The sequence below is a fragment of the Eulemur rufifrons genome, chromosome 17 (genome assembly GCF_041146395.1).
Source record: "Eulemur rufifrons isolate Redbay chromosome 17, OSU_ERuf_1, whole genome shotgun sequence".
In the NCBI taxonomy this organism is placed as follows: domain Eukaryota; kingdom Metazoa; phylum Chordata; class Mammalia; order Primates; family Lemuridae; genus Eulemur; species Eulemur rufifrons.
In genome coordinates this window covers 64,358,553-65,378,371 of record NC_090999.1, presented here as the reverse complement: position 1 = coordinate 65,378,371, position 1,019,819 = coordinate 64,358,553, and the positions used below count along the sequence as shown (strand labels likewise).

Genomic DNA, 1,019,819 nt, shown 5'->3' with positions numbered 1-1,019,819 from the left:
CTTCCTTCTGCCACACTTGTCCCCACCCCTAAATTATTCTCAACAAAATAGCCAGTGATGTTTTCAAAATTAAGACTGAACATGAAATTTATCTATTCAAAATTTGTCAATAGTTTTCCATCTTGCTCAGAATAAAAGACACAACTTTTCTGAGACCTATCTACAAAGCCTCTCTGAGGCTATGTGGCAGGGTCCTCTCATAGCTGCCCAGCCCCATCTCCTACTACTCTTCCCCTTCCTTACTCCCCTCCGGCCACCAGGGCCCCCTGAGGACCCTGTGAACACCGGCGCAGGCTCTTGCCCCTAACGGCCTTGGACTTTAATGTACTTCCCTAGATGCGCCCTTCTCTCTCCCTGCTCATTTGTTTGTTCCCCAAATGTCACTTTCTCAGAGAGGCCTTCTCTGGCTATCAAAAATTACTGTTTCTTCCTATATTACATGCACTTCCTATGACTATTTCCTGACGTATTTCCCTCTTAGCATTTATCTGATATACATTTTACTTTTATTGTTTCCCCTGCTAGAATCTAAGCTCCATAAGGGCAAATATTTTTGTCTCTTTAGTTCACTGCTCTGCCTCAATGCCTAGAATGGTGTCTGGCATGTGGTAGGTGCTCAATAAATATTTTAACTGAATAAATGAAGTCCATTAAAAGTGTAGACAAATTCTACAGGGGAGTTCAGAAGCACAGGTGACTTCTCTTTGGGGTCAGGTGGATGGATGTGGCACGAACTGTGGAGGAGCTGGCATTTTACCTAAACTTTGAAAAATGCATAGGCTGGGGGCTCCTGAGATCTGAGTGGCACCCATGATAGTTTGAGTCTTCTCTTTCCCCCCAAAACAGTCCTAATGATACTTTGAGGAGGTTCTTACTGCCTGGGACCCTCCGCTGACACTTGGAGAGAGGGGAGGCCTCTCTCCCCACCACCAAATAATCCTTGTTTTATTCTCTTTTCTGCCTGATTCCCAGTCAGCTGTCTATTAGAAAGAACCTGATCCATTCAGTACGGAACACCAGACAAGGGACACCATCTTCATCCAGGCATTTCAAACATCAGTGTATATAAAACTCACCTGGAGAATTTCTGAAACTGTAGATTCATAGGCCCCACCCCACAAATTTCTAAACAAGTTCATTTTGACCCATAGATTTAAGGATCATCCATTTAAAAACTCAAGGATTTCTAAAATGGCATCCCTGAGGGCCTATAGGGAAGAAAACTTTGGTCAGGGGGCATCTTTGGTGTGCCCTAAAATTGCTACTATATTCCTATAAATCCATCTGTCTATCCACCCATCCATCCATCACCTGTCTCGGATTCTGTGTTTAAGCGAAGCTCCATATACCGTGGCAGTGCTGGAGAAGATTTCTTCTCTCACAACCACTTCCCTAGGTCCTAACTGCCACCTGCACTTTCCCCAAGGCCAAACCACAGCCCTCAGGAAGTCTCCCTCAGGTGCAATTGGCTTTCACTTCTACTTTGTATCTGGCTACTCATCCTTCTTCCCAGTGTCAGTGAGGCTCTCTTTTTCTATTCTTTGACTTCCTGTTACCACTTCTGTCTCCTCTGCTTCTGAACAAACAGCTTCTTCCCAGACAGGTAAATGCAGCCAAGCTACCACAGTGAATCCCACCTCCCTGAGCTCCTGTTTCCTGCCTTCAGCTCCAACTGCCCTTTATCTGGTTTCAGCTGGTATTAGCCAAGGAAATTGATGAACCAAATTAAGAATGCCTGTAGTCCCAGCTACTCAGGAGGCTGAGGGAGGAGGATTGTTTGGACCCAGGAGTTTGAGGTTGCTGTGAGCTAGGCTGATGCCACAGCACTCTACCCTGGGCAACAAAGTGAGACTCTGTCTAAAAAAAAAAAAACCAAACCAAACCAAAAAAAAAAAAGAATGCAGCACATTAAAATATAGTAACTTTGATAATTTCCAGTGAAAAATACACTCTGGAGAAATGTATTTATCTTTGTATACAGTCTGTCTCATATTCACATGTGCAGAGCACAAAACAAACACCAACAACTGAAAAACTGACAAAATCCCACATGACAGCAGGTGCAGTGCAAAGATAGGTAAGCTAACAAGTCAAAGCCGATGACCACTTGAGTGGCTATTTATTATGTTGCCACCAGATATAGGAAACATAGGCCTTCTTGGGGGCAATAAAAGCCGTGTTTCTTAAATTAACTTACTGGATCTCTATGATACTGGCAGCAGGGACACTTATTCTAGGGGCAAAAGTCTCTTTTGCCAGAGGGGTTCTGAGTGAGGCTTCTTGGATCCAGCAGTCTGCTCTGAAAAACCCTGATTCAACATCCCTGAGAATGTCAGCTCACCAGGAAGAGGCCAGTGGTAGGTAGCCATGCCAGCCTGCTGCTCTAATGATCTTGAGGATCCTACTTTTGTCGTGTAGTAAGACCGGCGTCCCCAACTATGCAGCCTAACGCAAGCACCTGCATTTCAAGGTGACCTGAAATATCTGTTTGAAAAGCATATAAATAGATTCTAATCCCAAAATCAATGAATGTACTTTTGGCCCTAGACATCTATACATTTAGCCAAATGGCTTTAGGACAGAATTTAATATTGTATGTTGTTTTGTCTCATCAATAGAAAGGGTAATGAAAGCCATAAGAGAGAAGTTTTCCTGTGCTCTGGGAATACCCCTATGTCCCACCATTAAAATAGATAAGATTCTTCTCTGTACAAAACTCACCCCTGAGTAATGAAGGAAGGCCCGTGTCAGCATGGGCTACACACATACCTACATCTCCTATGGCCATGACTCCTAACCTTGGCAGAGTTTGGGCATCTTCCATTTGCTATGGCTGCTGTCTAGCATGGCTTATCTTTGTAAAAATCAAAGTAAAAATTTGTCTAATGCATTTATTTCCCCTAGAAATTTATGACTGTTTTCCATCAATATAGAAATACCTAGACCAAACCGCAAAGTAAGGGATGGGAAAAAGTCAAATGTTTGACTGAATGCCTATTATATGAAAGGCATTGTGTTGTATATTTATAGTTCAGTAATTCTCACAACCACCTAATGAGTATATTATCCCATTTTATAGGTGCAAGTTGAGGAACTTTTCAAAGTCTGACAAAATTCTGAACTCTTCCCACCTTACCAAAACACCAGGCTCCTTGTGTCGTCTTTTTCCTTTCCCGCCCCCTTCTTTTTGGCACCACCTATGCCCTTTGCCAGGAACCTCGTTCTTAGATACTCAAGTTCCCTGATGAAGTCATTCAATCACTCATTTCCTCATTCCCTTGGGCATACAAGCATTCAAAAATTTTTAAGTATCTTCTATGCACTTCTCTAGGTACTGGGAATATAGCAATTATCAAAACAGAAAAAAAAAAAATTCTGCCCTTGCTGATGTTCTAGAAGAGAATGCTCAGTAAGTACACAGACAGTTAAGATGCAACGTGGTGAGTGTAATTATTAAGGGAAGTCTCACAGCTGTAGGAACAGAGAGACAGCCTGGAGTGGCCTGCAAGAAAGGAGAAAGGGGAGATGATTTCTTGGAAGAGGTGACATCTGAGGGGTGACCTGTGGTGCTGGGGGAATTAGCCTCATAGAGTGGACAAGGTGTGTTTCTGCTCAGTGAATGCCCATTCCTATGACAATAGTGTAGGGAGGCAGGAACGGAGGGTTGACAAGCAGAGATGAGGCAGGCGAGTAGGGGCCAGACTCTGAAGGGTCTTGTGTCTTTGGAGGTGCAATAATGAGTTTGGAATTTACCCTACAGGTGATGGGGAGCTGATAAAACGCAAACATGGGCAAATGTATGAACTCTGATTTATGCTTCTGTATAAAGAACCTTTTTTAAAGTTAAGACATCAAGTCAATAATGTAAAAATATGATAAAAAACTTATTCAGTTTTTGTGGAAAATTCTGTTGTATTTTTTTCTTGTGTCTAAAACCACCATTGTATATCCCATGTAAATTAATTATCTGGAAACTTGAAACTCTGAGACCACATCACTGCTGTGGGTTACATGGCACTTTGTCAGAGGAATATCTATTAATTACCCAGTGGTTTTATTTTTGTGACATGAAAAAGTATCTGTGAAAATTGAAAAACTTCTTTGACCAAAACAGACAAAAATCAACTTTGAAAAATTATTTTGTAAGAATTAGGGTGTTTCTGTAATTATTTTTGATTTTAAATGTCCAATTTTCACTTATGTACATACATATATAATTTTATATAAATGTATAAATGTGATATAGAAATATCAGAAATGATTAATAGTCTGACTATATATTAATAAAAAGCTATACCAAAGTATACAGGAAGGAACACTTGTAATCATCCTTTTTGAAACAATCACTGTGTACATTTTGATATGTTTCTATCCTTTCTATGAACATGTACACATATATATAACTGAGATCATGTTATACATATAGTTTTATATCCTGACTTTTTCCACTTAACCTTAATAATATGCTATATTTGACATCTCATCTATTTTTACATATTTTTGAGAAAATGATTTTAATAGCCACATAAAGTACATTCTATTAACATAATAGAATGCTTTTTTATTTGGGGGCATTTGAATTATGGCTAATTTTTTGGTAATGGAAATAATACTGCAATAATACTATAAACAAAATCTTTTCATATCTCTTGTTTTCTAAGGAACTAATGGATTAAAGGGTAGAAATATTTGTGAGGATATTGATATACACTGACAAATTGCCCTAGAAAAGATTATTATATTTTTTGCAAGGCAAATTGAAAATGTGCAACAGAGACATAAAATTTTTACACCCAAATGCAGTAATTGCACATCTAAAAATATATCCTAGGGAAATAACCCAAAGTACAGAAAAAGACTTACACATAAATGTGTTCATCACAGTGTTAAAATAACCAAAAATTGGAACTGGCTTAATTGTCTGATACTAGGAAATGCTAAAAGTTTACTTCTGTTGGACTTTTTTAACAGTTGTCACAATTATTAATAGTTACTTATGATATGGAAAATGTATTTGTTACAGTGGTAAGTGCAAACTTGGGATAAAAAATTTTATATATAGTTTATTGTATTTCTACTAGCATGCATTATTTTTATATTTCAGAAAGTGATGAAATAAAAGGCAACTCTTCCTTTGTTATACAGTTATACTTTTTCAGGTTTCCTTACCTTTTTAGTAAACATTCAGTCATTTTTTCATTTTCTAATGGTGTATACCAGTTTTTACATTTTGTTAAGTCATAATAGAAATCACACGAGCTTTCTAACTGCAGGCTACCTTGAAGTGAACAGGCTGAAAATTCCTACTAATTCCAGATTGCTTTCACAGATTCTACTCTAGAGATAGACATAGAGTTTGGGATCAGGAATTCTGATTTGGTTCCTGACTTGCCCAATTCTCTGCATTTATTAGAATGCAGCAGGGAAAGTTCTTGTCTGGACTATTATTGATCTGTGGAGAAGCAGGCAAGAAAGTACTTTCAAAAGAGAATGTTCAGCTTCAGACTGAGAAAGTATTTTTCATTCCAAATGACAGGCTTGATTTCCATCAGTCAATAATATGTTTTAGATTTTAGTTTGTTTTTATTTTTTAGCGTGGACAAGAACATTATTTGATGTAACACAAAACAAGAAATGTTTTAAAGGGTATTTAGTAGGGAAGTTATAAAATTTTTCTAAGAATTGGGGTGTCTTTGAAATTATTCTTATGTTTTAAATCTTATATTCCATTTCCATGTATTTACATATATAATTTTACCTATATGCATAAATGTGATATTTTTTAATGAAATATTTCTTTCTTTCTATTGTTTTTTCTTTTCTCCCCCAATCCTCTCACCCATGTAGCCTTAGTAGGAGACCTTTATAACTTCAGAACATTTCAAATGGATTAAAACACCCCTTTCCTACTCATATTTTGGGTGGTGTTACACTTCAAATGTTAGCCAGGTTTGGAAGCTCTGTGGCAACGGCTTCTCATTAGTGGCTAGTCTGTGCTAAACCTATTCTTAGAGAAGTGTTATCTGATTTTATGCAAAGAATTGAAGATCTAAACATTTTTTTCTGGCAAGTGAACAGATTTGTTTTTATGTTACCTCAATTTAAAATGTTCTAATAATGTCATGTTACTTTAAAAAAGATCATCCTGTGGGCAATTGATATGGAAGGGCATAAGGGACTTTTCTGGAGTGACAGAGCTGTTTTACATCTTGACTATGGTGGTGATGACATGTGTGTATAGCATCCATCAACCCCCATTGAACTATATGCTTAAAATGGGTGCCTTCTGGGAGGCTGAGGTGGGAAGATTGCTTGAGGCCAGGAGTTCAAGACCAGCCTGAGCAAGAGCGAGACCCTCTCTCTACAAAAAAATAGAAAAATTGTCCGGGCATAGGCCTGTAGTCCCAGCTACTTGGGAGGCTGAGGCAGGAGAATCTCTTGAGCCCAGGAGTTTGAGGTTTCAGTGAGCTATGATGATACCACTACACGCCAGCCTGGGCAACAGAGTGAGACCCTATCTGGGGGGGAGAGGGGGAAAGTGTGTTTTATTGCAGGTAAATTATACACAAATGAAGCTTAAACTCTGGGTTTTTAGAATTTGCTGTGAAGACATTGTTATTAATATTTATCACTACAGTGTTCATCCCTCCTCTATTCGTGGTGACATGTAGGTTTCAGATGATTTATTTTGTGGGGCCATTTAAGGACGGGGAAGGAATGGAGAAGCAAAAGTGGCTCCTTAAGTGACAGGGCATCACTCAAGGAAATGCCCTCAGAGCCGCTCACATGGCACCTCATTCTGCCACAGAAGCAGCTCAGCTCTCGGTTCTTCCACAAGCATCTCTCGGGCAGTAGGGAAAGATGTAGAAGGAGACAGTTCTTGATGTGGTGTGGTGGAGACAGAATTTAATTCTCTGTCTGAATCTCTCTCTCTCTCTCTCTCTCTCTCTGATATCAAATATAGGTCAGGCAGAGCAATTGGTACAAGTTAATAAAACATCATTATTTCTGAACCAAGCAACTCTCCAACTGCTTGTTACAGTCTCTTTTAAGGCAGTTTTTGGATAACCTTATGCTTTTTATTCTTTTGTCTACTTTAATCATGGCAACCAATAAACTATACTTCAAGGATTATTTCATAAGGCATCCCACTCTAAAGTACCCTTGGTTAGAAACGGTGACATTTAGACTATCAAAGGGCAAAGCAGGTAATCTCATTTCCCCCACTTTCCCAATTTTTGTTCTTAAAGTTGTATGTTGTCAGGGAGATGCTGCCTTTCATCTCAGTTTATGTTAAAAGCAACAAGCCTGTGTTCGTGTGCACTCTTCATTTGCTATTAAGTCCTAGAGAGGGTCCAGTAATTCTGTCTTTAGCCAAAGTAAAGGAACACAGTAGCATTCACCAGGGAGAGCAGGTGGGGCTCGGAAATGCAGAAGGAGGTGGAAAGTGTGGCAGTGATTGGGTATGACTGGCATGGGAAAGCACACTGTCTACCCAAAGGTCTCTGTCACCTCTGTTGAACCCTCTAAACCATGTTTCCTAATTTTTAATATTGACAGCTTCAGTTTACAAATGTCAAGTTTGAGAAATAATGTAAATTTGTGATCCAATATTGGGTGTTTGATGCTGAATAAGTGACTTTATTTATGTATATAACATTAAGTAAAATTTGACTAATTCAAATTTGTTGTATAAAATCTGGGACAGCTCGTGGGGGTGGGATTAAAGTTTTTGATGGTACTGTCATCCCTTTTTAAAAAGCTCTAGAGTCTAAACAATGATGTTAATGATATACATAAAATTAAAGAAGGATATTATAGGTACTTATGAGGAGAAACTTCAACTACTTTCAAGAAAGTCAGAATAAAGGATTTATGTATGTATTCCTGGTATGAATATATTTTTAAATATCTTCAACAAAGTCCTTTTGACAAAGTCCCTGGGAATGTCACTGGATAATTCTTTATTAGCCCAGTTTAACTAGTGTGACTTCTGTTACAAGAAATGTAACAAAAGGATGCAACTAACAACATGAAAACACATATAAAAGTATAAAATTCACCGTAAAGGTAAGAATAGAGTTAAATTCAGAATGCTTTAATAATGTAATGGTGATGCATAAACCACTTTCAACTCTTGTATAAAAGTCAAAAGACATAAGTATTAAAAATAACTGTAGTCATAATTTGTTAATGGAGAAACAGTAAAGATGTAAATAGTGACGTTAATAATAGGGGAAGAGAAGTTAAAGTATAGAGTTTCAGTATGTGCTCAAAGTTATCATCAGCTTAAAATGGATGGCTATAACTATAAGATGTTTTGTATAAGCCCTATGGTAACCACAAGGAAAAAGCTATAGTACATTCATATAAGATAAAGAGAAAGAAATCAAAGCATACAACTACAAAAAATAAATCACAAAGGAAGACAGCAAAAAGGAAGAATGGAACAAAGAAGCTACAAAACAGAAAACGATTAACAAAATATCAGTAATAAGTCCTTACCTAGCGATAATTATTTTAAATGTAAATGATTTAAATTCCCTAATCAAAAGGCATAGAGTGGCTGAATGGATAAAAAGCTAATATTCAACTATTTGCAACATACAAGAGACTCACTTTAGCCTTAAGGAACACATATAGGCTGAAAGTGAAGGAATAAAAAAAGAGATTTCATGCTAAGGTAACCAAAAAAGAGCAGAGATGGCTATACTTATATCAAACTAAAGAGACTTTAAGTCAAAAATTGTCACAAGAGACAAATAAGGACATAATATAATGAAATAAAGGTTAATTAATCAAGAGGATATAGCAATTATACATACATATGCACCCAACATTGGAGCTCCTAAATATGTAAACCAAATATTAACAGAAAGGAAGTGAGAAAAAGATAGCAATACAATAATGGTAGGAGACTTTAATACCCCACTTTAAACAATGGATAGACCATCCAGACAGAAAATCAATACAAAACAGAGGATTTGAGGAACACTGTGGATCAAATGGACCTAATAGAAATATACAGACCATTCTATTCAACAGCAACAAAATATACATTCTTCTCAAGCACACCCAGAATGTTCTCCAGGATAAATCATATGTTAAGCCACAAAACAAATTTAAGATGACTGAAATAATATTAAGTATCTTTTCTCATTTTAATGGTATGAAACTAGGAATCAATAGCAAGAGAAAAATTGGAAAATTTACAAATATATGAAAAATAAATGGCACATTGCTGAACAACAAATAGGTCAAGAAATCAAAAGAGAAAGAAAAAATCTTGAGACAAATGAAAATGGAAACACAACATACCAAAACTATGGGATACATCAAAAGCAGCTCAAAAAGGGAAGTTTATGGTGTCAAACTCTTACATTAAGAAAAAAGAAAGATCCCAAATAAACAACCTAACTTTTTACCTCAAGGAATTAAAAATAAGAAGAAAATTAAGCCCAAAGTTAGTAGAAGGAAGAAGATCATAAAGCTCAGAGAAGAATTAAATAAAATAGAGACAAGAAAAACAATAGAAAAGATCGATGAAACTAAGAGTTGGTTTTTCCAAAAGATAAACAAAATTGGCAAACATTTAGCTATACTAAGAAAAAAAAGAAGACTCAAATAAATAAAATGATAAGTGAAAGAGGACACTTACATCTGATACCACAGAAATACAAAGGATAAGAGACTACTATGAACAATTATAAACTAAAAGAAATGGACAGATTCCTAGGCACATGTCTCTTACCAAGAAGGAATCATGAAGAAACAACAACAAAAAAAATTGAACTGACCAGTAATGAATAAGGAAATTGAATTAGTTATCCAAAACCTCGCAACAAAGAAAAGTCCAGGACCTCATAGCTTCACTGCTGAATTTTACTAAAAATTTAAAAAATTGACACCAATGTTTTTCAATTTTTTCCAAAAAATCATAGAGGAGGGAACACTTCCCAACTCATTTTATTAGGCAAGCATTACCCTGATACCAAAGCCAGAAAAATGACACTACAAAAAAATTATAGGCCCATATCCCTGATGAACATAGCTATAAAAATCCTCAGCAAAATATTTAATACTATCAAACTGAATTCAACAGCATATTAAAAGGATCATACACCATGATCAAGTGAGATTTATCCCAGGGATGCAAGGACAGTTCAACATATGCAAATCAATAAATATGATACACTACATTAACAGAATAAAAGATAGAAATCATGTGATCATTTCAATAGATGCAGAAAAAGGCATTTGACAAAATTCAACATCTGTTCTTAATAAAACTCTCAACACACTAGGTATAGAAGGAATGTACCTCAACATAATGAAGGCCATATATGACAAGCCCATGGCTAACAACATACTTAATGGTGAAAAGCTGAAAGTTTTTGTTCTAAGATCAGGATCAAAATAAAAATGCATTCTCTTGCCAGTTCTATTTAACATAGCATTAGAAGTACTTGCCAGAGAAACTGGGAAAGAAAAAAGAAATAAAAGCATCCAAATTAGAAAGAAGGAAGTAAAAATTGACTCTGTCTTCAGATGACACATTCTTATATATATTAAGAAAACCCTAAAGACTCCACCAAAAAATGGTTAGAACTAATAAATTTAGTAAATTTGCAAGATACAAAATTAATATCAAAAAATCAGTTGCCTTTCTATATATCAACAATGAACTATCTGAAAAACAAATCAAGAAAAAATCCTATTAACAATAGCATCAAGAATAATAAAATACTTAGGAATAAATTTAACAAAGGAGGTGAAAGACCTTACACTAAAAACTATAAAACACTGATAAAGAGGTTGAATAAGTCACAAATAAATGAAAAGAGCCCAAACTAATATTGTTAAAATATCTATACTATCCAAAGAAATCTACAGAGTCAGTGAAATCCCTATCAAAATTTCATGACATTTGGAATTTTTTCCATACTTTTCACTGAAAGAGAAAAAAAGCCTTAAAATTTGTTTAGGATCCCAAAACACTCCAAATAGACAAAGCAATCTTGAGGAAAAAAACAAAGCTGGAAGGATCGAATTACCTTATTTCAAAATCTACAACATAACAGCATGATACTGGCATAAAAAAAGACATACAGACTAATGGAAAAAAATAAAGAGTCCAGAAATAAATCTACACATTTATGATGAACTGATCTTAAACAAAGGTGCCAAAACACACAATGAGGAAAACATAGTCTCTTTAATAAATGGTGTTGGGAAAACTATATATCCACCCATAGATAAATGAGATTAGACTTTATCTCACACCATATACAAGAACCAACTCAAAATGGATTGAAGACTTAAATATAAGACCTGGATCTGTAAAATCACTAAAAGAAAACATGTGAAAAAAAAAAATGTCTTGACATTGGTCTGGTCAATGATTTTTTGAACATAATACCAAAAGCACAGGCAACAGAAGCAAAAATAGACAAATCAGATTATATCAAACTAAAAAAAGCTCTGTACAACAAAATAAATAACTGAGCATAGAGACAGCCTATACAATGAGAGAAAGCATTTGCAAACCAGACATCTGATAAGGGGTTAATATCCAAAATATGTAAGTAACCCAAACAACTGAATAGCAAGAAAAAAAAAAATCCCATTAAAAAATGAGCTAAGGACCTGAATAAACATTTCCCAAAGAAGACATACAGATGGCCAAAAAGTTCATGAAAAAATGTTCAACATCACCCATCTTCCAGGAAATGCAAATTAAAACCACAGTCTGCTATCACTTCACACCTGTTTGAATGGCTATTATCAAAAAGACAAAAGATAAATGTTGGCAAGGATGTGGAGAAAAGGGAACCCTGCACTATGTGGAAATGTAAATTAGGACAGCCATTATGGAAAACAACATAAAGGTTGCTCAAAAGATTAAAAATAGAATTACCATATAATCAAACAGTCCTACTTCTGGGTATATATACAAAGGAAATGAGATCAATATATCAAAAAGATTTATGCACTTAGTTCATTGCAGCATTATTCACAATAGCCAAGATATAGAATTAACCTAAATTTCCATTGATGAATGAACAGATAAAAATATTCTCACCACTCACAAAAGAGAAAAACTATGTGAGTTGTTGGATATGTTAAATAGCTTGATTGTGGTAATCATTTCTCAGTGTGTACATATACCAAAACACATTGTATACCATAAATATGTACAATTTTTATTTGTCAGTCACACCTCAATAAACCTGAGGGGAAAAAAAGAGAAAATGCCTCCGTTACCTTTCGGAGAGGGTAAGTCAGCTAGTGTCCTGGCTCCAGAGGGGAAAAATCTACTCTGCAGGACTACCTGTGAGGACTAGCTCATTCCTGGGAGTGTATATGGGAGAGTTGAGAAGAGAGCATCCAGGTGGGGACCGTTTAGGGCTTAGGCACCTCCTCCTTTGAGTGCAAATCTTCAGGGGTTTCTAGATTGATTAAATGTCTGGGGAGAATGGTATTTTGTTTGTTTTTGGAAACCAGTAAATAGGGTTTTGTGAGTGGATTTACACAGGTGGAACAGAGATCCAAGCACACATATGGATCTGTGGACCCATGAGCGGATAGTGAAGAAGGTAGCCTTTATGATTTCACATGATCCAATTTTGGACAAAAAACCAATTTTTTTTCAGAGGTAATGACTCCAGTCTTAGGATGAAGCAAAAATGTGAAAGACACAGCAGAAGATGATAATAATATTGGATCCTGGGTAACTTCATTGAACCACTAGGTCAAGCATTTCTTAAAGACTTCTCTATTTTAGATTTTCAAGTTTTACAAAACAGGCGACTTCTCGGGTCTCTCTCTCTCTCCCAGGACCCGAGAATCTCGCCCGGACCCCTCTCTTGAGGCCCGTTAAAAAAAAAAAAAGTTTTACAAAACAATATAATCCCTTTATTGTATAAATCAACTGGAGTAGGATTGTCTGTTATTTGCAATAGAAACATCCTAATTGATAGAAGTAATAAAAAAGGTATTATTACCATATATATGGGTCATACTCTTTAGATCCTAGGTGTAAAAATAAGTGAATGACATATTTATTTTTAAAAACGCCTTGAATAAGCAAATCAAAGATGTAAAACTGCCCACTGACTTAGTAGTAGGATATATACTGACTTACTTTATATGGAATAGTTTTAATGTTATAAATATCTTTTACAAAAGGATATTTAAACATTAAAAAGTATAAAATATTTACTTTGTCTTGGCGATGTGTTTAGGTGTCAACTCCAAAATTATGTTTATATATTCACAGTTTTGAAAAACCATTGATAAAGCATGATCAACCTAGTCTGGAAAAACTGAAAAAAGCAAATTTATTTCAGAATTATTCATAATTGCTCATGCACCTGTGTTGCTTAAGGGATGCAAACTGAATTCTTTTTTTCTCATACCTTTAGTAATAACTCAGGTTTTTAAAGCTTCAGGGATGAAAATATTTCAACTAATCAAATAGTTATTAAGCTGAGAACGTAGATAAAAACCTTATTTCAAGTATAACAATTTAATTATTAATACAAACCATTTGGACATTGGTGAGCTTGTAATATTATTATATATGACTGAAAAAGCATAACACAAGTTGTCATGAAAGAAATTCAGAATATCACTTCTTTTCATGCAAACCCATCATTCTTGTCCCTTTGATATTTTCACCTTTAAACAGGAGAGTCAGTTGAGAATCTGAAAATACATCGATTTTTCCTTTGGCAACTTTCATTAACCTTTAAGATCCTTTTTCTTGTTTACTAAAGAACTGTGACTTGTCCTGTTGAAATGTTGCTCTTGCAACATGTCTGTATTACTGCCCCTAGTCTGAGAAACTTGCTGTAAGAGACAAAGAAATGGATAGAGAGAAGTTGACATATATGTGCATTCTGTTTTCTCTACTCAGCTAACATCTGTTGGTAGAACAGATGTTGGTAGAACAGATATGTATTTCTCTGTGTATACACAGAAGGGTGGGTTCAGGAAGCTATGAGTCAGCCAGCCAGTTCTGGAAGGAACTATACCAGACTGGGGGGGCTTATCAGCCCCATTGGTCTGTCACAAGCAAGAACTAGATAGAAAGAGGATCCACAGGTGTTACTGCAAGGAGATGGGGACCCCAGGGGGCATCTGACTGTGCTGACTCTATGTCCTGACTCCAGGGAGATAAAGTCTCTAGGTGATTTTCCTGTTTATAATGAGATGATAATAAGGCATGATGAAGGAAATAGTAAAACCAAGAAAGGACATTTTGTGACCAAGACTTGAGGGATATAGGGATGGAAAGAGGAAGCTTTAGGGGGAAGTTTGGAGGACCTGCAGGGGAGCAAAGAGGAAGGTGAGGAGCCAGAATCCTCGCCATGTCATTGAGTCTTAGCCAGGCTCCAGCTGGTTAGTAGGGCCCCTTGAGGCAAGAGCGTTTGAGTGGGAGTCACATGAAAGGAGGTTCTGCTACCCTGACTCTGCTCTTATAGCAAAAACCACTGCCAAAGGTGGCTTAGCTGAGAATGAGCAGGCCAATCCCAGTTTATCCAGGACTTTCCCAGCTTTAGCAGTTTCTGAAAGTCTTGGGAAACTCCTTAGTGGTTGGTCACCCTAGAACTCTGTGGAATTTGATTCAAAGCTGGTCATTAGGGACCTTGCAGAAAGCAGTGCTCTCTTGAACACATATTACTGGCCAGGGCAGGTCAAAGGACAATCAGTGGAAGAAAATTTAAAAAGCATGGTTTATATAGGATATTTACTTTTCTCTTCATTTTAATTTGGATTCCAGTTTCCCTTGGTCCCGGGAAAGAAGGACAAAGTTATTACTATTGAGATTCCAGATCATACCTCCAATCTTCCTCCAGGGTGGGTAAGGCATCGGAGAGCAGCAGACCTGTGTTCTGGGTTCAGGGAACAGAGACAGAGGGATTAGGGCCCCGAGGTACAGGGGTTGGAAGTGGAGGCCCAATTATGGAGTAGGTTTCTTCTACTCCCACCTCTGCCACAGCAAGAAGCTGGCTGTTTGTCTAACTTTACTCATTCTCCTAACAGGAAGCAAAGCACATGCCATAATTTTTGTTGGAAGAAGTCATCACTATTTGAAAATAAATATGGAAGAGGGAATCAAAGTATGTGAAAAAGTATTCCACTGATTTCAACTCAAAATATGTGTACACATGGGAAAGGCACCTGTGGGAAATAAATGAGATAAAATAGTGTGAAGGAACAAAGCAGAGTAATATTAACCTTTAGAAGCATCTACCTGTCATTTTGTAGGAATTAGAGAATTAAAAAAGTCATACCCTTTTACTACAGAAAAGGCTTTCCAACATATGGGCAAGCACCTGTTGGTGTTAATACATGGATGTAGAGCGGAGAAGGTAAAAAAAAAAAAAAATAAGAAGCCATACAGGTATAATGGAACAAGGGAAATGGGGTAGAGCAGAACATAGAAGGGGCAATTTACCTTTTTATTTATTTTTATTTTGAAAAAACTTTTGTAGAGATGGGATCTCACTATGTTGCCCAGGCTAGTCTTGAACTCTTAGCCTCAAGCGATCCTCCCACCTCAGCGTCCCAAAGTGCTGGGATTACAGACATGAGCTACTGCATCCAGCCAAAATTTATCTTTGAAGCTGCTTTGGTGGCTTCAAATTCTTCATTGGGACATTTAATAGTTTTTCCTTGAAGGAAGAGTTTGTGGTCAAATAATTTTGGAGAACAATGTGTCCCTCAGCTCCCATTTCAGTATACACTTTAGCATGTCAAGCTGCTTAAATTTGTTTAAATATTTCCAAAATTATTTAAAATGGTAATCTTATTTTATTTTAAATTGAGAAACAATTATCATCTCAGGAAAATAGTGACCCACAAAACACACTTTCAGAAATACTGTCTCAAAAGGTTTATTTCTAGAATAATCCCAGAGAAAAATATCAGAGAAGAATTTCCTTGAAATTCTTTTAGAGGTCAATGGCATCTTCATCAGTGGACTTCCAAAAGGAACCTCACCAACCCAAATGAGAGATAAGGACCAGTGTCAGTAACAACTACTCAGGAAATTTGCTCCCTCCACTAAAACTTTGTTACTGGAATGTCTGGGTTTTCGGAAAAGAAGCATTGTCTTATTTCATTGGAGTTCTGCATGCTTGAGTCTTTGTGAATTCTCTCACTGAGCGAACATTTTAAATCCAAAATCTAAAGAGAAACAAATCTTTTAGAAATGCTGTAAATGACAAAAGGGTTAAAGAGACAAATATCATTGAAGTGGTCTGTGCGATATTTCAAGGTCTATGTGATATTTCAGTTAAAAAAAAAAAACTTTAATCACTCAAGACAGGTGTTGAAATTCTTTCTAAAATTCGGATGAAAGAAAAAAAATAAAGATTATCATGTTGAATAAGGACCCACTGGGGAAAGATTGCTATTTACTTGGGGAAATGGTTGAACTAGTAAAATACAAATGTAGTTCCTACCTGAACACTACCCTTACAATTGTAAACCTGTTGAAAGGATGAAACATAGGAAAATTACTCTATAAATATTTTATAACTAGAGAACATTTTAGCTGAGCAGTCTAAACATAGCCTTTTAAGTTAGAGGCAATATCCTTCCTTCCATTTTCATGTGATATAAATAGGCCATCCATCATTATCTCAGAAAGTTTTTTGCACTTGACTAAAAAAAAAATAGCTTTGTTCAGATGAAACAGTAGGCACTAATTATCAATAATTAGAAAAAAGGTATATTATCTTTTAAGAATTCTTCTGAAGATCTGTCTTGATGGAATTGTCCTAAGATATATGACTCTTTGAAAAGATGTGTTACCACTTGACTGAAGTCTTCTAGAAAAGCAATTTCTCTCTGAGACATAGGGAGAAGAGTAGATATGTTGGTCTTAGATGAACCTATGTATTCTTTCTGGAATTTCCATATTCATACACAGGACTGTGCCCCGGAAAATTTGTGAATTGTCAGTTTTTCTTGGGGATTTCCATAGCCCTCCAAAATATTTTCCCTCCCCATCTTTTTCATGAGGTTCAGCACTTCAGTTCTCTGGCAGCCAGGAGCCCCTTCTTGGGTACCCTACCCTGGCCTGCTTATATAATGGATCTTATTGAAACTTTAAATCTTACCCTCCTATCTTGTTCACAAGAGTAAAACACTGGAAACAATTTAAATGTGAAACAGTAAGAAAAATTTTTAGAAAGATTTCGATGAAATACTAATCAATAATTAAATGGTGCTTTTGATTACTAAAGAAATGTTAAGTGAAAAAAACAAGATATAAATTCTGTGTATTATATAATCCATATATATATACATTCTACAAAAATATGTGAGAAGCCATATATATACACATACATATATACATACTACCTAAGTACTTTCTCTCTAAACACATTACATACATGCACACACACTAAAATGTTAATAGCACTTATCTCTCCATAATTATGGTCTTTTTGTTTTTATATGTTCTATTTATTCTAAATTTCCTACAAGGAATGTTTATTACTTTTTTAATAAAACAATAAAAATTGTTTAAAATAGTAGAACTATTTCTCTATGGTTCATCTCTTTGGATCCCTGTTTTTTTGCTAGACGATTGTTTGTGCAATTATGTTAACATCTGTCATGTGGACTTTGAATTTTTTGTCAAGTCTGGAGACTACACTTGGTTCTCTGCTGATTGGCTCTGTGGCCTTGGACAAGTTCCTTGGCCTCTCTGAGCCTCAGTTTCCTCATCTACAAAAGAAGAGGTTTGCAGAAGGTAACCCCTGAAGCACCTCTCTGGGTCTGTGAATCTGTGGCTGTGACTCCCCCAAGTAAGGTATGGTCACTTTAAGAGGCTTGTGCATTGATCCCAAGGAATAAAATTTAAATAAAAACACTTTTGTAACATAATCGGCAGTTTTGTGTCAGAAGAATTTATGGATGTGTGGGCTCTTCCGTATTTATTACCCTAGAAGAGCAATGGTTCTCAAACTTCTGTGTGAATCACAATCACCTGAAACTTGTTAGGATACAGACAGCTGGTTCCAATCCCAGAGCTTCTTATTCATTGGGTTTGGGGTGGGGCTAAAGAAGCTGAGTTTCTAGAGGGTCTCGAAGAACCTACCTAAAGAAAATATCCTGATTAGAGGAAGGCATTTCCACTATCTGTAAGTATTTTAGATTTCTTTTTATTTTTTTCCTTTCTAGAATTCTAAGAAAAGCGTTCTGAGTGTTACTCAAAGATATCTTGGAGGACCTTCTCATTTGAAAATAAATTTATTTGGGAATAATGAAAACATTATTCCTCTGGATGCTGTAAGTAGGAACAAAGGAAGGGATTAATGAGAGGCTCAGGTCTGGGGATGGAATAGAGAAGAGAAAGCTGTGGTTTCAGTTCACTGGCGTCCACTGCACGTAGGCATCACACGGTTTCTAGTCTTGACTAATGAATGAGACAAGAAAGCAAGATGGCTTTCTCTGAGGTGTACGTTTAATCTAAGCACCAGGATGGTTTCAGGATGTCACAGTTACTTGATGCGTTCCTGGGTAAGCCCTCACAGACATTTCCCCTTTCTCGTTACTTAGCTTACAAAACCCGTGGCAGCCTACAGGTGTGTCCATCAGAGTCAGCAAACTCAGACGGGGATGCTAACGAGGCAGCCTCCTCTGCCTATGCAACTAGTTCTTATTCCAGAAATAAATGTTATATTGTTATTTCCCATATCGTTGCACATACTCCCTTTGCCTAGAGTGACTCAGATGAAGCTACTTCTTTTTGTCCTAATAGCCCTTTGTAAGTGACTTTATCATAGTTCAATATAGTTTACTATAGTTCAATGATATGTTCGATGTGCTGCTTCCTTCATAGGACTGTAAATATCTCGAGTGCAGAGCTGGTCTTGGATTTATCTCTGTATCTCCAGAACCTAATACAGCATGTGGCAAATATTTGCTGTTGAAAATAGGGCCGCAGATATTCACAGACAAAATTTTATCTTTAATATAAGTGAAGTGATCAATAAACAAGACCACAACTCACAAGCAAGCAAAGCGTGAGAGATCAAATACCTGGTACTATTCTCCTGTTCAAACAAAGCATAACCACAAACTTCCTCCCGTCCCCAGGCGCTCTCGGCTCTCAGCCTCTCACTGGATCTCTTCACTCTGGTACCTGCCAATGCTCTTGTGGAGATTTCAGGAATCTACCTTGGATTTCTCACCTGACTTCTCCCAGCAATCACTGAAAGCTATTCCCTTTTTTCTTTTCTCAGACAAAATAGAGCCCCAATATTTTAAATCAGTAAAATACAGTATAAAGTACTTGATGCTTAGAAAGAAGCTTGGATGTATTTGATGCTCTGTTCAATTTTATTCTTGCTTTTAAAAGAAAGAATGAGATATTTCTCTCCATTTATCTGTCTAACTATTTAAACTAGCTATTTGTTTATATGTATATGTATATACATATGTATACACATGTTCTATACATATGTATAGAACAGTATCTGAAATGGTGTTTACCTAATGTTAACCATGGATATTCTAGATGGCGGGATTCAAGTGATTTTTAAAACACCGTTCAGTCCTGGTCAGTGTTGATATTTTAAAAAATGAGCATTTGTTATTTTTGCAATTCCTATTCCAAAATAATTGAAGAACCTACTTCCTCTGTAAGTAATTAGAAGACACCATGCCTCATCTAATGTCAAATCATGGACTTATCTGCCCTGTTATTTATGAGGCCCAAACAAGGACACATATACTCGAGTTACCAAACCCCTCAGCGGAAACCTGACTTGTATTTATTTATAGCAATTGTGACTCTTAAAATCCTGCAGAGGTGAACTTGGGTGCCTTTTCAATCTATAGTACCCAGAGCACTCTTTGGGGGAATGAATCTGACATTAGTCCAGATAGATCAAGGAGGGAGGAATGTCAGGCAGCCAAGTTGGCTGTGTCTTTGGAATGAGTCAAAGCAATGCTGTTTGTCAAGGTTTCCCTCACAAAGGCATGTAGCCTCAGAGGCAAAAACAGAGTACGAGATGGTCTTGAACTGATTGTTCTGCAGGTGAGATATGATAAAGCGTTGTTGTTTTAATGTGCTTGGTAAAGAATCTTCTTCTCTTTGTGACTTTATGAGGTTTTGGTGCTTCTATAGGCTAGTTATGTTAGTTTTTACTGGAAACAGAAAATTTTTTTTTTTTTTTTTTTTTGAGACAGAGTCTCACTCTGTTGCCCAGGCTAGAGTGAGTGCCGTGGCGTCAGCCTAGCTCACAGCAACCTCAAACTCCTGAGCTCAAGCGATCCTCCTGTCTCAGCCTCCCGAGTAGCTGGGACTACAGGCATGTGCCACCATGCCCGGCTAATTTTTTTTCTATATATATTTTTAGCTGTCCATATAATTTCTTTCTATTTTTAGTAGAGGTGGGGTCTTGCTCTTGCTCAGGCTGGTCTCGAACTCCTGAGCTCAAACGATCCGCCCACCTCGGCCTCCCAGAGTGCTAGGATTACAGGCGTGAGCCACCGCGCCCGGCCTAGAAACAGAAAATTAAAATGGAAGTTTTGGCTGAACTCTCAGGAAATAGATATCAGATGAAAATATGAGCTGTGAGACAAGGCATCCTATAGGAATTTCCAAGTAAGTATTCAAAAATTAGTTACATGATTCTAACATCTCTACCTCAAAGATAAAAAAGGGTCAGGAGTTGGAGATCAAGGAGAATTTGTGAGGAGAATTTCATCGGATACCTAGACCTTAAGGGAAAAAGTATATGTGTGTGTAGGTGCTTCCTTGCAGGCCAAGTCAGGAGAGCGAGACTTCAGGGGAAATCACTTAGAGGATATGTGTCCCCTTAAGTTAGGAGGACACACTGGACTGCTGTCTGACTCCTACCTAGAAAATATTCAGGGTGAGAGATGGGCTGAGTATGGCGTGGTCTCATGGATCCATGGGATGGAATAAAAGGCACCTGTCAGAATGAGAGGGAATGAAGATGGTCCCCGAACCTGAACTCTATGGGCTCCCTTTGGGATAGTTGCAGAACTATCAGAAAGTGAAGTCCCAGAGAAAACATCCTTTTGAGATAAGCCATGGCCCAGAGATAGCAGCTGCCCTAGAACTAGGATTCAATCTATGCAATGGCCTGCTCCAAGGCAGGGATGGCAGGGCAAGAAAGCATGTCAGTTGGGTTGCTAGTTTATAAGCCATGTTAAGACATACTTGAGATAAGTCAGAATGATGGCACCAGTTACTTCAGGTTTCCATATGCAACCTCTTACATAATTTTTGAAACAGTAATTGGTCTTACCTCTGCTGAAGAAAGCAGTACCCTGGAGTAGAAATTAAAATAACAATAACCACAACGTGGAATCCAGCAACCAATAAACAAAAACTGCTGGCTGCAGTTCACACATAACTAAATGCTGAGCAAATTTAAGGAGTATCAGTTAGAAAGGGTACCAGATGGTTAGTTTGACCTGGGATACCCACATGTCATGGTTTGCTTGTACCTGAGACTTTGGTGACTTATATGTTTGGTCCTAAACTCATTTCTCCACCCTGTAGACACAGGTCTTGTCCCTAAAACTGCATCCCACTCTCTGCTTGCTTCACAGAGAAAACACAAGATTGGGGCATTTTGAGTACAGACCTGTGAAATCAGAAAATTATAAGCATAAGTACTATTTTATTTAAATCAATTTAGGTTAAAGAGTATAACTGAATTTGATAGACCTTCAGTACCAATTAGCAAGTGTTCATAAAGAACCAGGAAAGAATGGGAGTCAGTTGATGCATGAGATTTGTGAAGATAAGACTTGAATCAGCCCTTACATCTTAGATGGATAGGGTAAAAGGGACAAATATTTTTACAACAATTACTATAAAATTTAAGTTAAAAATAAACCTATTCTGTATTTTTCATCATACAATTTAATACTTGTCTCTGCTATGGAGGACATTCAAATTTCCTAAAATATTGGGATGGTGATTTGAGTAGTTTCAAGGAATGTTGACTTGTAAGTTCCAGACTACAAGTGTATAAAATCCAATTTATTGGAGTATTCGTTGTACAAAAGTCCAATTTATTAGAGTATTCGTTGTACAAAAGTTGTTGTACAATTTATTAGAGTATTTGTTGGAGAAAACTGTGTTTTTCACTTAAATTTATAAACTGTATTTTTCATGGGAGGTCAATTTACCATAGGAGGTTGTGTGTTGGTGATAATTAACTGATGTTATTATTAACATAGCTTAAATTAACTCAGAAAAAAAAGAGCTGTGTAGGTTTTTCTTTAAAATTGGGAACATAGCTAAAGGCATGACTCTTCTTTGTACTATTTATTTACAATTAAAATAAAGAGTCTAACACATTAACTTTGAAACACTGTAATAATCTCAATTTCTTTTCTATAGCTTATAGTAAGTTTTACCCCTATTTATTTGACCAAATCTACCTCCAGGGTAGGAGCAGTAACAGATATGACCCTGAAACCCAGAGAATTCCATTGACTCATTTGGGCCTCTCCACTTGTCTATTATTCAGATTTTTTGTTGTTGTTGTTGTAATTTATAGGTATTTCAACTCAAAATGACTCAAGCAAATGAACTTAGTTCCCACAACTGTAAAGTCTAGGCAATATGTCGGGCAAGATCCCATGGTCAGAGGATGTCATCAGGATTGGCTCTCTAAATCCTGGTTCTGCTTCATTTATGGTGGCTTCATCTGAGGCAGCCTCTCCCCTCGTCATGGTCAGACAGCCACTAGTAGCTCTAGCTTTCATTTTCACAGTTCGGCAATCTCAGTGGGAACAGATCCAAAACTGATGGTTTCAGTTTGGGTCCACCCCACACCAATCACTGTCTCAGAGGGAGGCAGTGCTCCAATTGGCAAGGCCTGCGTTGCACCTCCCCACCCCACCAACAAGAGGAGGGCCTACGGGTTAGACAGATCTAAAGAGTGGTGCGCAGGGCTGGGGGTGGAGAGGACTCCCTGGTATATGTACAGCCTTGTCGGGCCTGGCCCTCTTTCATTCCTTCTTTCCTGGGTGGAGTTTGTCAGTGTGCCCCACACCATGTCCTCATGCCATGCCCTGCCCGTATCTGCTCCATTTCTCCCTCGTACCTCAGCCCCCCGGCCTTATAACCCTACTCCCACGTGAGACGTTACACAGGACACTTTAACTTTAAAAAATAATGGTACTCAGGCCCCACCCAAGAGATTCTGATTCAATTGGTGTAAGGTAGAGCCCTGGCAGCCATGTTTTGTGAAAGCTTCCCAGGTGATTTGTGCAGGCAGCGGTGAGAACTGCCGCCTCAAGCTAAGCCTGATGCTGGGAAGAACCTGTCCACCCTTCACACAGAGGAAGATGAAGAGTTGAAGTGTTAACCTTCCCTGGAGATACGAGCATTGTAACCAGATTCGATCCTCTTTCCTGGGTGGAGTTTGCCATTCCTGAAGGAATGAAACACGAATGGTGACATTTCAGTATTGACCAGGACAGAGAGAGAGCACGCGCATTTGGAGAAACATGGGGCCTTCGTACTCCTGAAATAGCATCAGCAGCCGTCCCTTGTTTTGTCCTTGCATAAAGTTTATCCAGTCTATAATTAACCTGGCTGAGATGAGCTACCAAATAGATATTGTTCATTGATTTTTAGAATGAGAGATATTTTAAACTGCAGGCTTTGTGTATATGTGTGTTTCCTTCATAAAAAAAAAAAAAAAAAAAAAAATTCGCTTAAGCAGGAAGAAATCTTCTTTACCACTGGTTTTTTATACTGATTCTTTTTGCATTTTCTGTCCCAGGATTGAATTGTCATTGCTTGGCTCTCAAGAATCAAGTTGTATATTTTCTGCTGCATGAATCATTATAAACAACAGCTTTGGAAGGCGCTCTAGGGCCAGTAATTATACTGATGAAACAGAAAGACTGTATTCCAAGTGCAGTTAATTTTAGCAGAAGTCAGATAAAAAATGTTGACAACTAACAGCAAACACGTTGGCAATAGAGCCAGCATCACTGTGGCAAGGACTGACTGTTTGGGCTGAGCATTTTCCAGGGTCACCACAAAAGCCAGACTGGACTTCCTGACAGTCCTAAGTTGCTTAAAAGTTTGAAGCAACATAAAGTGGAAAGTAATTCTGAATTGAAATATAACCAAGAATATAGAATGCAGTGTGTGTGTGTGTGTGTGTGTGTATTGGGGTTGGGGAGAGACTCATAAACCTACGTAGTGGAGAAAGGACCCAAACTTAAAACATTTATTTCTCCATGGAATAAGCTATTCTGTGAAGAAAACCTTGAATAAAGAAAAAGAATATTGCATCTTATAATGAAAGCAATTTAGATGCCTTTTAAAAAAAAATCCATGTTTAAATTTTGTTCAAAATTCTGTTTTCTGCAAAGAATACAGTTCCTTTAAGAAATTACATAGGTTCCTTGCAGCCAGTATTTTAATTCAGTTTACAGAAATGAGAGTTACTGGATAATTAAGCAAGAGTCTTCCTGGAAAAAAAAATTAAGGCTAAAAATGCAAAGGCAATTGGTAAAGAAGTCTGCCACTGAAGAGAATTTTGGCATAAGCAGTTCTTTTAAAAAAGCATGACTTAAAAAAGCCTCCAACAGACTCACAGATTTCCTCTGGAGGATACAAGGGAACAAATATGATAAATACGATAAATACAAGGAAAGAATCAAGCATTTACTTTTTCTTATAAGAACTAAACCTCATAGTAACCAAGTAGTTGAAAAAGAGTAGTTCCTCCTTATAAAAGTGTTCTAACTAGTTAAAAAGGAATGATAGAATTAAGAAATCACCATTTTACAACCCTTAGTAAATTAATAGATCTGTGAACTGACCATCAATTGTTGCTAACATTAAATGAAAAAAGGCAACCGGGCATCATGTACCTCCTTAATGAGTGTACACAGCACCGCTGGTCAAGCTGTCTTGCCAAAAAAGAGAAAACTGTCTCTATCTATCCATCCATCCATCCATCCATCCTGAATGTAATCAAACCTCTAGCTATTACCATCAACTTATAGGAAATGAAAAGCATAGAAGAACACGTTCAAAGAGACCTTGAGGATTCAAACAGCAGAAGTCAGACCCTGAGAAACTCCATAAGACAAACAACCTGGCTTCTTCACTAACAAAATTTCAAGAAAAAAGTATTAGATACATTAATAGTGGGACTTATAGATTTTTAAAGACATAAGGATCACATTAACTAATTGTAATTATGTTTCTTGTGTGGATTCCAATTCCAACACAAGAAACTAAAAAAATATTTATAAGCCAATTGTGAAAATATGAGTATAGAATGGATATTTGATAATATTAAAGAATTATTATTAGTTTTGAAAAAGAAAGTCCATATTTTGGAGACACATAGTGAAATATTTACAAACGAAATGCTCTAATCCTTTACCTCAAAATAATCTGATGTGGGTCGGGAAGTGGGAAGGAGTTTAGAAAAACAAAAAGTCACATGGTAATTTTTGAGGCTGTGAGGTACATGGGGGTACGTGGTACATGCTGCCTACTTTTGTATGTGTAATGAGGACTCTGACTCCATTTTTTGATGTTTGCTGACAGCTTTTCAGCCTCCTTCGTCCCTCTTTCCTTTGTCCCTGCATCTGGACAAGCTGATAAGAAAGCCTAGTGTTCCCTCCTTTGGCACAGGCGGGAGAGTCAAAGGCACAGGCCCCTTCTCAAGCATGTTGAACCCTCCTCCACGTCCCACCCAGGCGGGTCTCCTTTCCTGGCTCTACCAAGCCATTTCCAACCTGCTCGAGAGGCCTGCCCCACTCTCCCCAGAGAACTCAATTATGTAGCCTGTTGGTCAGAAGTGTGCCTGGCCCCGGGATCTCACTTGCAGCTGGTGTCCGAAGTGGGGGAAGTCTTGTTGGGGACTGTGCCCTTTAACTTGTGGGGTCTGTGCTAACTCTGGGTGTCTAGTGTCAGAATTGTATTGTAGTCCACAGCACACCAGTTGGTGTCGGAATAACTCTTCTTTCACTCTCTCTGAGAAACATCCGGGAGGAGGTCATGAAACTCATCTTTTCTAAATATATCTCATTGAGTGACTGGGATGCTTCCTTTATGCAAAAAAAGAAAATATGAAAGTTTGGGTAGATCAAAAATCATAAAATCAATTAAAGGATTCTAGAAAGCAAACCATGCCTGGGGAAACGAGGCAGTTTCTCAGAGGAGGAGAGAGTAAAAGTACACTGACTCGAGCACTGATTACTCTTGTAGATTTCTGCTTGCTTTCTGACAAGTCTAAAGCTATTTTTTAAAATGCACTAAAGGCTTCAATATTAAAAGCAACTTAAGCTAAAAGCAAAGGGACATAATTCAATCCATTCATACAACATGTCTTAATTGAATGTCTACATATGTCAGACACAGTTCTAGCCTCTGGGGATCCAACTATGGCCAAGGTCAACATGGCGTCTGTCCTTATGGAACTTATTGTCAAAAAGGGGTTGGGTGAAGGAGAGAGACCCAAAAAAGTAAGCAAATAAATGAGTTAATATTTAAAATTGTGACAGGTGCTATAAAGAAAATGTAAAAGGTAACTGAAAGGGAATAACTGGAAACGATGTTCTCAGGGATGACGAGCTGGTCATCAGCCAAGCAGGGACATAAGTCGCACCAGCTTTCCTGGGTGTAAGAACCGTGTCCTGCAGAGCCCAGCGCTTAGCAGGGTTCCATGCTTGGTGTAAAGTTTTGCTGTTGCCATCCTGAAATTCTTAAAATGTTTTGAACAAGAACACTTGCACTTTAATTTTGCACTGAGCCCTGCAAAGTATGGGGAAAAGCATTCCAATTAGAAAGAACAGAATGTGCTCAGACCCAAGGCAGGGAAGGAGAGGTTGTATGAGAAGAATTGAAAGACGGCTAAGGAGGCCGAGGACAAGGAGTGAGGAGCCAGGTGGCAGGAAGTGAGGCCAGAGGGAGGCAGAAGCTTTGGCAGCGGTGGGAGTGGGCTCTCTGCTGCAGCTATAAACTCAAAGACCACTCCCTTTAGAGATTCTCCAGGGGAGGGCTTTCGGACAACCTATCGCTAAATCTGGGAATGAAGGCTTGGGACACAGGCCAACAAGAGGTAGCAGGCGGTTGGAAGATGGCCAGCTGAGCAGAGGCTTCCTGCTGATGTTCTCACCTGGAGGCGGAGCCCCCTGGGGCCACTGCTGGGATGACCCTCTGTCAGAGGACCACCGTCAGGGGTCTGGGAAGGTGCAGGCACGGAGTGCAGGGATCTTCAAATGCCTATGAATTATTTTTCCCTACATTCTTACTGTAAAATAATGCCTCAAATCCCGTATTCTTTCTTTGAAGAAAATCTGGCATCTTAACAGAGTCTATTTTGATTTGAAGAAACAAAGTCAATTTCTAAAGCTGGTTGGCTGTTACTACGTTATGAATAGCAAATAACGCCCTCAAGTGGTGAGTATCTGAAATCATTTGTAAGTTTGAACTATTTTCCGCTCTATCTAGGACAGGGCACACTCTAGACCTTTTAATTGCATGAGAAGCAGCTATTTTTCATTTCTCTCAAACCTTGAGGTCGCCATATACCCAGGAGATAGGGGTTTGAAAGAGCTATCTTAGAATTGATGGAGGAAAGGAAATTGCAGCCATCTGTTTTCCTCTCCCACGTGGGAATCCAGGAGACCTTTGTAGCGAAGGCACAGGGCTGGAGGAAGGTCATGGTGGAACCACCCTGCTAAGTGTTTATTTAAAGTGTCTAAATCTCAGGTTCCTTACTGATGGGGGCCCTTATGCCAGTGGTCCTCCCTGACAAAGTCCTGGTCCTAGACAAGGGGGACAGGGTGGGTGCTGCGATTGAACTGGTACAAGATAGCGACGGTAGATTGCTGACCATACACCCTCAACACCTGCCGTATCTGTTGGGGACAGAAAGTTGCTTAGCAGGCAGGCATCCCTCCAGTCACTCGAGGAATAAACCTTATTAATTAAAAAGAATCATGGAAGTGATATCCGCTATTGTTGAATACCAGCGATGTGCCACACACTTTTTATACGCATTCTCTGGCTTCATTCTCACAACAAATCAAATAAGTAGTTCTTCATCTACAATGAAGCTTTAAGAAGTTATGTAAGTTACCTAAGGGCTAAGGTCTTCATGCCAGTGGGTGAGTGGGGGCCTAAAATTTGTACTTACTTGGTCTTCCTGAAGTCCGAGTCTACCCTCCCAGTGATTACCCCATCCCTCACTAAGGAAGCGTCTTCTCCCGTTGGCCACAGGACTGGAGCCGAGCTGGGGCGACAGTCGGCACTTTGTCCTCCACTGACGGCTTATTCCTGATTGGCCCAGCGCTGCCAGGGAGCAGATGGAGCAGACGCTAGGATCCTGCTGAGCTCAAAAGAGACACCCAAGCCCTGCTCCCTCAGACGTTTCTACGTGACATTTTGCTAGAGAGTTTGAAATGTTTTTAAAACCAAGGCACTAAAAAGCCAAGATTACAATGAATATATGCTGAGATTGGCTGCTTTTATGTTAAAACTGAGATTGGTGGTGGTTATGTTTAAAAAACGCTGTCCAGTTCAGCACAATGAGTTTTGCTTTAAATACCAGATGGCTGCAAATATCCAGCCAGATTCTCTCAGGGTAGGAAGAATTTCTTGGCAGTAAACTGGGCATTTGGGGAGATGTATTAACTCTTTCTGGCTTTTAATATGTTGACTATCAAAATGCATCTTTAGGGCTTTCAACGTGTTAAAGACAGACTCATTCAGAGAACTAAAAACTACCTAACGGTACATGAAAAATAAGCTTTTATTCAAGTTAGGAAGTAATTTACTAACCAGGAAACTAAAATAATGCATTAGATACAAGAAATAATGTCTCTAAATTGGGTTTAATTTGGCCACTGAGATAAGTGAAAATAATGATCTAGCCACACTGGCCTCCTCTTCCCTGACTTTGGGGAACATTTTCCAGCCTGCAGACTTTTGCAAATGTGTTCCCTCTGCCTGGAAGGCTCTCAACCCAACTCCATTGCATGACTGTCTTTTCTTATCCTCTTGGTCTCAGTTCAGATGTTATATCTTCAGAGAGCACTTCCTTAACCGTTCTGTGTCAGTCACTTTGAACCACTTTACCCAGTTGATTCCGTCTGCAGCATTTCTAACTGCATGGCATTTTTATTGTTGTTGTTTATATGTTTATTTCCTGTTTCCTCCTCTGGAATGTGATCTCTGTGAGATCAGGATCTCACGTGTTTGCTTTAGTGCTGTGTCCCCAGCTCCTAGCCCATAATACCTGGCACTTTCAGGGAGTCAATAAATATTGGTTAAAAGAATCAATGATGGACTATCTCTGGATATTTGATAATAATTTAAAATGTCAAACCTCTTAAGTAAAATAATCCAAATTTTGTCTTTATAATGGATCTTCCTCTTAATATAATAATTGTGAATATTTTATTTCTAAACCGGAAGTAGACACACATACATGAGACACAGCAAACAGATGTGTGGGACTATGGATTTTTTTTCTCTTTGAAAGAAAAAATGATAATACACTGTTACATGGAGACTCATGGCAAAGACAGTCTTGAAGCAATAAAGATGTTAATGAGCCTTTGTGTTTGCCTTAGAGAAAAAAACATGGGCAGAAAGAATATAAACAAACTTAATCTATTAGCATGTTGAGAACTCATATTGAAGGACTCTTGACTGAATTAACAGTAACAGAGAGGAAAAGAAAACTAGCCTGACAAATCCCAGGGAATGAAGAGTAATATTGTGGTTTTTATTGGAACCAGGTTTGAAAATTCTTCATTGTCTAATTATTTCCAGAAGATATATGTTGTGTTACATTTTATGAGACTTTAGCTAGATTGTTGGCAAAGAAAACAAATTCAGCATCCTGGTATAATTAGACTAAAAGAGACCAAAATGATGGCACAGGTCTTTCAAAGGATTTGGAGAGAGAGTAAATTCTACAGGATGTGGATTGAAAGCCTGAAACTTTGTACTGAGCTGGGTAAAGTGAAAGTATATTTATCTAAAAACTGCCAGTGAAGAAAGAGGAAGGGCACTAGACTTCCGGAGGGGCAAAAAATAAATAAATAAATAAATAAAATAAAATAAAATAAAATTGTGTGCCTTTGAGAATACTAAGTGCTGGATGTCTTTATTTTTAACTCTTTTCTTACAGATGGAATGATACTAATAGCATATAAAAATATGATAGATGGAGAAACTGAGTTTTTAATTATCCCAATTTATCTCATTGGTTCTCATTTTCCTAATAAAAACAAAGCTTACATTTTAAATCAATAAGCTTGTCCAACACCCAGAATTTGGCATCTGCATCTATCTTGGTATGGATGAGGGCACATCTTATTTGAAATATGTTGCCTGCTTGAATATTATTCATTTTTCTTTTGATTGTTGAAGTGCTTCATTGCAAACCAATTCTCCCACACTTTGTTTTAAATCCCACTGAAAAGCTGGGCAGATCCTTATTTAGGTCTTCTGCAGCATCATGGCAACCAACACAGAGCATTGCCCTGGGCTACTGTGATGTTCTCTGCTGTCCTGACCTCATGGGGCACATTTTCCTTCCTTTGGGTAACAGTACATGCATTTTTCTGGGGAACCAGCCAGATGTGACCTATGCCTGGCCACATCCTGTCCTCCTGGCTACATTGTTTGGTTAGGGGTGGGGACATGACCCAAGCTGATCCAATCAGAACTGGTCCTTGGATTTTTTCAGGAGTAAGAAGAAGGCTTTTTTGCCTCTCTTCCCCGTCCCGCCGGACTTGGATCTATGACCATGTTAACCTGGAGAAATGAAGCCCACCCTGAGGATTGAGCTTGCTGGAAATAAAGCACTACAAAGGATGACACAGCCATGAGACGGAGATAGGCTACTTCCTGAAAATTGTATCTGAGCAGGTAAATTCAGCCTGTCACTTGACGTCTGGATGGAGAGTCATCTGTCCCAGAGGTTCAATGTCAGTTCACGGGCCAATGAGAGTCTATGATAAAGTTATTACTCATTCCTGGTGAAATGAGAAAAGTCAGGTTAAATCAAAGAGTTTTCAAAAAAGGTAGCTTTTCAATGTGAGGAACTACTCTTGTTTCTAAGATTGTAGGCTTGCTACATTTTTGATGTTAAATTGTTCTTTCTTTGTGATAGTACATGGTGTTTTTAATGTCTATATTCAGAATATAAATTATGGTAAATAATGATAGTTGCTGTAATCCCCAGATATCAATGAATGAACCCGATAAATTTATGTCTTAAGTAAAATGTGAATATAGGGAGAATCCTCCTGTTCACTCAGGGCCCCAGCCTGGCTTCCATACTGTGGCTCTGCCCACACCCAAATTCCCCAAAGTCTTTTCCATCCAGCTGGCCAATGTAGGAAGAGAAAGAAGATTGCTGAAGGGAGGTTTTTATTGGCCAGGCCTGGAAGTGAAGTACAATTACTTCTATTCCTATTCCATTGCAAGAACTCACCATGTGGGCAAACCTAAAAGCAAATAAGCCTGGGAAATACAGTTTAGCTTTGTGCCCGGGAGGAAGAAGAAGCAGAATTAAAGACAATTTAGCCAGTCCTTCCCACATTTGGCAAAATTAAATTCCAAGCCTTCTGTTATATCTCCTTTTGTTCTTTGAAAATTCGGTAGTCTACAAAATCCCAAAATTTGGTAACTACTGATCTACTTCAACCCTTCCATTTTATAAATGAGAAGAGTTAATTAGAGAAGGTAAAATGACTTGCCCAAGGTAACACAGCTGTAAAATAGCACATCTGTACTTACATGAACCAAAGCCAGGATGGACAGCTTCCATTAAGCTAGCATTATCCAAATTTCAGTCATTCAAATCATTCCTTTGTTATCAGTTGAATTGTGGCTCCCCCAAAAGGTTTGTTAAAGTCCTCTAGTATCTCAGAATGTAACCTCTTTTGGAAATAGGGTATTCTCGAGGGTAATCAGGTTAAAATGACATCATTAGGGTGGGCCTTAATCCAATATGACTGGCGTCTTTGTAAAAAGAGGGAATTTGGACACAGAGACAGACACGCAGGGGTGGAAGATGATGTGAGGAAGACGCAGCTAGAATGCTGTCTGCAAGCCAAGGAATGCCTGAGGCTTCCAGAAGCTGGGGGAGAGACATGGAACAGATTCTGCCTCGCAGCCCTCAGGAGGAACCAACCCTGCTGATGCCTTGATTACAGACTTCGCAGACTCCAGAACTATGAGATAGTAAATTTGTGTTGTTTAAGACAGCCAGCTTGTGGCACTTTGTTATGGCAGATACCTCCATGATTTTTGCCATATTTGTGAACCTCTTGCAATTATAAATTATTACTTACATTTTTTCCCTAAGATGATTCACTTTTAAAATTTGAATAAATGTACAACCCTGAGTCCCTTGGCATATAGCTGGGCCTGTCTGCACCTGCATGCCCCCATGTCTTCCGTTTGGGTTGAGACCCCCAGCTGGCCTCTCTCCTAGGCAGAGTGTGGTGGAAGGATGTGAGGTCCCTCCAGTAAATGGGGAAATGCAGTGTAATGGCTGGTCTAGTCCTGGGATGGTTTTATTGCCGCACTGTATCAGAGTTTCCTTGATCCTTGAACTCACGTAGGTGCCGAGGGCTCTGGGGCCTCCCTGTGGACCTGAGGTGCCTGATGCAGTGCTGACTGCAGGGGACAGGAGCTGGTACACTGAGCTTTGTCCTTCTTACTCTTTCCTGTTGGAGGTAAGTCTGGCACTCCTTACATGTGTGGTTTTCAGCTATTAAAACCTAAAATAATTTTCCTCGTATCAACTAAAGTCATTGAATACCTCCGATGTTACATGGTCTACATTTTTGGGAACAATGCCCCAAACTGACAGCTCCTGGCTGAATGTGGTTTACATTTTCCGCTCTCTGTGCCTTTATTCACATTGCTCTCCTACCTGGGGTGGCCTCACTTCTTCATTCCATTATCCAAATCCTTTAATGCCCAACCATATCTCTTCCTTCATAAAAGCTTTCCAGGTCCTCAAAATAAGAGCATTTCTTCCTCTTGTTGGTCCACGGCACCTATTTTTTTCTTCACTCATTGGTTCTGTCTCCTGGACTGCACAGCTTCACCTTTTTGCCTTGTCTGGGGTTATTATTTACTTTTCCATTGGCCTGTGTTATAAACATCTCTATATCCTTATGCATGTTTTCATGATTAAACACTTATTGAGCAAGGGCATGGTAGATGTGATAAATGAAGTCAAAAGAAAAACAATCAGTGATAATCTATTTTTTTTAAACAATCAGCTTTCATAAAGACATAAGGTGCTATGGAGGCTGGTAATGTGAGAATTGAAATAGGAAATACCAAATGGGTCCAACCTATTCTGGTATCTAAATTGGTTTGGATTCTAAAATGGCCCAGGAAACAGAAAGGTGAAAAGTGGCAAGTAGTACGTACAGGGAGATCGCTTTAATCCTATAGAAAAATTGGAATAAAATTGAAGATATAATATAGCAAAATTTCTTTGTCCATCTTCCCAATTGTGTGAATTATTCAATTTGTGGCTTTGTTGGCCTCTTCCCTTTTCTGGGACGTTTCCTTGCGCCTCGGCAGTTCAATCAGGGAATTTCTCTTTGCTTCTCAAAGGTTGTCTGCAAAGGTCGGATGGGGAGAGGAAGCTGAAGTCAAACTATGACGTGGCTCGAGTTCTGCAGGAAGAGATTTCACCTTGTTCCCCTTCGGGAGGTACAGAGGTGTCTCAGGCTTGTTCTCTCATTTCCAATGTCCTTTAGTTCACTTTGGCTTTGAGATGGGCCCTTTTTTTGGAACCGGAATCTGCTGAAAAATGCAGTATTTTATTTCATTTCAATTGATGCCATTGGAAAATATGAATTTTAAAAAATAGCAGATTTGCTGTTCATTTTATTTCAACTAGGGAAGTGAATATTTAAAATGATTGGGAAAATTAGTAGGGTTAAAAAAATCTATACATTCAGTTTTAAAATAATTTAAGTAGGGAGAGTGAAGAATGAGAGCTAAGCACTTTTGAGCACTTATTTTATGCCAGATATTGTGATTCATGCATTCAATCATTATTTTTCAAATAGGCAATACATTTGATGGCTTGAAATGTGAAAGGTACAGAATGATTACGTAGGGGTTCTCTGTCTAATCTCTGTTCCACAGCCACCCAATTTCCCCCCTAAGAACTCACCAAAGTGATATGATCCTTGTATGTCCTTAGAGAAATATTTCCTGCATGTTGAAACTAATTTTTCTTTAAAAAAAAAAGACACACAAATGGTGATACATAACATACTCTTCTTTTTGTATCTTTCTTTTTCACGAAACAATTTATTTTGAAGATCATTCCATATCAGTACACAAAGAACATTCTCATTTTTTACAGCCTTATAATTTTTTTGTTATGTAGCTATAAATTTTTTGAGCCAGTTCTCTATTTTTGTTTATTTACGGTTATTTCTAAGCCTCTATAATTACAATACTGTAATGAACAACCATGTACATTTTTTTAATTGTGTGGAAACTGATAAATTTCTTGAAGTGGAATTGCTTGTTTAAAGTATATATATATTTTTTCTGATAGACGTTGCCACATATCCCTCCATGCACACATATCTTTCATTCCCTAAGCAGAGAGTTATTAGGACCATAACAGAATAATTTAATTAATATTTCTGACGACCCTATAAGGCCAGTAGTATTATCCCATTTTGCAGGTGAAGAAACTGAGGTTCAAAGGGATAAACATAGTTGACAAAGATGGCACAGCTAATAACGAGCAGAGCCAAGGTTTGAACCCAAGCAGCTTGTCTATGCACGAATCTGCCTTCTTCCAGTCACACCTTGCTCTTGGACCTTATTATTTGTATTGGATTGTAGGCACAAATTCCTTTACAAATGTTTATCAAATTCACATGCTTGTAACAAGAATGCTCACGGCTGTATGCAACTTTAGTATAGCACCTAACTTTGTAAAGTGCTTTCACATTTGTCATTATATTGTATAGTCACAAAAAGGCCCAAAAGACAGATTATGTATATGAGAATTTTGACACTGGCGAATTAAAAAAAACAGAATATTTAGTTACTTCTATAAGGTCACACAATGAGTGAGTGGTAGAACATGGTCTAGAAACTTGCCTTTCGACTATGTAGGACTGTGTTAGACATGAGGTATGCAGGTGGCTGACCCTGCCTCAAGTTCAAGTAGAGGAAACAGACAGGAAAACAAACAAGTGCGCCACTTCTCTCATTAGACCGTGATGATCCTTCGTCCTTTGGACTCAGGATAGGCAATCGCATGTGAGTTTGCAATGCTGTTGCAGCAAGGATTCTTTTTAAATTTAGGAGTATATATTTAATAGTATGATTATTTTCTCTAAAAAGAGGTGAGAGACACTTAAAAATGGAGGTGATGGAGGGCAATGGCTACAATGTAAGATGTAAGAACAATCAAGTTCTGGAGATCATACAAAAATACAAGCTTGTTAAAACAGAAATTGGTTCTTCCATTTTAAAATGTATATTTGATACATCGAAAGACTATGTGTCAAGCATGTGTATGCTACAAAGCATAATAATAGAACAAACACCGCAGATGTCACCAAACCCAGAACTCTAACTCCACCGTCACCACTGGGGCTACCTGTATTTCCTCGCTTTCTCATCTCCCTCCCTCCCCCAGAAGTGGACTGCTCTGAATTTTGTAGGTTTTAAAACCAGTTCAACCACATGTGTATATATTCCTAAACAATGCTTGATTTAGCTTTTGAGAGAGTTTTATAATTCCTGGGACACTGCAGAAACATTTGTTAAAATAGTGAATAAGCAAATGAACAAATGGCAGACAAAGAAGCTCAATCCACTCTTTCACTCACCATTGAAACAGGCAAAGATGTGTTGCATTACTAAAACCTCTTTTCCAAACAGTGCTCTTTGGCATTTTATTATGTATGTTGCTGTCAGTTACAATAAGAGAGATTCTTCTTATTAATGACCATTAAGAGTATGAGGGTGGGACTGTTCAGACTAATGCAGGAGAAGCTCTTTTTCAGAATTCATAGGAATGAAGATGGATGTTGTTTAGATTTGTGATCTCTGGGAGGATCCCAGAACCTATTAAAAATAAAGGGACTTTATGTTTTATGTATCTAAGAAGACTTTTCTCTTGTGGTATATTTTGGGAAAAGTAAATATGTAAGTTAATCAAATACTGCAACATCATTACATTTCCCAAATAAAATAGCTAGATGTACTGAATATATCAAACATAATATACTTCAAAAAGAATTAAAAGTTTAGGAACTGCCAAAATCTCTAATGACTATCAGGTCATTGGCAAGTGTGGCTAATTTTATCCCATTGCCATGGCACTCTTAAGCCGACAAGCTAATCAGAGAATGCACTTTCACTCAGTTGTATCAAGAACTGAAATGACTGTGTTTATTTCAAGGTCTTGGTTTCAAATGCAAAGTCATCAACCAGCAGCACTGTAATTAAGTCGTCAAGAAGTAGGAAAGTTCTTTTAAAAAATGGTGTTAGCACAGCTTGTTCTGGCAAGTTAGAAACAAGCAAGATAAGTTAGCTATTCAAGGCTAAAAACAAAACATTTTAAGAAGGTACTCTAGGCAATTCAGAATTCAGGCTTCAACATTAGAGCTATTAAACATTTAGTAGACATTTTTCTTGTGCTCTTTAAATGGAGATAGGAAAAAATATATTTGAAGTATGGTTCTTAAGTAGAAATCTCATGATAAAAATAAAAAAGGAAGGTAACAAATAACAATAAAATAACAATAATGACATTTAACATTTATTGAGCACTTACTAGATGTCAGGCATTATTCTAAGTATTCTATTTAATCCTCAAGTAGATGGTATTACTTGTCTAATTTTACAGATTAATGGGAATAGAAAAGTTAAGTAACTTTCCCAAAGTCCCATAGGTGAAAAGTCAAGATTTGAACCGTTAGTCTGTATAGTTTTCTACTGCTGCTATAATATATTGATATAATTTATTAGTGGCTTAAACAATACAAATTTTTTATCTTACATTTCTGTAGGACATAAGTCTGATAGGTCTCACTGAACTAAAATCAACATTCGACAGGGCTGCATTCCTTTCTGGAGGCTCTAGGAGAGAATCTGTTTTCTTGCTTTTTCCAGCTCTAGATGCTGCCTGCATTCTCTGATTCATGGCCCTCTTCCTCCATCTTCAAAGCCAACAAGGGGCAGGTGAAGATTTCTCATGTTGCATCACTCTGACTTCCACTTCTGCCTCCCTTGTTTACTCTTAAGGACCCTTGTGATTACATCGTCTACATGTATAATCCAGGAAAATCTCCCTTTCTAAAGGTCAGATGATTAGCAATCTTAATTCCATCTGCAACTTTAATTCCCCTTTGCAGAGGGGTAATTTCTTCATTTTCCAACATTTGGTTATAGACATCTTTTTTGGGGGATGGAGGTGGGATCACTCTTCTGCATACCACATGGTCTTAGTCCAAAGCTTATGCTCTTAACAATTTCACTCTACTTGTGGAATGCAGAAATGTTAACATTTATTATCTTGGGAAACCTGGTTTGCAGATTTTTGGTTATATATGATCCAAAGTGACTATATCTTAAGAGAAAAATCATTTGACATAATTAACTTGGTAATGTTACCTCAATGTTATTTTATTCAGAAATGTTAATTTGTTGTAGGCATTCAAACATTAACTATTTTCTGAGTGTTATCCATTAAGTATAGGGATGGAGACCTCTCCACTGGATAGAAAACCTGGGACAGCCAGGTTCTGTGGAGAGGGTCCTGTTTGTCCACCTGAGCAAGAGCAGTCATATGCATCTGAGTTATAGAGGATCCAACTCTGTACCTTCTCCTGGTTTGGCTGAACTAAGTTTACCTTTGCCCTTCCACCAACACCCCAACTTTGCAACTTTGATCTTGCCTATATAGGTAGATTTATCCCTATAGATTTGTTCCCTCCCTGACTTTGATAACTTCTTGGCAACTACCAATCTTCACTTACTGGTCCTGGCAACTAGACCCTATTTAAGTATAGGCCTCCTTCCCCAATACTGCCTTACACCCACATGCATTATTGCCTTGGCTCATGGCTATTAGGTCCTTCAGCTGGTTTAGTCCACTACCTGGCTGAGCATTGAATGTGGACATGACATGTGTAGACTATTTTCAAGAAGTATCAATTTAACAAGGAAAGTGTTAGGGCAATAACTAGAAGCTAAAAGAAGGAATTGGGATCAATCTGGTTGTGTTTATAGGCTGAAGAAAGGAGCCAGTGGAGAATGACGGTAACTGAGGATACAGAGAGATCAAAATCTTAAAAGAAGCAGGAAGGGATTAGATTAAGAAGGATAATTCTAAGAAAGGCCAGAGGGTCTATATCTTTAGGGAAGTCAAGGTTAAAGCTAATGGAAAAAATAGAGGGATCAGATTTTTGTCTGAAGTAGGAGACAAGATCACCCACAAAGAGAGAGAAGGAAACAAATGGGAGAAGTTGAACCATAGCAAGTAGAAAGATTTTTTTATTTGGTTGTTTATTGCTTGGTAACGAATCACCCAAAATTTGGTGGTATAAAAACCCCAGCCATTTATTATTTGTAATTCTGTAGTCAGGGCTAGGGCTCAGCTGTGCAGTTCTTCTCCATGTGGTGTCAGCTGTACTATTCAAGGTAGTTCCTGTGCTCAAGTGTATGGTGCCTCAGTTGGGGTACCTGGAACAGCTTGGACTCTCTTGCAGTATAATGGTTTCAGGATAACCAGACTTTTTACATGGTGGCTGGTTTCCAACAGGGAGGAAGCAGAAGGTGCCAAAATGCCAGGCCCAGAACTGGCACAGTGTCACTTCCCTCTCAGTCTATTGGTCAAGGCAAATGAGGAGGCCAGCCCAGAATCAAGGGGAAGGAAATAGATTCAACCTGTGGACGTGAAGCACAGCATGCTCATGGGAGGGAAGGCATTGGTAGCAATTATCTCTGGAGTAGCTCTACCACAATTTGAAGACTCATCTGAAATTAAAAACTATACAGTTTCTTATTCCTACTGCAACAAATTACCACAATCTTAGTGGCTTACAACAACACACATTTATTATCTTACAGTGATGGAGTACAGAAGTCTGAAATGAGTTTTACAGGGCTGAAATTAAGGTGTCAGCAGTGCTATGTTCTTTTCTGAAGATTCAGGGAGAAATTTTTTTCCTTGCTTTTTCCAGCTTCTAGAGGACACTGGCGTTACTTGGATCATGGCCCCTTAATTCATCTTCAAAGCACATTACTCCACCCTTTGCTTCTGTTGTAACATCTTTTCTTCTGATTCTGAGCCTTTTGATACCATTGGATTATCTCTACTTGAATATCCAGGTTAATCCCCTCATCTTAAAATACTTGACTTAATCACATCTACAAAGTCTCTTTTTCCCTGTAAGGTCATATATTCACAGATTTGGAGTATTGGGATGTGGGTCTCTTGAGGGGGAGGGCATTATTCTGTCTACAGAAACTTTATATTAATATGTATAATACTATCAATAAATTTCGGAGAGTTTCTCCAATGATACTCAACTTCCCAGCAGTAAAGGTAGAGAAAGTAAATTGTTGAATTGATCTGAGTTTAGGGATTTGTAGGGTAGGGTTAAGGTATAAGGCAAGGAGGTAAGTAAATTAAGGAAGCTGGTAGAGGTCATTGAGTTGATTGATCCAGGAGCCTGATAAGGAGAGAAGGAAACCCAGGGGCATCTGATAGCCTGGGAGAAGAGTGAGGGTTAGTGGATCTTGGTGAAGTCCAAGAAGATTTTTTTGAATAAAAGCAAAGGAAATGTGGAAGAGCAAATTGGTGGTGACTCTCCTTTTCTCCCTCTTTTTATTCCTTTCTTGTTTTTTTCCCCTCCCTCCCTTCCTTCCTTTCTCCTTTTCTTCCTTCAAAACAAATCGAGGTATCTTAACTTTCTTTTAGGAAAGTTCAACACAACTAAAGACAACACTTTGAGACAGAAAGAAAATTTTTTTTCTCCTCTAAAATGTAAGCTAATGGATGCCTTTGGGTAGGTTGCTCTAGTAATGTCTGTAAACTGTTTGATCTGTTACATTGATACCACCAGATCAATATTTCAATAGGAAATCCAATGAAAGGTGTCAATGGGTCTAAAAATAATGGCATTACTGATTTGACAATCAAAAAAAAAAAAAAACTCCAAAAAATTATTGGTAGTGAGCAAACAGAACAGTTTACAGCTAGATAAATATATTCTCAGTAATAGACCTCTTTAACTCTATTTTGGTTCCTTTTGATTTTCTAGAGCTCTATCTTACAAGGATTGAAGGTGAGGTCATCCCAGAATAGCATTTTAATCTGCTTTGATGGAGACAGAGTGTCTATGTTTAAAATTTCAGGGGAGTAACAGTTCTGGGGGAAGACCAGGTGAAGATGTGACCATGAGAATAGATAGCTAGCAGGATTGGAGGAGAAGGCCACTGGAGTGCAGGGGGTCAAAGAAGGAGTCATTTATCTGAGCACTGGGCTTGGGAGGAGGCAGAAGCTTCTGGCGGCAGCAGGCAGGAGCCAGGTCCTCACTGACTGTAGAGGCTGGTGCATAGAAACAGCGAAAGACTGGAATGGATCAATATCTCCAACACTAGTTTGGCAAGATTCATAAATGTTTTATAAGGAATAAGAAGGGTTCTGTAGTCTTGTCTGTTTGAGAACATTGAGTTAAACAAATTTAAATTGGCCTCTGCCACATGGTCTCTCTGAGCCTTCGTTACACTCAGGTGTACTCTGTACCCCAAGTTAGGGGAGTGGGGAGCCTACAGTCTTCAGAATTTATCAAAATGATTTGACCAAAGTTCCAAAGCTGTGGAACATCTTGAGGAACTTGTGCTTCCTGGGAAAATGCTGGTGTCGAAATTCTGGGTGAATCCAGGGAGAAGCACCATCTCTCTTCTGTGCTGGCCCACACACTGTGCTCTGCCCATCTGCTTGTATCTTCCCTATCATTTTTGGAAGATTGTCCCTCAACACCTTAATTCTATTTCCTCTTTGCTGTGGCTTTGTATTCATTAGCCTCCCCATTCAGAGAGTTTCTAAACCACTTCAGTGAAAGGACTTTATTTGATTCCCATTGCACAATCTTTTCCCCTTTGTTGGAGCCTTAGTCCTTTCGGGCTGCTACAACAAAGTGCTATAGACTGGATAGCTTTTAAACAGCAGAACTTTATTTCTCACAGTTTGGAGGCTGGGAAGTGTAGTAACAACTGCAAATGGTTGTATGCAGGTTAGAGCAGCAATTTTTGAACTCACATGTAATTTCCATGGCAGATTATGTAGGATGCGGGATTCTATACTCAGTACAGATTTCACTGTGTCCTGAGAGAGCTAATGGATATTAGACAAGGGAATATAAGTTCTTTAGTTGGACATGAGGTTAACTCTCTTCATACATTTTTCCTGAATTGTTTTTATTCCTCTTAAGATGAAATCCAGTAAAACTAGAACATCTTGACAGATGTTTTATGAATCATAAAAGGTCAATTTGTCAGGGTGGCAGTCTGCTCTCCATTCTTGGTGTGCTCTTGGCCGAAAAATGACCAGACACACCAAAGTGTAGGGTTCAGCCTCTTGGAGGACTATTGTCCTAGTACTTTGGCTCCCTGCTTGGAAAAAAAAAATCACAAGCAAGGCCGGTGCAACAGAGTGACCACAAGCAGGAAGTAGTTTCACAGGAGTAGCTTTTTATTATAAAAGGAAATAGATCTGTCTCCACGACTGGAGAGAGACAGACTGACTCACTGACTCACTGACTGACGCTCTATCTGGGAATTCTGGAGTTGTTTCCTTTTATTGGCCTGTTCTGGGGACGGGCTTTCGGGAGGTGTGGGATGTTACCAAATGATTAACACATGTTCTTAAGGTTGTATCTGCCTATGTGGGCTCCTTCTCTAAAAGCTCTACCTGGGGGTATGAATCACAATATAGATTTAAGCTAATGACATAATAATTAGCCTTAGGTTACTCTAGGTCACTTTCCAAATCTTAGGCTGGGGAATTCCCAGATTGGTAAAGGGTACCTCGCTTCCCCAGGTGTAGCAGCTGCTCCGGATAGCATTAAGGGTGGGGCAACATTAAAACAGAGGGCCCGCCCTTATCCTTCTTCCCAGGTGGGGCAATTGCTTGAGGCAGCACCAAAGCAGGCTGCCTTTGTCCCTAAAAGAGCCAGAGATCCTAGCTATCTACCTAACATATTTGCTGGCAGTTTCATAAATCTTGACCATGAGGCTTTAACCTTCCCCTCTACTTGACTAGACTTTAGAAAGTCTTCTTACCTACTCTGGGCCCCCCTCCCATCTTCCTTATCTTAGAGCATTTACTTTAGAATACTTATAATTGTAAACCCTTTCTCAGCCCCTTTGAAATGCAAATCTTTTTAAAAGCCTCTTGCCAGTTTCAAAACCCGAGAATGTCTTCTCAAGGGCTAAGGAGCACCTTTGAAATGTAATCTCAAGGAAGCCCGCACTCTTCTCAGTGTCTGCAAGAGGATAGGAGCCTAACTTTGGTGGGCTCCTTATTCCAACATGTAAAAATATCTCTTTTCGCGAAGATGTGAGAAAGTTTACTTTTCCTTTGGGGAAGGCCAGTTAGTATACACAAAGGACCTGTGATCTGCCCACCCCAGCTCTTACTAGCTCTCTCTGTGGAACAGGGTGTCCTGCCTGTCTTGCTCTGCATTCTCTCCCCTATTGCTGGCAATACTATTACTAAGAGAATAAAATCAACTTCTGTTTTGCTCATCTTCTCTAGTGGGATTTTTTTCTTTGACAATCTCCAGAGAAAGTTGATTCAACAACTGTAAGGGATGCAGGAGGTATAAATGGAGCAAATGGTTTCATGAGTTGTAAGGAGCGACTGACTAAGGAAAGAGCTGTGATTTCTAATTCAGGTTGGGGACAGCTGCATGTTGATTTACTCCACCCACAAGAAGGGTGGGTAAAATGTTGTACAAGTTAATGAGCATAGGCTTTGCTAGGGAAGGAGTAGCTAAGTAATATTTTATTTTGTTGGGATTTTTGAGAAGGATAGGTTTATTTAGAAGGATGATAACTCAGTTGGGACCTTAGTTGCTAATCACAGAAACCTGACTCCAGATGACTTAGCTGTAAAAGAAAATTTATCGGTCCATGTAATTGAAAAGCCTAAGGATAAGGCTGTACCTGGGGCTCAAATGATATGTTCAACAAATATGTACCAAGTGTTACTGTGTATCAGATATTGTTATAGGCACTGATGATACAAATTTTTGTCAACAAAACAGGTAGCATTCTGTGCCCTCATGGAGCTTAGAGTCCAGTGTCAATGTCACCAGGACCTCATCCATCTCCATGTCATTGGGGCCTCATCAGCCTCCATTTGTTGAGTCAGTTACGCTTTGCCTTCCTCTGTACTGTAGCTCTCACGTCAGCACCCATGTGCTGGCCAGATGGTTACAAGAGCCTCAGTCTCATATTACTACAGGTTCAAGTCTGGGCAAAAAGAGCAAGAATCTTTGTTAATAGCTTGTAAAGTGTCTGAGAGTCACTGGGATTGGACTAGCTTAGATCATGAGTCGGTTCCTGAACTAATCACTGAACAAAGGAGGAAGCTGTGTTTTGATTGGCCAGGCCTGTGTCACCAGGTGTTTCACCTCCAGTGCCCATGATAGAACCCTACCTTCACTGAGAGTGGGCAGAGGGTGTGGGTCCCCCACATGAAAGTCTTGGGGTGCTACTACCACCAGAGGGAAATCAATGTGTGGGAAGTGAAATATAAATAACTCCTACGGGGGCAATGTGGTTAAAAACACAGAACCTGGCATCAGACTCAGTTAATGAATCCATCATATACTAGTTATATATTCTTGAGTGTGTTATTTAACCTGTTTGTGCACCAGTTAACTCATCTATAAAATAATACTAACCTTGTTGGCTTGTTATGAGGATTAAATGAGTTAGAACAAGAACAGTAAGTTCATGATCCAAAAGGAAGGTGGGTAAAGATCTTCTCTCTAGCACCCTATTTAATAAATGTCAGAGAGAAATAGTTTATACTGCTTTTGTCACATGCTCATCCCTGTGGCTGGACTTGGGGAAGGATGTGTGTGTAATACTCTGGTTTTGTAGCCCTGATACATTTAGGTAGTGAGGGAGAAGGAAGGGTCAGTGCCACCTCAACTCTGGGATATACGATTATCAGCAGAAGGAAGGAAGGGACTCTGGACAGGTAAAAACAATAGATCTCCATTATATTAAGGTAAACTCATCTGTGAGCAACTATGTCATGAACTTAAAAAAATTCACTGTATGAACTTGAGGACTGGCTTGGGGAAGTATTGCAAATAGACCAGAACACCTAGGTTCTGTCTGGACCTGTCTGTCCGCTTAACCTCTCTTGGTCAGAATTTCCTTATGAATAAAATAAAGTCAAGGAAGATTGTATCTGAGATAACTTACTGCTGTAATAGTGAATATCCATAAGCATTATTTTAATTTTTAATTTTAAAAAATATTTTGTTAATTTAGAAATCAAAGTTATATGTGGACATAGTATAAATGGTCAAAGGGTCTCACAAGAATTGTTAGGAAAAATGGCCTTCTTCCCTCCTCTTCCCATCATTTTAATTCATCAGTGGTAACCAACTTTAACTCTCTTACCTGATTCTTTTGCTATTTACCTCTATGTTTTTAATCAGTATGCTAATTTTGCTAATTCATGATATTACAGACGTAGGCATTATCCATTGATTTCCCACTATGGAAGAAGAAGATTTAGTTCTCTTTTTGCAACCTCTTCTTCTAAAGCCCACATTATACACACCCAACCCACGTTTTTTTTTTTTCTGTTTCCTATCTTCCCAGCAGTTTATCATATGTTTCCTTTGGGCTGGTCGGAGTCCACAGAGGATTTTTCAGTCTCCTGGCTGCCATTGTTTTGTGAGCCCAGCACAAGAAGTGGGCTGGGGAGCTTCTGATGGTCAATGTATAAATATTCACTTCATGCATTCCCTGTTCTTCTGAGCATAGCCCTCCATTTTCCTGTGTCTGGTATCGCCCGATTCAGAGACCCACTTTTACCCTCTCTAGAACCTCCACTTCCAGCCTTCTACTGGCCTCAAAAGGAAGAGAAGCTGGACTGTGCAGAAAGGGGAAGGAGAGAATAGGAGTCCTAACTTCTTAAACAGGCTTTCAAGCCATCTTCCTGTTATTAGGGCCCCTACATCTATTTGAAAGGTGCCTGGTCCAGTTAATCCCTAAGACTTTGAGGGACTCCGTGATGTAAATCTGGTTGCTTTTTGGCTTTCCCCACTGTCCATTTCATTCAGCTTTCTTGAGTCTGTTAAGTTTCTTACCAATGATCCAGATGCTTTTCAGCTTCCAAAAGTTTGTGGCTATCATCGCTTACCTTTATTCCTTTATTCTTGCAGGTTTATGCAGTAAAACACTTCCTTTCCTGTCATTTTAGTGGCGGTTTCCTGAGGGAATGAGATAAATGCAATTGTTAAATTCATTACTGTAATCAGAATGACCATTAATTTATTTTAATAAAGTAAAATAAAATTTACTGTACCAATGCTTATTGTAGATAATACAGAAGTGTATAAAGAGAAAGAAAACAATCCCTCCAAATCCCAGAAATGCCATAGTTATCTGACCACTCACTTGCTGAACATTAGGTTATTTCTAATTTTCTGATACTACAAACAACATGTGTTGAACATCTTTACAGCTAAATCTTTGCAAACATTCACATATATTTTTTAGAATCAATTTCCATAAAAGAACTGCAGTGTAGAAGGGACTGCATAATTTTATTGCCTTGAAAACGTCTATATCATGCATTAATTTCTAATGGTAGAATTTTCAAACCTGCAGCAGACAGGGTAATGTCAAACAACATATATGATCAGTCTGTTTTTCTTTTTGAATTACAATCAGCTTTTGTAAAATTTTTTATGTGGGTGTTATATTTAAAAATTATCCTGAATAGTAAAAATGAAATTTCAAATGACTATTGTTAACTGCAAAAGGAAGATATATATATATATATATATATATATATATATATATGTATTTTAGTAGAAACAATTAGTTAAAATATCAACAAATGGATATTTTAGCTTTTGCATTTTTTTTAATTCAGAATATTATGGGGGTACAAATGCTTTGGTTACATAAATTGTCTTTGCACTGCCCAAGTCAAGCTACAAGCATGCCCATCCCCCAGACAGTGCATACTGTACCCATTAGGTGTGAGTTTACCCCTCCTCTCCTCCCCCCACCCACCTCCCCGACACCTGACGAATGTTACTTCCATATATGCACATAAGTTTTGAACGATTAGTAACAATGTAATGGTGAGCATATGTGATATTTGTTTTTCCATTCTTGTAATACTTCACTTATAAGAATGGGCTCCAGCTCCATCCAGGATAATACAAGAGGTAGTTCATCGTTTTTTTATGGCTGAGTAGTACTCCATGGTATACATATACCACATTTTATTAATCCATTCATATATTGATGGGCACTTGGGTTGTTTCCACATCTTTGCAATTGTGAATTGTGCTGCTATAAACTTTCGAGTGTAGATGTCTTTTTTAAAGAATGTTTTTTTCTCCTTTGAGTAAATACCCAGTAGTGGGATTGCTGGATCAAATAGTAGTTCTACTTTTAGTTCTTTGAGGTATCTCCATACTACTTTCCATAGAGGTTGTACTAGTTTGCAGTACCACCAGCAGTGTATGAGTGTTCCTGTCTCTCCACATCCATGCCAATATTTGTTATTTTGGGATGTTTTTATAAAAGCCATTCTCACTGAAGTTAAGTGATATCTCATTGTGGTTTTCATTTGCATTTCCCTGGTGATTAGAGATATTGAGCATTGTCCCAGCTTACAAAATCAATGTACACAAATCAGTAACATTCATAAATGCCAACAACATTCAAGCTGAGAATTAAATCAAAGACTCAATACGCATATATTTAACTAAGGAGGTAAAAGACCTCTACCGGGAGAACTACAAAACAGTAAGGAAATTGCAGAGGATGTAAACAGATGGAAAACCATATCATACTCATGGAGCAGCAGAATCAACATTGTTAAAATGTCTGTACTACCCAAAGTGATCTACAGATTGAACGTAATCCCTATTGAAATACCAACATCATTTTTTGCAAATATAGAAAAAATAATTCTATGCTTCTTACGGAACCAGAGAAAACCCCATATATCCAAAGCAACCTTAAGCAAAAAGAACAAATTGGGAGACATCAATTTACCAGACTTCAAGCTATACTACAAGGTTCTAGTAACCCAAGCAGCATGGTATCGGCACAAGAACAGAGACAGACCAATGGAACAGGACTGAAAACCCAGATATAAAATCATCCTCATGTAGCCATTGATCTTTGAAAGCAGACAAAAATATACACTGGGGAAAAAAATCACTATTCGATAAATTGTGCTGGGAAAATTGGATAGCTACAAGTAGAAGACTTAAACAGGATCCGTACCTCTCACCACTCACAAAAATCAACTCATGATGGATAACAGACTTAAACATAAGGCATGAAACCATAAGAATTCTAGAAGAAAATGTTAGAAAACTCTTATAGACATCTGCCTAGGCAAAGAATTTATGAGGAAGACCCCCAAAGTAATCACAGCAACAATAAAAATAAATACGTGGGACCTGATCAAATTAAAAAGCTTCTGCACAGCCAAGGAAACTATCATTAGAGTAAATAGACAACCTACAGAATGGGAGAAAATATTTGTATGTTATGCATCCAATAAAGGCTGATAACTAGAATCTATATAGAACTCAGGAAAATCAGTAAGAAAAAAATCACACACACCCATTAAAAAGTGGGCAAAGGACATGAAAAGAAACTTTTCAAAAGAAGATAGACTAATGGCCAAAAAACATATGAAAAAGCTTTTGCATTTTAATTTTTCTTTTTTTTTTTTTTTTTACTATTTGTTATCCATATAGGAAACTTTATCCCACTTTTCCTTTGGAAAGTACATTTTGTTTATCTGAGGAGCAGACTTCTCAACCTAGAGTAAGTACAAGATGGATGGAATTTGTGCCTCTTGGTGGAATGCCAATGTCTTAATGTGGATGTCATTTCTATGAGGGCAGGGCTGTGGTACCGCCTTCTTTTTCATCGACACCACCATTGTTATCATCACTATTTTTAACATCATCCCTTAACATTTACTTTCACAATCACTATCACATTTTAATCTTCAGAGCAACCCCATGAAGTAGATAGGACATATTATTTTATGATATCCATTTTATGAATGGAGACCATGAGGAACCAAGGTGAGGTGGTTCATTCCCCAGCTAGAAAGAGATAGAGGAAAGAATTTAATCTGAATCTTCTGGCTTCAAAAGTCACTGCAATTTCTATCATGCAGTGTGTGTTCTACCCTGCCTAGCACCGGGCCTTAAGGTAATAATATTTAAATGGATATATTTGAAAGGTTCTCTAGACAGAACTGGTGTTCATAAAGCAATAACCATAAGAATAAAATGGAAGAGTGCCAAACACTAAACTGTACAATGTTTTTCCTGGCATCTCTGCTCCAACTGATCGTCTATATTGGCTCCGAGAATAATATCATGTTTCCTAATAAATGGCTGAAACAGAAATCACTGCAGATTTGATGCAGAGCATTATCCCTAATGGTAGGAGGAATGCATATTTTCTCTTTCCATTATATTTGCCCATTTAAATTGTCTGGAAAGAAAATCCATTTTTATAGAGACGAACTGCTATATTGGATTTGCTATGCCAAATGATTTTTCTAGTTGGTAACTAGTTCCTGAAAGGTGAAAATTTACCAAAGATGTTCTTTGGGCTTGCACAGATAGCAAAGGGCTTTTCATTCTTTACTGCTGGTTAATAGATTTGGTGGCAATCAATGAATGTCTGAAATGCATATTAGGAATGGGTTTGGGCTCCAGAATCAATGTCATGAAGCCTCTCAGGACCATTGGTGTTAATTGCCCATGTATCACTATACATTATAAAATTAGTCAAAGTAGTGGACCAATGCTACATTTAACAGGAATGTCACACTGTCCCTAGTGTGGTAGAAACGTAGTACTTTGAAATATTTCAGACTCTGAGCAGTCTCACACTGAAGACATGGCTATGTAGGATGACCTCAAGGGCTCCTTCCAACTCCAGACTTCTGTGGGTCTCAGTGGAAATCTTCCTTGAGCTGATGTTCTCACACAGGAAGAAAGTGTTTTGTGGAGAAAAACGTGAGACTTGATGTAGGGCAGACCTGGATTTGAATCCCGTTTATTCATTTTCAGATCATGTGACCACACTCAAGTCCCTTACCTTTCCTATCAGTCTTCTGTCTTTAAAATGGGCATAATACCTATCTCATTGTGTTGTTGGGAGAATAGTTGAGAGTATGTACATAAATACTTAGTAGAGAGCCCAGCATGTAGTTGGTGCAGAGTATATGCACTTAAACCAAATACACTTAGGCCACCTTGATTTTAGGTGAACACTGAGTTATAGTTCAGAGGAAGATCTTAAGAGTAGGAATGACCTTGGATGTCTAAAAAGAGCACAAGAGAGAAAAAAAGGAGAAAGAGAGAGAAGAGGAAAGAAGAAGAGAGAAGGGGCAAGGGGAGGGGAGGAGAATGAGATCTTCGCCCTAGAGAAAGCCTTGGGTTGCTGGTTGCTTTGATGTTAGTATAATAATCTGGGAACAAGGAGTAGGATGGTGGGACCCGATTCAAGTTCACCCCCTGATATTTGCCTTAATGTTGACTGGTAGGAGAAGATTTTTCTCTGACATTAACTCATCTATCAGCTGAAATAATTTTCAGATTATCTATAATCAATCTTTGTTTTACTGGGAAATTAAAACCCTTGTAAAACTGCAACTGCAGTTTATTCTCAGAGCGGATATATGACGGCAGGCAATGGATTGCAGAAGCGTGTAGCACATAGCTGGGCTCCTGTCCAGCTCGGTTCTCCTCCCTGAGAGAAAGAAGCAAACAACATAAGTGAGATAGAGCAGCATCCCTTACTGCTGGGGAGTGGGGAGGATATTTTCAGCTCTGGAATGTGAGGATTTGCCTAATATTTCTAACTATGTACTTGCCAGCAAATGTGGCATTCAGTGGGACCAGGAAACGCAGCACCTGGTGGCAGAGTGTGCTGCTCTGAGCTCCAGCGAGGCATGTCAGCTACTGGCTGTGAGTGAATGTTGGCTACAGTGGCTTGGTGGTGCCCTTATTAATTCCCCTCCCAGTGGAAATTCCTTGTGGTTAATAACATTATCGGCTACCATTTGGCAAGCGTGATGCTGGCTTTTATGTTTAATCTTCAGAGCAATATTCCTTGGTGAGGAAACCAAGGCTCAGATAAATTAATTGGCTTGCACACATTTGTGTGGCTATTATCATGAAAAGGATTAAATGCTATTGAAAAGGATGACTGTAGTCTTTGCAATAACATTCCAGGGCATCCATATCATCAATTTCATGGGAAGAGAGCCTATTTTTGGTTAGGTAAAGAACCAACAAACCATCAAGGATGGAGTTTGAGAAACTAATTTGCTCTGCATAATACAGTAACTATTTTAGATTGTCTGTTAGTGACTTGAGAGGAAGACAGGATTTCTGGAAGACAGAGGAAGGAATAGAATGGAGAGAGTCCTTTGGAGGCTGAGCAGGGCTGGCCACCTGGTGGCAAGTCTGAGTCTGAGGAAGAAAAGAACCCTCCCCTGATTGAAGCGTTCCGTGTATGTTTAGGGACAGTACGAGCTACATTCAATTCAAAGCTGCTTTTTGCACTGTGTTGGGTTACCCTCAGTTGTAGTCAAAGCTTAGTAAAATTGCATTACATTTGAGAGTCTTATGTTATGGCACTTTTGTTGTAGACCGTGTTTGGATAAAGTGAGGAAGAGAAAGTAGGACAGTTACGGCAGGGAAGATGTGAATGGGAGTTGACAATCAACCCGGGAGTGAGGATTTTAGAGCAAGGAGGAGTAGGAACACATATGTCCCGCCTCCTAAATCCCTCAGGAATACTGGGAAGGTGCAGGACTTCTCTTAGAGCATGAGGCATTTTATTTAAATAATGAAAGAAAGGCTAATCCCAGAAAGTGAGAGTTGTGGGGCTGTTTGGTATTACCGAGTGACAATGAAGAATTTTGAGCCCAGGTGTGCCTGACCCCAAAGCCCAGCTCCTTGCTGGTTGTTCACTGCTCCGCACTCGCTGACAGCACTAGCACAGGGTGAACTGTAGGCAGATCAACTGCACTGGTCTCAGACTCCCCGTGTTGATGTCCCAGAAGGAGTGCACCCAATGCTAGGGACTTCGTTGTTCCTCTCGGCATGTAAGAATTTTTGTCCTTCTATACACCACTCCAGTGTCCGTCTTCATTAGAACTTTCTGGTGTTAAAGGAATTGTTTTTTTTTTTTTTTTTTTTTTTTGAGACAGAGTCTCACTCTGTTGCCCAGGCTAGAGTGAGTGCCGTGGCGTCAGCCTAGCTCACAGCAACCTCAAACTCCTGAGCTCAAGCGATCCTCCTGTCTCAGCCTCCCGAGTAGCTGGGACTACAGGCATGCGCCACCATGCCCGGCTAATTTTTTCTATATATATTTTTAGCTGTCCATATAATTTCTTTCTATTTTTAGTAGAGATGGGGTCTCGCTCTTGCTCAGGCTGGTCTCGAACTCCTGAGCTCAAACGATCCACCCACCTCGGCCTCCCAGAGTGCTAGGATTACAGGCATGAGCCACCGCGCCCAGCCAAAGGAATTGTTACTGGACAGTAAGGAAAAACTGAAGGAAGAGAGTCATAGTTTAACAGCCACAAAGTTCAGATTAACTGAAAGTAGGTTTATTAGCTAAAAGTGGATTTATTGCCTGCAAGAAAGGGCTACTTTAAAGCTGAGTTTATTCCATTATATATTTAGCAGAATCCCCACATCCCAGTTAAATAGGAGCTGACACTTCACAGTATGAAGTGGATGGACTAAGAGGATGGAGGTGACTTGACTGATCAGAGGATTGTGTGGCTAACAAATAATTTCGTAAGAGTTGGGTTGATGACAAATACAGATTGAGCACTATGAATTAATGTCATATCTTCATTCTCTTAATAAGGAAATGTCTCTTATATAGCAATATCTCTATGGCAATGGCATTCTAACCCTTTCTTTAATTTTGCAGATATATTTTAGACTACATGTTGTCTAAGTGACTATTATAGATATGTCTCACTTATTCCACATTTATGTGAAAATAATACCTTTTTGCAGCAGAGACAGAAAACAAAATAAGCAAGACAAGCAAATAGTCAAAATAGGTACAACTCAGGCCTTTAAGTGACGGCCCAGGGGAAAACTCAAATGCATGATGGTTCAATGAACAAGGAATAAATGAATGAATGAGCCTATTTATGAATTTATTTTATTTTATTTTATTTTATTTTATTTTTTTTTTTTTTGAGACAGAGTCTCACTCTGTTGCCCAGGCTAGAGTGAGTGCCGTGGCGTCAGCCTAGCTCACAGCAACCTCAAACTCCTGGGCTCAAGCGATCCTCCTGTCTCAGCCTCCCGAGTAGCTGGGACTACAGGCATGCACCACCATGCCCGGCTAATTTTTTCTATATATATTTTTAGCTGTCCATATAATTTCTTTCTATTTTTAGAGGTGGGGTCTCGCTCTTGCTCAGGCTGGTCTCGAACTCCTGAGCTCAAACGATCCGCCCACCTCGGCCTCCCAGAGAGCTAGGATTACAGGCGTGAGCCACCGCGCCCGGCCTTATGAATTTATTTTAAAGAAGAGTTCTAGTACGATTGAATATTCTTCCAATTCAACAGGAGATTAGAAAGAATACTTTAAAAGAAATTAGTAGAATAAGATTTTTAGGAACAGGTATACTGATAACATGAGGGTGGGAGGGGAGACAGCTGAGAACCTGATGCTGAAGCCACACAGTGCAGATGCAAGAATGAAGAAAGGCACGGCCGTCTGAGGCCACCACTAACTGCAAAGCAGGGCTCCTTAACGTGTGGTGCCTGAACTGGCAGCATCAGGATCACTTGGGAATTCAGAAATGCAAACCCTCAGCCCCATCTCAGGCCTACCGAATCAGAAACTCTGAGAGTGGGGGTCAGCAATCTGTTCTAACACAGTGAGTGGGTCTAATGCCCACTACAGTGTGAGGTCCACTGGTGTGGTGTATCGAACATTCTAGGCCCAGGGGCATTGCTGCATTTCAATAGAGTGAAATGAGTATTTGTGACTTGGATCATAGTGGATCACACTTTATATGGGATACCATGTCCAAGAATCTAGGAAAGTTACTGTTGGGTGACCCTACATCTTGTTTTCCTGGGACAGTCCTAATTTAGACACATTGTCCTGGCAGTTATAAATTGCATCCCTTTTCACTCTTGAAAGTGTCCCCATTTGGTTGATAAATTGTGTGGTTACTCTATTAGTAGGCTTTAGAAAGATTACAGTCAAAATTGTTAAAATCATGAGATGTATTGGAATTTAATTGGGAGAGTTGAGTTATTTGGTAAATTCCCATTGCTCATGACTTGATAATGACAGATAATGAAGTTTTAGCTTCTCCATATTTTTATTGCCTAGATTTATAACCAACTTTCTTTCGTTAGGGTGGATTTTCACTGTTCTCCAAACCAAGTTTTAGGCTATTTTTATCCTTTGCTGAGCAGGACCTAGAGACCCCCATTGTATCCGTGCAGTGTCCCAGCATTCAGTCGAAGAGAAGGACTAATAATCACTGCATCTTGCCCAACTCACTTAACTCTAAGTCCCAGTGTAGGTATACTTTCTTGCAAGTAGGTATAGTCACTGAACTCTTTCTTTTGTCTCAGGTCTTCAATCTCCCTTTTCCTCCCCAGACCTGATCAAATAAATTCTTCCTAATGTCAAAATGATAAATGGACTTGATTGAATCTGTAAATGGAGTTGTTTCACTGAGTTGGCTGTTAAAAATTATTTGAGCATGATGGATTTTGATGGCTAGAGGAGTGGCAATTCGGGAGGATCAAGTTCAATTCTTTCATTTTGCAGATGTGGAAACTGAGGCACAGAGGGGTTAAGTGACTTGCCTGTGCCCACACAAATAGTTATCTCAAGAACTAAGATGAGAACCTGGGTCTCCTGATATGATTTCTTTTCTTCTTGCTCCTACTTGGATGCCAGGGGCGGAGGGTGGGGGTGGCGGAATCTAATGGTTACTTCAATTCTGGTTTATAACCTGAAATAGAAGTAAAATGTTGAAAATGGATACTGTGGGACAGCTTTTATGGGTGAAGCTATGGAAATACTTTTCCGAAGCCTCTTTTGTAATGATAAAAGTGGAAACGCCATTATGTAGAACCTTATTTTTAGTTAAAAATATGTATTGATTTAACAGAATACACTCTGTAGTCCAGTTGACTTTCATGTTCACGTGAAACAATACAATAAGTTTCTTTATGCACAATTTTTTACAGCTCTCTTTATAACAACAGGAATTCCATTTTAGCCAAATGTTTTTTTCTCAAATGAATAAGCAACTTCTTCCCATTTCAGGTAAAAGGGGAGGCTGCCCATTTCACAGTTAATGCTGCCAAGGAGGAACTGAGGGAGCAGGATGGTTTGGTACTTAACAATAGTGATGCAACTAGTTGTATTTATCAGTTCCCTCCACTTGCTCCTGGGTCTAGGAGGTAGGGCAATTGTTCCTTGCTAGAGCTGTCACTTTGAGCTGTTCTGCTACCCACAGGTATTAATACATGGTGCAAGGCCAGGCGAGGTGGCTCACGCCTGTAATCCTAGCACTCTGGGAGGCTGAGGCAGGAGTATTGCTCAAGGTCAGGAGTTCGAGGCCAGCCTGAGCAAGAGCGAGACCCCATCTCTACTAAAAATAGAAAGAAATGATCTGGACAGCTAAAAATATATAGAAAAAATTAGCCGGGCATGGTGGCACATGCCTGTAGTCCCAGCTACTCGGGAGGCTGAGGCAGAAGGATCCCTTGAGCCCAGGAGTTTGAGGTTGCTGTGAGCTAGGCTGATGCCACGGTGCTCTAGCCCGGGGAACAGAGCAAGACTGTGTCTCAAAAAAATAAATAAATAAATAAATAAAATAAAATCATGGTGCAAGAGCATCATCTGCACCAACAGCAAACAAAGAACTGGGAGCAAGGACGAGGACGTAAACATGTTTAAGGTGCAGAGTTCCATATAGCAAAATTTTCTATTTTGTCCTATGAGAAAATATAGATATTGGGTTGAGATTTAATATATTATAAAATTTATACTTTGATTAATAGATAAAAAGTGTTACTATTAAAGTGCTAATACTTCATTAAGTTTTAAAACATCAACCACCCAACAGAGTATAGTTAAATAATTATCTGACATGAAGAGAGAGGAATATTTCTTTCGAGGAAGTATATTTTCCAACTGACTTTTTTCGTCAGAAAGATCACTGGTTAAAGTACATCCTATTGTGCTACTCTATGCTATTTTTTATAAGCTCTTATAAGTGCCACAGCAATATAAATGGCTATGTTTTTTAGTATATGTTCATATGGAAACAGATTTTGTATCTGTGAAAAAACTTAGAGCTCATTTATTCAACATCTTCTTCAACAAAACAAAACAAAATAAACACCAAGATCCAAAGAGGTTTACATGCCCAGTGCTGAAGAGATCAGGAGAGAACTGAGATACATCCTGGGTTTGCAACACCCAAGCAAGACATAAATGGATTTTTGTTCCTAGCTTGGATTGCTAGAGGGTCATTTGTTCCTATCATTTTTATTTCCAAACATTAAAAAAAAGTATTTAAATTTAACCACAAGTTCTCTGTTTAATTTTTGTATTTAAAATGCAATGTAGAGAAGAATATAAAAACAGAAGAGTAATAACAGGAAAGGTCGTGACAAGGCAAGAGAACCAAGAATTCCTCAGGATCTAGTTTATTGGGAACAATATAAACAGATTTGTTATTCCTCTTAGGATCCTTCTTTAGTTTTATTAGATGTAGCGAAAACTAGTGAAGATTAATTCTTGTAGCTACAAATGTTGAAGCAATTCAGAAAACAGTAAAAAAAAAAAATCAGGAAATAGTAAAAAAGAGGCGGGATGGTATGACAAGTAAACCAGCCCTTAGGAGTAAAACTGGTAAGGAAAAAGCCAAAGGGCAAGAAACTATCTCTTCAAGTCTCAAGAATCTATTTACTGTTTAAAGGATGGTTTCTCATTGATGTGAACTTAAGAAAAGAGAAAAAAAAAAAAAAAGAAAAAGAAAAAAGAAAGGAAAGGAAACAAAAAGAAGTGAAAACCCTAAGAGGGAATATTTATGGCTTAAAAATACCCTGAAGAGTAAATTCAGTTTTGCTCACGAGGAGAAAGGCAATTTTTAACAGAAGTAATGTTTAAAATAGTCCCAAAGAAATAGAAAAATACTCAAAATAGATAACTCATTAATCAGTATCATGCTTATAAACTTTATCTTGCTGCTATATCACATATTATTAAACCATAAAAAATAGTAAAGCAGTAACCAAGAAAGAGTAGTTTATGTCAATATTTTGTATTATTCAGTTTAGTAAAGATACATGAAAAGAGAATTGAACTATATGTACCAAAACCAATCTGAAATAGACTTGGAAATGTAATAAATCAATTAGTATGCTTTGAGGTATATCAGTAATATTAACCTAGTTTATTTGTAACAAAGAAGATAAAATAGCCTGATTCAAACCTTTTAAAATAGTTAGTCAATGGCTAACATATATTGAGTATTTACCATATTTAATGAGCATTTATTATATATTAACATTTATCATAGACATTGTGATAAATGTTTTGTATGAATAGCCATTCTATCTTTCCAACAGTTCTTTGAGATAGATACTATTATCATTATTATCCTCATTTTGTTAATAAGGAAACTGAGCCCAGAGGGCTTCCTTAACTCATACAAAGATTGCACAGATCATAGTAGTAAACTTGGTATTTGGACTAGTCAACTTGACTCAAGAATCTAAATGTTGAGTCACTGTTTTATCAACATTCTGCTAAGTGATCCCTATGCAGTAGTGAATAAAACATATATTGTCCCTGACCTCTTGGAGCTTAAAGTTTAACAGAATTTTTTTTAAATTATAAAGGCTAGAGGGAAAACATTGAATTAGATTTGTCCTCTAAGACAGAGGCTAGAAATTAAACCATGGCTCTCTTCATAGGCATTTTTCCCATTTAGTATAGTGGAGACCACATATTTCAAATTTCACGGTAAGGATGGATGTCAACCCTGTTGCCACTCAAAAAAACAAGGAGACAAAGAAAAAAAAATTGATAGTCTACAATTGAAAAAGTCCAGGGAACCCAAGCAGATATAAATGGTCAGCATGTTGGTATTCAAGGAGATGCCTGAGACTGGTGTCAGTAAATTAATTCTTCTGCGGTAGAATGAACTGCAAGGATCCTGGCTGGAGACTATATTGTCAGGCAGATTTGACCAGGCCAGTTGACCTGGGCTGAAGTGGGCCATATCTGCTGTGTGGAAAAAACAGTTTTTTCTCTGCTCTCACACCACAACAATCAACACAAAAGACCTCTGTAACCAAACGTGTGTGCATTTTCCCCCACACACCAAGCAAGCAAGAAATTCTGCAGTGGACACCAGCTGGATTGTCTTCTAACTCAGTTCAACCCAGATAGTGACACTATCTACCTGGAGATAGTGTCATATCCCACAGGTTGAGGGCTTAGTCCCCAAGAATGCCCCCCACTTCTGATGCAAAATGCAAACTCCAGGTTGTTTTATCTGTGCTTCTGGCTGGCTGGCTATAAATTGGGGTTCCCACAACCCCTTCCTTTAATATGCTAGAGCAGCTCACAGAACTTAGGGAAACTCACATATTTACCAGTTTATTACAAAGATATTACAAAGGATGGAGGGGAAGAGATACATAGGGCGAGGTATGGGGGAAGACACATAGAGCTTCCAGGCCCTCCCCAGGCGTGCCACCATTCAGGAACCTCCACAAGTTCAGCTCTTCGGAAGCTCTCTGTACCTAGTCCTCTTGAGCTTTTTATGGAGACTTCATTGGATAGGCATGACTGAAGCATGGACAACTGTGTAGAAATGTGATTTGACAAAAAGGATAAGATTTCATACTAATAGACTGGGTGGGGAGAAACCCAGCAAGGTCTGTCTGTTCAGATTCTTCTTCGCCTCTCTCGTTGGCATTCCTCCAGGCTATGGGGCAGGACCCCTCCCAAAATGGGGGTCTTATGACCTACAAAATAGACAAGGTAGGTCAGAGAATTTTGTTATGGCCAGCTCCAGGAAAAAAAGGTGGGGGAAGATAAGAGTGTATTTTTAGTTTCTATGGTCTGCCTTGGGGAGAAAAAGGAGTAGGTGAAAGGAGGGCAGGAGGGAGTCAGAGAGAGATTCTGTTTTCTGTGCCCTGCTTCTGAGGTCTAAAGCACCCAAACATTATAACAAAGGACTGTAACAAGGGCTATGGGAGTTATGAGCCAAGAACCATGGATGAAAACCAATATACTATATATATATCATCATATCACTCCTGCCCATTCTCCCTCGCCTGCTGGGTTCCCTGTCTGATGTCCCTGTCTTTACCCCCCGCTGCTGGCGTTCTCCTTTCTTTGTTGCTTCCCTGGTATCAGAAGGATTTTTTTGGAAGATGCTGAACTTTCTCACAGGCCTTTGTCCTCCCCTCAGGTCTCCCAAAAGCCAGCTGGCTTCTTAAAAGGAAAATGATACTAATTTATTAAAGGTAAGAAACAAACCTAAGGGGACTTAGTGATCTTGTAGACAGTCAAATATATTAGAAGCTGTGAGTCATTTTCTCCTCTTACTTAATTTGACTAAAATGCAATTAGTGTGGAATAAATGCCAAGATTGTAGTGATATATATTTTAGCCACACTTCCCTGGAACTCTTTCATTGGATTAAAGTACTTTACAGAGGTATTGTGAATCCCAGCTCTTAAGAGCTAGAAACATTTATTTTCTGTTCATTGTTGTAGATTATCTAGATAAATTTAGCACTTAATGCTATTTGCTCAGGCAATTGTAATTTACCTCTAAATGTGCTGTGCTTTGTGGGAATCAGGAATAGCAAAGGGGGAATAATTATCCCCTTTGTGTGAAGGGGACACTAATCATTATTAACGGCATCTTTTATGGAGAGGGAGATGGGGAATAGTGTCCTATATAGAATGGATCTTCATGCCTATTGATTTAGCTTGATGAAATTCACATTCCAAAAGAAGAGACCACAACCCAGAGAATTACACTTACACCAGTGCATTAGTCTTCTCATGTCCAAATAATATACCCCAGAAACACTAGTCTTATGAGCTCAGAGCACATCTTCAGTCTCAGACAACTTCCTTCATGCAGCTATCTTGGCCAGTGATTTTCATGAACTATGGCTGAAAGACATCTTATTATGCATTTGAATTTATAAAAAACAATAACTAATGGAACGTAAAACTTTATATTTCACTAAATTAAATTCTGACCTTTGTCAGCTTAGATATGTTTTACATAGCTGTACCTTATTTCTTTTTATATTAAAAATTTTCCCTGATTTATATTATCTTGTTATGTGTTATATTTTCTCTAAGTTGCCATTTTTTAAGAAAGTAGAGGTTTTTTTCTTTTATAATTGATATTTTATTGGTTGTGTTGAGGATCAGTACACAGACATTTCAATTTGTATACAATTCTTAACATATGTACTGAAAATCAAAAAAGCCATATATTGTCATTATTTTTTTATTCTAGTGACCTTCCAGCTTAAAATTTGGAGGCAAATTTCCCCTAAGAGTATGTCAAGTACTAGTATCTTCCAATGTTGATAGGCTGTTACATAAGTCCCACTAATTCACAATTTATCATCATGTATACTACATAGTCAAATTTTCAATCTTTCACAGCACATTGACAAAGTTATTAGGAAAACAGGGCTGCCACGACCAAAGATGTTAGAAACTGCACATAATTCCTTTTTTTTTTTTTTTAATTATGGGTACATTATTGTTGTATATCTGGCTACATGTGATGTTTTGATACAGGCATACAATGTGAATTAATCAAATCAGCATAATTGGGGTAGCCATCACCTCAGGCATTTATCATTTCTTTGTGTTAGGAAATTCCAATTCCACTCTTTTAGTTATTTGAAAGTATACTGTAACTTATTGTTGACTATAGTCACTTTGTTGTACTATCAACATTCTATCTAACTAACTATATTTCTGTATCCATTAACCATCCCCACTTTATGCCCCTCCTCCCCGCTACCCTTCCCAGCCTATGGTAACCATCATTCTACTCTCTGTGTCCATGAAATCAATTGTTTTTAATATTTAGCTCCCACAAATGAGTGAGAATATGTGAGATTTGTCTGTGTTTGACTTATTTCACTTAATGTAATGTTCTCCAGTTTCATCCATGTTGTTTCAAGTGAAAGGATTTAATTTATTTTTGTGGCTATAAAATAGTCTACTGTGTATATGTAGCACAATTTCTTTATCCATTCATCCTTTGATAGACACTTAGGTTGATTCCATATGTTGGCTATTGTGAATAGTGCTACAATCAACATTGGGGGTGTAAATACCTTTTCGATATATTGAATTCCTATCCTTTGGATATATACCTAGAAGTGGAATTTCTGGGTCATATGGTAGTTCTATTTTCAGTTTTTTGAGGAACCTCTATACTATTTTTCATAGTGGCTGCACTAATTTACATTCCCACCAACAGTGTAGGAGTGTTCCCCTTTCTCCACATCCTCGCCAGCATTTGTTATTGCCTATCTTTTTGATAAAAGCCATTTTAACTGGGGCGAGATGATATCTCATTGTAGTTTTGATTTGTATTTTTCTGATGACTAATGACATTGAGCATTTTTTCATGTACTTGTTGGCCATTTGTATGTCTTCTTTTGAGAAATGTCTATTCAGATCCTTTGCCCATTTTTAATTGGATTATTTGATTTTTTCCTATCAAGTTGTTGGAGCTTCTTATATATTCTAGTTATTAATCCCTTGTCAGATGGGTAGTTTGCAAATATTTTCTCTCATTCTGTGGGTTGTCTTTTCCCTTTGTTGATTGTTTCCTTTGCTGTTGCTTTTTAGCTTGGTATGATCACATTTGTTCAATTTTGCTTTGGTTGCTGGAGTGCACACAGTTCTGACAGGGAGAGCCATGATCAAGGAGTAGTTTTCTTTAGGAAACAATTCTACTAAAAAACAACATGGGAATAAAAGTAATTTAAAATGTTCAAGACATTAAATCCAGGACTGGAATTCCACATTGCCATTTAGTATAACTTGTATTATAAGATATAAAAACTAACCTCGCATCTATGGGATGTTAAGCTGACACCCAAGACAGTCAAAGCCTCCTGTAATTCAATATCCCACACTCTTTTCTGGTTGTGCCAAAAGATAAACAACCAGCAAATGATTTCACTGTTTAAAAAAAGCATTTACACTTGAAAAATGGGATGAGATGGGATTTTCTCCTTCTTAAAAATGTTTCTAGAGCTACTAAAAATCCTGCATTTACAAAATAGTTTATAAAAATATTCCTGTGATTGTACAAGAAAGGAAACAGGGACCACTGATGAGATATTAATCAGACTTGGCTTCTCTCTCCCCTGCTTCATCAGAGGCTGGATTTTCCTCAGTTTTAGTTTCTCCATTTTCTGCAGGGAAATCTTTAGTTCTTGGTTAGTCACTTCCAACTGTTTTTCCTTTGCTCCCCGTTTCTCTTTGGTTTGTACTCCTTTGTCTGAAGATTTATTCTTTCCTGCTGCCTTTTCTTGGCTTCGTTTCCACTTTTGCTGGAGCAGGTTTATGTGATGACCATGCTGATCTCTTGGGCTCTTCCTTCCCCGCGCCCTCGGCTGAGCTGACCTTCCTCTGGGAAGTCCTGGCAGCAGGGAGGGTGCGAGCCAGGTGCCTGTAGGCTGTGGAGCATGGAGAGCCTTGGTGAAGCTGGGCTACCTGGTCACTGCCCAAGAAATCAGAGTTTAAATAAATTAATAATTTTAAATAGTATGTACATTATATTTTGAAGTTACTGTAAAACAAACACTATTTTGTATATACATGTTCATTTATAGTATTAGTATAGTTTACGTATTTGTCATTTTAATGAAAATGCTGTATTTTACCGGTTGATGTATCATTATTTGTTTAACCATCTTCCTCCATCCCATGTTAAGTCACAGCCATGGTGTGCAGGTTTGGTGAAAAGAATAATGATCATCACCATTAAAAATATTGTGTGTCATGTTTTATTTTGAATTATATAATTGAACATTTTCTCATGAAAGTAGAGCCACTATGTATAGATCTTTGGCAAGAGAAAATAGAATGCTTGTATGTGCTTCTTTAGACAGGAAACGTCCTATTTCAAATGATAAAATATGGACTTGAGTGGATAATAATATTGCAGACGAACAGAAGTGAAGGATAAAAGTATAATAAAACCCATAGGACTATTTCTCAAAGGTAAACTGCTGCCTAATTGTACAATCAAGCTGGGGAACTTGGAGGGCTTAGAGTGAAAGTCTTTGGAATTCATACACTTTTGAAAGAAAGATATGGCTTATTTATCTTCTCTGAAATGTATTTGAAACTTCTTGATGATCTATAGTAAAGAGAGAGATTTCAAAGGAGACAAAAATTACTTGGAAATTTTTACCACTGAGAAATACTTTGGAGTAGAGGGCATGGACTTACTTTTTAACTCCACATGGGTTTGTTTCATCACTTGTTTTTATTTTAGTACCCATCAACACCGTCTTTGTGTTACTATGCAGAACTATAGCATATTAATAGTTCCAGATTAAATTATGGGAAAAGTACTGACCTGTGCTTAGAACAATCATACGCCTCAGGGGTAGAAAGGGAATTTTTGCTGGTGAAAACACCAATTATTGCCAAGTATGAGAAACCAATTTGTGGATGATGAAGATGACTATCTTCTTTTGAACTGAGGTATGTGGCATGCTGTAGATCAAAAGGCCAAGGTGTCCAGGGGGGAGGGAATATGTGCTTGTCCCCCATACAAATCATCAGTTTTCATGACTAGTAATTTTGGCATCAAAGACTGAGAAAGGCTAACATTTTGGTATAAAGCAATCCCACATCCCATTATATCAATTTGTTCATCAATGTTCAAATACCCACTCCAATTTTAAACACATAAAATGATAATAGTATTGGTTACCTACTTTCTGATTACACTGTTGCTGTTAGGAAAACAGCTTCTGGAACTTTCCTATTTGGAGGAATGACCATCCTTTCTAGTAGAGGTCAAGAGTGAGGCCCAGGGGCCTGGGAGGAAGGGGACATAAGGAGATATTAATAAAAGGGATATTAGTAAAAAGGAGATATTAGTAAAATTTCAGTTATGCAAGGTGAAAAAGCTCTGGAGACCTAATGTACAGCATGGTGACTATGGCTAGTAATAAAATATTGTATACTTGAAATTGGCTAAGAGGGTAGATCTTACATTTTCTCACCACATGTATACTAGAAAAGTAACTATGAAAGTGATGGATATGTTAATTAGCTTGATTATGGTGACCATTTCACAACATATGCATATATCAAAACATTGATCTGTCCAGATTAAATGTTTATAATTTTTATTTTCCAATCATACCTTAATAAAACTGAGAAAAAAATGTGAGGCCCAGGAACTCAGAAATATAGCCCATCCTCTCCCACACTTCCAGGCCTCCATCAGCAAGAATGAAGGTGGGGTGCCATCTTCTTTTTCTCCCTTTCTACTCTTACACCCCCACAACACTCCCCGTCTTGTCACTCTCTGCCTCATGACATGAACGCTGAATGCAGCAGAATCACCTTGGGAACTTATTCCAAACGTAGGGTCCCAGGCCCTTCTCCAGAGTACTGACCGAGAATTTCTGGGGAAGGGTCTGTGGAATCTTCATTCTTACCAAGCTCCCCAGGTGATTTTTATGCACACTAGAGTTTGAGAACCACTGTCCCCAGACTCTTAAACACAAGGAATCTGAGATATTTCCTTACAAATGTATATATTTTACAGTTTGCAAAGTTCTTTTATACGTCATCTCATTCGACGCTTAGAACCATCAAAGGAGATAAATAAGGCAGGTGTTGACATTTTTATTTGACACATGAGACAATGGGTACCTGGAATGCCCAGTGGCCTGGTCAAGCTGTAGGTGAGCTGAAGAAGAAATAGGTTCTCGTAACCCAGCGTCCTGCCTGCAGATAATATTGGCCCTGGAATGAAGGGACTTATAGTTCACACCTTCTCTTACACTGTTTCCTTTATTCTCCCCAGTAAGCCTGTCAGGTCAATAAGGCAAATATTTTTGAGCCTATGTGACAGAAGAGAAAACTGAGACACACAGAGCTGAAGTGAATTGTCCAAAGTCATAAGCTAGAAAGCGGCAGAACTTGGACTTAAACTCAGGCTTTTCCAAGTACAAGTGCTGCCTGCCATCTGCTTTTCACTGCTGCTAAAATGACTGACAAACGAAGAAGTTGTGATGAAGTATAAAATTTTAAGATTTTTCTTATTGTTTAATATTTAATAAATATTGTTTATACCCTAAAATATTTCTTAGGTATGCTTGGCTTTCTCACTTAGCAAATAAAATATTTTCTGGAGCCCATCAACACTATTTTTATAACTGGGCATCATGAAAAACTTTTTCTGAGATAATTGCCTTAATAATGATTCTCTTGAAGGTCACGGTAACTTTTGAAATATAATCGCCAAATCCATTTATCATTTCTCTGTCCTTGTCCTTCTCTCCTCTTCACAGCATTTGACACTGTTGTATGCCCCCTTTCTTCCTGAAAACCTTCTTTTCTGTGAAGTGGCGTGCTCATGATTCTGAGTTCTCAATCAACTCTTTGCTGGCTTCTCTTTTCTCTAATCCTTAAAGAGCACTACTTCACACCAAAGTCCTTTTTTTTTTTTAAATCAAAGATTTTCAAATGGAAGGAATAAGGAAATACCCCATCTTGGATAGTCAATGGAAACAAATTGAGATTACTTCCATGTAGTATCTGTGATTCAAAGATATGTCTCAAGGTTGTAATATAAAAATTATCACTTTATTACTGAAAACTGAGTCATGAACATGTAGATTTGGACAGCTCAGAGACCAAATGCATCATCCGGAAATCCTTCATACTGTAAGCTTGGGCAACCAATTACTCTTTTAAGATCCCTAAAGAATAGACTTGATTCTGGAGGACGCTGGTGTATGATTACTAGTAAAAGAAACAAAAGGATTCAATGAATCCAAAATTGTCACACAATTCAAATGGTCTCTCTGGGCCATAGAGCCTTAGTTCAAAAAAGTTGGTGGGCACTGCACATGGCAGGCCTTTTGACGGTTCTACTGAAGAAACAAGGTATCAAGTAGTGTTTGGATTTAAATCTGCCAGCATCACCAATTTATTTTACTTGTTCAGCTGGTATAGACAGAAAAACAGATAAAGGCCTGAGGTTTTTCTGGTGATTTATGCAGTGACAGATTAGGTTCAAGCAAAACATAATTCTATGAATCAAGGGAAAAGTACAATGTTTTACATGCACTGATGTTGAAAGTTTCATTCCAGGGAGATTAAACAGGAAATATGTATTTCATACTGAATGAAAATCGCAGGAAGAATTTTGTGTTCAATAGCACAGAAAGAACTGTGATTGTCTCTGGAAACTTCTTGCTTCTTTGGAAACAAAAGAGAACGTCTATACCCAAATTTCATCTTTTACACCCATATTTTATCTTCTATACCCAAGTTTTCTTAGTTGCCTTTCTTTCGCCTTCATGGATTTCCCCCAGTAGTACATAATAATACGATGTGGATGTTTGGCCCTTCCAAATCTCATGTTGAAATTTGGTTTCCAGTGTTGGGGGTGGGGCCCAAAACCCAGAGAGGTGTTTGGGTCACGGGGCAGATCCTTCATGAATGGTATGGTGCTCTCCCCATAATAATGAGTGAGTTCTGGCTTTATTAGTTCATGTGAGAGCTGGTTGTTCAAAGGAGCCTGGCACCACCTCCTCCCTCTCTTCCTCCCTCTCTCGCCATGTGACACACTTGTCACATGCCTGCTCCCCCTTCTCCTTCTATATTGATTGGAAGCTCCCTGAAGCCCTCACCAGAAGCAGATCTGGCATCATGCTTACAGAAGTGTGAGACAAATAAACCTCTTTTCTTTATAAATTTCTCAGCCTCAGATATTTCCTTTATGTTACCACCCCACTGGGTCCCTTGCCCACTGCCTAGGAAAGGCCAATATACTGAGACAGCAGGAGTTGCAGCAGAGAAAGAGTTTAATATTGTCAGGTGCCTGGTGAGAAGATGGGAGTAATTTCTTAAATCTATCTCCCCAAGAATTTGGGGGCTAAGATTTTTAAAGGTCGTTTGGCAATCAAAAGACTAGGGAATTGGGTCTGCTGATTGGCTGGGGATGAATTCATAGGGTTGGGAAACAGAAATTGTTTTCTTGGATGAGACATTTCTTGGGTAGGGGGCCTCAGAACTTGTTGGATTTGTTCCCACACATGTCCACAGGTCTGCTTGATGTCAGTGGGTCCTCCCAAATGCAGAATCTGGAAGATATCTCAAAGGTCAGTCTTAGGTTTTATAACGGTGATGCTATCTATAGAAGCCGTTGCAGAAGTCATAAATCTTGACCTTGTCAAGGAGGATACATGTCATTTAAGCAGTAAGCAGTTAGCAGTAGTGAAAGCCGTGAACAATGGCTGGTTAACTTTTGGCTATATGTATACTTTCATAGAAATCAGACTTTTATCACTATTTTTGGCTTATTGCCTTACATTTTAGTATAGTTGGTTTCATTTATAGCAGTGTGAATTGGACTAACACACATACACATCCACAATTTTGGCTACTATAATTATGTTATCTTTTACTTTTTCCTTGAGCTCCAGATCAACTTAGAATCTTTAACATAATACATACTCACTAATGTTTCTTAAATTTATGTTTGCTAAATATCTAATTTCTTCAACAACATTTTTTGTGTGTCTACTATTGCCAGGCAATGTTCTAGGAGCTTGTGATATATCAGTTACCCTACAAAGTTACCATCACATGAACCTTACTATTTATTTATTTTTAATTGAAAAATAAAAAATGCATGTATTTATCATGTACACCATGGTTTTGAAATATGTGTATATTGTGAAATGGCTAAATTGAGCTAGTTAACACATATGTTACCTCATACTTACAAGGGCTGTCCAGAAAGAATCCAGCCATTGTTAATATAACGAGAATGGTTACATTGCTGGATACTTTCCAGACAGCCCCTTTTTGGTTTTCTGTTACATTGCTGGATACTTTCCAGACAGCTCTCTTTTGTTTTTTGGTGCAAACACTTAAAATCTCTCTTTGCAATTTTTAAGAATACACTGTTATTAACTATAGTCACCACATTGTACAGTAGAGCTCTTGAACTTATTCCTCCTGTCTAACTGAAATTTTGTATCCTTTGAACACCATCTCCTCCCCTACCCCAGCTCTTCCCACCAACCCCTGGTAACCACCATTCTACTCTCTACTTCTATGAGTTCAACTTTCTCAAATTCCACACATAAGTGCGATCATGCAGTATTTGTCTTTATGTGCCTGGCATATTTCACTTAACATAATGTCCTCTAGGTTCATTCGTGTTGCAAATGACAGAATTTCCTTCTTTTTTATGGCCAAATAGTAATCTATTGTGTATATATACACCACATTTTCTTTATTTATTCATCTGCTGATGAACACTTGAGTTGATTCCACATCTTGGCTATTATGAATAACAATATTCATATGAATAACAATAACAATAGCTACAATGAACACATAAAGGAGTACAGATGTTTCTTCAACATGCTAATTTCATTTCCTTTGGATATATGCCCAGAAGCGGGATTTTTGGACCTTAATTTTCAGTGGCAGAAGACAGACAGGAAACCATAAATATAAAAAATGTAAAAATTAGATTTTATGAGACAAACACTATGAAAAAGAGAGAGAAAAATATCAGGATAAACAGGGTTAAGAATGCTCTTAGCAGATGTGGTGATTGATGGGAGTGGAGCTCTTTTCTATAAGGTGGTCTTGGTTGGCTTTGTTGTGAAAGTCTTAAAGGATATGAAGGAGTTGGTCCTGCAGATATCCCAGGGAAATGCATTTTAGGCAGAGCAGTAGCCTTTGCATAGACCTTAAGGAACAAGTGTACCTGGGGAATTCAAGGAATAGTGGTAGGAGAGAATCAGAGAGGAAATGAGAGGTCCAATTATGGAGAGTCTTCTCAACCCTTGTAAGGACTTTGGCTTTTACACAAAATATGGAGCTTTTGGTGAGTTTTGAGCACTGGAATGACATGATATATTTTATATGTTTAAAGGATCATTCTGCCTACTGTACTATAGGGTGGTAAGAGCAGAACTAGAGAGAGCAATTATAAAGCTATTGTATTAATCTGGGCAAGGTGTAATAGTGACTTGGACCAGAGTGGTAGTAGTAGAGTTAAAGAGAGATGGGCAGGTTCTAGGTATATTTTGAAGGTCATTCAATTCCCATCATATTAGATATAGTTAGCCTGAGCAACTAGAAGGATGGAGTTGCCATGAACTGAGATTGGAAAGGGTGCAGGTGACATAGGTTGGATGGGGAAGATCAGATGATCAGATCTGACATATTAAATTTAAAGCAACTATTTTTCTCTCCTCTAGCCCTAAGCATTTTTTTGTTTTTCTTAAAGAACATATATCATCCTTTATTATTTAATACTTATTTATACATGTGTCATAGCTCCCTTTCTAGAATATATTCCCTGCAAGGGTAAAGATCAGGCATAATCCATCTTTGCATCCACTTAGCACTTAGGACAGTTCTCTGTATTTTGGAAGCGCTCGGAAGATATACACTGAATTGAATTATTGGTTCCTTTTATTGCATTTTTGGCTTTAAAGTAGACGTTATTGACTTAAAAATTACTCTTTCACTTTATCTTCTTAGTTGTTCATTTACTACCAGGGAAAATAAAATAACAAGAATAATCCAAAAACACCAAAAAAAAAAAAAAAAAAAAAGCCTTGGCTGAAATAAACGCAATCCCTCTTTGCCATGTCTACCACAGTAAAACAGAAGGGTCATCTCTGATTCAAGTTGACCAGGTGATTTCCAAACTGATATGTATTTTCAATCATTATATATAAGAGTTATATTGATAAGAGTTTTTGGACAAGAACATGGAAGCACAGGCAACAAAAGCAAAAATAGACAAATGGGATTTGATCAAACTAAAAAGCTTCTGCTCAGGAAAGGAAACAATCAACAAAATGAAAAGAGAACCTACAGAGTCAGAGAAAATATTTGCAAACTTTACATCTGACAAGAAGTTATCCAGAATATATAAGGAACTCAGCTTAATAGCAAACAAACAAAGAAACAGACAAATAATCCAACTTAAAAATGGGAAAAAGACCTGAATAGACAGCTCTCAAAAGAAGACATACAACGGTCAACAGGTATATGAAAAGATGCACAACATCACTAATTATTAGGTATATGCAAACCAAAACCACAATTGAGATATCCCCTTACCCCACTTAGAATGGCTATTATCAAAAGGACAAAGGATAACAAATGCTGGTGAGGATGTAGAAAAAGGGGAACTCTTATACACTGTTGGTGAGAATGCAAATTAGTTGCAGCAACTATGGAAAACAGTACAAAGTTTCCTTAGAAATTTAAAAACCGAACTACCATATGATCCAGCAATTCCACTACTAGGTATGTATCCAAAAGAAATTAAATCAGTATATTAAAGAGATATATGCACTCCAGTGTCTATTGCAACACTGTTCACAATAGCCAAGATATGGAATCAACCCAAGTGTCCATCAACAGATGAATGGATAAAGAGAATGTAGTATACATAGACTATGGAATACTATTCAGCCATAAAAGAGATGGAAATCCTGTCATTTGAGGCAACAATGATGAACCTGGAGGACATCATGTTAATTGAAGTGAGCCAGGCATAGAAAGACAAATACTGCATGATATCACTCATATATGAATCTTAAAAAGCTGGTCTAATAAAAGTAGAGAGAATAGTGGTTACCAGAGGATGGTAAAGGGAATAGGGAGAGGGGATGGGGAGAAATTAGTTAATGGGTGCAGGGTCACAGTTAGATAGAGGAATAAGCTCTGGTGTGCAATTGTGCAGAAGGATGATTATAGCTAACAATATTGTACAATATGTTTCAAGATAGCTAGAAGCAAGGATGTTAAATGTTCTCAGGGCAAAGAAACAATGAATGTTTGAGATGCTAGAAATGCTAACTCTCCTGACTTGATCATTACACAGTATACATGTATCAAATCATCCCACTGTACCCCATAAATATGTACAATTATTATATGTCAACTAAAAAAAGAGTTATATTGGTAGAGAAGCAGTTATCTTTGCTGTTCTCAATGACTTAACGTATTAGCTATTACCTCTTCCCCTTTATCTCCTTATTGATTTCATCTCTTTTCACTGTCAATTTAGTTGAACAAATCAATGAAAAATAGTTGCTTCAAAATTATTTGCAACAATATCATAAACAAAGATTGTTGAAATACATTTAAAATAAATATTTTAAAATCAAAGTCAGGTTAGTCAATATTTTAACAAAATTAAGCGTTGCCAATTCTGTCATCTTGCATTTACAGATTCAAGCTGGGAATTCCAGGATGTGAGCCTGGCAATAATGAGCAAACCCAACACATCTCAAGAGCTTTTCTTGTAATGACATATGCCAGTTTGACATACCAAAATGATCTTTCTGTTCACAAGATCACTGACAGATTCATGCTAACAAAATTTTCTATCTTAGCTGACTTTTAAAAGGGAACAATATCCTCTCATGCAAGCCGTGTATGAGAATTGGTATCTATACATCATTTATTTTCAAACCAAAAATAGTTTTGTGGTCTATTTTTACCAAAAGCCCAGGATAGTGAAGTAAGTTGTGACTGCACATACTTCACATTCAGCAAACATTCATTGAGTGCTCATTGTATTCTGGGCACTATCTTGGTGCTTTCTCACATGTTAACTTAGTTGCTTCTCACAGTAATCTGGGAGGTGGTCCTTGCTATTTCCATTTTTTCGGATGGGGAAATTACAGTCTAGGTAGGTTAAGAGACACAACTAGTAAATGGGATCATTGGCTCCATAAATGGGAGTAACTGTTCTGTCACATTCACTGCTAGAATTCCAGGAGTTAGCACAGAGGTACTAGTATCTCAGTAAATATGGGTTTGATGAATGAATAAGAGTAAGTAAGGGTAAAAGCTGAATTCAAACACAGCTCTTCTAATGCCCAAGCCTGATTTTACCCCACTATATTAGGCTGTATATTCATTCTTTATGTTAGCAATGTTAAAGCTTTTCTATGTCATCTTAAAATTCTAACCAGAAAAACCATTTTTTAAAAAGTTTTTCTCATAAAGCTAACAAATGGTTGTTATAAAGATCTGACAGCTCAAAATAGTGTGATGTAAAAAATTCTCTGTGCCCCATATCCAAAGAAGCCACTAATAAGCAGATGTGTTTCCTTCCAGATGGCCTAAATGCACGTGTGGTATATGCATATTTACCTATGTGTATTAGCCAGGGTTCTCCAAAGAAACAACCAGTGGGAAGTCAAGTTTTTAAATTCCTAGTATTTTGATTAGAATCACATTGATTTAATAGAATCATTTAGTTAGAAATGACATCTATTCAATATTGAATCTCCCCATCCATGTATGTTTCATTTATTCCAGTCTTCTTTCATGCCCTATAGTAGAGTTTAAACCCGTCCTCATATAGCTGTTGGATTTATCTTATGAAGTTTATTAACTTGGTTTTATTTTTGGTTATTACTTTTATTGGCTTTTCTTATTATTTCTATGGTCTTCCCTTGAGTTTTTCAAGTACACAATAATATAATCTATAAATAATGGAAAATTTTCCTCTTCTTTCCAAACATTTACATGTCTTATTTCCTTATTTAAATGCATTGGCTCACTCTTGCAGATACTTTTAAGTAACCATGCCCTTATTTGGCATTCTTGCTTTGTTCTTGACACGAACAGGATTGCTTCCAATATTACTTAGCTATAAAGAATATTATTGGCTTTGGGTTTATACACATGTTATTATATCACATTAAGGAATTATCTACCTTTTTCTATTTTGATAAGATTTAAAAACTTTAATTTAGAAAAGGATATTGAATTTTGTTACATGTCTTCTGAGTATTATTTTATATCATTTGACCAATAAGGTGTCCAATAAGGCATATTATTTTAATAAACTCCCCAGGATCAAACTATTATGACACCATGGAGTTGAATCTAAATGTGTTGTGGTGTGTTATTTTTTTTAATGTACTGCTGATTTCTATTTGCAAATTTATTTATTAATGTCAATAGGCAAAATCAGTTTACACCAGAATAGGAATTTATTCTGTTGAGTTGATTGTGTTGTTAGCAGCTGTCTTAATATGTGAAATTGTGATGATGGGTTCTTGGTTTCAAAAGGTTCAAAATACTTTATTCCATACAGGCATGGTTTTTTCCATGTAAGATGGAACAAATCAGTCTGGTAGCTTTTCTTGTTTTAGGTTACAAAGTGACGATAATATCTTTCTTTTGGACAGGATTTTCTCATCAAAAATGCTGCTTACATTTGTCTTTGAATTGAGTCCTTGTCAGATGGGTCAGGTGGATGGATGTTCTTATCCCCATTTCAGAGACAGAGAGAGAAAATGAGGGCCTGAAGGCATCTGGCCCAGTGCTGGGAGCTGGGACAGCAGCCAGGGCTCCACTGACAATAGGGCTCCTTAAGTGCCATTTAGTTGGCCTTTAACTCAATTAGTCCCAGAAATGTTGTTTTTGTGCATGCATTTATGTCCTTGATCTCATTCAGTGGAAGTTGTGGTTCTGTCCAAGAGGTCTTGTTGCTCACTCAAGGCAAGGGCATGGATCAGTTCACCTTTTGAGGCTTCTTTCCATTGTTTATTCTATTTATCTATACATATCTGTACATATTAAGAAGCCATGTGGCTGTGGGATCCCATGGACCTGGCTTCTTGCCAGATCTGATTACTCAATGAGTGACCTCGCAAGTCACTGAACCTGCCTTACACTTGGTTTCTTCATCTATTGAATGGCATTGCTGTAAGAATTACATATGATAAGTGATACAAACAACTTAGCATAATGCATGGGTACCAACTATGGCAAATCCTGTCTGTCCTATCTTCAGAATATTGTGTATTTAGCAGTCACAACTTTTCACTTACCATCTCAGTGGAAGCCACTATTGTTCCTCATGTATTACGGTGATGGCTCTGTGGAAACTCTATTCCCTCCCATGCCCTCTTCTCTGTTTTCAACACAGAGACCAGAGTGAGTCTTTTAAAATGCAATTGGATTGTAAAGAAACCGTACTAAAGCCCTCCAATGGCTTCCCCTCTTACCCAAGTCAGAAGTTCTTACTTTTGTCTACAGAATCCTACAGGATCTGGCCCAGAGTCATCTCTGTAATATCTTCTCTTCCCCCAACCCCCTCTTGCTCTCTCTGCTGCAGCTACTTTACCCTCCTTGCCATTGCTCAAGTTGAGTATGTTCCTACGTCAGCCTCTTTACATTAAGTGTTGCTTGTTCCTGGAAAAAATTTCCCTCAGATTTGCTATTTAGCTCCCTCTGTCACTTCCTTTGGGTTTCTGCTCAAATATTACCTTATATATCACCTTCCAAACCTCCTATATGTTAATGTTTGATGCATATATTAATTTAATATTAATCCTAACAATAGATGCTCAAGATAGTAAATTATAATAATAAAACTGATACCTAACGTTTATTGAAGTCTTGCTATGGGAGTGTGAATTTTGCTTTCCCTTGCTGGTGGCAATCCATCTTCGTGTTATACCTTGTCACCTACACTAGATCTCGGCTCAGATGATGCCTCTTTGATTAGTCAAGCCAGAAGTGCTTCTTCACTCCTCTGTATTCCCTCTGTGATCAATTTGTTCCATGCTCTTTCCACTTGTGTTGTAGAGTTTTTGTATCTTCTCAAATATAATAAGACATTTGTCAGTAGAGACCATGTCTAGTGCATAACATGTGTAGCACAGTCTTTTGTAATCCACTTCAGATATTTAGGAAAAGTTACATATGTTTTTTCAAGTTGTGTAAATAAATTCACATTGATGGGTAAGTGTTATTTGGGATCATAGATTTTGGAACTCAAAATCTCACAGTATTTTAAGACAAAATTAAGTAGAAGAAAAAATGAAAATATTAAACTATGAAAGTCAATTAAATGCATCATTGAAAGCCTATATGAATGTAAGGTTGAATTGTGTAGACTTATCTCCAGGCTATAGCTGGAGTGACAAACCTGATGTATTTGCAAAGAGTTCTGGTAAGAAGTGGTCATTTCTTCTTATTTTTTTATGGTAATCCTATATTTTTTACTTGTCTTTTCTGTGCTTCTGTTTTACCCGGTCATTGGAAAAACTAGTATTTTTCTTAATTTAGAGAGAATAAGATTTCTGGGTACTGCAGTTTCTTTTATCGGCTATCAGAGTAACTGTATATTGAGAAAATTTATTGTGGTCTTGATATTAATACTTTCACCTTAATTGTCTGATGTGGAAAAGATGGTTTGCTTTGGGCTTTAAAATGATCATCATCATGATTAAATAAGGAATTGAGGCAGATTTAGAGGAAAAGCCTGGTTGTGTAGCTGTTTGTAAGACTAACAATACCCTGAATAGCCAAGTCCTTAATGAAGATTTCTACTTATTTTGATGGAGACTTTCAGCTTTATAAAGCCCCCATTAGCTAATATATACTCTAGAGAGAGGGCACACGTAAGCCTCTAAGCTGCGTAGTTTGACTTAACTATGATATTCATAATTTGACACTTTAAAAAGTTTAAGTCAAACTTTTACAGTGAAAAGTAAGGACTCAAGGAAATAAAATATAAAGATAGAAAATGGGAGTGAAGAGGAAGGAAATGAAACATGCCACCACCTCTGCTTTCGCGTGTGGTGAGGTACTTACACAATGGCAACTGCGGTCAGGTTGTGTTATTTGGTGTGGAGAGGGCTTCACAGCCTTTGTGTCTGCATTTGCAGCTGGTAGCCTGCCCTAACGTGGACTCGGTCTCAAGAACCTTGGACTTTCCCCACGTTTGCTCCTCAGAGGCTTCCTGGGGATTACCTGGGGTTGGTGAGAGCAGAGCTACAGGGAAAGAGTAGTCCACTGTGGTTCTGAGACTGTTTGGTTCTCTAACAATTAAGGCTCCAAAGGAAAACTTTCAGCAGCTCACAATTTTTTAAAAGCATACTTTATTATTAATGTTTTGCTTTCTATTTATACTATTTATTTTGAAATAATTATAGATTTACAGGAAGTTGCAAATATGTAGAGGTCCCATGTGAACTTCACCCAATTTCCCCCAATGGTATCATCATAAATAACTATAGTTCAATATCAAAACCAGGAAATTGCCATTGGTACAACTCATTGACCTTATTCAGATTTTACCTGTTTTTATGTGCATGCGTGCACACATGCGTGTGTGTGTGTGTGTGCGCGCACGCGTGCAGTTCTATGCAGTTTTATCTCGTGTATAGTGTAGATCCGTGTAACTACCACCACAATGAAGAATCTACCCCATCACATCCCATCACATCATTCCCATGCTTAAGAAACTTCGAATGGCTCCCTATTTCACTCATAAGATCCTCAAACTCTTACCATGGCTATAGGATCCACCCCACTGGGACCCTGCCCATGTTCCACTCCATCTCTTGCCAACCCCACCCACTTTGCTCCACTCTATTTGGGGTGGTCTCCATCTGACTTTGAACATGCCTAATCAAGCCACTTTGTACCTCAGGGAGTTTGCACTTTCTGTTCCTGATGCCTGGAATGCTGGAGTTGGATCCTTCAATAGCTGGTTCTTTGTCCTCATTAAGCCTTAACTCAAATTTTATCTTTTCAGAGAGACTCTCCTTGTACACATAATGTAAAAAACAAACAACTCCCCCTGCCAAAAAACCCTCCACACAGGGTAACTAGATTTAGCAAATAAAACCACAAAACACCTAGTTAAATTTGAATTTTGGACAGACAACAAATAGTATTTTAGTATAAGTATGTCCCATGCAATATTTGGGACATATACTAAAAATCGTTGTTTATCTGAAATTCAAATTTAAATGCGTGTCCTGCATTTTATTCGGCAGCCCTTCCTCCATAGCCACTCTGTTATGGTACCTTGTGTGTTTCCATGGGACTTTTCATTACTAGAAATTCTCTGTTTATTGTCTAACTCCCCTTCCACTGGCCCCAAGATAAGCTCCATGTGGGCGGGACCCTGCTGTCTTGTTCACAGCTGCATCCCCACAGCCTACCATAGTGCCTATAGCACATAGTAGGTGCTCAATAATTATTTGTTCTAAAACCCCCAAAACTTAGGTTGGTAACACGGTAAGGGCGTACTGCTAGCCAGACAAGACTGTAATCAAATAGCGTGGTGCCAAAGCTTAGCGAACTCTCCCTTGTTTTCCACATTTAGGGGTGCAATGGAGGAAGGAAGGGGCACTTTGTCACTGGCCTTTCAGAAGCCTCTCTTGGTAGAATCAGAAGACCCCGGAGGAGTAGATTTTTGGGAGAAGTCAAGTCTGAATGAGCTAAAAAGCCTTTTCATTTGCCTTGCAACGAAGCAAATGGAATAACCAAAGAAAAACGTACTTGAAAGAAAAGAACAAGATTCTCTGCGTACCAAATGGGGTCTGAGGCAGTGCGCATTCCGCCCATCTTCGTCCACAGTAAACTCCCTGCAACTTAAGGGCTGGCTTTATTGTGAGACTCTGGAAACTGCTAGATCCTGGTAATAAGAGTAGTCACCAAAGTAGATGCAAATAAAAAGAGCTGGGAGGGGTGGATGAGGATGAAGTCAAGACAGAAGAAATCAAACTCTTGGACCCAGGGCGCACAACGGGGCGGAGGCAGCCGCGTTCATCATTAGAACTCAGTCCGGGTTCACTGCTCAGTGTGGACGCTCAGTGGGGATCCACTGAGGGCGCAAAGTCTCCAGTCTAGCTCACTTCGTTGGACTCAGACGATCGCCAGCTCGTCCAGCGGCCGGCCCCGAGCGAGCTGCGTGGGCAACTGTGGCCGGATCCCAGGGAGCAAGCTGGCTCGGGGCCCTACCCAGCTCCACCCGGCTCTCGCCGGCCCTCCCGCCTAGGAGCTGGAGGATGGTCCCGGGGCTCTCCGACGGGGCTGCTAGTCCCCGGAGCCTTCAGCCGAACGCGCCAGGTTGTGTGAGCCGCGTGTGCGCCCAGTTTGGAGGCAGCCACCCCCGCCGCTGACAGGTGCTGCCCTGAGGGCGCCGGGTGCGGTCCCTGGCGCAGCTGGACGCGCACGCCCGGGTGCGTACAGCTTCCTGAGCTCGGAGCCAGCAAGGAAAGGGAGCCAGGGCGCGGCCTGGGGAACTCCAGTGGACTGGAGCCGCGTAGCTTGGGGCTAGAAACTTTGCAGGCGCAGCGGCCGGGATTCGGTGACAGCGCCAGATCACCCCAGCAGGTGCCTGAGGAAGAGGCGGCGCCGGAGTCCCGAGGCCGGAGAGCCTCGGCGGCCGCGGCGGCATCTTTCCCGAGAGCTGGCCTGAAGCCGCTGGGCACTCCCGGGTTCTGCTGCTGCGCCCGCCGCCGCCGTCGCCACCACCGCGGGGCTCCGGGGGGAGGCGCAGCCGGAGAGGGCGGAGGAGAAGCAGGAGGAGGAGGAGGAGGAGGGGAGAGGAGCAGGGGGTGGAGGATGGAGCCCCGGGCTGGCGCGACGGGCCAGCCGGATCCTGCGCCGGCGTCCTCCTCCTTCCAGGCCCGGCTCTGGAGGAACCTACAGCTGGGGGTGGGCAAGAGCAAGGGCGGCGGGGGCGGGCGCGCGGGGGGTCCGGAGCGCCGCACTGCGGACACCCCGTCGGCCTCCCCGCCGCCCCCGGGGGGCACGCGGGACGCCCTGGTTGGCGTGGGTGGAGCAGGCAGCAGGTGGATCGGCTTCAAGAAGCGGAAGCAGGTGCTGGACCGAGTCTTCTCCTCCTCCCAGCCCAACCTGTGTTGCTCTTCGCCGGAGCCCCTAGAGTCCGGCGACGCCGGCAGAGCAGAACAGGGGTCCACGCTGCGCCGCCGGATCCGGGAGCATTTGCTCCCCGCCGGAAAGGGGCTCTCACCAGCCGCGGGAGCAGCCGGAGTGACGCCTCCTGGCGGACGCTCTCCAGACTCGGCTCCGTCTTCTTCCTCCGCCTCATCCTCCCTGTCCTCCTCGCCCCAGCCACCACCGAGGGTGGACCGTTGCCGGGATGAGGGTGCACGGCACAGGGGCCCTGGGGCGCACTTGTGCCATCAGAAGAGCTCCTCTCTGCCGGGAACTGCCTGCCTGGAACAGCTCCTGGAGCCAGCACCACCTCCCGCAGAGCCAGCGCGGAGCCCTGCGGAGTCCCGGTCCTCGGAGAAGGGCGAGGAGCGCGACAGCAGCCAGGTGAGTGCCAGGTGGGCGCGCCAGAGACCAGGTGCGCGGGGCCACGCCTCCAGCTTCAGGCGATCTCCACCCTGATTGTGTGTGGGGGGGCGGGGGGGGGGCGCCATCAAGTAGATGAAACAATGGAAAGAATACTTCTCGCTCCTGTTTAGCAAAGATTAGAGTTCTGACTTGCACCCCGACTTGACTTTTGGTAGAAATAACACCTGTCGCCAGAAGCTTTATGAGTGGTCAGCGAAAAGTTAGAAATAAAATGGGTACTTTTTGAAGATCTCCTGGAAGGAGATGTCCAGCTAAGTCTCACCTTGGCAAAAGGAAAAAACTAAAAAATCCAACAACTTAAAAAAATTACAACCACGTATGGTGGGGTGGAGGCGGCACGATTTGAAGCAAATGCCTGGCAGGAAGGAATAGAAATGTGGAGAGGTGAATCAATGGCAAATGTGAGGTCATGTGCTGGGGAAAGCCTTATTGCAGCAATGCGCTCATTTTCCCGCGCTTCCTTCTGAAAATTTCCTGCTGCAGCAAGTGGCTCACTGCCCCGCAGGTGGACGTCGTAAACATCTCATCAGCGTTAGTCAAAACAAATGTTCCTATGACCCATGCTTGGTTTCAGTAGTCAACAGACGCGCTTGCTTTTTAAGTATGATGCTTTTACATCATGTTGACGCTTTACTCACAAAGGAGTCAAGGTTTTTGTGTGCTTTTATCAAAAATGGTACTTGTAGGACCCATAAGGCATCCCACTGAGCGGCGTTTTTTACTTTGTGTTTTGAAAAGGTGATCCTTTTTTCGTAAATGTTTACCAAATCATGTTAACGCTAGGAAATATTTTGTAAGTTCCATTCTGCCGGAGACCTAAAGAATTCTTTTCTCCCAATACATTAGTTTATTTACACTTTCTCATTATTTCGACTCTGATTAATTATGTTAGATGAATGATGCATACATTAAAATTTTAATTAGATTAAAAGCTGAGTTACAAAGAAACATCAGGTCATGTTTTGAAGGGTAAGATATGAGAATGGATGGGCTTTCAGTTGAAAATTTTTGTAGTTTATTGACTAATGTATTGTAATTCCTAAAAGTTAGAATGTGAGTATGTTTTATTGCTTAATAAACCCAATTGCTTATAGTACACAAACACCTGATGTTCTAGAAAAAGTTTTATTCTCAAAAGAGTAGGTAGAGATAAAATTGACAAAAAGACTAAGTCATTTACCTTTCCTGTCATCTTGAAACTGAACTGGATAAAACCGTTGTTTTTGTTTTCAAAAGTAAAGTGAAAAATGGTTTTAAAAGAATATTTTTAAATCAGTACAGATGAATATTATATATTAAAGGAAATATTTATTGTTGAGTGTGTACATAATCCTAATATATAAGAATTTTGGAGTTGGAGAACTGTTTACATTTTATTTTTGTTAACTTTCGTTATCAAGAATAGAACAACAAATAATAATTGAATTATTTTGAAAGGATTATATTATATTACTGTGAATGTTAACTTACTGAATCACTTTGCAGTCACTTCACTGAACCAAGCTCTTTTCAAAGCAAAAGTAGAGAATGCTGAACTCTTTATATTCCTTTTTGCCAAAAAGTTTTCAGAAACTATCAATTTTTATTTTAAAAAATACTACGTTAGTATGAATTTTGTATACAAAAGACCTAAACTTATTCTGGAAAAGATACTAAAGTGACATTACTGTGTGTGCCTTCACTGTATGCTGGGCACTCTGTATATGGCCTTACATGGTTTAATCCTCCTGGCAGTCCTATGTGATGGAATTCTTCTTGTCATTTTATAGATTAAGAAACCAATGCTCAAAGAAGTTACATAACCTTCTGGGTCATACAGTTAGTAAATGACAGAGAGAAGGCTTTGTGCTCAAGTCAGTCTCCAGAATCTTTTTTCTATTATTACAGCAGCTACCTTTGATAACTTTTGGAACTTATTTAGTTTTTGAGATGACTTTCTTCTCATTGATTAATACTTGAGACTTGCAAGTTTACATGCATTCTAAAGGTTTTTTCCCCCATCCCTACATACAATCAGTTCTATGATGGATTAGCTGTATTACTTTGTAATTTGTTCTGTGATGCATTGTTACATGTCTATTTTTATCACATTGACAAATGACATTATTAATCATAATCTATCATTCTAAAGAAGCTTTTCATTATGAAGAACCAGCATTTCAGTGTAAATATAAGAGGAATAAAAAAGCTAAAATATCTTTAAAAAAAATAGGTGAAAAATGGGATATAGGCAGAAAGAACGATAAGCTCTTTGGGGCTTGCCTGATGCCATAAGGTCCCAGGAAGAGACACTATTGTTGGTCCCTAGCATCCGCTGCTCATGGGGCCTTGCTCCTTGTGAACTGGAGCATTTTCCCTGTTATGAGTTATAAAGACAGCTTTTATCATCAGCGCCCTCTCACCATTGTAGAAAAGAGAAAGATTTCTTGGTCCTTTAGATACTTCTCTGCCCAACTCAAAGGAGCCCAGCTCACCTCTGAATGGGGAAGAGGAAGAAATGGAATTGGACCCTGGAACTGGAAGAGGACTCACTAAAGTGTTCAGAAGTAGGCTTAGCTTTGCAGCACCCTTCCACGCATCCTGCATATCTCAGACATCTTTCCTCGCTCTCTCAGCACCTCATCTCCAGAGATACCTGGGCATGGGGAGGGAGCTCTTAGCACATGCAGATTTTGGTTTTATTCACAGTTCACAAGCACAGATGGTACACATGAAAGAAAAAGCAATAAAAGCATTTAATAGAATCCATCTTCAGACTGCTTAGAAAAAAAGAACTTTCTCTCAAGGCAGAAAGAAAAATTGTTGCAAAAATAGGCAAATTGTTTAATTTCTCTCGTGTTCTCTGCTTGATCCTGGCATCAGCCACGTTCTCCAACACATTCCCCACTTCTCCACCCCCTAGCCCAGCATGAGGCCCCAACAACATATGTGCACATATTCTGACACTGGGTGGAGATGTTAAGCAAAAGCAAAAAATCCATTTGGACTGCTGAGGAAAGAGATTTGGGAGTCACTGGTGTACGATGATTAAAAGTGAACAAACTGGGCTACCTCCCATGCCCCTGCCAGCCCCCTCACTGTTATGTTTTCTTTAGCCAAATATACCTTTGAAACATACGCTAACAGACTTAATAATGCCTTGCTGTTGGGGCGTGTGCATTATTTAAAATGTTCTGCTTTGAGAATAAGAAGGAAAAGAAAAGAAACCCCTTTCTTCCCACTGATTCTAGTTCACGTGTTGGGCCATATTGTCGTACCAGATGCATTTCATTTTCTGCAACACAGTTGGGAAAGATGCTTTCTCGATTTGTGCGCATATCAAAAATATGCCAATTTTATGTATTCCGTCTTGATGAGTTACTAAAATTATATTTTGCTAGAATCAGAAAGTCAGTGTTTTAAGATAAAGAGAAATGAATATGTTGCATTTTTTTGTGTTTTAACAAAAGCCTGTAGTATTTATGAATGTTAAACTTTTATTGTTTTTTCTCTTAAATTATTTTTTTATAAATTGCTTTCACATAAGAGAAATATTTTTGAAAAGATGTGGGTAAATTAGTCAATGTATGATAGAAATGTTTTGCAACATAGCTCAAGGACTATCCATTCATTGGAATAAAATTCCTAAAACACATCTGTAAGCCCTGACAAAAAGTGGAAGACTGTTTTCTACAATTGTCTACACATGAAGTACATCTTGCTTTATTAATTACCTGAGCTTTTAAAGAAAGCCTGTATATTTAAAAATAGTTCAAAAATGAGATTTGGGTTAATTTTTGCTATCATTTTCCATGTGTTTTTAATATTACTTCAAGGAACACACCTTAATCTTGGGGAAGCCACAGATTTAAAAATATAATTCCTAACGTAAATAACTAAAACCACTAAAAAAATCTCAAAATCAATCCCCTAAAAGCACTATTAGCTTCATACTGGTCTAGCTTCAGAAATGACCCCTTCCAAATTCAAAGTGAGAGAGGGTGGATGAGATCTTAGAATATTTTGGAGCAGGGTATAAAGTGCAATTTGATGTGGGATAGCTATTCTTGAAAAATACTGGTATCATCAGTTTATTCCAAAGAAAGGGAGTAAATAGAGTAATTGGTTTACCTTGGTATAGAATGTTTCCCTTTAACCTTTAATTCTGATGGTAGCTATCTGGCAGATTTGAGTAGAGTTACAATCCTATATCAGTAGTCGTGTTATCATTTAGATGTTATGAGAGATTGGTCTAAAACATAGCGAGTGCTCAATATACATTAGCAATTGCTGTTATTACTATTGCACAATATGTTGAAGTTTTGCAAATGCCTCCGTTACAAATAAATGGTGGTTGAAAAAAAATAAACAGGGGGATTTTCCAGTCCTTTTCATTTACTTTAAGATATAAATTATTTTACTTGTAGTGATAATAAAAGTAGCCCAACATTAACCAAGGTAGTACTGGTGACATTACAGACAGACTTCACACAATAATGGAAAAAACCTTATAGCAAGTAAGTCAAATCTAATTTTAACAAGTATGTGTGCATTATCGTGGAAGAATGGATAAGCACTTTGAGGGAGAAAACAGGACTAGTAGATTCATAACAAAATGGGGCAAATATGTCCCCCTTCTTTCTTTTGCCTCATTGTTTGAAAATAATGATTTCACTAAATAAAGGTTAGTAATATATCTTTGGTATCTAAAGGAAACATGTAGTGTGGTTTCTTTGCTCATAGTGATTATTAAATCATTTTCCAACCCTAGATTATTGAGGCATAAATAGCATGTCTAGATAGCTTCATAAGCATTGACAAAATCTGCAGATTCAGAAGTTAGCTTCATATATTTTTTCTTCTTGATCCATATCTAGTTATAATATCATAGCAGACATCTCTTTAAGCAAAAATTAATTTTTTGAAATTACAAACTCTGTTTTTACTTTTTTTTTTTGCTGCTGGAAAACTTATGAAAAATTACATATTTTTGTGCCTCAGTAAACCAAGCATCCTAAATAAAACTGTTTCTTGATAGCTGAGGGTTATTATTTGCACACTGTTTTTTTGTTTGTTTGTTTTTTTGTTTAATGTGAATGAAGTAGATATTAGCCTAGAAGTTGCTTTATATAAGCTTGGTTGCTTTCATAAAATTAGAGTATAAACCATACCTATTTACAAGATATATACCTTGCTGTAAAGTGAATTATTGAATCAAAGGTGAGGCACCCTTTCTCAAGTCATTTGTTCACTAGGCAAATAATCTTTACTGCCTTTGTGAATTTTGATTTGTCAAGACCACTGGAAATAACACCTATTTTTTTCTGCGTCATTAACTTTATGTGCCATTTTAATATCCTTGTCACCATCAATCTTTTTTTCTAACTCACATTGATTTTTATAAATCAAAAGTGGGAAGTGATTACTGCCCCCCAACAATTCAAGATTTTATCCAAACATGTTTTCCCCTCCAATATGTATGAGTTTTTTATCATTAGAAACTTTTTTTTCCAGCAGAATATCAGGATACAATTTCCCTAATGTCTCCAAATATTTGTATTTAACTTTAGTCTCAGCACAACATGAAAAACTATATTTTTATTATAATGGGATTTAAAAGTCTTGCATAATGCCTTCTTGAGAGGACAATTTTCCTGGGAAGTCTTTTATGAGATATTTTATATAAGCCTTATTTCCCATTCTCTTGGGTCCTAGCTGATCTGGAAAATTACACGAGATGATGGACAAGTGGACCTCTGTACATTTTAGAGTCATTGCATCCTCCTAATCTCCCTGGTTTTATTTAGAGGGGCCTTTCAGTGTGAGCAATCTGAACCCATTTTGCTTAAACCTGAGCTGCCTTCACTCACCTCACCAGCTCTGCTAGAGTGGCATTTGGCAAGCCTTAGTACAATCGACCTGTTAAATCAGTAAAACAGTTCAGGGAAAGACTACTCAATAAACCATTGCTGAATGAATGAGTGGATGAATGGATGGGCTACAGCTGTTCAGAGATAAGATCCCTGGAAAAGCTTCAAAATCACTTTACGTTTGTGTAATGACATTCTTGCCTTCTTGATTCCAAGTCCTTTTAAGCCTGGCAGATCTAGTTGACTTTCTCCTCTTCCCCCAGCTGGTGGCTTGGCTTTTCCCAGCCTAGACTTTACTTCTGGTTCTCGTCTTTGGTCATGTCACCTACTAAATGGCTGCCAAATTGTGCTCACATGGAGGGGAGAGGAGAGAGTCCTATTTCTGAGGTGTCTGGCTCAGGGATGTATTTCTTGGTGCTGGTCTTGACTCTGAGTATCCATTTTCGCACCCTGTCTGGCCTCTGACATGGCACCTGCACATCTGGGTTCCTGATTCCTGCTGACTTATCCTCACTCAGAATACCTGAGTCTTGAATTCTGCTTGGATCCTGGGTCAAGACACTCTCCTGCCTGCTTCACTGCTACCTGTCTTCAACCCATCTCCTTGACCTGCCTTTTGTGCTTAAAACTGTTCTCCTGTATTCCATACCCATCATTTGAGAAATGTCTCCTGTTTTCCCTCTTCTCCCAGCCATGACTCAGATACAAATCCCAATCTTGACCAAGAATTCTGTTCTCTTCCTCCTTGTCCATTCTGCTGCCTCTTAAGCACCAGGTGTGTACCAAGTACCAAGTGGAGTGCAGACAGGTGGCCAGATGATATTCATAGTGACCTCCTGTGTCATGCTGAGCCTAGTTAAAAACACCAGAGCCTCCCTCCAGGAAATCTACATTACTGGTCAACTGTATTTGCTTATAAAGGACATTTCTTCCCCTGGAGGACTAGACTCGGGCTGATTTTTCACTGAACACCATTCATTGTCTCTGTGTCCCTACTCTCTTCCCTCCTATTTTTAAACATCTCTCATGCCTACTCTTTAACATCCACGCCTTCTTTCTTCATCGTGCCTTATTTCTTCTTTCTCCTTAATATTCTGTCCCACCCCCACTCTCTCTCTGCTTGCAAGACTTGATTTTTGTAACTAACCATTAAGCATCCAAAGATGTGCCATCCATGTGGCAACCTCTAGCCCCATTTGGCCATTGCATGCTGGAAATGTGGCTTGTTACAATTGAGATGTGCCGTAAGTGTAAAATGTACATTGGATTGTGAAGACTTAGTACAAACAAAAGAATGTGAATTATCTCATTACTGAATTTATATTGATTGCATGTTGTGTTGATATTTTGGATATATTGGATTAAGTTAAATATAATAATAAAGTTAATTTTACCTGTTAATTTTACAGGTAAAATGACATACGTAGCTCACATTTGTATTTCTATCAGTGCTAATCTAAAGCAGGGATTTCAAACTCCAAACTCCAAGGCCCACAGGAGCTACCAAAGTAAGGACAGGGAGGCAAGAGGGTTTGGTGGGGTCATGGTGACCCAGATAGCCCATGACTCCTTGAAGGAGCAGGTGCTTCTCAGCTCTAGGTGATTATTGCTACTCAGGAAAAAAACACATGTTGTCACAGCTTCTAGATTCCTTAATAGAAGCCAATACCCCAGATTTTTGTGTGACACATCCAGATTCTTGAATTTTTGGCCAACTGTATATTTTTAAAAGCAAGGCTAAATCAAATATATCTCTGGACTGAATTTAGCTATCAGCTTGACTTCTGATTCAGAGAGCTCATGTCTGATTTCTCCTCTCCTGTCCTTTCCCTTCCCCAAGTACTAGGCATAGTTATCTGGGACACAGCAGGTGTCAGTATATTTTACAAAATAATGGGGGGGTTCACCAGCTAGGAGAAATGAGTGGCAGGATGAAAGTCAGGATGCTGTGGGGTGGGGGAGATGCAGAAAGAGGGGAGGCGGGGACAAGGGAGAGTGGCCAAGCAAGTTGGCTCTAAACAGGGGATAAAAGAAAGTGGTAGTGGGAGAAGGAGAACAATGTTGGTTGTGGGAAGGTTTGTTTTCCAGATGGAGATCACCTGAGTGGGTTGATGGAAAGAGAGAGGTTGAAGATAAAGGAGAAGAGGGAGAAGGGGTGGGTAAGGTCCCTCAGGACATAGGTTGGGGTGAGTCCCACAGACCAGGGGGAGGTGGTCCCCCTTGGCCTTAAGCCAGAAGAAGCACCCCTCTTCCATTGCAGACAGAATGAGACAGCATGGAAGTGGATGCAGGGAAGTCTGTAGGTTTGGTGGCAACAATCTGAGGATGTTCCACCAGGTGACCTCTACCTTGTTTTGAAGTGTGATTAGGATTTGGACACAAGGACGAGAAGACAGTGAAAGAGTATTGCCACAGGCACAGAGGTGAATCAGTGTCATGTGTGTGAAAAACAGGGAGTCAGTAGTGGGACTGGAACCTAGGGTGTAGCAAGCGTGTAGAGGGAATAAAGGTGAAAATGCAGGTGTGGCCAGATGTGAGGGTTGAGGAATGTCCTCTCAGGCACTGTAGGAACCCTGGAGGCAGTTGAATGGGGGGTGATGGGTCAAGCTGGCAGAGGAGACAGAAGACCACGTGGAGACCGCCATTGTCTCAGTGAGAGCCTGGAGTTGGGCAGTGCCCTGACCTTGGTGCTGGGAAGACAGAAAGATTTGACAGAGCAGGGAGTTGGCTGAACCTCCAGGAAAAGGGAGAGTAGAAAGAGTTAATCACAGCGTGTTTTCCCCTTCACTTATGTCTCAGATTTTTCCTGGTTCTGTTCAGAAATGCTTTCATTGAAAGGTCTTTTTTGGGGGGCAAGGGTGGGGATTCGGTTGAGTCTTGAGCTTGCAATGCGTGAGAATGGTTGAGGGTGCCAGGATCATGAGTGCCACATTGTCACCTATTTACTGTAGCAGCTCCTAGTCTTTGAATTATTTTGGGTTCTTCAGAATAAAATAGTTCTCCTTTTCTCTGCAGTGTGAGGCACTGAAGTAGTATTAATAGAGCAAAAGAAAAGGGTAAAACATGTTTGTCAGTTTAAAAAATCGAAAACATCACATTGTATATTGTAAATATACAAAATTTTTGTTTGTCGATTATATCTTAATAAAGCTGGGGGGGGATAAAAAATGGAGTAAAATAAGAAAGAGTAAAGAGTAAAATAAGGAGAGAGGAGAAGGCGCAGCCCATGTCTGCTCTCAACCAGAGACAGTGTGGCCCCTGTTGACACAGGAGGTCAGTCCCTCAGGGCACGTGAAGCTTGGCAGCAGCTCTGCAGTGACACAGAACTTGTCTCCAAGATCTATTCCAATCCCAAAAGATATTTTGGAAAACACTCAGACTTCTAATTTAGTATGGTGGAAATACTATTCAAAGTATTCAAAGGCAACTATAAAAGTGCTGAATTATTCTTTTATCACAAGCAATTTTAGATTGCAAAGAAGAACAAGAGTCAAATATGGCTTATGTCCCTGTTACCTGAATTCTTATGGGGCCTGATGTCAGAGTGGCTAAGTATTTGGAGAAATAGTTATAATGAAAGGGTTTGGGATCCAAGGGCTCTGTTGGAAATTTTCATTCTTAATTAAGGCAGTATGCTGCAAACATGTTAAAATATGATTCTCTCTCAGATGCAAGGTCAATCTGTGCTTGGCAAATGGTCAACTTCTGAAAATTGCCAATAGATATCTTCTCAAAATAGAAATGCTATTCTATCCAGACCCTTAAGCCATATTTGACTCTTGTTCTTCTATTGCAATCTAAAATTGCTTGTGATACAAGAAGAATTCAGCATTTTTATAGTTGCCTTTGAATACTTTGAATAGTATTTCCACCATACCAAATTAGAAGTCTGAGTGTTTTCCAAAATATCTCTTGGGATTGGAATAGATTTTGGAGACAAGTTCTGTGTCACTGCAGAGCTGTTTGCAAGCCTCCTGTGCCCCGAGAGACTGATCCCCTGAGTCAACAGGGGCCAGGCTGTCTCTGGCTGAGAGCAGACATGGGCTGCACCTTCTCCTCCCTCCTTCTTTGCTTCCCTTTACTTTTGGAAGGAAGCTAGAGATGAGGGGCAATGATGGGGTCTAGCTGTGATTGGGACCTTGCCTAGTTCTGCCTGGCCTTGCACACATGCCAGTTCAACTAAAAAAAAAACATTACTTGACCATTTGGGTCACTCCCCTCAGCCTCTCTCTGCTGCCTTTGCCCCACTACGTAGCAGTCATTGACTCCGTACTCAGGCTGGTGCTCTTGCAATTAATTTCCTTGCTTCCTACGTGGGAAGCAGCAGAGTAAGACTGAGGGGGCCAGGTAGAGACCGGAGAGAGACCTGCAGTTTGCAGAGCTTCCCAGGCCTTGTGCTCTCTGCCTTTTCAAGGAAGATGCAGCTTTGTAAAGTGTTCTTGTACCGATTCCTCTCTATCTGACATTTTCACTTTCTTTGACTTCTACGTTTTTCCTCCTGTGCATTTGTCAGAAATGAGGAATAGCGATATTGAACGTGCCGTGAGAGGATCTTTGTGTATCTCAGATGACCAACTATGGTTAGTCTACTCTCTGTTGCAGGGCTGTCTGGGTGGTATATTACTTAGGTCTTGGTTCTTTCTTCTTTGCCCTCCTGCTACCTGCCTTTCAGGTATTTCACTTTTCTTTGCTTTGAAAATGGGCAGGGAAAATAAAGAAATGACAGTCAGGCAATTTTTTTTATTAGCGGCTTTCATAATTTTTTTTTCCTGGTGAAGTTTAAGTAATTGGCTCCTATGATGTTTGTGGCATTTTGTGTTGCTTTGACACATGCTTTACATGTGCATTTGTGCACACACACATGCGCACAGTGTGCCTTTGTCAGGTGTAGTTTATGCACATACTTGCTCTTTCACACATATCATATTTTCCACTTGAGCCAAGATAACCAGAAGGACTCCAAAATTCTTTCACTTCTCGATCTTTCACTTTGATACTACTAAATTTCAATGATGATATAATCTTTACAGATGGTTTTCGTTTATCTAATCTGAGTAGATGTACAAAAAGTAGCTCAGCCAAAGAGGAAAAAAACAATTAGAAGGCAGCGTTTGTGGTTTACTATGCGGTATGTTCCACAAAGGAAATGAGTAATCATACTTTGCATCCAAACTGATATATAAGGAATGACTTTTCTTCGGGAGAATATTTATCCTCCTGTAAGCACACATCAGATTTACAGCCATCATGGAAGAGAGAGCTCATTGACTTATTCCCTTAATCCTTTCACACCCAGATGTCACAATAACTGATATCTATTATTAATATTTTCATGGACGGCCAGGTTTAACTCTTGCAAAATGATCTTTACAGATAAAAAATGGGGAGGCATTTTGGTGAGCTTCTTTATTGATGTACTTCATTTTTTTTTCTAATTTGAGGAAAGGTAATACTTTTAGGAAAATAAAGATATATTTTCATAATCACAGGAATCTCATTGTTTGAAATTACCTCAAAAGAGTTGGTGAATAACTGAATTAGGAACAAATGGATCTGGGACAGCAGAGCCTTCATTTGTGGTGACTGCTTAAAAAGTGTTTTATTTTCTGTTAATGCTGTCATGCTAATGCCTTTCCATGGCTCTATTTGAAAAAAATTTTACACAATTGTGTTACTTTACCATCCTCTTAATTATATCTGTACTATATCCTGAGTAGTGTATTTACAAATGCCCATTTCATTTTTAAAGCTATCTTATTTTTTTTCTTTCTAGGAGTATAACTTTAACGTGATTTTTAAGCAACTACACAAATTTTATTTGTACTTGTTGCTGGGAATTTGTTGTGTGAACTGGTTTTACATTAAGTGGGCATGAACATCTTTATAATGGTATCTATTGTGGTAGGGCTTGGTCTTTACTACCCTGCCTTTGAATTATAATAACTTTTGTTAAATCACAGTACACATTCCCTCTGCTAAAGCATTGTCAGAATGTGTGATGTGCTGACTGAGCTCTTCCCAGCCCACCTTGAGCTGGGCTCTCTCTGCTCAGTTGTGCCCTCTCCCCTCTAGCCTGAGGCAACTGACATGTGGGGCTTCTTACCCGGTGCCATTGTAAAATGACCCTTTGTAACTGATATCAATAACAGCTAAATATACATAACATTTATCTACTGGGCAGGGTTCTAAGTGCTATATATATATATATATATATATTCATTTATTTACTACAACACTTAGGTTGATTGTCTTCCACATTTTCCAAATGAGGAAACTGAGCCATGGGAGATTAACTGACTTGCCCAGAGTTATTCATTGTATGATTTGGATCCGTCTCTGTCACCAGAGTCTGTGCCTTTAAGCACCACAAAGTAGGTTGTCCGAAGTAGGCTGTGCCTGAGTAACCCAGCTTAAGACAATATAATCCCAAGTGGAAGTTTGGAATGAAGTTTTCAAGTCCCATCTTCCTGCCCATCTCAGTGGTGACATCACAGCCCTTCCTTGCCATTATATTTTCCCCAACTTTCTTATTTCTGAAGAGTATCTTATAAAAAATAAATTTAATAAAAACAGATTTTGTATAGTGGTTAGAAGATTTGGTGTCAGACATAATCCTCTGCTTACTACTTACTGGTGGTAAGCCACCTAAGCTCTCTTTGATTGCTAGAAAAAGATGTAGCTGGCAACTTTTAAATGACAGTTCTACTTAAGAAAAAATTATTCCTTACCTGGTACCATACTAGATCATCATCATTTTTTTCTGTTATTGATGTTATCATTAGGAACATCTTATAAATTATAAGACTCTTATGATTTTGCATTTTCTGTATTCTATAGCCTCATCTGGTTTCTGTCATTAATGCTTTCTTGTCCCATGAAAAGCATGGTATTAGGGGAAATAAATGAAATAAATCTACCTGCTAGGCATTCTATACACAGTATCTCAAATGAACTTTGTAGATTATGTACATTATCTCACTTAAACTTCACAGCAATTGTGACAGAAAAGTACTGTTGCATTTTATATATGGGAAATTCTTCGAGAGGCTCAGTAACTCTTCTGCAATCCTGGTTCTGTCCACAGTTAGTAAGTGGCAAAGCTGGGTATTAGTGGACATCTGATTTCTGCCAAGACCATAATTTCCAGGGCCACTGCTCCACCACTAGAGGCCACATCACTGCACCAAAGCTACGTACATGATTGGTGCCCAAACCCGTGTTTCATGGTTGACTGTGGCTCTCCCTTGACACCAGCCTTGCCTGTGGGTCTGAGTCTCACCATTGTTTTGTAGAGACAGCTAGAGGAAGGTGTCATTATTAGTTGCAGAAAAGTATCCAGTGAATGGGAGTCAGTTAAGTTTGTTTATTTGCAGATTTTGTTCTAATAACTCACAAGTGAATATTTTTCAGGACTTTCCTTTTGTGAGTTCTGTAGTGTATCATGACTTCAGATCACATTGTTAGACTCCTCTGAAAAATAAAGCTGTACATTCTGTATTTAGTCTAGGAGTTATGATCTACAAATAGGCAAATATCCAGTTAAAATGTTCTACATAATGAATTAGCCCCAGATATATATGTATACCTGGAAAATGTCCTTTTGATCCAAAACCAATGATTTCAGTAGTTCATCTCTCTCCCTTCCTCAAATATTTATTAAATATCTACACTGTGGTGGACATGGTATCTTGTTAACACCTTGATAAAGAAGACAGACCAATTCGTGCTCAAATAGAGCTTATGATCTAATAAAAGAAACTTCCATTATATTTTTAAGAATACACAAATCATTATCAATTACACTTGTGATAACTGAATCAGAGGAGTACATAGAACTACAGAAATGAATTGTAAGAAGTCCCAACCTAATCTTTAGAGAAGGGGATGATCAGGGAACGTTTTCCTGCAGAAGTGACATTTAGGATGGAATGCAAAGGATGAGTAGGAGTTGGCGGGTTTTGGGAAGGAGGGGCAGTAAGGGATGTGGCAGATAGTTCTGGGCAGAAGAAACCACAGCAGAAGGCACTTGGAGAAAGATTGCCTGGGCAGCTGGGATTTGGTGATTAAGAGGGAAGCTGTGTGTGAGGGGGATGGGTCTGGGATTGTTTGAAGGCCAGATTATGCAGGACCTTGTGGGTCGTGGGGGGATTTTGGGCTTTAGCAAGTACTACAGCAATCTTGAGAGCCCACATCCTCTGCCGTGAAGAAGAGAACCATCTTCAGGAAACCTCATGTCTTTGGTCTGGGAATAGCTTTTCTTTGCTGCTGTGTGTGGAACCACATTACACTCACAGAGTTGTTTTGTAAAAAAGGAAGTAGGTTGGGGCTACATTTTCTTTTCTAGAATATGATATTTTTAAAATGTCTGTAAGAAATAGAAATACCTAGAGGTTGAAAATATATTTCCCCCTGGAAAAACATGCCATTTAATTCTCCCTATTGCTTTTTTATTGAGTACCATTGTAAGGTAAATGAAGGCAAGAAAAGCAATCTAAAGTCCCATTATCAGTGCTCAGGGGAGAGATTCTGTAGACAGCACATTTCAGAGCCTACCTAGAGACGAAAATTAGATAAAGCCCAGTGATCCAGATGTTACAGCTTTACATTATGGAAAACATATTTTTCATGAGCTTCCAGCTTCTTTCCTGAAGTTAAGGTAGGTAAAAAATGAGGAACTTTGGAAAGCGATTTTATAAGGAGGTGTACATTTAAAAATCTGTATTGTTTGTTAATATAATCATGGGGTAATTGGGAAGACTGCCTGTTGAACAAATCTAAAGCATGGTGAAGGAGATTTAAGTTTTATATTTTCCCAGATATAAAATCTAAATTTTATATTTTCACGTACAGTCAATATTCATGTTTATAAAACAGATTTGCAGCAATGGTCCCAAACAAGAAGGAAAACTTAAAGTGTGTAAAAGCTTATATTAATACAATGCTATAGGAGAAAAAAAGGAAATGTAAAAATGTCTCATGGAAACTGTAGTATGTCAAACAATCAAACCTGAAGTGGCAACATAAGCCACCCTACCTGCCACTCTGTGAAAGATCAGGGTATAGATTCTAGCATGTCTAGCAAGTGTGAGTGATCAGAAATTATATCAAGCCCTGCCCAAGTCAGGCCTGCCAATCTGCTTTGACCTCCCCAGCCAACTACGACAGTGACCAATACCCAGGCAACCTGGGCTGCCCTAAGCAACCAAGCATTACTGCCATCTGGAGTAGGAAATAGCATTTAGTAAAAATTCTCAATGACACAAGCCATGCCCAAGTCAAAAGCGTAGCAAGAACTTACATCTTCTTTATCTGCTATAATGGAAAAATGTGATATAGTCATCTTTTTTTTGTTTGTTCTTTATGTAGCATTTTATTGGAGTCATAACAAAGTAAACACTGTACTATTCCAACCATAAAGGGATTTAACAATAATTCTAAATTCTGTCTGGGCATTATAAATCCTTTTCAGAAACTAACAAAAGTTGTGGCATTGTCATAAAGAAACACAAGTATACAAAAAGCCAAAATTCTTTGAAGGAGAATGACTTCCAAACCATGGATTCTAGAACCTTCAGTTAGTACCCTTGGGATAAAAGGAGAACTCAGTGATAATGCTCATGAAAATCAGATGGCCCCATTAGCATTACAAAAATCAAACTTTAGTTTCTGAATTTTCAACCACAATCTTGTGTATTTATTTATACTAGAATCTTGCAGGGTGCATGGATTGATTCTTAGAAGGAAAGATATGTAGATTGGCCTCCTAAGAAGAGGGGTAGATGCATCCAGAAATAAAGAGGCAGCTGTGCCCTGCAAATTTATACTAGGATACGAGTGGAAACCAAATTTGGTCACAATTGGAGTTCCTTGTTAATATGGGGTACTCTGTCCTCGAAGTTCCCTTTTTATACATTCTTATATTGGGACTCTTCTTTGGGTCTGAAACATTGAGAAGCAAGATTCCTTTACCAGAGAATATGGTATCTAATAGAAGCTCTCTCCGATTATCCTCCTCAGTGGTCAACGGTTGCTGACCATCAGCTACACATACAGGGAATCTAAAACTGTTCTAGAGGCGGACCCAAGGCCCCTAACCTCCAGAAATTTTTCCTTTTAGATGGGAAGATGGTGGATATACATAAAAGATAAATGTCTCTACCAGGTAGTATAGACATCCCACTGTTCAGTAAATAAAACCACGAGAATTCCTTTTTCTCAGGAGATAAACACAGAGGCTTAATTAGCTCATTTGTAACAGCTGTAGGGATAGTTAGTCTGGTTTGCACCAGCAGAAATGTGAACAGACCTTGGTCCTCTCAGCTCTCTCTGTTCATTTCCTCTCAATGATCTCATGGCCACCTTAGAAATAAATATGCTAGAAAACGTAGAAGCCCACAGTCTGAAATCCTTGTGAAGAAAGAGCTTTGTTAGAGGGCAGTTCTCAAACTCAAGAGGTAGATAATTCAGAGGGATATGAATCTGTGCTTGTGTGCTCTGGGCATTCAAAAATAGAAGCACAAATAATTACTTCATTTAAAATAAACAAACCCACCACAGGCCTAACTCGGAGCTCCTCGCCTGGAAGCCTGGCTCTCTGCTCGGGACAGCGGCCTGTGAGAAGGCAGTGCAGGGAGCTGGGCTGGGATGTGAGCACCTGTTGGAGAGCTGTGGTTGGTGCACCACAAGGCAGGAGACCGATCTGCTGCTGGGCCGGCCCCACAGGTCCTGCCAGCTGGGCCATGCTTGGGAGCTAAATAGGCACACGGTTGCTCCCGACAGGATAATGGGAACGTCTGGGGAGAAGTGGGTAGGAGTGGAGATTTCTAATGAAACTATGGAGCAGAGCCCAGGCATCAGGGATATCTTATTTAGGAGTCTTTCATTGCAAGCTACAGGAGCTCAGCTCTTCCTGGCTTAGGCACCTGAAAAGACCCAGAGCAGGCTGGATCCAGGGACTCAGACAGTGTTATCAGGTCTCTCTGTCTCTACACGCCTACCTTCTTTTCCTTCCTCCTCCCAGAAATACTTGGCTTTGGGCATCTTGTCTCTCAGGCAGGCTCCCTCTACATGGCAGCCCCCAGCAGCTCTTGGCACACGTCCTCCTTACAGCTACACCCACGTCGTGGGAAGACAGTGCTGGGGAGGGAGTCTCACTGGAGTGAATTGGGTCCTCTCTCTGCCTACTGTGGCCGGGTCACATGTGTTTTTCTGGAGCCCAGGAGTGAGGGGCAGCCAACCTACACTGTGAACTGAGAGTGGAACAGAGGTGGGTCTTTAAAGGCAAATCAAATTGCTGTGGGCAGGCAGAAATTTCCAGGGCCCACATGCGGTTTAGTCGATAACCAGCAGCTGGGAAGATGAATAATCGTCCATCCAGAAAACCTGTCTGTGAGCTGCCAGACTCCGCTGCTGGCCCAGAGCACAGGCTTGCTCCAGCCCCACAGAGGGAGACTATTTTTCTATGTTTTTAATATAAAATGAGCATACAGTACAGAATTTTTAAAAAGTATATCAACTAGGTTCATTTTTTATGCCTTTCTTCTTGAATGGGTTTTAGTATTTGTAAAGCCATAGTGATGAGATATACAGCAGTACAAATGATAGGACCTGAGTCAACCTAGAGCCTGTACCATTGACCAAGTCCTAGAATGTTGGTAAAAGCTTATAAAACATACTTTATAGGAGCAGATACTAATGCTCAGGGGATAACGACATTGAAGAAGTTAAGAAGATTCTCTTCTTCCTCTCTCAGAGCCTGGCATACAAGCAGTTCCCGATCCATGCCTCACTTACAAATAGCTTCATTTATACAAATATACTTTAGTAGTATTTACCCGTGGCTGCCTCAGTTTCTCTTGCTGCCCCTGCCATCACACTCTGGAAAAAAAATGGTGCTTTTAGAGGATCTGCGGTTTCAGTACAAAGGCAGAGAAGAAATAGTGCAAGAGAAGAATGGTCTAGAAGAGCTGCCTGCCCCTTGGGTGCAGAGCAGACTGGTTGCCTTTGCCATGGGGGAGAGAGGACTAGGTAGACTGTCTTCCAGAGCTTGAGTAAGTTGCTTAACCTCTCTAAACCTTGCATTTCTCTTCTGTAAGACTAGGGAAATAACTTACCTACTTGATGGCGTTCAGAGGGTCCAGTGAAGCCACATAAGATTCTGGCACATGAACGGTGCTCAATACATGTTCATTATTCTCCTCCACTCCATCACTGCTGATAGCCTGTTCATCTCCACATTTGGGTTAATAAATATCTTCCAAAGTTATATGAGTGTCTCTTGGAACCTTAAGGAATAGCCATTTACATGTTAGCATGAATTAATTCAGCTAGGTTCTTTCTTCCTAATCCTGGATAGAAAACTGTAAATTTCGAGTAGGGAGTGAATAAGCTTCATCTGTAGAATTTGTAGCAGCAACCTGGGCCTGGATGGCTGCCACAGGACTGAGTGTAAGATGATAAGAGGCTGGAAAATAGTGGAGCTTTGAATGGAGGCACATAGGAGTGGAGGTGGGAGATGCTAACTGAAGACTTACTTTGATCCAGAGCTTTGCTGAAGAATGGCTCTGGGTCTGGCAAGGGAATGGGAAACTGCCATGTCCTCCTCTGTCCTCCTGTCCCTCATGATTTCTTGCTTCAGAACTTGGGCTGGAGCTACTAGTCCTGCCTTAGGAGGCCTCATCTGGAAACCAACCCACATTAATGATCTTACTTCTCTGGGCAAATGAAGGCAGTAAACAGACAGCTTTCTAGTGAACTGGACCCTTACTAGTGCAGGAAGTCAGCGCTGCCTGCACTTTATAGATAATATTTTCATAATGTTTAGCCTTTCTACACTTGCAGAATTTCTCTTTGTCATATCTTAAAGTGGAGGGTCTAAAGAGTCACTTATAGTCACTTCCTTTGCTTCATATATGCATTGCACACAGTAAATGCCCCATAAATGTGAAATCAAACTGAATAACTAATATATCCTTTTTCTGTTATTGAAGAAAAGCTTTTGATTCTTAAAGTATTAGGCAGAATAATTAGGGATAGATAATATAGTTTGACATAAATGAAGTTCACCTTTAATTTTTTTATACTTATTGAATAGTTTCGGTATTTCATTTTATTAAAAGATTATATCAAGGAGCTGAGTAGCCATACTTTTTTGAGTTCATGAGTTTTTGAGTTAAGCTACTTTTTAATCCTTCTGAGAATTTCCTACATTGCTACAGCTACATTTATAGGGATTTTATTTTTCAAAGTTAAATAGACTTAATCAGTTTCTCAAATATAGATGTTCTAACTTGATTCCTAATCTTCTAAGCACACAGCTATCCATACAGTTCTCCCTCAGATTTTTGTTCTGAGAACTGATTTAGGCATCTTTATCTCATTGTTCTTGTATATTATTTTTATGTCTCTTTTGCTTTCACTTACTAAAAATGGGTGTAATGCTTAAGAATAATGATGCTTTTGGTCTCTTTTAAAGGCATTTAAGTAGTGCCTACCCTATAGGAGGCACTGTGCTTGGAACTGTGAATAGGAGGTACCAACCTTCCCTGACAATTTCACACCTAAAATGCACTACATGATCTCAGAAGTCATCTGTGATCAAAAAGTATGTGTATGGCTTGTAGAGTTGATTTTCAAGAGCTAGATCCCCTTAATGTAAGATCTATTCATGCAGGTAAATGAGCAGGCAAGGACTCAGTGAGGATGGACCCATGGTGGATATGTGATGCTTTACCCATCCCCTGGCTATGTCCCCTGATAGCTGTGTCCCCACGGGGCATCACCCTCAGCCCCAGCAAACAGCCTCCCCAAAAGCTCTGTCCCTCCAGCCAGCCAATGACTGGTTGATGAGGAGATATAAAGGCCCAAGCCCTCTTTCCTCTACTTGGGGAATTTTGCACTCCCAGCTCCAGAGCTCCTAGTAGGATTGAGGGAGGCCTCAGTTGAAACCACACTGTGGACCACCATCTCCCTCTGCCGAATCCTGCTTCTTTACTTCCTTATGAGTGTATCTCCTGGGGCACCCTGCTCCACCCCAATAAACCAGCTGCATGTGGCTGTGTATTGCAGAGAACATTTATAAGGAACTTGGTTTGACTGACATCATTGTTGAATTTCTTGAAGTGATCTGTAAATTTTAGGAAGAAACAATCGGATGTCAAGGAAACAGTGGCAACAATTTTGAAGGGCTTGGTGGCAGATGGACATTTTGAAAACAATGAAGGAAGTTTGGCTGGTAGCGTTACAGCCAGGCTTCAAATATTAGTGACATTTATGGGAGGGAATGAAGAAGCATAGATGTGCCGGAGGAGATGAGCGTTAGGTGGCACCAGAGCACAGTGAAATCAAGCAGAGATTGCAAGTACTACAACAAATCATTTATTATAGAAAAAAGAATTTTAAATTTTTTTAAAGGCTTTTTTTTTTTTAAATCACCAAATGCTAATGTGAGAAGAATCTGTTTTTTTTTCTTTTTTTCAGCTACAGAATCACATGGCAGCCTGCAGATTCAAATGCTACAGAAAATTAGTGTTTTCTAATTTGCCTACTGTTTGCTATTTATTCCTAGGTGTACTGCCTCATTGCAAGGATCAGTGATGAAATGTAAGAATTTCTTTAGTGATGAAATGTAAGAATTCTGTGAATTAAGGGGATGGCTGATATTTTTTTATTTATGGATCAGAGTATAAGGTCTTAATGTGGTTAAACAACTTTCCAAAAGGTGCATTTGTCTGGTACATAGCAGCTACTCAGATATTTATTGAATGAAAGCATAAGTCAATGAATAAGGCTGAGAGCAAATTCTGGATATTTTCCTTCCTATCTGGAGGAATGGAATTTACCTCAGAAAAGTTACACAGTCTAATGGGACTTTTTAAAAAGTGGAATGAACTTCTAGGAATCTATTGCAAGGACATAATCAAAGGTGTGAATCAAGAATATCTATAGAATTGTTCATCGTTCTGTGACTTATAATGGAAAAATTGGAAATGGCTCCAAATTTCTGATAATAGGGGAATGCTTAACTGATTACAATAATTACACTCTCTGAGTTATTGCATGGTCATTTAAAATGTTTTCAGAATATTTTGGTATCCATTTTTAAATAAAATTTATTTTTGAGAACAGTTTTATATTTAAAGAAAAATTGCAAAGGTAGAACAGAGGGGTTCCCATATATTTTGCATCTAGTTTCCCCTATTGTTAATATCTTACATTACTATGGTAAATTGTCACAGTTAATGAACCAACATAGATTCATTATTATTAACTTAAAGCCCATACTTTATTCAGATCTTGTTAGTTTTTACCTTATGTCCTTTTTCTGTTCCAGGGTCCTGTCCAGGATACTACATTTCATTTAGTCGTGTCTCCTTAAGCTCCTCTTGGCTGTGACAGTTTCTCAGACTTTTCTTGTTTTTGATAACCTTGATAGATTTGGGGAATGCCAGTCAGATATTTTGAAGAATGTATCTCCATTCGGATTTGTCTGTTGTTTTTCTCATGATTAGACTGGAGTTACAGGATTTAGGAAGGAAGACCACAAAGGTAAAGTGCCGTTTTCATAGCATCACGTTAAGGGTACATGCTATCAACACGACTTACCACTGTTGATGTTAACCTTGGTCACTTGGCCGAGGTGGTGTTTGTCAGGTTTCTCCACTGTAAAGTTCCCCGCTCACCCCACTTCCTTTCCCGTGCTGTAATCTTTGGAAGGAAGTCACTATGCCAGGCTTATGCTTATGAGGTGGAAAGTTATGCTCCACCTCTTTGAGGGTGGAATATTTACATAAATTATTTGGAATTCAGCACAGATTTGTCTATTCTCCCTCATTATTTATTTATTCAATCATCTATTTATATCAATTTGGACTCATGGGTCTTTATTACATACTTTGGGTTACAACCGAATACTACTGTTCATATTTGTTTGCTCAGATTTTTACAGCCTTGGCCATTGGGAACTCTTTCATTTTGTTTCTCTGTCTCTTTAGCATACTCCCATGATGTGTGTGTGTGTGGGGGGGGGGTGTATGTTTTCTTGAGCACTTCTCTACTTTCTTCAAGTAGAGAAGATGCTCCAGGATCATCTTGTATATTCCCTGCCCTAGAAATAGCCATTTCTCCAAGGATCCATGGTTCCTTGTATTGGAGAATGGCATTAGAATCTAAGATCTGGGCACTAGGTGTGCTCATCGTTATTGAGAATTTTTAATATCATAGAACAATGTTTATTATAATCTGAAATTTAACCACAAAATTGGATAAGCTGTGATATGAATTGTATGTATATATAATCTATAAATATAAGTTTATAGAAAAAAATAAATATCAAAATGTAAATAGTTCATTTATCAAAGGGTTGTGAGATTTTTTTAATATGCTTTTTTGTTTTTCCCATGTTCTGGGTCATGAATTATGTAACTTGTAATTAGAAAAAAGAAACAGTGGCAACTGGTGTTTTTAAACATTATATTTATTTTTAGGAAGTAATTGTTAATTTTACTCATCTCCTCAGACTATATTTTTGGTAATCACTAAGCTCCTGTGTCTCACAAGTTCTCATCATATACATGAGGAATTGAGCCAGAAACTGTTACCAACATCTGTTTTGAGGGGAGTTTGAGGACAGTAATGTAATGATGGAAATTTCCTGGCAAATCCCAGTATTGTTAAATGTCCTTACCAGTACTGAAATGATTCAAGAATATTATTATTTCTTATGCCAAGTTTTCCTAAACTTCAGCCATATCTACCCACCACCTGCATGAGATTTATTTAACAATTTCTCTAATTTGATTTTCAAAAATTTAAATGTGCATTTCAGAAAAACTCTTTTACTACCCTAAGTAAAAATCCCATGTCATGATTATAACATAAACATAAAACACAATGGAACAAAACAATGTTATTAAAATTAAAAAATAAAGTGAAGGACGTCCCAATGCAAAGTCAGAGTATAAATATGGCCTAAAAGTCCTGCTTGGTTTTGGCGCCGACTTCACCACCTTATCTTGCTTTTTCTTGTTTCCTGCAACTAACGCAAGTCTCTTCCCTCTTTTTCTCTTTTTCTAGCCATGTTTCTGAAAAGTTGTATTAGTCAGGGTCTAGTCAGGAAAATGTAAACAACTCTGAATATGTAAAGCAGAGAGAATACAGTGGGGGAGGGATTGAGTACACAGGTGTGGAAGGGCTAAGAAGCCAAAAAGGGACTTTGAGGCCACCCAGAGTTTGGCAACAGCAGGAGGTCATTATTACCCCTGGGCCAGAGGGACAGAGGGTGGGATGTCCTCGGAGCCCAGTGAAGCTGGTGCCAAATACTCTGGCTTTCCAGTTACCTCTGTTGTTGAACACAGTCAGATGTCAGCTGACATACAGGTGACAGTCTGAGATGGAGGGAGGACAAGGACGGGATCTGCCCCACCGCTAGGTGGAGGGGGAAATTCTTCCTTTCTCCCAGCACCTCTTTAGGATACTTTCTTAATACCTGCCAGAAAAGAAACCCTCATTTATTTTCCCTATTCTTTCTTCCTTTCCTCTCTCTCTTTCTCCTTCCCTCTCGTTCTTCCTTCTTCTCTTTTCTGAGATATATCAAAGAATAAATCAAGGAAGAAAGCAAAGGAGGAAATATGTAACATGATTCAAACTAGGGCTCTCCACATTTAAGTGTGACGCGGCAGGACTTGGTGTGGAGTTTTACCAGCAGATTTTCATGAAGTATGATGTTTAACCCTTTATTTAAGAGTGTCCAGTACCTCTGATTAGGGGCTCGTCACCCGAGCTACAGATGAACACCTTCCCTTGTGCTGGTTTATGGCTGAACTTCTGCCTGGTTCAGTGCTGGGATGCACACATTGCTTACAGGTGGGCAGTAACTTACTGACTTTTCTGGAAAAATCCTTGAGAAGTTCTGGGGCCCAATCCTTGAAGGCAGGATGCAGTTAGATGCTTGATTGGGAATTGGCTTAGGTCTTTAATTCCGGGTTCTCTGGCCCTCTGCTTTTTAATTGATATCTAACCTGTGTTCTCTACACTCTTGTTTAAAATAGGAAACAGGAATCACAGTCCTCTACTTTTACATTGTCTAAGAAAAGGTTTAACATTGGCCCTTCTCAGTTGTGCTCAGCGTACCTTTTCAGCTGTAGGCTCCAGGACCTGTAACCTTCTCATTATTCAGGGTGGGGTGAGATCAGTGCACCAGCGAACCGTCCTGGTTTTGCAGTGCCAGTCAGTCTATTGTGTCCCTGTTCTGAGCAGAAAGCTTTTTGTTTGGTTTTCCTTCCCAGCCCTATTATATGATCAGAAAATGAAAGAATGAATTCTAAGAATGGCTGCTACTCTCTTCTGTAAATTATTCAAATCCTACCATTTCTTTTAAATCTAGGTAAATTCTAATTTCTTAAAATTTCTCTGGCTTTTTGCATTTATCCATCATTTATTGAAGACTGGCTCTTTGTCAGGCACTGTGCTAGTGCCGGGGATACAAATATTAGCAATACATGGTTGCTGCTCTTGAGGAGTTTGCATGTAGAGAAAGCTGTTGATTCACCTTTGGAAAGGTCTTTACATGAAGAAGAGCTTCTGACTAATATAATCTCCTGCAAACCCTATTAATTTGGAATAAATCATTGGCTTTCAAACTTGTATGACCATGCCCATATTAAGAAATACATTCTGTCTACACATTTACACACACACATGTACTTTAATAAAAACTTGAATGTTTCAAGAAACATGAAGTAAACTTTGATGTTTTCCATTCCATTTTTTTAATAAACTTGCTGGTTTTGACCCATTTGATTGATTTCATGACTCACTAATGTGTTGTAACCCACAATCTGAAGAGCTAATATCAGTAGAATTTGTAATTGTTATATAAATTGGTATACCAATGCTCCCGGAAACTAATTGGCTTGGCCAAGTCACAGAGCTGGTGAGTGAATTGTCAGAATAGGAGCTCACATCCAGTTCTCTCTCCTGCCTTTAGCATATCTATATGGGACATAGAGATAATTAACTTGGCAATCAATATGTGCAGTGGTTTTGGAAATACATTTTTATTGTCTTAAACTCTGATTAATTTTTTTTACTATTACTTTGTCTTTTTTCATTACATTTTGGACATCTAGGCATAGTATCCATCTCTACATTTCTTTTTTTTTAAATTTTTATTTATTTATTTATTTTACTTTACCTTTTTTTTTATTTCAGCTTATTATGGGGGTACAAAAGTTCAGGTTATATATATTGCCCATGTACCATCCATCCCCCTGAGTCAGAGCTTCAAGCGTGTCCATTCCCCTCTACATAATGACTTACATAGAAAAAAGTCAGTGTTAATTTATTTGAGATTAAGTACTGAAAGGCATCATTTGTAGATGATCAGAAAGGACAAAATGCTTTATTGACTGTTAAACTTATGGGTAAGATGTAGGTTCTGGAGCCAGACTGCCTGGGGCTAGAATTCTGGCTCCACCATGTACTTGCTATATGACTTTAGATAAGGTACTTTCCTCTGTTCCTGCATTTTCTCATCTGGAAATTGGGATAATTATACTAATGATCTCAGAGGAGTGCTTTGAGAATTAAATGCATGTAAAGCACTTAGAACAGCGGTTGGTACGTAGTAAGCCCTCAACAAATGCTGGCTGCTTATAATTATCACTATCAACATCATCGTTTCTGGTTACATTATAGGTAGCTTATAGAGAAATATTATCAGTGGAAAATTTAGGATGTTGAACATAATACTGATAGGAATACAACAGGGAAGGGAATTATTTGAAGCTCTATTAGTCTATTATGAATGAAATGCTTCAGTAGTTTGCGGTTTAGAAGACTAAGTTATTGACATTTTTATTGACTGAATTTTTAGCAGGCGTAGTAAAATTGCTTGACTTGAGTTTAAAAAATCTAGGAATTTATTGCTGATTCAATAAAAAGTTAATACGATAACAGCTGTTTTGTGGCCCAGACTACAAGTATATTTAGCAATCATGAAAATAGCAAACCGCGCAATAGACTGTCTGATATTAGGATATTGGTTTATGCTTTCAAATTTAGCAACTTGCAATTTCCTCTTCCCTCCTCAGCCCATATCCATCCATCAAGACTTCATATATATTGAAATGGGAATGTCTTTTTATCAGAACTTTAATAGTCTTATCTTTTTATGTTAGTTTGGATTTGCATATTTATTATTTTCTTAGTGTTTACCTATACCTTTATTTTATTCTAATGGTATGTCCTGTAGTTATAAAGGGTTGTATGTCAATTTGGCCCTCTCTTTAGTAATTCTTCTCATTCATTTTCATTGGGAAAGGGCAAAGAAAAATATTCACTGCATTGTTTAATTGCATCTTAGTTAATTTTCTATTAAATTTGAACTAATATATGTCATACATTATCCCCTTTTCTTGTTTTGAATGGAGTTATTGAAGTTATTGTAATCTGAGGGAACTCTTTGATTTATACCAGGTAAGTGGTTATCCCATCCCCTGGCAATAATTTTATAAAGTATATGCATAAAAATTCTTGTACAGTATATGGATAAAAAGGGATATTTTTATTTTTTAAACAATTGGAAAATAATTTTTATTTATTTTTAATTTTGAAACATCTATTTTGCTTCCTTGAAATCCCTTTCTGGTTTATTTTTTTGTACTTAAATAGATTTAGGGGTACAAATGGTTTTTTGTTACACGACTGAATTGCATAGTAGAGAAGTCTAGGCTTTTAGTATACCCATCACCTGAATAGTGTACATTGTACCCAATAGGTAATTTTTTATCCCACAGTCCCCGCCTCCTGCCTACTTTCCCCCTTCTGAGTCTCCGATGTTCATTAAGTCTCTTTGTATGACCATGCATACCCAATGCTTAGCTCCCACTTGTGAGAATATGCGGTATTTGGTTTTTTGTTCCTGGGTTACTTCACTTAGAATAATGGCCTCCAGTTCCATCCAAGTTGCTGCGAAAGACATTATTTCATTCTTTTTGATGGCTGAGTAGGATTCCATGGTGTGTATGTGTGTGTGCGCACGTGCGCATGCACTTATGCATATATACACATGGAGATATATGTATATATATAAAGAAATATATATTTATATATATCACATTTTCTTTATCCATTCATCCATTGGAGGGCACTTAGGTTGGTTCCATATCTTTGCAATTGTGAATTGTGCTATAGTAAACATATGGGTGCAGGTTGTCTTTTTTATAAAATGACTTCTTTTCCTTTGGGTAAACCGCCAGTAGTGAGATTGCTGGATCAAATGGTAGATCTACTTTTAGTTCTTTGAGAAATCTCCATACTGTTTTCCACAGAGACTGTACTACTTTACATTCCCACCAAGGATGTATTATAAGCATTCTCTTTTCACTGCATCCACTGTTTTTTGACTTTTTGGTAACAGCCATTCTGACAGGGGTAAGTTTGTATCTCATTGCGGTTTTAATTTGCCTTTTCCTAATGATTAGTGATAGTGAACATTTTTTCATATGTTTTTGGCCATTTCTCTTCTTTTGAAAACTGTCTGTTCATGTCTTTTACCCACTTTTTAATGGGGTTATTTGTTTTTTCTTGCTGATTTGTTTGAGTTCCTTATAGATTATGGATATTAGGCCTTTGTCAGATGTATACATTGTGAATATTTTCTCCCATTACGTAGTTGTATATTTACTCTGTTGGTTATATCTTTTGCTGTGCAGAAGCTTGTTAGTTTAATTAAGTTTCATTTATTTGTTTTTGTTGTATATGCTTTTGGGGTCTTACCTAGGCCAATGCTGAGGATAGTTTTTCCTTGGTTTTCTTCTACTAGTTTTATGGTTTTAGGTCTTACATTAAGTCTTTAATCTATCTTGAGTTAATTTTTGTTTATGCTGAGAGATAGAGATCCAGTTTCGTTCTTCTGCGTGAGGCTGTCCAATTTTCCCAGAACGATTTATTGAATAGAGTATCCTTTCCCCAGTGTATGCTTTTGTCTGCTTTGTTGAAGATCAGTTGATTGTAGGTATTTGGCTTTGTTTCTGGGTTCTCTGTTCTCTTCTATTGGTTTATGTGTCTGCTTTTAAATTAGTAACATGCTGTTTTGGTTACTATAGCCTTGTATAATTTGAAGTTGGGTAATGTGATGCCTTCAGATTTGTTGTTTTTGCTTAGGATTGCTTTGGCCATTCATGTTCTTTTTTGGTTCCATATGAATTTTAGGGTTGTTTTTCCTAATTCTATGAAAAATGATATTGGTATTTTGATAGGAATTGCATTGAATCTGTAGATTACTTTGGACAGTATGGACATTTTAACAATATTGATTCTTCCAACCTATGAATATGGAATACTTTTCCATTTACTTGTGTCATCTATGATTTCTTTCGTCAGTGTTTTGTAGTTCTCCTTGTGGAGGTATTTCACTTCCTTGATTAGTATATTCCAAGACAAAAAAGTGATATTTTAGAAAAAAAGTTTTGTTTCTAAGAAAAGGAATAATTTTCATGTACACGGAATTAAGAAAATCCATCTTATGTGTTCTCACTCTCATCTTAGATTCTTGCATATTCTGCTAGTTACCTTGTAATCTGTTGTACTTATTATACCAGTTGCTGGTTTTCATTTTCCAAACACACCAAGTATTATTTCCTTGAATGATTTATATGTTAGACAGCATTGGTACATGGCTACAAACTGTTTTTAAAAATCATGTGTACTGTACATAAAATATCCTTATTTATCCTGCCTAAGTTATTAATGCATCATTAGATGGGCAAATTGCCAAATTATTGATAGAATTGTGCTACTTTTGCTATAGTGCTTAATCCTTGGGAATTACATCAGTCTCACTGACAGTATGGGGTCTCATATTTATGATTTTAGCTTGCTCTGCCTCATCTGTTTATTATTTAACTCCCATAATAATTCTAGGAACAACAGTAGTAATAGGTATTATTATCCACAATTAACAGATGAGGAAACTGAGGTGCAAAGAGATTCAGAAACTTGCCTCAAATCTTATATCTGATGTGACTAAATATATACAAAATGCTTAGAACAGAACCAGGCACTGGTAGACACCAAATATTACCTATTATTATTACTATAAGTAGAAATTTAAAATGCTTACTAATATTATTATAAAAGAGAAATTTTAGTTGTTTTCAATTCTGATTCTCTCTCAACTATAATGTACTTCCAGACATATTTCAAGAGCAAATGTAAAGGCCATTAAAATAGGGAATCTACCAGCAAGATACAAAATCTCCACTCAAATGTAACCATCCACATGAAAATTATGAAGTTAAGTGTTTTCCCTATATTTGAGAAATGTGGGAAAAAATACTCTTCTAGTGAGTAATGTCTTTCTTAATCTCTTTCAAAATTTCTGTCATTCTTTTATAATGTCTTCTGAAATCCAAATCTGTACCATGGTATATGAGGCCTGCAGGATCTGGCCTCTGCCTGCTTCTTCAACCTGAACTTCCTACCATTCTCCTTGCTTACTAGAAGGTAGTTGTACTGACATTCTTTAGGTTCCTTTAATAGCCAGGCTTGGTCTCACCTCAGTGCTTTTGCACTCACTTTTAGCTCTGCTTGGAATGCATTCCCTTCATATTCTTGCATTGTTAGCTCCTTCCCATGGTTCAGGTGGCAGATAAAGTAACACCTCTTAGAAGCTTCTCTTAAACTTCACTAATCACCTGTACTCTTTCACTTTCTAGCTATGTTTTATAGCACTTGTCACTATCTGAAATTCTTGTCTGTGTTTGCAATATCTGTGTTTACCGAAAGTTAATTTAACTTCATGAGAACATGGGCCTTCTTTACTGAACCCCTGCTTCCTAGATTAGTTTCTGGAGCATAGTAACATCTCAGTAAGTGGTGCATAAATTAGTGAATGAATAACATAAACTATCCTTATCAACTAATTCTATACTAATTTAACAGATATTTGTTGGGGAGCTCATGCACTATACATACTGAGAGGATTTAGCATTGTCCATATAAGCCTCACTATTAGTGGTGTTAAGAAATGTATATAAAACAGCTTTAAAGATATCATAGAACTATAGAAACATAAAAAAAAGTAGAAAATGAAGATATCATAAAAAAGAAAAGGATTTTTTGCTAAGCATTTTGCTAGGCACTTCACATAAGCTATTCTATTTAAATTATACTCAACAACTCTTCCATTATATATTATTATATTCATTTTTATGAAGGAGGAAAAGAACCTTAGAAGTTAAATAATTGGCACACAGTTGCCCAGTTAGGATGTGGGTGGGCCAAAATTCACTTATATCAGTGTGACTTCAAATTTTATTTTCTTTCCATTTCACTAAAAATGAAAACCCTCTCCTTTCCTCTGTCAAAAGCTGTAAAGGGACTGAGATTTTACTGTACTTGCAAGCTAACAGGTTAGTCGCCAAGGTTTCACGGATGCTGACAGACAACACAAGATCCCTGGATCAGAGACAAAAGACTTGATGACTTCCAACACAGCAACAGCATGAGCTTTACATCCTTGTCAGTTCCCTTAGCCCCCGATTCACATGGGGCAATGCAAAGAGACTCTGTCTTTTTTTTTTTTTTTTTTCTTGAGACGGAGTTTCACTCTGTTGCCTGGGCTAGAGTGCTGTGGCATCAGCCTAGCTCACAACAACCTCAAACTCCTGTGCTCCAGCGATCCTACTGCCTCAGCCTCCCGAGTAGCTGGGACTACAGGTGCATGCCACAAGACCCAGCTATTTTTTTCTATTTTTAGTAGAGACTGGGTCTCACTCTTGCTCAGGCTGGTCTCGAACTCCTGAGCTCAAGTGATCCTCACACCTTGGCCTCCCAGAGTGCTAGGATTACACAGACATGAACCACTGAGCCCAGCTGAGACTCTGTCTCAAAAAAAGAAAAAAAAAACTGTACAGTTTGATGAGTTTTCAAATTTGTACACTCCTGTAAAATCACAATCACATGAAGATAACAAACATTTCAATGGCTCTAGAAAGTTCCTTGTGCTCTTTTGTCCCCCCTTTCCTAAGCTGCCATTGATTTGATGTCATCTAGATTTAATTTTCATTTTCTAGAATTTTATATAAGTGAGATCATGAAGTGTTCTTTTTATTAGAGGGTCTGGATTTTTTCCACTCAGTATAATGATTCTGAGATTTATTCATGGTACTAATAGTTCATTCCTTTTTATTGCTGAGTAGTCTTCCATTGTATGGATATACTTCAATTTGTTCATCCACTTACCTGTTAATGAACATTTGGGTTGTTTCCACTTTTATGCTATCACAAATAAGGCCAGAAATATAAAATTTATTACTGTTTCCATTAAAGTATTCCCTTACGATCTACTCACAATTTAGTAATTAGGAACTTGTTTGAACACAAGCTTTCAAAAGATGTCAACCATTAGCACGTTTTCAGAATCCCAATTAAATCTCCAAATGACTGAGTTTGCATAGTACTTTTCCTCTCTCTTTTTCCTTTCTCTCTTTACAGTAATGCCTCTCCAGAAATAAAGTGGGGGGAAAAGGGAAATAAAAAAAAGGGGGGGAGAAAAGCAAAGAAGAATGTCACAAATTAGAAAAATCTATTTTTTGTTAGAAGCTAAATCTATTCATTTCTTAGTCTAAAATAGCTATCAGGTTTGGGTTTTAAGTGAATAAGGGCTGCTTCATTTAAGTGAAGTGATTATAAGCATTTCTCTGGAGACTTTCTTTCCTCATTAAGGCTTTGCATGGGCGTTTTGATTCATAAAGGTGTTGGTGTTCATTAAACCTTATACTCAGTTTATATTTTTATTTTTCCTGCCTATTTTCACTCAGTGAGAGACTATGGTTCAGTGTTTCCTTTTTTGGTAAGTATGTAACTTTCTAGCTTTTCAGATTATTTTGCTTGGCGGAGTTGTGCTTTAAATCTCCCCCAGAAGAGGAAGTGACTCATTTCTATACAGTGGCATGTAGGTGTTTGATGAATGTTGCTGCCAGGTAGAAATAGGCTGGAATGCCAGTGTAAATGGAGTTTTACAGCTACTAAAATGTGAAAGATTTCAATTTTCTTAGGTATTTAAATTGGGGGAAAATTACTTCAGAAGTTGCTAAGGGTTCTGTGTTCCGAGGGAGAACTTTGGGCAAATAAAAATGTGTAAATGTTATGGAACTGCTGACAGCCTAATGCAAGAATGATGTGTTCTCTGAGATGCTTTCTCCTTCTGAAATATTGGCTTGGGACTGTATAAGCTTGATCAGGATGATACCCCGGGTGTAGCGTAGGCCTGATATGTGAGATCACCTAGACCAATTTTCAGGACTTCTGGCTGTTGGGAATTCACAGAAATCTCCAAGTCTATGTGTTTTTCAAACTGCTGTGGTATAAAGAAATGAGGAAGTGAATTGTACAGTTATCTTCCTCTGCAGACTTCTTAATGTTCTAAAAATAATGGCATTATCCTCATTTTGGCCACGATGAGAAGTTGAGTTGCGAATACCACATTGTCCTGCAAAGCAGCTGCCATATATGAAACACGAGAATGATCTTCACTTGTGTGGAAAGACTGATGTCAGTATTTTTAGGCACATTTCCCACATGGATAGGGATTATTACATATTAAGGACAATAATATGTAGAAGATACATGGCTAATTAAAAACTTCTTTTCCTAATAAAGCCAGAGTCTACTAGTTATGGCAGTGCCTAGAGCAGCACCTTATGTACGTACAGTGTCTACTTAATAAAGTTTCACAAAAATGGGTGAATTTAAAACTGCAAGATAGTGTTGTTCAACTTAAAATACTTTCTTCAGGTGAAACTATCTATGTTTTACAGTTTGTAGTTCATGAAAAAATGTAAGCAGCTTGATTTTTTAAAAATTTTACATTTTTATTATCTTATTTTGATCATTGTTTTAATGCACAATATATTATAGAACCTCCTTGGATTTTTGAAACCTGATCAAGAATTTGTATTTGAGAGAAAACTTCCCAAAAATTAGAATATCTTGTTGGTTTAGAATAAAATATGAAAAATAATATTTATAGTATAAAATATACTACTGGGATATTTTCTAATATGTGGTCTCTCTCAATTAAAATGAAGAAAGGGATGTCTCTCTGTGTGTGTGTGTGTGTGTGTGTGTTTGTGTGTGTGTTAGACAACAAAGAAGGAAATATGAAGATTTAACTGGTTAGAATGTAAGCTACAAACATGAAAAGAAATGTGGATGATAAAAGGAAGGTATGAGATTCTAAAGCTGGAGGGTTGTTTTGATTAAACCCAAAATGGTATGCTGCTAGGACTTCAATGTGCTTGACCAAGTTTAAATCTGCCTAGGTATTCATATAGGCAGGTAACAAAGATATCACAAAAATAAGCCTGCACTGATTTAATAGATCAGTCTACTGAATATTTTTAAAGTTCATTGAATATTCACTATTTGTCAAATGCTATCCTAGAAAATTAATATAGAGCATCTTCCCTCAAAAGGTCTATAGTATGGAGGGGGAGACAGAGAAGTAGACCAAAAATTACAGTCTAGGGCTTAGGGATGCATCAAAGTTCTGCCTTGGTCTCACTATTCAACCCAAACCTACTATCAGGTCTCAGCCATTGGAGCTAAAAAGGAAATATCTATTTTAACATTATCTCTGCCATCCCTGAACTCATGTGTGAACACCAGGTTAGCATCATATCTAATCTATACAACTATGTCTCTTATATGTGCAAGGAATGACATTCAAACTTGGGATTAATGTTTGAATATTAACTTCTAAATGTAGATAAACATTGTATATATAACCTAAAATCAAAATCTCCTTATATTCTTTTTATATTGAATATTGAATTCCAAAAAATTACACTGGGCATGGTGGCTCACACCTGTAATCCTAGCACTCTGGGAGCCCAAAGTGGAAGGATCGCTGGAGGTCAGGAGTTCGAGACCAACCTGAGCAAGAGTGAGATCCCATCTCTACTAAAAATAAAAAAAATTAGCCTGCCATCTAAACATAGAAACAAAAAAATTAGCTAGGCGTGGTGGCGAGTACTTGTAGTCCCAGCTACTCGGGAGGCTGAGGCAGAAGGATCACTTGAGCCCAGGAGTTTGAGGTTGCTGTGAGCTAGGCTGATGCCATGGCACTCTAGCCCAGGCAGCAGAGTGAAACTATTTCAAAAAAAAAAAATCCAAAAAATTAAATAAACAGAGGAATAGATGAACAAATAGTACAAGTACTAAGAAATGCTGCTTTTGCTAGATAACTTTTTGAAGAACATTATGTTTTCAATAAATAAATGTTTATAAAAATTATAAAATTGACATATAAATAAACATATACATTATAACATTTTTTTTTTTTTTTTTTTTTTGAGACAGAGTCTCGCTTTGTTGCCCGGGCTAGAGTGAGTGCCGTGGCGTCAGCCTAGCTCACAGCAACCTCAAACTCCTGGGTTTAAGCGATCCTACTGCCTCAGCCTCCCGAGTAGCTGGGACTACAGGCATGCACCCTATGCCCGGCTAATTTTTTCTATATATAATTTTAGCTGTCCATATAATTTCTTTCTATTTTTAGTAGAGACGGGGGTCTCACTCTTGCTCAGGCTGGTCTCGAACTCCTGACCTTGAGCGATCCACCCACCTCGGCCTTCCAGAGTGCTAGGATTACAGGCGTGAGCCACCGCGCCCGGCCACATTATAACATTTTAGCTACCAATACCAAGAGAAGAAGAATACAGTTGAGATTATATTTCTAATCTTTGTAGAATTCTTAACTTTATAGACAACTTTATGACTCCAAATTTTATGAGAAGGAAAACTTGCATCATAATGTGTAATGACATCCGTTGGAAATCTTCTTCCATCAGACATACTAAAAAGCATACAAAGTGTGAAGAGGAAAGTGTTAGAAAAAGTAGATGTACCCTAAAATATCAGCGATCTCAGTCAAAAGTGAGTATGTACTTAGTAAAACAGATGTGTAGCATGGACACTTCAGGAGAAGCTAGTAACTAACAAGAGTGAGCAAAAAAAATTAAATAATTTTAAATGAAATTTGAATACTTGTAATACTAATTAACATATCTGATAAAGTTTCATCATTATTCTTCTAGTCTCTAAATGTATTCCGTTATGTTGAAATCAACTCCAGCCTCAGCTGTGGCGTAACAGATTTTAGAACTTGGCTTCCACGAGATAATCAGGGTATTAGGTAATCAGGGTATTAGGGGCACATAAAAGAAGGGTCTTTGACTCAGTTTGGGGTCAGGGGAGGTTTCCTGAGTTGTCTCACAAGAAGAGTGGGAATCCATGAGATAAAGAAGGGTGTGGTGAGTACAGGGGACGGGGGGACCATAGGAGGTGTAGTGTCCCTGGGGTGTAGAGTATGAGACTGGCATTGTGGGTGGTGGGGCTGGGGAGGAGCTGGGCCAGGAGGGTTTCTCTGCCAGGCTAGTAGTTTAGCCTTTTACTTTTGAAGAGTTTTAAGGAGAGTGGTGACTTGCTCAAATTTGCATCACTGGTGATTCGAGTGGCAAAAATGTGGAGATTGGATGTGACAGAGGCAAACCCATGTAGGGGGCTCCTGGAGCAGTGAAGGGACACGAACCAGACTGAGACATTGGTAGGGTTGAGAAAGGTCTCAGAAGTAAAGTCAGTAAGATTGGTGATGGCTGGATCTGAGAAGACAGAGGGAGTTCTAAGAAGCTGCCTGAGCTTTGCCGTGGGGTGACCAACTGAATTGTGGTGCAGTTACAGACCTGAATGTAGGAGGATGTCAAGTTTATGGTAAAGGACGGTGGATGTTGAGCTTTGGTGTCGGTGAGTCTCAAGGTGGTTGGGCTGGCAGGCATGGGGATACATGCTTCTAGAGCTCGATCATACCACACCCTAAGGGAGATGTAGGTAGATAAAATGATGCGAGTAGACGTAATCACTCAGGAAAGCGGCAGAGTGTTAGAAGGTGAGCAGCATCATGAATAAAAGAAAAATAGAACATGGTAAGGGAGATGAAGAATGCTGGGGTTAGGGAAAGGGTTTTAATTTGGGTGAACATGTAGCCTTGATTAAGAAGCAAAAGACTTGAAGCATTGGAGTAAAGACTCGAAGGCCTCACCATCCACAATGCCAGCCTCAGACTCTATGCCCCAGTGACACTAAACCTCCTGTGGTCCACCCCCTTCTCACAGCGGATGTCTGGGGGAAGAGTACTGCAGGCAGAGGAAACAGCCAGAACAAAGACACTGACTTGGGGGTCTGTCTGGGGGGTGATGGAACATGCAGGAGGCTGCAGTGGCTTGGATGGGTGAGTGAGGGGGGAAGAGGAAGGAGGTGAGGCCACAGAGATAACACGTGGCCAGAGCATGTAGGACTTTATTGGCCATGGTGAGGACTTGGCTTTTCCTCTGTATGAAATATGGAATGTTGGAGGGTTTTGAGCAAAGTAATGACATGATCTGACTTAGATTTTAATGGAATCACTATGGCAGCTGGGTTGGGAAAAGACTGGGGGTGGGAACAATACTGTAAGCAAAGACTCCCTAAGGAGGCTATGCAGCGATCCAGGGAGAGCTTCCAGCTTCATCTCCTGCTGGTCCCTCGGCTCATGGCATATATGCCCCACACACCCCTTAGGGCCCTGTACATGCTGGTCTTCCACATGGGATGCCCTCTGCTTGCCATTTGTCTTTGCCTAATTGATTCCTCCTGCTCTTTCAGATCTTTCTCAAAACAGAGGTCTTCCCTGTTGGTCTCCTGGTCTACATTAGGTCCCCACTGTTATATGTTCTCAAGGCTTTTAGTATTTTTCCTTCTTGTAGTTTGTTTGTAAATATTCGAGTAAATGAGTCTACACTCCACTCTATATTTTATGAGGGCAGAAACTTATGACAACCAATAAATACTTGCCGGATGAGTTTACTCCTGCAGTAAATGTGACTGAATGGATGAACAAAGAGGTAGAAAGAAGACTAAGCTGTGACTGAAGTATTCAGTAAATTAGGCTCTTGACTTGGTAATTGTAATGAGGAGAGAGCAGGGTTGCATAATAAAATGTCAGGAGCTTCAGGGGAGGAGAGGTCATCTGTCTTGACCAGCTATCAAAAGCCAGTGCTCCTTGCCTCTTTCCATACCCTCAGTCCTTTAGAAATTAGAAAAGCAGAGAAGAGAGTTGTAAACATGTACCCAAGAGTCTGTGGGCCACCGGAAAATGCCTATATCAAGAGAAAATAGCATGTAATCCTAGCACTCTGGGAGGCCGAGGCAGGTGGATCACTCGAGGTCAGGAGTTCAAGACCAGCCTGAGCAAGAACGAGACCCAGTCTCTACTAAAAATAGAAAAAAATTATCTGGCCAACTAAAAATATATATATAAAAAAAATTAGCCGGGCATGGTGGCCCATGCCTGTAGTCCCAGCTACTCGAGAGGCTGAGGCAGTAGTCTCGCTTAAGCCCAGGAGTTTGAGGTTGCTGTGAGCTAGGCTGATGGCACTCACTCTAGCCCGGGCAACAAAGTGAGACTCAGTCTCAAAAAAAAAAAAAAGAAAAAAAAAAAAAGAGAGAAAATAGCAAATTCATTGAACATCTTTAACCCAAGCCAGATAGTCTCTCAATTAAGACATTCAGTCTCCGACTACAGCCCTCTAGGAACGACTACTGTTTGCATTTTATGTTTGAATTTCACAAGTCATAATTTGTCCCCAGAACTGGACTCATCAGATATGTCTTGTGGTAACACCTTTAATTAAACTGTTTATTAAAATCTACAGCTATGAAAATAAAGAAACCTTAAAGCACAGGAAATAAACTTGAGAAGACTTTTCTGGCATAGACATTACTTAGAAGATACTTTTCCAGAAAATGGAATATTTGGACAATGGTCACCATAATAATTTGGGCTATCTGTGGTCATAAAAAGTCCAGGAACTGGAAAACCCCCAAAGCGTAAATTTATTTAATTTTGTGTATTCTCTTTCCACCTGTCTTCAAGAGAGTTCTCTAGGGTACATGGATGTGCATCATAACATTTTCATAATTTTGCCACTGGAGGGCTCAATGGCCTTTTTAATGTTTCTTTTAGGAGACCAAATCTTATGTTTGCATAACAGACTTTGAGACAAAGTTTTTTTCTCCCTCTTTTGAGAAAACCTGTTTTGAGGGGTACAGTTAGGTTTCCAAGTAGATGGGTGACTACAGCCAAAAAGCTTTCATAAATACCCTCAAAGATGGAAATTCTTGTCATTGCTGCATGTAAACTGAAATCAAATAGGATGCACTCATCTCTCTCCCAGGGAATACAATGGATTTGAGACTATACTGAGCAAGGCTTTTGCTCAGTTAGAGGTGCATGTGCACATGTGGTGTGCTTGTGTGTGTATTCTGGTAGCAGTGTGTAAAGCAGTGGAATAGTGAGGGCTTCGAGGAATTGTATGAGTAATGTAGTTGGGATGGGAATGGGAATATTTTAAAGGAAAAATTGAAAGAATATGCGGGTGGCTGTCAGTGGTCATGGATTGTTCCAGGATTCCTGCTGCATGTTCTGTTGTAAATATTGTGGTAGTGGATCTTTTTTCTGGATGTGCTATATGCCTGTGGTCCAATCTCTCTGAGGCTGGTGATGGAGCATGGATTGAGCAAAGGAACTTTGATGTGAGTGACATATCGATCTGGCATCTGCATACTTTTTTGTAATGTTTAGGAGGCATCAGGGGTACCAATGAATTGTTATGCAAAAAGCTAGAAACAGTGTTAGCCCCCAAGTGAAGTTATAAAATCCACATAAAACAGAAATGGAAATAACAGAATGGTTCTCCCCAAATGTAGCAGAAACCCAATTCTCCTACATTTAGCTTATGATTTAATAAGACTTAACTATAAACTAGTTGAAGGATAAACATATTTAATGATGAATAATATGCCAATCAGAAAGGAGATGATTGCTCAGACTGAAACCTACTTGGAGGTAGGGGAGAGTTTGAGAAAGTAACTTTGGAGGCGCCTGGCTAAGAGCTGCTGAGGAAGACTGGCATAGAAACTTCAGTTCTTTTGACTTCCTCACATGGTGATGGATGCTCATTGCCTCTAAAATTTGGAATCACTAAGGAATTTCCCTTGTTACAATTTCATACTTATTCTACATTTGGTTTATGATTTGGCCTTTTATGGATATGCTGTTGCAGAGAATGTACTGGACATATCAGTGTGAGCATTCAGATCTGCATGTCAGGTATGGTTTTCGGATTGGCTCCGCATCTACGTGTGTGGTGTGCTGCGGGAATCAGGCTGTATGTCCTAGCAGAGTCAAGAACAAGGCTCTGGACCGTGGTGGATTCCCCGAGGCAAATGCTCCCTTCTGAGGCTGCTTTCAGCCTGCCAGTCAGCCTGTTCTAGCAATGCCTCTCACCTTCCTTCCAATCTCTACAAATCCCACTAAATATTTTACAGAGTAAAGCAGAGAGAGAGAGACAGGGACCAGGAAAACTGTAATTTTTAAAGGGAAATGCTAAGTATTATAAATTTGTTAATCATGTTTTATTAACAAATCCAAGAAGGAGTTATTGTGCATTTACTAGGTGCTTAACATTTTATATTTTCCTCTCTTATGCTCCACTGCAATTTACCAAGGAAATAAAGTGGAATATTTTTCTCCCTTTGAAGCCTGGTTTTCTTGCTGTGAAACAGCAGCCACAACTTCTAGCAAAGCCTCCCCAGAGAGGCAGAAAACAGCAAGCAAGGGGCTTAGTATTGGGGCTCCCTGCCTTGGTCGTGCCTAGAGGAATGAAGCAGTTTATTCACAGGTCTAGGGTCCATCCTACCAGTGTTATCTCTTCTGGGGGGATTCCAAGCTTGCTCTAACTCACCCCATGTCCCTGATGGTCTCCTTTACATTAGAATCAACAGGTAATTCTGGGGAACTTTAGGCTCAGCCATGGTGCCTGCTGGTTCTGGGAAAAGGTTAAGGGGCTGAGAGGTGGCAGACACCACTTCCTCCAGCTGTCCTTGCTATAGATATCTCTGGAATCCCCATGATTGGCTTGGCAGAGTGCCACCTTGCCAGTCCTTAGAGAATCGTTGGGGTTTCTGGCTCAGGAACAGGCTGAAAATAGAGACTAAAGGTAACTGCTACACACCCAAGCATTCCTAGGAACTTTCTGGGAATGTTAATTGATATGAAAGTGGCTTAGACTACAAGAATTATGAGGAAATATCAGAATACCCAACTAAAAATGGCTTAAAGGAGAAGGCTACTTTAAAGCTAACTTAATGAGGAATTTTGAAATAGGCAGCTCCAGGGTCGGTTTGGCTACTCAACAGAGTCTTCAAGGACCCAGGCACTCTTCATATTTCTCTTCTGCTGTCATTAGGATGTCAGTGAAGTCTCCCGCTGTGGTCACAGGATGACTCCAGCAATTTGCTAATTCTGTGTTCCTGGATGTGTATACACATCTGTGGTCCAACCTCTCTGAGGCTGGTGCTGGAGAATGGATTGAGCAAAGAAATTGTGACATGAGTGACTTATGAGTTTGCAATCTGCATAACTTTTTTGGTGATTTTTTTTTTTTTTAGGAGGGAGACAAATGGTAGTTATCTCTTTGTAAATCTTTTATTTTACCAAGGAGGAAAATGTTTCCCATGATCACCCAGCAGGCTTTATCTTAAGTCTTTTTGGTCAGAACTAAATTGTATGCCCACCTGTTATCCAATAAGCAGCAAAGACTATATATAACCTCTATCTACACCAATCCCAATTGCCCTCTTGGAATAGGCACATTGCTTCTCAGCAGTCCTCACAGGAAATAATGAATAAAACTTACAGGAAGATGGCTAGCTATTAATATATTTTCCAAGATCGGAAAAGAGAAAAACAACTTAAATTACATCAAAGAGAATTTAGAATGGCTTTTGGAAAAAATACATAGGCAAGAAAGTGGTATTGTACACTGGATCATATTATTGAGATCATGGATATGTATTCACTAAATATCTTCTGAAATAGAATGAATGGATTTTGACTAGAACATAATTCAGTCTTGCTTGGAGGCTGGAAGATGCACCAAATGACTGTAAGTGTTTCTTTCATCATGTTGATAAGGGGAAATGTCATTAGCAAGGAATTAGCTAAGAACTGTGTTGAAATTGTTGTAGATGGGCATGGCCTCCCAGGCTTTGAGAGACAAATTCGGAAGTACAATCTGTTCCATTTTCATGATCATGTTCTTCTAGTTCAGTTAGTCTTAAACTTTACTGTATATAAAAATTAATTGGGAGCTTATTAACCATACAAATTCTTGGCCACCACTTTCCATAAATGTTGACTCAGTAGATGTATTAGTTTTCTGTTGCTGGATAACAAATGATCAAACTTAGTGGCATAAAACAGTACCAATTTATTATTTCACAGTTCTGTAGTCAGAAGTAGTTCAGATGGGCTTGACAAGTTTCTCTATTTAGGGCCTCACAAGGTTGAGATCAAGGTGTCAGCTGGACTGGGCTTTTATCTGAAGACTCTAGGTAACAATCTGCTTCCAAGCTCACTATAGTTGTTGATTTACTTCCTTGTGGTTGTAGGAACGAGGCCCACTTGCCTTGCTAGTGGTTGACTGATGACCACTCTCAGCCCCAGAAGCTGCTTCCCGGTCCTTTCCATAGGATCCTCCCATAACAGCAGCAGAGAATCCCCCTCACATCAAGTCCCTCTCATGTTCAAATCCCTCTGCCTTCCCTTTCTGCATCTAGTTGTAGAAACTCTTTGCTTTTAAAGAGCTTATATAATTAGGTTAGACCACCTGGATAATCTATCCTAGAATCAAATGATTGGTAACCTTAATTACATGTGAAAAATCCTTTTTGCCATATACTATAACATAATCATGGGAGTAACACCAGGGGGTAGATATTGCAGGGGGGAATCTTAAAATTATCCTACCACAGTATGTCTGGAGTGGGACCCATAGATCTGCATGTTTAACAGACTCCTTATAAGATTCTGATGCAGTGCACAAATTGAGTGACAGAGACCTCCCTGAGACTTGGCCACAGCAATCCTTGTGGATTAAATTGAACCTGTTCAAATAAGAAATGGAGGCAAAAAAAAAAAAAAAAAGAAAGAAAAACTTCAGTTTTCCATTGTTTGTTGCTAATGACGTATGAAGATTGCAATAGATTTTTGAATATTGATGTTTTGTCCTAAAACCTTACCAAACTCATTTATTAGGTTTAGTTTCTTTTTTGTAGAGTAGTTGGATTTTCTACAAAAACAATTATGTCATCTGTGAATAAGACATTTTTACTTCTTCCAATCTAGATGCCTTTATTTCTTTTTCTTTCCATATTGCACTGGCTTAAACTGTGAGAAAAATACTGAATAGAAGTGATGAGAAGGAAAATCCGTGTTTTATCCTAATCTTCAGGAGAAAGCATTTAGTCTTTCATCATTATGATGTTAGCTGTAAGTTTTTTATAATGCCCTTTTTAGCTTGAGGGAGTTTCTGTTATTCTTAGTTTGGTGAGAGTTTTTATCAGGAATAAATGTTGAATTTTTGTCAAATGCTTTTTCTGCACCTATAGACATTGTTATTTGGATTTTCTTTTTGAGTTTGTTAATGTAATGAATTACAGTGATTTTTTAAAATGTTAAATCAATCTTGGATTTCTGAGGACAACCTCACTTGATATTTAATTTTTATATATTTGATTTTATATTCTAAATTTTTTAAAAATTTTTGAATATATTCTCATGAGAGATATTGGTCTGTAGTTTTCTTATAATGTCTTTAGTTTATTATCAGGGAAATTCTGGATATATAGAATTAGTTGGGAAGTATTTCTTCCTCCTCAAATTTTTTGGAAGAGTTTGTGTAGAATTCATATTATTATATCTTTAATATTTGGTAAAGTTCACTAGTGAAGCTATCTGGGCTTTGAATTTTTTGTGGGGTAGTCTTTGGCAAATTCAATTTATTTACTTAGTTATGGGGCTATTCAGGTTATGTATTTCTTCTCGAGTCAGCTTTGGTGGTTTGCATCTTTTGAGGAATTTGTCCATTTCTTCTAAGTATCAATTTTGATTGAGATTGTCATTTATATTCCCTCATTATCCTTTTAATAATTATAGAATGTGTAATAATGTCACTTGTAAATTTTAAATATCTATGTTTATTCATATTATCCCAAAAGTAGACATGAGGTTTCTAGAGCAGGGATAGACTATTATTAGTTACAGCAATAACTGCAATGATCCCCCTTTCCTAAGTCTTTCCCCCTTCTCGGAGGATGAGAAGTCACCCAGCATGTACTGGGGTCTAAACTATAGGCAAAGAACTGCAAAAATTTGAATCTGGGAATTTATGTAAATGATGATAACCCTTCTACTCCTGAAAGAGGGAAAGAGAGAAACTTAAGCTTCTCAATGCAAACAAATTCTTTTTGGGAGGAGAGGGGAAGATACCTGGGTTATTACCCTTTGGAATGTAAATAAATGTCTCCCTGGGAGGAAGATAAAACAAGTGTTTTTTTTTTTTTTTTTTTTGAGACAGAGTCTCACTCTGTTGCCCAGGCTAGAGTGAGTGCCATGGCGTCAGCCTAGCTCACAGCAACCTCAAACTCCTGAGCTCAACCGATCCTCCTGTCTCAGCCTCCCGAGTAGCTGGGACTACAAGCATGCACCACCATGCCCGGCTAATTTTTTCTATATATATTTTTAGCTGTCCATATAATTTCTTTCTATTTTTAGTAGAGATGGGGTCTCGCTCTTGCTCAGGCTGGTCTCGAATTCCTGAGCTCAAACGATCCGCCCACCTCGGCCTCCCAGAGTGCTAGGATTACAGGCGTGAGCCACCACGCCCGGCCAAAACAAGTGTTTTTGAGTTTACAACCTCTGAAATGTCTCTATGGCTTCCAGTGAGTCTCCTCCCTCTTTGAAACTTAAATGCATACCTTTGGAGAAGTAAATCTTTCTGGATGGTCTCTCACTATCTATTCACCCTTTAACTTCCAAAATTTGTCTGTTGACCCAAGTTTCAAGTTTATTCCTCAGAAAGCCCTAACTGTACAAAAAATTAAATATACTCACTCTCTGAAAGTCATTTCTCTTACTGTAACATTAGAAATTTGTGTCTTCTCTCTTTTTTTCCTGATCAGTCCGGTCTGTCTAGAGGTTTATCAATTGTATTCGTAGTCTCAAAAAACTAGCTTTTGGTTTCGTTGATTTTTCCATTGTTTTTCTGTTTTCTATTTTATTAATTTCCCGTCTGCTTTTTATTGTTTCCTTTATTCTGCTTATTTTGGGTTTAATTTATTCTTCATTTTTTTAGTTTACAAATATAATACCTGGAGGATTTATTAATATTTGAGACCTTTTTTCTTTTCTATTTATTTTTTATTTGTTTATAGCATTAAACAAATTAAGAAATCAACAAATTTTCATGTTATGTTTCCATTGTTATTCAGTTTAAAATCCCTCCTAATTTACTGATTGTTTTATTCTTTTACCCATGGTTTATTTAGAAATATGTGCGAACTAAAATAAAATCTTAAGCCTACCAGCTGACTGAATGGACCCTCTCTTCACCAAGGGAACCCCAGAAATACCCTAAAGCTGAGTTGCTGGCCATGAGAAGGGAGGTCAGACCTGCCTCATCATGCCCCCCTTCCATCTTGGAGATATTCTTTGTAACTCATCAACAGGCCTAAGGCTATATAAGATAAAGCTTAAACCACACTTGTAGGTCATCCATTTACTTAACAGATCACTTGAGTCTGGGTATATGTCTAGTATATGTCCAATAGCTTGTCTCTGATTAACAGACTTCCTTATCTTAACTGAAAACATTCCAAGCCTTTAGACAAATCTTCATTTCTTTAACACATTAACTGCCATGTGAGTTGTATTTAACTCACACTAGTTTTGAGCCTGGACCTCGTGAAGCCTATGTAACTCACATATCTTTTCACTTGGGAGCTGTGAGAACTATTTTTCAAGTTGCATATAACTCATGCACAGAAAACAATAAAAAATAACAAATTTTTCAATAAATTAGAAAGAATTGTTTTGTTTTAAAAGTTTTTATTCTATTTTTGTAACAAAACACTATGGCCCCAAGGAAAAAAATTTTTTTCTAGTGTGGCAGTCAATGTGTTAAACAATCACAAATCAAAGAATCTTTAAACCCACCTATAACCTGTAATGCCCCACTTTGAGATGCCCTGCCTGTTGGGGCCAAACCAATGTATACCTTTCATGTATTGGTTTATGACTTTATGTGTAATTCCTGTCTCCCTGAAATGTATAAAACCAAATTGTAACCCAACCAACGGTAAAACCACCTTCTCAAGGCTTCTTGGGCGTGGCTCTCCAGGCCATGGTCACACACAGTTTGTATTCTTTTCCACTGACATGTGTCATTTAGTTTCTAAATATTTGGGATTTTCCAGAGATCTTTCTGTTCTTAATTTCTAATTTAGCTATGTTGTGATTAGACAATGTTTTTTGCATAACTAGGATCCTTTAAAATATATTGAGGCTAGTTTTATGGCTCAGAATATTGTCTATCTTGGTAAATGTTCTATATGCACTTGAAAAGAATGTGTATTCTGCAGTTGTTGAAGGGTCAGGTTCAACAAATATCAGTTAGTTCAAGTTGTGTTGTTCAAGTCTTCTATACTTTTACTGGGTTTCTGTCTGTTTATTCTATTAATTACTGGAAAACAGTTGTTGAATTCTCTGACTGTAATTGTGGCTTGTCTATTTCTTCTCACAATTTTGCTTCATGTATTTTGAAGCTCTGCTATTAGGCTCATAAACATTTAGGATTATTATGTCCTCTTGATAAGATTGATTACTTTATTGTTTTAAAATAAACTTTTTCCCTTATACTATTGAATATTCTGAAATCTACTTTGTCTCATATTAATATAGCCACTTCAGCTTTCTTTGGATTAGTATCAGCATGATATATCTTTTTCATAATTATGTTTTTAACCCATTGTGCTTTTAAATGTAACTTTTATTTTTTGTATCTAGCATATAATTGGGGCCTTTTATCCAATCTGACAGTCTATACCTTTTAATTGGGAGTATTTAAACCATTTGAATTTAATGTAATTATTGATATGGTTCAGTTAAAGCCTGTTATCATCACCATGCTATTTGTTTTTATGTATTTATCCTATGTCTTCTTTCTTCCTCTTTTCCTCGGTATTTGCTTTCTTTTGAATTGATCTAGTATTTTTATGATATAATTTTATTGTCTTTGTTTATTAGCTATGACTCTTTGTTTTATTATTTTAGCTATTATTTTAATGATTCTTACCTGGGAGCAATTTTTTCCTCCAGGGGTTATTTGGCAATGTCTGAAGATATTTTTAATTGTTACAACTGGGAGGATGTTGCTGGCTTCTACTAGGTAGAGTCCAGGGATTGTTACTAAACATCCTACAGTGCACATAATAGCTCCCTATGACAAAGAACTATCTCTCCCAAACTGTTAGAAGTGCTAAGGTTTAAAAACAATGCTTTAGGTTTTATATTCTATGACTTTAACTCATAAAAGTCTACCTTCAAATGATACTGTAACCCTTCATGTTTAATATAAAAGCCTTACAGTAGTATGCTTCCAATTCTGCCCTCCTGACCTTTATGCTAGTGTTGCTGTAAATTTTATTTATATCTGTGTTATAACCCCAAAATATATTGCTATTATATTTGTTTAAATAGACAACTATCTTTGAAAGTTATTTAAATAATAAGAAAAAATTTATCTGTTTACCAACGTAGCTATTATTTCTGGTGCTGTTCATTCATTTGTGTAGATCCATACTCCATCTGGTATCACCACCAGGCTGCTACAGATACCCCGAGTTGTGCTGTGGCCTGGCATCTCCCCCAAGGCAATAAGTTGGGTCAATTAGAGACTACCTTGTATATTTCTTATCTTTCAGGGATGACTGTCTTTTGTTGCCTGCTATCTTTATCTTAAAAACTATTGTCTCATATCATATATTTGGTCTGTTTTTGTTTTTGTGGCTATTGTTTCTTCAAATGGGAAGGTAAATCTGATTCCTGTTACCTCACCTTTCCCAGAAGCAGAAGTCCATTTAAATACATCTCTATGATAGTTAAAATCATCTTTATTATAAATATGTGAAGATGTTATTAGGGTATAGAGCTGTTTATTTACTAAATGGTCCTAAGTTACTCTAGTTTTTAATTATTGTTATTTAAATTTTTTCAATTTTTTAATGACATTTAGGACATGTTTGAGTGCCTTCTGTATGCAAGGAGCAATTATGAGATTTCTATAGACAATATTACCACTTGCTATTGTATTTTTTCACTTCTCTAGTAGCAGTGTCAGTAGCCATTTCAATCCTCTACCCCAATCTCTGTTCTCCACAAACAGTTTGAAATTTTGCTTTTATTAAGAGCAACGTTTCCAGATAAGATTAAATCTAAAGAATGGTAAGTTTTTTTTCAACATGTGCTAATGAGAAATTATGAAAGAACTAAGTATAGAATTTCAGTTTAAATAAAAGGTGTGTGGGGATGTTCTTACAGCTGTCAGTGTCAATTCACATCAAATTCTCTTCTTCATTGAAGTTAAAGTTTTTCAAAAAATGTATTTCTTGTGCATATACTGATTAGGAGTGAGATTGTGGTCGTATTATGGACAGGGAACCTGGGAATTGCCATATTGTGTCCTTTCAATCTTCCACCCCCAGGGCTCACTGAAAGTCATTTTTTGAGGAACAAAAGCAGGATGGGAATAAAGATGCAGCACAAGGCAGTGGTTAAAAGCAGGAGTCTAGGATAGGATGCCTGGTTTCACCGCAGCCCTAAAACTTACAAACTTTGGGCAAGTCACTTAACCTTCCGTTGCCCCAGTTTCCTCGTTTGTGAAACGGGGTTAATAGTAAGATCTATCTCATGTGTCATCATAAGGGTTAAATTATATATATGTATACATGTATATAATTATATACATGTGTGTGTGTGTGTGTGTGTATATATATATATATCTCAGTACCTGTCACATAGAAAATGCTCTATAAGAATTTTTTATTAATACTTCATTATTATTGTGTATGCCCAAGGGATCTTCTCTGTTAGAAGAGGTATTGGAACTTGTAGCTTAGTTCTGGAGACCTCCTTCTCTTCTCCCTAACACTGGGGGCAGAGTGACTAGCAAGGGGGTGGACAGAAATGGGTAAAGGTATGAGAAAAGAAAAGAAAGAAGTTATGTGAGAGATCACTTCTCTAGTCCTTCCTTCTTGAGAAAGGAAGTCTGTTCCCAGGCACCGTTCCTACTTAGCTGCGGAGTATGCAGGCACAGGCTCTCAAATATCCTTTGACACATAATCTTTTAAAGCATCACCAGTCAGCTCTTTGCCACTGTATCACCCGCTCCCATCTTTTCTCTCATCATTGGGACAAAACAAGACCCAGGGAAGGAATGGTGGCAGACTTGCAAATGGTGTGCGGCATCTTAGAGGAGGAATTGTGGATACACTGTCCAAGATTTTAGGAGAAAACTAATCAAGTTGACATCACCATATGGGGTGTAGTTCATTAGTGTTTTAGATCAACAATTACCCCTGAAATTCTGCCAAGTCACCTCACTGCTCAAAAAATTTTAATGGTTCCACATTGCCTTTAGGATGAAACTTACACTCCTTAGTGAGATTCATGGATCTCCACACCTGAGCCTAATTGTACCTTTGTAAATCTATGTCTTGTTCGTGTCAGATAAAATTGCTTGTTCTGGCTTTGGTCAGCTCTTGGTGTCCTCCAAATTTCCTCTGTTTTATGGCTTTCATTTATTAATGCACACAAAAGCCATTACTTATAATACTCTCTGTTTTCTTCTCCATTAATCTAGGTTCTGCACTCTTTAAGACTCAGCTGAAATTTTATATCTTGTGGCAAACCTTCCCTGGTGACCCTTTGGAAACTGGCTTGGGTTTCTCATTCCTTTGGCAAGACGGAGGGTTTTCCAAGTTTTTTGGCACAAACTTTCTTATCTTCCCTCTTGGCTGATAGGTTCTTCTATCTCTTCCTCTATGAGACTGATTCTCAAATTAAACCTCTACTCCCATCTAGCATTGGCAGTACTTCCAGAACCTCATTTCAGAATGTATAAAATTTAGCTTATCACAAATGTCCTCTCTGTGCTGGACAAGCTGAACTACTTAATACCTAAATATTTATATTCATTGTCATCTTTGCCCTTATTCTTTTGGATGGGCCATTTCTTCAACTAAGAACATCTTATCTTTGGATTCTTTTTAAATCTTGCCTTTTCTTCAAAATCTGAATCAAATACCACCTTCTCCCTGAGGTTATGTCTGATCAACTTATTGGCAGTCTCTCCATTTTTTTAATGTTTTGTTTGAATTACTATAATAGCAATTTTTATAATCCATTAATTCTTATTGTTATCTATGTATTTGTTTTACCCATTTCATTAGATTATAAACTCTTAGGAAGCAGGGATGGCTGTAAAAGTGCTTACCATAGTGCCTTATATGTAGTATATTTTAAGTTAAGTATTTTAATGAATGATATGACCCTGCCCTCTTTTGAGCTTCTCAAGCATGCGTTGTCTGAACTATTTTGGTTAACACACTGAACTTTTTGCTTAACTAGATCATAAGCTTTTGCGAATAGAGAGGCATGCTTCATACTTCTTTGTATTTTTTTACAGTTCAATAAATGTTTTGCATCCTTTTTTGAAGCAAAGATTTATTGATTGATAATGTTAATATAAGGGAGTGACCTAGTGATGAAAAATAGAATGAAGTATATTATAAAATATCTTTCCACTATGCCCTCCACCTTTGGAAAGGTATACAGACACAGCCCATCACCCCAAAGGAAATAATGTTACTCTATGGCAATTGCACGTGTGCATCAATTCTAGAAGACAGTATAATTATTTTTTATGATTCTCATCAAGGTGCTTTTTAGCTAATATGAAGTCTGTCTCAGATGGGGATATGATCTCTCCTTGACCTCTCTCATTTTCTCCCTGTTGTCTTTCCTGATTTCTGGAAGCTGTTGGGTTCTGAGCTTTGTACTGGGTTCCATCTTGAAAGGGGTGATGACTGATTGTGTCAGGAAATATTTTAAGCCTCTGTTTATACTGGAGTAGAACATCTACAAACATAGCAAGCTTTTCTTTTGCTAATACTAATCACCATCTTTCAGGGGATAACTTCAAGATGTTGTTATGTTTAAAAAGTTGCTGTCTCTACTCTGCTTTACCTGTTGGAGTTTGGGGGTAAGGAACAAAGAAAGGAGCTGAGGAGAAAAGAAAACCTAGTGGTGCCACAGTAGGGTAGGATTTCCATGTGATACGGGCTGAATCAAATCTTCTGAGCTTGAATTTACCAGGTATACCAGGATTCGAGGTGTCAGGTTTTTTATTTTTTCCTAAAACTAAAGAAATGAATCGAATTCTGCCTTGGTGGCCTCAAGTCTGTTTGTCCAGGAGGCTGGCAAAGACTGGAAGAGATCTTAGAGACCTGCTAACCCAGATCCTCTCTCTGTATAGTTATCTAATCCCTTCTTTTGCCAGTGGCTTAAAATTCATCATATTTTGTAGTTTGCCTTTTGTTGAACTTGCATAGATGTTCTGTCAATTGCCTCAGAAAATGAAGTATTCTTTCTTGACTTCCTGTGGAAAATAACCTCAAATTAATTTTTTCTTTGTTTACTATTCCTCTTGACATCAGCATAATTTAAAATGGGACTGCTATTTTAAGCCCAGTTATTAGATTTTGGTGCACATTTAGAATTTTCTTAAAAATTTGCATTTTTTACTTAACAGTAAATATTTTCACACACACAAAAAAAATCCCAAATCTATAAAACTTAACAAAATCCTCTCATGGAAAATAGAGAAAGGAGCCTGCTATAATTGTCAAGTTAAAAAAAAAAAAAAAAAAAAAGAAGTGTTCTTGAGGCAGTAGTAAATTGTGAGAGGGACATTAGTTAACCAGGAGAAGAATTACAAACAGCATTTACTGTGGACACAGCCACTGACCAAAATTCACTCCCAGAATGAAAAATTCCATGTCCTTCACACAGAGATTCTTCATGCTATTTTTGCTAATTTAACAGCCTACACAATATTCCGTAGTGTTGTTTCAGTGGGCTGGAATGCACGTTCAAGGCAGGGGGAGGAAAACTCACAATGGGGGGAGGTTCTGTTTCAGTTAAACAACTTTAAAAAATAACACAGCTGGATTACTGTGTTTGAATATATACAACATACTTTCCTAAAAACAACAGTAAGAACAAACACATTGATAATAAATATGCCCTAGGTCTAGATTATATGGCCAGGTGAGAGAGGTGAGGAAAAGAGGGAGGAAGGGAGCTGGTGAGCAGAGGATGTGGGATGGACTGAGGAGGAGAGAATGGAAAGGGAATTACCCATAAACACAAACAAAAAAATAAAACTGAGGATCAGAGCAAGGAGATTTAGAGGAGAGAGACAAAACCCTGTGGAAGATGGGAAGACTAGCAAGCAATATAAACTCTCAGTGGAATATAAAGTAAAAGTGGAAGGAATTCTTTTTCACTTGAACTTGGAGCATTCACCACTCTTGGAATCTTAAGTCCTGATTAATAGTATAGACAATGTGAGATATATATATATGTTCTTTGTTTTCAAGCTCTAGTGTTTATTTATTCATTTGCTCCTGGTTGTTGAAGGTTATGCATATTTTTTAGCTAATCCCTTTTGGAGCTGGTACCTTGAGGTTCCTGGTATGTTCTCATATCCTGGGTCAGAAGCCATCACTACTTTGTCTGGAGTTGGGAGATGTCCAACTTGTCATGAAAAGTTTTGGTAAGAGGGAAATGAACTAAATTATTCCAACATTATTAATATCTATACTGCTGACATCGCTATCAGGTAATGAATAAATGATCTTTTTAACTGCTGTGTTTTAGAAGAAGCTTTTAAAATGGTAGCCAAGAAATAGGCTGTCAGGTGTTATTAATAGCAGGCTGAGTCCATAGAGAATCCAGAGGAAACATTATCATGTAAGAGCTCATTATTCTACTGGTATGAGACACCTAGGAGCTATTTTTGCATACTTATCTGAGAAATGAGGAAAAACTTCTTCTTGTAAGTTAAAAAAAAAAAAAAAAACCTCTGTAGTTGACTGGTTTAATTTTTAGGTTTTAGTTTATATTCTATTTTTGGCAAAAGCCTTTTATTATGTTCTTCACTACCATTCAGGAACGTATTCTGGTACATGTTGTCATTTATACACAGCAAAGAAGAAGCTGAAAGAAGTAACGTTTTCTCAATTCATAAGTTAAAGATCTTCATTTTTCTCTTGAAACATTTGAATTGAGGAGATGTTCAGAGGACACATGGTTGGGGGTGTTACAGAGGCAGTCTGTGTTGAAACAATTGTCATGAAACCAACCAATCTCAGTTGGTTTCATGACAGTTGTTAAAACACAGGGAAATTGGACTGTGGCCTGATTTTTTAGGATGCTTTTGAGTCTATGCATTATTTTCTTATAGTCAAATCTAAGTATCCCTATAGATATTGATAAGACAAAAATGAATCTTGGAACTTCTTTTGGTTTTATCAGGCCAACAGAGGAAGAGACATCTAGAAGATGAATTCCCTTCTCTGTGGACTGTACAAAGCTGCAGTACAACATGGAACCTTTATTCCAGGCAGTGATTGCTTACCCCCTTTCAGGCCTGTGGAGTACTCAGTGATGCTGGGGCCCACTGTGAGTGTCATAAAATTCCACACTGTGCTGACACTTCACCACAGTCCTTGCATTTCCCATGTTGCTAGGATCAGAGTTTCCCCTGTTTGTACTGTATTCTCCAAAGTTGGTATGGGATTTCCTCTTATTCAGGTACATTTCTTATAAATGTTTTTCAAATAGTCTTATGGGTTACTATGAAAAGAATCTAGAAAGACAGAAAAATGTTTCTATTCAAGCTGATCAGATATGTTTGGTATGACTTTAAAAAACACATAGACAAATAGTTTTAGGTGCAATATAAGTCATAGCTTAGAGACTTTAGAAGTGACTTTTAGACTGAGGCTCAAGTTAACTTTGAAGAAGGAACTATAATCCTCTCTGTTACACCGGAGGGAAAATCTCTTCTGATGTTACAATGTTTGATATTCTTTCCCTTTAAGTCCCCTAGTCAGTTAATTTTTTCAGACTTTAGATTTTTCTATCATTGTAATAATTTTTCTAGTTCCTAGAAATATGCAAAAATGATTTGTGGAATTATTAGTAATTAAATCATAATTATTAACATAATAATTAATGTCCTTGGTTAATGATCATAACAATAGTGAGCCACTTGTTAAGCAAATGTACGTGTTAAAGGGGTCCACTCCCCCTTTAAAAGGAGTGTGATGATTAATTTTATGTGTCAACTAGGAAAGTGTTTTGGATGAGATTCACATTTAAATTGGTGAACTTTGAGTAAGTAGATTGTCCTCCCTAATATGGATGGGCCTCATCAGTTGAAGATTTTAATAGAACAAAAGACTGTTCTCCCTGAGCAAGAGGGAATTCTCCAGAGAACTGTACTTTGAACTTCATCTTGCACCATCAGCTCTCCTGGGTCTCCAGGCTGCTGGCCCACACTGCAGATTTTGGACTTGTCAGCCTCCGTAACCGAGTGAGCCATTTCCTTACGATAAATCTCATTCTAGTCTGCCTCCTGTAGTGTCTTAATTAAAAAAAAAAAAATCCCTTTCTATATCTATACATCCTGTTGGTTCCATTCCTCCAGAGAACCCTAATACAGGGGTTAAATGAATAGTCATTCATATAAAGTGATAGGCTATATAAAAAAGTACAATCTATATGTATTAATTATATTTTAAATGTGAAGAGATATACATAAAACTGTTTAATGTGAATAAAATGTTTAAAATATTCCATACTAAAGTGCTTATTTTAACTGGCCCTAAAATTCTATCTTTAAAAATTTAAAGGTCTTAGAAAAAGGAAAAGCCTTAAAGTTTATTATTTATAATTTCATAAACATTTTTCATTTTGTGATAGCATAAATAAAGAAATCCCTATGTTAAAAAAAATCTATAAACCATGAGGCAAAATTCTTTATTAATACAAGTTGAAGGAAAAATTAGGAAATTTTATTTAGATATCAAGCTCAAAGAAACTGTTGAATAAAGAATTGAGAGTTGATGCTTATTTTGTTAACCAAGGACTAATGTTAAAAGAATCTTTATGATTAAAAAGCTTTGAATATTAAAATATGATTCTTAATTAAAGCAGAGACTACTAATTTCATGAGCCTGGTTCCTGAAAAAAGAGAGAACCTATGCTGGGTTCATCAGGACCTTATATTCAGCTAGCAAAATCTAGTCTTTCTTTTCTTATTCAGTAATAGACATAATAGAATCCCTCACTTTTACGTGGGCACGTGGATGCCTGGAATAAAGACTTTATTTTCCAGTCTGCTTCCAGCTAGGCATGGCCATGTGACCAACTCCTGGCCAATGGGCTGCAATGTGGACACAACAGATTACAGGCAGCCATTTTGGCCTGGAAGCTGCATGCTCAGGGGGCAAAAGAGCAAGCTGGACAGAAACTGGGTACCTGAATCATGGAATGTCATCCCAGCCCTGGGCTGGTGACCTCTAGTCTTTTTTCTTTTTTTGAAAAAGAGAAATACTGTTATGTTTAATCAGTTTATTTTCAGTTACTGGATTTAGACCCATTTTTAGGGTCTAGGGTTAGCCCTCACAGATACATCAAAGTATTTTTCTTTTCAATCACTTGCAAAACAATTGTCTGTGCAAATAAATTCCTTGGGGTAATAAAGTTCAGTGCAATGGTCTCAGATCTGTAACAGCAGATCTATGAAATCCTCTTTTATTGTAAGAGCTCATGTGTCTAATCTCAGTGATTAGAGAATGTGGTTGGGTAGGAACAGGATTCCTGGTTCCTGAAAAAAAGATAGAACCTGTGCTGGCCTCATCAAGACCTTATTGTCTGTCACCTGAACAAATGAAATAAACAATCAATAAGTATATTGGGAGCCAAGGGGGAATAAATATATTTTAACATTAAAATATTTTGATATTAAAAAATGTTTAAATTTTCCAAAAGGCACAGATTAGAACATAAAAGATAGAAGCATGGTGATGGTGGTGATGTCAATATCTCCATTATTCTGTCACCACCATTGCAGACTGTATTCTAACCGTGTGTCTCACATGTGCCCCATTAGTCACCATGGGAAGTAAAAGACAAGCTCGAAGCCACCTGCAACCGCAAGCACAGGCCCCATAACATGCATTATTTCTGTTTTGGTCCATATGCAAAATCTGTCCAGACAGATGGCTCTGCCCAAGTGGGAGGCAAATTTAGGCTTATAAAAATGCTGAGGATGAAGCAGGTTTACTTGGAATAAGCTTCCCAAATGGAACTTTGTGTTCTTTCAAAGTTACAGATATACAAACCTGAACTTCTCATTGGCACTTTTTAATGAAATCATGATGAGTTTTTTTCCTGTTTAGTATAAGTTTTATATTTGTGTGACTATCAGCCCCCTTCAATGCATGTTGGCATGTTATTAATTAATAATTGATTTTAAAAAATTAAAAATGATTCTAGTTGGCATATTTTTATATACCGGTTGTGGCATTTATTCTGGACAGCATATCTTGGGCACCCTTAAAACGTGACATTTTCTTTTCCTCATAAAGTTAAAAATGCCTTGTTTTAAGCACGTTAGGTCTTTTTTGCATAAATTTTTCCTGCCTTTACTGATGTTTGCAACACTTCTCAATTTAGTACCATCTGTGATTCCATCAGCTTGCTATTTACTGCCTTTTCTAGATCATTAAGGGAGATGTTATGGCAATAATGCTTTATTTACATGTCACTTTTCCAGGAAGCTCAAAGTATATTTGTAGGAGTTATTGTTTTAAACAATGGTACCCATGTGAGGTGAAGAATTGTACATTTAGAGAGCATTTCAACACTAGTATGAATTATTTTACATAGAAAAATATATTTTTGTGCTTCGGGAGTTTAAGCATGCCTGTTATTAGGTATTGGTGTTGCTCTGAGCCAGTAAGGAAGTTGTTGCAGTACTTTCTGGTTGTTGTGTCATGACATGAGAGGTGAGAGTAATTGAATTAGATTGATGAATGAGTTTTACTTTTTTTTCAATTCCTTCTTGGCCTCAACATCAAAGTCTTAATTATTGTGAAGTGGCCAAAAGCCAATAAAATTAGAAGAAGAAGGAGAAACAAAAGAATCAGGTAAAGTGAATTATTAAGGATGATGAGAAATTCACCCTAGTGTCTCTCTTCCTTTTTTTTTTTGAGACAGAGTCTCGCTCTGTTGCCTGGGCTAGAGTGCCGTGGTGTCAAGCTCACAGCAACCTCAAACTCCTGGGCTTAAGCGATCCTGCCTTAGCCTCCTGAGTAGCTGGGACTACAGGGATGTGCCACCATGCCCAGCTAATTTTTTTCTATATATATTTTTAGCTGTCCAGATCATTTCTTTCTATTTTTAGTAGAGACGGGGTCTCGCTCTTGCTCAGGCTGGTCTCGAACTCTTCACCTCCAGCGATCCTTCCACCTCGGCCTCCCAGAGTGCTAGGATTACAGGTGTGAGCCACTGTGCCCAGCCTCTCTTCCTTTTAAATTGTGTAGTTCTATTAATGTTTGTACATGCTTCTAGAGGCCTGGAGACTAAGGAATCCTTTGTAAAAATGGGGAAAAGGAGAATCCATTTTGATTACTGAATGTGTAGATTTTATTTCATTGTTTTATTTTTAAATAGTATTATACCACGACAATCAGGTTGTGCTTGGTTAAACACAGAAAAAAACCTCTTATGTAGTTAGTATTTTTACTAATTATTCAATGACATAGGTTATTAACAGTTGTTTAGGGAACATCAGCTCTGTTTTAGTCCTTTTTTTTTTTATTAATCCCTGGTTTTGCAAGTTGGGAGTTAAATGTCATTTGTTAGCAGTTCATACTACCTTTGCAAGTTAGTTCAAGAACTTTGGGCTCCTAATTTAGATAATGCAGGCTGTTGCTGAATTTAGCATGAGTTCTATCAGTTGCTTATTATGGAATTAGAATTATGATCATCCAAAAGAATTTGCAGGGCTTAACAGGATCTCCAGCTGATTTTTGACTTCTAAATTTATCATTTCTCTTACTTCTTAGATCCATTAATTCATTACCTTAGTACCTTAGTATTTATTTCTAAATTATTTAATGAGGAGAGTCAAATGAATAAATATAAAGGGACAGTTACAGGCATCTCTCTCAATAAGAATATAAAATTTATGGCAGATTTTGGAAAATGGAATTTTTACATTTGCGTTTAAGTTGCTCACCAGGAAACCGAAGACAATGTTTGGATTTGTTTGATTGACTATTGCCTCAGGTTGCTATATCTCCTTGGGGAAGGGAGTTGGGAGGTACACCCAAAGCTGACAGCTATATTAGGTCTTCATTGTAGGAACAGCAATGAGACCTAAAGACCACATGGAGCCCAAGGCAATGAGAGCAGAGGTTCCCCAATTTAATTCATTTGAATATAATCATCTGATTTTTGCCATATGTACACATGACTTTATTATTGTTTGCCTAATGTTTTTCTTTTAAATCAACTCAATTTTGTAATTTAAATAAATTGCTTTAAAAGACAAATTTTGTAATACTACCACAAAGTAGAAAAATCAGTATCTTTTCCTAAAACAGGTGGTAACTATAAAAATAACAAGTATGACAACCAAAGTATAGTCATATAGTGCATAATGATGTTTCAGTCAACAATGGAATGCATATACAACGGGGCTGCCAAAAGATCATAATACCATATTTTTTCTGTATCTTTTCTATGTCTAGATATATTTAGCTACACAAGTATTTACCATTATGCTACAATTGCCTATAATACTCAGTATGATAGCATGTTGTATAGGTTTGTAGCCTAGGCACAATAGGCTACATCATATAGGCCCGGTGTATCATAGGCTGTGCCCTCTAGGTTTGTGTAAATACACTCCATGATGTTCACACAGTGATGAAATGGCCTAAGGGTGCCTTTCTCAGAACGAATCTCAGTTGTTAAGGGACGTATGACTATCAGTTTTAGCTAGATGATGTGCCTGAGAACATGTATCTCCTATTTGAACAGGAATGGAGAGGTGTAAAAGACCTACGAGTACCAAACTGAAATTTTCCCCTTGATATTGGAAAATTGAAAAGGGAAAAACTTTGTCATTACCCGATTTAGGGTTTTTAATGTACTGTACCAACCTAAAATGATGTCCCAGACTACCTGATGAAGAATCCCACACTCCGGGAATCATTAAAGAACCAAATAATAAAGAAAAAGAATCAAAAAGCCTTACCTTCTCATTTATTCATTCCTCTTATCATGTCCCCTAAACTGGGCATGTGTGTAGTGTTGAACGAAACACACAAATCCCTGCCACCACGGACTTAACTACTGAGCACACATTTTCCCTTTCAACCTGCTCCATGGTGTATCCAGTCTTACTCCCTCTAACTCTTTTCATCCCAGCTCTTCTCTCATTGCTACCCCAGTACAGTATAACTTATGCTGGGGACTAGAAACTCCTTAGGGTCCTTGTTCTCTTCTGACATCAGTCTAGTCCCTTTGTCTAAGGTTTAGCCTTGGAATGTGCCTGGAAGTTTCTGTCTCTTGCCCACAGGCTAGATCTTCTCCCGACCTCTAGCAAATCTGAACAATATATCAGGTTTTTTATGCACTTCTGAAATTCCTGCATGACCGGAGAAATTAGTGAGCCAGGGTGCACATCTTATTTTAGGAGGTCCTGGGTACTGATTATTCTTTCCTTTGTGCTACTATTTAGCAGCAAGTTTGGTTTTCATTTCAAAATGTGGTCTGAGGCCTCGAGCACACAATCAGACTTCATCAATTGTCAATTGCCTGGTAGAACCACTTCACTGAGGGTGGTTAATGCAAAAGATATTTATTTTATTAATATCATTTGGTATACTAGTAAGTGCTTTCATAGGTTTCCATGTAAATTCTAACCTCCAGTGTTATTACCATGCCTCAGGACTTCGGAGTTGATACCTGTGAACTGCCCAGTTAATGTCCCATTATCCACAGAAATTAATCACAGTGTATATTATCTGTTTCACGGGTGTTTAATGACAGAGGTTATGGCCTCACATTCTGTTAGACAGAAGGAAGACAGTTGTGGCTAAGACCAGCTTTACTAAAAGCCTCCCCTCTCCACAAATGTAAAGAATTATCTGTAGTTAGAATGTGGAACTCCCAAATTATATTTGTTGTTCTGACTGAATTTTAGTTAAATTATATAAAGTGCTTTGATAAGGAGTCATACATCTTCCATTACCCTTCTAAATTTAGAAATGATAAATTTTGACATCCTCTAGGGGAAGAAAATTCTTGAAAACTCTGATGAAAGCAAACTCATGAACGAATTTAAAAGGTAATATCAATGTTAAATTCCAGGAAAGAAAAGCTATTTACAGTATATGCTAGAAATATTTGGAAACAATACTAGGAAATATGAATGTGCTAGAGTGCATGATTAATAGACGTTTTCTTAAGTTTGTAAATAGCGTTGGTGGTCTTACTTAGAAGTGAATCTGTCTTGTTGCTTTCTGAAATCTTTACTGTGCTTGTCTTCAGTTGTGGATTCTACTAGGGCTGTATATAACCTCATGCATCTGCTAGAGTCGTGTACCCTTTGGGTAGTCGATAAAAATGCTAACCAAGAAGAGTTGAAATTCTCTCTTTTTATTTAGTCTTTTCCTTCCACAGAGCTTCAGGAGAAAGGATACTTCTGTACTCTTGTACTTTACTAATGATAGTAATTTGGTGATGAAGTCTTTGAAAAGCTTGGCATGTAAGTCAGGAGGAGACATTTGCACGGTTTAGATTGAAAAGACAGTAAATATCTGTTTGCTTGCTGCCATATTATCCATCAGCCTAATGCAACTGCAGTTTCTCACTTTGGTATGGCAGTGTGTTTATAATAAGAATATATAATTTTTCCATCTCACTTATCAGGGTGTGTGACCTTATGTCTCTTGTACATGGCTGCGTCTGAGAGTGTGTGATACTGGGCACCTTTGACATCTGGTAGGATTTCCTCTGAATACCTCTTTTTAGGAGAAACCCCTATAGACATTTCTGGGGGCCATCTCAACAGGTACCTGTCAGGCTTGGGAGCCTCATTCTCCTCTGAGCTGGAGAAATGCCAATACAACACAGTAGCAGAGGAACAATGCCAAGAAAATATTCTTTAGCTGTGGAAAAAGGACAGCCTACAGGATGGGGTAGTTTCTTAGTAATTCTCTGGAAAGACAAGGGCTGACTTTTCCAGCTCTAGCTCCTTGGATCAAAGCCCAGGCTTCCTACAGATGTATCATAGCAAGAGTTCCTGGCAACATAGCAATATCTACAATTCTGCCAGCACATACGTATAGAATTATCTATAAATAGGAAGGTCATGACACCAGGGCATTTACAAAGTCAAGACTATTTTTTAGGTAACATTTAATATGTATTTTTCTTCATTGAAAAAGAAACCCTATTTATCTTAGGCTCTCTTAGAGTACCATAAAAAATGTTTACAATAAATGTCAAAGATCAAAGAGTTAATTTATTTATAATGTGTTCCACAAACATATCAAAATCAAAGAAGGTAAACTATTGGTTTATAAAATCCAGAAATATATTAATTTGTGTTCATAGACATTAAGCAAATATGGAATCGTTTCAAAATGTTATCCCTTCAGGTAGTATAAAGGTTTTTTGTTTGTGTGTTGTTTTTGTCTTTTAACTTGTTAGATAGTAAAGTGTACACAGGCTAATGGTAATTAAAGTAGTATTAGAATACCCCCCCCCCGCCAAAAAAAAAACTGAGTGGCCTAAATATTTTATAAGTTTTATTTTTCTTACTTAATTAGAAGTTGAGAGGTAGGTAGTTGCTTGGCTCAAGGATTTCAGAGTTTAGGTTTTGCAAATTCTCTTTCCTCTTTCCTTTATGGTCTTCTTATGGTTACAAGATAGCTGTTCCATCTTCAACATCACATTCGTATTTCAGGCAGTAAAAAAGGGAGGGAAAAAAATCAGAAAAGCTCATGCTAGTTGAGTTTACTCTCTTGTTGAGTAACTACTCAACGTACTTATATCTCATTGGCCAGAATTGTGCTGTATGGCTGCTCCTCTCTGCCAGGCAGGCTGACTGTTGCTTTCTAGATGAGAACATTATCATCTCCCATGCACCAAAATGACATTCTCTTAGGAAGGAGGACAGAAAGGGTAGGAAATCAGTTTATCACAAAAATCCATCTTTAATGTTACCTCTTAAATAATTCTCAAATCTATTCATATTTCTGTAATTCCATTTTATCGTATTTAACAAATGAGAAGTAAGAGGAAATCAGTTAATTGAATTGATCAAGGAGGATTTCTGAGAGGAGATGGGATTCAAAAATGTGTTTTGAGTTCGACATCTCTAATCATTAGAGAAATGCAAATCAAAACCACAATGAGATATCGCCTAACCCCAGTGAGATTGGCCTCTATCAAAAAAAATCCCAAAACAACAAATGCTGGCGAGGATGTGGAGAGATGGGAACATTCTTACACTGCTGGTGGGACTGCAAATTGGTGCAACCTCTGTGGAAAAGAATCTGGAGATACCTCAAAGAGCTAAAAATAGAAATACCATTCAATCCAGCAGTAGCACTATTAGGCATCTACCCCAAAGAGCAAAAGTCATTCTATAATAAAGACATCTGCACCCAAATGTTTATGGCAGCACAATTCACTATTGCAAGGATGTGAAGAAAACCCAAGTGCCCGTCAATTCATGAGTGGATTACTAAAATTTGGTATATGTATACAATGGAATATTACTCAATTATAAGAAATGACAGTGATCTAGCACCTCTTATATTTTCCTGGATTGAGCTTGAGCCCATTATCCGCAGTGAGGTATCACAAGATTGGAGGAATAGTCTTCACATGTACTTGCCGTCAAATTGGTACTAACTGATCAACATTATGGTGCTCACACAGTAGTAATATTCTCCAGGGATTAGACGGTTGCGGGGGGTAAACTCACAACTAAGGGTCACAGACACAGTGAGCATTGTAGAGGGGAAGGGCATGCCTCTAAACCTTGCTTGGGTGAGGCAAAGACATAAAATGTAACCAGAAGATATTTATACTTTAGTGTTTATTGCAGCATTATTCACAATGGCTAAAATGTGGAATCAGCTTGAGTGTTTATCAAGGGACGAATGGATAAAAAAGATGTGATGTATGTATACAATGGAATATTATTTAGCCATGCAAAAGAAAGAAATTTTGTCATTTGCAGAAACATGGATGGATCTGGAAGACATTATTTTAAGTGAAATAAACCAGGCACAGAAAGATAAAAAAAGAAAAAAAAGAAATTTGTATGGTTAATACCAGGTTAAACAAAAATAAATAGGTTGTTTTCTGAAGGAAAAAAAAAATGGGTTTTGAGGTTTAGCTATAGTTTGGAGAAGAAAGTAGGGTAGGAATTCCAAACAAAAGGACAGAAGGGATAAAAGTCCCAACCTGGAAATGAACATGGTACATATGAGTGTGGTTATGGTTATGGGAAAAGAGATAAGTAGGAGATAAGACTTGCTTGAGCTGAGATGTTTAAGCTATTTCTTTAAAAAATAGAATGGATGGAGATAACTATGTCAGATACTCAGATTTGGATGTTATATAGCATCATGGAAAAGCATGAAGCAATCCAAACTGAGTCCAAGGAAAGCTCTAATCCTAGAGGTCTAAAAAAGAATAGAAAAAGAAATTCATCATTAAATGTAGCCTCCATCAATGCCTGTTTAATACATATTCTCTATTTCTATAGCCCATATTGTTTGAGGCTATCCTAGAATTTTGTAAGTTTGTAGGTGATTTATTAATACATTTCACTGCCTGCCTGGAACATGGGAAGTAATCATGTATTTTCAGAATCAAATTAAAGTGAATTTCCACTACTCAGCAACACTGTTGGGATGGCCCCACCCCATAGCTCCCGCTGAAGAGTCAGACCTAAGCTGCCAGGTTGGTTTCTCCAGAAGTGTCTTTTTTCCCACCCCACCTGAGTCAGAGGAAGCACATTCATAGCATATGATCTGTGCCAAATATATTTGCTCTTGAAAATTTAAGATAAGGGTTTTTGAGAGTCTTGATAATTTAATTGTCAGGAACAAAACAACCAGACGATGTGGAAACTGGGATCACTGACAGCTAAAGCTATAAGCAGACCAAAGTGATGAGGGGAGGGAGGTCATAAGCCAGGAACAACCAGGGGAAGCTGGTTTGCATGGAGAGAAAATGCAGAGAGAAGCAAATGGGAAGGCGTCACCCAAAAGACATTAAAGATTCCCATTCCCAGAGGTTTGGCTTGACTTCACATTTCCTTCCATGAAAATCTGCAGTGTACTTTCAGTAAATTTTTTAATAAATTGGTTTATATGTGTCTCTGTTTCTTGCTATCAGTTATACCTAACAAAACCAAAAATACATTTGAATAATATTCCTATAATTTCCTATGGGAGGAATGAGATTACATTAAATAAGGGAGGTGCTTTGATATGTTCTAGCTCTTTAAGTGGCAATATAAAATCAGTGCAATCACATTGAACTGCCTTATTCTTGCATCATTAGATGCAAATAAAAAAGTTGAAAATAGAAAAGTTGTAGGAATGATAGACTGATATTAATAGTTAATTTTTTTTAAATGAAAGTCTGTATTATCTCTGAGTTAGTACAGATTGTCTTAATCTATTATTTACTTATTAGTCCGATTAATGATCACAATTTACCCAATCATGGGAGCTCTAATAACATAGGATAGGAAGGATATAAGCGGATTTTCTATATTTTTATCAGGAAAATCAGAAGGTTCTGTAGGGGCCAATCAGAAGTGTGTTTAGTAAAAAGGCCACAAAGCCATGGTTATGTGGCACCTTCCTTATTCTTGTTAGACTTTTGGTCTTCCCACAGATACCAGAATCACCTTCTTAATCTTTTTGATGAGCCAAACTTGACCTTTGATGGTTCATCAGAGTGGATCCAAGGTTGCTGCAGAACAAGCAGTGATCACAAGAGAAGGTGTTGCCTCCACAGCTCAGTTTAAGCAGCTGCCTGAGATGAAGAATGAAGGTGAGGAGACCTCAGCAAGTGTCAAAAGAAACACCATTATCAGGGTCATATAATTTTGCTTGGTTTGATTTTGTCTTATGAAAGTCCTCTCTGCAGTAATAAGCATGTTTTAGGAGGAAAGGACTTGTTTTGAATTCTGGCGAATTTGAGGATATCCTCCATCGGTGGGTTTGAATGGTGTCTGTGCTGGCCCATGCCTGTGTCTCAGTCAGAGACCCCTAGAAAGGGGAGGCAGATAGGGTGTTGGGTGAGTGGATACAAACGTCCAGTGTTTCACCCCTTAACACATTACTGGGACTGTATTTTCTGGGATAAAAGAGATTGCAGCAGGCTGATGAAAGAAGATAGTGCTACCATTGGGTTAGGCAAAGAACATCTGGAGGTCACAGCTCAGTGGGATGGGGAATGCATAGGGGCATGAGATGTATTGAGGTGATGAAAACTCAAGGGATGAGAAGAATCCTCCTTTCTCAGTCTTCTGCTTGTTCTACTAAAGAACAGTGAAGGATCATGGTGTATTGAGCGGCTCTATGCTAGGCGATCTTGTATCCAACTCCTGACCAATGCGTCCATTAGTCCTGAGAGAAATGGATGACTCTGCCTGGCAAAATGATCTGGGGTGGTCTAATTAGCATGAACTCATAGCACCAACCATGGTGATTGTGGAATCAGAAAAGAAATATCTATTAGAAGACTTAGAAATAACGTATAGAGAAATTGTCATTTGCTGTGGCTGGGCACATTTATTTTTGATAATTTATACTGGATTTATTATTTCTTTTGTAAGTATTTTTTCAAAAGAGAGGCAGAGATACAATGAGTTTCTGAAAACCTTATTACTTTAAGAATTATCTCATTAATGAACACTAGCAAACATCAAATTTGGGGACTTTACAAGAATCATCAATAATATATTACAGGTGGTTCTCAGGCTATAGTTCTAGCATGTTATACATGAATCTAGTCTGTTTTCTGCATCCTAGAGTGTGAACTGTTGATAATTAGTTTTATGCTAACTTTGCACCAAATAATATGTGTGGTATTCCTTTGTATGCAGTACAAATGGATTATTTGATTGTAGGAGTTAGCAGTTCAGTCTAACTGCTTTGCTTTAAGAAGAGGGAACCATTATCTTCTCTTAGGAGGTATCAGCTTTTGCTCCTAGTCTATAGTGTTACAAATTGTTTCTCTTAGAGATATCTGGTATAGCAAAATATTCAATTTATATTATGATGTGATTTTAGAACTTGAAAGAATTTTATTGGAGAGTTTCAGGGTTTTGATTAAAATTAAAATTTATTATAATTTACTAGGTGCAAATTATTGTGATAATTATTTCCTTTAGAAGTAATATATGAAATGAAATATTACTAATGTTAGTTCATTATTTGCACTCTGTGTTATAGTTTTTATTTTCTTTAGTTTTTTATTTAGTGTTCTGAAATAATCCTGAAAGATACTGTACTTTGTTAAAAGAATTAATTAAGCACCCAAGAAAATCTATTTTTATATTAGAGGAAAAATATTCTAGTTATCTACTTAACATTGAGAGAAATTGTGAATGATAAGGTTAGGTATGTTTGGATTTTTTGAATAAGAAAATAAGATTAGTTTTCCACATGAATCCTTAAAATTTATTATACATAGAGAAAATTGTTGAATAACAATGTGGTTTGTTATTTTATGGATCAGATATTATTTGGAAAGTAGACAAATAGATGAATGACATATTTTCTGTGTCAAAAACACTAAAAATAAAGGTAACAGTAACCACAAATCAATGAACTTTATGTAATTCAAAGGGAATCTGCTGTGAAATTTACAATAGATAATCTAACATGAATTGCTTCATTGGAGAGTAAGTTTTCCCCTCCCTCTGGTTGTGAGTTATTAGTAGAGATAACTCAAATGGTCATTGAGTCAAAGGAAATTTATGGAATTGATGCCAGTGATGTCTTGACATTCATAAATTTATATTTCTTGACAAGAAAATTAACACATTGTAAGAGAGATTTCATTTTTTAATATAGTAATACTTTATAACATCATTTGATATAGCAGAGGGTTTTGATTTTCCAAATGGCCTCAAATTAAGGGCAATTAGTGCTTACAATTAGTCTTTCCCCTCTTCAAACTAGTGAAGCTAAATTTATTACATTTGAAAATTGAGCATTACAGGAAAGGATGCTCCTGCTTACTATTTTGTGTTGTTTCATTTTTATCCACTTCTAACATACTTTGCCAAAAGAGCACAAGGAAGCAGGTCATAATACTGGTTGTATCTGAGGGTCAAAGTTAGGAACTTTGTATAGAAACAGCATCATAACTGGTCTTCTTTTACTCCCTCAAACTTGTGTTTCTCTTACAGAGTTCATTCTGATTATATGATGATCTACAAGTGGAATAAACATGGTTACATGTTTTTTTGCACTGTAATGAAAGTGGCAAAACAATTTTGTTTTATTACCTACAAATTAACCTTCAGAATCTTTATTAAGACATATGCTTATTTCCTTATAACTTCTACACTAGACATTTTATTTAGCAATAAAGGTAAAAAGTACATTGTTTTTGCCAGAAGTCAATGTTGTATAATGTCATATACTACTTGTTAGTCTAGTGTGTTTTTAGTTTTTAATTTAAATACTTTTCAGTTGGTGATGCCAAAGTTCACTAGACATTTGTGCAGCATTCATATGCTAAGAGCGGCGTGGAATAAAAAAAAAAGAGAGATCATAGTCTAGTGGGGAGATACCCACATCTGTTGACTATGGGAAAAGTATGGGTAAAATAAGTAAAAGAGGTAAAAGAAAATAGAACTATTAAGAAAGGTAGCATTAATTTTGCTTGATGCTTTGAAGTAGAGATAGTATTCAAAGGAGCTTCCTAGAGTGAGTCATGTTCAACTAGGACCTTAAAAGATAATTGGGACAGAGGTGGGAATATTCTGGGTGCAGGGGTGTGATAAGGTAGCTAAACATAAGCTAAAGTGTAGCCATCTGTGAGCCTCAGTTATGTTTAGCAGCATCAAATAATCCATCCATAGGGGGAGCCTAAAAGGGTAAATTGAAACCAGACTATGGAAGGCATTGAAGATCGTCCTAAGAAATCTGGACTTCTTCATTCTGTGGATTATGGGGATTCTCTGAAAACCTTTGAGTAAAGGAATAATCTTTAAGAACAATAACTCTGATGGCAGCAGGAAGGGTGTAAGTGAGAAAGAGAGAGGGAAGGGACAGACACGTGGAGATATTTCGTGGGAAGCTACAGGAGTTCAGAGACAATGGACTCAATTGAGAAGTCATGGTATGAAAGGATTTCTGAGTAATGTTAACTGTGTCTCGTGGCTGATTGGTCAGGGAAGGGGGAAAGAGAAGTCAAAACTTTCTCCCCCCAATATTTTGATTTAGTTACTGGAAGAATGGTGCTGCTAGTAGTTAGAGTTGGGAATGTTGGAAGACAATTGAGAAAGATAAAATTCCATTTTGGTCATGTTTTATGAGGATTAGTGGGATGTTTCTGTGGGGCAATCAAGCTCAAGAGCCGTGGTTGGAGCAAGAGTGATAAAGGTCTGGATATGTTACATGTCTTCATAAAACTGAAGGAAACTCTTATGTAGATGTAGCAATTGCAGGAGAAAGGCAAAGAGGAGATGGCAGAGAACAGGGTCATGAAAAGAAACAGAGATTAAAGGAAGGAGTAAAAGTGTTGAATGCTATGGATTGGAAAAGTAGATTGAAATTGAAAATTCATGGGCTTTTTTTTTTTTTTTTTTTCAGTTTTGGACATGTTAGAAAGTGACTGCATATCTTACTTTGTGCAGGAAAGTCCTGGGGTTGTGTTTCCTGTACTTTCTGTCTCCCCAGGTTTCCTCATTGTTAAAGTTTACTTTCATTCATATTGTCTCCCTCATCTTCTCTCTCCATCTCACCCTTGGGATGTGGGTACATGCTAGTCTGCAGCCTTTGTAGTTATGTGTGTTTACCAGGGCAATTTCACAAGAATTTTCATTTACTTCTCCAGGTTAATGTATCTCACTCTGACAATACTCATTATTCATATCCTGGACTTTGGTGTACTTCACGTTTACTATGCTCTGATCTACCTCATTTTGTTCAAACTCTGATCAATTTAGTCAGAATTAGCAAAGATAGTTAACTAGCATTTTGAAGAGTGTGCAGAAAATTTTGATATTATTTATACAGTGATTCTTACTAGATTGGGGTAAACCCAGCTCCCTATATGTGTTTTTTAGCATTTGAGGGGAGAAAAATTTTCCAAAATATATGTTTCAACTTGAAGGTGATCAAACACTCCATTCCCCTTCCCTATCCCTAGTTTAATTTTCTCAGTGACAAACTGTGGCCTTGTAGATAAGGGGTAGGAAGAAAAGCAGAATATTTGAAGTGAAGCTTTATACTTGCATCACATAGGTTTCTTACTAATGACCCAGGGAGAAGTGCTTTGAAATATGCAGTGATCGGATACCCAGTTGGCTATAGTGCCCAAAACAAAAGCCAATCATCAATCACTTCACATCAATCTGAGAGTCTTTATTGAAGCTCTTCTGGTTTAATAATCTTAATTTTAAAAAAAATCAACCTATTGAATGGATTAAAAAGCAGGCTTAATAAAACCTGAAGATAGCTTGAGAATGATAATGGCCTGACTTATTTTGAAAAGTGACCATTAAAACTAGAATCTTCCTCATTGGTGATTCCATTCAGTGATTCAGTCCAGCGATGTTTAGATGGAGTCAATCAGCTTGCAAGAGGCTGTCTCATGGCTGAGCACTTTTCACCCCAGCTATCTACGGCCCTCACACCTGCCAAACTGTTCCTCATTTTAAAACCCGGTGCAAACACTGCCCCTCACTGTTCATAGTCAGGGTATTAGTTGCTAAGTCTTCATATTCTTGTAGAATTTCCTCATACTGTTATGGGTTATATCTGTTCTTTCTCCTCTCTTCACTGTCCATGTGGACTCCTTGAAGACTGAACCATGACTTATTCATTATCCTATTCCCAGCTGGCAGCACTGTGCTCAGGAGCCTACTTATTGGTGAAGGATGTGGGCTTCAGACAGATCTGTGTTCAAACCTCATTTCTGCCACTTTCCAGCCCTGTGTATTCTTGGGGAAATTATTTAATATAACTAGGCCTCAATTTCCTTTTCTGTAAATTGTGGCTATCTACCTTAAAGGATTGTTTGGGGAAGATTAATATTAATATTTGTGTGCTTGGCATAGTATAGACAGTGAAATGATAGCTGCTATTAGTAACATCACTATTATTGAAATGCAGTTGAATATACTTAAGGCTAAGTAAAAGAGGGATAATATGTTATAAAAATATAACCCACATTTTTCAGTCTCTTTTATTTTCCAATATAGAGACTATATAGAAGTTTACTTTGTTTTTGTCAGGTATAACCTATACCTCTCTGCATTTATTCAGCACGGACTCAGGGAGCTCAGCATAGAATATAGTCATTTCCAGATATTTGCCTTCTCAGATGCTTAAAAATTTGGCAGAGGGCACAGCATTTGCTCTTAGTAGTGAAGAAGATACTCAGGAATCAGCTAGTATAATGAGTTCAGTGGTCTCCTGTTCGGCCCAGTGTAGAGATTTCAGAAAGGCGGGAGGCCACATTTAAAGGAAATAATTGAGCATTTTCAGAATGCAGTCTCACGGCCAGCTTTATCATCTTCCCAGGAATGTGTGCTTAATAAAAATAAGTCCTGGAGAACATTTCAACACTGGAAATGTATTAGAGAAAGATCTTTAATCTCCCTTTGGAAATTAACACATGTATCATTTTTACTTCTATACATCTAAAATTTTATTCCTCCCGCCAAGAGGCATACTGCTACCACTGAAATCTGGGTCTAGGAATTATTACTAACCTCCCAGCCTAGTCTCTGTGTGCCCCCTCTTCCCTACGTTCATTTTGAAGTTTCTACTCGGTGCTCTATCGACTGGGCATTTGGATCCAAACCCATAACTTTTATAGTGTCTGGCTGTCAAATTGCACTCAGTGTACTGTCTGCTCCTGAAATCCTTTCTGCTCCCTCCTTTCCTCCTCTGATTTTATGTGTCCTTTAATTCCCCCTTTCTTCTGGAAAAATACAGGTCACTAAGAGAAACCCTTTCTAGGAGCCGCTGCCCGGGGAGCTCCATTTGCTGGGCTTCCCACCGTCGCTGAGCAAATCCTCGTCTGCCACAGGAGCCTGCCTCTGTCTCTCTCTTCTCTTAGAGATAGATGGGAAGCACTATCTTGCTCTTTTTGAAGACTGAATTTTTGTTTTAACATCCCTTCTGAGCTTCTGTGGGTAGTAGCAAAATAGGAAGCAGATATTGTGTGTCAAAACTGTCACCTCCAGTCAAGTTGCCCCTGGGGCAAAACTCAAGATTCTCTGAGGCTGCTGTGTCCCCCATCTTTTCTGGAAACGTCGTATGCAAGAACCTGTTTTCTGTCATGGATCATTCTGAATCCCCGGAGCATATTCTAGGGTGTGCTGTGAACAAGGACTGGTGCCACCTTGTGCACGCCGCTTGCCTGCCATCTCCCGTTTTGAGATTCAAGGGCTCTTAGGCCTGGCTAGACTCCACACTGTTCTTCTCCTGCTGGTGCCAAACTAACCAACCTGCCTTTCTATTTTGAACCTCCTCTGAAAGCTTGCCAGCATGTTCTCACTGGCAAGGTCTCTGTCCCCAGTTCTAAAGCTGTGACGACTTCCCTTTTCCCTCTCATCCCTCCAGCCTCATTTGACCTATGACGGCCCTGGTCTGTGTCTCTGTGGGTGCTATTCTGTGTGTTTGGAGGTTCCATTCTAGGCCATCCAATTCCTACGCTGGTCCTCAGCCCAAATTTGAAGAGGCCATTTTTGTTGCTTTTTCCCACCAGGCAGGCTCAGGTCTAGGCACTGCCCTGGACGTGAGTTTTATTTTCCGTCATGTGGGTGTCACAAGATTCATCGTTACCCCATGATATCAGTTCAGAACTAAGTGTTGGATGGTGACTGTATGTATCCCTAAATACCTGCCTCAGGTAGGGGGTTTTGGAAAACAGATCCTAAAAAGAAAACTCTTTATGGCAGAAAGTCAGTGAGGTGAATATTTTTAAGATATTTTACTTGTTTTTCCCTCAGATCATGTACTGCCCCTATCTTTCATACAGTTTCAAGTTCCTGTTCTCCACAGCAGGTGACTTCTTCAGGCAGCTGAGGGAGGCTAGGGCAGGCTGCAGGGGGCCAAGCTGCCTGGGTGTGAATCCCCCACTTTGGCCATTGATTAGGTGTGTGATCTTGAGTGGCATTTCTTAATCTTTGTTCCTTAGTTTCCTCATGCATAAAATGGGCATAAAAATAGTACCTACCTCATAGGAGGTTCTTGCAGAGGTTATGTAAGTTAAAATCTATCTTATTATTATCCTGAATTAAAAAAGAAAAGTGATAAATTCTGTCCACCTACTCTTACTCCTATGCATCTGGGCTTTGACTGAAAAAAGACAAAATTTTTTTCTAATTGTTATATACATTAATCATACCTTTATTCTCTACCTGTGTGCTCCTTGTATGTTTTTCTGTGTTTACAGTTTATCCTAGAGAACAGTGCTCCATCCAAATGTTACCTAATAAAAAGTTTTCAGTGAGCCTGATGATAAGGGCATTGTCTTAAGTTTTTAAAGCCTTCAAAATGTTTAAATTCTATATTCTTAATCAGCCTGGTTTAACTTCATTTTTGTCTTTGGTAGTCTATTTGTTAACTTCATTCTATGCTTTTTAATGGGAATATAATCTGTTCTCCCAGAATAATGAGGCACAAATGAGATAATCTCTAAATGAAAGTCCTTTGTAAAGAGAAAAGTGCTATCCAAATATAAAATATATTAGTAATAAATAGCCTTATGGACTCACAAAACAGTGTGTTGTTTTCAGGTGAAAATAAGGCAGCTGTGGTTAGATTCAGGGAGTAGAAAGAGCCTTGAAGAAGATGTAAAGTGCATGAGATGTTTGCCTCTAATTTGTTAATCAATGACAATGACTACTTACTAATATTTGCTTTTAAATCTCTTTGGATCTTTATTAAATTTCAATTATGATTTTTAAAAATATATCCAGTTAAATAAAGCATAATAAATCCTAATGCTTGTTTGGACAGTTTATACAGTTTTGAGGAAAAGTGATGACCATGCAAAGTAAACCCACTTACCTGATAGGTGAAATGTTACAAGCTTTGCGTTTCTAGTTTTCTAGTTTCTAGTTTTCTTCATTTTCTAGTTTCTCATCTGGCCTCCAGCTTAGCCTGTCTTTGCTGTCAGAAGATCTCATTGGCAAATAGCAATCCGTTTCCTCAAGAAATGTTTCTGCTGAAATGGAAAAATAGGAAGGGGATGTCACTGGAACCATAATAGGCCTTTATAAATGTTGGCTGTGATATTGACACAAACAGCCATTATTATCTTAAATACTCTGATATTCTTTAATTAAAGCCATTTAGGAGGCCTGAAAATTGCCAATATGTAAGCTAAAATAAAATTTATTTTATATGATTAAATGTGGTTTTAAACACCTTCTCAAGACATATTTATATATGTTTGTCAACTTCGGTTAATTTTTACTAAAATCATAATTTACCCCCTTGATCTTAAGATTGTGTGCATTTTTTTTATATCCTACCTATTCCCTGGAAGAGATTTAAAAAAGATTGTGATACGTAACATACACCCAATAAAACCAATGATTTATTACCACACAATACTCTGGAAGTAGGGATTAAAAAACAAATTTTTTCAAAAAGAGACTAATACAGTTATGTAACGAGTAGCTGATTATTTGACTCTCAGTTTTCTGGCATCCGGGGAAAAGATGGAAATAGGCTAAATTATATATTCTCGATATCATAAAGGAAAAAGCATGTCAAATCCTTAATGCACTGTATTATGAATATGGTTATACGTACATGATTTATCACATATTGGAAAAGATTTGCTAAGGCAAAGCATGTCTGTTTTACTAAATTTATCTTTTTTAATTACTTTGCTTAGGTTAATCTGAAAAGCTTTTTTCGTCCCCTGGGCACACTCTTTCTGTGCACACAATTTTGGGTAGCAGCAGGGTATAGGTGATAAAAAAAAAAATTGCCATAAAGAAAATGGTGAAAATTTTGGGTATATCTAATTTTTAAAATATTGGCTATATAGTTAGAATTCTGACTCGTTGCTTAGTGACTAGCTGTCTCAATAATTGGGAAGTAAGGTTGAACAAAAACAAATTGGTTTCAAAGTTTAGAATTTGTCTAGAGAATGAAGACCTATATCTTCAACGTATCTACTTGAGTTTGCCAAAGTTCAAGTCCCTTTAAAATCTTAGCCTAGGAAAATATTTTTATGCAATAGGAGAGGAAGACAAATGAGTTACTCAACTATAATAGTATACTTATAACAGGAATGAGAGTTAGTTCAGGAAATAGGCATGCTTCTTGGTTGAAATGCATCTGTTGGTAAAATACTATTGACCACTTGAGAAAGAATAGTAGAGAAAATATTTTCAAACAAATCAATATAATTATTTTTTACCTTCCTAGAAATGTTTAAAAAAAATAAAACAAAGTGACTCAGTGGGATTCATAACTGAGAACCATGAGATGCATAAACAGGTATAGTGATAGAAAATAAAAACAAATTGCTTCCTGGGGTGAAGTCACGGAGACTCTGGCCGATGGTTTCTAAATCAATAGCTTCCTTTTCAGAGTCACATGTGATAGAAGTTAGTGTAAATATAGATTGTAATATACTCTTTTATTTTTATTAGCATTATGAAACCTTTTGGCTTGAAACCTACGGGCATTTTGAAGACGTTTCTATTTTCAGAAGTTTTATTCTCTCTAAGTTTTAGTAAACACAGATATGTTTAATGTGATCCCTTTGTACAGATATTTGAATGGAGTTCCCTGGCCTATTTTAATATATAATGATGGGTAGATTTTATGTTTTCATTATTAAAGTAAAATGGAAAAACATAAAGAACATGTAGTTAAGAATTTGTATTTGTTTTTGTATGTTATGTGCTTTGATCTGCAGTATCAAATAACCTGTAATAAAGTTGTGAGAATTCATGAACTAGCTTAGTTATTTAATTGTACAAGACTTTTCTTTGTGTTTGGCTGACTGGTTTCACAGCATTATCATACTTCAGAAAACCAAATACATAGGTTATTTTTCAACTCTATTGGAACTTTGCAGATTTCAGATTTTAGTTCTATAGAATAGTGTTATTTATTTTGGGTGGCTCATGATGTTAAAAGTTAATTCTCAAACTTTACAGAGTATCCATATTGTAAATCTATCTCTTCTATCAAGTCTCTTCTCAAACGTATATCAAATAGCATTTATATAATGTGTGAAGGACACTTTGTGTTTTAGATACATTCATTCATTTATTTGCTCTTCTGAACAGCCTTATCAGGAAGATAGGGAAGGAACTATTTTTCTTCTTGTTTTCCCAGTAAGGAAACTTGGAAGCAGGCAGCTAGTAGGTAACATGTATTTCTAGTTTCAACAGCTCAACTCTTTCAAGGGTTCCACATTGGAAGTTAACATTTAATGGATTTTCTCCCAAGTTTGCATGGGAGGAGACTCAAAAAATCAGTAAATGGGGCCTGGCATGATGACACATGTTGTAATCCCAGCACTTTGGGAGGATGAGGCAGGAGGATTGCTTGAGGCCAGGAGTTCAAGACCAGCCTCAGCAATATAGTGAGACCCCCGTCTCTACAAAAAATAAAAGAATTAGCCAGATTTGGTGGCACATGCCTGTAGTTCCAGCTACTTGGGAGGCTGAGGCAGGCTTAAGCCCAGACATTCAAGGCTGCAGTGAGCTACGGTGATGCTACTGTACTCCAGCAACAGAGACTCTGTCTCAAAAAATAGATGGGGAATGTGCCCCAATAAGTGAATTCATCTTTCCAAAAGAAAGAAAAAAAAATCAATAATTCTACAGTATAAATGTCTAAAAAGAAACGGTTTAGGAGAGAAAACATACATAAAGAGATAGGTGCATTGCTTTTGATAGTGAAAAATTTACCCTTTAAATTAGATAACCAATCCAGAATAATTGCATGCTGTCATTATATTCAGCAAATTACACATCTTTTCTCATGTCTTAATTTATTTTTTTCAAAAATTAAGGTGAGGATGCAATTTCCTAGAATTGGCTTCTCTGCAAGCTAGTTGGATATTCCCAGTGTTGGGCATCAGAATTCAATGGCAGTTCCAGAAGGCATAAATGATACAGAGCTATTTGTATCCTTACCAGATTTCCTTTGCAGGCTGTAGTGTGCTTCTGGAGTGTTTGTGTTAGAAACGCATTATTTTGCTTTATTGAGGCAATTGAAGGCCATTAATAAGGAGGCCGATAGCTTCCTGTTCCAAGCTCACTTTTCTATGGAGCATGCTTCAGTCTCTTTGCATATATGTCTTTCCTGCCAAATGTGGAGACTAAGACCACCAATCAATATTTTCCATAGCATTTAATCTCCTGATCTATTTGTTGATTCTCTGGAAATGCTCCGTAATCAAAAACGTACAGTCAAGGGAGGGTGTGATAAGTTAGGTGTGTTCCTCAACCAAAAAGCTTCTTTCGTTTACTTAAACCTCAAAGATAACACTAATTAATCGTGTGCATAAAAATGCAAATTATGTCCTGTGCAAATTATAAGTCATCATTAACAGTGTCTGACTGCAGTGTAGGCCTTGGGATTCTCATTCCCCACACACCGTGCAGTGTAAAGAGGTGTTGTAACAGAGAAAAGAGGCTTTACCTCTCCCTGTGTTTTGGCTTTCTGTTCAATGTTCCCTATTTCCTTGACTGGTGTGTCTTTCTCTTTAAGGACATGTGACCAGGATCAAAGATGTCTACAGTTACAACCTCCCCAAGCACTTCTTGCCTCCATCCTCCTAGACTCCTCTTTTCTCTGTCCTACAACCATGCTGATACATTTTTCATAAGACTTATTGGATGTGGAGAGATAGGAACACTCATATACTACTGGTGGGACTGCAAACTAGTACAACTTCTGTGGAAAGTAAAATGGAGATACCTCAAAGAGCTACAAGTAGAACTACCATTTGATCCAGCAATCCCATAACTGGGCATCTAACCAAAAGAACAAAAGACATTCCATAAAAAAGACATCTGCACTAGAATGTTTATAGCAGCACAATTCACAAATGAAAAGATGTGGAAACAACCCAAGTGCCCATCAATACATAAGTGTATTAATAAAATGTGGTATATGTATACCATGGAGTACTACTCAGCCACAAAAAGCAATGGTGATCTAGCACCTCTTGTATTTTCCTGGATAGAGCTGGAACCCATTCTACTAAGTGAAGTATCACAAGAATGGAAAAACAAGCACCACATATACTCACCATCAAATTGGTATTCACTGATCAACACTTAAGTGCACATATAGTAATGACATTCATCAGGTGTTGGACAGATGGGAGAGGGGAGAAGGGGATGGGCATATACACACATAACTTATTGGGATATAATTTGCATACACAATAAAAAGCACAGATTTAAAGGATACACTTTGATGAGTTTTGATAAATGTGTGTCCCATTTAACCACCACTCTAATCAAGATGCCTTTACATTTCCATCATCCTGGAGAGCCCCGCAGCTCTCTTTGCAGTCACTCCACTCCTCCCTTTTCCCCAGCCAACCACTGCTCTCATTTTTTTCTCATCATTGATTAGTTATGTTTGCTTTAGAACTTCATTTACATGAAATACTGACTTCTTTCTTCAAAATAACATCTGGGAGATTATGGTGTTGCATGTACAAATAGTTGTTTCATTTTTATTGCTGAGTAGGTTACCACAAGTTGTTTCTCCGCTCACCTGCTGATGAACATTTGGGTTATTCCCAGTTTAGGACTGTTATGAACAATGCTACTATGAGACTGTACAAATATTTTTGCTTTGATAAAACTTTCTATTTTGAAACATTTGTAGGCTCATATGTAGTGGTAAGACATAATATGGAGAGAGTCCATGTACCCTTTATTTAATTCTCTCTAATGGTAATTAGTCTTGCAAAATTATAGTACAATATCACTACCAGGAAATTGACATTGATATGATCCACTGATCTTACTCAGATTTCCCAGTTTTACATGTACTCGTTTGTGTGTGTGTGTGTGTGTGTGTGTGTGTATTTAGTTGTAGGCAGTTTTATCCCATGAGTAGTTTTGTGAATCTACCGCCACTGTCAGAAACAGAACAGTTCTGTCACCACAAGGATCTCTTATATTGCCCTTTTATAACCACACACATCTCCTCCATCCCTTAGCCCTGGAAGCCACTAATATGTTCTCCATCTCTATAATCTTATCATTTCAAGAATGTGATATAAATGGAATTATACAGCATGCAACTTGTAAGATTGGCATTTCTCATTTAGCTTCATTCTCTTGAGATTTAAATCTGTGTGTGTAACAATGATTTTTTTCTTCCCATTGAAGAGTGTCTCTAGTTTTTAGCTATTACTAAGAAAGCTGTCATGAACGTTACTGTACAGGTTTTGGTGTGAACATATGTTTTTATTTCCTTGGCATAAATGCCCAAGAGCATGATTGCCTGGGATATATGGTAATAGAATGTTTAGTTTTATATGAAACTGCCAAACTATTTTCCAGAGTGACTGACTATACCACTTTACATTCCCTGGATCAGTGTGCGAGTGATCCAACTTCTCTGCACCTTCATCAGCCTTTGATATTGTCTAATGTTGTCGCTATTTCTTATTTAGCTACTCTTATAGTTATGTAGTGATATCTCTTTGTAGTTTTGTTTCATTAATGGTTAATGACGTTGGACACCCTTTCATGTGCCTATGTGCCATCTGTATATCTGTTTTTGGTGAAATACCTCTTTATGCTTTTTGCCCATTTTCTGGTTGGATTATCTGTTTCTTTACTGTTGAGTTATGAGGATTCTTTATATATTCTGGACCCTAGTCCTTAGTTGGATAAGAGCTTTGTAAATATTTTCTTCCAGTCTGCAGCTTATCTTTTCATCCTCTTAAGAAGGTCTTTTACAGAGAAAACACTTTAATTTTGATGAAGTCTATTTTATCAATTTTTTTCTTTTAAGGATGGTGTTTTGGTGTCAAGTGTGAGTACTATTTGCGTAGCCCTAGATCTCAAAGATTTTCTCCTATATTTGTTTCCAAAATGTTTTTTTTCCCTCCAAAGGTTTTATATTTTTATGTTTTACATTTAAGACTGAGATCTATTTTTAGTTAATTTTGTAAAAGATGTGTGGTCAAAGTTCTTGTTTTCTTCTTTTCAGTGTATTTTGTGGCTCTGTTTCTGGGTTCTGGGTTGTCTTCTATTAATCCAGTGTCTGTTCCTCCAACAACACCTCACTGTCTTGATTATTGCAGCTAATAATGCAAACATTATTAAGTTGAGTAATTTTTCTCCCACTTTACTCTTCTTTATCAAGATTGTTTCAGCTATTCTAGGGCCTGTGACTTCCCATGTAAATTTTAGAATAAATTTATCTATGTCACAAAGCAGGCATTTTGCTAGGAATTATATTAAACCTATACATCAATTGGGGGGAGAATTAATATCTTTACTGTGTTGAGTTTTCCTCCATGAGCAAGGTATATCTCTCCATTTATTTATATCTTTGTTTTATTTAATCAGCATCTTGCAATTTTCAGCATAAGATCCTATACATGTTGGGTTAATTTTATATTTAAGTATTTCAATTTCTTTGAAGTGATCTTAAATAGTATTGTGTTTTAAATTTTGGTTTTTGCATATTCATTGCTAATACATAGAAATGAGATGGATTTTGTGGCTTGATCTTTTATCCTGCAACCTGCAAAACTCACTTATTCTAGGAGATTTTTTTTTTTATACTCCTTGAGATTTTCTACATAGACAATTGTTTTATCTGCAAGTAGAGATGGATTTAGTTCTCCCTTCCCAATGTAAATATCTTTTATTTCTTTCTCTTGGTTTATTTCAGTGGCTAGAACTGAGAGTTTTGGTTTTTTTAAATCATGAATAGTCTTGAATTTTGTTTGCCACTTTTACTGTGTCAACTGATACTATTTTTTCGTCACTAGCCTGTTGTTATGGTGGATTTCATTAATTTTCAAATATTGAACTAGCATTGCTCATATGGAACAAATACAACTTGTTCATGGTATATAATTCTTTTTATATATTACTAGATTTGAATTTGCTAATATTTTGTTGAAGATTTCTGCATCTAAATCCATGGAAGATATTTATATTTCCCATGAGATAAATAACATCTGTTATTCTGAAACATTTCTTCCACTTCTGTTTTCTGATAATGATTGTAAAATTAGTGTTAATTCTTCTTTAAATGTTTGGTAGAATTCTTCAGTGAAACTATTTGAACATGGATATTTCCCTTTGGGGAGCATTTTTTTGAATCCAATTTCTTTATTGTCACTGAATGTATAATTCTTTTTGTGGACATACATTTTCTTTTGGGTAAATACCTATAAGGTGGAAATTCTGTGTCATATGGTCAGTGGATGTTAAACTTCATTAAAAAAAACAAAACAAAACAAAACTGTTTTTCAAAGTGGTTGCACCATATTGCACTCCCAAGAACAATGTGAGGTTCAGTTGCTCCTCACCAATCTTTGGCATTATCAGTTTAACTTTAGCCATTCCAGTGGGTGTGAAGTGGTATCTAATTGTGATTTTAATTTTTATTTTTCTGATTATTAATGGAAGTGGACATCTTTTTACATAATGGCCATTCTCATAAATTTTTCTGTGAATATCTTTTCAATCTTTGCCCAATCATGCTTTTTTGTACATTTTTTTTAAATCAATAGTTTGTCTTTTTTTGAATTGTAAGGATACAAAACCTTTGTCAGATATATGTATTTCAAATATGCTCTAAATTTCCGGCTTTCTGTTGCATTTCCTCAGTGGCATAATTTGAAAAGTAAAAGTTTTTAATTTTGATAAATTTCAATTGTTTTTTCCTTATATGTTTGTGCTTTCATGTTCTTATTAAGAAATGTTTAATTCTAATAAAGACAAGTTATTTTTATTATAAATTAGTAAATCTAATAAGCTTCCTCCATGGCTGTAAAATTTTTCACCTATATTTTTTTCTAGAAGTTTTAAAGTCTATATTTAGATTTATGTTTCAGATTATGATTCATTCTAAATAGATTCTTTGTATGGTGTGAGATTGAGGTTCATTACTTTTCATAAAGATATCCAGTTGATTCAGCACCATTTTTTTTCCCTGAGCTATTCTCTGTAGAAAATCAGCATCATTTTTTGAGAACACTCATTATTCTTTGAATTACTTTAGCACATTTGTCAAATATCAATTGATATGTACATACAGCCTATTTCTAGACTCTGTTCTGTTCCACTGATGTTTTTTTCCTTATGCCAATGACTCCCTGATTTGATTATTGTAGCTTTATAGTATTATTGAGATCAGTTAATATAAGTCCTCCAATTTTTTTATTTGTTTTCAAAACTATTTTGACTATTCTAGGCCATTTTTATTTTTTTATACAAGCTTTGCTTTGCACAATAGTGTGGGACTGTAAAAATGGCCATGCAAGCTGAAACCATGCAAAATGTTTGTAAAAATCAATGAGAAATATTATGATTATTCCATGTCCTTTAAACATTTTTATAAATATCTAGGGAAATGGAAAAAATAGTACAACTAATATTTATTGAGCATACTATAGTTTAAACATTGGAAATATTTAGAATTAAAGTGTTTTATGTTCTGGGAAAAAAGTATCAGTTTGAACAGTGCTTGCCTTCTTCTCATTGTATAACCTATTGTACAGAGTAAGCGTCTTCTATCTTGACCAATTGTCATGTTCCTTTCTAAGTGTGGATCAACTTGCAGTGTTTTATCCTTTGTGCCTTCAATGTTATGACATGTCTCTGAGAATTCCTTTAAGGGGACATTTTTGGCAAGCATGACTTCTGGGACATCTTCATCCTTTACATTGCAACCACTTTTCTCATGCGTGTTGGTAACTATGCTTCACGCTTCACTAAGTTCCTCTGGCTACATTTCTAGAGCTTCTCAAATGATAGCAGTGTCCATATTCCCATAGTTAGAAATTTCTTCTATTACTCCATTTACATTTAATTCAAATTTCACTGCCAGTGTTATCATTTATTTGTTTCTTTGCTGCTTTTTGATCACTGTTAGCCAATTCTCTTTTTCAATTATTTAGTTTTATAAAATGTCATGTGGGTTTATCAGTGGGAGACAAGGAGGCATCCAAAGTACATGCTCTGCTGTCTATGTGTCATCAGAATAGCAGATACAATAGTCCAGTCACTATTGGACTTTGAAAGAAGTGATGTGATTACTGATCATGATGCACAAATCTTTTTTACATGGTGATTGGTGGACTGAAGATCTGGAAGCAAAGTTTGTACTTTATGCAATTACTTATGGTTAATCTACCATGGGAACCAAAATTTGAACCATGTTGTTGAGGGACTGGTGTTTTTATCTAAATTGTGGTAACTGAACCCCATGCAGATTGGAAGTGTGCAAAGTAAGGACTGCCTCTGTGTCTGTGAGCATATGTGTGTTTATAATGGAACATCAAGGTATGTGATAATTGCTATCAAGTGAAATGAAGAGAGAATGGGGGTATTGAATGTGAATGAAAAGTGTAATTTTTATATACAGTAACTGTAGAAGGCCTCCTGATGAGCTGATCTTTGGGCAAAACAAAAAATAAAGCATTGCTAAGATGTGTGTGGGGGGGAATATTATGTGGAAGGAATAGCAAATGCAAAGCCCCAAAGACGGTAATGAGCTTAGAGTGTTCAAAGAGCAGAATGTAGAAGAGTACGCAAGATGGAGAGAATTAGAAGATGAACTTGAAGAAGCAGGCAGAGTAAAATTATTTTTTCTATATCTGTGAAAAATGATGTTGGTAATTTAATAGGGATTGCATTGAATCTGTAGATAACTTTGGGCAGTATAGACATTTTAACAATGTTGATTCTACCGATCGATGAGCATGGTATGGTTTTCCACCTATTTACATGTTCTGTGATTTTCTTCCTCAGTGTTTCATAGTTCTCCCTATAGAGGTCCTTTACCTCTTTAGTTAAATATATTCCTAGGTATTTTATTTTCTTTGTTGCTATTTTGAAGGGTATTGAGTCCTTAATTTGGTTCTCCATTTGACTGTTATTGGCATATATGATTGCCTCTGATTTGTGTGTATTGATTTTGTATCCTGAAACTTTACTGAATTCATTGATCAATTCCAGGAGTCTCTTGGTTGAATCCTTGGGGTTTTCTAGATATAACATCATATCATCAGCAAAGAGTGAGAATTTGATCTCTTCTGTCCCTATTTGGACTCCCTTGATTCTGCTCTCTTGCTTGATAGCTCTCGCAAGGACTTCCAATACTATGTTGAAAAGTAATGGGGACAGTGGGCAGCCTTGTCTGGTTCCAGTTCGAAGTGGGAATGCTTTCAGTTTTTCCCCATTCAGTATGATGTTGGCTGTGGGTTTGTCATATATGGCTTGTATCATTTTTAGATAGGCCCCATCTATGCCTATTTTGTTAAGTGTTCTTATCATAAAAGGGTGTTGAATTTTGTCAAATGCTTTTTCTGCATCTATTGAGAGGATCATATGATCTTTATTTTTGCTTCTATTTATGTGGTGAATTACATTTATAGATTTGCGTATGTTAAACCATCCCTGCATCTCTGGGATGAAGCCCACTTGGTCGTGATGGATTATTTTTTTGATAAGCACTTGGATTCGATTTGCTAGGATTTTATTGAGAATTTTTGCATCTATATTCATGAGGGATATTGGTCTGTAGTTTTCTTTTTTTGTTGCATCCTTTCCTGGTTTTGGTATCAAGATTATGTTGGCTTGGTAAAAAGTGTTGGGGAGAATCCCATCCTTCTCGATATTGGAGAATAGTTTATGTAGGAGGGGATGGGTGCATACCTACATGATGAATGCCATGTGCACTGTCTAGGGAATGGACATGCTTGAAGCTCAGACTCGGGGGGGATGGGGAGGCATGGGCAATATATATAACCTGAAATTTTGTACCCCCATAATGAGCTGAAATAAAAAAAAGTAAAAAAAAAAAAAAAAGAAGAAGAAGCAGGCAGAGGACAGATCCCATAAAGCCTTGTAGGCTATGGTAAGGAATTTGGATTTTACACTTTGCGTGTGAAGCCACCAGAAAGTTTTAGTCAGAGGAGCAATATAATTTGATTTGCATTTTTAGATGATCATTCTGGAAGCTGAGCTAAAAATTGACTATGGAGCAGCTATAGTGTAAACAAGAAAACCAGTTGGGAGGCTTTTGCAGCAGTTCAGGTAAGAGATAATGATGATTTGGACCAGGGTTTTAACAATGGAGTTGGAAGAAGAAGTCAGCTCCAGGATATATCCCAAAGATGGAACTGAGCAGACTTGGGTACGGGCTATGAGGCAAAGAAAGGAATTATAGATCATTCCTAAATTTTTGGCTAGGACAACTAAGGGAAGATGAAGATGATGGGGAAGCTGCAGCTGAGAAGGGAAGATTAAAGTTCTCTTTTAGGCGTGATAATAAAAAGTATCTATTATTGCCTATTCTAGAGCTCAGGGAAGAGATGGGGCTAGAGATACAAATTTGGGAGTCATCAATATATAGATGCTACTGAAAGCCCCAAACTGGTTGAGATCTTATAGGGAGTTACTAAATAAAGAATAGGAGGAGGCTGAGGACTGTTCCAGGTGGCACCCCAAACTGTAGAGGTGAGATAGAGAGGGAAAATCCAGCAAAAAAGATTATAAAAGAGCAGCCAGTGTAGTGGTGGGGAAACCAACAAAGTGTGGTGTCCAGAAACCAAATTTCAGTAGTGTTTCAAGAAAGATGTTGTCCCATTTGGTCAAAATGCTCCTAAGAGGTCAAGTAATGTAGATGAATTAGCCATTGAATTTGGTAGTATTAAGATCAGTCAGGAGCTACACAGGGAATGTTTTGGTGGACTAATAGGGCCTCAGGCCCAATTGGAATGTCTGAGAACAGACAAGCAGGAGGAAATGGAGACAGCAAATATTGAAAGCCCTTCAATGAGGTTTGCTATAAGAGGGAGGAAAGAAAATAGGATTACTATTTGGAGCAAGATGTTAGATCTAAAGAGAGGTTATATTTATATGTGTGTGTGTGTTTAGAATATGTTTGTATGTATGAGTTCAGTTACCGCAGGTTAGTTAAATAACACCAGGCCCCCAACAACATGATTCAAGTTTCAGTTCCCATCGTGTATTAACTGTGATTCATTGCAAGAGTACAAACTTTGCTGCTTGTTACCTCTTCAGCCCACAAATCACTATGTAAATAACAGCTTGATCAGTGACAGCTTGATCAGTGACATCAGAAAAGAGTGACATCACTGCTTTCACTGCTTATCTGTTACTAAGCACATGCGCAGAGGACAGAGCATATGGGGGTGTTGCTCATCTCTTAGTGATATAATCATATCATTGAGCTTTTAAAGTACTATTCTGTTGTTTCAATGGTCAAGACCACCCTGACTGATTCTCTTGGAAACTTAAATGAAAATGAGAACATTTGCTTTTTACCATCAAACACAACTTCATTAATCCAGCCAGTGGCCCATAGAATTATTTCAACTTCCAAATCTCAAATGGATTTTCAGACAGAGTATTGAATTGGATGTCATGCAATTTCTTTCACTGAGTTTTGGAAAAAATAAGACAAAAAGCAGGCAACTGGAAACATGCATGCACCATGGGAGGAAGTAATGGTAACGTGTGCAGTGTGGCAGGACCTTCTACCTCACTCACTGGAAAACTAACTTTGCAGGGTTTGAATTGAATATAAACAGAGCTTTAGAAGAAAGAACTGGCCTGGAAATGTTGACACTACTGCCATTTGTGAGACTCGAGGTATGCAGCCGGAGGAACCTTAGCAAAGGCAAACTTAACTACACAAATGAGAAAAATGGCTGTGACAAAAACTGTACATGGAAGGAACTCTTGGAGGCATTTCACGACTTTGAAAATGCAATGGATAAAATGTTGGAGGCTGATCCAAACTTAGAAACAAGAATGATAATTCACCAAGACACAGAAAAGATTCTTGCTCTGTAATGTAAGTTATGTGACAAGAAGGCAAGTTTGAAGTATAGTTCAAACGACTCTTGATAAATTTTTACAAAGAAATAACATTTTAATTTTCAATGCTTCTAATGTCTTAAACTAATATACTAAATATTAGGTTTACTGTTTTTTCATTTTCTTATACATGTATAACTGACAGTAAGAGAATTTTTTAATGTTTTGATAAAAATTTTAAAAATCATGGAAAAATTATCATTTTTTCTATTAATTATTTAATTGCTTTGCATGGTTTCAACTTTCCTGGTCCTTCTTATGGTCCCACGGTACCATGCCAAACAAGATCTGCATATATTTCTATAATGTGGTAGTCAATTGCATGTGTCAATTTGACTGAGCCATGGGGCCCAGATATTTGGTCAAACATTATTCTGCCTGTTTCTGTGAACATGCTTTTTGGATGACATTAACGTTTAAATCAGTGGATTTTGAGTAAAGTGGATGACTCTCTGTAATATGGGTGGGTCTCATCCAATCAGTTGAAGGCCTAATAGAACAAAACCTGACCTTCCCTGAGCAAGAGGGAGTTCTGGGAGCAGACTGCCTTTGGAGTCTTCCCTGCAACTCTTCCCTGTGCCTGCCTCATCAGATTTTGGACTTGCTAAACCTCCACAATCATGTGAGCCAATTCCTTAAAATAAACTACCCCTCTCTATACACACGTGTGTGTGTGTGTGTGCGCGCGCGTGCGTGCATGTGTGTACACATCCTATTGACTCTGTTTCTCTGGAGAACCCTGACTATTGCATATTATATATATATATACATATATATATATGTATTATGCACATGCATTTTATTTCTCTCTCTTTCTGTATATATGAATGTATGTATTTTTTTTAAATGAAAGCTGATTGGAGAAAAGGATTTTATACTGCTCGTTGTTGTGTGACCCAGACCTAGAATAGTGCTGGGAATACTCAACCAATGTTGTTAAAGAAGTATTTTTTATCAATTGGAATCACAAAAGATAGTTTCTAAGTCCTTTCACATCACTTAACTTATTTGATTTTCTAAAGGATGCAACAAGGTCTATAAATAGGAAGCTCTACTATTTTACAGATAAGAAATGTAGACCCAGAAATAGTAAATCAATTTTTGGTGTTAGAACTAGGTTTCTTGACTCTTAGCCTGTGTTTTGTCTATTGTATCCTGATGTTCTGGTAGCACTCCTAGAAAACAAATGGGTAATATAAATGTCAGTTTTTTCCAGTTTTGTTTGGTTTTGAGAAGAGCCTTTTCTCATTTTTCTTTCTTTTGGATGGAACTAAATTCACGGGGAGTGTTGTATGGTGGATGCCAGCAGCTCCTGGCAGGTGCTAGTGGGTGGAGCCTTTGAGAGCTATCCTGAGGACACCTTGTTTATGTAGAGGAAATGTAACTTCAGAAAGGCATTTCCCCTTACACTTAAAGTGCAATTTTACTGAAAATCTGTACCTAGCCAGAAGCTATTTCAAGCAGGCTTTGCTAAAGCCATCCTTTAGAATGCTTTAGAATTTGATTTGAAAGTATATTTCTCTATGGTACAAGAGTCAAGCTATTTTATATGTGGTAGGAGAATTTATTTTGGATATTTTTCTAGCTCTTTCTGCATGCCCCCAATTCTAAATGTTCTTCTATTTTCTCCTCAGCTGAAAAAATAGCTTCACGAAGGAATAGAGTTGAAGGGTATCCGTGTTTGTTGAAGCAGGTGCTAATCAGCCACACTGAGGGAAAAACAAACTGAGTCTAAGAATATGAAGTTGGTTTAAAGCTTCTGTGCCATTTGCTGCATGTGTGCTCTGCTAAAGGGCAGCAAGTGTTCAAAGCTATCCCTTGCAGTTTAAAACGTGTCTGACAATAATGAATCATGTCAGTTCAGAAAGGCACTAAGAGCTGGAGAGATAGCTGAGTGCTTGTATTCAACATCGAGGAAGGAATTGTAAACTTACAGAATAATTTTCACTTAAAATTTTTAACTCAGAAAACTAGTTTTTAACTACGTGAGTTTAATCCTATTTTTTCCGATTGTGTCTGGAGAACAAATGTTTTCTTGTGTTCTTTTCTTCAGTGGTACTAAAGTTATTTATTTAAGCATAGATCTATGTCATTCTCTCCTCCTTATTCACCAAAAACTTAGCAGTTGTACCAATATCATCCAATCATGTAATAAATGTCAAAGTAAGGAAGACAGAAAAAATGGGGAAAAATAAAACAGAATGCAAAAAGGCATGGCTAACATTATGCAAGTAGAAAAATACAAATGGCTTTGTAATAACCAAATAAAAGGTATACATGAACTTAGTAAATATCGTATTGATTTGTAGAGGACTTATTTTTATTTTAGAATAATTAAAAATAGTAATTAACAATTTATTGAGTGCTTGCTTTATGCCCAGCTCTGTCCTCAGTACTATTCATGAAATAACTCACAGAATCCACACACCAATCTCATAAAGTAGGTATCAGAATGGTCCCCATTTTACATATGAATTGAGTGAGGCAAGCAAGGTGAAGTAATTTGCCTAAGATCAGACTGCTAGTAAGTAGTGGAACAAAGATTCAAATAGACAGGGGGAGTGGCTCTGGATTGAATATTGTTGTATAAGGACTGCACGCTAACTGTGCCACTGGAGTTCCAGAATATTGTTAACCACCGGGCTATACCAAACACTGATGTGATTTTTCTTGTTGCTTAACACGTTGGTGCTTTTTCAGGTGGTTGTATATGGAAACAAATAGATATTTTGAAATTGTTGTGATAAGCAGTTTCTGGCTAAATTTAATGAAACTTCTAATGTCTAAATCCAACGGATACTGTATTTGATGGTTAAATATGATTTTGAAAATTAGTTGCCAGTCTGTTCATTGCATTGTAGCACTTTTTAAAAATGTATTTATTAGCTTTCAACATTATAATCAAAGTAATCTATATGCATGGATTAAAAGATCAAATAATGATAGATGGCTTAGAATAAAAAGCTGCAGGTCTCTTCTTATCTTTCCTAGAGTACCCACAGCTTCCTTTCTTCCTCTAGTGCTAAAATGAGGATTTTAGCTTTTCTCATCTCCTCCACACTTTCTCCCAGTATACATAGGATACGTTTTTATTAAATGTATCTTCAGTGTTTTTAATGATTGTGAAAATATATTTCATAGTTGATCCATGATTAATTTTCTTTTATGTGTTAACTTATTTTTCCTAAAATGTTTTTCATTAGCTTAGTTTTTCTTGAATCTATGCTAGGTCTTCCCACATTCTGCAATAGCTCTATAATTTTCCACATGGTCAAACTTGTCAAATCTATAGTTCCCACTATTTTCTTTTTTCTTAGAGATACTCCTGAAATCTTCCATTCTCTGGCTTTGATCTGGATTAATTGCGCTTTAGGCTTAGTGTAGCACTGCCATCCAGGGACTTCTCTTTACTGTCATCCTGGGAATTTCTATTGCTTCTTTCTTATGTTCTGTTTCATGGAGTTTCTTTCTTAGTTTAACTCTTTGTTTTGGCGGAAGATATCCTCTAGTAGTTTTTTGAGAAAAGATATTTGAGACCGATATTTTCTGTTACTTTTCACGTACAGAAATGTCTGTATTCTACTCCATTGATTAATAGTTCTAGGCTAAGAAATAATTTCTCTTAAAATTTGAAGGCTTGTTCTTTTAACTTTTAAATTCTAATATTTCTTTGAGAAATTCAGGCTATTCTGATTTCTAACTCTTTGTATGTGGCCAGTTTTGCTCTTGGGTTTAGAATCTTTTCTTTATCCCTGAGTTTGAAATTTCATGATAATGAGCATTGATACGGGTTTTTTTTTTTCAAAAAAAAATTGTGCTGGACACTTGGTGGGCCACTTCACATGATACATGTTCTTCATTTAGGGGAAGGTTTGTTTTCTTCTTCATTTGGTCCCATCCCTATCTCTGTGTTCTCTCTTTGGAGCACTCATTGTTCATTTAACAAATAGTTATTGTGCCATTCCTCTGTGCCAGGCATTGTAATTCTGTGCTATAGGGCACAGCAGTGAAAAAAACACTGCCCTCATGGAGCCAATTAATCAGATATTGGGCCTTATTTATTAAGCCCTAATTTTCTTAATTTATTTCTCCTGTCGTCTATCTTTTCAATTAATTTGTTCTACTTTCTGAAAGATTTCCCTGCTTTTATCTTCCAATTCTGTAACTGATTTATTTTTAATTTCAGGTTTTTAATCTTTTTTACAATTACTCTTTCTTGTTCTTTGATTATTCCCTTTTTATAGTATCCTGTTTTTGTTTCTTATCTCTCTCTGAGAAAATTAGTTGTTATTGTCATTTTTAAAACTATTCTCTATTTTCTGTGGGGTCTCCATTTACTCCAAATTCATTTTGTGGTTTGTTCATTTGGGTCTCTTTCATGTTGGTGGCTTTTCCTCAATGTCTGATGATCTATATCTCTGTGTTCATATTTAAGAATTAAGCACTAAATACTGATTATTTAATAGACGCTCTGCCATCATGTGTGAGTTTATAGTCTGGCAAACTGCTCTAAAGGTCAACCATATGGCCAGGAGGCAAAGGGGAGAAGAAAGTGGAATTGAGACTGAATGTAATTGTTAGGATCAGAGTGTAGCATGCCTTGTGTACCAAGGTAAGCAGTTTGACCTTTCTCTGTAAATACTAAGAATCTAGATGATGGCCATATTTGAGATAAGTCTTTTGTAATCTCTGCCTTTAGTCCTAGGGTGAAAATTTCCTATCTTCCTTTTATTCTCTGATAAATATTTTTTCCTGCTATGATTATATTTTACTGTTAGTGACTAAGCATCTATTGCTTCCACTTATTATGTCTGTTGCTAATATAATTTAGTTCCTACATTCTGAATAGAGGCATCAAGTAATAACTCTAGCCAGTTATTCTTTTGTTATCCAGGAACTCATTGTGTTCTAATCGATTGAAATCACTTGTGGCCTCATTGGCTCCAACATGAGTCAGTTAATAATGTATATTTTCAGGGTAGATGTTTTAGTAACTATTCTTTTGATAAAGTAGCATTGTGAGTCTTTGTTTTCCATAGGACATAATAACTTTTATTTGTTTTAGGTAATTCCAAGTAAATAGGTGACAGTGTTCATTTTAACAGATTATACAAAATACCTTAAAACACAATTTCCTTTCCTAAAAATGAATAAAAGTTTAAAAAAAATACATAGTATATAATATATGCAAATTACTGTGCATGAGTGAAGAGGGAATATGTTACTGTTCAATTAATGCATGTACTTACTGTAAGGCTCTGCGGGTGTTTATTGTGATCTCTCAGAGTCATTTGCACCCATGAGCTCTTAGAGATTTGCCCTATGGTAATATCACTCCTACCCATAAGCAATGGGGTCATTGGCTTTAAAGCAAGGAAATAGCACACAACAGCATGAGAGATACGATAGTTCTCCTTGCTCACTTCCTTACTCAGCAAGTGTGTGTGTGTGTGTGTGTGTGTGTATGGACCACACACATATCACTGATAAAAGGCAAAATTCACATCTTTCATACGGGCTCCAAATAAATGAAGAATGTAATAATTCATATATGCCTGTGAGGAAACCCAGGGCGGACTTTATACCCCTTCTGGCTACCAGCACAGGAAGCTACCAGTGCAGGAAGGAGTCTTAAAAGTGATATGAATTATCATCTGCTTCTGACAAGAAAATAAGAGTCTAGCTAAGTGACAGTGGGATGTTGTGAGAGGCCAGCTCTTAAGTGTTTTCATGAAGGACACACTTACCTGCATTTTGATCACATTGCTGTTGGAGAGGAATGTTTGGATGTGAAGAGCTAAATGCCTATAGAGCAAACTAATCTGTTAGGAACATTTAAAACTCTTAGGAAAGAAGAAAAATGAGAGCAAAGTCCTTTGAATGGCGTAGAAAAAAGTAAACACACTAAGTTCATGTTCTTCTTGGGGGGAAAAGTGTGAAAAGCCAGGTCTTGAGTCATTTTCCCTTCCATACAGGACAAGAGCTCACTGTTAGAGGTACAGTGAACAAGGTGTAACCCTCTGTCACTTCAAAGAGGTCAGGAGAATGCTTTCATGAAGACAGTTTGGACCATGCAGCTTATCAATAGTGGCCACAGATTTATGATCAAGTGCTCATGGGGACTGAGCAAAGGGCAAACCTTGATCAGGACCCCAGTTACACAGGAGAGAGTGTGACTATGGTCAGCACAAGTCCTGACGGGGAGGCAGCTCTAACAGCAGGTCAAATGCAAAATTCTGGGCCCACCGGCAAGGTCAGAGTCAGGGAGTAGAGATCCAAGACGGGCAAGGACATAGGAAGCAGCCAGACAGAATCAGAATGTACAAAATTATAAGTCTTTGTCTCAGTTCAGACCAGACATGACCAAACAAGTAAGAAACTGAGGCTCTCTCAGAGGTGGACAGGCAGAGACTCACAGGGAGGGAAAGGGAACCTGTGGCCTTCTGATTTCAAGATTGTTCTTTTTTAAGCACCAAAGGAGGCAAGAAAAGCTTCATCTTTCTCGGCTACACCCCTTTTATTAAAAGGATTTGTTCTGTAAAATTTGGATTTAACCAAAAGGCCACACTTAAGGACCTAGAAGGCCATATGTGGCCTTAAGGCCACAAGTTCCCCACCCCACCTGGTTGAGTTTTGAGCAGCCTTCAGGCTAGCGTTACATCGCAGAGTGAGGGAGAATTTGGCTGCTGGTGGTCTGTGTAGCAGACAGCTAGATCCTCTGAGGAGTCCCCAGTTGTAACATGTATTCTGACTTTATCTATGCATGGCATTTGAATTCCCCAAAACAATTCACACCCATTTTCTTGTTGATTCTCATGATAGATCTTTGACAGGCATTGGTATAGACACATAATCGCAATTGTTCAGTATCAGGAAAAACAATGCCACACAAAACCATCAACTTCAATTCTACTATCTGCTAAATCACACAGATCATGAACCGTAAGTTCAAACAGGAAGGGTCCCAAATATGTTCAGTGGTTTGTCTCTCCAAAGTACAAAGCAAAATGGTATAGAGTGATTATTGTGTTATTTCCTTTGGTTCATACTGGGGCACACATGACTAACTTTTCCTCAGAATGTCATCTCTCCTTTTCATTATGTAGAGTTGTCTCTGGGAAGTTGATACCCAACAAGCGATTAAATTTCTTAGCCCCTGTTGAATCTAGGTGGGGCCAAATGACTGACTACTCTGACCAATGACTTGTGAGTGGAAACAATGTCACTTCTGGGCCAACACAGTTAGGAAGTGGGTGTGCCTTCTTCCTCCTTCTCCCTCCTCTATCAGCTGGATGCAGGGGACTCCCTCCGAAGCCCATGGGATGATAGAGACACAAAATGGGAAGCGCTTGGGTCCTTGAATGACCACGTGGAGAAAAGCCACCTGCCCACTAGGAACACTCAGTTAGAAAATGAGAAACAGACTTCTATTGTGTTAGACCACTTGGAATTTATGTTACAGCAGCTAGCGACACTCTAATTCCTTTTACAAATAGAAATTAAAAAGGGTCACCAAATTTAGCAAATAAAAATGCAGTATGCCCAGTTAAATTTGAATTTTAGATGAGTAGCAAATAACATTTAATATATTAACCATTTAGTGTTAGAATAAATTTTAGTTTAAGTCTGTTCCAAATACTGCATACATTATTATACTAAAACTTATTCCCTATTTATCTGAAACCCAAATTTAACTGGGCATTCTGTATTTTATCTGAAAACCCTAGAATTATGAATAAGCAAATTAAAGAATTGGTGACATAATTGTGTTTAGATAATTAATTTATTGTGTAAAGCACTTTATTTTGGGAGAGATTTGTTTCTGACCAAATGTTTTCTTTAATCCTGCCCTTGATGGTGAATTTTAGAGTTTAAAACCCCAAGACAATTATTGTTGCAGACATTCTCAAGGGAGAATTTGCTGAGGATCTGCACTTGTAAACCTTTCTTGAAAATGAATAAGAAAGGAAAGTGATTTTTTAAAAAAAGAATTTAAAATGAGTTAAATGTTTTATATTAATGGACCATTTTATTAATTAAGACAAATAATTTTACCACTTTAATTTCACATCCTTTTGATGGAGATGAAGGGGAAAAAAAGCTCAGTCTATTTTCAAAGACATTTCAAAAAATTTAAACACCATCACTGTATACCAGGGCTGGTTCCTTTTCTGTCTAGATATATAGTTATGAAGTCATGGGAAATAGAATATATGTACTCAGATGAAGAAGTAATAATCATAGATGCAAAGAATCTCAAAGAATTACCAATTAGAGGGAATAAAAGTTGATTGATGTTACAGTATTTTAATTAAACCTCCTAGCATAAACTAGAGCTGCAAGAAAAATGCCTTTCTAAAATAAAAGTGTGAGATAATTAATATGCCAGATTTAAATTAAAAGAAAAGTCAATGATTTTCTACTATCATTTAATTCCTTCTTTTTAAAGAAAGAGAACTGAGGCCCAGAAAAATTATGAATATGTCCCAAGACAAGACATCTGATTAGTGCTGCAGAGAAATTCCTTTAGTGTAAGCAAACTGAGAATGAAGACCAACTTCTATTTTACCATTAAGAGAAAAATACCTACATTTAATTGCTTTGAAGACAAAAGTAGGACTTCCCAGTGACATGACATATCTGTTTGATAAAAGTAGTAAATCATAAAAATTTTAAGACATTTAAGTGTGTTATATGCTACCGAATATACACTATTGCCCAATACCTGTTAGGCAGTCCTAATGTTCACTATATAATGATAATGTCTTCCAGGCTAATATGGGTTTTTTTTCCTTTTATTTGAAACAGTGACGGGATTTTTCTCAGCAGGAATGAACCAAAAGAAAATTTGGAATGCTTTCATGGTAAAGGATGAATATTTAATGTCAAACTAATGCCAAACAAGAAACATCAATACATGGCAATTCTTATATTGAGACTATGGCACATTTAACATTATCTACCTAGCCCAAAAGGTCACAGTATGTATCTATCACTTTGGCAACTGAAGACTTATTCATTCAACTGTTATTGATGCTCTACTGGGTGGCAGGCACAGTGCCGGCCCCTGGCACAAACCTTGGCTTTTCTGACATTTATACTTCACTGTACTACATATTTAACTCCTTAGAAATAAATACAAAGTTAAGATATTTGGAGTAAGTTAGTAATCAAAAGCATATACTTTGGATGGATTCATATGCAAAGAAAACAAATTTTGATGTGTAATGTTTTATTTTTTAATAGTCAATAAAATTAAAATTTTGAAGGTCTAGATCACATGGACTTGTTCAAACAGTAAGGATGTGATATTTCTAATATTGTTTACCAATTTAGGCCATCTTCTAGATGTGATGTAGTATTTAGTCCTAGTTCCTGCCAATATTGTGCCTTTGCTGAGCAGAGCCAGAAAATGGTGCCAAATAATGCTGTAAGTTTTAGATGTATTAATAAATCCTCAGGGAAAAGCACAAAGTTAAGTAATGTTCATACTTGACAGATTAATGGTGTTGTTGACATGGAATCTCATTGTTACAGAATGAAGTAGGCTATTATTGAAGCTGGGAGAAATAAAAGTAATCCTCAAAATTTTTCTTGCCACCAAAATGATGTGTGTGTAGCTTTTGCAGTTTCACATTTGATCATGGCATCCCATTAATATTTGGGCTGAAATGACTCATAGCAATATAATGAGTCTTTCTGGAATAATCCTTTTCAAAAATAGTTTGATGAAATCTTGCTGACATGATATATATTACAGATTTAGCTCCATGTGTGGTAGCTTGACTGTTTGCCTTATAACCCATAAATAATCTGAAAGAAGAAGTCACATGACTTTGTTTCCATTTAACAGTCTCTTTCCCCACTGTGGGTTTCCTCTCCTACAATTTAAGGCCAACAAAGAAGTGTTGAAAAATTATCAGATAAGTTTTTCATTTCTTTTTCAAAAATATAATTTTTATTATTTTCTGATAAATGAAGGAAGAGATCTCTCTCCCAAAGAATTGAAATTCTATTTATAATGAACTAGATATAGATAAATATATATAAATCAACATATATCTAAATATAACATTACATTATAAATGTTATGGGTTTATCTCCCTCTAAAATATTATTAATGTTATTCTTAGCCTACCTCTCTTCTCATTGCACATGTTCTTCCTACATATCTCCTTTATACCAGTAGTGGCAAACTACCTATATATGACACTATATTCCAGTTCCACATGCCTGGAGCAGACTGTTCTACTTATCTCCAGATCTACATTCTCCACTGCCTACTTGGCATCCCAACAGGTGTCTCAAAATTAACATCTCCCAAATGGATTATGGTGTCTTTCCTACAAAACCAACTCTAATTCTTAAATTCTACGCGTCTCCATTTCTCTATGTAGAGCACAAGCTGTGAAACCAGACTGCCTGGGTTCAAATCCTGATTTTGTCACTTTTTAGCTTGTGAACTTGGACAAATTACTCAACCTTTCCATGCCTCAGTGTCTTGATCTTGTCTTTTATTTCTAATTGTCAATAATAATTGTATGTATTTATGGGGTCCAGTGTGATGTTTTGGTATATGTTTACAATGTAGAATGATTAAATCAGACAAATTAACAAATCCATTCCACCTCACATGCTTATTTTTTTGTGTGTATGGTGAAAACATTTAAAAATCTCTTTTAGCAATTTTGAAGTATACATGAGTTATTATTTACTATGGTCACCATTTTGTGCAATAGATCACTAAAGCCTGTTCTTTCTAACTGAAACTTTGTTTTCTTTGACCAACATCTCCCTCTTTCCATGCCCCTCTCCCCAAGCTTCTGGTAACCACCATTCTACACTCTACTTCTGTGAGTTCAAATTTTTTAGATTCCACATATAAGTGAGATCATGTGGTATTTGTTTCTTTGTGCTTGGCTTATTTCACTTAGTATAACATCCTCCAGATTCATCCATGTTGTTACAAATGACAGTATTTCCTCCCTTTTATGACCAAATAGTATTCCATTGTGTATATATACTATATCATATTTTCTGTATCCATTTATCTTATGAGGGACACCTAGGTTGCTTCCATATCTTAGCTATTGTGAATAGTGTTGCAATGGACATGGGAATGCAGGTATCTTTTCAGCATACTGATTTTAATTCCTTTGGATATATGCCCTGAAGTGGGATTGCTGGATCATATGGTAATTCTATTTTTAGTTTTCTGAGGAACTGCCATACTGTTTTCCATAATGGCTGTACTAATTTACATTCCCACCAACAGTGCACAAGAGTTCCCTTTTCTCCAAACCCTTGCTAACACTTGTTATCTTTTATCTTTTTGATAGTAGCCATACTAACAGGTGTGAAAGGATATCTCATTGTGGTTTTAATTTACATTTCTCTGATGATTGGTGATGAACATTTTTTCATATATCTATTGGCAATTTGTATGTCTTCTTTTGAGAAGTATCTGTTTAGATCTTTTGCCCTTTTTTGATTATTTGTTTTCTTGCTATTGAATTGTTTGAATTCCTTATACATTTTGAGTATTAGCTGTTTATCAGATATATGATTTACAAATATTTTCTCCCACTCTGTTGGTTGTCTTTTCACTCTGTCAATTGTTTTATTTGTAGTGTAGAAGCTTTTTAGTTTGATGCAATCCCATTTGTTTATTTTTGCTTTTGCTGCTGTGTTTTGGGATCATATCCAAGAAATTGTTGCCCAGACCAATGTTGTGGAGCAGTTTCCCTTTATTTTCTTCAAGTATTTTTATAGTTTCAGGTCATACATTTAAGTCTTTAATCCATTTTGAGCTTATTTTTATATGTGGTGTGAGATGAGGGTCTAATTTCATTTTTCTGCTTGTAGATATCCAATTTTCTTAACACCATTTATTGAGGAGACTGTCCTTTCTCCATTTTGTGTTCTTGAGATCTTTGTTGAAAATTAGTTGGCATTAATATGTGGGTTTATTTCTGGGCTCTCTATTCTGTACCACTGGTCAGTGTGTCTATTTTTATGCCAGTACCATGTTGTTGTTGTTTTTTTTAATAGATTTTGAAGTAATGTGATGCCTCTAGCTTTGTTCTTTTTGCTCAAGATTGCTTTGGCTATTTGAGATCTTTTGTGGTTCCATACAAATCTTAGGATTTTTTTTTCATATTCATAAAAGATGACATTGGAATTTTCACAGGGATTGCATTGAATCTGCAGATCACTTTGGGTAGTATGGACATTTTAACAACTTCTAATCCATGAATATGGAATATCTTTCCATTTATCTGTGTCATCTACAATTTCTTTCATCAAGGTTTTATTGTTTTTAGTATACAGATCTTTCACTTACTTGGGTAAATTTACTCCTAAGTATTTTATTTATTTTTTATGCTATAATGAATGAGATTGATTTCTTAATTTCTTTTTCAGGTAGTTTGTTGTTAGCATAAAGAAACACTACTGGGTTTTGTGTGCTGATTTTGTACCCTATAATTTTACTGAATTTGTTTATCACTTCTAACAGTTTTTTGGTGGAGTTTCTAGGGTTTTCTATCATAAGATCATGGCATCAGCAAACAGAGACAATTTCACTTCTTCCTTTCCTATTTGGATTCCTTTTATTTCTTTTTCTTGTCTAATTTCTCTGGCTAGAACTTCCAGTGGTATATTGAATAGAAGTGGTAAGAATGAGCATCTTTGTCTTGTTCCTGATCTTAGAGGAGAAAAGCTTTCCATTTTTCATCATAACATATGATGTTCAACATATGCTAACATATATAGCCTCATGGTATTTAAAATGGGCACAATACCTATTTCTTCATATTTAATGAGGATTGAATGAACAAAACTCATAGGACAGTGCCTAGAACATGGCAAATGTACTATTAATATAAATATTAGCTATTATTATTTCCAATAAATGCATAGTCTAGTCAATTCCTCAAATTAGAAACTAGTAATTTTCTTCCTCCTCTCTCCACAATTTCTTTCTCACCAGGACAAGTTAGTTCTACTCCCTAAAGATCTATTCTAACTGCCATTCCTTTTCTCCCCTAACACCAGCATTTTAGGTCAAGTTCTCATCATTTTTCCCCCAGGATAACATATCTCCCTGCTGACATCTGATTCTTATTCACTATTTGCAATTTGATCATGTTACTTCCTTGATTACAAAACTTTAGTAACTCCTTATGGCCCACAAGATAGAATCAAAATTTCCAGCAGCACATACAATGCCCTTCATGATCTGGCTTCTCTTGCTTACCTTTCCAGCTTCTTCTCCTGAGATTTCTGCATGTATGACCTTTATCCACAACCACCTACTTGCAATTCCCCAAACAGACCACGCCATTCTCATGCCTTCATTTATTTCCATGTAGATTGCTTCTTTTGCACGAGTTACCTCTGCCTGCTTATCTACTTGGTGAATTTTTTATTTGTTAAAACTCAGCTTCAAGGTTATCACTTCACAGACAATCTCTGAATTCTCCAGGTAGAAACTGATGCTTCCTTCTTTGTATTTCTGTTTTATTCATGGCACTTTCCTAATCTCTATACTGTATATTTGTCTTCCAGACAAATGACTCTCAAACTTCAATGTGCTTCAGAATCAGAAGTGGAACTTGCAAAAATTCAAAGTTACTTCTTGGAAATTCTAATCTAATGGGTCTGGATGTAAGCCTTTGTATATGTATGAAATCTCAAGATATAACTGGTGCACACTCACTTTTTAGAACCATTGTTCTGTCTTAGTTATCTCTTTATCCTTTAGAACCTAGCACAGTACATAAAGTGTTTATTATGGGCATTTCAAAAATGCTTGTTGGAAACAGAATATGGCATTCTGTTACTGGTGAGCTACATACATAGTGATAGAACAGCTAATGTACCAGGCAGATAGTAGGTCATCAGAAGGTGTATAATGTTTGGGTGTAAGAATGAATGAATGGAAAGAGCTTAGGGAACCTAGAGAAACTATTAACACAGCCTCATCAATCTCTCAAGTATTAAAAATGCCAAATATTTTATCTGAGCTTTGGGTAATTGCAATTTGAAGAAAATAGTTGATCTCTCCAAAGGCATATTTGGAGACATGATATTGTGGTTTATATTTTTTATACTAGAGGAATACACAGTCTTTTATAGAGTTGACAGCCTTTTATAAAAATCAGGTAATTTTAATTCTTCTCTAGACATGGTGTCATTTTATTTTTACATTGTTGTAGAGTAGAATGGTTTCCTAAAAACAACGTTAACAAAAAATAATCTTTTCAAGGATGTGGACAAATGCTTATCAGAAACATAAAGGAATCAGTCATTTTGACTAAATTTGCTTTTGAGTTTAAACATTTATCTAAAATTCCATATGCTATTTAACTGAATTGCCTTTTGGAAGAGGCTAGGACTAGGCTTGATATTTCTTGGTGTTATTTTTTTTTCCTGGCTTCTTAACAATGGTGTCCTTCTTAAAACACACTGTATTTACTATGTATTGGAAAACATATCCTATAATTTAAAAAACTATCACAGCCTTTTTTATTTCCATCTTTATCATATTTTCCATCTCAGCCAGGCCCTATAATTAATTTGTACACAGTGGTTTGCATAATTTTTACAAAGCTACAATACACAAAGACCGGTAGAAAAGTAAAATCCATCAAAAAATGTTTTGTGACAAAAATCTCAAGATGAGCTTTGTAATAAATGAATGATATGTAAGGATGAAAAATACCAATGGAACACGTTTAACATTTTAAAAATGTTTACAAAAAGAGCAACATGTTGTCACAATTCATATTGTGTGGGTTTGTGTTTATAGAATCAACTGCCAGGCTCAATATATAACATTTTGGTAATATCCACTTAATATCAATTCCATTTATTTATATAACCAAGGGCTTTCTTTAAATGGGCATGTATAATTTGTTCTAGATGCTATAGGTATAGTAGATGTAGGATTGGGCTAAATACCAGTTTTTGATGAACTAGAACAGGGGTTGGCACATGTTTTTTGTAAAGAGCCAGTAAATATTTTAGGCTTTGAAATTTCTGTCATGACTACTCAGCATTGCCATTGTGGTGGGAAAAAAGCCATAAACAACACATAAGGAATGAGCATAGCTGTGTTTCAATAAAACTTTATTTGTAAAAACAGATGGCCTAGCTAAACTGGCCCATGAGCCGTAGTTTGCTGATCCCTGCTCTATATAGTCATATTTTGATTTCAAAATTGAGAAGCTGATCTAGGCCATAACTGTATGTGGCTTTGTTTGTAAGTTGTCTACTTACCTATAACTAGAAATCTTAAACTTTTTAAGTATTTCTAGTTTCAGTCTTTCAGTATTTCTTATGGTATTGGTTTTCTCTTGTTTTACAAAATAGATTACATGAAAATCTCATACCACTTCCTGTAGCCTCTTTTATGTCACTGACCATGGGTAAGTTGCTAAAGTTTTCTATTCCTTAGTTTTCTATATGGGACTTTAGGGCAGTTGAATTCCTTTGGTAGAATAATATAAACTAGAAAATTGGTTTTCAATATCTTATCTATATTTACGGTCAGTGCAAGTAAATTTACGAAGTATTCAGTTTATCTTTAGGGTGTTTTGGGATCCAGTGCTTTGATTCTGTTTCTTAGCTTTTCAGGATCTCTTATAGCAGCATCCTCTTCTGTTAAGGCTTAGCTATTTTATGTCCCATTCTCTAAGAAACCTTCTGCTGGTCAACTGGTTAATATATTCTAATACCTAACACCTACTTTATAATATATTTGGATTTCCATAGTATTTCTTAAGATAATTTTAACCCAAATGAGTTATTTGTCATTTATTTATATGTGTTTGTTTTTTAACTATTTATAATTTTCACATAGCTACTTCATAAAAGTATTAGAGGTACAGAGTAACTTATGATAGGAATACCAGGCACCTTATGAAGGTGTTGTGAGCTTTGGGTTTAAGCTTGTAGTCACTCCCCAAATCATACTTCCCAGCAATCTTGACTGTTCTGTCTATTCATAAGACCAGCCATGAATACATAAGAAAATCTGAATTAATAAAGTTTCACTAATATATCAGATATTGGAGAAATTATATTTTATTGCCAAGTCAGTATGCTGAAATATTTAGCTTTAAAATTGGTTTGTGGCTTTAGTTGATTGGTGACATGGATATAAAAACCTTTATGTTTTGTACAAATATTTATCGTTAATTACAGTAGGAGATAAAAACATTTACAGTAAATGTACAGATTTTGGCATAAGCCCAGATTTCTCAAGTTAGCACCTAATAGGAATGTGTTCTTCAATGAGTCATTTAACCTCCTTCTCTTTGTTTTCTATCTTCAGAACCATTATCAGGGTGGCTGTGAAGAAAGCAGATAAGAATTTTTTTAAAATACCATAGAATATAACATGTTAGGCAAGTAGTGTCTGGAGCAAGATTGGTTTGAATTAAGGTAAATAGAGAACAGAGATTATTACTTAAATTGAAACTTACTTATCTGTGCAAGTCTGTAATGCATATGTAGTATGATTGAAACCCAAACAGTTTTCCAAAGTGGTTTGGCCATTAGATTCAGAATATGTCTAACTCACTTTGCAGTTCAGATCATGCACCTAAGAGGTGAGTTTGTTGGTCCTGAAATGTGTCATGCAGAGCAAGAACTAAGTGTTGGTCATTAGTCTATTCTTGCCATGTAACAAATTACCACCAATTTAGCAACTTCAGACGACACAAATTTCTTATCTCACAGTTTTCCTGGGTCTAGAGTCAGTTTCTCCTCTTCTCTGAGTTGGTTGCTCAAAATCTCACCATGCTGTGATCAAAGTGGCCACCACACTGTGGTTCTCATCTGGAGCTCATGGTCCACTTTCATGCTCATTCACGTCATCGGCAGAATTCAGTTCCTTGTGGTTGTAGAACTGAGGTCCTTATTTTCTTGTTGGCTGTTGGCCAGGGGTTGCTCTTACCTCTTAGCGCCACTGCAGGTTCTAGCTATGTGGCCAGCTCACAATATGGCAGTCTATGTCTTCAAAGCCAGCAGACGAAAACTCTCTCCAGTGTGCATATAATGTTATGTAATCAAGGGAATGACTATCCCATTATCTTTGTCATCCAGTGAAACCTAATTAAGGGAATGACTATCCTATGTAGTCAGAGGTCTCTCCCACGCTCAAGGCAATGGGATTATACAGAGTGTGAACACTAGGGGGCAGGAATGCTGGGGCCATCTTAGAATTCTGCCTACCCCAGTCAGTCATTGTGCAGTAGAGACCTCCTTCCATAGCTTTGAGGTCTGTGTAATTTAATGATTTCAATCCATCTTGTTTGTAGGTTGCTATCTTAGATTATGATTAAAATCCTAAACTTGATTGCCAGTCTTTTTGTCTTTGTTACAGGCTCCATTTGGGGGCTGAAAATTAAACATTTTTAAGGGTTAAGGTGTCAGGGTGCAAAAAATAACTTTTTCCACCTTAAGTTTCCCTCTTTTATTAGCCATTATAAAGCAGGACAATCATGTTCTAATTGCTTTCAAATGATTAATGTACATTTAAAGGAATTTTTTATAGTCAAAGAGATTAGGTAAATGAGAGTCCAACAATCTTGCCAAAAATCTATCTTAGAATATAGGAATGCACCCAGCCTGATTTTCCACAAATCATATGCTGTTTCCTGCCTTTCCCTCCTTATAACATGTACCTCTGCAATGTGTTTTAATTTCAGTTCAACACCTCCTCACCTGTCTTCTTATTCTAGTCATGCGATTTTTTTCTTATTTTTCTAATCATTCTTCTATATACACTGCACGATCTGAGAACTCTAAATACCTAATTTTTTTTCTGTATAGCAAAGGCTTAAAGGAAAATATGATTTCACTAGTAATTATTGGTGTGTTTACATTCTTAATGTCATCTATTTTGTTTCTGTTCATATTTATTAGAAAATTATACAGGTTTATACCATGGTGCCTAAATTGTGATCTTACCATGAGTCATACAATTCATCATATTCACTCTTTAACCAATTTTTCTTTATATATTGAAAACTTCTCTTTCTTTATGATAAAATTATCATAAAATCTATCTGCTGTCACAATTTTCAGTTTTTTTAAAGATTGTTTTTACATTTAATATTATGGAAGGTATATAATAAAATTATTTTTTCTGATATTCTAGTTGGCTTTCTTTATTGTTTCACTTATTTTAAAAATTAGTCCATGTAGGAATTTTAAGCAGTTTCCACAAAGTTTTAGTTATAGGATTAACTAGTTTGCCATAATTATACAGAGCCCCAGTTTTTTGGGTTTTACTTAGGATCCTGTAAAATTTCATTTTAAGGAAGTTAACTTATTTAAGCCAAAAAATTCCTAATTAGAACGTAAATGTAGTAGCAGCTCTCTTGTTCATTATGTTGGATGTTAGAATTTTATAGCTGAAATGGGCCTTATAGTCCATCACATTCTACTTTATTTCACAAATGAGGAAAATAATACCAAGGGATTCAACATCTGGTGGAAGTATGTTCAAAGCTTGAGATGGTTCCTTGGCCTCAGGTTTCTGTTGACATAAAAACTTCATAATGGTTGGGCACAGTGGTTCAGAGGCTGGAGGATTGCTTGAGGCTTGGAGTTCTAGACCAGCCTAGGCAACATAGCAAGACCCCATCTCTAAGAAATAAAAATTAAAAAAAACAATAACAATTTGTATTGCTACATGAGAACACTGCACTTTTGATTGTACTACCCTAAACCCTGGGGGCCTTCTCTGAGTAAGAAACAGGTAAGCCCTAGGTATGTTGTACTTAGTTCAACATTGAGGGAGGAAACAGTGTGTCAAATATCTGTTCCTGTCTGAGTGACAACGTGACAAGATGAGCACAACACATCACCAATGCAGCAAAACAACAGCATTTCAACCACCAACCCCCCCACCACGGTTTCTTATCATTCGTATAATATTAGATTATCAGTAAATAAAATGGTATTTTATGAAATGTATTTTATGAAAAAGTAATTTTTTTCATCATTATTGAGCATTTCTTTTGGGCATGATTTTCAGAGACAAGAGATAAAAATATAGTTTCTTAATGTATTTTAGAAGTATAATAAAGACCTTTGGTTTTAGAAAGATGAGCGCAGATAATTCAAAGGCCTGTAATTACTCATTCTCTTTGGAAAAAAAGAAACAAACCTTAAAGACAAAGGCTACTCCTAATGAGGCTTCAGAATCCTGCAGACATTCCCAGCAAAGAAGAGCTCCATTTCCTTTTTATGGACAGACATTCTGGCTCACTGCTTCTTGATCACCCCTCAGAGCACCACAGAGCAGATTTAAGGACATATTTTTCATTGCCATTACACTGAGGTTTTCAAACTTCTGTGCAAACTTTAATATTGGGAGCATTTTCTTTCATTTCAATCTCCACCCGTGTCAACACATTCAGATCTGAGGGTCAGATGGAAAAATGTCATGACCAGAGTCTTGAGCCTGCTGTCTTGGGCTCAGTTTATTGTGTGTTTGGCCTGCTGGGCCTGTTACTTGAGCTGGCAAGGATTCAGTCTGGGTTCATTGAATTTCTTGTATGTATATAATTATTACTGCTATTGTTAAGGAAAGTGGCTGTGTTTTCTTTTTTTCTCCTCAGTGGAAATGGTGAATTTACAAGACCACATGACCATATCCCTACTCTGTGCCTTTCTCTCCTTTATGAGATGACTGGTCAGGAAGAGGGAAGTGAAGTGTGTATTCTGTCTGGAAAGGAAAGTCTATTTGGGACCAAGTTCCTGTCTTTGGGATCCTTAGCAGATAGATTAGGCAGCTGAGCCAATCAGACACAAAGGAGATGCTGACATGTGTTCCGGTATCTGATTAGTTACATGTGTTTGTTTCCCTTTGGCAAACTCCACACAAACATTGGAATATAAATAAAGAATGAAGCCAAAGACTCTTTTTCCTTCACTCCTCTGCCATGCCGGAATATTTGTCAAAAGAACAAAACAAAGGAACAGAATTTAGCCATAGCCCTCGTTACTGAAGCTACACTGATTGAGACTCACTTTCTGGGTTCAGACTTACCCAGTTTCTAGAGTTCATTTTCCCCCCAATATCTGGTAACATTTCCTAATTTCTTACTGGGAGAATTTCCCTAGATATTATCTATGTATCCTGTGATAAACCTGCAAAAAGAGTAGCTGAGAGTTAGCACTCAGGGTATAAGAGGTATTGTCCTTTCACACAGAATGCATTTCTCCGGCTATTGATTTTCAGTCTCATGTGCCTGAGGCTTCCTGCCCGAGCTCATTTCCATTGCATGCCTAATTTGAAGATGCAAAAATAGTGAAAGAGAATCTGGAATGATCCTAGTGTTTTGATCAGATTTAAATTAGGAAAAAATCCAAATCATTTTATCTCTCATTTCTGAATTTCCATTGAAACTTACTAGGATGGTGGAGAGCAAATGACATTATTTTTAGACTTTAGTTCAATTTTTTTTTTTTTTGGTTACTATTTTGACTATCTTAAATGACTTTAGATTTTAAAAACTGGTTTTAATTGCACTCATAATCCAAAGCTTTTTTTTTCTTATACTGTTTAACTGGTTAAAAGGAAAGATAAATGGCAAAGTGTTATCTTTGGCTATAAGCTAGAATATTCATCAGTAAAGCCTTCAACAGTGTTGGCATTTACAACTGCTGGCTGTCTAGAGAGGGAGCCATAAGGATGTTGCTAGGAAGGGTGTATGTGTGTTGTGTGTTGGATGGGTGTGGAAGGGAAAGTGGCCAGCGGCCGTTCTGGAAGTGCTGGCCTCTCTGGTTAGAGGCAGTGAGTCAAAGGATGACCCAGAGAAGAAATGCCAAGGTAAGAGACCAGTGCTCCTCTATAGAAAGAAGGATTTTGCTTAAAAGTTTAAATAAGTGGCAAATAGAGGGATCTCCTAATCCCAATAGCCAAGTCAGAAAGGAAGTCAGCTTAAGTGGACGAATGGTTGAAATGGAGATACAGCATTGCAGACAGGCCAGGGTGGTGTCAGTAGTGGGCTGTAGTGGGTTGTTTTAACTATTAAGCCCTTCTCTTTGTCTGAGCTGTGAAATATGGCCCTTTCAGAAGCTATCACTTTATAATAAGCTTAACACAATAATACTGTATTTAAAAATTTGCAATTGACCTGAGCAACACAGGTTTGAACTGTGCAGTCCACTTGTATGTGGATTTTCTTCCACCTCTGCCACCCCCGAGACAGGAAGATCAACCCTCCTCTTTCCCCTCCTCTTTCGCCTAATCGATGTGAAGATGACAAGGATGAAAACCTTTATGATAATCCACTTACGCTTAATGAATAGTAAATATATTTTCTCTTCCTTATGATTTTCTTAATAACATTTCCTTTGATCTAACTTACTTTATTGTAAGAACATAATATATTAATATAATACATATAACGTACAACATTTGTGTTAATCAACTGTTTATCTTATTGGTAAGGCTTCTGGTCAACAGTAGGCTGTTAATAATTAAGTTTTGGGGGAGTCCAAAGTTAGACACAGATTTTCAACTATGCAGAGGCCAGCAGCACCCCTAACCCCTGCATTGTTCAAGGGTCACCTGTATATTCCTTCTATGGTAACATTTTTAGATGTTATAGCCTTTAGACATAAAAAATAGAAATTTAGTTGAACTTGAGTGTTCTTTTCACTTCCTTAGAAGAAATGATAAATAATGCTAATCCTAATACCTTTGTGGTAGTAGAAAATTATACTACTAAATTTCTTAGTAGAAAGATACTAAATTCATTCATAAATTGTATTTTGTTGTTATTGCTAATTTTAATTCTTTGTTTTAATCCAAAAGTAACTGGATAAGACCACTAATAAGAAAAGCTCTCAGCTAAAGCTAAAGTTTTTACTCCTAGACATCATATATCACTCATTGATTCTTACTTAGGATAGTATAAAATTTAATTATCTTTTTTTAAAATGATCAGAACCACTAGTTTATAAGGAGGGGTTTTCTGCTAAAGGCTGGCTCCATAGCAGTAGAAGTTATAGTCTAGTGTCAAAAGAGAAAGAAATTAGAAAGCAAAGACATAATTGTAGCATTAACTAATAAAATAAAGATGCTTATCACATTCCAGCCATTAACAAAAGTTTGAATTATCATCATTGGGTTACATACTTAAAACAAATATAGGGAAGGGATGTTACGTTTTAGAAAGCTGTCATCAAAAATCATTTAAAAATATAAAAACACTCCTTTTGTTACCTGAGGAGTTGTGTTTCTATTTCTTAGAAATTTTGTGTATGTATGTAGAACACTTTTTTATTCTATGAATATAACTTTATAGCGACATATGTTGTTTGAAGGGAATTGGGTTAATTTGGGGCCCGCAGAATAGGAAAAAGTTTTCATTACCTCCTCTGGGCTTATGGGTGAGGATGGAGCTTATCTCCCATGAAGAATTCAATAACGAGAAACCGAGCTGCATGCCATCCCTCTGTGTCCTTCTGCCAGGGGTGAGACAGGGTGTCACTGTGGGTGGGTACCCTGTGGATGAAGGGTTGCTATGATACGTGGTAATCATCCCCGGCAGGGTAAAAGAGGATGCTTCTTAGTAAACCATATTTTGTTGCTTTTTGGCCATTAGCCCTTCTGTCTTTCCTTTTACAGTTTTAATTTTCTTGTCGCTAGGAAAAATAGTATCTTTGCACAGTAATGTTTATAGTTTGTATTTCTCTTGTACATCCGTCATCATATTTAAAGCCTTTTCTTCACTGGCTTGAGTTACTCCATGATTTTAGCTGCATAGTGACTACCTCTTACCATGCCCTTGTTCTTCTTCCTTTTTTTAAATTTCAAAATATTAAGGGGCTACAAGTGTTTTTGTTATATAGATATCTTATATCATGCTTATGTCAGGGCTTTTGGTGTGCCCATCACCAGAATAATGTTCATTATACCCAACAGGTAAATTTTTATCCCACACTTACCTTCCTTCTCTTCCCCTTCTTGGTTTCGCATGTCCTTAAATCACTTTGTGTCCATGTGTATCCATCTATCAGCCCCCACTTATTACCGAGAACATGTGGTGTTTTGTTTTCCATTCCTGAGAAACTTCACTTAGGATAATGGTCTCCAGTTCCCTCCGTGTTGCTGCAAATGACATTATTTCATTCTTGTTGATGGCTGAGTGGTACTCCGTGGTATATACATGCCACATTTTCTTTATTCTTCTTCCTTTTTAAATATTATTTTACATTAATAGGTAACGAAGGTTTCATGCTATCCACCCTGGGCCCAAGGTGACAGGTCCAGGGGAAACATTGATCAGAGGCTAATGAGCTCTTTTTATTCCCATTAATTCCACACAATAGACTCTGGATTTTGACTTGGAAACAGATTTTGTTTTTGTTTTTTTAATTACACAAAGGTTTAATTTAAAGGTTAACTTTTCATGACTGTGTTTTTTATTCATAGTCCCCGCTTATATTGTATTTATTTTCTTTTTTTATCCACAAAGACTGTAATAGTGGAAAAGACAATGATACTTTTTGGTTTTATGGGAACTGAACACTTTGATCACATATGTCTACAGGGAAATGTGACATGGGGCCTGAGGAGGAAAGAAATTTCCAAGCATGCTGGAGAGTTTTTCCTTGTGTAGAAATCTCATGTTTGAGTCCTAATTATAAGCTCACATTCTATTGTAAAAAGTTATTATGTTTCCTGTTAGCCTTATTTCTTGGCAGGCAGCTCAAATTGGTAATAACAATAGAGATACATTATAAACCGTGATTCTTGTTATCTGGAGACTTGGCAATTAGGAGAATCACATGGCGTCTTTCTGGAGACAATGACCAAGATAAAGTCTGGGTGGTTAAGATCCCTAATAACTGAAGTTAACTTTGTTATACAGCCCTCATGAGACCTGCATTAGAGATTTTAGATGATTAATTATATAATAAAAAGAAATAATGGGAAAAATTCTAATGGCAAGTTAATCTGAGTCAATAATGAAGCAATCATTTTTTAATATATTTTGAAAGAAAGTTTTATTTCCTTTAATGCACAGGAGCTCTTCTACAAAAACATTTTTTAACCACGCAATAGATGACCCCAGTTATGATTGAAATGGAAACTGGCAGTAAGTAAAGGTTTATTGTATTTATTCAGGTAGTTTTTGTTAAAGTCTTCACCAATAATTTTTCAAGGAAAAATGTTTCAGCAGACAGTTTGTTTGTTGCCTGACACAGATGTCTGAACTTCTATAATATAAATTCTGGTCTAAACATATTTCATAGGTTTCCATATGAAAACCTGCACTGGTGTACCAAAAAAAGAAAGAAAAGTAGGATAGAAGAAAGGAAGGAAGGAGGGACATAGGAAGGAAGGTGAGGGGAGGGGTGAGAGAGAGAGAAAGAGAAAAGGAGGAAAGAGAAAAGAAAAAAAATTAAGAGGACAGATAATTAAGAGCAGAGCAGTGATCATCAGATGCTGGAATATGAAGACGTTCTTTTGACACTGTGGTATCGGATGGCAAAAAGGAGTAAAACACAATGAAGACATCCAGGCCTTTGCTTTCAGAAAAATGGCCAAACTGTCAGGTGTATTGCACACTTACAGCAGTGGCCTAAATTGAGCCAGGGTCAGAGAATCCCCCCAACTCTGTGCATAAGGGCTAGACTCTGGGGGACGGATAGTCTTGATTTAATTTGCATCGTGATTGTAGGTAATTGATGGGTTTCTAAAGTATTTGAAAAACAAGCTATTCTCTTGAGTAACCAGCATATTCCCATCACAATCTTTTTATACTTTGTGTTTGGTTGGTCAAATACTTTTAAGTGATCGTGACAAAAACAAAGGTTAACTTTCCAATAATAAATTCCAAATTTGTGGGAACCAAACTAATGAGCTTTTACTAAAATATCAAAATTTACATATCTTACTTAGTTATCAAGCCTGAGTAAGCTGAAGTGAAAAAAGTTTCAGATCGGTACAATCTCATCTTTAAGGTTTTTAGGAAAGAGGCATGGCATGGACAAACTATTCCCCCCTGCAGTGAAGGGGCACAGGGGATGTCCTTGATGAGGACAGCTGCACCAAGCCTTTGGATTTGTCTTGTGCCTCCTCTGTTGGAAAACACCTCCATTCTGAAACTCTGACCATGGAAGGGCTGCACCGTGTTTTTTAGCGCATTCTCATCAAGTTGTTCTTAAAGCAAATTAGTAGCCCAAAGGTTTATTTCAACAACTGTTTTTCAGAGACTGAAAGAAACTATTCTTACTCTTTGAAAATTTCAAATCTTCAAAATACTGTTGTTGTTTTTTTAAGTTTCTACATAGAATAATTTTCTGTTTGATGAAAAATGCCTTTTGTCCTCTCAAGATTTTTTTCTGGACTATAGAGAAGTCATGAAAGTACCAATTGTGGTTCTTTTTCTTTTTTTCCGTTACTAATTGGCCTAGAACACCTTCAGTATCTTGCAGCAAAGTTCCAGGTTGCAGACAAGGAAATGAATGATAGCTGGCACTTTGGAAGACAGGACTAGAGTCAATGAAACAGATGGCAAAAACCACATTTTTGCAAATATAATTGTTTTAAGGAGGGAGTGAATGATTGCTGTCCTAAAGGCAAAAGCCTATCCATCTTTCTAGAAATGAGACACTTTTTCTGCAATTCCAAATCCTGGCTGCATCTGGGAGCATGTGATCAGAGGCAGGCAGGCCCGGCTGCAGTGAAAGTATTAGCATATTTAGCTTTTGATGAAGGGATTCCAGCATTGAAGAAGAGCTTGGCAGGATGACCATCAAGGTCTTTTTAAACATTGAATTTTTTTAAACATTAAACGTTTGGGCCATCTTTTTTTAAAGCAAAGCTTATAGATATTAAAGTTGGTTACCATTCCCGTATTCATTTATTATTCATCTACTTATTAAGCCCTATGTGTCAGCCTGTATACTATATAATAAGATAAAAATTACAGACAATTTTCACTTTTAAGAAGCTCTCAGTTTAGTGGCAAGTATGGCTAATGCCACTTACTGTTGTCCAGAAGGAAACAGCTTTTGTGGATCTGGAGTTGTTGGGATTTAGACTTGTATTCTTAGGTAAGTAACTAAAAATAGAAACCTTTTGTCTAGAAACTATCCTTTTATGAGTAGCAAGAACACTTCTTATCTAGGACCAGGCTCAAACTATCTTTTTGTATTAACTTTTGAAAATAAGGTTGACTTTGAGACTCGTTTTAAAAATTCCTTTGGCTAAAATAGTTTTGGAAAAAAGAGAAAAATGCAAAAAGAAGCTCTCTTGTTCCTGGAGTGAGAGGCAAAGATTGCAACAGGCAAATCTTGCTCTCACCTGCACTCATTTTCATTTGACATGCTGCAATTTTTAGATCTTTTTATTTCCTTAAGAAATTTGCATTTGCCAGAAGGAAAACCATGCAAATATCTGTAAATCTCTAACCCTGTTTCCTCATATTTATATTCTCACAAAGCCGCCTAGATTACAATGACATTAAGAGTGAAATAATTTAGTTCTATTTTCTTTGTTTTGAGTGACAAATGTTTCTGGCAATTAGCATGCATCCATTAATTTTTCTATGCTTGGAATTTATATTTTGTGCTTTAACATGAAAATCTAACTTCTTTGATGGATATTTTATATCATAGTTATATTTCTTAATTGATGTTAAACTAAAATGACTATTTGAAAGAAAAGAACTAAGCACTTTGCATAAGTTCTAAATATTTTGAAAATGTAAATTCTAATTTTAAGATCACTCTGCCTGACAACCTTATAAATAATTTATATATAATATATATACATATAGAGAGAAATAGATGCAAATGAAGACTCTGACAAATTCAACACACCAGAAAAAAGATCTAATTGAAAATAACTGATAATGGGACTTTCCAGATACATTACAACTAGTTAAAAACTGCCTATCCAGGTAATGGGCAGAGTCTACTTTGCACATTCTAGAGGCGGTGTCAGGCCCCCCAAAACACAAGCAAAAGATAAAGAAAATAGTAATACATTGTGATAAGGAATCCAAAGAAGGACATGAGAGGGAGCAGCTGGTGGGCCAGGGGCGCACATGGGCTGTCAGAGAGTCTCTGAGGAGGGCATATTTGTTTCACGAGCTGGGAGGTGAGAAGGCTGACTCTTCCTTTGCTTGGCAGACCTGTTTCTAAACTCTTCAGAGGCTCTGCAAGACCAGTAACACCCATTCCACAAAATTTCCATTTAAATAGTTTGCTGTTTGTATAATAAGGCATTTTAGAAAGGAAACTTAAACTGAAAGAACAAGATGATTCTTTGTTTGTGTATGTGACTAATTTAGTGTTCTATCATTGTGACACTTGCTGTGCGAGAAATTTACAGAATATAATGAGAAAAACCTGGAGAGGGACTGAAGAGGTTGTGTTCTTGTTCAGCTTTGCTGCTGCCATCTTCATATCATATAAACTCTCTTCACCTCATTTCTCATCTAAAAAGGTGACATAGCTGGGCTCAATGTTCTCTGCATTCCAATCCAGCTCCAAAAACGTATATTATTCCAATGAGGCGTCTAACAGGAAAGTGTTTGACTGCATCTTGGTATACAATCATAGTTTAATAGCGGACATAGCACAGCTCTTCTGGGAGAATGAGAAAGGGATATTACTTGCATTTATTATGAAAGATGACCCCAAAAGTGGAAGAAAAACACTTCTCATTGAAAAATAAATTTGAAGTAATTTGAAAACATTTAAATTTGCATGATTGTTACCTAGAACTGGAATTTCAATGTTTTCTATAGGACTTTCATTATGTATCGTATTTCTCGTGATTTGATATTCATGTATTCAGTAAATCTTTTCTAAGAACATGTTGCATGCAAATCATCAGCTCAATTTTGAGGGAAACCAACACATTCCCCACTTTCAGGGAACAGTCTTTGCTGGTGGCTGAACAGACATATAAACAAGCAAACTCATTCATTCATTTATGGTTTTTTCCTTATCCCACAAATATTTGAAGCAACTTGCAATAATGTACATACTAATACATGCAGACAGACAGGATGAGGGAAGATACAGACGGAATGGAAAGCGATGTTAGACTAGAGATCAGCAAGCAACAGAGTTCCACAAAGCTGCTAACGTTGAGGTGAAATTTTCTCTCTGATCTTAGCAGTGGCCAAAGCTAAAAGAGAAGCTCAGTATCCATATAAAGAAAAGGCTGTCAACTCTTTAAGAGAGGAAAAGTCTCTCCTAGAATGGAGACCTGAAATAAATTGAATGGAACTTTTGTATTGGCGGATACTGTTTGATGATGACATTTATTGAGCACTTACTGTGTGCTAGACATGGTACTGAGTATTTTGTAAGGATTCTCTCATGTAATCTTTGCAACAACTCTGTAAGCTAGGGACTGTCTTATTACTGACGACAAAACTGGGGCTTAGAGCATCCAGTGAGCTTTCCATGTCACATAGTAGCAATTGGAGGCAGAACTTGAATGATTACAGAGTCCATCCTCTTCATCACTAGGTTATACCTCCCCTGAGCAATGTTCCCTGGCTCCTCTAGCAGAGATTAGGGTCCTAAGCAACAAGCCAGCAAAAAATACAGCATTAGATTTCATAAAGCTTTTGCTCATGAAACATCTCTGAAGGTGAGCTGGGGGCGTCACACTGAAGGAATTCAGGGAAAAAAAATTCTGCTATAAGCTGAGAATGAATAAGTCAAATTTTAGCTTAATAATTGTTTTCATTGTTGAGGTTTAAAATCCAAGCTGTCTAGATGAATAGATGGAATACTTCACAAATAATCTCTGCAAGATATGATTGTTCTGCATTGTGGTCTTAATGAAATTGATCAGAAGACAGTCCCAGGCAAGAGTCTAAAGCTACCCTTTGTTGACCAAAGGGCAGATCTGTGTGAGGCAGGAAGGCTAGTGGCTATTGCTCTGGCTCAAGAGTATCTAGACCCTTGTCAATATTCTTACCATGCCCCTTCCTAACTGTGAGACTGGACCAGGTACTCAGTATCTCTATGCCTCAGTTTCTTCACCCATAAAATAGGGATAATAAAAGTATTTACCTTAAAAAATTATTATAAACATTAAAAAGATAACATACGTTATCTTTAAAAAAAACCTAGAGTCAGATCCACCGAAAGCTCCGTGCAAGCTAGAGCTGCTTCCCTCACTCCTCCCGCTTCTCCCTGTCTTCCTTCCTCACAAACTTCCTTCCTTCCCCACTTGCCTCCTCCTTGATTTTCCTTCTCCTCAACGTCTTCCCTCCCCTCTTCTTCCCTCTCTCCAACTTCTCTCTCTTCTACCTGCTCATCCCAGTTCATCTCCTTTCTCTAATTGAGCAGATATCTTGACCTGACATCTCATCATGAACCTGAGGCAGCTGACTTGGGCTGTTCCTAAATGGACAGAGCCATCTGCCCAGGAAACCAGCCCAGGGCATACCAGGAATTACCAGGGGAAACAAGGGAACAGAAGTGTTGTGGGAACACACAGGAGTGAGTTATTTATGCTTGTGGGCATTAGGGAAGGTTTCACAGAAAGGTTATATTTTACTAGGTCTTCAGAAAGAAAAAAAAAATGGATCAGGTTGAAAAGAGGGGGAAGGGATCTTGAGGTGTAGAAATAATGATTATCAAGTTGTGTACATCTGAAAGGATCAAGTGTTTAAATGGACTTGGAAGGTAAGAGGTTCATGCTATGCAGGAGGTGAGGATAATAAAATAGTTCAGGGACGGATTTTAAAACCTACTCCAATTACCTTGAAATCCACTCTAGTTGCAAATTTCCAAGTGGATGTCAGGGCCTGGCTCTCAATATGTTTGTTTGTTATTCTCTGAAATACATAATACTGAATGAACTGGTTTGGAACAAGAAACCAGTTTCACTATAGTTTTTCTCAGTGCATTGAGTCAGAATACTATTGTGTTCACTAAACCCAATGATATTTCACTTGACTTGAGAACTTATTTCATAGGACTTTTTGAATTCAGATTATAAGCAATAAGTCATAGTTATCATTAGTTTTTCTCAGTTTATTGAATCAGAATCCTATTATCTTCACAAAATCCAATGATATTTCATTTGACTTGACAGCTTATTTATTTTATAGGACTTTTAGAGTTCAGATTATAAACAATATGTCATAGTTATCATTAATATCCTCAATTTACCACCATAATACATGTTTTTCTTTCTTTCTTTGTGATCTTTTGGTATTTCTGGTCCCTGACTGAAGAGTTGAGAGTGTAAGTTATCTATTCACTATATTTTTTAATAGTTATAGAAGTTGTCTCCATATTTGTTCTGCAAACAATTTTTTTCTTCAGTTTTATTTCTCTGTACTGGTATTGAAACTATGCCTAAGCTAATGAAATATTGACTTTCACATACCCCAGTGTCTGAGTCTTTTCATTTTTTTTTTCTCATTTTGAAAAAGAAGGAAATGATTTTTTGCCATCAGACAACAGTGAATCAAGATCCTTGAAGAGAAATGTAACATACAGATTATAATAAACTACAATTGCTGCCTAGAGATTGCCTACTATTTGGTCAAAAGTAGTACTTACAATAGTATTTTGAAAACTGAGAAGAAAAATTATTTTAATTAATGTATGACACTCTGTAGTACATTGTTACTGTCATAGCTTCCAATTAATCAGGCCTACCTGTATCAATGTCCCACTCTGACTTTGAGTTTGACCATGTGATTTGCTTTGACCAATAAGATATGTGTTGCAATGTGTTGCAAGCAGAGCCTTGAAAGGCACAGTAGCACTGGGGTTGTATTTCTCTTGCTGCTTTTGGAACCCAGCTTTTGTGCAAAGAAGCCCTACCTAGGCTGCTGGAGGCCTGTGGCCCAGCTAATAGCCAATGCCAACATATGTGAGTAAGGCCATCTTAGGCCACCTAGCCCCACCTGAAAAGCAAGAGGATTGCAGCTGCTTGAGTGAGTCCAGCAAAAGAACTCGCTGGTGGAACCCACCCTACATTATCGACACACTGAATTTTGAGCCAGTAAAGTGATTGTTTTAAGCCACTAAGTTGGAGTGGTTTATTACATGGCAATACTGATATACCGTATGCCATTCTTTTATATGTAATCTCACCTGTAATGTATGAGAGTATGTACATATTTTAGAATTGAAGCTATATAAAATATTCAAATGCTTTTAGTGGAATAATATTTAAAAACTCAAGATACTATAAAAAATAGAGTTTCAAAGAGCATAAAATTAGTAAAATGATTAAAACACTTAACGTTGGGAAAATGATCTAATGAATATTTCCTTACTATTTCCAGTCTCAATAATTTACAGAATAGATTTGAAGCATCTTATGGTAATAAAACATGGAGACCTAAGATAATTAAAGAGCAGAACATAAATCTATTCAGAGGATCAGAAAAAACAGATGAAAAGAAAGTGCTAAGGATGTACTAATTATTATTATAAGGAATTCAACGTTGATCCAACCTTCTCAGTAGCCAAGAAAAAGTGAAAATTTGAGGGTTATGTAGTTCTCATTCAAGCAGGAAGCACACAAATTCATCTGAAGAACAAACCTTTTTTCTTTCCATAGGAGAAACTTACTACATGAACTTTAATTTCAGAAAATAGATTTTTGGCTATAGTAGCCGTCCCCCCACCCATCTGTGGCTTTGCTTTCCAGGGTTTTAGCACCTGTGGTCAACCACAGTCAGAAAATAGACGAGCATAGTACAATAAGATATTTTGAGAGAGAGAGAGAGACCACAGTCATACAACTTTTATTACAGTGTATTGTTGTAATGGTTTTATTTTATTTGTTATTGTTGTTAATCTCTTATTGTGCCTAATTTATAAATTAAACTTCATCATAGATAATGTGTATAGGAAAAAACGTAGTATATATAGAATTTGGTACTATCCAAGGTTTCAGTCATCCACTGGTGGTCTTGGAATGTTTCCCCTGTGGATAAGGGGACACTACTGTATTGTTTTGCAAAAGTTACAAACATTATTATTCTCATGGACGTTTCATAGATTTTCTCTGATAAAAGGCATAATAACATACATATGATCAAATCTTATCAACTGAGGACTTCCATAGAGGGACCAGGTAACTAGGTGTGATGATTTTTATATGAGTCCCTCAGGTTAAGGAAAGAGCTTGGTTGGAATCCAGAATTATTCAGGTCTAGTTTTCCCAGCTCCCCACCTGGTTTCTAGCAAGTGCTCAGCACTGGAGAAGTGAGTGTAAAACAGATGAATGTATTTATCGAGCATGTGCTGGGCTCAGAGCCAGGAACTTGAGGGGCTATGGAGAGTGAACATACATGGTTCCTGCCCTCGGGTTAGTTAGATCAGTGTGGAGACAAGTATGAATCAAATGTCACCCAGTGTAAAACCACCCACTGTGATAAATGCAACAAAGCCAAAGCTCAAGGGACTTAACATACCTGGAAGTGAGAAAAGGCTCCCCTGAGGAAGTGACTGGGCTCTCCTTGGTGAGGTGGTGCCACCAGATGAAGGGAAGGGTGGTGGGGACAGCACACCTGGCAGAGCAAAGAGCTGTTTGCAGAGGCTCTGAGGCAGCAGGGCCACAGAGCAGAGTGGTCAGGAGTGTGTCAGAAGGCAAGTGGGCCTGGTGAGCAGAGAGCGAGACTGTCCCTGAGATGAAGCTGCAGCCACCAGGCTTTCCTCACACTCATTTCCTGAGCACAGGGGAATTCTATCAAAGCACTTTTCTGTTCTTTTTATGTGTTTTTCAACTTTTCTCTATTTAGCACATAACATTTTTGTACTGGGAAAAAAAGAAGTTGTTTGCAAAAGCCCCATGGAATATAAAGAAGTGTCACTTTGCCAATTTTTCACAGATTTGCTGGCTGTTGTGCTTAATGTCCTACCCATACCAGTGTACTTAATTTAAAAATTTAATTAAACCAGCAAGAGATGGCAAAACACACAGGTGATAAAAGAACACATTGTCAAAAGTGATTATTCAAATATCTCTTAAGAAGCAGGAGCTATGTGTCCTTCCCCAAATGTTATATGCAGTCTGTCCTGCTGCTAATGACATTATAGAATGTCACTGGGGCTCTCTTTCTTCAATTCTGTTGATTGTACAATGAGAGATTTTTGGTGTTAATTCTCTAAGGAATCATCACAAATCTTTGCCCTTTCAGGATGGATTTGACTTGAGGAAAGAACTAAAAGTCATTTGGAACAAAGTTTGATGAAATAGATGCTCACACTGAAAAATGATAGTTATAGTGAAAAGTAAACTATCACTATAAAATCGTAAGACTAATTTTTTTATGTGGCTCATAAACTGGGCTTAAAAAATTCTAAACATTTTTTGAGTAATGGCAAAACTAAAATAAGCATAGAGTCCCAAGAGACAATACACTTACATAATTATGAATTCTGGAATATATGTTTAAAAAGTCAATTTATATAACTTAATGAGATATCCATTCATTCACTCAACCAATCTTTATTGAATGTCTAATCTGGGACTAGCTCTATTCTAGGTGCTTAGAATATATCAACGAATAAATCAGGCAGATATCCCTGTCCTAGAAGAATTTACATTTTAGTGTAGTATAGGCGGATAAGGAGTAAATAAAATAAGTAAATAAATCACATATTATGTTAAAAGGGATAACTACTATGGCAAAAAAGAAACAGAAAAGCAGAGTAAGGGTGATTGGGAATGTACCAGACCGATGCAACTAATGTTATAAAGCCAAATATGAGACCTAAATATGGTAATTAGAAGATTTACTTTTAAAATTTCTTTTTATCATTAGAAAGCCTGGGTTAGGGTTAGGATTAAGACCTGTTTGAGGTCGTCATCCTAAGTTCCATTTCATGGTCACAACCTTGGTCCCTAATTCATCTAACTCTTGGGTTATATTACCAACTCTCAAAGTTTTATGATCCAATGAGTAAGAGAAGAATCTTCAGCATTGAAATCTAGCCACAAGAACAGAAGCAAGTCTGTTAAAATCAAATCCAGTTCCCTTACATCTCAGTTTCAGGAGCTCAGCCTGGCTTGGTGAATAATTCTGTCCCACATGCCTGTCCTGGCCTTTCTCCCTGCAGGGCCTCAGGTCTGAGGGTTATGCAGAAGTCCTGCAAAAAAGGCAGGGTTTCCTTCCTCACTCTCAAAGGCAACTCTGACAACACTGAGATCTGGAAAAGCAACTCTATTGTTCCCCTATTACCACCAAAGAGCCTGAGAATGTCTCAGAAAGGGAAATAATTGACAGCAACATCGGCTACCAGCCCTGTCTCAGACTGGGTCGAATGTAGTGAACCACCTAGTTTTTGAGCATTGGCAAAATACTTTTAGTTAAAACAAAAACAAAACAAATCCTGGAGTTTTCCTCAAACAAATTTAAGACAGTAAAATACTTTATTGATCGAAGAATTCTTACCCTTAAATTCTAAGTCCCTGTACCTACCCAGTTGTGTCCCCTGCCACACACACAAGAAAATTAATATGGTGAAGTCCTGACCCCTAGTACCTCAGAAAGTGATGATATTTGGAAATAAGGTCTTTAAAAAGGTAGTTAAATTAAAATGAAGTCATTAGGGTGGGTCCTGATCCAATATGACTGGTGTCCTTCTGAGAAGAGGAAATTTGGACACAGACAGGCAGAGAGGGAAGACCATGTGAAGACAAGGAGGAGACAGACTTCTGTAAGCCAAGAAGAGGGGCCTTAGAGGAAACCAACCCTGCCAACACCTTGAACTTGACTTCTAACCTCTAGGAATGGGAGAAAATAGATTTCTGTTGTTTAAGCCACCCAGTCTGTGGTACTTTGTTACAGCAGCCCTAGCAAACTAATAAGCTGAGAAATAATAAGCTGGGTCTGGGATCCCTATGCCATTGGTCATTAGCTACCAAAATCATTTGACACTTTACCCCAGATACATACAAGCTGGTTGGTGCTGACACCTGTCCCTCCCACTCCCCCAGTTTGTTTCATGTCTTCTCCCAGTGGGAATGAAACCCTGGTGCTTTGCCTGTGACTTCATATTGCAGCGCATCACACCTCGTTTCCCTCAGAGATTTGGCAGGGGTGGAGGGACTCTTTTCTTCACTGTATTAGTCAAGATTCTCCAGAGAAACAGAACCAGTAGGCTACATAGAGATATATGAGAGGAGATTTGTTATGGGAATTGGGCCACTCCGTCATGGAAGCTGACAAGTGCTATGATCTGCTGTCTGCAAGCTGGAGACAGGAGAGCCAGTGGTGTAGTTCAGTCCTAGTCCCAAGGCCTGAGAACCGGAATGGGGGGAGGGGAACGGAGGGCCCTGGTGTAAGTCCTGGAGTCCTGAGTCTGAGAAGCAGGAGCACTGATGTCCAAGGGCAGGGGAAGATGAATGTCCCAGTTCAAGGAGAGGGAGAGAGAGAGAGAGAGAGAAAGAGAAAGAGAAAGAGAATTCACTCTTCCTCCTTTTTGTTCTATCTGGACCCTCAAAGGATTGAATGAAGCCTTCCCATGTTGATTTTCTTTACTCAGTCTACTGATTCAAGTGCCAATCTCTTCTGGAAACACACTCACAGACATACCCATAAGTAATGTTTCACCAGCTATTGGGACATCCCTTAGCCAAGTCAAGTTGGCAGAGAAGGTTAACCATCATACTTACAAAAGCACTGCAGAACCGTGGTCTGCTATGTGCCCTTTATTTTATAGATTAGGGAACTGCTCCTGACACAGGTTAAGTAAAGATCAATGTGATGAACCATGCAGGAGAACATACTTCAGTCAGTTTTCTGAGTTACATTGATTTGGTGCACTTGACAAAAATGATAAACTTGCATCAGATGCAGAAGTGCTGAAGGTTGTGAGCTGAAAAATATAAAACCAATTACTTGATTTTTTTTTCAGTGCTATCCTCTCCTATAAAATGTTCCTGAACTAGTATTTACTTTAACCTTACACGAAGTTCAGTAAAGAGTCTTTTTTGATCTTTTGAAGAAACTGAGCACTTTGGTGTCCTTACTATTTCAGAAGTATCAGTATATTTTTATCTCCCCAGTAAAACAAACTTAAGCCATCATATGTTTAGGCATCTTTCATTCCTTTAGCTCTCTCCATTCCCAAACTTTTCTGATCATTCTTTTCTCTGTCTTATTCCACCTGGTGCTTAAATGTTGATGTTCCCCAGGTTGCCACTGCAGGGCCCCTTTACAAGGGGGCTGCTGTTATTGTTATTGTTGGAAGGGCTCTCATCTACTCTTTTTTATTAATAGCTTTGTTGAAATATAATTCACATACTATATAATTCACCCATTTAAAATGTACAGTTCCATGGCTCTCAGTATATTCACAGAGTTGTACATCTATCACACAATCCATTTTAGAACAGTTTCATTAACCCCAAAAGAAATCCTGAGCCTCTTGCTCATCACTCCCCAGTATCTCCATCCTTCCTCCCCTGCCCTAGTTCTAAGCAAGCACTAGTCTACTTTCTGTCTCTATAGGTTTGTCTACTCTGAACATTTCATATAAATGGAATCATGCAAAATGTGATCCTTTGTGACCGGCTTCTTTTACATAGTTTTTCAGGTCCATCCATATTGTATCATTTGTTTTTCAGGTCCATCCATATTGTATCATTTATCAGACCTTCATTTCTTTTTATGTCTGAACAATATTCCATTTAGGGATGTGCTACATTTTATTTACCCATTCATCAGTTGATGGACATTTGAGTTGTTTCCAGTTTTTGGCTATTATGCATAATGCTGCCATGAATGTTCATGTACAAGTTTTGTGTGTACACATTTTTTTTCTTTCTCTTGGGCATATACCTAGCAGGAAAATTGCTGTCATATGTTAATTCTACATTTAGCCATTTGACGAATGGTTTGAAGAACTGTCAGATTATTTTCCAAAGCTCTCACCCCCTCTTGCTGTTTGAGCCATCCTAACTAGCTTTGATGATGGGCACGGACCTTGCCATGGAGTTTGAGATAAGTGCAGGGGATTCACTGCTGGCCACACTTCTTCCTATTTGGCCTTCCAGCCTTCAGCCTTTTCCTTCTCATTCCAACCCCTGCATCGGGGCTGGGGTGAACTGTCTAACATGCATACCTAACCTTGTCATTTCCCTGTTTAAAGCCTTCCCAAGGCTTTATATTGTGACCTGATGGAGCCGGAGTCCTCTACAACAAGATGCACAAGAGCACTCGCCATCTGGCCACTGCCCCGCTCTCTGGCCCTGTCTTTCCCCACTCCCTGTCTCCCATTTAAGATTCCAGCAGCACCTTGTGGTTCAAACATCATGCATATCTGCTGTTTCTAGGCCCAGACTGGGTTATTTTCATCCCAGGGTTTTTGGGTATTCCATTTGACTTTAAAGGTAAAGAACTGGAGGATATTTATAGTAGGGGATGGAGTTGTCAGCTGACCACTAACTCTCTTTGAATGTTTCAAGAGCTTCCTTCTTGGGTTCTTTCACCTATAAACTGACTCCTCCATTCACAAACCCGCAGTCTGGGTCAGTACACTTCCTCCATGCTCCTTAATGACACGGCTCATTGTGAAAATGTTGAAGTACTCTCTTACTCATTGGTACATAGATGCAGTTCCAAACTGCCCAAGGACTGTACCACCACCGCCACTGCCCTAAACCCTACCCAAGACTTGCCAGATTTCCCCGTGATCCAGCAACTGTGCTAAGGCACTAAGGAGTCCCAGAACCTGTCCTGGGATTGTAGCAGGTCTGCCCCACATTAGTACCCCTATGCGCTGATGTTAAATATTTAGAACGTCACCCCTAATTATCCCACTGAAGAGTACTTTCTACTAGTCATTCAATAGATACACAAAAAATATTGGTGGAATGAACAAATGAGTGAGTAGCAATCTTTATTCTTTTCATTTCAAGGTTAGATATGAAAGGGGAAAACCCCTCGTCAGATCTAATGTCAGTTTCTCTGATCATTGACCCTTCAGGAATTTTAACTGTCATCCAAATGGCATTAATATTGGCTAAAGGTTAGATGAGGAATTCACCTGCAATATTTCTGACATCACCAAAAATGATTAAGTTCTTCCTTGCTCTGCTTTCTTGAAAAATCGCTCCTAAAAAGGTAGCTCAAACTGCTGCTCTGATTCTCTTCAGGAAAATGGGGAGCTTAAAGGTATCATTCAGAATATCAGAAATAATAAAAAGTGGTTATTTTAAAATTAGTAGTTTCCATATTATCTCTAAAGTAGGGAAAAATAGACTTGCTTTCAGTTTATGTATTTTTTTTCTCATTAAAGATATTTTCAAGTACCAGATGAGTTGGGTATATGAACTTTATTAGAAACGATTTGCCATTAATGGAAAAACAGCCTTAGATGCCTTAGATGCTTCACGTACTGTACATTAACTAAAATTTCGAAGTCACCTTTATTATCTGAAAATGTGCCTTGCAAATATAGTAAAAGCATATCCCAGAATTTACCTGCTTCAGCTTGTCAAAGTGCAATAAAATAATGACATAAAAATATCAGAATTACAAAGATTTGGAGTACCAAGTCTATCTTTAGGAATAAAGAGATGTGTATGTGTGGAGTATTTGTAAGACTAAACAAATTCAATTTACAAATCGTATTTGGGAATATTTGTGGACCTGTATCTTTAATTGAGGTAGAGTTTTTCTTTAAACAAACAGACCATTAGGCACATGAAAATTAAAAGCTCAAAGAAAAGCATGCGTGGTTTCCTGACTGTTCTTTCACTTTGCTGTGGCTTTTATTTATGACTTGCTTTCATTCCTTTGATATGAGCCAAGAAAAATACAAATAACTCTCAAATATAACTATTGTAACTTTGCCATTATTGATACTAATTAATAAGTGGAGGACTGTTGAAATTGTCCCTAGCTGATGACCTCAGTTTATCTGTAATGTCTTCAAATGTAGAGGTAACTGACTTTTCTGTTGACCTTCTTTAACTGTGAAGGCCTGGAGGTGAGAGATTCTATTAGTTTCATCTAAGTATCTCCTCTCTCTCTCTACCTCCCCCCCACCTCCACCACCTCCAGCACATAGTAGAAATTTAAAATAAAACAAAAAAAACCCCAACTTATTGCATACATCAGCTCTGTTCTTTATTAAAATTTTTTTTAAAGAAATAGAGTCACAAAAGAAAATTTAATATGATATCTTTTCTCATAGCTGTGTGTTAGATATTTTTATAGGTACTTATAGAGGAACTCTGCATATGATGCCTGCAGTTTTGGAGTACTCTGGAGATTCTGCACAATACACATCCTAATTTTGGGGGTGTATAATTTCAGCTTTGAAAAAATACCTGACCCTGAAAATGTTTTACTGTTTAAGGATGAAAGGCCAATGCACTCTAGTTCTTGTTGCTGATTGCTACTGAAGGATATTCAAAGCAAGATCTTATGATTTAACTACAACCTGCTCTAGGTGAAGTGATTTCTTTGATGTTCAGATGAAAACATTTTTAAGTTCTAAGAAAACAAAATAAAAATACACAAAGATGAAAGTCATCAGGTAATATAAGAAGAGAAGGAAAAGATTGAAATAAATATCTTTGAGATCTCCAACCACTTTTTACATTTTATTGAATAATTGGATTAAGTGGTTTAGTCATCACAAAACCCAGTATAGTAGGATCATATATTTGTGGAAAATGATTTACAGTGTAAGTTCTGCAAACATAGGAATTATGCCTCTGCTCTCCTATAAAAACTAGGATAATACTTTACCCTCACAATGTGCTTCACAAATGCTAGTGATGGAAGTATCGCAAGTAGGATTGCAAGTACTTTGGGTCATTTTAAAGAGATATATCTGAATGCATATTCTGGAAACTTTCTCATATTCAAACAAGCAAGTACTACATTTCAGAACCAAATGTCTAACAGACGTCTGATTAGGGTTCTCCAGAGAAACACAACCAATAGAAGATTTATATATTTAATCCATACATTTTTGAGCCAGATTTTCCCATTTTATAAGTGCCTTTTCCCTTTTATAAAGACAGTCTGACAGATAGCATGTGCTTTCCCACACAAATCTGTCAGCTCACTCATCTTCATCCTCCACACCCACCTATGGTTCAAATCTGAAACATTTCCAAAGTAGAGAATGCTAGTCAGCTAGAGCAGTTGGGTGAAAACTTAAAAGAAAAATTCATCTTAAACCTTCATTTATCTGGGATTCTAAACTGCACCACGGTAGGTAACTGCTGGGTAGATAAAGATCTTGATCTGCCAGGGTCTTTGTGGCGTGTCCTTGGTCCCAGGTTGGGTACACAAATAGGATATTACTCTTAAATGTGAATATATTACCCTTAAGAACCTCTTCTTTTAGGGATTTAGACATCTAAGAATGTCTCAGAAAGCCCTTATTTGTACATTGCTACATGAACTTACCCAAAAAGATAAGATCTTGTTACAATCCAAATGCTTTCTTGGAAACCAAAAGTATGTAGCTTATTCTGAATGGTAAATTCTGCCTCTCCTAAAGAAGCCCAAATAATATCTTCTATGAAAGGGGGCAACAGACATTTCACATGCAAAGAGGTGTTTTTCTTGCAAAACTCAGGGTGGATATGGTCTCCTAAAGGACAAATACTTTCTCTTCTGAAGTATATATTATGGATCCTTTAGTGACATCTAAACTTAGGGGGAAGCCTGCAGTAAGTCTAAGCTCATGAATGTTTACAGGATTTTTCCTAATCCAGAGGATTAGAAAAATGAAACACTGATAAGCTGTTCCCTCAATTTTTTGAAAAGGAGAGGCTACTTTAATAATATTTTTAAAATTTGCATAATCAATTCACGTGGTACTCAATTCAGAAGGTACTCAGTGGTCCCCAACCTTTTTGGCACCAGGAACCGGTTTCACGGACCGTGATTTTTCTACAGACTGAGGGTGGGCAGGGATGGGGTGGTGGGGGAGTTGGAGCTCAGAAGGTGAAGGTGGTGATTCGAGCAATGAAGCAATGGGGAGATGGGAAGTAGCTGTAAACAACAGATGAAGCTTTGCTGCTCACCTCCTGCTGTGAGGCCCCCCCCCCCCCCCCCCCGTTCCTAAATTTCATGGAAGATAATTTTTTCACCGACAGGGAGAGTAGGGGGCAGGGCTCTGTGGCCCTGTCCCTAACATTCCGCAGACTGGGGGTCGGGGACCGCAGTACTAAGTAACACAGTGAAAATTCTCTTTCCTATACTGTATTCTATTTCCTTGTTCTCTCTCCGAAGGAAACCAGGGTTACCAGCTTCAAGGTACATAAATACTGCACTCTTTTAACCATTAAGGTTAAATGATAGTCAATGTAAATCAGTAAAAGTCTGAAATATTAATACTTCATACTTTTAAAACTATATAAATAATTGGTATTAATTGTGGATAAGTGGATGTCAATAAAAGAAATTTTCTGCTCTAGGTTATTTCTTTCATTCTTCTTGTATTACATTTCCATAATATATTTATTGCATCTTAAATGTTCTCTGTCAAGTCTCATTTCGTTGATTCTTAAATGAACTTTTTTTTCACATTTTAACATTTCAGAAATTAAAATATTTCTTAAAATTGTTGGCATCTTACAATTAATTGGAAATGTTTTTGTTTCTCAGTGGCGCAATAAATAATATTATGACACGAAATAATTGTGTGTCTTAGATTAGATAGAACATATTTTGTCCTCAGGTTATTTCTTAAAATAAACATTGGACTATGGTGAATTAAATAAATGAGAAAAACATTGCTAGATCTCTACTTAGACCTTCAAATGAAACTTAAAAACATTTTCAAGTTTATTCCCAATCATTTATTGCTTTTAGACTTTAGGCTACAGTGTGATGAAAATAGCTAACATTTTAAAAATACAATATTCTGGCTTTCAAATGTCACTGCATGATGTAGATAAAATACTGTGGAAAAGTTAAAGCACAATGTTTAATAAGATGATTAAATCTATGTGTTCTTAAAATGCTAGTGTTTAGTTATTTGCTGTAGGTGTAGTTCCACTGAAGTTAACTTGAGAGCTGTCCTCTGGCATCATTCAGAGAAGAGTTTAGTTTCTGGGAAGATGTCCGGGAGCACTTCCACTGTAGCTACCCTGTTATACAAACTACAGAAATCCTCATCTGTATCGACAGCTGGACATGAACTTCTTTTCTGGAAGGCATCACACACATGAGTCCAGTGAATGGTGCTCTATAGTGTGTGTGCACTTCTTTTAAAACATTTGTTGTGCTCTTTCTACGTGCATGGCACTGTATTATATACTGGAGTACAGGAAAGACCAAGATAAAGCAGCTGTGGATGCTTCCTTAGAGCTTTAGTCTCTTGATATAGATACGCAGTATATAAATAGAAAAACAAGTTAGGGAGTAATCAGCACCATAAAAGGTACAGAGATAAAGAGAGAGACATCACATCCATCAGAGAAAAATAAGGAAAGCATCATGAAGAAAATAGTCCTACAAAACTGATAAAAAATTAACAACAGAGGCAACTAATTAGTTATTTGGTCTCAGTTATTGGAAAGAAAACCATTGCACTGACTTTTCACATTCAATTCAGTTGAAATAGACCCTTTTACAAGATAATAATGGTATTTTTTGTATGTATGGTTTTAAGTGAAAAGTTCTGTCTACATCAAAAGTCTTTCTGGGTAATTTGACCTTATTTGATGAGTATAACACAGTTTTAGATGGGTGAAATTGCTTACAGGCTTGAAAATTTCAGATTTGCAGGCAGCATCTGAGATTAACCAACCAGAGGCTGACATGGAAATAGATTTTTGGGTTGGTGTGAAGTAGAAAGACTTTGTCATTCTATTTGCCATAAGCTATGATTAAACAAACAACCAAACAAACAAAAACTTGTGAGACTCTGGACTTGCCATCTATGTCAAGCCTTTGTGTTCAGCATGCCACTGAAGAGAACATACCTTCATGGTCCCATTTCTCCAATTTCGCCCTGAATCAACATCTCTTCTTCTACTTGTTTTCTTTTGAGAAGGCACCATTATCACTAGTTACTATATAAACATGCAAAATATACAGTAAACACTTGTACTAGAATTTAATTCATCATTTAAACAAAGATTTATTAGTTGTAGGTGATTTATACCTTTTGTACTTTTTTTAGCTTAAAAAGGCACAGCTTTACTTTTAGTCAGAACCGTGGACATCAGAACATGTTTTAGCACCTTGTTTATTAGGGATGGCAAAGTGTCTCCAAAAGAATCCTTCCCATTAGTACCAGGAATTGGTGCTTTCTTTTTCCCCTTACAAAATAGCAAGTCCTCTCACGTGGAGCCTACTGCTAGGATAAAGGAGTTGTTTTGCCAAAAGCTTAAGATAAAGATTCCCAAGGAAATATCCTTAAATTTCAGAGACTTATAGGGATATAATTTCCTGTAGAAATCTGAAGTCAGGCCCAATTGCAGCAAACCTTATCGTCCACAATATTGGTAGAATAGAAAATCCTTTTAAATGCTCAGCTTGACCATAAGAACTTCTGAATTTCAGCTGCACTTAGTTTGGTCTAGCCAGTCACTCTGATCTTGGGAGCATGATAGAGGAGAATTTTAATAGTGAAATTGATATAGTCTATGCCACATTTATTGGCAGCGACTACCATCTATCTGGATGCCCAGACCACTTTGCTTGTGGGTATATCTAGTAAGATTAATATATTAGTTAGGGTTTTGCTTATGGCTATAAAAAATAAGCCACAAAATTTCAGTGGCTTAACACATTAGTTTATTTCTCCCTCACGTAACATCCAATCTGGATGTTTTTCAGCTTTCTTGGAACCCAGGTTCCTTCCATATTGAAACTGTGCTATTTGCTCGGGACCTTGGAGTCTTCAGTGTTCAGGCAGAAAGAGAAAGCCAGGATAGAGAAGACACAGTCTCCGTTTATCCACCTTTGCTAGTAAGTTACACACGTCTCTCACACTTACATCCCACTGGTGAGAACCAGTCACATGGGCCCACCTAGATGCAAGAGTTGATAGGAAGTGTCATGGTTGGGCTGCTGCTTTCCAGCAAAAGATAAGAAAACAGTGGTTTGTTTGTTGGATCTGTATTATGGCAGAGTGTCCACACATTTTGTTAGTAAGCTGTGTCTGCACAGTTAAAGTTGATCACACCAGATCAGAGAAGATGCTGTGAAAAATCCAATTGTAGTTTGTTTTGCAAAGCCGTATTGCTTTGGAGAAAATATTTTATGCCACCAGCTGGGTGTTTATAAATTTCTCGACAGAGATAACTAGGAGATGCTGTGTAATAAACACTCACCCAGTCTACCACATGTTAATTAGTTATTTATGTATTATAGGCATAGTCCAGGAATGGTTCTGTTGAGTGATTCTGTGAATCCAGCAAACCTACTCACTCTTTTTTTTTTTAAGTTTGCATATCCCTTCTAAAAGGAAATGGGAATTTATGCAAAAGTACTTCTGACTTGTTTTGCTTGTCTGCAAACATTTGAGCTGATGAAGTACTGATATAAGGAAATTGTCTTCTGAGAAAGGTATTGACCTACCTAGAATGTAATGACTAAGAACTGCTGGGCTCAGAGACATGAGGTAGGTGTAGAAGAAAGAGCTCCCTCCCAAAAGCCAGTAGATTCAGCTTCTGATCTTATTTTCTGCATCTGTGTAACTCCAAGAAAGTCCTCACCATCCTCCACTGTAAAATTAGACTTGAACTTGATGATCCAGCTCTGGCTCTTTCTGGTTCTAAAAATTGTTTTCAATTTAGAGTTAAGAAGACTCTAGAATTTAGAGCAGAAGTCGTACTCTCAAGAGCTCATTATATAAGGAGTAGACTGAAGGGTAAAGAGTAAAGGGGAATTTGCCAACCTATCAAGCACTTCCTGGGTGAGCAACAAGTTTCCATCTCTGAGAACTTATATTCAGAGAAAGGTATTTGAAATCTAAATAAATCTGAGAATTATTTTGTAATTATCTGTTAGTTTGGGGTCCTTTTAGAATTTTGTTGTGCCTGCCTCTCAGCATTTAAATTGACTAGTTTATACTGTTCTTATCTTTACATTGATACTCTGCCTTGCTTTTGCTTGAAGGCTGCATCCTCCTATAATGGGAAATATGAGGGTTTTTTGATGTTAGCAGAAAATCTAAGTGGTCAAGATTGTTCAGTGTGAAATCTCTGAACTCTAGAAGGTCTATGAGAGCGGCTGAGCCTCCTAAAAGAAAAATGTTTTTGTATTGATTAGTCCAGACTCTTGGCAAACTTGTAAATGCAGTGAATATGCCCTTATCAGGTAACGTTCACATGCCAGGCATCAACCAGTCTTACAATGAAAACAATTTTATGTCTATTTAATACCATTTTTCTTTTGTTATTTCTTTGAATGGCATATTAAGTATTATTTAATTAAAAACGCAGCATCTGGTATACAGGAAACACTGAACGATAGGTAGCTACCTATTGTTACTACCAATGAATATTTTTCCTGGATCTTCGTCCTTTCAAGGCTGTGTTGATTCTTTTGGATTTCTTTCAACCCATTCTAAGACTTCTTTACAAATATTTATGAGCATCCACTAGGTGTTGTATTGCTGGATATTATGACACATAAGTAACAGTATCAGCTGGTACAGAAGGGAAAGGAGTCTACTAAGGGTGGTATACCAGTTGTTAACAATGTCCTTTATATAGATGGAATAAGCTATGAAATTGATTTGATTTGAAGGGTGCTGGGTTGCCTTGTTGGTCTAAAGACTTTATGAGCTGCCTGGGTCTTTGGTATTTCATTGTAATATTCCATCCTCTCTGCTTTGTAGTTACCTCTTTTAACATAGATGACTGGCTTGTGTTTGAGCCCGGGACACATTAAGCTGGTTATTAATCATTAACACCTGGCTATGAATTGCTTTGTGAGGTTGCCCTGTGACAGTCAGTAAAGTATGTCAAGGTCTGGGCCCCAGCAGGAAGGAGCTGCCCCAACTCAGCAGAAGCTTTTGGTTTCCATGCGGTCCTCGTCACGGGCTGGCTGCTCTCATAACTGTAACTTGAACAAAGAGTGCTTGAAGGGACAGTGACAAAATCCCTTTCCTTTTGGGCACCTGAGGTAAGGCTGGGGCTTTTAAAGAAATTATTACCAGGAGAAAGTGGAAAATGGAAAATAAACCTTGGTGTATGGAAATAAAGAGAAGAAGCAGAGCACAAATTTTTTATCTTTCTTAACTATAGTCCACACTCAGGTTATCTTGGCTTCCTTCACCTTGACTTAACCATCTTATTGACACTGAACCCTAAAATTTCCTTTTGATACAACTGTATCAAAGTAGTTTCCCTACTTTTATCTCACCCAAAGGAAACAGCTTTTCAAGCGATACACCGGCATATTATTCCTCTCTGCTGAAGAATTGGGAATGGTCAATATTTTGACAAAAGGAAAGGAATACTTTAAGAATTTGGAGAACCTTCCAGATAAATGGGAGTTGGGGGCACATGGCACCTGATGAATGGCCTAACAAAACTGAGAGACTCAGGCAAGTGGGGGCCAAGGCTGAACTTTATTTACTTCTTAGCTTTACTTAGGGTTTGCTGTACTTCACCACCTTTGTATTCTGATCGGATTTATTTCTATAAAAGTCATATGCTAATTCTTATTTTATCTTTTTATCACTATCTACTTTAAAAACTTTTGTAATAAAGTTTTACTTTATTTATAAATGGTGAATGATACTCATATGGGATCTTTGGGAAATGTCTCTTTTTTAACTTGTCTATTTTTATGAAGGGAGTTGCTATGCAACTTTTCATTTATTAAAAGCAAATGCCCTGAAACATTTCAGTACTGTGTCCCCCAGAGTACCTGATTCATGGTAGGAACTGAAGTAAGTACATATTCATTTGGAAAGGTAATCTATTTCCTCATGTATTTTCGGATTTGAGTACTGATTAAGTACTCATTTTCGGAAAATGAGTACTGATTAAGGGTATCAAAGTAAATTATTTAAAATACAAAACTATCTAAATGAGCTCCTAAATTATTGTGTTCCCATGTTTCATGCTCTCTCTGGATTCATTTATCTCCATCATAATTAACATCCACCTAAATTTAGTATGACTTTATTTTTCTCCATTGTTATTTTCAGTACAGTAGGTTTTGCATAACGTATTTACTATTGTGTTCTGGAATACTAATTTTAGATGGGAAATATTCTTTGTCTCATTGAATAGTTTCTCAAAGATAATTTTATTCTTTGCTTATCAGTCTGTAGAAATACACTGCCAGTTTTATGTTTTCTAACCATGCTTACCATATTCCCTTTCCTTGCCCTTCAAAATGACTGTTCTGGTTCAGTGAGATGGAGGCAGTACAGACAGCCATGCACTGTGCTTTCAAAATAGCACACAGCCAGCTCACCTGTAGGGACCCTGTAAATCACAGGCTTACTGCCAAGAACAGAACTCCCAGGAGGTCAGTGACTATGTTTCATTTATATTTGTAGCCCCAGAACCTAGTGCCGTTCCTGGCCCTAGGTCTTCAGTCCATGTTTATTGAAGTGAAGGGAAATACAGGCAAGTTAGTCAAAATTCTTTGGTTTTCAAGTGATAGAAAAGCCAGCACAAACCAGGCTGAACAAAACAGGAATTTATTGGCTCAAGTATCCGAGATACTCAGGAATATCTCAGTGGCTTCAGGCTCAGCAGGCTCCAAGGGTCTCCCCAGTGTTATCAGAACATTATGTTTCTTCCTTTCTCTTTCTGCTCTGGACCCTGCTCTGCTCTGGGTTGGTGGGCTCCCTGCACGTGGAGGCAAAGGGGACCACCAGCAGCTCCAGGCTGCTATTGCCCTGACAGCCTTTTCTGGAGAAGGGTCTCTGCAGATAGCTTCAGCACCAGTCCTGATCTGACCCTTTGAGTCTCAGTGGCCTGGCTCAGGTGACCTCGCTGTCCCTTAAACCATCACTTTGTGCAGGGGCAAAGCTTATTCTGGCCAGATCTGGCTCAGGATGGCCCACCTGTGATCAGCTCCACCCAAATCATATACTCTGAGTGATGGTGGTTCCCCAGAAAGATGCCAACAGATGATCACTACCTCAGGGAAATGTTGCAAAATAAGGAATAGCAGCAGTGGACATCAAATCACAAGCACAAAATATACCATACATCTGAAATGAGATTAACCTCTTTTCCTTGGGCTCTTTGCTCGTGGTAGACTTGGTGTTTTTAGGGACTCAGTAATAGGTCAAGCCTCCACTTCGAGTTTCTGGACCATCATAAGATGTAGTGAGAAAAATATATTCTCTATCTTTGGTGTAGAGAATATTAAAATACTTAATCATCATATTTTCCCTGGAGAGTGTGCCCATTGGGACTGAATTCCTTTTCTCTTAATGATGAATCATGCTGGAATGAGTACCTCCTAGCACAGGAAGGCTAAGGAAGAAACCTTAGGCTAAAGGTTTAGAGCTCTCATGAGGGACAATTCCTGAACTTCCCTCTCAGCGGTACTCCCAGAGCTCCATCTTGGTGGCAGAAGATCCCTGCATGTTCCATTCTTCTCAAGAGGAGTCTCCTGGAGCATAGAGATGTTAAAGAGATGCGATATCCTCTTCCCTGTATCCAAGCCCAAAGTCCCTGGAGGACTTGGCAAAAGTTCCTAGGATTCTTTTAAAATGTACTCCTGTGGGTTACGAGTGCTCACATGCAAATAGTTTTGTGGGTCCCAGAGTTCCCCAAGAAGACAAGACATAGAGAAATCATACTAATTAAGAAAATTAGAAAATAAGGTTCTGCTATAGCAGGATATACTAAAATTTCAGTGAGTATTCAAATAAATTTGTTTTTATTATATTGAGATGTTGAAAAAACATATATATGAATATTCAGTCATTATTACATGTTATGAATATTTTTGTTTATTGGAGATTAATTGGCCTTTAAAGAATTTATCAATTATTACTTGAATATAAATAAGCTTTCACTCACTGTGATGGAATATACAGTTATAACAAAATAATATCATTTAAATTAAAAATTGATTTTCCAAATATTCACATTTGAATAGTAATACATTGGAAAAAGTTTCTTTTACCAAATTAATTCAGATGCTAGATAAGAGGCTTCTATTTTACACAGAGCCTTTCCTATAAAATCTCAATGGTGAGTCTCATGTAAATTTATACATGATGCATCAAGACACACATGAGAATATGATTGCTTAATGTGTATGGCTAAATATGCCTTCTAAGAAATAAAAGATTATCCTTAGTAGTCATTATTATTATTGTTGTTATTTTGTTTCCTAGAAGATTTCCTCAAAGGTTACTTGAGCTTTCACAAAATTTTGCCTTAACATTCAACATGATATTCTTCTTTTATTTCTTTGTGGAAGATCCAATTCTGGACTGTCATTTGTGTACTATTTTTATAGTCATCCTGTGTCAAAACTGTTCATCAAAACAAAATAAACGGCCACAGTAGATCAAAGAAAACCCATGGTAGAAGTACAGCTTATATCTTTTACTCCCTTTTAATTTCTTAATGTATTTATGGTATTTTTTAAATCATCACAGATATATGGAATAGATATATATATATAAATTTATCACAGATTTTTATATATACACAGACATATGTGAACACATATATATTCAAACAATAAACGTAATAATAACAAACTCATACTAAGCACTTCTTATATTTTACAGTACAGTAGGATATCATGGTAATGACCTCAACTTACATGGTGGTGAGGCTTATGACATGATGGTTAAGAACACAGACTCTGGAGCTAGAATGGCTGGGTTCAAATCCTAGCGCCACAATTTACTAGCTGGGGAAGAGCTTCTAAAGTAGCTCTCATTCACCGAAAGTATCCTGAGTATGAGAATCACACAAAATGTATACAGCATGCTATGGACGGTTATAGGTCTATTTTTAGAAAACTTTTTCAGCACCAACTGGAGTAGCATTGAATGGGGCACATGAATATGTAGAAATAAGTAAATTTTTTATAATAGATAATGATAAAGGAGGAGCTTAGGGAATTTCATTCATCCAAGAAATGTTATTTTGGATTAATCTCATCTACAGTTCTCTCGTGTAAATGCACTGTTGAGGAAGGAGGCTTTACAAATGCAGGGAGGGGGTCACTTGATGTTGAGGATGATGACTTAATTTTCTCAACCTAGTCAGAAATTTGATAACTGCTGAGAATTGTCTTTTGTTATAAGAAATTCCATGAGGTCTATTCTTTAGTAGATACATGTTCTTGCGGTAGATTTTGGTATAGCAGCTAAATTTAAAACAGTCAACATAATAAAAGTGCACACTGTGGTGTAGATGAACATAAACTGAACATAAATATAAAGCTTGCAAATATGGCTCCACAAGTGAGGGTCCCTGGTAATACCATCTGTTGTGGCTGTTTATGCCTGTGGATTGGAGAGGTGGCCAGTGATTGCTCTTGCTAAACCGAGTATGGCAATCCATGTAATAACAAAAGCAGTATTTAGACATTTTTCATGTTGGCTTTTTTGCTTAAAAGTTTTCACTGTGGATTTTCATTTTTCTAAAAATTGAAATTTTATGGAATTAATCACAATATGCCTCCTAATGTATGATCTGATAGTGAATAAAACCTCAAAAGTATGAAATTGAGAACCACAAATGTTCACAATAATCGACTTGGATTTTTACTGAGCTGTATGGTTGGTTTAACTAACTGAGACCTATTTTAAGGTTGAATCCCACTAGCAATAAGGAATAGTTAAATGTCAGTTCTGGTTCTTGAAAATGGGATAAACCTATATATGCAGTATCTATAATTTAATTCTGTTGGGCCCAGATTATATATTATAAATAATTGTATTATTCCTTTTATAATTGATACCTAAGGCATTCATGTTGACAATCACAGGCAGTAGGTGCAGGGGTAGAAATGGAACTCTGGTATGATGGAGTGGGTTTTAGGAAGGAGTGGGATACAGAGAAATGAGAAATCACAAGAATTGACAGACACTGGAGTCTTATTTTATTCAGTAAACTACTCAAATCTCAACCTTTTAAGCTTTGTCCTTAACCTCTCTGCTCTTCCCCATCTCCCACAATTTGAACTTCCAACTTGTTATGCTCATAAAACTTGATCCTTTTCCCTGTTCCAACACATGTGCATGTTGAGTTCTAGCAATTTGCTTCCAGGGCTGTTTTACCTACTGGCTGGGAAACCCTCTGAAAGTAGAGTCTGGATCTTATTGTTTGGAATCCCCTACATTGAGGAAGGGCTGATCTGTAGGTTATACTCAAAAAATTGTGGTTGAATAAGGTTGGGTAAATGAAATGGAGTCATCACATCCCTTCTTAAAAAAGCAACTTTAAATTTTGATTGTTTTCCAAGAAAACTGCTACATACACTAATCCCAAATGAGAAGTAGCAATAGGTCCTTTATTGACTTTTGAATAAACCCCAAACTTTTTGCTTTATTGATGAGGTCCTTCATGACCTGGCTCCTGCCATATTCTCTGCCTCTTCTATCACAACCCTGTCCCTTGCACACTATATTTTGGTCAGATTTGGCATTTGCAGTCCCACGGATGTTCCATACAGTTTCACACCACCCTATCTTTATACTTGCTGTTTCCTCTGCCAGGAAAACCTTTTCTCCACTTTTTTTTTTTTTAAATTAATTTGACTTATTACAGAAACACAGCATATAAAAATTCAGATAAAAAATTTGCCTCTTTCCAAGGTTTACATATATGCTTGCACTGTTCGATGATCTCTGATTGGAATTTATTTTCTACTTTTTTGAAATGCTTTTAAATCCAAAGACATATGTGTTTATGGTAACAAGACAATAAAAATAATAAAAGACAGTCTTTATTAAGTATATATTAAATAATGGCATTATGCTAGCACTTTACACAGATTATCTTATTTTTTCCTCAAAGCAACTCGCTGAGCTAAGTTCTATTCTTATCCTATTTTGCTGTTGAGGAAACTGAGACTTGGAGAAGTAAAGCAATTTGCTGAGGTTCACAGAGCTGGTAAACAGAGCAACCACTGAAAGTTAATCATCTTCCCTTCCCCTATTCTAGTTCCCATTTTCCCAAGCAGTTTAGTTTTTAGCCTTCTACGTCTTTCTCTGTATTTGTACACTACACATATAACTACACACCCCCACTTCTTCATCTAGTTCCTTTTGCCCATTTGTTTAAGACTTACCTAATGTGTCACCTCCTCAAGGAGCCTCCTCTGACCCATACCTCTAATCTGGGTTCTGGATATCTCCCACATTATTCTGAACATACCACTATCAGGGATTGTTACAACACCTTGTATAAATGCCATCTAGTTGATCATGTCTTTTGCTAGCTCTAGAGCTCCTCGATGAGAAGGACCATGTCTAATAATTCTGTATCCTGGTTTTTATCACAGAAGCGGCACACAATGAGAACTGTACTAGATGGATTAATTTATTCCACGCCCTATCTAACCAACTTTTGATGTGCACCTTCTATTAATAAATGCCTGGTACTGTGGGAGTCTCTAGGGATGATGGTGTATCTGTTAGCTTTTGTTGCAGGACAAACCACCCCTAAACTTTGTGAGTTAAAACAACAGCCATTTATTTAGCTCATAATCCTGCAGGTTGGCATTTTGGCTGGGCAGAGCTGGGATTCTCTTCTGGCATTGGCGTGGCTCACTCATGCATCTGCAGTTAACTGTTGGGTCAGTTGAGGCTGGCCGGACTAGAACAGCCTCAGCTGCTTGTCTCTGATCAAAGTGGTTTCTTGTCTTCTAGCTGGCTAGCCTGGGCTTGTTCATGTGAACAAGTTTTCAAGAGCATGAAAGGCCTCTTGGGGTCTCTCCTTGGAACTAGCACAGCATTACTTTTGATGTGTCCTGTCATTCAAAGCGGGTCACAAGGCCAGCCTCCATTCAAGGGGAGGGAAAATAAATTCCAGCTCTTAACAGGAGGGGCTGCAAAGACACATTACCTTATATATGAATACAAAACATTAATATGAAAGACTGTGGCCGTGTTCACAATTTACCATAAGTGGCGAGGAAAAAACAGCCCTTGCCCTAAGAGAGCATACAATCTAGTGGATGAACAGCATTATTTGTAAGGTCACAAAGAACAGCTATGTTTTCTGTCAACCACCTGAAATTAGAAACCACTGAAGCTATTTGTTTAATCTTTGAAAGGAGCTTTCTTAGTTTAACTCTTTAGCTTATTTGTGAGTAATTCTGGTTCTCTATTTCATCCTCTCCCTGAACCTGTGGCCCGCAGAAGGTATTTCCCACGGGAACCCTGGAAACTGTAGAAAGAATGGGATCACTTACTGATGCAGCTTCAGCATGACTCTCCAGGTTCTTTCTCTTTGCCAGGTGGCCTTCCGCCTCCAGTCCCCCTGCCCTGGGCACACACGCTGCCTGCAACACAGCCAGGACCAACCTGATTGATTGACTAGAGCATTGGTGGGGCAGGCAGCAAATCACTCCCACCTCTAGTTCTGGCTCATAATCCCCATTAGGTTAATTGCAATAACCACAAAAAGTAACTATATGAAAACTGTTACTTTGGTTAAGAGGGGAGGCTCTATGTGTGTGTTCAGTATTGCTCTTCACCCAGTTGAATCAGCTAGAAACAATGTTATTCTGTATCTCGACAGGAAATACTACCTATTTTGAAATAAGGTGGTTTTGTTCCAGGATATACAACTTTTTGCATTTTTTTCAGTTTATACAACTTTTTTGGTTTTGAACTTTTGTTTATATTTTAACTTTTAAAGTATTTGAATTCTCTCATTCCTTCTGTGTTTATTAGCTCGAATGCTTTTGCAAAGAATAGCTTTCTTCTACCTGCCTTCTCTCTCTCTCACTCAAATAGCACTGGACAATAGCAATGGACTCAGAGTTTTTAAAAATTTCTTTCCAGTAAGAGCCTGTTCAGGATGAGGATCTAGTATTCTTATGGCAAGACCTATTAATATTGTCATGTATTGTCACTTGCATAAAATGTCCAAACACATCTGGTGCTTTCCTCATGTCAGACCTGGACTCAGATGTTCATCAAGAAATTCCTAGTTTGCTTTGGTGGAAATACCTGGAATAAATATTTTTTTCTATGTGGCTATTTAAACTATTTGATAAGCTGTTAGTTTGGTTTGTTTCTATTTACATTCGATTTTAGTCCTTGCTCTTTTTCATTGTTTTGTTGGTTTTGTTTTGCTTTCACACCTACTGAGTTGATTTGATGTTTGGAATTGATCTGATAATTTCATTTTGGGGTATGTGGTAATGAAATGATGGCATCACTAGTTGTGGGTGCTACTGTCTCTCAAGGGTGTCAGCAGAGGACTCAAAAGTAGATGTGTCAAGAATAATGCAGTTATTCTTGAGTTTTGAGATTTTAAAAAACATACACAATATTCTTCATACAAATTCTTTATCCGATATGTGACTTACTAATATTTTCTTCTGGACCGTGGCTTGTTTTTTCATTCTCTTAACAGTTTGTTTATGTTCTTATTGAGTTTTGAGATTTTAAAAAATAATGCAGTTATTCTTGGGACCAAGTTCCCAAGACCATGAAAAACCTTATTTCATGAATGATTGATTTATTCTCAAATGGGTTGAAAAGATAAACGTTAAAAGTAAATATAGGTGAATATTTAGCTGATATAACCTTATAAACATAACAAAATATCATAAAGGAAAATATTGATAAATTTGTATAAAAATTAAATATGTTTTATATCAGAAAACACTAAAAAAAATTGAAAGACAAATGACAAATCAAGATTGCATACATATTAAGGGTTAATGTTCTTTATATAAAAAGAAACTTGTTTAAAACAATAGAAAAAACAACCCCTACCCACATACACATTAAAAAATAGGCAAAGTATACAAGTTAGCCTTAATAAAAGAAGGAATAAAGGTGATCAGTATAGATAAACATGGTTCAATCTCAGGATCTAGGGCCACTTGGTTAGGAACATATTTACCTTTGATTATAATATATGACTTTATATTATTTAAAAAGTAAACCTACCATTGATCTATAAAATAGTACTTCAAGTAAAACAAAAAAAAAAGTTGAAAGATCAGGAATCATTTAGTTGGATAGAGAAAAATATGTCAGAGATCTCAGATAACAATTACTGTGGTTTAAAGCTGAGAGACACTATAATTGTGTCTCTGAGGTCCTTGGCAGCTAACGAAAAATGGAAAAAGTTTTGATAATATATTTCTTTTTCACTGTGGAAAAAAAATGAACTTTGGTTATGACTTTTCATTACTCAATAAATAGAACCACTATGCCCCCAATTGTTTAGACCAAAAACCTAAGATTCATCTTTGGTCCCTTTCTTTTCTTTATACTTTGATGTGTTCCATTGGTAATTTATATCACCTTTACCCAAAAGACATCCTGAATCTTACCACACTGTCATCTGAGCTACCTGGATTCCTGCAACAGCCCCTTGACAGGTGCACCCACTTGCATTCTTTTGTCTCCTGTGATCTAAGCTGCATACAGCAGTTCTTTCTAGAAGAGATCATATAACTCATGATGGAAACCACCAAAAGGAAGTCCTCCACTGTTTCTAAGACCCTACATGATCAGGCTCCTGCCTACCTCTCCAACTGCCTCTCCCTCCACTCTGCCCCTCTTTTGCCAGTTCTCTGGCCACAGCTGGCATTCTGTCTCTTCCACACCAGATGGTCATTTCTATCCTAAGCCCTTTGCATGTGGTGGCCTATGTTCCTGAAACAGTCTACAGTCTTTCCCTGGATCTCACCACACCTGCTTCCTGCTTCCTGCTCATCAGTAGGCTCTCTGCTCAAGGGTTACCTAGTCAAAGTGACCCCACCCTTCTACACTAGCTCAAGCTATTCCCTCTCCCCACCTGTCCCTCCCTCACTATCACATTAACCTATATAATTTTCGCATAGTATTTAATATTATTTATTTGTTTATAGCGTTAGTTTTTGTTTCTGCTGGGTCTTTATTCTAAAACAAGGATCTGGCACAAAGTAGGTATTCATAACTATTTGTTAAGGACATAAATATGCTAACATTGATTATTTGTAAGAGATGATGTTATAGGCAATATTTATTTTCTTATCTATATTTTTTAGAATTTTCCTAATATGTGCAAATAAACATTGATTACTGATATAATCGGGGGCAAGGCTATTAAAAATAATGATTCACTGTCATGGTAGAATACCACATCTGTGTGTTTGGACAATTTTGGTGCATAATGCATTTAAACATCATGAAAATGCAAAAATATAATGGAATCACACAAAATTGTGTAGCTAGGGCTCCCATTTAAGCTATTTAGAACAATATGGTGTGTGTGTATACATATACATATGTATACATACATATATATTTTAGAATGATATAATATTTATCGATGGGTTAGGGAGCTATTTTGAAAATTCAACTTGCTCTTTCTCTGTCCTATTCAATATTCACAAGAATACTTTACAATTAATATCCCGCCCTTTTTAAAGAAGGCATTTTAGGTCTTTTATGGCATTTAGCTTTTGTTCCTGAAGTTCAGTTCCCATTTATTTCATGTAGCTCTGTTATATGCTAAAAGCTTTTGTGCTTTAGCATATTGCAAGAATTAGAGCTTCTTCCATTTATGGAACATCTTTTTAAGCAGACCTATTTTCTCCAGTGAATTTGGAGCAACTATTTGCTTTCCTCTTTTTCTTTCCTTTCTCTCTTGCTTCTCATGCACTCTGTCTCTTCTTTTTCCCCCACTACTCTTAAGACCCTCAGCAAAGTCGAAGCTGGATAGCCCAGATCACTCTCAGAAGTCTCTCTATCATTATGAATTGAAGCTAAATTGGTTATAAAAGGTTTATTCCTTTTGTGACTGTATAAATCTATCAAACTGAACACGTAACTAATAATTTCTGTTTTGTCTGCTTGAGAATGAAAAGTTTGTAGAGTTTTGTTCATCAAATATAATGGGGTCATTAATACCTTCTGCAAGAAGTTGTTGAAATGCTTTTCTTTTTATCCACCTCTATCAAAAAACTTCTCTCAAGAAGTCAGTCTCTACAATGGAAATACTGAGTACTCTTGTGTGGCACAGATGAAACACTGACAGGTGATTTTCAGATTTTGTTTCGCTGAAGTTGTATCACTTTTGAAAGAGTCTCTGCCTACAAAATCAGGTGTGTGATAAGTATCACATTTTTCATTGTCATTGCATCAGCTTAGTTGTAACTCTGAGTCTCCATTCGGGATGTCAAACTCCCACCTCTGCAAGTGTCACACACCAGCCTTCCCCTTAGAGGTCTTCTGAGCCCTCAGGGCAAGGAACCCTCAGACACGTCCTGTCTGCCCTCTGGGTCTCCCTTCACTTCAAATCCACCAACCCCCTCCTTCACCTGACTGATACATCAATCGGTTTCTTCAATGGGTTTAGATATAGCTAAGGTCAAACAGAGTCATTAACTTCATGCTGCTTCCTCCTGCTGTCCAATTTGACATAATATACAAAGAACAGGGACTGCTACTCAACTTTTGATCAGTTATTTTGACACAGACATAAGACTGGAAGAAGTAGAGTAGCCTGAAAGCAGGGATCCTGAAATCAACTTAAAAATGAAAGATTGGGACACCTTCTATTCCCGAGGGTAGCACTATGAAGTTGAACATGGTTTGGAGGTAGTTATTTTCGCAATTCCCTGAGTTCTCACTGCTCTGCAAATAAGCCAACCCTGTTGACTTCTGACACTGCTACTGTGTTCCATACTGTGTGATCTTTTCCTTCTAACTTTGTCATTGCTCTTTGCTATTGCAATGCGTTAAAGTTCATTAAAGCAGGTAAACCACAAAACCTCCGTATGCCAAGCACCTTAAACTCCTTGGAGGAAATAAGTGTTATAAAAATCTAACATAAATAATAAAAGAGAAAGTAGTTTGCCTTGGGCAGAAGTAATCACTAGGAAGCACAACAAAAAAATGTGCAAATATGAAGAATTTGTTACAGGATAAGTTTGGGAGTGTTTGTGTAATAAAGAAGGAAGAAAGAAATATTTAGGGAAAAAGATATAGTATATCATGTTAACAGAAAATTTTGAAATTCTCAGAAATTGCAATAGCCAATATTGAGATTTGCTCATAACTCTATGCCTTTATGTGATAAAACTGTATTTGTATTTATAGTTCGGTACTTATCAAAATGAGATTATTAAAGTTTAGGCGAAACAGTATGTCATCTACTTATAAAGAAATGTGTGGTAACTTTTTGTACCATATTTTCTTGGTCAAAAGTTATCTTCATCAAGGATATCTCTTGATTTATAAGTACAAACTATTAACATTTGAAAATGAATTAATGTTTTAAATTTTTTTCCTTAGATTCCTTAAAGGGAAATCAGCATTATTATTAATTTGGTAATTCATTTTCACAAAATTTATATATTATGAGTCAAGATTCCATTATAGATTCTATTAAAGCTCCAGAAATAAGATACTTGGTAATTGATTTATTTGGTAAATTTTTAATTCTATTATAATGTTAAAAAATCATTTATGACCTTAAGATGCTTACAGTTTAGTGGTAGAGATCCAAATGGAAAAAAAGAAAGGTCTGGGACATGACCTGATCAGCTTTTCCTTCCAAAAATTTCACTGGGCATCAGGAGAAATAGAAGACAGCAGAAAAGGAAAGCAGTAAAAATGTACTCCAGTTATTTATTGCTGCATAACACACTATCGAAAACTTAGTAGCTTAAGACAACATCCATCATTTATTTGTTCCTCAATCTGCAGTTCTGGCAGGGCTTGAAAAGGGCAGCTCGTCTCTGTTCCATATAACATCACTCAACAGGGGGCTAGAGGATCCATTTTCAAGATGATTTATTCAAACACCTGGAAAGTTGGTGCTGGCCATTGGCCTCGAGCTCAGCTGGGACTATAGGCTGGGAGCCTAGATTTTCCTCCATGTGGGCCTCTCCATGGGCTGCTTGGGCTTCCTTGTGGTATGGTGGCTGTTTTCTAAGTGTAAGCCCTCAATAGAGCTTTCATGACGTTGCCTTGGAAGTCACATAGTGTCACTTTTGCTATAGCCACAGTCCTGTCTAGATTTAAGGGGAAAGAAACTAGACCCCTCCTCTTGATGGGAGCAGTGTCACACTGTGAGAAGAGCATGTGGAACAAAAATTTCAGGGGCCCTCTTTGAAAAATGCAATCTTTCATGAACCCCCGTGTAGCTACAACTCACATCCTTCTCACGTGTAGAATATATTCATCCTCTCTCCCAAGACCTCAAACGTCTGCTTAAAGCACAGTATTTTATTATCTAAGGTCGAAGTGAAGATTAGGCTCCTTGAATGCAGTAAATTGGGTATACAACTCCTCAGTCTGAGGAAGTATGAACTGAAGAGATGAGTTATCTGCCACTCACCCTCACACCCCACTTTCAATGGCAGACCAGGCGTAGGTAAACTGCTATAGACACACCCACTTACCAGGGAGAAAACACGAGGCACGCGGCAATCACTGGCCCATAGAAATCATGAAATCCAGCCCGGCTCATGTTGCCAATTTCTTCATTAGGGTCTAGTCCTGCTGCTGGGAATTGTCCTTTTAGAGAGAGCCCTTGGTTCCACTCTCTGGGCTTTTGGCTCTGCCTAAGTAAGCCTTTATTTTCCATTAAAAAAATTAAAACAAACAAACAAAACACCCTGTATTTGCAACTAAATAGACTTCTTGGCCTGTTTACTGCCTTTAGAACAGTTGTGTGTCCAAAGTCCACTTTTCATTTTGTACTGTGCCTATCTGTTTTAGTCCAAATGGGTGGTTCTTATACAGAACAATGCTCTCAAATACTTTGTGGGTTTTCTGTGAATCCACAACCATGAATGTCTTCAAGGTAAGTCCTTCTCTACTTTAGGCTGCCAATGAGGTGCCTTGAAATAACATCCTTAAGATACTTAGAAGCCTAATTGTTTAATGGAGAGAATTTGTGAAGCATACTCTTTAGATTCTTAGAGGGCCATTGTCCATCCAAAAAGTTTCAGGAGACACTGTCTTAGATTTTCCTGAAGTCTTAATAAAGGATTTTATTATTTCAACCTGGATCATTCTTTGTCCTAAAGCTTTTTATTTTTATTTTAAATTTTTGGAAGGTGGTATATTTGCATTGTTCTTTACTTTTATTATTTTAAGGTTTTTTTGCCTTTATTATTTTTAATTGACATATAATTGTATATATTTATGGAGTACAGTGATATTTTAATATTAATACATGTATACAATATGTAATGATCAAATCAGGATAATTAACATATCCATCACCTCAAACATTTATCATTTGTTTGTGTTGGGAACATTCAAAATCCATTCTTCTAGCTATTGGAAAATACACAATAAATTGTTTCTAATTATAGTCACCCTGCAGTGCTATAGAACATCATCTCCTATCTAGCTATACTTTGTATCTGTTAGCCAACCTCTGGCAATACCCACAATCCTTTTCTTAAGTTGAGAATTGTTTGCTGTTTGGAGAGGCTGAAAATAAAAAAACGGGTTGTTGTTGTTGTTTTAACCCAGAAAGTTTTAACTGCTTTATATATAACAGTTTGTTCTTTAGCTCATCTCTTTTCTCTTGCATTTTATTATAGGCAGAAAAACAAAACAAAATAAAACAAAAAACCATAAAGTCACTTGGAGATCTCCTTAGCTGGTCAAATTCACTAGGTACCATTCTAATGTCCATATTATCACAAATGACAGTTTTGTGAAACTTGCTGCTTCTACATAATAAGAAATCCCTTTCATCCAACTTCCAGCAACACTTTTCATACTTTTCTTTGAGCCCTCACTGACAGCTTCTTCAAAGTCTCTAACTAACTTCTGCTGATTTGTACTAAAACTTTCCTTGAGGCCCTTTTAGCTTCTGCTGTCTGTCTCAATTTTAATGACACATGTTTTAGGTTTCTGTTTTGAGTTCTGTTCTGGTTACTATTGCTGTGCAACAAATTATTTGAAACTTAGCAGTTTAAAACTATGATTTACTTTGCTCATGATCTTGTAATTCAGGAACATATGAAAAACTTGCCTGGAAGATCCCAGAGCAGCGTCCTTCCCATGTTATTAGTTGCAGTCAGATGGAGGATAGAGCTGAAACACTTGTGGGATGGGCTGACAAGACACCTCCTTTTCTGCTTGTGGTCTCAGGACTAATTAGGCTTCATTGTAGCAAAGCAGCCCCCAGGCAGAGAGGGCAGCTGAAGGCTGGAAGACAGGCTGTCCCAGTGAGCAAGGTGGTAGCTGCAAAACTTTCATGTTCTAACCCAGGAAGTCTCATAGCTTCACTTCTACTGTACTTCACTGGCCAAAACAGTCACAAAAGCCAACCCAGTTTTAAGGGGAGAGAGGACATAGACCCTACCTCCTAAGCAGAGGAATGTCATAAAAACTTTGTACATATTAAAATTGCTACAAAAGGTAGTTACAATAACTCGTACAAGAAATTATGAGTAGGGAAGTATTTTGAAGGATGGAGAGTCGGCCCTGGGAATGAGAGGTGTACAGGCCATTGAGTTGGCGGGCCTTAGGGTCTGAATGGCTCTTAGGTAGGAGAGGGGTCCTAGATGAATTCCAGGTCTCTGGTTTGGGCAACAGCTTTCAGATAAGTAAGGAGGCACCAAGGAGAGTAGGTTTATGGGGGGAAGAGGAGAGGGGAAGTGTAGAGTGGGGTGGTAGTGATAAATATAATTTCCAACAAGCCCAGTTTGAACATCTCCAGACAGAGGTGTCTGGGAAGTAATTTGATTGATAGACTGTAAACCCCTTCTGGGCAGGGGCTTCAGTTGCGTATTAGTTGTCTTTGATTTTCCAGTGCCTAGTGCAGAGGGCTCAATGACTTTGTTAATACACACACAGAGAGAGAGAGTACTGCTCAGGTCTGGGCTAAAGACAGAGATGTGGGAGCACCCTGCATAATAATGAGTACCATGGACCTGCAGGTGACTCTGTGAGACTATAGAGTATCTTCCCAAGGCTGGCGATATTGTTTCAAACTAAATATTCTACAAGGTTTTTAAAAATTAGAAAATCTTACCACACTGGGCCTACAATCCCAGACAGCAGCACTGGGCAGAGCAGCAGCAGTGCCCTTTGGTTGGGCCATGATGCCCTAGTGCCGCCCAGCCCCGCACGTGTCTGCGCACCGCATGCTTTGTCTGCCCTGTGGAGTCTGGGACCCTGCTCCATGGCAAGGAAAGCCGAGGACCGAGGACTGATTCCCCTGGAGCAGAGCACTGAAGGGGCAAGAGAAGATAAAAATCTGAGAAGGAAAAGCTGGAGAATGAGGAGTGTGTATAAAATGTAATTGCTAATTGATGCACTGACAGAATTAGCACCTAGTTTTCTAAAAATTAAGTCATTAGCTAAAAAGAAAGCTAGCTAATTTATATTTACAAATTTTTAAATTATGTCTTATCTCTTACCTCAAAGTTAAGAAATTCAAAATTAAACATTGAATAATAATGATGGCAGTAATAACAAACAGTATGTAACTGGCAGAGACAATACATGCCTAGGTGGTCTGTTTTAAAACACACTCCCCTAACTACCATGCAACATTGCCTCACATATTTGCTTTAAAGTCCCAAAAGTTGCTCTACAATATGGAAAGGAATGAAAGGGAGAATGAGAGCAGCATGAGAAGATGAGAAGAGAGATCCAAAGATGCAAATAGATGGGGCCTCTGCAGAGGGGCCTGGGTGTGAGGCTGTGCTGAGAATTCTGTGAAGAGTGAAAGTAGGAAAGTCATTGCCGGGGAGTGAGCTCCCGGTTGAGAACCAGACTATACAAATTGTGTTGAGCAAGAATGGTTGGTCGTACTGTTGGTGGAGAAGAGAACGCTGAAAGAAGGAAAGTACTGTGGGTATTGTTTCTTTTTGTTCAATTGCCGGTGCATGAGCTAGTTCTGCAGCATGCTGTATTTCCCAAGGTGACAGTTTCTAGAAAGAGTTAATGAACTAAATCAAACTAGAGCAGGACAAAACAGATGAAGGACTCAAAGAAAGAGAGCTTCTGGATTCAGATTTGAGTTAACTTTTTAGACTCCGGCTGAGAAGGATTTTTGCTCATGATCTTGTGAGTCGGGAATGTGTGAAAGACTAGTCTGGAAGAGTCCAGCCCAGCATTCTTCATGTAGTTGCAGTCAGATAGCGGCTAGAGCTGAAATGGTTGTGGGACGAGCTGGCCAGACACCTCCTTGTCTTCCTGTGGTCTCGGGACTAATTGGGCATCATTACAGCAAGGCAGCTTCCGAGCAGTCAGGGCAGCTGAAGGCTTGAGGACAGCCTGTCCCAGTGAGCCAGGTGGTAACTGCAAAACTTGTTAAAGTAGTGTAGGAACCAGTGAGGGCCTTTCCTCACTGTTTAAATAGAAAAGTTTCCTTCACATTTACAATATGAGTCAGCAGGTGTTATTTTTACCAAATCAATTTCAAAGTATTATTCTTAATAAAAGTCTGAAATTTATGGATCTGAAAGTTCCATGTTAAGTTTAACAGAAAGTCTGGTTCAAAGTAGGAGGAATCCACATCTACTGCTTTATGTTCAATGCGTTTTGATTCTGAAATCAAACCTGCTCGGTTTCTAGGAGCAAATGACTTTTGAATTAAACTCTGGAATATTTTCTTCATTTTAGATGTCTCAAAAGTATTCCAATCTTTACCTCCCAGGATTTATACATGCAGAAATGAAAAATATTCCTTTCATTCCCCCTGCAGTAGTGAAGGGGGTAAAAAAAAAATTGCAGACTTAAATTTGTCACTGTCCTTGAATATATCTCCTAAGAATGATTATATCCAGGCCTGTAGTATTTCATGATGTTATTTGCTCTGTAGTTCTTAAATCTAGAAGAAGAATTGCAGTTTTTCTAATTGGTATATAATAAAGAGAAATGATATAACATAGATTTCTTTCCCTTGTGTTGTTTCCATCTATCCTCCTGAAAAATTGTAGTTACAACAGTGCTGAAATGAAGGTTTAGAATTGGAATCTATATCACTTGTCCCTAGGGAACATTGTGTGGAGTAGCACAGACACTTGAGAGCATGTACTCTGGAGCCAGAATGCTGGGTTCGAATCCTGGTTATGCCCCCTGCTAGGTGTATAATCCTGGGCAAGTTACATAACTTCTCTGCCTCAGTTTCCTTATCGGAATGGGAATATTATGGTGTCCATTTCATAGAGTTATTATGAGTGGTAAACCCGTTAATATTGGTAGTTAGAACATTGTCTGGCAAAAAGTAAGTGCAAAATGAGTGTCTCATATTTAAAAAAGTGAAATAAAGTACAGCATACAGGCAACGTGGTGTAGTGTTTCAGGGTGCAGGTTCTAATCCCACCTCCACTACTTGTTAGCTGGGTATATGTGGTCAAATTACTTAACCTCTTTAAGCCTCAGTTTCTTCCTTTGTAACACAGTGTAATTGCCCAAAGTAGTGCCTGTTTCACAGAGTTTCTGTGAGGATTAAATGGAATGGTCTATGGCAAGCACATAGCACAGTGCCTCCTCCCTGGTACCAATGACTACAAATATATATATTTTACATTTCTGTGAGCTTTCTGTCCCTGTTCATTAAAGTTTATCTTTAATTCTTAACTTGACATTTCAAGGTCATTTCTGCCTTTCTAGAAACCGAGGTAAGGATCCTTGGAAATGAATGGCCAGAGCAGTTAGAATGAGGGTAAGTGAGGATATAAGGTATTAATAATAGCTACCAACAGGCCTTGTAGGGTGGCCTTGTGTTAGGGAATTTGCCACTATGCACAGTCCGGCCCAAAGCCTTGTGCTCCCAGAAACCACTTGTCGGCAGTTTCAGAGCACATCTGTCCTCCAGGGCTGGACTCATTAATGGAGCTCATACAACTAATGTGCAAGATTAGAATGCCAATGTTTCCGTTTACAAGAAGTGAAACTGCTGAGGATAGCAGCCCACGTTCCCACCCAGCCCATTTTGTGCCTGTAGGCAGGCCACATGGGGAGCAAACCTCTAAGCCGGCTGTCAGTTTATTAATTTATAATGAGAGACATAGCTGCTGAGTTGTTCCTCAACCCCCTCAAGTTTCAAGCAAGTTCTCCCTAAAGGCATGCCAGACAGATCGCAAATTCTAATCAAAAGGAAGTTTGGTGATCATGGAATCAGAAGGGCAGATTGTTCTCAGACTCGTGGGTTTAATGGAATGAAAGAGGCAGGTCCACAATAGGAAGGGACATGCCACCCGCCTCCAGCACCCTAGCCCAGTGTCTGAATGGCTCCTGCCCATGCTTCTGAGACAGCTTTTTCCCTGTTTCCTGGTCTGCACTCTGTCTTACCTGTTTTTGCCATATTGTTTCTATGGGTAGAGCCAGTATGTCCAATCAGACTATCATCATGCGTATGAGTCTGAGACTGATTGACTGCCCATGGGGCACATTAAAAGGTTTGTTTGTCTCATCCAGTGTAAAGACTAAGATTTAAAAATCAGGAGTATTCACATATTAATAACAATCTAGACCTGTAGCCTTTCTTGAAAAAAAATCCAGAGATCTGGCCCCTTCCTACATCTGTTCAATCATCTGGAGCCGAGTAGAGACTGTCCCCTTTAAAGGAAGCTTGAGTCTTGTCCTTGTTCAGTTCACTGTGGTCCCCCACCGCCCCAACCCATTCCCCAGGTCTAAGACATTGATCCACATTAGCTGCTGGTAATGTGTGTGCCTTTAGGGCATTTGAGTTTGTCTCCTTCTGACAATTGAAGTTGAATTCATTTATCTATGCTCTTACCTGCTGTATTTTTATTTCAAAGTTTAATTCTCAGATGACAGCCTTCTTTTCTCATTTTCACATTCACTTTCCTGTCACCCCCGAGTGAAGAAAACACATTCTAGTTTGCAAGTCCTAGAGGGTTACAGTGATGTGAAAGCTGAAGGGTAAGGAAGTGGGGTTCCCTTCATCTTTCCTCAGGAAGTGCGCGATGCTGCCGGCCACCCTGCTCTATTTCTAGCTCAGAGCCCTGTTTTCCCGCTGGGGGAAGAACATTCAGCACTCTCATACTCTGTACTCTTTAAAGGCTAAAGATATAATCTGCACTGAGAGAGACATAATGTGAACATCTGTATTTACAGACGAGATGAATTTGGGTGCTCTGTTTACAAATGTATTTACCATGAGATGTCTTTAAGGAACAAGAGTTTATTTTTATTTCTGATCTTTTAAATTATTAATAACACAGGAAGATGGATGTACCATTTGTTAGACTTCCTAAGAAATGTAGGCATTTTAAAATTTTTACTTTGTCTCTAATAAAGGGAGAAAATGCCATTATGTGATTGGAACACTGATTGCAAAAGTGAACTTTTCTCCCAAGGAAGCATTTTTCTCCAAATGAGTAACTTGTTTCCCCTTTAATTTTTATTAATCTTCTAAATAAATCAGAATTAATTTCTGAGTTATCTAGGGAAACAGATCAACATGAGAAAATAGAAATGTCAGTTTGAGGTCTTACTTTATCTCACAGGTCCTTACTACCTCAAAGTTGACTATCTTGTATCTAGAATGATCTTTGGGTTGCAAGGTTATGACATACTCTCTTTTCTCTGTGTGCATACCATTCTGCACTCATCTTTTACAATACCACTTATTCTATCTTACTTAAACTGTTAAACTAAATAATGCAGTAGCACAATCTCTGGCACACGGTTACCTCTACCTTTCTTCTTCATCATCATCATCATCAGATTGTTTACAAATCTTAATTAGACCATAAATTTATTGATTGTAGGACTGCTTCATGTTTGTACCCTCTAACACAGTACAAGGTACATAGCAGGTAAACAGTGTATAATTAACTGAACTACTCAGAAGAAATAGGAATTCTTCTCAGTTTCCCTTTAGCTATGCTGTCTGACATTGTTGTTGATAATGCTGCAGGGATAAGGACCAAGGAACACTTGATTTTCATATTTCTGACTCAAGAAATATAAGTAAACACCTAAGAAAAATAAAATTTTCAATTAATAAACAAACCACAAATTTTAAAATAAAGAAAAACAGCAAAAGATGTTATAAATAATGATAAGACAAACCACATACTGAAGGATAATATTTATAACTCATAAAATTGACAAAGGAGTAGCACTATAATATATAAAGACCTCCTGAAAATATGTAAAGGAAGGGCACACAACCTAACAGGAAAAAGAACATTGATAGTAAGATAAAATGCTCAACTTTAGTAAGTAGTAATCAGAAAAATCTAAATTAAAACATTGAAATTCTGTGCCAGTCACAAGGAAAGAGCAAAAATGGTGAGTCTGGAATAGCAAGACTCTCGTATTTCATCATCTGGACTATCAATACCATGGAGATCATTTGCAAGAGTTGGGGGTGACGACAGCTCCTATACACTGCTGGTTGAATTGCAAGCTAGTCTAATTATGTTGAGATGCAGTTTGACAATGTCTAGTAAAGGTGAAGCTGTGCATATCCTATGACTCCACAATTCCATTCCTAGGTAGTCATCTTTAGAGAAATTCTTCCGCATGTACAAGAATTAGAATAGTTTGATAATAGCAATAAATTAGAAACAAACTAATGTCCATGAATGGGAGAAAGGACAAATATACTGGAATGCTATACAGCAGTTATATATATATATATAAACCTCAGGAAAATAATGCTAAGCAAAAAAAAAAAAAATGATTTAAAAGATCTATATACTATGATACCACTTTTATAAAGCTTAAACATGCAAATTGTTAATAATATTTATGGATACACACATCTAATAAAAGTTAAAAAATAGGAGAATGATAAAAGCTAGCTCAGGGGAGTATTTGCCTTTGGAGAGAGAGAGGGAAGAGAATGGGATAGGCAGGGACTTAATAGGGCTTCAAATGTATCTATAATGTTTTATTTCTTCCAAAAAATCTGAAGCAAATTTGACACAATGTTAAGATTTCAAGGGGAGGCAAGGGGAATGGAAGGAGGATATCAACAGGATAAGTAGGGGGTTTACGTTATTAGGGTAAGTGGGCTTTGGAGCCAGAGCATAGCGGTGCCTGCATCAGTTGGTCAGCACTGTGTAAATTCAAATCCAGTCTTCCACATCAAAAGTCAAAGGGCCCCACTCCTGCCTCAGACTCTAAGTGTCTTTAGCTGTGTCATTTTTAAGAAGGGAATACTGTGGACATCTAGGGGAATCCGAAAGCATGAGATGCGATGAGTGTACCTAGGGTAATGTAAGGGTTTTTGAGCACTAGAGCAGCCAAAAAAGCAACTGAAGGTTTTGATTTTGTGTTAATTAGAAAAGCAGTTGTGCCCAATTCAGAAATCAGAAATTTCTCAGTGAGCCATTGATAAGCAAGTTTATTTACTCTGATCCAGGACTAACCAAATTAAGGTAAATTATAATAAATATTAAACTGTTGTGATGTTTACAGTTGAATACATTCAAGTGGTATTTTATGAAGCCAATAAAAGAGCTTGCAGGAGGCCAAGAGAAAAATATTAAAAACCCAAAGACCTTGGCCGCTGTTAGAAGGCAACATTGGAGATTCTAACACAGCTTGCTGTCTCTGTCTCTCTCTGTCCTTTCTTTGTCTTTCTTTGTCTTTCTTTGTCTTTGGCATATCCTTTAACCAAACCAAAAAACTTAGGAATACACAAATTGGGGCTGTGAAAGAATGGAGAGTGGGGCAGAGAAGAGCACTTTCATTTCTATTGCATCACTTTAAAAAATAATAAAGGAGAGTAGTCCACTTAGAGTGAGTATAATGTAGCAAAGTATGGAAATAGAAAATATCAAATTATTTTTTTAAATGTAACATGTTCTTTTAAAATTACCTAAGAAATACATGAATTAATTTTTATTTTATAAGATTTATGCAATAAGTAATAAACTGGATAAAACAATTGGATTGCTTCGTCCCCCGTCCCTCCCCTACCTCACATCTCTTTCCCAAATACAACCACCTGTCCAGAGTGGGTATGCATATTCTGGGCCCTTTTCTATGAATATGCATATAAAAATTCATGGGCTAATGACTAGGATAATGTATTTTTCCCCAATATTTTATTTCTGTTTAACATCCTTTAGGGAGCTTTCCATGTCAGTGTATCTAGATAACCTGATTCTTTAAAAAAAAAAAAAAAAAAAGCTATGTAGTATATTCCTCACTATGGTTAATTCATCATTTATTTAACCCTTCCACTGTTCATGGCTCCTTGCAAAATTTCTAGTTTTCACCATTACAATTCTGCAGTGAACATTTAGTACATCCATCATCGCAGTAAAGGGCAGATGTGACTTCACGTGTGACAGTATCTGGGAATTACAATAGTGTTGTCAGGAATCTGCCTTCCACATATTTGGCTTTGTTTTTCTCTGATTGGCCTGTTTTCAGACAACCTCACTTTATACAGTAGCAAAGATGAAAACCGGCAATCCTACACTTATATTCTGCAAACATAACCTCTTTCCCAGTATCAGCAAAAGTGGAGAGGTTGGCTCTCACGGGGCCAGATTGGGTCACATGCCCATCCCTGACCCCAGCACCCTAGCACTGCAGGGTGGATAGTATACACTGATTTTATGTTTTGCGAATAGGAGATAAACAAACATCACAATGGTATCCAGGTTTACATCATTGGGACCAAAGTATTCTGTCTTTACTAGAGTAATGAAACAAGTACATTGTTTATGTATATAATTGCACATGAGAATGAAGCATGTTATAGACGGAGGATCATTAATATTCTGAAAAAGGGATAATTTCTCAATTCAGGGAAGTGTTGCCCACTATACTTGCTAAAAAGTTAGTGCTATGAGAAACACATTTCTTAATATTCTATTATTTGCCAAACCACAGCATAAATTCTGTATTTTATTTGTTTTGTAAACAATTTGTCTGTTAAATTCTGCTATGGATTGGTGACCGTGCTAGTGGTATGTTGAGTACAATAAGATCGCTGCCCTTAGTTTTCTTATGTTCCTGTTATGGGCCACAGATTCTAAATAGGTAAAAAAAATTAATAAAGAGGAAAATTCCAGACTGTGCTGTACTATGAAGGTAATAAAAAAGATCATCAGATGGAAAGTAATTGGAGAAGGTCATTTCAGGAAAAGTGGTGAGGGAAGACCTTTCTGAATGTTCTGAAAAGAAAACATTTGAACTACAACATGAAGACCGAGAATGAACCTTAACCCCAGACCTATACTATACAGTATGGTAGCCACTGGCCCTGTGTGGCTATTGAGCACTTGAAAGTAGCTAGTTCAAGTGGAAATGTAATACAAGTGCAAAACATAGATCAGATCACCAAGACTAGTATGTTTATATTGCTAACATGTTGAAATATATTTTAGCTATATTGGGGTAAAAAGTATTAAAATTAAATTTACATGTTTCTTTTTTACTTTTTTAATGTGACTGCTAAAATGTTTTAAATGATATATATAGCTCACCTTACATTTCTACTTAGTCCTGTTTTAGATAGTTTCAGCTTGATGACGTGATGGCGATTGAATTTATGTAGTAGACTTTTCTCCAAGGATCTACGTCTGTAATATTTATTGGCTGAGGTGTCCAAATATATTAATAATTCAATGTGTGATCAAGCTTAATACAGCTCAGAGTTAAAGGGTAATGGGTGGTGGAGAAAGCACAGAAAATTGCCACATTTACTAGAGGAGTTGTGTCATTAGTCATGTTCCTTTAGAAATGCTCACAGAACAGAGAAAGGAGGACTCGAGTTGGAGAGGTGGGCAAAACTAGCATCACGAGGTAATGACAGCGTAGGACAGGATTTCTGTGGGAAACAGCAACAGCAAACCACAAAGATCTATTTCCATTCTCTACTTAGTGAAGGAGATTCTATTGTGTTGTACAGAATGCCACTTCTTGCATGTTAAAATAGAGTTTTATTCTACACATTGTTTCTGTACTGTTGGGAATGTTAGTGACTTTAATGCGCCTCTTTTTTATATGCCTGTCAGGGAGATGTTGGCAAGTTCACACACCTTTAATAACATTAAATTAATTCCCTGCAGAGAACAAGCAGAATAGTTTTCTTTGTGCAGGGTTATTATTCTCATTTTCAATTGTGGCTTATGCCATGGGGAAGAGGTTGACTGTCAAAAATGTATGTTTGACTTCGTAGGTGAAAATTTTAATATTTAATGGAAGCATTTGAGGACCCCCAGAGATGATGCTTGTTATGTAATCTGTACTCACAGTTTTGTGAAGGGAAACTGTACCCCGACTGGCTTGAGAGTTGAGTCATATCCTGTGAATCCAAAGCAACGGTATTTGAACATCACGGGTTCCTCTTACTTTCATTCTAAGTCGCTGCAGTTGAGAGCAGCAAGTGCTCCGTGCCAGGCTGTTGCTAGCACTTGGAGGTGAACAGTCTGTCTTGCTGGTGTTCACTGAAGAAAGGCAAGTCTGGATATGTAGTTCTCTCACTGGAGTAAAAGATGTTTTGTGCATTTCTAATCAACTATGCTAGATAGCTGCAAGCTGAAAACTGCCTGCAATTTGCCATTTATTTATAATAAGGTAAGTCCCATATTTTGGTTTACTCATTGGATGTGGCAGCCTTGAATGAATGTGGCAGTTTTAGCATCTGATTGTACCCCAGAAAATGCTTTCTCACAGGGTATTGGGGGTAGCATTTGAGATTCTAATGCAAATAATTTTAAATTTACAGTATAATGCACTTGTGACATACTTAGTGTAATAGATTAGTATTCCTTTTATGGTAGTTTTTAATGAAAAATATAATGCCTAAGAATGGGAAACATTGTAGTAGCTTTATATCTGTTTAGTTTATTTGTTGTTGTTGTTTAAGGATTAAGTAGTACTAGTGTCTTTAATTTTTTTTTCTTTCTGCTACTCTGTGATCTCAGTTAAAGGTGATAAATGCATAAGATTCATATGATTATGTTGCAATTTTATTCTGAATCATTATAGCCTGATAACTTTATTTCTCCATTGAAGTAAAAAGTGACCTTATTAATTATTAGAAAGTTTAAAGTAGAAAAGTAGTGAAAGCCTCTGGCTCTTTCATATTTGGCTTTCTCTTTAAGTAAAAAGCCATCATATTTATAAACTTCTGATTGATCTGTTTGTTTTAAAATGTGTAAGAGCTTGTTTATCACAGCCTACTTTCTCAGTTGCTGCTGGAGACACTCATACAAATTGTGTGGCTAGAGAAATCTTTGAACGGGGAGTGTGAATGAGAGGTTTGATTAAAGCTTGCTCAAAGGTTGGGGCAAAAGAGATGAATGTTATCTTGCATTTATACTGATTAAAGAAATAACATCAAATCAGAATTTAAGGTGGGATCTGGTGTCACATAACTTTGGGCACTCATATTGAAAGCCCTTAAAATCCTTTGAGGTAGAAAAGGTTAATTTGATTTTGAGAGCTATAGCTGTGAATTTGCAAGATATTATAAATTGAGATTTCAAAATTGTGTCTACTAACAGTTGGCATTATGAATACTTCCTCTTTTCTTAATTGACTTACTGTCATGCTTAGGGATTACTTCAATTCTATTCAAAATTATACCCACGACAAAATTGCTAGATTCTAACTAAAACATGGAAATTACTTTTCATTAGATATATATTCAATAATTCATGTTTTTGCAAAGGTCAAAGGGTTAATGAGCTGATGGAAAACATGTGATTTTCCTCATTTGTGGAGGGGAAATTAAAATTATTTCAACTTCCAAACATATTTGAAGGCAATATTTCAAATTGGAAAAGGAAATCTTTAAAGAAAATGACTTACCATTGTGAGAGCCTTTGGGACTTTTAATAGTGAAAAGGCACATATCCCAAAAGACCATAATATAAGGTGTAATAAATAGGATGCTCTGGTGCTAGATTATACATTAAACTGCTTTTTTTTTTTTTTTTTTGTCTGGGCAGGGAGGGAGCTTGTTCTGGTCAGTCAAGTATTCTGCTTAAGAATTTTTTCTTAGGCTATGTGTGAATTATTAAACGTCAAGCAAAAGAATAGCATATCTATATCTACATCAAGACAAAAGCATAGTTTATTGTACTTTGCATTGTTTCAGAGGCTTAATTATAGATAAAAGTGGCCATGAAAACTATCATTATGACTGGCAAGTCAGACTGATAAAATGTTATCAAGTTTTTTTAATATGCTCTGCTTCAGACAGCCCACTGGTAGGTACCTGATTAGATTATCGAGGCCGCTTGTTTCTCCTCCTTCCTTATGGTTGCCCCATCCTCTGGCTGTTTTCCTGCTTCTTTGCATTTCCAGAAGGGATGTGAGTAATGGGCAAGGAGGGAAAAGGAAGAGGGGGACAGAGAAGGAGAGGGAGAAAATCTCAAATGGTGTAATATTTGTGTTTCTTGCCTTTCATGATGGTCTTGATGAGGAAATCAGTCAGGAAGAGGTTAGATATAATGGCTAAAATGAGTCTTTTAGATAACTTGTAGATTTCACTTATCAGGAAGTGCCTTGACCTCCGAGATGAACAATAATTGGGAACTTAATTAGGACAGACTTTCCAGATCTTACCTTCCTCAGAGAATTGTTGCAAAAATGAAATAAAATAACATCTGTTGTTGTACTTTATTAACTTTAAAGTGTTAGACGCATTTTCGAGGAATTGTTGTTGGGTTTCCCTGAAGTAAGGAAGCTGCAAGACATCAGAGATACTCGGAATTCCACTCAGGATTTAGTATATTTCTTTTTGGTAAGGAAAGTCTCATTTTTTTCTCTTCTTTGTAAACTATTTTTTGTTAATTTCCAATTTATATAAAAATATTTTGCAAAGATGAGCTTCAAAAATAAAAACCTACTTTTACCTAAGCCCCAGTGCTCTTGGAAATTTCAAATAGCTCCAGGATTCTCCTTCTCCCTCAAAACATATTTTTTGAGTGGCAAATTAAATGTTACTTTCAAGCTAAAATCAACATATGATTTGTCTCAACTGGCGACTGCATCATCAGAAGCACATAGCATGACATTCTTTATTTAAAATTGTTTTTCTTTTAAGTAAGGCCTTGAAGGGTTTATATGATGAGGAACCACTGAATAGGAAGAAATTTTTTATGGAATGCTTGTTCTGACTTCTGAAAACTAGATTTGTCTGTATTTTTTTTTTTTTTCTTGGATCCTGTTGTCTCTAGTGAATCCTGCTAGATAGCAAAAGCAACATACTTGTTGGGAAAAATAAGTAGAAATAATTGCCCCATCTTACTCTGTAAATCAGTTATGAAGCTCAAATGAGACTGTTGATGTGACAATGCTTTGTGAACTCCATGGTGCCCCTAAGTATCATTATCACAGAGCAAGATACATACAATTATATGTTTGGAAGGGAACTTAGATGTCATCTCAAATCTCATTTCACAAAGCAGGGGATTAAGGTCCGAAAGGGTTAAGAAAGATGCCTTGTTACACTTAGCAAGTATCTGAACGAAGACCTAAATCTAGAATCTTTTTGCCTGCCCAGTTAGCTAGAAATCGATCAGAAGGCCAGCTGTTTGTTGTATACTACTGTTGAGGTGTGTTTTTTTAAAAACAATAAATAATATTTTCCAAATATTGATGAATATCCTTATGGGAAGCTATATTCTTTGTAGAATGTTTCACAGAAGACACATTGCCTCCTTTGCAGGTTTTGTGGGCTGAGAATTCTCTGTTTGATCTAGATTATGAAGCATGTATTTGTGGAATGATTATCAAAATAAAACATCCGACTTTTGCAGTATTTTAGCTATTGCCATCATACGTGTGTCCAAGTCCTTACTCTGGAAGTGAGCCATAAAAGCAAACATGCTTAATGGTTAGGGGTAGATTTTGTAGCTTTTAAAACTGAAGGTGATATTGTAGATTATTTTGATATACTGTATTTGTTAAAAAGTATTTAACAAAAAAGAGATTCTCCAAAAGCTTATCTTTTAAAAAAAGATAAGGAAAATTTAAACTACCTATGAACTTACAACCATTTCTGTTAGAATTGATCTGGCTAAGAGAACTCTATTCTTTTTCAGGGCAACGAGAAGGAAAAAAGATGACTTTTCACAATTATAGAAGTAAATGACATAAATATATAATACAATGAACACAATAGGTTTAAAAAGAAAATTTTGCTTTAAAACCTCTTAACGGCCGGGCGCGGTGGCTCATGCCTGTAATCCTAGCACTCTGGGAGGCTAAGGCAGGTGGATCTCTCGAGGTCAGGAGTTCGAGACCAGCCTGAGCAAGAGCGAGACCCCCGTCTCTACTAAAAATAGAAAGAAATTATCTGGCCAACTAAAATATATATAGAAAAAATTAGCCGGGCATGGTGGCACATGCCTATAGTCCCAGCTACTCGGGAGGCTGAGGCAGTAGGATCGCTTAAGCCCAGGAGTTTGAGGTTGCTGTGAGCTAGGCTGACGCCACGGCACTCACTCTAGCCCGGGCAACAAAGGGAGACTCTGTCTCAAAAAAACAAAACAAACAAACAAAAACCCTCTTAACACAAGATTTAGAAGGTAATTAAAATTTCCCTGTGCTGGTGGTATTAATAAACGTTATTCCTTCTAAGAATTCAAAACATGATCATTCTTTTTAACAAAAAAATATAACTGTTACAAAGTGTATGCTATCTTCATACCCTGTGCTGCAACTTATAGTTTCAAAAGCTAAGTGGGATTTATCATCATGCTATTTTATGAATAAATTCTAGCCCTGCTTTGTAATAAAGTTCATGTTTGCTTTGATTCTAAGAACTATATGAATATGCTATATAACCAGTAGGAGATCAGGGAAAACAGATGAGATAAATAGGTATGGGTCTTTAAATTTTTTTGCTAAATATAAATGCAGTGAGATAGTGTGTGGTCTGAGGGACAAAACCTGGGCTATAGGAATGCAGTGGGAAGAATCAACACTTCTTTATAACATCAACCCTCTCCTCTGGTTTTGGAAGTGACATTGAAGCCCTTGTTTTCTTTTGATTTTTGTTTTTCTATCTGCAAAGTTGGGGAAACACTTCAAGGCCAGGTAACAATCCCATACATCTTGTAAGTGCTCGGTAAATATTGATTAGTAATCCAGTGAACATCACGGTTCACATGAAGCACTTTGAACTCATAGAGAGTCCATGGATACATCATTGTTATAAGTGCTAAGACTTGTAATAGGCTTATCTTCTTGAGATAAGCCCAAGTAAGAAAGCTCTGGAAATGGTTTGTTGGGTTTTAATTCCATCTTAATTTAGTAGAGATACTCAAATTAGTCACTTGGTTTCCATTTGCTTGAGTCATTTCACTAGTGGGATGGGATTAGTAATATTTATTCATGGCAATTTACAGCATACCCAAATATAACAAATCAAACTCCAAATCCCTCATTCGACAAGCATGCCTCTCCAAGATAAAAATAATAATAAGGTCTAGCATTTAAGTCAGACTGTATAACTTTTTATGAACTATCTAATTTATTTTTCTTACACAACTTTATGAGGTTTGGGTACTATTATTCTTATTATTCCCTTTTTACAGCCGAAGAAACTCAAGTACAAAGAAATTAAGTGACTTATCCCTGATATCATGCAAATAACAGTAGAATGAATAGAATTGAACCTAGTAGTCCGGCTGCAGAGCCAAGAAACTTAACTACATTCTGTGCTGCCTCAGTTAGAATCCCTTGATTTCAGTAACTTGAAATGACCGCTATAAAGTGCTACAGAGAGGAAAAGAAATCTTTTTGATGTTACTACATTTAATCATTTTGATGACCGCAACACTCTCATTCTTAGCGAAACCCAGCCTTTCTGAACAGAAATGTACTGGGCGCTAGTATTCGTGCAGAATGTGTCCGGAATGAGCAAACATGCAAGTTATCCTGGATGATGATGGTCTTTGGTGATAAAAAAAAATTTCCCTTTTTTTGTTGTTTTTGAGGTGGGGGGTGGGGCAGAAGCAGTTTTCAATGTATAAGTAACCATCTGATACTGTCCCAGGAAAGCTTGTGGAAAATTAAAGTCATGTCTACTTTTCTCTGTACATGCCCTAAACATTTCCTGATGAAAGTCATTATTTGGGTGAAGGAGCATATTGAATGAATGGTAGAATGGAGACATTTAAGTCCATCATGCAACTAGGTCCCTTGTGATCTGCTTTCCTCAGAGACTCCACAAATTATGCTTGAAATTCTTGGGTTGTTTTGAAACTTTTTTGCTTCCTCAGGTCTTACATACAAGAACTTGCTTCACAGTGTTGTGTCCCCTTAGTGCTAGCACAGTGTCTAATGCCTAATAGACCCTTAGTACTGCTGCCTGGCAAGCTGACTGGCTGGTTGGGAGGATGGGTGGGTGGATGGATGGTACAGATAAACTGGGGTATCCCCAGATCTGCTCCGAGTCATGACTCATGTATCTGACACTGGATTGGGACCAAACTTTCACTGAGCATGTGGGCACAGGGGAATGATGTATGAGGTGTGAAAGAGTTTACCTCAGTTCATCTCATATTTTCTCATCTGATAGTCTTCAGTGTGGAATACACATAGCTATAAGTCGTTTCTTATGACTTTTCCCACTATTTCATGTTAGTTTCTGAAATTACACATAATGAACGATAATTGTTTCACCTCCTTGATTCAAAAGCTTAATGTATGCAGATGTATAATATATGTTTATATATATATTAAATATATGCAGAGAGAGACAAAGAAATAATAAAATTAAAATGTTAAAGTAAATTTAAACACCTAAATTAATGAAAATTGTCCAAGTTTGACTATTTTAGAATTTATTGTGAAAACATAACCAAAATGCAAGAGAAACAATTAAGGCAGAATATTGGAAAAAAGAAAGGTATTTTTAAAATCATTTTTTAATGTTTGTTTACAAAATATGTAGTCTTTCTTTCAATCTTGGAATGGAATCCTTCTTTCCCACAAAATTTCATTAGAGAGCTCAAACTAGGAAGTCTGAGAATCAAAATTTATTTGGCACAATCAGTCAGTTGAGAATGATGGTTTTCAAAATAAGGATGGTGACTAAGGGCTTGAGTTAGGAAATTATGTAGATTTTAGAGAGGGTATTAAGATGGTTATTGTTTCAAGTTTTCCAAGGGGGTGGGGTGCAACACAGAGAAAATTTTCCTGTAAAAGTACTTGACCAAGCACAATTAAATAGAGTCAAAATATATCCAAGTTTTAGACAATGGAAACAACTCCATTGGGAAAATTATTCATTTGGCCTTGACCCAAAGCAATTGTTAAAAATAAAAAACAAGAAAAAAGAAAAAGAAAAAAACACCCTAATCAGGATAGAATCATTGGATGGATTTTCTTTTCCCTGGTCCTAAACAAAATAGCGTATGGTCACTATTTGAGGACATTGTATTCCTTTATGTACAGGCACCTGTGTTATTTGAAATGTATTTGAGTCCAGTGGCTCACTGTTTTCTAAGAGTGATTTTCCTAGCTCAGAAATAGCATGTTCCAAGTCAGCAATCAGAAGAAAACATTACCCTGGCCCACAGGAGACCTGAATTCCACATAACTACAGTCTGAGCCTCGGTATCAACATCCCTCCGTGAAGGATTCATCTTCTAACTCCTCTCACATTTTCCAAAAGTCTATGAATTATTTTAGGATAGGATTCCTTTTTTTTTTTTCTTTTTTCAGTTTAGTGGTTCCTATGAATCTTGAAATTGATTCTAAAACAATTACTTCCAGGTTTATTCACCTGGAAAATTTTTGCCAAATCCATGCCTGGAATTTGAGAAATGTTTATGCTTAATATGAATGAATGTCTCATGGCAAATGGGTACAGTAGTACTCCCAGCCCCCACCTTATTCACAGTTTCATTTTCTAAGGTTTCAAGTACCCATGGTACAATACAATAACATATTTTGAGAGACAGACCACATTCACATAACTTGTATTATAGTATATTGTTATAATTGTTTTATTGTTTTTGTTTTTATCTCTTACTGTGCTTAATTCATAAATTAAACCTTATCGTAGGTATGAATGTATAGAAAGAACATAGTATATATAGGGTTCAGTACTATCCATGGTTTCAGGCATACACTAGAGGTGTTGGGTTGTATCCCCCATGGATGGGCGGGGGACTACTATAGTTTAAATGTGTAAATAGCTACAAAGAATCAATACACCAGATATAAGAAGACTTTGTAGCCTTATTACTGGTTTTACATCACTGACAAATTACACAGTATATTAATGTTCCAGAGTTTTCCAAAGGTACAGTACAATTCCAGAAGTATCCAGATTACCACGAGGAAGCCACTGATAATGACAATAGTCACTTTTGAGAAAAAGTGGTAGGATAGCTATTGTTTTGAGTTTTTCAAGGAGAAGAAAGACAGAGAAAACTCTCCTATAGAAAAACATTTGATTGAATACAACTAAATAGGGTTGAAATATATCCAAGTTTTAGACAATGGCAATAAATCTATTAGGACAATAGGCTTATTTCTGGATTCCATGTGGCAGGTGCTTTACAACAAAAGACAGAGTCCCCATTTAGGTGTTTTTGTATATAAGGTATTAATATAGTTTTTTAAAGAAATAAACCAAGGATTGAAAACTATATTTGCTATATTAAAATACTTTTCTCAATATATCCTGACCTCTTCCTCATGTAGCTATTTAGGTTGGTGCAAAAGTAATTGCGGTTTTGGATCATGAATTTTAAATCATAATAACTAGGCTCAAACACATCTTTATTAATCAAAATAGCAACTGTTACAATCAACACATTTTTGCCAACAAGAAATAAGTTTGTTTATTCCTGTAGCTTAAAAATCTGTGTTTCAGGATTTCACAAACTCTTGGAAAGCATTTTCTGCACCCTGCTGGTTGTGGAAGCATTTTCCCTACAAAAAGTTGTCGAGATACTTGAAGAAGTGGTAGTCGGTTGGCGAGAGGTCGGTGGATATGGTGGATGAGGCAAAATTTTGTAGCCAACTTGTTCAACTTTTGCAGGGTTGGTTGTGCCATGTGCAGTCGGGCGTTGTTGTGGAGAAGAATTGGGCCCTTTCTGTTGACCGATGCCAGCTACAGGCGTTATACTTTTCGGAGCATCTCATAGATTTGCTGAGCATACTTCTCAGGTGTAATGGTTTCGCCGGGATTCAGAAAGCTGTTGTGGCTCAGACAGGCAGCAGACCACCAAACGGTGACCATGACCTTTTTTTGGTGCAAGTTTGGCTTTGGGAAGTGCTTTAGAGCTTCTTCTCCGTCCAACCACTGAGCTGGTTGTCGCTGGTTATCATGTAAAATCTACTTTTCATGGCACTTTACAATCTGATAAAAAAAAAATGGTTCATTGTTGTTGCATACAAGAAGAGAAGATGACATTTCAAAATGACGATTTTTTTTTTATTTTTGGTCAGCTCCTGAGGCACCCACTTACCGAGCTCTTTCACCTTTCCAATTTGCTTCAAATGCAGAACAACTGTAGAATGGTCAACATTGAGTTCTTCTGGCAGCTTCTCATGTAGTTGGAAGAGGATCAGCTTTGATGATTGCTCTCCATTGGTTGTTGTCAGCTTCCAATGGCCGCCACTGTGCTCCTCATCTTCAAGGCTCTCTCTGCTTTGCAAAACTTTCTGAACCACCACTGCACTGTACGTGCGTTAGCAGTTCCTGGTCCAAATGCGTTGTTGATGTTGCGAGTTGTCTCTGCTGCTTTACAACCCATTTTGAACTCACATAAGAAAATCACTTGAATTTGCTTTTTGTCTAACATCACTTCCATAGTCTAAAATAAATATAAAATAAACATCAAGTAATAAGTCATTAGCAAAAAAAATAAAGTGAGAAATGTGCATTAAAATAATATATAAAATAACCACATTTATTTAAGAATGTATTCCAATATCAATTGGCAAATTTCAACAATGCTAAAACCACAGTTACCTTTGCACCAACCTAATATTTTTGGAAGTTTTCATGAAAGATTATTATTACATTTTACTATTTTAATTGAAGTTTTATAAACAAAAATTAAGGAGAAAGTTAACTAAAAATCAAACATCAGTTTTATTTAAAAATTCAGTTGTCCAAAGTATTGCACCAACTGTAAAATTTTCATGATCCTTTCCTGTCCCTTAAAAGTATGTAGTTCATAGTTGCAAAATTTTGAAAGTACAAGATGCCTTAGACATCAGCTAGCTTAACTGTCTCATTTTGTAAAATAAAAAATATTCTGACACAGGCAAATTAAATGACTTTTCCAAGGTTATACAGCCAGCTCCCCACAGAGCCAAGCTGGGCATGGGGTTCCTGCCATGTACCTCTGCAATCTTATTACTACATCAGTCAACGAAAACATCATTATCTGAATTTTTTATTCAAATGGTGCATTGAATTTTTGCTTCTTATTAAAATGCTAATTGTGTATAACATAAATCAATTTAAGCTTGACCTAATTTCCTTTTAGTCATGAAATATTTTTTTTTGGCCATATCTTTTTTGGAAGGGCATATTTTAACCACAGATTCTACAGAAATGTTTCTTTATACCTGAAAGTTTGCCTTTGTTTTATTCACTTGGCACTGCAGAGACACTTGTAATCACACTGGTGGGTCTACATTTAACCACTCATGCACATTTAAGACTGGTTATACTTCTCCACCATCTCCAGCAATGCATATTCAAACTGAGAGAAAACTTCATAATTGCAAATCATTGTATTAGTAAACAACACACATACCTATCCAAATAATTTAAGAAAATAAATTGTAATGATTACTAAACAATGTTCTGTAACTAGTAACTATACTTCCTTCATCAAAGTAGTAATGTCCTAGAAGTTGCCAGCCCTGCTGCCTCTCTTGGTAGCTCTTCCAGAAGCTGGGTGGCCACACCCGGGCAGCAGCAATTTGAGGTGCATAGTCCACTATATCTTCAGGTGGATGGTGCTAAGGAGCCTGGCCTTCACCTTGGAGGAGAGTGATTCTTCAGTTGCAGGGTGTGGAAGATTCACCAGGGAATCTTGTTCAAACTGCATGTACCCAGGCTTGTATCTGAGAGATTCTGATTCATTAGATCATGGGGAGAGTTCAAGACTGTAAATTTTGAGAAAAGCGCCCAGGTGATTCTAATGGACACTCCAGACCGAGAAATCCTGGGGCACCAAGAAAGGGTTTCAAGGAAGGGGTTGCTAATGCTGCCAACCAGGACAGGAAACACAGAAGGGGAGGTGCCTGAGCTCCTGTTCGTTTCTCATACTCACCTTTCCATCTACAGATTTGCTACTGTGTAGCACATCCAGCGTGCTCCCACCTCATAGCGCTGTCAGCTTCTTCCATAGCTTGGAGGAACCTTTTGAGTATGGGAGTAACCATTTGGAAAGACGTAGGTGAACAACAGATTTTTGTAGGAGAACTCACAGAACACCTTGCACTGAGACTCCAGTCAGGTTGTGATCAGCCACTTTCCCTCTCCACACGCAGTGAGATTGAGGAGGTGGGGGGGGCAGTGTTGGGGGAGAATAGTGACAAAATGCAGCAATGAGTGGGTGCCCTCAGTCCTAAGCTGAAGGCTCCCAGCCAAGACTCAGCAGCAAAGAGAAGTTGAGTCATGAGTCTGGGTGAAGAGAAATCTAATGAGGTGAGAAAGCTGAGATTCTGCTGACTAAAGGATAGCTTTGGCAAGTGCCACGGTGTGGGCTTGGTCCCACCTCTTCCCAAGGCCAAGGGAGAATTAAGATGAACTCCCTGAAAAGGACTGGAGGATCAGCTTGCAGGATGGCTGGGCCAGTGAAACAAGGTCCTGTGAGCCACGATGTGACCACAGGGTAGTGTGGTCATGAGAAGCTATGACAAGAAGCTACGACAAGAGGACAGGATAGTATGGTCACAAGGAGCTATGACAAGAAGCAGACAGGGTAGTGTGGTCACAAGGAGCTATGACAAGAAGTGGACAGGGTAGTGTGGTCACAAGAAGCTATGACAAGCAAGGTAGTGTGGGCACAAGAAGCTATGACAAGAAGCAGACAGGGTAGCGTGGTCACAAGAAGCTATGACAAGAAGCAGACAGGGTAGCGTGGTCACAAGAAGCTATGACAAGAAGCAGACAGGGTAGCGTGGTCACAAGAAGCTATGACAAGAAACAGACAGGGTAGTGGTCACAAGAAGCTATGACAAGTGGACAGGGTAGTGTGGTCACAAGGAGCTATGACAAGGAGCAGAATGGGCTGTGTGGCACAGAGCTTGAGAAAAAGTCTCTCCACACATCCAATGAAGACAATTGGTGAGTAGAGTCCAGATTTGCAGCTAGAAGACCTGGGTTTAAATCCAGACCCCATGACATATTGTGTGACTTTGAGAACATTATTTGACATCTCTAGTGTTCAGTTTCCTCCTCCTAATATGAGAATAAAAATACCTTCTTTGGAACTACTAATGGTAAGTCTGGATGCAGAGTATAATGTGAGCCCCTTTGTGCTGCCGATATTTTCACCTGATCAATGCACAAGCCCTTTTCCATTATAATTCCAGCATACACTGGTCTAGTGTCTGTGGAGTCATCAATTCATGTGAGACAGTCTTGGGCAAAAAATTGAAGTTTGTACTACGCAGAGTGAATTTGACAAGTAGAGTGATTTATTGGAATCATCTTTACAAGCTCTTGTTTATATTTCTTCAGCTTTATGTAATTTGTTCTGTTCAATATTTATCCAGCTAGGGTTAGGAGGGTAGGACTTAACGTACTGCAGAACTAGCAACCTGCTCCTTGATTCTGATTTTACTGGAAGGCAGGAGCAGCTTGTCAAGCTCTCTAGATAGGAGGTGGGGCCCATTGGTTTCTTCAGAACCAAAGCCAAATATGCTTAGCATCAATATGCCAACTGGCCCCCCAGCCACACACATGCACATACCACACACACACACACACACAGGAAAATTGTAAAGAATAGTCCCAGAGTCTCTGAGATATCTAATAGTTAAGAAACCTGTGTATCAGTTAGACATGTTTACTCTAAGGGAAGACTTATTTTTCTCATGGATCTATTAAAATTTCCCTAGCAGTTTTCCTAAGTGGAAGTTCTGGAAAAGAGTACAAAATAGATGCACTTTCACCTGTACATATGTCTGCCTGTTGTTTTCTTGAAAACCTAGCAGAGAAGTAAAATATATAACTCACCTCTATTACATGATTGCCAGATTTTAATAAAAATGTAGTCAATATTAAATTTTATTTAAGGCTGTCTTCTTTATGTGGTTATGAATGTCCTTTTGTTTTTAGACACATTAGTCTGTGCAGTGGCCACAGTTACTTACACAGAGTGAAACTTTTAGCCCACAAGATCCTCTGTGCTCACATGCAAGGCACTGGTTGTTGCAGGGCATTCCCCTCCATGCATGCCAGGGTGCAAGAATATTTTTTGAGAGCTTGTTTTCCAGAAACTGTAAGGATACAGTTGAAGGACAAAATAGACACAATGTATGCTAACAAATCATTATGAATATCATGAATATCAGTCACGATATATCAAGTTATAAGCTATGCTGAGTGACAGCAGATAAAGTAGACAATGATGTAGAGTACAATGGGGGAAGTTAATTTAGATTATAGGCCCAGAGAAGTCCTCTCTGAGAAAGTGACTTTTGCGCTGAGATCTGAGATATGCAGAGTTAATTTTGGTCTGCCCATTGTTTGAAAGCTTGTGAGGATTAGAGAAAAATGTATGTAAAGTGCCCAGCACAGTGTCTGGTAGAAAAGGTATCCAGGAGATTCGGATCCACCCTGTCGCCTAATCAAGGACTGCCAAGCCAGCTGGCACTTTAGAGACCAGCCTGTGGGCTGCATGTGTGGCCTCAAGCTCTGGGTGTGAAGGGTTGTAGGTATGTCAGGGTTAGCCGAGGCCCCAGCTGGCCCGCAGCCTTCCTGGTTAGCTTGCACTGAGCATGCTCCATGTCTGAACTTCTGCTCAGATCTACTTTGTTCAACATTTCTCTGCAGAAATGAGCACCCTTCCTTCCTCTCCCTTCCCTTGTGTTCTAGTCCATTTGGCTTGCCTCTGGTTCCCTGCTTCCTCTTCTTGGGAATAGATTCATCTCCTGGTACCCTGCAGAACTTCCTTTGAATACAGACGTTTGCATCTCCCAGATGAGAGATGGAAGCTTCTTCTCCCCCTCTTATCCAGGCCAGGCATCTCCCAGGTAGTCCTTCATTAACAACAGAATGAGCTTTATCTGCATCTTAAACTTTGTGGTTCCTACTGCATTCACTCTCAGGAGGCTGGAACTAATGTGGGACAGATTCCCCAATCCACAGCCCAGGTCAGCTTGTTCAGTCCTCCCTCCCCCCAGACTGCCCTGGATGGCCCCTACTTGGCACACGGCCAAGGCCTCGTGGGTAACTGGTGAGTTCAGAGCATTGCTCCCTGGGCCAGGGCAGTACAGGGCAGCTTCCCAAGGCAGAGGAGACAGTAGCAGTGCTTGGCTTGGGATCAGACCGTGCAGGGCTTTGCTGAGAGCAGTGAGGCCATCATGCAGTGTGGGCTCGAATGGACTGGGTTTGCAACACGTGTCAGAGAGCTGTGAGAAATTGGGAAGGAACCCGAGTGGCTGTGGATGCTGAGAGATTTGGAGCTCTCTAAAGGTATCACCCAATCTGTGCTGCAAAATTGGAGCCCCCTTGACAAAGGAGAAGAGACCAAGGCGAGGCTGGAGCAGGTGTTGCCGTCTCCAAAGGGCCAGCGGTGCTCAGGCAGCGGAAAGCAGGAGCACTGCCTGCAGTGACACTCCAGCACCTGCCTCCCGTCCTCAGAGGACAGGAGCCAACCTGGGTTCAGGGCAGCATGACAGCACACCCAGCCTGGGACTGTGGCCTGGTGGGCCTTTCGTGGACCTGGTGTTGGGCAGATGTGTATGAAGAGAACTTAGACCCCGCCAGACAGTGCTTTGTCGTGGCGTGACAATGACACACTCTGCCACAGAGGACAGGAAGATAGTTCCTTCCCCTCTTTCTGGTTTCTAAGGTGTGTGGTTTCCAAACTGCTGGAAGCACTCACAGAAAGGGAGGGCCATTCATTTTTCTGTCTGAAGCGCCCCCGATGGTGAGGGGCCAAAGGGCGAAGAGCACAAAGAAGGTGCTTTGAGAAGGGAGGCCTTTGTGGTACCTGCGTGTGTTTTCTATTTTCAGATGCACACAGAGATTAAGCACATCAGATTCTGCCCTTGCAGATAAGTCACCTGGCCTGTGTCATCAAAATGTAGCATATTTCTATATACTACATGTTATCCTGTTTAAAAAAAAAAAAAAAAAAAAGAGGACTATGCTCTCAAAGGCTGAAGTGATTAAGGAAAGGTACTTGTAAGCAGTTTCTTTATTATGTTTAATATAGTCAGTGTGGCTTCTTCATGGAAGCCCCCACAAAGTCAATGAAAACTGTCATCTGCAAAGTTCAGGATGCATAAAAATGTTTACACTTTGTAGACTTTAATGCTATGTTATGGTCAATTTCTCTTATCACTGTTTTTATTCAGAGACCTGCCAGCAATTTGACAGAGTTCTTGGTACTGCCTTGTTACTCACCATCACCCCAGCCCTTTCTTTCGGAGCAGTGACATTGGAGAAAAATAGGGCACATCAGAGAAAAAATATGTGACTCTACAAAAGACAAGCACATTTCTTCGGCTGTCAAAATTAGCTATGAAAATTAAGATTGAGAACATCTGTTTTAATTATGTATGTAGCACAGACTGTTCTGTTGTTTCACAGCCTCTCTCAGAAAAAAAAAGAAAAGAAAGAAAGAAAAGATACCTGCTAGTCTCTCACGATCTTCCCCTGGAGCTAAGTCTAATTTGCTTTTAGCTATAAAAACCTACTATTGATATTAAATGATGTCCTTAGGTGCAAATGTTATATAAAATTATTATAATTTCTTTTGCAGACTCTGTGTTGTAAGATTGGAGAGGTCAGGCTAAATGCAGTAAACATAAATGTCAAAATGAAAATGACTGACAAAAATGTGTTAGCTCAGTGTTTAATTAGGCGGAATGCAAACTGACACCTAGAAAGCTACTGGGAACAGCAAAGGAAGTGGAAGGGAACTAAGTTGAAAACACATCCCAGCCAATGAGGCAGCTGAAGGCTTGAAATGGTTACCACTCACCAAGTGTCCCAGAGTGTTAGACACTGCAGGAAATGAACTCATAGGGCCACAAGGGATCTTCACCTCTGCCATCTGCCACCGAGGATGTTGACATACTAGACTAGGCTCTTGTTGAATTTTTGATATTTATATATGGTGAGAGATAGGGGTCTAGTTTCATTCTCTGCGTGTGAATATCCAATTTTCCCAGCATCATTTATTGAATCATATATTTTATATTTTATCCTTATCTTTCCTCTGGTTAGAACCTCTAAAAAATGTTGAAGTGATGACAGTGGGTATTCTGTTTTTTTCTCAATCTCAAGGAAAATGCTTTTTAATGTTTTACCATAAAATACAAATATAATATTTGTTAATTGCCTTTATCAGATTAATAAAGTTCTCTTCTATCCTTGGCTTGCTAAGATTTTTTAAATTAATGGATATTGAATTTTATCAAATGCTTTCCCTGTATCTTTTGAAAGGATCATGTGAATTTTTCCTTTAATCTACTGATTGGTAAATTATATTAATTGACTTAATATAATTAAACCAATTATGCAAAGTCTTCTGCATCCCTGGTGGACCACAAACATTCTCCTCATGGACTGAGAACTCATCCAAAATACTACCAGAGTGTTGTTGTTATTAGGGCCAAATACCTGGTAACTGTACAGATAATTCATTTTTATGTACACAAATGGGATATTTATTAGTAACCCTCTGAGTTATTAAGGATTATTAAAATTGGATATTTGTGAATAAAATTATTAATGACATGTCACCAGATTCTGAGGATACAAAATTAGTAGACTCCCAAGAAGACCAGCTGTCACATCACAGCTGGCAGCACTGCAGAGCTCCTACTGTGTACATGAGCACACACAGAGAGGCAGAATCTCCATGGATTTATGGATTAAGGGTTTGTTATTGGTGTATCATTAGTATCAATTTTAGTTGATTGGGGTTGTCAGTTGTAGCTATTGTTATATAACTGCCATCAGTTTTCTGTGATTATCAATTTCGTTTCTCATGGATTATCTGGTTAACCCTATAGTGTGTACCTATATAAACAGTTATTGGGAGTGCATCATATTCCTGTCACTAGACCTTAAGACATGTATTGTAGTTTGAATATAATCTATTGATGCATTTAGCACGAAAGCAGGTGTTCACACATTTTGATCCCACAGCGATGTTTCCTTGTTATCATAGTCTTCCTTGCAACTTCATCTCCCTGTCTACTGAAGCATAGGAATAGAGAAGGAAAGTTGGACATGGATTTATTTGCTTTTTTATAATTGGCTTAAGGTAGCAACTTTTGTGGACTACGTTTTAGAAAACTCCAGTAGTAAATATTCTACAATAAAAACATAGTTTAAATATTCTTTAAGAAAATGAATGGCCACATCACCACCCCTGATTTGTTTACCATAATAGAAACACTTCACAGGAGAGAGATAAGTACAATTTAGGGGAAATAGAAATGGAAATTAACATTAAAAGAGCTCTGAGTTCTGCTGTTTGAGGTTGGAAGGTTTGGCTTTGTCCGGTGGTCACCTTCCACAGGATCACCATATAAACATGCCCTCTTTTGTCATCCATAGGAGAATTCCTTTCTGTATGGATATTGGGGAAATTTGTTTTAAAAATTATGCAGAGAAAATTCTTTTTTAAAAGATAATTCCTGGACCCAGCAATCATAAGATAACATTGTCTGAACAATCACCATCGTTTGCAGTACGCAGTGGAATGTATTTCTGTGTGCCTATTTGAATGCAGATAGATTTTTCTGGCTTAGAGATTTGTAATCTCTGAATTAAATAATGGAGACGTGAAAAGGATCTGAACCAGGGACTGTTCAGTTTCTTCGACCCCATCCCGTGCTGAGGGACCTCTCGGATGGGTTCAGAACGCCATCCTCTTAGTCGTATTCCTGCTGCCTGATTTTCACATCTCTAAAGAAAACCGCAGCTTACTATGAGGAGGGAATTATGAAGACTTTTACTTTGTTGCTTCAACTGGATTACACACAGCTGTGAGCCTAAAAACAGAAATACAACCAACCAAGAGCTGAGAGTCAGAATAAAGTTTGGGTCCAAATAAGCCATGATACATCAAGGCATTAACTGTGATGGGTTTTCCAAGCATCTAGGTTTTTGTTTTGTTTTGTTTTTACCAAAATATATACTCTTCAATAAATAACATAAAAGATGCATATAGATTCTCTTAAATCTTGCTTGAGTAAAGTTTTAATTCTGTAAACATACCAGAGGCTGAAAAAATCAGTTATTCTAAAGAATTAAATCGTATTGAGTCAATACTTTGACCAGACCTCATTCATTTAACAAATTGGTGGAAATGATAATTCTTGGATTCAAATCTCATGTCTGACAATCGCTTTGCTTCCCATTTTTAAGTGTGAAGTTGCTAAATACCAGGTTGGAGAAGTGTCACAGCCTCTCTGAACCCAGGTTCTTCCTCAGAAAACAGGGTTAGTATGGTGAGGAAGCACACAGGCTCTGGAGCCAGCCTGGGATCCCAGCCCAGTTCCCGCCACCCCTCGCTGTGGCTGTCTAACCTGAGGCACGTTTGCCGCCTTCTATGACTCAGTGTCCTCATGTCAAGTGATGACTGCCATAAAACTGCCTTCTGTGCTGTCGTGAGTTTCAAATGAGACAGGGGGTGCCAAGCACTCAACCCAGTGCCTCCGCAGAAGCAGCACTCAATAAATCTTAGTTATTAAAAACAGCCTTGAGGATTTGTGGAAATTGATATGGAAGTACATTGGACATGTGTTGGAAGCAAAAAGGCCATGTGTAAAGACAGAGAAAGAGCATCTTTTTCACCAGTATGACTGTGAAAACCTACCTACATTTTTAATAATTTTCTTTTCAATTATTGTTTTTCCCTAATTTATCTCTTTCCATAATAGTTATTCCCTCTGTGTGTTCATTCAGCCCATGCTTTTTTGGGTCTTTTCTTTGTATTTGGCATAAAAGGGAACAAGAAAAATGTCAGAGAATCAGTGTGACTATGTTCATATCAACCCATCTTCCGTAACTAGCATGTCCCCATCATAGCCAAATTGAGTTGCCAGTTGATTAGAAGGACTAACAAAGACCTGATGACTTCCTGCTGGGAATTAAGAATGAAAAAAACAAATGCAGAGTTGAGGGCAGATTCTTCTTTAAATTCTGTTTTAACATATCATCTGAAATTCTGAGTAGAACAAAGTCCGTTTGGATAGACCCATAAACAACCAATAGAGGGTATAATTTTTTAATTAATACAAAAAGGAGAAAGCCATATTAATCCTTTCTTTGGTACACCTACAAAAGTGACCTTTTTTTTTAAAAAAAAAAAAAACTTTTTTAGTTTTCTCAAGTTTAGGAATAAATTATGCTCTGCAAGTTTGTTTGCTAGAAATTGGGGTGCATTTTCCAACAGAAGTAATTCTATGAATAATGGCTAACTTCCTGGGGAAGCCCACAAGTCTGTTTAACTCACCAGTTATTGAAAGTGTGCTGGTGAGGTTCTGATAGCTCTGCAGACACTGGCCACCCAGGATGCCAGCAATGCCCTGCTGGCACAGGGCCAGGCGCTTCCTTTCTTCACCTCTTGTAGGAGGTGGGTTGGGTGCCCCTCCAGCTCCAGGCACATGGAGTGGCTGTCCCAAAGAGACAGAGCTCTCGTCTGGAGGTGTGAGGAGTGTACTGATGGCTCTAGAGACTCGGATGCTAAGGAGACTGGGGAACTAAGGTGCAGGTTAAGTGTAAGCAAAGACCAGCCAGGGGCTTAGGATCTGTGACCTGATAAAAACACTTCTTATTTCCAAACTGACACCTTGAATGTCTCTTTTCTGTCCCACCAAAGACCATTAAGCTGCCTTCTTTCTTTTTCCATTGCCCTAATTTGTTGCCCCTTACCTGGGTTTCTCTCCATCTTGGGCTCACAGAATAGAACATTATCTCAAGTTCCCTTCTCCCTTACCTTAGAACACATAGTCCCTTTTGAGAAAGTATGAGGGATTTTACTCCAAGCAATAAAAGAAAGCTGCCTAGAAATAAAAAGTGTCCTAATTATGCTTATCCTTCCCTCACCCCACCCCATGACCACCCCTCCTCCCCTCTCTTCTCCTTTTCACTTTGATCTGGGGGAGATAAAGTTCCTATGATAAAACTTAGGATATGAAATGGACTCAACTGAGCTTTCTGCACTCATTTTGGAGGATAGTCTTAACTCTTGCATGCATATGCTTGTCACCAGAATGGCAGGAGCTTCTAAGCCAGGGTCCCAGCAAAGGGGTGGTCCTGAACACAAGGGTCTGAGATGGGAGTGGGTGACATTGTTGAGTAGACCAGCACAGGGGTCAAGGAACTGTGGATTTTTAAAAAGAGAGTATCAGAGAAACTCTTGGGCATATCACTCTTCTCATCCCCTAGAGACCCTGTTGGAGTTATCCCGGGTGAGGTCCAAGGAAGAAAACATTGTCCTGGGTAGCAGGATAAGAGGCACAAGGAGAGAAGGGAAGAGCCCCACAGTCTTCCCTACGTGGAAATCTTTATCCCCACCTCTTCCATCTAGTTTTCATTTAAATCTATGCTGAAGTGGCATAGATTTTAAGTTTGTAGAAGCCTTAATCATTTTTAAAATGCTTTCCCATGCAGTGTTTCATTTGAACCTCATAACAGTTGTATAAGGTAGGTCATGGAGGTCTTAGAGGCCTTATTTTATTGATGAAGAAGGAAGGGTCCAGAAAGATTGAGTTGCCGAAGGTCACACAGAGAGTGTCTGGTGCAGATCCGGGACTGGAATTCAATCATTCTTTCATTTTTTCCCCCTTCATATTAGAATTCTTCCTCATAAATCCAGTCTCAACTCATGGGATTAGCAAAAATACAATAATGTGAATAAGTTAGATGTTTTATGTTTCAAAAATCCAAACTGTGCAAAAACTTTTTTCTTAAATTATTTTTTTAAACATTGTAATATCCCATTAAATTCTGTTTTCCTCTAAAAATCAACCATAAATAAGTTATGCATCTGAATTTTCTGGAAGAGTGTTAATAGATTAAGAGAGAAGAGCTGAAGCCTCAGCTAATTTATCCCATTAAAATTTATCCCATTAAAATATGAATAGCAAACTTAAGTCTGTAAAAATTACGGGGTTGAAAATGATACCGGTGAGAACACTGTATTTATCTTGAGAAGTCTGGTTGGGTTTTGTTTTTTGTTTGTTTTTGTAATTTAATTAAAATAGACCCAATTAATAGAAATAAATTACGCTTTTTTTTTTAATTATAAACAAGCCTCCAGTTGTTGGAATAAGTTCCATGAAATGGAGATGGAGAATAAATGTTGTTTGTTCAGGGGATGCTTATCTGGGTCTGATTACCACTACCCCTGCTTCCCATGCTCTGGTTTGACATTTTGCTGTACGTTGGCGTTCCACTGGAGGCTGAGAAGGGAAAATACTCTGAAATATTAATAGCACTCAGAGAGCTTCATTTGTCTCTGCGTTGACTGCTCTTGAGAAAAACGTGGGGTGCTAAGAGCCACCTAAAAGTATATGCCAAGATGAAGTTTAGGAGTATTTGTAAATTAGGACTATTCCTGTCCTGAATTACCAAGAAGTTTGGGAGCTATTTGCTGAACAAAACAGAGTTACTGTCTGAAAGACAATCTTAATCTCTATTTAAAGATGTATTTTTAAAATAATTTTAATAGTTGTATAAATTTCTGCTGAATGACTTTCTTATTTCCTAAGTGGCTTGTGTGGTCTATAATCTGATGTTAAATTTTATAGTAAATTACATCTAATATAGAATTCCTAATACAAATTCATAAAAACTAAATTATGCTCACTGGCCTTTATGATTCCAAATGATTCATTTCCCCATTGCATTACATTGCAGAACAAATAAGAGTTTTCAAAATAAAAAGAACTTTTTCTCAAAATGGTTTTTACTGCCCAGTTAAATGTTTTTAAACATTTTTTAAATTGTTCCTTAGACACAATTTTGCTAACTTGCATAGTAGTTTATATTGTCCTTATTTTTAAGACATTTTAAAAAGTGTAGAAAGTATAAAGAATAACAAACATCTGTTTCCATTGTCCATAATTAATAAATATTAATATTTTGAAATATTTTTTCTAGTCTCATTTTCCTCCCAAAATAAAATATTGTGGATAAAATTAGAGACTCTATGGCCATGAATCTGGTATTTTTTCAATCCCCTTTTAATTTTCTTATATACATGTATATATCCATAAGCAAAATATAGGATATATTTATATACATGAAATCATGCTACATATTTCTCTCTAACATGCTTTTCATGCTCAATATTATTTCTTTGAGATCAGTCCTTGGGAATATGTATGTATTTGTGTGTGTTTGTGTGTGTGTGTGTGTGTGTGTATAGATTTGGAATGAGGGAATTCATTTCTTTTAATAGAAACTCTGGAGCAACAATATTTGGGAATTTAGAAAGTAGTACTTCCCCAGAGAACTGGCAAGAGTAAGATCAATAAGATAGGCATTATTACCATCAAAGCAGGACACAAATCATGGACCCCAATGCTGGAATTGAAATGCTGGGTGAGTCTACTATGTCACAAGCAATGCAGAAATACACTTACTAGAGACTCAGAAGTAAAAGACCAATTTCTGCTCACCCCGCATACTATTAAGGAATTAATGGCCTAAATGCTAAAAGAAAAATTACATTGACAGTATGAATTCATGTTGGATAATTCATTTAAGTTGGACTATCATTGTATCCATTTTCGATATTTTAAAATACCATTCTGATAGCACACATTTTACCTAGATTATATACTTCTAAATCTTAGGTAAGAAACCCGTAAAATATAATTTCAAAGTCACTGATACCTTGACTACCATTATCTGATTTTCCCCAGCACCTTTTTCTTAAGTATGTTTCTACCCACACTGTCTATAAAGTTTCCTGTTGGCAAGATGTGTCTACAATGGGAGAATTTTGAAAAATGCATTAATGAGATTTTAAGTATAAGCATTCTTCAAATGGATGTATTAAGAGCTAATAATTCCCTCTAGCTAAAATATTAAATATGTGAAAAATCAAGCCAACAAAAATTATTGCATTCACAATTTATATTACATTCCAAGTCATGTATAATTTACTTCTACTCTTTTGTTGGGTAATACTGACTTTTATATTTTGATCAATGTCAAGTATATACTATGAATTGCACAGTATGCACATGTGGACAAATATTCACATAGAAGTCTATTATCATTTTTATCTCACATAACTTATATTGCATTAAAAGTTAAGGTATAACATACTGGCCTTAAGTCAAGTCAAATTATTGCTTTTTGTTACAGATGATCATAATAGCTAACATTTATTCATTGTTTATATGCCAGGCATTGTCCTAGTTTTTTTTTTTTCATACATTGCTTCAAATTATCTCTAAAACTCTGCCAGTAAATATTATTGATCCTATTAATACTTTACAGGTGATAAAACTGAGACCTAATGATGATATTAAGTAACTTACCCAAGGAGACACAAGTAGTATGCAACACAGGTACAAGATCCAAATCTACATCTGTCAAACACCAAAGCTGGTGCCATTTCTATCATACCACATTACTTCTTAGGAACTCGCAAAAGCTGAATAGACTATTGCTTGCTATGAGATGCACTTTCAGTCAGATTGTCTGAGCTCAAGCACCAACTTATTGGTTACGTGAACTTGGACATGTTGCTTAACCTCTCCTTGTCTCAGTCTCTTTATAAAGCAGTTTTATAAAGATTGAAACAGTTAATATTTTTTAAATGCTTAGAAAAGTGCCTGGCACATAGTAGGTATTCAAAAAGTGTTAATTATTAGTAGTACCATTGACTATTTAATATTTCTCTCAATCTTCAATACTCCTGGAGTTGTCAAGAACTTTTTATGTTGTTGAATATGTAAATGAATAAATATTTGCCTGTATATATGCTATAGAAAATAAGGATTGACAATAATTTTGATTAGCTCAGGAGAACTACAAAAAGGGAGGATCCAGTAAATGAAGTTTAAAATAAAGTAAAAATAGGCAACACTCCAATGGAAGAACTAATTGTTCAAACCAACAGAAAAGAATTCCCCTGAGCACCCACAGGTTGCTTTATAGGTAGTAAACTACCCATTAAAACTTACCAAAAGAAATTTTAAAACTCCAGCATGTGTATCAGATATATGGCAATAAAAATACACCATAGACTTCTTTTTTTCCCCGTGGTATCTGTTAAGCCCAAGTAGATGGGCCGCTTTTTAACATCTATGTCTTCTCTTTATTTGTTCCCATTAATACCCAATGCATTGGCTTCCATACAGTGGGGATTTGATCCGTAGCTAACGACAGGTGGCAGGAGATATTTCCACTTCTGTAAGGCATGGAGTATCAAAAATCAGTCTGATCCAGGAATCATTCTGTAAGGAGTGGAAGGGGAGGGAAAACACAGGGGCCCACTATGGGTTCCAGAATTTTGATTGCATCTGCCAAATGGGTGATACCCAGTCCTCAGAAAGCTAAGTGAGAACTGGAGAGATTTTTATTTCATCCTTTTTTTTTAATCTTCTGCAGGTCCTAATACAATGTCTTGCACAGAAAAATGGTTGCTAAATTGAATCATAGTTTATTCTTTTAAAAATTCCCAAGAAGATAATCTTCCTCATTCCTGTTCTCTGTTGCAAAATGACTTCAGTTTAATAGCTATGATGTATTGAGTTTGGCCTCTGGAGAAATGGAAACAAGACCTGTCCCCATTATTGCACTAACTGGGTGACCTTGGACAGGTTTCTTGAGCTGTGGGGCCCTTACTGTTCTCACTTTTCTATTCTCTTATGTTGTATTCCTTGGGCATATTGGAGCAAGATGAGATCACATCTCATCAAGCTTTAAATATTAAAAATTCCTAAAAGCAAACAAAATAAAAACCCAGTATTTCTTGAAGTCATAGCTTAGAAGAATCATGCCAATCACCTGGGCGGATTGAGCAGCTCATTGTGGATTGAGCAGCTCATTGTAGATAGAGCCTGGGTGCTTTTTTCAGCAAATGCACCAGGTGATTCTTATAATAGGGCAAGTTTGGGACTTTTAAACGTTCATATAGGAGACAAGTGATTTCTATCCTCTGCCTAATAGCTTTTTCAGTCTTAAATTCAATCTCATTATATAATACATTCCTTCTATCTTTCCTTCAAGCTTGTCCTTTTCAGCCTCAAACATTTTGTTAATTGTTGACTGTCTCCTTCTGTCTTTGGAGTTGTGGAGGCCACAACACCAGCTTAAAAGGATTGTGTTGCAGTTTGCAAATCAAAGTCCCTCGCCTACTGCTTGGCACCTAGCAGGTACTCAATAAACATTACTTTTTTTCTTTTTGTGTTTCCTTTTGTTTCTCCTTTCCCCCTTTTCTTTCTGATACAAGAATATAGGTTAGAGCTTTGCTTCTCAAAGAGTGATCTGTAAGGGGCTTGGAGCTCACTCTAAACCACAGAATCCCAATGTGTAGTTTAAGGAGGTCTCCAGGTGATTCCTGTGCACACTAAACTTGGAGAAGAAGGAATCAGAGGCTGTGCTGGTACTCCTCACTACTACCCAAAGAGAACCCCGAAGCTTATGACCTATGTTTAACCATAGTTTACATTCATATGTGAGCCGCACATTCACAAGCCCCATAATACCTTGAATTAATGTCTACTTTGGAGTGCATGATTTTACGGGGACTGAGCAGCTTATCGTTTTGATTTAAAGGAGGTGGACATATGCTTACTAAACCCATGAAAAGAGCTCATGTTTCATATGCTCTTGGTAATATCTAGAAATAATTCTGTCACTTCAAACTTTGGTCTGCGCTCCTCTAAAGTATTGTTTTATGTCCCTGATTTACATGTAAAAATATGGAACACTCACAAAAACATTGTTTTGTGCCTGAAAATAGATCCATTGCTTTTTGAATAACAAATAGACTTATTTTAGTATTGAAAGTATTTCTCTGGCACTTTTTACTTTGCTGTAATAATTTTTTAAGGTAAAGAAAGATCTATGAAACTCTTTTCCCTGTTGCGATATCAGTTTCTTTTTATTTAAATGTTTGAATGGCCACAATCGAGCAAAAACTCCAGGATTTTCTCCCAGTACTAAAACTCAGGTTTAAGTGGACAGTGACCCCAGTCTTCTTTTACAAAAAAAGCTTAATGAAATTTTATGTTTAGAAACCACACATTAAAACTATAGCCCAGCATCATAAATTTAACCTGCGGCCCTTAAGCAGCCATGTCAGAAGCTTCCTTTGGCCACTGTTAATTTTATCCCTGGATACCACCTCCCACCAGGGCCCCAGTCCTTCAGTCTGGGGCCCCCTCACGCTGCTGCTGCAACTAGAGGCTTCCTATGGAAGGGCTGTATAATAGCAGATTTAAATCTCAGCATTGGAGCATTGGACTGGGGACTGGAAAACACAAATCCCGTTTGTAAAAATGTAGAAAATGAGTGGCAGGAGAATATTTGGAGTGTTAGCCTTCTTTCTATACCTGGGAAATACGGTTGCCAGATAAAATACAGGAATTCCAGTTAAATTACCACCAAAACACTTTAAATCATATCAGATCTCAAAGTTTAATATGCATAAAACTCTTTCTGAGCAAATTCCTGGATCTTATCCCCTAAGAGTCTGAATGATTCAGTAGCTCTAAAGTGGAACCCAGGCCATTGCCATAGTAACAGGCTGATGAAGATGGTTTAGCGGACATTTTGAGAAATACCTGTTTAAATTGTTTGGAATTAATCCAACTTTATATTAAGACTTACCAAGAAATCGGTGAATCTTATGTCAAAACTTCATAGAACTGACTTAGAATATAACCTACCTACTTTCCCAAAATTTCAGAATAAACTTAATTACATGCAAAGGTATTGGTCTTAGGATACTGCTTGCAGCTCATTTCTTTTTTTTTTTTAAGCACATTCCTTCCTGTTGTAAGCAGCTCGTTTCTTTATTCTTTCAATTTGTACTTTTTAAATAATGTGCAGAGATATATTTATCAAATATATATTTTATCATATTTCTATTAAAGTATAATAAGCCACTTGGTTAAGGATAGGGAATGGCTGAGACCAAGAGCTCAGAGACCACCCTTCATAGACCAGCAAGTTGGAGAGGTCACATACTTCCTATAACCTAAGGAGGAAGTCTTGGTGATTAAAGAAATGCTAGCGGGGAAGTCCCCAGGTAGGTGGTAATTCAACTGAATTTCATCTCAGCAGGTAGATAGAATCACTGTCATAGGATTGGGCAACCACTGGGGATCCACTCTAGGTATTTGGATTTATGAGCTAGTCTGTTGTTTCTTAACGATTGAGGGTTCTGTAGGACTTCAGTATTTGGGAATATGGACTACTGAGTAACTATAGAGCCTCAGGCCTGGGATGGAATTGGATAAGACTGGGGTACAAGGCAGGCTTTGGTCATGATACTTTTGACCAAATGGAGCCCAGTTCCTTTTCCAGAGTAAAAGTTTAAATAAATAATTTTTCAAATAAATAAACACGATAGAATGCTGAGTTGGTGTGTATATTAGTTTCCTAGGCCTGCCCTAACAACATACTATAAACTGGGTGGCTTAAACAACAGAAATGTATTGTCTCACTGTTTGGAGGCTGGAAGTCCAAGATGAAAATATCAGCTGGGCCATGCTCCTTCTGAAGGTACAAAGGAAGGATCTGTTCCAGACTACTATCCTCTCCTAGCTTTTGGTAGTTCCTTGGCTTGTGTCAGTGTAACTCCAGTCTTCACACGGTATTCTCCCTGTGTGTATGCCTCTGTGTGCAAATTTCCCCTTTTTATGAGGATACCAGTCATATTGGATTAGAGGCCTACCCTGCTTCAGTATGACCCTGTTTTAACTAATTACATCTACAACAACGCTATTTCCAAACAAGATCATATTCTGAGGTACCAAGAATTAGAACTTCAACATTTGATTTTTGGTGGGACACAATTTAATGCATAGCAAAGAACCTTTGCCAAGGTAGGCCCAAGGGTCCGATATTAGCAAGCATGAGTTTGGCAACTTTGTGTAAAGATCCTGGTGTTACCTCCTGTGCTTTGGGTTGTTAAAAGAAAGCATGACTTGGGCCAAAGTACCGGGGAGTTATGACACCTGGATTAAAATTGCATTATATACCCAACTGTTGCTACCAGACACTTGGGAAGAGGTGAACTTAGCAGTGTTCCAGCAGGTTCCAACATGTGAACATGACTGGTAATGTCTGGTGGCTTCATTCCTTCTCTTTTCCCCACAGCCCCATCCAGGCAGGTAAAGAGGAAAGGAAAGTTCATTTTCCTTCCATACCTGGGAAATATGGTTGCCAGATAAAATATAGGAATCCCAGTTAAATTAGAATTTCAAGAAAACAACAAATGCTCATTATTAGCATAAATATTTCCCAAATACCGCACAGCAAATACTTCTATTAAAAAAATTATTTATATGAAATTCAAATTTAACTAGGTAGTCTGTATTATTTTTCTAAATCTGTAGCACCTAAAGAGGTCAACAGTAAAGTGTTAGTCAAATAGTTGTTGTGATCTTGAATATTTTTATACTATATTCAGTTGGATTTTGATCTATGTGACTTAAGAGAGAAGATAGGGTGATAAAGGGCCATTTTTTAACCTGGCAGCCATTGCTAAGCTACTTTGCTCATTTTCAGGTGGAATAAGGGAAGTTTATTCTTTTTGGTTCTTTTGTTCTACCTGGTCCTAACACTACTGTATTGGTTCGATGAATTTAAAAATGCCATCTCTATTCATCCAGATGAAGGACAAAATTATTAATTATTAATAAGTTGTTGAAAACCAAATGAAGGGTTAAGTGAAGTAATAATTTCTTTTTACCAGGGGAAGCTAGCTAAGTATAGAATAGATTATCCCTTTCCTAGGAGTCAAGTTCTTTCATAACTATAATTTTACATTTTAGACTTTTTAGTTTTTATGCCTCTGGATGCAATTTTATCCTTCTTCTGTATTCCCATGTGGTAGCATTCCACTTATTTAAAACTATTTTAGAGTAATTTTTTAGCCTTTATGATATTTCAAATTTTTGTTTGTTCATCTGAGGCCTCTGTTTCAACAAACTTTGCTCTTATTAGTGGGTGGTAATTCAAACCTCCTCAAAAGAGTTTTGGCACCAGACTGGGAAGGTTGTTTTCCTTAAACGAGAGTGTTGTTCTTTCGGAGGCAAATGTTATAAAATGTAATGGGAAGTGCTAATCCCAGAAGTGCCTTGCTGGCATTTTTTGTTTTGCAGACAAATGAGCTGAGGTTTAGCATCAGCACTGTGAGCTCCTCACGCTTGAGTTGGGTGAGGAAAGTAAGAATCTGGGGATTCAAACGCGTAATTCTTTAATTAAAGATGATGCCATTAAATAAAGTAGAGGCATGAAAGCAAAATAGCTAAAGCCAAAACTCGGGAAGCTTTGCCACCAATGCCTTTCAGAATTCAATGTATCCTAATACACACAAAAATTTTCCATTAGTGCAACTTTCTGGCTCTTTTCCAATGACTGGAGTGGAGTTCTTTGGAAATACACTCAAGCATCAAAGAGCTCTTTTTTATAAAATTTGACTTCCTTTTTCTTTTTTGCAAGGAGGAAGATGATCTTTTGTCACTCCCTTCCTCTCTCCAAATCCCCTCCCCCTGGCTGATGGTGAATCAAATTCTAGAACTCTAATAGTTACTGTAACTTGTTATAATAAAGAATCTTCTCAGCTCAGGAAACTCAGAATTGTGCCCTCCAGTCATTCAGCAAACAGCCATGGGACATCACGTGCTTCCAGCCTAGTACTTAGGCTTCTTATTCCTACGTATTTCTTTAGTGTCACCTTAGTTACTCAGCAGGTGGGAATTTAGTATGTTTTGGGCGATGGTAAACTGTCACTTCTGACAAGATTTATTCATAGCTTCTCCTCTTTCCTCAGAGGAGATAAGTGACATTTTCACTAGATTCTGTAACAACATTTGTTATTATCATTTGGTATTCTCAGCACGACCACAGTGGGCATAAATTCTTTATGAAATTAATCCCAGTGACAAAGGAATTGACAGTATAATGCTCTGTGTCTCTCTTTCTATGGGGCACAAATTCTGGTAAATATTAAGTCAGTCAAAATAATACTTTTCTTGTAAAAATATCATATAAACCATACATTATGCTTTTTCTATGCCATCTTTAGTTTATGGCGGCGATTTCAACTAATGGCAGACAAAAATTAAAAGTATACCAGTAAATTTCTCACATTCTGACTCCTAAATGATCTAGTTTTTTAAAAAGCAACAAATTCTAATCCTTTGCATGATGTGTTAGAAAGAGAGAAAAAGCAATTATGCTGCAGTTATGTTAGTCAGCTTGTGTTATTCAAGCACAAGTATGATAAGCTCCCTGTACTTAACGTATTTCAAATGCAATCATTTTCAGAACGATTCCCTTGAATATGTTATCTGGTTTAATGACTTTTCTGCTTAATGTCTTATTGCATTACATGTAGCACCAAATCTACGAGTTCCCCAGTGGATAGGAGCCAGGTCTTAATTCACGTTTCAGTATCCATTCCTGACCCCAGAATAAGGGCCATTGTGGACACTCTAATGGTCAATGGATGGATGGATGGATAGACAGGTGAAAAGAGAGCTAGAAGATGAGAGAAAGGGGAAGAGAGGATCGGTGGGTGGGCTGTTTGGTACTCAGAATTCATTTTCCTAGAAATAATGTTAAATACTTTGACTAGGTGTCAGACTACTAAAATGCCACCATTTTAAACTTCATAGGATTTACCTATGAATGTTATTCATAGGAGGATAAGACACAATGGTAATAGCCTATTTCCTTTATTCTTTAAAACCTGTTTTAAGTTATTATTGAGTCAAAAAGAATTACTAGTTTTTATTAAAAGGCCAATGTTACTAAAGTTCCTCATTTTTATTAATGTACTGACGTTATTATGTCAGTAGTGGTCAGTCATGAAAGACCATATGCTACCGGTTAGGAGCTTATGGAGCAAAAATCTCCTTCCCAGGACTTGATTTTCAAAGAATAAATTGGCTTTGCCAAGGGTGAAACATTGAACCAGGGAACAGTGTGAGTCTGAGCATGGTGCCCAAGTAGTGCCCTGTGGCCCATTTAGCCAGCATTGTGTAAGGCACTAGGAAGAGCAGATGTCACAGAGGCCACAGTGGTACAGGCTCAGGGGTCATTTTGCAGCCACATTAAGCATCTTTTCTGTAGAATGAAAATCTCTCTCTGGTTGGTACCGATTGATATTGACATTTCATGTTTTCTTAACACAATTAATGTGAAAGTAAAAATGTTAATGAGGTCCCCATTAAAAAGGACAGGATGCACAAGTTAATCTCTGCTCTCAATAAGCAAATCTGATTACTACTCAGAGAGGAGAATGCAACCTGTGCCTCCTGTACAACCGCAAAGACAATCTTCATAGGGGCACTTATTGCAAACTCGTGCTTAGATGTTCTTGAGGCCTTGAAAATCCAATCCAGTCTTTGGAACTATAAATAAACCAAGCACTGTATGGATTAAACCACAACAGGACTGAAACACTTTGTAAATTTGAATTATCATAACCTAAATAGGCATATTTCATAGTGGGAGTGTATTCATGTCAGCAGATAGTATATAAAGTGAAGTAGAGACTAGTATATATGGGAAAAACAAATGGTCTTCAAGGATAGCATCTGATTCCATGTAGTTATTGCAACCTCTGATTCATTCTCAGGACTATTATGACACAGAAACCATAAATTAGCACTAGGTTATAGGATCTCTTCTATTCACTCAATATTTATAGAGTGCTTACTATGTCAGACACTATTCTGGATATGTACAGAGTGACCCAAATAGATAAAAATCATTGCTCTGAAAGAACATACCTTCCAATAGGAATGCCATTTGAAATACTGCATTTGATGTCAAATATTTAACATGAATATAGTCATTTATAAATTCAAATCAATTTGATAAAGCCTCATCAGGTACCAGCAAAGATGAGTCAGTCATGGCCCTGGCCTCTAGGAATTCACAGTCTAGTAGGTTAAATAGATACATGCGGTCAAGAGTTACAATATAATCAGACAATAATAAGGTGGGTATTGACATAGCACAGAGCAGATTTAGCTAACCACAGGAGGAGGAAGGATCAGGGAGAGAGGTTGTTAGGCTAGAGATGGCCGGGAAGTCTACTCCTAGGGAGTGATCCTGTCTGGAAAAGTCCTAATTATCCTTTAAAACACTCATAACTTGGTGTTTGAAGGTGAAAGTGGTGAGATAGAGATAATATTTATGCTGGTATTCATATTCATTTATTCTTTGGTCCTTGAATATTTTACCGTTTCTTCCTGAGGCTTGACAAAAGTTAAGAATAGAGTTGATCAAAAGGGAGACTATTAGCATGATGAAGTAACATCCAAGATAAAAGTTAATATAATGGAAACATTTATTTCTAAGAGCTCTATCTCTAGAGGTATTGAGGGGCGGTCAAAGTGTGAAATTAGCTGCTAGAGCTGATATAGATTTCACTTTCGTTTAGTTGACCATAGCTTTGTTCAAGGTTTCCGTGCATTTTCTAAAGAATTGTATGTGTAGCTAATTAGCCTTTCAAATAAATTCTTTTCAGGGTAATAATAGCAATGAAATTGTAGCATCTCTATCTGTGCAAATTTTCGTGGATTCCCTTATGTGGTTGGATCCATGGAATACTGTATTGCTGGGAGGCATTTTCTCAGAGTTCCTCCTTGCCCAGTGCAAACTTTTCTGGCATTCCTGGAAATATGACACTGATAGCTAACACTTCTATAGTGTTTATTAAGTCCTTGACACGGTTATAAGCACTTTATGATTATTAACTCATTAAATTCTCACAGCCCAATGAAGCATGACCCATTATTATCTGCATTGCACAGAGGGGAGAGCTGAGGTATTAAGAGGTTAAGCCAGTTTCACAGGGTCCCACAGCTAGAAAATGTCAGAGCGAGGATTCAAGCTCAAGCAATCTGGGTGTAGAGTTGTATTCTTGTCTACTACAGTGCACTGTTTCTGAAATACAGAGTGAGCACCTGTCATGAGATTATTTGGGGAACTTTATATATCGGAAACCATGTATGAGATGTTTGGTATATGTTTGCATACTAGGTAAAAATTCCATATCCAATGATGTGGTCATCGTAGCCTTTGGATCACATTTGGCTCACACACAACCAGACCTCTTTCACCAATGATGTTGGCAGACACATGGTGCAAGCCTCACTTCACTAAATTCTGAGACACGTCACCAAATGCTGACGTTTTCGTTCCCTTCTTAGACTATGTTTTCCTCTTCCTACGCCATAGCCCTCTAATTTTCACTGACTATGGGAATCATTCTTCATTCATTCGTTCAGCCAGCCAGTCAGCAAATGCTTATTGACTACCTTTGTGCCAGGCACTATTCTAAAAGCAGGAGTTACAAGAGTGAACTACACAGACATAAAATCCTCTAAAACCGGATCAACCTATAAATATGATATTTCCAAATTGTAGTGAGTTACAAAAAGGAAACAGCAGGTTGCTGTGGTAAAGAATAACTGATGGAGAACTTTTTAGATGGACAGTCAGGGAAGGCTTCTTGGAGGAGGTGACATGAGCTAGTCAATGCAAATAGCCTGGGGAAGAAGATTCCAAATAAAAGTAACCACTTGCATAAAGTTCCTAGTGGACAAGAGCTTAGCACATTGGGAAAGTCACCCAAGGCTGTGTGGCTAGTGTGTAGAGAGTGGGGAGAGTGGCTGGAAGCGGAAGTGGGAAGTCAGTGGTATATACTGTACAGGGCTTTGTGAGCCATGATAAGGAGTTTTCAGTGTGTGGAAGTTCACTGAAAAGTTCTAGACAGGAGAGTGTCATGGCCATTTTGATGTTTGATGAGCACTTCAGCTGCTTCTGGGAGCCTGAATTACAGAGGAGCAAGAGCAGAAGGAGGAACACCACTTAGAAGCCTACTGCCCTACTTCAGGTTAGGGGCGATGGGTACAGAAAAAAAGAGGACAGTGAAGACATGTCTTGGAAGTGTACTTGAAGGAACTTAGGAGAAGGTTGAGGAGAAAAGAGGAGGAAGGATGAAGCTGAGCCACTGAATGGGGGTGGGGGTGGGGTGGGGAATGCTTTGCCCGGGTTGAAGGATACAGGGAGGTCAAAGTGGGAAACAGATTTGGAAGCAAAATCAAGAGATCAGCTCTGGACGTGTTAAATTTGTGTTGCGCATGAGACATTCAAGTAGAAAGGTCGAGTAAACAGAGAGAAGCATCCCAGCCCCAGAGAATGGGTGTTACCTAAAGCTGTGAGAGTTGACATACGCCAGGACAGTGTGAAGATAAATGAGCAGAAGGCTGAAGAGCACACCCTGGGAAATGGCCAGCACTGAGAGAGACAAGACAGTGCTCTCTGTTCTACCAAGCAGGGCTGCTCTTCCTCTGCCAACTGCTAGAAAGGCAGAAGTAGCCAAGACAACTATCCTGCTTTTCCCCTGTGGCAGCGCACAGCAGCAGGCCAGCTGGATTCTACATGGAGGAAGAAATTCACTTCTCTCCCCAGAGTCCCTTTCTCCCTCGCCTGGACTTAACATCTGAGCAGGTTCTTCCAGAACATCACTCCATGATATGACCCCTCCCAGTGACAACAAAACACGTGGATGGGTTCTGCTCTTCTTGTAGGGTACAGAACCATCTCACCTATGTGCAGAGAAAGATAGGAAATCCATACTCCTTGACAACATTCTCTCTTTGTTTTTTTTTATTTAAGAACAGTAAATTCTGTTGCACTGCATAGGAAAAAAAATATAGCAAATTGTTCCTGCAGAAAGACATTCCGTGGAAAGCTGGTGTGTGAACATAACACTGTTTAGCAGGCAGGGCTAGAATTGGTGAGAATGCTCTGTCAGAATCACTCTAAATGTGTACTCCCTGGTTCCTGGTTCCATCCAGTAAGCCAGGCCCTTTAGAATGCAGCCTTCGCTAATTCCATTAATTTACAAAGAGCACATACCAACCCATTAAAAATTGCTTAGCATAAAAATGAGTCAATAATATGCACAGGTAGTTCACAAGAAATACATATTAATGGCTAATAGACATGAATCACTGGTAATTAAAGGCATGCAAAACAAAAGGAGGCAAGGTGCCTATTTTAATCTGTCAAAAGAGCAAACATTTTTAAATTTGTCTGACAGAGCAACAATATTGAAGAGATGAGTGTTCAGGACTCCTCGCCACCCCACACATTTGCAGTATTTTCATGCTCAATTCCTCCCTCTTCTCCATTAACTACTGAGGGAAAGAGAAGGAAAAAGTCTAAGTGGAATGATGTAATCAGGGGATTTGGAGTCAGTGTAGGGTTGGGAAGAGAGTCACGTGGGTCTCTAGAAAGAGGAACCCTTGCCGGCTGGACTGGAGGAGAGCACTGGCGTTAATGGGAAATGCTGCTTAGTAGGGGTTGACTTAGGAAGGCATCTAGGCATGGATCCCTGCAAAGGAGCTTTAGAGGAAGAAGAAGGCAATTTTGAAAAGTGTTATACTAGGTTATAAATTGGAGTACATTTTTAAAATTTTGAGAAATGCAATAAATAATGAATTTCTTGTTTAACTTTTGAACTGTGCATCTTTAAATATGACCCTCTGCAGAAGACTGATTTATTAGAAATATCTGGTAATCTCTGTTTTTGGTGGCTAGATGGGAAACTCAATCACTGTTAGCAGAAATGTAAATCGGTGAGATATTTTTGGAGGTTAATTTGACAAGATTTCTCAACTGAAAAAAATGTAATCCTTTGACCTAGCAATTTCATTGTTTAGAATTTGGCCATCAGACACTCACATAAGTGTACACCAGCATCTATGTAAGATGAAATTTCTTGCAGCATTGTTTGTAAGAGCATAAAGAATGGGGTGACTAGAAATATAGGTCTACCAACAAAAATCTAAATAAATAAATTATGGTATGCATATATATTCAATAGAATACTGAGCGTTAGAAAGTTCAAGGTAAGGCTTAATGTACAGACATCAAAAGATTGCCAAGGTTTTGCTAGATGAGAAACGTAAAGTGATTAATAGGGTGCACAATATTTTCATTCCTATAACTGTGCATTTTGAAAAAGCATATGTGTCCATTTTCTTTATGGGAAATATTCAAGAAGATGTTAATGGTGATTACCTTTGGGGAAAAGCACTGGAGTTTGAGTGCGAGATGGAAAATTTTACTTTTCACTTTTACTTTTGTATATGGTTTAAAGTATGCAGACAGTGCCTGTGTTCTGATGAAATGACACCCCTACATAGACATTACTGGGAATTCTACAAGTGTCATGCCCAGCTATATGCGTAACAGACTGGTTTCTCTTTAACAAGAGGATAGTGTATCCTGCTATTATTTTCTAACTCTGTTGTTTTGCTGGCCTATCTATAAACCATGACACCAAGAAGACTATAAATTTCTGCATCTTCCACTGTTTTCTGGTAGCATTATGTCATTGATATTTGTTTATTGCTCAGTTTAGATGATTTCACATGGAGCAGTTTGAATTGCCAAAGGTTTGTACCCTTTTTACAGTGCATACCTGATCCTCACTCTACTGTAAGTTAATGCATTTATTGGCCCAGTAAATAGGCCTAAAATCTATTTGATTTGGCTATATAAACAAACTCTTCCTCACCGGCATTGGAAAAATAGGCCACTGGCTGTGAAAATGTATGTGGATATGTCAATTATGCATAACTGGGAATTTCTCACTATTATACTGAACCAACACAAGCAACCAGTCTAACATATCAGCGATGAAACAGTGAGATTGAGAAAACAAGATCAGATCCCAGGTCTTCAGACTTTTACAATTTGAACTAGAACTTCTGTAGAAAGTAAAATGCTGAGTTCCCAGGTAGAGAGTTCTGTCTTTTCAACTCACAGTTAGAAAAACGGGGGCCAGATTCAGGGGCCCAGATTCAGTTGAAGAATGTAGAAATAGAAAAGAGGTTTCAAAAAGAATGAACAGCATTTTGCTGTAAAATGAAAGGGTGTGTGTGAATTTTTGGAATAAAAAACATTTTCATAAATAAATTATATATTCTACTTCCTTAGGGGAATATTTTTCCTACAACTTCTGGGATGGAGAAACTTATGCATTATTTCTATACCACACAAACAGAGATAGATAAAGGAAATTGGAGGTTATTAAGAAGAGGTAAGATAGAAACACATGCTGAAGCCAGGCGCAGTGGCTCACGCCTGCAATCCCAACACTCCGGGAGGCCAACGCGGGAAGATCGCTTGAGCTCAGGAGTTCAAGATCAGCCTGAGCAAGAGTGAGACCCTGTTTCTACTAAAAATAGTAGTGGGGGGTTGAAGTAGGAGGATCTCCTGAGCCCAGGAGTTTGAGGTTGCAGTGAGCTATGATGACACCACTGCACTCTAGCCTAGGCAACACAGACCCTGTCTCAAAAAAAAACAGACAGACATGCTGGGAAGGTAACTAGTACAGGTGACCACCTTATCATTTTATCCAGCCACTATCAAGAGGGCTGTCTACTTCCCACTTTTTTTGCAAGAAGTTATCTGTGTCCTGGGGTGGGCTCAGGGAGCCCTTCGCCCTAAAACCCTTCTTTAAAATTGCTATTAGAAGCAGAGCAATTTGGGGGGGGGGAGAGGAAACTTCATGTGTCAAGATAGTCTGTATTTCTAGTAAGTTAGAAATAGCTCCTCACACTGAATACCCATTACTGAGAAACATTTGACCGTCTTAGAGTATCAGTTTAATGCTATCTTATAAGGAAGTTTTAAGAAATTAGAAGTGATAACTAATGTTACCTACTCATGTGCTAATACTCAAATTTTGGCAGTTTAGTTTTTTTGTTTTTTTTTTGCAAGCAGTACTTGGATGACTTATAAGCTGTTGTTCCCTTTGCTCTAGTGATGTCTTTGAAACATTTAAAGAATTTCAGTTAATAAAAATATTTAAGCCAAGTATTTATTTGCATTGTATCGGATTAGCTCCTACAGTCAACTCTTGATAATTTTGAGGATTTACATTTTATCTGTAGCAGATCCTGCTTTCATATTTATTAATCCAATACATTTTACTTACTTTTGTATGGAAAACCCTTATACCTTTTTCTATCACAGACTTTTTAACTGTGTAAATAAAATTAACACTCCTCCTGTGGTAGTGACATTTTAGAACTTTAAATCATACAAACAAGCAGAAAAGCATATTTCAAGAGGACATATTAATATAAATGTGTTTTTGATTTTTTTGCCTTTTCTTTTAATTATAGGCATTCTTCATGCCTTAGCCCGCAATCCTTTTCACCCACTGTAAATATGAATAACTGAGAATGACACGCTTTTCTCCCAAAATTGCACTCAGGCGAGAGTGTTTCAATTAATGGGTGCGGATTTCCAAAGAGCTATGAAAATAGAAATCTCAATATGTTTCTCTAAAAAATGATTTTCCACAATTGCCCGGACTTTTCTCCTTTAAAGCACTTACTTTGTAAATGTGTCTTAAAGTTTCAATTAGATACTAATCTGTCTTTCACACCATCAAGTTTAGGTTCTTATCTATAATTAGACTGTCATTTTAAGAGTACAAAAGCAGGGTCTCAATATTTCATTTTTACCGTAGTATACTAGGGGTTTCACATATATTATCTTATTTAATCTTCACAAAAACTCTCTTTGGTAGGTCCTATTTTCATCCTCATTTTTAAGGGTGGGAACCTGAGCTATTGAGGGATGGATTTGAAGGGGAAAAAATCTGCTACTGCTTGCTCTTTTCTTTTGAAAGCAAGAAAGAAACTTGGAATTGGTATAGATCAACCTTCTGTTTCTACAGATGAAGAAATGAGGGTCAAAGAGGCGAAGTTATTTGTCTGAGGTAATAAAGTTAGTTTTACGGAGGAGTTGGAAGTAAAACCCAAGTCTTGTGACTTATAACTAATGTGTGGGCACCGTAATCATCCTTCTCAGACTTACCTGCAGTTAAAAAGTTTTTATCAGCAGTACTAGAGAATTATTTTGGTTAAACATAATTAGTGTATAACTGTTCCCCTTAAATACTTCACCGTCAGTTTTTTCATCTGTGAAATGGAAGAAGGAAAAGATGGTGGTGATGAGGGTTAGGCTAGTTGTCCTCTACCAAACACTGCATTATTTATACAATAGAATTAGCTGTACAGAAAACTTTTTTAAATAAACATTTTATTTTAGAATAGTTTTAGTTTTATAGAAAAGTTATGAAGGTAGAGTAGAGAATTTTCATATACCCCATTCCCAGTTTCTCCTGTTATCTTACATTATTTGTAAGGTACATTTGTGACAACTAATGAGCCAGTATTGATACACTAACGTTAATAACTGAAGTCCATACTTTATACAGATTTTCTTAGTTTTTATTTATGGTTATTTCTTTGTTCCAGGATTTTATCCAAGATACCATGCTTCATTTAGTTTTCCTGTCCCCTTTGGCCACTTGTGGCTTTGACAATTTTTCAGACTATCCTTGTTTTTGATGACCTTGGCAGTTTCGAGGAGTATCGGTCAGGTATTTTATAGAATGTCCTTCTATTTGAGTTTGTCTTATGTTTTTCTCATGGTTAGACAGGGGTCATGTGTTTTGGGGAGGAAGACTACAGAGGTCAAGTGCTATTCTCATTACAGCCTATCAAGGGTACATACAATCAACGTACCTATCACTGTTGACATCAACCTTCTTCACCTGGCTGAGGAATTGTGTGTCAGGTTTCTCCAGTTACTCTTTTCCCCTCTGTTCATACTGAACTCCTTGGAAGGAAGACGCTATGCACAGCACACATTCTAGAGTGGGGAGTTTTGCCCTCTCTCCTTGAGGAGGAGTATCTACATAAATTATTTTGAATTCTTCTGCACTTTAGATTTTTCTATTCTCCCTGGTTTATCTATCTATTTATTTATATCAGTATAGAATCATGGATATCTATTTTATACTTTGGGTTATAATCTAATACCATGTCATTTATTTTGTTGCCTGAAAACTTTTTGATAATTTCTACCAGAGTTTGCAAAGATGGTAAATAATGAAATAAAATCACAATATTCACTGAGGGCTACTTTGTGCCAGGATCCATGGGCAGTTCCATATTTGTGCTTTGGTTATACCTGTGAGGAATAACTTGCTATTTGCATAGCTGAGTTATGAGATCCTGCTCCAACTGTGCACCTGTGGCTATGAGATTGTTCGAAGGGATAAAATATACATGAGTTTCATTTTAAACTCATATGTAAATAAGAATAGCACCTTTATATGCTTTGCCCCTATGAAGATATTTGTTGAACCAAAGCAAATATATGAAACTCTATTCCATAGTACCTTTAATACAGTCATCAAAGGGTAGAAGCAGCAGAGAATAGTATTATTTTTATTTTAAATCTTTATTAGAACAACATTTACTACATATCTATAGAAAATTTGAAAACTTCTAAAAAGTAGGAAGAAAATAAAATTACACTTAATCTCATCATCCACAGAATGGCCCCATTAGCATGTTGTTGTATTTCCTTCCTGTCTGTTTTTCAATGCTCAGATATATTTAACCTAGTTAATGTTCTGTATGCAGGTTTGCATTCTACTTCTCACTTCACTGAATTTTTTTCTAAGCATTTGCCCATGTCATTAAAAATGCTCCATAAAAAAGCAATTTAAATGATTCGGTGAGCAATTAAACATTTCTGAGATAGAGTTGATAGGGCTTGATAGTTGCACCCTGGGAGCCAGATGTAGTTGGTGCTAGGTTTTCTGTACATTCCATAATGATGCTTCAAACTCACATTCAGAACAAAAAGTGGAAGAGGCAGGTCAGAGAGGCAGAAGACTTCTTAGTTATTGCCGTAAAACTCCTTTTGTCTTGGTTTTCCAAGGTGGCATTTAAACTTCACATGCAAAACTGTGTCCATGATCAAGTCATTGAAGGCAAAGGATAGATTCAAGCATCTTTGTTCTCTATAACATTAATTCTGTGCTGGACATCCAGGAGGGGATTAAAAAATAGTGACAAAGTAAGTGAATGAATGAAATGCTGAATGAGGCTGGAGTGAACTCTGAGAGTTTGCAGGAGTGGGTTGGAGATTTTTTCCTAAAACATGCTAATTTCCTGTTCAGAAAAACTGCAGTTCCCATGGTTTTCTCCCAAGAAAATTAAGTGTTGGAATAAAAGCAGTAGAAGATTGCATGCTCTCTAGAGCTTTTCCTTATTCTTTTTAAAGACACCTATTTAATTGTACCGGTAGGATTAATAAGGCATTCATACAAAGTTGATACCTGATAGAAACACTGAAATATTACTTTGATTCTTTGAATTTTCCTGAAGTTAACTTTGAAAGAAATAATAGGGTTCTGAAAAAGAAACTCAAAAAGCACTTTGTAATTCATAGGAAAAAAGGGAATACTACTGAATTGTTCCAAAAGTAGATCTATTGACCTAAGTCTGATAACTAATAAGTAGGCTTCTTTGTGTGGGCTTCATAAAAGGTGATGAGGATCTGTGTGTTGCCAGTTCTGTAGATATGAACGCACAGAAGCGCCAGAAGGATTCTTCAGCAAAATCCCAAATGTTTAGCATCAAACAAAACATCTGCTATACAAGCTTCTCTCTCTTTCCGAGGTTGTTATAATCTCAAAAATTCAAGTATTCCAAAGCAACATTTTTTTTCTGTGTTTATTGCTGAGATTTTAGAAATAATGGAACTGGTCTTAATCTATTAAAACATCTTTTGGCTCAGAAAGCAACATCAATTAACAAGTTCGTCTAGGATGGCTATTTTTGCTAAATCTGTTCCTCTCAGAGTTGTTTTGTTTGCTGGTAGCACTGTGTTTTTTAATGACATTTGAATTTCTTTGGGGAAGAAAGAGTGTGTTTGGAAACTCACCAAAAGACATAAGGTCCCATGAGTTAATACAAATAAAATCTATCTTGCTTTCAGTCTGACAAACATTATTTTGGTAAAGTTGGAAGGATAACAGTCATTAAGTAATATAAGAGTACTAAAAACCTGAGAGTTAACCTGAGCAGTATCCACTTTCTTCTTTCTAATCTCTGATTAACCATTTATGAACACTAGCAGTAGTATACACCTAATATATATTATAATTTGAAAAAAAAAGGAAGAACCTACTTTGTAAATCACTTGTCTCTTCCCAAAACACTTTCAATTACATTATTTATTTAAACTTTCGCAAGTCTATTTTTTTAAAGAAGAGGGAAATGAAGCCTCTAGAACTCAAAAAGCTTTCTCTCTGCCTTATAGCAATTTAATCGTATAACTAGGCCTTGTATCCAAGTTTTTGTGCTTTGACTCCTGTAATATTATCCCTATCTTATAATAGTTCTCCTTATCACCTGCCCCTAAATAACTACTTATATTTAAATAATTTCTTACATTTACAAAACACTTTAACATACTTTGTCTTATAATGAAAACAGTCCTTGGGAAGTTATCTATTACATCATATTAAAGATTAGAAAACAAAGGTGCAGAGATGATATCAGTAGTATTTTTGGCTGGAGTTAAACAGTTGCTATCATGCTTACACTTTCATCATCAGAATCTTGTAACATAAAGGCTGGTTACATGGTCTAATTTCAAAATGGAGCAGTCCATCTACAGAAGGATTGAGAAAAGAGAATTTTATTTGCTTCGGCTCAGGTTATTTTATATACTGTATGTGTAGGTGGAAAGGTTATTAGTGATGATGAAGCGATGCTGCATGGAGCAGTCATTTAGCAGACAAGCCAGGGGTGAGTAATCAGTGTTGTGGGAGTCCCAGAAAAGACACTCTGGGAGCACTGAATTCCCTACTTTTTGCAACAGCAGTAAATGTTGCCATTTATTGAGTCTGAGTATTTATAGGACCTCTGCCTCCCCCTACTTTATTTATTTTTTTTTATTTTTTGGTTTTTGGCTATTGGGAAATCAAAATCCCAAAATTAAACCCAGGGTCATCATTCAGTTCTACGAAAAAAACTATAGTAAATCTTTGGTAAGACCAGAGGATTGGACTTTTCTACTCTCTGCTTAACTGAAGGCTACTTTATTAAGTATTATAACCATGCATCCTAGTTTGTTTACCTGGGGCCGTTTTGTTTCTGCCTGTTTATGCCATGTAATTATTACTAGCACTCCCTGTCACTCTCCAAAGTATTCAGTTTGAATGATAAATTATATGGTCACCCTAACCATAAGCCTTTTCCCCAAGTCTTATTGAAAATATTCATAAAAACATGGTGTTTTCCTCAGTTTGTAGCTGCAGAGCATTCACCTTGTTTGGCCTCTGGGTGGTGAACTGTCCCCTAAGGGGTGCAGTGTGTGAACATCACTGATGGCTGCATGGTGCTGTGGAGGAGGAAGGAGCGGGCGTGGGGCAATTTCTGTCCACAGCCTCTCTCTGGGGCTCTCCTTCTCCCACATCACCGTGCTCAGCACGGCCCAGGGATTTCCTGTGTGAACCAGAAGCTTTCTCGATCCTAGGCTGCTTTTGCTCATTCTCATTGCTCTTTTCTTACTCTGTTCTGTGATAAGGGCCAAGGCGTCACTGAAGCTGTCTCAAACAGGCCAGGCGAGGTAAGAAGGTAGGCAGGGACCATACAGACGTCCAAGAGCAGGCAGGCCAGAGCAGCTGGCCCTCGGGTCCCAGAGCCTCTTCAGGCCTTCAGCGGTGGGAGCTCATAGATCTTCACTCTCCTGCCCAACTATTATCATAACTTCACTTCGGTTACTTGGTATGTGTTTGTAAGTCCTGCTACAAAGCCACACTCCACCCTCTATTATACTTCTGCTTGATTACAGCATCTGTTTCCTGATTTGGGGTCACACATGGCCTCATGGCCTCTCCAGCTTCTTCTTCTTCTTTTGTTAATTTCAAAATATTAAGGGGGTACACATGTTTTAGTTACATTGATCGCTTTTATAATGCCTAAGTCAGGGCTATTAGTGTGCCCATAACCCAGATAGTGTTCATTATAGCTGTCAAGTGGGTTTTTACCCCTCCTCTTCTCCCACTTCTTGATTTCCAATAACTTTTTCTTCTCCCTGTGCTCATGTGTGCCCATCAATTAGTTCCAGATTATTAGAGCGTATCTGTAGTTGTTTTTCCATTCTTGAGATATTTCACTTAGGATAATGGTCTCCAGTTCCATACAAATTGCTGCAAAAAACATTGATTCCTTTTTAAGGCTGAGTAGTACTCCATGGTATAACTGTTGGTGAGACTGCAAATTAGTACAACCTCTATGGAAAACAGCATGGAGATTCCTCAAAGAAATAAATATAGACTTACTGTTCAATCCAGCCATTCCACTACTGGGTATCTACCCAAAGGAAAAGATGTCATTTTATCAAAAAGATGTCTCCAGCTTCTTTATTATGGCCCTTTAGCTTAGCAGTCACTGTTAACTTTTCTCCTTTCTGAACTTAGGCCAAGTCACCTTTACCTAATAACACCCCTTGCTAAATATCAACCTATCACCAACCAGCCTGTTCACTATATACCCAGCTGTAGTCTAATCAGTTATGAACAAGGGGCAAGGAAATTTCACTTACTTGGAACCAAGCATAAGTTTTTCTTTCAGTTGGGGCTGTAGATTAGTCAGACACTATGACTGACATGCATAGTGGGGTGTGCCCATTAGATGCCATGGATTTTCCCCATTCTGTGTGAGGTTCAGTCATTGAAGTCACTTGGGCAGTTGACTTCCAACTAATCATAGTGTTTCCTTGGCAGGTGGATCCTTGAGCTTCATTGAACTTTGACTATCTCAGTGGCTTTGAGTTCTGTTTTTGAAATTAGGTTTTAAAAAGCTTTGAAACTATTTGCACAGTGAAATCTCCAATTTGATTTCATTTAATTGGAGATTTCACTGTGCAAATAGTTTCAATGTCATAGAAATTAGAGGGGATGACTAAGTAGAAACTGATAATGGCCAAGTCGAAATCCTCCATGATATCTCTTGATATCCTTGACAACATTGTTAAATTTTAAAAGTTGAAAATTTAAAATCTATCAGGGAGTTTTGACTTTAAGTGGGTTTTGTTGATAGAAAAAATGAGACCTACAATGAATATGGCCAATCTCTAGTCCAGTGGGGACACATCAATACTAGGAGCACTGAGGAAATCACCTAGAATCCAGACATACTCTTCCCTCCCTGTACAGTGCTACAATAACCCTACTTCCTATTGATAGTAAGAATCAACCACTCCAGCCAACAGAGTAATCCCATTTTTTACCTGTAATGAAAATTTCAAAAGGCCAGGTGGCTTTCTCAGCATCTTATTTAGCAGTGCCTTCATGTCTTCTCGTGGGAGCATTCTTCATTTAGGTAAAAAGACCTCCTAAGCAGCAGAGCCCAGAGTCACTGAGACCCTCATACTGATTCTTATACATGTTTCCCAGGTGTTTCATGCTATAAGTAAGAAAATCCTGGAGATTCTTTGTGTATAAACATACTCAAAGACTTGCTTTTATAATTGCCACAAGGGTCAAGCTAGGCTGTATATTGAAATTACCTGAGGGGCTGTAGAAAAAAAAATACTGATTCCTGGGTCCTATCTTCAGAGTTTCTAGAGGTCCAACCGGAGCCCCCATGGTTAAGAACAACTAGTCTATATAAAATGAGGGAGAGAAGGTTGGGCAGGAGGAAATTTAGCATCATTATGCATGGTAACTACTTCAGTTTAAGCAAGCCAGAAAGGCCTTCTGCAAAAATGGTTAGGGTGGATGATGTGAGTGCTCTGGTCATTAATCCTTCCAAGTTCCTCCTTTCACGTTGTCAGGGTCCCACTCTTCCACTGTTTTTTCTGACTTTCCCATAAGTGACCTGATACGGTTATAAATTGAACCCATGTTGCAAAGTATTAGTACAACTTCAAACTTTGCATGTACTTTTTGGCTTTAGTTCCCAAATTTTAATTATTACTGTAGAAACTCTCTAATCCTTAAACTGTGCCTAGAACTCTAAATTTAAAATTTTGAGCTTTTTTTTCATTCTTCTACATTGAATATCTAGTTTTTCCAACATTGTTTATTGATGAGACTGTCCTTCCCCCATTGTGTGTTCTGAGCACCTATGTCAAAAATCAATTGACCATAAATATTAATATATAGGTTTATTTCTGGGATCTCTATCCTATCCCATTTTGTTCATGTGTCTGCTTTTATGCCAGTACCATACTCTTTTGATTATTATAGCTTTGTAATATAGTTTGAAATCTGACAGTGTGATGCTTCCAGCTTTGTTCTTTTTGCTTACGATGGCTTTGGCCATTCGGGGTTGTTTGTGCTTCCATATGAATTTTAGGATTTTTTTTCTATTTCTGTGAGGAATGTCATTGAAATTTTGATAGGGATTGCATTGAATCTGTGGATCACTTGGGTACAATGGACATTTTAACAATATTAATAATTCCAGTCTATGAACGCAGGATATCTTTCCCTTTTTGGGTGTCATCTTCAATTTCTTTCATCAATGGTTTTTTCAGTGTACAGATCTTTCACCTCCTTAGCTAAATTTACTCCTAAGTATTTTTTTTTTTTGATGCTATTGGAAATGGAATTGTTTTGTTAATTTCTTTTTCAAATAGTTTATTGTTAGCATATAGAATCACAACTGATTTTTGTAAGCTGATTTTGTATCCTTTAACTTTACTGAATTCCTTTATCAGTTCTAATAGTTTTTGGCAGAGTCCTTAGGATTTTATATACATAAGCTCATGTTTTCAGCAAACACAGACAATTTCACATATTCCTTTCCTATTTGGATGCCTTTTATTTCTTTTTCTTGCCTAATTGTTCTGGCTAGGACTTCCAGTACTATGTTAAACCAAAGTGGTGAGAGTGGGCATTCTTGTCTTGATCATAGAGGAAAAGCCTTCAGCTTTTCACCATTGAATACAATGTTAGCTGTGCACTTGTTATATATGGCCTTTATTGTGTTGAGGAACATTCCTTATACACCTAATTTGTTGAGAGTTTTTATCACAAAAAAATATTGAATTTTGTCAAATGATTCTTATGCATCCATTGAGATGATCATCATATGGGTTTTGGCCTTCATTTTGTTAATATGGTGAATCACATTTGTTGATTTGTGTATGTTGAACCACCCCTTTAGACCCTTATCTCATCCCTTATACAAGAATCAACTCAAAATGGATTAAAGACTTACATGTAAGACTTATATCTGTAAAACCACTAGAAGAAATTGGGAAAAAGCTCTGTGACATTGGTCTGGGAAGTGATTTACTTGATAAGACCCCAAAAGCACAGGCAACAAAAGTAAAAATAGACAAATGGAATTATGTCAAATTCAAAAGCTTCTGCACAGCAAAGGAAACACTTAGCAGAGTGAATAGAAAACCTAACAGACTGGGAGAAAGTATTTGCAAATCATATATCAAATAAGGGGCAGATACTCAAAATATAGAAACAAAAAAAAAAACTACTCAATAATGTGAAAACAAATAACCCTACTAAAAAATGGTCAAAGGACCTGAATAGACATTTGTCAAGAAAAGATGTGCAAATGGCCAACAGATATATGAAAACATGCTCAACATCTTTAATCATCAGGGAAATGCAAATTAAAACAACATTAAGATATCACTTCAAACCTGTTAGATTAGCTATTATCAAAAAGATAGAAGATAACAAGTGTTGGCAAGAATGTGAATAAAAGAGAATTATACACTGTTGGTGGTATTGTACATTATTCATAGTACAGTCATGTTGGAAAACAGTATGGAGGTTCCTCAAAGAACTAAAAATAGAACTACCATACAATTAGCTATCTCACTTCTGGGTATATATCCAAAGGAATTGGCATGTGTATGCCGAAGAGATTTCTGCACTCCCATGTTCATTGCAACATTACTCACAGAAGCCAAGATATGGAAACAACCAAAATGCTCATCAACAGATGAATGGATTAAAAAATGTGGAATACATGTGCAATGGAATACTATTTAGCCTTAGAAAAAGCAAGAAATTCTATCATTTGCAACAACATAGTTGAACCTAGATAACACTATTCTAAGTGAAATAAGCTAGGCACAAAGAGACAAATACCATATGATCTCACTTATATGTGGAATCTAAAAAAACAGAACTCATAGGAGTGGGGAGTAGAATGGTGGCTACCAGAAGCTAGTGAGGGTAGGGTGGGGATAGACAGAAAGTGAGACATTTGTGAAAGGGTACGAAATTTCAGTTAGGAGCAATTCATTCTGGTAATCTATTGCACAGCATGGTGACTATAGTTAATAATGATGTATGTTTCAAAATAGCTAAAAGAAAGATTTTTAAATGTTTCACCACAAAAAAATGATAAATATTTTAGGTAATAGGTATGTTAATTAGCCTGATTTGATCCTTCCACAATGTATACATCACATTGTACACCATAAGTATATATAGTTATTGTCAATTAAAAATAAACTTAAAAAATAAAATTTTGAGCTTTTCATTTTTTTCTTTTTAAACTCTTAGGGCTATTAGAAATAGCTGGTCCTCCCTATTGCCTATACCCTTTATAATGTTCTATCATAGCAGTCACTTGGTCTGCCAAAGTCTTGCCTCACTCTTCATTCCCACATGATTAAGGAGCTATTTCACAATCTCCTGACATTTTCTGTGTCTCATCCTCTAAAGTTAATCAGATAATCCAGTTCAGATAACCACTTCCCTGAAAATCTCTTGCCTGCAACTACTTCTACTATCAATCATTGATTTGAGGACAGCTCTTAATTGCAGAAAACAGAATCTACTCCAGGTAATTTAAACAGAAAGACAGAACCAGAGGACCAGGCTTGATCACTAAAATACCATCTGGAAAAATACCAACCACGTTATGTGGTAATTCCTTTGCTTCTGCTGCCTCGAGTATGACAGTTATGATACCAGGAACTGGAGACCAAATTTCACCATAGCTTTCCTAAAAGAACCAGATACGTCCTGTACCAAGCTCACCAGAAAATCAGATGTCCTTGAATACCATTTCTGTTTCATAATGCTCACTTCTACCTCCATGGATCACATTGTCCCCACGTTATATGGGACAATCCTAGCTACAAAGAAAACTGGAAAGTATAGTTTTTAGCTTTCCACAATCTTTACCACCCAGAAACGAAAGGTCAAAGGGGTTTGAAGTACACATTGACTGACCCAATCTCTATTTTCTGCAACAGATGCTCAAAAGTAGAATGCTAGGAAGTAACTAGAGTAAGGCAACTGAAGAAGAGAGATTGATTCGAGAGAGCACATGGTGTTCCTCTAGTTTGTGTCTTGAATCCCTAAGTGTTTATTTGATACATCATTTGGAATCCAGAAATTTAGTCTCGAGAACCAGGGGGGAAAAAAGAGTAGGCTAGCAGAGAAAAGAGAAGTTAACTTTTATTTGAGTTATATGAGAAACGTAATAAAGGAGTTAAGATTTAAACCTACAAAGAAGTTATTTTATGTTTTAAAATTTCATACTCTAGCACCTCTAATCAAAGCTATCTGACATTTAAAGTTCTGAGGTCATAAGCCACATTGAAATACTAAGTGAGGAATGTGGAGTTAGACATAAAAGCCTCCTAGAATGCCTCAGTGTCCTCCTCTCCCAAGTATTTGTTGACTGGGATTCCTCCATTAGACAGTTACTCCTTTGCATTTCTGCTCTTTCTTTAATCTCTGAAAATGCAAAAGCTCCTGGGAAGAGTTAAAAAATTAAGCTCTTCTCAATTATTAATGTCTTAGTTCATTTGTTTAAAAATATATACTGAGCACCTACTTCTTGCCTGGAACGCTGCTAAGTGCCACACATTATGTCAGGGATACACCCGTGAACAAAACAGGCAGGGCCTCTGCCTTCACAGAGCTTACGTTTAGCAGGAAGATGGGCAGTAAAAACAACTGCACAGGTCATTAACTCCTTATAATTGCGATAAGTGCTGAGAAAGGGCCATTTCCTTGGTTACAAAAGCAGACGAGCACTAGAGAAAACACAGGTTGGACATGGCATTCAAGATATTTAAAATTTCAAACAAACAAACAAATAACAAAGTTTGTGTATATGTGTGCCTAACACTTCAGATACTTCTTTCCTAATACATTGGTATGTTTGCAAACTTAATAAACATTTTTTAAAAGATACTTTACAGTAACATATATATATATATATATATATATATATATATATATTTACTTCTAGTATCTCTCCATAATCAGCCTGCTAATTTTCTTCTTGGAATCATTACAGTGAGCCTGAAGGGATATGTCCCTCTACATCCACTTAAGTTCTTGATGTTCTTTTTGTTAGGTCCAGAGCCAAGAGACAGATACACAAAGCCTCATGTGCAGCAAAATGCTGTTTATTTTGAGCATCTGGATGCAGACGGGTAGAGGAGAAAAACCGTCCGTGAGAGAAAAGAGGAGAGCCTTGGGTTTTATAGAGGGTTTTTCTGGGAGGAAAAATAAATTCTTTTCAAATAACTCGGAGGGATAAGGACAGTAAGTTCCCCTCTTGGCATTCCATTCCTTTACCTCCCTAGGGAAGAACCGGGAGGGATAAGCATCTTCTTTATCAGGAGGGAGGAGGAAAGTAAGTTCCCCTTTTGCATTTCATTCCCTTATCCCCCAGGGGTCTGGCAAAGGCTACTGCCTGATACACCCCTAGGAAGGAGAGAAGGGTGGGTTTTATAGGAGGTTTGGATGGAAGTTTGGGGAGGGTGAATTCTTTAAACCTAACACTTTTTTTATGGAGTTGGGGGTATTCTTGGAGCTTGACACAGTGGTGGCCTGGAACTTGCCCCTCCTCTCATTCCTACTGTCCTCTACTGGCGTTACCATCTTCCCAGGAGCTAAGCTCAAACTTCCATGTGACTCATCCATCCATTTCCCGTCTCCCACCTCTTGTCCATTAGTTGGCAAATTCAGTGGATTGAATCTCCTCAGTATCACTCAAATCCATCTTTCATTTCTGTCACCACTGACCAGATCAGGCTCTTGTGACTTAAACTGAACTGTTATAAAACCTTTGAAATAATTTCTATGACCACAGAATTTCTCTACTTTCATCCATCCTACAGAGAGAAAAGGTTCTGTTCATCTCTGACATCTAAGCACTTAGCGCAGAACACAAAACATGAAAGGCAATAAATGTTTGTTAAATGAGGCCTAGTTATATTGTTTCTCCCTTCAAAAGTCTGTGATCGTGTCCTGTTGCCCACAGGCTGAAACTCTCCTCAGTCCCATGTCACCATACATTGGTCTTCCTTTCCATCTTATTTCTCATGTGACCTAGTGATGCACTTTTTGGTGACTATTCACCATTGTGCTCATGTTGGTTTTCCTGATGCTCTCTTCTTTCAGATCTTCACTTGCCAAATCCTTCCCATATTTTCAGACCCTGCCCATTGTCATCTCCATAAGGCCCTCCCAGATTCTCCTCCTATAATAATTGGTCTGCTTTCCTGCTCCCCCAGTGACTTAATAGCTCTATTATATTATAGTCCGTCTTTTGTTATAATGAAATCCTGTCCTTCCTGAGTACACAGGGTTTCATTTTAACTGCCAATTTTGATTAATTGGTAATGGCTGCCTGGAGCACTGTATTGAGAAGGGGTCTAAGGGTATACTCGGGTTCCTCATGGAACAAGGTGTCAACACACAAGTACAGAAGAGAGAGAACAAATCATTCGTGAATTAGCCAACTGTGTTAGAGGTCCATGTGCGGGTTTCTACTCAGCTAGATCATGTGCTCCTACAGATTTCTTTCTATCCCCATAACCTCTATCACAATTTGTTTTCAATTTGATCTTTAAACACTCTAATCCTTAATTTTAAAAGTTTACAACCTAAAGTGATAAATATGACACTTGAAATAGAATGTGGTAATGCAAGGAAAGATATAAAGTGCTAATGAAATGGTACAAAGACTGGGTAGGAAGACTTGGAAAACAAGGAGGAAAGGCAGCCCCGGTAGAGAGTAAAGGATGAAGATAGGAGTTTTTGAAGTGTAAATCCTATCTAGAAAGGAAAAATGGTCTGGAATTTGTGAAAGAGAAGTCAAAGGTCAGCTTAGAATGCTAGGCTGGGGTTGTTAATATACAATGGGGGCTGTGAATGCCTCCCTAAGTACAGAGGTACTCAGGTTTGCTGAAGCAAAATAGATGGTCTTGAACATAATCAGGATTGTACATCAGACTGAACAAACTCACAATGCCATGTAGAGTCAACTCCAGAAAAATGAAGATGATTTAATATTAGAAAAATCTATCAACCAAAAATTCCATGTGATCTTATTAATAGATGCTCACAATCTATTGATAAAATTCAGCAGTCCTTTTTTTTAAAAGTCCAAGTAAATTAAGAGTGTATAAAAAGCCTAAGTTTGATAAACATCCAGTTAAATGGTGAAATACTAAAAGGCATGCACATTAAAATCAAATGTAACTCAGAAATGCCCTGTATTAACACTATCTTCAATAGTCTTTGGAAGATAACACAATAAGATAAAATAAATAATGTAGTACTAGAAATTAAGAGTCAAAGAGGCATTATAAGCAGACAATATCATTTTTATACACAGCTAACCCAAAATATGACTTGTAAAGGAACAGAAGGTAAAGCCACTATATAAAATAGTATTTGTCCCTTATACTAGAAATAACTCGATCAAAATGGTAATAGAAAAAAATTACTCCATATACCATGGAAATGAAACCTGTAAAATACCCAAGAATAAATTTAGCTAGATAGGGATAGGACCTATATGAAGAAAATAATAACATTTTATTGAACAGCATAAAACAGGACCTGAATAAAATGGAAAATTATATTTACTTTAAAGAAGGATACTTAATATCATGACATTATAAATTCTTCCCAAATAAATATAGAAATTCAATGTAGTTCAAATCAGAACTTAGTTTTTTTTTGGTTTAATTTTTAGAAAATAGTAATAGCTAACATTTATTGAGCGCTCACTATATGCTAGGCGCTATTTTTACATCTTATCTGTGTTAATGCTCAGATCCACACAAGGAGATAGTGTTATTAATATAGTTCCACATCATAGATATGGAAACTAAAGCAAAGATAGGTTGCGTAATTGCTCACAATCACACAACTAGTAAGTGGCGGAGTCAGGATTCAGACCTAGGTGGTCTGGCTCAGCTAAACCAGCAAGCTATTCTGCTTTCAATGTAATAATAATCAAGAAGCTTTTGAAAAACAAGGAAGAGGGAAGCTACATATTCTAACAAATACTGGAATTTATTTGAAAGTCATTGTCATCCAATGGAATGGTATTAACACAGAAATAAACATTATAGGGACTTCAGAAACAGATCCAAGTATATATGGGAACTCAATGTATTATAGAGAGAAATGGCTTATTTAATAGGTAGTGTTACAACGGTTGGGCTATCCATCTAGATAACAACTAAGGAAACACTTAGGTTTCTATTTCATACAAAACACTTAAAATATATTTCAGATGATTTAGAGATACATAACAATTAAAATTATAAAAATATTTTTAATATATGAGAATATTTATTCTCATGATGTGGTAGAACTTTTTTAGCCAAGATAAGAAATGCAGAAGTCACACAAGAAAAACAGACAGCTCTAACTGCTTAGTAGTTTCTATATTGCCACATACACCATGGACAAAAAGATCAAAGAAGATAAACTGGAAGGAAATATTTGGGGTATGTTTGACAGAGAAACTTACATGCCATTTTTAAAAAGATAATGCAGTAGAAAAGTGAGCAAAAGATATAAATGAGAAATTTGTAGAAGAGGAAATGAATATAGCCAATAACTATAAGTCCAGTGACTTAACTAGATGTTAAATTCTAAAACAGCAGAAGTGAAAAATCCAGTATAGTTAAGATTATCTTTGAAAATTCCTTAACCTGCACATAAAATATAACAAACATTTTAAAATATAAAACCAGATACTCTATAAATTGTGCATTCTAAACTTCAAAAAGTACTGAATAGAGTAATAAAGACTATAAAAAATACAAGTTTCTGACCATTCAAATTTTTCTGCCTTTAAGGTTCTACTGAAACCCTAGAGGAGAATGCAGGGTGGGTGGGAAATATCTCCTTTTTGTGGATTTTATTTCATTTTTTAGAAAGCAATAAACCTATCTAAGTTTAATAGTTATCAACAGATTTGCTTATTTGGAAAGAACTTAATGAAAGGCTTGGAACACACCGGGAGCTCAACATAGTTTACTGGATCTGAATTTGAATCTTCCTTGTTAATTAGACCCACATACGACTTTTCAAAGAAAAGTGGTTTAGAAGACCTTGATTGGCTTCCTCTCTTTCCAAGTTGGTATCTTCTGTATGACCCAGTGAACAGCTGTCACTCTCTTGTCCTTTATACTGGTTTCAAGATACTTTACCATATGTCTGGAAATATATATTGTAGGAAGATAACATGTTTTAGCCACTAAACTTGAAAAAATTGTGAATGATTAGTAACATCCTATGCTGACTAAAGTAGGCCCTCTTGCATACTTTTGATAGTAGTATGAACTATTTAAACCTTTTGGAAAAATCTGTTGGAAAAGTTCATTCTGTAAGAGAATTAACAGTATCAGTCCTTGTATTGCAAACACTGACACCATTGCAAATGTTCATCAGTAGGAAAATAATTGAAGAAATTATGCTATTCTCACACTGGGCAAAAAAAATGTGCCTTGGAAAAAATTTGGTTACCAAGGACAGGGGCAGGGAGGGAAAAAGGGAGATGTCGGTCAAAGGTTACAAACTTTCAATTATAAGATCAATAAGTTCAGGGAATCTAATATATAGCCTGGTGACTATAGTTAACAATACTGAATTGTATAATTGAAATTTGTTAAATATCTTCATCACAAAATAAAACAAAACAAAAATGGGTAACTAGGTGAGGTGCGAGAGGATGTGTTAACTAACTTGATTATGGTAATCATTTCACAGAACATATGTCAAATCATCATGTTGTGCACCGTAAAAATCATACAATTTTATTTGTCAGTTATACCACAATAAAGTTGGAAACTTTTAGAGTGAGATCTATATGTATTGATTTAAAAAGTACCCATGATGTTTTTCTATATGTTGTTAATAAAAGACAAAATATAATACTGTCTTTGTTAAAAACTAATGAAAACTGAAAACCCAACCACATAAAAACAAACCTATATGTATGTGTGTGTGTGCATAAAACTTTCACAAGTGTGGAAAGGTATATCCCAAGTTGTTTTAATTGGCAACCGCAGGGAGGAGTGATTGGATGGATAAAGGAAGAACAAGACAATGATTTTACTTTTTACTGGTCTGTTGTTTGAAGGCCTGATTTAAATTAGTGACAATAGGAATTTTTTTTTTTTTTTTAAAGACAATGGCAGATGTAATACAGAAATAGAGTGGATGGGAGTTGGCAATTATTTGGATGTGGGTGGGTTTCAAACGAAGAAGCCAAAGATGGCTCAGCGATTTCTAGCCTGAGTGAGGAATTGTGCTATTACTTAGAGAAACAAGGATCTCATGAGGAGGTGAAGGCAATTCTTTTTCATTGTTACCAGAGGAGAGGTGATGAGTTCAGGTAGTCAATCAGAGCTGTGCTGCTGCTTCTTGTTTTAAATAATAATTGTTCCAACAGGAAAGCTTCTTATCTTGGTCTTAAAATCTCAAAAAACCAAATATGTTACTTTCATTAAGAGTAAATTTATGAGATGTGAATTATATCTCAATAAAGATTTTTAATACTGCTATATAGTTGCATTTTATGTGAATTAGAGAACTAAAAAAATCAGACTACTGTCTTTTATTTTACCTTATCCATGCACATTCCAAAACAAAAAAATTTTTTGAATCAGAAAAAAATAATAAGAATTTAAAATAATCTCAAACATATAAAGTAAGCTCTCCTATTGTATACAAAGTGACAGAGACTATAAAATATGACATATACAATTTTTATTGTATGTTTCTTTTGTGTTGTTTTAATATAATTATTCCTCTTGCAAGTGCATTGGTAACTAAATGACTCATGAATTATTAAGACTATATTGTTGCTAAAAAATACACTTTAGAAGCAACCTTGCAAAGATTTTTAGATCCAGAAATAGCTGCGCCCTTACATTCCATAGAAAGCAGCATTGGAAATTTGGCCCCATTGAGAATTTATTTCTTGCAAATACTTGAAAATGCTGGGTGAATTTATTTCTGTATAATTATATCATATTTTATGTTGGAGCTGAAATAGAAGTGTGTAATTCATCACTATGAAATTTTTTACATAGATAAATGAGTCAACAAAGTCACCTGAATAAATCATTTTAATTTTAATTTTCAGTTACATGAAAATCAACTGCTCTTGCACATCTTTATTCTCCATTCATCAGTGATTATATTTTCACTTCAGACGCTATTCCTGTGTTAATCCTTCTTAGTTGAATTGTGTGGAGCCTTTCATAGGAAATGTTTTTTATGTTACATTTGTTATCCCTAATCTGAGTTAAAACAGGACATTTCTATAACTGTCATGTTTTTATGTTGAGCCTAAAGAATTTCATACATTTCAAAACCTTCAGGGAATTAGGTGATTATGACATTATGTATAGTCATAAGATGATTTATTTTATTGACTAATTCTCATAATTTGGGTTATGCTACACGTGGTTCCCCTATTGGAGAAAATAGAACAGAGATAATAAACTTAATATTTTGAATATTTCTTATTTTCCAGAAAATAAATACTGCTGGGACCAGTAATGCAGATGCCCCTTTGGCTGATCCCGGAATGTACCAGTTGGACATTACATTAAGAAGGGGTCAAAGTTTAGCTGCCCGTGATCGAGGAGGTAAGGACGTAAGAACAGAATCACCTGGAAGTTTTTTTATGTGTTTGTGACCAACTTTGTTTTCCTTATGATTGTTTAAATTAAAAAAATTAACTATAGTATTATAAATTTTAGAAGTTTAGATTCAAAGACAGTTTGACACATTACTTGAGTCTTCTAACCATTGAGGAGGAGGTTCTGCAGCAAGTTCCAAAACTCTGACCTATTCCTGTTACCAAAAGCTCAGCCAGTTGTCCACCAGGCTGAATAATGAGGACAAACGGTTTGAGGGGGAAAGAAAGGGAGAGTTTACTTTGCTGGCAAAGGAGGAAATGTGGTAGACCTTCTTGTCTCAAAAATCCCAAATTTCCTGAACATAGGCAGAACTACAGGGCTTTTAAAGGGAGAGTTCTCAGCTTCAGGCAATTACTGTAGTTAACTATTCTAATTGCCCCATCTCTGCCAAAGACAAAGCCTGTGAACTCCACCAGTGCTCACCTAGGGGGCTGGCGCCACCTGGGAGTTTTAACAAAAGACTTAACCTGCCTGAGGGATGCAGGCCAGAATGCAGTTCCCAAAAAAAGTGGGGAACTTTTAAGGAGACAGAAAATCTCTTTGCTTTTTCCCTCTGTTACATTCCTAACCTAGACAGCAAGGTCTCTATCAAACTGCTAACTAATTAGACTCTACATCTATAATTAGTGACATCATTGCTTATCTAGGTGAGGCCTATGTTTGAAGCCATATCAGAGGTTGCCTTTTGATAGACCTGAAATTCTTTTTGCTGCATAAATTTGCTTAATTGAATCTGCTGAAACTGTGGGATCCAGGACTAATATCTCACCAAAACTTTGGACGTTACCCACAAGTGACTTTCTTAGGCTTGGTTGGACCTAGCAATAGTCTCATGGTGGATGGAACAGGTCTTTGTAGGCCACGATGAAGGACAAGACAAGGCAAATACTCTTTTAGTTCCTGGATTGCAAATTCCAGGGCAGTCTCCTGATGAATGAGGCTAGACCAAAGAAGGGATTCCTTGTACCCTGGATGGAGGCAGGACCAGGGATAGAACCCAAGTAGACTGTGTAGTATCCTTTGTACATTTTGAAATATCAGCTGTGCAGGAGGTAGAGACTTTGAGAGTACCCAATCCCAAAGGAAGCTGATATTGGGTATAACTCCCCCCACCCAGAGGAAGGAGAGGACAGAAAGAAACCTATACTAACTCATTGTCAGACAACCTTGAGTTAAAACATCATCATGGTCCTGGCATCACATGATCCTGTTTTTCTCCTCCTACCCTGTTTGACATCCATACTCAGGGAACAAAAGGAACCAGATTAGGGCTGTAGTTTGTAATTTCTGTCTCCTATCTCTAACTAAAGAAATAAAATAGAGAAAAAACTTAATATAATATTGGGGGGGTTATGACTAGAAACTATACAAATAATAGATTCAGTTTTTAGGTAGAAACTAGTAAACATCAAAAAATTCTTAATAAATGAAGATGTGATTGAAAATGTTAGAATTTAAACAGGAGAAGTTTTCAAAATAACTATCTGGTTTAGTAGCTGAGGACAAATGTTTATGGAATGGAACTACCTATCTCGAAAGAAGATACAATTATGTTAGAGAAAGAAAATAATGTGAATTACATAGTACTGTTTTGCTGTATTTACAGTTTATGTAACATTTCTTAGTTTTCAAAGTGCTCTCAATCAATTCTATTACTTTATATGATCTAAAACAGAATTGTACCGGGCAACAGAAAATCAAAATTTGAGTCCTAGGTTTGTCCCCCAACAATTTGAAACACATAAGCACATATTTGTTATAGCATTGTTTGTGATTATAAAATATTAGAAACAACCTAAATACCCATAAATAGTGGAATGGTTGAATAAACTGTGGTACGTCCACATGAGGGAATGCTATGCAGCTGTACAAACAAGTAAGGAAAATCTCTATAGGAATTGATATGGAAAAATGTACAGGATACATTGTTAAATTCACTTAAAGGAAAGTGCAAAACAGTATTAACAGTATGCAATGTTTTATATACAAAAGAAGGTGATATAAGAAATTATGCATTGCCTGCTCACTTATACAAAAAGAAATACAGGAAGCAAAAGCCAGAAACTAATGAGATTGTAAGACACAGAATGTAGGTAAAACAGGTGGCAAGAATGAGGGATGGGAATGTGGTAAAAGGGGAGAAGAGGAAATGACATTTCTCTGAGTAATGTCAATGTCAATACAATGTTTCTTGTATAGTTCCAACTCTTTATGACAATATTTAAATAAATGAATGAATGATATGGGAGGAACTCAAAATGAAAGGAATCTTTTTTCTGAGCAGTTTATCTTATTAGTGGGCCTAGTAATATTTAGTAAACCATGCTATAAACAGATATGTTGTCATCCAGACTTTCTTGTTCTACTTATAGAGCACAGGCAGGATAGATTTAGCACAATTTTTAAGGGCCCTAGGATTTTGGGAATGGCAAATGAGCATTGGCTTCAACTAAAGTCACCAGCTGCATTAGCCCCTAAGAAGAGAGCCCATCTTTTGAAGCTTTGAAGCCAGGGATAGACTTCTCCTCCCAAGCCATGAAAGTCCTAGGTGGCATCTTCTTCCAACAGAAGACTGTTTTGTCTACATTGAAAATCTGTCGTTCAGTGCAGCCACCTTCATCTGTTATCTAAGCTAGATCTTCTGGATGACTTTCTGCAGTTTCTAGTTCATCACTTGCTGCCTTACCTTGCACTTTGATTATTATAGAGATGACTTATTTCCTTAAACCTCATGAGCCAACCTCTGCTAGCTTCCGACTTTTCTTCTGCAGCTTCATTACCTCTCTCAGCCTACATAGAATTAAAGAGAGTTAGGACTTTGCTCTGCAATTAGGCTTTGACTTAAGGGAATGTTGTGACTGGTCTGATCTTTTATTAGGCCACTCCTACTTTCACTCTCAGCAATAAGGCTGTTTTACTTCCTTATTCATGTGTTCACTGGAGTAGAGCTTTTGATTTCTTTCAAAAACTCTTCCTTTGCATTCACAGTTTAGCTAATTGGTGCAAGAGGCCTAGGTTTTGGCCTATCTCTGCTTTTGACATGCCTTCCTCACCAAACTTAATTTAAAGTGAGAGACTTGTGACTCTTCCTTTCATGTAAACACTTAAAGGTTATTGTCCGGTTGCTAATTGGCCTAATTTCAATATTGTTGCATCATAGGTAATAGGGAGGCCCCAGGAGAGGGAGAGGGACAGGTCAGTGGCCTGTCAGTAGAGTCCTTCAAATGCATACAGCTTCTATTAAGTTTGTCAAATGGGCACAATTTGTGGCACCCCAAAACAATTATAGTAGTGACATCAAAGATCACTAATCACAGATCATATAAAAATAATAATAATTTAAAAGTTTAAAATATTGTAAAAATTACCAAAATATGACAGAGACATGAAGTGAGCACATGCTATTGGAAAAATGGTGCTGATAGACTTGCTCAAGGCAAGGTTGCCATAAATCTTCAATTTACAAATATATATATATCCTGGAAGCATAATAAGGCAAGGTGCAATAAAACAAGGTATGCCTGTACTATGTAACTCAAGACAAAAGAACTATACATAAATATTGTATTCTAGAGCATGATTACCAATTCTGAGCCTACTTACTGTGCATAGTAGGAACTAGACAATAAATATAGGTAATGAGTAAGAGTCATATTTCTCACTGTTGGAGAAAGAAAAGTTATAAATATAGAAAGGGGGAAGGCTAGAATGAACCCTGTGGTATTAGACAGATGTCAGTATGAACTAATGGTTTGTAATATATATACAGAGAGAAATAAAAATGGTTAGAAATGTGTGTGTATTTCCTGGATCTGTCTGCTAAGAAAGCCTGCTAGAAGCAATGACAAAGGTATAATGACAAAGTAGCAATCAATACACATAGAGCCCAGACAGTGATTTCTAAATACAATTTCTGTAGTAAAAATAATCATGGGTCCTGAAGAAATGGTTGATTTAAGACCTGAGGCAGAGAAAATACAAGATAACCTGGAACATTTTGCAATGCCCGTAAGTTATGAAGTGCTCAAAAATTGATGGCAAAATGTCAAAATGACATAGGAGCCAGCTTAAAGGAACACCTAATAACCAAAGCTGGGAGAGTTTCAGCAACAAAATAAATACTGGTAATGATGAATTATAACCCATAGAATAAAATAAGTGTCTATGAGTTCATGCTAATAAATAAATAAGTATGGAAGAAGGTGCTTTCCTTATGGTAGAATTCCAATGAACAAATGTAGAAGGGAAGACAAAAATAGAAAATCACCTTTTGACAAGCACTTCAATAACACTTGCTTTAGGCAAAAATTATCTATGGATGCTAAAATTATATGTGGTGAATTATTATAGCATTTCAAAGTATTTCTCCACAAGGTATGTATGAATTACAAAGAGAAAAATGATAACTTCACATTGGAAAAACCTGGAGGACACCACCTTGACCAAATGATCAAAGTTAACATCAGAAGTAACAAGACATGCAGATATCACGTGCCTCCTGATAGGACGCGCTGGGAACACCCACGCCATTCCTGCAGCATTCTTATCAAGACACATAGCCTCAAGATGATCATAAGGAAACATCAAGCAGACTCTGGCCAAGTATGACACCAGTTATCTGAGCTGAGTAGCCCGTACCTTTTGGACAGGGTATATATAATCTTGTTCCACCATTCCCTGTGTCTCCTTAATTTTGAGTCTGATTCTCACTCTGTGTGCACCACTGTCTTTCTCATAGTAGCTTCTCTGTCAAAAATACAAAAACAATTTTCAGTAGAATGAGAGGACCATGAGAAGTGGGAGGGGAAATATTACTCCATGGGAGTGCGGAATATTCCAAAGTGTTCACAGTGCCAACTCCAATCCAGTTTTGCTAGCTTACTTACTTGCCTAGCATTTGTGAAATTTTTACTGGGCAGAGCTAAGAAGAGATATTTTAAATGGAAGAAACAACCAGAGTTAAGTTTGGAATTGATTAAATATTTATCTTTGACCCATCTATGAATAACAGATGAGTTAAACATTTGATTGGATAGATAGTATTGGGTCACTTTAGATTTGTGAATTTATGTACATATACATAATGGGTAGGATAAAGAGATGGAGCTGGGTAGTTTGAAGTGAGAAGGCAAGTTACAAGGTACTAGAGTCATGTGGGAATATAGTGTTAGGGGCTGGAACTGGAATTATGGGTGTGAAAGGGGAGAACGAAAGGAATCTATGAGAGATGGTTCAGGGAAATGTCCAGTAGGACTTGGGATCAATTGGATGAAGGGACTGAAAAAGAAAACTACTGGGATTTTAAGGCTGATCATGCCTGGGAGCCATGTGGAGGTTGGAGAAAGATGAATGTACAAAACACACTTGTATAACTGTTAGTAGAAATTGCATTCTTATATATTACATTGATGTCCTCATCTACTGCCCAGCAAAACCAAAATGTCAAGCCCCCTATGTCCCTTGCACAGAGGAGTGGAAAGGGAAAACTCATTTCCAACACCACCACCATCACTAGATTGTGTTTGGACTTCTTTGCTCCTCCAGAATCCTCCTTCATATATAACAGGCACTGACGTGGGCTGAGCAGTCAGAGCTGCCCATCGTTCTTCCATTTTCATACCTGTTTTCTGGAACAACGACCAGATGCTTCCTGAAATGCTACTACATTTTCCTGAGTTTTAGTATCTCTGCTTTAAGTAGCCGGATGAACTAGAAAGTGCATGATATGGGGGAATCTGACACACATAAGTTCAAAGCCAAGCTCCATATTTTGTTAGCTGTGTGTGACTTTGAACGAGATATGAAGTTTCTCTGGTGCAATTGTAGGGTTCCAGATTTAGCAAATAAAGATACATGAAGCATAGTTAAATTTGAATTTCAGGTGAAAAATGCATTATCTTTTATATATATGGATGAATATGCCTTACATAATATTTGAAGCATACTTATACTAAAAATGTTTTTTCTGAAATTTAACTTGGTAGCATTTTATCCTACAGCCCTATGCAATTATGATGTGTAGTTATTAGTACAAAAATGCCATTTATTTTTTAATTAGGCTGTGCTTTATACAACCTGCGTCTTTTTGCAAAGACACCCATATTATCATCTATCAGATTTTGAATATAATGTTTTGACGTGGTTTTTCATATTGTTTTAAAAAAAGAGTAATCTGTGTACATATGTCTGGTAATAGCAATTCTCTAAACTGGATTTCTTGAAATTTGGATCATGGAGGATTTAGTAGTTTCCTAGAACTGCCTTAACAAATTGCCCAAACATGGAGGTTTAAAACAACGGAAATTTATCCTCTCAGTTCTGGAAGACAGGAGTCCAAAAATCAAGGTGTGGCCAGGCAACACTCCCTCCACATGCTCTTGGGGAGAATTCTTGCCACATTCAGGTCTGGTGGCTCCAAGCGTTCCTTGGTTTTTAGATGAATTGCTCTAATCCCTGACTCCATCTTCATGTGTCTTTCCCCTCTGTGTCTTTGTACCTTATATCTACCTTTCCTTTCTCCTTTAAGGTCACCAGGCTCTAAATCCAGGATGATCTCATCTCAAGATCCTTAACTTATTTACATCTGCAAAGACCCTACTTTCAAATAAGGTCATATTCACGGGGACCAGGGCATAAGACTTGGACATATCTTTTGGAGGGAACATAAGTTAACCCACTACAGGGTACAATTCCTTCTCTTCATGTACTAGGAAAAAAATTTAAATAATCAAAAAAGTGATCTGTACGAACTTGTTTATTGTGCTTCTATTTATAACAGTGTTAGAAACCCCTGCGTTGAGTAGAGGTAGAGAATCTCAGTCACTCCACTCTGAAACTCTTCAGGTCTGCTCTGTGAGTCTGACGTGTCAACACTAAAGAAAAGTTTCCAAGTGTTCTGAGAATGATGTTTTTGGGGTGGAATAAGAATTATAGAAGCCTGGCAGGGGGGAAAGGATTTAGAAGTTTGCCCCCAGACAAGCTTCATGTTTCTCACAGTGTAGGGAAGCCTCACTAATTGAGAACTTATGCCAGATAGATACAAGGCAGCCAACTCTGAGAAAATAAATTGGAGAACATTTTTTTAAAAAGAAAATTCTATTTGATACTACTGAAACATATTCTATAATCTAAGTGTAAACAAAGCCTTTTTGAAGTTAGAAGGCCTGTCATAGTTTTATCGTTAGCTGTAATTTATGAAAGCTCTTAGAGAGTTATTCTCTGGGTGGAAAAAGCATAGTAATGTTTCCAGTGTGTATAATGCATCAGGTATGATGCTTGGTATTTACATATATTTCCTCTAATCTTAGCAAATTGGTCTTAAGAGCAGCTGCCACCTCAGCACACGTGCTCATGGTTTGCTGTTCAGGCTCTCTTTGTTTTTTTTTGTTTTTTTTTTTTGTTGAGACAGAGTCTCACTTTGTTGCCCAGGCTAGAGTGAGTGCCGTGGCGTCAGCTTAGCTCACAGCAACCTCAGACTCCTGGGCTTAAGCAATCCTACTGCCTCAGCCTCCCGAGTAGCTGGGACTACAGGCATGCGCCACTATGTCCAGCTAATTTTTTTTTTTATATATAGATTTTTAGTTGTCCATATAATTTCTTTCTATTTTTAGTAGAGATGGGGTCTTGCTCTTGCTCAGGCTGGTCTCAAACTCCTGACCTCAAGCGATCCACCCGCCTCGGCCTCCCAGAGAGCTAGGATTACAGGCGTGAGCCACCGCGCCCGGCCTCTCTTTGTTTTTGATCCTTGGGAATTTTCTGTATGATAGAAGGTCTGTATATCCAAGTTTTCCTAGACGAAGTTCTGTTTTTTACCTGATGATTGGCATAATTGTTAATAGCACCTCATTTCACTCTCGAAAGGGTCCCAGTTTCAGAGACATAATATATATTGATGTTTCTGGAACAAATCTTAATCCCATTAAAGTTCATAAGAAAATTAAGCATTATGAATGTTCCTTTTTTCTCAGCAGGAGAATGCAACTTGTATCATCAAAGAAAGGTTTGTCTCTGAGCAGATCTGAGACATTTTTCTTGGCAGTCCCTTTGGATTTACATAGTGTTTAATGAGTTATCTTGATCAAGAAAAGGCCTCTCATTGCTTTTTTTGTACCAAGATCATCAATTAAACATGTTGTAGTCAATCACTTTTTGCATTTCTTACATTTGGTGCGAATCAGGTGTAAGCGTGTTTTACCAGTACAGACACAATCATTTACATATATGTTCATGTTCTTTAACCAGTGTCCTACCACTGGGAAAATTTTTAAAATAATTTATAGTGACTTCCTTCTAATGATAGCTATTTCATATAATTTATGATATTAAGCTTCAAATATATATACATACATATACAGATATGTATGTATATACATATATGTGTGTGTAAATATATAATACATATATAGCAGGTCCTCAAATAATGAAATGTTTCATTATAACATTGATGAGAAAAAAACATTGATTCCCAGCTCGGGCCACTGTCCGTATGGAGTTTGCATGTTCTCCCCTTGTCTGCATGGGTTTCCCCAGTTACTCCAGTTTCCTTCCATATCCCAAAGCTGTGCCCGTTAGGTGCATTAGTGTGTCCACGTGGTCCCAGTGTGAGTGAGTGTGGTGTGTGCGAGTGCACCCTGCCATGGGATGGCGTCCTATCCAGGGCTGATCCTGCCCTGCACGCTGAACTGGAATAATTGGGTAAATAATTTTCTTGTTTGTTTTTATTAATCTTTCTTAAATGTATATGTGTCTCACTTTTACTTCCATGTTTAATATTAGATGTGTTTGGGTCTTTATTTAGACCTTTGGTGATGTTTTTGTGACCAGAAATATGCCATAGGAGCTTAACTGTTATTTATATTGATTAGCCTACGGTAAAACTGGTTTCGTTATACGTCATTTCCAAGAAATTATCAACAACGTTAAGTGAGAACTTGCTATATTCTGTTCTTTTTTTTCACTGTTTTATTTTCATAGATGCAAAAAATATCACTCGTTGACACACGCAGACTTTCTTATTGCATGTTAATAAAACTAGAACCGTGCAATTACAGTCATGTGTTGCTTAACAACAGGGATAGGTTCTGAGAAATGGGTTGTTAGGTGATTTCATCATTGTGTAAACATCATAGAATGCTACTTACACAAACCTAGATGGTATAGCCTACTGCACAACCAGGCCATATGGTACAGCCTACTGTTCCGAGTCTACAAACCTGTGCAGCATGTTCCTGTACTGCACACTGCAGACAATTGTAATGCAGTGATTATTTATGTATCTAAACATATCTAAACATGGAAAAGCATAGTAAAAATATAGTATAAAAGATTTTAAAAATAGTACACTCATATAGGGTACTTACCTGAATGGAGCTTGTGGGCCTGGAAGTTTTGCTCTGGGTGAATCACTGAGCGAGTGGAGGGTGACTGTGAAGGCCTAGGACATTACTGTGCACTGATGTAGACTTTGTAAACACTGTATGTACACTTAGGCTCTACTAAATTCATAAAAAAATTTCTTTCCTCAAAAATAAACCTTAGCTTACTATAATTTTTTTTACTTCATAAACTTTTAAAGTTTTTAAACTTTTGACTCTTTTGTAATAACTTAGCTTAAAACAAGCATGTTGTACAACTGTATAAAAATGTTTTCTTTCTCTGTATCCTTATTCTATAAGCTTTTTACTTTTTCTTTTTTTTTTTTTTTTTACTTTGTAAACATTTTTGTTAAAAACTAGACACAAATATACACATTAGCCTAGGCCTATTCAGGGTCAGGATCATCAATATCACTGTCTACCACCTGCCCATCTTGTCCTGCTGGAAGGTCTTCAGGGGCAATAACACACGTGGAGCTGTCACCTCCTATGATAACAATGCCTTCTTCTGGAATACTTTCTGAAGGACCTGCCTGAGGCTGTTTTGCAGTGAACATTTTTTATATATGCAAAAGGACTACACTCTAAAATAGTGACAAAAAGTATAGTATAGTAAATACATTCACCAGTAACAGTTGTTTATTATCATTATCAAATATTATGTACTCTACATAATTAAATTTGCTATGCTTTGAACGACTGGCAGCACAGTAGGTTTGTTTATACCAGCATCGCCGCAAACACATAAGTACCATATTGTGCGATGACATTAGGGAGGCTATGACATCACTAGACAGTAGGAATTTCTCAGCTCCATTGTCATCTTACGGGATCACCGTCTTATATGCAGTCCGTCCTTGACCGAAATATTGTTATGTGGTGTGTGACTGTACTAAACCCTGAGAATGAACTTCTACCCATAGATTTTGTCAATGACTCCAAGACTGCACCATTGTCCCAGAAAGCTTTTTATACTGATCCTAATACTTTATTTGTTCTCAGCCAGAGCAAAGGGCCCAGTGGCTCTTCCCCAGGCTTTATCCGCAGCACTATGTATGTGAGGGTATTCCTTTCTTCAAGATTTTCAAGGTTTACCGGGAGGTGACATCCTTAACCAAAGGTAAATCTGATTAAGCCATAGAGCAGGTACGACACCAATTTCCTAAAGAGGATCTGAGAACAATGTTTCCACATATGAAATGTAGTCATATCATACCTAAGTAATATTACTTTTAAAGGTGTTATTTCTTCCATTATTATGGTTATAAATTTGATTTATTTAATTATATGGAGGTAGAAAGGATCAATTTGTATTGAACTTTTGCAAATCACTGCATTGCCATGAAAAATGAAAGGCTCCAGGAAAGGTACTATGTATAACATCTGATATTGTTCTCAGTTTATAGACAAGGTCATTCAATATAAATCATATTTTCTTCATCATCTGCAATAGACTTTGCCATGGAAGTTTTTTAAAACAAGATTTGATTATTTATAGATGAATTTAATTTAAAACAAGTATAATTTAATTCAGCAGCTGTTAACAAAGGATGGTTTTATGCTTAACCTATTTTAAAAGTGCATCTCTGAGTTCCGTTTATTAGAGCCATTGTCCTTAAATTAACCTGAGGTTAATTAGCCTGCATTCATGGTTTTTCATATTAAGACTTCTTCAAGGATATGTTTCTTCATGAACTAAGCATAAAGGAAATTTATATGTTCCTGGATCTTGATATATTTTGCCTAAATTCCTAAGAAGAAATGTTCTCAGAAATTTAGTTGCCTATTGCCTGAACTTGGATAATATAAAGTATACAAAATTATTCTTTCCATAAATTTTGCAAGGTCAATTGGCACGGCACATCATTTAAGAATGAGTTCACAGTTTTGGTGTAACTATTTGATACTGCCAAACCTATTTAAGATTATAGGCCCATTGATGAAGATTATTTTAAGACAAGGTATTAATTCTAGTTGGCACTGCTTTAATCTTCTAAATTTGGGGTTAGAGAGGCAAAAAGAAATAAAGGAAGTTTATCATGCGATTATCATGAAATAAACCATTAAAATAATCCCAACAATATTCTAAAACAAATAACGACAATTAGACATGTCTCTTTCATGAGTTCCTATTTCTTTTTCTGCTGATCTTGGGTTAGCAGTCTACTTTCATGAAGTCATCAACCTTTGGACTAAAATTGTTCTAGAAATCCTGATTTTTAAGTCCCCTTGCATAGTCAGCTGCTTACTCATGATGACAATCTCAGCTTACATCTCAAAACCTGCACCTATGAGTTTATTCTTTGCCACCTCATTAGTCTTTGTCACCAAGGTCTGAGACCACCTTTCTTTGTAACTTTTCCAGAAGACACAATCTCTGTCTGGTAGGGAAACTTTGGGCCTGCAGGAGGAGAGAACAGAGGCCACCTGTTGAAAGACTGAATGCTTCTGGGTAATTTATTATAGAAACCCATGATATCAGAATGGAAGAGAGTCCAATGTCCTATTGGAAGTGAATATATAAGCAAATGCACATACCTAAAACTTAGATGGTGATTATTTTGAGGGGGAAAAGGTACTGTGGACAGTGAAGTCACTGGAAAGTCTCCGTAGCTTTATAGTCAGTACTGTAGAGGTGAACCAAAATTATTTTCAATTGATAAAAGGATTTTAAAACTAAAAATCTTCCAAGAAGCAAATTTCATCACGGCCATCGTGTCGTCCCTGTACATGAATACAAGCTTACTTCCACTCACCCTAATAGGACATATGACAACATCTCAAAGGAATAACACTTTGCCTATACAAAACCAACCTTGGGTAAGTTGAGCATTTCATTTTGTTTTGTAGTTTTTCCCATATCCAAAAAGCAGTATTCCATGCCCACTATGGCTCTCAGGTTCAACTAAATATCAGACTTACAAGCCCCAGCTGACACCAGTCTACCCAAGAGGCTGTAGGGCAGGAAACAAGACAGCATCAGATATCCCTCACTGCAGTCCATGCAGCAGCCCCCACGGCCACCTGGGAGTTCTCTTTCTTGGTGCTACAGATGACATAAAAGATGAGATCCACACTGAGCAGGCATGGGAGCCACTCTGTATAAAGGCCACATTTCTCACAGGAGTCAATATCTCTTATAACTACTTCATAGACATAGTTTCCAGGTGCATGCCCAGTTAAAACAATCGTTACACTCAGGGAGGCCCAAAGATATGGTTTCCTATCAGGTATATCTACTTGAGCCAGTCCAGATGACATTTACCAACCAGGGGGTCATTTTCACCATATGTTGTGTGAGGATCAAAGGCCTCTGGTCCCCAAAAGGTTCACCAAACTGTAGGAAGCAAAGGCCCCTGTCCCCATAAAGGTTTGCTGAAAAATCACTCATATGAAGCAGATTGATTAATAGGAGAAAAATATGCAGACTTATTCAGGATGTATACACGGGAAACCTCAGAGTGAAGATTCAACTCCTCAATGAGGTACAGTGATTTTTAAAGAATGGGGGCTTCCGAACAGAAAAACAGATTTGGGGAGGAAGAGAGAAAGAAGATTGACTAGTTGGCAAAGGTGGTTTTGTTATGTAAATGAAATCTTGTAGGTAGCAGCCCTCAGAGAAAATAGATGATAAATGTTTCTTTTCAGACCTTACAGGTGTCAGATTCTCAGTTATTTTTTCCTAGATCAGGTAAGCCTAGACCTGGCTGTATTAATGCAGATTCTCTACAGGTATAAATTCTCCCTCCCCACGCCCCCAAGACAGTATTGCCATGTTACTACCATCTGTGAGACTTATGGTAGCCATTTCAAAATATGTCAAATAAATATATTTTGGAGTAAAATATTTCTAATTTCCTTCAGTTGCTTAGCAACAGAGTTGATATATTGTCTAATCAGGCTACCAGGGAAATAGAGAGTTAAGCAAAGGTCCTATTCTCATTAAGAAGAGGGAAATACTGGGGCAAGTGTTGAGAAGATTAAGACAATCTGGGGCACTCCAGTGGTGCCTGATTGCATTATGCACTGGCGTGCCACAGGAAAGTTTTCAAGACGAAGGAGCAAGCCTTTGATGCTACCTAACAGCTGTTCAGAAAGCACCAAAGTTGGTTTGTATATAAAAACACCCAGTCACTTTTATTAGCCCAAATTTATAGCCTGTCCTTGGATAACAGCAAAATCAAAGAGAATTTTCAGACAAGCACACAAATGATCAGGACAAGAAAGAGCTACAACCTTGGCTGTGTTATTGACCAAGGTAATAGTACTTTATAGCAACCATAATTGCAAGTAGTTTAGTGATTTTAGGTTGTCTAGACAAGACTAACCCTTATTCTTTCTGTTGCTTACTTTTTTAAAGAAGCAACCATGGTCATAAAATACCCAAAATCAGCATAAGATACTCAAAATCAGGAGAAAAGCAGACCCTTTGGAGAGGATATGTTCTGTTTGGGTGAGACAAAATCTTTCATCTGTGTGGAGAACAAATTGCCTAATATTGAGAACAAACTCTATACTAAATGACCATATTTTTTTTCTGATGAACTGTCAATCCTCTATTATATATAAGCTCCTTTTAAAAATAATTTTAAATTATCTGAATATGTGTATATTTTGAATATACTTACATGTATATAAAATAATGATAAATTTAGATTAGATATAACTCATTTTAAGAAGATAAAGCACTTTGATTTTATCCTTGCATTGAGTTTATCCTTGTAATTTGAATGCTGTTTATACTATAAACACATTTACATATTGACAAAATACATCATAAATGAAAACTACTCAGGGAACTCTAATGTAAACTATGGACTTTGGGTGATAGTGATGTATCAGTGAAGGTTCATTGATTGTGACAAATGTACCATTCTGGTGAGGGATGTTGATAGGTGGTGTAGGGGCAGAAAGGGGTGATCCCTTTCCTTCCCATTATAAAGAGTCACAGTGAACACCCCCAAAACAAAAAACAGGTTAACAAAGAAAAAGCATAACAAATTTAGTGTGTGCACACATGTGCACAAGACTTGTACAAAATATAAACTCAAAGAGGGGCCAGGTAGCTGAGTTTTAAATGCCCTCTTCCTAGGGGAGAGGGAAATGGAAGAATGAATAGGCCCAATGCTCAGGCAGGCAGTGATTAGTAAACGATTCTATTTGGAAGCTGCCCAAGGGACTAGGAAGGAACAATGGTTGTCTCATGTGGTATCTCCCAAGTAACCTCTCAGAGCTGCCCTCAGAAGAACAGATGAGAAGCCTGTCTGAGCATGGTGATGACTCCCTGTCTGCTAACTTTTCCATGGTTAATCTTTCCTGATAATTTGAAGAGATTCCTAGGGAGTGGGTTTCAGGAAATCAAATTTCTTTTGGAAGAAGTTTTTCTCTATCAGATAAAGGAATTCCAGAGAGAGCCCTCCCTATATTTAGGGGGTGAGGGTGGGAGAATAAGACAAGGCTAGAAGAATCTTGATTCTGAGGCAGTTTCTGAGGACTCTCAGTGTGTCAAAGCACCAGTCTTTGGGTTATCAACAGTGGGGAGGCTATGCATGTGTGGGGCAGGAGGTACATGCAACTTTGTGTACTTCCTGCTCAATTTTGCTGCAAACATAAAACTGCTGTAAAAAATAAACTACTCCATGGTGATCGAGTGCATTTGCTCATCACCACTTTAAGTTTCAAATAACAAACATAACACACTGATTACCTCAAATCTTAAAGGTAATTATGCATCACGGAATTGCAATTTATATTGACCTTACAAAGCGATATAACCATGGTTGATATTAAAACTCATCAGAGAAATGTACAGTCAGCCCTTTGTATCCATGCATTCTGCATCTATGGATTCAACCAACTGTGGATCAAAAATATTTGGAAATAAAAAAATGGTTGGTGGTTCTGTACTGAAGATGTACTGACATTTTTTCTTGCCATTATACTCTAAACAATACTGTACAACAACTACTTACATAGCAATTACATTGTATTAGCTACTATAAGTAATCCAGAGATGATTTAAAATATGTGAGAGGATGTGCTTAGGTTATATGTAAATATTACACCATTTTACATAAAGGACTTGAACATCCACATATTGTGGTACCCAAGAGGGTTCCTAGAACCAGTCCCCGGTGGACACCAAGGGACAACTGTAGAACCCTAAAGTTCTACTCAAGGAATCCAAATGGAATAGCACGCAGCATTGCCTGAAGTTTAAAACAACCGTATTTTTAGAAATAAAGGTACTACTTTTGACCTAAAAGGAACAGGTTAAGGCACAAAATATAATTTAAAGAGTTTGCTTGAGCCAAAGTGAGGACAGCAGCCCCGAAGACTCAGACCCAGGTAACCTTGGGTAGGAGCTCCATTAGGCCTTTGTTACAAGCAAGTTTTAAAAGGCAAACGAGGGGAATAGGGAGGAGTTGTTACAGAGTTGTTCGTCAGGAATTCTCCTTGGTCTGCAGAAATATCATTGATTAGTGATTGGGTATACGTTTTTAAGCTGTAGGATGTGGGTTATAGTGTCTGGTGTGGCATTATTGGTTAATTTATAGCTACTTGTGGCAATAGCAAGCAGTTTCAAGAGTGGAATACATAGCTCAAAGAGAGGAGTAGGACGTGATTGCTGTCTCATTTTGATGTCTCTCTGGGCCTGATAATTTAAAAGGACTTGTATTCCTCAGACAAGTATTTTTTTTTTTTTCCTCACTACTTATTTGAATTCAATTTAGCTCCACTCATGTTTACACCTACACAGTCTTTAATTTTTGGTATAATTAGTATAATTTTCAGTGTAATTACTTACATGTTCTGTAAGACAAGTATAAAAATTTTCCAGTTAATTAGGCCTTTTATCAGAAAATAAATCTGATTTACATGAAGTAAATGTTTGCATTATATCCCACTCAATCATTGGGCAGAGAAAACATTTAGCTGTCTTTTAAGCCAATTTAACAAAACGACTCAAGTTATTCAAGTATTTTCTGTGATCAGGAATATTAAGGATACCTAATAAAGTGAACCAAAAGAATGTAATTACTTAATATGTATTTACCAAGTAATAGTAACATCTTTAAATCTTTTTTTAATTTTTAATTATTATGGGTTTCATCTTTAAATCTTGATTTAAAGTCTTGAGACAAAAAGGTTTCTTAAAGGTAGGCTGTTAACATATCTTTTGTTTTTCACCTTATCTTAGTAACCAAGACTACTATTAACTAAAACTCTACCATTCTCTTTTGAGCATTTTTGTTGTTGTTGTTCATTTATGCAGGGGAGGGGAGATTTTGAAACAACTTATTCTAAATATATATGCACCTATTATCTCAAAACCAATCAAATGTGAGTTCTATTCAATGTGAGAGAAAATACAATCTTACTGATTTTCCTCTAGAGGCAGGCAAAGGTACCTCATCTTGACATTGTTTAGGGATAGCTCTTTTGCCCTAGGAAAGAAAGTTATTTTGCTCAATTGTTTGCTATATCTTTTTAAAATTAGAACTGTCTTCAATTCACTCCTCAGGGAGATATCCCTTTCTCTTCAACTTCTAGTGAAATGAGCAGATTCTTTCTTCTCCTTTCATTTTTAAAATGGACTTACTCATGTAAGGTGTTCTTGCAATATACATGTCACCCTTAACTTTTAAAAGAACTCTAAGAAAGGGGACAGTTGTAGATAATAAAGCAGTGATTCTCAAAGTTTGGAACCCCCACCAGCAGCATCAGAATTACTTTGGAACTTGCAAATTCTTGGGCGTCATTCCAGACCTGCTGAATCATAAACTCTGAGAATGGGACCCATCAATCTGTGTTTTAAGAAGCCTACATGATTCGGATGCATGCTAAAGTTTGAGAACCACTGCTGTAAATGATATCCCAAAAAACTCACTGCCCCCACCCACAAATATATACACACTACAAATAGTCACTTGCAATCACAGGTAGACAAGCAGAAAACCACCATACCAACTACTATATATATTTTAACTCATAGGTAAATAAAACTATGGATAAAACTCATATGTAAAGAGATCTTCCTAGGGCAAACCACAAGTCCAGCCAAAAGACCTCAGTGAAAGATAATTTGCACAGTATAGGCTTTTCTTTCTAACAGTTTTGATCACTCTTCAGTAACACAGTAGACAGCTACATGGAAATCCTAAAATACAAAACACAGACTGCAGAATTGTTCAGATCTAAGACACTTGCTAGAAACTTGTAAAACCATTCTGGGCTTCCCTTCCTGGAGCTCCAATATCACCTGAAACCAAACTGTCCCTCCTCCCTCACTTGGGCCTTGAGGCCCATTTCACTCCTCTGGGGCCTAGGGTTGGGTGACAAAATGTTGTAAACCACAAAACAGGAGTCCTTTCAAATGGCCATTAGACTTGGATATGAGGGAGCTCTGAACATGAGCTTGAATCGCCATGTCTTTGAAAAGTCTGGTAGTTAGCTGATCGTAGCTGCTCTTAGAAGGATTCTTGAGTGTTCTTGTGTTGTTCCTTGATCAAAGGCTGACATCTGCTTGGCTTTGATATTCCCTATGAAGCAGACAATCTCTGTGGGTCCTCCCAGAATTGTGGGGGGGTGAGGGGAAACACCATTTTAGTCTGTTTAGTGATGAGTGTGTGTTGGAAACTTACTGTAATCTCTTTTGCAAGTGAAAAGGCCCTCAGTAAGCCAACTTAAAGATTCTCTCCCAAGAACAGCTTATTGATAAGTTTTTAATATCTGTATTTGTTTATTTTATCCTAAAAGCAAGCAGGAGGTTTCTAGATCAGAGATCAGACATTATTAATTACAACATTGGTTCTTCATCTCCACTGTCCACCATGGGAAGATGCAATGAGAGCAGTTGGCAGCTGCACACACAGCAGGTCATACTGCCAAAGGGGACCTCATATTATTCCATTTCTATAAGAATTGCTATATGCATAGAGACCCTTCCTCCCCTCTTGACATAGGAAAAGACCCTATTTTTCTAATGCAAACAAATCATGGGTTGGGGTAGAAGAAGGGAAGGTCCCTAGATCTTTACAACTTTTTGAAATGTAAAGTCATGGCTCTAGGATGACCAATCTTAGGGTATGAGGGAAAAATAGTTCTGGGAAAAAGGAGAAGTTGTCTATTGTTATTGTTTTACATTTCTGTATAGCATAGATTTTTGTCTCTTGTGAACATATATAGATGCTCTACAATTATGACCTGAAGTGAAATTCTCCTAATAGTTGAAGAATGACCAATCTGTCATTCCCAACCATTTTCAAAATGTAGACCACTGATTTGTGTAGAATTTTAAAGGATGACAGTTTTATACAAAAATGTGCTCAGAGGCAATGACTATAATAATTGCATATTTAAATTTTTCTAAATTTTCTAGTGTTTTGGGAACTTACAACCTATTAAAAAAGGTTAGAGAATAATTCCTACTTAAATTGAGAAAAGAATGAGCAAAGCTTTGTTCTTTATTAAAGAAAATCTATGAGTATAAATTACAAGAGTAATTAAATTGCTTTTTCAAAAAGTACATGCAAGTTTACAAATTCCCAAATTTCAGTTAATTTGTTTTTAATGATATTTTATTAGCATTCTGTCATAGAAGAAAAGACCATGTTTTAAAATTGGGTTCTTCCGAAGCAGTCCCTGAGGCAAGGATTTGAGTTTCTTTGAGAGAGGATCCCAGAGAGCAGTGTTTATTAGTTCCTTTGTGTTGCTATAAAGGAAATAGCTGAGACTTGGTAATTTATAAAGAAAAGAAGTTTGTTTGGCTCATGGTTCTGCAGACCGAACTAGAAGCATGGCACCAGCCTCTGCATCTGGTGAGGGCTTCAGGAAGCTTCCACTCATGGCAGAAAGTGAAGGGGAGCAAGCGTCACATGGCAGGAAGGAAGAAGCAAGAGACAGGGAAGAAGGAGGTGCCAGTTTCATTTTAACAATCAGTTCTCACGGGAATTAATGGAATGAGAACTCACTCATTACTGCAAAAATGGCTGAAGCCACTCATGAGGGATCTACCCCCATGACCCATACGCCTCCCACTAGGCCCCACCTTCAATGTTGGTGATCAAGTTTCAACATGAGATTTGGTGGGGCCAAACAAACCATATCCAAACCGTAGCACAGAGATAAGGGTGATAAGGGTGTGGGTGAGATAGTGCAGGGAGGGGGCCATCACAGGCTGAATTAAGAAGCAGGGGACCTCTGGGACGTGGTATAGAATTGTCTCAGCAAGTCCCAGTCAGCAACCAAGAACATGGGTTATTTATTTAGCAATTCCCATTGCCATGTGTGAAGGCCTGCTCCAAGGATGTGGCACCTGTGGCCTGGCCTGAGCATGGGCCAGGCACACTCCTGTGGCTGCAGAAAGTCACCGGTGCTTGAGATAGGAATAGAGGTAGAAAGCCTTTGGTGTTGAGGGGAGCTGAGGCTGGCGATGGAATATGGCTGCCTGCCCACAGCATCTGCAACAGCATGGGTTTGCTGTCAGACCAGAACTAAGTCACTGAATAACTAAGCCTCATCTGCAAAATGGGGGTGACAAAAACATCTGCCTCTTAGACTCGTTCTTAAGATGAAATGGGATTCTGCACATAAAGTTTTAGAAAAGTACACAAAGTAAGCCCTCTGGTTATCTATTTTCATCATTATCATCACCATCATCATCATTATTACCATCACATTAACTAAATCAGTATTGATGAAATGAATATTTCTAAATGACAACTGTAAGGACTTATTTTCTTTTGCATTATTTTTAGCAAGTATTATATATTCTAATGGGCTCTGGCATTCGGTATTTGAGTTTTTGTCTTTTAAGAATTTCTTTGGCCGGGCGTGGTGGCTCACGCCTATAATCCTAGCACTCTGGGAGGCCGAGGCGGGTGGATCACTCAAGGTCAGGAGTTCGAGACCAGCCTGAGCAAGAGCGAGACCCCGTCTCTACTAAAAATAGAAAGAAATTATATGGACAACTAAAATATATATAGATAAAATTAGCCGGGCATAGTGGCGCATGCCTGTAGTCCTAGCTACTCGGGAGGCTGAGGCAGTAGGATCGCTTGAGCCCAGGAGTTTGAGGTTGCTGTGAGCTAGGCTGACGCCATGGCACTCACTCTAGCCCGGGCAACAAAGGGAGACTCTGTCTCAAAAAAAAAAAAAAAAAAAAGAATTTCTTTTGTTGTGTGATATAGTGACACACCAAAGTTTGGCCCTAGCAAGTGACTGATGTTGCTGACAGCCTGCTCATGGTATCTCTGGTACTGCGTCCTCCAACAGGACAGCCCATCTACCTCACAGGGGAAAGAAAGTAGGATTTTGTTGAGAACTGAAAAAAGCAACTGTTTTTCTAATATTTAGGATATTTTGCATACTTTTAAATCTAACTCTTAAAGCACAAAACTCCTATTTTCTCCTTAAATATCATACTAATTTTTTGTTAAGTATTTCAGAATTACACTCTGAGATCATTAAAATAAAATTCTGAGAAGGAATTGTTATCAGTTTTCGAGATTGCAAGAAAAATAAAGCTGGGGAAAATAGTATTTCAGAGTATTTAAAATTATTTAAAGTTAATTTTTACTAATTTCAGTTTCACTGTTCTGAGTGTTGTTGAGAAATGAAAATATTCTTCTTTTATGAATAATAGATGTCAAAGCAGAAGTCAATAGATTTTCCTTTTTACTCTATCACATGCACCAAAAAATCAATAGAGTGAAAAGACAATATATCTCAAATAGACCATTATTGCTCCTGAAATACATTAATGTAAAGGTATCAATAATGCAGAAAACTGAACAAGATCATGTCTTAACTTTTCACAAGAAAATTAGGAATTGTCCTCAAAATTTTGTTAGCAAAGTAAAGAACATTTTAGACTTACCATTGCTCAATGATACAGGTACACTTTATAGATTTTGAATTTATAAGGCTATTTCTTCCCATGCTGCTGATCTGCAATTAGATATTGTGCTTTTAGGTAGATGATAGGGGCTTGTGAAGGGAAAGCATCTAATAAGTCCAGCATGACTGAAGGAGTTGTGTAGGAAAATGGTATGGGAAGTCCCTGTGCAGAGAGAACTGGGCAGACAAAGGAGGACCTCAGAGTTGGCTATTCTGTGATTTATCTGTGCCTTGGGCCTTTAGCTGGAGAACTTGTGTTGAGGTCTGGAAAATTGAATGTAATAAACCAGCCAAATAAAACTGGAGTCTAGGCAAAATTCTAAAATGACCCCTAATGATCCATTCTTCGTATAATCTCCTCTCCTTTAGAGTAGATGGAATCTGTGACTATGAGGAGATATCACTCCTATGATTGTAAAGTAATAAATATTCCTAATCAGTTGACTTTGAGTTAATCAAAAGAGGAATGATCTTTGGTGGGTCTGACGTAATCAGGGGAGACCTTTAAAAGGTACTGGAGTTCTCCTTGAGCTAGAGTCATCCTCTTGCTGGCCTTGAAGAAGCGAACATCTATGCTGTGAACTACCAGTGAAGAAGAATGGCCCCTAGAGGGTGAAGGCCTCAGTCCCACAACTAAAAGGAATTGAATTTTGCCAACAACCTGAACGAGCTTGGAAGAAGACCCCAAGGTCCAGATGAGAACTCAGCCCAACTGATGCCTTGATGGCAAACTGGAAAACTGTTTTTCTATACTCACAACATTTCTGACACCAAATGTGTGGATTTTCCATACCAAGCCATTAAGTCTCTGTGAACACCATCTCGGTGTCCAGTGATTAAACTCAATTCTGAGACTAATCACCTAGTGTTAGCACAGCCCACAGTTGAGGACTAAGTCCCACAAGATTACCCCCATTTTAGATGCCAATCACGAGTCCAGGCTACCTGCACTTCTGACCAACCAGCTATAAATCAGAGATTCCTATGACCCCCTTCTTGGGTTCAATAATTTACTAGAACAGCTACAAAACTCAGAAAAACAGTTTACTTCTATTACTGGTTTATTATAAGGGATACAGCTCAGGAACAGCCAAATGGAAGAGAGCAAAAAACAAGGTATATGGGAAGGAACACGGAGCTTCCATGCCCTCTCAGGGTGTGCCATCCTCCCAGTACATCGATGTGTTCCTCAGCCCAGAAGCTCTCCAAACACCGCTGTTTGGAGGTTTTGTGGAGGTTCCATTATGTAGGCATGGTTGATTTAATCACTAGCCATTGATGATTGAACTCAGTCTGATCCCCTCTCCCTTCCCCAGAAGTCAAGGGCTGGGGCTGAACGTTCTAACCTTCTAATCACATGGTTGGTTCCTCTGGCAACCAGCCCCGTTCTGAAGCTATCTAGGGACCAGCATGCAAAAAGAGATACTTATAACTCCAGAGATTCCAAGGGTCTTAGAAGCTCTTGTGTCAAAAACTGGGCTCTAAGACCAAATATTGTAACAAAAGATGCTCCTGTCACCCATATTATTCAGGGTGTTTGTTGCAAGGGTTTTAGTAGCTCTGTGCTGGGAACTAGAGACCAAATATACATTCTTCTTATGCCTCCTGTTGTGAGACTCTGAGTAGTTAAGCCAAGCCTGACCTACAGAAACTGTAAGACAATAAATGTGTGTTGTTTAAGCCACTACATTTGTGGTCATGTGTTACATTGCAATAGAAGACTAATGGGGGGTTTAAGTTAAAGGGAGAGACAAAAGGAACCTTCTGTGTCTCTCCTTCCAAGTTGTCCAACTGTTTTAAATCTTCTAGAAAATACTCTTAAAATTCACTCTTTGAGCCATTGGACTTAACCAAATCTTAAATACTTTTCCTTAATAAGGCTAAAAGGTGGATTACCAAAGGAGATAACATAGGGAATTATTAGATGCCAAGTTGTTTTCAAAAACCTACTTCCAAAAATCATCTTTATAACATTTAATGAGCAAAAATTGCTAAGGAACACTTTTCATTTCACTGAAACATTAGCATTTGAAAATATATTCATTAATTCTTCAGGTAGCAATCTTTGAATACAATAGAAATTGTCATATTTCTAAATGGAAATGGGGATATTTGGGAAGATTGAAATGACTCAGAAAAAAACATATTGCTATTCTGTGAAGGCTTGTAAATCAGCCCAGAAAAAAAAGGGACTAAATATCTGTTCATATGAAGATTATTTTTTTAAAGATATCTTTCTCTCTCTCAAAAGTAATTATTAATATAAACTTTCAGTGTTTTTACTGTAGTATCCATGAAAAGTAAATTTGCTTTAGCTTGGAAAAAACTTCTTTAATATATTTATAGTGAAACAATGTTAAAGTGAGTGAGTTGAAATATAAAAATTTAAAAATAAACACATATCAGTAGGCTTGGAGGATATTATTGCTGAAATTTGAGTGTGATCCTTTTGCTTCGCAATGCGTGGAGTGACACAGGGTCTATATCTCTGATGTTAGCAAAGAAGTTATTTGAGCTTTCTATCTTTTTTTTTTTTTCAAGACAGGGTCTCACTCTATTTCCCAGGCTAGAGTGCAGTGGTGTCACCATAGCTCACTACAACCTCAAACTCCTGGGCTCCCAAGTAGCTGGGCTAATTTTTTTTTTTTTTCTATTTTTTTGTAGAGACAGCATCTCACTGGGTTGCTCAGGTTGGTCTTGAATTCCTGACCTCCAGTGATCCTCCCAGCTCAGCCTTCCAAAGTACTAGGATTATAGGTGTGAGCCACCGCACCTGGCCCTGAGCTTTCTAGTTTTTATATACTTTGCTGATGAGAATATAATTACACATGATTACACATGAAATGCCAAAGCAAACAGAGTAAGCCCATAAAACTCCTGGTGTAAAATCACACTCCACACTAAAAAGCTTTCCAAGTGATCTTATATGTAACACTAGAGGATTAGCTTTTGGGCTTTCATCAAATCATGAATTTTACTTATGAAAAACAGTGCACTTCCCCTAAAAAGAAGTGATGCAATGTAGCTATTGTTTTCTGTGCGTATAGGTCAAGTTACGTGTTCAGGTCATGCCCATGGTGCTGGCAACTATCTTGAGGAGGTCTCAGGATGAAGCCTAAATTATTCCATAATTAATAATCCTCTCTTGTGCTGTTTTGCCCCTGAAATATTTTTCCTTGCACCAACAACTTGTCTTCCACTTTCAAGTTGTACTCCCTTTTAAAACTCTATAAATATTACCTTTCCTGGAGTTGATATTCAACGTAGGTCATAAGAACTCCTCACAACACCAGGGATAGAAGAAGGAACACAGAAAAACATGAAAAGTAAAAATGTTAGAAAAATCGATCTCCATGAGCATTTACTTAGCACCTAGTCTGTGCAACACCCAGCACTTTGCCGATTCTAGGAAGCACCCTTCACAGCTGGAGTCCTGGAATACGGCAGCCCTGCAAAGTCCCGTGCTGACAATGAGATAGATGGCAACGATGTTAATAATAATTATAACTATCGATTATTAGAGAATAATATGGTATAAGATAATAAGACAATATAACAAAAAATTATGAAGATTAAGTGAGTTAAGACATGTAAAGTGGTAAGAACATTGCTTAGTGTCTAGTAAACATGCAATAAGGTTGGCTCTTAGTATCTGTAGTTTCATATCCAGGAATCAACCAACTGCAGATCAAAAATATTTGAAAGGAAATAAAAATACAACAATAAAAATATTACAAATAAAAAGTACAGTATAATGACTATTTACATAGCACTTACATTGTATTAGGTTTTATAAGTGATCTAGAGATGATTAAAAGTATATGGGAGGGTGTATATAGGTTATATGCAAATACTTTACCATTTTATGTAAGAGATTTGAGCATTTATGGATTTGGGAACTTTGGGGGTCCTAGAACCGATAACATGAGGATACCAAGGGAGAACTGTACATATTAACCATTTTAATAAAAATAACCATCACAAATGGACTTAAGCACAGTAATAGGGTGTTTTGAAGTTTGAACTACCTGTTGTTAGGGGAAAATTTAAAAAGTCCTTGTACTATATTCTCAGTAAAACAGATTATGATGGAAGAATTGAAGTTTAGCAAGGGGCCAGGATGACACAAGCCAATGTGTATACTTTGCTTTAAAACACAGAAAACAGGGGAGAAGTATAATAGTTAGCTAAAGGTTGAAGAACTAAAGAAGAGCAGAATATCCTTCCAGTGGAGTGAGAAAAAAACACACAATAACAATGATAGTCATATCCTGCATTTCTATAGCATTTTGATTTTTCATACTTTTGAAATTTCATTCTAGCAACAGAGTCAGCTGTATAAAAGCCAGGCCCACTCCACATGTTTTGAGAGGTAAATAAACAGAATTTATGAAGTAACTTTGTCACAATCACAAATTAGGGAGTAGGACATGGGTTTGGAATTTATTTTTTAAATTAAAAGCTTTAGAACTGGCAGCATTTATAAATCTGTGATATTTAATGGTGGCAGTGTTGTTACCAGTTTTTTTGGGCAAGGTTTTTGATCTCTAAATAGACATTCTAGGTGTAAAAATTTAAACAGAAGAGAAAATTAAAAAAATAGATTTTATTTTAAGCAAAATGAAAATTTCAACCAGTAATGACTGGGGCTTCAAATTGTTTATCCCAATTAAGGTAGCATTCATATTCAATTATCAACAACACTGAGTATCACATATTAACCATTAAATGGTCTTACTTGCCTATGTTATTAAAGAAAGATAAACTATTGCTCAGTCTCCAAAGAAGATATTTGGTTGCACTTACCATTCATGTACTTTTCTGGTGTCTGATATCACAGGTTCTCATTAACTCTGACGATGATGGTTTTTGTAAAATCACCATTGTCAAAAACTATTCTTGACATGTGTTCGCTGATGCTGGAAGGATTCGGAGATTTATAAGAAAAGAATAATGCCACCACTGAGAAATTTTAATTAGTTGTATCACACAGTAGCATAAATTATTTTTTCAGTAGCACAATTTTTTTGCACAGTACTTAAAATGCCATGGATATTTTATTTACATCAGAGCTCAGATGAAGTGGGATGTAAAAGAACATTGATGTATGATTTAATCATCTCTATTACAAAGTTTTTTAGGAAGTGCTCTCTTTTTGATTAAAGAAACTGTTAGTGTTAGGGTAACATTTAACATTACGATATTTTATACTTAATATTCATCATGTTCATATTTTGTTTAATACTTGTCCAATGTTTTTAGGTAATTTATCTTCATATGAAATACAAAGCATATTAACATTTAAAGTGTGGTATATCATGAACATTTATTTGTATTTAAGGCGATAGCCTTTTGAAAGAACTGAAGAGAAAAGCCATCTGTCAGCTTTAAAAAATGATTGTTTTCTACGGCCATATGTATTCCTCGTTTTACTTTTTGACATCCACATTTAAAAGCAGATATTTGTACTTTAGTTTGTAGATTTCAACTCACCCCCTACTTTGTCTCCTTTACGTTTATATGATAATGTCAAAATTCTTCAATCTGTTATTCAAAATTCTTTGTTAACTGACCCCATGTCCCCTATTGAGCAATCTTATCTCTCATTAATTCCTAAAACAAATTTTCTCCTTCAGCCGGTGTGGTTTTTATAGATTTTCTAAAAGTATACCATGTTCATTTGTCCCTGCAAATTTGAGCTTTTCCATTTCTTTACCTTAAATACTCTTCTGTCCTCTTTGCTAACTCAAGTTCTTAGTCAAGAGCCTTTTACTGAGGAGTATGTTCTTTGCTGAAGGCCATATTCTTAAAAATTCCTTAACAAGCGAAAATGAGGCCCAAGCATTTGAGATAGTGAAGGATGGTAAATAGAGAAGAATGGGAGATGGAAAAAGACTGGACACTTACGGAGGATACTGACAACCTGATTCAAATATTTGGAAGCCTGGTACGTAGAAGAGGAATTACTCACTTTTGCTCTAGATCTAGAGTCTAGAAATAGATTTACAACTAATGTATCAGCCTTCCTTGCAGTGAAGTTCTAAGTTCTGGCCCATAGAATATGAGCAGAAGTGCTATGTGCTACTTCGGGTCATGCAACTTCCGGGTCGTTCCCCTAAAAGAAATACACATGTGTTTCCCTGGGCCCCTTCCACGTTCCCGCCAGCTTGGAGATGAGAACAAGAATAGCTGCCTTACACCAAGGGCTGTAGGTCAGAAGCCACAAATTAAGAATGGTGGAACTGTTCTGTTGGACTAGGACTACCTTGCCCAGCATGATTTTATAAGAAGGGAATGAATTTTTCTCTAGTTTAAGCCACTGTATTTTTTGGATCTCTTTGTTATGGTAGCTTAGATATACCTCTAGCCAATACTCTTTATAAAAAAGACTTAGGTTCAACTAATTTTCCTTCCAGCTTCTTTTTTTTTTATTTCTCCAACTACACCATAAATATATTCTTCAAGCTAAGTTATTAGTTTTCTACGCTTTATAACTAATTTCCACAAGTTTAGCAGCCTAAAACAACACCCATTTAATTGTAGGTCAAGAATCTGGGCACAGCATGGCTGGGTTCTCTGCTTAGGTCTCCTAAGGCCAAAATCAAGGTGCCAGCTTGGCAGAGCTCCTACCTGGAGCTCAGGGTTCTCTTCAAAGCTGCTAGTGGCAGAATTCAGTTCAGAGTGACTACAGGTCTGAAGTTCCTGGTTTCTTGCCTTCTGCCAGCCAGAGGTTACTTTCAACTCCTAGAGGCCAATCTCAGGTCTTTGCCATGTGGCCCCCTCCATCCTCAAGCCAGCAATAGCATGTTAAATCCCTCTCGTTCTTCAAATCTGACGTTTCTTTCTGCTACCATGTAAGAAAACTCTCTGCTTTTGAATAAAATGAGATAAGGTTAGGTCCAGCCTGAGCATCTTTCTTCTGATGAACCCAAAGTCAACTGATTAGTATCCTTAGTTCCTTGTGCAAAATCCCTTTTGCCATATAAGTAGCATAATCACAGAAATGAGATTTCATCATATTCATGGTCAAGAATGAGGATAAGAAATCTTGGGGGTGCATTTCAGAATTCTGCCTACCACAGTAGGAAAGACATCCACCACCAGCTCCCAATGATGGCCGTCTCATTATGTGCTTCATAAACCATAAATGTTTAATAAGCATTCATTGTCTTAACACATTGACTGCCACACTAGAAAAATTTTTTTTCCTTGGGGCTTATAGTGTTTTATTAAAACAAAATGATCCTCCTGTCTAATTTGTTATTTTTTATTGTTTTCTGTGTGTGAGTTATATGTAATGCAATCCATGTTTTTAGAATTAAATTGTCAATATTAATTGTATTAGGTTCTTAAGTATGAAATGTCCAATTTCCTTAAGTACTAAGTTTGACAGTTAATATCTATGACAGTTCACTTTGATACTTGTTTTTATTGGGAAGGTACATCCTCATTCTTTCAAATGCATGATTTGGCTTGTGATTATCTTTCAAATTTTTTTTAGAGCAATTTTTGTGAAATCATGGATAAGTCAAAAATTCGTATTATTTTTAAATATGAGTTCCATTGTGGAACCAATCCTGCAGAGACAGCTCTAAATATCAACGAAGTGTTTGAGAAGGATGTGCAGAGTACATGGATGGTTTGCAAAATTCCATTCTGGTGATTTTAATCTTGAAAATGAGCCACGTGGGCAACCTGAGACCAAGGGGGTTAGTGATGAGCTGAAAGCTGTAGTGGAAGCGAATCCATCACAACCTACGTGCGAATTAGCAGGAAGGTTTGACATTAGTATTCCAACAATATTGGACTGTTGGAAACAAATTGGCAAGGTAAATCAGCTGCATAGATGGCTTCTACATGAATTAAACAAGTGTCAGAAGAGAAATCATCTCAAAGCTTGCCTATCTTTGCAGTCACGACATACAGGAGAACTATTTCTAAGCCATATTGTTACATGAGATAAAAAATGGATTCTTTCTGACAAATGTTTGGGCACAATGGTTGGATAAAGATGAAGTGCCAAAACACAGTTTAAAACTGAGTATTCATCACAAAGAGCTAATGGTGTCCATTTGGTGGTCCAGTGCTGGTATTATCCACTACAGCTTCATGAAACCTGGTCAGTCGATTACAGCAGATGTCTACTTCAACCAATTGGATGAAGTGATGAGGATGCTTGCAATTAAGCAGCCGAGATTGGTCAACAGAGACAGGCCAATCCTCTTGCCAGACAATGCTCTACCATATGTTGTACAAACAACGCTGCTCAAACTACAGAGGCTGGACTTGGAAATTCCCTGTCATCCACCATATTCACCAGACCTTGCACCAACCGACTACCACTTCTCCAGGTTTTGGACCACTTCTTCCAAGGAAAAATATTCAATTCTCAACAAACTGTGGAAAACACCTTTCACGATTTAATCTCCACTCGTTCTCCAGGCTTCTTCGCTGCTGGCATAAACAAACTACCGTTAAGATGGCAAAACTGTGTTGATAGTTTAGGTGCATACTTTGATTAATTGTACTGCTTCTTGTTTGAGATATAATAAACTACACTTTTGATTTGATATCAGACATCTCATATTTAATAACCTAATAATAATAAGAACATCAACAAGTAAGATCTTCGTAAACCAACCACAGGGTTTTGCTTCACAAAGCCCCGGCTCAAAACTAGCCTAAGTTCAATACAACTCACACAGCAGTCAATGTGTTAAATATATTTTAGTGATGAATGTTTGTTTCCAAATGTCATTTGATGTTATTAAATTAATATCAAGATAAGCAAGGGAATATTGACATCAGTGAGAGTCATAATAGATTCTGAAAATATATTTTATTCTATATAATCTATAAATCTGAATTTGAGAGGATATAGTAGAGACATAAAGATAAGAAGTATATAAATTCACGCCCATTTTATATTCATTATTAACCTTGTCAAAATGTTTCAGGCCAGCTAGTCTTAAAACTTAGTAATTACTTTAAGTAACTTAAGAAGATAATGTATGTGCCCTTTTATAACTGGTCCTTTGAGTACATTCTGTTTTTCAGTTATTGGTATATTCCCTAATCAAAGAATGATAATTTGAGACCAAACAAGGCAATCTTAAACTATTTTTCTCTAATTATTTATTCATTTGCTCTTTTCTTTGAACTCGAAGAAAAATCTCAAGTCCTTACTAAGGGCCTGTAGAGCCCCACGTGATCTGTTGTCCCACCAAGCTCATCTCCTGCCACTCACCTTCTAGATCACCAGCTCCATCAACGTTAGAATTCTTCAGGCCTCTGCACTGATTGCTTTCTCTGCCTGGAATGTTCCTTCATTGCTTCAGGTCCCTTTTCAACTATCTCCTTACAAATAAGGCTTTCCCTCTGCATCCTAACCAAATAGCAGGCCCCTCTGCCCACCATGCCTTTACCCCACTTTCTGTTGTTCTATGCACTTGTCACCACATGATACTTCATACACTAATTTATTGGTTCATTGCCTGTCTCCTGCCACTAGAATGAAAGCTCCTTGGGAGTAGGGACTTTGTCTTATGCACAGCTGAAACCTCAGTGCCTAGCACACATATTGACGTCCAGTAAATATAGCTGAAGACATGAGTGTATGTCAGAAAAGGAAAATTGTCCTAGCTGGAGAACTCATTCAATCTGCAAACCAGCACAGCAGGAGCCCTATCTTCCTTAACAATGTAATAGAATGTTAACGCCATTGGAAAAGTATTAAGTTTGGCAGAATGGTAGAAGGCAAGAAAGAGTGGGTTTGTTGGGAAATGTATAATTTAGGTTGGTTCATCATCTTTTATTAAACTTACCAATGTAGACCTCGGACTTTTTCCACACCCTGCCAGAGAGTTGAAGGGAATGAGAACAAGGACTCACACCACCTACTACTATACTATATCTGCCGTCTTTGCCTCTATCAGTGACGACACCCTTTAGCAGGATAATTGCAAGTTTTGAAGTCACTTGTCACATTAAACTCTTATTAACTGCTTTTAGCATAAGGGGTGAAGGGTTTTTTTTTCATTGTTCCTTAAGTATTTTAGTTACATTGTAGGTGTTAACATTTTGCTTTGCTTATCTTTTATTACTTGCTTATAAAACTTACATAACCATTGACTATATCAAATAATATGATAATTGAAGAAAAGCCTTTAATTAATAATCTGGAACATGGAGGTAAATGCAATCAATCATTCCTTTTTAACCTGTATTTTTTTTTTTTTTTTTTTTTTTTTTTGAGACAGAGTCTCGCTCTGTTGCCCAGGCTAGAGTGAGTGCCGTGGCGTCAGCCTAGCTCACAGCAACCTCAAACTCCTGAGCTCAAAGGATCCTCCTGTCTCAGCCTCCCGAGTAGCTGGGACTACAGGCATGCACCACCATGCCCGGCTAATTTTTTCTATATATGTTTTTAGCTGTCCATATAATTTCTTTCTATTTTTTAGTAGAGATGGGGTCTCGCTCTTGCTCAGGCTGGTCTCGAACTCCTGAGCTCAAACGATCCGCCCACCTCGGCCTCCCAGAGTGCTAGGATTACAGGCATGAGCCACCGCGCCCGGCCCTTTAACCTGTATTTTAAAAATAAAAAATCTTTTAATTGCTGATTTGCAAAGGCATATCCTTTAAAAATTCTTTCATTGAAGAACATGGACAAGAAGATCAGTTTATGGTATCTTTCTTTTAATGGCTTCAGATATATAATTGTGCTAATGACTATGTTTTTAGAACTACACATGCTTGGAAGGGGTGCCTATGAAACAAGGACAAGCTATTCTCTTAAAGCTCTAAAGATTCAGAGGAGGCAGATTAGCTCTATAAACACATTTTATCACATACCTGTCCAAAATAAAAATATACTACATCACATAACATGTGTGTTCAACAAATATTGAATTTAATTTTGAAGTGCTGAGCTAGAAGCATTCAAGCTGCTTCTACATTCCATCTACATGACCATCTGTCATATGTCACTGGGTTTTGTAGTTGGAATTCTTATATTAGTGAAAGACTAGACTAAACCTCCTCCAATTCTAAGAATTTTTGTTTTTATAAGATTATTCAGTCATCACTTAGTTTTAAAGGTAAGATATTCCTAAATGGGAAAACAAATAGTATGCGTAATATGACTTTTTTTCACTTTGTTGCTATTATTAAAATAGGTGAAACAACTGAAAGAATGGACGTGATCTATCAAAAATATATCTGTAAATGCTATTCGAAATGTTACTAAATTTTAATGCAAAGCTAAGGGCAATTCTTTTATAAGACCCTAGAACTATATTTTTAGTACTAAGTCTTTGTGAAGAATCATTATTTGAGTAAATTGTTGATCACTTGATGAGATATTTTGCAAATTGGATTTTTAAAGTATTTTTAAAAACTAAGTATTAATGAAGTCCTTTCTTCAAGGACCTTAAATCTTACCTTTTCCTTGTTACTTGCACCAAACAATGTAAACATAGTATGTTTCAGCCTAACTTTTGTATCTGTGAAGGTATATAACTAAACAGATGAACCCTATATGTCAGTGATTTAACATAATAAAAGCTTATTTCTTGCTCTTATCATGGGCCCATGTGTGCCAGGGATGGAGGGTGGAGCCCCAGCTCTCCTCCACACAGTCATTAAAGGGCCCTAGTTTTGTTTTCCATCTAGTGCTACTACCTCCCTTTTGGTCCTCAAAGTCTTCTCTCTTCAGCCTATGGATGGGAAAGTACAGTAAGAGTCACACATAGGCCAGGCTTAAAATTGGCACCCGCCATCTTTTGGGCTTGTATTACATTGAGCAGAATGCAGCCACTTGGCCACCTCTAATTTTAAAGGAAGCTGGAAGCTGTCATCCAGCATGTGCCCAGGAAGAAAAGGAAAACATGGATATTGCCAGGCAGTGGCAGTCTCGGCTATAATCCACCTTCTAGGCACCAAATATCTGTTTCACTCTTCTTTCTGCATATAGAAGACATTCACTCTTCTCCAAGGAAAATAATCAAAGTCCCATCTGATGACTGTGTTTCAGCTTGAAGTCCAAGATCTCTGAATAGAAGGAATTCTCTCTGGTTGGAATGTGGTTCCTTGTAGTCCTGGGAACTATGAATCTGCCAACCACCTCCCTGTACACATCCAACATGTGATGTTGGAAAGCCTGAGTGACGTACAGCAGTCACTTGTCAATAGAAATTCTGAATCCTATGGGCAGGCTTTATGAAGGCCTCTTACCTGGAGGGTAGGGAAATTATTTAATTAGAACTCTACTATCAGGAAAGAATCCCCTTGTCCATTGTCCTCTTGGCAACTGGCTCCACCATCTGGGAAGTTTTTCCTCATTTATTATCCTATGTAGCCGTGTCTGAAATGGGTGCGGAGGAGCTTGCCCTCCTTCGGGATCTTTCATATCCTGCTTCCTCCTGGTACAAGATCACGGATCTCAACCAGCTGAGTTCTTTCTCTCAAAAACTCAGTAGGCTTCCGTGTGCCAACTACCACACTCAATGTTCTTTCTTAAAAAAAAAAAATTATTTTATTGTGGTAAGAACATTTAACATGAGATCTACCCTCTTAAAAAGTTTTTTAGGTGTACAATATTGTTAACTATAGGGGAAATGTTGTACAGCAGATCTCAAGAACTTACTCATCTGGTATAATTGAGACTTTATGCCCGTTAATTGGAAATGTCCCATTTCCCCCCACCCCCTGCCCCTGGCAGCCACCATTCTACTCTCTGATTAAAGGAGCATGACTATTTTATCTTTTTCATATAGGTGGAATCATACAGTATTTATCCTTTTGTGACTGGTGTACAGTGTAATGTGCTCAAGGTTCATCCATGTTGTCACATATTTCAGGATTTCATTCTTTTTTCAGTCTGAATAATATTCTATTACATGTATATACCACGTTTGGTTTATTCACACATCCAACAATGAATATTTAGGTTGAAAATCTATTTGAAAAGTTGTATTAGTTAGGATGCAAGCTAAGCTTCTGGTAACAAGAGATTTTCAATATAACTTTAAAAGTGGTATTTTCTTCTACATGAAATCTAAGAGAGATCGAAGGCTGATGAAATGGTTCTGCTCTTATCACCGTGTGCCTTCTGTCTCTGGTCCAAACTTGCTGCATAACTTTCCCCAGAAGATCCCAAAGATGCATAAGCCACTTCTGCTCACATCCTACTGGCAGGGACCTGGTCACATGGCTGCACCTGTTGCTTGGAGAATAAGAAATTCTCTGATGGGTTTATGCTGCTAAAACTCACAGACTCTATTACTAGAAGCAAAAAGAAGAAAATTGATGTTGGAGGTTCAGCAGAAGCCAAATTAGGATCAGAAGTGTCTGTGGTAAAAGTATAAGGTAATATAAAAATACACTCACGTTTGTGCAAAATCTCCCAAACAAGGAGAATCTTGGAATACTGACCCTGAGCAAGAGTCCTGGGCCTGGGTCGCCCACAGCAGTGCTTGTCGATGCAGAATATGAAGTAAAATGTAGTTCAAGAGGAATAAAGTGGCCTGATTTGTGTATAACGGAGGTAACTCTGACAGCATTTAGAGGATATGTTGAAGGGAGGCAGGGAGACCAAAGCAGAAGCCTCTTAGAATAGTCTAGATAAGGAATGATGAAGTAATAATGGCAGAGACAGATTCAGAGAGATTTTAAGAGTTAGAATCAAAGGACTTAAGAATATGTATCAAGTGGAATAGGCTAAACTGTTGTTGCAAATGAAATTTTAATAATTAGAATCCACAGGACTTGGGAAACTTTATTTGTTTGGGTTGGCTGAACTGTGAATATAAATAGACTCCAAAATATTGTATGGTTCAAATGTAATAGAATTTTACTTTCTATTACATTTGATAGTAATAGTTCCACGTGATAGTCCAAGGCAAGTCCTTCTGGTTGGTGGATGGCTGTCTGCAGTGATTTTGGAACTGACTCCTTCCACCTCAAATCACTTTTAACTTGCTGTATTTCAAGAACCACATTTTGTTCACTGGCATATATAGTAATGGAAATAATACTGTCATTGAGTTTATAACAACTCTAAATTGAATGGTATGAAGGAAAAGAAATGAATATATAATATATAAAAATTATAGAAACATCCATTGGGAGAGGAAAGTATCTTTTGACTTTTAGCAACAGTCAGTTGGGAGTTTTGGATATTGAAATATTTCTATCAAATTTCACTAGTTTTCTACAGAAGATTTAACTTTATTTTGCCTAAATATTGATAATAATTTCCGAGACACACATAATCAAAAATAATCCTCTGTTCCACTTTTTAAAATGCATTTATTATTTACCCAAAAAGGAGAAAAATATAATAAATTTTAGAAATAGTTTCTTCAAGTATATTAATAAAGGAGGTCTTGATGTTTGACATGTAATTTTTAGTTTCCTAGAAACCCCATTACGTGGAATGGCTCATTTTCTTCAGGGCATGCAAGAGAAGTGTCATCAGAGATCTTAACTCTTCTCAGAGAAATTTGGGAAATCCTCTCATTTTGAGGCTATATTAATAACACTATAGATGAGAAAGGTTAAATGACTTTTCTAAGATCATACTGGTTATAACAAGTAAAGCTGACTCTTTGTCCAATATTCTACAATATTCATAGGACTACTGTGACTAGTGTTACAGATTCCAAAAAGAAGAAAATTCCAGAATCAGTAGAGTTAGCAACATTCAATGTGACCCACAGATGAAAGAGTGTGAAGACTAAGAAAAGGCTATTGAAATTGGCGAATTCTTTAAAGTTACTGGTGACACTCAAGGGCACAATTTCAGAAAAGTATTAGGATAGACAGGAGAAAAAAAGGATTGAAGAGAATATAATACTTTAGGGTATTTTTTAATAGGAAAGTTAAAGTCCCTTTTACAAATAATTTTTGATGTTTTAACATTTGATGTTTTTTGTTAGTATGGCTGTATAAATGTGCTAACATGTTTTAGCAGAATTCCAGGGAATTCTGGATATATATGCCTTCTATATATAATGTATTCGGAGTGCCTTCTATTAATCCTCAAAGAAAGCTATTTACCTACTGCCATCCTATACTGCATTTTACCATTGTATTGTTTTTAATTCATTTATGTGCTGCATCATAGTAACTTCATTCACCAGAAATTTTAAATTCATTCCCCATTATGGAAAATAATGTTAGTTTACTTTTATTTTATTATATGAAACCATCTAGGATTATAAACCTCTTGCATTGGAATTTTAATGTATTTAGTTATTTAGCCCTATGAAATATTTCCATTGCAGAGCATTACAAGTCTCAAACAAACAAACAAACAAAAAAACTGAGGAAGGTATAGGAGAGCTTACAGAAATAATTTTAGCAGACACATAAAATACCTTTTTTTTAAAGATTTTTCAATCATTAGTGCAAATAAATCTATTGCTCTGAGTATATTTTGAATTTCACTATTTTTACAGCCTCTTTTAAATGTGAAAGACATTATTATAAGAAAACAATTTCTGTGTTGCGTTTGGGCAACAAATGTAGCTAGCTCTAAATACTCGTAAAAGATCAGATATCTTCAGGAAGATCCAGCTTAAATTGTAACCGGCCTCCCAGTATTCATCTATCTCATTCTTTTCTGTCTTTCTTTCCTTCCTTCCTCCCTCCATCCTTTTCCTTTTCTTTTTCCTTTCCCTTCCCTTCCCTTTCTCTCTTTTTTCTTCTTCCTTCTCCTTTTCCCTCTTACAATACAGAGACTGAGTTACAATTTGGCATTGTTTTTGATTAGGACTTAGTTGTAGGTCCCCGAAATGTGAGTAGCTGTTTCTGTTTCATTACATACCAGCTTTGGCATAGATTGATTTAAACTTGTTAACTAGGATGTTCATTTATTCTGAGAATGAAAACCAAGAGAATCATTGTTAGATGGCATTTTGCATCCTTAAAACAATTTTAAAGGAAGAGAGGCTGCCATCTAGTGTATGCTGGGTTTATTGCTACATAAAAGTGGACCTGTTCAGACCAAGTTTAGTTCTGTGTTGAACTTAAATTACATAAAGGCTAAACAATTACACCAAATGTTGAAGTGTTCATCAGTGTCCTAACTCCTAAAAAAAAATAATAAAATAATAAATAAATAAATAAAACATAGCATTGGAGATATGCATTCTTTTACTACATGAGAAAACATTATAGAAACCATCTAATTCCTCTTTTTTAAACAATTGAATCCTGAAATTCAGAAACAAACAATTGATATTCCCTAGGTCTAGACTACTTTAGAACTTTTTTTTTTTTTCAGGTGCATATCTTGGTATCTAGAACTTTTAAATCATGAGATTTATATTTATAAAATAAAATACTGATTTAAAAACACATTCTGAAGTTAAGGCCCTCTGACAAAATGAATAAGTGAAAGATTGCTCTGAATATGACATAATAACATGAAATCTGAATTCTATTGTAGAGCTAACACTTCCTAGATTCAACTCTCCTATTTTTTGCCCTGTTTTCATATTTCATCATCACCATAAAAAGTATTTCAGTGAAGATAATGGCTTCGCTAATAACAGCAAAGCATACGTTACTAGAAAATGGAAACCACAAACTATGCCTTACAATTGCCCTGAACTTTGGTTTCAATAGCAGGACCACAGGCCTCGCAATAATTTGGTAAGTATTAGTGCCATCTTGTGGATATATGCAATATTGCAACAAAACAGCACTAGCGTGATTTTTTTTGAGTTTTTGGAACCAACGAACTAAATCTTTTTTTGTATGTTATATTACTACATTTCTTAGAGGTTAACCACATACGAATGGCTTGGATTTACTGGGAATTCTATTACAATAAAATGACTTAAATTCACTGAAAAGTTAATTACAATAAAATAACTTCCCAAACATGTGAAACTTCCTTATTATGAAATAGTATGAGGTAGAATTTCACAAAGAGAGATCCAAGGATTATTAGTCCTAAAAGCTTCACTCAATAAAAGTGGGCCCTACGGTCAAAGATGCCTGGCAAATGCTACGTGGCGTTCCCCCTTCTTGGAGAGTCATAGTGAATATTCTCTTATTTAAAGGCTAGAGAAAATGAAGCTATTTAAGTTTCTACCAATCCAGCGTTTTCCAAGTATGCTTGACCATAGAACTCCTTTTACAAAAAGCAAACAATAGCTATTAATATCACCGGATAATATCTTGCTGAAATAAACTTGGTAAAAAAAAACACTTTCAAACATAGAAGATTAGAGCATTAGTTATAAATCTTTCACTGAACCTAAATTGAAAGAACAATGTCTCCAGTTAGGCATGTTGGAATCACAACAAGCTGAAGGTCTCAAACTATTAAGGATTCTCCATCACTAAAGGTTCCCTAGGTTAAGAACTTGAAAGTGATTAGAAATTTCTTAGGGAAACTTGGTTATTAAAAATGATTAAATTTTATTAATAGCACCTAGAGGCCTCTAAGTGGTGGCTGGAAAAAGAGAAATGTAGTAAATTTGACCTACAAAGTCAAAACAAAGCAGGGAAAATTAAATGCCTGGCTTGCCATGAGCGTACACCTGCTTTTCCTGTAGTTATGAAATTTGCTGACATATTTCCCGTCTCCAAACCAGGCCACCCTGTGACCAAAACCACACATTTATAGAATATTGCACCATCATAATGTGTTTTCAGAGACCCTAAAAAAGCAGCCTCTCTCTCTCCCTGACAACAGTCCCTGACATCTTTGTGTCTATTGCAGACTCAAAAATGTGTTAACTCTTAGACCTACTCTTGTTAGGTGGACTTTTACTTCTTTAGGTCGTTGGATATTTACTGTCTCGAATGGCATCAAGGATATCACACAAAGTATGGAAAATGTTCTATTTGGAGGCAATCTAGTGTAGCAGTTAAGTTCAATTCCAGCAGACTAGCTGTGTGACTTCAGGGAATTGACGCACCTGTTTCATGCTGCAGTTTCTTCAACTGTAAACTCAACAGAACTCATCTCATAGGCTTGTTATGTGGTGTGTTATATCTGATACAATAAGTGTTTAATAAATCTTAGCTGTAGTGATCTAAGTTCCCTTTTATAATGTAAGTGATGTCATCAAGACCTAGTGGACTACCTGGCAGGATTCTAAGAACCTGCTGTACCTAACCCTCAGGAGATCTTGCCAGTTAACCTATACAGTGGTTGAGGAAAATGTTTCTGGAAAAGAGCAAGAAGCAAATTTCTTCTTAAAAAGATTCACTTTTGTGTGTATAGGTCTCTGTGCTAAATTATTGGAATTATATCAGTATTTGTATATAATAGCTAAACTAAATGGAGTTGGATACTAATATCAATAACTGCTGAGAAACCCAACAAAGCCAGGTTTTCCGAGATCACTTTTCTTATAACAAGATTATTCACAGTTTTTTGGGAACAAAGAAATAGAGCATAGTAACAACACCTTGAAATGGGTGAATGTTTTGTGATGATGTGCAAGAAAAAGCACTAGCTGAACTGGCCTCTAGATTTGAGATAGAGTCTGGATCCTGCCACATTCTTACCAATAATATGACCTGGTTTTCTCATCTGTAAAACACAGGCAATAGTAGACTTCCTGAGACATGGTAGTGATTAAATAAATTATAATTGTGAGAATTTCATAGACCAGAATAAGTTACTTGTTAATGTTAGTATTATTTACAGTACCCAAATGGACCTAATAGACGTATACAGAACATTTCATCCAACAGCAGACGAATACACATTTATTCCCAAGCACACACAAAACTTCCTCCAAGATACCAGGATAAATCATATGTTAGGCCACAAAACAAGTCTTAACAAATTTAAAAAGATTGAAATCATATCTATCTTTTCTGACCACAATGGTATGAAAATAAAAATCAACAACAGAAGTATAACCAGTATGGTACTGGCATAAAAACAGATATGTAGACCAATGGAACAGAATAGAAATCCTAGAAATAAATACACCATATAAGGCCAAATAATTTTTGACAAATATGCTAAGAACATACATGGGAGGAAAAAATTCTGTTCCATAAATGGTGCTGGGAAAACTGGATGTCTATATGTATAAGAATGAGATTTGATCCTATCTCACACCATATACAAACATCAGTTCAAAATAGATTAAAGACTTAAATGTAAGACATGAAACTGAGAAACTACCAGAATGAAACGAGCAAATATTCCTTGACGTTGGTCTTGGCAATGATTTTTTGGGTGTGACACCAAAAACACAGGCAACAAAAGCAAAAATAGACAAATGGGAATATATTAAACTAAAGAGCTTTGCACAGCAAAAAAAAAAATCAACAAAATGAAAAGGCAATCTATGCAGTGGAAGAAAATATTTACATATCATACATCTGTTAAGAAGCTAATATCTAAAATATATAAGGAATTACTACAACTCAATAGCAAAAAAAAAAAAAAACAAAAAACCAAAAACAAAACAAAACAAAAAACAACCAAACAATAAAACCCTTATTTTTTTCTCTTTGTTTGTTTTTGTTTTCTGAGACAAGGTCTCACACTGTCTCTTGCACTGCTAGAGTGCACTGGCTTCATTATAGCTTACTGCAACCTCGAACGCCTGGGCTCAAGTGATCCTCCTACATCAACCTCCCAAGTAGCTAGGATTGTAGATGTGCACTACCATGCCTGGTTAGTTTTTCTATTTTTTTTTTTTTGTAGAGATGGGGTCTTGCTATGTTGCTCAGACTGGTCTTGAACTCCTGGCCTCAAGCAATCCTCCTGCCTTGGCTTCTGAAAGTGCTAGGATTACAGGCATGAGCCACCATGTGCAGCCACAACTTGATTTTTAAAAATGACCAAAGGACCTGAATAGACATTTTTCCAAAGAAGACGTATAAATAGCCAACAAGCATATAAAGAGGTCCTCAGCATCACTGATTATCAGCAAAATGTAAATTAAAATCATACTGAGATATTACCTCACACCTGTCAGTCTGGCTATTATTTAAAAAATGAAAGATAACAAGTGTTGGCCAGGATCTGAAGAAAAGATAACCCTTATACACTGTTGGTGGGAATATGAATTGGTACAGCCATTATGGAGAACAGTACACAGGTTTCTAAAAAAAACCTACCATATGACCAAGCAATCCCACTGCTGAATATTTATCCAAATCAGGATCTAGAAAAGATATTAGCACTCTCATGTTTATTGCAACATTATTCACAGTAGCCAAAATATGGAAACCACCTAAATGTCTATCAGTGGATGAATGGCACTATGGTTTGAAAGTATATGTCCCCCCAAAATTCATATGTTGGAACCTGAGACCCAATGTGATAGTTTTATGAGGTGGGAGCTTTAGTAGGTGATTAAGTCAAAGCACTCTGTTCTCATGAATGGGATTAGTATCCTTAGAAAGGGTTTGAGGGGATTATCTATGCCCTTTTGTCCTATGCCTTCCACCATGTAGGACGTAACAACAAGGTGCCATCTTGGAAACAGGTAGCAATCCTTCACCAGACACCAAGATTGCCAGTGTCTTGATCTTGGCTTCCCATCTCTAGAACTGTAAGAAATAAACTTACATTATTTATAGGTTAGCTAGTCTAAGGTATTTTTTATAGCAGCCCAGAACAGACTAAGACAAATGGATATAGAAAATGTGGTATATACATATGATGCAATATTATTTAGCCTTTAAAAAGAAGGAAATCCTGCAATGTGCAACAACATGGGTGAAACTGGAGGCCTTTATGCTAAATGAATAAGCCAAGCACAGAAAGACAAATACTACATGATCTCATTTATGTGTGGGATATAAAAGAGTCAAAATCAAAGAAGCCAAAGAGTAGAATGGTAGTTACCAGGGGCTGAGGCGTTCCAAGGTGGGGAGTAGGGGAGATTGGCAAGATGTTGGTCAAAGGATACAAAATTTCATTTATATGGTAGGAATAAGTCCAAAAATCTATCCTACAACATGGTGACTATAGTTAATAACAATGTATTGGATATGGGAAAATTGCTGAGAGTAGATTTTTAAGTGCTGTCACCACAAATAAGCGTATGAAGTAATACATGTTAATTAGTTTAGCCATTCCATAGTGTATGCATAGTTTAAAACATCATGTTATACACCATAAATATATGTAATTTTCATTTGTCACTTAAAAATAAGAAGAAAGAAGGAAATCCTGTCATTTGCAACATACAGACCTGGAGGATATTATGCTAAGTGACATAAGCTAAACACAGAAAGACAAATACTGAATTATCTCACTTATATGTAAAATATAAAATAGTCAAATTCATAAAAGCAGAGAGTAGGATGGTGATTGACATGGGCTGGGATCAGGGAGGAAGTGGAGAGATGATGGTTAAAGGATACAAACTTCCAATTATGCAAAATACATAAGTTCTCAAGATCTATACAGCACAATGCCTATAATTAATAATACTATATTGTATTCTAAGCATTTTCTAATAGATCTTTTCTTAAATACTATTACTGTAAAATAATCATAATAAACAGGGAAGGAGGAAACTTTGGAAGGTGATGGATATGTCTATGGTCTTGATGGTGGTGATGGTTTCACAGTGTTTACTTATTCACAGTGTATTGAGTTTTATACATTAAATAAATAAAGGTTTTTACATGTTAATCATACCTTAATAAAGTGGTTTAAAAATTATTAAGCATAATTAGCTAATGCTAAAAACAAAACAAAAAACAAAAATAAACTTACTGAGTGCCTATTCTTCCCCCAAACACTGTGCCATGTACTACGGTAGAATGCTGGTCTTCATGGGGCTGCATCCAGTGGGGTAAAAACATACAATAAACAGGTAGGCATACATACTACAAATGTATACATACAAATATAACTTATATAATGATTAATGCTACTAGAAAAATAATATATATCAATAGAAATAGCAGGGAGACCTAATTCAATGGGGAGGTTGAGGAAGGTATCCCTGAGAAAAATTATATTTAAATTGAGACCTGGAAGAGAAGAAAGTATCAACCAGGCAAAAGGGGAAGAGAAGGAGGATCTTTTCAAGCAGAGACACTAACTAGCATATACAAAAACTAGAAGCAGAAAATAATTTCCACTAATAAGTGAGCTGGAACATAGTAAGGAGCCCAAGATGAAGTTGGAGAAGTGGCAAGTCCTATAAACCATGTCACAGATTTTGGGTTTTATCGTAGGTATGCTATGGGTCTGAATATTTGTGTCCCCTCCAAATTCATAGGTTGAAACCTAATCCCCAATGTGATGGTATAATATTAAGAAGTGGGACCTTTGGGGAGGTAACTAGGTCCTGAGGGTAGAGACCTCGTGAGCAGAATTAGTGTCCTTATGACAGAGGCCCCAGAGAGCTGCCTTGCACCCTCTCCATTTGAGGATGCAGTAAGAAAATGCCATCTGTGAACCAAAGTGGGCCCTCACCAAACACCAAATCTGATGGTGCCTTGGTCTTGGACTTCTTAGCCTTTAGAACTGTAAGAAATTTCTAATTATATGCTACTGAGTTTAGTGTATTTTGTTATAGCATCCCAAGTGAACTAAGACAAGATGTAATTGAAAGTTGTTGAGATGTGTTAAGCAAAGAAGTGGAAGATTAAATTTGCAGTTTTAAAAGGTCAATCTGGCTGCTATATAGAGAATTAACGGAGGGGGCCACAGTGGATGTGGAAAGCCCAGTTAGGAGTCTATTATATAGTACACGGAAGAAATCATGATCGCTTAACTAGAATGGAGGAGCAGAGAAGATAGAATCAAGTATATTTTGGAGAAGAATCAGTCAGACTTAGTAGTGCCCTAGATACAAAGCATAGAGAAAAGGAGATATTAAGAATAATTTCAGGTTTCTTGCTTGAGCCACTGTCAAATAATGGAGCCATTAACTGAGACAGCAAAGCCTGAAGGAGAAGTAGGCAGAGCAGCAGAGAAGATCAAGAATTAAGTTTTGCACATGTTAACAGAGGGATGTCTAGTTCCCAAGTGGAGGTTTCACAAGGCAGCAAGAAAAGAAGTCTGGACTGTAGATGTAATTGGTCATCAGCATATGACTGGGATTTAAAGCCATGGGAATGGATGGTAGAGGTTTTAAGAAAACATGAAATGCATGAAGAGAATACTTGCCAGGTAAGAGTTGGGAAAGAATACTGAGAAGAGTGGCCAAAGAGGGCAGGGCCATGAAGCAGAAGGCAGAAGGAGGGAGTGGTCAGCAGTGTTGAGTGTGCAGACAGGTCATGGGTAACATGAGTTGATAACATGGAGGCCATGGTGACCTTGGCAAGACCTTCTCAGAGAATAAATGGAAGCAGAAGCTTTAATGGAATGACTTATAGGGCAAAGAGAGATGAAAAGACATAAAATTTGAAATGGACATGTATAGAAAACGCTTTAGAAGTTTCACAGACTTTCAAAACGAGTAGTACCTGGAGGGCACGGTAGTTTAGGATAGGGGGTCGTGGAGCATGTTTGAATGCTGAGGAAGAGCTGCCAGTGAAGAAGTAGAAGTCGAAGGTGATAGAGAAAACACTGAACTAGCTGAGCAGCTGGGATAGGGTGGGATGCAGAGCACATGTGGAAGGGACACAGTGGCTTAACAAGGGAAGCCACAAGCTCTATAATGTGCTTCTAGCCTCTCCTTCCCACTGCTGCCATCAGAGTAGACTCTGCAAAGATGACCACCTTTGCAGTGGCCCATAGAGTGGTGTCCAAGGACATAAATATTCCCTTGTTCCCTTTCACTATGCCCCTGAAGAACAGGACTTGGACAGAAGTTGTAACACTTGCTCTTTCATAAAAAGGACAAAGAAAAAAGTGGGTGCAGAAAGATGAAGGTGTTGACTTCTATTTTATTATGAAATATGAGGCAAGTATTTATTATTATTACTGTTATTATTACATATTCTCTTAAGTGGTATTAACAGCTAACATTTATTGGGTGCTTACCATATACCATGCACAAAGGCACTACTCTAAGTACTTTATATAAATTGACTTATTTAATTCTTGCAAAACCCTCTAAGGGTTTTTTACATAATTTCTATATTACTAATGCACAGAGCATTTAAATAACTTTATCAGCTAGTAAACAGAAGAGTCTAAATTTGAACCCAGCCCATCTGGCTCTAAATATATGTTCTATTATGATAGATAAATTAATTTCTAGTTGCTGGAGGAAAGCACCGAGTAGTAATCATTTAACTAAAATTCCATTTTTAAAAAACATAGCCAATCATAAAAATAAGACTTGAACACTTGTTTTTAAGTTCCCATTGTTACAGAAAATGACACAATTTCTGTGTTCATACACTGGACTATAGGCAGAGATGAGTCAAAGATAGAAGCAAAGTCTTGGGTCAAAGCTGGAGTAGAAGATAGAGGTGAGCCATGATCCTGTTTCAGGTGTGGAACCTGGTGGTCTAAGAGAAACTGCAGATCTGATTATAAATAGGGGAATGGACTCAGCTGGGGTGTGTACAGGGCCAGAGTCTGACACTCAACATGAGATACCAGGGCAGGGAAGAGACCCAGAATTACAGAAAACATCCAAGACTGCAGAAATGAAGGCTGGGGCAAGTAAACAGCACAATAATGCATCCGAAGTCATACGTGAAATCTGAATAAAATTGGGTATAAGGAAGAAGGACCTTAAGCCAGCTTTTCTGTGACAGCCCTGATCTTTAAACAGTTCTTACAGAAACAAGAACTAATCCAAATATAGGCACCAGATCATTGGGAACACCTGGTTGGGATCACCTTGACTTTAGAGCTGCTGTGCTTAAAGTCTGACGGCAAAGTTCCAGGCAGCCCCATATGGGCACTGTTTGGTGAGGCTTTGCCAGAGCCCCTCTGACTCTCCTGTGTCTGCTTTTATGGCTAAACTGGCTTATTTGATATAATTGTTCTCCCTCCCTCCCTCCCTCCCTTCCTTCCTTCCTTCCTTCCTTTTATTCCCTCCCTTCTTTCACTCTCTTCCTTCCTTCCTTTTATTCCCTCCCTTCTTTCACTCCCTTCTTTCCTTCCTTCCCTCCTCTTCATTATTCCATTTTTTCTTTCATTTCTTCCTTTCATTTGTCTGTCTTTTCTCCCCACCCCCGACCTTTGTTTTTTTTTTTTTTTTTTTTTTTTTTTTGAGACAAAGTCTCACTCTGTTGCCCGGGCTAGAGTGCCATGGCGTCAGCCTAGCTCACAGCAACCTCAAACTCCCGGGCTCAAGCAGTCCTTCTGCCTCAGCATCCCAAGTAGCTGGGACTACAGGCTTGTGCCACCATGCCCGGCTAATTTTTTTCTATGTATATTTTTAGTTGTTCAGCTAATTTCTTTCTATTTTTAGTAGAAATGGGGTCTCACTCTTGCTCAGGCTGGTCTTGAACTCCTGAGCTAAAGCGATCCTCCCGCCTCGGCCTCCCAGAGTGCTAGGATTACAGGCGTGAGCCACCGCACCCAGCCTCCCCCCCCTTTTTTAAGCACAGGATTGGCCACACTCCTACAGTAGTGGCATTGTATTATTGGCCTAGGCGAGACCCTTCCGCCACTTTTGTTTATCCTCTTTCATATGAGATTTCCCATTTCAGGTTCCTTCAGCTCACATGCGCGACTATACTATATACTTGATATGTTCTCTTGAGTTGTATACATCCCTGTAGAACATAAACTCTTTTTGCGTGATTGGGTTTTTTATTTACCTATATGATGTCTTACAGATATTGTTTCTTGTATTTATTACTCATCACTTTGTTTTTGAGATGTATTGATGATGCTGTTGAGCAAATTCCTTGTTTCTAACTGCTTGCCAGTATTCCATGTATGTATATATCACATCTTATCTTTCCCCTCCTGTGTGATAGACACCTATGTAGCTATAGCCACAAATAATGTTGCAGTATATATCTTCATAAATAGTCCCTTGTAGACCCGCACAAAAATTACTTGGAATAAATACCCAGAAATGGGATTGCTGGTTCATAGGCATGCACATAATTTCACAAGAAATGGCCAGGTTGCATTCTGAAATTGCTAAACCATTCTGTCCTTCCATTAGTAGAACTCAGGGTTTCCAATCTGCCCATATCATCACCAACACTAGATGTTACCCACTGTGTCACTAAAAAAAGATCTTAGCTGCAATCAGAGCCCACTCTAGAAAAAATGAATGTACTCAAGGAAATCAGTATATGGAATCTCTAGGAGGGCTAGCAAATTCAGCTACAAGCCTAATGTGTTTGTCAACTCATAGCACAATTATATTGCCTATTTAAATAATCGCAAAATCTCAGTTGTGTCCAACAATAAGCATGTATTTTTTGCTTGTAAGTTGATGGATTGGCTCAGTGGCTCTGCTGCAGGCTGAGGTGGTGGAGTGGCTTTGCTTCACACATCTTATATCCTTCTCCCTGTGACCAGTGAGCTGGTAGGTGTGTTTTTCTCATGGTGAGAGAAGAAGCAATAAGAGGGATCATGCCCACTTTACGAGCACATTTCAAGCCTCTTTCTGCTAAAATCAGGACTTTGTCTACTTAAATCATGGGCCAAAGTAAGTCATATAGTTGAGTGCAAAGTCTACCCATAGCAGGAGGGATTACCAAGACGTTGGATACAGGGAGGGGTTAGAATTGGAACCAATAATGGGATCTACCTCAGCTAGGTAGCCAAGAGCAATATGCTGCCACTCTACCCGACTGTTCTTACATGTGTTAAAGAGAAAACTTACACAGACAATCATTAAAAACAGCAAGGAAGACTTTACTGAAGACTATTGTAATAGGAATTAAGACCATTGCAATAGGGGAGAGAGAATGAACTCAATTCTATTGAAACAAAAGGTGGGAGAGTTTTTAAGCACTGGGGTGAGCGTCAGGATATTTGCAGGTGGTTTCTTACACAGGGGAGAGGTTGTTCAGTCTGTGTTTGCTAAATAGCACTGATCTAAGTTAGGTTTCTACCCTCCCACAGAGACTGGGAGACAGGGACCCTATCTTTCTTAATCATATCTCAAATAGATGGCTTTCTGGTCTTTGAGAAAGAGGTTCCTGGATTGTTAAATTAGCAAGAGATAGGGATACAATTTACATCTCAAAAGGGCACAGAAACAATTTACAATTGCAAGTTTTCTAAGGTAAATGCTCTAAGGAAAGGGAGGTCAGGGACCTATAGTGAGGAATAAAACCATCTCAAGTTTCTTCAAGCTGAGGGGAAGGTTAAGGCCATCTTAGTCAGTGCATAAGAACCACACAGTAGGAACTACAGTTTCCACAATAGATGTTAAGCACAGAACAATGGACTTCCACAACTGCCACTTCTGAAAGTCTTTGTCTTTGCTCAGCCTCTTCCTCACATTGCTCTCTTCCATGTCTAAGAGCAGCAGCTTTTATTTCCCAAAGAATGATTTTAATGATATTTGCCCTTCTTAGAATGTGACCTTCACGTTCCTCACATTAAGTGGTGGGGTTTATGTCTGTCCCTTCAACCTGACCAGGCCTTTGTATAATAACTTCCTTGAAAAATAAAGCATAGTGATCATTAAAAAGTTGTGCACTTCCACCTTGCAGTTCTTGAGCTTGGAATCCAGCTGCCATGCTGGGAGGAAGCCAAACTAGCCTACACAGTAAGACCGTGTGGAGAGGCCACGTGTAGGTATTTAGCCAACAGCCCAGCTGAGCTGTCAGCCTACAGCCAGCATACAAGTGCATTCAGGTGATTCCAATTTCTAACCATGTGAGTCTTCCCAGCTGAGGCCCCAGACCTCTTGGAGCAGAGACAAGCCAACTCCACCACACCCTGTCTGAATTCCTGTACCACAAAACCCCTGAACATGATAAAAATAGCTGTTTCACACCACTGAGTTTCAGCGTGGTTTGTTACACAGCAACCATAACTGGAACACCAAGCCTGACATTGGTGAGTGCAAAGTGAACACTAGCTGCAAGGAAGGCTGGGAGACCAAGCACTGGCTTCAACTTCCAGGAGGCAGGAAAGCTATTCAAAAGATGTAAGCTGGCCCACAAAGTGACATATATGTTTACAACAACTGACTTTCTAATTTTTGTGCTTCTGATCAGTGAATTCATTATTTTAATTATTTGTATTTTCTGATTATTACTGTTTTTGATAATTTCTTCAATTACTTGTTTGTTATTTGGGCTTTCCTTCTTGTGGATTGACTACCCATAAAATTTAACCATTTCCCTGTTTGAGTTTCCTATCTTTTTCTTACTGATTTTCAAAAGTTCATATGTATTCAAGATATTAATCTCCTGTCTGTTCAGGCACTGAAAATATTTCCAGCATGGCATCTGTTGGTTAACTTTTTTCCACAGTATCCTTAGTTTAACAGAAATTCTTAACTGTATATAGATATCTCTCTCGTTCTCTTTCTCTCTCTCTCTCGCTGGATTATGTTTTGTGCTCTCAAGTTTTTGCTTATTTAAGAAATCTCTCCCTCCATTTTGAATCCTGTATGTTCTATTGGCTTTATATATTCACAATTCATATCCAGCTATTTGAGTTGTCAGGAGTCCATCTTTGCATATGGCACCAGGTGGGGGTATGGTTTCACCTTAGTCCATATAATCAGTCAAGTTTCCTAGAACCATCTACTTAACAGTTCATCTTTTCTCCATTTTTTTTTGTTGTAAACTTTATCAAATAGAATGTTCCCATTGGCCTATTTTTGAGGTTTCTAAGGAATCTAGACCACTCACCTATTTATTCTTGTACGCACACCATGTTGTTTTTATTTTGGGGGGTCCATTTCAGTTTTGCTGCCATCTGTCTCCTATAAGTCTTAAGTTTCTCTTGTAACAATTTGCTCTGATTCCAAAGTACTCTAAAAAGAACAATTTTTTATAGGCTTTCTGAAGTTTCTTTTTTTTATATTTTAGCATATTACAGGGGTACAAATGTTTAAGTTAATATATTACCTTTGCCCCACCCGAGTCAGAGCTTCAAGCATGTCCATCCCCCAGACGGTGCGCACTGCACCCATTAGGTGTGAATATACCCATCCCCTCCTCATTCCTCCCACCTGCCTGACAGCCAATGAATGTTACTACTATATGTGCACATAAGTGTTGATTGATTTGTGCCAATTTAATGGTGAGTACATGAGTGGCTTATTTTACCATTCTTGTGATATTTCACTTAGTAGAATGGGCTCCAACTCTATCCAGGATAATACAAGAGGTGCTAGATCACCATTGTTTTTTATGGCTGAATAGAACTCTATGGTGTATACATATACCGCATTTTATTAATCCACTCATGTATTGATGGGGACTTGGGTTGTTTCCACATCTTTGCAATTGTGAATTATGCTGCTATAAACATTCTAGTGCAGATGTCTTTTTTTATAGAATGTCTTTTTTCCCTTTGGGTAGATGCCCAGTAATGGGATTGCTGGATCAGCTGGTAGTTCTACTTGTAGCTCTTTGAGGTATTTCCATATTCCTTTCCACAGAGGTTGCACTAGTTTGCAGTGCCTCCAGCAGTGTATGAGTGTTCCTATCTTTCCACATCCACACCAACATTTATTCTTTTGGGACTTTTTGATAAAGCCCATTCTCACTGGAGATAATTGATATCTCATTGTGGTTTTGATTTGCACTTCCCTGATGATTAAAGATGTTGAGCATTTTTTTGTGTTTGTTGGCCATTAATCTGTCTTCTTTTGAAAAGTTTCTGTTCATGTCCTTTGCCCACTTTTTTATGGGGTTGTTTGATTTTTTTTCTTGCTGATTTTCCTGAGTTCTATATAGATTCTAGTTATCAGCCTTTTATCAGATGTGTAGCATGTGAATATTTTCTCTCATTCTGTAGGTTGTTTGTTTGCTCTCATGATAGTTTCCTTGGCTGTGCAGAAGCTTTTTAATTAGATCAGGTCCCATTTATTTGTTTTTGCTGTGATTGCCTTTGGGGTCTTCATAAATTATTTCTCTTGGCCAATGTCTATAAGAGTTTTTCCAAAATTTTCTTCTAGAATTCTTATAGTTTCATGGCTTAGGTTTAAGTCTGTTATCCACCATGAGTTGATATTTGTGAGAGGTGAGAGGTGTGGATCCTGTTTCAGTCTTCTACATGTGGCTATCCAATTTTCCCAGCACCATTTATGGAATAAGGATTCTTTTCCCCAGTGTATGTTTTTGTCTTCTTTGTCAAAGATTAGATGGCTAAATGAGGATGATTTTATATCTGGGTTCTCAGTTCTATTCCATTGGTCTATGTCTCTGTTCTTGTGCCAGTACCATGCTGTTTTAGATACTATAGGCTTGAAGTCTGGTAAATTGATGCCTCCCAATTTGTTCTTTTTGCCTAAGATTGCTTTTGCTATACAGGATCTTCTCTGGTTCCATATGAAGCATAGAATTGTTTTTTCTAGATCTGCAAAAAATGATGTTGGTATTTTAATAGGGATTGCATTGAATCTGTAGATCACTTTGAGTAGTGATTAAAATCAACATTTTAATAATGTTGATTCTGAGGACCCATGAGTATGGTATGTTTTCCACCTGTTTATGTCCTCTGCTGTTTCCTTCTTCAGTGTTTCATAGTTCTCCCTATAGAGGTCTTTTACCTCCTTAATGAAATATATTCCTAGGTATTTTATTTTCTTTGTTGCTATTGTGAATGGTATTGAGTCTTTGATTTGGTTCTCAGTTTAACTGTTGTTGGCATATAGGAATGCTATTGATTCCAGTACATTGATTTTGTAACCCGAGACTTTGCTGAATTTGTTTAGCAATTCCAGTAGTCTCATGGCAAAATCCTTGGGGTTTTCTAGATATAAGATAATATCATCAGCAAAGAGAGATAGTTTGACTTCTTTTGCCCCCATTTGGATGCCCTTGATTTCCTTCTCTTGTCTGATTGCTCTGAGTAGGACTTCCAGCACTGTGTGGAATAGAAGTGGTGATAAAGGGTGACCTTGTCTGGTTCCAGTTCTAAGTGGGAATGCTTTCAATTTTTCCCTGTTCAGTACAGTGTTGGCTGTGGGTTTGTGATATATAGCTTGTATCATTTTTAGGTAAGTCCCGTCTGTGCCTATTTTGTTAAACATTCTTATCATAAAAGGGTGCTGAATTTTGTTGAATGCTTTTTCTGTGTCTATTGAAAGGATCGTATGGTCTTTATTTTTACTTCTATTTATGTGTTGAATTACATTTATAGATTTGTGTATGTTGAACCATCCCTGCATCTCTGGAATGAAGCCCACTTGGTTGTGATTGATTATTTTTTTGATAAGTATTTTTTTGAAGATTATTTTATTACTCTTCCATATAATTTTTTTTATTATGATTTCATTTAGTTCTGCTCTGATCTTTGTCATTTCTTTTCTTCTGCTGGGTTTGGGGTAGGTTTGCTCATCCTTTTAGAGTTCTTTGAGACAATTCATTATATTGTTTATTTGTGATCTTTCTGTCTTTTGGATTTAGGCATTTATGGATATAATTTTTCCTCTCAGGACTGCCTTAGCTGTGTCCCACGGATTTTGATAACTTGTGTCTCCTTTGTCATTTAGTTCAAAGAATCTTTTGATTTCCATCCTAATTTCCTCCTTATCCCAGTAATTGTTCAGCAGAAGGTTGTTTAGTTTCCATGACTTTGTGTAGAGATGAGAGTTTCTGTTGGAGTTGATTTCTAATTTTATTCCACTGTGGTCTGAGAAGAAGTATGGTATAATTTCTATTCTTTTAAATTTCTTGAGACATGCTTTGTGGCCTAGGATATAGTCAATCTTAGAGAATGTCCCATGAGCTGATGAGAAAAATATATATTCAGTGTTTTTTGGGTAGCATGATCTGTAAATGTCAGTCAGGTCCATTTATTCTAGAGTTCTGTTTAAGTCCATTGTTTCTTTGTTTATTTTCTGCTTGGAGGATCTCTTCTGCTCTTTTAGAGGGGTGTTGAAGTCCCTGGCTGTTACAGTGCTACCGTTTATCATTTTGTTTAGATCAAGTAGGATTTGCTTTATGAATCTTGGTGCACTTGAGTTAGGTGCATAAATATTTAGAATTGTTATGTCTTTTGTTGAATTGTACCCTTCACCGTTATATAGTGAACAATTTTGTCTTTCATTACTTTTGTTGATTTGAAGACTATGTTATCTGAAATCACAACTGCTCTGCTAGCTTTCTTTTGGCTTCCATTTGCATAGAATATTATTTTCCATCCCTTAATTTTGGGTCTGAATGCATTCTTGTGGGTTAGATGTGTTTCCTGAAGACAGCAGATACTTGGCTTGTGTATATTTGTCCATTCGGCTAACCTATGTCTCTTTAGTGGGTAGTTCAAGCCATTCACATTTATTGAAAGAACTGATAAGTAGGGTAGACTTAAAAGAACAATTTTGTAAAAAATCTTGTAACTTCTTTTTAAATTTTAAAATTCTTCTTTCTTAATCTGATTGTCATTTGTTAATGCACTCTCACTGGCTCCTTTTGCCACCTAATCTTCTAATATGCTTTGTGCTAAAAATTGTTAAAATTTTGCATAAGCAGAGTAAAGAGTGATCCTGCAAGGAAAGGGCAAGAGATTTAGCACAATGTTCTTTGAGGCATCTGTTTTAGACACTCAGAGACATTTCCTTGTTCTCAGCTATCACCCTCAGGTGTAGCTGTGAGGGCAAGGTTATAGTCTATGCACAGGAAAGGAAAGCTTTGGAACTCATTTCTTCTGAAAGGTGGGACACCAAGAAATTTTGCCTGGGAACACTGGAAATATTTAGTTATGGAAAGTTACTTGGAGCAGAGATTTCTAAATTTTCTTTTATTTCCATCAAATAATTTTACAGACTACCTTCGTCTAGTCATTTATATATTCATTTGTTCACCAACTGTTTACTGAGGACCTACAATATGTCATATTCTGTACTAAGTGCTATAGATATAAAAAACAGTGATCCAAATGGTTTGAATCTTATGGAGCTTTTTATGTTTTAGGAGGTATTAGTAGTTACATAGATGATTTTTGAAACCAATGGCAATAGTTCATCTAGGGTATGACTAAGAAAATTTGAATGAGTACCTGAGTTTTACTGTCTCTCAAAATATTAATAGTTAAATCAGCTAAGATCGTTGACTTTCTTTTTTATGGTTACTAGATTATACCAAGAGAAATGTCAGATTAGTCTCTATGATTTATAACTTGAATTAAATGTACATATTCAGCATGCAGTAGAGTGCTTTTAAATACCAGGGCAAGGTTACAGGATAAAGATCAGAAGATGCAATATATATAACTATATATATATATATGGTATAACAGTAATATACTATCACTTCAATATATAAGGAAAATTTTAGGAAAAACACTTAACACTTATTTTCCCATGTGATAAGTTTCATTTAACTTTTCTTCCCTTAAATACTTTCTGATAATTCAATGAGTGATTCTCTTCTATAGAAAGGCACAATTAACATGGATCAATCTGTATCTCTTTAACAGGAACAAGTGATCCATACGTGAAGTTTAAAATTGGAAGAAAAGAAGTTTTTAGAAGTAAAATAATACACAAGAACCTCAACCCTGTGTGGGAAGAAAAAGCTTGCATTCTTGTTGATCATCTTAGGGAGCCATTGTACATAAAGGTGAGCCATTTATTTGTTTTACTCTGATAGAAACTGCATAGAAATCCCTGTTTAATGGTTTTTTATCATGTCTCTTTGTCTGATGAGATTTTTCACCGGAGATATATTCTGCTATTCACAACTCTAATCTATTGATAATGTGATAGAAGTGAAATAGAGGGTGGGAGAGATAGCAGGAGTATTTTTCTTCAGGACAGTTCTACTGCCAGTCATTGCAGAGGATTATGAACTATGTCTCCTCTTGCTTGGTGTTGTCAACAGATTTAGCACACTTTGGAAGCATATAAAAGCAAGACTCCATATAAGCTAGCAAGAAGGAAAGCTTACACAGAAACCAGCTTTTAAAAATTATATTATTTCAGATCCACCATTCCTGGTTGCAAGCCAAATGCTTTACTTGGAAGGTGAGAAGAATGAAAATGATAGAAGAGAAAAATTCCTACCTCTATTATATTACCAAAAATGGGAAGAAAAGTCTTTTCTCTCATTTGATGTAGTTAAAAGAAAGAGAAGAACTTAAGGAAGTTACAACCTAATTCCTTGTTTCAACCGGATTCCTTGTTTTATTCTCACACCTGACTTCCCTTTAATTCATATCTCTAGGTACTTATATTCATTTTTGCTCCTATACCGTGACTATCCATTCAGTGACCAAACCTTTTGCTACTTTTACAATACATGCCCCGTCCTTTTCTGTAAGTTGTCATTACCAACACATGAGCCAAAAATCTCATGTGGTCACTCTTTCAGCAATCACTAGACATACTCCTTCCTCTCAAATCTTCATTGTCTTCCCTCCAGTTGTTTCTCTCCTCCACAGAAAGGAAGAAGAAATAATCAAGATGTTATTGAAATTATACCAGAACAGTTTATAAGAGTGATGAAAATAGACTCTACTAAGCATACAGTTAATAAGTTTCTAGAAGACATTATGGGGAGAATAGATGCATATTTGCATAAGACATTATCTCCAGTGGTCACTGGATAAAGCAAGTCAATGAAATAGAATTAGTAAGCTGTTTTCTAATATATAATGTGTTCTGGCAGAATAATTATTAATGTGAGCATTGTTCATAGCCAACCCTACTCCCTCAAAGGGAAGATCTTTATGGTCAGATGTTTCTCCCCTGCTCTTCCCCTGTAGAGAGAAAGAAATATCTACATGAGAAAAAAAGAATTACCTTCATAGTAAAGAGCTGAGATGGGGAATGAAAAAGGAATAAGGAAAAAACAAGTGGGCTGTGAAGGAAGTTTTATTTCTGGGTGAGGAAGTGGGTGGTCAGGAGGGATTGGTTGTGAAGAAAATGGATAGGAAAAGAAAGCAGGTGCTAATAAGGACAGTCACAGATCATTTGGATCTCATTAATGTCACTTAAATGAAAAATCATGAAAGGAAAGAGATTGATTTTTAATTACATCTGCTTTGGATCTATCTTTCTTTAAAGGGATATTACTCCATGAAAGAACTGTGTGAATGTCCTGCCTTTAAAAGGGTTACAAGTGAACTCCTCCCCAAAGTTATATTTAACATCAGATGGGTCCTTTTGCTATTCTCTTGTGCTCAAGAATGAGTATTCATTTATGTAGAAATCCAAATGTCAAAATGCATATTTCAAAAGGAATGTCTTACTAGACTCAAAAACAAATAAACAACAATCTGAAATATACAAACAAGAATGGTGGTAAAAAAATTTTTTTGTTTTGATTTGAGAGCAAGAATATAGACATATATATGCTGTGACTGAAGACAGTGGCTCTGTATGCAGGAAAAATGCAGCCATATGTGTGCTGTCCTTCTGCCCAATGAAGCCCACTTCAGACTCAGAGTGCAAGGTTTTTAGTGGGAGCTGGTCACTTAGGCACAATAACCAGCACAACTGCCAAAATTCTAGACTTCCAGAAGGAAAGCAGGCGTTCAGTGCACCAGATGAACGAAACAACCTTATCAATGGGAATGTTTCAAAAGCCGAATTCCTAGATGTCAACTAAGAGCCAATCCTATAAGCTCAAGCATATTATGTTACCTCTTTCCTTCACATCCTTGGTTCCTATCTTTCTCTCATACTTAATATTTAATTTATCAATTATTTCTATCAGCTCCACCATCAAAATATATCCTAAATTTGACCACTTCTCACCCTGACATCTAATCCACAGACACCATCAACTCTTTCCAGAACCCCTGGTCTACCTGCTTACATTGTTTCTCTTATTAAGAATGTAAATTACCAAGTGGCTTTGATGTGAACATTATAAGATGTAAGTTAGATTATACTACTTCCATGCATAAAATCTCCCAGTGACTTCCACCATGCTCAGAGTGAAACCCAGTCATGTGATGGTGGGCACCATGGTCTAAGCCTGAACTGGTATCCCAGCACGCTTCTCTTACCCACTACTTTCCAGCCACATTTCCCTCTGGCTAGTTTCTTCAATGCCTTTCCTATTCCCTCCTTGTGAGATATACTTTCCCCATGATGGAATACTCTTTCCCACTCCCTCATTTTGAAGCACACTTTCTCCATCATGGCTCCACCTTTCACTTAGATGCCTCCCTCTCTTTTTGTCCTTCCTGAACATCATATATAAATGACAGTTCTCATCACTCCTGTGCTCTGAAATATTTTTCCCCATACCACTTACCACTGCTTGGTATACATATTTGTTTATTGTCTGTGCCCCCCATATGTAAGCTCCAAGAAATCAAAGACATTGACCGTTTTGTGCACTGCTGTATTTTAGGCACTTAGAACAGTATCTGGCACATTGTGGGCGCTCACTAAATATTTCTTAAATAAATGAGTTAATAAATGCATTAATCATCTGGACTGCCAAGTCAAAACTCCCCTGAAGCCATAATCACCTATGAACATTGTAGTCATTTGAACTAGAAATTCCCATTCATGTTGAAGCCAGTGAGTTGAGTTTTCTATGACTTGTATCCAAAAGCATTTTAACTGATATACTCTCCAATGCATTTTTTGGTGGACAATTGAAATAAGATAAATTCATTGCTTAAAATAAAATATTTATTGTTCTAAACTCACTTGAGAATGAAGAAAGGTGTTAACGACTCCCAAGCAACTTCTACCTAATGCTACCTAATGTTTCCAACTAATAGAGTAGAGGCTCCATGAAAGCAAGGATCTTATCTATTAATAAATTATTCATGTTTGAATTCCCAGTGCTTCTCCCAGAGCGGGTGCCTAAGATATATTTGTTAAATTTAAATGTGTTCTATTTACAAAACCCAATACAAGAGTTGAATCGCACTTCTTCCTAGCCCTAGTATTTGGGGGTAAAAACCAAAATTTTTCAACTTTAGATTCTTTATCTGAACAATAGAAACAACAATACCTGTTAACTGGGTTGTGAAAGTATTAAAACTTTAAATCTGTATAATATATCTAATACAGTGCCTAGCTTCCAGTAAATGTCAGATAAGCATTATAAACATGAACTTTGCTCATTTTTACTGCAGTGGAGTACCTTTTCCTATTTTATCTCTCTACTATGCTCTATATTTCTGAAACTCTACCTAAAGCAATGTTCTCTCTGACAACTAAATAGTTTATAGAGCTTGGAACCAAGTAGCGTAGCTAATGATTTCATTAATGAATGGACTCTGCTGTTTCCATTCTTTCCCATGTTTATGCCTTTGTAGATTAATAGGAACTGAGAACTAAGGCAAACATGTAGCATTAAGATAATAGGAGAGAGCATATATTCAAGCCAACTTGAATCTATTTTCTTGAGTTGCAGTCCTCAAACGGCCCAAATAAAATCTCTACTTATTTTTTTTTTTTTTTTTTTTTTTTTTTTTTGAGACAGAGTCTCACTCTGTTGCCCAGGCTAGAGTGAGTGCCGTGGCGTCAGCCTAGCTCACAGCAACCTCAAACTCCTGAGCTCAAGCGATCCTCCTGTCTCAGCCTCCCGAGTAGCTGGGACTACAGGCATGCGCCACCATGCCCGGCTAATTTTTTCTATATATATTTTTAGCTGTCCATATAATTTCTTTCTATTTTTAGTAGAGATGGGGTCTCGCTCTTGCTCAGGCTGGTCTCGAACTCCTGAGCTCAAACGATCCGCCCACCTCGGCCTCCCAGAGTGCTAGGATTACAGGCGTGAGCCACCGCGCCCGGCCTAAAATCTCTACTTATTAAAAAAAAAAAAAAAAAGACAATAGGAAAGACTGTCACTATCAGGGTAAAAAGACTTTGGATGTTCAGTCACCCAGTTGAGCTGTCTACATTAATTAATTCACTGTATTAACCACTCACCACCTCATATGTGTACAAGTACCTCAGGTGTTCTCATTGATTATATGCCACCTACCTTGTCCCCAAGAGTTTAAGCCTAAGGGTGATATGATTAGAAGAGATTTCACAAAAGAAATTTCTCTAATGTTTTGGTATAAATTTTATGTTGTAAAATATACTGCTGCAGCCACTTGAAAATATCAAGGTGTCAGTTGCACAAGGCATGCAATATATGCATGTGATATGCCACTGAGTAGATGATTAAAGCTCAGAAGTGTAATTGATCAAGGAGAATATTTATTGCAGGAGTGCTGAGCTTTCTACAATAAATGTACTCCTGAAAGGTTGTATGTAAATCAAATGACTGCAAATGGAATAATTTAAAGGCATTAGGAGAGCTTATTACTTAAATAAATCTCCTTGTGACTGTTCAAACCTAAGAATCCTTTTGTAATGCAAAGTATTTATATTTTTATTTAAATATCAATTTTTTACATATTAACTTTTTAAAAATTGAAGTACACCTCTACTAGAGAAAAAAACAGTAGCTGGTTTAAGGCTGCTGTACTTACTATTTCTTCTGCTTTGGGTTTTCTAACTGTTGTGCCAAAAATTAATTGGGTGCAGGGGTGTGGACTATTGATTCTCTCAGCTTCATAGATTCTCAGATTCTGGAGAGTCCAGTGGCCTGGGTCATCCATTCAAGAGCAGATTTACCTGTTTATGCTCAATTACGCCAATGTTCAATTCAACTATTTTCTATATGAAAAGTCAGATAACATAGCACAAAACTTCATCTAGTGACATTTTTTTTCATCTTAAAGGCTTTCCTGATCTTCTTTGTTATTCTTTCTCTTCTTATTCCATTCTTTTTCTTAAAACACTTATCAAAATTTTCAATTACATATCACCTGTGCACTTCCTTGTTTAATATCTGGCTCCCACACTAAACTGTGAGCAATTGACAATGTCAGTTTAGCTCACCAATGTTTATTCAATGCCTAGCATATTGCCTGGAACATAATAGGTACTTAATCTATATTGGCCAAGGGAATGAATGAGTGAGAAAATTAATAGATGGATGGAAGTTAGCCAGTTCCCATTTACTCAGAGTCCTTTGGAAATGGCTCTAACTGATCTAGCTCTGAGTCATCCCTCCAACTTCTTTCCACTCTCCATCTTTTTCAATTTGCTTCAACCCCAATTGCTTCTTGTTGATTCTTAAACACATCAATCCCTCTCCTTTGCTTGGTGTTTCCTCTGGCTGAAGTGCTCTTCCCCATGCTAACATGGCATAAACCTTCCCATTATTTGATTGTCTACACAAATACACTTCCCTAGACAGGGCTTCCTGGACTCCCTATCTAAAATAGCGGTTCCTAACACATCCCTTAGACATTTACTTTTCTCCATAGCACTTGTCACTGAACTGTGTGTATTATTTAGGTATCTGTTAATTGTCTCAGCCCCTAAATGTAGTGTCCAAGAGAACAGAGACATCGTCTGTCTTACCATAGTATGAAGGAGAACCATACAAGGCTGGGCGTGTATGGTATCACGCCTATAATCCTAGCACATTGGGAAGCCTAGGTGGGAGAACTGCTTAAGGCCAGGAGTTCAAGACCAGCCTGAGCAAGAGTGAGAACCGTTTCTACAAAAAATAGAAAAATTAGCTGGGCATTGTGGCACACACCTATAGTCCCTGGAGGCTGAGGCAGGAGGATCACTTGAGCCCAGGAGTTTGAGGTTGCAGTGAGCTATGATGATACCACTGCAATCTAGCCTTGGTGGCAGAACAAAACACTGTCTCAAAAAAAAAAAAAAAAAAAAAAAGAATCATGCAAGACACAGAAGATAATGGATAGAAAGTGTTGACAGAAGGAAAAAATGATGCATTCTCTCTTTCTTTTCTTTCACTTTTGTTTTGTTGATGTTAGTCACATTAGTCTTATCTCCCAGTAATTGCTTGTGACAATAAAATCTTAATTTAATTTAACCTTAATATAACTTTACAAACTACTTTAATCATATCTCAATGTTTACTTATTTGTATGTTTAAAATGGCATTATCCTATAATATCACAGAATTTATCTTCACTGACCTAAAAAATATGAAAAAAATGGAATCATATTCTTATCACCCATAGCCCAATATGAAAGACATAATTGTTGAATTTTATACTAATTTACTTTTACTTCCAGTAATGCTAATATTCCTTCTAGGAGAAAAAAAATTCTAAGCCTTTGTTTTCCACATTTTTGAAGATTTACTATATTTTATTTGATTTTGTTACATTTACCTTAAAGTCCTATTTGATATAAATCAACAATATTAAGTAAAACAATGAAATGTAATTTCCTTTGAATGTTTTGTGAGAACCTAATATTACAAAGTAGAAAAACAAAAAATTAAAAAATAAACCAGAAATATTAGTGTGTTTTTGGTGACATGGACAACCAATATTTTATACTCAAAACATTATCATTTAAAGCTTACATTGGAATTATTTATAACAATGCCTTGTCTCTTTGGCTTCTTAGGTATTTGACTATGATTTTGGACTACAGGATGACTTTATGGGCTCAGCCTTTCTGGATCTTACACAACTGGAGTTAAACAGGTAACTTTTAAACTGTCGTAATATCACTACACCTTGTTATGCAGCTGGGCCTGTGTAATAGGAAATGTCAGCCAGTCTGGGTTCTAATTGCTGTACTGTCATGTATAGCTACAAGCTTTCATGCTAGCCAGCCTTTCTTAAGTCCATCTTTCTCATCTACTCGATGGGAATAATAGCATCTTCCGTGACTACCTCATTTGACAACAACTATTCATCAGAAAAATTCTTGGACACTTGCTCTGTCCCCCAGCACTGTGCTAAGCACCAGGAATCTAGAGATAAAAGGCACATTCCTTGCTCTCACATTGCTCCTATGGTCATAGTAGGGGATAAAGAAGATTATGCATATTAATGCTAATTATTAACTGAAGAATCAAGCTACTATATATGAAATAAAACACGTACACTTTGCTTCAAAAACAGCAGCTCTCTTACCACTTGTACCAAGGTAGAATCTGATTTGCCATCACCAGTTACTATCTCTGGTTCGCCAGCACTAGATTACCAAGGAGTGCTCCTAAAGTGCAGGTATATTGGTTCTATTTGCTCAGTTACATTATTTATCATTGCTCAACTAGGTGGAAAGTTACATTATTATTACTAATGTTAGTCATTTGGGATAATGATACCAAATAGTGGGATTTTTATTTTTCAAAATGCATTCCAATATAGGAACTATGAATTAATTTGTACTGCAGAAGAAAAATAATAGTTTTTAAAAAGTAAAGCAGTACTGGAATGGGTTGCAAAGGAAGCTGTGAAATTTTCTTTGATGATTTTAAGGAGAAGGAATTCCTGTTTTAGATGATCATGTTACATTATGTGGCAGGAATAGTGGAAAACAGGAAAGCAGAGTGATGGGCCAGATTGTTACTTTGAATTTCTGTAAATGTCGATAAGTAGAAAAACATAAAGAGTAGAACCCCCTTATGTGTTACAGTCAGCTAAGTTTGAGCACAGTGGCGGCTTATTGGTCTTCCAATGGTCATTTTTGCTTCAGACTGGATAAAAGAACAGCCTTTCTTGTACTTCCTGCACGTCCTCTAATACAACCTACAGCCTAGCACATACCTCCCTGCAAAGATCTTATGCAAAGGTCTACAGAGAAAGTAATTGTGCCCTTAGTGGTATTGTATGGAGTCCATTATCATGAAAACTGAGCTCAAACTAGAATGCACTGTACTTTTTTTCTATATAAAGGCCACAATTACTTACTCTGTAGACCTTTGCATAAGAATATGCAAATTACTGGCCTTTACCCCAAAGCATAAATTTCTCTTGTTCTCTATTAAAGAGAAATCATTGGTGAAAAATAATTTAAATGGAAAAATATGAAATAATTTTAAAAATTAAAAGAGATTATATATAAGCATTTGGTGTTATCTTACCACATTACATATTTTATGTATTTCATTAACAATTCTCTCCCTTAAAAACCACAAAAACATCAAATTGTTACTTTTTAAAATCACATTTGTGTATGCTGTTTCATTCTCTGAATAAATCAGTAGTCTTTGGGTGTACAAAAATAGATAATAGTAGTAGCCACATAAATACTTACGCTACTGTATAATGCATTAAGGTATCTTTTTGAAAGAAAAGGTACATCATAAAGCAATTGCAAATGTTCTCAAATCTTTATCATGTAATCTTTAAAAATGCAATGAAGTTTTTACTATTAATTTTATGTACATATGCTATAATGCCTAATATATATTTATTAAAATAAAAGGAACAAGTTGTTGCAATCTAACCCCATAATGATTAGTTATAACTAAATTAATATTGGAGCAATTTGCATCACAACTATTATAACTTATGTATATTACCAGCCTGACAGGTTGCTTATAGTTCTCTTTAAACCTCTGACAGCAAAGAATTGTTCATATGTTTTATGAGATCGTTCCCCAACTTGGCAAAGTAAGCATCCTGTGAAAGATTTTCAAGTACCATAAAATCTTAGCTTTGAAAAGTAGCTGTGGTTTTCAATCCTGGTTGTATGAGAAAATCATTTGGGAAGCTTTGTAACTATATAGACTCCAGACCCCACTCCTGATCTACAGAACCATAGTCATCAGGAGTGGAGTTCAGGAATATGCACTTTTTAAAAGTGCTTCCTAGTTGATCCTGATGTGCAGCCAAGATTGAAAATTCTCATCCCCACCAAGTCCTCTCTCTAGTACTAGAATTCAACTGTATCATACACTAAAAGTTAAGCTGCATGAAGATGAGGATCTTATCTTGGTCTTGACCTCTGGTTTTTATCCAGAACCTAGTTGATACATGTTTTGCAAATGATATGAATGAGTAAACAACTGAAAATTCCTAATTTGCCAATATTTCAAGATTTTTTTTGTTTAGTGCTAGATGTTCCAACAGATCCTTAGATATAAACCATAAAGTGGGCACTAACCATTATTTATTCAACATTAATTTAGGTATGCAAGCAAGATGTTACCTATGCGTTGTCAGTTGAATGTGTATCTTGCATTGTTTTTAGAAAATGATTGTGGGTAATATTGAGTTATTCATAATCTCTTTCTTAGAGATGCTTATTGAATTCCAAAGCCTGTATTATCTAACTCTTGTAACTATTGATTTCCTTGTCTTTCAGAATCTAAAAATTGTTTAGGAATAGGTTTAAATAGCAAAAAAAAAAAAAAAAGGAAGCATTACTTTAAATGTTGGATGTTCTTTTAAATAATTGCACATTTTTTAAATATGTCTATAATGGATATCAGGCAAATTATATTTTATATTTTCCTCTTCTTCCACTCATCTATTTACTTTAAATCATATTGATGCTTAAAAAAAATCCTAAAGAACTAAAAGGAAGCCACGGGTCAATAAATGACCCTCATTTAGTTACTGGGCTCAAATTTATAAAAAATAGCTGGTACCACACTCTGTGGAGTTAGAGATCAAAGAAAAGGAACTGATAGGTTCCTCAATAGGGTTGTCATTTCTTGACCTTTTCAGCAACTTTCTAGAATCCCAGGAAGGGCAGAAATTCATCCAGTGAATTTAAATATACTCAATTGGCTATCCCACAGCCTACTGGGTAACTTAATACATTGATGATATTTTAATAACAACAAAAATTGTACCAAGAAAGTAAAGGAAGGCAAAAATTGCCTTTTTTCCCCCTTAAAATACTAAATTGTTTATAAAACATATATTTTTGGCTAATGAATTCAATAACTGTTTAAAGTCTAAATATTTTATATCCCAGGCCCACAGATGTGACCCTCACTCTGAAGGATCCCCATTATCCCGACCATGACCTTGGGATCATTTTGCTCTCGGTGGTTCTTACCCCTAAAGAAGGAGAGTCCAGGGACGTGGTAAGTTCCCCACAGCCTCGCAGGAGCTCTCTCTTGCTCTCACTTGTTCAATGTCGTGAGCCTTCTTTGGACATGGAGATAATAATAAAGAGAAGCTGCACATGAAAATCTGGCCTGTTCTTTGTTTCTGTGAGTATCCTGGGTATCGCTAGGCCATGCTTATTGTATTAATATCTTTTCAACTCAAATTTCCCATTCCACGCTCCAGATCAGAACCTCTTGTTATAAATAAGAAACAGAGTTGCAACTTTTATTTTCACTTTACTTCTGAATCTCAGATATGTTATATTGTAGGCAACTATTAGTATTCACTCAGGGAATACATTTATTAGTGACTTGAATCTTTGGAATTCCACAATGAATGGTAGTATCCGGACCCTCCTATTTTGACTGTATTGTCAGGTGAACCATAACAAAGAGAATGAGTTGAAATAATAACAGAGTTTCTGCTTTCTGGTATTTGTTTACTGAATGATAAGTGAGTACTTTTCATCTTTTTGATGGGCTTCCGTATTGGTATTACCCATTTCTCAGCACTAGCTGTCTGTACTTCCTTGCACACCATGCTGCTATGAGAAAATGACAAGGGATACAGAGGACCCAATTACTCCCATGCCATCGAAGTGACATTAAAAAATATCAGGTTTGGCCCACATCAGTATGCCTGCCAGTGCACTTTCTGCCACAACTTACCAGAGATTATTTATTAGACTCAATGTGCTTTCATGTCCCTGAGAACTACTCTAACTAGCTCTGATTGTAACACATTTTAGTAGTAGACATAATTTTTTTAGGCAAGTTCAAATATCTATTTCAGCAGTGTATGTATTGCTGTCTTAAAATAATGCATGATTAAAGTTGATTATATATTGTCTGCCGAAAGGGTATTATTGACATTTTTCTCTAGACTATAGGTAAAAATAGTGAATTTCAACTTCAGATTTGGAAGTACTTTAAACTCATTGCACTCTTTCAAGAAGTATTTGTATCCATTCTTTTAAAAAATTAAACTATGAACATATAAATTCATATGTAATATTTGCTAAATTTTGGTTAAGAACCTGTACTTTATTCACCGAGGATGAAACTTCTATTTTCCAACAAATATTACCAATTATTAATAATAATACCTACTATGAGAACCTGACATAGTGAAATTATGTCTGTATGTGTGCAGATGCCACTTATGCAGAAGAGTGGGTGAGGAAAACATTTTACAAAGGCTACTTAGAGATGGAAGCCCATCATTTTAGAGGTCACCACTTCAGAAGACATCATTTCCCCCAGCAGAAGCCATGATGTATATCCTAGCTGGCTAATCCATGCATAGGAATAAATTATAAATGTCCACTTTGTGTTGCAATTCAAATAATCTGGGTATTCACCAAAAACCTACAGTAAGTCAATTCTTGTGCAGGCACTTAGGATATAAGAGAACTTAGATCCAGTGGAGAACCCAGTAATCAAATAGTCACTGATGGAAATGTACAATGACAACTGAGTCAAATGCCATGAAAGAGAATTACATGTTGCTGAAAGAGCAAATATAGGAGGATTTATACTAGTCAGAGGGACAGGGATTCTCTGTCAAGGAAGTCAAATCAGAGCTGAGGTATGAAGTGTGAAATAGGAGTTAATAAGGCAAAAACCAGGAAGAGAGGAAATATTTCAAGCAGAGGAAACAACACATGCAAAGGCCCTGTGGCTAGAGAGAGCATGCTATATTCCAAGAATTGGAAAAGTACTGGAGCTTATAGAAGGTGGAAGCAAAGAGAGTGTGGGTGATCAGGTGGGAGATGATACTGGAGTGGAAGGGGGATGCCCAGACTGTGTTGAGCCCATTGACTGTGTTAGGGTTTGTGATCTTTTCCCAAAGAGCAATGGGGAGGCATTGAAAGGTCTGTAAATAGGAAGTAGCATAATCATATTTGTCTTTTGAAAATATCTCTGTAGCTGTGTTATAGAAAACAGATTAAAAGGCTAAGAATGAATACTTGGAGACCAATTAGGAGGCCATTGCAAACACCCCGATGGAAAATGATTAGGTTTAGATTGGAACTGTCAGAGGTGCAGATAGAGGGAAATCAACCGGTTTACCTACAGGAGGTAAAATCAGCAAAACTTGATAATAGACTATTCTTGAACTGAGGTTCTTTGTTATTTTAATGAAGAATAATACCTAAGTGAAAATACCTAAGTGCCTGAGATCCTGTGTATTCCCAAACCATCCAAACTTGCAATATTACTGCAGACTGGAATGATACAGAACTACGGTAGCTTATTGGGTGAGTTGGTGATGGATAGTCTGCTGAAATTTTACATTAAAGGGATCTTTACTAAATACTCTAGCATCAAACTGAGGGTTTGAGGGAGCAAGTTAGTATCAGAAAACCTTATGATGAAGCTGCTGAGTTCTAAATTTTATAGAAATATATGTAGGCATGAACCCAGTGTTATTTTTCCTTGAACAATCCTTGCAAAAATCCTTTAATCTCAATGGCTGCTCAGACTTATTTTTTAGGCATAATGTCTTTCTAATTAGAAAAAATAAACATTTGAAAATATTACAGTGCCTGGGAGCTGATCATCAGTAGGTTATCAAATACAAACAGGGAGGAAATCAGGTGAGTTACATGAAACAGTTACACATCAAAAGTCTGGTTTCTTCATCTTCTTTTCTTCCTTTTCCTTTGTCTTCATTGAATCTCTCTAGCCACATTCACCGTTAACACAGCGTTCCTCCTGAAATCCTCATGCCATTTCCTTGGCTCAAATCCCTTTGACTGCCCAGATATTTTAGAAGAAACTCTTTACTGCCAAGTATTTTTTATGCATTGCCTTACTTCATGTCCTCCCCTTTCCGAGTCCCAGAGAGCAGTGAATTTATTCTGTTGCGTTAACTGGGAAATGGTGTCTTCTTTGCCATCCTATTGTTGACTCTCCCCTGGCTTCTTTCTTCTTAGTCAGAGAAGCGAGTGGCTCAGCCAGTGCTCACTAAAGGCACGTGGATGCGGTCTCTACCAGAGCCTGCCTCTGGCTGGTGAACATCCTTGCACTTCCCATCCTGACCTGCGTCACACCCGAGGAGGCAGAGAGAGGGGTGATGGCCATGCTGGGTCATTCTTATGGTTGTGAGCAGGGAAGGGGCTTGGTTGTAGAGAAGCAAGCTTAGCCAGGGGAGAGGGGAGGAAGGATAGAAGATTTCCCATAGGAAATTCTACTGGGATCCAGTATCCTACTATCCTGATGGCCTAGATTTGAATCTGGGTTTCTAAATGTATGCTTAACGTTATGAAAATTCCCAACAAATACATATAAATTTGCTTTTTTGTTTTCTTCTTTGTCCTATATAGCAGTCTTATAACTATTTTATTAAGTTTTCTAAAATTAGTTATTAGATTTATCAACACTGGTTTTTAGATTTTGAAACTCTAAACAAGGACCATTATAACCATTTATTTTTTAAAAACCCACTTATTGATCATCTACTAGAATCACCTACTATTGTGATAAGTTCTAGGTCTCCCTCCTACTGCTTTAAAGTGACCTGTGACTGTTTCGTTAACTAAGCAGAAACTCCTGATGAGGAACTTTAAGGCTCTCCAACAGCAACATATGTTCTCTCACTTGTAACTTCTATCCCAGCCATGCAAACTCCTTCACAGTTCACCTTCTCTCAGGTCCAAGCTTTCTTCAGCGTCACTTGTCCTACCTACTACCATAGGCTTATGCTTCAATTCACCTCCATCCTCCATCCGATCACTCCCAGGAGGGGAAATATATGCACAAACCCTTTCTTATGATGACTTCTCTCAAACCTAGTCCAGCCTTCTATACCTAGTGTTTGTTTAGTTGTTTGTAGACATAGCTCTACAAGGATCTGAAGGAATGCTTTAAAGGCCCAGGGGAAGGTATTTTAATTTTTTTTTCTTATCTCAATGTTCAAATCCTTGAGGTTTTCACAAACAATATTAAATCATGATTAAATTTTCTTCTGTAAGTTCTTAAAATTAATATATTAATGATAATCTGCTTAAAATCAAGCTATATGGCTCTTCTCAAGGAATTCTAATGATGACAATGAATTATAAATATGTCACTATATTTTTTTTCATTTTCTAACATGTATTGTATCAACCCAATGTATTTCGCTGGGCTACATTGAAGTTTCTTGGTTAAAAACAACCAGAGAGCCAATGTGTCTTCAAATTAAATTTTCATATGTCTAAAATGTATAACATACTGCTGCAGTGAAAATGGCATGCTGAACTTGCACAAATTATCCAGGAACAAATCTTATTTAGAGAAGTTCAAGCTAAAAATGCAGCAAACCAGAAATCAGTTACTGAATGCATGCTTCACAATCTCAAAATTCAGAATGATGTATAGGGAAGGAATAGAGGATAATTTGGCATTGACCCTCAGATGGCAAAATTATAAGAAGAGTTCTGCTCTCTTTGATTACTAGCTCAGAAATAATTTATTTTAAGCTTTCAGGACTGAAGACTTTAGTTCAAAAACTTATGCCTGTGTTTATAAAACTTTACTAAATATTTTATGTGTGTGAAAATGGAGAATGAAAGAGATGAGTTTCAAGAGCCTTTAACAGATAAATCCTAACAATCAAATAGGAAATAGAGTATTAATGTGAAGAAAATGCTAAAAAAAAAAAAAGTAAGAAGAAATGAATAACTGGAAATAGAGGACTTAGCATGACAAAGTGCTAAGATTTCTAAATTAGTTATCTTGTGAGTTTTTTATGTACTTAATACTAACAATGCATTTCATGAATAATGCAGTTGGGATGATTTCTCCTTGTGTGGATTGCCAGTTCTGGAAATCAGCAAAACTGAAGAATGAGTTAAAAAACCTATCAGGCTATTGAATCTACTAAAGCCTCTAAAATGTGTAATGTCTTAGTACAGCATTTTCAAAGTATAGTATGAGTAATAACAAATGCAGTTGGCTATATTAAAATCTTCTCCATTGAGTTCATGATTGAGTCTTTTTAAAAAAAAAATCCCAGATGTGAACAGATATATACATATTTTTAAGTTTCCAGCATTGTGTGTACAAGAAACCAAAACCTTCCTGGGGGCATGCCGATGAGTTGCATGGCACAACTGTCATTTCTGTTTTTTATTGCATGTACCATTTTGAATGTGCAAAAGTATGTGGTGTATACATATGTGTCCTATATATGGCATTTTCATCTGATAGTGTATTTGAGTTCTTTCTGGCTCTTTTTCTAGCAGAGTTCAATCCACAGCTTTCTTCATTGGAGAATTTGTGAAATAAAAGTGAGTTAATTTGTGTTACACACGCTCTTAAATAACCTAGACCTACAAATTGCTTGGCTAAGGCTAAAAAAATGACAATTCAAAGAAACATATGAACTGACCTTAGTTGGTCTTTAACGAATTAAAAAAATTTTTCATCTTTGTTTAATTTTGATATTTTTCATAATTATTACATAGCCAACATATCCACCTACCAAAAATTGAATATCTATGTTTTATAAGATGTATATACTATCATATCTAACCATCCTGTGATTTTTGTAGATGTATAGTGCTATATAATTGTCTAAAAAATCACCACAAAAAATGACAGTAAAAAATGGATAGAGATTGTATAATCTTTTAAAAACAAACACTTCTGCAGCTCTATCACAGGCCATATATTTATGCTACTTTATTTCTTTTATTGGCTTCAGTGAAGTGGAGCTTCTAATGAAGAATTTGATTATACTATAATATCTAATAGTATCTAACAATAACAGTTTCAAAAACTAATTCATATGTTTCTCAGCTGAAGTTAAGATCACAGAGACAAAAAAATAAATCTTATTTTTCTGGAATTTGTTTCATCTCCTACTTTTAACTTTCCCCAATCTTTTTTCTCTAAGATGTGTCACAGATAGTAAAGGTAACAGTATTAATAGTGTGTCTATTAAATTTATTTTTTTTAATTTTCTACTGTTTTCAGTTTTATTAAATCTACCTTAATCCAACTACCTAAAAGGAAAAGTGACTTGGAAATGCGATGCTTAAACTCATTGCTTAGCTAGCAGGTTTGGCTCAAGAGGCAGAAATTTCGTTATAAAATTTAGGGCCATTTTGAGAGTCACTGGATCTACTAATAGAATGTTAGATATTGACTAAGGAAAATAATCAACTGATCTTTGTAACTGCCAAATCTTGCATATCTATACTTAGGGAAGTCACTGACTTTTTGTCTCTATCAGTTTCCCAGTCTGAAAAATAAAACCATACAGCCTGTTTACAAAGCCGATTTTGAGAGACAGAAAAAATACCAGCCCTATACTTTGTTTTACATATAGAAGGTTAATTTGTATGCAGTGCTTCTGAGTCAGGGGATGTGAATTTGACCAGCAGTATTGAATCCTTATACTATTGATTTGTGTTGCCATGAGATTCCAGTCTTTCTAAAGTTCTAAGCCCATTTTTCATTGCATGACATTTCTAATAGAATGGAGTTTTATATTGTAAGATTCTTAAGTGCTAGATGATGATAAATGACCATGGATTAAGAGATTTTGCTTATTTATTTATTTCTCTTAATTGTTCTCACTTGATTTGACTCAAAATATTGAATCTAGGAATTACCATTCTTTGTCCATTGAAACTGCTTTCTGAGAAAGTTGAGGATGTATTATTTGACTGTTAATGGGGCAGTTTTTGTGAATATGGCACACCACCAAAGCATTTGGTTTCCAACTGCCTTTTGGTGATGATGGAGAAGTAGTGGTGGTGATGGTGATGATGGTGATGATACTAATGATAATGACTCATTTAGGATAAAAAACAAACATTTATTACCAGTCTACTAGATGTTCATATCCGCAACCCCATGGTGGGATTTGTTGCTTCAAAATGAATTGGACATTAGTACTTTGAAAACATAAAATATTTCTATAATATTTGATGATAATGCTTTACAGCTTCCTGGCTCCATTGAAAAAAAAAAGTGGGGGGAATTATTGTAACCTTAGGAAATCTATTACTCTTCCATGTTTTGGTCACCATTTATCACAGAGTATATTTAGGGGAAATGTGCCCTTAAAAAACACCACCTATAGAAAAGAGGAATGTATCATTATCTTTGACAATTTCATGATGTTTTTTATTTCCTATCCTAGAACATCTACATAATTCTACTTTCTTGGTTCAGGTCAAAGGTTGCCTTAGTTTTATATTAAAATATTTTCTGTTTTGTATTTTTGTAATCCATGAGTAGTTTCTGAAATTGTCCTTCTTTGTAGTGAATTCTCCTAAAGAAGGTGCAGTTCTTTAAGGCACCAGTGCATTTCCTTGATGTACAAATATGACAAGCATTTCTGGAAGCTATATTCTTTGTTCCAAATATTTCCTATTCTTTATTTCATTTGCCTTAAAGATATTGGCCCTAAAGCTAAGATGGAGTAAAGAGGTTAATCAGGAAGGCTAATAATACCTCAGTGTTCGCTGAGAAATTTTTACAAGAGAAGAGAAGAAATAAAAAATCTTTGGGCTCGTATGATTTTCTTTATACAACAGACCAATGATCTTGGGCACTCATCCCAAATCTCCAGAGCCTTAATTAAAACTTTTGGCCATAAATACCTCTTATTATGACGCAAACAAACTGGTTCAAAGGATATGTTTTAGCTAAACATTTTGTAGGAAAATGAACTAACAGCCATCACAAGGTATGGCATTTTTTCAATTGGAAGTATTTGTAGATCCTGATGTAGTTAAAAATTAACTGAAAGCAGAGACAATCCTAAGATGACACTAGAGCAAAAGACTTTGAATATGTTTGAAGAGAAAAATTATTATATACCTGGCAAAGTCATATATATCCTCAACCTCCACCACCAAAAGCAACAATTGCAAATCATGAAACTCAATGTATTTTTTTTCAGCCAATAATTAGGATATTCCAAATGTTCCATTCTCTTTAAAATATACTGTCCCATTTCTTTGTACAAAGGAATAAAGCAAATGAACTCTCACCAGAAAGACTGCTTGGATGTGAAAGTTGCTTCTCTAGTTGTGTGTGTGTGGAAAGCAATTTTTGTCTTGTATAGTTGTTGCTAGAAACTGTTTGCTTGTTTAAAGGACTAATAAATGTTACGTTTCCTCTAGAAAACAATTGGCTGCCCCGTTCTGTACTTGAGTGAAAAGATAATGAAAATGCTTTATTTCATTTACAGACAATGCTAATGAGGAAGAGTTGGAAAAGATCAAGTAAGGTAATTCTTAGCATGTGATCTTTCAGCTTTTCTTGTGAGAAGAACTATCAGCTGCTTTCCCAAATTTCTCTCATTTCTCTTCAAGCTATGCCACAAGATTTCATCACTATTCAATCGTTATTTTTCCCCCATAAATTTTAAGCAAACCATGTGATGCTTTTTAAATACATGGAAATCAGACTGATCAGTAGCATCCAAATCATCCTCTTGCTGATCTATGGTCACTTCTTAACATCATTCTCAGCGTCTGGTTCCACCATATGTCCAACAGGGTCTAGAAAATTGCTTTGCTCCAGGAATAAAATGATGAGGCTAGGGCAGGGTCAGCTCCACATGGAAAAAAAGATTCACACAATTTACTGTTTTTAGTCTTAGAAAATTGAGTGTGAAGTTTTCTAAACTCAAAATTCCTGTATTGTTACATCTTCCAAGTGTACAATAAGAACAATTTTCCCTGATTTCTTCTTCTCACTTCAAGAAATTAATGTATCTCGGGAGTGAGAGGAGTTTATGGTTCCTGTAACTTATGAAGCCCTGGCTCTTTTATGACTTGTGAGATATGTAAGATATAAATTAAGGTTTAAATTTGTTCAGTGGTGGTGCCACTATTGGACACAGATAAATATCAAGATGAAATCAAACTTCTATGTGACTAATGCCTTGAAACAAATCAAATGGATTTTATTTGTAAAACTCTTGTTTGCTCAAATTTTTACCTAAAAAGTCAGTATTCCTTTTTTATAATGACTAAACTTTTTTAGACCCTGGAACATGACAATCTTTTTTCTTCCATTCTGATCGAATCATGCTATTTTTCTTTAATTTTGTCATTTTTATTATGAATTAAATAATATTTCTATTAAATGTTTTATATTTATGGTAATGAATTAATCTGTTTTAACAATGTCTCTTACTGTACAGTTTCTCCCAAGTTCCTATAGCATTAATGACCAAAGGATAATTTGGCTCACACAAAAAAAGGCAGGGCCCCATTAAAAGTCTCCTTTATCATTTTATTACAGTGAAAAGCACTTATTAAGAAAGATTGCTGAATACTTCTGCTTTAGTGTTCACTGTGTTTCTTACTAATCAAAATAAAGTTTCAAGAAGTTTTAAAGAAATGTTTGCACTGTTCATATTTGTATTATACTTTTTTCTTCATATTGATGTTATATTAAAAGTATATGTGTTTTAAAATTAATGTAATTTGACTTTCCTCATTCTGTGTCTACATTATGATATATTTATGTAAAAAATATAACAATCTATTAATATGTAGCAATATTTTCCCCTTCAGATACATTTAACATGCAATGCTAGAGCAGGATATTGCATGGCATTTAGTATTAATTAGTGTGAATAATCCATTTTATTGTAGAATAAAAGAGAATACAAATAATCTTCTTCAAAAATACATTTAATGTATATTTAAAATTAATTTAAATTTGATTTTAATGATAAATTAGGTAAAAATCCACATATTTTCCTTCAGTCTACAAAAAAATTAAAATGAATAATAAATATCTATCCTCTATTTTTGTAGCTAAAATTCTTTGGATTTTTATTTATTATTAATAATATACTTAATTCATTTAAACTGGTACATTTTTTCAAGCTTCCATTGAAGATACAGAATTCCTGTGTCCAACTCAGCACTCATTTGAGTACTTGGCAGGTTATATTTAGTACATGTGTTAACATAGCTTTTGGGTTTTAGCCTAAGGGATTTTCAATTTTGAAAAATTTAGTGGAGATATTGAATGCTTAGTGAAGTAAAATCAGTTCACTCATTTGATTTTTTTTTTTTTTTCCTACGAGGACCTACTGAATACCAGCTAATTCATTCAGATTTTCCCTGTGCCCTAAAACATTTGCCATATTCATCCACACTAGTGTTAGAAGAGCACAGTGTTAAATGCAAAATCCAGGGGAAGTTTGACATTTCAGTTGCTACCTACTCCACCAACCTCCACACATGCCACTAAACTGAAACTATTCCCTGAATCCTTTCCTCCAGTAAATTGTGCTTTCTGGGAAACAAAGACACATGTGACTATACAATGTAGTTTTGTAAGTTTTACTCTGTTACTGTTTTGTGGCAATGCATCCCTTTTCTAATTATTTCAATTTTCTTAAAGATTCTTGTCTGAGTAAGAATTTTTCCTCTTTATTTTTGTAAAGGGGGTATCATTCATTTGCATTACATTTACATACTGATATTTCATATGTGACATGATTATGCTCAAAGTCAAAGGTGAATTTTTCATATAAACACAGATCATTTTCTTCTTTGGAATCTTGATTTAGAGAATGAAGTCTCCTGTGTTTTTATGTCAGGGCTTTGGCATGCATCCTGTCTTTGAGCACCAATGGTGAATATAAAAATCTAAGAATTACAAACTTTGTAGCAAAGACTTAAAGATAGCCAATGTTGTTAGAGTTTCTCTCCAATATGGAGTTTTTCTTCCTTTGCTTAGTTTCTTTCTGAAGTAATATAACTGCAGAGGGAGAATGACTAAATTGACATTGTTACTTTTTTAATATCCATGTGTCCTCTGTACACAAGGTGAATCAGCTCTTGGAATTCCCCATTACTTAAATTTCTGCCCATCAGTTCCATCATCTCGACTTTCTGTGATGAGATTTCTTTCCATATGTTTGTTACCATACTTCTGCCAATAATAGGTTATTTTCAATGGAAATCTTATTATTTGTGGCACTCACATCATGTGGGGTTGTATTTACTATTGCAATCAAGAAAAGAATAGCCAGCTTGAGGACAGGGAAGTCATAATTGCTACTCAGGACAAACTTATATTAATATATTATTTGGAGTAATTGTGTTATCACTTAACAACATATATGGAAAAATGCACCCGAACTTATCTCTGAAAAGCAAGGATATATAAAATATGTACTATATTTGAATGGCATATAAACCAGTAAGTAGTTATAAATTCCATAATATCTCTTCTTCTAGGAATGGTAACATCCTTTAAAACATTTATTCTGGTTTTCCACAAGCACACTTTCCATCATGCACATTTTAAATTCTGCCCCACACTCAGCTGTTACAGAAGAATGTTATTTTAAGAAGAAAGGGATTGATGTCTCCCTAAATTTTGGCAACAGAAAAAATATCCAGGTCAAAAGGCTTATAGTTAGTTATGTGACAAAATGCATTTTGGGAAAGAAATGGTAATGCTTTGAGTTATTGCAATATTTTATTCTTTAGAAGAAGTTTATCAACTGATAATTTATTCTAAGGTTAAATTATTCATCAAGAAAGTTTCATGAGCTCAAAAGAGAAGATTTATATGTGTTTTGTGAATAGATTTTGTGGGGTCAAACCAAAAACGGGAAAAAAATGTGGTTCTATCTGATGGTAAGCTGTTATAATTTTACACTATATTGTGTGCGTGTGTCTGTGTTTTAACCTAAAAGAATCAGTTTATCAATGGGTAAGGGTGAGATCATAAACTTATGTGCTTTCAATAAATTACTTCAATTATATGAGAAATACTTTTGTGATGATATAAAGATATACACTTTGCAATTCATATCCTCAACAATAACAATTTAGAATTGTTTTAAGAAAAGTTCATCCTTTGAATAATATAACATAGACTACTGTGATGATGTCTCATTATCATCTGTTACTTGACGGCTTATATCTTTTTTTCCAAGTAATACATCTTTTTTATAAAGATTTTATTATAATCACTTAGCATAATTTTAATGAACTATAAAACACTTTATTCATTGGTTGAATGGAGCAATTTTTAATAAGACTTTTGGCAAGGATATCGTTAATTTAAACTAGAGAACACTTTCAACTCTGTAAGTCTGTAGGGCATAGTAGTTAAACCTGACACCTTGGATGACACTTTAAAAATGCATCAGCAAAAACCTCTAAGTGCTTTAATTTGAGTAACAGTGGAGAAACAGATTAGCACATCTTTAACACATCTCACACAGTCAGTGAGACATAATGAAAAAAACATCATTATATTTAACAATTATCAGGTCCTTCTTTCTACAAAGACTTCATATCCTTACAATAAATAGGGGATTTTTAAAAAGCTGCAAAAAATTGAAAACTTTTTTGGTCATAGATTCACACGCATGAGTGTCCAAATTGGCTTTTCTTTGGTGCTCCGTTTCTAATTATTATGCATATGTCTTTGAAAAAATGATGTGCTTAATGTTTTTGAAGGAAACATAAAATTCCTTTAAAAAATCTTTACCTTGCCATTGTTTATGCTCCCAAATCTGTATTATTTGGAAATGCTATAAATCCAACCTCAGAAGTAAGACTTCTGAGATTCCAAAATGAAACAGTGAACAAATGGTGAACAGCAATGAGCATGTCTATTTAAAAGGAGTATATTTTGGTCCCAGCTAACAAAAGTTCTGAAATTTATAATAAGTTTATTTAAAACAGAGATATTATAATGCCAGTAAATATTTTATTATCCCACAAAATACATGGAACCATAATTAAATTTCATATTGAAATGATTTTTTTTTCTGTTTTGATAATATTTCCCCAAAGGCATAAAATATCATACATTTTTATGTATTGTAATTTATAACTATAGGGATTTGCCGTTGAATGGCATTACATCTATTTGACCTCTCTTGCTGAATTTTTTTAATGTTGTGGGAGCAAATATGAATAAGTTGGCACAAAGTGAAAGCACAAAATGTAATCTCAAGCAAAGGATGGATTCCACAGCACCTGGGTTCCAGGTCAATGATGTTTATTGCATGATAGCTGATTGGCCTTCACATTGCTGGCACGTGTTACAAAGTGAGCAAACTAGTTTCCCAAGGCCCTTCCTGAGCTGATCAAAGGGGGAGAATTAATGTAACAGGATGCCAGGATAATCGGACTAAGGGTTGGTTTGCAGATTGCACGGTCTTTTAATTCAATGAGGTAGATGATAAATGATAAGTAGATGGTAGTTGGATGGGTGAATGGATGGACGGACAGACAGACAGATGTTAAACTGAGCGCATTATGGGGGAGATTTGTGGTTTTAACCGTGAATGTCCACGATGAAAACAATTTATAATTTCGTGAGGATCCTGCTTCCAAAGCTCTGGTTTACATGACTGTTGTAGGCTCAGTCAATATCACAAGTGTTCCATACTGATAGGATGGAAGCGTCCACGAGCCATGGCTTTGATGAACAATGATTACAGTCTGACTGGGAAGGTTTATGTAAATGATTTATTTGTGTATTTGCTTATTTTTTAATACCTTAAATGGCCAAAAGTTATTGATAAAAGGAAATTGTGCTCCTACAAAAAGATACTTGTATAATCAGAAATGCTAGCTAACTTACCTCTCACATTTGCTTCTCAGGATTTACAATTTCAAATCTATTGTGAACGTTTGGAGTGTTAAAGAATTGCTGAACTATAACAACATGTATTATGTTTGAAGCCCTGGACACATTAAGGCTAATTTTAATATCATTTTTAATAAAAGTATAGTGGCTAATTCTTGTTCCATCTGATGAAAAAGTCTTTAAAGATTTCTATGATTTATTTTATATAGATAGCTGAAAAATAGCATTATATTCATTTGTCAGAACAACAACAAAAAAAAAAACCCTCTTACTTAGTTTCATTTCCCTGAGGAAAAAAAAAATTATCTTCTAGATTTTTTTTAGTTTAAAATCTGGTTAATGTTTAGATTCATAGTTAGATTTTTTATCTTTGAGAAAAATTTTCTTAGTGTGTTAGATTTTTGGAGACAAAAATATAAATCAATAAGATATTCCCAATGGATCTTACTACTTTCATAAATAGAAATCTGAGTAGAAATAATTCAGCAATTCATTATTCAGAATAACTTCAATAATTTTCCTGTATCAACTTGATGTCTCTGTTTTTCATTCTGTTTCCTTTTGCTGTTACTTTGTAATCTTAGCACTTGCAAAATGGCACTTTTCCCTACGTATCAGTCTTTTGTCTTGATGAACGCTAAAGTGTAACTAGATATCTTCATTTATTATCTAAGACAAATCTTCTATAGAATTCTTGAATAGTTCATGCTGTTTTTCTTGCTCTCCATGATAAAATCACCACTTTTGTTTAGGACTCATTATTGTGATACCAGGTGTTTTATTATTAATATTGATGTTATTACTATTAGAAACTTTAGTGAAAGGAAAGTCTTGGCTGGTCTGTTGTAAATTTCATACTGATGCAGAGCAATAAATGGCACAAGGGTCCACAAGAAAATTAAATTGTTTCATTTGAGATAAAGTTCTAAATTTACATGAGAATGTGGGTTGTAAATGAAATATAAATTTTAGTTGATGAATGGCAGAAGTAATTAAACATAGCATGGAAAGCACAGCTTAGGGACTTCAGTGGATCCAAATGTGGCTAATATTTTTGTTTCTCAAATTTTAATAGAGAAATCCAAGTCCTAAATCTTGATCATTAAAATTCCCACCCCAGCCCTAAAATTCACAAATCTCTTTTTCTCTTTGCATATTTGGCATGTAATTAGGTCAGTACCCTTTGCATTTATCTGAAGAAGATTGGAAAGTAAGGAGTTGGTGCATCTTCAATATCAGTCACCTTAGACCTCCTAAAACATAAATTAATAACACATTTAAATATTTAATGGTTGTCTTATTTGTTAACTATCTTGAGTCTAGAGCCAAGGCTTTTATCTCCATTAAAGTTGCCTTAACACATTTTGCGTTAAGATAAAACTCCCCTAGTTACATAACTTGTGTTATTGACTCAGGTTATATATAGAGAAATTATTTATATACAGATAGTTCAAACATTAATTTTTAAATATGATATTTAAAAATTTTTTCCACATGTTGCTAAACATGCTGCTTAATTTAAAAATAGTTGTAAATCAAAGTGAAGAGAATTGACAATTGCAAAGGAAAACATAAATCTTTTCTAAAAGCTAGAATGGGGTTCTTTGAGTTAAAAAAAAAAAATGGTATAGCATACAAAAATACTGCAATCATTCCCTCTAAAGTTTGGGCCTCAACATCCAAATGTAAATATATTTTTTAAGGATTTTTGTTTGTTTAGAAACTGATGTGATGATGTCTCAAGTGTGACAGACAAAGGTGTAAATATAAATGAATTATAACTCTGTAGTGATGGTAAAACAATGTCTTAAATGCAAGACTTTTTTCCAATAACCTCTGACATTAGTCACATTACCTGACCAACCCATAGGCAAGTAACTTGGGAAAATGTAATTGGTTTTGTTAAAAAACAGAGTTCATGTAAAAAGCACAGGTATTGCACAGACAATCTCTGCTATGATCCTAGGTCTAAACTTAAATTATTCAAACTGCTGAACACCCAACAGTATTTTGGCTCATTATTATTTTCTAATATGATTTTTGGTATCATGTTTGGAAGGAGTATGTGTCCCTAACCAAATGTCATTCTAAGTGACTAATCATCAATCAACAAATATTTATTGAGCACCTATCATGCGTTAGGCATGACTGAGGTGCTGGAGCACCACAATCTTAGTTACCAACACAAAAATATAGAATAATCAAGGAAGTTGCAAAATTACTTCCTCTTCATCACAATGTCAAAGATTGATGCTTTCCCATAACTGTCATCCGTTTTTTCATAATGGACACCTAGAGACAGGATGCAAACTTTAAAGTTTAAAGGAAGTATGTAATTTAGATGTTCTGTTTAAAAATAGTTAATTATTTTTTATTTTCAAAATTTAAATTGGTTTTACTTTATAAAGATCTGAAAATTAAGTAATAAAATATCCAACTTGAATTCATTGCTTTGTTTTTAGCCCAATAACCACTTCTCTTACTATTTATTTTTTAAAAATTATTTTTGGGGAGCTTAAAGTTAACTAAGTCATTTATATTATATTATACTATATATTATATCATAAGATTACGAACTTTATGATAGAAAATTTATACCAAATTTAACTAGGTAAATGTTTATAAATAAGACTTCTATAATCATTCCTTAAAAATGCTCTGAAGATCTGTGGTTAATACAATTGTTTTGTTAAAAGGAACAGATATTATCTGCTTCATTTCAAAATCTTAGCATGTGCTTAAACCGTTCTACTTTCTATAATGAAACATCAGACTCTGAGATATATTAATGAACAAATAAGAATAAAGAGGTAAGTAGACTCTTAATTACAGAAATAATCCTCTCTCAACTTTCCTACCACTGAAGTCAGAGATGAATAGGTCAAAAACTTTAATTTATCCAAGAGAAGAAAACTTACAGTTTCTAAATATTCCAAGTATTTTTAGGATATGTAATTTTTTTGGGTTTTTATTTGCTTTGATTTTATTTGTTTTGATTTAGAATACTAATTAAGTATTCTCAGAAACATCTCAAAATTTAGCTAAATAATTTGTTTGTTTTTAGGAACTCTCAGAAAATGAAGTGGTTGGATCTTATTTCTCTGTGAAGTCTTTCTTTTGGAGGGTAATGTCTAAATCCTTTATATTCTTGAATTTTAGTTCTGGGTAGTAATTTTGAAAGTTAAATGTGAATTAAGAAATTCACTTTTTAAAATAGGTTCCCAGATAGATGTATTCATTTGCCTTCTTCATTAACTTTCATTATAAGTCATCTAGGTAACTGATTCTTTTATATCTTCATTTGTAAAAATAAAGAACTTCATATATTAATATTTAATATTTCTTTGAAGTCATTTCTTCATGGGACCAAGTTTATTCCAAATTCTCCATAGCCAGAGGCCCAGGGACCTTCCGGGAATGTGACGGTGATGTCTAAAAGGTCTATTAAGGCATTTTTTACCTCTCTCGTAAAATGAGATTATTTTCTTCTCCATTTCTGTTTGAGAAAAATTTTCGTCTATTACAATGATTTGTATTAGATGTATATACTAAATATATACCAGATAATCAGTGTTCTTTCTTTGAAAAGAAATCCTGTGATTTAGAAAACAGCAACTCTGCTTTTAAGTAAGAAAAAATGAAAATTCCACAGATAATTTGTTTTAAATGCCATTGCAATTTAATTTACTCTTTGATGATTTAAGCATAATGAGCTTTGTCATCCACTTTTTCTTTGCTATAATTCTGAATTATGCACAGCACGATTTATTACTAATGCACTTATGAATTTGCCTTTAAAAATTTCCTTCTTTCTTTGAAAATTCACACTTGGCATGTGATTATGTAGCAGTCAATATTGCAATGAAAATGCTACACTCTTAGGGCCTTGTCATTTTCCTTTCTTGGTTCCCAAACTGCTTGTGATTAACAACTATCTTTTTCCTTTAGAATTTTAAAATTTGTTGCAGTGTCACTTAAGCAGACTGGCAAGTACCAAATTAAATCATGTATTGACCAGTGAGCAAGTATAAGCCACATCTATTCATCTCCACCTGCTCCACTACAATTTTCTTTATAGCCTTTTATTGTTGTGAGCTTAGTTTAACTATTATAGCATCTTCATTTCCTTTCAGTCTACTGTGTGGCTGCCTTCACTGAAGTTACTCTGTATCTTTGCTTAAATAATAATAATAGTTCCTCTTATATGTTCATGCATTGTCCATGAACACACTGAAAGATTGCTTTTACATTGTTCAATAACCTTAAATGGAAAATGGCTGTATCCAAAAATTTTTTCACTGTCTTCTTAAGACCCACAAATATGGCGAATTCACATGGCACACCTTTTTGAGAACAGAATTTGGGGATGTTCTGTGTTGAGTTTGTTCTATGTGTAGCAAATGTTCAGACTGGTCATTGTCAATGGAGAGTTGCCACCAGGGCCAACTCCATAATCATTAATAATACTTTTTCAACAGTTTCCCTTTCAAGCAGCTCTCCCAACATCATCTGCTTTCCACTTTGCTACTTCCAAATTAGTTTTCCCACTTATTAGTACTTTCCATTGGGTTGTATTCATTCTTAAATATTCTTTAATAACCTTTCTCAATCTCTTGAACTGTCTGATTTTAGAATAACAAATATGCAAGTTTTTTAAAAAAGTTTTTGAATTTAAGGTACAGTGGTAATGTCTTTTCTGGGCATATGACAGCAAACTAGTGACAAATGAATTGAGCCTTAAAGGCAGAACCTTTAGAGGACATTTATTTTACCAATGAAGGAACGAAGGCCCACACAATTGATGTCATTGCTCTAAGGTATGGTGGGGACCAATATTTCTCTCTTTCTGAATGCCATAGAAATAAATGTTGGAAGAACTTAAAGCAGTAAAGGTCCTCTTTGGGTTGATGATGAATACAGATGTCATTTATAAGTAGAGCTGCTCCTTAATTGTTTGTTTTCTTTTTTTTTTTTTTTATTGAGACCCTTTCAGATTCCTCTTGCAATATGTGACCCTTTTCTTCAGCAGCTCTGTAAGCCACCAATGGACAATGTGTTTGGGGGCCATGAGGTTGCTGTGCTTGATGTGCCATTTACAAAATAAAAAAATCGGTGACCAAGTTTACTTTGGATGAGTATTATCTCACATAGTCACCTTCAAAGGTCATTCATAACCATTGCTCTTTACCGAAGCAATATTGTTATTCTGTAGGGAAGACGTAGATGAAAGGAGATTACCCATGGACATTTTCAAATATGCAGAAAACCTAAATAGCTCAGATAAAATCATGCATGGAGAGTGTACATGTGCTTTGTAGGTTAAACAGAATGTGATTTGAGAGAAATTCTTATCAGGATTTACAAGGACCAATATATGTGTCCACAAGATAGCAACTGATTTACATTGAGTGGAACTGTACCCTAGTGAGAACTTGCTCAGCTGGAACGTCAGTGCTATTTGCTATCTCTTAATTTTCTTGAGAGCAAAACAATAGAAAGAAAAGACTGAAGTGATATAGAGATATTCTAATTTTCCAAATGCATAACATTTATAATTCACCAAAACACCATATCTTAGGATACAAAACATTAAGCAGTGGATATGGCAATTACCATGTTTCTCATAAAAATTATGTGAAATCAAATTGGATTACTCTAATTAAGTCAGAATTTTATGAAGACTTTGACTTCCTATTAAAGGGGGGTAACTTAGTGCAGTTCTTTGAAATATTTAGCACACCTAAGTTTCTTCCTAGTTATCTCCATTGAGTGGACATCTAGACTCCGATAACAAAAATTAATTGAACAAACTCCAAGAATATTATAGTGAAAAAAGAGAAATTTTTAATATTTTTAAAATAGAAACGCTGGAATATGCCAAGATCCCTATACAAAAATGGAGAAATGGATCGGAACAGGCAAAGAAGAGTACACAGAAAAACAGAACAATGGGAAGTTGTGTTAGGGCACCGCCTTATGGTCAGGTCTAGCAAAAGTGTGGCTGAAGGAAGATTGAATCAGACTAAGAAAAGTTATTGACTTTGTAAAATAAGAATATCATACCATGCTGAAGTGCTTACATTCTGAACTACTCCACCATGTATAATATATACCCAAGAAAAGTTCATGAATTATTTTCATTTTTAGGTATGAAAATAAGACTTTAAATATATGTATAATTTTTAATTAAAAGTCTCAAAGATAAAGATCTCTGTAAGTCAAACCCAGGACTATTATTCCTTTCCCAAATCATTAGTAGAAACTTGTAGATTGTTTCAGCAAACCATTAAGATCAAATATATATGATGATTTTTTATTAGTATTTATTTTGAACAAACATAGTAAAAGCTTAAGAACTTTTGGCCACAATTAAAGTTAGAGAGGATACTTAAAACATCTTAAGTAAACATAAACAGCTTCCTGGCACCGTAAGTTGTATCAAGAAGCAACAGAAATACGAAAGAAAATTTAAGGATAAAAACCAGAAGAATTTTTCTAAGGATTATGGTGCCAGGAAACCATCTTCTAAGAAAAAAGGATCAAAGCTTTATTACTAGATGAGACATTTCAAAGTAGGTTGCACAAAGCACCAGGAGAGTTTTCTGTAAAAGCAATCCTGCCTTGCGAGGATGGATAGACTACAGAACAAATGTACTTGTTGGACTTCATCATCCAGGTGCAATTCACTGGAATAAACTCGGCAGGAAAAGGAAAAGATAGATCATGCCTGTGCCTGGGATTGAGCTAATAATTGCTCCACACTCTAGTCTTTGCAGCACAAAACAGTCATTCTAGGCTGTCATTATCCCTTCTTCGTAGTGTCTCAGGGATCATTTGATTAAATAAAAGCACGTGCACCCCTGTGCTGAAAATAGAGGAAAGCACTGACTCCATGCACGGCTTATTGTAAACACACAAGCAATGTCTTTCACTCCAGTTTCAGGGTCTGGGTCTCATTTGGAAGGATTAGGTTGTACACAGGTAATAAAATCCAGGATAACAAAAGCCAAGGATTATTTGTACATAACAGGGAGAGGATCGGTATAACTGTGTTCCCTTAGTCACATGTTAAATCTAAATAGATTTTTTGATTTTGATCTATTTTTAAATCAGGATCTAGAATAATAGGATATATCCTATTATTAGTGATCTAGTTTTTCAAGAAATGGAATTAGGAAACCTTTTTAACTGGAATTGAAATATAGAAGTGTTCTCAATTTATATGCTAGATTCTATAACTTCACCACCTTATTAATGGACATTAGACTATAATTTATCATGGACTACAGTTAACTCTCATATTCTTTACTGAATAACATATGCTAGGGTTATTACCACCTGCCTACTTTTACTTCCTCTAAGCCCCTGATTAGCCTTTATCAATGATCTATAACCAAGGATACATTTCATCTAAACAAAAGTGTTTTGAAAAATCCTATACCAATTAATTCCTTTTTTTTTTTTCCGGTACCATGAAATTCTTAGGGTCTGTCCAAAATAAATCAGATATCATGGGGAAAATCAAGGATTAGGTATCAGCAACCCAGCTTCAAATCTCAGTCTTGCCAGTGTCTACTCTTTGAGTAGAGTTATTTATCTTCTCTGTGCCTCAGTTTCTTTAGTTTTTTCTTTCCTGAAAAACACTGTAGTGTGAAAATGCAGCAAGTGATAGCTATTTGATAAATGTTTCTTTCCTTCTGTGTGATCTAACCTATCTTTCAGACTGTCCAGATCCCATCCTCCCTGTTCATGCTATTAAAGCTGTTGACTCTCATCCCATCATAATACCATCGTTCAGAAACTTTCTCTAGCTGCTCTAGAAGACCTTTAATATAAACTTTCAGCTCCACCATGATAATTTCCCTCCAGAATTTCTTATTCTGCTGTATCTTTCTTAATCCATCTCTTGCTTCTCTTGGTCTTAGCAGTGAAGAGGTCTTTGGGTTGCATTTTGGTAGCAAAGGTAGCAAAGGGAAGTGTTACGTGGGACCACGTTTCTCTGTTATTTTAGAGATATCTCTTTAATCATTTAAAAGATTCACATGTGGGATGCAAGGTTAATATGATCACAGATATTGCCTGTCCACATAACATTGATTCTTCTGGAGGCTTGTCATCTTTTTAACATTGTAAAAATCTCCAAAAAATATTTGAAGCAGCAGACTTGGAAAAATTATTCTTTCTATGATTTATTTCTTTCTCTGGCTTTATTTCTTTTCTCTGATACACCTATTAACAAAAACTTGAAACCACTTAAGCAGTTTCCATCACCGTGTAATCTCTGGGCTTTATTTTCCTGACCACTGCAGCAGCATTCTACTAAAGAAAATGGTAGCTGGAAACCATAGAGTTGCATTGGCATTTATCTTCATTGGGCTACAAGACATTTTCTGATAGTGACTTGAGAAGCAAGTACATTTTTTTTTTTCAAATAATGTCTTTTGAAGAATAATTCTAAATGCTGATCACAATGAGGGTTGAGAGTGGCACAAAGCTTTCCCATAGAGTTCTGATCATTCATTTCCATCCAGACGTGCGGCAGGCCTGTTCTTCCTGTCCTGGGCTTCTGCAGAGCAGAGCTTCAGAGTCCTTATTGCCAACACACACAAGTAAGTTCAACCATTCCATTCATTTATTTTTTCTAAGCTTGCATGAGCTGTGAGCTCTGAGGGCCAACTCACCTTACTAAAAACCCATTCCCTATCCTAACCTATTTTATGCGTATGAAAAGGTATTGGAAACTTGAATTCTTTTTCAACGAATAATACAAGTAAACTAACACTCTCTTTAAAGTGCCAGCTTATTATCTCTAAAATCTAACTAAAGATCCGTGTTATTGACTAATTGCTTCAGACTCTGAAATTTGTATTGTTACCTGGTATCTTGATATTTTTTATTAATTCTGCACTTGGATGCATATTCCTTATGAGAGTGAATCTCAAACTTTGGTGTGTATGAGAATCACATGGGGCACATGTTGAAATACAGGAGGATCAGGCTCAGCAATTTCAATAAATTGACCTGAGAAAAAAATTAATAAGGGAAGGAAATAAACTCTTTATAATTGTTCAGTACGCTCCTACTTCTCTCTTTAAATGCTCCAAATATCTAGACCAATCTGCTTTCCTGATCATTAAATTTAGAGGCAGGACTAAAGAAGGACTTAAGTAGTATAAATAATATCTGTGCTAGAGGGCAGATAATGTTTACAATTATATTAATTAATTATAGGTATTAGCACATAGGGGAAGGCCAGTGCATATGCACTATATAACTTTTAAAGCAAGGGTTCTCAGACTTGAGTGCTTATCAGAATCACCTGGGGGCTGGTTAAACCAGCGTGCTGGGCCCCACCCCCAGAGTTTCAGATGCGATTGGTCTGGATGGGGCCAAAGGATCTGAATTTCTCACAAGTTCAATGCTGTGGTCTATGGACCACCCATTGCTGTATAGAGGAAGGAAACTTTTTTTTTTTTTTTTTTTTTTTGAGACGGAGTCTCGCCCTGTTCCCTAGGCTAGAGTGCCGTGGCGTCAAACTCACAGCAACCTCAAGCTCCTGGGCTCAAGCGATCCTTCTGCCTCAGCCTCCCGAGTAGCTGGGACTACAGGCATGTGCCACCATGCCCAGCTAATTTTTTTCTATATATATTTTTAGCTGTCTGGATCATTTCTTTCTATTTTTAGTAGAGATGGGGCCTTGCTCTTGCTCAGGCTGGTCTCGAACTCCTGACCTCGAGCAATCCTCCCGCCTCAGCCTCCCAGAGTGCTAGGATTACAGGCGTGAGCCATCGCGCCCGGCCTGAGGAAGGAAACTTTTAAACAGAGCAAATGACTTGGAAGTTACATTGGAGAACATCAAAATTGTGGTTTCCTAAGTTTCTTTTAGCTGTGGAATTCTGCTCATCACCACACTTCAGTGAGCTGCCCAGAACCTTGATTTTAAAAATGGGTAAAGGGCCGGGCGCGGTGGCTCACGCCTGTAATCCTAGCACTCTGGGAGGCCGAGGTGGGCGGATCGTTTGAGCTCAGGAGTTCGAGACCAGCCTGAGCAAGAGCGAGACCCCACCTCTACTAAAAATAGAAAGAAATTATATGGACAGCTAAAAATATATATAGAAAAAATTAGCCGGGCATGGTGGCGCATGCCTGTAGTCCCAGCTACTCGGGAGGCTGAGACAGGAGGATCGCTTGAGCTCAGGAGTTTGAGGTTGCTGTGAGCTAGGCTGACGCCATGGCACTCACTCTAGCCTGGGCAACAGAGTGAGACTCTGTCTAAAAAAAAAAAAAAAAAAAAATGGGTAAAGATAATAAATGACTATCTTAGACAAGCTAAATTCCATTGTTTATGGAATATGCTTTTTCCTATGCAGGCCCCCCAACACACACCTTCCCCACCCCCACATATACATACAGAAGAGTGTTCTTAGTGCACTCGGGGCCCTGGAGTACAGTCTTAAAAGACAAAGATAAGGAAGCTGAGTCCCAGAGAGGGAGCAACATGCCCAAGTCACATAGCGAGAAAACTGCTAGAAAGGTGTGAGTGAATATTTATGTTACATGCTTGTCTGTTGGTAGTCTAATTTCATTTTCTGCTTTTACCTTATAATTTTATTTAAAATTTCTATTCACACTTAAACTAAATATGTGTCTGTTTCATGACTATGTAGTCACTCAATAAAATCTACAGCTGAATTATGGAGTTTCTTTTTAAAGAGGTGCCATTTTGAACAAAAATTATTGAAGAAGTAAAAAGGACTTTAAAAAATTTGAATAGTATGTCTTTAGAAACTTTTTTTTCCTTCTTCTTTAGCCTTTTGCACAGGTCATCTTAATTATCACATACATTAGGCCTTTTTTTGTGAAGACATCCTCTCCTTCCTCCTCCTCCTTAGGTGCCCAAGTTGTTTTGGAAATGTTCTTCCAGGTTATGGAAAAGCATTTCATAATATAATGGCAGCAGGTAAAGCCTGCATTAGGTTCATTTATTCTGCGAAAGCATGAAGGATTCCATGGAAAGCATTCTTTCTCCTTCCTCACTCTGTTAGTCAAGTTCATATTCTTATGTAAAAGAATGAAGGAGGAGCAAGAAAGAAAGGGTTTCAGATATGGTATTATTAAGGAAACTAGCTTAGCATTGCTAATTGAAGATGCTGGGTAACCTGCATTGTGCCCAACTATTATTCGATGGCTTCTATAGAATGCATAGAAAATAGCATTAAGTATATTCTTCAACAAGCTGAAATATTGTAAATATAAATATATATGCACTCACATAATAGAAAAGTAAAAGGTGATTTCATGAATTAGCCATGTAGGAAAATCTATCCTGGAATATCATTTCAAATGTAATCAACTCACTTAACTGGAGAGTATCCTTTGGCAACATTCTATTGAAATCATGATTACATTTAAACCTATGAAAGAGTCTCTGCCCTAAACACTTTTGTTGGGAGAAACTCAGGAATCAAGGTCAGAAATATGGGAGTTCTAGTCACACATCCACCATTGATGAGCCCAAACACTCTGAGCCTCAAGTCCATCATCAGTAAAATGGGGCTAAGAGGCCGTGCCTCCTACCTCATAGGGTTTTAGTTGAAACCAAATGATATAATGTACATATACACACTTTTAAATTCTAAGCACTATATAAATGGGCAGCCTTTAACTCCTTGGTCTTTGCTAAAATAATTATTTCTTCTTACTTGCCACAATATTTGTTTTCTTTTTTTCCTTTGTTGCCACTCATCTGCCTTAACCAAACCTTCTGATCCAAAGTTTAGAATCTGATTCTTTGGAGTCTGCTGTTAGAGACAGTTTCAACAGCAGCAAAAGTGGTTGAATCAATCACACACCAAAATCTATTGCTGCACTATAGAATAATAAGTAGCATGAAATCATAGAACTAAAAAAAGACCTTGACCATCATTTGGTGCAATGAATTCCAAACAATTATTTTGATGGGAGAAGCCCTTTGTTCAAATAAAATCCAATGTGGAAACCCAATATAGAGATGGGAGCATAGGGGCTCTAGCTGAAGTGGGCATGGAGTTCCGGGGGACTTGCAGATGCTCCATGAACTCTCCCTTGGACTTCAGAACACGCATGGACACATAGCCCTTGATGCTCACAGAGGTGAGGAGTGCATAGGCAAAGTCCTGCATTGATACTAACAAGGCAGAGCCACCAAGTGATGTTCAAAATTTTCTGTTCGACAAGACAGGGAAATATGCAATGTGATTTAGAAAGATTATTATTGAAATGTTCAAATATCAGAAGTACTATCTTTTGAAGAATGTGGTTTTCACTTTCCTAATAAAACACCCTGAAATGCATGACTTTTGATGATGACAGATAAAAATGTCTATGGCATTCCTATGCTGTGGAAAAAGGTAGGAAGTCAAAGTTGGAGGGGGAGTTAGATAAAATAGGCTGTAACTTTATAACATTAATGTAGAAGAGATTAGGCAGAAAGTAGGGCTAATTTATAATTCAGAAGCGTACTTTGAGGTTCAGAGTAATGTCAAATTTCCTCATGAAATGACTGTAAGTGGAAAAAATGCTTGATAATATGAAGCGATAACTTTTATAGTACTGCTTGATGCTGAATCGAGATTGCAAATGTTTTAACATTTACTACTTTCTCTGGCTTTGTTTTATATACTGTTTAGTTCGAAAAGATTATATGGACATATTTAGTAGACTTGCTAATTTTTTAAAAATCTGATTTTGTTCACTGGCTTAAATATTGTGGTTTAAAATTGAATATAATAAAAATCATTGAAGAAAACATTCAAATACTGGAATGTGAAATAAATCCAGAAATATACTTGCCAATATAAATCACATATATAATTTTTAAATTAATTTTAAATATTTGTGATGCAAGTTTCAGGCGTAAGTAAGACGTCTTGTGTGGGCATATTGATTTTGTTTTCTGTTCTGGGGTACCTTAAATCGTTCTTTAGTGAGCTGAAACCCAATTACTCCTAATGTAGCAAGAAAAAAGCTTTTAAATTATTTGGATACTACTTGCAACTAATCTTACAACTAAAAACCACCTGTAAAATCCATCTGTAACACAAAAAAGAGATCTTCAAAAACCATAAATAGTTAAAAGTTAAATACCACAGTGTGAATGAGGCCTTTGGTATTTATAATATTTATTTTATACATATTTTGACACAGACTTATTTGACACATATGAAAATATTCTCTGATGTTCTCGAAATACCTACATGTTATCATTTTAAGAGCTGAAAAGCTAGACTGTATTTTTAGTACTCATCTATTTTATACAACAAGCATATTTATCATAATTTCACAAATTGTTAATAATTTTATAATATATAATACTCCATAAATTACATTTATTTTTAAAAAATTATAACTGCCTATTCTTTATTTTTTTGAAAAACTATAACAACAGAGGAAAGGGTAATGCCAAATGAGGTATTTGGGTTTAAAACACAATAACCTAACTCGGTTTTCCTTTGCCAAAAGTTTCAGACCCAAAGTTTACGTCTGTCAGACCTACACAGAAAATCACATCTTTGGAGAGGAATAGTCAGCATCACCTTGATTGAAGGGCGAGACCTCAAGGCCATGGATTCCAATGGGTTGAGTGACCCCTACGTGAAGTTCCGGCTTGGGCATCAGAAGTACAAGAGCAAGGTAGCCACATCTCTGTTGTGTTCCTGTCCACATCTGGAAGGCATTGGTTGGTCAATAGCTATGCTTTGGGAAATGAAAAACACTAGACAATTTTTATAATGCTTAATAGAATGTCTTTGAACATCATGTCAGAAAACAAGACCAACAATTGTATTACATTTCTTGCTTTATGTGGTAGGTGACCTTGGGTAAACTACTTAACTTCTCTATGTCTCAATTTCTTCATCTGTAACACAGGAATAGTGGTAGAAACCATCTCTTGGCATAACTATGAGGATTAAAAAAACAACAACAATCCAGAAAAAACATAGTTGATGCCTGGCACATAAAGTGCTCAAAGAGTATTGGCTACTAATATTATTATAGGTAGTGCTAATATCAGTACTACAAATAACAGTATTTTATATGCCATAAAATTCTTTGTACATTATTCTGAAGCATTTTATTCAACCTGAGTTGGACCAATGCAAATTGCAAATTTTTAAATTTATTTGGAAAACAAAGGGCCAAATTCTCCCTGCCACTATAAGCAATGTACCACAGGACAAATTACTTTGTCTCTCCATGCCTCAATTTCCCCATTTGTAAAAATGACAATTAAAATAATGCCTACCTAACAAAGTTATTGGGAAGATTAAATGAGTATAAGTTATGCGTGTAAAGGCCTTAGAATATTGCCTTGCCCGTCATAAGCACTCAGTAAATGTTCATACGAGAAGGAAGAGGAGGAGTGACAATAGTAGTAATAAGTATATTGTGAGTAACAATTACATTACTAGTAATAGTATAATAATAATATATTAGTGATAGAAGCAATAATAATTAATAAAGGTCATAGTAGTCGTAGCTATATTTTGGGCACATGTCTTACCTGTGCTATATCCAACTATGACCCTTTACTGGTCAGTTTTTACAGCTGGCATTCATAGATGTCTTAGGACAACTGATCATATCCATCCTGTATTCAAGATCACATTCCATTTTGATGAGAATTCTTTCACCTTGGTGTCATCATTTTTATGTATTTTTGATAACCATCCTGATCGGGTTCCTTCCAGCCCAGGACGTTTTCATCAGTACCTAAGATAGTTAGAAATCTCACAGAGCTGATTTGTTAGCGGGCAGCAAGCGCTGCTAACAGGCTGATTGGTTACCATAAGGAGTGACCACGTGGAAAGGGAAGACATCAATTTGACATCAAGGAAATCATATGGAAAAGACAATCCTACAAAAGAAAAAGAAAAAGTCTGTTTATGGCTAGATAAGAAAGACAGACCACACCCCAAAATACCATAGGAATGCATCTGAGCCCAATTATAATACATTTGAATTATCATAGCATTTATCGAATGCCATGATTTTTTTTCCACCATTGGACTTAACGTATTTTAAAGTAGCTACTGATTCCAAAAATAGGTACCTATGGCCACTTCTATCTTGTCCTTTCTCAATTAACATCATTTTCATGTTCTAGTAGGCTTAAAACATTACTTATTTTTATAGTTCTGCTCTTTAGGTATGAAATATGAAACCTAGCTATGGACACGTGTCTCTCTTTGCTCTTTCTTTCCATGATCTATTGCTGATTAATTTCAGATTATGAACTTTAAAAATTGTGATTCATTTGCATTACCTTTGCACATAACATACTTCATTGCTTTCAAACTCTTTACATCTGAAGATCTGTCTGTCATACATTAAAAAGGGAAAAGGCCACTGTACACCCTTCTGCTAAAAAGAAAGAACAGGGAAACAAATATGAGTGTCGTTTAACCCAATAGTGAATGCAATTTTAAAACACATCGATATAGGTTCATTGTTTGTTCATTGACTCTACCAGGTGTCTTATCTGAATACTGGAAGATACAAAATTGCACTTTAAATAAGAGATCTTTCTTGTATATGCAACATGAGGAATATATATAGCTATATGTATGTACATGCCCATATATACTCACATATACTCATTTATTAATTTACAAACATTGCTGTCATGTGGTTTTGGGGGAAGAGTCCTGAAGCTCTAATCAAAGACTTTGGGAGTTACAGTCTAGATACCAAAACATATCAACCTTAGGTGGGTCACTTAAACTCTAGGTCTCAGTTTCTCTATAAAATGGGAATAGTAGATCAGTGCTATAATTCTAAGGTAAAAGTACACCTGACCACCCCAAAGCTACTTACATTTTCTTTCTGTTCCTTTAGAACTTCACAGTCTGGTTTTCATGTGCTCAGCTCAGGGTTCCAGTGTGTGGGGGGAGCAAGAACAATAACAGCAAAGAAACTCTGGGTATCCTCATCATCTTTTTTATGAAATAACCTACTATGAGTTATGCCTTCATGCATTAACTGTGATTATGTGAAACAAATGCTGGGATTTCACTTGGAGCTATTTCATTTATACACTATTTACCTTTTTATGTAATTTATAGTTCTCATATGTTATTTAAGATAGTCAAGGGGTGCCTTTTGATTTTTCAGGACATGTCCTTTAGGGCCCATGTAGGAATTAATTATACAATAAAGATGCTGGAGATCTAATGCCTCATTTCCATTATTTCTGGAATGTTCTGTTCAGATAGCACACTGACATTCTTTTCCAGACACCGTAGTACCTAAAGTTTGATTTAGTGTCTCAAACATTTTTAAAGCTGCTATTGGTAAGACAGTGATGAATTTTTGGTTTTCCAGATTATGCCAAAAACTTTGAATCCTCAGTGGAGGGAACAATTTGATTTTCATCTCTATGAAGAAAGAGGAGGAATCATTGATATCACTGCATGGGACAAAGATGCTGGGAAAAGGGATGATTTCATTGGCAGGTTTGTACAAGTTGGTATTTTTGGTTCACCCTAGAGAAAGTGAATTTTTGTTAAGGGAATATTTACTTTAAGTCTGGTTGTTGTACGTGATCTGTACTATCGAAGAAAGAGATCTTACCATGGTAAGGCAAAACTGAAAAACAGATTCAAAAACTGACCAGTAGGTGGCAGTTTTGACCAGTTGATGGACACAGGATCTCCGAATTTGATATCCAGAATTTTCTCCAGATGTCAGAAACATTGTGCGTTAAAGTTATGGGAGTTGAGAAAGAGGAATTTCATCCGATATAAGATACATACAGGAACAAAGAGCATATTCGTAGTCTGTAAAGTGATCTTAGATAATATTTATTTTCATAAAGCATATAGTGACCATAAAATGGATTATTTTCAACAACTCCCTACAAGGTAGAGCGTCTTTATAATCTCTTAGGAGTTCATAAATCTGTAAAGAGTTCCCAAGTTTTAGTGGAAGCATGCAAGTGAGGCAGATCCATGTTAATCTGATAATGCATTGAACAAAGGAGTATTCTGAGGCTTACATGACATTTTCCCACAAAGTCAAGGTTATTTGAATAAATACTTGAATCATATGAATTGTTCTTATTTTAAAGCCTATTTTTATATTTTTCAATAGTTACATACGTGTCATTGTAGCAAAAACACATTGAAACCTGCCAATACTGAGATTAAAGCATAGTGTACCGAAGAATTTGCTCATTTAAAAAAAAATATTTCTTCCTTGTAGCACACATGAATTCCATGTCTTTAAACATACAGTCTGAGGAAAATTCATGCATATTAATAGTAAAAGGAATTTTACTCTAGAAAAGTAAGAACAGGAATCCAATCCAACATATTTATCTCTTCATTTTTTTTTTTTTTTTTTGTGATTCTGGTTTATGTCTTAAGCACTAGTATTCTTCATAGGATTATAAAGTAAGAGGTCAAAGATGAGCTTCAGTTAACTTTTAATATTTTACTTATAAAATGAAATTGGAAAAACACCACTGTGATCTAATACTATGTTACATTTCAATCCTTTTTAAAGTGTTGGCCTTCATTGGACATTTTTTCCCTTCCTTAAAACACAATTTTCAGAGTTGTCTTAAAATTTTATCTTGTTCTCTTTGGGATATACCACTAGCTTAAATAGTCATATACACCTGTTAATACTTCAAATACGTTTCATTATAATTATATATTCATGATTCTATCTCCCTCAATAGGCTATAAACTCTTTCAAGTAGATTCTACCTAGCTATTCCTAGAACAATTAATTTATTTTCATAGTTTATAGAAACACTAGTTTTATTTGGTGACCACAGGATAAGAAGAATGGTGGCCATGTGAAACTTACTATCTCAATCTCATTACTTTGTATTCAAACCTTCTTATAAAATAATGAAGGAGCCTATACCCTAAAATACACTGGCTTTCTGTACTTCTAGGCATATATTACATAAAGTCCTTTTTACTGCTTCTTCTCCTTTTTCTTCCATAATGACAGATGTCATTTGTGTATTTTTTTCTTTGGGAAGAATTTCCAAATTTAGAAATTATGAAAATTTCTCAGCCCATTTGGTACTGACCTTTCCCTTTTCCTCACTTGATAATATTAGGAGTTCTTCAAGGGCAGAAATGGTTGGCAGAGGGGTGGACCTGTTTCTCTCACTTCACCTTGTTTCTAAGGGTTTTTCCACATTTCAGTAAATTTTGAGAGAACAATGACAAATAGCTGGATATAAGATCATAGGGATTTCTCTAGATACCTGTGGAAGCTAAGAAAATCTTACGAAGTTTGGAAAAATAGAATAAGTCCATTTTTGGTCATATGCCAAACATAACTGTCTATTTAAGCTCAAGTTTGAGAGCACAGGTGTAGGCAAGACATCTCCTTAGTATCAGTTCAAACCGATTTACACAATGAACGGAATGAGTTGAATTTTGAGATAATCAAAGATAGGCAATAGAAATATGTTGCACCTACTAATTTAACAGAGATGCCTGTTGCAGAAAAAGGAAATGACTATGGTGAATCATCATTTCAAATTTATTTGATGTCCAGACAGCACCGGAAATCTTGTTGTCTAACTTTATGCTTGTTAAATTGTACTTTAAACACATCCTGTCACTGAAAACAATATATTAATATTATTATACCTAAGAATCAGGTGAGTTGTGTTCATTTATTTGAAGGTTGAATAGTAATGGTAGAGATAATACAGATTATAATAGAATTATTAAATTCCTAGAATAATTTAGAAGTGAATTGACTTACCTTCCAATGAAATTTGAGTCCTCGGAGTAAAGTAACAAGAGTAAGGCTGTCATTGTGACTTTCTGTCTTCTTTTGCCAGCTATCATTGCAGCATTCTATGTCTATTAATTTACAAATTAGAGACTATTCTGAGATTTGGCTGATGGCTACTAAGTAAATTTAAAGTTGGTCGTGGAGGGTAATACTATTCCTTCAATGGCTAAGTTTTTTAAAGGGTACTATCTGAGCCTCAAATTTGAGAACACTGTATGAATTAGATTATCTATATAAACCAATTTCTTATGCTATTATTTTGTTATTATCTACTTTATTTTCCATTTTTGGTCATGTATAATGATTTTTGAAAAACGTTTTGTAAATGCAAACTCAGTGACAGGATATTCTTGTTTGTTTCATAATAAAAACAAGATTGGCTATGAATGAAGGAACCACTTGCAAATCTGGAGTGTCCAAACGATTAAAACTATTTTAGCACTGAACATTACCCACTTCCATTCTTACTGGAACCCACTCAGTCAGGCTTTTGCCCCCAGCAGTCCACCAAAACTGCTCTTGTCAAGGTCACTGGTGACCACCATGTTGTTTAATCCAATGACCAGTTTTCAATCTTCATCTTCTGACCCGGCAGCGTGCTGGACTCGTCTAATCACTTCCTTACCTTGAAACACATTTCTCATTTGCCTTCCAGGACCCTCACTCTCTTTGTTTTCTTCTTACCTCATTGCATGCTCCTTCTTGGTCTCCATCACAGATTTTTCTTCATCTCCCTTATATTGCAGTTTTAGAGAGCCTTAGAGCTCACTCTTTGGGCATCTTGCTCCCATGGTGACTTCATCCTTTTCTATGCTTTCCACACTATCTATAGGTTGACAACTACAAATGTACAGCGCCACTCTATAACTCTTCTCTGAACTCCAGATTCCTAAATCCAATTGCCTACTTGATGTCACCACTGGAATGTCTAATAGGTTTCTCCAGTTTAGTATGTTCAGAGCTAAACTTCTGGGCTCCGGCCCCTCTTCTTCTTCCTTCAGGCTTCTCCCTTGTTTGTTGCCAACACCAAAATTCTTAGAGTTGTTTTTGATTACGTTCTTTCTCTCATTCTCATCAAATCCATCAGCAACCTGGTAACTTTTCCTTCAAAGCGAACTCAGAATTCACTTCAGAATTCACTGCCTCTTGCCTCTAGCATTATAATTCTGGTTGAAGCCACCATTAGCTTTCATGTGACAATAGCAACAGCCTCTTGTTCTTCCTTCCACACTTCCCCTCCCACAACAGTCTGTTTCCAATATAGCAGCCAGAGTCATATTTTTAAAATGCAAATAAAATAATTTAACTCTTCTGCTCAAAGCTCTTCAATTCTTTTGCATGGTAATCTGAACAAAACCAAAGTCCTTACAGTGGCTTCCAATGGTCTGCAGGGCACGGCCCTGCTACTCCCTACCCTGAAATTCTGCTCTTCCACCTCCCCCTCCTTCTGCTCTCTTCCAGCCATGCTTCCCTCTTGCTGTTCCTCAAGCACACCTGACACCCTTCTACCCCAGGGCCTTTCCCTCCATCCGGCACAAGCTTTCTTCAGGGATCCATCTGCCTGCCTTGCTTCTTCACCTTCTTTAGGTCTGTGCACAAATATCACATCAGGGAGGCATCCATACCAAGTCTATTTAAAATTGAACCTCTTTTCCTTGGCATTCCCTTCCCCCTGATCTGCTGTGTGTTCTCCATATATGTAAGCACCATTTGATAAACAATGCTTCTTATTTATTTTCCCTCACTGGAATGTAAGCTCCACAAAGGCAGGGGTTCTTGAGTGTTTTGTTCACTGAAGCATCCTCAATACGTAGACTAGTATCTGACACGTAATCGGTACTCAATAAATATTTGCTGGGTTTGAATGTAAATACCTGAAGCTTGATTTAATACTGGAAGTTATGGCTCTTTGTTCTCTGAATGCAGACTGATCTGACATCATGGGTTAATGAAAAGGCAATTAGAAGAACATGACTTAGTGGAAGGTACAAAGTTTCAGTGTAATTGTGGAAAGATGTTTGAGTATGATGCCAAAGAAGAGAATTAATGTGTTAAAGTATAAAAATGTCTAGTCTTTATACTTAAAAAATAATAAATTGTTGCATTTGGGGGGAAAATAGCCTACACATTTACCAAGGTGCTTACATCATAACTTTTTATCACCATGATACTCACGTTGTCAAATTTTACACAAAAATAAATTTACCATGAAAGGAAAGAAAGAATAACAATGATACTTTATAGGGCCCTACTACATACATTAGCTCAGCACTATGGGGTAACAAGGGTACTTCATATTGTACCAATTTTGCAGATGAATAGAGTGAGGCCAAAGGAGATTAAGATGTTGCTTGGCTAGTATGCAACTGGGGTAATGGATCTGAGGCTCAAACCCAGGACTCCTGACCCTAAAGTCCATGCTTATTTCACCACAATCTTGTATTTAACGTGTTTTCTTGAAGCCATTGAGTGCTCAATAAAATGCCAAGTACCCAGTAAACCAACTTAGGTGATGCACACCATATTGCAAGTTTAAACAACAAATTTTACCTGTCGCTGAACTACAAATTTCAAGTGAAGGTGAAATAATGTTAATCTGCATGTAATTATTTAACTTTCTGATCACCTGCATTTTGGCAGGCAAGACGGACTGCCACCTTTACGATAATCAGCTAATAAATCCTCGTGATTGTTACACTTTTATGCAGAGCAGTAATCTGAACAAATTGGCTGCTGACAGCTGCGGTAAATTGCCAAGAATGAGTGCTGTCAGAGAACAAGTTGTTTTTATGAACGTGCAGAATAAGTAAATCCTGTGTCATGCAATTTTATTCAGTTAGAGTTATTTGCAATCCAATATAGCAAGATTTATAGCATTATTTATTAGTGTGCAAAATGCTTGTTTATCTTTAAAGTGGCATTGATTTGGGGTACATATATTTTAAGTTGGTGAATTGCTACTGACTTTATTTGTTGCATTGTTCTCAGGGCCTAGGCATTGGTACTACCCACAGCACCATTCTACAAATGTAAGCTTGAGTAGAGAGCTTAATTTTAACAACATTTTTATTTAATGATATACGATAAGAAAAACTTACTCTAAAATGGTGAGTTCTGGATGAAGAACAAATGCTTTCAAATTCTAAAACCGTATAAATAAATCTATGGCTCTGTATTTAATGCTGAGGAGAAGAGAATGTAGGATGTGTAGATGCATGCAAGTGTGTTAGGTTTAGTATGGCAAATGAGGAAAACATCCTTGACTGTGGATCTTAACCAAACTTAATGATTTTTTAAGGTTGAGAGCCAATGCATTTGAGCACTCGACACTCTATAGATTCTGATTTGAAACGTTTCTTATTTGTGACACCAAAACTACGTTGATTCTTTTACTTTCTACATAAAAAAGAGCAGGAACAATCCTGCTTCATTATTAATTTGAAAACACAGAAAATTCTAAACTGAAGGGAGTGTTTTAAAATGAAATCATTATATGTTATTATTTTTTTCTTACTAAAGATTGAGTGAAGTATTTCATTAGGGAGTTAGACAATATTTAAATAAAGAATAGAGTGTGTCGTTGATTTTTTTTGTCTTGGTTTTTCATAAATTTAAACTAAACCAAATATATTAAGATTTTAATTCCTTTTCTTTCATGGGTTACTGTTTTTTCTTCTGACGATTTTCTCAGAAAGTTTACACTTATTGCGATATTTCTTAAAGAACTGGAAAAGTTTCCAAAGACAGTTTCCATGCACCGCTGTATGTATATTAAATAGTTTACCTTCAAGTCAATGAACAGGAAATTATACAAGTTTGCAGAAGTATGCTCTGATAAAGCAGTCTCCCCAAAGACAGTTGAACAGTGACAACTTCTGACAACAGAAAGGCAGTAAGAGCATTTACCTTTTGTAATGTCAGAGATAGAGTAAAAACTGCATAATCATGGAACTTGAAAACACTTTAGCTGTTAAACATTGAATTCTTTAAAATGTAGACATTCTAAGGAGTTATGTATTATATTAATTTATAACATAACGTTCTAAAATATTATGCATCATTATACTAATAGAAAGTAGTTGTCATATATCAAGAAATCTGAAAACCTTATAAAATTTATTGTTAAATTTATTAAAAATTATGTAAAATTTTGTTTTCAAAAATCTGCCCACCTGCATAGGGGCTTGTTTTCTTATTCTGAAGGTTGCATGTTTAAGTGTCTTGCTAATCATGACAGCTTCAAAATATCACGAGCTAATACTTTAAGACATAACATACATTTAGAGGTTCATTGTTAAAGAGAGCAGATGTAAATTTCTGTTGCAAATATTCTGCTTGATGATTTGGGATTGTTTTGGCTGAATTCTTGCTTGATCTGATCCTACCACCGCTGGGCTGGGAGTCATAACGTGACTGCCACAGAACTTAAGTGGACTGAAAGTATCGGCTATGCACATTCTTGTTTATCATTGCTGTTCACTTGTGCTTGTTCAATTAGCATTATCTTCAATCCACAGTTCCTTTGCTGGGATCTTTTAAAGCCAATTGTCCATTTTGTGAGGATTAGTTTAGTTCAAACTAGATTATATAATCTGCAAATCCACTTAACAGGGCATGTATGCTCTGCAATTCAGAGGAGGCAAGCGAGCACGGAAGGGTGCCACTGTCAGCCCCTTCATGTTACGCAGCTCCTACGCTTCCCTCTAAACACTTGAGGCCATCTGTGACGCTGCTGACGAATGGGCCACCTGTGTTGATAATGCTTATGTCAAATATTGATGAGGCTTGATTTCTGGCTTATTTTTAAATTAGAAATAATTCCAAAAAACTTACTTCCTGTTCCCCGGGAGACTCGTATGTTTATACCCAGGGTGCTAATCACAAGACTATTTCATCCGGGAAGAAATGGCTTTGGTCATTGGTTCAGGGAGGGCAGAAGGAAAGGCAGGGGAGAAAAAAGGAGATGAGAACTCTGCAATTTTTTTCCTTCAACTCTTAGGAGGAAATGTCACTAAACAAAGATGTCAATATTCCTTTCATGTGGTTACATAATTCAAGTGTGTGTGTGTGTGTATGTGTGTGTGTGTGTATTTTTTAAGTGCAAAGGACTTTAAGCTCTGATACGGGAGTTAGGAAATGTGATTCAAGTTCTTGCCATTACTTAATTTCTCTGAACCTTAATTTCCCCATTGGTGAAATGAGAGGGGAAGTAGCTCTGAAATCTTCAATTTTGAGTCTGTTTTGATTGTTTGATTGATTGATTGATGAGTTGAGTTTGGTACAGATAGTTTGAATTCTCCAATATCAAACTAAGGCGAATGTGATAGTATAACCAGATACATTTACATAGAACTTTCAACTTTTCAAAGTACCCTTTCATCTATTATTCCTGTGTTCTTACAACTCTATGCAAAGAGCAGGCATATTTTTAAAACAAATTTCCATTTGATAAATGAGGAAAGCTGAAGCACAAAGAGTTTAAGAGACTTGCTTAATATCACAACACTAATGAATAATTGAGCTTTATTCAAATTTCAATGTTCTAAACCCCCGGACATGGACTCTGAAGCCAAGTACTTTGTTCAGAGCAACACCGAGCCTGTGGTAATTCTAGAAACAAGAATCTGAGAAACCAGAATGTCGAGAAGGGGCTGAATCTTCACAGTCTAACAGAGAGGACCTGCCACCTAAACAGTTAATAAATAGTTAGGGAATGAATTAATGAATGAGTGAGCGAAAATGAGTGTTGGAGAGAAATCAAACCACTTTCTAGACAGACAATATAGCAGTGGTAGAATGAGCACATTACATCCAGTGCCGGGTCTGCTGCTATCAAGCACTGTTACCATGGGTGAATTGTAGGCCTCTCTGAACCTCCATCCCTTGCCCATAAGTACTTTAATACTTATAGTGCACCGGTTGTATTCCAGGTGCTGTGCTAGGTGCTAGGTGCTAAGAATAAGACATTGTCTCTGCTTTCAAAGTGTTTTAGGATATTGAGGAAGACAACTGCAATGAGAATCAGTAATTTCAATGAGAATTATATTATCATCCCAGGTAGAGGGGATGTCTTGTCCAAATATAAAGAAACAGGTGAGCCCTAGCAGGGGCGTTGGGAGAATCATAAGCCTTCTGGAATAACAAGTAATAAATATACATCAACAAGTGACACACAAGCTAGATGGTAGGTCATGGAGGCCACTGTTGGCTTGCATAGGATTCTCATAAGCAGTGGGAAGCCACCGGAGGAACATGGTCAGGCTTGTTGTGTTTTAGACATCCTTAACTGAGAAGGTTGAACTATATCAATGGTTGTTGCCTTAACCCAGGTTCTCTGGAAAACAGAGCTTGAGGCAATGATTAAGTGCTGGTGCTTTAGTGAGAGATACAATCCCTGACAGCAAGAGTGAGGGAGAAAGAACATGAGGCACAGAAGGCTAGGAAGCAATAGAAGGTGATATGTTCGTGGGCTGGTCAGTATTTTCTGTATTTCAGGGACACAGCTGACGGCTTAGCATGTGCACCCACATGGCCATGTGTGGACAGGCAACATGAAGAATCACATTTTAAAACAGTCTGTGAGAGAAAGGAGGTTTGGGAAGTTATCTTCCCATCTCTTATTCCATTGATCAGAGTTCACCCTACACAGAGACAACTTCTGCATTGTTTCATCTGGCTTTTCTCTGGCTTCCTTGGCAGTTGATCTGGAAGCCAGATCTTATCCCCTCAGTGAGGCTTTGCATTCAAGTGCAGAAGTGGCCTTACAAGCCAGAAACTCTAGGCATGTGGCAGCTAGGCTGGGTGCACATTGGCAGCCAAGGGGAGAGCCTGGCCCATTTGGATAAGTGAGAGATTGGCTAGCCCCAGTTAGACCCACAAGGACCCCAGCACAGTCAGTGGTCCTGGTGGGGGGATGAAGATCACTCCCCAGGGAGGCCCAGCAGTACAGCTAAGGCACAGCAGGCAGCTGAGGCCCCAGGAGACCATGGCTCCAGAAGAATCCATGGAGGTGCATAAGATATGTCAGGTATGTTTTCAAACTATACGTATGGAACCCCCAATATACAACAGATATAAGGGAACCGAAGAGGAGAGTCCACACCCCTTTTACTCAGACTCCCTCCCATCATGACCTTTGAGGCACACCCTAGAGCTCCTTGCAATGTGACTTGAAATTAGATTCGATTAGATGCCTTCTCACCCCAACATTCAGTATATTTTTTTGGTAATATATCTAAGGAATAATATTTCATTGCCTGTAAGATAAACCTGTTCTCGTAGTTCCTTGGGTTGTGGAATCGCAAAGAAAGAATGATGTAGCAAGTGTAAGCATGGAAAGCGTTATAACAAATTGTTGAATTGGGGATTATTGAGAATTAAAAGTTCATCTAGTTCGATTAACTCCTAATTGCAGATGAGAAAACTGGAATTCAAGAGGTTAAGTTGTCTTGAAAAAGGTCATACAACTAATTAGTGAAAGATGCACCAAGGGAATCTAACTCCCAGTCTTGGGATCTTTACTCCGTCTATGTGTTTGTGAATGTTTCTGTGAACATATTTTTTAGAGTTTGTAAATTTGTTTCAGTGCTTTTATAATTTTGCATTTTCATTTTGATAACAACATAAAATCCATTAATGTGCGCCTCTTCTGGACCATCTGGATGACCACTTAGTACTTCCATATGCTAACTATACTGAATCCTTCCTTTGAACAAGACACAGCGGTATATGGGTGAGGCAAACACAGAAGCGCCTGCCCTACCCAGTTAGTACTGTGTTCACATTGCAATAGACGGTGTCACAAGGGTTCCATCTTTGTACATATTTGTCCCAAAACCACAAGGGGTAGCAAATGCTTTTTCTCCACCCAATTCCAGCAATAATTTGATTTGATACCCACCAGTGAAGCTGTAATGGGAACTTTATCTTCAAGTTAATAAGACAGTTTTGCTGAGTTATAGGTGCCACTTTATTTAGAATGGCATCTTACTCCCAAACAGAATTTTTAGATAAATACGAGATCTGAATAATTTCAACTAACACAAAGAACCTTGAAGTCATTTAATACTCTCTTGTTCCATGTAAATGGACATTCTCTACATTAGAATTATTAAAGTCAAAATTCTGAAACATTAAATATAGAACAGAACCTGAGATTATCTAGTTCTATGAGCACACCCAATATTGAAATTTTAGTTTTTGCAGAAAAGCGTCATCTTCCCTATAAATTTAAATTGTTGTTTTAAATTTTATTAGTTTCATAGTTTTCAAAATTCAATTTGTAAATTTTTCTTAATCAACTTATAGCCTTCTTCCCTAGTTTATATAGATTTAAAAAGCATAAAAATAACATGATGCTATACTTGGAAATTGAGATAATTTTTTCTGTTAAAAAAAAGTCCGGATATTACCCAGTTTGAGAACCACTGCTAACAGCACAGATTTCCTCCTGGGATGCACAGTTACTTAATAACAGAATGGCAGACAAAGAAGCCTAGATCTTGGATTCCAGAGTCCCAGGTTGAGGTCCTGGCTCTGCTGATACCTACCTGTATATCTCCAGTCAGTCATGTAGCCTCTCTGGCCCTCAGTTTTCTCATTGGTAAATTAAGGAGATTGCAGGGATCACAAATCTTTATGCCTATTGGAAGCAGGTAGAGTAATTAAGTGAAATAGGCCAGCTATAAATAATAGGCAGTATTGGGAACAGTAACTTTTCAGAGGACATTTGCCCTATATTTACAATTATTTAGATTCAAAACTTTTTTTTAGCGGTACAAGTAAAAACAGCAAATCTGTGGATCAGATTCCATCTGAAGCTTGCCAGTTTGCAATTCCTAAGCCATATAATCTTTAGAGTACCTTCCCCAACTCTAAAGCATTAAATGCAGTAACTCTAATGTAAATGAAGAGAAGCCAGCATCTATATGACTGACTAGTGCAAAGTGATAGCGGGCATGGAAGGAAATCCTCCGGAAGGCTTCAGTGTGTTTTAGTGTTTTAAGAGTGCTGAATCACCATATAAAACAATAAGACAGGCCAGGCCTGGTGGCTCATGCCTGTAATCCTACCTAGCACTTTGGGAGGCCGAGGCGGGAGGATTGCTTGAGCTCACGAGTTCGAGACCAGCCTGAGAAAGAGTGAGACCCCATCTCTACGAAAAATAGAAAAATTAGCCAGGCTTTGTGGCATGTGCTTGTAGCCCCAGCTATTCTGGAGGCTGAGGCAGGAAGATCATTTGAGGCCAGGAGTCTGAGGTTGTAGTGAGCTAGGATGATAGCACTGCACTCTACCTGCGGTAACAGAGCAAGACTCTGTCTCCCTCTACAAAAAAAAAAAAAGACAAGGAAGGGACTGGGAAATGCATGATCAAAGTGAGAAAAAGGAAAAAAGAGAAAACAAAGTAAGTAAAAGACCCTTTTTGGTTTCAGCTGTATCCAACCTAAAATAGTTTCTGAATTATAATCCCTGTTCAATTCCCTGGTATTGTACTCCCAATCCAAGCCAAAGATTCATTTACATTAAACAAACTACAGGCAGGCACTGTGCCGGGTGCTGGAAAGATCTCGAAAAGATCATATTCATGTTTTTCCTTTTTATTAGAGAATATGTTTGAATGGTGGTTTTTCACTGCTATATTGTTACCCTCAATTTTTCCAGGTGTTATAGATAAGAACTTAATTCTAATTAAAATTAGAATATTAGATAAGGAATTTGATTTTTTTTTACCGTTAGAGTCTAAGGAGACAACATGAGAGCATCTTGAAATGGATACTGTCTTAGTAGAAACAATGAGGTTATTTGATGTACATTCTAACTTACGGAAAGTGTTTTCCACACTAGGTACAGACTCTTTACTTTCTCAATAGTTAGCATTTAGCACACATAGACTTTCTGCTACTGACCAGGGCATTTCTTTTCATTTTCGTTTCTTGTGTCAGTATTCCTCTTCCTCCTGTTTGTGTCTAGTCCCAGACGTTTTTCATGTTAACCAATAGGCAGAAATGAAAGGTAAATGTTGGACTTTGGTTCAACCACTCATGCTAAAGAGATGTTCAAACCCAACTACAAGCTTTGCGGCCCTGTTCATAGGAATTGACTTTAAAAGTAAAACATTAAACACCAAATAGACTGAGGAATAAAAAGGAGCAAGAATTTCATCTGTCCCCGATAACTGACCACTCCATTTATGATATGTTACCACATTTAATCTTATAATTGGCTATTTCCTGTTTTAAATGCCTTTTATTCGTGTCTGCCACCTTTCTCTCAGTTTATTAGCCTTGTGGTCAGCACATTACCTTTCTGTTCAAAATCAATTGACATTTTTATGAAAAGCATTTTCAAGGTGTCCGTCTCTGGGAGAGGGGCAGACAGAGCACGGACCGCCACGTTATGAGACCCCTGTTAGCACCACTCTGGTACCCAGCACTTCGGCCATCCCGTTTCGGGAGATTTGTGTGTTTTTATTTAGATTTATGCTGTGTACTATGAATAAATTGGCATAGTTTTGAAAATGTAAAACTTAGGGTATCACTATGGCATATATTCGATTGGCTGCTTAATAACGTTTATGACTGAGGGGAAATGCCTGTTGTTATAAAAGTGACACCCAAATTCAGACTCTTGGTAGCTTTCTTCCCTCGATGGCTCATGTCAGTCTTTGCACACACAAAGCTCCACTGAACTAGCGCCTTGGGCCGTGCAGGGATGGGAAGTCCTCATCGCTTTATGAATACAGTGATAGTGGGTAATAGTCAAATTTCAGATAGACACATTTTTTTGTAACCAACAAGAAATAAGCAATTATAGACCCTAAGATAATCAGGCTCTAAACTTTGTGAAGAAAGTCAGCTGACATGAAAGATGTAAACTTCTAGTAGTCCAAATAGTATTTTTATTGATTTATTTTTCACATAGCGCTGAGCAACTGTTTGATATGGCAAAAAAAAAAAAAAAAAGCCACTTGCTGATTCAAAACATTTGTTTCCAGGTGCCAGGTCGACCTGTCGGCCCTCAGTAGAGAACAGACACACAAGCTGGAGCTGCAGCTGGAAGAGGGTGAGGGACTCCTGGTGCTTCTGGTCACTCTGACAGCCTCAGCCACAGTCAGCATCTCTGACCTCTCTGTCAACTCCCTGGAGGACCAGAAAGAGCGGGAGGAGATATTGAAGAGATATGTACGTATGTAACCCTCCGCCTTCTGGAGTCACGTGTGATCAGATGAGGTTGTAAACAATTTACCTGGGGTGACAGAAATATTTCCAAGCAGCTGACAGAAGAATCAGCAGAAGCAAAAAGCTGGGCAAAATGCAAATGCCACCTTTGCAGAAGCACACACGTGACCCAGCAATGTCTAGAGACCTGGTTGTCTCCAGGGTCTCTTCCAGAGCAAGTTCTGGATGCTGAGATTCTACTCAGTGACTTTATCATGCAGGGAAACTGCCCGGAAAGGAAGGGCGAGTTTACACCACGTTACTTCAAAATGAATTCACTGAATCTTTGTAGCTGCAGTTTCAGATTTCCTTGTCTTTCCAAGTTTGAGATGCAGTTAATGGCATTTACGTTAATTGGTAGCTTGGTAACCAGAGAGTATTCACAGAAGTGATGTTTATTTTCCACTGCCCAGAAAATCCTCATTTCATTTCTTTAATTTTTTTTCATTCAATGAGAAATAAACTAAAAAGGAAGCCACCTTCCTGTTAATCCAACATAGAGTGATCGGATGGAATCGTGAGTCACTAAAATAACTACCCTCCTCAAATTTTACCAAACCCAAATCTTCCCAACCAAATCTTCCTATTTCCCAGCATCCTCCCATTGTGCATTTCCCACCATGCAGTTTTCTTGACTCGGCAGAGAGGGGAGCTCTTACTCCACCATTCTCTCTCAGTGAAGGCTTGAAAAAGTAAATGCCTCAGTGCCCATGAAACTAGGAAAAAGGCTTTTCCACTTAAAATTACAAAGCTTGCATTGTACAATGCTGCCAGGTGTTTAGAAGGCTCCTCTAGACACTCAGCCATGAAACCAAGCTCTGACTAACAAAGAACGGCTTTTTTTTTTTTTTTAGGTTTTAAAATATTCCTATTTGCTGACTGACATCCTTTCAATAACTGAATTTAATAAAGATGTACCTTATCAGGCTGTGCAGATAACATGAAGTGCTGGTACTAATGCTCTACAATATTCTTCAAACAGATTAGCAGGATGTGCGCTTCAGCAAATTTATTCTAGCTATCGCCACCAAATCAGCTGTCTGCTAATGCTTGTACAACTCACCCACCAATGGTGTTATCATAAACAGTTTAATAGAGGTGACTTAGCAAGGCTAAATAGTATATATTTTTTAAACCACCTAAGATCCTAAGGTATTGTGTGGCATCTTCTAATATATAATTGCAATTATGAAGATTAGTTCACATTTTGGTACCCACCAAAACTTATTCCCCTGTTACCAGAAGTGAGCCTCATGAATTAAAACAATTTTAGAGGAATTAATCGGTATATTAATATAAAAATTCTTCTAGCTATTATAATACTGTAGTTGATGGATTAATATTTTTGATAGTATCCCATATATTAAGATGATACTGCTGCCTTGGTAATTAGAAGTAATCCACCTCTTATTGATTTTTTTTTTTTTTTTTTGCTAGATAAACTTCTTTACATCAGCTATTTCCATTCAGAATTTGAATATGTATGTCCACATTTTCTTTCAAATGTTAGTTATTTCAATAAGATGTAAAATATTATGTGGATGTCTGAGCTAATTTTCAGATTATATTCTGCTCAATATATTAAAAAGTGAACCATGTTTAAATATGCTATTTTTCCAGCCCTGAATTTCAGGCAGAGGTCTATACCTCCCTCTAGAGACAGACTTGCTAAGAAGCTACTATATACAAGATAGCACATGTGTTATAATTACTCATAGCAATACAAGGACAAGGACCTATATTTTAGGGCTTCTGTATGTTTCCTTTTTTATTATACGGGTAATGACATGAATGAACGAATGCCGTATCATGTCTGAAATATTATGTGTTTTGGAGAGACATATAAAAGACGTTATTTGTTTGGAGAATTATTTATATGTTTTCCTATAAGAACATGTGTATTTTAAGAGTTGAGGTCAAACTTAAGAATTTGATTTGGCACCGGTCATGGTCAGGAAAGTAAATGAATTGCCCCATTCTGCTGTGAAACAGCCCTGAAAAAGCTCTCCACTGCTGTCATGGAACACTTCATTGCTAAGCATTGAAGCCCCACAAATTAAACGGGCATTACTGTGTGAGCCATTATTTGATCAGCACGTCCTGAGAAGATGGCTAATTCCATTTTTCTTTTTTTCTTCTTTTAGGGGGAGGGCAGGAGGGAAGGTCAGTAGGGGCAGGTAGTAATGGGTAGCAGACCAAGAGCGATTGTATGACCTTTTCAGAACGGGTGTGTGGAACCCTTGCTCCCCCTTGTCACAGTTTAAAAACCAGAGGAGCTAGTTTAGAGAAGAAGTTGTTAGCATTCCATTTTTATTATGACATTTCACAGTCATCTGATTTAATGTCCCTTGACCGGATTGTCCACCGTGAGACGATGGGCTTGAAATGTTATTTAGAGCATTGATAAAAGGTGAGCGGTTCTAAGATGACAGCGAGTCATAAGGCTGGTGGTGTGACATTAATTTTCTCCATAACAGAGATGGAATAAGACGTCACGGTGACAAGCTGTCAATCAGCTCTGGCCCCTCAGAGCATCTCGATGCCGTAGGACGGGGTATTGCCTCTCCCGTAATAGAGCTGAACTGAGATGCTCTCCCTGACAGCTGCTGCAGCCATAGAGAAAATATATTATACAGCCTTTCATTAAAAAAATAAAGAGGACTCCTCTCCAGAGCATTTCAATCTTTTCCCATCTATTGAGGGCTGAAAGGATTCACAGCAAATCATAGATTCCTCTGCTATGGAAATTTCTGGCTTCAGAAGCCATCCAGGTTTTTAGGCCTTCTAAAATAACCGTAAATACAAGGCAGGAATACCTCTTGATTAAGCATTACTTAAAGTTATATTTTTAAAATGATGTATTTATTTGCTTTTTTTGGAGTTCTTATTATAATCTGTGTGTCACTGGCCTAAACAGTTGAAATTTGCAATAAATTACTGAGAGTCAGCTGACTTGGGGAAATGAAACCTTCAAACAATAATTACCCACCCAAATGGGAAGCAGAGCATCAGAGCTGAAGCACTAGAAGACAATATGTCTGTGGAATGAGGTTACTGGTATGAAATGATTCTCAGACGTGAGGACGATGTTATTGGTTTTAGTCACGGTGAAACTTGGTTCAAATTACCCCTGAAAATTAAAGTACAGGAACCTTTTGATAACACTATTTCCCATCATTAGGGTAGGAGACTTATGTGGTTTATAACATTGAGTAAGCTCTGAGATAAGAAGCTTCCCAAACTTGGTGTTGCTGTAGGAACACAACATGCCTACAAACCTCTGAATTCTAAGACTGCTGACTAAAGCCCCCACTGTTGAACTCTTAACTTACAGGAATTTAAGTGGAGAGAGAAATGCGTCTTTACTGAACCCTGTCACCTGGGTATTTTAAACAGATTTTTGGTGATAAACAACTGTTTAAAAATAATAAAAGATTAAGAGTTAATCCTTGTGCTAAACACTATTTTTAAAGAGTTAGGCTATGAGATTACTTATAGATCTGCATTTTCTCCTCTTAATGTACCAAGGTCATAGCTTCAGTGTAAACAATGACTAGTCATACGGGACTGATAAAATTCATATCGCAATAAGCCTTTGCTTGCCAGTATTCTCACATTATTAATACAATGATGATGAGAATGCTTTTTACTCTAGCAACATTTTAATAGATAACTTTATTATGCAAAAATATGCTCCCTGATCTTGAAACATTTAAAAAATTCTGGTGAATTAGTACCTTTGATTTACAGAGTAGAAGTAAAAGAAAAATGCTATGAAGTGTAAATCATAAGAAAAATGCTATCAAGTGTAAATAAACAAATGCATATCAGCATTCCATAGGGCCATTTTATTCTCAAAGTATTTGTGCCTATTAATTAGACTTTCAAATTATTGTATTGGTTTCCCTCTTTTGATTTTATAAGTGCTATACTTATTAAACATCACCATTATCAATTTAAGAAGTGAAATAGACTTTATCATTTGGATCTGGGTTTTCTATCAAAGTTACCATACTTCTATACATACTAAAATAGCAAATAAAACAATAAACTTAAGGCAAATTACTCACCACTTTTGAATTTATTTTTAGTCATCAATTTGATTTATTTTAAAAGACTTTGTATATTTTTTATTTAAAAGGTTTATGGAACTGCATAATTGTTTTGAACTAAATATCAGAAAATAGTCTTTAGATAATTTAACCCTCACCTAGCACATGCAATTTCCAAAACTCATCAAGAAGAAAATAGCAGACAAAAACAGTTAGTTTAGTATTGACTTTCTTACCTCTAAAGTCTGAAGAGTGTTACACAACCAACAACTTCAAATTCAATACTAAGAATCATTGCCAGGCGTAGCGGCATACACCTGTAGTTTCCGCTACATGGGAGGCCGAGGTGGCAGGATCCCTTGAGTCCAGGAATTCGAGACCAGCTCAGCCAGGCAATGTAGCAAGTCCTTTACTCAAAAAACAAACAAACAAACAAAAAAAAAAACAACAAAAAAAAACCCCATCATTTGTCTCCAAACCATCAGATGAAAGATTTCTTAGTGTGCTTTGGTAGAGGATAGTGAAGGTAGAAAGCAGACATATCTATTCCATAACTTATTGTTCGCCATCTGTTGATACTCATTTATGGGAAGTAAATGTGGAATTTTTTTTTTATTCTCTCAGAAAATCTACCTACATGGCAACAATTACCTACATAAACGTGTGTGTGTGTGCACGTGCACATTCATGATGGTAGAAGGGTAATTTGTACTGAAGAAACACAAATGACCCTTTCAACCCCTTTAAGCGGTATCCTGAGATAAACTATAAAACTTGGTGTTTTCCCAGCACACTCTCTGAGAGTCCTTAGGACCTTTCTTTTCTAACACCAGTGTTGTGGTCTTGCAGGGCCCATTGAGGATATTTCACAACCTGAAAGATGTGGGATTTCTCCAGGTGAAAGTCATCAGAGCAGAAGGGTTGATGGCCGCTGATGTCACAGGTAAGAAATGATGCGATTCTCCTATTCCATGCATCAAGCAGCATGAAGGTCTACAACCATTTAATAGCCCAGCTCTGCATTTCGCCTGACTGGATCAGCAGAGTAAATAGTTTAAATATAAAGATTCAGGGTTGATCTTACAAAGATTCGTCAACCCCCCTGCTTTTATACTATCTCTGCTTTTTAAAGGCAGGGTAATAGGTTGAAAATAAACAATGAAATGCAAAATAACTTTTGAATTGTTGCCTTCTCCAAAGTTTAATCAATATAATAGGAATATATTTCCCAGGTTTTGTCATTTTTTCAGGTATTAGAGCAATATTGTATCATCTTCTCTCAGACAGCATCAGCTTACCTCATAGCATCAATACTTGGAATTCAAACATGTATGAAATCCGTTGCATAGTTCACTGAAAAGTTTAGATGTGTAATACTCAAGAATTTGGTATGAACTATTGATATTTGGGTTGCCAATTTGATCTCTTAGTTGTCCAAATTCTTTAGCACATCCCAGAGATCATTCTGGATCTAAACTAAGTATCTAGATTGGAATTTTTTAAACTAGGAAATGGGTCTGTAAAAATGCCAAAATTAGTTTTGGCTCTCAGAGCTTTCTGATTTGGGTATTGCTAGTTCTGTGATATATTAACAAATGTGCTGATAGTAATTATTTCATCAATTCCCCAAATTAAATCATTTTTTGGATTTACAACCATGTGACCATTTGTTTTATGATTTCATTTCATAAGGATTTGGGGGATGTTCATGCTATTCCTTAAATTATACATCTTAAATTGCACAATAAATAGGACTGTCTTGAGTAATTTTGGTGAAACTTTCACTGTTTCTGAAAGTATAGATTTATTACTTATGGAAATTACACTGTGAATTTTATTTAGCAAGATGACCCTAAAGAGGTAACAGACTTGTTTGAAAGGAAATGTGCTTTTCCTACCATCCAAGGGTCTTCAAATCACTGTGCCCTTCATTAATTCATTCAACAGGAGCAAAACCAAATGAAAAGATAACTTGCCTTCAAACTAAAATAGCAGATGTTTCCTCCAAACTCTCATATTTTAAAATTTTAATATTTATATTGTATCAAATGATTATTTATTATGTGATAAAAATAAAAATGGTGGGAATTTACATTATCTTTAAAGAGGTAATTATCAACTCATTTGTAACCAAGAAGGTAACAACTGTCACATACGTTTTCAAAATAGGCATACCTGAAAATAGTAGAAGAGAAAGTAGTTCATGATCTTTTTGCATATATACTGACTTGGCTCCTTGTACTAAGCAATTAGTGAATGTCAAGTTTATTCATTTTCTTTTTTATGAATTTTATTTCTGGTATGGTTTTAATTAAATTAATCTGGGCACAATAATTTCTTAAAGAAAAAGGCAAGTGCCATTTACTTCAAGATCTTAGATACCTGCCTATTATACAATTGAATACAATTATATAAGTTTGTCTTTTCTTGGAGAGAAGCTGTCATTGATTTTAAAACTTCATGAATATGCAAACTACATTAACCCTGTGGCCTATATGCCACTATGGAAGTGAAAGTACATGTTCTTTCAAAACTGGAAAAAATAGAGATATTTCTTTCCTAATGGTTCTATGTAAATTGATGGGAGTAACAATAGCCTTTTCCCTAGGGAGTCAATGAGACATAATTTTGATTTGATACAATGAACATTAATTTGGAGAATACTAAATAACTGAGTCTCCATTTTTTTCTCTCCAGTTTTAGGGATATAAATCTAATGATTCCTCATTCCGTGCTGACCTTATAATCTAATGTGCTCTGAATTGAACAAGAGCGATGTTGAACTATTCAGGGGCAAGAAGATAATTCAGTCTTTGACCTTGCTCACTCTTAGACCTTCTGTGGTCTTTCTGACATTTGTGATGGTGGCAAAAATTGAGGGCCATATATTTAAGTCAGAAAAGTCTGAATATACCACCAATTTGTAAAATAATCTTTACTTCTGAAAAGGATAAATACTTACATATATCCTGATGCTTCCTGATTTTTCTCATTAAATTTAAGGCACAAGTAAGCTCTTTGTCTACTTTAGCTCTTATTCATTCAATGAAGAACTTTAAAGATACGATGCACATCTCAGTGGATAGCAGCAGTCAAGCTCAAGATATGAAACAATAGTTTGAAAAGAGAGAACTGAGTGAATGGTGCTGTCTTCAAATCCTCAAATTAGCATCCATTTAGGAGTGTTGTGGATGGAGAGGGGAGATTTTAAATCGCTGATAACTTTCTGTGCTAAGACAAGAATATTTCCTGATGTGGTACAAATGAGGCTATTACCATGAGGTACTTGGTGAGTTTCAGAACACATTTTTCTAGATAAGTCTAACAAGACCAATTTTTATTTGACCAACTTAGCTCTATTTTTAAAATATTTGTAATAATCTGAACATAAAGTTAAACTTCCATTGTTGAAGCAAAACTTTTTAAATTATAATATTCCATCCTTAAACATGAGCACAAGAGAGAAAGATTCAATAATCTTTTAAGTCGCCATCAATCTTACTGCAGTTACAAAGAATTTTTCTCTTTCAAAATGTAAAATTTTTCTTTTGTTACAACACATTCATTGAGAAACATTGTGATACTGTATTAACTCTGTGTGAATAAAGAGCAATTGAGACTCTCTTTGAATGAGTGAGTATAAAGCACAAATTACTTTTTAATGAAACCCTCAATTCTTTCCCTTTCCACAAAAAGCCTATAGCCTTGTTCAGCTGAACACTACTACAGTAGGTCACTTCAGTTAAGCCCCTAATAAACTGTTGATAGTCGAGGGTAGTTTTTTCTTCCGTCTCAATAGCCCAGTGTTGGACAGTGCACTTCAAATCATTAAGGTTAATACAGATTTAAAAAAGAGATTAACTCTGGTGGTTAAGGCCTCAATTTACAACTCCCACACATACACATGCATTGAGCGAGGCACAAGAGTGGATTGAAATTTCAGTCAAATTGTGGGCAGCCTTTCACAGCCTGAGAAAGTGGCACTTGGATTTGAAAAGTTGGTCAGTGAAATTCTTCGTGAAGGAAAAAGTTTGAGTAACTGAAAAATTCCTCTCAGTACAACTTACTTACCTTTCAACTACCCAGTGAAAAGGTTAATATCTCTCTGCACCATCAAAGCAAAGCCTAGAGACTGTCTGGCCCTGTGTTCACTGGGGAAGATTCTCTCTGCTGCTAAATCAACTGTTCCTTAAAACTGGACAGATCGGCAGGAAAGACCGATAAGTAGGGGGAGGAATTTTTGGGGTGGTAGGAAATAGTTCACGTTGTAATTCGTCTTTTCTAGCTTCTGATTATTCTTTTCCTTGAGCAGGGCCTAATTTCTGCTTCAGCAGAACATTTGAAGTCTTCTATATTGAGTGAGGCTTTAATTTAGACCTGGCCTATTGGTTCTTTTAAGTTCCAAGAGAAGAAAGAGAAGAGAGTTCTTCTCCTCGGCCCCTCCCCTTCATTTTCCCCTGGGTTGTGGGGAGGGGTTTAGTTTTGTATGTGTTTTTCTTTTCCTCCTGAGGAAGAGGTCGCAACCTCCCCAGGGAGACCAGCCACTCAGTTTCAGAAACAGTGATATGGGAGAACTGTGAAACCCTTCAAAAGATGCCCTACCTTTTCACTGTGTTAAAAGGTACACTAATATAAAACTTCTCCACCCCAGGTGAATTGGTCTCTCAAATTAATACACCGTCTTTTTCAGAAAACAAGAGAGGGAGAGAAAAAGAAAGAGAGAGAGAGAGAGAAAGAGAGAGAGAAAGAATTTTACAGTTAACAGAATCTGTCACTGAAATCGTCCCATTAAATGAATGTATCTTTTTCTAAAACGGCTGTGCATGAAGACGCGACTTGCCGGCGCTGCAGTCTGGAAACCTACTAGTTATTAAGAGATGTTTACTACCCCTTTATTTGCATAGAGTTTTCCCATGTTTTTCTTTGGGAAAACTGTCTTCATTGTTGGAAAATATTTAAGTAACAAAACAGCAGAAAAAGACATGCTACAGTGTTTTTTATCAGCTTCCGTGAGAGTCTTATTATCTTAAGAAATAACAGTTAGCAGCTCAGATTCATTAGCAGAGCTAAATTTAAGCCCCATTTGACAGGCTGCCTAGAAAACATTTTGTTTTGCTGTCTGTGGGCTTTAATTAAGATGTGTTCAATTTCAGTCCTCTTCAGTCTAGCCCCCACCCCCTCCACCCCCACCCCCAACTTGCTGTGTCACAGACCGGCGATCAGACACTTTTAGATGGTCCGGCCCATGACTTTGACCTTCTGCGCAGTCCGGCGTTCCCTGGGGAACCGTTCAACTCATGAGGTCTGATTTCACACTTCCCGGATGCCTCAGCTCTCTTAACAATGACAGGGAGACAAAGCCCTTTAGAGCAGGCCGCATGGGGACTTGTTTAAATTGGAAACCAGAGAGGAGTCAAGGAACAAGGTTATGGGCTACAGAATAGTGCTTTTAATAAAGAGCTCACAGCTCGGGCTCAGCTCAAAGAGGTCTACCTCTGTACAATTAATTGAGCCATTTATCTGGAGCATCTTAGGCCTCTACTTTCTCACAGAATTGCGTGGTAAATATCAGCTAAGAAGCAAATGAGATATGCATGAAATGAATTTTAACACTTTGATTACTGTGCCTCCAGTCTTCATTAAAAGTAAATTTATTTGTATTTCTGACCTCATTATCAGTAGGCTGCCTGCATTTTTACTGGTTCCTGTGATTTCCAGCTTGAGTGTGTCATGAAGGTATATTTTATACAGAGATTTGGATTTATTATTCTTGGTATTTTCCCTGAACATTATGGGTCTATTCAGAGAAAGAAAATGAAAAGGCAATTGTATAGAAAAAGGCAAGTCTGTTCTTTGGAAGTTTTATATACAGTTGGAGAAATACCAAGGACATACACATAACATAGACCAGATATTGTCCTTTAAAAAAATTAACTTTTTGTCGGTTACTCTAGCAAATTGCATAATATATATGCAATTGTTGCTTCAGATAGCTCACAGAATACAATTGCTTTATTGGAAAAAGTAGCTAAGTTGCTTCTTTTATAGAATTTTAGCAGTTAGAATTTGTAATAGCATGTGCCTTTAATTGCCATCATCATATTTAAGAACATTGATGATATGTGATAAATGCAGCCTTGGATTTTATGATCATTATTTAAAACGTATGTTGCAAGAAGAGAAAATACAAATCCTTTAAATTCTACATAGTTTCATTGAAAGTACTTTGTAAAATAGAATAAAAATCTTTCATATTTCTGGATTATTGAGGATAAAATAACTTACCAAATAAATGAGAATTGTATACAGATATTCTTCATTTCTTAACTTTTACTCTATTAACATCTTAAAATTATATTGCTTGAAACAAAACCCCTAAAGTTTTAACACAGAATATATTGAAAATTTCCCAAGCAAAGTATGCTTTATTTTTATTATGTAAGCTAATGTCCCGTTTGCTTTTTAATAATTACACTTGTGGAAGATTTTTAGCAAATACTATACTTTGAGAATTCATTTAATCCAATTTATAATGCATCAAAATGTCTAACATTTCATATTCTTATAATATACCTAATTTAGAAAACAATGTTACACACACACATGCATGATAAATGTATTAATACTATATAAATCTCTTTAGAATGAGATTAACAAATAAAAATATCACAAAGAAAGAAAGCAACTCCTTGATCTTCCTTCTTCCGTCACCACATCTTACATAGAAATTAAAGTTACTTTCTTTCAGTAATTGCATTTTTTTAAAACTAGTCCCATTCTAATTTAGAAATGCAAAAGTGTTCCTCTAAAAACAAACAGTTGTTATCAAATATTTCTGAACAGAGAAATGAAAATGTTAATTTGGCACAGGAGCTGACAAGGCCTGAGTCTGAGCCAGTGTTTTAAAGGGAATTACAGAAATCGTGTGTGATTCGTATGCAGGTCACATGGTTAGAAGATACTGCTCTGGAAGAATAGGTGGGATGACAAAAGAGATTAATAATTGGGTTTGATATGCTCTAGAGGTGAAGCACTATGGGCTGAGAAAGTGGTGGTCCCACTATCAATGGGAAATGAGGGAAAGAGAAATACTATAAAATAATTAATCAGGTTCTGTGGAACTAAGATTACAAAATGATCCTTTGAGTAAAGAAATAGCAAATTGCTGATTTGGCTTGGAAGGTTAGCCCCAGCATTTTACTCAGTGCCCGAAGAAATGCTTTTAGCTGCTAAAATTGTTGTTTAAAATTAAACTATTGTTTATGTTTTGTTACATTAAAATATAATTGTGTGGATAAGCGATGCATTTTCTAGAACGATGTATCAGAGAAGTGCTGCAGTTAGAGAGGATCTGAATTTAACTAGGTGTTTGAAAAAAAAATATTACTACAGAGATATTGTGGTTATATGATAGTATAGTTAGAGTCATAAATGACTAAACAGTCAAGCCTACAGAGTGATTATTAAAGGATTGATGTCAATAGGGATGCCAAGTGGAGAGACACAGGGCTCTGTCCTTGGTCTAAACTGCTCAGAGTATTTACTAATGACTTTGAGGAGATAATTAACTGCTTCCTTATCACACTGGCTAGGAGGGCTATTTAATTCATTTTATGTGATACCAATGTATGTATACAGTACTATACAACAGACAAATAATAGGCTTAATTCAACAAGACGAACATTAAAAAGTATAGATCTAAATTCTTTCCCGAGTACAAAACAGGGATGTCTTGCTTCAACCATAGAAAATACAGAAAAGGCTAGGATTTGAGTTGAGTTTAAATTCCATTAGAGCGAATTATACATACATCAATGTTGTTACACTGAATAAAAGTGAAATTTTGAGAATGATACTCATCAGATATCCTGGGGTATGCATCCAATTTTGGAAGGCACTCTTTACAGAAGACATTGATTAACAAGAATATGTTCTCCCTCTGGTGTTTTAAAATGAAGTCAATTGAGAACAGCTCTAGGATAATGATAATAATAACAATAATAATAATAGCAACTAACATTTATTTAGCCCCGATCACATGTCAGACACTACCCTGAGCTTGGTATAGGGATTATCATACCTAGTCTCACAACAACCTGATCAGGTACTGTTGTTATCCCCACTGTAAAAATTAGAAAACTGAGGTGTGGAGAGGTTAAGTAATTTGTCCATGACCAACACACACATACTCACACTCACTCAATCACTCCAGCTCATAAATCACAGAGCAGGCATACCGATCCAGAACTTTCCACTGAAGCCACCAGCTTACTTGTACTGGAGAAAGGTAAATGTTGAGGGGATATGATTTCTTTTGTCAATTATCCAAAGGCCTGTCATAAGGAGAGTGTAGATATGAGCTGGCAAGGTGGGTAATGGCCAAGGTTCAGGTCCAGAGAGCAAGTTTCCTTCTGGTAAATTTCATCAGAAGGAGATTTATTATAGAGCATCAAATGGATCACAGAATCTTTGAAGACAAGGGCCTAAGGAAACAGACTGTAAGCTCAGTCTCTAGAAGTTAATACTAAAGCCACAAGGCAGAACCAAGGAGTTACTGACACTAGCAAGTTCAGAAGACACTGTGACAACTGCTTACAGGGCTCCTACTTGCAGTCCACAGCAACAAAATGGACCCCATATGCTCTCAGTTAACTGAGTTCTAATCTGAAATCTTAGGCGAGTACATCTGACTTGTACAGCCTAAATCACATCTGCATCTCTAGCTGCAAGGGAGTCTAGAAATGTCACTTTGGGCTTCATGGCCTCTATGATTCAAAAACAGACACTAGAAAATAGTTAGAATGGGTGCTCAGCAAGCCATCCACAATATCCAGCACCGGATGGCAGGTAAAGCACATTGGTCATTCTCTATGTGACAGATGCTGTACCTTCCCTTTATATATATCATTTTATTTAGATTTTTAAATTACTACCGAAGGCAAAGATAGAACAGATAAAAGCTATGGGGACATAATTTCATATATAATGTACAGAATCACTTTCCAGAAATTATAATTGCCAAAAAATAGATCGGAAGATTCCTGTGGAGGTGATGATTTCTTATCACTGGAACTATTGAAGCAGAACCTGAAGAAGCCCCTGGTTGCAGAGGGGGGGCAAGACCTACCTGAGCTTTTGAACTTGGCCTCTAAGGCTTCTTTCCAGGCTCTCAAATTCTGAGATATTACAGTAGATACCAAGATGAATAACAGACTCTTGGAGGAGATATTTTGTAGAAGAATAATAAAAAAGATAAAGACATCATTCTAAAGGCAAAGCCCTGACAGATGACAATTTGTAGTTATTACCTTTGACTAGTTAAAGAAAATTTAAAAAGTGTAATCACCTAATACAGTACTTAATTTTTTTAAGCCTAAAGAATTTCATTTCACTGCAAAAGATCTCTTCAGTTAATTATTTTACTTATAGGGAAGCTTATCTGAAACCTCATGCTTTTCTGCAGGGGAGTCTAATTGAATATAAATTTACCGTAGATCCTACGGTATCTAGGAAGGTTTGCAAAAACAAAAGAGCTTATAATATATTTTTATACTCATTTTAGACCAGAAAACTTTTGCATTTCTAAGCTTGTAACAAATCACTTTCACATATTAATAGTTACTATATTAAATATGAATTGAAAATGAAGTCTTTAAATTTTTTTTAACATAATTTATCTAAACTCTTAAAAGCTTGGGCATAATTTTCTCACCGCCTCTCCTCATTTCATAGATCCCATGGTTTCCCTCTTCTATATTTTTCAGTTTCTCATCAGTCTTATTTCGCTTTTCATTCTTCTGTCATAAATTTTGAGCTTCTCAGCATATATCAAGATGGTTCAATTCTAGTACTCAAGAATGCATCTAGTTACACACAATCCTATAAATATTCTTTCACATCTAGTTCTAGACCCTAAGGTAAATAAACTCATATTTATATTGAGCTTTATCTATTTCCACTAGTCATGGTTTTCAAAGTGTGTTCCAGGAACCTCTGGGGAGCCGCAAGACCAATTCAGGGATCTGTGAAATCAAAACTATTTTCATAATACTACTAAGATGTTATTTGCCTTTCTCATTCTCATTCTCTCATGAATGTACAATGGAGTTTTCCAAAGTCTACATAAGGTTTGATTACTCTGATATTAACATGCCATGGATTTATTATTATTAGTGAATTAATACATATTTTTAATGTTATTTTAATTTCTAAAATAGTAAGTTTTAGAAGATATAGTCCACAAAAACAATAACTCTTTGAGATCCTTGATAATTTTTAAGACTTCCTGAGACCAAAATGCTTAAGAATTGTTGCTGTAGGGCAAGGATTCTCAACAGCAGAGAGGGTAGTATCGCCCCCTTGGGTGTTTTGGAGATTTTTGAGGCAACTTTAGTTGCCACAATGATTTTGGAGCACTACTGGTGCTTGGTAGCTGGGGGATGGGGATGCTAAATGTCCTACAAGGTATCAGACAATCTTACATAATGAAATTCAGTCCTGCATGATGAAATATAGACATCAATATAGGTTTAAAATCTGTTTCATGATTATCTGAGCCTAGATTGCATCCTGAATGCAATAAATACATAGAATTATTTATTTAAGCCTTGCAAATGGCTTCCATTTCACTTGGTATACACCAGAGACTCTAGGACAGTGTCCAAGGCACTTCGTGATCTGATACCCCATTACTTCTCTGACATCTACTAATCTCCCACTTGTTCACTGGGTCCCAGTATAAGAGGCCCTGAGCACGCCAAGCTTTAGTCTAGCTCTTCCTCTACCTGGATCGCTTTTCTCCAGATATCCCTTAGCCACTCTTGCACCTTCTTCAGTTTTGTCCTCAGACCTCACATCCTCCAACCACCCTAACTAAATCTATATGCTGTGCCCCTTCCTGCCCCCTTCAAACTCCTTAGTCTACTCTATGTTTTTCTGTTTTCGATTAACATGTATTACTCTCTAACATATCTTATAGTCTACTTATTCACTATGCTCAATATTTATTCTCTTTCTCCCCTCCCCTCCCCACCAGGTCAATTCTAAGAGAGCAGAGACCTTTCCTTTCTTTGTTCATATGACCTGACACATCATAAGCACTCAATAAGTTTTTTTTTTTTTTAATTTCAGAATTTTACAGGGGTACACACATTTTGGTTACACAATTTGCTTTTGTACAGTTTGAGTCAAAGTTATAAGTGTGCCCTTCACCCTGTTAGTGTGCATTGTGTCTGTTAGCTGTGAATTTATCGGTATTTGTTAAATAAACCAATGCATACTTTTATTTGTAAACAGCTTTCTATTTAGTCTTCCTTTATAATAGAATTCAGGCATTATACTAAAATTTGAAATCATTTATGGGTCAGTTTTATTTTATTTCAGGATAGTAAAGAGGGTATTATCTAATCTTCAATATAGAAAACAAACAAAAAAATGTATTGAATCTAGTAGCTTGAGAGTCACGACTCTACGGTGTCTATTTGCCTGCCATAATGAAACCTGCTTCAAGACGTGGGGGAAAAGAGAAGCCCTATTATTACTGCTCAGTCCCAGAATCAGACCAGTGGGGACCTAGTGTGAAGAGTGTCAGTTAATGTAATTCTACCAGTCAGATGTTTAAAATATGTTTAGGTCAGTCAATGAAAAAAGCTAAGGTCAAAACCACATCTCCAGTGATGAGAGGCGGAGCCTTGGAAGACATCGTCAACATACATTGCTTTTGTTCTGATGGGCCCTATGGAATTCCCTCAACTATAACATTGCTACTTTTTCTGACTGAATTTCCAGTTTGTAGAAAGGACAGATGGCAACCTTGATTATAATTTTTTTTTTAAAAAAGATTACAATATAGCCATTTCAAACTGTGGCAACTGAGGAAATTAAACCAAAGAGCTTAATTTGTGCAAGGTAGGCCCCAAATAAAAGGCCCTGGGGGTATGAATTGCTTTCCATACTATTGAAAGCTGTCTATGTTTTCAGACATGGCAACAAAGAGGCGGTCAGTGGGTATCCACACACACACATTTTTATAACCCATCACACCCAGAAAACTGTGCTCCTTGTCAGCAGCAAAATGACCCTGGACAAAGCCCACCGCTGATGGATCAGGATTAACTCTCTATTCTGGGAGCAAGAATATCATTCAGTATCTTTTGAGTGACTTTAATGCTCCATCCAGTAGTTTGCACAAACTGAAGTCGTCCACTTGCCCACAGAACAGGTAGCAAGTGAGCAGAGGCGGGACAGACTTTCCCACAGTTCTTTGTCAGTATGTCAGCGTTGTGACTTTAAAGAGCAAGGACTAAGAAGGAGAGAGAATTAGCCAGTCAGTGCACCCGTTTAATCCTTGGTGCCGTTTTGAAGATTGCCAGAAAAGACGCTCATTGGAGACAATTCTGATGTTTGTTTTTATTGTTATAGGAATGCCTTTTTACCAAAAGAAGAATTGAGGCAATAGAGTATATGCTTTAAAAATCTGTTGTAGATTCTGTTTTAGAGTTAGGGTGTTAAAGAGTCTCTTTCTAATGTTAATTCTGTTGGGAGATTTCTTTTTAAGATAAAAATCCATAGAAAAAAATAGCTCTTAGTTTTTATTAATAACTAGATTATAGATAAATACGTCAGTCCTAATATAATATTTTTAAGTATCTATTTTATAGTGGTTATGTAACATCTAAGTTTTTGTCTTGTAGAGAACTTATTAAAAGGACACACAAATAGATGTAAGCTAAATATTCCTGATAATAAATTGTTAAAGTCCACTTTTTATGTCATTGTCCTTCACTTCTAAAAACCCTGGTGATAGAAATGTGCAGTCACCATAGATCACGAGAGTCACCTCCCCTGGGAAAATCTTCACATCCTTTCCCCCTTCCTGTCCTGAGGTTGCAGAATGACGTGCTTCCTTCTCATTGCTCCCGTTGCACCCTTCACTTACCTTTATTATGGCTTTTAACAACCCTGCATCACAATTGTGTGTTTACATGTCTATCATGTCTTCTAAATTTTGCATGCCTTGAGAGCTGGACTATGTCTTAATCATACTTATAATTCTGGGATGAGCAGAGCAGACATTCAATTTCTATTTCTCTCTAGAAAATTGTCAACATGGAAAAGTGCCATGTTCTCAAAGAAGGCTGCTTCCTTTCTAGCTGTCATGGTGGGTAAAGCAATCAATCCCACAGCCCCTGCCCTCACCCAGCACTGCTGCAATTGCGGTCTTCTATCTAAACCAAATTCCCCAGTTTCTTGCATTGCTAAGGAGAGGGATGGGCACTTTTTTAGCCAAAATGATAGGGCTTAAGGAAGAGCCAGTTGGTACTTACAGGTCTGCTTTAGTCTTATGACAAAAATGAGTGAGAGGGAGACAAGATAATCTGTGTTCTCCAACATTTAGGCTCTTTAAATACTCAAAAATTATGAGACACAAAATATACTTCAACTTTGGATGCCGCCTTCATTCCTTGCACTTCTAGCCATACAGTATGGAACAAGGACACTGCAGGGCCCTGCTTTGTATCACTCTCTGGAGCTTCAGAGAATATAGTGCACTTTATAGACATCCACACCCCATTCCATAGTCAACCCCACAGCCCAGGTACTCTCAGCAAGCAGAGCAGCATGTCATAGAGTCTAAATGGAATGACAAAAGGATGAAAGGAAGGAATAATTAAGGAGATAATTAATGGTTCAGTCCATCAGTAGTAGTTCTCTGATTGGTTTTGTTTGTTTAAGTGGCAGATAATCAAGGCTGCAAAATTTAGGAACTGAAAAGCCAGTCATTTAAAGCATTATTTAGCAAACCAGATAAGCACATTAGCTATGTGTAGCCATTTCTTTAAAATAAAACTGTAGTGTATGCTCTTTAGTGGTAAGTTGATAGAATTTGATATTGTGCATTTACTATTATTTTGGTTCAAATTGCTGTTCATTTTTAATTGCCCTTGATCACACAGTGGCAGAAGGAGGCTTTCTAAATTAGTCAAAAATAATACAGTGTGTAAAGACCTGATGTGGGCATCCATTACTGATAACTGTAAAGAGATAACTTTTTAGAAGGAAAAGATGAAAAGATGAATATAAATTAAACATAAACTTGCCTGCTCTCCCCTTACCTAATTTTTCCTCTTTGTCAGATTCTAGAGATATCCAGTCTGAGCACCTTGTTGAATGCTTATTGTCCTTGGGGGAAAAAAAAAGACTGGTTTGGCTAAGCTCAATGAACTGTTTTTCATTTTCAAATAATAATATGAGGGCATCTTAGATTATTCAATATTGACATCTGCAAATCCTGTTGATTCTACCCTCAGAATATATCCAGAATCCAACCACTTTCACCCCCTGGATTATTGCAATAGCCTCCTCGCTCTTCCTCTCTCCTCCATTGCCCTTTCTCCACCTTATTTTCCAAATAGCAGCCATCAGATCATATCATTCCTCAACTCAAACCCCTCCAAAAGCTTCCCCTCTTAATTAGAGTGAAATCCAAGTCCTTTCAGAGGCCTTGCCACTGTCCTGAGACCTCTCTGGGTGACCTACGACACTCCCCTCATCTCCCCAACCCATTCCTCCAGTCACACTGGCGTCCCGGATGTTCCAGAGACACCAGGCGTAGCCACTTCCCTGGCCTTTGCACAGTCTGTTCTGCTGGGTAACCCCAGCTGCCCCCCTCACCTCCTCATTTCTTTGCCTATAATGTCACTTTCTCAGTGAGACTTTCTCTGCAGCCCTTTTTTTTTAAATTGCATATGTATACCAGCACTCCCCATCACCTTTCCCATCTTTATTTTTCTCCATAGAACTTACCACCTTCTAAAATCCTACAAAATGTGTTTATTATGTGTCTTCTTCCTCAATGTAAATTCCACAGGGTCAGGGATTTTTTTTTTTTTTTTAATTGTTTTGTTGACTGCTGTCTCCTCAACACATAACACTGCCTGGTATTTGGTAAGCAATAAATATTTGTTAAATGAGTGAATCTATAGTCAAACTATTACCTAACTTTTCATATGTGTGTGGCCTACTGTCTACTAAGGTACAGACAGCACCATTACTGAGAAAGGTCTTGTCTAGTACCTTACATTTAAATATATTTTGAAAATGGTTTGCATCTGCCTGTTTATGCTTGCATCTGAATTCTATGGAAGAAAATAAAGTTGATATGATATGCCAAATATAAACCTATTACGATGTGTTTTAATGAACAAAATATTATTTTTTGAACACTATCTTCCATGGGGCATGTGAGTTGGAAGTGAGGGTGGTAATGGGTAGGATAAGAGGATGAAGAAGGTAGGGGTAGGGGAGATAACACAGATCCTAACCCAGAAGTAATATTTTCACCAGACCTTGGAGATTTCCAGTTCTCTATTCTTTATTAAAAATTTTTCCTAAGATACAAAATTGAGAAGACCACCATAATGTTAAATTATGCAATTATCCTGGGGTATGTGAGGCTCCTGAACTAGCACACACATATTAAATCTCTTTTTTAATATAAAATTAATAAATTAAATTAAAGGTGAGTCAAAGTTTGTACAGCTCATTTTAAGAATTACTATATGGAAAGTAAATACACAGCTGTATGGGAATACATAGCTTATCTGCACTGATAGCTAATGAATTCCTTCCCATTAAAATTTAATTGAAAATCTTCAATGATATTTAAGCTTTCGCAGAAGTGTAAACTACTGTGACTACAATTCACAATGCATTTAAAACAATTATTCTTTATCATTAAAGTTAATAATATGCACATTAACCTCTTATGTAGTCTAAATCAATATTATAGTTTAAAAGATATGACCTCTGGACAGCTTTGTCTAAATATTGATTTCATTGTCATTTGTATAAGGTATCAAACAAATTACATGCTGCACTAATATCATTAATGCTGCCCCCATAGAGCCTCTGACTTTATGGGTTCTTATAGTACAGAACGTATTAAAATATTACGAAAATATTGAGGACTTCACAAAACATAACTGCCGTATGGGTAAGATTTGAATATGACAAGGCAGAGTGGCTATAAGCAGATGATAACTTCTAAATCCTTTACTTTCAAGGGACAGAAAAAAATACTGCTCTTTAACATGCAGATTGGTTGTTGATGTTAAGTTTCAAATGACAGAAATTTTTCTGCCTCAGAGGGTCTAATTTACCTTCTTGTGAGGCCATAGATATCTCAGAAGAAAATAACTAAATCTTAGTCCGATTAAAATGCTATAATTCTGCAATGTAGCAGTTTTGGCAAAATAAACTTGATTAGAAATTCCTGATACAGAATCAGAAATTCCTGATTACTAGTAAATCAGATGAATTGAAAAACACATGCATAAAAGTAAAGGGGCTGAACTTTTCAAATGGTCATTATAGAATTAAATAAAAACTGATTTAAGGATGGACATGCATCACATTCTCTATCATAATTAGCAGTTATGTATTATTTTTGTAAAAAAATTGCAAATTGAAATGGCAGCTATATAATTTTCTTTCTTTTACTTTTTCAGGCTCTAAATAGCTATGAATCGTAACAATTGCTAACGTCAACTGGTTACATCTAACTCTACTTTGATAGGGTATTTTTGCAATTTTTAAAATTGCACTTCACATTTTGTTTACTATAAAACATTTTGAAAAAGAGATATTGTCATGATCATGACGCTGTGAACTGTGGGTGCTATTTATACTAAAAATGTTCACCCAAAATCTCTTGTAGGTAAAAGTGACCCATTTTGTGTAGTAGAACTGAACAACGATAGACTGCTAACACATACCGTCTACAAAAATCTCAATCCTGAATGGAACAAAGTCTTCACGTTGTAAGTAGGCATTACCTTGGGCTCATTTCGGAAATGATATTAAATTGTACCTATTTTAGAGGTTTTTTTCAATGTATGTGTTTATTCTTAACTGATTCACAACTCAGTACATCTGGCCTGCCTTTGCTAACAATGAATTTCCTAACTTTCTACCTTCATGAGAGTGAAACCTGGGAAAAACGGTATGCCATTTTTCTTTGTTTTCACAGACTTTTTTTAAACTGTCCTTTTTCTATGATTTGACTAAGGGTTTTGCTCCCATTAACTGAATTGCCATACTGCTTCTTCCTTTTATACTTTCTATTGAAATTCTTCCCCACTGCATTGACACCAAGGAGGACAAAGCTCTATTTGTTTCATTGCTGAAATCAGCAAACAATCCGGTCACGAATTCGGCAGATGCTTTAGCTTTGGTTTGTTTCATTTTCGCACAATAAGAATATTAAGTATTGTCCTAGATACCCAAAACACCCTTTGGGTTAATTTTCCTTTTGTTTTAAAAAAGTTTGTAAACCTTTTCAATCATGCGCTGTAAAAGCTGCCAATGCTACACTATAGTATCTCCTAAATTCAGTTTTTTTTTTTTAAACTGGGCTTTAGAAATGGACTCTGAACAAAGGAAAACTCTCCAAACAGAAGTACTTTTTAAAAGTTTTCTACCATGATTTTATTTTTTGTATATGAAAAACTGCTAAATTCTTCATTAATTTCGTATTATGTCTGTGCTTTAAGAGCCAGGAACTAATCAGCTTTAATTATCTGACCAATTTATTTTTAAGGAATTCCACATTTTTATAAGAGATAAAAGCCTGGTCAGGAGACTTGCACTCCTAAGAAGATTGTGGAGAGTGTTTTTCTCTGGAATGCGTAATTGAATGAATAGGTTTGATTATTATCAAAGCCATTAATTGATTGTGCCCTGATAAAGCCTCTTCTCACATGTGGTTGCAATTTTTCAGTAATGAATATATTCACTTTTTGGTTTTCTCTTAATTCATGTTTTCTTCGTAAACAGTTTGATCAAAGAATAAATGCTGTCAACAATTTGTGCTTATTTTCCAGAAACAAAAATATGAAGAGCTCACACAGTTGTTTATTAACATATGTTGTCTTTGGAACGTAATGGAACACTACTTAATTTCTAAATTCCAGGGTGGTACAATAACTAAATGTTATATTTTCTCCGTTCTATTTTCTGTGTTTGTTAATTTTTATCGTAAACCTAAAAGAAACTAAACCAATGTTTTGGTGAGAGCTGTAAACAAAAAGGAGATGTCTTATTATTATGAAAAAGAATTATTATATAAAATATACTGTGACTCTTGATATCAAACCTGGTAGTGTTTTATGAGGGGAAAATGGGAAGATATGAATTATTGTGATAATGAGAAGAAGGAAAAGTCTAAAAAACACCAGTGCCACTTACTGATTTTTTTTTTCCTGATAACTTATTCTGTGCCCATCCAGTTGGGAAATTATATTTCATTAAAAAATTATAATTTGAAATGACAATGGTGTTCGAAGTTCCAGATGATAGAATCATCACTGTAGTTGACTAAGGTGCATTATGGGAAATTCTGTCAGATACCAAGCTACCTTGTGTACGTGGGTATGCAAATAGCATACACAAACACACACACATACAAAATCAGCTGGAGCTATCTAAATTTTCAAAATCATTCTAGTTCTTGTTTCCCACTAATGAAATCTTTTTTTCTTATGTATATTTATTGTGCAGCAACATTAAAGATATCCATTCAGTTCTTGAAGTGACAGTTTATGACGAAGATCGGGATCGAAGTGCTGACTTTCTGGGCAAAGTTGCTATACCATTGCTGTCTGTAAGTTTTATTCACCTGACACACTGTTCTGTGTTGCTTTTGCTCATGGAAAAAAAAAAAAAAAAAAAAACTCTCAGCTCTATGTCTGTCATTTTTCAACCAAGGTCTGTAATAAGAACACTAAAAATTTTAACATACTCAATTCACGGCCATGTTGAATCCCATGATAGTTAATTTTTCCTGACAGACTTGATCCTGGTAATGAACAGGTACTTGTCAGAATTGCCACAGTTGTTTTGGGTTCTCTGTCAGTTTCAGCAGCTGGGGGTGAAAGGTCACTGAGAGAGTGTATTCAGTGGAGACCGCAAGACAGACGGCTGTCATGTCCTTTTCCCGCAGATTCAAAATGGTGAACAGAAAGCCTACGTCTTGAAAAACAAGCAGCTGACAGGGCCAACAAAGGGGGTCATCTATCTTGAAATAGATGTGATTTTTAATGCTGTAAGTCTTAACTTTGGATTTTTTGTACTGCTAAAGAGTTCAGTTTCATGAAAGCTTTTGTTCCTGATTTGTAGAGAATTTCTGTCATTCCTCATTTTCTCTAAACCTTGATGTATCCTGGAGAATACGCTTCTGCCACAGCCTGGCACACCCACACTTTCTGTTATACTTGGCGACGGCTGCTGCGGTTGTGCTCTGGCTGCTGCCTGCCGGCATAAGAAAGGGAAGCGCATGCATGTGCAACTGTATACATTTATATTTTATGAGCACAGCAGCCACGACTTTGAAACTTTAGAAATTATTGCAAATTGAACTGCGTGAAAAACTTGTAAACATTTGTAATATATGAATCCATAACAGACACATATGTTGATGTATAGGTGAAAGCCAGCTTACGAACATTAATACCCAAAGAACAGAAGTACATTGAAGAGGAAAACAGACTCTCTAAACAGGTAAAATGCAAGGAAAGATTAATCCCTCTGGGAAGACCTGATTATATCTGTAAAACATCTAAGTAAATTCAAATAAACTTTGGAGGTACGGAGGGGGGATGACTATGGAATATTTGATCATCTACTTATTGAAAATGGCTCTTTCTTTTTTTTCTTTCTTTTTCTTCCTTTTTTTCCCTTTCTCTAAAAGATCAAGCAGGGACAATACCAAACTAATAAATTGGATGGGGGGGGGTGGTCAGAAAGGAAAGGGGAGAATGTAGGTACTACATTAATGGACGTGTATTCATGCATTAGCAAAAGAATGATCATTTTGGACATAAAGTACAATTTGATTGCCATGGAATGTGTAAAGGAGACCACTAAAAGCTGAGATTCATGTATATGTCCAGACCACCCACAGGTATGATGCAGGTGTGTGTAAAGTGAGCCCAGCATAAAGCTCTTCCCTCTAATCCAGATGAGAAGGGGGGCTTCATCTTCTAAGGGAAATCTTCCTGTTAATTAGATTTTAACTATGATCTTTTAGAAGTAAACTTTTATTGGCATGTTTAGCTAAGAAAATAGAAAATCAGGCAATCTAATTTTTCTCTCATGAAGGAATTTTAAATTAAGCTTGCTATCTATTGCTTACGATCTTAAATTAGGCTTGATATCAAGTTAAGACAAAGTGATAAGCCCCTCCTTTTAAAAAATGTTTACATCAAATTAAGAGAGATAAAATGTATTCGCTACCATTACAAAGTATACTGAACTTGTCTGTGCCTTCAAATATTTAATAATTTTTTCGGTATTTGAAGCCTAAATTTATTTTTAATCGAATAAATTCACCAAAAATAGCTTTTAAAGGAAGGTGATAGGGACCAAGAAGGAAAACAAATAGGGAGACTCTATTTAGCCTGCAAGGAATTTCAGTTTTAGCAACTTGTTAAAACTGGTCTGCACATATATTTATCTATATTTACATATATATATATTTTTTCCAGGTAACCTCAGTAAACTTTATTAGCTACTTCTTAAAAATACCAGATGAAGTATATTTGGTAATAGTAAAATATTAACCTGCAGACACATAATTATTCTAATTATTAATATAGCTCTATGTAATTTTTTGAACCATCATCTAGCACATGAGCTATTCCTTTTTACAGTTGCAGTATGCATTAGCTTTAAATTTTAAATTTAAATTATATCAATTCTCATATACATATTTAATAAGAGATTTTATAAAGCACTTAGTTACTGTAAGTTTTTCCCTACCTACAAAATTTTAAAAAAGTAATAAGAAAATACAGGTTAAATTTATAATGGGAGAGAGAGAGAGAGAAAGGTACAAATAGAGAGATGACAGATAAAAATAGTAAGAGAGAGGAATCCTACTAAAATGGTGAAAAAACTTTGTTTTCTATAAGAAAGCAGTATTTGACAAGTTTTTCTCTAAGACCCTAAATAAAAACATAGCAAGTTATATATTTCACTTTGAAATATCTTAAAATTAAAGCATTTCAGGAATCTTAAAACCATAATAAAATTTAAGTGTTTAAAATTAATAAAGATGCACAGTATATAAGTAGCAAAAATTTCTTTAATCTGTTAGAAATTTTTTTTCTTCTGAGGCCAGGTTGCCCAACCTATATAACATTATTTTTAAACACATATTTAGCTAAGAAGTTGCTCTAAGTTAATTCTTTCTACTTTCTTCAGAAATACTTCTTTTTCTTTAACTTGTGAGCCAAATTGCTTGGTATATTCGTGTAACTTTATTAACTTCCTGAGTCCTTTTTAAATCACAATAAGCTTGAAGAATTTTGCAGCATATCAGATGGTTTTTAGTCTTGCAAATTCTAATAATATTTTCATTTTCCTTACAGCTGCTACTAAGAAACTTTATCAGAATGAAACGTTGTGTCATGGTGCTTGTAAATGCTGCATACTACGTTAATAGTTGCTTTGATTGGGATTCACCCCCAAGGAGTCTGGCTGCTTTTGTGGTATGATCATACTGTATTACTTACATTGTTATTCATTAAATTCAGTAATCATAGCTTCATGTTTCTGTGGCTATAGTAACAGTTATGTTGATGTGGCCATTTAAAAACTCCTATTTTAAGACTTGACTGGACAGATTTGCCGTGGGCAGGAACCTGATGGATTGTACAAGGTCTGAGTCCAAGAATACATTTTCCCCCCTCAGATTTCCGGAACACAAGACATCTCAGCCAATGTATAATTTTCTCTGTGACAGTTAAAAAGTAAAATTTTACATATTGCATAATTCCAAATCCCCAATAGGAGAGCCAAGAAAAGTACTCACTGTGAAAAATAATAATAGTAATAATCTTGACCATCCTCAATTTGATTGCATTTGTTTTATAGTTACTTTTTCAAAATATGAAAATCATTGGCAGTAGAGTGCTAGTTATAATGCTTTCATATATGAATCAATTGGGAGTGAATGTGACCTATTTAGGAGATATTTTATTATTTCTGAGATTTCCAGGTTTTAAAAAGTCACAAGTGAGAATTTGATAGATCCAAATAGCCCTTTAATAATGTTCTTCTTGTAGAATTTTACTTTGATTATTTAAAAACTGCTTATGAGACCAACTGGCAGAGCTACAAAATCCAAAAGAATACTTTCCTCTGAGCTTTAGCTGGGATTTTCTTCTCATGTTATTTTTGCTTATTCAGGATTTCAGTTTGAAGTTTAAGTGGAGTCCTTTTGAAATTCTTTATTTTATTTTCATGTTTGCTAGAATATGAGTACCTTATGGTTCCTTATAGTTGCCAGTTTTACAGAATATGACTTTATTATAGGGGCTTACAAGAAGAGCCTTAATTATAGTAACAAATCAACATTTTAGTATTACCATTCAAGTGAGTGCATGCACATCTGTCTAGTACTTTGAGCTCTGTCCTCCTCTCAGGCCTTGTATGGGACTTTCATTAATGTCTGAGCACACGGGACAAAGAGTGTGTATGTCCCTTTGTCTTGTAAGTTACCAGAAAGTTAGGCAGCCTGCTTCTCATAGACCCGTTGTTGTCTCCTTAAAGAAAGTCATTGTCATCATTAAGTTTTAGGAAAAAAATCTCAGTCTCTCAATATTCTTTTAGTAACTCTTTCACGTGATAAATACGTTAGGGTACTGTTAAGCAAACTTTATTCTGATTTTTCACTAGCTAAGAGGCACTTTGACATTAATGAGAAAAAATGATATTGAGTTCCTATGTGTATTTTATAATACTACTTCCAGTTTCTATGGGGCCATATAACAGGTGCAAAAAAAATTCTACTCGAAAGGTTATTCTACCATTTTTGATTCACTCCTTCTAAAGTCATTCCTCACAGCTGTTTGTAAAATTTGAAAACAGAGAAATGTGTATAATTATGTCATTTGTTCAGGAACATTCATTTTTAACACTTTAGCATTACAATGTGTTGTATAAGTCTTATAAACTTCTGGCTTCTGGAGGTCATTCATGTAAAATGAATTCAAGATGGCAGCCTTTTTTTACAATTTACTTTTGATTCTAAAAAAATATCAGGCACTGGTATACTGAGCAACTGAGGAACATTTATATATTACTTGAGTATTTTCATTGTAAGGAAATCAAAGTTCATTGAGAAAGAAATGCAATAGTATCTCTCTTAGCTGGTGGTCAGTGTCTGACAGATTCAGTCTTAGGAAACACAAGCTGAATGCAAGAGGCTCACAGAAAAAGAGAAGCGAACACAATAAAGGTAGAAAAAGGGACTCCTGACACTGATGGTGAAAAAAGAGGCCACAAACTACGATGTGAACACACAATGAGAAGAAATAATAATATTAACTATGTTTTGCTGGAAACCGGAAGTGATGAATTACATTCTATTGAATGTGATTAAAACAGCTATTAATAATAACAAAACCAAACTTTATTTATTTAGACCTACACTGGGAGTTCTAGGAGAATGGGAATCATGCCTTTTCCCTCCTGGTACTCCAGCATCACCTGAATAGTACCTAGCATTTAGTAAGCTTCCAATATAAGTGGCTGACTAAACCAATTGACCGATCAATTAGCCAATCAATTAACCTGAAATTTTTTCTTAGGTGGAGAACCTCATTGTTCAATGATGCCAGGTAAATAAGGGTTTGCTCTAATGAAGCTAGTTATTTAAATCATGATAAACATAGCTTAATTCTATTGTAGCAATTTTCCCTGGAGTTTCCTTTTAAATCCTGAACTATTTTATAATCTTTTATCAATCATCAATTTTAACCTCAGATTAAATTCCAATATAAAAAGATTATATAATAATATTTATTAAGAACTTACTATGTGCCAAGGAACTATTTTTCATGCATTAATTCATGAAAGTGCTTTCACACAGTAATGAATGTAATACTCCCAAAAACCTTACGCAGTAGATCCTGTTATTTTCCCAGGATACAGAAGGAAAAAACTGAGGCACAGAAAAGTTAAGTACCTTGCCCAACACCACACAGCAGATATTATTTCCTTCCTAAAAGAGCTTTTAAAATACATACCTTGTAATTTTAATATCAAAACAGCTCAGAAAAAAGCTATGGTAGGGTATTTATTCATCTTGTAGGTATTAAATGATGTAAGCATTTAAAAACAAAATGTTTCAAAGATCTCATTGCATAAGTAGAGCCTCTTTTGGCCAGTTTATTGAAAAGAACTGCTTTCCATTAGGAGAAGAGTATGAGCAGCACCCCATTGTTACAAACATATTGTTCCCATCATTCCCTGTTGATGGATCATGGGTCTATTATTATAATATTTGTTCCACTTGGCCCACTTTTTCATAAATGCAGCTGCCTCATGGAGCACATGCGTCTGTACCATTACGCAGCTTGATTTTGGGCCCAGACCAGTAAACTTTATAATGTTTAAGTGCCTTTATTCTATTCGGTCTGATTTTTCTTTTCTAATTTAGTATCCAAAAATAAATGTAGAATAATAAAATCCAAGCAGAAAAACAATGCTTTTTTTGTCCCAATGTCAATTAAAGTGGGGAGCACAAGAAATGCAGGGTTAGAGCAGCGCCAGCCTCTTTAGCACTACCTATGTGTTGTGGAGAAGATTCAAAGCCAGCTGATGATATTGGAGGCAGAAATCAGTCTGGAAGGTGATAGATAAAATATAAGCAAACACATTTCTGGGAAAGTCCTTATTTTTGTGTGCAATTTTACTATGAATATTATCTGCCTAAGAACGAACACAGATGTGTGCAGTGCGGAAGGCACTGCTTGTCTTTGGGAATCATCTATTGTAGACGTGGAAATGTCTCATAAATTGGGCTTAATTTTCATCAGGCTCTTGACCAGACATTTGTGTTCTTGTGGATGTCAGTGGGTGCAACATGAAAAAAAAAAGAGTGCACGTTCTCTCTTTCTTTTCAGTACTGTCATTTCTCACTGTAATGAGCACAAAAATAATTGGACAACTGAGCTATCAGTAAAAGGACACACTTCAGTGTGCGTCAAAGAATTATTTTACAGGACAAACTTTAATCTTTAAATGTGATTGTAGATAATTTGTGGTACCATCTGTCCATTTGGAATTGTTTTAGCCTTTTCTGTCGTTATACAGTAAGTGCCGCTGTGTTTAACATTAACATTTGATATTTTACACATTTAATTTCTGTTCTGCTGTGTGGTCCTTGGGGAACGGAGCGCTAGTGCTACATGAGAGAGACAAAGTATTGATCAGTTAACATTTCAGCTACATTTATGTATGTCGCAAAATTAATGAAAATGCCAGACAAAAATGTCAGAGTGCACAAAAAGGTAGAATTTAAATTTGGTACTTTAATGAAAAGTCTTAAGATATGCATTATCAAAAATGTCCTCTTGCTTTTAAAGTACAATTCCTAATAGAATAACTAAAGGGAGATACATATTTTACTTAGAGGAACAATGAACATGAATTATGAAGGAATGTCAACTCCTCAAAGTACTCTGTGTTCCAAAAACGGCATGTTTGAATGGTTAACTGTTAGTCATAAAATACATTTGTTTCTGTTCATATCTGGAGGCTACTGACTTCAACCCTCTGTCCTGCCCAGCCTACGAGGCCGGTTTCCTACTGAGATTCTCTCCCTACGTTTTCCTTGGTGTCCGTGTGTTCCTTTTGTGTCAAAACCAAGAATTCCCTCTACAGCAATTCATCGAAGCCACTCTGGTTCATTATTTGTTCTTTTCTGGGTCTTTTCCAAATGCCTCATTTTCTTTTGCTTCCAGATAATTTGTGCTCCACCTTCATTCAATCCCCATTTTAGTAAAAGATCACATTCGGGACAACTGCTACTCCCAGAAAGCTGGGCCATTATGCAGGAAGAGAGAAAAAACAGAGATGATGTATGCAAAGAATGACATGAGGCAGCTCTGTGTAGCCAAATGATTTTTTAACAAATGAAGGATGCACAAGCAAAGGAGGAGGAACTGAACTTGCAGAGGCAATGGGAGTATAATACAACGTTCCAAAGACAATAGGCTCCTAAAGATATCTTATCATGTACTTCCTGTGTAGAAAGCTTGCTGCTATTAAACCACATAGGATTTTTTAAAAAGTTATTACAAACCATAAGGACATTTTAAGTGGCCATCATGATCAAGGACTAAAAAGGGAGCACTGCTTAAGAAGAAATATCAATGTAAAAACAAAGGCACGTGTCTACATCACCTGTTGTTCAAGTCAGCATTCATATTACTGAACAATGAAACGCAGGGTAATTACACTGGACATATTGGAGGTCACTTTAAGTTTCCAACAGAAATTTCTATTTTGAAAATTTAAGAGACATCAGTAATACCACACTAACAAAATTATGCTTTCAGTCCATGGCAATTTTCAAATGATTTTTATAGAAGCTTTTTTTGTTGTTGTTGCTATTGCTACAATTATTTTTTTAGTGCTAGCAGAAAAATTGGAAATGTCGCAGATATAATTTTTGTTACTTTCTCCACAATAGCAAAGCAGAAGGACCCCTGAAAAATAAAAAAAACAAGTACAAAAGCAAAATGATGTACGATTGATAGTCCTATTATACTCATGCATTTTCCTAATTATATAAGTATGAGGTTCCAAGCTCTTCTGCCCACCTTTCTTCGTTTATGCTTTCCCCTGACATGAACATTGACTGAGTTTACTAAACAATACTTCCAATTTATACAAATTTTAAAGCTACGTTAAATATTTCTTCACAAACATGCAAGGAAAGAAGAAAACTTGTGTAGAATTTCACTGATTTAAAAGATTCTGTATTTCTAAAGTTGCCTAAAATTCCTTTCACAGTGTCAAAAAGTATTGACACTTAGAAGTTTCTAGTACTACAATTTTCAGTAAATAGATTGTATGCCCAACTCATATGGACATGCTGGCACATCAAGTTGACACTCAAAATACGCATTTTTTTCCCTAAATTTACCTCAATTCTAGGGAAGAAATTTTTTCAAGCATTGTCCTGAATTACATGAAAAATTATAAATTAAATGAAAAATTGTAAGTTATTATAAAGAAAACTGCAAGGTTTTCTTGAACATACCTTTCATGAAGCATTGCATATAATTCTTGCAATTACATAAAAGTCCCCCAAAGAACATAATTTAGAAGTGAGTTGGGTTTTACCATTGATCACTAGTAACTAAAATCAACCCTGAATCTTAAGAAACATAGCAAACCAGATAATAATGGAATAAAACATTTTCTCTAATCCTTCCTGAAGGGTGATGCTCTAATTCCATTTTCAGGTCTATTTAAATGTATAGTCATTTTTGTTTTGATTTTGCATCTGCTAAATCTACAACACAAAGCTTCCTCAAATCAGCATTTAGTTCTCTATAAATAACGCCAACGCCCTTTTTTGTTTAACAGATGTCAGTAAAAGGGCTTTCTGCTCTTTGGAGGGAGATAATCCTGTGAGCTACAGGGTCTGCTACTTTCTGAAAGGCTTCTTTCTCCTAAATTTTATCTCATATTTGGAAGAAGAAGAAAAATTAATGTGTAGGTAACACACATGTTTCCTATGATCTCTTCTCTTCCACCTTTGTTCTCAATTTGGGAAGTAGTAGGATGCTGTAATCTGGAAAAGTTTTCTTCTGTGGGTGATTTGGAAAAAATAAAACTATTTCACTTCTTCTCAGGTATAGTGCTGTTGTGCTATGTTACAGTAAAAAATAAATTGCAAATATAACTGACATAACTATGACCCCATATTGAATCCAAAAATTAGCCTACTTGTGAGCCTTGATGGTGCGTGCAATGAAGGTTAGGGTGGTAGACAGAGAGCCCCAGTGTGGTCTTTTTCTGGCTGTGTGGATACTGGCCCGTTTCACCTCAACCTTCCTCCTTGCAGACTTATCTGGGAGTTTCAGCCCCCAAACCTTTATAAGACACTTAAAAAGTACGTTGGATGGTCCATATTTTACAAATGAGTTGACCAAGGATCAAAAAATTATAAAATAATGAATCAGAGATGTCTCATTGTCTGTCCCCAGATTCCTAATCCAAGGTTCCTGTCCTCTGAAGGATTCTCTACTTTCCAACTTCAATTTAAAGTGTAAGGGATACACATGCTGAGCAAAATGGCAAGCTGTATTCCATTGTAACACATTATTGTATATTTTGCAAAGGAAAAAGTTTAAATGAATGAGATAATTATATAATTTATTTTAGTAAAATTTCATAAAGAGTAATAACTTTTGGATTGTTGTAAATTATAGTGGCAGTGCAGTCATTAATATTCTTTGGTCATTAAGTTCACTCTCCACATGTTTTCATGCCCTTTGTATCTGGTAAAAATTAAGAAATGGGAGTAGAATGCTTTCTGCTTCCCATTTCTCTATTTTGACTAGTTATAAAGATATGCTCTAGAATTATGAACATGTTAGACTTAATTTGCCAAGTGAGAAGCCAATATGAAATATTAAGGAAGTTGTTTCTGTTTTTCTTTGCCCCTTGTCTTGCCATCATTTTACTACATTTTACATTACAGTAGGAGCTGGGGATAGACACTGTAGTCAGTCTTCGGCACAAGTAGGTCTGCAAGTTGTGACTCCATGTTGTATCTTCTCCTTTGCTGTGCTGACAGAGGTCTAACACTCAGCAAGTGGTAACATTTAGAGATCAATAACACAGCACAGATGTTCACACCAGTCATCAGCTATTGGCTCAAAGCAAAATAATGAAGAGAGAATCAGAGAAAAGCTAAGAGGCAAGGAAAGATGGAAAGCATATCAAAGTATAAACAGGTAATTGGATAAAAACAAGTCAGCCCCAATTCTAAGGGAAAGAATAAAAGATTTTAGAAACAAAATTTGGCTTTTATTTCATTTGAAATCAGTGTTTCTCCATTTTTTTTCATATTCACTACTCTAAGGAGAAAAATTTAATTTACTTTAATGAGGAAGATTAAATACTATGGAATAAGATTTTGTCTGGGGGTATTGAGCTTTGGAGGGCCACAAATCATTGTAATATCCAAGAATTTTTGTTCCCCCCAAGAACCAATTTTCACCCCCTTGAGTGTCAGAGCGCCCCAATTAGAATGAGTGCTCTGAGGTTTAATGTAAGTTTACTTACTTACTTACTTTTATGCTCTTGGTGGTAAAGTCTAGTTTGGATTTTCTGTAGTTTGCCTATGATACAAATTTTTCCCATAGGGAACCAATCTGGAGGAAGAGAATTTGTGATCTCTACAGAAAAGTATTGACTACACTAGAGTCCAATTAAAGGAAAGATTTTGTTTGGCTACATAGAGATTGAAAAATTTAATCTTCCCTCTTTTGCAACCCCGTATGAGGGTGTTCTTCTCTAACCCAATTCCAGGGGTTCAGTGCTGTGCTTCACCAAAACAGAGAAGTACAGAAGTCTACATGAATTCTGGACTAGATAATATAGTCTCTCTCACTATGAGGGTTTGATGGATTTTATCCAAATATTGCACTGTATGTATAACTAATAAATAATCTTTATATTCTTAATATATGTCAGAGATATAAAGATACAAATTGAGATGTTAAGCTCAATCACTCATTAGATCTTCATTGAAGGACAGAAAACAAAAGGTTATAGAATAGGAAAGTTACTCAAAACAGTGAAGATACTTGTTCTACTGGCTGTTCTGCAGGACAAGTTACCCAGTTCACCATAGGTCAAAAGACTTTTACTATTGCAATTTATCAACGATATGTAAATATATGATGTTTTATATCCCCTGTAGCTATATACAAATAATTCTATTGCAGTTTCTATAGTTAGCATTCTATGCAGTTCCCGCCAAGCAGACTTCAGGCAATGTTTGAAATAAGAATATTTCATCGAGTTTTGTCATAAAATGTCAGCAAACTAAACAATGTTTCCCTTAGTCAATTAGAGAAATCTTTTGGAGTGAATATAAAATAATAGGTCACCAAGGTTAAAAGTAGTCCATTAATTAATTATTCACAAATTAACATACTGACGTATAAGAGAGGGGTTACATTATGAAGTGATTTAGTAAAGTGATGGCCAATATTCAGAGAAAATTAATTCATAATTATAGAAGTTCAGATGGCAGAATTTATTTTTTTCTAGTTAGGCAGCAATATTGAAAATGTAAGGGGGTCAGTATATATCTGGGCTTGTTTAAATTCTTGTTGTTTGTTTGTTTTTATTATTTTTAATTGACATGTAATGTACATGTTTATGGAGTACAATGTGCTATTTCTATAAATATATATACAATATGTAATGTTAAAATCAGGGTAATTAACATATCCATCACCTAAAACATTTTTCATTTCTTTGTGTTGGGAACATTCAAAATGTGCTCTTCTAGCTATTTGAAAATATGCAATAAATTGTTGTTAATTATAGTCACCCTGTAGTACTATGGAACACTAGAACTTATTCATCCTGTTTATACTTGTGCAATAACCTCTGGCTATATTCCCAACCCTGCTACCCTTCCCAGCTAAATTCTTTTAAATAGAGTTTGGTTCTTCCATTGCAAGAGCCTATTGTATACCTTAACCAGAAGGCTGGTATTTATAAGAGAGATCTTTAACCTGGGTTCTACTAGTTGACTGAATGTGCACTGTTTTCTTCATGTTTTAAATTCTTAGTATGAACCTTCTACTACAGTTTTATTTCTAAGTCCTAAATCTTGGCTGATGTGTAGTTGAAACAGAATGCTTTTCATAGAGGCTCCCAGCCTCCAAGCAAAACGTGAAAGCCTGTTTTGTAAGGCAGTTGTTTAGACCTTGGAACATGTTTCTCTATAGTGGCAACGTCATAGATAATGACAGAATCACTCACAGAGCCTACTGATCCCTTCATAGGGTACTAGCTGTTGATGGAAACATCACTTGGAAAAAGTAGAAGTAGATTCAGTGGATTGAGGCTTGGTGCTCAGAATGTCAGGAACACATCTGTCTCAACCCCAGCTTCAGGGTGGGGTCCCTTCCTAATGGCAAAGGTAAAGGGCCTAAAAAGGTGGAGGTTGTGTGGGCTTTGAATGGTGCAGATGAAGTCATAGACTGTTACAACTGAAGGGAGTTTAGAGATTATTTTGCAGGACAGGAGATTAAAGTGCTAAAAGGTAAAATGACTTACTAATACAATAACTCCCCTTCTTCCCCTATTGCTAGTAATGGAAGCTTCAAAGGCAGCAACAATGAGAAGATACGAAAGGTGAAACTTTTAAGTCAAATTGTCCTTAATGAAGAGAAACCAGGTGTCTGACATGGTTCTGTAGAATTCTGAGTATAAAATTGGACTCCTGATCCTTGGTATTTTCTGTTAAGAAATGTGTTGATCTGAGAGGGCTAGAATTGCCTATTTGTTCTAGTAAATCTGCACCCAATCTGCTTAGTATTATTCTTGCAGTTTAAATAATGTGTATACATTATGTCTTGATGATCTTTTCTATAAACTGAGATCACATCACATTATAGTTCTCAAAAACACTGCGTGGAGATGTGTGTATAGCAATAAAAATCTCTTAAAGAGTTTGTTGTGTGTTTAAGCAAGGAACATTTTAGACAAGAGTTATCATTTGGCCTCCAAGTAGGATAAATGGCTTTTTTTCCCCAAAAGTAAATGTCGACTCATTAAGAATATATTTCACAGGTTTCAAACATATATTTTCATTGAGTTGCTTAAATAGCTTAAACTACCTATATTGATCCACATTGATTAAATGGTAGCTGAGATGAACCTGCCCATGGCCTAAGTTTCCATTAGACTAAATAAATGCCAGGGAAACAGTGTATGTATTTCAATTATTTAGAAAAACTGGTGACCCAGCTTCCTTGTATCACCATCTTCCTAAATTTCCTTTAAATTTTATAGATCCAAATTACTCCAGCATAAAATTAAACAACATAATGGAATAGTGTATTCCTTTACAAAGTAGTGGCAGTACTGAAATAATAATTTGGGCAGGTTTTGATATGAATTTGTAAGATGTTGTCCCCTTCATTATATAAATTATGGGAGGCATAGTTTGCTATAAACTTGGTGCACCAATTTATTGCTATTGGAGTTACTGGAGTGAAGAAAGCTAAATTAAATCATCTGTATGAAATGCTTTGAAGTCCTTAAGTAGAAGGGCCTGTGGATGATTTAGACTTGAATAATATACATGACCACAACACCACAGGTTTTTGTTTCTGAGAGTTATGTAATATTTCAAAATTTGTATCAGTATGAAAAAGTATTTAACTTAAAATTATTATTGGAAAATATTCTACACGGGACCTAAAATTGAGAAATAATTCACAAGGAAAAATGTCCCATCAGTGTTGGCCACAAATGCATGGCTCTTTCTCCAAAAGATATACCAGAGACATATTTAATAATACCTGGGTTCTATTTCTAATTGGCTAGACTTTTTAGCCTAAGTTTAAGGAACTAGGATATAAAATAGATTGTAAACTGAAAAATGCCATTCGCCAGTATTTTTAATCCATTACCGGAGCCAATGACGGGAAATAAATTCAGGCTCTCCTGCTTGGTGTGCATTTCAGTTGCTGTTAACAGGTCTTCCCCGTTTTCATGCACACTCAATGAAATGCGCTGAGTGGCTGACTCAGATGACTTCAGCGGCAAAACTTGAAGTTAAAGCTGTAATATTGTAAGAGAAACCCCTAACAGTAGTATTAGATGAAGCTGAGAATAAATGTGGTGTATCAGGCATCCTAAAAGGGTGGATGGGGGATACATTTATGCCCTCTTCTATCTGCTGTGAGATCCATACATAAGATTCACACTCATTATTCTCGTCATCTTAATGAGATCAGTGTAGGAACATTTCTCTCTTTTCTCTCTTGACTGTCAGAAATGGGACACTCCATTATTTCTCCTTCCTCTCTCTGCTTTTAAGGGACTAGTTATATTTTCTTGGAAGGCCAGAAATGTTAACTGACTACGGCAGGCAGCCCCAGAATGTCGCATATAAAGGCTTAAGGACTTTAGGTAGAGGCCACAACATTAGTCTCTCTCTCTCTCTCTCTCTCTTGCTCTCACTCTCTTTTTCTCTCTCACAAGAGCTTTTATTTTGTCTCAGACTTTTATCATCTGCCGTATTTCCCAAAGGGTTTCCCTGGAAAAGAAGAGGAAAGATAATTTCTCCACGTGGAGCAAAAGAGGGTACCTGAGTATCACCTCTGATTGTTATCCTCCTTCTCTTTGGCTCTGTTGCCCTAATTAATTTTGCACACAGTCTTCCTAAACCAAGTCTGAATGCAATTGGTTCATGTGTCCACACCGTACACATGTCCAGCCTTGAACTCAAAGAGGTAAAATGGGCAGGGGACCAACTTCTAATGCACCTTATCCTCAAATAAATTTCCAGGTCTGTCAAGAAACAGTCACTATTTAAAATTAAAGTTGCTAGGAGGGATTTTCGTTATGTTTTTAGATTATGAATCCCCTTCATCCTTAAGGAAATAGCCATAAATTACGGAAATATTAAGTGATCTAGGTTTATTGATTATTATGTCATAACCACACTGTTTTTGGTACTGCTTTTCTTTAGAGAAACTCATGTGTTAGAGGATTCCCTTTAACATGATTGAAGAATTTTAAAGTAGGCATTTTTAATATTTGCTGCCCTCTTAATGATTACTTGTTTAATGCACCACTGTTAGCACAGGGATTATGAGTTAATAAAAATGTCATAGGATTAGTGTATAAAACACTATATAATTATCCCCAGGTAATGATTAACAGCATAAGGCTATATTAACAATATTCTTAGTGTACAATCCCTAAATGTATTTGATTCTCATTTTTTAGAAAGTAATTTTATACGGAAATTCAGTAATAAAATATTTGTGAGATTTAGTTAAGCTAGTTCACCCAACCTTCCTAGGTACATGAATTTTTTTCAATGCTTTATATCATATGCTTATGTGAAATATCATTCTGTTTTAAAATTAGTCTGAAAGTTTTAAATGTTGTCTTAACATTCACCAGAGCAATCTTATTGAGATTCATAAAGAGATTATCTATCTCATCACAGTGTTTGTTAAAACAGTTGAAAAATAAAATTAATAAGCCATTAGGTCATTATTACATAATGGTTTTGTTCACAAAGATAAATGGGTTTCTCTTTCCCTCTTTCTTTTTAAATAATGTCTCTGGCTTTGTTCCGTGGCTGCAGCAGGCTGTTAGTATGTATCTTTATACCATCAGAATGAATGAGATATATCTGTATAAATTATTGATTCACTTGAGCCTACCTTGGTAATTCAGAGCTGAAAACTCTGGCAGCTTATCTAATAGAATGATATAACTAGCAGATTGAAGTTACCTACCACAGCAACAATTGCCAGTTGGGGGGTCAAATGCCCTTTGACCTTTATACCTGAACACCTGCAAATTGAGCTGTATCCCATTCAGAATTTTAAGAACAGGTCCATTGTCGCAGGAAGTAGAGTTTGTTTCTTGGAGAAAATTATGCCAGTTCTAGTTCTGAATGAAAGACAAGGCCTTTATTACTCAAGGGATATTAGGGCTGACTGCTTTTTTGAGAAAACAAATTTGCTGTAACTTTATCTGTAATTTAGTCCTGAATGGGTGCAAATAGACTACACATTGTATGGAGCAGAAAGAAGAAAATAGGGGTTTGTTAAAGCCATACTAGGCTTTGTAACCATTATATTTCCGAGGGAAGTCTTATCGGAGTTGCAGGTTATAAAGGGGAATATTTTGGTTACATCCTTAGTATCAAACACCTGTTCTGAATTTTAGTTTAGAATGACATTGGAAAAGAACATTTTCTGGTCTAAAATTGTGGATGATGAAACACACATCTCCTGAAAGTTACTAGGTAGGCTTTGACTTAGAGGCTGGCCCCATTGAGAAGCTACAGAAATTATTAGAAATACTCCCCATGACATTGAACCTAGTCAGAGTGTGTTGATTTGTTTCACTTTTATAAGAAAATCAGATGCATAGCTTTATATATTCTTTCCAATTAAAAAATAAATCCTATTCAATATTATCGACATAAGAGTGTGGTTTAAAATTTGCCAAGGCTGTAAGTGAGATGAATATTTTGAGAAAAAGCATACTTCAGCTGATGAGACTCCAGGCCACATAGTCTGGGGACTAATGGATCATAGATTATTTGGAGAAACTCGTCTCTCAAGTTTGGTCACCCACTCCTTACTCAGCAAGCTCAGTAGTTGTCATAGAAACACTCGATTTTCAGTGTTATAGTTGATCACTGACATGGGACCAGACTAGGTAATCAAACATCTTAGCCATATGCTTGTTCTAAGCTCCAACCTAGTCAATTAGCACATTTTCTATTAAAATTTAGTTGTAATAGGTCTTCATTAGCTAGCAGTTGCCATAATTGAATAGTTTAGTCAATCATTCCATCCCCCAACCTCATTTTCACTTCTTTTCAGAGTCCAAGTAGGAATATATCCAAGAACATTCATGATCCCCACCTCAAGCAAAATTCATGACCCCCACCTCAAACAAGCTGTTTGAGGTCCATCCAGGGTTTAACACTTAATTTTTCTTATTATGTTTTGGCATATATAACTAGGCCCTTGGGCTCTCCCCTTTTTCTGTTTATTTCATAATTTGTAGTGTTTCTTCCCTGAATAAGGAGGGAGAAGTCTTTTGCGGTAAAGGTTCATTGTGCCATAGATGAAGTGTCTCTAGGCTGTGACTACCTTTCTACCTTTAAACTCATCCCATCTTCACCATCCTCCAGTCTCCTCACCAGATACCCATCTGGGCATGTCGTTACTCTGATATTACCCCCATTATCTGCCCCATGGTTCCTGCCACCCTCTGCCTGTGTCTGCTGTATTTTATGCCACTGAAACTCATCTGTGCCTGGAATAATCCCTTAGGACTTGTTGCCTGGAACTTCCAGGCTGACAACTAGACAATCTGATGATCAAGTCTGTTATCTAGGGGTAGGAATGGGGCCACCTCTAAATAACATATGTACATTTCATCACTGGCTTTGTGAACAAGGTACATCTGATTTTCTTAAACATACCAGTCCTTATTTACAAGCAGGCTGTAACTGAGATATCAGAGAACAGGTAGACCATTGGAGAAGCCCTCAGATAACACCATGTAGGACATTTCTGTTCCCATCCACTCCCGGGGGTACCCTTTTGTTTGGTGAGAATTTTACCTCTTCCTTCATTATGAAATGATAAATATGAAACAACCTGGAAATGAATGTGTCGTAAAGGTTTTCTGAGCTGGGTAACCTCATTGTGCTTTTCTCTGTGTAATGCAAAGGAAGAAAAAGCAGCTACCCTCCTAAGAAGTGTAACAAGCCACACTTTGCTTAAAAACACAGGGCTTAACCTTCTCTGCATAATAAAGCATCATAGCTGCAAATTTTCAGCCATCAGAATGGCACATGAAAAGAAAGGATAAAGTCAAAGTCATATTAACATTCCTGCTACTGTCCATTCTCTGGAACATGATAGAGTCCTTTCCAACATATCCATCTTTGCTGACCAAGTCTTTGGGATTTAGATTTGTAGGCTGAATTCAATGTAAGAATGTAAATTGTTTCAAGGATGACAGATTACATCTGGTTTCTTCCCCACCCCCCACCAATCCCTGTGTTCACCTTTATAACAATTTTTTTTCAAAAAGTAATGTGGTTTAAAAATCATTTTAAGTTGCCCAACATAAATGATAAAATCAAATATTGGATTCACAAACAATAGCCTTTATTGGTTTGTGACAAGTGATCCATCTTTTTACATTAGTGCAGCTTTCTGAACCAGATTATTTTTCATAATTGATAATTTGTGAGTCATATATTTGTTATCTGTTATTTTATGGCTTTGAAAATAGTGAACGATGCCAAAGATCACGAAGCTTTTATAAAGAAAATTATTTTAGTGTAGTTTATTGGCTGGCATTTTCTGAAAGTATGTTACCAATGAGTTTTGCAGAGAATGTAACAAAGATAAAAAGTAACATCCCTTGCTAGAAAGAGGCCTAATAGGTCTAGAATTCATATTGGTAATGTGAATTTAGTTTTAGGAATCGTTCATGTTTAGCATGAGAACAATGAAAATATACAAATGAGAAAAGTGTTAAATGCCATTCTGCAGGCTAAGAAAAATAGTTTTGTTACATATATGGGTAACTTGCTAATACCTTGCTTTGAACATTACACTTATACCAACAGAATAATGACACTGTTTCTAACAATCAATAATTGTAGTTGATTTTGATAGCCTTAGGATAAATATCCACCAACTATAATACAATTTTTTATTTTACTATTTTATATTTTGTTCCAAAAGCTTTCTAAAATGCAGTAGGAAAATTCTTACCATTTGTTATGGCTTATAATTACGTTATTATAGAATTAAGGGCTGTATTCATGAATTTATTTGCCCCAGTTAAATCATAATAAGGCCTTTAAAATCTAGTTTGCCTAAGAGGGCAATATTAAAAACTTTTTTTACCCTTAATTAATAATTCTCTCATACATCCTGAACATTCTCACTAATTCTGTTCACAATTGTACTGACTGAACAAAGTATGAATCAGTTGCAAAAGTAACAGTTTAATTTACTGCAAACTGTTTAAGAGGAAAAGTATTTTTAAATGAATTAAATATTAATTTCATAGAAAACTTGTTATGAATCTGCTTTTAGAAATTATATGGTTCTGTCCTCAATCTTTATTAAAATTTCTCCTGAACAATTTAATTATAGAGAACCATTTCTAATAAAAAGATTATCTGCTTAATTAAAATAAAATTGAGATCATTTAATCATCACATAATTATATTATGATTATATACAATTAAGCACCATATATAAAACATTTACTCTTCGAGAGACTGTGATAGTAGGAAAAAAAAAAAAAAAAAACACCTGTAGGTTCATGCCTTCACCACTTCCACTTTTAAACTTATGGATTCTATTACATTTATTACATCACCTAATTGCTTAAAATTCATAGTTTAGTTGAGGGAAATACTGAACAATATGTAGTTGTCTATAAATCAGAATAAACTAGCATACTTATTTCTAGTAAATGCATTTTCTTTGATGGTTCTGTTATATTCAAACTCTTTAATTGAATTTCATATGAGATTATTACCTCTAAATATTTCAAAAATATATTATTAAAATTCTTATTATTCCAAAGCAATCAAATAGAATAATATTCTTTCCCTGTGCAACCTGCACATGTTCTAAATTGTGTTTAAAAGTAAGGATGTGTGGAACATCTCCATCAGAGAGGCAAACAGAATGTTTGAACTACATAAATAGCAGGATTAAAGATGAGTAATTTTCCTTTATGCAGATCTTAGAAACTGCTGGCAATGTTACTTAGCATCCATAACACTGTGCAGAAGAATTTGCTCTACCTTTTCAGATGTTTCATTGGCCTCATTTATGGCATGTGCAGTGATAGTGGGATATGTTTATTTGTACATATGGAGTGACAGATTGTTGATGTGTTTTAACCATAATATATTATTCAGTTTTGAAACCTAATCTCTTTAGAGTTGGAATTTCTTTATCATTGAAAGGAAAAGGCATTTCTAATAACTTGCCTTGTATCTGCATTTTTAAAGTTACTATCCCTAATTCAAAAAATGTGGGCTGCTATTTAAATTACTGAGAATTCATTGTTAATTTGATATTTTTTGCCAGTGAAAATCAGATTCCTTTATTGTAAGATGGACTACCATCTGAGCTTCTTCACCAAAGTATTCAATATTTTCTTAAAGAAGAAATACAGTTTAAAAATATACAACCTCTAAATTACTCTAAATATTGAATGTTAGATAGTTTTGAACAAATGGATTTTGTTCAAAAAGATATATTAGAGTCAGGGAATATGTAGTATGAACCGTCCCCTTACCCCACCACCACTGTCTCAGGAGGTTTGTTCAAATCATAGAAACTAGTTCCAAATTTTGTGATTGATCACTCTACCAAAAACAATTAAAATTATCGATACAGATTCTATATAGAATCCCTATATAGAATCAATATAGATTTAGAGATGTTATAAGACATTATTGTGAGACAACATTTTCCCCATCAGGAAAGCAATTTACATTTTTCAGAAGATAAAGGAAAGAAACCTTCAAAAGGATAAAAGGGGAAATAATTCAAAACTCTAAAACTGCATGTAGTTTTAAAACAAAAACTGTCAATCCCTATCCCAGTGTGTATTATGTAATCTTTACGTGCTCCTGGGCTTATCTACTTGTCAGTAAATAACTTTCATGCCCTTATATAAAATTGTTTACCTCTTTTCCTCCTCCACACTGTCATGCATGTCATTCTGCAGTTTGGCCTGTAGGTAGCAATCTTGCACCACAAAAGCTCTGCATTTATTCATTTATTTAGGCTGGAAAAGCTTACACCATTACAGATCTGTTAAATGTAAGCAGTGTTATTTGCATAAATTCCAGACTTTGGTGATGGTCTGTGATCTTTGTGGCCTACAGATTATTTATGCAGTTGTTTGGCCTTAAAGTTCACGATTTTTCTCAGAGGTGACTTTACTTTGCATCGTGACCTCATATAGGTGGAAGACGGCAGAATGGTTGGGTGCATAACCTGGAATCTTGAAAATCATGAGACCTCTTGTCTGAAATGTAATGCTTTGTTTCTCATACAACCCTTCAGATAAAAAAAAATCCGCAAATCTTCTAAAATACAGAATAACATTTTAGTACTTAGGTAGCAAAGATTATACAAGAGTGCTTGAAGTCAGGCATCCTCTCACGTGCAATGAGGTGATTCTGTTAGCATCTCACAACCTTTACCAGTTTAGACATGATTATCTCTATTAAGAATAGTTAAAAGCCGAAAGGACCAACATTATTGTGACTAGTTATTTTTAAATAAATACTGCAAATTGCCATTGCTTATATATTTTTTAAGTGGCAAAGAAAATTTCCTTTTCTTTGCAGTTTTTTTTAAATTATTGACAGCATTGTATTAATTCAAACAGTTGCAGAGAATGTGTTCCATATCAAAATGTACCTTTATTTCTAATTCATGGGTTGAAAATAGTCCATAATGTTTATAGAATTTTAACTTTATATTTATTTCAGGAAGATAATTCTATTTGGTTAACAGGGGTATTTGTCCAGTTTTGGCCTACTTTTGTTCCTTCATTTCTTCCTTCACCATATCAACTGAGTGCCTGCTAAATTGCCAGACTCTGATCTAGATGGAGATTCCAAATCAGTTACTATCTGATCCCTGTGAAATAGAGATGGAAGCAGGTTACAAAGAAGAAGGAACATTTGAGCTGAGTCTTAGAGGATGAATAGGAGTTTGATGGTAAAGAGGAGTAAGAAAGTATTTCAGGCAGAAGAAATAAACAGCACAGATTTATTAGTACTACTAGAAAAGGTTTAATTAGCACCCATATAGTAATAACTTCCAGAATAAAATATTTTTGTTCCATTTTATTATTACTGTCAAAATACCAATTAATAAAGTGCCTGTTAAAAATTTATATTTTATTATAATCATATCTTATGAAGAAGGGAAATGGATTTTAATTGCACTAAAATCTCAATATATTTTAATTTTAGGTAATATGTCACACCTCTATGAATGTCTAATTCTATGATGTTTTTGTGGAGTTTAAAAAAATTTATAAACCCTCATTCCTCTGTATATTCCTTTGCTAGCAAGGAACCCACTGGATTTTAGAGAATGGAGCCTGTTTTATTTCAGGGATCCTTTAAATTATTTCTGAATGATTGTATTTCTTAATATTGAAAATTACAGTTAATTGGGAGAAGAACTTTTTATTGTCAACCCTATGCCAACATATTTCCAACTGTCAGTGTTTTAAGTTTTAGGTGTTCACCAATAAAATAGCAATACGGTGCATCTTATTTTGCAAAAATTATCCCATAGTCTTATAAATTGTATGTCATCAGTTACCATATTTGTTGGTAAAACTTCAACAACTTTTCTGATGTTTGAAATTAATCTAATCAAGATAAGGAACTATGTTTGTGGTTGCATTTTGTTCTCATCATGCCTACTTTTTATAATACCTGTGAAGGTTACAGAGTGCAGTTTCAGGAACAAGAAGGGCTCATTGTTTGTGAGGAGTAGCTTTTGATTCCATGGATCAGTGGTTATTAGAGCTGCAGATGGCTCACAACAAATATTCACATCTTAAGTGCTTAGATAGAGAATTCATTTTCTCCTAGGGTGACCCCCAGAGCTGTAGGGTAGGGAGAAAGCTCAGAGAGAAGTAATTTGAGTGTCTAAGAAGTTTTGAACAGACCAGTGAAACTGGGGTGAGAAAATTAACTTTAATATGGTAGGGAGGCTTCTTTATTTCTTAATGTTACCCATTTGATTTCAGATGCTTCTTTCTTTTTCTACAACTTTCTGGTTCTGGTTCTAAAACTCAATGACATATTCCTTTATTAAATGTACTTGATTTGCATGTTGGTTATAATCAGATTCAGGCATAGTTTTAAGTTATTTTTTTAGTATGCTCTCTTCAGCTCTGACAATGTCCTTTCTAGTAGCTACAAATGTAGATCATCTGATAGCCCTTCTCTCTGCCTGCTCTCCACCCCCTCCTCAAACCAAGGCTTAGGGCCGGGATACCAAACAGGTGAAGGACCTGCAGGTTCAAGGGATCAGTCTTATCTGAGCTAAATGAGGCTGAAGTTGCAGATGAAAATAGAAGAGTAGAAAAACAGGTGCTTGAGCAGGTGGGTTTGTGATCTTTTACCATTACACTGGTTCTCATCGTTTTAGAATAATCATAAGATGCAACAGAGCTCCCTCTGTTACAGAGACATCTGGGGCATCCTCACTCCAGGGATTGACCCTGAGGGGTGATGAACTTGACTTGGTGGGGATGATATTTCTCTCTCTCTTTCTAATTTACCCTACCCCAACACATATATATAAATACACACATTACTGCCTCTTAATATGGTCAATAAAGATTTTTTTTCACACCCCCAGAGATTTGTTCCTGGGGGTGAGGCGGGAGGGACAAAAAGCAGAGTCCATCTTTGTTCTCTGTCAAGCCTCAGAGATCACATTTCCAGAGCAGTAATATGAACACATCTCAGAACTAAGAAAAACATCAAGAATTTGGCCTTTATTTCTTCGTTTTTTCAGACGATGTGGAAATACCCTTAGAAAAGAAACAGAAGGATACAAAAAGACTTAGACCTGACATCACATAGGAAAATCAACTTTGTTTCTCTTTCAAGAGCAAAACAATAAATGGGTTCCACTTTTGAGAAATGAATGATTGCTACATTGATTAAGATCATAACAGCCAGCAACTTGGCAGAGTGCATGGAACTTTGAATAAGTTTTTCCAACAGTGCTTTTCAGCCTTTGATGCACATACATATCACCTGGGGGATCTTGTCAAAAGCCAGACTGTAATTGATTAGGGTAAGGGTGGAGTTTCTCGGTGATGCTGATGCTGCAGGTGGGAGACTTAGAAAACAAAAATGACAGTGGTCTAGCACAGAGGTTCTCAAATTTTAGCATGTTTCAGGATTACCTAGAAAGCTTGTAAAAACACAGAAATCTTTACCTGCTGCTAGGTTTTCTGATGCAGTAGGGAAGGAGCGGGTCTCAAGAATTTTCATTTCTTGAGATGGTGTTGCTGCTGCCGGCCTCTTACAATTCATTTACTAGATGCTCATTAGAATTACCAAGGGTGCTTTAGAAGAACACACACACACACACACACACACACACACACACATGCAGAATGCAGTTTCTGTCCTTCAGTGATTCTGACTTAATTGGTCTTGGATAGGGCAGAGGCATGATGAGTAAACTCCAACTCCCCTCAGGTCATTCTAATGAAGTCAGGCTAGAGAGCCCAACTGGGTTCCTTCCACAAAAGATATCTAGTCACTTGGAAAAGGGATGACTGAATCAAGAGAGGGAAGCAGAGTTTCACAAGATGGAAAAAAGAAATCAGAAATTGGTGTGGAAGGAGGGAAAGAAATAGTAAAGATCCATTTAAAAAAAAAAAAAACAACCCATCAATATAAAGTAAAACTTGTGAGTGAAGGAGGTTCAGAAAAGTGTTCCTACAGCTGGCAGTCGGGAGCTGCCAGGATTTCACTGAGGCTGACATCCTGACACTCTTCAATCCATCTTCCTCTCTCCCTGTCTCCCGCGCCTCTCTGCCACCTTACACCCAGAAGGAAAAGCAGGCTCTTAAAGTGGCACCGTAGGTTTTAGTGCTCTTAGAGTGGATGAGTGTGGCTGTGGAGGGAAATAAACAAAATGAATTGTCCACACATTTGTTGAAACATTTTAAAATTTCCTTATCTCTCCAACTCCTTTTTGTAAAGAATGAAAAACAGAAAACCTTGTCAGTTCCCGACGTTACTGATGGCAGTGTTAACCGCGTATGTCCAAGAAGCAACATAAGTAGATATAGGAGGAGGGTGATCTTTCACGGTATCTCTTCTATTTAAAATAGACTGAGCAGCTGCTTCCACCTAATCTTTCTTGGTTAACGGTTGGAGAGATAGCCAAAAACAAAAATTAAAAAAAAAAAAAATACCAACTATTTTTGCAAGAACATAACCTTTCTCTCTGCCTGGTAAATCAGTCTGTTTACCTCATTCAGATACCTTCGTCCTACATTGCAAACTCCCAGAAACCATGAACTCTTCTCTAGAATTATGTCCAGTCGGACACAATCTCTTACATGACACTTCTCAACTTTTGTCTCTTCAGCTTTAGTATTGAATATATTGTTAGTGCTCTTACTTTCTACAGAAACCACTCTAAAATTCATACAAGGGCACACATCAGTGGTCCCCAAACCATTGCTAATGTTTATTGTTTTTTGAAAGATATTTAAAATAAAACCTCATTAATTAGAACCAATCTTGGAGGAAAGCTCAAAGACCATTATCTAACCTCAGGCCACCTTCTTAACCTTATGTCTCATATATAATCCTTCCCTATCCTACCTATACATTCCATCTTCTAGACCAGAGTTGGTAGACAGATTGCCTACATTCCATCACCTCTGATGCCCTTGCTCATGGCAGACATTGTAAGTTGATCACAGCACACGTGCTTACACACACATACACATTATGGTAATCCTCAACAGAACACTCCAAGTCGCCATTATCAATTGTTTAGAGTTGATTCTCAAGATGAACCTATTTGCTATTCCCTAATTCTTTGTGGGTGTGTCTGTCTGCCCTCCTGCATTTGAGCCTCTAAAGGATGGAGAACAGTTTGCACATATGAATTCTACTCAGATTGTGGTAGAGGGCTTTGTACATGGCAGATGTTGATATGTTTTTGTTGAATTTTATTTTGTAGGTTAGTCTAAACTGACAATGTATTTTAGAGAATTTTTTTACATATAAATTGTGTCATTATTAATAAACAGTATCCTAACTAATGGAAAGCAAAATATAGCCAAGTAAAATTACCCTGAATTAAGAATGATTTCTTGCTATTTTGGATATAAATGGTAGAGCTAAAATAAAAGAAGGTCCTTAAATCCAAAGTAAATATTCTCTCCTCTGAAATCCTTTTTATGTTGTTATAATTTTCTTTAGTGAACCATTATGTCAAGGCAAAAAAATCAATTGCAACTCTACATTTTCACAAAGCCTAACTTAGTAGAGTTTTCACTAATGGTCTTTTCTATATTATTTCCATCATGTTTCAGTAATAAAAAGCAAATTGCTAGAACCACTTTATTTACTCAGTTGCAATATTCTATTATCATTATTAGTAGTTATATTGTTTATTCATAAGGTAGTATCCATAACATTCACTTTGAGGAAGAACATTTTAAAGTCGTAAGATTTGTTCTATCCTTATCCTATTGCAAAGATAATATAATAAGGAATTGTTGGTGGTCCTTTATTCCTTGATGATTTTTTTCCCAAAACATATTATTAATTAATACCTTTTCTGAAAACCTAAATAGATCAGAAAGATGAAATAAAGTGAGAAGTATACATGGAAGAGAAAAGATTGTTGTTTTTCAGATGACACAATCCATATGTTAGCATTTAATGAAGAGCCTGTTTGCTTATGAAGTAAAACATGCCCTTTTTCATAGTCACAATCTATAGACCCTGTGTGAGCGTGAGTGTGTGTGTGTGTGTGTGTGTGTGTAATTTTGATGTGGAAGGAAACAAAAGATCAAGCAAGCAGCTTTCTTTACTGGAATACTAATCGTCTCTCAGTCAGTTTCCCTAATGTCTTCGGGGGAAAAAAAAGACCTTAGCACCTTTTAATTTTGCAGCTGTTTTTACACTTTTATTTCCTCTTCTTCCCTCCCACATTTACACAAAAACCTTCTCAAGTCTCTTTTAAGCACTGCAGCAACTAAATCAATCCTAAGTGGCAACCACTTCTAACAGCGTTGTGTATGACTGTGTGTTAATTAGCGGCAGTAGATTATCCCCTGGTGTGTGGTGGGGTGTTGGTGGGAACTTTTCAATGTGCAGAGTGTGCTGAAGATTTCATGTTTATTTTCATGTATTGAGGCAAATTCTCAGTATGTCTTCAAATTATCTCCTTGGGGGTGTTTTTCCTGAGCTAATCCTGACAGAATCTTTCTGTCAGATATGCCCATCATCAAGAACAGTAGAATGGTACACATACAGGAACCTCTGTGCTCGGGGCTGTATGCAAATTTAATGCCCAGCTCATTTTTGTTTCTCTTACTTGGATGACAGACATTTTAACAATGTGTTCCACATTTCCCTCTGGGAATCCAGCTGGATTCCTATATGTATATGAGTGCATATATACATCCATTCAGAATGTGCCTTTGAATACAATGTGGGGGACATATATGCATAAAAATGTGTCTGTATATGTATATATAAGCACGTTTATTAGGAGTAATGTGGATATGGGGATGCATGTGTGAAGATGGGGGAGAGTCAAGCTGCTCTTGATCAGAGATGTGTCTACATCCCAGGGAGACTAATCAGCTGCTGAAAAATGGATGGGGTAGAAGAACTGATAAACAAATCTGTACTGAATATAACTCCACAACATTTGGGGTGGGAGTTGTGCCACTATGAAATGGTAAGTAGCAATGGCATAGAAAACCAGCTTTATTTTTCAGCTATTTTTAATGGATAGGAAAAAAAATCTGTATAGTAAGAGCTTTTCCAATCAAAATGCCAATCTTTGTGATTGACCATAGATTTGTTACCTAAGTTACCTTTGCCATCATTGTATCTGAGGCTGCCAACATGTTACATACTTTCTTGCAAGCATTATTTGATTTTCAGTGGTACCTTTCCATGCTGGGGATGTGCCTTTGTATCTCTGCTTCCATTCTCTGGAGAACTGGGCTGGCAACCCTAGAAGAACAAAGGAAGGGCCCATCTACTTCTAGCCTTTAAGTCTCAGTTGCATGCCAGATAGCCAGCTCAACGCTCCTCTCGTCTCCTGTGGCACCCCAGTGTCAAAGATGCTTCCCACATTGAGCACCTACTCTGTGCCAAGCATTGAGCTGTTTTATCTGAAATGGCCAAATGGCTGCTAAGAATGGTACTCTCCATCAACAAATTCTCTTCTTCCTCCCACCCAAAAATCCACGTCAAATAAACATTGATGCTCAGCAAAAACACCTTGCTTAATAGTTAAATAAATGCAACTTCAAGACAAATCACCTTGCTACTTCCAGATAACAATACCACCTTTATAGAAATTAGGAGATATTGCTCTCTGGATTATATCACAAATATTAGATGATTTTTTTCTTACAAGAGTATATGAGTCTTGTGATAGAACTTCATTTTAGGATTGAAAACTAAGTACGGCGGGTTTAAATCATTTGCTCAATACCACATGGACAGTAAGCCTGTATAAATCCAGGTGTTTGATTACTAAGGGTGATTCTCTTTTCCTTTCCCAACCCAAAATAAGAAATAAAGAGAAAACAAAGGTGTTATACAGGAAGAGTGCCTTAAGAAATCTACTAAAGCAGAGGAGACTAAAAGTCCCAATCAAGTGGTTGCAGTAGGGGTTAAAATTTCTTCTCCTCTCGTATTAATATAAACTCTTCTAGAAGATTTAAACAAAGCCTTTCTCACACCCACATTCTCAGGCTCCCAATATTGCAACTGAGGAATGAGAAAAGAGAGAAGGGAAGCTATTTGTCATCTCCCTCTTCCTCTTTATATATCCTAGTCTTCTCAATTTTGTCCTGTTTCTCCTATGATTAGTTTTGCATTCCTAAGGGAGGTCCCCTCTTCATTGTTCTTCCATTGTCAGACTTACTTAGATGACTCCAAGAATCCTCATGGGAGTTGGGGGAAATGGGATTTTTTTTTTCCCCACCTACATTATCTGAGTTTAAGATGGATGTCACTTTGAACCCAAACCAGTTTTAGCATATGGTTTTCATTGATGGCTATTCCAGGTTGATTCTAAGAATGGGGCTCTGTATCCCCTGTGGTATCACATGCAGCCATATTTCCAGTGCTTTGCCTGAGGTCATTGCTCTAGATCTCTAATTACCACCAGAGGACATAATTAAATACTGATTCGAGGGTATAGAAAGTCTTAGAATGTGGTTTGTGAATTAGTTTCTTTCAATTAAGGAGAATGAATATTTATTGAGCATATATTATATGCTAGGCAGTGTGCAAATGTCATCATGTGATCTTTATAATCATCTTTTAAAGAAGATGCTGTTATTTTAGCACTTCATGGAAGAAGAAATCAAAGCTCTGAAAAAGAGATTTGCCTGAGATCATAGACTTAGGATGTGCCAGAGCCAGGCTTCAAACCCATTGTTTGGGTTTGCTTTGCAGCACTTGTCAGGTACCCCTTTATCAGCAGGGGAGAGTGAATACCCATCCCAGGGAAGTTTGGGTGGGCTCAGCCTGAGAAGCACTATGTGAGTAAGAAATTTTTTTGAAGTCTCTCGTATTATTTTAAAATATACATGACTTAGTCATTCTATTCTGAAACTTTTTCGTGCTTATTTTACATCTTTTAAAAATTACTACCAAGAAAAAAAAATGTTTCCTATCTTATTTAGCCTTATCACTACATATCCGCAGCAAACTGCTGCGTAAACCCTGGAGTTTTTTAGTATTCTAGTGTGAAAACATGACCGCAGGGAAGATCCTATGTATTGGCTCAATGTCCTCCTACTCTGGGTTAGCAGGTAGAGCAAAATCTAGGAGTAATGTGATATTTACCTAAGCTCGTGGTCACCATTGATTGTAACATTTTCTGAATATTCCACTGCGATGGCTTCAACTTGGCGGTGACAGAAAAGTATTAGTACTGGAAAAAAAGCTGGGACATGGCTTGAAAGGTTGAATTTTGAGCTCTTGCATTGCAGTCTGAGCACACTGGCTGTAGGGACGGCACTGAGGGGAGTCTTTATCTCTGTGACCTTGTACTTAGCCCATGGCCTGGTTGATCAGCTCATTCATTGGTTGCTTGGTCAATGAGCAAGAAAGCATAGATAGTCCTAATATCCCAGCTTAGATAATTTCAGAGACATTAAATACTATAGGAGTAATACTAGGCAAAATTATGATGAAATTTGTTTTTTAATCACACTATACTACTTAGAGAATTTTAACACCAACAGTCCAACCAGTCTTCCTCCACCCCTGGCCACCCTACCATCATCTTCCTTGCCCAGCATCACCTTGTTGCCTTTTCTATGCCTAAATCCAACACATTTACTCCAAATATATACTATGAAACTCTCCAATTGTTACATTTGCAACAGGATAATCATGCATTTAATACATTTATTTGTCCACTCAACATTTATTTCTTGAGCACCTGTTATATATCTGGCTGGATAGTGCTGGATGCTAAGAAGCAGGTCTGGTAACCTGATAGAGAATTTCAAGTTCCAATGGATAAATACTTAAGATGATGCACTGAGATGTCCTCACCACCCAGAATTTTCTAGTGCATTGTACAGGCGTTTCTGGAAGTGCCATCCCACCCAGCATTGTTCTCTGACTCTAGTGAAGAGAGTCTAATGATTTAGTTGAGTCTTCTCAGAGACCCAAGAGCAAAGTGTTGGTCTTACATGCCTCCCACCTGTCTTCTATATTATAGGAGCTCATAGTTTAGACACTTTCAGTTATAAGAATGCTATCATGAGGCTACCATGGACTTTGAATAACTCTTATGTAGCAATGCACTATGAAGCAGAGCTAAACCAAAACACAGCAGTTAAATGACTGTCCTTTTGGAATTAGGGTTAACACCTCTGCCTTAATGAAACTTTTATAACTTACATAATATTCTGGCAGCAAAGATGCTGGGTAAGTGTAAAGTATGATGATGGCTGCTGCTGTTGCTTCTGTGACATTTGGACAACTTAAACCATATGGCCTAAATGTAACTCTAGATAAGTGTATAATTTTAGGTTGATTTTGTTTCAGAGCACTTGGAGGTCTGTTTGAATTAAGAGCCAAACCAAATCCAAGAAACAGGTGTATTTCCAAAAAAAGGAGGGGATATGTGTTACAGATGACCCAGTTAACAAATTTCTGCCTTAAATCAAATAGTGGTATGTGAAGAAATGTTTAACTATCATTGCCAAAAGTCCTGTCCAAGAGCAGTGCCTCAGGATGTCTACTTTTCTGCCTCCTTGCCATCATAATGTAAAGTATATACATTAATACTCTTATGTGAGCATGAAGAATAATCTGACTGGAGGACCCTTATTAAGGCTCACTCTACTCTAAGAGAGGACTGGTCAATTAACCGGTGGCCCACTCTCATCTCCACCCTCAAACCCAAGTGCTTTCGATTTCAGCTATGTATTCTCTCATCCCTCTGATATGAAAGATACTTAAAGAAAACTAGCTCCAGAAATGTACGAGCAAGCTCAACTCTTTTGACTCATTTAACCTAAGTTGTGTGTACCATGTGCCAGGCTTTATTCTGAGGACTCTACAAACAGAAACTCATTTAACCCTCAGAACAATCTCATATGGTAGTTATTCTATTATCTTCACTTTACAGATAAAGAGACCACAGGACGGAAGGTTTCTGCTGCCTAGGACAAAACCTTGAGCAATTAGGTGGGTCTTTTAAATCTCTTCAAAGACAAAGGCTCAGACTGAGAAATCATAAAATCACTAGGGAAAGGGAATTTCATAGTATAAAACTTCCAGCATTAAATCTCAACCCTGAGTGTCTTTATAAAGAATCTCTTAGTCGATTTCAGCCACCATGGTAACCAGAAAAGCACAGGAGACTGGAGAAGGTGAAGAAATATAGTAATGAAAACCCCTCAACTCCTAAAGTGCTTTCTGTCTTTGTCATTCATTCTGCTGCTTAACAAAACAGTATCATGTTTTATGTATTAAATTGGGCCTCTGTGTGTGTTTTCTCACCCTAGCTGGGTGGTAAACCCTTGAGGACAGGTTAGCATTTTGTGTACATTTGGCACCTCTCGATGACACAGTGCAGACATACAGATGGGTTTATTCTCTCACTCCTTCCCATAATCCAGTTTAAAGAACTATATTAAAGAAAGGTCAAGCACTTTGAAGTAAGATGGGCATGGATGCAAATTATGACTCTGCTGAGCAGACAATGATGATGTTGTGGTTATGAGAAGTCCCAGGGACTATAGGACTGGCAGAAGCAACCCTTTTAGTGGGCACGTATTAGGAATCGACAGCCATCGAGTTGTACATGGCATCTCTGCTCTTGACAAATAATAACCCTATAGATGAGGACACCAAAGCCCAACGATGTTAAGTCACTTGCCCACTGTCACAGAGCTAGTAGGACAGAGCCAGGCCACACCCAGGCCATTGTGACTCACTCCTTTCTGTTACATTTCTCACCTTGAACAAGTTATCTAACCTTAACCTTCAGTTACCTCTTTTGTCAGAATGGAGAAACTCACACCTACTCTGCAGGCTTTTGTGAGAATAAGATAAGAAAATATAAGAAAATGGTCTATCACCGAGCCATTCTCATAGGAGACACTTAACAAAAGTCAGTTAATAATAATCATCATCATCATAACAGTAATATCAGTTAATAATAAAAATCGCCTTCCCTTTCAAAATTCCCTCCCCAACTCTAAGCATTGGTCAACTGCTAACTAAACTGAGAAAGATAATATACAATAACTGCACATTATCTCCTAATCTGGTTACTAGGTGAAATTTTGTTTAGGAATAGGTTGTTTGGGGTTAGATTGATTCTGGAAAAATCCCTGAAAGAATTATAAGAGCACATTGCCTGACTGAAGAAGCGGTCAGGCCAGTCAGAAACGAGTGTCCAGGGAGGCCATGTTAATGATAAGGAGGGACCCCTTTCTCAGGTTCCACCTTCCACACTTTCCACCCAGATGGCCACCCGTGCAACCTGAGATCCCCGACTCTGGAGTCAGTTGCCTCTGAATTGCCTGCCCTACAATCTTCATCACCATGGTCTGCCACTGCCCACTGTTCCCGGTTATTGCCTCCTAGTCTGAAAATTACTTCGTTACAGATTTGAGATTTTACATCCCAAAACCCTAAAAGTCTTAGTATCTTCCAGCCTTTATAAACCTTATAAGTAAGGTTTATAGTGATAAAAAGCGTTTCTATTAATAGTTTCTGCCTAGAGAATCAGATGTCCAATGCCTGGTATCTTTCTATGAGTTGTAAAAATATATGTCTTGAAATTCTAGCATATTGTTTGAATATTCAAAAAGGATAGCTAGTTATGGGGAGTGTTATATGGGTAATATTAAATGTCTTTCTCCTAAGAAAATGGTTACCTATTTCTCCACAATGGCCCTGTGTGGTTCCTTCAGTGTGGTCTGGACAGACAAAATAATACACACGTAGGAAGGCTTACTCTATTTTGCAATGGTGACATTTCACTGCCTTAAAGCCTGCATTTCGTACTTTTACAAACTTGTCACAAACTTTCACCATAATGGCCAAGTCTCCCCTGAAGATTGTGCAAAGCGAAAATCAAAATTCTTGCACAGCTTTAATGATGACATCAGTGGTGAGAAAAAGATTATGCACGCACATACACAAATCCAGCTGGTACATGAGCATAAATAACAGTTTGGTGACAGCAGAAAAGTATTGATGCCTTTCAAATTTGATGTCTTTCCCTGAAGAAATTTGCTGATTTGCTGTGTTGAATTTAGGCTGGTTCTCTCTTTTCTTGATAAATCTATTTTTTTTCTCACTTTCTTAAGTTATTATGCATTCGTAAACTACATCTTGAAAGATCATAGTTGTCATCACCCACCCCAATTTTTCTTCTGTAGATAATCTACAGAACTTTTTTAACCTTTATTTTGGCACTTGATGAACAGCAAGATATTAATACATTTAACAGAAATGAGAAAAATAACTGGAATGGCCAACATCAGAGCTCCAGAGAGAAAAGTTTTGATAACACAAACAAAGTAATAATACTGGCGATAATTTAGGAACATGCATATATTAGTATGCCTCTAATTTAAGAGCTAATTATCTTTGTTTTCATTCTTAAAAACAAATTTGTTTTTTCCATTAAATATAGAAATGGTTCCACCTTCTAGCAACCCCTTCATTAAAACTATACAAATAATTAAAACAAAGAAATTACCACATAATTGCACCATATTACACATAATTTATTACACCTTTTCAGTCTTTAGATAACAGTTTATTTGTATAAATAATTTTTATAGTGCTTTGGTGTTGTGTAGGGAGGATACAGTGTCTAGGATGAAAAAAGCAGTGTGATTAGTTGAAGAGGTGTTGACATTGCTTTTATTTTATTACAGCTACACAGGTTGATTAGCATCACAACATTAGAATAAATCTACATACAATTAAAATAAAACATATTGCACAAAAAGCACCCAGAACTTATTGGCCTGATTCAATAAGTTCTGGTATAGCTGAAATTTTGCTTCAAAAAAACTGTTCACAAGTCTTCTTGTGCTTGTATTTTTCGGATGTGTTTTCTTTGACTGTTTTTCTTTACCTTTCTGAAAGATATTTATAACTCTCCAGGGTGCACCATCCTACTGAGATAACTGTGTTCTTAGATGCTTGAAGACAAAGATGAACAGCTCACTTGTGGTGTGTGGTTATCTCATTATCTCTACCCACCCTGTTGTAGGATATCGCTTGAGCTACAGTGAACTGTTTGCCCTGCTGGCAAACAAGCCCCTTGCAGCTCATGACACGTGTTTTAACCGTTATTTAGGCGCACTCTTCGCAGTGAGCCTGAATAAGCCCTTAGGCTCCCAATGAAAAGGGAGCTTAATGATGTGTCAAAAATTGCACTACAAGGGCCCACAATAAATTCAGACTTTGTAAGTACAGGAGCCAACAGGGCAGCTGGAATTTAAGGTAGCGCTCAGAAGCAGACCACTTGTCATGAAGTCATTCTGAAGGGGAGTGTGTGTGTACATGTGTGCATGTGCGTGTGTGTGTGTGTGTGTGTGTGTGTGTGTTAGTTCACATAGCCCAAAGCAAGAGAAAAGAACCCGTGTCAAAATGACTGAGGGAAGAAGTCAAAGGGTAAATCGTGGACTGTGAGTCAAAGAAGCCAAATACATTTTTTTCAAAACAATGTGTACAGGGAGATCTAAATGTTTAAGTTGTCGATCAAAGAAATCACAGACATATTTCCCCAGCAAAAATAACCTCAGGTAGAAATGAAGCTTTGAAAGCTGGGGTCTTCCTGGGGAGGGTATGGTGATTACTCGTGAAGTTTCTTTTCTTACACTGAAGAAAGGAAAGGTAAAACTGGATAACTTTCCTAACTCCCTTGGCAATGGAAGGAGCTTCTCATTTCTAGTTTAGAACAAATGGCTTATGCAAGGAGGGACTGCATTATAAAATAACTCTCAAACATTTGTGTAAAGAGATGCAGACCTTTTATTTTCCTAAAGCAGCTGTTGAATAATGAACTCAAAGTGGAATTAATTAAGGATACCACAGAAACTGTAGAGCCCTTGGGATTGCCCCATTTTTCAAAAATCTTTTAATACCCTAATCAAGCATCAGCAGGTTCATTAAAGAAGCTTGTCCTAGGTCGCTACTTGATCAGTAAAGTATTCCATAGGAGTGTTTCTTCTTTTGAATTTATCTTTTTCCCTTCCCTGTAGCCTGAATATTATTGGCATTAAAAATTTTTTATCTCAGTTTTTAAATTGTTATTTGAAAGAACTAAATACCTAAATATTTGCCATCAGAAAATGCATATATCCAGATTTAGTGACTCTTCAAAACTTAGCCTAAAAGTACATTTGCCTCAGAAATATATAAATATTGTATTCCCATGAAATTGTTGTAGACATTTACACTTTTAAACATGTTAACCTGAGTTTAATTTGTAAAGAAAATTTAATATAAAATTTATTAAAGCTTAGGTGAATTACATTGCACTAAAGTTTTCTGATTTAAGCACCTTTGACTCCTAAAAATGGATCCTGTGGACAAGATGAAACACCACACTCAATGACTAAAATGTCAAGGTGTCTGTCAGCTGTAAGAAGAAAATTTTCAATGTGTCCTTAAAGGACATTTAAAGATTATTTCTGGCATTTACATTTGAGAGTTTAAAAACTACATAAGTATCTTATAAAAATTCTTTGTAAGTGTATTTTTATTTATGCATTGTTACAAAAGACAAAACAAATGCTTTATAATATATTGCAAATTAGAAGCATATAGCAGTGGTTTAGAGGTCCCTATTGGACACCTAATGATGGAAAATTGGATGAAGCAGAACATAATATGTAGGCCCATTTTGCCCTTTTCAGGAATACCCTTGACTTGATGTCATCAACTTGGAACTATATTAGCCAGTAATGATATGGTATTCTTAGCATTTAGAATTTTTCTCGGCATTCTCATGTATGAACTTAACTCTCAGTCTCCAGTCTACTGGCAAAGCTGGCTGCTTTACTAATACTGGTGTCGAGTTCTTGATGTGAACCTGAACTTCAGTTGCCTAAACTTTAAAGAAGTCTGTAGCACCATGTGTTCTGATAATCTAACAGCACTCAATAAATGTTAGCTAACTTGCAGCAGCAGAATGGAAATCCAGAGCCTTTCCTTTATTTATGTCTAGACATGGACCTAGATCTGGATCTAATTATCTTTAATTTGTTAATGCTTTGCCATTTTCAAAGCGTGTTCACTTCTATTACCTTCAAAACAATCCTGTGTGATTGGCTGGGCCATAAGCTCACCAAAGTGCCCCAGTTCCTGGGTGGTGGAATTGGGGCTAAACCTGGGACCAAACCCAGTGCTTATTTCACCATTCCGTATTCCCTCTCAGTTAGAGTCAATGAAATTTAAGAAATGACCCAACTTGTCTGTGTTCAGAAATCTCTCCAATGGAGAGGAGGAAAGACTAGGAAGCCAAGAGTGTGACCAGGAGGTAGCACCTCCATGTGGAAACACGAGGAATGTTCACCCCCAAATATTAAATACATATGTCCTCCATAAAGGACCAATTTAGTAAAAATGAGATTTGATCCAAAAACATTAAAAACACAAAAGAAATTCTCATATTTGGGATGTCAGATCCAAATAAGACCTGAAGGAATCAACAACTCCATAGCACACTTCTCTCAAAGACCATCAGTATGACAGATATTAAATCTCAAAGCTATTTCTAGCTGGTAAATTGATAGACACCTCAGGGGTTCCACTGTGAACTTTTAAAACCCATATCATCCCTTTCTCTGTAGATGAACCTTTAAAATTCCATGGGAAAAGAAATCTTTATTTTAAAAATAAATATTAAATTTGAAAGTAAAAGCAGGGAAGCTGTTTTCTGTTACAGTAAGGGCTACTTTTAACATTTTTGGAAGAATTAATTATAAATTCAAATTTCAGCGATAGCTTATCCTGATGTGTACAAGCCCTGGTAAATAGCTGTACTCCTCAAGAGTGACTTTACCTTTGTCCCAGTTGTGGCAAGAGACTAAAGGGTGTTGTTTTCCATGTCTGAGGTCAGGAGAACAAAGGAGTTTGGTTTTTGTTTTGTTTATTTGTTTAAATCTTTTTTTTTTTGTTCACCTCTATGGATGGTAATAGGGAAGAATTTATTTGAAGTGAAAAAAATCCCAGACTCTTTCCTGTGAATTAACATGAAACATCCCAAATGCTGCTTCTGCTAGGTTAGATGCTATAGAGAGTGTGGCCGTGTTTTCCATTAGGTGGGAGAAGATGCTCAGGTTAAAGAGCACAAACACAAAACAGGAGGAACAGCAATTCAGAGTAGCAGAGACTTGTGCAAAGGAGTGGATCAGACAAAGAGAGAGAGAGAGGTTTATAGTGAAGAGCTGGCATTTGTGTGTTGGTAATACTCAGGGCTGAATATTCAAGAAAAAAACTTCTGCGCGTTCAGACAGTCATACACTGCTGAGGCAGAGTTGTAAACACACTCCATCTCTGTCCCATGCTCTTCTTCTTCTCTGTTACCTCCCGTTCCTTTTCTCTGCCTTACTTTTGTCTCATCTATTTTTACTTTCTCCCTTTCTTCCCTTTAGGACATGTTTTCCCCATTTTTTTCTTTCTCCTTCTCCCCAGATCTCCTTCTAGTCCTGTCCTGTGGTGTCCGTCTGTTCCCATTAACTGACCATGATGCGCAGCTGAAGGGACACACGCATGGTGTTTAAGAGTTCAGGTTCTGGAGTCAGCCCGAAGTCTGGCTCTGCCATATGACCTTGGGCATTTTATTTCACTTCTCTGAGCCACATTTGACTCATCTGTAAAATGGCGCTAATAATGGAACCTAATTTACATTTACTAAAAAGAAAATACAGTTGACCCTTGAAGAACACAAGTTTGAACTGCATGGTTACACTTATACTCGGATTTTTTTCCACCAAACACAGATCAAAAATACAGTATTTGGGGGTTGTGAAACCCATATATGGGACGGGCCAACTTTTTGTATATTCAGGTTCCACAGGGCTGACTGCAGGACTTGAGTATGCGTGGATTTTGCTATCCACAGATGTTCCTGGAACCAATCCCCGTGTTTACCAAGGGATGACTGTAGAATAAAATGCCATTCAACACAGTTCCTGAAACACATCAAATGCTTAATAAGTGTAGGCTACTTATTTGAGTTTTATTTATATGGAAAACATATGAAAATAATGGAAGTAGATTACAAATATATATGCGGTATTACAAGTGAAGTATGTAAATGAAGGAGTCACTCTGATGGTTAAAGAATGGGAGGAAAAATAAGATCATTCTAGGGTGAAAGTGGCACATACAATGCAGGGATCACGTGCTAGACAGAGGAAAGTCAAAATTTAGGATCTGAGATTCCCAGGAAGTCAATGAAGGGAAACCCTATCGGTTACGTGATTCACGATCTACTTAATGTTTCTATATTAAGCCTGTTAGTTGCTATTTCCAGTACTAAGACCTCAAAAATTCTTATTCAAGAGGCTTCATAAAGTTGTCACTGCATAATGTGAACAAAATCTCTAGGGTTAATACATCGCTGTGTTTCATAGACATCTTTCTGCTAAATTCCCTCAATAGAGGCTGCTGCTGCAACGCCAAAATGCAGTTCAGCGAAAGCAACTCTAGCTCTGTGTACAGGGCATGAATCTAGAGCCAGACAGACTTGGTTTGAATTGTGTAAAATGTCATTTACTTGCTGGGTGGCCTTGAGGAAGCTATTTGATGGAGCTGGGAGTGTTTCCTAATCTGTAAAATGGAGATATTAACCCCTTTTGCATTGTTACTTTAAAGATTATTACTAACGTACGAAAAGCACTTATCTCGGTGCTAGGCACATGGGCCACAAATAGTAACTATTATTTTGAGGTGACATAGCCATGGGGTTTAAGTATGTTACTCTCAACTGGTTTGGCTAAATCCAAAAATATAATTTAGAAGATCTAAAAAGGAATGTATGTCCTTCAGGCAACCTTCCATAAATACAATTTCTCACGACTGATTTTTGATAGGCACTGGGCAGCAAGCATTCAGCGTTATCCTCTTTTGACAAGTACTTGGAGTGCAAATATTCTGTTGCCAATTAGGGACAGACCATGCTTTAAGCCTCAGCTGAGATGGGAATATAGTTGACAACTCTTTTAAAAGTTGAGAAGCCTAACCAAAACATAAGTCTGTAAAATGCCACCTCGCCTCCACATGGACATGGGCTGAGAATGGGACAAGATTTTTCTCACAAACCTCAAAATTCTATGCCAAAGAGCACGACTGTGATTATTTTAGCCTGCAAAAATGTTAAAGATGATGTTATGAAACTCCCACTACCATAGGCATACAGAAAATCTCATTAGAGCACCCATTGAACAGCTAACCTTATAACTTCCTGTGAGTCCTCCACCAAAACTCACTACCTTTAGGTAATAATCTCCTGTTCAGAGTGGTTAGCTGTAAGCAAGTCAAGTGTTTCTGAGCATCTGCCAAAAATAGTTATTTCGGTTTCAGAATGATTTATCTTGAGCTATTTTTTAAAACTCATTGAATAGTAGGATATTTGTTTTTTAAGCTCACACCTATTTTGTGACAATAAAGCCATGACGTCAGTACACTAGGAAAGGCTTTTTCTGTTGTGTCTTTTCACTCTGCATTCAGCTCAGTCAAAAGTGACAAGTCATTAAGATATAAGTTAAAAAGAAGAAGGTGCAGGATGGTGTGAAGGAGGGTGGAACACATCCTGTTTCATCTCGGTGGAAATTTCTATCCATCAAGACAACTCTCTCACAAAACCCAACTGAAGATGACACAAAGGGACAGGTTCTATAGGATGATTAATCACTAGATGCCCAGGGGACCATCCTTAATGAATTCCTGACCATTTTGAAAAGTCCCAGAATGAACTATCTGAAAGCATATTGCTTGTGGCCAATTTTCCTAAAAGGTACAACAGTCAGTGGCAAAATACTTGCCTGGAATCCTCCTTCTCCTTTGGTAAAACTTTGGCCTGAGAGGGTTGACTAGCAAATTATCATGGGGGAAACCAGCCCAGAATGTCTAATGACATAAAAAGGCTGATAATTTTGGAGAATGAATAATAACCTCTTTTTAATGTGATGGCCAAATTGGACGTATTGTCTACCCTTTGAGTTGACATAGATGAACACATCTGCAAGGATTGGAAACCACCCTTTAGCAGATCTGAAGGTTGGAAATCTCTGAAGATTTTATCTCAACTTTTCTGAGCAACTGTACTCTACAGAGTAGGACTGGAAGCCAATCAGAAACACAGGAGTGTAAATTTGAAGTAATGTCTCTTGTTTTATGAAACTGAGAAAACGAACCCACCCATTCAATTGAGATCTGGAAATCTACACCCTCACTCACTCTATTTACAGCTTAGGAAGCTATGTCACCAAAACAACCCCTTATCCTAAGTTCTAGGCTCTACTAGGTAAATTTGGTTCCTTCTATATGTATTACCTGAATTTTTCAAGACAATGAGAAAAATTGAATTTGGTAAGATCTTTGGTGTTCTCTTTCAAATTAAATTTTATCTGATCATTCTGTCTGACCAGTCCTACTCAAACAGGTGCCAGGAAGGTAAGCCCCACATTTTTCAGAACACAGATGAGATTAGAGACAGTTTTAATTTACCAAGAGGCTTTGACAAGAAGGAAGATCCTTCTGAACCAGTTCTATGTACTAAAAAGAGAGAGAGAGAGAGGGAAAGAGAGGAAGGAAGCAAGAAAGAAGACCTCCCTTCATTAAAATTTCTCCCACATAATTGTAATTTCTTTCCTTTCTGGACTGGAGGAGAAAAAGGGTGGTGCCAACACAGCTACCAGGAGAATAACCATGGCCCTCTGGGGCACTATGTGAACTTGATCTGGAATGTTGATAGTGTTGGAAAAGAGTGGGACCCTTTGGTGAATGTTCATAATGGGTTCCTAAATTAGCTGATCCCCTGAAACACTGAGAGAATGACTAAAAATACAGATTCCAAGGTCCCACTGCCAGAGATTCTAATTAAGTCATTCTGTTGGGGGCCAGGAATGATGGATGAATTAAAATTTTTTAAAACTATAAAAATTACATCAAATGTTTAAATTGCCTTTTTTAAAAAACAAAAAACAACTTTCTTTTGTATGTGTGTATGTGGAAGGCCAAATTATCCTTTCAGACATGTCCGGTTCTGGGGATTCAAATAATTCAACCTTCAGGTTTACATTCTAGTTTTTTGTCAGGAACAAGGGGGAGATTCTGTTTTTAAATAATTCCAAAGATTGACAGTTGAGTCTCAGTGTTCTGATCGGACATCCTTGAATCAATTACTATGACCAGGAACAGGTAATGCTCTCGTTAACCAGTTCTGGGTCAAATGTCCATCCAGCTAGAGCCAGAGGTGGAACCAGCTCCATGAGAAAACATCAACTAAAACTGGGGGAGGGTTTCCCTAAGGCAAATCAGGGTGCTGAACAAAGCAATAAGAGATGTCAACAAGAGATAGATGGTAAATGGGCCAGCAGTTCCTAATAAAGGCAATAATCATCATATGTTTGAACCAATAATTAAATGAGAAGAGGAAATACCACATATAAATAATAAGCTGATTAACTGATCTTCAGGAGGGCATGGTACCTTCCCACCCTCCTTCCCTGTACTAACTTTCTTGTGTTGCACATCAAGCCAGACTCATACAACTAGAATTTTCCTAGAATTGCGGTTGAAGTGTAACAAAAGAAACAATAATGAAAGCAACAATAAAAATCCCTCAAGAACCAGAACTGTACTTTTTACAGTAACCAGCACATCAGGGGGCTAAGACTCTTGTAATTGTCAAAAAGACGGTGGAGTTCAAAGGTTATGATGCAGCAAGTTTCAACTCTTTCTGTATAGGACACGTTAGCTGTGCCAAGGCACTGGGTGAATCTCGAAGGTGTGAGAAGATAGGGTTTCAGCAGGATTTCTCTGTTACAGGTTTTCAGTTCCAGTTATCAAGAGCATTTCTTATCTTTGACACCTTTTATCTTTAACAATCTTTAAAATGGAATGGATCTTAAAGTGGGAAAGGAGAAAAAAGTAGAAAAATCATCTTTTTAAAAAATGGAGAGGGAGAAATTTTTAGAGTAATGAGGTCCTTAGATCATATAAGAATACTCTTTTACATTTAATAATCTATAAATATATATATTTAGGATCTTTTCATATGATCTTGAAGAGAGGCTACAGAAATTGTTTAAAATCATGTCAAATTTTAGCACCTTATTTTTGGAAAGAAGATTGTGAAGTAGAAATTAAAAATTATTACTGTTGCACGTGTTAGAAAATGTTTGCCTCATCTAAAACTCAATGTTTCTGTCTGCAATATAAATACAAATATAAAATATATAAAAATATAATTAAAAACAATAGAGGAGAAAAAAGTTAAATGGTCCTTTGGCACATAGAAATGCTTAGTTATAATTAATCCTCCATGGTAATAATTTCATTTAATTAAAATTATTTATATCTAGCTTCATATTCAATTCCTATTTAGGTTTCAAAATAATAAAATATCTTAAATATATTAACAATACCATATTAATCCCTGTAAAATTATTTTCTTAAAAGTGAGATAAGCTTATTAACAGCATTTAATGAATTTTCACATAATTTAATTGATATTTCCATTCTACAGTTGAGGGAGAGGGTCCCATAAATAATTACTTAATATTTGTGGATACACACTCCCCATGGAATGAATAGATAAAAGTATAGATAGATATGGATAGGATGTAAATTTATATACACATATCTTATATCCATATACACGAATATGTTATATCTATAACCCACTTGGCGAACATATTAATACACACCTATTTGACCTTGAACACTATAAATGTTTCAGCTAATTTATGGCTCTTATTATCCATGCAGTTTCTCAATAGGAAAATAAAAAAAGCTTATTTATTTTATGGGAGAAATCAGAAAGTATTATTTAGCCCTTTTTATTTTACCTTTTCATGGTATACATTTTAGGCTTTTCCTCCCCATCTGTATTCCAATTATCCTTTATTTTGCATAAACTCAGTGTAAAGGAGTGGAAAGCAAAGCTATATAGACAATCCAGAGCATTGCATGATAGATGGTATGTGTGTTTTGCTTTTAGGTAGCATATTGCCCTCTCTTTGTCACCAACTCCAATCCATTTACCTTTGCCCTATTTTGCAGTGAGACCAAAACCAAGTCTTGAGCCAATGTTCTTTTCTAATGGATATTTAAAAGCCATATACCTCTCCACGTCTCCTCAAGATGGAGCTAAAGCTAGAAAAGAGGAAACATATTGCTACCTCTTTATTACACTAGTGAACACTGAATCCAGAGTTGCTACTAAGTCTTCATTAGAGTGAGAAACACGATGAACCCTTCTAGACAGAAGTGTGATCAAACACGTCTGAAAGGCAACGACGTAAATGAAAGCAGTGCAATGTTGCCACAACAGTGAGTCCCTGAAAGGAGAGCTGGATTCTGCCCAGTGTCGTGCACTTGGAGGACAAAGCCACACCTGTCTCCCCAGGAGATAGAATAGCTCTATAGAAGCTGACAGCAGAACAGGGAGCCAGTTTAGATTGCAGCAATTGATACATAGAGAAAATGGCTGTAAAAACAATGGGAAATCTGCCAGGGCTTACCTGCTTTTCCATGTTTGATATAATTTAGTTAACTTGCAAACAGGTATGTTAAGCTTTAGAGTGGAAAAAAAAGTTAAGAAATATTTAATAGTGGTATAGGAAGATACGAGACTATCCTAGAGTTCTAGAAGTGCTTGCATTAAAACAGTTGGAAGCAGTTTTCAGATTTCATTTACTTGTCATGCTGTGTTCCGCAGTTTCATTTCTATTTTCTTGATGTAATATACAGAGAAAAACAAACCCAACAAACCAAAGGGAGCTGCTGACCATTACTGACAGGAGAAATAAAACAAATATCTCCTAACATCTTTTCCTGTGGATGGAGGTGGGGGTAAGAAGTTTTATTTCCTGATAGGTCTTCAGGTAACTTGGTAACAGAGATCACAGGAATGTAAATGAAAACCTAAGACTCTAGGTAGGCCCAAATTAAAAGAGTGTCTCATCCTGATTACAAAATAAGAAAACATTGTCATATTTATGCAGTAGTGCTTTCTTCTGGGCAAAAAAGGTGACCTTGTGTACTCTATCCTCATTCTCTTGTGCCAAGATTTGTTTTTGTTTTGTTTTAACTTTTTTTCTTACAGCATGTTGAGGCTATCCTTCCTTCCTTTTCTATTTCTTTCCATATCTTCTCTGAGTTTTCATAGCATTCTTTTAAAAACTCTAAGCCATTTCTATTTAGAAAGTGAGAAATTCAATTTTTTTTTCAAAATGGATCATATTTTTCATGGGAATTTAGAACTAGTTGCATTATAGTCTTACCTTAGGGTGCTATTCCAATTATAATTAGCAAAGATTCATACTGATATTTGCTTTAGCGATTTCTTAATAGCATTTGTGGACAAGCAACTGTCCAAGGAATCATCACGTGGGTAGTGTCATCAACTATTAATAGCATTTTAAATACTTTGAGAATATTGGTGAGATACACCTAAGATCATTACCATTTGTTGCCTCAGCCTAGTTTCTTTCATTTATTTGTATTGAAATTTACTTCCACAAAAGTTTAGCCCTTTTTATTTTAAACTTCACTGAAGTATAATTTATGTGCCATAAAATTAACCTATTTAAGTATGTAATTTACTGATTTTTGGTGAATTTGCAGAGTTGTACAAATATCACCTCAAAGGATCCCTCCTGCCTGATTACAGGCACTCTTGGTCCCACCTTCAGCCCCTGATATCTATTAATCTGCTTTTGATCTCTAGTGGTTGGCCTTTTCTGAACATTTCATATAAATGGAATCATATACTATATTCTTTGCATCTGACTTCTTTCACTTAGTGTAATGATTTTGAGTCCATTTTGAGTACATACAATGTGTCAGTAGTGTCTTTATTTTATTGCTGAATTATATTCCATTGTATAGATATAGCCCATTTTGGTTATCCAATTGGTAAACATTTGTATTGTTTCCATTTTTAGGGTATCATGAATAATGCTGTTATTAACATTCATGTATACATCTTTATGTGGGTATGTGTTTTCATTTCTCTTGGATAGATACCTAGGAATGGAATTAACGGCTCTTGTGGGAAGTTTACCTTTTTAAGAAACTACCAAAATGTTTTCCAAAGTGGCTGTACTCTTTTATACATATGAGGATTCTAGTTTCTCCATAGCTTCACCAACATTTAATACTTTTTGTCCTGATTATAGCCACTATAGTGCATGTGAAGTAGTATCACATTGTGGTTTAATTTACATTTCCCCAGTGACTAATGATGGTCAACATCTTTTCAAGTGCTTATTCACCATTCATATGCTTTCTTTTGTGAAATGTCTATTTAAATGTTTGCCCATTTTTTATTGGGTTTTTGTCTTTGTATATTAAGTTTTAAGTGTTCTTTATACAGCCTGAATACAAGTCCTTTATCAGATACATGATTTGCAATTACTTTCTCTCAATGTGTGGTTTACCTTTTTTAATGGTGTCTTTTTGGAGCACAAAATTTTTAACTTTAATGAATCCCAATTCTTAAATATATATTAAATACATATATTTAATATTTATTAACTATTATAATAATTATATTTAATACATGGAGAGAGAGAGAGAAAGATCATGCTTTTGGTGTTGTATCTACGAATTCTTTACCTACCCCAAGGCCACAAATATTTTCTTCTATGTTTTCTTCTAGAGGTTTTATGGTTTTAGTTCTATGATCCATTTCATATTTACTTTTTTTAGAGATGGGGTTTTCTCTGTCACCCAGGCTAGCATGCAGTGGCACAATCATAGCTCACTGCAGCCTCAAACTCCTGGGCTCAAGTGAGCGTCCTGTCTCAGCCTCCTTGAGTAGCTAGGATTATAGGCATGCATTACCATGCCCAGCTCTTTTTTTTTTTTTTTTCTTTTTATTGAGAGATGAGGTCTCACGAAATTGCCCAGGCTATAAAGTGCAGTGGCTATTCAAAGATGTGATCATAGTGCACTACAGCCTCAAACTCCTGGGCTCCAGCAATTCTCCTGCCTCACCCTGCCAAGTAGCTGGGACTACGGGTACGTGCCATGGCACCTGACTTTATATTAACTCATGTATATTGTAATTTTATTACTTTTAAAGATAGTTTCATTCTATATCATCTTGTTCATTCCTATAAGTACACCTGAATATATCTTTGGGAAAATTCTCAAGACATGTAGAAGTGTTGTTTTTGTTTTTGTTTTTGTATATGTAAACTATTCTCAAACTGTATCACCTTTTGGTTAATAATTAAATTTGCTTTTTAAAATAGCTTCCCATTAGTAGCCCATATTTTTCTTTGAGAGTACATTAAATTCCAGAGAGCTCCAGAACCCTCCTAAAGCTTGTGAATAATTTAAAAGATTTGAGCAAAGTAGTCTTTTGAGTCACTGTCCTAGACAATGAATATCCAAGTAAATTGTCAACAAGAAACCGATGATTATCATGTGAGAGTTTGACATCAAAGGTATCACATCTGAACCTATGATTAATGCCTGCTTAATATCCTCTTTTTAAAAATAGAATGCAACATTTAGTGATTCGGGAAAATTGATCATAGTAACACGCTGATTTTTAAAAAGTATAGAAAATTTTGATTTAAAAAAATACTCAAAAGTCTAAATGTTTGTTGAGAATCGTACATCAGTAGCGTGTGGCTCAACAAAATATGTCCACTCCTGACAGGTCATTTTTAGAAATGAGGTTTTATAGGCAATCAAATACAACAACAAAAATGACTGAAGGGTAATACATCTCAGCATCTCCATGTCAATGAAGTGAAAGCTTTTCTGAAAATGAAATGGCCTTCTTTTAGAACTCTGGAATCCTAAACTACAGACATTTCAGGAACTATTTTGGCTGCAAATGCTATGAGAGATTTTTTCCTTTTCATAATTTTTATTACAGCGGAATTGGTTTTTGTATTTCTAACAGTTTGACAAGAGCTAATTACAATGCGCTCATCTGTTTTGCGGACTAATTTGAGGCATCGGGCATCAACACCATAGACATGCAGCAGCATTGCAAATGATACGCATGCTTCCCTTGCTCCAAGAATTTGTACTTGCTATAAAAGAAAACAGATTTGGACAGCCCTGAAAAAGTCGGGCTTGGTTTGAAGAAAACATTTCAGAATTACATTAGAGCTGGCCTACAAGTGAACTAAAAATACCTGCTCATCTCAGTGGTCTTGGCCCAGGGCCTTTCCTTTTACTGTAAAAGTCAGGCTGTCTGAACAGTTGGAGTTCGGCTTGCTTGCTGTCTAAACTAGTGTTCTCTGATAACTTCTGTTACCATTGAAACAGAAGCCTCGTTGCATTTAAGAGAATGTTTAGAGGTGTGGAAAATAGCCAAGAGAAATGTATACTTAGTGTTCAAACCTTTAGGCTTCCCGTGCAGTAACTAGACCACTTAGATCTGTTAAGAAATGGGAGAAAGACATTCATCAGTAAACATTACGCAGCAAGGGTAAAAGATGGAATGGAGTAAAGAAGGCTGTTAAAATCAGCCTCAGATGATTATTTGAATTGCAAAGAGAAATGTTCAGACATAGCTAGAGCTGCTAAACATAACTCTTGAAGTTTTTCCAGAACAGAGGGATTGGGGGAATGAGACCAGTGAAGGAGAAAATTAGAAAATTATAAGACAGAATGGGAGATGAAGTTTCAGAAGCTGGTAAACGATAGCTGAAATATATGATATTATTAGGTCTTAAATCTATTTATGAGGGTGAAAATTTAAAAACACACTTTCTGACTTTGACTCTGTGATTTTAAGATTGAAATGAAGATATTAAATCCGGACAAAGAATAATCAACAATAACTGCAAGGTTATATCATGGAGGAATAAGGAGAAAGATCAAAAATCAGTAGCCCAGGAAAGATATTCTCGATAAGCTGGATAAGTCTGAGCGAGATAATTTGAGTGGAAATAAGTCAGAATGGTACCAGATATCCCAAATCTTGGCAGAGTGCTATACTCTGCGCATCAGCTACTGTAAAAAAAGGAATTACCATAATTGATTGTCTGCTGTTTTAAAGGCATTCCTGTTCAGTGAGTTAGAACTGGGAGTATAAAAGCTACAGTACTAATTTTTAAAGTAACTTGTATCGCAGACTTCACTAACATGTGTTTGGCTTGTTAGATAGCTGGGTATCCTATTTGCTGGCACAGTATATAGAACAGAGGGAGTTTCCCCCCATGAGCAACTGAAGTGCCAGCTGTTGCCCTAAATATTGTACCTGTTCATGATGGAGATAGCTTTAAAGCCAGATTTCAAGCTTAGGGAAAATTTTATATTTTTGTACATCAGCAAACATTGGTATAAGATTTGTGTGTCTAGATACAGCATTTACATACACAAGAAGGGAACTGATCAAAAACTTATTTCAAAAGTAGTAATGATAACAGATTGATTTCTTTAAAAATTTAAAAGATTACTGTGTTTAATGAGCTTTAATAAATCTTGACAATATTTCTAAAGACCTAGAAAATAAATAGAAATGGTAAACTTGTGTGACAATATCCCTAAATAAAAGATCACATTTAATCCAATGATTTTGTTAAACAATAGTTTAAGAACTTGAAAGACAGAAAGGAATATCAGAACATTATATAATGACTAGAGTATCATGAAAAAGATTCCTTTTTCATTGGCACTGGAGGCATTAAAAAAGAACAACTAAAACAAATTGAGAATCAACATCAAAACACTTATTTTTTCTTACTTTGAAAATAATTAAAGCATGGAATGTTCTTTACCTACACTACTGAGATAGTCATGGGTCCTTCCAGAAACCTTTGGATCCTGGAAAAATGGGGCACTAAAGAAAGGCAAGCTTCAATGAGCTTAGTAGCCTAACTCATTCTTAAATGTTTCTTTGATGTAGTCCTTCAGTATTTTTTACAGTGATTATTACTTGATTCTAGCAACCTCCTCAAAGGCCAAATAATACCAGTTCCTCTTTATTGTCCATATTTGGTCTTTTAGGGCAATATATGTTGATCTGTAATCTGCAAGAATGCCTTTGCATGCAGCCTGATTTTGAATGAGCCAAACTTCCATAAATGATAAATCTATTACAATTAAAACATCAACTGTGTTTGGTACCATGGTAGGCATCACAAACTACCAGGTAAAGGACCAATTCCTCATAAAAGGGACCTCTGAGAATCAACATTCTCCAGGCATCTATAAGCATTTGTCACTTTCATTCTACATCCAAACTTTTACTAACATTAAACTCACAATACTGCCGGGATTTCTTATCAGTTATTCATGTGTGGTTGATGTGATGCTCAAGTTGGACGTACTCTGGGCTTTACATTTTGGAGTTGTCAGTGTTCTCAAAGCAAAGCCAGAGCCTTTCATCTCTGACTTTGATAAAAATGACACAAAATATCAGTGCAACTTGTAAGCTGGAAAAAAAAAAAAAAAAAAAAAAGCCCATTTAAATAAATAAATAATTTCCCTGGCCTTCTGGCTGGCAGGTTCTACTGATATAATATCTCCATCAAGGAAAGTAGCGTGCATTATGCTATGATTAGTTGATAGCATCTTCTCTGAGGTTGTTTTTGTCCATTTTGTCGTGGAGATTCTTCAGTAGGTGTTTCTATGGGCTGTATGTAGCACATCTTCAAATGAGTCCTACCTAGTTGTCACATTTGCTTCTTTAATAGATGGAGTCAAGCTGTGTTTTTCAAAAAAGCATTGATATACTAAGATTATTGACTTTAAGTTTCAGATAGCAACTTCAAAAACCCAGTGTACAATTTCACAAAATAAAGAATTGGAACTTTCCGATATGTATTTATTAGTCTAAGTAAGTCTGGATGAACAATGTTTTTTCAACATCTTCAGTAAATAAACAAACTAAGTTATAGTATGTAACTTAGAGCGTTTAAAACCACCTTGGAAAGGGTATCATTGTGCTAGGAATTAATTACGCTCACTTTGCCTATCTTCTGCCCCTTTTGAATAGAGGTGGTACAAAAAGCTTTATTGGAACCAACTAGAAATAAAAGACCTTAGAACAGGTGGTGACACCATCTGGCTATTTAAATCAAGGCAAAACCACTCCTTTCCCAGAAGACTAGGTTCTGAAGACTCTGATGATGTGGTGGAGGCTGACAAGTCAAGCGAGAGTAAACGGGCATAGGGAGTTCATCTCCAGCTCTTTAGGCATATTTTTAAGAAATATGAAACTTTAATAGAGGGAATCTAGTGCAAATGGTTATGTACACTAGAGCACATACAGTTTTTTTCTCTGCTACTGACTTACTCTAAATCCTTAAGTCATGATTCATGCAATCACCTAGGAACTATATCTAGCCTTTTCCTATGTATACGTGTGTGTGTATATATGTATAAATAATATACATATGTAGAGTTTCTTCTTTTCTAATTGTAGAATATTCTATTGTCTATGTGTGAAACAAGCGATGTTTTTAAAGAGGTGTGCTGTTAGCATTTTGGGCAGGAAAATTCTTTATTGGGTGAGACTGTCACACAAATCTCTCAGTGATTCACACCCCCGGCCCCACCCGCTAAATGCCAGTGTCTCCCTTCTCCCACCCTAGTGATTGTGACAACTAAAAATATCCCTACATATTTCAAAGTGTGCCCTGGGGAAGTGGCAGCTCAGCACCTAAATGTTTGCAAGTTGACGCTCCTTCCTTCCATTCCTCCTTTCTTTTCTTGTGCCAAAAAGGATTTAAGGTGGCAATTGGTGGGATTAAATCACAAATAGTGCTTTCACTGGCTTCTGACTATACTCTTCTATCAAGTTTTTAATACAGGAATTTTACCTCCTTGCCAACTCTGATGATGGCTTTTTCAAAAAGAAAAACAGCATATTTTAGGTCCCACTTTACATTATCCAGCTCTCTTCTTTAAGGCTACTACAGGTACAGGTGAAATAGTTTCCTATTAAGGATTCATTACCATAACCAGTTTTATATATTGCTAAGCACCTTGCTTTTTTTTTCCCCAAGCGTTGCCTAGTTCCTCAAAAGGCATATCTTATGTATTTATTATCTTTCTAATTTGAGGCCTCTCTCATATCAGAATATTCTCATGCCAAATGTTCTCTGTTGGGACCCAAAAAAGTCCTTCTGGATGAACTCTTGTAAGCATATATGCACTTTCTGCACCTCTCTTCATTCTGTTCTCTCTGAAATAGACATTGTTGAATGATGAAACAAACAGGAAAACATTAGGGGATGACGGTTGGGTAAAAAATGGGTTAATACTTTGAAGGCCTGAGTATAAATGTGTGTTACGTTTAAGAAAAAAAAAAAATGAATTAAAATTAGGAAGGAAAAGGATTTTCTAAAAGGACTGTGAAATAATTAATTGTTTTGTAGGAGATGGCCTTTCCATGTAGGCAGAAAATTTTTTCTTCCCTTCTTTCTGAAGAGACAGTCAAATAGAGAATCTCATCTCTTAATTAGAAAGAAAAATACTCATCAAACACATCTCATCACTGGAGAGCTAATGATCCACAGCTGTTAGTCTGAAAGGGCAGGCTTTTTTCCTGAACAGTAGGAAGTGTTAATCATTTTGGATGAGATTTCTTTTTAAAATATACTGTAGTTTGCAAAAGAATAGGATATTCAATATTCCAACTTAAATGATTTTTTGAAGTGGGCTCCCCTAGGGATACTGTCGTGTGTGGCACTGAGTGATCATTGCATGCAGGCATCTTCCTCTGCGCTTCAGTGAGAGCATCAGTTGATGGGATTCACATGGCCCAGTCCTGCCCGGGACTCTTAAAACCCTGGGCTCAAAGAAATAAAAATCATGCACGTCTTGCACTTCCTAAGAAATGGTGTTGCTATAAAATCTTAAAATTTTGAATCGCTCTCTCTCCTTTATATAATTTGCCTTGTTTAATATGAGGGAAAAGTCTTGTCCCACCTTCACTTAGCTTCTCAGCAGACAGCATTTTTTTTTTGTTTGTTTAATCTTCCTGTGAAAAGGTAAGGCTTTTTTGGCTGTAAAAATGTAATTGTTTCATTCAGTTTCCAGTCTTTGCCTTTACAGCCACTTTGCTAACCTCTTCTAAACAATTTTGGACAGAAGAAAACCCCACTTGATAGAAACCTTGTGAGTAGCCAACTTTTGATTACTCAGAGCCATTAGAGATGGCGAGCAAAAGGAAGAATGAAATTGGCTCTCCAAACCTCATTGCCACCATTAGTTTTTGACCTCTTTGCCGTACCAAACCTTTACCAGAACACCCAAGAAGTAGCATTCCATTTCTTTGTACTGATGTAAAAGTAGTTATCCCAGAGCAAGGGGAAAAGAGAAATGTAGAAAATCTACAAATTGAATAATCAGGCCCTAAATCATGATACCTTCAAAGCATCAACATTCACTCTAAAATTCTTCACCTTAGAGTCAGTGGAGCTTTATGGAAAAAGCGCCCTGGAATAGGAAGCAGAAGGTCTGGCTCTGCCACTCGGTGGAAGGTGTCCTTAGACATGTCTCAAACTCCCGAGCCTCGATTTCCTCATTTGTGAAAGGGGAGTATTTATAATAGTCTCTGCCTTCCCAGTCTGCTTCTCAGGACTTTTTTCTTAAAGGTCAGTCTATGCAATATGATATAAGATACTTGTTAGGACAAATTAAGTTGTTTACTTTTCAGAAAATTAAAACTTTTCAAAAATCTCCATTCTGAATATTTATGATTAACATTTAGAATGCCTTTAATGCCTGACCCAAATAAATACTAAAGGATTGCATTTTATGATGTTGATGTTAATATCACAGGCAAGATAATGTTGATTTAAGTAGAAGGTATTTGGACTTGAAAATGAAAGAAGATTATGAACAGGAATTGACATTCATAAAACTGATAGTTCAGAACAAGCTTTTCTTTCAAATCTAGGGGCATGAGGTTTCTAAAAATTGTTAATATTTTTAAACCAAATTGTTTTAACTCCAGGGTTTACAAAATCTGCATTGTATGCAAATGCCATTTACTAGTAGTAACAAGTGTGTGTAAAAATCTTGATTTGTTTCGATTATTAGTAAAAATTGTAACTCAAACCCTCTGTTTAACACTTATGATTTTTCACCAACAAACTCCTCCCTTCCCCACCACACCCAAATCACCCTAAAGAATATCACCCATCTTCTACAACTGCTCAAAGAGCAATTATCATATTAACTCATCTTGGAGTATAAGTTTTTAAAGTCTGTGTAATTTTCTTACAAATAATTTTAAATAAGAAAAGCATCAAATTGATACTGACAATCTAGTAGATTGTGATGAAGCATTTTCACATGTATTTCATCACTTGCTCCCCACAGCCAACTGGTGATATAAGCTGATGTTACCACCTCCATTTTATAGGTAATAGACTAAATGAAAAGAGAATAACTGATTGCCCTAGGTTCTGTGATGATCAAATAACAGAAATGGAACAAAAATTACTTCTTTAGGCTTCTGGTCCAGACTGTGTTTTACCATACCACATTGTCTCCTTGGAAAGAGAATAATGTGTCTCAGTTAGTTTCTGCTGTATTACAAACCACTCCACAATTAGTAGCTCAAAGCAGCTACCATTTATTTAGTGATGATTCTGTGGGTCAGCAGCATGGATGAGGCTGGGCACTCTCTCAGCTGGGCTCACGCTTCATCTGCAGTCAGCTTCTGCTCAGTTGGTAGTTTACTTTGGGCGCTGTCTGGCTTTCAGTTAGGGTGATAAAGACTACTATGCCACATGGTTCTTTCAGCCCCTGTTTTTATCCTATTTGCTACTCTGTCCTTGACCAAAACAAGTCATGTGCCTAATCTCAGTGTCAGTTTGGGAAGGTATCACAAAAGGCATGGATACAGGGAGACATGGACAAATTGGGGTCATTACTGCATACAATTGCCACATTATTTTATGTTTAAATATATTTATATTTTTAATTTAATTATGTAATTAAATAATATTTAATAATTATAAATATTTGCATATTTAAATATAAAAATACTGAAAATGGCACTCATTTCATCATCTCTTCTGACTCTAGTTAGTATGGCTTCTTTAACATAGCTCTTACACTTGAAACAATAATTAGCTATAGATTCTAGGGTGGTACAGGAAAAGTGATAAGCTATGAGAAGGGCCAAAAAAATTGTATGCAGTATGAGCCCATCTATCCCTGCTTCTAGTAACACCTCATGCTTGTTGAGCATTTTATCAGTGCCAACCACTGGGCTAATTCCATTTCAAATCTGCAAAGTAAATAGTATAATTTCCACTTTTCAGATGACAAACCTAAGAGAAATCTAGTAACTTGCCCAAGGTCACACAGTGAGTGACTTTCTGTTTCCACTATACCACACCTTAGCAGCAGCTCCTTGAGGGATCTGACGCTGGAGGCTGAGAGTTCAAGGCCAGTTGCCAGAGAGCTTCTAACATCCAGGATAGTGGGTAAAACTCTCAATATCTTTTTCCTAATGAAGGATGTTGTGTGTACTTATTATCATTTGACTAGTGCCCCATGCAGTTCTTCTGCTATAGATTTTTGATTGTAAATCACAATACTCATCTAGTGATTTTTTTTAAAAAGAAAACCACCAAATTCTTGGAATAGTTTTAATCTGTAATGAGCAGGGATAACTAATGTAGGGCTAGCTGTTTTGTTTGGGATGGGGCGTGGATTCCACGACAGTGAAATATAGATAGTCTAAGTTTCCTTATTAAAAGTGGCAGGTGGCGGCAGTGAAGGGAAGAGGTGAATAGACTAAGTGACAGAGAGAGAAAGGAAAAATAAGGAAATGGTGCCGTTGTGATGGAGTTGAAGGAGTTAACACACTGCATGCATTTGTGAGAGTCCCTATCACCTAATGTAACATTGACCAATTCTAGAATTTTCGGGTCCTCTTCCCATCTCCCATGCAGGCAAATAGGGGCTCTGGAAGGAGGAGTCATGACAAATATTAGACACTTTATGGTTTATATTAATATTTGTATTCTGTGAATGTGTCAGGGATTTTTTTTTTTATTCCTTGATTTCTTTTTGCATCCCATTTTAATGCATTATTATATCTCTCTTCCTTCCCACCCCAAAACCTGTGAAAAAGTACAATCAGCACCAAGGACAGATCCTGCATTGTCCTGGCCTTCCTTGGGGCAATACCTGCTGCCTTCTCCTTTCTCCTGCTGCCCTAGTGGGACACTGAAGGCCCAGCCTTTTGTGTTACCTCATTTTTTTTTTCTTTGTGGGGAAGAGGAGAGGATCAATCCTCACACAAGAAGGAGGGAAGAGACTTCAGTGTGGAGTGAATGAGCTAACAAACTCCTTTTTTCCTTCAAGGGCTCTCTTTATCAGAGGACCCTCACCAGCTAACAAGAATTAGAATCATCACCAAAACTATAGTGAATGATTGCTTTTTTTTCTTAGTTCTTAGTAATCTGAGTCCAGAGACCATTTGTTCTACTTTTGAACACCCAGTACTTCATAGCATATAGTAAGTGTTCAATAAATACCTTTTAATTGTTAATCTGTATTCATGTTCCTTTTTTAAAATCTTTTCTAATTTTCATTTAGGTGTTAAGAAATAAATGTTTTTGTATTTAGAGTTTATTCAAAGCTCTCTTGTTTGTTTGTTTATTTGTTTGTTTTTTAAAAAGGTATTTTCAACAGTCGGAGCTCCTTGCTCAATTTCTCAAATATTAGATTATTAAAGAAAAAAGTCCCAAAACTATACATGTTGGTGTTGGTGTGGAGAGATAGGAACACTCAAACACTGCTGGTGGGACTGTAAACTAGTGCAGCCCCTGTGGAAAGCAATGTGGAGATACCTTAAACAGATTCAATTAGACCTACCATTCGATCCAGCAATCCCATTATTGGGCATCTACCCAGAAGAACAAAAGTCATTCTATAAAAAAGACACCTGCACCCGAATGTTTATAGCAGCACAATTCACAATCGCAAAGATGTGGAAACAACCCAAATGCCCATCGATTCATTAATGGATTAGCAAAATGTGGTATATGTATACCATGGAATATTACTCAGCTATTAGAAATAATGGTGATATGGCATCTCTTTGGTTCTCCTGGAGAGAGCTGGAACCCATTCTATTAAGTGAAGTATCCCAAGAATGGAAAAATAAGCACATGTACTCACCAGCAAACTGGTTTCCCTGAGTGCACATTTGGGAATAACACCAATTGGGTATCAGACAGAGGTCGGGGCTAGGGGGAAGGGATGGGTGTATACCTACTTGATGAGTGCGATGCGCACTGCCTGGGGAATGGACACGCTTGAAGTTCTGACTGGGGGGGATGGGGTGAAGGTAGGGGAGGGGTGCATACCTACATGATGAGTGTGATGTGCACTGCCTAGGGAATGGACACAACTAAAGCTCAGACTCAGGAGGATGGGGAGGCATGGGCAATGTATATAGCCTGATCTTTTGTACCCCCATAATGAGCTGAAAAACAAACAAAAAAATGAAATAAAAATAAAAAAAAAAGAACACACAATAGGAGAGGGGATGATTTTTCCATCCTCAAGATCCCTATATTAATTTGATTTCTTCCTTTGTCTCTCTCTTCTACATCTTTCCCTGACCCATGTTCTGGTGCCCATGTTGTTAGAACATGTGAACGCCGTAGGTATTCATGAGAAGTGCTGTGGCAGTTCTGAGCGCTATCTTTTAAGAAACCTATTGATGTATTAATTTGGATGTGGTTAGAGGAAAATGTCTACAATGTGGAAGTGCCCAGAAACCATACCTTGTCTTGATTTCTTGCAGGATTAGCATTGAAAAAGTTTTTCTATGTAATTCCAGGCCTATAACTAACACTAATATATGGACATTCCAAGGAAGTTTTTCTGGATAGTACTAGAACTCTAACACCAATGAATGGACATTACAAGGGAAAATATATCTGCTCACTAGGTTAAAAATGATTATAATTGGTCATATTTAGCAATGGAATAATCTGAGTCTCATCCATGAAGCTAGAATGCACTGAGTGAAACGAATACCTTCAGAAAAGGGAACCATGTAGGAAGGTCCAAGAGGAAAGACTGTGATCAGACCATAATATGCAAAGCAGTTCATGACCGTGTAGCCAAGATGGAAAGAGAATCTTGTCTAGAAGAAGTACAAAGATAAACTTATGTGTCAGCAGGAGAAATTTGTTAATAGCATCCCAGGTTGTAACTCTGAATGCATTTTCCTGAAGTCGCTTGGTTTCATGTCGTGGCTCTGTAGTGCTTTTACTAAAACAAATAATTAAATAGACTTCTGTTGATTGATTTGGGACCCCAGTGTCTATTCCTTAATTTAATAAATATTTACTTATTGAGCATTTACTGTGCCCTGTACTGTTCCAGGCTCTGTGGTAAAACAGTGAACAAAAAAGAAAAAGTCTCTACCCTTAGGGAACTTATATTTTAGTGACTGCGTAAATGTTACAAATTAATTTGTAAAGAATTAATACGGACTGTAGCCAAAAACAATTTTCTCTTTTACATGTGTTGATATCTGTCAAATTTACCTTAATTCACTTCCTGAAAAAACAACTATCTTTATAAAAAATACATTTTAATAATCATAACCATCAATTATAATTTATATCATCCTTGTACATATTTTATAAATTTCAAAAGTGAAATGAAAATATTTTATTTTTCTGGAAATCTTCCTACTTTTCTAGTAGAATAAGAAAAGATATGGCTCATGTTTCATGCATTGCAATATTTGGAGTTTTTCTTATTCTTGAATCTATAGTTATCATGTAATCTCTCCAAAATTCATTTCTTGGATTATTAACTGTTATTTGTTCTTTCTTGGTGTCCATTTGGGTTATGAATATCAAAGAATTCAGTAAAATATATACAATTTGCAAAATTTAATGTCACATTAAAAAAAAAACAGATGGTACAGCAAAGTCATGAAGTTATTTTAAATATTAGAGAAGGGATGTTAAAAGTGGTCAGGTATATAGCCCTCTGTCGAGATATGAAGACACTGAGGCAAGTGACTTTCTAAGGCCAAGAGTCTCTCTATCACTCCACATGGCTTAATTTTCTCTGCCATTTAAATAGGCTATAGGCTTGAGCGAGATTTATTAAGAAGAATTCACATGGCCCATGCTGCTTTGCGTGACATGAGTATCCTTCCGGCACTGCCCCTAAAACTCCTGACCTATCAAAGGCAAAATGTTTGTGTTACCTCAAGCAGCTGGCTGAAATTCCCAGTTATGCTATGGTTCAGCTAAATCTTAGCAGTCAGAGGACTTTCTAGCTTTCAATATTAGAATTTGTGTTACCTAAGGACCCTAGTCAATAATTAGTTATCTTTCTGAGTTTTGTAAGGTATTAATAACATTTACACAATAATGGGTTTTGTTTTTGTTTTTGCACAATTACTGGGTACCAAGAAGTCTGTTAAATCCTGAACACAATTATTCAATTCTCACAACTATAGGTAAATACTCCTATTATCCCCATTCTACAGGAAGAAATTAAAGAGAGGATATGTAAGTTGCTGAAAGGTTATGTGGCTAGTTAGCATTAGAATCAGGAGTGGAATCCAGCTCTTAAATACCACCTGACTGAACATTACCTTAATTTGACAGCAGGAACCACAGACCCAGAGAATTTACATGATCTGTCCAGCATTACAGGAGTCTGGTAGGGGGGCGGGAGTGAGTCACACCTTATATTCAACGTTTTGTGTTGTTTTACAATGTAAATGCTCTTAGAATGGCTCCATCTGCCACCCTGAGTTCTTAATCTAACATTTGTCTTACAATGAAAAAATTTATATACTTAGAGAAGATCACATTAGAAAAAAAAAAAATAGGCATTTTTAAATTTACTTTTACAAAATTTTCTTTCAATAGCTATTTAATTTCTATGGTAATGCTACACATTAAGCCAACTTTTTTTTACACTTGTTGGTAGCAATGCTTTTTTCATAACTTGAAACCTTTGGGGTTCTTGGTGTAGACTTGGTATTTTCATCTGCCTATTATACTTGTTACATTGTATTATCCAAGTGAGATTTTTTTTTTTTAAAAAGTCCCTGATATTAAATAGTGATTCATTTTTTATCATTCAGGCAGATAGACGGAGTTATTTCTGACAATGTAGTGAAGCTCATTTTGCTGCCGTTTTTTATTTTGTCCAACCTAACAATAATTTCACTGGAGGAGAAAAATTAAAATTGTCTCTTCGACAATGTAATGATACCAGTTTTTCCTTCACAGAAATTAAACAGATTAAAAATCTTAACAGTGACTTTCCAAGGGTCAGTTGTGCTTTTAGAAAAATGCCTAGCAATTCCCCAGGCTTTGTTTTCAAGATAAATCTTGCCTTTCTAAAGCATTTAGCTTTGTGGTTTTTGAAGTGGCATATAAATAAGAGTCCATTTAATGAAATTCAGTGTTGACTCATCTCTTCTTCTCTCCTCTCTCTCCTCCAGCTCTTTCTCTTTGTTGTCTGGAACTTTGAGCTCTACATGATACCGCTGGTTTTGTTATTACTATTGACATGGAACTACTTCTTGATAATATCAGGGAAAGATAACAGGCAACGTGATACAGTAAGTCTCTACTTCCTTACTTGTGTGTGTTTTTGTTCTTATTCCTAGTCCCTCAGACAAGATCAACATTGAATTTGGTTTTACAAACCAGAAATTCTGTCTATAAATACTCAAGTTTAGAGGAAAGTTTTATCAGATCAAAACTAACAGCTCTTTGGTCCTAACACAATAGAAAGTATTCACCTATGTCTAGCATTACTCATCTTGGTAGAGACTAAAGTGAGAGGTACACCACAGAATGAGCTATGATTTTTAATCCTAAATGGGTGTTCCTCCAAATGATTGTTTCTTTTATTCTCATTACGTGTTTTTATGTCTTAATCCTGAATTCAGACATAATATCACAAAATTATTAAAGATCAAACCAGAGGAATGTATTTTACTTAATGCAGTTCTCTGTTCTCTGCCATTGGCAGGAGGGAAGCACTGATGGGGGTTGGCATGGGGAAGTGTATAAAGCACCTTAATTCAATGAACACTCATTGAACAGCAAATACCCTTCTCTGTGTCAGGGGTGTATTGAAATACCAGCTCAAGGATGAAGAGCTTTATTTAACTTAGGGAAACTTATACTAAATTCACCTGCCCTCTTTGGCATTTTTGAAAGTTTTTAGAATGTGTGAGACAACTTTCTCTCTCTGGAATAGAGTTTTAGACTAAAAAGCAGAAGCTAACTACACTGTGATCACATTTGTTGTTCTGCCACGCTCTGTTCCCCTTGGATTCTCTGTGGCTGCACCCCTAGCAAGCATACTTCAAAACTCTTCCCCATAGATAAAGAAATGGGGGGAGGGAGCTCTTCTCCAAACATGACATTTGCAATTTGATAACTTGATAGACATCAGTTGAGAAGAATTTAAAGGTTTGTCAAACATGAGAATCTACTTGCTCCTCATCAGATTACATAGTTTTTTTTTTTTTAATTTCCATTAAAGGTCTCAATTTGATTTATGATCAGTACATTTTGCCAACTACAGTGCCTATCATGATGCAGAATTATTTGATCACCAGTTTAAAAGTATTGTATAATACTTTATCATAATAGTAAACAGTGTGATGGTTGCACAGACATACCTGTGACATAAACGAACTTCCCTTTAAATAACACAAGCAAAATGCACTTCAAATAGTAACACCAGCAAAATATACTTCTTCAAAATAATTTTCTTAACCATCAAAATAAAAGAAAAATCCTGATGTACAACTACCAAGTACCTGGCAAATTTGCCGACAACACACCATGTTTACTCCGCTATTATATTTCTGTCTCTTGCTAGATTATAAATTTGAGGGAAGGGACTCATTGTTCATCTTTGAATTTCCACTGTCTATAGCATGTGCTTTGCAAATTAGAGATGTTCAAAACCTTTTTTGTAAAGTCTATCAAACCAAACATGAGATTCCTAATAGAGATTTTAATGGTGAGGCAGCATCAATAGACAAGAAGTTATTAGTATTATTGGCAAGGATTTTATAGCTACAGATTTAACTTGCTCACTGAGAGACAAGCCCCAAATGCTATAAGCATTGGTGTCGTGGGGACTAATAGGTACTTTTGTCAATTAATCCAGGATGTTTTCTTTAAGAAAATAGGACTCTCTCAGACAATTGCTTTTTTGTCCCATTTATTTCAGGGATAATATCGAGAGAGAAGAATATCTACTTTTCATGCAGTTGCCTTGAGACAAATTTTCAAATAAGATTATTTGCAAATAGGAAACACTGGTAATTTAGTTTTAGCTTCTTAATTCTGTGAAGGGACTTATCTTCAGTATTTAGTCATTGCTTTGAGTATTCTTAGTAAAAATTTCTGAAACTATAGACTTTACTTGTTATCTGCTCCAGAATAAACCTGTTTTGGCTAGAAAGGTCCAGAATATACCTGCCTTGGCTGGAAAGAGAAATAATAATATATAACATATCCTTTTGTGCTTAAAATTCTCTAAGTCTTTTTATAGCCTATTGAAAAATTACATATTATATAATTTTTCTACTGCCCTTTATTTTTTCCCTAAATATAACTCCAAAATAGTATTTACCAAACCTTTTCCTTTTAGGCACATCTCCTCTAACAGACTCTTCCTTTTAGCCATAGATAACATTTTATTCCCCGGCACAGCCCACTGTGAAACATTCTATAGCCTAACTCTCACAGAATGCCAACTACACTCCATAACTCCCAGTAATTGCCTTTTATTTGCCCCAAACACACATATCCACATATTCTGTTCTTTCCAGGCACCAGAGCAGCAATCACAACCTTTCATTCAGCTTCTTATTCACTGGCTCAGTTGAGACCTTATGTAACTCTTAAATCCAATTTGTCTAATTATGTGTTTTCTGGCATACCCAGCTGTGCATTTGAACTGGTTGCTCCTTTTGAAAAGAAACCTGGATTATTCTTTGCTGGTTGCAGAATACATACATACATACATACATACACACACACGGACATATATATTTATACACACATATATGCAAATTAAGGGACAGTGTTTGTAGGGGTCACCGTGCTGTGACTAAGCGGCTCTCTGGTGTAGTGCACAGCACTAGAGGAATGATATTTTACCCTAAGTCCTTATTGATATCCCAAAGACATTGCAGAATCTTTCAGCATATGTGAAAACTTCACAGGATCTCTGAGGTGCATTAATCACACTGTTGGCTAATTCCAAACTAGGAAACTTTCTGTTTTAGGAAAGAGAGAGACAGAGAGAGAGAAAGAGAATTTTCTGCTCTGGAGGGTGGGGGCGGGGGACACATCTGTACATTCAACAAACAAAATTCAATTAGTTTGAAAACTATAAAAAAAAAAATGAAAATGACCTTTGGGTCTGTCTAGCAAAGAGAGAAAAGAAAACAATATTTCCATGGCATAAAAAGTTGAAAAGAAAATAACACTGTGAAAGATAAAAAAGTGCATAGATGGGTAAAAATCCTGTCTTCAATGTATTGGTTGATAGTTGAGATTAATACCAAAATAGGGAAGAATTTCCTTGTGTGTTTATTGTTTGTTAAGGATAGCCTTTCCTTTCTTGGAGATCTATAAGATCACAGGAGCTGAAACCCCCTACCTTTTCCTTACCATGGTGCCTGTTTTAGTTTAATGAGAAAAATGAGATGTAATCTTTACCGAATAAGTTTTGCTACATTTAATGAGCTGAACCTGTTAAGGACAGGATAAGTAAACAGTCATTCCGGAGGCTAAAGCTGTAGTCTCAGAGGGTGCACATAAGAAAAAGACATGGTTAAAAACAGTATTTCACCTTCACTGTTTCCCAGTTGAACTTGTTAAAAATAAGCAGTCTTAGGTCTGAATCTATCTAGATTTGGACCACAACATTAAATTTTCTAGCATGAGAATTGTTAGGCTTTTTCAGAAAAAAACCGTTTGATACATGCTTCACTCAGAAATGTCCCTGGCATGAAAGGGATTTAAAGATAGGAATGTCATCCTTGTCTTGGTTTGAGCCATCACTCCAAAACCTGGGGAAAATTCTCCCCTGCACTGCCTATTAAGCTTGTAATAACTATCCAAATTACAGTTACTGTGGGCAGAAATTTGGTAAGTCAAAGAGTAGATGCCAGGAAATGGTCTTTACTTTGGGTTTTAAAACTACTGAGCCCTCATTACAGTCTGGGCACTTTATATTCATCTGCCATTCAGTCCTCCCACAGGAGAGAGAAGCTGATTGTGTCAGCCCAGCCAATGGGTTGGGTCCTCCTAAGTCAGGTAACCCTCCCCCGCTAGCCCCTGCATCTGCGGCAAGCAAGGGAAGACAAGGAAACATGTGGAACAAGCATGGCTGCAAGAGCCCTCCCTCAAGAAATGGGAATCCGGTCTTAGAGAATGAAGGAAGTAGGTTGGCCAAGCAAACCAAGCAAACTATTGCTCACCTTGTAAGTATCATTATGTCTACTTTACATTCAGGGAAACAGGGTCAGAGAGGTTAAACAACTTGCTCAAAGGCACACAGTTAGAAAGTGGCAGAGCCAGTATTAGAACACAGATCAGTCTATCTGAAGGGTGTATACTCCTAACCACCAGCCAATCGCATTTCCTGCTGTGGCTATATTGTGGTACACCCCACCTCTTCCTGGGTAACATTCTAGCAGATTTCTCGCCTGAGTTACAGAAAAACCAGTAGCAATAACTCTACCTTCAAGCAGACATATTGATGAAAAAACACTCACCCCCTCCACCAAATCTCCTAATCACTCCTTCAGAGAAAAGCAATAGGCAATTGTTAAGCAATTTCTATGTATCAGGTATCTTACCAACCCTTTTGGAAGACATTACTTCCTTTTATTCTTCACAGTAATTATATTGAGTAAATAATTCTAAATGGTTTTCTCCCCATTTTACAAATGAGAAACTGCAGGATCAAAGAGGATAAGTAATGAACTCCACAGAGTAGGTATGATGTGAACCCAGTTCTGCCCTGTTTGAAAGCCCCAGGCTATTTCCATGGTAACGTGCAAGGCTTTCCCCATGGCAAGTCTTTCCCCAGGGGCCACTTTCTAAGTGTCCAGGGACTTGCATGGAATCCCAGATGTCTCCAAATTTCTTCCTATAAGGTACCCAGTAACCTCTCAAGAATTGGTGCCCCCATTAATCTCAGAAGCATCTGTGACCAAGAGACCTTCCATTCACCCAGATGAGCATAGGAGGAGTAAATCAAAGCTGAGAATGCTTCGTATTAGTGAATAAAGTTTTTGAATTTCCTTGACACCCAAAAACTCTTCAAGCAGTGTTTTTTAATTACACTTTAAAAGAACATTCATTTTCACTGTCATGATATTCCTCCCACACAACAATCTCAGTTACCTAATCAATGGAGGCATTGAAAGACTGAGGAGTGGGGCAGATCAATGAAATCATTCTCTGACTCATGCTATGACTATGACACAAATTGAGACAAAGTCTGCCTTGCCAAAATACTTTAGTAAATACTGAAATGTTTAGTTAGTTCCCCTGAATGACAAAATACTGGATTCTTCTTTTCCCTTTTAGAATAGTACTGAATATTTTTTTCTCTTTAGAACTGTTCCAGTTAAGCCCAGAGCACTTATCTCTAGAAATAAAGCTTATAAGGAGAAAATTTCCTTTGTCACCACAAATGCTGTTGATCGAACAACTGGGGATGTTCACCAACTTTGGATGAACACCAAAGAAACATCTGGTTGTTTGACCTGAGTTTCTGTAAATTGAACACATTTATTATTTTCACAGCCAGTGCTCAGTTCCAAAGAAGTATGTGGTAGATTATTTGAAAACATAGAATAGTGAATAAGTGAAATATTCCTAACAAGATCTAAAGAGGCTGGACAAAGTCAAGCTGAGAGAAGAGAGAACTCCATATGCAAAACACTTGGAATGTACGGTCAGACCCTCTCTACTTCAAGAGAGTTTTATCATTCACTGATAGCAGCATAGACCACAAGTTTCCTGTGTTTGCCTCTCGGTACCAAAAAAGACCACATATTCAGTGCTCTTAACAGAAGCAGCACTGAGTCATACAGCCTGTAAACACATCTAAAAATGGATGATCACTCTTTTCTTCTTCGTGCTTATTTCAACAGCAATTTTCTCAATTTTTTCAGAAGGTCATTAGCTTACAAAAATCAAAGGAGGACGATGAAAAGAACCAGACCTTTAGTTTTCCAACACAATCACTACATAAAGAAGTAGAAATCAATAGCCAATCAGATGTCAGAAGAAAAGTTTATCCTCCTCTCAAAGCTGTTCACCAACTGTTTAGCCTGGCTAGATCCTCACTCTCTGTACAGAGTGGTGTCCTAACGTATTGACAACCATCACATCATCAGGCTCTGGCCATGGACCAACAGGATTTCTACATTTTCTCCACTCATTCCAAGTCCCCCCACCAACCACAACCACCATGCCACCATCCCCTCCCTCCCAGCTGAGAACCAGGCCTTCTACTTTGCATATTTTCCTCAAATTCCAGCCCTAAAGCCCTATGCATTTGTCCCCAAACTAGAGTTGCCAGATTTAGCATATAAGAACACAAGTGCCCAATTAAATTGGCATTTCAGATAACAACAGGGTATACTTATATTAAATAATAGTCATTATTTATCTGAAATTCCAATTTAACTGGATGTCCTATATTTATCTGGCAACTTTATCACAGTCACACCTTGTATTCTTATCTCAAGACCTGGAGGAAGGTGATCATTCTGAAATGAAGTTCTGATTGTGTTATTGTGCTAAGTTGGTGGTTCCCCAACATCTTCAAGCACGGAATAGAAGACCCCTCATAAGCAGGCCCCACCCAAACCATAGCTTTAGATTTATCTCCCCTGTATTCCAGAAAGATTATTTATGTGTTTTTTGGTTTGCTTTTGTTTATTTATTTTAGAGTATACAATGTTTATTGAGAAAAAGGTGGGAGTAGTAGACCAAATAGGTGAGAAACAGAAATGAAACAGACCATGCCATACTCTTTTGTCATCTCTTTCTTCTGGACAACTGTTCACTACTTGGGAGAGCAGGAAATCATGGCACAGAGAGGTTATGCCATTTGGAAAAGCTCACACAGCACAGTTGGATGGGACCCTAGTTCTGACTGGCTCCCAGGCCTGGGTTCTCTGCCTCTCCTCCAATCTACCCATTCCACGGGCCCAGGGAAGGCAACCCCCTGGTCTCCGTGACACAGCTAGAAAGGAGGGAAGAAAGGAAGGATCTTTCTCCCTTTGGATAGATGGGGAAACTGAGGGCCAGAATAACACAGTAACCTCAGCAGAACCAGGCGCCATGTGGGACAGATGTGTGGCCTGGAGAAGAGCAGTGTAGGCAGGGTCTTGAATTTAGTGGAGACAACTTACTTCATCAGCTTCACTGCTGCCTGGCAGCCATGTGCGCACTGTGGACAGATGTGTAGCTTGGTTGAAGCACTTGAAGTCCTTGCCTCAGGCACGACAGATGAAGGGTTTGAGGTCCGAGTCCAATACCCGGTGGGTCCACAGCCATGGAAGGCTGGCAAGGACACAGGTGCAGTTGGGTAGCTGCAGCCCTGGTGAGGGAGGGACTCTTCTGGGGTGCATTGCTCTAGGGTGGGGTCCATTGCTCTGGGGTGGGCTTCAGGGCCACTCTTCCAGCTGCACCATGTACTTGTAGGGGACCTGGTTGGCGTCATGAGCAGGTGGCCACCCCACCATGGGGGTCAAAGCCCCACAGTTGAGAAAGGGGTTAAAGGCAGGGCCTTTCACCTTGGGGAAAAGAAGAGGTTTGAAAGGTGGTAGGTCCATGGCCTCTGGAGAGGAGGACTAAGGGTGGGGTGGCCCCAGCAACAGCAGGAGCATCTAGAGCAGAGTATCTTTGTAGTTTCCCAAATACCCTACACACTTTCTCTATGCTTTCTACTCTTTTCCCAAAAATATATTTACAAATATGATTCTTGCTTATCACTCATATTTTGTTTTTTACAAAAATTGAACCCACTGTTAGCTTACCTACTTTTTACATTCTGCAACATATCCAGAGGTATCCCTCATATTACTGAAAAATCTTCTAGTGCATTGTTTTGAATGGATGCATAATTTTCACTATATGGATACTATATTTTTTCTTAATTAAACACTGTTTTTAGAAATGTTTGTTTCAAATATTTTTGTCTTCTCAATGATATAAAGAAAGTCCTAAACAAATCTTTGGGCACCTTTCTGGTAGTGTCTTTTGACAAAGTCCTTGAATAAAGACTTTGAGTGGGAGTATTTGCATTTTGAAGATTTTTGGTAGTTATACTAATTTGACACCCACTAATATTTTAACATTTCATACATTTGTGCCTCAGTAATGACTAATTATTATGTCTTCTGAAAAGCCATCCCTCATTTCCCTGTCTCAGCCCCAGCCACTAGACCACCCCTACCAACTCATACTCTTAAAGGTTAAGCAAGCCCACTCCTCAGAGTTTTCATGTCCTTGTTTGTCATAAATTTGTTTCAGATGCTGCCTAAGTATCTATCTTAGGCCTGACATAAGTTATTTGAAACCCAGTTGTACCCCATCACTTTTGGCTAATTAAAACTTGCCGTCCCTGTGTGGTTATTTGCGATGTAGCCCACTTGGTCCTCGTCTCACTGACTCCAAACTAAACACCCCCCACAGCTGCTGACCATGATAAAACCTAATGGTCAACACCAGCATTGAGTTAGTAAGTTCCCCTTTCACACGTTTTCTTTAGCCAAGAGTTGATGCCCAAGGGCCTTAATAAAGGCATGGTCCTACAGGCCCTCTCTTTCTCCTTCATGCTCCACCTACTAGTTGAGCTCTCTGCTGCCTCCAGACTTGGTCTCCTGTTGGCACCCCTAACCTCTCTGGGACCAGTAAGTAATAAGTTTCTTTCCACTTTATGCATTTGGGGTTCACCTCTTTATTGTTTCTCACCTGACCAACAGACCTGAACCTAACTTTCTCCTGGTCAGAGCTCTCCTAGAAAGTGGCTATCTGGCTTATGGTCACTTTCTTTTTTTTTTTTTTTTGACACAGAGTCTCACTCTGTTGCCAGGGCTAGAGTGCCGTGGCATCAGTCTAGCTCACAGCAACCTTAAACTCCGGGGCTCAAGCAATCCTCCTGCCTCAGCCTCCCGAGTAGCTGGGACTACAGGCATGCACCACCATGCTTGGCTAATTTTTTCTATATATATTTTTAGTTGTCCATATAATTTCTTTCTATTTTTAGTAGAGACAGGGTCTCACTCTTGCTCAGGCTGGTCTCAAACTCCTGAGGTCAAACGATTCACCTGCCTCGGCTTCCCTGAGTGCTAGGATTACAGGCATGAGCCACCATGCCCGGCGTTATGGTCACTTTCAAGAGGACCTCCTTACCAAATTAAAAAGAAACCATAACAATAAAAATCACAACACTCTGACTATAATAATTGGCTCACTGTGAGTCTTGCTCACCAGCTTGTGATTGTTCTAATTGTATCTTCCATTTGCTTATCTAATCCCAACACAGAGCAAAATGTCTCCCCCATAGCAGCATAATAATTGCTAAAAAAGTTCGATGAATGAATAAATATTTTAGTCCAATCTCTCTTTCCAAATCAAAAATTGCCTAGCTTTTATGCATAATTATTTTCATTCAACAAAATGTTATTGAACATTTTCAGGAACCAACAGTGTTAGCTGTTGCTCAGAGGTGATTAAGACATGCTCCTTGCCCAGGAGAGTCTGTGGTCTAGTGAGGGAACCAAACTACTAAATCAAATATGTGAATATAATTGGTGCAGTGATAGAGATCTGTATATGACATGCAGAATGTGCAGACAAAAGGCATTTAGATCATCCCAGATGTGCGTGTGTGCTGCGTATGCAAAGAAAAGGGGACTAAATCTCTCTCTGTGGCCATAGTTCTTCACTCCTCGGTCTGTCTCTTTCACTTAGTAACTCTATGTTTGCCTTTAATACTTGTTGAGCTTATTGGCTGTCCTTTCACTCAATTCTCAAACTGCAGTTGAGCTTAAAATTGGAAAGACAAAATTGTAGACTAGTGGAAGATGAGTATCACCAGTGTGTGACATGTCAGTTCATATAAGGAAAGATGCAAAAGAAAACACTTCTACGTTTAAGTCAGTTTTCTAAAGATCTTCCTCACTGGAATGCACACTTCTTGCTTTAGATCTATTAAGACTCACAAGAGACTTAGAGTTTAAAGTTAGTGGTAGTTGCCATAGAGGCTGTTTACAGCTACTCTTATATTTTAGCCCCCACTGTCTTCCTGAATTCTCCCCACCTGCTCAGATTCTCCAGAGATGCGTATGAGAATGTAATGGGGCAAAGAAGGTACTCTTAGTTCTTTCCTGAAAACCAGCTCCTTTTCTAAAAAATCAATTGTTTCGGTAAGTTTGAAGGCAACTTGAAGGTCTTGTACCAATAAATGGCTGAGTTTTTTATTTTTTTAATTTTTTTATAATTGAGCCCCAGCTGACTCCTGGTGCTCCAGAGAGTCATTGAAAAGCCAACTCCCTAAGCTCCCCTCAAAGCCTCCCATGGAGCCAAAGAATTCACCCTCTGTCAGTTCTGCAAAGCACCCAGCCCAAGTATCCATCCATGTGTCAGCCCAGTGGTTTTATCATTTCTGTTCTCCTTCCAAAAAATCAACACCCACATTGTTTTCATTTCTGTAATTGAGGAGTGAGACTTAGGAGAGGAGAAAAAAAGGATACCCACAGTTTTGGTCTCAGGGTGGATGTGTTGTCCTGCCTATTTCTGGTGATTTCCTGTCCTTTTTAAATAATTTTGCACTCTCCTCTTGATAGCCCAAACTCTTAGAAACATTATGGTGAGGGAGGTAGGACAGTGGGGCCAACCTTCTGGCTGACTTGTGACCTCGTAACTAGTTTGCTTTGATTATTATGCCCTGTGGAGTGGGTGGTGTTGGAAGAGGATTTCACATAATATTTGTGGAGACTTACTGTTCCTGGAGCAGAAAGGTGACAAGAAATTACAAGAGCTCAGTTAACAAACTAAAAGTGGAATCTAAATGACACATCTTGATCTGCTTGTGGAAAATGTTTAAAAATCAGAACTATTCGGAATTCAATAACTCAGAATATTCATTTTATAAGCATTATATGAGATACATTTTTCAAAAGCATGCAACTGTAGGGACCTTCTACCATCGTGTACATAGAACTGGAACAATACGTTTCAGTGACCAAACACCTTCAAGGACATATTCTGTCATTTGTTATCATGCAAAAAATAAAATAAAATGACTATTATACACTATCACTTTTTTCAAAAATAAGTAAATTTCTGGTAACGTTGCTTAAATAAGAGAAAAGTCAGGTCACTTAAACAAAGCTCCCAAATGAGTTATTCTCCCATGGGCAACAGCAAAAACATCTTAAAAATAAGTTTTACCACTACACTTTTCCAATGAAGACCTGGGATTAAATTTCAAACCTCCTACTTGTTAGCTATACAAATTTATTCACTCTCTAGTCCTCAATTTCGTTACCAATAATATGGGGACAATAGCTATCTGTTGGGGTCTTCTGAAGATTTAAGAGACAATTACAATGTGTTTAGCATACAACAAGTGCTCAATGAATGACACCTGAGCACCTTACCATATATAAAACAGGGCAAGCCAGTGTGAGTATTAAGGGGGTATAGCCATTGTATAAGTTACTACCTCTCTTGAAGAGTTCCCTTGTAAGTCCTATTGAAACAGATGGTTTGCTATGGCCATTAGTCATTCTTCTTGGTTTTCAGCTTAAAAACAATAATATTGCCACAGTGAGATTTCCTGTGTCCATAACCCCATTGCTATGTAATCCCACGAAAATAAAAACTATATAAATCCCACAAAAATAAAAACTAGATATTAATTTTTGAAAGCATATGAAGAAATTTGAGCAAAAGTAAACTTTAACAGATTAAAACATCTTGATAACTGAAATTTACAGAAATACTCTAAGTATTATGCCATTTTGCCAGTCATATTCATACATACTTGAAAGAACCATCTTTCTTGATTATTGTAGTACAAATCTCCACCATACACAGTGTATAAAGACAAAGGCAGGCCGTACCCTGAGCAAAGAACAGGGCATTTTACTAAAACCATCATTGAATCCAAAGGCAAAATACTCCTTTCCAACAGGCTTGCTCAGGATGTCGGGTAAGAGGAGGGGAAAGGTAAACCTACACCAGCATACCAGGCAGGGACTAATTTTAATAAATCAGAATGGAACATGAAAATGTCAACTTAATCAAGCATTTAAATTTTATTAATCAAGCCTAATTTTTATGAGTGCAAATAATCACTGAAGCTGGACAAATTTGTTCTCGATTGCATCAGAAACATAATTTTAATATTTAATGGACTGATGAATTTAAATGGAGAATTATCTTTATGAAACATGCTCTTCATAATTTGCCATTAAATGAGAAATAAAAAAAAATCAACATAAATCTTACATAAAGGTTATTTAACTAAATGTTGGTACTATAAATATTATAAATGCATTATACACTAATTTAGCAATCACACAGTACACTACATAAAGCAGAAATGATAAGTAGACCAGGCAGGCTTTTCCTAGAATATAGAGCTCTGTGTTATATTGTGGGAAGCCCATGATATAATGGTTCGGAGGTTTTGTGTGAGGTTTCGTGAACATTCTTTTCATTCAGGCTTTTATGCTACAATTCGCCATTCACCACAGACATTCTTTTCAGTCCAAATGTAGGTCTAAACCCACTAGGACTTTCTTTTGTGAGGTGATAATTCTTTATATAAAAAGATAAAAAACATTTTATCATTATTATTTATAGAAAAGAGATATAAGAAAAGAGCTGGTTTTCTGATTATGATTTTTTGACATTCAAAACATGCTCCATTTTTAAAGTTAAATTTTCTGACATCTTCTCAGGTCTTAAAATATTCCAGGTGAAAAAAAAAAAAGAGAAGAAAAAGAGAACTCAAATTCGTGTCAGAATATTTTTCTCTGCAAATGTACACCCATTCCACTCACTCTGTCCATGATCCGCAGCAAACAGATTGCTTGAAATAGGGAGTTGCTGTGAATTTTTATAAAAAGTGAATCAAACCTAACAGGTCAGTACGGTCTAAAAGTTTGCTAACATTAATCTCCAAGGTAAATGTTTTGAAGTTCTTTTTCAAATTCTATTCTTTAAAGATCTCTTATGTTCCCAAAGTGTAGTATTTTCTTATTATACATGTGCTAAAATATGCATTTATCTGAAAAAGAACTTGCCTATTGCAGTTTTCATGTTCCCAAACATACCTGCTGGGGTTGGACAAAGCGTGTTTAGGAGAAGATGGCAGGACATGGTACTCTTAAGATGGCCACAGCAGCTCCCTTTTCTTTCTTTACAGAAAATATTTTCAATAATGTGGATCTTTCATTAGAGACTTAAAAAACAAAAATTTCTAAGGTTGTTTATGAAGTTGGAAGCATTTAAAATTGTGCCTCTTTTGTTACAAAGTTGTGGTTCCAGAATGGAAATTTGGCTCTAAATATAGAGGCTTAAGTATATAATTTTCTTTTTTATTTGACCTGTTTGTTACTAATATATAAAAATAGTCCAAGAGCAGTGGCTCACGCCTGTAATCCCAGCACTTTGGGAAGCTGAGGTGGGAAAATTGCTTGAGGCCAGGAGTTCCAGGCTGCAGTGAACTGTGATCACGCCACTGCACTCCAGTCTGGGTGACAGAGTGAGACTCCATCTCTAAAAACTATTAATATATATGTGTGTGTATGTATGTATGTGTGTATATATATATTTTGCTTTGTCTCTAAAAATACATATGTGTAATTATAAATATTTTGCTTTGAAAACATTAAATTTTATAAAATGGATTAGTGGCAAGTCTAGCTATCTTTTAATTTTATTTGCGAAGCACGTTAAACAACGCAATTTTGGGGAGCCTTTTGTGTACATTTTTCAAGCTGACAAATAATACAGTTTCAAGAAAGCATTATTATTTAAGAAGGACATTCTAGGTTAATAGTTGACCTATTTTTTTCCTACTCAGTTGAATTAATATGCAATATTCTAAGACACCAAGATTAGAATTTTCCTGCAAGCAAAAAGTACAATACATTGTAAAGCCTTTAGATGGAGACATAGTTCAAATAAGCACTAGAATTCTGATCACAGTGCTTTGTGTTAAGTATAAGAATGAACATTTTAAAATACTGAGAAGGAAATATGAAAAGACATTTATTTAAGATGCTTGTACTAATTATAGAATTTATATTAGTTATCGTTTAGCCTCTCTTAATGGAAGGGCTTTTCTGCATATTAAGCTGACACTTAAGAAAATAAAAGGTTACATACTCTTGGCCAGTAAAGTAAATTTACTGTCTTTGTACCTTACAGCAAAGCATATTATAAGAATGCTGCTGTTGATGATACAGAATACAGGCTTATGTAATCAGTAGCATGCATCAAAAGTCATCTGATAGCCACATTAAAGCCACACTTCCTATTAAAAATCAGACTAAATTACAACATGGTACTTTCTAGAATGAGCCAGGGAAATGCATTCTGCAAAAAGAAATAATTGTATTTGAGTGTCTCTGTAAAAATCAGGAAGTCTTTTAGCAGTAAGTACTAATGCTTTTCTTTTTAGTCTGCCTTCTTTTGTATTGCAATATATTCAGCCTCACTGGCAAGCCTATCACACTAATTATTATTACATCTACTGGTTCAGTTATCTTGATGACTACTGTAGCTGAAATACTCCAAGGTCAAATCCTTAATAGCGTGAATCAAACTAAGCAGCCATCATACATGCAGTTGCTTTTAGAGATACCCTGGATGAAACAGTATATCCCAGACCTGTTTGAGTCTTATTATTCTTACAAACATGGAGGAAATTAATGCAGTTTAATTGTGCCATTTATTTTGCAAAAGTTCTTTCTCAAAAATCTTGTGAGAAGCAGTTGTCCTGTTGTAAAAATGTCTGCACAAGCACTCCTCTAAAGATCTCATTGACCACAAAAATCTTCAGCCCGGCCTCTGGTACTTTTAAGTGATACGAAATCATTTGAGTGGTTATATGCATCTTCCCAATCCACAGACATTCCATAATTTCATATTATGCCTACACATACATGTGATAAATCCATTGGCATGCAGATGCATGTTCTGCTTGGTTTACACACATTGATATAAATGAACTCCAGACCATATTAAAGAATACCACTCCCCAAATTCTTCCGTATCTCTAGGGTGGAAATAGGCGTTGAGTTTGTAATGTATCCAAATATAAGTATCTGTACACATTGGGATGTTCTATGAATATGAAACTAAATGTGAAACTTCTTTCTTTTGTGTCAATTTTCTTTAACATTTTAACATCACAGTTGCACATCTGGACAGCAGTGATTTCTACTTTAAATGTGTTGCATTTTTATAGACCATGTTTGAGGAAAGCAATTTGAATTGTACAACTATTCATTCTGAACATAGTAAAACATCCATTTAATTCAAAGATTATTTCCAAGGAAAAGAAGTAAACATACTAAAGAAACTGGATTATGTCAGCATTGGCTTTCAAGAGGTTTTGGCTTCACAGGACTCAATACTTATCTTACAAGGTTAACATAACCAAGATTCTTTTTGTTTAAAGGGCTTTAAATAAGTGGAAGATTTTCTTCCTAGGCAAATTATAATATGAAGTGTTCCAAGAATTATTCATGGGCTTTTTAACCTCTCTCCTCACTTTAAACATGCACCCTAAATTGATGTTTAAAAGCAATAGTTAGTATCCACTGTCTCATGATGATTTTAATAACAATGTTTACCTGAACTCACTTTTCCTCCTCCTTTCATTGGTCTTCCTGTTACAGCATCCTTCTGGACACCTCCCTTATATATCGTCTGGTGGAATAATTCCAAACATGCGGTCATATTTTTTATTCAGATACCAACATTGTTATTAATATTTTCAGTCAAATAACATTTTATTTCCCTGCAAATCACAAAATGTTTGTGTTGGATTACAATTAAAAGTCTTATAATATTAAGAGAGCTCCTCTACAACCATATGAGAGCTATAGAGTCTATAGATACACTTTTGTTTCATTTTTAAAATATACAGCCAGATATTATATGTTAATAACAAATGTTCAGCAAAGATTGAATATGGGTGGAGAAATATTATGCTTTTAAAAATAATGTTATTTGCTTATTCTTTGGCTGTAAAGTAGCTGGCATGCTGCATTTGTGGCTGTCTATGTGTGTTTTTTAAAATGTCATCTTTATTAGTATTACATTCAAGGAATAGTACCAAGAATCAGTTTCTTTCAAGACCTTCCTCCAGTGTGTGGCATATAAGTCTGTGACGAGCGACATTACAGAAGGTCATGTCACTTTTAACTGCTTGCATTACATCTTTCTGATTTCCCTAGTGCCCTTCCTTTGTTTGATTAATACTACTTGCTTTCAAACAAGGTATCAGAAAGCATAATTTGGAAGGAGAATTCTAGAGCCGATCTGAGCTGTTCCCCCTTAAGAAAAAAGAAAAAAGAGAAAAAAATCCAACTTTGTAAATGTATCTTTTCTACCACCTGCATTTTTTGTCACGTTTCATTTTTTTCGCCCTCAAGGAAATCCTACATATATGCTGCTATTAAATTATTGCTAACAAATGTTTGGCCAACTGGACTTTGTATACTTGCAAACAAAACTATGTAGTGCTTATTTGGTTTTATTTGAAGAGGAAAGAGCTGGAAATTGAGACTAGGACTTCTTTATTTTATTTGTTTTCCTAAGTATTAAACTCTAGCGCTCTCATTCTAAATAGCAGGTGTTATTTGAGTTCTCTGGGAAGGGCTGCAATTTTGTGCAGTCATTAAATGCACTTCAGTGATATACACAGTTTGTTTTTAAAAGCTCAGTTTGCAGTTTCTACGTTCATTGCATTTGGCTAAGCTCATTCATGTCTTAAAGCACAGCTCAGCTTCTGAGACACTCTTGTCCTCAAAGCCATCCATTTCACATGACCATTAAAGCCTGAAGATTAGTTGTGAAAGCATCATCATATTAATTTGGAATCTTCATCCACATCTCTACCTGTGCCCCTATATTTGTTTCTCAGTGTCAGTGAAAACATGAGTCAGAATTTTGTGTTATTAAGAATACAGAATATTTTGCCCAGGAAAAATATATATGTAATTTCCAAAAACTAATGTTAAAGATATTAAGTTAGTGTTATTTTTTTTTTCATAGCTAACATTTTTGAGTACTTACAGGGATACAGGAACTATACTAAGCACTTTATATATGTTATCTCATTGGATCCTTAACACTGTGGGATAGGTGCTATTATCATCTCCATTTTCTAAGGCACCTTAAGCTTCACATAGGCAAAATGTAATAGTGGGATACATTCTGAAGCAGCTTAAAGGCATCAGTAGGAAGCCATCTATATTATAAATCCTCACTTGTAGATGTTTATGATGTAACATTAAGAAGCAACTGGAGGAGGGGAAGAGCCCTCACTAGAACTCTAAAACATGACACAAAGGCCTCTCACTAACACAACACTTTTCTGCCAAATGTAAAAGTAAATGGTTGTATTGGGTGGTTCTGGCTGCACATTTGTGGAGCAATTGTGCGTAGCCAATTACCCACTGTGCAGAGTAAGAACAGTCTGGGTTTTGCAAATGAAGAGCCTAATTCCGAAGGCCTCTTTGAGTCATACTGGAACATAAGATCCACAGCTGATTTGTAAAATGTGTAAATTAAGCTAGTGGTTTGTTTTATGGTTCAATCGTATCTTGGGTGTTTGAAAATTAATTTGAAGAGAGTGGAGATCCCCAAATCTTAAAGGTTAAGTATTCATAGATTTTATTTCCAAGGCAAATGTTTGAAAGCATTTTGAATATTTGCTTTCATTAATCTGCATCATTGATTAGGTATAAGTCTTTCCAGGTGAACTAAATTAGTTCTGTGAGATAAATGATAGGCACTTCACCCAAAAGTGTGTTCAAAGATATGACGGATAGATGATGCATTCATCTATTCATTCGATCAACAAATATTTCTTAAGCATCTATCGTGTACCTTACAATCTGCTAGGCACAATCCTACACCATTCTGCCTTCATAGCACCTGCAATATGATAAGTACTGAAGAGAGGAGGTATATAATACATTCTTAATTATAATGAGCTTATAACATGAGTTTATTCACAAGAGGAAAACTATAGTATTCATTTTATTTTCCTGGGCATATTTGATATGACTCTGCATGGGTAATTTTAGCAAAAAAAATTATTTAAATCTAAACCTTCAAAGATAATTTTATTGAAGGTACAAAATAATAATTATTTTTAAAAATTTAATGAAGTTAGGTGAATTATTTTGATACAACACAATGTACCAAAACATTGTAGCTTCTTTTCTGTTTTAAACCTCCAACACAAATAGCCCAATTTGGAATAGCCTGGCCTGTATCACCTTAATTATACATTGTTGCTAGTGTTGATTTTATATTTGTGTTGCAAATGCCTCAGATTTGAGGAAGCTAAGTCAACATGAAGATGATCTGGTAGTCTCTATTTAATTCCACTGGATTGTAAGCCACCTGAGGACTGATAGGAGTGGAAATTAAGTATTTGTTGGTTATTTATCTTTGTATTCCCGCATTACCTACCACTGTGTGCCTTGGATAAAAGCGTTTATAATAAATGCTTATGGAGTGGCTGAAAATAGAATGTCAAGAGTCTATCTTTCTTGTTGAGGCTGAATCGCTTTATATGTCCCAAAGTAAGTGTAAGCTCTCATCAGATATCAGAAACCACATATTGTGTTACTATGATTCTTTTGAAATGCTGACTGTCCGAATGAAAGACTGCAAAATTCTACCATTTGATAGAAGATTTACAGTATGATATTAATTTAGGAACACTGTCACAGGTTGTCAGACACTTTGGGGTATATAATGGTTCATGAGCCCTGGAAGTTTGTGTTTGGGCTATTCTTTTTAAATTAGCTAATGCTTTTAGAATATTTGAGAAAAATTATTAGGAATAACTGAGAATTCTGACATGTTATCTCAGTTTATATAACTCTTTGCATAATACAGTCTTGGTTATTGACATTTTCACTCATAGAATATTCCTGTTTGTATCAAAAAGCCACATGAAAACAGGGCTAGGTGTTTCTATCCTCTAAGTTATGAGCTTTGGGAGAAAGGTTTAAAAATATTTGATAACCATTATTCTATTGAGTCTATTTAGAGATACAGGATTAGAGAAAACCACACGAATTTAGAAACTATATCAAATGTCATAAATACAATAAGTTGGGACTTACTTGAGTAACGACCCCATCCCAAACTTTTAAAAATTTTTGGTTTCCATGGAGTGCACATGTGTATGTTTGTTTAAGTGTGTAAAACCATTTTAAAAACCTGAAATGGAGTGAAGTGTCCCCTCCAGGCAAAGGGAAATTATTTGGCAAACCCCAAATAATTCTTCCATTCTGCTGAAGTAGGTGAACTAGGAGCCATTGAAAAAATACATGTATGCATATCCACTTGCAGAGGTTATACACATGTTATATGCATTTGATGATATAGAATACATTTCTAAATAATGTTAATAATATCCGTATTTATTATATAATCCTTGTGTAAAACCACAGAGGATTAAAATGAGCGTTTTAAGTAATTCACAAAAATAAAAAAATAATAGAGATAATCAAGACTTGACATTTATACATCAGAATTGAAATTTGAGCCACAATATAATACAATCTGAGCTATTTGATCAGGAAAAAAATAAAAATAAAATTTGAGCCATAAAAGGCATTGTTAGATTTATGCCATAAACCACCAACACGAATCAATTAACAGACATAGTTTTTTATCTTAGAGTTTGGTGAAAAGTAAATTAGAAATAGCAGAGCTGTTTCACGCTTAGTTATCGAGCTCTAAATTTAAAGTGCCTGATTAATATAGACAGGAGGTGTAGAAAGGAAATTTCCTGATTTAAAGCATCCTCCAAATTAATGTTCGTTTACCTTATGCATATTTCAATTTTTTTTAAGTTGTCACAAGACATTTTACGTAAATAGGGTTCCCCTGACTGAGAGTCAGTTCCCTGCTTTTAATCAATGAAAGGCAGAGCATTTTTCTAATCGCTATCTCTAGATCAAATATTCCCTCTCAGGCATCCGTTTCAAATGTTAATAAAGTTTTCACTTCCAAAAGGTTCAAAATGACAGAACAAAATTCTCTCCATTACGAGCATAAAACGACTTCTGTTTCTGTCTGCAGGTAATGGAGGACATGCTAGAGGACGAGGAAGAAGAAGATGACAAAGATGACAAGGTAATTATCTTTCCCAGCACTTGGGTACCTGGGGATGGGGAAATGTAGACATGACACTGTTTTCACAGACAGTTAAAAAAGGAGTTGAAGTGTTTGAGTCCAGAAAATTGGACAGTGCTGTTTATCATCCTAACAATGCCACTGCATGTTGCAAAGAGGGAGAGAGGGCTATAAATCCTCTTCGCTTTTGTCCAGAGCTGGGTCAAATATTTTTCTGCCAGGAACAAAAAAAAAAAAAAATAATTCAGCTTGTCTGGAACTTGATAGCTCTCGTGAAGATAACAGCAGTGACGACTGTTTTTGAAGGGCAAAAATTTGTCCTATCTTGAGTATTACAAATCGAGCTATGCTTTGGGGGAAGAGGGGAGTGAAAAAAATAGCCTGCATGAGTTGAACGTGGGTATTGTCACCTGTAATTTTCGAAGAATTGCTCAGCAAAAGGACACGACTGCACCAGAGGACATTTAAATAACCCCAATTCTCACTGCCCTTGCCTGGGTTTGGAATGGCCCCATGGTTCCTCAGTCAGGAAAGCCCGTTCACAGGCTTATGTTTCGATTGCTGGTTGGCTTGGGGGTGGTGACCACAGTAAATAACAGATAGTTTCTGGGGCTGCTAGTTTCTGGGATTGCTTATCCCCTAAGGGGAGGGAACAACTGGAAGTAGGAATTAGAATGACCTTGCAGCACTGTAGCAATGGCTGGGGTTGGAAGTGCTGCTTTCTACAGCAAGGATAGTGATGCTGTTGGTTACATCATCGTCTCTGGGCATTTCCAGACTTAAAATCTAAAACATCTTAGGGTGAGATTGAGAGAGAGGGAGAGATTATCATGCATTATTTCCACATTATTCAGCATGTAAAACCAGATTTTGACCTTCACCAGAATCTGACTTGTGTTATAGTAAAGCAATGAAATTTTTCGAAGGAGAAAAACAGTGTGTCTTAATTTACACCCTTGACCTTTGATTCCAGTAGAGATGTACAGTTATATCCCAGTGTAAGAATTTGTGTGCTGGAAGTAAGCATTAGAAATGTCAAAAAAAAAAAAAAAAAAAAAAAAAAAATCACAGTGATTAGTTAATCCCCAAAATGATGTTTTTTTTCCTAACAAATATTCAACGCTTAAAGGAAAATGGAAACACACACACGCACACATTTTCTCCCTTCTAATGCTATTTCAAAATTTTTAAATTGATAGAGCTTTTATGTGAAATTTTTCTTCTATACATCATTTAGTCATTAGCGACATCATCAAACATAAACTAACAAAATCTCCTTCCTGCAAAAACACATATGTGCTTGTTTTTAATGTTAAATAACATGAGCATACACTTCTGGCAATAAATGATATGATTTATTGTTAAGGTCAGTTGTAGAGCTGTAGAGAGCTTGTATTTTAACTCAACATACCAGCTCTGAATCATCATTTCTCTGCTGATAAACATTGAGCTGCCATCCATTTATGGCCATTTTCCCTTGCTTGTTGCTGCTTTATTATTAAAGCCACCATAAAGATCCATCCCAGCAGCAGGCGTTTCCCCAGAAATGTTAATAAATGGAAACCCTTAGTGAAGTCTAGTACTTCAATGTCCCTGCTTGAAGTGAATCTATATTTTTTTTTTAGCCAGTTTGTTGATATTCTATACTTCTAATATCCCCTTTGTATGGTCATGTTTTAATAGAAAGGATGTTAGGCATGGGAAACAAATAGATACACCTGGTTAGCCAGCCCACCAAAACATAGATGTCGGCCGGGCGCAGTGGCTCACGCCTGTAATCCTAGCCCTCTGGGAGGCCGAGGAGGGTGGATCGCTCAAGGTCAGGGGTTCAAGACCAGCCTGAGCAAGAGCGAGACCCCGTCTCTACTAAAAATAGAAAGAAATTATCTGGCCAACTAAAATATATACAGAAAAAATTAGCCGGGCATGGTGGCGCATGCCTGTAGTCCCAGCTACTGGGGAGGCTGAGGCAGTAGGATTGCTTAAGCCCAGGAGTTTGAGGTTGCTGTGAGCTAGGCTGATGCCACGGCACTCACTCTAGCCCGGGCAACAAAGTGAGACTCTGTCTCAAAAAAAAAAAAAAAAAAAAAAACCAAAAAAAAAAACATAGATGTCAAGTGGAACATGCCAGGGTGGAAACGCCAAATCTCTGGAGTAACATCTATTGTAATGTAGAGTTTGGTTGTCTGAAATTGACAACCTGCTTCTAACACATTTTCAGATCTAGTTACCAAAGTTGATTGAAAGTGAGTACTTAAATTACGCTGTGAAGGGAACTGTATTCTCCTGTACGGGATGCCGACAAGCAGTGTGTTTTCCATGTGAAAGGATTGTGAGCTGATTTTCATAAATCCAACCCTCTGTTTGAGTGATGCATACAGGAGGTTTTTCCTTTTTACTCATCATGCAATTGATAGCATAAAAATCACATCTGAACAAAAAATCTCAAATGTAATAATTTACAATAGACTTTTAAGTGCTTGCATAATAGAGGGAAAAATCTTAGAGTGGACATCTTGAAATATAAACTTTTTACTGTATGAAATGAAAATATGAAAGAATCTGCAAGTTTCCATTTACCAGCTTCCGTCTCTTGACTGGCTCTCTCAGCAGTAAATGTTTTAAGTCCTGGCTATCAGTGTGTCTGAGTAGGAGAAGGGTAATTTCCTACTTTAAAAAATTCATTGGTTCCTCTATTTAAAGTTTGTGTATAGAGTCATGCGTAATGGAATTTCATGAGAAAACAAATGTGTTTTTTGCCATACGAGCAGATACTGACCTCTAGCTCTCATTATTTCTCTGTTTTCTCATATGGTAAAACAGTGGGGTCAGGTCAGTGGGTCCTCTTATAGGATAAAAGTAAGAAAGATTAATAAATGTGCCAAAGCCTCACTTTAATTGAACCTGAAGCATATGTTGCAAGTATGTAAAATATGTCCCAGATGTTTCACCAGGGCCAGTGTCTTGGCTTTCCCTGATTACCACAAGGCAGCTATTAGTCCTGTAACCTTTGGACTTGGGGGTAGATGGGGTATTACGTGGCATAGAATGAGAGCACCTGTTTTCCATTCAGCAAAGACCCCTGGCAGGCTTTGCCTAAGCCTATCCATATGTTTTCACTTAGCAGATTGTTGGGCGATTATGAAAAGTGTCTTTCTTTAGGAGCCAGCATTGATATTAGTCACTCACAATGAAAGGGCAAGTCATTGGCTACTTGACAAGGTCCGTGTGGGTATAAACTGAAGCCTTTTATTTCATTTGAGTTTGGAGTGTTTTCCTTCGACATGATTGTGTACACAACAAAGACACAGGTATAAGAAGTTGAAGCAGATAAAGATTATAATTACTTAACACAACAGTTTTTTTTTTTTTTTTTTTTTTTTTTAGTGCTGACTTTAGCACCTGGAAAGACTTTGGTTAAAATTGGTAAAAGCTAAATCGTGATTTACCAGATTCCCAGATTTATAATTCCTCCAGATTATAGCTTTTTGAGTATTTTTCTCTGTAATTCTTCCTTTTTATTGAAAGGGCCACTTATTATTCAGGTGAGGGTTTGTGATCCACAAACTTATTCTTCATTCTAAAACCCATCGTCCACATTTGCTTAATTCTAAAATTAGGTGGCTTCTCTTTTAATTCAATTCCATGGTTTTCACAAAGGCAGAGAATATGGGTTTTAAATGGTGAGTCTAGTTATGAATCATTGACTTGTTAATATTTTCACTTATCTGAATTATGTAGTAGCACTATGTTAAGCTGTGCTAGAGATGACATTTTTCCTGAATTAAATTTTAGAAAGACATCATACTGTGTTCTCAGTTCCCTTTGTTGTAGAGCATTCTCTCAGTCATCAACCACAAAGTCACAGTTTGATCTGATTTTTGACCTGACACCAAATCCCGCCTTTGTGGTTAATAGACTATCTTAGCAAATAAGGTTTAGCTAAATTACCTAGGCGGAGCTATCAACAAGCCATATAACAGTGTTTTTCACCATGTTATATATAATAGTACAGTGGTCAGTCTGCATAATCTGGACATCTAATTAATGAAGATCAGCTTTCCTTTTGTAGTTTAAAAAGTTTAGGCACGCTTCCCATGGTGCATCCTACCCTTGTAATAAGATCCAGCTGCGATATCAGGAAGCAGACAATAGAATGCAGGTTTTCCTTAGGAAAAGCATGGATTCAAATGCGTGGCATTCTAGTAATGTTTATTGATAAAAGATATTACAATGTTCAGGCATTTATGCTTACATTACTTCTTTTTCTTCAACCGTTATGTAAAGGTTAATGTGTTTCAAGATAACTAGATGCAATGAATGAAACATATCTGAGTTACTTCAAAATACACAGATTGTTTGCTTTAATTCTTGAAATCTGTGTTTTCTGGTTTGATTCTCCATCCATAAACATGTATATAACATACTCAAGACTTCTACATCTCTGCATCTCAAATCAACCATGAGTGGGGATGGAAGGGGGGAAGAAAAAACTCTGATAAGTGATATGAAATATTTTAATCTGACAAAATGGCATTTTCCAGATAGTCAATGAAATAACTACATAGTAGGAAAACAGATCAAGGCTTTGAAGTACAGTAAGAAGAAAGGAGACAAGGAAAGACATTCTCATAAAAAATATCCTAAATCACATTTCACTGGAATACCATTGTTTTAGTTTGTTTGCTATTGCTGCATAAAAAATTACCACAAACTTAGAGGCTTAAAACAACGCTCATCTTTCAGCTCTCAGTTCAGTAGATTGGAAGTCCAGTTCAGCTCAGCCGGGTTCTCTGCTTAGGGTCTCACATTGGACAAATCAGGCCAAGTTCTCCTTTGGAAGCTTTGGAAAACAATCCACTTGCAAGCTTATTTGGGTTGCTGGTAGAATTCAGCTCCTTATAGTTGGAGGATTGAAGTCCTTGTTTTCTTGCTGGCTTTCTGCTCCTAGTGACAACTTGCCATGACTCCCTCCATCCTTAAATCCATCAATGGAGAATCTCTTTTAGGTTGAATCTCTCCCATACTTTAAATCTCTTTCTTTGGGAAGAGGCCAGTGCTTTTTAAGGGCTCACCTGCTTGGGCCAGGCCCACCAAAAATAATCTCCCTTTCTTAAGGGCAACTGTGCCGTGGAACATAACCTTATCATAGGAATGCCCATTACATCATATTCCTACACCCAAGAGGGAGGAGGGGACTATACATGGCACCTACACCAGGAGGTGGGAATCCTGGCAGCCATCTTAGAATTCTGCCTTTCACAACCATCTAGACCCACCCATACTCTAGAGTAAAAATGTAACAATGTTTATGTTCCTTGGATGTATATTATTGCAAGACTGTAACCAAACTATTATACAATAAACAAATGAGGGAAACCTGCCTGCCTAGATGTTTCAAAGATTATAGGAACATCTCATACCAGCAGTATACACTGAAGTATATTTTACAATCATAGTATAGTATATCCCATTGCTTATTATCTAATTCCGGTCTGGGGTGAGGGGTTATTGGGCAGGTAGAGGGCTATTTGCCCATGGTCTATTTCTTTCCCCTGGTTGCTCCCTTCTTGGGAGAAGGGTAAATGAGAATAAGATTAGCAAAGAGTAAGGTTGGGCCCGTTCCCCCTCGGGGGACCTGTTGGTGCTTAGACCCACTGAGCTGATAGCCCACTGACCTCAAGTCCTTAGATACACTCTATACTCTACCTGGAGTCATAGCAACATTAAAACTGGAGGGTACTCAAGGAATAGTCTAGATCAGCCCCCTTGTTTTAAAATGTGGAAACTATGGTTCAGTGAAACTTAAGTGAATGCTGAGGGTGATATAAATGATAAGTGGCAGAGCCAGGACTAATGCTCAGGTTTTCTGACTCTAAGTTTGGCATCTTTACCCTTCCTTAAGACTGTGTCTTCCTGGGGGAGGGGGGACATGGGGATCAAAGTACAGATGCAAATTACCTCAGTCATGACCTTTACTTGTTTAGATAGTACAATAAGGGAACAGACCTTTCTTCCCAGCCAGGGGCTGTTTGCTTCTGGGTTGCTACCTCTCTTCACTGTTCTCCTGCACATCCAGCCCTTTCCATCATAACAACTAAGGGGGTGTGTGGTGGGCAGAATAATACCCAAAATGTCCACACCTGAATGCCTGGAACCTGTGAATATGTCACACTATATGGCAAAGAGGAATTAAGGTAGCAGATAGGGTGCAGGTTGCTAATCAGCTGACCTTAAAAGAGGGAGATTATCCTCAATTATTTGGTTGGGCCCAAAATAATCATAAATGTGTTTAAAAGCAGAAGACGCCATCACAGCAGATGGCAGCTGGCAGCTGAATGCAAAGCCATGGCCAAGATCAAGGCTCAGGACCTTCACAGCAAGAAGGAAGAGCTGCTGAAACAGCTGGACCTCCTGAAGGTGGAGCTCTCCCAACTGCATGTCACTGAAGTGACAGGTGGTATGGGGTCCAAGCTCTCCCAGAGCCGAGCTGTCTGAAATCCATCTCCCTTGTTCTCGCTGTCGTTAACCAGACTCAGAAAGAGACCCTCAGGATGTCCCACAAGGGCAAGAAATACAAGTCCCTGGATCTGCAGCCCAAGAAAGCGTGTGCCTGCACCACAGCCTCAGCAAGTACAAGGAGAACCTGAACACCAAGAAACAGCTGCAGAACAAGCAGCTATTACCCCACTGGAGAAATATACAGTGAAGGCCTAAGCATGGCAGCATCAATAAAATACAAACTGGCTAGATGACTGTGGTGGGGAGGAAGCTGCTGTTGCTGGCTTTGAAGGTAGAGGAAGGGGGCCACAAGCCAAGAAAAATGTGGGCAGTGCCCAGAAGCTGGAAAGGGGAAGGGAAAGGATTCTTCCTGGAGTCTCCAGAAAGAAATGCAGCCCTGCCCCCATCTTGGTCTTAGCCTAGTGAGACCCATTTTGGACATCTGAACTATAGAACTGTGAGATAATAAATTCGTGTCATTTAAGCGCCTAGGTTTATGGAAATAGATGACAGCAGCAATAGGAAACTAATACAGGAACCTTCTAGCTGCATTTTCTATACTTCTCCAAAAAACACTGTATTTTAAAGCACTAGATCTGAGCTCCTAATTTTCCCTTATTAACTTAGTCTACTTGTCTCTATAAATATGGCTACGTGATTTTTCATTCAATATGAGAACTAAAAACAGTGTCTAACAAAGCAAATATTTTTATCCTAATTGCCTTAATTTTTGTTTCAGAAAAGCTTGTTCACAAATGAAAGCGAGTTATTGCTCATCTCTGTGCAGTTGTGTACTTTCCTGTTTAGGACCCTGTATTATTAATTGGTGAATGGAGCAGGAAGTTATGGTTAACTTCATTTTTCAACAGAAGAATTTTACTTTCTCACAACACTCATTCCATTCCTTAAAATGCTTCACCCTTCAAAGGACAATGGGTATTAGCATTATTAAGGTCACAAACCTTTAAGAATCTGAAGAAAGCTTTAGACTTTCTCCCCAGAAGAAAACACATAAGTACATACACACACATACACACACACACACACACACACACACACACATTTTATGCCTTTTTTTTTTTTTGTCATGGCAACTGAATTATTTTACAGGGACTCTAAACTATCCTTATAAAGACATCTCTATTACTCTCACCACCTTACCCTTGACATTAATGCCCAGTTCCTCAAACACCTGAGATAAATGGAAATTTTTCAAGTAAAAGTAATCTTTAATTCAGTTCAAAAGTAAGTTTCTACAAGAAGGTTGAAGTCTGGCTTGTTTTTGCTGCTATGGAGTGGCTTTCGACACAGCACTGGGCTTGTTATCTTTAATGTCTGTTTGTGGCTTTTCAGTTTCATGGCAGTAAGTGCTAGAAACACTGTCTTGGCAGAAAAAAAAAATAACAAAATGAGAGCTGCTGGGACCTTATCAGATGAGGTCAGGCATAGTGAGTATTCCTAGAATTCTCCAAAATTCTTTTTGCTTTCATATTGTGTCGAGATTATCTCTTGAAAAGTCTACATCATTAATGCTTCATATTTTAAAAAAATGATTAAGTATTCATTGTTCCATGCTACGGTCATTGGAGGTAGAATTAGCTTTCTAAGAGTTAGGTAGTGATTCTAGCTGTTGGCGGGTTTCTGCCTGTGAACAAATTGATAAGTTTTGTCCTTCCTTGTTCCACTTTGCAGAAGCACTTCTCCGGTCTTGGAATGTTTAGGTAGATATCTGCCTCCAATGTTCCCTTCCAAAGTGGCAATTGGGCTAAAAGAATTTAAATGAAAAGATGTACCCAGCTAATTTGGCAAAAATATTCACCACGTAAAGCAAACTATGAGTGGACTTTTTCCTGTCCGGTTATTCTGATAGTTGGATTTCCTTTGCCTGACAAAAACAGAACTTTCATTTAAGGTCACTCAAATGTTTCAAGACAGGTCGTCTGGAAAGCTAGTTAACTTCTGTATTGCAGCAGTGAACTTCCTCTTCTACACTCATTTCTTGACAAAAACTCTTGAAATAGCAGTGTGTCAGCCCTGGCTCTCAGGAGGTTGACAACGTTCATAGAAATAGACACGATTTTTTCAGGATCGCTGGCAGAGTCGTTGACACCGGCTGACACCACTGCATGTTGAGATGAGAAGCATGTTTCTTCACCAAAGCAGCAAAACCAGATGTGTTGCCAAGCATCACAGATGCTCTATCTGAACCCAGAGTGCCAAGATTTTTATTTCGCTTGAAACTTTGGCAAAGAAATTCTTCACCATGTTAAAGGCATTGACTCTGCAGATTCTAAAAGGAGTTTACAAAGTAGGAATTCTTCCTTGATTGTAAGAACTTGCCAACAGGAGTTGGCTATGCACATAGAGGTATCTACTTTCATTAAGTTACATCCAAAGGCAAATATTAAAGAAATATCAGAAATTTTGTAGTGTTGACATCATCTGATGAGGGCACAACTGTAAGAAAAGTGTGGCTTCACCAAAATATTTCCAGTGGCATGTGAGTTATTTTTCTTGGTGATTAATTCATTTTTAAAACGTTGCAATGCATCTTTTTTTCCCCTGGGGGCAAATCTCAAACCCAGGTGAAGTGCCAGTATTTAAAAATCAAACTGTTTATATATAAAGAAAAAGATCCACAATGTCTAATAAATTTTCAGAGTAGGCAGTCTGAGGAACTCCTTCAATTTTATCAGTTCCATGCTTCCATTGGCCAAAATCTAGCCACACAACTCCTAAACTTGTGTTTTATCACACTCCATAACTAGATATGAAAAACTCATGGTGGTATTGTTTTTTTGTTAATTTTTTAATAGACCCATAATTTTACATATATATGGGGTACATGTGATATTTTGATATACGTCAAAGCAGGGTATTTAGGATATTCATCACTTCAAATATTTATCATTTCTTTGTGCTGGAAACATTTCACATCTTCTTGCTATTTTGAAATATATAATAAGTTGTTAATTATAGTTACCCTACTGTCCCGGTGAACACTAGAACTTAGTCCTTCTATGTAACTGCATGTTTGTACCCATTAACCAACCTCTCTTCAACCCCCACCATTCTCAGCCTCTGGTAACCATCATGCTACTTTTTTAGGTCCCACATATGAATGAGAATATGTGATGCCTGTTCTCTGTGCCTGGTTTACTTCACTTAACATAATAACCTCCATTCCATCCATGCTGCTGCAAATGAAAGGATATGATTTTTATGGTTGAATAGTATTCCATGGTATATACACACCACATTTTCTTTATCCAATCAACTGTTGATGGACACTTAGGTTAATTCCATATGTTGGCTATTGTGAATAAACATGGAGGTTCAGGTATCCCTTTGATATACTGACTTCCTTTCATTTGGATAAATATCCAGTAGTGGGATTGCTGGATCATGTGGTGGTTTTATTTTTAGTTTTTTGAAAAGTCTTCATACCGTTTTCCATAATGGCTGTACTAATTTACATTCGCACTGACAGTGTGTATAAGAGTTCCCTTTTCTCTACATCCTTGATAGCATCTGTTATTTTATTTTATTTTGGGTAATAGCCACCTTAACTGGGGTAAGATGATATTTCACTGTGGTTTTGGTTTGCATTTCCCCATGACTAGCGATTTGAGCATTTTTTCATACACTTGTTGGCCATTTGTATGTCTTTTGAGATATATCTATTCAAATCCTCTGCCCACTTTTTAATTGGATTATTATTTATTTATGCTGTTGAGTCATTTGAGTTCCTTGTATATACTGGATATTAATCCCCTGTCAGATAAATAGTTTGCCAATATTTTCTCCCATTCTAGAGGTTGTCCCTTCACTCTGTTGATTGTTTCCTTTGCTGTGCAGAAAGTTTTTTGTTTAATATAGTCATATATTAGTCTATTTTTGTTTTTGTTTCCTGTGCTTTTGAAGTCTTAGCCATAAAACTTTGCCTAGAGTGTCCTAAAGTGTTTTCCCCATGTTTTCTTCTAGTGGTTTTATAATTTGGGGTCTTATATTTAAGTCTTTAATCTATTTTGAGTTGACTTTTTGTATCCGATGAGAGATAGGGGTCTATTTTTATTCTTCTGCCTATGGATATTGTTTTCCCAGCATTGTTTATTGAAGAGGGTGTCTTTTCCCCAGTGTATGTTTTTGGAGCCTTTGTTGAAAATCAATTAACTATACATATGTGAATTTATTTCTGGGTTCTCTCTTCTGGTCCATTGGTCTGTGTACCTGTTTTTATATTAATACCATGCTGTTTTGGTTACTAAAGCTTTGTAGTATATTTTGAAGTCAGATAGTGTGATTCCTCTGGCTTTGTTCTTTTTGCTTGGTATTGCTTTGGCTAGTTTGGGGTCATTTGTGGTTCCATATGAATTTGAGGTTTGTTTTTTCTGTTTCTCTGAAGAATGCCATTGGTATTTTCATAGGGATTGCATTGAGTCTGTAGGTTGCTTTGGGCAGTATGGTCATGTTAACAATATTAATTCTTCTAATTCATGACCATTGGACATCTTTCCATTTGTTTGTGTCCTCTTCACTTTCTTTCATCATTGGTTTGTAGTTTTCCTTGTAGAAGTCCTGATTAAATTTACTCCTAGGTATTTTATTTTTTTGTACCTATTGTAAATGGGATTTCTTTCTTGCTTTACCAGCTAGTTTGTTACTGGTGTACAGCATGTCATTTTTGCATCTACAACTTTATTGTTTATCAGTTATCAAACTTCTTGGTAGAATCTTTAGGTTTTTCTAGACATAAGATCATATCTTCTACAAAAAGAGACAATTTGACTTCCTCTTTTCCACTTTGGATGCCCTTTATTTCTTTCTCTTGCCTGATTGCCCCAGCTAGGACTTTCAATACTATGTTAAATAAGAATAGTGAAAGTGGGCATCCTTGTCTTATTCCACTTCTTAGAGGAAAAGCTTTCAGTTTGTCCCCATTTCATATGATGTTAGCTGTGGGTTTGTCATATATGGTCTTAATTGTGTTGAGGTATGTTCCTTCTATGCCTAAGTTGTTGAGTTTTTGTCATGAAGGGATTTTGAATTTTATTAAATGCTTTTTCTAAGTTTGAGATGATCATATGGATTTTTTCCTGTCCTTCTGTTGGTGTGATATATCACATTTGTTGATTTGCATATGTTGAACCATCATTGTATCCCTGAGATAAATCCCATTCGATCATAGTGTTTTATCTTTTTGATGTGTTGTTGGATTTTGTTTGCTAGTGTTTTGTTAAAGATTTTTAAATCTGTGTTCATCAGGGATATTGGCCTGTAGTTCTTGGTTTTCTTTGTGTCCTTGTTGGGTTTTGGTATCTGGGTGAAGCTGACCTCATAATTCCCTCTTCTTCAACTTTTTTGGAACAGTTTGAAAAGTATTGATGTTCTTTATAAGTTTGTTAGAATTCAGCAGTAAAGCTATCTGGTCCTGAGCTTTTCTTTGTTGGGAGACATTTTATTACTTATTCAGTCTTGTTACTTTTATTGGTGTGTTCAGATTTTCTGGTTCTTTTTGGTTCAATTTTGGTAGGTTGTATGTGTTCAGGAATTTATTCATTTTCTCTAAGTTTCCCAATTTGTTAGCGTATAGTTGTTTATAACACTCTCTAATGATCCTTTGAGTTTCTGTGATATCAGTTGTAATGTCTACTTTTCAATTCTAATTTTATTTACTTGGGTCTTCCATCTTTTATTCTTGGCTAGTCCAGCTAGTGGTTTATCAATTTTTGTTTCTTTTCAAAAATCCAACTTTTTATTTTATTGATCCTTTGTAGTAGTGTTTTAATATCTGTTCAGTTCTGCTCTGATCCTTATTTCTTTCTACTAATTTTGGGTTTGGTTTGTTCTTGCTGCTCAGGTTCCTTGAGGTATATCATTAGGTTTTTTTAATCTAAAATCTTTTTTGATGTAGGTGTTATTATAAATTTCCTTCTTAGTAGTGCTTTTACTGTATCCTACAGGTTTTGGTATGTTGTGTTTCCATTTTCATTTATTGTGAGAAATTTTTTATTTCCTTCTTAATTTCTTCATTGGCCCAATGGTCATTTAGGAGCATGTTTTTTTATTTCCATGTATTTGTACAGTTTCCAAAGTTCCTCTTATTATTGATTTCTTGTTTTATTCCATGTGGTCTGAGAAGATACTTGATATTATATTGATTTCTTTTTAAATTTGTTGAGACTTGTTTTGTGGCCTAACATATAGTCTATCCTGGAGAATGTTCCATGTGCTGATGAGAAGATTGTGTAGTCTGCAGCTGTTAGATAAAATGTTCTGTAAATGACTGTTTGGTCTCAAGTGCAGTTTAAATCCAATGTTTCTTTGTTGATTTTCTGTTTAGCTGCTCTGTCCAATGCTGAGAGTGGGGAGTTGAAGTTCCCAACTATTATTGTATTGGAGTCTCTCCCTTTATATCTAATAATATTTGCTTTATAGATCTCAGTGCTCCGGTGTTGGGTGCATACATATATTTAGAATTATTGTATCCTCTTGCTGAATTGATCCCTTTATCACTGTGTAATGACCTTCTTTGTCTCTTTTTATAGTTTTTGATTTAAAGTCTATTTTATCTAAGTATAGCTACTCCTGCTTGCTTTTTGTTTCCATTTGCATGGAATATCTTTTTCTATCCCTTTATTTTTGGTCTATATGTGTCATTATAGGTAAAGTGAGCTTCTTGTAGGTAGTACTATTGTTTTTTGCTTTGAAATTTTCCAACTTAAGCTAGACTCAAAGTTAACAAAGATACATGGCTTATAATCATGTTGGCAGGGTGGGTTTTCTTAGGTTCTTATCAATAGGAAACCATTCTAGAAGTTTTAACATAGTGGTCTTTTTACCGTCAATGGTATCTGTGGCAAGTTGCATTGTGTTCCAAATTGATGTCATTGATGTCAGACTTGGCCATGTGACTTACTTTGACTGATATATGCCACTTCCAAGCAGAAGGTTTAAGAGCCATCCTAGGCTTTGCCGTCTCTTTTCCTTCTGAAGTGAGGCTGGAACTGTCCACATAGAAGCCTGAGATCTGGAATAAAGATGACATGGAGCCAACTCATATGGACATACAGTGTGAGCAAAAAAATAAACTTTTGTTATTATAAATCTCTAAGATTTTGAGGTCTTTTTGACTGCAATATTAACTTAGTCTAAGCGGACAGATACAGCATCCTATCCCATACTCCTTTGTGTGAATTAATGTCATAATAGTATAATTTGACATAAAATATGGATTTTTTTAATAAGAGTAACCAACGTCTCAAAAAGGAAATTTTTAAATATTTTTTTCTGCTGGCTGTGGTGGCATGTGTCTGTAGTACCAGCTACTTGGGAGGCTGAAAGAGGGGGATCACTTTAGCCCAGAAGTTCAAGTCCAGCCTGGGCAATATAGTAAGACGCTGTCTCAAAAAAAAATTTTTTTTTCTTCATAAGTTCACAGACCTACCCATGCCCACCTTGAATCCCAGTCTCAGGTAAACGTTGAACTATTTTGCTATTGTTTCTCTCTCCTTGAAAAATGACACTTTTGTTCCATAAACTTATTGGAGGACAAGTCACTGGGTGGATAGAGGTAAATGTGACACACATGAGCCTTTCAGGAATCTCTGTCCTGTGGGGTCCTTGGTGTTATGTATGCCAATAATTATAATACAATGAGAAAAATGTTATAATAAAGTTATAAAGTGTTCTGGTGAGAAATCAGGAAGGTAGCCATTTTCACAGAATTGTCGATGAATGTTCCACAAAGGAAGTGGCCTTCAGTTTCAGTCTCGAGGAATTAATGAGAAGGTACCAGGAAAGGTGGTATATAGAAGCAAGGAGTACGTAGTATAGCAGGAACATAAAGTGCAGGAGAGGAAGTAGAGGAAAATGACACTAGAAATGTAAATTTAAGACTATGAAGGCTTTAGCCATCATTTAAAGAGTCTGAATTATATCTTCAAGTAATGAGGAATCTAAGGCAGTTTTAAAGTAGGGTATTGTCAGACTTCACTATAAAATATATGCATATAACATAATTCAACTTGTGCCCCCTAAATCTATTGAAATTTTTAAAAAAGGAAAAAATAAACTTCACAGTGGAAAAAAGACAAAGTAGGGAATTGTGATGATGAAATGTTTATGTTAAGAAGAGAACTTTGGCAGTACAGCAGAGGATGGAATAAGAAGGAAATGAGGCTTGAAGTCGGGAAATATGCTAGGACGTTCTGCAATAGCTCTGGCAAGAAATAAAGACATCTTTAACTTAACAGTAATAGTGATAATAGAAAGAAACAAATTTGAGAGATATATTTAATAGTAAGTGTAATAAGATTATTGAAAAAAATTAGGTTGAAGGGAGTAATGGAAATCTTAGGGTTACGGATGACTGAGATGTCTAGCTGAGATATGCTTATATTTATGTAGCACTTTACATATTTCAAAGTGCTTTCCCTTATTTCTTTATTTAATATTCACAGTAATTCTGTATATTGGCATAGGCAGTATCTCTCCCATACTATAGTATCAGGAAGATCAGGATGATTAACCTGGCCAGTGAGGGAAGTAGCTAAGACTAAAAACTAGATAAGGGGGAATAAGTTGAGCCTAGAAACAAGTTTACTTGTCCTACAGAACAAGCTAAGACTAGGAATTGGGTAACTTGTCTTCACAGAAACTGAGATTAGAAAACCAATCATCTAATTAATGTTCCTTCCCAGACATGTTGTAGCAAAGCCTGTTGACCCATCTAGAGATGACACCTAGGCCACTTGGAATGCAATTTATATAGCCAGAGTCTGTTCTGCTCAGTATAGGCAGAGAAAGTGCCCCAGATGCCTGCCTAGCCACCTTGTTCCTAGGCATTGAGTCTCCACAGAATTTGGAAAAATGATGCAGCAGGTCCACAATAGCGTCTTTTACCTGTTCAATGTGCGCTCAATAAGTAAGCACAGATCTGGTGTGGAAACAACAAAGACAAATGAAAAAAAAAAAAAAAGACAAATGTAGAAGGGGCAAAATATTTGCACTGCCTCAAAAGTTAGTTCAAAGGGGAAGGTATATAGTAACCATGCTTATTCCAACTGTGATCTAACAGTCATTAGGAAAATCTGGTGCGGAAGAACTTGGGTAGGTTGAGAAGCAGTCACTACTGTCACTATTTTATAGATGAAAAGACTGAAACTTCTGAGTCATAAGTAACTAACTCACTGAAAGTCACAAAAAAGTGAAACAACCCACGTTTAAACTTTAGTCTGTCTGCCTCCAACATCCCTCATTTTTTGCATAACAAACTCCCCCAAAACTTATTTACTGTTTTTTTTCCATTATTCAGTGTGGTAACTGGGCTTGCCTGGGAAGTTCTTGTCCAAGTCTCTAGAGTGGTTCCAGGCAGATGCCTGGGAATGCAACCATCCAAAGACAACTAGTTGGACATTCCAGATGGCTTGGGCTGGCATGTGTTGGCTTCTTATGTCATGGCAGCTTGGTTCTGAAAGGAAGAATTTAAAAGCGGATGTTTCAAGAGACCCAAGTAGAAGCTGCAAAGCTGCTTATGACTTAGCCTTGGAAGTCCCAGAATATCACTTCTGCCACATTCTATTAGTCAAGAACGACATTAAGGCCAGCCCAGATTCAAGGAGAGGGGAATTCAATTCTACCTTTTGTTAGGGAGTATGAAAGTCATATTACATAAGAACCCATAAGCTGGGAGATACTGTATGACCATCTTTGGCAAATAGAATTGGCCACAATTTCCAAAGAGCAGAAGCTTCCAATAGATGTCATACAGCATTAAAGAATTTGGAGACTATTGCCCACCAGGAGACTCTTTATCCACAGTTTATCAGCACATGGTGCCAGATGAAAGTACCTCAAAAATTAAACATGCCACCTTCAAATTACCAGGTAGATTCAAGTTTTATCATCCTATGTATATTTATTCTTGACTTCCAAGATGAGATGCAACAAAGGACACACTGAATTGTATTCTCTACTTGTCCACTGAAATATGAAAGGACTACCTAATTATTCTTTTACTTTGCTCATAAAGATTCTATCCCAAAATTTCATCTTAGGGCTGAGCTCTCCCTTGAAGCTAGTTGGGAGGTGGGAAGGAGTTGCAAAGAATCCTTTAAAAATTCTGATCTAAGCCTGGGGCAACATAGCAAGATCCTGTCTCTGCCGAAAAAGAAAAAAAAAAAAAACACAAAAAACAATTAGCCAGGTGTGGTGGTGTGTGCCTGTAGTCCTAGCTACTTAGGAAGCTGAGGTGGGAGGACTGCTTGAGCCCAGGAGTTCAGGGCTGCAGTGAGCTGTGTGTGATGTGCCACTGCACTCCAGCCTGGGTGACAGAGCAAGACCTTGTTTCAAAAAAAAGAGAAAAATTCTGATCTAAATTATAATGGACATCCATTGTCCTCCCTTGAGAAAGGAGGACCCAATGCCAATAGCCTGTGTTCTGGAAGTCAGGCTTTACCTACTGGCACTGGCTGCCAAAAATTAAATAATCAAGTGAGGAAAGAAGGTTGCAAAACATTTCCTTAAAACATAATAGTTTCTACTTTTTAGAACAGGTAATTTAAGATTGCCAAACAGTTCACATTTGGTATTTGACTAATTTTTTCAAGGACATTTCTCATAGGATTTAAAAGATCACTCATATCTCTAAAAATTTTGTTGTAGGAACCATAAGTAGCTTGGTCAGGACCCTTTTCCGTATCCCTGGAGTTAATGTTTCTCTGCTGTACCGAGGTAGCATATGTGGATGTTAAAATCAATATTCGGCATGTTATGCACATAAATGCTCTTTCTTGGTTCTGGTATCTTAGCCAAGTATTCTGATCAGCAATAATTTGGGAATGGGGATGGCATCTGTATTCTCTCTGTGATTCCACACTTGAATATTTTGGAGACATACAAGGTAATATGATAAGAGAATATACAGCTGTGGCAGTCTGATAATGTAAGATTTTATTGATTATCCAACACAGTAACTACCCAGGGTATTAGGTTTGCTTGTCACAATCTTCAGTGCCTGGGGTAGTTGAACAAGTTCTTTTTTCCCATTGAGCTAACCTCAAAGTCACATAGTTTCTGAATCAAGGTCCTCAGATTTCATACTTAGGCAATTTCTTTCCTTTCTAATGGGGTATATTAGAGAGAATGTGTCACCTTTTGCACCATGTAATACCAAATCAGATCAGAATTCATGCACAATTATGTCAGTGGAAATCTAATAGTACAGGCTGGCTTATCTCTAGATAACACATGGAAAAATAAACTTCCACAACTGACAGATTTACTTGATTTTTTTTTCAGATATTTGTAAGCATTCGAGCTAGAGAATGTAACTGGATTATTTTTCATGCTACAAACAACAACAAAAAAACCTCAACAGTAAAATGGTTGCTAAGTATTCGAGCTGGGTCATGCTGCCTTTCTTTTTTCTTTTTTTCTTTTTTTCTGTTTGAAAAAGTTCCTGGATAATGAATGCAAAGAAAGAAAAAAAAAAGACATTTTGCATTAGGTATATTTCTTAGGAGCACTAACAACTTTAGAAAAATAAAATTTACATAAAACACTTATGTGAAAATAACTTCCATTGATAATTAATGGCATTTAAGTAGCACAGGTTACATGGCAGTCTACCTGGGAATGATATTAGGCTGCCTAAAAAGCATTCATCTGTTTCTCTTTTATAATCAGAAGAAGTCAAAGCCCATCACTAATCTGAAGTCTTCTTGAAACCAATTAAAATAATTTAAGATAAGTTGTACTGCAAATGTGCTTTTTAAGTGTTTTAGACTTAGGATGTCTTAGGGATGTTGTAACCCCTTTTAATGTTACTATTTATATATAACTACCATATGTATAGTATTACACCTTAATGCACTGTATTAGCTGTCACTTGAAATTAAGTGCAGGCATGTTCTTTTTTGGCCTTCAGTTTCTCCTGCATTAAACGTTTAAATAATGATACCAGTAGTAAAAGGGTAGGTAGCATTCCCAGTGGAAACCAGCTACTGCATCTGGTGGGGTTGTGTTCGGGTTTCTACATGAAAGATATGGTAGTATCAGAATCTTTTAGTGTTTACACACCTGGTATCCAGAACTCTACCTGATGTCTTTTCTCAGGGAATGAATGGAATCAAAGCTTAGGGTAGGCATGTTTGATAGATATGCCTTGTCTGTAGAGATCTGGTGATAATTCCATCAAAATTTGTCCCCAGTTGATCGTATATCTGTGCATTTTTATATCTTTGTGGTTTTCTTCACCAACTCTGTGCTTGCATCAGTGCCTTCATTAGAAGGTCAGGTTTTGAAGATTTAATAATTCACCTTGAAAATGTACTATAAGTTGACTGTATCAAGTACAGGTTTTCTCCACTCAGCATGAATTTCATGGCATTAAGAAAAGGGAAATCCATAGCTAAAATATTTCCTTGATACTGTTTTTAATTTATTTGAGAAAAAGTAAATAGATGCTTATTGGATTTCAGAAGTTTTTTCCTATTTCCACAAGTCATGTTTGTTTTGTGTTATAATGATATTGTACAGACTTTTCTCCATGATGATTAAATTCTGCATTTTCCAAACATGGGAAAACCATTAGTATTAATAAAAGAAACTATCCAGATGGGTCAGAGCTTATACTAAAACAATTGATATGAAAATTAAAATTTCTCATATTTATTCATAAATATTCACCTTCCCACAACCTAAATCATAGTGATATAACTTCTTGTATGTGTCTTTTTCTGTAACAACAGGTAAAAGAGTAATATGTTAGAGATTAGGTGTTTGTTTGTTTTTTGAGACAGTCTTACTCTGTCACCTGGCCAGAGTGTAGTGGCATCATCATAGCTCATTACAACCCCAAACTCCTGGGCTCAGCCTCCCGAGTAGCTGGCACTCTAGACAGGTGCCACCACGCCCAGGTAATTTTTCCACTTTTTGTAGAGACGGGGGTCTCGTTCTTGCTCAGGCTGGTCTTGAACTCCTGACTTCAAGCGATCCTCCTGCCTAGGCCCCACAAAGTGCTAGGATTACAGGCGTGATCCACGCCCAGCCTAGAGATTAGTTTTTATTTTATTTTATAAGAGTTGATTGACTTTGTTAACTACAGGTACTTTTGTGTCTATTTACATACCCACAGTATAGAAATAAAGGTGGAATTTTCTAATTAAAAAACAAGATATCAAGATATAGCATTTTTTTCACACCTCATATAAAGGATTCATTCATTCATTTGTTCATGTATTCATGAATATGTGCACTTAAATATTTGAGTACCTATGACAAATGTCTATTCTGTGTGTCATATACAGACAGATTTTTAGAAAAATGTAGTAAGTTTTCTTTTCTTTCCTTCACCATCAATCTCAGACATACTCTACTTTGTTGCCTCCATTGCCTCCATTTACTTCCCACTTTTGTTCAATCTTTATTTTTTCTTTTGTGGCTTCCATCTATAACACTTCACTAAACTCATTTCATGAAGATATCAATAACTTCACATGGTTTTCTTTCTTTCCAATGCTCCCTTGACCACCATTTAGTATCCCCTTCTATTTTCCTGTGCATTCATGGTTTAGGTTTTTTTTTTTCCTCTAACACTTCAATTTTCTTCTTTTGTCTCCAGTGTTTGCATACGTCTCAATTCTTCTTCCTAGAGACTAATCTATGCCCACAATCTTAACTATCTCCTCAGAGAAGATAACTCCAAAATCTTTACTTTTATTCATTTCTTCATTCAACCATGCAATAAGTTTCATGTATTTAGAATGTTCACAGCATCTAGCACTGTGCTAGATGCTCTGAGGGATATCAAAAGGGAGGATCTAACTCCTCAAGGAGTTTAACATCTCTATTTCTGCCTTTCATCCCAAGCCTGTTGTCTCTTTCCACCTTCTTGAACATTGAAAATTGTCCCATCATAACCTCACACTCAGTATATTCCAATCTGAAATATACATTCTCTAAAATTATTTTTCTTACATGGCTAATGGATTTCTACCAGTAGCACAATTATTTTAAACGTGAAGATATAAAAACTCAAATCATCTTTGATGGTTCTCTCTCTAATTCATAATCAAATTTCTATAGATTTTGCTGTTGTGATTCCTTACTTTGTAGCTTCCTCTTAGTTTCTGCTGAATTCTGCCTTGCTATCTACATGAGGTGCTCTGTTTTTCTAAGACCCATCCATTTCTTAAGAGCCAGCTGAAATCTGTCCTCTACCACCCAATGAACCCTTTAGCCAATAGGGGGCGCCCTGTCAGAGCATGTAATCATTTGTTCTACTCAGCTGACATGCATCTGTTTCTCCTGTTCCATTTGTGTATTTGTGCATCTACGCATTGTTTGCCAGGTTCTATGCTGAGCCCTTCACGTGCATTATCTCTTTTCTTCTTCATGACAGCCTACTTAGGTGAGTTTCATCATCCACATTTCACAGGTGTATAAAAAGCAATTTGTCTAACATCACAAAGAGGCTGGAATTAGAATCCAGTTCTATCTAGACTCCAAAGCTCATGCTGTAAACCACTGTGCCACATTGCCTTATGATATTTACATAGTATTTTTAATTCATAATCTTAGTTAGCTTTCATGTGCCTTGTCTCCACAAACCATTATAAATTCTAGTGACTGGAGCTGAGTATTTTAACACATATTATGCACAATCCTATATAAGATGTAAGCATTTGGTTGAATATTCAATGAATAAAGGCCATGAATGAATGGAAAATAGCCATTCAGACTTCCAAGTCCCATAACCACTCAAACTAGCCACAGTTGTATGCTGGCTACTCTTTAGCAAAAGAAACTGGCTGTTAAATGATCTCATTTTGCCAATATCTTTCTGATCTCCCCTCTGATATTTATACCACCCATAAGTAACCAGAATTACACCTACCATTGCCAATATGGTAGAAAAAGGAACTCTCTGCTGTGTATACAATTCATGCCTACCCCCATTCACCAGTCTGAGACCAGCCACTACCCATGGTACTACAGGCGACCAGAGGTGAGTGCGGGTCCTGTCCTCACAGACCTCCAGCGTCTTCTGTCAGTTATGCTCCTTTCCATTCTCATAAACACCACCCAATTTCAAATCCCCTAGACCTCAAATTGGCCACCTTCTAGCCACTCTCAGCTTAACACATTTTACGATTGCTGCTGACAATCACTGAAGATTTCTTAAAGCAGCACAGCATAGTAGCTAAGAGTCCTGGCTCTGGAACCAGGCTGCTGTGTGATGTTGGGCAAGAAATTTTACCTCTGTCCCTCAGTTTCCTCATCGGTAAAGTGGGGTGTTAATAATAGTTGCTACCTCATAAGGTTGCTGCAAGGATTAAATACATATAAAACTTAGAACAAGTCCTGGAATGTAGTAAAAATTTCATAAGTATAATAGTAGTCGTAGTAACACTGTTATAATCATCAGCAGCAGCAGCAGCACTGTCAGTCATGGATGCCCAGGAAAATTGTCTTGTTATGAAATCAAACACAAGGTCTAGGTAGGGGATAGATTTTAGCAGAGAAAAATTACTTCTGTTTCTAACATGTTGAGTTTGAAATGTCACCAGGCCATCAAATTGGGTATTCTAGCAGATGTTAGAAATAGAAATGTGGAGTTCAAAGAAAAGGTTATGGCCAGAGACTTAAATTCAAGAACTACCCATTAGAGTAAAAAAAAAAAAAAAAAAAAAAAGTAATTACTGAAGCAGAGGATGTTGAGAGTGAAAGGAAGGGGGCCAGGGAAGTTCTGTGGAGAATGTCTCTGTTAAGGGGCAGGGGGAGGATGAAGAACAGAGCATTGCTGAAAAGGAATCTTCAGGGTGACAGGAGGAGAATCAGAAGGGTCTCTACCATGGAAACCAAGAGTTTTGAGAAACATGTCACTAGAATTAAATATGTCAAATGGTCACGGCAGATGAGCACTGAGAAAGAAGTCATGAACGTTGGTGGCTAGATTGGTCATGGCCTTGGTGCTCAGGGTTTCCCTAGAGTGACGAGGGCAAAAGCAGAGGGCAAACCAGAGGCACCCGTCAGGATGGTTGGCTCTGGAAGGGGGGTACAAGGGAAAGAGGACAGGAACCTGAGTTGGCAAGACCTTGGGTTTTGTTTTTTTTTTTTATAATAGAGCGCTCAGTATTTTGGAAGGAACCAGTGCATAAGGAGGAATCTGAGCTGGAGGAGCGGAGGATCAAGGTCTCAGCACAAGATGAATTGACAGACAGATCATTAAGTCACCATGAAGGCCCAGCTGGAGCTATGTGACATGCCAGGAGCATGTAGTAGCCAAACAGACAGCTCAGCAGCCCAGAATGAGTTGTACGGGGACAGGGTAAGACAGAAAGGACGTAGCACAGGTACACTAAGGTCCGTGTAGGTTGCTAGGGTAGGAGACAAGTGAAGCCAAGATGGAGTGGATGGGCTGGGAGAATGATGAGGTGCTGGGCAGAGGAAACCTCAACATCAGTGGGCAAGGGAAGCAGGTACAAACGACAGAACCAGATAACTGGGTTACTATAGGCCTTTACATCTGTCTTGTTTGTTTATAATAGAAAAATCCACCTGGATAACAAAAGACGATATACTTATAAAGTTAAATGTACTTTGGCACTTCTGAAAACATGGTTCAAACAATTTCCTTTAGCAAGGAAAGCTGAATTTTTGTTTCTTCTTCTTTAACTTTTCGCCTGTGGCTTCCAATGAAGGCTGCTTTAAAAGAAGAAGAAGGAAAAAAAAAGATGTCAAAGAGTTGTAAATTGTAGAATGACATCCACCATGCGGTCCTTCTGTCCCTCTCACTAATATTGCTTAGCATTCTGACTTTTAAAAATAACACAGTTATTGAGATTTAAAACTCTGCGGATGCAGAATACATTTTTGAAAATAAGACTTTTTACTATGCATAGCCAATTATAGTCCACTGAGGAAATGATGTATTTTTCCAATACATTTTTATTATGTACTTAACTGACGGGCCTGCCCAGCTTCTTCACAGACATTCCACTCCATCAACTACTGTACATAATGTGCTTCTTAGGAATCTACTTAAATTTGTATTTACCTGTGAGGCTAGATCGGCTCCAGAGGACACAGTCCTTTTTTCCTTGAGTAAATTATACATATTTTAGAAAACTATCTAAAAACATATTTATCTCATATGGAATTCTGGTCTCAAGGGTAATTAAGACCAGTTTTTAAAAAGCATAGCCAATACACTTTAACTCTCTCAGGTAAATAAGATATATTTTATAATCATCTAAGAGCTATTTCTCTTCCTTTCCTTCTCTCTCCCTTCTCCTGTAACTATCACCATGCCTCTCTTATACACATCTTTAGTAATTATTTCAATGTTTCCTCAGATACTGCTTTTCTCTTGGGGCCCGGTACACCAATTATGCTTTCCTTCCATTCTCTGCATTGGCAACTGTACACAGAAGAAGCATAGTCTACCCCACATATAATTTCTAGAGGCAAAGTTACTTTGTGAAGATCCAGATACTTCTGCACGTACATTTCCATTATTCTTCCCATTTTAAAAAGGTAGTCCCAATATTGGGGAGTTTGCCCAGAGAGTCTGTTTGCTAAGAGATGCATTATGGAATGAACACTATATTTTGAGATTATTTTTAAAATGGAAGTGAAACCTGAAAGTAAACGTGCAACAGCATCACTGTAATTATTTGTATAAGCAACTATGTGCCACAATCATTATTAAGACAAAGGAAACAGATGAAATTTCCTGGAAATAACATGATTTCTCATTTAGCTGTTTTGTACTTCTAAAAGACCCTTTACACACTGAATTCTTTGCATACAATGAATAATAAAAATGCACAGCCCATTCTTCCTTTGCCCTACAAGAATATTGCAATATTCCCCCCAGAAAGAAGGCAATAGAAAACCACGTGACAATAATTGTTAGGTGGTTCATGCAGATTGCATGAGAATAGAACTAAAAACTTGGGGAAAAGATGTTTCCCAGAAACTGTAAAATGAGTGTAGGGAATAGAATAATCCCTGGTTTGTTCCTCCTCGTCTCTGCCTCTGAGGAGCAATCCTTTATATTTCATGAGACTGACTTCTAAAGTTGCTGTGGATAAATGTCACTGCTGTGCGCACTCTTCCACTGTGAGGTCAGGGTTTCTGCTGGTCTCTTCCCAGTCAGGGTAATTAGGACCCGAGAGTTCATCCTGCTCTGCCCAAGCCACAGGGAGCCTCTGGACCAGACCCTCTGGGGTTAGGGTTCATAAAACCCTCCTTATTGAAATGTTTGCAGCAGTTGCTAAGCTTCAAGACTTGGGTGAGGGCTTTTTGTGGGGTTGGTGGCCTAAATCCTAAACAACTTTCCTGCCTAGATTAGTTTTAGAACTCAGGTGACCATAAGCCCCGGTTTAGAGAATAGAGTTCCAGTTTCTGCCTGTTACCGTGCTGTCATTATTAATAGTTCCCTATTTCCCTTTCAGAAGTGTGCCAGTTTGGATGATAAATGATGTGATCTCTACTTATGTGAGGTCTTGGGACTGAGTTTTGTTTCCTTGGGTGTTTTTGTGTTTTGTCTTTTTTGTTTTTTTGCTCAGGAGTTTGAGTAGACTTTAAAAAAAACCTTAAAAAATTTTCAAAATAATCTAAGGACCACGTTAAAACAGATTCTGTAGCCTCACCTCAAGAGATTCTGATTCAGTATAAGGATGGGATGGGTCACAGGAGTTGCTTTAACTAGGTGGTTCTTAGGCATCTGAGCTTGAGAATTTTAGTTTCGAGCGCCTGCAAACTCAGCCTCGCTACTTGACCTCTAACCTCTGAACTCAGGTACCTGAGAGGGGCGTAACTACTCCAGGGTACTCCGGTGAACATTTGGTCAAGCTGATCAGCTGCAATTTGGCTGGGTGATACTGACAGGGTTGAGTGACTAATTATTTCCCAAGCTTGCTGGGGGCGGGGGCGGGGGGAGCACTGGTCCTCACTACCTTGCGGTGGCTGGAACGCAGGTTTTAATCACCTGGGGTGAAATTCAATCAGAGGGCTTCTTCCCCCAACTCTCCTGCGGAACCATTAAATGACTTACCTGAGGAAGCTCTTTTGAATATTTGCCAAGGAGAATGGTGAGGGAGGGATGGAATAGTTTGGTTTGTTTTATCTGGAAGGTGGGTGCTAGAACAAAAGGCAAGTCATTAAGCGATGCAGCTCCCCCCCTGCTCCGCTCCTTGCGCGCGGCAGCGTGCGCAATCAAGGACACATGCCATTCAGGCAGCTCCGCTTTGCTGACACTCTCAAAGTCGTCCTTTCTTTCACAGCTGTCAGCGCTCTGCACGCCTTACGCGCTCCTTCTGGGCACTTGATCCCGCATTCCACCAGGCAGGAGACGCAGCAGCGCCGGAACAAAAGGAAGCAAGGACTCTGCCTCTTGGCCTCCCAAAGATCAGGGCTGTAGGCCTTGCACATATTAACAAACTGTCATTTACATTCCCCAGGTCACTTCGATTAGTCTTTCAAGGGTACCTGCATTTGAGAGGTCTTAAAATCTTTTTCTTCGCGCTCATCCTCCACCCCCTCCCTGCACCCCGCCTTGCCCCTTCTCCCGTTCACTATCTCGCATGCCTGGGCTCTGCAGAAGGAAATTAAACTGTGATTTGGTATGCTAAATTACCTGAACTAAAAACTATAATTTGCAATATTATTAAGTCATCACTGTCATGGATTTCAATTTCTTTCTGTTTAAACCCCTAACTCACAGCATCATTCTTTTCGATTACTACTAAAAGGTGAAAAGGAGAGTGAAAAGCCCTCGGTTGCTCTACTGACTTATCGTGTCTGTCAGGGAAGTTAAAAATATTATGCTTGTGAGTGGACTTCTTGGGGGCTCCTGACAGTTTGGGTCAGTTGCTGGAATTGGAAATTCCACACTTTCATTTCCAGAGAAATCCTGACGAGGTTTCAGTCCTGGGTGATGAGGACTTTCCTTTCTGTATTGCTATTTCCAGCCCTCGTGGAAACACTGGATATTTCCTGCCTTCACAACCACCAGAAGCCTAAACCCCTTCTTCTGCCATCTTCTGTGTTGCTGCTTTGAATGAGGCATCACTATTTTCTGTACAATAGACCAGTCAGAATAGGCTAGGTTTTGCTGCAGAATTAACTTCAAGTGTTGGATGCTTAAAACCACATGCTTTTTTTTCTTGCTTATATTATATGTGGGCAGGGGTGGGCAGGGGACTTGGCTTCACACCTTTGTTGTCACCCTCACCGTGAGCCATAGACCTAAATGTTTCACTATTTGGAATATTGCCAGTCACCAAGTCAGAAGGAGAAGCACTGGCTTTTAAAGCTTCCTCCTGGCAGAAAGAAACACAGATCACTTCTGCTCACCTTTTCTTGGCCAGAGCAAGTCAGTTCTAGAGGCTGGGGAAGTACAATCCTACCAAAGGCCCAGAAAGAGAGAGCCAGACTATTTGTATATGGCCTTAATAATTACTACAGGGGTCTAGTAGGTTTATGATTCTAAAATAAGGGAAAGAATGAGTATAAAAACCAAGTTTCATTTACTCTAAAATATGTAATCAGAACCATTAAGGACATAATGCTTCCCCTTGTACTTCAATAACATTACAAAAGCAAGGTAACTATTGGGGAATAGCAATGATTAGATCTCATCATGGATTCTGTGGCTGATAGCTCCCTCTGTGACTGCGTAGGCTGGGACAGCAGCACAAGGTGGGATGTACTCTGTAATACGTCAGCACTCATCTAGGGAACAAAGGACTAGAAAACGCTATTTTCTCTGTCTCGTCATTCAGCAAATTCTCTGCTAAGGGATATAAATTTTACCAAGTCACTGTACAGACACTAAAGCAGTGGTTTTTCAGGCTCTGGAGTCAGACTTCTTCACTTTAGATTACAGCTTCATCATTTACTAGCTAATCTTGGGTAAATTGCTTAACCTCTCTGTAGCCTCAGTTTCCCCCTCTGTAGCATGGATAGAGTTATATTACTTACCTTATAACATTGATAAACATACATTTATAACTCTTGGCCCAAGGCCTAGAGTTATATTATCTCTAGCAGGAGATCACTGACAATTTTCTTATTCACTTTAATACCAACACTTAAAATAGATTGTGAAGTTTTGGGAAACTAGCTCTTTTTCCACTGCTTTGATAAAGCATTTTAAATATTTTTCCATTCTTCAAAAGCAGGTTTCAGGGCACACAACTGCATATATCTTAAGTGCTATTAGGAGCCACCTGATAGTAGTACATCATTACAGGTATGTTTTGCCCAGTCACTCACAGCAAATAATACTTCTGTCTATACAAAGAAAATATTTTTTTCTGTAGTCTCTTTGATGATTGGACTATCAAAAATGATATAGGCTGGTGAGGATCCTGAACTTCTTTCAAGGTTGATCTAAGCATTTAAATATAATGCACATAACCTAATAAGACACGGATGCTCAGAATCAAAACATAACGCCAGGTCGTAACATAAGTCAAGGACAAGAATGCTCTGGGGCCACAATTACAGCAGAGGCATGAAAGATAACTGTATTTCTTGACCTTCTAAAGTCAACTTAACTCCCAGCCTTCTGATTGCATTGAGCACTATTGCAGAGGCTGGCCAGTCGTCTGCGGTTCGTCTACTATGTCCAGTCAAAGAAACAGCATCTTGTCTTTACCCAGGAGAGTAAAGTATATAAGGTTCAATTTGCTTCTCTTATTTTCTATTCAGTTTGAAGACCCAACAGAGAGCTAGAAATGTAGTGTTACAGTACTTCTACCTCAAGAAATTCTTCTTGGAAGCTATTAGTATCATCACAGAGTCCTGAGACAATCGAGAAACTTAGAGAGTGCTGATAACAGTGCCCAAGAAGTAGATGTGCAAGGGAATGTTAACTATATTTTCCATGACATTCCAAGGCTACCATTAGAAGGAACAAAGGTCAGATAATAATGGCTTGCCCCACAGAAATTTTATTTCCAGTCAAAGATTTGAATCAACAATGCAGAACTAAATAGTTTAGAGCATGGTACTAGGGAGGTCAAGCAATCATGGGTTTTGTCCTGTAGCCACAAAGGATATACCTATCCATTTAATGGTGTCAAAATGTTCCTGGTAAAATAGGAGGCCAGGATAGTGTTGGCAGGGAGCCATGTGTATTCAGAATCACTCTGAGGAATCTTGTCAAGGGACTACTGTCCTGACAATGTTTCAGTCGTTTCATAATCACCAAACCCTGTTGCTCTTTAGCAAGCACTAAGTCCTAACTATACATGCAATTATAGCATGTGTTTATCTAGTCTGGAAAGTGCTTTCCTCTGAAAGATAAACAAGGAAACTAAGCTTAAAAGTTCTTTTACCTTTGGAAGACATAGCAGATACGATAAAATCCATATCAAATTACATGAATCTAATCATTTGGGTCAAATGATATAATTTGTCAATAGTATCAGATCTGCCTTATAATTCCTCAGAAGCTTAATTTATTACACAATAATTACTCCCATTCAGTTAGTAGTTAAAGTCCAGTAGAGACGAATCGGAAGATCTGGATTCTAGATCTGCAGTATGGCCCAAGTGACTTTATCTCTCTTGGCCTAATATAAAGTGAGTTACTTGGACTAGAACAAAAGTCAGCAAGTAACATTCCACAGGCCAAATTCAACCTGCTGCCTGCATTTATAAATAAAGTTTTATTGGAATACAACTATACCCATTTGTTTTCTTAGTTTCTATGGCTACTTTCATGCTTTCAATAGGAGGGTTGAATAGTAGCAACGCAGATCATATAGCCTGCAACACATAAAATATTTGCTATCCTTTACAGAAAAAATTTACTGCTTTCTGCTATGATATAGTTCCTCTGTTTCATTATCTGCAAAATGGGAATAAAAATAGTACTTACTTCATAAGATTATAAGGATCAGATGATAGTTCTTAGTACAGTTCTTCCGTAGTAAATGTTATGTAACATATATAATTGTTAATTAAATGGTGAGCATGATTACTATCTGAATTGTAGCAGTTTCCCATTGCAGAATAGTTGCAGCAGTGCTCTGCTGAGTAAGATACGTGTGGAAAGGAAAGGATGGCAACTGGAGTAACAAAACCCAAGACAGGCAGAAGACACACCATAGGCAAACTGTATCTCCAGCCTAACGAATGCTGGAAACTCGCACTATCTAATGATCAAATTGATAAGTGAGCTAGCCTTTGAAGGCTAAGTCAGATTCAAATAAGCCATGAGAGGAACCAAAGGTGATCAAAGTCAAAGGTAAATGGAATGCCCAAGAAGCGTTGAGAGGACAATGAGTAGAAGAAATTGACCAGAGCAAAGTATTCTGATGTACGAGTTGTGAGTGACAGAGTTAGAATAGTTGGTTGGGACCAGATTGTGGAGTTCTGAGCACTGGAGCAAGGCAGGTGGAAAGTTCCTTATGTGCGTTGAGAACCACTGAAGTTTTCTGAACCTGACAGAATTAGTATTTCTAGAACAATTTACCTGTCTTTATGGTACAGAATGCATGAGAGGACCAAGAAACAGGAAATTAACTTCATTTTAGAGAGATGAATTTCAGTTTTGTCTGCATTGCTGTTATGGTTATAAATATGTTTTATATTTGTTCTTATTTCCCTTTCTGAAATTTTACTTAATTTGGTATAAGTGATACAAAGTAGAGAAGAAAAAAAATGAAATTTTACTTATGCCTCCTTTACCTAGTGTGTTCCAAATGGACTAATAGCTAATACACAAATATAAAAATGAATACGTTATTTTTTTTCTCTTAATATAACTACTTACAGAGCATCATTTTACATATACTTCAAAAAATTATATTTTTAATATATTCTACAGTACTTATTGGGGTGTACTGCATAAAAGATAGGGGAAAATGAGGAAAACATGAGTTATACCTTCAAGCTGGGAGGGAAAATAAGTGACATAAATGAATTAATACAGGGCTGTGAGTAATTTGAGTATTCAGAAGAAGTAGGAGGCATAAAGCCTCCATGAGTGTGACTGATATTGTTAATTATCCACTGAATGTCCATTTCCCCCTTTTCCCTTACTAATGGAAGACTGATTTTGTACATTATGGCAAAGATTTTGGCTAAATACTCATTTTCTAAGATTTCATTGCATCTATGGATGGCTCTCTAATATAGCTCTGGCCAAAGAGTTGAAAGAGGATATTTTCTGGGGGTTTCTGGAAAAGCTTTTTACTTTCTTGATAAAAGAGAACAGAGATTGCTGGCTCCATCCTTCCTCCTCTCACCTGCCTTTGCATGTGGCTGTAACACTTACAGCTGGGGCAACCATATGACTACCATGAGGCAATAAACAAAGGATGATGGAACGGAAAGATAGAAAGTTCTTGTGGCCCAAATGATATCTTTGAACATCTGAAACAACATCAATAACTACTGACTTCTAAACTTCCTATCAGACAAAGAAAATTAACTGTCTTACCTAAACTATGGCTAGTGGAATATTCTATTACTTTCAGCTAAATGCTAAGAAGGTTCATTGAGTAAAGTTGATTCTATAGCTCTGTAGTAGCTATAGAATCCCCATTTAGAACATTATAATAGACGCATTTGAGGAAAAAGTTAGTTTACTTGGGGGTACGCCGCTCACAAACAGGAAGGCAGTCTTTAGGCAAGTCCTCAAACCTGAGTCCCTAAACTTCCTCTTAGACCTTGCTGTTCGCGGGCTTATGTAGTAAGAAAACCATGGTCATGAGATGTGGCTGGAAAATATTTTTATTCTATATGGGTGAGAGCATGTGATACAAATGGTCTGGGGTCTTCCTTCTCTTACTGCTTTTCACCATCTTAAAAACAAATGATTGTCTAAAAAGAAATGCTATGTGTTCAAGCTCTGCCTTTGATACTGTATTTTGGGATATGAGCTAAACACAGGTTTAGCCTTGGTATCAAATCTCTGGAAGTAATCCAGTCAAGAATTTCCTTTTGTTTCTAACAACAACAACAAAACAAAACAAAACAAACAAAAAAAAAAACAATGCTTCAGCAATCATGATTTGACTAAGATGCTGCAGTGATGTAGCCATTAACAAAGTGCCATTTATCAAAACTCTGCCGGGATAAAGTCAACTCATTGTTCCTCATCTCCTCTCACCTTCCTTGTTTCCGCCAATGCCATCATAATTGCCCTGTCACCCTAGCTCATAAATCTGAGTCCTGCCAGTAACTTATGCTGCTTCCCTCTCCCTGCCACCTCTTGACTCAACTCTGCCGTGATCATCTCATTACCGCTGCTTTAAGTCAGACCCTCATTACCTCTTCCTGGAAACTAGCAACGTCCTTCCCATTCTCTTCAAACCTAGGGTCCTGCAAGCCAACCCAGATCTGCTTCCTAAAGCATTTAGCATTTACATTGCGCAGAGCAAGGACATTGATTGTCTGCCTTGTTCACCACTGCATTCCCCAGGACGAAATATAGTGCTTGGCACAAAATAAGTTCTCAATAAATATTGGGTAGATGAGTTTATCAAAAAGAACAGCCCTGATCTGGTTCTCCCTTGCTCAAAAGCCTTTACTGTCTACTCATTTCCCATGACACAAAGTCCAGCCCTCCCCAGGATGGCATTTCAAGGAGCTCCAGAGCTTGGATCACAGTCTGACATTCCTAGTACTCACCCCCTCTACACTCCTTCATGTGCTTTTATTCAGCCAAACCCGGCAACATTAATTTTCTAAGACAAGATCTTTTGTCTCCGTTTAGTATCCACACCTTTGCTGTCTCTCTCTGGAAAGCCTGGAAAAGCCCTCCAGACCATCTCTGCCAACCCAAATCCTACCTATCCCTTAAGAACCAGTTTTCATCCCCCTTCCTTCACGAAGGCTTTTTTGATAATAGTAAACATGTGTTTGGGGGAAGCTTACTACATGCTAGCTCATATTTTCATCTCACGAAATCCCTATAAGACAGATCTGTTTATCCTCAGGTTAAAGACAGTGAAACCGAAACTCAGAGCCATTTTAAGGACTTGACCAAGTTTACGCAGCAGGGACAAGGCAGAATTCGAATTCACTGCTGAAGGCCCTGTCCTTAGCCCTGCATCCTGTTACCCCATTATCCCTTACAGTTGCTCTCTGTGCATTTTGGAAGCACAGGGGCTGCAAATTGGCAGCCGAGGGGCTGAATTCAGCAGTGGCCAGGATTTTAAAACAATCTTCAAAGATCAGGTCTCACAAAAAAATCTAGATCTTGAGCTTCTCTTGAAAAATAGCAAGTTCTGGCAACATTGGGCCTGGGTTCCCACATGGCCGGGATTGCAGGGAGCTGAGTCATGGATACCCCCTCTCCAGCGGGTTTACATCTTCTTACCCAGCCTGGCCTACGCAGGCATTTCAGTTTGTGTCCCCGATAGTCCTTGTTGGCACCTGTCATAAAGCATTTTTCACATTCTCCCTTATCTCATCTCACCTTCCTGAGGCTGAAAGCTTCCTCCTTTATTTCTGTCTTCTCTGCTGTGTTTTCCCTCTCCCTAGCAGGAAATCAGTGCTTGGCGTATTATAGATTCTGTAGATTTTCGTTTTTGTTTTTTTATTGAATTGAATGTAAGTTTGCAGATTTGCTAATAAGCTCAACATTTAATACTTCTCCAAATACAGCTTTTGGGTTAGTTTTAGTTTAGCCAATTCTTACTTAGTCACATTTATAGAAAAATAATAGAAGTGACAAACCAGTGAATAATCACCTGTTTTTTTTTTGTTTTTTTTTTTTGACATTGGATTACATTAATGTTTTCATTAGATATTTGTTCTTGAGCGTTTTGGTAGATGAGAAAAATCATTTTGCTTTCCCTGTGAAGTCTTTCCTGCTTCTAACAGTTAGCCATCTCCCTATCCCCCATGCCTCTATTGTAGAATTTGTCAGAGTATCCTAAGGATTCGTTCACTAACCTGCTCCCCCTCTGGGCAGGGACTGTGTGTCATTCATCTTCCTATCTCTCCCACTCAGCATATTGCCTGGCAGATAATAGATGTTCGATACAGTTTCAATGACTGGATTATTGTCTGAAATAGATACACAATAGACAGAAAGATGATCTATATCCTTAAGTTAGTCAATGGTATTGATAGCTTAATATAGTACAGGTGGTACCTGGGTTATGGACAAGATATGTTCCTGAGAACATCTTTAGGTTAGATTTATGCCTAACTCAGTGATGAACAGTGCATATACGGTAATAATACTACTACTGTAAGGCTTCATGTGTTTATAATACATTATAATACTATAATAATATCCCTGTATTGTAATAATAAGTTACAGAAACTATTGTGCTCTTTCTTTTCATTCAAACAGAACATAAAAACAAACTCATACAAAATGTTTACATAGGAGATAGGAGAAATTTCAAAAGAGAATATTAAAAGTTAACACTCACCTAATGTTGCATCAACACTAGGCTAATAGGGATGTTACGCTTATTTTGATCTTCTAACTAAATCAATAATAACCTTTCCATTTCAATAATTAATCCACTATGCTGCTAAGTAATAATTGATGCTTTCATTGGAGCACTGCCTTTTACATGTTCCATTATTCTCACTTTATCCTTTATAATTGTTCCGATAATCGAGTGACTAAAGCCTAATGCTTTCCCAATGAATGATGACATCTGGCCTTTCTCCAAATGCTTATTTCTTACTTTTGTTTCCATTGCAATCACCTTTCTCTTCTCTGAAGACTCACCTAGACTTTTGCTTTGGAGGCATGGTCATAAGGTAAACAGATTCGCAAAATCAAAAAAGTTAAGACAAAAGTGATGCTGTGTGTAAGGGACTGTGTAAACAGTGAGACTAGCCTCTGAGATGCTGTGCCAATAAACTGCTTACACCATGTGGGTTTATTCACATGCGCAGAAGAAACTGGTTCCTGAATTATTAATTGTTTAATTATAAATTATCCTTATGGGAACCCTTGGGAGCTGTTTGTAAGTATGTAAGGATGGAATGTCATAAGTCAGGTCATCTGTAACCCAGAGACTGCATGTTTTTTCCTTATACTTCTTTTCAGTTAAAAATGTAATGTTAAATTCTTGGCAAAGAGATATTTTGTCAAATTCCTGGCAAAACCAAGAGGCTTTAGAAGTCCTTTATGCTTTCTTCTTTTGAACTGGTTTTAACAGGCGGTGCTTGGGTTCATTAGCTCATGTCTCCTTACCACTGCCTTGGGGGGCAAGCTGGAGGGGACCCCGTGGAGGGCTCATAGGTTTGATCCAAGACTATTAAGCAGACACAGTTCCTGGTTCAACTTGGATTTGACCAAAACAAATGGCAGCCATGGCACTCCATTTACTTAGTATCACCACACCCAAGATGGAAAAACCAGTAGAAATACTTAAAACTGGTAATAAGATGTACCTTCTCTTTTATTTTCTGCTGTTGTGCTATAGTAGAAGTGTTATCGTTTATTTTCTTCCTATAGTTTTCTACGTTCCAGGAGTTTTATCCTCATATTTTATTGCCTTAATGATACTCAAGATTTCACCTGAAAGTTCACAGCGTATATAATGTCATTTAAACATTCTAGAAACAAATAAGGACTAACATTTATGGAATATTGGTGTGGGCCAAGCCCTGGGGTAAGCATTTTAATTGGATCATTACATTTGATCCTCATGACAACCCTAAGAAATAGGTATCACTGTTAACCCCAGTCTTGCATATGAGGAAACTGAAGTTTAGAGAGGTTCAGGAACTCGTGCAGAGTCACAGCCAGTAAATCACGGAGCTGAATTCCAATTCAAGTCATGCAAGTATTTGCCCTTCTGTATCCCAAAATTTTCTTCTTGGCTGTTTTGCAGAAATTCCCCATTCAAAAGGTACTAGTGACTTTTGCTAGAGGAGGTTCCTAACTTGGTGGCATGGGCTACTGCTATTCAACTATTATTAAAGCATCTGAAAGGAAGCCAAACACAAGCTAAATTTTAAAATCATGCACTTGGCAGCATTGGCAGAGCCTCCCAAAGTAACTGTCAGGTCTGAGTTCTTGAGCTTATGTGATGCCCCTTGTGTCATCCAAGACTGATTTTGTATTGGACTCCACCTTGAATTTAACACCACGATTATTGGTACAAGAAGGAAGTCAATTTATTTACTAAAAGCAGATATAAATGTTTGAATGTTAGAAACCAGAGTCTCTTAATGTTTTCTCTCATCCTTTAGTCTAAGAAGGGAAGTACAGCTTGAAATGCATGAACTAGTGTTCCATTTTTATGCTTCTATTGTGAGCAATCATTTCCTTTTTTCAACTTGAGATTTTAATTTACAAGGGTCACTATGTGTGAATGTTTCCAGAAGCCAAGTATTTTTGGTGACATATCTGTAAAATTATAAGTTTGGACAACAAAATTGTAAACAAGACTAATTAAATTTACCTCTCAGGGTTTTCTCACGTTACACATAGTCTGAGGATGCAGAGTGAACATTTCACACTTCAGGGAGAAAGGAGATGGGACCAAGATGGCCGAGCAGGTGCCCTCAGTCATCAAGACTCTTGACAGCTTCCCCACTGCCTTGCTCTAACCCCACTTCTCCTTGAGGTGGATTATTGGCCTCGATCCAGCACTTTGATTTCTCATCCCTGCACAGTAACATGTGTGTTTCTGTATCCTGTGTCCTCGCCTTCTCCAGGAAGTCATCTTTGATTAATCCCACCTTCCCATTCATTACTCCTTGGTTCAAGGTCCTCCCATAATTAATGGACTGAGGATTCTCAAATATATGAAGGTATTTTCCTAAAGGGTCTGTTCAGCTCCTCTAGGGCAAAAAAGTCCAGTATTTCTTCAAAAGTCTGGCCTACTATGCTCTGCACACAGTGGGTACTCAGAAAATACAGACTGGCTAGATAAACAGAGAGGGGCCTTTCTCACAATGAAGCCCTATGTACTTTGCATAAAAATTGCTAAGGTATCAGGAATAATGTCTCCATTCATGTTAAAATTATGAAATCCAACTGACAGAGTTTCTACCACTTACAACCATACCAAATTTACTCCCAAGGGGTAGCTTGTTCACTGGGAAAACCTGACTCAGCAGGTTTAAATTATTCCTTTTGAGGCACTTAACTTCTAAATTTCCTCATTCAGTGGCTTAAACTCGACTTTAATACTGCATGCACTAAAAAAATTTGCATTTAATTGCAGCAGTAGTATGTTTTCCTGTTGCCATCTGAAACATATTCATTATCAGTGTCAGGCTTACATTGAGAGAGTTTGGTTATTTATATCTAAAAAATCAAATTCAACAAAGATAACTGAAGGCATGTAAGTAGATTTTTCTACTTTTTTATTGTAAGAATATGCAGCCTGTAGAGACACAAATTCAAAACCTTGGCAAATCATATTTTCAATGACTGTTTGTCTAGAGATAAATGGATGTGTAGAGAAAGTTATTTTAAGAATGATAAGTCAACATGAATTTTATTTTTGAAATGTACATATACATATATTTTCAATATGTGTATGATTCAAGAAAATATTGTGTCTGGCAAGTAATTACTGTAGCACTTGAGATGAGGAAGAGATTTGAGCCTTAAAAAAAAAATTATTTAAAACTATCTTAAGCCTTATTCCAAATTAAAGAACATTAAGATCTCGTTGTATGCTTCTAACTACAGGGTTAAAATACCAACGGGCTGGGTGTGCCTTGGATTATCCATTTTATTAAGATCAACACGTCTTCCTATTAGAATGCCATGCCATTGAGGGCTCATGTGGGGAAGTTCAATACCTCTTGTTATTCCAGGATATATTTAAATTAAGAACAAAGTGCTCCCCTAGATCCACTAGTTGTTGTCACAGTAGTTTTAATCAGAACCTGCTGCTGCAGGTGATGTCATGTGAATCGATGTTGATTTCATGAATCCTATGCCACGTTGATCAAACCACATTCTTGTCTAATGTGTTTGTGAAACAGTAAAAGTTTTTCTCTCAAAGGTGGAAGGTTGCCTACTTAGGATTGATGTTATTTTGAAGATGGATAGTGACCTCTGAAAGGTATTCATAAATCACAACCAACGAGCAAATACAAAGTGAAATGAATAAATGAGACAGATCCTTGCCAAATTTTAACCCCTATTTTCACTTTAAATATCCAAGTAACCAAAGAACTGTTCTCTTGGCGCAAATTACTGGGAAACATCATGCCAATTTTCCTCCTCACTGAATATGCAGATACACTGACGCGAAGCTACTGCTGCTGTTGAAAAGATCACATGTGTTTTAACTAGCAAAAGAGGACAGGGTGATCAGAAGCCACACCTGGGAGACATCTGCAGCCTAACAGCAGAATAATGAAGTGCTCTTGAGGATTTGGTGGACACAACCCTCAAGTACTTACGGAGCTTTTGTGTCCTTTACCGAGCTGAGTGCGGTGGAGAGGGGAGATTTAAAAACACACAAGAATAATCACTGTCCTCAAGGTGTTTCCCACATCATCAGAGACCCCATCTACTAGTCCACAGACATAAGGGACACTAGTAAGAGGGCAGGCAGCAGAAACAATCAGGGGTACCTCTTGGGCTACAGACAATCATCAATCTCAGAATTGAGAGCAGGGAGCAAAGAATCAACTGTAGCAGCCAAGGAGGGCTTCCTGTAAGCAATGGGCTTTGAGTTAACTTTTAAGGAATGGGTGTGAATTCCACAGGTGGAGAAAGAGGTAGGAAGGACTCTGCTTCAGGTAGGGCGTTCAGCATGGGGACAGGCTGGGAGGTGTGATCAGAGCCCACAGGCCACACTTGACTCTCTTGCTAGAATTCAGCTCGTTAAGCAACTTCAGAATTGGGCCCTTTGCCTTGGGCTCAGGTCCTTCTACTGGATGTATTGCAAACAAACTTACTTCCTATTTCTTAAGCAGAGGAATGATATAAATGGCAATGCTCAAGAGGTGCTGGAGAATCCAATCAGGAGCTGGTAGGCACCACAATGCCAGGATAAGGTGAGGGTGGTCTGATTCAGATAGTGCAGTAGGAATTGAGAAGAAATACAAAGGTTATTCTGTTAAATTTCTAGGGGCTAAAACATCATAAATTATCTAGAAAATGGGAATTATCCCTAAAGCTTCTTCATGTTATTCATGAATTCAATTAGCAGAATATGTTTTAAGTGGAATGTACCTGCAGTTTGCCCCAAGTGCCACTAGGTGGTGAACGTGCATTATTCGTGGCGTGAAACTAGCTGTTTCTCTTCTGGTGTACGGAGTTTAGCTAGGAATTCAAGTTCTAATTAAATCAAATTAGATTTTCTATTACTAAAATATAACTTTATGACTCATGTAACTAGTTATTAATGCAGAAAACTGAAATATTACTCTGTAGCTATTTCAAACATAAAAACCTGTGTACAAAATGGGAACTAAGTAAAATTTCTACAGGGACTCCCCATTTTATTTTAATTTTTTATAGTCAAGAAACATCCCTATGTAGTACTCAAATAGTGACATGTATCTTTGGTAGTAAGTGACATAAAACTATTTGGGTGCATAGATTGGGAAATTGTACTACATTCTAATATCTGAGCTCACTGCTCGGGGTTAGAGCCTGTTTCTTCTACTTAGCTGTTTGCCCCAACCTGTTCAATACCACCCTTTACCTGGCAGTGCTTCTGCTACCACCAGGAAGCCCCGTGAAGTATGTTACTCGCACTTTCTCCCTCGAAATAATTTACCTAACTCGAAGCATCATGAAGGCGGGGTGGATGCCTGTAGGGCTTAGCCTCTATCCTAGTGCCTGGCATAGTAATAAATACAGAGTAAACCCTCAATGAGTTAGTGAAATATTTCTGCTAGTTAAAAAGAATAATGCAGTGTCCTTTCCATGTTATCTCAGTCAGGTACAAATGCATAGTATATTTTTGCCAATCAGGCAATCGGAACTTACCTCTATTACCTCTGAGAGTGACTCAAAAGAAGTTCACACAGATTTCCATGTATTCTTTGTTTCTTACAGTCTGTCATTGAAAATACGCATGCATGCAAGGATGTGTGTGGTGTGCATGTGTGTAAGGGGCCTAGCACTTTGGTATCAATCATTCCAGATTAATTCAACAACATTATGATTTTGGTGATGCTAGGTTTTCAAGGCTAATGTGTGTTTATGTTGCTTATATTTATCTATATAAACATGGGAATGCATATCACAAGGAGATCAAATATTTGAATTTGGGACTGTGCGGCCATAGCAATATTACACGCATTAATGGTAGTTGTGGTGGCCATTTATTGACTACTTCTTGTATCTAACTTAATCTTTCCAATAACTAAGTACTACTAATCATATTTTATAGAAAAAGAAGCTGAAATTCAGACAGAATAAGTAAGGTATATTAAAGATGGGAGGTTAGCAAGGTCCAAACCCAGCAGTAGCAAGTTGAAACCAAAGTGGAAACCCGGGGCTGTTTGGCTGTCGAGCCCGTTCTTCCCTGGAACGCCACACTGCCTGTCTCTACTGCTGTGATGACTTTTCCTGCTTGATAATCTTCCCAAAGCAATAACATAGAAACATCCATTCAAGCATACTCATGGGGTAGATATCTTAGACATAACGTACAAATAATATCAAAAATCTTTCAGTGTAGCAATTTGGGTGGAAATTGCCACTTAAGAAAAATTCTACTGAGTATAGTACTTTTGAAATTATTCATGACCTTCTTATACTGTGTAGTACTCAACTGGCTTGGCCATTTCTATAGCCAGGGTAAAACTGTTCTTTTGTCTAATATGATATACGCAATCCTGTAGACCAAAATGAATATCACTTAATTCAAAACATAATGTAGACAAATATGGTTAAAAGTGTAAAAATTGGCACTTTGGAGCCCCCACAGCAACTAGTCTGGGTCTCTATTCTTGAAAACACATGGAAGAGAGAAGACACGTCTGTGACGCAGCCTGGCAAGGAAATGGATAACTCCATGTCCTCCTGGTGGGAGTAGAAACTGTACAATCTCTTTTGGAAGGCGATTTGGCAGTAGGTACCAAAATTACAAAAACACAAATCCTTTGGCCAAACAATTCTACTTGTAGAAGTTTATCCTAGAGATACACTCACACATGTATGAATTATCACATACACAAGGTATTCTGTGCTTCTACTTCTTTGTAATAGCAAAAAGTTGGTAAAATTGGTAAAGAATCTAAATATCTATTAAGGAAAAACTGAGTAAATAAATTATGGTACATCATAGTCCATCCCACATGAAAGAAAAAGAAATGAGAAAAATTAAAAATTATAACCCAAAATGAAAAATATTAAAGAAAAATGAAATTAAAAAACAAAATAGATTATAGTACATCAATATTATGGACCACTATGCAGCAGTAAGAATGAGGAAGCTTTTTTAACATCGATATGGAATAATCTCCAAGATACGTATTTAAGTAGGAAAAAGGGGCATGGCAATATTTATAATCTACTACTTGTGCCTTAAGAAAAGGAAAAAAGGAAATAACACACACACATGCACATCTGTATTTGCTTGACTGTGCATGGGATAATCTCTGGAAAAATATATTAAAAAATTGGTGAGATTGGTTATGTTTAAGGAGGGGAACAAATTGGCTGGGAGTTGGAGAATAAAAGGGAGGCTTTTTCTTTCCAATTTGAACATGTGTTATCTATTTTTTAAAACCTTATTTTTTTAATTTTGAAAACTTTTAAAAAAACATCTGTATCCTTTAATCTTGCATTTCAAGTTTTAGAACTTTGGCTTGAGGATATTACCAAAAATGTACCCAAAACTTATGTACAGAGATGTTCTTTGCATTATTATTTATAATGATCAAAGTAAGAGGGAAATATCCAGTATTTAAGGCTGGCCACAGTGGCTCATGCCTGTAATCTTAGCACTTTGGGAGGCCGAGGTGGGAGGATCACTTGAGGCCAGGAGTTCGAGACCAGTCTGGGCAACATAGTGAGACCTCATCTCTAAAAAGAAAAGAAAAGAAAAAAAATTCATCATTTGGAAATTAAAAGCAAGAAATATGTGCATATATGTGTACACTACACATCTCCTTTATGAAATGCAATGGATTTATATGTTCAATATTAGGAATTTCAGATCAAGCCTGAATTATTCATTGAATCCACAGCATCTGATACAGTGCTTAGCACATAGTAATCACATGCTGAATAATTACAGAAAGATTAAAAAAATAGAAAAGAAACTAAAAGGATATACCCTAAAAGGTTAACATGGTTTACCAGAAATTTTTGCTTTCTTCTATGCTTTTCTTTTATATTCCAAGTTTTCTACAATAAGGGTACTATTTTATGATTGGAAAAAAGTACAGTAAGTGTTACAAAGACTGCATCCTCAAAAAAATCATATTTTTCATGCCATGACTGTCTATAGAGGAAGGAACATCTATTTTAATGAGTACCAGTGAGTGTTTGCATTTGATCAACGGCACTCTCAGAAATTCTGGAAAGAATGGTGGTGGTATGTAAGTGGCAGCCGGTACGTTTAGTGAGTACTGGAGGTCCGTGAGGGGATAATTTGAATGTTAATTACAATATCACTCTATACCTATCAGGGATCACAGAATTAGGATTGGAATTATTTGATTGAACAGAGTTATATAAACGTTGATCTTTTCTGTAACATTAGACCTGATTATTTGTTGTTTCCGAGTTTTTGACTACAGACAGATAGATCTGAGTTCTAGTCCTCACTCAGCCACTTAGACACTCTATGACCTTTCTAAGATGACATTTCTCCATCTGCAAAATGAGGTTAATAGTATGGTCTTTGCAGGGTTGCGTGTAGAGTACATTTCTAATGCTGGTGAAGGGCTGGCCTAGCACAGTGCCTGGCCGACAGAAGGCTCTCACGACGCCTCCGTCACCTTTCTGCTTCTCTTGTATGCATCACTGAGTCCTGGGTGTGATTGAAGAGCTGAAAGTTGGCTTAAAAATGGGTAAAAGGCTTATTTTCTAATCAAAACATTTGATTTCATTCTACTAATGTTCCTTCATGGTCTGGATCATCCCATTTCATTGATATGGGAAAGGAGTATTGCCTGGGGATCTGTGACCGTCCTAAGACCCAGTGATTAGTGCCTACACTGTACAGTATAAAATATACCCAGGCGCCCCTCTTTGCGACCTCCAGAATTTTGTTCTAAGGAAAGAAGATGGAAATCCTCTATTGATTGTATTGCTGTGCTTAAGGACACTAGAGAACTTATTACATTAGTATGGGTTTTGGATGTTTGCCTAAAGCCACAAACTTTTTGATGTCTACCTGAGAAATTCCTCATCACTCTCCTAATTCCTGCAAATAAGATAAAGCAGGACTTTTAATGGAAAATTCTTTGCTCCTCCTTGCTCTCTGACTTCAGTATTTTGACATACTAATTTCACAAAATCATTTTCGAAAAGTGTGTTCCAAATAATTTTTACCACTCTTAACACAATTAGCTTACTTAAATAATAAAGTTGATGAGAATGATAAAATGTATCATATTTGGGAAAAAATTATTCTAAGTAATTTTCTCTATAAGTAATTCAACTTTAAACATCATAAAATGTTAATATATAAAAGCAGTTTTGTAGACCATACCCAAATGATTTGACTAATTTTTTTAAGTGTCTTAGTCTATTTGGGCTGTTATAATAGAATATGGCAGACTTGGGGGCATATATTAATATTACAAACAACAGAAATTTATTTCCCACAGTTCTGGAGGCTGGGAAGTCCAAGATCAAGGCTCTGGCAGGTTTGGTGTCTTGTGAGAGCTTTTCCTAGTTCATAGATGGCTGCCTGTCAGCTGTATCCTCACAGTGCAGAATGGGGCAGAAGAGCTCTCTGGAGTCTATTTTATAAGGGCACTAATCCCATTCATGAGGGCACCACCCTGGTGACCTAATAGCCTCCAAATATCATCACATTGGAGATTAGATTTCAGTGTATGAATGGGGGGGAGGAAGGACATAAACATTTGGTCTATAGCACCATACCTCGATGATTTGACTAATTTTTTAAGCAACTAAAAAGCCAATTAAATTTCTTAAATATGGTAATAAGAAGAAATACACAAAGCTTTAGATAGATGAGCATTTTTTCCTGGCAGAATAAAATCATAGCAATTTGCAATATTAAAGAATATTACCTGTCAATGAATACTTTCTGGAATGTATTAATAATAATACTGCATTTTAATATTTCTTAAACCGTGTCTCTTAAGTGTAGTCACTGAGAACTAACTTCTCCCCAGTACTGATGAAAATCATAGGACATTTGCCACCAGGTGGCTCTTCCACAAAATGACCTTAACAGGAGCAATACTAGCTGGCATGGCTGATTTTACATTTTTAATTGAGTATTGCCCATGATTTCTGGTAAGTTACTAAAATTTACTAAAGAAAAGTACTTAAATGATTCTCAGAAATAGAAAAACAAGAATGCAAAAATTGGAAGGAGAATTTTGATATTTGGATTAATAAGGTGAATAATAAAATTTTTTATTGTTAATTTATACTGTTGTCTTTGTTTCCCCCAGCTATCTATCTGTCTGGAGAATACTTCTATTTGTATTTCTGCATAGCAGCAGTTTGGCTCAGATAAATCATCTAATTCATAATACTGGTAGATGTGCCAAAAAGTCACACAAACCAGAAGGTTCAAAATAATTTCTATCAACTCTGCACAGTGTGTTTGAGGAAGAGCAGATTGTTGTAACTTTCATGCTTACAATCAGGGAGCATTCATAAACAGAGGCATTTAAACATTTGTGTATATCTGACATCATAGAAACATCAAAAATCAGGTAGGAAAAGTCAATATTTATTGTAATCTATCTTCCAGCACTCAAAGATAATTATAGTAATAAAAATAATAATAAAATGGCAATAACATTTTTGGGAGCTCACTATATACCAGACAGTGGGGCAAAACACCTTACAAGTTCAGGATTAATTTACCATGTTAGACTCAGGACAATCCTAAATTCCTCTAAGCATGTAGTGATTTATTAAGCTCTACAAGAAACCATACCAAAAATATTTTTCTTTGTCCTCCTGGAATGCATACTCAAAAGAACTGCAAGTAAGATCACCCTGTCTTGCATTGGTACTATTAATATTTCCCAATTCCTTCCTAGTGGAAGTTTTCTTCTTACATTTTTAACACAGGTATTTGATTTTATATCTATCAAGTTCTCCTGCAATTTGTGTGTGTGTGTGTGTGTGTGTGTGTGTGTGTGTGTTTCTTTGGCTGGAGTTTGCTAACATTGACTATGACCCAGAACTCAGCGTACTTATGATTTTATTATAGAGGTTCTCAAATGGTGACAGGTACATCTATTTGGAATTCCCTTCTGAAATATCTGGGAGTGGAGGGTGAGCAGGGAAGAATGGGTGTCACAGAATGAGCGGGGTGCAAGTTACGGATAGCTGTGGGGGGTAGGGGGGCTTTCATGAGTTGCCCAGTGAGCTCCTCCTCTCACCAGGCTGGGCCTTAAAACTTGTCTCTGCATCACCACCTTCTTTGTCACCAACTCTTTCTAGCTTCCATTGAAAACAATTCCTCCTCCTTATTTGATGCTGGAATCTCCAGCACAAACAAGACTGGCATAAAAGGTCCACCCAGAACATATACTTGAGGGACATTTATCTGAAGAGCCAGGGCAAGAATAATGCACTTGACTAAACCTAGAGCAGCTTGTGGTGGGACAACAGTAACCTGTTTTCCCCTTTAAAATAACCAGTTGGGCGAGAAAAGTTCCAGAAGTCCACAAAGATCCTTCAAGGCACCGGTGGACACATTCCCAGGTAGACAATATAAATCTGATGTGGCTGTTCACTTGCTTTAGAGGCTGATTTTCTACCATCGCGCCAGCATAATGAAGCAAACTTAAATTACCTGTGGCTTGGTCAAGTTCTAGATTGTTTGTCCAGTTACTTAGCCAAGAGCTGTCTTTGGTCTCTTTAGAAATCACAAGGCGGGAAATAAAAAATGAGAATTTGTGAGAAAGAAAAGAAACAGAGCCAGATTTTCTTGTTCTTACATCATGACTGCTGGGTTTTGGTTCCATCGCAGGCTACATCGCCTCAGTTCTGCTGGGGCAGGCCCAGGGCGGTGGGGAGTCTTTATCCAAAAGAAGGATCTTTTCTCTCCATATAGGCTATTGAACACAACAGTGGTTTAGACATTTTAACGGTAAGGTATGTGACATCGTTTGAAACTTTGTAAAAGGGGGTTAAATAAAAGACTGAATAGGCAAGATGGGTAAAATAAGGCAGTGAGAGACTCAAATGCAAAATCAGTATAAAGCAGGGCAGTGCAGTACTGGTACACATCAGCCTGCAGGGCCTGTGACCAGCCCTGGGAAGGGAAAGACAGTGTCACACCTGCTGCTGCCTCCAGACTCCTCCACCAGCCTGCTCCTGCTCACTCTTGGCCAATGATTTTGCCTCCTGCATCACTTAGAAAAACGGAAGCAATTGAGAACTCTCACATCTTTACATCTTTCTTTACTTTTTTGTAGAGACAGGGTCTCATTATGTTGCCGAGGCTGGTCTCCAACTCCTGGCTTCAAGCGATCCTCCTGCCTCGGCCTCCCCAAGTACTGGGGTTACAGGCATGAGCCACCATGCCCAGCCCATCTTCACATCTTTCTATTGCCAAAACTAAGACCTACTTCATCTGCACCATTCTCTTCCCTTCCTCTGGTTCCTGGAGAAGAGGGATCCCTGCTGCTCCCCTCTGCTTGGGCTCTATCCCTTCCTAAACATGTTCCTGCAGTTAGTCCCCATTTTCTGTGACATCCTTTGTCCTCTATGTGAGATCATTCCAAGAGCAAGTAAATATGCTCAGTATAGCCCTTTGCAAACTTTCTCCTGCATACAAATCACCTGGAGATCTCGTTAAGATGCAGATCACAATTGGAGTTGTAAGGCTCTAGTATTTATCTTAAAAAAAAAAAAAAAATCCCTTCTCTTGACCCCCACACATACTCTCTTGTACCCTCCCCATTTTTTAGCAACCTGTCACAGCCAAACTTGTTGAGAGGTGTCTACAGTGAGTGTGCCCACTTTTCACTCACATTCTCTGCCCAGACTATCCTTGAGGCTTCCATCCCCACCACTGAACTGAAATTGCTCTTGTCAATACCATAATAAACTCCAATAAACTCCATTTTCCAAGTTCATTGGTACTTTTCTGCTGTCCTTCTTGACCTCTCAGCAGTTTCAGAGAGGTCATCCCTCTCTCCTCCTTGAAACTTTCTTTTGACTTCCATGATGCCTATTCCAAATTTTTCTCCTACCTCAGTTTTCTTTCGTCTCCTTTGTTGGCTCCTCGCCATTTGCTCAATAGCTAAGTTTTGGGGGTGCCTCAGGGCTCTGTTCAGGCCCCCTCTTGTCCATATTCCTTCCCTGGGTGACGATGTTAAGGGCCATCTAAATGCCTAGGACTTTCAAGCCTGTATCTCCTGCCCTGACTCATACATCCATTTAACTGCTGGTATCGCCCCCTGGATATCCAACAGTCACGTCGCTCTTGTTCGTGGCCCAAACACAATTCTTCATTTGCCTTTTCCTCAGCTCACTCCTCCTCCACTCTTCCCTAGCTCAAGAAAATCAGCCTCATTTACCCAGCTACTTATGCCAAAAATATAGGCAATTCCTTGGTTTCTCTTTTTCTCATCTTCCAGATCCAATCTAGTAGTAATATGTCTATGGCAACTTTACCTTCAAAACATCCTGAATATGTCCACCCTGGTCTAAGCTACCTTCCTTTCATGGACTACTACAATGGCCTCCTAACCATCTTGTTTTTCCTTTACAATACATTTTGCCTAAGTGGTTTGTTAAAAGTGTAAATTAGATAGTGTTCTTCCTCTGGTTGAAACACTCCAGTGGCTTCCCATCACACTTAGATTAAAATCCCCACTCCCGATTCTGGCTTACACGTCCCCCTCTGTGGCTCTGCCTGCTTCTCGGTGCCACTCTCCCCTTCACCTGCTGCCATGCTCAGGCATCCTTAGTTCCCTGTGCCTTGGCACATTCCGCGTGACCCACACTGCTTCCTCTGATCTCCCAGTTAATTCCTTCGCCTCATTCTCATCTTGTGCTGGTTATTGCTTGTTTACTTCTGGGTTGATCCCCATCCTGCAAACCACATTCGTCTAGGGGATTTGGCCATTGGGAGATACTAGACGAAGACTGGGAGAAGGGAAGAAGGAAAAACAGGACAATTCTCCCTCTTCTCTTTCTCTGTCCACCTCCCTGGTTCCAGCAGTGACTAGAGGGTTCGGTCTCCTCTGCGGTTCAGCTCCCGGCCAGACAGACCCCTCCCTGATTCCAAATATCGGTACTGGCATGCGCCTCCTCCATAGCACTGGCTCCTGCCACACTCTTGGTCCATGTGGTCTAGCATCTGGGCCAGTAATATCACCTCCCCTGGTAGTGGCTTCCTGTATTGCTAATGTCTGCAACACTCAATTTGATTCTCAATTTTTCCATCATCTGTGTGGCTACTTCCCTGTGTTAAATTCCCTTTGTTTGAAACACCTAGAGTCATTTCTGTTTTCCTGACCAAAACAGTTCTCAACTTCTGTTAAGCTCATCCTCAGAGCAGCCCTCGCTGACCACTGAGTCTCTCTCCAGCACATACACCCATTTCAAGTCTCTTCGTTGTACTCTCACTTTCCCGCTATTTTTCTTGTTTATTTATGTATTTGTTTGGTGCTATCTTGCTTAGTATCCTCAGCCTAGATTAGTGTCTGATATGTGGTGTTCAGTAAATATTTATTGAATAGATGAATAAAAGAAATGGACTGAGATTTGGGTAAACAAAATACTGTGCAAATGAAAAGGTGATATGAAGGAAGGGGATGATGCAGCAGGCTTCTAAATATAAACTCTGGGGTGGGGGTGGAAAATAAGAGAAAGAGAGAAATTAGGCAGAAAAAGGAAGATTATTACCCTTTGGGAAGAAAGACAATGAGTTGGGAAGAAGGAAACTAGCATTTACATAATATCTGCTAGTGTGCAGTTGCTTTGCACACATGATTTCATTCTGTTCCCACATCAACACTATCAGGTAGATATTATCTCTGTCTTACTGATGAAGAAACTGAGTGTCTGAGAGGTTAAGTTATAGAAGATCACAGGCTTGTAAAATGCACTATAGGATTCAAGCCCACAACACCACTCTGCCGGATTAGGACAAGCCCAGGATGCAGGACCACAGCCCGGATCAATGCCCATTCTACTTTTACTTAAATGCAGAACTTTTAAATGCAAACCCATCAACTACCATTTCTAAACCACTTATTTTATCCTATAGCCATCCCCAGTGTAAGAATTCAAGACACTTTTTAAAACCAATTCCCATCTTCTTGCCCTTTCCGACCCCTTTGACTCCCCCAAATAAATTGAAAGATCATGATCCACACAACTAAGTAAACAAGTGTTGCCATAAGCTAAATAAAGTGGGCCTTTGGAGTTTTCTTCCAGGTTGACCTCAGAATGAGCCTGTTTGGGTGATTTACTCTGCAGTAAGGAAGGGGTTTAGGGAATAGATCTCCCCCATATATCAGCAGCTTCCCAGAGAGCACTAAGTTGTTATTCAGGTATGTGCTACATATGGCATCAATAGAGAAAGATGGCCTAGTTCCCCTCAAATTTGCCAGGCCCTTTATTTGTACCGGCATCACTCGTGTTTTGTTGAATTGCATTGAAGAACCCTATTATCTTAAGGAGGACAATTGAATTCTCAGTCCTGTTCTTGATTTCCCACTTTATGCCAAGGTCTGAAAATGGTGGGTGATATTATTATGTAGTTTATAGGGAAATTGAAGGAGAAAAGCCCCAAATGGTGGAGCAAATCATTTTTTTCTAATGCTAATTTCTCTTGTTCCGTGGATTCAGTCAGGCCATTAACAGGACTTTGACATTGCTTTTTCCTGATTTGTTCTTAAGACTTTCCCTACCCCCAAACATCATGCTCTCAGATACTGAAAACTCACAGCAAACAAACAAATCATGGAAATTAAATAGCAATAAAACTGTTGTTGGCTTCATGTAAAAAATATTATCCAGTATTTAAATGGCGATTATTTCCAGAAACTTGGCAATTGTAACCATACAAATGATGAAATTGATTCCAGTCACAGTCTATCTTTGTTTGGAAAGGAAATACCAGTAGTGTTTGAAAAATGGATTATTAAAGACTTTGGTTTGCTGAAGGTGGCTCATATGTTCTATTTGCTAACACAGCATCTTGTTGGGGGGGAAAAAAAAGTGCAGCTTTTCCCTACCCCAGATTATTTTCACTACAGATCTTTAGAGCAGGAAATAAAAAACAGCTAATGGTCATGGGGCATGTGGAATTAGTTTAAGCAGAGCTGAACCCAGGTCCTGCTGACCGCCTCCTCTTTCCTGTGCTGTTTTGTCTATGCCGGCCTTAGAATATGTCAACAAATCTCTTTTAAGCTCAGATGGGGAAAAGGGATGGTGATTCTCGCTCTTTCTGTAAGGGTGTAATTTACAACAGATGTGCTTTTTTAGAAAGGTACAAGTTTGTCTTGTAAAATATTTGTAAAGCAAAATAGCCTCTGGATTTCACAAAGTACTCCTTGTTTGGTTTTGGAGATGTCACAAAGAGCATTGTTTTTATAATACTAATATAATTCTTTTCTCATACAATTTGATTATAACTCAAGGTTAGTTTTTGGGAAGAGCCAAGCTTAAATATCTAGAACAATGTAGTGAAAAAATACCATATGTGACTTGACAACATTTTGACAGTGACTGAAAGAAGCCCTATTTTAATCATGAAACATGGGTTATAGTCCCGGGAACTTTCTTTCTTTCTTTCTCTCTCTGTCTCTTTTTCTTTCTTTTTGTAGAGACAGGGTCTTGCTATGTTGCTCAAGCTGGTCTGAAACTTGGGCTCAAGCAATCCTCTTGCCTCAGCCTTCCAAAGTGCTGGGATTATAGGCATGAGCCACCCCACCTCTGCCTCACGAACTCTTTTTAACTAGTGATGAGATCTTAGCTTCTCCAAGCCTCATTTTCTTTAGCTGTAAAATGGGGGAATCATCTGTCTCTGCCTTCTCAAGTGGGAAGATAAATTAAAAATGTGTTATAAACCATAAAGTCCTATAAAAGATAAATGATTATTTTCATAATGAACCCATTCAAAAAAAAATCTTTGAGGGCCCCATACCTTGTGTATATTTTTTTTATAACTTATACAAAAGACATAATCATAATAAAAGGAATCTTTATTTGATTAAAAACTGTACTAGCAATTAGACTGGCAATAGAATGTATATTGTTCAAATAATTCTGGCCCTGATTCAGCCACGAGGCTTGTTGAAGAACAAATCACTAATTTTAAAGGGAACTGTTACTCACATAAGCACTGACAGATAAAATCACGTGATAAAAGGTGTGCATCTTGCATGAGTATGACCAGTGGCCTGTAGGGGACATACAACTTCCAGTGCGTGGAGAATACCGTAAACAGATGAACTTTCTGCTCAGATGCCATTTTTCAAATCTCACGTCTCAGATGAGAACAAATACAGCTGGGGGCATCAGAGGAAAGTGAGCGTAGGTTGAGGTAGAAGTTGAAGGTGGAACTTTAGGCAACTGATCTTCAGTTTCCCATTCCAAGTAGGGAATGAGAACAATATCCATCACCCTTGAGGGACTGTTGTAGGATCATATAAGATGACACACATGACAAAGAAGTTTATATAAACATAAAATAATATTTCTGATGTATAAATAAGGGGGGAAATTTAACATTTAAAAGTTTTAAAGTATTTCCTTCTTCAGTCTCTTCAAATTGTTAATAATATTAATGACTAATATTTACTGAGTATTTCCTATGTTCCAGACATTTGTGATAAATGCTTTAAACTAACTTAATTTTTTTAAAACTAACTTAATTTTATAATCATCACAAAGGTAGGTTCCATTATTATTACCATTTTACAGATGAATAAGTTAAATAAATTGCTCAAAATCACATAGCTAAGGAAATGAGGGAGGTAGCATTTGAATCACACTTAGCAACAAAGCCAATTTCAGAAATCTAGTCATCTTGTAAATAAGGTCACCTAGAATTACAGAGCACCCACAGCTTTCTCTAAACTCTGTTGCCTTCTTCTGCCTTTGAACTCCAACCACATTTAAGCACACATTTGAAAATAAACAATTTCAAAAAATATTTTAAAAACAAATGCATACAACTTTTTCATTGGAAGTTGGGATAAAGAACACCTAGCCCACCATTTGCTATTAGGATTCAGAAGCAAGCTTGGTGTTTTTGTTAGGCATTCTCACTCAAGCTTTAACTACTGACTGAACCCATGGAAAGGGTAGGAGAAATTCCATCCACCAGCGATGTTCTCAAATGAGCTTTCAAACGACTCTGAGGGGAAGGTGTAATTCTACAGTCCTCCTTGTCTTTTATCTTTGTCTTATCTGTAAAATAAGATCTAACCAGAAGAGATTTTAGGATGTACCTTATTTAACCATTTGTTTTTCTCAAATGAGGTCTAAAGACAGGCATTTGACCTGTAATCCTGAGTGTGCTTTTACATTTTCAAAACCGTTCCACAATCTTTTCATTTTGACTTTAAAGAGAACCCCATGAGGCATACAAATTCTTATCTCAACACTCCTACAGTCCTGGGTGAAAGTAGCCTGTCTTATTTCCTCTCTGATTACGTTGGAGCCCAGCCTCGCAGCTTCTGCTGTGGCTTCTACCAGTGTTAGCCAGGATGTAGGCCTCTTTGGCCCTTTCACTTGGAGTCCATCTAAAAGCAGAACTTCTCCAGGGACAAAAGCTTGAGATGGATAATGTACAAGGCCCTTCTCTCCTGCCTGCTGACAAGGTGCTTAAGTCAAAAGTTTTGATATTGATATTAATATATACCAAAATCCATGGATGCTCAAGTCCCTGACATAACTGCCCATTGGTTGAATCAATGGATGTGGAACCTACTATATTGTGGACTGACTGTATCTGTAGGACAGTCAGGGGTTTTCTTAAGTCATTAGGACTAGAGGCTGAGCAACGAGAAATCTGGCTCCAGGGAACTCTTCATCCTGATAACAAGTCCATCTTCATCCCCGGGTACTTTCTATCAGATTTATATTTAATGGAAAAAAATTATGTATAGCCTTTTACAAATATTAATGCTACTAATAATTTTTGTTGAATTAGAAGTTAACACAGAAGTTTTGCTTCTGTCTTGGCTTTGTGTCATCTGTGTTTCTGATCTGAGACATCTTCCTTCCCTTCTCCAGAGTCACCACAACCTCTCTAGGTCTCCTTCCATCCACTGGACTGTGTCTTCTCTAAGCTTTCCTCTTCCCCTTCTCCTTTCTCTCTCCCGTCAGTCTCTTCCACTATCCTTTTTTGCCTTCTCCTTTGTTCTCCTTTCCTCTTTCTTTCTCTTTCCTCTCTTTCTTTTTCTTTTCTCCCTGGCTTTTATCATAACTCCTGGAGTGCCAGCTGCTATTTAGAAATGCCCATTGTTTATGCTGTTGAGCCCAGGGGACGTTTCTCTCAATTCTTTTTACTTTACAATCACCTTTAAAGTTACACACAAATGTATAACATTAAGCCAACAGGGCAAAGCACAACTAAATGCTATTAAAAATTGCATTGCAGAAAATGAGCACTGAAAAGCATAAGGCTACCTTGCAATGGAGGAAGCAAAAAGTTTAGACCAGGTAAATGTTCATTCTGCAAAAAAAAAAAAAAGAAAAAACAACAAGAAGAACAAAAAAAAAACCTGTGCCAGATCAGCAGGAAAGAGAGAAAAAAAGATCTTCTCAATGTAACATTATAAAGACTCCATCATTTTTTTAAAAATGGAATCTGACAAGTTAATAAGTATCTGGGGCAAAACTAAACATGCATAAAAGGTTTCATATAGTTGAGAATTCCCTCTAAAATTTCAAATTTTTTCTTAATTTAAGCTAAGATAGATAAAAATTTGAATTATTTTGATTAAAAAATCATATCCATTAATTTTATTTAATGATAGCCAGCTTATTTGTCCCAAGCACTGTACGAGGAGCTTTCCATGTATTATTGTAGTTTTCCATATAACCCTGAAGTGTAGATGTTTTCGAGAACTGTTTTATTTTTTCAGAGAAAAATATACTATCTCGTTAAATGGTGTCCATCTTCTTAACCTTAAATATCTTTCAGAATCCTTCAGTGTCTCAATAGAGGGTTCCTATTTTTTAAGGCTAAAATTGGGAAAAGAGCCAAGGCAGCAAGTAAACTGGATAAGATTTGATATAGTAGGAACTGAGTAAGACGCTGATAAGATTCAGTAGTCAAGAGACTCTGTGAGTTGCCAAGCTGCTGAGAATTTCAGTATTCTAGAGTTTGGGCTGAATCATTGTTTTTTATATCTGAAAAAGAAGGAATACTTGCACAGAGAAAACATTTGATCACTTCTTTTTGTGCCTTTATCCACGCTGTACTTCCAATCTAATGTATTTTCCATAGAAGTATAGATCTGAGAGGAAGTCTGTTTTGCCCGCATTTTACTGAATGAACTAGAGAAAGTAGTGCACCAAAACCATCTTTAGCATTGAAAATACACAAGAAAACATAAACATATTCCAAACATAATTGTAGACTTCATGCTAAGTTGAGTCTATCTATACTTGTCTACAGAAGAGCTGCAGTCAATGGTAAACTATAATAATTATATCTCATAGCAAATATCAACCTTATCACTCAATTTTTGCCAGAGGTTACATAAGCAAGACTTAAAGGCCAGGCGCAGTGGCTCATGCACACCTGTACCCCTAGCACGGTGGGAGGATTGCTTGAGCTCAGGAGTTCGAGACCCGACTCTACTGAAAATAGAAAAATTAGCTGGGTGTCATGGTGCCTGTCTGTAGTCCCAGCTACTCAGGAGGTTGAGGCAGGAGGATCACTTGAGCCCAGGAGTTTGAGGTTGCAGTGAGCTAAGATGACACCACTGCACTCTACCTGGGGTGACAGTGAGACTCTTTCTTTAATAAAGAAAATTAAAAAAAAAAAAGGAAAGACTTTAAAAAAGAAATAATATTATGATCAAGATTAGCGCTTCAGGGTAGAAGGTATCTCAAATCTGAATACTTCCTCCATGGGCCACATACCCCTACGTGTTTGTTGGCACAGCTCCATTTTATGTTTGTTATCCTGGCATAAGATTTAATAGCTCCCCCTTTTCACTATTAAGATATTCTGACCCTAGAAAGTGAAATAACATTAATTTTATAATATTTGTAGCAAACATATTCCACATACCTGTTAACTTTGATTAACACAGCACAGGTGTTCAACAGATTCATTTTCTATGATGTTAACAGGGTTCACAATGACCACTAAATGCATTAGTGCACTAATACATTTACGTCTGAGTCAGGATACAGCCCAGCACAAGCGACCTGGCTCAGAATTCACATCACTGTGGCTTCTTGTCCCCATTCAAAACAGCATCAAGGAAGAGGGGTATCTGTCATTTAACCCTGAAAGTCAATAAACAGGATTCTCCAAATAAGTTAGGTACACCTACTGATTATTTTTAGATCCTTACATTTTTCCTAAATACCTCAAAGCTAAGGAGTAGCTACTTCTCTGGAAGAATCTAGCTAACTTTCTATTGTGATAGGCGATAGTAAAATAGGCATATATTAAAGAATCACTGTAATTCAAGTTTTACAGTTAGTGATGTTTTGTGGACTATTTAAAAATCTAATAAGAGAGCTTTTAAAAATTTGTATAGAATCATTAGAAATAGTTGTGCAATATAAATCTCACATTCTTAGATTTATAGTTATAGCCGCTTTTTATGGGTAATTTTTTTTATATCTTCAAAAGAAACTCTAATAATGCGTTTAAAAAAAAAAGTGTCACTACCAAGCCTCTGGATGATTAACTACCTTATGATATTTCTTTCAACCAAGCTGGTTTATAAAGGAAAGCAAAAATGACAATAAAAGAAATGTACCAATTTATTCTCTACTAATAAAGTATTGAACATTAGTGAAAAAAAGTATGAAATATTGGAATGCAACACAGAGCAATTCCATTACCCATTGCAGTTTTGGGTCATATACTGTATATAAAGAATAATTACTTCATTGGTTGGAGACCACAGAGGAGGAATATAGATTTTGATGACAGAGATTTTAAAATAAAAATTTTATCCCAAAGCATTTGCTTTTAAAACTTTGCCAATTACATATAGACCATCTTATTTTGTCTTTCGGTTGCCCAGGGTAAAGAAGTGGCTGGCGGTGGGCTGTGCAGGAGAAACAAAGAAAATTAAGAGTGAGCATATTTTTAAAAAATCTTAGCTAATCATCATACATCAGCACTTAGATTTTAAAGTATCTACTAAAAATTATCTTTGCAGATGCCTTAAATGACACATCCTATTAATGAAGGTCCCACACCACATTACTGACATTAATTCTTGTGGTTTCTAACACATCTTTCTCCTTTCTGCTTTTGAATCATACTTCTGATTTTCATTTTCTTGCTGAAGATTATAGCTGCATGATGAGCCCCGAGGCTAGATCATGTTGTCTACAACACAAGTGGGCGCCCACCCTTCTTGATTACCTCACAGAGATTCTGGGTAGGAACTGAAACCTTCCTGGATAGAAGAGGAAGGTCACACAGTATATCAAGGAGAGTTCAGACTCTGGAGTTGGCCAGGTATAGTCCCAATCCAAGCTCTGTCACTTTTCTCTGAGCCTCAGTTTCCTCTTCTGCAGGGTGGAGAAAAATAATGACATTGTAGCACAGTTGTGAGGATTGAATGAATTATGTGAAAAGCACTTTATGGTGCTTGATGAATGTCTACGTATATTCCACTTCTTTCCAAAAATAAGATAACTTATAAAAGTACAAAAAATAGATTAAGAAAAGAATAAACCACAGTAAAATCATGCACATTAAGTAGCAAGTCATTTATTTCCTCTACTCATATTCCTTTAATACTGGAGAAAAATCAGGGAAATATTCTGATTACGAAAGTAAAAACATTAATTGCAAAGAATCTGAATATTACAGCAAGGCATGAAGAAGGTAAATTTCCATGATGATATTTTGGCACATTTCCTTCATCTTTTTTCCCCAACATAGCCATTTGAAAAATAAGTTAGGATTATTTACTTCTAACATATTTTTTAAATTTTCTATTTCATAAGCATTTTTGTTAAATATTTCCTCTAAATATTTTCTAATCTCATGTCCATCAATTGTATGTACTATAGTTAATCCCATCCAACATGTTAATAATTTTTCTTATTATAAACAAAACTGTAATAAAAAATTTTCAGATGCTTATTGAATATATTAGAAATACCATCCCATCATGTCCATACTTGAATATTTTTTCTACTTAGCCTTTTAAATTTATGACTTTTGACCTAAGTTTTTAATTTTATGTAACCATTACTAGTAATTATTTTTCTTTTATTGCTTGTAGGTTTGGAAAGTTCTTTCCTGTTCCAAAGTCAATAAATAAATTACCTATGTTGTCTTATCTTTTTATAATTCATTTTTAGCATTTAGCTTCTTAAAATTAATCTATAATGTATTTAGAGCTATCTATTTGAGGTAAATATTGAGGTAATTTGGGTTATCTGAAGTAGATTTAAGAGTTTATTTAAGGTAGGACTGAATTTTCCCCAAATAGTAGTTAAACCAATTGTCCAGTAACATAATATTTCCTTCTTTATTTCCTTTGTATATAACTTATCATATACCAATCTCTCTTTCAATGTCCATATCTGACTTTAATTACTTAAATATTTAGTACACTAAATGCCTTCTCATTATTTCTTTTGCAGAAATTTCTTGGCTGTAGTTTCCTATTTGTTCTTCCAAACAAATTTTAGAAACACTATCAAATTCTCCCCATTTCTTCCACTCCAAACATTAGGATTTACTTGAAACTGCATTAAACCTATACATTCAACTGGGGGGAAAAGCCACATTTTTTCATATATATCTTGCACATTTCTTAAGGTTATACCTAAGAATCTTACATATTGTTTTTGTAAAATATTTTTCACCTAATTTTGAACTGGAAAAGTTCAAATGAAGCATACAACCAGCATGCTTCATTCAACTCCAGCTTGACTTACACTGTATGCAGAAAAATATTTATAAGAACACTTTGCCTCATAGACATAAATGGACTTAGCTGGTGCTTGAGAGATGAGAATTTAAGGACCATGCAGATTATTAGGGCAGACTGACTTTGTAGTCATAAAAAGAACTGGAAGAAGCCACTGGTAATTCCTTATACTCTACAGTATACAATTGCACTGGTGAAATTAACACATCTTGTTTTAATCCTAGAGAGGAAGAAATTGATACACCCATGTCTGTCAGAACAAGTTAAGGGTGACTTTTAAAAATACTAGGGAAACCCCTAAGAGTAGTTAATTTTTCCCTATACTGCTATTCAGCTATAAGCATCTCATCTACTTCATTGTTTGACAATCCATTTTGGCATAAGAAAGATGAATAATGTAGACAATTTCTTCCATGGGAATTAAATTTAAAATGAAGGCTCTAAGTAACTGGTATCTATACTAAAGATCAAGTTACAAAACTGGCCTTCATGTCCTTGGTCCCAGTATACCCTGTTATCCTTGGAGGATGTGTGCATACCTGTCATTCATTTGCCCTCAGTTTCTGAGGTGGAGGGATGCCAGTCCTGGCCAAGTGTTCACAGTATAAAGTGCTTTAGACTCTTCTGAAATGAAAGTCAGTATGTAAATGTGCAACATGACATTATTATTCTAGCTTCCTGGCTGCTTTCAGCAAGCACTGACTGCCACATGAGGTCTCAAGTGTTCTGGCATAGTGTGTAAGTGTTCAAAAGAAGTTAAAGTAATGAAATTGGATCTACATTTCTATAGATATTCAAGCTGGCATGGAGGAATGGAGTCATGGAATCAGAATTGGATGGTCTCCACCAAACAGCCTAGGCAAGTGCCTGTGATGCCAGGCTACTAAGCAGAATTTTCAAATGTGAAAGGCCATCACTTTTCCTTCCTCTGGGTCTAAAATTACACAATATGCACATTTCCTCTAGGTTTTTGCTACTCTCTGGGTGCTTTAAGATCAATCCCCACCCCATGCATTACCTGGAGCTCACCAGCCTTGCTTAAATTCAGCACAAATCTTAAAATGAAGAACTAAGTACAAATAGGGGGAAATAGGACTTACTATAGCATATGCTACTGTATAATATGTAGGACTATTATTTTTAGGAGGGTGGTGAAGGTTAGTATGTATCTTATCATCTATGAAGCATCCAGAGATTTCAGTTGACCTTATAAGTTTTTGCAGTTTTCACTGATCACAGATCTTCTCGTTTGCATCTGCCATTCTCTGCTGCTGAAATATCTGGAGCCATGACCAGAGACCTAGGTCTGTGGACAGTGGGGTCAAGAAACCGGGTCTGCTAAGTAGTCTTGGTGGGTCCAGGATCAGTGCAGAATCCAACATTGGTAATTTTGAGACCTGCTCTCTCTCTTACCACCTCTCACCCCCAATGTTTCTGTCCATCAGGGCAAGAGCAGTAGAATCTGACTCTCCTGCTTTGCAGCCTCCTATAATTATAGTAAGCACAGGTCCGTGATGCTGGGTCCCCTTCTTCCTTAAGGCCCTTAATATCCTGAAATTTTCATGGGCTCCAATTACCCATTTATATGCACACAAAGATGAAGTTTATTTAAGTTTAAAAATGCAAAAAGGGGACAACCCAAAGAATTCAAGCACTGAAGAATACTTTTACTCATACAGAATTTCTTTTTTTTTTATTGTATTTTAGGACAGTGAAAAAAAGGGATTTATAAATAAAATCTATGCCATCCAGGAAGTATGTGTCAGTGTCCAGAACATCCTAGATGAAGTGGCTTCCTTTGGCGAAAGGATAAAGAAGTGAGTGATGCTGACATGTGAGCCCTGGCCTTCTGTGGGACAGGGTGTCCATTTGTTTCTTGGAGGGTGAAATGCCACATTCTTTTTGGCAGGGGACACTCCTTCTGGGTGATCTATTGCTCAGTTTCATCATTATTTACTTTGTTTCTGCCAGTCTTTGGCTTTATGAAAGTTCTGTCAATTTCCTTCCTGAAATTCAGAACATATTGGTTGGAAAGAAGTCATACTTGTAGCTTTGAAGAAATAACACCGTCCTAAATTTTAGCACATTTTTCACTGTGAAAGACTTTGTTCTTAAATGGAATATGAAATTGTGATAGAAAAAAAATAAACCAAGCTAAATGAGGATTTCAGGTAATCAAGACACACCTGTTTTTTATTATTGGTCTAGTTAGATTTTCAAGTTACTCTGAATTAAAAAAAATTATATATGGCACCCTACAAAAATATTCTTAAATTCTTTCAAATTTGTGTATTTAAATAGCTGTCAATTGAATAAATTAATGCTTTATCATTTAGAAAAGGTTTATAATTAAACAAATAGAATCCTTTCCTTAATTTTTTAAAATAAGGAAATAAAGCTTCATTGAGCTCTAATGCAAAATTAAGAAACTTGTGTTTTATTTAAAATAATTTTATTAATATACTTTTAAAAAGCGGTTTACTTATAAGGTAGATTTACAACAATTTTCAGTTAAAAGATATACTAAGGCCCCGTACTACTAAATTATGTGAAAATTGGCCTACATAATGATTGCTAATGGTCTATTCAAGACGGGGTGCTGTATATCCAGATAAGTCTATATTTTCCTACTTTCATATATCTATTCATTGTTTATTATTCATAACCAAAAGTGTTCTGCAGATTTGGATCCTTAGGCATACACAGAATTTGAAAGGAGTAAATTATTTAAACTAAAAGTGTGAGTCATTCATCCGGTGCCTTTCATGTTGCAAGGGATAATGCATTTTATTTTGTATAATTTTTGTTTAATACATTTCCACATAGTCCTAGGTGCTGAGTTTCCACTTTCTTGTATTATATTAGACAGAACAGCTTCCCTCTCGCTCCCAAATGTGCCTCTAAGCAACATTCAGTGTTAGACTTCTGAAGACTGATTTCCACATCCATTCTCTCTCCTCCTTCCTCTGTGTATTTCCATGTCTAAAAACGTTCTCTTGTCCTCCACACCCTATCCAGTGAAGCACAGTGTGAAGCCCTAAATTTGGGGCATTTCTCTATTGACTGTTGTCCTTTATCCCCTTTATCTGGGTTCATGGTGTGCTGATACCTGACAAGACACATCTTTTATACCAGAAGACCCTGGGTCAGGCTAGTGAATGCCTGAGAGGAAGAAGCTCCTTTGTAATCCTGGGGGGCAGGAGGCCTCAGAACAGGTGCTTGCCTGGAAAACATGATGGCTAGCTGAGGGATATGACCAGATTCTGGTGGTAGACCAGTCCTGGGGGAAACCTGGGTTTAATAGAACTTTCTGTGCGGAAGTATAGGAATATGGCATAGGATCCAGTGACTCTGGTAGGAGCCATCTCTTCTGCACAACAATCTTTTGGATGCTAAAAAAGAAATTCCTTTGGGATCACATGGGATTAAAAGCATCTGTCCAGAAAGCAGATTCAGAAGCAATCTTTAAGCACAAAATGAAGACTCTATAATTATAATATCTTGTTACTAAAAAAAATCATTCCAGAACTTTCTTGAATTGCATCTTTTTTGGGGGGGAAATTATTTTCTAGATTTAGATTCCATGATGCAGAGTATGGATATAGAAAAGGGCAGTCTTTTTATTTTTCCAACATTGGCTACACTGGTGAGGATTCTTTGCCATTTACCCTTCCAATAAGAGTAAGGAGAACACAGGGAGTCCTTCAGTGGGGCTTCCCAAAAGGAAGGTTTTCTGAGTGAGGAGCCAGTGCCCTCACACATGGAGTAGCATGATGGATGGCTCTGAGTTGAGCCACAGGAAAGCAAGCAGACCCTCAGCCTTCTGTTCTCTCCACAAGCAGCAAGGGAAGCACAGGTGTCCATCAAGAAGGGAAGGCATGATCCTTCACTTGGTGACAGTTAAGGATGCTCACTCTTGACCAGGAGAGGAAAAAGACAAAGACAAAAAAGCCAGACCCCAAGGGTTACTGAAAACAGGACAACCAGACTGATCCAACATTGGCTCTTTTACTAGAAAAAACAATTTTGGGAAACAGTTGACCTAGAGAGACACAAAAAGCAAGCTACATGCCACAAAGCTAAGAAACAACTCTTAAGTATTATGCTATGGCACTGTACAGGAAGAAAGTCTTTTAGCAGTGATCCTTTATTGGATCAAAATTGCCCTGGACAAACCCCACCCCAATGACAATAGCATACAATATCAGGAAATTAGAAGAAATAAAAAACATTAACATTTACCCACATATACAATTTTAATATCTTTCTAAAGTGTCTTTGGTGCTCGTCACTGCCTTGTAAGAAAAAATACCATACTTTAGGCTCCTGGAATTGATTGATCCTAATAATATCACCTTAAGTCACGTAAACATGTTACCATTACAATCAGTCTTCCTTGATACCAGAAAAGCTATTGTGTTATAAATGGGGAAACCAAGTGTTAGGTTGACTCATTTAAAGCCATATAACAGAATCTAAGCTTTGAACACAGATTTGCTAACTTCTTGGCTCTTTTCATTAAACTGTGTTTAAGAGTCAGTCAACGTGATAGTTCCTCTTTAGTGGTTGAACATTGAGGAGAGATTTCAAGGATTGCAGGCTACACCTTAAATGGTGACTTATTTATATACCCAACCCTGGAGGTTCCATGTAGTGTTTCTATTTTCTTTATAATTTAGTTATTCTCTTAACTACTAGATTCACCACAGAGCTTCTACACAAAAAGCCTTTAAACGATTACAATCTTTACATATGCCATTTCTGATTTTTCTAAATCTTTTAAAAGAACTTTCTATGTCTTTTTTTTGCCTCCATTTTTCTTTTTATCCCTCTAAATTCTTTTCCATCTCTCCTCTGTACTATCTTTTTTGTAACTACTTCTATTCATTGGTCCTGTTTCTGTTCTTTGTTATTATGTTGTCTTATGGCCCTCTCTGACCCAGCCCTCTATATTATCAATTACATTTGCCAGAGAATAGTAAGTAGACTTTATTTCTTAATTACCTCTGTATTTCTGAGAAGAAGAGCAATGATGACAGGTGAATTTTTACACTTTATTCTGTTCCCCTTTCCTGATTTCTGGTTTCATTTGAAACATAGCTGAGGTAGGGAGTGTTCCTTTAAGGAATTCTAAAATCAGGATTTACACAGCCATGTAAGATTTATGTCTACCAACACTTGCTGGCAACATTTTATTCCCAATGTGGGGAATACTGAGAGTTGATAGAAGGAAGAATGGTATAGCCAGGGGCATTCCCCTCTATGAAAACTTGGTAAAAACAAGGTTGGGTGTTCATCTTAGCAGTAGAAAAACAACGATCTTTTTCCATGTGGGGAGTCACCCAAGTAGTACAATGGCTTTAGACTCTGAAGTCACTGGGGAGAATCTGGTGGGGTGGGTGGCAAGACCCTTTACCTGGGCCCCATGTTCATGGATTTGAGCATATTATGACTAGCCTGTGTCCTCTGATAGCCTATTATAATAGGATTTCATTCCAGAGAGAAATGCAGATTAACTAGGTCCCAAGTTAGTCAGAATCATGTTTATTTTAATCTTTGTTTGAAAAAGGCGTGAAGTGCTCAGATTGCTGATGTGTTAATTTTTCATTCAGTACTTTCAATTGGACTGTCCCATTCTTAAGCTGGCTGGCCATTGTAGCCCTCTGCGTGTTCACAGTTATCCTGTACTTCATTCCACTGAGATACATTGTCCTTGTCTGGGGTAAGTAAAGCCTTTATTCCCTCCCTAAACTGTCTTACAGGCTAAGAACAAATTATGTTTAAGGGATGAGTTATATTGTCAGCAGTTCCCTATATTTATGGTCATGAAGCTACTCCATGATGAAAAGAGACAGGTCAGTTAAAAATCACAACAGTATAAAGATTTAGGTCTACCTGCAAAATGCATTTTTCTTATCTGGCACCATAGGCTTCATCATACTATAAACATGTAGTTGTGCAGATTCTTCATATATCAAAGTGTAGCTTTGTCTAGATATCGCTCTGATTTATTTTCACCACTTATATACAAACAGAGGCATTTCGATCCATATGGTGCATTTAGGACAATACGCTTTTTTGCTGTGGCACTTTATCTTGTGGAAGTGTATGTAAACACGGTGCTATACATGACCGCTTGTTTAAGAGGTCACCTTTAGGAGTCAGGAAAAGGGTCCTTGGCATTTACAGCCTCCTTAGAAACAGCAACAAAAACTACCTTATATGTATTAAATAAGAATGCTTCTACAAAAACCTACTTTAAAAGTGACTTTTTTGGTCCCAATTTTTAATGCTGCATGCCAACACAATGCCTATGTAGCTAGGATCCATTTACGAGGCAGGCAGTTTCAGCATACATTTTTTTTTTTTTTTTTTTGCCTGAAAAAATTCTTGTTCGAAAAACTCAATTTTCAGTCTCTAGGATCTACTAATATAGCAAACTATGACACTAATGATATATACATAAACAAGACTAGAGAGAAGTAGAATTCTTTATTTGCCTCTCACCTGCATACACATACACCTAAGATCGCTAAACCTATACAAAATGCAAAGAACCAAAATGGGTCTTCAGAAACCATGTGCTTACATTGATCATGATCAATGGGAGTTTTAAGACTTTTACAGAAACAAATTGGAATACAGTGAGTCACGGTCTGATTTTTCTAAACCCTCTAGTTTTAAAATTCCTATTTCCCTATTCTTTTTGGCCCATCTTGTCATATCTTGAGCAAAGTCCTCCCTCTTACTCATCAACCCTGTCCTTACCTTTACACTTGTGTGGGAGGTAGGGGAAATGGTAATTATTTTTTTTCCTTCCTAATTCTGCAATTCTAAGAAATTCAATGAAGATAGCACTTTCACTACACAAGGGAAGAAGAATTTCTACTATGTTCTTGCTTCTTATTGTATGTTTAAGCCCTCATCTTTCATTCCTTCCTGATATGTTTTACTGAAGGAATCAGGGTAGAGTGTCACATGTGGCACCTCATTAGCTCTAACCGATTTAGGGTCAGAGCTGCCTTTGGCTTATGGAGCCATCTCTGTTGAGGGAGGTGATGAACACCCCATTTCCCCCTCGCCCCCGGGTTCTCAGAACCTGGAGCCCAGGACAGACATTAGGCTATGTAACCTGCAGTGGCCCAGCTGTCTTAAAAGGCAATTTAGAGAATGCGTTTGGGCCTCTTGTTTCATCAAATAAAACAAAACAAGAACACTATTTATTTAGTGATGGGTGACAATCAGAAATTTAAGACATGGGTCCTATGTGAGGAGACAAGAGACCAAAATCAAGATTCCAGAAGTTTATCCTACAGGGCCTCTAAGATGTTCTAGTTTGTGGCTCAGTTTTTACCAGTGAACCTGGTTAATTTTTTTCAAAAAGCTGGTAGCAAATGCTTTCATTTCAGGTTTGAAAAAAGTCAAGGTCAGGTGTCTTCTAAAGATTTAGCATGCATTAACAGCAACACACCTCTCCCCACCAAGGTATATCTTTTGAAAAATGAGAAACAAATTCATTGACCTTTTTTGCCTTAACAATCTCAATCTAAAATGTAGGAAGCCAAGTTTCATCATAAATGAGACACTAAAGCAAGGGTTCTAAGTACCATAATACTGAGGTGGAAAAAAGCAAGATACTGCTCATGACTGCTAGGTATTGCTTTTAATTACCCAAATAGCCTCTCCTGATTGGAAGGAGCTACTGAAGTGCAAAGAGAAAAACAAAGCAGCAGTTGAACTGGGAAGGAGGGAGGGAGAGAGAAAACTGAGTAGATTTGTTCACTCACTCAGGCTCAGGGGTAGTATACAAGCTGGATCTTCAAGTCACTGTAACACTTTTTGCAAGAAATGTGCTTTGTGTAACTCCAAACTTTGGAGATTTCAATGGTTGATTTGTCACTTTAGGCATCAATAAATTTACAAAAAAGCTTCGGAGTCCATATGCAATTGACAACAATGAACTACTTGACTTCCTTTCCAGAGTCCCTTCAGATGTACAAGTGGTATGTAGGTTTCATTATTATTGCTATTATTTTACTAGAGTGTGGCACTGGGTTTTAACTTTTATATCCTTTTAATTTCCAAAGTCTTAGAAGAGCTGGGTAAAGTTCGTAATAAAGCCTGTAGCAGATTTTACCAATCAGAAATTTAGCTCACTTGAGGTGACGTCCAAGAGCAACTTAGAATGGAAGCAGGTTACATAAAGAACCTACCAGCGTTGTCAGAGACGATTCTCCTCTAAATAAGTTCAGCTAGAGTTCGTAAAGGGAAGTCACCATGACCTGAGGAAAGGAAATAGGAATATTAAATGATGAAAGCAAAATGTGCCAGTGGACATTTAAGAGGGAAACACTTCTTCCAGAATTTGCACAAATTAAGTAAGTTTTAAACATGCATATTTGGGAGATCAGTTGGTGGGGGAGGTGCTGACTGCTTTTTGAAATCTGAAGCACATCTCAAAAATCCTTTGAAATCCTTTGAGTTTAATGCCCCTTAACCATCAACTATTTTCAGAGTATAACAAGAAAGGTTTACTTTTTTTTTTTTTTTTGGAGACAGGGTTCCAGTCTGTTGCCCAGGCTAGAGTGCAGTGGCATCATAACTCACTATAACCTCAGACTCTTGGGCTCAATAAATCCTTCTGCCTTAGCCTCTTGAATAGCTGGAACTACAGGGGTGTGCTACCACACCCAGCTAAGTTTTACAATTTTTTGTAGAGACAAGGTCTTGCTATGTTGCTCAGGCTAGTCTTGAATGTCTGAGCTCCAGTGATCCTCCTGCTCTAGCCTCCCAAAGTGCTAGAATTATAGGTGTGAGCCACCAACGCCCAGCCAAGAAAGGTTTTTATCAAAATCTTAACGCTGGGTTGTAGTGATATCTTTTTCCTTTGTTTCAGCTGAGTTCTTCATTTGATTTGACATTAGAGTGGCTAGATGGAGATGAAAACTGTGTTAAATAAACAAAAAAATTGCAAAGAACTATTATCCATGCCTTCAAATTAAATTGAGATGGTTCTGCTTTTAATGTAATGTGTTATGGACAGTGTAGACCCCAGCCCATTACTAAAGTTCACATAGGGCTTACATGTAGTTTCTGGCAGGATTTTCCTTTTGACTTCTGCTCTGTCATTCTATTGTTTTCTGCATCCCAGCTGCAGATCCCATACAACCTTTAGAGTGAGCATTTTCTTCCCCCAAGCACAGTCTCTCATTCCTGCTTTTCCCTTCTTTGCCAGAAAGTGGCCACCTGACCAGTCTTTCTCTGAACTCTGTTTAAACAGGTGCAATACCAAGAACTGAAACCAGATCCTTCTCATAGCCCGTATAAAAGGAAGAAAAACAATCTTGGCTAGCCAGCTCCCAGCACTGAGGAGACCAGCATCTGTTTGGGAAGATAAAAGAAAAAGCCTTCAGCCTCAGCAGCATTTCCTTTCTTTCCTGCTTTTTATTTATTTTGCCTTTTTATCATGATTGAGAGAATCTGTAAATAGTGTACAAAGGCATATGTCTTTGAAAATATACTTCTATTGTACAGACTCAACTTGATAAAGGTTTAGCTACTGCTGTGTGAAAGCTTTGTTAGCTGTGGATAATAATATAACACTGAGAGAACAAATGTAAGAATGATAACAGTGGAAGATACACATTTCTCTAATTACAAGTGGAAGAACCAGAATATTAGATTAAATACTCAACTGTGCTGATTAAATCTACATAAATTGTAAATGTCAATTTGATTTCAGTTTTTTTTAAATGTGACTATTTTTTATCTGAAAAGTAATCCATTACAGTTTTTCTATGTTTTATACATTTCAAAAGGGAGGGAAATCCCAAAGCCTGAATAATGGAACGGATGCATTTCAATTTAACATAGATTCTGACTTTAGATCCTGACATTCAATCCTGTGCAAATTACTTAGGTATGACTAGGCTGATTTTAAGCTAGTGAGTGAAGGTACATTCCCCCCCACCTTCAGAAAATCTGCAACACTCAAAACCTGCAAACTTTCTATCATTCCATCTAAAACCTTAAAATCTCTACAGGACTACACAACATAAATACTGCCAGGTTTATAAACGATTGCCTATCTGAATTTTTATACCGACCACTACTCTAATTTATACCAAGTTAGCAAATTAGCAACTTATTTCAGTTGTCAAAAATACTAGCAAACTATATCCATGTTGCTTTTGGTGTCAGAGTATACCTTTGTGCATCTGAAAATATTTTAATACTCAAGTGTTCTCAAAGGAAAAAAAAATCTGCTTTCTCATTAGGTTACTGAAATGCTTTAATGCATACTATGATTTTTGTCATAAGTGTGAATTTTAATGTAGAGGAGAATGCAGTGTGCTAAGTGATATGCCAGTGTTTTATTACATTCATTTATGAAAAAAAATAATCATTCTTGATAACATGAATGCATGAAAACCTGTTTTGTAAAATAAACTGCTTGTGGGGGGGATTGCCTTTACAAATATTTCACTATTTACCATAGAAGTGATACTTAAAAATGTATTCCCAAGATTCTTAAGGTATTAATAGTTTTTATATCTAACTCCCTGGTATATCAAGGGAGCATACCTCTGGAGAAAAATAATTTGGTTGGTGAGAACATCTTACTTCCCTAACTAGGTAGAGGATTAAACTCAGCAGAGACTGCTGTAGACAATGTTTTGCACTACTTTGTTAACAATAGACTGGGGTGGGAGTTACACTAGAAAAAATGTAGAAAAGCTGAAAGCAAGAAATATATATTTCACTCTAACGGAAGATTCTTTAAAAATTCAATTTCATTGAAGCTGATTTTTAAAGTATTTTTATTTTAGAGATATGTTGTTAAATACTATTTCTTATAATAGAACTATTTTGATCTGTTTATACACTATGCTTGAAAGAATGTCAATTAAATTCCCTTTCTACAGAAAGGCTTTGACCTCAATATGCTCTATTTAGCGCATCATATTTAAAAAAAGACTAAATGCTTACATCCACCATCACTGTTTGTTGCTAAAACATAATACTCCATGAAGTTGATGTTACTACAGAAAGTTTGATGAGATAATTTGTTGGAAATAACTTTCAATTATACCTTATGTGAGATTTATGTTCTGTGCTGACGTCTATTCGGATGTCTATAAGCCTGATATTCTACAACCACAGATGTCTCTAGGGGATAGTAACCATTAACAGATGACTATTTTTTTTTTGTTTCATTGTATCAAATTTCAGATGTTTATTTAGTTCAATGGTAATGTGGACAACACATTCACTGCATTAAATACAAAAGAAAATCTTTTCCACGTATAATCAGGACTCCTTTTTTTTCGGTGTTTGAGAGAAGATGGAGGATTGTGTGCATATTTTTATAAATGACACTTGACTTGGAAAAATACAGATTTGGTTTGAATAAACAAGGCTTCTAAAACCTTGACTGTTGTATAAAACTCAGTACCTTTGGAGGGGTGAGCATCTAAATAAAACTGATAGAGGAGTAAGAACTAGCTTGAGGCATGAAAGTGGTATTCAAGGAAACATCTTCTACTACATTTTAGAAACTACCACAATCACAGGCTGAAAACACTATGAGTAATAAAACTCTCTCTTTCCCCTTCTCACATAGGTGCAATTTTGTCTTGAGTGCTGGCTAACTTGCCTTAGGTTTTGAGAGATTTGTGATGTAAATATTTCAAGGTATCATAAGAAACTGAATGTTACTCTAACACCTATTTGGACTGCTAAATATTGTAGATGTTGTGAACTACTAAATATATTCCTCAGTATATTTTAGTAAATTCACCGAAAGTCATTATTTATATTCGTATTCCAAACTATTGCTATTGTGATAATTCATAAGAAATGCATATTTGTGCTTATTTTAACTTTTTGCACCTATTAAAAAGAACACAGTACTTGTTCATTTTGGTACTGTTCCAGACTCAAACTCTGATAGGTTCTGTAAGGATTCCAAACTGTTTTTGAACCTTCTGTGCACTAGGATAATCTGAGTAGGGGGATTCTTAACATGACTTTGCTTTGTGATATATTTATTGAGTACCTACCTACCATATGACCCTGTCACAGGCAATGGTCAAACCAATGATCGTATATTAAAGTCCAATCTGGAGTTGAAGTATAGTGAGAGCGAAATTTAATTGATATGTTTCTGAAAGTATCTTTGATAGGATTTTTATTCTGCATTTAAAAGTGAAGAAAAATTCAGTAGTACGCTCTTTTATCCAGGGACCACAGGAGCTTTTTTCCACTTTGATCTCAATAGCTAAAGGTCTCCTATGCTAAGAGTAGCCTCAATTTGTACTCTTATTCAAAGGCTGTAATTTCAGTTTATAAACTTGTTAAAGGGGCCTAAATGTTTGATATTTTTGAATTTGCGCTTAGCATTTAAAGCAAATTATAAGGTAGTTGATGCTTCAGAAAAACAAAGAAAGCCACCGTTATACTTCTTGGAAAAGCCTCAGGTACTATGAAATTAATACTTGTTTAAATTCTGGGTCTTTAAATGTCTAGTGTGACTGTGTATACAGATGCCTATTATTTGGTTTGATTAGAGTATCTAGAGTCAGCCTTTTCTAATTGCTCAGTCAAGTATGAAATAAAACCACATAAAATATAACATAATGAATTCTTACAATAGTGTCATTCCTTTCAATTATAATTCTTTTTTCTGGGATGACTGGTGTAACTCACTGAAAGAATAAAACATAAAACATAACCCTTCCCCCCTTTTGGCAAAAATGTTACCCTTATACCTCAATTTCTACAGTTATACAATAGCAATTTGTACAGTGGCAGTCATGTAAAACTTATTCCAGCTGAATCTGAGATTTAAGGAAAATCAAGGAAAATCTCTCATTAAATGGAATACTATGCAAATAAAAACTATTAAATGTCCAAAGTAGTCACAATGTAAAAACTAACAATATAATGAAGGGTTTTTGCTGGAATTTAATGATTCCATCTATGCTTTTCCAAGAGGGAGAATCTGAGTTAAAACACTGACTGCCACACTAGAAAAAAAAACTTTCTCTGGGGCCACAGTGTTTTATTAATATTAAAACAATCCTTTCTAATTTCTAATTATTTTTTGTTTTCTGTTTGTGAGTTATACGCAAGGCAATCCATGTTTTTAGAATTAAATTGTCAATATTAATTGTAACAATAAGAACATCAACAAGTAAGATTTTCATAAACCCACTGCAGGGTTTTGCTTCATGAGGCCCCAGGCTCAAAACTAGGCTGAGTTAAATACAACTCAAATGGCAGTTAATGTGTTAAGAACAACAACAAAAAAATAGTAATTGATCTCAAATGAGTTTCAATTTATTGGGATCTTCTTTCACATTCTACACTTAAGAAAACACCCTAACCCCCCCCCCCAAAAAAAACTTCTATTACATGCACAGAGAGTATTTTTGTAAAGACAAGTTTTTTAATTTGTATGTTTTTTTGTGCCTCCAAATGTTACTAAAAAATTATGGCTTCATTTTTTAAAAACTAACCAAATGACATTGCTGTTCTGCTTTAGTCAATTAAGTGTTATTGTATTAGGAAGAAAGCTTTGTTTCAAGAAAAAGAAATGGTTTAGGTTAAGTAGTTGTGCCAAAGTTTTTTCAGTATGTAGCAAAATTAAAATTGTGATGTAATTCTCCCCCGTGTTAGATTCTTCAATGTTCCTTCCAAAAAGAGAAGCAGTGACCAACCTAAGTCAATGAGTGAACCTGAAAACCACCTTATTTTCTCAGGAAGAATGCATTGAAGGAGATCCTGAGACCTGGCTGAATGGAGTTGTTCCTCCTACTAGTGAGGAGAATGATAATATAGGCTCAGTTTCCCTTTCTAGTCAAAGACAAGCTTCAAAATGGCTTGTGTTAACTTGAGGGATTTTATTTTGCCAGAGTTCAAATGATGACAGTTTGGAGGAAATGTTAATTTCATAGAGAGAAAGGAGCACACCTGGCCCCAACCACTCTTAATTGTCCTTTACATTACTGGAGACACCTGAGACAACAGTCAGCCTTATTATAAACAGCTGGACCACAGAAGCGAGGGGAAGGAAATGCCAATATTTGTCCCAAGTTCAGAGATCACTTTTTAATAAAGCTATTAGAGAACTCAAACCTTGTAACTGCATTCCCTAAAAACATTTTTCTTTTACATAGCAGTGATTACAACAATTCCAACTCAAAAATCTGTGCTTAACTTACAATTCTGCAACGATGGAAAACAACTTATTAGTGTCAAGAACTAATAAAACTCAGAAAAATTTTACGGAAGTATTTCCTATTATAAAGGGCAGAGTAAGTTTGTGATTTTTGTCATCTTTGTTATTTGTTGTAATAGGGAAGTAGCTAACACCAATTTCTGACCAACCTTACACAATAAATACTATGCCTACCTCTTACCTTTGTCCTGGAACTCTTACAAACTTCAGTTTCTATTAACACAGAAACCTAGCAAACCATAGTAGGGTCTTTGAAGTTTATGGGAATCCACTCAAAAAGTCAAATACTATACACATTTGAAAAAGCGGTTTTTAAATAGACCACTGTGGTGTTTCATTTTATTTGTTTGAAGTTGCTGAACATTACATTTAAAATTTCCCTCTAGGATGTATGTGAAAAAAATTCATCTTCAGAACTAAGAAAAACTTTTTGTTTTTTGATCACAAAATGCTTGGTAATTTAACCAACAGTGAAACACTGACCCTTGTGGGGTAGGATACCAGGTATTCACCATCCATTCTTGTGCACTATGATACTAATACAAAGACGCAAATGTACTTGATCTCCCATGACTACAACAACAGCCCTGACAAGCAGGTGAGAAATCTTTCCCCCCAAAATAGATCGATTGAGTCTCTCTGGTATACTATAGTTACCATATAGGTAATCCAGTGTACTTACATAAGGCAGTTGTAAAAATACTGTGTTTTGAGTTGTACTACTTAAAACAGTACCTTACAAGAAGCCATTTTTCTGGTCTTCACGGAATAGGTGCAAAATATATGCTCTGGAGAACAGCGGCAAGACACTCTCACTCAGATTTCACTCTCTCCATAGCGGCTGACTGTACCTGCATTAATGTTGCAAATAATAAGTTATATTATAAAATGAATTTTTCCCAGATAAATGATAGAAGAATTCTTAATTTAATAACACTGGTAAACTCGTTTTAAAGGCATTTAAGTTACAACCTTTGATAAATGTAACTATCATTTAATCTTACCAGTTTCTCTCTGCTTTTCTGTGTTGAATTTGAAAAGACACATCAGACAACAAGTAATTCTTCAGGTTCCATGAATATTTCTAAAAGCAGAAAGATAAGTTATCATGATTCCACATGGTAACCACATGACAAAGTTTAATCTTTAGCAATTTAAGAATGCTACTACAAAGTAATGCCCCCCCATCCCTACCCCAACATGGCGAGGCTCCACTTTGAAGTGGTTAAGATGAAGACTAGAGAAGCGTATCAGTGAAGTGACACAAGATTCACTTTCAAAAAAGGGCATATAGTATAGTGTAATATTTGAGGTCTGTATTGAATGATACCAATTATATTTTTAATTATATCTTACATTAAAGAAAAATGGCATATATTAAAACTAGATTTTATCCTTTAAAAATCCAATAGATGTCAATTTACATAAGACAACTTTAGAAAAATTTCAAACTTACTCTTACTTAGATCAGGAGCATTACTTTCAAAATAAATTGGTTACTGGCATTATAAACAGACATAAATCATCATAAAGAAACTTGGTGAAAAAAATATTCAGAATTCTGTCACAGAAACACAACCAATATCAGCAATGTATTTATTTACAATCTTTTTCCCTATGTAATCTAATTTACAGAAAAAAAAATGTATATATTTTTTAAGAGATGGGGTCTTCCTATGTTGTCCAGGCTGGTCTCAAACTCCTGCCTTAGCCTCCCGAGTAGCTTGGACTACAGGCATGCACCACCGTGCCCAGCTGAGAAAATAATTTTTAATCCCATTTAAATAGTTTCTATTTTTAAAAAGAAACTAAAATTAGTTAAAAATGGTATTTAGGGAATGCGTTCAACCACTTTAATAAATGGCTTTCAACCTCTCCTCAAGTCCACTTCCACCAATAACATGACTCAGTATGAAGTTAACATTATTTTGATATTATAAAAGAACTCAAATGATAGGAAAATAAATGAGACATCTAGATTTGCCTAACTTTGAGGACAGGTCTCAGTATTACCAGTCAAAACAAGATGTTTCTCACAGGAAGACAAATGCCACATGATTTTATGTATATGTGGAATCTAGGAAGAGTGATCTCATAGAAGTAGAGAGAATGGTGGTTACCAGAGGCTAGGAAGGGGAGGGGAGAAAGGAAGATAGGAAGAGGTTGGTCAGTGGGTGTAAAGTTAGTTAGATAGGAAGAATTAGTTAAGTTGTGATGTTCTATTACATGGGGGGGTGACCACAGAAAATAATATATTGTATAATTCAAGATTGCTAGAAAAGAGGATCTTGGAAGTTATCACCACAAAGAAATTATAAAAGTTTGAGGTGGATCATTAAACAATGAACACATGCCCTGAGACATCACACTGTACCCCGTAAACATGTACAATGATGTGTCAATATTAAAAAAAAAAAAAAAAAAAAAAAAAAAGCTATTTCTGATGATACCATTAAAATTGAAATTTTGGCTGGGCTTGGTGGCCCAAACCTGTAATCTTGGCACTTTGGAAGGCCAAGGCAGGGGGAACACTTGAGGCTAGGAGTTAGAGACCAACCTAAGCAAAAGTGAGACCCAACCTCTACAAAAAAATAAAAAAATCAGCCAGGCACTCAGGCGTTTGAGGTTGCAGTCAGCTATGATGATGCCACTGCACTCTAGCCCGGGCAACAGAGTGAGACCCTGTCTCAAAGAAACAAGACAAACAAACAAAAGCCAAAAACCCTGGAATTTCCTTCTTTTTGACTGAATTTCAACTAAAATAATCTTCTATAAAAAATTATCTAGACTCTTGGTTTAGTTTATCGAATATTATTCAAAATTTCCAAAGACACACTTTAGTCCTAAGATTTGTCTGTGTGCCTTCTGTTTGATTTTACACCTTCACTGACTTCAATCAATGTATTAAACCATACCTCGAAATCTTAATCTCTTGATTCCTTTCAACCACAATGATTCTTAGCCATTTTTTCCCTCATCTCTTTCCCCCGTTTTCCTCTTTACAATTCTGCTTTTAAGTTTTCATGGAAAGTTCTTTAAGACACATTTTAATTGTACTATATTTTACTTACTGCTCAATAATTTGGTCTCTAGCTGTCAAAGAGAAACAATGCAAAGTAGAAAAATTCATTTTTAGGATGAAGTCAGATACTCAAGATATATAATATATTCCTTAGAAAACAAAAAACTATTATAAATTAAACTATTCTGGTCATTAGAAAAATTTATCAAGAGTCATGACATAAACCATTGCTCACCTAACCTTTAAGTTGAGAAGTCACTAACAACAAACTAAGTTCTTTTTATCTGTCACCACTTGAAGATCAATGATTTTTTTCCAACATGACTATTTATTTCGCTTTGGGACAGAATAGAGAAGCAGTGGTAATTTTAGTTCATCTACTATCAAGACAAATGATAGCATGATAGGTGAAAATTCAAAGCTGGATTCCAGATTTTCAGTTCTGTGCAGCTTACCTTCTGGAAGTGCTAAACATTTCTTTTTAACCTTCTTCTTTTGTAGAACTAAGTCATATGTTCCAAAGTAGTGAGCCATTCTCTATTAATGTTTAACATCCATTATATCTTGATCCAACTTAGGCACTTTGGGAAGAGGATAAGCTCCACCAAGTCTAGGTTCAACACTCTAAAAAGATTTAGGGGCCATGATACAAAAACAAAACATTTGGAGGAACTGTTTTAATTCTAATTTAGGATGGCTATTTATAGATGCTTGAATAAGGGCTTTTAGGGTCTATGTTAAGGCTAATACTGTATAATGTATTACATATATAAATTTATGTTTATTAGGAATATTGTTTTCATGATAACTGATCACTAATCACTTTGCTAACTTTATACTGTTGGATCTTAATTCAGCAAGTAGTTTAAAAACCTAGGAAAGAGCTCACTATACTTCTGTTTAAAAACGGAGAGGGAGTATAGATGTTATCTCAATAGCAAAAAGACAACATTCTAAAAAATCACTTGTATATAGTGCTAAGGATTGTATTGAGTTTTTTTTTGTTTAAAAAAAACAGTGTATTTATGATCAAAACTATATATTTACACTGAAAAAAAGACCTATGGGTAATGAATTCAAATATACAAAATATTGGAAATGGATTGTAACACAAAAGTACTCCCAAACAGCATATTCTTCTGTTAAAAAAAGCTAATCATTTGGATTTGTACTTGGTAAATGAAACAAGTCTCTTTTTTAAACAAATTAATAGAATACTTTTTCCCCTCCAACAATTCAGATAAATTCATGTGACTCAAGAAAACAAGAAGGGTATGGGTCTGTGTTGCTTGGTGTTTTCACAAACTGGAAAGCATGAATTAAACTTTTTTTAGATGTTCTGTAAGATTAGCATTTACTATAAGAAAGCAAACCCTTTTTAAACATTTGATGATCAATGATACTAAAATCTTGTGAAATGTTTGTTTCCTTTGAAAAGGTCTTTGAGTAGGATCTGCATTACCTTGAAAATGTATGCTCAGAACCAAGTAAAATAATATACTGCAATCTTTTCTAATTAACTTATAGCGTATTAATCTCCAAATCTATATCAGAACAAATAACCACCAAAGTATATCCTCCTACCACAATTCATTTCAGACTACAAGGTGAATTTTTTGATAACATAATTTGATTTAAAAGGACTAGTTAACTATTCCATGTCTCCTGTTTTGACATCACCAGGCACAGTCTAATTCCAATAATTCCATCACTGACCTTTCTAACTCAATCCACATTTGTTATAAAAACAATTATCATTCCGAGTTTTGCAAGCTCCACATCAGCATAAGGTGCAATTGGCGTGAAAGCTACGTGATAAATGCCTGAGGGAAAGAGTGCCTCATGTCACTCAAAGATGACCCCTTCCCGCTGATTAAGAAGCAACAGTGACAGGCTCTCATCAAGTTCATCACTTAACTGGAAAGGTGTATAAAAGGCATAAGGATTGCACATTCCACCAATAATTTTTTTCATGTGAAGGTATTCATTTAATTTAACTTTCTGTAACAGCATAAACAAAAGTAGCAAATATTTTTTGGAGATTATAGAAAGTATCCTCGTGTTATGCATTTGTGTTTGCCTAAGAATGTATACTAGTTCATTAAGACTGCAAAAGCACACCCCACATCCTATCCACTCTAAAATAAAATTGCTAAAATAATACTGAGAAAAGGATTAAAGTACCGGACTCTTGAATATTCACGTTTAAAAATACCAATTATTACTGCAAATTTTAGAAACATACAAAACTGAAATTTTTTTCAACAGCATACATAAAAGACAATAAAACTCACAATATTTAAGCCTAGTTTATCTTCCCAGACTGTGACCTCCTCTTTTTTTGTATAGTCAGCCCCTGCCAAACACACCACCTGGTTTTATAGCAGATGTTCAAGAAATACTGAATTCAAAACAATGATTAATATCACATTTGACTTTTATGAAATTTTTCTGACCATCTTGGAATTCATAAAACGGCAGAAAATGTATACACTTGAACCACTTTATTCTGTATAGTGAAATTAAAAATTAACCCAGAAAGCTAACTTCAAAAAGTTCCTTTCTAAAAAACTGCCAGTAAACGTTGCATAGGGAAAAGCTGAATCTTAACTGCTCAGAAATCTCCTTTCAGGCTTTATTTATTATAATAAGGGTTTCTATGGACTTTTAATTATTATTAACAATTCCACAGAACTATAATATATGGCAGAATACAATGAAGAACAGGATTGTTGTCTTCAACTACAACTTTGCAAAGTCTCCAACTGAAAAGCTAGGACTCGGACCATAAAATAAATTTTATTCATTTGGAATTTCTTCTTCCTATACTTCTATAATAGATGTAAGGCAACAATTATGTTTCCTAAAATAGAATAAAAGAAATAATACTGGAAAAGAGGTTTTCATTGCAAGTTTAAATTCATACTTACCTACTGGTATTGTTAACTAGGTCCAGAACATAGTAACCCATGTTTGCTACACTGGACTTACTGAAAACTGTGACAATACTTTCTTGAAGGCAGAAACCTCAATGGCATTTGAGTGTTTCACACTTCATATCATTATGGCTTGTAGAAGCAAGCAGATAGATGTCAATTATGAAATATTAACGTTAAGTGCAACTAAACAAATATTTCTTATGAACTCATTCAGAAAACTTTTTCTCAACAGTGCAAAATCCTAACTCATGATGTTGATTACATTAATTACTTCAGAATTACTACCAACTTAAGCAATTACTATCTTGTCTTTTGCTTAAATGATTCATTATAGCCAAAAGAAGACGTAAGCATTAGAAAAGAAATAACATTAAGTATCATATAATGTGATAGGCTAACTTAATTCTATCATGACAAAGATATCTGGTGTTTTTTCCATTTTACATGTAAGAAAACCAAAGCTCAGAAAAGAATTTGCTTTGTAATTTAGTTATTAAGAAACTAGACAAGGATTCGAAACTGTGTCTGATGTCAAAACCTATGTTTATAAGTTTATATTAGTTTACTAAGCAAACACGATCCCAGATGCCTTTACAAACGAAGTAAAGTGGTACTCCTTGGAATAAAAATGTTCTTATTCATCACCCAGGGGAAACACTTTATTCCTGGATTGAGTATTTTTAAACTACCCTTAGATAGTTTCTGCTATGTCATGTTCTGATACTTTGGCAGATTAAGTAAATAATAAAAAGGGATTTGCATAATGTCAAATTTGAAGGCAAAATAGAAACTACTTCTTACAGTGTGTGTAAAAAATTACTTACTTAAAAATGTTTTTTATATTAATGTACAGTTTTCAATTTACATTATAAGCCCAGTAATATAACTGAGCATTTTTGTATCTTGTTAAAAAGATAAAAGTGAAGTGTGCTTCTTTAGCAGATTAATTGCTGTAAAGTCATCGCTTTAGTTATATAAAAATTAAATGGAAGTTTTAATGTTTCCTTTCCAGCTGTATCACAATGTAACTTATTCCCACTAGTGAAGCAACTTCAATTTCAAAAGTGGTTATCCATAACCTTTTCTTTTAGTTTTAATATAAACTGCTATTAGGAAAAAAACTGCAAATTGAAACATTACTACTCTGTAAATTCATACTGCACATTATGATTTTAAATAAACTCAACTCTATTACTTAGATGCCACTTACAATCTTAATATTTAATAAAACTTATTATGTAGAATGTTTTCACTTATGCAACATTGATTACATGGAGCAATAATATACCTTATACATGAACTACTAAAATAAAACAGATTAAGGGATTAAACTGTCATATTTTGCATATTCATTGCATTTAAAAACCAAAAGAATATTAATTATTGTAAATCTTAGAAATGTTTATTTTAGAAACACGAAACGTAAATGCATATTTTAGCCCAACATCCTATAGAGAAGAAACAGGGAGCTACATGTTTATAGGTACACATTTGTATGAATATCCTTGCCATGATTCTAAGATCCAGAACACCTAAAATAAACAGATTACATTTTGATTTGAAAAAATATTTAAGTTTTTACATGTACAATGGATAAATAATATCACTTTCAGAACAAAAAAATTAAAGATTAATGAAGCTAGTATATACCAAACAAAACTATTTTTACTCAAGACAAATTTTACACACTGGAAAAAGTCAGAAGCTGATACTATAGCTTTGCAGAAGTTCTTTTAAAAGTGCTTTTAAAATTCAGCAAGGCTGCCAAGTTTGTCAATAAATAAATTAAAATTTGTCAATAAACTATGAAGTCCATAATAAATGACAAGTTGAACAGGTTTAGTAACTTGATCCATACTTTTTAGCACCATCATGAAAACTCTGTGACTGATCGACACATCATTTCCAATGTTACCAATAAGGCCTCAGTGTGTACTCCAGGACATACTTTCAAATTCTCAGGCAGTTCCTTAAGAACATTTGGGAGCTTCTGCAATGTCTTTATATTTCTAGCATAAAGATCCAATAACCAGTCAGTATGAGCACTGGTGGTTTCTTTATAACTTTTACAAGCCACAAGCAGTTCATTTAGATGAGTTAACCCTTTGAAAGCTAAGATGAACTCTGAAGATAAATCAAAAATTGAACAAAAATTTAGCAGCATTCTACTAAGTAAAAATGAACCAAATTCAAGTTGCTGGTGATGAAAATGTTTCTCTGCTTGTGCATGAAAGTTTTCCACTGTATCTTCTATTTTTGTAATAGCAAATAGTTCTTCCTTGATTTGAGGTGATACCACATAATCCAAGGGCAATTCCCCCTTAGAGGTCCTCTGTTGTAAAAGCACTGGGCCTGTGAAAAAGAAAATGCAAAATGTTAAAACATTTTCATTTTGGCACCTTAACAGCTGTTTTCTTCTCTCCTTTTCCCCAAAGCATCCAGAGCTATGTTTATCTCTGTTTACAATCATATTCTTTATGAATTCATGTTGACATAAGTAGCTGGTATACATATTGACTAACAGAGGTACACTTAAAAAAAAAAAAAAAATTGTAGTCAAATGCCTGATAAGGTTTGCCTAAAACTATATGCCTTAGTTAAATAAATTGTATAACTATAAATTTTAAAAAGCATTTATAAAACTTGATCAATTGTGATCTTAAAATAAGAATTTCAATGTTTTCAGAAAAAATTAACAAAATATATTCATCTTAAATTCTGTGTGAGCATCATCTCATAATATCACCAAGAAGAAAAAGTAATGCCCCTTTCCATTGCTGATAAGTGATTCTGGCAGTGCAATGACCACAAAACCTTGTATAGACAAATAACACATTTTCCATGTTACCCTTGCTATGTTCAATTTTTAGTATAGGTAACTGATTCACAAAAGTTGCATGCTAATTCTACTGAATAAAACTCAGATCTCATCCATCTATCCTAGCTAAACCTACCTAACTACTTAGAAAGTACTAAAGTTAGAGTTTATCCCCTAGGTACTAAAGGATGATGTGGGAGGGGCAAAACAACAATGACTCAGTATCTGGTCACAAAGCAAAATACAGAAGTACTTTGTGCCTTCATCAGTCAAGTCTTGTAACTATTTATGCACTTGGCCATAAAAATGTTACAGAGGATATAAAGGTTTTAGTACTAGCAGACATAATTAGAAGGTCTTACCATTATAACATAGATCATTTTGTCAGAGAAAGAACAGAATATAACTAATAAAACTCTTAATGATGACTCTGATCAGACATATAGTGGCCTAGAAGTAAAACGTATTTAATATAAAAGATCAACCATTGACAATATATGATTACGGTGTAATTTATGGAAAAAAGAATTCTAAATCAAAATTAGGGTTCCTTTCCATTGTGTTGACATCTCAAAAAAATGAAATATACTCCAAGCTACTCTTAAAAAAATAAAATTATAGACACAAGGTACCAAAAGTAAATAAAAGTTTTAGAGATGTAAATAAATTTTTAAAATTACTACTCTAAAGACTGAGTGACTCATAATGAAGAGATAATGTAGTTACTAAGATGATAGTGTCAAACCATTTGACAAGTCCAAACCCAGAATATGACAAAGGCAAAAACATGTCTGTATAATTGCCAAGGGACCTTGAAATACAAGTAGATTTCCTCTTCTAGGATGAGAAACACACTCATTTCCTATTCTCTACTAAGAGCCTCGGCAAAATTCACACTGATTAGTATGATGCCGTACTCTACTGAAGAGTTGAACTTAATACAACAACTCCTCTTACATTATTTATAGACCATCTGAAGCAAAACCAAATATTGGCTTAAATTCAAGATACATGGTTGAGTAGAAAAATAAAACACTTAGGAGGTAGAACTTATGGCTTGGGTAAGCATATAATACTAAAAAATAAGGTAGAAGAACTGAAGAATATATTGACTAAGAAATGATGTCAGTAAAACAGACACACTAAGGCCTTTAGGGGGCAGGAGAAGACTATATATAACCAAATGTCTTAAACTACCATGCTATACAGTCTTTCTTACATGCATATATAATAAAAAGACATCTAAAGAAAATATGCTTATTTTTCTGCAGAACCAAATGCTTTAATTACAAGATAAGATCAGGTTAAATTCCAAGTTAAAATTAATACAAACAGAAGCAGCAAATAATTTCTATAAATCTTTGTTTCTATATTAAAAGCTAGTCATTAGTTTTCTTTTTAAAACACAAATCAGTTTTGAACATTTTGATGTAAAATTGATATTATTCAGTTCAGATATAAGATGAATGTCACTGAAAAGGGGGGGGGGAGCTTGCTGAAAGCAAAGATCAAAAATTAGCAGAAAAAGCAGATGAATATTTCAGTTCAAGTTATTTCCTTCACAAAACCCCTGCCACGACAGCTATTACCATTTGAAAATGCTCCTTCTTTAACCTAATTGACTACAAAATGTGAATGAAGAAAAATATTCTGGGATATCTTTTTATAGTCTGTAAAGAAATGACTCATAAAGGCCGGGCGCGGTGGCTCACGCCTGTAATCCTAGCACTCTGGGAGGCCGAGGCGGGTGGATTGCTCAAGGTCAGGAGTTCGAGACCAGCCTGAGCGAGACCCCGTCTCTACTAAAAATAGAAAGACATTATATGGACACCTAAAAATCTATATAGAAAAAATTAGCCGGGCATAGTGGCGCATGCCTGTAGTCCCAGCTACTCGGGAGGCTGAGGCAGTAGGATCGCTTGAGCTCAGGAGTTTGAGGTTGCTGTGAGCTAAGCTGACGCCACGGCACTCACTCTAGCCTGGGCAACAAAGTGAGACTCTGTCTCAACAAAAAAAAAAAAAAAAAAAAAAAAAAAAAAGAAATGACTCATAAAAATAAGATTAATTGAGTTAGTAGCTATATACAGGAAATGAAACAGGAATGAAAAAAATCCAAGTAATCACAACTGAACATTTACATCCATTTATCAATAAGCTTTCAGAAACGATTGGTTCACAAAGACATTACACACTTGAAGTAAAAGGAGTAATATTTAAAAATACACCCAATTCAAAAATACATGAACGTAAAAAGGCTTAAGAAATAAATACATATGTTTTAAAAAGGCTTTTATCCCTACTAACAAAAAAAAAGTGCTTACATTCTGAGAGACTTTTTATCATTACTTTTTTATGGATATGAAATAAAGGCATCTTTTCTTACAGATTTTAAATATAAAATGCTATCTACCTCCGAGGGATTCATCAAAAAATCGGATAATTTATCAAAACCCGTTTAGCATAAATACACTCACCCCCATGCTGTAGGAGCAGCTTGCCAATTTCTACATGTCCGTTTGACAGTGCATCATGCAAAGGAGTCACCCCGTCCACTTGAGTGAGCAGATCTACCTCTGGACAACGTTGCAAAATTTCCTGGACACACACTGTGTTGCCATAGTTACAGGCTTCATGCAAAGGCGTCCAGCCAGCATTGTCTAAATTAGAAATCAAGGCAAGTTTTAAAACAGTAGAAGTAGGACTTCTGGTAGTAAAGTATTGATGTTCCACTTCTCTCATCAGTGTGACTTTCTAGGTACTTCATCTACAAAAAGAATGCTTTGGTTAAAATGCCAAGGGTGTAATCATATTTCTACTTTTAAGAAAAATAAAATAAAAACAATTTTAATATATTAATGTTGGGATATTATCAAAATATGGACACCAAAAAAAATGTTCCTATACCATTAGCTATACATCAATATATGATAAATTTCTTGGTTTTGCTAATGGCAATATTTTAAAAGATATCTTAGGTTAATTTACTTGAATAATTTTTCTTAATGTGACATAAAACTATTTAATATCACAAGTATTAAGACACTGGATTAGACCATAAAGATTTAAAACTTACCTTTAACATTGATGTCTATTCCTGGCAAAGAGAGAAGAAGAATCAATTTCTCCACTTGGTTATTTATGCAAGCTCTATGCAGGGCTGTTTCTCCTGCCATAAAAAATTAATAGATTATTCCAGAGAAGACAAGATATCAACTAAAGAAAATAATCAAAGGGCATGAACTAGGAGATCTGGCCCCATGCCATAAAATTATTTATTGAGTTTTCCTTTTGACTGGTTTAAACATCTCTTGCATTAAAAAAGGGGGGGAGGGGAGGGAACCCCACCACTCCATAGAGCTTCTGTTCTGTTCTATCAGCAATTCAGCAATGAAATTCTACGGCAAAAGGTTTAACACAGGCATTGTCTCCCCCTAGTTCATGGTTTAAAGCTTCAATCCTGCTATAAAACCCCCAAATGATCAGAGAACACCAAAAATACAGGGTTTTGCAGCAATAAAAGTTTAGAGTGCAATTGCCCTCTCTTAAATGTATTCATGAACCTACGTTAAATGTATGGCTCTTTTTTATACAGCATTTATAGCTTAATTCAAATGAATGTTTCTGGCTAAGCACGAGTGCCTCTACACACTCAAGTATAATTCAGAACTTCAAATCCATTAACAGATGGTTTGCTGCTTCTCAATAGGCTGTCTGGCTTGGCTACAGCAGCACAGAGAGGGAGAAATGGAGGAATCTTAATATAAACACACACACACACACACACACACACACCACACACACACACACACACACACACACACACAGCAAAAAATCCCTAGTACCATTTAAAGCTGAACAAGGGTAACAAATAGAATGGCAAGGTTTTTACTAGAAGGGATGCAATTAGTGCCTGCTGGCTAAAATTGTCTATACCCATCTCTGTATAACCAAGATTAATAAGATATAAATGATAATTTAAGAGGAATTTTTTAAAAAAAGTATAAGTGACTGCTTAGGAAACAAAATGGAATACTGAATCAAATTTGTTCTTGCTATAAAATACTAAGTAGCACATTTTGATAATGTTCAGTTTTACAGATTATCTCTCTGTAACTTCTACAAAAACATTTCTTTTACATGCATAAAAAAGCTTTTGAAGTTCTACTTATTATTTCTCAATTTTCTTCCTTGCTCTCAGTTCTTTCTGGTGTTCAGCCTAAAGTCATTCATATCCATTTTACTTTTTGAAACTATTAAACAAAGAGAAAGGATACTGATTTGTGAAATTAATATCCAAGTTTTCATCTAATATTTTTCATATTTTGAGTTAAATGGGCAGTTACTATAAATTTGTGGTATGCATTATGAACTTATGTTGAAAGATTATAAGGGCTTCACTTTCACTATTTCCATGAATGTCATAATGTTAATATCTGTATTAAAAACATGACATAACTCGAAAGAGACTCAGTAATTTATTTTGGCCAGGTATAGACTTTTGGAAGATAACTTAAATTTGTGAGTTAAGAGGTGTCTAAGTAAAAGAAGTGCCAGAGGGAATTATTACAACACTATTCTTGTTATTCCACCCTTTAGGTACTTAGGTTCCAGTATAGTTAGAACCAAAAGCCAAACACATTTCATAGTCTGGGCTCAATGCCTGGAAGAAAAGAGCCCATATGCTTAACACAGCTATGTAACATAGCCTACTCCTCATTCTTTGTTCACAAAATGTCTAGGACTGAAAGAGATGAAGACTGAATTATACTTTCAAATCAGAAGACACTGATCCTAAGCAGCACAGGTTGAGGTGGAATAGAAAAGTAAGGCGGGCAAGTCTGGAATGAGCTCAATGAGTGCTACGCTGTGTTTCATATCTGGAATGGCAGGGGCAGAAAAGAAAGGGAGGAATACTCTATTATACTGGGTATTAAACAATCACTTTCTTTGTATAAATGACAGTTCAAGAACATAATATGCTATCCAAGAAGGTATTTCCTGGACCTAGTCCAATATTTAAGTTCAAGTATTCATCAGCGCAAATGTGTGAAACTTGCAAGTATTGACTACGACCATGAAAAGTTCTTAGCATAAATTAATTTAGATACTTGGAATACCTTTTAGATTAGTCTTGTGAAAATTCATCTTTGTAACTAAAGAGGGGCAATTCTCCTTGGAACATGACAATTCTCCTTCTGACTTCTTTTTCAATTTTTTTAAAGATGAGGAACATTTAGTAAGGTTCAGGTCTCTGAAAGGAAAAGTAAGAGATAATGAAAGCTTGTTTTGCAGCAAGGCGTGCCAGCATACATTAGACGGTGAGTTCTTTTAAGTTTAGCCTCTTTTTAATTTAAACCCCCTTATACTCATTCAATCTTTACTGCTTTCTAATTTTAAAATTTAATTGTACAGAAACAAATTCTAGTGTACCAATTTTCATCTTATTAGTCACACCCCCAACTGCCCACTAAGTTTATCAATATAGAATAGTGGGGGAAGAGAAAAAGACCATGTAAATCATATTTGGCAGAGAGAATAAAGTAGAAAGCTAATATCAGAATGCAGGCCTCTGCTCTCTGTTCTTATTTTCATATTCTGATCCTATTCTCTTCTTCCTCTCAGAGAACATTTCTCATGCTTTCTGAGTTTTACACAGCAAACTTTAGAGGAGGTTTACCCATTTTGGGAAAGCTATTACAAGTTAGGGTGTCTTACATGCCTGTGCATTCTGAAATCCCATCTATATTATGGAAAATTAGTAATTCAAATCATAGGGTAAAAACTGCATAAAACAATAATTTGCTGAACAGTTTTAGTTCTTTTGGGAAGTACTTAACAGAAAGAAAGCATGTACCTTGAATTACATAAACAGAAAATGTTGATCATGTGTAATTATAGATCTAAAACAGAGTTTTTTCCTAATCAATATAATTCAGACAGTACTATAGATGACCATAAAGTTCAAGAATTATGTTGGAGAAAAAAAGCTGTACTCCAAAATAAAGCCCAGTTGGAATACCAGCATCACTTACGTTAACTCTGGCAGCCCTTCGACTTGTTTCTGTTTAGCACCATTCACCATTAGTAAAGCTCTCTGAGATTCAAAACAAGGCCGCTGTCCTATTTTCTTTGGTATCTGCATCTTTCCAGCCCCAAGCACACCAGTTTTCCCCAAAGCTGGCAAATAGGAATATACCTGTTGCAAAATAATATTATATTGCTTTCACAACTACAAAGAAAGCAATAAAAAGAAATTACTTGATTCATTTCACCATTAAATATGGTTATATTTTCTTGATTTCATCACTGTGGCTGCCACACCATTTTGTTTGAACATGATTAAATATTAAAAAAGCTAGTTCCATGTCATTAAGTTAATACCATGAAGAAGAAAAATACTTTCTTAAAAATAATTATTTTTTCTAATTTGATTTTGATGCTCATTTAAGGAAGGTTCTTTTGATTAGCTCTATGCCCAATTTGTTATGATGCATTTGTAAATTTTTTATATGTATGATTTATGCACAATTGGTATTTTTGTGATTTCCATTTGATAATGCCCTTCTTCACCAGAAAATAAGCCTGGAATAAACAGACTAAGGAGCGATAACGTCCTTAAAGATAAGAATTGTTGCAAAATAGAGTTTGCTCAATCTGACCAATAAACAAATGTATTTCTCATTTGTTGAAGAAACTGCTAGAGATATTAGATACTACTTACATCTAAAGATACTCAAGATAAAACTGGAAAACCTGGGATCAAATGCAGTATAAATGTATGTAATGTTTTGCTTTTTATTTTATTCTTTAAAAATTTTTTAGAGATAGAGTCTCATTGCTACCCAGGTTGGAATGCAATGGCCTGATCATAACCCACTGCAACTTTGTATTCCTGGGCTCAGGTGATCCTCCTGTCTCAGCCTCTGGAGTAGCTAGGCCAACAGGTGTGCACCACTATGTCCAGCTAATTTTTTAATTATTATGTAGAGATGCAGTCTTGCCATGTTGCCCAGGCTGGTCTTCAATTCCTGGCCTCAAGTGATCCTTCCACCTTGGCTCCCAAAGTACTGGGATTACATGAGTTACCATGCTCAGTCAATATTTTGCTTTTTAAATACCATTAAATACCATGCAAAACATTTTTGGATTGAGCTCTTTCCAAAATAATAATCTTATGTACTATGGCAAATGACTAGACAACAAAGATCCTTATATTATTTTTCTGTTATCAAACCTTAATTAATCTCAAAAGTAATTAAAATTTCTATTCACTGATTTCACTACTTTTTTTTCCTTAAGAGAAGGGGTTTCACTATGTTGCCCAGGCTGAAGTGCAGGGTCTATTCACAGGTATGATCATAGCGCACCCTAGCCGTGAACTCCTGGGCTCAAGTGATCCTCTCATGTCAACCTCCCAAGAAGCTGAGACTACAGGCACATACCACTGCACTGGGCTTTAATAACTCTATTTTTGAGGTAGAATAATACCAGCTCTTATATACTAAGTCCACTTATTAGAAATAGCTAAGAATATTTTAAAATTGAATTTATGAACTCACTTCTTGAAAATTAAAAGAACTAGAATAGAGTGGTGCTTACCATCTTCTGAAGGGAAAGTGGCTCAGAAGAAACACTGCTGGAGCTCTGTAAACACAACTTTTTAAAGACTGCCTCTGCAACAAACATTTGAAGCCAGGAGGAGGAAAAGGAGCAAATGAAAATCTCTAATTCCTGTGAAGAAAAGTCTGTAAAACGAGTAAATATAGTTATTGCTACATCCTATAAAACTTTTTTCTACGGATTGTTTCCTCAGTGGATTTTATTCAGTCAAATGATGGTTCCTATACCAGTAAGATTCACCAACATGATTTTAACCACAAAAATTAGGTAATATTCCTACTCATTGCCTTTCAAGAAAAAATTTTTAATGATACATGCTCTCACATTTGAGAAACAATCATTCGTTTTGATTATTTCAAATACAAGTCCTGAAATTAGATATATACAGAATAGATAACATATGAATACATATATAAACATGGGATTTTATTTATCACTATGGTTTACCAATTAACATTAAAGATCTCTTCCCACAATAGGGTTGCTCCTTTGGAAAACCAGTACTTAGTTTTTAATTGAGCACACATGTATTTAATTTGTAATGATCAGTCTTGAGTTGATAGGAAGAAAGCACACGGCTTCCCCTGACAACACACATGAATCCTATCATTGCAGAAAAGGAGGAAAGGCACAAAGTAAAGAAGAAAAATTTAAAACAAGAGTGTGTATAAAGATTTCCTTAGCAGTCTGTACCTACTGTACTATGGGGGCGGGGGTAGGGGATTATTCTAAATGATGAAACAAAAACCACACAAGAGCCTTCACTCTCTTTTATCCAGAAACCTCAAGTGCTCCAGTAAGATGAACATACATAAATATACACTTGAATTAAAAGTGATTAAAGGACTAGACTATTTCCCATGTAATCTATTTATTGTTATAAATTCTCTATTAATACCCTGTATAAGTAATAGAGTAGATAGTACAACGAAATAAAGAAAGAATAAAAAAATCCCAACCCATAGGACACTGTCTTACCTCAGAGTTCTGGTAAATGTTGTCTTCTGACAAAAACACTCTGCCCTGACTTTGCTATACTCCTACTTCAGGTTCTGTGTTCCATGATCACTTAATATAGAGTCAGCACACCAATCTTAATACCTAGATTTTCTTGTTTGGAGCACTTATCATTTTTAAATGATGTATTTACATTAACTTAACAGTCTGCCTCTCCCACTGAAAGCTCCAAAAAAACCAAGGAATATGTTTTGGTTCCCTCCTCCACTGTATATAAAAGTGTTTAGCTCAATGATTGGTAGAATGCCTATAAAAATTTGTTTAATAAATGGGAAAAAAAAAAACAAACATTTTGACTGAGAATCAGTAATGATATAAAAACTTATATTTATGGAAGAGGTTTGAAGCATGGAAAGAGATAAGAATAGAGATAAGAAAGCAAAAGTGAATAAAGTGAAAATGTACATTTATCAGGAAAAGACAATGATGTAATCTAAGGGCAAAGGAAGCTTTATCGAAGTTCTCTAAAGATGTGAAAACTATTATATAATAGTAAATCTTGATGACATGTTTTTTTCCCACTGAAACAACAGGAAAAGAAATAAGTTTAAGTCAGGACTAGCAAACTATGACTGGCTGCCTGTTTTTATGAATTTTTTTTTTTTTTTTTGAGATAGAGAAGGGTCTTCCTCTGTTGCCTGGGCTAAAGTGCAGTAGCATCATCATAGCTCACTGTAACCTCAAACTTCTGGGCTCAAGCAATTCTCCTGCCTCAGCCTCCAGAATGCCTGGGACTATAGGTGTACGTCACCATACCCTAATTAAAAAAAAAAAAAAAAATTGTGTAGAGACGGGGTCTTGCTGTGTTGCCCAGGCTGGTCTCCAACTCCTGGCCTCAAGTAATCCTCCAGCTTTGCCTCCAAAAGTGCTAGGATAAACAGGCATGAGCCACCATGCTTGGCCTTTATAAAGTTTTACTAGAATATAGCCATGATAATTTGTTTACGTACTACTGTATGGTGGCTTTCTAGTTACAACTGCCGCGTTGAGTAGCAGAGACAGAGACCATAGGGTCTAAAAAGCCAAAAATATTTACTACCTGGTATTTTACATAAAAAAAAAAAAAAAAAAGTTTGCAGATCTGTACTTTAAGTCAGTAATAAGGAATTTCAATTAAGCATAAAAAAGGAATTTCAGATAGTCTGACCTTAAAATACAGAAAGGAAACTCCTCCTGTCCAAAGTGTTTAGAAGCAAAAAAGAATGGCATCTATGTGGAATTGATGGACATGCCATCTGGTAGAAACGATTTTACTTATCTTCTAAAATATCTAATAATCTTAATTCTTGAGAGAACAATTATAAACAATTATTATAAACTGTACTATACCATTAATTTGATAGATGTGAATCTGAGTAGTGCCACAGTAATTATTTTTGTAGTTTCAAACTAGGAAACACCAAAACATCCAAGTTAACCATAAATGAGAAAGATGGACCAGTATCTTCAACTGGAAGTTATGTAACAGCCAAATCACGAAATCTTTACTAATGACTTATGAAAAACAAAAAATAGTGACTGAGTTGAAAAATAATGCAAACTAATACTTATTAAAAAAAAAAAAAAAAAGAGGGCATATCCACAGAGAAAAAGAATTGAAATAAAAGAAGTGGCAAACAATGAAATATAATGGACAAAAAAGGACATTACTGCAACATCTAGTTCACTTGTAGGGAAAAGTGTGGTATTCTACAAACTCCATAATAAACACTTTAATTTTGCATATTAGTTATAGAAAAGCTACTGTTCTCTTAAGGATAGACTGTTTACTTAATTTAACCTCTTGACAAAGGTTAAACATCAAGCTATACTAACAGAAAAATTAGAAAGATTTAGTTGAATGATTTTTAGAAATATGTTAAAAAATTTTAAATTGCCTAACTACAGCCTAATTTGAAGCCTAAGGAACCAACTCTGTATGTGTGTGTTTTGAGAAGGGTAAGGAAAGGCTTAGACGTGCTTTTCAGCAGTGATATAATTTAAATCTCATCTAAAGTTTTAGATGTTAGTGATCAAACATAGATCTTTGGGAGCAAAATAATCAGTCTGTCAATAGGATTATAACAGCAACAGTAAGGTTGAGTTTTAGCTGAAGTCAGTCACAAGCTCAAATTCTAGGGTTTAAACTTGTGATGTGAAAATGGGGAATAACACAGGATAACCAGGCCTTGCTTTAAGGCAAGAGAAATTCAGTAAAGAAAGCATTGAAGCTGATGTATAACATGTAGTAGAACCCTTTTAATACAACATTCATTATTTTATGCAATTGTCTAAACTATAAGATGACTTATATTTCCTTAAAGGCAATTACTATATATTAGAAAGACAACTATACTGATAGTCTCTAAAGCCACTGCTAATCCTCTACTGGGTCTCCAAACTCAAAGAAATTTCATTATGGAAGGAAAACAGGGATTTCTGTTAGGCAAATGTTCAGGTCTTATTCTAGCAAATAATGCCAGAATTCTGCTGTTTCCAAAAAGGATAAAAAAACACCAAACTACCTAGTAGGAATGGTGGGAAAGAAATGATAAGAAAGGGTTCTGAAGGAAGATTGAATTTGAGCTAAGAAATGTTAAAAAGTCATGCAACAAAGGACAGCTAGTCCACAAAAGGAACAGTAATCACCCCCTCAGCTCAATGAAAAAGAAAGAAAGAAAGAGATAACATGCTTTAGATAAAAATCTTCTAACTTAGATAGTATAAAAAGAGACCTCTCTTTGCAGAGGGCATCACTGAATAAATCCTGAACCCAGTTATAACCCGAATTCCTATTCTGGAATCTCTCTTCAAAGTATTAAAGTGATTGACAGCATATTCAAGAACTTTTCTTTATATAAAATTGAGAAGCACGGAAACACGTGTAACAAAATAGACTTTGGCAGTGTAAAATGTTGACAATTAAGTATATAAAAATCATCTTTCATATTTGAAGACCACAAAAAGCTCACTTGGTTTAAAAATGTGTTCATTTCAGGAATTTAGGATTACATAAATAAATAAAGGAAGAAAGGAAGGAAGGCAGACAGATTCTTCTTAAACTGGCTATGAAGTTTGGGAATGTACATAAGGTCTTATGGAAGCCTCTCTCAGTCTGGAGACCCAAAGGAGTTGGATAGAATTTTTCCAAGGTGAACACTGTAAAAATGAGTTCTGTCATCACATTTCTTAAATAATACTTACTCTTTACCCCACTTATTTTAGGGGAAATTTTAAAATTAAAGTAAATAATGGGGGAAGAGGAAGAGTGAGAAAATTATGAATATAAATTACTTCTATCTGCTTCATCATGCTTGTTTCTTGTTAGAGCACCAGACTCAGTGAAAAAAAATAGTAACAGCTTTTTATGTTATAATAAGAAAAATGACACAGCAATAGGTACATAGGGAAAATGTTTTAACCAGGGATATAATCCAAATTAATACAAGTGGCTTTATAACATAAGTATTCTGATTCAGTGAATTTCATTTTTTAATGATGTTAAGTGTTCATGCAGGAAAAGACCCGGGAATTGTTCACATGGCATACCTAAGACCAGAGATTGATAATGCTTTCTAGGCTGGGGGCGGTGGCTCATGCCTGTAATCCTAGCACTCTGGGAGGCTGAGGCGGGTGGATTGCTCAAGGTCAGGAGTTCAAGACCAGCCTGAGCAAGAGTGAGACCCTCGTCTCTACTAAAAATAGAAAGAAATTATCTGGCCAACTAAAAAAAATATGTAGAAAAAAAAAAAATTAGCTGGGCATGGTGGCACATGCCTGTAGTCCCAGCTACTCGGGAGGTTTAGACAGGAGGATGGCTTAAGCCCAGGAGTTTGAGGTTGCTGTGAGCTAGGCTGACGCCACGGCACTCACTCTAGCCGGGGCAACAAAGTGAGACTCTGTCTCAAAACAAACAAACAAACAAACAAAAAAAAAAAGAAAGAAAAAGAAAAGAAAAAGAAAAAGAAAAAGAAAAAGAAAAAAAAGAAAAAGAAAAAAAAGATGCTTTCTACTCAGCTTGAATGATTAGAAGTGTTAAAGGTACTGAAAATAACTCTTAACATGTAAGATTCTAAAAACTGTACATATAAAAGTGAACCTATCTCTCCAATGAAAAAGGAATAAACTGATTTTAAATTTGTCTAGTTAAATATTTACTTGTAAAAGATGGTCTAATTATAATTCTTAACTGTAGGATTAAGGAAAACATAATATTATATATAAATATATAATAACTCAATTCCAGATAGTATTTTCTGTACTATCATGTAATATTTAATTTTTACAAAATCAGCAAAATAATACATTTGAATAATAAATAATGTATGTGGGAGGAAGACTCTTGTAATGTTTAGAAGAAAATGAGAACACAAAATTACACATACAGTATGAGCTCAACTATACAAAAATGCTTAGGAACACCAGAAAGACACTAAAAAGTTAACAGTGGTTATCTGTGTAGGAGCATTATGGATAACTCTTATCTTCTTTATATTGTCTGTGTATCTGTGTATGTATCCATAATTAATTTAAGAAAAACTTCATATGAACATATGTTAAAAATTGCAGATTGCTTAAAAGAAATTCAGAACTACTTTCCAGGATTGGTCTAGGAAAAACAAAACATACACACACTTACCATCACATGAAAGAGAAATATAACTTCCTAAGTCATCAGACATGTGTCGCATCACATTTCTACCCATCTTAAGTCCAAGGAAAATCCAATAATCTATTGCCGCTCCAAGAATTCCAGTCAATAAGTAAGCTAATTCATGTTTGAAGACCTAACAGTAAGATAGAAAAAAACGTTACCAAAATATAGGATTTCTATCAGTGTTTATTTTGAGTATTTGTTCAGAGGCAAAACTTAGCTATTTAAAAATACAAGGTTTGCTAATGATAAAAGGTATTAAGAACCCTAGCAAACTAATACCCTCTCTTCTCCATTCACCCTCTACACACACACACACAGAGACACAACCCAAATGAATAGTTTAGAACAAATTTTTAAAATAATTTTATCTAATGCTGTCGAGCGCTTTAGTCAAGCAATAATTCCATTAAAATGAGGAAATACCTGGTTTCTGTGGATTTTTAACAAGAATATATGACTATAAAAGACAGACTTTCTACCCATACTGTTTAATATACAGTATTCTTTACATTTCTCTAAATGGCATTTTCCGGAAAAAGACCCTAGATGCACAAGGAATAAAAGTTTTAGTAAACAAGATTGTCCATTTGTTACAAGAAAATAGATTCACTCATATTTTAATTATTCAATTATATCAAATACTCATTACCTAATTCAGAGATGTACAGTGATCAGTTTTAAAAGTATATTGTTTTATAATACGTCAATAATTATTAAATTTCTAGAAAAAATATAGCAAGCATACAGCTCTTACTTACAATAAGTATGCTTCACCCTAATGTTTAAAAATATTTTTCTATTAACTTATTTTTTTTCCTAAGTACCGACCACCAGGAATGGTGGTATGTCTTTTTTTTTTTTTCCCTTGAGACAGGGTCTTGCTGTGTTGCCTGGGCTAGAGTGCAGTGGCGTCATCATAGCTCACTGCAAACTCTGACTCCTGGCTCAAGTGATCCTCCTATCTCAGCTTCCTGAGTCGCTGGGACTACAGGTGTACACCACCATGCCTGGCTAATTTTTACTTTTTATAGAGACAGGGGTCTTGTTGCGTTGTTCGGGCTGGTCTCGAACTCCTGGTCTCAAGTGATCCTGGCTGCCCCAGCCTCCCCAAGTGTGTCAGGATTACAGGTGTGAGCTATCGCACCCTGCCTAAGAATATTTTCCTAATCCATAAAGTTCAGTGTAAACTATGAAAACAAAGAAGTGTGAGAATAATATTCTAAAAACACCTTTGATTTAAATATAAACACTTTTTCAAAACAACATTAAAACTAGTTGAAATTCCTATATTCTTATTATTTATTGTCTGGGCATGTTGGATATGTGGGGAAAAAAATCACTAAATTAACAGTTGGGTAGAAGGCTCGTGAAGAGGTTTAATAAATGTTACAGAATCCAAATAGATTATAACTACTATGTTCTGCCATCATATGCCCAATATGGATGAGTGACAAAGAAATTCCTAGTACTTTCAACCCTTAGTGACAACTGGATTTGCTTCTCTTGCACTCAGCAAACCTGTTTCTTATAGGTATATACAGTATTTCATTAGGTATATACAGTATTTCATTAGGACATCATTCCTTATCTAATAGGAAATCAACACCATTCTTTGTAAATACAATATGTAGATGATCACTCTGAGCAAGTTAATCTTCACTTCTCACTGTTCAAGTTATCAAGAGAATATAAAACAGAATAGTCAAAATATATGTTTAAACTAGCCAATTGATTATGTCTATATGCACGGCACAAAATATTTCTTCCAACATGATATAGACCTGAGTATCAGCAATGACAGTACTTAGAAAGGAAGCAAGAGATTGGTAAATTTTTTCTGAAAGTATTCCCCATCTCAAAGGTATAGTACATCGGGATCACTTGAGACCTTCCAGGTTCTAAGACTCTAGAGAGGGAAGAAGGATTTTAGCCCAGAGTGAAGCCTCTTATGAAACCACAACCCAGCAGTCCATCAATTAAAAATAACATCAAATCAACCAGCTAGGATTTTCCCTGTTTTCTTATATAAATATACATACACAGCTAGGCGCAGTGGCTCATGCTTGTAATCCTAGCACTTTGGGAGGTCAAGGTGGAAGGATTATTTTAGGCCAGAAGTTCAAGACCAGTCTGAGCAAGAGTGAGACCCTGTCTCTATAAGAAAAATTAGCCAGTTGTGATGGTGCGTGCCTGTAGTCCCAGCTACTCAGGAGGCTGAGGCAAGAGGTTTGCTTGAGCCTAGGAGTTTTGTGGTTGCAGTGAGCTACGATGAGGCCACTGCACTCCAGCCTGGGTGACGGAATGAGACACTGTCTCAAAAAAAGTATACACATGCCTGAAACCACAACTGAATATTAGTATTGTTTAATATTAAATTTACCTTGATATTAATGCTATTAAGCACTTAGAGAGGGGTAGGATCTTGCATGATTTCACGGAATGACTGTAGCTCCTCTTTACCATAAGAAAGATCCTACCAAAGTTATTCTTATTTGTGTATAAACATGCATACTATTAATACTATATATTCATAATAGTGTTTATATAAAAAAACATTTTCAGACCAGGTTCTTGGATCCTTTTATACTATGTTCTTAACTCTCACACTCACTATAACCATAGGGCCAAGAGACTGTGCTATGGATTATAATCACTGCCACTTTAACAGCATATAAACAATGCTATTATTTCCAATAGAATGGATATATATGCTTCATAAATGGTCTAGTAAGAAAATAACAAATAGCTGGGCAAGATGGGACATGCTTGTAGTCCCAGCTACTTGGGAGGCTGAGGTTGAAGGATTGCTTCAGGCCAGTAGTTCAAGGTTGCAGTGTACTATTACACTGCCTATAAATAGCCACTGCACTCCAGCCTGGGCAACATAGTGAGACCCTATCTCTTAAAAAAACAAACAAACAAAAACAGAAAATGGCAAATAAACCATCAAAGGAAACAGCTTTCTTGGAATACTAAAATAATTGTTAAAGCTGGAAAAACAGAATGAATAACCTAGGAATTAATAAAGAGATAAAAGATAGACATGATTTGCATATATGACATATATTTATCTCAGAATTTCTTTCTAATATGTTAAATTCTATTACAAGACATTCTGTCAGTACAATTCTCTATCTGCCAGTACAGGTAACCTCCAGTTTATAAACTTGGTGATCTTCCAAACATTGACTAATCTGTAATGTAGAACAAACTAGCATCTTAGCCTTCTGACTCCCAGGTTAGAGATTTTCACAACATGCCACTGCAATACATGACAAAGTACTCTGTTGGAAAGATGCAAACATAATGCACATACTGTGCCTCTTCCTGTTTTAAACACTAGCATTTGAAAAATGAGAAAGTGTGTCACAGTGGAGACTTGGCCTCTAGTCAAGGCTTTGCCCTAACAAGCTGTAACACCTTGAATAAGTTAAACTCTTCAGCCTCAATTTTCTCATCTTTAAATATGAACTAGCTTCCACTTCTACCTATGTTGTAGGATTATCTTTAAATAGCACTTAAGGACATCTCAAAGAAAAGTGGGACTAGTAAAATTTGTACCTCCTACATAACCCTGACACAGCCCACCTCTGCTCTTTGCCAAAGAAAGCCCAAAGCTTTCTCAGATTAATGACAATGAAATTCATTGCCATTGTGTCACTCTGCAATACTTGCTGATTGACACTGTGACAAAACAATATTAGCATAAACTGAGGACTTCTGTTTAGCTAATGACTTAAATTGAATGCTTCAACTCAGCAAATCAAGAAACAAATGCTTTACAGTACAGAAAATGATGTCTGTGAACATGCATGGAATTCTTGAAACTGGTAACTGCCAAAAAGATTTAATTAAGTACAAGAATGAATTCTAACAGAAAGGTAATACAATAAAAGAGGCAGTTTTATATGAATTTAAGCAATTCAAATGTTAAATAAAATATTAATCTGCAAAATTCAAAACCAGCTCTCATTTTACAACTGATGCTACAATTTACTGCAGATTGCTTCACAAATATGTTGCTTTTATTTGTAGGTTTGAACAAAAATCTTCAAGTTAAATATGTATAAATCTGTTACTATTTACATCAGTGCTTCTTGAGTAATTTCTTATCTACGGTAATCCTTTGAAGACTTCGTAAAATTGTGAAAACATTAGTTTTATTATTGTTTTCAGTTATAAATGAGCAATTTCATTTATGTAATCAAATAAATGAAAAAAGAAATATTTTATAATGAATATTTTCTATCCTTAATGATTCAAATGCATAAAAAGTAAATAAAAAGGCAGATGATAATTTATACAGATACTATCAGCTTTAGCTTACAAGTACTATACTCAATTGGCAATGAGGTGTAGATAGTAATTCTGTATCAGTTGAATATTTTCAATTTCTATACATTTGCAAAATCATAGTTTTAAAATCAGATACATGTATGAGAAAGTGCCTAGTCAACTGGTTACTGTCACGTAGTAAAATTACTTGATCACAAAATAGTCTAGCTATACTCGGGAGCAATCTTTCCTTTTTAATGCTGATTTAGAAAAAATATTAGTGCTCTCAAAAGAATTTTCTTTTCTGAAGCATGCCTCAGACACCTGCTAAATAGAATTTTTTAACCCAGCAAGAACTTCTGTTTCTGGTAATGGAAGCTAGGTAATTCCTCTCATAGAAGAAAACCACAACTAAAAATGTTGGATGACATGCAAAACATCTTCTGAAAATGAGGTAATAAGTTACAAGAAATTGTTAGGCCAAGATCTAGGAAAAGGTAAAAGCTAAGTGAGGCACTCAAAGCTGGCTGATTTCGTCCTCAGTACTTTTGCTGATTTTAGGGAAAGAGCTGAGATATGAAACTGTTGTTTTCAGAGCTTAGGGGAAAAGAGGTTAAAAAAGAAAAGGCATGGCCCAAGCAAGGCCTATTCTCTAATAGGCTGAGACCCAGATTAAATCAGAAGCAAATCTACATGTATACATAGCCTTTTACTTCATCTGGACTACACCCTAGGGTCCCTCAAATGTAGATGGTGAATTAGGGTAGTCCTTGATTGGTAGTGCACCCAGGCACTTGGCAGAAGTTAAATAGAAATTCTCTCTGGAGGAAGATATTCTGGTCTTTGATATATATTATTTCTGCACATAATTTTTCAAATACAATTTACAGCACATGGTGAGTGATAACTAACTTGCAGGAGAAAATAAAAAACACAAGAGAAGGAAAACAGCAGAAACAATAATAGAAATAGACCCACAAATACTTCAGATATGGAATAATAGACACAGACTATAAAATGTTATTGCCACATTCAAAGGCAAAAGAAAACCTTGAAAGTTTTGTAGGGTACTAGAAGCCATAAAAACATGTCATAGCAGTTTGGAAGTAAAAAAGTCTAGAACTGGAAAAAATATAAAAGTTTAAAATGCAATGGTCATGTTATATTGGACACAGCTGAAATATACTGAACATAGCTGAAAGTGAACTGGTGAACTAAAAATTTGATGAAAAGACTCTATCCAGAATGCTGTAAGTATAGAAAAAAAATATATACATAGAGAGAGAGAAAGATGAGAAGGTAAAAAACACAGAGATATGAAGAAGAGGTATAACATAAGTTTAACTGAAATTTGAAAAGTAGAGGAGAGAAAATGGATCTGAGGAAATATTCGAAGAGAAATTATGTAAGAATTTTTCTTAGGATAGAACAGACTTTATGGCAGTTTGATACCAGAGCTCTCAACCCCAAGCTATTATATTTACTGTCCCTGAAGAAAATATCACCTAACTAGCAGTTATGGCATCGTAACTAGAAGTTATGAGATGTGGGTTATAAATAATAAAAGAACATTAACATATATAAAGTAGAAACTGTTACATGAACAAATCCACAAAATCAATTCTGAAGAGTTAATTAAATCAATTATAAAGTTTGATCTAATAGGTAATACAAAACACTATAAACAACATCTGTATTGTTACAACACCGGAACAATATAAATACATTCTGGCCCCTAATCTTATAAGGGGTCAAAAAGAAAAGTTTGATAAATTTCAGAAAGCAGAAATCATACTGGGTATAGTCTTTAACTATAATTCATTATTAGAAATTAACAAAAAAAAGCACAGCCAAACAAACAAAACCTATTAACAACAAAAACTTATCCATTTAGAAATTTTAAAACACTCTTTTAAAATATCTTTTGGATCAAAATGGATATCAAAACTGACAGTAAAAAACACTTTGAAAATAACAGTAAGACATTTTCTTACTTGATAACTAAAGTATCAAACCTGTGAAACGAATCTCAAATTGTACTCCAAAGGTAATTAATATTTAGTGAATGTATTAGGAAAAAAGATCCAAACATTCAAGAAGGTAGAAGAGAAAGAATTAATAAAAGGAAAGAATTTAAAAGAGAAGAACAGAAATCAATCATAGAACACAAGAAAAGTAGACAATAAAAGCCCAGATGATTTTGAAAAGGAGAAAGGAAAGGTGACTAATGTTTATTATGCACCCAAAATGTACCACAGTATGTTGCTATGCACTTTACATGTTTTACCGTATTTAATTTTCCCAATTACCCTTCAGATAGATAATACATTAAAATCATGTTAACACTTCTAAGGACAGGCAAAATCTACTTTTAAAGAAATATTTCAGATAATAAATACTTGACAGCCAGGAAGGCAGACATAGCTTTCAAAACAAGCAAATTTTTTTATTAGTAGTACCCCTTACCAATATATGGATTGATTCAATTTTTTTAATCATAAGTTCCTTATAAATCAAAATGTACAAAAGTAAAAAATCTAGAATGGTTAAGCAACTAGAGATTTATTAGCAGTAATGATCATATATAACTGTGCTTAGCTACTACATCCAAATGTGAGATGGTGAAGGAACTAGTCTTCAAGGACCTTTTACCTTAAAACTAAATTCAGAAAACAATGACATATTTGGGTACATTTTAATTTTTTTCAAGTAATTCAAAGAATAAAGGGAAGAAGAAAAGGTATAAAATTCAATGCACTTTTTCCATAGACCATTACTCATCTGTAAATTAATCCTACTTACATCATTAGACTTGCATTTTTCCTTGTGAGAATATATAGTCCATTCCAAAAGCATATTTACTGGTTTGGTCAAAAGCCCAGATGTTTCGCTTCCTGACCAAAAGATTTCAAGAAGAATTGCCTTCCCTGTTATTTTTAGACTCTTAGAATCTGACCAGTCATACAACCTAATAAAAATATGAACAAAAAGTATACTTTATGCCACTTCGATCATGACAATTATTAGGCATGCCTTTTGTCAAAAAAAAAATATGCCAGCAATTTTTGCATATGGAAAGGTCATAATATATAAAGATTATAACATAATTATAATAAAGGACAAAATATAAAAAATGGCCTCAGTTCAATAAAATTACCCACAATGTACACACAGTAATCTAAGTTTTAGAGCATGAAAAAAATTTATCACATTATAGATTCAGTGTTTAAAACTAGTGTAGCTTTTTACTCAAGCATTCAATTACTAAACAATTAAAATCTAAATTTAGAAAAACGAAAACACTCTAGCCTCTCTAAATGTAGAGTGAAAAATAAAAACGTGAACTCAGGAAAACAAAAAAAGGGTACTGCCACTGAAAAATGTGTCTGGCTATATATTTTGAAAATAAACCTACTTTAGAATAAAAACAACGTGACTTTTTAGAAATATGAATATAAATGATTATAGAAATGGTACATAATACAATACAATTATAGAAAAATGTGTTTTTTTGTGATTAAAACTTACTTTTGACTCAGATGCCGTACTTCACTTTCAATCAAATTAAAGAAAAACTTGAGCAGTGTCAGGTGGAGCACCTTAGAGTCAATAATATTTTCTGAGATTTGATGACAAAAACTTTCATTGAAAAGGCAAGATCTGAAAAACATAAACCCGACAATCTATACCATACAAGGAATTCAACGAGTGATTTGTGAATAAAGTATTTTTTAGAATACTGTTGAAATTTAAAAATTTTTTCAACAAAATATAAAGCAAGTTCAACAAAATTTTGTTAATATTTTCTTCCCTTAAAAGTTAAGCAACGTCAAATAATTCATGGCTATTCAGTTCTTAATATAGATCTAATTTCTCCATTTTTCAATGATCATGGTATTTAACAACTATTGAGTACTCTCCCTTTGTACTCTATTTCACTGATAAGAACTAATTATGAATTTCATTTAATACTTTTGATCCAAATCACCAGCTAAGCTCTCAAACAATACTTGCCACAATCCTTCTCTTTCTTACCCAAGATTATTTTCTTTTTTATTATTTAGCAAATGAAGGTTGTTTGGGCTACTTGAGAGTTTTAAAAATTCAGTATTTTATTTTGTTTCCATCTTCTATAGCTGTCATTCCAATACAATCTTCTATGACAATGGATATGTTTTACTGGATATCTGAAATATGGCTTGTGTACCTGAGGACCTGAACTTTTAATTACTTAAACTTAATAAAATTCAATATAAATAGGCTAGGAACAGTGGCTCATGCCTGTAATCCCAGCACTTTGGGTCAGGAGTATGAGACCAGTGTAGACACATAGCAAGACTCTGTCTCTACAAAAAATAAAAAAAACTTAGCCACCCATGGTGGCACGCACCTGTAGTCCTAGCTACTCGGGAAGCTGAGACAGGAGGATCGCCCGAGTCCAGGAGTTTGAGGTTGCAATGAGCTATGAGCGCATCACTAAATAAAAATTGTTACATGTGGCTAGTAGTGGCTACTGGGTCAGACAGCACAGTTCTATAGTATATTTTTAAATAAAACATAAGACTACGCAGAACTCAAAGACTTACAGAGATAGAGTCTAGGTAACAATATTTATTACAATCTCCCAACTTTCTTATCAATTATATAGACAATGTACTTGTAACTTTTTACCTCTGTCTCATATTTAATCTGTCTTCTTTTTGAATACCACGTTATCAGGTTAAGACGGTCCACAGCAGCTATTAAACTTTTTTTTTTAATAATTTAAAAAAATTTTTTAAAAATAGGGAGTGAGGTTCAATTTCTTCTTCTTCTTTTTTAAAAACAAAGTCTCACTCTGTCGCCCTGGGTAGAGTGCAGTGGTGTCACCTGCCTCAGCCTCCCAAGTAGCTGGGACTACAGGCACAGGCCGTGATGCCCAGCTAATTTTTCTATTTTTAGTAGAGACAGCGTCTCACTCTTGGCTCACGCTGGCCTCGCACTCCTGGCCTAAAGTAATTCTCCCATCTCGGCCTTCTAGACTGCTAGGATTACAGGCATGAGCCACCGCACCCAGCTGCAGCCATTAAACTTAACAATTTATTTGATACTCAAATCTGTTCTGTAAGATGCCCCATTCTCATATAGGTATTCAGTCTGTCTGAAAACTGACATAGGCAAAGTCTTTTTTTCCTTTCTTTAAAAAAAAAAAAAAAAAAAAAAAAAAACAGGTATTATGGAATAACTTAAATATATACAAAATTAGAGAGACTAACATCACCCAACTAATTTATATGCCTACCACTTCCCTAGGCATCTTACCCCCATCCCCCAATGATTCCAATTATTTTGAAAAGAAACCTGGTATTTCTGTTTATTAAACAGTCTAACTTTAAGCTGCCCAAATTCTATCTCCTGTCATATCAATTAATTCATCCAGACATTTGTTAAATAATTACTATGTTCCAGGCATTATATTAGACACTGAGAATAGAGATGTTTAAGACTGAGCACTTATCTTTAAGGATGTTACAGACTAATGTGAGTGACAAACCTAACTCAAAGGAAAGAGCAAAGTTAGAAAGTGGCATCTGAGTTGCATTTTAAAGGATAATTAGAAGTTGGGCAGTTGGACAGATATTTGTGAGGTGGCAGGAATGGGGGGTGGGGGGCAAGAGAGAGAGAGAGAGAGAGAGACAGACAGAACCTAAGAAAAAGGGATAGGAAATAAAAAATAGTCATTGGGCACATGAGGGAAAGTGATGTAGATGAAAACAGAGACATATATACGGGTTAAATCATGAAGGGTCTTACATGTTTTGCTAAGGAATTTGAACTGTCTTCTATAGGTGATGTGTGAATCAATGAAGGACTTTAATCTGGGAAATGACAAGATCACTTTGGAAAGAGCATACTGGGGGGTACTTTGGAAGATAAATTAAAGGGAAAAAAGTAGAATTAAGATCAATAAAGCAGCTATTGCAACAGTCCACGTAAGAAGCAATGAAAACTCTTAAATAAGACAATGACAGTGAAGGAAGAAATAGATTTGGTAATTAAGAAGGATGCCAGCCACATAAACCATATTTCCTCATATCCTATACCTATGCTGGCTAGTTTTGCTGTGCTGGAATTACATTTACATATCAGTCACCTTCGAAGGGCAGGAACTGTTATTTCATTTACCTTTTTATCTCTAAAATGTAGCCTTGTGCCCGACTCCCAATAAGTACTCAAACATTTGTTGAAAGAATGACTAAATGCATGCTAGCTACATGATTAGCTTACTTCAAATATATCACAAACCAAGATGGTACGTGAATCTTTATGATCTCAAAGAGCTAACCAAAGGTCTACCCTTTGCCTGGCAACTCAAGTGTCCTTTCTCTCTCACTACTATGGACCTCCTAAAACTGATCATTTTATCATCATTTGGATGGTAAGGAAGACCCTTCCTAGACAAATAAGGGTTGTCAGATATAGAGAGATATCAGAATAGGAAGGGGAAAATTCTAAGTTCTGTTAGGGAGAAAGAAAAAGAAAAAGGAAGGATTTCTACAGACAATAAAATACAAAAGACAAAGGAAGGCCTAGGCAGATGACAGCATGGGTAAAGGCATGAAAGAGATGATATATTTGGGAAACATTAAGTTCTGTTTCAAAATTCAAAATTTGTAGCTGAAAAAATACAACTGATGCCCTAAATACCAAACAGAGTCATTGATGTTTACACTTTTGATGACCAAAACTAATGATATGCATATTCAGTAAATTAATTTTCTTCATTTTAAAGACAATGTACAAACTTGTAATTTTGTTAATAAAAAATAATTTGGCTTTCTAGCGAATCCATTTCATGCATTCACTGAACTTTTATTTTTTTAATAAACAGATTAACAAACATGACCAATATAGATTTGCCCTTTTTATAAGAGTTTTGCAATAAATATAAAACACATACACTTTTCTAAAAATAGAAATATACTTTTTTCATCAGTTTCTAAAACAATACATACCATAACAACCACTAGATGAAATGTAGCATCTTCATATGTGAAATTCCTTACCTGATAAGCACTTCTACTAAAGACCATGCTCCTTTCATACAAGTTGGACACTGAAACAACTCTAAGTAATATTGTGACATGGCTGAGGACTTCCAAGGAGGATGCAGGTGAAGAAGAGCTGACAATATATGAAAGTATCGACCAGAAAACGTATCTATGTTATCCTATTATGTAAAAATAAACAAACAAATAAAACACTATAGCTAAAGGAACAGTTTCACCAGCTAATTCAGTTTAAGACTAGAATAACAATCCTGGCCTAACTTTCTTGCTAAATATATATGTTTGGACAAAGGAGATCAGATGGGGATTAGCTAATTAAATACAGCAACTGAGAGAGAGGCACACTCTAAATATGTACAGTTGACCTTTGAAAAACATGGTTTGAACTGCATGGGTCCACTTGTATGTGGATTTTTTTTTTTTTTTTCCTCCAATAAATGCAGTTGTCCCGTTGTATCCACAAGTTCAGCATCTGCAACCAAACATGGAAAGAAAACACGGTATTTGTGGGACACAAAACTTGTGGATGCGGAGGGCAAACTCTTCTTACAAATGTAGGTTCTGAAGAACCAACTGTGGAATTTAAGTAAGGGTGGATTTTGGTATCCAGGGGGGTCCTGGAATCCATATCCCACGCTACTGAGGGACAACTGTATCTACACATTAGGTAACCTGAGCTGTTAGCACTAGTTTATATAAAAAGTCCAATATCCTTTTCATGATTATAGTGAGATGAAGAGTTCCCAGATGTCACCTGAAAGGAATTTCTCATGCAAAATTAGTCTGACATGGCTTATACCTGCTATGTTTTCAAATTAGGACCTTGATGAAGAACATGATTAGAAAGTTACCTTTGAATAGCTACTCCTACTGGTTTTCACAGTTTAAGGAGTATGTTCATACATACTCTTGCATACTCTATGCATACTACAAATTAAAATGTTTATTATCAATGTACTAAAGAATCAATTTATGAAATGGCATGCTAGATCATTTTAATCTGAATTTCATATTAGATACTTTACTGCCATGAAAAAAATTACTTTTTCCTAAGACAAAATTATCTTAGAAATCTTGAGAAAATAATAAGCTAAAATATTCAGAGTAGTACCTAGTATATAGTTAGAAAATAGAAAAGTTTAACAAATAGGTACTGCATTTCTTGGTAAAATGAAAAAAATAAACACTGAAAAGAGAAACTGTAAATATACAAAAAATGAGAAAATGTTCACATTTTAACATTCTTTGTAAAAAGATTATAAACCCTTAATACTGCTCTTACCTGTAGAACATTCTCTAGAAGAGCATGAAGAAGGCAAACAGGAGGAATATATTGTGCTTGCAAAGAGGAAAGTTCCTCAATTGCTTCTTTAAAAAATTGTCCTTCTATGAGGCTTTCAATTAAATTTAATACCCCTCTGGGAAATTCAGCATTTTTAACCTAAGAAAGAAAAGATTCTGTGACTCAAAGAAAAGAAAAGCGAAATTCTGGTACCAAATCTTGAATTACTAAGGAGTTATAACTTCCTTATCTATAAAATGAAGATAACTCCTGCCCTCACTACTTGACAGGGCTGTTATATAGTTCAAAAAGGATGATGTATATGAATGTGTTTTTTTTTTTCCCACAATATAAATTATTGTTATATTTATTATTTTCTGTTCCTTTAAACAATAAGGGGAAATACTACCTCTAAAAGAAAATTTGGAGTAGAAATTTGCAGTTTGGTTGATAAAGAGGAGACTTCAGAGAGCTACAACTACATAGTTCTTTAGGTGCAAAATTATTTTTTGGTTTTATCTTAAATTTGAAGACAAACTATGTCTATTATGATCTCCTAAATATATTAAGATATCACCAAACACAATCAATATTTGGAAAAAGTAGCAATTGTTACAGAATCTCAAAATCATTCTGAGAATGCATATTTATATAACAGAGTTATATAAAATTCATTTAATCAAAATATTTTTTAACAATAAAAGTAACTACTCTGAATAAGCTGAGAATCAAAACTACTCTGAAAGACTACATGGAATAAAAAAATCAATTTTAAGAGAATAATAATATAAAAGAAATAATATACTTTTGTAAGTATTACACTAAAAAATTCTAATCTAAAAGTAGTAATGAAGAAAGTTCTGAAATATGAGAATAGGGATACATATTTCACCTGCATAAGCACAAGGTAAGTTTTTAATACTTGTGATCAATTTTTACTACTGTATGGAAAATTTTTTTTTCAGTTTTGACAGAACATTTCTTTTTCCTTTTGATTACAGAAACTATATTAAAAATTTTATAGGAAGCTTTCTCGTACAGATAACACATTCCTTTAAATAAAAATAACTAATAACAACAAAATACAAAGCTTCTTTTTTGCTCTGATTACCACCTGACTCCAAAGCCCCTTACCTCTACATTGTATACTGGTTGCTTATCCATTCTAATGCAGTTGTATCTGACAGCCTACAAAAAAGCAACCACATAATTAAAATTTAACATTATTAGGTTGAAAAATACATTTCAGTTTACAAAACATAAGAAACATACAAAACAGAATCATGAACACATTAAGAGGTATAATTAATCTGATACTCATGTTTGCTCAAACTAGTGACTTCCATCATTCAGGAAAATGGCATTCTTATGAATATGAACATTTTGTCCATTTTCTTCTTCTAAATTAAGATAAGAGATAAAGTTATACTCACTTAGAAGATATGAAGAGGTCCATTGTCCTTAATATCGTAATTATTAGAAATATAAATGGGGAGAACACTTTGTATAAGGGTACATGATAAAAAATGTCAGTGGTTATTTTATAAAATCCTGTGTAAAATCTCCCTCTACTGTTTTACAATATCTATAATTGAGTATTTAAAAAAATTATCTTGGAAAAATATCTGAAACAAATATAATAAAGAGAGAATATCCTGGAAGAAGAGGGCGTCAAGAAGGCTGAATAGAGGTGTCCAGCACTCACCTCACCTCCACAAAGAAGGACTAAAACAGCAAGCAGATAATCACAGGTTGAACAGAGCATCTAAGAGAGAATGCCAGAATTCAGCAGGGGAGGCAGGATACCCATGAGGCATAAAAGGACAGGGAAGAGAAGCAGCTAGGCCAGCTGGGATCTGGAACTGGCTGGGAGCCAGAAGAAATTCCCCAGGGAAAAAGTAAGCATTCCTTAGTTCTCTGTGTTCCCACCCTGGACTCCTGCAATCCTAGCCACAGGTGGGCCCCTCAGTCCTCACAGGCCCTGAGACTAGCTTAGGCAGCTGCCTGGAGTCCACACAGTGGTATTGTTCCAGAGAGGAAATTTGCACTGGGTCCCAGCCAACCCTATGAGACTCAATAGGGTACAGCATGGCATCATTTTGAGAGTCCAGCCATCACCAGACTACATCCGGCTCCACCCACCACTACCATGCAAACATACCACAGGGGAACCTGAGGATCAACCTGCCCTGCCTGCTGCTCATGTACACCATCAGGGGGCCTGAGGAAAGCTACTCCCCTCTGTCCACTATCACTGCCACCAGCACCTGAGTACACTGCCCGGGGACATGGGTATTGCCCAACCCTGCATGCCGCCACTGGCGCACGAACACACCATCAGGAGGCCTGACAACAGGCCTGCCGTTACCACCACCGCAGGCACCTAAGCATGCCGCCACATCCACAGAAGTCAGGATCAACCTACCCTGCCTGCCAACTAGGTGCCCATACACACTGTCAGGGGGCCTGAGGATGGCCCACCATGTCATGTCCACTGCCACAGCTGCCACTACCCCAGCATGCTGTCCAAGGACCTGGGGATCGACTTGCCCTTCCAACAACATCCATGCATACAAGCAGAGAGGCCTTAGGACGGGAACAATGAGCCTATTGCTGCTGACAACCACCCACCTGTGCCACCTGGGGGCCTGAGGACTGGCTAGCCTAGCTTGTCGCTGCTATCACTGGTACCTGAGCTTGTCCCTTGGTGGCCTGAGGATTGGCCTGCTGCTTCTATTGCCACTGCTGACGCTATGCACACTTCCCCAGGTGCCTAAGGACCCATCCAGCCTATTGCTGCCACTGCCAGCACGTAAACAAGGTGCCAGAAGTGCCACCTGAACCCACTACTATTGGTGCCAGCATATGCCGCCCAGGGACCCATGGACTGATATGCCCAGCCTGCTGCCATCACCACTACTGCCTGAGAAATACCCACCTTTCATCCACATCCTTAGCAAAATCTTACCATAGCCTCCACTAACACTCAGCCTAAGCCACTGATGAACTCACTGACCACTGACACTGACTAAAGTCAAAGAAATCATGTGGAGACTACACTACTGTGCCCAAACAGAATCAAAGCCAGAGTGCCGTACCCAACCAACATTATAGGTACAACTGTAGAAAAAAGTCTCTCCTTATGGAACAAACTCATAAAGTTGGAAGAAGTGACTGTTAGATCAGATACACAGATATAAACATAAAAATACAGGAAACATGGAAGAGCAAGGAGACGTGACACCTCCAAAAAACACAATGATTCTCTAGCAACAGACTCCAAAGAAAAAGGCTACGAAATGCCTGGAAAAGAGTTCAAATGAATTATTTTAAAGAAACTCTGTGAGACACAAGATGAAGAATCCAAATAAAAAAAAATTCATGATCTCAATGAAAAATTTAACAAAGAACTATCATGAAAAAAAAAAAAACAAACAGAAATCCTGGAACTGAAGAATTCAATTAATGAGATAAAAATATAACTGAGAGATTCAACAATAGACCAAATACAGCACAAGAAAGAATTTCCGAACTTGAAGACAGGTCTTTTGATATAACTCAGTCAAAAAAAAAAAAAAAAAAACCAAACCCAAAACCACAAAACTTGAAAAGAATAAAAAAAGAGAAAAACTAAGTGACATTTGGGATACCATAAAGTGACTAAATATTCATATTTAGATAGTTCCAGAGGGAGAAAAGATGGGCAAAGGCATATAAAACATATTTAACAAAACAATACTTGAAAAATTACCAAGTCTTGTAAGAGATATTCCCGAATAGAGTCAACCCAAAAAGGTCATCTTAAAGGAATATGCTAAAACTGTCAAAAGTCAATGATAAAGAGAGAATTCTAACAATATCAGGAGAAAAGTGTCATGTCACATACAAGGGTATCCCCATCAGACAAACAGTAGACTTCTCAGCAGAAATCCTAGAGTCCAGGAGAGAAGAAGAATTATTAAAAGTGCCAAAAGAAAGAAAGAGAGAAAAGTAGCCAAAAACACTATGCACAGCAAAGCTATCCTTCAAAAATAAAGTAAAAATAAAGTCTTGCCCAGATAAGTAAAAATGGAGGGAATTCACCACCACCAGACTGGGCACACAAAAAAAATAGTTAAGCAGTCTTACAACTGGAAGTGAAAGGACAGTATCAATCATCATGAAAACACAAGTAAGTCTAAAACTCACTGGTAGAGTAAAAACACAAATGAGAAGGAGGAAAGAGTCAAATGGTACCATTACAGAAAACTACCAAACTGCAATGATAAACAATGAGAAAGAAAAGAATAAAGGATATATAAAACAACCACAAAACAATTAACAAAATAACAGGAATAAGTCCTCACCTATAAATAACAACCTTGAATGTAAAAGGATTAAATTTTCCACTTAAAAGATACACATTGGATGAATGAATTAAAAAACATGATGCATGATATACTGCCTAAAAGAATCTCATGTCACCTGTAAAGGTACATAAAGACTGAAAGTAAAGAATGCAAATGGATTAAAAAATGAGCAGGAGAAGCCACACTGATAATCAGATAAAACAGATTTTAAGCCAAAACTGTAAAAAGAGACAAGAAGGTCATTATATAATGGTTAAGTGATCAATTCAGCAAGAAGATAAAAAATTTCTAAATATATATGCAACCAACACCAGAGTATCTAGATATAGAAAAGTAAACATGAGATCTAAAGAGAGGGAGATACATTCCAATACAATAATAGTTGGCGACTTCAACACCCCACTGTTGGTACTGGACAGATCATTTAGACAGAAAATAAACAATAAAATATTGGATTTAAACTCTACATTAGACCAAATGGTCCCCAAAGTATTTACAGAATATTTTACCTAACAGCTGCAGAAGATATATTCTTTTTGTCAGCACATGGAACATTCATTCTCTGGGAAAGACATTACATTAGGACATAAAACAAGGCTCACCAAATTTAATAACAATCAAAATTGTATCAATTATTTTCTCAGATCATACTGGAATGAAACTAGGAATCAAAAACAAGAGAAGCTTTGAAAACTGTACAAATACATAGAAATGAAACAACATGCTTCTGAATGACCATTGGGTCAACAATGAAATTAACAAGAAAATAAAAACCACTCCAAGCAAGTAAAAACTGAAACACAACATACTAAAACCTATAGGATACAGCAAAAGCAGTGCTAAGAGGGAAGTTTATATAGCAGTAAATGCCTCCATCAAAAGATTTTAAATAAACAATCCAATGATGTACCTCAAAAAATATAAACAGTAAGAACAAACTAAATCCAAAATTAGCAGAAGAAAGAGACAATAAAGATCTGAGCAGAGCTAAACAAAATAGAGACTAATATAAAAGATCAACAAAATGAAAAGTTGGTTTTCTGAAAAAAATAAACAAAATCAATAAACCACTAGTCAGACTAACCAAGACAAAAAAGACCCAAATAAATAAAATCAAAAATGAAAAAGGAAACATTACAACTGATACCACAGAAATACAAAGCATCATTAGAGATTATTATCAACTATATGCTGACAAATTGGTAAACCTAGAGGAAACAGAATATTTCTTGGATACATACAACCTACCAAGATTGAACCAGAAAGAAACAGAAAACCTGCACAGACCAATAATTAGTACCGAGATTGAATCAATAATAAAAAGTCTCCCCAAAACAACAAAAAAGCTTAGGATGGGATGGCTTTATTGCAGAATTCAAACAAACTTATAAAGAAAAACTAACACTAATTCTTGTCAAATTATTCCAAAAATCTTAAGAGAATTCTTTCTAACTCATTCTATGAGGCCAGTATTATCCTGATAGCAAAATCCAACAAGGACACAATAAAAAACCAAAAACTACAGGCCAGCATTCCTGATGAACATAGGTGCAAAAATCTTCAACAAAATACTAGCAAACCGAATCTAACAACACATCAAAAAGATAACACATTGTAATCAAGTGGGATTTATCCCAAAGATGCAAGGGTGGTTCATTATATGCAAATCAATAAGTATAACACATCAGATCAACAGAATAAAGGACAAAAACCACATGATTATCTCAATAGACTCAGAAAAAGTATTTAATAAAATTCCACATCCCTTCATGATAACAACTCTCAACAAATTAGGCATAGAAGGAATATAACTCAACATTATAAACACCACATACAACAAACCCAGAGCTAATATCATACAGAATGGAGAAAACCTGAGACTTTCCTCTAAGAACTAGAACATGACAAGGATGCCCATTTTATCAGTCTTATTTAACATAGTACTGGAAGTTGTCCCAGACAGAGCACCCAGGCAAGAGAAATAAATAAAAGGCACCCAAACTGGAAGAGAAAAGAAGGCAAACTGTCCCTCTTTGCAGATGACATGATCTTGTATCCAGAAAAACCTAAAGATTCAATCAAAAAACTCTTAGAACTGATAAACAAATTCAGTAAAGTTGCAGGATACAAATTCAACATAAAAAAAAAATCAGTAAGGTTTTTGTACACAAATCACCAACTAGCTGTAAATAAATCAAGAAAGCAATCCCATTCACAATAGCTATTAAAAAAAAAAAAAACCCAAGGTATAAATTTAACCAAGGAAATGAAAGATCACTACAAGGAAACTACAAAATACTGATAAAAGAAAGAAAAGAAGACACAAACAAATGGAAAGACATCCCATGCTCATGGATTGGAAGAATTAATATTATTAAAATGACCATATTATCCAAAGCAATCCACATATTCAATGCAATCCCTATCAATACAAATGACATTCTTTGGAGAAATAGAAAAAACAATACTAAATATGTTAAAATGACCATATTGCCCAAAGAAATCCACATATTCAATGCAATCTCTACCTAAATACAAATGACATTCTTTATAGAAACAGAAAAAACAATCCTAAATTCGTATGGAAACACAAAAGACCCTGGACAGCCAAAGCAATCCTAAAGAAAAAAAAACAACAAAGCTGGAGGTATCACACTATTGACCTCTAAATATACTACAAAAAATACAGCAACAAAAACTGTATGGCACTGGCATAAAAACAGACATATAGACCAGTGGAATAGATTAGAGAAGCCAGAAGTAAATCCATATTTACAGCCAACTGATTTTCAATAAAGGTGCCAAGAACATATATTAGGGAAAGGACACCCTCTTCAATAAATGATGCTGGGAAAACTGGATATCCACATGCAGAAGAATCAAACTGGACTCCTATCTCTCACCTTATACAAAAATTCAAAATGAATTAAAGAGTTAAACATAAGACCAGAAACTATAAGCCTACTAGGGAAACACTTCAGGACATTGGTCTAGGCAAAGATTTTATGGCCAAGACTTTAAAAGCACAGGAAACAAAAATAGACAGCCCTAGATTAAACTAAAAAACCTGCATAGCAAAGGAAATAACAGAGTGAAGAGACAACCTGTAGAGTGAAAGAAAACACATTCTATTCATCCAACGAGAGTAATATCCAAATATATACAGAACTCAACAGCAAACCAACCATCCCATTGAAAAAGTGAGCAAAAGATCTCAATAGACACTTCACAAAAGACATACAAATGGCCAAAGTGTATATGAAAAAATGCTCAACATCAATAACCATCAGGGAAATGCAAATCAAAACCACAATGAAATATCATCTCAACCCAGTTAAGATGGCTATTATCAAAAAGACAAAATAACAAATGCTAGTGAGGATGGGGAGAAAAGGCAACTCTTATACACTGTTTGGAATATAAACTAGTAAGGCCATTATGGAAAACAGTATGAAGGTTTCTCAAAACACTAAAAATAGAATTACTATACCATCAAACCCATTACTGGGCATTTATTGAAAGGAAAAAAACGATCAGTGTATCAAAGGGATACCTGAACCCCCACGTGTATTGCAGCACTGTTCACAACAGGCAAGATATGGAATCAACCTAAGTTTCACCAATGATCAATAGATAAAGAAACTGTGGTGTGTATATATATAATGGAATACTAGTCAGCCATAAAAAAAGAGTGAAATCTTGTCATTCACAGCAACATGGATGGAACTAGAGGGCATTATGTTAAGTGAAATTAGCCAGGCAGAAAAAGATAAATACTGTATGTTTTCACTCATATGTAGGAGCTAAAAATGTTGATATCGTGGAGGTAGAGAGCAGAATGATAGACACCAGAGGCTGAGAAGGGTTGTGGGTGGGCGGTGATAAAGAGAGGTTGGTTAATGGATATAAACATTCAATTAGAAGAAATAAGTTCCAGTGTCAGGGTAACACATTAGGGTAACTACAGTTAATGATAATTTATTATATATTTCAAAATAGCTAGAAAATTAAAATGTTCTCAATACACAGAAATGGTGAATGTTTGATGTGATGAATATCCTAAATAACGTGATTTGATCATTATATACTTGTATAAATGTATCAATATATCATATATTCTCCACAAATATGTACAATTCTTATGTATCAATAAAAATTTTTTTAATTAAAAAAATAGGCAAAAATATCTTCTTTTTGATAGAAAATTAAGAGGATGTTAGAAAGGATAGGAAACAAATAAAAGTCCCCTATAAACTTACCTTCCAGGAATAATTACTGACGACATTTTATATTTCTTTCCACACTTTACTCCTATATATGTATCTAAACTTGTCTTCCCTTCCATTGCATTATAAGCATTTATTCATTTTATTAAATATCATTTTAAAATAGTGTACTCAAATAACTGCTAGTATTCCATCATGTATGCAAATCCAATGAATTTGACATTTTTTGAAACCTACTTATTGTGTTTAATTTGTTGCTATCATTAAAGGAAACATTCTAATAACTTTTTTTTTTTGGAGACAGGGTCTTGCTCTGTCACCTGGGCTAGAGTGCAGTGGCATCATCATAGCTCACTGCAACTTCAAACTCCTGGGCTTACATGATCCTCCTGCCTCAGCCTCCCAAGTAGCTGGGACTACAGGTACACACCACTATGCCTGGCTAATTTTTCTATTTTTTGTAGTTACAGGGTCTCACTCTTGTTCAGGCTAGTCTCAAACTCCTGGCCTCAAGCAATTCTCCTGCCTCAGCCTCTCAGAGTGCTAGAATTATAGGCATGAGCCACCTCACCCAGCCATAACAACATTCTTTATATTAAAACAAAGAGATAATATCCTGATCATATAAACAGCTCTAAAAACAAAGATATAAAATAAGCAATCCAATGGAAAAACAGGAAAGAACACGGATAGGGAATTGGCAGAGGAAGAAATACACAAATGGCAAGTGAAGGGAAAGAATATGGTCAAACTCGCTACTAACAGAAGAGATACAAATTAAAACAATGATAAATCTTTGGTTTCCACTTTGGATGCAGAAAGCTGAAAAGAGAAGTGCTCCCACTTTAACAAGAAAAAGCTAAGTTATCTATCTAACCATAATTTTTCTTAAACTCACAGGAGAGCAAATGTCATAGTGCAATCAACTAGACTGAAATATATAGAAAGACAGATCCTCCAAGGACTTGGAATATGAGCAGTGGTTTATCTGGGGCACAATGTGGGAGGAAAAGGAGGCCTGCATGAAAGAGGGTAAGAAAATTTCAGCTAAAATCTTTAGCCACTTGCTAAAGGTCAGGTGCAGGCTTGCATGAGAGCACAGAACCCTTGAGAATCAGACACAAGTGGAGTTTGCACCCTGTGGCAGGATTTCCTCCTCAGACCTCACTGGGTGCTCATGCTAAAGAAAGCCTATCTCAATGGCAGGCCTAGGGGAGGTGACCAATGGTTTTCTGCAAAAGGCAGCAAACCCTGTTACCCCCAGGGAGTAGGTAAAAAAAAATAGGTGGGGCAAGGAAACAGGAAAAAACCCCAGAACAACCAATACCTTTACTTCTAAAGAGGGAACACAAGGCCTGCCTAAGACTGAGGCTGAACCAGGACAACAGAAAAAGATCTTCCAGCCCTCATCCTTCAATATCAGAGGCTAGCAAACGTCCAGCAAAAAGTTACAGTAGACGTTAACACATAATTCTGTCACATTATTGAAGTACAAATGGCACAGACTTCAGCATATTTAATAAATGTCCAAATAACATTACTACATAATAGACTAATAAACTAAGAAAATTATTTTAAGACATATTAAACACTAATGAATCATATGTATACGTATATATGATGTAGGTATGTATATGTGTGTGTATACATAAAATCAAGTTACACTAGAGAAGGAAATTATATAAAATTTTTAGTGTGCCAAGTTTTACCTGAGCTCTATATATGTGCTTCCTTAAGGCATTTTTTATTTCAATAATATCCACATCTGTCCTGATATCCGTGGTTTTTGATTCTTTGGCATAATCAGCAAAAACAGAGTTCTTCATTTCTTTCTGCATACACCAAAGTAAAAACAACTTCAGAAAATGTATGAAAAATAGTGTCAACACAGATGATATCACAAAGGACAATATAAGAAAAACACATCCAAACAGTGTTAACCACAGCAAAGATCCATCCTCACAATCATATATCAAGATTATATAATGAAATAAAAAGTTTAGAAAACCAACATTTCAGTTTGTAAGTTTTAACTGATATTTATATATGTACTTTCTTAAGATACTTTTCATTTTAACCTGTTCCAAATCTTTCCTGGAACCTCTTTCCTTTCGTTGTTGCCATGTTCACATAAAGCTACATTCATTACTTATTTACCTTTATCATTTTTCTGAAGGTCCTTCTGACCATATGTATATAAACATACTGTGGTTTAGATTGTAAAACAAAGTTATATTCTAGGAAATATTTATCCAAGAAGAATCCCATTTAAAAGATAAGCTATCTTATAAAAAATGGTCTAAATTATACCAAGGAGGAGTAAGACAGAAAATAAAATTCATATTAGAATATATTACCCAAACTACACACATACATAGTTTTAAGGCTTTTTCCTTTGAAGAAATACAGCCTCTTTTTCAAAACCTTTGTTTCTTTTTCTTATTTGTTACATTCAGGCAAAACAAAATTCTTTCAAGTATCTTGATTATTAACTCAAATTTCTTTGTGTATTCATGTAAAAATACTTTACTGTGACCGAAAGCTAATTATAACATTAAATATGAATATCAGACCAGATCAACTCATGAGTTGTTTTGTAAGACATGAAGGTTATATTTAACACAGCAAGTAATCATAACAATCAGTTTATATGCTTACATTATATTAGAGAACAGACAAAAACAATTAAAACTATAGCTTAGATTACCAAGAAGTTTTACCTGATCTTTATAATATATGTGCTTTCTTAAGGTACTTCTAATTTTGTCATGTTCGACGTGTTTCTTGCAGTTGCTTTCTTTTTCTTTTTTGTGTTTTTTCCTCAAAGTATACCTCCTTTGAATCTCTTCACCTTTTTTCTTAATTTCCTTCTATGTGTATTTAGACCAGAATTAAACAAATCTCAACATGAATGATATATGCTACAAAATCCAAATAAACTCAAGAAGAGTGACTGACACACAAGCATACCACATTAAAAAATAAAGAGTTACATACAACAAGAAATCTCATCTATTGTTGGAGTGAGTATATATTAGTAAAACATTCTGAAAAACAGGTGGGCATTACCTAGTAGAGTTGAACATGCACAGTCCTCATGACCCAGCAACTCCACTCCTAGCAATATATCCTAAGCCACAGAAATTCCTGAACATGCGTACCAAGAGTTACACAAGATAATGTTCACACTGTTCATAGCAGAATTTCAAAAACCAACCAATTAATCAAACATACAAACCAACAAAAAGGAACCCAAATGCTTATCAATAGTACAATTGATAAAAGATATAATCTTGGCATAGTCAAACAATGAAACATATACACACCAGCAAAAATAGTCTATAAATAACATGAACTACAAAGTATTCATTAACACACAAAACTAAACAATATATAGTTAGAGATACAAACATAGCTATTAAAGCTATAATGAAAAGCAAGAAAATAGTTAATACAAATTCTAAGATAAAGGTAACTTTTGAATTAGAGGGAGAAAAAGGGATGCAATTAGGAAATGACAAAGCAGGGCCTTCAAAATTGGTAAGGCTCTATATCTTAACCTATCTGGTGAGTACATGAGCACTCATATTTACGTTCTTTTTAAAACTATACACAAATGTTTTATAAACACTTTTGCATGTACTTCAGAAGAAATGTCATAAATGACATATTTAGAAAATTTAGAAAAACGCTATAAAATATAAAGAAATTATTTTTAATTTGGAAAGTTTTACCTGATTTCCACATATATGTTTTCCTAAGGTATTTCTCCTTTTAACAAATTTCAAATCTTTTCTGGAGCCTTCAAATTTTTCTTTTTTGTGATGTACAGTCAAAACAGAACTAACATTAACATCTTCTTCATAATTTTGCATTTCTTTCTGCATGTTTTTAAAAATAATTTAGTTAGACTGTGGATTAAAAATAGCCTCAACACAACCAATGCAAGTCACAAAAGAAAAACCCACCCAGGAACATAGGTTTTGTAAAATATATGTACAATATTAAATGTAGTAAAGAGCCCTGTGAATTACTTTATCTCTTATAGTTGTACCAAGATAAAGAGGCAGAAAATAAATGTCTTAGTTCACAAAGCTTTACAATATGCTTACATATACACAATTTAGTTTGCCTAGTTTACGTATGTTTAATTCAAAGTAGTATTACGAACCATATTTTTTATTTATTAAACTAAGAATTGATTTAAAGAAAGAAATTTCTACCTCAATTTTATATAGGCTCTGGAGTTCTAAAAGAAACTAAATTCCCTCTAAAAGAAACTCAAGAGATTACATGTAAGTTATGAGTCACTTAGCAATGGGGATACGTTCTAAGAAACCCATCACTAGGCGATTTCATCATCATGCAAACATCATAGAGTGTACTGACAGAAGCCTAAATGGAATAGCTTACTACACACCTAGACTATCTGATGTATAGCTTTATTGCTTCTAGGCTATAAACCTGTACAGCATGTTACTGTACTGAATACTGTAGGCAATTACAACACAACGCTGAGAATTTGTGTATCTAAACATAAAAAAAGCTACAGTAAAAATACAGCATTATAATCTTATGTGACCACTGGCGGTACATCACTGACTGAAACATCACTGTGTGGCACATGACTGTAGATGTATTTTAATAATTTCCATACCTTTTACAGTCTCTATTATTTTTCCCATGTTTATTCAAAACCAAATCTGTTATTTATTTATTATTATTATTTTTTGAGACAGGATCTTGCTCTGTCACCCAGGCTGGAGAGCAGTGGCTTAATCACAGCTCACTGCAGCCTCGAACTCCTCGGCTCAAGGGATCTTCCTGCCTCAGCCTGAGTAGCTGGGACTACAGGCACATACCACTATGCCTGGCTAATTTTTTGTAGAGACAGGTCTTACTGTGCTGTTCAAGCTGGTCTTGAACTCCTGGTCTCAAGTGATCCTCCCCTGCCTCAGCCTCCCAAAGTGCTGGAATTATAGGCGTGATCCATCGCATCCAGCCCAAATTTATTTAACTCCATCACTATTTTACATTCCTTTCTTTATGTAAAAATACTTTATACAGTGGTTTATAATGCATACTTCAACAGGCACATCAACTCAAAAAGACTCTTATTAAAACGTGCTCATGGGCCAGGCATCGAGGCTCACACTGGTAATCCTAGCACTCCGGGAGGCTGAGGCGAGAGGATCGCTTGAGGTCAGGAGTTCAAGATCAGCCTTAAGCAAGAACAAGACCCGTCTCTACTAACAAAAAAAAAAAATAAATAAATAAAATAGAAAAATTAGCAAGGTATGGTTGTGTACATCTGTAGCCCCAGCAACTCAAGAGGCTGAGGCAGGTGGGTCACTTGAGCCTAGGAGTTTGAGGTTGCTGTGAGCTAGGTTGATGCCATGGCACTCTAGCCCAGGCAACAGAGCAAGACTGTCTCAAAAAAAAATAAATAAATAAATAAATAAAATGAAATAATAACAAAACAAAAAACAAAACAAAAAAAATGCTCACGCAGTTAATTACAGAAAGTAGTCTTGTAAGTCACATAAATATCAATTACACTTTGGAAAAGCTAGGAAAATATATATGAACATATATAAATAATATATATTTAAAAAATATATATAAATATATATTAAAATATTTTAAGCTTAGAAAGTTTGAGCTAAACTTGCCATAAACGATTTCTTAAGGAACTAGTTAATTTAAGTTCCAAATTGTTCCTAGAATTATCTTTCAAAAATATTTGACAGATACAGTAGAAACAACTTATTTTGAATTTCTTCCCAGTTACACATAAAAATATTTTAGTTTAGGCTAATAATTACTAAGTTAATGATAATTTGATAAATTAACCAAACTGTTTTATAAAACATGATATGAAACTGAACATAATTGAACATTAGCTCTTTTAGAGAACTGATAATGCCTTTTTGGTTGCTGCTGCAGTTTGAAAAATTGTACTGAAAGAGCAACATACATGCTTTCTTGAGATACTTTTCATTGTTCCCAGTTCAAAGTCCTTCCTGTTTTTTTTCGTTTTCCATGTTAATCAAAATAGAATTCATTTGTGTATTTTTTTTGTTCTAAATGCATGTAATTACCCGAGTTTAGAAGACAAATTATGAATATACATAGTGCTAACAGGTAAGAAAAATGCTTTATAAGACACACGTTACATTAAACATACAGAAGAATTTTAAGTAATTACCATGTGTTGAGAATATACTATGTATTAGGAACACTGTGTTTCTATATGCATATACGCATTATTTCAGTAAGAGTCCCAAAACAGAGACATAGGGCAATGTCCTAATATGGTCAAGTCATAGACTATAAACACATGGTTCAAACACCAGCTTTCTGATACCAAAATCTATGTTATTTCCACTATATTTTGTTTCTCAAACAATTCTGTAAGAAATATCAGAAATTTATGTTTTTCACCCTATAAATTTTACCTTTGTTTTACATGTGGTGTCTCTTAAGGCACCTTTCATTTCAAGAAATCCCGTATCTTTTCCGAAATCTTTGTTTTTTTCTTGATTGTTATGTTTGGTCCAAACAGAATTGGTTTGGGAATCTTCATCATTCTGAATTTCTTTCTGTATGTATGTAAAAATGATTTAGGCAATCAACCAAGTATAATTTCAACATTATGTACCTTTTATAGTTTTCAACTTTGTAAGTGCATAACTTTGAACTTTTCCTAGAAAAAGGAAAATTCTCACACTTTTACTAATCTAGTTAAGAATGACTTTCATTCTACTGACACTTAATACTAAATTTAAACTATTCAGAGAGGCCTATCAGAGAGGATGCTTTTGGCTGCAAACAATAGAAAACCAACTCAAACTAATTTAAATATTATGGAAATGTATTACCTCACAGAATAGCAACGCGGTCCAATGCTAGGACAGGTTTCAGGGTTGGTTAATCTAGCAACTAAACGGTGCAGATTCTATCTCTACACTCTGTAATCTACAGGGCTGGTTTCATCCTATGGCTAGCTCTCCTCACAGTCAAAGAATGTCTTCTAGTAGTAATTGAGGTTACATTCTTCCATGTTCATATGTAGCAGAAGGCATCCCACCAGTGGCTCTCTTTTCAGAGTGAGGAAGAAACTTCCTAGAAGTTCTTACATACCTCTCCTTCATGTCCCATTGATCAGAATTGGTACACATTCTCCTTTCTACACTAATCATTCTCAAGGACAACGTATTATTCATATTCCAAGCAGACCCATTCTTGTACTAGGTGAAATTCTCCATCTACACTGCTGCTACTCACTACGGAAAGGGAGTTATACAACGATATATCACATCTATTTTTGGAAGACTCAAAGGTCTTTCATAAATAATCTATTAATCTAACAAATATTAAATGAGAACCCATGTGCAGGCTCTATGTAAGTGATTGGGATGTAACTATGAAAATGATAGACAAGACCTCTGATGACAAAGAGCATTTGGTTTAGATGGGAAAATAGATATTAATTGAAAAAATCAGCCAATTATTTAACTATAATCGTAGTGAGTACTGTGAAGCAAAAATAATTCTACGAGCACACATTATACATGAACCTAACTTAATAAGGGCGTCAAGGAGGCTTCCTCAAAGAGCAACATTGTAACAGGAACCCGAATAATGAGCAGAAGGCAGGAAGGCACAGGGAATGAAGGAATAGTGGGGAAAACCTTTTAAGGCCGAGAAAGTATCTTTTGAGAAGACACTGAGGTAGGAAAGCATCTTAGTTAAGAAAGTGGAAGAAGGCAGTTTTGATATATTAATAGCATAAGTGAGTATAGAAAAGGAAGCAGAATACAGCTGAAAAGGTAGCAGTGACAGGAATCCTGTGGGAACTTGTAAGCCAGTAGAAATTTAGGACTTTATCCTAAGGACAATGGGAAACCACTGAAAGGTTTTAAGGAGAGTGACAGGATCAGAATTGTTTTGGAAAGAGCATTTTGAATATTCTTTCTGGATGAACAAGAATATACTAGAGAAAGAAAAGATAAGAGTCACTATGAAATTAAGAGTAAAAAGGTACAGTAACAGGATGAGTAATTAGGAGTCCATTTTAGGAAAAACAGAGGAAAGACAAACTCAGTATGATGTTAGTACAGAAGGAGAAAAGCTGTTTGATTCAAGAGATACTTGAGATAAAATCAATACGACTTGGTAGTTGAGAAGATATGAGAAATAAGGGAAAGAAGATTTCAAGGGTGATTCTCTAGTCTCTGACATAAAGTATTAGATAAAACATGACGGTATTTATTGAGATGGGAAACACTGAAGGAGATGATTTTTCCTAGCTCAAGATTGTTTTTGGATATACTGAACTTTCTCTTCTACCTTGAGTGCTTTTCTTATAAATTCTTTGCCTATCTCCTAGAAGGTTTCTTGTAGGGTTTGATTCCCATACAAACAACTTGAGGAGTGGTATTTGTATCAAGTTAGGAGAGGGAGGTAGGGGAATAGGACAGAAAAGTATTTCTAAGCCCTTAGAAATAGCTCTCTTTTCCAAAAGGGAAAATAATCCAAAAATTTTCATGTGGTACAATATAATATTATATAGTCCACTGCTATCTTATTTATACCACTGTTCAAAGGCTTAAAATTATTTCATGGTCTGTATCACAGAATCACTGAAAACAAAAAGTACAGACTTAAGATAAATTTTTAAACTTTACAAGCAAGGATCTTTCAAAACTGTAAGTATTCTCAAATATTTAAGTAACTGAGAGCAACTGCCTTGAAAAGTGTGTCATTTAAATTACCTCTAATCATATATTTTAAAAATCTAGAACATAATTTTAATATATATTTTACTACATTGGAATTTTATATAACAAACATTTTAAAATGTTTATTTTACTTACCTCTAAAAGAAAGTCCCCTAGATACTGAATTGGATAAAATGGAGCCTTAAAGTTATCTTTTTCTTTTTCTTTCTCAGCCTTGATTCTTGCATTACTGGCAATCACATGAGTTATTCCACTTGATGAACTTTTTGGTAAAATAACATTTGCCTTTCCAGCCTCCAAAACTCTAAATAAAAATGTAAATGGTATGGAAAGTATTAGAAAAATTAAGTATATTCGGTCAAATTATCTAAATCAATTACTTTCTAGGAGTAGAATTTTCTGGAAAGGATCAATTCCTTTGGGGATCATGGAGAATAATTACTGCAGTAATTTCTTAAATTATAAGTTGTTCAGAACAGATGTTTAAGAAATCATACTACTCTTTTAACCTATCCACTTACTGATATAGGAAAGGCTTTTACAAACCACAAATTTTATTAATAAAGTGTTCCCTAAGGAAAAGTCACATCAATAAACCAAAAGAACAATGAAGGAAGTCTAAGGAAGCAGCTACTCTGGAAGGCAAATACCTCCAAGAAAATCATTCTGGACCACAGAAAATGGAGCCAGCTGCCAACCCTCCAGCAAAAAGTTAGCTTTTAAAAAATTTTAGCCTTGATCTACATTAAGAAATAAATTTAACATTTAGACTCAGAACATACACACACACAGACACATACATATTAAAAGTTTCATGCAGTTCTGTTTCTGCTTAGGCTTGTCTCAAGTGAACACTGACACCACCTAACAAAAAGAAAAAGGTAAACAATCTACAAAATCATAACTTTTTGTTCTCTGACCTGAAATACTAACAACAAAAATCATAACTTTTATTGAGTCCATCAGAAAACCAAGGTAACAAGTTAATCAAGTAAGCTGATTTCTTAAGAGTGATAAGCACCTTTGTGAAGAGATTGGACATCCACACTACTTCATGTTGGTAGAGCACAGGAGAGAAGTAGTGGCTTCCATGCAAGTGTATAAAAATCTGGTAAAATTTAAAAAGTTTAAGGGTCGAGTATAGCAAGCATGACAGTTTAGAAAACTGGAAGTCCCCAAGATAGGGAAGCCTGTCCACTTGCAAGCTCTTTGCCCCAGGTCTGCATTAATGGCTCATGAAAAGGACTGAGGACAGGTCAGAAGAAAAAGAAGGAACCTCTCTTAGTAGTGTAAGTGGGTGGGAAAGACAAAAAACTAGGCCTACTTTCCTGAAACTTTCTCTCATATAAAGGAGAAGCCCTAAGTCATTTGGGTAGGAATAAGAACATATTCTGCCCTGCAAGAAGAATTGGTGCAAGATCCTGCAAGGCCCAGGATCTTGCACCAATACATAGTGCAGTTCTAATACTGAGGGAGAGGTCGGAAACTCACTCTTGCCCAACATCCTGCCCACAAAGACAAGGCAGAATTTAGCTGCCATGGGAAGTTAAGACACAAATGCTGAGAAAGCCCTAACCCCAGGGACCAATAGAATGGCGAATGCTTAAGACTGAGGCTTGTCTAGCAGAACTGAGAATATAACACCCATAACCTTGGCCTAGAAATGAGTAGCAAGAAAGAAGGAAGACCATGAAGAGAGAGTCTGTCTGTGATGCAGTAGTGCAGGGACTGGTGAAAGATGAGGGTGGAGCAAGAACACTGATTAAAAACTCTCCAGTGCCCCAGCACAAACAAACTGAAGTCCATTGCTATCGGGTGAAGTGATGACTATAGCATTAACAAAACCAAAATCTACCTATCTTACTTGTTTTTTGCTGTTATAACAGAATATCGAAGACATGGTAATTCATAAAGAAAAGTAGTTTATTTGGCTTACAGTTCCGGAAGTCCAAGAGCTGTGATAATGGCCTTCCTCCTGTGTTATCCCATGGTGAGTAAGTGGAAGGTCAAGAGAGTACATGTAAGAGAGCTCGCTTTTATAACAAAGCCACTTCTGTAATAACGTTATTAACTATCTCTTAAAGGCCCTACCTTCTGATACCATCCACAATGGCAACTACATTTAAACATGAGTTTTGGGTGGGGACATTCAAATCATAGCACAAGCTCAATAATTGACAATATTAACTCAACTGCCCATAATAACTGCCTCATAAAAGAGGTAGGCCCATTTTTGGATAGAAATATTGTTCATATCAACCTCTGCTATTCTTCTACATGTAGTATCTGGCATGCAATAAAAAACACAAAATAGCTGGGCATAGTGGCTAATGACTGTAATCCCAGCAACTCAGGAGGCTGAGACAGGAGGATCCCTTGGGCCCAGGAGTTGCAAGGCAGGAGGATCGCTGGAGGTCAGGAGTTCAAGACCAGCCTGGGCAATGTAGCAAGACTCCAAAACCCCATCTCAAAAGAAAAGAAAAGAAAAAAGAAAAATAGCTGGGCATGGTGGTGTGCATCTATAGTTCCAGCTACTTGGAAGGCTGAGACAGGAGATTGCCTGAGCCAAGAAGTTCCAAGCTGTAAGTGAGCTATGATGGATCGTGCCACTGCACTCCAGTATAAGTGACAGACTAAGACCCTGTCTCTTAAAAACCAAACAAAACAACCCCATATACAACAGGCAAGAAAAAAATCAAACCCTTATCAAGAGATAAAAGAGCCAACAGTACAGACTGAGATATGATCCCTATGTTGAGATTAGTAAACAGCTTTAAAATAACTATAACTGACATGTTAAAGGATCTAAGAAAAAAGGAGGACAACATACATGAAGAAATGAATTCACCAGAAAGTCCAATGGAAATGGTAGAAATAAAAGGCACTATATCAAAGAAGAATTTCTTTGACAGGTTTATCAGAGACTGAAAATAAATGAGAAAGGAATCATTGAACTTGAGGTCAATAGAAATTAAGTATACTAAAATAAAAAATTATTTTTAAAAAATAAGCATGCAATAGCTGTGGAATGGAATTGAAAGGTCTAAAATACATGCAATGGAGTTCCAGAAGAAGAATACCACAACAGAAGAAACAGAATTCTCCATATTTAAGACAAAACAAAACAAAATACCTCACATGTACAAGAAGCTCAGAGAACCTCAAATAAAATACATTAACAAAATACACCCACACTAATATACATACTCCTATACGTATCATAATCGAGCTGCTAAAAAGCAAAGGTTAGGAGACAATCGTTAAGGAAATCAGGGAAAAAGAAATTATACACAGAGAAGAAAAGAAAAGAATGACAGCTGATTTCTCATCAGAATTATGCAAGCCAAAAAGAAAACAGTGAAACAGAATCCGTAATTACTGAAAGAAAAAAAAAAAAATAAAACAAACAAGCAAAAAAACCTGTCAACCCATAATTCTCTATCCAGTGAAAATATTTTCCAAAAATAAAGACCTTCCCAAATAAAAGATGAAATAAATCATTGCCAGCATACCTGTACTATAAGAACTGTGAAAGGAGTTCTTTGGGCTAAAGGACTATGAAGACCACAGCAAAATCTAGATCTACACAAAGAAATGAATAATGCTGGAAAATTTTAAAAAGGAAATCAAATATAGAATGTGCATTTCATTATTTTTAATCACCTTAAAAATAACTGACTAGAAAAAGTAAAATATTATAAGGTATTTGGGGGTTTATAATATATAGAGAGGTCATTAATAGAAAAAAAGATAGGAGGAACAGATGGAAGTACAGTTAACCCTTAAACAACGGAGTTCCACTCATTTGTGGATTTTTTTTCAATAAAAGTTACACAAGTGACTGTCTCTCGTCTCCCCTTCAACCTCCTCTACCTATTCTGTCTGGCTCTGCTACCCTTGAGAGAACAAGGCCAAGCCCTCCCCCTACTCAGCTTATTCAGTGTGAAGACAAAGAAGATGAAGATATTTATGATGATCACTTTCACTTAGTGAATAGTAAATATATTTTCCCTTCCTTATGATTTTCTTAATAATGGTTTCTTTTCTCTAGCTTATTTTATTGTAAGAATATAGTATATAATACATATAACAAACAAAATATATGTTAATTGACTATGTATGTTACAGTTAAGGCTTCCAGTCAACAGTAGGCTACTAGTAGTTAAGTTTTCAGGAAGTCAAAAGTTACACATGAATTTTTGACTGCATGGCAGGGTCAGCACCCTAACCTCTGTGTCATTCAAGGGTCAACTTTATACTGTTGTAAGGTTTTACACTTATATGCAAAAAGGCATAATACTATTTGACAGTTGACTGGGAACAGTTAAAGATATATATTATAAACACTAGTGCAATCATTAAAAAAGAGATATAAATATATACTTCTATATGTGTAAGTATATTGGATATAAGTAATAATCCAATGTGGAGATGAAAGAAAACCATTAAAAACACTCAACTAGTACCAAAGATGTCAGCGAAAAAAGGGAAAATAGAACAAAGAAAAGGGACAAAAAGAAAACAATCAGCAAGATAGTAGACTTAAATCTAATTTGTCAACAATTACATTAAATGTAAGTGACGTGAACAATGCAATTAAAGGCAGAAATTGTCAAATTATATCTAAAAAGTAACACTTGACTCTAGACTGTCTATAAGAAGCCCATTTTATATAAAAGAATACAAAATTTGTACATACCAACATTTCTCAAAAGAAAGCTAAAGTGGCTGTATTAGTATAAGACAAATCTCAATGATATTAAGCCTGGGACACCTGTGTAGACTACACAACGTTATAAAAATTACAAAAAATGGTAAGAGAAATGGTCTCACTTTGACTGCATCACACTTCTTCCTCACCCAAACTGGCTTAGTGCCACACAGAAGATTCCCCAGGGCTCACGTTTCTACAGTGGGCAAAGAAAACTGAAGGCAGACATCCAGCTGCTGTAGAATTCTGCGACACTTCCCAGGAAGCCCACCCCAGCGTCACCTCAAAGGGAGCACAGGGGGTAATGGCACAGCTATACTATCCGAGTTAGGAAGAAGCAAGGCAAAGAGGCAGAGCTCACAGTAACCAGGGCACAGATCTTGCTGGTAGCTCAGTGCACCTGCCATCGGTGGCACCTGATGAATGGTACCAGCTAACAGCACGGCCCACCTGCAAAGTTGAGATGGTTGCTCTCAGAAATGGTGGGAAGTTCCACTGGGCTGGAATCCTCAGGTAGCCACCTTCAGGCCCAGCCTCAGACTCTACCCCAAGGCTCCACCCAGGGAGTGAAACACCATGTTACAATTTGCTGAAGATCAGGGCTAGTTCTGCCCCAAATGGGAGTTTAAACACGATTTTTGTGCAGCCTCAACATCCATCCCAAGTCCCTGCTCAGGAGGAACAGGACTGCCACAGAGCGTTTCAGCAAGGAGTTGGGCTAGTTCTGCCATACTCAGGAGTTTAAACAGTGCTCAGGGCAGCCTCTAAACCCATTCCAAGACCCCACCTAGGGAGAGTAATGTCCACCACAGTATATTTGAGCAGAGTGCACGGGTTAGTTCTGCTACACTCAGAAGTTTAAACACTACCGAGCTCAGCCTCAAAGTCTACCCCCCCCCCCCACCCCGCCAAGGCCCTGACTAGGCAGGGAGGCAAACCTCAACCATGTATTTGTACTGAGCATAGCAGCTAGTCCTGTCCAGCCCAAGCAGCGACTCTACCTAATATTGTGGCTCAGACAGCAAACTTGTCCAACTGCAGATCTTAAACCCCCACTTAGCCAGGGAATACACTTGGTGCCTGGCTAACTGAAGGCAATTGCAGTGCCCAGCCAGGAGCTCTACCTGATTAGAGAGTTAAGCCAATGTTCTCATGTAAAGTGTAGAGCCCAGCCAGCATACTTCCCCCTCCTGAAATCAGAGCAAAGGCAAGCAGTCCAGCTACATACAGAACTGAGAAGCAAGCTCTGCCTACCTGGAGTCATTACCAGCTGGTCTGTACAGAATCACAGACTACATAGTGAAAGTCTATCCCCGCCAAAGAACACCTATAAAAGCTGGAAAAGGTGCATCTCCTCAGATGCACAGACACCAAGGCAAAAACACAAGGATTACCAAGAATCAGGAAATCATGACATCTTCAAAAGAAACTAACAAAGCTCCAAAAATAGGCATTAAAGAAAAGGAGATCTATGAAATGACAAATAATTCAGAATAATCCTCTTAAAGAAGTTCAGTGAAATACAAGAATATACAGATAAAAAACTAAATAGAATTTGGAAAACAATACATGAACAAACCTCATGCTCATGGTAACCACGTAGGAAAATCTACAGTAGATGTACAAAACGTAAGTAGAATGGAATCAAAGTAAACCACTACAGAAAACCGTCAAATCACAATGGAGGACAGCAACAGAGAAAGAAACAAAGTCTATAAAAATTAACCAGAAAATAAATTACAAAATGGCAGTAGTAAGTCCTTAGCTATGAATAATTACTCTGCATGTAAACAAATAACTTTTCCAATCAAATGACACACAGTGGTTAAATAGATTAAAAAAAACAAGAGCCAACTATATGCTGCCTACAAGAGTCTAACTACACCTTTAAGGACACACACAGTCTGAAAAACAAGGGATGGAAAAGGAAATTCCATGCAAATGAAAATCGAGAGCAGAGCTAGCTATCAGACAAAATATGCTAAGTAGAAAAACTGTAAAAACAGAGAGAAGTCATTATATAATGATTAAGAAGTCAATTCATCCAGGTGATATAACAATTCTAAGTACATATACATTCAACATTAGAGCACTTAAATATACAAAGCAAGTATTCAAGGACCTGACAGAAGAGATGGATTACAATATGGTCACGTGTCACATAATGACATTTTGGTCAATGACAGACTGCATGCACGATGGTGGATGTACAAGGTCATAATTCCATATTTTTACTGTACCTTTTCCATGTTTAGATATGCACAGGTATGCAAACACTTATCATTATGTTACAAATGCCTACAATATTCACTATAGTAACACGTTGTACAGGTCTATAGCCTATCAGCAACAGCCATACCATATAGTTGAAGCGTGTAGGCTACACCACCTAGGTTTGTGTAAATACACACTATGATGTGCATACGATAAAATTGCCTGACACATTTCTCAGAAAATGTTCCCATCATTAAGCAATGCATGATGTACAAGAATAGGGGACTTTAACACTCCACTATCAAAATGGACAGATCATCCCAGAAGAAAAATTAGTAAGGAAACATTAGACTTGAACCATAATTTAGACCAAATAGACCTAACAGACATATACGTAATATTTCATCCAAAAGCAACAGAATACACATTCTTCTTTAGTGCACATGGAATAGTATCCAGAATAGATCATATGTCAGGCCACAAAACATATCTGAACAAATTTAAGAGGACTGAAATTATATCAACTATATTTTCTGAACCTAATGGTATGAAACTAAAAATCAGTAACAGGAGAAATCTTGGAAAATCCACAAACACATATAAATTAAACAACATGCTCCTGAACAACAGATGGGTCAAAGAAGAAATCAAAAGAAAAACCAAAACATCTTGAAACAAATTATAATGGTAAAATAACATATGAAAACTCATAAGACACAACAAAACAGTTTTAAGAGAAAAACTCATAGCAATATATGCCTACATCACAAAACAAAGATCTCAAACAATCAAACATTATACCTCAAGGCACTAGAAAAGGAACAAACTAAACCCAACGTCAGCAGAAGAAACGAAATAACAAAGATCAGAGTAGAAATAAACAAAATAGAGATGTGGAAAAAATAGAAAATAATCAATTAAACAAAGAGTTGGCTTTTTGAAAGAATAAAGAAAATCAGAAAACCATTAGCTAGACTAAGAAAAAAAGAGAGAAGATTCAAATAAAACCAGAAATGATAGAGTAGTAATTACAACTGATACCACAGAAACACAAAGGACTATAAGAAATTACTACAAACAATTACATGCCAAACAAACTGGATAACCCAGAAGAACATGATAAATTTTTAGATATATACAATCTACCAAGACTCAATCATGAAGAAATAGAAAATTTTAATAGATCAACAAGTAAAGAGATTGAATCAGCAATAAAAAGTATTTCATGAAGGAAAAGCCCAGGGCCTGATGGCTTGCTTCACTGCTGAATTCTACCAAATACTAAGAAGAACTAAGACCAGTTCTTCTCAAACTCTTCCAAAATATTGATGAGGGGGAGGGGATACCTCTTCTTTCTTTTTAAAAGACCAGCATTACCCTGATACCAAAGCCAGACAAGGACATTACTAAAAAGAAAATAGGCTAATATCCCTGATAAACACAGATACAAAAATCCTCAATAAAATACTAGTAAACAGAATTCAACAGCACATTGGAAGAATCATTCACCATGATCAAGTGAGATTTATCCCAGGGATGCCAGGATGGTTCAACATACACAAATCTGTAAACGTGATACACATTTACAGAATGAAGGACAAAAAACCATATGATCTTCACATTGATACAGAATAAGCCCTTGACAAAATTCAACATCCTTTCACCATAAAAATTCTCACCAAACTAGGCATAGAAGGAACATATTTCAACACCATAAAAGCCATATATGACAAGCCAAAAGACTGTATGATTATATTAACAATATAATCAATGGTGAAAAGTTGAAAGTCTTTCCTCTAACATTAGGAAAAAGAGAAGAATGCCCACTTTCATCACTTTTATTCAATATAATACTGGAATTCCTTGTCAGTGTAATTTTGACAAGAGAAATAAATGAAAGACATCCAAATTGGAAAGAAAGAATTGATATTGTTACTGCTTGCTGGTAACATGATCTTATATATTGAAAACCCTAAAGATTCCACCAAAAAAACTGTTAGAATAAATAAGTACAGTAAAGTTGTGGTATACAAAATCCACATGTAAAAACCAGTAGCATTTCTATACAATAAAAAGAAAGTTTCCAAAAAGGAAATCAAGAGAATAATACCATTTACAATAGCTACAAAAAAATAAATAAAATACTTGGGAATAAATTTAACCAAGAAGGTAAAAGACCTATACACTGAAAACTATAAACCATTAATGAAAGAAATTGAAGATAACATAAAGAAATGAAAAGATATGCTATGTTCGTGTATTGGAAAAATTAATATTGTTACAATGTCCATATTACCTAAAGCAACCTACATATTCAATGCATTCGCTATCAAAACTACAATCTCATATTTCATAGAAATATAAAAAGCAATTCTAAAATTCATACAGACCCATAAAAAAACCTAAATAGCCAAGGAAATCATGAGCAAAAGGAACAAAAGTGAAGGGATAACACTACCAGATTTCAAAATATATGACAAATAGAGAGTAATTGAAACAGCATGGTTCTGGCCTAAAAATAGACTCTGACCAAAAGAACAGATAGCCCGGAAATGAACCCATACATGTATTGTTAATTAATTTTCAACAAAAGTGCTAAGAATACCATTGGGAAAAGTACAGTTTCTTCAATGAATGGCATGGGGAAAACTAGATATTCACATGCAGAACAACAAAATGTGACTCTTATCTTACACCATATATGAGTATTAGCTCAAAATGGATTAAAGACTTAAACATAATAACTGAAACTGTAAAACTACTAGAAGAAAATACATGGGAAAAACTAGGCAATGATCTTTTTGGATCTGACTCCGAAAGCTCATAACAAAAACAAAAATAGAAAAATTAGATTATATCAAACTAAAAAGCTTTTGCATAGCAAACAATTAAGTGAAGAGGCAACCTATGCAATGGAATATTTGCAAGCCATACATGAGAAAAATGGTTAATATCCAAGATATTAACTGATGATAAGCAACTCAAAACTCAACTGCAAGAAAACAAATAACCTGATTAAAATATGGGCAAAGGACCTGAATGACATTTCTCAAAAGAAGTACAAATGGCCAACAGATAAATTAAAAAATACTCAACATCACTATTTGTTAGGGAAATGAAAATTAAATCTCATATCTGTCAAAATGGCTATTATCAAAAAAAATGAAAGATGATTATTGGCAAGGATGTGGAGAAAAGGGTACCCTAGTACACTGTTGCTGGGAATGTAAATTAATACAGCAATTATGGGAAACAGTATGGAAGCTCCTCAAAAAACTAAAAAAGTTACCATATAATCCAGCAATGTCACTTCTGGGTATATATCCAAAACATTTGAAATCAGTATGTTAAAGAGATATCTGTATTCCTATTTTTATTACAGCATTATTCACAACAGCCAAGTTATGGAATTAATCTAAGTGTCCATCAACAGATGACTAAAGAAAATGTGGTATATACACACAATGGAATATTATTTAGCCTTTAAAAAGAAGGAAACTGTCATTTACGACAACGTGGATGAACCTGGAGGACACTATCCTAAGTGAAATGATCCAGGCACAGAAAGATAAACACTGTGTGTTTTCACTTATTTGCAAAAATCTAAAAAAATATAGATTTATGAAATCTAAAAAATTTGAACACATAGAAACAGAGAGTAGAATGGTGGTTACTAGCAACTGGAGAGTGGGGGAGAATGAACAGAAATTGGTCAAAGGGGTACAATATTTCAGTTGTACAGGAGGAATAAATGATAAGTATTTCAGGTAATGGAAAATATAAATAAAAATTACCAAAATTAGAGACATTAAAAAATACATATGCAAGTAAAACATGTTGTCAAAATAAAGCAAAAACTAATAGAACTAAAAGGGATAATGACAAATCCACAGTCATAGTTAGAAAATTAAAAATTACTCTATCGGTAATTGGTGGAATAATATATAGTGATCTATTATCTTGGGATCTTGTTAAATTTATTAATTAGTTCCAGTATATTTTTTAGTATATAGCCATGTCTTTTGGAATTAAAGACAATTATTTTTATTTCTTTCTCCCCAATTTTATGCCTCTTATTTATTTATTTGGCTTTCTGCACTGGTTAGTACATCTAGTAAAATGCTAAATATTAATAGAAATGGTCAGATATAGCATTCCTATCTTGTTCCCAATCATGGGGGAAAAAGTCTTTTACCATTAAATATGATATTAAGTTTAGATATTTTCATAGATGTCATTTAACAAGTAGAGGATACAAAAATTCTTAACAAAATATTTGCAAATAGAATTAGCAATACATTAAAAATGGATAATACACCACGATGTTCAGTTTATCTCAAGAATACAAATTTGGTTTAACATTTAAGAATCAATCAATATGATTCACCATATTAACAGAATAAACGAGAAAAGTCAATTATCTGAATACATGTAGATGAAAACTTTCAGAATAATCCATTTATATTTAATAACAGCATACCAATACATGAAGTACCTAGGAATAAATTTAACAAAATATGTACAAGACTTAGGTAATAAAAACTATTAAACATTAGTGACAAAAATTAAAGAACTAGAGAGATACAGAGTACACGGATAGAAGACTCAATATTGTTAACATATCAATTCTCCCCAATTGACCTATAGATAAAAATATAATTCCAATCAAAATCCCAGCTTGCATTTTTATAAAAATTAACAAGCTGATTCTAAAATGTATATGGAAATACAAAGGATCCAAAAATCACTGAAACAATTTTGAAAAAGACTAAGTTGGAAGATTCTTACTACCTGATTTCAAGACTCAATATGAAAACACAGTAATTAAAAACAATGTGGTGTTGGTATAAGGTAGATGTATAGATTACTGGAACAAAATGAGGAAATCTAGAAATAGACCACACAATCAACTGATTTTCAACAATAATGCCAAAGTAACTGTAGGAAACTTCAACTCTCATACACTGCTACTGGAAATGTAAAATCGTACTACTTTGAAAAACAGTATGGAATCTTCTTATACTGTTACATACACAATTGATATCTGAGCAAGTAATTTCATTCCTAGATATTTCCCAAGAGAAATATAAACATGTCTCTATATGAATATTTGTACTGAAACGTTCATTGCAGCTTAATTCCTATTCGCAAAGACAGAAAACATCCCAAATGTCCACTTATACATGAATAAACAGATTGTGATATATCCATAGAGTGAAATAGTACTCAGCAACAAAAAGGAATGAAATGCTGACACATGCATCATGAATGAATTTCAAAAATACTATGATAGGCAAATGATGCTACATCAAAGGAGTATTTTCAGAATCATCCTACTCATATAAAACTCTAAAAAATGACAAATCTATTTTACAGTGATAAAAAGACAATCAGTGCTTGTCTGGTATTGGTGGTACACAATTAAATGTTCAAGGACACAAGAGAACATTATATGATGATGTAAATATTACAGATCTTGACTATAGTGAGAGTAAAATGGGTATATAAATTTGTCCAAATTCATCAACATATACACTTAATACGGGTGGCATTTTATTGTCTATAAATTATATTTAAATAAAGGAGATAAAAACTTCCCCTAAAAAAAAAGGAATGACAGTCTCAGAATACAGTTTACCCAACAAGGCTTCTAAAAATATATAAGGGAGAAAATGAAATGAAATCATGATGGAAACGGTATGAAACAGCATGAACCATGAAAAGTGTACAAAAAAAGGCCTTTGTGATAAAGTAGTACTTTACTAGCAAAAACAAAAAGTATTTCAAAACTAAAAATAAAAAATCTCCTAATTATTGTTTTCTTTTTTATTTTGCTCTAGTTGGCCAAAAGAAATAACATGGAAAATAAAATAGAGATACCCAGAATAATCTAAAGCAATACCATAAAATAGATTTTGTTCTATTAGAGACACACAAACTTAAATGAGCAGTATGGCTTACCTAGGAGATCAAGGAGTACATCACCATAGTTCATTTGGACTAAGTTAATAATTGCAATGAAATATAAAAAATTATTAATACAAACCAAAATTGTTTTATCATTCATTGCTTTAACTTCTCTGTGATCACATCCTACCTTACAAGAGAATCACTTCGTTTATCAGCTCTGACGAGGAGGACAACTTTCCATCTATGGAAGGCTCCTGGAGCACCAGTGCGTTTCAGTTCTTCACGCCATCTTTTGGGTGCAGATTGCATTTGTGGTGAATAATGGGAGTCCTTTTCAATTTTATATCCCCATTCATAAGTTGTTTCATCAAGCCATCTGCCACTTTTGGCACTATGAATTATGTAATCCTTAGTTAATACCCACTTTCCTAGAAAGCAAATGAACTGTCAGTCAGAAAACAATTTTGGTTCTGACAAGTGATAAGCAATAAAGACCAAATATCAAATAAAAGTCAACCTTTTTTTTTTTTTTTTAACATGGGACTCTTACATTACCAACATTATCTTTGAACTATTTTTTTTTTGATAGTGAGAGGTATACAACATCACTGAACATTGTATATAATCTTTTCCATGACAAATAATTAATTATAATTCTAAATGTTACTAAATAAAACATAAATGTAAGGTGTTAAAAATCCAAAATACAATGTGGTATTACTTTAATTATTACCACCATCATTATTCATTATTTTAGGTTAGGTTTATATTCTCCCTTCTATGCTGAAAGCTTTTTCAGTAATGTTCACAGCACTATTACACTTTGTAAAACAAATTTATTGAGTTAGAAAATTTTTCAGGGCATTTATTAACAGTTTCTTTGGGCATCAATGATCTTTTTAAATAGTACAGACAATGTATGTTTTCACTGGTAGAGTTAATAAGAAATCCAAGGGTTTTTCTGGTAAGTTAAGCTATAAAACAATATATCCCCTGAGTTACATACACTTTTGTGTTTTGTGCAAGCAGTAGACTAATGATATGCCAGATCAATCATAGTAAACTATAAAAGGAGCATCAATGGTGACAAAGGGAGAGAGAAGACCAAGTCCTAATTTATGTTTATAGAATTTAATATCTTAGTAAAATAAAATAGGACCACCATTGCTTCACTGGCCAACAGGGATAGGAGGGGAAGCAGCAGAAAGAGAACAAAAACACTATTTCTAGCGATAGATCAAAGAAAAGAAACTTGACTGAGAACAGCTGATGCTTGAACAAAAGCTTAAGGTTTTGATATTTTGTGCCAATCTTTTTGTTAAAACATTTTTTTCTTAAAGCACTTATACTAAGTCTTTGGTGAACTAAACATTTCTGCCTGTTTAATACATTTTTCGTGTTACCAAATTTTACTCAGAAGAGTAATAAGGCAAAAAATATATCAAATATTATCAGAAAAATATCAGAAAAACATATTTATATTTGATATACTAAACATGCTATCTTTCCGGGGACTAAGATACTTTTTTTTTTTTTTTTTAACATGAAGGTTTTATTCAAGGGTTGGGGAAGGCAGTTAACTTACCTGCTGCACAAGCTGCTAAAAATTTCTCACTCTTACACAGGCGCTCAGCTATAAGATGTGTACAATTTTTGTATTTCTGGAGAGGAAAATCCACATGAAGAAATGTTACTAAGATTTCCTTTATAACACATCCATTTTATTTGTACAATATCAAAGGGGGATTTTATCGTTCTTAGGGCCAATATTTTTTAATTCTAGTTATTTTTCAAGTATATATTGAAAATTTTGTTAAGTTTCTATACTCACCTCACTCTTAATAAATGTGCAGTCTAGTTTTAAAAGCAATTTGCCTAGAGCTTCTTTTTCTTCCATCTTAAATCCTGTCATTTGGATGATATGCTTTGGGGTACCATCTTCCATCTAACATAAATACACATACGGAAGACAACATATGTTAAAGATATTCACAGGATTGACATTATTATTTTTTCTTAACTGAGTGCTAAAATAAAAACTAAAATCATTAAACATGTAAGGCTTAACTGTAAATACCAATGTTAAAATTACATACAATAGAAACTAGTTTTAAAAGTTTTTTTTCTCAAAATGTGACCTTAAATAGAGATTTTTTTTTTTTCTGGTTTTAACATTAAAAGTCGGCATTACTACATTACTTGCCACCAAATCACACTGATGAATTAATAGAATTCTCTCGAAAAGGATAGAAACTTTAACAGTAGCTTCATTTTAAAACTACTGTTGCTAAGGGCTTTTGAAACAAGTACCACTGTGGACAATGAAACAATAGGATTTTATATTGATTTTTAAAGTGTGGACAGATACTAAAGAACATGTATAAGTCACTGGAGAAGATAATATTAAACAGAACTCACGATCCCACAGCATTTACATACAATAATTTAGTACAGTAGGTAAACATAATGATCCTGGATCCTATTCCCAATTTCTTAACTTTGCATCATATATTAATTTCATCACTTACAAGATAGACTGAGAGTCACATGGTTTTTACAAGTTTATTTTTACAGGGACCTTAATCCATACTTCAGTGTAGTTTACAAAGTACTTTGTGTTTAGGGGGTACATAACTCACATAATTTCTAAGTAGAGTACAATTTTATTTACATGAGGTTAGAACTGTAAAAATGGGATAGCATCTTAGATAAAAATCTCTTTACAGATGAGGGAAGCAGGGACTAGAGAAATCAGGGCAATTTGTCATTTCTCTAACAATTTTGTCACCATAGCTGTGGATTAATATTTAACTAATGCCATAGGCAGTTCACCAGCAGTGGCTATTTTCAACAACCAAAGAAACAATACCTTTCTTTCAACACAATTAAAAGTAAACTTCAAAAACTGTTAACTATTTGAGCCCAGGACTAACAACACACAGCTGATTAAATGTAAAATGTTCTTTATAGAAATTCTATTTTCAAAGACTAAACTATATAGACATTAAATATACACACATACATATTTATTTAAAGGTTGAGATTCATTTAAAATACAAATTGAAACAAAGTCTCACTATAAACAATTTAAAGCATTATTCAGAGTTAGGAGTGAATCTTTGTTTCTTCTTGCTTAGAGTTTGTAGGAGAAACTCAGCTAGGGTAACAGTACTCCTGGTTTCTCTCTCCCTTCATCACTCCTCTCTTTAGGAGGAGAAGTTCCTTGAGAGAACTAAATGGATATGTTTTATTCAGTGTATCTGCATATTTGCAAAGAAGGTTCATATGAATGCTTTCTCACACGTCCCAAGGAGCTGTCAATAGTAGTCCTGCAACGCCTGTGTGGATAAGTCAATTCAGAGGTCATGCACCAAGAAGCACATCAAACCCATCTCCTTCGAACAAATTTTTATTCAGTAAAAAAGCTGATGTCTTGACCTCAATATACCTGATTTTCATCTTTCTCAACTGACTCCAAAAGAGGAAAAGGGGTGCAATATATTAACCCTCCAAAATCCTAAAATTCAGATACAGCACATAAGGAAAGTACCTTTAGGGATAAGGCTCTTCAATGGAACAAATGCTTCGAAAAAAATACAAGGATTTGGCCTGGTCAGTATAAAATTATAAAGTGTACATAATAGGAGTTGGTTTCTTATGAAAAAGTAATCATACATGTAAAATACTATCATCAGTAAATAAAATGTAAATAGCTTCTTGCATAAGGAACTCTTTACCATATTACTCATCCAATTTTTTTAACTAAACATTTATGTGGGTTAAATAACATAGTTCTTAATACTCATTAATATAGACTGGCAATATATAAAAACTTAACAAAGAACATACTCTGTTGCTAGAAATAATAATTGAGTCTGATGAAGAGTACATACAAACACATATTGATGAAGCCACATGTAGATTATAAAGCATATGCCCTTAACTAGGGGAAAATGCTGCTCTCATTTCTAGAGAATCGTTTTAAAAAAATCCTTTAAGCAAATTTCCTTTACAAAATAATAGGTCTTTTCAGAAATACTAGACAAATGAAATTCAATATATCTGTGAATATCATCTTGGTATTCAAACAAAAATTTTTGTAGTTCTTCAAAGCCACTATTATCAGAGGCATACAAGAGTTTTAAACATATAAACTTTTCCTACTACTTGCATTTTATTTATGTATTTAAGAGTTTCAAAAGCTATCTAGTAGGTTATTTCAAAATATGTTGCCAAAGAAGGGAAGTTTGAGTGGTTTTAAAATCTTAAATCTTTCCTATCTGGCTGTTCTAAAATATTGATGTACAAAAACCAATGTTAAATAATCAGAATATGAAAAAAGCAATGAAAAAATAAAAATTGCTGTAATACTGTCACCCCATTTATTTAAAGCTTGTACTTTAAATTTTATTCTGCTGCCTGAGAATTAAATCTTACATTGAAATACAATAAAACTGTCTACTTGAAGCAAGAGTTTACATTTATCAATGATTTTTTAATACTGCATGATATGACAAACTAATGGCCCAGAATGGGGTGGGGAACTTGCGGCCTTGGGGTCACATAGGAAAAATAGTATCATACTATGTTCCTCCTAATAGTTAATAATAGTTATTTTCCAATGTGACTATTAACAATGTGACATATTAACACATTTTGGTTTCATGTAAAAACTATTAAATTATTTGGACTTACTAGAGTCAGTGTATAAAGAAAAGTTTTCATCTTAAACATATCGTCTTTATAATGAAACATATGATGGAAATAATTCATTTTGTATATTTAACAGGATTTTCTGTCAAAGCAAGAGCCTAAGACAGATGAAAATAGGATGAATTATGCATAATGGCAGAAATCAGGAAAGCCTTTTTAAAGCAATTTCTTTCCTCTGAAAATGATTAAATACGAAACTGAAATTAAACATGCAGAGGAAAGGGAAGAAACAAAAGTGAAATAACAGAACATCCTGATTCAAACATTATGCAAATATGGATTTGTTTAAAAACAAAACAGAACACAGGACACTTATTCACAAGTTTATTAAAACAACTGGGCTATTAGGTAAACTTTCACAGAATCAGGAATACCAATGATGGCACAAAATAACTAGCACAGTTTTTGAAAGAACAAATTCCATTAACTTAATCTAATAATAGTTTTATATAATAAAATTATCTACTTGAAGCAAGAGTTTACATTTAGCAATGATTTTTAATACTGCATGAAGGCGTAGAATGGGGTGGGGAACCTGCGGCCTTGGGGTCACATGTGGTCCTCCAGATCCCCAAGAGGGGCTCCTTGACTGAACCCAAACTTCACAGAACAAATCCCTTTATCGAAAGGATTTGTTGCATAAATTTGGATTCAGTCAGAAGGCTGCATTCAAGGATCCAGAAGGTTACATGTGGCCCAAAAGCGTCAGGTTCCCCATCAGACCCCAGCAAGGGTTAAGAACACAAACAAAAAGCCCGATGTCAATGAACCCAAAGAAAGCACTATAAAAATTGGTTTAATACATAACAATAACCCAGACAATTAAAAATCCTGAAAAGTATGGCCAAGTTTTATGTTGGTGATATGTTCTGAGGTATGGAAGATCAAGCACTAACTTCTAGAAGTCTTCCAGCACAAGAAAGAAAGTAAACATATCATAATTGTACCAGTGGTATTTCTAGGAAAATTATAGATATTTCTAGAACTTATGGGGCTGTTCCTTAAAGCATTCACACAAAGATTCTATCCTAACACACAAAAAAGGAGAAAAAAAAGCAAAACAGAGCATTATTTTTGACAGTTAAACGTTTTATTCTGTCAAAAATTAAAAATACTGCATTGTTAGTTACAAGAAAATGTTCTTTTGTAGTAATATTTTAAAATTTTTGCACTAATTAAAAAAAGTTACTTACCTTAAACCATATAATACAACTAAAGAGATAATGATTGTGAACAGAGCTGGCCTTTATGAACAGCAAGCAACTGTCTCTGTGGTATGGACTTTCCCAAAATATCTCCCACATGGGCCTATCCCTGATGCCTGAAATTCCTTTGCAGTTGGTGCCAGTCAGAAATGCAAATAACCCTATAGCACTCATCATCTTAATTGAGAACATTTTATTATAAACTAGCTTTTTAGGTCCCTTGAATACTTTACAATGTAACACATAGCTAGAACATGCTTGAAGAATATGACAGCACAACTAGAATATGTTGAAAACGGAACTCAGAAAAGTAGAGGCAGGAATACCGATATGAACACAAAGATTTGGTTTGGGAGGCAAGATGAAAGAGCAGGCTACAACCCTTGGGAGAAAAAGGGAAGTGCTCTTTAAAAAAAAAAAAAAAAATAGAGAGGGATGCTTAAAGAGACTTTTGTAGGAAATAAGGATAAACCTTTCCTACTCTGCATTATGATTTCTTTTATAACCCATCCCATACATAAAAGGACTTTGAGAATATAGGGTATCTTAGAAATAAATTTTATGTTGTCGTTAACCAAATAAGGGACTTACTAAAAAAGTTTAACTTATATGTTTGTCTTTAAAAACTAAAGGTTTTTTCCCAAACAGGCTTTACAGATTTTTGTCTTTTAATTTTAATTAACACATGCTTATTACACAAAATTGGAAAAATACTACAAAATATATAAAAAGATTAAAATCATCTCTAATTCCTTTAGCCTGTAATACCACTGTTAACATTTGAGAGGGCTGAATTTCAGGTTTTACATATGTGTGAAAAAATATTTATACACACAAAATTTAGATATTACATAGTTCTGTACTTTAATTTTCTCATAAAATTATATCATCATTTTTCTTCTTTCTTTTCTTGAGACAGGGTTATGCTTTGTCGCCCAGGCTGGAATGCAGTGGCCCAGTCACAGCTTATTGCAGCCTCACACTTCTGGGCCCAAGTGATCTTGCCTCAGCTTCCCGAGTAGCTGGGACTACAGGCATGTACCATCACATCCAACTAATTTTTTAACTTTTTGTAGAGATGGGGGTCTCATTCTGTTGCTCAGGCTGGTCTTGAACTCCTGGCCTCAAGCCATCCTCTGATCCTCCTGCCTCTGTGGTGCTGGGATTACAAGCATGAGTGACGTGCATGGCCTCATTATCATTTCTCCATGCCCCTTAGGGTTTTAAGGCCATATGATGAAAACTAGCAGTTTCTCAGTTTCATTATTTCTGTCAACTATTTTTATTGGAAACCTACTTCTACCCGTAAACTAAGGAAAATCACTAAAAACTCCCCCCTTCTGAAAAGCATATACCAAGCATTGAATGCAATCAATACTGTTGCTTTGAATTAACAAGTTTGAAAGATATTCAAGATTTCTCTTACCTAAAAAACATTTAACTGGGAAAGTAAACAAAGAAGTGCTAAAACTGAGAAGGGTCAAAGTGTTGGATCTCTGTTTTAAACAATGCTGTAAAAGGTAGACACATGGCACTGTACTTATACTGCATATGTAAAATACTGTTTGGCTATGAACACTATAATTTCAAGTGGAGTTCAGGAATTCTAGCCCCTCTAGCAGTAGGAGCCAAATTAGGCCCTTGGTTTCATTTCATTCAACTGGCCTTTGGAATTTTCTTTTTTTAAAGATACAGTGTTTATTTCCTTCCCCATCCTTCAAAGATATTATATATAAATATTAATTATTTGACAGAGGTCTTCAGTGATGAGACTTGAGAGGTGTTCTTACTTCCGTGGCATTACTTGGGAAAGGAGCAGTCATCACTCAGTCTCTTTCATGGTGAATTTAGCAGTAGAGGGAGGAAATGGAGATCTAGTAAAGTGACTATAATGAGAAATAAACAAGGGGGGGGAGCTTATGGGGATGTCCGATCTATCCAATACTCTACAAGGCACAGGATAGACAGGAGATGTTAGTTTAGGGATAAAGCAGTTCTTAAGAAAGCAAGCTGGGCAAAAGAGACAAGATTCAGAGAAAAAAGAATGGATGGACAGTAGATATTGGTTAGCGGTAGGGATAAAAAGTCAAACCTGCTTGGGCATCCTAGGCATTTTGGAGTGTAAGTTTAAGGTTAAACAAGCAGGATTTAGTTCTTATTGAGGACCTACTGTGGTCTATACAATTCATATGTTAGCTCATTTCCATCTTCACAAGTAAGTGCTGTTTATCCTTCTTAGACAGAAGAAGATGCTGGGAAATGAGTGATTAAGAAACTAGCTCAAGGGTATGCAGCCAGCAAATGGTGAAACCAGATTCAAAGATATAGCTGTTTCTGCAAAAACGACATGTCTTTTGTACAATACCAACCTTACTTAAATTTCAGAATTTAGTCTATTATACTTTTAACCACATTATAATTTTGCAAAGCAATCTATTTTCAGCTAGTACAAGAGAAAGATGCATTACATGAAAAGGAATCTATGACAGTACACAATATAGGGTAGGGAGACATTTAGGTCAACAATATTACTGAAGAGATTTAAATATAACTAAATTATTTTCAGAAAAATAACACCAGTGTCTAAAATTCCAAATCATTTCTAGGAATAATCTAAAGAGTGTCATTTTTTTCTTATGAAAAACAAAGTTTTCATTATTTTCCTCTCAAAATGGATTTAGTATCACTGAATCATAGAGTAATTCCTATAGGCTTTCTTCCTCATCAAAAGTAACAGTTTATATTTATTTTTAATTTCAAAGTAATTATTTTGATAGAAAGTATAAATTAAATGACCTTAAAAGTTCCAGGGTTATTTTAGTTTTAAGCAATAATATGTCCTTATAAGGTTATAATTAGTACATAGCACATTTTACAACATATATTTACTATTAGCATATTGAAAGAGTTAATTACAAGAGTAAATAGTTAATGTTCCATTTTAGTTGCATTTTTGAGACAGTGTTCTTCACTTTGTTTAGATTTTATTATTCAAAGCCTATATAGAATTGGTTTTATTTTTTAAAAATGTTAAATGGTGAAAACTCTATTTTAGAGTAATATAATCAAGATACATAAAAGGAAAATAGCATCTAATTAATAAAACTACGCTATGAATTTTCTAAAAACCAATGTGTTTAGACATCAGTGGAAACTGTGGATGCCTAGTATGAAATCTTAATGAGTTCTGTATTTTGATTATGAAAAATAACCATTTTACCACCTTTCAAATACCTTCACATGATCTGTGCTTTCTGGTTTATGGAAGCAAGAAAATGTTAGACCATATAATTGAACTTCACTTAAGTCAATAAGGTATAAGAAAATCTGGATTTAGAAAACAGACCTAATAGGGGTTTATTTATATTACTGAAGGTTGTCTTTACAATAAAATTTATTTAAACATTCAATTATTTGAACATCCTAGTTCCTTTAACACTCTTTAACTTAGAAATAATCAAATTTATTGCCTTATATAAATCCACCCGAAACTAACAATTTATGTATTGAACACCTGCAATACAGGTTAGTCAAACTTTCCAATAACGGGAACATCTTGCACATCAACAGTATTTCTAGTAATTGAGACGCAATGTAATAATATAAACCAAAGTCCATAAAGCGCATTGTCTGTGACACATTTACTGTAAATTCAGTTTAAATGTTCATTACCAATGTCTGAACAATTTTTTTTTTTTCCTGTGTAGGATGGTCATTCGTCAAAAAACAACTTGTCGCCTCCAAAATCAAGCTCCATCTAACTCCTAAGTCAAATACCGATACAATTTTTTGTCAATATTTAATCAGAAGCTTTGGAAGTGGAAGAAATCTCAGGATAACCATTTAAGTCTTGTTCTCAGCCTTCAGGCAGCTGAGATATAATCCCCAGGAGCACAGACCCTTCCTATAGGGAAACGTTTGTGTGTATGTTCGTGTTTAAAGGCCTATAGTAGCCATAGAGATATGATCATTGCCGTTTGGATAAATTAAAAATTCTACTAAGGAGAAAAGAATGACACAATTTTTCTTGTCACAGGAAGGTGGGCCTGGGGGATCTCAGCCACCTTCACTGACGCTAAATTATGGAACGCAGCCAAGGATCTGGAATAGGGCGAGGCTTCCCAGTGGGTTCTATGGAAACGAGAGACGCGGGTGGCCTAGCACTTTCCAGGCGGGGACGGAGCTGCTGAGCTGCTGCGCAAGAGCGAGGCGGAGGTAGCGGCTCAGCCCTGCACTGCAGAGAGGCTCAGGGGGGTCGACCCCGCCGCTGTACGGGGGTAACAGAGTGGGGTCTGCGGCCGCAGTCCACCAACTCGGTGGCCAAGCGCAGCCAGTGAGAGACTAGGAACGAACGGCGGCTGCAGAAATCGCGAGAGCCAGGCACTGCCGCCGCTCACCCCAGCCCCTTCCCAGCCTCACAGCTGGAGCGGCAGAAACTTCGGGGGCACGGCCAGGGAAGAAACATCCCCACAGAGTCAGGGTACACTGTGTCTTCCGAGCTGAGCCCCTTTACCTTCCCGGCTGGAGTGTCTGGGCTGCTTCCCTCGGGTGGCGAAGGCGGCAGGGGCGACGACTGCCGTTGCAGCACTGGCTGCTTCACTAATCCGGGCTCTGGGAAATAATTTCCCGCCGCGCGCTAGGAGGCCCCGGAAGTGATAGCACCATTTCCGGGTGGTTGTTAATGACGCTCTAGAGTCGTCGCCAGGGTGGCCTTAGTTGATGCAGGGTTTGAGTCTGACCTGCGGGTCAGGCTCCTCCTGGATCAGTGCCGGAGATGTAAGACTGGTAAGTGATTTCACTGGGTTATCTCGTGGGCCTCATATTTCCAGCCAGCTGCGGTTGTGCGACGTATCTTGGCTGGACCGAGGAGTGGGCAAGGGTGGAACCAGGAGTCCCCATCCAGCCCCGCAGCGAGTGACCCTCTGTGCGGCTGAATAAAGCACCTAGCATCCCGGCGTATTGTCTTCTCCACTCGCAATAACTGTCTCCAATTTGGAACTCAACCTTGGATCTCCAAGGTCCCTGGGTGAGGCCTAACACACCGTGTACCGTGACTCGGCTTAGTGCTGAGTCTATCAATAATCAAGAAGTGTCCTTACTATCTCCCATCGGCAAGGTTTGCTCACCCTGTATTCTCAGAGCTACTTTACCATTCTTTTCCTGAGTACTATTTCCGTAGTTCTGGGCTGCAGTGCCCAGGAAGCAGGCAGTCGGCTGGAAAGAACATCTTTTACAAACATTTGGGAAGTGGAATAAGGGTGTCGTTCCTCACTGAGAGTTAATTGAACATTCTGCAGTTCGAATTGGGTGAGAATGACCTTTGTTTGCGTGGCTGCTGTGAACTATTGAGTTGCGAGAACAAACTTATAATTTCATGCGTGGGCTTTAGATGCACGTTTGACCTTCTGGAAACCAGTGATCAGTAAATCAGTGCTTTCAGTAAGGAATACTCCTGCTCTGTCTCAGGCTTCGTCGATAATGAAAGGATTCAGGAGAATTTTGGATGGAGGTCTGAGGTAGCCAGAATAGTTGTAAAGAGAAATTGCTTCCAACAAAGGGATAATATGAAGAAAAGTACTCACTTATTTGAAAATTTGAAAGGTGTAATATAATGAACCTTGGCGACTTCTTTCTTGAATAATGCAGTTTCTTCAGTTAAGTAGTTTTCACTCACCACCTTACATTTAGATAGTCCCCTTTTTTTCCCCATAAAAACAGCCGATTAATTTTTTTCAAAACATCCAGTTCCAAAAGAGTTCTAGGTACTACTGCATTATGCTCATAAAGAAAAATGCAGTGTGTTCAATTCAAGGCCCCTGATCCATCAGGCAAGTACCTTGTTACCTTTCAAGAGCAATGCAACCATAGTTAGAACAGCGCGTTGATCTTCAAATCTCCTCGTTGGTTAATAATTCAGCAAATTTATAATCTCCTCATTGATCCCAATTTTGCCATTTTATTGAATCTTGTGTTTTTTCTTTCTCTCTCCGGTTCAAAGTTTTGTAAATTATTTCAGGGAGATTACATATTGTTTCTATATAGCAACTAGTTTTTAGACAGGCAGTGATTGTTTTTAATCATGGCTCTTGATTTGTGATTTCTCCATACAAATTGACGCAGCCAACCACTAATACTTACCATGAGTAGCTACTGTCTGCCAGGCAGTTTATATTTATTGTTTTATTTAATGCTTAATAGAAAAAAAAGTCACAAAATTATAATCCCTATTTTGCCAACATTTTATACTGAGACTCAAGAGGTTGTGATTTCTGACAAACTATACAATTAAATGGTACAATTGAGATTTGAATCCAGTCTACCTGACTCTAAATTTTGGCTCTTTTTACTGTGCTTTATACTTCCTCTCATAAACAAACATAGTAGAATTATTTATTTTTACTTTCAGGCAAAATTGGGTAGATAGTATGTCACATTTACAAGTCAAATGGATAACAAAACTTTAGGATAAGGGATTTAAGGAATGAATTTATCACTATAAGGTAATTTTAACATGTGAATAATGCAATTTCTTTGCTGCCTTGATCCTTGGCCAGTTTTCTCATCCTAATTCAAACAAATGCCAGTTCTGTACACTGGCATAATACTTGGGACAAATACAGGAGATCTAGAGACCATCAGCATATTGGTGACTAGTCCAGAGTGTCAGCTAACCATCTCTAGGCAAGTTTTCACACACACGTTTGTGTACATGAACATTTGTATTTGTATGTGGGGGTACAGGGAGAAAGAATGAGTGAATGAGCACAAATTCATAAAATTTAACTTTGTAATGCTCTGTAAGGAATTATTAATATTTATTAGCAAAACTGTTCTGTTATATGCATAATTAAACCTGCCCATTTGAATATCATATTTTATTATATATAGAGAAATAACAAATAGTCTCATTGTCAGGGAACTTACTAAATTCTAATTGACATGATCAATACTAGAAATAGCATAGTACTTAATTCTAAAGAATATTCTATTTTATAGAAAGACAAAACTGTATTTGTACAGCTAGTCTCAAATATTAATGTGTTTGATTATGCTGCATTGACTTAACTATGTGAAAGACATTTACATTGCATATCCCATAGGCAGATCTCAAGGGTATTTTGCTTTCTATCAAATTTTAGTGCTTATGTAGGTTGAGATTATATCTGTTTTGTTCAGTGCATCTGGCACTGTGCCTAGCACATAGTAGGAGCTCAATAAACTTTTATTGAGCAATTCCTTTTTAAAATGTTATTTATCCCCCGAGAAGTATTTGTATGTGTAATTTTTAAGAAGGAATTATCACATAAGTAAATGAATGTTTGTTTATTGTTACTTACCTTGATCTTAAAATGTAATGTCCACTTCACACTCATTCATAAAAGGCAATGTATCCTGCAAAGAAAACTGGACTGTGAGATAGGAGATGAGAAAATATCTAATATTTATTCTGTGCTTGTTCTTTGCTATACAGTGTTAAATTAATCCTCACAGCACTATGGAACAAGTATTATTATCCTTTTATTTTTTTTGAGGCAGAGTCCCGCTCTGTTACCCTGGCTAGAGTGCTGTGGCGTCAGCCTAGCTCACAGCAACCTCAAACTCCTGTGCTCAAGCAATCCTTCTGCCTCAGCCTCCCAAGTAGCTGGGACTACCAGGGATGCGCCACCATGCCCAGCTCATTTTTTCTATATATTTTTAGTTGTCCAGCTAATTTTTCTATTTTTTTAGTAGAGACAGGGTCTCACTCTTGCTCTGGCTAGTCTCGAACTCCCTAGCTCAAACGATCCACCCGCCTCGGCCTCCCAGAGTGCTAGGATTACAGGCGTGAGCCACCATCTGGCTTATTATCCTTTTATAGATAAGAAAACTTAGACAAATAAAAGCTTTGTAAGTTGTCCTAGGTTACACAAGTGCTAGAGCTGTGATTTGAACACACACATCTGACTCCAAAGGCCATAATCTTAACCACTTTGCTATACTGCCTCCAGTTAGATTTTAATCCTGGCTCAGCTACTAAATGTGAAGGGAAATTTGTTTCTCTTCAGATAGTTCTCATTTATAACATAGGGGTTGGTTGGATTAGACCATCTGGAGAGTTCCCTTCTACCTCTAACTTCTGACTCTAGGTGATTCCCAAGTGTTATCTGAATATAGCAGTTCTGGTGTGCTAGAAAACCTTCCTCAGTATTCATGTGTTTCACGTGGTTTTTACATGTGTTTGTGTCTTCCACATTGGTCATGTTTCCACACAGTCATGTTTTTATAATGGAAAGAACAGATCAGAGTTTAAAAAGAATTGCAGCCATGTTTCCCCCACCCCCGCCCCAGCTATGACGCTAGTAAGTCACTGAACCTTTGTGAGCTTATGTTTTCATATATAAAATGGATCCACAGGAGTGCTATTAGGGTTAAGTGAAGTGACATATAAAGCCTCAAACACATTGCCTGACACAGTTGCCATTAAATATTCTTTTTCTCCCTAAATCTTGTGAGGATAAGAGATTAGTGGATATAAAAATGCTTTATAAATTAGACAAAGATGAAGAAGTTTTTCACTTATGTAGTCTACTAGGAGAGATAATGTTATATACACAAATAGTTATTATATAAGGGACACTTAACATACATCATTGAACATAAAACATGATGGGAATGTGGAGAAAAATTTTGCTTCCAGGAGGGCAGATGAGGAAAGACCTCATGATGAAGAGAATATTGAATTTGAGCCTTATAGAATGATGAGGATTTTGGCAGGGGCACAAGAGGGAAGAGTGTTGTACTGAAAGATGTAAAGGTGTCAGAAAAGAGAATAGTGTACAGTTCACTTTGGAAATGTGGGTTGGGTGAAGGCAAATAATAAAGTAAAAAACTGAGTTTAGGAAAAGCTGTAGATAACAGTGTGGGCAAATTAGAGATATTAGGCTTTTCACAATAAGCAATGATTTGTGTGTATATCCAGGAGGGTAAGTTAGGATTTGTTTTCTTTGCTATGGAAAAGTGCCCATTTGTTACAGAAGTATTAAAGTATACCAATAAACCAAAAGAAAATGAAAAATTGCCCATAATCTCACCCCTCAGAAATAACCACTCATCATTTCTCTATATTACTACAGATTTGTTTTTTAAATGATATAACACTATACATATTGTCTTATGACCTGCTTTTTTCCATGTGATATGTACCATGAATCTTTCTACGTCAATACACTTAATTTTTAGGGCCTGCACACTATTCAATTTTATGAGTATAACTTAAACTAACTTCCTACGTTAAGTAATGGTAAAATAAAAGTTTTTAGGGTAGAATATTTTCACATATATTTCCTTATTACAAATTGTAGAAGGAAAACTGGTAACCTATGGATCATAAACACATAATACTTCTGATGTGTATTGCCATATCAAATTTTTAATTTTTTTAATCAAGTCTGTTTAAACTTGGTGTAAATTCAGAAGATAAAAAAGGGCATATGACGAGACAGTAGCCTCACTCTCACCCCTTTGCACTCCTGAGTCACAGATAGCCTATACAGCACCTTGTAAGAATTAGAAAAAGGTATCCCCTTCGGGAGGATCCTTAACTCTTTGATACAAATTGTTTGAGAGGCTGATGCTACTTTTTTATAAGGCTTGGCAAAGGCATCCTTTCATCTATGGGTATAGCCCTGGAGGGTCTGGGTCACCAGAGTATGGGCTGGATTTCACACCCCCCCCCCATAGTTTGAGTACTTTTATGCAGAGCACAATCTGCACAACCCATGAGGTAGCCCAGCCACAATGTTTCATTCTCCAGAGTCACCTAGTATGACTAGTTTCTTGTGAATCTTTTAAAAGATGAGGGACTGACTTTTCATTATATCTGTGGCTCCAGATAAGCATCTTACATCCCATCCCCATCTGTGTGGGTGCAGGGGTGTGTGTGGAGGGACGTGTTTAGGTAAGTTTAGATCTTGGGCAATACCGCTAACTGTCATGTCCCTATGGAGAGCACTAGAATGAAAAAAGAAGGGTGAATCAAACAAGGCTATAAGGAACATGCAGCCAGATACCTCCTGCTACCCAACACACACACATAAACATGTTTTTCCACTCCACCTTCAGCTCCTCTGATACGTACAAGTAGGGCTAGCCCATCCTGAAATACTCACCTTCTAGCTTCTCTTACTCTTCCAAGTACTTCATTATGCTGATGGCAGCCCATATATATATATATACTCGTGAGGTGAAAGATCCAAATGAGTCCCAGGTGAGCATTCCGTTGCTTCTGGAATCTGACGCTCATTATGACCTTAACACATTCATTGATCACACATGAGTGATTCCAGGAACGATGTTGAAGTAGCCATTTGAGTATTTACTTTATAAAAGCCAATACCAAAGCCAAATACAAACTTTGTTCAAATACAGAGGACAGTCAAACTTTAGTGCATCCTTAGAAACACATACAGCCCATATAAAAAGTTTTAATAAATACATCAGAAGCTAAAAAAGAGATAATTTTCATTTTGATTAATTGGGCAATGCAGTATAATGTAAACAGCTGACTTCAGAGAGGACCTGGGTATGTGCCTAAACTCGTGAACTATATAATTATGATCTTGAATTAGTGACTTAAATTTTTTGAGCTGCAATTTTTTCTCCGTAAAGTGGTGATAATATCAACATTATGGGTTTACTAGGGTTAAATGTAATAATGCATGCAAGTATACAAAGCTATCAGAAAAAATTTATTAAGGGGTCCATCTCTTTTTTTAAATAAAGTGATTGTTTTAAAATAGAGTCTGTGGCTCCAACTGTGAAGTCAGACTTGGGTTGGAATCCCAACTCTGTCACTAGTTGTATGATGCTGGAAAATTACTTTTCTACTCTGTTTATTTACTTACTTGTAAAATGGGAATAATGTATTCCTACGGTTTTTGTGAAGATTAAATGAAATAATGCATGCATAGAGGTTAATATGGTTGCTGGTGCTGTGAGCAGTTTGTTCAAATTCTCCTAGAAGAAGATGCCAAGAGGGGATTAGATGTACAAGAGTTTGTTGGGAAAACTGCCTGTGAAGGATAAAGATGAGGGAGCAAGAGTAGGAGGGAAGTAAGTGCCTTTGGGCCTCAGTGCAAGTCTGACAACCTATGAAGGAGATAAGGAAGGAAGCAGAGTAGAGGAGAATAAGAAGAATCTCAAACTACTACACTGTTTTAAGAAAGCTTCAACAAGTTCCATGGGGAATCCCAAGGCCAAAGTCATCAGTTAGAGGAATTCCATGTTGCCACAATACTCAATATGTTAGCTAGTAGTAAAAATGATCAACAGTTGTCACATGCTAAAATTTATGTGTGTTTGAATTTCAACTCTTGAATTTTACTGCCTATTGCCACCTCCTGCCACGCTCAAGAAAAGTACAATCTCTACAAAAGCACAATGTCAGACACTGACATTAACATTTGAGGCATATGTTCTTACACTATTATAACTTCTTATATTTTATAATACAGTTTTTTTCTTAGCCAGAAGAACAGCTAAGGAACCAAAAGATCTGTTCCAAATAACAGTTAAAAAATGCAAATATTCCCTAAACAACTGATTTTTGACATTAGGTAGTTAAACACAAACTGCTGTCTAAATTTCTGAATTCAGGTAGCCAATAAATATAGCATTTAATCTTATACAACTAAATAATGTTAAGATCCATAGTTTGAATATTAGCCTAAAACTTGAATGTCTATTTGCCTCCCTACCAAAGATATCTCTATGGCTAAAAAGGTAAAAAATATTACAATATTACAGTTTTATAGGGTCCTCCTCCCTTCCCCCACCTTTTTGTTGTTTTTAATAAGCCAATGTAAAAATCCATCAGTTCAATACTTTTCAGATGGCAGGTTCTAAGCCTTCAATTTGGTAAGTAGTGACCTGCAGTTATCTTTCAGGTATGTGTGGTTTCAGGATTCGGGATATAAAATTTATTTGTTACTAGGAATCACAGTTGAATTTGAAGGCAGTTGATTTAGATTAACTTCCTTATCATACATGAGGAAATGAAGACTAACGAGGTGATTTAACTTGTCCAGGTATCTTGGGAAACATGTGTCTTGAACCAGATGCTAGATCTTAAGAATCCAAATTTGGGGCTTTTTGTTTTGTATAATGCTTCCCAGAAAAAGCTTCTTGTTTGCCCTACTTAGGGCACATGATTACTCCAGTTGGTTAATGTGATAGTACTTTTCTGACACTTTAGTTACCTGTTTGTTAAGATTTACTGAAAAGAGCTCTTCCCTAACTCTGGCCATTGGGTATCAGGGAGGTTGTACAGCTGTAGTTGTTTGTAGCAGTCAGTAGCCATGCCATGTAATCTGAATTTACTGTCCATTTTCCCTCCAGGGAGCACAGCTGATTCAACAGTTTAAGTCTGGAGTTTACTTAATTAAAACTGAGGCCGGGCGCGGTGGCTCACGCCTGTAATCCTAGCACTCTGGGAGGCCGAGGCAGGTGGATTGCTCAAGGTCAGGAGTTCGAGACCAGCCTGAGCGAGACCCCGTCTCTACTAAAAATAGAAAGACATTATATGGACACCTAAAAAAATCTATATAGAAAAAATTAGCCGGGCATAGTGGCGCATGCCTGTAGTCCCAGCTACTCGGGAGGCTGAGGCAGTAGGATCGCTTGAGCCCAGGAGTTTGAGGTTGCTGTGAGCTAAGCTGACGCCACGGCACTCACTCTAGCCTGGGCAACAAAGTGAGACTCTGTCTCAACAAAAAAAAAAAAAAAAAAAACTGAGGAGTGAAAGGAGCTTGTTTTGAGGAGCACTGTAGTGACGAGGTCAGAATTTTTAGTAATACTAGTGAATATTATTTTGTGCTTCATTGTGTCATGACATTTCTTTAGCCATCTTTGTTGCTTTTTTAAACTTTAGCTCATCAAATATTTTTCACCTTTAAAATCCAAGTTTTGTGTATAATCACATATTGTATTCCTTTAAATTTTTTTAGATATATTATTCTTTCCTTCTCTAGCATATATTCATGCTTGCCTTCAGAAATGTCCATGGGCAGTGTAGTTCCTAAAAGGTGATCCAGCCTGTCCTCTGTTATTCAGAGCTTTGACTGGGAGAGAGGTTAGGAGTGGGGCTGGTTCTAAGAGGAGTCCTTCTGCGCTCTGTTTCTATGTTGCCTTCTGTACTCTGGTTTTTTTTGAGGCTGCCTATGCTTCTTCTTTTGATTAACTTTACGTGGACATTATCTTTCTGGGGCTTTCTCATTTGTCTAACTCAGCAGTTATCAAACTTTAGGTTCAGGAGTCCTTTATACTCTTAAAAATTACTGCCCACTTCTAAAATCATTACTTCTGCTGACAAAACTTCTGGGCTTGGGCATCACCTATCACTCCAGCTCAGGTGAGCTCCCTTTGAAGTTTCTAATCCTAATTATCTTCTCCAACTTGGAAGAACCTGTGCACCGACTGAGTTGTGGCTGATGGTGATAGGAGTAGTCCCAAGCCAGAATGCAATGGAGTCCTATTCTTACCTAAAGGTAAGCAGTTTTTCTAATATAAAAGCTTCCCAAATTTTTATATTCACATGGTCAGTTTCTGAACTGAAATAGTTGTATTTGTCTATGTTACCTCGCTCTGTAGTTTCTTTTTGGGAAGAGTATTTGCTGATTTTACTCAGCCATAGTTGGAGTCCTACCTGGTCTTGTTTTATGTATGCAGTTTTTTCTTGACTCTTATGGTGATAGAAAATTAACATGTTCCATTAGTTGGTTTGTTTTCTTTTGCATAAATTTTTGTTTTATCTTGGTCTCCAATGTGAAAAATTTTTTCTTCAAATATTGCGTGGTACTTGGCTATGCATTCATACAATCAAAAAGCTGCGTAGAGATTATATTAGGATGGCACAGATTTTACGGTACAGTTTACTTTAGAGTGAATAAATGCGGAACCATTAGCATGCTAGAGTCAACTAAAGGCCAAAATGAGGCAGACTTTTTTCTTTGGGGCACCCATACCCACAGTTTCTAGACAGTTAATTCGTGTCTTCAGACACACCATTTCTCCCATTTATTTTCTTTACCCACAGTCAGATATTTTAACTACAGACAAGAATAAAGCAAAGTAGTTGCTTGTACAAAAAGGCTGGGAGGGAATATTCATTGTTTCTTGAACAAACCTTCAATTCATTGTGTTTTTTACTTTCACTTCTTATTCTACACTTCTGCCAGGGTTATCAGGTCATTCCTTTAATCACAGCCCTCTCTGCTCACATTTGAGAGTTTAGCTTTTCTAACTCTATTTCTTCTTTGAATGTTCTTTCATCTTTTTATATACATTTGTAATTATGGCTCTGTCTTCATTTTTATGGGTTTATATCTTCCCTTCCCCTAGCATACATTTATTATCTTTTTAAGGGGATGTCTAGAAGGACAGAGGAAAATATATGCTGTTTGAACTTCCTAACCAAAAATTTGTGCACATATTTTTAAAATAGTTGCAATATAATGTGTGTATGCTCTCTTGAGTCCTGTTTTCACTTCTCATTTTAAGCATTTTCTACATTGTTATCCTTCATAATTGTTGTTTGTAGTGGATTATGGACATATTTTTTGAGAAACTGTTTTGTTTTTATTATTATAATGGTTATTATTTTAGTTATTTCCTCCTTCTCTCTCTTTATCCTTTCCTCTATCCCAACTTCACACACATTCACCTTTTCTCAGGTAACCAATGTTAACAACATTGACAATGTGTGGAACAGTAATTCTAATTTTTTCCGTTGGTCAAACTAATTAGTTGAAAGCTAATCAAGAAGGGCATTTCACCCTAGAGCAGGCTGACATTGTCATCAAGAACGCAATTTCAGTTATGAGTTTTCCAAGAAACCTTGTGATTTCAACTATGGAATGTAGGTGATGTACTGTACCAGGAATTTGAGGTTTCAGTTATCTACGATGACACCACTACACTCTACCCAGGGCAGCAGACTGAGACTCTGTCTCAAAACAAAGAAACAAAAAAGTCGGAATCCATTTGTAACAAGATCCCTGGGAATCTATTTTTAACAAGATCACCCAGAAGAGTGGGGGAAAAGATGGTTTTAGTAAACAGTCTGGGGAAACTAATAATGAAACAGGAATAAAGTAATTGGGCTGAATAGCATGGCTTCCTAGTGTTGGCATCTCCACCCTTAGTTTGTAGATGACTGAACCATTTTCCTCATTATAATTCATGTTTCCTTTTTTATTCAAATTTACTTCACAGAGTAGCCAAGTTGTCCATGAGAGTTTATATTTGTTTCTGATGAAATATCAACTGGAGTTCAGCTTGGGATAATGGATGTTAGTAACATTTAAGGACTTATATATCAGACACCAAAGAAAGGACAATTGTCCTTAACTGAGGACAATTAACAAATATTATAGGAAACATGAAACTTTATTCATATCAGTTTCCTAGACAACCTAGGCCTAACCAAGAGATCATTTTGGCTGATCATAGTTAACAAAATAGCTTTTTCTATTAATTAATGCATTTATTCTTTGACCTTTTTTCTTTTAGTAAGGCTAAATAAAAAATATAGATTTTGGAATTAAAGAAGTAAAATTCATTATGTGTGTATGATGTAAAACTACAGGGGAAAAAAGTAAGAGTTTAGCAAATATACTGGATAAGCATATCAATATAGAAAAATTGTATGCATATATACATATATAAACAACAAATGGAAAAGTTTTCCAAAGAGGTTTTTTGTGTTTGTTTTTGAGACAAGGTCTCACTCTGTTGCCCAGGCTAGAGTGCAGTGTCATGATCATAGCTCATTGCAACCTCAAACTCCTGGGCTCAAGCAATCCTCCAGCCTCAGCCTCCTGAGTAGCTTGGACTGTAGGCACACACCACTGTCCTCTGCTAATTTTGTATTTTTTTTGTAGAAATGAGGTCTCACTGTGTTACTTAAGCTGGTCTTGAACTCCTGGCCTCAAGCAATCCTCCTGCCTCCCACCCCTTAAGGTGCTAGAATTACAGGCATGAGTCACTGCACCCAGCTGAGATATTATTTTTTAATAACATTCAAAATATGAAGTGCCTAAGAATAAATCTCACATAACTAGAGATGTGCAAAACTCCTATGGGGAAAATAAGAGAATGTTATTTTGTGACAATATGTTCTCAATAAGTGAAATGATACACAATGCACATGGCTTACAAAACCCAGTGCTGTACAGTTGCCCAATTTGATCAAAGCAATCTCAGTCAAATTCTTAACTTTGTTTTGGTGGGGAACAGGGAACACTTGACAAAAGATTCTAAAATTATATGGAAAGGTCAATAGCCAAGAATAACAACAGTATACCTTGATGTAGGAAAAGACAAATAGATTGGTGGAAACGTTGTTCCATGTCCTCACAGCATTGATGCCATTCATTACCTGGGAACTTGTTAGAAATACAGAATCTCAATCAGAATCCAGGCGGGGCTCAGTGGCTCATGACTATAATCCTAGCACTTTGGGAGGCTGAGGCGGAAGGATTGTTGGGCTCAGGGGTTTGAAACCAGCCTGAGCAAGAGAGAGACCCCCTCTCTACTAAAAATAGAAAAATTAGCTGAGCGTTGTGACACATGCCTGTAGTCCCAGCTACTGGGGATGCTGAGGCAGGAGGATTGCATGAGCCCAGGAATTTGAGGTTGCAGTTATCTACGATGACACCACTGCACTCTACCCAGGGCAGCAGAGTGAGACTCTGTTGCAAAACAAAGAAACAAAAAAATCAGAATCCATTTGTAACAAGATCCCTGGGAATCTATTTTTAACAAGATCACCCAGAAGAGTGGGGGTAAAGATGGTTTTAGTAAACAGTCTGGGGAAACTAATAATGAAACAGGAAAAAAGTAATTGGGCTGAATAGCATGGCTTGTTTTATATGGTGCAACCATGCCTTATTCTCTTTGAGTCACATTTCTTTGGGAGTGATCAATTTTTAGTGAAAATAAAAGGAATCTTTTCAATATGCATTTTCCTAGATTCCCCTATTATCTGTGTGCCTATAATCTTTGGGCCATCTTGCTAATAAGCTTTTCTTATGTACCCATCTTCGGAATGTCTTTATGTGCTTCCATCATCTCTTCTTCATGGCTCAAGTCCATACGTCATAATTTAATGATAATACTGTCACTACAATGTAGACAACTAATATTGTGAACGTACCCTCCCTCCTATTGTGGCAGTGATAAAGCTTTGTCCAATTATTTTATAGGTACATTTTATAAATTTTGGAAAAAACTGCCGAAGATACTAAAGAAGGGACAGTTCTTCTGACAACTTGTGAGGAAATAATTTTCTGCCTTAGGATTAAAAGACCAGCTCATTTTTAGAGTCTTGTGAAATAAAATTAGGTAAGAAATGTTTTTCTTCATATTTTGAATAATTTGTACTCTGCCTACTCAGTTGCCTTGAAGGCTTCTGTAATTCTATTCCTTTGGCCTCTAAGAGAATACAGTTAGCATCTTCCTTTAGGAAGTTAGTGTGCCAGCCAGCTGTCAGCCTTATGATGTACCTGATCTCCAATGTCAGGGGAAGCACAATTCAATTTTAAACCAAGTCTTCTGCACAACAGTGCAGCGGGGCTGCCAGCATTTCTCTTTATGTTCCTTTCTTTGAAATTCCCCATTCTATCCAAACAGCATACTTTTATTTTTATTGTGTGAGATGAAACTACCACTAACTGACTTTACTTGTCTTTAGTTAAAAATCAATGAATTGAATGAAATAATTCGTATTTCTGTTACTCTTTCTCATTTCTAGAAAATAAAATACCACTGCTTGTTTAACTTGTGACTTGTCTAAACATGTTGAAAGTATTGACTATAAGGCATAACACTCAGAGTCTGAAAGGGAACTGTGACAAGTTCAGTCAAAAGGGAAAAGAGGAATAATTTATAAAAGGCACTGCAGATAATGATGCCAGCCAGTTATTTTAAAATGCATCCATCTCACCTTTTAATGAATTAGATTTGTCAACAGCAAATGTTTTATGCACTACTTCTAATAAAAGTGGCATGCTAGGAATGCAGTGCTTTGAGGTTGGCTTCTTCAAAGCTTTAGAGTATCTTCAATTCAAAGATATTTTTTAAATAATAGATATTAAAAAGTATATTTAAATAATATTAAGGTTGTGACACAAACACCAAATGACAAAATTCAGGAGTTTCAAAGCAGAGGATGACATGTCATCACTATTTCACATAAATAACTTTTTTAAATTAGGAGCATAACAGACTGATTTGGGGATTGGTGTCAGTTTAACTTTAAATTCTCTTGCTGTTTTGGTTGGTGTCACAACCTTAATGTCAACTTTTCAAATAGGTTTCTACATTTCCTTTGGTTCAGGGTCATTAAAAACTGAATATGATAAATCTAAGAGGCATAAATAGGTCACACTGAAGTGGAATTCCTTGCTTCTCTGGAGGTGAGAGACAGCTAATACCTGCCTTGTAAGTGGAAAAAAGTTAACTTAGGCATTTTCAGTAAATTTTTGTTTTTCAGGTATTTGATTCAGAAAAAGGTAAACCAAAATAACAAGACATGATGCTGGTATAGTTCTGTTCACACTCTTTTCTTCTCATACCTTTAATCCTAACGATTTAATCTTGTTAGTGTTATCATCTCTACAGATAGTAAGAATCATAAGTCCCGATGTTGATTTTTTTTTTCAATAAAAGCATAAGTTTTATTTCACTTTAAGAATCATTATTTGATGTGGTTGAATACACGTAAACCTTGCCTTATAAACTTCTATCTGGCAGTCCTTTATATAAAGCATTTTTATGCAGATTTTCAAAAATCACTTATTTTTTTAAAGTCAACACTTGTCATAGAAAGTAAAATGTACAGTAAAATCTGATGTGCTGTGCATTGAAAAATTTTTAGTACCACAACACACATTGAAGGAGCAGCCAGGAACATCCTTACCCACTATGTAGGGCAAAGGGGAGAGAGGAGAGAATAATCTACTTACCCAAATCCCTCCCTTTTCTGTGATTCTTATCTGTCATGATCTTACATATTGCCTATGTTGAATCTAGTTTTAATTTAGAAAAATAACTATAATAGAATTTGTTCCACAATTTTTTTTATCACCTTTGTTAGAAAAATAAAAGGTGAAAAGATAGGCAACTTACTTATTGACCTTTTAAGATGCTCACCAACCAAAAATATTTTATAGCTCTCATCTTCTTGATCGAACCACCAGGTTTTACTCTTTCTGGTTTTTATCAATGACTGAGTGAACATTAATCTTTCTTTTCTAATGTACTACATTCCTTCTGTGTCTTTATTTTTCAGCTGGTGTTGACTTTGATAAATGTCTTACAGTTTTCATTAGAGAAGGTGGCTGTGAAATTTTATCTTTATTTCTGATCCTAACTTTACTTTTCCTACTCATTGGTCCCTCCCATTTGGCATCTTTATTACATCATCACAATTCTGACAAATAATCATCTTTCTAAAAGCCCCAGTTCTCAGCAGCAAGAAGTAATTATGCTGCATTGTGTAGTGGTTTGAAATGATATACTGTTGTCTTGGAAGGATTTGGTTAAATCCTCCAGACTCATTTAAACTTAGCAATGTGCTTCCTTAAACAATTCTTTTAAATCACTATTATCATTTATACTGATACTAGTTCTGATATCTGTTTCATAGAATGAAATTTTTAAAACAGAAATGGCTTTTTCTAAATTCAGAAGAAGCTATTCAAATAAATGAATTGGAACTCAATGTGTACCCATAATATAAAAAAGTTTTCTGGCATAGAAACGAATTATGCTCTTTAAATATCATAAACCAAGCCAGCTTTATGCAAATTCATTTAGAGCAGTTTCAGATTTATGTATTTAATAAAAGCTGGGTGGTAGATCTAACTTATGTATTTAATGTCCTTCATTGTATAGTGATGTTCTAGTGACTGCCTGGAAAAGAATGATGACATTTTATTTAGTTCCTGCTAGATCAGTCAATTCTATAAATGGCTTTCTAATGGGATGCAATATATGCTTTTAATATTTTTCAGTAATACGAAGAGATAACATTTATTGAGTCCTTTCTATATGTCAGAGACTGTCCTAAGTACTATCTATAGATTATGCCATGTAATCCTGATAACAGCCCTTTAACGATCTCACTGTTTTACAGATGTGGTTGAGGTGTATGAGAAGGTTATACAACTAGTAAGTAATGGAGCTAGGATTCAAACACAGGCAATGTAACTTTAGAGCTCAAACTCTGAATCCTTACTACTCAAAATGTGATCCCCAAGTCAGCACTATCACTCTCACCTGGGAACTTGTTAGAAATGCAAATCTCAAACCTACTGAAAATCTGCATTTTTAACAATATTCCCAGGTGATTGGTACATTACAATTTGAAAAGCACAGCTCTAAACCAGTATGTTATCCTGCCCTTATACACAGAATTAAGTATCTTTTAAAATAAATTTTCATTTTCCTACATGATACTGAATTCCCATTTTTATGCTAATTTGGGGATTCCTGTCATATTTCAAGTACATTATAATAGGATCTAGTATCGTAACTAAACATGAGCAAGGATGCAAGATAGACCCAAGGTATCTTGAAAAAAAAATCTTAACACATAAACAGCAAATATTTCTCTGTGCAGAGGCAGTAATTGTTCCAACATCTAAGACTTCCCTAGCATCACAGTGTAGCAGACTATCTCTGAGTATAGACTCTGGATACAGGCTGCCTGGGTTTGAATCTCACCTCCTATTTCTAGCTGTGGGATCTCAGGAAAGTTACATAACTGTACCTCAGCTTCATCATCTGGGAGATGAGGTCTAAAGCCATACTCTACAGGATTGTTATAAGGATTAAATGAGTTAATGCATGTAGGGAAATTAGAACAAGGCCTCCTGTGAGGTAAGTAAATAAATGTCAACTACTGTTGTTCTTAGCTGTGATTCCCATCTTTGAATAGAATAGATTTACACTTCATACTTCATGGTTAGCTATTGGTAATAAGTTGACAAGTACTTTTTGTTAGCAGAGCTTACCAAAGGGATATCTTTGCTGTTAGAGTCCAATCACAAACTTCAGTTTTTGTATTTTCTGAAAACTCTCTCCTCATTTTCTGCTTGTGAGTTCTGCTAAATCCCACCTGATTATGATATTTAACCAGTTAAGTCCAATGTAGTTAGTTCAAAATAAAAATGAAATATGTTAACTCTGTGTTGTAATTTTAAATATATGTACTTCTGTAGTGGACAAAAATAATGAGGATGTGAGTCAATTTGGCCAAAGTCTGTAAGTAATACAGAAAAATTACATAGATAAAGAATATTTGTTTAAAGGCTAAATGCTCTGGAAGCTGGTTTGTTTCCTCCTGGGTGAACATAATTCTGAAATAATCATGAGAGTCTTTAGGGAAATAATGGTTTGGTGTACAAGTATTCACCTAACAACATTTCAGAAATACAATTAATGTGTGACGTGAGATTGTATGTCCTTGGAAAGGACCAATTCGAAAGGTGATTTATAAAAGGCATTAATATAAAAATGCTTTGTGAAAAGAATGCTCTAGGAGACTTTTAAATGGCCAAGTCTAGGACCCACATCAGAGAGTTTAATTCACCAAGTCTAGGATGGGCCCCAGGTATCTGAATTTTTCACAATGTCTCTGGTACTTCGGCTTAATTTGGTTTTGACTACACTTTGAGAAACACTGAAGTATAGACAAAGACGTATTGAAAATAGCTTTGTTGACTACCCATTCCTTTTTGCAACATTGTCCTCTTTCATACTGTTTTTTTCCAATTTACCACCCTACTCTCTTTATCTTCTTTGGCTCTTTTCCTACCCTCTGTTGTTAGTGGGCCCCAAACCAATCCTACATTTTCGGTTTTGCTCTTTTTTACCCTTTCTCAAAGAACATCTCTTCTGGATTTATCAGTCATATCTTTACAGATGGTTCTATAAAATGATTATGAAGGTCTCTTTTTAATCTAAAAATCTCTAAGCCAAATGACAGGTGCTGAAATCACTTTAGAAGCTGTGGACAGCATTAAAAAGGAAAAAGAATAAAATAGAGTAGAAAATATAAGAACAAGTATTAATGATAAGTAATGTTTTGTGAAGCTTTTGTTTAAGATATGTGTGTACACTCATATACATTAGATTGCTATGCTTTTTTTTAACCAGCAGTTCATAGTCCAAAAAAGTTATCTTTCTTTAGAATAGTTTTTTAGTTTAAGTATAATTAAAGTCTTGGTCATCTCATTTATTAGCTCTACACTTTATGTATTTAAATTAAAGAAATGTTATTGGCCAACCATTATTTATAAATATAAGGTGCCATTGAGTAAATAGATTCCTCTGTGAGCAGATGAGTCCCTTCTCTCACCAACTAATGAAGCAGCAGTGTAAGTTAGTTTAATTTTATTAGTACATTTGTATTAGTCCATTTTTTGTTGCTTATAACAGAATACCTGAAACTGGGTAATTTGTGAAGAAAAGGAATTTATTTCTTACTGTTCTGGAGGCTGAGAGGTACAAAGTCAAGGGGCTGCCTCTGGTGAGAGCCTTCTTGGTGGCTCTGCACCCTCCAGAGGCGGCACAGGGTATCACACGGCGAGGGTGCTGAGTGTGCTCTTTCAGGTTTCCTCTTCTTACAAAGCCACCAGTCCAACTCCCATGATAACCCTTTAATCCATTAACCCATCAATATATTAACCACTAATTCATTAATGGATTAACAAATTCATGACCCAATCACCTTTTAAAGGCCTCACCTCTCTATATGGCCAAGTTGGGGATTAAATTTCCAACCTGAGTTTTGGAGGGGACAAATATCCAAACCACAGCAACATGATACACTGCTACAAATTTCTTGCTAATTTTCTTGTACACCCTGTGTTTATTTCGTGTATGTGCGTGAATTTTTTTTTCCAGATAAAAATGATACTTTGTCATAATAGTCTGCATCATAGTGTGGAGATGTGGCCATGAGAAAAGGAAACAGCTTTTGGAAATGACTTTCCAGGGTATAAATAGATAACTGGGGCCACTGAATGAGGAAGACAATTATAGCTGAGTGAAAACCAGGCAGTTGTTACATTTTCAGGCATTAACATACTTGGGCTTTAGATCCAATTCACCAGACAAACCAAACAAGATACGTGAAAATTACAAGGTCATGTTAAGAGGCAGAAAGCTTGTGGATTATGTAACTAGAAACATGTATAAAACCAGAACTACAGTGTGACATTCTGAGCCGTATCCTTTCTCATGCATATCTCCTGTTTGTCTTCTCTATGTCTCTTCTGGATATTTCCATTTGTATGGCCCACTCAAAATCATTATGTCTAACACTGAATTTTGCCATGGCTTCTTATCATTATTTTCCTCCTAAGTTTTTAAAATATATTCATATACTACCATTCTGTCATTCAGATTAAAAATTCAGAATTTTGTTTATAATAATTAAACCCTTGCTGCATAAACTTCCCTGTAGACTTATCTCTCTACCTTTGCCTATCCTTAGACCTTGGCCTATGAAAAACCATGTGGGCAACCATAGTGGTCACCCACTCTTCTGCCAGCTTCATGAAGGCTAGTATGTATATGCAAAGTGTGATATCTATGGCTGCCTTTAGCAAGACGATAAAAGCCTTTGATAACAAGTGGGCTCTGCCTGGATGATGCACACCTCTTTATTTTAGTCACTACTGCTATAATTGGTCATTCCCCACACTGATTTTTATTGCTCAGGAAGAGCCATACTCTGGTCTTACCCTTGTTCATGTCTAGTGACGTAATCCATAAGCTTTCTGCCTCTAAACATGACCTTATAATTTTCATATATGTCATATTTGGTTTCTCTGGTGGATTGGATCTAAAGCACAAGAATATTGATGCTTGAATATGTAGCAACTGCCTGGTTTTCTCTGGGCTATAATTGTCTCATTCAGTGGTCTCAGCTTTCAATTCATACTCTGGAAAATCATTTCAAAAGCTATATTTTCTTTTCTCATGGCCACATCCTCTTCCTGTTCATCATCTCCTTCATCTGGATTAATTCACTATCCTCCTAATTGATTGCCCTCTGTGTTCTCTCACCCCTCACCAAACTGTCTTAACACTTTGTTTTATAGATACTTGTAAAACACTAATCATACACTACCTTTATTAAAAAACCTTTTGTGAATCCCTGTTATGTACAGGATAAAGTCCAAATATCTTCCTTCTGGAGGAAAAATAGCCTTAAAATATCTGACTACAGCATACCTCTTCAATTTTATTTTTCACTATTTTCAACCATGAATTTTATGCTCTGGCTTTCCAAAACAGTTCCATTTATGCTTCAGCGATGTTCTCATCACTTTAATTACCAGAGCCCCCAGCTCCATGAATCTGGAGCACTTAGCTGTGACTGGGATTTAGGAGTGGGATCCCAGTACATAGAAAGAAACCTCAAGATAGGGGCCTAATTACATATTGGCAATATGCAAGCTAGTAAGAGTTCAGGTTGTGGAACAGGAGGGAAATAAGCAGACTAACTCATTATCTACTTCTCAAGTTACTGTCTGGCTGAGGCTTCTTATGTCCTCCCTTTACTAGTTCTTGGATCATTCCCAAGATTGAAGATGCCTTGAACCTATTTATAGTGGAACATTAAATGTCTCCAACTGTGGGGCCTGTGGAGTTATGGATTTTTGGAAGATCACTGGCTCCCACTTTTAGGAATGCCTTTATCTTCCTTTTTCTTGGGGGCTTGACTTCCCTATCTCCATCTGCCCACTGGGAACTCCCTGCTGCAGGCTTCCTAGATCATTTGTTACTGGTACCACTCAGTTGATACTACATTAGCTTATGCCTTGTAATAGTTCTTGTAATATTTTTTTGTTTATTTGTTTTTATTTCCCAGGTGTCAGAAGTGAGACATGCTATTTATAAAAATTCAAATAAAAATAGATGATAAAGAACAAAAATTCCCTTTCCTCTACCCCTTTTTAATTCTGCCACCTGCAGATTAGCACGGCTAATAGTTCAGTGTGTATCCTTCCTCATTTTGAGATATGATTGGTTTGTTTTTTCAAGAATATTATATTGTATCATGCTGTATATATACCTTTATAACTTACTTTTTAAAATTAAATAATATAGTTTTCTGGAAATCTTTCCATGCCATATTATAGAGAGCTAGATTATCATTTTTAATGGCTCACAGATTTTTCATTTTTGAATGAAGTATTATTTAATAATTACATGTAAATAAACCAGGATAGGTTTAGATAGACCTATACTTCTAAATTCTGACATGGTCTCCTATGTGAAATGCCAGTGTAGCGAACAGAGCTCTCACTTAAACACATGATTAAATTGGCAATGACTAATCTCTCTTTTCCAGAAGCATTAGAAGCTAAAATATCATTTTTAAGGACAGCATGTATAGTAGTTACAGATAAAATGAATAAACTCTTAGGTCCATGAACAGTTAGATACAGCTGACCTCTTCAGGTCTTGGTGACAGTGGTGGCAGAAGTATTTGATGCTGCCACCCCTGCCAGCCAGTTGATGTGCCAGCCAGTTATGCTGGGCCCATGCCATGCCAGTGGATTGGACATTTTCTAGTCTTTAGTCTTCCCATAGAGTGAATATAGTTTGAACTCTGTTGCTACGAGGGGTTTTGTTTATTTGTTTGTTTGTTTTTAGAGATGGAGATCTCACTGTTTTGCTGAGGCTAGGATGTAGTGTCTATTCATAGACACAATCATAATGCACTACAGTCTTGAACTCCCAGGCTCAAGCCATCCTCCTGCTTCTGCCTACTGAGTAGCTGGAACAACGGGCACATGCCACTGTGCCTGGCCGCTAGAGGGGTTTTATCATGTATGATATAGTGTACAACTATAGCTACTTGTTTATTTTATTGTTGGGTAATATATTTTTAGTTTTTAATAACCCTTTTGGCAACAGTGATAACAAAACAAAACATCAGTGCACATTTAACAGACAATTAGTACTGAATTTTCTTGATTTGCTGAAAAGAAATAATGTGTAATTCCCAGAATATGTTTGTTGACATTTGCCATCCACCATGGCCCTGTAATGATATCACTGACCACTTGAAAACAGTAATTGAGTCTGCTGAAGAATCATCATCTACTGCGTAGTCTTAAGACCCTGCCTGAAAATACTACATTTTAATACTTAGCTGCAGAAGGTACATTTGTGTACTACTTTGCAAAAGATGACTTTTCATTTAGATCAAATGGCTGGTCTAAATTAATTTCTTTCATTTTCAATCTTAAGTTTTCTTGTGCATGTATGAAAAGTGAAAGAATAGCTGTTAATATATTAGTTCCATTAAAAAAATTTTGTCAATAGTTAAATGATGCCAGTTGTACATTAGTATCATTGGATACTTCCAATTTAAAAAATCAATTAATTTCAATAATGGTTCAAGTTTCTTATCTAATTCATAAAATCAAAGTAGGCATTTGGAAGTTCATTCTGTCAAAGTGGAAGCATTTGACATTATTGTGAATACTATGATAATTTTTCTTTTCTTTTCTTTTCTTTTCTTTTCTTTTTTTTTTTTTTTTTTGAGATAGGGTCTCATTCTGTTGTCTAGGCTAGAGTACAGTGGTGTCATTATAGCTCACCGCAGTCTCCAACTCCTGGGTTCAAGGGAGCCTCCTGCCTCAGCCTCCCTGGTAGCTGGGACTACAGGTGCATGCCATCACACCTGGCTAATTTTTTGTAGAAACAGGGTCTTGTGGCCGGGCGCGGTGGCTCACGCCTGTAATCCTAGCACTCTGGGAGGCCGAGGCGGGTGGATCGCTCAAGGTCAGGAGTTCGAGACCAGCCTGAGCGAGACCCCGTCTCTACTAAAAATAGAAAGACATTATATGGACAACTAAAAATCTATATAGAAAAAATTAGCCGGGCATGGTGGTGCATGCCTGTAGTCCCAGCTACTCGGGAGGCTGAGGCAGTATGATCGCTTAAGCCGAGGAGTCTGAGGTTGCTGTGAGCTAAGCTGACGCCACGGCACTCACTCTAGCCTGGGCAACAAAGTGAGACTCTGTCTCAACAAAAAAAAAAAAAGAAAAAAAAAGAAACAGGGTCTTGTTATATTGCCCAGGGTAGTCTCCAATTCCTGGCCTCAAGCAATCCTCCTGCCTTGGCCTCCTAAAGTGCTGGGATTACAAGTGTGAGCCACCACTCCTGGCCACTATTATAAATTGAATTATAAACTGTAACATAAATGACAAAATTATTTACTTTTGTTGCTGTTAAAGAGATATTTTTGTGGAAGACATCATACAAATGTTTTCAATAACTTTAGAACCTAAAGAGGAAACTATACTTGGAATATGTGGTGAAATACACAGTAATTCATAATTATATCCAAAAAAGTAAGCAATATTCTGCCAATCCAAATGGAAGATATAATTGTCAAGTACACATATGTTTATACGTATACGAAATAAAGAGCCTATAAATTTTTATGATTAGACTGTAGTTGAATAAAACAAAAACAACCTAACCATGGCAGTATATACTTTTTCTCTTTGGATTTTAGAAATGTTTGAGACTTTGCAGAAGTACTTTGCAGATCAACTTAAATGTCCTATCATGCTATTAATGTTAAACATTTTTGTAAAAATTTGTTGTAAATTTTGGCTGCAGTTTCTTCAGAATCCATTAGAAATCTTTAATCAAAGCATTGAACAAATGAAAGGCAAAACATTCAGTTTATGTGAAGCTTCTTAGCACTTTCAATTACTGAAAACAAAGTTTGCAAGCAGGAAGACATCAAAATCCTCATGAATTCAGAAGGGGGATTGGACAAATTAAATGATGAGAGCTCAAATGGTATACAAGATTTAATTATAAAATTCCATAATTGTGCTTTGAAATATCTAAACTTATGGGGAAAATCTTTTGATAGCATTGATATTTTCTATGGGATAAATTTATAATCTGGTCCAGAATAATGTTAAACCAAGCACTTAATTTAGCAAACCATTTAAAATAACTATAAATATTTGTTTGATGAGTCTTAAAACTATTGGTCAAGAAAGAAACTTAGCAGAGCATGGTGGCTTACACCTGTAATCCCAGTACTTTGAGAGGCCGACGTGGGAGGATCACTTGAGGCCAGGAGTTTGAAAACAGCCTGGGCAACATAGTGAGACCCCATCTCTACAAAAAATAAAAAAATAAACTAGCCAGCTATAGTGGTACACCCCTATAATCCTAGCTATTTGAGAGGCTGAGAGAGGAGGATTCCTTGAGTCCATGAGTTTGAGGTTGCAGTGAGCCATGATTGCTCCATTGCATTCCAGCCTGGACAATAGAGTGAGACCCTGTCTCTTTCTTAAAAAAGAAAAAGATACTCAGGCAAAAGAAATAGTACCTGTAAAAATATTTGAACTAAAGTATTTATGTATTTCATTACTAAAAATTAAAATGGCGAATATGTTCCATCTAGCAAAATTTGCTCTGAACTTAATATATTTACCAGGTAGTTAAATATATTATAATATATATCAAAGAGTCAATTGAAAGTGTCAACAATTTAAAATTTATTAACTATAAAATGCAAGTTGGAAAAATATAAAAATAATACAATCATATTTAAAAATATATTCTTCAAAAAATATCTGTGGGTGACAGATACAGCCAAGAAATTGATTAAAGCATATGAAAATATGTCAAGAATCATCTGTTTTTATGTTTTTAATGTTCAAATAATATAAATATTTTTGCTTTAAAGAGCAAAATAGAAGAATTTTTTGAAAGAATGTTATTTTTAAAAACAATTTTTGATTATAACTATTGTATAGGTCTACAAATATATTAAAACCACCTAATTTGTTAGTAAATACACATTTCAAAATATATTTCATTTTAATTTAGTACTCACTTTTTAATCTCAAAAAAGTGTCCTGTCTCAATGATAAATTATATGGTCTTTTTATGTTTATATGCATCATCCTCTCCTTCCCCAGTTCTGTTTCCCCTTTGCCAAGTACTTGCTGGCTATATTTCTTATGCTTCAAATTTATTATTCTAAAATAAACACACCACCTCAATGTCTATCAATAGATGAATGGATAAAGAAAATGTTGTATATATACACAATGGGATACTATTCACTCTTAGAAAAGGAAATTCTGTCATTTGCAACAACATGCATGAACCTGGAGGACATCATGCTAAGTGAAATAAGCTGGGCACATAAAGATAGATACCCCTTGTTCTCACTTATATGTAGAATCTAAAGAAATTGAACTCATAGGAGTAAATAGTAGAATAGTGGTTACCAGAGGCTGAGGAGTGGGAAGAATGGGGAGATGTTTGTCAAATGGTGCAAAGTTTCACTTAGACAGGAAGAATAAATGACAAGTATTTTGGGTGGTGGATAATGTTAATTAGCTTGATTCAATCATTCTACACTGTGTGTATCTCATAACATTACTTTGTACCCCATAAATATATATAATTATAATTTATCATTTAAAAATAATTTAAAAAATAAAATGAACACACTATTCCTCCTACAAATTAACTTCTTTCTCTGATTTTTCTCTTTCTTTTAAGAGTATAACTTTACGCACAGTCACTTAAATCTTGTTATAAATATTGATTCCTTTCTGTGTTTTACAGCAGTCCCCAACCTTTTTGGCACCAGGGACTGATTTCATGGAAGACAATTTTTCCATAGACTATGGTCGGGCAGGGTGGGGGTTAGGTGGGGAGACGGTTTCGGAATGATTCAAGCATGTTACGTTTATTGTGCACTTTATTAATATTGCTTTATAATATATAATGAAATAACTAGACAACTCACCATAATGCAGAGTCAGTGGGAGCCTTGAACTTGTTTTCCTGCAACTAGAAGATCCCATCTCGGGGTAATGGGAGACAGTGACTGATTTGTCAAGAAGTGGAGCTCTGGCAGTGATGGGAGTGATGGAGAGTGGCTGTAAATACAGGTGAATGTTTGCTTGGCTCCTCCCCTGCTGCTCACCTCCTGCTGTGCGGCCTGGCCGCCCCTGTCTGTGGCCAGGGGGTTGGGGACCACAGTTTTACCAAGTTCATTCTGGTAGATAGAGAATGAGTTAGAAGGTGATGATGCCCAAAATAAGGATACTCTTTAGGAAACTGCTGCACAAATCCAGATGATGGAGTTTGAACCTACACAGGGGTTTGTAAATTAAGGTTATCCTAAAGCTGCCTCCTTATATATTTTAAGTTCTTCCTAAGGTTTCCCCATAGTGAACTGTAAACTAACTGGATATGTAAACACACTGTAACCTACTATTGTAACAAGTAGCCAAATCTCAGCCAATCACAGCAGCCAAGTTACAGCCAGTCATAAGCAGCCAACTGTTGAAACCTTGTTCAAATAAGGCAAATGGTGAACTGTAACTAATCCAGCTGTTTCGGTACTTCACTTCCATTTTCTGTACGTCACTTTCCTTTTTCTGTCCATAACTGTTATCCAACCCTGTGGCAGCTCTGGAGTCACTCTGAACCTATTCTGTTTCTGAGGCCTGCCCCATTCTTGAATTTTTCTTTGCTCAGTTAAACTCTGCTTAATTTGTCTGAAGTTTTTCTTTTAACAGGGGCAATAGGAGGAGATGGGGATGGATATGAAAGATGTGGCTGTGGGGTTGGTTGAGAGAATGTTAGAACGTGGGGGATGACTCCTACATTTCTGACATGAGTACTTAGGTTGATAGTAGAGCTATCAACTATCCCACAGACCTCAAGAGACGGAGGAAGTTTCAGGGAGAAGATAATAAGATAGTTTCAGGGCACAGGTACCATGTGGTACTTATGGGATATACAAGGGGGTTATCCAATGTGGAGCTGTACAGTCAGAACATGAGCTCCAACATACAAGTTGTAGCAGAAGACATGGATGTGAATGACATCATCTAGTCAGAGGACCAAGGGGAATAGAAAGAAAAGGAGCTGATAAAGGAAACTGAGTTGTGGTATCCAAGATAGAGTTGGGAGAGAAATAGTACTCTAAGATTGGCCTTTGGCTAGAACTAGTGTCAAGCATAACAGGTTGGAGGGAAGACTGACATTAGACAATTGTGAGGCTCTACTAAGGAATTAAGGCCTAGCTTTAAAAGGAAATGTCCCCAGAAACGTTTTACAGCTTGTAAGTTTTACATTTGAGTTTAATTTAGTATAGTTTTATGCTATAACTTTTATTCTAGTATTTCTCTTCAAACTTATTATTCATTTTTACTATAAATTTTTTTGAAGTTTTACATTTTGTATATAAGAGCACATTGATTAGTATCAAGTGGACTTTTTGATACATTGTCAAGAACAGCAGTTTTATTATAATCTACACGTAGAACTTTTCTAGACATCTGACTTTTAAGTTGAGTGAATCCAAAACAATTTTTAAAATCTGTTTAGATTTCATTTTTGGAAGCTGTTTCTCAGTGGCGTCTATGGGTAAAATTTTAACTATTTTACATTTTGACTTACTAGCAGGTACTTTTCAAAATTCCATCAAGAATGTATTCTGTATCTTTATTTATTGATTAAAGCACTTAATTTAAGTAGTTTCCTCCCCTATAATCTATACCTACACACTATCTCTTACATGTTCATTTCGATCCCTTAGCTGTGGTATGTGATTCAACTCTTAGTAGATAAATGCTGGGTTCTTTCATCACAATTACAGTCATTGGTCTGATAATCCTGTGAGTCAATCTGCACAAAACAAGAAGCTCATATCAAACTCCTGGCAGGTTTAGTTAAAATTAAAATGCATGCCCAACTGTAGGGATTGTCAAGTGTGGAAATAATATTTGTCCAGCTGGACAGCTTTCTTTTGTAGTTGCTAAATGAAAGTTGAGATTCTGTCTGCTCCTTGAAAGCTTCTGTGTCATGAAGGTAATTTGGACTGTTTGTGGTTTGACAGGGATTATTAAAATCAGATGAAGTGAAGGGAAGCAAGTGTGAGAAAGCAAAATTGACACTGACACTCTCTATTATTTGCAGCTTGGATCATGATGACTATGTTGATATGATAGATTCACTGTTGAGGTATGTAAAGCAGCAAATAAAGTAAAAAGCAAGTATAGTGATGGATTTTTAGATTTAATGTGAAGAAATCCAAAATTTACTTTTAGTGATTGGTTTTTTAAATAGAAACTCAGGCTATTTCATATGAATTTGTTTTAACCACCAACAAATTATACTTCTGTTGAACTATAGAATTAAAAAGTAAGTACACTGCAAAGGCTGTATGACAGAAGATTAAATATTAAAGAAATAGATCACGTGATTAAAATTGTAGAATTTTAAAACTAGAGACCTTAAAGATCATTTTTATCTAATTTCCTTTTTTTTTTTTTTTTTTGGTAGATGGAAACTAGGACTTTAATCACATCACACTTAAATTGGATTTGATAGTTTAAATGTTTAATCCTGATTTTTCACCACAGATATATTTTCTTACCTTTTCACATTTTTTAAAATGGTTTAAATTGTTAAAAAGTCATTCAAAAATGATTTAAGCCACATTTGTAGATAACATTTTTCTGTTTAATAATTATATACAAATTATGTTATTATAGTTATATGTTACCTTTAAATATATTAGCTGTATTGATAAACTATTATAAATGTCTTCCATAAATACAATTCTCTAGTGAAAACATCCTTTGTGTAAAGTGAGTTATAGCTAGAAGGCTACTTCAGGATATCAAGGAGAGTTACAGTAGAAAATATAATTATCTTTTATATGAAGATAAATTAAATGTGGAGGACGATATATTTATAAAACAAGGTAAAGAGCCTGGAGTTTTGCTATGTGTTTTGTATGTGAAAGCCTCAGTGTTATTTAAGCAGGATAGTGAAATCACCAGATTCAGTTTGTAAAATGAGAAGTCTAGGACCCATATACAAGGCAGACACCAACTGGATGTCCTACTATTCAATTTGATTCAATTCAATTCTGACACTAACTACCAGGAGTCAGCACAGGCCTCCGCAAGTTAAGGGGTCCATCCCACAAGACTGTCCTCACTTAAGATGACAGATGCAAGTGGATTCCTCAGGTGACCCACACTTCTGTCCTACCAACTACAAATGTGGAGATTCCCACAATCCCCCCTTCAGGTGTGATGATTCATTAAAATGACTCACAGAACTCAAGGAAGCACTGTACTTACCTTTACAGTTTTATTAGAAAGGATATGACTCAGGAACAGCGAAATGGAAGAGATGCACAGGACAAAGTAAAGAAGGGGGTTGTGGCACAGAACTTCACATACTCTCTGGGTATGCCATCCTCCCAAGACATGAATGTGTTCACCAATCTACAAGCTCCCCGAACTTCTTTGTTCATGAGTTTTGTTGAAGTTATGTAGGCATAATTAATTAAATCATTGGCCATAGGTGATTGGACTCAGTCCCAAGTTCCTCTCCCCTGCTTGTAGGTTGGGGTTGAGGGAGGGTGGAGCTCAAAGTTCCAACTCTCTAATCTGGTGGTTGGTTCCTCTCCTGAGTGACCAGCCCCCATCCTGAGGCTGTCTAGGGGCTCTCCGGAGGAACCTAATTAGCATGAACTGAAGTTTGAATAACAAAAGACATTTCTGTCACTCAGGAAATCCTAAAGGTATTTGGAGCTCTGTGGCAAGAAGGGGCAGGATAGGAGAAACCAAATATATATTATACCACAAGATGTGAGTCTTGGAAGACTCAGATAGGAGATTTTTCTATGTTTTCTATGTTTTCTATGTTTTTCAGTAAGAAATAATGTCTACATTTGGGACACTGATAGCAGACAGAGGGAAAAGTCAAATTTGAGAGCATTTGGTGACCATTTGCTAGGGAAAGAAAGGACCAAATAATTTGGTGACCATTTAAGAGGTGTCAGCAAACATTTTCTATTACAAAGGCCAGATAGTAAATATTTTAGGATTTGTGGACCACATGTAGCTTTTGTATTAATAGCTTATTCTTTTTTGTTTGTTTTTTATTTTTATAACTCATTAGAAATGTAAAAACCATTCTGGCATGCCATAGAAAAACTGACCGTGCCATAGTTTGCTGATACCTGATGTAAGATAGTAGGGCAAGGAACAGGGAGATTAGGTAGGTGGTGATACTGTAATGTAGGAAGAGAAGCCAATTTAAGGAAAGGATTTTGAGTTAAATTTTGGACATGCTGAGTTTAAGGAACCTTTGAGTCAGCAAAGTGCAATTATCTTTTAAGTGCTTGGAAAATAAATGTATGTTGGGGTTCTCGAAGGACTAGAATTAGAGATATAGGCCTTAAATCTTCAGCATGGAGATGATGATAAATGAGATTACCCAGTGAAAGCATGTCGAATAAGAAGAGGACTAAGAACTTCAGTATGAAATAAATAGAAAGAGAAGGAAGAGCCAGAGAAGGGGAATAAGGAAATTTGGCAACTTTACAAAATAAGAACCAGTAGGAAGAGATTTTTTTTAGGTCTGAGCAGAAACTACAATGAATGAAAAACAAAATTTTAAAAAGTTCAAACACTTAAATCTACTCTGGTAAAATTACAGAAGAAGAATCAGTTGAATTTCATGACGAATGCTCAAAAGTGTTTAAAATGAGAAGAAGGTAATGGGGAGAAAAAGTAGTATCTTTCCTTCACATCTTAGGTTCATGGCTGAGGTGCCTATAAACAAAGGGCGGACTAACAAGAGAGAAGCATACAAATTTGTTTGATATAAGTTTTAGATGACATGAGAGCCTTCAGAAATGAAGACCCCCAAAAATAGGGAAACCTGTGTATTTTTATGGACAGTTGTGCAGAAGTATGATTAGAGGACAAAAGGCTATGATCTAATGGTAACAAACTTGGTGGAACTTAGCAAGGTCTGTTCAGAGTCTTCTCTGTGTCCCTGTCTTCAGAACATTCCTTTCCTCTAGGTATAGGGAAGGAAGGTATTGGGACCTACTTCAGAGGAAAGTCAGAGAATTCTTATATGGCCTGCTTCAGGGGAGAAGGGGAAGAGGTTAAGTCAGAGAGACCTTGCTTCTTTGTTTTCTCAATTGTCAAAGTGCTGTACATTGGTGTAATGTGTCCTGAACCTCATCCTAGGTCTAAAGATAACCTTGTGGTCAATATCAATGATTAATGGCAGAAATGGGAAAGGAGCCAATTAAGATGTTTATTAGTTTAATAAAAACTACTGTGGTTAATTTAAGCCAAAAAAAAAGTGACTGTTGGGCAGTGGAGCAGGGAGAGGATTTATTGTGTGTATCCCACAGAACCCAAAGAAAACTGTGTGAGCAGTCAGTCAGTCAGAGAAGGGCAGGAACTGTGCAGCTCCAGGGGCCTCAGCCAAAAACAGTCCATACATATTCTCTCAGGAGGCTGAAATTAACGTGATTGGTATTTTATATTTTAAATACTTTAAATTCTCTTGGGATGCTGAAAATTAACTTGAATGGTTTACTATCACTGATTCCTTGTTCTTTCCTCCATTCCAAATTTCAAAATTCATTTAGTGTGCATCTGATGATCTATCTGTGAATCAGTTATGACTAGGAAAGTTAAGTCCTATAACACAGAAATGGACCCTCATTGTGTATCAGTATATTGTATAACAGATTTAAAAAAAGAAGTGTGAACTGGCTAGCTACTCAAAGTCGTGTCTCCTACCAGGAACCTGGTGAACAAATAAATGGAATGAGAGATAAGATGAGAACTAGGAAGGCATAATATTTAGGAAGATTGTTAAGACAGGAGATAATTTCAAGGAAGGAGTGGCTATCAGTATCAAATAGTGCAAAGAGGTTAAGTATGACAGCAACTGAAAAATAATTTGTCAGTTTCAGTGTAAGGCTAGAAGCAGAAAACAAATTGCTCCGGATTACAGAGTAAATGAGAAGTGAGAACACAGGATTAGGAACTATAGACTGCTATTTTGAGAATTTGGGACGTGAAAGGAAAGGGGCAATAGGGCAGGTTTTGTTGGTTTCTAAAAAACAAGAAGCTTGAATATGATTATAGTCACTTGAAATGGATGTTGATACAAGACTAGTGATAATGCATGGAGCAAAGCCCTGGAAATCATAAAAGTTTATTGCAATGAGTAGATTTTTTTAATCAAATTAATGTTAAGCTAAATTATAATATCACCAATATTTTAGGAGAACAGTTCCACATTGATATGACTGGTTAGTTAATACTATTAACAACATTTTAAGAGAAATTCTTAAGCCTTTGGAACACACTTTAAGAACTCTTAATCCTTGGGAAGCACCCATTTTGGTACAAAGTGCATGCTAAGGTCAAATCATTATTATCTAATTATTGAAAGAGAGTTTCTTAAAAATGTAATTGATATCTCATAAGCTATGTTTGTTATTATTCCCAGTTGATAAATAATACAGAACTGCCTTTTTTTTAAGTGCTCATAACTTAAACTTTCTACTAATACAGATGTACTTTTCTCCAAATTAATAATTTACTTCAGTTGAAAATTTGTTAATCACTAATTCCATGACATTTAGTTTTAATCTCAAAATATATAATAATTTTATGACTTTGAAATCATGTGAAATGTATGAATACCATGTTTTAAAAGAATGCTAAAATTAAAATTCATTTTTATATTACCTTGGTTTCACTGGTCTATTAAAGCAAGAGATGGTTAGGATTGCATATTGAATATTATAAAGAGTTATTAAAATGAAAATATTTTCTAGAAAGATGGGCATTGAAAAATAAAGAAAGCAATGTCAGAATTGGTGAGTAAATCATATGACAATTAATTCTGTTTGCTTGTCAAGCTACAGTAGTGTATTCTGACTGATCCTGTCAATTTCTACTTCATATGCACACATATATAAATCATTAATAGAAGAGTTACAATGAAGTATTTTATATTTTAAGAAGGGAATTTGAATAGCTGTAGTATGTAAATACGAGTACTTACCAGATATATATTGATATTCTAGCTCATAAAATTATGATAATCAGAACTTCCACAATTATTAGCAGAAAGCATAGCAGTTTATTGAGAAAAACCTAATATATAGATGAGAGTTCAGAAAATAAATTGAATGGAATAAAAAATTCTTTGTTTCCCAAAATAAGAACTTCAATGTATAAGGTATCTTAAATGACTATAAACAAATTGAGATCCATTTTAATCTTTAGGGGAAGCTGAAACATTAAATTTCAATTGTCTGTAATTAATGAAAGAAATTTCAGGCAACTCTAAAATCATACAGGGAAGGTCTAGATTTTAAAAACTTGGGTTTTGTTTTTTTTTACAGTTGTGCAGGTTTTATGATGAAGGACATTTATAATGGTTCTAGGGAAAACTATCAAATGTATATGGCAGAAAACAAATCAGCATATATAAGAAGTAAATAATAATTTTTATAAAAGTATGAGTCTATACAGAGACAGTTTATAGTAGGCTATTAATTATAAAATGTCCGATTTCCTTAAGTACTAAGTTTGACAGTTGATACTTCTGACATTTCGCTTTGAGACTTCTTGTTTTATTTTTATTGGGAAGGTACATCCTCAGTCTTTCAAACGCATGTCTTGGCTTATGATTATGTTTCAAATTTTTTAGAGCAGTTTTTGTGAAACCACAGATAAGTCAAAAATCCGTGTTATTTTCTATTATCAGTTCCCTCATGGGACCAATGCATCGCAGACGGCTCGAAATATCAACGAAGTGTTTGGGAAGGATGTGGCTAATGAACACACAGTACCTCGATGGTTTGAGAAGTTCCATTCTGGTGATTTTAAGCTTGAAAATGAGCCATGTGGGTGACCTGAGACTAAGGAAGGATAATGATGAGCTGAAAGCTGTAGTGGAAGTGAATCCATCTCAACCTACATGTGAATTAGCAGCAAGGTTTGATGTTACTATTCCATTTGAAACAAATCAGCAAGATAAAGAAGCTGGATAGATGGGTTCTGCATGAATTAAATGAACTCAGAAGAGAAATCATCTCAAAGCTTGCCATTCTTTGCTGTCACAACATAAAGGCGATCCATTTCTATACCGTTTTGTGATGTGTGATGAAAAATGGATTCCTTTTGACAATCACCAGCATATTCAGCACAATGATTGGATAAAGATGAAGCGCTGAAACACAGTCCAAAAGTGAATGTTCATCAAAAAAAGCTAATGGTGTCTGTTTGATGGTCCAGCTCCAGTATTATCCACTATAGCTTCATGAAACCTGGTCAATCTATTATAGTCGATGTCTACTACAACCAGTTGGATGGAATGATGAGGATGCTTCCTATTAAACAGCCAACATTGGTCAATAAAGACGGGTCAATCCTTTTGCAAGATAATGCCCGACCACATGTCGCACAAACAATGCTGCTGAAACTACAGAAGCTGGACTTGGAAACTGTCTTCCACTGTCTTCACCAGACCTTGCATCAACTGACTACCACTTCTTCTAGGCTTTGGACCACTTCTTGCAAGGAAAAATACTCAATTCCGAAAAGCTGTGGAAAATGCCTTTTGTGATTTCATTGCCACTCGCACTCTGGGCTTCCTTGCTGCTGGCATAAACAAGCTATCTTTAAGATGGCAAAACTGTGTCGATAGGATAGGTGCATACTTTGATTAAATGTACTGCTTCTTGTTTGAGACATAATAAACTACACTTTTGATTTGAAATTGGACATTTTAATGTCATAGTGATTAAGGACAGCCTTTGAAGCAGTCTGAATCCCAGCCTTGCCACTTCCTATCCAAGTGACCTTGGACAAGTGATCTTTCTGTGCCTCAGTTTCCATTTCTTTAATATAGAGATTATAATAGTGTCTATCCCATAGGATTATGTTAAGAATTAAGTGCGTTCATATTTATAAAGTACTTAGAACAATACCTGGCCCATATAAGTGCTACGTAAGAATTGGCTATTATCATTAATATTATTTAGACATTATAGCTTTAATCTATGTCTCAGTGAGTTCACTGAATTACATAAAATTGTCAAGATTTAGTAAAAATTAAATTTTAAATTATATAATGTTGGGAGGATTTAGTGAATGATATATACAGGAAGACTACTTTTTGACTAAATATGGATGGAAAAGTAAAAATGAGCCAGGCTAGAAGAAAAGGCTGGTCCAGGTTTTAGAATGATGATATGGTCAAAGTTTATTTTCACTTTATTGTAAAACCAGCAACACAGATCAAACCAGCAATATAAAAAATAATGCAAAGAATGCAAAGAAGAATAGATCAAGGATAAATGTTGGCCTGTGAAGGTAGGATTCCTTGATGTCACTCTTTTAATTGTGGAGGCATACCACAAAGATGTGTAAGTTTGTCTCAGACATCTTTTGTTGAATAAGGAGTCTGCCAAGTTTGAGGAGCCCAGAAACACAGGCTAGCTGCTGCTTAGAATATTTTAGGAAGCTGAGAACTTGGGGTGTGGTTCAGGGGATCTATCTATTACCATATAAGAATATCTTGCTGCCTCACATTTTATCTTTTCACATATTATTTCTAGCTAAGCTGTAGATTCTACTTCAGCTTTCTATGTAGCATGCCTAGGGAAGGGAAAAGGAAAGAGTTAAATTCCTTCAATTGTTGCAGAGAAATAAGAAACAAAAAACAAAAAAAAAAAAAAAAAGAAAGAGTTAAAAAGTTGTTCTGAGAGTCTAAGAGACAGGAAAATGATGGTATGGATAAACAAAATGGGTCCATTGGAAGAACTGATTTGGGGTGTTGAGAAATACATCCATCTCCTACCATTTCTTATAGAATACAACAAATTTAAACCTAGAAGAAACCTTAGAGCCTAATAAATCTATTTGATTCATTCCTTTTTAAAAATTTGTATATATTTTAATTGATACATAATTTTACATGTTTATGGGATATATAGTGATGTTTTGATATATAAATATACAGTAGTTAGAGCAATTAGCATATCCATCATCTCAAACATTTGTCAGTTATTTGTGTTGGGAACATTCAATATCCTTTCTTCTGGCTATTTGAAAATATATAGTAGTATTATTAACTATAGGCATCCTGCTGTGCTATGGAGCACTAGAACTTATTCTCCCCATCTAGCTATAATTTTGTATCCTTCACCAAATTTTGTGTCTCTTCCTATCCTCTGCTTCCTCCTACCCTTCCTGTCTTCTAGTAACCTCGGTTCTACTCTTTACCTCTGAGATCAATTTTTTTAGCTACAGCATATATGACAACATGCAGTGTTTAACCTTCTGTTCCTGGCTTGCTTAACATAATGTACTCCAGGTTCATCCATGTTGTTGTGAATGACAGGATTTTATTCTTAATTATGGCTGAATAGTATTCTATTGTGTATTTTCTTTATACATTCATCTGTTGTTGGACACTTGGGTTGATTCCGTATCTTGGTTGTTGTAAATAGTGCTGTGATAAACATGGACGTGCAGATATCTCTTCAGTATACTGATTTCCTTTGCTTTGGATAAATACCCAGTAAGTGGGATGGCTAGATCATATGGTAATTCAATTTTTAGTTTTTTGAGGAACCTTTATACTGTTCTCTATAGTGGCCAGTTTACATTCCCACCATTAGCACATAAGAGTTCCTTTCTCCACATCCTTGCCAGCATTGTTTTTTGTCCTTTTGCTAATAGCAATTCTATTGGGTAAGATGATATCTTGGTTTTGGTTTGCATTTCCCTGATGGTTAATGTTTAGCATTTTTTTCATATACTTGTTGGCCATTTATATGTCTTCTTTTGAGAAATGTCTGTTCAGATCTGTGGCCCATTTTGTTCATTAAATTTCCAAAATATTTCATTATTTGTTTTTTGCTATTGAGATCTTTGAGTTCCTTGTATAGTCTGGATATTAATTCCTTGTCAGATGAATAGCTTTTAAATATTTTCTCCCACTCAGTAGGTTGCTTTTTCACTCTTTTGATTGTTTCCTTTATGGTGCAGAAGCTTTTTAGATTTATTTAATCCCTTTTGTTTATTTTTGCTTCTGTTGCCTGTGCTATTGAGGTCTCATTCATAAAGTCTTGTCCCATTCCCATATCCTTCTGTGTTTTCTTCTAGTAGTTTTAAGTTTTGGATGTTACATTTAGGTCTTTAATCCATTTTGATTTGATTTTTGTATAGGGTGAGAGATGGGGCTCTAGTTTCATTCTTTGGCATATGGATATCCAGTTTTCACAACACTATTGAAGAGACTTTCCTTTCCCCAATGAATGTTCTTGGTATTATTTTAAAAACTCAGTTGGCTGTAGATACATAGATTAATTTCTGGGATTTCTATTTTGTTCCATTGGTCTGTATATATATTTTTATGCCTGTACTAAGCTGTTTTGGTTGCTATCACTTTATAGTATATTTTGAAATCTAATAGTGTGTTGTCTCCAGGTCTGTTCTTTTTGCTCAGCATTGCTTTGGTAATTCAGAGTCTTTGTGGTTCCATACAAATTTTAGAATGGTTATTTCTATTCCAGTGAAGAGTATCATTGATGTTTTTATAGGGTTTGTACTGAATCTGTAGATTGCTTGGGATAGTATGGTTATTTTAACAATATTGATTCTCTGATGCATGAACATGAGATGCTTTGCCTTTTTTTGTGTCTTCTTTGAATTCTTTAATCAATGTTGTATAATTTTCCTTGTAGAGATCTTTCAACTCTTTCGTTAACTATAGTCTTAACTATTTTATTTTTATTATAGCTGTTGTAAATGGGATTGCTTTCTTGATTTCTTTTTCAGCTAATTCGTTATTGGTGTATAGAAACACCAATGATTTTTATATGTTGATTTTGTATCCTGCAATTTTACTGAATTTGTTTCTCAGTTCTAAGAGTTTTTTGATTGAGTCTTTAGGTGTTTCTATGTATAAGTTCATGTTGACTACCAAGGAGGACAATTTGACTTTCTCTTTGCAATTAAAATACCCTTTATTTCTTTCTCTTGCCTAATTGCTCTTAGGACTTCCAGTAGTATGTTGAATAAGAATGATGAGAGTAGGCATCCTTGTCTTGTTCCAGTCCTTAGGGGAACATTCGATGTGATGTTAGCTGTGGGTTTGTCATATATGGCCTTTATTATATTCAGGTACTTTTTTTCTATACCTAATTTATTGGTAGTTTTTATTGTGAAGCGCTGTTACATTTTATTACATGGTTTTTCTGTGTCTGTTAAGATGATCTTTTGGGTTTTTGTCCTTTGTTCTATTGATGTGATGTGTCTTGTTATTGATTTGCATGCATTGAACCATCCTTGGAATAAATTCCATTTGATCATGGTGTATGATCTTTTTGATGTGCTGTTGGATTTACTTCCTACTATTTTGTTCAGGATTTTTGCATTTATGTTCATCAGGGGTATTGGCCTGTAGTTTGTTTTTGTTGTGTTCTTATCTGGTTTTGGTATTAGGGTTATGCTGGCCCTTGTAGAATGGGTTTGGAAGAACTCATTCCTTTTACATTTTTTAGAAGTTTGAGAGAATTCATATTCTTTAGAAGTTTGGTGGAATTCAGCAGTAAATCCCTTTGGTCCAGATCTTTTCTTTATTGGGAGACTTTTTATTACTGATTCCATGTTGTCCCCCATTATTGGTCTGTACAGGTTTTATATTTATTCTTGCTTCAACTTTGTTTGTTATAGGTTGTGTGTGACCAGGAATTTATCCCTTTCTTCTAGATTTTCAAATTTATTGGTATAAAATTGTTCATTATAGTCTCTAATGTTGCTTGTATTTCTCTGATATCAGTTGTAATGTCTCCTTTTTTGTTTCTGATTTTATATATTTGTTTTTCTCTCTTTTTTCCTTAGTTTAGCTAATGGCTTGTCAATTTTGTTTATCTGAAAAAACACACTTTTTGCTTCATTGATCTTTTCTACTATTTTTTTCTCAATGTTGTTTTATTTCTGCTTTGATCTTTATTATTTCTTTCCTTCTTCTAATTTTGGTGTTGGTTTGTTTTCCCTTCTCCAGTTCCTTAAGGTAAATTGTTAGGTTGTTTATTTAAAGTCTTTCTACTTTTTTGATACAGGAATTTATTGCTATCAATGTGCCTCTTATCACTGCTTTTGCTGTGCTCCGTAGGTTTTGGTATGTTATGTTCCTATAATATTTTTGTTTCAAGCAATCTTAAATTTCCTTCTTTTTTTTTTTTTTTTTTTTTTTTGAGACAGAGTCTCACTCTGTTGCCCAGGCTAGAGTGAGTGCCGTGGCGTCAGCCTAGCTCACAGCAACCTCAAACTCCTGAGCTCAAGCGATCCTCCTGTCTCAGCCTCCCGAGTAGCTGGGACTACAGGCATGCACCACCATGCCCGGCTAATTTTTTTTTTTTTTTATATATATTTTTAGCTGTCCATATCATTTCTTTCTATTTTTAGTAGAGATGGGGTCTCGCTCTTGCTCAGGCTGGTCTCGAACTCCTGAGCTCAAACGATCCGCCCACCTCGGCCTCCCAGAGTGCTAGGATTACAGGCGTGAGCCACCGCGCCCGGCCTTAAATTTCCTTCTTAATGTGTTTCTTCACCTTTGGTTGTTCAGGAGCAAGTTGTTTAATTTTCATGTATCTGTTTAGTTTCAAATGTTTCTCTTGTTAATGATTTCTAGTTTTGTTCCATTGTGGTAAAAAAGATACTTGATATTCTTGCTTTTATCTCTTGGTTCTTACAAAAAAAAGATACTTGATATGATTTTGATTTTTTTAAAATTTTTTGAGACTTGTTTTGTATTTTAACATATGATCAATCTCGTAGAATGGTTATATGCTGATGAGAAGAATGTGTATTCTACAACTGTTGGGTAAAATGTTCTGTAAATGTTTGTTAGGACCATTTTTTTCTATGGTGCAGTTTAAATCCAATGTTTCTTTGTTGACTTTCTGTCTAGATGATCTGTCTAATGCTATAGTGGGGTGTTGAAGTCCCCAACTATTATTGTATTGGAATCATCTCTCCCTTTAGATATAATAATATTTGCTTTATATATCTGGGTGTTTTATTGTTGGTTGCATATATATTTAGAATTTTTGTGTACTCTTGCTCAACGGATCTCTTTATTATTACATAATAACCTTCTTTTTCTCTTTTTATGATTTTGGCTTAAAGTATGTTTTATCTGATATAAGTATAGATAGTCCTTTTTTGTTTGTTTTTATTTGTTTGAAATTTTTTTTTCATCCCTTCATTTTTAGTCTATGTGTGTCTTTAAAGGGGATCTGAGTTTCTTGTAGGCAGGATATAGTTGGGTCTTGTTTTTTTTATTCTATTCAGCCAGTCTGTGTTTTTTAATTGGGGAATTGAATATATTTATATTCAAGGTTATTATTGATAAATGAGGATTTACTCCTTTTTTATTAATTTTTTTTTTTTTGGTTGTTTTTTGTATCCTATGTTCCTTACTTCCTCTCTTATTTATTTTTACAGTTTGGTGGTTTTCTGTAGTGATAAGACTTGATTACTTTCTCTTTGTTCTTTTTGTTTCAGCTCTACCAGTGAGTTCTATAATTTCATATATTTTCATGATGGTAGGTATTGTATTTTTGTTACCAGATATAGTACTCCCTTACGCATTTCATGTAAGGCCAGTCTAGTGGTGATGAATTCTCTTAGTTTTTGTGTGTATGGAAAAGACTTTATTTCTTCTTCATTTCTGAATAATAGTGTCACTGGGTATGTTATTCTTACCCACCAGTATTTTTATTTTAGTACTTTGAATATATCATCTCATTGTCTCCTGACCTTTACAGATTCTGCTGAGAAATCTTCTGTTAGTCTAATGAGGAGTCCCTTATATGTGACTTCTTTTTAGAATTCTATCTTTGTCTTTGACTTTTGAAAATTTTACTGTAATATGTCTCAGAGAGGACTTGTTTGAGTTGAATATATTTGGGAATTTTTGAGGTTCCTGGATCTGTATGTTTACTTTTCTCCCAAGACTTGGGAACTTTTTAGTTGTTATTTCGTTAGCTTGGTTTTCTACATTTTCCCTTCTCTTTTCCTTTCTGGAAGTCTCATAATATGAAAATTTGTTCACTTGATTATGTCCCATAAATCCTGTAGACTTTTTTTATTCTTTTTTGTTTTGTTTTGTCTGCTGGAATTATTTCAAAAGAACTGTCTTCTATTCAGGTATTCTTTCTTCTGCTTAGTCTACTGTGTTGCTGAAGCTCTGGATTATATTTTTTATTTCATTTAATTCTTCAGCTCTAGGATTTCTGTTTGGTTCCTTTTTATGATATCGATATCTGTGTTGAATTTTTCATTCAAATCATAAATTGTTTTCCTGATTGTGTTGAATTGTCTATCTGTATTTTCTTGTATCTCACTGAATTTTCTTACAATTATTGTTTTGAATTCTTTTTCTGGCATATTGTGTATTGTATTTCCTTATGATTGATGGCTATTACTGGAGAATTATTGTATTTCTTTGAAGATATCATATTTCCTTTCTTTTTCATGTTTGTTGTGTCCGTATGTTGATTTCTTCACATCTGATAGAACAGATGCCTTTTTCAATTTTATGGAGTAGGTTTCATAGGGAAGGATTTATTCTGATTAATAAGTCTTAGGGTGCTGGTTAGGGTGAGGTGTATTGGCTTTGGGTCTAGTTAGATGCAGTAGTGTTGTCTCTGTGCAACGGTTTTTTCAGCTGTAATCCATGCTAGTGATTTCTGCAAATGTCTCAGTGGCCTAAGCTGTGAGTGTGGTAGCAGTATTGTGACTTTGCCAGGGGTGCACTTGCTGGGCAGTTTCTCAGGCTAGGACATGTGTGTGCACACAATGGTTTGGCCAACTTGAGTTCTGGCTTGCTGGGGTCAGGACCATGGAGCTGTTATTCTAGCTAGGGTTGCAGTGTGTGGCAGCATCTTGGGGGCATATTTACCAGCAGCGGGACCTCCAGACTCTTTCTCTGCCCTGATACATGGGCACATGGCAGCTCAGCCAGCCAGGAGATGAGGCTCACTCAGCTGTTTCTCTGGCCTGGGATGCATGACTCTTGGATGGCCTGAGGGCATGTTTTTTGGTTGTTGGCCCACTAAGCTGTTTCTTGGACCCTGGGCTCCAGTGCTTGGCTGGCTCAGGGGCATACCAGATGCTAGGCAGTTGAGGGGCCTCTCTTGTACAGGTGAGGGCACATGGCAGTTTGACCAGCTCAAGGGTGGGTCCATCTTGGGCAGATCCACCAGACTGTTTCTCTGGCTGGAAGTGCAGGTGGTAGGAGTTGATTTCCCTGATGTGTAGGACCAGAGTCACAGCTGATGCTGGGCCCAGGCTCTGAGTGGCTGTGAAAATTATGTTACAACCACCTGTGTGGGCTTGGTAGAATGAAGATGGAGCCCCAGGGCTGGAGATGTGCAATGGTTCCTGGCCCCCAGAGTAGGGCACACTCCAGAAGTCTCAAGATGGCATCATACTGTAGGAACTTGGGTCACAGAGGATAGGTGAGGTGTGTGGGGGGTGGGGGTGCATACTTTGTGTTCCTACTCTGGAGTACTATAGCTGTGTGAATCATTAACAGTTCTCCAGACTGGGCTCAGGGTTTGTGAGGACTGTGGAATTCTCCTTTAGCAAGGTCTGCAGGTATTTGCAGTGACAGTGGCAGCTGATGGGGTTTATCTGCTTACCTTTTCCCCACAAGGGGAAATCCCTCCTGACTTTGGGCTCATCTGGGCAAGGAAGATGGGCCAGTCCCCTCTCCACACTGTTTTCCTGGGCTTCTGAGAGTACCCCAGGAACCTTTCCACTCCCCTACTGTAGTCCAGCACTCTCGACACTCTAGTCAAATCTTAGTTGTTTATTCATTGCCTTAGTCCTTTCTTTTGGGTACAAAAGAGCATCAGGCACCTCTAGGCAACTAACTTGCTGATGTCAGTCTTCCTGTCTGCTTCATTGTGTAAATGAGGAACATGAGCTCCCTCCCTCTAGAGAGATTGAGTGACTTACCCAAGGTCACATGGAAATTAGCAGAACCAGGATCAGGACTCAAATCTACTGGTTCTTGGTTCTATGACATTTATAGTTAAATGTGTTTTTTTTATAGTGCCACATTTGAAACTTCTTCAGTTGTATAGAAAACATATTGTTATTTATAATTAGGATATCCCACTTCCTTACCATACTCATTAATAGTGTTTATTCTAGGTGAGGCCCTGATATTGAAAGGTAGAACTTCATGTGAGCCAGAGCCTATAGACACATTAATTCCTCAGTCTGTCCACAGATCCGAGAAGGCATAGGAAACTCCTCACTGGGCTTTTCTACAGAGGAAAAATCATATGGTCCTAATGTTTCTTCTTTTCTTATTCAATTTCAGTATGGATTCCTTTCTAGTTGTTTATTTTTCTATGTTCTTTCACTCCTTTTTAAACATGTATTGGTTTGTCATAAGAAGAATGTCATTCTGAAGTTTTACTATTGAAGAGACAGAAGAAAGTAAAATAAGGATTCTAACCATTATATTAGTTTAAATAAAGAAACAGAGACCCTAGGATAGAAAGGTATAATTTTAAAATATTGCAAAGGACAAGTGAGATTCCAAAATGATTTTTGTGTGCTTTCTTTTGATCACATATGATTTTTTATTGCTTTATTATAATATTTTCTGGCAGTGCTTATAATATATTCATATTTTATTATCATCCCTGTTCTTGGGAATTTATAACTCAACTGTTAAAATTTGCCTAAAGCTGAAACTTGAATTATAGACGTTTAGCTTACATATAATACTTCAAGCATAACTCTTTATTAACTTTTAAAGGTAAAAATTAACATTAGATTGGCTGTTAATACTTGTTTAAAATATTAAGCACTGTTTTATAAAATCTTAGAAATATATTCAGGAACATAGAAACAAAAATTTAAAAATAATATCGTGGAATGGCAATTTCAAAAAATTATTATGTTTTGAAAAGTTACAGCTCCCATTTTTGATTGATCACAATTAGGATAAGAAGCTTCATTCTTTCTTATATCAAATTGTTATTATCTCCCTGATGACAAGTCAATAGTTTTAAGTACAGGAACACAAACACAATATAAAGCTCTGTTGACCTGCAGCCTCACAGCCTTTCCCTTTTCCCCATAAATTTTTTAAAAGTAGTTTCACCTTTCTGAAATACCACTGAAATATTTGCCAAACTACTTTGGTCCCTTGATAATTTACTTTTCTATTGTTGAAGTCATGGTTATCTTTTACTTAGAAAATAGTAGTAATCTTTCTATTGGCTCCCCCCCCTTTTTTTTTTGGACTTCTTTTTAGTCTGCTCCTTGAGAGAAAGAACTGTTTCTTTCTCTCTCTCTCTCTTTCTCTCTCTCTCTTCCCCTCCCACCCTCCTTCCTCCTCTCTCTACTTTGGGCACATGGAGTGCATGTAAGGAAATGGAAAGATTGATGGCTGGGGTCAGGCCCCCTTTCAGTGCATGCTGGATCACTGCCATCCTAATGAGAAGCTTCCAAATCCAAATTTTAGCATTACCTACCACAGTCTACCCTCCCTCCTTTATTTATCATGTTGATCCTATGCATATTCATTCACTCAGGCTAATTTTCTCATCCTATTGGTTCCTTTTTGCCCATCAAGCCTTCCCTTATCCTGTCACACAGCATCTTAAACTTGATGCCTTTTTACCTATAAAGGTATCTCCCACTTTTGCTTGTCCTTCATCACTTTTAAATCTCATAAATATGAAAGCATCACAGATCTATACAGGACACTTGAAAACTTTCAACCATCATCATTCTGGTACTCTATAATTGTTATCAAATGACATTTCTTTAATGCATTCTTTGTGCTTATTGACTAACTTCCATACTTAGCTTTGGATAGAGAAAATTACACAACCATATAGACTGGGAATCCTTCAAAATCATGATCACCAACCTCATGTGAGTGCTCAACAGTGTTTCAGTCCATTATTGTTTTACTCCAGGATGGATTTCAATGAAGGACATAAACACACATTCAATATCAAAATAATATAAAACAATAGATTTTCTTTTAATAGTAGAAATGCCACAAAATAATGCAAAAAGTTTGGTGAAATGGTCATAGTCAAGGACTATTTTGGAATTATGTAGGTTTTGAATTACATTTTGAAAGAAATGATAAACACATATTGGCACGAAAGAAGTGTTAAGGTTGGAAGACTTTCAAATGAAGTTGGATAGAGAATATAAAATAAAAGATTATAAAAGATTCCCTGAAAGCAGGGGTCATTTCTAAGTATTTTTTATTATTATATATAAAATGATAAGTATTTATTACAAAAACATAGGGAAAATGCTAACCATAAAGAAGAAAATAAAAATTAACCATAGTCCCAATATCCAGGAATAACCACGTTAACATTTTGGTTAACATGATTTCTATAGAACAATCTTTTTTTTCTTTGTTTTTCTTTTTTTCCCCCTCATAAGCAATGGCCAGAACATTTCTACAAAACTATGTTTTGTATGTTATGTATGCAGTAAAAGTGATTCATTTTTTAAGAGACCAGCACCTCAAGTTTTAAAACCAAGTAGATTTGGGTTTAAATTGTAGCCCTAGCACTTTATAGCTATGTAATATGGACATGTTAGTTAATCTCTTTGTGCCCAAGTACCCTGTTCTGTAAATAAGAATAATAACTATTTTGTAGACTTATAATAATTAAGGAAGTTAATATATGTAAAATGTCCTATAGATAGTAGATACTATAACAGCCATATACATATATAGACACACATATACATATGTACATATATATCACCATATATGTGTGATACCTTTCCTCCCTATCAAAAGGGTTACAGATGACACTCCTATAACAAAAGACAGGTTAACAAGAGTAAAGCTTAACACTTATTTAATCAAAGTTTTATGTGACACTGGAACCTTCAGAAATGAAGACCTAAAGACACAGGGAAAACTGTCTATTTTTATGCTTAGATTCCATGTAGAATGGACAGCTGTGTAGAAATGTGATTAGAGAAAAAAGGGATAACCTCATGGTAATAGACTGAGTGGGAAAACTCAGCAAGGCCTGTTTGGATTCTTCTTTGCCTCTCCGTGTGGCACTCCTTCCTCCCAGGTATAGGTTAGGACCTCTTCTGGAATGAGGGCCTTCTGATCTAACTTCAGATGAGGTAGGTCAGAAAATTTCTTTATGGCCAGCTCTTACACAAAAAGGCAGGTGAAGGTCAGAATAATATTTCTGGGTTTTATGGCTGCCTTTGTGGGGAGAAGGATTCTAGTTTCTATGACCTGCCTTGGGGGAGAAAGGGGAGCAGGAAGAAGAAAGGCAGGAGAAGTTCAGAAAGACACTTTGCTTCTGAGGCCCTTCCATTTTTTTCTGTTCAAAGTACTCAGCATACCAAAGTGCCATTCTTTGGGTATCATTTTCTGAGCCCCAACAGTATGCAACAAACCATATCTATTATTGTCATTTTGCTATTATGGTTAAGCTGATTCCTATACATATTTTCATTAGGTTTGAATTTGTGGAGTCTGAATTAATGAGGCTTTATTACAATATATTGACAACTTGAGACAACCAATATTGAAACATAACTTGCTTTATTACAAAAAGGCCAGCAATGAACAAAATACTAACTTTTGGTTCTCTTATAAGAATCTTCAGCCAATCAAATCATTTCATTGTGAAAGTAAAACTTTATTTTTTTGTAACAATTTTTGAATGGCTTATCACTGAGGAGTTGACCTACCCAAAATGGTCTAAAAATATGCAGATATTGGAACTGAATTTATTATCTGTAATTTTGGCCATTAGATTTAGCAATGGCTATTATGATAATAGGCATAACTAGTTGAGCTACTCAAGAGATGTGAAAATTTCAAACTAATTGGTTACATGGAAGAATTGAGGTTTTGATACCCTGAAGAAATATAACTTCTGATGAACATAGAGTTTTCTACCATTTAGCTTATAGTTTTTGTATTTTTAGCCTCATTTCAAGTTATTTCAAATTAATATTTATATGATAGATGTAAATATTTGTTTTCAAATGAGAAATTACAGCTTTTATTGCAAAATATTTTGAAAGAGGAAAATCCAAATGTATGAGCATTTTGGTATTTTAAAATGGTATATTCATACTTATTCTGTATTTGGAATCAACTGAGTTTATAAATGGCAAACCTTGTGATGCCATAGACTTTTATATTAAAATGTTTTAGTTGAGTATTTCTCTTTTAAAATAAAATCTCTGAAGATAATAAAGCTTTAACCCAATACTACTTCTTTGAAGTTCATTTAGAACCTGTGAAAAATCTTTGGCTATTTCATTATAGGATAATAAATTAGCACATTCTAAAAATTAAAGATGTTAAAGAGCATTAGTGTTATAGCCTCTGTAAAACTTATTAGGCAATTTTCAAGTATTTTGGATTTATCAAAACCAAATCACATTTTCCAAGTCCCTTTCTTAATATTTATTTTATGTATGTTTGTGATAATTTAATGTTTCAATTCCTCATGCATTTACACCCTTAGTCATCAAAATACTTTATAAGCACTATTTTATTAATATCTCCAAAAAACTTCTAAGCCTCTAATGCCACTTTGTCTTTGAAAGTAATGAATAATTTGCTCAAAATGTAGTGAATTTTAAATTTTAGAAAATTTAAATTCATCTCTGAGTTCTTTTATCCCTAATCGCTAAGGTTATGTAGAAATTTAGTTATTATCCATTATTTCAAAGGGAACACTTAACCAGTGGAGCAAGGATGAAAACCCAGGTCAGTGTGACTTGAAAGAGAGGGTCTCCTCTCCATTGTGCTTTGCTGTCCCTCGTGTTATTTGTTTCCTTTTTCTTTTTATTTTTTTCTTAATTTCTCCTTCCATTCCAAGGACTGTGAGAAGAAAATAATGGGTACAACAATAGAACTGAAATATTACTTTTACTTTTACTGTTGGGTAAAGTGTATTTTCTCAATACTATTATATCTGAAATATATTAAGTAAGCTTTGATTTAGAGGAATTCTAAAGTGAATCATTTAATGAAGTGAATGAAACTCCTAGTTTATATATAATCTATATTTCCTATACTGTGTTGTCTTGAAACTATAGCCCTTTAGGAATACCAGATGAAGAAGATTAATTGCCAACCTTTCTTCTAAATTGCAAAAGATAGAAGTATTAATTTCTAAAGTAGTAATAGCTAAGAATTAATAGGGTGTATAGTTCAGCATTCTTTAGTAATTTAGATAATCTGCTATTATCAGAGCTCAGAGCTGGTTTTCATTTAGATATAATACACGTTTTTGGCTGTATATATTTTGAGAAGAATTTAAAAATAAAAACTCAGTATTTTTATTTTTCCTTCAATACACTTAACTATTTTTCTGAATCGTTAATATCCAGGATTGAGTGTCTTGAATAAGTAGGGTCAAACTCCTGTATTACATAACTGGTTATTATGTGTCACTTGTATTTTCATGTTCTATGTCAGTAAAATCATACAATATGAGAATGTCCTGTCTGTCAGCACTAGCTTTAGGAATTGGTTATCTAAAAAAGATAGTATGCAACTATATAGAAAATGCTCGTGAATAATATATTCAGTATTTCCTCAAATATATATATATATGGCATAATAAATGCAAATAATAGCCCTATAATTAGAAATGAGAAAGTTTGGGGTAATTTTGGGGGATAATTTTTAAAGTGAACAAAAATGTTTTTATTTAGGAAAAAAAAAGACCAGATCAGCCTTTCTTTTGACTTAGAACTTTTTGTATGCTAAAGTAACAAACAAGAATGTTATGACATCATCCTTGAGATTTCTACTTTTAGAATGCAAGTAAACTCAGTAACTTAGTAAATTTCACAATTATTTTTCCTTTTTTTAACAGTGTGTTCAAGTCTATCTATTGTAACTAATCAGCAACATTTCTATAGAAATAATACAGTATTGTGAGTGGTTAAGAAATACTTTGCCTTTTATTTACCAAAAGAATAAAAATGCTTTTAAAATTTCATTTTAAGCTTCATTTATTAGCTACACTGCACAAAATATTCTAATTACCACATTGTTACCATATTGAATTAAAATGTGTACATTTTTTATTTATTTCAAAATATGTTTACAATGGACCCTTAACATTTAGGAAGGATATGCCCAGATACAGATTTTTGATTACCTTTTTAGCATCTAATGTTTTCCCATAATATTTAATAGCATATAGCTAAAAATCTTAAGTGACATTTTCATATCCTTAATAATTCCTTAGTTATTAGCCAGTCTGCTCATTAACTTTTCTGGAATATCTTGCTTTTATCTAAAAACTATCACTTTCTTTGTTGTAGTCTCTGCTATTATCAGAACTCAGAGCTGGCTTTCATTTGGAAGTCTTTTTGTTGTTGTTGTTTAAATGAATAACAAGCTTTAGAACAAAGCAAGATTGAGGTGCAGACTCTGGGCTGTAAGCCTTATCCAATCCCTTGCCAACTTCCCATTCACCAACTCCCAGCACATATGATTACTTGGCATAGATATTGAAATGTACTACTACCACATAGTCAAAACTGAATGCTAAATCCACAGGTCCTAAAGGGCTAATTTTTAGAATTTTATCCTAGTAAATAGTCTTGACTTTCTGTATTATACTAGGAAAATAATGTTTAAAATTAGATTTGACTCTTGTAATTTGTGTTATGTACCAAAATATAGTTTTAACTCTAAAATAATTTATAAATAGATAATACTATTTAAATGATATAAATGCAGTATAAATTTAAACTAACATTTATAGTATATATAGTTCAGCTGTACTTGGAAAAGAAAAGCAGAACAGATTAGATAGATAAATAGGTAATCACTAGACTATTTCATAAGAATTTCTTATAGGACCAATCTTGGCCAAAGTGTTCTATGGGGTTTATGACTTTATATTATTTAATGTTATATTTAAAAAATTAGCATTTAAAAATATTTATATATCAAATAAGTAGTTGGTCTCTACTGCATTAGCCCACCCCTATTTGAAAAGATTCTACATCAAATTTTGAATGTTCAAAGTCTCATAATTTTTTACATATTTGCCTTAGTTTGAGAAATTAAAAGATAGAAAATTCTGAAGATGGAGAACTAAGCACACATATTTACTTTTCTTCCCTTCTGAAATCCTATTGAAATGTCAGTAAAGACATATAGAAAAGCAACCCTGAAAGAAATATTATATTCCATTGGGATGTTTCTGGAAGAGAGAAAGTAGAGAGGTTCAGACCAATAAAGAAAGTAGAAACATGGAAACTACTCCACAACATGCAAAAGAAGAAGTTTCTATGGTGTAGTAAGAGCCACTCTCTAGAGTAATGTCAACTTCAGAAGAAATTAAAGTGAAATAGGCTACAGGGTAGTCATCAAGGAGGGAAGAAGCTAAAGAAATGTTTATGAGCAGCTAAACAAGTCAGCTCCTTCTTTGTATTATGCTACAGCATTTGCTTCCTTAAAGTGTTTTCTGAACACTGAGTGTAGCATGGGTATTAATCACAGTGTGAGAGCAGAACACTGTTCAAGTTACTTCTGGATCTCTGCCAAGGCCTGAGAGGGAACAAATAGGCAGATCTACCCCAAAGTGAAAAAAAACTAAATTATTCTACTTGAGTTATAATTTACTCTTGATCACTTGTTCGAATCATCAACTATGTGCTTGCTTCACAAGTCCTAAAGAGAAGCCTACCCACAGATATATGCCATCCATTCAAGGTGTCTGAATCAACCTTCCTGGTCTGGAGGGATAGACCTTTTGGATAAAACCACTCTTGTAACAGTAGAGAAAAGCTTTGATAGATCCCAATATGTACCAACCTAGTCTTTTGTTGATAAATAAGAATGGACAACCAAGGATCATTTAGACATTTTAGGCAAATCAATAACATGAAAGAGAAGAATGGAGATTAATCAAATGAATGACAATGGCAGAAACGCTAGGTGTCTACTGGAGATTAATGATCTCCATCCATAGTGTACAGTTTTCCTGGAATCAGCTGCCTAGCCAGTGAGAGCATTTCCCAGACACTATTGCATCGAGGTAGGGTCATCTGACTAGCTCTCACCAGTGAAATATGAGCAGATGTAATAAGAATCACTTCTTGGCCACAGTAATCAAGAAACTAGTTTATTTTTTCCACTCATCTCTTCTCCCACAGCTTCTTCACTTCTTTCTTCTACTCAAGTGTCACTTCCTCAGAGAGACCTTCCTGATATTCCTAAATAAAATAGCTCACACCCTGCCCCAACTCCATCACTCTCCATTGCCCTGCTTTACTTGTCCTTATAGCATTCCTCACTAGGTGATCTTTGATAAAATACATCTGTTTATGTGTTTTTAAAATCTATCTTCCGCCCCAGAATAAAAACGCCATGAGGGCAGGGACTTCTTTCAGCTATATCCCAGCCCCTACAGCAGTGAGTGCCTGTTACCTATCGAACATTCAATTAATATGTAGAGAATGAATGAATGAATGAAGCCTCCATAGTGGAAAAATGCATAGACCTCAAGAAAGTGTAGCATATCCTTCAGTTTTCAGTCAGTTATAAATATGTTGTCAAGGGGTGCTAGAGGAACTCAAGAAAAATTTTGTCTTCTTCACATACAAATAGGCCCAGAGGGGTGAGGCATTAAAAAGTATGAGGCTACAGTTTCCAGGTCAGAGTATTGACAAGGGTAGAGTGAAGGTGTTGAATTCTTGCGGCACCCCTCTTATTCACAGTAGTCTATGTGCTTTGTGATTTCCTTTGCAGTTCTTGGTTACAGTGAGGAGTGGCAGGATGCTTAAGTACTCTCTGAGGGTTGCTGTTTTGTTCAGCTTTCAAACTATACAGAAATGTGGAAATTAGGTAATACCTCATGAAATTAAAATAACAAAACACTCCACCTCGCTTAATAATACCCTAATTCTCCCATGGCTATATTTCATTGTGCTTATAAGTGGGAATTATTATTTTTGGTTTAGTATCAAAACTTGAGGTGGATTTTTCCCTCCCTCCATTTTGGGGGAACTGACATGTTTTATTATTTATTCTTGTTCTTCAGAATGGATTGGGATGATGAATATTCCCATAATTCATTTGACCTACATTGTTTGTTAAACTCATTTCCTGGAGACTTGGAGTTCAAGCAGATCTTCAGTGACATTGATGAAAAGATTGAACAAAATGCTACAAGGTAAATATTGCTAATTATTTAAAGCAAATTTTTTTCATATTTCATTTACATGAAATTTACCTAGTCTGGTTTTAGTGTTTCCTGCTCTTAGATAATTTTAGGTTTTAATTACCAGTAACTTTCCTGAAAAATATTGATTAGATCCCTCCTTAAAATTTAACATGATTGTCTTTATCAGATTAGTAATTTTAATAAGACTAGAAAATGTAAACATTACCTTCAGTAGGCAAATTAAAGTTTATTGAATTGTTGCTAACGATTTCTTAGAGTTTGCCAAGATTGATGTCCTGGATTTTCATTAATATGTTTAGAGTTAAGCATGCTCCTTTGAAGGATAAGCACAGAAATTAAAATTTCAAAATTAAGGTATTAAAATAAAGGGTATTATAAAGCCATGATTTCTTGAGTTGCTGAAAACAGAACATTAAAAATAATTTTTTTTGCTTAATGATTGTCATTTTAATACTCCTTCTCACTTAAGTAGGAGGCCAGGGACTCCATAGAGAGTCACTTTACAGATTAGTCTTCATCACTTACCCCAAAGGGTAGTGTTTACCATATACTGGGGGAAGCAGGAACAGCTAAGTAGTTTCCCACTAATACATGTTCTTTGATAGAAAGGACTTTGTGGGCCCTATAATCAGGCAGTTCACTTATTTGAATTCTTTTGTTCAAAGGTTCTAAATCACTTCCTGTGCATTTTTACTGTGCAAAACCATAATAAAAATTTCTATTGTACAATGGTACATAGCATTTCCTTTTTTAAAATTTGAGGTATAGTTCTATTGAATTTTCAAAGAAACTGAACCAAGCAACTAAAATGTTCCTGTGATATTTTTCCTCCTGTTTTACATGAGAATAGTTAATTCTTTATTATAACAATGGGCATAAATACCTTCAAAAGATAGCATACTGTTGGGGAATTATACTTAAAGACAAAATCTTCTCCCATCCCAGAAATCCTGTCCATGAGGGTAATAAAGAAAGAAAACATTTTTATTATTGAATAAGCATTAAACCAGAATATGATATGCATCACAGGCAATCCCCTAAGAGATTGCAGAGACAGAAAGGAATCTCACCCTCATATAGCCCAGCAGATAAAACCCATTACATTACATGTTGTCAAGATAAACAATCACTGGTCCTCAAGTAAGACGACTGGACTGCACATTTTGTCACAGTTCATCCTAACTTCACCATGGTAATTAGGGAGACCACCTGTGTTAGTTAATTGGCTTTATCCCGAGGAGAAATAAACTTCTTATATCTTTTTGACAGAAGATAGTTTTGCAAATTGGAGCAAGGTGCCCACTGAAGTTAGAGAGTACTCCCACAGGAACTGGGAGATGGGGGAGTGATCTCCCTTGATGTTTGCATTTCAAAAAGATAGCTCCCAGGTTCTCTAGAAGGAAATTCCTGGGTCACAAAGCTGACAGAAGGCCTGCTGACAAAAGGCATATCTAGTCTTCCAAGGGGTACATGTCAAGAAGATGAAAAAGTCCTTATGATTACAAGTTTTCTAAGGTAAATGCTCTAGGAAAAAAAGGAGAGGAGGGCAAGCATTTCCCTCATTTTCAATAGGAAGAATTAAACCTCTTATTTTTAATTTATATTTGCCCATATATATTATGTATATTTTTAAAAGATAGCCTATATATGACTTAACCATACTGTCTGAGAATATATATTTAATATTTCATATAAATATGAAACAACCGTATAAAACCTTAATTTAATTATATATTTATGGAACTTTTATATTATATATTTATATATTGCATTACACAGTTTCTAATCCAAAGGAACTTACAAATGAAAATAGAACAAATCAAAATAGTACTCATTTTAATAGCTTAACAAGTCATTTTTCCAAATTCCAGAGATGGTTATAGTTTTAAAAATTGGATTATTTTTAAAAAGGCAAACTTTTTCCTTCACAATGGCATTTAAGCTCCATCAAAACAAAACAAGTCACTGAATGCTGATGTTTTTGTTATAGACTGCTTCAATTTTATTTACTAAACCATCTGTACTTAATTTCCTGCCCTACCTGACCAATACAGAATCATATTTAAAATAAAACAGTGATTAAAATATTGTATTTTGTATTCATAAATTATTATTAGGTCAAAACTCAGATGTCAGTATTAAAAAGGAAATATAGTATGGAACATTAGGATATAATTTTTAAATTAAAAATATTTTATTGCCCATATATTAAAAGGAACCTAGAGGAGAACCACCTCAAGTGACCATTGATCTTCACAAGGGATAAAATAAGGAAGTAACTATATGTGCTGTATGCTACATTTAGAATCAAGTCTATTTTTCATCAAATTCAATTATGTTTTTATTATACTCTAGAGAATAAACATAATAGTATAGGGTGTATATATTTTTAAAAATAAAATACTGAATAATAACTGTGGTTCAGAAGAGTATAAATCATTTATGCACTCATTTATTGCCTGCTAACAGAATAGCTTTTAGAAAATTGTATGTCATGACGAATCAGTTATGCCACACTTACACTGCAGTAGTTGAATTACCCTTGGCATTTTTGTATTCTAACAGTTCTATTTATCTCCCAATGGTGTACATTGAATAAGTAATGAACATCTGTATGGTATGGGTTTTCCTCAATACTTTTAAAAGAAAAAAAAACATTAGTAATTCATTTTTAAATATGGTATTTTCCCTTACACTTGAATTTTTAAAGTTGTATTTCTAGCAGTGACCTTGACATCTAGTGTGAATTCCTTCCCTCTTAATATCATCAGGTTTTATGAGCCACAGGGTCTGTCGCCTCCCCAAAGCAGTGATTCACCAGAATGGACCAGTGTGCCCAGAGGTCACTGAACCTTCACTTGCCCTTCAGGAGAGGCCATCATTCTCTCAGACCATTTTCACTTTTACATCCTCATTTTCATTCAAGTCAGAGCTGGGTGACTCCTAAGTCTGACAGTAGGAATCAGTGATGGTGAATCCTTTATTTTGAACACATCAAGATTGGTAATAAGAGGGTAAATAATCGGCCGAAGAGGAATGCTATGAATGTTGCACCCACAGATTTAGTTAGTTCACTAACTGCAAACGGCACATAGCATTCAAATATTTTTTGAGTTGACTAGAACTTATTATTAGTTTAATAAGATATTGAGGTATAAAAGTTCTCTTGGGCTCACAGTAAGACATAGAATGATTTTTTTTTCCTCTTTAATGTTCAGTTGGATAGATATATCTTAAGAGTTTATTTTACTTTTTTATTTTCTAATTACAGACAACTGTGTGTATGTCAGGAAGTAAGTTTTGCTGTTACTGATACAAGATGACTACTTTTTATTAATTTAAAGAAAGATCGGGAAGTGCTACTAGGGATAATACCATTTGTATTAATCCAGGAGATGTAGGGGGAGGAGGGACATTAACTTTGCACTATCAGAAAATATTGGATAAATGGTTTCTATAAATTTAACCATGCTTATTAATGAGAGGATATATATTCCATAGATTACACTTATTTTTCACATAATGCTTAACTGTTTTGAGCTTATACGTGAAACTTTTCTTTACAAAGTATCTTTTTTTTTTTTGAGACAGAGTCTCGCTCTGTTGCCCAGGCTAGAGTGAGTGCCGTGGCGTCAGCCTAGCTCACAGCAACCTCAAACTCCTGAGCTCAAGGGATCCTCCTGTCTCAGCCTCCCAAGTAGCTGGGACTACAGGCATGCACCACCATGCCCGGCTAATTTTTTCTATATATATTTTTAGCTGTCCATATAATTTCTTTCTATTTTTAGTAGAGATGGGGTCTCGCTCTTGCTCAGGCTGGTCTCGAACTCCTGAGCTCAAACGATCCGCCCACCTCGGCCTCCCAGAGTGCTAGGATTACAGGCGTGAGCCACCGCGCCCGGCCTACAAAGTATCTTTAGAGTTTTCTACATGATGGCTACATGTCTGGAAGAAGTAAACAAAAGAAATCTGTAAATAATCCATCAACCTTGGACTTCTCATGGTAGAGCCACACATCTATTGTAGATACACTCACACACACATATTAATATATTAATATTTTATAGCCATAGCAAATTATATAAAATATAAATTAGTCATTTCAAAGGCTTTGTTATGTATTATTATTTCTGGCAGTATTTGGCACTTACTTAATAATGAGAGAGTGTAAATTAATATATGCTTCTTTTTGTAATTTCCTATGTTTGTACTTCAGTTTGGGATTTGTTTACTCTTATGCTCTACCTCACAAAAATCCCTACCTCTTCTCCCATCCTACTGAGCAAGACAAGGCCACAGGGAAGGAAACCTGAAAGGGGCCACTTTCTCCATCTATTGTTAAACCCAGAGTAAGACCTAAACAGCTACTTTCCAGTTTCCTCTGACTGGGCGCCTTCCAGCACCCCCAACCTCCCTAGATTTAAAAATGCAACCCAGGTAGGCAGCATGCTGGGCCTCAGTGGCTTAGTAGCCTAAATTTTCCCCGGCTCCATTCATATTTCCTACTTTTTAAACTTCTCCAGCCTTCCCACTGAAGCTCTCAACATGAAGTCCGGCGATGCTTACAGATAGAGATGGTGGTGAGTGGGAAGAAGAAAAGTGCCTCTCTTCATAATGGTGGCCTATTGAAACACTTTCTCTTCATCGTTTTCTGTCACTATTAACTACATTATTTTGAATGTCTATGGTGGCCCTTGCTCCTTTCTCCATCATCCTGCATTGCTCAGTGCTTTCCTTAGACCTCTGCTTTAGGAGGCTGGCATGAGTAGGGTAAAATGCAGAGTCAGTAGCTCCATCAGGTGATGGTTAAGAGATTCTTTCAAGTAATATGTACACTTCAGGTGTTTGACATTTTTTAAAAGTGCAGTATAGCTTTTATTTTTAAGCATGTTAGCCTTATATACTCTACGTCAAATAAGCAGAAGGCTATAAAGAATTGTTGTTTGAGGGTATTCCTAAAGAATATTATGGTAATTATCTTTCCATGGGAAATAAGAAAAGGGAAGCAAGTGACTACCTATCTCTAAACTGTTATGATAACAAAAGTATGAATAGTATTGCACTGAAAATCTAGACCTGATAAAGAGATTGAGCCAACAATAGTTGGGCCACTATTTCCCAGAAAAGATCTTAGTTAATATGCCAGTCGGAAGTAAGCCCCTACTCCTGATGTAACAACCTGGGCTGCCCCAGGAAGGTCTGGCCTAGCTCTGAGGGCAAGAACATTTTAAGAGGACCAGAGCCCTGGTAACAGATGTGACTGCTATGGTTGGCTCATCCTTCCTGTTGGATGATGCCTGGAGATTAACATAACCCCATCAGCTTTCCCTGGAAAGGAGCCTAGACTAATTGTCTATCACTGTATTTTTCACTGTCTTAAACAGTCCTGGCACATAGTAGGCTAGAACAGCAGTCCCCAACCTTTTTGGCACCAGGGACCGGTTTCATGGAAGACAATTTTTCCATGGACCGATGAGGGTGAGGGAGGGGGATGGTTTGAGGATGATTCAAGCGCATTACATTTATTATACAGTCAAACCTCTCTGCTAATGATGATCTGTATTTGCAGCCACTCCCCAGCACTAACATCACTGCCTCAGTTCCACCTCAAATCATCAGGCATTAGATTCTCATAAGGAGCCGCAACCTAGATGCCTCGCATGTATAGTTTACTGTAGTGTTCCTGCTCCTATGAGAATCCGATGCCACCATTGATCTGACAGGAGGCGGAGCTCAGGCAGCAATGGGGAGAGTCTATAAATATAGATGAAGCTTCACTGGCTGCTTGCCGTTCACCTCCTGCTGTGTGGCCCGGTCCCTAACAGGCCACTGACCGGGACTGGTCTATGGCCCCCGGGATTGAGGACTGCAGGGCTAGAACAGTCAATAAATATGTGTTAGGCATGTTTGTTAGACACCTGTTGTGTTTGCTTTATCTTAAACTAGTGTGAAATCAGGTGAGTGGAACATAATAGGAGAAGCTGTCTTCAAATGGATTTTTCCTTTTCTTTTAGTATTTTGTATTTTTATAAAAGTAATACATACTCATGGTAAAATTTTAAATAGTAGGGAAGGGCAGAGATGAGGAAATATTCTCCCACTCCTAGTCTTATTCTTCAGAGGGAACCCATATTGGTAAATTGTATAACTTTCTAGAATTTTTCGGTACATATACATGTATGTACCACAAAATACATTTTTTTCACAAATGGGAGTTATATGTATGTTCTGTGAATAGATTTTTTTTGCTTAGTATATTTTTTTAAAGTCTCCATATAATCCTACCTTATTTTAAAAAATTTTACTTGTGTGAGTGTACAATTTGTTAAGCCAGTTCTCTCTTTGTGAGCATTTATATTGTTTGCAGTCTTTCTGCTATTACTGTACACGCAAGCATGAGTGTGTCCTTCCATCCTTATGAGGTTTTATCTATGAAATAGTTCTTAGAAGTTGTACAATTAGCTGTTACAAAATTGTTCTCCAGCAGTGCTGCAAGTGTCTTCTCTCCCATGCGCAGCATATAACGATGTATGCTGTATGACCTACCTCCTCACACCCTGAGCACAGGTTTTATTAAAACCCTCATTTTGTAACTTCTAGTCAAATCTGTGTTCCGGTTTAATGATTGGTTTTATCAGGACAATAGGTGATCAAGATGTAGACTAGATGTGTGCCCAGGTCTCTTCTGATTCTCTTTATTACATATGCTCTTGCCTCTCTTTTTTCCTATCTCTTTCTTAGGCAGAGAATCAAAGGAATTGGCACAGAGTAAATGCTGGTGCAGACCTCCCTACTTTTCTTATCCTGATTTCAGTTTGTATGGTTTTATTGGGATAAAACACATTCTGACTTTAGTAAGTTATGCTGAAATTACTGGATAAGCCTCCATGGATTAAAAAAAAAAAAAAAAAAGCAAGCACATTTACTTATTCTTTTGTCAGGGGTATTAAATTGCAAAGTCCTTATATTCCTATAGAACATTTCTGGAAAATTCTCTTGATATTATTAACATAGCCCTGTGCCACTTCTGTCGTGCTCCCATTACTACAGTTTATGAAAAGTGATCCAAGTCAGATATAAATTTAGGAGAGAAAAGAAGAGCTCTAACTGTGTGTTGGCATATAATGCCAGGCTCACTCTTGTGAGTACCAGCTCACTCTGGTCCTGCCTGTACTAGTCTGCCATTGACAGGAATTCTGGGGAGTATTTCACAATTAGTTGACTCTTTTGAAAGTGCTTTAGACTTTTTAGGTTGACACAGGCCTACGCTGGGTCTGCACTTTCTTGAAGCAATCTGGACTGTACAAGAGCCTCTCTGAACTTTTGTGGTGGGATTGGTGTTATAAAGCAACAAATCAACAGAGGGCCCTGATGCTGAAGTTTTTTTTTTTTTCACACTGTGTTCTTCAGAGTAAATTCTGAAGAGGTGATTAATATTGGGCTGGCATATTAATAATGGATGGGTTTACAATGGATAGGACGCTTAGGAGGCTATTAATATATAGTCCAAAGGAGAGATGATAAGGGCCTTAGCCAAATCTTTCACAAAAGGACTGAAAAGGAAGGGATACATATAAGAAAAATTTAAAGAGATAATGTTAACAGGATTTGGTGTCAAGGGTGTTTTTTCCTAAAAGTATAGTTACAGCTTTTTAAAGTGACTAAGCCTTCTTTGAAATAGAAAACAGTTCAGCATAAATGTTAAATTTCTTACACTTTTTAGCCAATGAAGTAGTTTTCTCAGGAATACTTTTTTTGACCTTTTAAAAAATATTATCCAGAAATGTCTTTGTCTCAGGAAAATAAGTTTTCAATTCATGGCTTATAGTTTAATTACATACTAATTTTGATACGTCAGCCATCTTCCCTATATTATTATAATTACCTGTTAATTCCAAGGAATTTTAGTAATCTAGTTAGATAAATTGGGCTTATCTAAAAACTAGAAAATTCTATGTACCTCATAACTATTTGTGCTTTTAAACACAAAAAACACAGAAATGTAAGAGAATTCAAATGTAAATGCAACAGAGTTGAAAAGACTTTTCCTTAAACCAAACTTACATTATGGGTAAAAAGTAGAAGCAAGAGCATCAAAAATATAAAAGCTTTCTAAAATTTTATTTAATGTTTCGATATCTATGGTAATATCTATTGTATCCCATACTATAAAAATAATGTTTAAACTCTGCCATGACACCTCCACCCTGATTTAGGAAATAAAAATAAAAAAAAAAAATTCTAACATTTAAAGGATGAAAGCACACGTATGTGTTTTCTACAACCTTTACATTAAAAAAGTTCTCATAATTTTTACCAATGGAACCTACCTTTTTTATTTTTAACTATTTTGTGGCTAGATAATAAAGACTGTCTTAAATCATGTAAGAGCTTTTATAATAAGCTTAAGTTTCAAGATTTCATGTCATACTTACTCTCTTTTCTTTTTCTCAATTTTTTTTCCTATCCCCAACTATACCAGCCCAGTGTTAATCAGCTCTTGGGGAGCTGTTATTACTTAATGTGGTCTATTTAATTGTAGGACATCTCAATTTTTTGTAAGTCAGATAGTACATATATACATATGCACATACACATATACATATACATACATGCATGTATGTAGTTCTGGCCATAAAAATAAATTTTTTATTATCTAAATAAATATAGTTTTAAAGTGAGATGGCAGGGAGGTTAAATGATGAGCACTGAATTCTGAGGGGTCAGGTGTCAAGGAATTTGAAGTCCAGTGATTCCATAAATTTTCTTAAGCCAACAATATCCTTGCATATAATCCCTTCTTATACAAGGAGAAGCCTTTTTACACTTCCCATAAGTACTTTTAGTGGCTTCCTCCTATGTACTCTCTTAGCACATTGTACACGCCTCTGATCAAGTCTTACTGTATTGTAGTTATTTATTTACAGGTCTATCTCTCTCACTAGACAGAATTCCTTTAGGGGTGGGATGATGTCTTATTCATGTTTGAATCCCTAGTATATATCACAGTGCCAGCCACATATTCAGTATTCAGCTAATGTTTATCAAATATAATGTCTTCATTCAATAAGCAATTTTTACAGTCAAGGAATCTAGGAGTGAATGTTGAATGAGAAAATTACCATAGATATCCTTTTAAAAAACATATTCCATATTGCATTTTAAAAATGGTTTATAAATTGATTTATACACAGCCTCTCAGTAATATACCCACTTGCACACATCATTAACTTAGATAATTTAAAGTCATTATAATTAAAGCTCCACATTGGGGTTCAAATTTATTAAGAAATGTTGAGACATATGAAAAGGCATAAAGAGTACTATGATAAATACTCGTGTGCCCACCGTCCAGTTTAAGAAATAAAATATTACTAGTACAGCTAAGCTCCCTTTACCTCTCCCCAGTCTCATCCTGCTTCCATCCCCACCCTGCTAGAGGGTGATGTTGGTCATTGTGGTGCATTTCCTTTTACTTTTACTACCTATGTTTATAATCCTGAACAATATATAGGATTATATGGCATGTTTTCAAGCTATTGTATGGATAGTATCATACTGTGTGTGTGTTCAGTTGCACCTTTTTTCCACAATATTATATTCGTTATATTCATTCATGTAGATAAATGTATTCCTACTTCATATATTTTCATGGCTCTTTTCCACCAAATGAACTATTCAATCATTTAAATATTTTCCTGTTGATGGACATTTAGGTATTTCCAATGGTTTTAATTTTACAAATAAGGCTAAGAATATGTTTTTAAAAAGTCCTTGCTAAGCCAACAACTATGGTAAATTAGGGGATTTAAACTATTTAGGGAATAAAGTCTACTACTATTTTTAGACTCTTTACATTTTGCCCTCCTGTTTGGGGCCTAACAATAAATGTGCTAATTAGATTTCCATTTGTTGAATTACCTTGGTTATTTTTTCATGACTGACTTTGCTTCTAAAGAAAATTCAAATCAACTTAAGTTAAACAGAAGATACTTAAACTAAAATAAAGACAAGTACCATGTTATTTCAGAAAACCTAGACTAACATCTCACATCATCTAATTCTAATAATACATAGAATTCTTCCAACCCCAGATTACCATCCCCGTCAGCAATATTCGAAAAATATTTGAAAATGTTACCTTTTAAATGTTGGAAATTAATTTTTAATTTAAGTTTGACCTCAACTAAAGAAGATAAATTGTCAGATTACATACCAAACTGATATCTTAAACTTTGAAAATATTTCTTTTGTATAATAATTGGACAAGAATTCTCTAGACTTTAAATGATTAAATTTTTAGAGTAAGATATATGGACAGTGGTGAACAGCAGAACAATAAGATATTTGTCCAACTAAAAACAAAATCAGATATGCATAATGAGTTATGACGTTTTAAAATTTGTGACAAAGTGATTTTAAAAGTAAACTGGACTACCTTAGTTTGTATCAATGAGGGAGGTCTCCTGAAATGCAACTCTCTGATTTCTTTGTCAGTGTTTGGACAAATTACTAAAATATCTAGCCCACTAAGGGCCTTACCCTATTTATAAATTGTAGTTATTGGCCTTGACCCAGATTCAGATGTTACAGGTTAGCCTAAAATCTGAGTCCTGATTGAAACAGATTTAGGTAGACTAACTGCTGAGACTTTCCAATTCACATTGCTGTAATCTATTTGGTTTCATTGAATGAGACACATGAGGATGCTATAATAAAAACCTTTGATAAGGATTCCCTAGAGTCAAGGTATATGCTTAGTCAGGGCATTGTATTTCTCAGTCCATAGAAGTGCTTACGTTAAGAAAATACATGCCAATCTCTTGTCAGAATTAGAACTGGTATTTCTGAATAAGACTTCAGGAAATTGAGTGGCTTGTGGCCAAAGGAGGTATTGTTTTTCTTTTAAGTTCTTTGTTTTCATGAAAAGGCTCTTTGATTCTCAGAATGTATTTGTTTCAAGGTAATTTAGTTTGAATTCACTCATGCTCAGAAGTCTGAAAAGCTTAAACTTTTATAGTGTACATTTTATAGGCAACCCACACCTGATGAATTTTGAAGAGTCTTTCATATGTCATGAATTTTAATAATCAGAGCTTGGTTTCTAAAACCTACCTGGTTCTATCATATGGAGCCTATAATTAATAGCAATTATATTTTCAAAACAGTAACTTTACCTTGTAGTAACAAATCTTTCTTAATACTATTAAGAGACAAATGTGTAGCTGTCAATTTTGGGTAAGGGGATTCAGTTTCAAAGGAATTTGCCTGTTTATAAGCTTTCTTGAAGTTTAGATATGCTGCCATCAGGTGGTAGTAATATGTCATGTCCACGTGGCTCTTCAGATGGCACTCTGCTAAAGGTCACTAGTTTACTCCACAAAGATTTATAACCATGAATGTGCAGAATTGTATATGGAAATTAAAATAACATAGTATATCTATCATTTTTATCAGAGCTAAGGTTACTTTGAATGGAATTTTTAAAACATATATAAGAGTTAATTGGACATATTTTCCTCTGTTCTTAGTTTATCTTTTTTTTTTTTTGTTAAGTAAAACATTTCATCCTATACCTTGTAAGCATTTAGAAAAATAGAAAAATAAAATTAAAAACTTAACTATTTATATCATATCACCCAAATGTAATTACTATTAACCCTTTGCTTCATTTCCTTCCAGTCTTTTTTTTTATTTGTACTTTGTAGTATGTTTTTATTTTTGTTTTTTGGAGTTGAGTTGGATAGCAGGAAAAGATATTTAGTTTTAGTAACATTGTATGTACAGCTTGTGTCCTTTACAGCTTTTAAAATTACGAGGTCTTTGTAACTGCCTTATGACTTCTTAATACTCCATTGATTGAAGTTTTCCATAATTTATATTTGCCTCTTGGTAGATAATGTATGTTTCTGATTTTTACCGTCATTGAGAGTTTTTATCTCTGCTTCCCATCTACTGCCTAACAAGAGGGCCATTATTGCATTGCATCTATGATTTTTGTTTCAACATGAAAGAATTTCTAATTCATCCCTGAGTAGCTAGATATTTTATATTTCCTCCATTGCATTTTTTACTGCCAGAAAATTTGAACTCTCAGTTTTCAACTATGACTGTAAATGTATAGACTCTTTGTTATTATTTTCATATCATATGAATGTTTTATAATTTTATAAGTTATTACCCAACCAGGTACCACATATAACCTCAGGGTCTGTGATATTATGAGATGGAGCCATTACCTACTTCCTACCAAAATAATTTTTCTTCTCTTTTTTATAGCATAGAACATTGCATTAAAGAAATACAGTCTGAAGTTAACAAACTGTGTCCAGATGTGCAGCTGCAAACAACAACTGACTGCTTTGAATGGCTAACTAACTATAATTATAATACATCTAAGTCACCTTCCATTCCCCATGGAGAGATGATGAAATTCCTCAAAACACTGGTAAAAAAAAAAAAAAAAAAAGAATCTTTGTTTTATAATGGAGTGGAATGGGTGAACAGGGAATACAATTCATTCAATTTCTATATATAAATATTTATTTTAGTAACCATATATATCTAGGAGTTTGTGGTTTTGTTTTATTTTGTTCTTATATTTTCAATAGAATCCAGTGAGCTGGTTTTATTTTTTACTATGATTTTTATCAATCAAAAGAGATTTCATATAAATGGAGATTTAAATATTATAATTTCTGGATGATTTGTGGTATGATATATTCCATATCAGTGCCACAAAATGTATTGATGTATACCACAACTGTCTACAAGAGAAGTTCATATTCATTATATTTTGTGTCCCTTCACAACCATTTTCTTTATGCTCATTATTAAGCATAGTATGTTCCCCATCGATTCTATTAAGTGGCTTTGGCTACCATTCCCTGCATTCCCAACCTGCAGTCATACTCAGTTCTTATCTGTCTCAATAGTTGTACAAGATTGATGGAAAATTATTACATTGGTCAGTCTTTGATACTAACCACCTGTATGCTAGAGAAGTTTTTGTAACCTTCAACAAGAATAGTTATTTCATTGCACTTGTATTTACAAGGTGGCTAGTTTGCAAAAACAGATTCCCAGAGAAATAGCACAATTGTTAGAAAGCAGTATCTATCTCTGTAGCTATGGTTTTAATTTAATTTAGGAAAAAAAGGCACTGTTTTTGTCTAAACATCAAACATTGACTAAGGCAGATGTGGAAAATATCTTGAGGTTGTAGATGGCTTAGGATGACAGAATCAGATGAAAATAGTTTTTGGCTGTTGTTATTATTACAGATGTCTCTTTAATGTTTACAAAGTAATAAAAAGAAGAGAAAGGAAGACTATGTGCCCTGAAGCCTTATTCTTTTAAGAAAATCCTCTCACCCATTATATCCTGAAGGTGGAGCCTTGAAGAATAAATATGGATATAGTTATTCCTTTAATTTTTATTAAGAGCCATGTGTGTTGAATTTCATTAATATTGATGTAATAATGCTTTCACATTTAATTAAAAGCAAAAGCTTTTAATTATCTTTTAATCTGTCACACATAAGTCATTCTCTATTCACTGCAGGGCAAAGGCCGCCTTAGTTTTGCTCAAATTCAGTAGACTGATAGGCTTGTTCCAGACCTAGGTTTTTTTACATAATTGATCATGTTGTTTTAAGGAAGGAACCACATTATTAAAACAGATCCAGATTAAAATGACCTTATTATCAAGTTTCTACATGCTAAAAATGTCAATCTTGATGGCATTTTTCATGTATCTATTTTTTTCATAGAAAAATTTTTATTAATTATCTAGCTATTTAAATAAGAAACAGAGGTCCTAATTATGGCAATTATACTGAAGTTATTTTCAAAATTTAAGCAATAATACTAAACACATGTTTTAAACCTCTGTAATCTATTTTTCTTTGTTTGATGAAAAATTGGCGGTTATTGACTGACTTAAAGAAACCCAAGGCTGAGGCACCAACCTGACTCATTTGCCTTATAGAATTTACCAGAATGCTGACTTGTCCTGGACTCTATCTAAGGACATTTCTTTTCCAGAAGTATCAAAAGACCTAAATAGAGGGAGAGGAGAGAGAAAGAAGCTACAGAAAGGTCACATGCACTCTGTGGCTCTCTAGAGTATAGTAGAAAGAATACAGATGAAGAGAATGAAGCCAGGGATCCATTCCTGGTTCTGTCCTTTATTGTATGTGACCTTTGGAAATTCACTGAAGCATGCTTCACTTTAGTATTTTTATCTGTAAATTGGGTCTTTAAAAATTTATGTCAAAATTTCTCATTATGAATAAACCAGACAATATATGTAAAAATGCTTTTTATATAATAAAATATTATGTCATATTGAGTATAATTATTTATTACAAATAGAACATTAAATTATACATTGCAGTATTTAGAATGACTGAGCGTAAATTCCTGGAATTTTTTTAGTAGTTGTTCATAATTCTCAATCACACATAATGTCTGTGGTATCTTTGTCAATAAGAAATTTCAAAGCCAGCCTGATTTTGTGCCACTCGGACTTTGCTTCTATATCTCTTGTAATCAGCTTGTTTCTGCTTAGAGAATATAAACTAATTTCAGTATTGGCTGAAAATGGACATAATTAGGAAAGTCAGCATGTAAGGAGACTGTGTTTGTAATTCAAAGTCCGAGAAAAAAGTAATTTTTTTGTCCCTTATTATTCGTAATTATGCCCACCGTTGTTTTTTGTCAGGACAGCAAGTGTAAAGGAATCATTTCATATCATCTTTTGGGGAATGATAGTATCTTTTTCCCTTTTGAGTTAGTTATTTCTTTGGAGAAAACTGAAATATTCTCAGATTAATTTTTAAAGTAAAATCTTTCTTCACATGGTTCTTTTTTTTTTTTGAGACAGAGTGTCGCTTTGTTGCCCTGGCTAGAGTGAGTGCCATGGCATCAGCCTAGCTCACAGCAACCTCAAACTCCTGGGCTTAAGCGATCCTACTGCCTCAGCCTCCCGAGTAGCTGGGACTACAGGCATGTGCTACCATGCCCGGCTAATTTTTTCTATATATATTTTAGTTGTCCAGATAATTTCTTTCTATTTTTAGTAGAGACGGGGTCTCGCTCTTGCTCAGGCTGGTCTCGAACTCCTGACCTTGAGGGATCCACCCGCCTCGGCCTCCCAGAGTGCTAGGATTACAGGCGTGAGCCACCGCGCCCGGCCCCACATGGTTCTTAAAAAGGAATTTAAATGAAAGTTGAAATCTTTCAATATATTAAATTTTATTTCTCAGGATGGTAGCTATTAGTAACCTCTAGGCACATACTATATTTAAAGATCTCCACTCTATTCTAGAATGATTTTAAAGCATTGTATGTTCATTTGGGGTTTTATAATAATAAGTATACTCATTCAGGCATGAAAGTTGTCTACCAGGAATTAATTAGGGTCATAATCTTGAATTTATTTCGTTTTAGGAATACATTTCAATCAATGTTTTACTATAGATTTGTATTTAGAATTTTTAAGCTGCTTCTGTCATATAGCTTGGGTTATATCTGGGCTGGATAATAATGAGAGCTAAAAGCTATATATCTAAAAATCTAATTGAAAAGGTAATCAGGTGGGCTTTACGAAATTTAACAGACCATAAAAGCTAGCATTCTAAAATGTCCGAATTAATTACATTTCAAATGCAAAAAAATCTTGAGGAGCATAATAGTATTGATTCTAAATTGAAATAAATTATTATGAAATTTTATAGAGTAGAATAGAATTTTATATAGTAGAAATCACTTTTTCCTGTTACACTTGGAGTTAACCATTTCTAATGTTATAATTTACTTTTATTAGCAAGATTTGTTGAAGAATGAACAAAATCAAGAAGAAATGATACTTGATTTACTTTGGGATCTCTCCTGCCAGAGCAGCGTTTCATTCCCATCGATGCTAAGTGGAACATCTTTCCATTTCCTCTCTAGGACTTCTCTTCATTCTGTTGAAGATCATTCCTCTATGGATGCAAAATCCATATGGGATGATATAAGACTGCATCTTCGACGCTTCTTAGTGAGGAAGTTACAAAGCTATAATGAAATAAACAATTCACAGCAAAAAATATTACTGAAAAATCAATGCTTACAACAACTCTTGTTTCTTTATCCAGAATCGGATGTTATAATCAAGTACCAAAACATACAGAATAAACTGTTGGCTAAACTTCTGCAGAACTTTTTTCCTTCTTACAGCAGAGATTCAAATTTAGACATAATAGTTCATGGATGTCAAAGCACAATGCTTAAGTTATACTCAATGCTAAAAGAGGATTTTAATGTACTCTATGAAATTTTAGCTCCATCTTCAACAGTGAAATTCATTAAAGAAACTTACCTGGATACTGTTACAGAAGAAATGGCAAAATTTCTTGAAAATTTTTGTGAGCTGCAGTTCAAAGAAAACGCCATCCGTGTGGTTAAAGCAAGCAAGAGCTCCAGCAAGCATAGAGGAGCAGTGCATGCTTTGGGTTAGTGACATTTAAAATTTTTGTTTGGTTTAACTTAAGCCTTTGATACTTTTAATTTTCTAAGCTTCTTCTATGTGAGTAAATCTTACTGCAAACTTGAAAATAAATTAGAAAATAAATGTAATGAAATTTTGCAGTATATGTTTCTCGTATGCATTCCTTTTTCTGTAAGTATAGTCATAGAAGTGTTTTCTTTCCTGTTAAATTGTTAAAGATATTGGAAACATAAGCCAAAAATATTTCAATTAGAGTTTTATTTCTCTTGATTATGTATAACAAAAAGTAAAGTATTGGGTAAAGCGCACACACATTCAGTTATATTAATATATATATATAAAATTATAAAAGCATAATTTTTAATCCATTGTGTCTTCCAACACCAAAGCATTATTAGGTAAAAAGAAGAATTGAAAATATGTTGAAATTTGCATCAAGTAAAATTGGAAGTTTAAAAATTGTAAGGTTTTAGTCAGCCAGTTCTAATAAAGAGTAACATGAAATATTATAAAATTCTATATTGTAATTGATTATGAAGGTATAGCATTTTAACTACAGCTAATTTTAAAAGTTCCTCTATTATTTTTCTATAAGAATGTATACAAATAAAAGATGATTTGAAAATTCCTATTTTATTCAAAAGATAAAGGAAAAAAGGAAAGAAATTATTGTGATATAGTAAACTTCTTTTTCATGGTTTTAATTTTCTACCAGTAGAGAAAAGTCAAGGTAAAAATATGATTGTTTAAGAAATTATCATTAGTCATGCTTCTATATAAAACTCTGAGGTATATTTCCAAATAGGTTCATAAACTATATTGTTTAAGTATTTGAAAATTATTTGGTGAATTATTATATATCTTTGAATTTGTGATCATCTTTTAAAACTTTCCATAGCTCATTATATTTTTACTTATCTTCATTAATAAAATGCCAGAAGACCAAGTTAATATGATATATGAATTTTCAAATATTATAGTTTAATGTTTTCTCTTAAAATTTTTATTTTCCTGTGGAAGAACAGAGATGCATCAGCCAAGTTTTGGTTATGGCAAAATACAAAGTCTGTTAATTTAGGAACATTACAATTTTGCTCAAAGCAAATAGACTTCCAATTTAGTTGTTAACACATAAATTTTTAAATGCATTTCATTAGTGTACTTGTTTTCTAAAATTCTTATATTCTCTAAAAAGAAAATTCCTGCTTACTTGTAAAGTGTTTTCAATATGAAAGTTTTATATGTGCTAAATATAGTTTATAACAGAAGAAAAGATCCATATGGTTGAAAATATGTGTAAGTTGCTATGGAGTCTTTAGGGCTGATATTGAAGTGTTTTCCCATTCATGAGAGAAAACTATGTGTGCCTGCTTTAAAACTAGAATTTGAAATATTTTCCAGAGTCTGGGTGCATTGATCCTTCCTAGGTTCTTTTGTCTGAACTTTGGTATAAATCACATGTCAAATGAGCATTTTCTGTATGCCAGACACTGTGCTAAGGACAACCCATTTCTTATTATTCCACTTTTACAAACAACGAAAGAAGCTTAGAAAGAAGAGCCAGGCACAGTGGCTCACACCCGTTATCCCCGGACTCCGGGAAGCCAAGGTGGGAGGACCGCTTAGGGCTAGGAGTTCAAGACCAACCCAGGCAACATAATGCGACCTTGTTCCTTACAAAAAACATTTTTAAATTATCTAGGTATGGTAGCACACACCTCTAGTCCTAGCTACTCAGGAGGCTGAGGTGTAAGCCCAGGAGTTTGAGGCTGCAGTGAGTTATGATTGGGCCACTGTACTAAGATCCTGTCTCTAAAAAAGAGAAAGAAAGAAAAAGGAAAGATTAATTTGCCCTGGATCATGTTGTATAGAGTCAGTATTTATATTCAAAATCAGGATTCATATGCAGGTCATTATGTCTCCAAGGCCCATGCTATTGGACTTTGTCTTAAAGTATAGAATTAAATAACTTCTCACCCGCAAAAGAAATTTCAAATAGCAGTCTTCAAGTGGGCTGCCTGAAAATAAATTCAGTTCGGCTTTATTGACCATCTATCTATCATAAGCAAGGCATTTAGCAGCTACCACTTTTAAGGTTCTGTGCTAGACACAGTAAGGGAAAGGAAAATAAATGAGTCACTAATGTTACTGTTGTATGAGAACTGCTAAACTAAAAGATCAATCATGTTATTTCGCTAGCATTTGACCCAATGATCCTATTTTATTTAGTAAAGACATACAACTTTGAGCTGAGCAATAATAGCTTATATTCCTCGTTGAATAAAATCTAGATTGGCTTGAATGGGTTGTATATTATCTTTAGTATATATCTGTATCTTGATACTCACCAAGTCTTGATATTTTGCCTGAAATTATAGAAAGAACATTCCTTAAGTAACAACAACTAACATTTATTGATTCAGATATTGATATACATTATCTCATTTAATCCTTCGAACCACCCAACAAGATAGGTACCATTATTTATCTTCCTTATACAGTAAGGAAACTAAGATACAGAGCTGTTCAGTAATTTGCTCAAGGTCATAAAATGAAGCCAGGATTCAAACTCATGTCTCTCTGACTCCAGAGCCCTTACTCTATGACTGTGCTAAAACAATGGATGGAAATATCATATCCCATTTAGAAACACTTCTGTGAATCCTCCGTTTACTTCCTCAACTTTAGTGTAGTCATTGTGTTATTCTTTTCTAACCTATCCCACACTTTTCTCATTTGAAGACTACATAATCCCAATTTAAAAGTATTTTTGGATATAATTCCTATTTCGTGGCCTGCAGCAGGCTTTGTATGTATACTGTAGTCTTAATGAACTAATGTCATATCTGTTTATGTTTATACTTACCTTGTTCTCATTGAGCTAAGGCAATTTGGACCTGCTGAATCTTTAATTGCTTCTGATGTTGTACCTAGATTGAGGATTGGTTGTTCTTCCCTAAATGGTCTGTAAAGTATCTGTCTATCTATATTAGCTGATTATTGCTTTATTTTTACATATAAGACTTTAAAAGACTTTACGTAAGTGAGTTCGTTTAATCTTCTAAATAGCCCTTCTAATGTTCATACTTTATATATGAAAAAACTGAAACTCAAAGAGGAAAGTGTTTGCCAAGGCTACACAGCTAATAACCCAAAGAAAGGGGATTCCTCTGTTTACAATTATTTGGTATATTAACTTGATATGCCACTAAACTCTGTATCAAAAACTGTGCAAGACGCTATGATAATTAGCATTAAAAAATCCTTTATCAAACACTCTCACATTTTCTTTTTGGATTTTCACATTTCTATGTTCTTCACTCATTCAATGTTTTCTTTTTCTTTTTTATTGACAGTGATTCATAACTGAATTATGATTTGCTTGTGTTGTTAACTCAAACACTGACTAGGGGTAGTTTTTATGCTATTCCGTGTTATGCTATGCTATGCTATGCTATTCTATTCTATTCTACCAGCTGGCCTTTCTGGTGATAATGTTTACCTGGACACCCCAGAGTGAGTTCTGTCTGCAACCAATTCAGGCTCTCTTGTACACATATGTAAAATATGGTCATACTCTCTCTAGCTATTTTCCTGGGATAATGGTACCAGACAGATACTTAATTTTATTTATATGTAAGCTTATCCTTAGACTTAAATTTCATATTTTGGCCTTTTTTCTCCTTTATATTCATATGGTTCTGAATGTTTTGTTTCTTTGAGAGCATGTGCTGTTTTATGTTTTAGTATTGTGTATAGCGTGTATATTTTGTTATTTGAAGAAAATGATGAAATAATGTTAATATAAATAATTACATAATCTTTTCAGTGATCTTTTCTACAAGAGAGCCATATTATTTTTACAGATACTCTTAAAAATTTTCAAGAGTGATTTAAGAACTAAGGTTTTCTCAATCACTCTGATTTTGTTAATCAGTATTCTTATAGTTTCTATAATATTTTTTAAGAAAATTATCAATTATTTCCTAAAGGTTTATGCTACAATATTTAGGTTTTTCATTTAGATCAGAAGGCTTTAAAGTCAAAATAAACAGCTTTCAAAAAGCTAGAGATTTGCAATTAGCATTTTGATTGTAACCTGATTCATCATTATCTAGAAAGTCAGATCCCTATTTACACATATACTTGTGTCATGTACATAACAGGATGTAATAAAATGTATATTTTAACATTTTTCTATGTCTATCTTTGGGATGGTTTAAGTGATAAAATTAATTTTACTTTTAAAATTATATTTTTGGGGAGATTTAAGTAAATTTTTTTCAATGTTTTAAAAAGAGAGGATAGTTTGTGTATAATAAATTTCAGTTAAATAAATCCTCTATTTTTTCATATAAAAAGATGAAATTAGGAGATTTCAGTTCTAGGATAAATTTCATGGCTCCCTGTATATCTTATTTTGAATTTTTCTTGAGGTTATTGTTAGCTTGAATAGGACAGACTCGAGAATATAATATTAATACATGCATTTGAATATTTGGAAGATTTCCAAGAATCTACAGTAGGTGAGAAGTTGAACTGAGTGACCTCTAAGGTCCTTTCCCTTTCACAGTCCCTTACTCTTTTGTTTAAGGAAGATTAGGGTTATGGGTGACAGAATCTCTCAGGAGATGAAAGATGCTTCAAGGTAAAGAAGGTCCTCAAACCAAAGAGAAGACAGACTTCTTGACTAAGGAGACACGTGATCACTATTGTAAAGTAGGCCAGTCAAAAACCACCCTACTCTCTCCTGCTCCTCAAGGAGCTCTAACCAGTAGAATGATGATATCAAGAAAAGGTGAAGAAGTATATTGAGACCAACATCTCTAAAAAGTTGGGTATTATCCCTATTTTATAGATATAGAAACTGAGGTTTGGACAACTTAATTAGGTTGCCCAAAGTTCCACTGCTAGGAAGTTCGTCGCTACTCAAACCCATTTCTAAATTATGACAAAGCCTGTTCTCTTAACTACTGTGACTTACTGTCTCTTGAAAAATGAAATCATTTGTAAGATAATCCTTTTATAATCTGAAGAGTAATTTCCATTTTCTAGACTTGTAGCATGCATTTCTCTACATATAAAATTAAACAAACTTGTATTTTGGAACTATTATAGTAATAGAGTACAAAGCCACATCACTGGATTTTCTGTTTGAAAAGATTTTCAAAGAAAAAAATTCAAGACTTTGCATATTAATACATGAAAAGGAAAATAATACCATTAATTTTTTACTTAATATTTTTTAAAAAGTATCTAAATGGAGAATCTTATTTTTTTTCCTTCATATGCAAGTAAGCTGGTTACATTTAAGTCTTTTACCAGACTTAAGCTAAAAGTAATTAATTTACTGAAATAGTTGAGCTGATTATTGCCAAGTTTTTACCATTAATTAATAACAATACCATTAGTTAGCATTGTATTTGCAAGATACTTCCACCATTTTGGTTTGACTTTTTTTTACTGTACCACCACCCAGAAATTATACAGTGCAGCAATTCCAGTTCTTAGGTTTTATAGGTGAAAAAAATGAAAGCATTTTGGCTGGTTAACAAATCAAGTTAGCTGCAGGGTTAAGATTAGAAGAGAAGCATCTTCCCACTCTATCTGAATGCCTCCTAAGAAAACAAATGAAAAATCTAACACTAGAATTTTTTTCTACTAAGGAAGTGTTTTTGTTTTAGATTCTTACTCCTAAAGGTTGTGTCATCTGTGAAAATTATTTGATTAAAAAACATGAGAAAAACAACTGGATATGAATGGATATATGAGGGAAGAGTGTATGTTATGTGGTTGGATGGATGTGTGGTAGTATGTGTATGTGTGCATATCTTTATCTAAAACTTTGTTTTCTGCTGCGTGGACTCTATTTTCTGACCTAATTATTCTCTACTAAATGTTCTGAGGGCTCTGAATCATTATTCTGAAAACAGAGGGCAACAAAGATGGAAAGTCTAATGAGTTAGAGAGAAAGTGGATGTAATTTAATTTTAGTATATTTTTCTTTCATGTAGCAACAATTAGCAAACACTAAATTGCACTCAATTATCTGCTTCCTCCATCCTTAGAACACCTGTGTGTCTTCCTAAGGTGGAAAGAATATCTCACTTGCTACATCCTCTAATTATGACATTCAGATACTAAGGAGGGAAGTTAAAAATGACTCACTCTTTGGTTTCTCATGAGGGGTCATAGGTTAGTTTGAGATTTATGTAACTTACTAACCATTTAATAACTTTTTTTTTTTTTTTGAGGCAAGGTCTTGCTCTATTCCCTGGGCTAGACTGCAGTGTCCTCATCATAGGTCACTACAACCTCCAACTCCTGGGCCCAAGTGATCCTCCTGCCTCAGCCTCCTGAGTAGCTAGGACTACAGGCGTGTGCCACCACGCCCAGCTAATTTTTTAAAAAAATTTTTGTGGAGATGGAGACTTGCTGTTGTCCAGCTGGTCTCAAACTACTGGCCTCCGGCAACCCTCTCTTCTAGGCCTCCCAAAGTGCTAGGATTACAGATGTGAGCCACTGTGCTGGGCCTTAATAACATTTTTACAAACAGAAAAACTTTTTAAAAGATTAAAATGCTGACGTTTTAAAAACCTCATTTTTTTTTTTTACTTGGAAAAAGAAATTGTCTATTTAAAAATGTAAGTAACATTTTAGGAGCAGAATTCAAATAACTGAAAAAAATCATTGAAGTTTAGAATAAAATTATTCTAAAAGTGAATGTATTTATTTTGCAACTATTCTATATTGAGCAAAGAATATGGACAAGTATACATGAGGTTGTTGCAAGCCAGAAATTTATGTCCTACAGAAAGGGAGTTGCTTTAGTGTATGGGGCGCTAAGTTACTCTGTAACCTTCCTAAAACTTTTGTGGCTTCTGCTTTGCTCTGTTAAAATTATCTACGTTATTCTATATCTTAATTTATGAACATAATAATGTAAATGCTTAGTTCTATTGTTTTATATAAAAATATTTACAGGTAATGAATCCTTAAATAATTCTTTAACGTGGTGATTTTTCCAGTAGACTTTTATAAATGTTGAATATTATTTAACATGATTCTTCTCAGGTTGTTAGAACATGTAATATGTGACTTCTGGTTATTATACTATTCATCAGTTATTAGTACCGAACATATTTTTTTATAAAATGTTCAAGAAGAAAAGTTTAATAAGCAAACAAACATTGGTAAGTTTCATTTAAAAATGGAATCTTTTAAACTGGAGACTGAGAATTTTAATTGCTGTTTCTATAGCACAGCATTCTTTATTATAAAAGCAACTTGAAAAATGTGTTAATACTATAATATAGCATTTTAATTGCAACTATTTATGTATAAGTATAAAAATCTTTTATCATCAGTGTCACATTTAAAAAGTCAAGTATTTGGTATAAAACAAAACTTCTGCCTCAAAGTAGTTGTCATTTAACATCTTTACCTATTTATTTTTACCTTAGTCCATTATGGCTGCTATAACAGAAATACCATAGATGGGGGCTTAAGTAACAAGCATTTGTTTCTCACAGTTTTGGGGCTGGAAAGTTCAAGATCCAGGCGCTGGTAGATTTGGTGTCTGATGAAGGCTTACTTTCTGGTTCACAAATGGCACTCTTCTGTCTGTGTCCTCACATGGAAGAAGGGACAAGAGAGCTCTCTGTGGTCTCTTCTATATGGGCACTAACCCCATTCATGGGGGCTCTACTTTCATCACCTAATCACCTCCCAATGGCCCTGCCTCCAGATACCTTGGGGGTTAAGATTTCAAGGTATGAATTTTGTAGAGACACAAACATTCAGTCCACAATGGGAGATCTGTGTCTTTTACATCTGGGACCGTTAAAATTCTTTGCTTGAAATGGCATTTTCTGAGTATGGACTGATTTCTCTGCACAGGGATTTATACGGGAGAAACTGCTGGTGGCTCTGGGAGTTAAACCAGTCATTCCCCGACATGCCACATTTGGAAATGAGAAAATAATCCTCAGCTTCGGGTAAAGATGTTTAAAAGTCATTATGGATTTCAGTCAAAAATTCTTTTGCTTCTGTCATTCTTAAAATTGAATTTCTACTCCTCTGTTTATACATATATTTTTAATTTGCTTCTAGTCTTACCAAAACACTCATAAGAACTTTGATGGTTGACCTATCTAAATGGAGATCTAAAATTGCATATGTAAGGAAATGAAAAGTTATTTAAAATGAAGTAGAGTATGTTGTCTCAATCAAAAGCAAAACCTATCAGTGTTTGCTTTTGCAACTTCTTTTCAACATTGGATAAAAATAAGAAACTCTTCTCAATTATTTAGCAAAGGTAGTTTACCCAACTGCTAATTTAATCTTTTTCATAACAGAACAATAGGAAGTACCCAAGTTAGCAGGTAAGTGCAAGGCAGAGATGAGAATCTAATATGGCTTTGAAATTATAATGCCAGTGAAATATAAAATAATTTGAAGTTTTGATATTTTGAATTCGATACCATCTCTAAATGAGATCATACCGAGCTCATTTAGAACAAATGGCATTATATTGTTTGTCCTCCAAGGTAGAAATTACTTTAAGTTAAAAATTCAGTGTTAGCATTTCCATTAGCAAAAAGCAATATAGTGTAATTATTGGAGTGAATACTCAGGTTTGTGAAATAATCCACTCTGAAAAGAAGAGAAATTGCCTCCAAATTTTATGATGATCATTGTCAGACAAAGCTATATTGTAAAATTATTTTATAGTGCTTTCATATACCGTTTTTCCCCAAACTGTACTGAAATCAATTATCATCATCATTGTTAATATTCTTTTTGTAGTGCAATAAAACAGTAATCCTTCAGCTATTTGAAGAGAGTGCACTTTTAATGGGCATTATAAAAAGAATTTTTCTTAGTCATGATTACAAAAGCCATAAAGTTCACAGTTGCAGTGTGTGGATCTAGTTAGTGGTGCCTAGACCCTGAAGAGAAATAGGAGGATGCAGCAATCATGGCCCCTTTAAGATTTAATTGCTAAAACCTAATGTGGAATCAGTATATAAAAGGAGAAAACTCTTCACTTGAATTTATGGAAAAGATATTACTGCATAGATTTGGTTGAAGCTTTACATCCAGTCTCTCTAATGAGACTTGTGTTGTCTTTATTGAGCTTAAGCAGTTGGCCTTCGTATCATCATACAAATTTACACAAACTTTCTGTTTATTGTTAAGTGATAATCTCAGGTTTTGCCTTGTTTCTGTGACTTAGAGACAACAAAATGTAAAGCACAAGTCCTTTCTATTATTATGAAAGGTATTTGTAGGGATTGAGTTACAGAAAAATACATATTTTCTTTACATTTATGACTCTAACAACAAGGTTACTAAATACAAAATTTAGTGAGGGTCACTCAGGCATGAACCAGTATGAGTTTGCTTTTAAGTTTTTGTTAAATTTTGACCATGTGCCAAGCTTTCTGGGACATAAAAAGGGAACCAGAAATCAGACAAGTGTTTAGAAATACTGAACCCCCAGATGAATTTTGCATCCTTGTGGGTGTCTCTGCTGCCCTGATAGTTCTTTAAGGTTCTATCATTTTCAATCAACAGAGAGTACATGTGATCTGTATATCTGATAAACTTGTCAATGCCTCTTTAAAGCAGGATTCCCCAACCTATTGAATTCAGACCCCCCTGCTTCATTTCAAGTATCGTCTTGATAAGACAGAGCCATGTCACAGGCAGCTGTGTATAGCCAGCTCAGTCTACAACTAATTTGTGCAGGAAAAAATTAAATCAGGAGGTAAATTATTTCATGATTGCTCATTCCCAACAGAGTTGGGCATCATTCTGAAGAAAATATCAAATAATTGGTTTCAGGCCGTGTCAGACACATGCAATTCCCTTCTCTAATGGCTGTGTGTGGTAGCACCAGGCCTCAGGGGTCAGCAAGGAACTGGAAATAGCTTAGTGCCAGGCACGGCAATAGAGAGACGGAGCACATAGGAAATGAAGTGGCAATAAGTGCAATCCATAGGGGAAATGTGCTTCACTTGGAGTTTAATATATCGGTTCAGAATCTGGCAGGAAGCCATGCAACAATTGTTTACTTTTTTGTCAGCATCTGCATCTGTTCTGTTTTGTAAACAGCACTTAACTCTCAGTCGGTAAATGCTGAAATCAATAACAACTGTTAAGGGATTTCCTTACCCCCCACCCCCTTTTTTTCATATTCTATAACAAATGCATGCTGCAAACAATGTTTGCCTTAGATTAACAAGGAACAGACATTAACAGGGTCAAAGGGATTTGGTTGGGAACATTTTATAGCTTCTTGGGTCTATAGTAATTATATCTGTGTGATTTGAATGTATTTTGTAACCTATCCAAATTAAACTGTTAAAAAAATGCTAGCAAATAGTAATGAAGATGATTTTTTATAATTATCTTAAGTACTGTGTATAGAAAACTGCTGGCACTGTAATAATTTAGTTCTGTGCAATATTGTGTATTACAGCTGCTATGCAGAAATATTAAGTTGCCTTTTGCAGTTTTAGGAAATTAGTGATTATATCCAGCAGTACTAATTATTTTAAACATATAGTTAGTAAAAAAAAAAAAATTACAAACCACAGTGAGACATAAAAAAGGGTCGATCTGTGACTAGTGCGTATAAAGCTAAGTATATCATTAGTAAATGCAAAAGAAAAAATAACACTACTTTTAAGTTCACTGTCTTCAGGAGAGACCAAGTAGACAAATGCTGTCATAAATGCAGGATTGTTACAATAGTATTGGCATCACTTAAAAGTGAATATCACCCAGGTCAGAGGAACACGTTATTGCTGATGGGATTTATGCATGCATCTTTCCATGCTCTACTTTGGAAATATACTCCTTAAAATTTCCACATACATAATTGCTAAGTTGCATTGTTTTACTTTATTAAACCACTTCATATCTGACTTAACCCAAACCTCACTCTGTTTTCAGAATTCTGTTCTCTTCTGTTTTTACTTGTCTGAAAGCCTTAAATCATAGGCTTTTCCATTATTGTTTCTCAAATGTATGACTTCGTTGAAGCTTTCATTGGATTGCTATTAACCACAAGTAAAATTTGGGAATTATTTGATCGGGTCACTGAGTCAAGATTTGTATTTTGTCTTTAGTTTATATGTCTAAGTGTTTGGTGTGAAATTCCATTTTTCTTAATCATTTGTTATTTTACTTATCTAAATTATTTTGTCCACAATACTTTTGATAGTTTTCATTTTTTAATGAAATATATTTAATTAGAAATAAGAATTTGAGAATTTGGATAATAATACCTTTCCTACTCCTGTTGAGACTAGAAAGTACTTTGGCTTCATTTTCTTGGCTGTGCATAATATTCATTTATTTGGCATTTTGTCATTGTGCATGATATTAATTACTATATGGTGATATACAGGCAACCATGAATTCTATTCACATTCTAACTTCATTGTTATCACCTAGAATGTCTAGAATTTGGTGTTTTCATTATCATAAACATCGCAATCCATATTTTATAATAAACCATTCAAACTGGTCTATTTGAATGAAGGTTAGCATGTTTTCAGGCTTAGAAACTAGACAAGAGCTGCCTTTTACAAGTACATTCTATCTAAAAATGGAGAACCTACTTTATTAATACATCCATTATGACATTTACATGATTCAGTGAAAATGAAATAACACATAACACTATTACATGCTCTGATTTGTAAATATGCAGCAAAAAAGTGTATTTTATTAGAAAGTTTGTCTCCAGATTAGAGTTGGCCACTGAAAACCATAGACAAAATTTAGAAGCCAATTTTTATCTTTTGTAATTACTTCCTTTGCCAAAGTAAAAATGATCAGATGTTACTAAATATCAATCTACAAATTTAAATATTATATTGAAAGACTTTAGCTTCCATTTTTTGTGCTTTGCCTCTTTATTCAATAGGAATTAATATCTCACTTTTGTCGTCTCGTGTTAAATATTTTAAATCACACTAATAATTTAGTATGCAAGTTTAAAACTGTTATGATGGAAAATTTCATACCACAGGTCAAAATATTCAAAGTTTTATAGTTCTTAAAATAATCAAAGTGGCTGTCCTGCATTTATATTAGCATTAAAGTTAACTATCCTCTAATAGTGCTTGAAAAATTGTAGTGGTTAACAGAGTATATCCTGATAGACTATATAGGGTAGTCATGGGGGGATGGGTATTGTCTATGGATCATTAGCTAATTTTAAAAAATTGATAAAGGTAGCAGTTTGTTGTATTAGGTGAAGGCCATAATCATTATTCCCTAAGCAAAGTGAAAATTAAGTGCTAATTAGCAGGTTATGAAGTGTGCAATAGTAGTTAGAGCATAAGGAGTATTTTCCCACTGGTAGCAAATGCTATCTGGAGACAGTAGAGTTAATAAATTGATTGCTGATAGCTAACAATATTTTTCATACCCCTAAAGGTAATATTAATGGTCATGAGATTGAATTACTCAACATCATAATAAAGTTTCTGTATCAAAATCTTGTAAGAAGGTTAGGATTTTATGATAAATTATTTTTTTAGAATTTATCCAATGCTTTATTATTTACATGTAGTGCATTCATCATTAATTACACTTTTTCCTTTAAGAACTTGAAGTCTCTATTCAGTTATAGTTTTATTTCCTTGTTTTTTATTTAAGATAAATCTTTGAAAAAGAGACAGATGTGGCCATCTTTATACTAATTTCAAAAGAATTTGTAATTAGCCTTCATAGTCATCAAATGAATGTTGCTTAGTTATCTCTGCACAGTTTAAAGCATCTAATCTTTATTGGCGATGTGGTGGAGCTGACATATTTTATGCTCTTAATCATTATGCCGTAACTTTAATTTGATCTTGAAAATTGGCCTTTAAGATCTTTTAAGTTGATATCTCAATGAAATAAAGGGATGAATACTGAGATTAACTTTTTAAAATATTGCATGGACATAATTCTAAATGTTAACTTTGATTTATATTAATTAAATACAAGAGAATTCTAATAAGGCAGCCTGTCAACAAAGATTTGTGGTTACTCTGGAAAGAACATATTTCTACTTTTTTTCAATAGTTAGGACTTACGCACACTAAGATAAAATCTAGTGATCATTTTGAATCACTCACAAAAATGAGATTGTTTATGTAATATCATTTTGGAATCCCTGATGGCCACTTGGGATACAAAGAAAGGAGCACAGGCAGTTTCCCCAATTTATCGTAAGCCTTGTGGAGCCTTCTAGCCTCCAAGTGAATTCTAAGCATGTAAGTCTCACTTTGGCAAAACTAGACATCTTTACTCAACAAACAACTATCCATGGCTGCTTTCTGATCTTTTTGTTTGGTGTGAGTGACAGCAGATGCAGATGCAGGTGATGATTAACAAGCGGGACTTTACAACTCTCAGTCCAGCTTACCGTCCGTCATCTCTCTACCCATCTGAGACAAGGTCCATAGGAAAACCTTTAGCCTTATACAAAATTCCCATTTATTGCTCAATTTTGCTCCTTCTCTGTTGCTTATAACCAAAAAACTTGGAGAAGTACAATCCTATCAATAAATGCCTTATTTATTAAGGGCTTTGATAATATTCTGTTTATATGCTTTGTTGAAATTAGAGCAATTTACAAGCTGATCTTATTGAGGCCCTTTCTCTCTTAGGTCCCTTTGCATTTTAGGTACATGTCTATGATCATTATTATCCTTGATGCACAGACTCAAGTCATAGGCTTCTTCCACAGTATGCCCTTGCAGTGCCCTGCCACTTTGACCCAAAGGTGAGAAAGTCTGGCTCTGAATACTTTGAACAGATGGCCAGTTCCCTGTAAGACACCAAAGATTGGAGAATGCAGAGTGAGCTCTTCCTCCTTAGGAAGATGTGTATATTTGCTTCCCAAGTGGCAGGACTTTTCTTCTGAACCCTTAGGAGAAAATCAGAGAGGTTCTTGAATTGGTCTGCTATAAAGACAACCAAGAAGGGAAGAAAGAATGTTTAAGGCATGAAGCATGAGCATAGAAGCAGGAATGTTATTGTCAGATGATGGAGAAGTAGCGTGAGTGCTATGGGAACAGCTAGAGGTGAGGCATTCCTGTTAATAACAACAATAAATTCAGGTGAGGACATACATTCCTGATTTGTAGGACAGTGGGATCTCCATGGGGGCATTCCCAGTCGAAGAAGAACTAAGTGCTACATTCATGAGAGAGGAAATGGAACCAGAGAAGAGGTGGCCCCACTTCCAAAATGTACACCAGGAGCATTTCTGGAGCCCTGGTTTCTTTTTGTTTGCTTCAGAAATAATATAAATTTGTGAAAATGAAAGGTTTATGGAAACTTTGAATGTGTTTCTTCAGTATTAGCAAGAGGGAAAAAAAGATAAAATCAAGATTGTTTGGATTGTTCAAGGAAATGTTATGGGGAGCTCATTCATTCATCAGTTAGGAGATTATGTGAAGAGGGCCTAGATTTACATCGTGGGGTGGGAAGAAAGAGAAAAACTGAGATTTTTATATTGAAGTACTTTTCCTTTTTGTGTAGTCTTTAGTGTACTATTAAATGTGTAAAGTTATGCTAAATTATATATTTCATAAACTTTATGAATCTGAAATTTCTTCCAGGGCACATTTGTAGATTTCATGATACAGATATGTAAGAGCTGAAATAAAGTGAAAACAAAGTGATCCACTGCTAAAACTGCATTTTGTTAGGAATGTTCTTCTTACTTTAAGGAAATTTTCAGAGTAATGAATTTTTATTATAAATGTAAAGCTTTCACCATACATAATGGAAAAAGCCAAAGTCTTCACATTCCCTACCCTCCAATCTCTATCCCCAGGATCACCATTCTTATTGACACTTTGTTGAATATTTTAGAATTTTTCTTATGCACAAAAATGAATTAATATATGTATTTATAATTTTAAAAATACTGTTCTGTAATGTGCTTTTTTCATAATAGTTCATGACCTCTTCCCATGTCTGTGCAATCAGGACTGACATTCTTTTCAGCAGCGCCATGATATTCTATAATGTAGATGCAGCATAATTTATTTGCATATGGCTACATTTAAATTGATCTTATTAGATTGTTGACTCACTGGGTTTAGAAAAATACTAGTTTTTTTCCTTCTCAAAAGCAATGTATGCCCATTGTTGTGTTGTACAAATACACACACATTTATATATGTATGTGTGTATACAAGTATGTATTTAAAGTATATAAAGTAAAAAACTTTAGGTCTTTTCACCTTCCCTACCCTTACATCTACCACCCTAAAGTAATCCCTGTTAACAGTTTGGTGTGTGCCCTTCCACATTTATGCACATGCTGTGTATGTACAGTCTACAAATTCCTCTGCGGTTTCTTTTTAAATTATTATGCCATGGACCCCTTTTATCTCAATACATATAGAATGATCTACATTATTCTTTTTACAGGTTGCAAGCTATGCATTAGATGACATCATTATTCAATCATTTAATTAACCAACTCTGATTGATAGACATTAGGATTTTCCTAGTTTTTTTTCTTCATGTACTCGTGAGTATCTTTGAAAGTTTTATTCCTTGAAGTGATATTCCTGGGACACAGAGTAAGCTAATTTAAGTTTTGAGAGAGAGAGAGAGAGAGAGAGAGATATTCAAATTGCCCTCCAAATTGCCCTACTGGGTTTTAACTACAAGTATTCAGAAGCATGAACATCTAGATTGATATGTGTATTTATTGAGATATCAATTCAATAATTATGATTTTTAAAATGTGTTGAGGCCGGGCGCAGTGGCTCACGCCTGTAATCCTAGCACTCTGGGAGGCCGAGGCGGGTGGATCGCTCAAGGTCAGGAGTTTGAGACCAGCCTGAGCGAGACCCCATCTCTACTAAAAATAGAAAGACATTATATGGACAACTAAAAATCTATATAGAAAAAATTAGCCGGGCATGGTGGCGCATGCCTGTAGTCCCAGCTACTCGGGAGGCTGAGGCAGTAGGATCGCTTAAGCCGAGGAGTCTGAGGTTGCTGTGAGCTAAGCTGACGCCACGGCACTCACTCTAGCCTGGGCAACAAAATGAGATTCTGTCTCAACAAAAAAAAAAAAAAGAAAAAGAAAAAAAAAAAATGTGTTGAAATCCCTGTGCTTGCCTGCCTCCTTCTGGATTATCAAGGCTATTGCTGTTTTGCTAACTATCCTCCTGTTGCTGCAAAAGAGGCCTGTACAAAGGGATGGGAGTGAGGAAGGATGCTTAATGCTTAATGTCTTGTAGCTGTTAGGAGCTTTGGAGCCAGAAGACTTGTCTTTCATTCCAGCTTTGCCGCTTTGCAGCTATGTGACCTTGGATAGGTTGCTTTTCTTCTATGAGTGTCCCTCATTTAATCTAGAAGATGGAGATGATAATTTCCTCCTGGTGTTTGAGTATTAATATAGATATTATATATAGTATCTGGGACAAACAGTATTTTATTATCTTTATTTAAAACATATGCATATGTACACACGTGTCCATACATAGCATTGTATTGAGAAGGTGACTTACTGTCATCCCTTAATGTGTTGTTACCAAATACCAATATATGACAAGGGACTGCAGATTTGTCATTTTTAGGTCAATTGCACAACGAATACTTTGTTTTATCTTTAAAGTGCTTCATATAATGTTCTCTAGAAGTGTTATTTAATTCTTTAAATTTAAAAATAAGCAATAGTAATGAAATAAGGCTAAATTAAAATAATAAATGTATCCAGAGATCTCTTTCATTTATCCTCATGGTTCCAACCCTCACTCTGTGTGAACGTTTGCCAGGTCTAGCTCCAGCACTGATCTCACTCCATACTTCTAGAGCTTCACACTTCCAGAGCTCACTGCCTGTGAATTTGGTCCCTTGGATGTTCCACAGGCACTCCAAACAAAACAAGAATAAACTGGAACTCCTTATCATTTCCCTGATCCCTGCTCCTCTTCCCCAATCTAAGTTAATGCCACATAATCACTCAAACAGAAACTACAACTCATTCTCTCTGTCTGTCCCAATCCCTGCCATCAAAAGAATTCCCAAGATTCTTAATTTTTACTCAGATTTTGCCTCACCACCTAAATATTTCCAAATCTATCTCCTCCTCTCCATTTCTGCCATCAAGGTCTAATTTAGGTCTTTATCATCTCTCATTTGTCCTGTTAAAATTGTTTTATTTTTTAGTTGGATTCCCAGCCCTTATTCTTGTTTTTTCCTAAGACATCTGCCAAGCACACCTTACTCCCCTGTTTAATGCTCTTCAGTGGCTCCTCATCACTGTCATCATTAAGCTTTAGCTACTCAGTTTTGGAAAGCAAACCTTCCTGCACCTTGCACTTGCCTTCTTCAGCCTCATCTTGTGCCTCTCCCACCTCATATTTTTCACTCTCCAGTAACACTGAACTGACAGAAGGCCCTGCTCATGATAATGATGTGTACCATCTCCTACCCTCTTCCTCCCCTTCTTCACCTAATTCCCACTGATCCTTTATGACAGCTCATGTGTCGTTTCTTCTAGGAAGCTTTGAGCTTGAGCCCCTAATCTGTGCTCCCACAGCATCTTTACATGCCTTCTCAAAGCTCTTAGCATATTCTATTAAAATATTTAATTAGGGGTATGTCTCCCCAGTGGACTCTAAGCACCCCAAGAGCAAGTATTATTTGTTTTCCCCAACACCCAATCCACTGCCTAACACATGATAGGAGCTCAATGAATATCTTTTTAACTGAACCATTTGTTTCAATCAATATCTGGAGGTATAATACTCTATATTGGTAATAGCCAACTAATCAACTTACTAATTGAGCCCCTACTGTTTAAAAAATATTATGCTAAGAGCAATGGAGATTCCAAAAAGTATAAGATCCTTGCATCTCATCTAGATTGAGAAATACAATATGAATATATGAAAAGCTGCTGGAGTCATACAGACAAGAAGTTGCAGAGTTCTGAGAAGAAAGGGATTCCAGGAAGTAGGAGTCTCTTCTGACTTCTGTCCAGAGTGATCAAGATGAAATGGAACCATGTTGGTTGCAGGGTGGGCAGGAGCTGGAGAAACAGAAAGCAGGAATTGATGATCAACAGCATTCACTATCTGGGGCTTTCCCCTACAACGTAGGGGGAATTATTGGCTCCGAAATAAAACTTCAAAGTGAGAGATGTGCACAGAGAATTTATTTAGAAGGCACAAGACAGAAAGAAAACCTGGGCCTTGTTTCTCAGGTCTCTTGGCCTCTCCCATGTCATCACTCAACCCTGAGAGTTCCACGTGGTGCCTTATTGTGCATCTTAGTCTCACTCTCTACCATCCACTCCCAGTTCGCCCTAGAGCAACTAGTAATATTTCTTTTGAGAAAGCTACTTTCCCCCAAGCATTTTTTTCTGAAGTTTGAAATAAATTTAAAGCCTGATTTTATGTGGTGTTGTCAAGTGCCTTCAAATCCAGGAGGTAAAGATGACTAACCCCCAAAGCAGTATGGGGGCAAAAGCATAAAGACCATATTAAATTAATTAGTGATTTATATTAGACTTTAACTACGTTAGCAATTCAGGGAAGGGAGATTTTAGTGTAAAGAAAAGCAAGCTAGAAAAACTTCATAAAGATTTTTCAAATTAAAAAAAATGTTCCCGTAAACAAATCATAACAGAACAACAGAGCCCAGTATTGACCAATTATATCAAAACAGGATAACAGTCAACCGCTGACATTTTCTTCAATTAGTTTCTTATCCATGGACTTCTTTTGGCACTGAGTTTTTCTTATGTATTGAAGGTAATGTCTTTCTTATTGCCTGAACTAAAATGGTTAAAGAGAGGTAAATTTACAAGACAGAGATGGCCACAGGAGCTGATGGTAGCCGGTATGAGGCATGGCCTTGGGTAGTCACCCGACCCTGCTTTCAGATCTGACTCTGTACCTCTCTCCTGTGCTGCAAAGTGGTGCCTATCACGTGGTACCTTGTGCATTCTAGGCACAAGGCAAATCTTTATTGAATTAGCAAGTGAAACCCACTTAAAGATACTTTTTGTAAATCTTAGGCTTTTTGATGGAAAGATGATGTCTGCCACCAAGGTGCTCCAAAGTCATATTTGAAGTTTGAAGGAAATAAGACTTTACTTTTATGGCTGAATAACTATTTTTAGGTGAGGAAGGCAGCTAAAAAAGGTAAGATTAACTATAAAATTGACTCTACAAAATGCCATCACACCCCTGCAAATGTCTTCCCTACCTCTCAGGTACTCTGGTAGCTCCTGAGTACAGCTTTTCAGGTGGTTACAGGGGATTGCTATTATCACCATGGCTCTCTCTTTTCATATGAGTTTTAACATACATTTGTAGGCATTATAATTTTCCTACCTGATTTAAAAAGTGTGAATAGAATCTTACTCTTTATTTTTTGGTATAAAAGAGGAGAAATTTCCAATCTCTTTTGAAAGGTTATTATTCAATTAGAAAATATATTAGGAAGTACACTCAGCAGGTGTCTCAACTTAAATCCTTCTTTTTGATGATGGCATTATTTTTATTCCAGTGCTAAATTTTTAAAATTAATTTTAACATGTTATATTAAGAGCTGATAATGTAACTTCTCTGACATGGCATATTGCTTTAAAAAAATGAAATATCAATTTTTCAGATACAATCTGAGTCTATAGTAAAAATGAATTGTTAACTTAGTTTAAATTTTTTCTGTAATTTTTAGCAGGATAAGGGAAAGTAACACATATGATAAGAGATAGAATTAACTGAACTCTAGCAAAATTTGAGACCGAGAAGAGGATATAAGGAAGATATTTCATTAATAATATACCATTAGCATGCAATACTTAAAATTTACAACCCATTTCATTACACTCAAGATGTCTTTTTATTAAAATGTTCTCTGAAAGGTTCAGCATATCTAAGTATTTACAAATGGGATTTAAACCAGCATAAAACAAAAGTCAACTGAGAAAATATTCAGAAAATTTCTCTGGGTACAGCTCTCAATTTTGGCTGAATTCAAATGTAAGCCATTCTTTGATTAGCATCTTCAACTAACAGTGGCCACATCAGAAGTCAGATAATCCTCTCTCATGTTCTCAGTTAAAAAAAACAAAATAAGAAAGGTAGAATATAGGAGAGGGGCAAGAGTATTATTATACCCTTGGCAAAGAAACACAAAGTCAGATTTCTTGCTAATGTAATACTGACAGCTTTTGCCAGAGAAGAGGGAACAGAGTGTGGGAGAATTTTGTTATCATTTAGCAGTAAGTTTAGGTAACATCCACTGGAGCCAGTGTTGGCCTGGGAATCAGAAAAGGGTAATAATAGAAGCAGTTTCTTTTCAGTTTTTCTCATTAACCCAAATACTTTCAGGGTGACTCTGTCTTCACCCTTTTTAGCCACTTAGGTTTCTCTTGGTATGTAAAATAAGGGGATATATGCTCTATTGGCCCCTCCAAGGGGAAGAGCAAACCTCCCTCTCACATGGGGGCTTTTGGTGGGCTGGGGGAATGTATTCCAAATCTGGTGTTTCTCTCTGTCCATACATCTACCTCTCTTTAGATCATGGTTACTAATCCTGTCACTGGGTACAAAATTTAGAGTAACAGCTATCACCTAGAACAATCAGAGAAAGAAGATATAGAATATGCACATATAGCATCTATACTAGCAATTTAATTTCTTCTAATAGAGCATTTTGGTTGTCATGTTCCACTGTGAAAGCAGTTGCCACTTTGTACTAATCTGTGTGTTTGTCTATCCTGAAAAGGTAAGACCATTAGTTATTCTTCAATATATCCCATCACCTTACCCAAGGCCTATGTTGTAGTAGGGTAAGAGAGTGATCTGTGTAAATGTTTTAGGACATTTAATTTTATGACATGGGAAGAGTGATAAAGAGGTTATGAGGTAGAAGCTGGACAGGACCTATTCTTGCAAAAGGAAGTAGAAACCTCTAGGGACTACAGGTCTTCTTAATGGGAAGGAGATCTAAAGGGTCTACTTCTGATAAAGTCAGATGGATCAGGCAGAGGGCTGTAACCAGATGATCAATAGAAACCTAAGGCTTGAGAACCTCTTAGAATTATATGCAAAGCATTGCTTCCATGAACACAGATGCATCACGTGTGTTAGATTCTGAGAGATAATGATCACTCCCTCCCCCACCACACACACACACACACACACACACACACACACACGTACACACACACGCAAACCATGGTTTTGAAGGGTTGACACAGTAAAGATGCAGTGGAAGGTCTTGGAGTGGAGCTGCCATTCAACTTTATGAACATTTAACCTTAGAGATGGAGTCCATTAAATAACAATAATAATATTTAAACTAGTTTATAGTGAAACAGGTCTCTGATAAGGTGTTTAGGGTTATTTCTCCCCAAAATATTTTTTGTTAAAATTAGCATACAGTAATTGTTGTGAAACTCATTTAATTACTTTACTAAAAGAAGCACGTTTATGGTAGGAAAAAAAGCCAAATAAAAAATGAGTTAAAGAAGTTGGTTTTGTCACTGACACTTGCCAATATGTTTCATTTTGAAATCATTCATTCACACAGGCGCTATGATGGACAGTGGGAATGCAATAATGAGGGGAAAAGATCTCTGCCTATGAGAAGCTTAAAGTTTCAGGAGACAACTCCCAAACTAACAGTTATGATGTGACATAGTAAATGCTAAAGGAAAGTATGTGTGAGGTGAAATATTAATAGGCAGGAGAATGGAGAGTGGGGGCCTAACGTGGCCTGGGGTCTGCGAGCAGGCTTCTCAGAGGAGATGGAAATAATATCTAAAATTTGCATAGTGCCTACTGCCTCCCAGGTACTGTTCTAATGTGTTAACTCAGTTAAACCTCACACACTATTGAGGCATGAAGAGACAAAATAACTTGTCCAAAGAGCAATGCGTCACGTAATAAAACTTGGCATGGAGGCAGCCAGAAGTGAGGAAAGACAGACAGGAAGGAGTCCACATTCCAGCTTCTAAGTGTTAACTTTTCTGAATTAATATTCAGATTTATTAACATTTATGAGGCTCAGTTTCCCTAATAGTTTTTTCTCCATTCTTTCAGCATTTAGAAGAGGGGTCTGACACTTATCTGTGAGTAATCTAAGTTTCCATATACTCAGCTCGTGTTGGGTTATATTTTCACTCAAATTCATGGATATTCACTTTCTCCTTTTAATCATTTATTCACTCGTTCATTTACTCAATGTATTTTAAAGTTTTACCCTGTCTATTCTGTATGGTGCACAGGGAAGCCTCCTCAAATGAGGTGAGAAGAAACAAATGTCAGTTCTGAAAACTAAGGTGGAAATATTCTTTGTCTCAGTTTTACCCCCAATACTTTCCTAGTCATATCAATTTGCAAAATAAATAAAAGTTACAAAAATAGTGGTCAAGAAAAGGGGAAAAACGGTTTCAATTTCATTTTCGTGTCTGTGATAAAAACAATGCCTGCAGATCGATCCTCCGTGATTTTCCAGCTGCTTGTTAGGCTTGCCTGACAAAGAAGGTTTTTTACAAACTCAGGAGCATGATGTGTGCTCTCTGCTTCTCCTCCTGCTGTGGCTTCATGGGACCTCCCTGGCATAAAAGCAGGCCAGTGCTTCCTCAGGCCACTGGTATTCACTTAGTGGGCTCCAAAGTCCCACCTGCTCTCAGGAAAGGGACTTGCGTACTGGGAAAAGTAAAGCTTATTGTTTGTTCCTATGTGGTCCTAGCTGACTTCATATTATAATATTGTTTAAAAAGTTTTCTTTACTGGAACAAATATATTCCATTTGGATTATGTCATGAATTGCATCTGGAATCATGAGACTTTCAATAGAGTTTGTGTATCCCCTCTTTTTACATCACTTGTCTTGTGGCTCTGAGAATACCTCTCCACTGAAAATGGATCCATTTACAGTCAATAATAGGGTGGCTAATGTTCGTTTTTCTTTGGGAAACTGAAATGGGCACCTTTTATCCTATTATACAGATCCACCAGCTTCAGATTATCTGATTTCGTAGCTTCTCATTTTCTCTTGTATCTTACTGCTATTATTAACAAGAATTCTGTTGCTAATGGTTTTGGAAAATAATATGTGTGCTTTCAGCCATTACCTGTATTTTTATGGTTTGTCTGATTTAGCTGGACTTTGATATTTATTCCGAATGCTGCTTTGTTGCAGATCAAATGTGAGGAACACTAATGTCCCTCTAGATTTATTTTCAGTGTCCTAAATTTTTCTAGAAGAGAATGAGGTTAATAGTTTAACTATTAGTCACTAGATATAACTAATAGTTAACATCTTTAACTGTATAGTCTATAGTCTATATTCTTTATGAGTGATATATCTATATATATGTGTGTATTCATATATACAGAGAGAGAGAGAGACTTTTTAAATTTTAGGACAACAGCTTTGAAAATATCTGTGTACACTTTTATAGTGAAATTGTTTTTCTAAAACATAATTTTTGGCCAGGCATGGTGGCTCATGCCTGTAATCCCAGTACTTTAGGAGACTGAGGCAGGAGGATCACTTGAGGCCAGGAGTTTGAGTCTAGCCTGGGCAACACAGTGAGACACTGCCTCTACAAAAAAAAAAAAAAAAAAAAAAGAAAGTATAATTTTATTTTTTAAACACACAACACAAAAATCACATTTTAGAATGAACTGTATCAATATGTTCTATCAAGTTCCCAGCCCATTATTGTTTTTATATCCTTTTGCACACATTTTCTATATTAGAAGTAACCTTGAAATCTATTTTGTCAAACAGAATGCTGTAAAAAATGTTTATAGAACACTAAATATTTATTTATTTATGAGCTTACATCTATAAATATTTATTGTTTTGAAGAATATATTTTAGATTTGGGTATAAAATCTTTCTTTTTTCTGGGCCAAATGTAGCTGTTTCTAGGACTCATGGAGGTTCGTTCATTCATTTTGTTTTTTAATCAGTTTTCTTGAATCCATCCTTTGTGTAAGAGATTATGGCGGGTTCTGAGATACTGTGGTGAATAAGCTGAATATAGTCTCTGGCCTCATGGAAATCATTATACATTTGTGAGGAATGTGTCTAAAGAACTTCAACTATTGTTCAGGTTTTTTTTTTCCTAACAGCGGTTCTTCTTTTGCCCACAGCAAATACATAGGATATGCTCTGAGAAATTTCCTACAGGTGTTCCATATTTCTTCCAGAAATAAAAAAGTCATAAATTTCTTGACCACGGAAACAGTGGAGTTTCGTTTTGTTTTTAAAGTCATTGATGTTTTACACAATTCCATCCTTCTGGTTGACTTTTGAAGATCAAACCCCAGGTTTTCTGTTGCCTAGAGAGTGATTTTTGACTACAAGAGTTTTTGACTAGCGATTATGGACCCCCCAGACAGGGGTCTCAAACCTAGTGTACAGAAAACTCACTTGGGCCACTTAAAACGAATATTTTTGGGCCTCATCCCACAGAGATGCTGATTCACTAGATCTAGAAATGACCCAGGAATTTGCATTTTTAATATTAATAATAACAAGATCCTGGACCATACTGTTCTATGAGAGCACCGATGGACTTCAGGTGATTCCATTTAGCCCTCAAACTGTGACTACATGGAATTTTTTCAATGAGAAGATCTAGGAAGATTTGAAAGACTTCCATTAGTTTCTCAAAGGGGTCTGCAAAAATACTATGATGATATTAGAAGCAGCATTTTGCAAGTAGAAGAGGGTACTGGTAAAATCAGCCACACAACCAGTAACAAGAACCCACAGTGCAAGGTCTAACAATGGAAGGAAAACCTACAAAGCAGGTATAAATACCCACGTTGTGCAGTAATCCAGAGCAGTATTCCCCAAAACAGTTGTTTCTGAGAATATATCAGAAGTGAATAGATGTGCTGGTAAACTGGTATTTGTTGATCAAAAAAGTATGAGAAACATTACGTTTCAAAGAATCTTTATTATAGAAGTAAATAGAGACTTTAATATGATAATTTGCATTATAAATCACTGTACAGAGAATTAGCATGTAGTATTTCCCAAATTTATTTGATCATAGAGCCCTTTTCAAATGATTATCAGTTTGAGAAATACCCTTTAACAGAGGGACAAACATTAGGCCCTGAGTGCAGCATAGAAATAAGTAACTTTCATCATGACTCTGTCATGAAGAAAAATTTAAATTGTGTTCTAACTATAAATAATAGGAAAGCAAAGTATTTTATATTGTGTTGTAGAGAAATTCTTATTAAAATTATACAGAACTGCAACTATTTAATTATTTACATGGACTTATTCATTAGTAGTTGATGGTAAATTAAATAAGGTCTTGCTCTAAAATGGAAATTTAATTTTTTTTTGTAATACTGGGATTTAGGATAAATTTATATTTCCTAGGAATCACAGAGCTCATCCTATAACCAAGCAGCAGTCATTATTTCAGGTATTTTACAGCAGTGATTGGTGGCAGGCCAAAAATAATTGCCTGTATATAAACATTTATGTCCAAGATTTCTTTGAAGAAAGACAGGTCTATAGTGATTTCAATCAATCAATCAATCAATAAAGGCCAGATTGCCTTAGAGGGGAAAGGAGAACTCCTGGGTTGATTGTAGCCAGATAAAGTTTTCTGGAGAGGTGACTAGGAGAAGAGAAACAAACAGAAGTAATACTGACAAAAGAGGGAAAGATTACTTTAAAGAAGGAAAACATATAGGGAATTTCTTTCTGGGAGAAACTCTTTTCTAATTTGGTTAACAGTGAAGAGTCTAAGGACAGAAAAATAGTTAGGCTTTGCAGGTAGAAATCATGAGCTAAGTTGTGATGATTAGGACACTAGTCCTGTGAGATCCTGTAGGGAAAATAAGCCAAATAAGTTTGGGAAATGCTACTCCATCCTTTGTGTTTAATTTTTCTTTAATTGGCCTTTCACAAAATGAATTTATCACAGAATTATTTTTCCCATAAATTAAGAACCCTCACAATACCCCTTGGGAGAACACTGAGCTAATAGTGATAGGAAATAAGGACTACTAATTAATGGGCCTCCACCATGATCATTGCTTCTTTGGGACAAAAATTATTAGATTTAGGTCATACATATTATTGTGTCCTTTTTCATTAGTTATAAGGATTCACTGAATTAAAATGGATTTACCTTATAATATTGTTATATTTCTGGAATACAAGATTCTTTTAAATCCAGGTCATGAAAGTAAGACCTCTTCACGAAGAATCCTCAGACCCTACATAATTTTAAATGAGTAGCACTCTTAGGTAATAGTGTTTGGATTCTTAAAGGTTTTTCTTGGGGGGGGGGGCTTCTTCGCTTACCTTATAAATATTCACAATGCTTCCAATTTAGAATTGAGGCAAATGAAGCCTCTTAAATATGCTTCTAATCAAACTATTGAGTGGCCTTTCCTAATAATTAGGAAGGATTCTTAAAGTCTTTGAAAATTTGGTTTATAAACATTTTAGGTCCAAAAGGAACTTTAAGGTGTAGAAGATTAAACTAGCCTCTCAGCTACATGAGCAAAGCTTAAAAGAAATCAAACAGACCAAATGGGAATCAAGCAACAACTAAAAAACGTAATGTATTATATTCTCTTTTTATTTTTGAGGCATGATTTTTCTGGAAAAAACTAAGTTATATATGCTGCTTACACATGCTTGTCCTCTGGCATGCCGATACACGAGTGATAGATGTGAGTAAGGCTGTTTAGAGATAGGTTTTTATGTATATGGGGCTAATGTAAATGTAGAGATAAAATAGTGCTTTTGTAGGCACTTGCAGATTTTTAAGTGTCTTTTTTACTCTTCCAGAACAGGGCTAAATTCTACAGTTTAAGTTGGTAGTCAGCTTTTTCTCATATTATCTACAAAGATACCACGACAGTTTTGGTCCTCAGTGAAGAACTGTATTGTATGGCTACGAGTTTGATGCTAACATTTTAAAATTTCGCCGAAGTGAAGTGGATTAAATATAAAATTGTTACATTTCTGGAATCTTCCTTCTAAATCCATGTGAAGTTATCTTTTTTAACATGGAATCATTAGACCCTACGCAATTTCTGAATCACACTGTCAGTATTTTCTCTTCAAAGGCACTTTATGTTTACTTTGCAGGAGTTTACACATTTTCCAATTTATAGTAAAGCTTCAAGATACTTGTTAAATATATGTTTTAAGAAATGGCATTAATAAAACAAGGATATTTTAAATTCTTGAAAACTTAGCCAAAAGTGCTATTTGGTGATATCAATCTAAAAGGAAAGCAACAAATTTGAAGTTGTTTGAGAATATGTAATCAGTGAATTATTTTCCATACTGTGAAAAGTATAAGATAGGTTTTTTTTTTTTTACCATATTAAAATGGCAGTGTGACTTGACTAGTAGAAGAATTATAAAAGCAAAAAAGATCAACCTTTGTGTAGGTAGTATTGTTTCTTTGCAAACAGTAGCTATATCAAAATTATTTAGACAGAAGTTATTTTTAAACATGATTTCATGAATTATGCAGTCAAGATCCAACAGCTAAATGAATTTGCTTCTTTTTAATGATAGGAACACTTTTAAGGTCTTGAGGAGTATATCTTTTATGTAGTCTTTTTTTCTTTAGAATTTTATTTTAATTTCAGACTTACAAAAAAGTTGCCAGAATAATACAAAGAATTCCTAAATTTCCTTCATATTCATATTCCTCAATTGTTAATATTTTACCACATTTCCAATTTTGCTTTCTCTCTCTCCTTTCTTCTCAAAACTTTTTTTTGTGAACTGAGAACAGGTTGCAGACATTTAACCTTATATACTTCAATGTGTATTTCCTAAAAACAAGAACATTCTTTTTCATAATCATAATATAGTTATCTAAATCAGGAAATTAACAGTCATACATTAATAGCATTGGATTGTAGACTTCACTCAGATTTCACCAAATTACCCCAATACTGTCCTTTATAGCAAAATAAAATACTGATCATGTATTGATTTCAGTTGTGCATAATGTCTTTTTAGAGTCCTTTCGACTGGAACATTTCCTAGTCTTCGTGTTTTCTGACATGACACTTTTGAAAAGTACGGACCAGCTGTTTTATAGAATGTTCCTCCATTTGGGTTTGTTTGATGTTTCCTCCCTGTTAGATTCAAGTTATCCCCAGACTAAAAAAGAAAGATAGAATTATATAAGATGTGATTTTAAAACAACAAATTATATTCCTGTTTATAACTCTGAGAATCAATATAGTTATTTAATTGCCATATTTGCATTGAACAGAATATTCACCTCCAGTTTTCTAAAAGAAAAGATGCTCCTAGGAGATTTCATATGTTTCTTAATGAACAAACTTGGTTGAATTATGGAGAATCTTGTTAGTTTTGATGGTTTATGGAATCACATAGATAGTTCTAATATTTACTGAGAAAACAAATAAAATGTACAGCAGTGTTGATCTTCTCTTTTCACAGTTACTCCTGAAAGCCCACAGAAAGGAGGAAACTTCTCCCTCTCCTTAGAGGAACTCAAATTCTTATCACAGCTCATACAATCCTTTTTGAAACTGGAAAAAAATGTTCAAGAATTGTTTGAAGAAATGTTTTTATCACTCAAGATACCGAGGAATACTTCAGGTAATATGTTCTTTGGTTTAAGTTTGTAAAGCTATGATTTCTCTCTGTTTCTGTTTCCTGCCTCTTTGAATCCCTTACTTGAAAAAAACTACATGATAGAATTCTTTAAATAAGCAATCAGTATAATACACACCATGAATTACATTTTTATCCTTTGTTCTTGGCAAATTCCTTAATTTTAATTGGCAAAGCATGATATGTCGATTTGGGATAATAGTCTTTAGCTACAATCAGATCAATTTTTTTTTTTTTCAAATAAACACAGCCTGTCCTATGGACACAATAAGCAGACTGGATGATCAAGTAGCCCTCTTCTGCCACTCGCAGCCAGACCATCTTTAGCAAAACATCTAGTCTCCCCAGACCTGAATGTTTTCATACTCAAAATAATAATGTGGGACTAGAATAATTTTCTCCTTGTTTTCTTTCAGAATAAGATGCTTCAGAGTCTAACATGTTATATAGCATTGTGAGAGTTAAATGATTTAGTGTATATACAGTACTTAAAAGAACATCTAGCTTATCATAAACTATCAATAAATACGAGTTAAAACATAATTATAATGATATAGTATGTTATTTTAAATTTAGTTAGTCTTAACAAAATCCCTTTGAAGAAAGCTATGCCATATGTATTGACATAATAATATTGCTAACATTAATGATAGAATTTAAAGGCACAATGATTAAGGTATGTTCTCTGTTGTCATATGTATATTTATAAAGATTTTCCTCTTTATCAGGATGAAATGCACAAAGTTCTCTTTTACATAATACCATATATCATTCTAAGGAAAATAAATATATACAGTGGCTGTATCTGCAAAACCAAGTGAGGGAAGCAAGTGATTAATAATCAATTTGAAAATTTCAACCCCCAAACATGATTTCTTGGTAAAAATTACATTTATTTCACTCAATATGTTTACCCTGGTATTTCTTTATTTACTTTGCCTGTGAAAATGATGTCAAAAAAGTTGTAGGGTTGGAGTGTGTTTTATCTCAAGCATAATTTAGTGGCCTTCTATATTTCAGGTTAAATGCACTATTAAATTATAAGGTAAATAGTATAGATCGCTCTTCCAAATTTGGAGATAATTTGAAGAAAAATGGAAGTGGATTATAGATTTCTGAAGCTGACAAAAAAAAAAAAAACTCCAAGGCGAAAATAATAAAAATATAAGACAGAAAATATGAATATTAATTAAAATACAGAATAAAAAAGTAAATTTAATTAAGAGATAATGTGAGCCCTGAAGAGTCTTTTAGATAGAGTTGACTGGGTGGTCAAAGAGAGATCTGACTAGAGAAATATGACATCCTAATTATTGATTGACATGTTCGTGTCTCGAGCAGTTGACATTTGGTGTTGGTACTCATCCATCATGCCTGGCTAACATTTGGCATCTCTCATCCACATCTCTAGTAGATCTCTTCTAAGGTATGGATCAAGAAACAGAATGAACTCCAAAACATCTAGGCCCCTAGCCATTTGTATTGGTCCTAGGCCAGGCCCTTGGAAAATTAGGTCAGTTCTGAGAACTTTATTCTTCTTAAGGACAGCATAAATTCAAAACCAGAATTGTTTTAGAGATCTATTGTAAAGATATAAAGCCGAAATGGCCAAAATTGAATTAAAGATTTGATATGCTGATTTCAGGAAAAATTTTGAAAAAGCTGGTTCAACTCCATCAGATTAAGATCAAACAATGTGGAGAGTTGCACGCACTGTATATTTGAGGGCAATGGTTACCATTCTTGAATAAAATCAACAGAGCAAACATATAATTATGACACAATATCATGTCTTATCCCAAATTTGTTATCATATAAGCAGTAAGGCAGACAAAAGCAACTTCAGTATCACATTAATAATGGTGTACTATATAAACACCTTTGTGTGTAATTAAACACAGGCTATAGAAGGAATTTGGAAGGGCAAGTATAAGAAATATATGAGTACTAGATCATCCTCTTGTGATTTATGTACTCGTCATTGTTGAAATTCATATTTTTTTAGTAACAAAGCTAAGATTGATTTAATATGACACAACTTTATGTAAATGACTCCCTGAGAAGAATGATTTTGAGGGAGATTGTCAAGAAAAATCTTAAATGTTTTATTCAGTGTATCCAAGTTAATCAATTCTTATCAAAAGCATTGGTTTCTTAAATCAGGAAGGAAAAGATTTCTTGAAAGATGATTAAGGAAACCAAATGTATCATAAGTTAACAATTGGGTGTTCCTGATAGTTAATGTTTTGCTTAGAATCCTGTGCGGGAGAGAATGGAAAAAAAAAAGGAGCAAATCATTTGGTTTCCTGTGTATTTATTTTGATTGGAGCATATTTTGCTAATAAAGGTCTTGGAAAGAGTTGCCTACTATGTCTATGTAACCCAAACAATCTGATGAAAAGTGAGGGTTGTTTTTCATTGTGCAGATGTTTTTAAAATATCCAAGTGCTTAACATCACATAGAGAAAATATAAAGATGATTAACCAAATATTTTACTTTTTACTTTGATGTTTAATATTGTAGACTTAGCCAAATTGGCAGTTCTCTTAGTAATTTGAACGTGGACAAGAGATTTTGTAGAGACACAAGAAATATTTTCTGAGAAAGAAAAGATATTTACTCATTATATTTATTTACTTTTGTTTGGTCACAATTTGATGGTATTCTATTTTTGTCACTTCAGAAAATGATAGGACATTGTTTGACTATTATGATGCCTTACTATATTAGGTGATGATATCTATGGAGTGGTCTCCGGTTTGATTTATGGGGCATTTCTAATGCTCCTTCAGAATAAAGTTGTTCTTTGGGCAGTTCCTCAATTTTTCCAAAGGTGGCATCTGAGATTTATCTAAACCAGGAGGTTTCTTGGCCCTCATTTTTCTTTAGCCCCAGCAATGACAAAGAGCAATGGCTGCTTCAATTGGATGTAAGAAGAACACTTAGGGTTTGTCTCAGAAGAATCAAAGATTTCAGATCTTCTGAAAGATTGTTTGTACTCTTAGGGGGTCTTAAGAGGGGTCAAATGGCTTCTAAGAGTTCCTTAGCTAGATGGTTAAGGGATTGTATTAGGGAGGCGTATGTAGTTAAGGTAAAGAGGCTCCTAGGGTTTGTAAAGCTCATTACACTAGGACTTTAGCTGTTTCTTGGGCAGAGAGGTCGAAGGCTTCCACATTGGAAATTTGCAAGGTGGCCACCTGGGCTTCTCTTCATACTTTTTCATGGTATTATCTCTTGGATGTAGTCTCTTCTACAGATCCAGCTTTTGGTGGGAGGTTGCTTGTGAGCCAGAAAAAGAACAGTGAAGAAAAGAAAGACTTGTAGTTCCCATTTAGAGCTGCCAACAAGGCACATTGCTTTGTAGTGCACACAATGGGAACCTATGAAGACCAATTTGGGTGTGAAAGTGGATGTCACAGGGAAGTACTGCCAACCTCTACTCTCTATGAAAGAAAGTGGCAGTGTGGAAACTAACCAGAAGTGAAAATGAACCACAGAGAACTCTGTAGGGGAAGCTGTTGAGCAGCTAGCATTCTTGTGACCCTCTGCACTCTTCTGAGGTTCTTAATCTAGGCATGCTCTTAAAGGAACCAATGTTGATGGCATGCAAATAACCATATTTTAGAGCAATGAGCCAAAAATGGGCTAGTTTGTCTAGACAATGACAATAAAGGTATAGAATTTTCAGTGTATTTTAAATATGTGAACTAATTCTCTACATGTTCACAGAGCTCATAAAGTTTTACCTTGCCAAATTTTGAAATTGACCATTTTGAATTCCAAACAAATATAAAAATGCCACCATTCGTTAAAACCACAAGATATCTTATTAATGTGGATTCTGTGTTACTAGTCCTACCTAAAAAAAAAGATCCCTCTTGCTTCTCTATATAGAATTCAGGTTTTTAAAAAATCTTTTCAATTTTGGGGAGTAATTATATTTTAAAGATTATAATCCATGATAATTCACTTTCTATCTTACTATAGAATTGCTCACCAGCAAGAAAAAGAAGTCTTGGAAGCTTCTTTTTTTCTTACTCATCTTGAATATAGGCAGATGGTTTGTATAAACATCTGAGCACATTACTTTGAGTGAATAAACATAATGTATTTGGGAGTGAAATGATAAATACAAGATAATTAACTTTTCCCATAAGTCTTAAACTATAGTGGCACAATGGCAGATAGTTATTTCCAGAAACAGATCTACAAAGCTTATACTTCAAACTAGTGCCATTTTTCTGGGGTAAATGCCTTTTAAATTAGCTAGTTTTATGAGTGATCTAAAGAAAGTAAAGTGACATTAAGAATCCAAATGTTGTTACCTCATGTCATTAAAAACTTGATCTTTATTATTTTTTCTTCTTCAAAAATTGTTTTTGAATAGTACCACATTCACATAGTAAAATTTTTGTACAGGACAAATAACTAGTTCTGTTTATATCCCGATATTAAAATAACTCAAAATCCTGTCATACTGTATAGATGGTCTCTTTTATTAAAAATTCAGAAAATGTAGAAACACATTCTTTCTAACAGCTGAATAGTTTTTCATTGGTGCCTGTATCATAATTTAACCAGCTATTCATTGATGGAAATTTAGGGATTTTTATTTCCTCTTCATTTGCTACCACAAACAATGATAAGGCAAATTTCCTTGAACTATTTTTATATAGTTATATATTATAGTTTATAATAGTGCACAACTATATCTGGAGGGTAAATTTCTGAAGTGGAATTGCCAAGTAAAAGGATATGGTCATAAAAAGGATGAAAAGATAAGCCACAGACTAACAAAAAAATATTTGCAAAACACATATATGATAAAGGACTTGTATCCAAAATATACAAAGAACTCTTAAAATTCAACAAGAAAACAAACAACCCAGTTTAAAAACGCATAAAAGATCTGAACAGGCACCTCACCAAAGAGGATATACAGATGGCAAATAAGCATATGAAAAGATGCTCAACATCATGTCATTAAGGAAATGCAAATTAAAACAAGATGCCACCACACACCTATTAGAATGGCTAAAATCCAAAACACAAACAACACCAAATTCTGTCAAGGATGTGGAGCAACTCTCATTCATTGCTGTTAGGAATGCAAAATGGTACAGGCTCTTTGGAAGACAGTTTGGCAGTGTTTTACAAAGCTAAACATAGTTTTACCATACGATCCAGCAATTGCACTTACTAGGTATTTATCCAAATGAGTTGAAAACTTACATCCACACAAAAACCTGCACACAAATGTTTATAGCAGCCTTATTGGTAATTGCCAAAACTTGGAAGCAACTAAGTGTTCTTCAGTAGGTGAGTAGATAAACAAACTGTGGTACATCAATACAATGGAATATTATCCATCAATAAAAAGAAATGAGATGTTAAACCATGAAAAGACATGGAGGAACCTTAAATGCATATACTGTTAGTGAGAGAAGCCAATGTGAAGAGGCTACACACTGTATGATTCCAACTATATGACATTATGGAAAAGGCAAAACTGTAAAGACAGTAAAAAGATGAGTGGTCGCCAGGAGGAAGGGGGAGGGAAGGAGGAACGCATAGGTGGTACAAAGGGGATTTTTAAGACAGTGAAGATATTCTGTGTGATACAGTAATGGTGGATACATGACATCATGGATTTCACAAAACCCATAAAATTGCACAACACAAAGAGTGAACCCTAATGTAAACTGTTCATTAATAATAATATTTCAATATTTGTCCATCAATTGTAACAAATGTATCACGTCATTGCAAGATGTTAACAACAGGGGAAACATGGCAGGGAGGAAGTGTGTGGGAACTTTCTGCACTTTAAGTCTGCTCAATTTTTCTGTAAACCTAAAACTTTTCTAAAACATAAAGTCTATTAATTTTTAAAAAGTGGATATTTCAAGAAAGATTTCCAAGTCAGTTTGTCATACCTATTTTGACTGTTAATGATATTTTTGTTGCGTGGAATTATTTTATGGTTTCTGCATTTTGTGTCCTAAAAAGTCTTCTCTGTATGAATCCTTTAATGGGATTTTTTTTTTTTTTTTTTTTTGAGACAGGGTCTTGCTCTTTTCCCAGGATAGAGTGCAGTGGCATCATCATAGCTCACTGCAACGTCAAACTCCTGGGCACACCACCACACCTGACTAATTTTTCTATTTTTTTGTAGAGAAGGGATCATACTCTTGCTCAGGCTGGTCTCCAGCTCCTGTCCTCAGGCCATCCTCCCACCTCAGCCTCTCAAAGTGCTAGGATTATAGGTGTGAGCCACTGTGCCTGGCTTTTTATAGATTTGTAGTTTCAATTCTCTTTATTTAAAAATCTTTGATTAATCTGTATTTTATTTCAATTAGAATTGATCCTTATTTAGAACACCATCTTCTTAAAAAGACATCATAAAATACAAACCATAGAAAAAGCATTTTAGGTTAAATGGTATAACACTGAGTCTAAAACCTTTTCTATGTTGTGATGTGTCTTGATAAATGGAACAGAATTCTTAAACTGCAGTCATAGGCCCATGGAGGTCATGAATGAGTTTTACAAGAGGGCCTGGGAATCCCCAATTGTGTGTGTGTGTGTGTGTGTGTGTGTGAGTGATGCACACATGGCTGCCATACGGTCATATTGTGTACTTCCGTATGCAGTGTTTGTCACTTTAATCAAGTTATCGGAAATGTTCACAAATCCAAAAATTACAAAACACTAGAACTGATGAAAACTTTTCATCAGAATAAACTCTGATAAAAATTTCCCAAAAGGGTGGTGCTATTGCCTACCAAATGGAATATTTGCTTTTAGTGTACTTTCTGTACAAGAACGTTGGTTTTGAAATTTGCTTTACCCAGGACATAAGAAGTAACTAATTCTTACAATTCTTGGGAAATTAGAAAAAAAAGAAAAATTAGACTATCGATATAATTCATCATCATATACCAAGTCTGAGAGGGGAAAAAAGGTAATTGCTGAATTATTCATATTGAATCAAACTATCATTAATATAACCTTAATGGAAATGTGGAAAGATTTCTTTTTGGAGTGTTATTCATTACATTTTTGTAGATCTATTTTTTTCCCATCAAAAAGAGTTTTTTTAATTGTAAAAAATAAAAATAAAGGAAATATTTTTATTTTAGGAGCTAGGGATGATTTTATATCTGCCCCAATGTTTGTGTTTTTCAAATGAATCATTGATATGCTTACGAGTATAATTTTTCTTTTTCTTTTTTTATGTTTTTGAGACAGGCTCTCGCTCTGTTGCCTGGGCTAGACTGCAGTGGCATCATCATAGCTCACTGCAACCTCAAACTCCTGGGCTCAAGTGATCCTCCTGCCTCAGCCTCCTAAGTAGCTGGCATGACAGGTGCACACCACCATACTGGCTAATTTTTAATTTTTAGAATTTTTTTTATAGAAACAGATCTCACTATATTGCTCAGGCTGGTCTCGAACTACTGGGCTCAAACAATCCTCCTGCCTTGGCCTCCCAAAGTGATGTTTATCTATGTATTTTTGTTCTTTGTTTCAAGAAGGGAAGTGTTAATGTGCTAGGAAACACCACCAGTTTTTAAGTATATTACCTTAGAATTGTTTTTTTTTTTTAGAGACAGAGTCTCTGTTGCCCGGGCTAGAGTGCCATGGTATCAGCCTAGCTCACAGCAACCTCAAACTCCTGGGCTCAAGCAATCCTCCTACCTCAGCCTCCCGAGTAGCTGGGACTACAGGCATATGCCACCATGCCCGGCTAATTTTTTCTGTATATTTTTAGTTGTCCAGCTAATTTCTTTCTATTTTTAGTAGAGATGGGGTCTCGCTCTTTCTCAGGCTGGTCTCAGACTCCTGAGCTCAAACAATCCACCCGCCTCGGCCTCCCAGAGTGCTAGGATTACAGGCCTGAGCCACCGCGCCTAGAATTGTTTTTTATATGAACAAGAAAGTTAATATTTACTCTGTACTCCTAACTTACTCTACATTATCATCATGAGAATGGATTAATGACAAGTGGGTTTTTATTTTACAGATTATATATTCATGTACACTAAATATGAATATATCTAGCATATAGATTTCATCAAGCTGTATATGGAAAAGGACTCTAAATATCTTGATTCTGCCATTCTTGTAATGGTGACATCGCCCTACATCTTGCTGACTGTGTATGTGTGTATGTGCATGTGTATGTATATACTGTGGATAGAGCTTTTCTACATAATTAATTTTAACCTGAATCTATTAATCACATCCAGTATGTTTTTCTTGCAAATGTATGTGTGTTTCTTTTCTATTTCTTAGGAATTTTGGAGAAATCCAATAGAGGAGTAATAGAGAAACCTAGAGCAAATGAAACCAGTATTTATTCAGAGCAGTTGCTACCATTAAAAGAGGTGAGTGAGGAAAAAAGCGTGGTTTTTTAAAAGCCATATATAATATAATCATCATCTGTCCGTGAGTCCATTATGAATCAAAATGCCTAGAGTTTTTTCCTTTGCCACTAAAAAAATAATTTCTGATTGAAAATTGGCTTGTAAGTTTTTGGGAAAATTCAATTTAGTGGGGACATGTTCTCTTGTACAATCTGCTCCATGGGAGGAGCAGGGAGGTGGAAGTCAAGAGATCTTTGTTCTCATCCTGACTCAGGGTCTGCACTTTGAGAATATAGGCTGGAGTTGATTGTTGAAAAGTGAGGAAATGGAGATTAAAAAGGGAAAGGAAAGGACAGTTTGAACTGGCCTCATGTCTTTGTGTGCCCAACCTGTGCTTGTTTGCTCTCAAGATCCATCACCATGCTTCTGCTCTGCTCTATATTGTGGAGAATTACGTCTTCTAGGCTCCCTTGCTTTCGGGGTGCTGGGAAGATTTGGCCAGTTGAAGGCATTGATGGAAGACTGGAGTGTAGGAGTTACAGAGAATCCAGGGTATTTCTTCTGCTCTCTCTGCTTTAGGGAGCAGGTTGTGACTCCTTTGTGTCCCCCATGAGCCCTGGTGCCACCACACAGCCCCCCCTGCATGAGTCCAGTTCCACCTGGCAGGTCTGCCTTTATCTTCAACTGGTGGGAGCTGGTCTCCCATACTCAGTCCCCTTTGTTTGTTCCTCCAGCCCAAGGGTTGGTTGTGGCTTCCTGTTCTGTTAATATCTGTCTTGCTTCACAGCCTATCCATATTTGACTCCTCAAATCTTCTATCATCTGAGTAACCAGCTCACTATGTTAAAGTTCTTCCTTTTGAAATACCTTGAATGATTTCTGTTTTCTGAATGGATCCTTACTTATATACTAGGTAAATATTTAAAAAATATAATAACACATCATTTTAGCCTAGAAAGCAAGCAAAATAATCAGGAAGTTCAAAGTTATATATTATGCTTTAACTAAAAATCAAAATCAGTACTAAGAAATTAGATAATTACTTTGTGCACAGAACAGAAAACCACGTTTCCCTTTTCTCTTGGATTAACTAGTAAATGTTCTCTATTCTAACTGGAATATGTATGATGACAAATATCAGCTGGGAAGTAAGCAAACTATATATCATAAGAATAATAGACTTTTAGAAGGAGGTTTGAGTAAGTAAAGGTTTTCAGTTTTATTTTCTTTCTTTTTTTTTTTTTTTTTTTTTTTGAGACAGGGTCTTATTCTGTCACCTAGGCTGGATGGAATGCAGTGGCCTGATCATTGCTCACTGCAACCTCAAACTCTCAGGCTCAAGGGATCCTCCTGCCTCAGCCTCCCAAGGTGCTAGGACTACATGCGTGTACCACCACACCCAGCTAATTTTCTTTTGTAGAGTTGGGATCTTGCTATGTTGCTCAGGCTGATCTCAAACTCCTGGCCTAAAGCGATCCTCCTGCCTTGGCCTCCCAAAGTGCTGGGATTACAAGCATGAGTCACCACGCCTGGCCCAGTTTTCTTTTTAAGAGGAACTATTTCTGTGCTTGTTTTCCAATATTTTGAAAAGAGAACTCAGATAGGCCAATGTATTATAATTACATATAAATTATCATGGGAAAGGGTAACTGTCACTGCACACACAAAATTTTGTTTTCACTACAGCCATGGCAATTAATGGCAGTTTTTACCAGAACATATTTTCTTGATGAATAAATAAATGAATGATTTTAATGAATAGACATGCCTTGATAGGCAGGACAAAAATCAGGATTTTGTTTTTGTTTTAATTTTCATGGGGGTAGAGTCCCTTTTCCATTTCTATCATCAATATGTCCCAAGGAATTACTATTACAGCACAGGGCTATAACTATGCCACTTCTAAAGTTTCATTTATAAGAAAGAAGATTATATGAGCTGAGTAGATTCAATTATTGATTAATTTTATGCAAATTTAAGAGAGATGTGTTTCAGGCCCTATGATGCTAAAGGTCCAAATAAACTTTGAAAGGAAAGTTCAGTTGCAACTTAATTATGAGTGTAATGAGCATAGCAGCCACTTTTTCTGATTATAGAATCTTGGAATCATAGAATTTTAGCTTTAGAAAATGAATCACCTTTATTACTTTGTACGGGTATATATAAAAAGCAGTAAATTAATGCTGAATGAGGTGTCCATCCAAGCAAATCAGGCTTATCCATAATCTCAGTCATTTTAGACTGAAAGGGACCATAGAAATCATCCAATTCAGCTCCATTATTTTTCTAACTAGCCTACTACCCATGATGTCTTTAGTACTTTAGAGAAAGTTAGGGAACTTGGGGGAAATATACGTTCATAACAATATTGCCATATGAGCCATAGACCAAAAGAAAAAAGAAAACAAGACAACATCAGCCTCTACCCCAACCCATTCTACTCCCCCCTACACACAGAACAATGCAGATCTTTTAAATTCTTCATTCTTGGAACAAAAGTAGTACTTCTTACCACTTTGTAGTGGAGAAACTAAATAAAATCCTAAGCAAGTAAAAATCTAGAAAGGTACCACGGTGTGTTTTCTGAGAAATTTATTTCTTATTGCTATTTTTTGGCTTGTCTGGATTTCTGAGAGTGAAAAAGAAATAAAAGATTGAATATTAAATGCTGTCTTATGTTGCAATACTTGTTAACAATAAACTATAAAAAAGACTATAAAAATCTAATTTAGACTTTATTAAATATATTGAATTTAAAGGTTGCTTTATGCGATAAATAGTAAGTATATCTTTCTGCTCTCGTAAAGATGGCTTTATTGAACTATATTTAAGAGATTAAATTTTGAAAAAAGTTTTTTATTAAATCCACTGATGAATTAAAATGAAATGTCAGCATATTACTGTGTGTAAAGAATGCACATGTTTTTGTATATTGCTTTATTCACTAGGTAATATTGTTCAGGTTGCAAGAATGGCTTTTATAGTATATCAAAGAATATCTATATTCAATGTTGAATGAAAGTAATAATTTTATATCTATAACAATAGGAACATTTGTTGCTAAGATTAATATGACTTTATATAAATTTATATTTCAGGCTACTTTACTAGATTTTGGCTGGAGAAGTGCATTTAAAGAAGTGTTTCTTCCCATGGCACGTAGCATAACAATTGCAATTGAAGATTTTTCCACAAAAGTTCTCCAACAAGAACAGAATGAAAGGTCTTCAGCTGTGAGCTATGCTATGAACCTTGTAAATGTCCAGCAAGTTTGGCAAGACAGCCATGTGTTTCCCGAGGAGGAACAACCAAAGAAAATTGCAAAGGCAAGTATCAAATGAAATCCTTTCAAACTGCTGACTGGTATGATGGGGTTTTTAAAAAACATAAGGCATTGCAAAAGGAACCCACAGATAAAATAGTGGAGTCACTTGGAAAATACTTGATACGTGACCCAGAACCAGTTTTCTTCTCTGGTATCCTTGGGCTATTGCTACAAAAAAGGACTTACACCTGTTGCTATAATAGCTTGCTGCTCCATAAATCTGAGGCAACCAAAAGGGACCTCTGCGACTTAATGGGGAGCTGGGAAAACTATTTTGGTTTTACCTTTAAATGACTCTAGGAGAAATTTAGGAGGTTGAAGGGAGTATCTTTTTATGGTTTGAGCAATTTTAAAATCTTTATTTACACCTTAATGAACATCCCATTTCATTAGCATCAGTCTTACACCTTTATATGTGTTTTGAAAATCACAGAACTAGGCCGGGCGCGGTGGCTCACGCCTGTAATCCTAGCACTCTGGGAGGCTGAGGCGGGTGGATCGTTTGAGCTCAGGAGTTCGAGACCAGCCTGAGCAAGAGCAAGACCCTGTCTCTACTAAAAATAGAAAGAAATTATATGGACAACTAAAAATATATATATAAAAAATTAGCCTGGCATGGTGGCGCATGCCTATAGTCCCAGCTACTTGGGAGGCTGAGGCAGGAGGATCGCTTGAGCCCAGGAGTTTGAGGTTGCTGTAAGCTAGGCTGATGCCACGGCACTGTAGCCTGGGCAACAGAGTGAGACTCTGTCTCAAAAAAAAACAAAAAAAAAACAAACAAAAGAAAATCACAGAACATACTGACAAAATAGGAAGTAAATACAGTTACTTGGCATGTGAGCTCAGCAACCTATGGTTGGGATGTTTTAGAAAGAGAATCCTTGGAGATGACCTCCTTATTCTGCTACTGTCACCCTGAGGCTCCAGAACATTCCCTAGGGAACTCCGTTGACCCGTCTGATGTGGAGGCAGCCTTCACCTTCACATCTACCATACCTCCCTCTGCCATCACAAAAGAACAGATACATGATAAATCGTGAAGAACTAAACATATTACTTCTGAAAGTTGCTGTCACCTTACCAATAAGAAGATGCCACGAGATCATTTCTAATACTTCTAGATTATTTAAACTGGCATTTATATGTGGTGTTTAATTCTAAGAAACCTTTTTATAGAAATTTAGCAAAAGAAAGTCAGAATAAATTCAAAAATAATGCAACCATTATTTCAAGGATAAGTATTTTCTGAATTCTATTAACTATAAATAAAGATATTGTCATGTAAAGCTGGTTCATGAGTTTTTCATCATGCCTGTCTGGTAAGCATCAGGTTTGAAGGTTATATATAGAGAAGCATCATTTTGGTATTTCCTTATTTGACATAAAACATTTAACTTTCTACAACTGAGAAATCGATTATTATAAAGCTGCGTCATTATATTTATGTCTAATGCCAAATTCATTATTTAGGAATTTGGCTCCACTGTACATAAATTACTTGGTGCTGTCAGAGTACAAATAACTCAGTGCCACATTTATTTCTCCCTAGTTTTGTTCTGACATCATGGAAAAACTTGACACAATGCTTCCACTGGCTCTGGCATGCAGAGATGATTCTTTTCAGGAAATTAGAGCAAACTTGGTGGAAGCCTTTTGTAAAGTGGCAACAGCTGTCCTGGAGAGACTGCAAGAGAGAGGCAAGGAGGTTCCTTCCAGAGCACCCCTGAAAAACTTGCACACACTCCTCTCCACAGCAGTGTATGTCTTCCAGCATTTCACGCAGTATGAGAATTTGATGAAAGAAACTACTAAAAAGTGAGTGTCATTTAGATTAAGGTGATGGCCATGCTTAAAGAAAGGTGTAATCTTTGGGTATCACAGGAGTTGGATTTTGATAAGGTTTGAGAAAGAGAAAATCTTAATTTACATGGTGAATTATTTTCGTTTGTCTTGACTAGGAAATGTCAAAAAGGTGGAGCATAGGATTTATTAAACTAGATATGTACATAAACAGTAGCAAAGGTACTGTCTCTAAAGACATCCTCGGAAGACACTTGCATTTTCTATACCCTAATCTGAAGCGTCTATTTTCTTCCTGTTGTTATGACATGACTAAATTTACCCTTCCATTTTATAAGGCACATTATACAGACCGCATTTAAAAGGAAAAATAAACTTGTTTTTGTCTCGCATATACACATTTGTGAAATAGTCTCTTTTCTCTTTTGTTTCTAAGCCAACAGGCTGTTAGAAGCTGACAGGGAGAATAAATGCATTTAATGTATTCTAATGACCAACGTAAACATATTTCAGGACATCCATTTAGTAATAAACTATCCATAATATAATATTAGAAGAGGAAGCATCAGGCAGTCTTAATTGTCATATATTTGTAGCCTAAAAAGAAAATATGTTTTCTGTATAGAGATAAAAATGACCACAGGTATTAATTACCACATGGTCTTTCTGGTTGCCCTTGTACCCTCCAGACATAGCTTGGCTCCTTGCAAAGGGAAAACGTGAAGTTAGCAGTCCAGTGTGACCCTAAGAATCTAGTCTATATTCCTTATTCAGCCTTAGCAATGCCTTAGTCATGAAAGAAAGCAGTGTTATATAAATAGCTACAGATAAAAGTAAGATGAATTTGGCTGAGGTAGAATATAACTACGATATTTCTTTAATTCTCACAAGTAGTCAGATGATGTGATTCATACTTGAATTTATAAACTAAATGTGTCAGAAATCATTTTGTTTCTACAGAATATTTTAAAACAGTTTATGAGATAATTGACATCTACAAAATTACAATATTTTAAAAATAAAAAGCGTGTGTTTGTGGGACATGTGATAGCTTTGTAAAAGTTGGTTCTGACAAGTGCATGTTGTTCTCTAATAATAACGATAACCTAATGCCTAAATAATGCACTGATCTCTAATAATAGGCTTACAAAGAATACTTTTATTTTTGAATGATGTATTGACAATGCAGTTTGTCTCAAGTTGAAGTGCATATTTGTAAAACAGCAGATGTACATTTTCAAAGGACTTGCGAAACAAAGACCAGCTTTTTTTTTTTTTTTTTCTTTTTGGAAAGTGAATGTGGATGTAGACTTCAGCATTAAGAGGAAATGAATGATTGATATCTAATAATCAAAACCATTTGTAGTACTGGAGATTGTTACCTCCTACTGCACAGGCCTTAAATCTCTGTCTCTTTGATCATTCTCTCTGAACAGACCCATGTTCCTGGTGCCTGTCCAACGATATCAGGAATTCATCAACACTCTACAGTTTCAGGTTACGAACTACTGCGTCAGAGTTTGTGCTACAAGCATTTTACAGGATGCTGAGAGCCACCACTGGGATGACTACAAAGCTTTTTATGAGGTGTGAAGTTAAGTTTACTATCCCTCCTTTTTACACAAATATGTTTTACTGCCTACCTGCTTTCTGGCTAATTAGAAACATGAGCTTGGCATTACTAACACACGAAGGCTGTTAGGATAATATTTTTTAAATATTGAATTCGTACTTAGGAAAAACACTGTTTTTCAAAACCTGAAATAAATTAGACATCAGAACTCTCCTTCTGCTTAAAAGTAAAAATAACTTAATTTGAGCTGCAGTGTTGCAGTGCTAAATAAATTGGAGTATAATGGGATACTATGAAAACTCAAAGACATAGCAATGCCAAAATGCTACAACCTTGTATTTTTTCCCAAAAGCTACCAAGTGATGGTTATCCTTGAATTTTTTTCTTGTTATATATTTCCATCTGTGTTTGATAAATACTTTTTATTAAGCAGCTTTATTCTTTATAGTTATTTTTTTCCTTCTCATTGTATGTTCTTATGAGTACACTTGAAGACCTATCTGATCATTTATAGCTTACCTATTTTCATTTAGCCTGCGTTTTGAAATCCCAAATTTCTAGCGAATTAAAGCCTAATGATTCCCAATGCAAGCATACCCAGTATCAATTAAAATTATTCATCATCAGATTTCTAGTTTCCCTTCCCCTAAACCTCACTGATTATACACAGACCACAGTATCTGAAATTCCTTGAAGTTGATTCCAGGGCAGGGTGAAACATTTATAACATCTCAATAAAAGATAATCAGGGTTTTAAAAATTTCCACAGCCAAGCCCAGCTTCATTAGCTTTTTGATTTCACCCTTTCCCCTGGATTAGATTGTGTGACTTTCATTTCTTAATGGTCTTAATCACTATAGAGTATTGAGAAAAGCAGAGTGGAGTTCTATTCAATAGAGTCACTCCTGTCACTCTCCTGGCACTCAAGGTTCCTGTGGTTCCATTTATGCCTGAGATATTATAATAAATGTTGCCACAACACAGAGGAGCAGCTAATAAGAAGCTCTCATAAAGGACTTTCTACTTTTTCTAAGGCCATTTCATCTCTCCTTTAGAGGCCCTTCCCAGCTAGTTTTTCTTTTTGCAAGAGCATTCATATAGGGTTTTCCAAACCTGACATACTTCAAACAGTAGTGGTAGCAGTGAGCAGAATGAGAAAAAGAAAGTGGTACGGTGCAGCTGGTAGCCTGAGATAAGAATGAAAGTATTGGTCTTCCTCTCTCCTGGCAGCCTCTCAGCTTCCTTATTTACCTTGAGGTAAACAGAGAGGTTGAAAATGAATCCATCTCATGTTTCAAACTATTTCAATATGTCAGTGTACTAATGAGCAATTTTATATGATGTTTTCAGTGAAGAACAGGTATCGTCTCACTATATGTTCAACACAGGGGTATTATGTTTCCTCTTATGCAAATTGGGAGCTAGAATAGTTGTATAGTATAAATAATAAGTGGATGCATTGAGAACCTGTTATTGAAGTTACCAAGTATTTTTTAAAGAAACACCAAATTACCATGTAACATGCAGCTCTTAGATCTTATGACAAGGCTTTAGCTTCAAAGACAGAAATAACGAGATAGTTACCCTGTGATTACATGGTACTGTAGCTTCCATATACTTACATGGTCAGTAGTTACAATTTAATTGCAGAGTTACTAGTGGTTATTTATGCTTAAAAAAATAAAGTGATACTGCTTTTCTATTTACCAAAAATAAGAACCTTCTAAAAATAGCACATATTTAAAACTGTTTTGACAACTGAAGTACCTGACATGGTTTTATCTCACTTACTGCACCCCTTTCTTCTGCTCTCCCCATTATTCCAGCGGATTTGTGAAACACAACTAGAATGTTTATCAGGCCTGTTTTGAGAGGAAGGAGATGGTATCTGCCTGACCAGAGGCGAAGGGTAGGCTAGAGATCTCCAGGTAACCGATCGCCATGTACAGAGCACAGTAAAGAAATAGTAAAAGAATTTACAAGATACGGAGCAATATTTGCTCATATTTTGTGATAGCAAGTGAGCCCTAGATACATTATTTCCATTTTCTAAACTGTCAGGTTGAGAGTCAAAGAGTTCTGTATCTCTCTGATGAGGTGCTGGTCAGATGGCACAGTGGGTGTTCAGATTACATGTTTAAAATTAAGCTTTTAGTATAGTTGACATCTGCTCAATTTTAGAAACTTGTGTTTTCCAATAGTCAAAGAATAAAGAATTGTCTGTTCAAAGATAATATTGAGTGGCTTCTATAATAAAGCCCAGCTGCTTGTTTCCTGATATATAATCTAAATAAAAGCTCACATCTGTTTACATTATAGTGGGTCTGCAAAAATAACAGATGTTTACTAGCAGAATACTTTTGAAATGACAACAAATAGGGAAACAGGTCAGAACAATAAAGGAATCACATTTAGTTTAATGAAAACCCTTGCATACATTGAAGTTGTATGAATTTTTAAAAGAATTTTTAGAGCAAAGACCAGTTTGGAATATTTTCAAGTAAACATGAAGTTTATATTTTCAAAAGTCTTAAAAATGAGGTTCTTTTACTTTTAAGAAAAGAAATCTGTATGCCTAAATTTTCTCATTTATTGATAAAGGGTAGCTATTAAGGAAATTGGTTTTTCATATTTTGAAAAATATGAGAAATCATGTTAATCACATTATAATTAGCACCCAGCCATTGCCATGGGGAAAGTTTGTATAAACATTCATACTATTCACTGCATCAGCTTGGGTCAGTTTTGCTTTAATTTACATGCAACATGGAAAGCATGAGAGAATGAAGCTTTAAAACTCCTTTCTTAGTTTAATAAGCATTCATAGAACACACAACAAAGAAACCATAAGGACTATAATTCTGCTACTTCAGCATCAATTTTATAATTTCTTTTTCTTAAACAGTTTAGATGCATATCTAATTAGGAAGTCAGAAGCCAGTAGCCAAAGTCCCCTCCAGTTTGAACTTGACTCTGACATTTTGGTAACGAAGTTTCCTACCCAAGGAATAACAATTCTACTCATTTATAAATTCCATGTGAAAGTCAATATAATAACTATAAATTATTATTGTTACAGCAACTGCAAAAGATTTTAGTAATCAAAGGAACTATCAGTAAAGTAATATGTAAAGAAAATTCTAATAGGAGTATCTGCATAAGAAACTATCAACTTTTGGCAAAAAGAACAGCAGATTTTTTTTTAGCTGACATTTGTTTGAGAAATATAAATAGTGAGCAAAGCAGAAATTTTAAGTCAAAGAGAATTACTTAGAGATATGATAGGAAATTTTACTAGTTTAACTTTTGATATATTAGCATAATCAGGATAATGGTTGAAGAGTGCATTCTCTTCTTCCTATTTCAAATAATCTTTTGATCTAGTTTGAAGACAATGAGGTCACACTACCAGCGTACCTCTGGGATTGCATGTTACCTCAAGTGCTTGTAAATCACTTGAGGCTACCTTCTCCTTTCTACCTGTTCCCCTTGGCCTTGGCCATTGTGTGTTAGGTCTCCCTCTGCAGTCAGGGAAAACTTGGCACACAGGAGAGATCTCTGTGAAGGGGTAGAAAAGAATGAGAATATGGCCCTTGGAAGTATGAAGTACCATAAAAATACTAAGAAATGATGATACGTTCATTATTCATTACAAAATCTTGTAAAATTAGACTATTGTAGTATCTGTTGCTAGTATTGTTATTAAACAAATTTCACCATAGGCAAAATAGCCTAATGTGATAATCTTCAATAGTTACCAATCTCCCTTGGTTTCAAAAATGTTCATAAGAATATAGTATGCAAGTTTATTTTTGTTCCTGTCATTTCATTATAATGTGAAATCTGAAGCACTTATAAAATTATCTCAATGATGTTAATAGAAAAATGTATCTACTAAAACAATTTAAAACAGATTTTAACTTTAGAAGAATCAGTCCACTATCTTAAACTAGTTAGTATGACTTGTTCAGCAACTACAAAGCTGATTGTTTAAAAGTAAATATTAAACCCTAGGCTAGGAGTAGGTAAATCAAAAATATACTAGGTTAAATGGCTTTGCATTAGAATATCTACTCTTGTAATTGAAATAAAACATATGTTCCTTTGTCAATAAGGATGTTTTACATCTTGTCAAAAATCTTTCTTGGTCATCTAGTGTGTCAAACTCTCCAGCTATTTCCTTTCAGCCTAAACTAATTAGGTTGATAGGAAGCAAATAGACATTTAGGAAGATGTGATTCTATTGTTTAACGTGTGATGGTTTTGCCAGGGCGAAAGATGCTCCTTCTCAATCCAGATGTGGCATTATTTCTGCTGGGCTCTTCATCACGATCTCTGGACCATTCTGTCCTCTCAGTTAGCCCAGGAGATTCTAGCAGAAGTGCTGGAGAAATCTTTGGGTCTACTGGCCTCCAGATATGCTCGGGCCCATCCCAGTTACAAGAGAACTCCACAGATAAGGTAACTGAAGTTCTGAAAAATATTGTTCCTCAAGAAAACTTTTTCATCAGTTGGTATAAAGCAGAATGTTATTCTGAATCTCATGACATTACTCCTTGTATATTTAACATGTTTCTAACATCTGAAAGGAAATCATATTCAATTCTCCTGAGGTACTTCAGCGGAAATGTGGAACCTGAATCAAAATAAATTTGCTCTTTTTTCGTCTTAAAATTGCATATAGAACCTACTTGTTTCTAAAAAACGATTCAAGATGTCTTGTAATCTAGGACATATATATACAAAGCTTAATGAGATAAAGAGAGAAAATTAAGGCCCTGAAATGGAGAAAAAAGCAGCTGTGCTATGCTGGAGCAATGTGTCAGTGAAACCAGGGGCTTGTAGTTGTTTTCTTAAAATCTATATATAGAAGGTTATCTTCATTAGGGAAACTGTTTTGTCTAATCATTTTTCTCCTTAATATATTCTAATTAATTCTTTCCTTTTTTCCTTCATTTTTTCTTTTCTTTTCTTTTCACTGTGTATTACTAAAAGTCAGTTCAACAAAGTGTGAAATCACAGAAAATGAGGAGCAAAGTTACTGAGCATTAAATAAAAGACTGAATTATAGTGCAATTCTGTGAGTTACCTAGGCAATGGATATTATACAGATGTGCTTACATGACAACAATGGTCTATATGAAGAGGAGGCTTTTTGTTAAATAAATATCCTATCTAATGTGATTAAGACATGTCTTTTAGGTATACAAGATTTTTTTTCAGATATATTTGAGGAGGAACCTACAGACATCAGAGGATTTTTTTTTTTTTTTTTTTTTTTTTTTGCAAGAGGAATCATTTCCTGATCATGTTCTTGTAAAGCATGCTGCAATTTTAAGGGCGCTTAGGTCCTGCTACAGTGTTTCATAAATATGGTATTTTACACAGGCTGTTTTGAATTACAGACCAAGATTTAAAAAAAAAAAAAAAAAAAGATTGAGCTCTGAAGAATAGATGGAAAATTCCTTTTGAGAGCAAAGAATACCTTCATTCTTTTCCTTATGTAGTGTAAATCACTTTTGACTATGAGCTGGCAAGTCATTATGAGATATTTGTGAAATCAGATTTACTGTTAGCTCATGAAATAGGTAGTATAATTAATTAACTGTACTGTAGAGACTTTTGGGTTTTATTTTCTGGGTGGTTGCATAAAAATACAATGCTAGAATTATTGCTTCTAGTTTTTGTAAGTAAAATATATAAATATTTTTATTTGAATGGTCATTCCTAAACCATCATTATTTTAGAAATCAGATTATGTATATGTGTGTGTGCATATTACATATATCTTGGACTAGTAATTGTTTATTTAGCAATTAGAGAAAGTGTATGCAAAGTACAATAAAACCTTCCTAAAGGTTATTGCTGATGCTTTTAGTATTCCAGTTGCCTCTAAGTATTATATAATCCAACCATATATACAACTTATATGTATGTTATATATTATTAATATATATAAATTTAGTATATGCATAATAAATTTGAGGCCAAAATGTCATTTTAGAAGATGCTCAAACTTATTTTTCTTCTTATGGTTTCAAAATTTCCATCTTCTATTTCTTCAATTCTGAGTTTAAAAGAAAAAAAAAGGGAAATTAACTGAGGTATGTTCAATTTATTCATATACCAAAATAATCTTAAAACAGATCTTTGAGTCCCTATTAAAACTCAAGAAAGATGGAAACAAAGAAATAAGTCCATGAATAAGATAAATAATACAGCATATTTTTCACAACTTTATTTAATATTAGAAATTTCTGAAACTATAGGCTTCTGCATTTGAGCTTCTGTTGTCATTTCTTCTCATTTTCCACTTACAGGGACAACATGTTACCAACTGTGTAAATTTTTTTTTTGACAGCGTACACATGGCTGAGAGAACTGTTTGCTACCAGATTTCTACCTATCATATTTATGTGGATAATAGCAAATTTTTCTTTTCATCTAGCTTCTTTTTGCCCAGTGTAATTTCAAGGACAGTCTCTTGAGTTTCTTGAACAGAATCCTGATAATGCAAAATAAACTTTCTTTTTTTTTAAAAAAAGCACTCTTAGAACATTATTATACACCTCACCATCCTTAAGGATAATGGTATTGAGTCATCTAACACCTGGAAACTCAAAAGGTATCTTTGATGCTTTCCATCTGTTTTTGATCTCTGAATCAAACCAATGGTATCTGGTATCTAACCAATTCTTTCAGTTATTACATATGCATAGTACAACAGATATGGATAGAAGTCTATATACCAAGCAAAGGGATTATTTTGTTTAACATGATTTTATTATTTTTCTTTCCTTTAGACTTGATGTCACAACAATTTTAATATGCACTGAGAACATGTTATGGTCCGTTTGTACATCTGTACAGAAACTTCTGAAACCTCATGAATATACAGATGATAAAATTTTAAAAATTCATACCCATTGTAATAATCTATTTACAACATTAGTCATTTTGACTTCACCATTAACAGAATTATATAAGTAAGTATCAAATATATTTTAACTATCATGATATATAATATAATGTGATTTAACAAAGTTATTTTCATATACTGAGTGGAAATTTCTTGATATGCATTTTTAATATTGTAAGTGGGGCTATTTTATAAAATTAACACAAACCAATAGCGGTTTCTTAATTCTCAAAGCAATTTAACCAAAATGTGTTATATCTCTATTGGTCAATTCCATTCAGTTAAGTTCCAATACAATCAGGGACATTTTGAGCTTCACTATTTGAGTTGTTTAAATGATCAAATTATATTAATGGGTTGATTATTTCAGTCATTTTTTGATACTCTATGAAAAAGAAAATCATATCTGGTTGGTTTTTGCGCTTTTAAAAATATACTTTAGTTTCTAATTTTATATAAAGTGATTTATACTTTAATAAAAATAAATTTTTTAAGATGGTTCTAAAATATGCCCAAATCTTAAAGAGATCTAATGGCTCCACACTTTCAGTTAATGTGCCATAGATTTGCATTTTTGATATTAGGCTTTAATGTCTTACCTAGTAATGGCAAATTGAAATAGAAATAATTAATTACATTGAAAAAAAGTTGAAATATTTTATTTAGCTCAACAAAAAAAATTAGAGAAATATAAAAATTTTGACCTACTTTTGATTTCTGGTTAATTTGATTCAAATTTGTAATGATATAGAAGAAGTTGAAATAGATTTTTTTTTCTTTTTTTTTTTTTTTTGAGATAGACTGTCACTCTGTCACTTGGGCTAGAGTGCAGTGGCATCATCATAGCTCACTGCAACCTCAAACTTCCAGGCTCAAGTGATCCTCTTGCCTCAGCCTCCCGAGTAGCTGGGACTACAGGTGTACACCACCATCCCTGGCTAATTTTTCTATTTTTAGTAGATACGGGTCTCACTCTTGCTCAGGCTGGTCTGGAACTCCTGAGCTCAAGCAATCCTCCCACTTTAGCCACCCAGAGTGCTGGGTTTACATGTGTGAGCCACTATACCCGGCCTTGAAATAAATCTTATGATAAAACATTAATACCATTTTGTTTAAATCCTCCTCTAAAATTGTCACTTTTATCTTAAAAGACTAAATAATTGTATGTTTTTCATTTCTTGGATAGTAAAAAATTCACATAATATTTCTATTTCTTAGGATAAATAGGTAAAGTGTTCCTTTTTATAACATTCTAGTAAGAGGATATATAAATCTTGATTTTCAATGAATTTGAGACTTTTGTGTTAGATATTCTGAGAATAATTAACAGCCTTGATTTCAATTTTCCTATAATTTTCACCTACTCTGACTTTCAATAAACCCATTGTTTACAGATTGTTCTTTTTAGCAACCCAAGTTAAAAACTACTTTTAGAAAACTGCTTTCATAAAGGGGAAAAAACAGTGAGATAAATCACCATACGGTTGAGATCATATACATAGTGGTTCATAATCATAAAAAGCTCAAGTCTAAAGCCTGTAATAAATCCTAGGAAACTAAACTGATTTACCATAGATGAAAAAATTGCTATGCTCTCAGTTCAATGGGTCATTTCATCTAAGAGGAAGGCCCTGTGAAAATCAGGAACAAAGTTGACAAATTTCATGGATTGGTCATGGTGAGCAATATTGAATTTCATGCTTTGTCACAGATGAATTGAAAAATTTTAACCCCCCAATGCATTTGTAAAACAAATAAATTATTATCAAAGATTGCATATTTTAATAATAATAATATAGCATACATTCATTATTGTTAACCTATGACCTTTTGATACATTTTTTAACAACTATGCAAGTACTCAAATCTCTATGATTTGTGCATTAGATATTGCACTGTAACCTCATTCAGCAAATTTAAATTGCTAATTTTAACCAGGATTACAGAACATTTTACACCAAGCACTGCCTCTGGTTTTTCTTAATATAAAACATAGATAGCTATATTGATTTGAAACATGAACAAAAGTCTAGGCACACTTTAATTCTTTCTTAACATTTCTCAGTTCAAAAAAATTTCACAAATTTTATCAATTCATGTTGATTTAAATTTTATGATTTTTTTCCTAGACTGTAAATCTAATCTTTGAAATACATTTTTTTCCTATTGACAAAGGAAATCTACAGGGCAGCATGTTTTTCACCAACTAGGGAGAAATATATGTGTTGCAAGAATGTTATTATTGACTTACTGAGCTTCTTTTTACAGCCAGGATATGAAGTTGTCATAGTATTAGTATTTTAGAAAAACTTGTTTCTCTATCTCACATTAAAATATTAAACCATAGAGTTTGAGGAATTGGTGAAAAGTAGCAATCAGATATTTATACTATTGAATTTTTATAAATCGTACCTGACATTTGTCACTCTGTGTGATATGCCCTTTTAAAAGGTGACTGCCTTTATTTCAAGTAGTTCTGACAGTTAAACTGAATGTATTTTTCTTTCTAAGCTTAGCGTAGGACCACCAAATCCCAGGGCAGGCGTATATGATTTTAAAGTCTTTTCAGGAAGAATGAAACCTGTTTGCAAAAATGTGTGTTCTTTTTTAACTTGCCTTTGTAGATTTCTGTTAGAAATGTTGTAAAAGGAGTACTTTAGGTTTGTTCTCCAGGGAAAAAAAGCTGCTGAAACATAAAATATTCATCATGTATTTTCCAAAATGCTTATCACTTGTAGTCCTTTTGTAAAGGCAGTTAAACTGTACATTCAGAAACATATTCACATGCATGTTCATACATATATCCACACAAAAATTTCATATGTTGCATTTTGTGTGCCTAGACTATTAGTTTTTGTTTGTGTATAGCAAGTTAAAAATTATGTGCTGGAATCTTGGATAAAAGCAATTTAGTTTCAATTCAACAAATGTGGTTGCCTCCCTAACCCCTATCATAAAACACTAGGGATATAACCTAATATCTACCCACAAGCAATTTAAGAAAGTCTGATAAAATTTTTAATGTTAAAATTAAATAATAAATTTATATATAGCCAGATGTTTTGATACGTTATATCAAAACTAAAAATAGAAACTTTTTTAAGGTTGACTGTTCCCAACATTTAATAAGATGAAAGAATGGGATTTCAGTACAAGTGCCAACATAGCAAGCAAAGGTGGGGGGTCATCAGAAAAAAGCCAGAATGTTGGTTACTAAGCCAAGGAATAGCAGATTTATCTTGGGGTACACTTGGTGTCACGCATGAGGCTTTTGAATCACAAAATTCCAAGGTATTCCAGTGTTGTGTCTGTAGTTCTATTTCAAACTGTTAGGTCTTTTGAGGTTATGGTCTTACCTGTTCTTTGTTTGTTTGGTTGGTTTTTAAACTATTTCACTGTCCCTCACAAAACAGAATATGTTGAACTAAAACATTGATACCTCCAGAGTGGCTGGCACACTTTGGAAAACAGTTAGGCAGTTCCTCAAAATGTTAAGCACAGAATATGCTTATGTAAAATGTTGAGCGTATGGTCATATGACCCAGCATGAAAACATATGTCCACACAAATATTGGTATAGCAATGTTCATGGCAGCATTTTTCATAATAACACATAGTAGAAGCAACCCAATGTCCATCAACTGGGGAATGGATAAAGAAAATGTGTCATATCCATACAGTGGAATATTATTTAGCAGTTGCAGCAAGTCCTGCCATGTGCTACAACAGGGATGAACCCTCAAAAACATTATGCTAAGTGAAAAAAGCTATACACAAGGGACCATGTAATAATTTATTTATTAGAAATGTCCAGAATAGGCAAATCCATAGAGACAGAAAGTAGATCAGTGGTTGCCAGGGCTGAGGGGAGGGAGGAATGAGGAGAGACTGCTAATGGGTACAAGGTTTCATTGGAGGATAAAATGTTCTAAAATTAGCTAGTGACAAAGGTTACACAACTCTGTGAATATAGTAGAAACCACTTACTTGTATGCTTTAAATGGGTAAATTTTGTGGTATATGAGTTTTATAAAACATTAAAAATGAATAGAGACTGAATGGAAATAACTTAAAATATTTAAAATGTAAAAAAAAAAAGTGTCTGGCAGAATGCAAAATGATCTAGAAAGTGAAGTGTCTTGTCTCAGCCATTTTGTTTATATTCAATGATTCCCTTTGTCCACCTTCCTCTATTTTTAAGGGGAAATCTCTTTTTAAAAAAATGCAAAATTAAGCAGCATTATGTGTGGTCCTAGTAAGGTAAAACACTGCAAAAGAGCCAGTCATTAACTTTGGAGAAGCCTGTGCCCTGACTCTCACTGTCTGGCTGCTGCTGTACCCCAGGGTCCAGTCTTGTTCTCTCTCCACCATATGCCCTGTTCTCAGCCTGCCCTTTGGCTGTGCACCACCCACGATTGCTCTTCACACATGGTCCTTTCAACTAAGCAACTTCTGACAATATCTTCCATTCATTCATTCTTTTTTCTTTTGTAAACTATGTACCTACTATGGGCCAAGCATTGTGCCAGTCATTTTCTAACCTCAAAGAGTTATTTGCATCATGAGAAATTCAAGCCAGGGGGCAGGAAAAATGTGGGGAGCCATATTTTACTCCGAATGTCTTACCTTGATCGCTCTCAGTGACATTTAGGCAACTTCTTACAGCCTCAGGGATAATGCTTGTTTTTGAAAGCAAAGCAGTGACTTATAAAATCTGTTTAAAATCTTGAATTTTGTTATTTCTACATATTCATAGTTAGTTGTCTATAATTTTAGAAAGGCTAAACATGTCCTCCGTTATCCTAAGGTTTCCAGTGCTGTCTCAAGAGTTGAGTTTCACACTAATTCTGCTTTTCCTAAGATTGTGGTCTTCTTTTGGTATTTTTGTTTATTGAGTACTTCTCATGGCCCAGGCACCATGGTAGGCATAGATGATGCAAGAAGTCTGACCTGACTGCTTCACCCCCATAAAGCTTACATCCTTGGGATACTTTAATTCCGCCATGGAGGCTTAGCCCATTAGTGTCTTATTATGAGACCTAGTTCTCCTGGGTGTCACAAGAGAAGCATCAAACCCACTAATTCTTTTTAGCTTATCAATTGTTCTCACTTTTGATGTGCATTGGGTCTATCTCATTCCAGCAGCTGGCTACAGAAGCCCAAGGAGCCAACGAGTTTTGTTAAAGAAAAAGGAAAGAGGCAGCATAAATGTAGATCAGAAAACCAGGAGAAAATAAATTTAGGACAGAGTGCTGGCATGGTCAGCCCAGTGGCAGTGTGATGCTAAAGAAAGGGAAGGGGCATGGGCTGGTTGATGGAAGGGCAAAGGCAAGGAATTTTCCCAAATTCATGTTTTTCCCCAATTTACTTTTTTCCCCTTAAGCAAAGCCATCTTTACACTCTGTTAACTTGGGAATGTGAAGAAATGCATTCTGCTTCAACCTATAGACAATTATTTATTTTCAAAGGAGTATTTAAATTCGCTTGGTGTAGTAAATTCTTTTATGTCTTGTGGAAAATATTATTCTATGGCTTATACGATTATCTTTTACTCTCCACTATGAATTATTTAGAGCATCCTCCCTTTTAACTGTATACCAAAACATCATTAGAGGTTATCTAATAGCTAGCTCATCATTTCATTCTCCCATTGAGGCTTGTGGGCCAATTTTCACCCTGTTATACTCTCCAGAATAATGAAACTAATTTGGGATCTTGCTGTGGAATTAAATGCTCGCACAGATCCCACTCCCTTTGAGACCATAAACATCTGCCATAATAGCTCTTGTAGTCAAATAACCTCACTATAACCAGTATGACTGAGAAACTGTCAGTGGAATAAAAGAGTTTAGGTACCGGCAGAAATGTTCTGGTAAATACTGTATTGCCAGTGGCTTGTAGTCTAAGAAATTTTGGCACCAAATAGCCATTCCATTATTATTAGATCCTCCATTATTTTTTCTAGTCTTGAGGATCAAACTGTAGCTAGGAAACCATTTAGACTATTAGAATTTCATGTCAGTTTTGAAATAAGCGTAGACCTTCTTAAGAACTATTTGCAGCTGTTGTCATCATATTGACATCATATGTATGTTGAGCTCTTATTGTCCGTGAGGTGCTTTGCTAAGTTTTTTATATAATTATTTCACTGAATCTTCACGCTGACCTTGTGAAGGGATTATTTTAATCCACATTTTACAAATGAGAAAACTGAGGCTAAATAAATTGCCAAACAGCATTACCTATCTAATAACAGCACATCCCAGATACAAACCCAGGCTGTCTGGCTCTGGTGCTCCTGCATGCAGCCATACACTGCCTCTAAATAACCATCAGTGACCTTACCTTTGGGGTATGGAGCAAATAAAAAAAAAATAAATAAATGTAAAAAGATTGGAGGTAGAGTTAAGTCCTGTGAAGAAACGAAGGAAAATAAGGACATAGAGAGGGGAGAGGGTGGTGAAAGGGATGTATTTCAGACGAGTAGTCAGAGAAGACATTGTGGAGAAGGTTCTGGGGTAGAGGTCATTCCAGGTAAGGTATTCATTCTTGGAGAACTGAGGTAGCCCCCAGATAAGTGGACAAATGGGGATTTATACTCAAAGAAGTAGGTGGAAAAGTAGGCATAGGCTCTGACACTACATCTCTTTGTCCACATCCTCCAATCTCCCCTACTTGCCCATCAAGCCCTCCTTGTCTGTCCCATCCTCTTCCCCAGGCTGTCTCTTTTTTGAGACTGCCTTTCTCTCCAAACCCCTTGCTGCATCCCCTCATCACATTACACCAGCACCTTCCCCTTCCTGGCTCCCTTGCTGATGCGTATCCCTGCCCCATAACCTCCCTTTCTTGACCTCTCTATCCAGACTCTGGTACGTTGCTGGAGAACATCACTCGGCTCTCCTTTTGTACCTTTTGGAAATCTCACTATTTGTCCAATCTGGGCAGCTTCTTCTTCCATCCTTCTTCACTTTGGTCAACCCCTGACCTTGCCCCATCACATTGATAGCAGATGGCCTTGAGCCTCTACTTCTCTGCGAAAGTCCAGACCATCATGGATGCACTTTACCTTATTATCTCCATCCTTAATAGGTCTTTGGTCCTTACTCACCTCCACATCCTTTGATTGGTCTCTGATCAATGTGTGTCTTTTACCAACTAAAGCAAGTATTTTCACCTGACCTCTTGATCACATTTACCTCCTACTCCATGGCCTTTTCTATCTCCTGGCTTCTTCCTCCAAGCATATGTATTAAAAATTATTCCTCCTTTACTATTGTGTTTCCTTCCTAAAACAGTTTGCACTCATTGTTTCCACTTTTATGCCTACCATTCACTCAATGCACTGCAATTGGACTTCTACTCTCATGCAGGGGTGGGGAACCTTGGGGCCACATGTGGCCTTCTGGCTCCTTGAGTGCAGGCTTTTGACTGAATTAAAATTTTGGATTCAGACGAGGAGCTGCACTTAGGTATCTGGAGGGCCACATGTGGCCTTGAGGCTGTAGGTTCCACAACCCTGAACGGATTCTTTTTCTCTTATCTTCTTTGCAGCTTTTAACATGATTGGCCATTTTCTCTTCTCTTGGCTTCCCTCATATCACCTTCTCCTGTCTCTTTGCCTACTTTGGTTATCCCTTGTTGGTTTCATTTGAGTGTTTCTTTTTCTCACCCTTCCTCTAAATGTTGGTGTGTTCCAGAGTTTTGTCCTTGACCATTTTTTTCATCTTATACTTTGTCTGAGTGAAGTCATTCATTCCTATGGCTTCACCATTATGCTGATGACTTTGACATTGATATCTTCAAACCAGATATCACTTGTGTGTACTAGATCAGTAAATCTAAATGCCTATTGTATGCCTCTCTTTGGATGTACTTCGTATATCTGCAGTCCCTTCAACATACTTAAAACTAAGTAAAATACCTGCAATTCATCCTAGGATTTTTCCCTTTTCCTTAACTTTCTGCTTCTATCTTCCCCTTCATGCCATCACCAAGCCCCTGTCATTAGAAGATGAATATTGTTAGTTCTGTTAATTTAACATTTTTTTATATTTGTCGTCTAATTATATCCTCTTCTGACTGGTCTACTGCAATGTCATTTTCATTATCTCCCTTCTTCCTGCCTTCATCTCCTCCAATCTGCTCTCCTCACTACTGCTGAGGTGATCTCTATAAGATATAAAACTTACGGTATTATTCACATGCTGTAAACTCTTCAGTGATTCCTTATGGCTGCTACAAAGTCTGGACTCCTTAGAAAACCATATCTGACCTAGCTTCTGCCTACCTCTCTAGCTCACACAGTGGAATGCAAGGAGTGGAAATAACACAGCCTGACTTTGAAGCCTATTTAAGGAATTTTTTTTGTTTTGATCTAGAATTTAGTGAGAAAAAAATGGCTTTCAATGAAGACATGATATATTAAAAGTCTAAAAAATTTCCAAGTATGTTTAATTAGACAATGATCTGCTCAGCAGGACAACCAGGGGAGAGAAGGGTGAAATTTGGAAAGTGTGAGGATACAAGAAGCAAGATGTGGAGTGAAAAGATAGGGGTGGGTTTTCAAAATCAAATTCTATGTATCATTTAGTATCAAAAGACACTATTTCCTCTGTATTATATGTAAAGAGAGATAGTGCCACTTCAAACAATTGCATTTCTAAAATGTTCCCAGTCATCGCTTTTAACTCTATGTAGGCATATATAGTCTCCTGTTACTATAAAACTTTTATTAGCTAAACTATCTGCTAAAGATTTTATGTAACAAATCCTTCTTAATGTCAAGGTTTAGAGTTGAATTTGATCTAACCTAGAAAAATATCATGGTTACTTCCCAAAGACAGTTGTAGATCAGGTATTCTAGCCAAATTATTCTAATTTTGAAATCATAATAATATATTTTACAATTAAGTTCTTCTTTCCAAGTCCTCTCTACACCCTTAGGAGCATACCAAATTAATTTTAACTTTTCATTTGTTTAGTATTTATAAATCACCTTAAAGATTAAAAAGAGGTACCTTCAGCCAAACATTTTTGTATTAATGAAGCAAATATGATAAAATATTGGCATTTATTGGATCCAAGTTGAGGGGTATACAATGGGATATCTAAATACTACTTATGGGGTTATAAGTATTAGTAGTATTCATTGTACTATTCCTTATGCATTTCACTGATGAATTTTATAATGTGAGATTTAAAAAAATAAATGATAATGGTATTGTTACACTTTCCCAAAGTGTAAAGATTGTTATATGGAGGCTCCTAAAGATCCTTAGTCTTAGCTGATGGTTTTTCATGGCTATACTGACTTGCCTACCTGGCCCCTGAGTCACCTATTAATATAAATCTCAAGTGGATGAAGTGGGTGCAATGTCCTGTCTAGCACAATATCATTTGTGTAAAAATCATTAACTGAGGCTGAGCACAGTGGCTCATGTCTATAATCCTAGCACTTTGGGAGGCCAAGGCGGGAGGATTGCTTGAGGCCAGGAATTTGAGGCCACCGTAATCAAGAGCAAGACCCCATCTCTACCAAAAATAAAAAAAAAATCAGCTGAGCGTTTTGGTATACACCTGTAGTCCCGGCTCCTCGGGAGGCTGAGACAGGAAGATCGCTTGAGCCCAGGAATTTGAGGTTGCAGTGAGCTATGACGACGCCACTGCACTCTACCAGGGGTGACACAGTGCGACTGTCTCAAAAAAAAAAAAAAAAAAAATCATTAACTGAATACTAAGTAAAAATAAAAAGTTATTTCAGTGGTCTTCGTAGTTACTATGTCTTGTATAATTATTTGTTTCCCTAGGACTTTTCAGCATGGCATGCATGAGTCTGCTTCAGATTCCTTAAAATCATGTTTTAAGCAACCATTACACTGGATTTCTTGCATATCACATTTCTACCCCACTTTACTCAGGTGAGTAAATGCCTCTAAATGCCATACTATCTATAATTCTATGATTCCTTTTAAAGTTTAATAGAAACTTTTATCTGTGAATGTAAATGCATCTTACAAAAAGAACTTATAACTTATTCACAATAGGCAGATAAGTAAAGAGTATATTTCTCTTTTTTAAGCTCAAGAATTTAAGGCACAGTCCTCATAATCATTCTCCTGGCTTATAACTTTAGTGATATAAATTTTAAAAATTTGGTTCTATTTTAAAACACATTCTTGATCCATGAGTGGGGATTTGACAATTCTTTGGCTAATTATCAAACATAGACAGCCAAACTGGATAATTCATGTAACTAACAGAGCCTTAGGTAGAAGCTGAGAGAGAAATAACTTTTAAAATTATGAATAGGATCTTTCACTTATATTATTTAATTAGCAGTGTTTAAAAAGAAGAAAAATCATTTAAAGTAGGAAACGTACTTCCAGAGTAATCTGATGACATTTTGTGGCATTATGTGAAATGGCAGTTTGATTCTTTGCTAAATATATCATTGGAAAATACCTTTCCTTGGTTGGTATCTGAGAATAAAAATATCATGTATAGCTAAAGGAGATATAGTTAATCCCCATACATTCTTGATTCATCATGGAAATACACTATCAGCTATTTCACCAACTAAGTTGACTATGTCACACTGTTGAGGAACAAGAGTGCCACCCATAAATAGAGAGTATGAAAACCTCATACACAAATTTCTCTACAGACACAACAATCATATACTGCTTGCCTACTGTGTGCTTATCCCCATGTGGGTAATGAAGAATCCAAGATTAATAAGACAGAGACCCCTTCAAGGACCTCAGTATATTGTTACTTCACTTGCATATAAAACTTTGTCAATATCTCTGATTAATTCCTTATGATTGATTCCTAGAAATGGAATACTCAATACTCTGTCATCTTGCATATAAATGTATCTTATATCATTAATACAATTATATTAATATAATATAATCCCTTATATCATTAGGGATTAAATAGCCAACTCTTTAACGTTCATTATTGCAAAAATAACAAATTAAACAGCTGGATCTCTTACAACATGAGTTAAACAAACAAGCTGTATCATTCACTTAGTATAATGGCCTCCAGTTCCATCCAAGTTGCTGCAAAAGACATTATTTTATTCCTCTTTATGGCTGATTAGTATTCCATGGTGTGTTTATGTATGTGTGTATACACACACACACACACACACACATCACATTTTCTTTATCCACTCATCAGTTGATGGGCACTTAGGCTGATTCCATTTCTTTGCAATTGTGACTTGTGCTATGATAAACACTTGGGTGTAGGTGTCTTTTTGATATAATGACTTCTTCTCCTTTGGGTAGGTATCCAGTAGTGGAATTGCTATATCAAATGGTAGGTCTACTTTTAGTTCTTTGAGGAATCTCCATACTGTTTTCCATAGAGGTTGTACTAGTTTACATTCCCACCAACAGTGTATGAACATTCCCTTTTCACCACATCTGCGTTAACATCTATTCTTTTTTGACTTATTAATAATGGCCATTCTGATGGGTGAGGAGGTATCTCACTGTAGTTTTAATTTATATTTCCCTGATGATTAGTGATGTTGAGCATTTTTTCATATGTTTGTTCACCATTTTTACATCTTCTTTTGGAAAAAAGTCTGTTCATGTCTTTTGCCCATTTTTGGTGGGGTTATTTGTTTTCTTCTTGCTGATTTGTTTCAGTTCTTTATAGATTTTGGACATTAGTCCTTTGTCAGATGCTTTAACTGATTTTTATTGCCTGCCTATCTTATATCTGGAACCTTTGGAGTTATCCCCCTTTTAGGCATAGCTGTGTAAGACTTCTGCCTCCAGGCCTGCTCAGTTTAACTCAGCTAGGGGCATGGGAAGTCAGCATGAAAATGAGTTTGTCTTTCAAATAGCTAATTCTTGTATTTAGCTTTTTTTCTCCTTTCTATATCTAAAGCAAGTGAAAATGCAAAAGAAATTTCTTTCTTTCTGCTTCTTTTAGTAACCAATCTCCACTATTATCCTAACACAAAAATTAGAACATGGGATGACTATTTAGCCCACAGTGGAAATGCAATTTGATACATGCTTTCTGGAGGGCAGTTTAGTATAATAATATGTATCAAAAACTTAAAAATATTTTTGCTCCTTTGTCTAGGAATTTCATTTCTAGGGATCAACTATAAGGAATTAATCAGAGAATCTGACAAAGTTTTATATGTGAAGATATCCATCAAAGCATTATTTAAAAGAAAAAAATGGATATAAACTTTCTATAGTAGAGTATTAGATAAACCAGTTATGGGATAGCCATATGACAGACTACTGTGGAGTCACTAAAAGGGTGGATTTTGAAAAATATTTAATGACATAGGGAAATAATTATAATTTATAGTTAATGGGAAAATACAGGTTAGTAATTGTGAAATCATCAAAGTCAGCCCAATTTTTAGACTAGTACATACACACAATGCCAAGTGCTTTACATAACTATCTCTTTTCAACCTCACACACCAGTTCCAGAGGTAAGTATTCACGTGCTTCTTTCATGGAAAGCAAAGTGCTATGTAGGTAGCAACTTTCTGGAGAGACCAAAACTGGAAAGCCAGGCTCTGAACCCAGGCCTGTTCCATTCTAAAGCTCAAGCTCTAGACAACTATACCTCCACCTTTCAAAGGGAAAGCAGTTCAGGGTGATTTTAACAGGTGTGCATGAAAAATCATTCCCTGCACAAATAAAATTGTCCGTTATTCATTATGTAAAGTTTCTTTTTTATGGTTTAACTTTCCAGGGCCTCTGATATGCTAATATATAATGTTTATCTCTGCTATGGTTTGAATGTGTCCCCCGAAGTTCATGTGTTTGAAACTTTTTTTTTTTTTTTTTTTTTTTTTTTGAGACAGAGTCTCACTCTGTTGCCCAGGCTAGAGTGAGTGCCGTGGCGTCAGCCTAGCTCACAGCAACCTCAAACTCCTGAGCTCAAGGGATCCTCCTGTCTCAGCCTCCCGAGTAGCTGGGACTACAGGCATGCACCACCATGCCCGGCTAATTTTTTCTATATATATTTTTAGCTGTCCATATAATTTCTTTCTATTTTTAGTAGAGATGGGGTCTCGCTCTTGCTCAGGCTGGTCTCGAACTCCTGAGCTCAAACGATCCGCCCACCTCAGCCTCCCAGAGTGCTAGGATTACAGGCGTGAGCCACCACGCCCGGCCCGTGTTTGAAACTTAATCCCCAAGGCAACAGTGTTGCGAGGTAAAGTCTAATGGGTCTGTGTCACGTGGGCTCTGCTCTTGTGAATGGATTAACGTCGCTATAAAAAGGGCTTGGAGGAATAGGTCCACCTTCTCTTGTCCTTCCAACTTCTGCCACGTGAGGATGCAGCAAGAAGGCCCTCACCAGATACTGGCACCTTAATTTTGGACTTCCAGCTTCTAGAACTGTGAGAAATAAATTTTTGTTCTTAATAAATTACCCAGTTTGTGTTATTTTATGATAGCAGCACAAAATAGACTAAGACAGTCTCCAAGGGAGGAATCTAGTATGCAGATTCTCCAAACTTGCTGGATAAGAGAACTCTTGTTTCCCAGGGAATGAACAGTTATAGGAAGGTGGGACGTAATTTGGAGGTGCTGAACTATGTTATACCACCATACAGAGAGCATAAAAAAAGTGTGTCTAGAAAAACAAATATTGAAAGGATATGTACTGGATGGTTTATAGTTTTATCTCTGGGTGGTTTGCAAGTAATTGCAAAGTGATTTTAATTTTCATTTGTATAGTTGTCTATACTTTCCAAATTCTCTATAATTTAACTTTAAAATAAAAACCTTTTAAAAAAGAAAATCCATTTTCTTTGATTGCTTTTTTGTTTTCATGGCTTAATCTGTAAAGATGATTTCTAGCTCTGTGTCTCTAGCTCTGAGTGCTTATCTGTATCCCAAAATTATATGTCCAGCCATTCATATTTTTTGAAAGACTCACTGTACTACTGGAGACCCAATACGATGTCCTCAACTGATCTTTTCTTCTCCTCTTCCCTCATCCTCCACACAGGGAGCCTTTTCTTTTAGGAGTGACATTGTTCTTAAATGCTTGCAGAATAGAATCTTGATCATGATTTCCATGTTAAGCTTTTTCTTCCTCTATTCTTAGTCTATTATCATAGACTAAGTTGATTCTTCCTCCAAAGTTCTCTTAGGACCACCCCTTCTCTCCACCCTATTATAACAACCTTAGTCCATCTTACTACTTTTTAACATGTTTAAAAGACTGTTTTCATTATGTTTCTCTCTGGCTCATAAACCCATAGTAGCTTCTGCTTCACCCACACTGTCACTTTTGGCTTATTTCCTAGAGCACCCAACAGTTTTTTCTGCTCCAGTTAAATCAGGCTCATACTGACACTCATGTGTCTTTAAGACTCAGTTATTTCATACTTCTTAATTTTTAATTTGTTGCTTATTCTTGGCTTCAGGCCTTTATTTATGTAGTTTTCTCTCTTACAATACCTTTGGTTCTCTCCTGTGCCTTTCTCAATTCTCCAGGTAAGGTATGGTATGATCACTCCCCCCCCCACCACCACCACTAAGTGTCATATTTTCTGACAATTATTCTTTACTAGGCCCGTATAATCTGCTTAGAAAGATCCGACCCATGTGATTTATTATCCAAAGTGCTCAGAGCAGTGGTACAATCAGAGGAACCCATGGCCGCAATAAAAGTACTTTCAAAATTACTTGAGTTACTGATTTGCATTTGTTAGACATTACAATGGGGATTCCTAGACCACCATCATATGACCTTAAAAATGTCGTCTTTCCCTCCATTTCTCTTACCCGTATCAGCTGTCTCTGTGAGTCTTTCACCTCCAAGTTACCCTTCAAAACTCGATTTTTCATCTTAGCAACTAAAATGAACTATTCAGGGAAATACAGGGGTTGGATGATGGCAAACTAAAAATATATTAGAGAGGGGGAAGGCTGAGAGGAGAAGTGACTGAAATAGTTAAAATTATAGAGGATCTTAGTAGTTTATTAATCTATTTGCTTACTTATTTATACCTATACATTGTTTCAAAAACAATTTGTCAGCTTTTAGCAATATTAAATAAAGATAATTAATTAAAAGTAGATGAGAAGGGAAAAAAGAGCAAAGAGAAGGATATGAAATTAAGACTTAAAATAAGAATTAAGGCCAGACACGGTGGCTTATAGCTGTAATGCCAGTGACTTGGGAGCCCGAGGTGGGAGATAATTTGAGGCCAGAAGTTTGAGACCAGCCTGGGCAACATAGCAAGACCCTACCTCTACAAAAAAAAATTATACAGGCATGGTGGCATGTATCTGTAGTCCTAGCTACTTGGGAGACTGAGGAGGGAGAAACTCTTAAGCTCAGGAGTTTGAAATTGCAGTGAGCTATGATCATGCCATTGTACTCTAGCCTGAGCAACACAGGGAGACCCTCTCTCAAAAAAAAAAAAAAAAAAAAAAGAGTTAAAATGCATAAATAGCAGTATGGACTATAAATCTGTCTATAAGCTTACTAGAGAAAACCATGAAATATATAAATAAATAAACCATGAATTCTTCACTTTCTCCTAGAACCCTGGGAATAGAGTTTAAAAGAGTTTATTTTAGGGAAAATAAATGTATTTTCAAAGCAGTAAGTAAAACGTACTGTATTCATTGTCCCTAGCAGTGGTATAGGCTAACAATGTGAGTTGACTTAGAAAGGGTAGTTTCATAACAGATTAAACTAAGGCACCTAGAAAATATATTAATCTCAAGGTTAATACTATGACACATAGAGAATATATCAATCTCAAGGTTAACACTATGATACCATACTGTGCTTTAATATAAATTTTTAAGAAAGAATGTTATCTTGGTCAATTATAGTACATTGCATTATAATACTTTTTATAATTTTCTAAACTTTTATCTTCACGAGGTTTAAAAGTTTTTTTCTTCCCTTTATGAGCAAACGTGGTTTTTAAAATATTTCTAAATATTTTTCACATCTTCCTTAGCTAAATAGGTCATAACTGTCCACTGAATCCAAGCTGCATAATCAGTGTGAGTAAACAGTCCATTCATTTTAACTGCTCATTTTCTTTTATGATGACAACATGATGTTTTGATTCGTGGCCAGTCCATCCTGAGCTGTAGATATTTCATTCTACTGTGCTTTTGTTTTGACTAAGCTTTTATTCAATGCAATACTGTTTTGAATTTATACTAAATAGATTGAGCTACTTTGGCTTTGTTCTATTATATGCTACGTGGGTCTTTCCTTTTATTCAGTTCAGCAAGAGGTATTCATTCATTCCTTCAATAAATGCATTTATAAAACTTTCTCCATGTAAGGCATTGTCCTAGGTGCTAATGGTAAGAGAAGAGGCAGGCAATGAAGTTTGAGACAAAGTCCCTTTCCGCCTATTGTTACATGTTGGTGAGGAATACAGCTAAGCTTGTGTACAATAACATACAATACCATTGACCACTTCCTCCATCTTGAGATAGTCTCCTGATTTCCTCCTGAGATACTCACTCACTTTCCCACTGTCTTCCCTGTTTGCACTGCAGGTTCATCTACTTCATCATGGCCATTAAATATTGAATATCTTTGGTGTTCTATCATATAACCATTTTTCAGGTGATGTTACCATTCCATGGCTTCCTGTACTCCCTACGTGCACCACCACCACCCCCTCCCCCTGCCAAATTCTTATCTCTAATTTCAACCTCTCCTAAAACTACAAACCTGTGTATTTGTGGGTGCCAACTATACATGAATACCTTCTTGGGGTTTATACCTGGAGATCACAAAGACACTCCAAACTCAACATGACCAAAACTGAACTTAGGATATTCCCTCCAAACTGATGCTCTTCTATTTTTTTCTATCTCAGCGAATGGTACATCCATCCAATTGTGCAAGACAGAGCCTTGGGAGGCAACTTGAACACCCCCTTTTTTCTCTCCTACATATCCAATCCATTACTAAGTCTCATTAATTTTAACTTCTAATATCTACTATTCATGGTACCACTTTCACCTTAGTCCAAAACACCATCATCTCTATCCTAACTACTGCAATGGCCTCCTAGCATTCTTTTTATGTATATTTTGATTTCTATTTCCCATATTCTCCAAACTGTAGCCAGTGTCTTCTCAAACCCAAACCTATTTTTAAAACTCAGATTTTATCATGTCACACTTATGGCTTAAAAACCTTCCATGAATTCCCCTTTATCCTTAAATATATTAAAAAATAGCATAGCCTATAAGATCTACATAGATATGGCTCCTACCCACTTCTGCAACTCTTGTCATACCCACTACCCTATGAACTCTTCTTGCTATGCCATTTCGTTGCTATGCTATGCTCCTTTCTGCCACAGGATCTTTGCACATGCTTTTCCCTTTCTGTGAAATATCTTCCTCCTTTATATAGGTAATGCCAACTAATCTTCATATCTCAGCTCAAATGTGACTTCTGCAGGGAAGCCTTTCATTAACCCCAAAGACTAGTTCACTTCTTTTTACTATAACTTCTAATAGCAATTTTTTGCTTTTCCTTCATTGAGCTTTCACAATTGTCATTTTATTATTTGTATGATCATCGAAACTATATATGTATCCTCTACTAAATTCCATAAGAATAGGGAATGTCTGTCTTTTTGCTTACTGTTGTGTTTCCATGATGTAGCACATAGAAGCCAGCCAATAAATGCTAGTTGAATGAATGAATGAATGGACAAATGAATTCAAAGTTGTATTGTATCAGGTAAGTGCCATATTAAATAGTACAAACATTTGATCTGAGTGGGAAAGCTCAGGCATGAGCAGCACAGTCTTGATGAGGAGGTGACTTCTAGCACCCTTAGGGGAGAACATCTGGAGAGAAGGACAAAAGGAATTTTTGTCTCCCAGCTGCTGCTGACAAGCTGCTCCACTGGATTCAGGAAAAAAGCTTAGAGAGTTTGTGATCTGATGAGGTGCCAAGCATTGCCCTAGAGCCAATAGCCGGAGGAGAAGTAATGAGAGCTTTTTAACACCACGGCTCTTAAATGGCTGTTCCAGACTATGCATGGACAAGCAGCTGGATCTTTGCAAAAATCTTCAGAGGGAAAGTCAGTGTCCATGGAGCAATTATTGAAAGAAGTGAAAATGTCAGCTGAACTAGATATTTAATATTTTAGATATCTTAAGATTTTTATATTTCCTTTCTACAATGGCTTAAAGGTATTATATAAATAAGAATATAAAAATGAAGCCAGCAATGTGATACTAGAAAACAACTATAGGTTTTCATATTTGTTTGTACCCTTGCCTGGTTTTGTGATCTTAGAAAATTAGTTAGCCTATGCAAGCTTCAGTTTCCCAGTGAAACGGTTTATATTTTGATGAGGAAGTTGAAGCATAAATACAATACAGTCTTAATGATCTTCTTGAAGACAGCATGCAATACTACGATCTACTTCCTCTGTCTTGAAACATCTTCTTCCCTTGACTTCTGAGATACTCTCATGGGAGAGTCATGGGGATTCAATGAGAGCAAGTGCTTCCGTGGCACTCATCACATAAGTACTTACTATACAATCATTCATAACTGCCATGTTAGTAAAGAGCTATATGTTTCAGAAAGTGGCAGGTTTTATCAATTACCTAAACATGTTAAAAGAACCTACTACACGTGTGATAAAGTGGAAGGAAGATTGAACTACCTCCTCTCTGTGTCTCTGCACTTACCAGGAATGTGATACTAAGTGAGGCCTTTCTGGACCTCCCTCTAACAGGGACTGATGATAGTCAGTGGCTCCACACAGATAACTGTTGCTCCTCAAAGGGGACAGCTGAGTGATTTAGTGTCTCAGAGACCCAGGTGCTAGATTATTACCTTTGGAAAGAGTCCAAAACTGATGATTGAAATGTAATAGTATTTTTAAAATTAAAATTAGATTTATATATATTTTGTAAATGGGATGTGGCTAACTTGTTAGCATTAAAGCATGGATCTAGGCCATGAATTTTGAGTACTGTTTAGGTGATTTTTAGAAAATGAGATCATCCAAAGTGAAAAGGTTAATTTGCTAAACTCAGGAAATAAGCAGAGGTCCTCATAAGTTGAATACCTACTCCCAAGTTGTACACCAGGTAGTGTAGATATAAACAACCTTGAAAAAATGAGACTCCCTAAGAATGTCAGTGTACATTAGTAGACAAAGTTATTTAAAGATCAAGGCAAATTCTATATATAAATGTGCAGGTGAACTCTGACTTCTACTTATTAAATCATCTTTAATTATAAAGATCATAAGACTTGACTATACCGATTATAGTGATTAAAATATATGCAAACATTTTCAATGCTTTACTACGTATCATTTATACACTTCTGGTTAAAATGATGATGAAAATATTTTGGGTTTTTTTCCTCCTCAACTTTTTTCTCAGGTACTGAAATTATTAATATCATCCTAGAGAAAGATGACAAAATTTCTTTAGATATTTGTCTTTACTTCTTTTCCTAGAAAGGTTTTGAAGGATAAATTATGGAAAAAAAAGAGTAATGTAGTAATATGAAGACCTCCCCTCTGCTTTTTTTTTTTTTTTTTTTTTTTGAGACAGAGTCTCACTCTGTTGCCCAGGCTAGAGTGAGTGCCGTGGCATCAGCCTAGCTCACAGCAACCTCAAACTCCTGAGCTCAAGCGATCCTCCTGTCTCAGCCTCCCGAGTAGCTGGGACTACAGGTATGCGCCACCATGCCCGGCTAATTTTTTCTATATATATTTTTAGCTGTCCATATAATTTCTTTCTATTTTTAGTAGAGGTGGGGTCTCGCTCTTGCTCAGGCTGGTCTCGAACTCCTGAGCTCAAACGATCCGCCCACCTCGGCCTCCCAGAGTGCTAGGATTACAGGCGTGAGCCACCGCGCCCGGCCCCCTCTGCTTTTGTTTTCCCACATTATGGCATTTACCTTCAGTTTCTCTTTAGTTATGTCCTTGCCTTTGTTCTCTGAATCATGTAACTTATGGTCTCTGGTATAAATTTGGCCCAGTAACCCATGCCAGGAATCATCTGGTCGAAATCAATCCCTAGATACCTTGAATAACATGACTCCAATTTGGGAATCAGCCCTGAGACCACAAACCTGATTTCAGGTAAAAAACATGGTATCCTCAATCAGGAGGTTGAATGGAGCCCAAACATCCTCAATGCTGGCAAATACAGCTCACCCTCCAAATATCAATCAGGTTGAATGGGGAAAAAAAAAAACAAAAAAACCATGAAGTAATGGAACGAGCATGGGTTTTGAAGTCAGAGAGACCTGGTTCAAAGTCCAGCAGCTGCATTTATTAGATTTAATGACCTTGGAGTAGTTTCTCAATATTCCTGAAACAAGGATTAAGTGAGATGAACACTAAGTACCTTCATGCATGTCCTATTTTGGATTTCTCCAAGAAGCAGACCCCGCGGCAAGGATTCAAGTGAAAGGCATTTATTTTCTAGGTGGAGCAAACACTGGAAGGGAAGTGGGGAAGTGAGACAAAGAAAGGAAGATAACAAATAAAGATTTGTGTAATCAAGCCAACTACTATAGGGACTGGGACTTAATCCTCCTGGGGAAATTCTGAGAACCAGCATGAAATATACATTTCAGAATCATCCCACCAAAGGAGCAAAGACACTAGGTATTTGTACACAAACTCTCATCAGTCATTGGTTGAGGGCTGCTCTGGGAGTATTAATTCCTGGTACTTACAGTCTGTCTTGCTGAAAGGTAGAGAAATGCAGTCTCTAACAGATGTAAATAAGACAAGTGTGAGCTGAGAGTTAAGGACAAGAGGATGTGGGGTCATTGACAACATCTGCTAGGGTCTACCCCTTGCACCACAGAGATCTGCTCAGTCTCCATGTTACGTTCTCCAAGGTGATGGCTGATCACAATTTATTTAGTGTTTTTTTTTTTAGTTTAATTATAGTAGAGTTAGTGGAACAAGGTAGAACATCACCTGCTGCAGTTATTCCTGAATCTGGAAGTGATATTCATCATTACATTCTTCTACCACCTATTCCATCTTCCCCTCATCATTGGCCATCATATCTGCTGATCTATGTTACTTGCCCAGTGGAGTCACCCAAGATATTGAACCCCTGGATACCATTCCAGAATGTGGTTGGTGAAGTCTCCTGTGTGTAGTTATTATCAGTCATGAAAGCATCAAGAGATGCCTTGATGAATCCCTTGCATTAAAGGTACTTCCCCTCTCACCAGGCATAGGGACTCGTGCCTGTAATCCAAGCACTTTGGGAGGCGAAGCTGGGCGGATCACTTGAATCCAGGAGTTCAAGACCAGCCTGGGCAACATAGAGAAACCGTGTCTCTACAAAAAGTTAAAAAATTTAGCCGGCCATGGTGGCACATACCTGTAGTCCCAGCTACTCAGGAACTGAGGCAGGAGGATCGCTTGAGCCCAGGAGTTCAAGACCACAATGAGCTATGATCATACCACTGCACTCCAGCCTGGGCAACAGAGCAAGACACTGTCTCTAAAAAAAGGAAAAGAAAAAATAAAAAAATAAAGATACTCCTCCCTGCTTTTCTTAGGCAGTAGTTACGCCGCAGCAACCCTAGCGCCTCATGACAATTAAGGTTAATCACCCTTTTCAGTATAGCAACTCCTTTCTTTGCCTGATAGAATGCTGGCATGGGGAGCCAAAAATGGCCAGATGGCAGCTGTAACTTTAGGTTTAGGGGAATCCTAAATGGTCCCCTGTAGAGGTGTCCACACCCCACCCCACCCTGCCACGGAAAACGGACCTCTACTCTCACAGAGCTTATAGTCTTGGGATGGAAAGAACAAGTTTGCTAAGTGGATCATCAGGAGCTTTGGTGGGAAGGGCCCTTCTTACCTTTCACAATGATTTTGTAAGAATAATTTTTAGTTTCATAAACCAATAAATGATTGAATCTCATTACAACCTGGATTTGAAAAATTCTTTACACCAATTTGTGTCTTGGAAATACAGCACTTATTAGAGTATAAACCTAATACAACCCAGCCATGAATTCATCCTGTTTCCCCACGCAATATTGATGAGTTCTATGGGATTTATAAATTTTTATTCTCTTCTTTGTATTATAGTGGAATTCAACATGTACATATTATATATATATATATTTATATATATATTCCCCTTTCTATCATTTTTTGTGAAGCTAATCTCACTTTCACAGCTCCACCAGCTCAAAGGATGAGGGAACATATGCTTCTCCATATGCCCAACACAGACTCCTCAATGCATTTATTACTCAGAGCTTGGTGATTGAGGAATGTTTGTACTATTTTATTTTTCCTCTTAGTGAGTCATTCTACTGTACATTTCAAAATCTGTGATAAGTTGAAAGATCCAAGAATTAAGGTACATGTCAACAAACAGTTTTCCATCTGGTAAATGAGAGATTTATTTATAACCAGGTATTCAGATAGAGTGGTATAACATAACATTCAAATTATTTTATTACGTGACTGAAGAGCTGAGCAAAAACACTAACCACCTCCAGTCCATTCTCCACGCTGCAACCAGATCAGGAAGCTCTTCTGCCTTAAACTCATCAGTGGATCTAAAATCCCAACCTTGGGATATAGTGAGGCCCTCCATGATCTGGCTCTTGTCTCCTTCTTCAGAATCACTCAAAGATCCCCCTTTCTTTCTATACTCCAGCCAAACTGGATCTTTCAGTTCATCAAATGCATCCTTAAACCAGCACTCAAGTCAAGTATAATATATAGGTAGGAAATGTTCAAAAACCAAGCCAATTTTAATACAGAACTTAGTACCAACTAGCTACTTTCATCTTTTGAATCTCAAGAGAGCTTCTAGAAACCAACATGTGGGGTTTAGGATGGAAGTAGGGACGACCACTGTAAGGATCTGCTTTAGTTTCAGTCCAAAGGGCTCACCTCATTCTTCCTTTGGCACCATATTTGGAACTACTGCAAAAGCCAGACCAATCTGGGAAAGTAATTCAGAACTCCTGGGATACCCAGAACTGGTAGACCTGATTCCTCTAGCTCAAGAGTTAAGTAACATCCTTCTTCTCTCTTCACCACCCACCCAAGGCAGGAGTTTTCCTAGCTAACACTGCCCCATCAACTACTCAATGAGTTACTGTTTTGAGATATGTTAGAATTTCACATGGGAAGCCTGAGTTGGTCCAAAGTTCAAGCAACAGGCTGAAGAAGTTTATGCATCATAAGGTTATGAGATATTCCAAACACCAAGCCAAGCCAAGGAGGAGGTGCTTTGAAACTTCTTCAGTTTATATCTTTGAATCCTCTTTTTCTTAAGCCAGACTTTTGGCAAAGCATCTTAAAAAAAAAAAAAGAAAGAGTTTTCCTATCCATTTATGAGCAGACAAGTCAATCAGTTAACATTTACAGAGCCTTTAAATGTGCTTAGTTCACTGGTAGAAGTTTTGAGGGTATAAAACAAGTGTCCTCATGAGGCTTAAATCTGGATGGAGAGATGAAACTTTAATTTATGAAATAATAAAGTGCTAAAATGTGTGTACGTGCCCTAAGTGCTTTAATTCAGAATAAGAGAGACCACTGTAAAGAGAAAATTTTAGTAAAGACTTTACAGAGAAAGTGAAATTTTTGCTGCACATTAAGGGTTGAATAGGATTAAGATAAAGGTAAAGGATTATATAGGGAGTTCATTGCATGGGTGGTGTCTTGGTCAGCTCAGGCTGCTGTAACAAATATACCATGGACTGGGTGGCTTAAACAACAAACATTTATTTCTCAGTTTTAGAGGCTGAAAGTCTGAGATGAAGGTACCAACACAGCTGAGTTCTGAAGAGGGCCTTCTTCCAGCTTGCCCACCACCAGCTTTTTCTATCCTCGTGGCAAAAAAAGGTTGAGCTAGCTGTCTGGCCTCTTCTTATAAGGACATTAATCTCACCCTCGTGAATCAATTACCTCCCAAAGTCCCCATCTCCACATACCATCACATTGGGATTAGGGTTTCAACATATGCATTGTGGGGGGACACAAACATTTAGACCATTGCGGGTGGACCTGAATGGCACAAAGGGACAGAGGCAGGAAAGATGATGCTAACTGGTCCTGTCCCTACTACCTGTGCTTTAGAAAGCACTTCTACAATGGTGGTTCTCAAGCCTTAGCATGCATCAGAATCTCCTGGAGAGGGCTTCCTAAAACACACATTTCTGGAGCCCACCCCCAGAATTTCTGATGGGACGAGGCTTGAGAATTCACATTTTTAACAAGTACGTAGGTGATGTTGATGCTCTTGGTCTGAGGCCCAAGCTTTGAAAACCACTGATCTAGACTGTGTTGACATCTGGATGGTTCACCACTTAATGGCATCTGCTAACGATAATGCTTCATAGAGTCTCTCTTGTTAATCCCCCTTGCTCTGTGTTGTCCACACGGAAGCATATGATCCTCTCAGTCACAGCTCTCCATTGCTCAGTCACACTTTCCCTTTCTAATGCCACCCTATTTCCACATCCTTATGGCTGCCACCGATTGAGTTCCATCTTTTCCTGCCTTTTGTTGTTGTTGTTCTTGTTGTAAATTGATTTCTCATGGTGTGACCTTTAGTCCATCTAAATTTTGCGATTTTAGAAGGAAAAGGTGAATAATGTTATCAGTTTTCAGTTCCTACTTTACTTGCCGATCTCCCACTGATTCATTGGTGAATGAAAGTGGTGACGTAGGGGACCTGACTTCGATTTTCTGTTCAACACTGATGATAATTTTGCAAGTAGAAAATTATTTGCCTTGGAATTATTTCCCTTTGATGAAATGATTACCCAAGTAGGTAGCAGTGTAACTGCAGCAGTTCTGATAACTGCATGTTGATTTAAGGCTTTACATATTAAATAATTAGATTACAGTTGACCCTTGACAGAAGCTTTGAATTCCTTTCATTTTATCAGCAATCATAGTATATAGCAAATTACAAAGTAGCAAAATCATTAGAATTTCTTTCCATTAATAATAAAAGGAGTTAATAATAGCACATAGTAGGCACTCATTATATATTGGTAAATGAACAAATGAATGCATTCAAAATAAAAGCATGAATAATTTGTCTTTTCTCCACGAAACAAAAATGGACATAGTTCCATGAAATATAGGCATGGTGATTTTGTATCAGTTTTAAATTTGGCAGGCTACCAAATGTTAATTTGCTTTTAGCTAGTTGAGATTAAATGTAATTCCTTCCCAGGGCAACCCTAAAGTAAGTAAGCATGAAAGCATTTTGAGAGTAATCTGCGAGGAATTGACATTTAAAGGAGTTAGCATTACATCTGTACTTTAAGGCTATTAATTTCACAGATAAATTAACTTCATTACTCCACCTTTATCTTGCATTTTGAAAGGGCTCCATCAGCTGGAGGACTGAAAGCCGAGGGTCAGTTGAAACTGCTCTTATCCCAGCCAGGTTGTAATTGGAACCTGCTTCTGGAAACCCTGCTGCATCATGAAGGTCTTTTACCGAGAATCTTGCTGAAGAGCTCAAGTGAGTATTTGCAGTTACAAGAATGTCCTCGAAAAACCTAGTCGTTGCTCTAGTTGAATAATTTTTTTTTCCTAGTCCAGTATTGGCAGAAGGGTGTATCAGCAGTCAGTGGGATTAGCAGCAGGCAAAACATTGAATCACTTTCCCACCTCTTTGAAAGAGTTTATTTTCAGGGATTCTGCATAAGAGAAAACAATATTTTTATGACACTGTTCTATCACAACTACCATTATATAGAAATGTATTAATATGCAGCATTTGAAATGCCTAAGAAAATTGTAGGAATGTAGTTATATTTCCAAAACATAAGTCTGAATTAGACCTGAAAGAGAGAGAAAGAGAGAGAGAGAGAAGAGATTGCATTAGAGCAACACTAGAACTTGAGTGTATCATGACGAGTGCTTAGGCAACGTTTAAATGAGCAAGCTGTGGCTTACAGCCATATCCATTGGGACATGGAGAAGTAATCATGAGAAAATTATGAATGGAAATTGAGGAGTAGTAGAAGACCATACTTCTCTTAGACTTTCTTTTAGTCCCTGTAAATGCTATTTCAGAAAATGGTAAGTAATGTTATGTTAGTATAATATACCCCATTGTGCTCCTGCTTCATCTGTGGAAAGTCTCCTAACCATTTTCACATACTGCATATGCATCTCTCCTATTCTGTACCACGTGAAGCCAGATTCATCTTATTCATTACTAGTTTCACTATGGGTTTCCCAAACCAAAATATTTTTTCTCTAGTTCTCTGTCACCTGCAGGAACAAATCCAGGCCCTCCAGCCATTCAAATATGACCTCAGATTAGTTTTCTAACCTTTTCCCCACGATTAACTTCCACAAACCACCCACCCACACCTATTTCAGTCATTGTCCCCAGAGCCCCATGCATGTGCTCCCTCCACACCTAGGCTCACTGTTTTTCCTGCTTAAAAGACCCTCTGTAGGTAACTCAGCCCTCACCAGTCTGTAAGGGCCAGGTGATGTTCCAGATCTTTGGATGCTCTAGCTCACACTGATCTCTTCTTCCCTTGATTCACAGTGTCTGTCATATTGGCTACTTTATTTGTCCTTAGCATGGTCTGCCTTCTATTGTTATTATATTGTATTTGTGTGTGAGTGAGGCAGCTGTCACCAGGCCCTACCAGCCTCTTGGTATACGAATGAGAGGTTCATAGCATTCCCTTGTCCAAATTGCTCCAGTCATTTCTGATCATTTTTGGTTTCTCACGTCTGCTCCTTATTCTTCTTTCTCATCTGCCTTGACGTTTGCTTCCCAAAAGCCACTTAGAGGAGATGCGTCTTGTCTTGTGAGGACATTGCTTCTCCCCTGGTGCTCTCAAAACCATAAAGCCATGTGGTGCCAAAGGTCACCGCAACTCCTCAGCCTCACTGTGTTTCAAGCAGAAGGGCAGAGATCGCCCCCTCCCAAGCCCTGAATCTGATTGCATTCCCTTAGTCCTCCAAGCAGTACTGTTTGGGCCTCAAACCTCACAAAGTTCACCTGAAAGCAATTGCTGTTGCTTCAGGCTATAACTCCACTCTCCCAGAGAGAAAACTGGCACTAGGGAAGCTACTTCCTCAGCTAAACCAACATTTATTATTTCCTTACTAGGAATTAGGCACTATGCTAAGCACTCTACATTTGTTATCTAATTTGATTCTTCCTATAACCTGGTAAAGTATATACTACTGTTATCCTCATGTTAAAAATAAAGACATTGGGGTTTAAGATAAATAGTACTTACCCAGAGATGCACACAGCTGATAAATAGTGAGTAGACCTGAATTCTGAACCAAACCAGAGCATTCAGCCCCTGCCCTGATACTCATACACCAATACACAAATTGAACCCATATGTCAAGTAGTGGTGGCATTGGGAAGAACTATTATCTGTCCACTCTCAGGTTGGATCAACCAGGACATCCTGATGCACATGCATTTAACATCTTTCTAGCTAGGTAGGTAGTCAGGGCTGTCTTGTAGATTTTTATATTCCTCCTCACGCTTGCATAGTGCTTTTACACAAAGCATCTAGTAAATAGTGCTCAGCCAATCAGTTACCAGTTGGGATATAAAATATAGAGCTTCCCTTAAATATTATAATCTGAGATTTCAGGCAAGGTGGCTACATGACATAGATAATATCTGACATAGCTGGGAGAGTTACTCTGGTATAATCATTGAGACTCGGGGGCATGGTCGCATAAGAGAAATTGTCTCCTATTGATAGAATTATGTAAAACAGCCTGGAAAATCAATTGATATAAAAAACTTTTTACTATTTTGATATAGCCACTAAGTACAGGGAGAGCAATGGTAGTTATGAATATAGAACTTTTTTTTTTTTTTTTTACAAATTTACTTACTGCATTTACTTAAAAATAATATTCACCTTCTGGTATATATAACATGATGTTGGTTTTAAGAGATGTAGAGTTATCAAAAGTATCATATTGTGTCACCTTTAATTGTGGTTCCTATGGAGTTTCACAGTGTTCATTTTTTACCAAGCCTATTAGGTTATGTGGCTGCTCTGGTATTGTATTGAAGTTTACTAATGATTTCAAATACCATGAGGAGGAAGTGGCAGAATTTACTAATCAATTGATTGACTTACTTATTAAGCTCCAGTAGAATTCTTGTCACTTCAAGTTAGAAACAATGTACTCATTGAATCTTATCAGTTATACTAAGATGGAAATTATTATGCACATAAAACTTAATTTGTAATATTTTTTATAGAGATTTTCTTTTTATTTGGTTAAAGCTTTCACAGTATTTCAGAACACCATTTGGTAATTTAGAAGTTTGGTCATATTTTTATGAAAGCAAAATTTTAGAGTTAAATACCCCAATTTAGGGATTTCAAACAACATAATTATCAGCTTTTTAGAAGAGAGTTTTTCTTTATAATAGTGTCTTTTTGGTTTAATTAATAAAATTTAACTTTGTGTTAAATTGGCTCAGGAATAAAAATGCAAGATATGAAGTACATATTTTTACTATTATGTATACTTGAAAACAAAATTCTCTTTGTTTAGTAAGCAATTATTGAATTCTATTAGGTATGGCATTTTTCTTGATAAAGAATTGCTATGGCTTAAATATCCTTTCCAAAACTCAAGTTGAAATTTAATTGCCATTGCAAAAGTATTGAGAAGTGGAACCTTTAAGAGGTGATTAGGGCATTTGTTCTGCGCTCATGAGCGAATTAATGCCGTTATCACTGGAGTGGGTTAGTTATCACTCAAGTAGGTTCCTAATAAAAAGGATAAGTTCGTCACACTTCCCTTTCTGTTTTGCGTGCTCACTTCTGCATTCCACCCTTCTGCCATGGGACGACCCTTGGCAGATGCTGGCACAATGCTTTTGGATTTCCCAGCTTCCCAAACTGTGAGCCAAATAGACTTCTGTTCTTGTAAAATTATGTGGTCTGTGGTATTGTGTTATAGCAGCAAAAATGAAGTAAGACAACAACCGTCTACTACACAGATTAAAATACATGAGGTTTATCTCATAGTGAGAATGATGCCTGTAGCTTTTGGTTTTGCTGTGTGAAAATGATTTATCAGAATTTGTATTTGTTTTAAAAGAATCAGTAGAGCCTATAGGGAAATGGGCTATGTTGTCATCTGACGATGCAACTTCACTGTCAGAAAATAGCAAAATTAAATCAATGAATGATAAAATTTGTAATATATGATTCATAGGATGTAAGCCTCTAGGAAGTAGAATCATATTTTTGCAATAAAAAATAATTCCTCCTGTATAAAAATATGTAGCATTTTGAGGGAATGATTACATTGCTAAAACCTGATAAAAATAAATTGACTTCATATGGTAGGTAGTTGTTAACACTCTTTGGGTACAATTCAGTTGGCATGAGAAGGTAATGTTTGTTGGTTTTGTTTTAACTTAGGCCATCTAAAATCCAAAAGAAAATAACTCTCAACTACAAATGTTTATAGAAGATTTTAAAACTGTGAGACACTATTTTGGATTATTGACTTTAAAAACCTAGGGCATTTGTTCTGGTAATTACCTTGCTGAGGCCACATGGCCTTACTTCTTACGTGTGACATCAAAGGAATTAACATTTGGCAATTTCCCAAGTGCTAACAGGTAACCTTTCCTGCTAGTGACATTTGTATGAACTGTGACTAATATTGTTTCCTGTGCCTATTGTCCCGAGTATGATTCCCAGTGAGACTTCTTGGTTTCTGATGATAGTCATTTGTAATGTAACAACAGCAAACTAGCAAATACATAATACTTAACAGATTCCAGACATTGTTTCTAAGTGCTTTAAACGTGTTCACTGATTGAATTCTTATAACAGCTCTATGTGGTAAGTATAATTATCATCTCTATTTTACAGATGAGGAAACTGAGACACAGAGAAATTTAAGTCACACACCTAGTAAGTGGCAAAGCAGGATTTGATCCTGACAGCTGGCTTCCAAAGTCTGTGCTTCCGCCCACCACATTGCATGGCATCCACGCAGGGCCACAGAGCATTTACCAGACAGCAGCAGTGTTGCACAGTTCTTGAGAGCCATCAGAAACCTCAATAAGGGATCATTTTGAAAATACCTTTTGTACTTTTCAACCATGTAACAAAGTGCCTAAAGATAATCAAGAAACAGATCTAGAGAAAATTCTAGCTAAAGGGCTACTAACACAAGCAAGTAACAGTTGACTTGAATTCCTTAATTCAAATGATCTTATAGTTCATATTTTCCTGATCTCTTAGGTAATATAAGGCATATTACAACAGAAGCGTGGTATTTTGTTATGCACGGTGTGGTGGGGGGTGTGTGTGTATGTGTGTGTGTGTGTGTGTGTGTGTGTTTTGTTTTATTTCATAAGGGCGACCAAAGTGCAGTTTAATGACTGTCTTGAAGGAGGTGACCTAAAGTAAAAATATGCTTCCTCTTAGTATTCTTAGCTCACTTAACATTGATGTCACAGGCTGCGTTTGCTAGTTGTGACATCTGCACTGCAGGACCCTGACTTGTTCGATCTTGTTTCTTCACTGGATTTGGACCTTGTTCTTAGTAAGAACAATAGAATTACATTTGTGTGGTTTAGCCCTAGTCCTTTCCAACTCAGGATCCTATGCAAGAATGATGAGGGACTAGCTTAGAGTTATCAGTGGGCTCCACAGAATTATTTGAGTCCCAGAAAGAGTTAGCACTTAGGTTCTGCTGAGTCTCCATGAGGCTGGGGTGGGGTGTGATTATGTAAAATAAGTCTTCCTGTCTCTAAAGTGCAAACACATCACCTGGGGATCTTGTTAAAACTGAAGATTCTGATTCAGTAGGTCTTGGGTGTGGCATGAAATTACATATTTCTCTAACAAGCTCCTAGGTGACATTGCTTCTCCTGCTGGCGGTCCCTGGACAACTCTTTGGGTAACAAAGATATCAAATGTGGTATCTGTTGCTATAGACGGCAAAAGAATTTGAGTACTTGGCTTGTCCTTGTACCATATTACAGGCTCATAAAGAGACATATTTACAAACCATTTTATCAGGAAATTCACCGCAGTCAGCAAGCATGATCTTATTCAAATACAGAACTGATTATTTCACTCCCCTGCTAAAAACTGTTGGTGGCTGCCCAGTGCTTATAGGACCTTAATCCTTGCAACACCAGCAGTGCCCGGTATGCTCTGGCTGTGGCCAATTGTCCAGCTCATGTTGTCCTATTCGTCCCCAGTTTAGCATGCTCCAACACAGGGTCACATATGCTCTGGCCTAGGCTGTGCATCATAGATTAGTATATTTATAACAGCAATCTCCCTGCAGAGGTTACTTGAAGAAAGGGACAGCTGCTCCAACCCCAGTGACCTTTCAATTGTCTCCTATGTCAAATTCTATCCTGCTACAGAGCCTGTAAAATATTGTTTTTTTTTCTGCCCACAACCTTCCTCCTCTCCATTTGCCTGGCAACTCTGAGTCATCTTTTGCTGAAATATTACTTTCTAGGAAGTCATCCCTGATCCTCCTGGCTAGGTATAGTTCCACCGTACTTCTTTTTGTCACAATTTTAAGTGAAATGTTAACTGACATCATTGCGTGTCTAATGTCGATCTCAGCCATCGTGGGATCCAGGAGGGCAGGGATAGCTCACCACTTTATCACCAGTGCCTGGCCTGGTTCATGACACTCAGACTGGTGCCGAGCACACAGAACGTGCTTAAAATGTACTTGTTGAATGAATGGAGGCCAATTCAATTTCCATGACAATTCTGTTTCATTCATTAGCTTTGCATACTCTAAGTTTCAGTTTCCTCATTTCTAAATGGAGTACTAATATTGATCATATTCATTTTGTGCTTTAAAAGGGTAAATAAACATAAAGGACCTAGTACATTGCTTGGCACTTAGTAGGAACTTGATTTAGGTTAGATTCTTTCTATTCTTTTATATTGAATGCCTGGAAAAATATGCCTGATGCATTTTTTTTTTCTTCTCTTATTAGTCCTGTGCTATCCATGCAATGGTTTCTCCCTCTGTCTCTCAGTAACTCTCCCCTTCATCTAAGCACAAATTTAAGTGTCTACTAGGAAATGAGGTTCTCCCTTTTGGATGTCTGTGTGCCTGGGAACGGTGTTGCCTTAGCAGCTGTCATGCACTTAAAGATGAGAAACTGGCCAAATAAATGTTCTCAAGTTCTATATATCTAGCACTCCTTGGGAACTTTTGCGTACAACTTGGGAGATTGGCAGTATGAATTTTACTATGATGCTTCACCTGCATAGAATCAGATCCAATCTGGCTTGGCAGTGGCTGAAATATTTTATGTTCTGTCTCTTCATGACACTTAGAAACTGTCTAATATGACTGTAGAAACGTGTCTTCTGTAGTAGTTAATGTGATTCTAGTATGAGTATATAAAATGAGTGGGTGTTATATTACAAATGATACTATTATCATGAATTTTTGTGGCATCTTTTCCTAAGCAACTCAAATGATTTAACATGTTATTTCATTTATGACCTTGGATTATTAGGACCATTCTGCAAATGAGGAAACTTAGATACAGAGAAATTGAGTAAATTGCCCACTTGATGTTTCAAGTGGTTCTTGTGAGAAGAAATAATAGCCATTGTTTCCTGAAAGTCTTTTGTTTTTAAATGAATTCTTTTTTTTTTTTTTTTTTTGAGACAGAGTCTCACTCTGTTGCCCAGGCTAGAGTGAGTGCCGTGGCGTCAGCCTAGCTCACAGCAACCTCAAACTCCTGAGCTCAAGCGATCCTCCTGTCTCAGCCTCCCGAGTAGCTGGGACTACAGGCATGTGCCACCATGCCCGGCTAATTTTTTCTATATATATTTTTAGCTGTCCATATAATTTCTTTCTATTTTTAGTAGAGGTGGGGTCTCGCTCTTGCTCAGGCTGGTCTCGAACTCCTGAGCTCAAACGATCCGCCCACCTCGGCCTCCCAGAGTGCTAGGATTACAGGCGTGAGCCACCGCGCCCGGCCTAAATGAATTCTAAAATGAAAACATGAGACTTTGTGGAGAGGATTCTTCTTCACAATAAGAAATAATATTCTTCTGAGTTAATTTCTGAGAATGTTGTCACCCGATTTTATAAATAAGCTCTCTGTTCACCTAACATTTAGTGGGCATCAATTCTGTATCAGGCATTGTTCTGGGCTGGAAATGCAGTGCTAAACATGACATGCCAAATTGCTTTCATAAAGCTTATATTCCAGGGAATTGACTATTGGGGGTGGGGGGGAAGTGGGGAGGACAAAGCTTATAAAGTAAACAAATACAAAAATTAGATAAGTTCAGCTACTATTAAGTACCATGAAGTGGTTTTCTAAAACAGTGTGACTGAGAGAGATTGACAGATTGGGTGATAAGGAAAGACTGCTCTGACAAGCTGACACCTACTTTTACTTATGCATGATTTGGGAGTAGATGGATGATGTCCTTATTTAGTAATAGATATTTGGAACATATGTACACTTTCTTTCAATATTCCAGAACAGAGGCTGGCAAACTTTTTCTATAAAGGACCAGATAGTAAATATTAAATATTTTGTAGGCATTGTAGACCATACAATCATTATTACAACTACTGAACTGAAGTGAGAAAAAGTACTATCTTCTGTTCACCCATTGCAAGGCTCTTGTCTGACACTCCTCTAATAAAAAAAAAAAAAAAAAAAAAAACAGATTAACAAGAGAAAAGTATAACAAATTTATTTAATATAAGTATCTTTTTTTTTACCATTTTTGTCATTATATAAAATTGATACATAGTATTTTACACATTAATGGGGTACATAAGAGTATTTGTTACATGTATAGGATGTACAATGACTAAGTTAGGGTATTGGGGTATCCATCACCTGGAATATTTATCTATTTTTTTGAGTATTTATCATTTCTATGTGTTGGGAACATTTCCAGTCCTCTCTTCTAGCTACTTTGAAATATGCAATACATTGTTGCTAACTTTAGTCACTCTGCTCTTGAACATTAGAACTTATTTCTTCTAACTGTATGTTTGCACCCATTAAGGAGCCTCTCTTCGTCACCCCTCCGACCTGTACACCCTTCCCAGCCTGTGGTATCTATCATTCTATTCTCTGCCTCCATGAGATCAACTTCTTTAGCTCCAGCGTATGAGTGAGAACATGCGATGTCTTTCTGTGCCTGGTTTGTTTCACTTATCATAATGACCTCCGGTTCCATCCATGTTGCTGCAAATGACATCATTTCATTTTTTTAATGGCCAAACAGTATCCCATTGTGTATATATACCACATTTTCTTTACCCACTCATCCACTGATGGGCATTTAGGTTGATTCTATATATACATATATATATATATTTTTTTTTTTTTTGAGACAGACTCTCTCTCTGTTGCCTCGACTGGAGTTCAGTGGCCTCATCATAGCTCACTGCAACCTGAAATTCGTGGGCTCAAGCAGTCCTCCTGCCTCAGCTTCCCAAGTAGCTGGGACTACAGGGATGGGCCATGACGCCTAGCTAATTTTGTCTATTTTTTGTAGAGACAGGGTCTCACTCTTGCTCAGGCTGATCTCAAACTCCTGACCTCAAGTGATCCTCCCACCTCTACCTCCCAGAATGCTAGGATTACAGGCGTGAGCCACCGCACCAGGCCTGATTCCGTATCTTGGCTATTGGGAATAGTACTGCGATAAACATGCGAGTGCAGGTATCTCTTTGATATACCTGACACCTTTTCCTTTGGATAAATACCCAGTAGTGGGATTGCTGGATTGTATGGTAGTTCTATTTTTAGTTTTTTGATAAATCTCCATGCTGTTGTCCGTAGTGGTTGTACTAATTTACATTCTCACCAGCAGTGCCTAAAAGTTCCCCTTTCTCTGTGTCCTCACCTCATCTGTTATTTTTTTGTCTTTTTAATTGCAGTTTTAACAGGGTAAGATAATATCTCATTGTGCTTTTGATTTGCATTTCTCTGATGATTAGTGATGTTGAGCATTTTTTCATATACTTATTGGCCATTTATATGTCTTCTTTTGAGAAATGTCTATTCAGATCATTTACCCCCCTTTTTAATTGGATTGCTTGGTTTTTTTGTTTGTTTGTTTGTTTTTCTATTGAGATGTTTCAGTTCCCTGTACATTCTGGGTATAAATCCCATGTCAGATAAGTAGTTTGCAATATTTTCTCCCATTCAACAGATTGTTTCTTCACTCTGTTGATTGTTTTCTTTGCTGTGCAGAAGCTTCTTAGTTTAATATAGTCCCATTTGTCTATTTTTTAGTTGTCTGTACTTTTGAGGTCTTAGCCATAAAATCTTTGCTTAGACCAATGTCCTGAAGTATTTTCCCTGTGTTTTCTTCCAGTAATTTTATAGGTTTGGGTCTTAGTTTTAAGACTTTAATCAATCTTGTGTTGATTTTTGTATATGGTGAGAGATAGGGATCCTGTTTCATTCTCCTGCAAATGGATATCCAATTTTCCCAGTACCATTTATTGAAGATACTATCCTTTCCCTAATGGGTGTTTTTGGTGCCTTCATCAAAAATCAGTTGGCTGTAATTACATGGATTTGTTTCTGGATTGTCTAATCAGTTCTGTTGGTCTATGTGTCCGTATTTACACCAATACATGCACATACTAATACATGCATATAGTGACTGTTTTGTTTACTATAGCCTTGTAACGTATTTTGAAGTCAGGTAGTGTGATGCTGCCAGGTTTCTTCTTTTTGCTCCTCTTTGCTTTGACCACTCAAGCTCTTTGGTTCCATACAAATTTTAGGATTGTTTTTCTCATTCTGTGAAAATTGACCTTGGTATTTTGATAGGGATTGCATTGAGTCTGTGGAGTGCTTTTTGCATATGATCATTTTAACAATATCCGATCTGTGAGCATGGGATGGCTTGTCATTTGCTTGTGTCTTTTTCAGTTTCTTTCACCAGTGCTTTGCAGTATTCCTTGCAGAGATCTTTCACTGCTCTCATTAAATGTATTCTCAGGTATTTTATATTTTTTGTAGCTATTGTAAATGAGATTTCCTTCTTGATATCTTTCTTAGCTGGCTTATTATTAGTGTATGGAAATGCTACTGATTTTTGTCTATTGATTTTGTGTTCTGCAACTTCACCTTTTTTTTTTTTTTTTATTAAATCTAAGGGTTTTTTTGGTGGAATATTTAGGTTTTTCTAGATATAAGACCATATCATCAACAAAGAGAGACAGTTTGACTTATATTTTCCAATTTGGTTGCCTTTTATTTTTTTCCCTTGCCTGATTGCTGTGGCCAGGACTACCAGTACTATGTTAAATACAAGTGTTGAAAGTGGGCATCCTTGTCTTTTTCCAGTTCTTAAAGGAAAGGGTTTCCAGCTTTTCCCCATTCAGTATGATGTTAGCTGTGGGTTGGTCATACCTGACCTTCATTATGTTGAGGTATGTTTCTTCAGTGCCTAATTTGTTGAGAGTTTTTATCACAAAGGGATGTTGAATTTTATCAAATGCTTTTTCTGTATCTATTGAGATATCACATGGATGGTTTTTCTCCTTTATTCTGTTGATGTCATGTGTCATGTTTATTGATTTGCATATGTTGAACCATCCTTGCATACCTGGAACAAATCTTACTTGATCATGGTGTTTGTGGGGTTTTTTGTTTGTTTGTTTGATGTGCTGTTGGATTTGATTTGCTGGTACTTTGTTGAAAATTTTTGTGTCTACGTTCATCAGGGATGAACTACATTGATCTGTAGTTTTTTGTAGTTACAGTGTCCTTGTCTGGTCTTGGTATAAGTGTAATGCTGGCCTTGTAGAATGAGTTAGGGAGAATTCCATCCTCTTCAATTTTGTGGAATAGTTTAAGGATAATTTGATGTTATTTCTTCTCAGAAAGTTTGATAGAATTCAGCAGTGAAGCCATTTGGTCCTGGACTTTTCTTTCTGGGGAGACTTTTTATTACTACTTTGATTTTGTTACTTGTTATTGATCTGTTCAAGTTTTTCATTTCTTCCTGACTCAATCTTGGTAGGTTGTATGTTTCTAGGAATTTATCTATTTCCTCTAGGTTTTCAGTTTGTTTGAGTATAGTTGTTCATAATAGTCTTTGATGATCTCTTGTATTTCTGTGCTATCAGTTGCAATGTCTTCTTTTTTCATTTCTAATTTTATTCAAGTCATTTCTCTTTTTCTTTTTTGGTTAGTCTAACAAGTAGTTTATCAATTTTATTTTTTCAAAACACCAGCTTTTCATGTTGTTAATTCTTAGTATTACTTTTTAAGACTCTGTTTCATTTAGTTCTGCTCTGATTTTTATCATTCCTTTCTCCTAATTTTGAGTTTTGTTTGTTCTTGCTTTTCTAGTTCTTAAGGTACATTAATAGATTATTTATTTGAAATCTTTATACTTTTTGGATGCAGGTGATTATTGCTATACACTACCCTCTTAACACTGCTTTCTGCATCCATAGATTTTGGTATATTGTGTTTCAATTTTCATTTGTTTCAAAAATTTTTTTTAATTCTTCTATAAGTTCTTCCTTGACTGAATGGTCATTCAGGAGCATGTTGTTTCATTTCCATGTATTTTTACAGTTTTCAAAGTTCCTCTTGTTATTGATTTCTAGTTTTACTCCATTGTGGTCTGAGAAGATACTTGATATGATTTTGATTTTTAAGAATTTATTGAAACTTGTTTTGTGTCCTAACATATATAACATATGGTCTATCCTGGAGAATGTTCCATGTGCTGAAGAAAAGAATGTGTATATTTAATGTAAGTTTTATGTGACACAGGAGCCTTCAGAAATGGAGACACAAAGACACAGCAAAAACTGTGTGTTTTTATGGAAAATCATGTGGAAGTATGATTGGAAGAGAAAAGGGTATAATCTAATAGTAATAAATTGCAGGGAACTTAGCAAGGCCTGTTCGTTGACATTCATCTTGGCCTCTCTATGTGACATCAAATCATATCAGTAATGGAAAGTTTGTAAGTAAATGGCAGGTCTTTCTATTTATTGTTAGCCTTTTCTATGACAAAGTACAATATTATTAAACTAATTTTCAAATCAGGTTTCAATTTTATTTTTATGAATTTTCATAGTGAACCAGACTGTGACATTCAAATTTAGTGTTTCCTTGAAATAATTTTCATGTGACACTCTACCTTTTTTTCTAGAATTTTAATTTATTGGCCTGGTGCTTTAGGTTTTGAGTTATTTTGTATGCTATATTTTCTATTCTTGTACTTTTTATGTAATACCTATGTTGAAAGTGAGGCTTTCAGCCTCTTCCCTTTAGTGAGGGATGGTCGTTAGTGGCTGGTTACTTCAGAGTCCCCGAGCTCCTGGCACACTCTTCTAGAGCATGGCTGCCAAACCCACTTTAATGACTCAGCAGGAGCTTGTCATTAACAACATTCTCATAGAAAGCAGAAAGTAAAAATTAAGCAGGCTGGGAAAGCAGTGCTAGTGCACCATGTGTGTGTATATCTTTAGTAGCAGTAGATGCTACTGGTTGGTAGCTGAGTTCCTTGTCTGACACAACCCTTCTTTGGAAGCATCAGCAAGTTCAAATTCTCAAAAGAAGTTTAAAATAATATCTCAGTGAAAAGGACCCTTCAGTGTTATGAAAAGACAATCTGTTTTCAAATCTTATATTTGTTTACATAATATATAATATAAAACATTTGTTAAAGGAAAAGGCAAATGAAATTTAAAGTAGCAGGTTTACTCGTATTTTTACTGGTAAAACCTGGATCAGAGAATATGGCTTTAAGTACGTAGCTTGCCAACACTGTTCTCCAGAATTAAGCTGATCTCCCCATCCCTCCAACCCCCACCCCAGGTCCCCACTTAACACTCCCCAAGCCACCAGACAGGTGAAAACCACAGGACGCTTACAGTGGCAGAGCATGCCCTAATAGACCTCAATAGAGAGGAGGTCAGGCCAGAATGCAACCCCTTGCAGTCAGGCAAACCCCAAAAGGAGAAAAGATAAACTGGGCTAAGCCAAGCATGTCTAGTTCCTCTCCCCAAACTCACCCCTCAGATGAGTCATTTCTTATTGCAAGGAGAATGAGGAATGGGGAGACACCAGAAATGTGACTCATATTAATAAGGAGGACAGTAAGAGAGTCCAGGGGTCAGTTAGATGTTGCTCTAATAGGAAAATACCCATTGGGTAAAATTATTGATTGAGGAAAGCAAAGTGGATGACGTTTGTTTGAATAATGGCTACTTTAGGCGGATCTAGAACTCATTGATTTTTAACTCTTTCACTACTAAAGACCTCAAAAAGATACATCTGAAGGATTTTATATTGGAAAAACAAATGTCTGGTCCAGAAGGCAGAAGGAAAGGAAAAGGAAAAGGCTAGATCTACATTTGGAGGAGAAGGGAAGGGACCGTAGGGGAGAAGAAATAATATCCTTCTTCACCCATCACAAGGTTCATGGCTGAGGCACCTATAATAAAAGATAGCTTAACAAGAGAAAAGCACACAAATGTATTTCACAAATTCTATATGACATGAAAGCCTTTGAAAATAAAGACCCAAAGAAACAGAGAAACCTCTGTATTTTTATGCTTAGGTTTGATGGAGAGTGGACAGTTGTGCAGAAGTATGATGGGGCAAAGGGGGTGTGATCTAATGGCAATAAACTGGAGGGAACTTTGCAAGGCCTATGTGTTCAAATTCTTCTGTGTCCCTGTGTCTTCAGGGATAAGGGCATTACTTTCCTCCAGGTGTTGGGAGGGCACCTCTGGAATGAGGGTCTTATGAGCTACTTTAGAGGAAAGTCAGAGAATTCTTTTTTGGCCTGCTTCAGGGGAAAAGGGAGGGAGAAGGTCGGAGAGACCTTGCTGCTTCTGCTGTTTTCTCAAATGCCAAGGTGCCACACTTTGTGATAGTGTGTCCTGAACCCCATCAGGACTTAAAAAGCAGGTTGAAATAATAAAACTGTATCTGAGTCTTCTTTAAAGAAATAAGGGAGTATCAGAATGAAAGAGAGCACAAGAAGAATATCCCAATAGTGTAAGAAATTAAAAAACTAAGGAAAAACAATGTGTGGATAAGCACTTGGTGAAGGTATTGGTTTTCAACAGGTGTGTAGGGCACAGACCTTAGAAACATCTGGAATCTGCTGAGGGTAGCTCTCTAGCCAGGCCTTGTTAGATGATGAATGAGGTTCAAAGTAGAAATTATCTTGGAATCTTAGGGGTAAGAGAAAATAGTAAGTCTGGTTATGTAAGGCATATGGAGGACTTTAAAAGGCAGCCAGCGTTTAGATTTCATGTATGTTCTGGGAAGTGTTTTGGTTAAAATAAGAGGTAAAGAAAACCTCAACTGTATACATACTGTTAGAAACAGAGAAGGGGCAAAAATGAACATTTGATTCAAGACAGAAAGGGGGTAAGCGCAGGGGATATATTTATTACATCTAACAATTCAAAGAAGGAATAAATATTGCCAAAGCATTGAACCTGGAGATGAGCAGAAAATGGTCATATTCTAGATTGAAATGGGGAACACAGCAAGGAGCTGAAAGAGAAAGGTCAGAGCCAGAGATGGATAATTTGGAAACTTCTGCATAAAAGGGATCTTTGACATCAAAGGATAAGGAAATTGCTAAGCCAAGTGTAAAGCAGTGAGGCTGGAAAAAGGCTAAGGCCAAGGTTCTGGGGGAGCCCCCGTGAGCCAAATGCCCTTCTCCTTCCTCCCGCCGGTTTTATTTTTTTTAATACAGTTTTATTCCAGCATAGTCTTACTCTTCATTTAGATATTGTCTATGGCTGCTTTTGTGCTCCCAGGGCAGAGTTGAATAGTTTGAGACAAGACCAAATGGCTTGTGCAACATACAGTATTTACCATCTGGCCCTTTATAGCAAAAAATTGCCAACCCCTGTAAGATGATAAGAGAGAAAGAGCTACCAGAAAAGATATGCCAAAAAGGGACTCTGAAACCAAGAGAGCACAGTCATGAGAAAGTCAAGAGAGAAGACGGTTTCAAATGAGTAGATGTAAAGAAAGGCTATAGTGGGTATAGGGAGGATGAGGCTTGGGAGGAAAAATCTTGGAATGTTGTAACTAGGAGGTAATTAAGCGCCATTCCAAAAAAATCAATTTCTAGGCGGACCAAAACCTAACAAAAAATACTCAAGAGATCTATTTCTTTCTCCCTTACTCCCTTCTTTAGTAGTAAAACATTCGTTAAACATGTAGCACTGTGCCAGGTGCTGTTGGGAGATACCTGAAGTTAAGATGCACATCCATAGAAAGTCATGTCATAGAATAGTACTAGAGATGCAATGAGACCATGTATGAGAAAATGCATTAAATAGAATGCTACGTGAAATTAAAGAATTTTGCCGTAAGGCAATACATCACCATGTCCCAAATACCTGGTTTGGACTGAGTGCTTGGCATTCAGAGATCAACCGTCAATAAAATGTCAAAGCAGGCTTTGAGGAATTCGGGATTATAGTGTAATGCAAACAGCACAGACAAATTCTTACTGTCTTTGTGACCTTGGGACAAGTTACTTAATTTCTATTAATTTTATTTTGTAATCTGTAAAACTGGGATAATCAGCACCTGTTCCATAGAGTATTTTGAAGATGAAATGAGACATAAAGCAGCCTATGTGCTGCTTGGCATATAGTAAGTACTTTATTTTTATGGAGCTTGTATAAATCTCAGTACATAAATTCAGATGTATAAGAAATATCAAAATCATTTATTGTCTTCAAATCAACATTATGAGGATTCTGAGACCCATCCCATTTGGTTTGTAGGACGCTTAACCCTAGATATTCTTGGGGCTCCTACCTTCATCCCCAGGGTGATACAGAGGTCCCTGGGAGGCTTTATTGATCAGCAGTCAGCTGGCCACCCTAGTTACTGCAGAGATACCCTTTCTCTCTGTCCAAGTGGTCCCTCCAAGTGCAGCAGTCGGGTGTGGCTTACATGAGCCTGTGTCAGGGATCTAACTTCCCTTGTGCCTCACCCAGACAAGCCTCCCTGAGCACTGCCAGAGAGCGGATGCAGGTGTTCTGCCTTGCAGATCCAGAGGTTTCTCTCCCTGGGCCCAGAGCATTTCCTCTCGCTCTCTTTCTCTCTCTCTCATCCCTGTCGTCCTGCCCAAACAATTATGATTCCACTGGGAATCATATGGTACTGCCAATATATTACCTTTTCTGGCCTATAAAGAATGACTATTTTAAGTAGTTCAAGCTAATAACAATTCAATAGGTTTAGCTTTTCTTCTTCTTTTTATGTTTAAGTCTAGGAGGGCAACTGACTTCAGTCTATTTGTGCTGTTCAAACAGCAGAAATCCCTGAGGCAAGTAAATAGAAATAAACTAGTCTGTGACAGAGGAAAATAGAAACAAAAACAAAAAAATAAAATTTTATTGAAGTATCTTGACACATTTCTATAGTAGTAGAAATACTAATAGTCAATATTTTTGTTCTAACCATTCCTCCTATCCATCCCTTCTTCCCCACCTGCGTTGCCACGACACAATTCAGAGAGCTCTAGACTACTCATTCTCTCTTATTGTCTAGCTTCACCTCCCATCTCCCTCACTTTAGCCACATCACACCAGCAGCTGCCTGTCTTCTCACCATTACACCAACTCTTCTGTCTTCCTGGAAAGTACTCCCCGCCTCAACCTTGCCATGCTGATAAATTCCTACTCCTCCTTAAAGACTTAAGACTTTAAAGACTTTGCTGAGACATGATCTCTGTGTTCCCTCAAAAAATATGAAGCGTCATCCTCTGAATGTCCACAGTGCCTTAAGTATCATAATAAGCAAAAGTATGTATGGAACTAAAAGATAGCAACAACTCATATCTTGCCTTTCATATTTTAATTATCTTCAATAAATATAATCTAGAGTATTTTCAAATGAATACATTTCTTTATTCTTGCTCATTTAGAAGCTTATCAATTTTATGTTTCCTCTGGATAATTTCATTTCTGTGATTTGATTTTCATGATCTAGGTGATCAAATAATTTATCATCCAAACGGGGACATTTTTAAGAGTGAAAGAGGCTACTGCTCCTAATTGCTCCAGGACAACAGACATAAACCAGGACTGCCCCAGGAAAAACAGGATGCATGGTCTGCTCTGTTTATCCTTACATCGCTGTGATGATTACTTGTCTGTCATCCCCTCCCCCAACAAACATACATACACACGTATACACAGTCAGTAAATCCCTGGAAAGCGAAGGCCTCAGCATCTGGTGCAATGACTGACACATAGTAAGCAGTCCATTAATCAGTTGATTGATCGACTGATTACATCATGGGAATTTTATTCGAGGAGAACATTCTAGTTTGATGAAATGCCATAGACAAAGAAAAGGAGAAGGTTGGGCACCTTAACAAGGAACAGCAAATAAACTCTTCCGGGTAAAACAGATGTTTGGGAATTAGAACATAATTTGGGAAAAGATTGTGGAAACTCTTGATTATCAATCAGGCTAAGGAACTTTTAACAAAGTGGAGAAACAGGGGAAGGATTAAACATGGGGATGACATGAAAGATAACTGATAATTGCACACAAGATGAATTGGAAGGAGGGGAAGGAAGAAAACTGCAGAGACTCTTTGGATTTAAAAAAATGAAATTATGAATGCCTAGATTAAGAATGTTTGCCATTTAACGTTCATTTTATGCTTGATGGAAAAGTCAAGACCCTTTAGATCATAAGTGAAGAAATCCAAATTAGCCTGGTTTAACCCAAAAGGGAAATTTATCAGACCAGCTGATATAAATATAAATGCATTGATGGATCTGGGTCCTCAAACAGGGTCATCCATCAGGAATCTTCTTTTCATCTCTGGGTTCTTGCTTCTTACTGTATCAAATTCATTCTTATTCAAATTCTCCCCAAAATGGCCCTCAGCAATTTTCAGCCTAGTCCTTACCAGTTTAGTAATCCCAGTGGAAAGAGAACACTGCTTTACCAATAGTTCCAGCAAAAATCCTGAGGAAGGTTCTCAGGATTTTACCTGCCCATTCCTGAACTAATCACTGTTGATGGGAGGTATCATGCTCTGATTGGCCAGGCCTTGGTCATGTGCCTACCCTAGATGATGGAGTCAGCTTCACTCAACCCAAATAAATTAAATGTGTGTGTTGAGGGGGGCAAGGGATACAGATAGGAGCAAAGATAGCTTGCTAAAGGAAAATTAACTTGTTTAAAAAAGAAAGAAAATGGATAGTAACAAGCAAACCCAATAAATGCTTTCTGCATAAAGTCTATGTTGCTATTTCTTAGTTTGCAGATAACAATGAGCTCTTCTAGATGATGAAAATAAAATCACAGAAATGAAATTATCAAGAGGAAACATAAAATTGATGAGCTTCTAAATGAGCAAGAATAAAGCAATGTGTTCATTCGAAAATACTCTAGATTACATTTATTGAAGATAATTAAAATATGAAAGGCAATATATGAGTTGTTATCTTTAATTCAATAAATAATTTTGCTTATTATGATGCTAGATATATCATGCTTATTATGCAAATAGAAGTTATTATTTTACTTTTCCATCCAATCATAAATGCACTAGTACAGACACTTCTGATTACTAATCTTTGAGGAAGCCATAATGGAGCCAGAAGAGGGTTGAAAAGGGCAATTGAAATGGCCCCATTTTTGTGGAATTCCTTATATGATTTTATCAGGGAACCAACTGATAAACCTCTTCCTCTGAAATGACAAGGTCTATGGTTTTAAGAAACATTCATCAATTTATTTATAAAATTGATAGCATAATTCTGAGAACACTATAAATGTGAATTTTCCTATGGCATAATTTTAGTTTGCTTGGTTGTCTGGATTTTGTTTTACAATTTTTAGAATGAATGTGTATGATTTTTAAATGTGAAAAAGAAACAAAAACATTTTCCTTAAGAGAAAGAAGAATTCTGACATACAAGGAAACTAGCATTGCCCTTTGAAGGAATATCATTGTGGTCCTTCTCACATTTTTTTTTCCCCATAAATATCCACAGGTATCTCAGAAACAATATTGAGTTAGATGGACCATTGATCTGAAAGACTGTGGTATTTCTTTTATTATGCAAATATTAATCAAATACATTTTCATAATGTTATGGTGGGGTAAGTGATAAGAATTTAATCACATTCACTGATACTTACCTTACTAAATCTTGATTCTTTTCGAGAACATACCTTTCAAGAACAAGTTTCTGATACAGAAAATAATCTGAACCAAGGAACCAGCTTGATGGAAGCCATCTTTAAAGTACTGTCCCATTGCAATTTTTTTCCACAAATATTTGGAAATATTTTTGTGAGCTACGTGGAAGAAGAAAACTTATGGGACTTTTTATATAACATTCCAGGTATGAGAAAGTTACTATTTGTAAAAGATGTATTTTATAGATACTTAAATATGCCTTTAAAGATATTTTAGAATTTTTATTGCTATCAGTTTTGCTGAATTTGTTGTTTGTAAAAGTTTACCTGACATTCTTTCAGTATAAAAGCTTCTGAAGGGAATTACGAGCGATTAGTTCCTGTCAAATTGAATATACTTTGGGACAAGGTGAGGAGGAGGTTGAGGAGAAAGGATTTGCTTTTTTTTACATTAATTATTAGGGAATGTTCTATCATAAAAAATTTAATTTAATATTTAGCACAGATTATGTTTTGCTAGTTAGCATATAAAACGTTGGCAAAATGTGAAAAGTATTTTGCTACGCTTGGGTGCATTTATTCAACAAATTGACGGACAAAACTATTGGTCGATTTTCTTCAAATATATATGCATTTATTATCATGATCATAGTGCCTCTCTGTATACGGCAAGCATGTCCTTTTATTCCTTGGGGGGTAATATGTTTTCCCCATTTGTATTTGCCTCTGCCTTCACCTACAGAGGATGTTAAAGACAGTGCAGGTTGTATATTTGAACAGGAGGTTTTGATGGATTGTCCCATCTTCAGGCCAGTGTAAAGATTCTTACATTGTTTTATCCTTTATATCCTGCCTTTATGTCCCTAAACTTAATGTCTTAGGAAAACAAAGGATGAGAACTTAGACAATAATTATTATCATTATCCTATTTTTCCATTAGTCATTTACATCATTTCCATCATTTCCATTTAGCTTTCACCTTATAAACTTTCTTGTACACTGCTATGGGAGCAGCATTTTCATAAAATATTTCCTAGGCTCCATAGAAAAGATCTATATGGCTCAAAATCATGGTTTCTTTCCTTCTGGATTTTTTGACTATCCTCTAGATATTATTTGAATATCAATTTAGCTGTTTTAAAGTCATTATGTTTCATCTTCTCTTGGTCATTATCCCTGCAAAATAGCAATAGATAACTTTATGTAATGATTTCAAAAATCTAAAACTATTACTTAAAGTTTCTGTAATAATTATCTTCATTTAAAATGTTATCTCCTAGTTTCCATGCATTCCCTCATTGCTCCCTGTTTTCCCAAAGGAGGGACAGATTTATAGATAAAAAGACTAAATTAGAAGCTGCCTATGCTTCTGATATAGTCTTTATTGAATTCAAAGAAAAAAAACTTCGAAAGCCCCGCCACTCTCTGCAATTGTAAGTTGTTTCTGGGGAAGAAAGAGCAGTATTCTCTCATAAGATTACAAAGAATCAGCGACACTCAGGCTCCAACCGCTATTTATCCTTCAATGCTTAAGTTCTTGAACCATTCAGCACAAAACTGTACTGAAAATAACCTAGAAGATATCAATGGGCTGCTGGCAAGAGAAAGTAGAATAGTTGTTTGCTCCTCCTAATTTGTCCTCTCTTCCTGTATACCTGGAGCAAACCCTTCTCCACAAGGTCAAAAGAGTCTCTAAAAACAGGTATTATGCATATGCATAGAGCCTGAATTATGTGGGAGGCTCAAAGGGGCAGAACTTCAAATGAGTTGGCCTTTGTACTAGTGGTTTCTCCATAAACATTAACAGTTATTGTCTGGATCTCAAATATTCTCTGGAATCTGAGACCTGCAGTGGTCATGAGAGTCTTTACCTTTGTCTTTTCTCTCCCATTTAGCTCTTTCCAAAAGTTTTTTTTTTTTTCTTCTGTTAGCAATCATGGTTATTTAAAAAGCCCTGATAAGAAAATACAATGTATTAATTCATAACAAATGACTTTTATTTAACTTGAAAATATAATATGCTTAAAAGAAATATAGCTGAAACACATAATCATAATCCCACAATATTTGCATTTTACCACTATAGAATTATGCTTCAGTAAATATAATTAACCTATCCCAAATCAAGAGGAGTACATTATTTATAAACCTCACTGGTATAGTTTCCTCCTGCTGAATCACTGTTAATGATCTTAGTATATAGCCTATGCATAAAATATCACAGTCTTATCATTTTAGATAGATAGGCAAAGATGAAATAGTCAGTATCCTCATGTTATTGCTGAGTAAACCAAGGCTGGAGATGTTAGGAGACTTGCTAAGATTGTCCACCAATTAAGTTGCACACAGAACAAGAAATCAGATCTCCTGACTCATGGGCCATGTTATTTCTCTTCATTTATTTATTTATTTTTTCTATTAGGCTAAATTTTTTGAGAAAATTTAGTCTTGTGGGAAAACGAGAATGAAAATACTCATTAAAAAAGATCACTACAAAAGATAGAAATACCAAAAATAATTAAGTTAGGGATCTAACGTGGGCGTTTCAAAGGCCAATGTACCCTATGAGAAATAGACTTGGTAACGATCATTGCAGGCTCATGTCTTCAAAGTAGATCCAACAGTCTTCAGCTGGGTAAATGAAAACATCAAAGCATAAATTACCTCAGCTGGTCTTTAAGACAATCCCAAAACAGGCTTATAAATGAGGAAGATATTCTCAAAAGTGCCCCATTTAATATTATATTAATAGTAATATACCCCAACAAGTATCGTACACTTGGATTCTTGATAGGGCATTGGGCTTACTTTTGTTTTCTGAATCAGTTTTATTAACTCTCACTGCCTTTGGGAAGAAAGTTTTCAACGACTTAGCACAATTACCCAATGAAACGTTGAGATCCAAAGTTTCCACTTTGGTTCTCTACTCATCCTCCTCAGCCTCATAAAGGGCTTTAAAGAAGAGCTCTTGAGAATGCATATATGTGCTGCATTGGTTTATTGTTGCTAAAATTAGTTTACAGTGGTTTACCTTTACATTGGGCACAGTGATTTTTCTCTATAACCTACATAAAATACCTGCAGAATAATGTGGATAGATTTAAAATGTAAACTTTCAAAAGTTGGAAGATTGTTCTACATTGTAACCATTTCTAAGCCTTTTATAATATTAGGTTGGTGCAAAAGTAATTGCAGTTCTGGACTTTGAATTTTAAATCATTATAACTAGGCTCAAACACATCTTTATTAATCAAAATAGGAACCATTACAATCAACACATTTTTGGCAATGAGAAATATGTTTGTTTGTTCCTGTGGCTTAAAAATCTATGCTTTATAAGAATGTATTCCAATATCAAATGGCAAATTTCAACAATGCTAAAACTGCAATTACTTTTATACCAACCTAATATTTAGTCATCCATCTAGTCTTTTTATTTGTAATCCACTTAAAAAAACTTTAAAAAAATTTATTGAGGTATAATATACATATAATAAAGTCCACTCATTTTTAAGTGAAGAGTTCAGTATGTTTGAGCAACATAAAAACCTGTATGACAACCATCCCAATAAAGATGTAGAACATTTCCATCATCTCCAGAGGTTCTTTCTTCCCTTTTGCAGTCAATTCTCCTATCCCTCTGCATCCACACCCAAATTTTTTGTTTTGGGACTTTTTGATAAAAGCCATTTTCACTGGAAATAAGTGATATCTCATTGTGGTTCTGATTTGCATTTCCCTGATGATTAGAGTTCTTGAGCATTTTCTCATGTTTCTTGGCCATTAGTCTACCTTCTTTTGAAAAGTTTCTGTTCATGTCTTTTGTACAATTTTTAATAGAGTTGTTTGATTTTTTTTTCTTGCTGATTTTCTTGAGTTCTTTATAGATTCTAGTTATCAGCCCTTTATTGTATGTATAGCATGCAAATATTTTCTCCCATTCTGTAGGTTGTCTGTTTGCTCTAATGATTGTTTCCTTGGCAGTGCAGAAGCTTTTTAACAGACATAGACTAATGGAACAGAACTGAGAACCCAGATACAAAACCATCCTCATATAGCCATCTAATCTTTGACAAAGCAGACCAAAACATACACTGGGGAAAAGAATCCCTATTCAATAAATGGTGATGAGAAAATTGGATAGCCACAAGATTGAAACAGGATCTGTACCTCTCACCTCTCACAATAATCAACTCACCATGGATAACAGATTTAAAGCTAAGGCATAAAATCATAAGAATTCTAGAAGAATTTTTTTACTTTTGACTCCCCAGTTATTTATAATTTATTGGAAAACCTTATTTCCATTGACTCCTGATTATTCAATGTATTAATAGAACAGTTATTTAAACCAAAACTTTTTTACGTAGAAACACATTCAGATGTAATTTCCATTGCTTTTATAAAGCCCAGTTAGGTTATTCTTTATTGGATATAATAGCTTTCTTAAAGATAGCCTGAAAAACTCCCACTAAATTGTCTTTGTTCTGATTCTTCTAAATTATAGAAATTTAAAAATAAAAGTAATGAATTTTTTTAAGTCCTGCCACAACTGTTATTATCAAACTTCAAAAGATTATACTGGTAAAAAGGATAAACAATTAGTATCTTAACCAAGATGCAAATATATATAAACTTGTTTGTATCATTCTTAGAGTTGCTGCTGGAGACCTAAAGCTCATTCTTGACTTAGGATCATAATTCACCCTCTTTCTAAGGGCTCCTGATTACTGTGTTATAAAAGAAATGTGTAGAATCACAGCTCTTATCAACTTTGTATAAACTTGGTTATGAAATATCAGTTGTTTTCTTCTTAGGAGCCTTAAATAGAGTCATGGAAGGTGCAAATTAACCAAGACCATAAATATCATCTTGTCCAGTCCGCCTTGTCCTCTCCACTCACCATTCTGTAAATGAGGACACTGGGACCCTTCCTAGATTAAAGTTTCCATATTTTTCATGTTGATTTGAAATATTAGAAAATTAATTAGGTAATGGTACATGGATTCTTTTTTAAATTATATGATTTAACCTGAATTTTATGTATCTTTCATTTCAGTTAATTTAATATGAAAAACTGAAATAAGTTGTATATGACAGAAAAATCAATGATAAAAATTACTATCATTTTGAATGATCCTTTCTCTTGATTCTCTCCTTTGTGCTGATAATCAAGAATTAATATTTTGGGCTTATAGCAGCTAGACTTTAGGGCTACCATTGTACCGTTGTATTCTTTCTTTGCTATGTGTTTTGGCAATCTAGGGACCCACTCTAACATTTGGCTGATAAAAGAAACTCTTGTTATGATTCTAACACTGCACTGCTTGACCATTTGTACCTTCACTTACTATCTCCCCTTTCTCATTTTCTTCCTTCTCTGTCTGTATCCTATCCATACCATAGACATCTGTGGATATTGCTTAATCCTTCCTATAGTATCTAGTGCTCAAGATGTTTTAGGCTCCTGAATCAAATGAATATTGGCCAATCCTACACTGTAACATTGGAATTTTTCTAAAAAACTCTTACCTTAGGTAATAATAATAACAGCTAATACTTACATAGTGTCTACTATGTACCAGTTACTGTTGCAAATACTTTCATAAATTAATTCATTTAATTTTTAAATAATCCTTTGAGGTAGATTTTTATTTTCTCTATCATTTCAATTTCTTGATTTTATTTTAAAAGGAATAAACATACCATTTTAACACAAAGAAACAGAGCATTATCTGGCTTCTTAGAATTTTCAGGTAACTGAGATATATTTAACCCATAGCTCCAGAGTTCAGCCAAAAATGCATATTAATTGCTGATACAAGAAAAAGGCTTTTTTGTGCCTTTCAAGAAATTCAAGTTTTGAAATATCATCAAAAAAACAGACAACCATATCCTCTACCATTCCCATAAAGAGCAACAATTTGCCTAACTGATGGTGGTGCTGTGTTAAAAAATACGACTTTTAATATTTGATATCACCAAGATCTTCTTTACCAGGGCTGTTTTAACAGTAAATCATTGTTAGAGGAATGAGTCATTTGAGAAATATCACCTGGGAATTTGATGAGGGAAAAAGCACATAGGTGTTTTCCTGTGTTGATTCAAGTGATGGTCCCAGGACTTTCTTGTCATATTAAAAAAAACAATAAAACCCTTTTATTGCATTTATCACATACCTAATAATACACATTCATTGTAGGTAATAATATAATCAGAAAGACAACAGGGAGGCAGGATAGCAGGAGGGAAGAAAGTAAGTTAAAAAAAAGAAGGAAAAAAAGAAAGAGAGAAGGAAGAAAAAAGAAGGAAAGAAAAAAATTACCCAACTTCCCGTCAGTCGTTGATAATCACCATTGACATCCTAGAGTACATCTTTTAATTATTTTATATGTGCGTAGATATGTATTTTTTCATAAAACTAATATACTCTTTTCTAACTTTTTTTTACTGTAAATATATGGCTTTATTGTATAGACAGATATACCAGAGCTAATTAAACAAGTCACCTATTATTGGACATTTAGATTGCTTCTAAGTTTTCCTTATATTTTTTGCATATTCATAATTTTTTTAGGATTAAATCCTACAGAAAAGAATGAGTCAACAGATAAATAAAATGTTAAAGCTTTTGATATTATTGCAATGTTTTCACCTAAGAAGTTCACACAATTCATGTTCCCACCAGCAGAGTCCAAAACTACCAGTAAATACTATTATTTACTGTTATTTTGATTGCCATTCCTCATATTACTAATAAGAAAAAGAAACATTTTTCCCCAAATGTTTTATGGGCTGATTATCAATTATATGATTTCTTGGTGAAAAGCAACTTTCCTTTCCTTTCCTATAGCTTTAAACTAGATTATTGTAAAACTGAATTTCCAGTTGAACAAGGCACAACTGATTTCAAGATTTTGCTAACCATAATATGCCATCTGATTTTAAAGTCTCAAGGTGCACGAGGTCTGAGCCCGAGTTCATCCGATGCTTGAGGTTGGCACTGACCGACGCCGTCAAGGACATCGTACAGCAGATAGTGTCTGTGCTGACCTGTGGGAGAAACTGCGAGACAAACCTACACAAGCACAGTGTTCCTGATTGTTTGCTTGAGAGCATTCCAAAAGAATGGAATTATATTCCAAAAGAAAGCAAAAGGAAAGAATCAAGCAAAGGTAAGTACACTTGTTTTTCTTTAAGAAAACACCCCAAAAGAAACAATTTTCTAGGCTAATACCATCAAGTAAAATCCTAAAAATTATAAGATTGGTGAACTATATTAATCTTCCTTCCACCAAATATTCTTTAGGACCCTTAATATTTTTTACTATGAGCCACATGATCAAGGAAACTAAAAATGAAAATTATTCACATAGTCGTCTTTATTTAACTATCAGTTTAGAATTTTCTGTGGCATTTTGTGTTCATGTTAGTATTCACGGATTAGTCACATGATTTTGACTAATTTCCTTTAAACCTATCAAGTAATCTAAAATTCATAGTCTCAGGAAGATTGCTCTGATATCCTGTTTAATTATTCTTTCTTTTAAGTTTTCCCCCTGCAACCACAAATTATTACTTTCTTTTCTCTTGTTAAAACACCTGCTTGTGTAGGTTTTAGGTCAAAAGTAACACCCAGTTTGGTAACTACATGTATTTTTCTGACAGGGTATTTTTTCCTCAATCCCTAGGGTTCTGAATTGAGTGCATTGCTCCTATTCAGGGCAGTGTATCTACTAAGTGTATTTAAGAACCATCAGTTACCTGCATTATTCATTTATTTTATTAATCAAGTCCTCTCTTCTTAGTTTCTTCCTACCTAGATATTTTCAGTTTTCCTTTGAATGTATATTACCTATTCGTATTCATAAATCTTCTTTTGGTTTTTCAAAATAAAACTTTCCCTTTCGTATTCATTCTTAAAGAAGAATATTTTTTCACTAACTCTAAGGAAACTTTCAACACTAAAATACTCCAGCTGAACTCACTAAAGTCAATGAAGGGACTAGCCTTTCTCTTTCATTCTTCTCCGAGGAGATCCTAAATAATGTGGCTCTTATCCAGCGACCTTATATTACAAACTCAAATCAATTATCTATCTGTGACCTTTCATAGTAACGCTTTAATTCTGTCCAAGCCCTATTAAACTCCCTTTGAATCTAGTAAAGTCATTTAATTGAAATTGGAAAATGTCACCTTTTCATTACGTAAGTTCTTCCTTGTCTAAGAGTTGTTGCCATCTCTCCTTTGTCCTAGCTTTTGAATATTTCATACATTTTGAGAAATTCAGGAGGCATGGTCTGTAAGTTAACATATCATGCCATGTAAAAGTAACACTGTGTTACTTGTGACTTTCAGGTCATTCTATTCACAAGCAGTTTTGCTTTCTACAAGCATTTTGGAATCCTCCATTCCATTTCAAACAGCCACTGGTTCCAAGAATGCCTGTACTGTAGAGATACTTTGTTAAGGTTTTCCTTACTAAATAATATTTTTCATGAAATTCTCACTAGGAGTAGAAGTACAAAGTACAGGCAGCCATGAAGGGGTGTCAGGTCATCTGAATATATTTTTTAAAAAGGCCTTTAACATATTCCTGTAAATCAACAAATCAATTTCAGTTTAAAAGTAATACTGGAAATACAATGAAGAGCAAACAATGACAAAGTGAAAAGGCTCACATTTATTCCTATTCTTAATATGTAATCTTTCTCAATCATATTATAAGATAAAACAATGATGACCTGATCAGATTTAGTTAAAAAAAATGTGTGGGAAAACATTTGAAATATGGCTTCTCATTCATTTTGTTAAGTGTGAATCCCCCCTAAGTGACTATTGTGCCTTGAGATATTAGCTAAAAATAGTTTAGAGTCATCTTGATTAGCAAAAGATATCAAAATGAAGCATCCAAAACATGAAGCCAAACCTCTATAATTTTTCCAACAGTGTTTTAAGTCAAGTGATATATAGTCATGTTCTTTGCAAAATTACTACCTTAGAGAATATTTGTCCTTCCTGACATAGTATAAATGACAGAGCATGGAAGCCACTATGGTAACAAACTAAAATGCATTTCTTTATTTTTTTGTCAGCAAATACATAAAAACACTGAAGATTTAAAGAAATAAATATTAGAATAAATTATACAGTACAGAAGATTTACCCTACAGTTGCATAAAAGTTCAGATGGTTCTGACATAGCTCACTCAGATTTTAGGTACTTGCTCCATTATGTTTCAAAGAGCAAATACACGAAGAATTAGTTGTTTTATTTTGTTCTGTTTCTTTGACAACAATTAAATGAAAGATATACCTGAGAAGATATTTTCTCAACAGTAAAGTGCTTTTTTAATGAATAGAATGCTTTATGGGAAAACTATTGGAGTAATTGTTTTAATGGAAACAATGGATTCTGGAGAGAAGAAACAGAGGAAGCACTGTAAGAAACTGTATCCATGCTGTTGTTCACCTGCAGATTGTTGAGAAAGAAATGGATGGCAGAAATACACAAAGTGCTTTCAGAAGTCATTAATATAGTTAACTTTATAAAAACCAAAGATATTAGTTTTTTTTTAATAAACCAGTATCACCTATAAAAACATTGTATCTGTACACTTAAAAACTTAGAAATAGAATTTTCTAACATGATTTAAAATATTCCAAATGAAGAGTTTCAGTTATTCTTGGACTCTTTTCTTAAAAATATGAAAATAAAATATTTTTGAATTTGTTTACACAAACAACTAATTGATATCCTGGATGATGGATATTTATTAGTCAAATTTCAACAACAGTCTTTGCCTATTTGGCAGTTAAGACTGAAAAATAAATGCTGTGATTTTGTAAGCACAGCTGATGATATACTCGTTCCATGTGGATCTATGTGTGTTTGTGTAGTGCCTCTTTAACCTGTGACAGCCATTAAACTCTGGAATTGAAACAAACTGAACTTAGAACCTGACCTTTGTATTGTGAAGGGTTAAGCCCATTTATTATTTTTTAAAAAATATTAAAGCATATAAAATCACATGATCCTCATTCAACAAATTGTTATTGATACTTTTTAGCATTCATAAAATTTTAAAAATTAATTTTAAGACATTTTTTACCTCATTTATTTTAAATTTCCTTTTTACATTTTATAAACCACAAATGTTATTATAGTAGTCCATATATAGAAAGGAAGACATGATAAATATATAAATATACATAGCATATTGCATTCATCCTAAAACAATCTTTTTCACACTTCAGCTATGAAATTGGGATGGCTCTTACAACATATTTTTAATACATATATATAGCTTAGAAGTCAATGTATTTAAACAAAGACAGAAAAATGAGTGTGTGGCAGTCTTAAAAGATCCTTCCCTGGTGTATTGTTAATATCATCATAGATTCAGAGTCCTTGTGATTAGTAGAATGGATTTATTAATTTGTCATCAGCCTAAAGGTTCTGATTGGAATTTGCCTTAAGTTTTAATGAAGTAGTTAGGGATTTGAGTACCTGGAGTCCTCAGAGTTTATAAAATATCAATAGAGTGCAGGTGTGAAGGAGAAAATTGGTAATCTTTACCTAATATCTACTTACATTGTCAAATATTTGCTTAGCATGTGTGGTTAAACCCTCTTTAGGATAGAGGGAATATAAGACATAATCTTTTAGGTCAAATAGCTGACATAATAGGGAGTATGATTCACAAACTCATAAAGAATTATAAGACATTTAAAATAATTTAAGAACACAAAGAATAAGGGTCACAAGGGAGTTTCTTAATTTGCTTTATCTATATTTTAAGTCTCACCTAAGCATATTTATTTGAATAAAAGGAAAACATTTATTAAGGAACTATTTTCTACCAGGTACTCAACTAGGTAGGTACTTTCCCATTTATTATCTTATTTAAGAGTCTTATGAGATTATTCAAATATGTGTTGGACCCAATTTTTACAAACTTATAAAGATTGCTCCAATTAATTTTTAAATTTGGTTCTTACATTGTCATGAATATCAAAAGAATCACTAGATTAGACATATTTTCCAAGAGCTTTGTACTTTTTTTGGAGCAGAATGACTTCTTTAAATGTTACATGTATCTTGGAAAAATGTTCACACTGTTTTGTTATTATTTTTGTTCAGTAAAAACAATAAAGAATGTTTTACTTGAGCTATCTTCTTCTGGCTTCTCATTCAGTTTCAATGCTCAAATTTAATTATGTATATCATGGATTAAAACACTGGCTTTATGGAATACTAAAGGAACTAAGAGATTTTTTTCCCATGCTTTTAAGCTTTTAGTCTAGCTGTAAAGACAACTCATGAAGTACAGATAACATAATACAAATGATAATAGGTGATACTACAAAAGATGACACAACATTGCCCATTGTGGACCTAACTACCAAAATGGTCATATAGATAACGTATTCAAATAAATTCATTAACAGGGGAGAGGACTTTGAACTAAGAGTTAAAGAATATGGGTGAACCATGACAAGAGGGGACATTCCACTGGGAGTAATGAGATATTCAGAAGCCTAAAAACAAAGAGGATAAAGCATGTGGAAAGTCTTAAAGAAAAGGTTCATAGAAATAGGCTGATGCTGGACTGTGGAGTGTTTTGCCAGCAAGGCTCAAGAGGCTGATCTCGTAACAGTGGAAAGTAGCTAAAACAACTGTAGCAGAGAAATTGGATAATAAAATTCACAGCATATGAATTTGGTTGTACAGTATAGGGGAGGGACTAGACATAGCCTGGAGCAGGGAGATGAGTTAGGGGAATACTTGGATAGTCCAGGTACCATTTATGAGGAACGGCTTGAACTAGGGCAGTAACCTAGGTTGGTCCCAGCAAAGAGAAACTGTATGTCAGAGATGAGGCAGTAGGAAGATTTATCCATGCCGATCACTGGGTGGGTATGAAGGATCAATAGGAACATTTAAAAGAAAGGGAGGAAGAAAAGAAGAAAGGGAGGGAGGGAGAGCGGAAGGAAGGAGTACCAAGCCATTTTGGAAGACAGTGAATTTGGTTTTAGTTATATTGAGTTAATGGTGACAAGGACAGAGAAGTGGAATGCCCAATAGGGGGCTGGAGTTGTAGGACTGCAACCAAGACTTAAGATTCTTGAACCACTTGAGTGGTTCTCAACCACAGATAATTTTGCTCCCAGGGACATTTGGCAATGCCTGACATTTTTAGTTGTTACAACTGAGGGGAATGCTCTTGGCATCTAGTGAGTCGAGGTCAGAGATGCTACTAAACATCCTACAGTGCACAGGACAGCTCCTCACAACATAGAATTTTCCAGCCCAAATGGCAATAGTGCTGAAGTTGAGAAACCCGGATGTAGAGAAGGAGAATCAATACATTTTTTCAGAGAAATAGCAGCAAGGGAGAACATGTAGAATCATCAGCCTAAAGGCCAAGGACTTCTTAGCAAATACCCACATTTAAGAGGTGTTAGTAGAAAGTGGAACTAGCATGGGACACAAAGGAGCAAAGAGTAGTAATAGAGGTAACCACGGAACAATTCATTGACTCATTTACTCAACAAGTATTGAACTGTTACATATGAGGTAGTAAGTGTGGGGGATACAGAAATGCCCTCACGAAGCTTATATTCTATGGGAGGGTGACAGATAATGAACAGATAAAGGAGATAATCAGTAGGTGATGGGAAGTGCTATAACAAAGTCAACAAAATCTGGATCCCCTGACAGAGAGGGACTTGGAGCTGTGACAGGAAGGGCGTGAAGGGACTAGTGTAGATGGGATGGTGAGGAAAGGCTCTCTGAGGAAGTGACCCTTAGGCTAAGAACTAGAAGAAAAGTAGCCAGTCCTAGGAAGAGCTGGGATGATTCTGTCATGGATTCCAAGGGAGGAGGAGAAAGGCTTCAGGGGGAATCAGGAGGATCAAAGGCTACTAAGAGGCCCCGCAGGGGGTGCCTGTGCATTTGTCAGTCAGGAGGCCATCTGGATCCTTCAGAGCTGCCATCTTAAAAGATAAAAACATAAATTATAATTCTGAATTTTCTAACCTTCATTTATGGAAGGGAAAAAAAAAAAAACCCAGATTGGTGATTTGGGGAATTTTAGAATAGTGCTGCAGGAGACTCCGGCAGAGTTCTGTTGGAATATGTCAAGCACTTAACTCTTCACAACAATTTTCTCCACAAAAATTAGACATCCCCACACAACACAAAACCGCACAGTGATGGCACGCAAATGCTAATATTAATCATACCTTTTCTTTCTTTTCTTCCCCAGGCTTCACAAGGCTTGCTGCTCAGGCATTATCTATTGTAATCAGCAAGTTACCTACGGTGATTGCATGTTTGCCTCCCCCAATTAAATACTTCTTTTTTCTGTCTGAGAGAAAAATGTCAAAAAACTTTGTTGAATTGAAGAAAGCTGGCCTGCTTGTCTGGAACTTGATTGTAATTATATGTCGGATATTTGAGGATGGAAACACCGTGGAACTTTTAACAGGTGCCTCCCTTGACAGATGGAGTAAAGAAAAACTCGGTTTAATGCGTGTGTGTTTGGAAAGCGTCATGGGAGACTGGGCGAGTAGCCCTAATCAAGTGATCCGAAAGGTCACGCAGAGCATCGAGCAGCAAAAGCCCAACTGGATCGAAGGCCAATTGTTGAAAGCAAGGAAATTGAGCACTGAATGGTAAGGTGATGTTTTACTTTGACTGCACTTCATCAGATACTTTCACAATAACAAAATCACCAGTAAACAACAACGAAATATTGTCAGATGGGCAGCAGTAGTATTTTGCTAAATTCGTGGGAACTTTGATGAATATAGAAAAAGATAAGTATCCCATTAAAAATTGGATTGTTAGGCATTCCTTGTCTTACAATTTGAACCCCATTGATACACTAGAACATTATACTGTACTTGTTTAGTCACCGTCTTAAGGTTTCTGATTAAAAGGGTGGTAGTTAAACCCAGGAGAATTTAGTTTCACTCCTTTTCAGTGTGCAAACAGGTATCTAGTGGATAGCCTGGAGCGTTTTGTAAATGGATTGGGCATGGAGATTAAATTAAGAAGGAATTAATGGATATAAAAGGCTTTTTATTGCTTTCTGTGTACCTGATTGTCAAAAAGGTACACATTTTTCATCTGGTAATGTAAGAATCCCAGAGGGCAACAGGGGTATATCACACTTCAGCTATAAACACACCCAGCTGTTTCTGTATGAAAATGTCAGCCTTCTCATAGGTTTGTCACCAAGAGCTAAGTGATTTGTGTTACTGCAAAGATTTTTAAGGGTCCCTGATGAATTTAAATATGTACATAGAGTCCTGCTATCTTAAAATTAGTCTTCAGGTATAGAATTACATGATATTGATAAAGGAATTCTGGCTCAGATGGTCTATAGATCATTAAGTCAGCCTTTTTTTTTTTTTAAAGCACCCAGGCACACTGTTTCCCATTCTTTTAACATATATTCATGCTGCTAGCAGATACTATTATAACTTTCTTCCTGAAACGACTAAAAGTCTCTTGAAACACGGTAACTCTTACAAGTACATGGAAGTGGTAAAGAGGACAGGCTTTAGAATCAGACAGACAAGTACAAATCCCTTGTAATTTGGTCATCTTGTGAAAGTTATTGAATCTTTCAAAGCCTTGGTTTCCGTGATGATATGAAGCTGATAGAATTGTTTTGAAAAATTAAATATTCGTAACATTTGTAAAGTTCTTAGCGTCAAGCTTGGAACTATTAATAGTAAGCATCTGTTATTTATAAACTCTATTCACTGGTTAGTATTATGGTAACTAAGAGTCTTTACATATCTATGTTAATCTACAAGATTATATATCTATAAGATTTTATAGTAATCCAAATGGGGAAAAGTAAGTAATCATAATTTTCCCCATCTTGTCATACTGACTTCTAGAAATTTACTTCTGGAGTATCCCATGGGTGGGACTAACAATAGCAGTCAGGCAAATGCTTACTAACGTTGACAGTAACCTTCTTTATATTTGCATTCAGTGCCAATTTACAGGCTTTAATCCGATGACTAAAAACATTAAGGCCAGATGCTGTTATCCATGGCAGTGATTATAAAGGGAAGAGAAAAAATAGGAGTAAAAATAAAAGATCTGATTATAGTAACGACATTAAATTTATGATACTGTTGATTTCGGAGTTCCTCCATCAAATAAGATCCATTTAAAGCAATGGGTACTATACCTAGGGCTACATAGAGGGATCCATAAGTTAAGTTTTTTCCTTAAAAACTGATTTTAATTTAAGTTTTCTAAACAGCGCCAACGCATTTGGTATCTCCCATAGTGGGAGTTGTCTAGCTAATATTTGGCTGATTACCAGTGAGCCAAAAGATTACTTAGCTATCTCTTACAACATGCACCAAAAATGAAGAGTTACTGATTTTATTTATTTATTTATTTTTTTTTTTTGAGACAGAGTCTCGCTCTGCTGCCTGGGCTAGAGTGAGTGCCGTGGCGTCAGCCTAGCTCACAGCAACCTCAAACTCCTGGGCTCAAGCGATCCTCCTGTCTCAGCCTCCCGAGTAGCTGGGACTACAGGCATGCACCACCATGCCCGGCTAATTTTTTCTATATACATTTTTAGCTGTCCATATAATTTCTTTCTATTTTTAGTTGAGATAGGGTCTCGCTCTTGCTCAGGCTGGTCTCGAACTCCTGAGCTCAAACGATCCTCCCGCCTCGGCCTCCCAGAGTGCTAGGATTACAGGCGTGAGCCACTGCGCCCAGCCAAGAGTTACTGATTTTAAAAATGTGCTATAGCCCTTGAAGATTCTGAATAATTATGTAATTAGTACAATGCTATGCCTTTCTCAATTTTCTCAAATGGTATCCACATACAGAAATGCAAATTTAAAGTTATTTATTGCATTTATTTGAAAAAGAGATTAAATTTGACTTACTTTAGGTAACAATCTCTTATAGAGTTTGGGTGCCATAGGAATGTTTCTTTTAGACTTTGATTGCAAATTGATTATCTGATATAGAAGTGAACTTCCACTTCTAAGTATTTCTCACAAATCAATGATCATTTAGCTCATGGATCTACACTATGAGAAAAATGTATTTCAAACCATGATGTCTATATTAGGTAGAGGGTTACCTTGGCTCTACCATATTTTAAAAATATATACATATAGTTATTTAAGCATTTAAACTAAAGTATTGATGGTTCTTCTGTTAAGATAAATTAAATCTTAATTCCTCATAAAGATTATCTGGGAACTACCTGATATCATTTAGCTAGATTTCTTCCACTTGTATCCAGATTTAACTTTGATTTTATGGAAAGGGTGAAAATAACTACAGTGGAAAAGGTGGCAGCTGTAAGTGTTGCCTGTCTTGCATACTGCCTGAAAGCATTACTATTCATTAAAATAACCTTCACTTTGTAGTAACACTCAAGCTGTAAACAGTCAACTTAGATTCTGGAGAACACACAGCCCAAAAAGTAAAGAGATGTCTGTCTTTGCAAAGTAATTTGTCGAGTTGAAGATTATTGTTTTTCATCATGGTGACCCTGACTTGGCTGGCTGGGTGCATATACAGATTAAGATTAATGCAGTTATTCCTTGGCTAAGGTCTGCCTCTTTCAGGGCACATTCTCCCTAATGACATGATTGATAGGCAGTCCCAAATCCAGAGAGGAACTCATTAATCATAGCATTGACTGAATCCAATCATTTGCTTCACCTGCACAGTGATGGACAGGAAAGGATACAATTCAGGGGCTGACACTGAGATACTCCTTTGTCAGAGGGCCTCAACGTTTTCAATGTCAGCCTCTACAAAACCTGACAAGAAATTTTGCTTGCAACCTGTATGCAGCTTCAAAAATATTTGCAAACTTATTTTATTGTAACAAGATCTTAAAAATAAAAAAAAAAAAACACTGACTCTAGCTAATGAATATCTCTAAGTCAGAGTAGGAATTACTTTATTTTTTAGCAAGGCTTATATGATCTTAAAGTTCCTTTTTTTTTTTTTTGAGACGGATGTTTTGAAGCTACATGTGGAAGCAATAGCCAAGTTAATGTCCAGCAGCTGGGTATCATTTGGTTCAGTCTTCAGGTCAGCAGCACTGACTCTTAGCAGAACTAATTTTATAATCATGGCAAAATCTCAGTAATGAACTGTAGTATACAGCTGATTACACCACAGTAAATTGCATTTAGTCTGGGAAACAGTGGAAAACCATGAGTTTTCTTAACAGTGCTTACGTTGCAAAGCCCAACGTGATCCTAATGGCAATTGTAACAAGAAAATTAGTGTGGAGCATATATGATGTAAGTTGAATATCATAATTATTTTTTGCATTGGTATAGCTTGAGATGTTTAAAATGTTTTTTATGTCATCAATTATTGCCATGTAAATAATGTTCAAAATCAACAAGTAAGTGGATTCTTCTAAAAGAATTGTTTCAGAACTGCATCTTGCATATTCCTGGTGTGGGTATAGTAGACCCTTGGAGAATAATCAGAGTAGTGACTATTTTGCTAAGTATAATACCTGCTACAGAAAGAAACACGAGTAGGGGGTCTATATTTTTAAAACGCAACAAGTGTCAAAGGCCAATTTAAAATACCCAGTGGTAAGCACACCTGCCACGAAGCTCTCAGTTTATATTTAGCATAATAGACTCCCCCTTTTGACACTTTAATTAGTCTTTAATGTGTTCTACGACAGGTGTAAAGAGGAATCTACAAAAGACAAAATACCAAAGCTATTTCTGGCTTCAAAGATACTTTTTTATCCTCAAAGAGAAAATACAAATTATTTCTTACATGTTCTTAAAAAGAAATGTTTTGTTTTCATCCCAAGATTATAGCAATTTCAACAATTGCAGTAATGGGAAAATGTTTCATAGAGAGGAGTATAAAGGCAATAAAGAAATGTTTTAAAAGAAATGATTCAATTTTTTAAAATGCTTTCAGGTGCTTAATTCTAAGGTGCTGTGTGTCTGATCAGCAGCGATTTGGGAAGGCTTATCTATAGGAGTGAAGTCTCTACAGGTGCTTTGAATATGAGATTTACATCGACTGTTCACGCTCAATCTCGGTGATTATTTTCCGTCTTTACGATCTTTTATCACTGATATGTATATGCTTTCTTTGTATTTAGTGCATTTGTGACAATAAAGAAAAGCACAGCCTTAGAAGAAGGAGATATTGCTCTTGAACTGACTGAGCAGAAAATCAACACGATGGTCCTGGATCTCTGCCACAAACCAGGTGGCAGCGAGTACCTGAGGCAAATTTATCACATCATGCGGCTCAATGAGGTAGGGAAACAGCCTTTTTACCGAGCAATTAGGTGTGTACTGGCCTGAGGCAGCGTCTGCTGGCAGCTAAGGGTTAGTCAAGGAGGTGATAATACTTCTTAAAGTCAATACCAAACTCAATATCGCGTTATTAATAGAACCTATTCAGCCCCGGCTGTTCTGCATTTGTACAGAAAAAGCTTCATCGAAACAATGTAGATTTTATTTATATGGTTTAAACAATAACACGGCTCATAGACTCAGTTCAGTTCTGAATTGTAGAGACTAGAGGTGTAGTTTGGGAATTGTGTGTTTGTGACTGTTAAGCTGATGTTAAAATCCGGTATTTGTAAAATGAAGAATTTTCCAAAGAGAGACGTAGCTCTTTTCCTGAAGACATCATATTTGTGTTGGGGAAGTTGGATATTTCTTACATAATGAAAAAACTTCTGAAGAATATTGAACTATATTGGGGAGCAACCAGATTAACCCAAGAAAATTCATTAATGCATGGACACTGTTTAGAACCAATATTATGCTCATCGATCTCTTTGCTCAGTTAAGCCTCTGACCTTGCACGTTTTTTGGCTGTTTTAGCGAAAATGTAAATAGCAGGTTATCTCAGCTATTAATATTTACTTGAAACAATACAAATTTCCTAACTTAATCAGGTTTTTAATTTGAACATGTGTATCTGAATTAGAGGGTAGCATCTATAATTATGTTTATATTTGCAAACATGAATGTATTCTTTGGAATAGTAAAAATTGTATAATTTGAATAATGTGAATATGTAGTTTTATGTCAATAATATAGTTCTTAAAAACCATACATTTCCAAGAAGTGAATTAAATTCTATGACAGCATTTTACATCTCAGTTGTGTAAGTGTTCTGCCCACCATTATCTACCTAAATGTTACTTCAAGTTAATCTTATTTCCTGGGTTTCATACCGCTAATGAACCAGTCAATAAACTGGTGCCATAACAATGTATTCAATGATAACCTGAGAGGGATGTGAGAAATTTGTAGCTATGAGAAATGACCTTGTCCTTAAGGCATCTGAGCTTAGTATGGAATTGTCACAAAGTGACACAACATATTCACCCTTGTTAATGATCCCTCATAGCTTGCTTAGGGTTTCTATTGGGGGAACTCTGGAACCTCTCACCTTGGCTAACTGAAAGACCTCTATTGCGAAGTCATGTTCCTCATTGGTACATACACCTGGCCACCCAGATTGGCCCAAGTAATTGCAGTGAGTCCTGAGGAAGAGATGTTGCAGTATGGTCACCCTCACATCCTTAGTAAAGTGGTGTTACAATAGCTCTGAGGATGGTAATGGCTCGCATAGATTGCCAAACTGATAGAATAGTCCTATTTTTAAAAGGCCCACCACAATACTAAAAAAGGTCAACAATTTCCAATAAGCAAAACCATCAAAAATTAAGTTGGATAATTATTGGCTGTCAATCATCTGATATATTCTGGAAAGCCAAAGGCTGTTCTTCCCTCATAGAACCCATGTAACTCTGAGGCAGGGCTTCTGAGCAGGTGTGCTATGAGATCTACACTGAGGTGTCACCACATTTTGATACCCCAGCTCAAAGTTCTGATTTTTCTTTTGTTACAACTGAATATATTTACTATTGTGGCAGTGTGTACCAGGTGGGATGTAGGGCTAAGTATTTGGCAGTTTGCTGTGCCAAATGAGGCAAGAGGCTGCTGCAAGGCAAGAGGCATGATGTTAGGTGAGGCTAGAGACAGAGGAAATAAGAGACCTTTGCCTTGTGACTAATATAAAAACACAGGCAATAAGCCCAAACAACACAAGGGAGACTAAGTGACTAATATAGTACTTATGACTGCTTTTATCAGCGAGGTATTGCGATGCCGTAGGTGAAATTGCAATGTGATGTTTGTTCCCTTGATGAGTAGTGCTATGAGACTTTAGCACCTTCAGATGTGCTGCTAAATGTTACTCGAAAATGTAGTGTAAATACTGAAGCATTTATGGGTACAGGCCTAGGTGAGGGGAAGAATGGGTGTGCCATTGATAAAAACAGAAGTTATGAGGGAAAATGGGTTTAATGACGCTTTGTTTTTGAGATAAAGGTAAGATGTCCAAGCAAAAAAGTCCGATTGTAATTAAGGTCCTGGCCGTGAGCACAAGTGACAGAGGCCGTGCCTGTGGATTTGGTGGTCTTCAGTGGGTGTGGGAGCTGAGGTCATCAGACCGGCAGAGCACTTCAGTGAAGAGAAGCAGAGAAATGATGGATAGAGAAATAAGCTTTGATGTAACTGCACAAGGAAGGTGTTCAAGAAAGAATGGAAATCTAAAGAAATATCCTGATTAGTGGTAAACCTGATAAAAGCAATGTCACAGTAAAAGAATCTAAGGTTTTTAAGAAGAGGTAGTGACAAGTGTCAATATAGCAGAGATTAACAAGAGAGAAAAAGGCCATTTTGTTCACAATTTGCAACAGATAGCACTTTCTCTTTTTTGAATAGTGGAAACAAAAAAAGCCAAAATATAGTTATGTAGGGGAAATCAGTTAAGAAAGATTGTTATTAGCCAAATAAAGCATTTTTTTCCCAACAGAATATTCCTTTTTAAAATTTTACTCGAATAAATCATGATGGAGAAAAAATTTGTTTCTATTCAATGATCTAAGTCTAGGCCTAAAATTCTTTTCTGGTGGCTTTATCATTATTTAATAATATTTAGTAAGAGTCCGTGTGTCACTTTCAGACTCTATAGAATTAATCTTTCTAAAGAGGTATGCTTTATAACAAGCAAGTTTAATAAATGACTATTATTATTAAGTGTGGTTTCTTTAGATTTTCAGGGTTTTAGGACCTAAAATTTGCCTTCCACAATCACAGTGGGCATTCATAAAGTTACAGGGGCATAGAAATAAGTGCAGTGAACTGAAACCAGATATGTGGCTTCTTGCCCCAACTCTACCACTCACCCGTGTGTGACCTCAGGCTTGTCCCCTGACCTTTCAGAGCCAACCATTGAGGGTGGTGTTGGGCTAGAGTTCACAAACTTTCACTGCCTTCCATTTTCCTGGGAGTCCTGGTTAACAGGCAGACTCTGATTTTATGAGGCTTGAGAATCTGCTTTTCTAACAAGCTGCCAGGTGAGTCTAATTCTGCGGGTCTGTTCAGCAGACTTTGAGTAGCACGAGTTTTCTAGATGACCTCTGATTTCCTTTTCAGCTCTAACATTCTTCATCCTAACTCTAACCTTAAAGAAAAACATTATATTGTGACACACTAAAGATGAAGAGAACATTTATATTTTACTTATTAAATGACTTATTTATTAATAGTAAGCATTTATTAGTTGATGGGAGACTTTTAGTCATTTTAATTTGTTGTCTTCCAGAAAAAGTCTCATAGAATACTTTAGCATTGTTCACCTTATTTATTTATGGGTAGAAAATAAAATAAATAGATTGACAAATATAGGTATAAAGCAATAGATTGACTTTTTTGTGCAGGCCTGCACTGGTAGTTGGGGGATTAGAATGACAAATTTTGAGCTTCTATCGAATCTTGATATTATTCAGTTCATAGAATGAAAATAGAATTTAGGAGCTTGCATTATAATTAATTCTGCATAGAATGAGACTGCTTGTAGTAAAATATCAGAGTGCTCACTGCTCTGCTGAGCCCAGAGTAGGTAGCAACTACACTTAATAAATGAGCAATTTGTACTGTTGCATGATCATGCATCTGAGTTAAGTTTTGGTAACCAGAATGTTAATACATGAACCAATGACTAGACAATGCCTGTTAAAAAGATCTTGATATATCAATCATACATTTATTATATGAGAGTTTGTTAAATGGTTTTCTAATCTATACTGTATAGTAGGTAAACCTGTTTTTGATGAGTTTATTGCATTGCTGACTGGTACTCTGCTATGTATCCTCTGAAAATGTATTCTTCCTAAGGCAAGTAATAAACTGTAATCTAGCAAATGCGCTGAAAGGGTAAATTTGGATATCGATCGGTTTATTTTTAAAGAGAATGTATGCTTCTCACCATCATGACTTGTAATTTTCTTTCCTTGAAGGAATATTTAAAAGAACAGCTGCTTTGTATGAATGGTTCAGAGGAAAAGCCATTACCCATCCGACCTTTACAGACGACCTTGAGAAGTGTGGAAGATCAGCCTTCTGCCTTTAACCCTTTCCATGTGTATAAGGTGTTTAGTGAAAACATGCTAGATCAGGTATGTGGAAATTAAATGGTAAATTTAATTTAAATGTGTCATTTCTTTACACAAGTGAGAGAAAATGCTTTGTGTTTGAATATTTACTCAAAAGCTTTTTTGGCTAGGAAGCAAAAGGCCTTGTTCTTATTTACATGGTCTGTACAAATTGACTTTTAAAAGTTATTTTATCTTCTTTCTATTTGTCAAACTGATTCATATGTTTGGTCTGTAAAACTTAACTTGACCAGGTCAGTTTACCATGGGCAGAGGGAACATCTGTTAGGCTGTGTCTACAGAAGGCCGAAGAACCAGGCATTTTGTAACATTTTCCCCCTCCCTTGCCACCCTCTCTCCCCAGTACACACGCTCAGAAAACTCCTTGCAATCTTTACAAAAGTATCAGGCAAATTGGGAAATAGTTTGAAATTCATTATAAATGGAGCATTGAGCTCCTATTTTTAGTGGCATGAGGTAAATTTGCTTTTTATAACCCTAGACACATTCCCAAATTTGAAATGAATTTGTTAATGATCTTAAAGCCAGGCTATTTGGAATAAAGTCAATGTGATAAACACCACATATTTTTTAACGTCAGATTGTGCCATTGCTTAAGCTGCATTTTCAGTAGTTACATTAAAAAGATCATCTTTCTGCCAAAGTATTTGAAATCTCAAGTTGCTTTTGCTTTGTTCATTCTTCTGGTGTCTTTTCCCAGAAATTTCTTGACAGTCGATTTGAACTAACAGGGCAGAAGAGAAGGATTGCTTGACCTAGAGCTCTGATGAAAATAAGAATTAAAACAATGGCCTAATTCAGCATGCAGATAATATTTTTACCATGCCTGTTACAGCTCTAGTCTACATTCATCAATACTGTAGTAGAGTAAGACCTTCAAATGCTGACAACCCAGGGCAGAATTCTCCTGCTCTGCGACAGGATAGTAGTGCTCGATTAATCAGCAGGTGACAGGGGGATAGCTCTCCTTAGACTTTAAACGTCAACTTGGACTCTTATTATAAAAACTATTTTGTTTTAAGGGACATAAGCATCTATAATACTTTAAAACCAAATATATTGTATAAATTTGAGTTTGCTGGCTGCTTTCCTGTGTTGTACATTAGATTGCTCCAAACCATAAATAATATAATGGCTGTTAAATTTTCCTTACTTCATTTAAATAAAATGGCATGTTTTATTGAGTTTCTGAGTTATGAGATTCTTTTTCACAGTAATTTTTCTCCTCATTCTGTTATGAAATTATCTATTAATGGGGGGAAAAAAAGAATCATTTATGTTATTTACACTTACAGGTCCTTATAATCTTCCCTTTAAAGCATTTTCTTAACCAAAAGAGTAACATTAATAACACACTATAAATAAGCTGTGTCTTATAATTTGAGTCTAAGTTTTTTTTTTAATTAAACTTTTAGGTGCTAAAAAACCCCAACTATAAATTGATATGATATATGAAAAAGTCGCCGATTATTTTGGTTTGGTTTTCAAAGAGTCAGCCTTTCGGAGAAACTTGTTGGGCAAATGCCATTAACACTTGGAAGAATAACGACTCAAGAAATTGATTTATATTTTTATAAATAATGACTACATCCTCAAATGGATCTATAAATTAATTGCTGTCTTATTGGAATAAAAACCTTCTTCTGTGGACATGATTGATGTTATCTGTCTAAGTCCTTGTTCTGGACCCCCCTCCTTCTTGGTTAGTCTATCACAGCTGGAGCTTTAATTTACTGATCATATTAACTCTGATTAATAACTAACAATAGTGTCTTCTCATTTATCAACAGTCAGCCATCACAAAATGGAACTGGAATTGGGCAAATTTGCTGCCAAATTATCTGGGACTAGATAAGATGACCTTCAGTGTACTGTTCAAAAACAGGTAATGAAATTGGGGATCTGGTTGGGGAAAAAGTTGCTGGGGATGGGGGTTGGAGGTATGTACACACACACACACACAAACACATTTTACCAGTATACTTTTGGGAAAAGTAAAACATTTTATCAGCAAGAGAATCTTTTATTTTCTTTCTCTTCAGTCTCTCATCTTTAAAAAAATATGGCTAAAATTATACGAGTACACTTTCTAAACGCTGCTTTCTGTTGTGAACATTTGCAAAAGGCAGTCAAATTTGTTTCTGAGATGAAATTAGTTGATTTCGATCTGAATTTTAAATAGTTTTTACTTTGTGTATTTAATAATTCACTATTGTAAACACCACAAGTTATTGACTTGAATGTCATTATAATACTATACCTTTGTTTACAACAATTTAATGAATGCATATAAAATGCCAAGGCAAATCAACTAGTCTAATCAGGGAAACATATAAATAAAACTGGCATGATTAAATTTTTCACTGTTTGGCCAGTTATTTTGGCACTGTCTTTCTACAGTCTCGGTTGCACATCATTTTACACACACGCCAGCACAACTCAGTAATGTGATTTCAGCCTAGGAATCTACACATGTAATTTATTTTGCACAAAAATATAAACATTGTCTTTCTATTTCGGATCAATTAACATTTTTTATACCTTTAAAGTTTCAGTGAGAACTATAAATAAAGAACCTTTAAAATTAGATTTTTCTATCAAATACCACATTTTCAAATAAGATATATTTGTATGAGACTCCTTTTATTATTTAAGTGTTATCTGTGTGCTAATAGCTAAGTGTGAGAATGATTTTATATATGATCTTTGTGATATAGAATATATTTCCATATCTTTATGCAAAAATATTGAGTATCATTTTTACTGAAAGAAAATAATGACATTGACATAGTAGAACTGTTAAATCAGTCTTGAGAAATCTGGGTGCATATAAGAAAATATCTTAAGAGAGAGATTGCAGTATTTCCCAGAAGAAGATTTTTTTTTTTTTTTAAAAAAAGGCAGCTTTATTGTGAATAAAAGCTATAGCTTTTGTGTGGTCACAATGGTGTTTCTACTATTTCACCCTTGAATTAAGCTCACTCACCCATCAAAGTTAAACAACCCAGAAGCTTTTCAATCAAGGACAGAACCTTCTCCCAGCAAGCTTACTACCTGGCAGGCAGTAGTCCAGAACGCACCCTATTGGTGCACAAGCCCCCAAAGGTGCTCCTATACTGTCCTGAAGGTGTTTGGAGGGGTGACAGGTGGGGTTGGTGGAGAAGGGGCCAGGTCCTCTGCTGAACCTTCAGTTCTATTATGTTTACACAATATTAAATGTCTGCCTGGAAACAAACTAGGAAAGGTAAGTAATTTTTTTGCTTATTTTGAAAGTTTTGAGTTTATATAGATTAACTGTATTATATTTTGCTAATTTTTTTCAACTGTGAATTGCTGCTTCTAATCCACTAAATAGGTACTCTAGGGACAACACATCTTTCAAAACTTACTGTAATTGCTTTGTATATATAATATGTTCTTCTAGGTGAATTTGTGTTTTAACCAGAATTGCATATTGTATTTTTATTTAACAACTTTAGATATACTCAATTAGGTCACTGTCTATTTAAGTGCATTTCTCTGAGATATGTGCAGGAGTAGGTGGGAGAAAAGAACTCCCACAAATTTAGCCAGAAATAACAGGTCAAATAGTTCTCTTGGAAAAGAGTCATGAATGTTTAAAAGAAACAGCTCGAGTCTCATCTTAATAAGAACCTTAGGTTTTTAAAGAATGGTATGAAAAGTATTCTACTGCAAACTACCACACAGCACAAGCTACAATGAACCTAACTGAGCTACTTTAGAAGGATAAAAAGACACCTGAGAGTTTTTAATCTCTTGCATCACTTTCCCATTTATTTTAAGAATGTTATTTATGAGTTTTGATTAATATTGAACCAATAAGAATAGTGTTTCTTCTATTCATATTTTCTCTAAGACACTCTTTTGTTTGGACATATCCGAAAATGATGATTTTTAAAAAAATAGTGCATTGAATTTTTGATAACATGGTTATCTGAAAGATACACATTTGAAAATGAGAACACAGAACATTGAGCTTTTAGAATGAGGGTTATATATGCCGTCCAACATCTAAAAACTATGGTATTTGGGGTTAGGTAAAACCAAAGGAAAGAATTCAGAGCAGCTTAGTTTTTTCTCCCAAATTCACCAATTAGGTAAGTCACTTGTTCTCTTTTTGCTCCCTTTGTTTTGGTAATACATTTGTACTAGTCTATCTCTACACTATGGTCTGGTGTATCTATGAGGCTGCAAAAGTTGTTTGAGGACATAATGTTACAAAGAAAAGTGAACCAAAATACACCAGTATGAACAAATTCAAGAGAAGGGAAGGGAATCCTTTCTATCGACCTCTTAAATTCCTTTGTGCCTCGTCTTCAACTTCAATGTAATAAGCCGACCATCTGTGGACTTACTCTTCCAAGATGCCTAGAGTGCACCAGACCTCTCTCACCTGCCAAACAAGATGGAGATGGGGAAGCAGGATTCCTGGGTTCTCAGGAGCTTATCTTTGACTTTAGATTTCCTTTAAAATGGAATAATGAAAATTATATAGCCATTTCATGGAGATTATTGACACAATCAAGAGTCCTAAAGTATATGGAAGTGTTTTTGAAAGTTGAACATACAATACGGCCATCGCTTGGTATTTGTGGGGGTTCCAGGACACCACAGATGCTAACATCTGTGCATCCTTAATTCTCTCATATAAAATAGTATAATATTTGCATATAACCTATGCATATCCTCCTGTATACTTTAAATCCTCTCTAGATTACTTACAATGCCTAATAAAATTCCCACACATCACTTCATTTGCATGGATTCAGCATAGTAGTTGGTGCATGGCAATTCAAGTTGTGCTCTTTGGACCTTTATGGAATTATTTTTTCCAAATATTTTCCGTCCATGGTTGGTCGGATCCACTGATGCGGGACCCAGGGATACAGAGGGCCAGCTGTACATATTCAGAAATGTAGTAACATAGCAGCAGTGTTGGTGTCTGGTCAGACAAGGAAACAGTAAAATTCATTAAGGATTAGTGGGGAGCTGGTGATGTGAGATTAAGCACTCAAACCACCATGGTTATATAGACTCCAGTCCTAAACCAATAGTGAAAGCCAGAACAAATACCAGGTCAGAGACCAGGCAGCTGGCTGGAGGTCTGAAAGACAAACAGTGAGAAAATGAGCAAGGAGGAGGGGTCAAAAGGTCAAGTGAACCACTCAGGAGATAAAGTCTCAAGAGATGTAGGCTTGAGGGACAGTTCAGCCACATGAAAGAGGAAATCTGTGGTGCCAAGGATATCTGTATCAGAGGCAACACTGGCCTTTGCTTCACAAACTGGTTCTGGGTTGTGAAACTCCAAAGGCAGAACAAATCTTGAAGTAGTTACCCGAGTCCTTGGCAGAGATGTGCCCTCTGCTCACCGCGTGACCTCATCTCAGAACACCTCCATACCATTCTAGATGCTCTAAGTAGATTGCCTTCTTCACATTCTTTGGATTCTCTAACCTCTTTCTCACTTTAGGGTCTTAGTACTTGCAGTTCCCTAAAGCTGGTGCCATCTTGTCCATTTGGGGCAAATGTTACCTCCTGAGAGAAGTCTTTCCTTATCACCCACCTAACGTAGTCCTCCAGGACACTCTAGCATTCTACTCTACTGTGTTTTCATAAAGGAGTTAGCACTATCTGAAATCTTCCTTTCTGTTTATTGTCTATCAATCTTACCCTCTACAGTAGAGTGTAAACCCCATGAGAATAGCACAATTATTTGCTTTCCAGCTGTGTCTTCAGTAGCTAGAACAGCTCTTGGGCACATAGTAGGCTATAAGTAATATTTGTTGAATTACTTAACAAGCAAATGAGGAATAAGAATGCAGAGAAAAAGTCAACTCCTGACGGATAACTGTAGAGTAGATATTCTCTAAATGTGAGGTTTGATTAATAGTCATGTAGGTACAAGAAGTATACTCTGGAAAATCTCAAGTAAAAAATTATCTACCTGCATATTGATTCTCTTCATTTTCCAAATTTGGATGAAAATCAGATTATTTAAGCTCCACATGTTTAAAATGCCTGCCATTATTATTATTGTTATGTGAAATTTGTTTGGCTCAGATTAAAAGAACAGAAAACTAGTCTTTATTTTTAATTAATTGATCCAATTCAAGTCATAACCTCTTCTGCAACAAAGTCTGTTCTTTATTCCGTGACTCATAAATCTTTTGACATTTGGATGATACGGTTTACATTTGTTAAATGACACTAAAAATGCAAGATGTAAATTTTAAGGTAGAGTTAGCTGACAAAAGTATCCAACCAAGCCTTTGTAAATTAATTGTGAGTGATTTTTGGGGCATTTGAAGAAATATATAGCAGCTGACACATCAGAAAAGAGATCCTGAACATATATTAATGACATATGTGTTTCGACTTAGAAAGTTTGCCATTGCAGAAAATAAAGACTCTCTAGCGGTTCAGAAAATCAACATATATATCAGTTCTACACCTTTACCTTTAATGCTATATAAGAATAAGTACAGTGATTTTACATTGATCTTTTGAAATAATAAGGGTACTTTTCACAGTTTCTTACTATTAGTTTCTTGCTTTTGTCCTCAGCCACTTTAAAATAAATCCAGACTAGCGAATGAGACGGTGATTGCATTTGCAGGAGAGTGCACCAAAAGGAACACTCTATTCCTTCATTCATGGCGAATCTCCAGATTGCCATTTTGATATTGTTTTCTTTGTCACTGGCACAAATTTATGTTGCTTCTTTTCTCTTTACCTTATTTATTCCAAACTAATTCCCAAGAATTGTGGTGTTGAAAATAATCTGTGAATACAGTTGAGTGCTATGCTGTTTTAACCATCTAAATATACTGCATATGAGTTTGGCTTCGAGTTGAGCAAACACAATTAAATATGATGGCAGGAACAGCAGAAGGGGTGGTGGTGGCAGATTTCTGGCTGTCACTTTGGGGCCTTTCCAGGTGGACAATAACCATACATCTGAGAGGAAACAGAGATTAGAAAACATGTTTTAAAAGAGCCATTGATCTGTGGAGTCGATTGTTTGCTTTTAATAATAATAATTATTAAAGTACTTTTACCCTATATCAGATTACAGTGTGTGCCCTGTGGTGTGTAGTGAGTAAAAAATATCGTCTCTGGCCTCAAACTGCATACACTGCACTCTCCAATGACCGTTCTTGGGCCGTGCTACCATTAGCACAATGTTTATAGTTGCTCACAGCAGTAAATTCCTGGTGCAGCAGCAGGCTGCTTGGTTATGGAGAGGTGGGTCTAACAAAAAGGAGACGCTGATTTTATGAGTGTACACCTCTGAGCCGTTATACACATTTAAATTTGGGATTTTCTTCATGCTCCAGCTCCCTAGAAAACACTTTTCTTCTCTCCTACACCCAAAGGCCTTGGACTAGTGACTCTCTACCCATCATCACTATATCTTCTCAAACAAGAGAAGGCTTTCCTCCTATCCTAAAATCCCACAGCAACATGGTTTTTGCACAGAGATCATCTAGTATGTATTTAGGATGTATAAATTTAACACTCTGGTCCTCAGAATGTCTAGGCTAAAGGATTTGGTACATGAACCAAACAAACTCATAAATGTGTATTATTTCCTGATGGGCAGCTTGTATATGTCTTTCGTCCTTTCTGGTGTATAAGGCACCTTCACACAAATCTCCTATGTCCTTACTGCAACCATGTAACAAGAGACAGGCACTAGCAAAGTTATGAAACATTAAGTAACAGGCCCAAGGTCACAGATATTGCATGGCAGCTAAAAAAAAAAAAAGAAAAAAACTCAAAATCAAGGCTTCTGACTTTTTTGTCTGGTGCTTTATCTGCTACACTATACTTCCGGCCAATTTTTTTGTATTAGTTATATATTCACTGCAATAATACTGATGATAATGAAAATAGCAAACAGGGCACTTGCCACATGGCTGGCATCATTTAAGTGATTTACATACACACAATTAACTACAAATTCATACAAAAACTTCATAACATAGGTCCCACATTATCATCATTTTGCTGATAAGGTGACTAAGGCACAGAGGTACAGAGCTCTAAGTGACGGTGCTGAGATTTTGCCGTAAGTCCTCATTCTTAACCACGTCTCTCTAGTGCTTCTGTGGAGTTTCTATAGAGCTTAGCTTACTTGACTCATTCAGCAAACATTTTTGAGCATCTGCTATGTGAAAGGCATTTATTTAGAATATAGTAACAGTTTACTAGTGAATGTTATATCCTTCAAAGGGCCCTTTGTGCTACTTTACAAAATTTTTAATCCACTTTGAATTTTCTCTTTGGTTATCCCGCTCTTCAAATTCCTATATCTCTCTCAGCAACTGACTTGCCACCACCTTCCTCACCAGGAAGATGAAAACCATCTAATGGGAATCTCCCAACTCTCTTTCCTAAACTTAAATTTTGTTTTTATCATCTCTAATCCTTTGCTTTTTGTCTCTAGCCTTGGAGAAAGAGCCTTCTTCTAGTTAAAACCTGAGAGGTAAGGTCACTATAGGATTGTGGAGGGCCTGAAGACTAAGATGTTTGGACTTTAACCAGTAGACTTGAGGGAATCATCAAATCCTTTAAGGAAAGGGGTAACGGAACAGAGAGCTACTTTAGGACGTTAATAATACCTGGAGTGGAGGGACGGGCTAACTGAAAGGAGGGAAGGCAGGTTAGAGACTCTGGTAGAGACTGAGGAAGAGATTACACATTACAGATGTAAAAGACATTCCAAAGGAAGTTTAGGGGTTGGAAAAATCTATGCTTAATTTGCACAAAAGGAGGTGTAATACTTCTTTGGAGACAGTGTGGCCCAGGTATTCTTAATTTAAATAGATGCCATGATGACCTTTTCTTCAGAGAGTGAATGTGTCAGTTCAGATCCTACAAGAAGCAGATGTCAAAATGGGATTAGAGGTGCAAGAGGTTGTTTTTGAGAGAAATGCACATGAAGGGTGAAGGGAAGGAAGCAGGAATAGGCAGGGAAGAGATCTTCAGACTGAGTTGCTGATCTGATACCTGTAAAAGGAGAGGGGGAAGGAGAATTGGGTAGGAAGAGTCTTAGACAGCAGGGTAGTTCTAAGACAGTTTTGACGAGGTCAAGGGGGACCCCTCGAGCTAAAACCACCCACTAGAAAAGTCCCATGCCTTGTAGGAATGGGCTGGCACTAGTACCTCCACCTTGCTCAGGCACTGCCTGGAAACAGCGTGGGAGAAGCACAGCCTCAGCACAGATACCGTGGTAGGTGCAGAGGAATGAGAACTGGGACCATTAGTCAACCATGCTAACTGTGGAAGGAGATTTGAGTGATGCAATTCTGTGGCCACCATAGCAGGAACAGAAAGATTCTCTTACATATGGAGAGATTATATATAAATTAACAGGGCTGCAATTTAAATAAATGTCTCCATTACTTTAGTGCAGTAGAAAACAGACAACCTAAAGAAATACGGTAAATGCTATTGACAAAAATGCAGAAGTGGCAACATTTTGATGAAAGGAAGGTATAATAATTTTCTCAAAAGCAGCCATGGGAGAATTTTTGCCTGTCAAACTGAGCCAAAATTCACTTTGTTATGAATTTTCTTCTATCTAATTATGCATTCACATACTGGCACTTTTGGGTTCTTGCAGTGGATCAAAAACTATTTAAAAACTTGATTGTGTAGAATACATTCTTTTTTCAATGACTATTCTTTAAGTCTTTCCCTTGTCAAATACCGTTCAGACCTAAAAGCCTCTGTGATGTTTTTCTGCAAAAAGTTTTAGCATAGGTTCCACCAGGAATAGCTGTCATAGGCCCATTGATTCAGTCTGACTGAAGATAAAAAGAGTATTGACTACTTTAGGGCTTATTGATCATCGTTGAATATCTCAGTTTGTTTATGTTGCTATATCAACATAAGAAGAGGAAATTATTTCTTTGAAGATCTTTTTACTTTGACATAATTAGGAGACATTTAAATATCTAGTAAATACCATTAAATATTATAATAACGAATCTGAGCAACAAATAATGTTCACTTTATATAGTAACATTCATAATATTATTAATATTTATTATAGCACTTTTGTGATGTGCCGTATATGAAATTAGTTAGGATACCTGTAGTACTTTCTTATGCTATAAGTGAAACTCTTCCTTTGATGTACCTTGGGGGAACAGCTCTGAATCTGACCTCTTTTTTTAAATAATATGAGATCTGGTAAAAAATTTTAAAAATCAAGGTGTTTTTGTTTCCAGAATATTTGTATTAATATAATTTTAAAATTTGTCTTATAATAAACTACAAGCAATATATACATGTGTATTACTCAATTGGTACGGGAAGATAAGATATGAAATATAAAAGATCCCTCCCCAGCCCCTCAATCACACAAGTCCAACTCCAGTTGTAACCATATGAAGCATTTCTGTTTATATTTATTTTGGTTGATAAGTCTAAGGGGTATGCTACACCATTATTTTTTTTTTTAATTTTTTATTGATACATAATAGTTGTACATATTCATAGAGTACATGTTATATTTTGATACAAGCATATACCATATAATGATCAAATCAGGGTAATTGGGACATGATTCACCTGAAACATTTATCATTGCTTTATGTTGGGAACATTTGAAAACTTCTGGATATTCTGAAATATAATAAATTATTGTTAACTATCTTTGCCCTGTTGCACTATTGAACACTAGAACTTTTTCCTTCTATTTAACGGAATTACCCCTTCACCAACACCTCTTCATTACCCCTTCCCACCACTCTTACCAATCTCTAGTAGCCACCATTCTATTTACTACCTCCTTGACATCAGTTTTTTTTAGGTCCCATATATGAGTGTGAAAATGCAATATTTGTCTTTCTGTGCCTGGTTTATTTCACTTAAAATAATGTCCTCCAGATCCATCCATGTTTCTGCAAATGACAAAATTTCGTTCTTTTTCATGGCTAAATAATATTCCATTGTGTACATACACCACATCTTTTTTATCCATTCGTCCCTTGATAAACATTTAAGCTGATTCCACATTTTAGCCATTGTGAATAATACGGCAATAAACACTGAAGTGCAAATATCTTCTGGTTACATTTTATGTCTTTGCCTCACCCAAGCCAGGTTTAGCGGCATGCCCTTCCCCTACACCATTATTTTTTAAATTTAACAACTTAAAATCATATTATTGACTCCTTACAATGAAAAATACAGAATTTAATTCCCATTACTACATCCTTTCCCCTTCCCTTTAAGCTCTGCTAATAAAAATTTTAATTTTAGGTCTTCTATTGGTCACCTTTATGTAACATGTTATAACCTCTATTTTTAAATCACTTTTCATTTATATTTTATCTTTTAAAGAATTGCATAAAGTGAAAGTCTTCTGGGTGTTCAGTTCTGAGTTATGATGAATAAATAAAGTTATTTAACAATCATCACAATCAAAATACAGAAAGTTTTATCACCCAAAAAATGCCCTGTCCTTACTCTTTGTCAGTTCCTCTCCTACCCCAACCGCTGATCTGTTCTCTGTCCCTGTGGGTTTGTCTTTTCAGGACTGTCATGGCAATGGATTCCACCATTCATTTATTCTTTTTATTGTAGACTAGTAGTCCAGTGTATGGATGTACTGCAGTTTATTGATCCATTCCCCTGTTAAAGGACATTTCGGTTGTTTCCAGTATTTGGTGATAGTGAATAAAGCCTCTTATAAACATTTGTATACAGGTTTTGCATGAAGAAACCATACATTTTTATTTCACTTGGAAATACCTAGGAGTGGGAATGTAGGGTTATACGGCACACTTGTGTACGTTTACAAAGAAACTATATCTTCTTGGGTTTTTTTCTGCCTGTGTGAAATCTGATGCCAGACTTCTTCCCCCTATCATCGCCCTGGATGCTCTTAGTAACTTTTTCCCCTGGTCGTTGTGAAAGGAGTTTGGGTTTATGTGTGGGTCTTTTATTTCTCTTGGCAGTAATGGGAGAAGTAGGCCCATCAATATTGTGATTTTCTTCAGATTCTGGGTTTTTTTTTTTTTTTTCCCATTATTGATTATGCTCCTTGGCCCAGTCTCATATCTCTCTTCCCTTCTGGATTCTGGAGACAGATGTTCTGAATTCTTCTTTCCTCAGATACTGCCCAAGGCTTCAGAGCTCCTGTCTTCTCTGCATCCTTTCCAATTCTTTTCCCGCGGCCACCTCGCTCACTTATGTGGCCTCAGGTGATTATCCCAGGTATCAAAACCAAATGCCTTCAAAGGCTGGGCAAGTAATATAAATATGTGAAGGGGAGGTATAATGCATTAGGGGAAGGCGAGTGCATTAAAATTCTCTTTTTAAAAATCCTCCGCTAGCTAAATAATGCTCACCATCAGAATGGAGTAGGCACATCAATATGAACTCTAAATCTCTGCCCCTGAGTCTTGAATCTCTATCTCTAGTCCTAACTGTTCAATAAGACCTCCAGTGGGCATCTACCCAAAAGAACATAAGTCATTCTATGACAAAGACACCTGTACCCGAATGTTTATAGCAGCACAATTCACAATCGCAAAGATGTGGAAACAACCCAAATGCCCATCAATTCATGAATGGATTAGTAAACTGTGGTATATGTATACCATGGAGTATTACTCAGCTATAAGATATAACAGTGATACGACATCTCTTTGGTTCTCCTGGAGAGAGTTGGAACCCATTATATTAAGTGAAGTATCCCAAGAATGGAAAAACAAGCATCACATGTACTCACCAGAAAATTGGTTTCCCTAATCATCACCTAAATTCACATCTGGGAACGATACCAATCGGATATCAGACTGAGGTGGGGGGGGAGGAGATGGGTGTATGCCTACATGATGAGTGCATTGCGCACCGTTTGGGGAATGGTCACGCTTGAAGGTGCTGACTCGGGGGAGGGGGCAGGTGAGGAGGGGATGGGTATATACCTACATGATGAGTGCAACGCGCACTGTCTGGGGAACGGACACACCTGGAGCTTTGACTTGGGGAGACAGGCGGTACATGGGCAACGTATGTAACCTGAACTTTTGTACCCCCCATAATAAGCTGAAATAAAAAAAAAAAAAAAAGACCTCCAGATTCTATACAGTGGAATTTTTTCCTGTAATAGTATTTTAATGTAATAACTTACATCTCAAATAGAAGTCCTACCATCATAATTACCTTCATCTGGAAACTGCCTCCTCTTTAGAGTTGTGTGATTTCTATTCATGGCACTAACATTTTCCTGGCCTAAGCCTAGAAACCTTGAAGTACTTTGCAAAGTTTCCATCTCCAATCGTCTATATTATGTTAGATGCCAAATGCCTCTGAGTTTTTCCTCTAAGCGTTGCTCATGGCCGTCTCTTTTTCCCCAGGTGCTTCCAGTCTCCAAATCCACTCGTGCCTGCATATCCGGTCCTGCCCAGCCTAAATTCCTCTAATCCATGTATCTCTGCTCAATTAATGTAGTTTCTCTACTTACATTTTTCCTTTATTATAAACCAGTTACAAATAACATTAAGTAACGTTTTAAAGCAAAGAAATAGTATACATATAATCTCATCCTACCACCCTGACTCAGCTCTTTTCTCCTCATTCTCTTTATATTTACACAGCACACACCTCTTTTTGCATAATCACAATGAGGAGGTCTATATTTACAATTTATAATATGGTTCTACATTTTCTGCAAACCTAGTCATTCATGTGAAGACGTAGTTTTTATTTTTAATGGCTTCGCATTGTACCGAACTAATGTAGCACAATTTACCTAGCTATTTGTCTATTACTGTACATTTAGGCTGCTTCCAGATTTCTGCTTTGTTTTGTTTTTATATATTACATTGCCACGAATACATAGATTACTTCCTAATGCGGATAGAAAAAGGGTGAAACATAAAAGGACACAGGCAAGCCTGTTTTACAAATTACAAGATATTCGAAGGGACAAGAGTTGGAGTGAGATACAGAGATTTCTAAATACCATTTTTTTTTCCTGCCACTCTTTTGCTTCAAACCTTGCAGTGGCTCCACATTACCTGTTGCAACAAATCCAAACTCTTCAGCCCCAATTTTTGTGGTTTTTTTTTTTTTTTTTTTTTTTTTGTGAGACAGGGTCTCACTCTGTCACCCAGGCTGGAAATACAGTGGCACAGTCATAGCTAACTACAACCTCAAACTCCTGAGATCAAGTGATCCTCCCGACTCAGCCTCCCAAGTAGCCGGGGACTACAGGTGCATGGCACCATGCCCAGCTAACTTGTGCTTTTTTCTGTAGAGATGGGGATGCACTATGTTGCCCAGGCTGGTCTCAAACTCCTGACCTCAAGTGATCCTCCTGCTTTGGCCTCCCAAAGTGCTAGGATTACAGGTGTGAGCCACCACACCTGGCCCTCAGCCCAGATTTGAAAGCTTCCTTCATCTGACCCTCCCGCTCACCAGATGCCTCCTCTATGATGTGACACACCATCCCTTTGCCTACTCTGGAGTGCAATACCATGTAAGCCTCCTTTTTCTTACCTGTAAGGTAATAGCAGCACCTTTTTTATTGAGTGGCTGGGTGGGTCAAAAAACAGCCTTCAGCAAGAATTTAGCACAAGGCCTGGAACATAGGAAATGCTCTATAAATATTAGTTATCAATATAATTATTTCTAGCTATTATTTGGTCCTCCTCTTTGAGCAGGCCAGAGCAAGTTACAAGGGTAAATGTGGGGCCAGGGACAAAATAGTAAGGCACAACTCAAGCCTCCAAGTAATTGCAAAATGAGGAAGGGGGTGGGGAGGACCAAGGAGATAAAGCAGAAATGAGAGAAGACGTAGCCAGAGCACTCGTTATTAGGTTCCACCTGTGTGATGTGTATCTGGGCTCAAGGTGAGCTCAGGAAGCTGATGTCTAGTTATTCGTGAGCCAAAGGCAGGAAGTCATGGCCACAAAGGGCCAATATTTGGCATTTTTCCAATGATCTACTTTGCACCAGGTCCTGGGTCCAGCTGTGGATTTTGATTTACTTAGAAATCAGGACCTAGACATGGAATCTGAGTAGAGGGCACCAGCATCCAGGATGAAACTTGATCTAGGTATCTACTCCCAGAGATAGGGATTACTCATCATTTCCTGGCCAGGACTAAGGTACACCTCAGATAAGACAGTAGAGGTTATAGATTTGAGGACTGACCAGCTAAAGTAGGAGAATGACCTTGCGGAAGTTCAGCACTTCCTGATCTCTGAAATGCAAGCTCCGTGCTAATGATCCCCATACCAGTGCCCAGGTTCATCCCCTCTGCTTGCCTGACTGTCATCTCCCAACTCTGCCCCTCCAAGACCTGCTCAGGCCCTCTATACCAAGCCCCTTTCCAGTCCTATAGCTCTCAAAAATCTCCCATTTTCCAAATTCTCAGGACATTTATAGACTAAGTTATACATGTTAATGTCCAGCATGTGTTACCTGTGATGTTCACAAATGGTTTTTGGTCTCTATGTAAATAGACTAAAAGCCCCTGGAGAACAAGGGTCTTGGGCTCTTCTTGCTTGCAACTTGTACTGTAGAGCACCATAGTGAAAGCATGGGGCCATTCCGTTTATGCTTTTGGCTCCCAGTCTAAATTTATTGTTTTGGGATGTCTTTCTTTTGCTGTAGAGCTTTCTGAGGTAAGGAAAGGATCACCAAGAGAAAGAGGCCTTGTTAATTCATTTATGAAAAACTTTTAAAAACTATTTTAAATCCCATACATGCCCACTAGAGGTTGAGCAATACAGACATTGTGTAAAGTAAAAGTTGCTAGTCTCATGCCCTGTCTCACCACCTACCTTACAATCCCACCCACCTCAGGTACAAATCTGTCCTTTTCTTTATTTCTCATTTTAAACCTTGACATATCCTTCTGACATTAAGTCATCATTCTAAATAGAGTTTTAAAAGAAATAAAATAGGATAAGTGCTGTGATTTAGAAAAATAACAGATAAAAATAGAATATTCTAGTTTTCTTTACAATGAAACTTTTCTAAACTTGAAAAGAAATATGAGATTTAGCTATTGAGCTGGAAGCTTGTGGATCTCCTCTTGTCAAATAATTGATTATTCCAAGTTAATACATTAAACCTAACAACAGAATCCTAGAGTAAGAAAATTGGTCTGGATTGGCCAGATTTGGAAAAAAGTCAGTAACCTGATTAAGGCTTTGTTTACCTGTCTGACTTGCCCAGAAGGCTCTTCTTGTCAGCATTATGTCTGCCATATTTGTTCATCTGGTTCAGCCCAAAGTGGAATGTGAAATGGACACCTATTTGTCCCTTTCAGCAAGTCAGAGCTGTAAAGAGCTTGAAGACAGGACTCTCTGGAAATAGATAACTTTGTATAAAGAACAGTCCAGGTTCTTGTTCTTTTATTATACAGAGAATACATGTACTAGCAGACAAGAGTATTAGAAAACCCACAAAATATACTGTGTTGATGATTATAAGAATGCTTCCAGCCCATTATTCAGTCCAGCAAGACTTTGTGTAAATGGATAGACCTGTGACTGTTCATTCGTCAATCCATCAAACATTTATTAGACATAGAAAATAAAGAAATGAGCCAGACACAGCCCCTGTTGTCAAGGAACTCAGAATCTAGTGGAGGAAATAGACTAAAAAATTATAAGAGTGTAGCCAGAATAGAGGTTCGTGCAAGTTACCATAGAAGTAAAGTGGAAGATCATAGAGAAGGGAAAGCTATCTCAAACTGAATGCAGGGGGAGTCAGGAAATATGCCCAAGATGGTGATGCTGGAGCTATGAGTCAGCCTGGTAACCACGGTGAGAGGTAGGCTAGACAAAGGGTTCAACACAAGTTCAACACAACATGAGAGTGAGAGAGGGAGAGTATGTTGCATCCAGATTATTTTGGACAGTGGGATGGTTTCTTGACTGCATTTTTCACTTTTAAATCAGTTCTATTTGCAACATGCAGGCACAGTGAATGAATGTGAGGTTGCTCAGGGCAAAGTCAGATGCTGAATTCTGTGAGGGCTAGTGGAGTAGGAGGGGGTAACTGCCCTATTTAGGCCTATAGCTGGAGAATATTGAAAAAGTTACAGATTCTTTCTTTCTAATCCTTGGCCTCATGTGACCCTGTAAGCAATTGCAGGGCCTATGTAATTCACAGATCAATTGGCCTCATAGTCTGTCACTAAAATTCTACTTGCCTTATATTTACACAACTTGGATGGGATGTACCTTCATGAGGGTGCTCCTGGTATGTGATTGACAGCTCTTCAGACACAATGCACTAGCTTAATACTGGCCTTGGTCAAGCAGGAGAAGTGTACCTGATTTGTCTTGCTCTTAATATCTCAGTGTTCTTGCAGTTGTTCTAGAGTTTCGCAATCTGTTCTTCAGTGCTTAAGTTTGTCTCTGAATGGTAAGAGTTATGACAGCAGTAAGAATGCCTGAGAGAGGTAGTGATCCTTCCAAGTCGGTGTGTTTATATATTTGTTGCTCTGAATGGGCTGGTCTGAGATGGCCTCAGATTAAATTTATAGACCCCAAGGGGTTTCTGAAGAAGAAACTAAGTGGAATTATTTGTTAATTAATTGTTCATTTTTTCTCTTTTAGTTCATAATCTAACAAGGATTTTAGGACTGAAATTTGATTTCAGCAAAAGTCTGTACATATAGATGCTTGTTCATAACAACTCTGAAAATGTGGATTATATGTGTGATTTTAATGCATTCGTTGGAAATAATGTTATTTTTCACAAAGTAAAAGCATCCGTAATTTTGCTACAAGGAAGAATATTTGCTTCCTCTCACACATTTTATTTAATAATTTTACTTCTTTCAAAGCAAAACAGCACACAATTTGAAAATGAAATTTCCCCAAAGTGTTCAGTTTGCTAATATGTTTTTCATTTTCTTCATTATGCTATAATGGAAAGTTGCCATACTTTGAAATGTGCAATTTATCTCCCTGGAGGCAGCAGATGGTGTGACTAATCTGTCTGTTGGTACAGGATTTAGCATGAGATGGCATCTAGGACTGCACGAAATGGGAGCCCTGCCCTCAAAAAGCACCGACTCTCCTGCCCTAATTGTATCATTACAACATTTATGTAAATTTTATCATTTTAAATATGAAAAAGCCTGTAAAAATGAAAAGGTTTTGGCACTGTTTTTTAAAAACCTTTCTTTTTCTTAGTTTATATAAGAAAATATTTTAGGTAAAACTATTTGAGTTATTTTAATTATATTTGCAAGTGTTTTCTTCACTGAATGCCTCCTTGCTAGCTGACCTCTTGGGCAGGACATGATTTTATTGGGATTTCTGGTCCTCAGCTTTGAAAGTCTGGCAATTTGTCTTTATATGGGAATATTCACTCACGCTAACCAAACTCACAAGGCTATTGTAAAACCAGAGTTCTATTTTACTAATTTACAGTCACAAATACAACTTCATGTAGATCTGGTAATTCTCTCCCTCAAGTTGAATTGACACCAGAGGCTAGATTATGGTCAAAAGTTTGTTTGGTTAGTAGGGATAGACCCTTCTTCTATGGGGCTGTGCCTGCCATTTGGACGGGATTCACATGTTGTGATCATGGTGTTCTTGTTCCTGAACTGTGCTAATAATTTTTTATTCTCTGAACATTTTTAGTCCCCTTCTGACTACTCTGTTACATCATCTCTTTAAATAGAACAGCTAATAAGCACGTAACTTCCAAATAAAAAAAAAGTTTTATCTTGAGTGCAAACTCCAGGACAGTAGTGATTTTTCTGTAGTGCTGTGATTAATTAGCAATGTCTGCCACAGACAGGAGAGGAGAATGGTGGCTTAAGTGCTACACATTTGCTGACGCTGGTTTATATCACACCATTAGTATATGGGATCAAATAAGTACTCTGCTTATATTTAAGAACTGCACTCTGCCCTCTTGCAAATTGAGAACTTGCTTTTAAAGCTGGAAGAAATCTTAATTTTCTCATTTTATGGTTTAGAAAATCTTTGTCTTGTGGGACTTACTGAAATCAGAGCTAATAGTTAGTTGAGCAATGACTCAAACCCAGGGTTTCTGACTCATAGTCTAACATAGTTTCTTATAAACCATAGTAATAGATCTAAGAATTCCAAAGACTGGTTGTTTCATTTTCCAACTTAATTTGTGATATCACTCTTGGCTGTAGGATTAATAATTTTATTCTTTTAGGCCAGCAAAATAAGCATGAGGATAATTATGTAAACCAATGATATTTAACCTTGGTTGCAGATTAGAATAATTTGGGAAGAATGTTTAAAAAAAAATGTTCAGGCCTCCCGCTGACCAATTAAATCAGAATCTCTGGGGTGGAGCAACAATCATTGTTACTTTTAAAAAATTTCGCGTATGATTCAGATTTGCAGCCTAGATTGAAATCATTGATATAACAATCTGAAAGTTGTTGAAATGATTGAACACTTTGATTATGCTTAAATAGTCATTGCTGACATTGTTCAGTTAAATCTTGAAGGCATCAATGTTTTTATCAGCTAAAATCAATCCTTCCAAATAAATATCACAGAATACAAATTAACATTAGTAAATTACTAAGTATTTTTCATTTCATAATTTGTAGTACAGACATCAAATAGGAAATTGGAAAAATAGCGATGATAGTGATGATAAAGAATTATCCTTAGTTTATGGCATGATAAAGAAAAACATTTCTTTTAATAGTCTTGGTAAGCATATAAAAATAGTATTCACTCTTTATTCAGTCAATTTCAATTTCAGATGACTAAAAATATGTGGTAGAAATCTGAATAGATGCACCAGCATATCATGCAAGTACCCTTCCAATTCAGGGGACTGCTCAATGGTAATGCATACAATGATACAAAAGTTGTCTTAATATCATGAATCAGAAAATGAAAACTGCTAGAATCAAAATTTTTGGTTCTTTGTTACTTATTTATTGATAGTACTCAGTGTTGTGATTCTCTCTGCCATTAAAATATAGCTAAACTTTGTACTATATACATAGCCAGTGGAAGGCAATGCTGTCCTAAAGCCAGAGTAAAGAATAATAGGTATTTACCTTTAAAATTAATTTTAGTATTTATTTAAATGTTACTGATATTTTGGAAACATTTCAGAAATGTAGCTAAAGTATAAGGCCCTGCAGGGAAAGAGATTCCTATTTTCCATGGTTCCTTAATTTCCTACCACGTTGTCCTGTACTAGACTGTTTTAGCAGGAGACTTCCAGTTCCTCTCTTTCAGTTCTCTGTCTCTCCCTTCTCACCTTCTCTAGTTCACTCTTTATTTTAAGAGGCCAGGGAGGGAATTAAGTGCTTAAGTTTTAAAAAGTTTTTCAGTCTCCAGAGCAGCACTGGGGAAAAGACATTTGCAGTGGTGCCTTGCATTCAAGAAAAAGTTATTAGAATGTAACTAGCCACACTTCAAGTGGACCAACTAAAGGTGAAGAACTTGAAACAAGGCTTAAAAATCCCCCAGTTGGATTAACACTTTATAGATAATTAAAGCTAAGTGACTATCTCATCATGAACTAGGACCTTCCTAGTTCTGATGAAAATAGGTATTATATATGGCAAAAGAACGGGCATTGCCGAAGTCCTCTTACAACGCAGAGAATTCAGAATTACCACCCTAAAAGTTGGCACTATGAAACATGTCATTGAGGAAAGCCTTTTTTTTTTAATGTTGCTCATTGGATTGGCAGGTTATGACAAAACTACATTCATGTTGCTTGAATACATCTTTTGTCTAGTTTTACATGCTTTTTGACTTGTCTAGAAAATGACATATTGAGGTTTTCATTAGCCAGGTGTGATTTTCTTCTGGAAGATACCTTGGCAGGACTGCAGGTTAAGGGGAATAAACCAGTGAAGCTCAGAGAGGCCGTAGCCCTTCTTCACATGGTAGCAATGAGCTGAAAGACTCATTAATCAACCACAGAGTCACAGGTGTGATGGCTTGCCTACAAACTGCCAACAGACTGTGAAAGTCACATCCGACAGGCTAAATTGTCAAACTAGACCCATCCATAAATATTTTCATGCAGCAAAATCCCAACTCTTTTTCTTTAAGGTGTAATTTTGAGGTGTTTAATTTTCTACAAACCTTCTATGAAATATTGTTTATTTCATAAAATCCAAATTTCTTGAAAAATAATCAGATTCAGCATTATTTTCTTCCATAAAAATTTTTAGTAGTGTCTTGATTTCTTCTATTATTTTTTTCTAATGCTTATTTACTCTCCTTTATTTTGAAAACTTACTCTCCTGTACTACATGAAAGGTTGGAGGATGGGATTTGTCTCTGTCCGAGCCGATGTAGGGAAAACCCACTTTTAGCATGTGTGCTAGCTTGAGTTGTACCACTCAGAAAAATTACATTCATAAGGAAATGTCTGTGGATATGTTTTGATGGAAGGATGATGTTGTAATGTACATTTTTTTAACTAAAAGAAATTCTCTACTTCAAGTTAACCGTGTGGCTCTTTGTATTTCTCTTTCCTTTGAGCTCTCTGAGGAATCAAAATTTTTGTTTATTTTTTAAAAAATGGTACATCACTAAAGAAGTCATGGTCAACCTTAAGTTTGTGTGGTTTTGTCTGGAGTATTGTAACAAAGTGACAATAAGTTTTCAAATGAAAATGTAGTTTATGTTTTATGGAAAGTTTCAATGAAATCTAGTAAAATAATGTGATGGCCTTAAATAAGTCTGACAGTTCCAGATCTACTACTGTAACTCCTGCAGTAACTTGTATTTTTGCCTTTTGCATTCATGGAAGCTAATACATAAGACCAAATGATTTATCTATTTTTTCTCACTGCAGTTTCATTTTGTCAATTTTAAACCATTGAATGGTATGTTGGTACTCATCAACAAGAGGAAATAGAATTAAGCATGGTGCAATTATAAATTGTGTGGGTTCTCTAGGACCTTGCCCCTCAAAGCTTCTTCCATTGGAAATGCAGAATTGTGGGCCCCATCCAAGACCTACTGAATGAAAATCTGCATTCCAGCAAGATACTCAAGTGATTCCTATGCATATTAAAAAATTTAAGAAGCATTGAGTTAAGGTTATTAGTTTTTACCTGCCATTTAAATGCCATCCCAACAAATAATGTTATGAGAGTTCCCATATAAAAAATATACCTAAACCCTATTTAATGTCTAGATATTTTAAGCAATATACAATAAATACCAACTAGACAATAGAATTAAAACACCCTAATAAAATTGAAGTGAGATGTTATCTCTTAAACATATATAAGTGAACATTAAATATCCAAAGGCAATGATATTCCAAAGCATCTATTTGTTAAGTCTAGACATATGACACAAGTATAGGAAAAGATAGTGTACAAAAAATTGTAAGGCACATGCTTGTTCATAAAAAAAACTTACAAACCATATTTTTATACACTGTATGGCAGGGTCTCATTTTATTTTTTCATGTTTTAATATCGAAGAAGACAGGAACATTCTTCAAAATAACAGGACTTTACAATGTCCCTTATGAAATTTATTACCTGAATTAAATGTTTGTCTTTATAGCCAATTCTGATTACAAAAGACTGAATAAAGTAAGTCATTTTTTTCTTGTTTTTTGTGTTGTTTCTTTGTCCCTTGGAAAAAATACTAATACATATTTAGACTAAATAGACTCTGGAGCATCAAAAAGGAGACAAATCACAATTTATATCCTTAAGGAAGTAGTCATACTTTCATTTCCATTCCTTATCAATCTCTGTTCTGCCAAAATATTATTAGAGTATATAAAATAAATTTCATAAAATTACTCTGATTACTACTCTGTATTGACCTTAGGTTGATATTGAAGCACTACTTTAAAGGAATTGGGGAGAGAAGGGTTTTTACAGCTAGAAATTAATAAGAAGCTATTTAATAATTTGTGGCCCATTTCATGGTAGCTAAATAAAGTTGAGCAAACTCTGTTAATTCTATAATCTTATGTACACCCAATATTCTCCTGGGAATTGTTGGTAGGGAGGCATCAAGTTGATATATTTACACAGAGGAAACCCTCAATAACTACTTGGGTTGATTTGAAAACAATTAGAGTATCAATAGCAACATATGAATGCAACAAAAAGGGAATGGGAAGGATGAAAATTGTATACTGAGAATTTGCTAAATTACTAAAATTCTATTTCTGTAGTCCTGTTTAACTGAAAAAGTTGGATAAAGAACAGCAGATAACACTATGTGATAGACTAGAAATTATAATGATAAAGGTTAAAAATTTAAGAAACGTATATTTGAAATTTTCATTTTCATACAGTAGTCTGTACTTATATTAGTCTCAAAATGTTTGTCTAGACCATCCTCAAGAATACCATACCCTGCTTTTTGCTATATGTCAATGCATAACTTTTAGCAACTATTCTCTTGTTGGCAAAGACTAGAAGAAAGAGCTGTCACTTCATAGTCTTAATTTCAGGTAGAATATTTTAATGAAAATATGTATAAAAATATGTTGTTATTGGAATCATTGGAAAGTATGCCTTAAAGTAAGTTTAATGGGTATTTATTTTTTATCTATATAGCTAGTGACTAATAATTTTACTTTATATGTTAACTTAGTAATTATATACCCCCACCCCCCAAAATAATATAGACATGTTCGCTTTCTCATAACAAAAACTCTGAGAACCACATTTAAATATATACAGACTCTTTCCACTAAAGTGTTAATGAAATTAACAATAAAAAGGTATAGTAATTTCTACCGAGATAATTACATGGATAATTTAACAGTAGATTTGGATAAAACTGGAAGCATTTATATGATATACAGTTAAACCTCTGTAAATGGTATGTAGAAAACCAAAGACTGTCTCATTGTCTTTTGGATACAAAGGGAATCTTTAAAAATGTTAAGTAGAAGCAATTCTTAAAAGGTAAATTTTCTCTTTCATTATTCTGATAAATAGCTCTTTAAAAATACTTGACTAATTGTTGTTTCATGAAGTTATTGTCTTTTTTGCATTTTAAAAATATAGTGTTTGACATAACTTTATACCCTCACGGCAATTATAAATTCAGTCTGCTTGTTTTCTAATTTGATCAATTAAGATTAGAGAATGAACTACAACTTTTCTCAAATAATTTGGGGCAGTTTCAACTTGATCTGTATTTGGGGGCTGGTTTCTACACAAGAATATTCTCAACTACCCAATGAATAACACATTAAAAAATTTGAAGAAATTTATTTTCTAAAAGGAAGAAAATATATTTAGAGCACTTGTTATTTTCCTGGCAATATGCTGTATATTTTGACATAGACTTTTAATCTTTAAAATTATTCTATAAAACACTTGTCATATTCTCAATTATAAAGGTGAAAAAATCAATTCAAAGAAAGAATTTTCAAGGTCACACAGTTTGGACATGGCCAAGCTGAGATTCAAGTCCAAGGCTGGCAGTTGAACCCAAGCCCACATCCTTTTCACACAGACTGCTGGCAAAATACATGGTATAATGACACATGACATGGATACTTTCTGTGAGAGTGCATGTAGCACATGTTATTTTAAAAGGTTTTATTGTTAAGTGTAACAGATGATGACACAAAACATAAATGTGAAGCTTCATAAAGTATCATAAAGCAAACATTCATTTAACTACCCCTGATAACTTATGCCCAGGAATAGAATATTGCCAGCACGCTTGAAGTTCTCCATCCTCACCCCGCTTTCTTCCAAACACCATCCTCTCCCTTCTCATGAGAGATAACCACTATCTTTACTTCTAATACTATAGTCCAGGTTTTTTTTTGTTGTGGTGGTGGTAAAATGGACATAGCATAAAATGTGCCATTTAACCATTTTTAAGGGTGCATTTCATTGACATTAAATACATTCCCCTTGTTATACAGCCATTACCATGATCCGTCTCCAGAATTTCTCATCTTCTCAAACTGAAACTCTGTACCCATTAACAGCCCCTGGCAACCACCGTTCTATTTTCTGTCACTATGAATTTGACCACTCATTACCTCATATAAAGGGAAATCATACAGTATCTATCCCTCTGTGACTGTCTTATTTCACTTAGCATGATATCTTCAAGGTACATACATGTCATAGCATGTGTCAGAATTTCCTTCCTTTTGAAGGCCAAGCAATATTCCACTCTATGTATGTACTACATTTTGTTTATCTATGTATCCATCAATGTACAACTTGTAACTTGGGTTGCTTCTACCCTTTATCTATTATGAATAATATTGCTGTGAACATGGGTATACAAAAATCTGTTTCTGTCTGTGTTTTCAGTCCTTTGGGGTATATATCTAGAAGTAGAATTGCTAGATTATATGCTTAATTTGGGGGGGAACTACCATATTGTTTTCCACAATAGCTGTACATTTTATATTCCTATCAGCAGTGCACAAGCATTCCAATTTCTCCATATCCTTGCCAAAAATTGATATTTTTGTGTTTTCTTTATAGATTTGTTCTTTCTGAAACTTTACATGAACTAAATATTATGTATTTTCTTTTCATTCTAGTTTCTCTTGCTCAGTTTGTGAGATTCATCCATACAGTTGAATGTTACTGAAGTAGTACATTTTTATTGCTGTATAGTATTCCATTTTATGACTACATCCAATTTATTCATTACACTGTTGATGAATATTTGGATTGTTTCTAGTTACTAGTTATTATGAGCACTGCTGCTGGGAACATCCATGTAAATAAATCTTGGTGTTTGTGTGGGCAACTTGTGTTTCATATACATGGAAGTATGTAAAACTTCTGGATCATAGGGTATGTGTATGTTCAGCTTTACATTGTGTCAAGCTATTTTTCCAAAGTTGTACTTGTTTGCAAGTCTGCCAGAAATGTACAGAATTTCTCACTGAATCATGTCCCCACCAGTACAAATATGTTTTTTTCCATTCTGATATGTAATTATAGATGATGCTAAATATTTTTCTATATATGTATTAAGCATTTAGATTGCCTCTTTGGCAAATGCCTTTGAGCCTCCTGCCTATTTTTCTATTGTTTTTTGTCTTTATTTATTTGCATGAAAAAATACAGAAAAAAGGATGGATGGATAATGGATAGATGGATAGACACAGGGATATAAACCCTTTATTGCAAATGTCTTCTCCTATTCCTTGGCTTGCCTTTTCACTTTCTTAATGATGTCTTTTGGTAAATAGAAGTTTTTAATGTCAATGTAGTAAAGAGTTATAAAATAATTTTCCTTTCTAGATAGTGGTTCTTTTGCCCTTTTAAATAAATCTTTTTCTACCCCAGAGTCATGAAGCTGTTTTAAATTAGCTATCAATATATTTTAAAAGGTGGAGGGCTGCTGAAAATGTCATTCAGTTTGCATTATATCTATAAATGAATTTGGAGATAATTGATATGTTCATAATACTAAGTCTTCCAAGCCATAAACATGGAATATTCCTCCATGGGTGCACTGAATTGTGAAAAATATAAAATACATATGAATGTTCATATGAACATTTTTATATGTGGACCAAAATTTGGCTTTAGTCATTTTATATAGATAACTGAGGTAGCATAACCATTGAATTACAGTCAGCCCTCGGTATCCATGGATTTTGCATCTGTGGATTCAATCTTGGATCGAAAATATTCAGAAAAAAACATGGATGGTTGCATCTGTCCTGAACGTGTACAAACTGTTTTCTTTTCATTATTCCCTAAACAATATATATAAACTCTTTAAATAGCATTTACATTGTACTTGGTACCATAAGAAATCTAGAGATGACTTAAGGTGTGTGGGAAGATGTGTGTAGGTTATAGACAAATACTACATTATTTTACATACGGGACTTGAGTATCCACGTATTTTGGTATCTGAGAGAGTTCTGGAACCAACCCTCCATGGATACTGAGGGACAACTGAATAGGCTAAGAACATATCATATGTTAATTGGGCCAAACATTTTATTTGTTATATGAAAAATCTGTATAACATTTTTCAGCATACATGGGCAAACTCCTAGACATTCTTTCAAAACGGCATTCTTTTAAGAGGAATGTGTTCTTTAAGAAATGCTGGAAGAAAGTAAGATGGTACTTTCAGAGCTCACTGATAAAAACAGGGGTTGTGGGGAAAGGTTGCTTTTTAGAATTTATCAGGTTGGTTTTGTAATTCTAAATAAATAGTAGACCTACTTTTTAAAGAACAGGACAAGTCTTATTCTGAATACCATGCTAAATGAGATTCAATACATGCCCTAATTTCCTAAGATTTATGTTTGGACACAAGAAAAACTTGGGCCAAGCTTAGTGAGCTGGTGGGTAATTTTAAGTCTGTATGAAAAATGCAATTGCAAGTAGTTCCATGGAGTTGGGAACCGTGCCTTTCTCACATTGTCTCCCAAGTGCCTGGTGAGACATCAGGCTTGGTGGTGGTGGAGAAGAAATACGTGTTGAATGAATGTATGAGAGGAAGCATTTAGAATAAAAATACACTGATGCTACAGGAAATAAGACATAAGATATTCAATATGGTTCACCATCGAGTTCTTGAAAAAACTGTTTTGACGCTTTGGTTTTTAAAAGAACCACAACCCCCAAGTCAATGAGAAAAAGCTGCTGTAAATCATCCACTAAAGTCTTATTAAATTACAAATACTAAGATGTAAAAATCTACCTCCAGTTTTTAGCAGCTTGTCATACTAAAACTCACCTGGGGAGAAAATATTTGTAGGAATTTAGGTGCTTTATTTATAAGAGGCACAATTAAGATGCTCAGTCATTTTTCATGATTAGTACATTACTCCCTAATTAATAGAATTCTCTAGCTTTCCTCAGCAGATGATGGTGAAGCTACTGAGTTTAGAAGGAAATACTACATATCTGCATCTATAAAAAATTTATTTTCCAGGATAATATAAAACAAGATCAATTTTAGTATGTAAAAAAGCATTATTAATGTTTTTTAAAAAATAAATACATGAAAAATATGATTACAAATATCTGTTAAATTATATGACTTGACATCTTTATATATAAGGCAACATGTGGCAATTTGAATAGCATTTATTTATTTAGTAATTTGTCAAAAATGAATAGGCCATTATAGTCTTATTTATTATTATAATAGAGGACAAGACTTCTATATCATATTTTTCTGTATGTAATAAACCTATTCAATCTTTAAACGTATATACACACACACGCATACAGTCACTTGTCACTTAAGGACAACAAGGATATATTCTAAGAAATTCATAGACGATTTTCTTATGCAAACATCATAGAGTATACTTATACAAATCTGGGTGGTGTATAGTCTACTAGGTTATATGGTGTAGCCTATTGTTCCTAGGCTACAAATGTGTACAGCATGTGATTGTACTGCATACTGTAGGCAATTTTAACACAATAAGTATCTGTGCGTCTAAACACAGGTAAACATAGAAAGGTACAGTAAAAATACACTATTATAATTTTATGGGGCCACTGTCGTATACGCAGTCTGTTGTTGACTGAGACGTCATTATGAGGTACGTGACACACTCTCTCTCTCTTATATACATGTATATACACATATATTGTATATAATATATAAAAGTATTTATTAATGTATATACACATGCATAAAGTAAATGAAGAGGAAAAATTAGAAGCTGACAATTCATCTTCTAAGCACTCAAAATAAAATTAAAACAACTACAATTTACTTAAAATAGAATTTTTTCTACATAATTAACATTTATCTATCTATCCTGACTAAAGGAGATACAGTCATGAAAAGCCCAAATACTGTAGTGTATGTACTACAGGGTTCTCCTTCAGTGGCTCCCAACTTTGTGAAACAAATCATCACTCATCTGGTTGAATAAGCCAGAAACCTGAGTGTTTCACTGAAATTCTTTCATCCATGTTCCCCGTTTCCAGTCCATCACATATCTATTTAGTTTTCTCTCTCAAACCATTCCACTTCTGTTTTCTTTTTCACCACCTTAGTCTAAGGAACCCTTATAGCTGCTAACTAGCCTCTGTTCATCCACCTACCCCCCTCCTATCCAGTGCCAGCAAGACAAAATATGATTATGTTACCCTCTTGCTTTACAATTCTTTAAAAACACTTAGAATAAAATTCCAATCCTCAGCCTGGCCTACAACTCCTCCATGAGCTCCCCTGCCTGTGGCTGTAGTCTTACCTCATTCCTCACTCACTCACTTATTACGCCCCAGACTATCATGGCCTTCTTTCAGTCCTGGGAATGTTCTATTCTCTTTCCCACTTGTGGGCCTGTGTATGTGCCTGGTCTCTGGAATATTCCTCATATACACCAACCTTTATTAACTTCCGATCAATTTTAATAATAATTGAATGCTGAATTAAAAACCATATGATAAAGAGAAAAATGGACTCATCTCTAATTTAAATGATAATTATAAATTATAGGACTAACTTGATAAGCTCTCCAAAAATGTCAAAGGATAATAAATGTAAACAATAAAGAAAGGATAGTGTATGTAAATGGAGAATTAACCTAGGATACAGGTGATGGAGCAGAAAATTTTAAAATCAGAAACTTTAAAAAGTGACTCTTCATGCACAGGGAAACAATACTATGATTATGGCTGACTTACATCAGAAACAACAGAGGCCAGAAGGAAGTGAAATGACATACTCACTGAAAGAAGTATGTGCTGAAAGAAGAAAACTATGAACTAAGAATTCTATATATAGCAAAACTATCTCTCAAAAATTAATGCAAAATAAAGCCATTTCCAGATAAACAAAGAGAAATGGTTGTTAGCACATCTGCTTTACAGGAAATACTAAAAGAAGCCCTTCAGGCTGAAAGAAAATTCTTTCTTTTTCCTCCCTCCCTCCCTCCCTCTCTCTCTTTCTTTCTTTCTTCTTTCTTTCAGCCAGCCAGCCTGCCTGCCTTCCTTCCTTCCTTCCTTTCTTCCTTCCTTCACTTCTAGGATACCAGATAGTATCAGGTCATTAAATATGAAATGTCTGATTTCGAATCAAAAGTGTAGTTTATTATTTCTCAAACAAGAAGCAATATAATTAATCAAAGTATACGTCTAAACTATTGACACAGTTTTGCCATCTTAATGGTAGCTTGTTTATGCCAGCAGCAAAGAAGCCGGGAGTGCAAGTGGTGATAAAATCACAAAGGCGTTTTCTACAGTTTGTTGCGAATTGAATATTTTTCCTTGCAAGAAGTGCCCAAAGCCTGAAGAAGTGGTAGTCAGTTGGTGCAAGGTCTGGTGAATACATGGCTGACAGAGAGTTTCCAAATGTAGCTTCTGTAGTTTGAGCAGTGTTGTTTGTGAGACATGTGGTTGAAAGTTGTCTTGCAAGAGGACTAGCCTATCTCTATTGACCAATCTCAGCTGCTTAATCTCAAGCATTCTCATTCAATTGGCTGCAGCAGACATCTGCTGTAATCGACTGACCAAGTTTTACAAAGTGTAGTGGATAAGACCAGCCCTGGACCAACAGACAGACACCATTAGCCTTTTTTGATGAATATTCATTTTTGGACTGTGTTTCTGCACTTCATCTTTATCCAATCATTGTGCCGAATGCTTGTGATTGTCAAAAAGAATCCAGTTTTCATCACACATAACAATATGGTGTAGAAATGGTTCTTCTCTATGTCGTGACAGCAAAGAAAAGCAAGCTTTGAGATTATTACTTTTCTGATGCTCCTTTAATTCATGGGGAACCCATCTATCCAGCTTCTTTACCTTGCCAATTTGTTTCAAATGGTCCAATATTGTTGGAATAGTAACATCAAACCTTGCTGCTAATTCACGCGTAGGTTGAGATGGATTTGCTTCCACTATAGCTTTCAGCTCATCATTATCCATATTGGTCTCAGGTCGCCCACGTGGCTCATTTTCAAGATTAGAATCACCAGAATGGAACTTCTAAAACCATTGAGGTACTGTGCATTCATTAGCAACGTCATTCCCGAACACTTCAGTGATATTTCCAGCTGTCTGGGGTGCATTGGTTCCATGACAGAACTCATATTTGCAAATAACACAAAGTTTTGACTTAATCCATGATTTCACAAAAATTGCTCTAAAAAAAAATTTGAAAGATAATCACAAGCCAAAACAAATGTTTAAAAGACTGAGAATGTACCTTCACAATAAAAATGAAATAAGAAGTGCCAAAGTGAAATGTCAGAGATATCAACTGTCAAACTTAGTACTTAAGGAAATTGGACATTGCATACTTAATAACCTAATAACAACAGTCCACAGAAAGAAATAAACAGCACTAGAAAAGGTAAATATGTGGGAAAATATAAAACACTGAATAAATATATTTTAACTCTTTTATCAACTTGTTTAAAAGATGTAAGATTGCATAAAGCAATGATTTAAACTGTACCATTGGGTTTAAAACATACATAGATTTGATATGCATGGCAATGATAGTATAAAAGAGGAGGAAGGGAATGGAGCAATACAGGACCAAAGTTCCCTTCTATCTTGCCGAATGAATCGCCCAGTCATCTTCTCCTTCTCTCTGAATGTCCTCCATGACTTCTCCACAATTATAGTGTTTTTCCCAAGAAGAGCCCTTTGTAGGTAGGCATCCACCTACAACTTTCAGTCCTCTACTTGAGAGCAGCATGTGCGGGCTGCTTCAGGTCTGCCGTCTTCTACTTGGTAGATTAGTCTTTATTCAAGTTTTGACTTCCCTCCCTAATTTGCCTATTATTTACTTTTCATAGTCCTTGAATAGTTTTGTTTGACTTATTTTATCTAGTGTTCTTAGTTGTATCAGTGTGAGAAATCAGCTTCAGCAGACTTATTCCTTTTTCCCCCAAACCAGAACTGTACATTTCAAAATATACTACATTTTAAAATAATGTGGACACTGTCAACAAAGCACTCTATCAGTTGCTAATATAAAGGTGGGATTGACTGGGCTTCATTTGGTTAACTCCAAGTTTTGAAATAACCTGATCATTATACAACCATTTCTTCATTGCTGTTCAAAGTTCAGTAATTCAACAAATGGTTATAGTATGCCTAATATCGATCAGAAACTTAAAAAGCCCAAGATATATAATAGAATTTGCTATATTTTATGATATGTGATTCATAGCAAATAAAGTCATTATTTAAAATCATATTCAAAATCATTATTGCATTACCAGGATGAAACCCAGCCTACTTGTCTTGCATCATCTCTTTAGTAGTCTATTGAATTTGATTTAGTCATATTTTGCTCAGTTCTTCAAAAGTCTTTGCTTTCCCTTGCTTCTAGGCTTTTCCCCTTGCATTACACTTGCTTAATGCTCTCCTGTTCTACACAGGAATGTAGCTCCTTCAACCAGCTACATTCCATTCATTCTCCAGGTCTCACCTTAAGCATTACTCTCTATGGGAAAAGCTAATTTACTCTATATTAATTAACTCCACAGTGCACCCTACTCATCCATACTGAACTGAAATTGGTTGTTTAATGGACTCTGCATAGCAGAGGTAAGGCCTAGTGACAGGAGGATGTAAAGGACTTTTAAGGGACTAAAAAGAGCCCAGAATGGCAGGAATAAAACATGCATAGTGGAGAGCAGTCTGCTATGAGGTCAGAGGGAAGCAGTTGCAGGTTGTGAGGTGCTCTAAGGTTTTGAAACCTTAAATGAAGAATGCCTTAGTAGGTGAGCATGGGTGGGAGGAACCAATGTGGTCAGCTTTGTATTTTGTCGTTGAGAATCATGTTGAAGGTATCTGGATACTTTCAACTTCTAAAAATTATTTCTCTTACATAAGTGAAGCCATACATGTAGTGTAAAAATCAAAAGTAACAAAGAGATGAATAATAAAAGGTAAGGTTCCCTCCCATGTCCTCTAGCCACTCAAATTCCCCTCACAAGTATTAATAGTTGGTTCTTGTAGTTAGTTCTTCTAATGACTACCCTATACAACTATAACTTTGTAGTATAACACACTTCATCACATTTCTTTGGTCTTATCTATTGACTCCCCACAATGAGCAATGATAAAATCAGTATCTTCAATTTCCTCCCACCTTTCCTTTCTAACCTACCTCCGTTGTACTAGTAATTTTAACTGAATATGTTATTTATTTTGGTTCTTCTATCATTTACATTTATAACTTTAAATATGCTTGTGCTTAAATATCTTTTGACCTCTCACATAGAAGATAAGGAAATTAATGTACCCACTGTAAGTTCCACCTTTTCACCCAGTTCTTGTCTAAAAATTTTTTAAATTATATTATTTATCAATTGCTCTGCTTTTAAACATTTACATTCTGCTCCTTAACCATAATTCCCATAGTTATTTTAATTTTAGTTCCATATTTAAATGGATTCAATTCTCACTGTCATCTTTTTACCATGGTTTCTTCTTTTATCTCTCAGTTAGCTGAAGTTCAGTTTTTTGTGTAGTTTATTCTAGATGAGATCATGGCAGTTTTCTTCCTTGAATATTACACATTTAAAATTTTTTGTCTCTTATCTTTATTCTTGAATGACAGCTTGACTGGGTATATACTTATTGGGTAATACTTTGTTTCCCAGAAGATGTTGTAGCCTTAGCTCCATTGTTTCTGTAGACAGCTTTAGAGTTAGACTATTTTTCCTCCATGAGTTACTTAATATTTTTACCTAAAAGGCCAAAGAATTTTCATCATCTTTGAAGATCAATTATTTCACCATCATGTTTCTTGGTCTTTTTGTCATTCTGTGTCAGTTTTCCTAAGGAAATGCTATGTCCTTTCCTTCTGTATATTCAAGTCTTATATTATTTCTGGAAAGTTTTCTTAAATTATATCTTTGGATATTTTTCCCATTCCATTTGTTTAGTTCTTTTCTTTAGGTACACCAATTATGCTTATGTTGTATCACCTTCAGTGCTTTCCATATCTTATATCTTTTATCTTTAGTTGTTTACTTCTTATTTTCTCAATTTTTTAAATCCTTCTATGTCTGTTCTTCCTTTTTCTGCTCCCAACATGATCTTCATAAAACAAAACAATTTTAATAAATACTTGGATAATGTGGCAAAATTTTCATTTCTTTGGATTCAAAGTTGAGAGTAGGGTATATTTTGACAATTCTTAGTGTGGCCCCTGGAAGTTGCTTAGTATTTCTCCATAACACCCAGTAAATATGCTTCTAAAACACAGACCCAATAAAACAATGAAATTTACTTTAGGAATATGACTTAACTTCTTTATATCTACACGTGCAGTCATATTTGAAATATGTTTTAATTTAAAACCTTATTATAGATAGGAGGACTATATATTTGGTATTATCCTTAATAAAAATGATTGCTTTAACATTTGAAAAGATTTAAGTCTTATATTATTGCAAAGGTATACCTGTGGTTATTTTTTTCTATCTTTCATTGTAATGTTTATTTTATTATACAACATGCATTTGGTGTAAAGGAATGGTATTTGACTAGATGCCATTTTTTTAATCAATACATCTCATTATAATGTGTACTTTATTATTTATCAAAACATCTCTTACAGTCTAAAATATTTGCAAATAATATAATGATAATGGATTATTTCACTTTATTCCTCTTATTTCTTTTTAAAAATAATACAGGCTGAAATTTTTTGTATCACACCATGTTGTCAGTTAATCAAGATTCTTTTAAACAATGATAAGAGAATGCAATATCAATCTCTATTCACTTTATTTTTCTCTATGATCATGTATTATTAAAGGAGAGAAAATGGAATAATTTTAAAATATAAGTGCCTATATTTATTTCAAATTTTAGTCTATAAATACTATCATGGAATTTATTGCCACCATAAGAGCAATATGTAACTAATGGAAGATACCTGAGAACTTTATATTAGTAATATACATAAAATTTTTATAATTGCATATAAATTAGAACCCATTTCTGCAGGGTTACTTTTTATATGTTCTTTATATATGATAATAAATTGATTCAATTATGAAACATAAAAATACCTCTGAATGCAACTCAGTAATGTATGCTTAAATACAACACATCTTGGTACTGTTTCAGAAGAGGTGAATCTATAACTTATTACAGTGACTGCTGTAAACTATTGATCGCTTGAAAAATCAGAAATGATATACATATTAAATATTGATTATAAAAGTTAAATCTAGAAAACATGAATTCTTTTCTCTAAATAAACCTCTTGAAAGTATTAATTTATATCTAAAATAGTTTAGATTTTCAGGCAAATATTTGAAAAGAGAGTTGAAAATAGGGAATCAACGCAGTACATTTGAATTTGATTTTATTGCTGTCAAGTGTGCCACTTCACCAAGACGCAGAATAAATGAAAGATCAGCTGTATAGTACAGGTAATTTCCTCCTACTTAGCAAAAAATTAGAAAAGTCATGATTTCTCAATGTGGACAACAATTATTCTTGTAGAGAGGATGATGGAGAGATTGAAATGGGTTTTTATTCCTTCTTACTCATACCGAATTGCCTAGAAAATAAGAATAAATCCAAAGGGCAGTGTTTTCTTCTGCATAAAGTAATATTGAGGTTCTATGCTTTCTTGAAAATATAAATAATGGCAGAAGCATGTAGAACAAGCTTTAGTATGGCTGGATTAATAATTTAAAAAGGAACTGACGAGTACATAGAAATATGCACCCTGTGATTCAGCCACTTCTCGCCCCTTATTAACATTTGCTGAGCATCAACTTATAACATAAAAAACCAGAGCTTTTAGATCATTTAAAGTGATCTTGCTGTAAATCCTCGTGTAGTATTCCTTAAGTGTGAGAACTATAGGTACCCTCAAACACCAGTGTTCAGCTTCTGCATAGACCACTTAGCATAATTCTTTTTTCTCTATAGTTTTAAATGTGTGGGAACATGTGATCAGAGTCCTTTTTATATTCAAAATGGGTCAGCTTCTGTCTGGAAAGTGTCTTATTGTCATGATGTCACCACATCTCAAGATTTGTGACCTTTTGCACTATATGGATTCATGGTAGGCCACATCCTAGTTTACAGGCCAGAGTGCTTTTGTGCCCCCGCTAGGGGGTATCAAAGGCTTTTGGACTGGAATTTCAAGTACCGATAGATTTGGAAAAACAAAAAGTAATTTTTATATATCCTAAGGACCGCCAGATGTCGCAAAGACATCATTGATGAAGCGGGTTTTATCCAAAATGTGGCACTTATATAAGGAATACTAGTATTGTGTTTGAGAGTAGCAGAGGCCATAACAGGTCAGTGAAATGTCCTTCAAACATCTGATTTTTACATTCAAGAATGGGCCAAGATGAAAAGATAACCACATATCTGACATTGCCGTTACTACCATTTAGACAACCGATTCAATTGCCTTAGTCAGTGGGATCAATCAGGCCTTTATTACTTTGTAAAACCACAGAAACGATATAGTTTTTCTTTTTAAAAAAAATGATGGTTAGGGACTACATCTTACCACTACACTTTAGCCATAACATTAAATGCTTCGTAGAAGCACAAGTAAACTTTCGTAACTCCCCCTACCCTCCAAGTTTAAAGCATTTTATGAGATGTACAAAATTATAATAATGAAAGAAATGCTGCTGAGTGAATTTCTGCTGAGCGAAACTGTATGCATAAATTGGCAGTTTAACAAGTAAAACTTGGAAGCAAGCATTTGATGATTGATTTTTTATTGAGACAGAACAAGCATGATAGTGGGTAAAGTGATTTTCCTTATTGAGAGAAAATATAGTGTTTTTCAACACGTCTCTAGTATGAATGGAAGCCTTGTCAAAAAAACGGAGCAACACATAATATCTTTAAAAAGGTGAATTAACATAAGTATATCACTTATTTTATGGATCAAATTTTATACTTGTCAGTTTTATTCATAATGTCATAAAGTTTATATCATAAAGGTAGTATTATTACCTTTACATCCTGGGGAAAAAAACACCTCTGATATTAACTGCTTTGTAAGTAGATTATAAAATATATTCAGTTGAGGAAATACAGTAATGAAAATTAAGGCCAAAATATGTATTCACATGTAGATCTTAGGCAACTCCCCAGTAATTTTAAGTACTTGAAATACATTATTCAACAAGTAACCTGCTGTATATTTGTGTGTAATGGGCTCTGCTTGAGAATACAAGAACTGTCAAGATAAAAATAAGAAACATGTATCATTCTAATTTAATTATTACTCATCAAAATTCCTCTATTGTATGTATTACAGGGAGATATATAAACTTCATTATAAATATAATCATATACTAAAGTTAATTGAGATTTGCTGTTAGAATTTTTGTATATAGTTTTCTATTGCTTACAGAATATATGCATACATATATATACATCAACATGTATGTGTACATGCTGAATATTTGATTTATATGTATTCTTTCTGCACCTATTTTATAGTCACATCCATAGGAGAATTTAAATGATAAATATGAATTTGTTTCTAGAGTGTTATTTTCAAGTTTGTGAATGTACGTTTATTTCCCAATGTGTTTTCTAGCTATAATTTGTAATTCTATTTAGCTGTGGATATATTATTCCCTTTGGAATAAAATGTGTAACAATATAAGAAGGACATCTCATGCTCTTTTTCTGGATTTAATTAGTAGACAACCTATGAATCCCTGGTTTCTATTACATTTGAGTATGTATATCGTGGGTCCATATTCTGTGTGAAAGATTATCTGTATTTTATTCTAAGACTTTATGTACATTTAACCTTTAATTTGACTAGCAGGTTGTATGATTTACATAAAAAATAGATCAGCTTTGAATTCACCGAATGTTATTGGTATAACATAATCAATCATCTCTAAATGTTAATGGTGTTAAAGAGCAACGAGAGCATATGTCTTATATTTGTAATCCTGTGGATTTATGAAATTATTTGGGATATCTAAGAACATGAGATCATGGCATTTCTCTGTAATTAGGGATTGGAATTTTTTGAATGGTAGGTATCATTCTAATAAATTTGGGGAATCAGCCAAATATGAGTATTTTTTTAAACCATGAATTACCTGACATGTACCTTTTTTTCCTGTAAATTATCTAATAGGTGCCTTGATGACTAGAACATGTTTATGAAGAAAGGTATAGGTAGACTACAATACATTGCTGAAAATGCTGTGCATTTGTCTCATTTTCTTTTCATTATCTTTTAATAAAATATGACTTTCATTGGTGTTATCCTAATTATATCATGCACACAATTTCTCAATGAAATAAAAAGTCAATATATGAATGACAGTAGTAAGGGAAAAAATAGGATTTCAAATGGTAAAAAGTCCGTTTTGGTAACAAAGACTGAATCAATTTCTGTGTTGTGTAGCAGCTTGATCATATCTTTAAAACTGATAGTAACAAAGAATATTTATTTGTTGCCATGCTATTGTAGGATTTATTTTTAAATTCAAATCGCAATTATTAGGAAAATTGCATCCTCTTTATCTCACAGAAGGGCATACTGAATCATAGCATATTTGGTTATTGGAACTATAATATTGTTACCTTGCTTGAAACACATGGTCTCTCTTGATATACAAGAAAAAAACTGAATCCATTTCAATAAATTAATAGGGATGAGAATCCCAATCCATCCTTCTTTTCAGAGGTTCGCATACATTGTAATGAAATGCATTAGGAGTTTTCTTCACTTGAAATCCAAATGAGACCCATTTTGGCTCACACCCTTGACAGTCTCTTTTATAAGCGTTGCTGTCTCCTGTTCTTGTGTGGGCCTAGTAAAATGCTTCCTTTGTAAGATGCACAGAGACAATATAATGCCACGAAAGACGAAGGTGTCAAAACACAAAGTTAGAGGCAATCTAATCAATGCCTCCTGATTTAGCCTTTGAAGGCTCTCTTCATTAAAACTCTTTAATGGTGAGGCTTATCTTGAGGTAGAGCTGTTACTTAATATTTTTCAGTGTCATTCTTTGGACAGTCATTTGTACCTTTTAAATGTATTTTCAGTATTCATTGTTTAGTAAATTGGATGTCTTGTTAGCGTGGTGGTGGTATGAATGACTTGCATCAAAATGATTGAAGGTAATAGTGTATAAATTCTTCGTACATTTTTTTCCTATCCCCTAATCCCCGTCTTTCCCTCCAACAAGAAATCTTAATTTATTTTCTTTCTAAATATCAGGTGTAGGTTGTCATTAGATGTTTTCCAAAAACAGATATTTAGACATTTTTCCATATCCAAGAATCTGATTGGAAATCTAAAATTAACTCAAAGCAATTAAAGTTTTGATTTAAAAGGAGCTTCTTGCCATTGCTATCCTTTTACTAAATACACTTTTCAAGTTAATTTTTTTTTGGGTGGGGGTCGAGAGCTTTTGGGAAAAGCAGTCCGAATCTCACTGAAGTGATGTCTGTCTAAGACATTCCTTTAAAAGGTTTTATTTTCTTAGGTGTGAATGAAAGAATATAAAATGTTTTTGAATATTCAGTTTGCTAGTCCCACCCCCCAGTAATTTGTTCGAATTTAATAAATGAAAAACTTACAAATTTTGTATTTTTCTTTTGTACATGGACCAGATGGCATCATGATTTGAAAAAAATATATAGAGAGGATACATTGAAGAATATTTTCTTAATGATGTATGCGTGTGTCTATATTTAGTCTCATATATTGTACACACACAATGTGTGTTGGAAAGCCATACATATAGAACAGAAAATAGGCTTTAATTTTGTTTGTTTATTCACAGAGTATGTAATCCTTCCCATCAACAAATTTAACAAATACATATGCTTTTAGATTGGCACATTCACGTAAGGCATTTAAAAAACCTGAGAAATCATGAGCTTCAATTCTTTTAACATGCCTAACTTTAAAAAGTTCACAAGCTGCCCTTGCTACTCTTTCTACTCCAAACTCTGATTATCAATAAAAATAAATATTTTACAAAATGTGGAAAATAGAAAAGGGTAAACATCACAGAATTTATGTGCAGGATATCTTGAAAATGGAAAAGAACTCGAGCAACTTTGACCTGATTTTTAAATGACTACTGTGGTGACTACAGCTGCTGTAGCTTAGTAATTATTTGTGATAGGTTGTTTTTGAGTCCCATATGTATAGGAGCTCCAGGCCTAGCTACCTCATTTGCTGGCACACAAACAGATTCTTCCAGGTGCTGAAAATTAAATTTTAATATATTATTTAAATATTAAGAGAATTACCATTTCAGTAATTTTACTGCTACAGCTGGAGTGCAAAGCATGCCTGTAGAATGCAGAGTGTTGGACAGTATAGGAAGTTTATAGTGATTTTAAAAACTATTAGCTTAATGGATAATGGCCCTATTTGACAGTTAGATTATATATGGGTAACCTTGATTTAGATTCTAGTAGTCTTGGCACCCTTTAAATTATTGCAAACTATTATGTATTTGTCTTTTTAGGTTATCTACATCAAAAGAAGAACATACTCATGAGACAGAATTTTAAGATATTAAAGTATATGGATAAGAAATAAGTTCCTAATGTGGCTTAGTACATCTGTATCATTCCATGCTAAAAAGAGTTTTAAAGTGTGAACAATTTTTTTTATTTCTTTGGTTTCTACTTTCCAATGAGGATGATCTCAAAGTAGCTGAATGGCACAACAAAGGTTAACAAACTTTTAGTGTAAGAGAAACCAAAGGCAGGACTCATCATTAACATACCTCTTGAGACTTTTGTGTAGCCTTTGCCCTGCCAAAATTGTATAAAAACTGATTTAAAATAATATCTGTGTGGTAAGATGCCCCTAGTTTGTCTGGAATTCAGAGTAGGAAATAAATTTAATAATGAAATAAGTTATGATAATTTGTAACAATTTTCTATGAAAGTCTTCCTCTTCTAGGAATTTTACACCTTTGGAATCACTAATTAAAATTTATTTCCTGTTAAATATGATTTTAACAGACACACTTTTAAAGAATTGAAGACAACTAGAAGATGTGCAATGTGTTAATAAATTGTTTCCCATGACAAACATTTTCAGAGCAAAGGGTGATTAGCTGCCTTCGAAGTACAGTATTAAGAAAGCATTTCCTATCGCTGATAATCTGTTACATATAAAAACTCTGTTTTGCTAATTGAAGTACATTTTGCTCACAGAATTATAGAACAAAGTATATGTGGTATAGCTCCATAGTGGTTAAGTTTACATGTTCTGGAGCCAGATTGCTTAGATTGAAATCTCAGCTCTACCACCTTCTCACTCTGTGACCTTGGACAGTCAACATTTCAATGCCTCAGCTTTCTGATATGTAAAATGGAACTATTTTGGAAGGTTGCTTGAAGGGTTAGATGAATTGATCAAATAAAGGACTTCAAATAGTACCTGCACAAAGTAAGCACTCTATAGATATTTGTTATTTTATTAGTATTATTTGTATATTAAAAAATATTTTTGTTAATAGCCACTAACTTTGAGTACATTTTATAAATAAATGCCATGTAAAAAAATCAAATATTCAATTTTGCAACTCTTAAAAGGCTTTAGCATTTATGCAAAAATACTTCTCCTAGATAGCCAATTACCTTGGAGTATTTGACCCATTAAAATAAATAAACTCCTTACCCTTGGAATTTTTTCTTTAGATCATAGTAGTAGGCCATTTATAGTTTGGTTCATAACTCCAGATATAGTGTGAAAAACTGTGACACAAACTGTCAAATAGTAAAATATTTAACAAAATCTCACTAGGAAGAGTTACATAATTACTTAAGTCTCAGAACACATTTTAAAAATATAAGAGTGAAGAATTTGTCAGCCTTTTCATTTTTCCCTCTCATAGAGTGCAATTCTAGAAAGTATTAACTTTTAAAAGTCTTAACTGCTTTTGAAAAATCCAGCTGGTTTAGAAAATCACTATAAGAAAAATAATCCTGTAAATTATATTCTGAAAGAAGGCTGAAAGTCCATGTAACATAACATCTTTCCTTTGTAAAACATGATTTTTTTATGTGTCAGTATGAGTAACCAATATTTTTTCATTGTAAAACATGAAAGATTTGGGCTGTCAAAATGAGCAATTAACATACACATACTGAGTACCTACTGCAGGTCAGGACTATTTTAGGCTAGGGACACATGGAGAGTGAGTTGGATAAAATCCTTACCTTCATAAAATTTACATTCTAGAGAGAGCAGGCAATAAACTAATGAATAACTGATGATATGTAACGTAATATTGATCTCATGGAGGTAGAGAGTGGAATGCTAGATACCAGAGGCTAGGAAGGATGTGTGTTTGGGGGGATGTGATAAAGAGAGATTGGTTAATGGATATGAACATACAGTAAGAAGGCGTAAGTTCTAGTATTCAATAGCTGAGCAGGGCAACTATAGTTAACAACAATGTATTGTACTGATATATTTCAAAATAGCTAGAAGAAAGAACTTTAAATGTCCGCAACACATAAAAACTCAAAGTGATGGCTACCCTAAATGCCCTGACTTCATCATTATATATGTCTATGCATGGGACAAAATATCACACATACCCCATAAATATGTACAAATATTATATATCAACAAAAAGGTAACATAATGTCAGGTAATAATAACGGCTATAAAGTAACGTAAAGCACATAAAGGTATAAGGGTAGGTGCTTTTTTAGGTAGGGTAGCCAGGGAAGGCATCTATGAGAAAATGGTATTTGTGTGATCTGAGGGATCAAGCCATGGATATTTCTAGGGACAGACACATCGGGCAGAGGGAATAGCACAAGCTAGTCTGTTCAGAGAGAGAAACAAGCTTCACATAGTCCAGGAAGAATATGAAGACCATGTGACTGGAGCTAAATAAGTAAGGGAAGAGAGGAAGAAGAGGTGTCTAGAGGCCAGATCACACAGTGAGATTGATTTTGTGTGACAGCAAGTTTGGAGGAGGTTGAACTTGAAGGGACGCAGTCTGACTTACACCTTTAAAACACTGTCCGACTGCTATGAGAAGTGTAGACTCTAAGGGTAGAAAGAGTGGAAATAGAAACATTAGGGAGCTGCAACAGTAGGCCCAGCTAGAATTAGGTTGATGGAGGTGGTAAGAAGTTGTTGGACTTCGGCATCTATTTTGAAGACACTAAGTGGACCAGTATGAAAAGTAGAACTCGAAGGATTGCCCATGGATTGAGTATGAGTTGTGAGAGACACAAATCAAGGATGTCAGCCAGGCTATTGGCCTGAGCAACTGTATAAATGAGGGTGTGATTTTTTGAGATGGGGAACCTGGGAGGGGATCAAGTTTTGCGGGAAAAATTGAGAATTCTCTTTTAGGGCTATTATGTTTGATACAGTTTTAAGGCATCTAGGAGGAGGAGGAGATGGACATCTTAATACAGGACTCGGGAAAGATTGGGGTTGTTGGAGTTTGTGCAGCAGTAATCAGAATTTATAAGCCATAATGAACATGGTTAAAATCATCTTGGATGAAGATCTGAGACCCAGGGTGCTCTAACATCTACAAGTCGGGAGGGGGAGGATCTAAGTAGGAGACTGACAAAGAGTGATCAGTGGAGTAAGAGGAAAACTAGGAGAATGTGGTGTCCTGAGAGTCAACTGAGGCTCCCAGGGAGGGAAGGGGTGATCAAGGGGCACTATCAGTCTCCCTTGAGTCCTTCTTACTTTTGTCACTTGGAGCATAAGTGTTCACAGACAGCCTGTGGCTTCAGGATTCCCTCTCCTTTTCAGTCACTACCCTTGGACTTATTTCCTGTCCCTTTGTCTCTCACTGTTATCAACCCTGGTGCTGGCAAATACAGAATTATATTTATCTTCCCTTCCCACTGGTTTCTCGTGGTGCTTCCTATTTTTCCCTGGGGTTGGTTTGGGGTTACCCAATGCAAGCTTTGTGTGGACAGGCAAGGGTAGTATTAAGAAGACAGCATCCATTTTCAGGCTCTCCTCTTTTCCCCCCTGCTTCTGCTGCTACGTATAGTATCAGCATTCCTGTTCCTATCCTAGCTCCTCAACCTCTTCCCACTTCCCACAAGTACCAGCCTGCTTTAGTTCTTCTACTTAATGTTATTGTGGCTGACAATTATTGACCCTTTATTATGTACCAGATAATAGCAAATATAATCTCAGTCTTTATTCTTTATTCCCGTTCTTAATCTATTGAGTCTGATTTTTGCTCTAAAAGTAAATAAATTTGCTTCTGTTTTCTGTGTTCTCAGAGCTCAGATCATTGGACCACCCACCCTTTTTAGCTGTTCAATACTGGTAGCAGAACGTGGGGTCACCAGTCTGGCTTTAGCAAGGGCAAATGTGTATTTTCTATAGGAAATTCTTTTCCATGTATAGTTATTAATCTCTACAGTAAATTATGGGTCAAATGGATTTTTTTCCGAAGTAGCCTGGGCCCACCACATCATATTAATATTGTTTCTATGAGAAAATGTATCTCAAGTCCTTAATAAGCAATTTACTAATAAAATTTCGGAATATTATCCACTTACAATCGAGAAACTGCTTTGTGTATTTATAGCCATCTTTGCTAATTTTCTACCTATCATATCTACATACATATAGCTACACTTGTTTAGATGTAATCTACAATAGACATAATTACTAATGAGTCTGTATTTACATCTTCTGAACTATGCAAACTAGAATTTTTATATTGAAATAAATTATTCTATATTGCTCTTAGTTTTATTTAATTATAATTTTCTGAATCACAGAACATTTAATTTTTGCCTTTGACTAATTCTCTCCCTAATCTCTCTTACTTTCTAATTTAATGAATTCAAAAGCATATTCCATTGCAGAAAAAAATGATATATAAGGATTACCCATTGATTTTTTAAGCTAAATATTTTACAGAAACAAACCATTTTTTATATAAAAGCAATACATTTTTAAAAAATAATGTTTCAAATTTTAACATGATACATTATGAGATTAGTTTTCCACAGTTGATTAGTATACATTTGAAGATTTTTATGTAAAAATATAATTTACACGGCAAAATCAATAGGCCTGATCGTAATTTTAAAAATATAAAAAATACAGGGTTTAAGTGCAATCTATATATATTTTAAAGCACATTCGCATTTGTTATCTCATTCTCACTGCACAATAACCCCAGGAGGAGGGCTGATATTATGATCCCTGTTTTATAGATTAAGACATTATGGCTCAGCGAGGTCACTTAAGGTCTGGGTGCTAGTGAGAAATGTCTGACCCTGTCATTCTGATTCTAAATCTAGGTCTCCTTGCACTGCCCTGTGCTGCGATATATTTTCTGAGGTAAATTGTCTTTAAGTAATATCCCCAGAGTTGTGAAATGTAACATAGGCTTCAGTAACAACATGAGTTTAGCTTTCATTTGGACTTGCTGGACACTTACGGAGCTGATTTAAGCCCTGGGCGCCAAAGTCGATGAGCCACTCTGCATTTGGAGTAGATCTGTGCAGTGCTGAGCTAGGGAAGAAACCGGCATCATCATGCTTTGTATACTGAAAATATTTTAAACACTTAAAGGCAGGGCTTTTTCCAACCCAACATGACAATAGGGTACTCTAGTGAGTAGTATGTGCCATCACTTCTAGATGGGCAGTCACATCAGGGAAGTGGCTCAGATCCTGGAGGACCAGGTGGATGTTGAGGGTTGTGACTTCTAGGCACTTAGAGAGTTTGGCAGTGATGGGGAAGGACCCTCCCAGATTCATTTCCTCCTCTGCTCCAGGGTTGTAGCTGTGGATGGCTGAGAGATGAAACAATGTTCTTTCTCATGTCTTACTGTCTAATTTAGGCATAGAGAAAGAAACAGATAAGCATTTCTGCTCTCTTTTCCCTCTTATACCACTTATCGGGTCATGAAGTAAAGGGCAAACGAAATTCTGTACTTTCGGAAATAGCTTTTAATAGGAAGAGATCTAAAAGAATGGGTAACCAATTGTTGACTGTGAGGTGGTGGTTCTTTTCATGAGGGGTGGTTTGCTTTGGGGATAAAGGGACACTTTCAATATATTTTTTGGCTTTTGTGCAATAAGTATGAATTGTCTCTGTAATTTACAAAGCAATAAAAGAAACTGTCAAAAATCACATTTAATCACTCTGGAGGAACGCAAAGACATAATGCCCCAACACAGAGGAACAACTAAAGCCCAACTGAGGAAGATACAGTGTCTCCTCTTCAATCAGTGGGCCATTTGTATATGCCTCTCAGGACAGCCCGATAGGGTGAGGTTGTGCCTGGACCTCCCAGGTATGTGCCCACCTTCCAGAGACAGCCAGGAGGCCACAGCTGTTGATGTGAACTCTGAAGTAGATTTGGATTTACATCTTCACTGTGGATTTTTTGATGAAATAGATTGGAAAAATAGTTAAGGGGAGAGATGTTTACTTAACAATAGAAGTTGAGATGTTCTTTGCTAATCCCCTGCAGTTTTTCATATAAGGTTTATTTTTGGTATTTTAGAAAATGTTACACTTCAGTCTTTGAGAAAAAAAGTAATATTTCAGGTGGTTTAATAACATCACCTAGAATAAAACTTATACTAGTCATATCTTATTTAGTCCATAGTAGTAAAATTATAATATAAAAGTGATAATAAAAATGTGGAAATCAGTAGCTACTAATATCTTAGGCTTAACTTTTTTCTCTTTTGCCTTAAACACAAACTATTTTATATGTACAAATGTAAAAGCCATATTTAACATGAGAAATCATGTATTAGAGACACATGTTACCATTTGGATTTAATTTAACTTCTTTGTTCATTATTTTGTGTGCTGACATTCTAAAGTTTGAATAAGATTAATTTCTTTCACACAAACCCAAAATACATATGGATTTGCTTGATTATATTATATTGACTGTTTTAACTCAAAATTAAAGAAAGTAGCACCATTGTCCGTTAATACTAGAAAGTTAAGTTGCATTTTGACATGTAACACAGTGAATAACAGGTACCAAAGACCTAAACAATGCTAAAAATAAAGTTTAAGGAATAGAAAAATTTGGTTTGTTTTTAATGGCCCTCTTTCTCATTATGTCAGATCCTTGAAGCTATCCAACTGTACAGCAATTTTCATTGTTCTCTAAGCCCCACATGGTATGATTGGGGGAAATAATAATTAATATACCTGGAATTGTATACTCATAAATAAATTAAGTTTTTAAAATACCTATAATTTATATCATATATTGAAGTAGTTATTTCTTTTTTTTTTTTCTTTGTATTTCAAAGAACATAGTAAGAATTTGAAAACCTCACCATTGTAAGATGATAGTGGTCTATAAAACTTATGTTCACCATCCATTCCTTTTTCTCGTGCTCAGTAATTAAAAATGGCTATGGGCATTTTTCATCCACTGAGATTTACCAACTGCTATAGCATTCAACATTTATAGAAGGATTTCTACACCTGCTTTTCAAAAAATGAAATAACCAAATATTACAACAGCGTGAAGTGTTTTCTTTAAAAAAAGAATAAGTTTACCTCTAGGCCTCTGGTGTTCAGCAGATAGAAAGCGCTATCATTAGCCTACCATCCGTTTTAATTTGAAATCCTAAGAACAAAAGTCATTAATAAGTCCTTTGTCATGGATTTTAAAAAAGAAGACGCCTTTTTAGTATTTGTATGTCATCATGCCAGGCCTAGAAAATTAGGCTAATTTATTATTTAAAACACTGGTGGGATTCCTAATTGCATTCATCATTAGATATGACACGTTTAGAACTGAGAACCATATCCAGTGAGAATTTTCCAGTTTGAATTTTGAAATAAAAATATTTTTCAAGAGATCCCTAGCTATCGCCTGTTACCATGGCAACAGTCCTATTTGTCTGAGAGCTCTGTCCGCTGCCAATGAGAGAGAGAGCAACGTCAACTAAACATACGAATACATCAAAGACAAATTCATATGCTCAATCTGATCAGCTCAATTAATGTAAGAACAGAAGCTGAAGGGGGTTAAAAGAGGGCACCCATTCAGGAGAGATGAAGCCCCTTTTAGCAGAATATACACGCCGGCCTTTTGGGGGAGGAATTTAGCACACTGTCAAAAACATTATCAGAAAAAGAAAGTAGTAGGCCTCCTACACCTAACAGATATGAAGCTGTCAGACAAAGAATAGCACTATTCATTAAATGACACTTATTTTCTCCCACTTTACAAGAATACAGCGAACAAAACAAGCAGGGGAGCAGCTGAGAAAGACACTTTTTTCTTTTGCTAGTGATGACAGACATGCAGCAATTATGGTGATAACTAAGGAATACTAAACAAGAAGCCAGCCTCCATTCTGTTTATCACCTTAAATTTTATGTTACTAAATTTGCATGCAACTCTGGTTTTGTTTTATTATTTATGTCTGGGAAAAATTAGATGCCTTTGTTTTTAACATGGTGCCTTGAGTTTGGTGTAGCGTACCTCTAAACTCTATGCATTCTCGCACTTTTCTTGTTAAATGGCCATATCAAGTTGAAATGCTTTTGAAGTAAGACATTTCCAAAGCACAACAAAACTGCTGTTATCCATGTGCCCTGTATGTGGGCCTTGGGAGTCTAGGTTCATTAGTGTTAAGGGAGGTATGATCTATTGCTTCTGCAATTTTTTTGAAGAGATAGAGCAAAAAGTTGTATTAATTGCCACCTTTGCTTTCATGCTTTATTTTACAGGGTGGAATGTTTTTCAGTATATGTGTATGTATGTTGAACGGATCTGGTTTTTTTCCTTCAGAAAAGTGGTAGGCGGTAGGTAGTAGAAACCTTGGCGTGCAGGGTTTGTAACAGGTGCAGGCAAGTACAAGTTCCCCTGAGATAGCTGCCTTTTAAGAATCTTATGCTTAAACCATGATGATCTGATTTAAGACCCATTATCAATAGTCTGCTACTTATATCTGCATGATCGTGGACTGATTGATACTGACTCTGTAGCCATGTGCTCCATAATGTGCTGTCAGGAAATGCTGACAGATGCAATGAAGGAACAATAAATGTGGGGCAGCCGTAATGTAAAGGTCCAGCTAGGCAGTATGAAAACTGATAGCTAGGATATTGGCTCCTATGTTACCATATCCACCAGTCCCTTTGAGAGTTTAGCTGGTGAGTGAATTAAAATGGTCTCCTGATACCCAGAAGGGGGGGAAAAAATCTCCTTTTAAGGAACTTGCCGACTTTGCCAAAACATTGCTTTATAAGAACAGAGCCAAGATTTTAAAAAAAAAAATTCTCTTACTCAAAAATCTAGGCATGTCTGACACATCTGAGAAAGTATTTCTTAAAAATCAATACACAAAAAGAGCACTATGTCCACTCTTTATGATACTTAATCCATTCATATAAAATTACAAAAGGAGAGATTTTATTCCTGCTTTAAATGTATGGCATTTAATACTATTATTAAAAAAAAAAATTCTTGCTCTTCAACTTGGTACATGAATGTAGCTGGCGTTTTGCCAATGCAGGTTTTTAACAAATAACTAGGATGGGAAGTCAATTTATTCATATTAAGCCATAGAAGTTACTCTTTTCTCCCTAGTCTTAAAATGTAACTATGAAAGAAATTATATTGGATTATGACCTAATACTTCATCATGCCTTTTCTTGCTTACATATTATTTTACAGATACTCTTTGTGTTCTTAAGGACCACTTAATAATTGTTAGTATTTAAAGATACAGTCAACATTCCAAGATTGATGATTTTAACAAATCACTTGTTCGAAAAGTAAAATCATTATTTATTTTAATATCTTCAAAAATAAAGATAGAATCTTATACTTTACCTTAATTTTCTCTCTTTTGATTAGAAAATGTAGGATGTAATACGTATTTTTGATATGCTTTTGATGTTGATCCCCTTGTGGTATCTACATGTATTGGTGTGAATTAAGGTCAAAGCTGCATTGATAATTTTGACTCATGCCCTTCAGGGAGGAAAATAAAGGGTATCTTCCTTATTTCCAAAGTTATCTAAAATGTTTGGGGAGACACTGGAAAATCTAATTTGACTTACAAGGAGTTTGTGAAAATAATTTGATCAGATAAATTTAATTTTTTGCTTCAAATCCTTTTATGGTATTAATTTGCCACATTTAAAATGAAATTCTAAAACAAATTTTTAGAATAAAAAAATTAGAGTGAGATTTTAAAGATGTTATCTTCTGAGTATACTCAAAGAATATTCTAAGCAGATCATTGACAAAACATGCCTATGACAGAATGGCTTTTTTATACCATATTATTGACATAATAGATTGAGTCATCATCACTGTCTGATATGCAAAGGTCTGGTTTAGAAGTCTTCTGTGGATCCTGTTTAGCACGCAAAATATTGACACAATAGACAATAATGGCTCCTTTGGAGCCATTAGGGTCCATCATGTCAGGGCCTGCTCAGGCATTTCCTAGCAGGTAGCATACAGGCTCTTGACATGATAGATCATAACAAGTCCAAAGGAGTAATTATCATTTCTTAGATTATCATACTTGGGAATTTCCTAATTTGTAATTTATTAAAATTAGAACATATTATCACCAATGTGAATTTTAAATAGTTTATCAATTATATTCTATTAGTAATAAACATTTTATATACACACACACCCCCATGTAGATTATAAACTGTATAAACAAACCAGATCACATATAGTTATTTACACTTTTCCCTGTCTAGGAACTTGAGAAGTCCACACTGATTATTATGAATATTCATAAAAAGAAATAAATTCATTCACAGCCTTATACCTTTTATGCCAAGAGTCAGCCTGGAGCGAATTTTTAATGTCCACGGCATAGACCTTTGAAAGTAGATATGCCTCATGGAGAGAGTGACACTGACTGTGACAGGCAGGAGCTCTGGTGGGCACCCATATAATTAGATCTTTTGTGTGGTCTGGTTAGCTAAAGCAGAACTTGAGGTTTTCCTAACGAAATCTCTTGAAAAGAAACCTCATTTCCCCCAAAGCTTAGGTTGTTTATCAAGTAAAGAAATAAAAACAAAACCTGCAAAGAAAAATTCTCTGATAGTTTAAGATGATGTGTATTATCTGCAGTGTGAAAGATGAAGTGAGTGTTGTTGGATTGGCTGCTAAGGAGAGCATCATGCTTTTTCTTTTCGTGTGAATAGTTTTTATTGTGTTGAGATTAGAGACAAATAGAAATTTTATTATACAATGTGGCAAGCCATTAGCTTTTCATAAAAAGAAATTTTATCTACAGTGAAAAGCTTTTGATCTTGGAGACTTTCTAAAAAGCTTTTTAAGTTTGATTTTTGGTAGTGTTAGTTTGTTATGTGGTGTAAGTGTCAGTATCTATGGATAGAAATTATGTCAGGTAGTTTTACTATTTGTGTGGCAATATGAGACATTTAAAAAATGTCCTTTTTGAATTCTCATTTCAAAAAATGTAAATTCAGCTTATTCAAAGCTTTAATGAGTATCAGTTCTAACCACATCATCTATAAGAAAAATAGTTTTCTAACTTTTATTAGTCACAGATTCTTTTCCCATGCTGTTTTGTGTTTTCAGGTTCCAGCAACACGCAAGCTTCAAAGAAAACAAAAATTTAAAAACAAAACAAAGGAACTGCTTTGAACTTAACAAACTCATTTTGACCTAGAAAATTCCCTTTCTGCTTATCTTTAGCATTCTTAGGGAATTAGAGTAGGCCAATGCATAGTTTCTGTTACTGAAAAAATGCAATGGCATAAACCTATTGCACACTGGAGGTCACCCTTGCTATTTACAAATTTTCTACAATTTTACAAAAGAAAAATAGACCCTGTATGCTTTTAATATGCACTACAGTTTTGTGATATTTTGGTATAAATACATGGATGTTATATGTCTTCCATGTATAGTTAGTCATATTAAGTGCAATTAAGGAACCCATTATGAAAATCTTATGGTTGTCTGATTTTTCTGATGAAATAAGCAAATGACAAGAAGCTTTTCAAAACGAACCTAGAGGCTTTTATTGTATATCATATATAATGGATTTTGAAAATCCTTCCGAATTATTATAACAGAATTCTAGAGTAGAGTTCATGTGCATTGCTCATTCAATAATTTGTCAGATGTATTTTTGTCACATCATTCCTAGGAATAACTTTACCCCAGTTAATACTTATGACTTGTTGTGGATAAAATTACTTCTGTAGTAATTTTATTTGCACATAATTTATTGTGGTATGCTAAATAGTTGACCATGTTCTACTGTTTTTCCGCCACATGACTTTCATATTTTTATGTCCATTCAGAACAAAATATAATGACATGATTTTACTCAAAATAAAAATTTATTATTTTTAAAATCTACTTATAAACAAGGGCATATATATAAGCAAAATTATTAGACTCATTAATAAGAACTCTTGTTTTTACAACTATCTCAATGACAAAACATAAAACTGAGGAATAAAACATTTAGCCTACATCTTGAAGCCATTCGAAATAGGAGCCAAAGATAGATCAAGGAGAAATGTCTGAATCTATTTCAGTGGAAGAACAATCTGAAAATATGAGGGATCATAATCTGGGTGCTGTAACGAGCAAAGTGTGAAGTTTCAGGTGCACCTCATCACCAACAGAAAAGGAGAGTAACGAGATGCTGAGAAAAAAAAAATACATTTCATCTATTTTCCAAAAGATGGAATAGGAATACCATGAATTTTTCCTAATGCATATTATTAGTATATGTAGTCAATTTTCTTTCTCACAATTATTTTATAGCACTTTTTAATCTTTCATTTAAAAGATTCTTATATACCTTTTCATAAATGTTTAGCATAATCTGGCACATGGGTCAGAGGTCAGAAGTGAGTTAAAATGTGGGAAGGTGGCCTTAACAGATGCATAGCAGGTAGCAAGATGGAGGGAGCAGAGGGCACACTGTCGCATTCCCTAGCTAAACAGAAGCCTAAAGAGATCCAAGGATATTTGTCCACTAACAGAGCAATTCAACACCCCTCTGCTGTTATACCATGTGAGGCTCCATCCACTGTTCTTGTCCCTCTCTGTTTAGGGTTCATTGGAGGGAATTGGTGAGTCATACCTCAGGAACCAGATGGCTGATTTTTGCAGAGAAGCAACTACATAGCATCTCCTTTTTTCATGGTGCTTTCTGAGACGTTGCCAGTGTTACACCCTATGCCTGAAATCCCCCTTTTCAGTCTAGTCACTTTGTCTGTTGTTGAAGGCTCAATGCTGAGTGTCTCCATCAAGCCTTTCCCAAACACTGATGCACCCATGGATTTCTCTCCTTCCCGAACAGTATAGTACTGAACGTATCCCTTATTTTGGATTTAATATGTGCATCTTTGGGTTTTAAACCAGAAACTGTGCGTTTGGCTTTTTCATCAGCCAGTGAGTTTGTATATCCAATTGCTGCAAGTACTGTCTCTTTTATCCTATAATCCTCACTGCCCTGAGCAGAATACGGGACACTGAGCAGCTGGAAGTAATTTCTCCCTCCTCTGAACTCTCATAGCACCTCCTTTGTACCACTTCTGTGACGCTTATCACTTCATACTTTGTATTACAGTTATTTGAGAATGTGTTTTATCTCCTTAGCTAAAATGAAAATTTTGGGGGAGCAAAACTATGTCTTACGCATCTTTATATCCCACACTATCATCACCACAACAACTGTACATAGCACCATGTTTTCAATTAAATTTTTTAGCAATTTAACTAGCGTTCATTGAATATCTTGGTGCAGAGCACTGTGCTAGGTCCAAAGATGTTACAACACAAATTATCATTGTTTATACCAGAATGAACCACACGATAGAGTGAATGAGAGAGAAATGGATATCAATAGTACCCAACATGACCAGAGCAGAATGAATGGAGAGCCCACCAAGTTGTAACTGAGAATGGAATTAGGCAGTTTCAAGCTTCCAGCTGGAAATTTGGCAATGTAGTATATGTCACCTTTAAATCCAATTTCAATGGTATGGTCTATGACCAAGAGTTCCCCCCTCTGGAGGTAGGAAAAGAGCCTGAATATAAAGGATTTTTCATTCAATCCCATCCCTCCAAAAGGAGCAATGGCTGCAAGACCTCTTCAGCTTCAGTGCCAGACTGGTTCTCAGGCCAAATGCAAGGAGACACTGCCCAAAGCCAGCTCTCATATATTTGTCAAATGAAAGAATAAATGCAATACTCACTCTGATATTTGTTGACTGGACAAATCAAATGATCAAAAATCCCATCTTAAAACACAAGTATCCTTTGTATTCAGCAAGGAACTTTATATGCTTCATATGTAGAAAATCCTGTTTCTAGAGTCCCTTCAATGTATGTTTAAATTTCTCTGTATGAATACATGTACCATTATGCTTTAAACATTATCATAATAAATTTCATTTCCTTCTGGAATTTTACTATTTTTCCTTTACTTTCAGCCCAGTAATTGAGTGGCTGCTTGATCTTTCAAATCAATACTGGATTTAAAGCTCCTTGAGAAAAGAGGCTACATCTAATCGTTCTGTCTCCTACAAGTGCTTAAATTCTAATTTAAATTTGTTTTGGATTAGAATAGAATTTCCAACTGTGATAGGTATAAAGCACTGTGTTGGGTTCTAAGAGGTCATGGAGTGACTGCCTCTGCATTACCAGAGGTCAGAGTACTTTGCCCTTAGCAGAGACACTTGATAAATGTTTGTTGAATTTAATTTCATTTTCCCAGGACTAACACCTGAATGTCTGTGTTGCAGTAATGCTGAAAGATTTAGTATAGAAAAATTCTTAAAATCTCCATTTATTGCACCCCCAAATAATTAAACCCTTGTTTATCTGCAGTGAAAAAGACTCATGCTCTTTGATCCTATAGCTTTTTTGGTCTACCAATAGTAATTTTATTCTTAGCAGCTTACTAAAGATGTGACTCTATAATACCAATCAATAAATATTTCCTGAAAGTGTGATTTCCAGACAGCATATAGGAACTAAAAAGGATGGGGTGAGGAATGGTCTTGCCTTCCATATTACCATTTTTGGCAGAGAAAAAATTTTAAGATAATGAAAATATACTATAGCGTGTAGTAAATGCCAAATGGCAGAGGATTCTATAAGTATCCAAAGCAAGGCCATCTCTCTTTCGGGGGTGTAGTAGTTATAGTCTAATCTGGGAAGAAGTGGTACTTGACCTGGAATTTGGAGGATGAAACTTCATTCAGATGATTGAAGGGATGGTTGTTAGCATATAGCAAATGATGCAAGCAAAGATCCAAAATCTAAAAAAAGTATATGGCATTTTGGGAGACCATGAGCAAACTCTTTGGCTAAAATAGAAGAAAATAAGACTGGAAAGATGGATTGGAACCAGGTCACGGTGGACCTTATATTCCACAGAAAGAAATATTCTCTTGACTCCTTGGGCTTTGGGAACAGTGACAGGGTAAACAACTTTTCTGAAATTTGAGTTATAAAATGGTAACAGTTGCAGGAACATCAGGTGTCAGAGGGTGACAGGAGCTTAGTCAGGTATTATATCAGGGAGCCACAACTAAAGTGAGCTGAAGAGTAGTGAGACCATTGCAGTTTGTCAGGCACAAGAGAAGAAATAATTTCTGATTAGAAATACACAATATTTTAAATGAAGTTTTTTTTTAAATAATTCTCTTCACTTTCAAAATCCACAGCCACCCACCCCTACCTTATATTTTAAGAAAAGAAGGAAGAATTGGTTTAAAGAAGTTTGTAGATAATCCACCTAAGATGTGGGTAACAAGATACCATGTTAAGTTCTTTATCAAAATCTTGAGGGAATGAGTAGCAAGTGCTGGTATTTGTCAGAATCACCTGTTGGGTTTATCAAATAAACCCAAGGCCCACCCATGATGTACCTAATTCAGAATGCCCAGGAATTGAGCCCTGGTTATCTCTATTTATAATCAGCTCTATAGATGATTTGGATACATGGTAAAGTTTGAAAACTATGACTATGATGTATTAACTCTGTTATGCTTTCTTCATTTATTGCAATTAATCACATGAACAAATTATAGAAAGGAGTGATGGCTACAAACCTAACGATTGATATCACTATTGTTAATGACATCTTTGGTGATTTCTCTTTAATATTTCTGTATTTTCTCAAAATGATCCCTTAAAGATTATTGAGAAGGAAATAGTTTAAATAACTTTACCAAGTTTAACTGAGAGCTTAGTGAATGCAATGATAGAATTTAATACGAATCCTACCTATCTTGTCAGGATTCCTAGCATCCTGTGAAAGTTAAATATTTCGTACTCATCAAAAGTTTTCATAGCACATTTCTCCTATATGAAAAAAAATGTGAATGTAAGTTCCATAACTTTTTAATATGGTACTGGAATTTCTCAGGCAGTTCATTAACACTAAATCATTTTGTCAATTATTAAGTGATGAGGGCATATCAAAACTAAAGAAGCCATTTTCTAATATATCGTCTTCTGAGTTCAGGATTTTATAGCTATAATGGTATACTTATTGGTCTGGGCAACTTTGAAAGGTAATAAAATGCAAATATATTCTTCATTTGGGCAATTAGTGATGTAATTAATTTTCTAGACAATAAGCTCTCAAATTGGATCTCACATTCCCCCTTTGTATTTCCAAATATAAGTCTACATATGTAAAATCCAGTCACTTGGCCATATAGGTACTATACATATATATATGCACACACACATACATATATATAAAATTCAAATTATTATCACTATTTTGCTTTATTCATTAAGTTTTCTCCTTTAAGGATTTTTTAAGCATTAGGATCTTGGGGCCATTGGAGAGGTGGGGGATGGTTCATGGGGAGGTAGTATGTACTTATTCTTCTAAATAGGCAAGAGGTGGCCGGACAGGTTTTATGTCTACTATAATAACTTCCATTATGATGAGTTCTCTATCACTTATTAAAATTAAAAGTGATTTCAGAGTCAGATGTTAGCTCTGTTTCTGGCACCATCTGAATCTCTTGATATCTTCGGATCCTTCTCTTTGGTACTTGCATAATCACCTTTTACATTCACAAATAAGTTACTGAGTCTCTCCAATGATAGTCATGAAAACAAATTTTAATTGAGTTTGGCATGTCAAAACCCGTTCTTGGGTTTTATGTTTGATGTACCATGCCACATTTTCAATGAATAAAAACTGCTTCCTTGCATATTTATTACACATTCTCAGTTAGTGAGATTTTGTTACACAAGCAGTTGCCTTATTATTTTTTACACCTGCACTTTGATACCACAGTGTTTCATTGTCAGTTGACGTAATGTATCAGAAGTGGCACAGCTAATGAGCACACCGTTGCCTTTAGTTCATTTTACATCGGGAAACCCTACTGGGGAATAGGCTGTAAAACTTGGGGGAGGGGTTCTGACATTTTATAAATGTCATATGCCAATCCTACATTGTGATGTCTGTGAACCACTGCGTTCTGATGGTATCACAGTCGTATGATAAGGCATTTTCGGTAGTGGATACTAAATAACTGTGTGTGTGTGTGTGTATGTGTGTGAGAGAGAGAGAGAAAGACAGAGAGAGAGAGAGAGAGGAAGAGAATGAGAGAAAGATTTTTTGTTTTACAAGTTAACTGTATGCCTTTTGGCTTGTGTACATGAGTCAGGAAAGATTGGTTATCATTTTATTAATGTAAATTAGGGACAAAATTTTGGTGACAAAGTAAAAAAAAAGTGATATGAAAACTTAAATTCTACTTTTCTATTGTTAAACACAAAGAATATTTTTATTTTATAACAATAGTAATTGGGATATTTTCTGTTACCATATATTGAAATTGAAATTTGTAGGGGAAGAGTAAAACGTCAGGACATATTATATAAACTTGATCTTATTTTAAGGTATGTTTAAAAACTTATTCATGATATGAGGTGTTAGGTAAATTAGTCAGTTATTTCTTAGTCCATGAGGGTCTGGATTTTGTGAATAAAGGAAATTGTAATATCAATTGCAGAATAACAAATGTATTAACATCTACATTTTTATTGCTTTTAAGAGTTTATGGACCATCCTTTGTTTTGTGGTAACTGTAGAATTATGATCTTGGAATATGATAGGGTATTTTCAGTTCTGAATTGTTATTTTTAAACTTGTTAATTTAATATTCAAATATACTTCTTTTAAAATAAAAAAATGTCTTTCCTTTGCGGCCAGTTTCTGTATGCCTGTATGTTTACTATTGTCAGAGAGGTCCTTGAGTGGCTGTCTTTGGCCATTGTTCTGACCAACCAGAAAGCAAAGAGAAGGCAAAAGGGGAAAGTGTTTATACAGAGACTGAGGCTGTAAAACTATGGTGAAAGGGGAAATAACAACACAGTTAAATGAGATTCAGCAAGTCTTCAGATCCATGAACATTTTTATTGGAAGCGTTTGTCAACCAGGCCAGTACCTTGCAGGGTTCCCTCTTCTTTAGTTGCTATGGGTCTCCTCCTACCTGCTCCCCCCGCCATATTATTCCCTCTCTTTCCAGGCTAAAAGCAGGAGCAACACTACCCTGCAATTATGTAACATCTTGTCATCATCAGGACACCTTCACTTACAACGACCCCTGCCACACACTCCTGCCGCAGAGAGGCAGGCATTATTTTTTCTGTTTCAGAGAAATGACTTGTCTTTGTCTCATGTGACTAGTAGGTAGCAGAGGCAGCAGTGTCTCATGACTTCTATCATTTCTAGCCCAGTCTTCCTTCCACCGCACCAAGTATTTGCCCCATAAATATATTCAGATTTCTTCCCACGCTATAGATTTTTATGTAAACTTAGTAATTCATAACGGGAAGCAAAGGTGGGATTTATTAAATGTTTTCTAGGTCAAACAGATGTATATCATCTGGGCCCTGTTTTCTGGGCATGATCTAATTTTGAATGCCGTATTTAATGATTAGCATTCGCAGAATATGGTGAGAAATCAATTGCTTTCTAAAATCATGATGATATTAGGCTACAACCTTTGTAACAAATTTCTTTGTGGCCAGGCTTCACTGTGGTGACTCGGGTGTATGGCACACCCTGGGAACGCCTGTCCCATTTATCAGGGACAAGTTGAATAGGGGTTCAGGGAAGCCTCACCATGGACAAATCACCACAGCTTCACCCCCTTTCTCCTAGGGCCTGCATAATGCTTTTACTAACTACATTAGAATTGTGAAATCTAGTGGAAAAGACAATAGGAACGAGTTGTTTTAGTTGTGATGACTCCGTTAACTTGCCAACTTGAATTTGAACATTCTATTTTACAGGATCCTAACTCCTCTTTATAATGAAACAAATACATATTTCTAATTTTTAAAATCTCCCAGTTCAAAATTTAAACTTGACTTTTTGTGAAATTGTTACTGAAAAGGCCACTATGGGGGAAACTCTAGAATCATATTGACTAATAAAAACTGATATTAGAGCTAGGAACATTTCAGTCTATTTGTCTATATTTTAAGAGAGTGGTGGTTTGTTTCTTTTTCATTGCAATTAAAAATTATTTCTAATATATGGACTATATTGACAAAGCATAGTAATATATGTTTTAGTAAATATTTTATTTTTTAATAAAATTTGGGTTTAGGATCCCTAATTTCATATTTTAAATTTAGGGTTATATGTTACTTTTGAGACATTGTTGAACAAAGTTTTAAGATATATTACAACTTGAGAAGATTTAGAAAATTCCTATTTTAAGCCCAAAATTATATTTCTGTTAAAACTAAATAGAAACTATAAACACCTAGAGATTATGTGTGGTAAAAGGCCTCAATTGTTTTTCTTCTTTCTTCTTTTTGTTGTTTCCCTAACAAATATGTGTATATACAATTGTGTGTTAGTTGGACTTAAGAGTATTTTTAACTTTGTCTAATGTTGAAATGCTTCATGTGAATATCTTTTTTTCAAAAGTAAAAACAATATTAGTTTTACTTTTAAATGTATTTGTTACATGACAGACCTTGTTGCTGTTCTATCCTCTGAAAATAATTGTAACTTATAAATTTCATTTCCTTTAAATGAAAGAGGCAACAATTTGAAAATATCTTTTTCTCATAAAAGCTGAAAATAAGAACTTTATTTTTTGGCAGTATTGTTAAAAATAATCTGCCTTAACTATTAACTGTAAATACATTGTTAGAAACATGCCAAGAGTAGACAACCCATTAAATTTTCTTTGTTTAAAACTATCCAGTTCTGTTGTTGGGTAAGACAATTTATTCATACAATCATATAAAAATCATATTTAATAAAGAACAATCCAAGGCAACGAGAAAAAAATGTCTTTATCCATAAGCAACGAGATGAGAAATGGATTTTTATCCAGTCAGATCCTTTTAGTCAATGAAACAGCATTTTCATGCATATTGCACTCAAGTGATAATTAATATAGTCTAATTCAGGACATGATGCTTGAATTGATGTACTGTCATCAACACCCCATGTTAAAATCAAACCTTGACAGGGGTTTAACACCCTGGAACAGGTCATCATACGATAATACTCTTTGCCTCTCAGTATTTGTCTTCAACCAAGCAAAGTATTACAAGATAGGGTAAGGAAAAAAAAGGGAAATAATTACAAATGAAGAGTGACGCGGGCTGTGAATAGAACATATGTTAGGCTAGGCAGAGGCATCAGTGAATTATATCATTTCATGATGAAGCGGCACTGGGGCTGAACGGGCCTATTTTAAACCTTGATGTATTTTATCTCTACTGTATTTGGACTGTCATCTTTGGAGAAAGACTTGGTATAATTGAGAGTCAACTCCAATCTGCATGACTCGAGCATGAAGTGGGGGCCAGATGAGCTCCGCTATGGAGGCCAAGGAAGCTTCTAATAAGATAAAATGAACAATCACCTTTTATGCCTTACAGTTACCAATGCATTCTGTGAATACAGTTTTCAGAGTTATGGCTTCCAAATGTCGTTCATATCGCAAAGTTTAGGAAGTGTTCTAATAATTAAGATATTCAAGGGGGCCAGCTTGTTTGAATGCTCATTTTAGGGATTTAGAATCCAAACCTGTTTTATGTTAGACTTTTCCCTGTGAAAACCTATTAGATGTAATCAGCATAATTTGGTCATAATGTGTTTTCATTATGTTTGATTTTATTTGGCTGTTTCACAAAAATCCTTGTCATTTTTGCATATATTAAGCTAAATGCCCTCTAATAACCCCTCACATGCCCCCTTCTCTCTTGAAATTTGTCTTGATAACTTCTGCCAGAAGAAATCACTCCCTTCTCTGAATACTTGAAGCACTTAGCCCCACAGTTGAATTCCATATGTCACAGCGCTTGCTGTTTTAATCACATATGTACAGGTTTTATATCCTCAACTAGGCTATAAGCTCCAAAAGGGTTCAAGCCACAGTTCACATTATGTATCTACCATAGTGCTAGGAATACCACCTGATGTAACAGGTAATCAGCAATATTTGTTAGATGAGTAAAGAGTTTGGGTCTATGGGTATGTATGATATGTACATAGTATCTGTTAGGTTGGAGAATAGTTCAGAATTTTCACACTCGTTCCTTTCCAACTAATCCATCAACATTGGTTTGAAAAAATGATGACATGTCTGTCTGACACTAAGTTGGGGGCTGTAAATGTAGGGGTAAAATTAAGCATGAACAGTTACCACTAATGTCTGTATAGAATTGACACTCTTTTTCTTTCTACCCATAAATTCTCTCTCTAACTTACTGGAAATCCAGTAGGAAGTAGCATTAACTCAATCTCAAACTCCTAAGGGAGTGGTCTAAAAGTGGAACAGGCTGTGAAAATTGTTAGTGCTAAAGATGGTGAGAAAAACTCTATAATTCAGTATTAGATCTAGCTAACCCACATTTCTTATGTATTTCCTTTCATCCACCTATTAATCCTCCATGAAGGATAAAACCTGTCCATATAGAAGACCAATAAACTTCAGCTCACTCCATGGTAGCAAGTTGTACTGACTGAATCCATCGAGGTAGAGAGCACTGATGTCTCTCCCTTTTCCTATTCCCCCACCCTCCTTCCTTTTCCTTCCCCCATCTCTCTAAAATGGGCCACCTGGCAATTGCTTATTTGCCCACCTATCACAGACAAGTTGCTTCTTTGGCTAAAGTCTTGGAAGAACATTTAACAAGTTCAAGAGTTCTCCTGAAATACATAGGCATAATTATTACTGTTTCGTGTTGCAGAATAGTATGTCTAGCAAGAGTATATGTTTGTGCTTATTACCTTTAAAATACAACCAAAATATACACCCATCCCCTCCCCGACCCACATCTGCCCGACACCTGATCAATGTTATTCCTAAATGTGCTCTTAAGTGATGATCAGTGAAACCAATTTGATGGTGAGTACATGTGGTGGGTGTACATATACATAATGAGTGCAATGCGCACTGTCTAGGGGATGGACACGTTTGAAGCTCTGACTGGGGGGGGGGGCAAGGGTAATATATGTAACCTAAACTTTTGTACCCCCACAATATGCTGAAATAAGAATAAAAAAAAAAAGAAAGAAAAAAAAATACAACCAAAATATATCAATTACCATCTCATTTTGACAACTTTGCAAAGACCTAATATTTAATATCCTTAGCATTTTGATATTTAATAAGATTAATTTAAATAATTAAAGTATATTAATAGTGGGACAATTGACTCAGGTCAAATTACAATTTAAAAATCTATATAATTTTGGAACTATATATCATTTCTTAGGAAATGCCTTATAATATAAAAATAAATAACTAGATTTTATCATTTTAACATGACTTAAGTCAAGGTTAGATATATGCACCTTTACAAAGAAATTAAATGTTAATCTTTACAAAAGAATACACGGATTATACAACCTTAGTGTATGACATCTTTTACTTAGACAAATTATTTTGAAATCTATATATATTAAATATTCTCATAATCTTATAACATGGCTACTATATTCAGAGAGAGAAACAAGCTTCTCCTGTTTCAGAGAGAAATGTGGCTAAAATATTTTATTAGGTGAGATGTGTACTATATCTTCATACCAATTGTATCACTTAAATTTTTGGTAATATGATTATTCATTTGCTAAATATTATAAGGTATATTGGGAGAATTACATATATGTATAAATATATATAAAAGAATTTGTCCACAATTGTGTTTTTTAATTATTTTGGTCAATTGTCCATAAAAAAATTAAAGAATGTTTTAATGTATGTACCCCCATTTCCAGTTGAGAAACAAATACAAGTATTTAATAATTTTTACCAAGACAAACTGAAATAGTTAATGACACTTGCATAGGAACTCATGAATGCTGACACCCTGTTCCTTGTTCTAATACATTTCAAAAATAAATTATCTCCTTTTATTTAAGCTCCCAAAAGCCATTTAAACTTTTATAATTATTATTAGCACCATATCTCTGCCTTCAGTATTAAACTTTTAAGTGTGAAAATAAAATTCATATTAGGAATTTCAAATTATGAGGCACAGTAGAATTCACCTTAACAATTTAATAGTCATGATTTAAGTAATGCTACACATAAACCTGAAACAAAAAGGATTTACATGTATTCATGTTATAATGTAAGTTTGAATCCATAGTTATCCAGCCTGTGCCCAATGCTTCAGAAATTTTACAGTTTAGCTTGTGTGGAATTTGACTTATTAAGTAGGAAAAAAAAAAATGGAAGTGCGCTTAAAACTGAATGGAAACATACAAAAATAAAGCCCTTGGCTTTGTAGGTGATGAGTCATACGCTGAATAGAAAGTTGTGAGTTTATGCAACTGAGTTACCTGCTTACTGCTCACCCACACAGTGTGATTGGGCGATTACCTTACCCTTGTTACCCATCCTCAGAGCTCAAAACAAGGAAAATTTAGATTATACTAAACATTTCTCTGTGGTGAGGCATTTTTGCATCTTTACAACAACTGCTGATACTTTTTGGAAGGAAGCAGATCATCAATTCAGAAGCTAAAAATACTCAAAGGAATCTGATTTTGGCATCTCTGTAGGTTCAGACCCCTCCTAACGTTCGTCTAATTCACAAGGGACAGAAATTGACATGAATGAGATGGGGGAGAAAGGAGGTGAAGAAGAAAAAGCAGTAACAAAACGAATCAAACAGTTAAACTGGAATCTCTAAAATAAAATGCAAAAATTCTCTGCAGTAGTTCAAATTAGTTCTTTCCATTCCAAAATGAAGAGTGCTTAAGTCCCACACAAATAAGCGTTATGTTCAAAATTCTAGGCATTCTTAGGTCTGGCTTTCTCTGAGCCGATGGCAACTCGAAGAGATCAGCAATTCCACCAGTCTTCTAAGCTGTACATTTTTATCATAGCTGCACTACAGAGGAAAGAAGAAACTAATGACATTAGTAAATTGTATAAATCTCCTATTTAAGTCAATGGCATAAGTACATTTGACACCTAGAGTAGATCATGCTTAACGCCTGCCATTCAGTACAACAGAATTATTTTCAGCAACAATCATAAAGTGAAACTAATAATAGTGATTATGATGATGTCTTGGGGGGACATATATATCAAAAATTTTCTTTTATCAAACTTTGAGTATATAATTATATCAATAAAAACAATAAATAACAAAACAAATATTTCAGCACCAGGAAAGGAAAAAACTGTAATTAATACCTTTTAATTATATTGATATATTTTTTGGAAAAATAAAAAAATCTGTTTAAATTCTAAAATGTTGAACACAAAGAAAAACTCCAAGTTGTCGTATAGAAGAGACTGAAATAACTCACCTGTGTTTCTTTATTTCATTGTTCTATCATTGGTTATTTTGAATCTGTTATTTAAATACAGGAATATGTCATAATATAGGAGTTGAAGATACCAATTGTCCTTGAAGCCAGCTTGAGCAATTTGGAGGGTGGTTACAAATTTATTCTGGGACTTAGTCTTGAAACGATCACATGCAGCTGAGTTTCCGCGTGTCTGGGGTGACCATATAACATTAAGTTCTCTGAATTAACTTCCCTGTAGAATAAAATGCTTATTAAGGGATACGTAGTAAAAATGTGCTAATTTGAAGCTTACATATATGTTATTACAACAACAGTTGTTTAGAATTTAGACCAATAAAATATTTTTTCTAGGGAGGATTATCTTATTACTGGTATTGTTTAGTATTGCCAGGAATGGTGATAGTAAAATACAGGCCAACTTTTTGTGGGTGCTATTAATGTATAAAATTATCTGCCAACAACATAGCTACCTTCTTACTGCCCAATCCTGAGGCAGGTTGAACCCATCTACCTACTCTTGATATGCCATTGATTTGAGGTTTTTTTTCAATCAGTAAAATGACAAAGTCAAATAAGACAGTAGCTTTTGTCTCACCCTACAGTGTTCAGTTCCAAGGCTCTGTGAACTAATAATGAATATAAAATAACTGTCCTTTGAATATTTTTCAACAAATGTTTATATTGCTTTGGTTGCTATTTTATTCATTCATTTGTTTATATATGTTAAGACCACTACCAAATTTCAAAAGACAGCCATTCTTTCTTTCTTTCTTTAGGACAATGGTCATTCTTATTATCTTTTTGTGAAAGCATTTTTACATCATTAGTTATCTAAGAAAAAATGAAAACTCTTCTGTCATCTATAGTATTGCTTTTAGCAAACAACTCAAAGCATCCGAAAGGTTAGTGATAGAAAATAACTCTGCTATGAGTAGTCCTGTTCTCAGCCAATCCCCTTTTCTAACACGCTATTACACAAAAGGGTAGAGGACAAGCATGTGGGCCTTAAATTCCACCCACAGTAACGTAAGTTTCCTAGTATCAGTAGGTCAAGAAATGGGGTGTTGATCAGCATAACACCCATATGTTGGGGGCCATCACAATAAGAGTGATTTATTGCCAAATGTAGCTCGTGTTTGAGGTAGGTGTTTTAATACAATTTTAAGAAGTGGCTGATAGAATTCTAATTATTCGTATATTTAAATAATCTGGTGACTGTCAGAACAGTCCAGGTTCCACAACTCTTGACAAGCACAAAACCTGTAGCAGCTTTCACAGAATTGGCATGTCGCTTGACTTGGCAAACAGGGTGTTTAAAGCTGTTTTTATGAAAGTTTCCATTATTTTTACAAAAGCTGCTACAGAATTTAAGTTTTTTTCACATTTCAAACGTATGTGTGTTTGTTTATGGACAGATAAAACCAAAGGAAAAATAAGAAGGCATCATAGGTTTTGTGCTAAATTTCTACCCAAATAGGTATATATTAAAGACTTACAATTAGAGCTGTAGATAACTGTCTCTATTCAAATTAACTAAACAGACCCCTGATTTCTCTAACTCAAAATTTTCTTGTTTCTATATTGTTCTGCCTCTGTTTCCCTCATTGCAGCTGTCTTGTAAGTACAACTGAATCTCTATTTGAAATTGAACTTGGTAAGAGTTTTATGTGTATTTTTTATCTTTTTCCTTGAAAACAGTGCCAATATTATTTTTTAAATACTTTTACCTTTAATTAGGAAATTAATGCAAATCAGAGATGGGGGGCTGGGAATCTGGGCTGTTGTTTCGTATCCCGATGGTAGACAGTTAAGGGCTTAGAGGGATACTATAGACTGTTGTTAAGACAAAGCCACTCACCTACAGGCTCAGTGCTTCATTTCCTGCTTCCAGCTAAAGCTCCCTCAATTTCCATCATGTGAGGTACCTCCTTCCAGAAACTTTGGGTGAAGACAGGGTTGATCTGACCCAAGGGCCTTTAGCCATTTTCCTCAGAAGATAACTTCTGCAAGGGAACAGAAGGAATAGACATCGCTTGTGTCCTTGTGATACTGATTCAGGTTGATGAGACTGAACTTTTAAGTCATTAGGCCCCTCCTAGGGAGGCTCAGTGGGGGTTGGAGTCCCCAAGAACAAGACCTTCTCAAGGACGTCTGATGGGTTCCCACAGTAGTGGCCCCACGAGCACCATGACAAGCTGAGTTACCAATTGGCCTCATGACACAGCCTGGCCCTACTCGTAAGATAATTTTAGAAGTTCATCATTTAGTGATGACTACTAAATATTTCAATTTAGAACATATTTCTAGAAATTCAGTGAATGGGAAACTGACATTTCACAAATTCATTTATTAAGATGTTCAGAAGGAAGTTGTCCTTAATATAATAATTTTCTTCAGCTTCTAAATATATTTTGAGAGGAAAAAGCCTAATTTTAGTTCATCATTTCTCAGGCACTTGAAATTTTAACATGAAAAATACAGAGTACTCTTGCCTGAATATGTAGTAATTTTTTTGAAAGTGTTGATTTGAAAAATAAGGTATCTCGGTTCCTCGGAATAATTATACTTGTTTTCCAAACAGAAGGAAGATATAGTGGCTGAAGTAGTCACCCATTTTTATTCATAAAATGATAATTAGTAAAGGTATGAGGTCTGGCAAGTCAGGGCTCAGGAAAGAATGCTTGCTTGCTTTTAAGCATTTAGTAAAGTACCAATTGTTTTCATATTTCAAGATGACATTGCAGACCTGTGTTTACCAGGCACTGGTGGCAGAGGCTTTATATACAATATTTCACTTTACCTTCATGATGACCATTCAAGGTATAAGTGTTATTATCCCCATATATAATGGCATATGAGGACAATGAGGCTCAGGAAAAATAAATTATTTTTCTAGAGCATGCAAGGCTAGTAAACATGGAGCCTGTGCAAACTCCCACTCTGGACAAAGGAAAGACAAGAACTCTGGATCTGAGATGAGCATAGGGATGTGTGGGACTGGCCTATGGGTTACCAGAGTCAGAGCCCAGGGTGACCCCAGAGGAGGAGCAGAAGGGGGAGGCGCGAATTCCCTGAGTACCAGCCATAGCACTGGGCCACAGGCGTGGATAGATGGAGCCAGGATTTCAAGCCCTCTCTCTCTGGCTTGAAATCCATTATTCTCTCTGTGATTTGCAGAGCATCCACTAGGTGGCTGGTAGTACAGGATACAGAGATGAGGAGGACAGGTTCCTGCTCTCAGAAAGCCTATAGTCCAAAAGGGGAAACTGACACAGAAACAGATCTTAATCCTTCATAATATTTGGTCATTATAGGCGTGCATGAGTTTGCCAAGGAGCAAGAACGGATAGGGGCTGGAGGTGGCAATCAGTGAAGGTTTACTGGAGGACTTAGCTGAATTTTGAATAACAAATAGTAGTTCAATACACACACACACACACACACACACACACACACTTCATGAACCTTGATATACTACGTTGTCCAAGTCTGTTAATCAGAAAGAAAGATAAGAAACAGATGAATGTTGTCGGCACTCAGTATTTTGCTGGGTTTGACTTTGTAGCCATGTTGACGCTACACTTGATCTGCTCTTGTCCTAAACGACATGCTGACTTCTTGATTAGGGGTTTCTGTTTTGTTATCAGTGCATTAGGCAATGTGCCACTCAGGTAGAAGAATTTGATTATAGTTTTCATCTTTGCTTTCTGAATTGCTGTGGGTTTTCTCTGGTGTTGGCTGGTATGTGACCTTTGCAGTTTTTGATCTGGAAAAGTTTCTTCGAGAACTAGCAGGATAGAGTAACCCCCACCTTGGCCCCAGCATCTAGTTTTATTTTTTTCCAGCCTTGGCTATATGTGCTGTGTTTAAGAAGGTTAAGCCTATGATTACAGGGCTGTTTTATCTAAGAGCTAAAAGAGTGGCTCAGAAATGATACCATCAGCTTTGACATTACTAGTCATTACCTAATGGACCCATCTGTCTTCATAACTTTCTCAGCCCTGTTAAACTTAAGCAATAGTCAAAGAAGTCTAAACCTTCTGACAAACTTTATTTAAATTCTCTTGCAAGGCCAGTATATAGACAATATCTCTCTACATCATTGACAACCTAAAACCATATTATCTTTTCAAGAAAGTTCATCTGCCTCTCTCTTTGTAATAAGATATTTCAATATGCAAAAGTGATGTTCAGTATGAGCAGTTTTGTGTTTTTCTTAATATCTGTTTAGAGACATTATCAGGTATATCTAATAAAACAAGATTGGATTAGATTTCTTCAACTACAATATTAGAAAATTGAGGGTCAGATAAAAATCTAAAGAACATATGAAAAGCCAGAGCATGTTTTAAAGTAATTGTTTTTTAAGTATTTATTTGTTCATTCAACAAATATTTATTAAATGGCCACGGTATGCCTGACATTGTTTCAGGTACATGAAATACATCAGTGAACCAAATAGACAAATTTATTTGTCTTTAATACATTTACATTCCAGATTATTTTCTTTTCTTTGGAGAAGTCAATAATTACTTCAATACCCAGGCTGAGCTATAAGTTCATGTAAATTATATGTACAGCTTTTGATTTTATTTATTTATTTAACCAATTTAACAATCTTATATAATAACTATAATTGCTTTTCTTCTTCTGTATTTATTAATTCATGTAACAAATATGTATTGAGCAGCCACTGAATGTGAGACACCAGTCTGTTCTATGTACAGGATAGAAACCTGCCCTCAGGAAGCTCAGTCCAGTGTAAAAAACTGAGACTTGCACACAAATAGCAATTTAGAAATTAGCACCTGATACATTTAGTAAAAGTGATACAATTTTCTGCATGATTAAAAGAGGAAGGTAGGAGAGGTGGAGAGATGAATGGGGTGATCAAGAGATAACAAATGCTGCTCAAACTACAGAGGCAGGACTTGGAAACTTTCTGTCATCCACCGTATTCACCAGACCTTGCACCAACTGACTACCACTTCTTCCAGGCTTTGGACCACTTCTTGCAAGGAAAAATATTCAGTTCTCAACAAGCTGTGGAAAATGCCTTTTGCAATTTCATCGCCACTTGCTCTTCAGGCTTCTTCGCTGCTGGCATAAGCAAGCTACCATTAAGATGGCAAAACTGTGTCGATAGTTTAGGCACATACTTTGATAAATTGTACTGGTTCTTGTTTGAGATATAATAAACTAAACTTTTGATTTAAAAAGCAGAGGGAGATGCTACACAGAGAGTCTAACATATGAGGGACCATTTCCAATTCGGAAGCATTATTGGCAGACAATTTTGCAAGCAAAGGGTAAAGGGAAAAAAGGGGCAAGGTGTACTTAAGAAGTAGTAAAATAGCACAATTTGGTGGATAATAGTAGTCGAAAGTTGTATCAAATCCAGATTGCGGAGAGAATTGAATGATAAGCTCCAAGTTTGTACTAATTCAGTAGAAATGAAGGGAGGGAGGGCACTGATGAATTTCTGCTATAGAAATGGCACTAAATATATCATGTCTAAAAGAATAAGCTAGTAACTTGTCTGCAGGACCATTGGTGCATGCCTCGACAGTGTGCTGGGGTAGTTAGAATGGAAAGGATTGCCGTTTGGTGGCAGCTTTCTTGCACAGTGTCTTAACGTATAATTATTATTTGGACCAAATCACAGTGGGTGATAGAGGCAAGGATGTTTGTGGACTTTCTCAAGAACACCAGCCTCTTCCTATACTTTCGTAACATAATCCTGTCCAAGTGATACCTTTAATAAAGAAAAAGCAGTTATCCCTAGGTATTGGGAAACTATAAAAAATTTGAGAAGTTTGAAAAGAGAAAAATATCAAATGGGAAAGTGCCTGGGGATTCATGTCACATTAATTCACATGGTTATGCAATTCTGCCCAAATATATATAATTTTTATGATGTAAGTTTATTTGGAAGGATAGTTGTTTCTTTTTTGTTGTTGTGGGTTTTTTTTTTTTTTTTTTGAAACAGGATCTCTCTCTGTTGCCCAGGCTGGAGTGCAGTGGCATCATCCACAGCTCACTGCAGCCTCAAACTCCTGGGCTCAAGAGATCCTCCTGCCTCAGCCTCCCAGAGTAGCTGGGACTACAGGCACACAGCCCCATGCCTGGCTAATTTTTTTTATATTTTTATACAGACAGGGTCTAGCTATGTTGCCCAGGCTGGTCTTGAACTCCTGGCCTCAAGCTATCATCCCACCTTGGCCTCCCAAAGTGCTGGGTTTATGGGCATGAGCCACTGCACCAGGGCTGGGAGGATAGTTTTAAATGTCACCATTTTCTGTTTATGTCAGATCCAGGTGAGTAACTATGCATCAGTAGACTTTGCAATCAATAAATGATCACTTCTTTGTATTCAGTATGTAATGGAATAACCACTTGGATTCCTCACTTTAAAATATACCAATATTAAATTTCATTAACACTTAGAAAATCAGTGGATTATCCCTGTGGTGCTAATTTCAGGCATTTGGTAATCATGTTTGTGCTTGATTGGTAACCACTCTCTTCTTATAAGTGCTTAGACATCAAAAAAATGTGTTGAGCTTGAAAAGTCCTAAGCTATCCATGATGTTATTTTTTAATTTGGAAGTAATTGTTTTTAAAATACTAATTGGACTTACTAAGAACTCATTAAAAAACAGTTAAATTATTAGGGAATAACAAATAGATTTAAAATTTTTTAAGTTAAAACTTATCTCCTAATTTCAGCTGATTCCTGCTGAAATTTTGCTATGTCTACGTTGGTCTTATCTCAGTAAGTTGGGTTTTTCTGAGAGTATTTAAGGATTTTTGTATTTTTTATGATTTTATTAGTGATTTAACAGGAACATGAATCTTAACCAAGGCATGATTTTCATAATTATTCCTTAAGAAGCTACTTTATTCCTGTAGTAAGTTAATTATGGATCATTTAACATGAGACAGAAAACAGTCCATACGCTGAATAGCAGAGAACTTTAAATTTTATTTCCAGCATTACCACTGATTAATTGTGACAATGAACAAGTCACTTAAGCTCTACATAGCTCAATTTCTTCATCTGTTAAAAGGAAATAATATCTGTCACAAGATATTTTCAGAGCTCTTTGGAATCACTGGCACAAAGAAGTTCAATAAATCAAGAGTAGGATTATTACTCATCCAAAATGTAATAAAAGATTTTTTTAATGTGGTAACCATTCAGCTCGGATTTAAAGATAAATTCTCTGAATTTAGAATTCCTTCCTACTCCTGCCTTTTAGTCTTGAATGTTTACATTATTTCCTTCAAGCTTCAATCCTCTGAAGGTAATTATTGCATTCTTCTGCTTTGTTGAGAATTATTTTATTTTATGGCTTCCCTTAGCTTCTATTTTAGGTGCTTTCTTCTTCATGTTACACGCCCTCTCTCCACCCCCAGAATTTTTACACCTTGTGTTTCTTTTCTACTTTTTACTTTTTATATTTTCATTTGACAATATTCCTTCTGATGTGCTTTTCCTTTAGACAATTGTATACCTTGAAATTGGCTTTCTGTATAATTGAAATTAAAGTCAAATATATTTGCCTGTCGCTGGTCATTCCTAAGAACATTTCTTATGTTAAAGAGGCAGTTTGCATTTTATTAAGCAACCAGTTAAAAAACAACTTGTTCTTGAGGAACAAAACAAAAATTTAGAGTTGAAATTTGAAAAAATCAAACAGTAACTATGAATTTCAATATTTCATATCAAGAAAATTAGCTGTAAGATTTCCTAGTTGATTGTTCTGCTAAAATTGATTTGAAGTGTTACTTTACGATTTATTCATATATATTCGTAGGTCTGTCTGAGTTCTCTAGTCTGTTCCATTCATCAGTTTGTCCATTTTCGTGCCAATCCAATATGATTTTCAATATTATGGCTTTATCGTATGTCTTAATATCTAAGAGGGCAAGTCCTTCTTTTCGAAGGTATACTTAATTGTATGTGGCTATCTTTCTACATACAAATTGTAAAGTAAGTTTGAATTTCTGCAAAATTCCAAGTGGAATTTTGGTTGGGAGAACTGATATTGCATTAAGTGGTTACTGACACTGTCTTATTAAATATACTGCCTGGTGAAGTGGAGTTCAATAAGATATTTTAAATCATCTTCAGTGGAAATCGAAACTTCCATTTCAAAAATTCTATGATTCTAAAAAAAGCAAAGAGCACAGTTTCTTCATTCCATCAATGGGTTTACAGTGTAATTGAGAACATTTTCCAAAAGACGAGACAAGAATGTTTACAAAGCTCCCTGCTGACATTCTGGTGGCAGGTATGGTGAGATGACAGAAGGAAGAAGTCAGATGGGATGGGATATGATCATGGGGGAAAATTCTTGGCGGAATACTTGACTAAGTCAGATTTGGAAGGTAGGGAGAATGTGGAACAAGATAAGGGATGGGCAGTTTTGAACGGAGCAAAATAGCAGAACATGGAAACCACATACAGGCTTCTGTATAGCAGCTACTGCTGAGAATCAGCAAGGGGGGACAAAGGGGATTTAGTCCCCTACAACAATGGTTCTCAGTTAGGCCTATTTTGCACACCCAGGGGACACTTGTTAATGTTTGGAGACATTTTTTGTTGTCACAACTAGGAGACGAGGGTTTGCTTCTGGCATATAGTCTGGTAAGGCCAGGAAAACTGCCAAACATCCTGCAATGCGGAGGGCAGCTCCCTTAACAGTTACACTTTGGGCGGCCAAAGTGTCCACAGTCTGTGGTTGAGAATCCCTGCCCTGGAAGGAACTTTCAACCCTGGCTGCACATCAGAATCACCTGGGAAAGTTGAAAAACTACCAACACGTAGGCCTCACCTCCAGACATTCTAGCTTCATTGGTTCAGGGCCTGGGGCATCACTTGTTTCAAAAGCTTCCCGGGTGATTTTAATATGCGGCTGGCTTTGAAAACCGTCACTATGGATCCATGTAGTTGAAAGGGGGAAACAATTAGATTTGAGGATTTTTTTCTGCACTTTTCATTCATTCCACTATCTTGTTCATATGTCTATACTTTAAATTACACAATCTTCAAGAAAATGCTTTTGGGTATGGCGCGTGTGTGCTTATAAAATCACTTGACTTTATATTTGAATTCAGGAAGATTGTATGTAAAGTATCACTTTCTCCCATCTCCCCTAGAAAGACCCATGCTTTGTTTAAAATGGTATCTTACAAACAAATTCTATAGATGTATATTTTAAGTCTATTTACAAATCCACTAGAGTGCACAAAATGTTTTTGTCATTTATGATTGACTTCATTATATATTAATATATTTAGAAGTGTAGTGTGGGCACAAACTGAATTGCCAATACTTTTGTCAAATTATCTAGCTATTTAGTATGATTTGGACAATATCTTCTTGCTCAAAACACTGATGTGGTTTGGTTTCTCATGTCCTGGAGTTATGTTGTTGATTTTGAAATGGGCTTCTTTTTCCAAACTCTAAATCTATGGAGCAGCTGGTGGTGTTTAGTGACCGTCTGCACTAGCAGTCTCATCTTTTTAGCATTTAAAATTAATTTTTCTCAGCTTGGCACATAGAGAACTCAAGTGTGCCCTTTGCTTCATTACCTGCTATGTTACAGTGGCACCAGCAGTAGGGGGGCGGGGGCTGTGACAGACCAACTATTTGAGCATCAGAAGTCGTGGCACTGAGAGGTTACATGTGAAGAGATTATAGCAGGAGAGGGCCTGCGCCCTTGCTATGGAAATGAGAGGCCTATCTTCACACGGATTCCAAACATCCCCATGACAATGAATATAACATCGAGGGCTCTGGCTGGGACTTCCCCAGCTCCGAAATAGCACAGTTCTGTATGCAAAAGATGAGTGTGTCATGCCAAGTACTCATGATAAATGAATATTGAACTGATCCATATAAAAAAAATTAGAGCTCAGCTCCCAGAGACTCTGGATCCTTCATGGATCTATGTGTAGTTAACAGAGCTCACAGAAAAAAAAAGAGTTTCAGTTTTACCAGAAGATAACAAACTGTCTTTCTGGGATAGTGGAGAGAGTTCTGGACTAGGAGTAATGGGGTCTGATTCTGGAGCTACCAGGCATGTTGTTTAATGTTTTGTATTTTATGATCACCAGGCATTAATCATCCCTCACCTGGAATCCAGGAGAAAAATGCCCCCAACTGGTTTTCCGAACTCCAGTTTCATTCTTCTTAAATCCCTCTTCCACTCTGCTGCCAGCGTGAACTTTCTAAACTATAAAACTAATCCTGTCACTCCCCAGGCCACCGAGTGTGGCTGTGCAGACTGAGTTTCTCGTGCAGATATTGTTTGATGCCTTCTGTCCCCTGGGTCTTTGTTCATGTTGTCCTTTATTCCTGAAACATATTTCTTCATCCCTTTGTTCCTAGTTAATCCTACTCATGCTTTAAGATACATTTTAAGAATGACCTCATACAGGGAACCAGCTATTTTACGCGCTTTTCCTTGAGATTCCCCTCAATTCTATTGAAATTATCACATGGAATGAAAAATCATGCTTAGGTGGCTGCCTCTCCTTAAAGATAGTGATATGGGGCCAGGCACGGTGGCTCATGCCTATAATCCCGGCACTTTGGGGGGTCAAATTGGGAGAATCACTTGAGGCCAGGAGTTTGAGACCAGCCAAGGCAACATGGTGAGACCCCCTGTCTCTACAAAAAATTTTAAAAATCAGCCAGTTCTGGTGGTGCACACCTGTAGTCCTAGCTACTCGGAAGGCTGAGGCAGGAGGGTCCCTTGAGCCCAGGAGTTCTAGGTTACAGAGAGCTGTGATCATGTCACTGTACTCCACCCTGAGCAATAGAGCAAGACCCTGTCTCAAAAAAAAAAAAAAAGATAGTGATATGCTCTTTGAAGACAGATATCTGATCCTAATTATCTTCCCTTGGTACCTAGCATGATGCCTGGCAAAGAATGGGCATTTAGTAGGGAACAGTGTGAACAGGAAGGAAAGAAAAAGAGAGGTAAAGAAAGGGTAAGAAGAGACAGGGAAGGGAAGAGGTAAGATGGAGTAAGGGGAGATGAATGGGTACAATAGGATAGGAAAATATTGGGAAGAAGAGGTAAGGAGGAATGATGGATAATGTAGTCAGTCTAGCCTGATTTCTAAGATTTAACCCATTTAAATGTTTGCAGTTCTGTACTGTTATAATATTCTATGTTAACCCTACTGTTTCCACAGTGTTTTGCATATTGTGCCATAGTCATCCTTCCATTATCCTTTAGTTTTGAATGAATTGTCTGGCCATGGAAGAACCAAGGGGAAGAATCAAGACTCTATGAGCTAGAATTCAAACCTCTCTAGATTTTACTTTTTTTCACTAAACTTTGCTGATCTTATTTTAAGTTTTTTGTAGTTCATATTAGTCTCTTATTGTCTCCTAAGCAGCTTACTTATATATTATATACCACATAATATATAAATATGATTTATTTAAGAATATATGAATATCTGGAAATTTTGGTAAATTTTTCTTAGAGCCTGTTAATAATTCATACTTTGTGATCTTTCATTACTTACAATATAGGTGCTTTACTAAAACTGTTCCTTAAGTGGCTCAGGCTCATGTAAAAAATTCTGATGGGGCAGAATTTCATATTTTATTCTGATAAAAATAAAGGAAGTATATTGAAATAGCTAATTGATATTTTATGTGACCATTTAGTTCCTATATTAGAGAAAATGAAGGGCAAGTGGTAGGGAAATTGATAATTTATGTAATAACTTGCCATTCAGCGGTCTACTTGTGGGAATGAAATTGAAACTTGAAGAAATTATTCAGATAATTTGAGATAAATAGAATTGTCATTTAATTATGCATATATTTCAGTATCTTAAAAAAGTATCCAAAAAAGGACATTTCAACTTCATTTACTATCAAAAATCTGACTTAAGAAGTAGTGATCATTCAAGATAGAAGTTATTTCCACCAATAAGAAACCATCATAAATACAATTTGCCTATTTTCATAGACCCACAGTGCTACTAGAAACATTGATAGACTTCTAAACTCAGGGCCTCTGGCTTCAAGAAAAAGCTCATCCAAACAATCCAAGTTAGTGTCAATCAATTTTATTTTTAAAAAACATCTTTGATAGTATCACACAACATCATAGTTAAAGATGATCTTTTTAAGGTCCTTGAAAAATGTAGTAAATATTTATTAATAGTAGTAAAGGTTGGTGTTTCTAAATTCTAAATTTTTACACCTAATTTTCTGTATGTAATACTTATAACTCAATATAAACAAACCATGAAATGTTATAACCAGAAATGCTTTAACATGCTTATTCCTATTACACATTAAGATTGATTATTAGAGGCAATTTAACTCATTAACTCAAATTATTTTCACAACTTCAATTCTTCACTTTTACATATTTGGATTATCATAACATCATATATCTCATTGTCTTTCTGGCTGGAGCAAAGCTGACTTTAACCCTGATTAAATTAGTGGTACATTATTGATTCCTGTTTCAAATTCATTAATATGCTAAGAACTACATGTCAATTCAATGTCTCAGAAGAATCATGAGATAGTTTGAAGCTAATTGTTACTTCTTATACATTTTTATTAGATACAGTTTTGTGTCACATCTTCATGTGCTGATTTGAAAATTTGATATTGTAGCATAATAGAACTAGAAAAATTTTCCTGAATTTGCCAGAACTAAAATTTCTAATTCTCTTATCTATAACTTTTAAATAATTAATATATTGAAGTTCAGTCCTTTGGTCCAGTCCACCTTCAACTAAAAGTCAGACAACTTTGATCTTTCCTAAAGCATTTTATTGTTCCTTTTTTTTTTTTTTTTTTTGAGACAGAGTCTCACTCTGTTGCCCGGGCTAGAGTGAGTGCCGTGGCGTCAGTCTAGCTCACAGCAACCTCAAACTCCTGGGCTTAAGCGATCCTACTGCCTCAGCCTCCCGAGTAGCTGGGACTACAGGCATGCGCCACCATGCCCGGCTAATTTTTTGTATATATATATTTTAGTTGTCCATATAATTTCTTTCTATTTTTAGTAGAGACGAGGTCTCGCTCTTGCTCAGGCTGGTCTCGAACTCCTGACCTTGAGCGATCCACCCGCCTCGGCCTCCCAGAGTGCTAGGATTACAGGCGTGAGCCACTGCGCCCGGCCCATTTTATTGTTCTAAGTAAGGACATACTATAAATCAAAACATAAGATTAGAACAGTCAAAATTTTAGATAGACATATAAAAAAGTGATGGAAGAATAACCGTCAGCATTATGATAAATAGAAAAGAAAATCTGAGAGAAATACAAGTGAGGAAAAATACAAAGAGGTTTTATTCCTCCCCCCAAAAACAACATATGGCAAAGAAAAAAAACTTTTATAGACTATTAGTTTATGTAGGATCCCTCCGTCTTTAACCTTGTAATACTGAATTAATGTTTTAAATGTTAGACTATCTTTATCTTCTTCTTTCCTCTTAAATTGAAATCATTCTATTTCTGCTTATACTTTTTTTATTCTAGTGAGTATCCAATGTACAAATAAATTGTCTGAGAATTTTTTTCCAAGGTAGTTGTTTAGAAGTTAAGATGTCTTTTTTCAAAAAAAAAAAGGCAACAAAATATATTATTGCAATAATCTAATGTTACAGTAAATTAGAGGCTCCCAAAACAAACCACAAAACACAACTTGGCCCATATTCCATTAAACCATCATACTAGTATCCTAAGGTAACAAATCAACATTTATGATAATCTGAATTTCCAAGTCACCAGGGAATTTCCCTCTTGATAGACCACAGCCATCACAGTAGTAAAGAAAGCCTTGTTTTTATTGCTGTTTTCTTTCTTGAATAAACAGAAACCTGAACTTTCTCTGGGTTCAGCCCCTCCTTTAGCCTAGTGTTTGCCTCCTTTGGTTGAATTTCCCAGGTTTACTCTGCTGTCTTCCTTGTTGAGTGTTGTACATAAATAATTGTGGCTGATCCCAAACAGACCTCCTCTTGGGTCTAGGATGGACCTAAACACCAGAATGAGGGCCAAAAAATATACTTCCTACCTGCTGGGGTCTCTGAGGAGGCCCCAATAAACAGCATTGCTCTTCCTCACTTCGGTTGTAAACAATTTGAGAAATAAAAGAGTATCAAATAAGACTAAAAATCTTACCTTTGCTCTGAGAGAGACCAGGATGGTTGGAGGATGTGAGTTTCTGAAGCCCACGATTAGATACTTACCCACCTAATCAGGCAGGTCACAGGAGGAAGAAGGGTAGAGTTGGGCATGGTCTGCTGAGTCATTTCCAAATTTACCAGGGGGTTAAACCACCCCTGCCCCTGAACAGAGTGACTAAGAGGCAGAGAGAGGCAAAGAATGTGCTTAGGAAAAGAATTCCCATTTTATGGAAAGCAGAATAGGGGAAAGGCTGGTTTTCCTAATTCCTCTGCAAAGCATAACCGATGCCCAGCTGTAAGACCCTCTGATAGCAGGTCCTCTCTATTCCTCTCTCTTTCCATTTTTCATGACAGCAACAATCCACTTATCTGGCATGCTCATAATCTACAAGACCTCTCTCATATCTGTATGAGCCAGCATCAGTCTTCATCCCATTCTATTTAGCCCTTTCTCAGACATGTAAATGAGAGCTACCTTCTCCCTCTCCTCCTTTGCATGAGCCTCCACACATGTGTGGATTTAGTAGAGGCCAGGGCTGCCTGCCAATTAGTCTGTACTTGGGATAGCAGGCTCTCCACTCTATTTCTACACTGCACTTCCAAACACAGATCTGATCACGGGCTCCCTTGCCCAAGGCCCTCAGGGATTCCCTGTTTGCCTACAGGAGCAAATCCTGAGTTCTTCATAGGACAATATCAGCCACACTACCTTTCTCTCATCATCTCCGACCTAACATTGGCTGCAGACATTGAACTCTTCCCCCCAACTAGAAAACGAAATACTTGTCTCCAAGCTTTCTTTGCACATGCTTTTCCCTCTGTTTTTTCCCCTGCTATTTATCTGCTCAAATCCCATTGATCTTTTAAGGCCACTTCACCGGAGTCAAGTGTCCATCCCTAGGCTTTTGGCATTCCTCCAGAGTTTGCTTAATTGTTTGGGCATCTCTTTTTTTATATAAGTTTGTTTCATTTTATTGTGATTATTGTTTACTAGTTTTTCTCCCTTCTCCAGAGAAGGTACCATGTCTCATTCATTATTATGTTTCCAGGTCTAGCATGGCATCCAGCACATAATACTAAATAAATTTATTTTAATAAGATCCATCTATTTCTTATGATCCAACAATAATAATCACGTTGACATTTTTAAAAAATACTACACAGACATTTCCCAAAACCAGTCATTGGTGAACACTACCAATTAATAATGTCTGGTTTCAGAAGGTTTTTTTAACCTCCTAATCTGATATTTTAAGTGAAAGAACAACAATTTCCATCTAGGTGTGTCAAATCCCACACTCTTTCTGCTACACCTCTGGCTTCCTGTAACAAATGGCCTTGCACAGCTAATGTAATCTTTTCCTTATTTTGTGTCAAAATACCTTGAGCCCTATTCCACGGATTCTCCTTTCTCAGGAAAGAAGTCTGTGTTAGTTATAAAAAAAAAAAAAAGAAAGAAAGAAAGAAAGGAAAAGGAAAGAAAAGAAAAGAAAACCAACCTGGGCAATTGGGAAGCCCACAAGGTAAAAATTAAAGAAACAGCTATAAAGCCAAATGCAACTTTAAACAATAAATAACATAAGGCAGGATATTGAGCAATATTTGCCATGCCCATAACCACTCACATTCTCCGTCTAATTTTCTTTCCTAGTTTATGTTCTTTCATTAGACTCTGAGTTAGACTTCTATACGTTACTACACACTTAATAAAGATATTTCATTTTTCCTGGTGTGCTTCCAGAGACCTAGCATGCAGTGAAGGTTTTATAGTCCTGTGCAGTGCAGCAGATGTCATTCCATTTGCCTAAGTCCTGCTGACATTTGGAGATGTGGATTAATTGAGCTACAGAATGAAATTTAATTAAAATTAAATACAGACTTGGCCATTGTATCTGTTCATTTCCTGCACTCCAGTGTGTATATTTGCAGGCAGCGCCATAGTTAATTTATTTAATCAGGATGCTCTGTGGGGGAAGCTGCACTTTGTTTTACACTGAAAGACTGAGGGTGTGGTGGATGCCAGGTTGGCTGTCATTACACACAATGCGCGCTGTGCAAATGATGCTACTGATGAGCCTCCGAGGGCTACCTGAGGGAGCAAGGTGGCCCCATGTGAACCTGTAGAGAAACAACTTGTCATAGACAACATATAGTGATGTCTTTTAAATTGACATTAGATGCCACAGGCATCTCATCTATTCCCCGTTAACATGTTGCCATAGTATTTGCTCATTCAGACATTCATTCATCCATTCATTCAACCAAGAAGCTTTGAGTACCCACTGTGTGCTAGGTCCTGAGTTTAAGGTAAGCACTGTTATTCACAGGAACCACATTCTTTCTGCCAATAACCCTAATTGGAGAAGTTTGCCATTTCTTGAAGATATATTTTTTAAGACAAGATTATATATTTAAGGAAACTATATTACTTTAGATTATGATGAGATTGTATCAGCGCAAGCGGCATAGATCCCACCCTTCCTGTGAGATCCATTGCAAAGATCGCCTCATTCCTGCAGTGGGAAACGAATGCCTTTCCAACAACTCCCCCAAGTACACAGGAGTTCTTTGTGTTATATCTGTATATCTGCCTATCCCCCTTTCCAGAGTATAAACTTTTGTCAATGTTCTTTTAATCTTGAAAAATGCATAGGCCAGTGCATCATTTCCAGAATGTGCTCAAAGACTATTTCTTAAACTGAAACTACTGAATATACTGTATTGTCAAGCATGCTCATTCCTGGGTGGTGGACCATTGCTGTTTTGGCAGTTTAGCATCACTTTCTCCTTTTTGAGGCAATAGGACCCCACCTCTGCTTTGGGGAATCACTTCTCCCACACCTATATGCCCCAGGGAAAGTTGAGTGAGTGGAGGCTGAGCCAATCAGTGTATTCCAACCCACTAACCCCTGTGATTGGTTCAGAAATGGACACATGACCCAAGCTAGGCTAGTGAGGGCCAGTAATACTACATTCTGAGACTACATTCTAAGACTTTGATTTCTCTTTGGTTTTACATGACAGGACATTGCCCATGAGTTCCAATCTTCTGTAAGGGGGAAACTTTCTAAAAATGGAGCCAACCCAAAGGTAGCTGCAGTGAAATAAAGAAAATCATCCCGTTACTCTTCCATTACTGCTGTTATCTTAGCTAATGAGTTTTTGCTTAACTTGGTTTGAGTTGGACTTCCTTGCTCTAGCACACAAAAAAACCATACCTGAGCAGCCTCATTATAATAATCATATAGTGCTATAATCATTTGTATGACACTGTCCTATAAGCTCCTTAAGGATAGGGACCTTGCCTCTTATCTAGTGACTCACCAACTAGCCCAGTGCCTAGACCACTGTATACTCAACAGTTACTTTGTTGGAATGAAAGAATAAATGTCAATTTTAGTGGTTATACGACAATGTCAATGAATAGCCTTTTGTAATAAAACAGATTAAATTGACATACTGCTCACAAACCCTGTTACTACTTTCTTTTTCACCAGTATTCTTATGACTGAAAGGGTCCTGAAAGGTCACCCAACAATTTCTAAGGGTGAGAGAGAGAGTTCAACCATCTTATATTGATAATCAACCTCATATCAAAAACTCCCTGAAAAAAAAACGCTACCACCCCATTCTGTTATATATGCCAGTGTTAACTATTCTTACCACCTGGAAATTGTTCTTTATGTTCCCTATGCAGTTGTGAGTTCTTGTAAATTCCGAAGTTAGCTTTTTCTCAGTTGAGCTATATTGCTTCTAGCTATGGACTCAAATTGACTCAATAAATGGGCATGCCATGTTCTCTCAGGCACATATTTTCTATTCCGTACCAACTTCACCTGTTTTATATGGACAATATCCTGTTAATCCTTGGAGTTATAGGAGAGTAAGCTTCACTTTTTTCTCCTTGCATATACCTTTTGTGAATTTAATCCTGCTCTTTTCTAACTCTATTTTCTACAGAGACAGTGACATTGATGACAAGAATGACAACTAAAATAATAATTAGCATTTGGTGAGCACTTTTTACCTCCTAACCATTACATCAATCCTCACAATAACAATAGGAGATAAATATTCTCATCCTCATTTTCAACATAAGAAAGATGAGGAGGCAGAGATTTGAACTTCAATCATCTTTAAGAAATTTGCTGAGCTGTAGGACATACAGAAACTTAGGAGAAATTTATGATTTTGATAAACATTTTAAATATTTTATTTGTAGGATAGTATTCACAAATTTTCCCAGTCTTATATTTTTCTTGATTAAATGAGCTAATATTAAATAGTAATAAATGTCTCTCCATACATGTACACACAGACATTTATAATAATAGCTAACATTTTTTGAGTTCTTACTATGTGTAAGGCACTATAATAAGAACTTCTATGTGTAATCACTCATTTAATACTTGCAACAAACTTAGGAGATAAATACTGTTATTTTCTGCATTTCACAGATGCAGAAACTGAAGCAAAAAGAGATTAAGTGACTTACTTAGACAAGGTCACATTTTAGTACGTGGCGGAGCTAGGATGAACCCAGACAACACAACTGTAAGGCCACAATGCTTATCCATATAGGAGAATATTTAATAAAATAAATAATTTGCATCCTAAATTTATTTTTTGTGTCTTATTTCAGTCAAAGAATATTAGTCACTGAGCTCGGTTCTGGGGATACTGCAATGAATAAGGCAGAAAAGGGCCTTGTGGATTATATTCCGTATGTCCACTGAGCCAATCAGTGTATTCCATACCCCAGCCTTGGTGACTGGTTCGGAAATGGACATGTGACCCAAGCCATGTGCAAGAAATACAGATATTTCTTTGAAATAAGCAACATGTCACTTGTCGAATCTGTAAAGTTCTAATTGTAATAGGGTTTGCCGTTTTTTACCAAGTCAGGGATTTTTCTTTCTTTTTTTTTTTTTTTTGACCTGATTGATCTAATTGAAGATAGACAAGTAAATTATTAGGTAGGAGAAAGGAACATCCATTTTCACAGTTGTTCTGATTTGTTGCTCACTTCTGGTCATTTGATTTGCTTGACAGATGTGATCAAAACAGAAAAATGAAATTTGTATTATGTCTTTATTTGGCTTTCAGTAAAGAGACTGAAAGTTTGGATTATTGAACTATGGTGTCTTTAGGGGAAGTAGTCATGTCTAGTTCATCTTAACATAACCAACAGCATCTAGCATATTACTTTACATGTGATAGAGCCAGATAAATAATTGTTGGATGAAAAAATAGATGAAAAAATACAGGACGAGCAGGTTTTCGACAGTTTTGCTGGTTTTATACTTTGTTCAGCAATATTTATTGAATATTGTGAATTCAATATATTTATTGAATACTGTGCTGTGGACTTTAAAGAGTAAATAAGTGGCCTTCAATAAGCTTACACTGGAGATGAAAGCAGAAGAACAACCAGAATGCCCGGCTGAAAACAAGTTATTTCATAAGAGGTACAAATAAAACATGACGGCAAACTTTCAGAGAAGAAGATGCTTACTGAGAAATTGGGTGCCATTTATCCATCAGAGTACTTCATTCTTCAAGATTGGCCTCCTGATGCCTATCTGTGCAGGTGTGACTGAATAGATAGGCAGAGCATGACCAACAAATCCTTTGCTCGTAGCATATATTCTAAGATTCTCCTTTGACACGGGGCTGCAGCTGCGAGTGGCCTCTTCGTCTCATTTGGCCCAATGTCTTTGCTCAAAAAGAGCTACCTGTTTCTATTTGTAGCACTGCAGGCCAGTCTGTGTCTGCTGCTACATTCTCAGATTTCTCGGCAGCCAAACGACTTTGCCACATTTTGGGGGAATTGTAATTCAGTGCTCTATTGAAGGGTTAAAGTGTGCTCTCCTCCACTCTCCTCGCGCTTGCCCCACTTCACTGCACCAGGCAGCAGCTGCTGAGTTTTCTGTGCCACCATTCCCAGCACCGGTCCCACTCGGCGGAGTTGTGTGTGACGGCACTGCTTCAATGCTAGTACCCTAGCTACATTCCAGTACTTTGCTTCAGACTCCCCCAAAACATACTGTGATAGTGTTCATAGCTCAATATTTTCTAAAGCCAATTAACAAGAAGTCCAAGAGTTGTTCTTAAAAAATCTTATCTGAGTTCCTATCTCTCCTATTGCTTCCACACACACACACACACAAAAAAAACTTATCTGATATTCAGAACCAGTGCTAGGTGAGGGAGGCATCTACTCTGTGAGTCCTCTTTTATTTGCAACTTTGAAAGAATAATTAATCTTGTTTCTATTGTTTTTGGTAGTTCAACATGTATTTATGGAATAATATGTGGTTAGTAAACCACAGAAATTAACATAAAAATTGGCAGTCTAATAAGGGGGACATAAAAAAGGCATAAAAATATGACACCTGTCATACATACATCCCGTGTCTATGTGGGTGCTGCAGTTACACAGGCTGCACAGGCTGCTTCTGCTCCTCCTAATTGTACGTTGCAATAGTCAGCACCTCCAAGATTAACTATTTATCTGTCCTTGAATTGAAGCTATTAGCATCTGGGAAAATATTTATAACTCCTACTTCCCCATCCTGAGATAGAGAAATGAAAAAAAGAGAGAGTAAAAAACAGGAGTAGGCTCGTATAAGGAGCAAAGAGGTGCAGGGCAAGGGGTAAATAATCATGAAAGTAGTTGAAAGCCTGGCACTCACGGGCACTTAATGAATATTTCTGAATAAATAAATTCAGAAATGAGTGGTGATCTATAGGACAGAAGTATAGTAGGGAAAGGTGAGGTCTAATAATACAAAAACTTGTGATTTTTAACTATCAACTCTTTCTTGGATGTGATTAACTTACCACTGAGTGGATCTCTCTTGATCTGGTTCAGTAATATACATTGGTTCACTGCCTACTGCTTTAAAACTGTGAAGATTTGAACCTTAGGCTCAAGGGTATGGACTGTGATGGGAGGGAAGCAACCTATTTTTAAGGAGTTCGGGAAGACCACCAGAGGCAGTGATGCTCTAGTACACAGCACTCAGTAAATATCTGATTGTTGATTGAGTCCATTATAAATTCATAATCACCTCCTCAAATAAGCCCACAATCTTGAACGTTGGTCTCACTAAGATCCACTAGCTAACTCACCCACCCATATCCACAACGATATTTTCAAACCTTCTCTATTGCTTCCATTTATAACTGAGCTTCAGTTGACTTGTCTCCAATGGAACACCTTGTTGCTCTCAGAGTAGGATTTCATCCCTATGTACTTCTCAGTGTTGTAATGGGTATGGGAATAGCCAAGTATTGGAGGCAGAGTGAACACAAAAGTGAATCCCCACTCACCTAATTAAGCTTATATAATCAGCACCTTCCTTGCTTCCTTTATATTTCTTTATTGATTCACTAACTCACCAGACATTTATTGAGCATTTACTGCAGTGGTTCTCAAATTTTTGGCCTCAGGATTTTTTTACGTTCTTAAAAATTATTGAGGAACCCAAAGAACTTTTGTTTATGTGAATTATTTCTACCAACATTTATCATATTAGAAATTAATACTGAGAAGTTTAAAAAGTCTTTGATTTACTTAAATGTAACAATAAACTAATTAAATGTTATCATAAATAATGTTTTATGAAAAATAACCATATTTTTTAAAACAAAAAAGTGAGTGAATAAGAGTGACATTGCTTTAAATTTCTGCAGATCTCTTTAATGTTTGGCTTGATACAGCTAGATTATCACATCTGCTTCTGCATTGAATCTGTTTTGATATATTGCTTTGATTGAAGCATATGAAGGAAATCTGGCCTCGTACAGATATGTAACTGGAAAAGAAAGGAATATTTTTACTACCACTTCAAATAATTGTGTGTTTTTTTTAATACAACACCAAAACTCAACAAGTGGTAGTTTCTTAAAGGTTACTTGCAATGTAGAACCTGAAATTGTACCTTGTACTTTGAATGGATCTTTTGCCATGTAAGATTTAGTAACATCATGTATTATATTGGCTCACTGAGTTATACAGATCTTCAAATGTTGATACACTTCATTATACAATATCAAAAAAATTATAATTCTTAATATCACCACTGATCTCATCAGAAAAATCTTTAAATATTAAGAAGCTGTCACGTTTATGGTGACAGATACAAGTTTTCCAAAATTCTGATTTTGCTTGAATGCCTGAATTTTATTATTGGCAAAAAATATTGTCAGTTGTTTTCCTTGAAATGACAGTCTCACTTTGTTCATTTTAGAGAAAATATCTGCCAAATACCTGTCAGTTGTTCTTTCATGTAAAAATGGTATTCCATGACAAAAGTGGCTAGTTCAGCCTTCAACTCAATCACACAAGTGTTTTTCCTTTAGATAACCATGGTTCCTGGATATGAAGCAGAAGTGCTTTATGTGTACTTCCCATTTCATCACACAGAATATTAAAAAGATGTATATTCAAGGATCAAGATTCAATAAAATTGATTTTTTTTATTGCCTCATCAAGGGCAGTCTTTAGTGAGACTGGCTTTTTTTTTTTAAGTATAAGTGCATGGCAGTGAAGAATCCAGTAAGTACTAGTCATGTTTGGTGCCACTGCATTGATGTGTGCAATGACACCAGCAATTTTACTCACCATCGCTTTAGTACCATCAGTGCAAATTTCAACACAGTGAAAAAGGCAAATATTTTAATATTATCATAAAAATCGTTTTGATATCATAGATGCTTTAAAGGGTTTTGGGGACCCACAAGGGTCCACAAACCTCACTTTGAGAACCACTGACCTACTGTCTGCATGGAATAGTGCCAATGATAACTGTAGACCAAAGAAAAACAAAAAAACCTCTAAAACTTTATGACATTATAACCTGCCTTCAGAAAGTTAACAATTAGATTGAACCGCATGAAATTGTTATTTTTGTAGACAAGTTTGAATACTGGTAATTTCACATGCTTGAACCTATGGAATAAAATGCGTGTGTGTATAATGAATCATGTATATAAATGGTGCAGATCTAAGGGAATGCAAAATTAGTACACAACCAGCATGAAATTCAGAGTTCTGGAGTTTCCAAATTGAGAGGAAACATGTACTTAGAAATTTTAGGTGGAAGAGACAGAACCCTTTTCAAGTAGGGGGAATAGCATAAGCAAAAGTTCAGAAATGGATATAAATGCAAATAAAAGATACTTATGACCCTTTGAACAGTTTTTCAATGTTCTTTTTCCATTATTTATATGCTTGTAGTTATTTTGAGCAGTTATGTGTGTTTTTGTACCCCCATATATGCACTTTCAGCTCATTCTTGGCCTCCTTATTTACTTCCAAAGTATCTATTAAGTTCAGCCTAATTGTAGCTACTTAATATTTTTAAATTAATAAGGAGATATTTTTAATTCTTTCTGTTCATATGCATCCATTTATTCAAAGACTGTTAAGTGAGTACTTACCCCATGCCATGCCTTACGTTACTCATTGGGGTTATAATTGCAAACAAGGGGGTGTGATATTTGTCCTTATGGAGGTTCTAGTTAGTGGAAGGAAAGACATACAATTAAACATGAAGTGTGATAGATGCCATAAAAATGGATGTGACGATCAGAGAAGATTTCCTGGTGGAAAAGACCATCAAGCTAAGACATGAAGCATAAAGAGTTAGCCAGGCAAAAGTGAACAGTGTAGAAGGAATTGTTCCAAGTGCATTTGAGGAACTGAAGAAGTTCATTGTGACCAGAGGTAGAGTTTGAGAGAGGGGAGTGGTGAGAGAAAGATTCACTGTGATGCTGGGACCTGTTCTTACATGTCACATATACTTTGTTAAGGAACATGAATATTATGCTAGTGGTAATTAGAAGCCACTAAAGTTTTTTAAGGCAGTAATGGCATGACAGTATTTGTAATTTTTATAGTTAGCTCTTTTTATTTATTGAAAACATAGAGTATAACACAGCATAAAAGGGTTACCCACAGGCAATCACTGTGAACATTTCTTGTGTGGTTTTTCAGAGAATTTCTGTCTATGCATATACATGCATATATATGTATGTGTATAGAGACAGATATATATCTTTAATTTTACAAATAATAGTACATTGTACAAACTGTTCTATATCAGACTTTTTCTACCTGACAATATAACATGGGGATTTTTTCCATATGTCTACATGAAGATCCACCTTATTCTTTTTAACTACTTCTTAATATTCCAGAATATGAGTTTCCATAAATTTTTTATTATCATCTATTTTTACTTATTGCAAAAGTTGCTGCAATAACTATCTTTATTTATCTTTGTGTAGATATGCTAATATATCTGAACTATATATTTCTAGAAGTATAAAAGTCTGATTAAATGTAACTATTACTTAAATTTTTAAGCGGATAAAAATGTTTAAATTTCAACAGATATTCCAAATTTCCCTCCAAAGAAGCTAAGCTAATTTATATACTAATCAATAGTATACGACAAGGCTTATTTTCCCCACATTCCCAAACTTTAAAATCTTTCTCAATCTGATAAGTGAAAAATATCTAATGTTAATTTGCATTTCCTTTACAAGTGAAGCTAAGTATCTTTTTATATTCTTATAATCCATTTTCTTTTTATATAAATTGGCTGCTTAAGTCCTTTGCCCATATTTCTTTCAGGTACTGATTTGTAAGAGTTCTTTATTGATTAGTAACATTAACTCTTCGCTATGTGTATTGCAAACATTTTTCTCACTCTGTGAGTTATATTTTTATTTTATTTGGGTATTTTTCCTGAGGAGTTTTTGAAAGAAATTTGTGTATTTATATTTATCAATATTTTCTTCTATCATTTTTATGAAATAGTTTGGAAGGATCTGTCCTGTTGTAACATGGAGAATGTATTACATTGGGGTGAGAAAAAATCAATTGGGAGACTGTTAAAATAATTATGTAGAGAAATCATGGTGGCCTGAATTAGGACAGTGGCAGTGGGAATAGATGGCAATGAACATGTTTGTGAAATAGGAATTAGAAGCATCTGAACTGAGAGGTTGACTGAAATGTGGGAGAGGAAATAGACATGTTTTAGAGATGATACACAGGTTTCTGGCTTGGATAACTGAGTAGATGATTCACTAAGATAAAGAATGCCTGAGAAAGAATATATTTGATTTTGGGGGAGAGAGTAGATGCCAAATTCATTTTGGAGCACATTGAGTTTTACGTATCTAAGAAATGGCTGAAGATAGATACTCAGTAGGCTGGTGGTTATATGGATTTGGAGTTCAGTGGAGAGTAGATTTTGGGTGATGGGCACACATAACTTTGACTCAAACAGTACAAAAGTAATTTATATAACCAAAATGTTTGTACCCCCGTTAATATTCTGAAATTAAAAAAAAAAAGAGTAGATTTGAGCATTCATCACATAGACGCTAACTGAACCCATAGGAATGGATATAGGACCACCTAGTAGGGAAAGGGAGAGACAAGCCACGGTGCTGAAGTATAGCCACAAACTCAACACTGAGAAATGGGAGAAAAACCAGGAGGACGATGTCTTCGAAGTGAAGGAAAGAGAGTATATATTTTAAATTAATTGAAGGTTGGCAGAGTTGAGCCTGTGTGTACCCTATGTATAAACTACTGACTGGAGACCAGCAGGATAAAAGTGTACTCAAATTATTAAACAAAGGTGGCTACAATTCCCTACGGAAGCAAAACAAAATCATACGAAAGAAATATCAAGTGTTAACATTGGCAGTGAATTTGGGTAATTTATGAGAAAAATGCTTTTTTTTAGTAATTCCCTTGGACTATTTATTTATAACTACCCTATTTAAGCTGCATAGAACTTTAAAGATGACCATTATCTAGCTGTCCCTGCTTTCTTATCTCTCGATCTACCAACATCAATTTTTATACAGGGTTAACTTTTCTCAATGCAACTGGGTGTTTCAATTCTTTTTCACAGATAAATAAGTGAAATATCTCAGGAATTTGATTTAAAATTTCTTAAGAATTACAACTGCATCTCTGTATATCCAATCAATAATATTATGGAAATATCACATTAGTTTAAAACTGAATTATGCTGTTATCAAATATTCTACCCTATATTATTTTCAGATGAGATAGGAAAAATGGATCATAAATAAAAGAAAAATATAACACTTTAGTTAACTTGAACATGGAAGCTTGGATTTTTGGTGTTTTGGTTTTATACTAAAAATGCCTACTGAATTCTTGCTGTTGGTTTCCTTTGCCAGTTGCAATTCCTTTTACTTTAGACAAGTGCCACATCATACCGACTTGAGGCTGCTGAGTTCTCTTAATTGTAATTGAAATCACATTAAAGGCAGGTGTAGTACTAGCATGAACTACAAATACCTCTTCATTCAAGAAGAGAGATCACGATAAGCAGCAAAGACCAAATTAACTCTGTCTTTCTTATTCTCTGCTCTATTTCTGTAAATAAGAAATATACCGATGTTGAACATATCCTGACTTCAGAAACTTATCATTTGAAATTAGACACCTCCAGAACTATTTTTGGAAAGACTTTTAAACTTGGACAACTCCCTGCTGTTACGAAGACTGACGGTGTTTCTGAGCTGTAACAAGGAGATTTTATATAAGACTGTTCTTACTAGAACCTGTTTTATATAAGAACATACTTAAAAAGCTAATTTCTTTTCTCCTTTTTGCACTGCAATCCACAAAGTGTGACTAATAATAGATTTAAATTTGCTAAGTGCATTCAGTCCTTTGTGCCATCATAAAGAGAATCTATTACTGTAAAATTGAGGCTTAGTTCCAAATTGCGCCATTATGAAGTTTTCTTCCAGCAATGTTTTGTCTCTAATACACTTCCCTCATTGTAATTCTATTGCAAACCTGATGTCTAGCATCAAGTCTCACAATAATTATTTTAAATTGCTACTAGGAACAGTAGTCCTGGTGGGATATATTACTACCATTCTAACAAGATGAATTTCAATGCACTTGTAACCATATTGTAGCATATTATGAAAGAAAGAAAATCTTTGAGTTTTATATCTATGGACATGCATGTAACAGAAAAAATTATTCTTATAAACTTCAAAATACTTTTTTATTGAACTTCTACTTAAACTAATTATAAGTCACAAGGACAAATTAGAATATCTAGCCACATGGCCCATTAATAGCATGCTGAGTGACTTGAAAGGAATAAATAAATATAAAAATAATAATAATGCTATCGCTTAGAATAATTATGCATGGTAATATATTTATACGATATATTTTAAAGATAGTATAACTTATATTACCATAGGAGAAAGGCACCAGAAAACTATTAAAAATGAAGCTGACATAAAACTTTATTCTTAATTTAATCTTTTCCAAGGCTTAGAGATCATTTAAATAAATGAACTACCCAAAAAAGTATGTTTAAAAATAATTTATTGTATAATAGAAACTTCAAAAAATGTCATCTTTAGGAATCTAAAACATTGAGTCACAAGTTTGCTAATATACTATACCTAGGAATACTTCTAGGAATCAACATGGAAGGCACTGGAAAACATTGTAAGTCACCCTGAAACTTAGGTGATTGTTTAACGGTAGTGTTACATGATATGCCACGTGTTTCGTGAGTTATTTTACATTCTTACTGAGGGCATTCTAAAATTCACCATACTAATATGAGTTGCCTCCAGGCTTACAAATAAATTGGGAAGATGACCACTTTAGATTCACTGAAAGTATGAATCTTGAATTTGTGGCATAACAAAATTATTATAAAGAAATAGTAGAGCCAAGCTTCTCTGTTGTAGATAACATGATTATAAAATGATGGTATGAGATCAAAAGCTCTTTCAATCTTAATAATTTAAATAAGTTGTCACACAAAATTTAGAAGAAACTCCCAAGTATGAGTTCTGTATCTACAGAAATTCTCTTCTAAAAATATTCACATATAACCCCACATGAAAATCACTTAACCACCTAACGAAACTGAAAGATATTCCCTGGAGTGGACCAAATGGGAAAAGTTAATCTGCATACTTTACAGAAAGGGACAGCTGGATTTACATTAGCAATGCAGCATTTTACCTTAAATAATAACTGAATGAACTATATTACACACCAGCCAGCATGGAGCTACCATTGAGCAGTGAGAGATTACACCAAAATGGCTGAACAACCTTCTATTTATAATAAAGTGGTGCATTGTTTGTTAGGCAATAACAACCATTTTGTAGAATTTCCAGCATATAGAAAAATCTGGAAATATATTATTCTATCTGGTCATTACCTGTTAGAAACCTAAGAAGGTTGTCTTCTTACCATTAGGTCATATCTAAAACTTTTGGTATTGTTTTGTAGATTAGTTGTAATCACTGTTCAGCGATCTAGACCTGAAATCATATACTGTTGTTTCTGAAATATTGGTATTTGCCAATAGAAAGAGTTATTTATTTTATATGTCACTTTCTTTGAATTAACTCCTATATTTATATTTACTCCTTTATATATAAGTGTATATTATTTTAAATATACTATTGATGTTGCTAGGAGAAAACAGAACCCAAGGCAAAAATATCCATTGTTAACAATGTTTTTGGTCATAAATCTATTTTCCAAGTGGCCAAACGTAATTACATTATTATATTGGCAAATGCCTCCATAGAACTGAGTATAAGATTTTACCTCTCACTTTCAGGTTGGAGGAAAAGAAGTCCAAGTTAATAGAAAAATGATTAGAAACAGAAGGTGTCTTGGCTCTCAGTTTTGTTAATCAAAAAAAAAAAAACCTCATAAACCTTTTATAAATTTCCACCAATACCTTTCCCTTTTGAATTAAAAGCTTTTTTGTATGATCCGAATAGAAACAATTGTCCAGAAGAGCATATGAAATTAATGTTTCCCCAAGAGCTTTACTGAAAAAATATGCTGACCCTGTGCTTATCAAGGCCTTTTGAAATCAGTACTGACTTTTAAAGGACAATAAAGAAAGCTTTTATTTTTAATATCATACACGTGCTCCCATTCCTGAGATTTCTTGACAATAGAATTTTGAATTAACTCTTTGAATGCTGTGTTTCATACTCAACAACAATTCATTTCCTGACTGGAAATATATTCTCCCAATATTTTGGTGAAATTGATTAGAGGGAATTATATAATATTGTATATTGAAGATCTTCAGAAGAAAGGAACCACATACCAACTATCCAGAAACCAAAATCTTAAGGGACTAAGAATATCACATCCTTTCAGATTTTCCAAACTTGTATGATCATAAGTCACTTCAGTCACTTGTTACACTGTAGATTCCTGGGGCTGTTCCCTAGCAATTCTGTTTGCATAGACCTGGGATATATAAGCATCTGTAATTTTAAAATCATTCTTGGATGTGTTGAGAAACATTTGATTTACCTCAGATTCAACTTTTTGCATTTAAGCAACTGAGAGCAATTGAGAGTTGAAAAAAATACATTTCAAGGATTTTTGGCAAGACTAACTTGCTTTTGAGAACTCAATGAGTTGATGGCACAAATCTAAACAGAACTCAATTTTCTAACATCTCATCCTCTGTATATGTGCTTGTTTGGGGTATTTTTGTTCAAACAGGTTTCCTTTTTTAAAAGACAGGTTAGCTATGCATGGTCTGTGTCTGAAGTGATGTGTTTGATTGACAATGAATAAAAGTAATTATCTGACATCTCCTAGAAGAACATAATGAAGAGACCATAAAAGCCTGAAAAGAACCCTAAGAGTTCTAGTCTAGCAGACTACTTCCTAGAAAGAACTACATATAAAGTCTCTTAGAGAGAGGATATATTTTTACCTTAAATATCTCAAGGAAAGACAGGCATTTCCTTAACTACCCATTAATCTCTCCCAGTGTTCCACATGGAAATATTATAATTAGTGTATACTTTTTAGTTGTCATGTGTGCCCTTTTCTTTTTCCTTTTTAAAAAGAAAATATGGCATTTTTTATTTATTTGAATATTTCACAAATTCATAAAGCAATTAAATTGAGCTAGACAGACAGATAGATCTTTAATTTTTATAGAGAGAGAATATGAACTTCTTACAAATGAACACAAGGTGAAGATTTAGAGTACTAGTTCTTACCCCCCTTTTGAAAAAGGACCTCCTTCGAAGTTCTAAGAAGACCTCTGGCTAAAAATATGCAACATATGTATATACCTCCATAATTTGCGCACATACTTTTCAGGATGTTTGTGGACCTTGGAAGCCTCCTAAATTAATAAGCACTAATGTGGTAGGACGAAGCCACCCCTGAAATACTGGTGTTCAGTGTATTTTCTTATATGTTCAAGAAGGCAAATTATCATCAAAGCCCAAATAATTGTAAAGCACTAATTTGTTAATATTATTTTAAAAATCAGAAGATGAAAATTGAAGTATATTGCCCATGTAATTATACTGTAAATCTGTGCAGCATGAAAGTGAGTACTCTATTTCACCAAGTGATCTTAATTTTTTCTAGATTTTAACAACTAAAGTTGAGCAATGAAGTTATATTGTCTAATAATCTTGTGCAGAATATTCATACATGAGAAACAACAGTGATTTTCCCTAACCACTGTAGGGGTTAATGATGAGATCAGCCTGTAGATTTCAGAAGGTTATTCTTTGAGGAACCCCAGTACCCAGGATTTAATGGTAGAGAGATGTGAACAGGAAGTAGGTGGCTGTATTAAAATGAGAAACTTGTGATGGCCCATCCCTGGGGAACATGCACATTATACCTTGAGTTTGCTGCTAAGTCTGCCATTTCCTTCCTGAATCATATTGGTGTGAAGATCTATTTCCAAAACAGCTCCTCATTTTACAAAGCAAGTTGAATAGTTCTTGACTTCGTCCTTCTCTATGAGAATCAAATTCAAGTCAATTACCTCAGGGGTACAAAGCTTTACAGGCATACTTTAACTCACAAAATTGCCATATTTCTGAAAAGTTCTGAGTAAATCAATTTTATCCTAAATAAGATCACTTTTGGGCACGAGAAAAACAAACAAGTTAAAAATATCTTGTGAATAATAATTTTATAAAATAAAACATGTTTCTTGACTCCCCCACGCCACAATTGTATATCTTTCTCATCTATAATTCTAAGCCACTAATTTTCACACAACACCGTATCCCCATTGACAAAGAGATTCTGGGTTGCACAATGAAGTCTCTACCTTCCATAGCTGTGCCAACCTGCCTCTCCTATCCTGCTGTTTAAGCATTCTATTCTTTGCAAGTGTTTTCCTTAAGTGCATCATGTCTGTAGGTCCTCTTCATGCGTGGTATCCAGGGTAGGTTTTAGGTGCTTTTTCATATAATATATCAAACTAGAATTGCTGTAATTACACAGACCCGATAGGAAAAATCCACTCCTGCCCAATATCATGATGCTTATCTCAACCCCTATTTTGTCATTTCCATAGGATATATAGTCTCATATTCCCCATCCCACTCCAGTCAAATGCCATTGTCATAAATAAATATTTATTAATACCTACTATGGATTCAAAGAGATATAAGACATGGTCCCTGTGCTCACTAGCTAGTTGGGAAGTTAGGGCATGCAAAAAAAAGTGATTAATAACAATATGAGATAGCATAGACTAAGTGATACATGACACTCTCTAATTTATCTGTTCAGCAAATCCAAATTTCCATAAATTTATGTTTCTTAAAGGGAGATACATCTGTAATTCTTGACTCCCCATGCCTTTTCACTAAGCTGTGTCTTCTAGCATAATGAAAAATAATGTGATAATATAGTGACATATTACTGTAACTTCAGGCTGTTTCCATAGAGGCAGAGCAGTCTCATGGGTACCACAATGGAATGAGATACAGAAGACAGGGATTCAAATCTGAGAAATGCCCCTGACATTTTATGTGACCTCAGACAAGTGACTTAACCTCTCAATTTTGAGCTTTTTCATCTATAAAGAAAGTTTAATTAAACTTGCCAACATCATAGAGATGCTATGAAGTCTAGCTACCTAAATCCCATTCAATGTTTTGAAGATATAAAGTACTTGCTCTACAGTCATAAACAATAAGCAAAAAAATAAGTCTTATTTAAAAATACAAATTTTTATACAGTTATCACAAAAGATGATACTGATGCCCTCTAGAGCCTAGTTGTAGAGACAGATTTACACTGATCCATCCATACGCTCACACTGGTTATGTTGGTGACCAGTAGCGCTGAAGATAGGTGGAGAGGATGAGGTATCTGTCTGTAACCATAGAACAAAATAAAGCTAATGGGCCTCCCTGGAATTGAACCATGACCTAGGTCTCATTAGCACTATCTGCTAACCAACCAAGCTAATTGGACACCACATTGATAATAATGTATCAAAGCATGGTTTGGTTTATTTTTTTCCAAAGCTTTCCCTAGATTTAATTTCAATAACCATAAAAATTAGTTTGAGTAATTAGAGCCTAAGACAATAAGCTAGACATTATTAGATGCCACTAACCTCCAAGGGAATAACTCTTGCTGTCCCCGACAGGCTTGTAGTCCCCAGCAGGCTCTTGACTGCCCTGAGAAAGTGAAGTTTCACAATGACAAGGCTAATAAACCCAAGGCCCTCCTGATGAGATTAGGAAAGACTCTTACGCATCTCTTGCTCACTGAGTCTATTGGCAAGAATTAGAAATTGTTCTAGTCTGTGAGTCCTGTGGAGGCTAATAAAGTGACAATGAAGATGCATTGTGCTACAGAAAACAGTCCTAAGTACTAAATAAAAAATGCCTTAACACTGAGCTCATAACTTTACCTCTTGGGATTGATTATATCTTTCGGCTGAGAACACGAAGCAAGCCTTAATGAGGAACTGATATTAGGTGGGACCATTTCAGTAATTCTTAGCTCTTTGAACTTTCAGGCAAGGTTAATGTACCTGCTATTCCATGGAACAAAACAAAAATATATGATGTTGAAATATTCCCTTTTTAGAAATACGAGAGTAATAGAATCCTGCAGTGCTAACAAAGTAGCATGTAAATCTTAGGGCGTAGACTTCAGATTTCAAGTGGAATGAATGGCCTATTTGGCCCAAGCTAGGTAAACTTGAATTCTGCAAAGCTAAAATACTGGAAATTAGCTCCATGATGTATTAACCCAAATAATAATGTTCCTGACGTAGGAAAAAAAAGATGGAAATTAAACATCTAGTTATGAATACTGCGTCTGCACAATGTGCTGCATGCACCGCATGTGTTAGAATTTCTTCTCAGTTCTTTTTTTAATCTTTTATTCATAGCATTGCAGGTGATGAAAAATTTATGCCTTGAGTCTGGCATTGAAATTAAATGCAAAATGAAAACAGAAGCAGTTTATACTGACAGCTTAAATATCTTTATCTAGCATACGGTTGCACTATAAAAATCACTGGGTGACTTTTTAAATCTCCCACATGTAAAAACCAAGAGTTGTACAATAATGAAGAAAGTTATATATCTAAGATATCAACAGCAAAGTTGTATTTTATTAGCGCTCTTTGTTAATTTCATTTTGCTCTGTTCTGCTGTTTTTGTTTAATGAGCACAGACATATGAATATAAGCTTTTAAAAATACTGCATAAATTAATCACCGATACTAATTCCTCAGAGTGGAAGGAAACAATTGATTTTTTGCAGTATTTTTAATGAGTGTGATTTTTCTGGTAGGTTATGTCTTATGCTGAATAGAAAACATTAAACTGTACCTAAGGTAGTTATACTGTAGTAAAGGTTAATTATTCAGGTGAATCAGTGTGTTCATCACTATGTTAATATGAGTGATGCTTGGAAAGAATGGTGATAATTACAGTAATATCCATAGTCACTGGGTAAGTGAGTTTTCAAGTGTATTTCCTTCCTTAGAATAGTTGCAAGTAATTTTGTACACATTATTTTATTAGTCACAACTCTATTCACAAAATGAGGTTCCCTGTAAATCGTTCCTATTTTCTAGAGATGTTGAGTCTTTTGTCCTAGGCATATTTGTATATGCTGTGCTGCATTAAAATGTTTGCTATGGTTTTTGCTGATGGACTAATGCTAAATCTCGAATAGCTCATAATATCAATTAATTGAAGAAAATAATTTCCTCTTAGTTTTGTGAATAATGCACACAGGTTTAAAACATATTCAGTCTCTCTCTCTCTCTCTCTCTCTATATATATATATATGCACATGTATATATATTTATGAGAATTTTAAAAATAAGTGTAGAGTTATTTAGCATTTAAATAAGTAAAGCATGAAATTTAGAACAGTCTGCAGTTACGTAAGGCATCAATACTAAAACAACCACTTAGATTTCCATATTTAGAAGACTTCACCACACAGCTTAAAATATTTTACACTCAGCCTCTGATTTGTAGCTCTTTCCTGGCTGTTTTATGTAAACATACTGTGTATAATTATGCAGATAATTTTATACAATATTAATTGTGCTAAGAGTGCAATGAGTGTGTTTAATTCAGTAATTCATTTACATTTTAATGATTTTAATAGCGTAAGATTACCAAATGCAATTGAAATATCTCTGACCATTGTGGTATATTGTGTGAAGAGTTCAAATAGTTATATTGTTTTATATTATACAGAATATATTTATCACATCTTGTTACTGACAACCAAATGGAATCTTAAAATACCCATGTTGAAAAAATTTTTAAACATTTTCAATGCATTTTTTAGTCCAACATTAAATATACCTAGAGAGTGATGCCAAAAGCAGTGACATATCAGATATCAGATTCTAAAGTGTAATGTCTGTCTTCAGCACATGAATTGTCAAGGTGGCCTGAATCTTTGAAATACAGCTGATGAGCAGTATTATGTTTTTTTGCAGCCAACCTGTATAAAAAAACAAATGCATTTAATTTATTCCTCTTTAATGGAGGAAGAATAATTCAAGGTGTTTATTATAGGAAGCAAGTGAATTACTAACTTTTACATGTAAAGATAGCATCTGAAGCCACTCTCCAAATCAACAAATTTCAGGTTAGCATTTCTTTCTTCTTCCTTTCATCATGTACAGATTTAATATCATCAGGAATAAATCTAAATTGTTTGCTTCTTTCCTCCTAATTCCTGAAGCAATGTATAAGTCTAGCGAGGTTTGAAGTGACAGGATTACAAGCAGTCTTTTGCATACATGGCCTTTAGGGATAAGTGGCTACCTTGCATCTAATAAACAAGAAAGTGAATTCGTTGAATAATGAATTAAGTGGCATAAGTTGTGATAACAAGGAGCAAATGTAACTTCAGACAAATAGTATTTGCTTTGTGTGGGGTTATCTGAGAGGGCTGATGCTCCGCCAAGGGAGACTGAAAAAAGGCTCATTATATTAAGATGTTCTTTTACAGAACGCAGTCTAAAATGATCTTGCAGTTTTCCCCCCCGTTTGCTGAACTCCTTTGTGTGCTTCTATCAAATCAACCACCTCCACCAGGGGGATAACTAGGATTCTTTCAGACTGTTGAATGTTGTTTAAAATGAAAATTCCTAGTGAGTTTTGGATGGGTCACCCAACAATTAAATAGAGATGTCTAATTGGTTCATCCATATTAGGGTCAGCAGCTGGTTACAGAATAAAAGGTTGTGGTGCCCCATTGCACAGTTCTGAACCAAATTAAATTATTAATCTGCTCTTTGCTTCAATGTAGCTTCATGGGGATTCCTAACCTGCCATGCCGAATAAAACAGAACGACTGCTTTACATTTTCATTATGGAGAATTATATTTTAAATTGCAAATGTTCTTCTATTTAGCTTGCATTGCATATCTCATTGGATATGTAGAAATATCTTCAACAGTCAGTACTTATAACTTGTTTTGTTAATTTCTAATTGTGGCTGGAAACTATGAAACCACCGAAAAGGATGATTTGCATGCGGTACCAACCCTCTGGACAGAACCAGTTGAGCAAAGTCAAGTCTTAGGGGGCCATTATCTTTGACTCTTAAATTCAAAAGATATAATTAAATAAGTATGTTGCAGGAGGCTTTGTAATCTAACATGAGCTTCAGGTTAATTCAAGCAAGATTATTTTTATGATAGCAATTCCTGTAAGGGGTCAAAATCTTAATTTTTGTGACCTTGTATGATTATTTTGACTTTTTTTTATTTAACTACTCTAAAGTGAATATTAACTTTGTGCAAAATTATAGCTGCATCAAATTTTCTTTATATTAAAATAATATTATAGGCCATTTAAAGGACTTTATCAATTTCTTATAGTGTTTAATAATATCTTAATAATTCTATTATCAACAGTAAGCATAGTTGCAATAAAAACATTTACCACATTTTCTTAGAAATTATTTTATGAGATGTTTTCTATCAACATTTTAATATATGCCTACTTTCTACTTCTACTTTTAAAATTTTGAGTTATGAGAGCCATAGCAGAACTAACTTTAAAAGCTGATTGATCTTTGGAAGGTAGTACAATTTCTAAAGATAAGTCACTTAGTAATCACAACTGAATGAGGGTTCAATATTTGATATATTGCATTAACTAAAGTTTTGAATTTCATTCATTGGTCCGTTCATGTGTGTGTATATTAGCTGAGTCTGTTGGAAGACATATAAACTTAAGACCAGTGAAGACACTTTATAAATTAAAAAAAATTTTATAAATAATCTAGTTCATTTATTCATCAAAAACATATTTACTGGACTCCTACTCATACCAAGTACTGTTTTAGGAGCCACGTGAACCAAAGGAAGTGAAAAAGATAAAGTCCCTTCTATTGCAGAGTTTACATTCCAGTGGAAAGAAACCAGACAACAAATAAGTCTATAGATAAATTAGCAATAAAACAAAAGAACAAAATATTGGGAAAAAAGCAAACTAGTATGATGTCACACAGAGAGTGACAAAATAAGGGCCTCTTTAAACAGGGTTGTCGAGGCAGGCGTCTCTGAGGAGCAGGCATTTGATCTGAGACCTTAGCCATGCGAGGAGTATTCCAAACAGAGAGAATAGCAGGAGCCAGAGCCGGGGGTGGGAATGAACTTGGCATATATGAGAAAGGGAAAGAAGCCGAACTGGCTTTATGGACGTGCAGCCTGGGTGGGCACACATGGGCCCGTGCTTAGAAGGGCCCCAGTCTAATGCTCTGCTGTCACCATCTTGAAATTCTTAATTTTTAAACAAGAGACCTCACATTGGTCCTGCGAATTACCAACCCAGTCCAGAAAAGAAGGCTAATTATCTAGAGTGTAGTGAGGTGGTAGGGGAGGGGGGCATTAAAAGGCCAGCAAGTGATATTTCTGGGTGTATCTGGTGGCACTGGCATCGGTATACTTACTTCATGGAAGATTAGTTGCACTTTACGATACAGCCATTTTTGTCTGCTGTTTAGAAAATGGAATTATTTTTGTTCTATATTTAACCAGATCCTCACGTACAGATGATAAATTCCTTAAGGATAATGTTGGTCTCTTCTGTGTATTGTGCACACTTCACGGCACCATGTGATTAGATATTCCACAAATACTAATTGCAGCTAAAGGGAGTTTGCCTTCTCTTTTAAACTAATAGGGCTTCCTTGGGAAAAAAAAAAAAATAAGACATTTAGTGTTCACATTTTAATTCTTGCTTTCCTCCCACAGTTATATTGTAGTACCAAATCTGCGTGACCATTTAACAATTAGGTTGAATCATATGAAATTGCCTAGATCAACCATTTGTTACCTAGAAAATGGCAATTTCAATGGTTCATAGCATGTTGAAATTGCAGGTTTATTTAGGAAGTAAAATAGAAATCTTCTAAGCATCTTTGTAATCCCTGCAGGATTACTTAACAGAGGGGGAAGAAAGTAGTTCAGGGTTGTTCATTAGAGCGCCACAGTACACAGCGCTGTCAGGTTCACACTGACGGGTCTCCTTAAAGGTAAATCCACATTCCAGGGAGGCCTTTCTGCCAGTCAGCAACTCCTCCTCCCTCTCCCTCCCCCACAATAATGAGATCTATGGACTGATACCCACTTTCTACTATATCTGCCTTAGAGCAAATGGTAAGTCGCCAGGAATGACTGCGTAAGTGGCCCAAGTCCATGCCATAGTTCAGAGTTGCAGCAGGTCACAGGGCTTGGTCCACAAGCCATTATTCACTGGTGACCTTTCCTCCAGGCGAATCTATTTCCATTTGTTGATGACCATGATGATTTGCCCAATGATTGCTCAGTACAGTGAATTAATCGGTCATGTGACAGAATCTGGCCAGCCAAGGTTTAATTTTGTCAAATCAGGACACAATTTCTCTGATCAGGACAAAGAAGTGATTTATTTTATTTATTTATTTTTTTGTCATTCAAGACAGGTATTGAGCTGACATATTCTCAAAAAATCTTCTTTATGAGAGGCTTTTGTTATTTGCTTCTTAATTTTTCTTTTTGAAAGTTCAAATGATCACTGTCAAGTTGCTTCTTATCTGGTACTTTTGTATTTTAGCAATACTCTAAAATCCACTAGTTTATGATTCTTCTACTTAGATGTTCCATTTCTTACATTTTATCGCTTTCTGTGCTTTCCCCAAAATCTTCCACACTTTGAACCACATACCTATCTACACATTTTTTGAGTCAGTAGTGGGATTATGAATTTCATTCTTAGGAACCTAGCAAAAATGAAAAACTCCTAACAAGTTTTAGTCTTCCCTCAAAAACATTTTAAAATATATTCACTATCATCCTTTATATTTTCCCACACGTGATCTACTCAACTCTAGAGTCTGTGGTAGAAGCATGTGTTTGACTTTTTCCAATACTCAAGCTACAAAAGGACCTTCAAATTAAAACTGGCAAAATCCAACCATTGTGGGTATTTTAATCTGTGTAGTCTTTCTCTTGAACTTTGCACTAGCACTAGAAATATTCCTCAACTGAATGAATGACTGAATAAATACTCTCAAGGAACTTGTGGTCTAGTGATGGAGTTAGGCAATGACAGCAAAATAAGATATGCCGGGGTAAGGGGACATGCAGGTACTTACAAAAACTCAGAGCAGGTCTCACAACCCGGTCATGGAGAGTCAGGGAAGGTTCCCTGACATCCAAGCTGAAATTAAACCTATTTTAAAGTCTGAAGATGTCTCATTTCTCCTAGGTCCATGCAACCCTGAATACAAGGCTAAACTTGAAGATGACTTTCCATAGAGCACCATACCAGGAAGCTCCTTCCTGGCTCCTAACACCTTTAAGTTTTTCTTTCCCAAAGAACTTTCTCTGTTTGGGGCTACAAAGGGCTTGTTTAAACATTTTGTGCTTTATTACCAACCAAAAGTCATGTGTCCTGTAATTGATTACACTGGGCACAAAAATCTTGGGGAATGTTGTCAATTACATCATAAACTGCCACCTTCAGAGACAACTTTTAGAGACAAAGTACATTTAACCCAAAGGAGCAGATGGTGGGAATTTCAGGGCCAGGCAGGTGAATGGCAAGTATTGTTTCAAGTCAGAGACCGTTAAGGAGCCTCCCCCAAATTTCACTAAGCAGGCAGTTGCATGCCTTTGCCACCTTTCTACCTCAAGAACTAATTTTTCTTATTTCTTATTTACCTTAATTTTGAAAATGGGAAAAAAATAAAGAAGGGGAATGAAAAAGGTAAGTACAATAAAAGAGATAGGGGAAAGAAATGGAAATATAAGCAAGAGGGAATGACCACATCCCTTCCACTTTCCTTCCAAATTGTATTTCTGTCACTGCTTACAATAAGTAACATCTTTATTTTACAGCCAGCCCTACCCACTGAGGCAGCATGACGTTGTATGGAAGGAGCACAGACTTCGCAGTAGTAAAGTTTTGGGTTTGAATCCTGGTTTTGCTACTTCCTAACTGCATGACCTTGGGCAGTTCACTTAACCTCTCTGAGCCTCATTTTTGTTCAGATATAAAAAATATCTCACTGAAGAGATATGAAGATTATATGAAATAACTACCATCTGCTGTATGTATGTGTTACAGCTTTATTGTCATAATGGCAAAGTTCTACTAGAATATGCTATAAACAAAGGGGACACTTTGTAAAACTAAGCAAGGTAATAAGTATGGAGTGGTTTTCATCTTTGAAAGAATTCCTATGGAGCTTTCTTTGCTTATTTAGTATATGCCATTGCACCTGACCCACCCACTCCCCCCGCACACATACACCATATCCAATTTTGGTTTGGTAAGTTAAAGAGAGAAGGGAGAAGGAGTGAAGGAGGAGGTCTGGTTTGCAATAATAAGCTTGGCAGTACTAATACTCTGAGATAAAAGATAGATTAACTTTCTTTACAATATGCACTAGGAACTATTGTTTTGGGAATCCCACTTCTAAAGCTAGACACTTTGTACACAGGGCAGAGAGAAGCTCTTGTCCACTTTGCCACTTGGGAAAATACTTTGCTTTACCTCTTCCTGCCAGAAAAACAAAAGGTAGCTCACTGTTATTACGATAACTTCATATTTTATTGTCTCATCAAAACAATCAAATGCTCCCAAAGATTGTTCCCAGGGTCTGTTTTTATATATATGGAAGAAAATCTCATTGTTGAACTGAAATGCCATTATTGTGATATTATTCGCTCAGTTTCTCTAAAGATTAGGCTTTCTAAACTGAAGGCTGATTATGAATCTGTGTTGTGCAGAGTTGAGGTCACATTTAAACCTTTTTAAAGGACTGGGTAACAGGGGAAGTTGCTGAGTCAGAACCTCTCAACAGCCTTCTATTACGAGTTTAAAGAGGAAGCAGTGAAATACCTCCCACCTCCCCACCTTCCAAAAGCCAGTGGTAAGAATTGTGGTTTCTCCAGACCTCTCTTATACTCCATGAAAGTAGAAACTATCTCCATGACCCTATGTGATAAGAGTATCCAGACTGTCGTTTCAGTCGTATATCAGTCATATTAAGGCTTGAATTTCCTCTGTCTTTGTATCATGTTCACAAAGATCATTTAACCCCTGCATGTTAACTCTGATTCAAGAGGTTCGATTGTCCCCTGGGAAGATGAAAATATTTGTACCTAGGAACAGACTTGTCAATGAGCTTGGTCAATTCATACTGCCAAGAGGGAAAGAAAGAAAAAGAGAGGGTGTGGGGGGTAGGAAGGAGAAAGCAAGCAAACAAGTAGGTTCAAATTGGCTTTGCATTTGAACCTAGGAATTATTTTGTTGTGATTTCTCTACTCAGAAACTCTGCTTAAAAGCAGGCTTCAATTTTAAACCATTTATCTCTCATTTCTCGACCAAAGCCTGAATATACCCAACCAGAACAAGTGTGTGCTGAGGGATTTATTAAAAATTTACAGGTAATTTCTGTTGTGAGACTCATTTTGGCATGAAAATTGTGACTTCCATAGAGGAAAGTTTCATTAGATGTCTAGCAAAACTGCCTCACTATCTTGAAATACATATCTAAAATTTAAAAATTGGAAGGCAAGCAATGATCATGGTGGTTCCACTACTCTGCATTTTTATCCTTAACCAGGGGACTTATTAGACTTTGGCCTTCAATTTCCTCAAATGTGAGGGAGAAGAGAGACCAGTATTTCACCTTAAAGATAATTTCCAGTATTAATCAACTGTGAACAACTAGTAAGTTTTAGATTCTGCAGGTTTCATAGCAATGCACTTAGCTGAGTTTGCAAACACTAAGATTAGTACTATGTACACTACTCTTAAAGAATTAATTAATGAGAAATGATAAATGGAAGCATACATACCCAATGTAAATATGAATCTATGGATAGAATAATTATGATTGTGTCAATGTGTACTATGTATAATAAGGATAGACTGTAGATGTTATTAATATGTTTCATACTAGCTGGAGGAGTGAGGTACCTAAAGTTTACTCCTCACTATTTGTCAGGTGCTTTCTGTTATTTATCTCACATAATTTTTCTATCTGTTTGGTGGGGCTAGGTATTGATATTTCAATGCCTGAACAAACCTGAGGCTCAGAGAAGTGACTTGCCCAATGTCATACAGTCAGTAAGTGGCAAAATCAAGATTCAGACCCAAACTCTAATACTTCAAAGTCCATGCTTCTTTCACACAACATAGTGCTGCTTCAATCAGGTAAGGCTGGCTATAAAGATATAATTTATTCTAAGAAGTGGGAGAAATACAGTCTGGAAGGAAGGAAAATTCTTTCTGGTGTATAAAAACAGACTTGGCCAATAGCAAGGGGCCTATCTCATGAGAGACCATCTCTGTGTGGTCAGGTTAAAGGCAAGTCAAGCCCAGAAGCCTGGGTGGAACGAGAACCTTGTGCTAATACCTAGGGAACAAGTGGCACGCTCACCATGACAGGCCAAGAAAATTATCCAGAGAGCTTTGTGGATTAGCGAATAAAGAGAGACAGCTAAGAAGCAAAAAGATAGTGAAATATCTCTGGAGAGGCAAAACAAACACATAGCGAATATGCTGTAAAACAATTTATAATTAATAGCCAAATTACATGGTAAAATCTCTAAATGCTTCAGGCATTTAGATGATAGAGAGATTGTGGAGGGCTAGGTTAGTGAGAAAGCCTGCGGTAGGGGCAAGGTTCTTAAACTTAGAAAGACAGGTGCAAACAGGGAGCATGCTTCTAGATGTGTAGGGCAGGAAGGGATTGATCTATACGAGGAAAGATACAAGGCCAGAAAAAGAGCATGACATCTTTGAAAAACTCTCTTTCAGAGTTTACGTAGGAGGACAGTAAAGTGTCAGAGGATAAGTGATACATGTAGGGAGAAAATGAGGCAAAACATTTCAGGGGAGGGGAAACCATTAGGAAGCACTCTGCAAGCTGGAAGATGGGTTGCTGATGTCCAGGTGGGTGGAGAATGCAGCCCCTCTGTTTGGAGAGTGATATAATGCAAAGCATTACTTTGGAGTTTTTCGTCAGTCTGGCAGATGCAAGCTAGACTGGGGTTGGGATAAGTGTTACTCAGGAAAGCCTTTTAGAAGGATGTGACAATAATTCAGGGAATTATGCATTCATTTTAATAGTCCTTTCTCACCACCTAGAATTAGAGGAAAGAGCATTTTGGATCCCCTCTAGTGTAATGACAAGTTACATTTATGGCGGTCTTGCTATGGGCCAGGCACTCTGCTAAGCATTTTACTTTCATTTAATCTTAACAGCTACCTATGAGACATAGAAACTTTTAACTGCCTCACTTCCCGCTTTAAAAAAACTGAGCTAGCAAATGGTAAAGGCCAGGATATGAAGCCAAATAGCCTGGCTCCAGAGTGTTCAGCCCGGGATGCTATACCCTGGCCTACCAGCCAGGATCATAAGTAAGTAAGGGTTTAAGCTCCTCAGAAACACCAAAGGCAATTACAATTATTATCTCTCAACATACAAATATTAAAACAGATATATTTCTAAGTCCCCACTGCATACAATAATACAGCAAGCAAGAACTTGATGAACATTCACTGTGTGCCAGGCATTGTTCTAGGTATTTTATATGCATTGGCTCATTTAATGCTCACACCCTATAGAATAATAATATCCCTGATTTCAGAGGAGAAACTGAGGCTTCAGTTAGTTCTATAACTTACCCACAGTCACTTACTAGCTAGTCACACAGCTAGTAAGTGGCCCAGACAGGATTTCTCCCATGCTGTGATAAGGGAGATGATAGAAAAATGTTCAGGAGACTTGAAGAAGTAAGAAAAATCACACATGGGTGAGAGAATAAGAAAAATGTACAAGATGTCATTTGAACTGAGATTTAAAGGATGAGTAGTGTGGCGGAGGGCATTTCAGAATGAGGAATGAGGGCTGGGGAGTGTTGGAAAGACTAGAGGCAGAGGGAACACACATGTTAGGCATTCAAAGAATTGTTGAATAACTGAATTGGTGCACACATGGACATCTGAATGAATCAGCGAGGAATGCAAAAGCATGGTGATAGTGGGAACTGAAAGGAGAGTGACAGAAGAGATATTATAAAGGCATACTCTATAGGACTTAGCAAGTGATTGGGGTTTTGGAAAAAAGGAACCAGTGGGAGAGAATGTTTAGACTGGGAAAAGTTGGATCTGAAATGGCAACCATATATTTTGAAAGGTTTCTCAAGAGTGGGAAATGACATCTAGAATTTTGAAGCAAGGTCATCATAGACACCTGTCAATTAACTTAGTTTCTAATGTTGTGAAGAATCAATTTTAGAAAAAAAGTTAAAACATTGACAACACTTTTTAGCCATGCAAATTTTAGTACAGTGCTATCTTTCCCTATAAATGAGTTATTTTGTTAAAAATGGAAGAAGGAGAGAGAGGGACTGAAGTAAAACAATAAATTGGTAACAAAAACACTGCCTTATGTCAAGAGAGAGTTCAGTGTCTACATTTTAAATAGCTGCCTTCCATGAAGTAGCCTTGGGATTATATACCACACGAGTGAGCTATAGCAAAGGTGAGTTGTGACCAGGCCAATTAGTGTATTTCTTTTCAATGCTGAAATTCTGGGAACCTGATTTACATTAAGGAGAAACTTGAAGTAATGTTCTGGGAATGCAAAATGGAAATTTCCAATCTAAGTCTTTAAGAGTATAATGGAAGTTGGACCTAGAATTAAATTATCAGTATGACCTCTTTAGAACTCCCCAAATGTGGGAAGAGTTTTTTATTTTTTAAATGCTTAAAATTCTTTACACAATCTACTGGAAAAAGAAAAAAAGATGATTCATTCAAAAGTAATCTATTCATTCATCATCAAATGAATGGAGCCATTTTCTACCAGGTAGCTCTCCTTAAATTACTCACTACCCCACAGTCTAAGTAAGAACAGTGTCTGCAACAGCTAGGACACGAAATGTCTGGGAAAATAAGAATGAGAGGGAACTTTTGGCAAAGTGAAGCTATCAGATGATACAGATTGGGAAGCTTTGATCCTGTTGTGATGGGAAGGCTTCAGATGTTAATGATGACTATGTAAAACAGTCCAGTATGGAAGCATCTAAGATAAAATTCTTGTAAATTTTTGGCCAGGAACCTAAATCTTGCTTCAGTCTGTGGCTGAACTTTTTGTGCCAAATCAGAAGGCATTTTGCTGGTTCTTTTTTTATAGAAGGGCCAAATGAGATAGATTGGAAATATGTACTTTGAACAGCCAGGCAGAGTCTCAGGAAGTTTGCCAAACAAGATTTCCAAATAAAATGTTTGGGAAAGAAAACAGGGATGGACTTTGCAGATGCTGGATGGGTTCCACCAGCCATCTGTGCAAAGAGTAACTTGGTATCACATCAGCTGAGAGCTATGAAGCACACAAAACTATCAGCAATAACTTCATCGGTAAATCGGTGCATTTATTTACCGGGCAACCCTCTGTTTACCAAGATAAAGTATCTGAACGTATCTGCATTTCCCATGAGAAACTATAACAATGACCAAAATTATTGAAACACAGAGGAATTTCAGCAATCGAACTATTACCTCAGTGCTAATGCATTAGCAGTTGAAAAAGGCAGATTAATTTACTTACGGTGAGCTAAGTGCATTCTTGGCTCGCAAAGGGGAATCATTTGCTCACTTAAGCCAGAGATCCCATTTTTGACGGCAAATGTCACTGCCTGGATTTCCCTTTGACAGTCTGGCAACCCCACACCCCTGTTATAGTATCCATTTATTTGTCTTATTTTCAGCCAGATTAATCCATTCTGTTTTGACAAGAAGACTGATGGGTAATTGATAACTGTGATAGACACAAACAGAAGAGTTGGATGCTGAATAATTCAGCACTTTTCAGTATCAATAAGAGAACAGGTTGAAGAATTTGTGTCTCTATTTACACTTAAACTAAACTAAGTCAGCCTAGACATTTATGCTGCCAGTCTATCAGAAAACCAAACAGTGTACATTCGGTTTCCACCCGACAAAATGTTTTATAAGCTTGTAACAATATGTGTGAAGCTGCCAGAATAATAAATAGGTACAGCAGCCCATGCATGCTAATGTTATGTTGTAAGCAGTTTTGTTGACAAGTGCTAATACTTCTTTCATACTATCATCAAAAGCAGCTAATACAACAGCCATTATTTGCTGGCTTTCCAAGCAAGACATGATGGATTGTGACCTTAATATGGGTTAGCCGAGTTTTGAAAGTTAAACAACTTGCAATAAATCATAGAATTATTACAATGCAGTTTAATTGGTTAAGGACTGTTTATTTCCTAAACAGGGTGAAAAATTTCTGTTTCGGCACTTTTAATTTGCAAAGTGCATTTTCATTATGAATGGCAGTTTAATATTCTGCTCTTTTGTCATGCAAAATATGCAACACAGAGGCAATCTATTAATTGGACAAAAATGCATTGCAAGCGTAAATTATCCTTTATATCATCACTTGTGAGCTTTTACATCTATTAAATGTGTTAAATGGAACATAGTTAAAGACTATACAACTTGCAGGCTACTTCTTAAAATTTAAGTCAAGCTTCAAGATGGTTTTAATGACCTTTATTTTTGGCAAAATAAAGTAATTAAGTAATTGTAAATATAAAGGGCAATTTAAAGAGTTACTGCTTCCTTAAGGCATAGGTACATATGTTTTATTGATTCAGCAGTCTTAGGAAACAGACAATAGCACTGTTTCATATTGATATGTCGGGAGAAATGGAATCTAGCTTCATGTATTTAATTCTCTCTTTGCTACGGTATAATTTCTAGAGTAGAAATTTCCATTGGCAAATATGTAGAAATAGGTAAGGCAGTAGCAAAATGATATTGCAGCATAGCTCAGCATAACTGAATAGCCACCTCAATATGCTGTGGTTCAATGATGTGCCATTACATGGGCTATTTAAGCACAGAAACAGTAACAAAGTACTTTGTACTAGGAATGTTGATGGGACATATGTTTGGTTTTAAGAATGCCAGATCTCTCAATGTGTTCCTGTAAGACTGCCTTAAAATACATGCAACCTATTCATTTATATATAACTCTGAGCCCATTTCTCGTATTTATTGACATCTGGGTAGACCTATTAAAAACTTAGAATTTCCATTGACTTGAAACATTTTCCATAGATTGGTCCAGATCTGTGTTGTCACTCCAAGTCTCCTTCAAAGGTATAAATTATCAGCAATACCAACTGAGAGTTAAAAGTATATTTCAGATAGGCATTCCATTCATTTTTCCTAGAGTAAAAATGTATTAATGTGAGAGTATGCATTCTGTCATTTTAAAAGAAAAACTGAAGAACAATTTGTCATCTACAAAAAAGAATACATTCAAATAAACTTTCTAGAACTTAAATGATAAAGGAAGGTAGAAACTAAAAGTTGTACAAATTGAGAAAAATTGTTCATCTTTATGTTGTACATATAGTAGCACATTTGTGCTTCAGTTTCTTAGATATTTATTCTAAAAAAAGACAAATCTAGTTCAAGAATTTTAATCTTGCACTAATGTTGATCATTTTCCCTCATTTAAATTCCATGCTTACCTAGCTATGCCATTTCTCTGCATCAGAAAAAAAAGAAAGACATGGGAGAAGAGAGATATGGGAATGCAGGGAGAGAGAGAGACAGGGAGAGACTATTGGTATATTCTTTTGACTGTACTTTTTGGTATCACTCATGATGAAATGCTAACGTCAAGATGTACTACCCAATAAGTAATATGTAATTTTAAAAATTAATTATCATTAAGTATCACAAACCATTATAATTTTAATAATTTAACATTTTAACTGTTTTTTTCTGAATTTTAAAGATAAGAAAATTTTATCAGGGACATAGCCATTATTTGGAAAATATAAGTGAATATAACCAAAATGTTTGACTTATGAATGTAATAGAAAGTTGAATTGATTACCATACCTGCTGGGGCACTTTTGAAAGTCAGAAATTGATAGACTAAATCTGTGTCCTATGTAAGGATTAGAAGATTTCCTGAAAGCTCAGATACATAAAACTGAAAGTAGAATGGCTACAAACTAAATAATTTTGTTAATATAATTTTTCTGGTAATCACTTTCAATTAACTTTTCCCCATATTTTATTATGAACAATTTCAAATATATGGAAAAGTTTAAATAATTTTACAATAAACACCCAAATACCCATCACCTTCATTCTACTACTTTATTATACTTGCTTTTTCCCAGATCTCTCCATCTTTCCATCCATCTATCAATCCATCATATTTTTTGATGTATTTCAAGGTCAGTTATAGCCATCAGTATTCTTTTCCCTGAATACTTCAGTGTGTACATCATTAACTAGAATGGAAGGTTTGTTTACAGTTCTTTTTTCTTTTGAGGAAGAGTTTGCACTCAATTGTCACTGGCCTCCAAATGAAAGTTTTTCCAAATTCTTGGTGATTGGTCAAGAAAAAAATTTTAGGATGCACCATGTAAGCCAAGCAAACAACAGCTTTTATTGAAAGTGAAAATACACTCTCAGGAAAGAGTGGGAAGGCTTGAAAAAGAGTAGCTGTACCGGGAAGAAGTGGTTTTAGATCTTTTGTAGTTTTGCTAATTGAGGGGAGGAATATTCAAGGACAAGGAGTTGGCTTTTACTAAGAATTTGGGTAGTAATTCCTATAATTGAGTTCTTTCCCATTTTTATATTTTATATGGTTGTTTCGGTATGTCATGATGATTTCAAGGGTGGAAAAATTTTAAAACTACCATGTAAATGATATTGTAATTAGCCGAAGTTCATGTAAGGTGGCAGAGATAGCTGAAAAGCTGGTTGAAGCTGGTTCTTGCCTGTGGTCATCAGCCCCTCTAGTTAGCTTTTGCTTACGAGTTGTTTATTTTAACATCTGCACCCAATCTTCAAGCCCATACATTTGGCTTCAGCCCTGTCTCCTACTTTCTTACTCTAACACAATGACCTCCACAAACCTTAAGTGTACATTTGATGAGTTTCAACATACTTTTAGTGAACTGTAGTCATGTAAGGAACTCTGTTAGATATCAACATGGAAAAAAGTTCAGTGAATATAGAAGACCCAAACTCATCACTGCTAGGATGAGCTAATCCACAGGGCCACTTGCTACTTAGGACATTCACCCCTACAGATTCTAAGTTTAGTCTGTTTTTTTCTGGGAAGGGTAGTTTATATAATTGGGCTCCATTGACAAATACCATACTACCTGTTGTGTACCTATTATGTACACAGCACTTCACTAAGTGCTGTGGAGAACACACAGGAGTCTTAAGATATAGAGTCCAAATATGAAATCCATCAAAGAGCACTCAGTAAAAGTGTATGCTACAAACTGAAAGTGGAATAATGCAAGATTATATACTTAAAAGCCAAGTGAGTAGGAGAGAAAATGCCAAGGGAGTTAAGAGGAAAGTGATAAAAATGTCCTGAAGTATTTGAGGAATACTCCTGAACTTTCTCCTCCACTTCTACCTTTCTGGCTTTCTTTCTTTTCCTCAAACACACCGAGCTTGTACCCCCACTGCAGTCTTTGCATTTACTCTCCGCTTTGCCTGGTTTGCAATGTATGGGCCCCCAAGAGTTTTAAATGATGTCGATGACATCTACATTAGGCAGTGTTTCTTTCCATCTTTACTCTATTTTTATGATACAGCATTTTCTCTTTAGTGTGTCAATCACATCAGGAACACATCAACAGGCTAATTCCTGCAAGATTTTTTCAGTATACCTCAGTTTATGAAAGTACACCTATGAATTTTAAGCCTTAAATACTTTTCTATACTTGAACCTGGAATGGCCTTTGAATATATTATATAATTTTATCCTCACAGTAATCTATCTGTGAGATAGGCATTGTCCCCCCCCCATATATATCTTATACAAGCATATCTCAGAGACATTACAGGTTCAGTCCCAGACCACTGCTGTAAAGTCAGTATTGCAATAAAGCAAGTCACACATTTTTTTTGGTTTTTCACTGCATATAAAAGTTGTGTTTACACTATATTGTAGTCTATTAAGTGTGCCATAGTATTAATACCACCATTATTAATAAATAATACCATAATTTTAAAATATTCCATTGCTAGAAAATGCTAGCAACCATCTGAGCCTTTAGTGAGTTGTAATCTTTTTGCTAGTGGAGGGTCTTGCCCTGCTGTTGACTGCTGCTGACTGATCAGGGTGGTGGTTGCTGAAGGCTGGGGTGGCTGTGGCAATTTCTTAAAATAAGACAACAGTGACGTTTGCTTCATTGATTGACTCTTCTTTTCACAAATGATTTCTCTGTAGCATGAGTTGCTGTTTGATAGTAGATCAAACAGTAGAACTTCTTTCAAGATTGGAGTCAATCTCTCATACCCTGCAGCTGCTTTAGCCACTACGTTTATGAAATATTCTAAACCCTTTGTTGTCCTTTCAACAGTATTCACAGCATCTTCATGAGGAGTAGATTCCATCTCAAGAGACCATTTTCTTTGCTCATGTATAAAAAGCAACTCCTTATCCATTCAAATTTTATCATGAGATTGCAGTCACATCTTCAGGCTCCCCTTCTGATTCTAGTTCTCTTACTGTTTACACCATGTTTGCAGTTACTTCTTCTTCTAAAGTTTGAACCCCTCAAAGTCATCCATGTGCATTAGAATCAACTTCTTCTAAACTCCTGTTCATGTTGATATTTTGTCCTCCTCCCATGAATCATGAATGTTCTTACTGACATCTAGAATGGTGAATCATTTCCAGAAGGTTTTCAATTGTCTTTGCCAAGATCCATCAGAAGAATCACTATCTATGGCAGCTATAGCCCTACAAAATGTATTTCTTAAATAATAAAATTTGAAAGTTGAAATTACTCCTGATCCATGGGCTACAGAATGGATGTTGTTTTAGCAGGCATGAAAACAACATAAATCCCTTTGTACATTTCCATCAGAACTCTTGGGTAACCAGGTACATTGTCAATGAGTGGTAATATTTTGAAAGACATCTTTTTTTCTGAGCAGTAGGTCTCAATAGTGGGCTTAAAATACTCAGTAAGCCATACTTTAAGTAGATGTATTAACACTTTCATCCAGGCTTTATTGTTCCATTTATAGAGCACAGGCAAAGTAGATTTAGCATAATTCCTAAGGGCTTTAGGATTTTCAGAATGGTAAATAAGCATTGGTTTCAACTTAAAGTCACCATCTGCATTACCCCCTAATATTAGAGTCACGGCCTGTCTTTTGAAATTTTGAAGCCAGGCATTCACCTCTCTCTAGTTGTGAAAGTCCTAGATGGCATCTTCTTCCAGTAGAAGACTGTTTCATCTACATTGAAAATCTATTGTTTAGTGTAGCGACCGTCATCAATGATCTTAGCTAGATCTATGGATAACTTGCCGTAACTTCTCCATCAGCACTTGATGCGTCCCCTTCCACTTTTACATTTTGGAGATGGCTTCTTTCCTTAAAACTCATGATCCAATCTCTGCTAACTTCAAACTCTTCTGCAGCTTCCTCATGTCTCTCAGCCTTCGTAGCACTGAAGGGAGTTAGGGACTTGCTCTGGATTAGGCTTTGCCTAAGGGAATGTTGTGGCTGATTTCGTCTTCCATCAGACCACTCAAATTTTCTCCATCTCAGCAATAAGGCTGTTTTACTTTTTTATCATTCGTGTGTTCACAGGAATTAGCACTTTTAATTTCCGTTAGGAACTTTTCCTTTGCATTCACAACTTGGCTAACTGGCACAAGAGGCTAGCATTCAGGCCATCTTGGCTTTCCACATACCTTCTTCACTGAGCTTAATCATTTCTAGCTTTTGATTTAAAGTGAGAAACATGGGATTCCATGGGATTCTTCCTTGTACTTGAACACTTAGAGGACACTGTAGGATTATTAATTGACCTAATCTTAATATTTTTGTGTCTCAGGGAATAGGAAGACCCCAAGAGAGGGAGAGAAGATGGGGGGTTGGGGGGACGGAAGACTGGTTAGTGGAGCAGTCAGAACACGCACATTTATTAAGTCTGCCGTCTTCTGTGGCTGTGGTTTGTGGTGCCCCAAAACAACTATAGTGGTAACATCAAAGACCCCTGATTATAAATCATTATAACAAATATTATAATAATAATAAGAAAGTTTGAAATATTGCAAGAATTACCAAAATGCGATACAGAGACACAGAATGTCTCTCATGTTTCCATGCTATTGGAAAAATGGTGCCAATAAACTTGCTTGATGCAAGGTTGCCATAAACCTTTAATTTGTAAAAAACACAGTATCTGTGAAGTGCAATAAAGTGAAGCACAAGAAAATGAAGTATATCTGTATATAGAGAGAGTAGAGAACTCAGAAAAATAAAACCACTGAGCCTCAGTAATATGAAGAACCTATAACTCAGGCTCAGTGATTTTATTTTTCCAAGTTCTTAGCACAGCCTAATAAATACTAGGTATTCCTTTTGTTACTGGAAGGTTGACATTAAGCATTAATCACTGCAGCAACTTGTTGAAATCCTCATATTCCTCCATCTCTTCACCACACTACCCCTGCCACGTCCACTCCTCCCACAACCCATCCAGTATTTCATCAGCCTTATAACTACCGTGAAAAATTATATTCAGTCTTGGGGCAAAATAAGATACATTCTTTTCTTTAAAAAAATAGGTCTTTCAAAAATGTTACCAGCATGCTGACATCTTCATAAAAATTGAGAATCCTTGAGGTGTCATGTTAACTAATGCACAAACACGAAGAGGCTCAATATCAAGGAATGAGAGACAAACTTAAATACCTATCTTGTATTATCATAGGAGTGACCTACTCGTTTGAAAAGGGCATTTCAATCTCTATTTCTATTACTGTTTATCAACCAAAAACATTGTTCAGTAATGCCTCATCATTATACAAGAGTTGTGATATTTCTCTTAAGGAACCATGTCAATTTGAGTTATAGTACATGCTACTTAGACGTAGCTGCTGAGGACATTAGATCTTTTCAAAGCTGTTCTTAAATGCTATGTAAGAGAATAATCAGAACATACTAATTTGTAGATTCCCTATTTTTTTATGTTACTTTTTCTTGCCTCTTCTGTGGCCTTAGGCAGAATTCTGTCATTTATCAAAATCATTTCTGTCTCCAAAATCCCATTCTTCAGTATTGAAAATACACAATTTTGAAAGTTAAAATAATATCATTTCCTACGTAGGATTTTTGTCCATGTATACCTTAACTACTGTTTGTTAATATATTTTTAAAATATTCTATCACTCCTTGATCCCTAACTGCTTTAAGCAGAAAGGCAAATGAATTTATTAAGATCAGGAAAAAAATCTTACATTTTTGTGAGTTATGCAAAACTCATATGTCTAATAGAGCAGGAAATATATCTGTATGAATTTTTTTCATTTCACTATCAAATCTTTCTCACAACTTTTTAGTAAGTTGTAATTCCATTACTTTTTATTCCCCAAGGAAGGAAAGAATGCACTTCATATTTTGACAAAACAAATAAACACCCTGAGTTGGTAAAAAATATCAATTACAAGAGTGTCTACCCTAAAAGTCACATTCATTTTGTTTGTTATTGCAAGTTATTAAAAGGCTTCCAGGCATGCATATAAAACCTGAAAAACAACAATTGAATCTATCATATTAAATTAAAATCCCTCCATAAAAAAGTAAACCCAAGTAGTTTGTCAGTTAGGGAATGCCATGCTTCCCCAGAAGTCAATACAAATAAGACTTTATTAAAACATAACTAAAATGAAGTTCCACAAGAACCCTCCGTGGGAATTGTTCTGCCTCAGATTCGAATGTGGAGAATAAAAATACATCAGCTGACCTTAATTCTCTTAAGGTAACAAAAGGAGAAAAGAGAAACAAATTCCATGGCCAACAACTGAAATTACACTTAAGACAGAAAATATAGCCTCAGAAAGGAATATGTAGAATGTATCTGCACCTTAAGTTAGCCAGTTTTCTGCTTTCAAAGCAGAAAATTTATACTGTCTAATATTTGTCCTAGTGCTAAGTTTCGTTGACCATTTGTATAGATAATATATGATAAGTGAATGCCTGCAATTCTACATAGCTACCATGAGGTGGCAGTCCAGCTCATTTTCTTCTGTCTTTAGTTATTCTGTACTACTTGTCAATATCATTAAGTATTATTTTCATAATGTGCTCTATTTTCTTCCCCAAAGCAACTCACGTGTTCATTCGCAAAAAATTCAAAGGATGTGCTCAAATTTTCACAATCATGCTGTAGTATAGATAAGATAGGCTTCCAGATACACAGTTCCCACCATGTTAGCTGTAACTCTAATCAGGTAAAGGAGTTTATCATACCCCATCTGAAATCTGATGTTCTACAATATCATGTTAAATGGCTACAAATTATTTCATGGAATGGATTCCCAAAATATATGATATGAATAATCTATAATTGTACATTTACCCAGTCTCTAATATTTTGCGTAAATAGTGTCATGATAAAAATTCTTTAGCTCCTTGAACATTCACCCATATAGGTAATGATTAGAATATTAATATTTTAAAAATTTAAACCAAAAATACAAACCAAAAATGAGCAACAATTTTCAGAATTGCATAGCAAAGCAATTTTCCAGGTAGATTAAAAAAATAATTCTATTATTACTTTCAGCCTTTCTGCTTGCTTCCTCATGTACCTAGCAAACTACAAAAAGCAAGTAAAACAAATGGTTTTCTTAATTGTTTGATTAGCTTTTAAAAGAAAACACTCTCCTAATAAACAGGATGCCATATTTCAGACTATTACCCAAATATGGAAGATAGGGAACTACTTCTGCAAACACAAGTGTTCTGATTTATGGTGATGAGTATTTGAGGACATACCACTATGCTGTCTGTATAAAGTTATTCTGAAGAAACGAGCCTACATGGAACAATTTCATTCAACACCAGGATGTATTTTGAGGTGCTACTGAGGCACATATGGCACAAATTAATGTTATGACTTTTTTATGTTAAAGAAAGAAAGCTTCTCCCTTTTAAAGAAAGAAAAATTATGCAATCTTCTCCCATTTACTACAACACCCTGAATGGAAAAATTTGAGAATTTTTCATAGAAAAATTTACTACAGGGTGTAGAGAAGAAACATGTTCTTTCTTAGTTTTATTTCTGTAGGGAAACATCAAAAAATTTTATTGGCCCATTTTCTATCTCATCATCAGTTTCTTCTAAACACCTGTGGCTGTGTGACGTCACTATCTATTTGGAATCTGCAACTATCAATCTATAAGATAATTCGAAAAAGAGCAAAACATTTCTGGAGAGCATGTAAAACAATAATCTCTTATGTTGCATATAGCAATGGAAATATTAGTACGGAAGTGAGAATGAGTTGATATGCATGCGCAGTGCCTAGCCTAGCTCCTTGTCTGTGCTTCCTACATGTTTCACTGACCTCAGTAGGTTTATACACCTTTAAAAGAAAAATGCATATACATACACTTGCCTTTATTGAAATAACTTTTAAAGTTCATTAAGAACTGTTTGTTACATATGTCAGGCAGATTTTTAGACATGTCAGAATCTTCTGAAATCCCAAAAAAATGACAGTAAAGTTATTTTTTAAAAGTATAGGCCCATAAAGACAAAAGGAATGAGAGGGAAGACAATAATATTGAGAGACATCAGCAATTTGGAAAACACAAAACAAATGAAAGAGTAGATGGAGGTTATAACCCAAGTGCCTACTAAAGAGAATCTTAGGAAGAAGGGATTCATCCAACAGAACTCAAGAAAAGACCCAGGACTCAGAAGCACCAGCTATCTTGGGAGGCAAATTAGTGGAAAGTCGCAAGTTCCTGAGTCCACAATTAACCTCCTTCACAGGACATGGGTTTATTCTCTAAAGATAACTCAAGTAGGAACATTCCAAGTTGAGAGTCAGTAATGGAACTGAAAACAAGAGAAGAAATGAATGCCTGCCCCTCCTGTCCTTAGAATGGCACCTGCCAATCATTTACCCTATAAGAGGGAGATTTCTTTTCTGGAGAAACTAAACAGCCCTAGAGACAAGAGCCTCCACTACTAAAATTTGGAAGTCCTCCAACACAAGTTCCAGCTCAAATGAAACTCTCTATTTGATAGCCTACCCCCTCCCCTCACTACCCACAAGCACACACCTTCCAAAAATCTTTTAATTAGTGAGTTGGATTTAAATAGGAATAGATAGCCTAGAATCACCTAGAAGGCCCAGATTCTTGGGGAAAATTTCTAACATGAATGAGAGAAATTTAAAAAAAGAGAGAAATAGAAAAAAAGAACCCTTGGGAATTAGCGTTGTGTTATCTCTAATGATAGAGAGATCTAATGATCTAGAGCTACATCTGCATTAGATGACAGAAGAAAACTTTAGAGAAAATCTATAATAAATATTCTCAGAAAATTAAGAATAGATATTGGGTCCATGCAACAAGAACAGGGCACTATAAAAATGATCTATCAGAAAACAATAATTTTAAAAATTTTATAGAAATTTGAAAGATAATGATGAGAAATTCTACCAGAAAATGAGTCAAAAAGAAAAAAACATGGAAAAGTAATGGAAAATGTAGAAAATTAGAAAATAATTCAGGATGTCTTTCCAACACCCAGGTATGGACTTAGTGTGACTTAGCTCTGGCGAATGGAAACATGGGTAGAACCTGCTGAGTAGGCTTCTGGAAAGCAGCTAATCATGACCGTGAGGGTACAGCCCACCTACTAAGGATGCAGGAGGAGCAGTAGGAGGAAGTCTGAGTCCTTGGTAACACTGAGGTGTCTTGTCCTCATGATTATAAGTAGCTGCACCACAAGTAATCAATAGAAAATACCTTAAATTGAAAGTCAAGAAGTAGAAATATTAGAAGACTATTTAGAAACATGGAGGTAAATACCAGAAGAAACAGATCTTTGTGCATCATGGCTGCCTCTGAGGTGTGGGGAGGGGCAAGAAAATGATCTTTGTTTTGCATTCTGTATTATTTAGGCTTTTTAAACTATGTGCATGTGTCTCTGATAAAACTTGGTGTTAATTCAAAACACCTGAAGGTACAAAAAAAGCAAGAGATGATAGCATTGAAATGATATCTGATGTTAAAGCCTCAAAAATAGCCAATGAAATTTGCATATTCCCCAAATCTTACTGGCTTAAAAGAATAAAGCTTTATTCCTTGGGTGAACTAAGACACTTAACTAGTTCCTTTTTTCCTTCTTCTTCTAGTTTCTGTCATGGCTATTGTGAAAATCTGAATGTTTAAGCAAAACTTCTTAAAATTTTGTTATAGAAGTTGAGCTGCATTCTCACTGGGAGAATGTCTTAGTTCAATCTGTTATAAAAAATTACTGTAGATTAGGTTGCTTAAACAACAAACATCTATTTCTCACAGCTCTGGAGGTTAGGAAGTCCAAGACCGAGATGTCAGCAGGGTTCATGACTAGCCTGGGCAACATAGTGAGACCCCATTTCTATAGAAAGTAAAAAAATAATTAGCCAGGGGTGGTGGTACACACCTGTAGTCCCAACTACTTGGGAAGCTGAGATGGGAGGATCACTTAAGCCCAGAAGTTTGAGGTTACATTGAGCTATGATTGGCTACTGCACTGCAGCCTAGGAGACAGAGCAAGACCCTGTCTCTAAAAAACAAAAAAAAATGTCAGCAGATTGAGTGTCTGCTAAGGGCCTGCTTCCTGGTTTGCCAATGGCTATCTTCCTTTTGTATCCTCACGTGGCAGAAAGCAGAGCAGAGAGAGCAAGCTTTTATGTCTCTTGTTATAAGGGCACTAATCTCATTCATGAGGGCTCCACCCTTATGAATAATTACTTCCCAAAGCCCCACCTACTAACCGTCACATTGAGGGTTAGGACTTCAATATATGAATTTGGTGGAGAGGGGGCAAATATTTAATCTATAATGGAGGGAAAACAAATGAGCTAAGTTGAAAAGTTTTAGTTAAAGATGAAGAAGTTGGTTAATCCTGGTCAAACTGGAAGTAGTTTACTTTTCTCTAGTGATAATTTTATCATTTTCCAGATTTATAATTTTTTCTTCTTGTCTTCTGAATCCCAGCAGAAGCTGCTGTTTCCAATGATCCCTTTTCTTACTCTTATATTTATGTTACCTGTAACTTTATTCTCCTGTGTTTAGTTGAATCCAGTGGAACTCTATGTCACATACAGTCGGCATTTCAACTTACTTCATTTTAGGAGATCATGCAACTTTAGGGCTTTGCAAACTGAAGGTACTCAATAAATGCATGTAGAAAATTTGGCTGTGCAGAGCAGGTGTATATTAATGTTATTACCTACCATGAATTTAGGCAGAGGAACACCTCACCCTGTAAGGAGGGACAATCGGGTCTCATACTGTAATCAGAATAAAACAAAATGGAGAAGTGAGGTCAGAGTGGGGAAAGGGGTAGGATGTAGGCAAAACGTGATCCTGATTTAGAGCCAGAGGAAGGCCCATGGCTTCTCTAGGCAGATAGAAGTGTGAAGGACCTCTTGAAAATAGGGGATAGGGAGTAGGACAATCCCATGAAAAGGAGATTTAGCCATCAGCAGGACCGAAATGAGAGCCACGAAGAGACATAGTCCACTCAAAGCACAGCTTCAGACAACTAAGGTCCCAAGCTAATAAGTTTACTGTTAGCCCTTAGCCATTGCTAGGTTTTATTGCTTTGTAACTCTTCTCCAAGGATATAGTAAATTGCTTACCCCTATGCAGTTAATATAACTAATCCTTGGTAATTACCAAAAACATTTATAGTCATCACTTCATGGTTCAATTTGCCCTTCTCTAGTCCAAATTAATTGAAGAAGGGAATCGTGAGACCTTTGCTGGTGGAGAAAGATTTTCATGCTATTTAAAGAAAATTAAAAAATGTATTCTCTTCTGACAGAAATTTGCATTCTGATAATATTTTATTTGTATCTTTTTTAATGTCATGACAAGAAATGGATTTGATTTTGAAGAGGAATCATTTTGAATAATTAACCATGAATTACTCTAATTAGCAGAAAATAATTATAGGTTGGACATAAGCTCTTTCGAATGCAGAGGATAGACTAAAAGACTATTGGAAAAAATAATGCCACCTGATAGATGTTGAGATGAATCCAAAAGGGCTTTTCTTTGAATTGTTCTTCCACTAAGGCATTTTAAATGCCTTCCATTAGAAAACATTCATATTTCTACAAGACAAAAATTATTACCAAGCATATGTTGTTAGAGAATCTTTAGTATAATAATTATTGAAGAAGACATCTTTAATGCTTCCTAAAAGAGAAAATATAGTTTCCCTTTATATTTTCATCACACTTTCTGGATCAGAAGAACAAAGGCCTTAGATAGATTCAGCAGATTTGTACATCACAGGAATGTTTTTAAAGACTGTGGAGTTTAACATTCATTTCACTTGGAAAATGTCGAATGATTAACATGGCAGAGTTGCACTGGTGGCTTCTGTCTTCTGTGGGGGAAGGATATGTGGCAAACTAGGGAGAAAAGATAGCAGACATGTTTCTTTGCACTCAGTTTCTATTGTGTAAAGACCAGCATGAGGACCCAAGTGAGAGCCCACAAAGTGGCACAGTCAACTCAGTATATTTTGGGGGCTATGAAGAGCCCAGGTGTGACACCACACATGACTGGCCAGTCCCTGGCCAACTCTCTGGCTTGAACAAGCCTCCTTGTGCCACTCCAGCTATTTCTTTATTAGTACTACCATCCATCTCACAGGTTCATAATGTGGTAAAAATGAAATGTGAAATGAACTTTTCAAAGTTAAAAGTGACAACAGCAATCAAAAGGTAAAGTGTTGCTCAGTCAAAATGTAATTTTGGGGGAGGAGTGGGTGGGGAGGAAATGGGGAGATATATCTCAAAGGATATAAAGTTGCACATACATAGGCTGAACAAGCCCGGAGATCTAATGTACCCCATAAGGACTATAGTTAATATTGTATTGGGGATTTGTGCTAAGAGAGTAGAATTATATGCTCTTGCCACACACACACACACACACACACACGCACACACACACACACGCACACACACAGGATAACTATGTCAGATGGTGGATATATTAATTTTCTTTATTTTATTTTTTTTTTTTTTTGAGACAGAGTCTCACTCTGTTGCCCAGGCTAGGGTGAGTGCCGTGGCGTCAGCCTAGCTCACAGCAACCTCAAACTCCTGAGCTCAAGGGATCCTCCTGTCTCAGCCTCCCGAGTAGCTGGGACTACAGGCATGCACCACCATGCCCGGCTAATTTTTTCTATATATATTTTTAGCTGTCTATATAATTTCTTTCTATTTTTAGTAGAGATGGGGTCTCGCTCTTGCTCAGGCTGGTCTCGAACTCCTGAGCTCAAACGATCCGCCCACCTCAGCCTCCCAGAGTGCTAGGATTACAGGTGTGAGCCACCGCGCCCGGCCAATGTTCTTGACTATGATAGCCACTTTACTGTGTATAACAAAACATCATGTTGTACATCTTAATATATACAGTAAAATATAGTTTTAATATATTTGATTTTTTACTAATAAAGACATTGACCATTTAGAAATGAGGAGTATCTGGCATATGGATGAATAAAACATAACTTATTTTCATATCAATATTATATAGAAAAATAAATAAAATGATACCTTATTGCATTGAAGCATATTTTTATGATTGTTGAGAGCTAATTATGTAAAGGAGTGTATCTTTGCAAAGAAATACATAGTGACATTCCCATCATTGGTCACAAATGGTCCCTTGGAACATTTCATTATGATTTTCCAGGTTAGGTTCCACTTTAGAGAACAATATTCTTGCCACTTAAATCCTTGCTCTTTTTCTACATCATTCTGCAAGAAAGTTGTTTTTCCTGATTATTCAAAATAATAAATGGGATCAAAGCTTATGTACAGAATGAATAAATGGTCCCAATTGCTCAAAAAATAACAGCACCGCTTCATCCTTTCATTATACCATCCTCTCCCCTCTTCTTTTCTTCCGTCCTTACCTGAAATATTGAGTGAAACATGATCTTCAGTGAATTGCAATTAAAATATATGTTGGTTGCCTTGGAGAGGAGAGAAAGGCCAAGGAATCTCCTTTAATCTTCTCCCACTGGCTATTGGCATGGATTCTTTTACCTGATTAGCTAAAACAGCTTTTAAGTGTGGGCAATTTGGACTAGGATTTCAAGAGAATCTGACTGGTGGTTGCAATAGGTGATTTTTAAGGTTCCTTTCAAGCCTAAAATGTTTTATTATAAGCAGTCCTGTGTTGCCCGGGGGTGGCTTGAGAGATAAAGGAAGGGAGACTACTAAATGAAAGTGAAGAGGTAGTATCATAGGGAAAAATTTCACACTCCACAGTTTTGCCTGGGACTAGGAGGCAAAGGCAGGGGTGAGAAATGCAGACCCTGACACAGACACAGTATCTGACAAGCCACAAACATCCTAACCTCTCAACTCTTACATAGATTCTCACTGAGCAGGGAAAGTTATGTCACTAAAAAAAACCAAGGTTTCTTGGCAAGGAGGGTAAGAAAAGGGACCTATGTAGTTGTTCCTTCGGTGATAGGAGGAATTTATCAAAGAATATGGACGTAGATGCTTATTCCCAGGGACTTCTTAGGTTTTCCATGACCTTGAAATCTTCAAAGCTCAGGCAGCCAAAGAACTGAGCTCAGGCTTCTTGGTGACAGAGTGGACTCGTAGCTGGAGAATGAGCAGAGGGTATAATATTGTTGCCTTCCCTTATGCACTGGGCCTTAGTCCCTGATTTTCAGGAACCTCCTCCCAGAACATACCCTCATTCTGTCTTCTTGGAGCAGGTTGCTGTGGCGACTCGCACGGGAGAGTGTATCTTGCATTTGCCTTGGCTGAGAGCCTCCTACCTCAGACACAGCTGAGGGCCCTCATGCACTTATTGGCCATGTCTTATTTGATGGAAATAATCCTCACAGTCATAGTTTGGTGGAATTTATAGCCACCTGTAAGGACACCATATGAATATACACCATTTACTTAGTCTATAAACATTTTGTGAGTTGGACAGGAATGACTTGTCAAGCGGTGCCTCCTAGAGAAGCCCCAGGAAGTGGGCCAATTCCTGGTCCTGATCACTGGGTGAAAGTCACTCTGAACTCTAGCTCTTTCTGGAATCCTGGCAGCTCTACCCACTGGGGCCACAATGGGTGGCACCCTCAGGATCATACCCAGTAGTGGAAGGCTAAGCATTATCAGCATCATCTACTGATGGAATCAAAACCCAACACCTAATACTCCTGGGTGAGAGAAAATGAATGATAAGCATTCTAATAACCTGGCTTGAAATTTTTTATTAGAAAATTAGAGAAACAATCAAATTTGAAGGGATATGTAAAACATCACAAAAATGAACCATTGGTTACTGAGGAGTCTGAATTGTATTAATAGATCATCCTAATGCATATGTTTCTAAGTCTGCTTTAATGTTTAAAATAAGTTAATAATTTTCATTCTCATATTAAAATAGGCCTAAGACTTTTAGTGTAGTTTGTCCTCTTAAATTGGCTTACCATGTACATATAATGTATAAAAGAAACAAATTAAATTATTTATCACAAATTCTTAGCAAATGGAATCTGAATCAAGATTCACAGGATGTGATAGTTGTGTCTTATGTAATTTTGCTATACAGTCACACACTGCAACATTGAGGCAAATGACGAACAGTGTATGCAACAGTGGTCCCATAAGGTTATAATGGAGCGAAAACTTCCAATTGCCTAGTGATGCTGTAGCTGTCAGAAAGTTGTAGTGCAACACATGACCCACCTTTTTGTGATGATCTGGGGCAAACAAACCTACTGAGGTGCCAGTCATATCGAAGTACAGTATAGCACATGCAATTATGTACAGTGCATGGTACTTAATATTAATAAGTGACTGTTACTACTTTATGTATTTCCTATACTGTATGTTTCATCCTTATTTTATAGCATACTCATACTTACAAAAATAATGTAACTGTAAACAGCCTGAGGCAGGTCCTTCAGGACATATTCCAGAAGAAGGCATTGTTATCGTGAGAGATGACAGCTCCATGCATGTTATTGTCCCAGAAGACCTTCCAGTGGGACAAGATAAGGAGGTGGAAGACAGTGATATTAATGATCCTGACCCTGTGTAGGCCTAGGCTAATGTGTGTGTCTGTGTCTTAGTTTTTAACAAAAAAAAATTTTTTAAGTAAATAAATAAATAAAATTTTAAAAATAGAAAAAAGCTTATAGAATAAGAATATAAAGAAAAAATATTTTTGTGAAGAGCAAAAGTTTTCTTCCTACACTATAGTTCTATCCTCTCTACCTGGGTCTAATAATTCTCTATCATGGAAATAAATTTTAAGAAAGTAAAATTTAAATCAAGACTGCCATTTTAAAGTATAGGCCTATCTACGCTATGGGTATGTACGACTGAACGTGCTGTCCACTAAGCCACCGGTCCAGCCCACAGTGATCCTGTGGATCAAATTATGTATGCGACACCAGAGTGTCCACTCACTGCTTGGTTTTGTGGTAATTGAGGGTCACTGTGGAACCTCAGTCTTTATGATTTCTCATTTGTGGAGCTCTGCTCTGCCATAGTGGAAGGCAAAGATGTGAAATCAGACACCGCTGAGAACGTACATTTGTAAGAGTGAAGCCTTTTATTCGCCCGCTAAGTTCTTTCATTATGCTATTTATTTCAATTTTATGTTGTTTTTCAATTAAAAATGACACATAAGTCATCTGAAGTGGTGTCACACTCACAAAGGAAATAGAAATTTAAAAGATATATGAATAATTTAAGTTTGAAATGTTTCCTTCCATTATCGAAATATTTTAGTTCTGAAATGTTTGAATGTTGCTTCATATGCAACTCCTACATGTATATGTAATAAAAGAGAAAAAAATTCTTTGAAATATTCCTATTTTCCTCTTATGTCAACATGAATGTGTCATAATATTTTTTGTTTTATGGGACTCATTTCCAGTTGATGCAGAATTTTTAAGTGAAGGTAATCACAATAATTAAGGAGTAAATGTGTAAATGAGGGCCTGATTCAAGTTATTTAATTAACATAGATTCATGGAAATTTGGCAACTGGAGAATTAAAATGTGAATTTTAATCTAATCTGTTCCTGTACTTTGCAGTTCTCCATGACTATCACCAAATAAAGGGCAATAGTAGAGAATTAAAAATGTGTAAAAAAAAATTCAGCAAGCTATTTTCTGTTCCTTTGTGGCCTGGCTAGTCTGATACTCCTGCAGAGGGAAATTCTTAGAGATAATTCTTGTGAATCTTTTCTATCTAGGGGAAGTGAAGAGATGGAACAAAATGGTTCTTCCCCCTAAATACAGCCCCAGTGGTGTTAATGTTAATCTATTCAGGACAGACTGAGCCCTCTGGTGTGAATGGGAGCCCTGAGTCCCCCAGGGCCAGGCAGTCACTGCCTTTTATCCCCTGTTATCACAAGGTAACCACTCTACTCCTCCTGATCTGTGTTAAAAGCCAGGTAAAAGTGCATAATGGCAGACACTAACAGATCTTATGCTCTAGCTGAATGGAACAGGCTTCCACCAACATTTCTCTCCACGTCTTTTACAAATGTTTTTCTTCTCTGTTCCCACTGCTACTACTACCCTCCTCATCCCTGTAGAGTCTCAGACCAAATTCCTGGATTCACATTTAAATCCCTTCAATTTACTTTCACAGGGATCTTCCTTAGACATTGCTTTTACCATATTCTTCCCCCTCGCTGCTCCCTATAGTTGGAGAGAACTATTGCCTACTTAGGGTCTGATCTATAATTCCAGACTGATGGATGAATGTTACAGTGATGTGTTGAGGCTGCTATACCAGCCTACACAAAGCATGTTGGGGGAGCCTCTTTTGGAAGGGATGAGCCAACTTGCCTTTCCTAAATACACCAAAATCACAGGAGTAGGGCTCAGCATGGGGTCGTCAGGAGGAGGAAGTGGGGCAGTGAGATAATGAGCCCTACTTTGGGCATTGAAGCACCAGGAGTTCATTTTGGTGAAAGTGTCTAGAGTTGCAAATATGGATTTGGAGCCCATCAGGGAAGCCGGGTCATGAGAGCCCTCAGGAATGCTTAGGGGTTTACATGATGGGAGGTGATGTGATGGCCAAGGAAGGGTTTGTAGGGTTAAGAGAAGAGAGCTTGAAATAGATGGAGGAGGAGCTAAGGGAATTTATCAAACAGGGAGGAGGACAACCAGGAGAGAAAAGTGCAAGGAAGCAACGGAGGAAAGAGTTTCAGGAAAGGAGTGTTCATCAGTTCAAACCCCAGAGAGGCCAAGTTAGATTAAGACTAAAAAATGTTCATTAAATGGGGCCAAATAGATCACTGTGGCTATAAGAAAAATGCATTCAGCAGTGAAGCCCAGCCTCTTCGAGAAGCTTGTTAGAGAAGGAAAGCAGACGAGACTCAGTAATGGGAGAAAAGGCAGAGGCCTATGGGAGATAACTAAGAAAATGGTAACTAGAATGACACAATAAGATGGCTTTTAGGAAGATTAATCAGGGAAAATGGGAAGAGAGGAATACAGAAAGCAGTAGACTACTTAGGCAAATGAGATTAGCAATAATAAAAATAGAAGGGACTTTAATTTTTAAATCTTTCTTTCCATGTTCATCTCATATTTAACACAAACAAAAATGTATCTCTACATTCTTTGACAATATTTTTAAAAAATATTTGACTCTTCATAACCCCACACTAAGCCTAAGGCCAAATCTTCTTTGTTCTCTGCTGCTTTTGGAATCCCTTTTCTCCATTCCCCAATCATTAGCCCTTCCTTTGCCCTGGAAAGCTCCTTGCATTGCACATCGCTCCCTCCCCTGGCCTGTGGACAGTGTGCCTGCCAGGTGAACGTTTCTGCTTCAGGTGCACTTGCCCCATTTTTCTTACTATTTTTATTAGCCTCTGCTCTCTCTCCCTTGGTAATAAATTCAGATTTCCTTCACACTCTGTCCTTAACTCATCTGGATTGCCATTTTTTTCTTATTTCAGCCTATTATGGGGGTACAAAAGTTCAGGTTACATACGTTGCCCATGTACCGCCTGTCCCCCCAAGTCAGAGCTCCAGGCGTGTCCATTCCCCAGACAGTGTGCGTTGCACTCATCATGTAGGTATACACCCATCCCCTCCCCCCACCCCCCACCTCAGTCTGACACAACCCAAATGCCCATCAATTCATGATTGGATTAGTAAATTATGGTATATGTGTACTATGGAGTATTACTCAGCTATAAGAAATAACAGTGATACGACATCTTTTTGGTTCTGCTGGGGAGAGTTGGAACCCATTATATTAAGTGAAGTATCCCAAGAATGGAAAAACAAGCATCACATGTACTCACCAGAAAATTGGTTTCTCTGACCATCACCTAAATGCACATTTGGGAATGATATCAATTGGATTGCCATTTTTAAGCCTTCTTTTCCATTTCTTTCATTGTCACTCCATCTTGCCTTGTGATTTCCTGCACACTTGTCTCCTGGTGCTTTCTGGCAACTTGAAAAGTCACCCCTCTGAAGCTCTCACTAATATTCTCTTGTTCTTTAAAATATGGGGGCTGTTATATTTCAGTGATGAGTATAAACAGGGAAGCAAGTTAATGGCACGTTAACATTTTGATTTAGATTGCCCTACTCTAGACTAAATATTGCATTTCATACATAGAATTCAAAATGTTTCAGTGGTGGGTTTTTGGTGTTTTTGTTTTTGTTTTTGTTTTTGTTTGGTTTTGTTTCTGTTTTATCAAAACTCAGGCTAGGCCCTGACGTAAACATAGTGAAAAGCATTTGCAAGGAGAATATGATTTGAATGATATTCTAAAGTTCCATAGCTGGTTACAGTTATGTAAGTACTTACTATTATCTTTCAATTGAATTGAGGCATTTTAACTTCTAGAATGGTAAAATAATTCCTTAAGCCAATAGGAGCCATTAAGACATTAGACAGGGTTATGTTTGCAAAGGAGAGTAGGAAAAAATGAGATTTCATTGAGGCAAGAGTAAAGATGGCCCAGGACCAGGGAAATTTCTCAGAGAGTACAAGCCCTGGGGCCCCTGGAGTGGAGGGCTCAGAGCAGCTACACTCAGCAGGAATGCTTCAGGTATCTCCTAGGGGAAGGGGAAAGTGCTAACCCCAGGAAAGGATGTTAAAGTGAGACAAGGCCATATTGAAAAGGAACTTCTCTTATATCATTGGTTTGCCTCAATGCACAAGAGTCTATTTTGCAAAAAAAAAAAAAAAAAAGAGTCTATTTTGCAGGAGTTTTCTTTTCTTTTCTTTTTTTTTTTAAGAGTTTTATTTCCATTTTCTTTCAAATAAATATTTTTCAAATTACTTGATAATTAGGGGAAGAGTACAGCCTTTATAGAGACCCTGTATTCCACACATCACACTAATTGCAGAGAAAACTATAGGAGCCATTGTTTATTCATTTATGCATATACCTATGCATTCATTTAAAAAATATTTATTGTGAGTGTGATATGTGCTAGAATAGAATGGCAAATAAGACACAGTTTCCATCATCCTGGAGTTTAAAGTACTGTGTATAGACAAACAGAAAAGCAGTTATAGTACAGCATTTTATGTGCCATGATGAGGGAAATACAGGTGACTCCTGACACACAGAGGAAGGGCATTCAATCCAGATTAAGAGCGACAAAAACTGTACAGTAAGAATGACATTTTAGAATAGAAAGGATAGTAGAAGACAATAATTTGAATGTTCCTAGCATAAAGAAAAAATAAATATTTGATACAAAACCCAATTGCCCTGATTTGGTTATGTGAATGTGTCAAATTATCATATGCACCCTGAAAATATATGCATCTTATATATATCAATAAAAATAAATTCACTTTTAAAAAGACTTAAAAAAAAAAAAGAATTGAAAGGGCAGGTGTTGGCTAGGCAAAGCTAGGAAGGTGCAGGGATGTGAAGGCAAAGAAGGAAATAATATTCCAAATTAGAAAACAGAACCTGTATCATTCAAGGTGAAAAAGAACATTGTACTTTCACAGATGTGAACAATGTTGTCTATGGCTGGAAGGCAAATTTGAAGGGTTAAGAAGGCAAAAGATGAGTATGGGTCTCATCAAAAAGGCCTTTTGTGGGCCTATAAATTCCACTCAAGGAATTTATATTTATCTTGAGGACTATGGGGAATCTTTGAAAGGTTTTAGGTGGGGAAATAACTTGCTCAGATTTAATTTGTAGGGAATTGGTTCTAGCTGAAAAGTAGAGATGGGATTAGAGGGGTGGATGAAATAGGAGACTGCAATACCAATTTGGAAGTACTATTGCAGCAATTCTAGCCAAAGATAGTGGTAGTCTAACTTACATTAGCAGCATAAAGGATTCATTCAAGAGATACTTAATAGATAAAATCAATAGGACTTGGTGGTTTATCAGACAAAAGAGAAAAGAAAATTGTGATGCCCAAATTTCTGATTTGGCCACTGGATGGATAATGCTGCCATTCACAGAGATAGAGAACACCAGAGAAAAAGCCTTCTGCAAGGAGAGTGCCTATGAAACACTCAAGAGTCAAACAAATGTGAGTTAAAATCCTACCTCGTTGGTCAAGTTACTTTATCTTGGAGTACCTCAATTTCCTTATCTATAAAATGGGAATAACAGTACCTACTTCATAGAGCTACTGATAGAATTAAATGAGTTAATACATATTTTACACAGTAACCTGGACCATAGTAGTTCTTTTAATAGTTAATATGATTAATATATTTAAAACTCCATTGAAGTGGTAGTTCTCCATGGTGTTTTTACATGTCTTGTGATAGATTTTGTCCCAGACTATCTTTTCAAGGATGTTTGCAGGACAAGCAGCCTCAGAAGATAGAGAGAGTGGCTTGCTCAGGGTAAAAAGCTGGTTTGTTTTTCTACTGGAACAATAAAGACAATGGCTCCCTCCTAGGCAAAGTTTGGGCTGGTTTGCTAGCAGCCTCATTATAAGATTGGGTTTCCCAAATTTGAGTGTCTTTAGTTGTGACACAAATCCACTGTGTGTGCAGCATCCACCTGGGCCACTCTGCATTGGTCCCATGGGACTTGGGGGGTGAAGGGAGCAAGGAAGACCAGTGTGAACAGGAAGCTCATGTTGCCCACAGTGCCGTGAGTATTAAGGTGTTTGCTTCTCTCCTAATAGCGTTGCATCTTCTGCCAGCATTTATGAAACCGTGCCAGGCTGTCTTGTTGGCTTATAAGCAGAGTAAAATCTCAGACCCTTCACATTTCTTGGTAAAGTTGTCTTTTAAATGTAAACTTGTATATTGTAAAGCCTTCATACTGTTGCTTTGTAAGACACTATTTCCCAGTCTTGACATTGGACACTTTTTTTATTTTCACTTTGAAGAATTCAATTGTTTTGCTTATTTGATTGGGAAAAGTTTGAGAAACACAAGATTACTTTGTGTTTAAAAAATGTGTCGTTTCTGGCACAAATCCATGGGGGAGAAATGTGTTGTACAAATCCTTACTATCTAATAAATATTAAGTATCACAAGTATATGTTGTAATCAAACAAGAATATTTTTAGTATTAACAGCAATCATTGAATAAATACCATAGATTAAGGCAGCCATTGGCTAGCAAATCCCACCTCTGTGTTAATGCCAAGTAACATCATATATTTATCTCTGTATCAGGTAATCTCTCACTTAATTTACCAGTGTTTATTCAGGTATGGGAACATAATTCCTAAAAGATACCAATATTTATTTGTGTATATGTGTATAAAACACCAGTCACATCTCAGAACATAGTTAGGGCTATGCTTTGTAAGGAAATATGATGATACAGGAGTTAAAGAAGAAGAGGAATGTTCTCTTGGATCAAATATGAGCAGATGGCATCCAGTAGGGAACAGTGTTTGCAAACGTAAAAAAATGGGGGTGGGGGAGCAAGGCAAAATGCAAAGATAAGAAGGGCAACATGAGTTGCAGGTAGGACTCAAGATAGCAGACAAAATATACAGGAGATAGATCTTACTTTAATAGTCTAAGATAAGAATAAAATAGAAGGAGAAATAAAAGATCCAGTGTGCTTTAACAGAGGAAGCTGGAAATACAGCACAAGATGAAGAGAAATAAGGCCTTGAGGAGGTGAGGCTTCCTAGAGTAAGGAACGCTCACCATGTGAACTAAGGAATTGGCCATGATGGCACGAGAGCTTAATCCAGAAGCCAAAGGGGTGACTTGGAAACCTAAGAACCGTACATTTCCGAACACCAGAAGGCAGTAACTCATGCTAGTAAAAAGGAATGAAAGAGAAAGAAAACTATGAAGAGTTTGGTAAGCCAAAGTGTCTATGATATGGGGAGAAACTTCCATGCATGTGAATCATTGATACCACACAGAGGTGTTTTAGTGTTCTTAAGCCACAGGTGTCAACTTTTGTGGCAGAGATGAAACCCGAGCTAAATTAAATCAACATGAAACTACACTAATAGTATTTCTAAACTGTACGTCGTTTGAAGATTTAGCTGTACTCTTGGGGCATCTCTGGGCTAAAGAACAGACAAGAAGATGGAAAGTAATCCACAGAGAAGGCCAGAGAAAAATGGAAGCCAGGAACTCAGATTTTGATCTTTGTTGACAGTATTTTTCTCTCTTATTCCTGGGTGGTTGTAGACAAGACAGGACAGTAATAAAAATTGCTTAGTTTTGGAGACATGGCCAAAATCTAAGCCACTATCATGTTTAAAATAATTAAACTGTCAGGCATTCTTTTACTTGTACACTACATCTTTGTTTATTATTCTGTTAGATAAAACCACTTGTCATCATACTCCAGGCAAAGCTGTTAACAGAGAAACTAAATCCACACCCTAGACCTAATTTTTTAATACAGTTTCCTCTTTGATTTACTGCATCTTTGTATTTAATTATGAGGTCTGAATTGATGCCATTGTATCTTTTGCTTTTCTTGCTCTTTCTGTACTTTGTAAAAAAAAAAAAAAAAAAGAGAGAGAGAGAGAGGAAGAGTTTTCTGGTTTTTTAAAAGCAAGCTCATTTTTAGTTATTTCATTGAAAGATGTCACCTTCTACTTCTTGTTGCTCCTTGGGTCCTTTTATTCTTTGTCTCCTGAACTGACACAATTACTACCTCTACATTCTGCAAATATAGCTTGCAGAGTAGCTTTCCTAAGAATGTAATTTTCAAAAGTGCCAGACCTAAGAATGACGCTAAAGCCATTTGATGAGTTCTCCGTTACATCTCCTCATTTGCTTCCTTCCCAAAGAGATTTTTGATTTTTGCCTGGAACATGCTTATCAGCTTAAAGGTATGCAGCTTCATTATGTTATGAAGATTTTCTTCTGCGGCAGCTAGTGCACGAACCTTGAATGAAGCAGTTGCTAATCATGTTGCACTAAGCAAATAAAAGTCAGAACCGACCTAATCTTGCTTGCCTAATATCAGTTTCTGCAGACTTCAAGTGTAATGTTCTAATCACTGGCGCAAAACAGCCAATTAATTTGCTTTCCCTACGTGTTTTTACTAGCCAAGATGCATAGAGGAGCAGCGTGTTCGGTCATAATCATGCTCCACAAAGATGGGAAATGTTCCCTTTGAGCTTCCAATCATTAGGCCAGCTGAAGTGAAGACAAGCCCATTGACAAGTGAGAATGGCAATAATTTATTTTCTATTGATGGGTTGTGACAAATCATGTCGAAGCAGTGGCTGCATACTGTGGGGCTCCGCGCAGGAAGACTGTGATGGGCAAAGATGAAACCCTTCACAGCTCATTTAGTCCAAATGTAGCCACCTGGGTGGTGAATCGGTTCAACATACCAGCCCAGGCATTCCAGCACAAAATTAGATCGCTAACAGGCAGGCAATATAGGGGTTCCTAGAAGGCATTAATCAACAGGGCTGAGCTGTCAAAATGCAGAGTCTGAAATTAAGAAACACCAAAAGGATAAAAATGTGGTGACGCTGTAAAAAAAATCAAGAATGTGATTTCTACTGCAGGATTCTAGCCACCGTTAAAAAATGCTTAGAAGAAAAATGAATCATAAAGGGCTAAAGAGACACCCCCTGCTGAAAATTTTCCTAAGATTTTTACACACGTTAATTAGTAAAAGCTTCATGAAGATTTATGTAAGCATGAGCACACTCCTTTTCAACTTAACATTGACAGGTCAGATTACATATAAGTCCTCCTTACCACCCCGTAGCATAGTTCATCTCTTATTTAAATTTCTTTTCTATCCGGACCTACTGATGTGCAGAGCATTTGATGTCTCACGCTGCTTCTGAATACCGACACTTCAAACTGCAGAATTCTTGGGCTTGCACAGCTTATCTTCTAAACCCTGCTTTTGGTAGGATAGAGGTTTCTAGAATCTGGTGGAGGTATGGACTGTTCATGCATGCATGTGTGTGTGTGTGTATGTTTATGTGATTAAATTTTATCAATATGGTTTTAAGAGCTCATCTGTTTTCATGTTATAAAAAGCATTTAATGCCATAAACAAATCCAAACAGCCAGAGTTTCTGAAACTAACCAAATTTTCACTGAGCGAAAACATGTAAAGATTGTTACCTAAAAATTGCTTTCCAAGCCCCACTTGAGTTTTCTCAAAGTGTAACCTATAGGCCACAAACATCAGAATAATTTAGTGGACTCACTGAAAATGTAGGCGCACAGACCTACCTTAGATCCACTGCAGACAAATCTTGGGGATGGGCCCAGGAACTAAAATTGCAATAGCATCCCCACCCAGAATGATTCTGAAAGTACAGTGAGATCTGAAAACTACTTTTTCTTATGAGTAAGGCCTGGCCCGTTTTCAAGTTCAAACACTTGCTGCTTTCCACCGCTGTCTAACACATCTCTTTCTTGGACAAGCTGTGCTCCATTTGTTCACAAACACTCTAATACTTTCACATGCCTTTGATCACACTGCACCCTTTATCTAGAACGTCTCCTCAACCCCCAGCCCCAGCCCCATCTTTTGCATCCCCTTAGATTCATCTCAAAAGTTCACTCCTCCACGAAGCCTTCTGCATAACTCAGCTAGATATAAATATTCTGGCTTCTGTGCTATCCTGGCCTTTTGTTTGTACCTTCTGTAGCATTGCCACCTTGCCTTCCAGCACAGTTACCTGTACACGGGCTTTATCTCCCAATTACTAGATGGTTCACTCCTTGAGGCTCATGTCTTGTGTGTCTGTTAAAACCTCATAGCACCTAACTTATTACCTTGTACTATATATGCAGTAAATGTTTGTAGAAGTGAACAGCTGGATAATAGATGTTAGTTAATTCAAACCTAAGCTTTATATTAATACTTTCAAGACATTCGTAGAGGTAAGTGTTCTCCCTTGTCTTATGCTCAGAATTCTCATTAGAATCTTAGAGTGGATCTCCTTATGAGCAAAAATAAATGAGATTTGTTATTTTGTTTATTTGTTTGTTTTACTTATCTATAGTTTGTCTGTGAAATGTTATTCTGCTTTATATTTTCTAAATTAGCTTTAATGATATTTTCCCTGAAAGAATATTTATTAATATTCTAAGTCCTCAGCTGAAACAGATATGTAAGGTGGATTAATTATGCTGGCAAAAATAAATTATATTATACTTTGCTACTACACATCATTTGTGTTGTAAATATTTCAGATGTTCATGGTTAAAAGAAACAGAAACTATATGCCTTAGAATATCTGATAGCCTTGCACGATGATTAACGAAAAGTCAACGGCTGTAACTATTTAACTGTGTCTCGTTTGATTTAAGATAAATATCCTAGACCATAGTATAGCATAAAGCCGGGGAGCCATGGTTTGACTTTTCATAACCTAAGGAACAAGTTCAGCCTGATTATAAGGCAAAGAAGTATTTTATCTTGAGCCCTTGTGTTCTGGAAGTACAAGAAAGATTAGAAAGAGGAATGGACAAATGATATCAGTTTTATTAGTCTTGAAAATAGCATGTCTCCTCACTCCACATTGTGATTATTTTATTTTATTTTAGTTTAGTTTTTTTTTTATTTATTTCATCTTATTATTATGGGGGATACAGAATTGCAGGTTACATACGTTGCCCATGTACCGCCTTTCCCCCCAAGTCAAAGCTTAACACCTTCAAGCGTGACCATTCCCCAAACGGTGCGCAATGCACTCATTGTGTAGACATACACCCATCCCCTCCCCCACCCCCCACCTCAGTCTGATATTCCATTGGTGGCGTTCCCAGATGTGTATTTAGGTGATGATTAAAAACCCCTTTTCACCTGTTTTATTACTGTATATTTAGACACCACCACAGAAACACCAGAGGGAAAATGTTTGCAGGATACTTGAGAATATTATGCTTGAAAAAATAAAATAATTCCAGCCAATTGGAGTCAAACCTGCTCTGGCAAGAATAGCCCTGTATCTGCCTCAGTCTTTAATTACACTCTTGATGAGGAGCAGGAGTTGAGGAGATGCCTCCCACTTTATTTGAGTGCCAAAGATTAATTCAGGCAGACTAGAACCAGGGCGGAGCTTCTTGGAAAAGTTCTGAAGGTTTGGGAGAGTATTCCTTCAAAAAGAAGGTGGTATGTAAATTTAACCTCTTTCTGAAACCTTGGGTTGTTTTAGGACTGGTGTAAAAATGCTTCTGAGACCACATATTTCACAGGTTTCTATTGAAGTTTAGTAGTCATCTCAGTGGGTTCTGCTTTAACTTATTTGATAATTATACTAGAACCAAGTATGATATCACATTTTTACTTTATGATATTGCCTAATTCCTGGCCATGGGCACCCAGGGAGCCCTAGATATAACTGCAACCTGATTAGGAGAAAATAACATTGTTGGCTCAATTTCTGAATTGGAGAGTAAAAGAAACACAATAATCCCTGGTATGACAACATAATATCATTTCAAAATAAGTACCTAAAAATGATACTGTCTTTGAAATATGCTCTCCACTTCTCCAAACAAAAAAGAACAGCAATGTGGTATTTTCTGTAGAACTGATTTGATCCTCTGCTGATTCCTGCATCCTAGAGATGTACAAGCCCTAAAATTGTTTTCATAAATATCACACGTCACTTGAGGATGGAAGGAAGGAAAGGTTAGTTCATGAATGGTTGGTGTAAAGTGATGAGACTTTATAGGGAAGACTAAAGGAGTGCGACAGATGAGCACTGAGAAAGAGAAAGAGATAAAAAGAAACCATGGTATGAGTTTCAGGAAACCTTTGATGTATGAGAAATATTAGGGCATTAGAATAATGGTTCTCAACATTGACCTCATGATATTCATGACACAAGAATTAGAAGAACTCTTGGAGAAGATAGTAAGAATAAATACATTTAATATTTCAGGGAGGCTTTTTCAAAGAAGCACAGAGCACATACAAACAAAAACCAATCTGTCCTTTAGAAGGTATCCTGCCCACCCTCTCAGCAGAAAGAGCTCATCTTTGATCTACATACAAAACCTGAAAGAGAAAAGGATGGTAATCTGAAGGCAGATGAAGAATGTGCATCTGGAGAGCAATGGCACAGAGAAACACAGGACGTGTTCACAAAAATCATTCTCCAGAGTCTCCAAGGAACCGTAGACAACATGACCTCTAGAAAACAACCTAAAAAGAGTTAAAAAAAAAGTGACACAGTGAAATATTAGAAGATAAAAATTGAGCTGGAAAACTAAGGAAAGAAATGGAGGACAAACTGTAAATCATTACAAATATAAAAACCTCATTAAAAGCAATAAAAATTAGAATATATACTCCTGAAAACAAAGTCATCAAAGCTAGAATTGAGAAACAAAGGCAAAGAAGATAAATCACACAGACAAAATTAGGTAAAAAAATGTAATAATTATTATAGGGAAGATGATAGATATAGCAGACAGAAAAAAGGAGACCCAACAATCACAAAATTACTGTTTCTGAAAAAAATTACATAATAAATGGAACAACAAAAAATTTCATATATAAGAAAAGTTTCCTGAAGAAAGAAAGGTTTGATCTGTATATTTCAAGGGCCCTTTGTATCTGAGAAAAAAAACTTAAAATCAACACCACAACATATGCTAACATAATTCCTGGTCTCTAAGGATAAAATTATATGAGCATCCTAGCTAAGAAAGCAAGTCATATAAAAAAGGAAATTCAGGTGTGTCCTAAACTTTCTCAAAGTAACACCTAATGCCAGAGAACAGTGGGTTCATGGCTACAGGGTTCCAAGGACAAGAAAATATGATCCAAAATATAAAGACAACATTCTCAAATAGATAAGAGCTTAGGGATTATGGTATCCATGATAATTATCATTAGCAAGAGGTGAATTAAAATAAAATACTATATAAGAATATCTAAGATTAAACAGTCATAGAAATTATGGTTAAATATTATAAGTCTTCAGAGTGTAAAAATAATTATACACACATGGGCACACATGCATATCAACTATTGAAGGGTGGAGAAAAAGGGAAGTGGTAGGAGGAACCCTTGATGTGTTAGCACATCTTTTACAATTGTCTCTTAACAGATGCTGTTTTAAGTACTGACTGACTTCTTTCATGCTATTTTTTCTTACATTCAAAGGAATTTTTAAGGAATTCTAGCAACTCATGGTGAAGAAATGATTCTCTGAAGTCCCAACAAATTTTCACTCTCACTTCCTTCTTTTCCTTGGATTTGTTATTAAAGCCAGCATCTATGAAATTATCCCACTTTTTAAAATATTTCCATCTGTTTGTCTTTAATGAACTTAGATGCCTGGAAAATTGTTCACCAAATATTGAAGTTATTTCAGAATGGTGAGATTCTGAGTGATAATTAACTGCCCTCTGTAGATGAGGGCTTAGGAACAGTTTTATGAATGAATAGTTTTAAATACCCAGAAAAAGAGGGCATCTTTTTCATGTTGTCCTTTTTGCATTCTTGCTTTTCATTTCTCCTGAAGGAAAAATAAAGATAAAACCATTCAATCAGTGTATGTAAGATGCTCACAGTGGCACAGTGTTAATCTCTGGAGGAATTACAGAGGAAGCTAAAGAAAGTTGTTTTTGCATAAAGAGCTTACAATTTAACTTGATGGTCTTTAGTTTTTTTGCATTTGTTTGGATGTGATGCTAACTTTGTGTAACAGAAAAAGGATTTGCAAAGAATCAAATTGATATTTTTAGGTAGCTCTCTTATTCCTCATTCATACATAATCCATGACTCTTAGCAAAGTAACTGGCAATTTTGTATTTTGGAATTATTCAAGGTATAAGCCAATGTCTTTGGGAGCTACTTTAATGTGGACTTGAATTCTATTAATAAAAGAAAGATGTCAATCCAAAGTGTTATGCCTTAAGAATATATTTTAGTATATCCCTCAGAGCACTATATTGGTTTAAAGGAAATCTTTGACTGAATTGGCAATTAACTCATATTGCCCCAATAACAAAAATGAATGATTTGACTCATACACTATGGCCTAGCTTCTGTAAAACAGTTTGTTATTTTTCTAAAGATCCTTTTAAACTGAATCAGTTGTTCACAGATTTAGTTATTTATCCAAATGTTTGTCTTTAATTATCAGTTTGATTGATTTTTTTTTCTAAATATACTGTCATATTTGTAAGATTCTGTTTGCATAGTAGTAACGGGGCTAACTTTACTTTTTGTTATCATTTTCATGACAGAAGCTGAAATTTTGAAGATTATATCATTTCAAGATTGTTAAAGCTCCCAGCATGACATGCAATGTTCTTTCTCAAAGCTTATCTAAAGAGAGGATGATGGGAGGAATGAGCAGTTACTGAGGTTTATTAGCATGCACTGTCAGGGAAGGAGATCAGGTCCATGGCCTGTTAGGAAGTGGGCTGCACAGCAGGAGGTGAGTGGCAGGCCAGGGAAGCTTCATCTGTGTTTACAGCCGCTCCCCATAGCTCGCATCACTGCCCGAGCTCTCTGCCTTCTGTCAGATCAGCATAAGGAGCACACAACCTAGATGCCTCACATGCACGATTTACAGTAGGGTTCATGCTCCTATGAGAATCTAATGCCTGATGATCTGAAGTGGAGCTGGGGCGGTGATGCTAGCACCAGGGAGCAGCTGCAAGTACAGATTATCATTAGTAGAGAGGTTTGACTGCACAATAAATGTAATGCACTTTAATCATCCCAAAACCATGCCCCCTCCACTGGTCCATGGAAATATTGTCTTCCGTGAAACTGGTCCCTGGTGCCAAAAATGTTGGGGGCCACTGAATATCTGTGTAAACCAGATACCCAAGTATCTGTTAATGGGCAGTCTCCCATTTGATTGTAAACACTTGCTTTGTGATCTAATCTACTTCTTTTTCTTTTTCATTTTCCTTTTTTTAAGAGTAAATTTGAACACTGAATACCCACCCACTAGATATCTTTACCCAGTTTATATCTTCAGCTTAATTGCAAATAAGAAATGCTTTCCTGAAATCATGAGTTTTTATTTCTTAAAATTAAGCTTGGCACAATCACAAAGATGATCATTTACTGTGAGGACAATTAACACTTTTTAAATGGCTAACAACAAATTGCTCACTCTAGTTGCTTTTGCAACTTTAGTTTTGTATATTATTTTGTCCTCCAAGGTAAAATGACAGAGTGAGCATATTGCATAAAAACCAAGATCATCACTCTTCCACTGCCTATCACCCTGTTTATGCTTAACCAAGCATTTATTTATTAGTTCTTAATGGTAAGGGCTACAAGGTTACTACACCTGAGAGAAAAATCTGTAAGACAAGCTTTCTAATTAATCACTGGGAGGGTTCAGGAAGGTCTAACTATTTCTGTAAACTGAAGCATTTATGCACTCTGTTGCAAGCGTTGATTGTGAAAACGGCAGGTAATGTTTTATGTCTCTAAGTTTCTGCAGTTCCATTAGGAATAATGAACTCTATACACATCTCTCTGTGTGTATACATGGATGCCATCATTAAAACTGGGGCGTTTGTTCACCTGAGGACAGATATGGGGACAGTTCTAAGAAAAACAAACAGTCATACCAATATCTTAGGAATCAGCAAAATGCCACCCATGGTGCTCTGAATTGAAGACCACCATCTCAGAACAAAAGGCTCTAAGGCAGCCTGATTGATAGCAACAGACCCTGTTAGTTGGGAGATGCTATAGCCAGGGCCATTTGTGGCTAGTCAAGTCAGCTGGAGCCTGTGCCCCATTGATTAATTTTGCCATGTTCACAAACAAAAACCGCAACGCCATTTGCAGCAGAGCTTCAGGTGAAATCATAACTTGATTGACAGTGCTAAGGCTCTTTCCCAGGTTGACTTGGGTCACTGGGTGCAGTAGCTCCAGCCATATTTACAAATCTATTTGGGAACTCTTACTTCTGTTTCAGTCCCTGGCACCTGCTTTGGTTACATTTCCCAGTACGGAAGCCTGTGCAGTCAGAAGCAGAAAGCATTGCAGATCTGAAGAGCCTATTCCTCCTGCCTCTAGCCAGGTCTTCGACTTTGGCAGAGGTCACCACCTAGGCCACACTGCTGGTATAATTTGTCTTTTAAACACAGTAATGTTGATTTCTCACGCCGAGCACACGTAAACAGTGCATGCAGATGCATCCTCCCTCTGCCCGTATTCATGTCCCTCAAATACAGTGCAGCAGGCTGGGATATCTAATCCTTCACACCACTGCCCTCGCAATTTTTCTCTTCTTCCTCCTTCATACATCCTCATTTCTATCATCGTTACATTCATATTGCAGAAGATGCAACATTTGCAGAAGATGCAACATTTGCAGAAGATGCAACAAGCAATGGCTTTTAAGTGTTGTGCAGCTATGTAGATGCTAGTCTGGTGACAAAAGATTCTTTGTTTGGCCAAACTTTAGTCAGGCTTCCAAACCTTCTCCTAGGCCCATCTGTATACTTCCTTGTAAAATCCAGTTTTAGCAAAAGAATTCTCCTAGGTCAGTTTAGCCAAAATGCCCATCTTTGACATCTGGTCATCCTAGGCATCCTCACCCTCTACCATCCCCCAAGTAGTGTCACTCTGGCCTGTCTTCAGCAGAAATCCTGTTAGGTTAGTTGAGCCAGAATCCCCCTGATGTTTCCTCTGTGTGATTTTCTATCCACTGAGCCCCGCCTTGCTCCTTGGCTATAAACTCCCACTTGCCCATGCTGTATTTACAGTCAAGCCCAATCTCTCTCCTACTGCAAGACCCCGTCACAGTGGTCCCCATACCAATTTCAATGGTCCTGAATGAAGTCATCCTTATTATGCTCTAACAAGTGTCACTGAATAATTTTGTTCTTTAACATCACTCCTACCAATGCTGAGAACAAGGCTGTGGGCACTGAGGTCCTACTGGCTTCTATTAAAGACAAGCATCTTCCCAGATGGTTGCTGCTTCCTGTCCTTGTACCAGCCAAGGATTCTGTGTGTCACCCTTGGAGCCTCAAGCACCTGCTCCCCCCACTTCAGCTAAAACAGCGCCCCCTTTTATGTTTTCACATATTATGCTTCCATAAAATATTTGTGTGCAAATGCTGCTATGGTTCAATAAAAAGAACTTTCTCTAAAAATTCAAAGAAATTAATTGCTTATGGTTCTGATGTATATGTTTAAATTCTATATTTCTAGAAAAATAGCAGCTTTGAGGAGCAATTGATGTGTCCTTTCTAAAGTGGGGAATATAGTAGGAGAGAGAAAATCAAGGAAAAGACTTTATATAAAAGGGAGCAGAAAGACAAAGAATAGGAGTAGGAGGTAATAGTTGTACTGATGTAGGGTTTTGGTTTTTTTTTCCTTTGTGAGTTGGTTTAGTTTGATTTGTTTTGCTTTGTTTTAGCAAAAATAAGACTCAATGGTAGGAGAGGTATAAATTCATCCGGTTTGCAGGTCAGTGGTCATGAGTTCTAATCCCGGTTCTGTTTTATTTGGACTATTGCCTTCCCACCTTAAATCACCTGCACCCCCCCATCAAATATTTCTTATTTCCTTTTGCCTAGTCCCGTAAGCATAGAATGGTAACAACATCAGAAGTTTCAGCAGTAGAAAATAAAGCAGACATGAAGGGAAGTGGATCAGAAATCACAAGAAAAATAACTATAAGCAAAAAAGAACGTAATGGTTTTAATATTTTGATTTTATAAGTTATTATGGTTATTGCCTTAGTAGGATTACCCCAGAAGCATGAGAATAGAATGCATGTGGTTCTACGGGAAGTGCAGGTACATTAATTAACAGAGGAGTAGAGCTGATACAGGGAAAAAAGCAGGGAGAGTAGCCAGTAAGGTGTGAAAAATTAACCCAGCTACCCAATGGGCAAATGAAGCTTCAGCCCTCAAGGAATGCCTGGGAAACAGTATGAAACACACCTCAGAATTAACCTGGCCAAGGAATAAGGAAGCTGAGGTATTTACATCCCTACAACCTTCATTTTTAGTTAAGGGCTACCCCAGGGGAACATTAGATCCCAGGCACACTGGCAGAGTAGATTCCAGCAGCCTGGACGCAGCTCTCCTGCAGACACGCAGGTGCCGGCCAGTGTGGTCAGACCGCAGGGCACAGAAATAGGAGCTCTGAGGAGCCATGGGCAGATTTCCAACAGTATCTGCCGCTGCTGTCATTGAATGTATCCCTGAGTAAGACCACTAGGTAGTAATGGTACCGCATTCTGGTAAGGAAGAGAAGTGTGAAGAAGAGAGCTATGAATTCTGATTATGACTGGTAACAAAATTTGCCTGTGGTTCTATAAATAATTAGACTTTTAAATATTAATTATATGCAACTTTGTATCATTTGTGACCATAGCGTGTATGTGCCTTTATTGGTGATTCTCAAATACTTCAAATTGAGTTTCTTTTTAATTTGTGGTAATACCTTTTGTTTTCTATAATGACAGTATAATTCAAAATCCATATTAGAATTTATTGGATTGGTTTATAGAAATCATTGATGTTACATTTGTGTATTTATTTATTTTGCTTTATCTTGTTTGGAATAGAATTTAAGAAGATAGGTATAAATGTGTTTCAGATTATAACCCAGATTCCTTCACAGGAAAAAGAAATCAAACCCAGGAATTTAAAAAATTATCTTAAAGGAATTGGATTCAGGCAGCACGGGGAGTAGAAAGGTTATTAATTTGTAGTCAGACAGAAGTGGGTAAGAATTTTACCTCCGCCGTTTTGTCTTGTGACCTTGAGTAAATCATCACTTCATCTCTCTTAATCTCAGCATCTTTCTCTCTAATCTGGAGAATATCATGAATCCCTACAGAGCAATCATGAGGATTCGGTGAAATGTGTGGACGGGCCCTCAGTGCCTGACGTATAGCACAGTGCATACCCGGCCAAGGTTAGCTCAGGACCCCGGGGAATGCAATGCAAAAAGTACAGAAGAGAAGTGATTAAATGCTATGTTTTGTAGGGTAGACATTAAATGTGAAGGAGCCGAGAAGTCACTGAGAGCTGAAGCAGTCAGAGAAGATTTTGCAGAAATTTAATGTGGCTCTAGAACTAGGAGAAAGATTTCGATCAGAGGAGTGAGGTGTAATCTTGACAGGTGCGAGCACAGAAAGGACTCACGCGTAATGGCAAGGTGGGAGCAGGTAAGGCCCCTCCGCTCTAGGCTGTCCGGCTGCCTCTGACAGTGCCTGTGACAGAGACAGGAGGACGGCAGGGGTGGGCTTGGAGACAGACGATTCACTCCATTTTTGATTTTGAGGATTTAAGGTAACAAGAAGATGGCTGAGTAAGAACACGCCTCGTGTAGCTGGAGAAGGAGGCAGGCATTCTGAAGAGGGTACAGATTTGTGTGTCATCGGCCTCATGGTGACAGTTAAACCCAGGGAGTTCTCAGTGAGAGGAGAGAAAGCACACCAAGGACTGAACTTGTGGAGGATGCGATCCACAGTTACAGTGTGGAAAGAAGAGGCTCTACCAGAAATAAACCCCCCAGAGAGGTTGGTCAGAATATGTATGAGAAGATAAGCTAGGACATGGCATGGAGGCCAATAAAAGAATGGCCTGCAGGAAGGGCGGGGTGGAGGGGGAGGAGGAGAAGAGAGAGAGAGAGAGAGAGAGGAGGCGTCCTGTGAGCAGGATATCCAAAGTGAGCCCTGGAGGGAGAAGCTTTGTCTGCAAGGGAGATTGGCCAGCTGTTCTGCCTCTACTGCTTTCCCCTCTCCCTTGGGTTCACTTGTGCAGGTGATCACCATTCTGCTCTTCCCTGTCTCCCGCCTCCCCAGCCGCACCCTATACCCAAATAACAGACTTTTTAGTGGCTTGGTCCCAGCAGATCAAACAACCTACTTGTATTCCCCCTTAGAACAATTGGGGCAGACTAAATCTTTAAGAGGCTTCACAAAATACTAAGAGATAACAAAGAAAGTAAACAAGGAGCGGTACAGAGCATGGAGTCCAGGGCTAGACCACTTTAGTTTGAATCCAGCCTCTCCCATTTACAGGCTTCATAGCCTTCGCAGGCTACACAATCTCTCCGTGCCTCAGTTTTCTAGTGTGAAAAATGGGAATAATGATAGTACATATCTTACAGGGTTGTTGTGAGAACCAAGTGGGTTTAATGTATGTAAAGCTCTTAGATGAGTGCCTGGCACATTTTAAATGCAGTACAAGTATTTGCTATTAAACAAGCACAGAGTACAAAGAATTGAAAAAGCAGTATTCATAATGGTTAAGAGAAGATACTATAGCCAGACTGCCTGAGTTCAAATCCCGGCTCTGCCGTTTACTAGCTGTGTCATCTTGGACAAATTACTTAACCTCTCTGGACCTCAGTTTCTTCAACTATAAAATGTGGGAAATAATATTCATTAGTGTGAGGATTAAAACAGTCAACACATGTGAAATGTTTAGTAAGTACTTAATAATTAACATTCATGATTATTAGCTGTGTGACTTGTTAATGCAGTGTCTGATCCCTAGGGATCACACAGGTGCGGTCCCATTTTACACCTGATACAGGGGAAAGAGAGGCCACCCCTGGGTCCTGGCTGGCCTCCGTGGTAGATACAACTTCTTTCCTGTCCTCAGCTCTTGACAATCAGACACATCCTTTCTCTCACCTCCCTAGGCTGCTCAGACTTCCTTTTTGAAACCTACCCTTTTCTGTGGTGCTTGTGTGTTGACTCCGCCATCCGGGTGAACCTCTTCAAATCGACTTGGGGCAGGGAGCTTTCTTTTAGAGTAGAAATCACTTTAATAAAATGAACTACATGTAGTATTCGTATAACATGATTTAACCACAATAAAAAAAAGAAGATAATTAGTATCTGGGTAGACGGAAATGAGAAAGGAATTTTGTTCTAGGAATTTTAGGGTTATAGCTCTCAAAACCCCTTCTCTAAAACAAGAGGAAGCTGATTCTGCATCTAAAAAGTCTGGGTAAGGTTTCTATGGCAGACGGCTGGGCTGGGGCTTTTCGAGTTGGGGAGTGTACCTGAAGGGAAGGAAGTGTTTCTGTAGCTGGATCCTATACTCAGCTCCGTTTCCCCAGAACCACCATTTCTTCACTGACGACTGTAGGGTGCATGGCAGGTAGCTCCACCCTGATTTAACCTGTGACCAGGCAAACATTCTGCCACTGGCACAGACAAGGAGAGTTCAAAAAAAGCTCTTGGAAACTGAAGAACTGCCCTTACATCCCAATCATTTGGATGCTTCAGCTTCCAGATGCTTTGCAATCAGCAAGTATACATATGCAAAGATTCTCTAACTAGTCATTTCCCCAAAATAACAATCTATAAAACATAAATAGTAAATTTCTTTTTACCATAAAAGAAAATTAGATTATCAGAAATAGAGGCTATAAATCATATTAATAAATCACATGTGATACGTCTGAATTTTTTATGTACCATAATAACTAATCACTTGGCTATCAGGGCACTGGGGAAATTACAATAAATTATATTTTGTGGGATATGCGCCACATGAATGAAGCCAAAAAATATTACAGACGTGACCTTCACCTTGTGTGATGTCATAGAAAATATGATGCTGCCCTAATAACTTCATAGGGTTAATTAGTTTCAGGGAACACACAAGAGGCAGCGATGTCACAGAGCTTTTTATTTTCTTTCCCGTGGGAAGTTGGGCTAATAAAAATGAAAAACATTTCAAGTAGCTAAGTAAGAAAGAAGAGTTGCATAGAGTTAGAAGGAAACGTTTTAGTGCTGTCCCCTTAGAAGGCCTAGTTCTGTTTCTTTGTAAGCTGCAAATCTTATTCTTTTTCTGTGCATCTTTTCCCATTGACTTGGGAATCTTTGAAATGGCCATTGTTTCCAAAACCTGCTCTAACGATGGATTTTTTAATTTGCTGATGAACATGAATCCGTTTAATCAGATAGGGAGCTCTGCAGATAGGGAGACATTTATCTGTATAAAATATGCGGCTTTGTTTGGTCTCTCCACTTGGATCCCCAGTGGGGGTGGAGGTAAAGTTTCCACAGTCATGCTGATTTCAGATGAATAGGTTTGCTGGTGTCAAAGACAGGCTGCAGCACTCCGCTGGCATCTGGGGTACAGAAGGCTAATTCTTCTGAATAGAGCCATTGATGATTACATTTTGGAGAAACTTAATCATAGAGTAATTAGGCTTTAATTCTTACAAAAACTTACAATTAATTGGATCTTTTATACAACTTTTTTTTGTTTGATTTAAAGTACCATGTAGGTTAGTTATAGAAACTTAATTTAAATATGGATTTAATTAGAATTGTTTTATGATTTTAATGAGTCCTAAAAGTCTTTTGATGAGCAGCCCGTATAATTATGGTATTTAAAATGATTGGGTAAATGCATACTTTTATAATTTACCTTTCAGGAAACTGTATTTTTATGGAGGCTATTTTTTGCATGATGAATTGTTTCATTTTATGTTCAGTTTTTGTGGGGATGGGTGCTTAGTCCTGCCCCTAATCAACCAAATGTTTTCTTTCTAGAATGAAATTAAACTTTCATGGAATCAAAAGCATCAGGCAGTAGCCCAATGCTACAGTTAAATTTAATCACAGAAATATTTTTTTTTTATTATAAAGGAGACTCAATCAATCACTGTTCAAACTTTTAACTGGGAATTCAATTTTCCTACATAACCAGGTACAAACAAGTAACCTGAAGACAAGCTCTTTTTCTATAGGAAAAAAAGTGACTTTAGGCAAATGATTTGAAATTTTTACAATGGAATATAACATTGAGTTGTCAACTTTTTAATGTACTGTCAAAACAAAAATAAGTACTTTCAATAAATGTGAAAAATTCCAAAATTAGAAAAGAAAGGAAAACATTAGATACTTTCTTCCCTTTGAACAAGTTACATTTCTACCCTTACTAGCTCAGATAACTAGCATTTGGTGGTTTTCTGCTGATTTATTTTAAAGGATGCATCAGGTAAATAATATTAGAAAATATGTTTTTATTTTCCATTTTTAATGATACTATTATTATGTTCTCTCCTCTTATGTTTTATCCTTCACTTTCTAATTTAGGTCAAATTATTTACACATTCCTCCTAAAAACCAATCAATTCAATTCACCATATCAAAATAGTATAGAAGAAAAACCATGTGGTCTCCTTCTATATCTGTCAAGGAAAAAACAAAAAGAAAAAGAAAAACCATGTGGTCATAGCAATAGATATAGAAAAACATTTGGCAAAATCATTCCATAATAAAAACTTTTAGCCAACTAGGAATGAAAGGGAACATACCAACTTTAAGGGCACCTATGAAAGACCTACAGCTAACATCATACTCAAATATCAGGAAGAAGGCAAGGATGTCTTCTCTCACCACTTTTATTTAACATTGTACTGGACATCCTAGCCAGTGCAGTAAGACAAGCAAAGGAAATAAAAGGCATGCAAATGGGAAAGGGATAAGTAAAGCTGTTCTTATGTGCAGATGACATGATTGTGTAGGTAGAAAATCCTAAAGCATCCACAAAATCGCTATTGTATCTAATGAATAAATTTAACAAAATTGCAGAATACAGGGTCAATATAAAAACAATTGACGATGAAAATTTTTTAAACCTCCATTTAAAATAGCATAAAAATTACTCAGGAATATATATAACAAAAGACGTGCAATACTTGAACACTAAAAACTATAAAACATTAAAAAAGAAAGTAAAACATTGTGAAACGAAGGTAAAGTAAGCAAATAAATAGGAGATACACCATGTTCAGGGATTGAAGATGAAATATATTTTAGATGATAGTGCTCTCCCAATTGACTTATAAATTCCATGCAATCCCAAGGAAAATTCAAACAAGATTCTTTGAAAAAATTGGCAAGATGTTTTTAATATTTATATTAAAAAGGAAAGGATTCAGAATAGCCAAAACATTTTTGAAAAAGGACAAAGTTGGAGGAGTTGCATTACCTGACTTGCAGGCTTACTATAAAGCTACAGTAATCAAGACTAGTGTAAAATTGGCATACGAATAGGCATATAGAAAAATGGATCTTAATAGAGAGTCCAGAAATAGATCCACATTTATGTAGTTAATTTATTTTTGACAAAGGTGTTAAGTTGTTTCAATGGAGAAAAAATAGTCTTTTCAACCAATGATACTGGAACAATTGGATATCTGTATGGGCAAAAATATGAACTTTGATCCTTACCTCACACCTTTTCACAAAGATTAACTCAAAATTAATCTTAGACCTAAATATGAAAATCTAAACTACTAAACTTCTGAAGAAAACATAGGAAAGAAAATCTTTATGGCACTGCATTAGGCAAAGATTTATTAAACTGAACACAAAAGACAAAAACTATAAAAGAAGAAATGCAGTTAAAATGGATTCTCATCAAGATTAAAAGCTTTTGTTCTTCCAAAAGTCATAGTTAAGAAAACAAGAAGGCATGCTAAGACTGGAAGAAATTTTTCACAGAACATTTCTCATAAAAAGCTTGAATTCAGGAATATATATATATTTTATATATACTTATAATTCAATAAGAAGACAACTCAATTTTAAAAATAGGGAAAAGATTTAAGCACACACTTTACAAAAGATAACACACAAATGATCAATAAGCACACGTAAAGATATGCAACGTCACTAGTTATTAGGGAAATGTAAATTACAACCACAGTGAAATACTGCTACATACCCGCAAGAATGGCTAAAAGTTAAAAGATTGGCAATAATAAGTGTTGACAAAGATGTGAAGTAACTAGAACTTCCATATAATGCTGGTGGAAATGAAAAATGGGACAGCTAATTTGGAAAACAGTCTGACAGTATGTTATTAAGTTAAAGATATATTTCCCATAGAACCTAGCAATTCTACTCCTAGGTATTTTACCCATGTAAAAATACATATCCACACAAAGATGAGATTGCAGATATTCATAGCAGCATTATTCATTACAACTCAAACGGAAAGCAACTCAAATGTCCATCAACTGTTGAATGAATAAATAAATAAATTGTGGTATATCTCTACTATGAAATACTGCTGAGCAATAAAAAGAACAAAATATTAATAAGTCAAAAACATGAATGAATTTCAAAAACATGCTAAGTGAAAGAATGAAAGACAAAAGACTACGTACTAAATGGTCCCATTAATATCAAATTCTAGAAAATATAAAACTATAATGACAGAAAGCAGAGCCAGGATCGGCAAATGTTATTGAGGGCAAAGAGGCCTGAGAAAATTTAATTTTTAAATTTTATTTTATTTATACATTATATTTATACATAGTTATGGAGTACATGTGAAATTTGGTTACATGTATAGAATGTGTAATTATCAAGTCAGGGTATTTAGGGTATCCATCACCTTATGTATTTATGATTTCTACATTTCGGGAAAATTTCAAGTCCTTTCTTCTAGCTAAAGGCAGAAACCAGATCTTATTTTGGATTTATTTACTCATAATGTCAAATTCAACACAGGGCACACAGCACACAATATTCCTAACTTTGCCACATACTGCTCCCATGTATTTTCTCATTTACTTTACATACATAAATAACCTAATTAAACACCTACATGTTAACTTATTTGTTATCACTTATCCCTTGCTTATGTCAATGTCACTGTCATTCATTGTCCTGAAAATCTCTTACCTCTTTACTTCTTCTAAATGGAAATATTTATTGCTTTATAAAGGTCAATAAATATTGACATTGGTCACCAGTAAGGAAAGAAAACCATAAAAAGAAAAGTATGAATCACCTATATAATACTATATAAATCTATAACCAATCTTTTTTTTTTTTTTTTGAGACAGAGTCTCACTCTGTTGCCCAGGCTAGAGTGAGTGCCGTGGCGTCAGCCTAGCTCACAGCAACCTCAAACTTCTGAGCTCAAGCGATCCTCCTGTCTCAGCCTCCCGAGTAGCTGGGACTACAGGCATACACCACCATGCCCGGCTAATTTTTTTTCTATATATATTTTTAGCTGTCCATATAATTTCTTTCTATTTTTAGTAGAGATGGGGTCTCGCTCTTGCTCAGGCTGGTCTCGAACTCCTGAGCTCAAACGATCCGCCCACCTCGGCCTCCCAGAGTGCTAGGATTACAGGCGTGAGCCACCGCGCCCGGCCTATAACCAATCTTAACCATTAAAGGTTATATGCTGTGTTTAAAAATTAAAAACAAATTAAACTTATATGAAAATAAAATAAATCCCTTAACTGACATTCTAAAGTGCACAAAACTCTTAAACTGAAAGTCTTTTTATAAATTTATACTCTTAATTTATCTCACTTAAAAGGAATGTTTATATGTTTTGCTGCAGATATATTAATGTGTTTGCTTATAGAGTACTGCCCTAGACTCTGTTGTGAAGGATACTTAATAAACAGAAAATGTATTTTATTACCTTTCTAAAAGCTAAAAGAGTCTGAATTCTGGAAATGACCTCAAAGGTTTCATGTAAAGGATTGCATAATACATCTGCATAGTCTGTGCAGCCCTTTGTTGAATCATATCATTTAATCCTCCAAATAATGTTATGAGAAATGTTATTTCCATTTATTAGATTAGAAAACTAAGATGCAAAGAAATTAAATGACTTGCTGGTAAATTGTAGGACTGAAGCTCGTGTTTTCTAATTTTAAATTCTATGCCCTTTTCTCTGTACCAATACCATGAACAAATGATTTTGAATCTACACTTTTTAAGAATCATGGCAAGCTGGAGCTAGGAATTTTTATATATCCTGACTTATCTATGCTTGTCCAGAACATGCACTTCATACACTATGAATTGGCAAGCCTGTTGTGGTGAATGGAGAAATTCCCAGAGCATCTCGAGAAATAATCAAATTCACTAAATTTCGGGATTGCTTATTACACGATAGATAACTGATACATCCAGCTGCCAGTTTTTCATTTGGGGAAATGGCTTTATGTTGAGTCTGTGGATTTGATGCAGAGAGTCCCGATGAAAGGAGGAAAGCCCCTGAACTTGCCAAGTAGGTTCCTGGCTTCACCCGGAAAGGAATTTGAGAGCATGCCAACTAGCTACAGGAAAGTTTTATTGAAACAGAGACAGAAAACAGATCTTATTCCACAAAGTAGAGGTCCCCTCCTTATGGGGTAATGGTAAAGTTTGTAGATGTTCAGAACCCCCAGTACTGACCAGCATTGTTTTGAGATCAGACCATGAAAGTTAATCATAAACTGCTGTCCCAGAACGGTAAGTACAGCGGTTTGTAAGGCATCCGGCTTAGCAATTCATCCATCCTCAGTTGGTACCAGGCCGATGACTTGCTGGAGACTTCCTTGTTCTGAATGGTTAGGGTCCAGTATCAATCAAAATGGCTACACTCAGGATCTCTCAACCTGCCTTTTCTGCCTTATCCCTACATTAGATTCTTCATTGACAAAGCACAGAAGGCACAAACTTAAGATAAAATAATGAGTTCTATAGATACCAAAGACTGAGTTTCCTCTGTCTTATGCATTTAAACTCATACTTTTTAAAGATGATGCATCTGTGTATATAGGTGTGTGTATATATATTAGCATTTTTATATGATAGTTTTCCTCCTCTTTAATATAATTTACATAATAATAGCACAAAATCTCTGCATAAGTTTCTTAAATATTTGCATATATAAAAAATAGGAGGTTTTGTTTAACATGGAAAAGATGCAGCTTGTGCTTTCCTTTTAGACTAAGTACAGAAAAGAGATAAAACATTCAATGGAAAGAGTATGAAGTATATGTTTGTGTGATTGGTTAATTTGTTTAAAAGCAGAAGAGATACCATAAATGGGACAGCAAGTAGGTTGGCCTTCTTTGAATGACACTGTGAAAATGGCAAAAGGACTTCTTGAGTCTTGGGTATAGTTGCATTCCAATGTAAAATGTAAAAATGGGGATAATAATATTTACTCATAGTCACTTTAGAAATAAATGAGATATAAATACGGAAGGAAAAACATAACACCCAATGATAGTGATATTTCCTTCCTTCCTTGCTACCTCCTTCCCTCCCTCCCTTCCTTCCTTAACATCTCTAGGAAAACTGTTTTCTCTATTTACACCTCTGACACCAAATGTGGGGGTTTCCCACAGCAGGCAGTTCTCCAGGTCTCTGCAGACACCATCTCTGTGTTTCTACAATCAAATTTAACCCTGACTCTAACTACCTGGAGTTAGTGCAGACCCCGCAGGTTAAAGGCTCAGTTCCACAAGATTGCCCCCAACTTCAGAGACTAATCACAAGTAGTGGGCCCCCAGGTTACCCACACTTCTGTTCAACTTGGCTACAAATCTGGGGTTCCCACAACTCCCTCCACAGGTTTGATAATTTGCTACAATGACTCAGAAAATTCAGGGAAACATTTGACTTATGTTTACTGTTTATTATAAAGGATATTATAAAGGATATAATTGAATAGCCAGATGAAGAGGTACATAGGGTTAGGTACAGAATGGTCCTGAGCGCAGGAACTTCTGTTCCCATAGAGTTGGGGTGTGCCACCCTTGTGGCACATGATGAATTCATCAACCCAGAAGCTCCCAAACCCTGTCATTTAGAATTTTTATGGAGATTTCATTAGGTAGGCATGATTGATGAAATCATTGGCCATTGGTAATTAACTCAATTTCCAGCCCCTCTCCTTTACTTGGAGGCCAGGGGGTGGTACTGAAAGCTCTAACCTTCTAATCATGCCTTGGTCTTTCTGGCAGCCAGCCCCATCCTGAAGCTGTTTAGGACCCCAGCTATTAATCGTCTCATTAACATACAGAATGACACTCATCACTCCGGAGATTCCAAGGGTCTTAGAAGCTCTTGTGTCTAGAACCAGAAACTAAAACCAAATATTATAACAAAAGATGCTCCTATAATCCCTATCACTCAGGAAATTACAAAGGTTTTAGGAGCTCTGTGTCAGGAACACAGGCAGAGACCAGGAAATCTGACCTTGAGTCAGAAAAAAACTAAAACAAACCCACAAACTTTCCTCCTTGCTCTTCTGTGTTAAGATACACAAGAATGCTTGGGACATAGCAGGGTGGAAGGTGAGCTACAAGAAAGGCCGTAACTACCAAGAACCTGTTCTCCACCTTTCTGGAGACATCACTGTGCAGCCTGCCTAGTTATCATTCGTTCCCCAAGTATTTGCTGAGCAGTATCACCAGGTATTTCACTAGGTTCTTAAGTTATTGAGATAATAGATTCAGTCTCAATATCTATTATTGAGATAATAGATTCAGTCTTGCCCTCAAAAAGGGGGGAGAAAGCATGGTAGAGGACACAGAAGTTTAAAAAATAATTTCAGATAACCTCTCAAAGTGTATACTATTAGAAGTATCATCATAAAGGAAAAAATGGGATAACTTGTGGAGTGGGGGAGATTGGAGACAGAGTGGACAGAGAAAACTTGGCTCAAGAAGGGACATTTAAGTTATGTTTTGAAAGACTGTGAGCCAGCAGGTCTGTAGGGAGCACTGGTCTTACTGAAGAATAGGCAAGAGAAGCATGGTGGAAGAGGAGGCTGAATATGTGAGCAGAAACCAAGTCTTCAACAGGTTTGTTTATGTTGATAAAGAGTTCAAACATCCTGTGGGCAGTCATAAGTCACTAATGAAGAGTCATTAAAGAGATGGCACCAGAGTTTACACTGCACAGTCAAAGGAGGTTCCCTGCAGCTCGTGTCCAGAAGGCAGAGGGAATGAGAGAAGCTGAATTAAACCTCACCTGGAGACATAATTTGTGCCACACTAAGTGTCCTTTGAATCAAATGAAAATCTTAAAATCTCTTAGGATTTTTCCATCTTCAGCCATGGTTAAACTATAAAGTATGAGATCGATGCATCAAAATTTCAATAAATGTTTTCTTCTCTGTAGATCAAGTTTTTACAACACGCTGGTGTCTATTCTCTTTACCTTGATGCAGTGCTACTCTCTCCTAGCTATCCGCCCGGCTGGGTGCACCATGGCATGTCTCACAGCAGTAATACATTAGGCTAATAAAGCAATTATTTAATTGACTCTAATTTCATTGGCATTCCTATTAGCTAAAGGAAAGTGGTTCAGTCACTGTTTACATTTGTAAAGCCAATATTATGGTTTAAATTATGGCCTTTGGATGAATTTGAAAATTGAAGCCTGATAATCCTTAAAGCAATATTTACAGAGGACTCTTTGTCTTTGTAAAGAATAAAAGGAATGGAAACAAGAGCACATTAAATCAGAGGGGCTTTTAAATATTCATTTTGCAATCAGCTTTATTAGTTTCCAGGCCACTATCTAACTTTATAATTCTTGTGTGGAGAAATACCAAATCTCTTGCTTTAATTATCCTATGAAATATGAACTATTACTTCACATCCTCTTTTTTGATTCTGGAATACAGGAGTTCCAGATACAATGCTCACAATGCAAACCTTCTTCTTCAATGGAAGTATGTTGGAGAGATACTACTAAAGTTGTTAATTCAAAACTATAGACATTTTGGATAGGTAGTTTCTGATTTAAAGTGATCTCTACCCAGCAGCCCTTAATGATACTTCTTCCAACCACCCAATCAAGTCACCATAAAAACAATAAAATGGGTAAAGACTCACAACTCTGAAAGCAATAGACCAGTGTTGTCAGTGGTTTTGTATGAACCACAAGATGATGGAAGTGGTCTAGATAGTGCTCACCTACTTTGAAGATGAAGGACCCAAAGATCCAAAAACTGCTTGTGTGAATATGCTACACCCTAAAAGAAAGTAAAACCACTCTGGAAAAAGAAAGCACTGAAAAATGCTTAATATGAGGACCAGATAATAATATTATAACACTCTGTGATATTAAAGAAACTCAAATTAACAATATGTAAAACCTAGTTAATTTTAAGAAAGAGGGAAATAGATTTAAAGCATCCAAGCAGGTAAAAAACAAAGCAGGTTACATAAACAGTTAGGCTGGCCTTAAGTATATCTGAAGCATTAAATGTCATAGCATAATGGTATAGCATCTATAGCATTATTTAGCAAAAATACTACATAGATTCCCAATGCCTTCAGTCAGAGTCCCCTTATGTTACTATCTTATACGACCTAAGAACATTTATCAAAACAAAGAAATTACTCTTGGTTGTCGACAATGCTATGAACTTAAAAGTACAGAACTTTTTCAGATTCTACCAGTTTTTCCATTAATGTTCTTGTGTTGTTCCAAGATCGCATATTGCATTTAGTTGTCATGTCTCTTTAGTAGCTTTTGATCTGTGACGGTTCCTAAGGCTTTGTCTTGTGTGATCTTTACTCTTTTGAAGGACACTAGTCAGTTATTCTGAAGACTGTGCCTTAATTTGGGTTTGTGTGATGCTTTCTCATGATTAGATTAAGGTTATGTGTTATTGAGAAGGAAACTATAGAGGTGATGTGCCCTTCTCAGTGTATCATACCTGGGATTACATAATGTTGATATGTCTTATTACTGGCGATGTTACCCTTGATCACTTTGTTAAGCTAGTATTTGTTAGGATTCTCTACCATAAAGTTACTATTTTTCCTTTAAAATTACTAAATATTTGGGGGGAGATACTTTGATATTATCAAATATCCTATTTTTGCATTAACTTTCCCTTACTAATTTTAGCATCCATTGTGTGGCAGTTGTTACTGTGGTATTTCAATGATGACTTCTATTTCCTTCATTCCTTTGTATTTATTAAATGGAATTATTCAAGGAAGAGTTATTACTTCTCCCCCATTTACTCTGTTATTTATTTATATTAGTATGGATTCATGGATTTTTATTATTTCATTATAATCCAATGCTATCACTATTTTGTCACACAAGTTATTCCAACTTTGGCAATTGGTAACTTTTCCAGGGTGGCTCCAATGCCCTTTTATATAATCCCATCTTTTTTTCTTTTTCTTCACTTCCTTACTTTTGAATGCTTCAAGCTCATGTTGTATTTTCTCTGCCCCAGCCCCTAGAATCAGCTATTTCTGCAGAGAGTCCTGTTTCTTTTATTAAAGAAAGGAATTTAGAAACTGAGATCTAGGTGCTGGCTGTGCTCATTGCTACTGGAGTGACTTGTAAACCCTTGCAGTGGGTAGTGTGAGGAAATACACGTGTGGTCACTAACTGATGCTCTTTTGGTGTTTAGCCTTACAGTATCTAGTCAAGATACTTCTTTCCAGAGTTTCTTAGGTCAGCTCCTTTCTTCCTCACCCCTTCAATGTAGTTATGTAATTCATTTGTTATAGAGTTAGATTCCCTTGCCACAGTCTACATTTCATCTTTTCCTCCACGCCCTGATTAATTTTGTTGTTGTTTTCATACAATAAAATCTACTCTTTATGTGTATAGTTCTATGTGTTCTGACAAATGTATAGATTCATGTGTCCACCACTACAGTTCCCTACAGAACAATTTCATCACTCCCCCAAAGCATGACTTACCCCTTTATGGACAATCTCTCCTCCCATTCCCTACCCCTGGCAACCAATAATATGTTTTCTTACCTATACTTTTGCTTTGTTAAGAGTGTCATGTAAAATGGAATCACACAACATGTAGCCTTTTGATTCTATCTTCTTTCACTTAAGAAAATACATTAAAAATTCACTCATGTAAATCAGCAGTTCATTCCTTTTGGGGGCTGAGTGAAATGGTTTAAGGGTATCTGGGTTGTTTATAATTTTTGGTTATTGTGAATAAAGTTCTTATAAACACTTATTTACAGGCTTTTGTACATAACAAGTGAATATAAATTTCCATTTCTTTTAGGTAGATAGCTAGGAGGTATATGGTAGGTGCATGTTTAATTTTTTAATAAACTACCAAAATATGTCCTAAAGTGGCTGTACCATGTATTTTAAGGAAAAAAAATGTATAACCTAAGAATTGTATGTTTATGTATGATGGCAGTAGAATTCTCAGTTATTCAAGAATTTAAAAATATTTCCAAATGCCCTTCTTGAAAGAAATTATTTAAAGTCATACTTTATCTGAGAGAGAAATCAAAATTAAGAACTCAAAAAATCTATTTCTAATAAAATCTTAAGGAAAAAAAAATGAAAGAAAAATACTTCCTTCTCGTAAAAAAGGATATCTAAGAAGACAGATCATATCTCATAATATTAATAGTAAAACTAGCACTCTCATTAAAATCAAAGGGGAATTCCCAATCTCTTTCTTATTTAACTTTATTCTAGAATTTCTGGCTAGTGCAATAAACCACAAATCAGAAATAATAGACTAACTGGTGGAAATAAAAGGGAAAAAAGGTTAGTAATTGCATTTTTCATTCTTTCCTTAGAAAATCCAAAAATGTCAAGTAAAATCCTCTTAAACAGAAATCAGTAAGTCTATAAAATATAAGAAAAATGTCAAAAATGTATATCAATATCCAAACAATAAACTGAAAAGACAGTAGGAAAAAAATTCTATGAATAATAGCAACATTTATGCCATGACATTTCTAGAAATAATCTAACCAAAATATGCACAATCCTTTTATAGAAAATGGAAAATTTATTTAAATGTAGAAGACTTCGCTATTCACTTTTACCATACTGTCATTCATTAATTCATTAATTTGATTACTTGTCCAAAATTTGTCTTTGCCACTGATATAAATTCCATAAGAGAAGGGGCAATAATTGTCATAATCACTGCCTTAGCCCCATGCATAACATACTGCCTGACTCATAGTAGGCACGCAGAAAATATTTATTTCTACATACCAATATTTTGTTCAGTTATCTGTTCTGTAAAGCTTTGTATAGCTTTTAAGACTCATTCACCAAGTAGCTTGGTAATTTTTGAAAGGAGTCTAGACGACTTATTTACCATTGCCTAACGAATTGTAACACTCACCATTTGCCCACAGGCAGCATCATGGCTCATGGTTTGAAGTGTAGATACCCACAGTCCTGCATTATGATCTACCTTCACTTTCCTGTGCCAGTATTAATAGATTCTGCAGCACAACACCAGGAATTTGAAAGCTTAGAGGAATTTAGGGGGTTTTAGAATGGCTCTTTCTACCAAAAGGTTGGTTATACTTTCGTTTCATCTGAAAACATTTTAATTTTTGGATCCCTGAGGAAATGCTAGGTTAGTAACAAATGAATGGGAACAGACTACAAATTTTAGTTATTAACAGAAGAAAACCCCAGAAAAGACCCACAGTATCTAGGAGCAGGTTACAGTGAACTATTTGACACAATGGAATCCGAGTCTTTTAGCTGGGCTCCTTTTGCTTCAATGTAATATAGAATTTAAGGTTAATGATGATTACCAGTATTCTATTGCTTGACAGCTTAATTTCATTTCATAATTAGGTTAACATTTTTCTTCAAATATTTGATTAGTAATATTTTTCTAGATTTTAAAAATAATGAAATGATATCAGGACATTGGTTAGAGTTGGCTGAATATCTGAATCATAGCTGAATTTTCCACATAAAGCATTTTCTTGGTTATCCTTACCATTTTCTAACATTTTATTATCTATGGGTGTGTATTTGTGTTTTTTATATGTTTGTTTGGGGTGGGGATATTTTGTAGTAATTTCCTAGTTATGCTTTTAAATAGAAACTTCCTATGAACATTAATAAAGGTAATGTCATAGTTAGTTACTAACAGAACTAATCTGAATTCTATGGACGTGTATGGAAGTTTTGTGAAAATTAAATTAGAGATGCAGCATATCTCAGCAGTAATGAATCTGTTTATGTTGTACAAAGCAAGGTTAGGTTTAAAAAATCAATTGTTGAGACTCAGTACTTTTTGATGGTCAAGTGTTTATTCCATTGGGTCATTAATGTGCTATATTCCCAAAGCATTCTTTGGACAGAGTTCATCTTCTAACTTGTGTTAAAGAAGAATTGATCTATGATAGGCTTTTTACATTATTTAATGATAATTCCGAATTGTTAGGTAAGACCCTCTTGTGTGTCTCTTATTACTTATAAATGAAAGGTCTGGCAAAAACCTTGTTTTTAATGACTAAATTTACAACAACAAAAGTTAAGCATATTAAACATCAGTAGACATTATAAGTTCTATTGCATTTACCTGGATCAATGAGGGGTGTCTTAGTCTATTTTGTGTTGCTGCAGCAGAATACCTGAGGCTGGGTAATTTATAAAGAAAAAATATTTATTTGGCTTGTGATTCTGGTTGCTGGAAGGTTCAAAATTGGGCAGCTGCTTCTGGTGATGGCCTAATACTGCTTCCACTCATGTGTGGGAAGTAGATACATGCAAGGAGATCACATGGCAAGAGAAGAAGCAAGAGAGAGAAATCCACCAGGCTCTTTATTATCAACCTACTCTCATGAAAACTAATCTATTCCCACTAGAGCGAAAACTCACTCACCCTTGTAGGAAGGCATTAATCTATTCCATGAGGGATCCATCCCCACCGCACAACGCTGCCACATTGGAGATCAAATTTCAACATGAGTTTTGGTGGGAACAAACCACATGCAAACCATAACAAGGGGTTTTAACAAGGAAGAACATTTAATAAATTTGATAAGGAAATCAGAATTGTAATACAGTAGCAGGAACTCATCACAAAAATTTGGACACCAGTGAGCGTAACCTTTGAATGTCAACTACCTATGATTGAATTAGACATGTTGCATTTTGGCCAAATTTATGGGTTATGGCAAATAGGATGGGGGCAAGATAAAAGAAACTAGAATGATTTTATTTACTCAATCTCTCAATGTCAATTGTTTATTTTTAATGCTTCCTCTATATTTCCCTAAAAATATGACAGTTATTCATTCAACCTTAAATTTGCATAAATATAGAAGGAAGTCATTTAACTTGGTCAATTAATAAACTCCTTTTGGAAGTTAATTTTAATGTGAGTCAATTGATACATTCAAAGTTAGAATTTAAATTAGGGAGAGAAACTCAGAAGAGAGGAATAAAGGGCAAAGTGGCGGGGCTGTGAAGGTGAGAAACAAGGTTCTCCAAAGGAATAAGGCTGTCTTTCAAGAAACTGAATAGTTGTATTGGGTTATTTTCTTGGGACTCAGATAGTGATAACATGGTATTTGACTTTCTCAGGTGCCAAAAACCTCTGGAACTGTCAGAATTTTTCTTTTATGTCAATAACTCTGATGCACTCACTGCAAAAATAAAACATTATTAGACATAATCACACCTTAAGCTGTGACGACAGATGTTAAAATGACTTTAAGTAGTTGAAGGGGAAACGGGATCACAGAAGTTATCGGCAAGCAATGAGACAAGGATATTTGGAGAAATAATCTATTTTCTGGAGATTGACAGGATTTGGGGGTATGAGAGCTAATAAGTAAGATAATTGGGAAGATATAGCAGCAGACCAGTTGCTAATTCAATAGACAGCATATGTAGGATTTTATTCAGGGAAAGTACCAGTGATCTGAGTTGGGCCACCAGGTACTGCATGCAACTCTGCCATGAGAATACTGTTGGAAGATGAGTCATAAACAAGAGCTAAAAACAGGGCACAGCTTTTAGGGGCAAGATTTTTTTTTCACTGTCTATCAAGAAAAACACCACATCAATGATGTGTTCATCCACAATATGGTAATGAAATAGGAAGAGGGCATCCAGGGTGATAGCTGTGGAAGTCATTCAGTGCATAAATTGTGCTTAGGAAGGAAGATGTTTAAATTTGAAAAAAAAAAATCCCTAAGTATTAAAGGGTATTCAGACTGCCTTCCTATTATGACACTCATCTGAAGAAAAGATAAATCAAAGGGAATGGACTGATAGGGTTGGTAATTGGATGTAGTAAGAAGAAAGCTGAATAAATGAGCAAAGGACGGAGGGTTTTTTTTTTTATCATAGTTTTCAGATGTTGTTTGACCTCTTAAGGCAGGATGAGGTTGATTTCTTTGTAAGCAATACTTACATCTGAAATAGTATCACGTACATGTTTAGCTAGTACTCAAACAACTTCCATATTCTATACAAATGGGGAAAATGTAATTCATAATTGACAAGGTATGAATTTTTTATACTTTAAGCCATGAGGCTGCCACATCAACAAATGTAATTCCTTAGCAAATATATCTTATGTTTATATTTATGAAATGTACACAATTGACATAGAACGCAAAAGGGAATAAGTAAGCATTTAAAAAAATATATATATATACATACACATACACACACACACACATATTTACTTGGATTTGCAAACTCCATTCTGGAAAACATTTATTAAATTAGAAACAAGGAATGAATGTAAGCAAAATGTGCTTAGAGTTTCAATTTTTCTTGGCCTTAGTGTTACTTTTAAGGATTTTGCCAAAGCTTAGATTTTCATTGGTTGAAGTGTTTGCCTTGTTTTGCTTTGTTTTCTGTTTTTTGTTTATTAATGTATAAAGAACTACTCTCAAAAGTGGAAATGATAAATTATTAAAACTTAAAATTCATCTATGGGAGCCCCAAATGGCAGTGATGATTTTGTGTTAAATATTTTAAGTTGAAACAGCAAGAAAGAGATCAAGCCAAGACTCTTAGAAAAAGGGACCAAGTCTGGATAGAAGATATATACCATATTTTGTGCAGCTATTGAGAGGGCAACACAGCTTGCTCAAGGGCCATAAAATGAACACAACTGGAGAGTCCACGCTCCCGAATGAATACCAGCAGGTTGTGATGGGTCATGGGGGTGTATGTGAAAGCATGTCCAGGAAGCTTCTGTGCTGCTCACCCTGCTCTGAGGCTTGCCTGACACATCCAAAGGTCTCTCCTTCCCTTCTCTAAGTGCAGTAGATTGTATTTTTCCGAAGATGACTGCAACAGTATCACCTGTCACACACACTCTTCTATGAACTGCCACTCCCCCATCAACAGTTGGAGCCTAATTTTTCTCCCCTTGAACCTGGGAGCTTGTGACTCCTTTATAACCAATAAAATACTACATAAGTGATGCTACACGAATCTCAAGGCTAGGCTATAAAAGGCAATGCAGCTGCTGAACTGAGACACTGCTATCGGACTCTGAGCTATCATGTAAGAAGTCCTACTAACCAGAGACTGCCATGCTGTGAGGAAGCCCAGACCACATGGAAAGACCAAGTGTGGATGCTATATATGACCACATTAGCTTCAGATCCCTCAGATAGCCAATATCACCCACTAGCTATGTGAATCAAGATGCCTCAAATGAGTGGTCCCAATCTTTGGGTTTTCTTGGCTGAGGCTCTAGACTTCATGGAGTAGTGACAAGCTGTCTCCACTGTGACTTTTCCAGTGATTTTATTGTACAATAATAGTAACTGGAACACCAAGGAAAGTATTAAGCTCAAACCCTGAGAAGCTGGCCAGACATCTTTTATCATTTCCTAGTTTCCTATGGTATTTGCCCTTCTAAGAGAAAGCATGATATAGAAGTGTTGCTAATTTTTTCATGTTTGTTTACTCTAATTTTTAAAATTAAAATAGTTTTTTATAAATTATTCCATAATTTAATTTTATTACTACAATAGCATCATATCTAGAAAACAAGATATTTTGTGGAACAATAATAATACCAAGTACCATTTATGTCTATGTACAAAGCACATTGCCAAAAGCTTTTCCTGTATTAGCTTAATCGTCACAATGACCCTGCAAATTAGGTATTACAACCCAAATTTTCAGAGGAAAAACTGAGGACCATATAAGGTTAAGTTACTTTACTCAAGGTCAACAAAGTGAATCATATAGGATTCTAAACTGGCTCTAAAATTTTACATACTTTCTATCATATGCCATTGCATTTGAGCAATGAAAAACAGACCAAAAGTATAGTGGGTCCATAGAAGTATTCCTAATGTTTGCAGGGGCTCCAAGAGAAAAATATAGTTCATTTTGACTGCAACTGTATGAGAGACACTGAGCAAGAACTAACCAAGTCACTCAAAAACTGTGTGGGATAATAAATGTTTATTGTTTTGAGCTACTGAGTATCAGGGTGGCTTGTTATGCAGTAGTGAATGAATAGCTAATATGTAGACTTAAGAGATTTATTTACAGTCAATCTGTAGTCAGTCAATATAGTTCTGCATTCTGAATTTCCACTGTGTAAGAAACTTTACATAGATTTTACAAAACTGACAGTCTTGAACCTGAACCTTGGGGGAATCAATCTGTTATAGTAGCTAGTGTGGCATAGTTACAATGAATGTCAGACAAGTGATCAAGAGTCCTGAGTTCAAGTCCCAGATTGACCCATGACCTTGTACAAGTTGAACTCTCTGGGCACCAGTTTCTGTAAAATCAAGGAGTATACGAGAAGATCTCCAAGATTTTTCCCACTCTAATATACTTTGATTCTATAATTCTTAGTTTCTATTTAAATTATTTCCATCTGCTTTTATTACACATTTCTTTTCCTTTAATTCTGTAAGAAAACATTTTCCCAATGTCTGAAAATATCATGTCGCCATATTCAGTGTAGAGTCCTGACAAGACACTCAATGTTGAAATATATTGAGTTGCTTTGTCATGTGTCTTTTGTTGTCTTTTCCTCTAAGTAGAGGAAATGGGAATAGAGGGATGGCCTAAGGATCTTTCTGCTTTATCTACACTCTCTTAACATCCTCCACAAAAAACAAGGGATAAACAGATTCCTTCCCCTCATTAACATGGGCTAGAGTAGATCATCACATAGCCACACCCAACTTCAAGGAAATGGAAAGATTCCAGAAAGAATAATGGCAAACAACCTTAATTAAGGACCTCTATAATTTGTAAAATACATGCATGGGTTCAGGACGGTTTGTAAACCTAGATTGTGTTTTGAAGAAAAGTTCATTCTGCTGACATTTTTCTGAATATGGGTCATTCATTCAACAAATATTTATTGAGTACCTATTACTTGTCAAACAGTGTTCTAGGCACTAAGTATACTGTGGTGAGCATGATAAACAAGATCTTTACCATCATTTGAATGGATGTCAAAGTTATTTCAAGAAAATTCAAAGGCTTTTACATTGCTATCAAAATTTCAAAGTCTGTTGACATTGGCACTGATTTTGAATGACTTGAAATGGTTTTTTAGTTTCTTTAGATGACTCTTTTTATGTAATTTATACTTCTGTTCACCAACTTATCTGACCTTTCTGACTCATCAAAACATAGTGAGATGAAAGCATGTCATATTCCATTAATCATGTGATTAGGACACAGTCCGTGTAAAACTCAGGACTTCTTTGGAAGGATGCTCTTCTCTCAACTCCTTGGGGCTGGTTTGGTGGATAGAAAGGCCACTTTGCAATCCCCAGGCCTGTTTTGTGACATTAGAAAGTTATTTTCTTTAAGCCTCAGTTCCTCATAATCTCCCCACCTTGTAGGGTTTTTGTAAGCTTTGAATGAAATACTAACAGTTCCAGCCTTCTTCCCTTTGTCCTGTCTTGGGAATAGTCACAGTCTGTGTGTACAGCAGACTGTCCTCCTGTCAGTTGGAGGAAGCAGTACTTCTTGTTAGTCCCCCAGGAGGAAAGAAAAGAATCAAGTAAGGATCCCATCATTCCCAAGGAGCTGAACTGATGACAATTATTTTGAGAGGTCCCTAATCTGTCACCACTGTGAAAGTGATAGCATCTCAAGTGGGTCTGAAATATACTCCAATCAGTTCTGCCAATTCTGGCCTGGCACATGAGGTACAAAGAGATTGTTTTTTTCCATCAGTTAATTTTTTGGCATATGCAGAATGGATATAAAGTACTCTCAAACTATGAACTGCACTTACTGTTACAGGAAACATAGAGATTTAGAAGGACATAGTTGTGGTAGGCGATATACCACGATGGGTAAGAGTGTTAACTCTGGAGCCAGCTGCTTGGGTTAGACTCCTGGCTCCACCACTGGCCAGGTGACTTCGGGTAATTCATGGTCTGCAGCAATAATAATAGTTATTAACCCATCTCATAGAGTTGTTGTGTGGGCTAAAGGAATTAACACATACAAAGTATTTAGAACAGAGCCTGACAGTAAAATTGACATTGCTAAATAAGTATTAGCTGCTATTATTGTTATTATTATATGATCCCAACCCCTACAATGCCCAGAACATAGTAGGCATTCAGTAAATACTCTGACTACGGAATGAATGAAAAGGAAGAACTTTGAAATCTATATGAATATTAACATATAGGCAGTGACTGACTCAATGAAGAGTAAAGGCACCGTCAACTATGCAAGCCTGTCATTTTCTCCTGGATTCTAGATTGGTTTTAAGTATTTTAAATTCTTAGCCAATTTCAAACAAAATATGAGCCAGGTCTATATTTCAAATCTTTTTCTAAACATGATATTATTGTTAATTTAAAAAGCAGAGTTGCAAACAGGCTCTTCAACTAATGGACCCATGTGTTTCTAAATGGTACTTTTACTCAGATTCTCCTCTCTGGAAGTGGTTAGTGCATTGTTGGCCTTGTGACAACTGCGTTGCCAAAACAATTGGTATTGTCTGTACATAAGCTAGTAAAAACAGCTACAATTTTTTTATAATTTTAGAGTTGTACATAGGTAATGCTTTCCTTTTTGATGAAAAGGGGATTGTTTTTATTATTTTTAGAGTAAGAATAGGTATTGCTTGACATAGTTTTAAGTACTTCTTAACATTATAATTAAATATATGGAATAGACACCAAATGTCTATAGCGCACAGTCCATGAAAATTTCCAGATATATCAAGTTTAACCAAAAAAAAAAGACATTTTTTTCTTTTGATTTATTAAATTATACATTACTTGGAGGAAAATCAGCAATATGATTCTGGCAGTATATAGTAGTCCTAACACTTCTCTTAGTAAGGGACATTTTTCTACCTCAGCACTAAATGCTGGCCACATAGCATGACCTTGGCCTTCTATTTAAACTCTTATAATTTTTAAAAATCCACTAGTGGAAATGAAGTCTCTGTGGAGATGTGGATGATTTACTGGTTACGGAAAAGTTCAGATTCCATTACTACTGATGGCTATGCTTCCATTTATGTTTTCCCTAAGCTGTAACTATGTAAAATGTTACCGTTAGCATTCTTAGTTGTCCCATTTGTTGGTATATAATTCTCCTACTTAAATGTATAGAACAAATCATATTAATTAAAATAAACTGCTTGGACAGTTAAGTTGTGCTACAGATTGTCTCTGAAGGCTATAAATTCAAATTAAGGGTTTTGCTGCTTGTTCCTGAGCTTGGAAACATTCCTTTTCCTGCATTAGTAGTAGCTAAAGAAATCAACAACCTTGCAGAAGAACATTCATTTGAATTCTTGCAGAAATGGCTGCATAAAGTGAATATATAGCTAGTTATCATAACCATATAACAAAATCTTCGCTGAAGCAAGCAACCAAACTGCTAATTCATGATGGCAAGTGTTGACATGTAATAGTATTGAGTTTGGGCATAGCTATATTTCTATATATTTTAAATATATATATTTATATCCATTACATTTTTTTCTATGTGTGTGTATATATATAAAAAAGTGTTGGTTTCAGGGGTTCTAAGTAGTATACCATATTAGCAGTCTATAAGATATTTATGTAAAATAAACAAACTTTATTTTCTGAATATTAAAGTATTCAATTAGGTCAAACAACTTGTGGGGAGCTGAAATAACTCACTCTGCCTATTTTAAGAAAAGCCTATGTTTTATAACTTCCAAAGACAAAGATGTGACTACCATTTATAGTGTTCTATAAAAATTTAATGTCCTTTGCATTTCATGGAGACATCCATAATATTAAAAAAAAATCCCAATCTATCGTTAAATTTGAAAATAAGACAGTACACATAAATTATATTCTTAAGTCTCACTCGACCTTTTTCGTGGTTATGTTTCCTTAACATTTCCTTTTTCCTATAGGAATTGTCCCCTAAACTAACATGCTTTAATTATCTTAAGGGAATGATTTAATTGAGTTAGAAATAAGTTAATGAAGATCTCTCTGATCACTTAGCAAAGTGAAATATTTGTGATCCACTCATTCCTAAAAGTCCCTACTGAAAATCGTGAAAGGCCTTATAGCTCACTTTGTAGGACCCCTTTGTTTGACTACTTTAGAGATTGAATACAAAGTTCAGAAGAAAAAAAAACTTTTCAGGTGTTGAAAATTATAACCTATAAGGAAACTTTAGATTCTTTTTAGAGAAGATAAATCAACTTTCAAGTGGGATAAGAAGAATAATGTTGATTTCCCCATTTCCACTAACTCTATACTAAAGGAGATGGACTGAAACTGTGCACATTTCTTAAAAGTTGCTCTAGGCAAAAATGGTTGTGAATTTTTGTTAACTGAAGAACATATCAAAAAGAGGTTAGGTCTCATCTGTTAAGTGTAGTATTGTAATAACTTCTCTTTAAGGGAAGAGACTATCATCCTCTGGTTCTATGTGGAGAAAAAAAATAGAGCTAAAAATTTAAATTCAAGCTAATTTTTCTGGTTTATAATGGATTTCCCACAACTATTCATGAATCAAAATACTCATGAAGTTATTCTTAAACATAGCATAGCCTTGTATCTGTCTCCGCCCCAAAGTTTGTCTTAGGGGATTAAGCGCTATTCAGAATCACCTTCTTACAGAAATGTCTTTTGAGAACATCAAATTCTATAGTTTCCGATCTTACCATAAAATTTAATAATGACTTTACTACTTTAAAAAATAAGAGTGCTTTGTGTCATTAATGTTGATACCTTGCCAATGAGTCAAGAAGGACATGAGTTATTCACTGAGGCCAATTTAATTTCTTTATGAGTCAATGAAGAAATGCTCAAATTATGCCTTTCCCACAAGCAATTACCAAAATAAAGCCTAAGGAAATGGCACCAATGCCTTTTATTACCACCGACACTTCATACCTAAACTGAAATATTGTACAAAGTCTTTACAGCATTTTGAATATGGATTTAGAATAATTAATTAGTCAGCTCAGTTCATATAATGAAGTGTCTCAGTCTGAATAAGCTTCCTGAGGACAAGACCATATTCAGCTCCTCTCACTTCTGTCACCTACCACAATGTTTTGAACTCAGTAAGCTCTTAATAAATGTTTTCTTGATGAATGGGCAAATTAATTACACACAGTAAAACTCTGTTCTAAACTATGGTTTATTGTGATACATATTAAGTAGACCACAAACCAAGGCAGATCTCTCAAGACATAAGTTATGTGCACTAAAGCCCAATATAACAGGTAGTTTATAAGGCCCTCTAATTTCAGTCTTATAACAAGGGTCTACTATGATCAATTTCCTACCATTACTATTCATTGAAACAGGTTTTCCCATAGTTTATGCTCATTTGGGTCAGTCTTCTATTTCTTCTCTATCTACAGCATCATATCTTAAGAACCAATATGAACAAAAGTTCTCTGAAAAGGAATTTGGAGGAAAGAGGGTTTTATTCCAGTGAACAGTTTGCAAACTGAGGAGACACAGCCTCTGGTCTAAAAAGAAGATGACTTCCAGAGAACAAAGAGAGAGATTGCGTTTTATAACAAGAGTTCCTGCCAAGGTTCCCAATCAGGTCCATTTATGCAAATGCAGGATTGAAACTCGCTTAGTTCTGATTGGTTGGCAAAGCTGAATTCTAATCAGTTGATACAGCTGAGCTCTGATTGGTCAAGGCAGGTGAGCCCTGGTTGGTTTTCCAAGCCCAAAACAGAAGTCTCTGTAATATGTGTCTTTCAAACAGCCAGGTTTGTGAGGGGAGGTGAGGTTCTGGCCATAGTTTATCTTGGCACGAACAACAGGCACTGGTTTGGCTTGACTGTGGAAAGAGAGGTCCTGTGATACTTTTATGACTTTCTAGGAACACAGATTATGTGACTGCTCCCGCACCCAGCTATAGCCACCTACTTCTGTTTTAACTTTGAGCACCTCAGCCACAGAGAGTCCATTTTGTCTGTTGGCCAGGGGCATGCTTTAAATTATAGTGAGAGTATTGTCTGGAGCATAAAAGAGAGATTTAAATTTGTTTAGTTAGTAGTACGTATTTTGGCCCTTTAAAAATTGAGAACAGAAATGTTTAGTTGTTCTCAGTTAATTTTATTAACCAGAATGAAAACATAAATTTTCATATTTCACTGAAGACTAGACTAAGAGGATTTTGCTGTTCTATATAGTTTCTAGAATTAACCATAATAACTTCCCCTTTACACCAAAGCTGTTGATGAGAACTAAAATGACAGACCCTTTTTTCTTTACAGTTCTATTGTATGCCTTGAAGAGCTTCTAAACTAATGGGAGAAGCAAAACAATTAACAAGCAGAGATGCAAATGAGATGATAGTATAAAGTTACATACTATAGGAAAAAGTAGTACAGAAAATCAGAGTAAGGAAAAGGATATTGGGATTAATTATGGTGTCACATCACCAGAAAATAAATGTTTAAATAGTTAGTGACCTAGAAAAGATCTTACCTAAATTAAGTACTTTGAACAATGTCTATTTAAAAACTTTTTATGTTGGTCAAAAATATTAGTCAGGTACTAAATAACCCAAAGTTACTGATACCTTGTTTATACCACCAGCTCATTTTTTAAAAGGATGTGAATATGGTTAGTAAATAAATGAATGTGAGGTAAATTGTTGTCTTTTGGTATCATCATTGAATTTTAGACCTTAAGAAACAAGTAGTGGCTGAGCACAGTGGCTCATGCCTTTAATCCCAGCACTTTGGGAGGCCAAAACAGGAAGATCACTTGAGACCAGGAGTTTGAGACCAGCCTGGACAATGTAAGGAAACCCTGTCTACCAAAAAAAAAAAAAATATATAGCCAGTGTGGTGGCACGTACCTGTAGTCCTAGCTACTTGTGAGGCTGAGGTGGAAGGATTGCTTGAGCCCAGGGGTTTGAGGTTGCAGTGAGCTGTGATCATGTCACTACACTCCAGCCTGGGTGACAGAGTGAGACTCTGTCTCTTGAAGAAAAAAAAAAAAAAAACAAGTAATGTTGGGAAAACCAAGGATAGGGAGACTAATTTTAATGCTCTAAGATTTTCATCACTCATACAATTAACAATTAAATAATACCTATTTGAAGTCCCAACTACTCGTCATTGTGATACTGATGGTAAAAGTTATTATTTCTTCAATCCACCTAACAATAACATAGTAATACTTAAACTTCTAACACATACCAATCAAAGGATATTTTGTGAGTGCTTAACATGTTCAGAGTATAATGTACACAGAACTCCATTATTTGTTATTTGAAATATGTTACTTGAGCTGAACTAAGGTATTTGGACATTTTTGGGGGGAGTGGGAGGCACTAGAGTAAGGGACAGCACAGGTTTATTTGTCTGTTTGTTTTGGAGAAGAAATAACATGATTTGGCTTGTATTTTAGGAAGATAAATCTGTCTGCAATTTCCCTGAATCATGGAGATAATCAAGTAATATTATTACTTTGTGATCATTACAAAGCATAACCAAATATTTTCTGAATTTGATTCAGATTGCTGTCCCTGGAGAAAGTTTCCAGAGAGGTAATCATCATATTCCAGATGTTCTGTGTGATAAGCATCTTCATCCTTATCATTTATACCTTGGTAAATGATGAATAACCCATAGATTCTTTAAAAGTATCAAGTTGACAGGGCTGTAAATGCTAAGAAAATTACTGAAGAGGAGATTGTACTTAGGAAGGCCATATTGGTGTCATCTAGAGGTTGACTCAAAAACAGAAAAAGCCACTTTACAACACTTTCCAAGGCTTACTAAAAGCTGAATTAAGTGGCCTCAGCTTGGGTGGCATATTCTTCCTTCTTACAACATAACTCGGGCATCAGTATTTAAAATGTCCTCATTCTGCTATGTCTATTAAAAGAAAATGATGGTAAAGATGACATGAATGTGAAAAGGTCAATTTTCATGCATTTTCTTTTGCATTTGTCGTATTATGGGAGAAGAGTGTTCATAGTTGATAAGTATGTTCAAAAACGTTCCTGGGGTTCAGAAAAATAAATCTCTTTCTTATTTGAAAAAAAGAAATGAATTATTTCAAATAAAATATTTGAAATAAAACCTATAAATAATGAAAAATCTTCCTCAACAAACTGAAAGTATAGATGAAAAGATACAACATGTGAAAAAAAATTTAAATGCAGTAATCAAGTAACAGCTCAAAAAAGTAATAGAAGAGATATAACAAAGTAGTATGTGGTTAATTGACCAAAATAGTGCTGAGGTTAGGAACTATAGGACTCAAAGGAGAAGGGCAATCATGTCAGGCTTAGGTAGTCAGGAAGGACTTCATGAAAGAAGTGGGCTGTGGACTGGGTCTGAGGAAGAATGAGCAGGTGTGAGGTATATGGAAAGGCATTTCAGGTGGGTGGAACAGCAAAAGCAGAAATGCGAACACAAGTGGAAAAACACAAGACAGGAGACAATAAGGAAAATAATTTTCTCCCTAAGGAGAGGTAGCAGTGGCTAAACAGAACTACTAGTAAGCTAGAAGACTAAAGACTTTAAACTCTCTGGGCAGGGCAGGGCAGGGCAGTCATTGTTGGTTTGATGTAGCAGTGGTGTGAGGCTTGAGATATGAATATTTGGAGAATACTGTACTGTTCAGGTGCTGAAATCATGAGCACCTGAAAAATGGGCTAATAGCAGTAGGGTGTGTATAACTGTGAGCGTGAGTGCAGAGTAGGTTGTCTCTTAACTGGTGCCTGACTGTGTGCAGAAGATTCGGAGTGGAGGCATAATGTACTTTGTGAAGTTCAAACCCTGTATTATTGATGGGAAATGGTGGGAATGGTCATAATTCAAATATATATACACACACATACATATTAATATTAATACTTAACATATACATATATGTACAGTATATATATATCTAATATTAACATAATTGGAGTTGGAGTAAAAAGACCATCAAGAAGTTGAATTTAGAGAGGTCTGGACAAAAGTGAAATTTAAAGATACTGGATTACAGCTTGAGACACAGAATTATAGATGTGAGACATCACCTGAATGTGTGGGAGCAGATGTGGGATTTTCCAAAGGAAAAGAAAAGATGGTCTAAGACTGATCCTGAAAAAGCCCACATGTACAGAACAGTAGAAAGAAGAGAACAGACATCATTTTCCCCTCTGATTTGAATCTCCCTCTAAAGTCAGTCTACACCGTGCAGTTTAGAGGAGAAAAGAAAAAGAGGTTTGTTCTAGAAGAATAAAATCCAGTATGACTTCACTTTTCACTCCTCAGCTACCAACTGGTAGAACAATTTGAAATCATTGATTTGGCCAGATGGTTAATGTTGTTTAACAGCACAATTAACTAATAAATAATTGTAAAGCAGTTTGTAAATATAAACTGTTACATAAATGTTTAATAATAACATTGAACAGGAGGCTTATTTCAAGTTACATTTTTATATTCAAGCATTTTATTGGTATTTCAGGAGACATGCCAATAATATGATCAAATGCCATCATTATACAGCAAAGCAATTATAGGGAAACAAAACCAGCATTGGCCATGCTAGTCTGAACAGGCCAGACTAGCACGAAACATCTTCGTAAAGACAAGGGGGAACAACAACACGATCATAGATGTGTATAACTGAACACTGAGTGGTTGTGTTCAGTGTGTACCACTGATTGTGGTACTTAGCAAATTCATTTCACCTACACACTTCTAGGAGAGAATTTATCAGATAAAACAATATGAAAGACACAGAGCAGGAGAAGGAACATCAAAGTAGAAGCTCTGAGGAAAGCACATAATGCAAGTAGTCTCAGTAGAGTAACATTTCATGAAGCATTTGAAATCTGTATCTCACCTACTCTGTACAACAATGCATTGATATGGGCCCGGCGTTGTGGCTCATGCCTGTAATCCTAGCACTCTGGGAGGCTGAGGTGGGAGGATTGCTAGAGGTCAGGAGTTAGAGACCAGCCTGAGCAAGAGCAAGACCCCGTCTCTACTAAAAAAAGAAAGAAATTAGCTGGGCAACTAAAACTATATAGAAAAAAATTAGCTGGGCACAGTAGCACATGCCTGTAGTACCAGCTACTAGGGAGGCTGAGGCAGGAGGATTGCTTGGGCCCAGGAGTTTGAGGTTGCTGTGAGCCAAGCTGATGCCACAGCACTCTAGTCTGGGCAAGAGTGAGACTCTGTCTCAAAAAACAAACAAACAAAAAAAAAAAAAACAATGCACTGATATGTATACTACTAATATCCTCTATTTTGCACATGAGAAAATTGATGCACAGAGAGGTTAAGAAACTTGTTCAATATCACACAGCCAGTAAGAGGCAGAGTCAGAATTTAAACCTAGACAGTATGACTCTGATGTCTGCTGAGAGGAATTTGGGGAAAGTTTTATTACCCTGATAAAATGAGACAGGTGCAGCCTTCCCGCTTCTTCCTGCCTCAGAACAAGGATGTGATGGTTAAAGCTGCAACAACCATCTTTTTTTTTTTTTATTTCATCTTATTGTTATGGGGGATACAGAATTGCAGGTTACATACGTTGCCCATGTACCGCCTTTCCCCCCAAGTCAGAGCTCCAGGCGTGTCTGATCCCCAGATAGTGCGCGTTGCACCCATCATGTAGGTATATATCCCTCCTTCCCCAGCCCCCCTTCCCGAGTCAGCACCTTCAAGCGCTACCATTCCCCAAACGGTGCGCAATGCACTCATTGTGTAGGCATACACCCATCCCCTCCCCCACCCCCCACCTCAGTCTGATATCCGATTGGTGTCCTTCCCAGATGTGCAACAACCATCTTGGGACCATGAGGTAAAGGACAAAAGGACCATGGAGACATCAGCCCTGCTGTTGTCAAGCTACTTAACCCATGCCAGCTGTCATCCACCTCTGGATTCTCGTTATATGAGAAAAGTAACCCTCTATTTGTTTAACCCACTACAGTCAGGGTTTCTCCTACTTGTAACCTTAACCAATATGCCAAGTAATTGTGATAACATTAATAGTTATCGCTCATTGAGTGCTTGCTGTAAACCAAGCATTATTTTACGTTTTATGTATACTTAGTCACTTCATCCTTATTGCAACTCTAGGAAGCAGGCACTGTTATTATTCCCATTTTATAGATAAGGAAATCGAGGCACAGTTTTATCTGGGTTGCCCAAGGTCACACAGCTTGTAAGGGGTTTAAATCCAGTACCCTGACTCCTAAACCCTGACTCGTCAGCAAATAGTATTCTAAGCAGTGAAATACTAAAACCATTTCAATTAAAATCAAGAATTAGACAGGGATTCTTACTATCCCATTGCTATTCAATATTATTTAGAGATTCTATAGCAGATGTTTCTCAGCAGAGATACTATTGACAATTGGGAAGACAACTCTTCAGTGAGTGGGATTGTTGTATATTAAAGATGTTGCTTCTCTGTTCCCTGGGTCCTAGTAGAAACATTCTCTAGACATGTCAGCCAAAATGCCCTGTGCATTTCTCCATAGGGAGGCAGTGTCACTCCGGTTAAGAACCACCGTTCTAGAGCAAAGCTTGGCAAACTTTCTCTGTAAAAGTCCAAATAGCAAATACTTTAGGCTCTGCGGGCTATACAGTCTCAGTCGGTTTCAGTTGCAACTGCTAAACTCTGACATTATTGAGTGACATCAGTCACAGCTAATACATAAATGAGCAGTTCTATGTTCCAATCTGACATTATTTTATAGGTGAGAACCCTGAGGCGCGGAGAAGTTAAGCAACTTCCCCTCAAAACACTATTGATTTCGAAGATTTTAAATGTTTTTCTCCTAGTAGAAGGCATAGTAAATGCCTCAGAGAACTTCCCACACTCCAGAATCTGGCCCTCCTCATCTGTCTGGTGTTGATTGCTCCTTCCCACAGTATGGGCCACCCAAGACCTGCTTCTGTGACAGCCTGGACCTGTGATACCTAGGACATACCTCATGCTTGACCATGCATGTCCCCAAGCGTGGGTCTCCTAGTTGGCTCTGACACACAGCCACAAAGCCCCCCACCATCCACAAATATAAGATTCTATGAAACTGATCACTAGAACAATTATTCACTGATCTGTGCCTGTTTTATTTTGCACACCTCAAGGTCTCACTGTAGGGACCACAAATCAACAGTTGCCCATTGAGGTGAGCAGAAATAGAAAGCTCTTAGCCCATGGTCTGGTTCCTGGAAAAATCTATAATATTAGCTAATATTAATAGAACATACACAGTAGCAGGCAGATACCTCAGTTCATATGTGAATATGTGTGTCAATCCAGGAAGATGTACCAAGATTAAGAACAACCAAATCAATCGGAGCAGTGCTAAGGAGAAAGGTGGTGATTGCTGATTCTGTTCAGACCAGGTTTTAGAGTCCTTGTTGTGTTTGGATAAGAATAGGGACTCATTGTTAGTAATAGACCAAGTCACCACATCTACCCACCCAGGAGCCATACAGATGGAGCCCATTCTGGAAGGTAGTTAATATTATAATACAGTGTCCCATGGGATTTTGCTGTCCATCAGTGTCCAGGATACAATCTAGTCACTGCCACTAGTTGAAGTGGGGGCCAGGTTGCAGTTCTCCTACCATATAGTAGGCAGGTGGGGAATTTAGCAATAGTGCAAAAGGGCAGGCTACCAACGTCAGGAAAAACAAAAATATAATCACATCATATTGCTTTTCAGGGAGAGCTAGACTATGTGGGTTCCAAAATTTTCTGGTTTCTGTAGGGATATGCTTCTATCATGGATATTAAATATATTAAGGGAAACCAGGGATAGAGATTTTGAACAGATTGCCCATTCAATTGTGTTTAACAAATTGATAGATTATTTTCTTTTCCAATAGTTTTTTGACAGAATTGACTTGTTGTTTTTATATTGTGTCAACAAAACCTAAAACTATGATGGAATTACAGATAAACTTCTTTTAAGAACTTGTAGACGTGAAATATAACAGTACTTGAGGTAAACATACATTTTAAATCTCTAATGCTTTCATTCAATAAGAGTAAAATTCTTAGAGAAAATGTAATTCTAATAATATTTTTCATCCATCCTTGTCATTTCTTATCCTTTTATGAAATGATTTCTTCTTAATAAGCACAAAGCAAATATAATAGGATTGTGGTAGGTAAATAACTTTGCCTAATGTCATTAATTACTAACAGCTCAATTATGCTGTGAAGTGCCTATAATTGTCATGAAGCTTCAAAAATCCTTATCATGGATTCTATTATGTATACAATTCATTTAAATTACATTAATTATACAGATTTTTAATGAAGCAGAGAGACTGTACTTTCAATTTTCACAAGTAGAGACAATGATCAAAATATTTATGTGCATATTACATATTTTATTCTGTTGACATTCATAAAATAATTCATTTACTCAGACAATATTAGCACCTTTATATGGGAGGAAAAAAGGCAAACCTAATTGCTCATGTTTGGATTTAAGATTATATGATTCTTAGATAGCTCTTTTATTTAATGTCTAGCAGAATTCAGCCAACATTTTTCACAAAGCAAAATATTTAAACTATTTTAACAGCAAATTGTGATAGCTATAGAGTGGTTTTAAAACTATGGTTGTTATTGCATTTACAAGCCTATACTTCAGAGCCTGACTCCCTGAAATTAATCCAAAGATGCTCAGACAAGTGACTTTAACATTATGTGCCTCAGTTTACTCATCTGTAGAATGGGAATCATATCATTTTCTATTAAGGATTTAAAGAGTGATATGTCAAGTTTTTAAGACACTGCTTAACCCATATTTAGTTCTATATAAGTAAGTATTTTCTATTTTTTATTTTCCTGCTTGAGAGAAGCTCAATTTAACAAGAATATTATTTATATATCAATATATATATGTGAAGAAGGATGAGAAGGAAAGATTAAGTATACTTGGGTTATAGTGGTAATATTTACTTTGCAGGATTATATACATATGCCTATAGTTCTCAGTTCTAACATTTTGTTCTCTATCTTCTAATCACCTAGAAAGCCTTTAATCTCTCTCTCTTTTTTTTTAGTAAATGTTCTTTGGAACCTTGCTAACAATCTGCTGCTTTTCTGCTTTTCTTGGATGATTTAACTTGATTATTTCAAATCTGATCTTATTTCTAGGAATAGACTGACCTGCCCTTATGGTATATCCAATTTAGCTTGATGTTCTTCTTTCTGCTAAGGTCTTCCTGGCAAACCTCCCTGCAACTTAAAGCCACTGTAATCAGTGAGGGAAAACACTATGAAAAATATTTGCTTATTTATTGCTTATTTGTTACTAATTCCAGATTTTATTTATATGTGTGTGTATATTTGTAGGCCATATATACTATTAAAATTTAGGACATAAAGAAGCCTCATTTGAAACAATGCTATAAAACTTCATCCTGGAGGGGGGCTGATGTGACTCCCTGCTCTCCCACTCTTCTGGCCCACTCTGCAGAAGCAGCGCCAATGAAGTGTGTTGCCCAAGAGGCAGTCAATGGAGAATAAACAAGGAGAAATAGATACCTCAATAAACCAGTGACTACAATTCAAGCCTTCAACAATTGAGTGTGGACCTGTAGTTCGAAAGTTACAAAAATACTAAGATGTGATTTTTCTTTTAGGTGGGAAATGAGGAAGGATGAAACCCTGGAAGAGGAAGAAAAAGCAATGCTGGAACATTTAAAACAAATTTGCACCATACAGAACTCTTCTGCCTCAGATAACACAGAGGAACAGTAATCTGCAGAAAACAGCAACAGCTTTATTTTAGGAAACAATCACATGTAATGGAGTAAGATTTTTACTAGAGTCAGAATGAACCTCAGATGTGCTGTGAAGCATGAAATCAATGACTGAGTAATCTCTGTACTGAAAAGGAATACAGCACATAAAGAATAAGGTGCTACATATTTTTTATTTTAAAAATAATTTCAAATGTTTTTCTTTCCCCAGTCTTTCTCTTTATATGATATAACTGCTGCCATCTCGTGTTCCCTTTGAATTATTTTTTTCTTCTTTCAGTCTTGATGTATCTATGACAACAGGCAAAAATGTTTGGAAATCTTGGATTTTTAATATAACATTTTGGATATTAAATTGAGGGGAGTCACACAGCTCGTGGGGTATCATCTGACAATTTCAATTTAATTTTGTAGCTGTAGCCCAAGTCCCGGCCTTTAATATCA

General features: G+C 36.3%; 3 protein-coding genes and 1 pseudogene across 12 annotated transcripts; 2 read left to right on the top strand and 2 right to left on the bottom strand.

Annotated features, from left to right (window-relative positions):
• Nucleotides 1-61,773: 61,773 nt before the first annotated feature.
• On the bottom strand, nt 61,774-64,109 carry LOC138398039 (non-histone chromosomal protein HMG-14 pseudogene; annotated as a pseudogene).
• Nucleotides 64,110-78,063: 13,954 nt separating this feature from the next.
• On the top strand, nt 78,064-573,013 carry MCTP1 (multiple C2 and transmembrane domain containing 1). Of its 8 annotated transcripts, XM_069491900.1 has the most exons (23): nt 78,064-78,783; nt 292,199-292,313; nt 347,070-347,212; nt 354,013-354,092; nt 357,325-357,436; nt 365,655-365,693; nt 374,115-374,174; nt 379,582-379,659; nt 384,551-384,721; nt 387,413-387,543; nt 400,851-401,037; nt 405,975-406,068; nt 421,844-421,946; nt 423,685-423,787; nt 424,127-424,228; nt 424,609-424,683; nt 426,555-426,674; nt 483,708-483,827; nt 503,629-503,682; nt 563,053-563,162; nt 566,958-567,067; nt 569,251-569,348; nt 570,626-570,697. In XM_069491900.1, exons 1-23 carry the CDS (start codon nt 78,064-78,066, stop codon nt 570,695-570,697), a joined length of 2,997 nt encoding a protein of 998 aa, XP_069348001.1. The 8 variants fall into 8 exon arrangements, with proteins under 8 accessions (XP_069348001.1, XP_069348002.1, XP_069348003.1 ...); XM_069491901.1 differs by lacking the exon at nt 379,582-379,659; XM_069491904.1 differs by lacking the exons at nt 78,064-78,783; nt 570,626-570,697 and adding an exon at nt 572,969-573,013 and having other exon boundaries at nt 292,253-292,313.
• Nucleotides 573,014-583,418: 10,405 nt separating this feature from the next.
• On the bottom strand, nt 583,419-642,344 carry SLF1 (SMC5-SMC6 complex localization factor 1). Its single transcript, XM_069491899.1, has 20 exons — nt 642,231-642,344; nt 641,985-642,060; nt 640,587-640,827; nt 627,700-627,868; nt 625,279-625,422; nt 622,555-622,701; nt 621,541-621,690; nt 620,530-620,652; nt 611,380-611,433; nt 610,246-610,404; nt 608,961-609,124; nt 605,443-605,574; nt 604,717-604,882; nt 597,622-597,769; nt 591,966-592,111; nt 590,399-590,562; nt 589,484-589,617; nt 587,440-587,532; nt 586,841-587,023; nt 583,419-583,900 (listed from the first exon to the last, which is right to left on the bottom strand). Exons 1-20 carry the CDS (start codon nt 642,342-642,344, stop codon nt 583,419-583,421), a joined length of 3,189 nt encoding a protein of 1,062 aa, XP_069348000.1.
• An 8,655-nt stretch (nt 642,345-650,999) lies between these two features.
• On the top strand, nt 651,000-1,019,373 carry KIAA0825 (KIAA0825 ortholog). 3 transcript variants are annotated; one of them, XM_069492482.1, is made up of 21 exons: nt 651,000-651,102; nt 663,558-663,696; nt 702,365-702,496; nt 714,788-714,956; nt 718,337-719,006; nt 747,491-747,652; nt 755,967-756,058; nt 759,136-759,363; nt 760,912-761,177; nt 762,599-762,749; nt 767,006-767,196; nt 769,539-769,721; nt 779,461-779,571; nt 795,032-795,171; nt 814,878-815,057; nt 821,802-822,026; nt 828,123-828,531; nt 833,007-833,166; nt 837,234-837,392; nt 839,180-839,274; nt 859,331-859,809. In XM_069492482.1, the coding sequence occupies exons 3-21, from the start codon at nt 702,366-702,368 to the stop codon at nt 859,395-859,397; spliced, it is 3,789 nt and encodes a 1,262-aa protein (XP_069348583.1). In that variant the 5' UTR covers nt 651,000-651,102; nt 663,558-663,696; nt 702,365; the 3' UTR covers nt 859,398-859,809. The 3 variants fall into 3 exon arrangements, with proteins under 3 accessions (XP_069348583.1, XP_069348584.1, XP_069348582.1); XM_069492483.1 differs by lacking the exons at nt 651,000-651,102; nt 663,558-663,696; nt 859,331-859,809 and adding an exon at nt 1,019,256-1,019,373 and having other exon boundaries at nt 702,366-702,496; nt 814,893-815,057; nt 837,234-837,396; nt 839,184-839,274; XM_069492481.1 differs by lacking the exons at nt 651,000-651,102; nt 663,558-663,696; nt 859,331-859,809 and adding an exon at nt 1,019,256-1,019,373 and having other exon boundaries at nt 702,366-702,496.
• Nucleotides 1,019,374-1,019,819: the final 446 nt, after the last annotated feature.

Excerpts from the sequence above, each read along its gene's own strand:
- MCTP1 (XM_069491900.1), top strand. The coding sequence starts at position 78,064 with ATGGAGCCCCGGGCTGGCGCGACGGGCCAGCCGGATCCTGCGCCGGCG. Across the intron at positions 292,314-347,069 it reads AGCTGCCCGTGATCGAGGAG|GAACAAGTGATCCATACGTG; the intron begins GTAAGGACGTAA and ends TCTCTTTAACAG. Across the intron at positions 365,694-374,114 it reads GTTGGAAAAGATCAAGTAAG|GAACTCTCAGAAAATGAAGT; the intron begins GTAATTCTTAGC and ends GTTTGTTTTTAG.
- SLF1 (XM_069491899.1), bottom strand. The coding sequence starts at position 642,344 with ATGGAAGATGGTACCCCAAAGCATATCATCCAAATGACAGGATTTAAG. Across the intron at positions 620,653-621,540 it reads ACATATATTATAAAGATCAG|AAAGAAATGAAGAACTCTGT; the intron begins GTAAAACTTCTT and ends TGGTGTATGCAG. Across the intron at positions 605,575-608,960 it reads TTAGTAGAAGTGCTTATCAG|ATCTTGCCTTTTCAATGAAA; the intron begins GTAAGGAATTTC and ends TATGTTTTTCAG.
- KIAA0825 (XM_069492481.1), top strand. The coding sequence starts at position 702,366 with ATGGATTGGGATGATGAATATTCCCATAATTCATTTGACCTACATTGT. Across the intron at positions 759,364-760,911 it reads AACCAAAGAAAATTGCAAAG|TTTTGTTCTGACATCATGGA; the intron begins GCAAGTATCAAA and ends ATTTCTCCCTAG. Across the intron at positions 762,750-767,005 it reads ACTACAAAGCTTTTTATGAG|GGCGAAAGATGCTCCTTCTC; the intron begins GTGTGAAGTTAA and ends TGGTTTTGCCAG.